The sequence below is a fragment of the Miniopterus schreibersii genome (assembly GCF_964146895.1).
Source record: "Miniopterus schreibersii genome assembly, chromosome: 14".
Taxonomy (NCBI): Eukaryota; Metazoa; Chordata; class Mammalia; order Chiroptera; family Miniopteridae; genus Miniopterus; species Miniopterus schreibersii.
Window position 1 is genome coordinate 28,478,349 of NC_138114.1, and position 1,153,433 is coordinate 29,631,781.

The 1,153,433-nt window shown below is 35.2% G+C and overlaps 1 protein-coding gene across 1 annotated transcript; it reads left to right on the forward strand.

Annotated features, from left to right (window-relative positions):
• The first annotated feature begins 45,221 nt into the window (after window positions 1–45,221).
• Window positions 45,222–950,070, forward strand: PCDH15 (protocadherin related 15). Its single transcript, XM_081159054.1, has 39 exons — window positions 45,222–45,558; window positions 147,041–147,151; window positions 256,033–256,108; window positions 378,127–378,177; window positions 518,722–518,840; window positions 585,580–585,645; window positions 651,247–651,407; window positions 657,646–657,801; window positions 666,195–666,314; window positions 672,361–672,471; window positions 678,633–678,803; window positions 718,832–718,940; window positions 723,446–723,558; window positions 729,167–729,373; window positions 735,522–735,656; window positions 737,102–737,251; window positions 749,885–750,078; window positions 758,964–759,096; window positions 777,237–777,316; window positions 783,279–783,372; window positions 787,166–787,294; window positions 812,251–812,556; window positions 814,395–814,619; window positions 824,981–825,097; window positions 838,076–838,216; window positions 839,927–840,039; window positions 855,565–855,674; window positions 857,700–857,840; window positions 873,084–873,211; window positions 899,626–899,841; window positions 907,709–907,797; window positions 918,117–918,293; window positions 922,968–923,186; window positions 926,218–926,367; window positions 935,584–935,602; window positions 937,207–937,245; window positions 942,222–942,292; window positions 943,124–943,232; window positions 946,559–950,070. Exons 5-39 carry the CDS (start codon window positions 518,750–518,752, stop codon window positions 947,108–947,110), a joined length of 5,142 nt encoding a protein of 1,713 aa, XP_081015180.1. The 5' UTR covers window positions 45,222–45,558; window positions 147,041–147,151; window positions 256,033–256,108; window positions 378,127–378,177; window positions 518,722–518,749; the 3' UTR covers window positions 947,111–950,070.
• The last annotated feature ends 203,363 nt before the right edge of the window (window positions 950,071–1,153,433 follow it).

Sequence of the window (1,153,433 nt, forward strand, 5' to 3'; positions counted from 1 at the left end):
TAGTTTGGTCGTTTTACAGAGCTCTACATAGAGTCTTACCATAAGATTCTGATAATCACTCCTTAGATATTTTTCTCCTTGACCTAAAACCCTATGTTCATACAAAAACCTGCATGTGAATATTTATAGCAGCTTTTTTTTCATGCTCATTAAATCAGCAAACTAAGACACTTTTCAGTAGGTGAATGGATAGCAGCTGTGGTGTATTCATACGCTGGAATACTAGTGAGTGATAAAAATACATCAAAAGAAATTTGCTATTTAAAAAGACATAGAGGAATCTTAAATGCATATGGATAAGTGAGAAATGTTCATCGGAAAAGGCTAGATACATGTGATTCCAATTTTAGGACAATCTGAAAAAGGCGAGGCTACAGAAACATAAAAAAACAACAGTGGTTGCAGGGTTTTGAGAAGGGAGGAAGGAAGGGTTGAGTAGGTGAAGCACAGGGTAATTTTAGGGCTGTGAAATTATTCTGTAGGATACTGTAATGATGGATATATAACATTATGCATTTGTCAAAACCCATAGCATTTATACCACTAAAATAAAACAATGTATGTAAAATTTTTTAAATTATTTAGTTTGAGTGATCCTGTAAAGGAATGCAGGGTAGACGAGAGTCTCCAAGTACGTTACAAATATATAAAACAATGTTACTGAAGGGTATCTGGAGAAAGATGCTAAGCAAAGTACCTTTGGAAATGAGTGGAATTAGGAAGATTCAAGGCATAAGGAAGATATCTAATCAATAAACTTGTTTTCCAAGGGGTATGCCTTCATAGCTCCAATACCTCTGTAAATCTATATGGGAAGGGAACAGCATATTAAATGGATGGCTGAGGGCAGGGCAGGGTTTCTCACTGCTAGTGTTTGAATTTAGAGAAAGCAAGGAGAGGAAGCTAGAATGTTCCATTTGGTGTGAATTGGGGTTGGAGAAATCAGTATTAACTCTTATTATTTTAATATAGATGCAGATATTTACATATATACATATTTATAGATATGTGTACTTACAGATGGTAGTATGTATCCACATATTGTCTTTCTCTGTCAGCTGAGAAGACCTAAAAACCACACTTCATTAGTAACGGGCACAGCTGGTGCCGGATCTTGGTTTCCAATCTCATTCTTCAATAAAGCAACCAGGAATCCCAAGAAAAATGTCTCGTTCTAAGACTGAGGCAGATACATATTAGATGAGCTTGGAGCACCTTGCAGTATAAGAAAGCAAAAAAAACAGCAACCCCAAAACAAAACAAAATGGATAGGTTTATACCAAAAGGACACAGGCGTTAACTGAAGGAGCTCTTAATAGCCAAAGCTGGGAAAATTTGAGCAAAAAAATAAAGTTGTATTGGATTATAACCCAAAGAATAAAATAAACACCCATCAGTACAGACTGATGTAAATTATTAAATGTAAAAAGGAAGAAGAGACAACTCTCCCACGCAGAAGAATTCTAAATATTTTTTTTTGTAAATATCTCACCCTCAGAGTGGGGAACATCACTGCTAATTCCTTAAGTTTGAGCGGCACATGGTTACTCCCCCTAATGGGCACAGTATAAAAAAAGAGAAAAACTTAAAACTTTATGGTAAAGAGACCTGACAAACATTACCTTAGCCAGGTGATCAAAATCAGCATCAACAGTAAGACATGTTGATAGCATACGCACTCGATGTGATGTGATGAAAACGGCACTTCCTCTCTGTGGTCTCCTTCCCCCAAACCCATAACTACAGTTTAATCATAGCAAAATCACCCAATTCCAATAGAAGGACGTTCTAAAAATACCTGACAAGCAATACTCAAAGCTGTCAAGGTCACCCCAAAAACAAGGAAAATCTGACAAAGTGTCACAGCCAAGAGGAGCCTCAGGAGAGATGATAACCTAAGGCGATGATATCTTGGATGGGATCCTGGAACAGAAAGGGGACATTAGGCCAACATTAAAGAAATCTGCATAAAGGTCAACTCTAATTCATAATAATGTATCAATGTTGTTTCATTGATTTGAACAAATACCAGAGTAATGGAAGATGTTAAGAATAGGGCCGACTGGTTAAATAGTATGTGGTACTATTTCTGTACTATGTTCTCATTTCTTCTGCTCATCTAAAACTGTTCTAACATATAAAGTCTGTTTAAAATATATCCATTCAGGTTTCTTAGGCCATCGTGACTCTCAAATTTTGAGACCTCTGTGTTGCCCGTAAGCCTCTAATAGGAATGCCTGTTATATATACAGCCCCTGCTCTGTTATATGCTGCCCTAGTTCCTTTCACGGGAGGGACCACTTTCTCAGATCATAGATTTTTCCTCTACTCTTTGTTACTTTTGCTTCTAACAAAACTTGAAACATTTTGCTTTCAGGGTTAGTATTATTTCTATCATTTTAATAGCCAAGTTGGTTCAGCATTCTGGTTCTTATAAGAGGCTGTGGCAAAAATAATTAATAACAGAAAATAAGGGGAACACCAATAATGATTTGGACCAGTCCTGGATTGCAGGCGTTCTTACCTGCAAATGTAAAGCTCACAGACAAGGTTGGATTCTTGACCTGAGACATTCACATCAGCCCCATTCAATAAGCAGAAATGCAGCAACATGTAAAGAAAACGAAATGTGGAACCTGAGGCGTCAAGAGGCTTAAGCTCTGATCAAATATCGGCCACATTCTGAGAGTAGGAAATTCAGTGAGCAGTTTTCATCTTTTGGACCTGTTATTTCTACCTTCATAATTAAGGAGGGTAGGTTTAGATGTACCCCATGTTTTTCTCCCAATTATAGTAGTCTATGAATTTTATAGATCAACAAATAATAGTAGTGGTTTTTAAAATGTAAAAGAGAAAAGAAAGGAGAGATGAACAAAAGAGAGATTCTAGTTATCTACTTTTTACTGGTTGTATTCTTTATCTACTCCCAATGATCTCACAGAAAAACAAAACAAATATTCTGTATTTAAAACCATTTAATGATTTAACACTGAATTTTTAATAGAAGGTAAAGTCATGAAAGTATCTTTAAAAGTCCCACATGATCTGACTCTAGCATCATTTTACTCTACAAAGGTCATCTCTTGCCAGTCTCTCGTGGGTTTCCTCCGATTTGTACAGCTCTTTCCTGTTTCGGAGTTTACATACATTACTGGAAAACTCTTTTTCTAACTCTTTGCTTTTCTAATTCCTTTTCATAACTCAGAACTATTTTAGATCAACTTTTCTGAAAAGAATTCCTTGACCCTGAATCTTAACTAGGTCTCACTGTTTCATTGGCTCATTGCACCTTTTACATTTCTTCCAGAGCACTATCACATTTTCAATTAATATGTATGAGGTGGTTTTAAAATGTGTTTCCAAAATCTTTGAAACTCTTCCCATTGGGAAATGGGTCCTCCGTTCCCTTCCCTGGAAACCAGGTCGACATTAATGATTCACTTGTAACCAATCAAATGGATCTGAAGTGATACAAGATAAATTTGGGGTCAGAAAAACCCATAAAAGGTAATTCAGGTTCCATCTGACTCACCTCAGATGCTAGCTCTGCAGAATCCCAAACATCACATAAAAAGTCTGACTATCCTGAGAAAATCATGCTACAGAGGCGACCCATTGACTCCAGTCAGTAGCTGAGCTGCATTCCAAGCTGCCAGCCCCTTGGATAAGTCATCTTGAAGGTTACCCATGATTGTAACCTAGCCAACATCTGACTATAACTGCATAAGAGATCTCAGGAATGAACCGCTCATTTAAACCATTCCTAAATTATGACCCCCAGGATAAAATGTTTATGCCAATTTGGGGGGTAATGTGTTACTCTTCTGTAGCAATAGTAACCAAAATACCAGGTATGTATGTGACTGTGTTTGATACTTTGTTATCCTCTATGCTGCAGTGTGTGTGTGTATGTGCAGAGACTGTGACTATTTGCTGTATGCCCAGGACATAAGATGGTGCACATAAAGTCTTAATATTGAAAGAATGATGTGCGTGTCTCACAAAACATTCAAAATGTTTATTATAAAATGTTCACATAGTACACTAAATATTAATCCTTTTATGAAGATGCTACAAGCATTTTCAGAGGGTTTTAATACAGAGCGCCATTTAATATAGAGCACCACTTAGAAACATGCATGTTTGATTTTTAGAATGTATTTAAACAACACGACTGTGGATTTTATTGTTTCAAACAACTTCAACTACATTCCAATATCACGCACTGCTGGTTGGATTGTTCAATGGTGCAGGCACTTTGTAAAGCAGTTTAGCAGTTTCATAACATTTTAAACAGAATTTAATTTTTAAATTTACCTAATGACCAAGCAGTTATACTCCAGGATATTCGGAGAAATGAGAACATGTCCACGTGAAGACTTGTTTATAAATGTTCATGGCAGCATTATTATAATAGCAAAGAGTAGAAACAACCCAAATGCCCATCAACTGGTGACTAGATAAAATGTTGTATATTCATACAATGAAATACTATTTGGAAGAAGAAAAAGTGAAGTGCTGATGTATACTACAGCATGGATGAATTTCAAGATATCATGCTAAGTGAAAGGACCCAGGAACAAAAGACCACACAGTGCTTGCTTCCTTTTATGTGAAATGTTCATAAAAGGAAAATCTATGTAGACAGGAAGGAGATTCATGGTTATCTGCAACTTGGGAGAGGAAAATGCAGTGACTACAAATGGGCAAGAATATTCTTTATGGAGTCATACAAATGTTTTAAAATTTGGTAGTTATGATGCTTCTACAATTCCATATTATTACCAAAAATTATTTAATTGAAAACATAAAATTAGTGAATTTTATGGTTTATAAATTATCCCAGAGAGCAAAGAAAATGTACCGCTCTATGACATTGCAGAGGTCAGATGCCAGTACTTTTGAAAGAAAGAGCGGTTCGAATTTTCTGGAAATTCTCAGAAACATATTCCTGAATGTGATTCATTTCAGGAACAAATTTATAAAACTTTTTTTGGTGAAGATAGATAATGATGTAAAACAGCAAGCTAAATACAAAAGTAGAAACTAAAGCAAAGGGAGAAAGACAAAATGTAATGAGTTAACTGAGAAAAATGGAAGCAATTTGTAGCAAATGGAGAGGAAAGGAAGCTTAGAAAAATCAACAATATATCAAATGATGCACAAACTAAGGCAGTTGCCTGAGCATGTTGTTTTACAACTGTCTTACAACACACTTCAAAAGTCCTGTGGTGAAAAACATATTAAGAAAGTGTGGCCCACCAGAGTAGAAAAACAGATACCTGAGCATATCTTGAAACAAGTGAAAACATGAAAATTGATCAAGAGAATGAGGCCCTGTCTGTGCGATAAATCAGATTCTGATATTACTCTCCAATGACAACTAAAAGTTAAAATAAACACATTAATAAATGCAACTGGCAAAGTTAATCCCCTTTTTTAAAACATGACTTCTCTTTGAAACGTATTATAATATTGAACAAGACAAATTTAAAAGAAAATAAATACCCATGATCATAGAAACTTTACATATTTTAAGAAATTGAATTCTAAATATAATCTAACTCATGAGTAATATTATGTCTTCTTTCAAGACTGCTACATTTCACACTAGCAAATTATGATGTAAAAAGAAAAGAAATTACTTGAGCTTTTTTTGTTTTATAATGTTACAAGAATGGTCACGTTAGAAAAATATCTTTGCGCCTGGCTTGCGTGGCTCATCAGTTGAGCATTGACCCATGATCCAGGAGATGGAGGTTCGATTCCCAGTCAGGGCACATGTCCGGTTTGTGGGCTTGATCCCCAGCAAGGGGTGTGCTGGAGGCAGCCAATCAATGACTCATCATTGATGTTTCTCTCTCTCTCTCCCTCTCCCGTAATCTCTGAAATCAATAAGATATATTAAGATATATTTAAAAAAAAAAAAAAATCTTTGTGTTTGAAATAATGAAACAACTCTTTGGGAGGAAACATCATTGATGAATGATCTATTCTGAATAATGATCTTTCCATATGTAGTGAGATCTTTAAAACTTGAAATTCATTTGGATGTAAATACGGCTCTTCTTTACTAAAATTTATACTAGTCTGAAGTTAAAGTTTTTTGATATCTCTGGATCACCATTCAGCCATATATAAATTTTCAGTCCAGGATATATTCATCAGTAATTTGGAGTTTTTTACTTACACTAAATGGAATCATATTTAATTTTCAGAAATTGCTGAATAATTCTTCCTTCACTATTGGTTTTTATTTCTTGTTTCTGTTCTGTGGCTTGTTAGAAGTACCTTCTAATATGAGTTATAGCTAGACAAGATACCACAATAATAGGAGAAACAAGGCTTATATAATAAGTAAATGTAACAGCATATGGCATGAAGTCAAGAAGGTCTGGACTAAAGACTTCAGAGTAGCCACTTGCTTTGCAAATGCAATAAAATGCATAGGATTTAACCCAATATTCAGAAATACTGCATATACTTGCTCTTATAAATAATCTACATGTTTTTATTAAATATATTGGGGTGAAATTGCTTGATAAAATTATATGTATTTCAAGTGTACAATTCTATGATACATTATCTGTATATTTCATTGTGTTTACTATCCAAAGTCAAATCTTCTCCCATCACCATATATTTGATCTTCTTTGCCTTTTACTACCCCAACCCCTTCCTTGTGGTAAACACTGTACTGTCGTCTGTGTCCATGAGTTTTTGTTTACAGTATTTGTTTTTCTTGCTTGCTCACTTGTTGTTTTCAGTTTTATATCCCACATATGAGTGAAATCATATGGTTCTTGATTTTGCTATTTTTATAGGTTGAGTTTGTTGAAGTCTGAATAATTGATATGTAAAATGCTACTTCATCAGTGCCCTAAAGTTTTCAAAGGCGTAACCAATTTTTCATTCAATCATTCTGAAATATTTTTCTCAAATAAGATTCAATATGTGAAAAGGTACTGTAATTCTAATTATTTTCAAATATTTAACCAGTTTCTACATATTTACAATCCTCAATCTGCATTCTACTCTGTAATTTTCTCAGTTTGTGTTGCTTTTTTCCTTCTTAAACACAACTTTCTGAAGTTAAGAGCAGTGATCAAATAAGAATCTGAAAGTCAAATTGTCAGAAGAATTATATTATCTTCCTCCCACTCCTGCAGCTCATGCTGACTGTCTTTCAGAGTGACCTTGTTTATCTCCATAGATTTTAGCATTCGTGTGCTCAAACCTGAATTGTCTTCCTAGAACTTGGGAAGTTTTTTTTCGTCCTCTATAAGGATGGAAAAAATAATTCCTCACAAATCTTATTGCTGTTAGAACATAGGGAAACCCTGAACCACAACCACTGGCTGAGAATTTCCCACTGTGTGCATTTCATGAGCAGTAACACTCATAGTGTCAACCATAGAGGAGCAATGCTGCTGTCTGCTAATTCACATCAAACAACAATAGTAAAATGTATGCATCAGTGAATCAAAGAATTTTAAAAATATATATATATTTTGCCTGGCCGGGCATGGCTCAGCGTTTGAGCGTCAACCTAGGATCCAGGCGATCGGAGTTCGATTCCCAGTCAGGGCACATGCCCGGGTTGCAGGCCAGGCAGCCGATCAATGACTCTCTCATCATTGATGTTTCTATCTCTCTATCTCTTTCCCTCTCCCTCCCTTAATATATAATAAAGATATATTATATCTTTATTAATTTCAGAGAGAAGAAAGGAGAGGGAGAGAGAGAGATAGAAGCATCAATGATGAGAGAGTCATTGATCAGCTGCATCCTGCACGCTCCCTGCTGGGAATCAAGCCCATAACCCTGGCATGTGCCCTGACCGGGAATCAAACCGGGGTCTCCTTGATCATGGGTCGATGCCTAACCACTGAGCATATTGGCCAGGCTCAATGTATTTTTTATTCAGCTTCTCTATCCACCAACTTCCTCAAGTGTCTTCTTAAAAACCAAGGATTAGGCTATTTTATGCCAACTTATGTAAACAAAGGGAACAATTTGGAAACATGATAAGATTAAAAGATGATGAGTTCATGAGTGCACAAGTGAGATCATAAGGAAAAATTAACAAATAAACTTCTAATTTAGAACTCTAACTTTTAAATATGTAATGTTTTAGGCATCATTCAAATTAATTTAGAAATATTTCAAGAGTGTCTTATTTCTTGTACTGGGAGGAAATCGTCTAGAAAACTGCTGAAACATTAATTTTATATGCCAATTGAGAAAACAAATCCATACTTTCAAAATAGCAAGAGCTACCATCAAGTAAGATTTTTGTCTTATCACTAATGAATCTAAAGTTATTATAGACATGAGAAGAGCTTGCAGTTTGTGTTAAAATTTTTACCATCCAGATTGTCACAGAGCTCTTACTTACAATGGAAACCAAGGGATCAACCCTAACTCCAGGAACTGGAAATTAGGAATTTAAGTCATGTGCCCCATAGTGCACAGAAGAAATAATTGTACATGGTAGAAACACTGGCAAATTAGCTCTTTTTTAATCTCAAAATCTGTGCAAAGTGTTAATGTCTGTGAATAAATGCTCTGAGCTAGCTGGTTGATACTAAGAGAAGATTTTAAATGAGAACTTACATGCAAATGGAAGCACAACAGTTGTTCTTTCTAATTTTTATGAGTCACATAACAAATGACAGTTCTTTAATTGAAGTTAGAAGAAAAGGATAGTTCAGAAAAGAAATGTCTTAAGAATTTAATTCCCCTAGGTCTATTTCTATTCATTTGCTACAGTGGATTTGGAGAGCTGTAATAGGCAACAATACCAGTATAAAAAAAATTAGATGCTTGAAGTTCCTGTGACAGAGACTGTAATGTGTTCACCAAAACCAATTTCATTTTCCTATCACATACACCGTTAGAACATATTTTACAATTTTCCTTGCCTTTAAATGAAGTAGTTTCCCGAGTCCTGGCCAATAAAATGTAAGAATGGTTTTCTATGCTTGTTTCAGGCCAAATGGTCAATATCAGGTGTGTTCTTTCTCCATAGTTGCCCCTATCTTCTGGGAGGGTGGAGAGGATGCTGAGGGCGTGGAGAGTGGTGTCATCATCAGGGAGAGTCCCTGAGGAGCCAGGTGTAAGCTGCTCAACTGGCACTGTACTTTGAGGTGATTGAATAAGCAGCTCTTATTTTCTTAAATCACTGACAAATCAAGATGCGTTTATAGCAGTAAGTGATAACTAAGCTAATAGAAAAATTAGTTCTTTAGAGTGGAGTGCTGCAATAAAACAAACCCATAAAATTTTGACATTGGATTAGCCATTGGGCTCATAACAATGAAGTAGCAGGTTGGGAAACTAAACACATATCATCAAATGCAAAATATTTAGTAATATCTCATTTACAATCTCCTGAAAGGCAGAAGCAGGGGGCCTGGAAAGTGGCAGGAAAGAGGAAGTGCACTTGTGTGTTTTTGACACTGCTGGCTGCCTCTCACAAGGTACTATAACGGAGAAATGAGTTAGTGCAGAAATCGACTGGATTTCAAAACAAGGTTAAAGAGAACATGACTGGCTGGAGAGCAAGAACTCTTAACAAATAGGAAAGTGTTTTAACCCTCACATGCTCATACTAACACTTGCCCTCTAGTCCACAGTCACTTAAATGTTTCTATTTAAGCAATACCTCTTTCTCTGGCAGTATCTGGCACACAGTGTCGCTCCTTCACTAAAGAGTGACAACATGTTTATATTACATTCTCAAGTGTTGCCAAGCACCCAGAAGGGTGTCCAGCATGTAACAGGCACTGAGAAAGATACCTGCCAAATGTATTTACATGTTCAAAGGATTAATTGAAAACAGATTAAAAAGAAAAGAAAAATTCTGTTTCTGTTCTGATAGTCTCGGGTGCACACAAATATAAAAAAGAAGAGAGGCCATCCATACAAACAAATTATGGGAATGCAGAGAGGACTTGCACAGGTCACAGAGCGCCATACACGGCCAGTTTCGCACACGTGCAAAATCACTACTGTGCAAAGTCATGCTACCGCCTTTTGGTAAAGATGATCAGGAATGCGTGTGAGCAACAGGTTGAGGTTACTGGCTCATTGCAGCGAGGAAGACAGCCCACCTGGCGTGACAAGGGGCAACTCAGTGACAGGGTATTAAGAGGAAGTTGTTTTACCATTTGGGCTCCCATTAAGTGATTCGGAGAGGGTTTGGGAAGGGAGTGTATTTCCTCTCCATTGAGTGCCGTTGGAAAGCAAAGATAATTCTATAACTGTATATATTACAATGTTTTATGTAGATGGTGAGAGCAGTGGAGTAGGACTGAAGCTGCCGTTGGTAGTGAAGCACCAGTAACGCAGTGAAAAGGGGAAGGCCTGGCGGTTGCCGTGGTCTGCACAGGGGTCTTGTTCTTGCCCATGCTCGGGCATGATTAAAGAGCTGCATCGCTTTGGTGCCCTTCCACCACGATTTAGAGTCTGTCTGAGGTTGGCAATCTCTGAAATTGTTTATGTTCAGCAGGAAAAAGCCGTGGCTTACCTGTCATGGATTGCTCTTTTCTTTCTTAGGCACATGTTTGCCAATGAGAAGTGATGATTGTGTAGGGAAACTGAAAATATAAAAATCATAAAAACAGTGCCATTTTCAAATAAGGAGAGTAATAGGAATTCTAATACCATAAATTTAAAATCTCAACGTATTTCAGAGCATCCTTTTCTGAAGTTATCCCTTTCTCAAAAATAAATAAGAAAATAGTAAAGTTATAAAGTCATTAATGGCTACTGCCAGTCTTTGTTTTCTTCCAAAACACCTTTGTATATTCAGAAAATATTTCTTACAATAAGTTAATGAAGCCAATTGAAATTCCCAGAAGAAAAATTTCTCTTCTCTATCCCTCCAGTATGAAATTTCATTCTAATCAGTGTAATTTTCTGGATAAAGTAACCAGAGTATAACATATATAAAGATGCTTGGCTTCCCTTTCCTTACAATTTAAAATGGTGCTTCGAAAGTAAAAAATAAATAAATAAATAAAAAATAAAAAAGATGATGCCTGTGCATGAAGATAGATATATTGAAAATAAGCAACGAAAATTTCATTAAAAACCTAATGCATATAAAACAGAGTTTTCAAATCAATGGTGCATTTCATCTGGAGTCAGTGTCAAAAATGAGAGATGATGCCTTAGTGACTTATTGAAGAATTAGACAATTTCTCTTGTGAGTTCTGTACTGATAAGCACCCAGGGAAGACTATTAAAACATAATACACATTTGTCCCATGGAGGCAAAGAGTAAGACTCAAAATTAGATCAAGATACATGATCGAAAATTTCCCTGTGGCTCCTAAAACCACAAAAGTAATTTGGCCTCCCTGAAACCACGTACAGATAAGCCTCTCTTCCATTTATATTTTGATAACAGATACCACACATTATTGGATCTAGGTTTTGTAATTCCTTCTCACAGTGGAGTCCTAATGCCTTAGTAACAATTCTAACAGAAAGTCAGGCTCAGCTTAGGGGATAATCATTATGAAAGGATGAATTGTGATTCCAGAGCAGTAAAATGTGTGGTTACAGACGGCTATGATCCTTTGCCTTCTTTTCTCTAAATAACAAGCAAAAATAAAAATACAGAGGTATCCCCTATGTTCTTCTTTTGTATGAAAAAGAGGTTAATTCTTTCTATTTTTTTAGCAAATATTAATCTGGTAAAATCTTTACCTCTTTCACAGTTTTTTTTTTGTGTGTGTTTTTTTAATGTAACCGATAGAGACCATTTGACCCTGTATATAGAGTGACTTTTTTATTCACATATTTAATATATAGCAATTTCCTTTTTCTGATTTATTTGACTCTTTGGTGTTCTTTATTATATTAATAATTTTTTTAATATTATAGCATATTTTTATTACTTAGATAAGCCCTTTATTATCATGGTCTATTTTTAATTAAAAAACTATAGACTTAAATACTTTATAAGTATAGGCACACATTTAATGTACTTTATACAGTACATTATTTTTTTTCTTTTGTGCTTGGCTTTCCTCTCCCCATGTCTTTGTTCTACCTAAATTCAACAAAGTTCTAAAAAAAATCTCATATGTGTTCTTCCATATATTTAGTTAAACAATTATTTTTTCATATGCATATTCTGTGAGTCTCTTTCTGTGTGTAAACATTATTTTTTTTAAAATGTCATGTTAGCATAAATTAATGTATGCCCAGTTTAAGAATACATGAATTTAAAAGTACACTAAATGAAGCATTACAGCATTATAATCATAGCCCAGCATCCTAGGGATATTTTATCGTAATAGATCATCTCATGACAGCTAAGTCACATGTACATTTGAACATATAAAGAAATAAATACATCAAGTATAAATGTCAGTTTTAATTTTTTGAAACAGTGATTTTTAACACAAGAAAAAAATAAAACATTTGACTAGAAACAATGATTTTAATGGGATTATGATTAAAGTTAGCTGCCTGTCTAGAATATGGATTTGTAAGTGTTTAGCAAGAATAGCAATAGAAATCTTGAGCCTGGATAAATACATTTCTCATATAAGCTTCTACATGCATTATCTGCATTACTCACCGCACAAACTCAATGATGCAACCAATAATAATTTTTTAAGATTATTGTTAGATTACCTTTAAAATCTATAGCAATCTAGGGCCCTCAGAAACTGCTGCTTCCAAGAAATCTGGACTATCCATGCTGGAGATGTAACACAGAGGAGGCTCCTGGCCGACAACCCCAGCTAATGGAACATGTAAGTGAAGTAGTCTTGGGCCATCAAACAAGGGTCAGCTGTCTGAAGGTGGCCGCTGAATGAGTAATACATGCCACCAGACCACCAGAAGAAATACCCAGAGGATCCCAGTCTAAATTACAGAATCTTAAACACATACATCTATCTTTCTTTTGATTAGTATATCTCTCAATCCTTTTATTTTTAAGTATGTGTCTTTATATTTAAAGTGAGTTTCTTATAAACAACATACAGTTGAATCTTGTTTTTTGATAGACTCTTGCAGTCTGTTTTTTTGTGGGAAGTATATTTAGACCAGTGACTTTTAAAGTGATTATTGACATCTTTGGATTAATGTCTCCCATATTTGTTACTGTTTTTTTATTTATTGCCTTTGTTTTTTGTTTCTATTTTTTAATCTCACCCTTTCTGCCTTCTGTGGTTTTAATTGAGTATTTAATATCATTTTATTTTCTCTCTTTCCTTAGCATATAAATTAAACCTAAAAAATTTTGTGGTTGCCCTAGAGTTTTCAATATATTTTAAAACTAATATTGTCCCACTTAAATAACACTATACCATTTTATAGGTAGTACACAAACCTGTATCAAAGTATGTTCTCCCTGTTCCTTCTACCACTGCTGCTCTTCATTTCACTTATTCATAAGCTGTAATCACCAAATGCATTGTTGCTATTATTTTTATTTTAAACAAATGAGTTTTTGTTACATCAAGTAAATCCTAGCTTGTGCCCTTTAAGAGGAACACCTGGGACTCCAGCTGCCCCCAGTCTAACTCAGCCAAAACCCCTGCTGGTTTTGACGGCCCAAAGTTATGGGGACCCCTCTTCCTGGCATTGGAACCCTGGGCTGTGGGGCCTGGTGTGGCTGGGAACCCTCAGCCCTCCCTCCTCAGGGGGTCTCTGCAGTGGAGATAACCCTCCTGATTACCAGCCAGGTCTGCAGCTCTGCCAGCCCACCAGTCTGAATGTGGCTGCTTCTTCATACTCTTAGTCACCGGACTTCTGTTCAGCTAGATTCCAGGCGGTTCTCAATGGTGGTGGTTCTGTAGCTTAGCTGTAACCCTCTTTACAGAGGGTTAAATTTTGTTCTGACATGCGTGTAGTTTACTCACATTTGAATCTGACCCTTATAGAGCTTGTTTTTAAGTTTCTTTAGTACAGTTTTGTCATTTCTTAATGAAATTTATTGGGATCACATTTGTTCATAAGATTATATAGGTTTCAACTGTACAATGGGGTTATGGTCTTTGTTATATGTTGACTCTTCTCTCTTTTTCCCTCTTTAACATCTAAAGCCTCCATTTTAATATAAATTATTTCCTTTTAGCCTTCTCTATTACTAACAATCTTGGATTTATGACATGAAAATATTTTTTCATAAAGTTCACCTTCCTCACCCCTTTACAAGGGAAGAATTACAAATTTTATTATTGTTTGTTTGCTTCTGTGATCTGCAAGTTATAATACCTATTATCTGAGTTTTAAAAATAATCATTCTATTATAGTAACCCATCATCTTAAGGTTCCAACAATGACTTCAATAACTATATTAAATGTATTTTATTTTGACATCTCAGCTGTCATTAAAATAGATGCCTATTTTGAGTTTGCAGAAGAGGTTTACATGGAAAGAGTAATGCATATTTTACTAAATTTATGGTGCAAAATAGAAGGAAGAGTATTTTAAGCTGTTAGTGTTAATTGTACATTTTGGGGATGAGTAATAAATATATGTTGGACAAATAGCAATTGTGGCATAACATAGAGTAATGAGCAGACATCAAAAAAGATTTCCAATAAGGTAATTACCTCTAAGATAGTAGGTTTCCTTTGAATCATAGTGAAGTTTTCTTTCAAGTACTTGTCAAATACTCATTCGTGTATATTGATTTTATGGCACATTTTTGGGGCATGCTTTCTCCTTCATTTCTATAATGAAAACATACTATTAAGTGTATTTTAGACTGCAGACTGAAATGGTTATGTTTTAGCATTGTAATATGTTGTTAGAAGTTTCTGGAAGCCTGTGAAAAGTAAACACATGGTGCACATTGAAATGTGTAGTCAGAGAGCATTCAATTTGTTTATAAGAGGGTTGAAGACCAAGAAGAGAAAAGGACTGAAACAGTTGAGAGATAAGAAATCGAATATTTGTGCAAAAAAATAGTAAAAATAAAACATTAAGAATAATACCTTAAAGTTAAGATATATAAAGAACACTACAGTCTTACAAATATCAATATTTTATTTGCCGAATGATTGCTTTGTTTAGACAACATCATATAGAGTATCCAATGCCTTACATAAGATATGTGATATTATATTGGAGGGAATATGGGAATTTACTCAGGTCATGAATGACTATGAAGAGCACAAAATTAGGGCATATGAGGATAATGAATCCAACATAATGCAGCACCTCCGTACGCCACATAGTGATGTTTCAGTGAACAATGACGCACATATATGACTGGTGCCAGAAGATTGTTATAGAGCTGAAAAATTCCTATCTCCTAGTGGTGACATAGCAGTCGTAACATCACAGCACAACACATTACGTGTTTTTTGTGACATCGCTGGTGTAAACAAACAAACCTGTGCAGCCAATCCTCTAAAAGTATAGAACCTACAATTATGTATAGTACATGATAATAAATGACTGTTATTGGTTTTGGTATTTACTATACTCTACTTTTTATCATCATTTTAGAGAGTGCTTTCCCTACTTATAAAAAAATTTTTGCTGTGAAACAGTAGGCCATGTTACCCTGGCAGCAACCTCATACATTTTGTGTTGACCATGTCTATTGATTTCATATTTTCTCTTCTGATTGATTTAATCTCGTGGTGTTTTATACAGTAACATGGTGTACAGGCTTGCAGCCTAGGAGCACTAGGCTACACCATATAGGAGCAATGGGCTATACCATCTACGTTTGTGTATGCACCTTGGGGATGTTCACACAATGAGGAAATCACCTTATAACACATTTCTCAGAACAAATCCCCATCATGGCTGTAAATAGAAGAAAGATATTCAGGATCCATGGGGGTTTCAGAAGAAGGAGAGGTTGCTTCAAACAAAAACATTTTTAGGAGAAAATTAATTACTTCAGCTGGATCTTTAAGGACACAGAATTTCTTCATACAAAGCTGAAGTGGGAAACAAGGAAAGGGAGTTGAGATGTGAAAACAAATTCACAGAATCTAGTAACTATGACATACATTTTAAAAAACTGAAACTAATCTAGATTTATTGTAATTTACTATTTAAAAATGAATAATGCCCAGTAAGATTAGGGAAAAAGTCCCCTTCCACAAATTTGGAGGGGATAGATACAGGGATTAAAAACTTGGGAGATAATGTGATTGTCACAGAGACCATTAAAATTCAGAATTACTACTATGTGAGCTGCTATTACCTAGTATAGTTACTGTGGCCCTTTTGAATGAAGAACTATTCTGGTCTGGGGAAATCTAGTGTAAAATAGCACTGTCCTATTCTAGAATGTGGATGAGATTCCACAACACGGTGATTGCAGCTTGATTCAAAAGGGGAGCGAAAAATGGATAGAACTGTAAACATTCAAATACCAGTCAAATACAAGAGTTGACAGAAAGGGTTAGAATTAATTTGTACATTTCTTTTTACATGTAGAATAGAATCTTAAAAGAAATATGAAATTTGGGGGCAATAGGTTAAGGTAGAAGAGAAATTTGATTTGGAAAATTTTAATTGGAGTTTTTGGTAAAAATAACTCTTTGGGTAAAGCTGTCCATGGAGCACTTTGTAATGTGCTCTGAATAGGAATGTTCAGGAATAGGACTAATTATCCAAAAACTGGAAGAATGTTTATAAAAGTGTCCATGATGAGACATGAGTGTGTGCCCCTCATCATCAAAAAAAAAAAAAAAAAAAAAGTCAGAGATCTCTAATGCAAAGAAGTTATATCCTTTTAGAAGACATATTATGTTGATAAGATATAAATGGTGAAGTGCTATTTTTAATGGAGTTTTCAGGGATATTGAAGAATAGGTCTGGGATATTGAAATTAGGTCATTGTTTAACAGGCATTCTTTAAAGGAGAGATTCTCTGTAACAGAGAGGATTATTCAGTTCTCTTTAAAAGTATTATTTCAGGTGTCCTTTAATGGCTAAAGTGAAGCCTGGCATGCTTTACTGTTAACGCAGAGGAAGGCTGGTACTACAACCTAACACCTCTTAATCTTGTTTTCAAGAGAGAAAAATGTGACACAATGAACTCTCCTGGTTTGTTTTTGTTTTTGTTTCTGTTGTCGTCATTGTTTTTCCTCCGGTTTTAAGGATCAGAAAAACTGGTTAAAATCTCATATTCCAACACATTAACTCCAGTGCCTTCTTTCTGCTGGCCAAGCAAATTTTAGAGGCTGAAATTAGATTCTGAGTTTTACCGAATCTTGTCCTAGATGGTTAAATGCTAGGCTAATGTTTCAAATTTGCATAATTCCATTGTAAAGTGCAAACTACTTTTCTGTATATGAAAGCATTTTACTATGAGCATGAGTCTATCCTCAGAATGGAGCCCCAGCCGAAATATTTATAAATTTGAGGTCCCCACACTGTAGAATGAAAGGCATGTTAGTTCCTCTTTGAGATTCTATCAGAAACACCTAGGATTTTTTTTCTTTTTTTAAAATTTTTATTTAAATTTATCTTTATTGATGAAAGTATTACAGATGTCCCCTTTTCCCTCCCCATTGATTCCCTCCACCCCATATCCACACACCCCCAGGCCTTCCCCATACCAATGTCTATGCCCATAGGTTATGCTTATAAACATGTAAGTTCTTTGATTAATCTTCCCCCACCCACTCCCCCTCCCCTGCCTTCCCTCTGAGCTCCTTCAGTCTGTTCCATGCTTCTATGTCTCTGGACCTATTTTGTTCATCAGTCTGTTTTGTTCATTACATTCCACGTATGAGTGAGATCATGGGGTACTTGTCTTTCTCCGACTGGCTTATTTTTTTCTCTCTTGCTGATGTTCCGTGTTCATTTGTACCGTATTACCTTGCAGATCGGTTGCAAACCCATAGGCCTCTGGCCTCAGGGAAATAATGAACATGGTTGAGAAGTGCGTGCTTCATGATGCAGCCGCCGCCACTCATGTCTGTTGCTAATAAGGCCTGACCTGGAGATCATGGAAATGTTGGCAGGCCCATGCTTTTCTCCCGTAGGCAGCACCAGCCCTGTGTGACGATAAACCGAGCAATCCATAGAGTCAGCTCACAGGGAGAAGTACGGACAAAAATAGCCACAAAAAATGTATTTTACTCGTTTTTATGGAAAAAAATAAAAATTAAGCAAAATATGTAATTGAAAAATAAAAAATAAAGATTTGTGAAATGGAAAAAAATCAATTTTGTTGCACACTGATTCAAACAGGAAAGAAAATTAAGAATTGAATATTTTTAATGTTTAGTAAAATATAGAGATGTTATATTAACAAAAAGGCTTTAAACCAAAGGATGTTTTTCTTTGTGATAAAAATAAGATGTTGTAAAAGAAATGTACAGTTTCAAAAAAAAAGTATCTATACTCATTTCAATTCTAAATTAAAAATGTGTAAATGCCAAAAAAATTTGTTACTACGTATTTGTAGAATAGTTTTAACTAATTGAAGTATTTAATTTAGACAAACATTCCTGGAAATACTTAATGATTTCTTTAGATAAAAATGTAAATTTTCACGTGATATTCAAAACTAACTTGAATGCCATAAATAATTTGGAATTAATACTACTTTTTGAGTTAGGCAGCTTTAATGCAAATAACTTCAATAATAATTAACTTCAATTGATATAAAACAGGGTAAAGTGTCTGCTACATAGCATTGAGAACACCTTGTGTTAAAAATAGATTTTTTTCTTTTCCATATGATCTGGTAAGGCAAAATGCATTTGTCATGACAACTGGATGATAAATTTAGACTGAATAAGTTTTAAATACATCAGGATATAAATTTTTTAGTAGTATCCATGGTATTTAAACCATGGCTTTTCCCCTCTCTCTTTTGCATACTTTTAATCTATTTCTAAATAGGCTACCTAAAATATATTTATTTCTCTGGCATTCAGATATATACTTCTACATGTTTAAGTTAATTATATATCTGAATTTATAAAAATATATAAATGAGGCAGATGTTTGAAAAAATATTAAACAGTTGCATCAGCATAAAGTGTTTTTCTAGATGCTATTTTGTAAAGACATTGCTACCATCTTAGAATACAATATCTGTATATTGTGCAAGTCCAAACTTTTGCAGGTAGCATTTATATTAAAATAATCTATTGATACATTTAATCTAAGTAGCTGATAGCGTATTATCACATTTGTGCAATGAGATAATAAAGAAACAAAATTCTATACTGCAAACAACCTTCTCTTTAAGTATTTACTATAAGGTCTCTAAAATAGGGAAATAAATATTTTAGTATATTGTAATTAAACAAGCTACCCAGAAAATAATATTGTAAAATATATACTCATTTGGGAAGCATATTTTTATTAAAATGAGAAAATGTTACATAATCAACACTGGTATTATTAAAGAAATTCTTCAGTATTTTTCAGTTAACCTTGTTTTTTAATGTGATTACAATAATAAGACTAAGAACTCGGTGTGAATACATTGGCTCAGTTAATGTTCACCAACCCTGTCTGAGATCAGCAGTTTGCCCAAAGCCGTATAAGTGGAATCTCAATACCAGGATTCTCACCTGGATGTTTTTGACTCCAGACTGGCACACAATCTCTCCTCATACTGCCTTCGTTATGACAAATGAATTAACAATTAATACGAAAACATTGCAATTAATCTTCAGCTATGCTGAAGGAGGTATTGTCTTTAACCTGAATCAAAGAACAGGAACACAATTAAAACTATCCCCTAATTAACTGTAAAGTTTTCTTCAATGACTGATTACATGCAAAGATAATTTTAACACCTGAAATAAAATTGTGGTGCCATTGTGACAATTAAGAGACACACTGCTAATTATATGGAGGAGGCCCTCAGAATCCCCAGGTTAAGCTCATAGAGTAAAATTAGAGAATCTACAGAGACGTCACAAAACTAAAATTTACCCATATTTCACCATGCAAGGGAATCATTTAAAAAATGTAAATGTATTTCCTTCCCTTTAAATTTCTTTTTTCTCTATTCTTCATAAGCTTAAAAAAAGTATCTTTATTGTTGAAATTTTTACAGATATCCCCTTTTCCCCCACTGATCCCCTCCACCTTGCACCCCCCCCCCAAGGCCTTCCCCATGCTATTGTCTGTGTCCCTGGGTTATGCAGAGAAGCATCTTTCTTTGATTAATCTCTCCCCACCCTCTCGCCCACCCCTGCCTTGCCTCCTAGATTCGAAAGTCTGTTTCCTGCTTCCATGTCTCTGGATCTATTTTATCAGTTTATTTTGTTCATTATTTTCCACATATGAGTGAGATCATGTGATACTTACCTTTCTCTGCCTGGCTTATTTCCCTTAGCATAATACTCTCCAGGTCCATCCATGCTGTCCCAAAGGGTACAAGATCCTTCTTCTTTGCAGCTGCGAAGTATTCCATGGTGTAAATGTCCCACAGCTTTTTTATCCACTCATCTACGGATGGGCACTTGGGCAGTTTTCAGATCTTAGCTATTGTAAATTGCATTGCTATGAACATAGTTGTGCATAACTTTTTTAATGAGCATGCGTGCATGTGTGTTTTTATGTGTGTGAATTAGCTTCATATGGATGAAATACTCTATATTTAGAACTTAATATCACATAATGACAATTTACCTGTTCCATTAAATATTCATTGAAACAATGGTTTTAATTAACTCAAGATAATTTTGCTATTTTATTAAGAGCTCTTTGGGAGCAAATCATTTATATAAGAAAGCCTCAGTTATATTAAAATAATAAGGTACTTTTATTTAATTACTATTTGGTTCTATATTTAGTAGAGTATTAGATAGAGCTGCCACATCTCCTTCTCTTGGTAGAGTGGCCTTATATAGGAGGTGTCCTCTAGGTTCTAGTGGCACAACCACCCTTTTCAACTAAGCTGAGCAATTTAGGTGCACCTCTCCCTGCACTTCCCCGTATACACCCTCCTGTTGTAGTTGAGCCTTGATTGCTGTTGCAAGTCAATGGATGGCCTCACTCACAGGCCAATCACAGACAAAGACTGACTGTGACCACCGTGGATGATCAGCTGTGCAGGGGCCCATGCCACAGAGCAGGATTTCAGCAGGACTCTGGTGCTTGCTGAGTCTACCCTTTGAGTGTGTCCATGTAGAAGAGGTTGGATGGTGGTCTCAAGCTGTCTACCAGGTGCACTAGCTCTGGAAGGCACAGGCCAAGATCAGCCTCTACCTGTGTTTTGCTCGGGGCCACCCGACATGAACTACAAAGCATCTGCAGGTGGCTGCTACTTTTGCTGGGCATGGACGTGTCCAGGAGAGGCCAAGCTGAGAACCAAGAACAGCCACCACTGGTGCTGGGCTTGGGTCCACTTAGCAAGAGGTATGGGACACACAGAGGCCAGAAGCTGCTTATTTTAGAAATTCTAGGAAAGTCTGAAGCATGAGCCAAGACAGGCCGTTCCTATGGAAAAGCTACTGGAAATAGCTTGGGTGGGACTGCAAGTTGGGTGGTGAGTGGTCTCAGGAAATCACTAGAGCAGGGAAAACAGTGATAGCCAGGTTGATAGAGACTCAAGAATGTCACCCCCCCCTGCCAGCTCTGTGGAGGGAGGGCTCAGAAAAGGAACAATGGCTTCTACTAGCACTTCTGGCTGGGAGAAATCAGATAAACCAATGAGTGCTTGAAATCCAAATTATTTCCTCCCAGCATCCTCCCTGCCTTTTCCTCGATGTGTTTAATTTTTTGGATTTATTTAGCCAATAAACTTTACCCTCAACCTTTGTGGTATACTACTTAGATTAGGATATCTGACATATTTAACTGAAAGAATCCTAAATAATTATATATACATTTTGGTTCTTCATTGCAATGAAGTAAATGTAGGCCACTTATTTCTGCTTAAGGATTTAAATACAACTATACATCCTGCTCATCATATAGGAATACATACAAAAGCATGTTATTCACCTGTTGAGCCAATGGCCAAATCTTGCATAATTTTTTAAAATTTAATTTGTCTTTTACAATCAAAATTTCAAAACCATTCAGATTTTCTGCATTTTTTGAATGTTGTCTCTGTTTAATTTTATTGATGGTTTAATTTAGCATTAAAGTTCTTTACAAATGGTATTTTAATATTCTGTTAATTGCAGTAAGAGCCTTTTAAAAGTAACATGCAAATGTAGGCACAAGACAAATAGCTTTCAATGTCTTATTATTAATAGATGGCAACATATTTTTGACATCTGCAGTGTAATTCTTATTAAGATTACTGTCAACAAGCTACAGCACATCTTATCAAATGGCAATGTAATATACAGTGGTTTCTATTTCTAATTCTACAGCGTTCTTTGCAGCCCTATCATTTCTATTTTATTGCAGTTGTTAAGCAGGACAAGAGTATGACATGCAAGCTAATGTTTTACTCCCATTTCACAGTGCACACTTAGTTACAATAATTCATTTTATATGGTCTTAGTATATATAATGAAGGCTGTTTCCCAGAATTACAATTTTGTCAGTGTATAAAATAAAATTATGCTTTAGTTTAAATTGTGATGAAACAAGAAATAGAGGATGAGTCTGATTTGATTATCAAGTATATCATTTGCATAGGTATCTTAAGGAAGCTGGTTATAAAACTGTATATTTATAATGTGGTTGCCTAAGACATTTGGTAACTGAGACATAAAAGTATGAAGATATGGTACTGTATTTTGTCTCTAAAAATCGGGCTAATGTTTTAGAAAATAAAATATTTAGGCATATAATGTTAAACTGTGATAATTTATAATATTTAGTAGTCTACTTTTCACCTTTGTATTACTTTACTAATGAAAAGAGATAGATTTCTACACTGTGAAAAGTAAGGTTAAAGTATTTGAGAATTAACATTTTTTTAGTTCTGATTATAAAAAAAATTATTTTTAAAATGCATCCATAATTGAGAATTAATTCCTACAGAGTTAATTTACATGTAATTAATATAATTCCAACATGTTTTATCTTGATTCAAAACAGGAGTCAGGTGTGAAAAGGCGTACCATTGGGATTAATATTTTAGGCTCACTTCTTTTTTTTTAATCTTCACCTGAGGATATTTTTTCCATTGCTTTATCAGAGAGAGTGGAAGGGAGAGAGAGAGAAATGTCGATATGAGAGAGGCACATTGACTGGTTGCCTCCCACACATGCCCAGACCAGAGCTAAGGACTGAGCCTACAAACGAGGTGCATGCCCTCGGTCGGATTCAAACCTGGGACCCTTCAGTCCAAGGGCCAAATTCTAACCACTGAGCCAAACTGACTAGGGCCAGGCTCACTTGTGTTAGCAAGTCGCTGATTTCACAAACACAAAATCCAAGAATGATGAGACTTTGTTTGTTTAAGCAACTATTAAAAAATGAAAGCCACACCTTATCAGAAGTAGAAATCATTACTATATTTTAAATGTTAAAATCTGCATAACACTTTAATAAATAATATTTGAAGATACAATAATGAATTGCTATAAGTGGATAAAAAAATTTATGAAGGTTTAAAAACTGATTTGGCTCTAGTTCTTGTATGAGACAGAAAATTTATGAATGACATTTAAATTATTTAAAAGAGTGGGTAAGGCAACCTGAACTACAACATATTACTGTGATAATTGTCTTCTCCATCTCATCACTGCTCCCTTGGTAAAATAAACTTAATAATTCAAGACAACTCTTTAAATCATGCAAGACATTTTAGTTAGTACTTATTAACATTAGGGATATTTAAACTGCAAGTCAGAGAAAATCCAGGTCAAATATGTTTAAAAAAAAAAAAAGAGAATGCATTTCCACATACTATCTAGATTATGGGAGGTAGGTCCTTACCAATCTAAGTTAATTCAGTGTTTAAAATTATAATATCTCAGAGGCTTATATTTTGTATGTTGCTCTTTTCCTGTGTGTCAGCATTGTTCTCAAGGCAGTTACTCTTCTGGTTGCAAGAGATTCAGACACATTAAGGCATCAATTCAGGATTTTAAAAATCTCCAAAGAAAGAAGAAACTTTGTTTTTATATAGTCTCATCTTAACTCCCTCAATAGACTTCCTCACATGTTTTTTTTTTGTGTCCAGAATTGAGCCAAGTGCCTTTGCCAAACCAATCACAGGCAAAGGGAATAAAAATACATATGGGACTGAGTGCAGATTCTGTCAAACACATGGCGAAGTGCAGAAGAAGGAAAATCTGAATGAATTTCGAACTTTTGCAAAGATGTAGAAAAGGGAAGTGGATGTGTAGTAAGCAATAAGTAATGTCCCCTACAAATCACATCTAACACTTCTTTAAGTGATGGTATTGGTCTAGGGAGAGATGTGGCATTACAACTTCACATACAATTTGCAAACAAAAGAATCTCAGAAATATTTCAGATATGCTACATTGTACTTTTGAAATGTATGTTACCATTTAACTGTTCTTATTTATTAATGATTTTGTTTTATTGAAATGAAGTTTGCCTTGTTTATTCATATAAAAGTATTTATAAAAATGTTTTTCTCTAGTTATAATTTTTATTTACATAAAATTGTAAAAAATCAGTGACTTAAGGCACATTTCTTTTTAAAGAGCAGACACCCATTCAAATGAGTTTAAAGTAAAAAAAAAAATGTATATAAGATTTTTATAAGGAATTTTTATTAGGCAATCCTCAACCAAACACATATTGAATCAAAACATGTATTTGGAAGGGAAACGAGCTGAGGAATTAGTTCCAAAAATAACTTTATGATTAAATACGTGACACCAAAGATTAGAACACAATAAGAAAGTCCTATCAGATAAAAGAGAAAATCTTAAAATAATAATATTGAAACTATCAGAAAGTGGGGTAAAACTAGGGGGGAAAAAACTACTTAATGGAACAAAATAGGGAGCTTAAAGAACCTATATGTAGAATGTTTAGTCCTTGGTAAGGTGGCATTTCAAATTGTGGACATAAAGCAGTCACTTTGAACAGAAAGTATTGGCTGAGTTCAGTACTTGACCGTTTTACATTTCACTCTAAGAGGCATCTCAGCTTCACAAATTTAATGGAGCTTTTAATTCCTCCCAATCTACCCTTTCCCGTTTCAACAAAAGATAAAGCTAATTCATTACTCAAAGTGAAAATTTTTCTCTCTTCCTCAATCTTAATACTAACTAAATTAATTACAATAAAAAAGAAATTATGCTATCAATAACATAATGAAGGAGATCTATAAGATTATGTAAACATAAAGGTCCTGATAAGAGCTTTAAGAAGTATAAGCAGGAAACAAAATAACACAGTCATGTTTGCATGTAATTTTATATAGAGACTGATAAAATAACTAGAATTAAAGACAGCAGATTATTATTGGCAATTGTTTCTGGTGTGACAGGTGACTGTATATCTTATTTATCACTTCCTCTTCCTGGCTTCCTAGGAGGACCACACTCCTCAGTGTCACTTGCAGTTACAGTGTGGCCATAGGACTAGGCTTGTTTCTGAAAAAGGGGATGTGGCATGAAAGTGATATAAGCCACTTGCAGTACTGGCCCCTTGAAAGCATTAGATACAAACATCCAGTAATAACCACGGAGGCCCTGTATTCCAGTTGGAGCAGTTACAAGATAGATGAGGGCTATGTAGCCTACAAAAAATTGGGGTGAATGAGAAATAAATATTTACTGCTCTAAGACACTGATTAATATAACTTAGAAGCAGAATAATGTGAATATCCATTTCCCAGGTCACATGTTACTAAAATAGATGCTGTAACAAATTCACAACCTCCTTGGTATTGTTTAAGTATCCAGTGTGGTTTTGTTTAAATTTTCTCTAGACATTTGTAGATAAAAGTCTAAAATATAATACATCAATTATCGACTGAGTAGTGCCCCCCAAGTTGAAGCCCTAACCCCCAATGTGACTGTATTTGGAGAGAGGGATAATTTAGGTTAAATGCGTCCATAAGGGTGGAACCCTTATCCAATATGACTGGTGTCTTTATAAGGAAAGGGCGAAACGCTAGGGATACACATGCACAGAGCAAAGCAAGGCCGTGTGAGGACAAGGCAAGGGGGCAGCAATCTGTAAGCAAGGAGAGGGGCCTCAGGAGAAACCAAACCTGCCGGAACTGGGATCTGGAACTTCTAACCTCTAGAACTGTGAGAAAATAAATTTCTCTTCTTGAAGGCACCCCATCTGTGTTATTTTGTTATGGCATGCTTAGAAAACGAATATAACATCTAAAAAGGATTTTTTCCCATATATATGTATATATATATATGTGTGTGTGTATATATATATATACATATATATATATATATGGGGGAAAAATACATATATATATATATATATATATATATATTCAATTCTAGGTGTTTTTTATATCTCTGTCTTTGAAACAGCCAGATACTGTTTTGCACTAAGTTCTCTAGGTAGCGCCCCTACCATGGCCTACTGTTCGTGAATGTTCTCCCCTCTGCGTTTCAGCCTCCGCCGCTTCGTTCAGCCCCGGCTCTCTTGCCTGCCCTTACGCAGCAGCCTTGTAGATGCTATCCCTGCCCCAGCCTCTCCCTGTGTGAATCTATCATCTGTCACTGAGATCAGAGCAATGATTATGAAATGCAAATCTGCTTATATCACGAACTTGTTTAAAAAATTTATTTGACCACCAGTGTTTTACAGTATGGCGAAACAGACCTTCATAATTTGTTCTTGATCTATTTTTGTGTCTTCATCACAAGACCAAAGTTAAATATTTCTGTTTCTTTGAAATGTTTCCTCATTAACCAAAAAAAATGATTCTCTTCCCTTCTAACTGCATATAGACTACAGCTTTACCATAGCTTTAGCTTATTGTTGTAATTATTTTCCTGTCTGCCCTTTCACTAAATGGAAGCACCAGTCTCTTATTTATCATTTTACTGGCTACAGTGTGAGCATTTACTCAAGCATGTTATGTACTTAAAAACTGTATGCTGACTTAATTAATGGGTTCTTCATTCTTGGAGGTTCATTATTTCTTTTGCAATAAAGGGAAGGACATCCTAGGCATTTACCAACAGCTCCATTATTAATATACTTTATATTGCAATAAATGTTATAATATTTACCAGTTTGATTATATTAATATATTATAGGAATCTTATTAATTGGATTAAATTTGATGTGGCACACAAGACTATTCAGCATTGATGACAATGCCTTATTAAGAATTACATACTTAAAAATAACAATCTAGATTATACTTTCTTGACTGATAAAAATCTTTCTAAAATGCATTTATGTGCATAACCTAGAAATATTTTCTTTGAAAATTTTGAGTTTTAAATTTCCCATAAGAAATGAAACAAGTTTGATTCATTCTTACTTGCCATGCCATCCTCTCAAAATTTATTTATAAGCCATTGACATCACTTGCTTCTCGATTAATTTTCTACTTGTCAATGTGATCATATCTGTAATAAAGATGAAGGTCTTGTTTACATACTGTGTCCATTTCTGGCTTCATGTTCTGTGGAATCTCATGATAAAGGCTTTTTGGAGTAATCAGGGCTTGTTTCATCTTGAGGTTTGGTTCATCAGGATCTAATGAAGAGTGGATTTTGAAAATCAGAGACAGTATGCAATATTGAAACAATCTTTTGTTTCCCAAGGTCACAATGAATTGTGCATGTCACTCACTTTCAGATATCCCAATGAATATAGTGCTTTAAAAACAAATTTAACAAGTTTATTACATAATATATGGGGGTGTGTGTAGCATAATTAACATAGACATTTAAGAGGGTACCCCTTTCCTATAAATTAAACCTATTGCAATGACATTTTATTACAATTGTTCTAATGCATTCAGTTGCAAACATTTTATTACCTCATAGTGTTATGCAATTATACCAACTTCTAAAATAGGCATCTTCTAACTTCTTTTGAGTTCTAGGGACTGTAGCCACAAAAAATAATTCATGAGTGAGTTTCTTTTACAATTATGCAAGACTGATATATCTAGTTATTTCACTTTCTTTCTTTAAAAAATGTGTTGGAAACAAAAAGAATAAATGGAATGAAAGTGGCTATAGAAGACAAACACAGGTGTCATTTTGCTCTATTTCAAGAACCGAGCTTGAAAAAAAGCAAGGTTACTTTACCAAAAAAAATAAAAATGATGAATTTAGTCAATAAATATTTTGCCTAACATATTTCTTCTTATTGAGTAAGGACAATATTTATCACTGCACTTAGCAATCTTAGCTTCAGGCAAAAAAGAATTGCTGTACATTACATTTATGACAGATTTAAATTTGAATGCATTTTGAGTTCAAGCAGCTAAAAATATGACTCTCCCTTACTAACATATATAGAAAGAATTAGAATTCTGATAATTGAAAGTAATCAAATGTAAGCTGCATATTTTATGTCTGAATACTTAGGATATGATTTTTCACTTTTTTACCCAAGATGATTGTAATAAAAGTGTCTATCATGTATAATTGCACTAAGTCAAAACTGACAGCAGATTTTCCTTTTCTGTCATCTCTGGAAATTCCTGGAGAACACCTTTATGTTCCACGTGTCCATTCTGGCGTCCCAAAGGCCCATTAGAGAGCAATCTAATTCCTCATTTCTCTAGTTCATCTGTTGTGTTCTTAGGGCATTTTCCATCGTGTTTCTGCTTGTCTGAGAGTCAAGATTCTGTTTCTAGTGTCAGCAGCTGATGGTTCCACTAAGGCTATGGTAGTGGGACATTGACCTTCATTTGTTCTTATTCTCAAAATACAGGACAGCCTTGATAACAGTTATTAAAAGTATTTATTGTTGAAAACCGTATACCCAATGTACCCTGTTCTATCCCAGCTCCAACATGCCTCCACATAGCAGGCAGGAACTCACTGGTTCTACACCCACCATTCCCCAGGGCTTTCCAGGGAATTCATGACTCAAGTCCCAGACCCAAATGGTCATTTGATTCTTAAGATCCAGTTTTCTTGTTATTTCTTGAGATTAGTAGGCATAATAAACAGATGTAATCATTTTGTTATAAGGAGTCTGTGACCGGAGACCTGGAGAGGGGGGACTGAAAAAGTAAGAAATATGTCTATCTCTGCCCTCAGCTCCTGTTAATATTAGATCTTTGACTTCAGTTTCTAGAGTAACTAAATCTCTTGAAATTTCATGGGTGAGAGGAGTATATTTTGAGGTGAGTTTTGGTGTGCTCCTGGGTGGGGATTGGTTACTAGAAAGACCAAGCCATAGTTAGAAGCTTGGAATTTTCAGCCCTATGCCCCCATCCTCTGGAGAGAGCAGATGGGCTGGAAATGAGCTAAGTAATCGTGCCTAGGCAAAAATCCCTAACATATGGGATTCAGGTAGCTTCCAGGCTGCTGAACACATCCACTTGCTGCAAGGCTGGTGCATACCAGCTCCAAGGGGGTAGAAGTTTCTGCACTCAGTACTCCTTAGTACCTCGCCCCATGTATTTCTTCATTTGTATGTTCATTTGTATCCTAAAGACTTGTAGAATAGGGCTGGTGATCCCCCCAAAAAAGGTGGGGGGATAGGAGAAAATGAACTGGGCAGAGTGAACTCTTGCAAGAAGCTCCGTTGAGGAAGAAGGAGATGGCAGGCAGCCCTGCTATGTTTGGTGATTGGTGGCATAAGACATCACTGCTACATCACCACCTTCAAATTTATGCTTTATTGAAACATACAATTATCTTTTCATTGCCAAATATCTATGATTTAATTTCTAGAGACAACTCACATGTTAGCCTTTGTTTGTGAAGATCTCCTATAATAACCTATTCTCAGAAACAGCTCTTCTAGTTACTTTCTAGTACTAAAAACATACACATCTGATCCACCTACAATTTTTCTTCCAGAATATCTTGAGATGAAGTATACACATGTGAAAAAGTGCCAGACAAAAGTGTCTAGATTTATTAAAATTTTGGTTCAAAAATATAAAGAAGGGCAAAAATGTAAAGATAATGTCATAAGATTGAATCTCACCAGAAAAATGTGCAGCACTTCCTTTGCATGATGCTAAATTGTGGATATTCATTCCATGGCTGGGGCTCATACTTGGACTACTAAAAGGTCCAGGACTAACAGGAAAACTGTCTTGAAATTTTGGACTTTGGCATCCCAGACATTGTACTTCACTATCTGTACCATTCACATTTTTATAAACTGACGTACTCTAAAAAAAGAAAAATAAATTACTTACATAATCATCAAATAGCTTTTTATTTAATAGCAACAGATTCCTGAAAGGAGGTATTTTAAGAGCTTTTGTTTATCAATAACTTTGGCCTTTAGATAATATGCTAAAAACATTAAGTATGATTTCATATACTGTATTGATTAGAATAAATATAAAATTTTCCAGAAAAATAAGACTATAATGCAAAAGCTATATGTCCTTTAATCAAGATTTACCAAGAAAATGAAAATTTATCTGTAGCTATAATAAACAAAATCAAAATGGAAAGATAAGTAAAATGTCTTTTGTAAGAAATCGGTAATAGTAAGTAAACTGTTGTTCTTGGTTGTGTGAGCCACTTTTATAAATTATGGAATCTGAGGAGGAGGTCATGGGAACCCTGCTAGCCAGAAGTGACAGCCTGGCCTTTCTAGAAACCTGGACTTTGGGCTGGCGTCTGAAGTGACGTGTGGTCTTGTGGGACTACACCCTTAACCTGTAGTGTCTGCATTAACTTCAGGTAAATAGTGTCGGAACTGACATGAATTGTGGGACACCCAGCTGGTGGTGGAGAATTGGTTGGTATGGAAAACACACACACACACACACACACACACACACACGCACACGCACACGCACACGCACACATTTGGTGCCAGAAGCATTTTGAGCACAAGAGTAAATGAAAACACAGTAAGTTTTTTCTATACAGTAAGGGAAGTTTGAATACCAATGAGGTAATTTTCATTAGAAATTTAAAGAGAAATGCGGTAAATATTGATGGAATTTTTAGTGAGACAATTTCAGAGGTAATTTTTAAAAATGTAATATGACACAAATAAACGTGTGGTTCTGGTAAAAGAAAGTTTCATACAGAATGTGAAAAGTGTCAATTAGCTTCAGTTAGCTGTGCTTGATACATTGTTTCTGAATTTCCAGAAATTCAATATACAAAAATCTGTGGCTTTTCTATACACTAGCAATAAAATATTCAAAAATAAATTTAAAAAACAATCCCACCTACAGTAGCAACAGAAAGAGTAAAATACTTAGGGATAAACAGAGATGAAAGATTTCTATAAGGTAAACTATAAGACATTAATGAAGGAAATTAAAGAAGACACAGATAAAAAGATATTTCAATAAGGTTGAAAATTAAAGTTATATTAAGCAAAATACTCAAAAAATATAAATTAATCAAAATGTAAATATAAATATATTCAAGTAAGCTATAGAAGGAACTATAAAGAAAAAATATATTTAAAAAAGCTAACAAAGATATGAACAAACAGAAAACAAAAAATAAAATGACAGACTTAATCACTAATATTTAAATGTTTTAGATGTAATTGGTCTAAGGACACAACTTAAATATGGAAATTGGCAGAATGGATAAAAAAATCTATATGTTTTTTACAATAAATTCACTTCAAACACAATGAAAAAGGAAAGTTGACATTAAAACGATGGAAAAAATTATAAGTACTTTAATGAAAAGAAAGCAGAAGTGGTTAACATCAGATAAAGCAGATTTAGAGTCAAAGAAAGTTACCAGAGACAGAGACAGAAATGGAAAATATATGATGCAAAAGGATTCATCTAAGAAGAAGACATAGCAATCCAAATGTGTACACAAAACCTGCATTTATTAATCATTCAATAATATACTTTGAAAACTTGTATTTGTGTGTATTTATTTATATGTCTCTATATGTTCACAGAAAAGTAACAAAATTATAAAATATATTTAATGTCATAAAGGGACTCTGCATACTATTAAAATTGTCCTCACCTTCCTATACTTCATTAAATCAGATAGGGAAAGATCTTAAAATTAATGATTTCCAGATGGTTCTAGATTGATTCACAGAAATCTTTGAGAAAACAGTTAAGGACTTACCAAACTACATAAATGACCTTTCGTCACGGGATGTCAGTTTTGCTGACCTCAAGTTTTGCTTGTATGTTGATTTGTTTTAGTTTATCTGCAGTACATAAGCAACAGCTATTACATTGCAAGTCTTTCTGTGTTTGAAAACAGTCCTTTCCCCCCCCTTTATTTAGTGGGTACCTAAACCTCCCAAATTTATTTATACAATAGAATTAATTTTTTTAAATTAAAATTTTTGGTGTGACATTAGTTAATAAAATTATATAGGTTTCAAATGTATAATGATATAATACATAATCTGTACATTGCATTTGGTGTTTACCACCCAAAGTCAAATCTCTATCCATCTTTTTTCATTTCTCATCAAAACCGGTAATCTAATCTTGCAAGGTGTACCTGAACTTTAAAATTCATGAGCCAACACTTCCATTGAATTTCCCTTTCTTTGATCTCTTGCCATATTGATGTTTCAGAGGAAAAAAAAGTTTTAATCTTTTGGCAAAAAATAATGAGTTTGATCCTGAAGTCCACAACATTGATTATTTTAATTTTAATCACAAATTCTGAATGTCAGTTTATAAAATCTTTTGCAATCATTACCTTTGCCCCATTTGTTATTAATTAATGTATTTTAAACATTATAAATATCTGGAATATAAGACATCTTAACAAAATAATCATAAAATATTTTCTGTCAGGAGTATGCTAAATTAATATAGAGGTTTTAGGGATTTTAGGCATTGATTTTTATATTATTCTATAATAAATTATTCTTCTAAAATAAATTTAAGTAAATTTAAGAATTAAATAACAAAGTACACTCAAGTAAATTTAGAACCAAGTGATATACACCAGAGTTTGTCTTTAATTAATACTAATTGACTTTCTACTTGCCTTTGTATATGGTTATATTGAGTTACCTATATTTTTATTATTCTGTTTCCATAGATATTTGTTATAAATTTTAAATTTCAAATTTATCTTAGTTATAAATATAAAGTGATAAACTCCTTGGTATAAAAACTTCTATAAATTATTATTTTCTCATAGTGAAAACCTAAAAGTGAAATCAGGTCAAAAGTATTTTATTCATTTAATTTGGGAAGGCTTAATTTTGATACATTAAAAAGTAAATTATATTTTTAAAATTTATTTTTCATGAATATTATTGCATAAGATTTTAATGATAGAGTTAATATCATAGAGTTATACTTACTTTAATATTTAACATTTACAATTAGTTTCTATTGTTGCTGTATTGTTATAATTTTTACAAATTTTGATGTTAAGGTAAATATCTTATTTATTATAATTTTCATAGGTATTTATTTTTGTCTGGCACATAATTATAATTCACCTTGTTTTGTCAAATTTTATTTTATAAACTTATCAATCAGTAAATATTTTGTCTACATTTAAATTTTACATAAAATATAAAATGGTTGCTCCTGAAAATATGGTACTATACAACTTAAACCTTGAATAAATCCATAATGATCTTACACTGAAAGTTCTAATAAGTCTGACTAAAGTACTCCTGAGAGAGATGCAAGGTTTCAAATGGCTTTTGAAGAACAGTAAGTGAGGCTTCAAGTCTTAAATATATGACTTTATTTATAATAATAACAGTAATTGCTATTTATTATAGTTGTTTTAAAATTTGTTTTTGACATAGAAAAATAAATCACCAGTTACCTCAGTTTTACCATTGACTAATCTAATTACTGCATAATATTTACAATCTCTCTGCTTCATTAATAACATGCAAAACCTATATTTCAACTCTTTTGAGAGTTTAATTTGCACTTAAATCACAACACTTCAGTATATCTTACTTGCTTTGAATTGTAGGCCTTTAAATATTGAACACTATAATATTGTAGAATAGCTCACTACACTAAGAAAATTCCATTCCTAGCCTTTTCCTCTTCAAAGCGTTTGTGTTTGCAGAGGTAAGAAGTGTCCCTCCTTTGTTGCAGCAAGACTGAGAGTTGAGTGAGGGTAGAATACAAAGATATTAACAAATATTTTAAAAGAGTAAATGCAAGTGAAAAATAACTTAGTATTCTTTGACTGTGGATGGCAACCATCAAATATGTTGAACACTGTCACTCAGAATTATGGAAACAAGAACCACCATACATAAGACCACATGCCTGTAGGTGAGATAGCATTTTCATCAGTTTACCACAAATCAGGAACTGACCTTCCACTTGGAAGACCCAGGTGCTGGCTCTGGTCTAATTCTGCACCGCTAATTTATGCTTTAAAAGTACACATAGAGAGGAGTGAAATCAGCAAGAGAGTCGAACACGATGTCCCTTGTTTATATCCCCTTCAGCCACAATCATTTGGCATCCATCTATAATCAAAAGTGTCTGTGTGGGATCTTTGGGAACCAGGACACTGCAACCTCAGTGCTTTCCAAGACAAAGAAGACCCATTTTGAGAAGTCAGATTTGAATGCAGGTGGCTGACTTGCCCACAGTGATTCCAAGTTCAGACCTAGAAGCAACTCCATACCCTGAGAATTTGGTTTCAGCCTCATTTGGCTTTGGTTCTGTCACCAGTACAATATGCCAAGGGACCAAGAAGAAGTAATACCCACCTGAGCACTGGATAATGGGCATACAGACCTCAGTCCAGGCTCTGGACTCTGAAGTGGCCAATGAACCAGCTCCAGCCCATCTCAACACAGTTTAGGAGCTGCTGAAGGTAAGCCCACCAAACTTGGTCAGGCTATTGATCCAGAAAATACTCTGTACCTGGACTCCAGCCCAGTTCAGCTGCAGTCCACTAGCAGTCACACTGGCACTTCCTGAGATCCTGAAAGACTCTAGCTTCCTCACAGCCACAGTCTGCCAACAATTTTGAGGGTCGAAAGTCTCAGCGGAGACCCTCCCACCTGTGCACCAAGAGATTCTGAAATGGCTTAATCTTTCCAAGACAAAGAAGACCCATTTTGAGAAGTCAGATTTGAATGCAGGTGGCTGACTTGCCCACAGTGGCTGAACAGTCCTGCTGGCACAAGGACCTGGCAGGATACACTCCCAGCTGTACCCCACAAGATCCTGAAGGACCATATACTCAGCTCCAACCCCATCACAACCACAATCCACCAGCTGACCTGGCTGCCTAAAGACATATCAGAAGACACATCTGTGCATCAAGAGATCCTGAAATGGCTCTGTGCCCAGCTCCAGCACCTCCAGTCACAGTGAGGGAGTAGACCAGTTCACCCAAGGACCTGGTAAGAGACATGCTCCTCCATGCCTCCAGAGCCAGGTCTGCAGACCCCAGTCTTTGCTAAGGAACCTGAAACTGCCTGGGGGCTCAGTTTTATCCCCTCTCCGCCACACTCCAGGCCGAGCCATGCCCACCCAGGGATCTATCCAGCCACCAAACAGCGGCCCTCCCAAGGACCTGACAGGAGCCACACCTATTCAGGAACCCAGTAATAGGCCCACTGTCTGAGGATAACTGTGGACCATGAAATTGACCCTAGACCCAGAGCCAAGCTAAACTAAGCTAAACAAGGACCTGGGAGCAGTTCCATCCACCCAAGGACCAGACAGGACCCATGTCCAACCCCTGTAACAAGCCTGCCACACTCAGACCCCAATGCAAACTCAGCAACAATCTCATAGCCAGCTCTAGCCAAGCATGATTGTGGTTCTAGGTCAAATCTGGTCAGCTTAGGGAGCACAGAATCTTTTCAGGACAGTGAAAATACTCTCTATAAAACCATATGATGGATAATATGTTATTATACATTTGTCCAAACCCATAGATTGGACAATTAGTTTTAGGGGTGAGTTCATCTAATGCATGTTTAGCTGGATCTAGGCCTTGTTGCAGCTTTTAAAGACCACCACTTTCTAATGCTTTAAGGGTACTTGTAACTTTTCCTTCAGTAATGTTTGAGATCTAAAGATCAGTGAGATGCCAGAGTTCTATCCCTGATTTTCAGTCTAGATTTTGGGCAGCTGGGAGGGGTTCTCTTTTTTCTTTAGTGGAGCTCTCTTCTTTCTGTACCTAAAAAACTTCTCTCCAATTTGATGACTTGCTCCCCGACTCTGTGTGCTGCTACTATAATCTGGGAAGGTCCCTACTTTTTAGTATATCATTAATTTAGTAAAAGCCTTGAGCTCTTACTTGGTATTTTCCCCAATTCCCTGTCCTAAAGCCAGCCTTTAGGATGCGACTGAACTAAGCTCATTAAGATCCTTGCTCTAGTCTGAATGTGTGTGTTCCTCCAAAATTCATATGTTGAAAATCCAATGCCCCAAATGATTGTATTAGGATGTCAGACCTTTGGTGTGTGGTTAGGTCATGAGGGGGTTGACCTTGAACTTCCAGCCTCCATAACTGTGAGAAATACATTTCTGTCATTTATAAGCCACCAAGATGTGGTATTTTTTTGTAGAGGCACAAAGGATGAAGACAGCCATCTTCTGTAGGGATATCTTTCTCAGGTCTTTCCCTCTTCCCCCAGTCTTGTTCACACTGTTCTTGTGCGCTCAGAATTCTATTCCAACAGACTCCCTCGTGTATCGCATTGAAAATTCGCTAAAATTTCAGACATTGTTTCTTCTCCCCTTCTATGGTATATAGGATGGGGCAAAAGTAGGTTTATGTTTGTGAATGCAGGAAACAAGAGTTTATTCTTGTATTATTATTTATTAACTATTATATTTTCTTCCATATGAGCAACTGTACTTTTGTCCCACCCTGTATTTACCTTTCCTAACCTTGTGCCACCAGGTGTGGAAGAAAAAATTGGCATTCATTTCTCTCAAGAAGTGCTCACTTTTTGAAATTTAGTTTTTTGTTTTTTCACACTTATTTGCACTACCTGAGTTCTGATGAACTACCCCAAACCCTGAATTTGCTGCCTATCTGGCATTTTTCCCTTTGGTAAATATGGTGCAATGGTCTCTTGAGACTTTCTACACTTTGACCAGAAATATAACTCATTTATTTTTTTACCTTTTATTGCCTTTATATATTAGATGTGTTTTTGTAAGAAGCATAGAGGATTCACCCCCTTTTTAATCTGTGATTTTTTCTCTTTAATGATTTGTGCATTTTATATACTAACTTCACTCCAGAATCCTTAAATGAATTATTTTTCCTTGATTTCTTTCTTAATTTGAAAGTTTGTTTTGCCTGCAGGGTTTTGTGCTTAAATATATATTTTTAGAACAAGACAATCTGTTAACTAACTAGATAAATAAATAAATGAATAATCCGTCTGGTTTTGTTAAGTGATTTTTTGGTAAAGTGATCACTAAGTGGAATATACAAGTGTACTTTCGACTTATATCCTCTGCAAGATGCATGGGCACTCATTAGTATAGCAGAAAGAGAATCGGCAGACTTCCACTGGATTTTTTCCTACTGCTTCCAACAGGCTTCTCTTGGTACTTGTAGGCTACCCTCTTACTCAAACGGTGGTCATTCGCTGAAAAGTGCAGATGTTCAGAGTGTAACTTCTGATTCAAAAACACCTGGATCAATGAGTTACTTTCCAACTGCTGCCATAATGAATTACCACAAATTTTGTGGCTTAACACAACACTTTTTTAAAATCTTACATTATATAAATCAGAAGCCTGACATGGATCTCAGTGGGATAAAATTAAGTTTGGCAGGGTGCATTTATTTCTGCAGGCTCTTAGGGAGATTCTGTTTCCTTCCCTTTTCCAGCTGCTAGAAGTCACCTCATTCCTGGGCCCGTTCCTCCATCCTGCATCTTCAAGTCAACAGGAGTCAGTTGAGTCCCTCTCACATAGCACCACTCTGACCTCTTCTACCTTTCTCTTCCCCTTATCAGACCATATTTATAGGTCCCAGGGATTAGGATCTAGACATCTTGGAAGGATGTTTATTTTCCTACCACAATCACATTGTGAGTCCAGGCTTGTATAAACATCCTGGTTCATAGTATTTTACCTTTTGAAGCTTCAATTTGCTTATTTGAAAAGCGGGAATAATCATCCTAGCTTTGCTTATATGTTGTTAGGAAATAATGTAAGATGTGCAGAGTGTTTAGTGTAGAACTCAACAAAGAAGAAATACTAGATAAGTGCTAGTTATACTGTTATTGATAATAAATACAGCTAGGGGATGAAGGCACAAGAAAAATATTAAGATCATACATATTTTTATGGATTTCTCCTGCATTTTTATAATTTGCTGATTTGCTGTAGAGAGCACGAAGCTACTTGGTAATGTTTAAATATAATTTGGAGAAGTACATCATTAACATTACTTTAATGGGCTAGTATTGTAGATAAAATTGATAATCATAGAAACATTAAATTGTTTAACAATATTTCTGTGACTACAGAGCTTAACAGCATGGCTGGGTCCATTTTGTTAAGAATGCTAATCACTGTCCAGACGGACTCTGTGGATGTTTCAAGGATGCCAACACAATCCTGGCATCTGCCATGGGTGCAGATGCTATTTACATCTGTTTTCTATGACAGTCATTGAAGGGGGAAGAAAAATATATATACATTTTAATAGAAGCTGCTCAAATACTCAAGAACATATTTGGTTTGTCAAGACCCTTTTAAAAAAACACTGCAATTGATGAGATTTATAGAAAATACAAATTATAACCAATCAAGAAATATATTTTTCTGAATTTACCTGTGAATAAACATATTGTGTATAGTTTTTAATCAATTGCTCTCAATGAATTCTGACATTTTTAAGAGAAAAGAAAGGAAATAATTATCCTTTCATTTTAAAACTTATACTAGAATTATTAATCAAATTCACCACATATTATATACTTGAAACTTAGATTTTATGTAAGATATATTTATAAAGGTTTTATGTAAGATATATTTATAAAGGTTCTAATTTTAAAGGCTTTTTCCCTAACAACCTTGACAACTTAACTCTAATCCCATAGGAACTTTTAAGTAAACTCAAAGTCATTGTTGCTTCTCAAGCACACTGAGGAAATCCTAAGTATAATTTTCCAAAGGTTCCTTCCTAAAGTGATTTCATCAGCTCTAGATAGCAGAAACTAGACCACAATAGTAATTTTTTAAATCTTCACCCAGGCTGGATAGTTTGTGCTTAATAATAACTGGAGGGGACTTTGGGACATTAGGACTATAACAAATAAGAGAATGATTATGCTTATAGAGCAAGAATTTTTAAACATAATTTTATACAATAGCTATAAACAGGAAACAGTGAATTTTGTTATGAGACATTTATTAATAAATAAAGTATTTCCCCTTTAATTTGAGGGAGCTCATACCTACTGAACTAGGTCTAAGTGCACAAGGTGTGCCAGAATTTAACTTTCTTATAATGTTTTCTCTGCACATTATACTTACAGAAAACAAATATTTCAGTTTATAAATAGAATATTTTGTAGTAACTTAAAAAAAGCATCAAATGTCCCATTATATGAAAATATTACTTTTCTCTAATATGTGAAATATATTAAAGCTTCAAAATAAAAAATACATGAAAGCAGTTCAACCAACAGCTCAAAAAAAAAGTAAAATAAGCCACAACCAAATAATGTTTTGACATATAGAACAAGTTAATCACACATACCAACCTTAAAACTTCTGTGCATCAAAGTATAATCAACAGAGTGGACAGGAAATATATGAAATGGGAGAAAATAATTGCAATCATGTAACTGATAAGGGGTTAGTCCAGAATATACAGAGAACTCTTACAACTTGAAAACAAAAATCAAAAATCAGATTAAAAAATGGGCAAAACAAAAACTCATAGACACATATAACACTATGGTGGTTACCAGAGAGAAAGGGGAGTGGCAAAGGAGGTAGGGAAGTGTAAAGGGGGTCAAATATGTGGTGACAGGAGATTTGACTTTGGGTGGTGAACACAAAAAGCAATATACAGATGATGTGTTGCAGAATTGTACACTTGAAGCCTATTTAATTTTGCTAACCAATGTCACCCCAATAAAATAAAAAAATTAAAATTAAAAATGGGCAAAAATCTTGAACAGGCATTTCTCCAAAGATGGCATGGGAAGCTATCTTTGCAAAGATACTTAATATCATAAATTATTAGAGAAATGCAAATCAAAACAATGATCAGGAATCACCTCACACCCATAAAACAGAAAACAGCAGGTGTAGGAAAGCCTGTGGGGCAATGGAAGCCTTGTGCAATGTTGGTGGGAATGGTGCAGCCACTATGAAAAAGAGTATGGTGGTGCCTCAAAAATATTAAATATGAAATTAGCATATGTATTAGTCTGCTCAGGCTGCCATAACAAAATACTACAGACTGGGCAGCTTAGGCAACAGGAATCCATTTCTCATAAATCTGGAGATTGAAAAGTACAAGGTCAAGGCGCCAGCTGCTTTGGTTCACAGTGAAAGCTCTCTTCCTGGCTTGCCAATGGTTACCTTCTTGCTGCATCTTTACATAGCTTTTCTTTGTGCTTGGACAAAGAGACAGAAAGAGGGGAAGCTATTTAATGGGTGGGTATAAAGTTTCAGTTTTGCAAAATGAAAAAGTTCTGGAGATCTGTTGTACAAAATAGTACATAAACTTAGCATTACTCAACTGTAAACTTAAAAATGGGTTATGGAATGTGTTTTTACCATAATTAAGAATATAAAATGATATTATATTAAATACCAACTCTTTAAAAATACATATAATCAAAGTAAATATTCAATTACAGAATATTTCCCTGAATTTTTCCCTTCAAATCCTTTGCCATTTTCCCAGTAATGTTTTTGAGATTTATTTTTAGCATTTTGATCTGGATGACCAAGGGTTATAATTCATATGAATGTTAATACACATAAACATATTTTTAAATGAATGATATTTTAAAGGTGGTATTTCTATTTTAACATTATAAACTTTTTCTAGAGCTAAGGAAATGATTTGTATTATGATTTATTTTCATAACAAAAGCAGATTATAATAAATGGAAATTTAATATTACTATCATACCAATTTAATCTTATTAATTAATATAGAACTTTTCCATTAGTGGACATTTGGTCCTGTACAAAACGTTCAGGGACACATTTAAACCATAGTTCATATAAATCCTGCTCTTCTGCAAGACTGAACTCCTACCCAGCTCCCTAACCCCTTGTACCATTACCAGGTAGGTTACCAAGGCGAGATGGGTTTTTATGGCAGGCAGTAGGGCCGCAATACAGTCACTGGAGCAAGGGAAAGTGATAGTACTTTTTATGTATTTGTCTTGTAAACTTAAAGTAGAAATAAACTTCATGGTCTATTTGAACCCAGAGACATCTTCTTTAGTGTGGACATTTTGGACAGGACCAAAAATCAAGGACCTTTTGTCATGGACCCCATGTCTCCAGGAGGGACGTGTTGGACATGTCCTGCAAAGAACTCTCCTATGTGTAACACATCAGGATATATTCACTATTTTAGGACAGAAAGTAAATAAAATGTTTAATGAGCTTGTAGAAGCAAAAACAATTAGTCTATGCAATGCTAAAAATTCTGTTTCTTTGCCTTTGCCTTCACTGTTCTCCCTGTGAGGAGTGAAAAAAATATCAGGGTGGGCATTTTGGCATTCAGGATGGCAGCTTTGCGACGATTGGTCACAAGCACATTCAGGGAAAGTGACCCTTTGGGGCACATACCACTCAAGGGTTACATTTGTTTGCTCGATGGAAACCTGATCCTAAGAGCCTGGGTTGAGAGAGCCACCTGGGCAGTCGCTCTAGTTAGTGCCGGCCCTGCCGTGTCAGCCTCTCCAAGGTCACCTGTGACCCACGGCAGGGGTGCAGGTAATCCAGGTCAGAGTCACAGGAGCAAACAGCCGGAGCTCCTCGGGATGCGGGGTCGCTCTCCCGGGAGGGGCGTGGGGAGGGGGCCCCCAGGACAGGCGGGTGTGGCTTCCTTCCCCCTTCACCGCGCGCTCCTTCGGCGCGGGCCGCTGGCCGGGAGAACCGCACGCGCGCCGACGGGAAGACCGAGGCGCCGGGGCTGCAGTTCTCCGCGGTCCCGGCGACGCGGGGGTCGCCCTTGCCCCGCTCTTGGCTCCCTCCCGCCGGCTCGCGGGGCTCGCCCTCTGCGGGACGACCCGGTCGCTCGGTCCGCGGGAGGAGCTGGGAGCATTTTGCCTGCAGACGCCAAGACCACAGCCCCGGTGCGCGCCGGCGGCTGGCTCCCGGCTCCGGCCGCGGTGTCTCTGCGCGGGAGGGAGACGGTGACCCAGCCCGCTGCGGGCCCCAGGCGCGCGGAGGCTGCGGGCGCTGGAGCTCCCCTCGCGGCGGCTACTGACGAAGCGCTTCCTGCGTGGTTTCGAGCCGGGGCCACCGCAGGCGAGCGGGGCGGAGAGCAGCCTTCGGGCTCGAGCGTCTCCCGTCCGCGCGGCGGCCTTTGCGAGCGCCCTTCCTCCTTTGGGAAAGTGGCTCATCAGCTCGGCCCCGACCGAATTTCATGCCCAGAAGTCAGACCTGCGGTGGACGCCTGGGCGACACTGTGGGGCAGGGGGCGCCCACTCTGCCAACGGTTAGGGTTAGGGCTGGGGGCCCTCCCAAGGGGTTGAGGGGCAGCCTTCCTCCCGATGCCCAAATAATCCCTACGAACCCACCACTGACCCCCTCCTGAGACCACCTAGCACCCTGAGGCTCCAGCCAGGAATCGGGTGTCCCCGCCGCCCCCGGCCCCGCGTGCCTTCCCGCGTTGCTCTTGACCTGCCCGAAGCTCCGGCGCGTCCAGGTCCCCACCTCAGTCCCTGTCGCGCCTTGCTCGGTACCCTGACTGAGACAGAAATGGACCCCGGAGACTCCCCGGGTGCGCTCTCCTGCGCCGGCCACAAGTGATTACCCAGAAAGACAAAGATAGTGGAGGTGAGGGCCCGGAGGGGCCGTCGCGTTCCCGGGAGGCGTCGCTTTCGCCCGCTCAGAGGGAGGCCCCGCCCCAGGCATGCTGAGGGAGCCCTGAGCTGGGAGGACGCTTCGCCAAGAGGGGGTGCAGGGTGTAGGCGTGAGCATAACAGGTTAACTGCCCCCTGACTTCTCAGGAAGTTTCACCGGAAACCTGTTTATCTGAAGAAAGATGAGTTGCCCTACATTAATGATGCTTTTCTAAAAGTCCTTGAATGTTCCGCTCCGATCTGAGTACAGCCTCCGCAAAGAGCAAAAATGCTGTTACTGTCGCCAATTTCCAAAGTTTAAAAATGCCTTTACAGCAATGGCTGTCTGCAAAGTTTGGTCGGAGCGGAACGCGCGGCTCTAAGGAGCGCTGTCGGCGCAGGGTCCAGGGGGAGCGGGAGCGGGCTGCGCAGAGCCTGCGGATATTGCGGGTCGCTCAGTCATCAACCTTCCCACGCACAAACGGGCGCGCACCCGCACGCGCGCGCGCACACGCACACACACACGCGCGCGAGTGTTTCCCGGGACGGCCGCTAGAGGGAGGGCCTCTGAGCGCTCCGACGAGATGGAACAGCCGTGGAGCCTGCTCTCTGCTGGAGTTCGTGCCGTCAGCTCTAAAGGCTTTGGACGATGGTGATCCAGAGGGATCTACGTGGTACATTGAACTGCACCGAGGGGGCGGGGGTGCAGTGTTCTCTGCTCTTCGCGACCACGCGCTCTGGACTTGGAGCTCTCCATGCCCTCGCTCTTCAGCTTCTCCGGACAGCGCGAGCCTTGAAGCGCCAACAGAGCCAGGGCACTTAGCAAGCGCGCTCAGGTGGTAATTTTCTTTTCCTGTAGGGGGATTTAGGAAAGAGACGCGGAAATGCGAATTCTGTTTCCTGGATTATTTCCCATGTCTGTTGAATCTTATTGTATGCCTTTAAAAAATATAACTGATATATCATTGTTTTGGCAAAAACGTAAAAGAGCAGTAGGAAACAGGAGCGGTCATTATACACGGGATAAAAAAGCAAAAGCCCCCTTTTCATTATATTTCTGAGTTTGTATTTAATTCCTCACCTCCCCCCCCTAAAAAAAAAACCCTTAGTAAATACCACGTATTAACGTATTACTTTAAGAAATACTACTTTCTTGTTCAAAGGCTTTTGCATTTCCAATAGGTGTCTAAGCCTGGAAATCACCTAAGAAAAAGGGTAAGCGTCATTTGAAAAACTCGAATAATTTCATTATTGTGACCGAATTAGGAAGTAGGCGCGAGGGGGCTTAAGGGCAGATTTAAGTATTATTTTGATTGAAATTTCAAGACTGAAAAATCTAATCCCGTTCACGTAAAAGGCGTCAGGTGGGTTTCAAGTAACTTTGCGAAATGAAGCAGAATGATGCTGGCACCAGGACGAAAGAGGGAAGTCATTTCCCTGAAAACCAGGCGTTGAGCGCCTGGGTCACCCAACCCTGGGTGCCCGCGCGCGGTGGCCAGGCCCCTCTCCACGCAGTTCTGGCTGTTAAATTCGCTAAAGTCACCCACGGCAGAAATGCCACTAGTGTATTATTCGCGTTGATGGGCTTGACGGGGGGGTGAGGTGACACTCTGCAGCGCCACCAGCGCTGTTTTCTCCCCGGAGTCAGCCGCTCTCAGCCGCCCAGGCAGCAGGTCTCCCAGTGCGCGCTACAACCCGCGGGGCGGGGAGCCCTGGCTCTCACCCCTAGAGCTCAGCTGGTGCTGACGTCCGTTCAGGTCCTTCAATGTGTCTGTCCCCGCGCAGGAGGGAACAGGCACCGTAGCAGTCACTTTGCCCACAGGCAGTCGCGCTCTGCTCCGGCAGGCAGCGGCGCGCTCCCCCCTCGCTCTCCCTGCGTCTGCGTTCGTCGCTGCCCTCCGTGCCCTGGTCCCTGCCCGTCTCTCCAGCGAGAGGCACATTCGGTATTTGCGCCTCGGGCGTGAACCAGCGGTGCTTACCATGTCCAGTGCTTTTCCTGTGGACTCGAAGACTAGAGCTGACGCGGTGCGCTCGGGGGTCGCCCCAGGAGCGGGGAGCGTCCTTTCCAATTTTGGCAGGAGGGGTGATTTTTCTCGGAGCTGGTGAAATCGTCCTTCCCGGCCGCCGCACCCATAACTTGTTTTGGTTTCTGCTCAGTCCTGTGCGTAGGGTTCCAACATCAAAGTTTTTCTCCCTTACCCGAAAAAATTATCCATGTAATCCAGCCTACTCCCCCCGCGCCGTCTCCGCCGGGCCTGCTCGCCGTGCGCTCAGTGGACAGCTCGGCGCGCAGTGTGGCAGCGGCGGCGGAGACTGAAGGGATCAGGCGGAGCAGAAGGCGAGGAGCAGCTGCCAGCGGCTCCCTGGGTAACCCTTTGCCCAGCGAGAGAGCTGGGCAAGGGCGCAGAAGAGGAGCGGGAACCTTGCGGGACGCTGGGGGCGGAAAGCTGGATTTCGATCACCGTCGTGGCGGCGCGCGCCTGCCCCTGTTCCCATTCGGTAACTAGTGGAGAGAAGCGCTTGGCGAGAGCGCTCTGCAGGACCCGGGCTCCGGGCGGCTGGGGAACCGCGGCCGCGCCGCTGCGGCCGGAGCGGAGGGGAGGACGCCGGCCGCGGCTTCCTGGAGCCTGCAGGTAGGCAAGGGGGGGGGGGGGGCTGATTCTCGCGCTCAGCCCAGGCTCCCGAACGGTGTCTGGTTTCAAGGTGCCCAGGCATGCTCCTTTCCCATCGCGCCCCCCCTTTAAGGTTCAGGCTCAGGATCAACCCGAGTCCGGGCTCGCAGGGTGGGCTGCCTTCGGACGCGGCTCTCCCGATGCCTCCTCCTTACCTTTGATCTCCTGAGGGACGGAGGAGCTTCGCTGGGAAGTTGATAGCTTGCAGGTTTTGAGAAACTCCAACTTGATTGTATTCAGTTTCTTAAAGGTTGTGTTTCCTGTGGGCAAGAATCATGGGAAATAAATGTCAGTGTCCTATACAACTGCAGCAGCAGTTCAGAAATCACCTTCATTTCCCCCCAAAAGTTTTCCCCATGGTAGTTTTCGTGCTGTCCAGATGTAGGGTATGGAGACTTTGTTTCTTTCATGTAAACTGGGGAGGGTGCTCTTCTTCTATTTGCAAAGTGCAAGATATCAAGGACATTGTAGCTTTCTTTCTTTCTTTTTCTCTGCTGACCATGTAACAAAGCACTGTGAGTGTAGAGAGAATGGAGCACTTTTGCAGTCTGCAGGAATGATGAAAGATTTTGCTGTTTCCAACCTTGCCTGAAGTCTTTATTTAAATGCCTGATCATTTGTAGTTAAGAGAGCTAATTTGGGGTAAGACTGAACTAATAATCTTGGGTGCAATTCAGCGTGGCAAGAATTCATTTATAATGCATGTAACTGATCTCTACAGTGGCACGTTAGCTAATGACAGAAACTGCATGAGATTCGAGAAACAGCCCTTGATTTTCTGGCAAATGATATTTTTGAATCGTGAGGAAATTTTAAAAATCAGTATGACAATGTATGTGGCAAGACTATGGATGTGTAGGTGAAAACAGAAAGGCAAGTTAACTTTAAGAGGGTGGTTTATGAATATTAGTGCTTGGGACCTCCTAGCTGCATATGTGATCAGTTAAATAAATGAACCAGTTAGGATTCTGAGCTTGCACTACTTGGCTCTGTAGAGACTGCTGCTACATTTCATTTGGGTCACACACATAGGAACAGAATAATGTGGGATGGACTTCCTCACACTTGTGTGCTGTGCATTCCAGAATGTCCTGTAGAGCAGAGAGAGAGAGGCCAGATTCAAGATCTCGCTTCATTACAGGTTGCCATCTCTGCCCTACAAAGTATCCTTCACATAAACTGCAAGTAGGGGAGTCCGGAGGTTTTCCCTCTCCCCCTTCTCTTGCTCCTGAACACTGGTAGCTTCCACCCAATCTGGCCTTAAATCTCCCCCTGTGCAGAGGGGCCTGCCACCTGTGTTCTTCCTCACCAGGTGGCTCTGAGTTGGGGGTGCCCTGAATTTAAATAAGTTAATACCCCAAGAGTTAATTTTGTGCCTTCGTTGGGTAGATACTGAGTTCCTCCTGCAAAGCCAGGGAGGGGGACAAGGTAGTTGGTGGGAGCCCAAAAGGGGAGGCCCGAGTACAAACCAGGGGGTGAGGCAGTAAAACTAGGAACGTGGATTGTGTGTAGGGAGAGCTGGGGCAGTGTAGAAGCTGAGCTCCGAGTTGTGTTTGCATAGGGGTGTGTAGAAGATGGATTATCTTTGGTAAGAATCAGCCTTATGATGAGCAGGTTCACCTCAAAGGCCAGCTCCTTGCTTGATAAATGCTTTGAAAAGAATTGAGAATCTCAAGAAAATAAACAGCTCTCATTTATGGTACTTGACTTTCAAATAAACTCTTCATTCTTAGGGTCTTAAAGTTTTCCTCAAATTTTAGTGCCTAAGAATGCATAACAATTGAGATTTATGACCCTTAACGCTTGAGAAATTGGTTCAAGAGGATCCAGTTAACTACATGTTTAACACTATGGGTAATTTCAGTTTTCCTAAGTTCAAAAATTATCTTGTAAAAAATGCAGACTTAATGTTAATTAACTTGCTTTTGTTAGGGAGGGTATCATACATGCATGTAAATCTGAAAACTTTTTTCAGTTGTTATCTTCTTGAACTTTCTTTGTTTTCTGTTATCAATGTCATTGCTGTTGTCATGTCTGTCCTGTTAGGAGATGGCTATTCTCAAATACCAAACTTCCATCACTGGTGTATGTGAAGTGCTGGATGGTGCCTGAGATTTAAACCAGGAGAAATTAATTCGGAGGTGATGGAAATGCTTATTGAGATCTCAAGTTAAAAAAAATTTAATGTGCTGGTGGGTTTGATTAGAAGATAGCTTTAAGTAAATCTTATGATTATCTCTTTCTCACTGGAGGGAAGGCAATTTTTAAAGTGCTAATATTTTTATTTCATATACTTAGTATTTATATTTTCCTAATAATGCAAAGTAATTCAAGTGCTTTACATGAAATTATAAAAAGAGAAAGTAAACTTAAAAATTCCTACAGTCAATTTTTTCTACTACCCTTTTCATTTTCATTAATAAAACTTCACAAAGTGACATAAAAGTAGAGGAAATGATTGATGAAATTCTGATCCCAATGATAATTTGGTCATTTCTTTAGGGTTTTTTTTGCGAGTGATTTTTCCAGGAAATTCATTGTTTCCCCCATACTTTCCAGCCAAAAGGAGTCAGTCTTCAATGTGTTTGGTGTTCATCAACATTCTGACGATATCAAAGTTCTAACTTCTTTGTTTTTTAGTATTTTCTTATAAAATGCTACTTGCATAAAATATTTTCTTTATTAACATTTTTTTACATTGATAGGCATTTAGAGCTTTTTACTAGTTAAAAAGTTGACACAATAAGAGCACAGCATCACATACAGATAGAGGAATATGGAGGACATTTTATTTATTTTTCTTAATAAAACAATTTATTCAACAGTATATATGTTGGTTGACACTATTTTAAACTATGTGCAAGTTGAAAAGTTTGCCACTTTTATGCTTTAATAAAATATGACCTCTCAAGTAATATGTGGAACAGATTAATGTGAATTATATGCTAATTTTTTAGTTTAGTGTTTGTTTATTGTTTAAACTCCAACAACTTATTTAGATATTTGGTTGATGACAGCCTAAAAAGTGGAAAACCTAAGAAGGAAATTACAAAACTAGTTTAATCCCAGTAAGGTAACCTTAAGTTAAGAAAGGTACATTTTTGCTTATTAACACCAAGTCACAGATGTTATGGTTGACATATTGAGATTGAAACATAGTGCCACGTGGCCCAAGATACCTGCCACATTTTAAAGACTTTTGGAAAATAATGATAGCAGGCAGTTCGTTTTTATTTATAACTATATATAACATTTTGCTTAGAAGTTCTAGAAACTTCTTTTTCTGTCACATGCTGCCCCACCCCCATGGGGAGGGAGAGAGAGAGTAGCCCATGTGGTGGTGCTATTGTGATGAACAATATTTTGCATAATTCTTCCCTTGAACCATCTTTAGCTACATCTATGTCAATGGGAATATTGGACTTTTCTCTAACGATAAATTTCCTGACAGTTTTTTCAAACTAACATACTATCTATTAGGTCTGAGTGCCCATGATTGCTGAGGATGGCCTTTTTAAAAACAATGTCCCTGTTTCTGTCCAAGTAAACCTAAAAACCATGACTGTTATCTTTTCTCCACTCTCCTTTGTGCTCTGATATAAATCACATCATATCTATAGAAGGTATTATCTCTTAAAGCAATTTCACATACACCAGATATGTACTTTTTTAAATATCAGCTACACTGATATATATATATTCTCACCTCTGTTCTGTTCTTAAAATCAGAATGGCTTTTCTTCCACATACATCACTTGGTTTTACATTAAATTCATCCAGGCTAGGAGGAAAAAATTCATTCACACTAAGTCAGTTATTTAATGGATTCCTTAACAGGTTGCTTTGCATTTTAATAGAGGACAACTAGAATAAGACCAATCCTAACATGTTTCCTGGCAAGGTTTTCAGGTCCATAGACAAAAACCCCTACAAGTTAAAGTCTTACAAACCACAGTCATGTACATCAGGCCAGCTCTGAGACCTGGCTGAGGGCCCCCAGGCTCTGTTGTTATTTCAGGTCTGGTATGTGGTATCTCCTGTCTAGTGTTTCAGAGCCTATGCAGAGACTTCAGGTACAGACAAGAAACATGAACTTGGGTACTCAACTGAGATTTGGACAAGGAGAATAGGACATTAGCTTAATAAATCTAAGGAAGAGAAGGTGGAATCCAGGGACTAGAGGCACACCAGAAAGGTGACTGCGTGTTAGACCCTCTGTCTGTCTTGGTTTGCCGTTGGCAAAGACTATGAGTGAGATCGGACTAGAAGACAGGACTGTGCTACAGAGAACAGATCCAAGAGACTGGAGAAATCTCGGTGCCTGGGCCAAGTCCATATTTTCTTTGGGAGTGGAGGGAGCACATTTACTTCCCTGTTTCTTGCAGTTCTTTTGCCCGACTATTTGAGAAATTGTTGTATGGGATGCCAACTAAAAGTTTGATTCCAGGTGAAAAGAAATTCTTGATTTTCTTAAATTCTTAAAACTATAACATAATTGTATTCTAAAAATTGCATATTTTTATTACTTATAGAGCAAAATGGCAACCACATAATTTAAATAAAATTAATAATATCTGTAAAAATACTCTTACACTGAGATGTTTCTGGACCACATCTTACAGCTACAAAAAGTAGGGAGAACTAGAAATACTGGTTTCTGTTTTAGAGACGAAAACAAACATTAGAAATGATCTATGTGACTTAAGGTGTTTTCTAACTCTCCTGCAGTTTTTACTTGTGAATTACTCACTTAAATTCCCACATCTTTTCCAGTGTTGAATTCCTTTCAGAGTGAAACAAAAAATAGAAAGGAAGTACAACAGTCAGTTTTGAATTAAGATATTTGTTTACCTGTGAATGATGTAATAAAGGCCCCTCAAAGTTATTTTCTCAGCTGATTTTTCTTACATATTTCAGATAATCAGCAAATCATACATATGTATATGTACATATATTTATCTATATAATGTATATAAGTTTTATGTTTATTGAACTTTTTAGATACCATATCTTCCCTTTTCCTCATCTGGAGTTTTTTCTCATTGCTACCAAAACAGAATTTTCAGAATAATTAATCAATTATTAATGAATTTAATGATTTGATTCAAAATTTCTGTATAACAATATATTTAAAAGGGTAACTAACAAATAGGCATAAATTAAAATCTGTAATATCCCAGATCTTAATTTTTCCTTGTTCATATATAAGCCAAATGCTATTCAAATTATCATTTATAAGTACATTGTTATAGATTTCAATAAATTCGGAATAGTAAAAGTTATTTGTGTTCACCAATGTTGTCATTTAATTATTTGATAAATCAAAGGAACCTAATTGCCGTAGTATTTTGCAACATTAACACAATATATATTATTCAGAATAATTTTTAGGTAATGCATTATGTATTAAATTTGCATATCCATAACATTTTATGTTCTTTTAAAGGGGTACATACATGTTAAACAAAATTTAAAATTATTAAAAAGTCTTTAGCTGCAAAGATGTATGTATACAGTAAAGCTGATATCATTATTTGCATTATATTTTATACAGTCTTATAGGTGTTGAGTCCTGAAAAATTAATACAACTGAAAAAAATATATATTAATTACTATATCACTGCTAAATTATTTATTAGCTGTGACTTTGCATTAAATCTGAAAACCCAATACTTCATGTTTTCAGTTATTTTTTTCTCTCTAAGAAATATTGTACTGACTCATTGAAAATGTTATAGTAAACTTTTCGAGTGCAAGTAACCAAATGTGACATTTGGAAATATTGATTTCTCCTTTCTAAAATTATGAAAATTGTAATAAATCAATGTTATAATTAATATAATAACTAAAACTGACATCACAATTTCTGGGTATTATGACCTTCCCTCTCTATAGTTCTGAAATATATGAAAATTCAAAATAAAAGAGTAAGCCATTTAAAAACTATAGATTCTTGTTGAACTCCTTGGGAGGATCTAAAGGAATATTATTTGTTCTTTAGTTCTGTAAGCAGCTATAAACATTATAACCTTATGCAAGTGCACAAAACTTGTACACACACTAAAAAAAAAATAGCAGTTTTTAAAGAATACCTGCCGGTTCCAAACTCCCCACAGTCATTATATATAACTCTGAAATATATGATACGTAGTTAGCTCCAAAAATGAAATTCTATTGGTATTTAGAATCATCTGGGACATGACATACTAATGACATTTGGCATGTATTAAGGAATTATAAACCAACTTATAAACATTTATTTCCAAAAATAACAGGTTAAACTCAGTGAATTTAATACAGTGAGTCATGTATTGTTAATTGTCCACATATTCTTTTGTAGGGTCATATTGATTAACCAGAATGGTGGGTAGAAGAAAGCAGTAGTACCCTTACCCATCTTCCCAATGGAAAAGAAAGATTATAGCCTTAGATATAAAGTCTTAGGAATGGAGGCTAATTGCTCTGTGCAAAAACCTAACTCATAAATAAAAATTTGACCAATGATGTCTTAGTATAGTGAGCTTTAAACTTATTAAAATTTATGGCATTCCAGCATTTGTAAAATAAATTTATATATGACTTCTACATTAAACACTGTTCTTCTGGAAAGCTATACTTTTCTACATTATAAGCAATCAGAAACATTTTAGAAATTTTAAAAGTACATATAAAAGTATTATTTTCACAAAATAAATATATGCTTAGACTAGAAAAATTAAGTAATACAGATTAGCAAAATGATAATAAATACCATGTGGCAATTATTTCCTTCCAGTTATTACTTTAAATACTTTACATTTATTAATTCAATTAATCTTTATAACTTATTGTTTACCCAATTTATAGGTAAGAGAATGTACGCCCAGGGAAGTTAAGACTTTTGTACAAAGTTACCAGTAAGCAAGAGAGGGAATCTGGATTCTAATCAAGGATCTAGATACTATGTTCTTGATTCCTGCACTCTAAGGGCTCTTGATGGTATTTCAGCTAAATTCTGTGAGCTCTATAATTGTAAAGCTTTTGACTGACTACTAACTTCACATCAGGCAGTATGCAATTGCTTATTGCCAGCATCAGTTTTACTTTGAAGATTTTCCATTCTGACGTAGTTTTCACATTTATTATGTTAAAAGAAATGATTACCCTAACTTGCACTCTATATTTTACCATCTTCGAAGTTAATTGTATGACTACTTGATGCTTTTTTCTTTTGCTAGAGGAAGAAATTCCTACTTTTAGCATTTAAGTCACAGGGTATATTGGACTTGACACATCAACATGGGTGTTGTATCAAATGCAAGGGTGCCTTTTATGTAAGGTATAGTTTTACTTACACAGTGTTGACAGAATACATTTACAATCGTGCTTTTGTTTTTGCACATATTTAACCTAAATTAAGTCTAAACTCTACTGCGTTCATTTTTGTTTTCGAAACCGTATTATAAGTTCTTTCTGATTCTGTGTCGTGGCGCCTAGGCACATCCTCTTTACCTGTTTTCATGCAGAACAACTTACTGGAAGGCAGGGGCATTTACACCATGGCTGCTAATGGACTGAGCTCCCCTGGGGCCTTTCTGGCTCAGTACAAAATAGTGGTTAATGGTACAAGGTTTGTAGCTGCACTTCCAGGCTCCAGTGTTTAGTTGCTCTCAACCTGGACATTTTCCCTTAAAGCTTCTTTGCTTCAGTTTCCTCACTGCTAGTACCTCATGAGTATTTCAAGGCATAACTGAGATAATTCAATTCACATGTTTATGGGCACTACTTGGCACACAATTCAGGCTTTTTATAGGTAAACACTTTGAACAAGCATTTGAGGAGGAAAGCAATGGGTGAATATAAAAACAGATATGACTGCTTGGTAGTGTTATGTGTATACAAATATCTTCTTATAGAATCAAAATGTTTGACATGATCCTGAAGGGAGAAATGTGTATTTTTATATATTTAAGTAAAAATACAGTTGAAATTGTTTGTTTGTTTTTGCTACTTGTACAGCGTTAGGAATATTAACTTTTGCAGCATTAAGAAAATAGATCCGGAGACAAAAAACTACCACAAGTAACATCTGCCTTAAATCCTATAGAGGATAGCTGAAAAAGTTTTACCCAAGTGAATTTTCCTAGTGAATGACTAGTTCAATTAAAAATGAAACAATGAAAGAAAATATCAGAGAGAGGACAGGTTTACTGGTGTTCAGCATTTGGCTTTGAGTAGCTACAATAAAAAATAAATATAAAGCAATGCAATTAACAAAAACAACAACTTGGCTTTCTTCTGAAATTGTATTTATTCTACATCACTATACTTGTTGAAAATTATCTGAAATGAAAGCACCATTATTAGCTATAATTGTAGTTTTTTTAATAAGGACTGTGTTCTATCCTGATTTCATTAGAATTGCATTTACAGGAGTTACATGTGTTTTTTCATTTGTTTTTCAGAACAAAACAGTGGCCTTCAGGCCCTTTCACTACTCAGCACATTGATTAAAAGAGTAAAATTAACTTAAAAGCTTAGATGAAAAACAGTCTTAGAATTGTATGCAGTTCTAAAAGCTGATTACCACGAAAGAGAGATGTGTCTCTCAGGTTCTCTTCAGCCTGAGTTCAGCAGTCAAAGCATCTTCTCCACTGTCTCTCTGAACTGAAGAATGTAATGTAATCAGAGCTTTCCCAATTTAAACGATCCTTATCAGGCGGATAATTAGAAGGATAAGAATTGAAAGAAAGAGCACCAGAGAAGTTATTGGATGGTTTCACTCTAAAGCAGTATGGAATCAATACTATTCCTCTGACTATATGTGAGGCAATTGTTACAAAGATAATGTAAATTCAGTGGATTGCCCTGTCAGGGAACTATCCTTTGACAATGTAATTCTTCTGACGCACACTGATCTACTGCACTAGTCATTTGTCTTTTATTGTAGTTTCTCAACAGCAAACATAAGGGCACTATATTGGGCTTTTATGAACACACTACGTATTACTTTAGAATCTTTTATTGCTTGTAGTAACTGTAGTGATTATACCTTTTTATAAGAGAAGTGTTACTGAGTGCTCTACACTTTAAGTCTCTACATGGGGTATCATTTTGGTCTAGAACTTATAAATAAAACCTATCGTAGGACCTCTGTATCCGCAGGTTCTGTGTCTGCAGACTCAGTTAACCGTAGATCAAAAATATTTGGGAAAAAATGTTGAGTTGTTGCTGACGTGTACTGTGTAGTTAGGCCTCCAGGGGTGTGTCTGTACTGAACATGTACAGGCTTTTTTCTTGTTGTTACTCCCAAACAATACAGTATAATAACTGTTTACACGGTATTAGGTATTATAAGTAATCTAGAGATGATTAATGGTATATGGGAGGATGTTCACAGGTTATATGCAAATACTACGCCGTTTTATATGAAGGACTTGAGCAGCCTCATAGTTGGGTGTCCACCTGAGTCCTGGCACCGGCCTCCTAGCAGATGTCAAGGGATGGCTGTGTTGTCTTTACTTCATGCTCAATGTATAACGAAACTGGGGCAAGATAAGTGTAATAGATTCCGCTATTTGGAAAGACAATGAATGGGTGATACATCTTAGAAAATATCTGCGGAATATATTCCACTTTATTCCTGATTGCAAAATGGCAGTTTATTACCAAGGTTATCTCTTTTTTGTAATATTTCCCTAATGCAGGAATCAACTATTATATAATACTACTTCTCTGTATTCTTACCTGCTTTCTAAGAACTTCATTAGGTACAGATCTACTTCCCAGGTTATCTCAGTCCACAGTGCTATCACTGTGTCTCTGCCATGTATCATGCGTTATCTTCCCAGATTCTGATGACAATTTTTTTTGCTGCTCAAAGCTGACTTCTAGATAGGATTTTGCTGCAGCTCACCTTACTTATCAGTACTAAGTTATATATCACTCCATTAGTTTTTTTCTAACTTCAGAATAATACCTTCCAATAATGAAAATTTGAAAAATACAGAGAAGAAATATATGTCAATAATCTTACATTGAGCCCGGCCAGCATGGCTCAGTGGTTGAGCATGGACTTACGAACCAGGAAGTCATGGTTTGATTCTTGGGTTTGATCCCCAGTAGGGGGTGTCCAGGAGGCAGCTGATCAATGATTCTCTCTCATCATTGATGTTTCTATCTCTCCCTCTACCTGCATCTTTCTGAAATCAATAAAAACATATTAACAAAAAAAAATCTTACTATTGAAAGATGTGCCTGTTCACTTCTAGTTACCTCTAATTCTTTGTTAATCTCGATTTTATTTTAAATAAAATAGACTACGTTTGTTATTTAGAAATTTACCGTGAACATTTTCATGCTAATATTTTTCTACCAATATTATTGTGGTTCATTATATTGAATGTCACAACCTGGTATCAGGCTGAATTAAGTCCAATAATGTATTTTGTTATTACTGTTCATAATTTTTTAAGGTCTACTTTGCTGTCAATACTTGTAATTTTGAGATTTTTAGAATTTTCTGCTGCTTTTGGAAATATGAATGATTCAGAAACAGTAGAGCAACTTTGCTGCATGGTAGTGATGGTCAGCAACAGAGCAGCTGTCCTTTGACTTACATAGACATGCTGACTCCAGATTACAATTATCACCAACCACCTTAATCTTGGTACCTTTCCTGCAGTAGGGCATTTATTTTATAGTACTATAAATATTGCTTCCAGAAATATCTTTATATTACTTTATGGATATTCACAATTATTTTCTTACTATATATTTCTAGGGGTAAAATATTACTGGGTTAAATATGCAGTAGAGAGGAAGCAATTCCCATTTTTGCTCAGTAATCTAGTTTCCCATCTTTTTGCTGTTTACACTGTTTTTTAAATGATGAGATTGATTTTAAATATGTGGTAATTTTTCATTTATGTACCTCCACCTCTGAAATGATTTTGTCTTTTTGAAGTTTTTCTAATGTGAATCATTTTTATTGTTTATTAGTATTTTTAAAAACAACTTGGCATCTTCAACTTTTTTTCTTTACATTTTATTAACTTAAAAAAAAAATAATCTTTATTTTTGAAAGTATTACAGCCGTCCCCTTTTGATCCCCTCCACTCCACATCCACCCCACCTACAGGCCTTCCCCATACCGTCGTCTGTGTCCCTGAGTTATGCTTATAAGAATATAAGCTCTTTGATTCATCTCTCCCCACCCCCGCCTTCCCTCTGAGACTCCTCAGTCTCTTCCATGCTTCTATGTCTCTGGACCTATTTTGTTCATCAGTTTATTTTGTTTATTATATTCCACATATGAGTGAGATTGCATCTTCAACTTTTGATGGTATTTTTAAAAAAATATATCTTTATTGATTTCAGAGAGAGGAAAGGAGGGTGAGAGAGAGAGATAGAAACATCAATGATGAGAGAGTCATTGATCGATTGCCTAGCCCACAACCCGGGCACGTGCCCTGACTGGGAATCGAACCGCAATCTCCCGGATCCTAGGTTGATGCTCAACCGCTGAGCCACAGCCAGCCAGGCTTCATGGTATTTTTAATGTATGCATTTACTGTTTAAATTTTTATTTCAAATCTATTAATATTATCCATTACTTCTGACTTTCATGATTTTTAGAAAAAGCTTTCCACTTACAATAATTTGATTATTTGCATTTATGTCTCCTATTTTTAAATTTTGTTTTACATTTAGTTAAGCTGAGTTAATTTTAGGATATTGATAGGGGTCTTATTTTTTTAATAATTTTCCAAATAATTAACCAATTACATAATGGCCACTTACTAGGTAAATCATGATATTAAAATATAGCTTTAAATTAATGTGGAAGGCCTCTTATAAAAGTAAGTTATTCCATGTTTTTTTAAATAGCACAGTTTGTTATTATTTGTATGGTACATCTTGTGTATTTTAATAAGATGCTGTTAGTAGGCATTATGTCACCCTCCAACCAAGATTACATTGGTTGTTAGTATGACAAAGTTAAATCTTACAAAAAGTTATAGAATTCCCCTGGAGTGACTCTTAAAAATAAATCTGGTTTATTTAAACACTGGTGGTTTGAGATTGATTATAGGGGAACAGTGACCAAACCAGTTTAACAAAATATGTATCAGCAAACTTTTAACATTAGCAGAAAATATTATTTCTTCAAAGATCATTCAAATTTAGATCATAGTACTGTGCTATTTAAAATTATGTTCAAATTTTATGTGACATCATCTTCAGAGGAAAGGATATTTTGAATTATTTTACTATCGGTCATTTCTGTTATAGAAGATACTATTAGAATGAAACTATCTTACAAAAATATTTCTAAGTCTTGCTTTATCACTCAAGCATTTAAAACAGTAGAATAAATTTCTTCTCATCTTGTATATAGATAGCTACTTGGTGTTCTTTCCAATAAGATAGACCTTTTTATGCTTCACTGTGAAACTGAAAGAGCTGCTATAAAATTAATAAGCTTGAATTCATTACAATTTCTAAAAAGAATGACTCCTTTTTTCTACTGGTCTCCATTTTGAAGAAGGGTTTAGAAAAATGAACATTCCTATTTTAGGTAATATCTGCTCAGGAAATGAGTAAATAATATACATTTGATATTTCATAATTAAAATTTAATAACACAATGTTTTTAAAACAATTTTTTGTTTCTTTTTTCTATTGAATAGGAATATATAGCATGCCTTGATTATATGTCATTTACATAAATAAAGGGCTAGGAATACTTTCAATTACTGGAACTTGCATTAACAATTGTTCTTTGAATAATCCATGTTGCTTCTATTCTGTGTTGAGTCACTTGGGTTGGGCTTTCTAGAAGAAAATGAAAGAATGACCCAGGGACTTAGGTGAGGAACTTTTATGGACTCATTCAACATACTTAATTTGCAGAGTCTCTGCAAGTTCAGAAAAGCAGAAAGAGAAATAAGAATAATTGTCGTCATTATTACGAATAATTACCCTTATGTCTATTGTGCTTTATATTTTGCTTTTCCCAAATCCTTTAGGTAGAATGGAAGAAAGGTAGTGTTGTTGTTTAATATACAGCACACCTATTTGAAAGTTGAATGTCTGGAAGTGATTTTATGTTCTAAGATAGGGAATATATTTTGAAGTATAAAAGTAATATATATCCCAATTATGCTTTTTATTGGTGCTGCCTCTATGATACCCTAGGAATCTGGTGAGAAAATTCACAGATGCATAGGAATCTAGGGTTGCAAAGAGATAGCCAAAGAAAGGCTAGAGTGTCATCAACTCCCTTCAGAAGGTTTAGATAATTAAGCCATAAATAATATTTACTTGGAGCTCAAGATAGAAGGTAAGAAGAAAGAGATTATGACATATGAGGTGAAACTAGTCATTGATCGCCCTCTGGACCCATCTGGGGATTCCAAGAGAATAAATAAATTTTGGGAGTAAAATATGTGTTGGAGAGTCTCAGTTACGGCAACTGGGAAAAACTACTATGATGTGAACATTGACAGCATCATCCCGTAGCCTATTTAATAATGATATTTAGGTGGTTGTTTCAGTGTATAAAGTGAGATAATTTGAATTCAATGACATCATGTGTGAACCATGCAGATTTATTAAAAGCAATGTTCAAAGAGTTTAAGTGAATTACCTTAGGTTACAAAGACATAAATTGGTACAGCTGGGATAAGACACCAAGATTCCTGGCTGCGTTTTAAATATTTTTGCCATCCACACTGTTCTGTTGTTTTGCATGCTATAGCCTAAATCAGATACTTATGCTCTACTAGTTTGACAGATTTTGGTTTCAGAAATTCAACAAAGACCTTTGTTTATATTTCTCTCACATTAAATCAAACTCTACATTTTGCAGGTTTTAGATTAGTCATAGAAGGTCAGTATTAAGAGCATGACAAAATTCTTCTTAGAATATCTAGTTTTCTTGATCCAATAAGATCTTATGCAACTGATTAAACAATATAAAGTTATATGTAGCAGTACCCTAAATTCCTGTTTTTATGATGTATTCTTTTGGATGTGTTTAATTTTAATTTCCAGGAAGCACTTTGGTATGATAGAAATAAAATAACAAATATGAATTAAGAGTTTTAAATTCTTGGCTCAATTTCATCTTTTATTAGCTGTTTAATCTTGGATAAGCATTTTAAAATTTCTGAATCTCAGTTCCGAACTTAAAAACACACCACAAAACATGATTTAAATGACCTCACATGTTCTTTCTAACACCAACATTCTTTGATTCTACATATACTCATTTATTATTTCAGAATATTCATTGGTAACTTGTATGAATTGCTTAGGTATAATTTCAATCCTTTTAGCTAAAATGCCATATTGAGATTAGGTGCATTAGACAAACTCCCAAACTCCGTTTAGATGCCTCAGTGACAGAATTCTGGCAAACTGTTGAGTATGTGGGTGGTTGTTACCCCCATAAGCACTCAGATCATTAGCCATTTTGATGTGCAAATTTGACTCTGGGGGCATCATTGAGTCATCAGTGAGCACTGTCAAAATAAATGTCTAATCACACCACTCTGGGTTGACTGCTGGATTCTGAACAGTACCTAATAAGCTCTGAAGTAAACACAACGGAAAAGTCTGACTTAGCCCTTCATTTAAATAGCTCTAAGATTTGAAATGGCTTTCCGTATTTAATGAAAGCTTCAGCAACTGGAAACTACTTGTACTTTTCCTTTACCATCTACCAAAATGTTATTTCCCTCAACTTTAACACCATCTGTAACTGAGATTGGAAGTTAAAGTGAGATAAAAACCAGCGAGTCAAAGCCAAACTAAGTCATTAGAATAGCTTTTCCCTTTTATATTAGCCAAATAGATGAACAATCACATGGAACCTACGGGTATGAAACCTGTATCACAGGGAGTAATGAATGATTTAGTTCAATTAAGAAGCTTCCTATTAAAAAGAACAAGTGTAATGGCCCTCATGAATACATTAGAGTTAGTTTGAAAACATGTTTTTTTAAAACAGATTTGAACTGCTTCTCCTGCATGTTTGGGGCATCCCTGATACTGACTGTTTGGCCTGCCAGCTTTTCCTTTAGAGCTTGCAATTTCCCCTTCATGTGGAGTCAGCCATGAAATCTCCATAAAATAAGTTTGAGCTAAGATTTGGTCTGTGTTTGTTTCTGGAGATATCTCTAGAAGTTTTCAGTGTAAGGTGCATAATGTTTGAAGAGCATATTCTCTTTTGCTTACTATTTAGGGATAGCATGAATTTTTTGCTCCTGATTGTAATAGCTTAAGAGCCATTCCTTCTTGCTTCTGTACAGCAGTTAACACAGCGGTGCTTTCTCAGAGCCATTCCACACGAGGCCTCTGTGTAGAATAGCAAGGTATTTACAGTGTTGGTTTATTTCATCAGTTATTTATTTTATACAGACACTTGGGCATAAGCATACATTTATTTATTTATTTATTTATTTATTTATTTATTTAAAAAATATGTCTTTATCGACTTCAGGGAGAGGAAAGGAGAGAGAGAGAGGGAGAGAAACATCAATGATGAGATAGTCATGATTGGCTGCCTCCCGCAGGCCCCCTGCTGGAGATTGAGCCCGCAACCCAGGCTTGTGCCCTGATGGAATCGAACCCGTGACCTCCTGGTGCATGGCTCAACACTCGATCACTGGGAAACATTGGCTGGGGGGATAATATACAATATATTTACACATAAAAGTAGATTTTAATTTAGACATATGATTCCAAAGGTTAAGTGTACAGGGAGACAGAAAGATGTGAATAGTGGGTACAACTTTTAATGATACTTAACAGTACCTGACAGATTACAAAGCACTTTTTCGTATATTGCCTCACATGTTTATTATGACAGCTGTGAGCATGTTAGGGTGGTATGATTAGACCTATTGATATATATAAAGATCATAGTTTGAAAGCATAGTACAGACTCATATTTATGCAGAATTGTCAAGCTGCCATTGAATTCCACATCTTTTGACAATTATTGTAGTATCGTTTTTATATAATGGAATAAATTTAGATTTATTAAAGTAACCTGAAAAAGTACAAAGTCTCTCTTACATTTTTGCATATATGAAAATTAAAACCATCCATAATCATGTAAGATTTCATTTTTACCTTCTGGAATATCCAATTGTGAAGCATTTAGAAATAGATATAAGTCCAGAAGAGAAAGTTATCCAAATATTTGGCCTATGTATGTAATATTAATCCACATAATATTGGTATAACTTATATAGAAAGCATTTGGCTATCCATAGTTTGAAACACATTTATGTAAAAAGGGAACCAATTTTTAACCAGACAATGAAAGTCAGGAAATGAGTTGGAGGAAATGGAACCATTTCTTGACTCCTAGGAGTTAGAATCTCAAAGAAATATCTGCATGCTCATTGACGTTTGGCAATGTTTCTCCCTCTTCAGGTTTTTTTGGAAGAGTTTGAGATGGAGTGTCACTAATTCTTGTTCAAATATTTGGTTGAGTTCGCCAGTGAAGCTATAAAATCCTGAGATTTTTGAGGGGTATTTAGGGGAACTTGATTACTGATTAAATCTCTTTATGAGTTATAGGTATATTCAGAATTTTTTTTTTACTTCTTTATGATTCAGTCTCGATAGGTTGAGTAGTCTTGGTAGATAGGAATTTATTCATTTCTTATAGGTTAGTCAAGTGTGTTGGTGTGTAATTGTTCATAGTGGTATCTTAAAATTTTTGATATTTCTGTAATTTAGCAGTTTATTTTTTTCTGACTTTATTTTAGTCTTTCATTTTTGTTATTCTAACTAAAATTTTGTCAATTTTATTTATGTTTTCAAAAGATATTTTAGTGTCATGATTTCTTATATTTTTCTAGCATCAATTTTATTTTATTTTTTTCTTTGAGTGTTGTTGTACCTTCCTTCTGCTAACTTTGGGCTTAGTTTGTTCTTTTTCTAGAACAAACTAAGTTCCATTAAAGTGTAAAGTTAGTCTGTTTACTGAGATCTTTCTTTTTTCTTAATGTAAGGATTATGGCTATAAACTTCCTCCTCCGAACTGCTTTTGCTGCATCCCATAAGTTTTGATATTTGTGCTTTTTGTTTTCATTTGTCTCAAGGTATTTTTTTTATTTCCCCTTTGATTGTTCAGGAGTATGTTTTTTAATTTCCACATATTGTTAATTTTCCAGCTTCTTTCTTGTTATTAACTTCTAGTTTCATACCATTAAGGTTGGTAAAGATACTTGATATAAATTCAGTATTTTTTAAGTGTGTTAAGACTGTGTGTGTGTTGTGTGTGTGTGTGTGTGTGTGTGTGTGTGTGTGTGTGATTTAACATATGCTCTATACTGGAGATTGCTCCATGTGTACCTGAGAGGAATGTAGGGTCTGCTGCTCTTGGATGGAATGTTCTATATATGTCTGTTTGATTCTTTTAGTCCACAATGTAGTTTAAATTCAATATTTCCTTATTGACTTTCTGTCTGAATGTTCTATTATTGGTGAAAGTGGAGTATTGAAATACACTACTATTACTGCATTGCTGTTGCTTTCTAACTTCAATTCTGTTAATATTGATTCTTTTTTGCCTACTTGTTCCTCCTAATAAATTGAGAGCTCTCTTGGAGGAGGAACAATGTATAATTCCTCTGTGAAGTTCTTGCACATGGCACAATGCAAGGCATTGAAAGTGCTCCTAAATAGTTTACTGTAGCAATGAGAGGTCATAGAAGTAAACTCCTCACTTTATTAATCACAGACCTTAGGTAAGGTGGGAAACTACCATAAATATGGATGAAACTATCCTGGCCTCCATTTTATCTACAACTCCCAGGTTGAGTCTATAGTTGGGGGCCGAGAGTTATGGAGAAGGACAGTGTGACTTAGTGAAAAGCACAATAGCCTGCAATTCATGGGACCTAGGCTCTGGTCTTGCAATATCAGTTCCTAGCAAAGTGACTTGGCCATTTTCTTTATTCTTTATCTACAAAGGAAAGAAATAGATGGTAAACATTTCCATGATGGCATTTAAGCGTTGTAAGAAGAGTTGAATTCAAGTTTTTCAATGTATTCAGAAAAAAAATTGAAATATTAAAAAAAGCAAGTTGTGTCATCTTGTGTGGAAATTTGCTTCAAATTGGTATGTTAGGTATTATAACAGTGATTTTTCAATTTTCTAAATTTAATTGAGCCTTTTCTCCTTGTATGAATCAGTGAATGAACATAAACTTCTATGGCTTATAGCTATAAAGTATATTAATTGATAAATAACAAGCCACTATTAATATCAGATGTAATCACACCTTTTTTGGGGGAACATTTTAAACATCATAAAGTGATTTTCTGTTTCTCTTATAGTTTAGAATAATCTTTGGCATAGGTGCAGTAGATATTGTTTTCCCTGTCTTACATGGGCTAAAAATGGGAAAGATACATTAAATGACTTTCCCTGAATTATTAAGATACAATGGTGTGGAACTGGAACTGATTATTTGCAATATATCACAATTTTTCTAAAAGGTAGTGAGGTCTGGGATTGAGTGTAATACTCAACTTTCCTGGGGCATTATTCAAGATATTGGTTCTTTTTTTCTTTGTTAAAACAAATGAACAAACAAACAAAAAGACTAAATTAGGTTAGCCAAATGTTTTGGTAGTTTTAGGATCTCAAAAATATTCTTTAAAGCCAATAAAGTGTTACTTTATTTATCTTGCATGATTTTAAGACTTACGAGTTTTGGCATCTCTTATTAGATTTGTGTAACCAACAAAACCTCAGATAGATAGCTGTAATCACATATGTTCTAATCACAATCATTCAACATAATTTTAGTTTTTTCACTTTTAAACATTTATCTAAATTATTTTATTTAACAGAAAGCAAAGCAAAACCTAAGATAATTAATTCATACTGATACTATCTGAATGCATACATTTAAGGATCTAAACATATTTATAGATTTTCACATATTTGTATACATGAAAATCAAATTTGAAGAATAAAATTGGCCAAGTTTAAACATACCATCAAAACATTTTCAGGACAATAACTTTTGAATTTCTGTTCTGAAATAGATTATATTTAGGCCTGAACACACAAACACATGTGTGCATGTATAAGAATAGTTTCACCTCATGCATGACTTGAAAAATTTTGTAATTGTATTGAAGATGGAATGACAATAGGGCACATTTTAAGAAAGTTTCAGTATAATGAACTTTATTTTTTGTGTAACTGTTGTATAACTGTTTAGGCATTCATTTGGGGGCTTCTGTTATTTTGTTTTTGATAAAGACATGATAGATTATGACAAAGTCAATACTATCATTGTTCTTGTTCAGACTGTTATAACAAGATACCATAGAGTAGGTGCCTTAAACAATAGAAATTTACCAAGACCAGCATGATCAGATTCTGGTGAAAACTTCTTCTTGGTTTGTAGATGATTTTCTTCTTGTTTCATCACATGACAGAGAGCAGCGAGAGTAAACAGGTTCTCAAGTCTCTTTTTATAAGGGCACTAATCCCAGTCATAAGGACTGCACTCTCATGAACTAATTACCTCCAAAAGTCCCCCCCCCCAATAATACAATCACATTGGGGATTAAGATTTCAGCATAGAAATTTTCAGAGAATCTAAACATTCAGTTGATAATAATAAAGCATTTTTTCTAAAAGTCCATATTGATTTGAAAATGAAAATATCTTCTTGTAGATGAATGGAGTTTGTTATTATAATTATAAGTTCTACAGAGAATTTTCACTGTTAACTAGGTTTAAATATTAAACTCATTTTGAAGTATTAATTTGCTCGTAGCATTGTATGAAACATGCGAACATACATTATCCTTATCGTGATGTGTAACATATTCAATTGAAGTAAACTAAGAGTATTCAGTGAGGTAGTGAGTAGAGTAAAATGTAGACATTTCACTGTGACCCATGCAACTTGCCAGTGCCCCACTCTCAAGTATGTTAAATGTTGAAGCTATAATACAACTTGCAAAGCAAGTCTCCTGTTGGAGAGTATATATTTTTTTGGTTTTGTTCTTTTTCTGAATGAATGACCTTTTTATAAGTATCTTGAAGAAGGCTGATATTCAAGTATTGTATTCAATTGCTAGTCCAAAGGGAATTGGTCACATGTGATTTTCAAGTATCTCAAAATTTTAAAATGCAATGTGTTTTTGGTACTTTCAGGAAAGGGCAAAAACATCTTGAATAGAAATGCGCTAGATTAGCACACACTTGACAACTAAACAGCAAATGGCAGTTCTGGCTTTGAAAATAGTAATGTTTATTGATATTTCATTTCTTTGATTAGGGAAAAAACACTTGGAAAGAATAGTCTATAGGTGCTTTACTTCAAACTTTAGACATCATTTTTCTCTGGGTATTGTTTATTTATCTTGTGCTGTTTTATCTATGGAAGTAAATTAATGACATCATTTGGCCACCACCTCTAACACCACCATCTCAAATAATGGAAAATGAGCTTTTTTAAAATTTCCACTTTTATTTGGCAAACTGTTCTCTCCTGGGCAGATGTGGACAATAACTGAACCTGAATAATTTTCTATGAAAATATTATCAATCTTCTTTCCCCTCTGATAGAAAGGATACGTTATAAGTCATTATAATTTTGTAAGTTCAATATATTAATCAAGAATTATTTTAAACTGTTTGCTTTGGAAATAACACATTTGAAGCAATATGATGTTACGATGTCAACTGATTCATATACCAGTAAACTATACTGTTGTGGGAATCTGTTATATTACTAGACTAATTCAAATCATTACAAATGCTGGTTAATTACTCCCACTGTAATCCTTACTACCAGAGGTGAAAGAAGAGAGCAACAGAAGAGCTCTAATTTCTTGAGCAAGTTCTCTGAGTATAATTTAGAGGAATTATACCCTTCACCATTAAATAGCTTCCTATTGAAAGTATATATAAAAATAATTGCTTTTTAAATAACCAAACATTTTCTAGGTTCAATTATTCATTCAACAGATGTTACAAAAATCATACTATTAGTGGGGTACTATAAAGGGAGCTGAAATTATTACAATGAGAAGGCCTACAATGTCAAGACAGACTCTAAGAGGGAGGACATTAGAATAGTAAGAGCTATGTCCTGATCTTAAGAAATGTATGGTGCAGTAGGATATCTCTTCCCATGCTCTGTTGCATGAAATACAGTTTCAGGAAGGTAGATTCATTCGGAGAAACTATTCTGTGGCCATTCACCACTTTCTACGTTACCCTCTTGGACATAGTGTGCATAGGACTCAAAGAAATTCTGCAGCAAGAAAACTTTACCCACAGCTTACCAACCTCATGACCAAGGGATCATTTAGCATTGTCCATATGAGTATTTGAAGGATCAAGGCTGTTTAATAAATCTTAGAATGAAAAATGTTTTATTAAATGGACTAGCTCTAATGCAGTTAGTTGTCTCATCCTTCTTTGTGTTGTAGTTAAACTCAAAAGTCTCAAAAAGAGAAATATTTTATACTATAGGTGTGTAGAAGACAGTCCCCAAATGTTGTATAAATATGAAAAGCAAACATTTCAGACTCTAGAGACATATCCATAGCCTTTGGTTTTGGAAATGGCTGTTAAAGATAGAAAGTAGAGAGAACTCATATAAGTTGGTTTACCAACTAGGAGTAGCTAGTATTCTTGGGTTTGGCTTTTCACAGACACTTACGCTCTGAGACTACGGATTTTTTTCCTTATTTTAAAGTTAAAGGACCTTGCTCAAGGTCAGTATTCTTTGATTAGTAAAGCGAAGATAAAAAACAAGATCAGTTTTGGACTCTTTCTCCCTCTGTAGTGATAAAATTTTACTTTTTTGGAAGTAACAATACCAAGTAAAAATTTCAAATCTCACAGTAATGGTATGTCACATTAATAAGGATACCATGATATGACTAACATGTTTTTCATTTAATTATTTTAATATGAAACATTTACCTGTTTATTAATATATTTTAAAATATTATGTTTATCTCAATGATATACAATAGTAAAACAATATTTCAAATTATTGATTTCAAATAACAAATGGGAACATCATATAACCTACATTGTTTTGCACACGTCATGGGTCAAACTGTTATGGCGAGATACAGCATCAAGCAAAAGCATCGAAACTGTAGGCAGACTTTTTTAGCTTTAGTGTTGAAAACTATGCAACTCAAGTGAAGATATAAATTGATATTTCAAATGAAAAATATTAATTTGATTTTATTGTGTATAAACAGTTAAAACATCAACATTGAAATAAAATATTACATTTCATTCATTTCCAATATTCCAGCTTTTAAATGTGTTTATAAAATTCAATGGAATCATGAGGACCCAAGTAATTTCTACTGGAGCAAATATTGTTGAAAGCAAAGGTTTTGAAAACGTTCGTCTTGAAAGCCAGATCCAGGTGTTTCACTTTATTTTCACCTGAGTGTGTAATAGGCTGCTGGAAAATTAGCGACCAGAACTGATAGATGATCCACCAATTCATTTCAAGTTCAGCTATACTGCCAGTTGGCAGCAGCATCCTTCTGGCATTTAACTACTTTTGCTTTTGTTTTGTTCTTCTCTTTGAATTTTTACCATCTACTATGTACTCGGCTTTTTCAGTTAAGAAGCAGCAATAATAGAAAAACTCATTACCTCCGTAACTGCAGACTAATGTTTTCAGTGTGTCCCCTTGGTGCGATAGCACAGTGCTACCTATCTTGAAACAAGTGCTTTTCTCTTATGCTCCTATTAATGATGCATTTTTCCCCTCACGTTCTGTTATAAAGCACATACAATTTAGTAATTACTAAAATTTATAAAACGAATATACTGCCCACAAAAGATTGATGTATTCACTCTTAGTTAGCTCTCTGATGTCATTTTCTATTTCTCTCCTCTTTGCATCAGCCATACTAATCTTCTTGCTGTTCTTCAAAGACTGCAGGCACTCACCAGCTCGGAACTTTAGACTTTTATCATTGCCTTTTGTGCTAACACTTTTTTCCCCTAATTGCATGCTTTCTCCCTCACTTATTTCAGCTTTCTCCTAAAATGGTACCTTCACATAGGAACCTGCCTGCTCATGTATCTGAAATAATCCTCTTAACACCTTTACCACTTTTTCTCCTCTTACCTGCTTTATATTTCATCACAACAAAAATCCCTACTTGATGTATTTGGTATTTGCCTGTTTCTTTGTTTATTCTTTATCTCTCATCATCTCTCATCATAGACTATTAACACCAGGAGAACAGAACTTTATTTTGTTCCTTGCATTTTTTCTACCAGCTACAACAGTGCCTGGCATATTGTAGGCACTAGATACTTATTTTTGAATTATTTAATGTTTAAAATTTAGCACTATTTCAAAATACTATGTTTTGTGTCATTTACATTGCATACAGAAAGTCCTACTTTCTGAATTCTTGTATTAATAGTCTATCTAGAAACAAGTATAAGGGCAGTAGAATGTATTGGATTTTTTCCAGGATCCACTATGTATTTTATACAATAATATAAATTATTATTATTTTATATTAACTATTTACAAGGCAATCCTTGTATGAATGTAATTTAAAATCATTCCAGAGTATTTGCATCCCTCAGAAATCAAGAAAATTCCCTAACATTACTCTTTGAATCTAAAAACATCAGCAGTTTTATTTTGCTGATCACAAAATCAGTTTCCTATGGTGGAACAATGATCTAAAGAAAGCTTACAACAATTATTTATTCCATAGTAATGTTATTATATAATATTGAAAAAAATAAATTGAGATTTTAAAAATTAAAATCAGGATCATTTGGGTGGAAGAGGTTTATAGCCTGAAACATGGCAGGTAAAGAATATCCCAGTGAACATATGTCATTCTTGGTTCCCCACATTTGCCTCTATTGCTTTGCAAAGATATAATGCACAAAATGATAGAATATAAAATTTTCTGAATCTAGGGAATTAAACTCAGCATTATGTAAATTGTTTAATTCCTATCTTCCTCACTATCTTTGTGTTTATTTATTGTAACTCGTCTTTCCTAGATTCATTTGATTCATTTTCAGGCTATGCCACTATCTCATATATGCAATGGTTATAATTTAAAATAAATACAATGTACTACTCAGAAAAAAATATTTTTTACCTTCTAAGTAATTTTGAAAGATTAGTTACTAATTTGAAGATAGTTGTTCTAGTGATATTTTATAAGTGGCTTCTATGATGCACATTGAAGTGCTTTGCAAAAGACTTCTTTTGCTGTGGAGTTCTTAAAGTATTTCCTAATAGTTACATGATATTTACTTATTACCTTTTTTATATCTCAGATTTCTGTTTAGTATTCATATAAGAACTAATATATTTATAAATCCATTCACATTTCTTTTTATGAGAAACATTTAGAAGATTTGTTTTGGGTATTGCTTTTGTAATTGTGCTCTTTGCAAAAAAAAATAATAAATTAACATATTGAAAACAGCCAAAACTAATGATTATCACACTTGTTAATGCCAAGAAACACAATGACATTTTGAAAGAAAAAGTAATTTAGAGCAGATAGTAAATAAGTAGTGACAAAAATTAAGTATGTTTTTAGAAAGTCAGATTTTTTGTTAAGTCCAAATAGAAAACAGTAGCATTTGAAGACTTTTTCTACTTTGCCCATTTATTTATTAGGATATACATTAGTAAATTACATACCATATTATAAGTCACTATAGTATAATGTAAATATATTCCCAGCATAAGTAAATTTATATTATTTACTCTACACAAAAGAAGCTTTTTAGAAGTCATATATAAATGAGACTTTGACTATAAGCTGTATTTTCCCATTGGCCGAAGGGAAAGAAAAGCAAACTGGCTCCAGACTTTCATAAATGTTGTTAGTATTCAACAAATATCTTACAATCTTAAATTCTAAATAAATAAGTTAATATTTTTGTAATAAAAGTTTATAGTAAGGTTTGAGTCAGTTACCATGCCTATATTCTGGTACAGTTTTGGCAACCTGTGAAGACTGGTTTTAAACTGTGGAGAAAGCAGTATTAGCTTACATAAATTCATTTTCTTCCTAAAAATTATTTAAGAACCTCTTTATAGTGGTTGTCTCTATTTGACAGCGACTCTATTTGTTCACTTAACCAGGTCTTTTTTAGACATAGTGGTTACCAATGATAAAGCTGTCAGAGAAGTGCTGCATGGAATTCTGACATTCTTTTTAAATTTTAAAAAATATATCTTTATTGATTTCAGAGAAAGAAATGGAGAGGGAGAGAGAGAGAGAAACATCAATGATGAGAGAGTCATTGATCGTCTGCCTCCTGCACGCCCCCTACTGAGGATGGAGCCCACAACTCGGGCCTGTGCCCTGACCGGGAATCGAACCCCGATCGCCTGGATCCTAGGTCAGTGATCAACCACTGAGCCATGCCAGCCAGGTGAATTCTAACATTTTTAAGAAACAAATAAAACTGTTCATGAATGCACCATTGGCATAAATAATTTAACAACCTCTGAGAATTTAATATGAGAAATTTCCTTCTTATTGTCCCTTGTTCAAGAACGAAGAACTCTTGTTTATCCCCGTTTAACACATATATGCCTTTTTGGCTGCTTTTCTGTTCTGTAGAAGGAAAAAAAGAGGACTTTTTAAATAATAACCAACGGCAGTGTAAACCTAGACTAGTAGCTTTAGCCGCAGCCCTTTTCAGGACCCCTCTCGAAGGAGAGCTTTGCTGGCTGTGCACAATAAACCCCTGTACCCTTTCCCTCGCTCTTCCCTTCTCGCTGAATTTCCTTCTTCTACTCCAGGAGACAAAGAACCCGGAAAGGAAAACATCTGATATCAATATTCCCTCCTGCCTCGGAAGCGTAATCTTTGGTTTTATAAACACTTACTACCAATTAAAACACAAAAAACAAAAAACAGCAACACTATGATTAGAGTGATGATTCATAAACATTGGTAGAAATACATTCATGCTCGCCAGATTATTCTTAATGAGTTTACACCAAATACATATTTTATTACTGTGTTTTTCTGAGTTTTTAAAAAATTTCCACAAGTACATTATTTTGAAAAAAATAGGACTGATTTAGAAATTTAAAATACAACGATTTGCCCATATCTCCTCAGAAACGATGAAATGATCTGAAGATATTCTCATGCAGTGTTTCATTTGAAGTTGTTTCTGTGATTTCTTCTTGACAAAATTATAAGAAAAACCAAAGATAAACTACTTTGTGTCTCATACAATTTTGAAATATTTACTTTTTTTTAAAGAATTTAAATTTCTACAAATGAATGGGTACTTTTCTGGGTTTGTTTGCCAGGAATTGAGGGAATGTGAGTAAGCATAACACAAAATGTAGGTGATTTATAAATGGTGCTCCTGACGTGGGTTTGTACTGCGATATTTTTATCTTCAACAAAAAACTCTAATGTTTTGTTTGGTAAGTTTAAAGGCATTAAAACATCTTATTACACAGATAATTTCACTATCTTCATAACCCATAAACCATATATACTCCTTTTTAAGAACAACATAAAAAAAGGAATTTAGTGCAAGGCTATAGGATAGCCTATAGAATTATAAGATCTTCAAGTTTTGTTTGTTTACTTTTATTAATTATTCTCAGCAAGTTTTCCATGTCAGTATACTAATATGCACATAATCTTGTCATTCTTTCGAATCCCTGCATGGCATTTAATTTTATGGATAGGTATCAGTTATCTATTGCTGTGAAACAAACCACCCTAAAACTTAGTGGCTTTAAAGGGTCAGCTGCACAGTTTATTAGTTCGATCTAATTAAGTTTGATTGATCTCTGATGAGCTTTCTTATGCATCTTTGTTCAGCTGGGAGGCCAATTTGTGGTTGGATGGTCTCATCCATACTCTGGAGGTTGGCAGCTGTGAGCCAATGGCCTTTCTTCTGCCAACAGACTGGCTCAGGCTCATTTATATGGCTGTGTCAGTACTGAATACAGTAAAGGAACGAGCCCAACGTGCAAGCATCTTTGGAGCCTCTGCTTGTTTCATATATAGCTAATGCCCCATTAGACAAAAGAAGTCACACAGCCAAACCAGATCAAAGAGTGGAGAAATAGACTTCAGCTTCTGTCAGGGACATTTTCAACAACACACTGTAAGGGCATTGATGCAGGGAGGGTAAGAATTTATGACCAAATTTACAATCCACCACAGCATGGATCATATTTTATTCATTCACTCCCATACTGGTAGACATTTAACTCTGCACCATTACAAGAAATGTTGCAGCAAACATCTTAGTGTTTTGTTTTTTTAAATATTTCTTTATTGATTTCAGGGAGAGGAAAGGAGAGGGAGAGAGAGAGAGAGAAACATCAATGATGAGAGAATCGTCATTGATCGGCTGCCTCCTGCACGCCCTGGGATCGAGCCCGCAACCCGGGCATGTGCCCTGATGAACCTCCATCTCCTGGATCCTAGCTTGAGGCTCAACTGCTGAGCCACACCCAGCCAGGCACATCTTAGTTTTTTAATAGACCGTCTTTAGGGCTCTGTTAGAAAAATTGAGTGGAAAGTAGAACGATTTTCCATATCCTTCTTGTTCCAGCTCATGGATAGCCTTTTTCATGATCAACATCCTCCACTGGAGGGGTACCTATGTTACAACTGATGAAAGGACATTGACACATCATTATCATCCAAACTCCAGAGTTTACATCACGGCTCACTCTTGGGGTTGTACAGTCTATGGGCTTGGACAAATTTATAATGTCATGCGTCCACCATTGAAATATTATAGGGAGGAGCTTCACTGCCCAGAAAAATCTGTGCTCTATCTAGGCATTCCTCCTTCCTCAACCCCTGGTAACCACTGATTTATTTCACTGTCTCCATCTCTTTGTCTTTTCCAGAATGCTCTATTAAATTTCCTCCATTTATTTTCATAGCTTGATAGCTTGTTTCTTTTTGGCGATGAATAATATTTCACTGTCGAGATATCCCACAGTTTATTTATTCACTCACCTACAGATGGACCTCTTTTTCACTTCCAGTTTGGGCACTTATGAATAATGCTGCTAGAAACACCTCTGCAAATTTTTGTATGGACATAATAGTTCAACTCCTTTGGGTAAAAGCAAGGAGAGTGATTGCTGGATTGAACGGTAGGCATAGGTTTAGTTTTGTAAGAAACTGCCAGACTCTTTTCCGAAGTGGCTGTTCATTTTGCATTCCCACTAGCACTGAATGGAAATTCGTGTCGCTCAACATCGTAACCATCACTTGATGTTGCCAGTGTTCTGGATTATGGCCATTCTAATGGGTGTATAGTGTTGTTTGTTGTTTTCATTTGCATTTCCCTGAGGACATGATGTGGAACATCTTTTTATATGCTTATTTGCCATCTGTATGTCTTCTTTCCTGAAGTGTCTGCTAAGGTCTTAGGCCCATATTTTTAACTGGGTTGTTTGTGTTCTTACTGTTGAGTTTTAGAATTTTTTGTGTAGTTTGGATGAATCTTTCATTGAATGTGTCTTTTGCAAATATTTTCTCCTAGTCTGTGGCTTATCTTTTTATTCTCTTGACAAGTGTTTTTTTGCAGAACAGTTGTTTCTAATTAATGAAGTCCAGCTTATCAATTATTTCTCACATGGGTTGTGACTGTTTTTCTAACTTAAAAGGCATTTTTATATCTTTGGTCATCTAGGTCTTCTCGTATGTTATCTTTTATAATTTGTATAGTTTTGTGTTTACATTTGGATCTGTGATCCCGTTTTCATGAAGAGTGTAAGGTAAGGGTCTCAATTCACTTCCTCGTATGTGGATATTCAGTTGTTCCCGCACCATTTGTTAGAAAGACTGTCTTTGCTTTATTGTATTGCTTTTGCGCCTTTGTCAGAGATCTGTTTGTTTGGGTCTATTTCAGGATCTCTCTATTGTATTTTTAACTTGACTTTTAAATGAGGGCTTTATGTGTAAAGTTATTTAAATGTGGGAAGCCATTCTGATATTAGAATAAGAATTGACAGAGGAATGCTATATATTTACATTAGTAAAGGAAAAGTGGAGATTTATTACTTCAAAGGAGTTTTTAGTGTCAAGGACAGGCTTAATTCAAATTCAATGTTCGGAAATTTTGTTTTTGTGAATATTGTATATTTTTAAAAATAGCATGATTCCTCTTTGATTCAAAATGCATTCCTACTCATAGAAAATTAGAAAACATTGAAAATTAAAAATAACAATTAATCCTTGGCTGGCGTGGCTAAATGGTTAGAGTGTTGGGAGCTCACTGAAGGGTGAAGGATTGGATTCCCGGTCAGGACATGTATCTGGGTTACAGGCTCTATCCCAGAGGGTTGGTTGGGGTGCATTCAGTAGGCAACCAATCAATGTGTCTCTCTCACATTGATGTTGCTTTTCCTCACCCCCTCCCTCTCTCTCTTCCACACTCTCGAAAAATCAGTGGAAATAATTATCCTCCAGTGAGGATTAACAACAACAACAAAACAATTAAAGTCAATCTCAGTAATGCCTCTCTGATTTGTTATGGATACATTAATAATATCTAGTTTTCCAGTCTTTTGGTTATTCATATGTCCTTTTATTGTCTCCGCAGATTGAGATTACACTGTTTTGGAATCTGTCTTTCTCACTTTCAGTTGTTCTGGAAACATATTGCTAAAACCTCCTTAACACGGTGATTTTAAAGGCTATATAGTTTTCCCTCAAATGGTAAAATTAGTATTTATAGAGCAAATGAATCCTTCATTATTAGACTAAAATATTATTTATGCTCTCTTTAGCTATTATAAAATATTACATTGGATTCTGTAGAGCCTTTGCTAAAAGCATGTCTTCACGTAGAAAGCATGTAATTGTAAGCTGCATTAGATAACCATAAAATTGCTGTTGTCAACAGTAATTGAAAGAATACGGAATAGCCAGCTGAATTGAATTTAGCAATGTGATTCATTCTTATGAATTAAAGATCCTGTAGTTAAACCTACTTCTCATAAAATCTTGCTGTAGATAGCTTCTATTTTCATAATGGCTATAAAAGACAAAAAGAGGAATTTTGATATTTTGAAGCTACAATGGCACTAAAGTTAGTGCACTGCTATCGCATATTACTATTGGTGGTTGGTTGTGACCTGTGTGTTTCAAATATTAATCAGGGGTTTCTTATGTTGCATCACTCTCTTTCATGTACGGGGTGTGTGCCAGAATGTTCCTTGCCTCAAAATGTGTCAAGACCTTCTAATGTAACCCAGTCCTCTAGAGAACACAGATTTAATATAAAGCCTTTGTCTCAAATACTGGAAGAAAGAACATCTATCTTTTAAAAATTATATTTATAAATTTTAATATCAAGATATATATCTAAGCAGGGACAATCACTCTTAAAACATGTAAAACAAAAAAAGTTAAGATTCTAAAGATGGTAAATATTTCTATGGAATTATGGAAAACTTTCCTATTTTTTTAAATTGTATTTTTCTTTAAGTGAGCATACAGCTGACATACTGAGTGGGGCAAAAGGATGTTTACAGTTGTTTGTATGGAAAATAATACAATAATTGATAAATAATGTAAAAAAATAAACTGTTTCACATACTCACAGCTGTAAACCTCACCCTGTATATTACTTTTTTAATTGATAACAGATTTAGCATAGTAATTAATTAAATATTTCTTATGCTGTGCAACTTAAACTATAGCACAAAGATTTTGTCTTTACAAATGTTAGCTAATAGGTCTGTATAAAATTAACATATTTCAGTTAGACACTGGAAATATCATCAATACTTGCATCTAATTTAGTGTTCCAAGTAGTCATGCACAGAGCTTTGTGCTCAAGGACATTGTGAAAGTACCGAGGACATGTTCTGAGTCATACTCACAAGTGGTGGAACCTTTTCATAAGTTTCTTATTTCTCCAGGGACAAATCATAATGGTGGTTTTACGAATAGAAAGGAATCCTTTTAGTTTTTTTATTAATGTATAACTAGCATATCCTTGAATTAGAAATGACAGTCAGTTGCACCTCACATCATTTTCACAACACTAAATTAGACGGAGAGTTTAGACAGATGACATTACGATGGGGAGAATGTTAGGTTAAGAGAGTACGCTTCTCTCTCTCCCCCCCCAAACCCCCCACCTCTGCATCTGCTCTCTCACTCCATCCCTCCACCAAAAATTGTGCTGAGCATTGAGATTGAGAAACAACTGTGATGTATCTATAAAATAAGAACAGGAAAATAGATAGGAATTTCTATGTAGTTATATAATGGGCCAAACTCAGAGAGAAGAGTAGAGCAAATATAAGTTCATTGAGAGTATGAGGAAGGAAAAAATAGAGCCCCCTAAAATAATACCTCCCCTCCCCTCCTCTGCCCTCTTCTCTCTCTCTCCCTCTCTCTCTCTCTCTCCATTATTCTTCTCTTTTCCTCACTCTCTCTCTCTGTAGGGGAGGAACAGACTTTCCTCTACCCTCAAAGTTCTTCTCGCTGGTCTAATAATCAAATAGACATGAGACAGATTAGCAAGAGAAAATAACCAAGTATAATACCTACATATCCTAGTTAACCCAGCACACCTGAGAGCCAGAAACCACACAGTCGCAAGAGGTTTCCAGATGGAAAGGGTGTTGGCTTGTATAAGACGTCCTGAGCTAGGCAGGAGGGAATGCACCTGGGGGGCTTCGAAGGGTCCTTGCGGGGCGATAGGAAGAGAAGGCCTTTCGTAAACAGGAGTTCACCCTGCCCTCAAGATCAGTCAGAAGTCAGTGATGATAATCTCTATGGACAAGGCCCTTAGTTCAGAACTTTTGAACCTGAGCCTTAAATTGCCTTTAACTTAAAGTAGGCTGCAAACCACTGAGGAACATCTTGGGGTGGCTAGTTCTGAACCTCCACAATGCCTTCAGCTCTTTTAAGTGCATAACTCACATAGTTCAGCTTTCAGGTGAAAAACACATCAGATATTTTACTGTTGTATTTTTTCCACTATCCTACATTTAACACAAATCTGATTTGTAGCTAGTTATACTTTTATATATATGTAATTTTATATATATGTAATTTATGAAGAAAAATTAGAGAACATTTTTAAAACTCAAATTACCTCAGTCTTACCTGATACTTTGAATAAATGGTGTAATGATAAGTTGATTGCACAATGATTTCTACCAGTAAGTCGTTAATGAGTTTCTTTTTTCACTAACTTCTGTTAGTTAACAGACACGTATGTTAAGAGAGGGTTTTTTAAATCCTCATAACATATAAGCACCCGGCTAGCTCAGTCGGTAGAGCATGAGACTCTTAAATACTCATAATATAAACAGTGCATGTTGGGACATTCTTTGAAGAAAAGATGGAAAACAGAACACACAGAAATTTTAGTCTTGAGAAGATGAATAAGTCAACCTGATACCTTTAGAATATGCAGTAATATTTGATAGAAGCTCATTTATTTATGATCATAAATGTCTTTCTTTTTTCTTTTAAATAAGAAGGTCACAATCTTACATTGCCCCTGTCATTTTGGGGGAGGTATATTGTACCACATTTTACTGATCTATGTAATCTCAAAATTCTTGTGCCCACTGGCTTAGAGGAAAATCAAACTTGTTAAAAAAAAAAATACTAAATTTATGCCCAGCTGGGCGTGGCTCAGCGGTTGAGCATCGACCTAGGATCCGTGAGATCGGGGCTCGATTCCCGGTCAGGGCACATGCCCGGGTTGCAGGCTGCAGCCGACTAATGACTCTCTCATCATTGATGTTTCTCTCTCTCTTGCTCCTCTCCCTTCCTCTCTCTGAAATCAATAAGGATATATTAAAAAAGAATACTAAATTTAAACCCCACTTCTTCTCATTATTAACTGTGTGATCTGACCTTTCTGAATGTCAGTTTTGTTTTCTATTAAATATCCTTAGTAATTTTTTTCGGGGAGCCATTAATAAGTAATGGTAGAAGTCCTGGAATATTAAGTAAATCAACTCACTCAGTGTTACTTCTTTTTACATTTCTTTATGGAAAATTATAACTTTTGCATATTTACATTGATTTATTTGTGATTATAGGTGGCAGAGGTTCTTCTGTTGTCCACTTGATATGAATTTTTGTGACTCAAATTCTGACTATAATTGCCTGTTTTGGAAGGAAGTGAAATCTCTTGGTTCTGCTAGAAGAAATTTTATAAAACCTGTACAAAGTTTGGCACATTGTTTCATCTCAAATTATTGTTTTTCTTGTGACTCAATTATTGTAAGATTGTAGAGATAAATTAATCCACTGAGGGTACTTAAAATCCTACAAAGGAAACTTTGCACTGCCTGTGGTTTGAACATACTTCTTAAACCTTAGCTTTTGAGGGAGGATATTGTAATAATTTCCTAGATCTTGGTACTAGGTTTGAGCCACTTTACATACTTTCTGAACATCTTTTCATAAAAAGGAAAATGTAACTAAAATGAATGAATCAATACATGAATGATGTCACTTTGATGCTTTAAAGAATATTTGATTTCATTCTTGCCTTATTAAAAAACCTGTTGGTAAAGTTTAGTAGATTCTAAAATCATAAATAACATTGATTTAAAGTAATTATTAGCAATTAACTCAGACATTCTTTTATGTAAAAATATAAATGAAATGAAAATCTGAAGGACATGACATGTTAAAGTGGTGTTAAATGAAAACAATGTAACACCTTGATCAGATATCTTAGTGGTAATTTAATCTATTTTTCATCCTTATTTTGAAAACAACAACAACAAAAACAAGTAAAGAGATGGAGATACTTTTCTCTCTTCATTAGGAGAAAGTTTAATATGATCATAATGAAAGAAGGAATCCTCAAGGATAAAGTATACACTAAAGTCAATATACCTAAATCTTTGATTTCTTTTTTTCTTTCTTAACATTGGCTTTCTTGATTAGAACAGCAGGGGTTCCCATGAAGAATGTTTGAAAGTTTATTAGTGTAATTACATTCTACATTTAGATTACTTTCAAACACAAGAATGAATATCTATCCTTCTTAGCCTTTAGTACAAAGTTGCCTATTTCTAAGCTTTCACTGCTTAGCAATTAACAATTATTTATCAGGCACCCATTGTATACAAGGGAGACCCTACGCCAAACCCTAGGTAGAGATGCAAAACAAAAGGATAAATAAGGTAAATTCTCTTTAATTTATGTTTTCTTGATCTAATACAGGCAGTTGGAGATTAACATGTGATCACAAGAAAAGTTTAATAACTCAAGCTTTATGTAACAATAGCAGTCATTCCAAAGACATCATGCTCAATACTTTAAAACAAAATTCTGTAGATGTAAAAACTGGTAGCTTACTTCTTTGACATCTCCATCATTTCCAAGTATGATATGCTACTTCATGAGCTGTAATAATTCAGTTCAAATAACATGCTACCTCCTTCAGTAATATTTGCGGAAACATTCGATTTTGAACTGTGAAATAAAACTGTGGATTAAGTTAATCCAGGAAAGCATGTCCTTTGACTAATACTCTATCATATTTCCTTAGAAAACTTTGAGAGTTGCATTTTTAATTTTTTGAATAAATCTATAATTACTTCTCTTGAAGGTTCTTTTATTCCTAGTCTGGGCCCATGACTCCTGACAGCTTCAAAGACATTTTCTCATGAATTATGGTCATTTGGATTTTATGAAATACAAAGACACAAACTATTCCCTCTCTTTGCCATCTCTACTGCCAGTCCAACACCAGGGTATCTCCTCCTCTCATATGTTTGATTTTCTCCCTCAGTATACCCAATCCCAACTCATTTTCACAACTGGATTAGACAGAAGTGTTGTACTGTATGAAGTGGGAAATCCAATCTATTAACTTTGCAGCTGAAATGTTTGATGGGCTTATTTATTACATTTTTAGAATCATCAAAATTCAGTCCATCAAAATTTAGCCCAAAGATTAAAAATGAATATGCATTTATTTTTTAAAAATGAAGCTCACAGAAAGTAATCTACCCCAACTCACAAAACGGCGGTGCACTTAAAGATTTAAATTAAGCCACAATATGAGCCATATCAGCCAAATTGTTACTCTAATTTATGTATATGTAACAGCTTGGTTAAGAATATAAGCTCTACAGTTTGACTGCCGATGCTTACATCCTAGACCTATCACTACCAAGTTATGTAATCTTGGACAAGTATTTAACGTCTGTATGCCTCAGTTTCCTGTTCAATATAATGACACCAATGATAGCACATAACTCATAGAATTGTGAGGATTTAATAAGTTCAAACCTATAAAGCATATATAACAGTACCCGGGGCATAATTAGCACTCAATACATGTTTGATCTTATTATATCTCCAGTTATGGTAGATATGGTTTGATTAAACATATTAAATACTATTTGAAATTAAATATTTAAAATTTAAGATACAGTGTAAAAGATCTAAGTATCTTTACTTAAGTCTTTAAAAGGTCAAATTAATTCAAAAGTGAGAGGAACAGGTAAAGATAAGCTTTGAAAAATACAATACTATTCAATGACCACTATCCATAAATACTATTAAATATCAATTTGCATAGAGTACTTGAACTTGTATGGAATGCAATAGAAATTTTCAGTTTATTTGGAGGCATATTATTAAATCATTTTATTTCTTTTTCAGGTACTGCCTAAAAGGGTTTTATATATGCTTTGGAAAACTAGTCAACTTAAAATATATTTTGGGATGAAATATTAGGACATTAAAATACTGTTAAAATAATTACATAGGTGTTTGGAAATGATAATTGTGATGACATTGGTAATTATGACAATAGTTGTGTATGCTTTTGAAAAATTAGTCAACTTATATTTTGGACTAAAATATTAGACATTACAATACTGTCAAAATAGTAACAGTATATATTCAAGAAATGATCATTATGATGATATAAATTACTCCCATTTTGATTAATTAGAAGATACTGATGCCTCTCAGGTTTCTAGTTGAATGACTGGGTGGCAGCAATAAAAACTATTCCTTTACAAGCACATAGTGGATGCTCATTATGGGTTAGATTTTGGAGTAAGTATATAAAAATAAATAGAAATGTAAACTGTAGTGTGCACATTAAAGAAAGGAAGGAAGGTAGCTATAAAATTATTTTGAAAAACCTGTATTTCTCCTAATATGAAACTATATTAGGAGCAGGGGCTCGGATTGGGTAAAATGAGTGAAGGGGGTCAAAATGTACAAACTTCCAGTTATAAAAGAAATGAGTCATGGGGATATAATGCACAGTATAGAGACTATAGTTAATAATACTTAATTGCATAGTTGAAAATTGCTAAGAGTAAATTTTATTTATTTATTTATTTATTTAAATATATCTTTATTGATTTCAGAGAGAGGAAGGGAGAGAGGGAGAGAGAGAGAAACATCAATGATGAGAGAGTCATTGATCGGCTGCCTCCTGCACCCCCCAGCTGGGAATTGAACCAGGATCTCCTGGATCCTAAGAGGTCAATGCTCAACCACTGAACCACACCCAGCCGGGCACTAAGAGTAAATTTTAAAAGCTCTCATTAAAAGAAAAAAATTCTGTAATTTCTTATGGTGACTGATGTTAAACTAGACTTATTTTGGTGATTGTTCCGCATATATACAAATATCATTATGTTGAACACCTGAAGCTACTGTAATATATGTCAACAATACCTCTTAGTAAGACAAACAAATAAATAATTAATCAAATAAGAAAGACAATCATATTAGGGGTTTTAACTTCCACCTAATGCTTCCTGGAATTTATTCCTGTTCTGCTCCTTCCTGGCTTTGTCCTTCGGTCTGGCTTCACTGCACACGAATGACGATACTTGTTTAAACCATGATTTGTAGTCTCTGTTAACCTACTTTGAAACATGGTGCAGATTCTGAACCACCCAAAAGCAAACATCTGGAGTTTGGAGTCTGGTGACAGGAATATTAAGGGCCTCATAGAAATGGACAGGGCAGAAAAAGACCATTTTTATGCAAATTAAAATAGCTGTGGTTTTACAATAACCAGCAGATGACAATTAGAGAGAATGATGTCAACAACAGCTCGTGTGTTTAAAGAAAAGATTCATTTTGGCTCTGTGCTGCTGGATACTTGGGAATAGAGGTTGGAGTTACACTGAAAGAAGCTGCAGATTCGGTCAAGGAAAATAACAGAGAAAAGTTGATGCATCTTGTGTTGGACAAGTTGAATTTGGCCTGGTAGTAAGAAATGTAAATAGAATTTCTACTACAAACTTAAAAATTCAAACCTGGAGATTAAATAAGAGAAATCATTACAATGCAAGCATCTGGAGTTGCTAGTTTCAGATTTCTTCACCGATTCCTCTCTCCAGGCAAAAGAGGGAAGAAAGGGAAGAGAAGTGCTTATTTCAAATGCTTGTTTGCCTGTGGCACTGAGGAGCTTAAGGAGATTCTCATTAGTTAGGAAAAATGCAGAGAAGGGGAGATATGCAAATGATGCTGATATTTGCATATTCTCTAATTTTTAAGTAGAGTTTATTAGTTTCTTCTTCAAATTTAAAAACAGAAATACTTTCAAATATGTGTTGAAAGAACCCTTGGAGCTACAGCAGCACAGATTAAACACATTAAAACTGTTCAATGAGATCCTGGAACTGAGAAAGTTTGAGGAAGATATTATTTTTCAGCAAATATGGTAGCAGTCACTTAAAAAGAAAATGGGCCCAGTCTCATTTATATGATATATGGATAAAACTGTGTTAAAAATTTAGAAGATAAACGGCATTCATCAGTTTTGTATTTTTAGGTTTTAAAGCTCAAAATTTATTTCTTGACATAGAGTTGAATATGAAATAAATACATTTATTAGACATCTTAAAAGCCTCAGGAAAGATTGGTAATAAGTAGAAATCAATTGAAATGTGATATAGCTATTTTTAGTGTACATTTTTTATTTATATCTATAACAGGCAGATAAACTCATAGTTGTTTTCATTTTCCCTAACTACATAGGAAGACATAAATACTGCAAATGGTGTCATAAACAAAGTTGTGCTTCCAAATCCTTGATTGTATTACATTTGGTCTTTTAAGAGCAATGTACCTGATATGCAGCCTGCAGCATGGTGAATTTTAATATCGTTGTTATTAAAGATGACAGTTCCTTATATCTGGGTGTACGTCTGAACACAGTAGGAAGAGATACTAATTTGTTTGGGTGTGGTGTTAAGCAATATTGTCCAAATTTTGGAAATAAGCCCAAAACGAGTATAGCACATTCTTTCATTGTCACTCTAGGGCATATTTTAATAGGTCTACCTAAACATCCTTCAGTTCTCTAGGATAATTGATCTACTTTCACTTCGCTTTCTTCCAATTGATTGTGTCTTAGACATCATGAAGTTAAATGCTAACTTGTATATTTCTGCCTGATACAAAAGTTGATCCCAAAGGTGATGTTTTAGTGCCCCAAGGGGCATTATCCAGTTCTATATCTAACCTGAAAATCTTAGGCTAACATATTTTTAAATGCTTATAAATACAAAGTTCCTTCAATGTTTTAGAATCATTGTAACCATCTTACAGTTCTCATTATAAATGTTTCACCTGTTTGTTTTCTACACGGATATGAAAATCATGTTTTTACTTTTTGAAAATCCACTTCAAGAAGGATTCATTTGGTGTGTGACTAAGAAAGAAGATTATTTAAAATGGCAAATTAATGTCCTGAGAGCGCAAGTCGAGTAATGATGACAGGAGGCACATGAACCGGAATTCTGATGAAGGGAACATAGGTGTTGATGTGTGCTGTGGAGGGGAGTTTTAAACTAAGATATTTTATTCTGTAGGCAGAGGGAAGAGCTGTGAGAAACCTGATGTACAGGAATTCTCTAGTCAAGTACCTCTCGACATCCTGACATCAACCCATCCACAGCTCCAGCCTCCAACCATGCCTTCCTTCCCACCAGAGCTGTGCACTGGCTACAGGGAAGGAGGGACAGACAGAAAAATAAAGCTGCTTCATTGAACCTGTATAGGTTTAAACTCTTTAATTAAATTTAAATTTAGGGAGCCCCGAAATCCTAGCAAGTAGCTTCAGTGTATGACCAGTTTCTCACCTCAATGAGAGCAGCAACGACTTTGTTATGTTCACTTTTGAACCTATAGTGTCTTTTGCAGTACAGAGAAGTTAATCGAATTATCTGCTGGAATAGTAAATGAGTAAAAGACCTGCTTGAAGTTGGAATTATTGAGTCCATTGAATGCAGCTACTCCTAATAATGGAAAACACACACACACAAAAAATAGCAGAAAGGACTCTAATGCTAGGTTCAGGAAGTACTAAGGTTTAGAAGAACAGCCATGCATATTACTACTGATGGACTTTCATTCAAATCTAATTATGCCTTTTACTGGCTGCATCAACATGAGCAGCTGCATTAACCCCTCTGAGACTATTTCCTAATATGAAATAATTAAAGAATTTTTGGATAGCATAAAGATATGTTGTGTGTATTAGATTGTCCTTGAGTGACATATTAGGTGCTCAATGAATTCTCCTTTTAGAAAACTGCATTATGATAAATACTAAATTTTTAAACTATAACTAGCCATGCACAACTGTTATTCATAACATTCTAGATATTTTATTATTCATTAAATTTATATATTCTAATTGGATGAAGCTCCAAAACAGCACAGAACTTTAATTTTATCAAAAATGATTTATTTATTTACTTCATCACATGCTTACATACTCACTGAGAGTCTCCAATACTTTTTTGTAAGTTTTTCTTTCTAGATATATCATTTTCTCTCTCTCAAGATGCTAATTGTTTTAAGGAATCTCTAATAGAGGTCTCTTAATAAATACATAAACTGCTATCACTTGCTCTATTAATTAATCTATATAAGAGTAATAGAGTGATGTGATATTTTACAATATAATGCTTGTATATGAGAACGATCTGACAATCTGGCTACAACATCTGTTACTCAATTACTAGCCAGTAATGATTCTGCAGATTTCAATGTCTTTAGTCACTGCCACAGGTGTGGCTGTCCTTTCTTATCAGAAAAAGTTCTTCTTAAGGAGAGATACTGAGAAGGTCAAGTTTGAGTTGTAAGAATTGAAGGATAGTCGTATTGCCAGCAGAAAAATTGTTGTTTTCAGGTTTGGTTTTTAATGTAGAATCACTTGGGGTTCTGTTCCTAGAGATTATGATTTATTTTTTCTGACCATGGGACCCACACATTGGTAAATAGTTTCTTGGGCTATTTTAATGTACAGCCATAAGTATGGGCTACTTAACTTAAAATTTTATGCATCTTTTTATAAAGAGAATACATATTTGCACAAAATTGTTCTCTGGCCTATAATCTCAAACTGATTTGATGTAAGGAAAGATAATAGTCAATTCTAAGATGTTCTCTGTTTATTCCTTTTTCTACTTGTACAATAATGGAAAGAGATTAAAGTTATGAGACATGCTCATTTTAATAAAGGTGGCTTCACCTACCCAGCCTCCTGTTGCAGTCATAGGGAAGTGACCGGTTAACGTTGTTTTAAATCTCAAGGTAATTATATCGAGGAACCTTCTTCAAAAGGAAGATGTGCCTGGCCCATGGGGCCTCAGCGGTTGAGCATAGACCTAGGATCCAGGCGATCTGGGTTCGAGTACCGGTCAGGGCACAGGCTGGGTTGGATCAGTGACTCTCTCATCATTGATGTTTCTCTCTCTCTCTCCCTCTCCTTTCCTCTCTCTGAGATCAATAAAGATATATTTAAAAAAAATAAAAAAGGAAGACATGCTTTGGAATACTCTGGATAATAATTTTTGCCAGTTTTAGATTTGATTAATTCATACTTATCAGTCATGTAAATACATCTACAAGAAACATTAACATAGTACATCAATAAAACCAAATTTCCTTATCTATGCTCATGAATACTGTACAGTGACACCTCGGTTTTCGAACGTCTCCGTTAACAAATGTTTGGCTTAGGAAGGCCACACACCCGGAGGAAATGCTCCGCTTTCGGTTCTCGAACCGCCCCCCCAAGTGGAACAAACCCTGGCCTCCCCTCCCGCCGAGGGCAAGGTCCTGAGGCCCGCTGGCCGCTGCGCACCCCTCGGTTTCCAACGGCTCAGAACTCGGTCTCCCGGAGCGGATCACATTCGAAAACCGAGGCACCGCCATATTTCCAACACAGTTTTAGGGCCTGTGATTATAAAAAAATATATAGGGACTTCAGGTAGATACTATGAAATTTGCTACTGGGGACCCAGTAGTCACATGGGGAGAGCGGAACCAATCTTAGTAGATATGGTCCTAAAATTAAAATGCTAACCCAGATGCATCTGTTGAAATAAAATGTCACTATATTACATGGATTTGTGAGTAAATTGTAATTTACCAGATGTAAAAATAGTTACAGCACTCCAGTTTGCAACTGGTTGGAACCAATAATAATGTAGTTTTCTCTCTCCTCCATCCTCAAAAAAGGCTATTATTGCCTGAGTATTAAGCACTTAGAAGAGTGTCTTGCTTACATAAAGAAGCAAATTGTCTAGTTTGTCAGAAGAGAAAAATGTCTATTATCCAAATAACAAAATTGCTTTGCTTTTTTTTCAATAAAGGTTGCAGTTTTAAAAACACATTCACAATAGTTGAAGTCAGGATTGTTGGGGTGAAAAAGCACTGCATTTAAGTCATACATCAAAAATAAATTTTTGGTTTGTGTTTCTCATTTTTCTCTTAATAACTTATATTTTGCTTACAAATACTTTCAGTTTTTAATTTTTATTGAATTTATTGGGGTGACATTGGTTAATAAAATTGCATAGGTTTCAGGTGTACAATTCTATAATGCATCATCTGTCTATTGTATTGTGTGTTCACCACTCCAAGTTAATTCTCCTTCCATCACCATTTACCCCCCCTATGCTCTCTTCTACCCCCCCCTTTCCTTTTCTTAATTACCGTATTGTTGTCTGTGTCTATGAGGCTGTGTGTGTTTTTTCTTAATCCCTTAGCCTTTTTCATGCAATCCTCCAACCCCTTCCCCTCTCACAACTGTCGGTGTGTTCCCTGGATCTATGAGTCTGTTTTTATTTTGTTTGTTAGTTTATTTTGTTCATTAGATTCCACGTATGAATTGTGTCTCTCCAAAATTCATATGTTTAAGTCATAATCCCCAGTACCCAGAAGGTTACCTTATTTGGAAATAGAGTTATTGAAGATGTAATTAGTTAAGATGAAGTTATACTGGAGTAGGGTAGGCCCCTAAGCCAATTTGACTGATATCTTTATAAGAGGGGGACATTTGGACACAGGCTCCCTCCCACACAGGGAGAATGCCATGCAATGACAAGGGCAGAGATGGGGGTGATGAATCATATACAAGTCAAGACTGCTGGCAAAGGAACCAACCAGGCCAACACTTTGATCTGGACTTCTAGGCTCCAGAACTGTGAAACAATAAATTTGTTCTAAACTACCCAAATTGTCATGCTTTATTGTGGCCCCTCTAAGAAACAGACATACCTAACATACCTATAAACCAGAAACAATGTCATCTTTAAGTTTAAACCATTCTGTTTTCAAACGCTTAATGCTGCAACTTTTAACTAAAAAATTCCTATCTACTTTCTTTGACTCAACCAAAGTGAAAACAAATCAAACCAAGATCAAAATACATATAAATTAAAATGTTTATAGTAATTTAAGTTATGCTTGCCATGGGGATATTTCTTTTTTAGATATAATAAAACCAGATATATGGTATATAGATAACTGTGAAAATTTTGTCTTGCCACTTTATGAAGCTGCCTAGAAATATAATGTAGTAGTCATTACAGAAGATTTTTAGCTTTAAATAATTCATTTGAATTATATGACATCTGTAATCCAATACCTAATTTGAGAAATTTAAAGTCCTTTCCTTTGAATTCTACAAGTATTCCTCTATGAATCTCTAATTAGGAAATTGTAAGTTTGAAATATTTAGTGACAGGTCTTAATGATATAGTCACAAGTATAGATTATAAACCTGATTATGTTATTTGAGTGTATTAGTCTGTCAAAGACTCTGAATCGATAATAACAGAGTTGTGGAAAAATACATTTCAGTAGAAGATGAAAAAATATTGCTAGATGGAATGCACTCATGTATAACAGTGATTTTGTATTTTAGGGAGAGTCCTGCAATAAGATGCTGTGCTAAGAAAAAATATTAACAGAGAACCTTGCCAGATAGAAAATATTATTGTATTCCAAGGCCAGTTGCCCCTTAAATAACAGGTGAAAATAAATTACTGTGTAAGTATTTGATTAAAGATGCTAATAATGAGATTTGTCATCCATTAAATCCACCAAAGTTTTTTTGAGCATACCTATCATGTAGACATACAAAGATGAATGTGTCTTTAATTTCATAATAATGCTAATTTTGATAACACTGAATGAATAAGCTAGAATCATATTAATTATCTTTTAGGAGTCAATTCTTAGAAGATTAAATAGCTAATTTATTGGAGTAAAACAATAGTCTTATCTATTATTAGCCCAAACATATTCCAACCCAGATCTATTTATTATAACCCAGTAATACTGGTAAATGAAGGACACTATTAAGAGAATAATTTTAAGCAAATTACACATGGAAATAAGTTGACTATAAATTTAAAATGCACATTTATTGACCCTGACAGCTCTCAATCTAATGACTCATTTTCAAGAAATAGAGTCTTGTCAATATGATTAGCTGTTTTGCAGGGTGCTGTCAATCACACAAATGCTGAAGGTCTCAGGTTCCTGTTTGCTTCTCTCTGATTTCTTGTGCTGCTTGCTGCCACCACAATATTGATTTCACCTTATTTTTTCAGTGATGAATAGTGAAATTATGAAGACAGATTTAGGAGTTACTTTGAGTCCATAATGTGAAAGTATTTTTAAAAACCTGCTATGTTTCTGAATGTATTTCATTTCAAGAAAAATTATATTGTCTACCAAATTGCAGTTGGGGGTTTGGGGAGTTTAGATAGGTTTTGACATTGTTTAATATCCCATAAATAAAAAAGTATTTCAATTTACAAAGAGGAATATATAGAAACTAACGATAGTATTTCCTATGAGCCACATATTACTTAAATTGAGTAATATTACATTGTATATTTTGATAGCATGTGATGTTAATATGAGAAATGAACGATTTAAAGTTTTAATATATGTAAGCCTCACTTTGAATAAATGCATGTACTCATTTATCAACCTAGCGACTTTTTTCTAAAATGAAAATTATGATGAGAATAACTTATCTAGGAAGTGAAACACATCTTCACATACTGTTCACTGCTAACATAGCTGGTTGCAAGGTTTTCAATAAAAATATTTGCACAGGAGTTAATTCATCATTAAGAAAGTTTAAATTAAACTTGATTGAGAAATTGTAATTTTAAAATCTGTCATTCTGGAATAGTACCTCTTTCACAACTCTCAGTTTTGTCCATTCAGATTTAAATGTGTAAGGTTCCTAATTGTTCAGTTTCATTTGAATTCTCATAACATTGCTAATAAGATTTTAATTTACTTAAGAAGAATTAAAAGTTGTAATTGAGAAATAATAGACTTAGATATTGCACCATTGTAATCCTCTTTGAGTTTCTTCAGTGGGTAGATGTAAGAAGAGAAGAGAGAAGTTAGAGTTTATCCCTCGCTCAGTTGTAGAGCTCTTTCACAGCAGAGCCCTTCTAGTTGCAATTGATTGCTTGTAATTGTAGAGTAAAATATTATTCTCAATCATTTGAAATGCTCACTGGTAAGCCAGTTAACAACATGCTATAGAGAATTCTTTCAATAAATTGGAAATGTTATGACCTCTTCCAAGTATGAGAATGATTTCATTTTTTAAATTGCTAATGAATTTTTTACATACTATGGTTAATTTCATCCTGTTCTGATTTACATTTTCAAATGAATAAAACTCACTTATAAATAATACCTATAACCCCTAATTTTTTAGTTTTACCACATGGCAGTGTGTATGCCTTAAAAACTTGTCATTTTATCCTCAAAGAACTGCCTTATAATTTATCCTACATTTATGGTTAAGCAGATTCATAAAATTTAAGTAACATACTCAATATTGTACACCTATTAAACATTTTTCATGCTATAATAGCTCTAGATGAGGGGATAATATACATCAAATTCTTAGGACTTATGTGATAAAAAACAAAACAAAAAAACACCAAAAAACTGCTTGACATTTACAATAAAAGCTTTTGAGCATAATGACTTTTTTAAGGTAATTTCACACTAGGAAATTAGGAAATTATAAAGCATGCACGTAATTAAATCATCTCTTTGGGTTTCATATAAATACCATTAAATGTCAAGGATATTTTAACTTTTGGAGAAGACCTATTGCAATTTTTAAACATATAGCCCCATAACATTTATAATTGCCATAGCTGTATTTTTAATTAATATTTTTTACTTTGACTAAACTTATAAGAAATAATACAGAAGACCTGGGGTACCCTTTTCACAGTTTTCACCAATGGGAATGTCTTGCAAAACTTTAGTACAATTATCAGAGCCAAGATATTCACATCGATATAGTCAAGATCCATGACAACTCCATCACCACAAGGGTCTCCTTTGTTGCCCTTTTATAACCCCACCACTTCCCTCCCACACACCCTTAGTGGCTAATGATGTTGACATCTTTTCATGTGCTTATTTGCCATCTGTATGTGCTCATGGTGAAATGTCTGGTCATGTTTTTGGCTCATTTCTAAATGAGACTGTTTACTTTTTACTGTTTAGTTTTGGGAGTTCTTTACATATATATATCGATATAATAGATGTATACAAAAGTTTACCTTAGGAGGTCTTCATATTTTTATTAAATTTATTATTTATATTATTTATTTTAATACTAATAATGGTGTAGGCTGTGTTTTTGTGGGTAAATCAGTTCCACAAATAATTTTTTCTTTGTCAATTTGATACAGATTGACATAACTGTGAAAATCATCATTATTACTATTAGATAATGATCATTTCTATGCTGCTTGGCCTGTGTTTAGTCCATTTATTTCTTCTACCATTCTATTTCTCACTTACTAAAACTTTCTGTGGATTTAATTTTAATAAAATGTAGAAGAATTAACCATAGCTGAGAGTAAAAACTGGGTGCCCAAATCTTGAGTTGGGGTTCGTTGGTTTCAGGTTTCTCAGCTATCTAAAAGAGAATTGTAGTTTCCCTGTTAAGTCTCCTAAAAATATAATAAAAACTACTAGGACTCAACTACTTAAAATTTAATATTTTGTTCATTTATATTTCATTTCCTTCCGGAGATAAAGCAAACAATAACAATAAAGATTAGATTCAACCAATTGACAAGTAAGATGCTATTTAAAGGAGGTTGCTGATAATTATCAAATTTGACCTTCCAATATTTATCAATTTTTCACCTCTTTGTCACCTCTAAAATAATGCTAAATTAATTTTATTTGACCTCTTCATTTATATTCTTAGTATCCTTCAAATACTTTTAGTAATTAGTTAAGTAATTTAGCTTTATTCCTATAATATTTCTTCAGAAGTTTCATTTGCCTTCACAGGACAAGCAATCATCAAGTTTTAATGTCACTTTAAACTTGAGTATTTATAGTTGGTAATAACTTTTTTTAACTGGTTTTAGAGAGAGAGGAAGGGAGAGGGAAAGAGACATAGAAACATCAGTGACAGAGACAGGCATCATCAGCTGCTCCTGCATGCCCCCTATTGGGGAGGGAGCCCGAAACTCGGGCATGTGTCCTGAGCAGGAATCAAACTGACCTCCTGATTCACAGGCTGACACTCAACCACTGAGCCACACCAGCCGGGCTAGTTAGTAGCAATTTCTATAAAATCCCCATTATTGAAATACTTATTCCTTGTGATTAAATTCACACAACCAATATTTAAAGTCATTATTCTCCAGAATGGAAGCTCTAGATGATTATATTAAAATTTGTCTTAACTTGTAGTTACGAAGCACTAAATATCAAATATTATGAATTCCTAGTCAAAGGTTCCTGAAAGCTTTTTCAGATAGTAGAAAATATTTTTAGATACTATACCAAAATTCATAAAGTGATAGTTTCTTAAAAGGCAGTTATAATGAAGCTGAAACTATATTTTTAAAATTTGCATTATGTGTTCTTAAAATGCACTTGTCAATCTTGTAATTTTTTAAATTAAATTTATTGAGGTGACATTAGTTGATAAAATTATATGGGTAATTTGAATGGATCTTTTATCTTGAATGATCTTGCAACATCATGCATCAGCCATTTGGAAAATATCAGTCACTGTGTTGTTCTTTCATATGTTGAAATTGTACAAAATTATAACAAATCATGGATCTTCAGGGAATTGTCACTATAAACTCTTGAACAAGTGCAAGTAGAAAAAGTAAATATCTTATTAATATTATGATATTATTTTGCCCCTGAAGACCCCTCAATAATATGAGAAGGAACCTGAGAGATCTCCAGAATACCTTTTGAGAACCCATGGTTTAAAGGAAATAAGGTAAAATTTTGCAACTGATATAAGAACTGTAAGTATTTCAGTGTTTTGCTACATTTTTTAGTGGAGTTGGGATACACGACTAACTCTAGGCTGCAAAATACAGATTTCCAGTGGGATTTCATACACATAAATTATTCTCAAAAATGATTTCTAGGACTAAGAGTTAGGAATAATTGAACAAATATGAAAAGCATATCGCTATAGATAAAATATCAAAAGACAGCAATATTTATTGCTACTATTCTTTCTACATCTGTACATTAATATTAAAATATTGTTCTAATAAAAAATTCAGTAATATGAAATGCTTATTCACCATTAAATCCCATCATATGCAAAGATTCAATATTAAACAACTTATTTACTTTTCTCCAATATTATTCATCTATTTTATACAGTAGGATGTACTTGTTTATTCCCAAGTACTTCTTCTATTTTTTAATATCTTTAATATGATGTAATATTCTAACCATGAACTTTAATGGAACAAAATTGCATAAGCAAAAACAAGACATGAGCAATACTAAAGGACACTAGATAACCAAGATTAAATTTCAAGCAAAAGAGAACAAATTTAGCTTCCATTACCAGAACTGAGTACAAGGATGATCTTTGGATGTCACCGATAATACAGAAGCACAATCTATATATCTATGTAACTGAGTGAGATACTAACTATAGCAAAGATAAGCCCTTTCTTATATCTTTATTTCTTTAATTAATTTCTCACATTTAAAAAAATTTATTATTATTTTTATTGACATTACAGATGTCCCCCATTTTCCCGTCTTTGACCCTCTCCACCCAGACCCTGCCCTCCCTTCCCCAGGACCCTAACCACATAGTTGTCTGTGTCTATGGGGTATGCATATCTGTTCTTTTGCTTTTCTCTTCACCTTCTTTCATCCTGTCCACCCCACCCACCTCCCATCTGACACCTGTCAGTCTATACCATGTATCCATGACTCTGGTTCTATTTTTTTATTAGTTTATTTTGTTCATTATATTCCATATGTAAGTGAGATCATATGGTATTTGTCATTCTCTGACTGGCTTATTTTGCTTAGCATTATAATCTCCAGGTCCATCCTTACTATCACAAAAGGTAAGAGTTCTTTCCATTTTACAGTTGTGTAGTATATTCCTTTGTGTAAATGTCCCAAAACTTTTTCATCCACTCATCTACCGATGGGCACTTGGGCTATTTCCAGATGCTGGCTAATGTAAATAATGCTGCTATGAACATAGGGGTGCATATATTTTTTCTGATTGGTGTTTTGGAATCCTTAGAATACACTGCCAGAAGTGGGATTGCTGGGTCAAAAGGCAGTTTCATTTTTAATTTTTTGAGGGAACTCCATAGTGTTTTCCACAGTGGCTGTACCAGTCTGCATTCCCACCAACAGTGCACCAGGGTTCCCTTTTCTCCACATCTTCTCCAGCACTTGTCTGTTGGTTTGTTGATGGTAACCATTCTGGCAGGAGTGAGGTGCTATCTCATTATGGTTTTAATTTGCATCTCTCTAAAGATTAGTGATATTGAGCATTTTTTTCATATGTCTCTTGGCCATCTGTATATCCTCTTTGGAGAAGTGTCTATCCAGGTCCTTTGCTCATTTTTTAATTGGATTGCTTGTCTTCCTGTTGTTGAGTTGTATATGTTCTTTATACATTTTGAAAATTAACCCTTTATCTGATGTATCATTGGCGAATATGCTCTCCCATACAATGGGTTCTCTTTTCATTTTGTTGATGGTTTATTTTGCTGTGCAGAAGCTATTTGGTTTGATGTAGTCCCATTTGGAGTAAAGACAGTCTATTCAATAAATGGCGCTGTGAAAATTAGACAGGTACATGCACAAGAACAAAACTAGACCCCACTTACACTATACACAAGAATAAAATCTCACAATATTTTTATGGGTGTGGATGGTTGGCTTCTCTGTTTCTCCAAAGAACAATATCCAGTCATGTTATCTTGATATCTTCTCAACTATGATTTTCACTCTTTATTACTTCTTTTGCCAGTTTTTATTTAATCAATAAATTAATCATCAAACTTATAAGATATCAAATATATGTAAGACATTGTTCCACATGAAACTAGTGTATACACTGGTGCTGGTGATAAGCTGTTGTATAAGGAGTTCAAGATTTAGGAAACCTTATTTACAGAAGTTAACAAATTGCCTTTGTTATCTTGGTTTCCTTAGAGAAGGAAGAATTTTTTTTTAATTACTTTCTTCTCTGTTCTTTTTGCTTTAGGAAAACAAGTGATTGAGGATGATAAACATAGAAGCAAAAGTCTGAGATAGTAGGATACAGTAATTCTTCCTTCCACTGGGTGGGCCTGGACCTCTGTGGTTAGAAAACAATCTTTAAATTTAATGCTCTTCATTCTTCCAACTGCCAATTGTATTTACAAAAGGTGTTAGAGTTCTTGAAATAAAAGGTTCTCTGTGGGAAGTGAGCAAAGGTAAACTAGTAGATTTATTGGAAAAACTCTCAAATATCTTTAGTCATTGACCTAAGGAAAGATAGATGATCCACCAAAAGTCCAAGCAGAAGCACTTTGGTCAAGACACATAAATTGCCTGTACAAGAATATCACAGCTACAAGGATCCAACACTGCCTATAGCCATATTTTATGATGTACATTCTAGAAGCATTAATCCCCAAAAATTATCCTGGAATAACAAAATAATTCTTCACATGAATTTCAAACACATGAATTTAGAATATTCCAAGTATTATATCCCCACCACAAAAGATACAATAGTCTATTAAATTATTTTAGAAATATTTAAATAAAGAAGTTTATCAAAGATAGAGAAGTGATTCTTCAGAAAATTTTATTGTCTTTCAACACTCTATAAAGTTATAACAATTTCTTATCTTCTGATAACCTGTATTGTTCACTGTCTAATATAAAAGTTATAATAGGCTAATCAATTTCAATATTAATATAATTAATTAAGATAATATATACTGTTTTGTGTAATTGCTCCCATAAGCTTAATTATCTTACATATTTCAGTCTTCTTTTGAACCTACTTTGGTCAACTTTATCCTAAATTCATTGGTGTGACCATAGGAAATTTTAAAACATTATATTTTTTCCCTCAAGTATTTGTTTTTCCAGTCACCAGAATTCTCTGTTCTTCCTATTTGATTTATTAACCTATGTTTAATTTTAAGAGACCATTCTCATAATCATTACAAAATTGCTTTTATGACTATTATAATAGTCACAGTTACACTATGACTCATAGTGGCTAACATTTGTCATGGGTATTATATTTTCTAATGCCTTTTTTCATCTAATGGAGACAAATGTCTCAATTTGCAAAAATGTGTTTCTTTATATTCACACGATTATTTTAATATATTATGTAGACTTTTAAAACCTCTCATATTTACTTAGTCCAAGCTAACTGGTGTTTCAAATCTTTTATTCTAAAAGAAACTATCATTAAAATGTGAGTTTATTAATTTGAACTATTTACTTTATATTTTACAAAAATTAAGCTTTGGAGAATTTTAATTTTAACTTGCTGTTGTAAAACATTACAAATTAACACAAATATGAACTATATTTCTACATGGAATATTTTGGGGTTTCTTGCCTAGTAATCCTAGAGAATGCATTTTTAAATGTATCTATTATCTATTTTGACTTATTGATGATAGGCATTCTGATGTGAGGTGTGAGGTGCTATCTAATTGTGGTTTTAATTTGCATTTCACTGATGATTAGTGATGTTGAGCATCTTTTCATATGTCTCTTGGCCATTAGTATGTCTTCTTTGGAGAAATGTCTATTCAGGTCCATTATCAATTTTTTTTTTTTTTAACATGCCTTTATTGATTTCAGAGAGAGGAAAGGAAGGGGGAGAGAGAGAGATAGAAACATCAATGATGAGAGAGTCATTGATCGGCTGCATAGCCCGCAACCTGGGCATGTCCTCTGACCAGGAATTGAATCCTGATCTCCTGGGTCCTAGGTCGATGCTCAGCCACTGAGCCACGCCCGGCCAGGCCCTTTGTCAATTTTTTATTTGGATTGTTTGTTTTATTTGTTGTTAACTTGTATGAGTTCTTTATATATTTTGGATACTAATCCCATATCTGATATATTATTGGTGAATATCTTCTCCCATTCAGTTGGTTGGCTTTTCCTTTTTGTTGATGATTTCCTTCACTGTGCAAAAACTTTTTAGTTTGACATAGTCCCATTTGTTTATTTTCTTTTGTTTCCCTTGCCTGAGTAGACTTATCCAAAACCATATTACCAAGAGTGTTGTTAAAAAGTTTACTATCTATTTTTTGTTTTAGAAGTTTTATGGTTTCAGGTCTTACATTTACATCTGTAATCCATGTAAAGTTTCTTCTTATATATGGTGTAAAAATGCGGTCTAGTTTTATTTTTTTGCATGTATCTGTTCAGTTTTTCAAACACTATTTATTGATGAGACTTTTTTTTTTTTAACCCCATTGTGTTTTCTTGCCTTCTTTGTCATAGATTAGTTGACTATATAGGTGTAGGTTTATTTCTGGGCTCTCAATTTTATTCCATTGATCTGTGTCTAATTTTAGGTTAGTATTATGCTATTTTGATTACTAAAGCCTTATAGATATCAGGTAGTATTTGGCCAACTTTGTTCCTCTTTCTCAAGACTGCTTTGGCTATTTGGGATCTTTCGTGTTTCCATAAAAATTTTACAATTATTTGTTCTAGTTCTGTGAAAAATGCCTTTGGTATTTTGATAGGAATTACATTGAACCTGTAGACTTCTTTGGGTAATATGGATATTTTAATGATGTTAATTATTCCTGTCCATGAGCATGGTATATCCTTTCATTTATTTTTATTTTCTTCATATTCTTTCTTCAATGTCTTACAGTTATATTAGTACAGGTCTTTTACCTCCTTGGTTAAATTTATTCCTAGGTTGTTGTTGTTTTTTGATGAAATTACAAATTGGTGCAGCCCCTATGGAAAACAGTATGGAGGTTTGTCAAAAAATTAAAAATAGAACTTGCATATGACCCAGCAATTTTATTTCTAGTTATTTTTCTGAAGAAATTCATAACACTAATTTGAAAGAATATATGCACCTCTATGTTTATTGAAATATTATTTAAAATATCCAAGACATGTGCAGACATGAATTTAACCAAAATGTGATTTCACTAGGCCATAGTAATGTTAAATGATGGCAATGATATTCTTGATAAAAACATCCAGAACAGTACATGTCACATGGCAAATGCTCAATAAATATGTATTGAATCAATTGAGCAAATGAATGTATATATACAGGTATCTGCTATTTCTCAAACCAATATCAGGTAATAAAGCACAATCCCACAAAATGTAAACAAGAGAAGAGAAAGATACCTTCTATCTCAATTTTTATTTCGCATTTCTTCCAGTTGAAGTAAACAAAATAGCAATTAAAAAAAGAGAAAACATTTTTAAATAAAAGTTATGATTCTTTTTATATGAATATAACATGATTGGAAGTATAATATAGTAAAATAATTAATGTTCTTAAAATTAGTTTAATTAGTTCAGCAACATTTATACATAAATTAATAACTTTCATTCCAAAATATAATCCACTAGAAATGTAATGTTAAAAAAAACTTTCAAAATAATAATACTAACATAAATTATCTCTGAGTAAACTTAATTAATCATGTTTACTATGATATGTAATGATTTTATATAAATTATATGAATACCAAATTCTATAAGATACAATCTCTTTATTTGAAAATGTTGGTTCCTAATAAATTATGTCCAATGACACCTTAATAAATTAACAATACTTTTATAATAATTAAAATAAAATAAAAATTGGTTTGATCTCATAGACAACAGTGTGGTGGTTACCAGAGGGAAAGGGGGGCTGGGGGAAGTAAGAGAGGGTAAAGGGTGGATAAATGGTGGTGCAAGGAGACTTAATTTGGGGTGGTGATCACACAATACAATGTACAGATGATGTGTTATGGAATTGTACACCTGAGACCTATAAAATTTTCTTAACCAATGTCACCCAATAAATTCAATTAAAAAAGAAATGGACATAAATATAAAGAATATATTAACAAAACAATCCAAATAACACTAAAGAATTCCATTAAATGATTATCATTCTAGACATTTCTTGCCGAGGAATGGGCAGATAGATGGATAAAGGGTTTGGTGGGTAGAAATATCGATAAGTGAATAAATCAGTAGAGAGGTAGAAAGATTGATAGACTAATCAAAAGATAAAAGTTATTTTACATAAAGTTGATAATTTTATACATGCTACTTTTTAACAAGAAAGTATTAGATTTAAGTTTCGCATTTAACAGAGGAAACCTTAGGGAAGCTGAAGGAACTGTGGAAACTTAAATATATGTTTCTTTAATTCAGTATATATTTTCCTACTCTTCTATGAGTAAGAAACATAGACAGGGAGCAACATTAAATATCTGGAGTTATTATTTCTTTTAAATGACATGTTCCAATTTTAGGCAGATTAATTGACTCCCTGCTTTTACAAATGAGGAAATTAGCATTCTTGCATATACTTTAGTTTTCACTTTCCATCCCTTAATTTTGGTTATATAATTTTTATATTACAGGGTTACAACATTTATATTCTGTTCTAACCATAATTCCCTCAGTTATTTAGTCTATTTCTATATTTAAATAAATACAGTGATAATCACCAGCCTTTTTACTATACTTTTCTGTAATTATTTCTTGGTTGAACAAATTCAATCACTATGTTTTTTTTTAAAGAAAAAAATATGGTGGTTACCTACAAAACTAAACAAGCACTTCCATATTACCCAGAAATTTCACTCTTGGGTTTTTACACTAGATAAATGAAGACATATTCACACAGAAACCTGTATACCCTATTCATAGCAGCTTTATTCATAACAACTCAAAACTAAAAATAACCCAAATGTCCTTCAGTGGGTGACTGGTTTAGCAAACTATGATATCTTCATACCGTGGACTACTATTCAGCAATCAAAATAAATGAACTATTAGTCATGTAATAATTTGGATGAACCTCAAGGAAACTGTGCTGCATGAAAAATAGAATTAGCATATGACCCAGAAATTTCACTTTTAGTTATTTGTCTGAAGAATTTAAAAACATTAATTTGAAAGAATATATGGACCTCTATGTTTATTAAAATATTATTTATAAGAGTCAAGATATGGAAGTGACCTAAGAGTCCATCAGTGCACAAATGGATAAAGAAGATGTAATACATAAATACGATGGACTATTACTCATCCATAAACTCAATCTCAAAAGATACAGAAGGCATGCTTTTATTTATATAACATTTATAAAATAAAATAAATATCATTTTTGAGAGATTAGGTTGCCAAAGGTTAAGGAAAGAGGGGATGGAGGGTGGTAGCTGTGACTATAAAATAGGCATTTTATTATGTTTTCACTAAAGGCTAAACCTTGAATAAAATCCGTAGTAGAGAATGATGAACAAACTACAAAATGCTTAATTTATTTTGTTTTTATAAGTACTTGCTTTAATTACATTCTAGTAAGTAAATAACATGTATTTTTATGTTTAAATTAAGATAAATTCCATACCCTATGTTTCACAGTAAGGAACATGCCTTTAAGTAATTTTTACTTTTCAGTTTCTAGTACACAAGACAACATTTAAACACAGTGACATTTCCCTGGAAGGAGGTAGAAGCTTAAGCACTGCTCAGAAATTAACAACTTTCAGCATAAAATTCTAATCAACATTTAGATTATGCTTAAAGGAAAATCAAGCTTTTCTAAATTCCATTTTTCTTTCCTTCTTGTGGACTAAAGTCTTAAAATATATATATATATATTTTTTTTTCTAGGCAGACCTAGCTGGATTCTATCTGTGGGAACATTCTAGGATTGATTTTTGTGTTTTCTTAGGAAGCTCATTCTTAAGAATAAAAATATTTACATATATTCTTTTACTGATGTTTTTAAATGCTTGAAAAACTGCTTTTTTAATAATTGATTTTTGACAATTAACCAAAACTCCCCTTAGAGTTTTAGGTCATCATTTTCTCAGTTAAGATAGTATCATTGTGTGGGTGGAAAGAGGGTCTAAAAAATATTCATTTTTAATTGTAACACCTGTTGTTCTTCTGTGATTACTTTGTTTATTGCTAAAGAGAATTAGAACTTAAAATTTGCTGTTTATTCCTGAAATTCTTATAGGAATTTATTTATTTTTAAAAAATATATCTTTATTGACTTCAGAGAGAGAAAGGGAAAGGGAGAGAGAGATATAGAAACATCAATGATGAGAGAGACTCATTGATCGGCTGCCTCCCGCACGCCCCCGACCAGGGATCAAGCCCACAACCCGGGCATGTGCTCTGACTGGGAATCAAACCTCGACCTCGGTCGATGCTCAACCCCTGAACCATGCCCAGCCATGCTCTTAGAGGAATTTAAACATTATTTATTTGACAGTGATAGACCATGACTAAATGAATTAATAACATTAACATTTTATTTAAAACAATTGAGTTAAGATTTAGAGAATATTTGTCATGCAGATATTTATATCACAATTCATTCAATAAAAGAATGAATTCATCTTCATCCAGTGTTGTCCCACTTTAAAAAGCAAAAACAAAACAACAGCAACAACATCAAAGGGAAAAGGTAGACTGGGGCTAGTGAAACAGCCCTTCTGGCAATGGCAGCAAGACTAGAGTAGAAGACAAGGCAGGACATCCTGAGTAGTAGATGTCATGGGGAGGGAATGCATTTATTTCCAGAATACATACATAAATTTATTTTTATAATTAAAAATGTGAGTTTATCTCTGTAAAATGTATATATATACTTCTAGACAATTTGCTTAGGAAAATGTAGACAATCTAGACAACTAAATGTTTTCTCATAGCTTTAAAATAAATATTGGAATTCCATTATATTTTCAGATTTCAAATTTCATCGCACTCTAGATTTATGGAAGTTTGTACTTCAGGTAGGATGTATCCCTCCCCTAGCAATGTCCGTGCTGGGAGCTCTGCTAATCTGTAAAGGCCTAGGACCTCTGGCTTCTCAGGCTTAGCTGGTGTCCTTTCCTCTTTTCCCGCAGACTCTGTCCATGACAGCTGGTCAGCAGTCTACCGTCCCTCTGTCCCAGCCCCACCGCCTGCTCCAGAAAGCCTGCTTCCCTCGCTCCACTCTGCCTTTCCCCCTCTTTTCTTGCTTCATTTATTTTGTTTGTTTCTTTAAACTTGGACATGTCCTAGCTGGAGATTCCTTCTTTTAGTGAGCAACTTGGGGCATATATCCCCATAAGGCTGGGACTTTGTCTTGGAGGATACACTTAGTCCCTGAGAGGAGACAGGTTTACCAATAAATAATTAAGCTCCAGTGAAGCAGGAGTGACAAGTGAAAACGTGAGATCCAGCAGCTGGAGCGCTGACTATGGAGAGAGAGCCTGAAAAAGCCTCCCAAAGGGGAGGCGAGGGAACAGAATGGGCAAAAAAGGGGAGAAGAGCACAGCGGGAAGGCAGACTGTTTTCTCTCCAGGAACCGTGGGCGGAACACTGGGGGTGCTGTTTTGGATAATACTCTTGATGAAGATGGCTTTCAGTATGAGATGCAAGTGTGAGGAAAATAAGACCAGAGAAAGAGGCTGGGAAGATTGGGAACCATTTTATTCTGTTATTTCTCCCATTATATACTTTTCTAGGTAATTCCAGCTTCTCCCCATACCTTCGCATGGTCATCTTTATGTGAATGATCAGCATTTCCAGGCTAGACACATTTTTGGAGGCTTTTGAATCTATTCCTATTTTTCCTATTTCCTAATTTTATTCTGTTTTCACCAGTAATTAGCTGTATAACAGACACTTTCTTTAGTAATTTAAACCTCAGTTTCCTCCCCTGAAAACTGGTAATTAGCACCTAATTCGTTTTATGAGAATTAAATGAATTCGTGGATTTAAGTGCTTAAGCAGTGTTTAATAATAGTAAATGTTTAACAAATGATAGCTATTATTATTATCAGTCATCATCTTGTATTTCACTCACCTCTAATGAGATAGTAGCTCTTTGAATACATGGGATATCTCTGTATCATTCATGAATTTCATAAAAATCTAGGCCAAACTTGAGATTTGATGAATAGTTGGTAAGTTTAATTTATGTTAACGTGGCTAGTGTAGTTTGATTTTCATTTTTGATACTCGGCATATTTTTCAAGTTGACTTTCATCATTTAATTCATGTTTATAGCTTCCTTGCACTACATTATTTTAAATATGAAAAACCTTTGAGTATTATAGATTTTGCACTGTCTTAACAAGACACTTAACAAGAGGTGCTTTGACAAACTGTTCTGTGTAATAAGGTAACAAATTAATGTTAGAAAACAAATTATTTTGGGTGATTTACCACCTATATCGAGGAATGCTCCTGGTAGCCCCAGGTCAACACTGAAGGCAAGGTGATGCTATTTAGTTAGTCTGAGCTTGAGCTGTGCTTAACTTTATATCTCTGATATGTAGTGGATGACATACTTCTATTATTTCTAGACTCCCCCCTTTTTCCTACAAATGTAGTTTCTAACCCTTCTAGCACATGAGAATCACCTGGGGAGCTTTCAAATTAAGTAAGAATGGGGAAGGACTGACATTAAGATTTAAAAGCTCTATAACCCTTGGACACAGATAATAATATGGGGAAGGCCTGGGGGCGGGGAGTGGATGGGGTGGAGAAGATCAATGGGGAAAAAAGGACGTTGATAATAGTTTCAACAATAAGGTAAGGTTTTTAAAAATAGGTTTAAAAGCTCTGCAGGTGGTCCTAGTTGCAGTCAGCTCTGAGAAGCCCTGCACTATCCAGTAACACAATACTACATCTGTCCATGTACATATCTGCCCTTGGAACTCCACGAGGTGGTTAAATAGGCCCCAATGTAAATAAATTCCAAGAGGAAGGAGTTCTCCCATAGCACCTGGGGACTCAAGACTGCAACAGCAGCTCTTCCCTGGGTCTCAGACTGCCAGCCTGCCCTGCAGATTTTGGACTTGTCAGCTGGTGAGTCAATTCCTTAAAATAAATGTCCCTTTCTCTCTCTCTCACTCTCCTTCTCTCTCTAGAGAGAACAGTACTATTTCTCTAGAGAACGCTGATTAATGCACAGGCTAATCTTTAAACCTCAGAGCCCAATTTACAGATAAGCAAACTAAAACCTGGAAAGATGAAGTAGCTAATTAAAGACCATGTGGTTTGTTTAAACCTCTGTCTATTGGACTCTGAAGATAGAACTTTGCTCATACCCCTTTACGGCCAGTGAGCTCATTTGGGAAGAATTATGTGATATGGTACAGGTTAAAATGAAATAGGCTTGTAGTGTTCTAAGATGTAATTAAAGTGCCGTGCCCTCCGGTGCTCAGTCCCAAAGCAGAATCTGAATTCACCGCAGCTACCTGTTTAGAGGAATAGACCCTTCAATGCATCCCTCTTCTTAACACAAAACACTATCTATATTTTTGATAACAGCGCATTAATTTCCACTACTGCCAACTTGCAAACTGAAAAACACCAGGGTCTGGATAATAAGGGTTAAAATAAAACAGAACTCTTATATAGAAAAGACTACCTTGGAACTAATGGGGTTTTCAAGAAGCACTGGTTTTTCTCATATATGCTTGCTTGTATAATTTTTGCTCCTACATGCTAATAGTCCATTTTTACAGCTTTTGCGCTGACCGGAACCAACTTTGTATTTAGCTGCCTTGTGGAGTAGAGGTGCTAATTATCTGTTTCACACACACATGATGCTATAGGCCATGAGCACGAAAATCCCCCAGGTGGATCCAGGCCACCTTTCTTGCCATCTGTTACTCAGGTGCTCTGGGGCACCTCCCTTCCTCTTTTTTCTCATTATGTTCCCCATTGGTCTCATTTAGAATGGCATTTACATTTTTATCAAATTGCAAAATAACAATAAAAACCTAAACATACCCTGAGAGGAAAACAATACTTAATCATGACAGTATTGTGCAATCTCTCTCCATCCTTATGAGGTCTCTCAGCATCATTGTTTGGGTGTATGCTGATAAATGCACACTTGCTTTGTAATTAGTTATAAAGCTATAAAGAGTCTCTCAGTTAAAGCTATTGACTGCAGGCTCATTCCTTGTTCCTTTCTAAAATATGTTAAAAAGTGCTGCTTCCATTACAATGAGTTCATAAAGCCTTGTATGAGGATCAAAACATTTATATTCTAGTCTTATGTGATTTTTGAAGAATTGAAAACATTTGCACACAAGCACACACACACAAAGGCAATGGCTCTCACACATTTCTGTGTATTTCTTCTTGGGAATTTTGAATACTTTTCTTAATACACTAGTGACTAGCATACTATAGTTGAACAATGATGTTTAAACAATGCAACATTGATTTCACCAACCCTCCATGGAGCAAGTTTCCTGTTTATGGCCCAGGCTTCCATTCCCTCTCACCTCAAGTAAACCAGAATACATGTCATGGAATAGCACATCTACAGGATGGTAAATATGGTAGATTTCCTATCAGTATAACACACCCTAGTACATGAGGTTTAAAGTCTGAGTTGTTTGCTTTGTTCACATTTGTTCTAGAAAATTGGGCTGATCCCAGTCTAAAATTATTGAATTTCACTTCAGGTCATAGACAGATTTCTGCTTTTTGGTGTTTTCCTTTTTCCTTTTTTTTTTTTATTGCTACTGGGTCCTGAACTATTTACATTTTATTTTCAATTGCGTGGACCCACCTGTTTGCTCATATGTAGACACACAAAGGTGGCAGATAAGCAGAATTAGGATTCTGCCCCAGATGAACATATATTACATGAAACATTCGTGCACAATCAGGAAACAAAAGAGTCATCTATAAATCTCTCTTTTATTTAAAACAAGCTTATATGGGAAACTATATAATACAGACTTTGTAACACTTGTGATTCTAGAAATACTATGGATTTACTGTGTTATTTATTCTTTGCATTTGCTACGGGTGGCACACTCAGCAACCTTCAAGGCTTATTAAATTTGTCGAAGCCTTAGGAGAAGAACAGATATATTGGTGAAACCAGACTTTCTACTGATCACAGAAGATTGCAGATGTAATCGACCCTGACCTAATGAAAAAAGTAATGTTGAGTTTAAGACTGAATAGGTACAATACACGTAACAGCATGGCTTTCTCAAGCAGTTTTAACCTCATGGTGTTATGCACATTCCCTTTGCTTTTATATTAGTAACTTGACATGACAATATCACGGTGACACCAGGTATGAACGCTTTAAAACAACACTGGAAATACTGACATTTCTAGCCATGTTTGTTGGAATTTCTAAAAATTCCTGACCAGTGAAAATGTTTATATTCTATCTTTAAATTGTTACTTTCTAGAATATGTGAATTTAATTTTCATCTTTACTTGCTCATGGCATATCTGTGATGTATCATAGGAAAATTAGCAAAGGGCCATGGGTTATTGGCTATCAGCCTCCTTGAACTAAGAGCAGAGTGTGAGTTATAATCCTACTTTGGGCACATAAACAAGCACATCCTTAGGATGTGAACACATATGTTACCAATTATGTAAATCAGTTGCACTTGAAAATATGTAAAACTATGTAGTACAATACAAATTTTATGTCTGTAAGAATTTATTATAGTCAACAAGTCTTCAAGTAGTGTAGTGAATCTAAGTCAATATCTACCCTTGTCTCATAGATTTAGTAAAAAGATCCATGTCTCCTTCACAGACCCAGTGATGGTAGTGTTGGTCATGAATGAGTGTGACTAAATTTTCTAAAGCTGTCAGTGGTATAGTGACAATGTTCCCATGGTACAAGAGTGACTGCTTCATTAGAGACAGCAATTTTACCTGAGATGATATAATATTCAAAATATAAGTTGATCATATTTTTGGCAAGGTCTAATGTTTTTGTTATATGTATAAGTTAGAACTAAAGTATACTAAAATATAAGTCCTAGGTATCATTAAAAATATGTATTTGAATTTTTGTTATATTAAATTTTTTAAAACCTTGGTATTATCACCTCCAATATTATCCTATAAAGTAAATAATTGCATTTTATATTTGGGGCATTTGTCAAAGATACCTAGGTAGGAATGTTAATTGTGTGTGATTTTAAAATGAACCCCGGGAGTCAGATAAGAATAAAATTAACAGTATGCACCTCCTAAGGTCATGTGTTGGGAAGTATAAGTAGAATCTAAAAAATATTCTAAAATAATTAAATTTAAATTTAATCAAGTCCCTTGATCTCACCATAATATAAAGGGCAATAGAGCAATATTTTAACACCTCTTGATGTGAAAGCTCTGTTGGCTAAAATAGAGTAATAGGGGCTGGATTTACTTTCCTGTCTAGTCCTGCTCCAAAGGTCACCAGGCAGTGGTTCAGGGAAGAACAACCCAGACATAACTGAAAAGATTTTGAGTCGAGGAAATGGAGTTGAGAGCCTGAGCAGATCAAGGTGGAATAACTTTTACAGAGCAGAGTACTGAAAAAAAGTGTGCTCCTCAGAGAGAGAACTCGGAGACCTTCAGAAAGCCACCTCAAGTATCCAGCTGAGTCCTGAGCAGTGTGTATATCTGAAGAAACTACCTGAAGCATAGACCAAACCACACAAAAGATTAGAGGTGCTAGTGCCTAGGGCTCTCACAGTGCTGAGGATGGTGCCTGTTCATAGCAACCCACTGGCAACTTTATCGAAAGGACTGTGGCCTCAGCTGTGGGAAATAATTGGACCTAGATGAGCTCTGTGTGGGTCCTACCTACCAAATTTTAATATCAAGACCTGAAAGTATCAAAATGTTTCCAAATAACAAAGCTCAAGACTAATTATTAGACTACAAATATACCCAGTATCTACCAAAGTAAAACTCATGGTGTCCAGCATTTAATGCAAAGAAGCGAGTGAAGACGACTCATAATTTGGCGATAAATCACACAAATGAAATCAGCCCAAGCCTGACTCAGATGTTAGTATTATCAAACAAATATATTAAAACATTATCATAACTATATTAAATATGTTCAAAAGTTTAAGGGGAGGCATAGAATATACATAAAAGACCCAAATTGAACTTCAAATAGGAAAACCAAAATGTGTGAGGTGTAAAATGACACACCTTGGATTTAACAATAGTAAGTTAGCCAAAGAAAAGATTAATGTACTGAAGGCGTATCAGTTGAACATGTCCCAAGTTAAACTCAGACTCCTCAAAGGAAATGCCTACAGTAGCTTTCTCTACTTCCTTCTATTACACTTCAACTCACTCCAGTCTAGTCTTTACCACTCCATTAACTCTGCTTCCATAAGATCATCAAAACCTTTATTTTAATCATCACTATGTGTCAATATCTCATTCTTTTTAGAAACAATCTTTTCCCTAGTTTGTAAATGACATTCTCCGGATTTTTACTCCCACCTCTGTTTACTCCTATTTTCTTCACATGACGCAACTACTGGTGTTTTGCAAGACTGTTAACATTTTTTCCTACTCTTTTCATGACTTATGTTTTCTCTGGATTACTTTATCCATGTTGATTGTTGCAAATATCATCCATATGTCTGTGATCTCCAAATCAGTTTCTCCAGTGTCTTTCCTCTTCATCAATCTCGTTTTCATTTCAAATCTGGACTTCTCCAGATTGTATAGCCACTTAAGTACATTAAAATGAACTTGCCCACATTTGAACTCATAGACTTCTGTTCACTTTATCTTTCAGATATATTAAGGTTTGGTTCAGATATATTAATCTTGCCAACATCAACCATTGGCTCAAACTAAACCTTAAATATTTTCCTCTCTTTCAGGCAATCAATCATTGAGTCCTTCTAGTCAACCAGTTAAATATCCTTTCAAAGCCTCCGTTTCCCTCCAGCCTTGTAACCACTACCAATGATGAGACTCATGCCATGTTTTTTTATTACTCCACCATTTCCCATCTTGCTTTCCGCTAGTCTCTTTTTCCTCACTTTAGCCTTGTTCACACAAATCGCAGATGAAACTATGATAGTTATCTGATTAAAACTATTCAAATGTCCCTTATTTTCTCCCAATAAAATTCAAACTCTTTACAAAGTTTAGCAGAGGCCAATTATTATTGGCAACTTTCCAAGTTAATGTCTTTCTTATCACACTCTGCATTGAAAACATACAGGGTTCCCCCAAAAGTATATACACTTCAACAGCTGATAACTCTATTTTGAAAATGAAATATGTTTTAATAAGCATTGCCTTTATAATTATTCAAAGTGTGTGTATACATTTTTTGGGACACCCAATATTTATATATTTAAAAAAAAATTATTGATTTTAGAGAGAGGAAGGGAGAGATAGAAACATCAATGATGAGAGAGAGTCATTGATCGGCTGCCTCCTGCACGCCCCCTACTGGGGATCGAGCCCACAACCTGGCCTGTGCCCTGACCAGGAATCGAACCATGATCTCCAGGTTCATGGGTTGATGCTCAACCACTAAGGCATGCTGGCTGGGTGGGACACCCAATATTAAATAAGTAGGAGGGAACCACATTTTTTTTTCTGTTTTATTCAGTTAAGGATGGATTTCAGTGAAGTTGGATTTTTTTTAAACACAGTGAAATGCTATTTCAATCTGGTACAAACTACTATTTTTAACATGTTGGTTTTTCTATTTTAAAACTCTTGATTTGACAGTCTAGTGCAGAGATTCTGATGGCCCCAAATCAAGCAAACTTATGTTAATTGAATGCAGAATATAATCACAGGGTAAATACAGAATTTTGCTTCTGACCCCTAATTACTTTGAAGGGAAAATGATTTGACTTTACAGGGTAATGTAACTTACTGGCTAGCTTCTTTGCCATAAAGTACTGAATATTTAAATAGTCAAATTTATAACCCCAATTTACTGTAACCTCAATTAGATTACATAGAGAAGATAAATTAAACAAGGACCATAACATTTGGTTCAAATATTTTGCCCTGGAATGCTTTAACACATAAGAGTGTAAGAGGCTGGGGTGGATATTTTAAAATTCTGCTCCATTACTGAAATTTTGGGAAACTGAAATTAATCCAAATGAATGAATGTTAGTGCCATGTAAGTCACCTCTCTCTATATTGGTATTGCTGCATTTTTGCAACTATTATATTTAATTCTTAATAATTTTATACATTTTAGCCTGAGAAGGAAAGTCCTTAGCCAAATATTTCTTCTTTCACCTTATTAACAAGTACTGACAACAAATATTAACATATTTGGTAAACACTGACAAACTAGGCAAAGGTGCTTCTATAATGAAGCTATCAATTTGTCATATGTAAGAAAGACAACAACTAAATTCTGAAGAGAAAAATAGGGGACATAGAGCTAAGACATTAAGTGATGGAATCAGTTTCCATAAATATATTGACATGTATTAATGAATAGCAACATGTGATATGCCTTTTTATGGATTTTTACTACCACTTTATATATTTATATAATTCTGGATTTGGGTATTAAAAAGAAAACTTTTCCCCATCTTTCTTTGTCTTTACCAGAGGTCCACGTAAGCTCAGTAACATGACTAATTTGTAATTCCTTTCAGCAAAATTGCCATTCTTTCTGCTGTTTTGCTCAGCAAGATTAATAAAGCCTCAGACACTAATTATCAATTTACTCAGGATTTTCAGAAGATGAAGTGTGAACAGAACCAGTCTTGACAGCATTATCATCAGGGTTTCAGTTTTTTCTTTAAAATCCAAAAATGAGTTGGACCAACTTGTGGTCAGAATCAGGAAGAGCTGTCAAATTAGGCTCTGCTTAGACATATCTGATCTTTTATAATTCAGGTCTTGCTCAATGAGAATTTCAAATAATCCTATTTTCATTTAAATGTGTTTCTTTAAAATATTGTGTGATTGATGTTATGGATTAAAAGTATTTTGGAAGGTATTCTTTCAACTTATTTAAGGTTCATGCATCCTCAGGATGACACCTTCTACCACAGTGCAGGATAAAGAAGTGGGGGGTTTAAAATTATTATTTATAAAATTTTAAAAAAAGAGTATAAAGAAAATAAATGATCATAATATTCTCCATATTTTTAAAACAGGTCCTCTCCTGATGGTAATTTGTACTTTATATTTTTTTAAAAAATATATCTTTATTGATTTCACAGAGAGTATGGGAGAGGGAGAGAGAGATAGAAACATCCATGATGAGAGTCATTGATCGGCTGTTTTCTGCCCGCCCCCTGCTGGGGATCGAGCCTGCAACCCAGGCATGTGCCCTGACCAGGAATCGAACCACAATCTCCTGGATCCTAAGCCAACGCTCAACTGCTGAGCCATGCCTGGCTGGACTTCATCTTTTTTTGTGGAGTGCTTTATCTATAAATATGTCCATAGATTAATTTGGAACTATAGATCATTAATATAGAGTTATATTTTTGATATAGGCAAATGCCCTTCAAAAAGAGTTCTACAATTTGTATGATCACCAATGATGAACGTGAGTGTGTGATTTTTACTTTTGTATTAAAAAGAAAGTAGACAATATTACTGGTTCACTTTTTAAAAATTGCCTATTTGTGGTAATGAGGGAATAATATATATTTTTTATCTTTTAAAAGTTGAATAACAACTGACAATGATTTTAATATTGTAATTTTTCTATGATTATTGTAAATGGTAAATATTAAGACTGTATACTTTCAGTAGTCCCACTTCTGAAAATTTATTTAGAGGAAATAAAATCAGTATCCCAAAGAAAGAGCTGCATGCCCATGTTCACTGCAGCACTATTCACAATAGACAAGATATGGAAACAACCTACTTGTCCTTTAATGGACACATGGATAAAGAAAGAATGGTATATACATAAAGTGAAATATTTTTAGTCTTAAAAAAGAAGGAAATCCTGACATGGATAAACCTGGAGGACATTAAGTGAAATAAGCCAGACACAGAAAAACAAATACTGCATGATCTCACTTATATGTAGAATCTGACATAGTCAACTCATAGAAGCTGAGAGTAGAATGGAGGCTGCCAATGTTGAATTTGTGGTAGAAAAGGGAGGTGTTGGTTAAAGAGCACAAAGTTTCAGTTGGAGAGGAAAAATGTTCCCTTCTAGTTCTTTTGGCAGGCCTAAATTGGCATAAGACAGGGTAACCGAGAAAAACAGTCAATTACTTATGTACAGGATGCCTGTAAAAGATAAGACTCAAAGGCAGTCAGGCGATTGAGGCTTATGCACCATCCTGAGCTAAGGAGAGGGGGTAGGGGTCTGGGGCTTCAAAGGGGAGGAAGATAATTTACAAGAAGATGAGAAGAGTAAATGTTTGGTTAACAAATGTTTGCAAAGCTATGCAGATAAATCTTTCTGATATAAAAAGTTCTCTCTGGTAATAAGGGGTCTGTACCAGGAAGAGCTCTAAACTCCTTTAGGCTGTTAGGGGAGAAGTAAAAAGCTTTTCCTGAGACTGCTGGGTCTTAATTGCCTTTAGCTCAGAACAGTCCACATGCCACAGTGGTACATCTGGGGGTGGCATATGCTCCTCCTCACGGTTACGCCAGATGAATGAGATACAATGCGTAGTACGCCGATGATAGTTATTAATACTGCGTTGGGTTGAAAATTGCTTGGAGGGTAAATCTTTTTTTTAGAAAATATGTTTTTATTGATTTCAGAAAGGAAGGGAGAGGGAGAGGGAGAGAGAGAGACATCGATGAGAGAGAAACATTAATCAGCTGCCTCCTGCACACCCCCTACTGGGGATGGAGTCCCCAACCGGGGCATGTGCCCTGGCCAGGAATCGAACCCGAGACCTCCTGGTGCATGGACGACTCTCAAGCAACTGTGCCACGCTGGCTGGGCTAGGAGGGTAAATCTGAAGTGCTCTCAAAATGGTAACTGTGTGAGGTGGTGGGAATGTTTATTAGCTTGATTGTGGTGATCATTTCACAATGTATACATGTATCAAACCATCAAGCCGTGTACCTTAAATATACACAACTACTATTTGTCAGTTATACCTCAATAAAGCTAAAAAAGTGTAAAGAAAGATTGTATAATGCAGGAGTTAGCCTGTTTAATGTACGGCCTAAGGTCCGGCGATAGGAGAGCGCGAAGCTGATTTGTAATGCCAACTGGGAGATTCATGTGCCTGTCACTTGTGGCAAGTGCCATGTAGCCTGGGTCCAGAGAAGCTCTGGTCAAAGCCAGGGGAATGGGAGTGAGAGTCAAACATAATGATTAGTTGACTCCCCAACCTGACAGTAACTGTCAGTCAGTATATGGAAAAAAATAAACATGCAGAATTCAGCAAAAGGAGATGGTGAAGAAAGTATACAAGGGTCAAAGGAGGTAGGAATGACAATTTAAAGGAGCTGAAGCTTTAATAAAGAGGTTGTTTTTTTTTAGTATATTTCATGAGTAAAAAGCTTTCTCTACTTAGCTTCTTTTCTCTTATACTTCTAGAGACAACTGTCTTAATGCATGTTTAGGTGTCTTGTCAAAACCACTGCAGCAAGGAAACATATTTTATTGTTTATGTTTCAAGTCAGAAAATGCTAGCATTTTGAGAGGGCATTTAACTGACTTACCCAGGCTGATGATCTTATAGTTTCACCTGAGATGTCCCAAGGATCGCCTTTACAGAATGCAGAGACCAGAAAAACAAGCTGAAGACAAAGTGCTGAACACTTTATATATAATAATGCATCAGCTAGCTTAGCCTGAAACTCAACTCTAGGAATAATTTTCTTTCCTTTTTTCTTTTTTTGGTGTGAAAATGGGTACATGTAGAGGAATATGATTTATTTTTATTTGTATGGTTTCTTGAATCAAACTATAAATTCAACAAACAAAGAGATAGTGGTCTAAGTTTCTTAGAGTTCCTGCCCATTACCTAACTTTACTCTTTCGTGTTCCAGCTGAATCCCACTATGCACTTAATATTTTTAAAAATATATACCTCTTTGTATAGGGGATACAATTGGTGATATCAAGGTTGATGATCTGATACCTTCTTTATCCCCAAGTATTCTCGATTTTACTCTATTTTAATAGCTGAGTCACAACAAACAAATGAAACCTCTTGTGGCTATAAATATACTAGTAAAATGATGCTAATGGGGATAGTTCGTTGGGGATTTTTTGTTGTTTGGTTTTATTTCTTAAGTCAGTATTTGTCTCTTAAACTCTAAGACATTAAATTTTTAATGCAGTGTTTCAGAGTATCGGTTACATACCAAAAAGGAACAAAATATATGTAAAATGCATTTCAATTATTTTCTGAACACTAGGATGACTTATTCACTCTTTCAACTTGGGCTTAGTGTCAGGTTAAAAAAGGACATTGGAATCTAGAATCCTTTTTAAAAACTGGAACATAGTTGACTATAAAGCAAACCTCCCTAGCAGGGAATTTAGGATGGGACAAATACTCTAACCTTGGCCTACATCTGTCCTCTGGGGTCCTGTTATCTTTACATTTTCCTGTGTTAGTTTCTGACTATGGGTCAGTCAAGATGACATGCAGGCCAAACATGTGGATAATTAGGTTTACTTCCGAGACAATGGTGAGTTACATTCCAGTGTTTGAGTTTTAAGAGGTACTCATAAAATGCAGTTTCAAAGGTATTTGAAATAGCCATGTAATCATTTTTCAAAACTTACCCTCTTTCAAGGACATTCTTGCATATATCCTGTCTATCAGATTGTTATTATGTCTAACACTAGAGTATGCAATAATGGAAAGACAAAGAATTTATCTCTTCATCAGTAATATGAAATGTTTAAGATACTGAAGATCTATGTAGCAATAATAACATTTTAATACATTTTCTCACAGCCCATATAACTTTACAAATATAACCTCATTCTTAGATATCTAGGAATGTGTTCTGGTGTCTTGCCTTTACTGAAAAAAGAGAAATAACTGAAGCTGTGTAATTCTAAGTGTTTAAAAACAATCAGATAATCATTAAGTACAGGTAAATACATAGCTACATCGATACCTCCACACATGCATATACTTTTTGGTTAGCTTTCCATAGAGTGTAGATATGTTGGCTCTGCAGCATTGCTAGGAATAATTGTTGTTCTTGTTTTTTTATCACAATCATTTTGGGCTGAGCTACTTATGTTTAAACTCAGATCTTTGAGAGGACTGCCAGTGATTCATGTGTTTAGGAAAGAGTCCACTTTTACAGCACATGTTCAAATCTTAATGTGCCACAATATAAACACAAACTGTTTTCTTTCAGAGGCAGAGGGGATGCAAAGAAAACTTAGGAAAGGACAGTATGACACAGTCAACAGAACATGGCCTCTGGAATTAGAAAACTACATTTGAACGTCAGTTGTGCTGATTCCTAATAGCTGATTGGCCTTCCACACCGCATTTACCTCTTATATCTCCTTTGCAAGGCTCTAATACTCTTTAGAAGTAGCTTATGGGGCAGGCTTTGGGTCTTACTAGCTATAGAATAGATGCTCCTTCTTCCATTTACCTATTTATTTAAAATATGTTTCACTTTATTTTTTGAGACCTGAAAGAGCAATTTTATGTCAGGGAGTTAGGGGGATGCATGAGATTGATTGGCTAGTTTGTGGGAACCAATCTCTTTTTAGTGTTTATGATACTGATATAAGCTTATAGAGACAAAAAAATGATTTCTCAGTAAAACATATACCTTAGCAAACAGCGAGGAAAACACCTGAACTTGAAAAGAAAACCTAGAAATAGAGTGTGCACTTCTCTTAACAGACCATATCAAGACTCATATCTATACAATAATAACTCATTACTAAAAATCCCATTGAATCTGAACAGCTGACCAGTGTGAAGAAGACAATCCCAGAACATGTGGCGTCTTACATTATTTTCATTCAGTCCCCAAATCGTCCTGAGGTAGATGCCTGAGAGGGCTTGACTGTACCGACGTTCAGCTCCTAGGCGCCTCCTGACCGCGAGGGCTGCCACCACTCGGGGCCTGCAGCTCTTTCCAATTTGCTCCTCTCGTCTTAAACCATCCCCCGAGGCTGATAGTAATATGTCATGCAAGGTGACAGTGTCTCTCATCACTGACAGCTTTTTTATTCCCTCAGACGATTTGAGAATGTGATAACCTTTTCCCATGAATAAATGAGCCTGAGAAATAATTATGTTTTATGATTGGGCTGAGTCGTCCATTCATTCCCAGATTGTCTCAAGTTTCCTTCCCCTAGGGAGATGAACTTCCTTCGCTCCCGGCAACCTCACTACATTCTCCAGATGATATCCGATGGCATGGTCTACATTATGCACTTAGCTTGATATTAGGGATCATTATTGTATCTCCCCTTAACTCTCTGAAAATAATAGATATCATTTCTACATAAGCAAATGTTACAAAATAGAGGGAAACTATTTTAAGCCAGGTCTGGGCTTTCTGTTTGTTTGTTTTTAACTTGCTATTCTCCTCAGACATACCTATGCTCAGAAAGAGTGGCTTATCTAGTGATGCTGTTAGGTTCTCATTAATATACTGGGGGGCCTTGGGGGTGAAATCAACTATTCAGACTATTTTATGATGGAAATACTCCTTTTGGGAAAAATATGGGGAGGAACAAAATGTGTGAACCTAAGGTTTTTGCATTCACCTTTTCTTGAAATGAGAATCCTAGAAGACCCAGAATGTGGCCATCAAGTTAAGAATAATTCTGTAAAATTTTATTATTTCTACTATATATTTTGTGATGTGTAGAACGTTTTTACTGATGCTTTCTGTCTTCTTCACATGTCCAGGCTTACATCCAGTTGTAATTTTATTTCTTTAAAAATCGCATTCCTCTGTTATTTTGCATATATCTACTTAACTGTCGTATTTGAACCCCTCATTTTATACAGAACATTCTTTTTAGTATCTTTACTCTATACGGACAGGCTGCATTATAGGTGCCCTCTTTGTATTTTATTGCCTATCGTCATAAATTTCATGTGATTTAATATGTTAAACTCTGCACTGTCTTGATCCCTGGTACTTGAAAGTCAGCATTTGTTTCTGATGCAAAGAACATTGTGCAGAATAGTGGGGAGAATCCTGAAGGACGGAATGCAGTGCACTGGTGTTGCTCTGTATAGGACACCAAGGATGTGAAGTGAGCGGGTCTCTGGGATTAAAAAAAGAAGTTTTGTCATCGCGTTGAGATGATTGGTGACATTTTTGAGATATAATTTGTGTTTAAAACTATTTAGAATTATTTTGATTTATTTACAGTCCTTAATGTGAATCATTATCCTGCATGTACAAATATGTATATTTGATTATAATCATAATATTAAGCGTATTACTTATTGATAGGCATTGGGTTAAGTGTAAAGTGTAAGATTCAGGTTGTGATTTCATAAGATCATAAAATCAAATCCTGTGAAAGAATTGGCCGTTCTATTTAATTTCACAAACATTTTGATTTATCTTATTCATGAATAGAATGGCTTCTTTAATAAGACTGCAATAAGCAATTTAAAAAGCATTTTGTCTACTGATTGCTTTGAATTTTTAAGTTTGGTCTCCTCAGTACACGATAAGATTATATTGTTTTTAATTTTTTTTTTCAACTTTTGGAACCATTATAAATGTATTTTAGACTTCAGGAATACTGATAACATAGGCAGTAATATGTTTTGCATCAGACAGTACCTGACTGAAGATATAAACCAGTTCTATAGATATTCATTTCCCTTTCACATTTCAAACGTTGTCATTAATAACAAATCAGAAGTTCTAAACTTTAAAATATTTATGTAGCGTACAATTCTCAAATTTTCCAGAATTAAAAAACAAAGAAACAATTTTATTTTTGTTACAGTAATTACTTGTGGGCCTCATTCTTTTTTAATAGGGAATAATTTGGGGGGGTAAAATTGGTCATATTACATATATCTTCTATGGACATAGAAGAAATATATATATATACATATATATATATGTGTGTGTATATATATATATTTAAATATATCTTTATTGATTTCAGAGAGAGGAAGGGAGAGGGAGAGAGATAGAAACATCAATGATGAGAGAGAGTCATTGGTCAGCTGCCTCCTGCACGCCCCCTGCTGGGGATCAAGCCCGAAACCCGGGCATGTGCCCTGACCGGGAATCGAACGAACCATGATCTCCTAGGTCGACTCTCAACTGCTGAGCCAAGCCTGACTGGGTGAAAAATATTTTTAAGGAACAAATTTTCAATTTGAAAATGTCTAAGCCTTGATGTTATATAAGTATTGAATTTATTATAAAGGGTAATGTTAATGTACAGAAAAATGCTTCACTTTGTAATTTTGTTGAGCTTAGTTTTGTTTAAAAAGACAGCCATATGTTTGATTCCTGACAAGTGAAGATCAAAGAACCAGGTCCTACTGTCCCATAGGTAGGCAGGTCCTTACTGTGTACTCTGTCTGCTCTTCTCCTCAAATTATTCACACAACCCAGCATCAATTAATTTTATTCCAGCCTCTCCTAGAAATTTACATGCAGCTCTTTCTTAATTTTTCAATATTAGACATTATTTTAGATGTACTCGTATGAAAAATGAGAATTTAACCTTCTTACACTTTGAACAGCTCTAGGCCAACTCTCCCAGCTCACTTTTCTTCACCCTAATCTCCTAGTGCTTTGATACACAAGATTTAATTTACCGTATTCTAACTATGTACACATATTTTGCATCTCAACTACATGGTTTTTATGATTACTTTTTTCTTTTATTTCACAACTCTTGGTGAATCTGGAGTTGTAATAAAATGTGCCTAGTGTTTGTTCGGCTTAGGTTGCAGTGAATGTTTCATTCCTAACCAGTTGCTTCCGTTTTTCTCTTCAATACCTTCTTCTCTTTCTCGCTCTTGGATCCAGTTAGTGAATTTCAGGAGACAGGACTTTGTGTCATCATAGTCTAGGAAATCCTCCTACTTTTCTCCTTTACTGGGTGTCCTTCTTTAGTAGTTTACTAAGGAAGCCTGTTTAGGAACTTAACATCCTGTGATATTTCATATCTAGCAGGTCTTTATTCTACATACATCCTGAGGATAGATTGTCTGGATATAGAATGGAAGTCTGAGGTAGTTCTTCTATTGTCTCATAAGCGTTTGTTGCTATTCCCAAATTTAATACTTAATGTTTCTGATTTTTATACCTTGTGTGAAAACTGTCCTGGGCCCTTACCAATGCACTTAGAAAGTACGGAATAATTTCTTATTCATTTTGTTGTTTAATATAATTGTCACTTGGTTTGTAACTGTTACAATTATTATTCATTGTGTTGGAAGTTGTTGATGCCTTTGAAACTTCAATATTACATCTTCAGTTCTAGAAAATTTTCTTTATTTCTTTATCAGTTATATGACTTCCATTTATTTACTCTTTCTACATTTCAGTTAGCATTTGCTAACTGCCCCAAGATTAGAAGGTTACGGCAGAGCCCATTTGTTTTTCTCGCCTCTCTGCTGTGTTGCCGCGTGGCTTGGCTGAGCAGCTCTGCTTTGTGCCCCGGGCCTGCCCGTCAGCTAGAGTGACTCTGCTCATGTTCCTCAGAGCTCTGGGCCAGCTACGTGTGTTCTTCACGTGGCAATGGCACGTGTACAAGCAGGCTCGGAACTAGCACACTGTCATTTCCATCCGTATGACATTGTCAGTACTCCGCCCATTGCAACTGTTGCATGTAGAGGACATTAGAGAATTGGGATCAATCATGTAATCTGCCACACTGGAAATCGTGTTCATTGGATCTCCTGTTTCCTGCTTGATTACATTATATCCTTCCCTCCCCTTTTTTTTCATTATGCTACACTTGGGAGGCTCTCTTTGACTGTCTCTCTTAACCCTTCAACTGACTTTTTTTCATCATTTAAAAAAAATTCTCGAGAGCTGTATTTTGTTCTGTTTTAATTTATAGCCCATTATTTTTATTTCATTAAATAAATTATTTTAAATAAATTATTTTGTTTTTATAAGAATCTTAATCGCAAATATATGTGGGTGTGTATTTTTTTTTTTAAGGTGCTGTTTTGCTCCTGTACATGACATTTCTACAGGGTTCTCTGTTGTTGTTCCTGTTGCCATGGTGTGTTTTTTTCTCTGTGTTTCGTGTTAAAAGTCTTCTCAAGTATCTGGTGATCCTTATTAGTTAATTCATATTTAAGACTAATAAGTGAAAAAGTGGGCACTCTACATGTAGGTGTGGTGGCAAACTGCTGGGCATCCAAAGAGATAGATCTCTTCACTTCTAGTTTGCAGGTAAAGGCCTGAGCAACTTGTCCTGTGTCTCAACCTACAGCAAGGTTGAAACTGAGACCTGATTTACATTTCATTTCTGGAGCTGGAAAGGGTTTCAGTGTTATTTTTTTCTGGCTGGGGATTTTTTTTTTACCACTTTACTCACTGTAATTTATATAAATTCTTCAGCGGTGATGGAAAGAAGCAAGAAAATCAAGGTGTTCAGACACCAATCCAGAAATTTCAACAGACATTTCTGCCTCATTAAGCAAACATTGAAAGAAACGTAGAGAAAAAAACAAGCCATTGACACTGACATTTCCATAGTCACCATTTCCATACATCTCAAACTTGGACAATCCCACAGGCATGATTGGGACTTTAATTCCCCTCCTTCCCCCGTATTTGACAGCTTCATTCATACTTAATCTTTATTTTTTCACTCTCATCTCTCTTCTGTCTCCATTAAGTGCTATGCATTCTTGCCTATAATACAAATATAGAATATTTTATATTTGAAACATTTTTAGCTTAGCTCCTAACTTTCCTCTTCATCAGTCATAGGACAGATATGTGTTTAAATATTATTTGGCACAGTTATGAATGTTTTTCACTATTTTCAACTAAATTCCCAGCTGATTTGTTATTCAACAGTTTGCCATTTTTAAAACAACTGGATAGAGGACTGACACCTTTAATGTTTATAACTCCAGTCAAATGAGAGCCAGAAATTACAGAGAGCACTCCGGAACACTCCCATGCTGGCGCTACAGCAGTGCTCAATTTTAGAGTTCCTCTTTCTATTTTGGCAAGAGATTCTGATTTCCAGTAAACTTTGTCAATTTCTGTGTTTTACATTATAACCAGAGATGTTTTCTTGCCACTCCCTTCTGGCCTGCAAGGATTCTGTTGAGAAATCAGCTGACAGTCGTATGGCTGCTCCCCTGTAGGTAACTGCTTTTCTCTTGCTGCTTTTAAGATTCTCTCTTTGTCTTTAACCTTTGCATTTTAATTATGATGTGTCTTGCTGTGGGCCTCTTTGGGTTCCTCTTGTTTGGGACTGGACTTGTAAGTCTATTTCTTCCTGGACTTGTAAATCTATTTCTTTCCCCAGGTAGGGGAAGTTTTCTATCATTATTTTTTCAAATAGGTTTTCAATTTCTTGCTCTCTTTTCTCTCCTCTGGCACCCCAATAATACAAATGTTGGGCCTCTGGAAGTTGTCCCAGAGGCTCCTTATACTATCTTCATATTTTTGGATTCTTTTTTCTTTTTGCTCTTCTAGTTGGGTGTTTTTTGTTTCCTCATGTTCCAAATTGCTGATTTGATTCTCAGCATCCTCTACTCTACTGTTGATTCCCTGTAAATTATTCTTCATTTCAGTTAGTGAAGCCTTCATTTCAAATTGGTACTTTATTATGTTATCAATTTTCTCAGTTATTTCGCTAATCGTCTGCTTAAACATCCTTATAACCATTATTCTGAACTCTGTATCTGTTAGCTTGCTTGGATCTATTTCACTTAGTTCCTCTTCTAGAGATTTCTTCTGTTCTTTCCTTTGTGGCATGTTTCTTTGCCTCCACATTTTGGATGCTTCCTGGTGTTTGTTTCTGTGTATTAGGTAGAGCTGCTATGTCTCCTGGAATTTGTAGAGTGGCTTTGTGTAGTAGGTGTCCTGTAGGGTGCAGTGGCTCAGCCTCCCCAGTCACCTGAGCAGGGCCTTCTAGGTGCAACCCTGTGTGGGCTGTGTGCACTGTCCTGCTGTAGTTGAGCCTTGGTTGCTGTTAGTGTCACTGGGAGGAACTGACCCCCAGATGAATCGGCTGTGAGGACCAGCTGCAACTACAGCCAAAGGGCTGCTGTGCTGGAGACACCCCTATGGAGCAGGACTTACTTCAGTGGGGCTTCGGTGTTCACCAAGTGCACCCCTTGATTGTGTCACTCATGGATGTGGTGGGGTTGTAATCCAGCGTGGTTGAGTCTGACCACCAGGTGCACTGTCTCTGGGGCCTCCCGGGAGGTGCAGAGTCAGCCTGTGCCAGTGCCTTGCCCAGGGCCCCCCAGCATGAGCTGCACAGCAAACCGTAGTTGGCTGCTCCTTGTGCTGGGCTTGGAGGTGTCCAGGAGAGGCCAAGCTATGAGCCAGTGCAGCTGCCGCTAGTGCCAGGCCTGGGGCTGCTTATCAAGCTGTATGGGGCCCGCTGCTGCTTGTTTGAGAGATTTTAGGAAAGTCCTAAGCACGAGGCTCGAGAGGCCACTCGCACAGAAAAGCCACTGGAAATGGCCTGGATGAGCTGCAGGTGGGGAGGGGCGGGGCCTCCGGGAATCACGGGGCGGGGCCAAAGGTGAGTCAGGTGCTGGCGACTCAAACATGGCGCCTGCCTGCCGGCTGTGCGGGGAGGACTCGCCAAGGGAGCCATGGCCTCCGCCAGCCCTTCTCCCTGGGAGGAAGCCGCCCTCCGCCTCTCGCCCGGATCTCAGGCAGGTTAGTTCCCCCCGAGTGTCCCGGGTCCTTTCAGGCTGCTGCCCGGCACTGGGCTCAGAGGGAGCGTCCGAGTGAGTCCGTGCCGGGCCCTTTAGAGGAGCTGCTGGGGCTCCTGCGGGCTCCTGCGGCCTCCACGACCCTCAGGGACAGTCCCCGCTGGTTTCACAGCCCGGAGCTGTGGGGACGTCAATTCCCGGCCCTGGAGCCCTGGGCTGGGGGCCTGCTGTGGGGCTGGGACCCCTCCCTCCTCCGGGAAACCCCCACCGCCGAGATTCCCTCCTGGATTTAACCCGAGCCACCAGGTGTGGGCCCGAGGCCGCGTCTCTGGGATCCAGCCTGGATCCCCCGCGTCTCCGCCCCTCCTCCCGGTCTCGGTGCTTCTTCAGCTCCCTGGTTGCAGGGCTTCTGTGCAGCCGGATCTCAGGAGGCTCTGAGCGATGGTGGTTCTGTATTTTAGTTGTAATTTTGATGTGGTTGCGGGAGGCGGCGGGTACAGCTGCTACCTACGCACCATTTCATTTCTACACCATCTAATTTTTAATTTTTGATATTTTAAAATATGTAAAAGTGGAAAGAACAGTAGAATGCACATTCACAATGTACATATACTGGTTTTAACTATCATTAACATTTGCCACATTTGCATAATTATCTATAAAGACATAAATGGATATGTTTTGGCTGCATTAATTAAAAGTGATAGAGAGTTGATGTTTGAGTCATAGTTACAAAGGCTTTCACGTTCACAGATGATAGAGATGATAAAAGCAAGTTTACCACAAATAAATACATCCATGATTTTCTTGTAGTTATGTTTTTATGTTTATATCTTGGATCCATCTGGGGTTTATTCATTTTAAAAATATATATATTTTTATTGATTTCAGAGAAAGAGGAAGGGAGACAGTGAGAGAAATAGAAACATCAGTGATGAGAGAGTCATTGATCGGCTGCCCCCCGCTGGGGATGGAGCCTGAAACTCAGGCATGTGTCCTGACTGGGAATTGAACTGTGATCTCCTGGATCATAGGTCGATGCTCAACGTCTGAGCCATGCCTGCTGGGCATGGGGTTTATTCTTTATATGACATAAAGAATAAATAAAAATTATTTTATAAAATGCTATCAAGTTTTAAAAAAGCTCTTCTTAAAAGACTGATTTTTATTTACTAATTTTCTATGAACTTAAGATTTATTTTAGGACTCGCTATTCAATTCCACAGTATATTTATGAACCAATATCACAATACTTGAATTAATGGGGTTTACATATTATCTGGAAGAGAAAGCTAACCTTTATTTTTCCAGTTTTCTCCTTTTAAAAACAATTTTCTTTTCATCTTATGATTTTTTTTTCAACATAAACTTTATAATCAATTTGTCTCACTTCAGAAAATAATGAAAATAACAATAACCATAAACATGAACACATGCACAAAATAATCTTGTTGATATTGGTGTTACACTCATTAAAAACAATTACCTTAGGGAGAACTAGGGTCTTGTGATGTTTTCTTGTCTTCTATAGAACTGTTTAATGCCATGTCATTAGTTGAAGTCTGTTTATATCATTTAGGAGTGTAATTTTTCTTTATAAAGATCTTTATAAGTTTGACATCAAAATATTTTTTCCCGGTGATTTTTCCTGCTGCTGTTATAAATTGGATTGTTCCTTCTATTATATTATCTGTGTTTTTATATATGATAGCTTTTGACTTTTGTATATTAACTTATTAGCTTGCCACTATACTGAAATATTTTATTTCTCAAAATAGTTTTCTATTTGATTTATTTGCTTTTCTATTTCATTTATCAAATTACCTGCAAATTACATTATCTTTATCTCTTCCTATCCATTACTCCATTCTTATAGGTGTTTTGTTTCTTCTGAGATTGAATTGAATAATCCCCAAAAGGTAATAAAAAATACTAGAGATTATGAATTTACTTAATCATTGTCTTTGACCTGACTTTAGCTGTCAGGCTAATATGAGGGTAGAAATATATTTTTTCAAGTGCATTTCTGGTTTTTGAAGTTATAGTGGAACCCCCCTGTGAAAATATAGGAAGCTGTGCCTTTTTTGAATGTGGGTAGGGTATCGTTCTTAGATAAGTTCCTCTACTTTTTCGAGAAAATTGGCATTTAAACTTCCTCTCTCTACTGAATTCAGTTTTGGTGAATTATATTTTCTGAGAAAAGCCGTCATTTTAATTAGGCTTCTCTCTTCCTCTCCAGTATATTAATCCTTATTTCCCCTTGTTGTTTTTGTTGTACTTCTGACTTCACCTCTTTAAATTTCATAGACTTTTTTTCAAAGAGACAGCATATTTATTTCAAGTTTTATTATGTTTTCTATCAAAATATATTATTTCTGCTCATATCTTTACTTCTTCTCATTCTACTGGTTTACGTTACTGTTTCTTCCCTAAACCTTGAGTTAGGTGTTCAGCAAAATATCCCAAAGTACCTCCTCATTAGTTATGTTGCTGGGATCCTCTATATCCTCATGTAATTTTACCCACATGAATTTTTCTCACTGCTAGAGGCATATAAAATTTGCTGATACTTAGCACATTTCTGCTGGCATCTCCTCTATCCTGCAGCATTGTTTTAGTTTATTAAGAACGTTGCTCATGGCTGTGTATTTGGTGCCCTGCTTTGCTTCCCTTCATTCTTTGATGAGAATTCTAACCTGTCCGATGTTCGCATCACCACTCCAATTTACGTTTGTGTGTGTTTGTCTTACATGTCATTGTCTGTTCATTTATTTTCAACCATTCTGATTGCGGACAACACATCTCTTTTATACAAGTAAAATTGAATTTTCTTCTATATGCTAGTAAGAAAACAGTTCTTTTTTAATAGGTGAGCTAAGTCAAGCCTCTTTGAGTTTATCAGCACAACTGATTTTTGGTCTCAGTTTTTCAATAGCTATATTATGTTAATATGCACGTTGTATTCTGTATATTCTGTATCATTAACTGTATTGCTGTTTTTGATTGCAATTTTAAATTTTAAAGTTTTATTTTTTTTTCCTTGAGAAGGTCTGTTTTATTCTAATGATGGCATTTATACCAAAACCTTTATATAATGCCCTGTTTTTCTTTCCTTTATGCCATATCCTATGGTAAAAAATCATTTTGCTATTTTGTCAGTAGTAATTTTCTTTAGAAAATTCATTCTTATAAGACAAATGTCAAACATGGCTGTTGCTATTTTTAAAAGTCAGAATTTATAAACGAACTCATGAGGAAAAGCAGCATTTTCTTGCCTAACCTCTTTCCTATCCACAGAGGGAAACATTGTCATTTTTTATTTGAGTTTGTATAAGGTTTACCTCCAACATTTCAAAACATTCCTTGATTAGTCAACAATAAAGAAAACTTGTTGAGTCCCTAGCATGAAAGATGAAGATTTATTTGTCTTAAATACTTCTTTTCTTCCTCTTCCTTCACTTACTATTACAGTCTTAAATTGTTTTTACCTTTTCTTCTGTTTATTTTGTAACCTGAAATATGAGGTTATAAAATGGCATCAAAGAGTTAGACTCAACTTGCCTATGTGTGGCCCACATTATATATAATGTATAATATATAATATATGATAGATATATTTCTATAATTTATAATATATTTATATGTTTCTATAATATATATAATATATAACAAATTTATATAATATATATTTCTTTAATATATATATTTTGTAGGTCAGTGCCTGGTTGCAATATTAATAGCCCAGTACATATTTTCTCACATCTCTTGCTTTCATTCACTTATATAAGTATTTGAGTTTGCAATTCCTGTTTTATATTTACTTATGTCTCTTTTTATTTTTCATTTTTTCAACTAGTATCTTGATTCTGTTTTGCTCATAAACTGATGTGTACCTTGATTCTGCTCCATATAGAATTAGAGTATAAGCCCCCTGCCCTTCTCTAAATTTAATTTCCCACAGTCAGCAATGCTTTTGTTTTCACATTTTCAAAATTGTTAACATTTTGCATTGAAAATAGAAAAAAGACATTCTTGCTTTGTTCATAGGAAGGCTGTAAAAGTTGAACACTAATAAAAAGCATTCATATTATTATAACTATTCTTATGATTATATACTCTTTATTTCTTGGCCATATACTGTTCTATAGTTATATTTACTTTTTTATAATTTCAGTGTTCTGACTTCTAAGCACTTCAAAGGAGAATTTTTCTATGACTGAGTCTAAAGAATTTTTGTTTCCATACTGGGCATTCCTTGCTCATAATTTTTTCCACATTTTAGTTTTCTTTTTATTTGGACTATGAATTAGTTGGTGGGTTTTAACTGTTTCTTTACTTTCTTATTGCAGTTCTTTATTGTTAAAAATACAAAAATCATAGTATGCATCAAAAAGTGATGTACCACCTAATTCTAAATGTTTTATCATGGGTATTCTGGGTTGAATCCGCTCTTTGGAGACTATGATGTCTTCTCATTTTCCCTCGGTTTGCTAGAATATGTCCTTAAGAAGGGTCTCAGGAAGGGATCACAGAGGATACAACTTCTGAGTCTGTGTATGTTTAAAAATATATTTATTCTCTCCAATATTTGAGTGGTTTATCTTATTATAGAATTCTAGTTTAAGAATAATTTTATATCTCAAAACTTTGAAGGCAACTCTCTATTATCCTTATCATCTCATATTGCTACTAAAAGAATTGTTTTATTTTCATTATGCCTTGTTTTGTTTATTGTAGAGCAGCATCAGTAAATGCTTTTTGTGTAGTAAATATTTTAAGCTTTCCGGGGCATATGTTCTCTATCTCTGTGGTGTTAACATGGCCATAGGTAATACGTAAACAATTGGGTGTGGCTGTGTTTCAATAAAACGACTAATGGAAAATGAATTTGAATTTCATATAATTTCTAAGTGTCTAAAATATTATTCTTTTCACTTTTTCAATATTTTTAAAAATTACTTTTAGATGTTAGGCTATAAAAATTTTCAACATGAGGAATGGATTTGAATCATGGAAAGTCGTTTATTGACCCTTATTTTGAAGCATTTTATACCTTCCTTTCTGGGAATTATTAGTAAATTTCACAGTGGTTTCTTAACATGTCTTTCCATTTAACCTCTATTTCTTTACCCTAAGAAGCATTATTAAATCCACAAATGAAGACCTGGAAAAATGCAGAACCATTTATTTGTTTTGTGGTGACTTGGCATATGAGAGACACTGGCATAGATCTCTTATGTTCAAAACTAAATATCAGCCTTTCAATTAAAGCCCAGTTTTCACTCTCACTCTAAGTGCCAGTGTCAACTCTGACCCCGCAGCGAAGCCCTCAGGGGGCTCCTGAATTCCACTTCATGCGCCTTCCTGTTAACTTCTGAGTTTAGCTTTTCCCGCAGATTTGATCCAGCACCTTGCTCCGTACAGTTTTTGTCTTTCTCAAATTTGTTGAATTTTCTGTTCAGCTGATAACACCCAAGCTCTGAATGTAACTTTCTCCCCTTCACTGTTGTTGATTTACTCCTTTGTGTGCTTTCACAATTTACAGATAGAATAGAAGGCTCCTATATGTGATTACACAGTCACCTTGAATAAATGTCAACCAACTCACATTTAAATGAGATTAATACTTACACATTAATGTGATAGGTATCAGGCCTACTTACAATGGCTATAATAGTTTATTCCTCTGAATTGAGGCTAAATATGGTAGTGGCTAAAGTTGCAAAGCAAGGACTATCTGGATATTTTTTTGTTTTGTTTTGGCGGTGGTAGGGAGGTTGTTACTAAAGTAAAAAAAGAAAAATCTTTCATGATATCCGTTTTACTACTTATATAATAGAAAACTATTGAAAATTACTTTTCAGTGTTTATTTTTGTTTGTATGTTATATTTGTCTCTTTGGGGAGTCTAAGAACATCTTGTCATCATCAAAATTTTTTAATAGTGTGGCTTCTGTCAAGTGTAGAATGTTGGATCTTTAGTATTTTGAGGCCTGCTATTGATATGACAAATATTATATATATATATAATTATATATATGATACATAAATCATATATTATATATATTATATATCTTTATAATATTGCTAAGACAAATTATTTAAAGAAATATCTCATAGTGCCACAATGCCCTTTATTAGTCAACTTATAACATTAGCAGGGCATTCATGAATGCATAACTCAATCTTCCCATTGAGATGTTAAACCAAGGTCCTGACCATAAGTCATTATTATTTGCCTCAGTGTAATTCTTGAGGGTATATAAGATAACCAGAAAATCTTGGTCAATTTTCATCTTCAAAATTTTACCTGGCATTTAATATAGTTTACTTTGATAGGGATTTTTTTTAGATTTCCCCCTATCCTCTCATCCCTGGCTTCCTCTAACCTGTAAATTAGAGTTAACTATCTATATTTATCAGATATAATTGGTGACCCTTGTTTACTATACTTAGAAAAGTGGAAATATGAAGAATGAAGTTTAGTCTGAGCTTGAGAATGATGGTTCCAAAATTTGCTATTTTATCTTCTCTAGTTTTAAATACTAATATTTGATATGTAAAACCCCCAAAATTTCAGTGAATCCCAAAATAGAATGGAGCCCTGGCCAAGTGTGGCTCAGTTGGTTGGATCCTCATCTCTGTCACAGTTCAGTTCCCGGCCAGAGCACATATCCAGGTTCGTGTTTGATTTCTTGTTGGAACTTGTACAGAAGGCAACTGATGGATGCTTCTCTCTCACATCAATGTTTCTCTCTTTCTCTTTCTATCTTCCTCTTTCTCTTTCTAAAAAAAAAAAATCAATAAAAAAGAAGGGAATAATTGGAAGAAGATTTAGTCTCATGTTTATATGATCAAAGAAAGAAAAAAAGGAATATTTTAGCATAAATTAATACTTTATGAGGTAGTAGTCAGCCTGTAGGATTCCTTCTCTGGAATAAAAGAAAATATTATAGCTGAAATGTTGGAAATGAAGACAAACAAATGTACAAACAAACAAACATAACCTGTCATTTGCCACCTATAAAAGATTTAAAATTGTTAGCTAATAAAAGTGTCTATTTCTTTGAACACTGGGACTTCTGGAAAGATGGTTAACTCATTGGTATCTTGTTTACATCATATTAGTGGTTATAATTAATTAAGGCTTGCACACTACAGAGAATTTTCTTTCCTTTCTGCTAAATGTCAGCAGTGATGTGGCTCAATAGTTCAGATGCTCTTTTTTTTAAATGGATTCATTGTTAAATATGTCTTAATTAAAGATAGTTAGGGTGGAAGATTGTTTTTCTGGCACCAACACAGATATTTTAGGATTTTTTGCTTACCCTCTCTGCAAAAAGTGAAGTATAATGCCTGCGGATACATTTTGTTCACAGAAAACTAATGCTGTGAGACTCCTGGAGGCTCTGCATGGCCAGCATACACATGGCAATTATTTTTAATCTCCATGCTTTGATTCACTCAGAAAATATAAGGAAGTTGTTTCTGGGAATCATCTTGTGCAACTGTAGTGAGGTAACTTGCCTGAAGTGTCTTTTTAATGCAGAAACAGGAATTGCTTTCAAACAGAAAAGAATCAATTTTGCAACTGCAAGTGGTTATTGAAAGAAAAAACATGTTTTATAAGTAACTAAGTATTCCAGTGAAGAAATGCTGAATTCTGGTGAGGACAGTGCACAGAGAGACACAGATAAGGAGGCGGTATTGATCTTGCTTAGGGCTTACTTAGTCTTTGAATCAGAATGATCAGAATTTGTATCACACTGGTTTGAATCTGAGCTCTGATGCCCACTGTTACCTGGTCATGTTACTGGGTCCTGTTTGTCCTCCGCTACTTCATCTTTAAAATGAATGTAGCTAAGAATGCTCAATAAACATTAGGTAATTGTATTATGTATGTACAACCGATGGGCACAGAGCAAAATTCAACTTAAAAGTAATACACTGAATAGCTTAGTACTGTCAACTTCCCACAGTGATTTTTCTTTCCCTTCTAAAACTTGTGCCCCACAGCAGAGCAGAAGGGATACTCTATGGAATTATGTTGTTCAAATCCTTTCAAGCTGCTTCTGTGGAGACACAGACATCTAAAAATTAACTCTGGCAGTGGAAACTCTCAGGAGATAATGTAGTCTCTGTATCTGCTACTGCAATTCTGAAGTCTGTGAACCCTACTAACAATTGCTTTCTCTCCCTCTCCCTTAGTTTAGATGAGAGGATCACTGTTAAAGCAAGTTTCAGCTCCAATTTCAGGTGGCTTAATTCTTGGGGATAGAGAAAATTAAATGATCTCTGGATGTCTGTAACTATTTTATTATGTTCAAGGTGCCTCTTCCTCTAAAATGTTATGAAACTATTAGTTTTGTACCAAGAAGGGTAATCACATTAATTAAATACTGTACAAAAAGTTTAGCAAATATCTTTTTAATATTTTTGCTATGACAAATCTCTCAGAAAAAAAATGTGCAAAGTTTAACAGGGCAGAGGATGACCCATGGGTAATATCCATAATGAAAATTTAGAGTCATTATTCTACTAAAAGTTTGTAAAAATATATTTTTACTTCCAAGAATTATTATATTTTCAAGAGGCAATTTGTAAAATACAACTGCAGTGCAATACTAGATAAATCCACAGCAAATAATAAATAATAAAGACATTCAGAATAAATAACTTGAAAGTGGCAAGTGTGGGATGCTGATTCTGTCTTTCCCTTGGGAATTCATCACTGTGAAGAATTAAAGTGGCAATTACATTTGCTGTATCTGTCTGACTGTACAAACAATTCATGGGACTTTTTTCATTGAAATTAAAAAGCATATTAGTCGAGAAAATAATCATTTCCAAATTGATGCACATATATCAGTTTCAACCTTCAAGTTTTGTTCTTGCTTTTTGGAAGTGTGGCTTATCTATTTTACAGAATCAAATTGTGAATCTATCCTTTCCTGCCTGTGTGACCTTGAAGAAAAATTGCTTAGAGGTGCTGAGTGCATGTTTTAAATAAAAATTTGATTAATTTTGTAGGTTTTAAGTAAAGATTAGAAATAATACATGTATAACAAGTGTCACCAGGCCTGTCCAACCTGGAGATAAATATAATTGAAAAGGACACCTTGTATTTCAGCCCTCACCTGTGTAACTGCAAGGCTTTGGTCCCCTTATTATTGTCAGATGATTCCTGGGCTTTCTTCGGTGATCTGTATAAACATAAAAAAGTTTTTTGAAGTTGTTGTGCTTCACATTTCCTTTGGAAATCAGCTCCAGTCAAGCAGTTTTAGAGGAATAGCTTATTAATTCCATTTGCTGCCGAAGGAACACTGGCTTTCTTGTCACTCTGGGTCTCTTCCGTCATCCCTGCCGAGTATCGGGTGGGGAAATAAGTGAAGATAATGACCGTCTCCCTGGCCTTGGGCCTGATTTGATCATAACTCTCAGTATCAAAGCAGCAATGGCTGTGACCTGAATCTTAGAAATTTCTCCCCAGATTACAGCTGTAAAATGACTTGTCCAAAAATCACACAGCCGGCATATAGCAGAGCTGGACTAGAACTCACCTTTTTATAAAAAAATTGAATTTATTGGGGTTACATTGGTTAATACAGTTATACAGGTTTCAAGGGTACAGTTCTGTAATACATCACCTTTTTAAACTACAGTTAAGTGAGTTTGCAGTACAGTAGGTTTTCTTTTCCCTTATCAGTCTCTACTTCACATGGCCTCCAGCTCTCTCCCAACCACATCCGCCACTGTGTAGGATTGGTAGGATGTAGAGGATTACACTCATATAGCCAAACCCACAGAGACTCTGGAGTGCGCACGAACATACACATCATTTTCTTTTCCTATTAGTGCACTAAGTTTAACAGTGAAATGAGTACAAGCTTTATTTCTATAAGAGTTTTTTTTCCTGCTCAACCAACTATTTTAACAATGTTTATTAAACTTCAAGATTAATCAATCACGCTAATACTGAAAATATTGTGCATTTATTCCCAAAGTAAATAAAGTTAAAATTTCCCCAAATAATAGTGAAAATGTGAAATTTCACCTTACTCTGGATCTATATTTTTTATCTTTATAAACATTTAAGTAGTTTAACAATCACATAATATTTTAGATTCTTATACTACTCTCTCAAATGTGATTTTATGCTCTAATCTTTCTTCCATTGTATCAATCCCTCTACCTTATATCCAAAGCCATTCTTTACATATTTGATTCCCCTAAAAGTATTTCTTTTTGACATTCCTCTTTTCATATCTTTCCCACACCTCCTAATATCTGGCCACGCCCCCTACTACTCATACATATCTAGAGATGTTTTTATCTATCAGTCACTCTAGGTACAGTATCTTAAGACTATTAACATGCCCAGACCTACAAAAAATGTATGAAATGTCAAAGAAATATTGAATACAGAGATGAAGAGAAAATGAAAATAAATATCAATATTTATTAGATACATATCTACAAAACATGTTATGCCAAGTTACCAACTGCATCTCAGATCTCTTAGAGTAATATATAAATTACATTCAGTGAGGGAAGTAGATGAATGTAATTTAATAATTACTTGAATTGGGATGAGACTTGTAAAATAAGAGAGCTTAGACCAAAGAACTTCATTAAGCCCATGTTTGTTTTATTATTTCATGCTTCTCTGAGGGAAAACTGATCAAAGGGGGTCATGGAATTGAGAATAAGTTGCATATTAATGTCATCTTAATGAATTTTTATAGCCACTGGAAGATACTCCTTGACTGGTAACAGGCTAAAAGGCCAGATAGTATTGTGGGGGCAGAATTGTTAACTATGCCTGGGACAAACTGCAGCCTAATTATAATAACCAAGAAGTAGTAATGGGAGCAGTCGTTGTTATTACTTATCAGTTCACAAAACAGCGTATTATATATAATTAGTAATACTATTTGTTAATTTTACCTAATAATTTTAATGCATATAATGTTTATTATTTCTCTGTCATGTACCAAGTACTATGATCATTAGTCTATATAAATGTCATTTACTTTTGTTTAATCTAGAAGCATTGACACAATTTTGCAGCTGAGTAACATGTAGAGGCTTTAAGTTAACTAGGAAGTAAACAGTGAAGGCAAGATTTCATTTTGTGTCTCTGAATTCAAATTCTGCATATTTAATCACCTAGAACTGCCACACACAAAGATATATGTCTTTTTTTTCTTCTTTATTTCTTTAATATTATTTTCTACATTTTTAACGTCGCGTTCTTCACTGCTAATTTTATTATTTTTTAAATAAAATGTACAGCTTTACCCTGTTGTGTGCTTGGTGTTCTATCCAGCAGAGGTGTCAGGTACATCCAAAGCAATCACCGAGCGCTGGGGAGATGTCTACTGGAAGGGCCTATGGGCCAAGGGCAATAATCTCTTCCTGTCTAGCCATAGCCCTAGACGAAGCACACAGGCTTGCTGATGGGGGAATGAGCTAGGTTGGCAGAGGACGTCGCTGTTGCCGCTTCGTCGCCTGACCTCTGGGAGGAGTGAATTACGGAGCGGCAGTGGCTTCCTGAGTCCCCAGCAGACAGCCTCCCCAGAGCCAAGCTGGCACGGCTGCTGCCAAAGCAGAGCTAAGTGGATGCAGCCATTCTTTGGCACAAGGAACCAAGCTTTCTGCCCTGGGAAATGTTACATTGTGTTTTCTGGGATTTCTTCCAGCATGGATCCCCTCAGAGAGAATTCTCATCACATTATTTTTGACTGACCGGAGTAAGACTGCAGGTTTTGCTTTTCTGAAAATCCACCTGCAGCAAATCAGCTTTGATTATCGATGGATCTTACAAAGCTGTTAATTCCTCATCTTGTTTCCTGGTCTCAAGAACCCCAGAGTGAAATCCAGTGAGATAGCACAATGCGCTAGATCGCCTAGCTTCCCATTTCCAAGTCTTTTTTAAAAAACACTGATGAAGATTCACTCTTCTTGTTTCATTCAAAAAGTGAATCTATTCCAACTTGCTTAGCTCTCCGTCCTAGAAAAGCCAACAAGTATTACATTAAAATAAAGAAACTCTATGTTATGTTTCTAAGACCAAATCACAGCTTTATATTAATCATTTTATGTGATAATTTTAGAGGGACTTAGGATAATAGACAAACAGTCTTGATGGACATGCTCATTAAAGACTTAAAAAAAGCACACCAGCTATAATACATTAATAAAGGTAATAATTATAACAGCATAGTAATTATTACTTAATATCAAACTGTGCTAAGCTCTTTAAACACATTTTCTAAATTAATCTTCACAATAACCCTAATAGATGAGAGATATCATTTTTATTTGTGTTTTAACCACAGATACTGAGATTTGAGTTAATGATGGGCTTCATTTCCTGGCACACGATCATGACTGGCCTGTGCCCACAAATCTCCCCTTTTCACTCAGCATGCATTTTTAATGTTTTCTGCCTTGATTCCCAATCTCAAGGCCCATTTTCTTCACTCCTCACAGGCAAATTAACACTTCACAGTGTTAATATATGTCCCTGGATAGTCATATATTTACATATCTTTGATAAATACACAGAGCTGTGATTTTAATTTATGTAACTGCTATTGTTTTATAGAAAGCAATGCTGTTTTAAAGTTCTACCTGTGGTGCTGAATGTATATCTACTCTGATGTTTCAAACCACTAAACAGTATTGTTATCTCACATTTTTCTGAACCATCCCTTAGAGATCTTTGCCTTTTACTCTGCTTCCCACTCTCAAAACTGCAGAGTGGTGAGTATGCTGTAAGGCACCATTTTTAAGTCAAGTATAGTTTAATATTAGCAAGTCCATGCTATTTAAATTAGAAGATACATCCTTTATACCTGAGCAAGACATTCTCTGAATCATATATGAAGAATTTTCTTAAAATTTTTATTCATTTATTTTAATATGTGTTTTTATTGATTTCAGAGAGAGGATGGGAGAGGGAGAGAGATAGAAATATCAATGAGAGAACCATTGATCCCCTACTGGGCATTGAGCCCACAATCCAAGCATGTGCCCCGCCTGGGAATGGAACCATGACCTCCTGGTTCATAGGTGGACTCTCAACCACTGAGCTGCCGGCCAGGCCCAGGCTTTTTTAAAGACTATATTTTAGAGCAGTTTTAGGTGTACAGCAAAATTGAGAGGAAGGCAGCAGGGAGATACCCAGTATGTCCCCTGCCTCCACACATGCAAAGCCTCCTTCATTTATCAACATTCCCCATCAGATTAGTACATTTTTATTTTTATTTTTTTACAATTGATGTACCTACATGGAAATACTATTATCACCCAGAGTCCTTAGTTTATATTATGGTTCACTCTTGGTTGTATATTCACTGCCTTTAAAAACAAAACAAAACTCTGTGCTTTGCCTAATTATTTCACTCTACCCCCAACCTCTGGCAACCACTGATATTTTTACTGTCTTCATATTTTGCCTTTTAAGAATGCTATATAGTTGGAAACATATATTATGTAGTCTTTTCAGAGTGGCTTCTTTCATTTAGTAGCATGCATTTAAATTTCCTCCATGTCTTCTCATGGCTTGATAGCACATTCCTTTTTAGCACTCACAAATACCCCATTTTCTGGGTATACCACAGCTTACTTATCCATTCCCTTAGTGAGGACACTTTGGTGCTTCCAAGTTTTGGCAACTATGTATAAAGCAGCTCTAAACATCTGTGTTCGGGTTTTTGTGTGGACCCAGCCTTTGGGTAAATGCCAAGGAGCATGATTGCTGGGTTGTATGGTAAGAGTATGTGCGATTTTTGTAAGAAACTGACATAGATGTAGAATTATGTTTGATGGGCCATAGGTTATACAAAACTTAGTTTCGGCAGGTCCTGTAAATTACTCACCAGAATGATTATAATTGTGTATTCTCAAATCAGTAGTGTTTGAGGGCCACAGTTTCCAATATCCTTCTTTAAAAATTTCTAATTTTTAAAACTTTATGTTTTTAGAGATAACATCCTGCCACTTTTAATTTCTATTTTTCTGATTGGTAGTGTGGAAGAGCATCTCTTTTTTGGTGTTTGCTATTTGCTTTTACTTTACTTTTATCCCCACATGGGGTGTGGCTGCATGGTTAACCCTGGTTCTTGAGAATGCTGTTTTAATCATATCATGCTGGTCAAGCTAAAGAGAAAGCTTTCTGTATACTCCCTCCTAGAAACAGTGCAAGTGAAAGAATTGCCAACCAGTGTCGATTCAACACCGCCATGTCCCTTTCTCATGGAAGCTGACCCTGAGCTCCCTACTTAAAATCACTTCTTCCTTCTTTTTGTACTCCTACTTTTAATTCCACTTACCTGGATATGTTTTTTAGTAATACTTACAAGCTTATATGATATCAATCTAATAAATACTTTACTTATGATATCTATTTATATTGTCTAGGTCCCAATGCTAGATCATAAGTTCCAGAAAGGCAGGATTGGTTGTGTCTATTTTTCCACCAGTATATCCCAATAGAGTACAATAGTTCTTGGCTTATATAGCAGGTGCACAATAAATATCAAATGAATAAAATGCCTTACCTACTTAAAATTCCTACATTCTGAAGTAGTACCCTTGCTTCGATGTGTGTATTGGTATAAAAATATAAGTTCCATTAAAAAAACACATACGGTTTCTAATCTGTTGCATGTTAATCCCCAAAGTCACTATATTTTGGTGATATTTGAATAATCACAGAAAATGATACTAAAGAAACTGCCACTTTAAGTATAGGATGCTAGATATGTGTTATAAGTTAGAAAAGGCAGAGGCTTAAAAGACAATGCATATAAACAATGTGGACAAATCCAAAGCAGAGTCTTTTCAAGGTAATTATTCCTTCACCATATTATTATAGAAGACTACATACTATATTTAATTATATGATATTTACAATTATAAGTATATTTCATGAAATATTACATACATATATATCAGAATATGTATTTGTGTGTGTAGTTATGTGATTATGCATGATTGAGATATGAATTTATAGGAACCTATGGATTCACACACAGAATTTGCTGAGTACATCCAAAATGTCATTTTTCTATACTTTTGACTTATATTTTAGGTCCTGGGTACCAAAATAGTGACAAATACAGTTTCTTACTTTGTTATTCTTCATGTATAACAAATTCAAGTTCTGAACATACCACTTTGTGGTTCAGTTATGTACAACTTTCTAAAGGCCAACATTGAGCTGATTAGCTGGAAAGGAGTTGTAGCTTATCACTGATTTTTATATGACTGGATAAACTTGATATTATTTGCTTCTATCTATGTTATATATTACATTTAAGTTACATGATATATAGTAACTTTGCTTACATAGCTAGGTATACAAGCATGGCTTCCTGAATATAAATATGTAAATTACTAGTCTTCTAAATCTCTGTAAGTCTAATAATACATGGGAATATTGTTACTGCTCTAACAAAAAATAAATTGCATCACACTTGGCCTTTGTCCATAACTTAGCAATTGCTTTGTTTGTAGCCTGCATGACTTCTGGTATGACATGAGCATCCTCCAACTTTAATTCTTTAGAGTAGGACTTCAATCATTTAAAATTCTGTTACCAGAGACAACTGATAGAAAGTGACTATTATTAACATAAAAGCAATGTGCTTCTTCGTCTGGTGTTTAATCTGTGAAAGTATTGAGTAGTTCTCATTGGCTCTGAAACTTCTTCAGTGAGGTTATCTGTAACCTAGAAAATTTAAAAATCCCCTTGAAATAAATTAGGGCTTTCTTCCCCAAGTGTTCATGCCAAAGCACTCTATCAGGCATCAATTTAAAAAAAAGCAGTGGGCTTTTGCAAATTAAGAATCTTTCCCTCACAAAGAGGATCTGTATGAAACAACATGGGTCACCCAAGTGTGAAGTGATAAATAGAAATATGTACCCAGCCAGAGACCTTGGCAATTAGAGGAAACATTTTTGCTTCCTCTTTTTGCAAGGTCGGATTCAATTAGCATGTTCAATGGACAGTGGAGTCCTGGCTTTTTCTTACAATCTCTAATAGACTCAATTATTTTTCAGGGTTGCTTCCATTCTGTAAATATGCCAGTATTCCGTGGTTTAAAACTAAAAGTATTTTAATGAGAACTATAGCTCCTAATTCCTCTCATTTCTGGAATTCTTACATAGTAGCAGAAATTTCATACCAAGGAAGATTAATAGATGAACAGTAAACTGTTTTGCGTAAATGTTTAGTGTCTATCATCTGTGTGCTTGGATACTGATAGTAATATCAACCTTATCTTTGGTCTACTTTACTTTTTCTAAAACAGGATTATCATTTTAACGCATTAGCAAAATCAGTCAGATTTGTGAAACCTCATGGATATTCACTATAACTTAAGTCTATCAAATGACAGGAAGACAAAAAATATACTAAGGATGTGGTGAGTTCCCTCAGCAGTCCCCATCTCTCTGCTACATAACAGTCCACTGAAGGTGCTTGTCAGAGCACAGGCCTTTGGCTTACAGATACACTGATGTACTGTGGACAGGTCATGACACCATATGTTCTGTCACTTTTTTCTTTATCATGTCCAGGTCCAAATTCTTCCCCCATGGCTGTGAATTTTGTAGCAGAAATTCACAGAAAAAATTTAATCTTGTAAGTGAATGCTAAGTAAATACATATAGGGTGACCCCCCAAAATGTATACATACACTTTAAATAATTATAAAGGCATTGCTTATTAAAATACATTTTGTCTTCTTTTTTTAAATATATCTTTTCAGAGAAAGGAGGGGAGAGGGAGAGAGAGAGAGTTGAAACATCAATAATGAGAGAATCATTGATCAGCCGCCTCCTACACGCCCTCTACTGGGGATGGAGCCCACAACCCAGGCGTGTGACCTGACCCGGAATCGAACCTTGATTGGAGATTCCATTTTGTGATTTTGCTTTGTTCTGAATAGCATAAGAGGCCTCCTGCCATATATCAGATCTTCTTCAGGCACCCTCCCTCTGCTTCCTCTATCCCACTAAATCGAGTATGCGTTATGAAGTGAGTAGACTAAGATTTATTATAGTAGGTGGGTTCAAAAGTTCCTGTCTCTCTGATTTTTACACCTTCTAGGACTTGAAGTAAAATTCATCATGCAGAGACTACTTAGTGTTTATTAGTTACATAACTTTAACTTTTTAATTTTAAGAAAGATAAGTATATTGTCTGTTAATTATAAAATAAAATATTTTAATTTACTGGATGAAAAATACATAACTGTTTTTGATTTAAAAATTTTGTGCTGAGTTGTTTATATTTTCAGTAGAGGACTGTTTTTCTAGTACTAAAAGAACTGTATGTGTATTATTAGGTTTGAGATCATTTCAAATCTGTTTCATATTTTATATTTGCTGTGAAAATTCTAAGAATTTAACAGTAGTAAAGATAAAAATCCATTAATAAAATATGCACAACATTGGCTTTATCTTTTATCTTTTTTCAGTTATATGTATAACAGTATTATTGAAGAAACCAGATATTTCTAAAAATATCTAGAAAATTTTAAAATGTAATTCCTTTTCATAGGCATTACAACTTAAAACTGTTTTATCATAGCAACCTGCTGTTTTTGGCAAGATGAATAATTGTGCCATGTAGATAATTTGTTCACTAAGTCGTTTGGATATAATAGTAGAGAGAGAGAAAGAGAGAGAGAGAGAGAGAGACCCTGAATGTTTTTTCCTTCTTTTTCATCCAGTAACATTGTGTTTAGCTGATTAATTTATCTATTCTTTTATTCATTGAACATATATTTATTGAGTACCTATTATGTAACTGCCATATAAAGACATAAATATTAAAAAACCACACACACACTAATTGCAGCTACATTTCAGTGTGATGAGGCAGACAGTGATTCAATGAGCCAAGCAGCTAGTACTCCTGATGGCCAGTGGGACAGTGAAAGGAAATAAAACTGGGTCCTGGTATGAATGGGTCTGTATGCTTGAACTGGTGAGTGATACTTAGAAAATTATTAATTTATTTGCTTAGAATCATTATATTTTATTGTTTTACACAGGTTGAGAGAGAAGGGCAAAGGAGAAAGGAAGAGAGAATTTTCAAGAAAAACCTTACTCTTAATAATATAATGTAACAAATACCTCATCCACACAGTACCTAGCGCTTTTCATAGTACATATATCATATGTAACTGTTCAGAAAGCGCCAAAGCACTTGTTTGTCGACCTAATCCAGCATTGACAGGGGCCCTCCTCTAGAGAAGTGATAAAATTGAATACTTTAAATCTTTCTCAATTCTGTTTATTTTATTTTTCTCTTGGGTTCATCCAGCAGACTAAAGAGTTTCCATGCTGAGCGCTAGTCACTCATTTTTCAAGTGTTACAACACAAAACTGAAACCTTTAAGGATGTCTTGTTTCCTTGGTAGCAGAATAGGTTTAAAACAGATAAAATTCTAAACATCCAAAGTAATTAAAAGGAGATAATTAGGGTATAGTTGCAAATTAGAAGACTATTTCATAACATATTTATTCCAGCATATAGACTTCCTACATTATATGTCAACAAATTGAAAAATGTTCATTTTACCATTGCCAGCGTTAAAAATGGAAATAAAATCCATTCTTTTCATCAATACTTTTAGTCATTACCGACAGTATAGGGAACAGTCTGTCAAAAAATGAAACACACAGATATAAATAAAAGGAATAAATAGCCTGGCCGGGCGTGGCTTAGCAGTTGAGCGTCGACCTAGTATCCAGGAGATCTTGGTTTAATTCCCAGTCAGGGGACATGACTGCTTGTAGGTTTGATCCCCAGTAGGGGGCGAGCAGGAGGCAGCTGATCAATGACTCATCATTGATGTTTCTATCTCTCTCTCTCCCTCTCCCTTCCTCTCTCTGAAATCAATACAGATATATTAAAATAAATAAATAAAATTGTTCTGTTTATTTACTTTCTTAAAAAACACACAGCATGATAAATGATAATAAAGGAATAGATTGCACTTACACATAAAATGTTTCACAGAAGTGTCCATCTATTGACTAAATAATTAATTATGAGTTTCCTGGTGAAGCTGCTCAGATGACCATGCTCATAATGTCTGGCCTTCTCTTTGCTCTTTTCCTATTATTAATATTAGCTAGCTAGTTATGGTGGTAACATTGATGTTTGAAATTACCATGTCAAGAGATGAAATTATTTTTTAAAATGTCCAATTATACCCAAATGTAAGAATTGCAGAATTATTAACTAAAATGATGAAAATAATGACAATTCTCAATGTGGAACAACTTGGAAGTATATAGGCTGCTCATTTTGTTTACAAAATTTTATTTTGGGTGAGTTTCAATTTTCCTCAAACTTAAGAATAATGTGAATGACAACCAAGCAGATATATCAGAAACTGATCTTTCATAATTTATACACTTTAGCATTTTCAGGAATGAGCCTCGTTCTCTCATAATCATTGTTGAGTAATTTATATATACATATATCAGCCTCATTTTGAAAATAATTGTTTCAAAGTATAAAATATTCTTAAATTGGCTGAACCTAAAACTTCCAATACTGGGACATTTCAGTTTTAAGGATACCCACACTGTGATATATTGTCAGAAACAGAATGTCTCTCTGTGTAGATTCAATTATTTATAGTAAAGTAATTTTTCTTTCCATTGGAATTCTGATGTACTCCAGTCTTCTTCTAATACTTTATTAGGCAAAGTTCCATGGGCTACTGGTCAAAAGTGGTCTTACACAAAGGCTTTTGTAGCCTCTGGGGAGGTTATTGCTATACTCCACTGTGACTTACCGTCAGTAGACAAAAAAATCCTTGTTGATTCTCACCCTGGGTGCAGAGCTGCCCAAGTAAGAAGCATCTTCATTAGAAATCTGAATCTGCAAATCTGAGCATATGCCCTTGTGATATTGGATGGCAGCTCACATTTGAAACCAAGTTGTTGTTTGTTTTTTATATGCCTATGTAATTCTAAGATTTCTGACATCAATCTTTTTTGGGCAGTCCTACATCTTTGATTAGACCTCTGTTTTAACAACGCTGAGGGATGACAGCCTGCCTGATACCACACTGATGAAAATCTTGAAGCTTACTTTAGGTTACATTATTACATCAAAACTTCAAGCTGTGATAAAATCCATCTAGCTGTATATTGACAAACTGGCATCAAATTTAATTTATGTAGATAATACACTTCCAACAGCAAGTGGCCCTTTGTTTTATTTCCCTAGAATAACCTAAGCTAATATCATATCTCTCCTGTACAAAATTAATCAGGCAAATGCGTTGGAATGAGTTATAGGGAGAGACCTCAACACTGTCTTTAATTCTATTGATGTTGCAACAGACATAGTTCACCTGAGGAGGAAAGCAGGAATCCAGAAAGCAGTAAATCAGTTGAACTAACAACCAAAGATATTTATACATATTCCTTAGAGTTTAATTTTTTAAATAAATAAATAATTTTAAATACTTCATCTCATGAATTCAGATGATACAAAAATATATATTTTTATGTAAAATTGCACCACCATGCTAGTTTATGTAGCATTTGAGATTAGTTGTCACAAGCATTTTTCATTCTTCTGATATAATTTAGATCACCTTTAACCATATCTCTGATTTTACAATTATATTTTATATGTTGTGATGTCTTATACAGTTTTTCTGCAATATAACAGAACAAAGAACCTAAATTTAGTTTGAAATGTGATGAAAAACCAGGAAGGGATAGTTTCCTTCATACTGTGGGCTGGGACAGATTCATTTCTGTTTTTATTTAACAGTGTTCAATCATATAAGGAGGCTGGATTTTGTACACTCTTTTTAGATGAAAAATTTTCAGGCTTGCTTACTTATTTTAAGTGTCCCCTGTTCTAAATTATGCAAGCTACAGAAAAATCAAAGAGTGTGCATTTGAAAATATAAAAAATATTCAACTCTGGCAAGTTTAGAAGATTTATGATCAAACCCTTTAATTTATTCCAGTCATCAGGAAGATAGTAAAAATAAGGCAGATTTTCAGCATGCCAGAACTGTCACTCTAGGACTGCAGAAACACTGGGCAAATCTGGCTCAATATGAGATATGTGTAGATTTTGAAGACTTTCTATAAGAATATCACACCTTCCTATTTTTAACTTTTCTCATGACTCTCTTTCTTATCATTCCATTTTGATTTGATTTTATGAACTTTGAATTTTATGCCTTAGAGGAGCGACATTGTTGCAAATTAGCAACTGCAAAGATTAGATTGTAAAATTGACTATAACAGTGATGGCTTAGAATTGAGCAAAAATGTCATATTCTGAGGATGAGTTATCTTTTGAAATGGAAAAAAAAATAGTAGTAAGTTTCCTGGCTTGTCTAAAGTTGTAGGAGCTCAGTTGGTTTGCTAGAATATATTCTGCATCCCCTCTATCTTTCCATTTCAGTTGGCAGCTCTTCACTTCCCCTCCCTTCCCCTCCGACAGCGCTCTGGCATGTCTTGGTGTCTCCTCGCCCGTGCACTCTCTCTAAAGCCTTCCTCAGGGAACTGAGATGCCAGCTTTGACTCTGAAGAAGACTGAGTCATCATCCGGAGTCCATTTCTCCTTCATACCCTTCTTCACTATAGCGTTGGGATGTGCATATGCAATTATATTAACACAATTATAAGAAAGGAACGCAATCATTTTCAGTTGCGTGTTTTCATAATACATGGAGTGATCTCCTAGAATTAGCGTTCAGAGACATAACTGATTAGGTCACTTACTATCTCTGACCGCCACCCCACCCCTCTGAAACTCCTCAAAGCATGATAGCTTGCGTGATCAGTAGCTATGTTCCAGATGATGGGGGAGGCATTGCAGTTTAATATACCCACACAAACTACTTGTCATGCTCTACCCAATATATTGGTTAAGTTTAGACTTGGAACAGGTTGTGTAACTGTAAAACTCTGGCGTACTGTAATTTATGGTGGAGAAGCTATCCTCCCATTTTTTATTCCAATTTTTTAGTAAAAGTGTGATTTATGAGGGTATGGGTCCTTGGTGAACAAGGTTAAGTTCCCCATTAATATCTAGTCAGTTTCTAATAGTCTCTGTGATTGTACCTATTGAATAGCTTTCAGGATTTAAACTATTTCTCCTTGTAAACAGAACCTTAAAACCTCTTTAATTTTGTTTGAAAATCCTATGAAATACTTCCCTCCAGGTAGACAGAAGGATCTCAATGGAGCATAGAACAAATAAAACCATGAGTTAGCCGAGAGATTGGAAAGTCCACGAATAGTCATTGAGGAGTGGCAAATGGAAGGGGGTCAAAGAGAGTAATGTTGAAGAAAATGAAGTCCAGAAATGAAAATCAAATGAAAAAAGGGTCAGATTCTAGGAGTTTTTAGAGAACTGGGTAGAATCCAGTGGAGAATCCAGTAGACAAACATGGCTAAAAAGAGGTTAAACATACAGGGGAGGAACCACAATTTACACAAGTTATAATCATTTGTATCCATCAGAGCACCAGAAGAAAATGCTCCTGCCCCAGTTACATAAGATAGGAAGTCACAAGTGTCAGTGACAGCTCTCTAATGCACGGGCACATTTTTTTCTGATATTGAAGTGGAAGCAGGCATAATCTCTGACACATATAAGCAAACAAATTGTTCATTTTGCAATAAAATATTGGAGCCAAATGCATTTTAAATAGTAGCCAGAAGTGAAATGAGGTAGAAGACATGTTTAGTTGCAGTTAGAAAAGGAATTTAATGATCCAAGAATAGACATTAGAAACTAAGCCAAAACTTGAAATCTGAAACCTGTCCTGATTAATGAAAATATCAAGTTGTGTTTCATAAGTTATAGATTTCAATAAATGACTCCTCAATAAATGTGACAAAGTTGTTAAGGCTTATGTGAAATTACTCCAGAATGTTATATAAAACCCAGAAAACCTTACAGAATTGAATAGGAAACTTTTGGGGTTTTTTGTTTGTTTGGAAATTGGGCTTATAGATCGATAATGCCTTTTCTAGATATTGCCCATAGTGAAAATATATTCAAACAAGAGAGGTGAAGGGGGCTTAACCATAAATATATACAACTGCTGCACACCATAAAAAGTCTTTTGACTACTATGGGATGATGTAGGTTAAAACATAATTACCCAACTGTCTCATATATCCCAGTTGACAGCTTAGGGATGTTATTAATGTATTCCTATATGTCTGGAATTTTCAAATTTTTCTAAAAGTGACATTTTCCACTCAAGCATGTTATATAGCCTCAGTGTATAAAATAGATAAAAGTGGACTGGTTTGAGTGAAGCTGGCGAGAATGAGGGATATCTAGCATAATTTTGACCTCAATGCCTCTCATCAGCCTACACAGTGGCACCAGGTAATGGGAATTCTAGGATTCTCTGGAATATGAAATAAATCCCCTGTTGTAAACCCCATAACCTTCAACAACAACAAATACTATACTTTGGGGTCACATTAGTTATTTTTTTGCAAGTCATTTGGAAGCCATTGGGAAATCATTTTATCTTCTACCACTTCACTAATTTTAGTGAGAAAATAATGGCGTGTGTTTAAAAAATAGTAAAAAATAGTTATATGAAAATGAATCTGTTTCCTATTATTATTTTCCTGTTGTATTTCCCACATATATTACTACTCATAGTTTCTTATGAATCTTTCCAAAAAATATTTCGGGCACTTGTGTATGCACACACATACATTCTCCTCTCTATGCATATGAGAATATAAAAAGCATACTGATTTGTACTTTGATTTATGAACCTAAGAATAAATATTAGAGTTCTCTCCATTGAGTTCTCTCCATTTGAATATATACTTGTATCTTATTAAACTGCATAGAGTTTCAATGCTTAGATATGTCATTATTTATTTTACCAATCATTCTTAATCTATATACTTTTAGGCTAAACATTTTATTAATTACAATGACTTAATGACCATCTCTATAGAGATATTTACAAATTTGTGCAAATATTTATGTAGGACGGAGCCCTAGAGATGGAGTTGTTGCAGAATTGCCATCAGTGAGCCATGGGAAAACTCACATCAACAGTGATATGAAAGGGACTGTACCTCTGCTTCTTCCACCACGTGGTGAGTCATCAAATTTATTCTTTGCCAGAGATTTGAAAATGGTGTATTGCTTTTATTTTAATTTGCATTCCTTAATAACTAGCAAAACTGAAAATATTTTCATAGATTTAAAGCCATTTCATTTTTTTGTAAACTGTACATGTCAGTTTCAAATTTTCTAATTAATATACGAACCCTTGTAATATTAAGGCAATTGCCCCTTTTTTAAATGGCTTGAAAATATATCTGTTTTCTATTTTAATTTGTATTAATAAATTTACACTTGATATTATATTATTCTCTTTTATGAATTTGATGTAAAAGCTAATTGTGAGTAGTCATTAATGTGAGAAACTCTTTTTTATATTTAGTGTCCTGGATAAAATTCACCATTAAAACAGAATTTTCCTTTGTTTCTATAAGTACATTAAATACTTTAAGTAGTTAGTTGTTTTTTCCATTTAAATAATGAGAAATAAATACTATTTTAATTTTCCTTTTTGATTCATGATTGCTGGGAAAATTTGAAAATTTCCATTTGCTGTCATTATTAGTATCCTTTATTTTGCAATCCACTTTTTACTATAGATCCATATTTTACTGGGCAATCTGAAAACAATACTATTTTTATATGTGTGTCTACATTTAGATAAGTATATAGGTGTGTGTGCATTTGTGTGTGTGTGTGTGTGTGGGGAGGCAGACACAGAGAGAGAGACAGAGAGACAGAAAGAGCAGGTGTTCTAAGCAGCCATGAAGTTATTAATCTAGAGAGCAATATCAAAATTTTGTCTTTCTGGTTATTTATTTCTACATAATAAACTTCTACAGAATGTAATGGCTTAAAACAACATGTTATCTTTTATAATTTTTGAGACCGATGAGCTAGACTCGGTGGCTGTCATTTGAGGTTCCTCATGTAGTTACAGTTAGATGGCAGCCTGGTTGGAGTCATCAGAAAGCTTTGTTCACCGTCTTGACTGAGACTGAGATGGCTGGACTAAGGGGGGAATTGGTCATCTCTCTCTCTCCACATGACCTGGTCTTGTGGCTGACTCTCTCACAGCCTGAGAATCTCAGAAAAAATGGATTTCTTAAATGGTGGCATAGAATTCCAAGAGATTCAATGTGAGGGCACATACACATCTTGGTTCTCAGTGGAAGGATCATCAAAGAACTTGTGACATCTGTAATTTCAAGTGTCATGTAATAAGAGCATATTGCTTTGGATAAAATTACTTATGATTATATACTTACATGTACCATGTGACACATATGATACCTACACATATATACATGCATTCTCTATTGCATTGTGCTGAGTCCCTCCCTACTCACTATACCGGGGTGATTTATTCCTCTCATTTCTCCTCACAGTTCTACCAGGCTGCTATTATAATTCCCTTTAGTACATATTTGGCAATAGACACGGAGTAATTTGTTTTATGTTAGATTGCTAAGCATTAGTGTCATAACTGAAATTCTAATCTGGTGACATAAGAACTTTTATCCTGGGAATTGCTAGAATGGTGTGATTATCTAGAGTAGGGGGCTCAACAGGGAATGCACCTAAATGCTCACAGATTCACAGAATCAAAGAAATTTTGATCATGGAAAAAATTTAAGGATTATCTTTCTTAACATTATTTTTCATAATAAAGAAATGTATTTTCAGGAAAATTAGAAATGACTTTTAACACAGAATATATAATTTTATGATGAATATTGTATAAGCATTCTTCCTACTAATCTCTCTTATATGAAGTAGGCTGATACAAGTGAAGATAATTTATCTAAACCCCCAAATTAAATTGTTTTTAAGAAGTAAGTGTGTGGTGTGATTTTTTTTCCCTCCTGCTCTACCCAGCCCCCTAAAAAAAGTCTGGTGGCTTCTTGGAAGGCAAAGAGATCTTTAAAGACTGCTTTTCTGCAATAATTAATATTATCACTAAGACAGTTTTATTTTTTTAATAAATTTATTTTTTATCATTCTTAATTTGAAAATAGAGCTATGAGGAAGGTTAGAACAGTATTTCACAAGTAGAATTGATGAGGTTCAGAGAATTTATATCATATTTACAAGTCAGAGAGCTAGTGGGTACCTGAGCTAGGATTGGAATCTGGGTATTTGGACTTGTGACCCATAGGTTCTCCTACCATATAAGCAATCTCTTTAGGCTTGACCCTCATAATCTGTGACTTCATAAAATCTTCACAAGAACCCTATATAATAAATGCTTTTAGCCCCAATTTTTAGGTGGCAAAATTGCAGTTAAGAAAGAGCAAATAGCTTGCCCTAGGCCATAGGAATAACAGGTGTCTGTCTGCATCTGTGATAAATGATCTTTCCTTCACACTATTGAGCCATTCTCAGTATGTGATGTGGACACTCATTTTTAGCAGTATTTTTAGCAGTTTACTACAATTACTATTGCCCTAAGATTAAAGGATTGAGCATATATGGGGTTGTTTATATATATTCTATAAATAACCCCTAGTCTCCCATCTCTTTCTCTGCAATTAAAAAAAAAAATTAGCCACCATGCCAAATGCTACTAAATAGAAGATATCAATGTGCTATGGAGTTATTTGCTCTTTCCCAAATTTAAGGTGCTCACAGTTTTATTCTGATTGGAATGATCTCATTGATTTTTCAAATCTTATAAAGTGAAAAGCCTAAGACAGTGTGAGAATTCTCCACTGGGAGCAATGACTTTAAAATGATTTGTGACTGTTCTTCAAATAGAACAGAGAAGATTAGAAATTATTTCCTGTAAGGATGATGCTGATTTTCATCTTTTTAAAAATCTTACCAGAATAGAAGCTATATTCATTCTTCACATGCCAAAATACCTTTCTCATATATATGGGTGTTAAGATAATTTTTAAAAATCATCTTTCTGAGAATTGATTTGGGTAAGAATTAGAAATAGATTGCATTTGTGAAAAATTGGCCCTCTCAGTTCCATTTACTCAGTTCAAATTCTGTTAAAGACTGAAATACAGAGCACCCATAGTTACATCCTATGTGTTTGTAGATTGAATTAGCATAGAGATTGAAATAACTATTTCTCTTTAAGGTATAGAATCTAGTTCTTTGGCAAGAAGATAGGAAAGTTTTCTTTTTCATTTACCCACCTTGTCCTATTAAATAGGTAAATATATCATTTTGGTTACATGAAGATTGATAATCTAATTCCAATATCAACACATTAATTCTCCAACATTAAGTCAAATGATTGTTAAGGGCTTTCAATAAAAGAATTAATCTGTAGGATTTTAAAGGTTTAAGATTATGTACATAAAGGGAAATAATTAGGACACACTGCAATTTAAGAAATCATTTTAAATTTAAATAAAATATGGATCTTTAAATGTTTAAATTTATATTTTTTTAATTATATCTGTGAACAAGAATCTTTCACAAATGTATTTGCTCTACAGCTGGTGCACTGAATTGCCCTATTGAATAGGGGATCCCAAGTCAAATCTCTTCTAAATCTTAATTCCATTTATCTTTTGACATAATATCACAGAAATATTTCTACTTTAAAGATTGTAATAATATTTTTGTAGGCAGCTCGTTCAGTTAAATAAAACTAGGGGAAAAGAAGTAAGGGCCAGAAGAAGAAAAGGAGAGGAAAAAAGATCTCATTATTTTCTACAAAAAATAGTTGATTTGCGTCGATACTGATGATTTATTTCTGCATTAGAATATGGGTGGTTAAGTTTTCATTTTTTATTATTAAGCATAAATTATGAGGGTTTTTATTCAAATAGTCACAGCGTGAATTCCTTGAAATTAAAATCCAAAATATAAAATTATTAAATTCAACAGAGTTAAATATAAACATCAGTTTATCATATTATACTCTAGTAGTACAGAAGATTATGAATCCGTGTTTGAATTTTTGAAAACGAATTTTCTTCAAAATCCAAAGAGTTCAGATCTCTTCTAAATCTTCCCACAACTCCCAAGAGGAATATTCGGGAAGGATTCTCAGATATTCACAGTTGCTAAACAGAGCAATAGAGTCGAAGACTGGCCCCGAATTCCTTTCCAGAAGTCCTTACTTGCAAAGAATGTAAATAAGGCCGTGGATTATTACTTGTTACTTTATTACCTAGTAAGAGAACCATTACTTTTGATGATTTTTTTTGTAAAATAACACATGATTGTGTTCTGAATGTTGTCTGTGCTATCATTTCATATGGTTAAAACATAATAATAAATAATTTTGTATGTGCTTTTTTGTATGATAATTTAAGCATAATCACTCCACAGTTGCCTATCAACATAGCATCTGATTTCTCCATATAAAAAAGGGAAATTTTCTATCGTTTTATGGGAAGCAGCACAAGCTCTAGTTCCCTTTAGCCCAAAGAGGGTAAGAAGTAGTTCATGGTAACTAGAGATGGAGCTCAAAGCTAATACATGGTGTCTGTAAGCACCATTGAGAGACTGAACATTCAACAGCTGCTTTAAGGCTCACTGACAAAGTATGAAAAGCTGCAAAGGAGCGCATCTTCTCCGAAACAATAAGTCAGGGTGCTATGGCAGTTGTCATCTTCCATAATCAATATTATCAGCAGTGTCAAGATGAAGCTCCCTCAAATAGATTTATGACCATAAAGACTGAATTTGGGGGGGGGGTGTCTATTAGTTTCATACAAATATTTCAGAACTTTAGTAGCTTTATCAACACAGATTTATTATCTTAAAGTTCTAGAGGAAAGGATTTAACATGGGTCCCGCTGGGCTAAACTCAAGGCGTCAGCCGGGGCCGTAGACCTTTCAGGAGACTCTAGCTGAGAATCTACATCCTTGCCTTTGCCAGGCTCTCGAGGCTCCCTGAGTTTCTTTTATATTTTCTATTTCCTTTATTTACAATTTTTTATTGAGGTAACTTTACTTTATTACATCATATACATTTTAGGTGCACACGATTATAATTCTACATCTGTATACACTACTGAGTGCTCACTACCAAAGGTTTAGTTTCCACCCATCACATACAATTTTTCATCTTAACCCATTTTGCCTTTTCCCACTCCTTCTCTTCTGGTAGCCATCATCAATCTTTTGTTTCCATCTGTGAATCTGTTTTTGTTTGGTTTTATTTGTCTTTTATTATATTCCCCATATAAGTGAAATCATATGGTATTAACTTTTAAAAATGAATTGTATTAATATATAATTTACATACCATAAAATACATTCCTTTAAGGATTTCAGAGTTTTGATGAATGTATAATGCCTGTGTAACCAACACTATAATCAATATATAGTAAACCCAAAAATATATGTGGTAACCCCCAAAATACCTTTGTGCCCATCGCAATCAATAATACCTCCTTTCCCAGGAATGCATATCCACTGACCTACTTCCTATCATTATAGATTATTCTTGCTTTTTCTAGAATTTTATGTAAGTGAAGTCATTTAGTATGTGGACTCATAATTTGACTAGCTTCTTTTACTCAGCATGTTTTTTGGATCTGTTCACATTGCTGAGTGTATAAATACTTGTGGTAGATACAATTCTAAGATGGGCCTCAAGAACCCTGCCCCCTGGTGTATAACAGCTTCTCCAAGTTATGCAATCAAGCCCTGATGTAGGTGCTACTGGGAAGGGATATTGCAGATATAATTAAAGTTGTAAATCATTTCATTTTAGGATACTGAGATAATACTGGAACAGCCTACATTGTATTTAATTTCCATTTTCCAATCGATTGTTGCTAATATATAAAAATGCCATCGATTTTTGTATATTCAACTTGTATCTTATATCCTTACTAAATCACGTATTCAAGGAAATTTTTCCGTATCACGTTTCATATTAAATGTATTGGGATGACGTTGGTTAATGAGGTTATAAAGTCTTATATAATCTGCATTTCTTAATTTGTGGTTTCTTCCCGTACTAAAGCCAGCGGTGGCAGGTGAATCCTTCTCACATGGCATCACTGTGAACTTTTCTCTGTATTCTGCCCCCACTTTTCAGGACCCCTGTGATTATGTTGGGCCCGCCGGGACAATCCAGGGTAATTGCTCTATTTTAAGGTCAGCTGATTAGCAGTCCTTAACTCTCCCCTCCCCCCTTTTTTTAATGTAACATAACATATTGGCAGGTTCCTGAGATGAGGGTGTGGACCATCTTTGAAAGCTGTTACTCTGTCTACCTCCTTTATCATTAATCATTTGGTTTATAAACCAGATAGTTCTTAAACTCTTCAAACTGTGGCCAAAAACCAGTTTGTTTACATCTCTTTTTGTGCTATTTTTATCTATTATTGGCCATTGAATATTCTTTAGATGACTCTAAAACCAATCACTCTCTAAATTCTTCCTGTCTCTATAACATGACTGTCATTTCATGAGTTTATAAATTGAGGGTAATAGACCTGCGTTTATTTTTCTCGTGTGAGTGCCAGCTCTGATCATAGCCATTTTTTCTCTGAATGTTTGTACCCGCCTGACTGTATCTCCCTTTTTTACCCTTCTCTTTGACAGTAAGTTATTGGTTTTTGTTGCTTCCTTAGCCTACATTTACAGTGCTTTATTCTTAGTTGACTATTGCTTTATTTTTCTTTGTTATCTAACACATTTAGCACTTCTAGAACGACTGCCTTCGCTGGTAGAGAGAATATGAGACATCTGCACCAATAAGACAAAGGAGCAAAACTAGGGCTGTGCTTTCTATAGTAAACTCGGGTTAGTGCTGATGCACATTGAACTCACTTTTCTGGAAGCCAAAACCATGCACCCTGTTTTTAATCAGTAAGAAGCTATGCTTTTGTAGATAACTATGGTATTTACGGGTGTTAATTTTAGAGCCAGGCTCCATAGGTTTGGACATTAGCTCCAATATTTATTTAGCAACATAGCCTTGGGTAAATTACTTAACTTTTTTTCCTGTGTCAGTTTTCTCATATGGGAAGTTGCCTTTTTTAAAAGGCTTGAATTAATTGGCATTTGTACAGCATATTATGTGCTAAGTAAGTTATTGTTTAATATGAGTTTATAAAGCAAGTGCCAATATATTATTTACCAAATTTAATCAATATGTTTCTACATGCTTTTTTACCCACATATTCAACTTTTTTGTCATCTTTACTGGTTTACCTTGTAAATAATTATCTTCTTACCTTTGGTTCTGGACCTCTAGATTGATAGCACATTGACATCAAGTGAATACACACCTGGAGGGAAGCGTCTGGGAATGCCAAAGGCCTTACTCAGACACAGTCAGGGACCAAAGGAAGTGATGTTTTACAGGTGCCATGCATAAAGAAATGCAAGCTCTTGATGTGAAGAGATCATAAAAATGCCCTACGAATAAATGAAAATTTTTTGTCTTGATAAAAATATTAGTAGACACTGTCCCTAACTTCCTATATATGAATGCATGTGCCTGGCACTGTGATGCTCATTAAAGGTTTGTTTTTAAAAATAGATTCAAGAAATTCTCTTTCTAGACTGTCAAAACAACTGGTTAGGACAATGAAAAACGTGGTTAATATTTTTGAGGGTATCATACAGGCAAAATAGGCAATTGAGTATATATTTTTCCTTTTTTAAGTACACAGTGCCGATCCAGCAGAGAGAGGCAGGGGCTGAGGGATGCACAGGGAAGGAGAGGAAAACAGAGGCAGGTTAAGAAATGGGGGAAGGGAGCAGATATGTTTCTCTTGTACTTAGACTTTCAGCTGCTCTGAGCAGTGAGTAACCAGGGAGACAAATACAGCCTCTAACTTCAACCCCCCTACCGCCAGGAGGAGACCAAAAATGATACTGCAGTTTTACGAAAAAGATGATTCACTTGTTATGGGAACAAATACCCTAAAAAGGTTAAAGAAGCTAGAAAAATGAAGGCATAAGAGCACAATTTTGATATGACATTCAATATGTTGTACTTAATATATATTTTGGCCAGAAATAAAAATCAACTAACAGGTTAAATATAAGAAACAGGTTTTAGAAAACAGTAAGGGGTAAGGCCCAGGGCTCAATATATGGGACCCGCCAAAAATCATCTAAGAAGGATGAAGTTAGGAAAAATTGTTACATAACACAACTATGGTGGTCCCCTAATTCACAGCATACACGCACCTAGAAAGGAACCTAACTGCAGGTCTTAAGTCATCCTGGGGTCACCACGTGGAAGCGTGGATCACAAAGTCCATGGTTTTCGCTTCTCTCCATGAGAAATCATAATCCAAACTTGAAGACAGCGAGTAGATGGTAGATGACAAACAGGGGAGCACACGGAGATGTAATAGATGCATATAAAGTGAAAAGGTACGTTAGTAGGCTGCTATGCTTCATTTGACCAAGTTTATGGATTGTAAGTTTTTCACTGATGCGTTCATTCGTTCATTAAAATGCTGTCCAACACTGTTAAATTGATGAATGCTTAAATTTATTTGTTTGGAAACAAATGGTTATGAATTTTTTTCGTTCCTTTTCTAACAATTGGTAATTTTTGTTGTGTTGACTTTTAGGATATTCTGTTTTAGTATTTAATTATGATAATTAAGGTTTTCCCCAATTAAAATCCACTTTAACATAAAATGTAGAAAATATAAATATACTTCATAAGCCAATAATTTTGCCATAATGTCAATATCTGTTAGCAAAATCTTCAAAGATGGCTGAGTAAAGATATCTAAAGAATTTCACTAATGATTTGTTTTGAAAGACTTTTTATTTTATTTAAAATTACTAGCTATATAAAAAGTAGGTAAAATTTATATAGTAGCCTTCATTGTTATAATTAAGTTCCTTTTTTGATATTGGTAATTTAGCCTCTATCAAATATGGTAAGAAATAAATCCATGAAGAGTTAAGCATGTCCCTTTAACTCTCTATGTAAAGTAGTGTTTCGAATGTGTAGGTCCCTTTTGGGAGCTATTTATTCCTACTTCACAACATGCACTAAACAAAGCCTGAGAATAACATTGAATTTTGGCACTCAGTTCTTTCTTTTGAATTCCCAGGACACTTTATCTAATCTCTTTCTCCCTTCTATGATAGTTACTTATGCATGTGTCTCATATCAAGTACATTTTATAAGCAACATGAAGACAGGTTTTATGTCTACTTCATTTTGGAAACTTCTGCCAATAGGTGGTATAGTCTCTTATACAGTTGGTGCTCAGAAAGTACACGTTACATGAAAAGCATGTAATAATGTTGATTAGTTTTACTAACCAAGGTAAATGGTTAGGACAGAGTAATCTAAGTTGTGCTGACCAACAGGAGCTGAATATAAAGATATAGTAGAAACATAAGACATGCCTTGTTCTATACACGTCTTTTTATGGAAAACTTTAAACATATAGCAGTAATAAACTATTTTGCATAGAAAACTTTATGCAAACAAAAATTATCTTTGTTTTATTCAGAGAGACCTGTTTTCCTTTCCTGTTCACAAATATGTAAATGAATCATTTATTTTAACAAATTAGAATTTGAAAGGTAGTCTTCCTCTATTCTTACATAAAGGCAATGCAATGTAGAAAATATTCTTATGGCATATAACTAGATAAAATGCTTAATTAATGCTTCCTTCCCTTTGTTGTAACAAAGGGAATATTACATCCCAAGCCTGGGGTACTATACTCTCCTAGTGACAGTACTTCTGATCTATCCTTTGAAATGAAGGAAAAGCTACTACAAGATTAATAGACAAGATGTGCTTTCAAATGTAAACATTTAAAGGCTCCCTTACCATTGAGAAAATGTGTTCTTTTAAAATACCACCAAATGCTTAGCTTTGTTTTAAAAATAAGCAATTCTTTTAGGCCAATAAATAATATTTAACTTTGATGCTTAAAAATTCCACTATTTACATTCCATCAAATGAAACATTATTGCCACATTGCGACCTGCCTAGTAAATCTGAAGCCCCTATTTTGATGAATAACACATCTGAAATATTTAACCGATTTTTATAGAGGACCTATATTTTTCAGTTTTATTTCAAATTTTATTTGAAGACTTCATTAATGGATGTGTTTTCTTCCTGATAAAAAAGAATAAAACCATTAATTCTTGACCTAATTTGTTATCTTGAGCCTTTAGGAAAGTTTATTTGAAAAAAGCCAATAAAATCAAAATATTAATTACTAAAAGGTCACCCAGGAATATCACATCCCTTATTCTCTGAGTAATCAGCACTAAAATTGGGAGAGTTTCTGGCAAACAAACCAGAGCATGATTCAAATACTACAAGTCAAAAGCCAGATGAAACAATAAACCAAGGACAAAGGGATAAGCTTAAATATGTCAAAATAATCATCTTCCATAAATAGTCTCTTGTGATGAAACCTGAGAAGCCAAGGGCAAGAATTATTTTGAGGTCCAGTTTTCTCATAGTATCATGGCCTAAAGTAATGTAAGTCCTATGGGATAACATTACTATACATTACCTAACTTAATTAAAAACTGGGTTCACCTATAAAAAATAGAGAATTAAAAATCAAATTTTCAACACTGTATTTTGTTGTCTGCAGAGTTCTTCACAATATCAGATTTAATTTAGAGCTAAACATCTAAAGGAAGGGGAGAATAGATCAAACTTTCAAGTATTAGGAAAAATTATCATTTAATAAATACTGTCATTATTAGTCATTTTAAATAACCGCTTAAGGAATGTGTTTACAAAAATCCATGATCTCAATTTGATAAATATGGACCTGAAATGTTATATTGCATCTTTACTTTTATAGCCACTTATGGACAAGTGACTTTAAGTTTCTTTTTAAAAAACTATTATATTGCCCAGCCTGGCGTGGCTCAGCGGTTGAGCATCGACTTAGGATCCAGGGGATCAGGATTCGATTCCCGGTCAGGGCACATGCCCGGGTTGCGGGCCCGATCCCCAGTCGGGGGTGTGCAGGAGGCAGCTGATCAATGATTCTCTCATCATTGATGTTTCTCTCTCTCTCTATCCCTTCCCTTTCCTCTCTCTGAAATCAATAAAGATATATTTTTAAAAAACTATTATATTAATTTCCATTTTACTCTTAAATGTTACCTATTTTTCTAAATCTCATGTATAGAACTGTAATAAAATCCAGGTTTCTAATTTTATTTCACTGACATTTGTTAAATTTCTGTTTCACTAATTTTTCTGTAATTTTCAGAGCAAATGCTAAAGTCAAGTGTGTTAATTAGGTATGGAAGGGGAAAAAATTCATCATGCTGATTAAGCAAGTGAGCATCCCAAGGGATTGGAGGTGACTAACAAAGGGTCCTTGTCTTTTTTATTCTGGCTGTGGAAAGAATACAAGTGCAAATACTCTAAACTATCAGCTGCATGCAATTTGGGGAACAAAATCAGATAGCTTTAATTTGGATTCTCAGAAAGTAGAGGTGCAGAAGACATCTTCCCCTCTGCATTTGAAGACGCAACAGAATAATGAGGTTAGAAGTGTGCCAACAGTTTCCAATCTAGAAGTTGCAATAATGCAGAAAAGAAAACTTAACATGGGGCTTAAAATTTCAGACAATAAGTCAAGAAACATTAAAACAGGAGGCAAAAAATTACAATATTTTGTTCACATGAAAATTGTGTAACTAATGCCATTTCCTTAGCTATATTAGCTTGCCTTTAAAATAAATCAATGATATTCCATTGTGTTGCAATTAATAAAGCCATGCCATTTGTTATAAAAAATATTACTAGATTTTGCATGAATAGTTCTGGTATTTTAGCATTACATTTTATGTAATATTTTTTAAGACATCCTGCCCTTCATAGAATTTTTATCTCTGTATTTCTGGCAATGTCTGACATCATGCTTTGCATACAGAATGTGCTCAAAAACTGCTTGCTTGCTAAATTTAATTAAAATTAAAATTTCCAGAACTCAATTTTATAGGCATCATGCATGACAGAACTTTAGACCCTTCAATATAGGAAGGTCAGTATAAATCCTGACTTTGCTCTGACTTTAGTCTTTGAATTTGTTCAATGCCAATAGGAGACACTGATAAGAGTCCCACTTGAGGAATTGTATTTACTTTATGAAAACTTTTTACTGGATATTATAGCTATAGTTATCTATCATCTATCTATCATCTATCATCTATCTATCATCTACCTATCTATCTATCATCTATCTCTATCTATCTAATCTATCATCTATCATCTATCTATCTATCTATCATCTATCTATCATCTATCTATCTATCTATCTATCTATCTATCTATCTATCTATCAATCATCTATCTATCTATCTATCTATCTATCTATCTATCTATCTATCATCTATCATCTATCTATCATCTATCATCTATCTATCTATATCATCTATCTATCATCTATCTATCATCTATCTATCTATCTATCTATCTATCTATCATCTATCTATCATCTATCTATCTATCTATCTATCTATCTATCTATCTATCTATCTATCTATCATCTATCTATCATCTATATCTATCATCTATCTATCTATCATCTATCCATCATCATCTATCATCTGTATATCATCATCTATCATCATCTCTATCTACCTACCTACCTATATTGGAACTGGAAAGGCAATAAGGCTATATTTACCATATATGTTTGCTTTAGCAAAATTATACTTACGTCTTTAATTGAAAACTCAATTGATTCATTTACAATTACAAACAATTCTTAATACAGTGATGAACAATTGGATTCTTATAAGGAATTGTGAGAAACTCTAATCTCTGTTCACATCTCTAACTATGAGGGCCCTTAAATCATTAAAAATCAGAAAAACAAAAATAGTCAAACAAATCTCATCTGTCCAAACTAAATATCACTATTTCATTCATAGAATCATCCTTTTTATGAATAACGACATTGCTTTCAAAATATCTCTGTAATAGACTCAACTTTATTGGCTTTGAGGATAAACTTACTGACCCCACTAAACTAAGAATTCCTTGAGGCCAGTCAGCCTTTATTATCTTTTGAATTTTAATGTCTAGTTCAGTACTACGCTCAGAAAAGCTACTAAAATATGCTTATCGTGGTGTCTCATTTCTTTGCATTTATTTAACAAATTTTCTATCCCTGATATTTTTTAGAAATAGAGTAAAAAATAGAGCATTTCTGATGTGAAGAAACTATACAGCAGTATTTTTGAAGTGTTTTCTAGGCAGCACGAATCTAGCAAAATGATTGCATAAAGAATATTCCACAGTGTCACTTGGAGAAGTGTATGGCCCACATTAATTAGCATGTTCATGCATTGCTTTCCAATTTGGTTTAAATACAAGATGATGAAAGATATCATTCCCCATATTTCACATATGCAAGAAGCTAGGGCTTGGGCTGCTGCCTGCATAGGGTAGGGATTGGTTGTGGAAAATATTTGAATCAAAATTAGAAATGTGTGGTTTCGGAGCTCTGTCATTTAAGATCTGTGTAATCAGGGTAAGTCAATGCATTTCTTTATAAATACAAAAAATAATGCGTGCCTTATGTATTTCTCAGATTTATTATTAGGATCAAATTGGAGCAAGGATTGGGTGATTGCATAAAGGTCTCCATTATTATGATTTTATTTAATTTCAGCAAGTATTTGAGGATTGCTTGAATTACCATCTGTCTTCCAAAGGACTAACTTGCGATTCGTCCTGCCAGCTTGCCTGAACGTCTTTGAAGCCGAATGATCCAACTTCCATTTAGGGATTTAACTTTGGCTTTCTTAAATTTTAATACAGATACAAATTTATTTTCTTTTTTGTCACACTTAACTACATTCCCCCTTCAGAAAAATTCAGTGAGTGAAATTACTTTTAAAACCTTTTCTCCACATATTTGGATTGGGATCCACACATCTATAAAGGTGGTTCTTAAGTGTTTTAGCATGCATCCAAAATTTCCAGGAGGGCTTTGAGAAATGATTGCAGTGGCCCTTCCCTGGAGTTTGATTCAGTGGGTCCAGGGTGACACCCAAGAATCTGTAATTCTAACAAATTGCCCTGTGATGCTGATAGTGTTGGTCTGGGAACCACATTTTGAGAACCATTGATCTATGGTATTCCCTCTGAGTCGATCTATAATTGACTTCCCTGAGCATTATATCCCATCCTTCAATCCATGCCCTACTTATTGCTGTCACATCTTTAAAAAGTATTGTTCCCCCCAATTATATTTACATAGTTATGTTTTGCCCTATTACTGTGAAATTGAAAAGGCTGTTAAAACCATGGTGCAATAAAAATACAGATAATCATGAAGAAATCAGCCTATTCCTCCAACCCCAATAATTTAACAACTAGTTTTTCTCTGTTGGCAAACACCCAAATGTCAATGTGCCCTCAAATTTTAGCTACATGCCTTTTGTCAGGACCTGTTCTTACTTTCAAGAAGTGATAACATAATTGGAGATCAAGACCCATTTTTCACATTTGTCACAATGGTAAAGTAATAGCTAGACTACTTCAGAGGGCGTCAGGTGGGTGGATTAGGTGTTAGGGATACTGTGCACCAGAGTAGGGCTGGGCATGGAAGACAATGAGGGAAAGCTGTTGGTCTGGTCAGCAACTATAACTTAAAGCTGTACTTCTCACATGCTTTAAAGATGAGTTCCCTGTTTTATTTCAAAACATAACAAGTGTACTAGCATACATTAAGAGGATATTGGTAAAGTTCAGATTGTGAATCTGAACTTCAGAATTGATTCCTAATACAAATTTTATAATTTAGAAAAGCACATTTACCCAGAAGAAGAGTTGATCACAAAACCAATAATGAACTAACACAAGCAAATCACTAGTTGTCTTTGTTCTTATAAATTCAGGAAAGGTGTATTTTTACTCGGCTGTAAAAAAGGAATGTAGAACACAAGAAAATTGCATAATTAGCAGTTAATTTAAAGTGATTAAAGTGTATTAACCCTAGTCAAATGAACATTTTTATTTTTGTTGCTGTCTTTAGTAATTGCACACGTATGAGTCATTAGAAACCCAGTCCCACTCATTTTGTGTGAGCTGTTGTGTCCTGTTTTCTCTTTGCCAGCACTCACATTTACCCATAAATGGTTCACATCTGCTCTTTGTATCTTAGTAATATATCAAGGCCTCTGTGTCCTTCTTGTTTACTTTAAAAGAACAAGGGGAAGCTTTATTGCATAAGATATAAGGAAAAGTCTTGATTTCTGAGGCTTCTGGGTAACTTGCAAATGTCCCTTACAAGTGGGCATCGATTCTTTACAAAATGTTACACATTTAGAATTTGTTTATTTTTTATGATTCTTCTAGATTAGCTGATCGATAACCTAGTTTGATAAATAGTTCCTGATATTTTTCAAGCTATTGCCAATACTTGATCATTTGCTTCCTCTCCAAAGATAAGTCTGGTTCATTGGGATACCATATGTCCAAGGCCCAGGACAGTGCCTGTTCACACTCATTGTCCTGATGTATTTATCGATAATCCTTCTTGTACTCTTAAAATTGCACACAATTGGATGACCAATAATATAGTCACCCTAAACTGAAGCGTAACTGTGGAATCAGTAAGGTAAGAGCTTAAATAATATGATTTCACACTGCTGTGGAGAAAGATCTTAGTAAAGTGGCTGTTAACTTTTAAATTTGTAAGACTCAAAATTGAAGGTTTTGGAATTAATCAGTGCTTTAAAAATGTATAAATTTATAGCATGTTCTGGTACGGTTTAGATTATGTTTCTCGTTTTTATTTATGTATCGTCTGGTCCATTTTAAGCTATTTGGTATAGTGAAAATTGGGACACTAATCTGTTCCATTGTTACTCTTGGAGAGATGTTCTATTACCAGCATCAAGTGTATTTTTTCCTATTGTACTTATTAATATCATCTAGTTGTGCCTACTGTGGATATTCAATATATAATATGGTGATTTTCTTCTGTTACTTTGCTTCTATGTAGAAAGACGCAGGACATATTTTCATTTTATTTGAAGCAGTTAGTTGCTTGATAGTGGTGAAATTACCCTTACAAGTGAGTGAAGAACTATTTACCTACCATTATGAACAATTTCTTGTGTTAGTTGTAGTGCTAGATTTCCTACTGGGAAGTATTCCAAACACTGAAAGTCTGTGTGTCAATATTTTATACTTGCTTTAGTTGATAAGGTTACATCAATAATTTTTATCTAAGAATACTGTGGATATAAAAAGATCTGGTGCTGTGTGATATAAGAATAGAAAGTGACACTGAGAGTAAGAAAAGGGATTGGCCTTCTGACCAGAGGCATGTTTCCATTGTTCCTGCTGTGTTTCTTTTCTCTCAAAAATGAGATTAGGACTTCTCTAAACTGCAGCATAAGTAATAAATGGTAGTTTATAAACTACAAAGGATAAAAACTTCTGTCTGCTGTCTCAGTTAATGATCTTAACACATATTCTCCTTAAGCAACCTGTAGTTGCCTACATATAAGTAATAGATTTATATGGTTTCAGTAAAGCATTCAGTGAGAACTATAGCTGATTCAAATGTGAAATAGTGACATTTTCTCGGGAGTTATTCATAGCAACAAAAAGGTACATTATACTTACTTACAGGGCTTTCAGCCAATACTCATCAAATCCTGCTGTGTAGACTGTGGTATTATTCTTAGAACTACCAAGATTATAGATATTATTAGCTATCTATTCCACAAATTATAAATAATGGCAAATACCTTTTAGAGTCTAGACTTGTACATTCTATCAGGCATAGACATTCCTGAGTGTTTCTAAGAGATATCTGTTCTGCAGATGGAGCAATCAATATTGAATGCAGACATATTTTAAGATCACCCAAAGTTTCTGAATTTCTTAGGCTTCCAGAGTGACTTAGGTGATTTTTAAGGAAATAGCATGTAGAACTTCTTAAATGCGGTCATTTTCAATTTGCAAATGTACTTATTTGAGGGGCCATGTGTGTTTGTGGCTCGTGTGTGTGTACACACATACATATGTTATTATAATGCAATGGAAAATTTAAAAAGCAACAACATAAAGCCATAAAATTTGTACTCTTAAAATGTACTTCTTGCCACTGTTGATTACATAGAACTATTGACAAAAGTTATCTCTTCACCAAAAGAGAGACACAGAGAGAAGTAATCAATTTTGTATGCTCTTATTTATTGCTTCATAATATGATTTCTAAGGGATTTTGCACTGTGTCAAATAACCATTATTATCTAGAATATCCAATTATAAGTCATAACTAACATACTCAGAAAACAATCAAAGACATTAAGTAGATTCAATCTTTATGTGTCAAGAAGAAAAATGTATGCGTAATAGGATGGTAAAGATTTTTGTATTTGAATTATTTTTTAGGAAACCCTGTATTTGGAAGAAATAAGTAGGCAAGTGGAAACTATTAAAAAATTTTAGAAAATATTATTAAAATTTCAAATGCGAATAACTGGGAGGGAGAGAGAGGAGGAAAGGAGAGGGAAACCCTCGATGGTCTGATCCAGAGGGGAAGGAGCAAATCCTCCTAACTCCAGACAGAGCAAGCAGTGCAAGTTCACCTCTACCCCTCTATGAAAAATGAATGGAGTCAAACACACAAAACACACATAAGCACACACCAAAACAACAATAGGAAAACATTAATATATATATATATATCTTTTATTGATTTTAGAGACAGAAGAAGGGAGAGGGAGAGAGGGAATCATCAATGATGAGAGAGAGTCATTGATCAGCTGCCTTCTGCACGCCCCCGACTGGGGATTGAGCTCAGAACCCCGGCATGTGCCCTGGCCAGGAATCGAACCAGTGACCTCTTGGTTCCTGGGACAATGCTCAGCCAACTGAGCCACACAGGCTGGGCCATGATACTCTTTAAAGTAGTGCAGTTGGAAGAGAAATTTTATTAGTAAATATTTTGAATAGCTTATTGAAAATTAGGATATGTTTTTAATAATTGAACAACTGTATTCAATAATTAATGTCACTTGCTGTAACAAATCCTGAGATTTCAGTATCCTAACGCAGTAGAAGCTTATTTTTCACTCAGGTTCATTGTTTGTGTTCATTTACTGGTATTCTCTGCCTGAGCTGTAGTCCCAAGCTGGGGACGTAAAACTGAAAGCAACAAGACAAACAAAAACTGCTAGACACAGACAACTGTATGGTGGTTACCAGAGGGAAAGGGGAAGAGAGTTAGTAAAGGGTGGAGGGGGTCGAGCGTATGGTGACAGAAGGAGATTTGCCTTTGGGTGGTGGGCACACAATGCAATATACAGCTATGTAATTTTATTAACCAATGTCATGCTAATAAATTTAATGTAAATAAAAAATTAACAATGTAAATCATGTTATGCCACTTACCCCATGCTCAAAGCTCTCCAGTGACTTTCTATTACATTTCAATGTATAATTCAAAATCCTAACCAGCACTTCAAAGACTGGACATGGACTCTGATAACACTTTCTTTTCAGTCAAACTGGGCTTATTGCTCTTTCTTAACCCACAGTAAGAAATATCCTGTCCTGGCACCTTTGTAGTTCATGTTCTCTCCACATGGAAGGTTCTAGGTAGTCTCAAAAAGGCCTCCCTTCCTTCATTCATACCTCCTCCCAAGATAACCATGTCATACCTTACTGTGTAGCCTACCCAATGTATCTTTCTATGTCACTCACTATCACCCTACTGCTTTAGTTTCTTCAAAGAACCTATCACTAGAGAACATTATATGTTCTATTTTCTCATCCATTAGATGCAAGCTGCATGACTGCAGGGACTTGTTTTGTTCATTACCAAATCCTAGTGTCTGAAAAGCATTAGGGCCTAAATTATTATTATTATTTATTATTATTATTGTTATTATTTTGAATGCAAGAATGAATTGGAAAAGAAAAGAATGGAGAGCTAAGTGTTTTTTAAGCACAACTAACTGAACCAGCACTCTCCAATATACCTTTCCTTAATGGTGAAAATGTTCTATATTTGTGCTGTCTCACACAGAAGCCACTAGAAAAATGAGTCCATTAAGCACTTAACATGTGGTAAGTAATACTGAGGAATGCATTTTTTGTTTTCTTTAATTAAATTTGAACAGCCACATTTCTATCATATTGGACAGCACAGAACAGGGCAATAGCAGAGGTAGAGAAATTACTAGACCTACTAACATAGCATATTGACCCAAATATTTATGGTGCAATTAATTGTGTTAGATGCCCATTGAAATTTTTATGTGATTTGAAATGAGTGCCCTGATGTTACTACAGTATCAAAAATTTTAATTTCAACTCCAGAGATCTCATTTTGATTTAGGCTTATAGATCAGTTATGTGATATTGAAACTTACAAACATAAGTAAAAGTTATTTTTTAACTACTAAGAATAAAATGAAGCTACAAAAAAATGAGATAAATTTTGATCTTCAAATTTTCAAAACATTTATTAAACAGTTATTTCTAGTGTTAGCAACGGTTTGGATGTATTTATTTAAAGGATTTAAAATTAAAGATTTTGTCCTTTTGATTTCATGTATACACACTTGCTAATCGAATCATTAGATATAGGTTAAATGTGTTTGTTATACAAGTATTTTCAATGACACTATTACTTACAACAATGCAAAGCGGAGATATTCTTAACACCCAAGAACACTGGATTTACGGGAACTAGAAATATACTACATCCTATTGTTGAAGTACATATTTGGGACTAAACCACTTGTCCTAAAAAGTATAACATAGAATACAATATGGCATGTGTATGTAACAATGTGTATATAATTTATAACTGCTTAAGCCATCACTAATTACTTTTTATTAATTTATAGGTTTCAGGAGATTATAATAACTACTGGATATTGATAAGGTTAATAAATAAGGTTAATTATCTCTAAGTAAAAACCAATAGCTCACTAGTACCTGTCCTCCTAAGTAAGGATCACCTCCTGCGTGTTGTATAGCTTTTCATTTTCTTAGGTAAACCTCCTTTGGTTTATCTAAAAAAATTCTGCTCTAGTCTTCGCCTCCTCTTCCTAGGTTCTAATAATCTGTTCGGACTCTCTCTCTAATTTTCCAATTTCTCCTTGAGTCTTTGTTCTCTAGCACCCGCATCTCAGCTTAAAGGCCCCTAAACAGCCAGGGTAGACTTACAGCAGTTAAGATGGTCTTGTTGGCAAGAAAAAGAAATGTATTATTTAAATAGACTTTAACTAAAATGTAAATTCCTGATTCCAGAGTTTCAAAAAAAATGTTCAAAGTGAGAATAATTGGTCTTGATTTAATGCATATCACACCATTCAGAAGTATATTATTTCTTCTTTTTTCTTTCTGCATTCCTTGAAATAGTTCTGAGATTCAGTCCTTTCAGTTTGGTGACGTGCCCAACACTGAATCATTCAGTGGGATGGAAGTGGTTAAAGTATGTGAAACTTTATCTTTGGAGTAAATACACTTTTTTGGATCCACATAGACTTCAAATTAAAATTAGAGTCTGTTCAAATGAGGGAAAGGAGCCCAGCCGGCGTGGCTCAGCGGTCCAGCATCGACCTAGGATCCAGGAGCCTGTGGTTCGATCCCTGATCAGGGCACCTGCCCGGGTTGGGGGCTTGATCCCCAGTGGGGGGCGTGCAGGAGGCAGCTGATCAATGACTCTCTCATCATTGATGTTTCTCTCCCTCTCCCTTCCTTGCTCGTTGATCCTAGGGAGAAAAATCAACAAAGTCAACTGCAAAACTGGATTGCTACCTCCTATATTCTTGACTGAGACAGACTCCCCTACTATTAAAAAATAACTCTGACACAACCTGATGGCAAAATGAGTGTTTGTTCTTTATTGTAATGCGTAGAAGCAGAGCACCTCTCTCTCTGAAACCGCCAGATTTGCTCATTTGTCTCTGATACTTTTTCATGTCTACAAATGTTTAGCTCTTTGATCAGTGTCATTATTTACCTCTTCCATAAGTATTTATATGTTTCATCTGTGTGGTTTAGAAATAACAAATGAGCTGTTGTGCAGCCTTAAGTATCAAACAACAGCAGGTCATTTGTCTTGTTAGCCAAGATTTTTAAATCTGGCATCATTGTTCTTCTCTGTAGGGTTTTGTAAAATATAGTCTTAGGTCTTATTTCATAGTGCCCTGCTTATCAGCATTTTTTCATTGTTTAATCATGGTATACCCTCTAATGCCCACTGATATTATCCACAATAGATAGAACAAACACCATTAAATAAACTACTTTATGTTAATTTAACAAAGCAATGTACTAAAACACAATTATTTGACCTAGATGTATGTATAATTTGAAAAACATCTCTAAATTTTGGATGTTACTTTACTAGACTATATAAGAAAAGTTGTAATAAAATAAAATACCTTATAAAGGCAATTTAAGCTATTATAGAAAACATTAGTATCTTCAATATAAGAAGAAAAGACCATCCTGAAACAAGGAAACAAGAGTGACATTTGTACACAATTTACCATTGCAAATAAAATAATTGGGGGAAAATGTGATTTTCCACCTGTGAGCTTTGAAGGTTGTGTAAATTATACCTCAATGGTTTCTGAAATGATGTAAGTGATTTATAGAGTTCAGGACTGTTAAGAGGGTGTAGAAATGGCCATAGTTCAACTCTGGCTTAGGGCTTCGAAGTGGTGTTATATAGTTGTTCTCACAGTAAAATGGTTCACCTTTCACTTCATAGAGCATGATGATGGATGGTTCCCTAGGAGTCTTGAAGTGATATGTAGCAGCCCCAAACACTGAGATCTCTTCTAGTGTTTAAATAGCAATTCACCCCTGGGCACCATAGGTGAATATGCTGGCTTTGGTATGTTCTAATTATGCCATGAGCAAGAGATGGAATTGTCCTGAAAATACTGATTAACTGACTTTCTTTAACAAAAGTAAATTTATTGCCCAGCTGGCTGTGGCTCAGCAATTGAACATCGACCTGTGATCCAGGAGATTGTGGTTCTATTCCCAGTGAGGGCACATGCCTGGGGTATCAGGCTTGATCCCCAGTGGGGGGCGTGTAGGAGGCAGCCCATCAATGACTCATCATTGATGTTTCCATCTCTCTCTCTCTCCCTCCCCCTTCCCCTTTCTGATATCAATAAAGATATATTTTTAAAAAAGTAAACTTATCTATCAATATATCATTATCATATTTGCAATAATGTGGCATAGAATGCTGGAGAGGTCTTTAATGAAAACAAATAGAAGATGTTAGTTTGCTGGCTGGCTTTGTGAAAGAGAATTATATTGCATTTTAAGTTGTGAGCTGTGTTATCTTCAGCACATAATTTAACCTCTCTGAGGCTTATTTTCTGTAAAATGTGGGCAAAATTACCTGCTTTATTTGTCATCATGTGTTTACTGTAAAATAAAAATGAGATAGTATGTGCAAAATCATCTATGTATTGGTTCTTTTCCAGTATTCTTTTCTGGTTTTTCTCTTGATCCCTTCTTAAGTTACCTGACCATTACATGCTATTTTTCTATAAGTTTCTATGCTTGACACTCTTTCTTCTACTTATTTTTTCTACCATGGTGGGTGATACTGTTCACTTCCACTGATACAAATTTCAATACAGGTTTATGATTTTCCAGCACCATTTTCAATTTAGGCTCCAGTACCCATGTAGGTAACACTTGCTCTTTTCCTTTCAGTAATTAGCTAACTATGATAACAGGTTCAGTTGCCATCCACATGATCTCTCCATTACAGAGTTCCACATTCTTATGTTATACATTTTGCTCTAGATTTTATTATACTTTAAATTGGAGATATTCTTATTACCATAGTCCTTTTTTTTCTTAGTGATAACACATTTTTTCAAGATACTATTTTCCCTTAACTATTAAGTCAAGATACATTTTATGCAGACAGAACAGGACATGTTTATTCTTTATATTATTTTCATGATTGGTTTTCTAGTATCATTTGAAGTCATGGACTTTATCTGCTTTAATCTATTGCAATTGTTATTGTTATCGGAACACCGATTGCCCCATATTTGGTCAATAGGGTCCCTTCTAGTTTCCACTTGAATCAGGTAATTTTTTTTGATATCTGGTTTTTGGTGTGAATCTTAAATAGTATCAACTGTCCACTGTCTGCCATAATATGTAAGAGCTAGAAAATATTAATAAACAACAAAACTGTCATATTTAATTTTAGAATAAGAATATATATCTCCACCACTTTTTGTCATCCTTGTTGTTAAAACCTGGGTGAGAACAAAGCACCACGTATCCCAAATGATAAAGACTACTGCTCTTTGCAAATAATTGACAATTATGTGGAGAAAGAAATATAATGTCACTTGATTCTATTCATTCTGGCATGTGAGACTTTTACAAGTCAAGTTATTTTATAGTGACTGTAAATGGCAGTCGGTTTTGACGTAACCCGCCTATGTTTTGAGGCTCAGGTTGCTTTATTTTTCATGCCACCATCACTTTCTTCTTGCCTTTCCCTTTCATTATCACGCCGGGGAGTCAGTGTGTGAGTCACGCCGTGGTGAGCGCTGACTATAGTATGGGGTGTGTATTCTCTTAAACCCCACCGCCTCTCAGTGTTGCTTTTCGAACTTTCAAATCAAGAGTTTCAAGAGGCTCATTAAGAGGTGACTTTGTCCAGAGTTCACTCTTTCAGACCTTACGTGAGCCGCAGAAGGGTGGCCGCTGTACTGCCCCGGTTCCTCCCCAGAGGCCTAGCTGCTAGTCTCCCCAGTGAAAGCCGCATGCCTATGCTTCAGGTCAAAGGGCATCGCTGTGCGCAGAGCTACGCCTTTGTGGACTCTCCCCTCCAAACCCTGTGCGTAAACTCTCAAAAGGATTCTCAAAGCTCTTTGCTTTACGTTTTCAAGAGACACTCAGTGCAAAGTATTTAAGTTCTTGGAATAGATGCATATCACTTTCCTTCCTTAGAAAAATTCTCTGTATTATTCCCAAACTAAAAATTATAGTGAACTCTGAAACATTAAATATGCTAATAATGGTTCTAACATGCTGTGTATATATAAAGGCTACAGTTGCAGTAATAGTCTTGTGCATAGCCCACGTCACCTACAGTACTGCTAATTATAAATATAGCTTTAAAATATCAATAAGAAATACCTCAATTGCAGTTCTGAATTGCATAACTTTCTGGGGCAGAATGTATGCTATTCAGAGGGTGACACCAATTATGTATTGTTTCTGGGAAGAGAAGTTCTAAAAATATCTGAGGAAAAATTAAGACATGAAAGAGAAATGATTTCTTGTTGGCATCATTTTTCTTTAGAGGACAGTATCTCTTAAGAAATACTAAGTGTGATGGACCAAATGTCAAGAATCATTATACTACATGACATTGAATACGACAATGGGGATGCTTCATCCTTTGAAATCTCCTGAGTCCAGGCAGTGTTTCTGAGAGTTTAAAATTAACACTTAAGCAAAACTACAACTGACAGTATTCACTCAGATTTTTATATGTAGGAAAATCAATCATCCTCACTTATTTTCATTCATAATATAGAATCCTTTGGCATCTGGTGTTTCTTTCTCATGATCAGTGTAATAATATAATGACTCACATGGACTCATCATATTGGGTAATTTTTTATATCACATGGGTAATTTTTTATAAAAAGCTTATGTGATTATTTTCAGTGAACAATTGTAAACCTGTCATGTAAAATACATGGAATTGCTTAATTTAGGTTTATAATAACAGCTATAACTTGCAGATAATGTATTAGGACTTGACAACTGTGTAGATCTAGACTCATTAATGGGCCTGCATTTAAAAACTGTGGAAGGCAATTAAAAAGAAATGTAATTCTTTAGGAATTTTTTAAAAATATATTTTTATTGATTTCAGAGAGAGGAAGGGAGAGGGAGATGGAGATAGAAACGTCAATGATGAGAGAGTCATTGATCCCCTGCCTCCTGCACGCCCCCTGCTGAGGATCGAGCCTGCAACCCAGTCATGTGCCCTGACCAGGAATTGAACTGTGATCTCCTGAATCATAGGCCAATGCTCAACCACTGAGCCATGCCGGCAGGGCTAGGAAAATTAAAAGAAACTCAATCACCATTGCCGTCAAATCTAAAATATCTTATAAAATATACCACATAATGGTAGGTTTTTACTAACAATGTTTCTTTCATTGTTAAGTTGTCTTTATGTGTATTTTCTGTTTCATCAGTGCCACCTTTCATAATAATGTCAAATGTGGGGCAGACAAATAGTGTTTCTCAGGCAAATAAAGCTTGTTTTTACCCCTTTGGTGATCTGAAGAAACTAGATACTAAACATAAGAAATTATATATTTTAATCCAACTTTTAAAAGAAGTTTAATTACTGAAATAGTTAACATATAAACTTGTAAGGAAATTTGATGTTCATCAAGAATTTAAAATTATATTTTAGGATGTTTAAGAGATCTCATTTACAATGAAAGAAAGCTATGGTATTTAGTGAAAAAAAAATGTTTATAATATGGCAATTACGTTATGAGGTATTCCCATCGGAGTCTGCTGTGCGATAATGAAACAGTTAGATACATGCTAAGTAATAGGTGTTTGGAAGGTGTCGGTTATGTAACGGTGTCTCTCTCTGCCTTTTGGATAGAAGTGTACAACTAGTATTTGCATGGCCTTGTTGTAGCTAAAACTTTCTAACATTAGTCCACGTTCACCATTTGATTCTATATTCTTAAAAACTATGGTGTTATCCCATAATCTTTTATGAATCCCTCCTTTCTTTTGACCCTTTTATCTTCTTTACAGGTTTACATATTATTGGGAGATAAAAGGTTGAATAAACCAGATGCTTTTTTCAGGGGCAAATTCCATTCTAATTTAGGAGTCCCTCATCTTTATGCTTTAACACCCTTGGTTTTTCTCAGTAATTGTTTTCTTCCTTTCCCAAGTACATTGTCATTTCTTCATAGAATGAATGCTCTTTATATACAAGTGGTTCTCATTGCACAACGTCTTTACACTCTTAAAATTTTTCAGGATCCCAAAGAGCTTTTGTTTATGTGACATATCTATCGATATTGCCCTAGTAAAAACAAAAACAAAAAAATTTAAACACAATAATACACAAATGCACATTTCACCAGATAGCTAATCAATGATGCCATCACATGGAGAATCTCATGGTACCAATGAGAAAATGAGAATAAAAAATGGCAAATAATGTCCTAGTATTATATGAAATATAATTGAACTTTCAGGTCCCATGAAAGGTACCTTGGGGACCCCAGGGGTACCCATACCACATTTTAAGAACTAACCTTTGTCATACTTGTTTTATGTATATCTTCTTTGCTCACTGATTCTTTTTCCCATGGAACTCGTATCATTTTACTTTGTTTCCTGAACCCACTAAAATGACTTCTTTATAGTAAATGCTTGGTCAACATTTGTCAGGTGAATTAATGTATTATATGTGTTATGTATCACAGAATCATTATAACTATACTTTCTTAATATTTTTAATATATATGGAAAATATTGCTTTATACTATATATAGTATATACTATATATACTATATATAACTATAGTTGTAAATATATACACAGTTTTGTACACACAGATATTACGGTTGTTCCTAAGTTCAGGAGATTATGGTGACTCGTGATTGCCAATGTCTCCACAGTCAGAGGACCTTGTGGAACACAATTTTTTCAATAAGGCATTTATCCTGCTTCTTGCAGCCTTGATCCTACCAGCTTATCTCGCAGCCATGTCCTCTAAACACTAGCATTTTACTAATGCCATGAAGAAAAAAGCTCTCCAATCACTTTACCTGTCCCTTCCTCTACTTTAACTCATGCATTCCCTCTCTCTCTCTCTCTCTCTCCCTCTGCTCCCCTGATTTTCTTGAGTACATTCTTCAGTGTAAACTATTTTCAGACATTATCCTGAAGAACTCCAAAGAAAAACAACTGGTCTTTGAGATTTAGACAAGCTGTATGTAATCCCCTATTGCTCTGATCTCTGAGCATAAAAAAAATTGGACAGGAATTTAATAAAGGGGACAAAGATTCTGCTTAGAAAATATTTACCAATCACTACTTTGTTTCAATCTTGAGACCAAGTGGAAAATAAAATTGTAATTGCCACCTTATTTAGTAATTTCTTTTAGCAATCCCTAAAATTAATGGAGTAAAACTCTTGAGATGAGAAAAGCTGATTCACAAAAACCTGATTTATTTCAGTGGATACAATTAAGTTGAACTTAGATAACTCTGCTTTCTACATTAAGCACTAGTAACAGTGGTAAAATAATAGTAACAGTTTATTTTTATTCTTTTTCTCTTTTTAATATATGCCAATCATACTTATAAAAAGTGCACATATTCAATATTTACAATTCCATGATTTATCACAGAGAGAACACCCTGTAACAACACAATGCTCAACACATCGGGAACCACTGCAAAGCCTGCCTCTCAGCGATCCGTCTTTTTTCCATGTAAGAAACCCCTTTCCTGAGTTCTATGGAAATCAGTTCTTTGTTTCTGTTTTTCCATTTACAAATGAAATATTCATTCTTGAACTGTGCAGTTTTGTTCTTTGGTTTTAACTTATTATAAATATAAGCATATAGAATATATTTTGTGTCTGCCTTTTCTTTCTTGGCTATATATTTGTGAAATTTTTCCTAGTTGTTTGTTGTTTTCTAATTGTAGCATTGTTTATCTTTCAATTATACAAATATATCACAATTAATTTATCTATTTTTGATGAACCAGATGGGTTATTTCAGTTTGTGGTTATTATGAATTATACTGTTATACCTATTCTTAAATATTTTTCTTGGTGTACATGAACACACATTTCTGTTGGATATATTTACTTCGGAGTAAAATTACTGGGTCATGGACAATGTATATATCCAACTTTCTTGGAAATGACTGATTATTTTCTGAAGTGGTTGTAATAATTCAAAACATGGCTAGACTTTCAATTGCTTCACATAATTTTCACATATGATATTAATGAACTAATTTTAGTTCTTCTGATGTATGTATAGTGATGTTTAATCATGGTTATTTTATTTTCTTGGTTATTAATGAGTTAAGGCATTTTTTCTTATATTTATTGAACATTGAGATATTATAGATCTGTGTTTTTAGTTAGCTTCTCTATTTTGTATTATCTTTTTATTACTGATTTTAAGAATCTAAAATATATCACTGAAACTGGATATCTGCCAGTTACATTCTTTTAAACTTTGTGGCTTGCTTTTTTAATTCAATGAAATCTTTTGTAGAATAGGATTATTTTTAAGTTTAATGTAATACCTTATGGTTAGTGCTTTGTCTTGGAGTGCTTAAAAATTGTTTTCCTACCTGAAGGTCAAAAATATATTATCTTAATATAATTTCTAAATTTTTGTTGCTTTGCTCTTCACATTTAGATCCACAGTCTATCTGGAATTGATTTATGTGCATAGTTTTAAATAAAGGTCATTTTTTTTTTTTTTTACCATATTGACATAGCATAATTTTTAAAAATTTAATTTCTTCACTTTTCTGTAGTACAAACATTGCCCTAAATCAAATACCCATGTGTGAGTAACTATGATTTGGAGACTGCTATACTATTTTATCTTTTCACAATATTGTATTTCTATATATTTGAGGAGTTTATGTTTTATAAATAGTTAATTATTATATATATGCATAATAGATAGACCTGATAAAACAGGTTCTCCTACATTCTGTTTCTTTGCTGTTTTCAACCTATTGGAATCTTATATAAAATTTAGTAACAGCTTGCCTATTTCTACAAAAAAAAAAAATTGGGGAACTTGATTGAGATTTTATTGAATCTATGTATCATTTTATATGACATCATTTTAATACTAAATATTCCAAATCCATAAACATGATAGATCTTTGTATTGTTGTAGGCCTTCTTTCGTTTAGTTTCTTCCTACCCCAGACCTCCACCAGTCTGTTGTCTGTGTCCATGAGTAATGCAACTGATGAGTAAAATAGAGCCAGAGGTATGGAAACATGGAACAGACTGAGGGATCTCAGAGGGAGAAGGGGGTAGGTGGAAAGAGATTAACCAAAGAACTTGTATGCATAGTCTATGAAAATGTTTTAGGGATAGCATAGATGACGATGAACTATGCACTTAGCACAATACTTGACACAGGGTGTTTAATTACCTCTGGCTGAAAACTATGTATTTAGACAAGAGTAAAGATAGTTACCAATTATACACATATAATGCAAAAAAAAAAATTCCACAAGTGATTTTGATCACCCCATTCCTGCTCCCCTAGTCTACCTCCCACATTGAAACTCTCATAGGGCACAAATGGTGTATTTTTATGGGTATGTATATTTTGTTTTAATCAAATTCAACATATTTTCCAACATAATTAATTCATCCAACAATCTTATCCAGGTCCCTTAAATTTAATTAGCCATTGTATATGATTCCATTTCACTTTCCTATATAAACACAGTACTATTACATATAACATTTTATTACCGAATGTACAATGTAATAAACCAACTTATGGTATATAACCTAAAAATATATGATGAAAAATCCATTTGCAATTTAGTCAAAATCATTCAGGAGTTTCTATCTACCTATTAATTCAATGGCTAATTGCTGCCCATGATAAAGAGTAATGGGGTCAACTTCAAAACTTTTAATAAAACAGAAGCTTGTGTTTTCACTCTTCTGTATTAAACATCTGTTCTGCCACCCTATGGGGAAACCTTTTGACAAAAATCATCTATTAAGATGTCAGTTCCCCACAGTTTCACTTTTAAGTAGTTTTCTAAGCAGAGATTTAATTGAAATTTTGGATTTCTAAGAAAAGACTAAGAATCTTATTTTTTCTTAATGCCCCAACCATCAAGACTGGCAACCTACAGCTGCGGTAAAGAGGGAACCTCTGCAGTAGACGAGGGGCTGTTTTCATGATATCCAAATTCAATGATTTTAATGGTTTGAGGTTAAGTGCTACGAGGGCAGGAATTTTACCTATTTTGTGCTCTGGTGGAACCCCTGCCACTAATCTGTTGAATTATTTTATTATTTTTATGACTTATTTTTAATTCTTCTTACTTTATTGTGAACCCAGGTGTCCTTCCTCCTTTCTATTATCCCACTGTTATTTTTATGCCAAAAATAGTGATAACGAATTTAAGAAAACTAGTTCCTAGATGGTGGACTATAGCTCTGAATTAAATAAAGCATAGGGAACAGCATAGCATAGGGACCCCATGGTAAAACTTTTAAATATTTCCATTCTACATTTATCAGAAGAGTCAGAATCCATAATAAAGAATCACAGTAAATCCCCATGGGAAACTCACATTATACCTTTTTAGAAAATCATGACACACAATCGGCTACGCCTGTTATCCAGTATATACCATCATGTGGGTGACCATCTACACAGTGAGAAATCATCTCATTATCTGCATACTTACAGATGGTTTCCTGCCTGCTCACATTTCTTAAGGTTTTGGGATATTTGGGGATGCAAAATTTCTTTTTCCCTTTTTCTTAAATGCTTTTGCTTATTTTTATGAAAGGCCCCATTTTTACTTTGGATTCACATGGCATGTTTTTTAACCTTAACTACAACAGAAAACCCCTAGGATCCATGAGTTAAATAGCAGGCTGGCAAAGCAAAATTAACAGCTTTCTTTGATTTTGTTTTTGATATGGCAAGAATGGGTTTTTATACTAATTGCTTATTTACAATAATCTCCTTTCAGCAGCTTGCCCTGGAGCAACATGAAAACACAATTAATATAAAAGTTTACCATAATAGTGACTCACAGCAGATGAAATGCACAATCTCCATATTACAGGCTCATTCAGTAGAGTGGTGCACCCTTGATTTACAGCGTATAAAAATCAAAAGCCCTTTGCAGTTGTGTAGAAACCTGCTTTAGTCAAGTTGAATTATTCATTGGTTTATCATCAAATGCCCCCTAACACATTGAGTACCCAAATATTAAAAACAGACCATTCTTAGATATAGGAATGAACATTGTAGAATTGCAATTTTTATGCTGTTAGAGCAATATTGGCAGATATTTACTTTACATATTTCCTTCAATTGGCTCACAGTGAGTTAGCTGTGGTGTGGGTTAAAGCCTGGATTCTGATTTGTGCTTTCCTAGCATCCTTAAGCTACAGAGAAGAGAGAATTCTAAATTATAGTTGAGAGCACACTTCTACTCAGCCTTCTTTTGTGACCTTATAATTTATAAGGCTGGCTAATAATTAATCTTCAAAAACATATTCAATCTCCCAAATTTTCCAGGAAGCTTTATTTCATGAACATTCTAGTAAAGTGAGGCTGTTACCGTTTTTGTAACTTTTCAAGAATGCTGGATAGGCACAGTGCTCAGTGGCTCTTCTTGGACACCTTCACTATCCGCCCACTGTTTTTACCCTGCCAATCAATCATCAACCCAGAAGGCAGAGGTGTGGAAATGGTTTCAGGCTCACACCTAAAGAGAATGGGGTTTAATGCCTAGCACAGGAAGCCCATCTTCACAGTATTTAATTCGCTCTTTCTACTTCTGAGTTCTGTCCTATACCTGACAGCCTAGGAATTGGTCACTTGTTATAGGGACACACATAACAAAACCAAGGGCCCCTGAGAGTATCTCTCTGCTTATTTCTTTTTAAATTCAATCAGAATAATTAAGTCTCATTATACTCTGCTCAACCTTTAATTTTATTTAGTAAAACTTATTTGATATATCAACACACTCTCTAGTTCACCCTGACATACTAACATCTTAGTTTTTAAATTATTTTGAATAATAATGGGCTTGTCAAATAGGAATAGATAGTGGTATGACACGCATTAGTCTCTCTCTCCCTCAAAGTGGTACAGTTATTGAGTTAAAACATTTCCAAAAATTATACTTAAAATTACTGTATTTGTATCCAAGATAAGCCACTTACAAGGAAAATTTTTATTATTTCTAATAAATGGTTTTAAATATTAAATCTACAATTTTGATATTTTTCATAATTCTCTATAACTTCAAAACTCATCACTTTGAAAATGGTTACTAGGACAGACATCTGGAATTATTAGTAGGAAACATGGTTTTTACAGTGTCTGTGGAAAATAGATAAATTATTTTTCAATATTTTGTTGAGGGACAAGTTGGGTCAAGAAGAACAGAAGAAGATGGGTAGTAGATGTTGACAATTGTTTTCATAAAATTTCTTACATAAAAATGGAAAACAGAAAGAGGGAGGGTGGGAAGGAAGGAAAAAAGAAGTGGAAAAGGAACAGAGATAAAATGTAAAATTTAACAAGATTAGGTTAATATTAACTTTGAATTTGAGTAAGAAAATATGAGTCTCTAAAAGGGATCAAGTGATTTGAAATATAAAATACTCCTTATGAGATATTTTTGAACTGAAACAATAGTTATTGTTTTTATATAAATAGTTATTGTTTTTATATAAATTTAGTTATTGTTTATTGTATAAATAATAGTTATTGGTTATTATATAAATTTTATATAAAGGAATTTTATGAAAAGGTAAGTAATCTACTTTCACAATATTGGCTCTTTCAAAGAACATCAAAGAAAAATGCAAAAATCTATATAAAATATATATTATGTACCAGAAAAATATTCTAAAATGCATTACATATATTTTATGTATACATATAAATCTATTATGTGTTTTATATATTATATAATGATGGCTTTTTTTTTCTAATAGGAGCAAAATATTCTCATAGTACTTACTTGAAATACAATATTATATCTTCCTTATATCTTTCCTCTAGAAAGTTTTAAAATCATAATTCATATACATATTTCTAAACATAATTAACAAAACTTTTTTGTTAATCCTTTAGTTTCTCTAGCAGGTAATCTATGGTCTGTGCTTTATCTACATGTTTAAGAATGTGTATTTTTCTTTCATTTGCCATGTTATTTTTTTTGCCATTTCTTCCATATTCTCATCTTTGAATGTGAGCATGAATATTGATATTTTCATATAAGAATTCATCTGAACCTTCAATTCGGAGATTTCCAACATGCCTAGGGTAAGATCTGACTTCACTCTGTCAGTTATGGGATCAATAGAATCTCTCCTCTAGAGTTCCAATACTACCTTGAGAGTTTATTAAATCTATGACGTTTCTATGAAATTAAGTGGCAGCTTCTCTTTTCCTTACTTCCAGGCTGTCCTGACACTTTGAATTTATAGAATACCCCAAATTCTGCCATCCCGAGAACGCTCTGTTATCACAATTTTTACTGCCACCGCCTCTACTTTCAAAACATATTTCCTGAGGATGATGCTCTCCAAGAGGGAATATGCCATGATTTGTGTTCTTACCAAGCTCATCTTCTTGTCACTTAGGAGTTTTAGATTCAGAATAAATGCAGAAATGAAGCACTCATAGGAACTGTGCAGGGGGAAAAGTGTTTTATCCCATAACCCAGCAGGACTATAAAATATTTTGGTTGGTAGAGAACTTATATTTTTATTCTAGGAAATTAGAAAAGAGCTTGACTTAGTGGTCTTTATCTAAACTTTCAGGTGGGGAAGCTCACTGGTAATAGAAAAATATCAAATGGTTGATATTTTGATCTAGTTTTAGCCGTTGACATCATCGAAAATTTGTCCTAGATTTGCTAGATTGTCTATATTGATGGATTATCTATATTTTCACTATTTTAGTGATAGTTTGGGTGGATTTACAAATCATCATTTTAAATTTTTTAGGTTCACACTTTTTTTGCCAATTTATCAATTCTTAGAAAAATCAGTTGCAGTCTAAAATTGTTTAAAAATATTACTTTATTATATCTTATGTGAGATTATTGCAACTTAAATTATTAAATAGAATAATAAATATATTCTAATCGATCTTGTTCTGTTCCTGTTCATGTTCATATGCAGTATGTTATAGAAGAGGAATGTGGGACACTGTTGATAAATTTCATTCTCCTAAATTGTCAAGCACTTTAGACTTCACAAAGTGTACTTGTAAACACATTGTCAAATTTTATTCTTGTAACAATTTTATAAGTATTACTTCCATCTCTCTCTTCGACACAGTTGAAAATTGATGCTTCTGTTGGTGAATTGCCTCACCCAGTGTTGGACAGCAGGAGAAATAATTTGAAATCAGTTTAGCTCATTCCCAATAAATAGTCTTGCAGTGCCTGTTTGTACCCAACATGATGAAAGGTCCTAAAGAAACAGAAAAAAATAACATGCAGTTCTTTAACTTGCCCATCACTGTGTCTCTTTCTTCCATTATGGAGAGGACAGCTGTTTGCAAGGAGACTATTGTGCCAAAGCCCAGCTGACTGCAGGTCTTACACTGGCATCAGGGTAATGCCACACTGCCCCTCCAGCCTCTGCCCCAACAGATGTTCCTGCCTGGCAGGAATATATGAGTTGGTGGGAAGCGATTCTAAAACATTGCATCTCTGCCTCTGGGTGATTTGTTTGAGCCAACGGTAACAAGTAAAATTAAATTGGCAAGCCAGGTACTCCTACTTCCACTGGTAGGTTCTGAGCTAGTAGTATAGCCGTAAGTTTGGGCTCACTCTTCTATTTCCTGGTTGTGATATTGTCTTATAATTTTCCAGGATGTTACCATTGGTGGAAACTGAGTAAAAGGCACATACAATATCTCTGACTTATTTCTTAAAACTACATGTAAAGCTACAATTATCTCAAAATAAAATGGTTACTTAAAATTGCTTAACACATTAAAAATCAGTTTGACTTTAACTATTATAACATGCTATGTGATAGGAAAATGCCTCATAAACTTCCTAAAAGAACATTTTCTTAAATTGAATCAAATTTCAATGTAATACTTAAGCTCAATTTTTAAAAAAAAAAATCCTAAATAAATCCCTGTTTAGATAAAAATATGCAAGTTCTGATTTAAATATTAGGCAGGTTTATTTTTTTTTTCATATTGATTGAATTTTTGTTGTTGTTTACTCATGGGAATGTGCTTTTATAAGTGGCACTGCAGTGTGACATGCCCAGAGATATAATGCCTGACAGAAAACATGACACAGAATTTTCAGAATCTTTCTTCTCCTGCGTCTTGGATTTTCACTGTCCCTACAGGCTGTATTTCTTTGGTGAGTGTTCTTGCATAAGGTGTCTTTTCTTGTTATGCATGTCAACATGTCACTCACGGGTGAAGACTGAAATTATCTAGAATGCAGTTTAGATGGTGTTTGTATCCGCTGAAAAGAAGCACCTCCTCTTGAGCAATGGCCTCAAAGAAAATGTCAGTGTTGAAAATAGTTTGACTGGGGTTGCAATTTAGTGGACACCAACAAAATGTTTCAGAGGCCAGTAGAGATTCAACTCTGGATTCCAAGTCGAAACTCTCTATAGAATAGTGATTATAAAAAGTATTTTTAAAAAAGCAGTGTCAGACTTGTGTAGTTGTCTAATCAAATTTGCTGGCAATGTAAGCTATTGTATTTACTAGTATGAAATCAATAAACCAGAAATGCATTTAGATATTTCTTCCATAAAAGACATAAAATCAAAATGAATTATGTAATTCTGTATTCTTCAAGTGACATGCTATATTCATCTCCTTCTATGATCATTTAGTGTAAACCCACCTTTATATTCACAACATAACTAATGGGTTTCTTGGAGATTATCCTGCTTTGCAAAGAATTCTAAAACTTCCTCACCCGGTGCTCTCTAGTCCAATTATAATTAAAGACTAGCATCACTATCAAGTAGCCTAGGTGCTTAATTGTCATCTCCTGATTGAATTCAGTCCAATTCTGAGTCTTAGCATCTGGATAAACATCTATCTCCATGTCTGGAAAATCTTCCACTGAGAATAATAAAGGAATTGCAAAGAAATTAAACTGTAAATAGTATTCATTTACTAATTAAACACCAATTATAGTCAGATAGAAATTTTGCCAAAGCTTGGCAACAAGATTCCTCTAATTTCAGGTCCTTCCCTAATTAAGTGGGTTTTTTCATTGATTGTGAGCCAGGAGTTCAACACTGTGCTGTTCACTGAGAAGGACATCATCTTCTGACGCATCTAATTTGCAGAAATAGGGTCATAAGGTAGGGCCTGTGTTTTCTCTTAATCTGCAAGGAGAGTAATGTCCTAGTACCACTTATCTATGGGTTGATAAGTAACACATTTAATTAAAACAGCTACACTGAATTGATTGTGCTTTAAACTGTCGTTTTAATGATCACATTCGGACTGAAGGTTTACATCTTGTTTCTATTGCTCCATGAGGTGAGAAGGTTACCAAGGGTCTCAACTCATCAGGAAAGAGGAGCTGTCTTTTGTAGAGACAGGAGTAAATATTAAAAAGGGGCCAACCCAAGAGTTACTTAAGTTTGTTTTAAAAAAGTAAATAGATTATTTCTACAAATCTTTTTTTAAAAAGTAAAATGCATCACACAAAAATTATGGAATAAGAACAATGAAGTTGGCTTTAAAAAGTTTGTTTTTTATAAAGACATAAAGAAACAGAATTTTATATCTATATGTATATATAGATATATATTTTTAGGGAGGGGTGATGACTGTGTTCCATATCTTGTTTGAGATGATAGTTACATGACTGTGTGTCCATCATACTCATGGACCTGTACACACACAGAAAATTAATTTTGCTATATGTAAATTTTTGAAAAATCAATTCAAAAGCAGCTCTGAATGGACAAAACACAGCCTATAAATCAATTTGTAAAGGCTTCAAATAATATTCTATAGAGATAGACAAGCCAAAGAAAGAGTTGATGCATGTATTTTACTAGTAGTCTCACGGCCCGAGAGAATGTGTGCATCTAAGACCGTGCTTAAATAAAGCAATTTATATTACCCGATCTTTCCTTTCTCTCTTTTCTGTGAAGAAGGTGAGAGCATTGGAAATTTTGTAACACAATATTTTTAGATACTTTGCCTTGCTATGTTTTGTAAATAATTCTTACTAATCACATTTCTAGTTCCTCTCAGCAAACTGAAAGAAATCCTTGGCCTGACTCTGACTTTGTGTGCTTGCTTTGTGGAGGAGCTCAGTGCTAGAAACATAAAAAATGAAGAAACTTTGATGTGCTGTGTAAAGGTTAATGCTAAAACTGTAGTTTCAATCCAGCTTTGCTTTTGGTGTATTTTTAAACTTAAAATAGTTTTAGTGATTGAGCAGAACCGGTAAGTAGAAATAGAAGAGGGAACAGTATAATCTAGACTATATTTTTGTATAGTATAAAGAACTGGTAGATTTGAAATTAGATGTTTTTTTCTTGTAATATGTGTTGACATAAAGTCCTTCTCACTTGTATCTATTTGGATATTACTAGAGAAAAGGTGTCCAATAAAGTCTTCCACCTTTAAGACAGTTGCTGATGGTTAACTTGCAAAGTGTAGCTTTATTGAGGTAGTTTTCCAGGGAACATTTTTCAAAATACTGATTTAGAGTCCTTACGTGATAGTATTATTTAGGTTACCAACTACTATAGGTTTATTTCAACTAGCTATTTATTCACTCATCCATAAAATTAAATGTTTTGTATGTGTTAGGCATACTACTGGAACAAGGGCTATGGAGGTAAATATACACAGTCCTGCTATAAAATTTTCCTATGCACTTTAATTGGTTGACTTTTAAGCAAAATGATCATAGCTTAATTGAATATTAAACTTGGAACTGACTTTTGAATAGAATATCCTTCTCAATTCAAGATTTTCTCTTTTGTTTCATGCTACGACAACTCCAAATTGCTGTACCATTTTTCTTATTGTGAATGTTGACATACTGTAATCAATAACTTTTATGTATTAGTATCATGCGTTTGTATTAATGAAGCAGAACACTTTTGAGATCTAAATATAAAACAAATTAATGCAATATTTTAGGCAAAAAAAAAAAAAAAAGATTAATGATATGCTAGTTTTAAATCATGGAACTGATTTGAGACTTTAAAAGAAAATTGAAGGCTTAACAAATGGATCCTAAAATAGCAAGTCCATTAAATCTGCACTTGGTTCGTACAGATGCATGGAAAGAAATATGTAATAAAAGTTAAGAAAAGTGTAAGGATGCAAAGAGAAACATCCTTCATCATGAGCATTGGAAATGGGATAAGTCTGAATTCTCAATATAAAAAATGATTATGCAAAATATAGGCTGACTGTGACTGATGGGACAAATTCAATTCAGTGGGGATGAATAAGAAGCTCATTTGGTCTCAGTCTAGGCCCAGCTTTAAAATAGAACTTTATAAACGAGTTTGCTATTTTGTCTGCTTCATTCATTATTGCATTCCTAGTGCAAGGGCTGTGCCCACATGACACTAATCAGTTATTTGTTAAATAAATGAAAACATTATATAAACAAAGAAACCCATAGACCACCACTACAGATTTAACCTAATCTATGGAGTTTTGCATTATATAGTTATATTCTGCATTACAAAGACACCATATATATATATGTATATATATACATATATATATATCAGATAATTTATAACAGACACTTTATATATATGTGTATATACATACATACATATATATGTATATATATATATAAAACATAATTTTAAAAGGTTCTCATATTCAAATATTTAGTAAGAGGGTCAACAATAACAGTTGTATAACTTGCTGATTAGAAAAAGAAAAAAAAAAGCTAGAGAGTATGCTGTTTGGGAAACTAATCAGAGTGTTGTTTTAGTGCAGCAGTTTTCTACAAAGAAAGTAATCAAGCAAAATATTCGCCCACAGTCCTAGCCAGTTTGGCTCAGTGGTTAGAGCATCAGCCCATAGACTGAAGGGCCTAGGGTTTGATTCTGGCCAAGCAGTGCCGGCTCTCTCAACCACTTATTTGTTTGTTTATCTTGGTTTCAGGCTCAATCCCTGGCCCCTGGTCAGGGTGTGTGAGAGAGGTAACCAATCGATGTGTCTCTCTCACATGGATGTTTCTCTCTCTCTCTCTCCCTCTCTCCCTTATACTCTCTTTGAAAAGCAATGGAAAAAGTATCCTCAGGTGAAGATTATATATATATATATATATATATATATATATATATACCCACAGCTGAGTTGTCAGAAAAGCAGATTTTTCTTTATAGTTTAGATATTTTAATGGGAAAAGAATAAGCACCAGTAGATGTTATGAGAGTCTGTTATTCGATTATTGCCATGTGAATCTTAAAAGTTTCATTTTTATAACATTTCAAAATTTATCCTCATAGTTATTGTTTAAATTTTTGAATAATACAAGAAAAAAGAAAATAAATTATAGAACATCTTTCCTCCCATGTGTATCTGTACTCAACTTTGAGATAAATACCAGTATGTATACTTCACTAAAGTAGTTTTAAAGATGCTGCTTGGCACATCTAGGTGTTTAATAAATTATATTTAAAAAAATAGAATGAAAGCCTGCTATTCCACAGGCGTGCCATTCTGGAATGATCACACTGCTTCTTAGTACCTCTTAAGTCTGTAGGGAAGGAATTATATCCAAGGCGGTGCCAGCGCTCACAACCACTTATTTGTTTGTTTATTTAAAATTACCCATTCAACAAATATTTCATTCTCCCTCACTTTATACAGGCATCTCAGCTATAGGAATTTATCCAAAATGAACAAAATTGAATAGAAGCAAAGATTTAATCCAAGATGTATGTATGTTGCTGGTGGAAATAGGGTTCTTCCATGGAGCCATGAGAAAAGCATTTTGGGGACCCACACATAAGAGGATGAGGTGTAGTGGTAAAATTTATTGGAGCACAGACTGTCCCCAGTTGCCCAGTGTCTCACCCATGACTGGTGGCTCAGCTTCACCCCACTGTGGAAGAAGTCCAGCCCTGGGGCCTCAGCCGCACCCTTGTCACCACCAGACCCAGGGGGTCCGGGGCCCAGAGATGCAGAGCTTCCCTGTGGCTCTCATATATACTAGGTTTAAAAAAAAACCAAAAAACCTGAAAATTTTACCATTCTAACAAAGGGTAATTAAACTTGAAAGGTACATTCTAAGTTAAATGCCATTATGCCTTGAACATGATGCTATGAAATAATATTCTTTAATATAAAATATGTTCATGGTGTCTTCTTAAATAAAAATGCATGCTAAGAAAACAATCTGTAGAGCACAATCATAATGTATATGCTCTACATATTTTATATCATATATATATATTTAACACTGTGTGTATATATATCCCAAAGAATTAATAGTTTTAACTGCTTGGTGATGTTATAATTTAATTAATTTTAAAATACCCCTGCATAGAACATAGAGCCCACTGTATATCTGTATTTAGAGTACAAGAGAATTGTAGAAAATGTATATTGGAAGCTCAATATATTTAGAGAGATAAGAAAACTATTGAACTCTAGTTAACATTTAATTTACTCTGTATTAGATTTTGAGGGAATCACATTTTCTTTATTTCTTTTTCTAAATCTAGGATCCTCCTGCTGTTTCTACCATCTGTTGACCATTTCTCCTCTTTATCTAAACTCTGATTTCCAATGGGTATTTAGAATAAACCAAAAGTTAGCATTGCACAAACCACATAGAGTCCCTAAAGCAATGCGCTCCGACTTTCAGCATTCATTTTGATGCTGTTGTAACTGTTCCACAATAATTGTCTGTCCATCTTTCCTGGCCAAATAGTAGTCTAGTTACATAGGACTTGAAAAGTAAAATAAAACTATTCAAGTCCAAAAAGTAAAGACAGGTAGGGGATTAAAACGCTGGTATAGTACAGGAGAGATATCTTAATATTTTTGCTGTGATAAAAGCAGATTGGGTGACAGGTTGCAGTCAATTATTGGCATATACCAGCGATTTTCAGCCCTTTTCATCTCAAGGCACACATAAAGTAATTCCTAAAATTCTGTGGCACAGAGCTGACAAAAAAATAGGTATAATTTTGATTCATTTGCACCTGATAGCTATTGCTACGTTGGCTACTCTCATTTTTTTTTTAATTTGATGATCTAAGGGAAAAGAGGTCAGTGCCCCTGACTAAATAGTCAGGTACTGCATGTTTTGAATGTTCTTGTGACCCGCCGGTGGAAAATCACTGGTATATGGCAATAGAGAAAGAGAAGAAGAAACTAAGTGGGAGATAAGGGAAGGGGTTGGGGCTGTAGAATCCTTTTATGTTGTAGTTTCTGCACGAACTCTACCTTTATGACAATAAATTAATCTCTTTTGAGGAAAATGGCACAGATTCTGAATGTTATACTCCCAATTTTTAAAAATTCCTTTGACAAAACTGGGGAATGGCGTCTTCTCATCGTGAACTTCATCTTTGTTCCCTGTTGAGAACTTACTCTCTGCGCAGTTGAGAGCAAATCGAAACTGAGTGCACTCTCAGTCTGCAGTTTATGCTGATTTACAGGGGTAACGGCCTTTTTAACTGCCCCCTAGGGAGGGTTGAAAGAAGTATCTGAAGACCTTTAACCTCAATAGGATAGCCCTGAGCAGCTCTTTCAACTACAGGACTCATCAAAGAACCACATGTTTTCATTAGAAGACCACAGAGATATTTCTGTATTGTATGAGATTTGTGTGGGCTTTTCTGATGACTAGAGCATTCACTGCAATCTCTCTAGGTTTCAGAAGAGAACTTCATGAAAGGATATAAAAGCCAAAATTATGTTCAATTCTAAAACATTGGGATATTGAAAATCAACTCACATGTAGGACTTAGTTTGGGCTCGCGCGTTTTACAGAAAAAATATACTGATAGATATCCAAAATATGATCATAATAATTAACTATATTTCTGTCAATTTTAAGTTTATAAAGTACTTCTATGACTTAGGTTTTTTTTCCCACTTAGTTTCCAAAGCAGCCATTTTAGTATATGTCTTATTTCCTACTCCGTTTGACAGGCCACTGGCTGAGAGCCATAGAGAGCGAATAACCTTGTCAAATTATATAACTGGAAAGTATAATCAGACTTGGTTATTCTGATTCATTAATTCATTCAACAAAGTTTAAGCCTACTTTTGCTCCATGCTGTATTTATCAGTTAATTCTTGCAAATAAACTTCTATTTATTCAGCAACTTTAATTTATTCAACAGTAATTTTGCATTGATCAAAAATCAGTGGGCTTGATCTAGTCTGCAGTGGGGTGGATGAGGCAAGGAAGGGAGTCTTTACCGAAGATGTGAATCTGAGCTGAGCCTTGGAGATTAAAAGGGAGATCAGTAGGTGAAAAGAGGAAATGGGGAGGCGGTACATGTACCGGAGACTGAAGACACAGCAAGTGCGGAGGCTCAGAGTGTATAAAGTGTCTGGAATTTAAATGGCAATGAAAGCTGGCAGCATCACTTAAGATCACGGGAGGTGCAGGGCTCTTGGGTAGCCACGTTAAGGACCTTTGTCTTGACCACTGGAATAAGGAGTAGCTATTGATTATTTAAATCAGGAAGTTAAATGATTGAGCTTGAATTTTTAAATGATTGCTCTTCCTGAAGACTGGAGAACAAGGTCATTAAACGTTAACATAGACATAAACTTTATAAAGCTATTTTACTCGGGCACGAAATGGCGGCTGTTTGGACTAGGGTGTCGCTGAAAAAAATGAGTAATTTTTATGAGTATGTGGAGTGCAAAACTATATTTGTTTTGACTCTCTCATCATTGATGTTTCTATCTCCCTCTCCCTCTCCTTTTCCTTTCCTCTCCCTGAGATCAATAAAGACATATTTTTAAAAAAAGAAAAAAAGAAATACAGCACTAAGGAGTTGTAAGAAAGAAAAAAAAAAGATCATTAAGTTTAGTAGAATGGAGGTCATTAAAGAGCTTAGGAAACATTGTTTAGATGGAATTATTGGGGAGTGTGTAGACTGGAACAAGTCAAAGACACAGAAGGAAATGCAGGTGGTATATTAAATACTTTCCTTCTGATAGTATTATTCCACACTGCCATGCCCCTCACTAAACATGGCCTCTGAATTTATGAGTCACTTATTAGCTGGGATAAGAAAAGGGGGGGGGGCTATGTTGGAGCAAGCAAAAATGTTGGAGAAAATAATTAATATTTACTATGTATTTTGTAGTCTCATTACATTATACCGACTCAGGCATTCCTGTATTACATTGGTAATATGCTACAATGTTAGGGTCTTTGTTCCTCCTCAGTATCTTATTTAATATCTGGCTGCAGCCTATTATGGGTAAGTTAACTTTAAAGAATCCATTATGCACTTCAAAATTAGTTCTGTAATTGTATTATCACTATGGTAGAATTGGCTACATTTCAGCATAAAATATAAATGGGTTTGACTTTTCTCATTAATATTTGATGGTACATGGTTTAATATTGAATTGAAGCAGAACCCTGAGGTGGTCATGAAAAGGGCAATTTATAAAAGTGAATTTAACTAGGGAATGATAAAAATAAATCTTAGTTTTAGTTCTTCTAGATGAATGTGGCTTACCAGACTCTATCTACTTATAAGACATGTTCAATTAAAAGTAGAACATCTTCATTACTGTGATGAAGAAATACTCAATATCTCTGTTAAGTGATACTCAAAAACTGTGGCTCATGAAGAATCAACAATATCCTGTCTTTGTGATACACACTCTGATATCCTCTATTTTCCATACAGTTGAGAGGTGCTGACATTTTTTTTGGAATCTTCATTCCTTCCAAAGGAGATTGATTGGCTTTATCCACATCATGAAATCTCAACTTTGTCAAATAGACTACTTCTATTAGTTCCATTTACTTTGCTTGTCATTTATAGCAAAGAAATTCTATTTGATGTCTTTGCTCTGGGAAAATAAATGCTTAGCAATAAACTATCTTGCTTATTTGGTGTGAAACTAGAATATGCTGCCATATATTCATTGTGCTTAATTTTTAGAAAACAGAATTTTCAAAGCACTTACCATCCCAAAAGGCCCACTGTCACTAACTAAACTGTGGGTTCAATGTAGAAACCCAAAACTATGGTTTTAAATAGGAAGAACAGTATCTGCATGACATTTTTAAATTAAATTTATTGGGGTGACATTGGTTAATAAGATTATATAGATTTCAAGTGTACAATTTTATGCCACATCACCTGTATATAGCATTGTATGCCCACCATCAGAAGTCAAATCTTCTTCCATTCACCAAATATTCTACCCCCTTTACCCTTCACTACCCAGCCACCCCTCCTTCCCTCTGGTAACCACCATAGTGTTATCTGTATCTATGATTTTTTTTTCTTTTTTAAAAAAATACATCCTTATTGATTTCAGAGAAAGGAAGTGAGAGGGAGAGAGAGAGAGAAACATCAATGATGAGAAAGTCATTGATCGGCCACCCCTTGCACCCCCGTCATGAGCCCGAAACCGGGGCACGTGCCCTGACCTGGAATGAAACCTTGATCTCCTGGATCCTAAGCAGATGGTCAACTGCTGAGTGACGCCCGCCGGGCTATGATTTTTGTTTTTCTTGTTTGTTCATGTGTTGCTTTCAGTTTTATATCCCACATAGGAGTGAAATCATGGTTCTTAACTTTTTCTGTCTGACTTATTTCACTTAGTGTGATATTCTCAAGATCCATCCATGGTGTCGGGGGAAAAAAATAAAAAAGCCTTTAATTTGATAACCTTAAAGGCCTTGAGAATCAGGGCTTAGTTGCTCATGGGCTCAGTCCGTATTCCCTTTCCATGTCTATCGCACAATTTAGCAGGAGAAATGATGTCTCATTCAAATGATGTTTTACCAATTGATTTTTTTTTTTTCTTTTAACCCAACTTGTATTAAGGAAGAAGCAAGACTTGTTACACAATTTTTGGAACCCTGTACAAAATGATAGTTTGGGAGCTCTTAATAATTTTGAAAAATTTCTAGGCAGCAACTGCAGAGCTTGAAGCCAAGCACAGGGCCCTTCTAAATGTGGATTCTGTGTCACTGCATAGGTTGCCAGTGAAGTCAGCCAGATAGTAAGACACTTAAACAATCCTGAGAAAACTAAGTCATACTCTAAAAGTCCATTCCAAATAAAAATCTAATACAAGACCCCTATTTGTCTTCAGGACCCATCATCCTCTCCAAAGGATATCCACAATGCTTATCTTTGCTATACTTTTCTGAATTTTAATCTTTATATAACTTTCCTATACATCAACTACATACATCCCCCCCCCCAACAGTCCCCCTTGGCACTGCGTATTAAGTTATTTATGGGCCATCTGCCAGTGAAAGTCCTGCTATTTTCAGAGTATATTTTGTAGCTCCTCTTGAAGTAAAGCTCCCTTTGTGTAGTTTTATGGTCCTTAGTTTTAAAAATCAAGTAAGATTTTCACAGTTATGAACTGACCAGCCTTCCCCCCTCTTAGGCATTGAAGTCTCTATTTGCTCAGTCCATCTTTCATGAGTATTTCATCCAGGCCCATGGCCCAAGTCAGGTAGATGCTGGAAATTTAACACTGCAGACTATAACGAAGTTTGAGTATAGAACTGAAGTGTTAAATGGAGTATAAAATTGGAGCAGCCCGTTTTAGAGCCTGGGCTTGCCTGGGGCTCTGTATGCTATCAGGAAGGCTCAGACTTTGGATGACTCCTCAGGTTGACAGAAATTGCAGAATCCTGTCTGAGATGTTTTAAAGTGAAAAGAGAGAAGCAAGAATTAGAAATCATCAAAACATCTTAGCCTCCTTATTCAATAGTATTTTTAATTTGTCTTGTCAACTTATTAATAAACATGTTTGAAAAGTTTACAAATATATTTTAAAAGAGAAATATTCAAATTAGAAATTCTTTTTTATTCTGGCTGAACCAAATATTTTCATTACTATTCAGCTCTTTATTCATTGAAATAATATAGTTGTTGATATGGGTAAAATGATAATTGTCTGAACACATCAGGCTCATCCAAAATGTGTAAATAATAGATTTAGAAGACAGTAAAAAAAACAGAGAAAGAAGGTAATTATTTATTAACAAAGTAAAAACATAACTTTAAATTAATATATATGAAAACTTTCTAGCAGCAACTTAAACTTCTCTAGTTTTTAAGCTTTTTTACTTTGTATATTTTTTTATTTTCATGAAGAGATACATGTCCATCCCCAATAACAACAACAACAAAAACATTATATTCTGTTTCATTCCAGTGAAACTGCAAAGCTGTATGCAGAAACTAGGCTTGTTAAATACAATCTGAACAATATATAAACCGGTCTACTTTTATTCAGTGACTGCATTGGCATATATTTTATGGTGCATCCTTTCATGTCTATTGAAACATATCACAATGATATTTTCTGAATGCTGAGTTAATGCTCTAAAAATCATGTTCAGAACACGATCACTTCCTAGCTTAACTAGCCCTAATGGCTCTAATAATGAACAACAGTCATAAACAAATCTGAGATACTGCAAAGATCAGAAGAGACATATTTTGAGAAGACGTAGTCTCTATTTTAAAAAATGATAATTTGTCCTCTGATGGACATTTTCTTAGGTGGAGCCTCATCACTTAGCAGCCTCCGGGACCATGATAGCCGTCCTGATTATTCTGTTAATAGTTGAAGCATAATGGGGATGGTGCTTATGAGGCACAAGCCAAGTCAGGAGACACACTGGTTTTTGAAGAGTGAAAAAAAAACACCTTAGAAATACCCTCTGAAAAGTTCCCCATTGCAACACATCTTGAAAAAAAAATTTAAAAACTAGGATCATTAGCTGTTTTTAGCAATCTGTCATTGTACGAGCTTTTTGTGCTTCCAACAAAGCAGGTTGAATTATCACAGTAGTAGACAGGCTCTTTTCCACGTCTTCACAGGGAGTTCACAGGATCCCCTCCGCGAGGTGTTGCAGAATGAAAAGATACCAAGGAAGAAATGTGTGTAACTGTTTACGAGAATGTACGCCATGCCTAATGTACAAAAATGTCTAAATTGCCAAAACTGAAAACTGTGGGTAGATGTGTACAGTTCAGAAGAGTTCCCCTTTTTTAAAAAATAACATTACAGGGCTATTTTCAAAAGGAGTTTTTTTTTTTAATGCAGTTAGTATCTTATAGATCACAATCTATCTGAAAAAAATATTGAGTTACAAAGGAACACATATTGAAATTTGGGGATTTCTTGCTTATTGTTGGTCTACATGAAATCAAGACAATGTATGTCAAGTAAACTAGAAAAAAAATCAAGTAAGAATATCAAGGGGAAAAAAAAAAATATATATATATATATATACACACACAGCAATAGGACATATTGGATGAAATGCTTTAAAAACATATCTGCTAAGGCGGAATGAGGAATGCTCAAGGGCGCTTTTGAGTGAACACTCTTACTGAAGGACTCTTCCAAACCCTCAGATCTTGAGCCTCTGTTTTGAGAGGCCTGGGGGCATTGGAAGTAAGAAAGTAGCTCAGAGCCTTCTCAATCTGGGTAATTTATAGGGAGCATAAGCGTAAAACTGGGGAACCAAAGAGCTGTAGGCATGGAAAGGTTTTAAAAAATGTATCCCTTTCTACAGAAGTAGTGAAAGGCAGTGCTGGTCTTGACAACAGGGTTAGATGGAGGAAAAAGTTTATCCTGAAAATTCAGAATCACAAGGCTGCCCACAAGCACAGTCACAGTAACAGTATTCTGTGGTCAGAAAAAAGTTCCAGGTAGGCATATAATTTCACATGTGTGCTGGTTGATGGTGCCCTCAATTGTCTGATAGAAATAAGCTCAAATTGCATCTGGATAAATTCAATTGTCACCCAAGGTTAAAATTTCCATAGAAAAATTACAATGGTAACTGAGTAATTTATAGTGAAAACATACAAAATTAGCAAGAAAATGAAACGCTGAGTGAAATACTAGATATAACAAAAAAGACCCACAAGATTAATAAGTTATAAAATACAGACACAAAACAGAATAAAGCATAAAATAACAATGACATTTCTAAATATGAATAAGAAGCTAGCAAAAATTAATAGAGGACAAGACAGTGTGATAAAGCAGAATAAAAACACCTTTTTAAAATTACAAAAATAATAACTAGAAATACAAAATTTGGGGCACACATTGAACAGCAAAGTAGATTTATAGTTGTATGTCAAAGTTTATTCTTATATTATTATTTATTAATTATATTATTTTTAATATGAACAACTGTAAACCTACTTTTGGCCACCTGTATACTTATAAATATTTATATGCTCTTTAGTATTTTAAATAAAGGTTTACACTTTTCTTTATAAGTGATACTTATTCATAGGCACATGTTAGTATTTCTGTTATGTTAAAAGGTACCTTTTTATTCGAGTATAAATTATCATATAGTTATCAACTCTCCTCTTAAATTGATTAAGAGATTCAGTGAAATTCCAGTCTATTAGATTTCAACAGACTTTTCATGTATTTTGACAGGCTGATTCTAAAGTGTTTAGAGAAATTCAGAAAGTAAAACACTTCTGAAAAAAAAATTGCAAGAGGGAAATACCCGCCTAGATTTTAAGACTTATTATAAAGAAATATTAATTATATCTAAGTAGAATTGTATGCATAAATTAAAAGTTCAATAGAAAGAATGGAATGCTCAGAAACAAGTGTGTTAAAGAAAAAATGTGTTATTTCCTCCTGAGTTAAATATATGGGGAAAGTGATAGCATATGTCTTCTCTCTACCTAGTTTTAATGACAGAAAATACACTCTTTAGGTAGTAGTCTAAAGTTTTTTGCGAATTTCACATGGCACAAACATCTGCAGTGTATATTCTTTGTTCCTACAAGGAGTCCTTTAAATCACTGTTTGCAAGAAGACCTATTATGGATGTGTTAGGCAAGTTGAGATTTCAACACCTGTTAAATGCAAGTTATGGCTCAATAGACATACCAAGCAAAATAGATGTTCTTAAAAGATTTCTGGCAAAAGAGGAAGCTCTTAGATAATTATTTTCATATAATTCAGAGACACTGTTTGGATATGCATATGCACATATATATGCAGACATACACATTGTGTATTAACGTTACATAAATGGCTGTGTGTGTGCATATATGAGTGTGTGTGTGTGTGTGTGCATTAAAATTTTCATATAATTAACTCATTATTGAGCCTAGATTCCTATACTTTCCAAATCCCTGCATCAGGTTGATTCTGAATTTTTAAAATCTACAATAGGTCATATGCTTATTCAGTAACATCTTATTTTCATTCATTCTTTTCTCTATACATGATAACATACTCTTCTCTTCTGAATAGTAAGTTAAATTATCTTCCTCTCTCTATAAATGAAAATTGAGTGACTGAATACAAGAAAACTTCTAAATGGGAGCCTACATTTGCACAGTGAGTACATTTCCCGAACAGTGATAATGATTTAGTGGGTTTAAAATGATTGTGTGTGTGTGTGTGTGTGTGTGTGTGTGCGCACACACACACATACACACACGTTCTAGTTTGTGGATTCCATTCATTCAGTCCATACCTGTAAAAGCTGGATTGGTAATAGCTTCTTAATCACCTCCTATATTAAGACACTTGCCAAATCAAATAGAACCAGTATTAATAATAAATGGTCACTGCCTGACATGGTCTAGTTCAGGGGCTTGTCACTTATTCACCCTTTTAGCAGTGAGTATAAAGTTTAGTAAAAATGACACTGAGTTTTGCAATGATGTGGCTCAGGATTTGAATCTTTGATAAACTAGTTACTACCTGTGTAAACATAAATAAATTTATTGATTAATTTTAACATAGTTTTCCCAGCTGGAAAATCAGCATAATAAAAGTTACCTAACTCTAGATTGCAATGAGCTTATAAAACATATGCTAACTGCAAACTATCTGGAACATTAATTTATATTTTTTCATTCAACATTGAAAGTTAGCATCACCAATAACTATAAAAAATTCTGCTTAGGCCTATAAAGATGAATAAACAGGATTTCTGTTTTATTGTTCTCAATTTCATAGCCCAGTATGGGAGACAGACTTACAACAGATCATTTTAATAGAGTTTTGTTAAGTACCATGGTGAAGATATGTTTGGAGCATTTTAAAAGCTGAGGTAATAATAACTGAACTAAATCTTTCAAAATATAATGCATTTGCTTGATCATGGTGAGGAGGAGTTGTGAGTAGGAAGGCCCATCGAGTAAAATGGTAGGGGGAGTGTGAAACGTCCTTGTGCCCTTAATGTCCTTGCCCACCCAAACTCATGCTGCCTTCTGATTCTTAGTTTGGATTCTTGTTTAAAAATAAGGCATAGGGTGCTGGGTGGAAGGGGTCAATGGGGGAAAGGGGGACACCTATAATATTCTGAACAACAACAAAAGGCGTAGCTCAGCCAGAGTGGCTCAGCGATTGAGCGTCAACCTAGGATCCAGGAGATCGCAATTCGATTCCCAGTCAGGGCACAGGCCCGGGTTGTGGGCTCGATCCCCAGTTGGGGGCGTGCAGGAGGCAGCCGATCAATGACTCTCTCACCACTGATGTTTCTGTGTCTCTCTACCTCTCCCTTCTTCTCCCTGAAATCAATAAGGACATATTAAAAAATAAAAATAAATAAAAATAAGGCATAAATAGAAACATTCAACCTCTGAGCTGTAGAATAAGTTAACATGAAAGGCAGACAAGAATGTTAAGATGTTCTTTTCAACTTAACCAAATTCAGAGAAAATTATTCCTGAGTGGTTTTGTTTTTACCCCTTGTGGTTCTTTTTACTGACAGATTGAGAGATTTAAAAAATCATTTAATTGGTCCTCTAACTGGCATGAGCTTCAGGATAATTATCAATTTCTCTATACTCTTACATGTTACGATTGCTGTTAATGGCACTGTTTATAAAATTTCATGAGTTATATAGAGTAGAATCAATTACACTCATGACCCCTGTCAAAATAGCTCTTGTGGCAATAATATGATTTTATTGGTGTATTCTCTTAAAATTTTTAAAATATAAAATACTTGGTTTATATTTGCAGAATTACTGATGAAAAGTTGCATCTCATGGAACAGATATTTCATAGGATTCGGAGATTAGTCTTGGGAAGCAGAATGGAGGCAAGAGGTTTTGGGCTGTAGATGAACCATGCACAACTAAAAAGTTAGAGACCATGCCCAGCTGGTGTGGCTCAGTCGGCTGAGCATCCTCCCATGCACCGGGAGATCACCGGTTCGATTCCCAGTCAGGGCACATGCTTGGGTTGCAGGCTAGGTCCCCAGTAGGGGTCGTGCAGGAGGCAGCTTATCCATGTTTCTCTCTCTCTCCCTCTCCCTTCCTCTCTCTAAAATCAATAAAAACATATAAAAAAAAAGTTGTTAGAGATCAGGAGTCAAAATACAGAGACATATTTCCATTGTGTGGGGAAGTCAGGAAAATGTTTATGTTGATGAGTAGAAGGTGTGATCGCTGCTTCAACCTGTATGACCCTGACAGTCAAAACAACACATTTTCTTTCCAGTTGTCTCTGTTTTTTTGCTTGAAATTGCCTGGAGTTATAAATGCAAATTGTGTGGTTCATTAGTCTTCTTTTTAATTAAATGTGAAAGTACCTAACAGCAAAATGGAAAAATGATTCTAAAATACCTTTGTAGTGTTTATTCTTGTTCATTTCTCACTTCTTGCCTCTTTACAACATAAGAACACAACCCTCTGCTTAGAGAGGAAAAGCAACCTTCCAAATTCATGTACCAATTTTCAACCATGACAGAATAGTCTTTTTTTTTCCTACCATGGACAAAACCAGTGATTTAATTCATGATGATACCTGAACATTTAATTGGCTAAATTATTTTTAAAATATTTTCTTTGGTATATATTTTTACTATTTCTCTAATTTTCCTTCTTTCCACATTAGAAAGAAAAAATGAGATCCTGATGACTATTCTCTATGAAAATCTTGGCTACGGTAGTGAGTGTTGGTCTATTTCTGGAGATACTAGATTTGAATCTGCAAACCTTATTTCAAATGTTTATTAGATTCCATTTCAGTGACTTATGAATTGATAATCTTAGATCATTGCTCAAACAAACAAAAAAAACAAACAAAACCTTCTTACATTCAGTGTTTATTTAAATTTATGTTCTATGTTTATTTTACACAAGCAGTACACAAATACATTTTCACTGTAAAGTGGTCAATAACTTTAGAAACACATACAGCAAAACATAAATGTCCTTTTAATCACCAGTCCCTTACATATGTTTATTTCCTTGGAAGTAAAGATTATTGACAATTTTATGTATAATAATATGAACATTTTTCTCTCCATTTTAAAAATTAAATGGCATATTTATAAAAGCATTTTCTCTGAGAATGCATTTTTTAAAAATTAACATTAAGTCATGATGATTTTCCAAGTAGCAACTGGAAAGTAATCTCATTTAAAAAATAATTTTAGTAATTTCAAAGTTACTGATTCACTATAGTTTATTTTACTATTTATTTATAATATATGTCCTCAATTATAAAATAATGCTGCAATAATTATGCTTGTATATAATTCAAAATTGTTGCCACAAAGTGGAAATGTTTGCCATATATTTTGTCTTGATATTAAGTACAAAATTCTTTTAAGAAAATAGAGAAAATACCTTACAGGAAGTATAGTCTTATGCTCTAATATGTGAGAGGAAGCTCTGTTCCTACACCCCTCCTCAGTAGATGAGACTTCATTATCCAAGAATTCTCACCAGCGCTATATAAAACAATATAATAGCAGAATTATAAATATATGAGTAAAAGTGAATGAAACAATATTTCTTTTATTTTAGGATATCAATATATTGAAAACTCTTTGGAGATTATGAGAATGAATGCATATTATATGAATCTGTGTGTTTTTAATTTTTTAAATCATTTTGGAATGTGATTGTGAATGTGTGTACATATGTGTGTGTCTGGTCTGAGGTTGGTGAGAGAGAAGAGTCAGACATTATTGAGTTTGAATTAAGCTTTACTGCTTAGTATCTGTTACTTGAACAAATCATTTTCTTCAAACTTGTAAATAAAATAATAGTAAGAACCCTGGCAACACCAAGTGCTGATGAGAATATGCAGCTACAGGAACTCTCATTCATTGTTGGTGGGAACACCCAAAGGTACAGTATCTTTGGAAGACACTTTAAAGGTTTCTTACAAAACTAACCATACTTTTACCATGTGATTCAGCTATCACACTTAGTATTTACTCAGAAGAGTTGAAAACTATGTCCACACACAAATGTTTATTCAGCTTTTATCATAATTGCAAAAAGTTGGAAACAACTAAGATGTCTTTCAATAAGTAAATGGATTAATAAATGATGTTACTTCCAGACAATGAACTACTATATAGTGTTAAAAAGAAATGACCTATGAAACCATGAAGGACTTGGAGTCACCTTAACTGCATATTACTATGTGAAAGAAGACAATCTGAAAGAAGACCATCATACATAGTGTATGATTTTAACTATGTGGCATTCTATAAAAAGCAAAACTAGGGAGATAGTAAAAACATCAGTGGTTGCCAGGGGTTAGGAGGGAGGGCTGGATAAATAGGCAAAGCACAAAGGATTTTTAGGGCAGAGAAAATACTCTGTATGATACTGTAATTGTCGATACGTGTCATAATACACTTTCCAAACCCATAGAATGTAACCACCAAGCGTGAACTGTAATGTAAGCTGTGGACTCTGAGTAATGATGATGTGTCCTTGTGAGTTTAATTATAATAAATTTACCACTCTGGTAGGAGGATATTGATAATGGGGGAAGCTATTCATGTGTGGGAAATCTCAGTGCTTACCACTCATTTTTGCTGTGGGCTTGAAACTTCTTTAAAATTTAAATGTATTTTTTAAAAATAAAACTACTAATCATCACCAACAAAGAAGTTATAATAGTACACACCTCAGAGGGTATTTGTGAAAATACAAGTAATTGGTACTAAAAAAATAATGTGAACAGCACAACTTCTCTATTTCTATTATTACTTTTATGGTACTTAATTGATACATTTGGATGAGAATATAAAATGCTTTTAAGGCATGACAATATGCAGGCTAACCATGTAATTATTCAGTTCAATCATAATCAGTTTCAAACAAAATTTAAAAAGATCAAAATTTACTTTCGCTTAAAATAATTTTTAGAAAGAGTTGTACATGGCAATGGTGGCTATATTTCAACTACATCTTGGAGTTCAACCAGTCCATGTGGTAACAGGTCTCAAACTCTCTCTGCTACATTTTCATAACAAACAAACATATTCTCCACCCAAATTGTCTTAAATATTGCAATTTTAACCCTGGATTTACATGTTGTCTTAGTTGTATTTACCTAAATAAGAAGCCAGGAAATCATAACCGTTCTGCAAATTAAATTATTTGTGTTATTGGAGATTAAAAAACAAACAAACAACAACAAAAAAATTCTGTAAGTAAACATTCAAAGTGACGTTATTAGAGATTATTTTATTGTAGGAAACTCCAGGCAGCACCCCTTTCACTTTATTTAAAAAACTCTCCACATTGTCTATTATAAATTTTGTGTAGAATAAAAAGATATGCTTATTTCTATGATATTCTCATTGAGGGGGGAAAAAAGTGACTATTCTTATTTGACTAATATACACTTCTCTTAAATACCAGAACTAATTGAACTCTTAATTCACTTAACACACCAATTAACAATACAATTAACTGAAATTGCAGTGCTATTCATTAAGGTAAATACTTGCGATAGGTCCAAGGGGAAATAATAAATTCACAAAATGCATGCTGTGGGTTTCACTTGGTGTCGTCTGTAACAGAACCTACTACTGCGATTAACTCAGAGTTTAGTTGTTTTGACTGATAATGCTCTTAAATAAGTCTATGGAAAAAAAACCCTTTTAGTCTAGGACATATTTCTCGTGAATTTAACTCATTACCCAATTACTCTTCAAATAAGTGGGTGCCAGAAATCGCTTTGAGAATGTCACTTCCATTATGTCATTGGATTCTCATTTTACCTTCTCTTATAATCATCGGAAACCTGTCCGAGTCCACATGACCGGGAAGTGAGAGAGGTTACATTTTATTCCACGTCTCTGATTCCAAAATCTAGGAAGTGTCATCTTCCTTCCTATGTCATTGTCTCCACTTAGCAGCAGTCTGGCAGGTACCTTCTGAGGTCAGGAGTAGAAGATTCATTCATCCGTCATCCTTCGAGTGTTCACAAGGAGCCAGGTGCAGATCTACTCGCTAGTGCTGGGGCCGTACACAAAACTAAAGCTCTGCCTCAAATGCAAAACACTTTCTAGATTAGTAGAAATGTATCCCTTATATGCTTGGTTGTTCATCCGCCTGTTTGGCCCAACCAGAAAGAGCCCTCTGTTAGATACAGTGTGTTTCACTTCTGCGTCCCCACTGTCTGACTGAAGATTATTTGTTTACTGAATCAGTATATGAAATAAACATAAATACATAATATAGTTCTTCAAAGGGCGATAACTGATGTCATGTTGCCTAAGCTTGAATCCTGGCAAAACTACTCACTAATTTTTTCTTTCGAGTTATGTATTTTCTCTATGATTCAGTATGACCACTGGTAAAATGGTGTAAGCATATTTTCAACATATAGGTTTTAATAATACATCAATGAATCAACACATTGAAAGTCCTTAGAGGGGTTTTTGGTGTAGACTAAGTTCTTAGTTAATGTCAGAGGAACCTAGAGCCTAGGAGTCACATGCAGCTATTGTAAGATTCAAAGAGCACCGGAATCAGAAATGAACCTCTGTTAATTACCAATTGTATGACTTTAGACATGGCCTTTAACTTTTCCAAATTTAGGATTTTATAGTGATAAAACTGTAAAAATTGTCATTCTGTTGTTGAGGAAATTTTTATTGTGGTGATTAAGCACAAAAATGAATCATTCATTCATGTATTCATTCAAGAACTATTTATTTTATAGCAAACATGATAAGTGATAGTTACTTTCTTACATGCTGAAAATATAATAATGAATAAAAAAGACATAGTCATATGCTTAGGATATTTACAGTGGAAAGTTATTTAGTTTTTATGAATGCTTTCTCATTTATTGGCAGTTTGCTTTTGATGTGTCAGGCCTAGAGGGGATGAAATGTTTAAGGAGTGACCTGTATAGCCATGAAATATTATAAGGCAATTCATATTTAACTGTATCAGGGTGAGAAATAAGTCTTTTCTATTCTTGTAGCCAAAGTATGAAGATTTCTTTCTATACTGGCAACCTAAGGATTTATTTACTTTTAAAGTTTGGATTTTTACATAAACTGTGTCATCCTTATCTCTCTCACACCACTTTAAATTATTTCAGTGACATATCTAAGGATTCATCTTCAGAGATTATATATATATATGACACAATATTTCCCAACAGTGAAATTAAATTTGTAGAGGAGGCTATGCAGAAACCACAAGTATTCAGTATTTGCTTTTTACTTTCTGCAAATCAAATTTTCTTTTGTTGCTAATGCAACAAAAAGTGACCTTTTGTCAGTGACTTCAAGCAGACAACAGAGAAATCTAGCAAATAGTGAGATAAGATAGACATGCTTCTTGGTTATCAGTCTAGAATTTATTTTTTAAATATTATTTAAAAATTTTATAATCCATCTCAGATTTGATCTTTCAAGGACAGAGTTTTCTAAACTTGTTTAAATTTTTTTAAATTATACATAGCCATTCAGAAAACTTCTAGGAATAGTGATCTCTTAAGATCACAATCCTCATTGTCCCATTTCCTCCAAACATAGTTTAGTATCTGCGGGTGTATTTGTACTCTAGTGTTGCCGATGAACATGCTATCACTTTAACAGTGTCTTCCAGCAAATGCAATGAACAAATGTCTACTAAAGCATAGATGTAACATACTAATTTGAGGAGTATCAGTACCAGCAATCCAGCTGGAACATCAAATATTTCCATGACAATAAGCATTTTAACATCCTACAAACAACAGTGCAAGGAAGGTCATCCATGCAGACTGCCCAGACTTCTTATGCTCACCTATCTTACTCTTCAGTAGGACTTCATTATTAGGAAAGGTTACCTTAAAATAGTAGAATTATTATAAAGGATTGAAAGAAGACAAGATGTTTCCATTTACACCAATTGCATTTCATGTTTTATAACCATGAATCTGGCAAGTCCTTCTTGGAGCATATGTTGATTTAATTGGGCTGCCTCCTGCTGCTTAATTAAACCCTGAGGAATTTTGATTAGTTTCATGGAAGGAAAAGCATAGCCAGGTACACTGTTTCACTGTTCTTTTTCTTGTTTCTTAACCACCTAAACATTTCATCTTTAGTGATAGTGTTTGTGGACCATCAAGTTACCCCAGAGGCATCACTATTAAAAAAGGAGAGCAGCTAACAAGCCCAAAGGATTTTACCATGAGTCTGTTCATTAGACAAGACACAGTACACAGATCAGTTACAAATGTAGATTTGAGCCAAAAAATTTTACAGAGATCAAAGCAGAGGTATTTGTCTTTCCTCATTTCACATTACATTTTGAGACTTGAAACCCAATACTTAAAAAAAGATTTTGCTTATCTGTTCTCTCTGTAACATTTTAAAAGCCCTACAGGTAGGATGGGCCTGAGTTAACTTGTTAAATGCAAATATGGCATATGTCATTTGAATTTAAATTGGTTTAATATACTGCAATATTACCTCGAGGTTTGCCTTCCAAACGGGCATGAAGAATATTTTAATGAAGTCAGCTACAAGTAGAAAATAATCTCTTTTTAAGAGGCTGTATAAATGGGTTTAATGCATTAAATTCCATGGAAGCATTGATTTTGAAAAACAGTGAAGTTTTGATTTCTGACCAATTTATTAATACATTAAAATTGTTTTATTTCAATCAAGAAACAATTAAAATTGTTTTTTTTTTCAGTTTGATCTCTCCTCCAAAATAATGTGAAAATCACTTCTGTGTTTAATTGGCAATCTCTTCTTTGCTTAGGAGCATCACTATCTCCCCTTTCTGACCCCTCTCCTCCTGACGGTTTCATTCTCTTTGGCCTCTGCATACATAGTGAGAAGATGGAAATATTCACATTGGAACTACTTTATTTTACCACCATGGAAACAAGGAATTCCCCAGTATCTGTACTACCTCTTGGTTTCTCTTCAGATACAACGGAGGAACAATCCTTCCTCTTACTGTAAGGACAGCCATTACTCCATTTGTTCACTGGATCCTACAGTATCCACTCAAATATTTTCACCTGTTAAGATTTCTTTCCAGCACCATCTAATATTCACTTTCTATTGGCTTATTTGCATTGTACTAAAAAAATTTACACAATTAACCATCTTTTAAAATTGTATTATACCCCTCTCTAGTTCTTATGCTTTTCCTTCCCTCTTCCTAGAAATTTAAAATTAGAAAAGTGTACTTGCTGTCTTCATGTCTTCAACTTTTCTGTCCTTAATGTACTCCATTCAGTATTTTACCACCTGACTGATACTAAGGTTGCATAAGTCCCTCATCCTGCCAAATCAAATGATCGCTTCTCAGTCATCATCTTACACAACTACTTGGCCATATTTAAGCATAGTCGACTACTCTCTGTCCTTTGAAATCCTTTTTTACTTAGCTTCTGATATACTTCAGTCTCCGTTTCTTTTCCTCTTCTGAGACCTAGTATTCAATACTTGACTCTTCTTGTTTCTATTAAGAATTTCTTGCTGTGGTACATATTCTTGTCCTGGGCATTAAGTAGCTTATGCATACTTATTACCTCTGCGTTCACATTTCAAAGACTAATAGGCCTCCTGAGGTTCATATCACATGTTGAACTTCTCATCTGTATGTCCTCTTGAATATTCGATGGTTATATCAATCTTAATTCATATTATGTTAGCTTGTCCCTTTCTGCCAAACCAAGCCTCACCTTACCAAGTCTTTCCAAACAAACTAATAGCTATATCATTCATCAATAGTCTATATCAAAAACCAAAAACATAGAAATCATCTTTCATTGTGTTTATTTCAATCCGCACATTCTATTTTTTTTCTACTAATCCCATATTGGATCTACTTCCCAAAGATATCCTGAATCTATCCATTGTTCTTTTTTTCTCTTATAAACAATAGCAGTTTAATTAGAGCCATTGCATACTATTGTGCAAATTACACATAGCAGTCTTTTTGTGTGTGAGAAAAAAATATGACACATTTCATTAGTGATTGAGATCAAGATATCCATGACCCCAAAGCAGAAGAATTATCAGTTAGTAATACACTGTTTTCCTTGAATTCACCTTTCCCTTCTTTCTTTCTTTTTTATTTAAATATAGTCGGTATACAATATTATATTAGTTATATTAGTTTCAGGTGTACAATATAGTGACATTTTATACCTTACAATATGATCATCCCACTAATTTTAGTACTTATATATCGTTGTGCAAACTTATCACAATGTAATCGACTATATTCCCCTTCAGCTTTTCCACCCATTCCCCACACACCACCCCTCTGACAACCAACCCTTTGGTCTCTGTTTCTATGAGTCTGGTTTAGCTTGGGTTTTGTTTGTTTTTTAGATTCCACACATAAGTGAAACCATATGGTATTTGTCTTTCTCTGTCTGACTTATCTCACTTAGCATAATACCCTCTAGGTTCATCTATGTTGTTTCAAATGGAAAGATTTTTTTAATTGCTGTGTAATGCCTGTCATGTATATATACTTCCCCTTTATCCATTCACCCATCCACGGACACCTAGGTGGCTTTCATATCTTGACTATTGTAAATAATGTTTCAGTGAACATAAGGGTGCTTATATCATTTCGAATTAGTGTTTTCAGTTTTGAGGGGTAAATGCCCAAAAGTGGAACTGCTGGGTTGTATGGTAGATGGACTTTTAGTTTCTTGCGGAATTTTCATACTGTTTTACCTTGTGGCTGCACCAATTTGCAGTCCCACAAAAAGTACACAGTTTTGCATTTCTCAAATTATTTTTCCTGCTTACGCACATCTTAAAAATGAAGCATTCCAAAATTGAGTGTTGAGATTCATATTAGATTCTCTATACTTTTCCATGCTTCATTTGCCATCAAGTATTTTCACTAGCTCCTTTAAATTAAGACTCAGCTACCTTGTTTATATTATTGCTCATCTACTTCTAGTTTCATACACTCATGCATGGATTATTTAAGAACAAACTAATTTCCTATCAGTAATCTCTTTCTTCCTCAACCATGTTTAGAAAAAAATTGAATTTTCTAAAATGCTGTAACCATATCCTGTTCTTCCTAATGACCTATAGCAAATTCCAACTACAAAAAAATTAAATACCAGCTTTTCTATCCTCAAATTATTCTAGGACTTGAGCATATTTTACCTATCCAAACTTAACTGCTAATTTTCTGCAACATATTGCAGGCAACATGAAAAATTGGGATGCTTCAAGCTATACATCTGAATTATTCTAGTTCATTTCCATGACATGAGATGTGAAATAGGCTAAACTGTTTCTAAATAAACTTGAATTTGAAATTTTAATCATTCATCATTTTCTTGATATAGCAAGGTTTAGATTTAGAACTGTCATGCTGAATTTTTTAGCACTTTCCTACTTATACTTCAGTTACCACAAACTTCACAAAGCTTTCCCCATTCATGAAAAGTCACAGAACCTGGTTGTCTTTATCAGGTATTATGGCATTACAATTATTTCCTCATATTGCTTCATATTCTCTATGTAAGACTAAGTTTCTCCAAAAGATTGTAGGTCCCTTGAAAAAATAGATCTTATTTGTACTTCTCTTTTATGCCTAGTGTGGACCAAGTAGCAGAGGATTATAATCCTCTGTTCCATGGGACTGAATCCTCTGCCTTAAATCTGTTGCTCACCATTCCACGGACAAACAGCTTGCTACTAGAGACACCTTGCCCTTATTACAAATGTTTCCAAATGGAGCTGGGGATCAAGGCTTCCAGATGCTGCTTTAATTGGAGCCCTGAACTCTCTGAAACTTAGTCTCTAGAAAATAGCATCTTCCAAAACCCTCCTTTAAAAGAGATTTTCACTTTATGACTGTTACCACATACAAAATCAACTGAAAGAGTTGAGTCTTCTTAGAAAAATCTAGCCTTATAATACACTATGTTTGCATTCCTTGGCATAGCTACTGGTCTTGGACCCACCTATAAATAATGAGATTTTTAAAGCTTGATATCAGTTAAGAAAACATCCTTATATATTAAATCCATGAATTTCTGCCATATATATTATAACTTTTAAAAATGTAATAAATGCATTTTCATGTATCCTAGCAGTAACAAGTATGCTGTTTTGCAAGGAGACCCATGTATTAAATAAATGCTTAGATAATAAGTTATTTATTAAAAGATGAAAACAGATAAATGAAATTCAGTGACTAATTAACATTTTGTGTAATTTTCTGTCCAAATTACTAATTTTATTTCAATTTTAATATCCTTAGCTAATCACTGCAATAGCACATGTTCATGGTTGACTATATTGCAATGTGCAATTTGCTTGACTTCAAATGCACAGTATACTGTTTGAATAGTTATGTACTTAACTCACTGAACCAAGTAGTAAAATGGTTTAATTTTTGCACATTTTACAAATGGAGCTACAAACTTTATTGATCAATCAGCATACTTTAGTGGTTCAGTTTTATGTGCATTGCTGAATGAGCCATATACTTTACAAGAATAGCTTTATATGTTTCTGGGATTTAGCTTCGAACTTTCCTAGCCAAAAGAAATACCTTATTCATGTTCACTTACAATGCACAATGACTTGTTATTTCATACTTTACTGGCAGTTACATTCTCAATAAATTTCAACAATTTGTGTATGTGCTTACAAGATGTTAAACTATGGTAACAATTAGTAATTCAATGAAAATAAAATTGTAAACATGAAATTCTAGGATTTAGTGAATTTTTAGAAGACAGAAGGGTCAAAATGTGTAGCTAAGAGAAATGACATGGTGGAATAAGTGTTATCAGCTCAGCTGCTTTGGGAAAAACTATTTTTTACCGCATATTTGATTTTGTTGAATTACAATTAAATTCATATTCTCTCTCTCTCTCTCTCTCTCTCTCTCTCTCCCTTTGTCTCTTCTCCCCCCAACCCCCATGATTTCAGCCAAAGTTAAAATATATTCAAGGTAAATTTAACATGTAAATATTAGATACAGTATTATCACTATATCAGAATGTTGTAGGTGGCACATAAATGATGCAACAATCAGAATATTGCATGTATACAAAAATTATTACTAGATGGAAAGTTTAGTAAATGTTGTTTGACAGTTGTTGTTTTTTTATTAAGACAAATAACCAAGTTTAAAAAAAGAACCATAATAACCAATTAGAAAACGTCAAGATTTCAGTTTAATAGGAAAAAAATTAAACTTATAATTTCAAAAAAATAAGTTAATTAGATTGGGCTTAAACATATGAGTTACATTGCAGTTAGTCATCAGTTTGGCAAAAATGCAAAAAAAAATCTTAAGTAATATACTGGTCAACAATCAAATGCACTCTTGGTAGAACTGGAAGAGCCTTAAATTTGGCAGAGATGTAAATTTGGCTGCCTTTCTGATTGAAAGTAGACATGACCTCTATGAGTATGCCATTTTGTCTATAAATTTATTTTAAAGGAGTGTTCTTATTTTTACATAAGTATATGTATGCAGTATTTCTACACCAGTGTTATTTTACTATTGTGAGAATAAGAAGTACCAACTGGCTCACCAATATAGGTGTTTAAATAAAGTATTGAAAATGTATACTAAAGAATGCACTGTAGCAATTTAAGAGAGTAAATTACACTCTCCTTAACTGACATGGAAAAACTTCAAGATGCAGTGTTAGATGATGAAAGTTAGACTAGAATGATAGCTTGAAAATAGAATCTCATTCGTGTAAAACACATACCTATCTGCATGGGACATCCGCATCTGTTGCAACATGTAAGGTTTTTAATATTTGTACTTGATCTTTCACTCATGTGCATTAATTAATGTACAGAAAGTAGACCAGAGATTACACCTCAAACAAATAATAATTTACTCTGGGGAGAAAAATAGGCCTAAAAGCTTTTGAAAAAGGGAATTTTTTTTTGGTTACATTCCTATTTGTGACTAAATATTCTACAAGAAAAATGTATTAGTTTAAATTTTTGCTTTGATCCAATAAAATTTGCTTTTCTTATTCAAAGCAGTTACATTAGAAATAAAAGTTTCCTAAACTGAACTATATTTCTATTTACTTTATATACTCAAGATGTCATATAATTGAGAGCCTTTTAATTTGAATTTAGGTGATTTCTTGTTAGGTGAATTGCTGCCTCTTCTTCAGTTTGGTACCAGAAAATTAGCAAAGAAAATAATACTAATTAAGAGTCTTTTTCACACATGCTGCCCAAAACAGATAACTCATACTTATTTTTATATTGTCTTTTATTCCTTCAAATAGCAATATTTAATATATTCCTATATGTCTGATTGGGTATCATTGAAAGTATTGTGGAAAAAGTTCTAGAACTGAGATGCAGAAAGGAAATTACATGCAAATAAGATTTCAATTATTGTCATATTTGTCCACAGGCTGATGCTGTGAGGCTTCTAGAATGTACACTTGTCCTAACTCTTATCCATTAATCGAAAAAGTCACCATGGGATAACTTCCTGCTGGAATAGTAAAATACTAATAAGACACTTATTTCTGGGTCAATAATGCAAACTCTGAATTTCCTCATTGATTTTCTAGATGCTGTTCAGTGTAAGATACTGGCATAAGCATGGTGCCAGACACTGATTTTGCAGAGGCTCATTGCCAACTGCGCGTCTGACCAAAGTCAGCTTTCTCTGCATGGTTGCCAGCATACAATTCTTTCTGGTTTAGTTTTCTGAGGCCTTAGTAGAAATTTGCTGTCTGCACTGATACAAGTGTTTCTGAGAAATGGAAACATATCTTCACAAATTCCTTTCATGCTATCCATCATGGAGTGGGAGAGGAAAGTACCACAACCAGGTCAGGCATTGAATCTTTCAGTATTGATCATGTTGCCATAATGCCATCCCTTCTGACATTTATCCTGAGATACTAGACCATGTTTTTGGACACCCAAACTTATGGAGTGATTGCCAGAACCTTCCTTTCTCTTGTAGTAATATTTCAATATTGAATGATTTTAAAAATGGAATAGAATTTTAAATATAAATATAAGGAATTGTGATCTATGAAACACCTAGTATTATGGACTGAATGCTTGCTTCCTTCAAAATTCATATGGTGAAGTCCTAACCCCCAGTGTGATGGTATTAAGATGTTGGGCCTTTAGATGATGATTAGGTCTTGACGGTGGACCTTCATCAATGGGATTAGTGCTCTTAAAAGAGGAGATACTAGGCTTGCTTGCCTGCTGTCTACTCTCTGTCATGTGAGGATACAATGAGAAGATGAACCTCTGCGAACCAGGAAGCATGCTCTCAACAGACCCAGGTAATGCCAACATCTTGGACTTCCTAGCTTCTAGAACTGTAGGGATAAATGCTTTTTGTTTAAACTACTAGTCTATAGTAAACTGTTAAAGCAGCCCAAACTGACTAGAATCCCTGGTATTTTGAATTTTAATCTGCTTGAGGAAAACCTAAATTTCTCTAGTTTGGGGTGAGAATTGAACTGTGGAAATACAACCTTCAAATATGACTTGAACAGTGCAACTGCAGTAAAGAATAAAAATAGCACAATATTCTATGGTGCTTTGAGTTTTTTGGCTTCTTTTGAGTTAATTTATTTTGCTTTGACTTTTCCATAATCATTCCAAATTTATATTAGTAGTTCTCTATTAATTATTTTGAGGATCCTATGTTCCATAACATACAGTGTATGTTTCTAGATGCAGACAAGTGAAGAGAATTTAACTTTAAACTCCTGTTTTCTTCCCCTAGAGAACAGAACTAGAGAAGTAATAGCTTCTACTTTTATGTTTTACACATCATGTTATACTCTAAAGTGATTGATTTTTTTGACAGGGCCAGATTTGTGCTTTAAACTCATGCAAAACTACTTCAATTTTTATCTCTTGTGTGAGTGACTTCCCAAAAGTGGTTATATTTGATAGAGTGCAAGAGTTCAAAGAAAGGGAAACTTGCAAAATAGAAGACACAAAGTAAATTTGTATTATTTATTTAAGAAAACAATAATGGGGCAGAGGGGTCACCTTTGAAAAGGACTTTTGTCCAAAGCAGAGATTTGATTTTCCATAAATTCCAAAGTGATGGTATATCATTTAGACTTTTTCATTAAAATGATGGCCTGTCTTATACAAACAGCCACACTTCTACATACTAGATTCTATAAAATTATTTTCTCATTAGGAATTAATGGGTTCCTTGTTTCCCTTATTCTGATATTACATTGCTCAGGTCAGTAAATTGTAAAGTTATATTTAGACACATTGGTCTCAGTTGTTTGCAAGAATATCAGGAGGCTAGAAGACAGAACATGAAGGTGAAAGATGGTGAACTTCGTGTTTTTTTTCAATTGTTACTCAAAAAATAATCCATAAAAAATGGAAAATTGCATATTTTCTCATTTCTATCCCAGAGACACATATTTCATAATCTTGAGGTGGGGTTTCGGAACATGCAATTTGAATAAATATTTCAATAGTGTGTTGAACACATTTTGAGAAACATTTGTCCAGTGAGGAATGAGAATTGTTTTCTTCTATTTATTATTTTTAGAGGTCCGTGCATGTTAATACACAAGCTTATTTTTCTTAATGCTAAAGAAACTCTACCAAAAAATCTATCAAAAATGAGCTTAAGTGAAAGGCATTCATGGCAAGCAAGCAAGAGGATAATTCCAGTGGGAGCTGTAGAAAGCACTCTGGTCAGGGAATGGAAGATAGTGTTTCACTTCATGTTGCACTGTCTCTGTGATATTCTGTAAGACATTGCATTACAACAATGCGGTTCAAAAGTCTCTGACAACTGTCATGGGGTGAGTGGGGAGCAGATTTGGGGGATTGAGGAAAAAAAGAGAAAGGAGAGAGAAAAACTCATAAACACAGACAACAGTGTGGTGATTGCCAGGGGGAAGGAGGGTAAGGGGGTGGAGGAGGATATGGGGGGATAAATGGTGATGAAAGGAGACTTGACTAGGGGTGGTGAACACACAATACAGTGTACACAGGATGTGTTGTCGAATTGGGCTCCCAAAACTTGCATAATTTTGTTAACCAGTGTCACCTTAATAAATCCATTAAAAAGGGAAAAAAGTCTCTAAAGAGCACTAAGGACAGGTTATCAGAATACTTTCTTTTTGTAGACATTAAATTGACAGTAATGATGTTTTGCAAATAAAATATTATAATAAATGTATTTTAAGGTCCACACACATACTCAAAATTATACAGGTTTTAAAGCAACATTTTAAACCTGATTTTAAATTGTTTTATTGAGTAAAATGACAGGCTAGGTGAGAAGGAACATTAATATTTAACATTCAGAGAGACAGTGAGATATGGGTGACTTCTCTTGAACAAAGGAATCAATTTTGGAAAGGTACTTCTAGCCCAATGTTCAATGATTTGAGTGAAAGCTCTTTTGAATTTTGAAATAAATGAGACACTCAGAACTCACTTTAGACAGAACCCATGTTTGAAAGAGCTTCTCAAAGCCAGAATGTTGATTATTATTGTCATTTAATTATCCATTTTAACACTTATTGAGTCCCGACATTGTGCTAGTCACAGAACAAAATATGGCCTTAAAGCACCAGCTCCTGCTGATGTGTAGCTTTCATTTTGGGACAGAATGAGGGCTTCTGTGAGGAGCTATGTCTACAGGAACCATCCTAGGAAAAGTAAAAACAGACAGACAGACAAACAAAAACAACAAAACCTCTAACAACAAAATCTGGTAGATAATCATTACATAGATGTTTTTGAAGAGTCTGGCATTGTTATTCACATATTTAAATTTTCTTACTAAGTAGCAAATTGGGACCACAATTTCCCCATGGCATTTTCATCATAATTTGAATACAGCAGAGTCTGCTTTTGCCATTTACAATTCCCTGCCTGCATTTAATATTTATGCAATATTGAATTAAATAAAATCCTGAAGATCTGCCCTTGTTCATTTGTTGTGTGTTTGGGGGAAACTGTGCAGAGTTCAACAGAATATGAAAATACACTGTATTATTCTCATTATAACATAGCTGCTAACAGGCAGACTATCCTGGGAAATAAACCTCCCTTTTAGGCAATGCTTCCTTGTTTTCTTTCACCAACTTTTAGTTGTTTTATTTTCTACTATGAATGTAAGTTGTTTTGAAAAAGATCTTCTATAAACATTCTTTTGTAAGCTCTGGATTCCATTTCCCCAGAAAAATATGTTAAAAGTTGTTCATACTGCCCCAGTCCCAATTTCAAATGATTTCTTCCCTGATCTCTTCATTATTAGTTTTTAACTCCTTCAACCTATTGTACGTTGTTAATTCACCGTTATCTCACTTGCCATGTGTAATTTTATTTCCTTCATGTCATCCTACCAGGACTTAAATACTCATAATGTGAATACTTTCCTTTTTACATATGACAATAGTTCCAATCTTGTTCCTTCCTAAGTGACTGACCCAGAGGTTTGCCTAATTATTTTTTTCAAAGGATCTTTTCAATGTATGGAGCTATTACCTATGAATTCTCGACTCCCCCCTACCGATCCCTGAAAATTCTGAAATTCTCTACGACCAAGAATGTTTTCCCTCTAGAATAATCTCCTCTAAACTATTCAATGAAAAAAAAGCAAAATCTCAGAATTGTCAAGTTTCTTATGAGAAACAATACTGCTTAGAGTTTAGAAGTTTGGACTAGTAGTAAAATAGTCCTGGGTCCTAATCTCAACTCAGCCTTTGTGACCTGAGAAAAATACCTTTACTTCTCTCGACCTCAGTTTATATAATAATTGTGCTGAACTAAAAAGATCAAATTCAATATTTGTACAGAACACATAGCACAATGCCTAACACAATTATTCCTATTAGTTGCCTTAGTAAATTGTAAAGGCCCACACAACTAACAGGTGGCATTTTAGGAACTATCTCCTGTTAGTTGTGTGACTAACAAAATATGTGACCCTGAGACAAAGTGAAAGCAATGTCAGTCTCTGCTCACCTTGTTACTCCTAACAGTACTAGTTTGGGTTTATTTTTTATTATGCATTATATATATGTTTTCTACTATGTAAAAGTTTTTTTGTATTTGTCTTTCACATTGAATAGTATAAATTAAAATATTTCAATAGAATATTTTTATGTACAAAACACCCTTTCTGTTCTGAGAGTTGGCATTTGTGCTTTCCACTACTCATAAGCAACCCAGGGAAACCATGCCATTCGATATGCATGTGTGTATTTTTTTAATTTTTGGGGAAAAAAAATTCTGGAATATATTTTAAAAAATCAAACGATGGAGTTATTCAAAATGTTTAGTTTTAGTTTGTCATTGGCCAGATCATTATTTTATCTAGTGTCTGTTTCTGTTTGCATAGATAATTAGGGTTATGATGAGCAGACTAGGCTGGAGTCCCCCCTTCTCACTTGTGGCTCCCTGATTAGAGTGCTCTGTGTGGGAAGCTTGTGCAGGGGTGCCCATTTAGAGAGAATGAGCCTGGCCAGCTGCCCAGCAAAACCATCTCAATCAAACATCTGCACTTGAATAGCACACGTGTTTATGAGGCAAATTATGTGTGACGGTGATATAATTTAATTAGGCAATTTACAAAGGGCAAAGGGACCTATGTCTTATCACTGTCAGATGAATACTTTTAATTTATAGAAATGTAGAAAACATTTGGCATTGCTTCACGTATAAGTGCAAATGAATCTTTCAGTCTGCTGAATCAGTTTTAGATTTGTTCTTTCAGATCCATCTTTTTATTGTTGTTTACTCAGAGACAATTTAAAAAGAAATAAACCAAAACAGAATAACTGACCTCTGTATTTTTTTTTCCAAATATGTCTTCGTTAGTCTCAGAAAGAGGAAGGGAGAGAGAGAGACACACACATCAATGATGAGAGGATCATGGATCGGCCGCCCCTGCACATCCCACACTAGGGATCGAGCCTGCAACCGGGGGTTGTGCCCTGTCCGGGAATTGAACCTCGATCTCCTGGATCCTGGGTCGAACCTCAATCGCTGAGCCATGCCAGGGAGGGCTGACCTCTGTGTTTATCCTAACCAAGTTCATTTCACTTTTAGAAATGTTAATTCAAGTATGTTTAATTATTTTCTAATTTGTAATACCTGGACACTATGATTTGTCCCATTAAGTTTTGAATTAACTACACTGAAACTCTAAGAAAAAAGAATTTGCCTTGTTGTTCGCCTGAAGGAGGCATTACTGAAAAAACTTACAAGGGAATTTATTGCTGGGTTTGTAAACAAGAATAGTAGTGTAAATCACTTGCATAAATATCTAAGAATTGGGATTATATATTTTTTACTCTCAGACTTCTGTAGATATAACTGCTGTAGATATATTAAAAAGTGAGAGCCCCTTGTCATATGTACCTATGCTTATGTGCATACCAAATACTTGATCCAAGGTCTGAGATTTTAAAACTAGAAAATGGTGGTATTTCTGTTGTAGCCAGAACCCTTTTTCTAGCAACCGTGACTTCTCGGGATGCCAGGGTGGCCTAAAATAAACAAGGAAAATTCAACGTAACTTTGGAATTTTTAGTGTTCCTAAAATGAAATTCTATAGGAGAGAGCCATATGACAACTTGGGCATATATCAGTAAGTCCAGTGTGACCCACTGTCTTAGTTGGGACTGCTGTAACAAATAGCCATAATCCAATTGGCTTAAGTATGAAACACTTGTTTTTCAAAGTTCTGGAGGCTTAAAGTCTGAGATCAAGGTAGAGGCACGATTGGGTTCTTGGTGAGAGCCCTCTTTCTGGCTTGCAGAGACTGTCTTCTCAGTGTATCTCCTCATGGTGGGGACAGATTGAGGAGAGAGAACATAAGACCACGTGTCTTCCTCATAAGTTCATGAATCTTATTCATGAGGGCTCTACTCTCATGACTTAATTACCACGCAAAGGCCCCACTTCTTAATACCATCACATATAAATTTTGGGAAGGCACAAACATTTAGTCCATAATATCCACTGATCACAAAAATCACTCTACCTTGTGCCCAGCAGAGGGAGATGGCCAACTTTCTTAGATGTCTATATTCTTGAAATGATGAACAATTATGCCAGATGTTTTCTCACTGTGGGGGAATTTTTGCAGCTAACATTATCTCACTTTGGATGGCCTCATGGTACTTAAGCTTTACAAATAAGGGGACTCTAATTCCCTGCAATGACCACGAAAGTCTGTGTGCAGGGTGGAACTGAGTGATCTCTTATGTATTCAAAGTGTTGTCATACCATAAAGCTAAATTATTTTGCATTTTTGTTTTAATTTAAAAAAGGACTTCAGATTTCCAGTTTAACATTGTACATCTTATCAATGGGGCATTAACTAGTTTATATCAATTTAATAATGTTCCCATGTTGTTAAAATTCCAAAATATTGATAATATTTTTTTAAATATATGCAGAGTACATTTAATCTGCAAAGGTCTTTCTACTTTTATAGTTTGAAATAAACGTTTTACAGAAAATAACTAAGGCATGATTGGTCTCCTTATGTCCAAACTAGGTCCCCTTAGGGTCATCTGATAGCGATAGTTCATGTTTGATGTTTAGGTAGGCAGTTGTATTTCTGAAGATAGATCATTATAAATTATCAACTTTTAGAATGATCTTTTTGAGTTAAGGGGAAAAATCATAGTACTGAACAAAAATAATAGATTGATATCTAATCAAACAGATGAGAGATCTTGGCCAAGTAGATTAACACCTCTAAAAAGTTTTCACACTTGTAAAATGGAAAACTCAAAGGTCTTAAGTTCTAGAACTTCCCGTGTTCTTTGCAATAAAAGTTAACTGCAAAACAAAATTTATAGAGTGGTACCTATGATTTCATCATTACAAGCTTATCTAGAGAATTTATGACCCAACAAAGTGTTAAACTTTCCTAATATAAAAAAGTTAAAAAGGAAAATATTTTAATTGCTCTATTCTGCATATGTGCAAGTAATACACATAAATTTATACTTTCTCAAAAACAATTGAGTTTCTTATGTTACTTTGATATTAGTTTTTTGAAATACTTGCATATTTGATGTATTACATTTGAGCTTCAATTTTTATATTACGAAAACATGTGAAACGTGTTCAAAATATGTGTATATATGACTTTTAAATAAGATTTATTCTTCTTATTATACTAACTGATTTCTGCACAAATTAGGAAATTATTTAAGTAATTTTCTTAGAAACTTGTATTATTTTTCACAATCACGGTATATATTTAAAACCAGTAGTAATGTGATATGGCTTATCAATTCTATAGGTAGAATGTTCTTAGTGTTGATTTAGAGTGGTAGCTAACATTTTCAGTCAAACCTATGTTTTTATTCAGATAAAAGTTAAACATATTTAATGGAAAAAGTCACCTCTTCTTTTTTTTCTTCTTTTTTTTTTAAATATATCTTTATTGATTTCAGAGAGAGGAAAGGAGAGGGAGAGAGACAGATAGAAACATCAATGATGAGAGAGTCATTGATCGAGCCCACAACCCGGGCATGTGCCCTGACCGGGAATCGAACCCTGATCGCCTGGATCCTAGGTCAATGCTCAACCGCTTAGCCATGCCTGGTCGGGCACCTTGTCAATGTAAAGTATTATTTCAAAATATGGAGTTAATGTTGCTTTCTAAATGTAGAATGGCAACTTAATTGGGGAAGAATTTGATTTCTTTTTATGATATTTCTTTTGATTAGGAATATGGATATTTCTATTAATGTTTAATAAGACACAAATTGCTCAATACTTGAAAATTAGTATTTCTCATTAAAAGCACCCTTTCTATTGCTAACCTCATTAACTTAGCAATTAGAAATTAAGCTACTTGTATTATAATAGTGAAGCATGTAGGTGGATGAATTGTCAGAAAGATGTCTTGTTCTACTCAGTTTACTGTCAATTGTATTCCAAAGAATATTTTGATAATCATTCTAATGTTTCTTGCAGTTTGTCTGAATTGAATAATTTTAAAAGACATTTTCTAGAACAATCAAAGCAAGAAAGTGCCTATTTAATTAGCGGTACTAATGGCTACCATTTCAGAGCATCTGCTAGAAACTTCATTTTAAGTCCTCATAGTTAAATTCCACAGCAACAATTCATGCTATTAATTATAACAACCTTTCAAATTAGGGGGGGGGGGGGAGAGAGAGAAAGAGAGAGAGAGAAAAAGAAAGAAAATAGAGAAGTTGGAACTGAGGTCTGCTGGACTCCCAAGCCTATTTTCTGTTTATTACCCTTGGTTGCCAGAAATTTTAGGGGAAAAAAATCTAAATTTCAGATTTTTAGCTTGCCCTTAGTCAGAAAACAGAATGAGATTTTTTTTGTGCATCACAAAGTTAATATATTTAATAATAAAATTTGAATTTACTGTAATCCTGAATCAGAGCAAATGTTACTGATCCCTAAGCAGAATGAGACTCTTACTGTCCATTATGGTTTCTACATGAACTTGAAGGCTGGCCAGTGTGGTCAAGGTCTTGGACCTACTAGGAAGGAAGAGAATACTTCTTAAAGTATGATGCAAAATGATTAATTTAGGCTTTTTAAATTCAATCTTACAGGTCAAAGATGACTTTGAGGGTCATAACCTCCTTGGGAGCTTCCCAGGTATAATCTGAAACTGGCCCCCATACATGGAGAGCAGGGAGATACTAAAGAAAAAGGGAGACTCTTCCAGACTAGTAGGGGGCAGGTTTAACAAGCAAAGATGCTTACTTATGAGGCTCATCTTGGGCAACTGTAAAATGAGTAGTTTCCTGCATCCACCCACCAGAATCTCAAAAGTTTATATAGAAGCCTTAACTGGATTCAGTCACATACACAGTGAGCGTTAACTGGATTTAATCAGGTACCCCGTCCAGATAGTCTCATCACCATGTTATTATTTCAAGAATGTGCCCTTGGGCAGCTTCTAGCAGTGGGAAGGCATCTGGGAGCGTACATTCCAAGCACAGGGGAGGGGGTGGGGAGCCTCCAATTGCCCTGGTCCAGCTTAGGGTCTAACTGGCGGTCATGTCTTCTTGATGACCTTCCCCAGCAGGGCTTTAGGAAAAGTAAGCAAATACAAGAGTCATTAAGAGGCAAACCATTGCTTTGCAAAGTGCAAAGTTAGCTTAGCAGATACTTCTATGTTGCCTAGAGTTGGCAAATCAAAGATTAATTTACCACTGGTGACTTATGAAGTTAGAAAAGATGTGAGGCAAGGGGACACTAAAAGGAAGACCTGTGACTTGACTGAGTATAACTGGTAACATAAATTTCTGTGCTTTATAATGACCTTAACATCCTTTCTGAAAGCATGGGGTAGTAGCTCAAGCCTGGACCTTGTAATTGTACATACAAGGATATTGTTACAGGATTTAAATTTGTGTAAATATTGGAAAAATTATGGAATCTTAGTCAGTTTCCATACATCTAGTGAATTGCAGCAGGGTATAGTCATGAAGTGAGTATGTAGTAGTTAAAACCCACAGTTCCTATTGTCTCTGCTTCTATATTTGCATATCTAGGGAGAGGGTAAGGGGAGCACCCAGGAGGTAGGAAATCACTGAATGTTCTCTTAGAAGCTGCCTAACACAGTTTATTTGCAATTACATATATATATATATAAAATATATGTATAATTATCCTGTATAAAGTATCAGAAAATAAACTTTTACTAGAATAAATTTTTCCAAATTTCTTTTATATATGCTCCATAATAATTTTTCACTTTTCAAATATGCTGATTCACCAAACGGCTTTTCTAAGAACTTAAATTCTTAATGTTATAAAGTTTTAGAAATTTATTTAAATATTAGATTATAAAATTACTTCCAATTATATTGAGGCCTTATATTAAAAGAAAATAGTAAGACCTGCCTCATTAAATTTCATATATTCAGATTCAATAAAACACAGATTATAATGTTGATATATTTTATTATAATATGAATAGCATTACATATACATTACTCTAAACTATTTCAAATTATATAATTATACTTATGACAACACTGACAAGCTGTTCCTCAAATCAACTTCACAAAAACCTGAAGGAATTACCTTTATACTGTCCAAGCACTTGAAATATATCATTCTTCCTCTTCTATTTTAGGATTATTTTCTTCCTGTATGTGCTAAGAAAAATAATAGTACAAAATAAGCAATTTGAGAATTTAATAATAAATTAATTTTATCTTGCAATTTAAGATTAATTTTCCTTTTGGAGATAATACAAATATAATTGTATCTTTTTCACTTCTTTGTCAAAGTTTTTATTATCTTTCCCTGGACTATTTCAATAGCCTCAAATTTTATACCCTACCACTTTTTTCTTGTTCCATCCAAGCAAATAATCAGTGTGAAAACTAATGTGATCATGCCATTTTATTATTTAAATGTTTCCAATCACTTTCCTTTCTTAATGGACATTGTTCATTCCCTAGAAGCCAGCACCATTTCCTTCTTCCGTTGTAATGGAATCCCAGTTTTGTTTTAGAGAATCATCTCCATTTTGTGCAGACTTGAAGGATAAATAAGCAGAAGTGTCTCCTTAGCTAATTAGTTCACTCAAAAACAACTCCTAGGACATTGAATAATGATCTAAAGAGAACAAAGATTCTAAAAGTTTAAGTTCATTTCTTTCAGTGTCAGTACTCTAATAAGATGTATTACAGGTACCTGAGCCCTAGATCCTAAGAAGTTTACTGTTTTTCTTCTACTCTGATCAAGTTCTTTAGGTTTCTTATCTATTCTTACCAATATTGTTTTAATAAATTTATCTTCTGGTTATCTAGATTCAGTTTTGTAGCTTGCCATCAGTAAACCCTATTTGAAACACTATCACTTATGGGCTAAAAATCCAAGTTCCTTAGATGAACAAAGCTATGACCTGAATGGAGATTTTATATATATATAAAATCACCAATATTGAAATACTTGTAATTCTTTAAGTAAATTACCCACTAGTGTTTAATCTTTCATTGTCTAAAATTTAGGCTTTTCACTGCGTGACCATAATTGGCCTCTCCAGTCTCAGCTTCTTCCACTTCATATAATGTATGTTGAATTATACTCCAAAAGCACTGTTTACTCTTTTAAGTTTTCATACTATTTCCAATTTCAGTCCCTCTTCCTAGTGCATCTACCAGCTGCCAACAATCTTAAAGACATTTCTATTTTTCTGTAAGAATTTAGCTAGGACGACATCAGAGTGAGGCGCTCTCCTGGTTTCCAAGAGAAGTCACTCCCTCTTGTCTTTCTGTAGGTTCCACAGATCTCTGCCCCTTGTCTGTTTTTATACTCTTTCCATATCTGACACGCCATAACATCTCTTCTATCTTTGTATTTTCCTTATACTCAATAAATTTTCTTGCATAGTATGAATGCTCAATACATTTTTGATAATATATTTAATCATGGATAAATATGATATGTGAGTTAATAGGTAATCATACATGTTTTATTAAGAATAAAAAATCAAATAGTGATGTATTTGCTTTTTTCAAGTCATAAATATTGTTCCATGTGATCACAAAGAATTTTTGTTCAATTTGCATTTACTAAATATATATTATTTATATTATTAAATTCACCCAATATATTATTTAAGTATGCTTAAATCATTTTATAAATCACTAACAGTACTTTGAATAACAGTATCATAAACTACCCTGAATAGTGAGATGCGTTTGAAACTGTTGTATAGATGTAGAAGCTAAATATAATTTTGTATAGAATATGCAATAAGCAGAAGATATTACAGTTCATTAGAAATTAACAAACTTGCTGCTTCCTTTCCAAATACACCACAATTTTGAACTGTTCTCCTTTTGAAGGAGAGTTTACAACAAATATAAAAGGTAATTATCTATTACTACTGAAGATTGAAGACTACGAAGGGCAGCTGGTGTCTACCTGGGATCAAAATGAAAAATAATAATAATCATAATTTTTAAAAAGCAGAGCTTAGCAGCCATCTCTGCAGAAGGGCCGGCCAGGTAACCCGCCTCGCGGAGCAGTGTCTGCGCCACACCGCCGGCCTCGGGGCCGGGTCACCGCGTCCCTGACCTGCCCGCCGGCGCAGCGCTCCTGCCGCGGAGCGGGCTCTTATAAAGCAGATCCTGGGATCCTCTTTCAACCAATAGGCCTGAGGCTTTCCCCGTCCAATCGGAGCAGCCCACCTCTGACCAATCAAAGCGGCTCTATTCTGACCAATCGGGGGCCAGGCGCAGGTCCTGTGTAGACCCGCGGCGCCCCGCTGCACGTGGAGCGCGTTTTCCAGGGGCGTGGGCGCTGCGTCGTCCCCCGGCGCTGCGCCGCCGAGCAGGCCCGCCCGGTGCGGGGAGCGGGGCCTCGCCGCGGAGCCGAGGGGGAGCGGCGGGAGCCCGGCAGCGCCACCGAGCGGACCGGGCGGGAGAGCGCGGCGGCCGAGAGGGGCTGGCCCAGGGTCGGTTTCCCGCCGCCGCGCTGTCCCTGGGCCGTCTGCACTAAATGAAGTGCCTGCTTCCCCGGACCCAAACGAGGGCGTCCGAGTGACCTCCGAGCCGGCGCCGGCGCCCAGCCGTTGACGCTGCATTACTCATATGAGCAACGTTAAAGAAACGCCGTTACCGACCGTCCTCCAGGCCTGTGGCACAGGCACGGCGCCGCACCCCGAGCTCCGTGCCCGGCGGCTGCGTTGCCCGCGCTGCAAGCGGGGCGGCCCTGCGCGGAGCAGCTGCGCTGGCGGGGCGACCCCCCCCTCCCCCCCGCCCCCCTCCCCCCCGGCCCCCTCCCCCCCGGGCCTGCCGTCCGGCATCGCGGCGCCGGGCTCGGCCCCCCTGCCCGCAGCCGGCCCTGGCCGGGCGGCCCCCGGGCCGCTGGGCATCGTCTCCGTCGCTGCTCGCCCCGCGGCCTGGTCCTCCGGCGACTCCGCGCTCGTTTCCTCAAGAGTCGGCAGACGCACTTTGGTGTTTGATTAGTTTTATAACATTTGAAAGAAAACTAAAGCCTAAAATAAAATGTTGCCTGTTGACTTATTTTCCCATGTTTGCCTCATTAGCACTTTGGGTATCAGTAGAATTCCTGGTCTGATTGTCCGCTGTCTTATTTTTTTTCTTTTTTACTTACTTTATTTATGCGTGTGTTTGTTTTGTTTTACCTTCTGGGAACATTTCCATCTCTATATTCCAAAATGTCAAAATTTTTTGGTCAATTAGTATTACTAATTATCATTAATGTTATTTTATTATAGAGAGCCCTGCCTTGTTCTCTAAACATACTTTTTTTTCTTAAGGTATCTGGCTTTAATTATTCTATTAATGTCCCTCTCAAGAAGATTGCCACAGAATTTAAAACTTTGGTTTCTTCGCTTCATCGCTATTTCCTTTGAGGTCAATCTTCTGCGTATTTTATGTTTTCTTCGCTGTCTAATATGTCCTGGTGCCCGTTCACATGCAGTCGTGAGGCCCGGAGACGCTGGGCAGAAACTGTTGCTTGCTCGGACCTTATCAGCCCGTGGGGATCAGCCTTGACTTGATGAGGGTCCCATCTTGCACGGAGGGAGCTTGCAGATCTCCGGATCTGTAGTTTTGTTTTATTTCTGTTGTTCTTTCCTGGCGTGCCGACCATATTCCCCCAAAGAGCTCCTCTAACGCTCGGTCTTAGAGGCAGGGAGGCCGGCGAGGAAGGGAGCCTGGGAGCTCTGACCCCTGAGCTGAGCTTTAACCAGTAAGCAGGGCTCCTCGTTCTTACTGCCCACTGAGCCCAGGAAATCTGTGTTTCAACGCTGCAGAGTAATCCTTCTGTCTTTTCCTACTCGGGTGGTAAAGAGAATTCCCCGAGTGGGAGCTCAGAGAGGAAATCTGGGGATCCAGCTGGTGCTTATGCTTTATACCCACAGTCGGTTCACCCTCCTGCTTCTGTCCCCCTCCTTGGCTGCCAGGTGCGTGCACACACACACACACACACACACACACACACACACACAGCTCTTCAAAGGCATCTGCGGTCTACGTTTGCAAGGAGCATTGTAAGGGGTTTTTGCGGTACAAATTGGTATTTTTTTTTTCTTTTTGGCTTCCCACCCAACAGCCAGGTTTTTCTTTCTTTCTGTTAAGCTGTTACCACTTGGCATCTGCTTGTGAGTATGCAAAGCTAAGGTAACATCTCTCACCTCTTCTAGTTCTACCTTCCTCTAATGGGATTTTGATTTAATTTATTTACTGCAGTGTTAAGGGAGGACTGGGAGGAAGTAAATTTAAAAACTTAAATTACGGAAACATTCTTTGATGTTACAAGTTATAGCAGTAATTAATTCAGGAAATAAGGATAGTGTTTTTTAAATTCATCTATCAGTTAGGGACATAAGATGCTGCTCATTCATCTGTTACGCACTTTTTTTTCCCATGAGCCCTGGGCTCAGTGCTAACTGCAGATTGTAAGACAGTGACCGTTACACACACACAAAAAAATCTTCTCATGAACTTATATCCTAATAAAGGATACAAACACTAAATAAGTAAAGAAAGTAAGAAACATGATTGTTTCAGTTAAGGTTAAGTGTTAAGAAGAAAACAAAATAAAATACAGTGATAGTAACCTAGGAGCACCTTTAGCGTGTATATCACCGGAAAGGCCTTTCTGATACTCCTGATGAGGGTGGGGTCATCCTCGGGAAGGGGCTGGGTAAGCAAACAGCAAAGGGACCGGGAAGAGGGAGCAGGCATGCCACTTTGGGGGGAGGTAATGAAGTGGTGGTAGAATGTTGTGTGAGCTGAGGTGTGAGTTGGAGAAAGGGAGCCATATCATAGAAGCCCTGTAGACCACAGTATGAGGTTTAGATTTTATTCTACATTAAATCGGAGGTTTGAGCAAGTGAACGATGCCCATCCGTCCAGCCAGTATTAGCTGAGCTCTGCTGTGTGTGAAGTGGTGCTCTAAGCACTAGTAAGAGGGCCTCTCTCTCTAGAGGCCTTGCATGCCTCTGCTGTGCTCATTTATCTGCCGTTTACTGTCAGTTCGGTTCAGGTTAGTTGGTCTAGAACAGCCTCGGCTGAAACGGCTGGTCTCTGCTCCCTGTAAGGAGCAGGGCAGCCTGTGTTGATTCACTTGGTGGCTGAACGAGATTCTAAGAGAGCAAGTAGATACACAAGGACTTGAATAGCACAGGCTCAGGACTGGTACAGTGACCATTTCACCACTGTCTGGTAGACCTGACTCAAACAGAGAGGGAAATAGATGTTACCTCATCAGAAAAAAAGATTTACAAATCCCCATTGCCAAATTATGGGCACAGAAAAAAAGTAAAAGATTCTGACCACATTCCTTAACCCATATTACTTTTGTTTTGTTTGCTAGTTTTTCTTTACTGTATAGGGTGTGTGTCTCAGTGATACATGGGGCAAACTGGAGGATGTTAAGTTTTCAATTTTGGGAGAAACTTTAACCAGGATTAGTAAATTCCAATTATAAGAAATCAGTCCACCTATATTTGGCAAAGTTTCCTTTCTTAAAGAACAAAGTTAAGTGGATATATTTTTATTGTAAATTACAGGGCTCAGAAGGGCTTTGTAGTAATGTTTTGTGGAGCAGGTCTTGCTGGTGATAACTTGATTGTGTGAATTAGGGAATAGAGTTTGCATTTTGCTAGCACAAAGATGTTTCTAAATCTGTAGTCATAAAACTAAGAGGTCCTCCCATGTATCAAGTTGCAGATTGAATTCATGTCAACCTTTTAGCCCAGTTTCCAGGACACAGCAAAAGAGATTGCCTCTGACAATTCTTTCTATGGAGTCATAAGCATGGGCCAGTCTACAGAAAATAGATATTTGAATGTTTGCACTGTTAGGCAGGTAGATTAAAATAAACAGGAAAATTACCAAAGAAAAGTCTTGACTGTATCATTGTTACCAAGGAGCATAAAAAAGCTGTATTGTTGATAAAGCTAAGATTATTGCTGTTAAAGTTACAGATAAATATATTTAGCTCTCTGAGCAAAGACTCATGACCTTTTAACAAGCCTCCAGTCATAGAAATGTAAATCTGCATTGTGGAAATAGTAGCCACTAGGCAGATGTGGCTATTTAAATACCTTAATTAAATTAAATATTAGTACCTCAGGCACATTAGCCACATTTCCAGTGTTCAATTATTTTGAAGCTGATTCTCCTACACTCCTTCACATATATTAAATTCAATTCCAATATAAGTCTCAATGTATGTTTTTATGAATTCCTAGCAAGCACCACTATCTGTGTGGAGTTTGCATGTTCTCCCTGTATCTGCATGGGTTTTCTTCCCACATCCCAAAGATATGCACGAAGGTGAATTAGTGTATCTAGACTGTCCCAGTCATAGTGAGTGTGGGTCCCACCTTGAGCCCTGAGTGCTAGGAAGGGCTCTGGCCACCCATGACCCTGTACTGGAATAAGTAAGTTGGAAAATAATTATCTTACTTTTTTTTATTCACCTTTTTAAAAATGTCAGTATAGTTCACTTTTATTTCAGTGTTTAATATTACAAGTGCTCTGGGTGTTTATTAGAAGTTTGATGGTTTTTTTGTGACCAGAAATATTGCCTTAAGAACTTAACTCCTGTTGATATCAGTTAGCCTGTATTAAAATTGGTTTTGTTATACATTGGTTCACTTAAAGTAAGTTTCCAAAAACCTATCAACAATGTTAAGTGAGAACTTACTGTATATCCAAATTCATGACAATGGCAAAGTGCAAAATTTTATGTCAGCCCTCTGTTCTTTCTTTTTGCCTGTGTCTTCCACAGCAATGTCTGAGAATCACAGGTCTATTAGGTCACCTTCCCTCAGATATATAATGTGATGGAGAGTAAGGACTTATATGTGAAATATGAGAGTTTTATATAAAGGCAGGGCACCATGGAGTTATGTTATACACCCTTAGAGACTTCAGACTAAAAGGACACTTTCTGTTTCTTCATGTAAGCAAAGCTTACCCACAACTACCATTGCTAAATTTACCCTGCTGAAACAGTCTCTTTCTGTAAATTGTAGAAAGCACAGAAAGGGTAAATGAGGGACTTATGTCTGCATTCAGTTTGACACCATGATATGTGACTTTCAAGACACATCAAAAGAATTACATAAGGTCAGAATGGAAATTAGGTGTGCAATGTAAACTAACATTTATTGAGCACTTATTATATGCCGAACAGTTATAGGCGCACTGCCTTATTGCTTTATACCTAAATGATAGACATTACTTTTATTTTTACATATAAAATACAAATAAGCACAGGGAAATGTAATCATTCACCCTAGATAATACAGACAAGTAGCAGATCTGTCGTTGGAACCAAGGCTACCTAAAGCCGAAGTCTGTGCTCTTAACAGCTGTATTCACACCTTCCCCGCTTCCATAAAATTGATGTCAAGCACGACATTATACTGCTTCGTGTTGCATTGTAATATATCAGGAACTTTCCTCAGAAATCCTGGATGATTCTGAGACAAAAACAACTGGAACTGTAACACAAAAGAGAGGCACTGCTTGGCACAGTCAGCTGAAAGGAATTTGAGAAAGATGAGCACAGATGCTCCCACATGTTTTGTTTTTTGTTTTTTTTTTAATTGCTCACTGAATTAGGTACTAATGACAATTATCTTACCATGGAAATCTGAGATAACAGTTGATCAATGCTAGCTGTTTAACAGACATACACCACCTACCAATTTATGTTAATAAAGCAAAAAATATGAGCTGCTAAGTTTGATTTCCTCAATCTAATATAGTCTTGAGTTTTATCTATATAATCTGTGCTGTGTCTGTTAAGCACAAATTGCAGTACAAAACTGAATTAATAAGGAGGAAGGTGAACAATGTACTCAAACTAAGTGATTTAAGAAGTAGCTCTCATTTTCATAATGCAAAGGTTGCCAGGCTCATGTATATGCTCCCCTGCAGAGAACTGCCCACTGCACATTTGGTGACCATCCACCAGTGGTAATTACACCCAGCCTGAGTAAACACCAAATTAGCATCTGAATTCAGTTAAGGTTAAACCATTTGGAACTAACAAGATAGTTGTAGTTCTGCCTTTCTTCAATTTTCACAGTAAACATACTAAAATTTTCAAATTCTTAATTTTTTTGTTCCTACTTCATAATAGATTCATTGTTGTATTTATTTTGCTTAGATACTCTGAGCTAATGATCATGCATCTGAGCCATTTTGGGGGCCAATTAGCTTTAATATATTTATCATTACAGACTTTCTAAAACCTAGACAGAAATCCACAACATATGTGTTGATTACCCAGAGAAACAAGAAAATTTTTTTATATGAACTGAATTAATTTGTAACACCCCCAACTTAGATGTCTCAGATGTAAGCTCTTCTTAGGGTAGCCAGAAGCAACGGGGCTGCATGGTAAGACAGTGACACACTAGGAATTTAGGAGAGAAGAGCCCTAGCTCCTAGAATAAAGATAACATTTTAGGACTCGCTCATGTCATTCCAGGCTACCTCTCCAGCTGTCACAATCCTCTCAGGATCCTCTTTCCACACCTCCTACAGCCTCCACTGACTTGTCTGGGTTCTCGGGTGCACCAAAGCCATGTCTGCGTGATTTCATCATCACTGAACACTTTTCTCACTGACCTCTTTTCTTTTTATTCTGTGGGATCACAGGCTTTCTTTAAGAGCTGACATTTGAACAAAGGTATACACAAATAATAAGTCTTCTGTGATCCCACAGAAGAGAACAGATCCTAGTCTTATGCATGTACCTGGTACTATTTCTTATCTCTGTAACACTTATTACCAGTTGTAATTTCAAATTTAGTTCATTATTTGATTTTTCTTGCCCAATTAGATTGTTTACTCCCTGATATAAGAGTGTGTGTGTGTTCTGCTTCTTTGTATTACAATAGCTAAACTAGTATATGATACATAGTACGTAGTTGATAAATACTGTTAAATAACTAAATAATAGACTCCCAACACTTCGTTTTGCCAGACTTTATTAAGCAACTACTATATAATCATGGAGGGTATCACAGGGGAATATAGGACAGGAATCTGAACATGAGAAAGCAGGGAAACAAGGAAATTTGTGATTTGATAAAGGGGTATTAGAGGTATTCTTGCCTGAGGAACCCTATAAATGTGGGGACAGATATTCTGATTCTCGGGAATTGAGAATTAGGAAAAATCACTGTTATAATTTAGTCTGAATCAGAAGGTTAGAGACCTGGGTGCGGCCATTTGTGTTCATTTTCAGTCAAATTCTAAAGGCCTAAGAACCAAGAGCCCTAATGTCCAAGAGCAGGAGAGGATGGGTCCCAGCTCAAATAGAATACGCGTGAATGCGCCTTACCTCTGCGTTTTTGTTATGTTAGGTCCCTCAGTGGATTGGATGACGCCCACCAACTTTGGGGAGGGCCATCTGCTTTACTCAGTTTGTCAGTTCAAATGTTAACAGGAGCTATTGGAAGCGTTGTTAGGTAGGGGGCCAAGGAGAAGGCACACAAGTAGGAGAATGCGCTTTCATGTCTTTCAGCCTTGCCATCTCCCTGCCTCCTTCGCACAATAGATGGAGGCTATTGAGCAAAAATGTGGTTTATGGAGTTCCCGCTCCAGCATCACACAAAAAAGTATAAACAGTGTTCAAAGCAGAAAGGCAATAGCTTAGTTACCAGTATACACACTATTAGCCTTGGGCCTGTCATATAAAATAGTGTTTATATTTGATGTTATCCCCAAGTGATACTTAGTGACTTTCAATGAGATAAATTATGAATTTGTATCTGTACTCAGCAGGAAAAAGTGTTTTAAAAATTAGCAATATGTGCCATGGGCGATGGAAAGGAGCAAAGCATGTCCTTTATTTCTGCCCCTGCTCTAGCCCCGCCACAAATCCTGGTAAAGGATGTCCCTGTGGCTGACTTTTTACTTACTCTGTCCTGGGGGTAGGTAGTGATGGCTCTGAGCACCTCCAGGCATCAGTAGTTCCCAGTAGCTGCTTCAAACATGAGAGCAGCTCCTGACAATGATGCCTTCCAGAAACTGTCCCTTGGCAGCTTACATCACTTCAGATCCACTCTGCCCTAGAGTCAGCGGATGGCTCAGCTGTATTCACCGTTATCTCTAGGAAGGAGTCTACTTCACATTGTTGGTTGAAATTTCTAGTGACACCTATAATACCATAAGCCTTTCAAGCAAATTACAAAAAACAGTTGGTCTCAGTATTTTCTGTCAGGGTGGGACACAAAACTTTTAACACACTGAAGGGGCAGCACAGAAAAAACTAACCCCTACTATGCCAAGTAGAGACCCTGAAGAGCACACACACAAATATTTATTAAAATTATCATCGCATAAATAAAGAAATAGCATTTTCCTACCAAAAAGGTTGGGAAGTCATAATCTAAGAAAAACGATCTTTCAAATAGATATATTTAGGTTTGTGAGTATGGCATTCGATCATTGCTATTTTCCCTACATTTCCACCTGTTGATAGAATTTCATCAATGAACATCAACAGTGCGGGGCAACAGCTCTGTCGGAGCGAAGGTTCCTGATATTCTTCTGTCAAAACACAAACAAGAGATTTTAATCTTTTATAAATGTTCCTGGAACACTTGGAGCTCCACTTTCTCCTCTAGTCTACAAGAAGGTCTGGGGCAAGCAGTAAATGCAAAACTGCTGTCACTTAATTCTCAAATGTTTTTAAAATTATAAATTATTAGCAAAATTTCCTGCTATGCTGCATGAGGTTTTTGGTTTTGTTTTTGTTACTTTCAGTTGTAAGTAACAAAAACATAGCTTCAGCTGGTTCCCGTGATTAAAACAGTTCGCCATTGGGCTGGTTCAGGATTGGCTAAAACTAATTATTCAAATCATATTATCCGTATATGAGCTTATATTCATCTTATATAATTGTCCATTGTGATTTTATCTTCCTCTTCAGGTTCTGCATGATTTTGGTTCATGACGGTTAATTTGGTGTCAACTTGACTAGGCCATAGGGTGCCCGGGTACCTGGTCAGACACTGGGCCAACTATCTGGTGGTTTCTGTGAAGATGTTTTAGATGAGTTTAATATTTAAATTGATAGACTGAATAAAGCAGATTGTTTTCCCTAATGCTGTAGGCGTCATTCAATCGGGCGATGTTCTGAATAGTGCAGAAAGGCTGAGTGAGAGGGAATTCCTCTTGGCTGACTGCTCTAGAGCTGGGATTTGGGGTTTGTCCTGCCTTTAGACTGATTGAAACAAGGGCTCTTCCCAGGTCTTCTGCCAGCTGGACTTCGGAGTAAAACTCCACTGTTGGCTCTCCTGCTTCTCAAGCCCCACTCAGGCTGGAATTGCACCATTAGTTTTTCCAGGTTTCTGGCTTACCAACCACAGATTTGGGGACTTGACAGCCTGCCAGTCCTTATCATCTATTTTATTCTCTCTCTCTCTCTCTCTCTCTCTCACACACACACACACACACATAGGTGTATACCTTGGTTCAACATGCTATTGGTTCTTGTTCTGATTCTCTGGAGAACGCTGATTAATTAATACACGACAACTTCATTTTCAGAGGGTAGGGCAGTCACTGCACATTTACGGTAAGAATGGCTTTTGGTAGTTCCAGGCTTGTTTTCTCCCAGTATAGCCACGTAGCAGGGAGAGGAGTACTTTCCTGAAGCCTTTTCTTGTTTTCTCATGTGATCTCTGAGAAGTAGGAATTCCTTTTACTTAACTAATTGGTTCACTTGTAAAAGAGGAGATGGACATTTTAGAGCAACTGCTTTAAAAACTCTCTCCTGACAAAAGGATGCAGCTACAAAGAAAATATAGATAATTGGATTGTAGAATTACTTGAGTAGGAAAAATAATTTGTTTATCTCTTTCTCGAAGGATACCTTAATGCACATTTTTTATCTTCTTTAAAACATTAGTGTATGTATTTCTGTTCATCTCTCACCACTATGACTACAAGAGCATTTTCATAATTTAATAAATCCATAGTCAATTAGACTAATAAATGTGTGATTTGGTAAGACCTGCCTAATCCAAATAAAAATATTTTAAAATTATATAAACACTATTTTTCATTACAGGTAAATGCATACGGCTTATAGGAGCACCAAAAGATTACACTTAATGGAGTTTTTTACTTCAATATTTTTAATAGTATGTAATTTAATTGTATTTGGCCTCGGATTTTATAATTGGAGATTGAGTATTCACTGGCTTTGTGTCATGATTGTTATGCATTATGTCTGTGATAATAACTTAGAGACTTTTATAATATAGAAAGAATTTGTGAGGATACAAACTAACTTGAAGGCATTAAGTATAAAGGAAGAAGAAACAATCTGAGAGCTATTTGAAAGGGAAAAAATTACTAATTTTTAGAACAAGATACAGGGGAATGAGTTCAAGTTATGAACCTATTAAAATATGAGACAAGCCAGGCCAGTGTGGCTCAGCAGTTGAGCATCAACCTAGGATCCAGGAGACTGAGGTTCGATTCCTGGTCAGGGCACATGCCCGGGTTGCGGGCTCGATCCCCAATGACTTTCTCATCATTGATGTTTCTATATCTTCCTCTCCTTCTCCCTTCCTCTCTCTGAAATCAATAAAAACATACACACATATTTTAAAATATAAGACAATGGTTTAAACCTCATGAAGAAGCCAGATTAAAGAAAACAATCACATTTTAACATGTTGAGAGAGAAGTAAGTGTATGTTAGTTACTCAGATAACTACAGAGCGTGGACAACATATTACCAGGATGAAGGAAAATGGGATAAACCAGTATAAGTGGTCATATAAGCACTAAATATCAAAATCAACTGTCAAACAAAGCAGAGGTGAGGGAAAGTGAGAAGGCAAAGGTGCCATCAAACCTACATAAGGACTATTTTTCTTTTGTCACAATGATTTGCTGTAACTCTTAATCAAGAAAGAATTAATCTGTGCCACTGAGCCAGCATGTGCACTCCGTATTTTCAGAGCATGACTGATAAAGAAAAGTGAGATAGAAAATTCAAGTTCAAGTATTATTTCAAGATGTAAGCTTAAACCTATTCTTGTACAATGAAACAATGAGAAAGCTAGTATCTTCTATGAAAGCAGTGAATATTTCTAGCATACATTTTTCTGATACAGAAACATTGTTAATTTTTATTGGTGATAATTTACTTACTATTGGGTATGAGTTTTGCTTGGATTCATCATGCATATTATTTTTCTTTTCTATATTTATAATGTAAGCTACAAATATTTCTTCTCTTCCTCGATGTCCTGTGCTTGTGACTTAAGTACTGCTAGACAGAGCAGAGTGAATGACTGAGAGCCAGTTACGTTAGAGGTAGCATGAGTTGCTAGAACATTTTTAACATATGCTGGACGGGGTGTGAATGTATAAAGGAGAAACAAATGCTCGAAGGAAGCAAAAACGCAGAAAGAGGGATTTTACACTTCTAAGCTCCAGGGGCGCTTCTCCCCACTAGCTTGTCACTCGCCATGTTCGGATTATACTGCTAGTTATTTTTCATGGGTATGTGTCCCATTTCCCCGTCACAATTGTAACCTAGTTGAGAACAAGGGCTGCCGTGTCCATCCAGACAGGGCGATGAACGAGAGCCGGGCTTTTGAGGCAAGATTCCCTGGGCGCCGATGTCATGGCTCCACCACTTTCTAGCTTTGAAATTTAAGGCAAATTTTATTGTCAATGTCTGAGGTTCTTTATCTGTAAAAACTGATACAATTGGGTCATCCCCCATAGCATTACTTTCAGTTGTTTACCACATAGTGAGAGCTACATAAATATTATTTATTACCATACCTTGCATATTGTATGTTTAAAAGACAAGAATAATAATAAAGGGAGACAATCAGTTATTGAAACCAACAGGATATTGGAATGTAATTATTTATTAAAGAACAAAGAGGAAGGGCAGTGAATCATTATAAGAAGAAGAACATCAGAGTTAGTTAGGATCACTTTTTTTGAAATATAAGACCTTGGCCAAGATGCCATCATTCTTAACTTCCCTAAACTTAATTTTCTTCATCTGTAAAATGGTGAGAATAATACAATCAAGCTAATAAATTTGTAATGTTACATAAATGCTCATACGTGTGTGTTCAGCTTAGCACCGTGCCTGGCACAGTGTGAACACACATGCGTTGCCTATTGGCTAGAATTAACGTTATTGAGTTAATAGTTTTCAACACTAGGACTATTGAATTGTGGTTTTATCATCATTTAGAGGGCCCAGCAGTTTATCTAATTGTGTGTTAAGTGCAACACTGTTTTCAATATATTTATATTAGTCTCAAGGACATGCATAATAGGTTGAAAGGAAAAACATCTATTTAATGATTATTTTCATGGGCATGCAAGACAAATCTCTCAAGTACTGAATGCACAATTAAGTTATAAAACATATATAAGTGTAAAACTATCATTCTTCAGAGATGAAACACATCTTAGCATATGTATATATTTAATTTTTTAAATTATTAATTTAAATTATGCCATTTACATTTCTTTTTCAACTCCTATGAAAAAGAAATGATGGAAATGTTGAAACTGTTAACCTGAATATAGGAAAAGTCAGTCTCATTATATACATGCATTATACAGTATATATTTTTTTAAGTAAATGTAACATTTATTTTCACTGTAAACTATATCAAACTTTATTTTAATGGTGAAAATAGCCCCAAATGTCTAGACACACAGGACCCTTTAGTAAATTACCGATGATGAGGATCTTGCCCCAGGCACTCTCTCCTCCGGGCACTCAGAGGGATTTTTCTCATTCAGCTCCTGCAGGTCACCCCCTGCTTCAATCCTCAGTGAGCCCTCACTGCTGCTTCTATCATACCCCAAGTCCTCAGTTTTCTTAAGGCCCACTCTGGTGGAAAAGAGTAAAAATCATATGATCGTGTCAGTAGATGCACAAACAGCATTCGACAAAACACAGCATCCATTTATGATGAAAACACTCAGTAAAATAGGTATAACAGGAAAGTACCTCAATGAAATAAAGGCTGTGTATGACAAACCCTCAGCTAATATTACACTTGGTGGAAAAACGGAAAGCTTTTCCTCTAAAATCAGGAACAAGGTAAGGATTCCCACTCTCACCAATCCTGTTTAGCATAGTTGGGGAAGTCCTCGCCAGAGAAGCCAGGCAAAAGAAAGGAATGAAAGGGGTCCCATTTGGGCAGGAAGAGTAGAATTGTCACTTTTCACAGATGACATGATTTTTATATAGAAAACCCTAAAGACTACACCAAAAAAACTCTTAGAAACAATGAACAAATATAGTAGAGATGCAGTAAACAAAATCTATTGTATTCCAATATATTAGCAATGAAACTTCAGAAAAAGAAATGAAAAAAAAATCCCTTTTGCAATTGAAAAAAATATCTAAGAATAAACTTAATGAAGGATGTGAAGGACCTATACACTGAAACTACAAAGCAGTATTAAAAGAGATTGAAAAAGACACAAAGACATTGAAAGAATATTTGGTGTTCATGGATTGGAAGAATCAACATACATGTAGTTAAAATATACAGATTTAATGCAATCCCCATCAAAATCCCAAAGGCACTTTTTAAGGAAATAGAAGAAAAAATCATCAGATCTGTATGGAACCACAAAAGACCCCAAATATCCAAAGCAATCAGGAGAAAATAAGAACAAACCTGGAGGTATTACTCTTCCTGACTTCAAATTATACTAAAGAGCAACGATAATAAAAACATCGAGGTATTGGCAGAAAAACAGACACACAGATCAGTGGAACAGAATTGGGAACCGAGAAGTAAACTCATGTATAATGGGCCAATAATTTTCTACAAAAGAGCCAAAAACATACAATGGAGGAAACAAAGCCCCTTCAATAAACGGTGCTGGGAAAATGGAAAAGCCACGTGCAAAGAATGAAAGTAGATCACTGTTTGTCCCCATACACAAAAGTAACTAAAAAATATTTTTATTAATGACAATTATCTCTCTTAACTCTCTTCTTTAATTTTAGCATTATTGTATATAGATGTTCCAAATAAGTATAACTAGACATGCAAATTTTATAATGATTCCAAAAAGTGTTTCTGATACAGAAACTGGCTTTAAATCTAAGCACGGTGAAAGTAAATGAGCATATTGTATTATAGTTTATCATAAAAATAGTTTTTCTAGACTCTGTATTCTGCTCTTTTTTACTAGTGCTTACTGTAAGTGGACATTGATTATCTCCAACATTGATATAGGGCATTCCAGATTTTCTGACCTAATTCTGTGAGTAAAAGAGTTTTCTCTATTAGATGCTAAAATTAAACACTACTCTCTAAAAAGTATAGTATGCCTATGTTGAGGGCAATTTTCCTCACACAAAGTAGCAAATACATTTTTCAAAATGTGTCCAAATATTCCAAGGCAAAATTTATCTTTTTAAAACTGTATTGAGGTTATAAAAAGAAAGAATGTAGTTGTTTTCAGAGGATGGATAGTGAAATCAATCTATGCAGGCTTATTTTTATATCTATTTTCTCATCTGTATTTAATTCATATAATGCAAAAAACTACATGTGTGTATATATGTACATGGTGTATACAGGGTGGGGCAAAAGTATGTTTACAGTTTGTGTGAAAAATTATATAATGATTAATAAATAATAAGAATAAACTATGTTTCATTTACTTAAGACTATAAACTTACTTTTGCCATACTCTGTATACATTATACATTTTATTTATATATATATATATATATATATATATATATATATATACACACACACACACACACACACACACACACACACACACACACATAGAGAGAGAGAAAGAAAGAGGAGGGGGAGGTTTACAAAACATCATTTATAGACTGTAGAAATGATTTTCTTTACCTTTTCCCAAAAAAAATGACTAATGGAAAAAGCAAGCAATAACTTAATATGCGGATCAGAAAATCCCTGGTATCAAGATTAATTATGTGCTATAGTGTGGTTCCTTTGAGTCCATCTTTGAAACTCCCACATTCCAATATTAGAAACATTGACAACTTTATCAGAGTTGGGAAAGGTATTAGAGAAAGAAGTGACCCCATAATAGCACATGCTACCCTGAAACATGGCATCAGCTTCCCAGGCATTTAATAACCATCCAAAGAGAAGAACCCCTCCTTTGTACCTGAATACATATACGATATATATTTTTTTCTTCTAGGCCACTGTAAGTGCATTTTTTCTTGTCTAATGTCTTTCCCTTATAAATAGTATCATGATTTAGGCCAGTGGAGGAGAGGCACTGCACAAAACTCCCCAGTGGTTTTGGCAGTGGAAGGGACAGAGGGGGGTTCAAAAAGGTAGGCCTATCTTTTAAGGAATCAGTATTTCAACCTAGGTGTGATGAATGTAGTGAGCTAACCAATTAAGGAAAGAAAAACAATCTCTTTATTCGATTAAGATAACGTGGTAATTGGATAAGCATTTGGATAAATATTTACAAGACCCATAGGGGGTGGGGTGGAGTGGGGTGGGGAGGGGGAGGAGACGGACTTGGGGTGGTGAACACACAGTACAGCCTACAGATGATATGTTGTGGAACTGTGTGCCTTAAACTGCTATAGTTTTGCTAACCAGTGTCACCCCAATAAATTCAATATAAAGGAAAAAAATTAAACATTTACAAGTACATGACTATTGAATAAACATTTCTTTGAAGGAAGACCATTATTTAATACAGTCTTTTCTACTTTTCTTAATCATTTTTCTCAGTTATCCTAAAACATTTGGGATTCACAGTCACATGCTGTCTTGTTGAAAGACAGTATTAGGCTATGAGGCACCATAAACAGGAGGAAAAAAAAAGCAAAAAAAAGCAGTATGCATCCCATGAAAATTGTTGAGGAAAGTTGTGGTAGAAGGTGCAGATGTTTAACTGCGGCTTGAGAGCACTTTTCTTACACTTGCTAGGATTTCAAGGCAGTATAAGAAATGAGCCTTCATAAAAGTACCACTTATTAAGGGATTATGTGACAATAATTAGCCACTTGATCTCATCTTTACTGTTACAAATGTATGGTAATGGTTTGATCATTCCAATTTTAAAAGGGATTAAGCTAAACCTGAAAGAGATCAAATAACTGGGGTAAGCCATACCTCTAGTAAATAAGAGAGCAGAGATTTGAATCTAGTCCTGAGACCAGACTAGTCCTTTAGCCACATCATTTAGTTTCCTAATGCTACATTCCTGAGACAGTAAAGCATAAAGGTATCTAAAAGGATAAAGGAATACTAGAAAAGGCAAAAAGAAAAATATGTGTTAAAATACTTGGAACATTACATTCATCAGAAATAGCAAAGCACTAATTAACATAGGGAGATGAGTGATGTCTGAGTAAATAATAAATATTTGTAGCTATACCTGCACCTGGAAAAGTGCTGATAGAAAAGTGGATAAAATGTGATACTGACCATGCCGAAGTGCTTTTACCTAGAACTAACAGGATACATCACAAAAATAAAAATTTAGTCTTATAATAAAGATACACTGTTCAGTAATGAATGAAGAATTATAGTCTCTGATCTCTGAGATGTTCAATACAAGACTGGATGAAAACAACAAAAACCACACCAATATATCTATTACGTTCATCTGTTAATTACTATAAATTTGGCTCAAAATGTGAAATTATATTATTCTATTAAAAAAACCTGTATATTTTTTTTTTTTTCTGGAGAAAGGAGTGTTGTAAAAGATGCCAGTCTAAACCAGTTTATCAAATAATATATTAAATGCAACTGATTGCATAGGATTTACATTTCTATTAATGTCAGAAATAATGAGGCAATTTAGTTTGATTTTGTAAGTGGGTCAGCTATTTTATAAAGAGTAATTTCTTTTCTCTACCATATCAAACCTTATGCTTTAGGCACAGAAAAAGTTTCAAGCATTTTATTGTTCTCATTAATAGATGATAAATTACTTTTCTCTTAAATTCTCTGAAACTTTTTCTAAATATGTAGGTATTTCATACCATCTAAACCACTGATTTTCAACCTTTTTAAAAATCTCATGGCACACATAAACTAATTACTAAAATTTTGCAGCACACCAAAAAAAATATATTTTTGTGGGTCTGACAAAATTTTTCATTCACACCAGACCTCTATTTTTGTGTTGGCTGTTGCCATTTTCTTATTTGACAATCTCAGAGAAAAGAGGTCAGAACCCCTGACTAAGTAGTCAGGTATTGCATGTTTTAAAAATTCTTGTGGCACATGGGTTGAAAACTGCTAATCTAAACGAAATCATTTAATATTTTATTGGCATGCAGATGATATCCTAAGTATCTCTATATGATATATATTAATAGAACTTTAGGCCAATTATTAAATCATTAAAATTAATCTTTCTCTTACTAGTTCATGTTCACTTTTGCTTAAATGTAACCGAAAATTAATTTCTAAAGGTTTTAGGTGACACTTATTTTGACCTACATCTGTTGTTTCTTTTTCTTTAAATTTTTAAATTTATCTTTATTGTTGAAGGTATTACGGGTGTCCCATTTTTTCCCTCCAATTGACCCCCTCCAGCTCGTTCCCACCTCCTCCCCAGGCCTTCACCCCATTATTATCTGTGCCCATGGGTTATGCTTATATGCCTATAACTTCTTTGGTTAATCTCTTTCCACCCTCCACCCCCTTCCCTCTGAAATATGATCGTCTGTTGCATGAGTCAATGTCTGTGGATCTATTTAGTTCGTCAGATTCTTTTGTTCATTAACTTCTTGTTAAAGAAGGCCCTTCAACATTTCCTGTAGTGCTGGTCTGGGGTGATGAACTCCTTTAGCTTTTCCTTGTCTGAGAAGCTCTTTATCTGAGCTTCAGTTCTTAATGATAGCTTTGCTGGGTAGAGCAATCTTGGTTGTAGTTCCTTGTTTTTCATCACTTTGAATATTTCTTGCCACTGCCTTCTGGCCTGCAAAGTTTCTGTTGAGAAATTTGCTGACAGTTGTATGGGTGCTTCCTTGTAGGTAACTAATTGCTTTTCTCTTGCTGCTTTTAAGAGTCTCTCTTTGTCTTTACCCTTTGGCACTTTAATTATGATGTGTCTTGCTGTGGGCCTCTTTGGGTTCCTCTTGTTTGGGACCCTCTGCGCTTCCTGGACTTGTAAGTCTATTTCTTTCCCCAGGTAGGGGAAGTTTTCTGTCATTATTTTTTCAAATAGATTTTCAATTTCTTGCTCTCTTTCCTCTCCTTCTGGCACCCCAATAATACAAATGTTGGGTCTCTTGAAGTTGTCCCAGAGGCTCCTTATGCTATCTTCATATTTCTAGATTCTTTTTTCTTTTTGCTCTTCTGGTTGGGTGTTTTTTGTTTCCTCATGTTCCAAATTGCTAATTTGATTCTCAGTGTCCTCTACTCTACTGTTGATTCGCTGTGAATTATTCTTCATTTCAGTTCGTGTAGCCTTCATTTCAAATTGGTACCTTATTATGTCATCGATTTTCTCAGTTATTTTTGTCATACTCTTACTAATATCCTTGAGCATCCTCATAACCATTATTCTGAACTCTGTATCTGTTAGCTTGCTTGGATCTATTTCATTTAGTTCCTCTTCTAGAGATTTCTTCTGTTCTTTCCTTTGTGACATGTTTCTTTGCCTCCACATTTTGGCTGCTTCCAGGTGTTTGTTTCTATGTATTAGGTAGAGTTGCTATGTCTCCTGGAATTTGTAGAGTGGCTGTGTAGTAGGTGTCCTGTAGGGTGCAGTGGCTCAGCCTCCCCAGTCCCCTGAGCTGGGCCTTCTAGGTGCTCCCCTGTGTGGGCTGTGTGCACTGTCCTGTTGTAGTTGAGCCTTGGTTGCTGTTGGCGTCACTGGGAGGAATTGACCCCCGGCCAATCAGCTGTGAGGACCAGCTGCAACTACGGCCAGAGAGCTGCTGTGCTGGAGACACCCCTATGGAGCAGAACTTACTTCAGTGGGGCTTTGGTGTTCACCGAGTGCACCCCTTGAGTGTGTCACTCATGGATGTGGTAGGGTTGTAATCCAGCGTGGTCGAGTCTGAGCACCAGGTGCACTGTCTCTGGGGCCTCCCAGGAGGTGCAGAGTCAGCCTGTGCCAGGGCCTTGCCCAGGGCCACCCAGCATGAGCTACACAGCAAAAGCTAGTTGGCTGCTACTAGTGCTGGGCTTGGTGTTGCCCAGGAGAGGCCAAGCTATGAGCCAATGCAGCTGCCGCTAGGGCCAGGCCTGGGGCCACTTATCAAGCTGTATGGGGCCCGCTGCTGCTTGTTTGAGAGATTTTAGGAAAATCCTAAGCATGAGGCTCGAGAGGCCACTGGCACAGAAAAGCCCCTGGAAATGGCCTGGATGAGCTGCAGGTGGGGAGGGGCGGGGCCTCCGGGAATCACGGGGCGGGGCCAAAGGTGCGAGTCAGGTGCTGGCGATTCAAACATGGCGCCTGCCTGCCGGCTGTGCGGGGAGGATTCGCCACAGGAGCCATGGCCTCCGCCAGCCCTTCTGCCTGGGAGGAAGCCGCCCCTGCACCTCTCGTCCGGATCTCAGGCAGGTTAGTTCCTCCCCGAGTGTCCCGGGTCCTTTCAGGCCGCTGCCCGGCGCTGGGCTCAGAGGGAGCGTCCGAGTGAGTCCGCGCCGGGCCCTTTAGAGGAGCTGCTGGGGCTCCCGCGGCCTCCGCGACCCTCAGGGACAGTCCCTGCTGGTTTCACAGCCCGGAGCTGTGGGGACCTCTCTTCCTCGCCTGGAGCCCTGGGCTGGGGGCCTGCTGTGGGCTGGGACCCCTCCCTCCTCCGGGAAACCCCCACCACTGAGATTCCCTCCCGGATCTCAACCGCGGCGCAGGATGTGGGCCCGCAGCTTTGTCTCCCGGATCCAGCCCCGATCGGCCCGTGTCTCCCCCTCCTACCGTCTCGGTGCTCCTTCAGCTCCCTGGTTGCGGGGCTTCTGTGCAGCCAGGTCTCAGGAGGCTCTGAGCGATGGTGGTTCTGTGTTTTAGTTGTGATTTTGATGTGGTTGCGGGAGGCGGCGGGGGCAGCTGCTACCTACGCGCCATCTCGTTTCCTCCTCTCTGTTGTTTCTTGCACTTATTATATATCAGGTACTCTGCAAACTGCTTCACATATTTTTTATTGAATCAAAACTTACAAACAATAAATGGTCACCCTTTCTTAACAGTTTGTTGTATTTTTCATGTATATACTCCTGGATAAATTCTCTTGTATGTATAAACCCCCTTAACCGCCACGCAGATCAAGATATTGAAAATTCTGAGACCCCAGAAGTTTTCTTTAGAACTTCAGTGCTAAGATCCTACTTGAATGTGTAAAACTATCTTGACCACTATCAACATCGATTAGTTTTGTCTGTTTTTGAATTTCAAACAAATGTATTTATGCAGCATGCACTGTTTTGTAAACTGGCTACTTTTGCTCCACATAAAGGCTATGAGATCCTTTCATGTTGTGTGTTTCAGAAGTTCCTTTACTGCATTAGTGTTTAGATAGATGCAGTTTGTTTCTGATGTTCTGTTGATGGATATTTGAATAGTTTCTCGTTTGGCATCTGATGATTAAAGCTGCTAGGAACATTTTTTGATGGTCATACGCACCCCTTCCTATTTGGTATCTATGTACTGTTGATTGAGATTGTTGAGTTACAGGATTAGCATATGCAGAGTGGGGCAAAAGTAGATTTACAGTTGTTCATATGGAAAATAATACAATAATTAATAAGCAATAATATAAGAATAAACTCTGTATTTTGTATACTCACAACTGTAAACTTACTTTTAAAAATATATATATATACATATTTATTGATTTCGGAGAGAGGAAGGGAGAGGAAGAGAGAGAGAAACATCAATGATGAGAGTCATTGATCCGCTGCCTCCTGCACAGCCCCCCACTGGAGATCGAGCCCCCAACCTAGGCATGTGCCCTGACTGGGAATCGAACTGTGATCTCTTGGATCACAGGTCGACGCTCAAATGCTGAGCCATGCCAGCCATGCTGTAAACTTACTTTTGTCCCATACTTTATTTAATTTTTCTGCCACAAGTTTTTAAAATGTTTAAACCAAGTGGTAATTCCAGACATTAAAACATAGGACTTCAACTGAACCACACTCTTGTCAACACCAATTATTGTTAGTCTAAAAACATTATTTTAAATATTTCAGTAAAAAAGGGCTCAGAAGTAGTCCAGTCCTTGTTTTTCCAATAGATGGAGGCTCTGAGATATGAAGAGAACTAGTCAGATATAGAGCTGAGATTTAAATATAGGTTTATGTAAAACAAAGTTCTTAAACATTAACCTATAGAGCTTCTACTTACCTCAAATCAAAACAAAGTTCTGGAGAGCAGAAATATAATCACGAGAGTCCCATTAAACACACCATGAAATAGTTGTACTAATTGGCCTCCCTGTAGTCAAAAGTACACAAAGCTATTTCATTATTTCTTTATAATAATAATAATAAAAAAGGTTATATTTTGTGATATTTAAATAGTAAATTATATAAGAAAGGGAGAAGATTTTTATTGGCGAAATTGCTAAGCAATACCTTTTAAAATATATTTACATGCCTGTGATTACAAATAAAATTTCTTACGTTGAATTCCAAGACACCAAAAATAGATGAAAAATTTTCTTGTCATGTTTTAAGATGAAAAAATAAAGGGAAATATCTGTAAATTTGGAAAGCAATGGATAAATTATTTCTTTTACAACTACCTAATCTCGTCAACATCTGTAATCTCTCGTGAGGTAGACAAGATTGGTGTTCCCCTGTTGCCCTTTCATGTTCATTTAGTATCTATTCATATCTAGCAGGAGAGATTTCCATAACAAAATCATTTTTGTAGATAATTTTTTGATGATCGATTTACTATCTGTAAGCAATAAAGTGCTGTAAATCATAAAAGGCATATTTAAACTTAAGTTATAACCAGAAAGAGCACATGATGAATATGGAATATCATGACCAAATCATAAAGCTACTCACCCACTATCATGATATGGCCAATAACATTGGAAACAACAGTTGTCCCTCCAAGTTTGTTCTATTAGTGGTACCAGTTCAGTGTTCACAGCATAATAATCTCTTGAAAAGAGAAAGATAGCCTATGCATCTGCTTCTGTCACCTGAATTTCAGCTGGAGACCCACAAGGCCAAAAAGTGATAGACCCAAAGCCTCACCTAGTTAAGGGCAGAGCTTGGCATTGCTCACCTACCCTGTCCCAGCTGCCCACTTTCCAGGGCAGCAGGTGCGCTCTGGGTTCTACTAGTGGTTACACTGGTCCCAAACCCTGGTATAACGGGGCCCAGATCTAACATTGCCTTGTCATACCCACCGGGACAACTCCTGGAGCATGAGGATGAAGGCACTCCCCGGATGTTTCCACCACCCCAGAAGCCTGCCCTTCGCGCCTCACTTCAGGGCCAGGGGAAAACAAACCACAAGGGTACTTAGTTTCACAAATCTGATGAAAGCCCAGTGGGGTATACGCTTGGAAAGACGTCCCAAACTTGGCCCTGAAAGCTCCTTCCAGAGGAAGCCAGCTCTCAGCTGCCTACTCCTTCTGGGGTCCAAGCCCCATGCAGAAGAGGTCCTGGCATCCCTAACGTGGACTGTGTAGTCATCACCTGGGTGCCTGCTAAGTTAGGGATACAGTCAAGCTGTGACAGATCAGGTCCTTGCAACCTAGGCTGGGGCTCACTCCCACTGTGCCGAGCTTTACTTGTCAGCTGGTGGTGCCAGGTCTTGTAGGGACGAGTGGCTCTGGGGACCTTCTGGGTGGAATCCTGAGTTGGTCAGGAAGTTTCCCCCTGACTTTTTGCAATTGTGTTCATGCAGCAACGCTGTAAGAGAGGATATCCTCGGGGAGAGCGGGAGTCTCTGGACATCCAGGGCAAGGCTCCTTTTGGCTTCTGCAAGCATGACGCCTCTTCCTTGGACCCATGCCCGACCCACCTGCTCAAGGTGGAGCAGCCAGACCCCTAAGAGGGCCCTGCTGCTGCTGCTGGTCCCAGTGACACTGTGGTTGGGTGCTCACACTGCACCTTCTCTGCCTTGGCGGTCTCTAGCAGGTCAGGTTTGTCCCACTCCTCCTGGGCCAGCATCTCCCACTCCTGCAGGGGGTGCTGCTCCAGAGCTGTGGCAGCTCTTCCCCAGCTGCGGCTGGGCCTCCTCCCGGGCCGCTGTCTTCACTTCCACCACCAGCTCCGGGAAGCCAACCGCATACTCCCCACTTCTTGTCCTAGCTGAGCATATGGGCGCCCTCGGTCATTGCTATCTAGTGTCTGGAAGCGGAGCTCCACCTCACTTTTGCTTTGAAAGCCTCAGAAGGTTAAATGCTCTTTGGCCGCCTTCTTCTTGTCTGCGTTGTGCATAGTCTTGCTGAATGATTTCTTGACTTGAGTAAACACAAGTTCATTTCTACAAATTAAAGTTAAATGTCTCTCCTTCCAATAGAACCCCCCGCTGTTTTTTTCCTGTCGTTTTTTTCCACTGCTGTGTATTAACATAGTAGTAGTAATGATATAATTTTACATTTACTAAGGGGTTACTGTTTATTAGACACTGTTATAAGTCACTGACATACACCAATTCGTTTAATTCTACAGCAGTAGGAGGTAGGATGTGCTATATAGATCTGTTTATGGATAAAGAATGTAAAACCAGAGATGTTAAATAACCTGCCCCAAGTTTACAGCTATTCCATGACAGAGCCAAGAATTTTTCCAGGTTGTCTGGATTCAGAATTTGTGTTATGAACTAGTATGATATGTTGTGTGCATGTGCCGGTATATGTGTGTATAAGTGTGTGTTCACATGTGTGTGTTTAGGTGGTAAGAGAAGGTGGGTGTCTTAATAGTAGATAAAGAGAGTTAGAACATAAGGATAATTTCACACACTGAAGTTAGGTTTTTTGTATTATTTGCTTCTTACTGTGTCATTTGCTTTGTTTTGTTTACAGATATTGGAAAAATAAAATAGTGCACATGGTAGAATTACTAGCTTTGCAGTATACCTCCTACATTTGAAATGAGTGTCTCCATACCAGAAAAACATGACCCTCATAATGTCAAATATCTTCTTTTGCCAGGTTTTGCTATGCATTACACAACACCCACTTCATCATGCCAAAACTCTGGACTTTTCTCAATCACCAAAGACCTCTAAAGGAAGGACAGTTCTGCCAAAGAAAGTGATTTAAATGTAAATTTAGATTTAAATTCAGTGAGCGATAGGAGGTGGATAGTACATATTTAATAATAGCATATTGCAAACATTTTATTTTGACATCTAAAATTTGTAAATGTGATCAGATAATGCTTAAATGTCTCTTTAATAAAAGTTATTTTCTTTTCTAAAAAAAAAAATACTTCAAATCAATATTCAGCTTCAGAAAATTACAAAATAATTTTAGACAAAATTCCATATAACTTCTCCTTAAGTAGTTCAATATGAAATATATTATATAGAAATAATTATAATGACCTATGTGCAGTTATATACAAAATCACACTTGATTGGTGTTAGAGTCCTCAAATTTTGGTCTTCTCTACATGGCTCCAATTTATTTTATTTTATACCATTTTATTTTAGTACTCTCAGGTAATTACTATCATTGAAATAAAAATAGTTCTTTGCAACCAGCATGTGACTAAGGTTAATGCTCAAGTCCCTGTAAACAAGGGCTTCAGTGCACAGATGCAGTCCATAGTAGTTATGGCTCCAGATGCCAAATTTTTCTAATATAGGACTCAAAATGCGGTATCACTATAAACAGAAAAGAATAATCTCTTAGTTATCTTTTCTTAAGAGAGTACAAATTAAACACACAGTGTAAATGGAACTCAGTAAATTACTTTAGAAAATCCATTTGTTTAATAATTATAATCTAAAGAGTCTGGTGAACCCAATATTGTCAAATATGAATATCTTAAATACTATAAACATTAATATAAAACACCGCTTCATAACTAAAGATATTAGAATAGAAATTATCTTTTTTATGTAATATCTATTCCCAGTTTTTGTTTTCTCTCTTGTTTTTATAAATGTATTTTAGGAATTTTGTCTTAACAGGTTTCTCCATTTCAAATATTATAGCTGCAAAGAAACTATGATGTAAATGCTTTTTGAAGCCATTCTTTCAAAATGATTTTACACTTTCAGAACTAAAAACAAAGGCATACAATTATTTAAATGTGCTTACCAAAACCCAACGGATTGTAAATCGTAGAACTTCAGACTATTTTCTTTAATCCAGCATGGCTTTAAGTTGTCTTATTCTTGCTGCCTGAAATGGTATTTTCCTCAAGAATCTATCATCTTCACATATTTTAGGACTCAGCTTAAATATCAGCTCGCCAGACCATGCTGCCTTGCTACAATATCCGAATTAAGTCCCAGTTCCCAACCACAGTCTCTAGTTTAGGCCCTGGCAGTGATCTCTTAAAAGCCAGTTTTCTTCAAATTATGTTTTCTCTCTACATTTTTTCTGAGTGTATGGTCCTCCACCAATTGAAAGTGAAAACATCGGTTCCATAAATCTCTGAGGAGAAACCTAATAGCATCAGTTCTTTTAAGCGACTTCCCTCATTTTGGGGTGTGTTGGTGTGCAGTGGCCTGCAGGGTGGTTTGTGGTCTCAGAACACTGTGCGTAAGGACCAGGGACTATATGGCTATTTTGTGGTCTTCTAGGTAGAGCTGGCTGTCAGGTGTGTCATGGTGGAACCCAGCTATGTTCTGGGACCTGTTGGTGAGGTGGATCCAGGTCCCACGAAAACCTGTGGTCTGTCTGTTGCGTGGTCTGACTACTGTGGATATCCAGCCATTATAAAGATTTGTAGGAAGTTGGTTCCAGTGTAACTGCTGTGTGGTTCTAGTGGCCACAGAAGATAAAAGTGATTGGTTGTTGTAGACAATTAGTGGTGACACACCTTCACTGTCCTTTGTTGGAGCCTGCTATTTCTGTGGTGGTAGTTTCTGGGCAAATGGCCATTAGTTTCCTCTCTCTTTCTCTTCCTTTCTCCCTCCCTCTCTCCCTGTCTTTCTCTCAGAATTTTTTGAAGCCATCTCATGACTTGTTCCTGGCTACTTCTTCTCTGAATTTCTTCAGCAATTCACAGTATTATGCTTATTTATTAAATTCTACCTTAATTTACAGTTATATGTGGACAAGAGCCAACTGATCTCCTAGATTGGCAAACTCTCCAGAACAGGGATTTGTATCTGTCATTTTTCGTATTTTTCACACATTTTAGCTCAGTTTTACATTTTTGAAGTACTTTAATGGGCAGTATATAATTGAAATTGGTAACACTTTTCACATCTAAATTCCAAACTAAATTGTACTCTCTATAGTAAAAATAAGCAAGTACCAATTTTAAAAAAAGATTTCATGTCCTGATACTCAAGACACAGTAATATACCATTAGTAAGAATTTGAGAATATAATTCTATTTTTTTAACAAAGATCAAACTATTGTAAAATTGGGTGTTTTGGTTTCCATGATGTGTTGGCAAACTATAGTACAATGAATGAAATAAGAAAGTTTTGAATGTAATAATTCATATTTGGACCTGTTAACACTTAAATCAAAATAATTTTACATGGATTTAAAAATTGGTGCACATTTCTAATAAAAAATTAAACAGAAATTAACATCCAATCTCTGTACTAAAGAATAACTTTTCATTTTAAAGGATGAAAATTAAATGCTAATGAAAGAGATACATTTTTAGTGATAATCACTTAACATCTGTGTCAAATTCTGTAAGAAGCAGGTGTAGGGGAGACAGATTTTTGCCTCTGCCCTCTTAGGGTGTTTTCATCTGTACCTGAGAATTACACTGACATAAAACAGATGAACAGGAATCAAACATACACATTTATATAAATTTTACATGACATGGTAGCCCCAGTAACGAAATGACTCCTCAAAGAAATGGAGTAACTACGTACTTTTACAGTAGGTTGAACAGAGGTAAGTATGCAAAAGTAACAATGAGGGGAAGGTAACTGGAGATACAAATAACTTTAACAAGTTCCCCTGTATGGCATTCTCTTGGTCTCATGTTCTTGCTCTTGTGACTTTCCTTCTGGTATAGGGAAGACATCTGTCACATGGGAATTTCTTCTCCTGCTTTTAAGAAAAAGAAGGAAAGTTAGAGTGTTTTGCAGTTTTTCCAAGTCTTTAGCTCAAATAACCCTTATGCCAAAGTGCCACATTCTAAGGTGGTATATCCTGCCACCCTTCAAAGGCATACCACCACTGAGAAACTAAATTTATAAAAATAAAAGCAATATAATATAGCTAATATTTAAAAAGTTACACAATACAGCAGGTTCTCGATTAATATCATTTCATTCAAGTTTGTTTCATTATAATGTTGGTGAGGAAAGAACAAATTATTCCAGCCAGGGCCACTGTCTGTGTGGCATTTGCAGGTTCTCCATGTGACTTGGCTGGTTTTCCCTGGGGCTTTGGACCCCTCCCACATCCCAGAGCTGTGCCTGTGGAGTGAGCTGGCGTGCCTGCCTTGTCCAGTCTGAGTGAGCGCCGGTGTGTGAATGGCTCTGCAGTGGATGGGTGTCTTGAGCTGCTTGGAATAAGCAGGTTGGAAAATCATGATCTTATTTTTTTATTTATCTTTCGTAAGTGTATGTATAGTTCACACTTATTTTAATGTTTAACATAAGAAGGGTTTGCGGTCTTTACTTAAAAGCTTGGTGGTGTTTTGGTGACCAGAAATATGCCTTAGGAACTTCTTGTTTGTATCAGTTAGCCTGCGGTAAAATTGGTTTTGTCATGCATGTTAGAAACACGGTTTCTGAGTACCTATCCAATGTTAAATGAGGACTTACAGATAAAAGCAATGAATAGATTGACAAAATGAACAGCTTTAAGAAGACCAAGTTCATTAAAACCTTTAAGTACATACATATTTAAATTATCCAAATAAGAAATGTCATAAGTGTTTTGCTAAAAGATAAACTGAGGCATATTAATAATTTTGAGAGTCTATTGGAGCATTTATTGATTCCAATCTGGCAGTGCCCAAACCAGGAATAGTTAGGATAGGAGTGCTCCAACCATCAGGAGCGCAGGAGGAATTTTTATAGAGAAAAGACATATAACATAAGAAAGTTGTTGACTGGCTATAGCTTATAGCCTAGTGGCTGTTTGAGACTGGTTGTTCTTAGCCTTTGATTTTGTAACCTGAAGGTATTCACAAACTTAGATTTTGGTTTTTTTACATAGGCCACCAGGACTTGAGAGCCATATCAACCTAATGGCCTCCTTATAGAACTAATTTAGCAGTTTTCACCAATGAATTCATGCTCTTCTATGAGACTGGATAAATCTGGAAAAGTTGAAGAAGAATAAATGCCATGTAATTTTTTATAATCCTTTAAGAAAGGTATTTACATACTCAGTCCCCTTTACCCATATCGCTTCACATTACATAGACACACACACACTCATAGATATAATAATCCTTCTAACACAGAAGACAACTGGATTCCTGTTTTATCACCTTCCCCTCATAACAAAATAGTTCACTACGGTCTCCCTGGGGCTTTGCCAATTTAAATACAGAGATTTAATTGGCCATTGGAGCCAAAGAAAGGCATTAAAAATGTAGCCAGGAATTCTACAATGTTTATTTTTACCAATTACAAAGCATCATCAATATCTACAGAATTTTTGCATTTCCCTAGCACTTGTCAAATGTAGTTAAATGGCTGTTTCTATGGGAAAGTATGAGCTGGAATCTGAATGAAAGTACGCAACCTCTGGTCTCTGCAATATGAAGACGCTGACTCTTGCTTAAATTTGCATAAGACACATCTTTTTGTAGATCTTTATATTTTAAAGGCTTCCAGCACTTGTGAAGCTGTTTCCAACTTACAGAAGAACAATGCCTTTTTCTAATGAAAGCTTTCTCAAGCAAAGACAATCTAAAAGAAAACCATCTTTTAACTGTACATATATTTAAATCCTGCCTTTGTTTTAATGTACATAGGGCTTTCTCTCTGCTTTTTTGCACATTCGAGTTTTCTGTTACATTCTAATAATGCCATAAATATTCTATAAAACACAAGTTAAAAAATAGTATGTTCTGTGTGAGCTATCTCAGCAGGAAAAGGTAATGACAAGATGCATGCTCTTGAACTATGCTGAAAATAATTTCAGGGAGTTACTGTAGCATGCTGGGTATTAGAAGGCCTTTTAGATTTCCAACTGGTATTATAATGATTTATAATATCCAAAGGCTCTGAAGTGGCCATTCATTGAACATCTTGTTATGCAAAATAGTCACTGTGCTTTCTGCAAAGTCATGTATTAATCACTTTGGTAACAAACAAAACCCTGTTCACTTAGTAGTTTTTTCTAGGACTTCAGGCCTGTCTTTTACTAAGCTAAAACTATTTTAAAAAACCAAAGACCATGCCTTCATTTGAACATTTTCACATTCAAATTTATTGAGAAAAAAAAAAGTTGTAATATTTTGATTAGATGAGTACTCAGGTTTAAGAAATGATATTAATCAATAATTATAGTGGCCTAGAATTTATTTTCATTAAAAAATACATTATTTTTTGTTAATTAAAGTTCACTATCATATACAGGTATTTTTCTGAAATATAAATTTATTCTTGTGGTTGACAATACACATCTTATATTTCTAATGTCACTAAAAATAAATCAAATTTCTAAAGGTCTTTAAGGAAAACAAATGCAGTGTTTTAGTCTCTTGGGAATTTCTAGATTTTTAAGATGGTAAGCGGTTATAAAAATTGATTTCACAGCAACCAGGAAGAATTTATTATCTCCAAAAGGTTGACTTTAAGTGTAGTATTCAAGATGGTTCTGAAATTTAAATGGCTTTTATCTATTAGATTCAAGAAGGTCTTTTCTATTTTTGAGTCCTTATTTTATCTTTTCTCTCTTCCATTTTGTTTAAATCTACCACAGATGTGACCATTGTGCCACACAGTCGACACTACTCAGCCATTCCACATCCTGGGCAGCATGCTTTCTGGCATCAGTGATCAAATCCTTATTCACATAAAAATCCACTACCTAGTGGCTGCTATTAATTCTTGAGTTGAAGCCAATGTCTACTTCTGATTTTAAATTGCCTAGTCTTAAATTACTGATCTGCAAGACATTTTAGAAATCCTCAGGTCCAACATACTGACTTTATAAACTTGTGAATTAGAGGGTAGTTAGACAAAGAACCTTGTTAAATGACAAATAGCAAAGTGGGCTGAGACTCTCCTTGGTTTTTTCTTTCTTTCTTTTTTTTTTTTTTTTTTTTAACTCAAGTCCCCTGCATTGTATCACTCTGCCTTATTAGATCATGGACATTGAAATTTTATGAAACTGAATGAAGTTTTAGGGTGATGGTAGGAAAAATGAAACAAACAACATGAGTTATTAGAAATTTGAGAACACATCTTAAACATAGGTCCATTGGATGAAAAAGATAAGATGGAGAAATAGTAAATTTTAACACTGAGGTCTCATAGTGTATGAAATGCATCACTGGCTTGGCATAAGCTAGTGATAGAATGAAATTGTCATTTACAGAGAATGGGATTTGGAGGAAGAAGGGAGAGTAAGGAGCTTGGCATTGGCCATGTTAATTTTGAAATGACTATAGTCCTTCAAATAAAATCAAAACCAAGAGGCTAGAGGGATGACGCTGAAGATGCTGACTTTGGTGAAAATTGATTCTATAAGACTAGATACAAAATACCTAGAAAATCACTATACATAGAAAGGATAAGAGGTTTAAAGTCAGAGCCCTGGGACTTTCATCATTTAAAGGAAGAGAAATGAGAAGGAACCAGCAAAGATATGTGTTAAAAAGTGTAATTTTCAATAATTATTTGGTCTTTAAAATTATAATTATAAAGTATATTCACAGGCACATAAAATTAATTTTTTACATAATTATAATTTACATATGCTGAAATTATACAAACTTCTGTTTCATTCTTCCTCTGTCTCCTCACTCTTGAGGCATTAACTACTTTGAGTTCATTTGCAAAGCTTCAACAATTTCTGCTATATGTTATAACATGTGCAATCTTTACTCAGAAATAGTGGTGAATAACCTCCCTGTATTACCACATAGGCCCAAAGTGCAGTGCAAAATGGTTTGTTTAGGATGGGGCTAATGGTGGGTTCAGCATTATTCAGAAATGTAGAGAACCCCTAGGGAAAATCTAGCTATTTCTGTCTTTGAAGCTATACTTAGAACCCATGTACAATCAAGAAGTTACTGTAATAATTGTTTTCTACTTACTATGGTTATTTTGATTAAATAATTGAGAAATAAATTTTATTCCGTTTGTGTAATATCTTTTTTATAGCTGTTATTAAAGCATGTTAAAAAATTGATCTATGTCAAGTGTTTTCAAATGTGTTCCATGGAGTGTTAGAGTTGTACAAGAATGTCACAGATGCTACCACAAGGTCAGAGAGGGCTGGGCAAGTGGTGGTACAAATGTTGAAGGTCCTATCATACCCCATTGATAATTTGACTGAAAAGGTTCAACTGCTATATTTTATATGAAGATGTTAAGCTTATATTTTATTGTGAAAATAATGAATATAATTATTTTTTTTTAATTTTGCAAACTGTCCTATTCATTTTTTAAAGCTATTTATTCCCTAAATTCCAAAGAAGTATAAAATGTAATTTTATGCATTCCTTAATTTTTATTTTGTGTAGAAATCTATATACATATTCATGCAAGAACACAATCTTCAAAATTTCAATTGTATGTTCTCAAGTTTTATAATTCTATTTTCTCATGATACTACTTACTTGCTGCTATTTAATATAGATCATTTTAGAAGTACTATTTTAAAATTTTCATATATTTATCTCCATTTATTTAGTAGTTCACAAGCAATGCTTGGTTGTTAAAAACAAATCATTATTTTTGTTTTCCATAATTAAGTGCATCTGTCAACCTCATATATTCTCCAGAGTTTCAGGGAACCCTGTTTATGCATTTAAAAGAAACTATAACTGTTGCCTTCTATTTCTGTATCTATTTCTTCATATGTATATACTCTATGCAGTACCAGCTACAGAACTAAGAGCTATGAATAATTAAGTCCTTCAACGTTGAGGAAGAACTTATTAGCAATAAGTAGGAATATTAGCAATACTAAAAATGTGTTAAGATTTTATATTACATTATCTTAATATTATCTTTTTCTCCTTTGAAAAAGCATAAGTACAAAATTTGTACACCTAAGGAAATAATGGTATAGTATAATATTCTGAGAGCTAAAACTGTGTTGATTCAAAAGCAACCTTCAATCTTCATAGTTGTTCTTAATTGTCTTGGATCTATTTACCATATATAAAATACATTTTTAAAGTGCTGTTGAAGGACAATTTATATTGAACTTCCTTCTTAGGACTCTGGTCAAATGGCATAAAAAAAATTCAGGGAGAAATGCTCTTTGTTTTCTAAGTAAAGAATTAAGTTGGAACATGTATGATAGTATGCATTCTGAGAGTTACATTTTAAATCAGAAGTTGGCTGCTTCCAAAACTTACATTTATGACCACAAGATTTACTTTTCAGAATTTGCTATAATTCATCACAAGAAAATGAATTATTCTTATGTCCTGCACTTTAATAAAGTCTTTGGTTTTGATGTGGCCTTGATCAATGTATTCTATTCTATAGGAAAATGGAAATATCCTTCACTAGGAACAGTTGGAGTTGCCAGAACCGGTAATTGACAGAGGGACAAGACACAAGGGTGAGTAGTGGTTACATTTTTCCTGACATTGTATTATTTATATAATATTTTTCCATCTTTCAGGGGGAGCAATACATTGCATCTGCATTTTACATTCAGATCGTTAACTGTGTATGGAGTTTAACCTCTAGGCATTGCTCAACTCCTTTATGCAGATATATGTGTTCTGATTCATCTAAGCAAGAAAGAGAAAAAAGAGTTAATCACAGAGTTTGTAAAAGTTTATTCTCAGAGAAGTGAAACCTTCTACCCAGTTTAGATGTATTATTCTTCATTGACTGGTCTCCATTTCTTGGAGGACATTCTGGCAGTAAAGAAGTAGACACATTGCATCCATCATCATGTGTCAAAGGACCATCAGGTCGATGGCTCTTTTTGAACTTTGCTGTTTCACAAAACTGTAGCTGAGTATTATAGGCAGGAGTTTGACATTTTCAGGATGAAAATCAATTCTCTTTTATGTGTTTCTGAAGTGTGGCTTGTGCTTTGATTGTGGAAGAAGTGGTTTTGGGAAGTTTGGTGTAACAAAATAGGAATTAAGATAAAATTTGACTAATAAGAGCTTCAGTGAAAGCAAGGAGAAATATATTTGAGTGGTCTAATAATGTTTTAAATCCATAGAAGTAAAATCAGAAATAGAAACTTATAGGCATTGGCACAGAAATAGAAAATTTCTTCCAAATTGAGATAGAAATTAGTGAAATTTATATTTAAAGTTAAAAGTGGAACGTGATATTTCAAAATAACAAATGCTTTTAAAGAAGAAATACATAGTTGTAATTTGCAAAAATAAAGTGTGCATATTTATTTATGCCTACCCTCAATCCCAGATGAATGTAGGCTCCAGAAAGGTAAAGAACCTGTCTTTTTATCCACCATCATATTTATATCATCTAACATAATGCTACGGCATAGTAGGCACTCCATAAATATTTGCTACCTCAGTCTTCTAAAATATTAGAAATAACAATATGTTTAGAATGTCATATTTTTATTATGTAACTACAAATGTGCAAAAAGGTTTTGTGGGAAATTTCTAGAATTTTGAAAATAAGGAGTTGAAATAATTTTCTCATGTCAGTAATTATGAATTCAATTTTAAAAAATCTGCTCAAGCTTTCAAAGTGCTATAGGTGTTGTTTTATATACATAAGATGTGTCTATGTTAACTATATTGAAATGCACATGAAGCCTTATATTTCCAACAATAGCTTTATTCTGCATATATGCATATTTAAATTCTACGCAACAATATATTCCATATAATAATATTTTATGCAAAGGAACATGTAAATTTTAAAAGAAAATTATAATTCCATTTTATTGATGAGTGCACTGAAGTATGAAAGTGGTAATTGTAAAAAGATTAAGTTCATCTCCAAAAGTTTCTATTTATAGTTCAAGGTAAATTTCAATGAGTTTTATCTCTCAGACCATTCAAAGAAAATATAGGGTATATATCTTATTTTTGAAGAATTGTTCATATATTATTAACATAGTGATTCAGATTATTGCATATGTGTGTATGTATGTGTGGGTAAGTAGATGATTAAAGGATAGATAGATAGATAAATAGATCAATAATTCTAGCACAGTCTCATATCCAAAAGTTCTTCATTTCCTTTCCTTCCATATAATAAATTCTTTGAAGGGTGAAAATAAGTATTCTTCATGTGTATCTCCTCTACTCCACTTGTATTGTAGGAGTGTGTTCAAATGTTGACTAATAAAAACGAGGCTATTATAATTGTATTTCACTGGAGGTGAAAAGAATATCCTTAAACAAATATGAGACATATTTTAGTTTCCTCTTTTTGAGATTTTTAGGAAAAACATTTTTTTTGTCCTGACCTTAGTATAAAGAAAAATCTTTTTCTCTCCTTGACCAGTTTGTACATGCTCAGCACTGTTATGTAATAAATTAGCAAGAACACAATCCAGTTGGAAAGGACTTAAGTAATTTTGCAGAAAATTCTTCAATGTGTATTTCAGCCACCTATGTCTTCTAAGATGTTGCCTTCCTTATGCTCGGGTTTCATTACTTAACTTATTTTTATCTTAAAGCATTTTGTATATCTTATGTAACTATTTAAAATCATTTTTTGTAATTAAATATCATATTAAGAAAATACATTTGCCAGTAAATTATTCAGAGCTACATTTACATTTTTAGGTATTATTAGTTTTCTCAATTGTACTAATAGTACGAGGAAAGAAAACATTGACTGAAGAGAATATTTTAGAAGCCATCAATGAAAGTGCTCTGTAGTTATTAATACCACTGCCAAACTGGGGGTAAAGTTTCTTGAGTATGCTGACATATTCAGACTGTACTTGTCAGAAGATTTTGCTCCCTTAAAAGCTTAAATTGGGTAATAACAAGTAGGGAGACTGAGATGCAAACTGGCATCTGACTCCAAATGCAGTTGTTACTGCACCATATTGTTTCTCCTTTGATAATAGAAAGGCTTCAGGTCTGGGGTTCGAGTAAATGAGTTGTATGATTTATAAATCTGAGGTTGTGGATCTTTATATATTGACTTTACCTTTGTGAGATAATCTTAGATAGTCTAGCGTATACATGTGTCAACGAAGTACAGTTATTTTTATATGTTCTAATGGCTTTAATGAAGAGAATAACTCAGTGATTTGTGTACACTTCTGTCTCTGGGAACATAATACATTTTGATTTAGCATCTTTTTACATCGTCAATATGTTTGCTCAAGTTGAAGAAACATACTCTGTTTAAAGGGTTGTAAGTGAGGCAAACTGTATTTTCTATGGGAAGCACTGAGGTTGAAGAAAGCAAGAATTTAAGAACTGTAAGGAAATATAGAAAATAGTTTCTACATCTAACAGGGTTTATAATTGTGTAATTAATCACATTAATGTACCTAAAGCCTGGTATCTTTGGCTCCATTTAGATTAGATAAAACAGTTTTAAATCCAAGATCATAGATTCCCCCTTCAAGTTCTTTTGTGGCTGTTTTGATGTTAATGATCCACTTCCTCAGGTAATTGCCACCTAACTTGTTTATAGTACAAGGTATGCTATAACTTTTACCTCAAAGAAGCTTGAATGGTCCTTTAATCATGGTCCAGGGAAATTTGCTAAGTGGCTCAACTGTATCAGATAAAATCACTGGAGTAATAAGTGAATTCACAGAGAGTTAAATATTATCAGGTGAGGGTAATAGTTTAAAGGAAAAACTGCAATTCGGTTAATTTTTTTTCTTTTTTGCACTTTTCTAAAGCAGCATTTGAAAAACTGGTAATCCTTAGATCACTGGGTCTGAGATAGAAGCCATTAAAAAATATTCCTGTGGTCAAAAAAATGAAGGGGATGTCAAGGAAATGATATGAAAATTAGTAATACATAATAGGAATTAATGTAACACATAATAAGACTCATAGGCTTAGGGAGGACCTGCCTAAAGGAAACTGTTTACATTTTGTTTCTCTTACTTATTTGACTGATGACTTATTGCTTTTAACTTTCCCAATAACAAGGTTTTGTAAACTTTTTCTGTAAGGGGCCAGACAATAAATATTTGAGGCTTTGTGGGCTCTCTGACCATTGTAACTACTCAGCTCTGCTTATGTTGTACGAAAGTGGCCTTGGATCGTATGTCCAGGCGAGGGTGGCTATGTGCCAATGAAACTTTGCCAAAACAACCAGGGGCCGGGATTTGGCCTGGGCGCAGCAGTGTGCTCACAATCCCTGCTGATAACATGCAGACATGCTTTGGAAATCTTTGTTCTTGAGATGGTTCATTATTCATAATGACCAAACTCTCTAAAGGTTGTTTCAAGAACATAATGCACCCTCGTTCCTAACTGTCATTTTTGACAAGTATGGAACAGTAAGGAAGAGCGTGATGAAGGGAGTAACTTTTTATAGAGAAACCAGCGCTATTAACCCTGGTCCCCATGGCCGTCACACAGATATCAGTAGACTCTGGTCTCGGTACCGCACTGATGCTCGGAATCACACGCTCTCCCTGCCCTCAGTGAGCTCTATGGCCCAGTGGGAGAGACGGTGATAATTTTGCAGAGGGCTGGGAATGGAATTAGTACAGAAAAGAATGTAATAAAATGTGTAACGTTACTATCACATGAGCAGCAAAATTTTCCAAGAGGCTGAAGAGGAAAAACGATTTTCGTTACAAGTATCAGGCCAGGCTTCCTCTAAGAGGTCTTGCTGCAGATAAGATTAAACCTAGACCTCACAGGCCATGTTACAGAAGAGAGAGTAATGGGAAAGCACTGTTGCTGGATGGAGAAACATGAATAAGGCAAAAGCGGTGGCCTTGGGGAAAACATGTTCCTTTGGCAACAAAGAGTAAGTGGTAGAGCATGCAGTGTAAGACTGGAAAGTAAGTCTGCATTGACAAGATGCTGCATCCAACAGAAAGGCCAGGCCCCTGGGCATATGAGCCTGGTGGAGACGCATTTGTTCCTTGATGAAGGGACACTCATTTGCCCCCGTAAGAGTGATGTGCCTATACTGTCGGACCATGCTATTTACAGTATCTGTTCTGAGCCCTGACATAAAGCATGCTTAACATGCTTTACGTAGTTTCGGAATTTCAGGGACCAAGCGAACATTATCTGGATATTTCAGGACTGAGTCAATAAAGGTAACAAGAAAACCTACAACCCCCCTTCCCATCCCTCATCCTAGAACAAATTCAGAGTCTGGCCATCGCTGGCATGTTTTTGGCAGTGCAAACACGTCAGGGCTCAGGCCCGTCATCCCTGGTTGTCTTCACCTTGGCTTTGTGGTGGTAGGATAGGTACAGCTTTTGCAAAGATTGTGCCCAAACTTACAGCAAGAAGGGAAAGTCTGCACCAAAAGTGTGAACCCTCTTTAGTGTGGGAAAGCCAAACTTGCCAAAAGTACCAACCAGACTTTTCCACTTATGTTTTATGCCTTAGAAATGGATCACATGTTCCCTCCTTGCTGCAAGGAAAATGGTCCAAACAACTATTTGGTTTTCTTCTCTTAAATGTAGGAAATGTAGGGTGTAAGAGGTTTCAGAGTAGCTTTGCTTATATACACAGATAGCTATAGGAATTTTTAGTATTTTTATAAAAATTTTAAAATGTTGATTTTAGCCAAACTGTATTTTATATTTCTTCCCAAGATGAATAGCTCTAATCTGATAAATTTGTCAAGAGAGAAAAAGAAGAACTGTCCTTTGAAATAGGGTAAACAAAGATATATCAAATCCCAGTGATATAAATGCAACTTATTAGACTAGGATGTGACAAAATATTCAAAGCTTTCCCATTTGAAATTATATCGGCATCTTTTTAGACTTAATGCTTATTTGTGGTTTATGAGTGGTGTGTTATAATATGGAAGTGGTATAAAACTTCTGAGGACTTTCAATAAGAGGATCTCACTGAATGTGATCCCAAGTCCACCATTTACTAGCAGTTTGGCTGTACTAAAGTCATTTAGCCACACAGGACATCAGCCTCCCTTTCATCATTTCTAAAATGAGGATCATAATAATTGCCCTTCACACTGTGTAGGTTTGTTGCAAGTCCCAAATGAGGCGATATTTTTGAAATTGTTTCATCAACAGCAAAACAGCCTAAGGCATCTATCGCTCCCCTTTTTCTATCTCTCCCTCACATATATTTTCACCGATACAACTTTCCCCTTGAGATTTTTACATGCCATCATAGAGATATATTCAGGGCTTCGCTGAGAGTTTCTGTCACTCAGTTTTGGGGTTTTTTTCTACTTAAACCAAATGGAATCGGGTCATTAGGCGCTGCTTCTTTAATGATTACATCTATTTTTCACTTCAAAAGCTTTTCTCTCTAACCTCAGACACTCTGAAAGCCTGTCAGATATAATCAGCTATTATTCTGTTTGTCTGAACACTGACTTCATATATCAAAATTAGATAAACTGGTACTGGAGGCACTTTTGTTTTGGAATATAATTAATGGCTGGAATGACTTTTGGGTCATTAAGAATGAGAAGGGTTTTTCCTTACAAGGTAACTGAGGAGGAGTGGTGAATCTTTGAGATGTCTAAGGTCTATGGTCCTTCTTCCTCTCTTCCACTGACCCTTGTCTTATATCTGTTTACATCTATCACATGAATAAAATCCCATAGAATTAGTATGAACAGATTAGATCAGAAGTCCAACCAGCACTCATCACCACTGGTTGTCTCACAAGCTTTAAAAACTGAGTCTCTACTCTAGAAAAAAAGAAAATAAAAAATATGTACATATAAATTTATACATGATTTTAAATTTAAATTTAAATTTGAAGTGATAAGAGTATAATATATTTACCCAAAATTTGCATACATTTTATTTGTTTTAATGATTCTTCTATACTCCCACCCCTGTCTATAATTATGAGTCCCTTCATATATGTGTTAAGAGCCTTTATAGTGAAAGTAACACAATATAACTCAAATTAGCATAAACAAAAGAATAACTTTATTGACTTAGGGATCTGAAAGTCTAGAATTACTCTTTGGGATTAGGGAAAGGGTTAATGTAAGGGTGGGGTGTAGTGATATTTCCACCTTTCTGCTATGATTTCATTGGTGATGACTTAATTTTATGACAGGTTTCCTTCATGATCTCTGTCTAACCCATTTACTCTCCAGTTTTTATATGTTTCCAAGTCTGTATTCACAGCATTCCCAACAAAGTCGCTAATGCCTATTTAGCCCAACTTTGTCCCATGTCCAACTCTAACTCAACCAACCACTGTGGCCAGTGTTTATTGACTTAGCTTGGCTCATAAACAAGGTAACGATCAGCATGCCCAGATCACAGAGATTGGACTCTCGAACAGAGAAGGAAGGATGCCAGAGTGGCAATAAATAAAGTGCATTCTACTTCCATAATAAGACAACTGACTTTAAGTGTACATATACGCATATTCAATGTTTGTATTCTAAGTCCTGGTAATTTTGGTGTCATGAACTGTTAGGTTGAGCTACTTGAAATTGCTATTTGGAGGGGTCAAAATGTAAGAAAACAAACCAAACCAAACAGAAACAATGACTTTATATGGTTTAACCACATAGAAAGCAGCTTTTATAGAAAATTTAAAAAAATAGCCCGGCTGGGTGTGGCTCAGAGGTTGAGCATCAACCTGGGTTCCAGGTGATTGGGGTTCGATTCCCGGTCAGGGCACATGCCCGGGTTGCTGGCTTGATCAATAACTCTCTCATCATCGATGTCTCTCTCTCTCTCTCTCCCTCTCCTTTCCTCTCTTTGAAATCAATAAAGATATATTTAAAAAAAGAAAATTTAAAATATATATATATACATATAAATATATATTCTATACACATTTCTTTTTTATTTCATAGGGCATCAAAACCTATCCTGACCTGTTGTGAGGCTAATTTTGACTACTTATTCACTTAATATAGATATTCATGTTTCACTATAGAAATATTAATGTATTTGATTATGAGATACAGCTCCAGATCCCAATGAGATGTTATGTAATTTTCTGTATATGGAAAAAATTACTTTTTTTGAAAAATCTGCATATTGGCACCCACCTGTTAGCAAGCTTTTGAGAAAACCGGTGTATATTTATAATTGCAACAACATCCAATACAACCAAACCTCCCTGTACTTGTCTGTTGTTGGAGTGGTTATATCACTGCTGCATCCTCAACATACTCCCTTCTCTCCCATCCACATAGCAGAACCCCATCTTATCCTTCAAAATCCACCTCAGTCATTACTTCTTCCCTCACTCATCTCTCATCTTGTGGATATGGAAACGGACCCTTTAACATTTGTAGGAGGTGTTTTGCTTCTCTATTTATGTGTGTTGTTCCTACTAAATATTAAAATCTTTGAAAATTAGAATCGTGGGTTTTTCTTTATGGCATCGGTTCTTAGCATAATCTTAATACATAGCAGGGACTTCTTTGGTTAACATTGGTTGAACAATACATTATGAGAAATAATGTTTTAGTCAGCAAGAATAAACATTTTATCTTTCCCCCAAATACCTGAGACAGAGCTTTGTGGTGGTCAATATTAAATTTTTACCTCTCACTATTCCAAAAAAAATAAAAGTAAAACAATAGGGTATTCTCTTTTGAACACCTAACAATATATTCTACCTGTTTATTAACTGCTATCTAACCCACCAAAGAGGAAGTAGTTAATGACTATTATTCATATTCTTGTGTATTTTTATATCACCATCATTTATTAATCATAATGATAACATGAAGGAGAGGCTACATTTTTTACTACTTCCTTGTTTGAAGTCCTCTAATAGAATGCTCCAATCTCAACTCTACACGTTCCTACATTTTGAGAATACTTATGCACTTAAAATTTTTTAAAAAATTAGTAAATTGCTTTTTTCTGTCACTTATAGAAACAATCCTTCCATCCTTAATTATTCAAATAAATTTTCAATAGAATCAAAGTAGACATCTAGATTTGATATATAATAGAAATTACTCTATCATATAAAGCAATTGAAAGAGGAAAAACTCTAGCAAATTTGACATTTGTTTCTTCTGAGTTTTTCAGCTCTGAAAAAAAGATATGGTAGGATCTCATGGAGGGCAAAACAGCATCTGTAGATTTGCTCAATACACTCATTCTTGGCTTTATTCAAAAGCACCATCCTACTATTTACTATTAGATATTCAATTTATTTACTTCAGAAGGGTGACAAGGTACATTGACTGAAAATGTGAAATTGGAATTCTGAAGAGTCTGTTACCATTCAAACATGCATTGCATTTGATTTTCTTGTTTTAATATTCAACAACTTCAAAACATAACTGAGAGCTCTTGGCTTTTCATTCCTGCTGTGTGAAGCATTAACAATATTGTATTCACTGCTTGTGTTTTCTTTCTGAGCAACTACTAGTAAAACTTGGATGCCAGTGACAGGTAACATTTTAAAAGATACATTCACATTTATTTCTGTTTCTCTACCATCAAGGAGTCATCCCACATAAGTAAAATATCATGAAATTCGTATTTTTAAGTTGCATACTGTCTTTGCAATGTTGTGTATTATTGTCTGTTGCTGGTTAACAGACTATATAATTTACCCCCTCCAGTTGTGATATTATGTCAAACATATAGCTTTATTATGTGCATTTCATTGAGTCATTTGCTTATGGCTTATTTTTGTGCAAATGCACTGTAACTATAAAATAAGGATCATTGTGTTTCTTCGGGAGCACACCTATAACTGCATTTTGGAATTTAAATGATTACATTATCAGTTGCTGTTTATTTTTACTTTGATGTTTCCAGAAGGCAAATAACTTAAAAATTAGGCACATTTTTCAGAAAATTTGTTTTAGCAGGTTAACTGTCTTGTATAAAATTGTCTTTATGCTATATTCCAGGAACTAAAATTCTTCTGTCATTAAAATGCTTTTCCTGTTCCAAACTCCTATGGATCGGCAGGTTTAGGAGACATCTATAGCCTCTACAGCATCCATTCAGCCCCATCTCTGTCTGTCTTCCTGCCCAGATTGGACTTGGCTTTTCCAGCATGTAATTTGGATGAAAATGCTCTCAGTGTCATTTTTGGGCCCTGAGTAGTTTAACCAATAGATGTAATTCAGTATGTGCATAACATCCTCTTGGCAGTAATTCAAGAGTGAGAACATGATGCCTTTCAGGTCAGTCAGAGTCAATTGGTCTCAACTCTGGGGCTTTGAATCTAGAATAGAACATGATATCGCATGGACCTGTTGAAGTCCTCTTGGACATGAGCATAGCAGAAGCGGATCTGGAAACAAATGAAAGAGAAGGGTATTTCGCCCTGGTCGTAACTTTGAAACTACTCAATAAATAACTGTCTGACGACTTATATCAAGAACCTTCAATTATATAAAGCCATAACTGACTAAACCAATTTTCATTGTTTCTTTCTGTCACTTTCGATAGAGATTCCTAACTTACATAATGAGCTGCTATATTTTGAGGGAGTTGAGTTTTTTGCTGTCTAATAATGTCTGTTCTTATCAGAAAGTATCCATAAGATGATTTTACTTCATAGCTATACTTTATAGCTTCTGTCGCCTAATTTGAGATTGTATTATACCTGTAAGTGTATGCCTTTTGATGTGTTATGTCATATCTATAGGCCAGATTTTAAGACTTTCACTGAATATAGATAAATTAATTTTTACATGAAAAGTATTGTGCTAGAATTATACTGAGTATTTTAAAATTTATTTTCATTTATTTTCAATCAATTCAGAAGTACTCATTGAGTGAGAGACTGCTTCATTTTTAATACTTTCAAATAACCATTAATATTTTGGTAGTTTAAATTAGTATCAATTGTCTAAATATATTGGAATGTGTTCGAGAAATATCACCTGTCTCTTTAACAAGCCCATTTTATACTTGCATTTATTATTTCTTAATTCTGAGAGAATTACTATCAAAAGCTAAACTGAATCCTGAATTCCAACCAGAATATAACAAAGCTCATATGTGGACAGTAACAGACAAGTTTTCCTACGTTTTATTATTTAGCTTCTAAAATGTAATCAGTGTTTATCTTGAAATTCCATCATTAACTGCTTTTGAGTTTCTTTTAAAGAATTCTTATATATTTCTTAGTAAAAACTGGTTGAAACAGGCTGTTTTATAAAGATTATTTCATGGTTTGTGTTTATGATATGACCTTTGAAGGTGTGTTTAAAGAAAATAATGGCTGACGTAAAATCTTAAAAGGGGTTACTGTTTCTTTGCCCTTCAGACAATTTACTAAAATGGATTTTCCAATAAAATGCTGAAATTCATTTTCCATAGTGAAATTCATATGCTACCGAACTTAAGGGCTGTAATTTACTTTTAATTGTAGATCTGAAAGGTTAAATTTTAATATTAATCTTAACCAGCTACTATGAAATCATGGGTTTGATCCTGCCAAGAAGGTCAACTGATCTTCCTCGGCTGTAAATTGAAATGATGTCCATTAATTTAAATGAGCTAATATGTTGATATATATTTCTTGAGTAATGGATGTGTCCTGTAAGATCTAGTTTGCCATGTTTGAAAAATGTTAATACTTTTGTCAATGTGGTAAAATCTTTACTTGATTTTTTGGGGTTCGCTTATAACTTACTATCTTCTGAGTTCGTTCATAAATGTTCTTACATTTTGACATAACCTCAATCTGTTCATAGATACATATTAACACCTCACCTCAAATGAAGTGTTTTGTTATTCTTTTCCTAAAATGTAATAAATAATTTTATTTGGGAGAATGTTGAAGTAGAAGAAATAAGACAGTAAATAGCATTTTTGGTAAGATTTGAAGAGTGGCAGTGGAAAAGCCCATTATTATCTGTAAGAAACAGAATTTTATTTATTTTCCTGTTAACAGCCACAGATGTTTTTTTCATTTTAGCTATTGACTCATTAGTGTTTAGTGTTTACAAATGTGTTTCAAATAAGGCATTCTCATAATCCTGATGGTTCAAAAATATATTTAGTATGTACAAAAGAAGTAACATTTTCCTAACCTAGTCTCTTTTTCATTCCTAATCACCTATTGCAGTTAGGAAAATGTAAAAAATAATTTCGTTGTTGTAACTCACACTTAGATGTATAGATCTTATTTAATGATATGTAAAATATTACCTGTGGAAAACTTGATGATGTGAAAAACTACTCAAACTCTATATTTAGACATATGATGCTATAGCTATATATTGTCTTCGCACTTGGGGAAACATTCAAGGTAAAAATTAAAAGAAAAGGGTGAATAGAATAAAAATCTAACCATTAACAAATGGAACTGTGTAGCTATATTTTGCATACAGTGAAATACTCAGGCCATAATATATAGTTTGATCACTTTTGATAATTTTCACCACTCATATAACTCATATATCTTTGTGAACAAATGTTTTTGAGTTTTTTGAGTAGATACCAGAAGGGTTGTTGGGTTATATGGTAACTGTGTTCTTAATTTTTTGAGGAGCCTCTATACTGTTTCCCCCAATGGCTGTACCAGTCTACATTCCTACCTGCAGTGGGAATAACACTTGTTATTACTTGTCATGTTAATAATAGTCATTCTAACAGGTGGTATCTTATTGCAGTTTTAATTTGTATTTTCCGAGTATCTAGTGAAGTTGAGCATCTTTTCATGTATGTACTGTTTGTTCCCATACAGAAAAATTAACCCAAAATACATCCACAATCTAAATATAAGACCTGAAATAAGAAATTACATGGAAGAAGGCATAAATACTTAACTTATGGGCCTTGGTCTTAGAGAAGATTTTATGAATTTGACCACAAAGTCAGGGGAAGTAAAGGCAAAAATAAATGAGTGGGATTATATCAAACTAAAAAGCTTCTGCACAGCAAAAGAAACTGTCAGCAAAACAAAAAGGCAACCATCCAAATGGGAGAAGATATTTACCAAGGACAGTTCCTACAGGGAGTTAATAATCTAAATTAATAAAGAATTCATACAGCTCAACACCAAACAGACAAACAATCTAATTCAAAACTGGGCAGAGAACCCGAAGAAATGGAGGTTTTAATTTCCATGTCCCTGGTGATGAAAATGTTGACCACTTTTTCCTTCGATCATTAATCATTAACATATCTTCCTTTGTGAAGTGCTTGTTAATGCCCAGCTCATTTTTATTAATTGATTACAATGGATCGGGTATGTAATCTAGGTATAAATCTTTTGCCAGGTATATGTGCTAAGAGTATTTTCTCCCAGTGTGTGTCTTACCTGTGCCCATTTTCAGTTTTGCTCCTTACACAGTTTCCTTCTCTCTTGTACATGCAAATATTAGTCCTCTGGGTAGTAGCTTGGAACCCTAATTCCTACCCCCTCCCCTTGTGCTGGGAAGCATCTCAGGCATAAAGTAAGGGTTATTATGTGGCTCATCTCATTTGTTTCTCTTTTTTGAGTGTCCCCGATGTGTGCTATTGCCGCCTCTTGTCTGACAGTGGAAAGTAGCCATTTGATATTTTTTCTTGCTTTATCATTGTTTATGGCAGACAGGATAATCCTGTATGAGTTTGTCGCTAATGGCTAAACACAGCAGTTCTCTTTCATTTTTAAAACTAATATTTTCATAGATTAATTTTAAAAGTAATTGCAGGAAGGAGTGAATTGAGTTAATATTTTTGAAGAGTTGTCTTTACTTCAAAGCATACATGTTGTTCAAGTACAGATTTAATGAAACCTTGATGATTTGGAATGTTTTTATGTAGTGATGCTTTGGAATTTAATAGAGCTATCATGAAAATTATTTTAGGCATCAGCAAATCGCAGGAAAAAATTAACATGTTATATAGAATCTAGAGACCTTTACTGTGAGTAAAAATTTAAAATTCCTAATAATCTTTTATCCTGTTCAATTTCTATGACAGAAATATGCAAATAATTCCATAAGAGTCATTCATTCTATTTTTGGATTCTCTGGTGGAATGATCTGCAAATATGCTTTAAATGTAGGCTTTATGACTCTGAGAAAAATGCCATGATTTTAAAGCATTCCATCATTTTCTGGAGTAAATTGATATTGTAATTGTAATGCTTTATATTTAAAGTATATGATGAGTTACTTGATTCAGATTTGTCATAGAATAGAGCTTGAATTCTATACATTGTACAGTTAGAGCTGTCATTTGAATTTTCTGTACAGAAAAATATTTTATTTTTAAAATAAAAATTATTAAAATCACATTTTTATAAATAATTAAGTGAATACCTGTGCTGATTCTAAGCATATTATCCTTTGCATATTATTATTTTATTGCTATAATTATATTTAAACACAAGGTTTTGTTTTGAAACCATTGAACATAAGAATTTTTTATTTTTATTTTTAAATATATCTTTATTGATTTCAGAGAGAGGAAAGGAAAGGGAGAGAGAGAGATAGAAACATCAATGATGAGAGTCATTGATCGACTGCGTCCCTCAACCCCGGGCATGTGCCCTGACCGGGAATCGAACCCCGATCGCCTGGATCCTAGGTCGACGCTCAACCGCTGAGCCACGCCCGGCCGGGCTGAACATAAGAATTTTTAAGGTGACAAAATAGATGCTTTTTTAAAGAGATCATTTTATTGTTTTATTTCTGAACTTTTTCCCTTGAGTTAGCTTGGACTTCCCCAAAGAGATGTCCATTCTTCATATATGCGATGTTAAAGTAGGATTCCTCTATTTCTAATTCAAGCCCCTATCTTTCTTTTTTTCTTCTTCTTTCATTAGGAATGACTCTAATTTTTCTCATATGCCTCTAGATAAACTTCAGGGGAAAGAAATGTTGAGTCTGTTATGTCCTCTTATAAAACTTGGAGTTCTGTAATGAATGCCTGAGTTAAGCAGGAGATATAATATGAATTGTGGCAAATAAAAACAAATTTGACACAAGCAACTATATGTCTGTGTTTGTCAAAATGAAAGCATATGGGAATGTCAACAGTATTCCACAGATTTGGATCTTGTTATATTTATACTGAGGTCTGCAAAAAGACAGTGACTGATTCATCATTGACTATAGGAATTGGTCTTATGGTCTATACTGAACAATCTTAACACAAAAACGTAGTTTGGCTCTGGCCCTCTTTTACAAGTAGACTCTTCAAGGAGAGAAGCCATATCTGCACCACTGCAGCAATCCTGGTTTTTTGTTGTTGTTGTTGTTGTTGTTTTTTAATTCTTTCCCTCTATTTGGTATATTAGAATCTCATTAGGTAGTTCTGCAAATAGATTAATCCCCACCTTAAACTTAGCCCTAATTAGGCTTCCTAACATAGAGATTTCAGAGTAGCAAAATGTCAATAGCATTTACCAATTGTTGATTTTTATATTACGCCTTTTCAGACAAGGTATGGATGCTTTTGAGTCTCAAGAAATTGTCTGATTTCCCTTCACAGAATGTATATCATAGTAGATTTATTTTCTTTTATTCTCATTCACAATATGAAAGTAGATTTGCCATGTAGAATTTTAACCATTTCCTAAGTTTTCAGATATCTGTTTTTAGGTCATGAGTCAGTCCTACACAGAAAAAAAAATTAGGTATCTTGGCTTTGACAACTTTTAATCAGAAACTTGGAAATTTTCTTATATGCAGCAACATTTCTTGGTCGTGCATGTGCCCATACACCTATCATTACCATGGAATTATTTATCTGCAACACAGAAGTGCTCCCCCTCCCCAACTTCTAAGACAGAACTCTGTGCATTTTCTCTAGATCCTAGGGAAAATTTGTGTCAGTAGTTCAAAAATATGTTTGACTTTAAGTCATTGGTAAGGCTTAAGTTCCCAGAGGCACAGGTTTCAATTTGTGGAATTTGACAAAATTCTGAATTAATTTAATTTTAACAGACCTGAAACAGTGTTTCCTCACCTACATGCCAGATAGGACTTGAGGTCCTTAACAAACTGGGTTTGACAGAGTTAAAAAAATATTTAGCTGAAAATGTTGTGGTTTATTTAGTAGGCTAAATCAAGTTAATGAACTAAAAAAAAAAAAAAAAAAAGCCATGTAATTACAGTTCCCATCCTGAAACATTACAGCCCTTATATCTACAGTCTCTTTAAACACAAGATTTTATTATCATTGTGATCTCCATATTGTCTCTTTGTCAATCCATTTTTATTCCAAAATATCACAATAAATCGCCAGTCATGGTGAAAATGAACTCTTAATACAAAAGTGAAGTGATTATGTTAATTGAAAATATTGATAGATGGATGAGTCATTCTACAATTTGAGTGTGTCAAGAAAAAAGTTCAGTAACCAAAAACTGTATCATATTTTTCACTAATCCAAAATAATTTATTTTTAAAAAATATTTATCAAATACTATATAAGTAGAACTTCATCTCTAATAATATCTTTAAATCATTCATTTTCTCTTGTATCAAATATATATGTATCCTGTGTTTTCACCCTTACTTTGTAATTCTTCCTTCTCAATTGACCTTCTTCATTCTCACACTCCTATCTCTTGTCTCCCCACACCCACAAAAGATTTGTCATCAAAACAAACTCAAAGAAAGCAAGATGCTTCTCAGGGGGTTGATAGAGTAAGAGACTTGGGTATGACAAGCCTTAGTCCTTTTTGGTGGGCAGGCTGAGAAAAATGTCTAGAAACACTCAAATGTTAATAATATAAATTATATTTTTTCATGATATATTTATGTATCAACACGTAAATAATTGTAAAATTAAGTATCTGTTGATCTACAGATATATAAACATTAAAGACACACAATCTATGTGTCTACGAAAGTATAAATCTTTACAATTACATTATTGCCATTTAAAATAACTGAATAAGAATATATGCACATATATTTAACTTACATGTGCAGATATACTCACCTATATTGCTATCCAGGTGTGTGTGTCATGTGCCACTGAGCTAGTTCTGACTGCTTGTGAGCCTATGGGTGAGTGATGCCCACAATGACCTGTCCCCAGCAGCCCCACTCAGCTCCTGCAGACTCATGCCTATGGCTTCTTTTATGGAGTCAATCCATCTTATATTTGGCCTTTATCTTTCCTGCTGTCTACTATTTTTCACAATATTATTGTCTTCTCCAAGGTATCCTACCTTCTCATGACGCGCCTGAAGTAGGACATCTTCAGTTCTGTTGTTTTGCCTCCAGTGGTGCTTCAGGCTCTAGGACTCACTTGTTTGTTTTTCTGCTGATCCAGGGTATCTGTAGAGCTCTACTCTAACACCGTATGCCAAATGGATCTCTCTCTTTTTTTTTTTTTTAAAATGTCAGTCTCCTTCACTGTCCAACTTTCACATCCACACATAATAGTGGAGATCGTGATGGTGTGTCTGATCTTAGTCTTGGTCTTTAATGACACATCTTTGCTCCTACCCATCTTTCCTAATTCTTGCATTGCTGTGCTCCTGAGTCCCAGCCTTCTCTCGATATCTTGGCAACAGTCTCCAGTAGAATTGATTATGTAATCAAGGTAAGCACAATCTCACAATGCCATTTTCTTCCTTGTCTATGCTAAAGTTGTCATTTCTTTTGTAGTATTTGTCTTCATGATTTATGTCCTCATAATGTTCAAATATAGTCCTGCTTTTTCAGCTTCTTCTTTCATTAGAAGATGTTTCAGGTCATTGCTATTTTTCTGCTGGTCTGTTGGTGTGATCTGCATATCTGAAGTTATCGATATCTCTTGTTTTCCTTTTTTGTTCATTTTTATCTCCTTACATTGACTCCTATTACATTTTTCTTTATCTCTACATGATAGTCATTGAAAAACTGCACTCAGGACTCTAATCCTGTTTCTTTGTCACCTTTACCTCTTGCCTATTTTTAACAAGTTTTAATGTTTCTTCTGTCCATCCATCTTGTTTTTCCTTTCCTTTTGACTTCTGGCATTATCTTTTCACCTTCTTCCATAATAGCATTTCCAGTTTCAGTCCACAGTTGTTCTGGTTCTCAGTCAATTAAGTTTAACAGTGTGGATAATTTTTTATGCAGGCTTCCAATCCATCGGGAAAGTTATTTATGTTATATTTTGGCACCACAATTCTTGTAGTCCTCTTTTTTTTAGCTTCACTTGAATGTTTGATTTTAACAGTTCGTGGTCAGTACCACAATCTGCTTCTGGTCTTATTTTGGCAGCGAGAATGCAGCTTCTCCATCTCCTGCTTCCAATTACATAGTCTATTTGATTTCTATATTGGCCATCTGGTGATGTTCACGTATCCAGTCATCTGTTCGGTTGTGTGAAGCATGCATTTGTGATGTACAAATTGTTGGTGTCACAGAAATCTATGAACTGATCTCCTGTTTCATTGATAACCCCTATTCCAAGTTTTCTGATTACATTTGATTTCACTTTATTTCCTACTTTTGTGTTTCTATCACCTGTGATTATCAACATTTTTTATTCTGGTGTGTGATCAATTTTTTCTTGGATACTTGCATAAAACCTTTCAATTTCATCCTCTTAGCCTTTGTAGTTGGAGCGCAGACTTGAATGATGGTTATGTTAATAGGTTTCCCTAGATGTCTGGTTGGTATTATTCGGGCTGACCTTGCACTGTAGCCCCTAACGGCCTGTGCTACATCTTGCCTCAGCCAGTATTTAACCCCCTCCATTCCTTCTTGCATTTCTAGCATAGGACACTTTGTAGCTGCCGGAATGGTGGTGTTCTATTCCAGTCCACGTTCTTTCACTAGCCCCAAGCACTGCAGTTTACACATTCCGTGTCTTGGTTCGCACTCTTAGTTCCATGCTCCTAATGTTTAAGCGGTGCAGCACTGTTGTTTCCTGTCGCCTTTGTGTGCATCAGCTTCTAGGCTTCCTTTGGTCCCCTTGCGTCATAGCAACCATGCTCTTTATACTGTTCTCATCCCTTTCCGGGTAACTGAGTCCTCTCCCACCTGAGAGTCTCATCTTCCAGCACTCTCATATTTTATTTTGTACTATCTTGTCACAGAGTTTTCAACATAACATGGACAGGAAGGAAAAATAATAATAAAAATGCAGCTTTGGTTTACTGTAAACCTTCAGCTGTACAGTTCTTGGGTCCAATCACATGTGCTCGGGTCCATGGTATCCCACTCACTAAATGCCTAGGAATGTAAGCACCCCTGCGGGAGCTATCCATGTATCTATCTGTTATAGCTATATCTGAATCTATTTCTGTAGTAATAGTTATGATATTCTATGTATTTTATAAAGCCTACAATAAAATTACATTTTTAATTTACTTTGAAGTCTGTCTTGATTTTTAGTGTTCTCTCTTCCTAGCCATGACTCCAGGTCAATTGTAGATTGGATAGTTCTCTCGCCCCTCATTTCTATAATAAGATAGTACAGCAGTTAGCAGGATGGAAAGTAGATGGGATGGGGGATGAATTAGTCAGGAGTCTTCAAGATGAAATAAAGAGGCAAAGGTAATGGCTTTCTTGGGGGTTTCTCTTCACAGGCATTACTTTGGGTGACAGAAATAAGGACTGTTTCCAAACAGTAATCTCACTCTCATAACTCCATCTAATACATTTGGCAATTTCTCATGTTTAACATGAAGTTTTAGGTTTATGTGCAAAGAATAAACCCCCTGAATATAATAGAAGATCAAATGTGGTCTTCTTGAATAATTGCTTCCCTCTGTGATGCTACTAAAACTGGATTTGTTGTCTACAAAAGACATGTCCTAAAAAACCATTAGGGAATGTAAAGAAACCATAGACTTTTTGCTATGAAGAACAGGGCCCTTCTCTGAGTGGAATACAGCTCTTTTAATAAGCTTAGCTTTGTTCAAATGCATTCTTTTTTTTTTTTTAATTTACATAACCATTTATTTTTACCCTTTAATGTTGAGTGCCTTAAAAAAATAATCCAGTGAAATAAGAGTTAAGGTGCATTTGTTTCAATGGTTATTTTATTTTCAGAATCTATAGTAAAATACAGAAAGCATTTCACTATCTCTTACTGGAATAACTTTTCAAACTTTCTAGGTAAACAGCAATGATTTTTAGCATTGCCATTTGAAATCAATTTAATGGATATTAGAAAACTCTGACAATGAAAAACATTTTCTGCTTAGGCCAAAGCTTGGTTCAGCAGAAGTCACTGTGGAAGAGAGAAACCTAAGTCACTTCTTAGGATTAAAAAAAAAAAAAAAAAAAAAAGCAAAAAAACTGGTCACCTCTTAAGGGAAAAAAAATGCCTTCAATCCCACATTTTATAACAATTTGACCCTAATTTTGTTCTTTTCTATTTGTTTGTTTTCTGGTTTTTGTTTTGTTTTCACCTGGTGCCTTTCTGTGAGGAGCTCTAATGTCATTCGTCTGGTGGTCATAAACATGTTTTTAGTGTTAGAGAAATAGTTACGAACATGAGAACACTAAAAGCCTCAGTAGTTCAGCCCCTGTGTTTCAACATTATTTACTCAGTGTCAACCCTGGCTTTAGTGTTTCATCTGTTTATCAGAGTAGAAAATATTAAGAGTGCTTTTGTATATGTGGTTTAATAAATATTCCATTTACAGTACATTACAAAGAATTTCAGAATCCAGAGTCTAGAGCTCCAAACGTGCCAGGGTGTAACCAGGCAGTGCAATCCCATGGTCCCCCCGCCCCACACACAAACTGAGAAAGGGCCTAGACTTTCATTCCTTCCCTTCAATAGAAGGACACTCCTGCTCATGCTTTCTTGGTGGGGTCAGAAGAGGCCTAGAGGGGAGTCAGTACTTTTTAATATAAATATTTTCCAAATATTAATTATACTTAAAAAAAGCATTTGATTTAAGTATAACTAGGTTTCCTACATGCTTATTTGCTAAATCTGCTAGCCTTGTTCCAAGACCAGGCTTTTAACACCTACAACAGCAAGATTATATATCCCGATTTTTTCTAAATTTCAAATCTCAACTAAGTGCATCTGACTGGCAGAACCTTATTTGCATCTAGAACCTTAGCTGCAAGGGAGGAAAAGAATAAGATGTGTGATATGTTTCAGGCTTTGCATTAGAATAAAGCATAAAAAGTCCGTTGGAATGGATGTTGAGGGCCATTTCTGTAACTATCATAGTCGGACTCTCATCCCAATAGTTTCCCATCACTTAGACTAAGCTTACAGAATTCTTACCAGGCATGATGGCTGATGTTATGCCACAGACTCCCTCAGTCACCTCATTTATTACAACTCCCATCTTTGGTCACATCTCTTTAAACCCATTGTTCTCGCCTCTTTTTTTGAACATATAAAGAAAATTCTTGACTCAAGGTATACGTGCTTGCTATTCTGAGTAACATATGTTACTTTCCAATCTCCAGCACATAAAACCATGTTGGACCTGTATAATCTAATTAGTACGTGATTGCCAGTTGAAATAATGCATCTGTTGTCTGTTAATATTCCTTAGAAATTGTTTTGCATTAATGACTTATCTTAAGAGACACTGAATCCATTAATTGTACAATTAACTTTAAAAATGTCTGGGTATTTGAGAGTATATTTTAACAAGCAGCAAAGTTTTATTTGCTAATTTTCACATTTTCTAAAAGACTTCAGGGAATTAAATATATCAATTATTAAGGTTAAGTAAGCCAAAGTCATGTGTTATTTCTTACAAATATAGTTAAGGCTTCAAGATAACTAGCCTTAATTTTTAAACCCTGCTGATGCTTTTCTAGATCTGAGGGGCTTTTTAGAACTTCATGAGGGAAGGTGAGTCTCTGACCATCTTCTCCAATTTCCTTATTAAATATTTTACTTGTTTATTTTAGCCTTTACAAGAAGGAGATATGCCTAGTTGAACTGATTATAATTCTGCTTGAACCACTATTTTTATTTCACTGGTTTGCCTTTTGATTGAAAATATTGATTGAAATATTGAAAAACTTCTTTTGGATACTAGAGTTTTCATGATATTGGGCTCACATTATTAATCAAACCACTTAGTCATAAGTTAAATCCCCCTTTAAATTTTAAGTCTCAATGTCAACTAAGAACATATTTATCTCACTTCTTTCCTTTACTTTGTTTTGATTTCTCATATGTCCAACTCAATCTGGTTCAGTAACGTATTACGCTACCTCTTTTATATGATAGATGGAGAATCTTCTATAATATTCTTTCTACTATTGAAAGGAAATGCCACCCGTAGTCTTCAGAAATGTGTTGTTTCTCAAATACTATGTCCAGGAGAATTTTTGTTGTCAATACTTCAGGAGGTTTTTGAGTTTTCAAAGGTATTCTCCTTGAAAATAACAACACATTTTCAAATCATGAGACTGGAAAGATACTGAAGTGTGTTTCAATCCCTTGTTGAACAGAAAACAAAAATTTGGTAGCAAATGTAGTACCTCACCAAAAGTCACAATGGTATTTAGTATTATGTTTAGGTTTTTTACTGACAGCCTGCTGATCCTTCTATTACATGGGAATAATGCTAATTTATTTTACAGGGTAGAGCAAAAGTAGGCTTTCAGTTGGGAACATGTGAAACACAGTTTATTCTTGTATTGTTTACTAATATATTATTTTCCATACTAACAACTGTAAACCTAATTTTGCTCCACCCTGCATTTGCATAAATACATTTATGTTTTAGCATATTATAATTATTATGCTCATGTCAGTTATTCATTTTTTCTTTGCTCCATGGTTATTACTAACTTCAAAGGCCAGTTATGAAAATAATTGAGTATTTTTCTTATGCGTAATTATTATGTATTTTTGCCTCCTGTTGTGGTAATGCTGTAAAGGAGGGACAGACTCAGACTCCCCTACCCAAAATATTGTTCAGATTTTGAAATGTCATGCATTCAATAAAAAATTACAAAAATAGTTAATTAATAACATTTAAAAGCTTTCTGGGAGAACAGGGCAAGCTCCCAAGGTGGTGTGAATTTGGCTTGAGAGAACAGGAAAATGATACCAACTTTTCTTTTATTGTGTTAGGGCAGGGCTGGAGTGAGGATTCCTATCTGCACGTGGGCCAGGGCTTTCATGTTTTAAACTTAATACCAAAACCAAAGGAGGGAGCTCCCTAACTCTCATATCTGCTTTCCCAGATATAAGACACAATTGAAGGTGGAGTGGTGGGACTTGAAAGTGATCAGCAGTGAAACATCAAAAGGGGTCACATCCTTTATTACACCTCTGATTATATTCTTTATAATCCTCTGTTATTATATAATGTACTAGTTGTTCAATCTGTAAGATGCTATAACAATATTTAAACGGTGCATTGTTTAATAACGTATTACCAAATTTAAGAAGTAAATTAGGAGCCTGCAAAGGATGAAACTCAATGGTTAATATGTTAGTTGTCTTTTCAAAATAATTGTTATTGTCTTTTTACTTCATGACACACAGGGCATTATAAATACAAACTATTTAAGGACACTTTAATATGCATTTTTAAACCTTCAATTTTATCTAGTATGGACTTTAGCCAATATCATCTATCTTGATTTTAAATACTTTATTGGCAAATCAATATAATCATGACATTAAATGGTATTGAAAAGAAAGTATAATCTTAATATTAAAATGACTATTTTAAATTTTGTACATTTCTTTTTTTGGACACAAAGAGGTTTATTACTCATAGCAGAACAAGCAGCTTGGACTTCATGTTCTTATCAAGACAGTGACTTGTTATTGCTACAAGAATAAAAGGCCAAATTTCCTGATGGCACTAATATAGGGGTGGCCACATAAATGTTATGTAAAGTTAAGATCTTGTCCTTTAATTAACAATGTGTAGAAGCTTATATTCATTACTAAGCTTTCTAAACAGACTGATAAACATGCCAAATCTGCCTTATTTAAGATTATGCAATTTTGTTATAAGTATCACACATGAGAGCTTTCAAAATGCTACCTGTGGTCTTGGCAGCATGAGTTACATTCTAAGTGTGATTATTCTAAAAATAAAAATGAGCATAGGCAGAAACAGTCAATCACTAGACTGATCATGGAAAGCTCCTTAACTGTTAAGTGTAGATAACAGTTTTTAAATTGTCACAAAAACAAATATATATCAAATTGTTATCCTTGTAACTAGCTAGTTCATTACTAATTCATCATAGGAAGAGAGCAAAGGGGAGGCCAGACAATGTAAGCATGGTCATCTGGGCAGCTTCACCCTCCCCAGGGAACCACAGGCCCATTCCCCACAGATCACTGGGGGAAGGGATCAAACAAAGGGGGAGATGGGTGCATGGGGAGTGACATCAGGGTGTCATAGGAAAGCTGCTGGGCTGTCAGTTTTTCCTGAGACATAGAGATCACTGGCTAGGAGGGCAGCGCCACTGAAAGCATGCACAATCTTGGAAGGTTAAGATACCGAGACAAAGAATCCCCCCTCTCTTTCCTTCTGGTTCCCCCTTACTCTCTTGCTCTATGACCCACGCTTGTCTGCCATGTGGCCTTAAGCAGACGCATGGCCCATGGCCATGTGGACCCTGCATGCATTGGGCTGCAACAGGTAACACAAGCTAAGCTAGCCAGATGCAGAACTGGACTGTGCTTTAATATAGAGTAGAAATTCTGGGCAGTGGCCTTAATCCTTGCTCTGCTGAAGATAAGATTGGATTTCTTCCATGGCAAGAGGGACAGAGATGGGATCTTGGAGGAAACCTCCTTTAATTGTACATCATCAGTAAAGCTTTCCACGCAGCCCTATCCTCCTCTGAGGGCCTCAGGAAATTATTTTCTCCATGGCACCCCAAGAACTCCACTTCCACCAATAATAAAAATGTTAACCTACATAATGCTACCTCTAAGTTAAATAGATTGCCTATCAGAGAACAAAAGATGACCAAGAATCAAAGGACCACATTATATTTAGAAAATTACATTATTCTTAAAATTTTTTTTAAAATACAGTTTACTTTCAATTTTATTTTGTGTTGTTTTCAGGTGTACATGATAGTGGTTAGACAATCATATATTTTACAAAGTGTGCCCCTGATATTTTCAGTACCTGGCACGATACATAGTTATTGCAATATGTTTTTACTATATTCCCTAGGCTGTACTTTATGTCCTTGAGAAGTTTTGTAACTTCCAAAGGAAATTAAATTATTCTTAATTACAGAAGACATCACAATATCCCAGGCACATATAAGTAGGCACAATATACTGATCCTGAGACAGAAGATATCTGATTTCTGTAACCATAACAGACACTAGTATTTTTGTTTTCCTTTGAAAGAATGATCTGGCTACTAATAAGAATGAGTGAACTATATACTATGAGATGCTGCAGCCAGAGCAGTAGAGGAAAGACAAAGGAATGAAAGAAAGTATTCTGAAGGGACATACAAGCTGTTATGTGGAAACTGTCTTCATCCTTAAGGAAATGGGGATGTATTACAGGGGATATAGCAGAAGAGTGACATGATCTTATGTTAATTTGAAAGTATTGTTGCTTCAAATTGCTGCGTTGATAATATACTGAAAGGGAACAGGGAACAGGGAAGCCTGATAAGAGGTTAATGATGGAATCCAGAGGAAGCAGGATCGTGGGTGGATAGGAGCCAGCATTGGAGGAGCTAAGAAATGGTAAGATTTCAGATAATTGTGAAGATTGAGCCAACAAGTTCTATCAGGATTTCTTGATAAGTTATATATTTTTTGGGGGGGAAATGTGTCAAGAGAAGCTGTAAGGTTTTGCCTTTAACAACTGAATATAAATACAATGTTTTGAGATAACGTGAATAATAAAATATTAAGGTGGAAAATTATTTATAATTTTAATCTCTAATTAATTTTAATTTCAATCCAAGATAATGTGGTTTTAATTTTATATTTAAAATTAAATATGTTTTTACAAAAAATGGGACAGTTTTTGTTGTGCTGATAGATATCCTTTTTTTTTTTTTTCCACATTCCATGCCAGGAGCATTTTCTTCTTTTTTAGAGTAGTTTAGACAAATGTGACTTTTTAATGGTAACTAATCATGTGATTATATGGTTTTATCAAAGTTTTGTTTCATTATTTCACTCTTGATGAACATTTAAGGTTACCTTTATGTGTCTTTCTGGATATTTTCTTATAATAATTTTCTGTAAGTTGAGTTTCTCTACAAGTGTCTGAGCATGTTTAATTGTCTATGTCTGTGTATTTGTCACCTATTCTCTTCCAAGAACAATAGTTTTAATTTTTATATCTAAAGAATTGTCCAGCCACCAAACCCCTGTGACTTCATTTATTCATAGATAATTTTAGCATGTGACACTCTCTCTTTACTTTCACCATCTTTTCCTATCATTAACTTTTTTTGACTTCAGTATTATTGTAGATGATACATCCATAAACTGATCTTAACAATTAAATATTTATTCTCATTCCCGCATTACTTTCTCAGTCCTGTATCGTGCCCTTCGACTCTCAGGTCTATGATCATTTTAATACTGAAACTCAGCATGTTTGGGAAGTTGAAATAATTTGTCCAATTATATTTTACTCTCAGTAATCCCCATCGTGCCCTCACCCCTCTCTTTACTTAAGATTTCTAACCCATAATTAAAACATCTGTTTTGAAAACATCTGACCTTGTTCACACTAGGTTTCCTATAACATACATCTTGAAAAATCCTTTTCCTAGTTAATTAAACCCAAATATCTATGTGTTGCACCTATGCACATTTGGAGGGATTGAGGAAAGAAGAAAAAAAAGAGAAAGAACTCATGGGGGTTGGGGTGGTATAGGGAGATGCATGGTGATGGAAATTATTTATATTTATATTTATATATATATATATATATATATATATATATATATATATATATATATAAAATAAAATAAAATAAAGAACTCAGATATCTCATTAAACTTTCTGTTTGGAATCTTATCCTGGGGTCAGCCCTGTAGCTAATCTTGGTCTGGTTTCTCTGTGCTCTGGTCATGGTTAAGACAACACTTGCCTATCTCACAGTGTCCCCGTCTTCTAATCTCAGAAAACTGGAGCTAGTTTTTTCCTTTCCAAAAGTTTATGATTTTTTAAAAATTCTTTCTTATTAACCATCTCCATTAGGGAAAAACTACTTGAACTTCAGAATTTCTTGCTAGGGCCTTTCATGAAAATGGACTTCGGGAGGGCTATATTTGCATAACAGAAGGAGAATCTTCAAGGCTTCCTTTTTGCTTTTTGCTTTTTTCTGTTTTTCAGCATGAGGAAACACTGGCAAAATCTACTGCAAGGTGATTTTGTTCCTTCTTAGAGCTCAATTCAGCTAAATACTCATCTTACCAGGTGAGGTAAAAAGTGACCTCTGCAAAGCAACCTATTTATGGCACCCTGATATGGTGTTTTATAACTTCATCTGTTGATGCCGTTTCCATTTGTTTTTCTCCATTTATCAGGCTCTATTGCTTTATGGAGCCTTCACAAATTAGCTTCTGTATCTCCCTTGAAACCCTTTCTGGTGTCAGGTACTGATGTTGGTTCTAGACTGATTCTTGATACTGAATGGTGGGCAAGACTGCTTTGTTTCCCTTAGGACATTCAAGGTTCAAATGAGGACACAGCCAGGGTGCAATTGGACAGACTGTTCACACCTCCTGGGAAATGATAGGACTTCGCTTTTTTGCAGCCAGAAAATGGTACCTCTAAGCCACAGTAATTGGCCCGTGACTGAAAAAACCCTTGCCTGTCTTTGGCCTGTAGGGCATAACATTGGGCATTTCTGTTGACAAATAGAGCCTAATAAGTACTTTGCCTGTTGAAAATATACTCCAGGTACTGCTAAAGATTTGTAGAACTGATTGCAGGTTTGTAGGTTCTATTGTATACAATAGAAGGCTGGGTGCTCGCAGATTCACCACAATAAGGAAAATGGTTTTATATTAAATCAAGGAGACCCTGCATTTCCCTTTTCCATGGGTCTATTGTGACAGCTAGACAGAGCATTTACTCTATGTGACATTCTAGCAGCAGAATTACTACAGCATGGGTTTGGCCTGTAATGTCTGTCCAACAGCCAATTCTTTTTTATCAACACCCTGTCACCTTCTCCTGATGCATCCATCTCCATCTTTTCCCAAAACTTTGGGCACTGAATCTCTGCAGCATACCCATAGATTTGTAGAAGCAAAAGGAAAAAAATTAGGGATTAGAAGAGAAAGGAAATTTGGGTATCAAAAGTGGCATTTAAATTGAACTAAATAAACAAATAACTAAATAACATACATTACTTATTGTAAAGAATCGTAATAGATTTTAGCTACCAAATCCAGGGTAACTAAGGGTTATTTTTTGTTATATAATAATAACATGTAACTCATCATTTTTCATCCACATGTTGAAGTCACCTGGTTATATTTTGGTTCATGTACAGCTCTTTAGTATATATTTTTTCCTTATTCTTCCATTAAAGTCACTGGTCCTAACCAAGAAAACCTTTAAAGTTGCAAATTCCTCTAATTATATCTTAAACAAGGAAGAGGTTAGGGTATTATATCTGGCTCTAGGTATTTTCTAAGTTGTTAAGATACTATTTCCTATAAGACTCTTTTCTAATAATCTCTAGGCCTTTGGAATATTAATTGGCTATGGAAGCTAGTGACAGGCTGCTCTGCGTCTATTTGATGTGAAAGAGACAATGCAGTTGCTGTGTTTAGCCATTTAGTTTACTACATGATCCATTTTATTTCTGTTCCCACAACTCTTAAAAATGGGATAAAGCTCAAAAAATATAATTGGATTTCTTTTGAAAATGAAAAAAAAAAAAATGGCTGAAATTCCTGTTGTGGTGACATGGCGGGTGGAAGATTAAGTCATAGAAGCGGACTAGGCTCAGCATTATATGTCCCTAGAAACAAGTGGATTGTGGGGAAGGCTTTGTACAGACTATCAAATTGGTTTTTCAAACCCGCTTTCACTAACTCTCCCAGGAATAGGTCCCCCTTAGCTGATACCTGGGTTTACAACCCATTAAATAGCCTCAGGGATAGTATCAATATCCAACCAATGAGGAATTTCAAATGATTCAGCTGCAATACACAGTCAAAATACAGGGTCTAATAAACCATCCATTCTTATGCTAGTTGTTCCAAGGCTGAATGCTTCCAACTATTGCTGTCTGTGAAAAGTAAGCATTTAATAAAGTAATAGGAGGCTCTTATGCTAGAAAGCTGCATAGATTTATTTTCCATTTGGAAGATCTTTTCTTCTAAGAGTGCCTTTTACTTTAGGGCAAATAATGATTAATAATGCAGGCCATTTCAAATTAATTTTAAAAAATCAAGGCAGTTCTGGAATTCATTTGAAAATATGTCTGTGTTTTATACATTTATAATAATAAAAGGAAAACAACAAAAAGTTCAAATATAGCATTTCTCACTTATAGAAATTCAGATATGAGGTTCTGCATAAAATTAAATTTATTTTCAACATGTTTCAGTTGGGCACTCAAAAATGAGTATTGTTGATATAACAACATTAATTTTCATTATGGTAATTTTGTGATTAAGACTTCTAAATTTAATACTTTTAATTTGTGCATTCACTATTTGAATTTCTATCTTTTTTTTGTACTGTATCAGTTATAGTACATGATAAATTATTTTAACAGAGATTCATTATTTTAAGAGTGTAAATAATATAGAAGTTTAATTATTTCCTCGAAAATGGCTTAGATGTCAGTGGTATAAGGCAAATAGGATAAGCTTTGCTCCATGAGGATATTGGGAGATCCAGATTCCATGAGTCCCATCACTCTTCCATATCCTAGATTCTGGCCATCCATATTAAATGCCGTGAGCTCATGAGCTCATGGGAGGGAGAAAGAAGACTCAAGCACGGATTTGAAGGAGGTGAGCTAGAAGCTGTTTCATTATTACTTTCTTCCATGTCCCATTGGCCTGGCTTAGTCATATTGCCTTACCTAGCTACAAAAGGGCTTGAAAATCAGACCCTAGCTGGGTAGCTCTGTGTTCAAGGTGTTTTCTTACTACATGGAAGGAGAGAATGCAAATGAGGGATAGTTAGTGGCCTTTGCTACACTAAAAATTCTTCCTTACTTTGTAAAAGTATTAGTATATCAGCTTAGGGATTTGGAGACTGCTTTCTCCCATGTCTCCCCCCCCCCCCAGTTTCTCCCCCATCACTGAAGGGCAGAGGGAGAGAGAGAGAGAGAGAGAGAGAGAGAGAGAGAGAGAGAGAGAGAGAGAGAGAGAGAGGATTATTTTTCAGGAAATTGTATGGAATCTGTGGTCCTTGCCTGTCGTAAGTCATTAAGGACAGCAAATATTGCACTAAGGGGTTGTAAATTGAGGAATTTGAATTTTATCTTTACTGTTTGGTTACATTTCACTTAGGATTTGTTCCTGAAGGGATCTGTGTATATTCACTGCGTTGGGTAACTGAAGAAAGTTGATAATGAGAAAGAAAATAATCATGTTCTTTCAGCAGTCAAGTTTATTAGCCTTGTTTTTCTGTTGCTCCCCACTTTATTTTATCAGTTGAAAAACAACTTGTCTCATGGACAAAAATTTTCACCATAAGCAAACTAATTAATGTATATTGTGGACATGATTCTATTATACAAAATTAATGTTGCCAGGGGATATAAATAGGAAATATTCTAATTTTTACTTATTGTGATGTAACAAAGAGAATACCCAAATATATCCTTCAAAATCTGATGCCTTTATATCAGATGATTAATACATTGTAGTAATAATTCACCAAGGGAGGAGGCATATCATACAATTAAAATACATTATTTTCCTATGACACTACCTGTTTAGTAATTTTTAAAGTAATTGTATTTTAGTAGCAGCTTCTTTTGATAAACAAGCCCAATTTCTTCAATCTGCATTGTATTTCCCCAAATTCCTGCAGTTGTGGCAATAATGAACATAATAAACATTTTCTACTTATGTGTGTTTTGGGCAATCCTGAATCTGGAATAAGAGGAAACCATAACAATGAATGAATGGTCATTTATGGCAAGTTGTTTGCATAGAAGAAGACAATATCATAGCTGTTAAGAATTCTTGAGGTTGAATCAGTTCCACCACTTAACAAGCATGTGGCTTTCAGCAAATTACTTAAACTCTAATTGTCTCCATTTCTTCATCTGGAGAACACGAGTATAATACTATCTTCAGGTGTTCATGAGGTTTAAATCAGTTATGTAAGTCATTCTTAGTGCACAGGGTGTCCTATATGCCTGTTAAATAATTCTACAGAAATAGTATCAATATAAGCCATATATAAAAATTATGTAATAATTGTTTTTCTTGCAGTTCTTTCTCTCTGTAAAACCCTGTCATGAATGACCACACAATGCCTCTATACTTTTCTTGACACTTCCTTTCCTTCTTCCATCCTCTTGTTCTGCTTCTGAGAGTGATGTTGAAAACTCGTATCATATCTGGGATGTTGCTAGTACACATATTACCAAGAACTCCATTGCTCTGTAAATAATGGAGGTCAGTTTTCAAAGTAGAGACATCCCTCTCTCAACTACAAAGTATTCAAAAACAGCTATTTTCTATTCAGGATAATGGTCAGCAGAAAAACTTCAGATGGAACTCTTCAGCATCCTGCTATATCTCACTTTTGTTTTTGTGACTCTCCATTTCTTCTGAAAAGTGGACTATTGAATGTCCTCTGGGTTTTACATTACAGAAAAGTGACTTTGTGGCAGTGAGCTCTAAAAAGTATGTCTTTTGTTAGTTATCTATCATTTAATTTATGGAATATTAACTTTTCTCACTATAAAATCCCCACTGGAGAGGACTGACCGCTAAGAGGCTGCGGCATCCCTAGATCTCAGCACGAGCTTTGATTTAGAGTTTAGTGGTTCAATGTTGGGCACTGTACCTAGAATTTTAGGACCCGATTTTATATCCCAGCTCCCCTGAATCCCAGTTGTGTTACTTTGGACAGGTTACTCACCTTTTAGGCTTCAGTTTCTCATCAAACATGATTTTAAAAACACCCACCTCATAGTATTGTTATTTGAATTAAACTACATATAATAGTGACAGTATATGGAAAAAAACAAAATAACTTATGCTATTATTTTAGAATTAAAATACATTGGTTTGGTAATATCCACATCTTATTTATAGACTGCATATAGCCTAACATAGTGGTTCATTTTATTATTTACCATAGTGTGAGCTAATAGTAGCATTTTCACCCTTTAGCTTGGGATATATAGGATGTAGGTTGAAATAGTCATTGTATTTCCACGTATAAATTAAACAGATATTGAAAGTCTGTTAACATTATATAATTTATATTTTTAAAAAGTACTAGACCGAAAGGCAAGAGAATAAAAATAAATAAGTTTTAGAATTAAATTTGTTGAATGTAACAAGTATACAGCCAAATAGCTAAACTAAAACCAATGGGTGGAATTCAGAAAGACTGATTTTAGTTACGAAAATACACTTAACTCTAGAAGATGTTGGGAACCAACTGTTTTTCTCCATTTGACGGAGAGGTGTTTTTTTTTTTGTCACTGGCAATCTTTAGACAGGATAGAAATGTTTATCAGGTCATCCTATATTGATTTGAGTTGAACCTAGTTGTTTTATAAAATTGAATCCAAGAGTTTTTTTGTTGTTTTTTAAACATTTATCTTTATTATTGAAATTATTACAGATGTCCCCCTTCCCTCCCCCATTGACCCCCCCACCCCACATCCGGGCCCCCAGGCCTTCTCCATAGTATTGTCTGTGTCCATGGGTTATACATAGATTTTGTTTTTGTTTTTAAATAAAGAGTCATAAGGCTTTAATACTGGGAAGATTATCAGTGGTAAAATATTTTCATAGATACTGAAAACATTGAAATATATTCAACTTGTGTGTGTGTGTGTGTGTGTATTTGTGTGTGTATATATATATATATTATAACATTGTTAACTGTAACATAAAACACTTTATATTCCCTAAAAACATACTAATTTCATTTTTTACTGTTTTCTAGTATCTTCACAGAATCTTTTTATTTGATTATTTGGCCACATGTAAAACAAAAGAAATGTATTCATGATTGTTATTTGCCATGCTTTAACTGTAGCTAGAATCACCAGATAAAATACAGAATGCCCAGCTCAATTTAAATTTCAGATAAACAACAAAGTTTTCAGTACAAATATGTCTCCAGTATTGGTTAACATTTTTATTTACTAAAGCTGGCTGTCTTAACTATAATGTATACTATACACTATTCCCATTGTAGTTGAAGATGGTAGAATATTTAATATTTTATATTTGCATAATATATAAAATACATTTTTGTTCAGCAAGATTTTCTTTGGTACCACAGTGTATCCTAATAGTGTTGTGTTAAGTGTAAGATTGCAATTACTAGTAGCATCTCATATGTAAAGAATGCTTTGTTATTATTTTAAATCTGTATTTATCTATATTAAGACATAGACTGTATTATCAGTGATTAAAATCTGCATTGGAGAGAAGAGAATGCTTTTTCCAGTACCTAGCTCTGTGTGTGTGTGTGTGTGTGTGTGTGTGTGTGTATGTGTGCGCGCTTGTTTGTGTGTTTTGTTGTTTTTGGTTTAATATGTGACTCAGCTTTGTTTTATTTATCCATTCTTTTAAATTTATTTCATAACATATTTCCTAAGCTTAAATAAACTGTGGGCATATAAAAATTCACAACTCAATAAGGATATTTCCTAAAATAAATTCTTGGTACAGATTTTTTTTTACTGGTGCATTCCAATGTGTGTGTTTTATCACTGATTTGTTTTCTTCTCAAGTCAGTTAAGCCCATGCTGAACCATTTTCCTCTGCAGTGAAACAGGCAGTTAGTTCAAAACACTAATACACATTTCTTAACATTCATCTTCTTACTACTAGGAGTACTATTCTACTACTACTAAGCTTGTTTAAATACAATATAGATATTATTCATTCATTGTTGGTGTAGAATTCAGATTTGGTGTTTAAGTTTTCCCTGATAGTAATATATTGCAATGCCTTAAAGAATGGCATGTTTTCTTCCAGTTTCTATAAAAGATAAGTGAATTCTCACAACCTCTTCTTTAAAAAAATAGTTATGTATATAGGGTTCCTATAGAACCCTGAAGAGACCCAGGTTTATAACCAGAAGCCTGTCTCTAGTTATAAATCTGTACTGTTTCTGATTGTCAAAAGCATTGGTGTTATGAGTGAGGAGTGTATTTATATGGAGGGAAGACTAGTTTGATTTTTTTCCTGCGTAATTTCTTTTGGAGCTAATATCATTGCAAGGAAAATTAAGACAAACATTCTGTACTGGTGATACATGTTCAAATTTTAGTATCTGTGCTTTTCCAGAGATAATATACAGCAATATATTATTTTATTATATTATACTATACCATATTATATTATTATATATCATATTATTATATTATATATGGTATCTTTGATGAACCATATTAAATTAGAATGCTCTTAAAAATGGGGGAGATAGAATAACACAAAATATTTTCATATTTTAATACCAAATTACAACCTCAAAAACTAAAATCTTGTCACTGGCTTGCTGTCTCTGGCATGCACTGATGCCGCCCCCTAGTGGTGAGATAGCCTGTCCACTGTGCCTTTCTCTTGCTCCTGGGCATTTGTATGTATGTATGTATGTATGTATGTATGTGTATGTGTGTGTGTGTGTGTGTGTGTGTGTGTATGTACTTATTTGTTTATTTATTTATTTGTTTTGGGGGAGGGGGAGGGGCAGTAAGGACTAATAACCAAATTAAGTAATTAAAGGTGAAGGTGAAATAAGGATTTTTAGAATTAAATTTTGTTTGTGTTACTTAGCATTAGACTTGTAGTAAAAGTAATTGTTAAAAGTCTTGAACGAGTGAATTAGATTGCATAGTAAATTCAACAAATACCGTAACTAGTCCTTATATTTAAATTAGAGTTACCTTTCACAGAAGTAGGGTAATAAAAATTTTAGTACTCAAAACTGTCATTGTAAATAAAGGTATATTTATTTTAATAACTGTACCCTTTGTAGTTTAACTCTCAAAAGATATGCACCACTGAGTGCTTAATCTACTTAAGATACTACCCATAAGGATTAACTTACTTTAGATTTCTTCAATAGCATTAACATTTTTAAAAAGGGTACTGCAAGACCTTTGGTATGGGGGCACTGTGTGAAATAGCGTCAAATGTTATTAACAAATTATATAGAATGAAAAACTAGACATTTAGCCCGGCCAGCGTGGCTCAGCGGCTGAGCATCGACCTATGATCCAGGAGACTGGGGTTCGATTCCCAGGTTGCAGGCTCGATCTCTAGCGGGGGACGTGCAGGAGGCAGCTGATCAATGACTCTCATCATTGATGTTTCTGTCTCTCTCTCCCTCTCCCTTCCTCTATCTGAAATCAATAGAAATATTTACTTAAAAATAAAAAGAAAAACTAGGCATTTAGAGATTTTTCCCCCGTTCTGTTTTTCACTTTAATAAAACCCTGTAGATTGTTTCCTTAGAATTATACATAACAAATGTGATATTTCAATATTTAACAACAGTCATACAAATAAAACATTGGCTCATTAGCTTCTCCCCCCAACTGAAGTATAGTTGAGGGTCATTATGTTTTAAATAATTTTATTACAAAATCCCTTCGTAGTATGATTATGAATATTGGCATACTGTTTTATTTTTGAAACTATCCATTGCATTTAAAAGGTTTGAGACCATAGTAGAAAGAATTAATATCATATATTATAAAGAAAATATTATGTATGGTGGTCTCAAAGATGGTTCTATGGAGAACACCTCCATGGGATGCTAAGAGACATTTCCACTATAAAATAGTACTGCACTAAAAAATAAATAAACAAGGGAGACCAATTTGAAATGGTTAAAAAGGCTTTTTTACTATAGATACCTTAGCACCTTTAATACTTTAGTGCCTGTGTCGCTGAGAAAGGGACATAGAATGCGGTGTTTTCCAAACTAATCTAATGCAGAAGTTTTGCAAGAGTATTCAGGTGATATAATGTGGAAAACGCTGACCTCTGTGTTTCTTCAGGTTCTTTGAATGTTTTCTTCTCTCTTATTTCCACACTGTGTTTTTGTTGATATCCATGTGCAGAAGTGTTTCAGGTCAGATAGCTGACTGTGGTAATAGAATAAGGCAGGTATTTTTTTCCCCCCCAAGAGCATGAAACCGGAGGATCCCTCCTTGAAGGTGAATAGTTCTCATCTCCTGCAGCTTATTGGAAAGACATCTATATCACTTTAATGTGCCCCTCAAAGCTGCTACCGACAGTCACAACAATTTTACTCAGGTATTAAATACAGACTTAGCTGCAGGGCAGGATCTGAGGGAGCGTGCGAAGCTGGCCCTCCTCTCTGCTAGGTCATAAGCATGGCTGAGCATAAGGCATCAGCCTTCTTCTTAAATTGCAACCAAAAGATATGGCTATTATTGCAAAAATTCTCCCTAAACCTCTATTCTCTCCTGAAATGAATATTGTACTTCTTGTTTTTATATATTTTTAAGTTGTATCCCCCAGACTCCAGTAACTGGTAAAAAAATTTTAAAGCTTAATGCTTTTCTAAAAGCTATTAAAAGTTTCATCTTTCCTGTAACATTTATTTTTCACATTGGAAACGTTTTCAAATGAATTAAACCTAAATATATATTCAGAATATTGAAGACCTCAGCATTAGTTGCATAATTTTCTTGCAGAAATTATTAGTTATTTTTCTTTAAAATAGTCAATGATTTTTCACGCTTTTAACAGCAATTATGATTCTACCCTCTAGTAAAGTTAATGAGCTAAATTATTAAATGTCCCATTGATATGTTTATTCATAGTTTGAACAGTTACTTGCAAAGCTGTATTGTGAAAAAAAAGTTTATTATTTTTCCAGCAATAATAAGAACATTAACGTTCTGAATAAATCTACTTTCAGGGGCTGACCCTTCATAAGTCCTGGGGCTTTCTTGCTTGATGAGCTAAAGGTTTTGCCTCAGAGATGTAGATCAGAGCTCAGCTTGCAGTTCTGGTCTGCAAACTGCAATAAAATAACTCTGTATTTTGCAATGGTTTTCTTCAGATATTCTATCATTTTATTTGCACAGCAACCCAGTCAGGAAAGTAGAGTACCAGTTGTTTTCAATTTGGAATGATATAAATTATTTAGATTATATGTAAGAGGTAGGATTTGTTTATTTAAATGAAAATCTCAATCCTGAGGAAATACAAAATGAGATTCCTGAGCCACTGGGTTAGTTTCAGACTTCAAATTATAGGTGCGTTTTTGCTTTTGTTTTTAATTGGAACTTTTGTTAGATATTTAGAAAAATCAATATGGTAGCATTACTTCAGACATATATTAAGAAAAAGTAATAATTTTCTCCATTTTAATTTTATTTGCTAAGGTAATTAGTGTCATTTAACTTAGTGTTAATAATATACAGTGACAAAGTTGAGATTTTAAGTCTCTTATGCCTTCATCTGTTTATTCATAGATTATTTTTCAACTAGGTTCAAGGTCTTTTTTATTATTGAGAGAGAAAGAGACATCCTGCACCCGTCCCTCTGGACTGAGGATCAAACCCGCAACCTGAGTGTGTGCCCCCACCTGGTTTGAGCCACACCGGCCCAGGCTAGGTTCAAGTTTTTATTCAATTGACTCTAGTTGGAAAATAATGTATTTTAATACTTCAACATTCAAATTTCATGAAACAGATTCTTTGGCTTTGTAAAGAAATAAACTAGCAGACATAGAAACTTGAGGAAAATTGAAATTTCAGCCACATACCCTTATTCAACACTTTAAATTGACTCATATAACCTTAAAACATAGAATATAATGGATACGTAAGTCTATAGTCACACACATCTCTCCTCCCTTCCTCTCTCTCTCTCTGTCTCTGTCTCTCTCTCTATATATACATATCCCAATTTTACATTTGTTTTGTGGCAGTCCTCAAACTACACTTAAAGGAGACCCCTAGCAATATGTTTTATATTTGCCTACAGTTTGTACCTCACCATCTATACAAAATTATTTTGAAATTCTTCTGTAGCAGTTTTGTTAATTGCTGCCAAATCATTTAATATATTTGGGGAATAATAATGAAATGTCATTGCAATGAACAAAAGTAGCTCATATACATATACATTCATATGTATAGATACATATAAATATTTTATTTCTTAAATTTAATCTATTTAACTCATGTACTTTATTATCATTTTAAAATTACACATGGCGAGTGAAATTACTCCTTGAGTTTATTCGTTTTTTCCTGCAACTCTAAAGTATTTCTGGACTGATAGACTCTGTGTTCTGATTTCCAGGACTTCACGTATCTTGTTGTGATGTACTTACATTTCTTGCTCAGTCATCGATACCTTCTAGTTCTGCCATTGCAGGACGGAAAATTCACTGTATTTTCCCTCCGAGAGCCATTACCACCTGCTTTCATCTCCCCAATACCTGCTCACCGTAATAGACTCTAACTGCTCTCTGCCATAGTCACGTCAACAGTAATCCAAACAAGACTACACCTCACAGGATGAAAATGTCATGTCATTCCTTTAGCAAAACAATTTTCTTTTCCTGGTCGCCAAACTCTGCATAAACATTGCCTTCCTTTGCACCTCACTATAAATAGCCCTGGCACTTGGTAAGTCTCAGACTAACTTAGCTGACTTGTCAGTCAAGCACTTGACATTTCCTACTCCCGTTCCTTTCTTTGTGCATATGTTCATTTTTCTCTCAAGTTATCCTTAATGACATAGATCAGCTAATTCTCTTCAGAAGTCTTGATCAGCTTTGTCTATGGATTCAGAATGTTAAATCAATACGTGATTTCATGTGTAAAATTATTGCCTTAATATTCTACTATTTTATAAATGAGAACCTTAAAACTCACGGAGGAGACTTGAGGCACTCATCCAAAGTCTCATACACACCCTCTGAAATAATTTGTATTATTTTAATAAGTGTATTTTAATGGGATTAGCACTCAAATAATTCACTCATGTATGTTACATGGGGATGACAAGCAATATTTTAACCACATGAGAAAATACTTCTTTTTGGTTGGCAAAATTTTTAATTTTGTAAGTGATCTCAAATTAGCTAGAACAACAGAAAGAACGTTTCTATTTCTGAACCATTTGAGAAGTTGCTAGACAATGTTCCTTCACCTTAGGATATTTTAGGGGGTATATCCTGTAAACCAGTACATTTTTATACATAACCATCATAAAAAACCCATGATCAGAAAATGACTATCAATGTTACAACCATCTCAATGTCAAATTTTATTTATAAGGTCTATCATATTTGTCTATTTTTTAAATGTAATTAAATGTAACCTAATCTTATATCCACTGAGGATGGCAGGAAATTGAATGTCAGTCATTTTAGAGAAACCCTCTCCATCTTTACTGAGTCTCATTTTAGTCTAGGGCTTCCAATTGGTCCTACAAAATTCCTGGTTTGTAACTTTCCAGTGTTCTTTCTCCTGGCTTCAGCCTTGGAGGGCTGACTGCTTCATCAAATGGTAAATTTAGGGCTGGTGTAGGTTCACTCAGTGACAACTATGTCCATAGAGAGAGAGAGATAATAGTTGAAATCTTATGGCAAAATGTGCAGAATCGGGGTAAGATGGGGAAGGGAACCACCTTTAGGCTATGGAGAACTCAACCTTCTCCTTATTTAACTTACCTATAACTTTCTCCTCATTATAGTGCTATGCAAGCAATAAAAACGGAATATATTCTCATATATGCTTATTTCATATGTTTTTTACAGATATTTAGAAAATATATTTTTGAAAAGTTTTCATCTAAAAATGTATTAAATGACACTTCAAAATATGACAGTGATTCCAATGAACTAAGTACAGAGGAATAATCATTCCTTAGAGTTTTAGCCCTGATGTTCTCCTAGATAACTAAATTAAATCAGAACTTTATGATCTCTAGTAATGCTTGGAGGAAATATCTTCCAGTGTTGAAATAGGTAATAGATAAATGAACAGATACATCAACAACACCATTTAAAGTGGTCTTTTGAAGAAAGTAAAACGGCAGAGCTGGATATAATAGCGAGAGACCAGCAAGGGCAGTGGGTGTTAAGTTTTCTTGTCTGAGTAAAAGGAACCGGGAGCTTGACAATTTGAGGGGCAATTCAGGCCAGTGTTGCTAAACACTAATGAACTGGAGGCAGAGTCGGATGGTAGGAGATAAGGTTGGAGTGATAGGCAGGGAATGTTAGGGTTAGGTAAGGAATTTGCACTTATTTAAATGTATTAAGAAACCAGGGGGGTGATATTATCTCACTTATATTTTAAAATGATGATTCTTGTTTGATTTCTTACATTTGTATCTATAGACATATACAGTCACTAAGCTTCCTACAGACAGCCCTTCCAATGTGCTTGCTGGATATTTTCACTGTTCATCCAGATGTTTTGCTGCTGGCATGCAGGGAGATGAGTGATGATAAAGGAAAATACAGCTCTTGAGATAGATTTTAAAATGTCTATTGTGAGAGTGGTTTGGGAGCTTATTAAAAATTCATCCAAAAAAAAGAACTGTGTTTGCGACGTCTCAAATGAGAATTATTTAGCACCTTTGTTATTTTCATTCACAGTTAAAATGTCTTTGTATTTACATCTGCTTCACAAATATAAATTGATAGTGTGAAAATTATCATAAAGCTTTGTTAATGAAGACAATCAAAGGTAAATGAAAACTCATTACTACATTATGCTTGATTTGCTTTTGATATCCCAGGTCTTTTGGATCATACTACCTTTGGAGAAAAACATGCTCCTGACAGCTTTAGATTTTATTTTTATATTATTGGATATCCACTTCATTGAAAAGGCTCTATTTTAGGAAACAGAGACCCAGAAACTAAGCATTTATTAACACTGAACTAATTTTTCCCCCCAGATATATGGTAGAGATTGTATGCTCTAGCCCTGTATGTGTTTGTGTGAGCACATGGATGATTTTCATTGCAGATGTGCTTGCTTTCAAACAGGATTTATGTGCCACCATCATGGCTGGAAAGGAGAGGCAGACTGTGCAATTTGTATGTAGGACGTTAGATAATCTGTTAGCTCAGAAAACAAAAATCAGTCCATCAAATCCTTTCGAAATGTAAATACAATCACCTAAATAAGGTTTTTTTCAATTAATAATAATAACTCCTAGGTGATTACTGTATTTGTGTCATGTCCTAGAAAGGATCAAAAAGAATCTCTGATGGAGTCCTTTGCTTTCAAGAATCTTTCTATAATAATGGCCCTACTTATATTCAGGGTGGGGCAAAAGTAGGTTCACAATTGTGAGTATGGGAAATGCAGAGTTTATTCTTTTTTTATTTTGTATTAATTATTGTGTTATTTTCCATGCAAACAACTGCAAACCTACGTGTGCTCCACCCTGTATTTGTAGTGTCTAGTGCTTTCTCAAAGTGCACCTCTACTTCGGTCTCACAACTTCAGAAACATGATAAGATAGGAATTACTACCTTCACACAGCATAGCACCGTGTTGTGTCAATTGATTATGTATCACACCATCTAAAATGCATGAAATTCAGAATATTTAATATCCCAACAATATCAGCAAAACATAGAATATTCAAGTCAACAGCTTTTTTGTGAAAAAATATGATATTTTTTATCAGTTGTTTATCATCTAATATCTTTGTTAATCCCAGAAGCATGATTCTTTCTATTTGAGTGTCAGATTATGAAGTATGTGTGAATGTAGAAATTGGACAGCTTTATAGGGAGCTTAACTTGTAACGCTATAAAATGAAATAAACAGGTTGATTTGAACACTTCTCATGTGATTTATAATGTTTACACACATCTGTTGGTTCTGTTTTTCAGCAAACCTGCCAATTAAATTTAATAATACAGAAAAATATGCCCTCTTCAGAAGAAACACCCACACAGAGAGACAAACACATACTCTTTTTATACAGAAAAATGTAATTCTCTCCATCTCTAATCTTTGGTGTCTTGTAACTAGGCAAAGAAAGCAATGGTGCAATAGAATTATATTGCTTGCAGGTCTCAGTGTTGTTATAAAATTATATTCTCATTATTAACATGACAAGTGACAGACATATTTTTTTCAGAATTGAAATATAAGACAGGGAAGGAAAGAAGAATTAGAAATGTTGAGATGTACTATAGTATCACTTAAAATAATGAGATCACTGACTAGGTGAAAGAACTGTATTTATAAACACACAGATCACCTGAGTTATAGAAAGGATTACCTAATGATATGCCTTTTCTCAAATAAAAATCTATACCTATATGGTAAATCATAATGATTAAAAGAATTGAATTAGAGAAAGACAAATACCATATAATTTCACTTGTATGTGGAACATAAAGAACAAAATAAACAAACAAAACTGAAACAGACTCATAGACAGAGAGAGAACTGGTGCTTGCCAGAGGTGGTGGTGGGGGGGGGGGGACATTGAGTAAAAGAGGAGAAGGGACTAAGAAGCACAAATTTGTAGCTACAAAATAGTCCTGGGAAATATTGCCAATATTCTGATAACTATGTATGGTGCCAGTTGGGGTGTTGGAAATATCGAGGGGAACATTATGTAAAGTATATGATTGTCTAACCAGTAGCCTGTATACCTGAAACAAAATAAAATGGAAAGAAAATAAAAAAGTGAAAACAAACAAACAAACAAAAAGCATAGAATTCATATCACACAGCCCAGGTTTAAATTAGCAATTTACCAGGTGTGCCCTTGGGCAATTGAAATAAACACTCTGAACCTTAAGGGGCTCATAATATGGGGCTTGTGATGGTTTGCATTTCACTGACTTGTTTTGAGAATAAATAAGATGATGCACATAAATCTGTTACAACAGTGTCCACTATTATTTATTATTTTATTAAAGGAATGAAGTAAGATACTATTCTCAGATCATCAGAAAGCTTTTGGCCCAAAAAATACTGCTTTTGAAAGCAATAGTTGGCCTGTAGTTTCTTATTATTTTATTTAACTTTCCCTATTTTTTATTTTTTATCAAATTTATTCTTTAGATTCATTGTTATAATTCATGTAAAAATATGTAGAATCTATAGAAGTATCAATTCTTTATACATTTTAGATTTTTATAATATATAGTATATTTTTATTATAAAATAACTAATATTTAAATAGTAGTTGGCCCGTTTACAACATCAGCTCATTTTATTTTGAATATAAAACCGAACCTTCTTTTTTTCTCATTTCAATTCACAGATGTAGAAACTAAGACATTGCCTTAGATTATGCAGATAATAAGTGGGCAATAGGAAGAGTAGGTCTTCAGATAGCAAATCCACAGCCTTTGTAACATTACAAACCAAGTCAGCACAGGAAAAATGCCATTTGAGTAGTGATGTCAACAAATATTTGCATGTACCTTGAATAACGAATCACACATACCTGTGCTTGTGTTACCTCTCCCTGCACAGATCTATTAACGGAGACTATTCAATGAAGTAATGGTTGAGAAAATTGAAAAGAAAATTTCCAAAAAGCTGGCTTTCTCTAGTAGATGAGACTATTAGTCGTTCACTTTATAGGAATTCTATTATTTTTATTATTACATTAAACTCTACGGTGATACATTGTGCAATAGAGCTGAAGACTGGAAATATGGAAGAAAGGAATAAATTGTTCTAATTTTCCCAATTCTTTTTTATCTTATTATATGCCACTGAATTCAAAATCATTTGCTTTACAGAATGAAATTTGAGCAATAGCTTCATAATGAATATTATTTTTCTGTTGTTTTGTTTTCATTAGATATATAATTTCAAAATACAGTTACTTTAAATTTATATAAGATGTTATTGTAAATGTATCAAAAAACATTAAGTAACATTTATTAGGTGCTTACTGCATGTCCAGCAACATTAATTAGTTGTTAATGTGCAAATAGCTAAGTATTTTACATGCATTATCCTCTTAATTGCCATTATAGTCCTGTTAGATATAGATTAGTGCCAGTATAATTATAATTATGAGCACAGAAAATTTGAGACCTAAACAGATTTTCTAGCATTCCCAAGGCCCTCACAGAGCTAATTAGAGACATATTCTAGACTAAGCCTTCTATGTAACTTTGAATATTTAGATTTTAACTGATTCATCTGTTGTACATGTGACCCCTTCTTTCTTCATATCACATATCTCATTTATTACAACTTTGCAAAGTAGGCAACTATAGTGGATTAAAATTAAAATAATAGCATACTATGTTCCCCAACCCAAAGGTTCTCATAGGTGAGCTGTTCTAGAAGTTAAATGTTTATCACAAAATTAATCATATGTAACTAGAAGTAAAATCATAAAATTGTATAAGATTAAGTATTTTGTGAGGTTAAATCCATCCACTACAGGGCATAAAGAACATTAATCTTATATTTCCCAAAATGAATACTAGTTTCCCACAGGTGACCTTTCTAGAATACATACATGAAACAATATAGAAGACAAACTTTCCATTTTAAAACCTTCCCAATGTGATAAAATTCATAAGATTTTTTTTGAGAAGATAAATATATATACATCATAAAAAGTTAAACAAATACGTATTATGTGTGCATCTGTACTAATTTGAGTTCTGTCTGTGTGTATGTTGAAATATATTGTATAGAGTACATTGGAACAAAGAGGGGGGTTATAAGTGGATTGTCAAATTTGAAATACACTAAATAGAATAAAATAGGATAAAAGAAAATTATTGTTAAAGAAACAAAATTACCGTCATACACATTTGGATATATATAGAGCTATATCTATATTCAGATGCATCATTCTAAGTGATTTTAAAATAAATATTAACACATTTGAATGAATAAAATGTTATTAAAACGTAAAAACCATAAAAGATAAAAATATATCATTAAGACAAAGGAGATATGAGACACAGGTCAATCAAAAAAAATGTTTAAAACAATATAAAAATTAAAAGATAAAGGACAAGAATCTATAGGTAATAAATTACAAAAATACATACATGCTAAAAAATGAGAAATCATTTCAAAATGAAATAAAACTAAGAATAAAGTAGAAATTACAATAAGAAATGAGAAGATAAATGTAATCAAGGGAATACAATTTTAGTCCCCTTGGCTTGAGTCTCTCCACTGGGAAGATTGGGAAAGAAAGGGATACTTGAAGTAAATTAGGCCAGTGATGTAGGAAAAATCTTTAACTTATGGCTCCGAGAAAAGGGGAGGGCAGAAAAGGAATCTAGCACCAGGGGTTGGAGAGGTGCTTAGACAGAGGGCTCCACTTCAGGCCAGAGAACCTGCCTTCCTTCCTCTTCATGATTTAGGCTTCAGGTGTCCCACTTTTAAGGTATCAGGAAACCTGAAGAACATGGGCGCTCAGATTGTCTCTGGGGTAAAAACAAATTTCTGACAAAACATAAAGAAAACTTCTGAGCCTCATTAATAACTTGAGAAATGGACAAACATAATGACAAAATTCAGATTCTCAAATAGTAGTATGAGAATAAAAATACCAGGTTTTTTTTCCTTAATACTTTTCTGAAATATCAGAATACAGAAATCATAAAAGGGAATTATAATCACTAAAGAAAAGAAACAGCTCAAAAATAATTGAAGACTAAAATCTCAAAGATTAAAGACCAAATGGTAAATTAGAAGAAGAATGAAGAAAAATGATCTGGGACCGTGACTGCAAACAGAATTTCTACAATGTAGGTCTTTGTCTGATGATAACACACAATATAGAATGTACTTTTTCTTTCGCTTATTCACTCCTTTGGTAGTATATGAATAGAGTGTTACTTAGCAACTGTAATCTAGTACAGCGGGACAGTGTGGCGGACAATTCGAGGAAAGATGATAAATATGGTTTTGTATAAATCTGATCATTTCACATAGTGATAAAAACAATGAAGAAAAGAAACAATCTCGTTGGGTGGACACAGAAGGTGAAGTTAGATTGTAACAGCAGGAAAGTTTTTATGGAGAACACCTCCTAAAGTTATTAAGTGATGATTAACAATCAATTATGGGAATTTGGGAGGGAAGATTTTCATGGGAAGTTGACAGAAAAAGTGTGGAGGCTTAGCAGCTGGTCTGAGGAGTGGAAAAGCCTGTTTGGCTGGATTATAAGGATTACAATGGATTCTAATGAACTAAGAGGAGAGCGGTAAGAGCTGATGTGTTAGAAACGGTTTTCTCTACAGTAGCAGTATGAAAGCAAAACATATATTTACAAGCGTATATTTTATTTATGGGCCACCCTCCCTTCATGCAAGAAAAGGAATATACAGTGAATTCTATCAATATGTGTCCGATCAGATGACTCTACAGAAAGTGCAGGGTACTTCCCTTTTCAGACAGCAAGGACTGCTCCTCTCCTCGTAAGCCCCGTTTATGTTCCAGTGATTGGTCCTTCACGGACACTTTAGTTGGTCGCCTGACTTCCTACCTCTTACACACATTTCCCATTAACTTTAGTTGGCGCTCATCAACCACTAGAAGCTTTATTTTTTCCCCTCTTTGCACGTCGTGTTTAATTGTGTCCCGTTTTCTCCAAAGACTATAAATAAATAATAGATAATAAATAAATCAATCCAGGTAAATTAACAAACAAAGAGCTTCTGAACAGAAACAGTGGCTCTTCTTTTACTTGAAATTGTCGAGCGTCTTTATCATAATAGTTAAACTGTCCTGGGCACCCACTCTGTTTGCCGAGCACTTTGTGTTTTCTTGTTCAGCCCGCACCAACTCTGTGTGGTGCTTGTGCCATGATCGCCTGTACTTTGCACTTAAAGAAAATGAGGCTAAGAGTGATTCGTAACCTGTCAATTGGTCAAACAGCTAAAAAAGTCAGAACCAACAAATGCAAATAATAGAAAGGCAGTGGTGTAGAGTCTGCTCCCTCACCAAGTGAGAGCTCAGCACTTTATCTCGAAGTTTCTGTTAAGACACATGCAAATGATTGCAGCCGTTCCCTTTCATTCTTAGCAAAGACATGGCTGTCCCTCACCTTATGTTAATGTCGAAGTCAAATTCTTCCCACAAATACTTTGAACCAGACAGTGATTTCACCTGTCAGAGGGTTTGTTTGAATCCTACCCATGTACTGTCTTGGTGTGGCTCTCCGACTGTCAGTGCTGGGTGAGTATGTTTTAATACAAGAGGAATTGAAAATGAAATGCTATGAAATTGAGACTTGCATGCCTTCTCGACCTCCACAGCACTGCTTTGTACTACGGTTTCTATCAGATGAGCTTCTATAGTAGTATCTAATTAGGCTGGCACTGAAGCATGAACTCTTGAATAAAAAAATCATGTTGAAGAGATTTTTTTTGGCCCTGTAGATTATATAGCTCAGAAAGGTTTGGAATTTGTCAGCCATTTATAATAGGATTGTAATGCCCTTTGATGAGTGTTGTTTAAATGCTAAGTTCTCATTATGTACCATTATGACGTTCCCGGTGTGTCTTACTAGCTTGGTAGTTCACATTTAAAGAATATCAGAATTCATATACAGCCCCCTTCTTAAAATATTCAACTTACCTTCGCCACTACATATTAAATTTCATTTGTTTATCAGTTGAGATGTCTGAGAAAACCATGGTTTTTCTATTAAGGCAAATGCTCCCATAGTTACTTGATTTTTGATAATAAGAGTTATGCTATTTTCTGGAACTCATTAAATTACTATAACTAAACAGGCTAAATGTTATATGTGATGAATCACTAAGGACTTCGTCCTGGATACTTTGATGTTTTCTCACTATATTCCTTAAACCCAGCTTCTTATTTTGATAAAATCACTGTCATTTTTACAGTGGCCTTTTTTTCTTTTTTTTAAGTGTTTTCTTTTCCTCTTACACTGCAGAGTATCCTCACATCTCTTTTTTCATTTGATCTCCCCTATCAGTATAAATCTCTGAAGCAGGCTGACTGAGGCAAGAGCCTTTTCCCCAAGTCCAGAAAGATAAGAAGGACCAAGTATGCTCCTTGGTCCTTTAAGCGTTTGTATGCTTAAATCTCTCTTGTTGTTAAAAATGATCACAACCAAGTGTAAGAGATGACTGAATAGGTGCAGGAAAGCCCTGAGTTTTGTCAGTAGCTGACTCTGGGCAACTCATTTAACATTCTACGATACATATTTCTCCTCTGACAAAAGAAGGAGCCCAGGAGTGATTATTACAGTTTCTTTATGCCCTGAAATTCTATGACTTCAGTTCCAGTTGAAGTCAGACAATTACCCTAAACTTTTAAAAGTGAAAAATCGTATAAACTGGTTAGATCTGGACAAGGAAACTCAGTACCTGGTATTCTGGGATAGGAGAGATTAACTTTTAATGGAATTCTCTTTTCGTGGACCATGAGTTTACTTTTTTATCTTTAAGCTCTTACAGTTTTCTATGGCTCTCTTTTGGGAAATTATTTTATGCTTTTAACTAGTCTCACTTTTTTGTCTTCAATATGAAAGAAATGTCAGGGCATTCAAAGGGCTCGTGATTATTACCACCTGTTGTTTTATGGTATTTTTCTTCAATTAATGTGTGCAATATTTGTATTTCTACCACAACCCTGTAACTGATAAATTGTTACTTGTAAGGTGAAGATTTAGCCATTGGCTACCACTTTTCAACTTGGTAACACAATCAATATATTATTTACTAATTAAAACCTTGCCCACACTCTTGTTTCTAATATTAGGGAAAAGAGTTTCATATGAGATTTCTCTAATAACTAAAATGATGCTGGTCTTTCAGAGTAAAATTGTAACTCAAAAACTGAAGAAAATGCAGGTTTACAATATATTCCATTAAAAAATGAGAAGGAAAATATTTCTGCTTTGAAGGATAGGGGAATTATAAGCAAAAAAATGTGACCTACAGTTTACTTTTTCCATCTAATTTTAATTGTCCACTTCAGTGCTTCATTGCATCTCTCCAAACCTTGATGCTAGTCACTCTCCTCCTTTTATTCCCAAAGGACATTGTGTATGCAACTGATATTACATCTTATAACTGCATTTTAATTAATTGTTTACTTGTCCTTCTTTCCACTTGGCTGTGAGTTCCCCAAAAGCAGAATTATTCTCATTCATATAAAAATATTTGAAATATAATAAATAATGTGAATTTAGATATAATCTGATATAGTTTAGATATAATCTGTTGTAGTTAATTCAGACTGATGAAAGTTTTTACATTTAAACAACAGTTCTAAAACGTACAAAATTTTATTGAAAGTATCAATACAGTTGAGAGAGAGATATATATTTAAATATGTTTATTGATTTTAGAGAGAAAGAAAGGGAGAGGGAGAGAGAGATAGAAACATTGCTGAGAGAGAAACATCAACACCCCCCTACTGGGGATTGAGGCAGAAACCCAGGTATGTGCTCTGACGGGGAATCCAACCTGTGACCTCTTGGTGCATGAGTTGGTGCTCAACCACTGAGCCACACCAGTCAGATTACAGTTGATATATTTTGCTCTATTTGTGATCCTTCAACTCATAGATAATTTTATGATGCTAAAAAATCAAATTACTTGGTCTTTTTCCTTTTGCGCTTATATATATGCACTTTATATATATATATATTTATAAGAAAATAACATTTTAAAGTATTTCAACTCTACTAATAATGCACTAGCTTTACTAATTTTAAAGACAATGGAGCTTGACACTTTTGATGAATATTTTCCATATAACATTTTGTTCCTTCATGTAATTTACTAAACCATTTCTAATGAATCATAAATATTCAACTGACTGTCTAGAAGGTAAAGGAGAGAGAAAACAATGGTGCAAGCTGTCATGTTTTTACTAACAAGACAACATTGAATATAGTTGAAATTGTCATCTTTTTTCTGTTTTTATTTTACTTTAATTTACTGATTTGAGAAAGAGAGAAAGAGATATAGATGTTGTTCCACTTATTTATGCATTCATTGGACTTTTGTATGTGCCCTGACCAGGTATCAAATCCACAACCTTGGTGTTACCAGAGCAACGCTCTAACCCACTGAGCTACCTGGCCAGACAAAATTGCCATCTTAAAAGAGCCATTTCTTTTTGCTTTCAACCTTGTTACTCTGACTTAATAATGTACAGTATTGAGAAGTAATCTATATTACCTTAGACATATATGACATCAGGACATCACAGTGATGTGCTTTAGGAGGGTGATGAGGCCGTGTGACACAATTGTAAGAAAGAGATGACTTAATGTATACTGCTTGCTCACATTATCTTCACTTCCATAACTTTTTCAATTAAATTTCAGCAAAAATGTCAAAGCCAAAGTGGTTTCAAATTCCTCATCTGCCTTTTGTAAAACGATTCAGTGTGCGTGCTGTGGGAGCTACTTATTACAATATGTTGCTGAGTCTGCATCTCCCATGCAGTCAGCGGTCTGGAAATTTTCTCAGATCTAGACCATTTAATGTAAATTATTTTCTGCCTTTTCATAACCTTATTTCTTAAGCACTTGACAAAATTAGCATTTACTTCCTTAGATTAGGCCTAATGTGAGTTCTTACAAAATATGCAATGAAGTTGAAATTTCTATGACCCAGAGTTTTAGAGGCTAGTTAAAGTGGATTTTTATTACTTTTGTTTTCTATTTAAACAAAATACCACTCTAGACAGGATTCCTTTCTCTTTCATGTCTGAATAATCAAAGTACAGAGCAAAGGTCAGATTTAATAATTAATGGTCATAGAGCATGTACGATTATTTGGGGTATATTAGTTTAGCTTGTTCATTAAATGTGACAGTTAAGTGTGACAATTTCAGATAAGGCCTTGACTTTATACATTTTGCCACTCCGTTTAGGGCCTAGGCAATGTATGTTCTCTTCTGCTAGGTCCTGGGTAGAACATGCATATCATTCAAAAGGGGGACAGGATAAAATAGGTTCCTAAAATTTTCTTTTTCTGAATTTCAGTATAAGCAGAATTATTGCAGATCAACACAAAATTAATCCACATTTGTTTATATTTTCACACAAGGAGGTGTCCAGTCTTTAGATAGAACTTGTTTAACCTAAGCACCAGGACCAATGAATAGTAATAAAAATCCATGTTACTGTTCTGTTTAGAATAAGTTTGCCTGCTGCCATTCTCAAGCATCTGTGATTCGGAGCATTCCAAGGGAAAAATAGACATCTGATATTAATACTATCACAGGTAAATTTCTATAAGATTATCAAGACTGCAAGGAGATGATGGAGGTGGAGATAGAGATGGGGATACAGATGATGGAGATGGAGATGATGGAGATGGAGATACAGATGATGGAGATAGAGATGGGGATAGAGATGATGGAGATGGAGATGGAGATGGAGATGGTGAAAGAGATTAGAGAGAGAAAGACAAGGAGAGAATGAGAGAGAGAAGGCAGCCAGCCTAGCAAAAGTCTGGTGTGGATGAGGGAGAAGGGGTGTAGGGATATAAAATAATTCTGAATTTGAAGAATTAGAGACCGTCAAATGTACTATTCAAATTTAGCACTCAGCTGTTAAGAAAAGAAGACATAAAATGGTAATAACAATAATAAAGAAGCCTATATAGCAATAGAAGTAGACAAAATAAGACCAGAAACAAATTGCCTTTTCATCTCCTTTCTTCCCATTTTTCATTTAAGATCAGAAGATTTTCACATTTGTGGAATTCTCTTTAGGTAGATATAGTTTCCTGCAGATGAGATTTCAGTTATTCCTACTCCTAGTCTGGAAATGTAATGATTGTGTTGACTCCCTTCCAAAACTCCTACCATGAAAAATTGTGGAAGATTTCATCACCCAAAGCAGATGGATGTGCCCCTCAGCAGGGGGTTCATGTTTTAGAGTCCTCCTACAACTGTCCCTCAGAATAAGAATTCTCTGATAACCTATATACCACCAGATTCTTACATTTGGAGAGGAAAATTCTAGCTTATTGAGTGTTTCACTCAAGTCTCACTAGCATGAGCAAGTTTGTAATTCTTGACTCCCTTTGACTAGTATAAAGTATTCTCTGATCTATATATATTCAAAACATTACATTCAAAACGGAAACAGGACTTCCACTGGGCAAGGTTTTATGTGCCTACTTTGAGTAATGAATAAAACGTGGTTGAAAAAGAATCTGCCTTTCTTTTAAAGGTATGGTGTAAGTTAGTTTCCTCTAATTCTCACTGGGCTGAAGTTTATTCAATTAGTGGATTTTTTCATTATTTGGAAGTTTAAATTTATAATTTACCTCTTCTTTTAACATTCATTTTTCTATACACATGCATATAATTTTGTCTTTTTTAACTTTTCACAAACATTACAGTTTTAATCTATCCATTCAATTTGGAACCATTACTTCTAATGGAGTTAGTCTATCCCTTTGGGAAAAAAATGGGACGTTATTGCTACCTTTTGAAATTTGCAACTTATTTCAAACATTATTTACATTGAAAGGAGAGAGATTAATCAAAGAATTTATATGCATATATGCATAACCTAAGACATAGAAATTAGTGTGGAGAAGGCCTAGGAGTGGTGGGGGGCAGATGCCGGGTGGAGGGGATCAATGGGGGGAAAAGGGGGACATCTGAAAAACTTTCAAAAATAAAGATAAATTTAAAAAAAATAAAAAAGAAAACAACTAATTTTAATATGCTGGTTTATTTTAAAATATAAATTTGAGAACTATAATGTTCCTTTCATAGTCAATAGATTTTTTTCCTTAAGATTTTGTTCTATTTAAATGAATGTCTTCATGTCTTTCCTAGTTCCTTTCTGAGCTCAAAGTCCAACTCGCTTCTTTTTCAGTCCTAATTCAATTTGCTGTGCCCTATTTATTATTCAAGTGCCCTTTGTAGTTCATTTTAATCTTGGAAAAGTTTTAAATTCTGGGATTATTTCTTAAGATATCCCTCAACCCAGAGGCTTAACTGGAGAAATCTCTCAAAGAAAAAGTGAAACAGACAGATGATTTGAGGAACCTTAAAGTCCTGCCTCTGTATCAGTCCTCCGCCCTCTGGCACCATTTACAGTCTCCCACGTGGTGAGAATGGACTGCTCTGTGATTTTCTTTGTCACATTAAGTACAGCCTTGCAGAATAAAAAGAGACACACGTTGGCACCTGCCTGCCAATTTGCCCAGCTGCCTACATATTTAGTCTATATTTTTGGAAGGAGACTTAATTCCTGTGTGACCAAAACATTATAAAATCTTAACCAGCTTGTTAGCCTAACTTCTGTAAGACAAAATATTTCAAACTCATAATCCCTCAATTTTCTTTAAAAAAGCAATTGAATGAAAGGTAATAAATTTGTGCTTCGGATGTGGACTTTTAATCACTTGCCTGAAAATTTGTGTGTTGCTAGTTCATCATTCTCTTGTTTTAAAATTAAGAAAATTCAGTTTTCTTTAGTGTTAATCATTATTGGCAATCCTTTCTTTCTCAGAGCCAAGCTCTTTTAGACCCCTCCAGGGCACAAGCTGCTTCAGCTGCTGTTCTTTGGCTAGTCCCTCCTATTTTTTCATCCATGTTACCTTAACTGCCATTTGTCCCCAAAGTGATGGCAAAAATAAAGGAGGGAAAAAGCTGGCACAGCAGTTCCTAAAGTATAAATACATAAAAATAATAGACAATGGGACTGGGAGTTAAAGGCAGTTATCATTTGTGATTGAATAATGCTATATTTGGGTATGTGCTTTCTCTGTCATTAGGTTTTCTTTCCTTAATATTTTTTAGCAAAATTTACCCTATCTCTTCACTCTTTCCTCTATTGTTTTATCTTTATTTACTCCACTTCAGCTCAGCACAGAAGTATTATTTTTGAATCTAGCATACAGGAGTGTTATTCAAATATGCTTGCCTTCAGAATACTGCGCCCCATTTATTAAAGCCTGATTCCCAGCCCCACCCTAGATTTGCAGAGGCATTTCACTGTCCTATATACATAAACATGCCGATGCTACTGTAGTGATTGAAAAGTATCAAGGAGCAGTCTAGCATCCCAATCCTGTGGATCTTTGTTCTAGGGACAGATGCAAGGACAGGAATCTTGTTGGAATTTCTATTTGGAGAACACTACAGGAGAGTAAGAATGCTGACCCAGTTTCTCAATTGCAGTTCCTGATTTAAAAGACAATACAGGGTGGGCTTAGAGGAAGTTATCCAATCTCAGATTTTTTATCATTACCATGCAATATTAATAATACCATCTTAATTGCTTTTCAAGTTCTTGTGAATTTAAAAAATTACTTCAATAAATCTTTAAAACTAGTAAAGTTTCACTATGACCACATTTCACTATGACCACATAAAAAATACACACAAGTGTGTCAAGAGAAAATTTGGATTCATATAGTTTGGATTCCTATTTCATAATCTAGTCAAACGTGACATATAAAAGTTGTGGTGGAAACAGAGTCAGATATAACTAGAAGCAAATTAACATGTAGAGTCTTCTTTAAAAGTTTTATGTAGCACAGGATTCCAGATAAATAGAAGGTAAAAGGCAAAATTCTAGAAGCTAACATGAAGATAGTAGCGTCTGCATGTATTGTCAATTTCTTTTATGTTCTGATGAGCAGCACTGGAAGATGAACAGCAGGGAGTGTTCTCTACTGATTATAATTTCAAGAAAACAAATGGGAGTCATGACCTTGGTTAGCCTGTATGTTTAATACTTCTCACTCTCTAATTTAAAGTTAAACAAAGCAGTTTTTATAAAGTCACAACAGATGGTTGACCTTCCAAATGCTCAGCATTTAAGTGCTTTGTTTCTCAGATAGTGTTTGTGTATCTGAGGGCATTTTGCTTGTTCATTTGCATTTCATTTCAGAAATGTAGTTGAATTCAGATATTACTTTTTTCTGAAGCATTCTTTTTTTCTTTTTTCCTCTCCTTAGCTTTTCTTAGCTTTTATTTTCTTTAGTACTTATATAGTGGAATATACCACTTTTGGAATCACAAAGACTTTGGCTCAAGCTGGCTCCATGAGTTTTGGCCATAATATCTTGACCAATTAACCCCTTTAAGTTGGTTTCCTCATCTATAAAATGAGGAAAATAATAGTACTATGTCATAAAGTTAGCCTGAGTATTAAATGAGAGACCAAATGGGAACTATTAGCCAAAAATATGTTACCAAGTAAGTAATCAATAAATGAGTTCAGTTACTCTTGTAAATATTGGCCTTTGCTTGGAGATTTAAAGTAAAATCTGGCACAGATTGAGTTTTTTGAGTTCAAGTATGTAGCTGATATTTATAATCATTGTCAGACATTCTGCTTTTTCATCCCCAATACTTAAAGTGTTGAACACAGATAGATGCATTCAATAATTACCTGTTGAAAGAATCAGTAAATTAAAAATATATATGAAAATATTGACAAAATATTACCCCACCTCAGCTTCTTACATGATAAAGGTATTATGACAAGTAAAAAATTACATTTATTTAAGCACGTATTATAAACACAACAAATATACATCCTATTGATAGTTAAAAGATACTTTCCTAAAATAGAGCCTTATCACTTTATGATAACCATGGTCTATACATATTGAATAACAATAATGACCTGGGAGATAAATCATGAGATTCAACTATGTAATACATCTTAACTCATCTCTGAAGGCTCCTTTCTGCATTTCTTATTATGCATCTTACAAATCTTTTCCTTACATGAGCCCTTAATGACAATCCAACCCCATCTTCTCTTCATATGTCAAAAATTTCTATCTAATTTGGTGATGACTTGAAACAGGAATTTCTCCACATTCTTCCTTGTCCTCAAAAATCTGTACTTACACTCTGTCTCAGAAAATGAAATAGGTTCTCTGTTTAAATCAAGACACAATGACTCCTAATCTCATTTACCCTCTTGTCTTCTGGGATCCTGCTCTATCAATTGCCTCTTACTTCTGTCTGAATTTCTAATATTCTCATTACCAATTTATTCTTTAGTTAACCATAAAAACATGGCCACATCCCAGTGGTTTTACACTGAAAAAAAGAAAAATAACTTTCCTCATACTTTTTATTTTTAAAGTTATTGCATTACCTCTCTTTTTTTCATGATTTAAAGCCTATGAAAATTTTTTTGCTATGTGTGTTTCAGCACCAGCACTTAGCCTTTAACCCATTATGCCCATATCATGACACCTTTCAGATTCCTCTCTCTCCCCCTCACACTCTCCAAATGCAGATGTCCCTCAATTAATTGTCTTCGGCCTACACTTGTTTTGTTATATGCTTCCTCATAAAGAGTATATTAGTTTTAATTACCATCCCAGTATCTCTGCATCCTGAATCAAATGTGCAGTAGTGAGCTGTCATTTCTTTCCTTTCAAGCCTGCCTACATCCACTTCTTCAATTCAAGTTTTGTATTGTAGGAGTCTACTACCTTTGGCACCTAAAACTGAAAATTGGTTATGCCCTCTGTCATTTCACACACACAAAATATTTTCCAGATATTAATTCCCTCTCCTTCGAAGTGTTCAGGCATCCAATTATCCTCTCATTCTCTCTCACTTCTTTTTTATTCAATGGAATGCGAATTGCTCCATATAATGCACCCTTAAAATTTGGAATGATCCTGAACATCTCTTGGTTTTGCAAAATAATTCTCTCTTTAAAGTCACCAATAACCAAGTTTTATCACTTCTATCACCTATTATTTCTTATCCATCCCTATGGCTATTTTTCTAACCCAGGTTTACATTGCTTGGGCTATTATTTTTATCAACTTTCCCCCCTATATATCTGTATTCATATTTTTGTCGTTGTGTCTTATGCGAGTTGCAAATTTGCTGTGTGAACTTGTAATTAACCCAGCTAAATCAGTGTCTCTACCTAAAAAGCAGTGAGAAACCAGTAATTCTTAGTGAGTTTTAAATAATATGTAATATAATATGTAATACTAAACACGTGTGTCAGGCAGGGTGCGTGTTTGAACATGTGTATCTTTTGGCATACCGCATCTAATACATGTAAGCATTTTATAATAGTTACTTGATGTTATTATAGAATAATTATCATCAGTCAGCTCTGTAATCCTGCAATCTATTTCGTATAATTACCTGGGCTTTATCTTCCTGCAATACAATGTTAAGTTTGTGCTCAACTTGTTGAAAATATTGGAAGGGTTTCCATTGTGCTATAGAATTCTGCAAGAGGACGTTAGTCTAAAATTACAGTCCTTATAATTTGATCTTTATCAAATTATCATTTATAAATTATAAGTTATAAGTTATAAACTTATAACTTAAAAATTATAAGTTATAAACTTATCTAATGCTTTTTTCCCTCAGATTTTATTCAAACTGAATTTGTGGTCATTCTCTACTATTCTCTACTATTCGTGTTCTAGTTTGTCACTCCCAAGGGAATTTCTTGCCCTAGATATGCCTTCAGTTTAGAAATTGTATCAAAGTCTAGCCAAGACCAGTTACAATGCTAAATAAATAAATAACCTCGCTGTAATCTTTATTGACCTTAAATTTTCATTATACTTCATTTGTGCCTTTTTTGCGTGAATCTTTCTACATTTTCTATATTATGTTATTGACCACTTATTTAGGATATATCAAACAGCAAAAATATATGGTATTGAATTAGCTATTATATTCACAAAACTCTTGAAAAAAAGCATAAATAAGTCAAAAGAGGCTACTGTTGAACTCTAATAATATATTTGATAAAACATATATATTTTAACTCTTGTAAAGATGGATAAATAAGTGACACTGAGCTATGATTAATCTGTACATTTTGCTTCAAAGTCAATATTTATTCACTGAGAAGTTATGTTTAATTTTAAAATAAAAACCTCAAAGTTCTACAAGTAGCTGACTATAATAATTTCCAGAATAATGAAAGTTGATTTTTACATATTATTTTAAAGGAAGGCTCTATATATATGAGTTAATCTTGACAATGAAAAAAAAAAATAAGGTAGATTGAAAATGGTCCTGAATAGTATAAATCAATCAATACACGTACATATTTTTTCAGACTATAAAACTAACATGGCCATTGTAGAAATTCTGAAAAATAAGGGAACAGAAAGAAGAAAGTAAAAGTCACCAGTAATCTCAAGAGCCAGGTAAAACTAGAGTGACATTTTGGTGTCTGTGACTGTCCATCTCTTCATCTTTCCATCTCTCTACCTTCCTCTTTTAATGTCACCTCCTCTCAACACACAGATGCAAATACACACACATACATGCATGCACACACATACACGGAACTATGGAATACTAAAGTAGTTCCCTGAGGTGTGACTATAGCATAACATGAAAAGTGACATGTCAAGAGAATTTGGAGATACAGGGAGGGAGGCTTGTATGCCTGCTAAAGGATTTAGTTTTATTCCATGAACACAGGGGATTTTAAGTAATGGATGAAATAATTTGATTCTGCTGTCAGAGAGGTGTTTTGAAAATCTCATTTTTATTTTTGAAAAAAAAAAAAAAAAGGTTATGCCACGGCCTGGAGAATGAATTGAAGAGGAACAGCTGCGACTGTCGGCAGGCAGCCAAGTGGGAAGGTTGTGCTGCAATGTCAATTACCGGCCGCGCGGGCCTGAACTCAGCGGAGTCAGCAGCAGTGGGGATGGCAGGTGGGGATCATGTTTGTGAATTTATAGAGTTAGACCTGATGGGGTTAGATGCCAGTTAGGTGTGATTTTTTTTGAGGACTATGAGGGAGTAAGGATAATTCCCAGATATCTGGATCAGTTGGCCAGGTAAATGTAATGCCATTTCTTGAGATCAGGTACAGAGGGAGGAAGAAAGGGGAAGGTGACCTCACCTCTAACCTGTTCAATTTGCCGAGCCTATGAGACATGGAAAGGGTAACAGCCAATATGAATTGGAATATGAGGGTCTTTAGTTTAGGTCTGAGTCATAGAGAAAGACAGAACACAAACACACACGCACAGGACATTTGGTACTATGTTTATGAATGCAACTAACCAGAGAATATTGTATTCCATTTCAAATAATGAAACCTAAATAGCACAAGTACCTTTCACCTTAGTACTTGTGCGTGTGTGGCCAAGGGGTGGGGTAGTGGGTAATCGTTTACCTAGTTTTGTTTTAGTCCTGGATGTTGATATTATAGTGTTCTTTCAAGAATATCTTTCAAGAATATATGCTTATTTTATTCTAATTATGAAGTTTAATTTTTCTTCACATATAAAAATTCAGTATTTAACACAAAAGGGTTTACTGTTAAAATAAAATATTAAAATGGCTTTAAAATAGTCTTAAATTGCAATGAAATTTTATGCATGATGCTTTTGTTTGATTTGAATACCTAATTTCCTTCACAAAATTAGTGTTCTATGCTTAGTTATGTTAGAAAGTGATTAAAATTATAACTGTTATTTACAATCAATTCTCACTGTAAGCCACAAAATCTATTGTTAAAAGTGTGGATAATTTTCTCTAAGCTCTGAAAAATATTAAAATTCATATTTTAATAGTTTATCAAATAAAAAACCTTAAGTCCCTCTTTGAGTTAATGATTTTGAAATATGTCCTACCTGAACTTGATTTAAACTAACCTACTGTAATATAAGAAAGATGAGAAGATCAACACACCCATTTATTACTTCTAAATGTGCTTTTCTTCATAAGTGACAATAATTTTTAAAAAGGGTTATAGATGTTTCATGTACTTGTAGAAAAGTATGCAGGTTTGCATAGCTTATTGCATTTTGACAATTGAACATGCTCATGGACCCAACACACATGTCAATAAACAGAACATTTTATGTTATTTTGAAAAAATATATATTTTAATTTGACATATATTTTTAATTTTAGCATATCCTGCCAGTATTTTTAAAGGCATGATCACTTTAATCAAGGAACTTTGCACTGAGAAAAACTTGAAAAAAGGTAACCAATTATGAAAGAGCATTAAAAAGAAATTACTCAAGCACACCCTGTATTTCATCACCCTGGCTTGCTCCTCTCAGTCCCTTTTCATCTCCACTCCACCTTTCAAACTTATTCATCTTATTGAGTGACTGCATGATAGAAAATAATGGGAGTTAATGTTAGAAAGGTAGGTAGAGAAGCAATTTTGCAGGGTTCTAAATGTCCCTATAAAAGAGTGTAAAATGTCTACCATTTGAGAAGCACTACTTTAAGGTTTTGAGAAGAAAAATAATCCATAAAGAAATGTTCAGGAAGATGAATTAGGTGGGAGAGTATAAAACAGATTAGGAAGAACAAACGAGATTAGATATAAAGAATGGCCAATTAAAAAAAGTTTTTGAAATTACGGTTAAAATAAAATAAAAAATATATAAGAAGTGTAGGATCAGATAGTTCCTCTGGCGTTAGATCTCTGCTTCCCTTTCTCTTTCTCTCTTATTACACCAATTTTATTTGAAATCAAACCAGTGCTTTCAAAGCTCACCTCCTCTCTGTTGCATTCTCATTACTAAATATTTGTTTCATTTTAGCACTTAGGCCAATATTCCTATTGAACATAGATGCAAAAACTCTCAACAAAATATTAGCAAACCGGATTCAGCAATACATTAAAAAAAACCATACACCATGATCAGTGCGATTTATCCCAGGGGTACATGGTTGGCACAATATTTGCACATCAATAAACATGATACACCACGGAAACAAACTGAAGGGACATTCTTTCCTTGCTGAAATCTTTAAGCTCTTGGGTCTGAAGAATGCTTATATTAATTATTTCTTTTGTGGGACATTTTTGTGAATTATTTAGAGACTCTCATCACAAGGACTTCTATAGCTGTAACTCTCATGATGCCTTTGTGTTTCTTTCCCATGGCTTGCGTTTCACCCTCACGTTTTGGTTCTTTTGTGATCTATCCCACACAGACTTTTATTGTTGCAACTCTTTTTACCCAGAAGGTTTTTGTTTGGAAATATTGAATTAAAATATATTCAGTCTGTCTTCCTCTTTCAAAATGCTATTTTATTCATAAGAAGTAGGCGATTGTCTCTACAATTCCTGAAGTACAGCACTTACCTGCCTCTGGCCAAAAGGCAGGGAGTTAGCTAGCTTCTCAGCTGCTTTCAGACTTACACATAGGAACCAAATACCTTCTAAAAATGTTCCCAAGAAAGTCCAAAAAACCAAATTTACGCTAGGTTTGGATTAGAAGGTAGTAACCCACTAGCCTTTCTTTGAGCAAAGCATGGCATTCTCTAAGGAAATCTTCCCCAGTGTTTTGTTGTTGTTGCTGTTTTGTGAGTTCTCTATATAACCTTGAGTCAGCTGGAGTCCAAGAATAGTGGAGGAGTTTCTCCGACTTTTCCAGTTATGCATTTGATGTTCATCTTATAGTTGTTTTTGCTCATAATGTCTATTTCATTAACACTGCATTGAATATCAGAGCAAGAAATACTTCACTTTGACATAATACAGATAATTTAGTTTAAGAATATAAGGCTGGATTAATTTATAGTGGTGAGGAGATGTGTCAAGAATTATGAAGGGTCTGAGGGGTCACCCTACTTTCAAGCTAACAAATTAGTCAGCCGCAGTTTCATGGGTGCTCGTAATAGACACAAGATTCCTGGGTCAGAGACTACGGGCTGCTTATCACTCACTATAGCATTAGTCAGAGCAGTAGAATTTTCATGGTAGTCTCCCAATCCCAAGTATCCAAAGGGTGACATGAAGAGGACCAGGTGACACTTGCGTGGATAGTGAATTGTATTACAGGAGAGGAACCCTGAGTTAAGGGAATCCACATATTTTATAACCAACAGTAGGCAAGCCCGCCCTTTGCTCCAGAGGGAGATATTATCATTACTCTACTGGAAAGTAAGCATGTCTGCCTATTGTCACAGAGCTATTTGCTGTGCAAGCCACCCTGAAAACAATGAGGAGGAAAAAGCAGTCAGTGCCTCACTTATTAGTCATGCAAATCGCAAGAGAGATTAGCACCTAAAAGATAAAGATGGTTTGTAAGTATATATATATATATATATATATATATATATATATACACACACACACACACTATATATATAGTATATATTAAATATATACATATGTATTCCATTTTTATGTTATGTTTGAACTAGTAAATATATAGATATAAATTCTGTGTAAACAATTTGAAATTTTGGGATTAGAGTTTATTGCATTAATTTATTTCTGTAATTTAACTTCAGTGGAAATCAATTTATTAGTCTTTGATAAGAAGGAATTGACCCTTAGGTCATATGTAAATTTAAAATGACATGATTCAATGCTAGTGACAGATAATTTGATCCTATAATAAAAGGAAGATGTGGAACATTTCTTTAAAGGTGATAAAGACTTATGAAACATGTAATTTTTAACTAAGAGAATAAAATTACTTCTTGGAGCTTGTAAATTGATAACATTGTGGTTTTTGTTATAATACTTGGTAACTGATGTTTTCTGCTGAGTAAGAAGAACTATATTAAATTATGTAATCTTTTTTGTTCTAAAATAAACTTAGAGAAATGCATAGGGTTCCAAATATTAAGTCTATATTTTTGCACTGAGATGAAATAATTTGGGAATTCCACAAAGTCTAGCATCACTGTCCTGAGTGCTCTCAAAAAACAAATTATATTTATATTTTATTCTAATTGCTATTTTGAAGGAAAAAAAAGATCCCAAATCTAAAGCCTTTAGGATTACAAGTATTTCATTGCTTAAAACATTGGTCCAAAATCATGCTACCTTCTTTTTCCCCCATCTCATCCTCACTAACATTTATTCTCTTATCTGTGAACTACTACAACAGTTTCCTAACTGTTCATCACAGATAAGCTTTTGCACATAGACCTTTTTAGTTTACAGTATACTGACAAAGTAATCTGAAAATACCACTGTTCCTCCAACTTCTGTGGCTCAATAGATTAATGAAAACCTCTAATTTTTCCATTTTCTATGAAGTGCTCTATGCCAACTTCCCCTTGTTCCTGTCTTTCCTGGGGTGCACTGGAACCAGGTCACTTAAGATTTTATCTCTTACTATTCAAAATGAATTTCTTTTCAGTTACCAGTTCCCCAGTCGCTGCTCTGGACTGCTGCTGTCTTAGGAGCACAAACAAAAACACTGCATTGATATTTCCTTTGATGTTTATTTATTTCTATGTTTTACACATTTTGTCTATTGAGTTACATTAGAGATAGCAATACATACCAGCTAATTCAAAGGAAAAAATGTCAGCTGATCTCTGATTTAAAATGAAAGCTCTAGCCCGGCCGGGCGTGGCTCAGTGGTTGAGCATCGACCTAGGATCCAGGCGATCAGGGTTCGATTCCCGGTCAGGGCACATGCCCAGGTTGCAGGCTCAATCAGTGACTCTCTCATCATTGATCTTTCTCTCTCTCTCTTCCTCTCCCTTCCTCTCTCTGAAATCAATAAAGATATATTTTAAAAAATAAAATAAAATTAAATTAAATTAAAGCTCTATAGTTGCTGTAACATTTTCTTTCTTCTCTGTCAAACCACTGAATTAGTGACATATAGACCGTTGAATTGTTACTCACCTCAGATTGGTCTTTGGGGCACACAATTCTGCTACAACTTTCTCTTCATTATTTCTCTCTGTTACATTTTTATATTCTTCCCCCACCCCAGTGCCATGCTACATGTTGTAGCTACTGAATAATTATTTGTTGATTACTGAATGTTTCAGGAACATGTTACTAAAAAACTTTTTTTGGCCACAATAGAGAATAATCAGCTGTTAAACATGTTTATCCAGTAATGCATATGATTTCTATATATGTATTTAAACACCCACATATTATGCTGTCAAGCAAAAAAAAAAAAAAAAGTGATTTTTTTAGAAGAAATGTTTCCAGTTATTATTTTAGTAATCTTCTCTTCTGCGGTCTCAAGAGACTGTTGAATTTTAGCCCAACTGTAAAACATAGGCAAAAGATATTAAATGTACATAGATACAAAGATTCTTTGTTATTTTTCCAAATTGCATTTCCGACATGTGCTGCGTTCCCGTTAGTGTCATCCTCTGAGTTAAACTGTGGTTCCAGAGCTGGAGGGAAACTGGAGCTAGAGGAAGGACTAGTAAGAGGCAGAATGGGTTTCGATCTGGACTATAGGTCCGCCTTTGCGCTGAAAGCATTTTGTTTGCCCCTTTGCGCTGTGGCTGACTTAGAGGAACTCGTACCATAAACGGGTTCTCTTGCCTTTTGGAATTCACTCGAGTCGATGAACAGAGATCACCAGCATTCCTGAGAGAGGGAAGAAAGTAAAGTTGAGGTGTCTGTTCGCCTTTGGCCTCTTGGTGGTGGACACAGGCACATGCCTCCCTGGATTAAATGTGAGAGCATCTGTATAGTAGCTTTTTACACCTAGCTCTCTCTCGGTGAGTTCTTACAGCTGCTCTCTCTTCTTAACCTTTAGGGCCTAGGAGTGATCCTTAATGTGCTTTCTCCCATTCAGATGTGAGTTAAGAACTTAGGTGTAGGTAGTTTAATCAGGGTTGTCCCCAAATCATCATGACAAGACCGGAGGCAAAATCAGTAAAAATTGTAATATTGAACTTGTTAAAACTTTGAGCTGCTGGGGCTCAAGTCCTATGGAGACCCCTAAGGAACTATGTAGAATGTTCCTCAGGATTTTGAAGGAAGAAGAGCCTGAGTACTTACACTAAAATCCCACCCCAGGTTTGTTGCTCCTGCAATGTAAACTCCTCATGTCCAGCTTCTACCCATGGAGGCCTCCTGTGGCTTTAGAAAAAACCCTCAAAGCCGAGGTAAGAATGGCTGGCACTGTGCACAAAACTGTCCGTCACGGCTGGGCTGAGATCAAAGGTAGGCTAAGGAGGTATAAAGTCAGGCAACGAGCACATCTGCTGCAGGGCGCTAAGGACTGGGCCGCTGTCACCAGCTTCAGGCCACAGCGCCTTCCCCTGGGCTTTTCTTATTCTCTCTCCATGGATTTTAAGTAGTCTCCTTATTAAATTTTCTCAAGTTACCCAGTTCGAGTGCACTATCTGTTTTCCGCCAGAACCCTGACAAATACTTCATCAGTGGTGGTTGGCCACAGGGCATAGTGTTGCCAAATATCCAACCTTTGGCTCTATCTTTCCTCACCTTTGACCAGACTTCTTCAAGTATATCAAACAACATCCGGTACTCAAAGCCGCCTCCTAAATACTCTCCTGAGAGAAGTGGGTCGATTATATTTCATTAAAGTATGTCCGTGTTTGGCAGGTCCTGTGTCTCGATAACGAATACACAATGTAAATATGTCTAGTGGGCACCAGGGCACAGTAAGCCCTGAGGCAGAAGAAAGACAAAGGATGTGTTCTCCGCGGAGGCCACTGGCCAAGTCAGAACATATAGACAATATCAACTTGAGAAAATTTAGTGCTGACAGCGCACAACTGCGGACATGGAAACATAAGAGGTTTAAGCATTTCTTATAATAGAGCACTTTTATGTAGTATGGTCCTTGGAGGTCTCATTTCAATTTTATAAGTATTCTGAAGTTGCATAGTTATTAAACATAGTAAAGTACCATATGTCTTTGTTTGGTATCTAATCAAAGTGTTTTGAAGAAACATAATTTTTCATTATAATGGAAATGAGGATTCCTTTGTTATTGAATGAATTCCGAAGTACAGGGCTACCAATTTTATACGATAGTTTGTGGCAAATAAAATATAACATAAAAAATGAATTCTTTTTCTGATATTCTCGTTTTTGTCACAGTAAAAAAGTGTTACTAATAATTTATTAAGGAGCAGATAGTTTTGTTGATAAGCATAGCTTCTTCATAAATTTTGAAAATAAGAGCAGAACTTGTCGTTTGCAATTTTTCCCCCCATAGAGATGGAATGAGAGGCCCCTAGACAATAATTGTAAACATTGTAAGGATGGGGGCACAGTTACCAAAGCTGAGGAAATAAATTTAAGTGTTTCATTTTACCTATTGTTTTTTGTATTATAGACAACTGTTTATTTTTGGTTTAAACAAATTGTAACGCAAGTGCTTGCTACAGTTATACCTCCTGATAGGTTGAAATTTTACCTCAAGCTGTTTTTCCCCCTTCAGGAGTACTAGTAGTATTCAACCAACTTTTTTAAAAAAAAGATTAATAATAAATTTGAAATATTACAGTGTGTTTCTTTGATGCATTTTTAGATTGTGACATGATTGCCATGGAAGCAATATCTATTGCATTGCATCATTATAGCACAATATTATTTTCTATATTCATTATACTGTGCATTAGAGCTCTATGGCTTATTTAATACTCATTACAAGTTTTTCAATCAACTTTTAATACACAGACTTACTTTCTCATTTATGCAAACATGGTAAATAGATTTTAATGGGTGATATCCAATTCATTTTTACTTTTGTATTTTGTTTTAAGCAATATTGCATTATAAAATGTTCAGTTTATCTCCATATCATAATATCTTAATGAGTACTAAAACCTGAAAGGAAATTAAGTGGTGGGATCAAATTCATAGAGGGTAGAAAATTCAATGGGATTAAAGTAGCCAAAATTTTAGGAATATAATGAATAGGTCTTATATTGTTCTAGGGTTGAAATTTGGTGTTCTTTCATTTAAATTCTCATTTTTTTCACATATTTATTGATTCAAAATATTTGCACAACAACTTTGAACCAAGCACTGTGATATTTGATATGAATACAAAATTGAGGTAACATCATCAACCTGACCTTATGAATCTTGCAATTTAGTGAGGAAGACAGATATCAATCAAGTAATCACCAACTATTTAATCATACATTATTAATTTTTAATGGAAAATATGAGTATGTAAGAAAGCATGCTGCAAGAAGAGCTGACATTCTATATATGTGATCACTGAGCTGTGGTCAGGTGATCAGTACTGCAGTCGACTAAGCAAAGGGACTGGGGGCATAGTTACTGAAATATTCTGAAGTAAGGGAACGATTTATGCAAATGCCCTGATGTGAGAAGAAGCATGGTAACAGTGGCAGGAACACAGAGATTGATAGGAAGAGATGTTCAAAATGTTTGCAGTGGTAATCAGGTACTGATTCTTGTAAAATTTAAGATTATGACAAGAATCATGCTTTTTATTTTAAGAAAAATTGGTATGACAAGTCGACATTTGTGTTTTCAATTTTTTTTCAAGGCATCATGTGCAGACTATTTGGAAGGACCAGTAGAAGATGAATATTTTTCCATTAGGGTCCATGAGACTGCCTGGATGTATTCATGTGATACAGTTTACAAGTAAAATCTAAGGGATCTAGTGACTAATTGGGAAAAATAAGAGGAAGTCATCCAATGTGATTCCTCCAATCTTGGGGAAAGTAAATGCATAGTGGCCCTACATATAAAGTTGGAGAACACTTGGGGATGATCAAGTCTTGGAAAGGGATATATTAGGGTGTTTAATTTAGTATATATTTAGTTTGAAGACATTTTGACACATACAGAGAGATGTTTATATTGTTACATTGCAATTGGTTATATTGTAATACTGCATTTTCAGAATATGTGTGACTGAGTTATTAGATGACCCTGCATAATTTTTTTTAGCCTCACAGCTTTTTCCATCATTAGCATCACTTGAGTAATGGTGCAAGGGACAGACTAGTTAACAAATAGCAAGCTGGTTATTTTCTAGGTAAAAGAGTTCCTGGTACAACACAAAGTAACTTTCCTGAAAACTAAGACCTATACTAGAGAGATAGGGGTGTTTACAAACTAGTTTCCAAAATATACTTTGATCCTAGGGAGAAATGGTGTTTCAAGAGGCAATTTTTAATTGGAATTTCCAATTAAAAATTATTGTTAGTAATGGTCCAAAAAATGTAGTCTTGTTTGGATGTCCTGAAAGTATCCAACACTGATTTCTCACATTAGTTTTGAATGTTACATTTGTTTTTGTGTTTTTCATATGTAATGGCTAAGACTTTAAACATCACACATTTTTAGTTAGTTTGTAATATATGATTCTTCATTCCACACTAAGTATTATTTTCTTGGTCTCCATCACTTTTCATTCTATTTCAAATTATCTTCTCTTTTCCCTTCCGATTCTCACTCCTTGAGGCCGTGATCTGTCTCTACTACTATAGCTGTAATTTTGTCCTGTTTCTTTCCAAATATTGTTTGCTTTGTTTTAATTTAACAATTTGAAAGAAAAGGAAGAATACCTTCTAATTCTTACATTTGAAGAAATTATCCAGTTTTCAGGCATGCATTCTTTAAAGTATTTAAAATCTTAAGAAAAATAAAACTCATTCTCTATATGTAAATCTTTGAATTGGGGATTGACAGTACTGGAATCATCACAGTTAGAAGAACCCCTAGTTTTCTATAGGTCAAGAAAAATAATTCATAGCTGTGCTTATTAACTGATCTCTGTGTTTAAGTACATTCACCATTAGGAAATTCTTCTATGTTTGAATTTCAGAATTTCTTAAGCAGTTTTAACATCATATACTATCTCGAGTTCAGAAATAAAAGAACTGATTATTTGCACACTGTCTCTTCTTTGAAAGCCTAATTCCACATTTTCTAGTAATATCTAGTTTTCATATTGCTGATACATTGAACAGTTTTTCACTATGTCTGGCCTTGCATCTTTTTCTGTTTCCTAAATTCATCATATTTATTTCCCTGTAATGTATGTATGCGCACGTTGTGTGTGTGTGTGTGTCTGTCAAGAAAATCTATTGAGATATTTATTTGTTTGCTCTCTTGTCTCTCCCTTCTCTTTTCCTTTTATTCTCTCACTTTGAAAAACGGTGTGGGCTTTCTGCCCTTTGTGGCTTCAAGAGAAGCACACACCTTAGGGTAGAAGACATTAAGTTTGTGTTCCTTGCTTTTGTTTTGCTTTGTTTTGTTTATGAAGGCTTAGATCTAATCTGGGTTTGCAGTGGAAGAGGGGGAGATGCAGGCAAGCCCTGCAGGGAAAATTCTGAAAAAGAGGAAGCCCTCAGAGGTCTAGAGAGATTCTGATATTTTGACATGGACGCTGATACAGGCCTTACTCTCTTGGTGAGCTCCACAAAGTTTAAGGCCCCTAGGGCTGGGTTCAACACAGATAGCTGCAAAACATCGGGAGCTTGTAACCTAGGCACTGGGCTTCCACCCTTGACGGATCCCCATGCCCTGTATGTGACAAAGAACCTGGTCAGTGTATCACAAGGGGCATGTGCTGCTTGGGCCGGTGCAGCCCAGAGGAACCACCGGGAATCCAGCTATTTAGGAACCACACTGAATATATCAGACACCTCAGTAATGACAGATATTGAATTTTCCACCAGCCAGGTGAAATGGAGACACATTTAATTTCATGTAATAAAAAAGTAACGTTTTAGCTACTACACTTATAATATTTTAAAAGTTTGATAATATAATATTGATAAGATATGTATTAGTCCTCTTGCCTCGTTCGCCATGCTCCAGCAAGATTGCCCTCTTTCTGTTATTTGCACTGAGATTGTTTCTGGGTTAGGCCTTTGCACCTGCTGTTCCTTCAACCTGAATGATGTAGCAGATTAACAACTACCTCCTCAGCGAGATGGTGACTGGGAGCCAAATTTACACTGTGCCTCCTACTCGGAGCCGCTCTTTATCTTCATAGCACGACTCTAAATGAAATTATCTTGTTAATTTATTGATGGGCTCCTATATTGTTTCAATCACCCACTAGAAAGTCATTCCCATGAGCCCAGCGGCTTTGCCTGTCTTTCCTACTTAAGTAAGCCAGTCGCATAGTTAGGCGTCCAAGAATGTGTATGAAGTGAATGAAAGCTGGCCTTCTAGTCTCTTTGCATATTGGCAGACTTCCTGGGTGTATTCATTTATAATTTCACCCTTCATGATTTTTTACTTCAAATTATACAATATATTGGATTCCACAGTGCACGATGGGTTTTCACAGTCACCGAATGGTCCATTTTTAACCTTATCACTATTGTAAGGTTTTGGACAAGCACAAAGTCTTCTTACATTTTTTCATATTATTTATATAAAATATGTCAGGAGGAGTAAACTCTATATTTTTATTATTGTTAGTGCAGACTTAGTGAAGAACCGAGGAAAACACAAATAACGATTTACCAAGACTTTAAAAGAAACATCAAGTGTTGTGTAATTTTCCAAGGCAGGCTGTTATTTGAAAGAGTTAATGAACTGGAGGTATATAACACAGAGAAACAGATACAATTAGGCAAAGTATTGATTTCCCTATTAGAAGATAATTACTCATTTTTGTTGTAAACAAAATTGGAAACATTGGTTGTTAATCAAGAAATTCCTTTCACTCTTCAACTTTAAGTTGCAAGGTTACACTAGATTTTTTTCTCCTATTTATTAATACTACAGATATTTCTCTTAGTCTTAAAACCAGGATACATAGATAACAAGGATTCTATAAAGAATATGAAGAATGGTGCAACATAAAATAACTACCAATATAAAATTATATGTTATATACCATAAAAATCAACTTCGACAATAATTTTATCATCCCAATAAATGAAAGGGACCATGGCTTCTGTGAATTTTCTCTAACTTCATAACCGTTGAGATGAAAACATTTCATAAACCTCAACTTTTATTGGTGGATGGGTTTTATTAAAGCTCCTCCCTCTTCTTAGCATAGAAAAAAAGCAGAGAAAGGATCCAGTCTTGTTAAGTATTAGAACCAACAAAACTTTTGACTGTCCCCTAATGTGACAGATTTCCATTGCCACCCAGCACGCATAGGTGCACACAGACACACACACACACACACACACACACACACACACACAGGTTTGTGTGTGCAGTTAAAACAAAATGAAAAATAAAGAATGTTTGTCTTTACAAAATGAGACATGTTTTGTTCAAGTCTATTCCACATTAAAAAGTGTTCAGGATGACTTGAAATTTGTAAAACCCCATCTCAGGTCGAAGGAGCTTTTTGTTGCGCACATGGCCCTGTGTGGATTTATTCGGCACTGGGCTGCGTAGGGTTCTCTTGGCGCTGGGAGCCACCGTTATTTTCATTTCAGAGGGAGAGACTGGTGTGAAAGAGCTGAGGTTGACATTCGCAGATCCCCTTTCTGCTTTAGTATGAATCATGAGACTTTTTACCAAGATCAAAGAAAGGGCATCAGTAAATACAGAACTGATGATATTTAATAATTTCAATGTTCATTAATTCCAGCTGACTATGTACACTTTCTCAGAAGTTACTTGACTCATCACAAACACAATAACAAAATGAAAGATGTTTCTTCAGTTTTAATAGCTCGGGGGGGGGGGGGTGTTAATAGGAAGCCTTCATGCCTTTGTTGCCTCCGGCTTACTTGTTGTTAGGTAAGATACCAGATGGCGTTTACAGGGACATGGGATTGGAAGAGTCGCTACTCATTCATACTGCGGTTGCTGAGGCTAGCAAGGCCCACTCATAGTAATCAGATCATGACATCTTACCCAGACCGGGAGAGATCTTTTCTTGGGCTATAATTGGAGAACAGAGAACAGGGCTTTAAAATGTGCTTTTATAATTCTGTTATTTTTCCTACTTTTACTGGATGACATTCTTCTGTAGTAAGAAAAGAATTAGAAGTAACTCTTAAGAATTAGAAGTTTCCTCAAAAAATTAAAAATTAAAGCTGCCATTTGACCCAGTGATCCCGCTTCCAGGAATATATCCTAAGAAACCCGAAACACTAATCACAAAGAACTTATGCACCCCTATGTTCATAGCAGCGCAATTCACAATAGCTAAGATCTGGAAACAGCCCAAGTGCCCATCAGTAGATGAGTGGATAAAAAGCTGTGGGACATTTACACCATGGAATACTATGCAGCTGTAAAGAAGAAGGACCTCTTGCCCTTTGGGACAGCATGGAGGGAACTAGAAAGTATTATGCTAAAGGAAATAAGCCAGTCAGTGAAAGACAAACATCACATGACCTCACATATATGTGAATCTAATGAACAAAATAAACTGATGAACAAAATGGATCCAGAGATTTAGAAGCATGGAACAGACTGCAGGATCTCAGAAGGAAGGTGGGGATGGGGGAGTGGGTGGGGAGAGATTAATCAAAGAATTTTTATGTTTATAAGCATAACCCATGGACACAGACATTGTTCTGGGGAAGGACTTGGGGTGGGGGGGATACAGGGTGGAGAGGATCAATGGGGGTAGAAAGGGGACATCTGTAATACTTTCAACAATAAAGATTAAAAAATATATAACTCATTTTCACCTAGAGAGAAATCTTTGTAAATGTCTTAACATTGGACTTAATCATTAGTTTTCAGAATAGGGAGTTGGTGTCACAGTTCCTACCAGTGACAGCTGATGGATTTCCCCCCAGTACTAATGTCTGCCTCTGACTCAACCCAGCGTGTGTGCTTTCTACCTTTTTTCTTTTAAATACCCCTTGCTGTTCCTAAATATTCTGAGTTAAAACATGTGTAATAGCTATAATAAGCATTACAAAATTAAAGTTTTATCTGCTTTCATAAAAACACCTTTTGGTGATTGATATGGATGACTTAAAATTATAGGTAGGGATGTTTAATTTTGCATATTTTTCTCCAATAAATTCCCTACAGTAAAAATGGAGATTTCTAATCCTCTCTGATTTTTCTTATCAAAATATTCTTTTCAGAATCTTTTACCAGAAGAGCATTGGACTTTGATCTCAGTGAGGTGCTATCATAAATAATTTTATGACCGTGAAGAGGTCACTTAATGTCTATAAATCCCGTCGGTATAGCATTAGGCTGAAATAACATGTTGATAAACAAATCTGGGTGAGGAGGGTAATGAAATACGAAAAGAACAAAGTAGTTCTACTCTCATTGCCAATATTTCTTCTTTACCGGGTGACTAATCAAGCTAGATTTTAAAGGTGTGGTACAAATCTTACCCTTTATTTCTGTTTGAATTATAATCTGTTTTCTTATTGAATTATCATACATGATACACCTTTAAAATGCGGTTATGATTATTCAGTAGGAAAGGAGAGAATTAATTCAGCATTAGTGACACTGGCTATTAATAATAAATAAACTAAGAGAAGAATTGAGATGAGAAAAATAAAAGGGAAAAAATTTGGGAGTCAAAGTAGAGAATTAAAATGCAGTTGGAGTAGCCGTATAAGTGGAAAGGAGTAAATCCAGGAACTAATTAGAGATAAGCCCCTTAGAAAACAATGTGAGTCCAGGGAGCAATCAATAAAGGATATGCATCTAAGTTTATACTGACGGGATCTCAGAATGAACACCCTTAATAAATACAAATTTGAGAATTCAAAAGCTACTAGAACTTTTTTAACTTCTGCTAAAATAGTTCAAATGTATCTTATTCTGGATTAAAATCACTGACTAATTTTGGAGCACGTGATAATCTGCTATGGAGGGGAATGTCTGTATATACATATAATCCCCCTTGAATTGGATAGTGGTGGTCTTATAATAAGGGGCGATGTGGAGTGTGGGATAAAAGATACAGTTCTACCAAGAAGCTCCATTCATTATTATGGATGAAGCCAAAAGTAACTTCAACACTCTCTTCCTCATGGCCCTGTTATAAAATACAATATTCCAGCATTTCTATGATTCCAAAAGGTTTTGTCATGTAGAGACACAAATATGTTCATGTTCATTGTGTGGGGCAAAACATTTAAGCTTTATTACCCATCCTGCTTTGTTTTGTTATAAATGCCTGGACCTATCCTTTTACGTCAACTTTGAAGCTTTTGTCCCTAACAGGCAGGGGCAGTGAAAATTATGACTGATACAAATCTAGCTAGCAGAGCCCTAGAAGGTTTGTACAGGCCAAGTGACCCCTCCTACACCATGGGATGTGTCTGATATACCAGACCAAATCTCTAAAACCTTCACAAATTATCCTCTCCAAAATTAAAAAAATTGCTAAATCCCTTTCCTAATATACCGTACCATGAAAACTGTAACTTCCTTTACCCTTACACATTATGATACATGTCATAAAGAACCCATTGAACCTTATTTTTTTAGTTCTATGTAAAAAGATACGAGCTTGAATATAATTTACAGAATTACTGTTTTATTTCTAAATGATTATACTGCTACATCACATATAATCCATGGAAATTTAATCCAAGAAAAGAGGTGAGAAAGGCAGTCGAAGAAGCACAGATAGCAAAATCTTACATAGTGATCATAGCTTATATTATTTTCTCCTTACAAAATACCTACCAAGTAAATGGCTATTATACATGTGCTTATAGTGATAATGGAAATTTTGGGGCTTCCCCCCAAAATTATATGTATGTTTGTAGGTTTCTATGAAATATATATATATATAACTACATATGTATATATATAGTTATATATATATATATTTCATACATATAGTTATATATATGTATATATATGTGTGTGTGTGTATTTTACACACACATAACTATATACACATGCACATGCATTTTATACATACTCTTAGTTCATTTTAGAATTGTCTGATAACTATACCAATCTTTTAAATGCCAGTTGTAATAACACTTGGGTTCAAATAAATTCTATTTCAGATTTATGACACTCTAAAAATAGGGAAATGAATAAATTTAAAAGAACCCATAGAGATCTCTACTGATTTTACTGCATTTATAAGGTATGAAGAATATTATACTTTGTGTGCTCTCTATATTTTTTCTAATATTTTAATGTTATAGACAAAGTCTGTCTTTCTCTTTCAGGACTCTTTGTATCCAACAGCTGCTTTGTAGATTCTAGGATGCTGTTTTTGACATCGGAAGCTAAAGCCCCAATATCACAATTTAAAGACCCGTACTTGCTTTCATGAATTTGCCTTTGTGAAAATGACATTGGCTGTGCATATTTCCTCATTAATTGGGAAGACAATGGGTCAGATAAAGCTAGGTGGAGGGAATAAAATATTCTTATGAATAAAAGGAAAACAAAAATTTCTAAAGCTACATATTTTTAAATTTTGAAAAGACAACTTCTGAGGATTTTCTTTGGGATTTGGTTAATGCTTTTGACATTTCATTATGTAACTTTGCTTCTTTCATGTGAATATGAATTTAAATAACAGCAAATTATATACAAAAGGCCTGTTAAGTTTAAGATGGAAAAGTTTTGACCGGGAAAATGTTATTTTCAGAATAGCTATAAATAAGAAACATTGTTTTAGCTATAAGTTACAAGTTCTGATTTTTTTATTTTGGCAAATAAGAAATGGTTGATATTTTCATGAGTTAAAGTGAAATTTATCTTATTCAATTACAAAATTGATATAGTTTAATGTAGATTCTCTTACTTTTGTATCTCTAATCTTTCTCTTTTCATGGACCTTTTTTTAGCTGCATTCAAGCATCATCTTGTACCTGGCATTTTAAGAGGCTGCAGCCTTTCTTCTATTTTTCCCTTCGTAGTAGAACTCTTCAGATGTTTTGTGTATTTCCTGTCACCACTTTCTTACCTCTAGTTTATTCTTCAGCCCCTTAGACTTGGTATCAGTGCCACTATACCAGTTGTGCCCATACTGTCAAACACAACAGACCCTCCTCTCACTTCTTACTGGACCTCATAGCAGGGTTCAACAGATTTGCTGACACTTCTTTCTTTCAATGTCCATACCACCATGTAGTCCAGATTTTCTTTCTCTTTTGCCAATAAAAATTAATATTCTATACGACCTTAATTAATATTCTATACTAACCTGGAATTCAACCAGGCTCTCTCCTAGAATCTCTCACCTTTTCTTTCCTATTGCCTTGTTATTCTAGCCTTTCCTTGTTCCCCTGAGACATAGATATTCACATATCCAGCTATCTTTCTATTAATTATTTGATAAGCTTTTGCATTTCTAGTTCTCAGAGGTCTGATGCCTTTGTAATTAGCTAATTTTTAATAATAGGAAAGGAGCAAAGGAAAGGCCAGACATTATAAGCATGTTCCCTGCAAAACACTGGGGGAAGGGGCCTGGACAGAGGGAAGATAGACGCATGCCCAGTAAAGGAAGAGTAACTAGGGAAGACAGGTGCCCACCAAACACACCTGGGGACCCAGGGGGTTGGCCAGAATGGGCGTGGCCACTGCCAGCTCGCAGAATCTGGGCTGCTTAATTCCCTGCACAAAGAAACTCACTCTCTCGTGCTCTTGGCACACCTGGGCCTCTGGGCCTCTGGGCTTATGAGTCTCTTTTGCTCCTGCTTCTGTGGGCCATGCGGACCCCACAGATAATGGACTAATGGACTGTAACTAGCCTGATGCTGACCTGGATCCAGCTCCAACATGGAAAGGAAACTTTGGATTCTCGCTTTGCTTTTAGCTTTGCTGGGACTTTGGAAAACCAAAAATTTAACTTCACTCAAATAAAAACCATTCAGTCTACTGTGAGAGTCTCAGAAAATTCTTTTTCTCAAGATGTGCTAAGAACTCCACACCCACCACCCAGTGAGGAAGAGGACACCCACTTCCACCAAAAACAATTAAATGCATCCCATTGTTAACATTTCTTTATGTGATTAAAATATCTTGTATACAGTGAAGGACATTTTTCCATGATAGTCTCCTGGCTCCTAGACTGTAAGATTTTTTATTTTCTTTTTAAGTTGTTTTACATTTGTCTCAGCAAAGCATAGCAGGAATTCCAGGACAACTTTTGTATATATTTCTCAGTGTGAGGTCCCTAGATTTATACTTTATTCACAGGTGTGAAACAGGCAGGGATTCCATTGCAGAGAGACCCCTCTATTCTTGCATAATTCCATCATGCTTTCCTGAGCTAGTGGGCGGGTGCCTCAAGACTGCTTCCCAGGGACATAGGTCAGCAGCCGTACATGACTTCTGTTTTGCTGGAGAACATTCAGTTCTATCTCTCATGTAAGGTTGTTAAAAGACATCAATTTTGTTTTCAGCTCTACTGCTAAATAAGTGATGTAATTTTTGGCAAGCCTCCTCAAATAACACCTCTCATGTATAAATAATAGATATGCTGGGAAGGTCAATATACATATCACAGCTCCTCTTTTTTAAGTGAAAAATGCCTGACACATGTAAGACATTAGTAACATTGTGATGAAATAATACAGGACAGGAAACCAGAAAATCCATTTTCCAACCTACCATCTTTAAATTATGTCTGTGACCTTGTATGTATGAAATTAGCAATTGGTTGTAAGGTTAAGATAGTCTTCAATATAAATTTTTAATATTAGTTTAGTTTTTATGACCTATTATACTATAATATTTGGTTATATACAATAGTTGATATGCCTGGCTTTTTTTTTTTTTTTTGCAATGACCTCTAATTCTAAGAGCAAAGAACTTTTCCTCATATATTTACGTTTATCTACTCAATGAGTGTAATAATGTATCTCTATGAATCCAGTTATCATTGTTACATTAAATTAATGTTGTTGAAGATAAATTATGTCCATTTGTTGATACTGCTTTTCTGTGCAATGAATTAGCACTTTTAGAAAGAGAATGGACAATACAATTGATTATACTACATATTCACAAATAATCATCCATGCTGAGCATGCATTTAGTACACAGTGTCTTTTCAAATCATGTTCAATAGCATTTAAATGCAAGATAAATGAAAATAAATTTGGGCTTCAAAGCAAGAAATAGAAACTTACCAAGAATATTGTGAAGCTTTATTTCACAAATGATTATTGCTACGAATTTTTTTTTTCTTGTTAAATTTTATTCAGGAAGCTTTGAATTGCCATAACAGTTTAGAGCAGGCAACTGGAACCACCTAATGTTCTTTCTTAAATTACCACAAAAGAACTAAAACAATGCTGTTATCCCTAGGGGTTTTTTTCCTTTGTGCTTAACATTCAGATCCCATCATTTGTCATTCACCTGACTGGAGACTAAGCCAGTGTTACACTAAATGGATGAAGAGATTTGTATTTTGCCAGGAACTTTGAATATCTGACTAAAATAGTACCAGATTAGAACGTAAACATCTTCTTGATCATCTCAAAATTTCTAATTAGCAATGGTGGTTTATGTAAAAACATAATATATATGGCTAATTTGAAAAACATTTTTGCACAAATAACGCTGGGTAAAATTAAAGGAAGTGAAAAATCAGTAACTTATTTTGATTGTATGAATTTCTTTTTCTTTAATATTTTCAAAGTTAAGAATGTGAAATATGTAGATAAACTTAATTCCTACTTTGTGGTCCATATGTCAAATCATCTTACTAATCATTAGGTGAACTATATAATCACTTGTGGATAATGTAGGGGGCATTTTCTAAATCCAGATATATATTTTAATGACCTGTAAACACTATTTTTTGCAATGTGATATGTCATTGAAAAAAATTTTTCCACTCAAGTAGGCTTAGGAAATGAAGTTAGACATATATGTTGCATAATTTATTAGAGATTTTAATAAGCTAATTTTCCTAATAAATCTCCAATAAAAGTGTATAGGTTACATATTTGTCTTTCTCTTATTTCAAATTAAACAAGTACCTAAAAGCTTTCAATAGTTTTTGTTGTTTTTAATTTTTGTAGGCCAGTTTATATGAAAGGACTAAGCATTTTATAAAACTTTTATTTATAGTCTATTATGACTGTCAGGAGGCTTTATATGATCATATATGGATCAAGTACATTGCCTTATGTAATAATAGCAGCTTCTAAACTTCTTCTTGAGTTTGAAAAATAATTAAACATAAAATCACTGAAACTAATCTATTTTCAAAGATGGAATGTAGGGCAGTCATAAATGATTTAGTAAGATGAAGAAAGTGAAAACCTATAGGGCGACAAATAATTGGGAAACTTAACCTACGGAAACCGAGAGGCTGAGAATTTGGAGGCACTAAGCATTGCGAAGAAGAAAGACAAGATGAAGGATAGAAAGCAAGGAAGAGATTTAAATGTGTATACGTGGGATAGTCCATTTGAACTCCGCTCCCCTTGCATAATCACATGCAAACAGTGTGATAAAACAAATGTAGTGATGTTTGTTTTCACCCAAGTGACATATTTCCTTCCTAAAGACATCAAAACTAATCTCAGAACTGTTGTCACATGATTTGACGTTTCAAATGCTATGATCTTCCTGATTCTGGATGCTCAAAGATGAGAAATGGACTTAAAGTGGTTCCAGTATTGTCAGGGGTCTAGAAGTAGAAAATGAACAGAACTGGAGAGGCACAGAAATGGATGGGATTTCGAAATCTGTAAAGAAACATTCAAATTCAAGACACACAAAACTCCCAGATAGAATATGTATAAATACTTCCTTACCTAGACAAGTTTTAGTTATCTTGAAAATCAAGTAAAAGATCTCAAAGTAAGAACGTATTTTTTCTGCTATTGGATGACATACTGACAGCAAACATCTCAGTACTGTCAATAGAAATCAGTGACGATTGAAAAATGCAAACCATCAATAAAAATGACTGTTTTTATTTATCTTTATTGTTGAAAGTATTACAGATGTCTCCCCTTTCCCCCCCCCATTGATCCCCTCCAGCCTGCATCCTCCCCACCCCAGGCCTTCTGCACACTATTGTCTGTGTCCCTGGGTTATGCACATAAGCATATAAGTTCTTTGATTAATCTCTCCCCACCCACTTCCCTACCCCCTCCCTCTGAGATTCCTTGGTTTGTTCCATGCTTCTCTGTCTCTGGATCTATTTTGTTCATCAGTTTATTTTGTTCATTGGATTCCACAAATGAGTGGGATCATGTGATACTTGTCTTTGAAAGAAAAAAAAAATGTTGTTAGAAAGTAATACATAAATAATCAAGAAATGATGAATCAAACTCAAAGCTACTTTGATTAGCAAAACATGCAAAGGAAAGAAGAAGAAAGAAGCTTTAAAAACAGATGAAATGGAAAAATCACAAAAAGAGCTGACTAAGAATTTCACAAGTTTATCATTAATCACAATTAATGCCACCATTATGATGTTTTCAGACTTCCACAAACCTGAGAGCACAAAGTGTAAACAATAGAATGGGTAATGATATTTTATGCAAGTTACTAAAAGCAATCTGCTTTGGCCATACAATATCAGAAAATATAGTTTTAAAACAAATATACTTACATATATTGCCTCCTTTAAACATTGTACTTAGGCCATTGCTATCCTAATGTGAAATCAACAAATTGGATCTTAAAGATTTGAGGAATATTTTAGTTATTTGAATACAGTAGTAAAATGCCAGAGTATTAAACTATGACAAAATGCATTCCAAAACACATTTAAATTCTATTAGGTTAGAAGTAAAAACATACTAGTGTCTCTATGTTCTTTTCAAAACTGTGCAGCCAGCTGGCTCCATTACTTGTTGCCTGCATGTGAAAGTTTTTTAACTGCTCATTTCCTTAATTTCTGATCTAATTTGTGAATATCAAAGATGCCTCTTGATTTTGTGATGAAAATAATAACATTTGTGAAATATGCCAATTGTTTTCTTGGATTAGATCAATAGTTTTCCATTGCTCATACTTTAAGAATGCTGGAGGTGCCTTGAACTAGTGGATAGAATTCAGATGTCTTCCCTTGCTCCCTGTCACTTTTCCACCAGCCAGTTGATTCTTACAATATTTTTAATTTTTAAAGATTTAGGGCCAGTATTAATTTAAAAAAAAGAAAATAAATTTAAAAAATAAGATTTCAAAAAAAGATACAGTCTAAATGTCTACATTAAATGCTAACAAAATACTTAAAATATTTAAATACGTGTGTAAATTTATTTACTGTTAAATTTGGCATGAATATAACTTCTCCAAAAAAAAAAAAAATCTAAAACAAGTGCAAATGATTGTGAGACAAATTTACAAAGGTGTACCATATGCTCGGGAAAAAAAAAAAAAATATATATATATATATATATATATTTGTGCACTGCTGGAGATCATTCAGAACTGGATTTGAGGGAAATTGTACCACATTGTATGGACCATTTTACCAAACTTAGAAAATAATATAACTGAACTATACTATGGGGTTTTCCTTAAACAACAACACACATAGCATTTAAAGAAATAAAGCTGTTGCTTGCCTAAGGGGGCATGCAGGAGGAAGCTGAACCATGTTTCTCTCATTGATGTTTCTATTTCTTATCTTTCTTCCTCTCTCTCTAAAATCAATAAAAACATATTAATAAAAAGAAATAAAGCTGTTAACCAAAATGTCTCAACACTCCTGGAGCAAATCTTATAAACATAAAGGCCCTGTAAACAGATTTACATGATCAATCATTGATCAGCTCCTTATTGAATTTCTATTATGTATTTTTCAAGGTTTATTTAGTGCTTAGACTACTAACAAAACATTGCAAATGTTCATCCAACCTTTACCAAGCGCCCCTGCTTGGGCCACCGTTAAGTCCAATGGATCAGTGAGATGCTTCTGATTAAATCCGCCTTGCTGACATTTAAGCTGTTGCATATTGATAGGTAGGTTGCTCACTGTTCATTAGCTTAACAAGGTAAGAGTATGTTCTAGTGTTTGTCAGTTTTTAAAGCCTGTTTCCCCATGAAAATCTAACCACCCATGATTTATATCTTCATTGTGGTAGAGGAGAAGTTAAAATGTGGATGGAAATTTTATTTTCAGAACAAGGTAGATTGCCCTATTTAAAATAAATAAGTAAATAAATAAATTTGAAACCTCATGACCATATCATTTAAATTCTATTTTATAATTTAACCTTATTCAAACTCATTTTTTAAAAACCTATTTGTGTTTTTCAACTGCAATAAATTCCTGCTTATTTATGTAGGATTGTACCTGTTAGATATTTTGGGCATTGTTGCTTTTTTAATCTTTTCCTTCAAATGTATTAGCATTGTCCTACCTGAAATATTGTTAATATTGTTAATATGGCAACAAAATCTCATAACAATAAAACTGATATATGTAATATAATCTTAATGATTTTAAGACTACCTTTTTTCTAAGTTAAATTAATTTAATTGTTGCTTGGATCAGCTTTAATTTAAAAAAGGAATTTTGCTTTATATAAGGGGAGAAGCACACTAATCATAAAATAATCTTTCAAAAATAATGAAAAAGTATGATTACTACATGGACAATATAAAGATAACTATATAATCAAGACCATGTTATTCTTACATATATTCTGATAACTAAAAAGTGGTCTCTTTTCAGAAACAAAGAAACACTATCATGACTAGTTCTCTTCAAACACATTCTACATTTCTGGGAGGGTGCTATATATTTTTTGAGAATGTTTAGATTAGTTGCTTATACTATTACAAGCATGCATATATGTGTATATAGAGAAGTTAGCATACATATCTATGTGAAGGGTGTGAAATATTTCTGGGGAAATTAAAATTTGTTTCTTTGTAGTTCTAGGGTTGATAAGTTTAACTATTTCACTTTAACATATACATGTATGAGAAAAAAAGACATTGTATATCATACAGGCACATCAAAATATTACAACATGTTATAAAGTAGTGGTTATAAGCAACACTCTGGAGTTCACCTGCTTGGGAAAGAAACCCAGTTTCACCAGTTTATATCCACGTGACTTTGTCTACATTTTTTTGACTTCAGTTTGTTGACCTATATAATGAACATATTCATAGCACCTCTCTCACATGATTGTTATGAAGAGCAATTAAAATAATGCATATGTGTACCTAAATATTATTTTGTGTAAATTAATTGCTTAATAAAGTTAGCCAATGTTATATCCATATCACCCCAACAATGGTATAGAAAAACTGGCTCTACTACTAAATAGTTCACATCAGATTTATTTTGAAATTTTAGGGTTTATTATTATTAATTGATTTTTTAGAGAGAGGAAGGGAGAGGGAGAGATAGATAGATAATGGAACATCAATCAGCTGCTTCCTGCATGCCCCTCACTGGGGATCCAGCCCTGATTGGGAATCGAACCAGTGACCTCTCTGTGCATGGTAGGAAGCTCAACCAACTGAGCCACACCAGCCAGGGCTGAATTTTCAGGGTTTAAGCTGGAGAAATATTAAACTAAATTGATATTATACTACCTCTCATATTTTCCCTCTGGAATTATATTTTCTAAAACACGTTTCAAGTTCCTTTTTCAATAATGGGTGCCTTTGCTCTTGTGTGGTACCTACATATCTCAAATTTTGCCTGTTTACTTAACTGACTTGGCAGAAAGCAACCTTGCAACTCCCTGGAGTCCTGGAGAGCAAAAGCCTCTCCCACAGCACTTCCCCTTCTTGCCTTCTGTAAACTAGAACTGAATGAAAGCATTTTTCCAAGGCTGCACTCTTTTAAAAAGAACACATACAGCATTGCGTGTGAGCATAAGACAAAAAGATATTCTTCTTCCCAGCTGTCAAACCGCCAAGGAAAAGAAATTCCACAGAGAATTTTAAAAATAGGTCTCTACCTCCAAGCACAGATTGAGTTTTGCCTTATGTTATTCTAAATCAGATGCTCCTAAGGCTCAACACCATCTAGATTCAATCTTTAATTAATATTTAAATGAGGCATTTTCTGTTTCTTAACTTGTGAGATGGTCAAAGTGTGTTCACTTATTTTAAAATGTAAATATACTATTATGTGTGTGAGATCCACTACACATTAAATATATGCACACACGTGTGTACACACACATCTATATGAATATGCGTATGTCAAGTTTCTATCCCCACTTACTGAAAGCCCCTACCTCCTTTCAGTTTCTTAAAAGGTCGTTAAGCTTCACAAGCTATATGTAGGTGGCAGGATTTACTAAAAGCATGGGATTAATTACACAAATCTAATATTAAGTATCAGCTGATTAGTTGAATCACATGCAATTGCCCGTTTTGTAGGTCAAAATATAATCTAATATCTGCAATTTTATGTGGTTCAGCCTAATATCGAGGTACTGTATTGGTAAAAGCCTCTTCATAACAACAGACTCTAGGCATGTTCCAAGGGATACACTTTTAATCTCTCATATTTTTCCTTTAATCCCACTTTCTCAGTGCCTCCTCCCCACTTCCTCAACCCTTGGGCTTCCTAGAACTGATGACTATATGGCATTTCTGCCACTTTCTTTTTACTATTATTTTACTTTATTTTTTCTTCATAATTTTATTATGAAAATTTTTATACGGAAAAGTTTAAGAAACTGTAAAATGAAGATAAAAATGATCACTCCCTGGATTCTGTAAACAGTTTTCTAATTTCCTTTTTTTAAAAAAAATAAAATCAACTATAGTTTACATTTAATATTACTCTGTGTTAGTTTCAGATGTACAGCAAAGTGATGAGGAAAATTATGTATTTTACATAGTAAATTATGTATTTTACATAAAATACATTATATAAGTATTTATAAAATACGCAAAATTTGTATTTTATGAATAATCGAGTAAAATCGATAAAATTATGTATTTTAACGGTGCTTCAACTACCCGCCTGGCCCCAGACGTAGTTGTTATGATACTGACTGTTTCCTATGCTATAACCTACGTCTCTGACTATTCTGTGTCTGTGGATCTGCACTGCTTACTCCCTGCGCCTTTTCCACCCAGCCCTCTACCCCCTTCCCTCTGACCACACATAGCCTGTTCTGTGTATCTGCGAGTCTGTTCCTATTTTGTTCTTAAATTCCATATATAAGTGAAATCAGATGGTATTTGTCTTTCTTTGTGGAATCCTTTAGAGCACTTTCTATCATTTTTATTCTCTCTCTTTATACAGGGCAAAGGGAGAGTCTCGGGAGATGTAGAGATGTAGAGAGGGGAGACACAGCTTTTCATCATTTATAGCCAAACTAGTCCTGCAGAATAAACACAGTAGAATCTTGCTCTTTGGAATCAGTTCAGATGATCAGCACCAGCCAGCATTGCCAGCATTCTCCTACCCCGTCTCTGCCCTGCCTTACATTCTAAGAATTACACTGAGGTGAACAGCAGACTGTTCTAATAGCATTTAGTGAGATTAATAATCAGCCCAGACTTTGACAGGAACGGGCTCAGGGATGAGACTGAATTCATCAAGAGTGACCCTGGGTTACTGTGACTACTCATACCCAGTTATTCCAAGAACACTAGGTTTGTTTTCTAGAAAAATGCTTTGCGAAGTTCTATTCCCCCTGGCCTTATTTATTATAAAATCATGAGGCGCTCACTATGCACAGTGCTTATTTTTAATAACTATTTAACATCAGGATCTTTTCCAACTTTCTTCTTGCAACAGGTTTTTCACATTATTATTCCATCTTCATATTATTTCAACCTATGCGTAGAACTGAACAGTTATTGTTCAGAAATAACAAGATCAGTTTAAGAACTGCCTGATTATACTTTTATTGATGTCTGATTATTCTCAGGTGAGAATTTCCTGAAGTAACAATTGTGAAAATAGTAGCCCCCAGATTTAGGATTTGATATATAGATCAAGCAGTACTTAAATTAGTTTTAGCACATATTTAAGTGGGCTCTTTATTGGTCACATTTTTAATGCATGCCTAGTCAGCATATCCTAATTCATAGCTGGATTATGCAGAATATGAGTTGTAGGATCAGACTGGCTATTGTAATGTGGCTCTACAGCATAGCAGCTGTGTGATCTGGGGACTAGTTGCTCAAGCTATTGGAGTCTTTGTTTCTATATCTGTAAAGGGGGATAATAAAATTTAGCTTTAGGGATTTTGTGAAGATTGAGCAAGGTAAGTGCCAATGTCCAGCACATAACTATGAATACATGTTAGATTATTATTGTTATGCTTAAATCTTGAGAGAAAAAATAAACAGCCAAATTGACTTGATCATATATATATATATGATCAAGTCAATTTGGCTGTGTGTGTGTATATATATGGTCTCCACACTACTTGGATCATATCTGTAATCCTTCTAGTGTGTGAACAATAATTTTGAGCATATAAGGGGCACAGTATTGTTCAAGATTATTATGGTTTTGTGGCTCTTCATTGAAACATACCCTCTGCTTAATTATTTTATTTTTTTGCTTAGGAACAGCATTGAGGCAGGAAGAATCAAAGGGCTAGGCAAAAGAAATAAATATGTAAACAACGATGTGCAGAACTTGGTGGCTAATCACAAAATTATTTGTTAGGATTCTGTGGGCAAATGAAGAATTGATTGATACAAGAAATATTTCTTACAGTGAGGCCAGGTTTTCAAAAGAGCCTTTTTTATGTTTTTACATAATTATCAATTCTCTTCGTAGTCTGGCTTGTTATGAAACAAGCCTTAATGCTTTGACACATTAACACGTATTGGTTTGGCAGGTACTGACTTGTGAGTCACTGACTAATATTAATGTCATAGCTGTTCTCAGGATATAAAAGTAGCAAATTTCTAGTGATAACTTGCAAACACCTCATTAAAGAAGTTACAAGATAAAGAACTTTATCTGTCAGAATTTGCCCGGGAGGGGGGTAGTGGGCAAGAGATCCATATTCATTCTCATGTAGGTAGCAGCATGGCGAGGAGAAAAGGAATTTAACTGGCGAATGACATGCCCATAAAGGGGATATGTTGATGATAGTAGGTGAGGAATTGGAGATTTTATGAGTGAGACGCTTTGGGAAGGGGAAATGTATCTAAATAGGATTTGTTTGAAGTTTTTGTTTGATATATCATATAAACCTCCTTTATGTTTCCCAATGAGGAAAACTGTACTATAGATACATTTTTCTTCAAGGCTCCTGGAGTCCAATTTGAACATTAAATATTTATTTATTTTTTGAAAATCTTGATGGATAGAAACAGATTTCAAGATGGCCTAAGTGGATTTGGGTTATATTAAGACTTACATGTTTCAGCCATGGCTGGGTAGCTCAGTTGGTTAGAGCATCTTTCCCATGCGCCAGTGTTACGGGTTTGATCCCCCATAGGGCCCATATAAGAATCAACCAATGAATACATAAATGAGTGGAAAAACAAATTGATCTCTCTCTCTCAAATCAATAAATTTTAAAAAAGAGCTACATGTTTCACTTCATATTTGAAGAGAACTCAGTTTGTTTCTATAAGCAATTGTAGAGATTTTCACATATTTGAATATACTATATCTTTAGTCTGAAAGAAAACAAACAAGGCCTTTATAGCATGACATAGTATAATTTTAATACACATAAATTATGTAAATTATCTACTAGAATAATGCTGTTAATATAAAAATAATTTAAAATGTAGAATTTATTGTCTATATTATGTCAAAGTCAGTTAAAAATGAATGGAAGGTGCATAGTTAATTATCCAGATATTTAAAGCAAACTAGGCAGCCTGAATGTGTTACTAAACACCAAATACAGGAGGAAAATACATAGAATAAATAAGATTTTGTTTGCTTGTTCTTTTAGGAGGAATGATTTGATGTTAACTCAATAGCATGAGATATGGAAGAGAATAATAAATGCTCTGCCTGGTAAAATTTTTTTAAAGAGAAAAAGAGCACAGCTTCTTTATCTTCATTAGCTGAATTGAAAATACATCAAGTAAAATTAGATGTAGATATATGCAAATGTTACACTTAGAGCATGCTAATTGGTTTTTTGAGCACATAAATGTCCCTTTTGAAATGGATTGCCTGTTGGTATTAAGGTTTTAAATCCATAATGGATGGCCACCACATCATTGCCCATTTAGAGGCTAAGGAGGTCAATTACAGATGTTCATAAACATTAAATATAGCACAAAATATTGTCACTATTATTGAAGATGCATTTATCTACACTTCATCCCTTGAACTCTGTAATTCTGCAATTTTATCTATCATTAACCAAAACTCATTTTATGCAGCTAGTACATTATAAAATCTTTCTTTTTAAAATCTGTGTTAAGAATGTACCTCTTTTTGATAGCTTCTCTTTCCATGGAGCCATAGAAACAAGTCCAGCCTCCTTTCCAAGAGAGCTGTTTGAAGTGTGAAGTCAGTTATGAACTTCAGTAATTTCCTCTACCATCTCTTGTCTCCATTTCAGGTATTGATTCCTCACGTAATGTTGTTACCACCATAAAAAGTAATTCCTGAATGTACCTTTTACCTTTTTAAAATATAGTGTCCTGCTTAAGAGTTAAATTACCCTGTTGAGTATTAACTGTGTGACTTTGGGCAGTTATTTAATCTCTCTTTGCCCGCCTTCTCATCTGTCATATGGGGGTAATAATAATAGCTCATAAAGTTGTCATGAAGATTAAATAGGTTAATTTCACTATAGCATTCATGCAATTATTAGGCATTATTGTTACCGTTGTTATTATTAGTAGTATCATTATAAAGTTATCTTGACCCTCATTCTAAATACTCATTTAGAATGCAAGATTTGCATCTGTTATAATACACAGTCAACTCAGTGACTATTATTAAAATCCCAACTTCAATTTCCACTCCCACTTCACAAGCACAATTGCTAATTTGCAATTTCTTTATGCATTTACTTTATTGAGTTGAGCGTGGGAACTTATATTGGTCTATATTACATTTATTTTTATTAGCTTCAGCCTCCTGTCTCACACTAGCAAATTTGGTTGAACCCTGACTTCATTTAATGCATTCAGGTTTTTAAAAAGTACTTTTATCAAAATACATTTACATATATGATTAATATGCTTTCTAAACTTTAATTCAGGCCATAGACAACAATGGTTGAGAAGAACTAGAGTAAGGAGATATAAATGACATGAGAGGCTTCTTTGCAGTTCGAAATTGTACATAATATAGGTACTTTTAGATATCATCCTTCTGAAAATTATTGATCTAAAATAAATATCCTTTCATTAGCCAACATGTGTCTCTGTAAGAGTTTACCAGATACCTGTGTGATATATACACTATTATGAACATCATACAGAACAACTCATTGCACTCTCATCTCTTAACCCTATTTAATAAATAAATAACTATAGTAACTTACTCTAAATGCACCTGTGTAAGTTCTCAGTGAATATTTTTCTAGAGAGTTACTGAATATTCCTTAAACAAACAGTTCTAGAACCAATATTGGGATTGACTTTAATACTAGAACCAATATTTGTTTTGTTTTTTTAAAGTAATAACATTTACCATTTTCTAGCCTTCTAGAAGTTTTATTCAAGTTACTCAAATATCAATATTAGTGATTTAGTGAAATCCAGGCAAACTTTTATCAGAACTTTGAAAAGATAATGACTGGGCTAGGAGCCTGCTTAATTTAGAGGAACCAGGTGTCTTAGTGCACTTTAGGAGTTCCATGGTGCAGTTAGGGGTGGAAGGAATAGTTTGGAGGTGTATTATTATCACATATGTCTCACTTCAACTTAAGGACAAAGTCATTAGACTAAATTTGGATTCTAAAACCTGCAACTGACAAAAAACCGATTTTGATAATTCAGGTATCCCCAGTGTGCTGATGTTCAAGTTATACAAATCCCAAAGTAATTCAGGATAGAGCTTTATTTGTTTCCTACACACATTCCTTTGATCTGCTCTACACAATGTATTCCAGCCATACTCAACTTTCAGTTCACTGCCCTTAAATATACCATATAACATGGCTCATGTAAGACAGCCACACTCTTTCTTGGCGCTTGTTTTTTTTAAGAAAAAAATGATTCCTCTCTTTTTTTTCCCTCTCCTACTCCATTTACTTTACTAACTTCTAGTTGTCTTTAATGTGTATCTCTTAAGTCACTTCCTCTAGGAAGCCTTCTCTTACCCCACCACTTGCCATCCATCCATCCATCCATCCATCCATCCATCCATCCATCCATCCATCCATCCATCCACTTGGTTTCTATTGAGTGTCACTGCTGTGTGCTCCCATAACTCTTCATATGACTTTCATGAAACACTTATTACACACTATTTGAACAGCTAGTTCACACAGCTATAACTCCACTAGATCCTAGCAACAATAAGAAAAAAATAACAACTATGATTTAAGAGATTTTTTATGTACATTGTACATGTATTTACTTACATATAATAATATATGTATAATATATTTATACATTTATAAATATATATAAATGTAGATTTATGTATAGATAGGTAGGTATAGATTTACTTTTCTTAACATCTCTTTGAAGTTATATAAATATAATAGAAAAAGATGTAAGTAACTTGTGCAAGATCACACAGCTATCAATGGGGGAACTAAGAATTGCTTGCAGTAGGCACCTAGTAACTAAATTAACATCTTTAGAAATCTAAAATGAAAAGCAGTTTCCAAATGATCAAGATATGAAATCACATTGCCCCTTTTGCATTTGTTTTCTGAACCAGAAGCAAATAGACCCAGTGATATCACACTAGAGACACCCCTGTTTTTCACAAAAAACACTGGTTATGTGCCCACAGGAAAATTCTCAGCATATAGTAGGTGTTCAAAATATGAATTGATGGAATCAGTCATTATTAGGGGGTGTCCCAAAGAACAGCTTATACCTAAGGAGATGTGTGTTTTGCCTGCTTGTGAGGTTGACCTGAGGTCTCACTTAGCCATTCTGTGACAATGTGAACCTGTATTTGTGTGATACAATTTTATCAATTCTTTAAACCTCCTATAAAAGCAAGAATTAGGATTCATCAGAAAACCAAATAAATATTCATGAAACGATCTCTCAAATTCATATTTACTTTCCATATGGATTTAGAGTTCAGTGTTAACTGCAGTATTTCTAGGAAACTGCATTACATGATAGAGGTAAAACTGTATTAAAGGGCATGTCCTTGGTGACTGCTTGGAATTCAGAACTTACTCCACCCTTTACAGCTTTGAAGGATTTTGACAGAAATATACATTTATATTACTGAGTTCAAAAGAAGCATTTCATTAGGAATAGAAGGCCAGGGTGTTTCAATGTTATAAAAGAAGTGGTGTGCATGGCGATATTATTTAAACTAAAGCATAGAGCATTTATATTTCACATTAAGATATGTTTTACAGACATGGAGTAGCAATATGAATGGGGTTTTCTGAGTCAATATACTATGCTGAATTGTGTAACACTTCTTTAGCTGGATTGTGTTCTTGTGTGTCACTGAGTGTTACCAAAGTTTGTTAAATGAACATGTCTGATTTTAACTGAAAAGATATTTGTTTTCACCTCTTAGGTATGCCAGTGCCCCGTTTTTGTGTGTGTGTGTGCATATGTGTGTAATTTAAAAATTTCTTCAGTACATTATCATTTGCTTTATTTTCTGGTTTACAAGATAAATGCAAAAGTGTCATATTTATCTCATAAATTAGTCATTTGGGAATTGACTTTTATTTTAGATTCTTTGAGGCATTTGTTTATTCATCATGGGTTTTATTTTGCTCTTACAAATGTATATGTGTTGTGTGTGTGTATACTTCAAGCCAGGATAGAGTGGACAAATGTGTGTGTAGATGTATGTGTTTTTGTGCTTGTGTGTGTGTGTGTGTGTGTGTGTGTGTGTGTTTACCTGTTTGCCTAGCTGTTTCTGGAATAAGTGTGGTTCTTTTTTAAGGTCTAGCTTGGTGATCTACAGCTAGTTCCTCTCTCAGATAATTGTAACTGTCATGCTGTCAGTAAGGCTCACACTACCTTCACATGAACCATGGTACTCGTTTTATTTAAATTAGTCCTAATTCTGTCGGTTCAGCTGTCCACTGTGTGAGTAATGGTGAAGCGTGACTAGTCTCACATGTTTTCTACACTGACACTGAGCAATTCTGAAACTGCTGTCAGCACACATGATGAAAGCAGATAAAACAGGAGTAAAGAACAAAGGTTTCAAAGCCGAGGACTAACCTTACGACATAGTAGCGGTTTATTAGAGGGTCATTATGCCTGTAGCAGAGGTGCAATTAAAACACCCTTGGGTGACAAATATGAATAGTTTCATGTCACCCAGGAAATATTAATATTTGATTTCATATATAAGCAATGGGTTTGAGAAATATTTTAAGGAGGGGAAACTAATTTTCTATAGTTGGAAATATGACCCAAATTAAACCTAACTCTATAATAAATATTTGACGTGCAAACAGCCTTTTTAATAGCAACTTTGTCTCTAAATATGTATTTGAGTATAAAGAATTGTTTACCACCTATGCACCTTGACAAATCAGTTGTTTTAATTATTCTACATTCCTTTCTAATTCTTATTCATGGTCATACATATTTTAACATAGCATCGTAAGTACATTTTCATGTTCTGTATATTTTTACTTAATTTATTAATCATAACTTTTTTCCATACAGCTACAAAGCATTCGCACTTACAGTTTTAATAATGGAATATTTTAAATTCCATTTGATAGAATTCTATCATAAATTCTATCATTTTAAATTTATCTCCATCATTAAATATTCTATGGTACTACCTCACCTTCTTCTCTTAAAGTGATTCTGAGAACTGATTTACTAGCTGGATATGTGTATTTTATAACCTATATCAAACAATTTTAAAAGGGCTTCATAAGTGGCAATATTGTGATTTAGGATGTCACAGGTCGTGATATTTTTTAATTTGATGTATTTTGAATTACTGTCCTTGTGTAGCTTAAAATAACTTCAGTAGATTTTTCATAACTGAAACCCTTTGGGCAGAGTTATCAGAGTTGTTCTAAGTCTAAAACTAAAGAAGTTCTTCCAAAGAACTATAAAGTTCTCCCTCTTGATTATGTTTTTACCTGGGATTAGTGAAGATAAGAAATTAGCAGTGTCTGAGTGGGGGGTAGGGTATTATTGTTAGCTTTACAACTACAGCAAACGTAGGGGTGAGGAGCTTAAGTATTTCTTAATTACTCTAAATTGTAGATCTTAATGACAAGTTATAATTAGAAATCTATACTAAACTAAAAAGTTAAGTTTATATATCTATATGGGCCTATTTAGCTCGTAGCCATAACCACATTTACACTATTCAACAATTATTTACCAAGTGCTTATTATGTATAAATAGAATTATAGATTCCAGAGCTAGAGAGAGAAGGCAAACTTCTTGCCCATTTGAAGTTTGTATCCACAGACTTAGTTATTGAAGTAGGACTAAGAGTTTCTGTACATAGTCAAAATACATTTACCATCAACAATTTATTATTAACTGATTCTTTCACTGACGACCTCATAGGAAGCTATGGAAGATTTTACACTGGGCTGTCTACAGAAAAACAACAAAAATCTCTTTGAAAATTGAAACATCTATGAGGGGTTTCTGCTTCAAGCTAGTAGAGTATAATAGATACGGATTTTCACTCCTACATGAAATAACTCATAAATGAAATGAAACATCTAAAACAACACTTTTCCTAAGTTGGATATCAAGACAGTGATTTCTGAGAGAGGGAAACAGATTAAATGAGAACTGTGATGTCCTGACTTATGTTCTGGAGAGATTTTTCCAATCTGACTGAGGAAGCTAAGGTAGCTAGAGTTCAGAGGCCAGAGTATTGGGCAGGAAACAGCTTCCAAAGAAACAGCTCTAAGATTTTGAGTCCTCTCCAAATCTTCAGTTGAAAATGGATTGGCACAGTATGTAAGGAAACAACCTGAGGCTGTGTAGAAGACCTGAAAACAACAGAGGGATACTCCTCAGAGCTCACAGGGGGCCAAGAGTAATTTACATTCTAACTAACCAGAGTGGAAAACTCTGAGTTCCAGGGTGGAAAAGGCTCTACACTGGTTAGAGTGCTCAGAAGGGCACTATCTTAGTAGTGGGGGATAATTAGAACTAGACTGAACACTGCTCTGGACAGCTAAGATATCAAAAAAGCCTTTTCGGAAAGAGTCACACTAGTTCCAATAAGGTGACTGTTTCCTAAAATGATGCTCAAGAAAACCACCCATGAGGCAGTAAGATAAAATTCACAGCATCTGACATTCAATGAGATATTACTCAACATTTAAAGAAGCAAGATACTAAACAGTTATAACTTTGGAGGTGATGGATGTAATCATTATCTTGACTGTGATGATGTTTTACGGGTTTATACATGTGGACATCTATTGAGTGGTACCCTTAAAATAGGTGCAATTTATGTCAATTGTGTACCAATAAAGCTATAAAAAGCAAAAACTAAACAAAAACCCAAAGCTGTTTTGTATTTTTTTTATCGTCTGCTATATTATCTCTTTACCTAGAACAAACTTCCTTCAAATCACTTGGTAATCCAGCTCTTCTCAGCCTGCGGTTCCAATTCAACAAAGCAAAAGTCTAGTTACTTAAGTGTTGCTGACCATGTTTCTTTAGAATATCATTTAATGATTATCGATTTCAATCTCTGTCTTACTTGTTTATACCATTCTAATATATATAACATATGTATAATAATATGCATATGTTATTATATAACATATGTATAATAATATGCATATATTATTATAAATAACATAATATATTATAGATTATATATTATATGCCTAATGCAATATATGACATGAACCTATATATAGTAATGTGTGTCTGTTTATATATATATGTTATATATATATATATATCCCCAGTAACACACAAAGACAGAAAATGTGCTGTGACCGTGACAATTTTGTCACTTTTTTATGAGTAAGCTACTTAAAGAGTTAAGCTATATGAAACCATCTTAGTTTATTTTACTGTAGATTCACAAGGAAAGCCATTTTTAATTAGGACTAGCCTACACAGGAAAATTTTTAAATTGAAATGTGGTTGTGTTATGGCAAAACTTTCATGTGGCTTTTCAAAAGACATAGCAAAACAATGACAAGCATATAGAAGTGAAGCCAAGTTTCACAAAACCATATTGAGTGAGAAGCATGCTGATAATTTCTATCTTACCCTATAATATTTTGTTTAAAACATATAGTAAATTGATTCCTTTTTCACGAATGGGTAATGACCTACAGTGATTACTCTTGGATTTATTTATGTATTTTAAAATTAAATTTATTGGGGCTACAATTGTACACAGATTTCAAGTGTACAATTCTGTGATGCGTCCTCAGTATATTGCATTGTGTGCCCACTGCCCAAAGTCAAATCTATTGACACATAGGTCGTATGTGTACTACAGCTCAAGTTCTCTTGTGCCAGTAGTACAACTTGATTTTATCAAATACAGTTGAAATGTTACTTCAAATATTCATAATCTACAAATTACTAACACCTTTCCTATGTGTTTGTAACAGATACAGAAGTTACAACACATTGTCTCAGAGTTGGCTGCTCTTTCTTACTACTGGGAATAAATTAGCATTCATTAGCGCCTTCCTTGTGGCCTCTGAGGTTGTTAAAACTTTTCTCACCTCGTGGTTAAAGGGAATTAAAATTAAAGGCTTTATTGCATTACAGAACTTGACCTCATCAGAAAAATAACATAATTTTAAGGCCCAGAGGAAATGACCTCTTTCTTTCCAGAGTTCCCTTGCAAAACCAATCAGTGACATTATTAGCATGATTTGTCTTCTAAATGTTTCAATGTATCTTATAGACTTTTGCATATTTGCAGTCAAGCCCTCTTCATTTCTGCATCTACATGTGGACACAATGAGGCCACATCCTTTCTAACATTTTTGGGACATGTAGTTGAGTAACGAAAATGTGGAATCAGCAGGAACAGTAAAAAACCTGTCATATTTTTCCAGACCAACATCAATCTCTTCTGCAAAATTTGCATGAACAGTTCTTATACTAGTAAAGTGGAAAAAAATTATACAAAAGTGATTAAAGTCACTAAGGCTGTCTAAGTGTTTTGGGAGTTTGGGGTCAAAGGTACACTGACATTTGAAAGCCTTTGCCTCTTCTTCTGTGCTATCATTTACAGCTAGCATTGCTGGCACTTGATTTCACAAAGACATTAATGCAGGATCAGATACAAAAATGTACATTTTGCAAAGATAAACTGATCTGCACACGAATATTGGAAGGGTATTTAATTGTAGAAGGGGATTCTAGCACCCCAACTAGATTGGGACCCTTAAGAGAGGTGGCTGGTTATAGATTTTAATTGGTAGCTAAAGGCTTTTTAAATACAATGTTGTTTATTTTTTTATTGTGCTACATGCATGATAAACAAATCATCTTAAAGTCTTCAGCCAAGTTTCTTGCATTTATTTTGTTGGAGAAATAAATGCACATCGTTTAATTTTCAGAAAAAGTTGGAACAGAGTAAAAGAAAGAAAGTATTGCAAGAGGTAAAAAGTTAGTGACATCTAGAAACTCAGATCCAAAGTAGCCATCAAAATAAAATATAATACTGAAATAATATGCAGGACTTTTAGTAGAATGTGGAGTAAGGGGCTTAACCCAATCTATTTCAGTTAAAAGGGTCAGGAAAACACTATCTTATATCCGGATTGCTATGTATGAATTTCACTAATGACTTATCCATCAATACCCATATACAGCTTGCCAAAATAGGAAACCCCAAATGAGAAAATTAATATCATCAGAATCCCATATCCACTTCTCATTCTCCTTCTGCCCTGGCCAACAGCAACATCTTGAATCAAAGATGATTCTTACTCCTCTCCTGCTCAGTGTCAGGATGATTGTGCTGCTATTTCATTTTTTCCCCCATTGTAAATGAACACTGGAATTATGATGGCAGCTAAGGAAAGAAGAAATCCCAAAAATATCATGGATGGGAAAAAAAATTCCTGAAAATGCCCTTAAAAATCCTAGAGTCTTCGGACATTATTTTGATTTCAAAGAAGCCAAGTCCTCTACTGAAAATCACCAGTTAGATTTTCTGGGTCCTGGGAGCCACAATTTAGCATAAAATTTAGAGAATCTATTTCATAAATCACAAGGTAATCACTATGTGGAAAAATGTTTGTAATTTTACAACCTCCCACTCCTAGATTTGTGACATAAAGTTAGAGTTGTCATCTTGAGGTAAAAATCTATATTCAGAGGGCTTTGAAAGGAACTGAATATTCACAGCCCTGATGCCCCTCAGATGTGCAGGTGTGCAGGTTTCATGGGCAAAGATCAATGTTTTGTTTTTGTTTTTTCTTGTAACTTCGACAAAAAATATTACATTCTTTGTGATTGTTACTCTTTCATTGTCAGTGTGTTTTAGACAGAAGCAGAACATCAGAGTCAGGGCTATTTTAAATTCAGGTGAGTAGCCTGAAATGTGTGTGCTTCTGTTTTTTAAGATGCTCTGTGATCTGTTATTCTGGACTGCACCAACCTGCAGATATATAGCCTAATAAATACATTGCCATCTTTTTTGGACATAGCTGGGAGAGTTGGCTTCATATACGTTTTTAATTTTTATTACTATAAAGGAGCAAAGTTTTTAAAAAAGCATTCAGTCATGTATTTCTACTGCAGGTTCGCAATTTAGGTGTATAGTTATTCTTCTGAAGCTGTTGTCCCATTGCCAAAACCATCTTCCTAAGAGTGGGTTGCCAAAAGACATTTTTTAAATTTAATTTACTTATGGGAGAGAAAAAGGACTGGGTATTACTTATCTTCATTGAGTATATACATATTGACTCAAACCAGAACCACAAATTACAATGGAACTCAAGAAAATAGCATGGGTTGCAAGTTCAACAGTATTAATTTTGCCTATTGGCCCTCTAAGGAGGGAGCTGGCTATTGGCACTGCTGTGAAGCAGTGTCTGCTTCAGGGAGGGAAATGTATCAGTCCATGTGCCTAAAGGACCACCGAGTTAATGATCTTAGGTGCATTATTTTACAGATGTGAAAATCTTTCATAAATTTACTTATTGGTTTGTTAGAATAGACTCGTAAGGTAGATTAGCCTGGTATTTTTATTACCACATTATAAGTAATAAAACTATGGCACAAATGATATTATTGGGCAAAGTTTGCCCGGCTGGTCACAGGCAGAGATGGGATTAGAATGTAATGATATTCAGGTGAGTGGTCCAATATACGAATACAGAACAGAGAGTCATGCAAATTCATGTCATCAATTAAATATAAGAACAGAACATTTTCCAGAGGAAGTGGAATAAAAGAAAGGCAAAGGTCTTAGGCCTGGTGCTGTGAAATTTCATTCAAAAGAAGTAAACAACCAGTTTTCAAAGACAAAAAGACTGTTAGCAATACCGTGATCATCCCAGCCTCTTCATATGCACTGTCTCCACATGTATCACCGCCTCACTTCTTGGCCTAACCTAATAATACACAACATGATGAATATCAACAACTTGATATACCAGGGTGAGAATTCACACATAATTTTCTCTTCAGCCCCTTCTGTTCTAAACAATCTCTTCACCTCACTTTCCCATGACATTTTCACAGGATAACCAGGCAGTCTTTCTTGCAGTATATTTTTGATTTGTCTAGTTACTTCCTTGTGGTATCTTTTATGCTGTTCCTTTATTCCCTGTATTTCCTATTAATTGGAAGGTAGGTCTGCAGGCTAGATTAGACTCATCATAAACTTTTTTGGCAAGTCAGTTTCATAGGTCATGCTATGCCTTTCGTAATTCATCTCACCAAGCGGCACATAATATCATGTTGTCCCACTATTAGCGATGTTAATTTTTTATTATTTGCTTAAGAGTATTATGAGATGTGTCAGTTTTAAAGATAAGTTTGTCCCTAAATTGTTAGCAAGTATCCTGGCTGTTTTACTTTGTCACCTTATAATTGTCCTGTTCCAAAACTTAGTAGATGTAATATCCACTAGTGATTTTTGCTTGAATCAATTACTTGTTAGCGGTTACAAAAGAGTGATTTTTCTAATTCTATCATTTCTTCTAAATATGTTAGCTGGCATTCTCCTGAGAAGTATCTTCTATCATTAACTAGGGATAAAGTGCAGTTCTTCCTAAAAAGGAATAGTAAATGATTGTTTCTTTTCCATTAATTATCCAGTTTTTTGTAAAATGGTTAGAATAATGGTCTTCTCCAGTGGTGGCAAATCTGGTTTTTATTTTCCTCCTCCCTCATGTTTTTATATCATCACTATAAACTCAGGGACATGTATTTATCCAGAGCTTTACACTTACTTACAAGTTACCATTTTATTTGTTTGTCCAATCAACTCTTCATTGAATAAAATGTGTCCTTTAGTTGACTCCTTAAGAGGACTTGTATGTACAGTATTTCCCATGTTACCGTTTCTTTATAACTATCTGTAGCCCAAAGGGGATGTGTCTAGGATGAGCTATTCTGGGTCAGTTTACCAGGCACACAAAATGCCATTTTAATATACATATTTGGAACATCTCTTAGGCCATAAAATTTTTCTGGAATTTTTGTTTTAACTTCTGTTCCTTTTGGGGGTTGGAGATTTTTTAAAAACTGTCTTTCTATCTGATCCATTTAATCTCATCCCTTGCTTCCTTTTCATGGTTTTGGCTCTATATAATTATTTTTTGTACACCTAGTTGTACTATTCTTGGTAACTTCATAGTTTTGTCATAAATTCTGAGATGAATTACCTTTCTTTTATTGTCTTCAAAGTGTGCTGAGCTCCCATTTCTAATTTTCTATGGTGTATTTTTAAAAATATATATATTTTTATTGATATCAGAGAGAGGAAGGGAGAGAGAGAGAGAAACATCAATGATGAGAGAGTCACTGACTGGCTTCCTCTTGCTTGCCCCCCACTGGGCAACCCGGGCATGTGCCCTGACTGGGAATCGAACCACAATCTCCTCTGTTCTAGGTCGATGCTCAACCGCTGAGCCACGCCCTGCCAGGGTCTATTGTGTGTCTTTATTTACAAGATTTAAATCTTTGGTTCATAACTACAAATGCCTTTTTAAGTACATTAATTCACGAGGAAGTGTGTGACAGTTTTATTCTCTTTTCTTTGTTTTTGGGTGGTTTTTGTCTGCTAAAAGTTTAATTTCTATGTCCTACTTCCTTCTTCAGGTAACTTTATAAGTATTTATTTTACCAGGTTATGTTTGTGTTTGATTTTTTTCCTGGAGTTTTACGAGACGTCCTGGTATAGTTATCATGCATCTCTCCTTTTTTACTGACACAGGCTTCTGGTGGCTTCTCGCTCCCTCCACGGGAGGTCTGACTAATTCAAACATAAACCCTCACTTTGGCCCCCATGCTTTCTGGCCTTCCCCTCCTGCTCCGCTACCATCCCCGTGACCCCTGTGCTGAGATTGTTTTCCTGCGCCTGTGATTTAGTGTCGTCGTCCTTGAGAATTCAGCATCGCCTCTGCTAATCCCGCTCTCAGGGCCTTTCCTGTTTATTTCCCTCTGAAATGCTCCTCAGTCACTTCTTCGCTGCTCTAAAGCTGCTCTGCTGTGGTGGAGGGAAAACCCTTTTAGTCTACTAAACACATTTCTTTGAAATACCCTCTTTCATATTGAACTCAAGTAAGAGTTCAAGCCTCGTGCTCTCCAAACCTCAAATAAATTGACTGCTGCCTGAATACCCCTCTTTCCTTTCTGCCTGCAATTTCCTCAGAGAGATTCTACTGACTTTCAAATGCAGCCTCTTTTCTTAAGAACTGATTCTCCTCCTGCCAAGCCCTTTCCGCCCTTTCAGTTCCTCTGCTCTGTATACACAAGGCACGCGCTTTAGTTTGAAGTTTCTGCTGCATTTTCACGTCTGTCTCTCAAGTGGAGATTACAGGTGCAGTTACCCCCACTTGATAGATGAGGTGAGTGACACTGAGAAAGGTTAAATAGCTTGTTAATAATCACTTGCCCAGGGTTCAGAACTGTAACAAAAATTCAAACCTTTTGATTCTCACTATAAGGCTACTTCTATTCTGCCAACCTGCTTGAACTATTTAGTGACAGTATAGGACAGAGGTTAAACATTGGACAGACCTAGGTTTTCTTCCTGACTCTACCATATTCTACTTGACCTTGAGCATATTACATACCCAACAATGTCTCAGTTTTCTCATCTATAATATTATAATATTTTCTAACTTAAATTTTAATTGAATTAGTTGAACTGTTAAAAAATTCCCGAAATTCAGCATTTTACCCTAACTAATGGCAAATATATGGTGTGTTAGATATTATCATCAAATGGTCTTCAGTCATTGCTGAATAACAGTATGATAATGCTAAGAACTTTTAAGATTTCGATCTCCTAGATTAAGATAAAAGACGGTTTTATAAAATAGCATTAGTATTTTTACATATTATAATTAAATATACTTCAGCCTTTTCTCTTTAAGGTAATATCTCCTTTGGGAAGTAGAATTCTCTAGCTTTTTCATTTACAGTAGAAAATAACCCTGTGATAATTAAGAATATTCCTAGTGCTTTTAAAGACATATACTTTTAAGTATATTTAAATGCATTAGAGAAAAATAATTAGTATGTAAAACCCATTGTTGCCACATAATATCACCCCATGATTGTGCTCTGACTTTAGCAAACAGGTGTGAAATCAGCAAGCCTGGTCCAATAAACAAATTCTAATGGGTTTTATAATTTTAAATATAATTTACATTGAATATGGACTAAAGACCAGGTCAGGAAACCTTTTTGGTAATAGGATAAATAGTTAACGCTTTAGGCTTTGGGTGGGGCATATGGTCTGTCTTGACATTTTAGAGCAAAAACAGCCATTGACAATATTTGAAAGAATGGTTGTGGTTTTTTCAAAAACAGGCAGCCAGCTAGCTTTGTCATTCAGGCCATAGTGTGTAGACCCATGAGAGAGCAGAAAGGTTATATCTCTTTTGATGAGAGCTTATAAAGATGTCACCAATAAACGTGTGTCGACTGTGAAACTAAGAAGGAGCAAAAGCATGGGAGCAGAGTGACACTTTCGGGAGGAAGGGCACTAGCAGATACTTTCACGGGATCTCTGATGTCGCCGGAAACACATACCTAATTTTGATGATGTGATGCGGTGAAGGTAAAGGAGCATAAGCGTGGCTGGAGGTTTTCAGAAGTCAGAGTAAACTCATCCATTTCAGAAATTTGTCTGAGCCTTCATTTAGTTACAGTGTGTTGCTAAGTTTCTCAAGGTCATAAATTAATTGTGCTGCTGGAAGCATCATTTATCCATAGCTTTTGCAAAGCTTCAGGTTTAGTTTCAAGATACCTGTGTAAAAAATGATTTTATTTTGTCACTGACCTACAAAATTATATTTTGATTATTAACTTACAGGGTTACATGCTATAGAAAAAAGAGAAAATCAAATTAATTTTATGGATATCAGCAAATGTCTATAATAAGTTTGATTTTTTTTTTTTTCATTTCCTCTAACACAGCTACATTTGGAAAGGAAGACTAAGTGAAAATACAGTACTAAATAACCTTGTTTATTAGTTTTCTTTTACCTGTTTTTCTTTGCTAGAACAATGTGAACATCAATTTACAAGTTATGAAATTGTATATACACAAAGCAATCACTATTTGGAGAAATGAGTACAGAAACCAAAATTCTTTTTACTTTATGTCTGAGATAATAATTGTTTGAAAATTATGGTACAATTCTGGGATGGGACTACAAAAGAAGAAAAAAGCTCTCCTCTTTTTATTTAAATTGTGGAGGAATAGACTTCTTTGATATGCTAATCATACCTCTGTGTTTCAGCCTTCAAGCTTCCCAGTAATTTGTTAAGTATTATTGTAATCAATTCAAACTGCTATAGCTCCTGCATTTGATTTGGTTCCTGTTGCCAAGAAAGTTTCTGAAACTAATTAATGCAGAGAATGCTTTATTGAACAATAAATAAAGGAATGAATGATATTAATAGTTTATAAAATTTAAAAGTGATTTCAAACTAGAATCTACATGAGTTTTCTGGAGCATCTATTATACAAATCATTTTTAAAAAGGTCCATGTATTTATATATATGAAACACAGTCATAAGACACATATATAGCTTGTTTAGGTGTATTAGCCCCTAAATTAGTGACCCTTTAGTTTATTCTAGAGATTATGTCAAGAAACAAAATTGTTTTAGGGCTCAGCTACCCTAAACAACTTCTTCCTTTATAATCCAAAAAAACTTAAATGAAATGTGATAATGCCTTTGGAACAAGTCACCAATATCTCTAGTGAATTGTAGGATTATATAATCTGGAAAGAGCTAAAAGTGATATAAATATTTTTATTTTAAAAAATAGATATAGCCTTGCGGGGTGTGGGTCAGCATTTGAGCATCGACCTAGGATCCAGGCGATCGGGGTTCAATTCCCAGTCAGGGCACATGCCCGGGTTGTGGGCTCGATCAATGACTCTCTCATCATTGATGTTTCAACTCTCTCTCTCCCTATCCCTTCCTCTCTGTGAAATCAATAAAGATATATTTTTAAAAATAATAATAATTAAAAAATAAAAAATAGATATAATAGAGCGGGAAGTCTACTTAGGAATAACCCAGAGGACTCCACTTGCCCAGCATTGGTCTGTAAACTAGAATTTAAGAAACGCTGCTTTACTGAGTGACTGCGGAGGGCTGGATGTAATGGGAGTAGGCTGTGAGGATATAGAGGGAAAGACAAAGAAAGTCCTGCCATAAAGAAGTTAACAGGGTGACTAACTACAGTGGGACTGTGAAGAAGGAATGTTTCAGAACAGTGTAACCTGGACTATGAGAAAGCTACATGCAGGATACTGTGACAGGCATTCAGTGGAGATAAGGTGGGGTGAAATGCTAAGTAAGAAGGCATGAGGATGTGTTTTTTTTGTTGTTTTTACCTTTTAAAGTCTTTTTATTGAATTTATTGAGGTGACATTGGTTCACAGGGTCATACAGGTTTCAAGTGTACAACTCAACAACACATCATCTGCACCCTGCATCCTGCACCCATTGCCCCAAACAAAGTCTCTTTCTGCTCCCATTCCCCCTCCCCTTGCTCACTTCTTAAAGTTGGTCATGCCAGAGTTACAAAGAGCCCACTGCAAATAATACTTAACCTTATATATAGTGTGTTTTTTTCTATACATACATATATATGGTAAAGTGTAATTTGTAAATTAGACAGAATAAGAGATTGACAACAATAATAAATAATAAAATAGAACACTTGATCTGATAACTGAGATAGCCAATAAACACATGAAAAGATGCTCATAATTAGCCGTTAGGGTAAGCAAATCAAAACCACAGTGAGATACAACTTCAAGTATATGAGGAATGCTATAATCAAAGAGACAGATTGAAAACAACATTCTTGCAGATGTGAAGAAATTAGAATCCCCATATATTCCTGTGGAAAAGTACAATGGTAGAGACACTTTAGAAAACATTTTGTCAATTACTCAGGTATATACCCAAAAGAAAGAAAACCATGTGACTGTACAAAAATGTCTATACATTATTATTCATAGTAACCAAAAATGGAAACAAATCAAATGCCCATCCACTGATAAATGGATAAATATAATATGGTATATCAACATAAAGGAATGAAATATTGTCATGAAATAAATAGAAATGTATGCTGTAAAATGAATAAATATTGAAAACACTATGCTGAGTTAAAGAAGCTAGGCATAAAAGAACACATATTGTATAAATCCATTTATGTGCCAGGTCTTCAACAGGCAAACCCATAGAGACAGAAAGTAGATTTGTGGTTGCCTAGAACTGGAGGAGTTGAGGGGGAATAAGGAATGACTGCTAATGGGTACAGAATCTCTTTTTGGAGTAAAGGAAATGTTTTGAAGTTGATTTTGGTGATGGATGCAAGCCTCTGTGAATATACTAAAAAAAAATTATTAAATTATGCATTGCAAATTGGTGAATTATATGGCATGTGAGTTTTATTTCAATAAATATACTTAGAATTCTTTGGGAACATAAAGGATTGATTTATCTGTTTGGTGCCATGTTTCATAGCTATGAAATTGAAGAATAATGTAATGTAACTTAATAACTTTAATTCTAGTTAAATTAATGTAAGCAAAAATGCAAAGGTGGTCATGAACAGAGAATGGTGAATAATGTGTCACCTTGAAGCAGGAATGTGGGGGACATGAAGAAAATTGGGCTGTGAAATATAAGTTCAGGATGTTCATTATGTGAGTAGGATTTGGATTGTAAAACAGCCAAGTACTTTTGTGTAATTCTGAGCAAGCAAAAGGTTTCCAAGGGGAGAAAATGAAATAGGCACTGCAGTGAATTTTAGCATCCAACTCTATTTTAATAATGCTAATGCATTGGAAGGGTGCATATTAAACAAAAATCCTTTATACAGTGTGGCTGTAATGTTTGGAAACATGGGGAAATAAATATACCTATTGAATGATTCACAGAAGATTTGGTTGATGTATATTGTCCCTTGTCACCAATTCACAGTTAAAGGTTGCATTGAACATGGTGTACCAATGCAGAATTTTCATCTGTCTCTGCATAATGTCTGTGATGTGTTGCTTAAGATGATTTTTGTCTCTGACTTTTGTGGATGTACTGTGCTTTTAGCATATTTCAGAAGAAATTTGAGAACTCAAACATGATATTTTCTACGTTTCTAGACTTTATAGCCACCTTGTTGATAATATATTACTATTAATCTAATGTTTTCATATATCTATGCTACTGCTTTATGATCCTCTCTCATGCTATGTATTTTTAAAAGTATTTTAAATTTGGAGATAAGTTTAAGTTAATATGTAGATGAAATCTGTGTCCTTATAACACACTTACAAGGAGCAGTAAGGAACAAATAATGGAACAGAAAGCATCTCACAGATTGTTAAATGCGGTCATTATTAAATCAGTGTTTATTTACTAATGGCAAATGGATTACCTAAAAATCTGCTTTATGGTTTATGTATAAAATATTATTTTAGGAAGTCAGTTTTAATTATTTGCCACCACAATTATATTTTAATTATCTTTCTACATCTTAACTCTTTGTGTTCATGGTACTTTGGAATAAAAATGCAAATAAATGGGCCTCTTAATTTATATTCATAATCAGCAATAGCCACCTAACCTTGGTACTTCATGAGCACAGGAGCGAGTGCTAAAGACATTTTCTGTGACTAAGGATTTAATTTTACTTTACACAGCTTTCAGAGTTATTACAGAGTTCATTTGAAAGGAAGAGGCTACAATATAATAATAGTGGTTCTCTGATGAAGCTAGCACATAGAATCCATAATTAAAATATCCAATTAATATTGCTCACCTATGGTACATGACTTTAAAAGAGGCTGGCTTCTTAAGGGATTTGATTGAGATTCCCTTAGGGGCAAGAGGCTACTAATTAAAGGAAGCAAGTAGATTTGTTAAGCCTTCACCTGGCAATTGGTTTCATTTGGATTCCCTGTATCAGAAAAATATTCAAGGCTGGAACAGCGCGATCCCTTCTCATCTCTTTTACTTTTCTGTTTCTGTGTGGGTGTGTCAGATATTGGGACGTGAACTCGAATCTTACTAATCTAGCCCAGAAGAATAATTAAGTTGGTTTCTGTTTCAGCAATTGGTAGGAAAAAGAAAAAGAGAGGTCGGGACCAGGAGGCAACATAAAACACTTCTTTATACAAAAATTGCCACTGTCATCAAATTTATCACAAATTTCAATTCATAACTACTTCAAATTACAACTTTTTGTGAGTAATTAATATGCAGTTTATGTTGAATGTGAAGTCAGAATGGTCTTTAAGAGCCGCCCCAAAACCTGGATTGCAGTTCCTGATTTGTTCTTTACTGAATGATTCTGGACAAAGTCCTAAGCATCTTTAAACTAGGAAAAACAAGTGTGACAAGATACATTGAAAGCTCTCTGAAACTACTAAGCACACATGATTATGGGTTAATATGTTAGTTGCAAAAAATGCAAAGCTGTGTAATCACAAGAAAAAAAAAGGGACTATCTTATTAGTTGCATCTTTTTTCTCTCTCCAAATATCAGTGCCTCTCAGAATTGATAGTGGATAGCAGTGATCCCCACCCACTTATAGACTTCAGACCAATAGAAATGATACTATTTGTAAGGCATATTGAAAAAAATGGGCAAAGTTGCTCACACTAAGTTGACCATCTGCTCTGGGGAATTGATTATCAATAATTTAGCACAACCAGAATCCATTTGTGGCCCACTAGTGTAAGACAGAAAACTCCCCCTGTGTATGAGAATATCCTGGGATTCTGATTTTTAAAGTTTGGTATAGGGCCCAGAAATCTGCACTTCTAAGTGTTACCCCAAGGAGTTTTCATCGTACTTTGGAGAACATATGTGCTGAGTTAATTGTTGCTACTCAGTTGAAGGACATGTAATAGAGTTCTTTTGGAACCCGATTGAGAAAGTAATTCCAGACCATTCATGGCTGAGAACAGTAATTTGCCAATACCAAGTTAGAGCATTATGGCAAAACAAATACCAACTTTAAGGTCTAAAGACCTGGTTTACTTCCCAATTGTGAAAATTACTATCACCCTAGTAAAATCAATTAACCTGTCTTTACCTTAGTTTCCTTGGGGAGAATTCAGATCCTTCAAAGGGTCTCTTAGTGAAGATCAAGAAAGAGAATATTTGTATAAACACATTATAAGCCATTTGATGTTTTATAATTGTCAGAATTTGTATTATATTATTATTATTATTATTATTATTATTATTTCATTTGCTTTGGAATGTAGAGGTTAATTTCTTGGTTGAATTTTGATGATTATTTATTTATAATATAATTGCAAAGTCACAAATGATTTATTTGAAGTAAATGACTTGCTCCTGCTCAACAGAGTATCTTTCAGAAAACATCTGCAAAGTGACAAGCAGAAATCTATCAAAAAGATTGAAGTCAGAGGGTAATATAGCTCATCACTGTAGCTTCATAACACTCCTAAAATGCTCATAAATGTGATTTTGAAATAATTTTATATATCTAAAATTAACATTAATTGACTTGATAAAATGAGCTTATAGTTTGAAAATAAAATACTACAGAAAAAATGGAATGTAGTTTCGAAGGAAATTGAGTAAACATAATCTATCCATCTTGCCAGGAGTGCTACTAATTCCTAATTCGGGCAACAACATATTGCAAATTATTCATACGGGACAAAAGTTGCCAAAACCTTCTATGACTCAATTAAGGAATCCATATACGATTGATTACATCTGTCTTGTTTAATGTTGTACCCTATTAGAAAATTGGTTCTTTTTATCAAACAGCAGATATTAATTGAATTCCTATTCCTTATCAGGTATTTAGAGTGTAAAGCAAATCTTAGGTTAAGACCTCAGAAAGCCTGATATATTGATAGAAGATTATAAGAACATTAATATGTAAATATAATATAAAGTAATGCTAATGCAATATTTGTAAGGCTTGTAGATTCCTTGAGAATGATAAATTCCTTATATACTGTTATTAAGAGGGCATCTGAATCAAACAACGGGCATCGAGGTAGGCTTGTCAAAGATGTTAGACTTGTGTTGACTTCAGAAATCCAGCAAAAGAAAGACCAAGAGTGGACAAATGGTGGGGCAAGCCAGCTATCAGAAACAAATGAGTGGAGCAAGCCAGGTATTAGAAAGCAGAAGTCTTGGAAACTGTGGTAAACAGAAGAGTGGTCTCTCCACACTGTTCTAGGTGATTGTTGCCATGCGAGCTGTAAACTCACTAATATCATGTCTTCTAATATTTTCAAACAGAGCCAATTATTCAGACTTTTGTGTAAAATATTTATTTAAAATATTGGCAACTAACCTAATTATTTTGTTATTAAATTTTAAGAAACCACACAACAGATGCCTGCCGACACAAAAATTTGGCCCATGCGCCACACTTTTCGATCTCTATTCTAGTTAGGAACCATGATAAATCAAAGCAGGTATAAAGCAGTTTATAAGATCCATCAATATTTCTAAAATGGTTATGTAGCTATGAAGACTCATGTCTATACTAGAATCTCTCTCCAATGTCAGGAAATCCAAAAAGTATGTATATAAGAGAAAAGTACACGAGAGTATATATATTTGGGGTATAAACCTAGGAAACAAACATGAAAGTGAATTGAAAGGATACGAAATTTGGAAAAGCATCTGCATGAATTTTAAAAACTTAGTTCTTTAAATAGCAAAAGAATTTGAGAGGAGTAGATACAAATATTTAACTTCTGTAGGTTATGAATAAGAGCCCGTACTGTACCTTAGAAATATAAAAGAGAGCGTCTCTTGCAACATGAGCCTGAACACAGTGTTTAAATTGCACAGAGACATATGAAATGAGAGGCATAAGAGAAAGGGGGAAAGCCACAGATCCATCCTTGAGCAGAAGGAGGGTTCAGTGGCAGGCAGTGTGCTCTTAGGCACTTACGTTGTTATTAACTGATGTTATGATAGTCATCATTCATTTGACTATGGGCTATTTAATCCAAAATAATTCACCATTGAAATGACAAAGCGCAGATATGGCCTCAAGTCCGTTTTTCAGTTTTCAACTACCTCTTGTTGGAAGAACAGTGCTGTATGTTCCACTCTGAAAAGTGCATACTTACTAAAAAATAACCGACCCACTGGGTTGACTTTGAGATTCTTACTTATCGATTTTGTTTCTAAAGGAGGAATTCAAAATTGTCAGCTCACACAGTTAGTGCAAACTTGTCTGATGGACTTTGCAGGCTTTGTACTTGGTGTCCAGATTGAAAATAATAAAGTTTCAAGGGTGAAAGTCTCTGAAAAGGCCAAGATGGATGCTAATTTGCATAAAGATGTCTTTAGTAATTCCAAAATTATACATTTTTATTTTTGGTGCCTGTTAGTATCTGGATAGTTATACCTCAATAGATCATTATTTCACACAGGCCAGTGTTTCTTAAAATGTGACTCTCAGACCACCTGCAATACTATCATCTACTAACATCCCAGTGAAGATGTGTTTTCTTCCAGGGTCCTCTGTTTCACACATGATGAATTCTTATTTATGTGTAATTTATGGATTTGTTACTGGGTGCATGATATTCCCACCTTCCTCACAAAGAAAACTTTAAAGGTTCACACAAGATCCATGTCTGTGAAAGCTGCCTTCTATCTCATGGACTCCTTTATTTCATACAATTCTGAAAGTTTTTTTCTTACACATATTTACATCATTAATACCTGAAACAGAGTCTGGAAAAGTGCCTCACAGCTTCAGAGAACAAGCAATTCTATTGTAGAGCATGTCTTTTAAATTTTCTCTTCCTTACAGTTAGCTTAAATTCACTGCTTAATATCTAATTTTCTTCTCTTGGGTGACACAAAGTACATCTTGTCTTCATTCTTGACAATATTGCAGCTATTTCGAAACATCTGTCATGAGTTTTCACATTATTCTCATTACCAACCTAAGTATTCCTAATGCTTTAATCATCAGTTATATTAGCAAATCAAAAGGCCTAAAGACTATCTAGTCATGTGTGACTAGTCTCAAAGATGATAAACAGTAATTTGCCAATATTTATATATCTAAGCAGTATGAGTTGAGATTAGAAACCAGGTCATATTTTTCAAGAATAGTTTTAACATAAAAAACATTTAAGTACAAAGTCTTAATTTAATTTTTTGTAATTACTTACATTGTTGGATGTTTCAAATGTGCCTTTGAAATGGCCTATCTTTGTAGAACAAATTCAAATTTGAACATGTTTTTATGTAAATCAAACTTTACACTCAATATTCTGGAAGGCTTCTTAAGTAGTGGAATGCTCCAACATTTCTGAATATACTCTTTAAAAAAAAAAATTATTGTTGAAAGTATTACGGATGTCACCAGTTTTTCTCCCGTTGAGCCCCTCCACCTCTCTCACCCAACCCCCAGGACTTCAGGGCAATAGTGTCTGTGTCCATGGTTATGCATATATGCATGTAATTTCTTTGGTTAATCTTTTTGTGCTCCCTTCCCCTTTCCATACTCTTAAGTGTTATTAGTGGAAAAAGATGATAAAAGTGCTTCAGAGAACTGACCTTGATCATGTGCTGTTTAATACATTTTATTTTCACTGCCTTATTTAGGGATGCTTTGAACAGAATGGGGCTCCCACCTCCTCAGTTTTCTCCATTAATTTTTAGTAGTTGAATATAAAACTACTACAAATAATGGGCATACACATCCTCTGTTTCCCATGACTTGTAAGTCTCCTACCCAGATTCTACCCCAGAGCGAAGTGATTATAGAGTTGTCTTATTGAGACAATCAACTTAAGAATGATGAAATGCATAGAATAATTATAAGAAGGATTCATTAGACAAAATTAAGGCAGGGTCTATAATAAATCTCATCACTAGCACAGTGTTTGACTTTCTAGACTACTTATATGGATCTTTAATGGCCATATCTTTTCCTCCAAATGCTTAACTGGATAATAGGACTTTCTAGTGATGGCTACAACTAAGATCATTCAAAAATAAACTCATAAACTTCCAGTAAATTAGGAAGATTGTCAAAGATAATATGAGTCTGTTTTGTCAGTGTCTCTACTCAGCTGGCCTGCATTCGTTTTTTAGGGAAACATACTCATATTATCTTTCTCTCTCTCACACACACATGCACCACAGTGCCAAACCAAAGTGAGACACACCAAAATGAAACTCAACGTATAGCAGAGTTCAATTTCAAGTATTGCCTGTCAGTTCAGAAGCTAAGATCTCAGTTTATTCAAAAAACGGGGACAGAATTAATGTGCAAACAGGTGGCTAAAATGCTAGAGAGGGTTAGTTCAAACTTTACACACATAGAAATTTATGCTACTTCATTCTTCATGTATTAAAGGACTGTCTAAATGCCTTAATCTCCTCGAAGGGGACAATTTGTTTTATAATAACAATGGGCAAACTTTTTCTGCATCTCTAAACTTACTGAATCATGTGTGATGGCTTTTGTAATCAGCAATTTTATTTTTATTGATAATATAGAAAGATCCCTTTATAAAGCTATTTAAAACAACTGTTTTTTTTTCCAAAATAATATTTTAATGCAAGATTTTTAAAATCAAGATTAATGCAAAATATACACAATAAGAAAAATTTCAAAACTTTAATAAAGACAGACCATATTACTTTTTTAAATTATTGTTTAGCAAGAAGTTTTTATTCTTTTTCAAGAATTGTTTTATATCAGTTATTTTGCTCATTCTGCAAACTAAATATTTTTTCTAATCAAATTCCCAAATAAAGTCTAGCTCCAGACAATTCTATTTCATTTTTGTGTTTTCCCCTCTTTGAGTGTTTAATCCAGCCCCCAAATATCTACTCATTTCTTATAAACAACCCAGTTAAAAAATGGGCAAAGGACCTGAACAGACACTTCTCCAAAGAGAACATACAGATGCCCAAGAGACATATAAAAGGATGCTCAACATCACTAATCATCAGAGAGAGGCAAATTAAATCCACAAGGAGATATCACCTCACACCTGTCAGAATAACTATCATCCACAATAAATCAACAAACAACTGTTGTCAAGGATGTGGGGAAAAGGGCACCCTTGTGCACTGTTTTGATGAATGAAGACGGGGGTAGTCCTGTGGAGAGCAGTATGGAGTTACCTCGAAAAATTAAAAACGGGCCCTGGCTGTGTGGCTCAGTTGGCTGGAGCATCCTCCTATACAACAAAATGTTGTGCGTTTGCTTTCCAGTCAGGGCACACACCTAGGTCACAGGTTTGATCGCTGTCTCTCTCTCTCTTCCTCACTACTCTCTCTCTAAAAATCAATAAAAAAACATATTCTTGGGTGAAGATTAAAAAAAAAGAAACTGCCTTGTGACCCAGGAATTCCACTTCTGTGAATTTGTCCAAAGAAACTCAAAATACTAATTCAAAAAAATGCATGCACCCCTGTGTTCATTGCAGCATTATTCACAATAGCCAAGATTTGGAAGCAGCCCACGTGCCCATCAGTAGATCAGTGGATAAAAAAGCTGTGGGACATACACACCATGGAGTACTATGCAGCTGTGAAAAAGAAGGAAATCTTACCCTCTGCAACAGTGTGGATGGGACAGAACAATATTAAGTATTTGTTCTTTTGTGTCAGGCTCCAATCTTGACATGACACTATTTTTGTTTTCCTGTTTTTGAAAGATTATTCAATGTTATCACTTCCCCAGCTTTATTGAAATACACTTGACATATAACATTCTATAAGTTTAAGATGTACAATATAACTTTGCATATTATTGGTAAATACATATTTTAACTAATATAAAACTTATAATGTTTGAACGTATTAGGATAAAACTCTTAAAATTTTGGTACTATGCAATGACACTATACTGTGACAGACAAAATAGAAATAGGAAGTCAACAATTTTTGGACAAAAATTTAAAGAACTTAATGTTATTAAAACTTAGGGTTAGCACATTATGCGCTCTATCTACATCTTACATCAGCGATTTTCCACCTTTTTTATCTCATGGCATACATAAACTAATTACTAAAATTCTGCAGCACGCAAAAATATTTTGTGCTGGTGGGACAAAAATAAAGGTATAATTCTGATTTATTCACACCAAACAGTTATTGCTGTGTTGGCTGTTGTCATTTTTTTATTGACAAGGTAAGGGAAAAGAGGTCAGTGCCCCTGACTAAATGGTCAGATATTGCATGCTTTAAAATTCTCGCGGCATGCCTGTGTGCCTTTTGCTGCTCAGTGGTTGAAAATCGCTGTCCTACACTCATAGAATCAATAATAATTTTTATTACAAACATAGTTTGCTACAGTTAAAGATCAATAGATGTTCAACAGAATAAAACCTGGCCAAATTTTGCCAAAAGTTCATAATTTGATTAAATAAACATTTTAATATATTTAATTAAGTAAAATTTTATCATTGTCTTAAAATATTAGGATATTTAAGATATTATAAAATGTCACTGTCTCTAGCTACTCCGCAATCTTTTTATCTTTTACTATATTTGAATTATGTTCTTTATACTCTGTGCATATTTATCTCTTGCAGTTTATTGGTTTGTGTGTATTTTTTACTCAAGAAACTTTCCCTAATCTTTTTTGAAACCTCATAAACTAAATATACTGAACATTTCTTTGGGTGTTGGTTGCTGGGATATAATCTTGATTTATATTATTTCTCTCTGGTCATTCTTTGTGAGTGTTTCCTTTTCTCTGACTTGAAAATTTAACAATTTCATCCTGTTCTATCTTTGATTGCTTATGTTTATTTTTACATTCTCACGATATTGTGGACTGGCTTAGTTTTGTACTGTGACCCTCCCTTTTCCCACAAGAAAATATATAGGGTCTAGTACAGAATAATTCGGACTTGAAATTGTAAAAAATAGTGAGAGGAGGGAAGGATTAAATATTTTTCACCAGAGGAGTCAGGCTGATGTCTGATGAGAAATATTTTCTCACCCAGCTGGGCGTGGCTCAGAGGTTGAGCATCGATTTAGGATCCAGGAGATGGAGGTTTGATTCCCGGTCAGGGCACATGCCTGGGTTGCAGCCTTGATCCCCAGTCGGGGGCGTGCAGGAGGCGGCAGATCAATGACTCTCTCATTGTTGATTTTCTACCTCTGTCTCACTCTCCCTTCTTCTTTCTGAAATCAATAAAAACATACTTCTTTTAAAAAGTGAATTGATGCCTTTGCTCGGGAAGATACAACCCTCCCCACTTGTTATAGGGAGACTGCACTGATGGTGGAGGCAGGAATGAGGGATGTGTTTGGAGCCTTTGGAGCCCTGAGGAATCCTGGACCTGCCTTTTTAGGCAGGGGAAGGATAATTCTGTCAGAGGATCCCAGCAATGCAACAACAGGTTTCTCCAGAAAGAAGGTCAAGGGCCCTTCACTTCATGGGGCTGAATTGGGGTAGTTCTGCCTTTCATTGACAATACCCAGATCTCATAGAGTATGATATAGCTAAACAAAGCCCTCAATGACTATTGAAAATTATGTCATTATGAATCCGCAAACTTTTATGTTATAAAAAGCAATAGCCTTAATTACAATATTGCATAATTGCAAATATGCATCATTTGATTTATTACTGTGTTTATAAACATGAGTGCATTTAAGGGACAATTTGTGGGGCAAAAAGAGTACATTTCATATTTTCTTTGAAAGCACAAACTCCTCAGAAGCAAGTGTTCCCAGGGGAACTTAACAATAATAAGAGTAACAACAAAAACAATGGTGAGGGTTCATGTGAACCAAAAGGCAGAGACCAATAGACCAGAGAGTGGAAACATAGGTAAAATTTTTGAATAAAGACTGTGCTCGGTATGTGAGGCCTTTATCACATGACAGTGTATTGTGGAAGTGATTGTTAAAAGTGGGAATGCTGAGAAGTGTTTGGAGGGGATATTTAGTGTGTGTGGAGGAAGGGTTGCTTTCTCGTTCATTTTCTTCTCAGTATATTTTGGAGAGTAAAAGCAAAGGAAGAAAAACATATAACTATACTTGGTGAAAACCAGAAATCCCCAGAATTACTCTTTTGGAAACACAAGTGGAATATTTTTGGAATATGTTTAGCATCATCATCATAATTACTGTAATCAGTTTTTTGGTAATTCCATTCTATTTTTCACAGAGAAAAATATGCGTTTGAATTATAATTGGGTAGCCAGTGATAAGCCAAGGTACACTCATGGAAAGGAGTCATCTCGTCTCTTTTCCCTATAACTTCTGCCATGAAGACAGATGTAGAGTTATGGTTTAGCTACAAAAAGCAGAACATGAAAGGCTGCTTGGTCCCCCATGGATCCATTAGGTTTGTGGCCTATATATATTACAGTTGAACTCACATTTATTGAATGTTTGCTACTTTCTAGGTAATATGTGAGAAGACAATTATTAAGGCATGCTCTCTGCACTTTAGGACCTAAGAATCTTATGAGGAAAGCAGACATTTCTACAACTCACTGCCTGCTTTACTGGCAGTATAAAGCTAGAGTATGTGCTGCTTCTGAGATGGGTAGATGAATGGTGCCATTATGAACACTTTTAAGCAAAAAAAAACCCCAAAAAACATTTGCATTGTTTCTATGTATGTAAGAGAAGGGGGAATGTTCTTATGACAGGAGGAAAAATATCTAATAATATAATATTGTATGAATACTCATCAGTAACTATATACTTGCTGTCTGGTAGTTTATTATACCAGGGTTTACCTTTATAAATCTATGTACCTTATGTTTTGAATTTCCAAGAATGTTTTTTTCTCTCTTTAACTCTCCTCAGGTTCTCTTCTAAGCAGACAGACAATAACATGATGGAGGAAGACAATCCTTGAGAATTAGTTAAGGGCTAGCACTGTACTAAGTAGTTTACACAAATTATCTTTTACAATACTCACACAAATCCACGAGTCTTAGTTCTGAAATTAAACAAGGAAGAAACAAAATAAAACTTGAAATATTTTATCTCTGTCGTGTGTGTTTGACTATATACAGGGTGTCCCCCCAAAATGTATACAGACTTTGAATAAATATAATTCCAATGGGTTAAATCTAAAAAGAAACATCAATTGAGCTATCAGCTGTTAAGCGTGTGTGTGTGTGTGTGTGTGTGTGTGTGTTATATGCATTTATGTAGCCATATCTTTATTTACTTTAATTTGAACTTGATAAAGTAAGTAGCTGTTTTGGACCTGAAGTATATTTTAATTGTTGAAATTGAAATTGAAATGAAAGTGATCTAATAAATTTCTGCCCCCTTTAGACAGGGCTGTATTTTATTTTATTTTTAATTTTAGAAAGTATTACAGATACCCTCTTTTTCCCCCATTGACACCTTCAACCCGGCACCCTTTCCCTCCCCTCCCTGCCCCAGGCCTTCCCCACACTATTGTCTGGGACCATGGGTCATGCATAAATGCATATAAATTCTTTGGTTAATCTCTTCCCGTATTTTAAAGAGCACTTCCAGAGAATAGAAACCTAGGCCCTCCACTTTTGGTAATCCTGGTGCAGACATTTTAGGGTGTGGATAACATTCTGTCACTGTTTAATTACAAATGGGGCCCTGGATTCTCTTTGCTGCGTGGGGAATTCTTGAACCATCCGCTTTTGATTTCTCTCCCCTGTTGCTTAGGGACTATCAGGTTTAGTTGTCTGCCAGTTTAATGCTGGTGGGAAGCTTACTTGAGACTTCCCTCTGTGTTACCCCCATGTGAGGCTAATGGGATTAACCATATTAGCTTAATCTGAGTATATTTAGAAAGTAAATCTGAGCATATTTAGAAAGCAAATCTGTTAATCTGCTGCATGAAACATGGTTTATTATATTCAAATTTAAATGTTAAAAGGGAGAAAATTCTGTTCTCATGATACGCATGCCGTGTAGTTTTGGCAGAACATACTTTGCAAGAACCAGAGTTCTTCACCCTGTCTGTTCCTATGGGGGAGAATTACCTCATATTCACATCTGGAAGAAAACTATCAGGACTCCTCAGGATTACAGCAGTGCTCTCTCTCGCTGCCTAGGTTCCCTGAAAGCCTTGCCTTCTGAAATGTCCTGGAACTGCCCTAAGACCTGGCATTTCTTACATTTGCAAGTAATCAGACATTGTCTGAACCGATGAAAGCTTCAGATATAGATCCTAAGATCAGCTAATTAACTTGTTGCATTAGATATAAAAGATTATGTAGACAAATTTATAAATGCATCATTTCATTTCTTTGATAGCGTGTTTGGAAATTGCACTGGCTGTTCATCTCATAATTTCTCAACTGAATTCATTCGATAAGCTGGGATTCTATGTGTTTTGGTGAAAGGAATACATCATTGCTTGAATGTGTTTATGATGATAAAATATGGCTAAAAGACTTTTAAGGGATTAAAAACCTGGGTTGAACTTTTGTTAATTTCGTGCTTGAGGGAAAGGAAAAAGGAATGCTTTTGATATTGTTCTTCTGTCTCTGTGTGTCAATACCTTTGTAATGTGGTGATTTGCAACTGAGAAAAGATCCTGGACTTCGAGGTCAAATCTTGGCTCTGCCATTTATTTTGTAACCGTGGGACCCAGAGCAACTTCTCTGAGCATTGCTTTCCTCAGAAGGGTTTGAAAGGGTGATAATTTCTGTTTCTTCCTGGAGTTGTGGGGCCGAAATTTAAATAGATCATTACTCAGTGCTAACATGCAATAGATATTCAATAAGCATTTATTTCCCCTGTATTTTATCATCATTATTTTTGTATTTTATAATTTATACCCAACCTCTTTTCTTGTCTTCATACTTTATTTCTTGCCCTTCTAATGAGCCACAATACCCGAAATATCACTTAGAAATACTATATCAGAGCTAAGAAAGTGGGATGTGACTGTAATGGTGTGATATAATTTGGGGATTGTTAGAAAATCATTTAGTTTTTCTCTGATCACTTGCTTAAATGGTAGTTTATTTTTAATTTCTCCCTATTTTAAGGCACCTGAGTGCTATGGTCCACTTTGAGATAGGGTGAGATGAAACTATGTCTTTATGGCTTATCCATTATGCTGTTATGTGGATATATCATTGTAAATATGATTTTAAAAGCTATAGTTGGAATAGTAATGAAACTATTTTGCTGCCTTATTATGTAGATTTTGATTCAGCCTCAGATTTTCAAGTTTTTATTTTATCCTTAAAACTAAACCAAATTAAGAGGGGGAAATATTTACAATACACATAAAAAATAAATTTCTGGCTGCTACAATCAAAGATATAAGTTATAATTAAGTGTCCCCTTCTCTGGTTATATTTAGATAGAATATAAAATTCTATTGGGTTCATTATCTAAACTATAATCTTACATAAAGGAACAGAAATCAGTTATTTTAGAGTTTCTCTCCATCTTAATATTTAAGCTTGAGATTTTAAATTTAAACAGAATAATACTAAGAAAATAATATTGAATATACTTCCAATGCCAATAATCTAATGATTTCACAAAGCTCAAGTTAAAAAGAAAAAACTACTCATAGGGCAAGGATTTCTAGTTTTGCTTTGCTTTTATATATTTTTTTTAATTTCAGAGCATAAAGTTGCTTCCTTAACATATCAAATTCAATAAAGCGATAAACTGAGGCATCAGTATCTTGTTGAAAACAATAGAATAACATCATAGTTAAAATCAGGCAAAACATATGTTACAAAAAAGGGCAGTTTTATTTGTACCATAACAATAATACTGTTGGATTGGCTAGAGGGCACTGAGAATAAATGGCTCTGGTGTTGCCAGTTATACAACTTGGCTTGGCAGCTTGTTGTTTTATTGGCATTGTGGGAGGGACTGAGCTCTTCGCATTGTCCTGACAAATGAACCCATCATTTACATAACTGCTGAAACACTGCCATAAAATGGAGAGGTGCTAAATGTGTTTATGCAAAAATGACTTTGCACAAAATCTGATTTGCTTTTTGTTTTGATTTCTATTTTTTATATTTTTGCTTTCCAAGATTTCAGTTATTCACAGTCAACCACTGTCCAAACATATTAAATGGAAAATTTCAGAAACAAACCGTTCATAAGCTTTAAATTTCACACTGAGTAGCATGATGAAGTCTCGCCCTGCCCTGGTCCTGTCCAGGATGTGAATAATCCTTTGCCCAGCGTATCCACACTGTAGCTATCTGCCCCTTAGTCACTTGGTAGCAATATTGGTAAGCAGGTTTTCCAGGTACAACAGTGCTTGTGTTCAAGTAACCTTGATTTTACCTAATAATGGCCCCTTAATAATTTCTTCCTAAGGCAATGAGAATGTTACGTGGTGACTGATCCCATTCTAATCCCCTCCTTACAAGCTAAAGGGAGGAGCTTTGAAGGAGTTTAGTGCAATGCTCTGTGAGAGGACTCTCCTGCATTGGGACTGAGACACGAAAGAGCCACTTGACCTTCTACTCCCTGTTTCTATGACAGTGAACCTGACCCCTGGAGCAATTTATTGTCACCATTCCATCCTATCCGTATATCCTTTGTATTAAGGAGGTGGGGATATGTGTGAGTGATGTGTTTGTGTTTAATAAAAAAAGGGACAGAAGTGTGTTTAATGCCAAAGGCAATTCTGAAGAAGACGACAACGTAAAGGACCCAGATGATTTTCTGTGTAAAATAAATAAAGCAACAATAATTTTGTCCTTTTGAAATTCAGACAAGTTCAATTTTCCTTCTACTAACTTAAATAGTGCCTTAACCAGAAGCTAACAAACTCTATCATAGACTTTAGATGAATTCGACAAATATCATTTAAGAGTTTGCTTAAATCTCCCCCTGGTGAATCCTGTTCAGTACTGAAAATTGCTGCTACCCGACTGACACAATTCCCTTTCCCTACCCTGATCATTTTTTACCCTTTAAACTTATTACCTCTAATTATATATCATTTACCTGTTTTATGCTTATTGGCTATTGTTCATTTCTGTCTATTGCTATATAGTAATTGCCAGATTACAAGATTTAAAAAATGTGTTGCCCGTCCGGGCGTGGCTCAGCGGTTGAGTGTCGACCTAGGATCCAGGCGATCAGGGTTCGATTCCCAGTCAGGGCACCTGCCCGGGTTGCGGGCTCGATCAATGACTCTCTCATCACTGATGTTTCCATCTCTCTCTCTCCCTCTCCTTTCCTCTCTCTGAAATCAATAAAGATATATTAAAAAAAAAAAGATACATTATAAAATATGTGTTTATTGATATATTTCAGGTCCCTAGAAAAATGCCAGTAACACAGGCTACAGAGTGAGCAATAAATATGTAGTAAATGAACAAGTAAAATATTTAAACAGTTTGCAGCAACAATAGCATGTCTTAAGAAACTGAGAAATTTTTTTCTAGTTTCAATGGGAAACATTTTTGAAAAGTGTCACTCATTTGATGTTACAAGAATACAAATAGATATTAATTTGTCTTAAATCTGGAACTGAAAGTAAAACAATTCCAGTGATAGATTTAAAAATGTTTAAATCCATTTTGCTCACTCTTAGCTTCAATTGAAGAATAAAGATAAAACTATTGAATAACAGATAAAGTTTTATTTTTATATCCTTGTGATGAATAATAAAATTAGAAAATATTAAGCTAAAACATTAAAGATTTTTAAAACATCTCAAGAGGAAATAATTTCAACATCATATCTTTGCATCATCTTAACATTAGGACATAACTTAGATTTACTTTATATTTTTCTGATTTCCACAGATAAATATTCTAAGTCTAGCAAGTGAATTATCTACAGGAATTTCAGATAGTTGAATATCTTTCCAGGTAATTTTTAAAAAAATGACAGTAGTTCCTTTTATAATGGATACTAATTCCAGTCCTGTTACAAATGTGCTTCATGACCTTAAACAGTACACGTCTTTCAAGGCGTCACTTTACACCCCCCAAAATGTGGGGTTCAATTTCTATAACCTCTTAGTTTTCCATCTGCTTCTGTGATTGTGTGCCTATGTATCTTCCAATTCTATAGTAGTGTATCTCTTCTCATTTCACTATGTGTGATCTTGTTTTTATGATAAAACATAGTGTTAAATAAATATATGTGTATTTACTTTTAATATACTATTTCTACATTTAAAAAAGTGAACTTATATCAAAACAATGGTTAATTTTAGAATTAGACACAATCTTATACTACATATTACCTATGTAAAAAAGATGTATATTATACTATACTCTATAAATATGTATTTATAAAATATATTTTATAAATATATTTTTATATATTAAAGATTAAAAAAATGTTTCTGTGATGTTTGCCTTGAAACTACAGTTTAAAAATGGAATGTTGCCTGGCTGGCATAGCTCAGCGGTTGAGCATCAACCTATGATCCAAGATCACAGTTCGATTCTGGTCGGGGCACATACCTGGGTTGCAGGTTCGATCCCCAGTCGGGAGCGTGCAAGAGGCAGCTGATCAATGAATGACTTTCTCATCACTGATGTTTCTATCTCTCTCCTTCTCCCTTTCTCTCTCTGAAATCAATAAAGACATATTTAAAAAATAAATAAATAAAATGGAATGTGTTATCATATTTATCAGGAGCTTGCCTTGTTCTAAGAATTGAATTAGACATTTTGACTTCTACTATCTCATTTACTGAGAGAAGTTAGAGTTGTCAAAAAATCCTGACAAATTTAAGGACAATATATTGTTAATGTGATCTTGTATTAACTTAGACATCTTGTCCCAAAGCCAACGCAATAAATTTTACTTTTTTTAAGATATGAAGTATAATGCTAAACAATTATTAATGTTTCAATCATTTTGCCCCAAAGGCTAAATTATTGCAATGTGAAATATATTACCCTTGTATTTTTTGAGAAATAAACATATTGAGTATATGTATAGAAAGGAGGAAATTTTTCTATAAACATTTTATTCCTCAGGTATAACCACTGTATATGTATTTAGTATATATATTTAAGTCTATTTATTATCCATTTTAGTTAAGCCATCTTGTTGATCAAACTTAACAACAATATTCTTTATGCATTATGTCCATATTCATTGAGAAATTTGAGGAATTGGCTTCCAAAATCATCCAATATCTGGACCTGAAAGTTTTGTTAATACAAAATTTAATCAGAAATAACTCTTTTAAAATAGTATTGGCAAACCCATTGTATTGTTTTTGTCTATAATAACATATCAGGTAATTGGAAAAATTACATCAGTGGCAGATATTGTAAGGAAATATTTGATAGTAAACAATAGTTTTCCCTTAGTTATATAACTTTGCTCAGATTCAAATTTGAAAATGCATTTGACTCATCAGTTGTTTTTTTCTATTTACAGGAATTTGCAATGTCATGTTTCTGAAAACTATGCACAAGAGCTACAGATAAGGTACAATATATTTTATTTTATGTTAAATTTCACATTTAAAGCATCATGTCAAGAGTTCAGTGACTAAGAGTTGTATCTCATAAGGAATATCTTGAGTAAATTGGCTTGGGGATCCAAGTTACAGCCATCATCTGTTTTTGGCAATTACCCTATGATTATTGTTTTGTTTTATTGAAACCCACTTGGATGGACATGCCTACCATTTTCTGCTTTTCTCAAGTACCAGTTGTTTGCAGCAAAAAAATAACTGACTTAGTTCTCTGCCATCCAACAAAGACTTTCTTGCTAAATATCAAAAGGTAACAGATGAAGCAGTTGTCTACTGAAAGGAACTCATGTACAAACATTTGTTCAAATCTCATAGCCGCTAGGACAAAACCATGGGAAGCCTGAATTTCTCTATGTCAGGAAAAGCGTCAAATCTAAAATCTGAGTGGGGAGTGATGTGAAGAAACTGAGAGAGTTCTTTCTTAAAAAAAGACTTAGCTCTTTATTCTTAATATATAATGATTTGGGTGAGTCATTAAAAGTGAATAATGTTAAACAGAATTTATGTATTATCTAAGACTATACATTAATGCTACAAAGGTTTATTCCTTGATGTATTCCGGGGGAAAATTTTGTATTTAACAAAAAAGCATTTTAATATGCAAATAATTTACTTGCAGCTCTGTTTCTCTCTGAAGAGACTCTTGTGAGTGTACTTCTGCTTGAGTGCTTGTTAAAAGGAAGGAAGGAGGGGAGGAAGAACAGAGATGTTGAAAACTGAAAAGGAAATGCCAATCCTGAAGGTCCTGGCTTTTAGGAAAGCTGAATGACAGGACACACAATTTTTTTAATGGCCCTAGTGGAGTGACTTGGGATTCAAATTACAAATAAAAATCTAGCTCAAGGAGGTGAGCTACTCTTTTGTTAGGAAAGCTAACTACTTCTTAATATAGGAAATAAATCATGGAATAAGCATTGAGGTTAATTATTTAAGTCATGTTTTCATTAGTAGATTCTCACTAGAACTTTCATAAAAGTCAACAGCTGGGCAGAAGGACTTGGAATCTTTTCAAGGCTCATACTTTTCAGCTGTTCCTGGTTTTAAAAAAGCAAAATTTCATGTGAATGCTTTATGAGTACAGCTCTAAATACATATTTTTAACTGAATATAGTAAAATAAACTTGAAGGCTAAATGACAAATAACTGATTTGCATTTATATTCAATTGTTTATTGTGTATCAAAAAACCTTTGATAGCCTTAGATACTTTTCAATTAATGTATTACTCATGATAATATAAAATTTAAAATAAGAGTAGAGTAATATGTCTGACTAAAAAAAAAATCCTAGATATATTCAGGATGCCTTTTCTAATGAAATATACCACAAAATAATAAGAACTAATTATTTCTTCAATCCCTGACATAGTTAATGACAGAAAGAGGAAAATATCTTAGAATAAAACCAGATTAACCAGAAAAAGGTTGGACAGAAGAAATTTCTTGCCTTTGGGAATTCTTTCAGTTGGCATAATATAGTTACATTTTTAAGGGACTTCTACTAATCTCTAACAAACGAGGTACACCAAGTAATCCAAAGTGGCAAAGCCCTCTTCTCTAAGATGTTATTCATAGAATATTAGTTGTAAAAATTCGGTAGTGATAAAAGAATCAACTCAGGTATAGAATTTGTTCCCTGTCTTTGAGGTGTTTCTCTGAGTTTACAATGAAGGCTCATACAGACAGTTCAAGAATTTCTATGACTTCAAACATCTACCTGTGTGTTTGGACCAATCTTCCCACTGCTGTATTCCACTGGCAGGGGGTAGGAATAAACTGTAGAAGCATAATTACCTAGGCAGTAAACCTAAGAATTTTGTAGATGGGCTCTTTTGCTCTTGACTTTTAGGAGAATAAAGAGGAATAAAAAATATCCTCAACTCAAATGATCCGTGAGTACCATTGCTATAGGCTTATCAGGATAAACATGAAGATATACTGTGCACACTTGTTTTTATTGTTATTTCTAAGAAGCTGTCTTTGTATGTCTATTTTTATGTATGTCCTATATTTTAAAAGATAAAGTAATGCACAGCATGTTTTCTTATCTGAATTTTTATACCTGATTCTGCTGTCAGCGTGATGAATATGTATAGATAGGCACATAGCAAGAGAACTTCTGAAAGTGATGGAGATAAGAAAATACTTAGTATTCTGAGAAGCAGACAAATGAAAAGGAAATCTGTTGGTTACATTTGGTATTCAGTTCTTTTAATCAGTGCTCACACTTAGAGCAGGCTTACAGAGCTTTTTAGAATACAATATTTGACATTCACTACTTCTTACACACAAGCCCAAAGGACATTAACCAGGCAGAATATGACTGCTTTGGCTAATTCCATGTATCCCAGTTTTGCTTCATTATAAGCAGGCTTCCTTCATTCAGGTGTCATATTTTATTTCCTTATAGACCCTTGTTTCTAGCTGATCATTGGGATAACTGAATTTCTAACACTGAAATAAAAATTATCTTCAACTCATGCCAGTTGAAATACTGGACATTTGAACTCCCGAATGTTTCAACTTTAAAGACTAACCTTCAGGTCGATCTGAATCACCTTTTTCCTGTGTTCTGTCCTTCACCCGTAAGTCTTTGCTCTTTTGGCTTATGTTGTTTATAAAGTGACTTCTAGATTCTGCAATACCTACACTGCCCATCACTTAGGCCTTATTAAGTATGCCTCCTACGAATCGTCCCCTACACAGTACGGCCTTGCTAACCCAGTAATTATTATCCTTATCATGTGTACCCTATAAATAAGCACACATTGTAAAGCCTTTGCCATCTAATAGCACTGAGTAATGTGTTGCTTTATTAATGCATTGATTTTTCATTGTATTAATGTTGTCTCCCCAACTAGATGGCACATTTCTGATGGGATTGACGATGTTTCTATGAGAGGAGATAGAGGAAACAAAAATGCTTCAAGATACAAATAATCAAAATGCCCATGCTTTATGAAAGTAGTTGTTGAGAAATTAATTACCTAGAATTTTTAAACTGGTTTTCTTCTCCACATATTTACATTCTAAGCATCTGTGAAGAACCAGATTTGATTTGATGACTTGTTTAAAGCTGTATCCATAGTCAGAATTATCCCTCTTTTGACAGTAAAAAATGTTATGGATTTTGCTGCACAAATGATTTGCAGATTAATTGTGTTAAAGAGTTTAACATAATGTCTGATGTAAATGCTTAATAAATAGTATATTCAGTTAATGGCAATCACAGAAACATTAATCGTTAACTTGATTGTTAATTATCTTTCTTTGTCTACATGTGGATTATTTACAAAGAATACCGTGTTCTTTTAATGGGTCTTTGTATATCTCAAAATCCCTTTCTTCTATGAGCATAACAACATATTTGTTGGCATAGAATTTTAAGCTGAAATGTTTTTCCCTTATGAGTTCTGAAGATGTTTATATTCTGGTGTTTAATGATCTAAACAGTTTGGGACCCAATCCAATTCTTATATCTCTGGATGTTTTTTCCTCTCAAGTTTCTGTCTTTCTTTGTCATTAACATTTGAAAATTCCAGGAGGATATGTCTTGTGTAACACTTAAGTTGTCTGGAAACTCTCATTTTTTAAAACGTGATCTTTAAATGTGGTCTTTTAATTATTTTTCCATGCTCTTTTTGTCCTGCCCCTTTTTCCTTCACTTTCTTTAAATTATGGGTTGAATATTCTTTATCAATCTTCCATCTCATTGTTTTTTCTTTCTTTATTGATTGATTCCCTTTTTATTTGAAGTTCTGGGAAATTTCACTGCATTATCTCCTACTTAGCAGATGATTATATTCCTTCTTCCAATTGCTTTACATTGCTTTGTCATGACTTTTAATTTGACAATCTTGTTTCCCCTTGTCCCGTGATTCTTCATGAGTTCACATTATTCTTAAAGTAGATCACATGATTTTATTGACAAAATTAAACCTTTGATCTTCCAAGAAAATGAAAGTTCTTTCCTTTAGAGACTATAATTAATCTGATCTACATCTTAAGCCTACATTTTTTTTTTTTTTTTTTTTTTTTAGCTAGAGGTAACAAATTAAACAAATAAACCAATCAAAATTGAATTAACCTAACTGTTCAGTCTGTCTTGGATAAAAATTACTCAGTGTTTTGGTGATACTGATTCCTTCTCCTACTTTTCTCCCTAAAGAAGCGTCTGGATTTGCATATGTGTGGTGGTGTGTGGGACAGTGGGACATGCAGTATGGAGTATAGTGTAACTGAGAAGACATCATGATGATTTTTTTTTTTTTATGTGGCTTTAGGCATTTTTCTTTTTCTAGTCTTTAATATAACACTTTTATGTCCCTGTGTCTTTTCATCTGAAGTCTAAGACACTGTATGGTTTGTTGTCTTCATTGGGGCTCAGTAGCGACCCATACCTTGCTCTGCGACGAGGTCTTATTCTGAGTTTCATTGGCTATGCTGAGCGAGGCACCCTCTATAGCCCTCTGCTAGGCCACTCGTCCTTGCTGCAAAAAACCCTTCAGGTCTAATTCTTTGCAAGATTCTCAGGTAAGATGATGTTTCTGACACTGAGAATGAGCTAAAATTCAGAGCTTCCCTTTCTCTGACAGCAATAAAGTTCTAAATTTTCTTTGATGGGACCTCCGGAGTCCACAATAGTGTGTGAGGGCAAGAGAACCTACTCTGCCCTTGGTGTTACCCTCCTTCTGTAACAAACCTTCTCTCTGAGTTTGCCTGTATTTGTCATTCTCCTGCCATCCTGATTTTTCTTCTCTCAAATATCCTAGACTAGAAAAGGTGGATGCTAGATAATGCAACTCACCAAACTGTTTATTCTGAAAATAACTTCTTATTCAGTGAAACAACTGAGAGAGTGAGAAAGACAGAGAGAGACTGACTGATTGCGTGGGTGTATGTGTCCTTTGCTTGGGTGTGTTTAGGTGAAGTTAGTCAACTCTCCTAACCACTCTAAGTTGATGAAAATTTGTGAGCGTGACTTTTATTTTTATTACTTATAAGGTAAGAATAACTGGATGCTTCAGCCTTACCAGCCAGAGAGAAAGAATGCATCCTTTTATATGTATTACATGGAAATAATGCACATTTTTCCTTTAACACCTGAACTGTTATGTCCCTAAGGCCTTGTTCTTCCTCTATGTGGGAGCTTAGTCCCTCCGGGGGTTGCTTTCCCTGAGTTCTCAGAAGACCTTGCTGTCAAGGTTCAGAATATACGGAATAGTGAGAAGCAAAACCTACCACTAAAAACCCTCTCTCTGTTGTACATATTTAGTGTCAAATATGAACATATTTAGTGTCTAGATAAACATGCGATTATTTTAAAATTTTATTATTTCTATCTTATGTGTGTGTGCTTTGTACTTTATAAAGTACCTTGATCATTACCTTTTTTGCTTCTTTCTCCTTTAATTTCTTCCCTACTGGGTTCTGTTTTCATCCTGCCAATCTCCTTGCGACCAAAGCTAGCAAAAATCAATATATGCTAAATCATTACTTTCTTCCTAGTGGAGTAGTTAGAAAACAAACAAGTCTTTTTTCATGCTACATTGACAGCTTCTGATGGCATGCATGATTTGGGTGTGGCAGTATTACATTGCAGTTCCATTCAAAAGTTTTCCAAACAGCCCCTCCAGATTTCAGTGATCTTCGTGCTGCGTGAGCGTCACGAGCTCTAACTCGGGTTTGTTCTCCCTCCCATTTATTACGCCATAGCAAGTATGACATTTCTCTCAAGCACCTAACCCAGAAATAGGACATTGCTGGTCTAGTGCTGTTATTCTTCTGTGAGCCCAAGAATCGATTGCTTTTTCTTGGTCACACCCACTTAATTATTAAGTTCTCCATTTCCCTCATTCATTTATTGTGCCAGTTGCTAGCAATATATCTGTGAGTAAAACAAAACCTATGCTCTTAAGGGGTTGACATCCTTGGAAAGAAGACAGTAAATTAATAAAAGCTTTGATGTGAAACATTCTTCATCCCTTTCATATTGCCTAGAGAAAACTCCCCAAATTTATCTAAATTAAATTCTTGGGTACTTACACTAAAATCTAAGGATGTATATATATTTAGAATTTTCATCCTGCTAAAGGATCCAATAGAAATTTATTTGAAAATTCCTTTTCTTTAGAATAGCAATGGAACGTGTATGATAGAAATCCTGATTGGTCTTGCTTCTATTTCAAAGTAATATTTTTGAAACTCATGTATTCCTTGTGTTCCAAAGTTTTTCATCAAATGAAGTTTAAGTACATTTTAAGGGCTATAGTTTAGTTTTGGAATATATGCCAGAATAAATTCAAGAGGGTAGCTGTTAGCTTCAGTCTTCCCTGGGTGATTGTTTGACAGGAACATAATGTTGGGTCTAGACAGAAAAAATACTCTTCTTCTGTGGCCTTAAACTCTAATTTTGTAAGTCAAAATATATCACAGAAGAAGTTCCCCTGCCAGCATTATTTGCAGCTGGTTTTCTATGGGTTCCTTGCAACTCATTGAACTAGATTACAAATAAAGTCAATTTGGCATGAACTACATTCACTCTGAGGACAGTAGTGCTCCCAAGCGCATACTTGGATTAAATGCTTAAATTGACTGCTCATGGCTGTGGTGACAATACATCCTACTAATTCACTTTCAGTTCCATTGTCCTCTCGTGGAACTAACTGCCAAGACAGCAACAAGAGAGCTTTGGGTTGCTATATTTTAATTAGTTAGAAGAAAATATCACTACTCTGAACAGGGTTTTCTTTTGAGGATTTTGCTTTACATGTTGACTGTAAAGCAATAAACTGGAAAACTTAGTGTAATCACTGAACAACAGATTGATTTTAAAAATTATTTTTATGTATTGATTTTTGAGAGAGGAAGGGGGAGAGAGAGAGATAGAGAGAGAGAAAAACTGCTTTGTTGTTCCACTTACTTATGCATTCATTGGTTGATTCTTGTATGTGCCCTGACCAGGGCTCGAACCCACAACCTTGGCCTTTCCAAACAATGCTCTAACCAACTGAGCTACCCAGCCAGGGTGAACAACAGATTTTTAAACCAATGTTATATCCATTTTTTTTTTCCATAAAAGAAGATATTACTAAAAGACAAGTATTTGATATATAATTATAGATACTAAATAACTGGAAAGAATATGAATCCTAATACTAGATTGCTTATATGAAAGTCCAATCATTTTCGGGGCAGGTGGTGGCGATAAAATTTTCTTTTATTTACTATCCTCTTGAGGAATTAGGAGAAATTTAATTAACTTTTGCAGGGTGTTTTTTTCTTGTTTTTTTTTTTTTTTTTTAAATAGGATTATTTGATCCTTTGCTGGCTCTTTAAAACATCAATAAGAACATAACTGTGGGGAAGTAGATATTATCTGAGTTTATGAAAGTATGGGGAAAATTCAACAATTAAGACATGGCTTCTATAACATGACTTTTAAAGACAGAAATGAAATACAATAACAAGCTATATGAAATAAATTTTATTTTAGCTGAAAAAATAAAAATAATTGTTTAGTGTATCTATTCATTACATTAAGAAAAGCAGTATTGTTAAAAGTCCATTTCTTATATCTAATACTAATAAAGATATGGATCTTTTCTCTAATAATTTTTAAAATTCTTTTTTAATGCTAAAATAAAATTTTGTCTTAAAGATTTAGTATCAAATAATGCAGATTCAATTATTTAACAAGTGACTGCTACTAGGAGCCAGCCACTCTTCTAAACTCTGACAATACAATCATGAACAAAACCTAAAAACACCTTCCCTCATAGCACCTACATTTAAGTGATACTGACATTTTCTAATTTGCATTACCAATGCATAAAATCTAATTCAAAAATTTTAACTGGGAACGTTCCTATTACTTAAACACACCTTTGTGATAACTTGCAACAATAAAAATGATACATTATTTTTAAAATTTTGGCTTTAAGACAGATATGTGAAAAAGATCCACCAATTTTCCCCTGCTGGGTATGGCTCAGCGGTTGAGCGTCGACCTGGGATCCAGGCGATTGGGGTTCGATTCCCAGTCAGGGCACATGCCCGGGTTGTGGGCTCGATCAATGACTCTCTCATCATTGATGTTTCTATCTCTCTCTCTCCCCCTCCTTTCCTCTCTCTGAAATCAATAAAGATATATTTTAAAAAAACAAACAATAAAAATACCACCAATTAATGGACAGATTTTAAATTATTCTGATAACTCAAGTTAACCTTTACAAATGGAGATGCGCCCTATTTCATTTCTTTTATTGGTTCCTGGGCTTCTAGTTACAATGGCTTTTGAGGTAGAAATTATCTCTATTACTATCCTGGTGTTAATTATCGTGCCTATTTAGTGGATTATCTTTCAAGTCTTTGTATCAGGAATCCAAATCTGAGGTGAGAGAAGAGGAAAAAAATTAAAAATGTTTTATTGCTAAACAGAGGTTGAAGGACTTTATGCTATTTCTATACCCTAATATGTGTGAAGTTCCCAAATTATTTTATTAATAAAGAAAAGCTCACCCTTTAAACTATTAACTCAATAACTCAATACTCACGTCTCTGAACTCAAATCGAAAGTAAATTAAATATTGCTTCTGAAAAACTCTGTAGAGACCTTATTTATACGACTTCAGGTATAGAATAGGCAAAGCCATGTTCCTATATCCATTCTCTCAGAGGGCAGTGCAGGTCTGTTTGTCACTCCTCTTTAATTCCTACTGACCCAGATGAGTTATTCCTCAAAGGGCCCCTGCCAGGAAGCTGCTGAGCCACGTGGAAAGCAAACTATGTTCTCGTTTTACCCTGGAGAAAAACCAAAAGTATCAAAGACATTTAAAATCATCATAAATCACAGAGAGCTTCTTTCCTCATTTTTAAAATGTGCCCTTTAAAAGTCAGAAAACACGCTGGAAGTCAGTGCTGTATTTAAATTCAATTCTGCCAAGGTATTTTCATCTAAAATCTCAGTGGTACTTTTATTGCAGATATAAAATATTCTCTGTGAGAACCTAGAGAATTATTCTTTTTTTTTAGATATTATACCTTTAAATTATATACAGAAAGATTTAATTTGTACAGCATCAATAGGAAGTCAACCACAAGTTACATAAATATGTTTTCTTATCTTGTATTTTACCCCATTAGAGTGAATGTTTTCCTTCACATGTCATTTAAATTTAATATATATATGAAATCCAGTAGGTGCTTCTCTAATTCTTAATATGGAAACATTTAAGTTAACATTTTTTCCTTCTGATTAAGGGCCATCATTACAAAATTTGATTTATTTACCCATTTTAATCTATGAGGTAAGAAAAGCTCGTCTATTCAAGTAGCCATATAAATAGCAGTTTGAGGATCTTCACAGTGCACATTCTATTTTAGCTGTTTTGGTTGATGGTAATGAGAGGTGTGGTATGTGAGACATTTAATATGGAATCTGGTTCTAAAATATTCAATCAGGATTTGGGACTTCTGAAAGCTTTTCTCAAGGAGCTACTGAAACTGTATAGCTATAAATTTAAAATCAGTGTATTAATATTCATTAATTGTTTTATACAAACATAATAGTTATGTTATTGGCTGAAGTGGAGTTCTTAGGGTACTGTGAGGAAAATAATTTCCTGAGACCCTCATGGGGGGATGGGGTTTCATGAAAGCTTAATTGATCATGTAAAATTAAGGGGGTTCCCCTCTAAGGCCTCATCGCTGTCTCACCATAGAAGAAGTCCAATCTTGTCTTCAGCAGGGCCAGAATAAAGGCCACTGTCCATAGTGTCTGCTCTGTATTAAAGTACAGTCCAGCCCAGCCATGGGCCATGCAGCTCCTAAGGCCACATAACTATGGAGAGAAAACATGGGAGAACACAGGTAAGTGTGGGTCACAGAGCAAGAGAGAGGACAAGAGCACAGGAGCCAACAAGAGACAGGGAACTCTTGGTCTGGGGATTGTAATCAAGAACTTCTGTAGACTAACCAATTAAGTCTCTAAGATTTCACACACTTCTGATGGGGCCCACCCCCAGCCAATCCATTTTTCCCCAGGATAGACTGACAGGCAAGCGCTCCCTTTGTCACTGGGACTTTTATTGCTCATGTGCCCATCTCCCCCTTTGTTTGATCCCTCCCCCCAGTGATCTGTAGGGAATGGACCTGTGGTTCCCTGGGGAGAGTGACACTGTAGCTTCCTGGTGAAGCTGCCCAGATGACCATGCTTATAATTAATGTCTGGCCTCCTCTTTGTTCTCTTATATTAATATTAACTAGCTAATTACAACAATAACAACTATGTTGGTTATATATAATAAAGTATAACTTCATGTATTCATAAATTTTATGAGTTAAGTAATAATGTACTCAATTAAATTAAGTTTTTTATATTAAAAAGGAAACCAACATTGAATGAAAATTTTTACAAACATCAACTTATATGAATCATGTCTTCCTCTGTACTCCAATAGCACTTTTCTGTTATAGTTTATTTCACTAAATACAGTACTATAGTTTTCTGTCTTCAGATTTTATTAAATAATACATATTTTCTAGAACCAAATAGCTCTTTGTTTGAATCCAAAGTTTACAATGTCCTAAGTATGTGTCTGAAAAAGCCAGTTTAACTTGGTGAGCTTCAGTTCCTTCAGGTTAGATAGACTGTAGTAATATCTACCAGGAATTTTTGTTGAACAGTTTTTAATATAGTCTCAGTAAAATGCCAAGAGTGTACATGTATCTTGAACAATGAGGAGTTATTAATACTACGTCTGATGAATGTTCCCATTTGTTTGAAGGCAAACAAAGCACACACACACATATATGGTCTGCACCCTAATATACATAAATTTGTTTGAAATAAGTATGTTTGAATCCAAAGTTTTTAGAGACCCATTTCTTGCAATTGTGAAGTATTAATATGATGTTATAATCTGTTTGCTCTTTCTCACCATCACCTGTCATTTTGATGCTACAATGTAAGCTTTAAAATAAAGATAATATTGAGTTAGAGCTGATGATGGAAGAGATATGAATGATTTTGTCTGTTGGTCAAAATATAGATGTCCTCTCCAATACATCTCTCCCAAAGTCTGTTTGAATTAAAAATGAATGCATATATTTCATGCAAACTTTTTTGTCTATGCATATATGTTCATATCTGTATTAAGTAGTAATGCATTATTTGTTTCTCTGAGATGCTCAATGCTTAACAGTGCAGGAAATTGTGTTATTCACATTTTCAATCATATGCTGACCTCTGGGATATAATTCACCAATCAAAGTTTCTTTAGCAGCAACTAAATTGGTTAAAAATAACATGCATCATAACTATGAGCCAATCTCATAGAACAATATCATGGTTAATTTGTGTTATTGGAAGTTAGATAATTGTAAATTTAATCTGCCGGTTGGTATTTTCATTAGGTGCTAGATTTGAACATGTGTAGACTGTAAATCATTTAGCTATTTGCAAATGTGACTACAATATTACATTGAGAACATAATCAGGGATTTCCAAGTCTCTTTCAATAAACAATGAGATTTCTCACAGCTGTGGCCTTGTTAGGAGAATAAAACATAAATTGCATAAATAAATTATTTCAAACTGTAAAACGTGAATTGATAAGTGGCAAGGTTGTGAATAGTCATCTAAGTAAAAGAATACTTTGGAAGTTTAAGATGATCATCCTTTTTATTGGATAATAATTTTATCTTCTAAGATACTTTGATTTTCATTCTAAATCATAAACAAAAAGTCATGTGACATTTTTTCCACAGTATTTTATCCTATAGTCATTGTAGTTAAATGGAACTGAGCACAGTGAGCTTATAATTTATTAATTAGCATAAAGTTTTTAAATCTGTTTATTGTCTAAAATGTATAGATGATCACTTAACTAATATGTAGAGCTTCAATCCAGTAACAATTGTTTGGTTAATTGTAACAGTAGAGCCAGCTTATATAAGAAATAATAAGAGGAGTTTCTTTATATTTTAATCACAAAACTATGACCTTAAGGTAATTTTCATGTAATATATTGGAATATTGTGATTTTTTAGAAGCTACTTAACCTAATTACACTTAGTCTTTTTAACAATTTACCAAACTATATTTCAGGAGGTAATCTTTGTTTAGGTATATTTCATCACTTGGTTATCCTCATTAAAATTTCATAAATACTCATGACCTTGATATGTGATAATAATATAAATATACAGTGATTTTAGACATTACTAAAATATCTGCATATATTATAAATATCAGCAGATTGACTTTTTAAAAATACAACTTTAATAAAGTATTTCAACTTTTAAATATTTTGTAGCATTTCTAATACCTAAAAGGTCAAATTCATCGCTTGTTGAAGAAAAGCTGCCCCCCAAATTGGTATAACTTATGAAATTTCTCACCTTTAAAAATTGGTTCAGTATTTCTGTAATGGTTTGTAGCTTTTAGAATTTGTAGAGTGCTCCTAGGACATTTCCAAGGTGACAGGTTTGCCCTTTGAAACCTTGGTTTGGCTCCTCAACACCCTACACCGTAAGTTCCACTTGCTAGGAATGAATACTGAAGCGTTTCTCTCCCGTGGAATTCTTAGGAATGAATGTCAAAGATTAAATTTTATGAACTCTGCTTCTTTTGTATATCTGACCCATTGGAGAGTGATAACTTGGTCCTGAGATTGTTTTCTAATCCCAATACTTGCAAGATATTTTGTGACTCCCATAAATAGTAACACAAACTCATAATCTAACCATGCCTACCATGATGCAAGGATGTTGATGAGGGAATCACAGTATTTACCATTTTCATCAAAAGATGAAGATGGGGACTATTAAACCTGTTCAGGAAGCTCTTTGTAGTACCACATAAAATATTAGTTGATGAGTCAGAGTATCACTATCTCTTAATCAAATGAAATAATCTAAAGCAAATGAATAGAGTTATATTAAAATATATAAACTTTTATTATGCCAAAGTAATCTATATAGAAATCTATAAACACCTCCAAATAACTTATTCACTAATATGGTTATAATTAATAGATTAAGTAGATATAAATTGACTGAAAGTACATAGAGTAGATACAGATTTTCTTTAAAAATTTCACTTGTGACCTCTTTTTCAGAATGTTTTTATGCAGTCATCCAGGTCAAGTTTATTAAGATAAAGTGAATCCCTTTCCTTGTAGCTAGGAGGAACTAATAAAAACACCAGGCAATTGCTTCCTCACCACATATGACAGCATTTATAATTTCTCCTCCTCTGCTTATTTATTAAAACTAGTAAATATATTTTTGTTGTGGGTTAAAAGTAGAATTATGTGAAAATAAATTCTAAAATAAATAAGGAGTTTAAGACAATTTATTTTAAGTCTTCTTAAACATTACCACTTGTTTTCATTAGATTTGGCTGGATTGAGTAGAGTGGGGTTCTAATAGTTCTCCCTGATACATAGCCAAACCCATGATTTGCTTACTCCAATCTGTTGGAGCAAAATCAGTTATTTTCTTACACATCTCACCTTGATAGTGTTATATTCAGAGTAGTTTATTTAATGCTAGCTTATTTTCTTTTTAGATACTCTCATGGAAGATATGTAAGGATGTATATGCGTCTATGCAAAGGGCACTGGGGTAGCTTTTCAATCATGATAGACTTAACTGTTTAATAACTTTCTGAGGATGAATATATGTTGTTAAAGTTAGGAATCAAAAATAATTTATAAATCTGGATATCACTTAATAGCATAAAGTAATATTGACTCGTTTAATAAGAACAATTTGTCTTAAGCCAAAGCATATTCAGTTTCTACACCTAAACATGTAGAATATGATATTTTTAAAGAATGTTCCCATTTATTAACTTTATTCTTTGAGAAGAGAGGTCTCCGGCAGACTAGGGTTCTGTTGAGGTTTCTTTTTTTCAGCTATGTTCCCATTCTTGGTATGTTAAGGTAATTATATGTGGGTTATAATGTTTTCTTCCTATTAGATTCCGTAGAAGGCCACTTTTTTCCTAACCCTTTGTTTCTGAAATTTGGAGCATACAGGAGTTGCTAATCTCATTGCGTACAGTCCCATGCTTCTACACTAATTCTGTGAAGAATCCTGAGATTATGTGAGTTCCAGAAAGCCAGAGGGTTCAGAATCAGAGGAGTTTTCTTCTTATTGTCAGGCAGAGACCTTGCTCATATAACCTACAATAAATCTATTCAGTTCAAGCAGTGGTTCTCAGCCCTGCTGCACATTAGAATTAAGGATCCCTAAGCCATGGAACTGAACCAGAAATTTTTATTTAATTGGTTTGATGTGTGACTATTTTAAAGCTCCATGCATAATCCTAATGTCCAGCAAGGGTTAAGGGCCACCCTTAAAATAGGGCCACAGAAGTTACAACAGATCCTAAGACTGCCATGGAGCTACAAGTAAAAATATGAGCTCAGAGGCTTATTATTACTATTTTTAAATCTAGTTTAGTTGAATAGGGGATAGGAATGAGAGAGTAATATGGGAGATATATTTATGTGGAATTTTTATCTAAGAACTTGAAACTAAAATAGGTGATTTTACATGTCGATACCTTCAGATAAGTTTCAAAAGATCCCTACAACAAAACTGTTAGGCTTTAGTAAATCACTATTTTATACATGACAATCTTTCTAAAAATGTACTCCCAGACCTCCTGCAACACTGTCTCCCAGGGAACCTGTTGAAATCTTAAATTTCTGGGCTCCAACTCTGACCTTATCAATTATGATCTCTTGGGGATGGTAACTGGTTTCTCCAGGTGATTACTAGGCACGCTTAGCTTGAGAACCAGTGATGTCCACTCAAGCTCTGAGGGCTGCTCTTTATGTCATAACAACTCTGGGTAGAGTTGGCCTGTAGTTCCTAAGTTTATGTAGATTTTATTTCCAGTTCAGCAAATTATTTATATTCTCAGTATGCTCACTGGAAAGATATTCAGGGCAAGAAAATACAGAGGTCATATGAACTTAATGGTTGTGTTACTGCAAAGGGGGAACAAAAGGGTGAAAAGTATTAAGTTCCTCCAACCCCATTCATATACGATATACTGTGTAATGTCTTCTTTTCAAGAGGATAGCGTTGTAGATAGAAAAAATTATATGCATCTAGGCACTACTGAAAATGTGGCTGTTGGGCTAACTTGATGTGAAACATGTCAGTGTGTGGAGCAGCTTATGCATATGGATCTGCTAGCTATTCTGCAGGAAAGAACAAAGATATTTATTGGTTATGCTTTATATTCTAAGTGCCATTTCACTGGATGTGCCTCTGATCTCTAGGGTCATTATTATGGGGTCATTATAATTCAGTAAATACATAGATAACAGTTACAGAGCTGTTACTATATACCAGGCAATGTGGCAGGTGCACTAGGTGGCTTTAAACTACAGAAATCTGTTCTCTCGTAGATTGGTGTATGATAGAAATTTGTAATCAAGGTGTTGGTAAGATCATGTTCTCACTGAAGCCTCTGGGAGAGGATTCTTTGCTTCTTCCGGATTTTGGTAATTTGCTGGCTGCCTTTGTCATTCCTCGATTTGCAAGTTGCAAAACTCCAATCTCTGTCTTCATCTTCACAATGTATTTTCCCTGTGTTTCTATCAGTGACAAATTTCCCCTCTTATTGTAAGGACATTAGTCATTGGATTAGGGCCCACCCTAATCCAGTATGAGTACATCTTAACTTGGTTACATTGGCATAGTACTTATTTTCAAATCAGATCACATTTATATTTTCTGGGTAAAATACACTTTTTAATGGAGGCAAGAGTGACAGTGTTCAACCCAACAGAGAGTTTGTCAATGGCTGGTTGAAACTCTGAGCCACCTGACAACACATTTTGGAATTATCATGATGAGTAACTTTATATTTCTTCTACTCACCTTTAGCTCCAATTTTACATATCCATTGAAATCTTAGTCTTGTTTTCATACCATGCTTCTTGGAATTTCTATAACATTTTAGGAGGAGAAGAGTGGGGAGTACTCAGTATATATTCTGTCTCAATATTATTATATCTTATAGATCTACCAAGACGAGGCAGTTCTGTATGGCAGACTTTTGCTAATAGTACTGATTAATAGTATAGACAATAACAGTATTGATTGCTCCATAGCTGTTTCCAAAGTTTATGTTCAAGTTCTTTCCACTAAACCATGCTGCCTCTGTGCTGCACTTATGGTGATAAAATATGGGAACAATTTTGTTGAGTAAGGAGATTAGAGAAAAGAGTGACCTGAGTTACTGTATAAAGGCAGGGAACGTCTGGTTTAGTTTCGAATGGAGAATACAGAAATGGCGAGGGGAAGCAGGGAGGGAAGGGAATCAAAATGGTTCAGAGTTGGTCTAGAATGTCCAAATGCAATCCAATGAAAAGCCTAGCATTTTAATATCCTAAAGTAGAGAGAAGTGGAGAAGTTATAGCTCATCTGCAGGACTAGGGGATAGAGGGAAGGTAAGGGAATTCAAGGAAAATGGAATTAAGTCATTTATCCAAAGATGCTAGTTATCCAAGAAAAAGTAGTCCAGGTGCTTTAGAGAAAAAGATGTCTGCATAGTTCTCAACAACCAAGGACTGCTGTGGTGCTAGTTGACAGGTATGTTGGAAAATGTTAGAATTACCTACATCTGTAAGGTGGGAATCATGAGCTCCAGGGAACACAGATAAATATAGTCAATTGCAATGTATTGATATACTCTTGAGCTAGAGGATGAGTGTACTGGTCGAGCCAGTAATACAGCTATTAGAATGCAAACTATAGAAAAAAATAGCTGATTATTTTTGTACCTTAACTCTTGTCCAGTTTAGTATGTATGGGCTGGAATGATTAGGAAAAAAGTATTAAATGTAATATATTAAAATATCTGGCATAGTTTTATCAGTAACCTTTATATTTGTCCCTATTAGTTATGGAGTATGTGCTATTTAGAGTGCACATATTCTTAGAAATAGGAATTTAAAGTCAAATTCTGACTCCCTTTGCTATACTCTGTTTAGATCGTTGTCAATAATGAGTTTGTCTATTAGACAACATCAAATATGATGAGGGTGAAATATAGAACAGCAAAATGTGAAATGTCTGTAATTGGGAAACATCTATTACAATAATTTGCACATAATAGACATCCAATAACTGTTTGCCAAATGGTTGAAAGTAATCTGAAGTTAAATAGTCACCAACAGAACAGCAAACATGAGGGACATAGTGACAGTGCTTGGAGAGGTGACAGTTCAAATTCTCCAGAGAGGGAATCAAGTGAACAGCACTGTACCATGAGAGCTCTGAGAAGTACTGCAGAAAGCACACTGTTTATTTTTATGCCCATATTGCCATCAAAATTGGCTGCTCAATACTTTCCCAGCTCAGTAATGTGAAGGAATTGGTGAGTAGCTGCAGTTGTTACATGATCCTATATCATATATCACAATTTACTTTGATAGGAAGCATGTCTGAACTCAGAAGATATCACAATTACTGAATTAAATGTTTATTTTTCTCTTTCCACAAACAGAAAGCAAAATGACACTGTGTTCATTTCTAGTCAAAAAAGAAATATTCCTAAGAGACGTTTATTCTTGTTCAGTACAAGCACTAATAAAATTTGAGAGCAAAGAATGCTTTTCTTTCTGTAAATATTTGGCAGTCTGTAGACATCTGCTGCAAATGCCAAGTTGTTAATTTCATACCACCAACTTACTGTCTTTCTATTTTTTCATTTATTTCTCTACTTAGAGGTTAAAGTGATATAAAATAATTTTTCTGTCTTATAAAAGAGAAAAAAAAGTGTGATATATCTAGTATTTTATTCAATATTCTTCCATCTAGAATTAGTGAAAAAAGGAAGAAAAGTAACTTTAAAAAAACAATCTGAGTTTTGGAAAAACTGAAACTCATGGGATGTTTTTATCTTAGAATAATTTATTCTGAAAGTAGTACTCTAGCATTAACAATTAGAAAATATTTGTCATCTTTGGTGTTGAGTTCATCCTTTGGCTAATAATGAGATACTTACAGCTTTTCTAAAGCATTATATGCAAACATGAAAGTCCATAACAAGAACACACATCTAGTTTTCCCCAGTGACTCTCTCTTAAGGAAAAAAAAAAAGTCTTTTCCGTATGCCTAAAGTAGAATTCTCACAAATCATTTTCCAAAAAGGGATCATGACCCAGTCCTGAACTAATTGGCAGCAAAGGGGTTAGAATTACAATAAATGGCTTAAATTAATCTACAGGGGTAATAATAGGTATTAGGAAGTTGGACACAATGTCTTCTATAATAACCCTTTTTGAACTAACGTTCTAATTAAATAAGAAAGTTAAATATTCAAAACTATGTCTGAAACATCATCAGGGCTCAATGCAAAGCTGGTATTCTTAAAAGTGCTCTGTGATTCTCAAGACTCATACCCAGTTCACTGCCAAATTCTGTGTTTTATTGACTCACACTTTGGAGAGAAGTTTCCTATTTTCAGAGTCTTTATAAACATCTTGATCTCATCCAATTTGTACCACTATAGCTTTTCATTCACTGTCTTTCTGAATCCAGTTTCAAGCCTTGTTTCATTAAACATAAGTATTATTGTTCTCCCAAAAAATATTTTCAAGCCTCTCTGAAGTACACGGTGACATTATCCTTCACTGGTTGCTTCAGAGTAGCTCTAAATTTTCTTCTCTCCTAGTCCAAGGTGCCCAAATCATTACATTATTGGATTGAATCTATTTAATTTTCTGTTTATTTTTCAAAGTTGACATTTATTATTCTCTTATGTGTTACCCACATTAATATTTTCTTCTCTAGCCCTGTTTTTCCTCTTTAAGTGATTAGATTGCCTATAGTGCAATTCAGAGATATTCACTAATGTCTATCGTGAGAAACAGCCTCTGTGACCGCCCCCCATGCTCCTTGCCTCTGGGTATTTACGCCCCGCTTCACCCCTTCCTCTTGGTTGTAGGCTGCACATGTGACTTGATTCTAATGGACAGAATACTACCAATGTGATGTATTTTCCCTTCTGCGATTAGTTACAAAAGGGCCATCACGGCATCTGTATTGGGCGCTTGCTTAGTCTATCTATCTCCCCCCCATCTCTGTGTCTCTCTGTCTCTCTCTCTCTCTGTCTCACTGGCTCTTGCTCTTGGACTCGCGCTCACTTTTCTCAAAATGCTCACTCCCGGCGAGGCCAGCTGACATGCTGCGAAGCAGCACAGCGGAGGGGCACAGATGGCAAGCGACCGAGGCCATTAACGTGCATCTAGAAGCACCCTCGCCACCTCCCTAGCTGTCCAACCTTTGGGCTAGACGGCAGCTGTAGTCAACAGCTTCACAGCAACCTCCCGAGAAACCTTGATGTAAATTGACCCGACTAAGAATTCCTGACCTATGGAAACTGAGATATAATTAAAGCTTGTCATTAAGTCACTAAATTGTTAAGTAATTTGTTACATAGCAGTAGACAATTAATACACTTATCCCTTACATAGAATTTCCTGTATTTTCCTGTAGCATGTCCGGATTTTAGCCAATTTCTTTAATTTCTACTTATGTACATCTTAAGGTTGAATAATGCATTGTAGTTTCCTCCAGAATTTTATATTTAACATTTCATATATGAAAATTGTCCTTCTATTAGTAACAAAAGTGATTTAGGCTTTTTCTCTTTACTGTTCTTGACCTACCTTCTAATTTCCACTTTGTGCTCTTTGGTCACCGATATCTTCTCCTGTTTGCAAGATCTCTAATTTTGTGAGCTATTAATTTTTTTTCTGATGCGTTTACCCTTCATATGAAACTGATGACGTGTATGAACATATTATGACAAGCCATTTCTTTCTATTTCTAAACAGTTTTAGACATATTAGTGAAAGTATATATTTTATTTGTTAGACTTTATTGGAGCTTCCCATCCTCTGAAAATTCTTCTTTGGATTTGTGCTGATCTACATGTTATGATGGATTTTTAAAGAGACTTCATTAAGGAGAGCTTTAAATATGATCGCTTATTTAACTGATGAAGTCTAATTAGGCAACAATTCAAACATAACTGCTACATTTTTGACAATGTTAGAAATTATTGCGGTGGAGAAACTATCACTCAAAATTTAGTTATATCCTTTGTATAGCCTCCTAAACAACTTCATGGCTTTCCTTCTGACTGGAGGTTTGACTTGAGGGTCAGTGCCAATTCTAACCCCGACTCTAACACAGCCCATCAAAAATAATGAAGCTTCACAGACACAGCATTAAGCCTCTCTCTTCTTCTACTACAGAATTTGCACCTCCAGTGCTTTAGGTCTCTCTGTGTTCTCCGCTCTGGCTCTGATTTTCTAATAAGGAAAACAGGTGGCTCACTTAAGTATCTTGTATAACAACATTCAATGAAAAGTGATATTTTTATAAAAATAAATCTTAAAAATGGGGACCCTCTTTCAAAGCCAGCTATTGATCATTTATTTAAAAAATAATATCATCATAGTTAATGAAAGAAATATTATTTTAACTTTGATCAAAAGATTAAAACGGGATAAAAATTTCATGAACTCTATGGCTTAAACATGTCTTCATGGACATTAATGATAAGAACATGGGAAATTAGAAAATAAAAATGTAAGTGAAATACTTTAGTTGTTTCTATTATAATATGTGTATAATTACTGCAATTGATAAAAGTTTATTTCTGCCATTTTCAAAAATGCCTGTCTATAATTTAAATGGGCTTAAATGTTATACATTCTCATCTAAAATAATTTAGATTTTTTTCTGCTAAATACCCCCTTCCTTCTATAGACAAGTAATTTGACTGAGCCTGAAGATTTTATTATTGTATTTTATATGTTATTTTCAGCCCTTTACCAGCGTATGTTATAAACTTTCAAGTTATTTTAATTCTTGCAATTTCACTTATTCAAGACAAAAAAAACAGACAAACTGAGTCAGACATTTTCTAAAAACAGTAAAAGATGCTGGTCCCAATACTTGCATTTTCCCTGAATTTGTTTGCAGTTTTCTGTACACTCATTGTTTAAATCTCATTTTCCCACAAAAGTGAATGTATTATATAAAGGCTTATCACTAACACAGAATTTTATCCATTTTTTATCTCTGAATATTCTTTAAAAGTTGTTACATATTTAGTTCTTGGGCAAATTGACTCCTTAAGTTACTTGACATTCATATAACTTAATGTCATTGTAGCCAGTCCTATCAGGGTTACTCCTCAAATAAACTAGAAACTTCATGAAATGTCCTAAAAAGTCACACTAAAATCTTATTTCCTGAAAGGAGTAACTACAAAGAACATTTAAATCTACATTTGCCTCAATTCCCTCAGTCTATTATGTTAACTCCAGCTGAACAGAGATGAAAGCTATAGGAAAGGATGAATTCCAAATACTTCAAGAAAAACTGAAACTAAAATTAGTTATTCCAGTTATTATTTTCTAGATTAAGAATAAGAATAAAAATTCTCAGTAAATATTTTAAACTAAATAAATCAGACTGATTGAACAAATTTGATTAAAATGTTAGAATATATAGAATATAGTGTTATGTTCTACATAATGATTTTATTAATCAGAAGATTCTCTACTTGGGTTTAATAAATCAATTCTGTATGGAAAGCACTAGGGAGAATTGCCTTAATAACCATGCATGTGATAAAGGTACCCAGGAAATTCAATTATCTATTGAGTTAATTTAAGAAAATAATGTTCTGAGTCTGAAAATTAGACCAAGTATCAATATATTAACAAAGTAAGCAATATATTAGACAAAATGTTAAAATCTGTTTTAAATTTTCAGTGGGGAAAGGTAGGGAAAAATAATGCTAAATATAAATAAATGTATATTGTCCAAAATTATTGAAGAAATAAATTGTTTCAGCCCTGCCCTGATCAGATCAAAGCAGGAGCTATATGCCATGTCTGAGGCGTTATAGTTTATAAAATGCATCTGCTAGTGGTGCATGCTGAAGACTGTGAGCAATGAGGTCAAAGGCTGGAAAATCACATTAGTTGGAACTTAAAAAACTAAGACTTTTACATAAAAACAGAGAAATATGAATAACATTACACGTTTATGTTACTGCATTCAGCATTAGATATGTGTTGGTCTTGTGAACTTGAACAAATGACTTAATCATTCAGAGATTACAAATTACTTGACCTTTCTTTATAAAATGATGTCTACATCATAAGCACACGAAGGATGCAGTTGTCATGCAAGAAATGTGACATTCTCTATATGTGACTGAGTATGAGACCTACCTGATTGAGAGCTAGAAGAGAGAGCATTGGGCGTGAGCTGCAAAGAGGTTCTATAGAACTTGGTAAATCATTTCTCAGTTAAGTACATGTAGAAAATGACAAATTTTAATAAAAATCTTTTAGGGGTGAAAAAGACACACTTTACAGGAAGGGGTTTAAATGTTTTCTTCAGAAAGAGAATGGAAGTCTTACAAGATAATTTAAATTATCTTTCTGGGGACAAGAGTACAGAGGAAATGGAAAGGAGAAAGAAGATATAAAAAGTGTGGTTGAGAAGGAACGAATATGAAAGGACTGTGTTCACTGTGATGGGATGAACCACTACTAGTGAGATTTGGGATTCATGAACATTAATTTGGAAGATGGCAAGATAAAGAAATGAGCGATATCGAGGTGTCTTTTCAAACAGAAGCAGCTTCGTATTTCTTCCCAGAGAAAGTGAGGGAGACCCATAAAGAGAAAATGTGGTGTGACCCGTGCAGGTGAGACCTAGGTAGAAGATGATAAAGGGGGGGCTTTCCACTCAGGAAGAAGGACACTCTTCTAATCTGTGACCCTGCTGATTTCACTGCCATATTAATATCACACACTACATAAGGCTACATGGATGTATCTCCTTTAAAAGTAAGGGGAAAATCCTGCAGAGGAATTATCCTATTATGGTCTTATAATTTTATTTTCTTATTTAGTGTATGAGAAAGTATCTAGTAGTTATTGTTTTCAAGTAAGCGATTCTATTTTGAAATTAAAATACATGAAATAATGTCAGACCACTCACCACAGAAGGTGCTATTTATGGCAAATTACTTATCTAAACATACACATACCTACATAAACACAGCTGTTTTATCAAAATGAGTAGAGGCTAAACTAGGTATAATAGTATTTGTGTTACTTAGTTACAGAGATGTGTTTAGTTTATAAAAAAAAACAATGTGAAGATTGCAAATATAGCTGGTAGCTCTAGTCATTGTTGGCATTACAGTGCCCTGCCGATGTTCAGAGAAGGGCTCCCGTCCGATTGTGGGAAGTGTAATCCTACAGAACATCAAAAAGTGCGCTGTGAAAACAGACTGAAGCTTAGGAAAATGATTCCAATGTGATGGCTATCTCCAGTACCAGCTTCCCAAACTCAGGTCTGAAAACTAGGGCACGAAAGGAAGGGGCAGAAAATAGACTTAGAAGGGTTTCACGGTAGCTACACAAATAAGAAAAAACAAGGATATTTTAAGAGCGGAAGAACTGTTTGTAAAATAGAACTTTAAAATATATTTAAATCAAATAAAATGACCAACATTTTATGAAGAATTATACATTTAAGATTTAGGAATTTTAGATTATAACCCTGGTTCAGCTGTTAATGAGTAGGGGACCTACTGAAAACCTTTCCAGGTGTCTTAATTTTTTATTCTCTATAAGATGCAGGGTTTGGATTAGTTTATTTCTAGGATTTTACTTGACTTTGGTAGTATATTATTCTAAAAGTTCTTTCATGACCTCTTTTTTATCTAGCAAATAGTGCATGCTTACTTGAAAGTTGCTAATGCGATAGGGATGCAGAGGGCAAGTCATTGTCCACCCAACCCCAGTGCAGGGGCGATGAGCAAGCGACAGTCTCCGTCCAGAGAAGGCACAGCTCAGGTCCGCAGGGTGGTTCTGACACCCCTCCCGCGGGAAGGCCGCAGAGGGCTAGGCCAGCGCTTCTCTCCAGTTTCAACGATGGGAAGGCAGCGTTCGGCACTAGGAAAAGGCGCTTTAAGGGATGTCAGTCAAACCTGTTGGGATCAAGTCCAAGATCCGCCTCAACAGTTTTTAATCACTGGATTTCTTGTGATGTTGACTATTTACATGACGGAGACTCAGAGTGGTTGTGACACATCACAGAGGTCCCCAAACCACTTTCAGACACGGGAGTAGTTATGAAAGTATCCATAGGGTCAGTAGAAAGGCATTTGATTAGGCCTTTATCAGGCGTAGAGCCGGGAATCAGGATCTGAATTCAGGGTCATTTGGCTTTGTTAGGGGTAAAGAGAAGAGCTAGCTGGGCGGGGGGTCGAGGGTCAGGGCATGGAGACCGGCAGGGATCATGGCGTGAACTGAGGCAGGTGATGTTGTCAGGTCTGAACTGCGCGAGGTTTTGTTTTGGTTTTTTGGATAATGCATTGCCAGGGAAAACAAGGAATGCTGTGACTAGAGCTTCTAGTTCCTGCAGTGCTGGAGATTAAGGAAGCTAAGAACCAAGGGCAACATTTTCCGTAATTGCCACCTGTGACTATGTTATTTTTTAATATACTTTGAAGCTATGTGAAACCCTTTGGGATATTTTCTATCCCTTTTACAGTGATGAAGTCTTTCGGTTAGGTCTTAAGTAAATTACTTTCCATGGTATTCTATAGAGATGCCTGCCCTGCGCTGCCTCCTGAGTGAGAGGGAAGATGATTCGTCCCTTTTCCACTGAAAATGTTGATGTTAAAAGACCTCTCTGCCCCCAATCTCCACATAACAAAGTTTCCAAATCACTGTGTAGGAATCCCAGTTACCCCATACTGAAAAGAGAAGGAGGATTTCCAGGTGACAAAGTTTCAATTCCGTGAATTTATTTGCCTGGAAAACATGCCGCTCTTACAGGGGTACTTTTTTTCTTCTTCAGAAAATAATCAGTATTTAATTTCAATATATCTATACCCAGTATATCTGAGGTTCACAACCTCTGCTTTTAAGAGCCACATGTTAATTCAGATGTTGAAAAGCGTGTAAAAGAATATAACTGCTAGGCTATGCAGTAAACAAAGGGAAAAAGACCAAAGGACTTGAGTAAGTTTTCATAGTAATACCCTGGACCTTCTTCCACTAAACAGATTTCTCAGAGTGGAAGATTTATTCTTAGAGCAAAGTTTTAAATTCTTGCTTATGCCTCTCACTGCAATAGTCACATTTCACAGCTAATGATTTGCAATTAAAAGATCCTCAGATAGTACCATTTGTGATATATCGTTTGAATTAGTCCCAGAGCAATTTAGGAATTCTGTGGACTGGCAGCTTTGTTGGCTCCGTCATGCACATTGGAGAAAATGTATTGGAGAAGATAAAGATGAGAGGAGTGCTTAGAAGAGGAAGCTGTGGAATCAATCAAGTCCACAATCTCTTTTCTTAAGCATTTGCTGCCAAAACTCAGATTAAAAAAAAAAAAGTTATAAAGGAAATATGATGCATATCCAATAAATTATTTGATATCCCTGGTGGGTTCTATACAAATATTCCATCATCACACAAATTAATATTTTTCCATTGAATGTGTCTGCTTAGTTCAGGTTTTGCTGCCAAATGCCCTTACATCAATCTTAAATAAAACAACTTTTGTGTTTTTTTAGAGCTTTTTAGATTGCAGGAATACAAATAAGGTATTATTGTGATAGTAGCATCTTAAGATTTTTATTTATCTATCTCTATACTAAGTTACCTAAAACTCATAAAACTAAAAAGAATTTATTTTAAATACTTTATCACGATATTTTTTTAATATATTTTATGGGAGTTAAAATGGAAAGCTCAGGCATCATTTTCTCTGGGAAGCTTTCTTATAACATTCATGTGTAGCCTGGGCAATTTCAGCACCTCTGTGTTCTCATATCTTCTCTCTGAGGCACTTTCCACTCTCTACCACAGCAGCCTCTTTATGTTTGTGTCTCTCCGGGCTATATGGTCCTGAAGGGTCACAGTCCCGGAAGACAGTGACCCATCACCATGTCAATCAGTTGATAGACGTTTCCCTTGAGAACTCTCCAGCAAGAGTAGAACCATTAGCAACAATTTACTTAATTTACAAATGTTATGTTTTTCATTCATAACTTTTAAACTCACTAGAAACCAAAATCATTTCAGCGAACATTTCTTTTTGTCATTTGTGACTGCTGACCTACAGGGCTTATTTTTCTATATCTGCTAATATAGCAGAGACTTAATTAAGAGTAAAATATATTACCACTCGGATTAACAGCAATGTGTGTGTTTCATTTAAACTCTTGTTATGGGGATTAGCTCAGTAAGAGAGTAGGCCAGTTCACAAAATGACTGCTATACCATTTTTCAAAGAAAATGTGTTACTTTAAAATATTCATTATGATTACAGAAATTTATGTTAAATATGTATAATACTCAGAAATATGCATTTTGTAATCTAATAAATTCAGAATGTCATAAGGGAATATGTTAGTTTACATTAATTATTGTTACATAATCTCTACAGACACATGTTCTATAATCTTATTTTTATGCTTTTTTCCCATTATCCTAAGGATTCTTTTGCCAATTTTTCAAGCAGCATAACAACTTTAATTTGTCATTTATAATAACTAGTCATCCAAATTTACTATGATAGTCTTCTTGTCATTTTCTAATTTAACTTGTCTATTTTTAGTTTTTTTCAGCATTTTTATCCCACTTAACTTGTGATCCTTTTATCATAGGATATTTATGAATGATATATAATTTAAGATATTAATCTATGTTCATTATGTAACACTGCCTTTTTCTGCTTTGATCACCTTACCCTTTCATGCTAAAAATTTCTGCAGTCAGCTACCAAAGCAATATATTCCAATTGCTCCTTGTTAGAAATCAGTATTTTAACATTTTATCTGACTTAGAGGTGTTTCAGTCACTTCTTTGTTTTCAGATGTTTTTGAATATCATTTTTTGGAATAAAAATAGAACCACTTATATATGTAATTTGCCAAAACCTCAGTAACATATCTGATTTAATTTTATGCTCTAGTGGTGAGTAACCAAAACTTTGGCATTTCAATTTAATGTGGTGGTTGGAGCCTTATTATTTGATTTTATCTATTTATGTTTTCTTATATTTTCTATGTCTTTGTTGAACTCCTCACTTTGTTTATGCATGGCTCTCCTGACCTGGGTAGGCATCTTTATGGCCATTATTTGGAACACTTTATCAGGTAAATCTCTTATTTCCATTTTATTAAGGTCTGTTTCTGGAGTTTTATCTTTGTTTTGTTTGAGTATCCCTCTATTTCTTCATTTCTTCATTTTTGTTGACTCTGTGTTGGTTTCTCTGCATTAAAAAAACAAAACCAAACAGGCACCTCTCCCAGTCTTCACAAAGTGGTTTCAGGGAGAATGTGAAGCTTATCATTCAACATGGCCCTCACTCTTCGTTCTTTCTCAGACCTTTGTTATTGCCCAAGCTGCCTTCTTTGTTGTTAGTGACTCCCCATAATTGAGGGTATGGGAGGACCTGTCAGAGTCTCAAAGGGAAAGCTCTCAGTCAGCACCTGTTTCCCACCTAAAGCCCTTGTGCCCAACACTTCTAAAGGCCAAAACTCAAAACATCAGAGTTTGGAGTAAGGAAAGGTTTAGTGATTGAAAAAGTGCCAACAAAGAAGATGGTCACCCTCGTAGTATCTCGAATCCATTTTACAAAAGTACAGAGTTCAGGTTTCTTTTATGTTAAGGGAAGGGAAAATGGAAGGGGCAAGGAGTGATTTACCACCACAGACATCTGAGCACCAGCAGGGGCCCCAGGAAGACCATGAAACCTCTTTGTTCCTGATTTGTTGACCCCAGTCAATTTGAGTTTGGTCATGGAACTCCTGCAAATTTTTGATAAACAATCACTACTTTAGTACATATTTCTCCCATTTTCTTGTGAAAGGCACCTTCCAGCAGGGGACTGTTTTTGTACAACTCAATCTTCTAAAATAATTTCTCTATTGATATGCAAAACTAAGCGGAAGATATTCGCCTGAAGGCCATGGGAACAAAGCAGCTTGAGCAAGATGGAATCGGAGAGACCTAGCGTTTCACTTGGTTACACACCTAGTTATAGGCTGATTGGAAGCCAGACCCTCAGGCAACAGCTTTTAAAATATGCTTGTAGACATCTTAAGGGAGAGACTGGGAGCTGGGTGTTTCTGCTTGCTCCTTTCATGCTGAGTCCTGAGAATGCAGCCAATTAAGAACTATTTGTTTGCTACACTCCTGTGGGCCTGTGAACACAAGCCGCGCTGGCCACCGGAGCCAGATCATCAAGGGGTGTATGGGTGACAGCCTTAAAAGCCCAGGAGCCAGCCATGTGCATAAGCTCCTTCCTGGGAAATATTGGTAATTTGATGTAGGCCACAGAGAATGTGCCAAGGCTCCTACTTTTGAGGAATCTGTAGTCAACTATATTTCTATCCTAATCTAACATGATTTGAGAGGTGTATGACTTTAAGTGAAAATCTATACACCCATGATCAAAGCAATAATTAGAAAGTCATTCTTACTCTCAATGTTATATGGATGGCCAATGAATCAAAATATTCAGATGAAACAGCACAATTTTGGGGGGAAAATAGCCAACTGGAAAAGTGCAGAACAGCTTGGAAGTATAGTGACGACTTAGAGTAGATTCATTGGATCTTACTAATGGCCTGAATTAAAGCTTTGCATTTAGTCACAGAAGGGACAGAGAGTAAAGTCAAGAGATTTGGAGAGAGGTGGGGGAAGATAAAAGGGAAGCAGATAAGATAATTAAGCCATTATTTCTTACAAAATTTTGACTCAAACATTTCAGATCCCAGATCTCAAAAGTAAGCAGAAGACATAGAAAGATCTTTGGAAGAATTTAATAACTTGCTAAAGATCAAGATGTGCAGATATTCTGAAAGTACAGGTGTTTTTTTTTCATTAAAAAAGGTAAAATTTACTAAGCTTAACTGCACATTTCACTGAACATGTTGATAATAATAAGGAGCAACCTTTAACGTACATATTAATAAGCAAAGAAAAAATATGTAATTTAGCAAACTTAATTACCCAACATAATTTGGCTTTTAAAAAATTTTGCAGATAAAAGAAAATTAAGATATGTAAGACAGTAAAAAAGAGTTTAAGCTCTGGCCATATCAATGTCATATGGATCATTAAATAATTTTACGTAGCATTTTCTCACTGAAATATATTTCTGTCAGTTTTTAAAGCCTTCACTTGGCTAAATTTTAATAATGCTTTAGGACCCAGCTTAAATATTACCTTTTTTGTTTTTAAATATATTTTCATTGATTTCAGAGAAAGGAAGGGGATGGGAGAAAGAGAGAAACATCAATGATGAGAGTCATTGGGGATCAGGCCTGCAACCCAGGCACGTGCCCTGACATGGAATCCAACTGTGATCTCCTGGATCCTAGGTCCATGCTCAACCACTGAGCCACTCCAGCTGGGCTAAATATCACTTTTCCCGTAGGTTCTCTTCTAACTTCCCTTTAAGATGCTTCAGTTTTAAAACAGATTTCTTAAGACTGAATGAGATAAATGTAATGAGCACTAAGAGCATTTTATTAGTGGTGGTGTTATTAGGATCAGTATTGTGTCACATAAAGTATATGGGTTTGGAGATCAGACAGCAGTGTATTCAAATCTTGACTTCCATGTGTCAGCAGCCTGCCCCTTGAATGATTTTCTTAAAATTTCTGAGCATCACTTTTCTCATCTTTAAAGGAGTCAGGGGAATTTTACCTAATTTTGAAAGGCTTAAAGTGGAAGACATTTATGTAGATGCTCAATAAATATTTATTCACACATACCCTTCTGCTAGCCCTCTCTACCATGTGCTTAGATGATTTAATTTGTTGCAGGAGAGAAAAAAAATAGTACAATTTCAGCTTGCTGCTTACTGAGGAGTGGGAATAAGCATGTCTTTGAGTATACTTTATAATTTCAATGTTATAAACACTTTGAGTAATAAATTTAATTCTAGGTAAATTGTAGTCTTTTCTTTAGATTCTAGGCAGAGTATAGAACAAGGTAACCCCGACTGTAGTTAAAGAGTAAGACTAAACTACAAAAGGAAGATTAGTCTTAATGGGAAAGAGAAGATAAAATATGCATAAAAGAGCTCAATATAATTCTAGAAAACAAATGAAAATATAAGACAATTAAAATACACATTAAGACTATAATGTACATGGGCAATCACACATCACAGTAATGCACTATTATAAGACTCTTTGTAAGACTACAGTTAGAGAGTTTGAAGTTTGCTTCCTGTCTTCTAGCACAGGCATTATGTAAATTAAATGGTAGAGCAGAAGGAAAACAATTTTCTTTCTTAGCCATGATTATGAATCATGAAGATTAGACAGGGTCTTTGCATTTTTAACAGATTCAAGAAGAACCCAAAGTAGAGAGCAGTTAGGAAAATCCTGAAAGGGTGGATCAATGACAAAACTATTTAAGGACATTTACAGATTTGAATCGGGTATCATGGACTTTAAGCAATCAACTTTGTGCAAATTGTCTTTTAAACAGTAAATTTTGATCTGAAGTAGGATAAATGATATGGATGACAACAAAATGAAATAATATATAATATATGGGTAACATTACCTTGAGTATTATATCACACCTGAATGCTATATAACATCTATTCTGGTAGCTTTTAAAAATTCTCTCTCTCTTTTTTTTCCCCTGAAGAGGTAGCCAGGTTGGGCAGAGATCACTTAACACACTCGTCTCCTAAAGCAATTCCTGTATAGAATTTTGGCTGAATAATTGGATACAGGTGAAAGAAATGTTAAGGTCTATTCATTAGCAGTGACAATAGGTCCCCACACAGTCCTTCTTTCCTCTTTCCTCGCAACACTTATTTAAAAAATAATTTGTAAAAAGCTGCCTTGTTAGAAACCAAATGATAAGGAAAAGGGAATTTTTCATATTTTGAAGAGGTAGTTGAGTCTGGCATGACAGCCTAGTGTTAGATGGCTGGAGATCACAATGTTGATAATCTTTTTTCTTTCCCACCTCAATGACTCTCCTCCCCCCAAAAAAACTTTCAAAATGTAGTAGAATTATGTCCTGATATAGTGAGATACATAGTTATCTCCAATTTGGAACAGAAGTGTTCTTTCCTTATCATTCATTCATTCATCAAAGATTTCGCAAGTCCGGAGGAATGTGCGATTGAACAGGCAACAAACACAGATAGGTACGTATTTTCAATCGATGACCTTACAACCTTTTTCTATTTTACTATCATCCATTTCTTTGATTAATGAAAGGATTTAATTATATTGAAACTTTAAGTTACAGTATGTCGGATTGAGGTGGTGGTATTAGTGAGGTGGTTAATAGTAAGAACATCAACAATCAAGTTAGAGAAAAGAGCATTTGCAGCCATTACTAAATTTTCTCTGGTGTTAACCCTTAATACACAATAAAAGTAAACAATTAGTATAAGAATACAAAACTGTATAGAATGACTTGTTTTAAATAAATAACTTGCTTGATTGTTTATATAAAGGTTATAGTCACTAGCTTTCTGCAGTCCAGGGGAAATTCCTGTGTTTCAAGTTGCTTACCTGGTACTTGGGCATTGAAAGGGGTTAAAATATATTGAAGAGATTATTTCAGGTCAATTTCCAGTCATTCTAACTTTCAGAAAGATTGTGTATAGAGACAGGAACATTACCCTTTACTCTTATACTTCATGCCTTTGCCTCATTTTTCTCGTGGTTCCCATAATACTCCTTTGACCTTTTGTATTACACTTTGTTATGTCCACCTGAATGTGAACTGCAGGGGAGTAAGAGTCCTCCCCTCTAACACTGCATTCTGGGCAGCCACTGTGGAATTCTTTTGAGACTTCATGAACAATAGTAACATAATAGATAATAAGTGTTCTCATAGGCCTTGCCTGTTTTTTAACCTCTTATATGCAGAATCTTGACCACATTATTCATGCCAGCAGTTAGCGCCAATAGAATTTTGGCTACTTTAAAAAAGGCAGTCTTTTGGGTGGGCTAAAATAGTTTTTAAAAAATGCCCCATTCCCTAATTTGACTCACCCTTGATTTAGGGAGCAAACAGTAGGGAGTGGATCTCCATGTAGATTTCAGTGCCCTCTTGCCCTCTCAACTAGTCCTTTGTGTGGTGCACAAGCTGACCTACCATACCGGGGGATCCTTGGTTTCCTCACAGGTTGTTATGTAGAAATTTGGAAATAGCAACTCCATTTCTATCTGCTGTTTTCTTGCCACAATGAGTCAAACATCATTTAAAGTATAAATAATAAAGTAAACATTCCAAGAGGTAAATGAGCACATTGAAAAAAAATTACTAAAAAATTTCTTTAAGAATCCTTGTTGAATGTGACTTCAAATTAAAAATATGTCTGTTTTAAAGCATGTTTTTAATTAAAAATAATACACATAAGCTTTATAAAAGTAAAAGAGAATAGCAATAATTTAAAGCCTACTTTCAATCCTACTCTTTGAGGCTAAAAATAAAATAATTACTCTGATAGATTTAAGTTCAGTTAAATTTGAAAAAAATATTTTAACACAATTTTTTGGAACACATCAAGTGCATAAAATGATAGTCATTTGGATCATAGTAAAAATGTATTAAAAAGTTCCCCCCAAATTTATAAACTTATTGAGTATTTTAATAATTGACACTGATGCAATAAGATTGGGCTTTATTTCTAAACTTCCTATCAGTGATTGTTGAATGCGGAAATGTATTTCTACGGATGTTATAAATATTCCTGGAAAGAAGTATGAGGAAACCTTTCTCTAGCCACAGACCCTTCCACCAGAGGGGGCGTCAGGGAAAGCAAAAATGTGTGGGCATCACGAAGGCACCTATTTAAATTTCTGTTAAAAGAATAAAAAGAACAATATGCAAATGACAGGGCTCCATTTCACAGGAATGGTGTTCTTGACTTCCATTATCAACCCAAACTGTATCTTAACATCTTGACTGTAACAGTTTCTCTCTCTTTCTCTCCCTCCATCTCTCTCTCCCTCTCGCTCTGTCTCTCTCTCTCTCCCTCTCCTTGCCCTCCCTCTTCCCTATACACACACCCTCCCACACACATTTTATAAATTAAGATTTCTGACAGTATTGTTGTAGCTTTCTAAGTCATCTAAATAACATAATACCTCTTCTCTACCCTAAGTTCATTACGTGCGCATGCCAGGTGGAACTGGCTCTTTACATAACAATATGATTCATAATGTATCGGTTCTTCTTAGTGATGAGTGCTTGAATATATAGACACATTTTTCCTTATTTTCAACTGTATTTTTCTTATCTCCGTGGAGGAACACTGAAAGGTTACAGAAGCCAGACTCTGTTATGAAACAAGCGTCTTCGATTCTGTGCTAAAACTATTTTCTCGTTTTCACAAACGGTAATAAGACATTAATTTTTTCACTCATCTTCATTTTACAGGCATTTTTAAATTGGGGACTTGCAACCCCCATGTTTTGAGTCTGTGATGCATCAGGGACTATTTTTTAAATATTAAGTGATCATCTAGAAAGTTTACTACCTTTGTGGAAGCAAACTTGTTCAATAAGCTTTGTCATTCAACTGCCCTCAGACTGTTTGAATGGAATCACTCTGTGTTATGGAAATGCTAAAATATAAGGACTGAGGAAAAGTAAGGTATGCATGTAGAGAAAACCTTAGTAACTACTGAAGTGTAAAGTCAACAAACAGAACCTCCCATTTGAACTGTCTCTCTCAGGACATTAGAAGGATGTTCAGCCAGTAATAGAGTAAGGCTCAAGTGTCAGCCTGTCAGACATCTATAAATCACAATTAAGCTGTTCTCTAATTATAAATGTCTTCCTTGGCATTCAACTCCAACTCTAAGCATGTCAGGAAGAAATGTTAATATTCTGACCTAGAGGTCTGGCAGCATTAGACTTGCCGGATTGTTAAGCTTACTGTTCATATAGGATGTACCTTTGTTTGGCTCAAATCCGTCTCCCTTGAAGCACAATGTAATTATTTTCCGTGCCAGTTTTTCAACTGGCAGGGCACAGCTCTGCTTGTTCAATTCTCCCTGAAGTTCATGAAGGCAAATGGTACAAAACAGTGAAAGGAATGCTTTCGTTAGCCTTTCGTATGGGCTCTCTGGATATTGGTGAGGAGATAGGTCCAGTATTACATTTAAAAAGCAACATGTTAAATGTCCCTGACTTTGCTAGGATTGTAAAAACTGGTAATGAGCTCTTTCCACTATGCTCTCTGTGTTCCCCTTTGCAGTCATCAAGTTTCCTTAAATTTACATGTCATGGCACCACCACCCCCCCCCAAGTAGTGTCGGCCTGCCTTCCTCTTTCTTTGGCTTCAAATGTTATTATTTACTCTGGAATTTCTGGATGACAACTGCATGCTGTTAAATAGTTACAGTAGCCCTGGTAGGGTAGCTCAGTTGGTTGGAGCATCGTCCAGATTCTGATAAGAGTTGAGGTTACTATCTTGAGTCTGAAAACCACAGTGCAGGACAGCAGGTAGAAACTGAGGCAGGGTTTCTCTGTTTTAGTCTTGGGCAGAATTCCTTCTTCAGGAAATCTCAGTCTGTGCTCTTAAGACCCTCATATCATTGGATAAGGCCACTCACATTGTGGAAGGTAGTCTGCTTTACTCAAAGCATACTGATTATAAATATTGCTCACATTAAAAAAAAAATCCTTCACAACAACATCTAGAGTAATCCCTGACTAAATAACAAGGCAGCAATTGCCTAGCCAAATTAACACATAAATGAACGGGAATACTTTGTAATATCTGCATCTTAATAATGGTGCAATCTCGAGACACTTATCTTTTCTGAGACTCTGTTTCGTACCACTGACATATAACTAATGACACATGTATCACAGCATATGTTAATTGTGATATATACATATATGCACTATACAGATTAGAATATATACATGTATAGTTTATACATACGGTGCGTATATAGTTTGTTTCTTATTACCTTCTCCTTACATGTTTGTAGAACTGAGCTCGTTAGTGGTGCGCTCCTACTAATTTCTCCCTTATGGGTCTTCAGTTCCTCACCGTGTAAACCTGGCACACTGCAGGAGGAGCCCTTGGCTTCTCTTTCAGCTGAATGTTTCCTCAGCCTATCGTGTCACCGCTCCAGTGGCATTTGTTTACTTCATCATTCATAAAACTCCTAACTGATCTCTGTATTTACCGGTTGACAGCAGGAATGCTGCCATCACATGGCACTAATTACCAGGCTAAAGAAGGTAGTTATTTTTCTATTAGTGGGAATGGTTGCAAGCCTGACCATCAACATTTTCTTGTGTGGTTGCCTTGGTGACTCAAGTCATACACTTGTGGGAAATAAGGTCAGTCCCCCAGACAACACACTTTTTTATTTCAGCGCAAATGTTCTGGACAGGATTAGGACTGAGTGGCATATTAGCTCTTCATGATGCACACGGGAATGTACGAATAAAAGGAAAGGAATCTAAGCCTTTCATAAAAGGGTTATACTGCAAACGCAACTGTTTACCACGTCTACTGTTTTCATTTGTCTGGTTAAAACATACCCACATCATCTCTCTATATTTATGCATCTAAATAAAATTGGCATTTAAAATAGATATGTTACCAAAAAATGCCCATGGGGTGCCTGATGTACATATTTCATTGTTTGTTTGTTTTTTGTGCTCAGAGTTAATTTAGGTCTGACTAGACTACTGTGACTGATTGAGATGGGCAGCGAATGGACTATCATTGCCAAAGCTTCTCCTGGGGTTCCTCAGCTTGTTCCAAATCAGTCTTTTTATGTTAACAGCCAACAGGGACATCAGCCTTGTGAATAGGTTTTTCATGAGCCCACTTTGGCATAAAGTTAGGGAATGCAAACATCAAGGGAGCTTTAGATATGCAGATACTTCAATAAAAAATCTGTAAACAAGTTTATATTTCCTGAATTAAAAGTATTTACACCCTGAGGAAAATACACCTAAATGAACATATAAATATGCACTTATCACTTTGTGCATTAGGTAACTGGGGTTTTGTGTGTGTGTGTGCGTGTGTGTGTGTTTTCCCAAGCCAATATAAGTGACTGTATCTCTCTTAGATTTGAAGCACTCTGGAAAGGTTCTTATGTCTTTTCTATGTGAGTGGGGTCTAGTGACGTATTCTACCAAGTTGACCACTTAATAAAATAAATGATGATAGAACCGTAAACTGTTCCAACTAAAGAGCATTTAATTATACTTCTTTCAATGGGAATTTGTGCCCAGAAGTGAAAACATATCCATTAACTTGTGGTGTTTAAGAGTATTTCCTTCTTGTGTGACTTTGCTTTTGGTTATGATGCTGTGTTCACAGAATGCCTGCTTGTTTCCTAATCAGCAATTCTGTTGATAAGGCTACAGTATATGGTTTGAACATTTGAGTTGTAAGTAAACCCAATCTCCACTCCTAACAAATTGTGAGTGTACTTCCACAAGTTAGCAGACATCACACTGTGAAAAACTGGTAAAATGGGGAAAAAAAGTGACTGTATAAAAATCATCCCATGTGATTGTTTATTGAAACTGGCAAGACAGTGGTGCTTCTTTTGAAATGTATTTGATATTTGAACTGCATGAATTATTTCAAGTGTTGAAAATATGTTTTTTAAAAAATTTTCACTCCAATAATCTCTTCTTTTATTTTCTGTTCCCATAAGTCTCGTAAAAAATAAATTCTGAAGAGCATGAAAAACATCAACACAAATAATGTGTGTTTTGTTAGCTGAGGAATGAAAAAAATACATTACAGTTATCTTTTATTCCAAATCTCTGTTTTCAGGAATTCAAATAGAAGTGCTTCTATGAATGATTATATTTCTTAGAATTTATTGAATTAAGCGCTGGCTACATATGTACAGTGATAACCTCTTGTTCCAAGAATAAATTAACTTTCCATAAGGACAATCACCCTCTGCTAAGGAATACTGATTATTTCATATTCGTGCATAATTGTATTGATTCTGGTGGAAGCTGCTCCATTACTCAGCCCTTGCCTATTTGTTTTGTGAGGTACTAGAAGTTAAGGAAAAGTAGACAATTTATTTGCTGGATTTTCCCCCATTATGATAAAATATTTTTATGTGTGTATAGCTAAGTATGGCAGAGCTTGCTGTTTTCTTTGAACATTTTTTTCTGAGGTAAAAGCATTATTATAATTTAGAAGCAAAACAGATTTCAGTGTTTCTTTTGATTTTTAATATATCTTTATTGATTTCAGAGAGAGGAAGCGAGAGGGAGAGAGAGAGATAGAAACATCAATGACGAGTCATTGATCCGCTGCCTCCTGCACGCCCCCCACTGGGAATCTGGGAATTGATTCCCAGATCAGTCTTCTGGATCATAGGTGGATGCTCAACTGCTGAGCCATGCTGGCCGGGCAGATTTCAGTATTTCAATGTTGAGATAACAGAATTGGATGACCTGGATGAAACTGATGAAACTATCTTCCTGCAGACCTCCATCTATGAGGCACTAGAGATGCTGAGGCAAAGGAACCAATAAATGTTTGCAGATAGATGGGGAGATTTCTCCACTTTCAGGAGGCATATTGATAGGTGGTGCTCCATCTTTTAATGGGACAATGCACAACAGCAACAACAACACCAATCACACCTTCTGGGAGCTTTAGACACAATGGCCATATAATTTGGGATTAAGCTGGATACTTTTGAGGAGGAAGGAGAGCTTTATTAATAAATAGAAATAAGCCAGGACTGCCCACTGGTCCTGCATGGTAGGCATTTCTCAACAATGTACTATCTTCTTTGCTGTGGACAGCTAGGATACCCATGGACATTTGGAAGCCTGGAGATGAGATGCACACATGCCATTGTGTGTCATAGAGTAGGCACTCAGTACATGCCTTTTAAGTTAAGCACAGAAATTTAATTTGGGTTGACTAAATTTAATTTCTGGCTCCACCACTTCCTAGATGTTCAACTTTGGGCGAGTTATTTAACATCTTCCCACTTCAAACTTTTCACTGAATTATGAGGGTAAGGATAGTACCCATCTCCTGGCATCACAGGGTAATTCTGTAAGATTGTTTACAGAAAACACTTAGAACAGTATAAAGCATCGATTATTCAATCAACAGTAATTGCCTCTACCAAACACTTTTTGTTGGTTGTGGTGTTATTATTGGTTACGATTCTGCAATTAGAGCTTCAGAATGAGAACCTAGGATCCAAACTGACCTCATAATAAGCCTCTCAGTTTTCACTTTTACCACTGTCACTGGTCCACTATTATTTATGAGGACTTTCTCTTCACTACGAAACAGACAGAGTAAATCTTTTAAAACCTTCCAATGCCTATCTATCATACCTGAAGAAAAATCCAATTATTTACCTACAAGACCGGTGTATAAAAACTAGTCCTAGATATCTATTTTTCTATCCCTCTTTTCATTGCTCAACTCTGCACATAATATCCTGTCTTACAACTTTTTTTAAAGCATGCTAAGTTCGCAGGCCTATAGGTTCTTTGCACTTGAAGCTCTTTCAGACTGGCACTCTCTTCACCAGATCCCCAAACCAGTCACTATATTCAAGTCTCTGAGAAAGGACTTCCCTGAGCCCCTTCTAACCACTCTGGGTATTTTCTGTCCCTAGTGTTAGAAGGAAAGTTGGTTTTCCAAATACGCTGTGCAGTTTTCCAAATATATTAGAAAAATTCTGTTATTTGAGGAAAGTATGAGTGATTCATATGAAAGCTTTTTTCATCACGTGCAGCAAAATGGTTTGAACGCTCATCTCAAATCACCCATATTGAAAATCCGCTTTCTTGTATGTTGTTGAGCATCATGTTCAGAGAACCTGGAACATGGTCAATGCAATAGATATTTGTTGTCTTTGACAACTAAATGAAAATGGCAATTAGCTCTGTAATAATTTTAAATGTTTCAATAAGCCCAACAGGCATTTTAATAAGATGCTGTTGTTTTCCACCAGGTCTTCTGTGTTGAAAATCAGGACTTGGTTCCCAAAGGAGAGAAAATAAATGAAATGTAGTTGATTTAAATGACTCTTTACTGAAAATTGTTTTTCCTCTCACAGTCTATCTTGTAGACCTCAGGGAAAAAATAAGTAAAACTAAAAGGTACAATATTGCAATTTTAGCAGAACAAAGACACTTTTAGGGTCAAGACCTGGGAGGCTAATAAAAAAGATTTTCAATGGATCATCTTCTAGTTACTGGTTCAAATATTGCCCAGCTTAAGATTATTGGATGTTACTATCTGTTGTTTGTTTCACAGTGTGTGGGGAAAAACAAAAACAAAACAAAGCATTCACTCCAGTGTTTCTTGAGTACACATTTGAAAATCATTATAAGTATTTGTATTCTGGCTAGGGAACTCGAGAGAGAGGCAGCATTTTCATACTGAGTAGCTGTCTTTCAGAGAGCACTGAGGCCATGTCAATGACATTGTTAATGTAGACATCACTGTCCTGTTAGAGAAGCCACTGTCATCCAGAGGTGAACTGGCTCTCTGACCATCTGCTGCCATAAGACATTTCCTGGCTTCCATTCCCTACACCACATGTATTCCCATATGTGCACTTGGAATGCGACTCCTGGCATGCCTAGATGTCCAACCAGAGTCTTCTTAGTGTGTTTTCAGTAGGGAAAGCAAATAGCTTTCATCTCAAGAAAGAAATCTGGTGACTGCTTGTGTTTGCATCGAGTGCTATGTCCAATATCCTGAGTCTGGATCCAAGTTCAGTAGAAACTAATGCTAAGCATTAGTTGGTTACACTTTCTATGGAAGGAAAGACAGCCATATACTTACTTTATATCTTCTTTCTCTGGTATAGATTAGCCTAGATTTTATGATTTTCCAAATGGGAAAAGTGAGGACATTTTAATGCCTTCCTCTTGCATGTTTACTGTCAATTTTAAGATGTCTTGACATGCTTAAAATCTTGTGGACTATCTGCAAGATACTATAGAAATGTATGTTTCATTGCTTACTTGAAATTTTTACCCCAACATTGCAATTTTGTTTTAAAATTTGTTTTAAACCAAATTTGATTTTATAAATCCCCTTTTCCATATTTCATATATATACCCATTATTTGGCACAATGCTTCAATATATCCACAGATTAATCATTTCAATTTTTTGTGTTTCTGTTGTATCTTGTTATTTTGTATTCTACTCATACATCTACCATTTTAAATCTATGTTGATATTGTTAACTTTGATGTGATTAGCCATACTTTTATTAAAGTATCTTAATGTAAGGAAGAATTTCCACAGAGCAATCTAGGGTAGTTGAAAGGTCTCAGATATCCTAATTTCAGATAGATGATTAGCTTATTCAGTCAATAAACATTAATGGAGTCTCTAATAAGGAAACTAGGTCACTTACTAGGCTCCTGTGATACAAATATAAGAAGATAAGGTCTCTACTATGAAGGGATAAAGAATTCAAACACTAATGTAGGGTGTAGAGAAAGAATAACTCTCCGAAGTCACCAGGCAATGTTTTAATGGAAAGGGATACTCTGTCATGGAATTTGATTATTAATTGAAATCTGTAAGTGCTCACTGAAAATTTTCAGACTGATGTCATTATGGACTTACACGTTCAAGAAATCACTCAAGATAAAAGGCTATAACAATAGTCTATAGAATATATTATAGAGACTATGGTACTTCCTCATGTTTTGTATGTTTAGTGCACTATGTAACATTTCTGTAATATCATTGACTGATTTCATATTGTAGCCCAAAAAGAACATATTCAGTGATATTTGATGATTTGTCAAGATGGTTGGGGTTAGGATTTACCAGACACAAAGAACATTTAAGTTATATAAATAAGGCATTTTTCAAAACAGAACATTTTCATGTTTTGGGGGGGGAAACTGGTGATATTATTTCCACTCATCTATTTTCTCCCTGTGTGTTTTCCGTGAGATTTTCGGTTAAATGAAGATCTGTTGTTTGTTTATTTTCCATGGGGACAGGTACGAGCATATCTGAGCTGCTGAAACGTGCTCACTCATAGGCACAAGGCCAGGTACATGAGGCAAAACCATAGCTACTACCTTCTCGCCTGCTGTATCTTCTCCTTCCCATTTCTTCCTGTTCTAAGAACTGGCAGTTGACATACATGATGAGAAAGAGTGGAGGCATCAGGGGACTTGATCTTTAGACCAGAAATTACAGTAACAGATAGAGCACCTTCTGATGCTTGTGAAGCCAGGTAGTTCTGCTCTCTCTTCAAGGTAGCAGGCGGGGAAAAGTCCCAGTGAACCGAGGGACCTCATGCCTGCCATCTTTTCCATACTGGTCACCTTTGTTCTGTTTTCTTCTGTGTTGGACCTTGAAAGATGACAGTAACTTGGGTCAAACAGGGATTTTTACTTCTGGTTTCTGGCTCATTATATCAATTACAATTTCACAATCTCCACAGTAATGGACTTCGCTATATATCCATACGCACACATTTAAATCCTGCCACAGCACTTTGGAATCTATAAACAAGTGATAAATGTACATAGGGACTGAGAGAACTGAAAAAAGGGAATCAAACCTCTAGAATTTTATGCTAGCACTCTGTGGAAAACCTTCCACAGGCATTTACACAGAAGATGTAAGACTTTCCTTGGAAGCCTGGGAACAATAAAGAGACAGTACTAATACACTTTGATAGTAGGAATATGGCAGGGTTTGATAGTATGCTAGACAAGGCATAGATTTATAAGCATGGAAAGTAAATTTTTTTGGTCTTTTCTGTTATAGCCCTGGGCATGCAGGGAAGAAAAATTGCACACTGTTCAAAGAAGACTCTACAAAACTCTAAATCAACTCTCATTTCTTGGGCTGTATGAAGCTTTTCAAGAGCAAGCATTTTTTAATCTTTGTTTTTCTGAGACATAAACAATTCTGTTAGGTTTCTCTAATTTTAAAATTACATGCAGGAGTAAGCTTCCATTTCATAAAACGCAGGAGAATAGTACAATTTGGAACAAGACTTGTTATCAAATGGCTTATTTTTCACTGACAAAGATACCAACAGGTTAGGAAAACCATTAGTAGCTCTGAATTTAAGGTCAGAGGAAACTGGATTCAAGTCTGATATTTCCTGCCTGTGATTACTCAGTCCCCTCTATTATGCTTCACTTAATTTGACATGAAAGAAAAATGAATATAGAAGGCACTTACTTCACAGGGCTGTTCTAGGAAGTAGGTGTGAAATATCAATGAAGTGCTTAGCACAGTGCTGGGCTGTTACCAATGTTCTTAGCCTTTACTATGAACCACTTTGAGTCTATTTCCTTAGCTATAAAATAAGCACAGTATTATTCTCTCTTCAAAGATCAGTTTAACATGAAGATCCACCAGTGAAAGTGCTAGAACATCTTATCCCCTGTGGTGGTGTGCCAAACCAAACTGGGTTCTGAGGCAAAATGAAAACGTACATCTGTGTGCACGCACGTGTGTGTGTATTTGCTTCTGTCTTTTCTTAAATATTGTATTAAAATACTATTTATCTTATTATTGGTCTTGATTAGTGAGTTATTGGTTGATCTTATATTTTGTGATGAAGGCGAGTGCTTCACTCATTTCACCTAATTCTGGTCCTAATCTCTTGGGCCTGACTAAGGACTGTAGCAAAGTGGTTGATGAATGTCAATAAGGCAAAGGATATTTATGATTAGTCATCAGACAAAAAACAAACTACTTTAATTTTCCTAAAACCTTACAGTTCCTACAAAGTAGAAGCTTGGTAGAAAATTTTCCAAATTGATAACAATACACAAAATCTCTAGTGGTGAAGCTAAGGAAACTTCTGAGCTATCCACAGCAACAACAAAAAGATAAATCAGTCGGAGTAAGTGGAAGAACTGAATTATCTTGTGATTGTCACTAGAGGTACTAATATTACAAAATTGCTGTCCTGCTAAGCAGCAATCAAAGATGATGAAGCCTAAACATGTAAGAAAAATGAGTATTATAGATCTGTATCATGTGTGCTCATTTACTTTGAAAATACAGTTCTGGAGATTGTGATGCTAGTGGTATAGGCCGACTATTTAAAAAAATGTAATTCGTCAAAATCTGTTTTTTCATGCCAAATAAATGTTCACATTGTTTAAAAGCTGAATGTAATTTAATTAATTAATTATTAATTTTTCAATCTCAGTTGACATACAATATTATGTTAGGTTCAGGTGTACAGCGTAGTGGTTAGACATTGATGTAACTTACAGAGTGATCCCCGGATAAGTCTAGTGCCCACTGGCACATACACAGTTATGACAACATCGTTGACTGTGTTCTCTGTGCTGCACTTTACTCCCCCTGACTGTTGTAACTCCCAGCCTGTACTTCTTAATCCCTCCACCTTTTTAACTCAGTGTCCCCAACCCCCATCCCATCTATTACTTTTGCTCCTAATTTCTGATCTGCAAATTTTACTTAAAGAATCAGAAAATTGTAATTTTTAGGCCCTACAAAAATGGAACTGCCTCTTTACCTACCACATTGAGGCCCTAATGTAGATAGTCAGTGACCCAGGTTGTATTGAAGACACAGCACATTTAATATGTTGAATGTTGAAGTTTTGCTGCTTATCTACTCTATTGTAAATATGCACACAAGCACAGAATGTGAAAATGCTGGTATAATTTTATCAATCAAAGGTTGTATGCTTATGAGAAAGGGACATGTATCCTCTCTTCATTGGAAAGCATCATATAGTTCCAGTGTATTTGCTTGTCAATATTTTTCTGGAATTAATTAAGATTGGCTAAGTAGACATAGAAAGAAGTGATATTAGTTTCATGGGAAAAGTAACAATTTGTCAGATGTATTTTATGTTATATGTAGTATTTTCCATGCAAATATTTAGGTATTTATTTTAAAATGTATAAGAAACATTAAGCAAATGTTTTTTAAAGCCCTTCAAGGGTTTTATGTAAAAGGCTTATGTTTTTCTCTCTTTTTTGAGGAAATTTTACCATCTGTAAAATTAAAATATCTCATTAATTGGTGGGGGGGGGGGCTGAATTGATGAAATGGAGCTTTAGCTATAATTCAGTTTTTTCTGTCTATTTGAACACTATTCATAATATAAAGATCCTCCTTACACTTCAGATTCAACAAACTTTAGTTTCCTAAATTGCATTTAGCCTATCTTACAGGAACTAAAAAAAAAATTAAAAAAAAAATAGAGCAGGAGGATATTTCAGTAACATTTTAAGCAAAATGTATAGTTTCTCTTAAAAGCTATATAATAAAAGGATAGCTTATAAAATCAACAAAGCAGAACATTAAAATCTATTTATTGTCTTGAAGAAAATTTTAAATGGTTCAGCCAGGAAGGACCAATTTTGACATGATTTCCTTCAGCTTTAAGAGCAATTTTTTTGTAATAAAAGAATCGAAGAAAAGGGTGAAGGAATGCCACATTCTTGCACCTGAAAACTCTGAGTGAGGGCTTGGTAAGGAGCAGAGCTGGCAGCGAAAGGAGTGCCAGTGCTCGCTAAGGAGCCCTACTGTTCCTCACGCTGATGAGCGCATCCTTTCGTGTAGAAGGTGAGGGCTGGAGAAAGTAACTTCAGGAAACCATGGTGGGAGTCAGAGAGTGAACCCAGCTCTGGGCACATGTCTGCAGGGGATTTGTCATCCCTCTCACTGCATCAGGTGGGTATATTGGGTGCTAAAATTACTTTCCCTGTTACTGTTAGAATGATGTCTGTGGGGGAGATACCAAAACTTTTCACACATTTAGTGTACTCATGAACCTTGATAATGATTCCTTGGCCATCACTTGAATTTTTTTTTAGAAAACTTGTTTTGACTACTACAACGTATGCCTTCTCACAAGGTTAGGGGACATCCATTTTCATTAGTAAGGCATACATACAGTGAGGGGAAAAGAAAACTATTCTAGAAAAATGTATAATATTTCCTCCCCTGTGGAGAAAAAGAGTAATTGATCTTAGTCACATGGCATGCGTTTGACATTTAAATGTATTAAATTTACTACTTCCCAAATGCACTCATAAGTCACACAGGAAAGGGAGGTTATCCCACGGTCTTGGGGGTGATATCTTGATGTAATTTTCTTATGATATATTGTCTCCTTTATTCCATATTTTAGGATACAAGTTATAGGAAAACATTAATGAAACTAAGAAATATTTAGAAAACACACATATGAAACACTTTACCTAATGAACTCTGTGTTATTGCTGGAACTTAAGAAAACAACCTTCAAAATCACGGGCAATGTAATATTTAGAAGTTTTTTAAAATGAGAAAAATATAAAAGCTTTAATTTTTTTCAACTCAACTATCACTTGTAAGAATGGAAAAAAAAAAGAATTTCAGTTTATTTTTAGTTTAAACTAATAGGAAATGATTGTGTTAAACAAAAGAGAAACCTTTCACAGCAAAAAAAACATTTTTAGAAGAAATGGTCTACTAGGCCATTGCTACCAAGAAGAAAAGCAGATCCTTGGGCATGCTGCCCTATTACCGAATGTCTGTAAGCGTGAATTGGCTGGAAATAAATGAATGAGCAGGAGTTTGCAGTATAGAAAGGTTTGTTAGGGAGCTGGCGAATCTGCAGTGTAGGCAAGCTCATGTTCTAAAGACCCAACTCCCCAATGGCGTGTAGGTTATAGATTACATAGGGCAAAATCACAAAAAACTGAGTTGGGGGTTTGGGGTAGTACTGGGAACTGATTGGCTGGAGATTAGGTAAGGATAGTAAATCACTTCTTCAGGTCTTGAGAGCTCTAGGGTGTGTTCTCGCCTCCCTTGGTCTGGTCTAATGGACCAGGGGTAGTTCCACTTAGGGCTCAGGAGCTGAAACATATCTTAAGTCCAGAGGTGTTCTTTAGCCTGCCAGAGGTCCAGCCCTTGTGACCATAAGTCAGGTCCCCACTATTGTCTTTTGCTTCAGAGGGTTGCTGACTATCCAAGGGACAGGCTAGGTCTATGAGGAGTGGAGAGAGAAAGAGGTCTCTGAGGGATGTAGAGAGAAAGAGACATGATTTTTAAACTACGATTGAAAGGTCATTTTAATCAAAGTCATAAGGACCCTTGGTTTCAGTATGAACCATCAGCAGCAGGGGTAGGTAGAAAAGAGAAACGTCGCTTTCCTGAAACTGACAGGCTCTTTTATGGAAACAATTTTGGGGGAAAATATATAAGTTGTTTTGAAATAATTTACATTGGCTATAGATAAAGGGGGCGGAAGAAGGTGAGGCGGGGCTAGTTCGGGGACAGGTGCAGAGTCCCTAGTGAAGAAGGGTGCACTCCCATGGATTGGCCGTGGGCAATAGATTAGGAAGTGCACATAAAAGCCAGAAGTGGAGGCTCCCAAGGTGCCATGGCACCTGGCTGTTCTCATTCAGATAATCATGGAAATAGTCATCTGGAGTAAATTCAGCGTTCCTACACACATCCAGAAGTGTAAGCGGTCTTTTGTTGGCTTTGCCCTGCAGCTGTTAACTGATTAACTTCTCTCCTATCTTCTTTTCACCCTCTGGCCTATTGTAATTTAATTTAGTTCATCTCAGAATTTTTCTCATTGTCAATTGAAAATGAACAAGTATAATGAGTTAAAGACCCAAAATATGAACAGGGAAGATAAGGTACACTAATTGAATTTTTTGCATATAAGATTTTGAGAGTTGCTATTTCCTTATTAGTTATCATGAATTTTTAAAACGTACTTTGAAGGACCCTGCATGTCCTCAATGACTTGGACCTGATCAAACCATTAAACAAGTTTTTTTGTTTGTTTTTTTGTGCCTGTAGGTACTTAATTGTGTCCCTGATGTTGTTCTAAAATAATTTATATTCTCAGAAAAGCCAGTGTTTTATTTACTCTGGTTGTATAACAAATAACCTAAAATCATAATGACTTAAACCAACAATAAAATAATGATTATTTCTCAGGAATTTTGGAAGTTCTAAGCACTCTACTCTGGCACAGGGTCTCCAATACAGTTGTGGTCAGGTGGTAGGTGAAGCTAAATATTGAGGGATACAGCAACTGAGAGAGGTGTCCAGGCATATTTTCTTTTTATGTAATCTCACAGACTCTTTAATCTGTCTGGATGGCCTGATTTGGGCTTCCTAAGGGCATGGCCGAATTTAAACTTGCTTACATGGCAGTTTAAGATTTGTGTGAGGATTTCAAGAGAACTGGATGGAACATGTACAACCTTTTACCTCCTACTTTCATGAGTCACACAGTGTCACATCCACCGGAGGCAGAGAAACAAACCAGCACAGGTTCAAGGGAAGGACCAGATGCTCTACCTCTAATAGGAAAAGTGAGGAAGAGAATTTCTAAGAGTAAGATGTGTGATGAAAGATGCTGGTGGGGCTCTCTCTGGAAAGCACAATTTGCCATAATGAGTAATCACTACTTACTTTTACTGAACAGGCCCTGTTATAATTCTTCAATTTGATTTTCTATCTAAGGAAATAAAATCCATTCCTTTAAAAGGATGTCATTCTGAAGGGAGATGTGTCACTTTACATTTTGAGCTAGATACTAATCAATGCATTATGGTGGGTAGGTAGGTTAAATGAAACAAAAATAGTCTAGACTATGTGGATAGATGGATACATTTTAAAATGAAGAAAAGAAGAAAAATGGAATGTGAAGTATAGATTTCAATGGACCCACCTTTGGAGTAACCAGCCATGTACTAAGTTGTATGCTAGAAACTACGAGGGTAGAGACAGTCCCTTCCTTTGTATAATTTGCCGTCTTCTGAGCTCTTTAGATACATCAATATAATTCTAAACAATGAAATGTACGTTTTTAACATATGACTATAAGGTGAATTGTAGTATTAGTAATAGGTATAGATACAGCTAATAAAATGAGAAGACCTTCCAGGGCTTAGGGTCATTGTGTGAGTATTTAATACTCGTGATAGCTTTAACATCTCAAGTATGGAAATGGGATGATGAACATGCTTTATAAGAATACCTTGTGTTAATGATATATGTGGGTCTCATAGTAACCTCAGAGGCATTGTATATAACTCATGTAAAATGGATTTAATGCAAATGAATGGATTGAAATGACCTTAAGTTTCTCATCTTAGTACCATTTCACTTATAATTTTACCAATAGAATTATCTCAGTGGTAAAGATCCAGGGCCACAAGGTTAAGTGATGTGCTGGGCCAAAGTATTTATCTTTCCCTTTTTGACAAATGAATACTCATTTTAGATTTAACTTTGAGGCAATGAACAGAGATGATTAAGAATGTGGATTTTAGAAGCAGGCAGATTGATGATCTCTCTCTACCTTTTAGTGGATATATGATCCCAGGTACTTAACTTAGCATCATTAAGTCTCAATTTCCTCATTCTTGGAATGGAGATGATAATATTTACTTTAAAAGATTTATGATAAGTGTCCTATGAAAGGTAGCTTTGCTATTATTATTATTATTATTATTATTATTATTATTATTATAGCTTCTAAAATTACTTTTTAATGTAGTATACTATGAACACTTCCACGCAGATATAGAGAAGGTTTTATTACATTATATTCTCAGATTGGTTTTTCTGGAAATTTCTTTTAATATATTTTAATATATTTAATAGTAGGACTTTAATGATTTTTTTGGATATTAAATAGTATTTTAATGAGGTAGATCACGACTAAGCTAGTCCTGTACAAAGACTGGCATGAATGACAGCTAAAGTTTAGGTAGTTTTCGCTTTAGTTAAGTACAGAGAAACCAACAAGTTAATTCAAAAAATATTCAGAAGGATGCACCTACTTTTATTAAGATAAAAGTAAGTATATGAACTTTCCTTGAGTAGCACTGCAGCCCATGAAGTATGAGGAAAGACCTGTGTGAGGTCATTGTAGTTCAGAATTGTCAAATTACTGCATTTTATACCATCAGATAGTAAAGCTATGTAGATACAGGGGCATCATTACTTAAGAATTAATTGATACTAAATTAGAAATATTTGTAGATCTTTGTTATATATTTTTAATTTATTTTTTTTTTATCTTAGTATTGGTCCTACAGCAGATTTGCTTGTCTACCCTCTGGGGAGGTATTCAAATTCACTTACCATCAATGTCATACATTATATTTTATTTTATTAATTTTAGAGTACTAAAAGTGAATTCCTTTGGCTTTTATTAACTCTCTTAGTAATGACCAAATAGGTTGTTGAGATGAAAACACTATTTTTTTTTTCTACACACATAAATCAGAGATCATAAAAATACCTTAGTTTCTCATTTCCCTTTGTAAAAACATTATGTCCATGAGCATAGATAATTCTGTATAAATATATATTAAGCATCTCCCATATGTCAGGCTTTTCCTTAGATACTAAGAATGTAATGCTTAGGAATACATAGTCTGTAGCCTCTGGTTCATGGAGAAGACAAGTAAGTATTTACTATGCAGTGATGTATGTTAGGATAAAGGTAAGTATTGGTTCTACAAGTGCACAGGAGGGACATTTTTTGTGGAAAGGGCGAACACAGGACAACATGAACGCTATAGGGTATAGTGGAGCCATTGGAGGAATTTCAGGTTGTTGTTTTTTTAGTTTTTGGCACTTGCAAGTGGATACATCTAATAAGCAGATGGAATATGGGAATGAAGTTCTGCTCTAGAGGTGAAAACTTGGAAGTCATCTGCTTCACCTGCAAATTCATTTATTGGCGTGGACAAAAGCCCATGGGAGATGAGGTTTACTACAGTGAGAAGAGCACATAGGATAATGTCTAGATGTTTTCAAAATTTAAATAAAGGTATCAAAAGAAAAGCCACAAAAGGAACAACCACAGGCACAAGAGTAAGCTAGGAGAGTGTGTTTTCTGGTGATCAGAGAGAACACACTCTACTATGAGAGATTGTCAGAGGTTTTGAAAAGTACTGAAAGAGCAAGGAAAGAAAAGATTGAAGATTAAGAAATCTATGAGAAGAAGTGGTATGTTTGATAGGTGGCAGAACCCATGTGAATGTGTTTGAGCAGTAAGTGGGAGGTAAGGACAATCTTCTTGAAAAGAGTTTGCTGTTTAAGAAGAGGAAGGAGAGAGGGATAGCTGGAAACCACCAATGCTTTTTTTTTTTCTGTATCTTTTTGTTTATTTTTCGAGCTGGTATTGGGGGAGTATTTGAAGATCTGAGAGAGATAACTTATTCTTCTTGATTGGTATAATTTTTGCTATCTGGGCTTGTGGTATGAACAATCTTATAAGTGATGTTCTAATACTATTTTCATCATTTCTGTTACCTATCTTACTTCCTTGATGAAATAAAAATTATGAAGATGCCTTTAATCTTTAGAGAAGGACACATAGTTAAGTTTCCTTAGCAATTTAGGTCTATTCAAGTGTGTTTATAAATGCTACATAAGATTGCAAGTGAAATGATTTTAAAAAAAAACAAAAAACTGCTTTGAGGATGGTATTTAAAACTACCACTTTGACAAGTGATTGCATCCATTTCTTTCAACTCAGACGACTACCAAGTTTAGTTACTTTTTTTCTGAAATAACTCTTAAGAGTAGCAATATATTTTTAAATGTAAATCATGTAGTTATCAGAGCTATTTCTGAATGTACTACTTTATAAAAATTAGCAATCTAGCAAATGTTAAAACAGAACTGTAAAGGTGAAATTACTCAGAATTGGAGTGTTCCATGAAATCAACTAAATCAAAAACCCCATCAGTGCTTGGACCTCTGGGCAACCTATATTTTTTTTGTGTTTTTTTGTTTTTTTCCTCAGAAGCTTTTCTCAGATCAAAAATATATATATTTTATTTTATTATGTGAAAATGCTGTTAGAAACAAATGCCTAAAGAAAATGTTCAGATTTGTTTATGTTGCCAAGAGTATGTTTCACTTATTCTTTATGTATTTTATGTAGTTCCAATATATTTCAGAAACTCATTAAAAAAGACAAAGAGCATCTTTGTGAAAAATTTTATGGAAAAATAGTCTTCAAACTTGCAGCTATAGATGCATAATGGAGTACTCCTTCTTACCTGTTAATATACATCCTTTTTGTTCTTCTGTTTCTTATTGACATGTGCTACAAAGTTATAATCTCATTAAGAATATCCAGGCTATTTTTATATGTTCCTTAGGTCTGAAAGAATTGTTTAGATAGAAGGTCATTCATAATGTACTCATATCAGCTCTGTTTTCTCAATAATTGGCTTAAATTTTCAAAAATGATATCTGATTCAGGATTCAGTTAGGTTGCAAAATCAAATTCTAGTTCCACTACTAAAATTCTGTTATCTGGTAATTTCTGTTATTATTACAAAAAGAAAATCAGCTCCCATGGATATTTTCACATTAAGGACCCTCATTAATATAGGTAAGCAGAACATGTTCAATGTCATCCTGTAGGTTAACCCTTGATTGCTTTCCTTTATGTTGTTTGACTTATTTTAGGGTGAAATCTAAAGTAAAATATGTTAAAGTAATTTGAAGAAATTTGGGAACCAACAAAGTTAATAAAATATATGATTTTGTGATGTATTTTAATATATGAATCATGTAAATTAAATGTGTGTTTGTTCCTTCAAGGGGGAGTTATTTGGATATGTATTAATGTGCCTCTTCTAATAATGACAAATGCTGATCAAATATTTTTAAAGAAATATATGAATTGAAAGTCTGTAAAATGTTATTTCTAGAAAGGTGGTCTGGTTGATGGCAGCCAGACTACCAAAACAATGATGCCAGAGGCACATGCTCCTCAATAGAAGTCTAGGATCGTATATTAGGGACATCTTACACCTTGGATAAGAAAAATTTTATATTATGTATCAGAACTGTGAAAATAGGTGGAACTGTTCTCAGGTATATGAAGGGTAAATTTAAAATATATATATTACAGTAGTGCTTCTGTGATGAAGAATGAGAACCTGAGACTTACTATGCCTCAGTATTCAACACAGATCTTCTCGTCACAGGAGGTCCCAAGGGTGACAATGAAGAGAATCCAGAACTGTTTTTAGCATTGATTTTTGAAAATTGACTAGAAGTTCTTGATTGCTCATCTTTAAGGGGAACATTTTGGGACTATTTAAAAGCTCACGTTGTTTGAGAAAAAAATTCAACAAATTATTAATCTTTATTAGAAAGTATATTAAATTTTGATTGCATTGAAACTGAGAAATATTATCTGCTCTGAATATGAGTTCTCTTCCCCAAACTGTATTTTCAACTCTTACAACCATGAATGGGGAGAGTCAACAATTTCTCTCTAACAGCAAAAGTAACTGATCAAAAAATTATTTCCCTGGCACATTGTTAGCACTCAATATTGAGTGTAAATATGTATAGCACTGTTTTTTTCAGATAGAATACCTCTGGATTAAGAGGAGATGAGAGTTGTGAAAATAAAATGATAATACCATGTAAATATAGTGTGTAATAAATGTACCTCTACACAGGAGACTAGATTATCACTATAATTTTATAGAAATCTGATTGCTCAGCTTATAATTTCTTACTGACAATTTTAGCATTTAGCATAGTAGTGCTAAGTATCACGGCATTTACATATTTTCATTGGTACTGGGATATTTTTTATGAACTTCCCAGGAACTAATGTTCCTTGATTCTCTCAGGATTGTGTGAGAATTACAGAGAGGATCAGTGATGTTAATAGACTGGATTTTATATTTTCTTTATTTTCACCTATAAATTTAATTAGAGACAATCCAGGAAGCTGTTACTAACAGAGAATGTTGATGAGAGCTTGATTAATATTTTAGCAACCTCTGGCAATTCTAGAATCTAACTGCTTACCAAGCATGCTGGAGAAAGAGGCTCTGTTGTTAAATAACTTACATATAATATTCATATCTTAACACTGTGCAAAGAATATTCTCCAGTGTAATCTATACTCTCCCACTATGGCCATACTTACATCAATTTTTATCATCTATATTAGGAAGAAAAATATTGTTTCTCAGGCTATCAATATCATTATTAATGCAATTTGGGTTTTGTTTTTGTTCTTTTTGCTTTTCAATTTCTTAATTTCTCTTGCGAGCTAAATCAGCATAAAATGAACATGAGTGTAGTTAAAGATATATGTGTCTTGGAAGGTATCCCTGCTTCTATATTTCTACATGTTTCTACTAACCGCAGAATTATTGTCATATCACTTTGAGTCTGGAGTGGAACTTGAACTCGTTCCAAAATATGTGACATGATAATCTGTTGCTATGGAAATTATGAAGCTCTTTTAAACGAAGCTATAAAGCAGTTATAAATTCCTTCACTCCAGCAGGATATGGATTTGAAGGAAGAATACACATTTCGGAGATCGGAATAATTGCCAAGAAGTAAATCACCTGTCCATAATCCTTTAAGATCCAGGTGTGCTAGTGGTGGCAGAGCTAAAGGATGGGACTGCCTGGCCTACTGACCTGCTTGGTACAGTGCCAGTGAACAAAACGACTGCGTCCCTTCCACACGCATTAGCTCATTTCAGCCTGCTCTGCCGTGTTAAGAAGTTCACTGGGCTCAGGAGTAACTCACACTCTGCTTTTCCTCTGTTTGTTTGTTTGTTTGTTTGCTCTCTGCTTTGAATGAATGGCAGTTTTCCATCAACACGACTGTCTGTAACTGCTTTTCGAGAAGAGGCAAGACATAGAAAAGGAGAGAAAGACAGAATAAATTTGTTTACAAACTTGTCTTCCCAAATTTTGCTCTTTGAAATGAGCTAAAGTAGTAGTGGCTACTGAGGGAAAAAGAAACCAGTATAAGTCACAAAGTGAAGTACTTTGTTTCACTTATTGTAAACCTTAGTGATTTGTCCTGCTCCATCTAAAAATCATGTTTATACAAATGCACCTAATGTTGGGCCTGGTATAGAAAGGACCAACAAATATTTGCTGAGACTGGGACTCCTGAAGCACTATAAAATGTGTATGAAATTTATATTTATTACTTTACAGTTATAGATAACTGAGATCATTTTAAATTCAACAAAATATGAATTTGTTATAAGTTCTAAGAGAGCAGAGTGATGATGAAGGTGATTCGTAAAACTCTCTTTCCCCCATCTCCTAAAGTCTAATGATGAAAGCTTTATTATTTATTTATTTATTTATTTATTTTAATATCTTCATTGATTTCAGAGAGAGAGGAAGGGAGAAGAGAGAGAGAAACATCAATGATGAGAGAGTCACTGATTGGCTGCCGCCTGCACGCCCCTGACTGGGGATCGAGCCCCCAACCTGGGCATGTGCCCTGACCGGGAATTGAACCCTGATCACCTGGATCCTAGGTCGATGCTCAACCGCTGAGCCACGCCTGGCCGGGCATGATGAAAGCTTTAAATGACCAAAATAATTTCATCATTGCCTACTGAATAGCTTTCTGTGTGTTTATGTGTATATATATGTATACATACATATGTACATATGTATGCACACACAGTTGTGCATATGTATGTAAAAGCGGTGTTTAGTAATAAGCTTAGGCTCAAGAAATCAAGAAGACATCTTGGTAAACTTCCCTCAGATTTACTATTAAAGGCAGGAGATAACACAAAGCCACTTTAACTTTCATTTTACTTACTGCTAAAAAAGGTCCCCAGTCATAAGCAAATATATGAAAGTGCAGTACATGGCAAGCACTACTTTTCCTACAATATGTGATCCTGAAATACTGCTTCACATGTAGCTTAAGGTTATATTGAGATTCTTTTACATTTTTTGTTTTGGAAAATATTTTCCTGAACTACTCTGGCTTTAAATATTCCAACTAAGTATCAAAGCACTTGTACTTATTGGGAGTTAGAGCACATTTTATCTCCAATAAAATAATGTATAACTTTACATATTGAGAAGTCCTATAAGTTTTTCAAAAATATTAAAAGTAAGCTTTGATTGTTTAGAATCTTCAACTACTTTATTTTATCAATTTATTTCTGCATAGATAAATATAATTGGTGTCTTGCTGAATAAATGCGTTGAGTTAGTTCAGTGTGGTAGGCAGGATTCTAACACGGCCCTATGATCTCCACCACCTGGTGTTAATTCCTACATAATCATCTCCCCTTGAATGTGGGAGGAACCTGTAACTTACTATAACAGATAGCATATGACAAAGTTTATGGGATATCAATCTTGTGATGATGTTCCCCTGATGCCTTAAATAAGCTAACATCCATGTCGTAAACTGTTTAAGAAGAGGGACATGTGGCTGAGGGAACAGTGGGCCACCTCTCGCACCTGAAAGTGTGAAATCTAATGAACAAAATAAACTGATGAACAAAACAGATTCAGAGACCCTGAAACATGTAAAACACCGACGTATTTCAGAGGGAAAGTGGGGAGGGCTGCAAGAGATTAATCAAAGAGTTTATATGCACGTATGCATAGCTCACGGGCAAAAGATAGTGTGGGAAGGCTTGGACAGGGGGCAGGAGCAGGGTGGAGGTGGCCAATGGGAGAATAAAAAGGGACATCGGTAATACTTTCAACAATAAAGATTAAATCTATTAAAAAAAAAAAAAAAGAAGCCAGGACCCTCGGTCATACAGTCATAACCAAATGAAGTCTGCAAATATCCAGAATGAGTTTATAAGCAGATTCTTTCCTCACTGAGCCTCCAGAAGATAATTTAGCCCAGACAACACCTTGATCACAGCTTTGTAGAACCCTGACGTGGACCTGTGTATCATACAAAGTATGAGATAATAAATATGTATTGTTTTAAGCTGCTAATTTTGTGGTAATTTTTTATACAACATGCAATACTAATTCATCCAGAATATAAGAACTGGAATTGAGAAGAGGTAGCATGAGTACTATGGTTTTTTTTTCTATTTTAGACAATTAAACTATTTTGTGCCCGGCCGGGTATGGTTCAGCGGTTGAGCGTCGACCTAGGATCCAGGCGATCGGGGTTCGATTCCCCATCAGGGCACATGCCCGGGTTGTGGGCTCGATTAATGACTCTCTCATCATTGATGTTTCTATCTCTCTCTCTCCCTCTCCTTTCCTCTCTCTGAAATCAATAAAGATATATTTAAAAACAAAACAACAACAACAAAAACTATTTTGTAATGTCTCAACTCTCTCTTTAGAAATATAAAGTATCCCTAAGACAAGTGTTACATAGTTAAAAAAATAAGTATGGCATTTAGAAAATATTTTATAACAATTATTATCTACACTTCTTTGTTTTATTTTCCTGGATTCAGAAGTTTTTAGAGTATATGAAATAGTCAAATAATTTGACCTTATAATGTCTAATCTCATCCAAGCTTAAAAATAGTTCCCATATTTTCAATTCTATCAGATGTACATGGAGACAAATGTCTCACTCTAAATCCCATACTCTTTAAGAATTGTTATTAAAACAGTGTAAACAGTTCAGCATCTTCATCTATTTTACTTTGTCACATTGAATATGTGCATACGCAACTACATGTTTATGAAATTAGTTATTCCTCTTGGCATTGTCAGAGAACTACTCTGTTATATCCCCAAATTGATCTTTTAAAATAATAGCCTGCCTGTTGGAAATCTCAGCACAGCTAAGTATTAAATGAAGATTATACTGTTTCTTATTTCTTAAGCTCTCACCATAAAACAGGCAAGTGCCAGGTTAAAAAGAAACAAGGGAACATATTGATGGCAAAAATGTTAACTGTAGCTACCTTGAATCCTGACAATAAAGGGGTGTCCAAATAAAAAATAGGGCTGTACAACATGAAATTATCACAGGCTTATTGTTGTGAATGCAGATGACTCCTCAGCCCCTAGGTTCCTGGTTGGATTTTACCGTGTGGTTATACCCAACAGCTTTGAATCTCAACCCTAAATCACCACTGACAATAGCAAGCCTAGAATGGCTTGATCCCAGGCGACTTGGTGAGACTCTGCTTGTAATGAGCAAGGCTCTTTTGATAATACTGCAGAAGATTTGGCCGCTAAAGCTTTAATGTGGGTTAAAAAAAATAAAATCCTTCTTTACTTCTCTTTACTTTGGAGTTTCTATTGACTCAAGGACTCAGTCCGCATTCTGGAAGGATAGACAAAATCCTCTTATGTCTTACTTTCTCAATGAGATATATATGAGAATATATACAGCTAAGTATTGGTTTGTTTAACTTTAGTCAGATACTCTGAAATGCTCCCTCAGAGCAGACTGGAGTCTAAGTCTATAAGAATTATTCTATTTAGTTAATATGCTAATTTGCCAGAGCTAGTGAATGAAGTAAGAAGCATTATCAGAGAAGTAGCTTTGCATTATAATATAATATAAACTACTATTTGTAGGTATAATATAAACCTACTGTTAAAACAAGCCCAGATTCCAAAAATTAAATACAGAAAATAAAATTTCTATCTTTGACCAGCTATTCGCTTTTTTATTGTTCATTAAGCACCAGTGCACAGATGAACTGGCATGAATACAAAAGTTTATAGCAATCTTCACAGCTGTATGTAGGATGTAACTGACTTTTGGCATACAGCTAGAACATTGTGTTTCTATTTCATTGCTCTGTAAAATGTGTAAAATTCATGTTTATGAGAAATTCTCACAGGGTGCGAATACAATTAGTTTTATGAAATTTTACAATAACACACAAAATATGTATTTTGTACAAACACAAATAAAACTACTGAATTAAACATATTCAAATGTTTATCTATGAAAGGAAATGGGGAATGAGAATAAGATGTGCTAAAAAGGAATTTCAGAAGTAAAAATTCATTAAAAGAGACATGGGGGGGGATTTACCATGGTCTCTCTGCAATGATAATCACCAAATTTATATGCATGTGACATTGCCAGTACACACATATATATACATTCTAGAAAGCAGTTTTTAAGAGCGAGTGAATACTACCTCTGTTCAACTTTTAAAATTAGACAATTTATCTTACTTTATTTTGTCACATTTTTATAGATTTCATGATTAGTAGTTTAAAGTCTACATAACTATCCTAAATTCATGTAATATAATTCATATACCCACTTCTCCATTTTTATTGACTTTATATTTAATGATTCATTTTTAACTGTATATATGACATTTTTTTTCATTCCCTGAAATAGATGAAGTCCTAGTCTTCAATGTTTAAATGTTTAAACTAAACCTACTTTCACATCTGTGTGATTGATTGCTATGCTTTGAAGAACACGCCTCCTCGCCAGACTTTGTGCTTTGCAGTTTACGTATCTTACCTCATAGATATATAACAGACAGCTCTATTGTTGGCGGCATATCCAGCCCATTTACACCTCTGTGAGATCTTTGTGTAAATGTGGACCATGGATGGCATAGCAGTGACTTTGTGGGAAGAAAATGAACCTCTTCCTCTGGAGAGACACTGTCTCAAGCCAGAACACAAGGACTCACAAGGTGAGCACCTTGGACTTTAGCCCCAGTTGAGTTCTCCCCAGGCACCTTCACCCTTGACCTTGCCTAGAGATAGCGAAAATGGTAGCTCAGGAAGTTAGTGTCTCAAACCAGTATTTGAACCCAAGTCTTTAACTTTTGAGCCCTTCTTTCTCTTCTCTTTGCCCTGTTTCCTTGAAAGATGGTCATCACTATATGATTAACATTTATTAGGCACTTTCTGTATGTTTTATTCACACACAATATATGCCAGACATCCTGCAAAACAATGCCTCATACACACATTCTATTTAATCTGAAATACTAATTCTATCCTATTTAAATATGAGAAAATGGAAGCTTAAAAATGAAGCATCTTGATGAAGGTCAGCTGGCAGGCAAATTTCAGGATGGAATTCCCACAGTCAGGCCCAAAACACAAGTGCTTCCCCATGGTATTGTGTGTTATCACTGCGACCCTCATGAGCCAGGGCTGTGATGAGGCATCTCGCTGTGTACAGTGAATGGACATAGACATAGCTTCAGTTTCATACTCCTAGGCCCCACTCCAGATCCTTTGATTCAGAGTCTCCTCAGGAATCTGCATTTTAACAATCACCCTGTGACCCTTAGACAAATAAAAACTTAGAACACATAGCATAACTTATCACAGGTCACCCTTGCCTGAAATTCTGTGGTGATTTTCTTTTGCTTACATGATAAAAACTAAACTTTAAAGCATTGAATTACAAAGGTTTGCTTTACCTGGAACTTGCACCCATATGTTGCTCTCTCATTTATATCTATTACCTAATCACACCAAACTTTGTGTTAACATAATACTAGTAGCTACAATTACCAAATAGATACCATATTACATTTACTATTATGAATATTTTAAAAATATATAACATTTAAATATCTTAATAAGCCTGTGGGGTAAATATCATTACTATTCTAATATCCAGATTGAAATTCATTAAACATTTACTTTATATGTAAGAGTCTTGAATAGAAGCAGTAAGGCATACAAAGATAAATTAAACAAGGTCTTTCTTTTATGAAACTTAAATTATTAGGGATGCTAAGATACACTAAAAAAATCATTGTATTATCTCTAAGAGTTCACTTGATAATAATGAATGACCAGCTGCCTTAGACCAATATTTTCTATTCCTAGAAGTTATGAAATGACAATCAGAATAAAAGTTATTTCTGCAAATATATTAAAATTAGATACTACCTAAAAGTGAAAACAAATATTTTGTTACATAAATTATATATATGTACATATAATGAAACATCATTAATAATCATTATTTAAATAAAGATTTATTGTCAGAAGGCATGTCCATGATATTTTTTAAAAGAAAAAATGGAAGTTAAAATATGAAGTTTACAACAGAATTTTAATTGGGTTTTAAAATGTGTGTGTGTGTGAGAGAGAAATACAGAGAGACCGAGAGAGTGATTTCGAGATGTCTAGATAATTATATACCATCTTTTTAACAGAAATTATCTTAGGGTATTGGATTTTTCAGTTACCTTTTTCCTTTTTTTATTATGTTTTTAAATTGCTTCCTTAAAATTTACCCACATTTATCGTATAGTGTATAGTGCATTTTTTGTATATTATTAAATATAGTTTTCCCCACATCTAAATATGGTGATATAAAAAAATCAGCAATTGTCATCATTAGAGTTTAATTGATAATGATCTAATTCCTCATAGGAGGTGAGGAAGAGACAAATTTTTCTGTATTTTAGCTACCTTTCTAATGTGTCATCAAAGTTATAATTGAACATCATCAGGAATGAGATTGACTTTGTCATTAATAAAAACTACACTTAATATTCTTATTGTTACTGGAGCATCTTCATGATACCAGCTGCCTTATTTAACCAATGGTGTCAATGTATGATTTGTTTGACACAAGTGATATTTCAGCGACTTGAGAAAGTCTTCCCAAACAGAATATACACGACTTCATTTAAACATTTATTGATAAAGCCATCTTTATTCCAGCATCAATTTTTAAGCTTTTAAAACTTCAATGATACAACTATAAAATGCCTCCTACAGTCCTCACCACTGCCCCCCAATCTCCTGGGTTTTGAAGGAAGCAAATTGTTCTGTTTCTTTGAGTGCTATATAAAATAAGAGCAACTAGGATCTGCTTAAGGGCTCTAGGAGTTCCCCTATGGTTTATCTATGATAGCAGCTACACATTTTACTGCTTGACCTTTGTGACACAATTGGCTGACCTCAGATTGTTTCCACCTTCTTCAGAATTGCCCCCTTTCCCCTGGAAAACTTAACTTGCAAGATGAATTAATTTCGTATTAAGAGAGATGTTACTCTCTGAGAATGTATGTGTGTAAATATGGCAACAGGCTAGAGACATTCTCTGCTATTTTCTTTCCTGAGTAGGATGAGTGTACTATCATGATAAATGATCCACTTTGCTCATGAAGGAAGCGTGGTATGGGGGCTTTTCTGTGTATTCTTCACCTTGTCATTTCTCACCAACCTCAGGGTGTCTGGTCGGTCACAGGCATTACTGTAATGAATTCCAAAATTGTTTTCATTTTTAGATTCTGCTTTCTCAGAGGCTCAGATGAATGTGTGGGCAAAATCTGATATGGACTTGAATAAATCCTAGGCATGGGAGATTCCTTAAAAAGGCATATACCTGATTTAGACAATGGGATGCCTTTTTTACACCAGTTTACATGTCCATTTTCAGAACTTTATTGTGAGGATCTTATATGTCACAACATTTAAGAAATATGCTATAACTTTTCTTATAATATATTCCTCCATAATGCCCTGAGCCATAAGTGCCTATAAAGACCTATTTTTTTTTTTACCTCTTATATGATGTATGAAGTTTCCTTATGCCCAAAAGATTTGGTGACATAGGGATTGATATAGAGGGTGGGTTAGAGGGGGAGAGAGAGCGAGGGGGAGGGGGAGAATGATGAAAGGAGCTTAAGAGATTATTTTGACTTGCCAATAATATTGTCATTGAATGTAAGCTGCTAAACTTCTTAGTACTGATGAAGTAAAACAGTGAAAACAACCACACAAAAGAGAAAAGAGAGTCACCAGGCAGGCTGACAGGACACAGTAGCCATAAAGCAGCCAATGGCAATGATCAGTGGGGCATCAATTTGTCCTTTGGGCTGTAGCACCTGCGACTAATTGGTGCAAAGAGCTCACCAGCCACCGCATGGTTTAGCACACTCGGCTCTCTCCTGCATGTGCTGCGAGAAGCGGGACAGCTAATTGCCCTGGCTTCAGTGCCCGTGTCACCATGCTGAGCTAATAGCGACAGATAGAGGGCAGGCGGGCTCCTGCTAGCAGCTTAGAGTTAGTTGCTTGTGATAACTAAAGCAGTTGGCACACATCTCAGACCGGGGAGAAAGAAAGGTAGTATGCCTCCTGGGTTAATATGTGGAGGTGGCTTTTTTTCCCTTCTGTGACATTTCCTTGATGATACGGGACTGGGCTTTAATGCCTCACAGAATCCAGGAGTGTTCGTGCGCACGGGTCGTCTTGGAGCCAGATGATGAGCGCTGGGTGTTTTGAAAGGGATGTGCAGCAGGCAGCCTTGGCAGGAAAACTTGCTGCATAATCTCACACGGGTTAAAGATGAAACTTTAAACTGGCAAGTAAGTTCTTTCCCTTTCCCCCCTTCCTTTCCTTAATCTTTCAAGTGTAAGGCAGCAGCGAAGTACAGAGAAAGTTAAGAGCTTGCTTCAGGGCAATGGGTCTGTCATGATATCACTTTCCGTCGGGCTTATTCAAACAACGGAGTAGTAACGATGTACAAGTAATTATCTTCTGGAAGAGCCAACAGGACTCCTTGTCCTCTCAGTTTTCTCAATTACTATTCGTATTGTAATTTTGTTGAGATGTCAGTGTAATATTTAGACACACATTTTTGAATGATAACTCTGTGTGGTTTGTCATTTTTCAAAAATGTCACTCCTCAACCACTTCCTTTGCCTCTCTCTCTGAAAAAAAAAATACATATAGCAAAAAAGGGCAAAAGTATTGGCATGCTATATTTGTTTTTTTGTGTGTGCAAATATGTGTGTGCATGATGTTTTGTGCGTGGTAGTTACTGGGGGTTATAGTTAGTTGGTAAGTTAAGGTGACTAACTCTGTCTCACAATTAAGAGCATCATCTTTTGTGTTTTGTTACAATATAGAGTGTCCTGCTGTTTCACTACAGATGTTTTAGTGTATTAGAACACCTGCTCCTTTACAAAAGCACTTAGGATTCGAATCCAGATGGACTTTTTCCTTATTATACAAAGTTAATAGTACATGGAACTAACAACGTTCCCACTTTGTGGGGTGGCCTTTACTTTAAAAACGTACTTTGGTAGATATAGGGAAGGAGGGTCCCGAATAACAAGTTTCAGGCCCGTCAGCTGGTACTCAGATGTGTCTGTCATACGCGCAGGTGGTCACCGATTTGATGGAGCTGCGGCACACGCGCAGACAGCCATTGTTAACTAGAGTATAGAATGACGGCCTCCTGTAAGGTTAACTCCGAGTCCTTCCTCACTGGCTTTCATAAAAGGAGCTGACTGTCAAAGGTAGTAACCAAATCCTTAAGGGGCAGAGTTATTGTGTTGCTTAACAGCAGAGAAACAAATAATTTGTAAAAGAAGCATGTTTGAAGCATGCAATGCTTCTGTAGTTTTCACAGCAAGTTTGAGTCTTTTTGATATGTTTATGGGAACTTAGTTTTTGCTGCAAATTGGCCTTTCTATATGTTTCTTTAGTTTTCTGTAGTTGTGACTAAGTGTGAGTCAGTGCATTTATTCGTACGTGTGAGTCTTCAAATTTCAGCAACTTAATCCCCTTGGCTGTGGACTTGCTCGCCCGTGAAATAGGAGGGCGGTTTGATGTGCGCCCAGTTGGGCTGACTGGGGGCACCCTCACCTCTCAGCTGTTGTGATAATGGACTGAGCTGGGGATGCGCATCTCCTCACTTTACCACAGAATCACCCCTAAACATTAGCCTTTCATTAAGGGACCGAATTGACCAGGGTGTGTGCTGTCTTACTGTTAGCTCCTTGTCTGGAATATTATGGGGTAAAGTTATGTGTATTCTTTATAAAGAGGTTTAAATAAAACCTTTCATTTTCTAAAATATTTTTTGGAATAATAGTACATCCATTAATGATATTATTTAATGAGCTTATTGAGTGTCTGAACTATAAAAGTAGTTCTAAAAAAACACTAATAATTATAATTTTAAGAAGAAAATAACTCAGGAGTTCAAACTAAATGCTCATTGCAAACTTTCTTAGTCTTTCCATATTTAAATTTTGCACAGTATGCATTTTGTCTTCTTCTCACCCAACTTTATAGGCAGAGGGAGACATAAACTGAAGCTATTTGCAAAAGTTCTCTAGTACTTTGGTGCACAGCCTAAATTTGAAGTTAAATGCAAAAAGTAGTTATTATTTTTCTTGTGAAAGAAAATAACTATTTTTCTTTGATCACAAAATGTGTCAAGCAAATATGTGTTGAACGATTAATTACACTTTCTTGATCACTTGATCAAATGGACTTTTACTTCCTGAATAAATAATAAGCCTTTAGAATAAAAATAAAAGTAAAACCAAAATAATAATAATAATAATAATAACACAATCCTCTAAATGTGAATATCTTTAAGGGTAGATGAGCATACTACCCCTTGTTGTAAATGTGCAGGTGTAATTTCAGACAATAAGAACTTTTATTCCTATTTACATGGTGTAAAATAATACAAAACTTCTCTCATAAACCAGCTGTTATCTCAATTTTTTTTCTAGCATGGAAGACCTTGTATACATTTACATTTTATTGCAGCCTCAACAGTGGGGATAAATATATGGTTTTAAGTTTTATTAAGGATTCTAAGCTATGAATAAATTCAAGCTGTCAGAAATAATGATTTAGCAAAGAGATTGCTTCTAAATCAACTGGGCCTGTTTATAGTCTAAGGTTTAATTTTGCTTGTGACTCTATGTTAAGTGTAGGTGTGGGAGTCATTATTATTTCTTTTCGATTCTTTTAAAAGAGTTGTTCTTACTGTTGGCATCACTGTTTGTTTTTTTAAACTGTTTTTTCATCCTATGTCTCTCTCTTAAATGCAGAAGGCTTACAATTTTAATATTTAAAAAAAGTAGTTTTACTTGATGGGGCTTACTTTCCAAAATGGTTTTGGTTACTCTCAACTAATGTTTTAGCTTGGATATAGATATGTTTGTTTTGTAATAGGATTTTATTTATTACTTTATAATATAGTAGACTGTAGATTCAAAAGTAATGATGACATATGGGGCTTTCTATATTAGTTTTATGCTCAAATATCACTGGATTACATGAGAAGATATTGGAAGGAATTACAGGAATTCATTAATGCTCACGATCAATTTTGAGTGAAAGGAAGAACTACTATGAGTAATTTATGGCAAGATTACGTTCTCTTGATAGTCTCTATACATATTTTAAAGGTTCAAGCCCTCAGAAACTGAACTAATATGTAACTTTCATTTAACTTGAGTACTAGAGCCGCTTAGATGGAAATAGTGACAGGACCAAAGACTATGCACAGAAATCCCAAATGCAACCATTACTTTCTTGCACATAAGAATGAAGGAGGTAAGGAGGTAATTTTGAACATGAGTATGAGTAGTATGACCTTGAAGTAGAATCACCACCTATAATGTATAAACCGAAGTGCCAGATTTACAGCACTGTGAAAAATGAGTATGACTTGGTCTGAGTTTGCAAATAAGTCACACACTAATGAGTTACACACACACACACACACACACACACACGTATAAATTGAAGTAAGGAGCAAAGACACTTCAGATTCTGGTATGTATAGGCAAAAATTATTTTCCTTGAAAAATTCAGCATATTCCCTAACCCCTTTTTGCCATAGTGCTCACATCTATAAAACTCAGCTTATCAGAGTTTTTGTAAGGATCAGCCACGGTAATGAATAAGAAACCCGTGAATTGCTAAATAATCGAATGTACAATTAATCATTCTAATATTCTAGCAATTACTTCTTAGGATGATTTGTGTGTGTTTCTATTAACCAACAATAACAGCAATAAGATAACTTCCAATCTAAACAGTAAAACTTTCTACCTGAGCACTGTCATGAACAAATTTCCTTTTATCTCACAAGTTGTTTAAAGGTTGCATTGAACCTTAAATATCAGACCATGGCTATTGAAGCTATAAATGTAAAAGGCAAAAGCAGTCATTACTTCAAGAAGCTAAAGCATATAAAGCCCTTCTTTCCTTTGACCTGGTAAATGGAAAAATTCAAAACGTGTTTATTGTGTTCCTTGATGGAGAAGAAATTGACAGGAGATGTAACTTTTTTATGGCTTTTAGAGTGTAAACATTCTCAGGCCATGGCAGATGTGGAGTTCCCATTACTTTGAAAAGTCATTCATTCTAATGCCCAGTGAAAGGGCGGGTTTCAGACAGAATCAAGTGCTGTTTCCTGAACGGGAAAGCCTGGGGGGGTGCGATGAAGTGCACCATTCAGATGAATGCCCATCTGATGAATGCTTTCCCTGTGGTTTTCACGGAGGTGTCAGAATGAGCCTTTTCTGATTCTGCATCACTGAATCCTTATGGAAATGCAAATTGTTTATCCAAGGACAGTGACTTTCCTTTTTGCTTTATCATTTAAGGGACCAATTTCTTCAACTTTGCAGCACACCACTGGAATCCAGAGAAGGTTCATTAAAACTGGATGAGCGGTTGTTATTTCTTTAGACCCTTAAGTCACTGTCTGAGAGACAGAGACACAGAGAAGTGGCAGAGATACACGGAGACACAGGTAGTTCTGTGAAGAGCAAGAGAAACAGACTCAAAAAAGAAAGAAAGGTTGAGACAATGTAAAAAAAGAGGAAAAAAAAAAGAATGGGGGCAGAGAGAGAAACAGATACACAGTGAGGGGAGAGACAGTCAGATAGAGAGAAATGGACAGAAAAAGACTGACTGGCGGAAAGACAAATGATTGAAAATGACACATAGATAGGGAAAGGGAAAGAGAGACAGACTGAAGACAGAGACAGAATGGAGATTGAGAAAGACAGACAGACTGGACAGACAACCAAAGAGGGAATCAGGAAGAAAGACAGAGGAGGAGATGACCTGTGCTCCAGAGATGGAGAAATGAGAGTCAGAGAGAGTGTGCATGAGAAGATGAGAGGAGAGCAGATGGAAAGGAGCTTCAGTTCTGCTCTGTTCCCTTAGTGACGAGCTTGTTATTGACCCTCTCAGCCTGCGTTCTGACTGTAAAGGCTTAACAAACGACTAAGTCACACATGTGAAGCACCCCGGCACAGGACCTGGGACCAAGAAATGTCTCAGTAAATGGGGACTGATATTTATCATCATCATCAGCGCAGGTGGAATTTGAGCAGAGGCCTCCGCGTCAGAGCTCAGGTCAAATCCTTGTCTCACCCCTTATTCCGCACTGAATGTAGTAAATGATTTAACATTTAGAAGCCACAGTTGCTTCACCTACAAAACTCAGATGTTATATTCTACCCCATAGTCGTGCTCATATTCTGATAATTCAACCAAAAATTTCTATGTTGAGTCTGCTTGGCTTTCATTTATCTAACTGGCTGAACTACCCTATGAAGGGAGGATGGTTTGACTGGGCTCACTCTCATCTGAGTTCTGGCTGTTTGTTGACTGATCTAGACTGACCTTAAGTGAGAATACTGGGACTACTTGGCTGTGCTTCATTGTCTCTTATCCTCTGGGCTAACATGGCATGTTATCATGTTGATGAAAAAGGAATAAAAGTTAGGGCAAGCATATATATATATGATTTACATACACATATATATGTATATATATATATAAAAAACCTTAAAATATTCATATTAAAAGAATATTCAAAAATGCTCATACAGCATTTTCAGTAGTGGTTGAAAGAAAGCAGATAATCCAAATGGTGGTTTATTCCTCGAAGTCAAGTATATGGCCTGTCTTAGAAATCTCTCTGTGAATGGGAGGAACCCAATAACTGCCTAGGGAAAAAGTTCAGGATCTTGTCCTGAAGGTGTGTTGCCATACCCTATATGGTCACTAGATAGCAATTAAGAATTAGAAGCAAAGTACTGCAGAGTAGGTCACCAGAACTGGAGAGTATGCAGAAGTAGATGTGCATTGCAGAGCCACTCAGGCTAATCATGCTGAGATCCAGTATCATCAAGGAAAACTGGGGAGAAATTTTAAGCACCTCCTCAGTTGTGACTCTGCCACTAGAGCCTAGAACAGAATGAAAAATTGATTTCTAAACTCTAGGAGATGATGGAGCTTAAGGTTGTTGCTTTTGTTGGTGGTGTTAAATCTAGAGTAATGATGAGTCACATAGGATGCTTTCCTGACTCACAAAAGGAATTGGGTGGGGGGACACAGTAGATGTTAAATTTACAAGTCAGGCATGTAGGACACCTTCATGGGGGTTTTGTCCCCATGCTGATTTCAGCTGTTCCTAGGTCCTAGTCTTATAGGAAAATGTCTGATGTCTCCACTTGAGATGAACATGGAGAAAGATAAATGAGGGTGGATATTCGACCATAAGATGTCTTTTCTAAGAGTTCTGTCCCTGAAGAGACAGATGGGAGGTAGTTCTTAGCCCTGATGGCAGTATTTAAGATTTTTCCAGAGTAAAACACTCTTTTTAATTTTTTTTTGCCTTATCCGGATTTTATAGAGGATTGGAATAGACAGTCTTGAAAGATGAGCAGCCATTTACATTTATGTTTATATGCAAGCTGATTACACAGAAGAATTTTGAGATTCTGCCTTGAGGTTTAAAGAATGTTGGAGAACCAGTGCTCCCTTAGGAACATTTATTCAGGCCAAAAAGAGGTACCAATTGCACTTATCATAGGTGTGCAGGGAGTAACCCTGTCCATTTCTTAATAGACTCTCAGGAAGTATATAAGGTGCTTATTAAGCGTTACCACATCTGAGAGCTTTAATTAAAGGAATAGGAAAGGAGGGGGGGGGAGAGAAAAATAAAACACTTTTTATTCAAGTATTAATTCTGAGGTATAGAGCCAGGTAGAGCAATAAGGAGGGAGAGGTTGAGGCAGACTCCTATGGATCAAAAAAGATTAAAAATTATTTTTATGAGCACCAAAGATTGTAGAATAAGCAGTTATTTTACAAAGGGAATAAGAGGGAAAGACAATTTTATACACTAGAGGTAGCTTTATGATCTCTTTGCTTTTTTTTTTTTCTTTTTTATGTTTTCTTTCTCTTTGTTTTCCTTTGACCTAATTTTTGGGTCACCTTTGGATAGCTGAAGGTTGGCTCTGTTCTGAAATGCAGACATACTTCTTTCTTGGTCGGGGTTGTTTCAGGCTGAAGAAGGACTGAAGACTGAAGTGCAGGTGGGAAGCTATTGGTGAGTTCAGCAAGGGGGGGTGGGTGAGCTGGGTGAATCACAGGCTGAAAAATTAAAGCAATATCTCATATAAAAATAATTTATTCACCTAAATTCAGCTTCTACCTACTCAGGGCCAAAACCAGTATGGTATTAGGACATAAGGAAAGTAAAAACCATTAGCATCCTCTAGTGTATGTGTATATATGCTTATATGCATACATATGTATTGTTTTTTGCTTTGTATCCATTTTCTTGTCTGATAATACCACACCAGTTTTCCTTGGGGGACAACCCTCTCCTACGGTTAATTCTAATTTATGTAGTTTGGTTAGTGATATCACACCCAACTGTTCCATTAGTTCATGCAAGAATAGGCATGATGCTTCAGAGAAGCACATTGGTTGTTCCACACAGGAAATGTGTCCTAATCCAGACTAAATAGACCTAAAGAGTTTTTTGTTTTTAAAAAAGAAGCAATTTTTTTTTTTTTTTTTTTATGTCACAAGAGGGAATTTTGCTGTAATTCTCAAGAGAATGTCATTCTATTTCTACTAGAATATATGCACACAAATACCTGCATATACCATGTTTTAAAAAATAAGTGCATTCTTTGTGCATAGTTATTTACTTAAAAGTGTGCCAGAGCAGGGTTGAATTTGTTGGTTAGATACAGTGCAACCAAGATCAATGTTGTAAATTCAGGATATACCCCCCCATGTATGTACATTAACTTTACTTTTTGTCTTTGCATAACCCCAAGGAGAATGTGAGTCTGGGTTTATAAAGTTAGGACTAGTTTTATTCCAGGTCTCCTGAGGCTGGCTATGTCCTTAGGGATGGCTTAGTGTGGTTCTGACCTAGAAGCACTAAGAATTATAACTGTTGACTACAACACAGGACACTCTAGGAAGAAACAGGAATTGAGATAATGAGCTCTTTGTCCCTCAGAGAAAACTAGAGATCCTTCCAGGGAACTAGATGACCGAAGCACCTTCCTAGAGTACCTCAGCACCATCTCATCAGACCGTAGAGCTCCCTCTGCCTGGGTATGGGGGTTAGACTAATTCTCTTTTGGACTAACTGAGCCTTCTGGAGATTAGGAAAAGTTCAACAGAAAGGGGGAGACCAAGTGAGGGATACCAGACCTCCTTGCTACTGATGCTGGTGAATTCCTCTGTAAGTAATTGTCATAGAAGAGCCTTGATGATTTAGTACTTTTTCATTTTACTTTGACATATATTAATTGAACAATGTGTTTTGCTAGATGATGGGAAAATGGTGTACATTTGGAGCTTACATTTCTGAGTATTTAACAGAATGCTTACATAGGCTTTATTAGCCTAATTTTAAAGATGTAGAGAGTTTCAAAAAGTGAAATACACCAACAGTAAATTGTGGAGTCAGGATTAGAACTCAGGTATGTCTGGCTGCAAAGTCCATGCTTTTTTTCACAGTATCATATAATTAGACCGTGAATTCATATGGCATCCTCAAAATTTACCTTCCCACTGAATGTATTATCACTACTATTGAATCAGTATCAATAGTTCTTTCCATAGTTGGCCAGTTTCCAAGGTTGTTCAGTTCTGATTTATAGATTTGTGTCATACCTCCCTGATTAAAGATTGCTTTTTTTTTTTAAAGGTCCTTATCTCTGAGAGTTACAAGCTTATCTGAATTATTTGCCAGTGTGCTTCCCCTGTACATTGACAAACCTAAATTATTACAAGTTGTACAAAGTGTCTTTGTAAGGTTTCGTTGGTCTCAATGTAAACACATAACACCAGCTGTTCAGATAATTGAAAGGAGGAATCTTGTGTTTGAAACATTTCTTCATATGGGTAATATTCTTTCAAAGTACTATCTTCCTTCCAAAAGAAAGGATGTGTTTAGAGGAAGCAGATGCTAAAGATGGTTAGTGAGCTACCCTGTTTGAATCCAGTGGTAAGTATAAAATTTAAAGAACTGATATTTAGCAGTTCAAATATTAAAAAACAGTTTATTTTAAAAACTGTTTATTTTTTTTAACTATTTTTTCTCATGGGATCAATAATTCATGTACATTTATTAGAAAAATATGTTAGTGTGATTGCTCCTTAAGGATTACTACATTTCAGTGAATAATATTCCATTAGTTGTCAAATGCAATATCATTTTAATAGAAACATTACATGGAAAAATAAACTTCCATTAAATGGAAATGTACTTTGATAATAAGTACATTATCACAAAGGCACTGAAATAGGAAAAGGGCACATTATATTCATGAAATATGTTAAGTTTCCTCCTATAGCTGACAAGCATCTATATAGATGTACCAGTTTTTGTGAGTGAGGTGCATGTCATGTAATCTATGTTTGATATTTCCCGTGTGGCCTAGATTTAAAATGTCTGATGTTGTAAAACTAATGATGGCATTTATTTAAAAAGAGGCTCAGTTAGAAATGAGAAAGTAGGATCTGAATGAATTTTCCATATTTCCGCTGAATTATCCTTTAGTAGAGATAATGCAAATCAAGTTCTCTCCTTTTGTATTTATGTATTTGGGGCATTATGGCAATGCTGAGTTTCTGTAGGGCTCTGTTTTGCTGCAGCATGTTAGGTTTCTTCTCTGATTTTGACCTTTGTTGCCAAATCGGATGTCTGTATCTTTCAATGCTATTGTGATTGATCAGCTGTCAAATGTCTCCAAAATAGTGGGTTCACATTTATTATAAGATAATTTGCATTCGAGAGGTTTTTTTTGCAATTGCTTTATCAACTAATGAATACAAAAGAAGCCACATTTTTATCCATGATTCCTGAGATATAATTGACATGTGAGTGTGTAAGTTTAATGTATAACACACGCTGATTTGATACATTTATATATTGCAAAATGATTATCAGCATAGCATTAGTGAATACCTCTAATACCTCTATCCTATCACATAACTGCCCTTTCTTTTTTTGTAATAGAAACATATAAAATCTACTCTCTTGACAACTTTCAAGTATTATTAGTGATAATCCCTATGCTGTACATTAGTTTCCCAGGATTTGTTAATCTTATAAGTGAAAGTTTGTGCACTTTGACCAATATTTCCCCATTGCCCACTTCCCCCGAACCCCTTTATGTGTAATCACCACTATGCTCTCTGTCTGAGCTTGGCTTTTTTTAGATTTCACATATAAGTGATATAATACAATATTTGTCTTTCTCTGACTTATTTCACTTAGCACAATGCCTTCAAGGTTCATTCAAGTTGTTTCAACTGTGAGATTTCCTTTTTTCTTATAGCTGAGTAATATCCCATTATGTATGTGTGTATGCATGTGTGTGCATGAGGAAAGATATATATATATTTATATATCACATATATATCATTTCATATATATATATCATATCCTCTTCATTCATGTTTTGATGGGCCTGAAGAGATTTCTGTACTCCCATGTTCACTGAAGCATTATTGACAATAGCCAAGGCATAGAAAAGAAATCACATTTTTATTCCCATCTCAATCCTAGTGCCTCAAGCCCTTCTCCATGGCTAGAAGCTTGATAGTGTTTTTCAAAGTCTCCTTTTGTTACAGGGTAGTAAGAAACGAGGTAAATTCCAGGACAAGCTGAATAGGACAACTAAGACAGATAGTTAAACAGCAGTTTGCAGCCACCTCGTAAATCCTATCTTCCCTAAACCAAAGACACTTAAGAGTAAATGGTTTGCACTCCTCCCTGACCAGAAGGTAGGTAGCTTAAATCACCCTAGTCCGGGAGACAGATAACAGAAATCCAATTAGTGCTCTTTGCCAACCACACCCAAAGACGGACGAATTAAGAGAATAAACTCATTTTTTTCATTGGCATAAAGCTGATAAATATTCTATTGATTCTCCCCTAAGACCTCCCCTTCACTCCCAGCCTTTAAAACCCCTGAAAATGAAGGTCCCAGTGCTCTCTTCCTCCAGGGAGCATGTTCCTACCATTTCCTTCCCTCTCTCTTTGCCCCTCAGGCAGGTATCTCCTAAACTCCAAGGGGCCCCAGGAGACTTGCAACCAGGGGAGCAATGGGCACCTGCAGCTGGTCATGGGCTTACCCTCTGAACCGGTCTCCAAGGCCCCCTTTTCTCTGATTTCCCAGTGAGCCAAAGCAGCCCAGCCTGGGCCCTTCTTTGTGTCACTGTCCTAAGCATATTTTTGCTGCAGTCAATAAATTCTTGCTTTCTTTTCTACACTTTGTCTCTTGATTGAAATCTTCAAGAAGAACAGAGGTCTAGTCTCGCTGGTAACACTGCTACTCAAAAGAGTATTAGAATACTCTATCTCTACTGAATTAGAAGTTGTAAATACTTAAAAGGAGAAAGCTCTCCACATACCAGCAGCATCTAAGTCCCTTAAAATAGGTAACCCTGGAAGCAAGGGAAGGATGGGGCCCATCTACCTGCAAGAAGTACCACCGGCACTGCCATTGAGCCCTTTGCATGCAATTTTTTACTCTGATATCTCAGCCTAATGTGAATCAAATGTTAGTTTATGACCTCTTCATAAACTGAGCCAATTGTGATTGTATATTCAGTCTGCAATTATCCAGGGCTTTTAAACTTATTTCAGTAATTAAGATGAGATTTAATCTGATCAGTCAAGAGTAAAAATATATTAAGGACAATTTCTTTGAAAATTATATTTAATGAAACCTAAAATAATTACTACTTTGGAAATATATACTAATTTTAAGGAGGATTTTTTATTATTCCTAAATTAACGTAAAAATGCCAATCAGAAGCAACAGCATAAATGAAATGAAACCTGACCTTATAACCTTTATAAAAAGTAAGCAGAACATAAGCTGCTCACAAATGTTGAGGTCATTTTATTTTGTGGTGCTTCCATATAGCAGAACATATTTAATGATACTTGTCCTTAAGAAACAATAGCTGTTAAACCTCCATGAACTGTTAATGGGTTTTGTGACTGACATTCAATGGAACCACAATATTCTCAAAAAACTTGACTAATGCCAAATAAATAGAGAGTCTGTAAAAAATACCTGACTCTGTATACTAGAAATGTATGCTGGTAAAATCAAGGGAACCCATCAATAAATTTCCTTAAGATCAAATCCCCGTGTTGAACTAACCAATTCAAATACCTGGCATTTGTGTTAGCAATGGTTTCCTTTGCTTTGCCTATTGTCATTAGATCACTGCAAATCTGGTGAAGGGAACTTACAGCTTGCATGTGGGAACTGAGATGTTCCCACAGGCAACATCTAATGGCTCTTTCCTTGTGTTACAGTGTCTTGGCTAGTACTGATTCATCCTGTCTGCACACAGTATGCACACAGTTAATAACTCTTTTCAGGGTTTTCATTCTTTTGCTAGCTCAACTTTATTGATCCCCTTATTTTCAGCAGGATTGATTACAATAAAGAAAAAATTTAAAACTTCATGCTACTAGCTGACATACTTTTGGAAAACTCTTAATAAACCTTCATTTCCAGCTTTCCTATACATTACCTATATTTTCTGTTAGTAAAAGTAAATCTGTTTTAATTTTCTCACTTTTTATTTCCTTTTATTCTTCAAACAAGTACAAAATTATTTAAAATGAGAAACTGAAACTGAATGAAAGTTTATGTGAAAATGAGCAATAACAGAGGGAAAAGAGCACCTTAAAACTGAAAATGATAAGTATCCTTCAACTAGATGGATTATTGAACTGAAGTGACTCAAGGCTTATATGAGTCCACATTGCCTTCTTTATGTCTGCTTTATTGTGAGGAGAACTCTCCATATTCTTGAAATTCTCTAATTCACATGAAGTGACTGACTCTTGTAGACAGTCTCAGCTCTTGCTTCTACCCCTCCTTGAAATACTTCTCATGGTTTTTTGTTGTTGTTGTTGTTTTTTAAATATATCTTTATTGATTTCAGAGAGGAAAGGAGAGGGAGAGAGAGATAGAAACATCAATGATGAGAGAGTCATTGATCGAGCCTGCAACCAGGCATGTGCCCTGACCGGGAATCGAACCCTGATTGCCTGGATCCTAGGTCAGTCGATGCTTAACCACTGAGCCACGCCCGGCCGGGCACTTCTCATGTTTTTTAATGGATATCTCCAAGATTGCTTTCTTTTTTCAGTTGAAACATATTGGACATGTTACACTGTCTAACTTTAAGGTGTACAATATATTGATTTGATACATTTATACATTGCATTTCAATATATAATACAGTGATTGCCCTCATAGCATCAGCTAGCTCCTCTATCATATAGCATAATTATCATTTCTTCTTTTCTGGTGGCAATAATTAAGATCTAGTGTCTTATTAAGTTTGATGTTTATAGTATAGTATTATTGTCTATAATCACTGTATTGTACATTAGATCTCCAGGACTTATTTATCTACCAGTTTCAAGTTTGTATTGTTAAACATCTCCCCTCTCCCCCCATCACTCAGCCCTTGATAGTCACCATTCTACAAGTTTGTTTTATAAGATCCTACATGTAAGTGATATTACACAATATTTGTCTTTCTCACTCTGAAATATCACTTAGCATAATGTCCTCAAGGTCCATCCATGTTGTCGTAAATGACAGAATTTCCTACTTTCTCATGTCTGAATAATATTTCTTTGTAAATATATACCACATTTCTTAATCCACTCATCTGTTGATGGACACTTAGGTGTTTATTAGACCCATAGAACAATGGAACAGAAGAGAGCCCAGAGTTAGACCATTGCATATATGGTCAACTAGTATTTGTCAAGGGAGCCAAGAACGCCAATGAGAAAAGGATAGTTTCTTTAATAAATGGTTTGGAAAAACTGTATAACCACATGCTGGAGAATGAAATTGCACCCTTGTCTTACACTACTCACAAAAATTAACTCAAAATGGATCCTAACTTAAATATGAGACCTGACACCATAAAACTCCTTGAAGAAAACATAGGGAAGACGCTTCTTAATATTGATTCATCTTGGCAATAATTTTTTTTTTGATATAACATCAAAATATCAAACAAAAGCAAAAATCAACAGGTAGGACTACATCAAACTTAAAAGCCTATGCACAGCAAAAGAAACGATCGGCCTAGTTGCTTGTTCATTCCCTGGATCGGAAAGCAGTGTTGACTGCGACGGCCACAACTCATTCCCAGCTTAGCAGCTGGCTCCAGCCGACGAGAGCTGAGCCGCTGTGACCCAAGTCCCACGCACACCCTGCCTAGAGCCCAGCGCCAGTGACTGGTCTGGTGGCGGCGGAGGAGCTAGAGGGTGTCATATAAGGATCCAGAACAATTTCCTCAAGGTGAGACCGCTCACAGGTGTTCATCCTGAAATAATCGCATCCAAAGAGCTACCTTAAAGTCTATTTCCAGAGCAACCGGCTTAAGTCACCCTTCATGATATTTCTCAAAATAAATCAAACATATCAGCCAGAAGTTGATAGTTTAACGAAGTTTGAGCAAAAAGATTGAGATTTATGTCATACTCTACACAGCATAAACTGAATTTTTTTTCCTCTTAAAATATATTTTTTCCCACAGCCTCTTGTTTTGTGTCCCTGTAGACCTCAGTCCGTCTCACATTCGTGTCTCACACGCCTCCAGGCTCCTGTGGTTATGCTTGTGCAGTGGTCTCCAGTTTCTCACTGTACAGTGGTAGCCCCCCCCCCCCCACCACCACCACCTGCAGGAGACAGGAAAGAAACAGCAAAACCTAACTAATCAAGCCTAACTAACACCTAACAAAATGAAGTCTTCTTTTAGGGGGAAATTCTGCTTGTAGGACTATTTGGGATTTTTTTTTTTTTTTTGCATTCCCTTTAACCTGACCTAAAACCAGGGCTTTCCATGAGGTGTTCTCTCACACACGAATTGTCTACCAGAAGCTGCTCTTTTCCCCCATGTACATCAGTGTTTACCTCTGTGCAGAAGCTTTATAAAATAGCAGTATAAAACCATTGCCCTAATTAGTGGCTAAGCTGAAGTCTGAGGTCTACAGGTATAAGCTTCTATTGAATATATATATTTTTATAGCATGATTGCAATATTGCAACAGTATATAAATGAACTGTGCTTCTAGATCCCAGATAATATAGGCTGGGACTGATTATTTTTATCTAGTTTGATGAATCATCCTTTTGAATTAAAATGTTAGTTGATAAAGTAATTTCACTGGGTTGAGATCTTATAGATTGAACTTGCAATAAAACCTCAGTGCATAAAGTCCTACTATTGTTAAGATAAAATGTAATAATGATAGTCAATAAAATTATTTCTAGGATTACTTTTCTGCCTAAGATTTTACTAGATATTTATTATCAAGTTTTTGAGACATTTATCTCCCTTGAATTCTCAGTAGGTTAAATGATGTATTTCTTTAATAGGTAGTAACAACATCTGTAGATTTCCCACATAGTTAGATTATATTTTTGTCCTAAGTTGCATTCAGGGTTAATAATATATTGTTGATATGATACAGTCCAGTTACCTTAGAGGGCAAATTACAAAGGTGATGCTTGTGTTTAAGGAAATCTCAAAGAGAAAAACACACTTTTATTTTCCATTAAATAGATTATCTTCAAAGTAGGAGGGTAATTAATAAGAAAACTAATATGAAAAAGGGGTAAATGTCATATACTAAAAGTAATACGCCTCTAATAATGACTTACCTAAGATTTCAAGAGCTGTGGTTTCTAACATTTATTCATTCATTAAACACTGCTAAATTTTAACATTTGGATTCTGTCCACTAATGTAACTTAAATGAAAATAATGGTCTATGAGGCTTAGTAGGTAATACTGTCTAGAATAACTAATCATTGGTGACTTTAAGTATGTAGGGTTTGCTATTAACATTAATTTATGTGTGTGCGTGTATGTGTGCATAAATAAATATGCCTCTCTGTGCATGGAGATTTATTTTTAGAGAAATGTGTATTTAAAATTTGTGATGCTTGTTTCTCCTCTGTCTTTAGTTTTATAGTATAACACATTTATATAATCTCCTTTATTCTGGTTGTCAATGTCAGTTTATAGTAAACCCTGATTGATTTACTGTCTTTAATGCTTATGACAGTAATGTACTTGTAAGAATATCAAGAATGCCAGTTCATCTAGACTTGACTTTATTGACCTTTTGAGCATCAGGTGCTAAGCGATAGCTTGCAGAGTTAGATTCGGCTCTTACACAGTTACAACACTGACTACACAAGAAATCAGTTTATTGTTATTGTATGATGCAGCTGGGCTTACTTTTCCCATAGATTATTTGGGCAGCATTAAAAGATATTTTCTTGTTATTTTTGAAAGTTATAAAAATAAAAACAGCTAGAAACAATCAATAAGGAACTTTGAAAGAACAGTGTTTCTAGTCAGAGGTGAGAAGGGCAAGTTATCGACCTACTAGTAATGATCTAATATATTTATAGAAGAATTGAGAAGTGCTAGAAGCAACAGGTCTTCATGTGACAATAAGACAATTATCTCTGCCACCTCCAGAGTATTTACAGTTAAAAGGTTTAACTAAATCTCTCCTTTCCTGATGTGACACTGAAAAGCATTGGGGGTTGAGACTCCATCTGAGGATGTGGGTGATTGTGAGAGAACCTAGTGAGGTACCAGCAGCTGTGTCAGGGACATGGATGCTACTAGCTGTGCCCGCTTTGTGAAGATGGGAAATTAAGACCTTTCATTTATATTTTTTGATGGCCCGCAGGTGCTGATGAGCACAGTTCTCATTTATAAGGAAAGACCTACAGATTAGGAGAATTGAATGTTTGCACACGTTTGTATTTCATTTGTAATGTGTGGCTCGTGTAGACCTCCTTTCTCCCTCTAACACAGTATTTCTAAGCTTTAACTGCATTATACATTATGAGCATGGTAATAATACAAGGGGTGGTTTAATACTTATTTCAGGAAGTAGATATTTAATTATTAAAAAATATGCTTGAATATGGACAATACAGACAGCAAAGTGTGCTTGCAAATGTGCATTTAATTTCTCTTCCTAAATGAACTTGCTTAAGCTTTGAATGTAGATGATACATTAGAAATAACTACTTAAATTTATATAATGTGTAGCTATAAAAACATGGGTGATATTTCATTGATTTTGGGGACTTAAACTTCTTTTTCTTTTAAATATTCCTAAAATATCTCCTATAAAACAGGGAAGAGAAAGCACACTACCTGAGTAGATTAATGAGTGGCTTTTCCTGTTAGATGTTTTCCACTTATGGGCTGACATTCACAGCATGTTTGGCGCTGTGACACTTAATTCTGCCAAATGTTTAGGATGCAGAATTCAAATCCTCTCCCTTTTGCAAGGTGGTGTGATAGGGAAGATTTTTAGACCCAACTTTGCTAGAAATAACATATACAGATATTTTTCGCTTATTAATTTATATTCAATATTGAAACAGACTGGTACATGTGTAAGAAAATGAAAGGTGCATTTTGTAAACCTTTTAGGATAGATGGATGAATTTAAACCAAACTTCAACCTGTCTTCTGTATCCTTAGGTTAAATGTCAGTATAACAAATAATTATAATTATGCGTATGTTGTATTTATCAAAATAAATGTCTATTTGCTTGGTATTATTTCCTATTGGCAATATTTTAAACTCTAAGCCTTTTGAATTTGTGGAATTATTAACATATCAACTTTTTCATAATGGCTTAACCAATTCAAACTTATTAGTAAAATTTGCTTATAAACTATGCCCTATAATTTTATCACTCATTCTTGATTAGTTTTAAACATCAATTTTCAACCTTTTTCATCTCATAACACACATAAAACAATTACTAAAATTCTATGGCACACCAAAAATATATATATTTTTGCTGATCTGACAAAACTATATGTATAACTTTGATTCATTCACACCAGATGGCTATTGTTGGGTTGGCTGTTGTCATTTTTTTAATTTGACAATCTACAGGAAAGTTAGTGCCCCTGACTAAATAGTTATTGCAATTTTTAAAAATTTTGCGGGACACTGGTTGAAAATTGCTGGTTTAAACCTTTAGCTTTTAGAGTAAATTATTTGTCATAGAATAATAATCTTAAAAAGATAGTTCAGAAAAATGTATTATCAGATGTCCAACTTAATATTATTGGATCATATGCTAACACAGAAAAGAAGAGTTAAATATATGTATTCTCCAAACTGATCACTTTGACAACGTGGTTTTTAAAAATGTTCCAATGAATTTGACAAAGATCTGAAATAGGAGTTCTTCCCTTCTCTTTGCCAACATCTGTCATAGCACAAACAGGTGGACATTTAACTTCAAATAGAGTTAACATTTGTGGGTGAAATTAAAGCAATATTCTGGCAGAAGGAGGCAGAACTGTATGATTAAATCATTCCTAGGCAGCTGAATTCAGAGACCCATCTGTGTTATGAATGGTGCATCAACAGTGTGTGAAGCTACCACGGTAGAGGGCAAGGGGGCACAAATGGCATTTCCGAATGTCAAGTAGACATCCTAAGAAAATCCTAATATAGACACATCAGTATTTAGGACTCTCTCCAGCCCTAAATACTTTCCCATAAACCAACTGACTATCTTAAAAGCAAAGGTAAAAAAAAAATCATTAAAAGCTAGAAGAAAGATACTCATTTAAAAAAAAGGTTAAACAATTAAATTTCAGGAATGACAAAATGAGGACAGCTCTGGGGTTCAAGAAACGAACTCGTGAGGATTTGTTTAGGTAACTGCTGTTGTGATGTGTTACTTCCATTCCTAGTTGTAAGTTCTACAGCATAATGCAATTGGTTAACTTGTGCCCAAACTCATGCTCTAGGCCAGGGGAGGGAGAATGGGTAGATGCCTTGATTCCGAATTTGCATATGACCAGGAAGGTTTTAAAAATTGTAGCAGCCTTAGCAAAAGGAGGAAATTTGTTTCCCAGGCAGGCACAAACAGTAAACGCCCACTTCACATGTTGCATTTCAGGCACCACTGAACCAAAACGAGCACTCAGGCATAAGCCAGGTGTATTTTGCAGAAAGATTGAGTCTGTTAGTATCAGCCTTTAGGTTTTATTAATAGAGTTTAATATCATCCATGAGGAGGGAGCGGGGAAGAAGCCTTCAATGCGTGGTAATGATTGCTAATGAAATTTGATTTTTGTGCGTCTAAAATGAAGTGAGCTCTGTTTCTAATTTGATCACTTGTAGCCTTAATAGCAAAATCAAATAGAATAATGGAGTGAAGGATGAATATAATATCACATGGTATCAAGGTCATAGCTTGAAACTGTAACAGAATCAATCACTCCATTAAGAAAGGCTTCTCTAATCTAAATGCAGTCGCGCATGGCCTCAGTTAGTTGTCTGTGCCTCAAGCAGCACTATCAGCAGAACTTTCTTCCATCATGGAAGTGTTCTGTATCTGCATCGTCAAATATAATAGCTGCTGGCCACATGTGACTAATAAGCTCTTAAAATTTATCTGCTGTGACTGCAGAAACTAATTTTTAATTTTATTTCATAACTCATTTAATCTAAACAGCTACAAATGCATATTGACTATAATATTGAACAGCAGAGACTTTGAGTGTTTACTTTCATCTGGCAATCATACCAAAAGTAGAGAACCATACAAAAAAATTTGTATTTGCTAAGGAATTCAAGAAATATATGAACAGAATAAATAAGGCTTATTTCTATAACTGTTCTGAGTTGCAAACGATAGATGATACACTAACACGTTTATGCAAAAAACATATTATTGAGGCGTACAGATGTCACATCTTGCCTGCTGGCACTGGATTCTAGAAACTTTGCCACACTGCCTCCCAAAAGAAAGGGGGAGGCTTCTGCTCACCTTCACCAGAACAGATTGGTGACATTTTATATTGGTGTCTCCTGTGAATATGCCACATTTGTGGATCCAGGTTGCACTCCAGCATCCCAGCCATAAGAAAATCTAGGTTATTTAGTTTCTATGTTCTGTTTGGGGTGAACAGACCCACAGGTAAATTTGGAAGGGAGCTAATTTCCCTCCAAGTCACTAATGTTTATAAACATAGGAATGAATAAAACTTCATCATAGCATCAGCCACCTTATCCTGAAAAATATTGCTGCAGATGTTGCATCTTTTATGTTACGAATGTTCAATTATATGTGCTAGAGGGAAATAAGAAATACATAATCTGCGGCCACATGTGCCTGCCATTCTATAAGTGTACGGCTTAGAGTGACTGGTGATATGAATCCAATGCTACCTTCTTTGATTCCTGTTTCCTGTAGTTCTCAATGTGAAGTATCTTACAACTTTGATTATGACTACTGTTTAAAAATAGGTATTTTTTTATTCTACTTGGTTCCTCTACAAGAGCTAAATAGTCACAGAAATCTGATTTCTTATATGCAGAAATTTCATTTATCTTCAAATTATTTGGTTGATTGAGAGATATGATTAACTTGTCATTTCTGCAGGCTCAGATGATCCAGATAATCTGAGGAATTAAAATTAATGAATATTTTCACACCAAGTCTTAAAGTTTTCATCTTTTCCCAGCCAGTCTTATCCTGGGTGTAGCTGCTTCTCTAGGTTTCAAATTTAACTTTCTTTGGAGTTCTAGAGTTTTAAGATGAAATCCTTGTCCGGGTTTTTAACTTTCTCTGCTTTTTTGTCTGCAGGAGATAAACTCTTGTTTATCTGCTACCAGGAGACTATCCCACACAGCCTTTAGTCTTTAATGGCAACTTAATCATCTTCAGCCTATCACTGTGCTTCTCAAAGGCTGACCTGCCAAAGCAAGAACCATCCCATTTTCATTGCTTTTATCATTACTGTTCTCACATAAGTCCCAAACACTGACACAGTCCACCTTCCAGAGCATTTCCTCCCCCTAGTACGCTATCTCAGCTCACTACCACTGAAAGAAATTTAAGTTATAAACGACCTCCTTCCGTGGGTTCTCTGTGACCTGTACAGCACCCCGGCGACGGCGTCTTCACCGCCTGCCAGGCAGCTCGCGTTCCAGCCCCGGAATCTCCTCCTCAGGTCAACTTTCTCTGGTCATTTGTGGAACTAATAATTGTTACTTGGATTTCCCATACAGCAGGCTCTGCCATGGAAACGGTCTTGGGTGAGCATTAGGAAGTTCTTCCAGGACCAGTGTTCGTTGGTCTATGTCTGACTGTCTTGTTTATTTTTACGTTGCCTGTTCTCCTCATGTCCCTGGTATGTAGGCGAGAGAAGGGGAGGGGAGAGATAATGATTGGGAAACTATTGCAGAGGGAAATTGAGGCTTGGCAAGATGATATTTTTCTACAGAGAGGTTTTACATTTGCTTCTGCCAGGAAAATAACCATCCAGGATCACATCAATCCCTTTTCTGGAATTGACGCAATTAAAAGCTGAGCTGCAAACTGTGTGCCGAGCTTTGCGACTCCACTTCACTCTCCCTTGGCGGTGAAAACTTTCAGATTCAAAGCCGAAAGCGTTCATCAGTTCCTGTGTATCAGCCGTGGGCTGCAATTTTTTCTCCCTAGATCCGCAGAATGGTATATGTCTCACTTCACCCTTTCGACCTCTCAGTGGTCCACTGAGGAATCTGGAATTGAGTCATACCACATGCTCAGCTCACCTCCCTGGATTGCTATCCTCCCTGTTAGTCAAATCCTGGCCTTATAATTATGCACTAGTTTGTTAGCTCTAAGATGCCTTCAAGCAGATTTTTAAAATGCTTTTTCCAGCTTCCCTAATAATTCTCAGAAGATAGGCTTATGGAAATTATTTAATTCACCATCAGCAGAAGCCCATGTTGGTATCTTTAAAAGTAACTGTCATTGACCTTCCAGGCACCAAGTTTAAGAACTGGCTGAAAATGTGCGCTTCTTACTGTCACACAGCTTATAACGCCACAGTGCAGATGTGAAGAAATGCAGGTTCCAAAGATAGCAATCTACACCGTGCATGCTACAGTTTGTCCTGGTCTGTGCACATGTGTTTAATTGCCATCGAACCAGAAAAATATATGTGTGTTTTGTTAAACATACATCTTATGTGTAGGAAAGGTAACTATGATATAACTATAGGTTGTTTTAGAAAACTAAGATGTGTTGGAATAGTTGAAATTTTGAAGGAGTCCAAAGAAAATAATAAAAAAATCTGATAGGGAATGTTCACTGCAATGTAGTGTTCTTCTCTGTAAGAATGTGCTATGGTTTTCTCTCTGGATTAAGCTGATGAGTACTGTCCCTGTGAATCAAACAGAGAAAATATTGTCAGTGACATTTCTGTCTTTCTTTGGTGAATAGAGTAAAAAGTGCTTTGCTGACTTAAAGACACCTTTTTGTTTTCAACTAGTCTCTCTTACGTAACTCCTCAAATATCGCCATTAAAAAGAAATTTAAGATACAAATCAAAGAAAGGTGCAGTTCACTTGCGTGTCATAAAAAAGATCAATGAAAGAATAATCTCTGGGGGGGAATGAAGCACGGAAGAAAATATAAAAGGTGTGCACTTAATGTCTGTGGTATGTGTTGATCCCTGTTTGGTGTTGTTGCAGAGATGCTGAAGAATATAGATACTAGGAAGAGGCAAAGGTTTAGAAGAGAATATTATGGATGTATCATAGCATGGAGAGGGGGAATCTTCATGTTTACCGAGGGTTTTTATCCCTTAGTGCTGCTTAACAAGCATATCCTGTTTATGTGAGTTTCTATGTTCCTCCTAGACTCTCATCCCTTTTTTATTTAAGTAAGATTTTGTAGCAAATATGTATTGGCCACATACAGTATATCTGTTCAACACACAAGTAATATAAAATAAACTCAGGGTCAGAAAACCTGAAATTAATTCAAAACCCAAATGCAATAATACATGGCGCAAAACCAGGCACTCAACAACAGAGGTGGCTCAGTCTTCACGACAGCCATCAACATCACTTTCATTATCATCAGTATCATTTGCTAGGTGTTGGTTTTGGTGTAAAGATTCATATGCCATGACCCCTGTCATCGAGTGGGAGAGAGGAGTCAGCCAGTGTTTGCAATATTTAGGGCAGGGTTAGATGCATTGCCTGACCAATGTAAGAGGCTAAACGAGGGTATTCAGTGCGCTTGATGGAAGCAAATTCTAGAGGAAGGAAAGAGCTTTTCAAAATTACAAGGCCATCTGACAGTGCACCTTTTGTAGGAAACTTCAAGCAGTTCAGAGCTGTGCCAGTGTAAATCATTTCCAGAGTGGCATGACATGGATTGGATTGCTGGCAAGGGCAAGGTCAGGAAAGGTTGGCTATGCCATGCAAGTCACTTGGGTTTGCCCTTATAACGACGGTGAGGAATTGAGGGATTCTGAAGGCATGGTTTATCTCTGCCACCTGAAACTGAAGTAAAAGGATAAGTTAACCAGAGTCAGATTCCAATTATTTGAGATTTAGGGTGCCCTTCACTCATCTACATCCATCAGGTTTTCCAAGTGGTCCTTCAGTTTCGTCTGCTTCTTAATTCTTTTACAAAGCTGCTCAGTTTCTTTGGGGTCCCCCAATGTAAACACATAGAACATGACCTCAGCCTTTAGCTCCATTCCTAAACTGGTCTTGTTTTGCTTTGTTTTGTTTTACTGTTGGCAAGTATAGCTCTGTCACATAGATTGTAATATCTCTGAGGGTTACGTCTTTAATAACTAAATTAATAGAATAATAGAGATAGGTAAGCTCTTAGAACTCTTATAGTTCTGTTCATTCATTTAACAGAAAATTGGGGACCAGAAGGTCCTTAGGAGCATCCACATACTTATTTGGAATTCTTTATTGGAAACTTGTTTCTTCTCAGCCATTGTTAATTTAATCAATCATTTATTTATATTGGTATAAACTGATATAAATATATAGATATTTGTTTTATACTTTAGATAATCATTTAATGTTTATAGATTTTTTGTTTTGTTATTAGAATTAAAAGAGTTTTCCCTATGATATTTATGATATTTTAATACTTATGATAATTCTTTTTAATTTTCAAAATTTTTGTTCAATATTTTAAAATACTTTAACACATTTTTAGCTAGTTAGTTGTAATTTTTCAAAAGCCTAAAATGATGTCCGCAACCCTAGCTGGGTGGCTCAGTTGGTTGGCGCATTGTCCCGTCCCCTACACCCAAAGGTTTTGGGTTTCATTCCTGGTCAGAGCTCATACCTAGGTTGCAGGTACGATCCCCCATCTGGGTGCATGTGGGAGGCAAGTGATTGATGTTTCCCTCTTACATCAACATTTTTTTCTCTCTCTCCCTTCCTCTCTCTCTAAAAGAAAATCAATGGAAACACATCCTCGGGTGAGGATTTTAAAAATAATAATAATTAAATGATGTTTGCAAATTAGAAAACGTGAAGGCATTATCATGTATCCTGTTTAACGAGAAATGCTGTTAAATCTTCAGCGTTAAAATATAGTATTTTATCATTGCAAATGTTAGAAAATATAATGTCATGTTAAATAGGAAGTTTATATTAGGAACAAAATGATTGTGTAATGGATAGATTTTTAAATTTATTTTATAACTTTAAAATTAACTGATTTTTATCATTTTAATTCATATTATTGATCCTGGAAATATTCATTAAATGCTCAGTATGGTCCCTGCTCTTGAAGAGTTCATACTAGAGAGATACAAAATAAATAACCTTTTTCATAGTGTGATAAATGCTGTAATAGAAAGATATTTAAAACCCCTGCTAACAATCTTTAAACTTTTTAAAGCTGGGTACAGGTTATATATTAATAAGATGAAAAGTTAGAAATGTTTGATAATTTTAATCAAGACAAAAAATTTGTTGTTGCTACTGTTGTTATATTTCCCCCTAACTAGAATATAGCTTGTTTTATATACTTGCTAATTGTTCAATAAATGAATGAATGGATATGTGAGTCTTCATTAAACATCGTATTTCAGGTATTGTTAAAAATTGCAGGTTAGATATAACAGAAAATTGACTGAAGAGCTTACTTAGTCCTTATATAATAGTCTTATCAATTTTTTAACCTAGTTTATTTAGTTCAGTTGTTTTGCTATTTTAAAACATTTTCCCTAAGACCAATTAATTAAAGCCCTCTTCATTAATCCTTCAAACTCACACACACAAGATGATTTAATCTTTGTAGTTCTCATTAAAATAAAATAAAAAATTACAAGGGGATATCACACTGTGTCATGATTTTTAACTTCAGTTACAACCTTGTATATAAATGATAACATACAGGATAAGCTGAGAGAACAAGGGGACATAAAGGAATTTATAATGTTGACTTGCACCACAGATCAGCTAACATCTGAGTAGGGCTCCTATTTCACAAAATTTACTGTTTCAGATAATAAAGCATGATAATTTATTATATACATATGGTTTTAAACCTTAAAAAGCACTTTTTATATTTTAACCAAAATAATATAAAGTATAAATACTTTATAAAGATTGTTTTGCATACATATTTAATAAAAGTGTACATATAATAATCTAAGCAATGTGTAAAGTAATGCATTTCTCCGTACCCAATTCAAGCAGGATTGCATCATCTTAGAGATAAAATAGAGGATCTCTTATTATTCATACTTTCTGAAGCATCAGAGCAGATCACACATAGGTTTACAGGCTTTGTGAAATCTCTTTTAAAAATAGCAAGGTGATGTCATCCTAATTACTTGCAGGCATGACATTATGGATTATTCCCCTGTGTGATTATGGGCTTAACTTCAAATTGAAGTTCAAGTTAGATGTTTGAAATCTCAATAATATCAGTGGGTACCTGATTTCTATTGACTTTTAAAAAAAATCTGTGATATGGTGTTGAGATTATTCTCATGAAAGCCAAAAGAATTTCCTATTTTTCTATTAAATGATGTTTTTCTGCTAATACAAATATTAATCTAAGTTCCCTCTCTCATATGCTTAGTACAGAACCGCAGTAGGTGCTGGAATAGAGGTTCTGAACTGAGGGTGGGAACACCAAAAATGAAACTTGACTTGGAGCAGCCAGACATTCCAGATTTACAGTGTAAATTCTAATAATGGAGATAAAATAATTTTGCTCTTGTTTTATTAATAGTAGTCATTGTCATAATTTAATGACAGTAGTGAATATGTACTATGAAATTACGTACCAGGTACTTATTTTTATTGAGAATTTTTAAGGCAATGTAATGATAGGCACTTCATGCTCACTATCACAACTGCAAACAGTCCTGAAAAATATGATGCATTACTAAAAGTAATGACAGATTTGAATAATTGAATTTTGTTTGGCGCTTCATAACTGGCTTTGAATTCTCTCAGCTCTCTGAATTCTAAGTTGAAGGAGAATAATGGATTAAAATATACTAATGATAATTAGCTTAATCAGTAGTAAGTCATTGTTATTGTTGAGTTATTATTATTATTTTATAGGTGAGAAAACTTAAGTATCAGAGAGGACAAGCAACTTGCCTAAGATTTCATAGCGATTAAATATCATGGTTGAGATTTGAACATATATCTTGTCTAGATCCAAAGTCAAATCTAACTGACTAAAATACAAAGTTTCAAATGAGAATGTCTTAAACCGGAGTTGGAGTCAAGGGTAAGAACTTCTTAAGAAACTTAATTGCATGGGACTATATAAAAAAGAAACAAGGATCGTCTTTTGTGTTTAATGCACTTTATTTTGAGGTTTGGAGCTTCTCTGTGTGGGTATATCAGATTGATTTAAAGGTCAAGAATGACAATTGATGGTAAAAATCTAATTTTTCTTTATATTTGTTAACTTATATCCTGTTTGATAGCAACGGACACTCTCTTCTCTACAGAGGTTTTGAGATGGTGACTATTTCAGTGGTTTGCCTCCACTGGTACAAAGACCAATCTTGGAATACAGGAATTCTAATAGTGCAGTGCTGGCTTTTCATAATAATTATTAAGAACTGACACATCTTTAATCTAATTTTCAGGCCTAGACTGCTATATCTACTCTTATTGACCTTATTTTTCATTAAGTCCCTAACAATAACACCTCTGCATCCAGAAAGAGCCATTCCATTTTCACTGTTAAAGAAATACATTTTATATGGCACATTAATAAACCCAATCAACTCGTAATTGTTAATTTTGAAATATATTGTTACAATTCTATAAACATATACATGTCCTCATGAAATAAATGAATAAAATACTCATTTGTATCACGATGGGGGTCTGACACTTGAATCAAATGATTTCTGAGATGTAAGTTTTATTAGATAGCCCCTGGGATTTATATTAAAATTGGGATTCTTTGAATTAAAAATTCCATTCAAACATATTATATACTACTACATGCAAGTTAATATTTTTTATTTTCCTTTAATTTGTATAAATATTCTTCTTGGATCTGAAATTATAGTTTTTGAAGTATAGTTACTAGGATCTAGGAGTAGATTGTAATGTTCAATTAAAAAATAGCAAAGAAATGCTAAAATATTTTCAACTTGACATGCCACAAAATATTTGTAAGGTACACCAGAGGAACAGTGATGTTTAAGGTATCAAAACTCCCATATGCACGCATGATTTTTTTTCATCTTATGAGATTCGATTTAACTTGAATAATAACATATTATCTCTGGGTTGAACCTCAACAAAATGTAAATGTACTAAAAAGTCAGAGTGATATTTATGAAGTAATTTTAACCAAATTAGTCCTCATTGTACTGAGTTAAATGGTGTTCTCTTTGCATACAGTTGAGAAGATGACAAGTATATGGTTTGAAGGAGATGATGAGGAATTTGGTTTTGGACATTAGGTTTGAGATCTCTATTAGACTGCGAGTATGGAGTTTGGAGGGAATGTTCAGGTTGGAAATCTAACCTTGGCAATCTTTACTTTATAAATGAGATTTCAAGTCAGTAAATAATATTATAAAGAGAGAGAATGTATGTAGATAGAAAAGAGAGTAAATCTAAGCACTCAGCTCTTTGTACCCCAATGTTTAGCCTTTAAAAGACGGCATTTAAAAGACAGCATCATACAAACTCCATATATTTTCCAGGATCAACTGTACAAATAATGGGTTCTTTCCTTTTGCCTGTAAAAAAGAACGTATATGCTTAGGTTTCTGAGTAGAGTTCAGAGATAGGAGAAACTACTGTGATATAAAACTGAGAATTTAGGTAGAAGGAAATTCTGGAAAATGTTGAGACTGGAAGTACAATGAAAATATTTTTTTCAACAAGGGGAGAGTAAATGACTGTATAAAAATGCTGCTGATAATTCAAGTTAGATGAGAATGGAGAATTGACCATTGGATTTGGTAATCTGAGCATTGACAGTGCAGTCTCAGGAGTGTGATAGAGATAAGAGACCGATTAGGTTGAGTTCAAGAGTGAAGGAGACTCAAGAAATGTAAAAGAGAATACAGAGAGCTCTTTTAAAAAATGTTATAAATTGTAGAGGTTGCTATAAATGAATCCTAAGAGGTTTTCAGAGGAGTAAAGATATAGGACTGTCTGCTAACAAGTAAGGTGGAATAGCGAGGGGATATGTTAGGATGCTGAGAGAGAGGAACAATGGCTGGAGAAATATTCTTTAGAATAGATTAAAGCAGAGTTAATTATAAGATAATCTGGATAACTTTGCAGAAAAATAATAAAGACCAGAAAGTCCTTCAATCCTTTCTTTCCAATTTTTTGCCCAATACAAATGTAACAGAGCAATTTTTTTTTCTTTTCCATTGCTTTTCAGAGTGGAGAGTGGAAGGGAGAGAGCGAGAGAGAAACACTGATGTGAAAGAGACACATCGATTGGTTGCCTGTGACCCTTCAGTCCACGGGCGGACTCTCTAACCACTGAGCCAAACCAGCCAGGGCAACAGAGCAAATGTTTTGATTCCTTTTAGTCTTCTTATTATGAGCAAATCTAGCTTTTTGTTTTCTTAATAAAAATTAATTTAGATTTTGTTCCCAAAAAAGGCAAAGTACTTTCTTTAACTTCTGAATCAGCCTATTTATAATATTCAAAAAGTTTGTTTGTTTTTATCATTGTAGCATTCATTTGTATAAAAGAGATATCTTTTATTTTTCACAGTTTGCATTAATCACATTGACCTAGGTAATAGAAATTTATACTGAGATTCTATGCTTGACAGAATGCTAACACTGTCAACAATTTATAAATTAGCTAGTAATAAATATAGTTCAACTTTGAAATAATTTAAAGCAGAACCAAGTCAGAAGATAATTCAATTCTGGCATACTTGTTAACTCATTAGTGTAAAATTGTGAAATACTTCACAGAATGTAATGCTCTCAAAATGAAACCCTACGTTATTTCACTACACTGAGATATCCTGATAGATCAGTAGGTAGATAGATTGATACAGGGTGGGACAAAGTAGGTTTCCAGTTTTGAAACACAGTTTAGTCTTATATTTTTATTTATTAATAATTGTATTATTTTCCATATGAACAACTGTAAACGTACTTTTGCCCCACCCTGCAGGTAGACAGATAGATCATTTGCACTCCCCCACCCCCCACCACACTTCTTTTCCTCTTCTCTATCTCCCTCATCTGTTCTCTTTCGCACATTTTCTCTGGCAATGGAAACTTTACCATATTACTCATTTTTACTCTCCTAATTTTTATTGATATTATTTTTTCTCTTATTCCAGGAGTATTATGATTGTTTTCCTTTGAGTAGGATATATACATAGTATACAGACTATATTTCACACAAAGACCCTGCTCGTACCATTACAGAGGAAAGGTAATGACTCTCATATTACTAGTTCGACAACAAATCATAGAGTATTTCACATAGAGTTTTGAATCCTAAGAATGAAGATCAGAATTTGTCTCCTGGCCGTGGGAAGCCTGAAGGATGGTGTGAACATAACCTTCTCCTGTCTTCTATGAAACTGTGTTTCTGTTGGCAAAGCCTTCTCAGTACCATTACCCTCTGGGGGATTCTGCCACGTTTTAAAGGAGTTTGTACTGTGAAGTCTGGGTGACTTTGGACACTTGTTTAACACATCTGAAACTCCAAGTTTTGTTCTATAGAGCAAGGATAAGACCACCTTTCTTGGAGGTTTACGTAGCAATTACGCAGGCTAATCTGGATAAGTGCTGTGCACAGAGAATGGCGCGTTGTAGGCCGTTACGTAATTTACTCTAATACAAGTTATTTTCAACCTTAAAATGTGTTCAGTCATTTGATAAAGCTATTGAGTACTTACTGTGTGCAGACATAATTCTGAGGAGTGGGAACGCAGCAGTTTCAAAGAAGACAAAATTTCCGCTCTCGTGGAACATATATTTGCTTTTTTCTTCATGTAATTTTGACTTTGCCTTTCTATTCTATTCATGATTATTATCTCCAATCCTTTTATTTTTTTATCTTTATTTTTTCCCCCCCTAAATATGTTTGACAGCAGTTCATAGAAGTCATTGTCACTCTGGGGTGTGTAACAAATTCTAAAGGGAAATAGATGAAAAAGCTTTATCCTACCCTTCTCTCCTAAAGCAGGTCATAGATATATGTATTTTCCTTTCTCTCATTTTCCATTCCAGCTTACTTTAATCATAATTGTTGCGCTCAGGACAAGGAAATCTCAGTGGTAAAGGTTCTTTCTCTTCTTCAGGTTGATTGAAAAATTCCTCTTTTCACTTTTAAAACTGGTCCTAATTGATTACATCTGCATGTTAATAAGCCACCATTCAGTTTTGAAGGAAATATATGTTTCTCTTGAAACTTAGAAAAAGGCTAAAGAGTCTGTATTAACATTTTAATTTAAATCCCACCCATTCTCATAATTACTTCCAAGAACTCTTTTGCAGTTAGCAATGTAAGTACAGAGACTTTGAGAAAGGGAGTATTTCATGATAATATTAGATGCTGCCCAGTTTGAATTTTGAAACTTCCCAACATCTGTGTTTTCAGTGCCTCACAGAATTGAGCTACAATTTGTGAATAATATCCAAGCTTTGTAAACATATAGGACATGGGGATCTCAGTGGTTGCCACCTGTTGTAGTGGTTTGCTGACAAAGTCCTGGGGGTTTTTCTTTCCTCCAGTATTATTCTTTGTGTTTATCTGTACCAACCACCTGGCATTTCCTGCTTTCACAAAAAGCCAGGGTGGGCCCATCCTCAAAATGAGCCTCCGTATCCCCTGAGAGACAGATGAAATAATGTCCTTCACAGATGGCCTGCGGGGTATACCTTAGTGGAATATCTAATCATGACAAGTAGTCAAGGATTAACTGCAAGTTGTGACTCAGCTTTAATTGTGATACAAATCTATGCTCTAAAACCATAGAGCAAAAATAATATTTCTAGATCACAATGTTGGCACTATTCTCTATCTGAAATGTGTGCTTGGCAGTTGCATTTCATTTCACTGAAACATGTCTACACAGCTCAAATGTGTGAATGCAGTTGAAAAGTATTCCTATCCTTTTAGAAAAACATTAGTTTTCATGATTGTACATTTTTAGTGCTATTTACAGTGATTAAGACTTTTCATAAATGCTTACTCTAAGAGGAATGTCTTGACTCTTAGGATGGTTTTAATAAAATATATATATTGAATTTTTCAAAAGATTTTTAAAAATCAGACAAACATAAACTTATAGCTAAGTTCTTCACAGTATGGTGTTTATTTTGAGAGATTCAAGAATGCTTTTGTTTACTGAATGATCTATCAGCTATTATATAATAATTAGAAATATCAGCTCTTGGGTTTGTGATATAGGAGAGGAAAAAGTTCTTCTTGCTCTTAGGGCCCTGGTTGGGTCTGAAAATTAAACTGACATAAAAGCATGCAAATGTATTTCATGTAAGTTTTACATGACATGAGAGTCTTCATGGGAAATCAAAACTGGAAGAAACAGACCTGGATATTTTATGCGAGGTTTGAGGATTTGTGGACAGTCATGAAGAAATGTCAATAGGTCATGGACTGTGAGGTAAATGTAGTAAACTGGGCAAAAGCAAGACCTGTTTATTAAGATTCTCCTGGATGTGACTTTGTCTTCAGAAATAAGGAATCTCTGGGAAGGAGAGAAGGGTAGGGGACAAACAGAGTAACCTTTCTGCTTCTGCTGTTTTCTCAAACTCTTTTAGCTTAAAATATTCAACATGCCAACTTGCCATATTTTGGGGTAGTGTGTTCTAAACCCCATCAGCGAGGACATTTTAATGTTGTCATCATCGGATATTACTCAAGAGATTTTGACCTAACGTGTTCTTCCGAGGGCTACCTTACTCATTACCATGATCAAACCAGCCTGGACTAAATTCTTGCATTATTTGTTTTTGTGAAAGTGCAACATGTTCTGCTAAGATCTTCAGCAATAATTTCTCTTGAAGTTATTTACATGTAAATACTTTGAACATTAATTTTCACTCTCATTCGCATTTCAGCAAGCTAAAAATAATGAACTATGCATGTTTCGCTCTAATATTCTTTCTAATAATTATGATGATTTCTGCTACTGACATTATGCTGTAACTTAGAAGTAGGTAAAGTGTGATTTAAGCTAACATTAGTTGGATAGTTTGTCTGAGTCCTCACTTTACTAGTAAGAAGGTTGTTCTAACCACAGCCAAGGCCTGCTGTCAGTGGTGTGAACACTGTGTTTGCACTAACAGTAGGATATATATATTTTGTTATCACTACCTGGCCTTTTATATCCTTAAGTTTTACTACTGTCTAGTCCCTGAAATTCTTCAATTGTTTATGAAGAATGTTTCATTTCTCTATTAAAGATTTATCTGTAAGACTTATATTTTGATTATAGAAACCAGTTGTCTTTGACCAGAATCCTTTATTATTTAGTAAAAGAATGCTTGTTTTCCTGTGGTGAATTACCTCTCACCTATTAGTCCATTGTTTTCAAAACCTTACTTTGTTGTTCCAGAATTGGGTATTACCCGGTTGTTCTGTTCCCTGATAACTATGCCTAGTTTATATATCATTAATATGACCCAAGACAGGCAAAACTAACATCAGTCTTAACAGTTTTATCCTAAATGCCTGGAAAGAATTTCTTTTTTGGTAGAGCCATGGGGGGGAGGGCAGGGAGTGTAAGATGTGTGAGTTCCTGCTGACCATCTTTGTTACTGTTGTTGGGACAGCCAACCTGTAAATAAAGCCATCATGGAGGAAGCCAGAGAAATAGAGAGGCAAGTCTCTAATGACATTGGCGTTTTGAACCCAGCTTTTCTTCGTTTGAACTACTAGCAACTTGAACCACCGGTTATTTGAGTCAATAAGTTCACTGTATCTTATGAGCTATTTCGGTATCAGATTTCTACCTGAAAAAAAAGAAAAAAGGCATGCTTACTTTTCTATCTTCGCATTTATAAATTTGAACTCAAATAGTTCCCCACCACTTTCATTTGGTCTGGGAAAGAGAATATCTATTAACAAAGAGATCATAGATGAATGAAAATCATGCTTATCAATTTTACCCAAATTTGCATTTTTCTGCATTTAAACTCAACATTTAATTCCAAACATTTTTATGATGTTCACAGTCCTGATAAATAAACACAAAAGATGGGTCATTGAATTCAGTAACTTCAAAGACAGAAAATTATCAAGAGTGCCAACATCATCTAACACTGCTATTATAATAAAACACGGGCTCGGGCAGCAATTCGTGAATTGCATGGATACTTCCACATCTACGCTCGATCTGAGCAAATTTAAACAAGATATTTAGTAGCCACTTCTGCTCTTCTCATTATCCAAAGTGTTAACACATTCGATGAAGCACGGGGTGGTATCTGTGGAATGACGAGGTTATTGATTGAAAAACATTATATATATATATATATATATATATATATATATATATATCGTTATCCAGATGCTTATCCCATCTGTTTTAAAACAGTTTTCATAGTAGCAGTGGGTACTGGAAATATCAGGGGGACTACTTCGTAAAGTATTTGATTGTCTAACCACTATGCCGTACACCTGAAGATAATACAAAATTATATTGAATGCAAACTGTAATTCATTTTTTTAATATCAAAGGGAGTATAGAAATGGAAATTAACTTAGGATTTATATATTTTATCAAAAGCCTAGATCTTTGTTCTTTAATATGTCATTTTAATGAAAGTAATTCCTATTAATTCCTATGAAATTGTTTATTCATATTTTGAAACTTGAGTTCTACTTTATTGATAAATTGACAGCAAATTTTGAAACTTATATTTTGCAACTCGAACAATAGAAAATCCAGGTATTTGCCTGGTAGTGGTCGAGTGGAATTGAATACGTCTAGAAATAATTTGCTCTTTCAAAAACAATTTTATTGAATTTATTGAGTGAAATTGGTTAATAAAATTATATCAGTTTCAAGGGTACGATTCTATAACACATCATCTGTATATTATACTATGTGTTCGCCACCCAAAGTCAGCTCTCCTTCCATCACCATTTACCCCCCACCCCCGCCACCTCTCCCCTCTCCTGCCCCTCTCTAACCCCCTTTCCGTCTGGTAATCACCATATTGTTGCCTGTGTTTATCAGATTTTCTTTCTTTTTTCTTCTTTTTTTAGTCTCTTTAATCCCTTCACCTTTTTCACCCAGCCCTCCAATACTCCTTCCCTCTGACAGCTGTCAGTCTGTTCTCTGTATCTATGAGTACGTTCCTATTTTGTTTGACAATTTATTGGAAATAATTTGCTTTGAATATCACATATCATAGCCTTCTTGCAAAGAATGTTATGGAAATATCTTTTAAATGCCTTCTTTTTTATGTTTTTTCATTTTTTTAAAAAAAATATTTTAAAGAGGGAGGGAGAGGGAGAAAGATAGAAATGTCAGTGATGAAGGAGAATCGTTGATCAGCTGCCTCCGGCTGGGGACCGAGCCCACAGCCCTGCATGTGCCCTGACCGGGAATCCAACAGTGACCTTCTGGTTCTTGGGTGGATGCTCAACCACTGAGCCACACCGGCCGGGCTAAATTTCTCCTTAAATCTAATTTATTGTATAAAGGGATACTTTTTCTGTTTGTTTATAAGGGTGCTGATAAGAAGTAAGATAAATGGAGGGAGAAGGAAGGAAGAGTTAGGAACAGAAATGAAATGAAAATGAGTCAGTGAAGGAGATGCACACAGAAGCAGCCAGACCTAAAGGACGCTGCAAGGATACAAGGAAAATTCCGGCACAACAGAGGAAGCTTGGAAGGGTAAAATCATGCCCATAAATGACATAACTAGGAAAGCCTCTGCTGAAGAGAAGTCTTAAAGAATAAATCTAATATTTATCACAGTAAAAATTATAAAAATATGTTACTTTATTCCAAAGAGTTCAGTACTCCAGCCAAAAGTTGAAAGCTTAGATTTGCATTTGCAGTTTATTTGTAATGATGCCATGCAAGCCTCTGAACAGTCTGAATCAACCGTGGCTTCTCAGTGACCTGGTTCTCCTTCCTTTTCGTAAAGGAGAAAAGCACCACGATTGAAGTGTAAAGGAAAGGTTTACATGCATATTTGAAAATACTCAGAACCCAGTGATTTGGTATATTTACACATGAAGAAATTTCATTTTGAGACAGTATGAATTACATTTAATGGGCTCTATAGTATATAATTTGTATTTAATAATTTCAAATATGATTTATATCAAAAACATCATGTTTTATAAATGATCTCATCCATAGTCTACTCAACTAAAATTCATTAGCTTCTTTCATTGTAAGAGAGAGAAAACCAGCTCAATAAGCTTAAGCAATGAAAAATGTCGTGAGGAATTCTTCAGGCTAGGCCACATCCAGGGACTCAAACAGATTCCTCTTTTGATGCCTTAATCATTTCCTGTACTTGGTACTTCATGAAAAAGTTGAATCAACGTTGACAATGCTTTTTACGTAAAATGAAGCTATAAGCATGAATACACATGACAAGTAATTTTACCTTAATCTTATTGAAATATTTTTAAAATTTTAGTTTGAATCTTAGAAGAACGTGCTCATGTGAATTAGCTGTGTAATAATGGCATGTTTATAATAATTCAATAATTGTGTAAACAACAATACTCTATAAATAGTTATATAAAGCATTTTGAAAATAACTAAAAATATACATAATGTCATGCAGACTTTGCATTGGAATTTAAATTAATAAAATCTGCTAAAGTCTAATTTTTTTAAATTTGATAATAGTTCAATGATCTACAATATATCAGTGTCAAAATTTCTTGTTTAGAACTTCTTGCTAGTGAAAATCCATTTCTGTTTTATCAAAAAAAATGAAAATTAAATTATCTTTAAATGAAATACATTTGACCCCTGAACAACAGGGGGGTTAGGCACTCCAAACCTGGTGCAGCCAAAAATCCGTGTGTAACTTTTCACTCTTTTAACACTAACTACATTTAATAGCCTATACTTTGACTGGAAGCCTTAATGAGAACATAAACAGTTGATTAACATATATTTTGTATGTCATATGTATTATATACTGTATTTTTGCAATAAAGTAAACTAGGGAAAATAAAATGTTATTAAGAAAATCATGCCCGGCCGGGCGTGGCTCAGTGGTTAAGCGTTGACCTAGGATCCAGGCAATCAGGGTTCGATTCCCGGTCAGGGCACATGCCCTGGTCTCGGGCTGCAGCTGATCAATGACTCTCTCATCATTGATGTTTCTATCTCTCTCTCTCCCTCTCCTTTCCTCTCTCTGAAATCAATAAAGATATATTAAATAAAAAAAAAATTTTTAAAAGAAAATCATAAGGAAGAGAAAATACATTGGCAGTATTTATTGAAAAAAATCCACATTTCAGTGGACTCATGCAATTCAAATCATGTTGTTCAAAGGTCAACTGTACTTTGATCTGTATCATATTAATGGGACATATTGCTTTTAGTCTACCAAGGCTTAATGATTTTATTTATTATTTCATTTTGAGTATCCTATGCTCAAATTATATTTAGTTTGATGTGATATTGTATATTTTTAATATGAATTGCAAGCCATGGAAAAAAGTAGCAGACTCATTATTTGCCAAAGAGTATCTACCAAGAATAGCAATAATGCATCCTTGGATCAGTGTTGATTGCACTATCTCAATCCACTAGACTATCACTCTTAAACTACAGTTGTATAAAGAGTTATTGCCATTTGCGATAGCATGGATGGATCTTAAGAATATCATGCTAAGTAAAATATGTAAGATGAAACAGTTAAGAACCATACGATTTCACACATATATGGAATATAAAACTGAAAGCAACAAAGAAGACAAGCTAACAAAATCTCATAGACACAGACAACGGGATGGTGGTTACCGGAGAGAAAGAGGGTTGGGGGGATAGTAAAGGGTAAAGGGTGTCAAATATATTCAAATATATGATGTTGGAAGGACATTTGACTTTGTATAGTAAACACCCAATGCAATATACAGATTAATTGTACTCTTGAAATCTTTATAATTCAATGCCACCCCAATACATTTAATTAAAAATATTTTAAAGCAATTTTCTGATGATCTTAGTCTAAAGAATCTAATCTAATGATTCTATATTAAAGAAGTTTGATGACCAGTTTTGTCCAAAACCACTAGTAAATTATTCAATCTGTCACTGTGTTTGACAGTAAATATCCCGGTAACAAACTTCAAGTACAATCCAGATTTAGGGAAGTGAGCCAGCGCTCCAGTGCCGAGGTCACCTTTCTCTGCTCAGAGACAAGGTACCAGAGGAGACCGTTTTAGCCATTTCTTCGTATGAGGTGTGTTAGTCTATAGCTTCTTGCTTTTCAGAGCGCTTTTACATATATTATGCTATTCCATCCTTCAGAACATTTGTCTTTCTTCGTCACTGTGCTATTTTAAGTTGTAATTTTAAAAAAATAAAGACAAATTATGTGACTTGTTATGATCAAATAAATAGTTGGGGCGAAAATATAATTCAAGTGATTTTTTAATCCATGCTTCCCTTTTATTAACCCATACCAACTAACATTCTCTGGTGTTGGTGCGAAATGTATTCATATAATATGTATCCCATATATTTAATATACATGGATGGGATATTTATATATGGACAGCTCCTCACTTAAGTATGTCATACCTATGTGATAAATATTAGGCAGTCAGTATATGGCTGCTAAATTCAAAACTAATCTTTGAAATAGAATTATGTTGTCACTATATTTATGTGATGGGTTTTTAAAGATCCTTTTTCCCCCCTCTATTCAGCTGTCTCTGTTGCTAATTTATTGGAACCAAATAGCGTGTTCATTTCTATATGGATTACTGGCTTTCACCCTGCTTTACATGCCCAGACTGTGTACCACCCTTCATATTTCCAGCCGTGCACGCCATCGATTCCAAGGGATGATGGCGGGAGAGCCGGGATGCGGTGTGAATCCCTCACGACTGCTGAAAAAGCAGCAGTGTATCAGTGCTGTCCTGTCCGTGGGTTATAACATTTTTATTGCTTACAAATCCTAAAGATACATCAGCAACATTTTGTTTGGAGCACAGAAGACATCAAAGAATGTAATAGAATCAGCCAGTTCAATGTATTCCTTGAGGAATTTATATGCCCCATAAAGACTGTAAAGCAAGAAAGATTTGTATGACACAAAGGAAAGATTGTCGTGTTCTTCAAGGTGTTTAAAATAGAATTAGCTTTAGACGACTCCTGCAACAATTGCTAGTGCCTATTCAGCCTCTGGCTAATACAGATGTATCTGCTAAGCAAACTGAAGTACTAGAAACCTTCTTTAATTTCCATTTCTCCAGGTAAAATATTTTAAATATTAGTTTTATAATGAAACAAACCTTTTCTAGGTGTTTTATTAATTATAGATTTTGAAAGAGGACCATGAGACTAATTGCTACTATGTATTATTTTCTTAATTGTAATAACTAAAAACATGATATCCTTCATAAAATACATGCACAGAGTTTCAAAACTAAATGGTATCACTTTTCGAATATATCTTTATTGAATTATCAGGGTGATATTGGTTAATAAAATTATATAGGTTTCAAGTGTACCATTATATATTGTATTGTGTGTTTTGTATCACTGTATATTGTATTGTGTGTTTACCACCCTGAGCCACGTCTCCGTCCATCACCATCCCCTCCCCCCCTTTTACCTCTCCCCACCTCCCTTTCCCTCTGGTAATCTCCATGCTGTTGACTGTGTCCTTGAGTCTTTTGTTTTTGTTTGTTTGTAAATTTTGCTTAATCCCTTCACCTCTTTCACCCAGCTCCCCAAACTCCCTCCCCTCTGACAGTTATTACCACTTTTTAAAAGCTCCCTATATAATTTTATTAAGCAATGAAATTCCAATAAATTCAATTAAAAAAGCTTGTGCTAATACAATAGGAGATGATAAAGATATTCAGTAGTTCTGAATATTTTCTGTTTTTTATTTTATTATTTTATTTATTTAATTTAATTTTATATTTTATTTTATTTCTATTGATTTTAGAGAGGAAGGGAGAGGGAGAGATAGAAACATCTATCAGCTACCTCCTGCATGCCCCCTATTGGGGATCAAGCTCACAACCCGGGGGCATGTTGTGCCCTGACCGGGAATCAAACTGGTGACCTCTTGGTATGTGGGTTGTCGCTTTTTCTGTTTATGATTGAGAATTAACATCCAAAACACTGTAGACATTATAACTAAATCTGCTTCCCTGATGTGATATGGAAAGCTCTAGGAAGGAATTTAAGAGACTGGTGTCAATTCTGGACTTTGAAATTTTCTAGATAGTAAATTAGCTAAATCATTTAATTCTTTTGGTCCAAGTTTTCTCTAACATAGAATGACAGACTGGACTGTTTTTTAAGGCTCTTACTAGGTGCACTATATTATGTTTCAGATGTCCAATTTCTTTCTTTGTGCTAGACCCCCTTGAGTATTTGAAAATATCAGGATATTATTGTCAGTCATATGCTCACAGGTGCCATCTGTTTGTGCATTTTTCATAAGCAATTTAAAAAGTACACCTGGTTGAGCAACAGCAAGATATACTGGAACAATCATGGACTTAGAATTGCACAAGCCTAATTATGAATTCTGGCACTCCTACCAAGTAGTTAAATATATCAGGAGAATTTTTAACCACCTTGAGCCTCATTTTTAATTCTTTAGCATAGTAGGGATAATAATTCTTACCTGGTAAGATAGTAAAGAATAAGTGAGCTACTGTGTATAGGGCTTATACATGGAATACTTCTTACTAATTCTGAATGATACTTTTAAAACCATCTATGTAGTGTAAATATATTTTAATATTATTAATCTTCAAATTTTTCAAAAGTACTTAGTATTGTATATAATAGAGGCTGTATGTCCCTAAGCGTTATTAACTCTCTTGCTATTTCTCTTTAATGTGCTTTTATCACAGTTGTGTATTATAAAGACATTTTTTTTTTTTTATCACTCTTAGCATTGCATGAAGGCTTGGTATTTTTAAGCAAATATACACTAAATATAACCACTATCAATAAAATGGTGAGATTACTAAATTTTTACTCCTGGTAATGATGTTTGATTTGGGAAGGGCATTTTGAATTTTAAGTATCATTGAATTTGCTGCTGGCAATTCTCAATCTTTTGTTATGTAAATTAACAAAAATTTAGATACTATTGGATGTGAAACAAATATAAGCCTGTGATATTATTTTCACTAAACAATTTTCTTTAAGCATTTGCACTTTATTCTGAGTACAATAGCACTCAGTTTTCATTAAATGCAAAAAATGTTTATTATTGCTTTAAAATAACATAAAAATTGTAATTCATAACAAGTATTTTTCTGACTTGTCTACAAAATTATTGTTTTTAAAAAATTGAATTTAACATAAGAAAAAACTAAAATTAAAAAAAAAATCTTGAGAAGGAATTATATAACACAGTGAAATAAATTCTTCATAACTTAATTCCTCACAGTGGAATTGGACTCTTTAAATGCTCACTGCCAAGTCTTTGCCCTAATTGATCTGTGTTCATTGAGGAGACTGTTTTCTTTTGTTGCTTGACTAGATTGATTAAAGAGGAAAAACTGTAACTATGGTGATTAGTTATTTACCCTATCTTTAACTTTTATTGATCCTGTGGATAAACTAAGAATTTCCCATTCAGTACATGAGCTTTTGCTCTCAAATTTACCAATAGAATAAAAGAGCTTCTTATAGTTAAAATGAATAATTGTAAAAAGAGATGTAATGGCATTATCTTGAGAGAACAATGGTTGAGAAATTAATTTCTCCAACCATATTTTAAATTTCCCTGAAATAAAGGAAGATAGAAAAAATACAAAGGAAGGAAAGAATGAAGGAAGGAAGGAGAGAGCAAAGAAAGAGAGGTAGCATTGCATCTATCTGGGTAGTATGAACTTTGATAATAGGGCCATGATATTAATTTGTTACTATTGAGAGCACTGACATCCTTTCCATCCAACACACACACACACACACACACACACACACACACACACACACACACACCTGTTTAATATATGAGTAAACTGAGATCAGAGAAGTTAAAAATAGATGTTCAAAGTCACTAATCTAGGTAGTAGTAAAGCCATTTTCAAACTCAGATCTGTGTTACTCCAGAGTCCATGATTTTTACTGTATAGTGCAGGCCAGGTAGTCATCATCATTTACTCAAGAAAACCAAAACTAAAACAAACACCTAGATTTTTAAACTTCAAGCTCTGCTATCACACATGTAATTGTGTCATTTGCATTGGCCTTTCTGACCTTTACTTAAAACTACAATAAAATTGAATAATATGCAAACATACTTGGAGAGAAACCCCCAGCTGATTAAATACTCTGTTTATATCTAAGGAGAATCTATAGAGCCAATTTGAAGAGCTTCCAAGAAAAAAGAGCCATTAAAATGAGTAAGTGGAGCTCTGGATTTTACAAAAGGAACTGGAGATGCTATAATATTAAAATATTTCAGATATAAATTATCTTCTTGTAATCAGGCTAAAGAATAGCTAGAGTTTTGGATTCTCCTCATATGTTCTTTAGTGTTAATGGGGTGAACTTCTATCATCATTTAGGATCCAGGAAACAGTTTATTTAAAACCAACTACTTTAAAATGTATGTCTTCTTAGTTCTGAAAATAACAGTTTCTGCAGAGTGTAATCATTATTAAATATATCTTTATATTGCTACCAAAGCATTTCATTTTATTTAAATGTCTTAAATACAAAGTGTTGGGGGAGTCACTGAAGCGCCTTTGCATATGGTGGAAAAACTTTGGTCTGGGAATTAGAAGGTTGCTTTTTATTGGTACATATAACTAGTCCTTACTTATTGGAGTACTGTTATGACTGTTATGTTTATTATGTTAACTTTGTGATCTTAGTCAAGGTATCCTTTGGTGCTGAGCCCTTTTCAGTTTTTGGAAAGTACTGGGGACAGAATAGTTCCCTTAAGGTACAATTTTTTAAAAAAGAAACAAAAATAGCTAGCTCAACACACACACACACACACACAGAGAGAGAGAGAGAGAGAGAGAGAGAGAGAGAGAGAGGAATTAATACACAAACTCATGACCAGGGGCATAGGGCCAATGCATCTTATCTGTCTAACCAGGAATAATGGTACATTAAAAGGAATGATGACAGCATTTAAAAGCTAAATGTTCCAGGTAAGTTATGCTTTCCAACCCTATACTTAAAACTTGCAAACACAGAAGATGATAATATTTGAAGGGCATACTATGGAAAACATCTGTGCCTGTCTGTGCCAGAGGTGTTTGGCACAGTGTTTTGGCAACGTAAGGCCATAACAAGCCCTGATTAAAATCTTATGAATGGTACTAACGTCCACATGAAACCCACTTAGCATACCTTAGAATCAAGGAAACACATCTTATAATGCATTACACCTTGTTTTTTTTAAAAAAAATATTCCGTTTTCCTTTAATTAAGTACCTGAAATACCCTGGGAACACATGAACTCTAGACCGTGATACCCATAAAGCTTTTATTTTAAAATTTTCTTTCAGTAAATATTTGTTAAATACTATTTGCTACATTCTGTACAAGGTGCTGGGAGACCAAGGTGAGGGAAATAAAGAGCAAAGATGCTGCTCCTACTACAGATTACATTCAGGATGAAGGAGGGGTGAGTACCAGGCAATAATCCAATAATACAACCTAAACTAACCATTAGGACAAGTGTTATAATGGAAGGTCATGTAATGGCAGGAAGAGTTTTTGGACTGAAGAACACTACACACTCAATTATTTCAAAAATAGAATGTAACCAATGAGTGATTTTATCTTTTAAAGTGACACAGTCTTCTTGGCAGAAAAGAGTGGTTCACATGCTTTTAGATTCAATGTCAATTCCTCATTCTCTTAGAGGTTGCGTTTTCAAATTACATGACCGGAATATTACCATACGCCATTTCCTATTCTCTGAAAATGGACTCCTCTGTGGCATAGTGAATTGTTTGAAGATTTCATGGAAATACATCTCAAGGCTGGCACAATTTAATTAACTAGTATTTTCTTCTAAATTTTAATTCTAAAATCTGTGATTAAACTTCATTGCTTGGAACATTTTCCTCTATTTAGGGTTAAGAATTTCTAGGAACACAAATCTAAAAGAAAGTTTAATGGTTTCTTATAGAAAACATGATAGATTGATTACTTAGTTCACTCACTTATTCATTCTATAAATCTTCAGATGACTAAAATGTAGTTGGAACTTCATGAAAACTTGGTGTAGGGAAATATGCAGAAAGAGTTAGCAGAACAATCCTAAGATCACTATTAACCTGCTTGCAAGGGTGACCCCTGGATGGTGTTTGGGAACTAGGATTTCTTGAGAATTCCCATCATAACTAACTAATAAGTATGGCTCATCATTACATAAATTGTACAATGTGGATTTGACTAAACACCTGCTTGCCTTCTCTGAGCCTAGAAATTTTATGTGCTAGGAAGTGAGCATTAAGTCTCTAATGAGCTTCTCTGAGGGACTAAATTTCACACCTGTTGTTACAACTCATTGCTGAAGGAATTACCTGCATCTGTGGGGCTCCAATGGGAAAGGATTCTTGGAAACTTGCACCTGGTTTCCTCTAAACTTTGCTCCATGCGCCGTTTCCCTTTGCTGATTTTGCTTTGCATTCTTTCACATCAATAAATCATAGCTGTGAATATGCTCGTATGCTGAGTTCTGTGAGTTCTAGTGAATCACTGAATCTGAGAGTGGTCTCGGGAACCTCTAACATGCACAGGAAAATAATATTTTTATATACATGGTTGTGATCTCTAAGATGATATAATCGTATTTGTACTTGAGACTCAGAAGCAAAACCTTTTAGATTAGTGGTTCTCAACCAACAGCAATTTTGCCCAAAAGGGGATACTGAGCAGTAGTATCTGGAGAAATGCCCAGTTGTAAAGACTTGCGGGGAGGGAGCCTTTCGGTGAGTAGTCAGAGATGCTGTTGAACACTCTACACTGCATAGGACACCCTCCGCCACAAAGAATTATGTGGCCGAAAATGCCCAAAGTTCTGTGCTTGAGAAACCCCACGTAAGAGTGCGAGATAATAGTCAATCAGATATCAAAACAAAAATGTGGAGAGTAAGCACAGAGGCAGAATGCACCAAGGGGAAATAATGGAATCGGAATCGAAGTTGCTACCAAGCCTAAAACTCCTTAGAACGCTTGGAAACTCCTGGAAGTGGAAATATCCACACTGCTCTCAAACAGTTTGTGTATCTACATAGCCCCCAGTGTTTAATGAATAGTGTCTGAAATATATTGTTTTCAATAGAAGCAGCACCAAAATCCCTCTTTCGCAAGATGTATAGGACTCCACTACGTACTTTAAGTTATAGTATGAACGTATTTCACATAGATCCTCCTGCTCTGCCAGGAAATGTGCTTGGAACAGGGTTTCAGACGCCGATTCTCTCTGCTGCAGTCTGGCAGTGGTTCTGCAAACTACACTCTTAACAAGAAAAGGGCAGTAAAGAGATTATCTTGCATTACTCCACATCTTAAAACCAACTCTTACATTCTGTAGAAAAATACCATGATAAATGACAGTGGCAGGGTTCTGAGTTTACATAAATAAGAGTCAGTTAGATTCAACTGTGCCCACAAACTGAGGCTGTTCTGGGGATGTCAGTATGGTGAGTTTAGGGGGATACACGGCGAGAAGTCTTCGGAGGCTTCCAGTTCATTAAGAAGTTGGTCTACAATTTGAAGCTAGACAGGAGTATGACAGCCAGATGCTGAGAAAGTGGGAGGGAGCAGGAATGCCTAGGGCCTGCTATGCTTACTCTCAAATACCTGTTGATATATAATACACATGGGCATTTTGAAAGGTAGGTAAGTCAGAGATTCACTGTAGTGTGTGTGTCCTCTGGGCAATGAAATTGTACCTAATTAACTCTGGAATCCTCCCAGGGCATAGGGGGGCATTATTATGTATACGTGGATTTTTTGCAATAGTTCAGGGCAAATTAAGCATTTTGGAGCCAGATCTGAAGTCAAATTCTAGTGCTTCTACTTACTATGTGACTTGTAGTATATTATTTAACTTTATTGAATCTTAAACATACATTGAATCTTCTTAATTTGTAAAATTATAGTTAAGAGGGGTAAGTAGAGAAGCTAGGTGTGTAATTCAAAGTAAGTCCTTAATTTCATATTTAGCTATTGTTTTTCTGGTGACTTTTTTCCTCCCAAGGGATGCACTGGAATGAAGAGAGACATACAGAATACACTCACCCCTTCCTGGCAAACTGAGCTATGTCGTTTATCTTCGTGGATATATGGGAAGGGGAGCATGTAAGATTCAATGACATAGGGTAACAGAAGGTGACAGACAGAAAAAGACTGAGCTCACCCCAGACACTCCTGGAAATGGGCTCCTCGCTTAGAATAAGTGATATTTTGAAACAGTCAAATATAGGATGAGACACTTTGTTCAAACTCACTGTTTTCAGTGAATAAAAAACAGCACAGTCCTCCCTGTGACTGGGCTGGGAATTAGGGACTCCATGAAATATTCCTGGACTTAAGTATTCATTTATGTGCTGTAGAGCCAAGTAGTTTATGGTTTGAGCTTAAAAGTAATAGTGAAGATTTTAAAGAGGAGTATTTAGTGAATTTGGAGAAATTTATCTCACTTTACAGAGATGAGGTTGTTCTGACTGCTATTACAATTGGTTATATTCCTATTACCAAAAGGAATTTTTTGCTAAATGACCACAACTACAAGAAGGTATTACATAAAAATATCTAATTTTCTATCATTCCTAGCACACTCAACAATATTGTAACTAGTATTAAGTCTCCCAGACATTTAGAAACTGTTAAAGAAATGTGCTGGCCAAAATTTGAAAACACTTTGGCTTTCACTACAGATTGGCTCTACATTCTACTTTCATTTATTGTTGGTTTCTAAATCAGTGAGTTCTGCTCACCACCCCCTTTATAACAGAGGAGCCCTATATTAACCGATAAATAGTAAGTTTCTAAACCTGTCTGAAGCACAGAAATTCCATGAAGTATTAGCACTGCATGGAATTCAACCAGAAACTACCTATCAGTCTTACTAATTGATTTCAAGGCCAGTGGCACATTTGGTACCTTGTGAAAGCAACACATTCATCCAGCATACATCAGTAGACCAATGCCTACTTAAAGAGAGAACTCATTTACCCTTTTAAGAGGTGTTATATATTTGTTGATTCTTTTTGTTGTTTTGTGCAATACTGATTAGATCACTTTCTTTCCTTTTTTATTTTTATTTTATTTTTTTTTTTTACCATTTATATGAGGATTTAGGGTTTTTTTTTCACCTTTCCTTGAATATGTTTCCTATGGATAAAGGCAATTGGCAATCTAAGTTTCAGCTGAGCTCCAATCACATGCAATTTATAAAATCTTAAAAGAATATATGTAGGTACTAAGTAGTAATCAACTTAGCTTTGGAAGAACAGTTTAATTTTTTAGTATTTCCCATAATCAAAAGCCTGGTGAGTTGATTTAAATCACTGAGGTATGATTGCTTTTAAAAGGCTTTTGAGTTTTCCCCTACTCATGAAGTGCTTATAAACAAAATGGGGAAAAAAATTTATATTCAAAAATGAACATAAGTTAGCCCAGCTGGTGTGGCTAAGTGGTTGAGCATGGTCCCATAAACCAAGAGGTCACTAGTCTGATTCCCGGTCAGGGGACATGCCCGAGCTGCAGGCTCGATCCCCAGTAGGGGATGTGCAGGAGGCTGCTTCTGCCATCGATGTTTCTCTCTCTCTCTTCCCCTCCCTTCCTCTCTCTTTAAAATCAATAAAAACATATAAAAAATTAACATAATTTATGTCATGATAGGAACTTCCCTTATAAAATTTAATTAGTGATCAAATTTTAAAAAGAAACTGTTAAAAATAGGGGCTTTTGCAATTTCTTGGAAACATTCAAAGAGAAACCTTTGTAAGCAAAGATACCATTTTTTAAATTAAATCTATTGGGGCAAAGCAGACTAATAACAGTACCTAAGTTTCCGGTGTTCAACTTTATAATACATCATCTGTATATTCCACTGTGTGCTCACCATCCAAAGTCTAGTACCTTTCTGTCACCATATATTTGACTCCCTTTTCCCGCCTTCCCCTCAGGTAGTCACCATAGTGATATCAGTGTTTACAAGTTTATTTTGTTTGTTGCTTTCTGTTTTATATTCCACATATGCATGAAATCATATGATTCTTGTCCTTGTATGTCTGACTTATTTTACTCAGCGTGATACTCTCAAGACCCATCCATAATGTCACAAATGGCAGTATTTCATCTTTTCTTATGATTGAGTCGTATCGCCTTGTGTATATATTCCATATCTTCGTTTACAGCCATCTGCTGAAGGACACTTCCATTGTTTCCACATCTTGGCCACTGTGAACAATGCTGCAGTGAGCATGGGGGTGCAGATAGCTTTGTGAATAAATGTTCTTGAGTTTTTTGAGTAGATACCCAGAAGGGTTGTTGGGTTATATGGTAGCTCTAGTCTTAATTTTTTGAGGAGCCTCCATGCTGTTTCCCTAGTGGCTGCACCAGTCTACATTCCCGCCAGCAGCGAATGAGGGCTCCTTTTCCTCCACACCCTCTCCAGCACTTGTTATCACTTGTCTTGTTAGTAATAGTCATTCTAACGGGTGTGAGGTGGCATCTCACTGTAGTTTTGATTTGCATTTTCCTAATAGCTAGTGAAGTTGAACATCTTTTCATATATCTCTTGGCCATTTGTGTGTCCTCTTGGAAGAAGTGTCTGTTCAGGTCCTCTGCCCATTTTTAATTGGAATGTTTGTCTGGTGTTGAGCTGTATGAGTTCTTTATATATTTTGGATAGTAACCCCTTGTCAGAGCTGTTGTTTGCAAATATTATTTCATTTGCTTGGTTGCCTTTTTGTTCTGTTGGCAGATTCTTTGGCTGTGCAGAAGCTTGTAGTTTGATAAAGCCCCATTCATTTATTTTTGCCTTTAGTTCCTTGCCCTTGGGGTCAGGTTCATAAAATCCTCTCTAAGACTAAGGTCCATAAGTTTTGTACCTATGTTTTCTTCTATGTAATTTATTGTTTCAGGTCTTATATTTAGGTCTTTGATCCATTTTGAGTTAATTTTTATATATGGGGTCAAACAGTAGTCTAGTGTTATTCTTTGACACGAGGCTTTTCAGTTTTTCCCAGCACCGCTTATTGAAGAGGCTTTCTTTTCTCCATTGCATGTTTTTTACTCCTTTGTCTAAAAGTAAGAATTGTCACTTTTTGCAGATGACATGACTCTTTATATAGAATACCCTACATACTCCACCAAAAAATTATTAGAAACAATAGACAAATAAGGTAAAGTTGCAGGATACAAAATTGATGTACAAAAACTTACTGCATTCCTATATACTAACAATGAAATTTCAGAAAAAAAAATTGAAAAAACAATTCCCTTTGCAATTGCAACAAAAAGCATAAAATACATAGGAATAAAATTATCAAAGAATGTGAAGGACCTATACGCTGAAAATTAAAAAGCATTATTAAAAATGATTGAAAAATACAAAAAGAAATGGAAAGATATTTTGTGTTTGTAGATTGGAAGAATCATGATAGTTAAAATGTATGTATTTCCCAAAGCAATATACAGATTTAATGCAGTCCTTATCAAAACCCCAAAGGCATTTTTTAAAGAAATAGAACAAGAAATCATCAGATTTGCATGGAACCGCAAAAGACCCTGAGTAGCCAAAGCAATCCTGGGAAAAAAGAGTGAGGCTGGAGGTATCATACTCCCTCACTTCAAATTATATTACAAAGCACCAATAATCAAAAGAGCATGGTGTTAGCAGAAGAACAGACACACAGACCAAAGGAACAGAATTGAAAGACCAGAAATAAACCTACATGTATAAGGTCAATCTTTCAATAATTTTTATAACTACCTCTCATGACTTTTCTGTTTTCTGGGTCTTTTTTAAATTAATTTTTTTGGAGTGACATTGATTAATAAGATTATTAGATTGAGAGTATACAATTTTATAATATATCAGCTATATATTGCATCCCTTTCCATCACCATATATTTGGTCCCCTTTACCTTTTACTACCTCCCCACACCTATGTTTCCTAACTTCACACTCTACAGAGTTTTGTAACATATTTTTCTCTATTTGAATGTTTAGTGATTTCTAAGTAAAAGACGCTATATGATATTCTAATGCTATGATCAAATAAGATGTTAAACTTTGAAAATTTATGGTACCTGCATCATTTTCATGCATCTGTAAGTTTTTTTCTTCAAAAATTGTATCCTTTCTTGTGTGTTCATGTATTTGTGTACATTAGATATGTATTTCTGTTTCACAAATTATCCTTAAAGCAACAAACATTTATTATCTCACAGTTTCTAGAGGTCAGCAATTTAGGCCTTGATTACCTAGGTTATCTGAGTTTGAATATTTCACAAAGCTACAATCAAGGTCTCCGTGGCACTATAGTCATCCTAAGGCTCAAAAGAGACTGAGGATCTGCTTCCACTGTCACTCAAGCGCTTGTTGGCAGGACTCAGTTCTTCCAGGGCTGTTAGACTGAGTGCCTCAGTTTCTCACTGGCTATTGGCTAGAGGCTTCCCTCACTCTGTTATCACAAGGGTCTCCTCCATAAAGCAGCTCACAACGTGCAAGATGTCTTTAACGGAGTGAGTAAGTAAGAGGACTAGAAAGAGTGAGAAAGAAAAAAGGTAATCTTTTGTTTTTTAATCTTGAAAGTGATAATTAATCTCAGACCCACTATCGAGGGGAGGTAATAGGACATGAATATCAGAAGGGGATCAATGAGAGCCATTTCAGAAGCTGCTTACCACATTGTGTTTGTGTGTTTTATAAAATAAAATTCCTTCTTTTAAACAACTTGATTTTACTTTCTTTGATTTTATTTATACACCAAATATTTTGCAGCCCAACACACAAGGATGAAGATAAATTTAGCATATACCATGTCACCCTTAATATTCAGGAGCAGTATTTAGGAGCACAGTGTAGCATATGTTATGCTAAGGCTGCCACTTCTGCCTGTATATTATATTGAAAAAGATATATTCATCTCTCACTCTTTTTTTTCTCTCTGAAGTGGTGGCAATTTATAATGACTCGATTAAGCATACTTAGAAACCAAATTAAGAACTGTACTTTAGGCTATTAGTATAAGCTTATTAAAGCATGACTAAGTGGCCCTGTGAGAATTTTTAGAACCTCCAAATTTTTTTCCTATTTTTGTCATCATCTTGTGTTTGCATGAACTAAATATGTCTACCGAAATAGGCACTTTGGGATAAAATAAAAATCAGTAACATTCCACTTCGAAGGAGTCTTATAGTCACATGGGTCTCAAATTTCACTAGTCTGAAGTCACATTTTCCTCAAACACCTGAACAAAAGCCTGACCCCAATTTTACTTGATTATTTGTAAGAATTTAATCATTTACTGGGTGTCCAAAGATCTCCAGGGTCATGTGTCTGTTCCAAAATCTTTCCTGGTTTTCACTTGTCACCTCTATTAGCTGTCTTTTCAAGATTTAAACCTGCAACCAATTTCCTGCAAGTTATTCACTTCTGGCTTCCTTCATGCTCATGTAGTTCTTTTCTAAATACTTTAACTGAGCTGTGGACATCTAACCATCCTTTCTGCAAATAAAGTAAGAGTAAGGCAAGTTTGTAACCTTTAAAAAAATTATTTTGAAGATTGTTAGATAGAGATAAAAATTTCAACACAATAACAGTTAAAATTCAGTATACAATATGGCTGTTCTCATAAAACATAATTCCCTTAATTTCTATAGTCATCCACTACCAGGCAATACATTACCTATGAAAGAGGTAGGCTTCATATCTAACCCCTGGCTGACACCCTAACACAGGAGCTAGTCTACCACTTCACTGTGGAAGTGCCCTTGGCTGTGTCTCCCCTACCTAGAAATCAGGCCTTAAATACAAGTCTTTGAGGAAAGAATATGTCTGGACTTCACCCAGTGTAAGGCCTACCTGCCTCCACAGCGCTATTATTCTTACCCAGGATATGTCAGGAGACTAGTGTTTTAAGAGCATGGGTAGAATGGGTAGATAGCCTTTCTCCATGTCCTTCAGCATGGCTAGCCCTTCAACATTCAATGATCATATGTTAGAATATTTTCCAAGTCTAGCTTCTTTAGTCTTCCTGTTAGGTGGGGACTTTTACTAGTTTGTCATCTAATGAGTGGTAAAAACTAGACTTGTACACATCTCACTGAATTTATATTCTCTAGTCCCAATTTCCCCAGTTACCTTCTGAAAAATGACACACATGCACAAACATATACACACACGCAAGCACATGTATACACACACTCCAAGGATAAGCAATATTAAACATGGATTGAATAGTCTAAGTTCATAATTTGGCAAGTCATTATCATACAGGAAAATTTATTAATAAAGACAAAGTGGGGAAATATTAATTCTATAAAGATCCAATAAGAAAAAAATGATTAAATGGGATAGTCTGAAAATAAGTATTGGCATATATCCTACTATATATATTCAGAATGAATCTGATAAAACTTATTTAAAAATAATAAAATGGGAAAGTCATAATAAAAATAATTAAATTGAATAGTATTGAAATAAATGGTGACATATATTCTACTACATGTATTCAGATTGATTCTGACAAAGGTTATGATGAAAGGGAAAGGCTTATCTAGTCCATCCCCTTAAACGTATCTCACTATTAGTGGTAGGCAGAACATTGGGCCCCAAAGATGTTAGTGTCCTAAACTCTGGAATCTGTAAATATGTTAGAGTGCCTGGCAAGTGGAAATGAAGGTTGCTAGTAAGATGATCTTGAGATGGAGAGATTATCCTGAACCATCAAGGTGGGCCCAGTGTAAACAACAAGGTTCTTTACAGTGGAGGGGAGAGGCAGAAGAAGAGGCCAGTGCCAACGTGGCACGGGTTGAAAAAGACCCAACTGGCCGTTGCTTGTTTTCAAGAAAAAAGGGGGCTGCAGCCAAGAAAGGTGGCCAGCACTGAGAAGGTAGGAAAGCGAGGAAACAGATTCTCCTGCCATGCATACCGAAGGGGCACAGCCTTGCTAACATTTTGATATTAGCCCAGAGAGAGATTTTTTACTGCTTGCCTCCAGAACTGTGAGATAAGAAGTGTTGTTTTAAACCACCAATTTTGTAGTAATTTGTTCCAGCAACAATAGGAAATAATAAGCCGTTCTTCAGATTTCTCCACACCAATGATTAGACCCCTTCCATACGTAAGCCTTGCCTTTCACTTTCTGTATGACCTTGACCGTGTGACCGCCTCTGTTAACGGAAAGGCTGGTGATCTCATGAGTGTGAGGAATTCATGACATAATACATGGAAAGAGTGATATTTTAGTAATGAACACAAAAAGACATAGTCCTGCTTAGCTCTCTGCTTGGTTTTTTTCCTTCTATCACATTACTTAGAGCTAAATGTCACCTATGTATGACAGTGACATTTTTAACTCTGGAGAAAGTGATGTGATCTTTTTAAAGTAAAGGAGTCTACTTTAGGATAGATATAACTTTTAAGCCACTCTGGTGGTCACAACATAAAAAACCACCTGAATTAAAACCTTCGGAGTCGTTACCATCATTTTAGCCAAGTCATTCATTTTAAAGACATTATTGTCACATGTAACTTTCAGAAACTATTTACTCCCACATCCCCGCTTCCCTCCCTGCCGCACTGTAATCTGTTCTAACACAATGACCAAAGTGATCCTTTTAACAGACTATGTCATACCACATCAATTCTCTGCTCAGAGTCCTTCCCCAATGACTCTTCATCTTATTCTAAATAAAAGACAAATTTCTTAAATGTCCTACGGGTGCTACATACGTGGTCCGACCTCCCCCTTCACTCTCTGATGTCATTTCCACAATAGTCTCCACTTCGAGCCCTTGGCTCAGTCACAGATTTGTTTGTGAACTCCCTGGAGCTGGGAGGTCACCCCCTTCTCACATACTTGCGTTTCTCTCTCCGCCTTGGACCCTCCTCCCCATTATCTGTTTGGTGGAATCCCCCCCTCAGCCGTCCCGTGAGGCCTGCCCTGGACACCTGTTTAATATTGTACCCCACACCTCTGGCCTCCTCATACACCTTCCCTGGAACGGGCCACCTTCTAATGCACTGCACACTTACTTATGTTGCTTTGTGACTCCGCACACTCAAATTTAGACTCTTATAGGCAAGGTATAAGTATCTTTTGTTCATTGCTGTGTCTTGAATTGGCCTATTTTATATTTTGTTGAATTAATAAAAGGTTTTAGTATTTTCTCATACTTTTGATATTTGTTAATTCCATAATGATTTCCTCTCTTTCATCATGGTTTTGATAGTTTAGGTTTCTCTTTCTCTCTCTTTTGTCAGTCTGGATGGAAGTTCATCATTTTTACTGATTTAATATGCCCAGGTCATTTACCTCGATATCAGCTGATAGGAACTTGAACTTCAGTTTGTCTGTTTCTCAGTCCATACCCTCTGTAGTGTACTGTGCTGCACTGATCACTTTATAAATTTTCCTACCCATGCCCTCTCATCACTATGTTTCTCTAGTATTCTCTTTCATCTACTTTCCTGTCCCTTTCTCTTAATAGCTAATCACTCTCTAGTCAAACGCACACGCACACACCCCTAATGATATTCTAACAATGATGAGATTGGTTTTGAGGCAAGCTCAAGCTCATTAGTTATAAACGTATCATATGCTTATCTTTCTAATAAGTGCTTATCTATTATGATGCTTATTTTCTTGGGAGACTAAAGATATACTGTGGAATTTCCTTTCTTATTAAATATTTCTGAGCTTGTAGTCATTTTAAAAAAAAATGTAAAAAACTTTCAATACTGCCATTTACCCCAACCCTAAGAAAAATAAAGAAAAGATAAAATATAGATGTAATATGAATTTCTTACTCTTTAGCCTGATCTTGAGCAAGTCCTTGTTAAAAAGGGAGAGCTATACCCTGAGGTTTCTGCAGTTATGTTTGTTACTGTGGCCTCCATGACTTCAGAAAGATTTCTGTTTAAATCTGTCTAGTTCACATGCTGACCTGTGACAACCAAGTCAGTGCATATCATCAGCATTTGTCACCAGAAGTGAAGTCTGACATGCAGCTCCCCAGAATTCTAAGCCCTACCTTTTATGCTTGTCTTTACTGTCAACTGTTATTAAGATCAGCCACTCACATGGATGCTATGATTACCTCTTTCTCAGTTTTAGCTCGAGACTGTTCTTTTGTGCTTAACAAAAGAAAAAAGCTGCAAAAATGGAGTTTTCAGGTTTCTAAATAAACTTTTAAGTGACTTAGAGTGAAATACAAGCTGTAGACTATTTCTTTATGAATAGTGCATAATTACATTTCTTCTTCTTTCTGCTAAATTGTAACTTTGTATCAACCAAACTTAAATAAATTGCTTTCTCATAATCCATCTAACACTTCACTTTATAATTTAAACCTTTATTCATAGTCTAAGAACATGAACATCCTCTTAGAAATGGTGAAAGTAGTAGTATGTTATGATCTCTTTTCAGAATGACTCATGCATCCCTAAAGTTGGAATGTTCTGCAACTCAGTGTGATATGTCTTGTTTTGATATTCACAGCACATAAAATTTATTTTTGTGTTTACAACTACTAGGAAGACGATAGATGATAGATGATTGATAGATGATAGATGATATAGATAGATGATAGATAGATATAGATGATAGATGATAGATAGATAGATAGATAGATGATAGATAGATAGATAGATGATAGATTAGATAGATAGATAGATATAGATAGAAGATAGATAGATGATAGATAGATAGATGATAGATAGATAGATAGATAGATAGATAGATAGATAGATAGATAGATAGATAGATGATAGATAGATGATAGATGATAGATATAGATAGATGATAGATATAGATGATAGATAGATACATAGATAGATAGATGATAGATGATAGATGATAGATAGACAGATAGATAATACATAGATTATAGAGTTGTTTTGTTTGTTTTTTGCTGACCCTCAGTCTTGTTTTTTCTCTCCTGTTGAGTAGTTTATTTCAGAAAACATTTTAAGGATAAAAATCTATATATATTTTGTTACTATTTTATACTAGCTTATATTTTTTATATATTCTGTTGAATCATACAAATGTTATCCATAATCTTTCAGTGAAGGCATACTACTCTACATCTAATAGTGATTTATTAATGGATAGAAAAGTCAAATATATTTAAATAGTTTATATAGTGACCTTTACAAAAGATAATTATTTTATATTCAAATTCAAACTAAGTATTGTATTGGAGATAAAGTGGTGAACTAAAATAGATGTATTTCCTGCCCTTGTGAGATTCACTACATGTATTCCTGATATATTTTTAGTGTGGGGACAGATCTAGGGAAAAAATGGTAGGAATTACCAATCTCAATGTATTGCTTAACAAACAAGTATTTAGTAATTTCTATTAGCTTCATCATGAGAACATTTCAGTTTTAACTTTTTAAGAAAATGTCTTTTCCCCCAAAATTGAATATAAAAGAATGCACTACATAGGATGTTCCTATGGACTTGAATATATTTACATGCATCATAAGTGTAGAAGTTACAAAAATGTAACATGAAGTGAACAGAAAATATGAAGACATAAAAGGTTTTGTGTGTGACCTAGAAAGGTTACGGTTTGGGAATGATTGGAGGACTCTTTTGAACTTTGAAGAGATGTCAAATGATAGCCTTGAAAGTTAACCTTCTTAGACATGGGCTTGAAGAATTTAACTTCCCAAATCCCATGGCCAGTTAACGGAGCCAAGTCATTGTGAAATGAAGTGCTGTCTCTAATGAATTCCCTCAGTTACTTAAGACGCCTCCAAGATTGTTCTGTTATGTGTTGGGAAAAGTCGCTCAGTCTAACTCATCCTTTCAAAAGTTCTGATTCCTAAGCTGGAATTAGATCATAATGCTACGAAATTTAGTGATGAAGGGTTTTAAGAAACAACTTTGTTGCTTCTTACTGAGGATAAAGGTGGCTTGTTTTATAGGACATATGTGTTCACAACACCTGTACATAGCACATTGGACGCAGACAGTCTGAGCGTGTGCCACGCGTTCTGTAATTTTATGTGCCCCTCTCTCGGCTCACCTCCCCACCACTGAAAAAGGCTGCTTCTCTAGAGTCCGTGACCGAAGGAGCTATTCACAGAGCTGCGATGCTGGGGAAAGACAGTTCACCTCACCAGGCACCTGACACCTTTCTCACAAAGAGATCTCCTTCTCTGATTACAGCGCCGTGTCCCACTTTAGCCTGTCTGGCATTGTTTTTTCCTAAGTGGTGTACAGCTGTGAAGTTGTGAAAGAAAATATAACTGAAGAATAAAAGGGCTTCTAAATGGTCAGTGTTTCTGATGAAGCTTAAAAATTGAAGCTCAGGAAGGTTAAATAATTCTAGTCGGAGACATTGTCAGCTTCACAGGCTCTGTTCTGCTTAGCAAATGCATTGCTTCATCGGCAAGCGTCAGGCATGGGCTTAAGCGAGCTGCTTGACTCTTCTGGGAAACTAAAGTAGGAAATATAATTCTAAACTTCATCAAGTCAGAGTCAAAACGCAGTTGGTAGGCAAAGGGTTTAATCTTTTTTATAAACAATGTGTTTTGCTTCTTTAAGCCTAAAAAAAGAAATTTGCTTGGTAAATTATTGTTTAATTTCTCAATCTAAATAAATAAGACACTTATAGAATAGAATAAAACCTAATAGATATATTTCCAAAGAAATTCAGATGTTCTTAGAACTTTATCAAGAAATAATTAAGTTTTTCATAGGAGAATTTTTAAGCATACATTAACTTTACACAGACGTTGATTATATTCATGAGCTGAAAGACATACTGGGTACGGAAATCTTCAATGGCCTGTAGGATTCTGAATAATCAATCTAGATTATATTTAAACTGTCACTCCTTCCATTTTAAGAAGGTCACAACAAAACACATAGAATTAATTAGCATACATTAACAATTTGAGCAAAACTGGGTATCCAAGATGGAATATAGTCTTCCACCCAGTCCCAGTCTTTTTTACCTAAATATGTGAGTCTTTTGCTTCTATCCACAGTGTTAGGCAGCAGAAACACCTGTGTGACTAGTTTTGAAACGTGTGTTGAATTTTTTCTTTGATGTGGACTATTAAATGCAAACAACTTTAAATTATTCCCTTTGTTATTTTGAAACTTTATTCAGTTACAAAATGGCTATTCTGAGCACACATGCCAAACTGAATTCTATAAAGCAAAATTTAAACAAACAACTGTTCTAAATTACTCCAGTGCATTGAGGGAATGTTCAAATGTATCTGCTTTGCTATTGGTGATTTATGTTACCCACAACCTAGGGGAATAAAGAGGTACTCTTTTTAAATGTTGACCTAGGAATTGAAAGCTATCTTTTTTAAACATTAAATTTCTTAGGGTTACATTGGTTAATAAGATTATATAGGTTTCAAGTGTACATTTCTATAATATATCATATGTATGCTGTATATTTCATTGTGTGACCATCACCCAAAGTCAAATTATCCCCTATCACCATATATTTGACCTCTTTTTTTTTTTTTTAACTTAAACTTTTTATTGAAAACACACACATAGAAATGTCCCATATCTTGATTGTGCTGCTGGTGGTGAACTTGGAATGTTTATATTTGTCAAAACTCATTGAATTATGTGCTTAAAATTAGTGATTTTTATTTATGATAATTGTACCTCAATAGAGCTGATTTTTCAAAATTTATCTTTATTGTTGAAAGTATTACATATGCCCCCTTTTTCTCCCCATTGACCCTCTCCACTCCGCACCCCCAGGCTTTCCCCATACTGTTGTTTGTGTCCATGGGTTGTGCATATATGCATATAAATTCTGTTACGAATCTCTTCCTGCCTCTGCCCCCTTTTCCTCTGAAATTTGAGTCTGTTCCATGCTTCCATGTCTCTGGACCTAGTTTATTTAGTTCATTGGATTCCACATGTAAGTAAGATCATGACTTGTCTTTCTCTGACTGTCTTATTTCACTTAGCATAATACTCTCCAGGTCCTGCCATGCTGTCTAAAAGGGTAAGAGATCCTTTTTTCCTTTTTTACAGCTGCGTAGTATTCCACGGTGTGAATGTCCCACAGCTTTTTATCCACTCATCTCCTGATGGGCACGTGGGCTGTTTCCAGATCTCAGCTATTGTAAATAACACTGCTGTGAACATAGATGTGCATATATTCTTTCTGATTAGTGTTTCAGGATTCTTAATATATTCCTAGAAGTGGGATCACTGGGTCAAAAGGCAGCTCCATTTTTAAGTTTTTGAGGAACCTCCATACCGTTTCCCTAGTGGCTGCCCCAGTTTGCGTTCCCCCCAGCAGTGCACTAGGGCTCCCCTTTGTCCACACCCTCCCAGCACGTGTCGTTTGTTGACTTCACCGCTTTTACCTTTTACTACCCCTGAGCCCCTTCCCTCTGGCAATCACCATTCTGTTGTGTGTGCCTATGAGCTTTTGTTTGCCTGCTTTTCTTGTTTAGTCATTCATTGCTTTCAATTTTGTATCCCACATATTAATGAAATTATGGTTCTTAATTTTTTCTGTCTGACTTATTTCGCTTAGCACGATATTCTCAAGGTCCGTCCATGTGGTTGCCAATGGCAGTATTTCACTTTTCTGATGGCTGAGTAGTATTCCATTGTATATACGGGCCACATCTTTTTTACCCAGTCATCTATTGAAGGACACTTTGGTTGTTTCCACGTCTTGGCCACTGTGAATAATACTGCAATGAACATTGGATGGATAGAACTTTGTGGATAAATGTTTTCAAATTTTTCGAGTGGATGCCCCAAGGAGGAGTTGCTGGGTCATATGGAAACTCTATTTTTAATTTTTTGAGGAACCTCCATACTGTTTCCATAGTAGCTGTACCAGTTTATATTCCCACCAGCAACCTTTCACTCTCAAAAGTATTGTGGTTTGGAACATAAATTAAACAGCCATCTTACTGCTAATTATAAAATTTGAAATGAAAATAATTGGGTGGTAGATGAAGAAAAGTATTGAAAAACCAGGTCACTAAGTAAATAAGTAAGAGCAATAAGATTAAAACTTTTGCTGTGTGTTTCAACTTATTTATTTTTGCTCACATAAGTGAAAGTTTCACTTTGTTCTTGACAAGTATTTCTTGCAACACCAATTAAAGAAACACTTCTCTTCTGTCTCTTCCAGTTTATGGCAACAAGTTATAGCAGGGTGGGAGTAGGGGCCAGAAGGGAAGTATAAATCAAAATCCTTTTGACACAAACAGGTTGAACTCTACTCTGTGGCCAGTAGGTAATGAACAAGCTAATAATAGCACAATATATTGATATTCTGAAGCTCTGTGTGGCAGCTAAATAGTCTTGAGAGAGGAATGTTTCACTCAGAAATTTAACCAACAGTGAGAATCAAACCATGTGCTATAAAATAACATTAAACTAAACATGATTAATTTTAAAACTAACAATATCCATCACAATATTTTTCTAGTGCTATTTATTGATTTCTCAGTGTTTGTAACCCTCAGAGGTAAGCTCTTGTCACTAGATAACTGATGTGTCGTTTACCGGTTTTAGAAAGAATCATCCTGTGATTCTCCTCTGGAGTGGGACTGACAGCACCCGCCGATTGGAGTTGGCGTTATCAGGGGAAGAAGGATTGCTCAGGCTTTTGCTTGTTGGGATTATGTCAGGATCCTCCTGAATTGCTGTTTTAGGCAAGATATAATATACAAGTAGGGATTGTTAATAACTGTTAAGACTTCTAGAGTATTTCCTGTGCCAGCCATATCACTAAGGGCTGTTTCTCATTTAATCCTCACAAAAGCAATAAAAGGTAAAAAATATTACTTTATCATCATATATTTTTATTGACTTTAGAGAGAAAGAAGAAGGGCGGGAGAGAGAAACATCAATTTTTTGTCCCACTTATGCATTCATTGGTTGATTCTTGTACGCGAACTGACCAAGGATAGAACCCGCAACCTTAGCGTATCTGGACGACACTAACCAACTGAGCTACCCAGCCAGGGCTATCATAATAACTTTTAATATTATTATCCTCATATTTATTCTACAGAAAATAAAACTGAAGCTTTAAGAGATTAAACAGTGTGTCTTTTGAAGGAAATATCTATGTACAAATATACAGTGTGGGGCAAACATAGGTTTACAGTTGTGACTGTACAAAACAGAGTTTACTCTTGTATTATTACTTATAAATTATTGTATTATTTTCTACATGGACAACTGTAAACCTACATTTGCCCCACCCTATATAATGTACGAAGTATATTTGTTTCCCACTCTCCTTAATCTATCTAAGAATAAGCTCAAAACATCGGAACCAAGCATAACACTGTTCTTAACTAAAAATAAATCAATAAGTAAATCAGCTGTTTCTATAGCATATGATTGAATTTCAGAACCTATGAGGGATATATTTGCAAAGATTGTGTTTCACCAGTTAAGCAACTGATTTCTAATGGTAGCGATGTGTAAAATTCATATAATACACTTTTTGCCTTTTTTCTTAGAATGAAATAAGATAGTCAATGATTGTGCAAACATAGAGCAAAAATCCACAGGCAGGTCTTCATGGTCTATCTATAATTATTCTTCATCAAAGCCAGGGCACTTCACAACACGGTGCCTTGCTGAAGAGGTGAACATTCACACTCCTTTGAGGAAAGAGTAAAGGCAAGTGTTCGATTCAGAATTTTTTTCCTGTCTTTTCAGTGATCTTTAGAATTATCGCAGCTCACTGTCTGAGAGAACAGTTATGAAATTCTATTCAAGTACTCCAAGAATGAAATTGACTTCACACACGCGCACACACTCTCTCTCCCTCACACACACACACACACGCGCACACACTCTCTCTCTCTCACACACACACACACACGCGCGCACACACTCTCTCTCTCTCACACACACACACACACGCGCGCACACACTCTCTCTCTCACACACACACACACACACTTTATTCTTGCCTGTATGGCGATAATGCTGAATAGCTTAAGTTAGGGTGTATGAAAAGGAGGAAAATATTGGAAGCAGTCCAGTTTAAAGCCTAGTAGGAAGCCAGTGCTGTAAGGATTCATAAAATAAGAGGTAAGAGACAATCTGGATACTCAGGTAAAATCCTGATTATGGAAAACCAAAAAGAGAGGTCAAATTAATACCAATAGCAACAAAATTCATAAGGCTGACAAAGGGACTGAGAATGAGCAGTAAGTGGATTAATAATGGGAAAGGATTAGTTTTACGTCTGAAACCTTCATCAAAATAATTTAGATTTATATTTTTTAATGCAGATGCCACTTGACTCTAGTTAAATAGAAAAAAATGAAGAAAATATACTGTCACCATTATTTTATTATACTAATAAAATTAATTAAGTAGACAGCCATTGCTCAGAAATATTACCCCTCTACTTTATTCTAAAGCCACTGACATTTCTATATTCACATCTTGATACTATCTTCATGTTTTAATATTTTTCAGAAAAATGTTAATTTTTAGGTGTGAACATACAATAAATAGTTCTTTATGATGCATATAAGACTTCTATCCCAAGGAGCTCCCTTGTCCAAGGAAATTTCACTCCAAGAATAAAAGACATTTACATACTTTTTTCTAGATAGTTACCTGGAAAAAACCCTAGATGTTCTGTTTAAACACAATCACGAGGTCAGCAATGTTTTTTTTCTATATTTGTAGACTCATTAGAAGCTTTTTCTCAGCACCAAAACTGAATTTTTTCTGCACTTTGTACATATTTACATAGGTGATACTTATGCCATTCGATAAGTACCTATTATATTGTCTCAGTGAAAACTACTCAACTCTTTAAGAGTCAGAATATTTTCCATATTTTAACCCAGGCTTGTCTGTTTTACTGGATGCAAACTGAATAGTGAATATAAGCTGTGCCTCTTTGCTTTATATATCGCACCGCTGAAATACACTCTGCACTGTTAGCATTATCTACAATATGCAGCTTATTACCCTTAGATTTATGATGTGTATGGTTCCCCTGTCATCATCCATTGAGCCACGCCTGCCGGGCTAACCCCATGCTTTTAAACATGTTTCTTAGTGATCTGAGAAACTGCCCAATTCCTATACTCTTTCCATCTACTGTGATGCGGCCTCAGGCTGCTGTTCCAAGCTGCTCGCATCCAGACATCCTGAAGTCTGGGGAAACAGGTACTATTCCTGGTCATACTGTTTCTTTAAGCGTTCATGTATGTCCTGGCCACGGCCTGTGCCAGGGATGTTCTCGCCTGTCTGACGGCCTCTTCCTTCTCCAAGAGTAACCTGCAGGACCATCTCTGCCTGCAGCTGCCCTCCAGGGCGCGGGAGGTGTTCCCGGGACGCATGGGGCTTGGTGCTGTTGCTATTACAGCAGATACTCCACTTGGGGGTTACACACCTGTGTGTGTGTGTGTGTGTGTGTGTGTGTGTGTGTGTGTGTGTGTGTGTTGTTGTTTTTGACTCAGAAGAGGTGAAGAACAGCTCAGAGGCAAGATTAAATCTTCACTGCTATCTGCTCTGTAAATAACACAGTCAGGCAACTAGAATTTGATAACTGCTTTTTGGGGATAGACATCCTAAGTTAATGTCATTATTTAATTAGTGGATGAACAATGATAAAAATGTCAGAGAGATACCGAATATGATATACTTACCTCAGCAATATGTTCTTCCTCCTCTAATTACTCATATAAAATGCTTTCTATGCTTGATAAGTTAATATGCAAAGGAGTTAGAAGCAAAATGTAGATTTAAATCTAGAATTTTTATCCTAATGTGTTAGAACACTCATGAATTGATGATAAATTATTGGTTTAGAGACCAACACTTTCTATGAACACGTTACATAATAATTAAGCTCTTTGCTTCAAGGAATTTTGTAGTTACCACCTCAAAAAAAAATATATAGTTTGGATTTGAATATTTAAACATTTTCTATATGTATTTGTAGAATGACTTATATTACCATCATTTAGCTCAAATACTTAAGAATGACCTACTTTATACCCATTTGAATTTATTATTTATGTAGATAAAGAAATATAAAAAATAATATAAGCAGGAATTTTTCTTATAAGGTTTTGGTAATTTCATTTGCACAATTGTAGAAAAAAATAAAATGTGATTAGAAGATAAAATATTTTGGAAATGTTATTGAGAAAGAAAGAACTCAATCTAGTAGATATAAAAATATTGAATTACTCTTTGAGCACTGGAATTTTTAAGCAGCCTAAATTCCCTTTGTCAAGTCACCTAATTTTTAAAAAATGTATTAACTTAATTGTGAATAATACATATAAATGCTTATAAATGCTCTGAATATAAGTATTGACTAAACTGCTTCAGATTTTCTCATTCACAATGGTGAAGTATAAATAAAAGCCTTGGTTCTTTTTTTTTGTGGAGACACAACTTTCTGCTGCTATTTTCCTCATAAATGTTTCTTTTTGAAAAGATAATTGCTTTTCATAGGTGATTTAAAGATACTTGCTTTTGGAGTATAACATCTGTGCAGTTCCTGAGTTGTAATAAAATTTTTGATAAGGGTTAGCTTATTTCTGCATTATTACTAATTTACCAGTCTAATTTCACATTCCTAGATTTTCAAAACTAAGGTGGAAGGAAATAACAGTGTAAGCATGTTTATCTAAGCACATTCTGACATATTTAATAAGATCTACTTAAAATATTATATATAAATTTAAGTGTAAAAACATAGCATAGGGAATTGCCGAATTATTTATTCTGATACTTCTGGCAGTGATAAGGTGTATTTTTTTCCTATTTTTCTCTTTAAATGTATATTGACATACTATTTTCATACATTTATTCCCTGAGGGAGCACACTGTGAAAATTATTTGATTTAAGGATAAAGTGAAAATTATTTTTACTGCGAGATTTTCTATACAGAAAATGCAAACTTTGAAGGTATAATTTAAATATCCAGCTGGTATTGACCTAAATGATTTGTCTACCCTCCTGAGTGTTTCTTAAGGATAGAAAATGAAATTTGAAACATCTTTATCACAATATTATTTTAATAAGTTTGACAAGTTCAAAGCTACTTTTCTTATTATGTATCCTAATGTGTACAGATTAAATGAAAAATATAAGCTTCTTTTATTTTCATGTTGAGATAGCAAATGGCTTCTGTTCAGAGAATATACACATACAATTGCCATTGGAGTGTGAAAGAATTTTTGCTTTAACTGGTCAATACCTGGCTTTGTAATAGTTTCAACTTGTGCCATTAAGAGAGAAATATAAAGAAATTATTTTTGTTATTTCAACTAGAATATGCCGTCTATGGGTTTATATAAAATAAAAATGAAAATACATATTTACATATATTTTATGAAATGGCACATATAATTATTGTTAGATTTTCTTGTAAGGAAATTTAAAACTTTGAAGATTCAATATAAACTTTCAAGTTTTATTAAAATAAATGATTTCCTTATCTCCTTAATAATATAAATTTGAAAATCTATTTCAGTATATAAATATAATTCTTTTAAAAATAGATACATATAGTATATTACATCTATAATACAGAATTTCATCTATCTATCTGTCATCTAGCATCTATCTATATCTATTCCTAATTGTAGGACATTGTGATTGTGTCCAGTGTTGGTATCACAACTGATACATCATACCTCATACAAAGATATTTGAAGATATATGTGAATATACCTGTAGCATAATTTTTTAAATATAGAATTGTTATTCATTGTAACACATGTATTTTAATATTTGGTAGATATCACCAAATTATTTTCAGTAGAAGTTGTAGCATTTCTATTCATTAACCATGTATGAGAGAGAACCTGTTTCCCCACACTTTTTCCACCATAAATAACCAGATTTTATCTTTGACAATCTGATACGTGAAATATGGATCTCCTGGTTTTGTTATGTATTTTTCTCATTAATGTTATATTAGTGTGTATGTATTTGTGTGTGCCTTGATAGGTAAGTATAATTTATAGTGATATAATATGAAAAATGAAATTTAGAAATGATTTAAACTGAAAATTATAAATGGGTGCATATATATATGTAATATACACTATATATCATATATAGTGCATAGTGTGTGTCTATATGTGTGTGTACACTAGAGGGTAATTAACAAATAAAACCAAAATAACAATGACTTCAAACATCAAAATTTTATTTCTAACACATGCCAAGTTTTATCTGTTTCTGTACCTAGGAGAGCCATGCTTCATATTATGATTCAGGAAACCAGGCTCAACTGGATTCCAAGGCTTAATATAAGGCTTTTCCCACGATTATCATCCATGGGAAGGGAGAAGCTAGATAGAACTGAGATTATTTACTTCATCTGTCCAAAAATGACATATATCACTTCTTCTCATGGTCTCACACGTTTTATGTGGTCCTGCCAAGTGTGGGAAGCAGAATATTTCATTTTTCAAGAAAAAAGGGCAATATGTATACTAGTAAACATTGGTATTTTTTATCATCTTGCATTTCTCTTACTCAGAAAATGCAAATGAGCTGTGCTACACAGGGGCCCTCCCACCATACAGGGGCTTCTACCAAAAGTTTTCACCTGTTAACGTTTTGCTCAGTAAAGATACTTTCTACTTATTTGAAAATGTGTCACTTATTTTTGAGGATTTCCAAAGGGGCTCTATGATAGGACGTCTGACTTGATGAACTGATTGAAAAACATAAAAATTGTCTTTTTATGAATATGAAAAGGAAAGAGCATTAACTGTCCCTTCAGGCCATGCTTCAAAATAGTGGATGAGATACCTGTAGTCTTTTTTCAAAAGTCACACTTCCTTTTCTCCTGGAAGGTGCTGACCAACTTGGACATTTCCTGGGGCGTCACTTAATCCTATCTTTCCGTTACTTAGATTTTTTTTAATGATGCTTTATAATTGATCTTCAGCAGTAAGGCACATCCAAGTTTTAGTATGTTTACAACTTTTTCAAAACAATATTTTTAATAAAATAACTGCATCACTTAATTTATTTTCAGGATGAGCGAATAGATTGTGCTTATTCTCTTTCCTTAATCTCATTCCTGCATTGGTAAGAAACTTGCTATGCATATTTGACATATGAGAGCCAAATTTTTGTTATGCTTTTTCATTTTCATTTTTCAACTTAAGCGAGGCCTGTTTTAAACAAAGATAGATGTCCAAATTCCTAGTAATAGGGCAGTTTTCCTTAATTCTGAGCAATAGGAAAATAGTATATCCATTATAAGACAAAAACAATAGGAGCACCTTATCTTATAGCACAAGATAGCATCCTAAGTCTTACTACATATGCGATCTTACCTTAATACCATAATATATTCCTTTGTCATAAAAACAATTTCAAGAATATCACATAAAGTGCATTGCTAACATATCCAATTCAAGCACTCTATTAGTTTCCTAGGGCTGCCATAACAAATTAGCACAGTCTTAGAGGCTTTAAAAAACAGAAATGCATTTTTTCACAGTTCTGGAAGTCAGAAACCTAAAGTGTCAGCAGGGCTGCACTCCCTCGGAAAGCTCTGAGGGAAAATCTATCTTTGCATCTTCTAGCTTCTGGTGACTCTGGGCATTTCTTGATTTATTGCAGCATCACACCAGTCTCGTCTTCCATGTTCACATGGCATTCTCCTGTGTCTCTCTGTCTTCCTCTTGCATTTTGTATAAGAACGCATATCTTTGGGTTTAGGGACTACCCAGTTAACCCAGTATAATTTCATCTCAGTGTCTTCAACTTACTATCTGCAAAGACCCTTTTTCCAAATAAAGATCGTGTTCACATGTTCTAATTGTTAGAACTTGGACATATCTTTTGGGGATCGCTCTTTAACTCAATATAAACTTTTTTTTTAAATGTGGATCTTAGTTAAAGAACCTTTGATGTAGAAGAAAAACATATTGCCTAATATATGACAGTGATTAAAAATTTAAACATGATGTTATGCTTGCATTGCTCACAGTTTCTGCTTTTGTAAGTATCTACCCTTATATTTCTACGCATCCAAATATTCTCTACCCTGAAAAGGCTCATCTCAGATATAATTTCCCTAAGAAATCTGAATTTCCTTATAGATATGAATGATCTCCTTACAAACTTAAAATAATCCAATAATTTTTGCTTTTCTTATGATGGTGAAAAGTTTCTGTCTTGTGCTGTGGTATAATCAATACCTCTTCCTAGTCTATTTTTTAATGATCACATTACTGTTTTACAAAGAAGAAACAGGAACCTTGAAAGGCTCAGCATGTAAGGGGCAGAGTCAGGATTGCGACTCAGGTTAGTGAGACACTGATGCCAAGCTGTCAGTCATTACATATGCCGGTGTTTAAGGTATGTTTAGTTTCGAAGCGTTGTGAAAAGACATGGATTTGAAGATCTCACTTCAAGACTTGCCTGTATTCTAATGTGTGATCTTGGTGACACCACCTAACCTCTCAGTCTCAGAGGAAATGAAAACCCTTATTTTTTTAAATCATTTTGATATAGCAATTAACAGACATTTATTTAGAACAAACAAACAAACAAAACAAAAAATGTCAAGTTATAGAATTATGTTACATTTTCCCAATTTATTCATGGTATTATTTTCCCAATGAATATTTCATACCTTGTCTTTTTTCTCAAACCCCCAACATACCTTTCTTGTGCCCAGACTTCCCCATGTCCTGTGCCCTCTCTCGAAGCAATGAATGAGCGTGCCCGTCCCTGCAGCCCACTCCCCTTCGCAGCACGGGGGCTGCTCTCACATCACGCCCCTCTGGCTCCCCGCTCTGCCTGCGCTGCTCCCTCCCCTGGGTTACCCCCGGAGGAGCCTGTCTGCCTCCACGAACATGGACTCACTCCTCCAATTCTTTCACTAACCATCACCACTCTCTTACAGCCCCGCATTTTTCTGTGCACTTGTACAGAAAAAAGAATTGTCTAAACTCTCCCTCTCTCTCTATATATAGATTTTTGATTGAAGGAGAAAAGTGCACAACTTTAAGCTCAAATACAAGCTCTTATTGGAAGTTTAAATGCCAATCTTAGTGATACTCACAAAAAGATAAGTAGCCAATACCCAAAACTGATTAAAAGATTGTCTGGAACCATCTTTAAATCCTAAAAGTAATAGAAAAAGCATACGGGCATGTCATCAATATGACTTTACCCTGGAAATCTGTATGATCCTTAAAATTGTTCACATGATTATAAAATTTAGAATGTAAATCGGTACTTGAGCAATGATGATGACTGTCCTAAATGCATACTTACTTTGGTAAGATAGATATGCATCCAAGAAAGCTTTTGTGGATATATATTCACACACATTTTGTATTATTTTTTAAAGTAACTACATGACACATCTGAAAATTCTTTTTGAGAAAATTCTGACAATAGAATTACTAAAATTTTCATGATGAGCATCCCGGAACATTATCTTTATAGATGTTGCATATATTACTGAAGTAGATTTCTTCCAGGCAGAAAGACACTCTAAACTGTTATAATTTTCAAAGAACGTGGCTATGAAAAGAGGTTCTGTGGAATGCGATGTTGGTATCGTGGTCCCAAATACACAGAGAGCTATGATTATGTAACCTGCAGTTCATGACAAAGTCATTCTGGAGCTTTCAAAGTGTTATACCACCAGCTAGACAGCAAAAGCAGTTGTGTGGGTGTTTTTTTTTTTGGGGGGGGGGCTAACACTATGTGTTAAAAATAGTTTAACTAAAACAATTTAATATTTCATAGTTCTCATTAAAATCAAAATACTCTGTTTCATTGAAAATATTGTAGAGGACCAAAAAATGGGGCATTATATTTGCACAAAGAAGCTAATATCAGTTTAAATTCAGCAAAGTTTTCAGCCCCCCATTTTATCTCTGCCAGCTTCACTCACTTACAGTATCTTCCTGAATCTTAGTCTTATCAACTGTGACTGCTGACACATCATAACGCAGCCTAATGCACACACGCATCTTCTTTCCCCAGTTTCTCTTTTCTGTAACCTAACACTCATTTTTATCCCGTCCACTGCAATTGTATTTCATTATTTTTAATCTTTATATACCCTTTGTATATCAGCTTTTGACAAAATATACTTTTGAAATGTATGACAGATTGGTGGGTATGGACAAAGGGATGGAATTTATTTCTTCCTCAAATTTTTCTTTCACTATAATCATTATTAAAATAGCAACTTCAAAATCATCCAAAGATCTGATTTCATCTTTGCCCATGGGCATCACATTAATAAGTTTCTAATCTTAAGACTCTCCTTCCTTTCATCCACAAAGGATCCCTGATTCTGATTTATTCATCCAAGTCTGAAACTGGAAGGTGGTTGGTGGGGGGGAGAGTTTCTAGCCATTCATTTGCATGAAAGTTAGTATTCTTTAATGATATTTTTTCTAAGAGAAATATCCTGCTGAATCATGTAAAATTGGAGACTTTTCAAAGTTTTAAAAGTCACACTGCATGCTTTCTGAGTAGTAATTAAAAACTTGCACCTTTGAACTTTAGCAATAATTCTAAGGGGAAACTTTATAGTGACTACTGCTTAACTAAACCAGAATGCTAATTAAGTAGAAACAAGCCATAATTTATATTTCCATACATGATTTGTTTTAAGACTTTGCTTTGTTTTTCAAAAAATTCTTCTTAAACAAGGTACTTATTTATCACTTTCCATTAATTTTACCATTTCAACAAAAGTATTAAAATAGGACTCTGTGGCTTACATTCATTTCTTTTTAGTGATTTCTCTATGAAGACCCATATTAAAAATAGATATTATAGGTTACAGGGGGCTCTGCTAATAGTGTACTCAGACATGGGGAGGGGGGTTCTTATAACTCATAAGAGATAAACCGTTTGAGGAAGAAAACATTATTTAAGTTATATTTGCCCCCCAAACATAAAGAAACCAATACAATAATCATATTGAGTTACCATTCACTGATAGGACAAAATTTTACAATTATAATATATATATATATATATATTTAATTTAATAATTTTTAAGTTAATTAAAGTTTCCAGAGACTGCGCGTTCTTGGGTAAACTGAATTTGTAATGACTATGAAGCTGGGATATACTGTAGCTCATGGGAATATCTGGACTTAAGAAAATAAATTTTCATGATTTGTACCTTTAATTTTAAGTCTTATATTTGTTAATTACTTTCTGAACAATGATATTTCTTTTTTTTTTTTTGAAAAATTTTAAAATTTATCTTTATTGTTGAGAGTATTAAGGATGTCCCTTTTTTTTCCCCATTGGCCTCCTCTACCCTGCATCCACCCCCAATCCCAGGCTTTCACTATTATCTGGGTCCTTGGGTTTTGCATATGTACATATAAGTTCTTTGGTTAATCTCTCCCCACCCACCCACCCCCACCTTCCCTCTGAGATTCGTCAGTCTGTTCCATGCTTCTATGTCACTGAATCTATTCTGTTCATCAGTTTATTAAGTTCTTTGGATTCCACATATAAGCGAGATCATGTGATGTTTTTCTTTCTCTGTCTGGCTTATTTCACTTAGCATAATTTTCTCCAGGTCCATCCATACTGTCCCAAAGGGTAAGAGATCCTTCTTTACAGCTGCATAGTATTCCATGGTGTAAATGTCCCACAGCTTTTTTATCCACTCATCTCCTGATGGGCACTTGGGCTGTTTCCAGGTCTTAGCTATTGTAAACTGTGCTGCTATGAACATCGGGGTACATATATCCTTTCTGATGAATGTTTCAGGATTCTTAGGATGTATTTCTAGAAGTGGGATCACTGGGTCATAAGGCAGCTCCATTTTTAATTTTTTGAGGAACTTCCATCCTGTTTTCCATAGTGGCTGCCCCAGTCTGCATTCCCCCCAGCAGTGCACCAGGGGTCCCCTTTCTCCACATCCTCCCAGCACGTGTCATTTGTTGATTTGCTGATGGAGCCGTTCTGGCAGGTGAACACTGGCTGTTCTTTATAAGGAATGCTCTACGACCAGCTCAATGTTGCTTTTGTTTTCTTTATCTGCCCTGCAAATAGTAATCAACTCCTGCCAGGTGGCTCAGTTGGCTGAGCCTTATCCCCACTCGCCAAGGTTCTGGGTTCCATCCCTTTAAGGGCACGCACCAGAATCAACCAATGAATGCATCAATAAGTGGAACAACAAACTGATGTTTCTCTCGCTTTCTCTCTCCCCTTATCTCTCCCTCTAAACCACAAACACACACACACACACTTGGGCTTTTCTCATTTCAGTGTGCTCATTCCTTTCAAACTCAACTTTTTCCTAAAAAATTATGGGAAATATATTTACATCTAAGACTAGTATTGAGATGATAGTTTAGAAAAGATAGATTTAATGGAAATTCATTATAATTGGAAATTAAATTTTAATACTCCTAATTTGGAATCCATTTACTAAAGTACATTGAAATGACATATTAAGCAAAAAATATGAAATATGGTATTTGCGCAATAGTAAAATAATGAGGAGATTAAATTGATTTATTTCTGCAGTAGAAGCCGAGTGTCTGACATGCACTAATTATACAATAAATTCTTATTGAGTAAATGCCTGTGAATCACTAAAACAAATATCCAATATGGCAGCAATAATGGACATAGGTTTTGAAATCCACTCTCTTTTTACAATTTTGACTTATTTATTTTATTAAACTAACTAATATGTCTAGGTTATTATAATGTGGTTTATACCTGTTATTGATTAAATTGAATATTGAATATTTTCTAATAGGATACAATGTTTAAGTGTGAATTGCATATGCTAATTATATTTGTCAGTAATTTGTTTGCTTGGTGAGGCATATTTCCCAGAAAGAAAACCAATGTCTGTCCCTCCTCTATTTAAAGTTTTGTGATTAAAACTATTATTTAAAAAAAGAAAAAGAAACCCCCTACAGACATGTTAAGGTACTGATTGAATTTTCTATAGGTACACCAAAGTTTGTAGAAGAACTTCTAAACTTATACTCTCCTTATGTGTATCATGTATTTGCAGGAAATGTATTTTGAGTTAAACCAGTCTCATTTAATGTTTACAATTGTTGGATATATATTTAAACTGAAATGCAACACATTGCCCATAAACAGTTGAAGTGATGGCAAGATTAATTTCTATGGATTTCTTCACTTCCTCAGTTATGAAATTATTTTCATCAAATAAGTGATACCACCACATCGATAGTGTGTGTGTGTGTATATGTGTATATATACACACATACATATATGTATATGCACACTCAGGCATTGTGGCATGTCAGGTAACCCTGGTTTTCCTGGGCAGACTAAAGAGGTGCCTTAGATCTCACAGTGCCCAGTGAAAGCATATGTTATTTTTCTGCCTTTACCTAGAATTAACTACTATCTGGCCATTTCTGTCTTTGAAGCAGAATTCATTTCATGACTAAAATAAATATGTGAATGCAAAATGACATCAATATCTATATGTAAAGTATAAAATCTAAATTTATCTCTTTATATAGATTTTATGTGTAAAAATGTAATATAAAGTCATATAAATATATTTCATTATAATTTATAATATATGCAAATATATATCATTATACTTGTATTATATAAGTACAATATATTTTATAAATATATTTTACATCATATATAAATATGTAATATAAAATTATAAGCATAAATATATTTCTTATGGATAGATAATATAAATCATATATATTATAATAAGATAAAAATATAAAGTTATCTAGAAAGACAAAATATATCTGGAAGAATCTTTGAAATTTTATTTTCTTGGAATTTATAACGCAAAGAAAAAAGAAGATTCATCAGGTTGTGCTTATAGGTGATACCTATTCTCTGTATTGATGAAACATTCTTAACGCTTCCCACCGTGGGCAGGTAGAAGAAAGCTTTCCCACCAGTCAGTTAGGGAAATTCATATTGGGTGTGCTGAGAGGGGGTCACCTTGGAAAGCCTGTGTCTTCTATTTGATAGTTGAGATTTCTTTGAAAGGAAGTTTGCTTTATTCCAGCAAGTGGATAGTATGTATTTCTACCAAGAAATAGGGAACAGTGACAAATGATATTTTTATAGCTCTGTCTAGATGTGGTCAGAAATTAGAAGTACCAGAGTTTGACTGAACAGACTATTGAAGGGCAGATGCGCATGTCTAGCTCTCGCTTCACTGAGAGATTCCAGCTTGCTTCCCGACATGGTATTGATATGGGATTTCTCATCATAGGATTGGCAATGGGCTCCAAACTTTGATGTAGCAAAGAAATTAGTGGTAATTCGCAGTAGTCAGGGACAGAGGCTTAAGTTAAAAAAAAATAAAAAATGATATTGTAAAAAATGTACCAGAGGGAAAAACTGCCATGATGTCAATTTTGGCTGCTTTTGCTGTGTGTCCCTGCAACCAATCCAGGTGGAGGGAGCAGAGCTACACATGTCAAAGGTAGAACTTTACATGTTACAAGTCTTTGGATTTATATTTGCAAATGAAAAGCCTTTATTAGCCTTCCAAGGGATGAACAGCAGGTCTATATTTTAGACAGTAGACATCTCCGAGCGTGCTTTCAGCTGGGGTTGTTAGAATAGTTATGTTTTTCTTGTGAAGTTCTTTAGTTATGTCATCAGAAAGCATTTTTGTCTGTTATAATCTTACTTAATTTTCTGAATGATAATTAAGTGTAAATGGACAGTATAAAGTTTTGAAAATACAAGCTTCTATTTTCGTACACTTATACTTCTTTTAGTAATTTTTTATGCTTTGATTTCAGAGAAAGGAAGGGAGGGAGAGAGAGAGATAGAAACATCAATGATGAAACAGTCATTGTTGGCTGTCTCCTGTATTCCCCCTACCAGGGATCGAGCCTGCAACTGGGGCATGTGCCCGGACTGGGAATCGAACCTGGATCTCCTGGATCATAGGTCAATGCTCAGCCTCTGGGCCATGCCAGCCAGGCATACACTTATTACTTTTTAACATATTATATAACTTGCTTATGTTTACTGTTTGTTTCTCTTCATGTTGCTAGTGTGGAAAATTCCTGAGAGAAGAGGTATGAGTGATTTATTTTCTTGACATTTTTCAATGGCCTAGAAGAGTGAGTGGTACCTCAGAGACCCTCCACAAATGCTTGTAGAATAAATGAATTTCTGAGAACACTGAATGCCAAAGAAATGAGTATTAGTTTTATCTGATAGGGAACACAATTCAAAATTGTGTGAAATTCAAAATTGGTATGCTGTGTCTTGAGTAATTGCAATTAAATATTCCTGAGCATGTGGAAAAATATATCATAAATTTCATGAACATCAAACCACTTACATATACGATTATAACATAATTGAAAGAGCTGTGTGTGTGTTTTCCAAAATTTTTGACAGTAAAATACTGTTTCCGAATTTTTATGGCAAAACCAGAGTGTTGAACATGCCAAGTTAAATTATCTCCTGAAAAACAAGTACAACAGACTTATTTATAGGTCAGCTATACTCCATTTTTTAAGAACTGGCCATGCCCTAGATTGCTAGAGCATAACGTTTATGGGTCAAGACTATTTCAGGGGAAATCTGTACTTAGAGAACTTTGCAGAGTTTGATGGGGAATGTACAATAAAGGCAAGTACCATGTTGGAGCTGTTGTATGAAATGTCTTTCATTTATCTACAATATGCAATCATTTAAGGAGATTTGGGGTTTTATCACTTATAAGAACTCTTCTTACAATTCTAGAGATTGTAAAACTAGTGATGAAACAGGTTTCTTATCTAAAGCGTTTGATCTGTTCCAACTTATTTGATGACAGAAGTGCCACTGTCAGCAGATTGGCACAATATGTGCATTAATCATGCTGCTCCTTAGTCTTTTGGTTGGATAAGCATCGCCTCTTTCCAGGAGGCATCCTCTCATATCTTTATCGAGAACTGAGATTTTCTTTTTCATTCAATATGTGTTCTATATTTGGGAGTATCAGGTTGACATGGTGAGTCACAGCTTTCAGTTTGCTGAAAATACTGAGTCCATTGAAATGATTTAAAATCCTTCGAAAATAATAAAAATATAAATTAAAAAGTAAAAAAAAGTTACTATCTTTCTCATTTTTCAAAAATAAGCAAGTGTAACACATTCTCCCAACTATTCCTATTGCTCCAGGTGGTAAGTACTATATTTATCCTAAATGAATTTTATGCACATTTTTTATTGTGATGTTTTAAAAAGCAAAAATGTGATCTTCTAATAAAAAAAAAAAAGTCTAGGATCACGGATCAAGAGGTTCTATTTCTGAAGACATAATAATAGCAGTGACTTTAATGATTTTAAAGTTATGACCCATCAGGTTGTTTACATTTTTAAGTCTGTTCAATGAAACCAAATGGTTTGAATCAGAAACAAAAGAAAATACCATAATTTCTGAAAGCATAATACCAAAACCTAAGCTAGTAAGAGGGAGATCAAGTTGCTAGACTAAGGACCCACAAAGTAACACACTTTGTTCTTTTGGCATTTGGTAAGATATTGCTTTACCTTTAAGTTTTGTTTTTTTCCTAATAAATGTGCTTTAAGTGTTTTCACTCTCTTTTGTTTTTTAATTTTAAATACTATTTTCTGTTTCTTAATGTTCTCACAAAAGTAGGAATTGAAGCCATTATTTGCATAAATCTTAGAGTACACTCTAGGTTTGGGAAGAGGGGTGCAATATCCTTCCTTTTGGGTATCACGGAGCAACACGGCAGGCTTGTCTTGAGCTCTGTCAGTAACCCTTGAAACCTCCTGAGCCACTGCGTGTTCTCTTAGAAATTTTATATTGTTTTCTGTAATGAACTTAACAGAGGTTTCAGACTTGCAAACTGCACCACTTCCTCAGTCAATTCACCAGTTTGTAATCTTGAGCCAGGGAATGTGATGTTTTCTCCACAGGATGGAATAGTAATTCCTACCTTAGAGGCCATGCTACAGACAGATTAAGAAAAATAGGTGTTAAAGCACTAAGAGTCCACAGATGCTGAGACAAAAATATTCATATTAAGCTTATGGAGTGCTCACTTTGAGCCACTCTTCTAAGCATGTATTTATAACCATTTACTTATTTAATCCTCAAAACACACCTATGAAGTAGGTACTCTGTTATCTCCATGGTAATAATGGAGATGGTGAAAATGATGCATAGATGCTATTTAATTTGCTCAAAGCCATATAGCAGGTAAGCTGAAGAGCTTGAATTTAAAAAGAAGCTGCACTCTAATTCACTGGCTCTTATAAGTAGTAGCATTGGTCAATTTTTTTACCTTACTTTCAAGTAAGCTTGGATTGTTATGTTCTCTTGATGTCTAAAGATGGGCTCTTCTTTGGGCTCTCTGTGCCAAGAAGTTATAAAAGCAGAGGCTCAATCCTTTACCAGTTAAGAAAAAAAAGTGTAAGGGCCAGTTAGAAAGATTGCATTTTAGTTTTACAGAAACACAAGAATAGATCCCATTATAAAATATATGTGATCTAGTGCAGTGACCTTTGAAATTTAAGGACTGTGCATCCTGTAAGTCAGAAAATTTTGAGCTTGCAAGTCTACAAAAAATTTTAAATAAATTATATGTATTTATATATGCTACTGTGCAAATAAACTTTATGAAGCTCAGAAACGCAAAAATGAATGAAATAAAATGCATGTAAAAGCATAATTAAAATATTTTCTCTGTGAGTCTTGATGAATGGTTTCCACAACTGGTCTAGGAGTGCGAATCCTGGGCAGGAGTCATAAACTGAAGGGCCTCCGAGAACAATATGGCCTGCCAGAAACATTTAGTCTATATAGAGGCCTGGACAATCATCTAAACACTAGGCAATCTCACATGGAAATTTGGATTTCTACCATCTTCTGGAAAATGAGAAGACCTGGCAACACTGGTTTGCATTCCCACATGAAAAGCAATGACAGGTGCTGAGCACCAGCTGGTCCCTTCACACAGACCCCCGCACTTCACAGTTTATCACAGCCTTCACCAAGCTATTGTCCTTTCTGGCTAATTCATGCTTTTATCTTGTTCCCTGTAGGCATTTGAGTCTGGAATTTCTGAATTAGAGGAACAGAGTCCCTATTCTTCTACTACCTCCACATAAGCAAGGTCATATTGAGCAATTTTGTGTGAATAAATTCTTCAGTTTACCAAGAAACTGAGTACATCATTCTTTCAATATGACTTGCTGGTGTGTTCACTGGCCACTAATATCTCATTCAGTTTCTTTATTTACTGGGAGGTTGCAAAGGAAAACAAAGGAATTAAAACAAAATTTATCCAAATGCTTCTAAAGACAGATGTGGGAAAAATTGGTGGTTTATGCTTAGTCTTAGTTGGCCATGGTTAAATTAGTCTCTTATCATTGTATTAAAAAGAATTGGCATTTTAATGATGGATTTGTCTACTTAACTGTGTAACACAAATGTCTATTGAAATGTTTTTACTAACAACTGGTTTACCATCTTAAATTGCCATCTGAACAACTCATACTATATAATTGAATTATGCTAAAGGCAAGATACATTTAATAACTTAAACTGATTAACGTTTGATTCACTCACAGGGTCTCAGTTTTAAGGAGAGTGTGCTTCTGCTATTATCAGTGTGTTAAATTCTCAACTTACTTGCTTACAAAGTAAGTAACAGAGAAGGTGGCTTTCCTTAGAGATTACTTGCCTGCAAATTCACGTGGATAAAGAGTTCCAGGGCATTAAACAGCTGTGTTCCTTTGTTAATGGGTTGTGTGGCACAGGTGATTAACCATGAAGTCGTTAAGGCTTTTCTGTGCTGTGACAGTTTTGTTTACCTATAACAGATTAATGAGCTCGTCAAATGTTCCTTTCTCCCTATTGTTATTTCAGATCAGCCTTGAGTGGAACTTGACAGAAGATGTTACAACAGTTTTATCTCTGGAAATGGTTAGTGTCAGGGATTATCCTCGGTTCTTTCTTCGGACTCTGCTTGGGCCAGTATGATGATGGTAAGTAAGGCTGCTCTCAGTCGGGCCTTTATAGTTCGTGAGGCTTTCTGTTGTTAAGTGGTAAGCGAAACACACCGCAGAAATGAATAATGCTAATTTGTAGTTCATTTTTAAAGGTTAGTAGCTTTGTGCATAATTTGCCTTAATGAAAATAATCCTGCAGAAGTGGCTTCCAATTCAATGTGTTTCTTAATCAGGGTAGCAGAATGATAGAAAATCCAACACAAGGCCGTCATTTGAACAGTTACTAATTCTCACTAAGTAAATTCTTAATGGCTATTCAAAAGGCTAACCACCTTGAATTATCTTTAGTTACCCTTGAACAAACACAAACGATGGTCTTAGAGAAAGCTTAGCAACATAAAGGATACCAAATTTCCTATCAGAAAAGACTCCCAAGAGAGGTCAAGAGTGGATGCCATCAGTGATTTTACTGTTAGCACTTTAATTGTGTTTTGCACTACTTCATTCCCCACTATATTATTTGGAAAGAGAAAAAAAATATATAAATGACTTCACATTAGACTTTATAAGTCATTTCCTGATAGTTAGTTAGTTACTTTAGAAAAATGTATTAGTTATCAAGCTCCTTAGAAACTATTTAACATATTGTGTCTACAGTGGCCCAAATGTGCCTGTCTTAGCTATGTGAAGAAATCTGTCTTAGAATACTACACAATGGAGTTAGTGTGTATATATATATATATATACACACACACAATATATTATATATATACTATATAATATAGTGTATATATACACTATAATATATAGTATATATATTATATATGTTTAATAGAAGAAAAAAAAGGACATTTCCCTTTTAATTTTTACCGTTCTTACCCAACATTTGTTCAGCATTCAGGGTACACAGGCAAGTACCATCTCCTCACCTTTATTGGCCTGTTATCTAGTTGCTATTGGTGGCATCAAAGATTGTGAATTTTGTGTGTGCTTTGTTTGCTTAAATTGAATGACCTGAAGATATATGAATTAAATTCACTTTATCTCAAGCAGTGTTCAAATTGTGTACATATTAAGACATTCTCAGTCTTCCCTTGTTAAAGAAACATGCCTCTTCTAGGATTTGCAGAATAGTTCACAATAGGAACTATTTTCATCAAGTCGACAGCTTACCCCCCTGCAAAGTTCTGCTAATTAGCACTGTGTTGATGTCAGTGCATCTGAATTTAATGTTCATGTCATTGCAGTTTATGAAGATTGCAAATCTCTGGTCTAACCACACATTTAAAAATGCAGTAATAAAATAAATATGCAACCACCACTTTGAAACAAAAACAAAAAATCAGTGCAACTTAAAAGAGCATTCCTTCATAGTAAAGTGGTGCATTTTAAATTGTGCCCCGGGAATATATATCAAGTCAGTGTGTTGATATTTCTTTGTCTTCGGACATTCTATTTTGTATTTATATTTCATGTTCACGTGGAGCAAGCAGGGGAGGGTTCAGTGTCATTGCTAACATTAGACGTTAACAAGCCTTGCACTTTTTAGGAAAGTAATTTAGTCTATCAGAGGAAATCACTCCTGGTTGAACCTATAATGCTATAGATTGGTTTCCTTAATAATCTCATTAAAGCTCTTGGTCTTTCTAAATGTGCTTGCGTAGGCTCCCAAACAAGATTATCAGGTCACTGCTGGCCATCACATAATCTACTCCCTGAAGTGGCGTGGCACTTCGTATCTGCCCAGGCACAGCTTGCAGTAGGGCTGCCCCGTAAAGCGCTGCCCCCATGGATGACTTTCTTTATAGCCATGGTTAGAAAGCCTTCTCAGGCCTCTCCTGGAGGTAAGCGACTCAATACTCAGGAAGACTGAAAGGGTAGGAGCTATGGCAGAGCAACACAAATGCTGTATGGTGTTCTATAGAGATTTCTTACCTTTATATGCTTTTCAGTATTCCTTCCATACTAGCATCGTCCACTGTGCCCCCAGAGGCAAGAATGAGTCTCTCCCCTTAGGTCTCCCCAGGTCTTTACCTCACTCTAGCTTCCCTCAATTTGAGACTCTGACATTACTTTTATTTTGTTGTTCATGAAAATGGTTTTCATAGTTACCTTTTTTTTTAAACTTCATGTAAAATTGTGGGCCCATACTGTGTAAGAATGAAACCAGGACTAGGCAAAGCAAGGCTAACACACAAAATAACACTTGACTGGAATATGTGATATGAATTTCTTGAACAATTTTTTTTTTTGGTTCAAATGCTTGGGTATCCAGGTACATGGATAGATTGAAGGAAGACCATGGTGATAGTCAAAATCATGATAGATACATGCAAGGAAAAGTAAAAATGAAAACACCTTGCCATAGATAAGTCACCGGTTGGATTAGCCCATTTTGGTGGTTGGCAACTGGTTTACATACATAGTTAAGAGCTTCAGATAGAAAAAGATGAACAAGAAAATGTTGCAATACCCTAAGGCTATTCGTACAACATTCTAGGGTTTTCTCATACAGTGGTACCTGGGTTTTCGAATGTACTCCATTCTGGGAGCCCGTTCGAGCTCTGAAACGTTCAAAAACCGAGGGATCCACAGCCCACAGCTGGGCCTCAGGACCTTGCCCTTAGCAGAAGCCGCGGGGCATGTTCCACTTCCGAGGCCTGTTCGAAAACCGAAGCATTTACTCCGGGTTTACGGCGTTCCTAACCCGAAATGTTCGTCAACAGAGACATTGGAAAACCGAGGCACCACTGCATTAAGGGATCGGATTATTTTGGACTTTTAGCTAAGAACAGTGTCCCTATGCTTTTCTATTTATTTCCTTAGGCATAGGGGAGTTGGAAGGAAAAACAAATGGAAAGTGTTTATTTTATAAATACTTTATCCTGAACTGGAACATTCTAGTATTAGCCAAGTATGTGAAACTGTTTCAAAGAAAAACATATTGTATAATTACTATTTTTAATATTTTATAACAAAAATTTTACTTGAAAACTTTGACTAAGTTTTAAATCATTTTATATTTCTCATTCAGATTGCTGGGATAAGTTTTTAGATTCAGCAATAAAATTTGTAGATGGCCTATTCCATAATGGACATTTCATTTGTTTGATGACAACATATCTAAGCAAGCATTAATAAATGAGATTGATAGTATTATATTAAATTAAAAAGTCATAATTTAGCTAAACTGACATAAATTAGAGACTCTAATAGATTTGTAGTTTATGGTCTCCCTCCCTTCAACAGAGCATTAGGGTTGATATTTTAGCTATAGTTTGATGTGTTACAATACTGACAATTTTGTTTGAATGGAAATATGTTTCCTGATCTCAAGTTGAGTGTGGGGAGCCTGGGAAGGAGATGCCATGGGAAGCAGAGAAAGCAAGGCCAACTGCTAAATTGTACATTGGGTGGGATAAAATACCTATAAAACATATTCCTTGTTCTTGCAAATACTATGATTCACAATGAGGCAAACAAACCAAGTTGTGCACAGGTCTTGTGTTTTGTTTATTTTGTTTTGATTTTGAGTCCATAAATAAGTGATGAAAAGGAGGGAGAGAAAGGAAAAAGGGGAAAATTATATATGGGTAATGGGTATATTTCATTATTTCTTCTGCACTTTAAATTGTCCATGTTGAATATGTATCACTGCCATAATCAGAAAAGAAATGTATTTGTTAAAAAAAATAACTATATATATCATAATAGTATGACTAAGTTTGAACCAAAGTGTTAGAGGAGTTTTAAAAAGTGTGTGTATGTTTGTGTGTATGTGTGTGTGTGCCAGAGAGAGAGAGGGAGAGAGGTTTTCCCTAAGTGTGTGCAGACCATGAAAGCCACGTGAGTTCTTTAAGGAAAGGTTCTCCCTGGCTACTCAGATGTTTAGCCTGGAAGCCAAAAAATCTGCCTTTCCCTTAATCTAGTGCATAAATCAGCATATACCTGTGATGTGACTGTAAACATTGTGTAGTGTACAAGCAGAACAACTATATGAAGAAACCCAGTCTATAACAGCAGAGTCACATTTCCTGAGGTTCAGTTCCCTATGATACTAATAACTCTCTGAAGCTCATTTTTATCCAGTTTAGCACAGCATCCAACATATATAGCCAATGTTTACTAAATATTTTATCTTTATTGCTACGATTGCCCTCATTACTTATAAATAATTATACTTCTTTTTCATAAATTTACATATTGATTTATAAATGGGTATTTTGTGTTCCTGTGCAGTATATGTTTGTTCTTTCTTTATATCTCTCCAAATTTACCAAACACTGTGAAGAATTAACTTTGTTAAATTACATTTTATTTTTAAAAGTGTAAATGACTTTATCTTTACCTTAGAAAGCTTTCTGATTCAAATGAAATGTTAAACGAAGCCTGAGGAACATTTTCAGGTTCATTTTCGTACGTGTTACTACATAATCCACGGAAGGTCAGTATTGAGATAGACATGTCAATCAATTAAAGATGTAACCAAGTTCTGAAGTCTGATGCTAACATTCTGACACCCCAGACTGGAAAGTTCATTCTTATCAGTGCATCCAGTGGTCATGAAGCAGAGGGCCAGTGGCTTACACAAATTAGAAGAGAATGGCATATAAATTACAATGCAGATAACAGAATTGTAAGAAAAACTTAACTATCCATTGAGCTAAGTACTTGTGTTTCTGAGCCAGATGTTTCCCCCCTTTAGATGCCTTAATAAGAGGTGGTTAGGTAAACTTATTATCTCTGCAAGAGAAATCAAATGGTCATAGAGATTCATGTTACCAGGCTATTATAGGATGTTACATGGGGCTCTGCCACAGCAATACCTCTGCCTCATGGACTGCGCACTCTATTTGTCGGACACTCACTGACTTGCCCAGATCACTCTAGATATCTTTTCAAAATTCCTTATTTTTTGTGTTTGTTAATTCTAAGCTTAATTCTGTTATTTTCCTCCTGTTAACATTATCTTTCTCTAAACATAGTACAATGCACTCATTTCTTTTGAGACTGTTTTATTTATAATTAAATTAAAGGTAATTATTAGAGACTATACCTAAGTAATTTTCAGCGAGCATGCTTGTCTCTGAAATTAATTCCTCATTTAAATATGATTTCTTATGGCAACATGAATATATAGAAAAATATAGCAAATATTCATGCACACACACAGACACACATGTATAGTGCATAGGTAATACACATCTTAAAATTAAAATCACAGATAGCATATACTGTTATTCAGAACATTTTTATAAATACAATGTAGACATCTTTCCTTTTTACCCCTTTACTTATTCCATCTTATAAGTGTATCTTTATTCTGAGAAGTTAAATTCAAATTATAAGAGTTACTTTGTTGTTTTCCCTACAGGCAGATTTACAATCCCAAAAGTTTGCTGTATTTATTAAGCTTTGTAAACCATTAGATTTATTTACGTTGTGTAGATTACATTATGTGACATTTAAGATGGAATGACACAAAGAGCATTGCTGCTCTCAGTACTTCAGCACAACTTTGTAAACTACATTTCATCCCGAGAGGAAAGCTTGGCTGTATCGTCTTTGTTAGGCTGTCCCCACACCTTCGTTCCTTGTCTCCTCTTTTCTGAAGGTGAGTAACCTTCTGCAACCTTGTGCCCCCCCAAGTGGACTTTGTTTTAGAGCAAAGGTTTGAATGCATCTCTTTTTTGCTTCAGCAACAATTTCCCACTAAACAAGTTTAGAAATATAAACTTTATGACTTGTCTAAGCTCTGACCTTGTGCCTAACAGGATTACCTCATAGCTGTTGTGTACGCTAGTAATAGGCCCATTCAAAACCTACCTGTATATCGTGGAAGTCCAAGGAGCTAAAGAGCCAGAAAAAAAAGACACTGATAATCAGAAGACCAATTATTGTACTTAGAGGATTCTCTCTCTGCTCACACACACACACACACACACACACACACACACACTTTTTTTTCCAGTGTAACTTAGAATAACAAAATATTGATACTGTGGATACTCTCATTTGTCCTGTTAAGACAAGGGAAAGAAGTAAAAGGTCTAATTCAGGGTCCAAGCAATGAAGATAAAATTAGTGATAACTGTTAAGGATGATGCTTCCCTTTGTGGTTTTGACAACCTGAAAAATTTGAACTCACTGAAAAAAATAAATGGCTCACATCCTAACTGTGTTTAAAGGCAGAACTGATTTTAGCTGTTTTTAATAGAAATTGAATTTGAGCAAAATGTAATTGTAATCTCGCTTGCTTTGGAGTCTTTAACCACTGGGACAACTCCTAATAGAGTGGCTTTCCTTTGTTGGGTCCTTTCCTGTCAAATCTCTATACCTGTTAACACTCCTTCTCCAATTTCCTTAAGCTCTGCAATTTCGTGTTTTTTTCCCACAACTCCACTAAAATTGCACTCTCTAAGGCCTCCAATGACTACTTTCTTGGGTAAATCCTATAATTTTCTAGCCTTTCAGCAAACAGCATTATTGATCTAGCTCTCTGCAACTTTCTTTTTCTCAGAGGCTGACTTTTTCTGACTATCTTCATGTCAGATTTCTCCACCTTTGTGGTGGATATTCTACCTTTTGCTAGTCTGTACATTCAAAATTGCCCCACTTTTGTTTATATTTCCATAAGAAGCCATATTTTATAATAAAAACTTAGGATATTTTCTGCTTATGAAGCCCCATTCTTCGTCATTTTCTCTTCTCTCTAACTTTCTTTACACAGTGCATTTATCTAACTATATATCCACTGCATATATCACTACTTTTTCTCCAGCCCACATTTATTTATAATTCTCTCTAGATTTATTTAGTTAACATTTTATTGAATAGCAACTCTGGGGAAAATATTAGGAAAACAACATTGAGGCATTCTCTTAATTTCAAGTATGTTAATGAGAGAGGTAATCAATACAATGCGACCTATGTAATAATAGAATTAGGTACAGTGTGTGTGTTTTGGGACAATACAAATGGGAAATCTGAAGATGAATTTAGGGTAAAGATAGTCAGAAAATGTTTGCAGGGTGAATTTTGATTTTTCAAGGTAAGAGACTTAAAGAGCATATGGAAATTTCAGAATGACTGAAGAACCCTGGGCTGGTGTTCTGATTTAAGATGTACGCAGATATTTCTGTGCATCTTTGAAGATTGTACATGCTGTTTTATGACTCGCTCAGGGAAGGTTAGATAATAAATACCCAAAGGTAACAAAACAGGTACTTGGTTGTGATGATCATGTAGTCAAAACTCACTTACAAGCTTATCTCCTCGTGGAACGCCAGCTAACAGCAATCTTATCTCTCCGTCTCCATCTCTTTCTTTGACTCTGTCTCTGTCTCCGTTTCTGTCTCTCTCTCTTCGTGTAGTTTGCTTGTAGTGCTCAGTTTTTGCAGTCGATTGTGTTCCGTGCCTTCTTATATACTATTATCCTGTGTCTGCATGTATTTCATATACATCATTCCGACATGTTCAAAAGGCTTCTTGAAATCCCCAACCATACCACTGTCCATTTTAGGTGTAAACAGCATCTCCTTATAATAACCACTAACATTTACTTAGTAGTTATTAATGAATTCCTCCATATAGATGATTTTATTTCATTTCCCCAAGACCCCCATGAGGTCCTCATGTTATGTAAATAACCACATCCAGTTATGGAAACAGAGAGGCCACGTTGCTTTTGCCGTGTGGCATTAATCCCGCTGTTAAACGGCAACGTCCCATCAGCTGGGGAGAGGTGTGAGAGCCGAGTGGCACCTGGCGGGCGGTGCTCCTTTGTCACCTTCACAGGATTAGTTGCGGGGAGGGTTGGCAGCACAGGTTTGGAACCGTTGCGAGGGCCAGAACAAGCGGAGGAGACGGAGGCGGTTTGAAGGTCAAAGACACGAAATGGTTTCCTGTCCTCCCTTCTTGTTGTAAGTAGCACGGCGGTGAAACGAGGGAGCGGGAGTGAGGCCCAGGAATACGTGCCCCTCGAGTGCCGGCGACCTAGGCACCTGGGAAACCGCCCCTCCCGGGAGGGCACCTTCCAGGAAGGCCGGGTTTCTGATGGGCACGAAGAGGAAAGGCATGGCCGGCAAAATACAGAGTCACTAAAATCCCAGGACACGCCTTCTGTTATAATCATTCCTTTTTTCCAGACAAGGAAACTAAATATCTAAAGATACAAGCATTCTTACTCAGTGCCGCACAGCTCGTACGTCGAAGGGCCAGGACCTGGCTCGGGCGCCTGGCTCACGCGGCCAGCCTCTCAGCCCTTCATGCGGAGCGCCACAGGGCCAATAAAGGGCGCTCATCTGAACCCTGACCCGTGAAACCTTGAGAGTGAGGAGAGCTAGGATCGTGTCTTACTATGTGTCCACTTATTTAATACATAGTTATTAACATCTAGTGTAAGTCAGTGTTGTGCTAAGTTCTGGCAGTGCAGATGTAAATGGGATATATTTCTTGACCTCGTGAATGTTACTGCCTAGTTTATATGAAATATCAGCAAAAAGAACAAAGATGCATGACAGGGATAGATCAACCTGCTGTAGATTTTGAGGGGCTGAATTTAAACGTGTGGCATTTATGCTGCCTGCTTAGAAAGGTGGTAAAGCCTGCGTCAGTTGTGGTTAGTCATAAAAAGATTTTTTAATTGAATTTATTGGGGTGACATTGGTTAATAAAACCATATAGGTTTCAAGTCTACAACGTAACAAAATATTATCTGCACGCTGCATCTTGAGCTCACCACCCAAAACCAAGTCTCTTTCCACCACTACTTATCCCCTCTTTGCCCTCTCCCATCTCTCCTCACCCCCTTTCCTCTGGCAATAAATAATTTTAAAATGAGATAGGTTTGAGTTACTTGGAACATGCATGAGGAGCTACAATGGATCCAAACCTGATACATATAAATTCATATGTGCACACCAAAGCAAAAGGAAACATAAGAGGATTAATAGAAGATAAAGCATTTGTATTCTTGGATATAGAAGATTATCTATGGCATGGGCTTTGGAATCAGATAGACCGATTTCAGATCCTGGCAAAATCAATAAATAATTTTGGATGAGCTCTATAATCTCTCTAAGACTCAGATCTCCATCAGTTAAGCAAAGGTAATAGCAACTTTCACTAGATTGCTGCGTGGATTAATTGATGTTTTGCATGTAAACTGCTGAGCATGCTTTCTAGCATATAGAAAATGACATACTTGTTTTTTACCTGTTATAATAATTATTACTATTTTCAAATCGAAGTAAGGTAGACTTAAATGTTTTCTCATCATTAATCAATATTTTTAAATTTTCTTTTCTCTGAAAACATTGACATGCACACACACAAACATAATCACACACTGTATATTAATACGCACTTCTCTCTGTGTACTATAATTCTTTGTGTGATTGTCTGTCCACCTAGCCTGTGAACTTCTCAGCTGCATTTATTACGGTATCTGGCATAGAAGAGAAACTCAGTAGCCATTGGTATCTGTATCTCTTTCTTTTTTAATTTTTTTCTTTTTTTACCTTCTTCAACTTTATGTCAATTGTCATTTGTTTCTCTTTACATAGAGGAACTTCCGTTAGTTCCTTCTTATTACTCTTTATTTACTAATATGTGGATGTTTCTCTGCTCAATTCTCTCTCTCTCTCTCTCCCCCTCTCGGCCTTGCTTAACTCTTGTTATCTCTCTGCCTCTCTTTAGCTAATTTAAATTTCAGAAAGTACAATGAGCATTTTCTCACTCCAGACTTCTAACGCATGCATCTACTTTAAAAAGATAATCTTAACCAGACACTTTAGCCTCCCTTGGTACAGAAAGGAATTAGATAGCATTTTAGAAAAAAGAAAAACATACCCAGAGTGTATTCTTATAAAAACTTCCAGAGTGCATGCACACATATTGTAATACCTCCAGAGCTTCCTTCTATTATCAGATGAGGAATATTTTAAAGGAGATGCCATCCAATTTCCTTCTCAGTTGAGAGTGAGGTTTAAAAAGATTTTCAATTCTCTAAATTTCTAAGATTTAAATTAAATGTAGGATCTTGGTCCACTGGAGTTCGTTTGAATATATAAAGTGAGATATAGTCACGGAAAAAGAAAACTAGAAGGAATATTGTCCAGTGAACTGCTGACGCTGGACCTGGGCGAGTTCCTGCAACGCGTGTTTATCACTGAGAGCTTCCTAGATACGTTAACCTGAGAGCAGCAGCCCTTTCTTGCTGCTTTCAAAGTGGTTTCTGGCAGTAGGTTCCCAAAACAATGACACTTGAAGACATCTCGACCTGTTTCTGTTTGTTGCATAATATTAACTGCTTCATTCCAAAACAGAAACAAAAATACACAGAGACTAATTTATATATTAAAGACTAAGAAAATCAGCTTCTATTCACTGAAAATTCTTTATCAATTTTTGGAATACAATGACCATGCTAATGTTAAAAGATACATTATGCAAATATACTTGCAAAGAAACTGTAATTCTGAATTTTCTACTAGCTCTATCCCATCAGTAGAAAAGATTAACGGACAGAATAACTGGCCAATGATACTACTAAGAATAACTAGAAACTTATGAGAAAGCACTTTGAAAACAGAGGAGGTTCAACCTAGTTCCCCAAGACAGGAAAGTGTCAACTGTATTATATCTTGTTGACTTCAGACAAATGTATTGCAATGTGAAATGCTGCAATTTAAGATTGCTGACTTATTTTGCTAGAGTGAAAAAAAGGATAGACTTTTTAAAAAAATCAATGACTTAGAATATTAAAAACATATTCAGTAAACTTTGAAAATAATGGAATCTCATTTAGAATTCTATGCTTATGTGATTCCTGCACCCAGATTTCAAATGGACATGTTTTTGGATCTATACCAAATGACAAAGACATATTTCTCTAAAAGAGAAAAAAGTCTGTATTTAAAAAAATATATGACACACTTTCTTTAATTAAAGATGCAGAGGAACAAGTGAATTGAGAAGCATGTACAAAGTAAAATGATATTCTAACCGCAGAGAATTTCAAAATGCTTCTTTTCTCATAATGCTAGATGCATGCCAAGTTTGATGACACACGCATTGAGTGTATTAGCAAATTACACTAACCAATTGATTCTATTGCAGAATTTAATTATATGCAACTAGACAAAAATAAAAATATCCTTGCTGACACTTCTGCAATGTGTATTATTATTATTAATCTTGTATTGTTGACACTATTACAGGTGTCTCCATTTTCCCCCACTTTGCCCACCTCCACACATTCCCCACCCTCCCTTCCCTTGGCCATCACCACACTGTTTTCTGTGTCTTTGTGTTATGTATGTATGTCTTTTGGCTCATCCTTTCACCTTCTTTCATCCAGTCCCCCACATCCTCTCCCTGACAGCTGTCAGTCTGTTCTATGCTTCCCTGTCTCTGTTTCTATTTTGTTCATCAATTTATTTTGTTCATTAGATTCTACATATAAGTGAGATCATCTTTCTTAGACTGGCTTATTTCATTTAGCAGCACTTTTTTTTTTTTTTTTTTTTTTAATAAGCATTTGGTGAACATCCTTTCAGATTTGAGGTTTGGAAATCATTTTGAACAGGTTTAATATAAGGAGTTATCTGAAGAGATGATTCTAAAACAAACAAAAGTACCTTATGTCAGAATAGGTTTATCACACTGGATCATCACCCCTCTCCTTCTCAGATTGGAGGGTTACAACAGGCCTTTATAAGGAATAAACTTGGATGAAAGTAAAAACAGACCTTTATGTAAAATATATTTTGGGCATTTATTGCCAAATGTGTACTTTTGGATTTTTATTTTTAATAGATTTTGCTTTAAAATGTAAGGAAGTAAGAACAATGTAAATGAACTTCCATGTCTCCACTGGTCCTGATCTGTTATGGTTATTCTGGTTTCTGACATAATCATAATTGCTTCAGGCAGAGAAATGGATTTTCTTATAAATCACTGCATCTCTGCTAGCAATTCGTTTTTCTGTATCTCATTGGATCTCTGCTGATGCATATGTAGTATGTCTGATGTACTAATTGCTTTAGTCACTATTCACTCGTTTAATATTTATTCACTCAACACATTTTTATTGGGTTGATACTGTATGGCAGGAACTATGAAATGTGTTGGGGCAAGGAGTTTTATTCCAGATGGAAGAAGTAATGCGTAAGGCTGGGTGCTCAGAAGTTAGGGTGGTGTGATCAAGAGTCTGATGAAGGCCAGTTTGAAGCGAGTGCTAATAAAGCTGAGGGCATCTGTCGGGACCGGACTTCACTGTTGGCCAGTGATAGCACTTATAGTATTAATTGTAAGTGAAGCCACTAGAGTTTTAAAAGAAAGGGCAGAAGTAGGGGAAAAGGTGTGGTAACATGATTCAATTTATTCTAAAACAGATCACTATCTATAGTAAGAAGGATGGATTTGTGTGAGGACTGATGGAGGAAAATAGCAACTTCGGCAAAATAAACACCCATGACGTGGTCCAAGCAAGAGATGGTGGTTGTTTAAAGTCTGAGGGGATTGGGGTTGGGTAGGGAATGAAACTGGATCTAGAGAAGAAATCACACACACATATGCAATGTGTAATTTATTGGAAACCAGGAGGGAGTAGAGTAATGGGAGGCAAAGGTGGGCAGAAGTAGTTATTGAGTAGAATCCTTAGCTAATATAGAAATTTTAAAAGGGCCACTATTAGAGGGGAAATCATGAGTTTAGTTGTGGGCAGACTGTGTTTGGAATTGCAAGTAGTTAATTCAAGATAATGTTGAATTTTTACATCAATAATAGTAAATAATCCTGAATGTTTTACATCAGTAATAGTACATAATCTTGATTTTCTAAAAAATCAGCAATAAGTTAGAAAATTGTCAGTTTTTTAAGTTATTATGACTTTATTTTTTATTGAAAGATAAATTATCTTTAATTAAGATTGCTCCTGGATCCTTTACACAATGTTGTATATAATTAAATGAATTGCATTTCTTTGTTGGAATGTCTAAAATATAATTGGTAAGATAATTATATACTGGATATTCCTACAAAGAATAATAATTAAACATAATTTTTTCAAGATAAAAATGAAATTTATATTTCATATTTAGTTCATTTGTGTAAAAAATTATAAAGCCAAATTGGTGCAGAAATAAAAGAATGTCAGTCTAGCATTCTAGAACCGTTTATTTTTCTCTAAAAAATTAGTTTCTAGGCCTTGTTTTCCTTTTGATATTATAAAATGAATAAATTTAGATTCTGCTTCAAGAAATACCTTTTAAGTTTCAATTCTTTGACTAAATAAGATTTTAAGAATCTAAAGCCATAGAGTATGTATTCCTCCTCATAGATTCTTCTGACATCATGTTTCTCTGAATCTCCATACATCAAGTCACAATCTATGGGAAATGAAAGTAATTTCAAATTTTGTGATGGCTCCACTGTACAGTGCAACAAATTTGAATTTATAATTTATTCATAAACATATGTATGCAAACTCTTGAGAAAAAATTTTAGAAAAATGATCATGCACTATTTAACCACAGCCACTTGTATTTCAATATGACATGAAACACAGCTATTAATTTGGGAAGATTTAGAGGTCTACTCACCTGAGAGTTTTCCTCCCTCTCGAGGGACACAGGAAATAAAGGAGCAGTGGGCTTCTTATCGCAGGGTAGGGTGCAAATGTGAGTAGGGGCTGGGCGCTACGCTGATCCCATTAGCTGTCTCGTTTTCTTTTTCTCCCTTGTTCCTGTCTGGGTAAATTTCTGCCTAAGAAATTTAGGATCTTAATCATTATTAAATACCTTAACTGAGTGCACCATATGTACCCTAGATACATTAACGCTGCAGGGAGATATTAGTTATTGTTATTAATTTTTCATGACAAAAACTTGCTCCTTGACCAAACCTTAGTCATGCTCTTCTGAGACTTCCTCTCAACTGGGCCTCAAACTTGGCCCATGAGAACTATTAACTCTCAGCTCAATTGCATAAACCCCAGATGCAAAGAAACTCAAAAAAATGCTAGTGTGGTTTCTAAAAGCCCAAGACTGCATCCCTAGGTTGAGCACTCCAGTCTTTCTGAGGAAGCTCAGTACTGCCAAAGAATTTACTGTTTGTTCCAACCAAAACCTGCCTAAAGGCTGCTGACCTACCTTTTCTTAGAGCATTTACTTTAGAAAACTTGCAATTGTAAATCCATCTCTGTCCCTTTGTAATGCATCTTTAACAACCCAGAAATATCTTTCTCAAGGACCTGGGAGCCATCTTTTTGAAATGTAATCATCAAGAAAGCTGGCCCCCTGTCTCCCAATCGCTGTGGGGGAGTAGGAGCCTGACTGATAAGTGCCCATGAGCAGACACAGGTGGCACAATCGCACTGGCCACCCGCTTTAAAGTCCTTCAGTACCTTTTGGCTCATCTCAGCATCTACAAAGCCTCCTGCTTTTTGTTTCAGTAGAGTTGAGCCTAATTTACACCAAAGTCTTTTCCCCATACTGGACTAGTCTGAATAAAATGTCTTACCATTTTTTTATATATATATTTTTATATATTTATATTTTCTTATTTTATTTTATTTTTTTAAATATATCCTTATTGACTTCAGAGAGAGGAAAGGAGAGGGAGAGAGAGAGAGAGATAGAAACATCAATGATGTGCCCTGACAGGGAATCAAACCCTGATCACCTGGGTCCTAGGTTGACGCATAACCCCTGAGCCACACCCGGGCGGGCTCTCTTACCATTTTTTATGTGTCCAGCTTTATTTCTCACTAGGATTGTGATATTTGTTATTGTAATGAATTAACAAATATAAAGCCATCAACAGTTTTATGTTTGTGTTATTTTTAATATTTAATTTTTTAAATACCAAATAAACTCTGTACAAATTTTTCATCATATTTTTCTTTTTGTTCCTCCACTATGAACCCCAAGAGTGAAAGGTGGCATATGCCAAATTACATTTAGAGAATTATAATTAATTCACCTTGTTTTAAGTATCCAAATACATATTCAAATATCTCTACAGAGAAACAGTATTATGACATTAACATATTTTCAGCATGAAAAAAAAATGCCTTGCTACATAACTTATGGCTCTTTATAATATAAACATTTTAATTTTTTTGTAAAAAATTATAAACATTTTCAATGCCTCAAACATGCACCCATGATTTTATTTTTTTATAATCACTGTACAGAACCTGGCAAATTAATTTCAAGTTATTTACTTTCAAGAGATAACTACTTTGTACATCAATGTATAAAACATCAATCGTTTACAGATTTTCCAATGTTTGTGACAGCAACTATTAGAGCAGGTAGCTAATGGGGCCCAATGTATAACTATGAATCAAATATACTAGCAATAAATGCTCTTATGGGGAATTGTTTATGAAAATTTTAATGAGTTTAGAACTCAACATATCTCTGCTTCATCCTGATTAAAAAGGTGGGTTTTTAATATCATTCATGTTTTACCTGAGGATCAACTAATGTAGTTTATTGTTGTTGAGAACAGAGACTTGATTTTAAGAACCCAAAATATGGCATTATTTATTTCTAACTAAAGAAATAAGTTGACATTTCCCACCACTAATTTTATACAAAATTAATAATGATAAAATTACACACTATTATCTAAGGCTGTGTTATACACTGAATTAGTGTGTGAGGAAAAAAAGGAAATTATGCTTTTATTTTTAAGCTGCTTCTTTGGGTTAGCTAAGGAGAAATGAGTAATGGAAGAATTCATGTTAAATAAATGTATGTGTGTACAAGAAGAAAATATTTGTGAATCTTCAAAAGAAGCTTCCACTTACTATTTTCTCTTCCCTTCATCTTCATCTGCTGCAGAATTTTTCACTCTCTGCTCTATGTGCCTAGTATGCCTTGCATGCAGCTTACCACTTACCACTTATCACTTACCACTTATCACACTGAATTTGCTCATCTAGACCACCCAAACCTTGAAGGTAAGAACTGGGTCACATTTATCTTTATATATGGGCATTTTGTATGAATTTTACTCTCTCACTTGGTAGGTCGCCTTTAAGAACTACTTATTGTGCCTGTGGGCTTGGCTCTTAGCCCTCTATTAAAGGTAGGCCTCTCCCATCTGTTTCAACCAACTTCTCCACCATTGGAATTATGAAATTGTTTCCTTTTTGTACCTGTCCTCTATAGGAGACCCTTCAGCTTGGTTTCAGTTCTTGTTTCTGGTGTGCCTCTTGAGCATGGCTTTTTCTTGAGCCTTCCAGTGTTCAACCTTGCCAATACAGCCACACACATCCAGCTTTATTCCTAGATGAAATTCATCCCTAGTCTCATCATATTGCTAGGTGAATAAATTGCACATCCATAATTATACCAAAAGTGTGTTAAGTAAGTTAATAGATGAAAATGTGTGTTAATAAATAATTACTATTTTCCTTAGTTCCAAAAGCAATTTTATTTTGTAACACTCAAAAAATTCTTCTTATTCCAATACATGAATGAGAAGTAAAAATCATTTAAATTCTGAGTTTATATTTTTGTTCATTCCTTTGAGAGATAACTGCATGGATATCAAATCCCTAGTTTTATTTTTTAGACATGCTTTATGACATTTCAAACATTGAGTACAGATAACAAACAATAATAGTTAATCAAAGTTGATTTTAGTTGCCTGAAGCGTTATCTGTGAAGAATACAGCATGGCAAACGCTCTCATAAAATGCGTTGATAGTGTGCTACTGAAATACAATAATAAAACAAAAGATTAAGGTTTCCTCCTTTACCTTTTATTTTAACCGTTTATATTGGTTGGTTTCTTTGCCATGTTTTGACAGTTTCTTGTTTCCATAAATGATAGTTGAGTTTTATAAAATTCTGGGACTCTAAATTATAATAAAGAAAGCCAAATAATTTGGTAAATAGGATTCATGGATATGGCAGGTAGTAATTTTAATCCATAATTTACAATGCATTTCTTTTTCTAAGAAAAAATAATTTAAAATCTGCTAAGATGTGTTTTAGAATAGTTACTTGCCTACCTACTCCATAGAAGCACCAGAGACTTGTAGAGACTGAACTATCCAAGGTCATTAGCTGAGACAGCCCAGGTGCAAGCACAGGCGCTTCTTATTCCAAAATCCCTCGTAGTCTACTGCACAGCACAGCAAACAGCTCTGCATTTGCTTGCAAATGAGCTCCACTCACCTGCCTAGCTTCCTTCCTCCCTCCTCCCTTCCTTTACTTCTCTCTCTTTTATCTTCCAATTCTTCTTTTCTTTTTTATTTCCTTCTTTAATGATTCTTAGCAATAAAACAAACAAACAAAAACCAAAAAGTAGATTCATGGTCACATAATGAGGTTCTCTGCAGATATATTTTTAACCACATCTATTAAATATAGCAAATGCTACATGATATTAATTTTTATTTGAACTCTAAATTATCTTCTTCTGTATTCATTCAGCTATAACTTGGAATTCATTTGAGTTATCCAATTAAATTTCAGTAATGACTATTTAATGTTTTACTTATTTTTATTAACAATTTCTAAATACCACTTTCTTTAGTAAAGACTAGTTTAGCTTAAAATTATACATATATGTATAGATAGATATATGTGTGTGTGTTATTTTTATTCCCGATAAAATGTCAGTTTAATCTAAATGCATCTTTTTCCAAAAATGTAAAATACAGTTAAAAATTAAAAATGCAAATAATTTAATGACGTTATGCATGAGATCACATGTATAACCCGAGGCATGATGAAAGCATGCAGCCCTGCCACCAACTCACCTGAAGGTCAAAGAAGGCCAAGGGACAACCTGAGACTTGAGTTTTACTTCCATAGTTCATGTCATTTGCTTAGGTGGGTGGAGCTGGAAATAGCAATTTCAGAGAAATGAACACAAAGTAGAAACTATTCTACCTAGAATAGACTAATGGAGAGTCAGGCAAAGAAAGTAAAATCAATTGAACTAAACCGTGAATAATTAGGCTGGTAAGATTGGACTTTATTCCAAGGTGATGGGAATCAAATAAGCATTCAGTCAAGAACTAACCTGAAAAGAGTTGTGATGTTTGAAGAAAATGTATCTGATAGTAGTCAGCAAGATGCATTAGCTTGAGGTTGAAAATAAGTGACCAAAACAAAGCATAAGGTAAGAGTTGGTTATGGGAGACACCGGTGGAAATGGGGGTAGAAAGGAACAGGAGCGCAAGACAGTAGAGAGGAAAAATCTACTGCGTTCGCTCAGGCATTTGCAAGGAGTAAAGAAAAAAGATACACAGATTACGCTAAACTTGACGGTGGGCTTTGGAATAATGAAAAGAAGCATTTAAAAGCAGCTTTGCAGAGCAGGTTAAAAGTGTTAGGACAAATGCCACCGAACCAACCAAAACATCCCATTACTCAGGACCTGTGGAAAAATGAAGGTGAAAGTCAGGTCACTGATTATTGCCTTTTTCAAAATCAAGGGCATCAGTAAGTTCTTCCTAGCACTCAGTTTCCCTGGAGATACAACGCCTCTCTTCAGAGACATAAAAGCCAGGGACATCTGGTACCTCACTCACCTCACTCCTTCAACACACACACACACACACACACACACACACACACACACACCCTGACTCTCTCCCCCTCTCTCTCCCTCTCCCCCTCTCCCCCTCTCCCTGTCTCCTCCCCTCCCCTCCTCCCCCCCTACTCTCCCCTTAGCGCAGGGGCACTTCGAGCCAGCACCTTCCCCTAATGCAGCTTCTCCACTTATACGCCCATGTCAATACCGTTTTCTTCCTTTTCCTGTGGAACATGCCCCCCATTTTAGCGCCCATTGAGTGTTCTACGTGACATCATTTATTGAATCACAATTATTAATTATAAGGTAGATGATTCTGGCTAAGTAAGGACGAGATTACATAGAGATTGGGGTTTGAGGAGAAAAGATAAGGGGTTTGCAAATAAAAAACAATGCTGAAGGACTGTACTTTTAAAAATAAAAATAAATGTGATTTTTCTTTTTACATTTAAAATAAGGAAAATGGGTAGGGACTGAGTAGTCACAGCAGAGAATATAAAATATATTGAATATTTTCCATTCTCTGAATGAAGTAGGTAGGAATATCTGTTTAAGATACCTAACTAGGTAGATGAGAGAAGTCAGAAAAATAGTCATCTATAAACCTCATATTTTGGTAAGTCCTACTAAACTTGCTGTTTGCATATATCATCTTGATATTCTCACACAAAGTACACTTTTCTTACAAAATAATCTTGGAGAGGTATGCAGAGACCAGCATATTTAATAAATTTAATATGTACTAAGGGATGTATTTTATTAATACTAGTAATTATTGCTGCTAGCAAAAGGTTTGGAAAGTTACTAATCAGTAGATTTTTATATACTTGAAATAAATGAATCGTAGCATTAATCCATTTTAAGATGAATGTTGTTCTGTTATATAAATAATTGCAACCAAATTTAGCTTTAATGGGTGAATCAGATTTATGTCCACAGGGTTTATTTAAAATGAACTACAACTTATAATTTAAAATTAATAACAATTTTCTCTACCTACGCAGTAGACATTAGAAAACAGACTATACTTAAATATACTATTTTGGAGTTTTCCAAAGAAGGGATGTATTTTCTCTCTATTGAATTTTCAGTGGTTGGATATTTTTATTCTTACTTGTTAAAAAATTTAGTAGTATATCTTTTATTATATTGTATTTTTAGGAAGGCATGGCAGAATGTTTTATGAAGAGGTTTTCAGAACAGGAAAGTAATAGAAGTATCATATGGATAATATTTCCCTTAGAAGGGAGTGGCATTCTACAGACTACCTTTTTTTCTTTTGCAAACAGAATCCTATTCAAAATACAGACAACCTTACAGGATATTTAGAAGACATATAGATAATATAATTTTATAATAAAAGCTATTCTGTTACAATTGCTGTAATTGCATATGAATAAGAACAATTTCTTTCTCAATGTCTCAGTGGCATCTATCATAAAATGTGGCTTTCACATTTCCCAAGAAAGCAGACTTAAATGTGCCAAGACAGGCTTCTTACTGGAGGAACCCTGGCATATCCAGTATCCTTGACTTCCACAGAGGAGTAAAAAGAATCAATGTTAGAACCCAAATCATATGATTTTGTTTAAGTGACCATTTCCCCAAAAAACTTTATTTGGGCTCAGTTTCACTTATAAGACTAGAAATATCAGAATCTTTTTGTCTCCCTAATTCCCACATAATAGAATAAACCCATTATATCAGATTTTTCCTATACATGTGATTGTAAAGTAAGAAGGGTATTGTATCAAAGTTGGCCTAAATAACTCACCTATTTCTCTGTAATTATATCATAGGTTCAGGGTATGATTTTCTTTACAGTATATCCAAATCTATGTATATCCAAAATAATTTCCTAGTACAGTTGTCAACAAACATTTTCTGTAAGCACCAAAGAGTAAGTAATTTAGGCTTTGTGGTCCAGATGGTCTCTGTTGCAACTACTCCACTCTTCCATTGTAGCCTGAGAACCGTCAACAATGTGTAAAAAAATGGACAAGACTGTGAACAGTGATATTTGAGTATTAATTAATTTTCACATGTCAAAAATATCCATTCTTTCATTTTTCCGACTATTCAAAAATGTAAAAATCATTCTTATCCTATGGGTCATGCAAAATTCAGGTGGTGGACTATAGTTTGCCTACTTCTGTCTTAAAGGACACAATCAGCTAACCTACCCTTAGGAGCCCAGTCGCAGCTTTAGAGGGCCGTAGATCCAGAATTGTAGAAGGACACAAATATGGAGTAGAAAAATATTGTAAGTTTCAGCCACACGGCAGTGGGCTGGAATTTCCATCGAATTTTCATCGATTTTACCATGTGTAATAATTGTGTTAAATTCCTCAACTTTTAAGACATCACAATGCCACTGTGAGCCATTTCTGTTTCTCTTTTATTTTTTCTCTTACCCCAGTCAATAAATTATCAACCCTCCTTCCTTTAAATCATTTAAAAGTTTTGGTCTTATTAACAGATGTTATTTAGCAGCCTGCCTTGCAAGAGAGTTGAAGACTTCTTACTTTAAATCTTTTTAAAGCTATAAACTTAGAGGCAGAGCACATCTTAGTATATGCACTAATTTCTCCAGGAAGGGACTTCATTTTTTTGTTGTTAAGCATTTTATTTTATTAAATTGCATTAAACCTGTAAGACAAAATGCAAATTTTATTTCCAGGTTCTTAGCTATTAATATTGAAGATCAGTGCTTGGCTTCCCTTTCTCTACGTAAAAGGAAACATTTCATTTAAAATAGCAGTAATAACATCATGGGCCCAAAAAAAATCAATTCTAACAACCCCATATTAAATATTTCCCTAAAAGAAAATATTCATTTGATACCTGATATCCTCCTGCAATACCTTTTTTCATGTACAGATGTATTTTTTCATATAGAATAACATGCTAGTGATATCTCCATATAAAACCAGCTCTGTGTTTCTTCTTGTACAATTGCTTTTTAATGAGGTTATTTTGACAGGAAAGAGCTAAGTCTTTTTTATTCTGTTAAGGCACATATTTGTATAATGACATTTTAGTCTAACCAGTTATTCTAATTGTAGAAATAAACATGTCGCAACTGACAATTTCACCCATCTCACATATATATGCATGCACACATACGCTCAAGTGGATGATACATGTTATTAGAATATGTATATGCTTATTTACATATAGGGATGGCTAATAAAATTATACTAATGGTAATCATCATAGTCATCGTAATACATTTATTGACTTCGTACTCTGCACATTATGGTAAGCACTCGACTTGCGTTTTCTTTTTGCACTCACAACAGTCTTGTTAATGAAACATAACTCTTAATCATTGTTGCATTGCGATTAAGAATACATTTAGTGGGAAGAGATTAACCAAAGAAGTTATATGCACATATGCATAACCCATAGACACAGACAATAATGGGGTGAAGGCCTGGGGAGGGTGGGAGTGAGGTGGAGGGGGTCAATGGGGGGGAAAATGGGACACCTGAAATACTTTCAACAATAAAGATAAATTAGAAGAAAAAAAAATAAAAAAAAATACATTTAGTGCAGCCACTGTGGAAAGCAGTATGGAGTTACCTCAAAAAATTAAAAATAGAACTAACTGCCTTATGATCCAACGATTCCACTGCTGGAAATTTATCCGAGGAAACCTGAAACGCTACCAGTTGGAGTGGGCTGAAAACTGTCATGTCGCTGCCTCTCGGGCCATCTCTCCCCTTCCTCCAGCTCCCCCTACTCTCCCTCTGCTCCTCTCCTTTTCTTCCCTCTTGCTTCTGCTCCATTATAAATAGTGATGACAAGTTACAGCATATAATGCATTGCTTATCACTGCGAGGTTCATAATCTCTCATTTTCTCATTTAGGTGAGGTCACAAAGTTTTAGCATATGGTAAAATGTAGGGTTTTTAAAAGTTTTATAGTAATATATATTTCTGAGTCAGATTGTTTTAAAACACAAGTTTATTCTTGCTCAAAGACAAGTTCACATATAAGTTAGGCAATTAATAAATTGCTAAACATGTTATATGTTATCTTGAGGATCTAAAATTTTATCCATGAGTTGCTCAGAGGCTACTATACCACTTTTAATAATCTTGCTAATATTCTTAGGCCATTTGTTACTTTTATCAAATATTTATGTTTTCAAAGTTGCAGTTAAATTATATTTGCAATAATGATGCATTGCTTATGAACTAGGTTTTCTTTTTTATGCTGAATGCTAAAAAACTATATGCATAGAAGTTTCAATGAAATGATAATACTTTCAAATTACCAAAATCTGTTGAGCCTGCTTCCACATGGAACATTGTATCAAGTTACAGAATAATTCTCATGTCCCACATACTATATAGCCTTAGCCCTGCCACTAGAAACCATCCACCTCCCATTTTCTACTTTATGTATTCAGTTTGTTTTACTTTGCCACTTACCTAGTGCACTTAATAATAAATACTTGTGTTTATTCTCACTGAATTCATATTATCTAATCACTCACCTAATGCGTGCTTCTTAGGTGAGTCTAGGTAATAGCCTCAACCCAGTGTGCTTTTATCTATATCTTTAGCAAACATAATGAATGGCTAGAAAATACCCTGTGAATGGATAAATGTATACACAGCACCCAATAAAAAATAAATTAAAATCCAGACCCAAGTGAGCAATGGTAAAAACTATCACCCTTTGCTGAGTACTTATTATATGTTAGGCATTAGACTAAGAAATTCCTGCACAATATCTAATTTGATCCAATTACAAGTCTTCAACATGAGTATTTCTCCCTCACTCAGGAGAAAATACAAGTTCAAGGAAGAGGTGGTCCTTGTCAGAGCCCAGGATGGAATAACAGACTTTTGGTCCGGAACCTTTGTTCTGTCAATAGTATTCTGTAGTGGGATTTGGCCTCATGGTGACAATTTCTGTGGAAAAGCTCTGAGGAATTCAGGAAGGCCCAAGGAGAAGGTTGAGGAGGGAGAAAATCAACCTGACAGGGTACTTATTTGTAGGAACAGAGTACTTTCTTGTCACTTGTTTTGTTTAAGTCTTTAATAGGTGGGTCAGATAGTGCAAGTAAAATTGTAATGTGAGATCATTGTTTTGTGGTTATTTTCATCATGAAAATTATTTAAATTTCAATTGCTTAAAGCTTCCAAAAGGGTAAAGTTCTGACTTTCAAAAAACCTTAAAACTTAAGCCATTAAAATTCCTTTAAAGAGCAATATTGCCTTAATAAAAACACCTTAGAGATGGATAAAACTTCCAACGTTTCCAACAGCTTTTACATCTATTGTTTAGATCCTTGGGAGAAGCAAAATAGCATAGATTTGCTACTGGCAGGAAGTTGTGAAATGCTTGAATGATCGAACAGATGGCAACTCTCAAAATCTCTTCTGACCTCACAGCCCCTCTAGGGCTGATATGGCTCAGTATGTGTTGTTACATATGAAATATCTCAGGAATTGTTTCTTCTATAGGCACATATGTATGGGTATATGGCTATACATTGTAAATTCTTTTGCTAATGGTTTTTATTCACTTCACTTATATATTAAGTAGTTATTTTTTTAAATAAAGTCATCTTTGATGAAAAATAAATAAATAAATAAATAAGCTGATAGCTCTTAGGTGAAAAATTATCTAATCTTAAAGTTGAAGGGGTCTTGGGTTCCTTATCTTCCTCCATTGCAGGACTAATCTAAGCAAAATCAGGGAAAATCACCCAAAGTGGAGGAGCTCACAAACTCACTTGGATCTCTCAATCATTGACTTTTTCTGTTCCTCATGGTTAATCACACCATTTTCTTCTGTTTTTGGGGGTGCATAAAACTCCTACTTATCTTCCCCACTTTAACACTAAACTCTGTTAATATGCTAAAATATTTGAATTATCACATATTTGTATAATTTTCTTCTCAGATTATTTCAGAAAATATGATACACACAGAGCCTCTCAACCATAGTTTTCCACATTTCTCCCAGCCTAGCCTCAGTTATCTTGTCTGTGGTGCGTGTGTGTGTATGTGTGTGTGTGAGAGAGAGAGGCTGGGGCTTTATATTTCATCTTGAAATTGTGATGGTATATCCTTCCCTGTTATTTATACCACAAAGTGAATCGCATTTGCTGTAAAATAATTATTATTTTACAGAAGTAGATTCCCCAGGATGATGCTCTTTGTTTTTCTTTGTTCTCAAAGCCCATATATTTTAAACCTTGCCTTTAGGGTATGTTCAAGTTTCTTCTTCCTTTTAAACTGAATGTCCTCTACGAACATAGCATTTCCTTCTTTACCTAAAACAAGCAATACAAAATATACATGTATATTGTTTCTAGCCCTAAATCCATATTTTGTATAATCATCTGTATTTCTTTCATTTTTTCAAACAATATCACTGTTTTTAATTAAAATATAAAATTATACTGTGCCTCTTATATGTTTAAAGTGGACTTAAGTGAAACATGCACTTGTCTAACAGTGGAATTTTTTAATGTAACCGAGAAACGTATAAAAAAATCTAAAAACAAAATAGTTAAATAGAGTCATTTGATTTTTAAGTATCTACTGCCATTTTAAAGGAAACAACTAATAGTAAGTAAATATTATGTCTATGAGACTTTATTAATATCTAAGTTCAGTTAAATCTTTATCATAGAAACTTGATTGTTTTGTATAGAACAAATATTCTAGTTAAAAAATAGATATATCCTCCTCATTGACTTATTTAATTCATTTGCATAGCCAGCATTATTCTAGGTAATAGAGTGATTGAATCAGACAAAACCTGTTGCCCTCTTTTGTTCTACAAGAGCTGGAGTTTCATTTACATTTGTATAATGCATCTGTCTATTCATGGCATTGCCTTGGAGGTCCAGGAAAATAATGTTACATATAAATATTAAAAACATAAATGTCAAGATGGACTTTGCAAGTTAAGTCTAATTAATAGCAATAAGAAACCTTGCTTGAAACTCTGAATGTATTTAAATAGGTTTTTATGCTGCATAAGTTAATATTATATAATATTCCATCTCAGTACAACTTTTGCTCAACTGTTAGGTCACACAAAATACAATATTAAGGTGTATTTTTACAACCAGGTTTATTATCTCATAGAAGAAACTCACAGGGAAAATTTTCATCTCACAGTGTAGAAAAGAACCACATGCAATCTATTTTGCTTTTTGTTTCCTAAATGTTTAAATTATAATTTTTATCTAAGGATATCAAGCTTTAGTTTGAAAGGTATCTCGATAAGAAAGTATCATTTATCTTCTGAAACCAACTTCATGTAAAATTATTCTAGGTAAATGATAATTAGTCATTTTCTCTTAAGAAAGGAGAAATGTTATAAGTTTAACAATGCAAACAGTACTTTACTGTTGATAATACAATTTTGTGTTGGTGAATAGCTGAGTTTTTTCATGTCACTCTGTAACACCAGTTTATTTTAATACATATATTTTTATACAGCTTTAGAAATGTCCTTATTTGTTATGCAAAAGGCTTTCACAATATAGATTTTTTTTTTGGTTTGTTTTTATAAACTGAGGATTTCTGATTTAATTTTATGTGTTCATTTTATTTTATGTTTTGCCTCTTCTAATTTGGGGATTAAGTCTTCATCTCTGTTTAAAAGTGATTTGCTGTGTCCCCCTTCTTCCAAATCACTAGAGTCACTGTATAAAAACAGCCAAGGTATTTTAAGACAACTCTACCTTAGGAAAAAAAGTAATAAAGGAAGATAAAATTCATTTTCAGTGATTTTATTTTTTGCGTTTATTTTTATGGTTGTTTATATCTTTAGAAGAGGAGAATACTATAGAAAAGGGACAACTAAGAAGAGGAATTATAAATGAATCAGCCCATTGCTTTTCCGGGCATGTTTCATCGACCTCTCCCCTTCCTAGGAGAGAGCGTCTTAGGTTCAGGAGGAGTGGGGATGTCGCCGAGCTAGGGAGGCCGATGGCAAACGCAGGGAGCTGAGCAGCCAGTCTGCTGGGTTATTCTCACATCTGCTTTGGGTGGAAAGTCTGGGCCCCCCTAAAGTGCTGGGATTAAGTGCCCGGGAATTAAAGCCTGATCTGGCTGCTCTGCCTGTTGTGGCCCTTTTCTTCAGATCCCCTGCCGCCTCCTGTGTTCTGTCACTGTGCAAAAGAATTAGACCCTTTAAATTCTGTTCTTGTTCACAGATTTGTTCCTTACTGACTGCTGTGCCATTGTCTCAGCTTACTCAGTCAGGTGTTGATAAAATTATTTGGGCAAAATAATTCTCCCGAGGTATAAATAAGCTTAAGTGGCTAATGAGAATTTTTATTTTAAGTCGGATTTTTAAAGAACATGCTAACAGAATTCTGAAGGAATTTACCTACTCTTTTGAGGATAAGCGCTTTTGTGTCCTTTGTTCCTATTTCAGTCATTTTCATTCCTTTCACTTAAATAACCTAGAAGTTAAATAAAACACAAGAACATCAATGTTTCTGGCACACACATACCATCACTTCCTTGTGAATGTTTGCAAAGGGACACCGTAGTATCTAATGACACATGTCTTGGGGAGGAAATGGGAGTTGGCAGAGAATTGCACGCGTTCAAGAGGGAGTCACAAATACTCTGAATCAAATTTTCACCTCTGAATTTGTAAGAAAACATGCTATACTGTGTTTGTTTTCTTTTGACTTTTGTGCACTGTGCTTTACTATGGTCACTTATATCTTACATCTGTGGTTGTTTAACCTGATTAAGTATTTTTATAAAATATTTACAAAGATCTACAAAAGTCATGTACCCACATTGTTTCATCCTGGGGTAATGTTGCTGTTTTAAAAAGCAAACAACCATGACACAAAACAGAAACAAAATTAAACAAAACAAACATAAAGACAACAGCAAATAATAGCATGTGTTTTACATGCATTTTTCAATTGCTACCAGCAGGATACATTTATTGTCCTAGAATATTCATCTTTCATCCCTTTGCCATCCACTGGCTGCTTCCTTAACCCATTCTCTTCAAGTCATCTTCAGAAAGCCTTCTCCCAGGCCTCAAGCCTGACTGCCTCTCATTCTTCTTGTATATTTATTATTTCTTACTGTATTTATTATCACAAAGCCCCACAGAGGCGGTATAGCAAATCATAACTCTACTCAGAGGGCAGAATAATGGAAAGATTAATTAGACTAAAGCAGAATATCTTGCAGAGAGGGGTGGGTGACAGCTGGGGAGTGCTCTTGCTAAAGAGACTGAAGGATGAGGGCAGGAGAAGTGTACAGGTCACAGTATAAATTTCGAAATTATAAATCCAGGTTTGACCCACACGCTGCAGCATGCTGCCTGTGTGACCTCGGGGCAGCTAGTTAACCTCTTCAATCCAAATTTTTTAAATTGTAAAATAGCTAAAAGGCACTACTCATGGGAATCGTGTACGGATGAAATGAGATAATGTGAGTGAGAGGTTAAGACAGTGCTTCTTACTAAATGGTATAAGAAAAGGGTTTGAGTCCAGCCGGGCGTGGCTCAGCGGTTAAGCATCGACCTAGGATCCAGGCGATCGGGGTTCAGTTCCCGGTCAGGGCACAGGCCCGGGTTGGGGCTCGATCCCCAGTCGGGGGCGTGCAGGGGGCAGCCGATCAATGACTCTCATCATTGGTGCTTCTGTCTCTCTCTCTCCCTCTCCCTTCCTCTCTCTGAGATCAATAAGGTATATTTAAAAAAAAAAGAGTTTGAGATGCCAAGCTTTTTATAAGCAAGCTCAAGAGTTAAAACCAGAGGAAAAATACAAAGGCAGTCCTTTTCCACACCCAAGAGCTGATACACAGCATCTGTGAAGGGATCCTGTGAAGTAATTAAGATCTTAGTGGACAGGGCCCCTTGAGCTCTAGGACTGTGACCTGAGCAGGCTGCACTGGCCTCCCCTAAAAGGAGCAAGGCTTACAGTGGTGCTGATCGTGACCAGGAACTTTTGGAATGAGATACATGTAAGGAGTTAATGCTATCACCTTTATGCAATAAAGGGAAATAAAGATAAAATAATGTCCTGTGATGGTTTTACCATGACACATCCTCAGTATCATTGATGGAACTATTAAGAAATACAAATGGAAATAAAGTTTTTAAAACAACATTTAGAAAAACTGTTTTACTGACAAATGTATTAAAAATTGAATTATGTAAGAAATGTTAAACAAATATTTAGCTATCTAATACAGGGTGTGGCAAAAGTAGGTTTGCAGTCATTTGTATGGAAAATAATACAATAATTAGTAAATAATAGAAGAATAAACTGTGTATCTCGTACTCACAACTGAAAACCTACTTTTGCTCAGCCCTTTATATTATAAATAGCTCTCTATACACATTTTCTCTAGAGGGCAAATAGAGTTATTTATTTTCCATAGATACTCAGTGTTCTTCAAAGTGTCTTTCTCATGAAAATGTTAAATTAATTGTGGAGGTGGTGGGGGTGGTGGTTAAGAAAACACACTGCTTATACCAGCATGTGTAACTATATGATTTATATAATAACACAACCACAGAGGTAGTATATTTTCTGGATGTTAATAGCCTGAAAATCCTTTCAGTGGCAGCATTAATCAGTCGAGGATGGGTTATTTTATGGTCTTTAATGGCCTTTCTTGATAGATGGAGATTTTGTTTACAGATTATTCTTCATTGAACTGCCATACATTGCAAGCTCTGATTCTTTTTTTTTTTTTTTTGCAAGATATGATTTTTTAAGAGATGTCCTCAAAATAAAATTGTGCTGCTGAGAAATCTGTTCACAGCAAATTAAATTAGATAGCTGCATTCTTTATGAAGCATAGGTAATGGAGCAGTATGCTAAAATGCCTTTTCTGAGACATTAGTGAGAGAAGTCTTAAACATACAATTTTTCCCTAAGAAATATTCCTTTGCTTCCATGAAAGTTTATGAGCCTACTTGTTGTTGCTCCACAGTAATTTATGTAGAATACATAACATTTGAAATTTACTTTATGATGTTTGACTATTATAATGAATATCTGCCTTCAGGTCAGACATTACCAACAATTTTCATTTTTTAAAACTGAACAAAAACAGAGGTGCTCATTTATATTTCCCAAATGTTTTTATAATGTTGAATATACTGGGAGTGCAGTGGCAAGAGTTTTAATAATTGTCGCAGTTAATGTTTTGTTCCACTGAAAATAATTGTTTATTGTACCTTTGAGGGCACCATTATTCACATGCTTGTAATGGGTGATGAATGCATCTTTTTTCCAATATTTTGCTCACACAAGTCTTGTAAACTGAGTGCAGAGTCTAAAAGTTTGGGTATGATTACTTCAGAGTGCATTTTTATTTCTCAAGCATTATTGACTTTTAAAATATCTGCCTAGGGATTTAATGTGTTATGTGTTTTTCTCTCTTTTTTTTTCTTTTACTTACAAGCAATAGCTGCAAAAACAAATGGTTGTGTTTGACTGCACTACACTAAATAAGCCAACCCTTAATTTAATTCAATGTGAAAGTTGGATTTTTAAGATAATTTAAATGCTTGGCTTCTTAAAGTATATCATCCAACTAGATATCATTTTTATTTGATGAGAGGCCCTATACTGATCTTAATAAATCTTTCTCTTTAACCCACAGTGGTATATCTCTTTGTGTTTATTTGTTTAAATCACTGTCTCATTGTAGGTATTTGCAACCACCCTCCATTTGTCCTTAAAGTGATGGCACCTGGAAATTGTGAACTGAAAGATTTAGACTAGTGAGACTGTAACAGAGGACAGAGTGAGGGTTTTCTTGTGAATCTCTGTTCCCTCTCTCATCTTTCCCTTAGGAATTCTGCTGTGCTCTTGGTTTCTAATTGCCTTTGATAGGCCTGCCTTGAGTTTTGGCTGTCCTCCTAACAATCTCTCTGTATCCCCTGCTTCTTGCTTTCTGAACAGGAGGAAGTCTAACCTGGCTTCTTTGCTTGCCTGATCTCTGATCTTTCATCCTAATTAGGCTCTTAAATGCTGATTCTATTCCAGGGCATCTCTGCTTTTCATCTCTCAGGGCTAAGTTCTGGCCTTTCCCCATAATCCTTACCCTAATTCATTGCTTCCATGTCTAAGGCAACATAGAAGTATAAAAACTTTTCTTCATGTTCCATTTTTCTGGTAGCAAGAGAGACACCAGCTACAGACGCATCTTCAGCCAGTATGTGAGTGCTGTGCAGGAGAGTTGACGTTATTCTCATGTATCTCAAAATTAAGGTGATTCTTACTCTTTGTAAAAGTTTTCTGGTGGTTGTTCTTAGAGTTCTCAGTTTGTCTTCTGTCTTCCCACCCAAGGCAGGCATTCTCTGGCAGCAGTCTCCACCTATCAGGAATTAGGCATCACGCCTATGACCAGTTCCTGCAGACAAGCTTAGGTACATCAAGAATAAGCCCCCAAAGAAACATGAACTGTAATATTAAAAAAAATACTTTTTTTCTATGCTTTTGTGTATTTAATTTTGAAAATCTTTTAAGCCATAGTTTCCACACTTGTAACATGGAAACCTATTTGATCTATATTATAAATTGTTAAAAGAAATTAGTTAATGCATGTAGAACAACCACTTGATAGGCACAGAATGAATACACTATATATGATCGTCATTTGGATTATTATTTTTACTTCATCAGACTCTGAGTCCAGGGACTAATGTGTCCTCATTACCTGACACAAGGCCTGGAACTTAGTTGGCGCTCAATGAAGCTAGTTTAAATGAATGAAAGTTAGTTTCTCTACTCTTAGAACAACATCATAAATAAATAAAACTGTGTGACACATTTTTTTATTACTCTGTCAAAATTTATTTTCAGGAAAATTTCAAGATTTCTTCTACACACAGACACACACACAGTAAAGTAAAGGAACAGCAATAACTGTTCTTTCTAAAATAAAAATTACATGACATTCGTGAGCATTATAAATACTACAAAACTGGGTTGAATTTTCCAGAAAATTCATCTTAAAGGAAAAACTGGGAGTACTTTTGTTTCTGATTTGATTTAGCAATGATTTATTTATCTCTTCCTCCGTTCTTGTGACAGGAGAATCTTTGAACAAACCTTTTCCAGATTGGGCTTTTCCAGATATCATCAGATTAACTCACCTGTGACTTTGAGACAGCAAGAAAGTGGCCATTTTTCAAATTTCAGGTGATTTACCCACAGGAAAGCAATATTATTTTTTTATTTAATGAGCTTCAGCACATGAACTATTAAGAACACATAACTGAATGGAGCTAATCATTGAAAGCAAGAGCTTGCCTCAGGGGACCTGATGAGTTGATTGTAGCTCTTACCTGTGGTGTCATCTGTTAAAAGGACAGTACTAATGGGTGAGAAAGTACTGATGAGGAATTGTACAGCTTTGGTACACCCATGTTTTAAAATTACTTTTTAAAATAAATATTGCTAGGAGGACTAATGATGCTGATAATAAGAGAATGAAGCTATTGGTTGACCTAAAACTGTGAGATTCCTATTAAAAGAGGAAAGTAAAAGAATAATAAACTTCTTTGCTTTATCTAGCTATTAACAACTGCTGTGAGAGTTAGCTTTAATTACTGTAAGAAAACTTTCCTTGTTCTAAGGTAGGGAGTAAGCCATTTAATAAAGTATGGATTGATTAGAAATTTTGTTCAATACTTGAACATAGGCTGAAATCTAAAATATTCAGCTCCCTTCAGAAACTGAGAGTTTCTGCCTCTCTTAGTTGGGAAATGGTAACTTACAGGAAATCGCTATATTGGGAGTACCAAAATTAAGAACTGGAAAAGCTCACAGGATTGATGTCACAATTAAAGAGTTTAGCTCTCAGTTGGGTGTATACTGGGTGGCTTATTTAAACTAAACCTTCAGTGCGGCCAGCTTCATTGAGTCATTTATAGCTTTTAAGTAAGTGCCTTAATGAACCTATATATCTGAGTTTCTAAAAAGTGGATTTCTTGAAACAGGCTTACATTAAAGTGTATTTGCATATTGTTCTTATGATATTTTTAGGTGTGCAATTTGCTGTATTTTATTTTAATTCCATCTAAAGCATATATGCTAATTAGCTTTCATATAATGGAAGGAAACCTTCCATTTGGTCAGTATATTTTTATATTTATAACTGATCCTGACATTTTGTGTTTTTTTTTAAATGTTTGAATAATAGAATAAATGTTTACTATACTTATCTCCTTATATCTAAAATTAAGATCTTATACTTTAAAAGACTATAGAAATGAAATTTTAAATGGCATAATGTTTTCATCTTCCCAGCTAAGTCCCATCTATTTAACTCCACCTATCCCAAAATACAGACACTAGATTTCACAGTACTGACCTATAGTACAGTTTTTATAAGGGGGTATCATTTTTCCTATAAATCGCCTGAGACTTTATGTATGTAAATAGGCCTTGCTATGTCTTTTGGAGAGATTTCTATTGTAATTTCAGTTGTGGTTGTTTTAATCAGGCAACTCTAGTCAAGGAGCTTTTTAATGGTTTTTTTGATAGCACCTTTTCAGATTCCTTTTTTCCCTTCTAAGATGCTGATGTGCATGACCTAAGGACTGTTGTCTTTTGGAGTTTACTTTACTTACTTGTTTATTTTGTTGACTCTCATTTTCAAAACAATGGAGAGAATGGGAAAAATATATAAAAACCAAATTATGGCATTGGAGGTGACTTCAAAACTGTTTAAATCTCAAGATAAAGAAAGAATATATGCTGTATAAAGGCAGGTCTTTTTCCCCCCTCACAATTTATTGATAAGGCCTAGAGTAGTAGGCACTCAATAAATGTATATTGAGTGAATAAATGAATGTTTAAAATAGATTCCATTAATCCTGAAAATGCTTTTAACTCTAGATTTTTAAGAATCCATGAAGCTTAATCATAAAGACTTTTTTAACAGTCATTTCCTCAGGTGATATTTTATACTCACTCTTCTGAGTCAGACATCAAAAAGTGAATTAAAGTTGTACCAAGAGATGAGGCCAGCTGAGAACAATAACTTGGGAATTGAAGCAGATCAACACACTTCTCACATTTCACAGTATATTTTTAACTATTAGAACTATTGTTTGTCTTCTGAGTCCCAAACCAAAACAGGAAACATTTAATCAGTTTCCTTCAACTAAACAGTTCAAAAATTACTCTTTAACAACTCTCTTTGTGAAGAGGTGATAGCTAAAAATTAAATACAATTTAAAAAATTACATTTGTGTTTTCAATATGTTGTTTTCTGTATCACAATCAGTATTCTATAAATGTCACATTCCCCTATTACTTCCTATTTTAGTTCTTCATGATTCACCTATAAGAAAAATAATAAAATACATCTGTATATCATGCATGAGATCTTGGGTGATTGCACTTTGGCATTATTAAAAATAAGTATAAAGCAGCTAATAAAGCTTTAAGTGCATTTTACTCCATAAACACTTCTCAGTATTTTTATACTACAAAAAAGGTTTGTATAAAAGTGTGACTATGATACAGACCAGAAGTCCCTGGGCACCTATGCTGAAATGGGTTAGAGCAGGCATTTAAGAACTTTTTTGCTTCTGTCCTATATTTTTCAAGATCAGCAAACTTATAGGGATAGTTGTCAGAATTATACTATAAGAGCAGTCAATATTTCTTAAAACTGCAAAATAGCACTTAGTCTACTTTGTAAAATGCAATGTATCAGCAGTAGGTCTACTCTTAGGAGTAGGCAGAGGAAACATGCTGAGATATGGGAGCACATGCCCAGCCTCCCAGCTTCTGATATTTCTCCCTTTGGCATGTTGTCTGTTGCTCAACATTAACATTTTATTTCTTAAAATCTCATTGTTTTCTCAAGTTTTCCTGATAAAATGCAAATTTTATGAGACCTTATACTAAATTTTTCTTTTTTTATTGAATTTATTAGGGTGACATTGGTTAATAAAATTATACAGGTTTCAACTGTACAACTGTACAACTCAATAAAACATCATGTGCATACTGCATCGTGCGCTCATTGTACAAAGTGAAGTCTCTCTTCGTCTTCATTTATCTCTCCTTTGCCCACTTCCACCTCCCCCACCTCACTTTCCCTCTGGCTTTTACCATACTATTGTCCATGTCCATGTGTCATATATACATATATATGTAGTATTTTTTTGCTTAATCCCTTCACCTTTTTCAACCCATCCCCCCCAAAAAAAAACCCTCACCTCTTACAGCTGTCAGTCTCTTCTATGTATGTATGATTCTGTTTCTATTTTGTTTGGTAAGTTATTTTGTTCATTAGATTCCACATGTAAGTGAGATCATATGGTATTCATCTTTCTCTGACTGGCTTTTTTCATTTAGCATAATAATCTCCAGGTTCATCCATGCTGTTGCAAAAGATAATTCAGACTACTTTGTCATTCATCCATTCCTTCCTTCCTTCATCCATCCATTTATATTTGAAAAATGCTGCTCTGCTGGTGAGTGGTGAATTTGATTCATATATTAAGTCTCAATTGAGTCATCTCTGTTGTGAAACCTTCCACAGGTTCCACTTTCCAATCCCAACCCCTCCTTTATGAACCAACCACTTACTGTACTATGTATAATGAGTTGAGTTTATATTAAATCTTCCTCCTATTCACACTGTATTAAATTATTTGGTTAACTAATTACTTGCCTTTATCCTTCAATAGAATTCAAGCTCTTCAAGAACTGTACTAGTGTCTATTTAGGTCATATATTATCCAACTGTTAGAGTGCCTAGCAGCTAGTGTTAATTGTTAATTTAATTTAATTATGGCATGCTCTTCAGAAAGACTCATCAGGGCTGTGGGTAAACTGCCAGAAGACTGTCGGAAAGAGTCTTGAGGCCAGAAGCCAAAGAATTTCTTTACCCAATGGAGCTCTTCTGAGTAAGGACCAGAGCCTGGAGGAGGGGGACTTATGGAAAGACATTATCAGCAAGCATGTGGGCCGAGTAATCTAATCTGTTTATTGGTTTCTGTAAGAGCTATAACCAGTAACTTGATAATGAAGAGAAGCCATTATTGGAATGGCTGGCCTTGAACTTCATCTCTATAATTTGAGAGTTCTTGGTTTTCCTGAAGAAATGATATGTGATAGATTAATCTTGACATTATTTTCTTTTTTGCATTCTTTTCAACATAGCATTTTATGATTAGAGAGTTTCTCAAGGCATTTTCTTAATCTTGAGTTTCTGGCAAGAGAACTGTTGACATTGCATAATAACTCACTTCCACATTAATCTTGGAAGCACTGAAATGCTTAGAGCACGGTGAACCAAAGATTCAAGAAATTTAAATTTTTTCTTCAGATCTTCCAGGTCTCCTTTCTTTGCCTCCTATCTTGGCTCCTATCTTGGCTGCATCTCATCAATCTTTCAGGTTTCCAGGAATCAGTCTTGACATTTTTCTTCATCTTCATATAAAGATCTCCAGGAGGAAAATAATTAATTCCACCAGAGTGAAAACTCCCATCAAGGGCAGGACTACTGATATAATGTTTGCCAAGTGCCTGACATAGAGTAGATGTTCAATAATATTACTTGAAATAATTCATGAACTCTTTATACTAAAATGTAAATTATGTGATTGTGCTAAATTTTTTATGTGTATATCTTAGTTCAGAGGAATGTAATTTAGGGTTTTGGTTTAACTGGATCATGTGTGGAAAGAAAGAAGTTTTAGACATGTTAATTACATTGATTACTAAAGGAACTGAAAGTCTCAGAAGAAAAATATCATAATGTGTTACCACACCCAAATTTTTGAGAGGGGTGTTCACCATAATGTGTTGATCAGTTTTTAAAGTTTTCTCACATTTTGATGGCAACCTCCTAAGACTTGACATCTCCTAACACTGACTGAGTCTAATTGAATTCCCTGTACTTTAAAAACCACAGAAAAAGCTTATATAACCTACAGATCACTTTAAATTCTTTTTGATGACCTCGTGACATTCACAGAAAGGATTTTCCCCAAACAAACGCAAGATAGGATATAGTCCAAGAAGGCTTTGCCCGGAAGCATGGCAATGGATGGTTCTCTTCATCTTCTTTTCCATTTCCAAAAAGTCCTCTTTAAATGATCAATTTTCATCCTTTCTCACTTTTGAAGAAAGATGTCACCAGTCCAGTATTTTCATCCTAGCTAAATATTTGTTTCTTCAAGTTCTGATCCTAACTCTAATCCCTACCCAAATGAGTAATCTAAATATTCAATGTTGGTTTATACAGGGAGTGGGTCATTTTTTTTTTTTCCCAAACCATGTTTTAATTCATAAAAATATAATAAGAAGACTTATCTTTCAAAAAAATATCATGTCAAAAAACACCAGCAATGTAGATTTCACTTTAGTGCACTTATGGTCACAACACTATGTAGTATTTTGAATTTTTATACTTTAAAGTTGTTCAAAGGGGATAATTGCATTGACATGCAATTTTACTTGGATACAAATGGAAAAACAAATTAGATAACCTAGAAGAAATGGATAAACTATACCAAAAAACAGAACTAAACAACATATTCAGTAAAGTTTCAGGATAGAAATTAACATACACAAATATGTTGCATTTCTAAATACTAACAAATGCATTAAAAAGAATAAAAAATTTAGAAATAATTTTACTAAGGAGGTGAAAGATCCCTACTGTAAAAACTATAAAAATGAATGAAAGACATAAAAAAGACACAAATAAATTAAAAGATTTCCTACATATATAGATTGAAAGAATTAATACTGTTAAAATATCTACACTATGAAAAGTAATATACAAATTCAATGTAATCCAGTAAAAATTCCAATGGCATTTTTCACAGCTGTAGAAAAAAAACAACATTTCTAAAATTTGTATTGAACCACAGAAGACTTCAAATATCCAAAACAATCTTGAGAAAGAACAAACATGGAGAAATCACACTCTTAAATTCAAACTGTATTAGAAAGCTATAATTAGCAAAACAGTATAGTACTGGCATAAAAACAGACACAATAATCAATGCAACAGAATAGAGAGTCCAGAAATAAACCCATGCATTTTTCCCTATTTAATGATTAATTAATTCCTAATTAATTGCATTTAACATTATCCTTTAATTTAAAGGAAGGAAATCTTGTCATTTGCCAGCATGTATGATACTAGAAGGCATTGTGCTCATGAAAAAAGCCAGACAGAGAAAGACAAATACTTGATGGTCTCAATTATATGTGGAATCAGGGGCTGGGAGTTGTGAGAGAGGTTAGGAAATGCATACAGGCTTACAATTATAGATAAATAAGGTCTGAGGGTCTAATATAAAACATAGTGACTATAGTTGATAATTATATTGTATAGTTGAAATTTGCTAAGAGAGTAGAACTTAAGCGTTTTCACCAAAAAATTTTAAAAAGGTAAATGTGTGAGGTGATGAATGTGTTAAGTAATTCAATGATGAGAATCCTTTCACAATAGACACATTTATGGAATCATCACTTTATAATATTATAAACATATTATAATCTTATTGGTGAATTGTACCTCAATAACGTTGAAAAATAGCAAAAAACAGGTTACAGATATTTATGTAACTGGAAATTGGCCAAGACAATTAATTGACTCTTTTGCTCCTCCAGAAATGCTGTTGTGACTTTGATGACCATGGGCAAAACTTCGGTTACCCACTATCAAGTCCCATTAAAGTCAATGTTGTATAGAATTAAAGGTGGCACAAAAGTGTGTGTTGTTGCTCCAGGGCCAGCCTTCTGTTAAAATTGGCTAGTCTCATGTGGAAGTGTCTGAGAATTACTTCAGAACCCATGTAAGCAAACAGCTGACTTGTTTCTTACTACACATATGGTCTTTTGTTCAGCTTTTTATTTCTTTATTATATTTTTCTTTCTGCTCAGGGATTATCAATAGACCTAAAGACACTTGAGAGTAAGGACAACACAGGAAGGCATTTAATGTAAACCTTTAAAAGATTAGGGGAAATAGAAGCATCTAGATATTACTCTCATATACATGGAAAAGGTTTTACTTTCTAAGATATATTGTGAAATTTTATTATCACTTAATTATAAAAAAATATAATTTTTTCATATCTTATATTTTAAAATTATGGCCAAATATGTGGCCACATATTTTAGGACAACATTTCTTTGCAAATAATTACTTGAGTAATATTTAGGAATTAATTATAATGAGATTGGATCCTAAATATTGTATCAAACAATGATTTGACAAAAAAGATGAAATAATTAACCAGGGCAATTTAGGATAGGTTAAAAAAGGGATTATTTACCTTTTTTATAGGTTAGGATAGAGTTTAGGGACTACTGCAAAGGATGAGGTCATTAGTACATGAGGCTACTCTTAGCTGGCACTGTTTCCATCCTGTAATCCAGAAAAGGTAGGGGTAAGGAGTGGTTTCCAGAATCTGGAGTGAGAGATAAGGCCACTTAATAGGTGCTGTGACCTGAATATTGACCTATATATTAATGAAGCCTGTATAATTGTTCAGTGTTTTTAAATGCCTTTTCAATTTAGAAAAATTCACCCTAAGAGAGTTAGAAACTATTTTCAAGCAAATGGCTTTAAAAAAATCTAAATTCACCTTTAGGGAAAGTGAGCCAGTGGAAATGATGCAAATGATGTGCTTTGTTAGATATAGGAAACATGAATGCCGAATACTGCATGTTTATGAACACCCAATTGTGTTACCTAACTTTGTTTTCTAAATTTGTGTGTGTGTTTGATGGTAGCAGAGAAATAGAAGGAAATTAGCTTATCGTAGACCAAGCCTCAGCACTCATATTAAACGTTTTTCATTAAAAGTCATTTCAAAAAATCAAGAAAAATAAAGGAGAGACAGGGCATATTCTTTTTTACTAACCTAGTTCTACTCTTAAATTTGAAATATGTGGGACAGTACTTCTTTGGAGAGATTTGACAATATTATGGCTCAGGGTCCTCATTTATCTACTCTTCCTAAAATTGAGGGGAAATTATATATATAAATATACACATAAATACAAAATGTATATTTATGTATAATATGTGTATGCATATATGTTATATATATACATGTATATATGTGTGTGTGTGTGTGTATATATATATATATAATTCCAGCAGATGGAAGGCATGATATAATGCAAAGAAGATGTAAAGGAATAAAACATTAAAATATATTATATATATGTTTACATATATAAACATATGTGTGCATGTATACATACATACATATATATATAAAAACATATATATGGCCAAGTAGTACATGAGGTTGCAATTATAATTTTTTATTTGCAGATTAATAATTAAATGAAGACTTAAACTTGAAAAGGTATGTAATTTTCTCAAGGATACAAAATTAGAACCAGAGTTGAGTTTTTACTTGCCTTCCTTAGCTTTGCTGGGTCTAATCCCATGTAAAGGAACTACAGGAATGACATTAGAGAAGTGCATACCCCTTTCTCTTTATTATTTGTCCAGTTACCTGTTTGAACTCATCTTTTTTAAAAAAACACTGTGAATTTTTGTAATGTTTCCACAGGCCAGCAAGTAAAATTTATTGACTAATTAAGTAGTAAAGAACTAGAACTCGTTGTAATAATACTTGAATCAGTCCTATAATGGTTTCAATTTGAAAGTGCCTACCATGATCGTTATAATTATTGTCAAAACACATTTAACATGTTTCCATAGGCAGAGTGCTTGACATCCAAGAATCTACCTCTACTCATTCTTAAAGACAACTTGACTGGATTAAGTATGTGCACAGGGAATGACTTCCTTTCTAAATTTTCCTCTTTTTGCTTCCCTTTCAAATTGTTATTTCCTGCGGAAATTTCTAAAAGTGACAAATTGAATCTTTTCACCTCCCCTATAGAGATTAGGATTAATGGCACGATTCTGTTCCTAGAAGGTGAGCTATGAGATAGTTCTTTGTGATTCCCCTAGTCTTTGATGTTATTAATAGTATTACTAATTATAACTAATGCCTACAAGTATGTAAATGGCCATAAAATGCAGGAGTTTTGGCCTGGCTTCTTAACTACTTTATCCTAACACATAACAGGTAGTCAAATAATAATTGCCAACAATAGAATAAATCTATTACTCCTTCCTGGATGATAGGCATGCATTTTGTCATTTAATTCTTATAATAAACCTGAATAACATTATTATTCCACATTTTTTGATGAATAGTGGTTTCAGTAGTGGAAGTAACTTGTCCAAATTCCCTAAATAGTAAGTTTCAGAAACTATTTGCAACTAGCTATGCATTATTCCTAAGCCTCTGTCCTTAGGCCCTTAACCAGTGCTCTTCAGCCCAACTCTTACCCTTTGTTTTCCTCTATGCTGAGAAGTCACGCCTTCCTTTACTCTGGACGTTTTCAGACCTTTGATACTTAAAATTGATGTATGGGCCTAGAGCCTAAGAATTCTGTCTGAGCTAATGCAACAGCAACTTTTGAGCCCAGTCCTAGTAAAACATGAAAGAGGTGAAGCGTGGGTTTAGTGAAACTGCCTTCTGTGCTTTACCAAGCTTACCCGACCTTGCACCTGCTGTTCCCGAATCCCACTTATCTCTCGGCCTCCAAAAACTTATTTTGTAGACCCTCTAATATTTCCCCTTTCATCGTTTTTCCAGCTCAGCCTAGCTCAGTAGACCTTGCTGATGAGCTGAACGAGTGCTAATGAGTTAGTCCATTGCCTTTCCAGGTGTTATAATTGTATTTTAATGAGGGCATTGTGAAGGTAATTTATTAATCCTCTACATTGCTTTTAATGATGAGATTCATCAGACACTGAAACATTTAACAGAAAACCCATTGCATTTGCTATAATCATACTTTGCCCCACAAAATCAAGTCTTTGCAGCTTCTTCAATTGTGGTTATTCTCTGATACCTTCTGCATCCCGGGGGTGGGGTGCTAGGACTGCCATGGTTCTCTTCTACCCACTTGCTGAAGTCTTTGCTTTTCTAAGCCTCCCCTCCCCCCATTGCCTACATCTAACAACTTCCTAGTAGTCCCCCCATTCAAAGTCCTAGGTCAAAGGTTATCCTCTCTACCTCAAATTTCCCCGTAGTCCTAGTGCCTTTGCTGTCTACATGGATTATCCGAGGCATGGGCTCTCAGTTCCTTCATCTCATTCTGGTGGCCTTTGTGCCATCTCGGGCACCAACAATTCAGTGTCAAAGCTTCGAACTCTTGTTGGATTGGCAAAGAGAATCTGTTCCTTATGAAAGATTAGCCTGACTGGCCTGCATCTCCATTTTGTAGTCTGAGTTACTCCTCTCGAGCTCCAGACCTTATCTACAAACCCTGAGTGTTAGAACCAGCATAATCTCTGACTCCTCGTGTATATTGAGGTCACCAACTACCAAGAAATCTTACGGAAAGGCTTTTGTGTATTTTAATGTATTGTTCAAGAAACTCTGAAAAAATCTTCTATGTGACTAATTATTTTATGGCAAAACTCTCATTTCCTTTTAGAAGGTTACTTATTTCACTGCTGCCAGCATTTTAGTGGTTACCAAGCAGTATAAATTATTCCAATCAGACCTATTGCCCAAGGCTTTGGCATCTAATTTGGTCTGGAAATCCCCCCAAACCCAGCTCTTGGCTGGAACAGTCACTGTTTCCTTTTGTAAAAACTCTTATTAAAAACTTAATTTGACACAATTGTCTGCCCCAATTCTAACTTTCCCAACATTTGCTTAGTGGAATGAATGGAACACTTTAAAATAAATTAATTAAAATAATAATTAGTCTGTGTGCTATTGATATTAATGTTCTGAGGAAATAAATATCTGTTTTCTTTTACAAATATGCAAGAAATGTTGATTTTAGAGTCTTGTTGCACATGCTAAAATTCTGTTTTCTGCAAATAACATAATTGTTGCAATATAGAAAGCAATTTAAAAGTACATTAGAACAATCTGTTTCAAAGAAACCAATTTTGAATCTAAGTCCCAAGGACAGGAAAACAAGGTTATGTATTACAAAATATAAAATAACAATAGCAAATTTTTAAAAAAGTTTATGAATTTTAGTGACAACTTTAACCAATGGTTCAGTTCTATTGTTTAGTTCAACAATGATAATTTTAAAAATACTCTCATATTTGCTTTTCTAGATCTTTTTAATAAAATTTGAAAATAGAGGATTATAGATCTGGCCAGTGTTCTCAGTGGTTAGAGTTGGCCCATGCACCGGGATCAATTCCCGGTCAATGGCAGGTACCTGAGTTGCAGGTTCGATTGGGCTCCTGGTTGGGGCACATGCTGGAGGCAACCAATCATGTGTCTCTCTCAGATCAATATTCCTTCCTCTCTCTTTCTCCCCCCTCCTTCCACTCTCTCTAAAATCAATGGAAAAATATATTCTCTGGTGAGGATTAACCACAACAAAAAAAGAAAATAGAGGATTATATTTAGCATAAACTTAACACACTGAATAAACTGTAAAAATCCATTTATATAAAGTTCTACACAGGGAAAAAAATCTATAGTAAAATAAATCATACTAGTGGTATGACTTGTGGGTAGGGGGGATATTGACTAAGGAGGAGCATGAATGAACCTTCTGGGGTAGTGAATGTGCTGTGTATCTTCCTAGTGGAGGGAGTTCCACAGGTGTACACATTTGTCAAAACTGTTTAACTGTAATACTTAGGATCCATGTACATTTACTGTATAATTAATATATTGTAATAAAAAAGTAAATGATACATATTCTGAGTTGAAGAGGATATTTTAATAATATTTTTTAGGTCTACCAAGTCCACTTTTGGAATGAACAAATAAATACATAATATGTCAGATGGTGATATGTAGTATTAAACAGAAGAAGATTTGTGTTTGGGTGGTGGGCACACTGCAATATACAAATGATGTGTCATAGCATTTTACACTTTTAACCATAATTTTATTAACCAATGTTGCCTCAATACATTTAATTTAGAAAAGTTAAAATAAGAGAAGGGTAAGACCTGAGAAAATGAGTAGTAGGCTATTTTAGACCAGGTGGCAAAATAGGCTTCTTTGAGAAAGTAATATTTGAGTAGAGACCAAAAGTAAGTGAGACTCTGGGGCAGGCAGGTATCTGGAAGAAAAACATTTCAGGCAAAGGGAAATACATACAAAGGCCAAGCTAAGGTGGGAAAATGATTATCATATTTAAATTACCAGTGAAATGGCTGAAGCCAAGGAAGTGAGAGGGGAAAAAAAAAAAGCTAAGATTTGAAAATATGTTTGTAAATGTAACACAATAACTTATGAACCAAAGAGTACAAATTAGTTATCTCTGTATATAATTTAGCTTTCTAAGTGGGCACAAGGCTCTCTTTCTTATAAGTTTGCTTACTTGTTCAGGTAACTGTGTAACATATAATTTTAACAATGTAAAACCACTTGAAGTAGTTTCAGCAGGTTCTGGAAGCCACACAGGATGAAAGCTTACCTTTCTGTTGAAGGAAATAGCACAGCAGGACTGCCTTCCATGATATAAGTACACCTTATCTGTCCTGCTGGCTGCCTCTTGACATCTTAATAATATTACTTATAGGTCTTGATCCAGTTTGGCTTCTTATCATTGCCTCTATAAATATATTTATAGGTGAGGTATAAAAATCTTTTTGGAATAATAAAAAATTATGCAGATAGTAAAATAACAGTTTTGACATTATAATGCTTGATTATAGAGCATAGAGTCCTTGAACTATTAAAATTCACACAAAAGGTTATGCTACTTCTTTGTAGGAATTTTTTTTTACCTTGCCATTTGAAAAGTTAAGTCATTATTTGATTTTATAACATAATAAAAGTATGACCGCTTCACAATGGTTTGTAAGAATCAAAAGCATTGATAGAAAATGTGAAATGAAAAATATATTTTCATTGCATTTCTTTTTAAAAAATACTACCCCCAAACAAAGAATACAGCATTTTCACCATTCCAGAATGTAACACCATGCTCTTTCCATTGAGCATCTTTTCATATGTCTATTGACATACGTCATATGTAATTGTAAATAACGCTGCAATGAATTTAGGGGATTATATATTCTTTTAGTGTTTTGGGTTTCTTCAGATGAATTACCAGAAGTGGAATCACTGGGTCATAAGTCAGTTCCATTTTTAATTATTTGAGAAAACTCCATACTGCTTTCCACAGTGGCTGCACCAATCTGCATTCTTACCAACAGTGTACATGGGTTCTCTTGTCTCCACTCCCTCACCAGTACCTGTTGTTTGTTGATTTATTGGTAGCTGTTCTGACAGGTGTGAGATGATATCTTATAGTCAATTAATATTTGACAGAGGCAAACAAACAAAGGACTAAAGATAGTCTAGTCAATAAGCGATGCTGGGAAAATTGGACAGATACTTGCAAAAAAAATAAACTAGACCGCCTTTTACACTGCACACAAAAATAAACTCAAAATGTATTAAAGAATAAAATGTTAGACTCAAAACCACAAAAATCATAGAAGAAAACACAGGCAGTAAAATCTCAGACATTTCTCATAGCAATATTGTTTTCTGATGTACCTCCTCAGGCAAGGGAAACAAAAGAAAAAATAAACATATGGGACTACATCAAACTAAAGAGTTTTTGCCCAGCAAAGGAAACCATCAATAAAATGAAAAGACAAACACTGAATGGGAGAACATATTCGCCAATGATTCATCTGATAAGGTGTTAATATCTAAAACTTATAAAGAACTTATAAAACTTAATACCAAAAAAAATCCAATTTAAAAATGGGCAAAAGACCTGACTAGACACTTCTCCAAAGTGGACATACAGATGGTCAATAGGTGTATGAAAAGATGCTCAATGTCACTAATTGTTAGAAGCTAAAGTTTTATTTTAGTCAGAACATTTTATTTAAAACTGACTCTGTCTATCTATTGCACTAAAGGTAAATCTGGAAATAGCTTTCAAAAGGCTGTCTTCTGCTATTTTTATTTTATTTTATTTTATTTATTTTTATTTTTATTTATTTATTTTTTGAGCTGGGACCTTCATGTGCTTTAAAGCACTGTTTCTAAGTACATATAGAGTTAGAAATATTACAGTCTTTCTCACAGGTTGACATGTAATAAATGTTTCCTGTTCTGGTCTTAAAGTATTTTATATTGTATTAATGTAGCAACCCTACTTTTCTTATGCTTATTAACTGCATGGTATATCTGTTTACACAATTTTACTTCCAACCAATTTGTGTTTGTTTATTTATTTATTTATTTATTTATTTATTTATTTATTTATTTATATTGTTTCTTTATCTTTATTGTTGAGACCATTACAGATGTCCCCCTTTTAACCCCACTGATCCCTTCCACCCCACATCCATCCCACCCCCAGGCCCTCCCCACACCAATGTCTGTGTCCATGGGCCATGCCCAAAAACATACAAGTTCCCTGATTAATCTCTCCCCACCCATAGACCCCTCCCTGCCTTCCCTCTGAGATCCCTCAGTTTTTTCCAAGCTTCTATGCTACTGGATCCACTTGGTTCATCAGTTTATTTTGTTTATTATATTCCATATATAAGTGAGATCATTTGGTACTTGTCCTTCTCTGAAAGGCTCATTTCACTTAGCATAATACTCTCTAGTTCCCTCCATACTGTCCCAAAGGCCAAAAGGTCCTACCTCTTCACAGATGCATAGTACTCCATGGTGTAAATGTGCCACAGCTTTTTATCCACTCATCTACTGATGGGCACTTGGGCTGTTTCCAAATCTTAGGTATTGTGCATTGTGTTGCTATGAACATTTCATCCAGGTTGTCCAGCTTGGTGGCATATAGTTGTTCATAGTATTTTCTTACAATCCTTTGTATTTCTGTTGGGTCAGTTGTTATTTCACCTCTTTCACTTCTGATTTTGTTTATGTGGGTCCTTTCTCTTTGTTTCTTGATGAATCTGGCTAAAGGTTCATCAATCTTGCTTATCTTTTCAAAGAAGCAGCTCTTGGTTTCATTGATCTTTTATATTGTTTTTTTAGTTTCTATGTCATTTGTTTCTGCTCTCATCTTTATTACTTCTTTTCTTCTACTTAGTCTAGGCTTTTCGTGTTGTTCCCTTTCTAAGTTTTTGAGTTGTAGGGTTAAAGAGTCTATTAGAAGTGTTTCTTGTTTTTTGAGGTAGGCTTGTAGTGCTATAAACTTCCCTCTCGGGACTGCCTTCATCGTGTCCCATAGATTTGGAGTTGTTGTGTGTTCATTTCCATTTGCTTCCAGGAAGATTTTAATTTCTTTCTTGATCTCTTTGGTAACCCATTCATTGTTTAAAAACATGCTTTTCAGTCTCCATGTGTTTAAATGTCTTTTAGTGTTTTTATTGTAGTTGATTTCTAGTTTCATGCCATTGTGATCTGAGAAGATGCTTGATATGATTTCAATCTTCTTGAACTTATAGGGACTTGTTTTGTGTCATAACATGTGGTCTGTCTTTGAGAATGTCCCGTGTGCACTTGAAAAGAATGTATATTCTGCAGCTTTGGGGTAGAATGTTCTGTAAATGTTGATTAAATCCATCTGATCTAGTGTGTCATTTAGGGTCGCTGTTTCCTTGTTGATTTTTTGTCTTGAAGACCTATCCAGTGAAGTCAATGTAGTGTTAAAGTCCTCAAGTATGACTGTATTGCTCTCGATCTCTCCCTTAAAGTCCTCTAGAAGTTTTTTTTTTATAAATTTAGGTGCTTCTATATTGGGTGCATATATGTTATATCTTCTTGCTGGATTGATCCCTTTAGTATTATGTAATGACCTTTCTTGTCTCTCATTATGGTCTTCATTTTGAAGTCTATTTTGTCTGATATGAGTATTGCTACCCCAGCTTTTTTTCATTTCCATTTTCATGGAAAGTTTTCTTCCATCCCTTCACTCTCATCCTGTATGAGTCTTTTGTTCTGAGGTGGGTCTTTTGTAGACAGCATATAGTTGGGTCATGTTTTTTTATCCATTCAGCCATCCTATATCTCTTTATTGGGGCATTTAATCTGTTTACATTTAAGGTTATTATGAAAGATACTTATCTACTGACATTTTGTTTCTTTATAGCTGTTTCTCATTCTCTTTATTTCTACATCTAATTATAGCAGTCCTTTTAAGGTTGCCTGTAATGCTGGTTTTATAGTTATAAAGTCTTTTTATTTTTTTTGTCTGGGAAGCTCTTTATTTCACCATCCAGCTTGATTGATAATCTTGTTGGACAGAGTAGTCTTGGTTTCAGATCCTTCTGTTGCGTTACCTTGAATACTTCATGCCATTCCCTTCTGGCCTGTAGAGTTTCCGATGAGAATCCAGATGACAGCCTTATGGGAGCTCCTTTGTAGGTAACAGTTTGCTTTTCTCTAGCTTCCTTTAAGATTCTCTTTTTGTCTTGGATTTTTGACATTTTAATTATGGTATATCTGGGTGTGGGCCTCTTTGGATTCTTTTTGCTTGGGACTCTCTATGCCTCCAGAACCTATGTGCATTTTTCCTTGACCAGCTTAGGGAAGCTTTCTGCCATTATTTTATCAAATAGATTCTCTAACCTCTGCTTACTTTCAACCTCCTCTGGCACTCCTATAATATGAATATTGTTACATTTTATGCTGTCCCACAGCTCCCTTAGACTGTCCTCCTGTTTTTTAATTGTTTTCTGTTTTGGGGTCTCTGATTGAGTGATTTTTTCTGCCCTGTCTTCTAATTAACTGATCTGATCCTCAGCTTCTTCTAATCTGCTGTTTATTCCTTCTAATGTAGGCTTTATTTCTGCTATGTCATTCTTCATTTCTGACTGGTCATTTTTCATAGTTTCCAAATCTTTTTTCATGCTGTTGAGCATCCTTACAATCAGTATTCTAAACTCTATATCTGAGAGGTTGCTTATCTCTGTTTCATTTGGCTCTTTTTCTGGAGACTTCTCTTGTTCTTTCATTTGGGGCTTGTTTTTTGACCTCCCCATTTTGGCTAAATGTTAGGTAGATCTGCTAGGATTCTCAGTCTTTTTGGAGGGTCTCTGGTACAGGCCAATGTCAGACACAGTTTGTGACTGGCCCTAAGTACCCTGTTTGGGGCTATCAACAACCCCAGGCTTGAGGTCTCCAACTGCTGGGGCTGGATGCATTTGGACAGATGCACACCAAAGCCTGCTTTTCTAAGACCCTGGGTCCCAAAACAGATCAGGCAAAAACTCAAAGCAGGCTGAGGTCTACCTCAGTCTGTAGACTTGTTAATCTGATCCTCTTAATGAGCCTCAGGCTGTAGAAGCTCCACAGGGTGGGGTGGCTAGGTGTTATCAGTCTCTTAACAAGCATCAGGCTATAGAAACTCCTCTAGGCAGGGCAAGAGGCTCTCCAGCTGGGTGGGGCAATTGCTTCCCCCCTCAGGCAAAAGCCAAAAGTTCGCCTCCCAAGAAATATGTCCCCCACAGTCTAGGGGAATGACTCTCCCCAGACTCTCCCCACACAGCTCCAGTCCACTCCACTCCCCCTCTGCCAGAGCCCGAGGTGAGTGGCTGCACACAAAATGTTGTGTGTTGGCTTTTTGAGAGGTTGCCTGCAGTTCCAGCTGCCTCTCCCTGGCAGATAGAAACCCAGCTGCTTCTCACAGCCAGATGTTATGTCGGCACCTTTCTCAGTTCTGGTGCTCTGGGCTGGGAAGCCTAGCCTGGGGTTTAGGGCCCAGAGTCCTCAGTGGGACCCCCCCACAACTGAGATCTCCCTCTGGACCTTCAGCTGCTGCCTGTGGGAGCTCTCAAGTCCACACTTCCTACCAGTCTCCTTGCAGTCTCCATTTTTCCTCTTTGGTTATGAGGGTGCTCTCCAGCTTGTCTTCAGTTGTTTTTCAGGATGGTGTTCAGGATGTTTTTTCTATATTTTAGCTGTAAATCCAGATTAGTCCCGGGAGAGTGTCAGTGTAGCTTCCACTCAGTCCCCCCCCCCCATCTTGGATTTCCTTCTGCTATTTTTAAATATGGCTCAATTTTAATACAATTCTGTTAATGTAAAGATTATGCCAATTTTAGCCCCGGCCGGGCATGGCTCAGCAGTTGAGCGTCAACCTAGGATCCAGGTAATCAGGATTCGATTCCCGGTCAGGGCACATGCTAGGGCTGTGGGCTGCAGCCGAACAATGACTCTCTCACCATTGATGTTTCTATCTCTCTCCCTCTCCTTTCCTCTCCCTGAAGTCAATAAAGATATATATAAAAAAAAAAAAAAAAAAAAAGATTATGCCAATTTTAATCTAATTTCTATTTAGTCATACTTCTGAATACTCTCAAGGTGATGCACACCCAACTTTGCCTTTAATTGGATATTCTAATTATTTCAGATATAAATGTACAACTCAATTTAATATTTGTAGAAAATCTTTCCTGATCTATTATCATTTGAGATGAGTAGATTAAACAATTAGCAAACTTTAGGATTTTGGTGATAATTTTGGTGGCTTCACTAGTGTGTGGAAAAAGTAATCTACAAAAATTACTGTGAGCTAGTGTTTATTGTAGGTGACTCAGTGTTAATTAACGAATTTGGAATTAGGCAACAGCACTATTGTCCTCTCTATCATTTACTTTCTGTGTTCTTGAGAACAAGACTATTAGCTTCCCTTGGGGGGGTTTCTTTGTTTCGCTTTGCTTTTGTTTTTATTTTTACCTGCAAAATATCCACCTGAATATTTGTTTTCCCTCAGCATTGACCATAGGAACAAGATCCGTTAAATATTTAATTTATCAGGATGATGGCTGCATTTTTTAAAGTATTTTGCTCTGTTAGAGCTGTGTTGCTTTTATTACTGCACTGCAGACAGACTAGGAGATGGTCCTGTATCTGCCACATTATCGAATCTCAAGCTGGAACCCCAATTTGACAACTACTCTCCTTGGCTGGAGCAAGCTGATGCTTTGTCTTTTCAAAGGTATTGCTGATTGAGCTGCATTCCACTGATGTAATGACACCTTCCTACCATTATTTGTAGAGAATTTTTGTCCAAGACTGTCTGCACTATTCAATTAATCTGTTTCTCTCTTGCCAATAGAGCAGATCACTTGGACTCTAGCAGTCAGTCTGATATCTCATTGGCCTAAGTATTGTCTTTGGCTGAAAAAGTAATGCTGTAATTTGAGTGGATTTGCATTTGGAGCTGGTGGCAGTAATACCTGGCAAATCCAGATGATAATATAATTGCACACTTAAATCCATAGTTTTGTTCAATTGATAGTACAAACCCACCAGGATAAATTTTTGCAAATCAGAATTATCTCTGACCAGAAGAATGCTGGTCTACAACTTTACATTCACAATAGACCCAGCTTTTAGCTGGTGGCATTAACTGGGGTTACTTCAAAACCTGGGAAGTAATACGGAATTTTAAAAATATTTTTAAAGAAATGTACTAATGGTAAAAGAAAGATGAAAATGGTAACCAAAATGTAAGTTGCTCTAAAATCCATCTTAGTAAACATCGAGCTCAAAAGTGAGTTTCTTAGAGGACTGAGACCTAATTCATTAATCTTTTCTCTCTGATACAGGAGTAAATAAATAATGATTTTCTGTATTGTTTCTTAAAAGCCTGGGTCCAACAAACCTTAGGGTTCTATATATCACTTTTCTGCAATTCGCATGTATAAGTTCATACAGACAAATTGATATAAGCCAGTGAGTGTAATAATGACCCACTTGAACTGAAAAAGACCTGCCTTGTGTTTGGACTTGAAATTATTTAATTATTTAGTCTCTCTCTCTCTCTCTCACACACACACAAACACACACACACTCATATATGTAGTAGCCAAATGATATATATGTTAGATATGTTTAGAGAGATATTTATATATATATAACTGTACATGTATAAGTACGCGTTTGTATATATGTGTATATCTATATATGTATGTGTATATGTATGTGTATATGTATGTATATATGTATGTGTGTATATATGTGTCCTCACAGATTTCTACATACTTATACTCATTGTTTTCAAATAAACTTTCCTAGATATTTAATATGTAAGAGATAGGCTGTTTTGTATTGCACAAACCTGTATACCATAAAAAACTTTCTGTAAAATAAATTATTGGCTTCAATATGCATAATGATGCATTTTTCTTTCTCATTTCTTGACATACACTATTGAATTTCTGGATTAAATTCTAATACACCTCTTTGAGTTGTTACCATTCTTACAAGATTCAATGAGATGATACAATCTTTACATAACGCAATGAAAATTACCATCATATACATATTTTTAAAAGAAAATGCATTAATGTTTTTTATTGGTAAAAGGGGATCACTAATCAAAGATTGACAAATACCTGATAACAAATACTAACCACTGTACTTATGTATTTAATTTTATTGCATAAAATAAAATGACTTTTTCTATTTCAATTATAGAGATGATGTTTTATAGAAATGATGAAACCTAAGAAGGAGAATAATATTACGTTTGCAGAGACTTTCTTCTACCCATTCCTTTTTCTAAAATTGTCACCATAATCACTGCTCATTGGCGCATCTATGTGGGAGCAGAGAACAAAACAAAATACAGATCTCCATGAATCTCATTCAGTCTTACTAGGTTCTGAAATAAGCCAGTTGTCCCTCCTTAGCTATAGTCTTTCATACTAGATGTTTTAGTTTTATTGAAGATGACATATCCTGCTTGTTCCAGGTCTTACTTGCTTTTGGCTCTTGCTCAGTATTAATTCCATTGCTACGATTAACATTTTATAGTTTATAAATATTTTCTAAATATTTTGCAATCCCTCACTTGGAAAATCATTGCCTTTTCTTTCCAGAAGATTCCATTAAAGTTGCATTAGATACTATCTAAATAAACTCCCTGGTGACTTGATGTTTTGAGTGTCCTTATTTTCTGGATTGTTTCTGTATCGACACATGATAAGTAGCTAAAACAGGCATGTTGGAATTTTAGTTAAGATATTTAACCTCTTTTTTTTTCTTCTTCATAAAATTGAGCTTGTCAATCTATTTTCATAGATTATTTACTTTTATCTTCTTACCTTTGACTATGTCTTCAGGTTGATTTACTATGCTTATGTTGTCAGGGTTTCTTAACCAGTAGTGGAGAAAATGATTTCAATAGTGGCTTACTCAAAGTCAATGTGCAGAAGCTAATGAATCGATTTAGAGATTTTCCAATATTTTTACTAGTTGGCAGGAACAATAGGTAAGCCATTCGATGTCTTTAATGGAAGCACATGCAAATCACTTATTTATTTTATTTATTTATTTTTTTAAAATATATCTTTATTGATTTCAGAGAGAGGAAAGGAGAGGGAGGGAGAGAGATGGAAACACCAATGATAAGAGTCATTGATCGGCTGCCTTCTGCATGCCCCGACTGGGGATGGAGCCTGAAACCCCCGGCATGTGCCCTGACCAGGCATCAAACCCCAATCGCCTGGATCCTACGTCGATGCTCAACCACTGAGCCTCGCCTGGCCGGGCACAAATCACTTTTTTTAAATACAACATCCCTTGTTTATTTAGGGAATAAAAGAGAGAGTGGTGATTTTTATTAATATCCTAACATGTAAATTTTAAAATTAAGTATAGAAGGCACATTATTTCTAGTAATAAATTAGAACAAATTTTCTTTATAGCATAAAAGAGTCAAAATTATAAAGCAAATGGTTGTTTTTATTTAAATTGTTATGAAAATACAGGTGACGTCACATATGATTAATGAAAACTTAAATATGTACATCCTTTTGAGAGGGTAATTTGAAAGACTAATAAAATTTTATACTTATGTATTATTTGATATAAAGAGCCCAAATCTAGGAATATTTGTACAAAATGCTTGCATATGAGCACAAAGCATTATACATAGAAGATATTCCTTGCAACATTGTTTTATTAAATAATTGGAAACAACCTAAATATCCATCAGTAGGAAAATAGTTCAACACTTGGCAATGATTTTAAAGAATTAGCTTCATATCTGTGTACTTTGCTAAGTATCATTCAAAACATTCTCAAGAACACTCACTTTTAGAAATCCCCATCTAAGCCAAGAAATAGAAGCAACATTAATTATACTTGAGAATTTGGAGAGGAAATTATTATGATAATTAAAGTGCTTTCTGATGTAGATTAATCCTTGGGTCATTGTGTGCACAAAATAGTTTAAGAGCATACATGAGGACTGTTCACTGACAAACTAGAACAGAAGCTTCAAGGTCACTCCTACAACAGGGTTACTTGATGAGTCAAGCCAAATTCTAAAGTCTCAAGGTTACTAATTTCTAGCTTGAAGCAGTATTGCACTCCTCAAAATGCAAGAAACTAGGTCACATAAGTGGATTTCTTTTTTCATTAGACATGATGATATAAATAATGACATATGTGCAATATTAAATAGAGTGACAAAACTTTACTTATGGAATTAATTTAAATTGCCTAACAACTGTTTTTCACTATATGACAATTTAGATGTTGAGTAAATTTATTGCACCAGGAATATAATTCTCATTTAAGTCAACAATCTCTAAAGTCTGAAATGAGTGTTTCTACAAACAACAAACAAAACCAAAATAACAACAAAAAAACACACAACAACAACAAAAAACATGCTTGTTTTGAAGAAGAGGTCATCATCAAACTGTGCATATATAAAGTGGCCTTTTCTCATCGGTGGTCTTAGAGGACATTCATGTTGGACCAAATCCACATTAGTTTAGTCACTGAAGACTTTGCTGGAAAGAATACCCAATCTTATAGTTCATTCCTGAGGGGGCTCAGAAAATATGGCCTTGGTAATTTATCTTTGGAGTAATAATCAGACCACATACACAAGCACATACTTAATGCCTTGCACTTGGCATTGTAAGAGCTGTGACTTATTTTGGTGAAGGCGAACATTGAATTTTTGTAAAATATTTTTAAAAACTCAGCAGGTGGTTTCATTTATACAGAGGTTATTGATCCACATGGGTCCAAGATGTGTTATCGATAACAAGATTAATAGCTATTCAAAAGAGGGTGCCCCTGGCCAGTGTGGCTTAGTTGGTTGGGCATCGTCTCGTGCGCTGAAAGGTTGCCAGTGGTTCAATTCCTCATCAGGGCACATGCCTGGGTTGTGGGCTCAAACTCTGGTAGGGGCTGTGCAGAAAGCAGCGTATGGATGTTCCCCTCTCACATTGATGGTTCTCATTCTCTCCCTCTTCTTCCTCTCTCTAAAATTCAATTAAAATATCTTTAAAAGATAAATAGGAATAAAATAAAATAAAGTTAAAAGAGGGTACCTATGTGGAGTTTTAAGTACTTTATTCTTTGGTCTCGCAGGAGAATTACAGAGCAATGAGGACCATTACTGAGCACTTAGGATGTGTCACGACCTGTGCTAAGCTCTGTCCTTGTTACATAACTTAATTCTCAAATGTAGTCTACTTAGTAGATAGTAAAATTTTAAGAAAAAATTAAGTGGGCTAAATTAACAGATGAAAACAGAAAATTTTGTGTCAAATAGCATGTGAAAAAAATAATCAGAAAATAAAATAAAAGTGTGAGGTAAATCTTTGGAAGTATTTACAAAGAGACAAACACAGTTTCAGTAAATGAAATATATATAGATTTTTTTCTCACAATTTCTATAATTGTAAATCATGGAGAATTACCATAAATCTAGTAATAAAATAAAATAAATCATAATAACAGCTATTTGTGTTTACCCTGAAGCAGATACTGTGCTAAGAAAGCCTAAATTTATTGGAAATTACTGCTGTAGATATAAACACTGCACTGACTAAAGGTTAACAACGTCTCAGAAAAGGTACGTCAGAAGTGAGATATTTATGGACTTTGTGCATTTGGGCTAAAGTGATTTAAGCTTGGCCAATTGAGGCAGAGAGCTAACTTAGATTGGACTAAGTTCATGATATAGTAGTTGGAGATTGGTGGGCACAGTAAGGTGAGGGCCTTGATAAGTAAAGTGCTCTTTGATAACTAAGTGATTTATTTAGATGAGCACAGTGTTGTCTCCAAAAATGGACCTATAGGAATTTCCTGGAGCAAACAGTAATTTATTAGATCATTGCCTTATCTTTCCCATGGAAAAGAATTTCCAAAACAAAATAAACAAAAGTTATGCTAACATAGATTGTCTGTTATTTCTCAGACTTCTCTTCAGGTCCACCCTAAGCTGGAGCATAAACACATATCATCTGGATAAATGATCCATTGAGATCCAAACCACTGTTTGAAGGATTATGATTGAATATCAGTTTCCTGGTGGGAAACATTTCAATTATCATATACATCAGATTTTTCTTTTCTTTGGCTGGAGGATTATTTGTTGAATCTTTTATGGCACAGTAGTTACACAGAGCCCAGCAGGATGATTATGACCAGAGTATTTTACATTGCTAAGCCAGGAGCCAAGGGTAGCCAAATTAAAATGAGATGTGGAGATGTTACCCAAATTGCCTCATTTTATTATTATTATTTTTATATCCTCTATTTTAGTAACATAAAAGATGCCAGAAAAATTTGTAGGGGTATGAGCAAAACATTCTCCTCCTAAAATTCTTCACGTTCTATCCTTAGAAACTCATTATTTATGGCACGGCTTCTGTCTTGAAGTATCACCTGCCCAATATTGTGAAATTCTCAGATGATTAATTTTATGGCCTCGATGACATTGTCCAGTGCTGCCTAACAATGTCTGAACCATAGCAAGGTTTAAAGACAAGAAAACTACTCAGAATTATATATACATTTTTTTTGTATGAGGTTCTACCTTTTCAACACCCACCTCCTGAAGAAATTCATTAAGTTGTTGATTACTTTTAGTTGAGGTTTCTGCTGAAATCAAAAACTCCCTTATTACTATTGGATTCCAAAATCATGGACCATTAATTTTGGAATCCCATGTGGAAAAAAGTGTACCTGTACACTCTTTTAGCACTTGCTAATTGACAAGTTCGGGTTAGTATGGGAAGGTCTGTGATTTTATCCCTGACATACAAGGCAAAGTCAGTTTTGGGGCAGACAAACACTCGTGAAATTCCCCTTCTTAATGGAAAATAGAGCCATATGATCTTCAATATTGCAGCGGTGGCTAGAAAGGGAAAGCTTTGTAAAAGTTTATGGGAGGTAAGTCTGCATGCTAAGAAGTGTACATTTTCACCAAAAACAAACAAATAAACAAACAACAAAAATATAACCAAGTACTGCACAGCAAAAGGAATCCAGCCAGTATAAGTCTCTATTAGAATGTTTGCGGACATTGTTGCCCCTAGACAGAAGGCTAAGGAAAGGCTGCAGGAAACACTAGTCTTTACATATTCTGATATGGTTAAGCCTCAGACCAGTGGCTTGACCAGACTGCTGATGTACAAATTGCTAAAAAGATTCAAGATAATTAGGCCAAAGAGCTAATTTTAAATCACGGGTGTGCGCACACATGCTCATGCATGCACACAGAGACATGCCCACACATGCAAACACACACACACACATCATGTTAGAAATCCAGGGAAGAAATTCAGTTACTAAATACTGAGTTAAATATTATAGATGTGGCAATTTCAGAAATGTTGGGAAAACATTGTATGCAATCACCTATGAGATCCAAAAAGCCTCTTTAAGAAAAAAATATTTTCTCAACGATCCTGGGGAAGTTTTAAATGGTTTGAAATATCTCAAAACTGATGTATTTATTCCTCTAGGATAAATTATTTCCTAGACAGTACATTTTATTTGGATAAAATTGTAATTCTTCTTTGGAAACTTTAATATGTTCTCTGAGCTATTAAGTAGTTGGAGTCAGTCTCAAAGCTCATTCTATTGTTAGAATGTAGCCAATGTTGGCCTGCAGGTTGGATAAGGGCAGATTTACAGAGGGATTCAGTGTCCTTCAGATTCTGGTTGAAAACTTGTAAAACAGTAGAAGGGTGCACCAGTGTACCTGGAGAAAATCTCCAGGTATATTGATTTCTCTAGAAGACTAACAAGTATTTGGTGTATTGATCTAAGAGCAACAATTGGGAAACAGAATGTGGATTTAGAATGATAAAATATATAACCTGAGGTGGCATGAAAATCAAAATAATATAGGGGTTTGTTGACCACAGAGAAGCGAGTGAATATTTTATTCAGGGCCCCAAGGTTCTAAACAAATTTGATTTCTTGAGTGGGAGGATTGTGGCAAAGACTGCTGTTAAGTACATTTAATTATTTCTCAGATTTTTAGCTGTTGGCTTTTGTCTTTCCTTCAGCTTTTTCTTTTATGATGCAAATATAGATAGAGTTAGATGGGTCAATAAGAATGTGATTGGTTCTTTAATTATTCTGCCAATATCAGTAGTTTGTGTTTTTGTTTGTTTGTCTATTTGTTTACTCCCAAATAGTTGAAACCTTCTGGAGACATTCAATTTGGGCCTGATTTAGGCACAAGTCTTACTAGTAAGCTGTTGTCCAAATTGTGTATAACGTGGCTATGAATAGGTGATCTTGAGGAATCTCAACAGAAAGGTCATCTGGAGAGTATTTAAATTGCTAAATCCATTTACACGATAAATTCTAATTCATTCAATGAGTAGGTGTGCTGTCCTAACGAGGAAGTTATGTTAAAGGCCTGGGCATAAAAGGTGTAGACTGACACGGGGCGTGTCTGTGGAATTTTGCTGATGGCCATCTCTTAAGGTCATTGACTGAGGGGGAGGTTGTATGCCTGGGGCAGGGTTTGCGGGTTATATTACTGTCCCTGACTCAATCAAACACTTCAAAACTGTTACTATTTAGAGAACGCTGTTCTTATGACTTTGAAGATAAAATAGAAAATAGGCGCGTAATTACCCCTCAGATCAGCACCAACTTCCCCGATCACATCCATATATTGTTTTCCTTGATTTTTATGTGTAGTACAGAATGAGTGTTTTTTCAGGGTTGTTTTTGCTTCACAGTATCTACATATATCTTTGTTTAGGAGCTTCCCCCTCTGGTGCTTGATGGATTGGGTAGAAATATCTGTTTATCTAGTTGTTTTCTTCATTGATTCTGAGTCAAATGCCTCTGTTTCGTCCAAGTCTTTTCAAATGTTCAATAAGGACCTGGAGTTTCTGTCTGTCACTGCAGCCATCTCCAGTTCCACGGAGCAGGGGGATTTTGTTTGTTTGTTTTTGTGTGTGTATTACATTCCTTAATTTTGGTTTAGGTCTCTTCACAAAAAGTATGGAGAGATTTAAGGTCCCACCTCTTTTAAGATCTACTCCTACCTATTTCTTAAAGGTGTTAGAGAGCTTATTCCTAAAATTTCCTATCAACTCATTATTTTTTTTTTTTTAACTTTTCAGATTGTTTCTCATAACATCAGAATTTCTTCAACACTATGAATATATTTTTGGGTGGTTTATTTCAAATTTTCAGATTATATAGTAAGAACAATATCATCCAAATAGAATCAGTTCTTTTATCTGGAATGGATTTATTAATTTGAACTAGGTGATTTAGGAGGATCAGAAAACTAAGCTACAACCCCACAGAGGCAAGAGGAAGAGAGCCGGAGAAATACCTGCCTGAAACTCTGAACTTTCTAGTTTCACCCTTCATGGTGTCCCACCCGCCATGGCTCCTGGGCTGCCCTGACGCGCAGCTGATTTACCCACCAGCTGCCCACCATGAACCACACACTTCTTGCGCTGTGCGTACCAGAGCGCCCTTTGGCTCACGGAGTCCTTTCCTTCCAAGAGTCATGAGAGCGTGTTCTAGTTGGCAAGTTATAAGGCAAAGCTTTCCTGCAAAATCTAGAAGAGTGGTTTTAAGCATCCCAGCTTCTACAACACAAAAAACCATGCTAGAGAAGTAGTTGGAGTGGGTGGCTTAATCTACAGTTTCTTCCACGTCTGTGAAGTATGTTCAAATCATAATGATTTAACAATATTGTATAATGGTTTACCATTATATATACTTTTCAGAGCAGTGGATACTTGTCTGATTATTTCCATGTTCGAATATTCTCCAAAATAAAATTTCCCTGTCAAGGGTACTTTCTTTTAAAATTCTTGCCAAAGTGACTTTCAATCTTTCCTTCTTTCATTTTAAAAAGGCAAATGTGTAGCTCCACCCAAATTACCTAATAATTTATATTCCCTTTCTCTCCAACCAACTCCGGCTATTATTCTTTTAATACATTTTTAAACAACCTGACAGAACAAAAATATCACTCTATCTTAATTAACAGTTGTTTTTATTATAAGTCCCATGAATGTAAATCTTTCTAAAATGTATTTTATATTTTTTCATTATTTAAAGAGTTTGCATAAATTTAATATTACGGTGATTAGTTAAGGTCATTAACATAAGTATTAAATAGTATTGTGCCATAAAGCAGTGCTGGAGCTTTTAATACGGGGACTTTGTTTGCTCCAAACAACTATGCTTTGTGAGTTCTTGATCTACTATGAACAAGTCTTATTCTCTCTATCCTCGCTTTCAAACTGAAATTGTGCCTTTCTCTAGGCATATCTATTTTTTCCCCACACATCCCCTACTTTTATTAATGTTTTATAATCCATGTTGTGTTAGGGAAGAAGAAAATAAATTTTATTACAAAAGGATAGAAAAGAAACAGAGTTTGGATTCTGAGTGAAGGTGTAGGGCTTTCTCTAAGTGTCAAGTTCATGAGCTTTAATGTATAGACATTTAGAGTCTTGGGGACTATGTTTATCTTATTTGCTGGTTCTCGACTGACTAAGATGACTGAAAATTTCCAAAAAATAATGATCTCCTGATGATAGAAATGTTACCAGAGTTTATGGAGTGAAATATAACAGTAGAATAACACGTTCATCATATATTAAACTAATTTGAAGAGAGTTATAATAAAATACTCTGAATGTAACAGAAATTCTGAAAATGATTGCTTTCCGCTATTTGTAGCATTGCTCTCTTTTTGAATACTATGGAGAACACTGCTGTGTGTATGCCGTTAGATATAGAATACTGAGAATGGAAGGCTGGTTATAAAATAAAATGGAAAAACACACCCTTGTAGCTTAGACAACAACAAGGGAAGTGGTTATAACTATAAAGTGTTTTTTGGGCTCATTGTTGGCAAAATGTGTGATATGAGCAAATACAAAGGAATAAAATATGGAGTCCTACCTTTGAGAAGTTCTCTTAAATAGCAGCAGAACTTCAAAACCACAGGCATCTGTATAGAGGATTGTCAATAAATGAACCCGTGAGTGGTAAACTGCAGGACATAAAGCTTTCTTCATCACATGCTGCACATGTGGATAGCAAGCTGTCAAAAATGTCATCTCTAAAGTACGTGGGTGGTAAAATACTCATCTTCAGTGCTTTATTCGATTCAGTTTTTAAGAACTCGAAAGAAAACTTGCAATCCAAACAACATAAACATATCAGTAATGTTTTTATTCTTATAGCAATGGCCAAACTGTAGTCCCATCTCATTTTTCTTAAAAGAATTAATTTGTGGATATACATGTTTCAAACTGGAGCCAGAATGCCTTCTGCCAAATTTGCCAACCAAAGTTTTCTCTCTGCCCAGTGTATGTCAGATCATATCACTACCCTGACGTGGCTTTGGTATCACTCTCTGCAAGGTTTACAGTGCAGGAAGGGATTATTTTTTAAATAAAAAGATATCATTTTAAAAATAGTTGGCTCATGCAGACATTACCCCTGTGACACTTCGTATTCACTGTGAAATAACGAAATCACATTAGTTCACTTGGAGCTTGTGGTCCCATGTTCAGCTTTCCACTAGATTGACTTCTGCATGTAGGATCCAAAGCCAATTATGTCACTAAGTGGAACTCTATGTGAGGAAGCGTGGTGAAAGCAAGGTGAGACAAATGGAAAAGGAGGGAATAGGTGTGCTTTGTTGTTGTTATTTTGAGGTTCTTATTTTTCCATAATTCTCAGTCCCATCTCCCTACCCATTTCATTCTTAGACTTTCCCCTTTGATAATAAAACCTCAAACCTAACATTGTCCACGGGATTGAGAAAATGAGGCAATGGAAAAATGTTGCTGAATTTCCCATTATCTGTGTAAATTTAAATAAACTTTATCTGCCAGATGGTGAAACCAAATACTTATTCCTGCTTCCTCTAATAGTCCCCCTGCTTCACTTTGAGGTATGTCACCTCTGGAAAACATGTGAGGCTACCGGCTCACATTGGTGCCGGCTGACTCCCAGAGCCCCAGCTTCAGGAGGGCATGCAGAAGACTCCTACAAACTCAGACTCTTCGCTTATTCCAGTTTCAGCTGGTTATTGCTGCTCAGGGCAGCTACTGTGACACCAGGCTTCCAATGGACCCTGCAAACCCAGGCACTAGATGGGCACTTGCAAACCCAGGTTTCTGGCTAGGCCCAGTAGTAGGCCAACTATCACAGACTGAAATTTTCAATCCACCTGTGTACCAGACCGGCTCCTGTGGACAGAGGCCACCAGCCCATTCTAGCACCACACAGGCCTCCACAAAACCAACCTTCAGGCTGGCCACCACAGCCCCAGGTCCTAGGCCACCTCCCATGAAACCTGGTTCCCAGCATATCCCAGTACTAAACTGAACCCTGTGGACCCAGATGCTGTGCCTACCCTACTGATAACCACCATCTGGTTGGCCCCTGTGGAGCCAGAATCCAGGTCCTCTCACACAGACCTAGATCTGAGGGTATCATTGCAGGCTCAAGTTTCAGGCCCATCCCAATGAACCAGGCTTCAGCTCACCCTTACAGGCCCAACCACCAGACTGATCCCCATGTACCCAAGCACCAGTCCTGTCCTCCTGCTGGCCCAGACACCAGAGCTGTTGAATCAGTCAAGGGTGAAATTAAATAGATTAAAGAAATCCGTTTCCAAGGTACAGGCGTCATCAACTAGCCTGTTTTTTTCTGAGGACTTCAACAACAAGCCTGTCCATAGGTGCCACCAGACAACTCAACCAGAATCTCTAGATGGGCTGACTGATGAAAGGATTCCTGCCAAAGCCAATATGTAAAGACTTGAAGAGATTCTTACCTCCTCAAACGTGTAAGCACCAATTCAAGGCCACAAGGATCATGAAGAATCAATGAAACATGACACAACCAAAGGAAACAAACAAAATCCAATGACTTACCCTAAAGAATTCATTTTAATCCTCTGAAAGAAATTTAGTGAACTCCAGAAAAAACATACATCTTTCTAATACTTCTTTTTGGTTTTAGCTTTGACCTGTTGCATGAAACTATTTAAAAATATATGGCTTATTTTTAGGTGATGACAAATTTGAAGAAATAAATCACACTCAACATCCAGGTATTTGTAATTATATCCTGCACTTTAAAACAAGTTGGATGTGGGAATCGGGTAGAGACCTGAGAAGTTAGAAATTTGACTCATGAAAATAATGAATTTGTGATTGAACCAAAACAGTCAAGGGTGAAATTAAATAGATTAAGGAAATCAGTTTCCAAGGTACAGGCGTCATCAACTAGCCTGTTTTTTTCAGAGGCAGATTATCCATAGTCCTTAGAGAACAGGATCTTCAGGCCCCCAAATTGCTTTTTAGCCTTCACTTTGATCTCCATTTGGATATTTTGCATACATAATAGTCCCTGGCTATTCCATCCATAATTACTTTCTTCAAGACAATTCTGAATATACTTGTTATTATTTTTATGTGCATTTCAAAACTAATTATACTTTCATGAATGCATCATTTCAAAACAAACACTTTGGCTCTTGTGAACAATGTTATTAATAGGTTAATTTTATGTATCTGACTAATCTCTCTTCATTAGTGTTGAGGGCCTTAAAAAGTTAATTCTATTTGGTTTGATCCAGAATAGATAGAGTATTTGTTATACATGAAAACATCTTATTGGGGGGATTTGGAACCTGCTGGATCAATAAAACTTAGTGGAAGTCATCTGAAGGGATCTTATTGGGAAAAAATGTAGCTGAGCCTTTATTGTTGGGCTGTTTCTGCTGTGAAGACCTAATAAGAACAGGCTTCTGAGCAGCTCTCATGGAAGGATGTTCATGGGAGCTTGTAGCTGGGAGACCGTAGTTCAGCAAAAGTTCAACAAATTTTCTTTCAGGACCAACTCTTGCCAGGTTTTGAGGTTACAAAGGTAGATGTGACACAGACTTGGCCTAACAGAGTTGTGAGATTCGCTGTTTTCCAATGGAACACACTGTGTACTGCAGAAATACAGCGAAGAGACTTTTAATCCAGACTGAGAAGAAGGAAGATCTAGGAGAGGTGATGCCTTGCCAGGTTCCTGAAGTTAACCAGGAAAATCAGAAGAGGAAAAGTGCTTGAGCAGCCCTGGCCGGTTTGGCTCAGCGGTTAGTGCCTCAGACCGAAGGGTTGCGGGTTCGATCTGGGTCAAGGGTAGATACCTCGGTTTCAGGCTAGATCCCCAGCCCTGGTCGGGGTGCGTGTGGGAAGCAACCAATCAGTGTGTCTCTCTCACATGGATGTTTCTCTTTCTCTCTCCTTCCCTCCCTTCCACTCTCTCTAAAAACAAAATCAATGGAAAAATATCCTCGATTGAGGATTAATAAAACAACAAAAAAGTTTCAGTAAATGGCACAGAAAACATAACCTTAGTTTGATATGGCTAAAGAGTAAACTATGAGAGTGGAAAGGGTAAAGGAGTTAGGCATGGATGAGGTATGGGGAGTTTAAGCTGGATTAGCTATATGAAGAAAATCTATCCATAAATTTAATAGTAGCCAACTGGAAAAAGTTTTAAATATTTATATCCAACTCCCTCCTTCCTTTTTTTTCTTTCAGCTTGCCTGCCCCCCAAAGTTATTGGTTATATATCTGTACCTCTACCAATATTCACACACAAGTACACACTTTTTGTCTACTCTCTGTAGCCATGATGGCCTTATCTAAGGCAGTGGCCATATTCATAAGAGGGAATAGTCATGAAAAGTTACCTCTCTTTGAAATACAAATGGAACAGATGTTTGGAAATTAAGACTTGCTTCTAGTAAGAACTGCTCAGATTTTCTTTATTCTGCCTTCACAAATCACCTCTACCTTCTTCTTACCCTGTTTCTACTCCCCATATGCATTATCTCTTTTTTCTTATAATCACTTGTGTTGTTGGTGAATTTATTGAAGAACTGACTCCATATATACAACACTGTACCTGTGTGGTTGTTGGTGTCTATGTTCTAACCTTCCCCACCTGAGGTCCTTGAAAAAAGAAATTGTTGATTTTGATTCCCATGTTTAGCACATAGTAGTTGCAATAGTACTTCATCTACAAATTTGACTGAATGAATAATTTTTGAGTGCATAAAGGAATAAGAAACTAAATAAACAAAATATGAAAACATGGGAGGAAAGACAAAGTCTGATTAGGGTTTGGGTGAGTTTCCATGGTATAGGTGAAATCCAGTCTCACCAAGAGAAGCAGAGATTTGCCAGGCAGAAGTAAAAGCAGAAATTAATCTAGGTAACAAAATGTCTCCAAAAATACAAGATACCTTCTAGCAAGAGTAAGGGGTCTGATGTGACAGGAGGGCATAGTGCTTAATTCTAAAGGATATGGAGACCATAACATCCTGGAAATGTTATCTTTAACCATTTAGTTCAGAAAACTTTGAATGGTGGAACATAATGTTTTTGGGCCAAGAAGTACGATTATTTTACCTTTGATTTGGGTGCATGAAAATAATTCTCATGGAATGAATAGATGGACACAAGATGAAAACAAAGATTCTAGAAGACAGGTGAGGAAACCATTGTAAGAGTAAGAGTGGCATATAGTGAGCGGCTATGCTATATAGAGAGGGGGCTAGAAAGAGAAGGAAGGAGTGTGAGGAGTATGACTTAATTTAGATCTAAAAATGTTGGGGCTTGAAACTCCGTGAATACTGACAAAGATGAAAATTGTACATCTCTGTGATTTTAAGCTTCATTCCAGAGAGCACATACTTTACAGTGTAGAACAGTGCTTGCCAAAGGCTTTATTATTCATGTCCATGTGCATAATAGAATTTTCATTAAAAAATAAATAATGAACCTTGAAATCCTCTCCCAGATACTTGGATGGCTTTAAGCAAATCTGATTTCTGCTGCAGTCACAGGAGTGCACCAAGTACATTTAACTGCCTAACACACCCCTATCAGGATCACCATGCACCTCCTAGGAGAGCACTTTATGTCTCAGAAGTATACACCTGGCATTTTGCAAACAACACCCTCACATTTTAATTACCATGGATATTAGAGCTCATGATACTATTTATATGTTCATTAACATGAGATTCTTGGCAGGGTATTAGTATTGTTTGAAATAATGAATTAGTCAGCAGTGATTGACGGGTACTGTTCTTAAGGTTTGTTCAACATAGCATAATAGATTGTTAATAATTTGTATTTACTTTTTTAGGAAACATATAAATGTACTTTATATTCTTTTCAAGATCATATATTATCAAGTTAATGTGCTGATATTATATTAGAATTTCAAAATTTGTTACAAGGATTTTACATATTTCTTTTCCACAAATCATTTGGTGCTGTATCTTTTACTATATAATGCTACGTATATCTGTAAATCCTTGCTAAATATATACATATATTCTTTCTTCCTTTCTTTCTTTCATTTTTTTCTGATCTGCTTCCCTCGATGACTCTATCCTTTTGACTCCAGACTGGCAATATGAGGGTAAGATGACAAAAATAAAAATTCCCAACAACCTCATGGGCATTGCTTGTCTGTCATTGTTTTATTCTCCTTAGAACATTGTTAAAATTTTATTCCCTCCCTTTAATTAGACTCTTTATCACAATTAAAGTCCAATTATGTTTGTTTCTGTTGTGGAGCTTTGATTACAACTTATCCTTGTTAATCATCCCTTTATGTTGTTTCTTTGGGTTAAATTACCATCCCATCATCTCTGTCCTGAAAGACTTCTGCTCTCCCGTGGTCCCTGCTGGGTTTTCTCAGTAGGACTTGAATAGCTTCATGGTTTACGAAGTGACTGTGTTATGTTGTGGTAAAGCTATCTGTTGTTATGAAATTTTTTTTTAAATAAAAAGTTGTTAAAAGTAATGATGCATATTAGCTTGATTGCAGGAATTTTCTTTTTAAATGTCACTATGCATCTCAGTGAATTTGATCTCAGGGTGAGTGCTCCTGCAGTTGTGACTTCTTACCTTTGCCTGTTTTCTCTCTTTAGATTGCAAACTAGCTAGGGGAGGACCACCAGCTACCATAGTTGCTATCGATGAAGAGAGTCGAAATGGTGAGTGAGCTTTATGTCTTACAAGTGACTTATCTAAGAGGAATTTCTATGCTGTCTTTGCTATGTGTGGAAGTATTAAATAAAATCTTCAACCCAAATTCACAAACAGCTTCCCTTTAATTTCTCCCCTATAAGGATTTAAATATCATCATTCCCTGGTAATGCTTCACTTGGATTATATTATGAGAAACTCTAGATAGTTGCTTAGTTTTGATTATGAAGGAAGCACTTGATTTGGGATCGGTTCCAGGAATGTATCCAGATACTGGCTGAAATTTTTTGTCAATAGGTAGAGTTGATTACTACGCATACAATCACCTAGTCATCTAACTGAAATACATTACACACCTCCAAAAAAAGTGGGCCACAAGATAAGCCTTGCATTGCTAATTTAAATTGGCTGGAACCTGGGAAGGATTAGGATCCGGTTTATTAGACATGGGAATTTAGAAATGGTGAGTGAGAAAACTGCAAGTGCATGGGAACAGAAAAACTGACAGAAAAGTCTAGAGCAGACAAAGAAGTATAAATTTTCACACAGATTGTCTGCCATATTGAATAACTAGTACCTAATTCATATTAAATTCTTCAAAAAATATTTTTTCTTATCAGAACCAAAAAGTGGATACCATTAGCACATTTTCCCCCTACAACACCCTTTTAACATCTCTAAACTTTAATGTACAAATATTTAAAGATTCTCCTCAATTAGGCAGGAGTGAAATAATCTCTCTCTAGTGTTGGTTTCTACTTCAAACTGTTCTAAGTGTGGGGATGTGTTCTATGGCTTATTTGGTCTATTAATTCTATAATGGACCTTCCATTCCCCTCCTTTGATCTGTACTTTTTGTCTACTCCAAGCATTGCGTTTTCCAGATTTATATATTTTTTAAAAAAATTGTCAATTATAAAAAAAAAATGTCACTTTTCATAGAATTCAACCTACATATATTTGGAAAAACCTGCATTGTTCACTTTATTGTGGGTTTATTGTGCAGCATTAGAAACATTTCTTTTACTCCTTTGAAGAGTTGACATAAACTTTTTTTTTTTTTTGGCACATCCTTTGAAATAGGCCAAAAATAATGTCTGCAGCTTTGCTGGCCTCTGTTTAAATTAATTTGAATATCTATTATCAATAATTAAGAAATCACAAAAAATTTAGTTTTTAAATTATTTTTAAAAAGTCAATCCCTATTAAGTATGAAAGCATATGAAGTTAATAATAGTCATTATGATTCACTTAAATGACTGGAAATAAACCCTATATGTGTCTGTAGAAAAGGAAACATAAAAATACTATACCAGAAAAATTTTCTACCTCACATGTAGAATTATGTGTTATTTATGGTTAACTATTTTTCTGTGAATAAATCAGTATTTTCTAAATGTTCTACAGTGAAAACAGTTTGCTTTTTAAACAAGATATCAAAAAATAAATAAGTAAAAAGACAAAAGGCCGATTTATATTTTCTTTACATATTGTCCTCCAATTTCCTTGAACATATAAGCTGAGCTGAACTAAAACATTTAGCTTAACTAAATAGTTTTGTTTTAATGTGTGATTCTATACAGAGCTTTTTCTGCCAACCAGATAATTATAGCCATAGTCGTGATGATATTTTACCTCCTGTCATGTTGATTATCCCACTTTTCAAAGGAGATTAGTAACTCTACAGAGATGTTGCTGTAGCGTATTGCAAAGATGTTTCTGTATGGTGGCATATTGTGAAAGCTCAATATTTTAGTTTTAGAAGAATGTGACAATATAGTGCAGTAATGTTGTGCTCTTTAATTGGCATATTTTGAATAAATTGCCAGTTATTCAGAATGCTGCCAAAGTTATTTGAGTGTCATCACAAAGAGTATACATAACCAATCCAGAGACTAAATACTTTCCATTTTTCTTTTACATTATTTTTTTTAAATATGGTCCTCAGATGAACCTCTGCCAGATACTATAATGTAATGTGTAATTGTCCTAGTCTTAAAAGTCTAAAGGAAACAATCCATGAAATTTTTTTTTATAATTTTTAGGCAATCTAAGGGACTTCCCAATAAGGCCATAATGCTAGTCCTGATCTTAAAATCTGTTAATTTCCCTTCCCCTGATTGTTAAATGGTAATAATTAAATATGTGGGTGTCCTATTCTAGCAGGATAATACACACTGATTTTTAAAGGTTCCAGGGCTTCTAGAAAGTAAGGCATAGCAAACCCTTGATTAAGCCAAACTAGTAAGTTTATTGTGTGTCTACTTGCCTTTGGCTTACTTTACTGATGTGTGCTCCTAAACAGTCTCTATTGCTAAATACAGCCTCTACTACAGTATAGCTTTTAAATAACTTAGTGTTTTTTTTAAGCCATACTTAATTTCTTTATAGAAATCATTAAGGTACATTTGTAGAATGTTCATTATTCATCACATGAATCTGCACCTTTCAACATTTATATTCAGTGGGATGGAAATACTGCTGTTTTGTGAATATGTATGCTAAATGCATATGTATGTGTGTATACATTTGAAATAATTTAAAAATTAGCAGGTGAAGATTCATAAATGTCTTCATCATCCTGGGTGCTATTAGATTTTCCCCCTTCTTGGTCACTTTTCAGCAGCATATTGATGATAGATTCAGTATATCAACCTCAGTCTCAACCAGGAGTTCCTTTTCATCACAACAACCAGAAAGGAAGTTTATGTTGTAAGGACAGAAATTTAACACACAAAAAGCACATGTTGGTTCCTGACAACTACCAGAAAGCACATGGTTAGTGCATAATTACATTTAGAGTGGAGCACATATACAGAGAAACAGACTTAGACCATGTTATCTTGTTTAATAAAATGAGGGTCAACCTTGGTAAAAAAAAGTGTACCATTCCAATGAGCGATGTTGATAATGGGGGAGGCTACATGTGTGTGGGGGCAAGGGATGTATGAGAAATCTTTTTTTATATTTCTCTCATTTTGTTGTGAACCTAAGACTGCTCTAAAAAGAGTGAAGTCTTGGCCCAGCAAGCATGACTCAGTGGTTGAGCGTTGCCCTATGAAACAGGAGGTCACTGTTTGATTCCCGGCCAGGGCACATGCCCCAGTTGCGTGCTCCATCCCCAGTAGTTGGTGTCCAGGAGGCAACCCATCAATGACTCTCTCATCATTGATGTTTCTCTCTCTCTCCCTCTCCCTTCCTCTCTCTGAAATCAATTTAAAAAAAAGAATTCTTAAAATAATCTTTCTGGAAATATATGTCCTTGTTTCACTGGACTCTGAGTCGCTTGTGATATTGTCCTTACTAGAAGGAGAGAGACCAGGAGCGGTCACACAGAATCTATTTAAAGCCTGCCTCTGAGTGTCTGCCAAATCAGAGTCCTGGCTACTTTACAACTTTGGAATGGCATTCCAACAGTGTTTGGAATGACCGTCTCACACCAATTCTCAAAACCTGGATAATTACATCGGCAGTGTTGAGTCAAGGGAACCAGGCATTTTTAAAGCTATGGTTTGAACATAACACTATGATTATACAAAAATGGACAGATTCAGAAGAAAAGAATCTCACTATCCATGTGAGAGATTAGAAGGCCCATCCTAAATGTTTTTTATGGATGTAAAGTTAAAAAGATATTGTGAGCTCACAGCAAATTTGAGAAATGAAAGATGCCAAATGTCTTCACAATCTGAAAGCAGCAGCTAACAAATGATGCCACAGCTCATTCAATGAAAATGTTTTCCTGTCCTTGTTAGGGCAAGTTCAGGAGCCAGAGGGGAAATCGAGTAGAGTATTGCATACCCTTACATGCTTCCAGGGAGGCAGAGGACATCATATAAAGAGACAATGAATTTGTTTGGTCACTCCCTGCCTGGAGTTTCTCTGCTTCAAGGGTATAGCGAGGAGAGGGAGGGGAGGTATGTAGAAGTTGGCTCTTCATTTGAAACAGTTAAGGGACATTTAGAAGTTGCTCCCTGACAGCTTTTTCCTTCCATTGTCAAAATCACTAGGCTTGGTAGAGTAGAAGATTAAATTTTTATTTTGATATTTTTCACTCTTTATAGTTGCCAATTACATATTTCTCAGATTTATAGTAAGGAGTTAGCCAAACTCTGCTCTGCAGACCTCCAAAGAGTCCCCAGTAGAGTGGCACACAATGCTAGTAAAAAGGGCCTTGTACTCAGAGTAGACGTAGAATAGACTATAGAACAGCTCCAAGTAGACGACTAGAAACCCAGATGTGTGTCTGCATCACACGTTGAGAAGAGAGGGAACTGAGACACCAAGATGGCACGTATCAGGCAGCCCGGATGACAGTGTTCCTCTGGGGTAACGTGAAAAGGTTGAGGGTGCAACCAAGAGGCTGAAGGGGCTAGGAATATATAGTAGCCGGAAAAATGTTTTAATAATAGTTGCTATAGTTAGAGTCCTGGGCCTATGTAAATGTTTCAGAGGAATGTTGTTAAAGACTGAAATTCTTCTCTGGGCCTGCCTTAGGCTTTGCTTCTTGTTTGTTTCAATGTGTCCAAACTAGAACACCTGTTTAAGATGTTCCTGGATTTCACCCCCCGCCCCCCCTCAGTTCTATAAGTATTTTGGTTATTTCAAATAAGGCACATAAAGTAACAAAGTGTGTCCTACGTAATTTATGTATTAAGTTAAATATAAAATTCAGAATATAGCCTTAGATACTAAGCTTTGAAAAAGTGTACAGAACTTTACTCATAAAAATAAAATGGAGAAGAAGATCTGATACATATTTTTAAGTATTTGGTTTTATTTAATTTTTTTTCTTTTTAAAATTGAAGTTATTGGCATACATTGCTTAATAAAATTATAAAGGTTTCAGGATACAATTCTACAATACAGCATCTCTATATTGTTTTGTGTGTTTACCACCTCAAATCCAGTCTCCTTTCTGTAAGCAATTTTGTCTCGCCTCTGTTCTACATTATTGTCTTATTGCTAGCGTAAATAGTATTTGTTGCTTTCTTTGATAGTTCTCATCAACAAATCCAAGAATAATTCTATATCTGAAATACAGATAAATTAAAAGTCAAATTTAAGACAGATAAATTAAAAGTCAAGTTTAAGACAAATAAAATAAAATATGATTTTATTCAGTAAGTTATACACTTATGGAACACAGCAACTCTAACAATAATACAAGTTCTATAAAGAGTAAGGTAAATTAATAGATGACTGTACAAGCTAATAAAATATTAAAACTTATTTTAATATTAGTCTTAATGTTTTAGTATTAATCTTAACTAATACTTTGTATGGGATTATATCAGATCATCAGTGTTGACATCAAGAAAATGACCATTAGCTCAATATGGTAGTTTCGTTTTCCTAAAAAATTAAGAAAAATACATTCCTTTTGTTCTATAGTTTTATCACATCTTAACTGGATTTTTAACATTCAAAATATTAAATCTTTTCATAAAACATTAGCGTCCTTCTGGCTAGGTTGTTTATGGATGTTGCATAGCGTGGAAATCATTCCAAAAATCTTTGTCATTCTATTGTTTACCTTGTCCAGTCATCATCAAGTCATTCTGAGTCATTTTCAGTGAAAGGTATACACATTGACAAGGAAATAAGAATTCTTCCATAGCCTATGGGGGAGTTAAATGATACTATCCAAAATACATACCAATATTAGATCCTAAGTTGATGTAAAAAAGAAAAATCATGTCCATTCTCCATATATTTTAAACCTCTTATTATTGTGACTGTAAGACAGCTTTCGTAGCAGAAAAGAACCTGGTTCTGCTCATTACTGCTGAAGCTGTGTATGCAAGGATGCATTCTGCCTCTTTCCATTTGTGCTGAAGAATCATTTTCTAAAAGGTCAGCAGCTACAAGCCTTTGAATATATAAGTCTGGAATGATAACTAAATAGAAAAAGTTTCTAAGCATTAACGAAATAGGCTGTTGCTTATCTCCTCGAGTTCTCTAGAATTTTATTGACATTTAATCATAAATTTAATTGATAATCTTCCTTTTCTCATTTGTTTACTAAATAGCACCCCATATGCAATGGGATTGCTGGAGCTAATGGAATGATCATAAAACAAGGGGCAGGAGAAGTTCACAAAGTAGAGAGTAGCCAAAAAAGCCAGCAAGCTAAGTCATTTTATACGAGGAAAGCTAGTGACCTCTCATTTTAAATTTCAGAATGCCAATGTTATTAACAATAATGATTCAATTGTGCAAAATATCCCCTAGTTTCTGAAGAAATGAGAAACACATTTAAGAGAAGATATTCTATTCTAATTGTACCTTTTCTTTTTGTTTAAATCCTATAGTGTAATCTTATGTTTAATAGGAATAAATCTGAATTATATAGAATTAAACGACGTCACCAACACACACATTTCATCCTAAATGATGCTGTTTTAATGAACCATGTTTCTATAGAGAGGAAAACTAAATCATAAGTTATTAAAGCAAATAATTGGAGCTGGTATTAATTTCATTTGCACAAACTGTGGGAATATGGGCCAGGGGCCTTGGGGGGTCAGTAAGAATGGGCCTCTATAGTAGAAGGTGGAAAGGCCTCTTAGGTTCTATCTACTCATATCCATGTAGAAAAGATCCTACAGTTTTTCTCAGAATATTAGGAAATTCTGTATATTAAAGATAAGTCATTCTAATTTAAATTTTGATTCCTTTGATGAGCCTAAAAGACTTATCTGTGTGCCTCATGTGCCCACAGGCCACAGTATTTTGACTTCTAATTCAGGCAACAAGGAGGCATGATAGAAGCAAATTAGGATGATTTAAAGACAAAGCTTCTTCTACCTGGGGGATAGAGCATTCATAGGAAGCACTTTTTGGAAGGGAGTGAGGGATCTTGGCTTTGAGCATTTTTTGTATATCCCACACACTGTTTACACTTAGGTTGTGTATTTTTTTTTTTTTACTTTAGTCGGGGAATAAGTTCCTGATGGAAATTATTTAGGAAATTATGGATGGAAGAAGCAACAAAGTTCTATTACTGGTTTTAGAATGAAGCTCCTGGGGTTTTTCTCTGTCCAGAACCTTTCCTAAGCAATGTCTGCATCTGTTCTTCCTGGGCATGCTCTCTGAGGCTTCAGATCCCAGCATCCCCCCGCCCCCCTCAAAGGCTTTCTCTCCCAGATGCCCCTTAGCACGAGTGGTTCTATCACATCTTTTGTTCCTCATGATCGAATGTTGACTGCTAGATCTTTCTTGCAGAGGCTATAGGGCTAAGAGTTCTCTTCTCTGTTAGGACACTGGAAATCTGAAATGAGTTACTTTTGAATAATCAGCAGTGTAAAGGTTCTTAGCAATTACTGGATGAAAACAGTAATCCCCAGATGATTTGAAACTTTCTTGAACTTAGAATGACTCCTACAGCAGTTTTCAAAACAAATGGTCAAATGCCACATATTTCTAAATGGAATTGCTCATGCAATTCAATTAAATATGCTTATAACTGCACTATGTGGATTAATAAATATGAAAGTACTTCATCTACAGATACTTCCTAAAACTGTGAAGTGTGCATGAAGGCTGGCACGTATTTATGTCCATATCAGGTGGTGTGGTTTAAGCAAATAGTACATGCTTATTCCTTATAAGAAATAAAAGGGGATCTCTTAATTGCACTCAGTAATAGAAGGTTTGGAGAATTGGCATAGCTATGCATCATTAAAGTACACTCAGCTTGGTTAAAATACAAGCAGGTTGTAAACACAATGTGGAGATAGGATAATATGCTAAAGGTGCTTTCTTGCTGACTTGCCTAAACGCCTCTCCCCTGGTGCCCAGCAGCAAGGATTTTTTAGTAGTAGTTCTCGTCTTGGTTCTCTAGAGTCTGTATTTTTCCAGACAGTAATTTTGGGTTCTCAGGTGCTGGCTGGTTAACACAGAACTCTCCCTAACTCAGTACACCTAGGAAAACCAGACTCTTTTCATTTAAATAGCATTAAGTAATCTTTTTTTTCCTGTTCTTGCTGATATTTTTCTCCTTGTTTGTTTGCTTTTGAAAACTTACAAATCTACAAAACAGTGATTCGAATAGTCAGGCTTGTGTGAATTTTGAGGGTTGATTGTCAAAATGTTTTTGTTTTTAAGGTTTTATTTTATATTTTCAGAGAGTGGGAGAGAAAGAGAGAGAGAAACGTAGATGTGAGAGAGACACATCAAATAGTTGCCTCCCACTCGAGCCCCTACCGGGGACCAAGCCTGCAACTGAGGTATTTACCCTTGGCTGGAATCGAACCCGGGGCCCTTTGGTCCCTGGACTGATGCTCTAACCACTGAGCCAAACCGAGTAGGGCCAAAATGGTTTTAAGCAGGAAAGGAATAGCTACCAGTCGAGGCTGACTAAGAAAATGACCTTCCCCAGTCTCTGTCATCTGCTTTACAACGAAACGGCTGGGGTGGTGGTAAAAGGACGCCATCTGCTTACAATTCTCTCTTCCCTTCCTGGAAAACACCTCTCTCACACACCCACGTAATTGTTCTGATCGCTAGTATTTCAATCAGTCACTCAGTTATTTAATCAATATTTAATCATTTATTTAGTCATTTCTTCAAGATGTGCTTACTGGCACTTAACACTGTGTGAGGCCCTGTTCTAAGCACTGAGGTCGCATCAGCAAAGAAAACAGGGAAAACTGCTCCCCGCCTGGAGGCAGAGGCAGAGGCGGGGCCTCTAGTGAGGGCAAGTTGATGAAACAGAGCAAGGACATGGAGCGATGGGCAATGGGGAGGCAACGGTGCTCTTTCAGGTAGAGGTCTCAGGCGGATCATATGTGAGCAGAATTCTGTACAAAATTAAGACTAAAGATATGACCATGCCTGTAGTTAGACGATGTACATTACCAACAGAAGAAAAAAAAAATTTAAAGGCTCTAAGAATGAATATTGTCGATAAGTTTAAGACATGGCAAAATGTTGACTGGAGAAAATGAGTGATAACACATGTGGTTGAAGAGGTAGAGAAGATGGATGTTGAATGAATATATGCAGGTGAGTCAGAAATGGTTTTTTTTAATTGATTTGCTAACAAATCAGTTGATAGTGATTTCATCTAGCAACCTATAATTCAGTAAGAATAATTCCCCTTCCCATCCCTCACTCAGTGTCCTAGTTTGCATAATTCAAAGTTTGAATAAACAACTGTGTATGTGTATATGTACGTTTATAATCTCAGATCATTTTATCATTTGATAAAAATGTGCTCCACTAAAAAGAAAATCAGAAAAGACATTAACTCATGCAATTTGGCTTGGTGGTATCGCTGCCTCATTTAGCACATAATAGAGGATTACTGCAATCAGTCCAAAGGTCAGTGTGGATATGATTGTTCTCAGTCATAAATTAATACTGAGTTTCTGAGAGTTTGATAATGTGGTGCTATCAAATTATAATCAGTGATCTTTTTGTTATATTACATTGTCTTCAGAACATCATTAATAAAAATGGAAAATTCAATACTATAGGATTCAGATTCCTGAGAAATCCTTGCAAATGTATTCACTTTGTTTAATAACATAGTTATCTTTATAGAAAGATGTTTTGGTGAAAGTGTTGATTAATGTGCTTGGATTTATCTTAATACTTAGGATAGGCAGGGCATGGCCATTATTAGTGTGTGGGCTGCATCTTATCAACAAGCTCTAGGTTCATTTACTATTCTTTGTTGTTGTTGTTAATTCTCACCTGAGGATATTTTTTCTGTTGATTGTTTTAGAGAGAATGGAAAAGAGGGAAGGAGAAAAGGAGGAAGAGAGAGAGGGAGACAGACATGGATGTGAAAGAGACACACCGGTTGGTTGCCTCCCACACCCACATACCCACAGGGCCAGATGGAACCTGCAACCTCAGTACCTGCCCTTGACCCAAAGTCCAACCCACTACCCTTTGGTGGGTGGGAAGAAGCTCTAACCACTGAGAAGGACCAGCCAGGGCTCAATTACTTTTTTCTTTTGATATGTCTTTATTGATTTCATAGAGAAGGGAGAGGGAGAGGGAAAGAGAGATCAATGATGAGAGAGAGTCATTGATCGGCTGCCTCCTGCACGCCCCCCACCAGGGATCGAGCCCGAAGCCCAGGCATGTGCCCTGACCCGGAACTGAACCACAATCTCCTGGATCACAGATCGATGCTCAACCGCTCAGCCACACAGGCCAAGCTCAATTATTATTCTTAAAAGTTTGTTTTAGGGATGTGAGGGATCTTATTGACAGCAGCCAAACTAAAGATTATAAATGAATTAAAGGACCTGGCTGAGTGTCTCATTTGGTTAGAGCATGGCACCCATATGCCAAGGGTATGGGTTTGATCCCTGGTCAGAGCAAATGCAAGAACCAACCAATGAGTGCATAAATAAGTGGAACAACAAATTGATGTTTCTCTCTCAAAATCAATATAAATAAATAATAGATAATAAATAAATAAATAAATAAATAGAAATAAAAGGAATTAAAAACAAAGTGAATAATTTAAATACTAACCTTGAAAGTTTGTCTCAAATCTTAGAAATAGTTTAATATATCTTTGTAGTGAATATGCTTCATGGAACACTGTTCTAGGCAAAGTTTTTCTTTCTACAGTATGTTTGTATTACTAATGATCAGTTAATGCCTCTGCTTAGATTCCCATCCTGTGATGAGAAGCAGATATGAAAGTGGATGGTGATTGCCAGAGGGAAAGGGGTGTGGGGGAGGTAGGAGAGGGTAAACGAGGAATAAATGGTGATGGAAGGAGACTTGACCTGGGGTGGTGAACACAGTGCAACATACAGATGATGAATTATAGACTTGTCACCTGAAACCTATATAATTTTATTAACCAGTGTCACCCCAGTAAATTCAATAAAAAAGTTTCATTAGTTATTATCTGAATATTCTTTTGAAACCATGAATCATGATGTCTCTCAAATGATGTTACATAATGAATAGGTTCTTGTCAGTTGATACCATTTGTTTTTTGAAGTCTATTGAGTCCTGGAAAAAAAGTAATCATTTAGGTTTCATTTCAATTCATTGCAAAATGCCCAATTCTCACAAAATATCATTTTTCTCCATACTTTTTAATTCTTCGCTGTATTCTACTCATTTCTTTTTTTTTTTCAGTCGAGGCAAAACAACTAAAATTATAGCTGACTTGAGGAGACTAAATACCAGCAATTTGAAATTGAATAAGAGAGAATTATTGTCTACTCACATAATCCTAATTAAGCTGCCAACCTTATGTATTTCTCTGATTAGAAATCCCTATTTTGCATATATCATCTTTATCATTTTAGGCAAATGAAATGTTGATAGGAAACTGTTAGACATTCTTAAGATGATATATCTGCCTTTTTTTAGAAGGCTTCAGATATTATCTTTTAGGCTTCAGTTTTATAAAAGCATGCTGCTTAAATTAATTTTTTGAGGTGTTGTATTGTATTTTTAATATTAACGTGAATTTAGCATTGTCCTTCATGGCATGCCTGTCTTTAATATAAATTTTAATTTTCAAATAACTGACAATTAGTTATAATTAAGGCTCTAAGAAGATGTACCTCTTTATTCTGTGACACAGTCATTCAGGAATGGCATGGATATTCTTGGTATATGTTAGAGAAATGTTTTCTGTGAGTTTAGTATAAGTCATGTAGTTGTATTTATATTAATAGTGGTTGAGAAACATGGAGCATCTCCTGTAAATATACAGAATTCATTTTGCCTGTAAATATAAATCCATGCTCAGGGAATGACAGTCTGGAAGGCAAATGTGTTTATAATAGTCTATGCAGGCCAGAAGGCTATATACAGGGCGTCACCAAAAATATATACACAGTTTAACAGCTGATAGCTCAATTTTTAAAATGAAATGTATTTTAATAAACACTGCCTTTATAATTATTCAAAGTGTGTGTACAACTTTTTTCGGACACCACATATATACATATATATACATATATATGTGTGTGTGTATACTCACATACATAATAGTCTAAATGTAATAGTCTAATAGTCTAGCAGGCTGGAAGGCAAAGATATATATGTGTGCATTTGTACACTATGCAGGAATAATGGTATTTTATTGTTCTTACTTAAGCATAAAATGAAAATGCAAAAGATTCACCTCAAAAGCACTTTGGGATTCTCAAACAATGTGAAAAAATTAAAGAAATTTGCAAGTGCAAAAATGCTTCCAATAATACCCTGAGATGCTTTCATAGGGAACAATTTGGTATATTTCTGTATATATGCATGAGAAAAGTCAGTTTATCATCCATGTAATTATTAAAGGGATCCTAAAGGCATGCATCAGAATTATGTCCTTGATAAGAAAAAGCCTATGGTTGTTTGGAAAGAACCATGGCTTTGCTGCTTTTTTAAAAAAACGTATCAGTTAATAGAAAACATGTTTTTGATTACTGAATTTATGTCTACATATTGATTTGTTTCCAAATGTTATGTACTGGCATCTATACACAGTCATCAAAATAAAAGCGGGAATTTCTCTATGTACTTTCTTTATTCCTTTTTAAAAATTTCTCCTACCCTGGGAAAGTATTGCTTCAGAATACTGATGAATTAATAATTGCCTATATTTTTTATATTCAATTTACTCACATGCAAAACTTGTTTTTCTAGTCCAGCGTTTGCAAGCAATCCAGTATCAATTCACAGTTTAGTCCATTGAAAAGTATCTTAAGAGCGTTTTTACTCTGTTACTCAACTAAACTCAAAGGCATTAACCTTCAGCTTTTAAAGTTTAGGGCTGAAAATTATCATTTATTACAGAATTGCAGCACTGTTTTAGAAATTACCTGGTATAAGTTTGCTTTCTTTATAGTTTGAGATATATTGCTTGAATTTAAAAAATCCCAAGCATTAATACTGTCTCATATAAAGTTTCATGTAACATGGAAATAGTTTTCTTTTCATTTACTATGTCAAACAGCTCATCTAAAAATCTTGAACACGAGATACCCAATGTAATAATATTTTCTTCCTAACTTAGTCTTTCATATTCATATTGTATAAGGTACAGTCCCTTTAATTACGAACCAACACACTAAATTATTTTTATTTTTTTAAAATTTTCTTTTAAATATATCTTTATTGATTTCAGAGAGGAAGGGAGAGGGAGAGAAAGATAGAAACATCAATGATGAGAGAGTCATTGATCGGCTGCCTCCTGCACGCCCCCTACTGCAGATCAAACCCCCAACCCGGGCCTGTGCCCTGACCGGGAATCGAGCCTTGATCTCCCGGATCTCAGGTCAATGCTCAACCGCTGAGCCATGCCCAGCCGGGCTAAATTATTTTTAAACCAGTCTGCATATTTTCAGTACATTTTATTTGGACTAAAGAAAAATAATCAATGTGTTATATGCTCACTATTCTCTCAAATCTCTGGTGACTCAAATGTAATTCTCCAATGGAAGGTCTTGGGTTTAATAAACACTGAATGTTTAATAAATATTGAATATTTAAAAGATCTGGTTGAGTCATGAACTGTGCAGTTGACACAGTAAAGGGTGCGATGGACAGTGTAAGATGGAAAGTGTCCAATGATATAAGCTACACATTGGTACTTAGTGTCAGTAAAGTTCTTCCAAATATGTTTTTTAACTAATTTCATTTATCATTAAACAATAATCATGTTAAATAATATCACAACTATAAAAGGAAGACCTTGCAAATCAACGAGAAGTGTATTTTTGTTACAGTTTAGTAGGCCAACTTTGCCAATTTAACTTTGTACCTCCTTAAAAATAACTCAAATCCGGAAAGTGTCACTCCTTATTTTAGTATGCATGAAAACTGTTTTAAATTATTTGAATTATATTTGTATGACCAAACTGGGAGGGGAAAATGTATTGGCATGTGACGAAAGGCTGTGGGGGCTGTTGGTAAATATTTGCATATTTTACATGGGCAAATAGGTTTATGATAAGGACTGAGGGAAATGTATTTCTCTTTCCTTTCACTTTATTCTAAATATGCCTATAGATATATAGAGAGATAGGTGTGTAATAGGGAGGTAGAGATAGAGCATATGAAGAACTGAAGGGGACTTTAGAATACTAAACATGTGTAGTTCCCTTGATAAAGGGTTTTTAGCCTTGGATAAGGGAAAGATAAGAATAATTTTCCTAAAGCAGCTTATTTTAAAATGTAGCTAGACTTATCAATTCAAAGGCACTCTGTTATCATTTATAACTCCATGATTTTGAAACAATGGCTTAAAGAAGTAGTAGAGATTTAGAAAAAATAGCAAGGGGTAAAAGTAGATATTCTACCTATCATCTATCTATCATCTATTTATTTATATTGTTGAAAATATTACAGATGTCCCCTTTTTTCCTCCATTAACCCCTTCCACTTTGCACCCACTCCCATTTTAAAGGCTTCTTCTTTTCTGTGATCCCAGGACTTGCAGAGCAGCTCTAGCACACACACACTCTCTCTCTAATTTCCAAGTTAACTCCCCTATTTGAAATGAAGTGTCCACAATGTAAGATAATAATTTATCTTACAGTATAAATTCTTTCATCTTAAGGGATTATTCTCCAGATTGATTTATTTATTGATGGTGAATTCTAGACTAATGTTTTTCTTGATCAAAAAATCATGGAGTATAGAGAAATAATGGCAACTCTACCTTTCCAACCACCCATGCCTCTCCCCTCCCTACAAATTAAGACTTGGATTAGGAGAACCCTATGTAGAAATTGATATAAGTGACCGAGATGAAAAAGAATTACAGAATCAAGGCTTGCCCGTTACTCTTAGGGTCAGCATAAGTGATGCTGAGGTTAAATAATCATTTATTATTTACTTACCATGTGCCACACGCTGAGATTACAAAAAGTCATTAAGTTATCATGCCAACCCTTCGAGAGTACTTTAGTTGTGAAGATAACAATAAAGAGACAATATAAAGACATTAAGGTGATTATCTCCAAGGCACAGAATACAGATGAGAAGTTGTTTACCTGTCTGGTAGAGAGGGAAGAGTACAGGAAAGCTTGGTGAGGAAAGCATTTCCAGAGTTGGCTTGCGAAGAATTTATAGCATCTTTCCAAAATAAAAGGATTAAGGGGGAAGGCAAGATATTGTAGGTAAATAATCGTGAAACAGGATGGTGTTTAGAGAAGCTGGCAGTTCTGACTGGCTTTATGGTATTTTATCTCACATCCTGGGGCATGTGTTAAAAATTAAATTGCTAGGTCCCACTCCAGAAATATGAAATTCAAATCTTTGAATTTGAGACTCACAGATGTGCATTTTTATAAGCTTCCTGAAAGATACTATATATTTTAATGTTCGAAGGGCAACTAGGAATTTGTGAGTGACCCAAAATAAATGTGATGGGAACCGGGTACTGGGTGCTCTTCCCCAGAGCGGAAGCCTGGGGTGGGATTTTGGCAGTGGAGTGCCCCGGGCAGTTTCCAGTTCAGGGGATAATCCCAGAGACTGTGGACTGGCCCCTGGAGTCAAGTCAAAGGGACCCACGAGTGGGAAGCTGTTTGATGGGGGGTGGGGGGGGGTAGGAAAAGAGGACTTGGCTGCATTCACTGCAGTAGGAATATATGGTCGAATACTGTTTTACGGCTTGTTGCCTCACATTTTACATGGCTCCTCTTCACTCCTTCCTCTCCAGCTCCAAATATAAGGAGCTAACTTTCAGTGTCGAATATTACAGAGCCCGTCGCTTGTCAGCCCGATGATCTGAAAGAGTGCTGCATCCAGCCAGGGGCATTTTTGTTTGTCTTGGAAGAAACGTTTCAGGGATGTCCTGGTTTATTTTCACCTCCGTGCAGCTCTGGGAATCAAGCTTATTCCACTAGGTTTCTAGAGTTTGTTGTTTTAAACCTCTCTTCTGTTTCTGTCTTTGTCTGTTTCTGGCTGAAATAGCCCACCTCAGTCCCCTTGGCCGCCACGGGCCAGGGCAGCGCCTGTCCTCGGTTCCCTGCCCACGAGCAGCTGCTGTCTCGGCTCCCGGATCGCTGCTGTAACATTAACTGTATTTTCTCCCTTGTCCTCCGCCTCTCATTTCCTCACCTGAGATTCACTTCTGGTCTGTTATACAGATTGGGGTTCAGAACTATCAATGTTCCCTGCGAGTGCCATCGATAATCCTTGCATAGCTGTTGCCACGTTAAATTTAACCGCAAGCACCTCCCCAAACAAGGGAGGCTTTATAGGAAGCTTAGAAAGAGCGACTTTAATACCTACAGGGGACGACAGCACAAACCCATGAAAGACGGGGAAATCGTCACCCACAACAAATGCTAATTGTGTACTTATTGCGAGCTAAGTATTATTATATAAACTAAAAACAGTAAAAAGCATGATTCGAAGAGGTTTATAATCTCATTGAAGAGGCCGAATGTGTATATATTAAACGTATAAATAACATTTAAAAAACAGTAGAAAGAACTCAACATACAGAAAAGAAAATTGGATTCAAGCCCAGTTCAGCAGCTCACTATGACTTTCAGAAAGCAGTTAGCCTCACTTTCATTATTTATGAAATTGAGGAAATAATGCCTATTTTTTATGGGTTACTCTCAGGCTAAATAGAAAAATGAGAAAATGCATTCATTCAACAAGTACATGTTAAATGAGAGAGACTCCGTCTCGTACATGATATTAGGAAGTAGATACATGATGTAGAACAAAAACCCCAGCTTCCCGCTTGCTCGGGACTTATATTTCAGTGAGCAAGATGAGAAAAAAAGATGCATAAATAAGTATATAGTGAAAGATGAAAGAGGGAGACAATCAGTGCTAAAGCCCCAAGGAAAATGTGGGCAGAGGAACAGAGAGGAACAGAGAGAAGGCGGGTGTGGCTGCAATACTGTGATCCAGGTGGAAAATGTAACAATAACAAACACCTGGAAAGGTGAGCAGGGAACAGTTATTAACAGCTCATCTTGTTTTATTTCTTTTTACCAGACAATGTATTAAGCTCCTTTTGTATATAAATATTCTTAGTACAATAAACCCTATAATGTAGGGACTACCATTGTCCTCATTTTACAGGTGAGGAAATGGTCTTGGTCTAGGCTACCTTTCCAGTGGACCCAAGATTTGAATTTAAGCATCCGGATTCCAAACTCGATGTTGGTCACTCGAGGGAGGAGATACAGCAGAGATGACAGCAAAGACGATACAGAGGGGGAGGCCGAGCAGAAGAGGGGGCAGTTTGAGACGGCGGAAGGGAAGAAAACAGCTAACAGATTACCCTGAGAACGCCAATCTAGCGTGTGTCATATGTCCCAACTAGTGCAGAATTACATATGGACATGTATGTATGCAAAAACTGGAAAATGTAAACATTTTCTTACCTTGGGGTGACCACAACACATCTTTAAAAAGCCATTTGTAGACTAATATGTATAGAATGGTTTGTTTTAGTCAAAAAAATCAAACAGAACAAATTATATATAGGTTTGTGCTAAAGAGGGTGTCCAAAAAATGTACACACACGCTTTGAATAATTATATAGGCAATTTTTATTAAAATACATTTCATTTTCAAAATTGAGTTATCAGCTGTTCAAGTGTGTATACATTTTGGGGGGACACCCTGTATTGAATATATATGACATCAAATTTGATAGCATTGGATATCTCTAGAGAAGGAGTTCAAAACATATTAAGAAGGAAATTAAATATAAAAAAATAAAAGAGTAGAAGGGAGAATGTAAAACACAGGTGATCTTTCTTCTCATCTGTCATTTGGGTATGTTTGCATCAAAAATAGAAAGAAGCACAAGGATTTGGGCATTAGATTGGACTATGTTTGGAATAAACACTGTGCAAAGTAATTATCATTTTAGATGCAGTAATGTGGCATTTACCTTACCCGTGAATTGCTAACAAAACACTATTGTTTTGCAAATTGTTTGCAGCAGGCACATGACTGAGATATTTTTTATCTGTCCTGAACATCGTTTCTTTTGTAATTTCCCACTGTTCTCATTTTTCCCCACCCCTAAACCCTTCAATAGCCAACGTGGAATTCTTCCACTGTGCTCTTCCTCGCTTCGGTTTTGTCTGTGCCACATGGAAGCTCTTCTAGAAGGGCCAGCTTATCCTAGAGTCCTGCTTTCTCCTAAGTGATAGAAAATGACTTTGGGGTTAATTGCTTTAAGTGTTCCATGCCAATGTGTTTATCACTAGTACATACACAGTTCTATTTAAGTAAAATAATACTTTATTCCAATTTGTACTTCCTGATTTGCTTAAAAAATAAAGCAGGTGGTAGAGATGAGAGCAAAGTGGGTGAAGATATGAGTAAAATGAGAGTGGACATGAGTTGATCATCTTGAAACCGGATAATGGATGAATGGAGCATATTATAGTATTTGCCGCTTTTGTATATGTGTGAAATTTTTCCTTAAAAAACATTAAAAGGAGAAAGCAAGGGACAGAAGTATTGGGAAACTGAGATAAACCCTTACAGAATTTTAATTTCCATCATAATGGTGTTCAAGGTTGAGCTTAGTAGAAATGTTGGAGAAAAGCTTTCAGAATGTGAGAATTATTAGAGTATCCTTGGATTTATTTTTTTTTAATAAAAGCATAGACAGGAAATCTCCAGAAACAGTGACTTAATCGAATAAAGTATTCTCTTTTAACAGGTGAAAAAGTCTGGAGGCGGGCAGCTGAGGGCCAGTGCAGCAGCCCATGATGTCACAAATGCCTTACCCTCCTTGTCTCCTTAATGTGCGGCCTCTGTGCTCATGGTCACCAATAGTTCCTGTATCTCAAAGCACAACTACACTTCAGGGTTTTAGAGGAAGAAAGTAGCAGGAAGGAAAGAGTGGTGCTACATGAGGAACACAAAATTCCCCACAGCAACTTTCTCTTCACATTCATTGTCCAGAATTGTGCCAAGCGACAACTTGGTTGCAAGGCAACCTACGAAATTTAATTTCATGTTGGAAATGTTGCCACTCCCCAGTGAAATCAAAGAAATACTAGCGAGGAGGAAAGGGATCGTGTACCTTGGGTAGGCAGGAAGCAGAGCCTGCCGCGTCTACCTCTTTGGTTGTACAACGTCCTGAGGCAGGCTTCTTTCCTCACAGAGAGCATAATCTCCCCCTCTCACCTCCCTTGTGAGAGGCGATAGCCGAAATCCAACCTAGTTTTTATATCTCACTCAGAGTCTAGAATTTTACCCTTATCTGAAACAGAATCCTATTGTTAAGATTTCTGCAACAATTTTCTTAAATGATAGGGAGATGTTTACAGATTACTTATTAAGAGGAGAGCACTTTCAAAGGAGTATGTGTAAGAAAAATCTGATTTATAAAAGACCAAGCAGCAAGTTATTGAAAAATCCAGATGAGAGATAGTTAGAAAATGTGAGACTAAACCCAAAGAGTGGAATGTTATAGAAAAGCTTTGGACATAGACCTCACTAGATCCAATGAATAATGAATGAATGGCAGGAGTCAGGCAATGGTGGTTAATGAGAGAGAAATTCAGTGCCACCAAGACATTCCCTCTTTTCACTTCCCAGCCTTCCTTTCTCTGCTTTTCCCTGACTGTGACCCTCATTCTCTCTGTCAAATAAAAAAATAAAAAAAATAAATCTGGGATTTTTGCAAGGAAAGGAAAGGAACCATTGCAACAAAGAGAATCCTCTGACCATAAATTTGCAAGCCTCACAAAGATTATGTAAAAAGGATTTTTAGCCCAGCTGGCGTGGTTCAGTGGTTGAGTGTCCACTTATGAACCAAGAGGTCAAGGTTCATTCTGGGTCAGGGCACATGCCTGGCTTGTGGACTCGATCACCAGTAGGGGGCCTGCAGGAGGCATCTGATCAACGACTCTCTCTCATTGTTATTATTTTTTTAAATAGACCTTAATTGATTCAGAGAGAGGAAGGGAGAGGGAGAGAGAAAGATAGAAACATCAATGATGAGAGAGTCATTCACTGGCTGCCTCCTGCACGCCCCCTGCTGGGAATCGAGCCCACAACCCGGGCATGTGCCCTGGCCGGGAATCAAACTGCGGTCTCCTGGATCCTAGGTCTATGCTCAACCGCTGAGCCATGCCGGCCGGGCTCTCTCTCATTATTGATGTTTCTTTCTCTCTCCCTCTCCCTTCCTCTCTCTGAAATCAATAAAAACATATTTTAAAAATAAGAAAAGGATTTTTACGGAAACAATGTGAGAAGTGGGCTGAAAGGGTGGCATGATTGGATAGTAGATCAGAGAGAAGTATTACCCTGAGGCTACCTATTCTCAGGATGGGTTGTGTGTGAAACAGGCTAAAGATGGGTCCAAGTTCAGGGATCTGGGAAGAAGGAGCCACTTAATAAACGTTTGATTAACAAGCATTTGCTACAGTTGATCAGTGGGGGTGTAACAATATAGCTAATCATGTACCAGACAGAAACTATGAAGTGTCTGTGCCTGGCCTTGGTGGAGGTAAACAAGCTGTGAGCACGATTCTTATCTGTATCACGGGGAAGGGTGGTTCTGTGCAGGAAACCATTCCCTGGAGCACCAAGGGTGAAGGTGTTTCTTAACATTCATTTTTCCTGGATCACAGGCCTCAGGTAATGTTCAACATTGTCATCTATTCCAGACAAGTTTCCTCTTTGGAGCTGTTCTCCCCAGACACACACTTAAAGTTAGCTTGAAGGAGCAAAAAACATCTATTGATTCTCTCCTAATTTAGAAAATTCTAGGCAGGGATTTCAAGATGTTATATGCCAATACCTGTGCTTAGTGAAAATAAGGTGCTATAATGTATAATACTGGTTCCACATGGTTGGGTAGGGGTTGGAGGTGCCACAATTTATTCCTTCGAAGATTTCTTTCCCTGGAGGAAAGAAAATAGTTATCAGAGCTAGTCAGATAAAAAATATGTTGTGCAGCCAAAGACAGTCCACCGTGCCTTGTTTCTTTATGACCGTTGTGTAAATTTTATTTTGAATCATGTACAGTTGGGAAATGATTTACTGACACCTGAAGATGTTAAATATCTGCCTTAACATCTAAGGGTCTTTGACACTCGAATGCCTCAGCACATCTTTCTGCTGGGAGAAGCAGAGGTTTTTGCATCTCTCACTTCAGTGCACATAGAGATGAATGTCTGCTCGTGTTGACACATCGGCATCTTCCAGTATTCAAAGGGCTCTGTGAGGTGCTGCCATTTGAAGCTACTCCTTGAAATAGAGTCCAACTTGAAGTCTTACACTGCACATAAGATATAAAGATTTGCTGTTATTGTAGCTCTCCTGCTCCTAATGGGAAACAGAAACATTTGTTATTAAAGAACTGTAATACCACACATTAGAAAGTAGTAAATGACATATTACTAAATTTGAGACTCAGGGAATGTGTAGTATAAGCTTGGGTTATATTATGTACTTTGATAACTAGCTTTTTTCAAACATATAAAATTTGATTCTCAATGGGTTATATGTGATGTTTCAATTTTTTTTCACTGTTCATTTTACAGAGAAACTTGTAATAAACATACAGGGACACTTTAAATATACATCTCTAAAACTGAAAGCAGAAATCAGAATTTTGGCTTTCCAGAAAACATAAAAATTATGCCAAGTCACTCTGATTTTTACAGATGAACTTAATCACACTCACTGAACTGAGGTTTCAAAGGAGCATTTAGAGAGTTGGAGTCTTTAAGAAAGGGACTTTTTAAAGAAATTGTTTTTAAGTGTACAATGTCCACAAAAAAATTTATTTTAGCAAAATGGGTTCTAAAGTAGTAAAAAACAGTGACTAATAGACATTCCTTGTTGAACCTTCTCTGCATTGCTCTTGAGACTGAAAAATAAAAATAAAAATGTTATGCCTGTTTGCAACTACACTGCTTTCCATATTTCCCCCTAGTAATATTAAAGGAATGCGATCTCTTTCTTTTCTTAACTTCTTAAAATGTATTACTTTATAAGCACCTACTCTATAAACATGACACATGCGAGGATTACTAGGTAGTAGTGCAGATTTTTTAAATGTGGATTATTGAAGAAAGAACTCAGAACTTGAAATCACTAAGTTTAAATCATTGATTTACCACTTGCTAACTGTGCAAACTTACAAAACATTTCTAAGGTTATTTTCTTTTATTTGGGGGGGGGGGTTGGGAGTAGGGAGAGGATAATACTTGTCCAGGGGATTTTGTTAAGATTTTTTAAATATACAAAGAACCTGGCAGAGTAGCTTAATAGTTACATAGTAACTATTACTATTCCATTTTCAGTTTTGAACTTGTTCTTCAAACTGCCCTTTTTCTCTGACGCTTTGTGAGAAAAGCGTTTGGGGGACCAGGCGTTTGAGGGTGTGGTGTAGACACCGGGCTCACTGAGGCTGGAGCGAGCGCCAAGGACTCTCCTGGGTTCAGCTCAACCCCGCTGCAGAAAAAGTTCAGCCTTATTTTCATCAGGCTCGGAAACAGGGCCAGTGTCCAGAAATTCTGCGTCATGCCAAGGCTGAGCCCACTTTAGCCTTTGTGCCCACCGGGCTACCTTAGTCTGTTCCCGGCTGTGCTGTGCCCAGGCCTGCCCTTGGAGCCCCCCTTAGAGGCTGTGGGGCTGCTGGGCCCGCATGGCAGCTAAGGACAGAGAACACACAGGGGACAGGGGCAGGAGCGCATTAGAGAGAAAGGGAGGGAGACGGAGAGACAGAGAGAGAGACAGAGAGAGACAGAAACAGAGACAGAGATTTGCTAAATCCGTTAAGCTTGGATTATATTATCTTGGGCTTGGGGAAGACCAGGTGCTCTGTCAAACGAACCAATCAATTTATTGAGCTTTTGTAGGGTTGTGTCCCTTACCCCACCCAACCCTTTCCCCGGGGTAGACAGGCCTTTACGGTCATCTTCGTGGCTTCTGCTGCACATGTGCTCAGCAGAGGCATTTCCCCTTTATCGTTTCATCCTTTCCTACAGAGCCTGGGAGAGTAGACCGGTCGCACCCTGGGAAGATGGAAAAGCTGCTGTTTCCTCCTGTATGGGGGAGGGAGGCGTGCTAATCTCCTTAGCGAGGCAATGCTGTGATCCCCTGAGGTGGACGAAGCTGTAGCTTCCAGACTTCATCAGGCTTACTGTCCAGTTCAGCTCCCTAGCTGATTAGGCTCCGTAATGCCTGGTTCCCTTTGCTCCCTTCTTTTATTAATATCTAGTTTCCTACACTGGCAATTCCAGCCAGTTTCAAATCTTTATCTCTGTTCTCTCTACTTCTCACCCTCTTCAAGTGTCAAATGAAAAATAAAATCTAGCAGTTAGCTTTTTGTTCTATCAGTTTCTAGCATTCTTCTTTCCTATTCTTTCCGTTGAGGTCCTGAACTATCCTTTTTTGTTGAAGGTCTAATTTCTAGCCTAATTTCAACTCAAAACCATGATTTTCACTGCTAAAGTCAAAGGGGAAAATGGATATTTGGTGGCAACTAGTGGCCTCTGCCACATGAAATTATCTCAGTTAAGTCTAAGTTTAACACCACAAAGGTAAATTAATTACTTAATTATTGGTTTTAAATTTGAATCACAAAGTAGAAATGTTACTACTCCAAAAGGACACATTTTCTTAAATATTTAAACATTTTATAATTATTTTAATAATATAATATTTTCAAAATTTATAATTATTTTATTTTTACTATTTTTAATCTTCACCCAAGGATATGGTGTTTTTAAATTGATTTTAGAGAGAGAGGAAGGAGAGGAAGAGAGAGAGGGAAACGTCTCTGTGAGAGAGGAACATCTCTCCCGTATGCGCCTCCACCGGGATCAAACCGGCAACCTGGGTATGTGCTCTGGCTGGCAATCAAACCCGTGACCTCTCTGTGTGTGAGATGATGCTCCAACTGACTGAGCCACACTGGCCAGGGCAAAATTTATAATTATTTTTAAAATATAATATTTCCTTAAATATTATAAGATGGCAAATATTCACAGAATCCACATTTTCTACATATTTATACATGTAGTTCTAAATCTTCACTATTTATACATATAGTTCTAAATCTTTTCAGGGTGAAAATGTATACTCATTAACCAAAACCCTTTTGTATCATGTTAAGTGTTTCTGAGGACTTCCTTAGGCTATGTTTGCAGTTTCCTTCTCACCTCAATGATGTTTTTAATGACCAGCCAGGTCCAGACGAGGCTGCTGACTGTACTGTTCTCTGTGATGTGACACACTGAGCCCCATTTATTGTTCCAATATTAGTGTGGTTTCCCATTCTCTATTGCCTGGATACAAATGACTAACTACCTGACTGATCTGACCACTCATACAAGACGAAAGTCAGCAAATTCCACCCGTGGTGCTACATCATTAACTGGGCTTGACAGTTGTCTTCCCAAATAATCATTAAAGATTATTTCTCTCATGGCTTTGTCTTCATTTCTACCTCTAAGGCCATTCTACTACCAGAGAACTTTCAAGGATTACTTCAGGCTCTTGGTTGCCAAGGCACACCTCACCAATATGCTTTTACCAACTAGATGAGCAATCCTGTCTCAGAGCTGAATGTGAATTGCACACACTCATATGGAAGCTTCCTCCTGAGAACTAGGCTTTAAAAAATAAATGGTTAAAAAAACTCATGGTCTGTGGAAAGGTAAAAAAGCAACTGCATCTGTTCTGTTTAATTCAGGTTGAAATCCCCCAGCTTGTTTCTTCCCATGAATAAATCACAGTTGAAGTCCAGCAACTGGCTAATATCTAGTTTCATGAAAAATACAGTACAACTAAGTGGTCTATTTTTTATTTTTATTTTTTATTTTTCAAGGGACAGAGACAGAGGTCCTCCTAGAAAGTGACAAATATAAAATGTAGCAAGTGGTATACAATTTTACATTTTTTCCTAAACATTAAATATTATTGACTATATGGAACTTGGTCTTCAGGATGTTGTTAATAAAAGGCAAAGAGGTTCATTTACTTGGTTGAGGAGCTTGACTCTTATGTAACATATTTTGGCAAACTTTTCTAGGAGTGCATTTTCAAGGGACCATTGAGGTCCCTTGATTTCCTAAAGTAACAAAGGAAATTACAGATTCTGGCATACAGAAACAGAATAATTATATTACTCAAAAATTCTGACTATCTCCTGGCAGCATGGCTCAGGGGTTGAGCATCCACCCATGAACCAGATCAGGATTCGATTCCCCGTCAGGGCACATGCCCCAGTTGTGGGCTCGATCCCCAGTCGGGGGTATGCTGGAGACAGCAGGTCAATGACTCCCATCATTGATGTTTCTGTCTCTCCCTCTCTCCTCTCTCTGAAATCAATAAAAACATATTTTTAAAAAATTCTGACTGTCATCACTATTGGCAGTCATTACTTTTGCTTGATTCCAAAAATGTCTATGCTAAACTAAATTTATGAGAGAGAGAAAAAAGCCTTTTTCTGTTGTGGAATCTCTCAGTCCCCTCCCATCATTGGCCCCTCTTAACACTATTACAATGAGGTGTCTCCTTACAGAGAGGAGGCTCCCTTTCCCTATGGCCTGGACTCTATCTCTGATGAATGGCCTGAGAGATAACTATTTATTCTTCTTTACTATAATCAGAATGACCACATATAACTGTGCCGTTCTTGATGAGATGTTCGAAAAAGCTTTATGGGCATGTTCATTATGAATGAAGTTATCACTGTCAGTTGGGACTTCTTGGAGCTTAGAGGCTTGAAGTACAGAGGTAGATATGTTTTCCTTTAAACGGTTTTCTAATTCTCTACATTGCTGTGTAATTTTTGATTATGAGTCTATTATACTTTTCACTGATTTTAAATTCATCCCCAAATTTAAAGAAACTCTCATTTTCCTCTGAGGAACTGGAATTGGTTTTATTTCACACATCTTACCTCAGTGTATTAATGAGATTTGTATCTGGCGTATGGCTACGGTCTCTTCTTCTGCTCAGTGCCTTCCTGACGGCTGCTACTTGCGAATTTCCCATTTGAAATATCCCGGCTTTCCTTTGAAGATTCTTCCAATTTATATGAACAGTATTTTTTTTTTAAAAAAAGTGTTTTTGTAGAAGCTGCAGCTGGAGCCTCTACCCAGGCAAGTGAAAGCACTTTAACGGGGGAATTCCATTAGGGATGCATTAAAGGCAGAAAAGTACTATTAGGTGTTTGAGTGAGCCCCTTGAGAGCATGAGAAGGAAAGAAATCTCCTTGCTTCATGCGCAGAAAAGGCCACTTCAGTGCCTCTCCACACAGGTACTGTCAAACAGCCAATTTGCCAAAATGCCACTTATTATGCTGTGTGCACATGCTAGAGCTCTCTCTCTCGTTCTCTCAAAAAAAATAAAATAAAATTATTATTGCCTCTTTGTTAAATTCAAAGGGTTAGCATTACTAACTTGATCCTATTGCAACAGAAAATTATAATTCTGGATTGCATAAGCTACTTTTCCTGTTTAAAGGAGCAACGAAATTTTTCTGAATATTTTGGAGAGCATAAAAAAGACACAGGTTTTGAACAACCTAAAACCTAGCAAGTAAGTGAAAGCCAATTTCTTCATTTGTCAAAAGACAGTCATAATATTTATTTGATAGGGCAGATGGTAGAAGTAAACTATAAATGTTTTTCGAGTACCTGGCATTAAATTTTTTTTAAACTAAAATAGTTTATTCTTTATCCACTTTTTTTTATAGTTTGAAGGATAACTTTCAAAAGAAAAAGTGAGAGAAAGAATGGGAAGGCTGGAGTGAACCAAAGTTTAGCATTCCTCTCTTTCAGTTTTGTTTGTGTGCGCTTCCCTGCAGTCCTATCCTGTCCGTCTGTCAGGCATTTCAATTTGCTTGTGGAGTGCTCCCTTCTCCACAACTGTGTGACCCTCCTGGGACTCTCAATTGCAGTGTCATCTTGGAATTTAATTAAGAAACAAAGAAACAAAAGGATGGACAAGTTAGGAGCTTACACAACCTGAGACAAGCTTCCAAAAAAGAAAATCTATAAATTCCTGAAAATGGGAAGACTCTTCTAAAATTTTAATTATCAGTCCTCTCTCTTCAGAATTAAAAAAAAAAAAAAATGTTACTCAAAATTCCACCTGAATAAGGGAACACAATTTGGTATCTAAATCTCCTTACGTATGTTTCAATTAATCATTTTTAAAAAAATCCTAACCTCACCTGTATCAGCTGCTGAAGCACTTAGCGCTTTCTACTCCTGAGACATTTATGAGAAATTGAGGTGCATGTAGTATTACTACTTGTGGACTCTATCCCAGTAATTACTTTGATTTCAGTTCTTTTAGCTCTGCTAAATAATTTAAACCCTAGTTATTATTATCTCCCAGTCCTCTTTAATTTTATTTACATCTCCCAATCTTGAATATCTCTTTCCAAATCCCTTTGTTCTTATGAAATATATATTTTGTTCCTTTACATAAGGCACCTGGGAGGAATTCTGGCAAGTTCACCTCAATATCTCATCTGGAATTCTAAGGAGATAATCCTTTAGGAATTCCATATCTGAATCTATCATAAATTACATGCTATAATTTCAACATAGGTATACTTTGATGCCTACATTTTCATACCCTTGATTCACATTTAACTTATTTATTAGATATTAATTATGTAACAAAGCACATGCCTACTAAAAATGTGTTATTGCTTTAGGAATTCAATAAAAAGTGCTTTCCTTCAGTTTGTTTGAGATTGTTTTTTATTATGTACTTAATTTTCATAAAATAATTATGTTACAAATTTGGTTAACTTTTTTTTTTTTGCTATATAAGCATAGAAAAAGTTAAGAGGAAAGGTAGAGTTAGACTGCACTGTGTACATTTCTATCAAACTGAATTTTCCTCTGTGCTGCAGAATATATACAGACTTTAACACCAGTTATTAGAATTGTATAATGCTGAACTTTTTTCATAGTGAGTAGTTTGCATTCTAATTATAATTTTAGAGTCATAGTAATATTAAACGGCATGCATTACTACAGGGATGCCAGTAGGGTGCACCTGAAAAAATATACTCTGCTTATCTGCTCATAATAAGCTTGAGGAAATAGCCTTTTTTATTGGAAATTATGCTAATTTTCAGGGCAACCTTGTAATTTAATTGGTATATCAGTCTTTATCTCTTGAACCTGCATTCATATGTATGGAATTTAACATCTGTTCATATAATGTACTTGACATTGCTCTTGCCCCACTTTTTCAACATTATTTTGATACTAAAGACAGTATTCAACTTTGAGATTTCCTGATAACTTATTAAAAATGCATGTTAGGTTTCCAACCAAAAATTATTAAATACCATTTTTTTATAATAAGTATTAGAAGTACAATTGATTGCTACATTTTTATCTTTAAAAAAACCTCAAATGTGGATAACTGTATTGCCAACAATAAGTTTATCCCCAATGAGTCACATTCTGGAAAACTGCTGTGCTGCTCAGGAAGACTTTGTTTTTGCAATGTAGTGGTGATATTTGTGATACTGTGTGATATTTGGAGACTGGTCCTAAATAGGATGCTTCCTTTTTCCTCTATATTAACATTTGCCTTTGCATTAACATTAAATTCCAATTGATAGAATTTTCAGATGTGTAGTATGGACTAATTTGCTTTGGGCAGTGAAATCTAAACACTGTGGAAGGGCCAATATTCACAAAGCTTGTATGAAAATGAACAACCATTAAACAATAAAAGCACCTGAGAACTAGGATAATTTATTTTTTATAACATCTTAAAATCATTTATAATATTGTTTTACTGTAGAAAAATCAGGAAAAACAAAATGAAATCACATGCAGTCCCATGATCCAGAAATTCCCAATGTTAGCATGTGAATATGTATCTTTCCAGACAAAACATTAATTCAATATATTGGCAGTTATGAGAGGAAACTCTAAGATTAGTGAACACCCATTAAAAGGTAGCTATTATTACACATTGCTATTTTTGGTACAAAAAATATACAGACTCATACCATTGTAAATGTTTATAAATAGTTGTATTAGTTTCATTTCTTAACATATTTTTAGTATTTTATTAATTAAAATTGTGTGGTATACTTATATATGAGTAACATTTCTTTATATGAAAAATATGGTTAGCTCAAGCAGATCCCTATTATTGATTGTTCATTTTCAAAACATTTGAAATGAAGCAATTCCAAGTAGACACAGAGAAATTTAGAGCGTGATGAAAATGTATATTAGAGAACAATATACACTGTAAGAATTTTTGTGCAACAAAATGTTTCCTCAGAAAATGTTTAAACCCATGTTAATTTGGTTTAAGCATAAGCTAAATGGCTATTTTACTTATATAGAAGGAAATAATTCTTAGTGAGTGGATAAGGATCTTTAAAGACCCTTTGAATTTAGAAATTCTGTGATACTGCAATTTTAAGTTTACTATCAAATTATGGAGTCATAGATGATTAAAGTTGGAAAGAACATAAAAATGTATTTGCAAGGAATGTTTGCCTCCCAATACATACAATATAGAGCCTCATGCTTCTAACAATTTTTACACTTTCAATAGAAAAAAAAAGCTTAAAATAACTGTATAGCATTTGCTAATACTTACTTGAAATACAGGTTTTCTCATGCTTAGCAAAGATTTTTGATGTTTCTCTGGAAAAAGAATGCCAACTTTAGAATAATAGAGTTACTCGATTTTCATTTTGTTATTTAGTCTATTAAGGAGCCAAGCAGTTACTTATTTTTTCCAGAAAACTTTAGGATAGACCTTGGTGCCTAATACTAATTTGAGATTCCAGCCCTTAGCTTTGAGCTCCTCTTTTTAAGTTTGATAATGGGGATGGAACAGAACCAAGAATATCTATTCTCAGTGCCCATTTGTGTAGTTTTTGGCTCTGGTAAGGTTGATATTTAGCAAATGTAACACACTTTATCTTGAAATAAGACCTCTTTTTCCTCTTTGTATATTTTGAAGAGGATCTACTTGCGTTTTTAAGTGGTAAATAACCCTTTTATTCAGGTTCAGGATTATTGATTGGGTAAGGTGAGGACTCCTTCCTCTATTGCGCTAATGTGTTGAAGTCCCACAGTCTCACAAGGCCACTTTTGGTTTTGTTCAAGTCAATTGTTGCTATAGAAACTCTTTGGCACTGACAGGTTATTATACCACCACTGAGTTTTTAGGTGTTCACAAGCTTTTTGGCTACCTAGTATCTCCTAATGGTCCAATCATTTCCTCCTACTTGATCCACTGACCTAGATTTTAAAAACAGCTCAATGCCACCAATGAGCATTTCATTATGCGATCAATTTAAAATGTGCTGTTATTCATAATTATCAACATCTGCTATTACACTTTGACTGGTCAAGAAGGCACCCTGTGTTTCAGCCCAGCTGAGCGCCTGACAGAATATAGTTAAATGAGTAAATTAGTGAACACTATATTGAGAAGACCTATTCAACAGAGCCCAGTCAACACACATAATCCTAAGGAAAAATAAATCATTATTTTAAGCCAAGAAAAGACAACTCCCCACAGGAAGAAAAGACAAAACAAAACAAAACAAGATGACATCTTGTTACCTGATCACTATTCTATCAACTAACTAGCAAAACTACTGGGCTGTATAACAGTTTATGGACTTAGTTTTGCTCTTAGAGTTGATTTTAGTAGTGACTTTTATTTTGACCACTAATGAATGCTTCACAGTTATATTTTGAGTCAAAGTATTTCACACTCACTGTCTTAGTTAGGCTGCTATAACAAAAATACAATAGACTGGGTGGCTAAAAGCAAACATTTATATCTCATGGTTCTGGAGGCTCAGAAATCCAAGATCAAGGCACCAGCAGATCTGGTGTCTAGGGAGAGTTCCCTTTATGGCATGTAGATAGCCACCTTCTCGAAGTGTCCTCACAAGGCCAAGAAAGAGAACATATTTTTGTGCCTTTTCTTATAAGGGCACTAATTCTATGCCCTTATAAGAGACATTACAGTGAGGGCTCTGCCTTCATGACTTAATTATCTTCCAAAGACCCCCCCCCTCCAACTATAATATGGGGAATTGGGTCTTCAACATATGAATTTGATAGGGGTGGGGAATGCAAAGATTCAGTCCATAGCACCTACCAACACCAAATCACTAAAAAGAGGGACTCAAGAAAGTTTTTAAGGATATTGGTATTGATTCTGCACCTGTTGTGGCTGAGGTAGTGAATTGTGGATAAGAAGTGATAATATAATATCATTTATACCCACAATAAGAAAATGCTTATTATATGTTTAAATAAATTAAGAGATTTTGTTTTATATTGTTTTTGTTTTTGTTTCTTTCAAATTATTCTTTCTGATGGGATGAGGTGAAGTCATTTTTCTTTGTTCATTAAGAGAAGTTAGAAATTTTAGTGATGAAATTGCAAAGTTGCATGCCAAAGGGCATGAGTAGTAGGAAGGTAGATAGAGCCAGTAAATTTACCAAAAGTTCATGGTGTAGATATATACTTTTTTTCTACTTTATGGTTATCTTCTCTGGAACAAAGCATTCTTTTATTTGTGTTCATGTGAAAAATAAAAGTTATTATGATAGAGAGAATTTCTTCTGGATTACCATCAAAACAAAACTCAGGTACTTGGTGGATTATATATCACACACAAATTAAGTGATTAATAAAGTATAGCATTAGAGACATTACATTGAATTATTTATTTAATAAGTTATACATACATTTAATTTTCAACCACAAATATAATGCATTGGACTTAAGTTGTTTCCCAGACCAGCCAGCAACACCACTAAGGCATGAATAAGATAGGGAAGCTCCTCTGTGAATACCTTTAGGGTAGAATTTAATTAGGCTCATTCAAACAAGTATCATTAAATTAAAATGGGTTGTTAAAAGTCGCATAATCCAAAAAACATTTTACAGGCCCATATTGATATAGAAGTAATTTTTCTTTGATTGAAATTTTAATAAGAAATCCAATTAGTATACTTTTTTTCTTCTTCAAAATTTATTACCAAATCATGATTAAATTGTTGTCTCTCCATTTGTACGGCTGGTTCAATCCCCCTCCCCCTCCTTTTTGCCTACTCTCTTTTCAGGTAGAGCACACTGTGTTAATTTTGTGAGACTGAATTTCAGTATGACACACACTGTAACTCTGAATTTATATTGCATCTGTTATTTCTATTTTGCCTCTAGACTTCACTGTGATTCCAAGCAACACAATATGTTACCGTTTAATTTTATAATATGCCATTTGCACCGTTTTTTTCTTTATTTTGCAACAGCTATATTAATGGAACTGCTAGAATAAGTATTTTCAAGACAGGCAAAAAGAAAAAATGATGCTACCAATGAGAATTTAATTCTTCAATTATTTTACAATTGCTCGTTGAGTTTGTGCTTAGATGGAAATGATGGAGAGTGTGGAGAGAAACACCACTTATAGTCATGACTTAATGAACTCTCCTGAAATTAGGCAAATGCTCATTTTTATGTTAAATATGGGCTCGTGTCATTTCTTTCTGAGACTGACATTTCTGTGTGTGAAGATTTGGCTTAATGAAATTAGGTCTATGTCTACATTTCAAACTTGGCAATATATGCTTTGAACATTTTTCTTTTCTGGAAAAAATAAAATATAAATAATAGACAGGATTTGGGTGTTACTAGGTATCATTGCAACTTTTGAGCAGTTAACTTTTGGGGTTTACTAGTTTACTGGTTTCCAAGCTTTGCTCCTTAGAACATGTTTTAATTATTTTCCCTCTGCAGACTTATACTGTAAAATGTTTTAATTATTCGTTCAAAATTTTTCAAATCTATATATCCCTGCAAATCAGATTTTTCTCATCAGAATGAGACAACCAATGGTTCTTATCATAAGAAAAGAAGCTGGATAATTTGTTTTTCAGTCTGTGTAGCTCTGAGTGAGAGGTGGGGAGTGGTTAGTAAAGAAATGGTAAATATCTTTAAGATATTTTCAGTAAAGTACTGAAAATATTATTAGGGTGACTAGATATTTGGGCTCTTTAAACTTGACCACTTCTAAGGTCCTATACAGAAATCTATGAAAATGAACTTTGATATCCAAAATTAGTCCCAGGTCTTAAGAAGGATATAATTGTGTTACAGTACGTGGTCTCTGGCAGGTGAGCATGTAATTTTTGTCTGTATTTTATTTGTTCACTCAATATAAGTATTTTATAAGCATCTGGCATGCAACAAGCCTTATGCTACCCTCTATGAGAAAAACACACAGTCGCTGTTCTAAAAGATTTTATGTTTAATGATGGACACAGATGCACAATTATCATACATTGTGATGAGTGCTATTACAGGAACAGTAATACTAAAAATAAAAGGAACACCTACCTAATAGTGGCAACCGACCCAGAGTTGAGGAATCCAGGAGGGCTTCCTGAGAGAAGTAATTTCTCAACTAAAAACTGCAGGCCATACAGGACTTTGTCAAAGAGCACAGATATATGTGAGGGAGGTGAAAAGGGAGACCATTTTCAGAAAATTGAAACAAGAGCTATTTCAAGAAAAATGCAGTTTTTTTTTTTCCGTGGGCTGTAATGAATTTAAGTACATAAAGTGCGAGAGATAAGACTAGAGTTATAAGTTAGAACTGAACCACGAAAGGCCTCACCTTATTGTGAAAGCAATCATGCAGAAGGTTTAGCAGGGGTGTCTCTTGATTCCCTTTGTGAATTTGAAAGCTTACGCAGCCCGAAGGAGGGTAGATTCAATGAGATAGGCTAGAGGCAGGGAAACAAGCCAGGGCCTATTGCAGAAACATCAGCAAGAGAATCAGTGTTTGAAATAAAGTAAGGACGGTTTGGGGATGGAAAGAAGTATACAAATGTAACATATATTTAGGTATCGAAGATAGATTTAAGATGAGAGAAAAGAGTGATGAAGCATCCAATGTTATAGGACCTCAGAAAGAACCTGGATTGTCGAAAAATATTGGAGCCTACACCAGGGAAGTAATTTTGCCCTTGGTCCCTCAGGTCACCGGTTGGTTTCAGAATACAAAGACAGGAGAACTAGGGGCTCATTCAGAGATGGTGGGTTCTTATTTACCTGTGTCTTTCTATGGCAGCCACGCCAGGCAGCATGAGGGACCTTCAAGACTGATGAATTAGACGGCTTAGTTTAAAATCTGGTTCTGCTACTTATTACCTTAGACCAGGAACTTAAGTACTTTAATAAGTAAGGATTAGCCTCCTCATAGTGCTAGGAAAAGAACATCCAGCACACTATGAGGGAAAGCTAATGTTAAAGCATTTAGCACAGGCCCTGGAGCTGCCCTAGACATTTCATCACTATGTATATTTACACTGTGCTAAGACCTGGCCTTGAGAGAATTTGTCGACAATGTGTATACAGATGGATCAATGTAAGTTTATTATCACTTTTGACATAATTCCCAAGACATTCCCTGCAATAAAGAGTCGTCTTCTTTACCTACAGCTGTATACATAAATTTCACACACATCAGTCGTTACTTCAAGTTTCTTCTGTAAGCAATGAAGAAATGATAATAAATTACACTGATTTTTGTTTTTGCTATCTGACTTACATTTTACTTATCTGAGTAAGTATGTATAAAGAAGATAGATTTTAGAAAAAATATATTGTATTATGATTATGATGTTTAAATATCCCTGTAGATCCAGCAAAATAAAATGCAAGTATATTAAGATTTATTGAGCATCTACTATGTGCCAAACATCTTGCTGGTTGTTATACTTGTATTGCTTATAATATATGTAAAGATATGGGAGACAGGAATTGTTATCAGAACAGCTATCAGGGTTCAAAGATATTAAATAAATTGCCCAAACGTATACAGTTAAAACAATGATGGAATTAGGAGAAGATAAACTTATCTAGCCTGTCATACCTTTAGCTAAAGTTTAGGTTCCAATTAAAATAAATGGTAAATATTATAATAATAAAATTTTTAACTTCCATACAGTACAGTAATTATTTACATTAATTATTTTTGAAATAATAAGTAAGTAGAATCAATGGTTCAGAGCTATCTTAATTGCTGCAATACAGCTTAAGTCTGCATAATAAAACAACACTTTTACAAACATTTGAAAAATAAATTATGAAAAAGTATCATGTTCCTTTTATGAGTGCCCCAATCTAAAATGTAACTTATCTATATTTTTAAAATATTGCAGAAGAATAATTTCTAGGTTATTTAAAGTTGTCAAAAAAATCAGTCAGGATAAGGTTAATTTTATATTACTTTCCATGTAGAAGATTGGGCATATTTATAAAAAGTAATTAAATTTCATTTTTAGATATTTACATAATTTATTTTACTGATAAAGAAACTGGGGACCCTCTATCAAAATCAGTGCTAACTGTTCTGCAAATTTTCAAATAAAGTATGCCAGAGTTCCAGTCATATGTCATTTGTACTTTGAGAGGTGTTTAGACTTTGTTTTTTTGCTAATAAATGATATATATTTCCTGAGTATGGAAGAAATATCTGTGGATAATGCTCGGTTTACTAGCTAACTAAGTCTTGGAATGTTCCTTCTGGCCTGCCATTAGACCTTTGTCTCTTCATCAGCAGGCTGTCCTGAGAAGCTGCTATCTGTGCCACCTGCCCTTGGGGAATATTATGCTTGTTGGTTTGATTTAAAAAGCTTGAGGATCATTTAAACAGCTAAGCTAAATACTTTCATATAAAGGATCCAATGACATGAGAGAAGTTACTCTAGTGGCTTTAGCATAAGATATGTGGGGGAGGAAAAATAATTTGTTTTCTTACCTTTTAAAATTTCTGGCTGGATTAATAATCAGATTAACGTGAGAGAGAAATGACCAAATGTCTGATGCATGTACGTACTGGGGTTCCTTAAGAATATGAGACGTGGGGACAGTTAAGGCTTATATGCCATCCTGAGCAGAGGAGAAGGAGTGGTGGTGCGCCTCATTGTTGTAGAAGAGTAATTGCCAAAAGAAGCTGCCAAGCACTGCATTTTATTTATTTATTTATTTATTTATTCTTTTAGGAGAGACTTTACGAACATATGAAAAAACAATCCTTCAGTATTGCTTCTGAAAGGCGTAGCTGAGCATGAATGCCAGTAACTATTATTTTATCAGTCTTAGGTGACATTAAGTAGCAGTTCTACATTATAATAGCATTTAACTAATGAATTAATAAAATATAAAAAGGAGTCATTTAGGCGCTTTATATCTGTTTATAGGCACTGCTATAACTGGTATTGATTCAAAATATGTTTCTTCTATGATTTAAAATTACTCTTACTCCTATAAATATGTTTTTCAGTGAATGCTAATTACATTTGATTAGAAGTGTGTATGAAACTGTTTTAACAACCCCTTTTGGATTTCTCAAGTGCACTTAAACTCATTTTTTGAAAATTCGCATCATTTTTCAATATCCCCGCCCCTAAAAGAAAGGAATTTTCCTCGTTTCCTTATTTTATTGTCACCACCATCCACCTACATCTTCAAGTCAAATCGAGGAAAATCACTCCTGATGCCTCCCGTCGCCTCCTCTGCCGCATTAGACGCATTAGGACGCCTTGTGTTACATCTCCTCTGTGCTTCTCGATGCTTCTTTCTTTCTATCTGCCACAACCAGGAGTCACGCACCATGCTTTGACCCAAGAGTAGAGCAGACATGTAGCAGGTGTTTGGTAAAAGTTTATTAAACAAATGAGTGGATGAAATCTAGTCAGAAAGTCACAATTTTCTGACAGTTTAGTATGGAATCCAGAATGCCTTCCTAGGCTTCCTCATACTCCATTTTTATTCCGCTGTTTTTTAAATTCAGCTGATGCCTCCTTCAAACGTGACATTAGATTGCAGTATCCCACCTGTGCTACTCTACAAACCATCTGTGGAAAAGGAACAGTACTTGAATGTTTTTATTTTGAAAGACTTCAATGCAAGCTTATAATATACATGTAAAATGAAGATAATTAAACCAAGTGGCCAACAAAAGGTCATAAAATGCCCCAAAATATTAACAGCAAGATCTGTCATGAATAAAATATATTGCGGATTTTAGTCAAGGGCAGTACAAAAATCAGGGTGAAGAGACCCTAAATCTACTTTTTAACATCTTGTATGACATTATAGATCTTCAGTTTCTTCATCTAGAGATTGGCAAAGATTTTGTGTGAAATCTCTCCAATACTAGAATTCCATGACTCCTTATAACAGAATCATTCTCTCATGGGAATGATGTTTGTTATATTTCTTTCCTCTATTTCTATTCAGACCCTCACTCCTCATTCCTGGTAATAATCTTCACGAAACACTGACTACGTACCAGTCTCAGTTCTAAGATCTTTACACATATGAAGTTGTTTATTCCTCACAAAAACCTAAGAAATATGTGCTACTATGAGTATATCATTGACTAAAGTAAGACACTAAAAGGTTAAGAAACTTGCCCAAGGTCAGCATATCTAGTACGTGGCCTTGAGATTCAAAAGCAGGGATCTTGGCTCAGTAACTTACTGTCCTAATGACTAGGCACCACTCCCTGTTGAGTCCAGAAACTGAGGTATGTCTTACAAGGCGTCAGAAGGAGGCAGATAGGCAGATGCCTGTCATCATAGAGGAAGTTCTGCATGGAAATTAATAATGAAAACATGAGAGAATCTGTGATTATAGATGTTTATTAAAAATATTAAAAGGTAACAAGAAGAGAACTTTCTCTCTGCAAGTGTCACAGAGTGTGCTGTGAAAGAGATGGCATTTGAACCATCCAGCTGTAAAATCCAAGTTAGAGACAGCCGGCAGGGGAAAGTCCTGAGAAGGCAAGGAGCAGTGGGTGAGTGCGAAATGTTATGTTTTGAGGTTGAGTGAATAGTACGAGAAGAAGAAAACTTGTCTTAGATTAGAGTGTGAGAGGCTTTATATAGAGGTGTTGCCAAAAGTAGGCTTATAGTTGTACAAATAAATGATACAATAATTAATAAGTAATAATACAAGAATAAACTCTGTTTTACGTACTCGCAACTATAAATCTCCTTTTCCCATCCCTGTATATCAGGCCAGATATTTAATCTTAATGCCAAAGGTAATGTGGAATTATTAAAATTTTCTAAGCACTACAACTCACACATTTGGAATTTTTGAAGAAGGTAATTTTTATGGTAGTGTAGAAGAAAGCAATTGTTTATGGACTAAGGGCTGCTGTTGGACCTGCCTTCATATCCAACAATGACAGGTAAGAAACACATGGAAAGAGTCTGTAGAGTAAACAATAAAATTTGGTTGTCCAAAAGTAAATGAGAACAGAATCTACAGCTCTAGTAAGAGACAAGCATTTGAGAAGACACATCGTTTAAATAATAAGGGTCCATAACACACGCATCAGAAGCACACATACTATTGTTAAACTGAAGTCTCACTTGGCAGGAGTGATTCCAGCATGCCTTCATGAAACCTGTGAATCTCATTGCTATTCAGAGGCCACTGACATATGGTAACAGCATTCAGTGTACCGTCCAACTACTTGCCCTGAGACAGGAATATTGCACTATGCTTTTGCATTAAACAAGGCTGAATGAATACAAAGACTAGATGCATAGGTTTCATACACTTTATAAAGTGTTTGGGAACTTTTATATTACATTTTCCCCTGTAGCATACATTTTTGTGTTTATAATTATCATTTTGATACTATTTCATTTTATGTGCTTACAACTATGATTTATCATTACATTTTAAGTACATTTTTAAAATGTTTGGCAATTTTCAATGTGGTTGCATAATTTTTATGCCTAGAATTTTTCCTAGAAACACATTGTAAATTAGTTTTTATTTACCAGAAGGAAAAAATAAACATTTAAATAAGTGAGTTTCTCTAACCATGAACTAAGGGGGCAAGAGCAGGTGGTCCACACACTGGGGAATATCTGATAATATTCCAACGTGGGACAGGAAATTCTGAAATGGCGCAATATAAGAATGGATTATAAAGGCTAATGAGAGGTTGGTGGTTCAACACAAGTTCATCTCCTTTTGAAAAGAAAATACACAAAATTTAGCTAAAGAATAAATTATTGAGGGAGAACAGAAAAGAGAGGACCATGTAAGTCCTTGCCTGTTACCCATTACATTGCGTTCTGTGTCGCAGCCTCCCTGATATCATTCAATGTTTGTTTGTTACTGTTTGTCAGTCAAGCAGTGCATACATATGTGAAGAAGGCTAACTTGATAGCTCATTTTATTGTCACGCTGACAGTTGAAGCTGAGATCAGTCATCTGCAATATATAATTTTGTACCATGTACAATATTATGGTCTGAATTAGTTTCTGAATTCATGGTTTATATGTTTTTGCAAGGCTTATTTATACTTCATTATTCTTACCTTGAATTGCATCCCTAAGAAGTAACAGCTAAAAAATATATGAACAAAAATTGTCAATATATTTTAAGAATTTTAGAACTAATGTAATATAGTCCAGACATCCTTGCAAGGTGTTGCTTGGAAGAGTTATAAGACAAATGAAAATAAATGTATTGCAATAGCTCTCTTTGCACTTAGAATTGTGTTTGTTTGGTTTCTTTTTAGTAAGCAAGATAATTTTATTTCAACATAAATATGCAATCTTTTTACCTAGAGATGATAGGCTAAAAATAAAACATCACCTTGAGCTATATATGTGCATGTATGTATATGCATGTAAATACTTTGACAAAATACCTCAGAGGAACAATCTATACAAATATTTCTTAAACCTAGGTTGAATTAAATTCTAAATATATTATGTTAAATGTGATTCCTTACCTTTATTAAATTTTTTTAAATGCTAATATGTGGTATTTTCTCTTCTACAATTTATACTTTAGAAATTGGGAATTCTAATTTCTAAATACAAAATTTATTCATTATACACAGACAAAAGTACCTGTTAAAAAGAAAAGCCAAGATTTTAATAATGTTGAGTACAGAGATTAACAATAACTATATTAAGTTTGACAACAAAAATCCTACATTTTATATCAATGTAATAGTATAAGTTCAAACAAGAAATATCCCATAATATTATTTAAATGCTATATATTTGGTTGTATGCTATTTTTGAAAAGGCTTTTATTTAATTGCCCATTTATAATCTATAAATGAAAAACAATATCATTATTTACATAATAAAGAATTAGTATTATCCTGTTTGATCATTGTGTTTCACCTTATTAATTGGGATTCCATTTGAAAAATTTTAATAATTTAGTTTTTATATATTTACATTTATAAAAATGTTAAATATATTTATATTTACATAAATGTTCACATTTTTATAAGTATATGCAATCTTAAGACAATAGCTTGTAAAGAACAATGCCATCTATATGACTTCTCTAGGGCTGCTATAAGAAATTACCTCAAAATTGGTGGCTTAAAACAACAGAAATTTCTTCTCTCATAGTTCTGCAGGCTAGAAGTGTTGGCTGGGCCATGCTCTCTCAGGGCTCTAGGAGAGGAAACTTCCTTGCCTCTCCTGAGCTCCTGGTAGCTCCTTAAAATCCTTGGTATTGCTTGACTTGTAGCTGTATCACCCCACTCTGCCTCTATCTTCACAAGCCCCTCTTCCCTCATGTGCCTTTGTGTCTCTGTGTCTGAATTTCTCTCTCTTTTATAAAGACAGGAGTTACTGGAATCAGGGCCCACTCTGTTTCCAAGTAAGGTCACATTTGAAGTTCTGAATGGATATGAATTTGACGGGTGGGGGATGGCACTATTTAACCTGGTGCCCCATCTAAATGTGTACATGTCATTATTTAATCATGACTCAAAAAAATCTAGCCCTAGAGGCCAATCTAGCCTCATTCCTTATTTTCTACATTGAGTTCCAAGAAAAGAATTGACCCCTGAAAGATTCTAGCCATTTCTTACCTTCAGTGCTTCTATTAACAATAGCTCTTTGGAGAACTTCAGGAAAATCTATTTAGCTGTTTGAAGGATTCCTGTGCATCAACCCTAGAATAGAAGATAAAAAGCAAGGAGAAATATAGGAAGTAAAAAAATTGGGAGAACCAAGTATTCCTGGGAATTTATTGATCAAGTGGTCTTAGGAGTACATATAAGTTCTTTAAAATATTGCTGGTTAATTCATTTCTGATAATAAAATATAAGTTACAGTCTGTCAGTCATCATAAAAAAAACAAACCAAAAAAAAAAATGGAGAAAGCCCAATGTTTAGGTGGTAGAATTTGTTGAATCTGGCAAGACTAAGGTAAATGTGAAGTTCTGCATATAAATTAAAAATGTTGATTCAAGTATGGGATGAAAGAGAATTATTTTGCAAGAGCATATGTAAAAGTTACTTAGGTGTGTTCTTCAGCTGAAAGATAAGAGTCAATAGTGTATGTACATGTGAGTTTTCTTACACGCACAAAAATGTTTTAGCTATTTTAGTGCAAGAAGAGTGTTAAACTTGAGTTTGTCTCTCTGTGAAGTCAATATGTGCTTAAAAACCAGGTGCCAAATTTGAACTGTTAGATATTCAGGGAGGGAAAAGATATATATGTGTGCTGTATTATGATGGACATTAGTAAAATGATTTATACACAATTTAGAGCTCTCAACATTAAGAAATTTAACAATCACTTGAAGAAAAGGAAGCATCTAGCCTGGACAGAACATTTTTTTTAAATTAAATTTATTGGGGTGAATTGCTTAATAAAATTATGTAGGTTTCAAGTGTACAATTCTACAATATATCACCACCCAAAGTCAAATCTTCTGTCACCATATATTTGACCCCCTTTACCCTTTACTACACACACACACCCTCCTTCTCTCTGGCAACCACCATACTGTGGTCCATGTCTTTGAGCTTTTGTTTTAGTTTTTTGTTTGGTTGTTCATTTGTTGCTTTCAGTTTTATATACCACATATGAATAAAATTATATGGTTTTTGACTTTTTCTGTCTGACTTACTTTGCTAAGTATAGGAAAGTTCTTATAGGAGCATTTGATAATTATTCTTAAATATCAGAGTGTCAGGAATTACATTGATTTGTCTATGAATAAGTTGCAGAATCAGTTTTCAACTAGTTGTAATGTGAGGGGGAACATTCCTTTTGGAATTGCTCCAAAGCCTGGTTGAGATTTTGAAGCAAAACAAATGTAAAGGTCACACTAAGAGATATATTTGTATTTGTACTATATAACTTTAGAGTAGGGCTAACTTTATATTTTCTAATAATTCTTCTTAGCCATTAAGCATTGATGAGGATAGGTTAAAAATCTACAGGTGGAAGAGCTATTAAAACTTATTTTGAACATCTCTACTCATCCCATCAGTTCTTTAAAGGTTAAGTATAGTTACCTTGTACCTGACCTATCGAGGAAAGTGGCAAAATAATTTCAGACTTAACTTTCCAAAACACAGATGTTAATTGTATAAATAAAACTATTTCCAAATCATGTGACCAGAAAACATAAAAGAGAAGCATCTGTTGTTCAGATTTATCCAAGCTGTACTTTATTCTCTATTCTGTATTTATAAACCACAGAAGATAATGCACGCTAGTTGTTGAAGTCTATAGACTTTCATGCATTATTTATAAAGTCAGTAACAATTTCAAGTATTTACATAATAATTGATGTTAGCAGTAAGAGTCTGAGGTTATAAACAGTTCCCAAGTGCCATTAAATGCCGATAGTGGAGATAAATAGAAAAAGGCTATTTTATCATAGCTGATTTAATGCTGTGTTTTATATATGCATACATATTTCTACAGAGTCAGCAGGATCTTGGCAATGGAAAAAGATAAATAGGAACAAATTTTACACCATTAAAAATAACATTTAAATTATATTTGTGTATGTGAGCATTGTGCAGAAAATGAATATAAATATTCTAGGTTTTGAGGTTTTAAGTGAATTTAGATATCTTTTGAATAATTTAAGTTTCTGGACAAGATTTTCATTCAAGGAAAACTTAACATTGGATTGCTCATCTTTTTTTCATTAGTTAGTAAATCTAATTGACAATTTAGGAATAGACCCTGTAGCAAACCTGTGTTGCTATTATTTAATTGTATTGTATTGAACAGGCCCAAGAGACATTTTGTTTACAGATAATTAAAATAAAACATGATTAAATATATGGATGATTTAAGTTTATTTTGTTTTCCTTTGAATGTGAAGAAGATGGAAATAAATATAGACTCCATAGGATTTCTTCTTTATTGAAGATTGTAAGATCCCTTTGTTAAAAATACCTCTGTAGATCTGAGCAAAGTTATTCTTTGTTAACTTTATTCATAACTTCATAAGTTGATTATGTTTACTTATAAGTGTCTTTAATAGCTAGTTGTCTAAATGACTAACTTTAGAAGATAGCTCATATAGGTTAAAAACAAAACAAAACAAAAAAACAAAAATCAATTTTAAAATAACACTCTTATTCCTAGCTGGCCCTGTCATCAACACATTACCTGACATGAAGCCATGGAACTATTTTCAGTAGAGAAAGGAACAGTCTTCTTCCACTTCAAACTTGCTTCCAACAATGGGAAAGCTTGTCCCTAGAGGTTTTCTTCTCTTTCTTCATTGAGCTCTTTGCATCTTGTTATCTCCAGTACCTTTTCAAGTTTTGAAAAGATCTAGACTTTTCAAGACTCTCAACCCCAAGGGAGTAGCTTGCAGTCTTCCTTAAGTCAGCAACAGTAGATCGAATCAGTGATGCACTTTCGTAGATTCTGCATATTTGCCAAGACAAAGCCAAAAAAACCTTTGTAGTACAATAAGAAAATATTCCTGGAGGTTTCTTTGTGTGTCTGTGTTTACCTGCCTGAGTGTTTTGTTAATTTCATTTGCTAGATGCTGGCACCTCTCCCTTCCCCCCATGGCTAGAAATTTATGGATGTCAAGATGAATGACTCAAAGGAAATAGTAGATATGAAATAAATGTTACTCACATTCTATTACATAACAAACGGCAAAAAGATTCTTCAGTGCAAAGGGCTCAAGATGAATGAGAAGTGAAACATAAAAGAGTGTGTGGTTCTGGTATTTAATGTAGTTAAGGGTAGGCCAGAGTAGGTCCCTGTCTCTCTCCCCTCCCACACAGTGGGTTGGGGGTTTGTGCAGTTTTAGCTTCCCTATCATGGTCAAGGGAGAGAGATCCTGAGGGTTTTTTTTTAAATTAAATTTATTGGGGTAACATTGGTTAACAAGATTGTATAGGTTTCAAGTGCACATTTCTATGATACTTGATCTGTATATTACATTGTGTGCTCACCACCCAAAGTCAAATCATATGCTGTTGCTACAACAAACAAAAAACAATCCAACAACCCAATTAATAAATGGGCAGAGGACCTGTACAGACAGTTCTCCCAAGAAGACATACAAATGGCCAACAGATATATAAAGAGATGCTCAACTTCATGAGCTCTTAGGGAAATGCAAATCAAAACTACAATAGGAAAGAACATAAGGTTCGATAAAATCATACTGGAAGTTACATGAACACCAGATGCATGGATTTTAAGATTTGGTGCAGGAGAAGTGTAGGGAAGTAATTGAGAACAAGATCCTATAAAAGTAAGAAGTATACAGACATGAAGTAATATTTAATAGTTTAACTTCACAGAAAAAAATTAGGTATTCATTAGTGAATATGCTTATAAGGCAAACCAGAGGATGAAAAGACTCATTAGCTTTACTTAACTTTAATAATTATGATACACTGGATTGTGAATGAGATTTTTTTTTAATCCTCACTGAAGGATATGTTTTTGTAGTTTTCTGTGTTTTTTTTTAATTAATTAATTTATTTTTATTTTTTTATTTTTTTTACTTTTTAAATTTATCTTTATTGTTGAGAGTATACCATCCCCCCCCCCAATTGATCCCCTCCACTTCCCTCCCACCCCCTTCCCAGGCCTTCACCCCGTTATTAACTGTGTCCATGGGTTCTACATATAACTTATTTGGTTAATCTCTTCCCATCCTCCACCCCCCTTCCCTCTTTCCCCTGAAAAATGATTGTCTGTTACATGTGTCAATGTCTCTGGATCTATTTAGTTCATCAGATTCTTTTGTTCATTAGCTTCTTGTTAAAGAAGACCCTTCAACATTTCCTGTAGTGCTGGTTTGGTGGTGATGAACTCCTTTAGCTTTTCCTTGTCTGAGGTGCTCTTTATTTGACCTTCAGTTCTAAATGATAGCTTTGCTGGGTAGAGCAATCTTGGTTGTAGTTCCATGTTTTTCATCACTTTGAATATTTCTTGCCGCTCCCTTCTGGCCTGCAAAGTTTCTGTTGAGAAATCAGCTGACAGTCGTATGTGTGCTCCCTTGTAGGTGACTAATTGCTTTTCTCTTGCTGCTTTTAAGATTCTCTCTTTGTCTTTAACCTTTAGCATTTTAATTATGATGTGTCTTGCTGTGGGCCTCTTTGGGTTCCTCTCCTTTGGAACCCTCTGTGCTTCCTGGATGTGTAAGTCTATTTCTTTCTCCAGGTAGGGGAAGTTTTCTGTAATTATTTTTTCAAATAGGTTTTCAATTTCTTGCTCTCTTTCCTCTCCTTCTGGCACCCCAATAATACAAATGTTGGGCCTCTGGAAGTTGTCCCAGAGGCTCCTTATACTCTCTTCATATTTCAGGATTCTTTTTTCTTTTTGCTCTTTTGGTTGGGTGTTTTTTGTTTCCTCATGTTGCAAATTGCTGATTTCATTCTCAGTGTCTTCTACTGTACTGTTGATTCCCTGTGAATTATTCTTCATTTCAGTTCGTGAAGCCTTCATTTCAAATTGGTACTTTATTATGTTATCGATTTTCTCAGTTATTTCGCTAATCGTCTGCTTAAACATCCTTATAACCATTATTCTGAACTCTGTATCTGTTAGCTTGCTTGGATCTATTTCATTTAGTTCCTCTTCTAGAGATTTCTTCTGTTTTTTTGTGGGTTTTTTTTCGTGTGTTTTTTTCCTTTGTGACATGTTTCTTTGCCTCCACATTTTGGCTGCTTCCAGGTGTTTGTTTCTATGTAGTAGGTAGAGCTGCTATGTCTCCTGGAATTGGTAGAGTGGCTTTGTGTAGTAGGTGTCCTGTAGGGACCAGCGGCTCAGCCTCCCCAGTCACCTGAGCTGGGCCTTCTAGGTGCTCCCCTGTGTGGGCTGTGTGCACTATCCTATTGTAGTTGAGCCTTGGTTGCTGTTGGCATCCCTGGGAGGAATTGACCCCCAGGCCAATCAGCTGTGAGGACCAGCTGCAACTACAGCCAGAGAGCTGCTGTGCTGGAGACACCCCTATAGATCAGGATTTACTTCAGTGGAGCTTTGGTGTTCACCAAGTGCACCCCTTGAGTGTCACTGGTGGATGTGGTAGGGTTGTAATCCAGCGTGGTCAAGTCTGACCACCAGGTGCACTGTCTCTGGGGCCTCCCGGGAGGTGCAAAGTCGGCCTGTGCCAGTGCCCTGCCCAGGGCCACCCAGCATGAGCTACACAGCAAACCGTAGTTGGCTGCTCCTTGTGCTGGGCTTGGAGGTGCCCAGGAGAGGCCAAGCTATGAGCCAATGCAGGCTGCCGCTAGGGCCAGGCCTGGGGCCGCTTATCAAGCCGTATGGTGCCCGCTGCTGCCTGTTTGAGAGATTTTAGGAAAGTCCTAAGCATGAGGCTCAGGAGGCCACTTGCGCAGAAAAGCCCCTGGAAATGGCCTGGCTGAGCTGCAGGTGGGGAGGGGCGGGGCCTCCGGGAATCACGGGGCGGGGCCAAAGGTGAGTCAGGTGCTGGCGATTCAAACATGGCGCCTGCCTGCCGGCTGTGCGGGGAGGACTCGCCACAGGAGCCGTGGCCTCCGCCAGCCCTTCTGCCTGGAGAAAGCCGCCCTCCGCCTCTCGCCCGGATCTCAGGCAGGTTAGTTCCTCCCCGAGGGTCCCGGGTCCTTTCAGGCCGCTGCCCGGCGCTGGGCTCAGAGGGAGCGTCCGAGTGAGTCCGTGCCGCCCTTTAGAGGAGCTGCTGGGGCTCCCGCAGCCTCCGCGACCCTCAGGGACAGTCCCCGCTGGTTTCATAGCCCGGAGCTGTGGGGACGTCTCTTCCCGGCCTGGAGCCCTGGGCTGGGGGCCTGCTGTGGGGCTGGGACCCCTTGTTCCTCTGGGAAACCTCCACCGCCGAGATTCCCTTCTGGGTTTCAACCAGGGCACCAGGTTTGGCCCGCAGCACGTCTTTGTGATTCAGCCCGATCCACCCGAATCTCCGCCCCTCCTCCCGGTCTCAGTGCTTCTTCAGGTCCCTGGTTGTGGGGCTTCTGTTCATCCAGATTTCTGGAGGCTCCGAGTGATGGTGGTTCTGTGTTTTAGTTGAAATTTTGATGCGGTTGCGGGAGGCAGTGGGTGCAGCTGTTACCTACGCCGCCATCTTGTTGTTCCTCTGTTTTTGTTTTTGTTTTAACTTTTAGAGAGAGAGAGGACATATTGATATTGATGTGAGAGAGAAACCTCAATTGGTTGCCTCCCCTATGTGACCCAACCGGGAACTGAACCCACGACCTTTCGGTGTAGAGACTACTCTGACCAACTGAACACACCTGGCCAGGGTGTGAATGAGATGTTTTGATAGCAGAATTAATAATGATATTTTTCTAAGAGCAATCTAGCCTAAAATATATCATCCACCACTCTCTCTTATATTCCTTTTAAAATCCTAAATTATATACAGTCTCAAGCTTATAAATAAAATCTTATGATTTGGGAATTCAGCAGCATGTTACTTCTATCAGGCTCATGATGAGATTGCCTGCTTTTAACCTAAACTAAAATTTACCCCTATCTCCTACAAAGAGAAATTGCTTATATTTATTTCTTGCATGGTTTAGTATATGAATAAAAGGTGAGAGCAAACATGAGATCAAAGGAGGGTAATTTTTTACTTGGATTCTCATTGCCTGTATGAAATTAGAAAAATAAAGAAAAGAAAACCAAAACAAAAAACACAAAAACAAAACAACTGACAAGTGAAAGTCCAAGGTCCTGGACTCGGAGAGGATGAACACTGCACTGCGAATCCTCACGAGATATGAAAGGATGGAACTCAGGGCACAGAGGAGACAATTGACAGTTGAGAAAAGAAGAAACATCTCCATGGAAACAGCAGAAAATGATTCTTTCCTTGACCTACAGACAAAGAAAGCTATATACATTTTGGCAGATTAAATATGGATTTCTGTGGCTATGTGTAGACTAATGCAATATGGGAAACTACACTTCTCTCATGTAGTAGAACATGGAAGACTTTTCTGATATATATATATGCCAAGATCTAAAATTACTGCCTAAGTTTCAGAAAATAAATAGAATGGTCCTTTTACATGCCAGCCACTATGCTTAAACCAGGACCCTCATGTCATCACTGACACATAGTGAGCTCACGGTCATCTCAAATAAATAAAAATCAATAGATGTTGAAGGAAAGAGTGGACCCACTACTTAGATAAATGGCTAAGCATTTAACAACTGACAAGCTTCTATGCCTACTTTAGAGTCCCTTTTGTCTTCGAGAGACAGAGTTAGGTCAGTCTGTTAAGTGCTTCCCAAAGTGGAAAATGTAAGAAATTAAAATAATTGGATTTCAGAAGAATGTGCAGTGTGATACTAGTTACAGAACAAAAGTCTTCTATCTGAGGAATATAAAATAGATATGCCTAGGAAATAGCCTGTAAAGAAGAATAAGTCAATACTTCTTTTTATTTGATTACTGGTAAAGGAGCCTGGGTCACCTGTGTGTGTATCTGCAAAGCAGGGAGAGCAAATAGAATCCTGGGATGTACTTTTGTTTTTGCCGCTTATATTATAGCCTATGTGCTCTCTGGAATTATGCAGTGCACAGGATGCCTTTGTCTAGGAGGAATGAGTATTGCTTAAGACCTGAAGGCAGCCTTTTTCATCGTACCGTCTATAGTTGATCTTTAAAAAATTTTTGCAACAAGAATTTATTCGAGTATGTCTTTTAGGAGTGAAAATCGTATTTTCCTACATCATGCTTGTTTGAGAGGGTTAATAAGTTATCTAGACAGGCTGAATTAATCATTAGGAAATGGAAAGATGTTCTTAGAATGCTATTATTTTGAGGAGGAAGACAAGTAAGGACTTTGTGGATAGGATCAATGAGAAAGTCTTCAACATGTGCATGTATACCTTGGTAGACACAAGCCACTTGAATGTGGAGAGTGAGGAGCACACAGTAGTAATGTCACAGAGTTCAGCGCTCTATACAACAAAATACTAAACTGGGGCAAGAGACTATGGTAATCTAATGGAGATCAGAGCAGCCACAATAATGAGGACTCTAAATAAAACACTTGAACAAAAATAATTGATAAGGTAATCCAGGGTTTTATTGAAAATAGATGTAAAGGAGTCACTACCCAGCCAAAACCCCTTAACAAAATCAACTAATTTTTATATGAAAATCAGAAGCAAGAGAGAAAGTAGCATCTTAGGGAAAGAGAAGGCGCTTTGAGGTCAAATAGAAGGAAATTTAATTATTCTTCTGTTTCTCTGTTTATAAGGGCTAGTTTATTGTCTCCAAATTTCAGCTTCCCCTTCCATAAAGGGGTTTTTGAATAAAAAATAGTTATTACTTCACAGAGGGTTTTTGCTGTGCTGTAATGCACCTGTGTGTGTTACATGACTAATGTATGTAAGTTAGTTTGTACACCTCCTGGCACATAGATGTTCATTCAATTATTGTTTTCTGTTTGCTCCACCATCACATCTGAAAAAAAATCTAATTTCTTAAAGTACTTCAGAAAATGAGTATGAAGTCACCTTAGAGTTAGGAGCATGGTATGTATCAGGCAGACAAGTTTACATCAGGAAAATACAGCACTATGTATTTCAAATAAAAAAGTATTTAATATAAAGATTTGGAGACAGTTGATGATTTGAAGATCTATGGGTGTGAAGAAAGGAAAAAATGCTACTATTTTCATGAAAACTGGAAATGAAAGCATTATAGGAAAGTTGCATAATTCCTTTTATAGCCATAGCTATTAGAGCTAGAATGTTTCTTAGTAGAAAATAATTTTTAAAGGTAATGAAATAGAGGTTAAATGAAGGAAGTAAAATACCTAACTCCACATGAAGAGTAGATGTTACAGCTGGAAATTTGGCAATGGTCTTGTGATTCTGGTCCCTGTGTGTGTTTAGTATAAACTTTCTTTAATTCTTTTTTCTGATGTAGAACAATGCTATGGTAGGTTTTTATTTTATTTTATTTTTTAAATTTATCTTTGTCCTTTAAAGTATTACAGAGGTCCTCTTTTTCACCCTGTTAACCCCTTCTTCCCTGCACCCCCCAGGCCTTTACCACACTATTGTCTGTGGCCTGGGTTATGCATGTAAGTTCTTTGGTTACTCTCTTACCACCCACCCCCACCTTCCCTCTGAGATCTGTAAGGTTTTTATATTTTTTAAGTATGACATTTTATTGCTTATTAAATAGATTGATAAAAGTATGGACCAAAATGGAAAGCAGTGATCATAAATATTTATAAAAATGAAATTCTTAAAAATGGATAATCTATATGAAGAAAATTTCGGGGGGAAATTACATTTCAGGAAGGATATTTTAAATTAAATGCTCAATGCTACTTTAAGAATTTGATTTTCTAAATTAAAGAATGTGGGTAAATTTGATAGCACTTTAGTGAAATAGATGCTGAAGAAATCGGTCTAGAATTATGTGGAATTTCCTAAATTATTGAACAAATCAAAGGAGGAGAATTTTCATAGCAACTGAAGAATTAAAGGATCGGGACTTCGTGTTTGGTATACCCAGGAAATAGCATAATAAACTGTCAGAAGGTTTTCCTGAAGCTGTTCATTCTTAAGCATAGAAAACCTTGACCCAGTTTTTAAATACGCTTTTACCTTCTGTCTAAAACCACCTGCAAATAGCTTATTTGCATGGGGACAAAACACAAGGGCCTTCGTCTTCCTTTCCCTTGTTGCTGGGATAACAAACCTGCCTTCACGAAGCACAGCATCGTTTTTGTTGTAGTTGAAGAATCAGCCCACTGGCTGCTGAACTACATAAACTATGAATAAACAGTAGACACTCAATTGCCAGCAACGGTTCTTTAAGAAATGGGAGCTTCTTCCCCACCCCCAGTCACATCCCCCTTTACTGTAAGTGCGTTTCATCTTGGAGAACAACCAAGACTTGAAAAAGAGAGCAGATTTTGTGGGGCAGGCAGGAAAGTGTCTCTTAGAGGATATAAGGAAGTGCACACCCATTTGCAGTTTATATACTAAATCTTTTCCCGATGCTCAATTACCTATAAAAGCTAAAATGGTTACTACAGGCAGAACGTTTTCACAGCATCAGATTTAACATTTGCATTGTAAAGTAATTTCCACTCCTTTTTGAGAAACTCACAATGAAACGATTAATTTTATGAAGAATCTCGAATCAACCTCAGTGAAATCTTAGTGACTTGGCCCTGGGCTAAGAGGAAGGCAGTTTAACAGGACAGCTAAAGAGTATGGCATTTGAAATGTATCTTTAATTGGAAAACAGAGAATAACTTCAACATCTATAAAATTCAAAGCCCCACATGAACGTTTTCCCCTGTAACCTCCAAATGGGCCTCATCCTCCTAACCTTAAACTTTTGCCTGTATATAAGTGAAATTATTAGCCACAGATACATGGAAATATCTTTCAGTGTGGCTGCATCAAAATGTACTTCAGCAGGGAGCAGCAAACTCGTTTTATAATACGATAGTAATGCCTATCAAAATACGTCACCGGATCGGATGAAACCATAAAATATGAGACTGTTCTCATGATTTTTTTGCTTTTATTGATAGATTCTCATAATATGATAACCTTTTTTTCCCTTAGCAGCCATAATAAAACTGTTGACCCCTATTGTACTTGTGACTTAATAGAACATACACACTGTTGTCGCCAGGCACCTGCTTTGTTGACTTCTCCCCATTTCATTTTTAAACTTCAAGTTTGTTCAGGTTCTCTGTTTCAAACTGAGATTATGCGGAATTCCTAGACATATTTATATTCTTGTCTATCACTCCCAGTTTAATATCTTCTGAAATTTGATATTAACTCTTTTTATAATTGGCCTGTATTTCCTACCTATACTTTATATTTTTTATAGGAGATATACAAAACATTTTCTCATGTCTCAGAATTTTTGTTTAATCCCAAGTAAATGATGGGTACTCCTAAATTCTAAGTAGAATGAACAGTCTTTGGAGGTTTAATGAAATTAGCCAGATGAATTCTGTTACTCCTAAACCTCCACTTACCTCAGTCAATTATGCTTGTATGTAAAGAGAAGATTAGACATTCAAAACCTAATCATACAGAAATTGAATTGTCTGCCTCAGTGAGAGTGCTTTCAATCATTTCCTTTGAGGGCGGGGGGGGGGGGGGTAGGGGGGGTAGGAGTGTGGAATTAAGCTTTGTATCCACCCTGTGGCCAAGTAGGAAGACAGTTCAAAAACACTGGAGTAATTTCAAGAAGGAGAGGATGGATTATCACTTGCCTGTTGAATCGCAGACCCTTATAGGTTCCTTGTGGTGCAGTGGAACCATATATGATGGGATAGTTTTAGGAAAGTTTGATGTGTGTCCTCAAGGGTTTGAGGGTGAAGCCAAACATGGCCAAGTCAGACATGGTGAGAGCTTTTAGCTCTCAAAATTTTGAAGGCTAAGTGCCTATAAATCCAATATAACAATAAAAATAATACTAATTAAATGCCCGTTGAGGTTTTGTGATCGCAGTATGAGAAAAGAGAAAAGCTATCAGAATATGTTTCTATGTTTTGGATGAACACCTATCCTATAGGCCAAGTAAATGCCATAGAAGACATAAAAGTCTGTATCCTCACCTTCTACCCACTGGCAGATTCTTGCAATCAGTCCGTGGGGGAGACAAATGGTCCAATTTAGAGAATAAGAAGGGTCCGAGCTCCAAAGAACTTACAAATGCTCTATGACAGAGCCCGCATTCGGGTGCCTTCTTCTCAAAAGAAATAAAGGTCTTATTATTTAAAAAGCTTTCTGCTCTTTTCTTTAAATTTTTCCTGCCACAATCTCCCTGCTTTTTGTACTGTGCAGCCCTGAGAGAGCCATAACAACAAAAAGCGACCAGGAGAGGCCAGGAAAAGAGGGAGAACTGACCACACCGCTTCCTGCTGCATATCAACTCCAGGCTAAGTGCTGAGGAGCAGGGAGGGAGCGTGCTTTGATTTGGTTGCAAGAGTGTAGTTTTGATTTACATTTAACTAGAACTTTAAAACTTGAAAATAAGTCAAATTAACCAAAATTAAATTTGTATACGTTAAAATTTTGTTGGAAATTACTAGAAAGCTAGAGATTGGCTGGAGTTATGTTTAAGGGGTAAGGCAAAGGGATCCTGATGAGCATATTTGAAGGCAGTAATGAGAGGGGGAAACATTAGTTCTTCCTTTACATCAATAATTTCAAACTGACTGGTAAACATTCTATTTAAGAATTACGAAAATCTTAACAAACACCCATTTGCTTCTTTAGCCACACTTCCTGCTCTAGCTTATTACTGCTGACAACATGATTTGAAAGGTGGTTCTTTCTCATACAGTACATATAATCTTTGTATTTCTTTTACCTTTCCCTCTTTCTTTCTTTTTCTTCTTCTTTTTTTTTTTGGTCCCATATGTGTGAAAAAACTGATGTCAAAAAATTAGGATCTAAATCCATAAGATAACTTACTTTCTGAGGACAGTCTTAAGATAAAGTCCAATGAGAAGACAAAGTCATTTAAGAAATAAAATAACGTTTGCTTCTATTTTAGATATGAATATATGTAGCTTACAAGAAAGTCCAAACTATACTAATGAAGGAGATGCCCTAATTTTCTGTAGCTTTATTTGTTTCTCTTCTTTCTGTTGCCTCTTCATCAACTAACTATCCTAGGAATTGCCTTGAAAGGGATTATGAGACAGATAAATAAAAAGAAGTGCAAGGAAACTTTGGGTCCCTAGAGCAGAAGACTCATCAGCTGAAAAATGAAAACTGGCCCTGAGGAGTGAGAGTTGGATTGTTTGGAGAAGCAAGACAGAACACAAGACAATGTAGAACTTTTCCCTTTACGTTTTCTGCTTATAATTCTTCAGTTTTTATTCTTGCTAGATATTTTAAAAATACAGATTTAAGGCTTAACTTTAATAAGGCCAAAAACATAGAATTATTAAAAGTATAGGAGCAATTACCTGTAATCTAGTAAACTATATCTCCCAATATTTTTTTTCCTTATATTTTTCTAATAACTGGAGGTCATTTCAGAACTAAAGTGGTGTTAGTATTTCTATTGCTTTGTTTACAGGGAGTGAGTAGAAAACCATGGCATAGAAAACAAAAGACAAGTCTAGCATTAAGAAATGGATTATATTAATTGTATATGAAAAGCATCTTCTTGATTTTGACAGCCGTTTTTCCCCCACACACTATCTTATGTTAGTCTCTATTTTAAACATATAATTCCAGAATTTCTATAGACCACCTTGACACCACAAAACTCAAAATGTTTTCATTGGTTAAGTTCAGGAAAAACTTCAAAGATTCAGCTTTTCAGATAGTATTAGGACATTGATTATGAAGGTCCATTTCAAAAAGGAAAATATAATTAACAGCTTTATTAAATAGATTTTACCCCATTAGACTACTCTTATCAACAGAGACTTACTTAAATCTCTATATTGAGGATTCTGATGGCTGATCAAGACTTAGGCTGTCACTGGCAAGAGAAGGGAAAGAGATGGCACTTGTCTATGCCATGCTAGGCATAGTTAACCAGAATATGTTAAATAACCATTTTCTTGAAATTGTCTTTGTTTGCCTCCTTTGGCTCTATGTGTCTTAATTTACTCATCTAAAAAGGGTGACTAATAAATCACTGTTTGAATATTAACTGAGATAATATACGTAAGGTTGTTTAGAAGAGTGGCAATATATAGTAAGTTCCCAATCAATGTCATCTGGTGGTGGTGGCAGTAGTAGTAGTAGTATCTTCTTCTCATTTTGACAATAAAGCCTACATATATAAGAATACTATTATAAATAGGAATTAATCTTTACTCTAGTTTTGACCATTCAGTCAGTCTCTCTCAGCTCATAATGTCTTCTCACCAGAATGGCCTCTAATGCCAAACGAGGCATGGTTTTAATGTGACATATAATTAACTCTAATAAACTCCAAGCCATTATATGATCTAAGTAGAAGTCCATGTACAGATGTCAAATGAGGTACTCAGCATAACGGGGAAATATTGCATATTTAGCAAATAGTGGATTTTGTTTAATAACTAAAACATTGCGTAGAGCAGTCTTTTCTCCTTTGTCCACATGCAGAAGCCATTTGTTAGCGATTTATGATTTTGAAGTAGCTAATAATAAACAAAGTTGCCAGGGATATTGCCAAATTTTAGTCTATTGTTTTGGTGTGGGTTTTTTTCCCTGATGTCAGGCATTTTGAAAATCGTTTTTTGTTCAAGGCAAAAGATGGGAAGCTTGTTTTATGGACCAGTAAGGAATGTTCTGAAAGCAAACAACTAAATCTATGAAAGTGATTAGATGAGGCAATTGCACATTAAAGCAGTGGTTCATATCTGTAGCATTTCCCCCTCCATCTGGCCTGAGAGATAATATGTGCATCTACAGCATAACTTACAGATGATTTTGCTCAGCATCTTGGCTGAATGTCCTTGGTCTGATGTTGAATGATTGGTGCTGTTCGTCTCATTTAGCGGTTCCTGCGCTTTTTCCTTTGGATGCTCGTCAGCTCTTCAGGGGACGTGTAGCAATGTTTACTCACTATCTTGGTGAAGGAGATGGGATTTGATTCCAAATGAAGATCAGACACTTTTCTGACTGCTGGGAGAGGACATGAATTTTATAGAAACAACAAAATTCCCCTTCAGGGCTTCCCTCCTCCACTTGGTACCCATGTTTTCTAACCCAGAGGGAGAAGAGAGACCTTATTTAAGTCTCTCCCGTCTTCAGTCAGGACATGATGGGTTTTGACATAATTGTTTTCTGGTCCACTTTTAATAACTATTCTCTGTGGATCAGGCAGTTTGATGTTGGCAGGTTTCCTGAAGTATACTTACATCCCACTGGTGACATATGAACAGTGCTCATTTAAAAATGTTATGTTTATAATATTTATTAGCAAAACACTGCTTTTTCACCTATGCTGAGAATGTTTGCAAATCCAACTATTCTCAGAACTTCCTCCTTTCTCCATCTGCTGCTGCAAGGCCAACATTGTTTCTTGCTTATAAATATGCAATACAGTGCTACCTCGGTTTTCAAAAGTCTCCGTTGACGAACATTTTGGGTTACAAATGCTGTAAACCTGGAGTAGATGCGTCGGTTCTCGAACCCGCCTCGGAAGTGGAACATGCCCCGCGGCTCCTGCTGAGGGCAAGGTCCTGAGGCCCAGCTGTGGGCTGGGGATCCCTCAGTTTCCAACAGCTCAGAACTCGAACAGTCTTCTGGAACGGGTCACATTCGCAAACCAAGGGACCACTGTAGTCTCTTTCTCTCTTTCCATTTCTGCTTCTCTGTCTCCATAGAGCAAAGAGAACCGTGAAGAACATAAGTCAGATCATACCACAGCCCTGCTTAAAACTGCCCCGTGCTACTCGTTCCCTTAGAATAGCACCCAGACTCTGTGTGCCCTGCCCCATGAGCCCCACGCAGATCCCATCTCTTAAACTCTACTCCCGATTACTTTTCTCCAGCAAAGTGGTCTGTTCGTTGTCGCTGTCCTCAGACATCTTGGGCTCATTCTTGCCTTACAACATGCACACTAGCTCTTTCCTCTGCCAGAAATATTCTTTCCCCACATGTTCTGGCTAGCTCCCCTTGAGGTTCCAGCTGAAATGAAATCTTGGCATCTCTCATGAAGTACAGTAGAAACTCTGTTAGAGTAGCCTTTAGGGAGACCTCCAAAGAATCCTTTTTTTTGTTTGGTATTTTCTGAAATAAAGTATAATGGGCAACATATTAAATAATTAAAATATGAAAATAACATTGTGCATGTTACTTTCTCCAAATATTTTGTCTGTATCTATCACCTTTCTCCAAATATTTTGTCTGTATCTATCACCTCTTGTTTGCTAGATGCTTGTCAGGATTTCCATGTAGGCAACATGCATTTTGAGTTTATTTCTTCTGGTCAGATTCCATTCAATACACTTTATTTTATAACTCGGAGTGGTTGACTTGCACCTCTACTTCCCTTAGAATCCTAGAGAAATAGATGCAGAGTCAGATTCTTCATACCCCCTAAGCACACCTCTGCTCTCGCCTTCCTAAGAGCCACAGGGGGGCTTTTCAACATTGGCTCTACCTCAGATTCCTTTTCTTTCAAGGCTCAGTGATAAAAATCTGCACTCCCACTCTGCCATCTGCTTTTACTATTTGTTTCTTCCTTCGTCCCCCAATTGCCACTTTCGCTGATTATCCCCAGCAGGATAAAGCTGTTTTTAGTAAAATTCTGCTTAAGGGAAATTGACATTTGGGGACTGAAAGGAACTCGTCTTGGACAAGCAAAATACCAACCATCACAACTAACCTTAGCCTATGTCACTTTAATCATGTTCCAGGTCACTATTAGAAAATTATAAGCAAAAGCTTTGGCCTCAAAGAGCTGAATGGTTAATGCAATATACTCCATCTACTGTTATTAGCTGAAGTATGAGGAATGGGCAATAAAAGAAAATAAGATAAATTATTTAGTCCACGTAATGAGGGTAAGCTAAGGATTTGGCCATGGTGGACTTAATAGTGGTCTCTCTGATGAGTCATTTCAGTTCAACTAAGCTTTTTGAGTGACTACTGTTGACAGACATTTTCTTGGATACTGGGGAGCCAGAAATGAGTAAGACAAAATTCTTGTAATCAATGAACTTACTTACTGTCAAGTCTGCATGAAAAGTGTTGGTAGTTATCCAGAAATATACTGATTATTATTATAGTAACAGCCAACACTTATTAAGTTCCAGATACAGTGCCAAGAGATATACCTGTATGTATGAGGTTATGGTTTTTAGTATATAAATCTAGATACCGTGAGTAAAGAGATTAAGTCACCTTCCCAGTTGCAGGTGGATAGTGAATAATAGGATTATGATTCTAGCAGTCTGATTATAAATTTTAAAGTGTTAAACAATATTTTCAAACTATACCTGATAGTTATATTAGTCTTTTGATTGTATTTACAAAGTAAATGAACCTATATTGTTATTTCTAATTCTTTCAAGTTTGATTTTATGACTAAAAAATATTCTGGAAAATATATTGCAAATTGATATTTAAACTCTGCTCCCCCTGCCCAAAAAAAGTCTAGTACATCAATTCAGAAGTGTAGTAGGACCTATATAATTGAAATGCAATCATTTTTATGGTTAAATATTCTATTATTAAAGCCCTGCTACTTGTACAAACAGCGTAGATCAACCTAGATCATGAACTTCATGTTAGTGCCAAGAGTTTTGCGTTGCATAATTTTCAAAGTTTTCTATAGTATATGCGCACACACCCATTCCCCCCCCCACACACAGACTCTTTATATCATTTCTTTGCAAGTTTTACCAGTTATATTGTAGAGCAGTGTTACTCTATTCCTGTCATTGAAGCCTGCAGAGTCAACTACTGAGCAACAAATCAGGATCCTGTTTCAACAATGCCAGCTCAGTCTGACTCATTAATTTTTCTCTTTTGCTCACAGTTTGTCTGCCAGTTTTGAACATGACAGTTGCCTTTGCAGTTCTAATAGAATCCTCACTAAAATTTACATTTTAGCCTAACTTACAAGAGCCTACCTTCAGGGTTACCTTAACAAAGGTAACTATGTTATTGTGTCTCCAGGAGGCCCCCTGTTTCTGTTTTCCTTACACATTTTGTATATTGTGAGTTTCATCAAAAAATGAACAAGACTATTTGGACATAGATTTTTTTTAAAAACACAGGACTCTGAGTAATTTATTCCAAAAGAAAGTTGTTTCTGTGCAATTATTTACATAAATGCCAGCATTTCAAAAGCTTTTATAATATCTACAGGAATTATAAAACCCATCATTTTCTGTTAGAATATTCCCAGCTAAATATTTTCTTTGAACACATGATTGCTTTTCAACTCTAGCTCCTAGAGCTTCACAGTCAAGCAAAGGCTAAAAGAAATAAATGAAAAGTCACGGCCAAATTCAAAGCCAAGATCATTCTGTATCCTGACTTGTTTTGTCAATAGGTAAGTCAGAGGCTGGGATGCGCTTTTGAGCCATCAAAAACGAAAGACAAGCCCGATTTTCCCCTTTCGCTTTGTGTATTTATTAAGCTAGAGCTAGATATGTAGGCAGAAAACTCTTCTTCAAACCCATTCCTTCCCTGATTCTCAGAGGCAGTGATGTTAAGGAATGAACGTATTGTCAGTAATTGTAGCAGTAAATATCATTATAATGTTTTGAGTATGAGGTTGGTATACAGCAGCAGCCAGTTACTCCTGGAAACCAAATACTTTGCCAAGATTGCTGACTGTGCTTCATAGCACATAATCCTGGGGAGAAAGAATCTTCTACCTCTAGCTACTCATTTTCAAAAGAATTATTTTATGTGAAGTCTGTAATATCGGTCAGTGGTCACGGTTATAAAAATAAGAATCCACTCTAGCTTCTTTAAGCAGAAGGGGTTTATTAAGTGGTGTAAATAGCTCACATGTTATTGAAAATGGCAGAAGAGGTAGACTCTGTTTTGTAGGTTGCAAACCTACAACGTAACTGGCCTGCCATAGGAAATCTGACTTTGCTGTGATCTAGAAGAGTAGAGTCAGAGACCTGCTGCTACAGCTGCCAACTTCAGAACCACACATTTCTGCTATGATCCTCACCTGCAAAACTGGATTGTGTGACATCTGCTTTTCCCCATATAATTCATTCTGAACAATGTCTTATGCCAAGAGCATCTTGTCAGAGCTACCTAAATCATACCTAGAATCTTTGCTACAATTGAATCTTTTAAGTAGAGTTTTTAGCTTCCCAGCTTTTAGATATCAGGACATGTGCAAAGAAGGTGGTTGGAATAAATTATGAGCTTATCCACAGCATAAGCCACATCTGTCACAGGCTGGCATGTTATGAGACAGGTTCATCTATCTCGTGTATGGTGATATCAGTAAAGTCTAAGCAACATGCAACAGGGTGTTAACACTCATGGGGATAACATTTCCTTTCCAAAATCACATTGGACTGTAAAAGTATATTAGGCAAATTGTTAACATTGAATTTACATCTTTTATTTTTACAAGAAATTATACCAGTGCATATTTTATAGAAATGGGATAATCATTCTTATTATTTGTAATGAGACTTTATATTTATCACTATATATTTAGATATGTGATACCCATCTTTATGATATTACTTTTAAGAAAGGAAATTGTATATTGTGGAAAATCATCTTCATTTTGCAAACATCATGAAAACCTCTGCATAATGTATCTTCATATACAGAGAAAACAAGCATGGGTGAATTTTTTTATTGAGTTTATTGGGGTAACATTGGTTTGCAAAACCACACAGTTTTCAAGTGTTCAACTCAGTAAAACATCATCTGCACACTGCATGTGAGATTATTCTTAAACATAGTGAAGGAAAGTATTCAGAGATACCCTCTAGAAGGGGAATTTGCTATTTTCTTTCCTCCTTTGTTTCTCTCTTCCTTCACAAAGGAAATTGGAAGATAATTTAAGGTTCAGGAAAGAAAACTAATCCTGGATGACTGTTTCCCTTAGTGACACAGTAAATAATTATAGTCTCATTTTTCTGGAAAAAAAGATAAATCGCCTTTATAAGTATTCTTTAAATATCAAAAAGCTAGAGGATCCAGAATTCTAACAAAATCGTGCAACAAATACTTTTCCCTTGAGGAGTCTTACAATTGTAAATATATGCAATGTGAGTTGAATGTCAGACCGAACCCCCATTTACCTATAACCTGTCTTCAACAGTGGCTTTGACACCCAGCAGATAATTTGGTAACTGCTGAAAACTTGCCATTACCTCCTGGTGATATATCTATTTTACCAGAAATATTCCTAAGAAATTTCACAAGCAACACAGTAGTTCAAATGATAGGTATTTCAATTTATATAACAACAAGGGAGATTGTTTTATTGTCCCATTTGATAAGTTAACTATTTTACTTCGAAATTTCCCAGGCTTTATAATTCTAGTTTGATTGGAGCAGAGTTTACTCACAACTTTCATGTAGTGAGGCTGACTTTATAGAGATTTTAAATATACAGAATAAACTTGGCTTACAGAATGTCTGATCTGAATCTAAATTTAAGTAGGAATGAGCCAAACATCTTAAATCATTAATTTAAATACTCTCAGAACTTAAATATATATATTTTAAGAATTTCAATCACATATGAATGATAAAAAGTTATGATGCACTTTGCTTAGTTGTACTCTGGCTGGATTAGAAGCTTTCTCATTTTGCAAAAATGCAAGTTTTTTGATAGGTATCTCAATATATTTTATAAGGACACAGAAAAGGGGGAAATGACCTAGTGTGCTATATCATTATTATTTATATTTGTTGCAAAGTCAATTTGGGGAACATGTGAGATTACAGAATTAGCAAAGAATAATATATTTGTAAAGTGGCTAATACCATAGAGAAAAGATTACCTTCATTTTTACCCTGCTATATCTCCCCCTTTGCATAATAAGGTAACATTTCTGTCTAGTCGAAACTTTTAAGGAAACAGTGAGATTAGCAACATATCTGTGAATAGTCACAATTATGTTGAGGGAAAAAGGGAGTCCATTCATGTCTTTTCGTGTCCTTCTGACTCACATTGCCATCCATGCTGACATTCACATTTCATAAGACTTCTTTGCTATTACAAAGTTTGTTTAGGTTTCTTTGTCTGCCAGCATCCCCTGTCTCCCTCCTCCTCGGTGTGTGTGTGTGTGTTTTTTTCTTTGTGTGTGTGTTTTTGCATATATGTGACACCTGTATCCTCAAAATGTGGTATACTTAAAGCATTTGATGTTCAGGTACAGGTTTAAGGCTTAGATGGAAGGGATTTAGAAATGTTGGCAGTAGAGCTTTTCATTATTGGATTTCAAGGTAAGGGAGAAGAGATTTATGCTGGAACCAGTCCAGGGTTCTGGCAATGAACTCTGAACTCTGAACTCTGAACTCTGAGGCTGCAGTGAGAGCCATGAGCTTCATCTGTGCCTCAGACGTACAGGCAAGAAAAATGCCTAGAAGGTAAGAGCAATAGAAGCGTGATTATTGCTGAATATCCCCAAAGCAAATGAGAGGGAAACATTTACCATGTACAATTAGTTCTCAACATCTGCTTCATGGTCTTCTAGGCCTTTGCTATATTGAATCATTATTCAAGCCAAGTATGCTTAACCCACGAGTAAGGAACCTAAATTATGTTTAATGTGGATAGTCTCAAGTAGTATCTTTTACTTACTACTTCCTGAGCCCTGTGTATTTTTCCTTTAAATAAAGCTAATAAAGAAACAACAGTGTGGCTTAGTATGTACTTCCCTTATTCATCTTATTGATAGTTTCCCCCACCTGATTACTAGTGGATGTATAACATTATAGAAATAAAATGTTAAATAAAATAGCTGAATATAAATAGGCAGCCTTTAGCTTAATGTACATCACAAAAAGTAATATTTTGTAATTATTTTGAAAATACTAAAACATTCCCTTGGGAGCATGTAATAAAGATGCCAAATTCACAGTGAGAGTCTGGAGGAAGGATACAGAACTGTCAAATGGAAGCCCAATCCTGAGAATTAACACCACCAACTACTGTCTCAAGAGCCATCAGGACTTCTTTTGAACTGCAGCCACCTGAAAAGGAGCTGACCTTTCTCTCTGGGATCCCAGTTCATAATTCTAAGACAGAGCTGTCTGACTGCTAACCCTGTGCCAGATGCCCAGATGATTCCACGAATACTGGACTGAGCTGTATAGAATGGCGGCTTCCAGAAAGCTGTAAGGCATGGGAGAGTAGCATCATTCATTGTTAAATGTATCTTATTGTTAAATTCAACATTCCAAAGAGAAAAAGCTCTTTCCACTTATAAATAAGTTTCTACTAATACATATGTGAGTATGTATACAAGTTCATTTTTCTAAAATCTGAAAAGATACATCCCCCCATATTTGGCTCTCTCTTACACACACATGCACACACACATACTTATAAATGCCTTTTGATTTACATAAGCAAGAATATCTCTTCAGTCTTAACCAAGGAATAAAAGTTTGGGGTCACAGAGAAAGAAGATAAATTTTAGTAGCTCTTTCTTGGTACAAATAGAGCTCGAAGTGGGAAGACATTTCTACCGGAGACCTTTGGGTGGATACAGGCACGTTCTTGCTATACTAAATCAGAATTCTTAGAACTGGGGTGATATACAAAGATAGATACCTGCCAGAAAATTCAAGTCCCCAGTCTAACTACTTCAGTTTGACTCCTAAAGTCAACCTGAGTTCTTGGACACTCAAGGTGACTAAGACCTTCTCAATCCAATGACCCACTGCAAAGCCTGCCCCGCACTAATTCAAATGGTGGCCCCAATATGCTTCCTTCTCTACCTTTCGTCGGAGTGTGTTGATCTTTTCACTCTTCCAAATTTATACTCCTTCCAAATGCATGTCTTTTGTTTATACTGATATATTTACCTAGCATTATTTTTAAGTTCTTCTTTGAATACCTATAAACTTGATCAACTTTCAAAATGCTTACTTTTGGCAAAGAAGCTTTTTTAAAAATCTAAGCTGTCTACAATATTTATCATTTTAAATTACATTTACAAATTTGATATAAACTCTTCATACTTCTAAAGAAGTAGACAAACATACCCAACAGGTATGACCTGTACTTTTGGATGTATTATCTGTAGGTTATCTGTTTACCATTTCAGTAAAAAATAAAAGGATAAGTTTCACTTAGTATTTATATATATATATGTATGTTTGTACTAGTATGTGAAAAAGTAGAAAAAAATAATCTGCCCTTTAGAAAAGCATGTGTATATGAGAGTATGCGTGTTTAAACATTATTTAGATCAGCTATTTTCAACCTTTTTCACCTCATGGCACATAAACTAATTACTTAAATTCTGTGGCACATTAAAAAATATATTATTTTTTGCTGATCTGACAAAAAAAATAGTTACAATTTCTATTCATTCACATGGGATGGCTATTGTTTTGTTGACTGTTGTCATTTTTTTATTTGACAATCTAACAGAAAAGAGGTCAGTACCACTGACTAGTCAGGTATTGCTTGTTTTAAAAATTCTTGCAGCACACTGGTTAAAAATCTCTGATTTAGATGAATGTTACAAAAGAGCAGTGTTTTCTTCCATATTCCCTAGGCCAGTGAAGCTCATTAGAATAATATGATAAAGAAAAATTATAGATCATCATTATTACTATTTGTTTACTGAAAAAATCTTGTAAAGGGACCACCCTTTTATTTGTAATTATGTCATGATATAACACTTAGGCCAATTTTTTATTTTAAGAAAATGCAGCAGATACATTTTTCATGATTCTTTTTCAAGCTAGATTCAAATATATGGATTATGTATATATTCTTGTATGTTATCCCAAGGCCATAAGTTCTCTAGATATATACCATTTATCCTAATGTCTTTAGGAGGGTATGTTTTTTATTTGCATAGCCACATCTATTCTATATGCAGTAAGTTTAGTAAAATGGACCAGCTGAAAATGATTGCCCTAAGTTATGTTGCATTTTGTTTGGAAAACACACTGTCGCTGGATGGGGGGGAAAATGGAATCTGATGTGTATCAGTGTTGTTTGTGTTCAAATTGTTAAATGCATGGAGTCTTTAACCTCGTAGGGAAGATTAGAGATGGGCTCTCTTTTAGCTCTTATGCCACAAACGCCTACACTTTAGCCCACTGAAAAAATTATAAGAAAGCAGGCATAGAAATGTTACACTGGAATAGTGTGTTGTTCCATCAAGTACCCGAGACATGTCTTTAGGAAGAATGGCTTCTGTTGTGTGTCTGTGTGTGTTCCGTCTTTCACATTAAGATGTATGTTTTATGGATTTGCTTTAAGATAAAGTAAAATAGAAGCAGTGCTCACTATGGGATACTCTGTTACGGCTTTATCTGTTTCTTTCTCTTATTTTTGGGATAGCTTTCTTCCCATCAGAAGTCTTACTGAGTGAAGTATCAGTCTCTGTTATTACAGGCATTTGCTTTAGTTCAGGATAAAATTCAGTGATAATTCCTGCTAGAAGTGATGGACAGGGAGGGGAACACATTCCTGTTGCTAGAGGCAAACAAGAGATGGATGATGAAACTCACTACGCATTTGAATCTCTGCCTCCTGCCTTCCTCTCCCAAAACATCATTTATAAATAACCTAATAAAAGTATTATTTTTGTCTTTTTGAAACAGGACATTTTCTATATCATGCCAGATATAAAGTTGAATACTTTTTATTTACAATAGATTTGCAAGTCAGCCAGCATATTCTCTGTCAAAGAAAGCATACAAGTCGAGTATGTATTGAAATAAATTTCTTTGGTTTCCAGGTACCATTCTGGTGGATAACATGCTGATCAAAGGGACTGCTGGGGGGCCAGAGCCCACGATAGAGCTCTCGTTAAAGGACAACGTGGATTACTGGGTGCTGTTGGACCCTGTCAAGCAAATGCTTTTCCTGAACAGCACTGGCAGAGTTCTGGATAGAGACGTTAGTGATGTTTTCCTTTGTCCCTCTATTACAACTTTATTATACTTCACATATCTGCACATGTTTGTTGATATAATATCAAATGTTCTTTATATAATTTGAGTTTATTTTCTATTTTTATCAACAAAAACTTTTTTTTAACTCTTTGAAAGAAGAATAGGAAAGGAAAGGACCACCCATGTCCGAGAGAACCATTGTCTCTTTTTTTCTATCATCTTGGAAGCTCATCAGATTTCTGAACCAGGAGAGGATAGAGTGCTCAGAATAGAGGAGTGGTAACCTTAAAAATAAGCACAGTGATAATCCATGGTGAGATCTGAACATGCAACTAGATGTTGACAAGAGGAAAGAGTTTAGTGGGAAAGAGAGCAACGCGTGGTTGCTCTTACAAGCACTAAGCATTGGTTAGGAGATGAGTTTGAGGCTATGTGCTTATAGAGCTGTACAAAAGCCAAAAGAGGTGAGTGCAAGCCTCCTGGCAATGTTCCCATCCAGTCATTCCAGTCCAGTCATTCTCAGGCAGCATGACCTAAGTATTTTGTTAAGAACAGCTAAATTACCAAAGTCATTGAATGTCTCATTTCTGAAAAAGTTTAAAAACGTGAGTACATTTATTTTAATGTAACTTTATTCTCACTTATTTGCAGTTCAGTCTTGTGAGCAGGGAGGAGTATGTGGGAAGTGGGGATTTTAATAACTAGTAGTAATTGTACAGGACCTTGGGAAAATTCAAGGAAGTACATCTAAATATGCCTACTCCCAAATTTCCAGTTTGTGAGATCCAAACATCAGATAGTTTAGTGAACCTGAATCATTTCACCACCTCACTCAGAATTTGTGATCCACTTTACAATATGGTGTAGAGCAGATGATCCCTAACCTCTTTCACATCTAAAACTCAGTCATTAAGAGCTTTGTGGTAAGGCGGGCAGTACATAGGACTCTCCCACAAGGATGGGCTGTTGGTACACTTGGGGAGACCCAAAATGTAGCTGACTGAGCAGGGTTGGCAGATGTGAACTTTGGGTAGCAGTGGAGAAAAGGAATGGGACTGTTGGACTCAACTTAAGGAAAATAAGTCATCCTTAATGCTTTCCCCTTTCCCCTCCACTCATTATGTCCTTTTATCACAGTGACACTTTATACACCACAGTTTACAATTTTGGCTGGATAACTAAGAAGGTATAAAATGGAATAAAGACATCTACTATCTTCAAATTTATATTGTCTTAATTTTTCTGATCATAAATCTTACTTTTACAAAAGCAATCTGGACAATAGCACAACTTGCAAACTGAAAGACCCTGCCCCCCTACAGCTGCGTGATTCACAGGCATCCTTTACTGGCCCTATTTAGGGACATTCATATCCAAGTCATATGAATTTTATAACATGTTAGGAAAATGATAGAATATTTATCAACTTGAGACCACTGTAATTTTATATTTGTAGCCTTTAAAAAAAATCACCTTATAGCTGATTATGATAATTTACTGGTTCACTAGTAAATTACTGTTTTGGAAACTATTTTTTTATACCACAATACCTGGTAAAAGCACAATACCAGGTCTGAATTATGAGTATAAATAAACAGTCTTCCAACTCTCCAGCCTATAAAATTGTTTAAATTTTAATTATCTACCAAAAATTGTATTACTTTTCAAGATAAGTATCTGTTCTCTTATTATTATTATTATTATTATTATTATTATTAATTCTAATATGGGCATCATTTTTTGGACATTGGCTATAATTTGACCTGAGGGTAACAACTGCAAAAGCATGCACTGGTATCATTTAAAGAAAAATCCAGGCTTGTTCTTTAACATAATAATGAAAAATAAGTTCCTTTCCATTTAAAATATTCTTTTGAATTAGGAATGCCATGGTCAAGTTTAACTTGCAAAGATAGTTTGCATATCGAAGTGTTGTCAGTTCAACACCTAACTGAAATTAGCTAAAGATGGTGGAGACTAGGTCATCTAAAGTATATTCAATGTGAAATGAATATCGCAGAGGAAAATCTGTAAATTAAAAACCCCCACATGCTCACATACTTGCAATGTATTTTCCATTTGACAACTACGCTTGTTGAAATATTGGCAAGACATTGAATAGAAGCTGCTCTAAACCTTAGTAATATGAGAATTTAAGTCTGTAGAGTTAAATAGGTCACACCAAAGATTTAACATCCCTATCTTGCACAGGTACATTCACTTGGTGGTAGGATTTACAATACCTGAATTAAAATAGACACAGGACTTGAGCCTTCTTATGAGTAGGGACATGTTAGCCTTCCCATGTTTTTTATTTTTGTTGTTGTTTGTTGTTATTGATACATATTTTACTGGTCCACTGCTCTGGCGTACTAGGTGTTTACATGAGGAAAGCTTAATCTAGAAACTGTAAATGGAGTCCAACATAGCTAATTAACAAGGAAGCCAGATTGCCAAAAACTTGGTTTTTAATAGCAGGTAATTCTCCTTGAATAAATGTGTGAATTGAATTTAAGCAAAAAGATAGAAGTGTAAATGTAAAAACAGTACAAAGAGTCATGTAGAAGAAATAGGAGTACAGAAGTAGCATAGAAGAAATTGTGTGGAGGAAGCAGTAAGAAGTGTAAGGGGAAGAGTAAAATACGGGGAAGTTTAAACCTGCTAGCTGGTCATGAAGGCCATCAAGTTAGAGAGCACCCATAAAAGGGGGAAAAAGACAACCTGATGTATAGAAACTGCTAAACCTTTATATCAGGAGTAAATTGGATCATTAAGAAATATTTCACCAGTATTAAATTTCAAGAGTCAAGGAAAGAATGACAATAGGCTGAAATTCACTTTTTGACTTATGGATTTGTCAGCGAGACTTCATCTTCAGGAGTTGGAGCACTTAGTCAAGATTCTGATCAAATCTATGGACTCATTTCTCAGGGAAAAATGTATTTGCACATGAATAAATTGTTTGCAATCAATTTCAAGAGTTTCATTAACTACCAGTGTTACATAGACCCCAAGTTACAGATTTTACCTTAAATAATGTTAATATTTTTTACAGTCTCAAATTGCCAGAGTATCTTGTAGAAATTATGGTTTCATTTAATTTTAAAATAATGTAAACCTGGTGGTAAAATATCAAAAAAGAAAAGTCAAGTCAATGGAGTATTTAAAATAGAGAATATTTAAAATATCAGTAAGATTTTTCATTTTGTAAAGGTAGTAAGTACATAGAAAGAAAAATCTTGGCATAAATCTTTTATCACTGTGAGGATTTAATACATTTTGCCTTTGCTTCATGAAAAATAAAATCAATTCTTATACAGGTTTACTAAAAATTTATTTCCCCTAAATTATTTAGCCCTTCAAATAACATGGTTTCTAGAAAAATTCAATTCCCCTTAGATTGAAGATGCATGCTATAATCAATACCATAACATCAGTAAATTCACTATAAAAACTTTGCTTTGCATGTTGACTTTCTGAAAAACTCATAAAAATTTTCTGGTTTTGCCTTTTTTCAAATTATAAAATTCATACATATTTGTTGGACAATTTTATTCTTTTACTTTTTACTTCAACTGTACTTTTCAAAGATAACCGCAATCAACTGTTGGTGTATATCATTCCTGATATCTATACATATCAAAACCTATATACACATATACACAAACATGCAAGTATGCAAATATACATTCAGAGTATTATGTTAATCATTGATTTTTAAATCGGGAGAATAGTTTACATGTCTAGAAACATAGACATTTTCATTGTTTTAAATAATTACCCTCTAAATTTATACACACTCTTTTCTTTTGTGTTTAATGAATGAAACAATTTAAGTGAGTCAGAGAAAATAAAATTGCCATGACTTATTTTTTCCACCAGATATGAAAGACAAACCACAATTTCCCTAATACATTCCTAAGCATTTTGAACTCCCTAAACTCTCACTAATGGACTTAGTAGAACTGCACTTGATATATTGATGACCTTCTTAAACAGCAGAATAGAATCTATTCCAACACGAGATTACAATGTGTGTTATGTATTAGCTACAGGGAATTCTTGCCTTCAGCGTGACCCATTATGGCTGGAATTTATTGCAGGCTGAGTTCTATCTGTACTGCCAACAGTGGCACAGGGAGCTAAAGCTGGGAGGGAGGAGAGTTCCGGGTGACCTGGGTGTCCCTGATTGATGGGCACTTACAGGTCTAAGGGGGCTCAGCGCAACGTGCGTTTGATCCTGTACTTGCAAAGGCTGCAACCTTGCTGTCCTCGTGCTTCCACTTGTAGAATCAGAGGTGGCGATGAAATGCTTTTATAGGTCTCTCCTGCAATATTGAGAAGACAGATAACCTTAGGAGAACATGATTCAACTGGTTGTCTTCCAGAAGGTGTGCCAAAGGCTAATAGTACATGCATTTATTGGTTTTTACTTTACGATTGAAATATGCTAGACTTTTCTTCAATGGCCCCTAAAGCAAAACACTTTAAAACTGATAGTAAAGATGGAGGTCATCTAATTCGAACTGTTTCCAGAAAACTTCCAAGACCTAGTCTTATTAAAGAATCTTTTTTCCCCCCCCTCAAGCTTGCAGATTTTTAATGATGGAGCTTGTCTTATAGGATAGTCTATTCTATTCTGTACCATTTTGGATTAATGGAAAACCACTACTTATACTGAAAACATATGCTTTGTAATACATTTTCTTCATTGTTCTTAATTCAGCTCTCTGGGACCGAATGAACAAACTGCAAGCTCGCTGTATCAATTCACAGCCACCATTCAGATGTCTAGCGAATATTGTGTTTTTTAGCTTAAACATCCTCAGATTCTAACACACACTTGAAGGTGTTCAGATTTCACATCTCACTCACCCAGAATATGGTATTTATTATAATCCACCTATCTCTGCATCTGAGATGACTAATGAGTATGAAGTTTGTATTATTTTTCCAGCAGTCAACTCAACAGCGTTGGCATGTAAACTCAATTTTCATTTAACATCTAGATTATATAGTTAGTAGGTTATAGAGCTAAGTCTGGAAGCCAAGCAGACTCAGATATACACAGTCATCTGTCCTAGGCACAGTGCTAGATCCTGGGTAGAAAGATTTAGCCAGGACTGAAACAACACTCCAGGTTTTGTGGAGCTTCAGTCTAGTGAAGGGAGACATGGTATCAGGCTGGAGACATGGTATTTTTGAAGGGGTGGTAAGAACAGGCCATTCTCATAAAATGATATAGTTAGAGAGAAAAATTTTAGGAGCTTGAAAAAGATTTTTAAAATTACAAAGATATATATTTTTAGTGTTAAACTCTTTGACTCTAGAGTCAAAGAGATGTAGGTATTCATCCCAGTCTGCAAGCCCTAAGCTATGGGACCTGAGTCTCTAAGTCCCCCTTTGAAGACACTTTCCTCCTTCAATAAATTCATCATAAAACATAATTAAGCAATTTAGCACATATTTAGGTATACAGTGTTTATTGAAGTATCATTTATAATGATAAAAACTGACAACATAAAACATCTCATTATAAGTTTTTACTTAGACAAATTATGCTATAGACTTTAAGTAGAGTGGGTTCTGTTAAATCGCATAATGTAGTTACATAGTAGTATACACCAAAATCTTATAGTAGATCTATATTTAGAAATATGGGCTGATATTTGCTGTGTGTGTGTGTGTGTAATGGATGTATATTTGGAGAGGGGGAAAGATTAGCAAAATTAGCATTTAAGTGGATAGAATGGGTAAGTGTGTTTGATTGGATTGTGAATGGATTCTTTCCTTTTGCTTATCTAACTTTTTATTTTTATCAGAAATCAATGTATAATATTTTAGCAAAAAATATACATAGACACAAATTCTATACATTCTTTCCCCAAGAATTTTATCATTAACACATTGTTTTTATAAATTAGAAGTTCATATCATTGCTTCTTTGGGGCAAAATTTGTTTTATCCCATCAAATCTCAGCATTAATTTTGTAATTGTATTTATCACCAATCTTCTAATTGTGAACATGATGCCACTTAAGACCTTATATTTTGAGACACAAATTGAACAATGGAACAATCATAATTGTCTTCTCTTGTCTTAAAATAGTGCAAATTGGATCAATTTTTGTAGATTATTAACATGTAAAAATGAACAAGCATAAACAATTTTATTAAATAAGTGTTTTTGCAATAATAATAATAATAATTTTTTTAAAAAAGATACAATTTCTGCATTGCAGCCACCAATGAACATACACTCCATAGTGGTGCAAGTCCAGTGTGTCAACAAAAAAGTGGGGACTGTTATCTACCATGAAGTTCGAATTGTGGTGAGAGACAGGAATGACAACTCACCCACATTCAAGCATGAAAGCTACTATGCCACTGTAAATGAGGTCAGTTTCCATGTACTCTCTCTTTGCATCCTTCTAAATACATATAATAACTGTGTACTATTAATGTTTTGAAATATTTTGAAATTATTATTTTATAATAATAGGCTTACCTGTTTAGAAATATCAAGAAAACATTTTAAGGAATAGTGCTCTAGAAGAATTAAGGTCTGGATGACTTCTAACATGATTTTAGGAATTCACTTTGCTACAGGAAAAATTTGACTTATTTGTAATAATGACCAAAATATTAATACTCATGATCATCTTGGAAATGTTATGCCTGAATCCATAAGCATGCTTACTGAGGCTCAACGGGAGCTGTTTATTCTCATTGTAAGGTGATGAACAAATTTATTTCCATATCTCTGAAGTGGTAGCAGTAATTAAATACTGGCAGAAAAGATCTATTTAAGATTCTATTAATTTAAAAGTATTTCCTCAATTTTAAAATCAAGTTTTAGAATATTCAAAATATTTAAATATAAGTCACAACTAAACTTTTATAAGAAAATGCTGATCAAATTATATAAAAAAAAATTTAAAGTAGCTTTACTGCTTTTATTAGAACATATTTTTATTAGTTTGCTTTGTTTTGTTTATTTTTTCTTTGAGCCAAATTCATAAGTCAAGAATCCATTTTATTTTCTTTAAAACAGCAGTTATTCTATTGTAATTTTTTGTTAATTCTGTTGTTAGAAAATATTTGCAAAATCCCTCTAATATCATCCATTATGTGTCCTTTAACAAAAAAAGGAACCACATTTTAGCAGTTCTTCTTTACCTCCAAGATGCTCTTTTTAACCTTAAAATATGTACCTCCTGTTTAGGAGGAAATCAGTCTAATTAAGGGTATTAAGCACAGCATTGGGTCTTTAACCTCTACAAGCCTTTTGAAATTATTAGCATGTATTCTACTTATTTCAACATCCTCCTATTCATAACAAATTAAGAAATGGTGTTTTTTGTTATCTGAAACTTATAGTTTGTATTACTTAAAAACAGACAAACCATAAACTGCTCTTTTAAATTTAACAGGACAAGTTACTGGTCAGTCAAAGCTTAGCCTTTTTGAGCTATCTTTATTTAAGAGGTTTCTGCTAAAACAGGCATGCTAATTAATGTAAATAATCAGGTTACATGATTAACTATGTTGGCATCTCATTTTAGCATCTGAAGTATAGTATTTCAGTAAAGATTTGCTTTGTTTGAGTGTTAACTTCATTTGGGCATAAACTTATTTTCAGATGAATTATGTTAGGCAACAGATCTAATTGTAAAATCTATTCTTGGGCCATATTTAACTGTTCCTGGATCCATATATTTAATTTTTTGTAAAGAAATATATAATTTATAATATTCAATTTGAATTTCAAATATTAAATGTAAAAATGTGATTTAAATAGTTCCACTCATCCCATCCAACCTTTACAGCGCCTTACTGAAAAATAACCTTTTCAAATTCTATTTTAATCGTGCCACTCTCCTATTCAAAAACTGTAACTTCACAGTATTGTCAGGAAAAAGGCCATCTGTCTTCATTGGCTGACTTGCAAGGCCTTCCCTAGTCTGACATGCTGTCAGTGTGTTCCTAGCTTCAAATTCTCCTTGATGAAGCCTCATTTCTTTCAGAATTATGTCTTCATCTCACAAATATTTCCACTTCTTGGGCTTTGCTCACACTGCTCGTTTCACTTAGAATGAGATCCTTCCTGCCTCACAAGTCTCCAGGTTGTATTCATCTTTTCAAGATTAACTCAAGGCCTAATTCCATATCCTGTTTCGAAAGCCGTCCCCAACTATTCACATTCATTCATCTTCAAGTTCTCGGGGCTCTAAGCTCCTGCAGCATCTGGGTACATGTCAATTACAGTCATAAAATGTAGAGAAATTTTACCTTAAACATGATTCGCATAGGCCCAGGTTTCTTTTCAAAGCCGTCCATATATGGTTTCTCAGTGCACCTCCCTATAGCCAACCGAGACATCCCTGTTCCGCTGGTACTATGCTCATATCTTCTGTGGCTTGATAATAGTATCCCCCTCTTTGATTTTGCTCATACTCTCATATCTATTTTCTTGAAAAAATCAAAAGTTTACTTAAACCTACAAACATAATCACAAGGAAGAAACCAAATTTAACTATTTTTCTGATCATTTATCTAAGCAGTTCTTCCATGGTAGTACTTTTCTTGGTTTCATTGGCTAGGATGGAAATATATGTTGCCATTGGGAAAATACATAGACATTACATAGATATACATGTATATATGTATATGTGTGTATACAGCTACAATGCTGCCTGTAAAATAAAATTAAATGAAATACATTTTACTCTTCTGTAGAAGATAGCAAAATATTTTCTATGTTAGGTCTCCTTTTAGTCTAAGGCATGCAGTTAATGCAGAAGGATCTAAATTGGTTTTTTAAATAAAATAAAAAAAATCACTCAGGATTTAATAGATTGTTGGTGTCAAAATATTTTACACTTCATTAAAATCTAACAGACAGGTATAAAGTCATTGTCACAGATGTGTAAAAGAAGTTTCTAAATTAAAGTCCTGATTCATCACTCATGCTCACTATGAGAACACTGAGGCCCGGAGCAGTAGCAAGAATTGACTATGTCACACATTAAACTGGTCACAAGGTTGGGCATAAAACCCATGCTCTCGGTTCAGTCATCCCTTCACTGCTTATTAATAGACATCCTATCAACTAAATTATAACCATTTTTATGTAACTGATTTAAAAATAAATATCAAAGCTTATGTATACAGTATTATATCATAATATTATAGTCACAATCAGCGCTTTTATGACCACATTAAATATCAGTCTCTCACACTCTCTGTAAACATGTTCTTCTATTAGTGTGTCAAAAATTCTAATGCCTGTATCCAAATGCTGAGCAAGGATTATAACAAGGTTTATAATTCCTTGTTTTGGAGCAAGACATAGGACACTGCAAGTATTTTTCTCTCTCTCTCTGGGTACTTGGAGACTTTCTCTCAAGATGAACATCTTGCCCAAGATGTATAATAGTTGTAATAGCAGGCATAACACAGGAGGTATTTAATATTAGCATATATCATATGCTGGGTTAATTAGCATATTTATTTTACCCTACTTTAAATGCTGTTATACTTACTTCTCCTGACATGGCATGATAATGTCCTTCAACAATACTCATTAGGTTAATATGCTCATTAATTTTTAAAAATTGGGTTCTAAAATATTTGTGGTTTTTTAAGGCTTAATTAAATGATTTAAAACATTTTAATGATACTCCCAATAAGCAGGAACCAAAAGCTGAATTTCAGCTAAATTAAACCATAGAAATGTATGAGAATCTCTCTCTTGTTTACTCTCTCTCTCTCTCTCTCTCTCTCTCCCTCTCCACACACACACACACAAACTTTTAAGTCTACCTTATTTAATTTTTTGGCTAAGTGTTGGTTCAAATGTATATTATATATTTATAAAAATTAAATGTAATTTAAGTGGATAAATCTCTGTCTTCAAAAATACTTATAACAAATAATATGTTCAAAGTTTAGACTTTGTTATAATGAAAATGATTAATGTAATGGTATCCTTATGATCATGTTTTCTGCTATTTATTAAAAATATATCAATTATTTAGACCTAAAAATATTTTAATAAAGTTAATGGTATACCCATATAACCCACATCCAATTTTCCCTGCTGTTAACATCTTTCACTAGTATGGTATATTGCTTAATAACTAATGAACCAACAGTGAAACATTATTTACTCAAATCAAATTTTATTCAGATTTTCTTAGTTTTTAACTAATGTTTTTAGTTCCCTAGCATTTTCTTAACTTTAATTACCTTAATAATTTTCAAGAGTGGGACAGTTTATAGATTATTTTTCTTATTTTGGGTTTACCTGATGTTTCTTCATGATGACACATTTTGTTCAGGAATGCCACAAGATTTATGTTGTGTTCTTCCTAGTATGTAAGAGAGACATACAGCATCAATGTGTTCCATTACTAGTAGTGTTAGCTTTTATTGATTTAGGCAGTTAGTGTCTGCCTGTTTTTTCTACTTTATTTATTAATTATTTTGTAATTGATAATTAGTAAGTACTTAAAACTATTTGGTGAGGAGTGACTGTAAGACTTTGTAAATATCCTGTTTTTCATCATATCTTCACTCACACTTTTATTAGTGATTTATGAAGCATTGATTTGTTAAGAAACCATTGATGAAAATGCAAATTATTGTGGTTGTATATATTTTCTACCTTTCATTTTTTGCCCTTTGATCACTTATTGATTGCTTTTTTTCACACATTATGAAATGCACTTACAATAAAGATTTGATTACTAATGAAAAGGTTAGCATACTGAAATCATGGTGAATATGGGAATTTATGAAATAATTTGTTTGCTGAGAACCAGCCTGTTTTTCAATAGCAGTAATTATTCAGTATGAGTCTTCTAAAATGTAGGCACCAGCTAGGTTTGATTTCTTTGTTTTTCTGTAAAATATCTCAAAAGCATTTTTCCTTGGGACTAAACATAATTTATCTTTGATGGAATACATCATCTAAATTGCATCATTTCAGATTATCTGTGTATCTTGGGTTTCCTTATGTGTCAGGTTATTTTATCTCCTCTTTCATTTCCCCTCTTCTCAAAAGTTTACTAATAGCAAATTATGAAATTTCTGAAATAATATATTTTATAGTGCTTGAGAATTAACACTTTGAAGTCAGACAGTTGGTGTTGCCCTCTTTATCTGCAAAATATTAGAATTATGACATCAAGCAGAAGCTCTCTTAGCCTAAAGTTGCTTAACTATAAAATAAGTATAATAACAAAAAATAATGTGACATGGTTGTATTAAGGATTAGCAGTGATGATGCGTTTTTACAGTAATTAGTACAGCTTTTGGCCATCTTTTCTTGCGAGCCAACTCTGACTTGGAAATATACTTTATAAGGAGTGATATATTTAAAAACCAAGGGATCTTCACAAATGATATGCAAAAAATAAATTTGTAAACAGGCAGTAATTAGTGGAGCATCATTAAGAATGCCACCTTTCCTCTCAATGGTGAAATGACATTATCTCTGAGTCTGTCCAACCTGAGCTTTCACTTTCCTGACCAAATTCTTTTAGCTTCGCGCTATTCTGTCACATTGCATCTGACTGTATCATCTCCTCCCATTTAAAACATGCATTTTTGAAAATCTGTTTTTATCAGAGTAATTCTGGTAGATGGAAGCGCACAGATGGCCTCCATGGTGAAGCATAGTAATGAGATTCTGTGTATAGTTAAGTATTTAAAAAACATTTTTACATGTTTTTATTATAATTTTTATATATAATTAGGTGATTTTTTTTATACACGTTAAATAAAAATTTTTGTTTAAGAAACATAGTCCACAATGTAGGAAACTTGATGAATATCTCCAGCTATTCATGGAATAAAAATCATGGGACCTTCAGAGCCATCCCCCGTCACAGAACTTCTCTGAATAGACAGTAATAGCATTTAATCTACAGCACCCAGAAGCTTCTGAGGGAAGAAACAAGACTAAGCCCTAGTTCCTTTCACTGGTCCCACTGCCTCTCCTCCAGGGAATTTGGAACATTCTTTCTGGAAAGCAGGATACAAACAAGTAAGGGAGGGAACAAGAAGAGAGTAAAGCCAGGGAAAGAAGCACATAAAATATGTTTTCTACTTTAAGCATGTAAATGGAATCAATGTTTCAGATGTTCTAAAGGAGTTAAGAATTCAACTATTTAACCTCCTTCAATTTTGAGAAGCTCTTATACACATATATTCAATTTAAGATTAATCATTCTTTCATTTTTATTAAAGAAGAGTAGAGCTACATATTACTCTCTCTAATAATAATCTCTTCTCTTATTTTGAAGATACTAATCTACATGAATTTGCCTTTAATAATTTTTTCAGAGGAAAGGATTTTCAACATTAATTATCTAGCTTCCATAATAAAAATGGAGTGAAGATTTTAATCACAGGCGCAAAAACTATTTATGTTAAAGGAACATGAAGAACAAATGTGATTTCTTTCTAATTTTTTTCTCTTTGATTTTAATGAATCACTGCAAGATAACATCCACTGATTTTGAATTTTAAAAATGTGTACTAATTGCTACCAATGCTAGAAAGATTTAAGATAAAATTCAAAGAGACTTTTGATTTGGACAAATGTTTGAATAAAACAAATGTTATATTAATGAGTTGATACAAAACCAATATAATGGTCATAGAAACAATACATAATTATAGCTTCACAGATATGTAACTTCATTATTGTGGGAAAAAGCTTAAGTTCTCAATGTGGTTCCACTAATTACTACCTGTTAACAAATTTATCACTCTATTTTATTGGTGAATACCCCCTTGGTTTTCAAATATCTCACTATTTCTATATCATCTGACTGCCACATGAAGATTTCAACACCCACATAATATTTAAAAATTCACAAAATACCAGTAATGAGAATAAGAGTAATATGTATATAGTTATATTTATGTAATATGTGTATTCACATAGATATGTACATAAAGAAAATTAATGAAATAGGATTTTGAAATCAACTATTTTAAAAAATCATTTTGTGTATTCCAACTCTTATTTTTCTTACATTTCATTGGAACCCTTTTTGTCTCACCAGACTTTCCATATTAGCACAAAATCCCTTGTCTACTTTTTCCTTAGCTATTTATATTAAATTAGTTTCAAATATTCCAAACCCTAGCTCATATCTGAGCAGGCTGACCATCTGTAGATCACGTATATAATGTATACAGCTTAATTACTGATCCATTTTAGTTCTGATGTTTTAATTCAGTAATGACACAGTTATTTTCTTTGGCAACAAATACCTTTGATGAAATACTTTAAGTTTGTTTTTTTAGATATCTGGAAACAAATTGTCATTCAATTTTAAAATTGCATAATTTAAAAATCAAATCATAGCTATATAAGGATGATAGAATTTTTATAGGAGAGAGCAATGTCTTTTGGGACAGAGGTCACACTAAAAATATATAAATATTGGCTTGGAAGCCTTTTAGTTAACTAACATTTCCACTAAACCCATCTCCCAATGGTCTTTCAGTGCCACATGTGCTATTTAAGCTGTCTCCTCTCACTTCATTCTCAGGTCTCTTTGACCTGCAGAAAGTCAAAAGTTTGCCTTTTAAAGATGCCTGCCTGGAGGACTGACTTTATAAATACCCACTGAATGAAGTGGGATGCTGAAATTTACCACTCTTGTACTTTGTACTTTTGGTATATTTTTTAAAATCATAATTGTATTTTGTTTATCTAAATCAGAGGCTACAAACTGAAGCAGTTACTGTGTCAGTGGATGTATTTTGTGCATTCCATTAAATGTATAATTTCATTATTTAAAATCTGTTGCCAACCTTAGCATGAAGAGGTTTCTTATAAAATTAGACTGTTGGAAGACCTAATAACATTGGTCCCTTATTCCATTATGCCAAATATTTGCTGGGGCTAAGCTGGTTCCATTAAGAACAGGCTTGTTGAAGGCGATACATAAGTAAGTTGAAATGTGACTAATAAGTAAGGACACTCAGCTAAAGCTTGAGGAATGGAGACCCTGGATGCAGGGACATGCTGTGCAAAGACCTACAGTTAAGACAAAACAACCGTGATTCTATGGTGGAGATCAATAAGAAATAAAGCCAAACACCAAATCTTGATTATATATGCCCCATTAAGTTTTGTTGTTGTTATTTTAATCCAAATGAAAATACATGACATCTCACCAAGTGCTGTCACATGAGGGCTTTCTATTCCACCAATACTCCAGGCACTGAACAAACGCCTAGCTTTCTTTCTCATCTGGTAGATGGGGCATCATTGTCTTCAACTCTCTTCCTTAAACTTGCCCTTTGCATGTAATTACGAACCTGGATGTCATTGAGCTCTCTGAAATGGCTTTTCATTTTAAAATAGAGTAACTCACTTCCACATACGATTTAAAATCTAGCTTGTAGATAATGCATCGAGGGCTTTTTTTAAGGAGGAACAACAGATGTATTTTCTCCACAGAGGCTAAGGTGCTAATGGTTATAAATTGGTCCAAATGTGCTTCGGTCTGAACCTGGGCCTTCTGTTTCTCTAACCTGGGCCTTCTCTCTCTCTATCCCAAAGCAAGGACCATGATGTTGGAAATTTCAGACTTGATAGGCTCTTACGTAAGGCTTGCAAGTGTTCTTTTAAATGCCTTCTGACCTGTGGTTGTGGGCAGCTGTCTACTCCTCTTTTGTGCAATAAAGGGCTGATTTTTGCGCTGGAACACTTCTGGCATGCTGATGATGGAATGAGAATTGACAGTTTTTCTTTTCTTTTCAGCTCACCCCAGTTGGCACCACAATATTTACAGGATTTGCAGGAGACAATGGAGCTACAGACATTGATGATGGCCCGAATGGACAGATAGAATATGTTATTCAGTACAATCCAGATGATCCGGTATGTAAATATCCATTGGTAATGTGACTTCACTATTAGGAATAAAATCGGCGTTTACTTCACCTGATACTTATTGTTTATTCTATTATTCAGCTCCTAGAACCACATTCGTAATACTAGTATAATTAAATATTATCTCAAAATCGCATTCTTTTAACGGTGTGCTGTACGGACTTTGAAAAGCTAATTTTTGGTGGTATTTCTAGGTAAGAATTTAAAATGTATGTTAGGTTTAATATGGCATTTTTAGTAAGTGTCCATTATGTTTGTGGGCCCCTAAGCATTCTAAAGAAATCACTGGACATGCTGTAACCACTGTGATTCACATACTTGATGGAATTTAGAAATTAATAAGTCTACAGTCGCCGCTACCACCGATGAAACCTAAGGTAGAGAAGAAGACAAAGCTTCTAGCTAGTTTTTTAGGCTGTTAAATTGTTTCTTCCAGTGATATATTATATTTAACAAAGATGAAATCAGAATTGTTTTGTTGAAGCTAAAGCTGGTGTCCTGACTGCCGTCTTTTCTTCCTCTTTTCCCAAGACAGCTTCTCAGAACATCATGGACTCCCCAAAGCACAGTTTTAAAATCACTTTTTAAATGAGTTTTCTAACTTAATACTTCTCCTTTATGTTACTATTAGGAATATGAAAAGTGGTGAAGATGATATTATATCCTTATTTTTAAATTATATATTTCTTATATAAGCTTTAAACAAACAAACAAAACGATTGTGCTTGTTCAACCTAAGACTTCACAGTAAGATCTACCTCACAAGTTTATGGTGAGAATTAAGTGAATTGTGAATTAATTTTCTCATTTTATTCTCACAAATCAATTGGTCATTAGTATCTCTAGTGCGCAGGAGAGAAAATGGCTCACAGGAGAAGCGATTTGCCTGGTATCACACAGGCACTTCTAAGCTATACAGTCAGAACTCTAATTTCAGAGTGGTATGTGCTCCATTCTTTCTCTATTGTGTTCTAATACAACAGTTGTGTTAAATTTTTCCAAAAAGTTAGATAATTAAAAATGAAAAAACAAAACAAAACAAAAAAACATGGGCATAGTAGGGTCTAGGGAAGATGGGGAAGGTGTAGAGTGTTATGGTTTTTCCCCTAAAAAATGTGTCTCCACATGTTTGTAGGAAAAGGCAGTGAAACCAAGAGATGGGGAAGTAATGAGAAAGTGTCATATAAAGACAGTAAGGATGAAGGGTTACCCAAGACATGGAGTGGAAAAGATCAAAGACATAGAGGAGAAAAGGGCAAGAGAAACAGGCTTTCCTTAAAAGTAGAAACAGACCGCTGACTGCACATTTTATTTCTAAACCATTTATTTTCTTTACTTTTTAGGCTTTTAAAAGAATTAATTATATGTGAGTGCCATGTTCCTAGCTTACATTTTGGGAAGGTCATTTCCTAATCTTTACTCCTCAAGTTGTAAAAATGAAACCTCCCAGCCAAGTATAGAATGGCCAAACCATTGTTTTTTAGGGAAACATTTATTACATTGCATTGAAAAACCTATCAGAGGTTTAGAAATAGTGTGAGATAAAATGTGCTACTTAGAATCTATCTTTTTGAAGTTTTGTGAGGCTGAAATTTCTTGTTAGCTGTGCAGTGGTTCCTTCTGAATGCTTTCTCTTTCAGGGATTTTTAGGCTTGGCATCAAATACAATACATACCTTTTACTGCCTACAGATTGGATAAGCCAATCAGCCACATGCAGTTTCTAAATTACATTTTTAAAAAAGTCCTTCAGCAAGCTAGCACTACAGTGAAATAAATAAAGACATTCTCTGGGCATGGTTCTAATTCAATGAGTCAAAATAAGACATCATGACAGCACTTAATTTAGGGCATATTGGAGGAGAAAACATGAACCAGTCACGTCCTTACAGAAAGAATCCATCTTTCGTCATCAGAGAAACTTAGTGTAAACCTCAGTGCCAGTTTTTTTCTCATATAAGATCTATGAGAAAGAAATACCTAATGATTTTAATATTCTACCACTGTTCTATTTTTAGTAATTCTGCTTATATTAAAAGGGACAAAATATTCTCCTACTAACTTCCTAATTTAAAAAAAGTATGTACTACAAACATATTTAACCAAAAATGTGGCCCCCTCTGGCTTCAAAAACCACAATTATAATTTCAAATTAATCTTACACTTTCAGTTAAATTATAAAACGTGTAGATTGCTCTGTTCTACTAAAAACTCTTAGAATTTTGTTGTTGTTTTGGGTTTTTTCATCTGATGCTACATTAATCACAAATTAATGACCTGGATTTCATTCAACTCACAAACATTTGGTTTGGCCATACATTATTTTAAACACTTTTTTGAGCCAATCATTAAATTTCACATTCAAATCTTGGTTTCTCTTCTCTCTTAAGAAATAGAAATATGACAACACTGATCCTGATTTCCAATAAGACAAGAATCAGCTAGAATTGAAAGGCTATGTTCTCATGAGGAATGAATCCCTCCTGCTCAGATAGTATTTGTATAGCTGCTTGTACCCCAAGGGGTTGCATTCCTTTACAGAATCCTCTTTATCCTTGGAGAAATTTGCAAAAGTCACTTCTGCCTTACAGTAATACAAAGTATTTTAAATCAATTCTTCCCAATAATTTAAACACTGGCCTTCAGTGTTTCTTATAAAAGAAGCCAATGGAAATTTGAACCATGTTTCCCAGTATGCAATGTACCATTTTTCTCTAGCTGTTCTGAAGTTTTTCTTTTAATCTTGAGTGTTTGCCACCTTAACCATGAAGTGCCAAAGTGTAGTGTTTTTGGTTTTAGTTTTGGTTTTTAATTATCTATTTTGGGGTAGATTACTGAACTTCTTTAATGTCTGAATTTGTCTTTCACCAGTTAGAGGAATTATCAGTCATTATTTGTTTAATATTTTCATGACGCTTCTTCTTTTGAGACTTCAATTACAAGGATGTTAGGCATTTAAATATTGATCTACAGGCACAAGCTGTTTTCAAATGTTTTCATTATATTTTAATCATGTATCTGCAACTGTCTATTTTCTACTGATGTGTATTCAAGTTCACTGTCTTCTCAGCCATCTCCATTCTGATGTTAAACATAAATCAATGGTGGTTTGTGTGTTTTTTAAAGTCAGATAGTATAATCTTCTGGTCTAGATTTTTCACATTTTTTATAGTTTCTATTTCTTGGTTGTGATTTTTCTTCTTTTCACTTATAATGGGAATATTACTTTTACATCTCTCAGCACAGAACTAGCTATAACTAGCTGATTTAAAATCCTTGTCTGCTTGTTCTAACATTGGTCTTCCCTGATTTTTTGTTCTCCTCTTGAAAAGAGATCGCATTTCTTGGTTCCTCATATATCAAGTTGTTTTGGACTCTGTCCTGGACATTGTCAATGTTATATTATGGAGAGACTCTTGAGTCCATTACATTCCTCTGAGAAGATTTTGTTTGATTGTTTATTTTAGCAGAGAACTTGGTTGGACTCAAAGTGAAAACTTCATGGGTACTGCTCTAATCTCAATTCAGTATATATATTTTTTCTTAGTTTGCCTGCTTTTAGTGTGTCCCATGCAGATGTGGTTTTAAGATCAATTAAATATTTGGACATAGATTTTTTTACTGAATTTATTGGGTGGCATTTGTTAATAAAATTATATAGGTTTCAGGTGTACAATTCTATAATACAGGGTGTCCGAAAAATGTATACACATACACTTTTTGATAACTCAATTGATGTTTCTTTCTTTTCAGATTTAACCCATTGGAATTAATAATTATCCAAAGTGTCTACACGTTTTTGGGGGCTACCCTGTATATCATCTATACTTTGCATTGTGTGTTTACCACCCAAAATCAAGTCTCCTTTCATTACCATTTACCCCCTTTCACCTTCTGCCTCCTCCCACCCCCTTTCCCTCTGGTAATCACCTTACTGTTGTCTGTGTCTATGAGTTTGTTTCTATTTTGTTTGTTTATTGTGTTCATTAGATTCCACATATAAGTGAAATCATATGGTACTTGTCTTTCTCTGACTAGCTTATTTCACTTAGCATAATATGCTCCAGGTCCATCCCTGCTGTCGCAAAAGATAAGATTTCCTTCTTTTCATGCCGAGTAGTATTCCGTTGTGTAAATGTACCACAGTTTTTTTACCCACTCATTTACTGATGGGCACTTGGGCTGCTGCCACATTTTTGCTATTGTAAGTAACACTGTAATGAGCATAGGGGCACATATATTCTTTCAAATAAGTGTTTCCGTTTTCTTCGAATATATTCCCTGAAGGGGAATCGCTAGGTCGTAAGACAGTTTCATTTTTAATTTTGTACGGAAAGTTCATATTGTTTTCCACATCAGATGCACTAATCTGCATTCCCAGAGACAGTGCATGAGGGTTTCCTTTTCTCTACAGCATCCTCTCCAACACTTGTTGTTTGTTGATTTATTAATGATTGTGGTTCTGATAGGTTGAGGTGTTATCTCATTGTGGTTTCTATTTTCATTTCTCTCATGATTAGTGAGGCTGAGCATCTTTCCATATGTCTATTGGCCATTTGTATGTCCTCTTTGGAGAAGTGTCTATTCAGATGCTTTGACCATTTTTTAATTCGATGGTTTGGGATTGAGTTTTATTTTTTAATAAATTTTGGATATTAACCTGTTATCAGATATATCATCAGTGAGTGTGTTCTCCCATTCAGTGAATTGTCTTTTCATTTTGTTAGTGGTTTCCTTTGCTGGGCAAAAACATTTTAGTTTGATGTAGTCCCATTTGTTTATTGTTTCTTTTGTTTCCTTTGCCTGAGGAGACATATCAGGAAAAATATTGTTGTGAGAAATGTCCAAGATTTTACTGCCCATATGTTCTTCTAGGATTTTTATGGTTTCAAATATGACATTTCAGTTTCTAATCATTTTGAGTTTATTCTTGTTTATGATATAAGAAGGTAGTCTCGTTTTATTTTATTTTTTTGCATGTATCTGTCCAATTTTTTCAACACCATTTATTGAATAGACTATCTGTACCCCATTCTTGCCTTCTTTGTCAAATATTAATTGACCATAAAGGCATGGGTTTATTTCTGGGCTTTCTATTCTGTTCCATTGATGTATGTGCCTGATTTCATGTCAGTACCATGCTGTTTTGATTACTGTGGCCTTGCAGTATAGTTTGATATCAGGCAGCATGATTCCTCCAACTTTGTTCTTCTTTCTCAAGATTGCTGTGGCTATTCAGGGTCTTTTGTGGTTCCATAAAAAATTTTTGGAATATTCGTCCTAGTTCTGTGAAATACATCATTGGTACCTTGATGGAGAGACTATTTTATCAATCTTCTAAATGGCACTGATACACAAGAGTGATGTAAGGACTTTTTAAGGATGAGAGACTGATCTTATAAATTATATTATTTCAAGGCGTAAAGACACCATCTTACACTGAGGGAAAGAATGTTGGAGTTTACCCTTATGATATGCATGTTACCAGGAAGAAACTCCATTCCAGACAGGGAGGAGACTTAACTAATGAGCAGCAGTTCTCAGGCCTGAATAAAAAATAACCTATAACAATTTCTTTTTTTTTAATTTTTACAAAAACAGTGTTTGGATTTAATAGTTGTATTTAATACTTGAAAATGCTGAGAATACAGAATTGGCACCAGTGTTGAAAAAGGATATTATGTAGAATCACAACTTGGAATGATTGAACCCTTTGGTGATAAAACAAATGCTTAAAAGATAATAGAGAAGATTTTCAGATACCTAGATTTTGATTTAAGCGTAATATATAAAAAAAAACTATTAAAGGAACAAGTTTCTTGGTTATCACTATCAAAGGACTGATAAAATGCATAGATCAGAATAAAAAGGTTTTAGAAGTAAGAATAGTAAATCTGAAGCACACACTCATGTTCTATTTTCAGATGATAAGCATACTCTCTGCAACTTTAAAGGAGACTAAACTACACTATCAAATTCCCTAATGCATCTTAAATTCAGATGATTTTTGGATCCGTATCTTTAACTATTTGCAGACATCCAACGACACCTTTGAAATCCCCCTCATGCTGACTGGAAACGTCGTGTTAAGGAAGAGACTCAACTATGAAGATAAGACGCGCTACTATGTCATCATTCAGGCTAACGTGAGTATTCAATTCCTCTTACTTTTCTCCGGTGAACTTATGAAGCAAAGGACTTGTTTAAAATGTATAAGTGCTCTTACAGCGCTCAGTGTAATTTGCGGCCTCAGCGGGGTAGCCCTGCCCACAGGGTAATTTGTATATGATATTCTCCTACATGGCCAATGAGATGGAATGGGGTGTGAAGATTGTAAACTTCACTCTCTGAACCACTTGTACCCACTCTTCAATAATTGGTTTTTAGCTCATGCTGAAGTGTTCTCAAATCATGATCCTCCAAACAACTGAAGTAGAATCACTTTGGGAGCATATTAAAAATGTAGATTCTTGGACCAAACCTCAGACCCTCTGAATAAAAATTTTAGAGGGTAGAAGTGGAAGACCTGCATTTTTTATTAGCTCCCCAGGGGATTCCAAAGTGCACTAAAAGTAGAGAACTGCTGGATTGGAAATATTTTCCCTCATGATGATGTGTGAACAGTAGTAACAGAAAGCCTGAAAAACATTTGCTTATACAGCTTTGGCATTTATTATTATTATTAATATTATTATTATTGTAATAAAATCCTTAGATTCGTTCAAATGTTGGTTTGACAGCTCAAGTATATCACCAAGGATTTGGGTTCCTTCTATCCTTAAATTCTGCCCTTCCCCAGAAATTTGGTTATTTTTCCAATGCCTTGTGTGCCCAGTGCTTGTGAATATTATAGCCATAAGCACAACTGAGTGTAAGCAAGTGGAAAGAGTGGTAGAGCAGGACTCTTTCTATGTTTGTTGATTCTGGCTCCTTTTACCTGAGAGGACACTGTCCCAGTGTCCTTTCCCACCCAGCTTCCCCATACAGACCTGGATCACATAGTCAGTGTAGCAGAAAGGAAAGCTGAAGAAGTCTGTGTGTGGTAAAGGGGCTGAGATCATCATCTCTGGATGACAGCAAGTATGGTTCATTTTTCTGGGGCTGGGCACATTAATGGCCTGAAAAATAAAATTGACCTGAAAAATAAAATTGTTGGCAGTGAGAAGAATGGAGCTAGTATTTTAGGAATAAAAATTAACAAGACTGGCCACAGATAGCTCTAAACATTAAAAAAGTCCCATAGTGAGTGCCAGGGCCACCCATATTCTCTAAAGGTCGTGAGACTCTGAAGCCATCTTGTGTCTTTAAGGACCCTATGCATTGTAACCTTAGCCATATACTGTAGCAGAACAGGAAGCCAGCGGGGAGTGGCAAATGGAAAGAATCCTCCACCAGCTATTCTGAACACGTTTACAGCGGTCCCCCTTGTCTTCAGTTTCCCTTTCTGTGGTTTCAGTTACCCTCCATCAACCATGGTCTGACAATAAAGAAGAATGTCCACAGTCTCTACTTTTTCAATATGTAATTTACTTAAGTCAGTGGGTTATTAGAGCTGAAAAGCTGGCTCATACTTGCTTGGGGTCAGTTGTGGGTATCTCTTCCCAAGTCTGAGTTCAGTGACCTCACATTTGTGACCATAGTGGGAGAATTTACAGTTTGAAAAGTGGCAAATACTACAAATCAGAGATTCTTGTCTCAGAGAGCTGATTGATAAACATTTACTACTTCGCTTATACCAGTGTGTGTGTGTGTGTGTGTGTGTGTGTGTATAAATCTTTGTGTTTATATAGGATAATGATATCATATATTTAAAATATATATTTCATTTTTTTATGTCTTTATTACTTTATTGATAGTATGTAAAGCAATATACAAAGTAAACCATGTACATTAAAAATCTGTGTGAATTATAAGGAGAGTTGAAATATGAGCAATCAACTAAAGTAGATGGTATCTAAGAGGCTAGATGTATAGTAAGAAATACTGAACATTACTCAGCTTTGGCCTGGCTTTGCTTATGGTACAAATATTTGATTGATTTGCAAAGGGGACCATTCAGATTTCATAGAAGGTTTCTTTTTATCTATGTGAACATGTTATATTCTTGATTAAGTTGGAAGTATCTTGGTTGACCCATATTAAAAAACATGCCACTTGTTTTTTGAGAATATTTGCAACGTTATTAACCACACATTTTATTTTCAATATGAATATGCAATGAGAGAATGGTATGTTATATAGAAAAAAAGCAAAATAAAATCTCAGAAAGGAATTTCAGAGAAGTATAAAAATCAAGGGGGTTAAAAAAATATATTTCTATACTAAAAAAAGAAAATAAAGGGGGTTTTCTTTTTTTGAAATTTCCAATACATTCTATAACCACAGACTCTAATTTTGATGTTATCCTAAGTCAGAAGCAATCAAGCTCATCTCTATACATAGATTTTCTTCAAAGATCCTCTCTTTTGTATAAAACTTTTATCTTGAGGGATAAGGGCTATTTACTCAAGAGCCCTTAAATAATTATCAGAAATAAAAAGTTTACAATTTATTTAGAATCATAGCAAGAATGATTTCTGAATTATTTTATCAAAAGCAGACTATTCTCTATTTTATCAAATATCAAAAGTCTAGAGGAGTGACACCTGCTGTCTTTAATAAAAAATGTAATTTCTAAAAATACAGAACTACAATTTCATTCTTAGCTCTGTCTTTTCTCTTAATGGCTAAGCATATTGTTTAAGTGTGTAAACTGTAGGAGCAGAAATCTTTTACCTCATTCCCTTCTAGCTTTTTTTTGGCTGGCCTAAAAAGACAGATTAACAGGAGGAAAACAAATTTAATTTTATATGTACAAGAGCCCCATTAAAAAATTTAAGACTAAAAGAAGTAACTTTTATAGCTTTGGACAAGGAAACAGTAAATTTGTGAAGAATTGGCAAAACAGAGGGGTTTGGGCTTGGGGTAGTAAATCAGTGAGGATTAACAAGGCTTGTTTATAGCCTTCTGAGTCCTAAAATTTCTTTTTCTGGTGATAAGAATGCCTTCTGCCTTCTACCTTCTACCTAAGGGTACAGGTAGGGCACTTTTCATACGGGAGATTTATTTCCTGCTTTCAGGAGGGCAAAGGGGGTCAGAGTGTTGTTCTTGTGCAGGCTGTTTCTTATGAAACGTTAATTCAGAATAATCAGTATACCAAAGTGGCATATGTCAGGGTGGTTTATTGGGCTTCCTTCAAAACATTGCAATTATTTGGGCTTGGATATAAAAATCAATACTATACTTTTATATTCAACCCATGTAAACAACATTTCAGAAAAGCTCCTACCCTGGCCTGTCTACTTCCACTGACCTGTGGAATAAGTGCTAATTTTACACCCATTGTTTGTAGCTCTGCCCATGTCTTGGGCATATTCTGGGGAGTGGGGCTGAAATGGGAGAATGGTGGTCAATGGTTTAACTTTTATAAAATTCCCAAGTAATGAAGATAGGTAAGCATGTGGACATATAAACTCTGTTACTACCCTGTCTACTAGTATGCATAAACATTTTAAAAATAGGTAAATGTTTTGAACAAAAGCACAATTTCAAGGAAAAAACTAAAAGAGAACACTTCTAAAGTGATTTAGACCAAGGCAATATTGTTGCTGCTATTTTCCTGTTTTGAATCTAGAAATTTAACAGAATCAACCTGCTAGCATAGGTTTTAAATTTTCAGTGAGTGATATTTTATCTGTCATTGGTGAACAGAAGCAAGACGAACACCTCTGCGGTCTCGGGTAACTGAGTTATGGTCAAAAGACTCAGGGCAGCTCTAATTATGTTGAAACATTTTTTTTTTTTCTTTCTACTGGAAATACCTGATAAGGTAATGAAAGAGTCTTTAATATATGTATCTATGAGTGAGTGTGGTAGGTGCTTCTAGCTATTTTATTAAATTACAGACTACTTGAATACTGAGTATGTAAATGTTAAAAGTCTCTTTATTTCAAGTCTCTTATGACATTGCCTCAAAAATAAATCAGAACTTTGGCATGTTTTCCTCACACTTGTTTTAAAACCAGATTACATATAATTTCATAGTATTTTTTAGAGTCCACATCTTCCTGGCCCCACTCCATCCAATCAATATTAAATGTAATACACTTCTAAATACAGAGCAGGTAATGATTGAATTAGAAGCTAGCATTTATCTAGTTTGATCAAAGAATAGTGGGCACTTCAACTCTTTTACAGAAATCCTTTCACTTGAGATGAGGAAGGAATTGACGTCATACTTATCATCTGAGAGTTAGAGGTACCTTATTGCTTTTACATTACCACAGTTGAAATATTTTCAGTTTTATAAAATTGTGCTTCGTAAAAAAAGTGGATTGTGACAATAAATTAGTTATCTCTGAGCTATTTATAAAAGTAACTTTCTTTGCAGGCCTACTTAAAGCACACATCTCTTTAAAAACACATTTTCTTTCTTGCACTGTATTGATGAAAATTGCTACTTATGCAGTAAATAATTCATTCAAAAGAAAGAGGTGTCTTTGATATGCTGACATTATGGTATAGTATGACTCTGAAGAGTTGTACATGATATAGGGGCAGAGAATTGGAGGTTTTCAGTCAAGAAGCTAAGGGTTCGGGGACCAGGTCAATATCACTTCCCTGTGAGGCATTAACTGAATGCTCCTGCTATGCTCAGATCCCACGTTCTGATGAAATTGCTTATAGTTTTCTTGATTCTTTTTTGAAGATATGTGTAAGCTTTTAAATTCCTACATGTCAGTTTTTATACTTGGTTATTCTCACAATTATGGATGCTAACTAAAGGTTTTATGTAATTAAATGTTTAATGTTAGCATATGTATAAATGATATAAAAAATAGCACTACACATTGTGAAAACACAAAATAAACCTCCTTGCATAACTTTAAAAATAGATGTATTTTTTTTTTGTCATCACATTTCCTAAATTAATAAAATATCTTATTTGTAAATGGAGAGTTGGTAAGAGCTGGGGTGGGAGTTATCACAAGGAAACAAAACTTTTATTATTTATTTTTATTGTCTATATTAGAGCATGTATAGTAACTAAACTTATGGTGTAATCATTTCACAATATATGTAAGTCAAGTCATTATACTATACTCCTTAAACTTATACAGTACAGTGCTATATGCCAGTTATATCTCAATAAAAATAGTAAAAAAACAAAAACAAAAAAAAAAAACCCACAGCAACAGCAAAAATAACTGTTCTCTTGGCAATATATGTCTAATGAAAAAGAGAGAAAGTTGAAATGTGATTCCCATTACTTCTACAAGGACACTTCTCTCAGCAGTTATAACTTTTTAGAACCCCAAAGAATGGAGAAACAAAACAGTTCTCGTTTAGAAATTTGGAACACTAGGTTATTTTAATGATGTCATGGAGATAAGTAATGTTCTCAAAATACTTTATAATACAAAAATTATGCAAGACATACAAAAACATTTCTTTAATAAGAGTGCACCAGGCCTAGTAGGTTTTCTTTTCTTCCCTTTATTTTCCTCTTCATTTTTCTTTTCTGAGGTGTGTTCTTATAATAACCCAAATTCATCTAATAAACCTAAATAGCTTAAAGTATAAAAAAAAGAAAATTGGGTTGGAGGAATCAAGGACTGTCTTTGTTTGCTAATTGGTCTTCTCAAAGGAGGAGTAAAGGTTCTTGTGTCTTCATGATGGGAGATAGCCTCACAATTTGGAGCAAGCCTCCTATTCTCCTACCCTCTCACAGTGACCGGGAGATAGGGGTTCTGTCTTCCTTGATGATTACATTTAGAAGGGGTGATTCCTAGGTCCTTGAGAAGCATCTTGGGTTATATAACTGGCAAAAGTTTGAGCTGGGATGAACATCTGGGTGCATATATCTTTTTGAATTTGTGTTTTCATTTTTTTTGAATAAATAGCCAGAAGTAGAACTAATTGTTGGGCTGTGTGGTAGTTCTATTTTTAATTTTTTGATGAATCTTAATAATATTATAATAGCTATTTAGTGAAAGATGATTACTAGACTTAGTGTGGTGATTATAAGGCATATAAATGAGGAATCATCTTGTACACTGAAAGTAAAATAATATTGTACGTCAGCCATACTTTCACTTAAGAAAAACTGAGCTAGGAGAAGATTCAGGTGCAGGTTTTCTAAAGTAAATGCTCTGGGAAAAGAGAGGTCAGGTGACTGTCATCGGGAGACACCTGTCTAGAGTTTAGTCAAAGTGAGGAAAATGTTAAGTCTGTTGTGTTGGGTTTTTTGTTTTTTTCTTCCTCACAGGACCGTGCACAAAATCTGAATGAACGGCGAACCACAACCACCACCCTCACAGTGGACGTTCTGGATGGAGATGACTTGGGTCCAATGTTTCTTCCTTGTGTCCTTGTGCCAAACACTCGTGATTGTCACCCAGTCAAGTATGAAGCTGCCATACCTGAGTTGAGAACTCCAGTGAGTATACCATATTCTTTCCTCTTCACTTACACCTCTTCAACCCCAGTGAGATCCTGATCAAGTATTTTGCAGACTTACTAGGTGAGAATGGCAAACTTTACTATATGGGTGTTGAAAATATTGATGCCCAAATCCAGTTTTGGAGACAATGGACAAAATTCTGGTTACAATGCATAATTATGTCATCTACAAAGTAGAGAGTATGAAGCAACAGCCCATTTTACAATGATTATTTTATTTTTTCCACCTATATCATAACAGAGTTCAGTTCCCAATATGTTCTATGAGACTCTGGAAAATAACTCCAGCATTTCCTAAAATTCACATGTAAACATGCGATCCTCAATCAGAGGACACACAGGTCAACAGGATATTCTTTAGCCTCTTAAAGTTCTGAAATGTTACTGGAGATTATGCTTAGCGATTTGGAGATGGAAGCTAATGAATCCTGAAAGCAAATATTTATCCCTAAATATGTACTTTAAAGGAGCAGAAAAGCAAGGTATGAAATATATGTTTTCTACACTTGACTCTGCATCTAATTTTTAAAATTCTAATCGAGCTATAAATTGCTGTCAACTTGGAATTCACAATTTGGACCTCCCTGGGTGATAAATACTAGTGCCTAAGAATAAGAATTATAAGGCATGTATATATCCTGGTTAGGCTAAAATATTAATTTATTATTTAGAAGTAAAGTCTATCAGTTCTCTTTTAGAAAAGTCAAATTCCTACGAGTCAAAGGTTTTACTAATGGCTTTGTAATTCCTCTGGGAAGCACTAAGTTTTCTGGGTGTCCTGGCCCATGATGTCAGAATTTGTTGGAAGGTATTTGATTTTTGTTCTCAGACTTATGAAGATTGTGGTTTTTGGGATCCTCACTGTATTTGAGATTTTTAAATAATAAAACAGAAATTTAGTCTCCTAAATGTAAGTTACATTGTACTCTACCTGCTTCAAAGTGTTGTCACCCAATATTTTATTTACAATAGAGCTTAAACAGTTGAGGATTGTTTTTGTGTCTATTGGCATAAATGACTACTGTTTTAGTTAGTTTATATGAACAAAAAAGCTGGAGAAAAAAGAAGAAATGTTATGATGTGCATTAAAGAAAAGATAAATATTCAGCTAAATGGATAATTTTTCAGACAGAAAAGCTAATGTAAAATTTGTCTGGACACATAGTTGTAGATTACCTTAAATTATACATCACGATATTTTGTTGAATACCAGTAAAAAGACTCTTAATGACGGTGGACATGAAACTTTTCTTGGAAGGCTTAATTGAAATCATGAGGAAAAATACTATGTTTAGTGTTATTTTATTTTTCCGAGTTAATTTATATAGCTTGTGTACCAGTGAGATCTCAAGAGAAGGGGTGTACTGATATAATATGACTAAAATCAATGTTCAATCTGACTGTCTAACAGTACTTGACGTATTGAAAGAAGTAAAGGAAGACAGAGGTTGCTGCCTGGGAAGCAGAGTGGATTGATTTTCTAAAGGATCTTGGAGCCTCCCTTCTTTTTTCTTCCAGGTTACAGATTAAGCATCTCTGTCGTAGTTACAGACTTTCATGCTAGAGACAAGGCCATGCTCCAGATTTGGAGTAAAAATATAAATTATAATAATGACTAATGGTTATATAGAATGTTCAGTTCATCACGAACTGTGCTAAACTCTACAAAAATATTAACTGAAATCCATTTGCATAGTTACTATTATGGTCAATTTACAGATGAGATTTCTGAGATACAAAGTTTAAGTAACTTTCCATGGCCTTACAACTAACAAGTAAAAGAAGTTTTCTTTTAAAATCATGTATCTCGAACTAAATGTTATGCTATGATCAAATTTTATGCTTCATCATCATTTTAATAGATTGGCCCATTCTTTAACATTCTGTGAAACAAAGAGGATTTTAATTTTACATATTTAAATAATGATGGCAAATATTTATCCATTAAAGGGTATATTTTATTGCTGTGCAGAAAAAATGTGATTATGTGTACTTGCAAAATTAGGCAGTCATTCTGATAGTCACTGCATAATAAACCACCAAATGAGAATTTTTAAATTTGATCATAAAGCTGAGATTTTGGCAGACTTGAAGAAACACTTCATTTCTGCTCCACACAGAGTTGGCTGAGGCACCTTGACTGAGAGCTAGGTCCCTCTTTCAGAGTGGTGAATTTAGGAAGCTGATTCTGGCTGTGGGCTCAAGCTCAGACAGGGCAATGAACTTGAGGCTTTATTTCTACTCCATGTGGGCCTCTCCTAGGCTGCCTGTTTCCTCCCAGCAAGGCACTGGCTTCCAAGAACAAACTTCCTGAGAGAATTACTCAGAACTTTTATGAACTAGCCTTGTAATTTGCTTTGTTATGTCTGCTGTAGTCAAACCTCTGCCAGATTCAAGAAATATGATGATATATCATCCCCTGATGGGAGGAGTGTCTTAATCACATTGCAAAAAGAACATATTGGGAAGGAAATTTTACTGTGGAGATCTTTGGAAAATACAATCATTCATAGTGCTGGTATCAGGTTTCCATGAGCTCTTCCACAAGTTATCTTGGACCCCCTCTGATTACCAGGGTTTAAGAAGCAGAGCTAGTTTTTGAGATTCACATTCAAATTGTTGTTCTTATCTCTGTTCTTCCATTCTTTTTTATTTTATTTTCCTTTACATATTTTGCTAAAATTTCTGGAAATTTCAATAAGTAAGATCTTGCTATTTAGGGCAAGAGAACTAACCATTTATGTCAGCTAAACAGGACATGATGACTCTAATTACATACTTGCTGATCCTTTCCTGAATTAATTTTTCAAATTTTGAAGCTTTGACACCTGCTCACCTTCTTTGTAAAATTTTCCACCAGTTACCTCAGTGGTGTTTTTGACTTGAGGAACCATTCTAAGTTTCACTACAATGCTTGCAGAATTTATGAGCTCAGAAAACTTTAAAAGGTAGTCTAGTATGGTGTTTAACTCACAAACCAGGATAAAATAAAAATAAAATGCTACTATTTATTGAAATGCAAATAATCATGTGTTTAGAGGTAAACTTCTCTATTCTTTTACATGTTTTTCTACTACAGAAAATTATCTGCAGAAAAATTAATGTCTTCACAAACACTAGGATTAATGTTATACTGGATATGTAAATATATAAATCTGATGTCTGAATGGTACTAAAGCAATTTGCAGTCCTGTGCTGATTATCATTTATTTATTTATTTGCTAAATATCTCTTGGACCCTAACAGATATTGTATTGTATGCTAATTGAGGAGACTTGACAACTGGGATGAGATAAAAATCCTTCCAATATATTGTTTATAGCTTCACTTTCTGACTTTCTTAAAGTAGTAATATTCTTTTGTGGTTGAATTTTTCTAGTATTGTGAGAAAATTCTGTAGAATTTGGAGAGTATAGGATTCATAGCTGTAGTTTGTCTATTTTCTATTGAAGCACAAAACAGTAAATCCTTATACATATTTTTCAGAATTGAAAAGGTGTATACTGTGTGGTTGGTTAATTGGTTGGTTGGTTGGTTGTTGTTTTTTTGCTGAGTAATTTGTCCCTGAATAGATACATCACAGTATTAATATGATAATATTGACATATTATATATGTTTATGTATATACCTTCCTTTATTTATTGCGCCATGCCATTTTCAGCATTTCTGCATTAGCTGCCTACCAGACAAGTCATTTAGCAGCTAGAATCCATACTGCCATGAGTCCTTCTGCAGTCCTGTTTTAAAGCCTTGGGTTGGATACCAGGACTGTTTAGCCATGAATACCTCCACTGTGGTTTTTGTCATAAAAAAACTGCAGTTTTCACGTAACTGTCAAACATAGCTCCTCTGCTTTATTTATGGTGCTCTCTCCTTCTAGGGAAGCTTTCTTAGTTATTACAGGAGTGGTGGTGATTTGCAGTGATGTACAACATAATTACCTCTTGCCTCATACTCATTAAATGTGTTGCAATCTAGGAACTCCCTCCTCTCTTGTCTCTTATTAAACTACTGGTTCTTTTCCTCCCCTTGATGGCCCCGGGTTTCTCCTCTTAAATCATCAATGACTTTTTTTAAACTAAATTTATCTCTTGTATTTATTTACTTATTTATTTACTTATTTATTTATTTATTTATTTATTCATTCATTCATTCATTCATTCATTCATTCATTACAAATCTTAGGGGTAAGTTGAGACTTCTATCCTTTGCAACTAAAAAAAAAAAATACTACAATTTTCAAACCCGCATCAGTGAGTGTTATTTTTCTTCCAATAGTGGTGATCTGGATGCGCTAGATGTGTTTTCTGACATGAAATCTCTCCTGAATTCCAAGCTTCTATTCTTTTCTAGATATGTTTAACTGTATTTCCCACAAATGCCATTATCTTTCCTGATGCCATCTAATGCTTCCATGACTATTCTCGTGCTACCTCTTGTTGCTTCGGGGGTCATTGTTGATTTGGACCTAGACTTCAATGATCCCCTTCCCCAAACTCAGTCAACCTCCAAAGATACTTTCTGCACTGCCTATAAAATCTCACTCAAATATGTTGGATGACCATTTCCACTGCTAAAATACCCATTTAAAGGTATACTCTCAACTCTGGACTCCCAGCCTCTGGTCTCTTCCACCTTCAAACATCATCTCACTGAAGGAAGTTATTTTTTTGAAATATAATTCTGGTCTGATTGATCACTGATTAAAACTTTTTAGAAAACTTCAATATTTTTTTTACCATATACCAAATAGGTCCCAAAGCTTTTAGCATATCATTCAAAGTAGTTTTATGTCTGACCACTTTATATCCTGGTCTCTTTAACTTGCATAATGTGACTTGTCTTGAAACACAGAGCTTTATATGTATGTATTTGAACTCCTCAGAGAATTAACCTCCCTTTTCTCCACTTCCTTTCACATATTAAGATGATATTTGTTATTCAAATTTCATCTTGGTTAATCTGAAATTATAGGTTTTTAAAATTAAGTTTTTCTCTGTGTCCTCATGTATTCCTGCGTTAAGTACTGAAATCCTCATTGTGTTATAGTTGTTTACTTGTTTCCCTTTCACTAGACCATGAGTTTTTAAATTTCCTATTTATCATTATATCCTAATGAGAACCCATTCATGTCACCTAGTAAATGTTCAATATATATTGAATTGAATTAAATCATTGATTAAAACGTCAAGAAATACAAGTAGTGCACTGAGATACTGGATATAAATATGAATAAACATGGCTTCTGATTGCTCATTCCCAATGAGAGTAGATTGCATACATATTTATTATCTATAATAAATAATATATGTATATGTTATTTATATGCATATTGTTTATTATTACTTATATATAATAAAATATGTTATTATACTTATATATTATTCAAATATTAGCGCATATATATATATACATATTTATATATATGATTTTAATATACTTTTGGTGTTTTCAAATCAGAATAGAATGGCAGGCACTACCATACTTGGCCATTGTCTAGTCAAGGTCACCCTTCTACTAGGCAGTCTAGATGAAGCAAGCATACTGGGCAGTTGCTGTAGAGGCCCAGTTTATAATTCTTAGGCCAGCACACTGTTCATATTGCCTTCCTTTTCGTAATGTTCCAAATATTAAATGACATCCTCTGTCAGTCTTCAAGCCAGTTCTTTTCAAAATGTGTTATAGAGCTTTTTGGGGGCCAGTAATGAGATGGATGAAGAACAAAACAATCAGCAACTTTCAAATTGCCCATAACTTTTCAAAGACAAGATTTTCCTCAAAGTAGGTTGAAAAGAAAAATGATAAATAATATAACTACAGTAAAAAAAAATGCATAATCTGCCATTTTTCCTCTCACCAACAATCATACCTGCATGCTGCCAGCAGTAAATGATCAAAGAAATGTCAGATCCAAGTTGGGAAAACAATAGCTGAACACCAAGAAAACAAATAAAAACTAGAATTCATCCAGCATGGTCTAGAGTTTGAAATTGTATTACAGTAATTCTGAAAATGGTGTGTGACATTATAGTAGAGCAAACAGCTCATTTATTCTCTTTATCTCTGATCAAAATATATGTTGAATAGGCTCAGCTATATACCATTTCCATCTATAGACAATTTGAAGATATTTTCATTTTTTGTAGAATAATTAAATGATGAAATACAATCGGAGAAATTGAATTTATTAATATTAGTTAAAAGAAGAAAGTCTGCTCAGTAATAAGATGGAAATCCAACTCTATTCAAAATATTAGTTTTTTAAAATAGTGTTTTAAATTAACTTTGGACATGTGTTTTTCTATGAAACACACGTAAAGAGAAATGCAGTCATTCAACTTGGCCTTGATATTTATAACTTTACGTAAACATTTATTTGGGAACTCCCTAATGGCCTACTAAATTGTGCAGAAAAAAATGTTCAAAGGTGTTTACTATATTAATAGGGTAATATGTAAGAAACCAGAGTCTAAGTTGAAACCTGTGTGATGTTGTGAATGTTGCTTAATGTCTCTAAACCTCAATTTGAGTTTGTCATCTATACAATGGGCAGAAAAATATCTAATATAAGGGATTGTCATGAGCACGAGAAGAGTCCTGTAGCTCACTTGTTTCTAGCAAATACTAAGAATTTAATAATATTAGCTGTTGCTATGATTATCATTGTCATTGGAATTTCTTCATCTGGCTGGGTTTTTACTCCGAAACTCCTGGGAGGTAGTAGCTAATTCAAATTAGTTATTGAATATCTAGCTATTTTAATTGAGATCTATACAATAGCTTAATTTATTCTGATTTTGCTAATCTTAATTAATTCAGTATGATTTTGGTCCTTTAAAAGAATGCAGTACCTTTGTTGAAAAGAACAGTAGAGGCCCTGTTTTTTAATAAACAGATCTGGCATAGTTACTGCTTGTGCTGAATTAATTATGCAATATATTATTGCTTTGGGAAGAAGCAGTAGCTGATGTAAAATGCCACAGGGTAATACTGCGAGCCAAAAATATATCAATGAATCAAATTCTAAATGCCCTCCAGGGAAGCAAGTATCCTGCTTCTTTTCTTTCTTATTTTATGAATTCAAAAACAATGACTATCAATAAAGTTTTCAAATTGTGGCACAAAACCTCCAGTTCCCCAGAGGTGCCTCCAGGGCTTCTACTACAAATAAAGATAGGACTTCCACTTCCAGTAATATTTAAAATTCTACTTTTGTCTCACTTGCTAATTTACAAAATTTTTCATTATTTACGTTAATTAAAATAAATATTGGCTGCTAGTTATAAATTATATGGGAAAAATTTTTAAAAATTGAACACATTGAAAATTGGAAACCCTCAATCCTCAAAGCCCAAACTCCAGGATAACCATTATTAATCTGATGCTAGTCTTTCCAAATATCTGGAGCCTGCTTGAAACAATTACAGTTTTTTATTTGTTTGTTTGTTTATTTCATTTTAAACAAATAAATGAAACAAACAAATGAGTTTGGCCTACATAAAAGTGAACTATTAGATGCTCACTGGGCTAATGGTAATTTATTTAAAGGGATTAGCCTCTGGAGATTGGAGAACTATATGTTGTGCTGAGGGTCAGGATTTTGTGGTCTGGATGTGACTAAAGGGATTGGATGTACTTCTTCCGCCCTCGACTCAAAGGCATATATGAAGGAGAAAATATCTAATTGCCCTAGCTGGAATATGCTCACTCTTTTTGAATAGAGAGGATAGGGAGTCTATGATGGTTAATTTTATATGTCAATTTAGCTAGTCCCTGGTACCCAAATATTTGATCAAACACATTTGGATGTTGCTATGAAGGTATTCTGAAGATGAGAATACAATTTAAATTAGTAGACTGAGTAAAGCAAATAATCCTCTATAATGTTGGTGGGCCTCATCCAATCAGTTGAAGCCTTAAGAAAAAAAGACTGACCTCCCCCAACAAGAGAGAATTCTGCCAGCAGACTGCCCTCAGATTTGAACTGTAACATGAATGAATTTTTCCCTGGTTCTTCAGCCTACCAACTTACCCTGCAGATTTTGGACTTGCCATCTTCAATAATTGCAGCATGAGCCAGTTCTTTAATATGAATCTCTTTCCATCTCAATAGATGGATGATAAATATAAATAGATGATAGATAGATGATGATAGATAGATGATGATAGATGATATAGATAGATGATAGATAGATAGATAGATAGATAGATAGATAGATAGATAGATAGATAGATAGATAGATGATAGATGATAGATAGATAGATAGATAGATAGATAGATAGATAGATAGATAGATATAGATAGATGATGATAGATAGATAGATGATAGATGATAGATAGATAGATAGATGATAGATAGATAGATAGATAGATAGATATAGATAGATGATGATAGATAGATAGATGATAGATGATAGATAGATAGATAGATGATAGATAGATGATAGATAGATAGATAGATAGATAGATAGATAGATGATAGATGATGATAGATAGATGATAGATGATAGATAGATAGATAGATAGATAGATGATAGATGATAGATAGATAGATAGATAGATAGATGATAGATGATAGATAGATGATAGATAGATAGATAGATAGATAGATAGATAGATGATAGATAGATAGATAGATAGATGATAGATAGATGATAGATAGATAGATAGATAGATAGATAGATAGATAGATAGATAGATAGATAGATAGATAGATAGATGATAGATAGATAGATGATAGATAGATGATATATAGATAGATAGATAGATAGATAGATAGATAGATAGATAGATAGATGATAGATAGATAGATAGATAGATAGATAGATAGATAGATAGATATAGATAGATGATAGATATAGATAGATAGATGATAGATGATAGATAGATAGATAGATAGATAGATAGATAGATAGATGATAGATAGATAGATAGATAGATAGATAGATAGATAGATAGATAGATGATAGATGATAGATAGATGATAGATAGATGATAGATAGATAGATAGATGATAGATGATGATAGATAGATAGATAGATATAGATAGATGATAGATATAGATAGATAGATAGATAGATAGATAGATAGATAGATAGATAGATGATAGATAGATAGATAGATAGATAGATAGATAGATAGATAGATAGATGATAGATAGATGATGATAGATAGATAGATAGATAGATAGATAGATAGATAGATAGATAGATAGATAGATGATAGATAGATGATAGATATAGATAGATATAGAAATACACACACATTCTATTGGTTTTGTTTTTCTTGACAACCCTAATATAAATACCCTGATGAAGCTATGTTCAATGGGAAAAGGTAATTTCTCTAAGAAAATCAAGATACTGTAAAGAAGAGTAAATGGATACTGAAAATCCAAATAATAAGGCAAATATGTAAATATATAACTAAACCAGCACAAGTTCTTGCCTGGAGTCCTGCCATAGCAGTTGCTCATTCTGCTTGAAATCTCATCAGAATGGTATTGAAAAATTGACATCAGATCATGTCACCTCCCTGCTTCAAGTTTATGATAGCTTCTTATTAAATGATCATTATTAAGTATCTTCCTGTAACATCCTATATGGCCCTACAGGGTCCTTTATCATTGACTGCTGTAGACTAAATGCTCGCGTCACCCCCGCGTTCATATGATGAAACATAATCCCCAATATAATGGTATTTGGAAGTGGGGCCCTTGGGAAGTGATTAGGTCAGGAAAATGATGGACCCCTCACGAATGGGATTAGAGCCCTTATAAGAGAGACTCCGGAAAGACCCTTCCTCTCTCGCACCGTGTGAGCACAGTGAGATTGCCATCTATGGGCCACAAAGTGTGCCCTCGCCAGACACTGAATCTATCAGTGCCTTGCTTTTGGAACTCCCAGCCTCCAGATCTTGAGTAATAAACTTGTTTTGTTTAAAAGCCACTTAGTCTATGTTACTCTATTATAGCAGCTTGAATAGACTAAGACACTGACCTCATCTCTGCCTTCTCCCTCACCTGCTCCCTGACCTCCATTCTGTCTTAACATGCTGTGCTCTTTCAGCTGAGAGCGTATGCCCTTATGTGCTACTTTCTGGAATGTCCTCTTCTGACGTTTTTCTGCAGCTGGCTTCTTTATTTGATTTTGACGCAATTGTTACTTCTTATCAGAGAAGCCTTTCTGACCACACATCTACAGTAGACTGCTTCCCAGTGAATTCATTAATACATGACCTTGGTTTCTTTTATGCAGGTCATTTAGCTCTGTGGAAATTTCTTGTACATGTATTTGTTTAATTGGTTAATGTCTGTCTACTTCCTGTGAAATATAAACACACTACTAACAGGAAACCAATCTTATTGGCAACATTATCCCAAACCCCTAGAACAGGGCCTCAATGTAGAAGGCTCAGTAAATATATACTTATTTAGAATAAATTGAATTTTTCATTATCATGCATATATATCTTACCTTTTTAAATAACTGCATAGTATATCTTTGTATAAATGTACCTAAATGTATTTATCTACCTTCTACTTTGAATTTCTGTGTAAAGTTTTACTTGAAAAAAAGTACCCCTGTGTAAAAAAAAGGCCTACATAAAAGTTATTCTATAAGAACTGTATTGTGATTTGATATATTTTCTTGTTAGCAAAACCAGTTTTATGTTACATATGCCTTTGTTTACTTCTTCTTGATTAAAATGAAGACTGAAGGACATGATCTTGTTTTTTATTAAACTATGTTGAGGCTTATGTGTGGCCAAAAGATGAAAATGAAACGGGTACTTCAACTCAGTGAGGTCACCACAAAAATAATTAAGTAAATAATACTAGGAAAAATGATAAATACAGTTTGTGAGGTTATTTCCATACAGCTTCATTTGTTAGAAATCATAGTATGCAGAGTTGGCTTTTTGATAGATCTTGGTTTTTTGATAAAGCTTTTTCTAAAGCATAGTATTTTCCTACCATGATAACTAAAAACCAATTTGATTTGTTTAGTAACATTATCAGCAAAGATACTCAGAAGGGGAATAGACAGACCATGGGCCAAGCAACCGATATCTTTACTTCCCAAATGATGTTAGTTCATGATGCTTTCAAGACCTTTAGAGGAAATCTTATATAAGCCACTGTCACCTCCCGTCTCTGCTTCCACTTTTGGTTCCTACAACCCATTCTTCACACAGCAGTCAGGGTATTCCTTTAAAACCACAAATCAGTTCAAGTTAATTTCTTGCTTAAAAAAAAACTTTAGTGGCTTCTGATTAAGGTGAAAATAAAATCCCAATAGCAGAGTATGGCTCACAAGGCCACACAAGATTTAATTCCTGTCTGTTTGCTCCTTTCCTGCCGTGACTTTTTCCTTGTTGTTTGGAACTTCTGATTTTCTTCTCATGTCCAGCTTTTGCTGTTCACTTTGTTGTAAAACACTTTTGTGAGACCTTCCAATGGTTGACATGCATTCTCATCAATCAAATCCAAGTTTCAGCAAAAATATCACATCTTCAGAGAGACATTTCCTGACAACCTTTCCTAATGTTGATGTTCTTTAAAGAACAACACATTCATATAGATTAACAGAGGGGTTTTATTTGTTTTCAATTGCTATAGAAAGGCAAATAAAATTTATAATAGCTTGCTTATATTTTCAGTGAGATTTCCTTGAAGCTCACAGTTGTTTTGTGGCAACATTGATGACTTATGGTGAGACAACGATATAGATTAATAAATGATGCACAAGATAAATGTTTTTATTTTATTTTAATGAAATTGAAAAAAACAACTTTTATATCAAGATAATCAAAGAATAATTATTATAGGTACTATAAACATTTATACTGATAATATCAAAGAGTTTGTAATAAATACCTAAGAAAACCTAACCCCCCCCCAATCAATAAAACCTTGGCAGACATCTGAAGATATACACAATGAAGAAAACACTCATTCATAAAACATATTTTAAGGTGACATTTTTGCATAAGAAGATAAGAAGGCAATGTGGGATGATACAAATATGTCTCTGCCAAGAAGCATCTCTTTCATATGATTTGAGGGTCATATAAAGAGTTTGCATTTATTAGCATGGCATGAGTGCAATGGGTTCAAGAGTTATTTTAAACATTACTTTCCACTCAGAACTCTTATTTCTCAGTATGGTTGCTTTGTAATGGATTGTCAGTAATACGGAACTTCTTGGATTGCATTCTTAGGTTATAAATACGTTCTGTGTTCAGAAGCAATTTTATGCCACCTAATGTCTAAAGAGAGTGTATATCAGATTGATGACTCACATTAGGTCCCTGTAAGTTATGTTTTGTTGTATACATTGAAAAGTATCTTATAAAGAATGTGTAATATGACTTTCACTTGTGTTCCTCTAGATTTTGGGGTTCTAATTATTGTTACTATAAAATAGCAATACATTTCCACATGTTGAAATCTGTAGAGGAATTTAAGCACACATACATGTTAGGGTCAAAAGAAAGTAAGAGAGCATCTACTTTTCAAATAATTGTGCTCCAGACATTGGTTTGTAATTAGTTGTTTAGAACATGGAATAGTTTTTTTTAAAAACAATGCTATTAATGATAATTAGGGAAACATTCTAGAACATATAAATTTATTTTTTCTTGGGGAAATAAAATACATAATAGAGATTCAGTTTGGAATGATGGCAGTAAATTGACCTCAGCGACTCTGGGTGGTAATTGCCTTTGTACTATATACTGCTGGTTGGTGGGAGGAGCTCTGAGCTAACAGTGGTAACCATTTCTTAAAGCAGCTTCCCTCTGATAACTTCATACTAACAGTGGGAACTATACATACAAACTAACTCAAGTTCATTGTTATAGTTTTATTTTTATTTTTCTTATAACCTGTATAAATTTGAAGTAAATTTAAAACAAGAGGGAACAAAGCTTACTGTGCCTTTTTTTTTTTTTTTTAATTTAAAAGTGAAATTAAAACATTTGGAAAAAAGTTGTAAAATTCTCCTAAAGGGTTGTCTGGCATCACAGGAAGAACCAACTAGTTAAGTGTCTGCTATATGTTAGGGATGTTAAATAAACTATCTGATCACAACAAAGGAATCGTTAGAACTCAGAGTCTTGAGTAACACAACTGAAGTGTGTATCTATCACACAGGCTTTATATATGCTACATTTTCTCTGTATATGACATTTCATGGCCAAGGATCTAACATAAGTTATTGACCTGACATTTACTCTCTTGAAGTATCATGACAGATGCCACCTTTCTAGGCAGTAGATAAGTAGGGATTAGGGTAAATGTATCTAAACCAGTAAATATCATCTTGAAATAAACCACAGAGAGAATTCTTTGTGGATTCAGACTGCCAGTTGTCATTATCTGAGCAGTTACAGGTACCCTTGTTGCTATGACAAGCAATATGTTGCATTGATTTTTGAAGAAAATTTAAAAATATTGGTTTTATGTTATTCCTAAGTGGTACTATTTAACTTAAGCACTGCAAAAAGAACCAAAAATTATAATGTAGTTGTTGTAATGGCCATTGCAGCATTTCTGCGTTGATTTGTAAAGGTGTATAAGGAAAAATGAGGAAAGGTCAGAAAGAAGTCCAGTAAAAATAGTTTAGTCCTTTTGTATATGGTGGATACTATGAAGCATCACTTAAGTGCATCCCTTCAGGACTGAGGCATTGAATCCTCTCTTCCCACCTCCTTCCCCAGGTGCTAAAACTGTGAGTGCCTAACAGAAATCCCTGCCTCCCTCTAGAGTAATTACCCTTTGTTCAAAGAGAGCACCTTCACCTGACCCAACCATATGCCCCATCCCTGGGAGCAGTCACACCCAATGGCCTGTCAGTGGGATCGGGGCAAATGTACAGAAGCCCCGTCATTTGGCCTGAGTGCAAGAAAACTCTGAGTTACCACCTTGAGATCTTCTCTGTTTTTTTTGTTGTTTGTTTTTTAGGGTGTTGTTGTTGTTTTTTGTATCTACCCTGACCCTGTTGCCTTTCAACACTTTCCTCTGCCTAATCCTACTTCTTATATACCTTTATCGGTTTATTCCCTTATAAATTCCCTACATGCTCACTGTTTAAGAGTTTTTTCCCCCCAGGAAACCAGCTTAAGACAGTGGACCATATTTATGTTGATCTGTAAAGAAATAGAGAGTTAGTTTATTTTACATAAAAGAATGATGCAAGATATATTCTGAAAACAATTAACATTTTAACTGGATCATAAAACTCATGTAATGAACTTGTTAATATACATCCAAAACCCTCAAGACTCTAATTCCACATGTTTTGGATGAGACCTGAGAACTTAAAGTTTCAACCTTGATTTAATGTCCAGGATGAAGCTTAAGAATTTGTATTTAATTTTTTTAATGCAAGAATTTTCAAATATATACAAAAACAGAGAAAAGTGTCATGACCTCACCACTCAATTATTAATTCATGAATATCCTCACAACACCTATAGTATTTCCTCATCTTTCGCTCCCCCATTATTTGAGGAACATCTCAGGTATCACATCATCTTATCTGAATATGTTTCAATGTGTATCTCGGAATGACACCACACCACAATGAGCTATCACAAATAAAATAAGTTTGAGTTAGGAATTTCTACTTTTAATGTGTCAAGATAACTTCAATAGTGCAGAAATACTGAGACGTAAGAACTAATGGAAGACTTGGTATGTATGACTTGCATGAGAGAGAAAGAGAGAGAGGGAGAGAGAGAGAGAGAGAGAGATTGCTCCTGCTTCAGGCGAGCATATCTGACTGATGCCAAGGAGGTACTTAGTCATGTCCTAAAGCACCAATTAGTTAGGCTGCCTCCTTGTAATTATACCTTCAACTTAGTGGATTTATAATTTCTACAATCTTAATGAGTTCTACTTTAATGAATTTAATATAAAGTCCATTTGAGACGGAATAACAATCTTCAGATTTTACCAGAAACGTTCAGGAAAGGTCAGTTGGTCAGTTTCAACCCTTTTATTTGTTATAAGAGTTTCTGTCAAGAAGCCTTACATTTTAGTAGCATAACAGCATCCTTCAACTTGTATTAGTTTGAGAAGTTATCTCTATGTCTCTCTGTCTCTCTCACATTAGCATCACCATCAAGAACAACTTCAAAATTCTTATCAGGAACAATAGTAGCTCAGTTCTCAGGTCTCCCCTTACTTGAAGCATCAATGACAATGAACTCTAAGAATGATTTTAAATCTTGGACATTTTATGCAGTGTTTAGAGTCCATCTGTAGCCAAAATTGATGTCACATCCACTCTAGATGTGGAGAGACTTCAATTATCTTAAATAAAATTGAAGCCCAAGTTTTTATTTATTTAGCATTTAGGTTAAAATAGAAGTAATATCTGTTAATGAAACTAATAGCATGGAAATTAGTGATATCAATTTCATCAGAATTCCATGAACACAAAAACAACAAGAAGTACCTATAACGTCCTTTCTCATCCCCAGTCCTTAAAACATCATGTCATGACTAGCCCCAGAACAAGAAAAATAGGCAAAAATAAATTTTGTTTAAAAAAAGATAGTAGATTCCTAGGTAATAGGCTAAATTGAGTTCCTGTGATTATAAAAGACCCCGTGATGATGAAAACATCAGTAATCCCCTAAGAAGGATTCCAGGCCCAACAAATTAGCAAACAGAGAAATTAAATATTGGGAGTCAACTTTGCGGAAAAATGACCTTTTAAAACACATTTTTTTAAAAATGTGCTACACCAGGCAGAACTTTAATATTTCCCGTATATCTTCATGTATGACAAAGCAAGCAAATAAGCAAAATAGTAGAATTGTTATATGTCATAAAAAATCCTGATGCAGAGCTAAAGGGAAACCCAGTTGTTCTCGGAAGCCAAGTGCATACTTCAGTGACAATTTTCTAAAATATTTTTCCTACTGAATGCATAGATGGGTGTGCAGCTCATTAAAACTTGAAAAAAAGTTTTGAGAAGTCAGTAAATTTAATGAAAGTGAGCTATTTCTAACAAAAGCAACAAAAGTTTTAGAAGTATTAGAGATCTTGAGCACAAACCCAATAAAATATTTAATGTATAAAATATTGTTCTAGTCAGGCCTTATAGTATTGGTTTGTTTTTCATGTTATCTTTATTCTAAAAGAAGATATAAGAAAAACTGTTTACTAAGCACATAAAAAGAGAATAATAAAATATAATGACATGAATTCACATTTAACATGACTTTTCTTTTTCATATACCAAGGAGTCATATTTTTCAGAGGACTGATAGCACTGATTTCTATTGTAAAATAGTTAAACTACTTGGGTTTTAATTTTGTTTATCTTTTTACTGTTTGATGAATCTACAGGTGCTATTTAAATACAGTATTTTCAAAGTATATAATACAAATTTTTGTTAGAATTTAAAGCCTGACTTTTGGCAAAATAGAAAAAAAGAGCATGGGTCTAGGAGCCAAAATGTTCTTTCCTTATACACAGTTTACCCCTCAAATGAATTCCAAACTTGTAAATCAGGGCCAAGCAAGTAGTAGGTTCTCAATAAGTATTTATTGAATAAAACTGATTGAAAGATATTTGTTGTTCAAATTTTATTGAATAAAAATGTTGAAAACACTTCCTTTCGTACAAAACTTTCATAAGCAACATAAAACTATTTTATTTGTATTACTTTGTGGGGTACTATGTATCAGTCACTCTTTTCAGCCTTTATGTTTTTTGGGTAGGCTAAAATGCAGCGATAGTCAAGAGCTTGTGTTACCCCATGAAGCAGGGAGCTGGATCCTTTGGAGACCCTACTCTGGAATAACTGCCTACTTTCCCTTTCAAGGCAAAGGTTTTAGATAACATTTTGGATTGTGAATGTTTAGTTGGAATGAGGGAGGCCTGCTGAGAATGTTAATGGTGGTGTAACTGTGCCTCAGCTTTTAATTGTGGCCGACTGGACTGCCGTGGACGGCTCTGTGAGAATGGAAAAGCCAGCTGCCCAGAGGAGGGTGAAGCACATCTGAAATTCTCCACATTACTTTTCTTGCGAAGAACTCAACCTTCAATTTATGTCAGACCTTTATGAAAATTGAATGACTTGGGTATCAAAAGTGATCTACGGGATAGGGTAATTAATCTCTCAGGTAACCCTTGTCAGATCCTTATTATATCACTTTATTAACATGTTTGTAACACACTGGAGAAGAATCTTAAAATGTGCCACTAAATACCTAGTGGCAAGAATAATGATGGGTATAAATACTGGCTTTTAAAAAACTTGAAGAACTAGAATCTGCTCTGTATAAGTGAAATAAAGGGGTAGCTTCTTTTAAATAATGTTTTCACTTTTTCTCTCTGATCAAAAACAAAAGAGATTTAACAAGCATCCGCACACAGACACACCTACTTGTAACTACTTCTCAAAGCACTGAATTACTTGGTCTTCTCTGGTTCATTCCCATCCATTTTATTGAAGTTTATTTTAAAATCTTTATTATGATATTAACTTTTATATTTCTTTACTTAACCTGTGCATTCTCCAATTTCTCCTGGAATCTGAGCATTGAATGATGTGTATCACTTATACATTTTCCAGATAATAATCTTAAGATCTCAGTGCTCTAGGGAGACTTGTCCTCTACACCACCTCTCACCTACAGTAAGCTCATTTTCATAAAACTGCCAGTACCTGTAGTTTTTACACAGCCTGGCAGGTGACTGCCTGATTTATATAGTAGGTATGGTTAAATTGCTCATGAGAGGGACTGGAAGTTTAGGTTGGTTCTGTCCCAAGAATTATCAAAAGAGGATGCATGAGTAAAAAGTGAGAAGTCAAGGGTGAAATAGGGACAAGAAATACCCCTCCTATTCCTCCGCAAACAAAATGACCATATTGCAAGGAGTCCAGCTTTGCTGAAATGCCATCAGACAGTGATGTAATGACCTTGCAGCCTTCCAAAATACTCCATACATATTGCTCTAGCTTTTCTGCTCCGCCAGCCTCTGTTGGTTACCTATAGCATTCACAGAGGTTGGACCCCTTCACACAGGTTTAACTGGTAAAGACTATACTTTCTGTCCTTTGTTATAGTTTTCTCTTGGTGAGGTCCACTTCTTCTAACTTTATCCAGTGGATCAATCTTCTCATTCATCTTTCAATTTATTTGTCATAATTTTTTTCACAATATCTTAGGGAAAATTTTTACATTCTACCCCAAAAGCACTGACCATTGGTTACCCACAAAAGTTCTCAACATTATCAAATACAATTTGATAAAATTTCTAAATTCCATCAACACTTTCATCTGCAATGTAGGCATTTGAACTTCTCTTTGACCATCATCTAGGCTCCGATATCATTTTTAGCAAGATGCTAAAAATTCAGAATTCACTGAAAATGTAATAAAATATTTATTTCCACCAGAATCATCATCACTGTAATTTTCCAGTCATTTTCAAAGTTTAGAATGCATCAGAATTATTTAGAAGCTTAGTAAAGCAGTGATTGCTGGGCCTTAACTCTAAAGTTTCTCAATTCAGTGGGACCGAGGTGAAGCTCGAGATTTATGGGTTTCTAGGTGACGCTGAGACCAAGCTGAGAGCCACTGGTCTAGTCAGAAATGACTACTTAGATCATTTACACCACTGACAGAAAGAGCAGATATAAGAGTTTTATTGGAGTCTGAATTTAAAGGTTTTCAGTAGTAAATGTTAATAGCGCTGAGCCTGTCCACAAATTCAAATGTTATGGTTGGCCCTAGAAATTAAAATGTAATTTAAGACTCTTTGATTCTAACACCTTTAAAAAATGGAATTACTCTCTTTTGAGTGACATGAGCATATGTTATTATTTTTAGTACCTTGATAAAAGAATATTTTGATGAGTTACTAGATATTTTATTTCTTTAATACCTGCAATATTACTTTAAATTAAGGGCCTGGTAAAGTTAGCTGCAATTTCATAATAGTTATGTTGTGTTGGCATGGGTAAGAGTTGCAGTTTAATTATAGAGTGCCTTCCTTCCAGATTTATTAATCTCTTTTATAGATGGCAGTACTAAAATTATCCTTGCTGGTGTACAGTTATCTTGGTACCTATTATAGCTAAATATGATTTTAAAATACTACACTGTGGAATATTATGAAATAAATTGTGGAACAAAAGGTCAGCTTCTCCTAGAGGCAGATTCTGCTTTCATTGTGCACATTGAATACATTTTGTTATGACTTATGTTATTATTGACCACATAAAGTTCATTCCTGGAGAATATTCTAAAGATAATTTTACCCTAAAGATTTTGAAGAGGAATTATTAATAGAATCAAAGCTTATGTTTTCATTTAGCTAAATTTTGCCAAAAATTTATAAGCATAAATTAAGTTTTGGAAGCAAATAGAATGATGGCCTTATTCATGAACATTTTCTCTTTTGCTTGTATACAGTTTTAGTCACAATTCCAAGTGATGTTATTTCTGGAATTATTTTCTTTTTTTCACACTGTGAAAATATGAAAGTTGATGTTGTAGCCTATTTCATTAAAAAGATTAAAAACTTGTTGCTAATATAAGAAATTTAGTTTCCACTCCCCACCTGGGAAATAATCCATTTAAGTAGACAGAGAACTCCTCTACCTAATTAAAGACAATGCTATGTTCCTGCATATAATTAACTTCAAGTTTTGGGAAACGACATATTGGCAAAATAAAAGAATGAGTCATCCAATAATTTATAAATATATATTTTTTAAAAGTTAAAATGCCAACCACCCTTGTTTTAAGCAAAGGCATTTTTAATATTTCACATAACTTTTGGGGTTGTATTAAGATTTACTTAGGCAAACATTGTATGTTCATAGACAAAGATTTTACTCTACCTGACATGATTACCTTTATATTTGTTATACCTATAAGCAAGCAAAAATTGAGAAATAGGACAATTATGTATTTTAAGGTACCTATTGCAAGACCCCCTTTCAGCAGGATCATCAACAAAGTAGACAATGACAATTCCTTGATGAGGATCAATAGATCTGAGAACATTATAAAATACAAATACAAATAAAATGTAAAAGGAATGCATAAATGCAAAAAGAAGTGATCTACATGAAGATAATATATGGCCACTAAAAGTAAAATTTAAAAGCAAAGAGCAGATTTAGAGCTAGAAAACAAGTGGAATGGATAAAGGCTTTATCTTAGACCACTCAATCTAATATTTAGCAGTAAAAGTAAAAGGTTGAAAATCAAGGGTCAAAAGCTGAGATCACGTGTCAGAAATCAGGGACTGGTGAAGACAAGCGGGGATGGCATAGAGAGGGATATGTGGAGCAAAGACTTGGAACTGTCTTCCAAGATAGAGATGCCCAGTTGTGGTTAGAGGCATAGCTTAGCAAAGGTCTTCAATTCCACTGAACTTCTGTAGAGTAAAGCTAGAAATGCTGCTAATTAATTTCTAACAAAAATATAGCATCCACAAGATAGTCATCTTAATTCATTCCTAAAATGCAAAGGAAACATTTAGAAGGAAATCAAGTAGAAGGTTTTACTAAATCCTGTGACCTTGTAGGTGACCTTGATTTTATTATTTTGAGTTAGGTAACTGTAATCTGCAAAATTCCTTATCATAATTAGAAGGTAGGAGAATGGAAACTCTGAACCCATTTTCACCATAAATGTGTAAGAGGTAATGATAACAGTGATATGCGTATGTTTTGTGTCTAACTGGTTATTGCAGAGTCATAGGAAGGAGCACTGACAACTTTTAATGTTTGGTTTGTTTTCACCAAACTTGCTGATACGTCTTTTTGACTGTAATGGCTTTCAGTTTCTCTTATACCCTCTAGGTAGAAAACCTTATTGCCTATGAATAATGACCTTTTATGTACTTTTGATACATGTATCTTTTATTTCTTTATATGACTTTGATCCACACATTATATTGTTTGAAAAGAAGTCATGTTGTGGTCATCTTTGCTCTGTTCTTTATTTTAAAGGGGCTGTTTCTAATATTTAATTATTATGTTATTTACTATATGTTTTTATAAATACTTTAAAGACACTTATTATAGTTCCATTTATTTCTAATTTGCTAAAACTTTTTATGATGAATGAATGTTAAAGAAAAATTCCTTCTACATTTATTGAGAATGTTTAGAGGTTAGGTCCCTTTATCTGTGATTATGATGAAATACATTAATACATTGTATTATATTAACATGCAGCTTATTACAGAAATAAAAAATGTGCTTTTGATGGCTTTCTACAGATACAAAAATACACACCAGCACACATTATTTTATTAAATTTCTTTATGCTTATGAACTGGAGGAAATTAATTCCTGTTCCTTCAGGTTTAGAATCAAAGGTACGTGTTCACCAAAAAAATTTTCAGCCCATAGTGTTGGCTTCTTCTAATGTCCCAAACCCTCTTCTGAACTCTATAGATACATCAGTGAGTACAGAACAAGCAACAGTTCTTGCTTTCAAGGAGCTCATATTCTAATGGACTGGATAGAAAACACACATGAAAGATAGATAAATATGCACGAGAGTATAAGAAGAAAAGTTATGGAAAATGGGGGCACTCTAAGGGGCTTAGGAGTTCCGGGGAAAATGATAGAATACCATATGGGTGGTCACAGTAGGCATCATTGAGAATGTGACATGTTCAACTATTTTTTTATAACATTGTTTTTTATCTATATATTCTAAAGTAGGTTGATGATAAATTGTCTTCGTATCTGTGATTTTTAAAAATCTCTGCTCTACCTATAGTTATAGACCTCTTTTTATTTATCATTTTAAGTCTTGCTGTCTGTCTCTCCTTTTTCTTTATTAATTAATTTGGCTAAAAGCTTGTCTATTTAATTTGTATTTTTATAGAATCATTGTATTTTTACTGTTCTATTTCCTTTTATTCTCTGTTACTTATTTCGGCTCCTACATTGTTATTTTCACTTACTTTTGTGCTTATGTTTCCTGTATAATTGTCATTTTTTGCTGCATTTTCAACTTTTGCTGTTTTGCTGTGTTCAAAAGTTTATATATACACACACATACATATATATAGAGAGAATTATATATATATACATGTATATATATATAAGCAGCTTTCGCTGTATTCAATAGGTTTTTGCTTTTTCATGTGGCATTTTTACTGTTACTCTGTTTTAAGTATAGCATGATTTCCGTTGTAATTTTTGTGTGTACTATAATTACATGCAAGTGTCTGTTTAAGTTTATAAACATAACATTATCTGGCTCTTTTTCCTTTTGGTTTGTAACTATCTTGCATTTGTACCAGATAGGTGTAGGATTGCATGATAAAATATACCATGATTATCTATATGCCCCACTTTATAAAACGTGCCTTATATTTTAAAACTGGATTTATTTACTGCAATATAAATTTTAATTTGTGATCTATATTCTATAGGGGTGTACATTGTTTACTTAATAACAATCTTTGAGTGATTATTAAATTATCAAAAAACAGTCCCCTCTTCCTCAAAATATTTCTTCGCTCTCATGTCTTTCTATTGTCAGTAAAAATAACTTGGAATCATGCCAGGTTTATAGTGCATACTCAAAAATATTTTCAGGATAATTTCCAGAAAGTTATTGTGTGTCCTTTGTATTTTTGTAATTTTCTGTAGGAGTCAGTAATATAATTACATGGAAATGAGGAATTATCTTAAAATATTCAAAAAGTCTACTCCCTACTTTCATCTATAAATAATATTTTAAGAGTTAAAAGATTATGTTTTAAAATATTTTTACATTAACAACTTATCCATTGATTTTACTTTAAGAATGTATTATTGACATCAAATTACTGTATCTGATAGAAATATTTTTAATTTCCAGAATATTAATTTAGAATATTCTGGGGGTGCAGCGAATGAAAATAGAATCCCTTGCTCTTGTACTTGCCCACCATATAATCCTATTATCATCCTGAATATTAATTTAGACCGGAATATTAATTTAGACCACAAATAGCTGTGTATATAGTTATGAAAGAGCATTTCCCAATGTTGTTGAAACAGTGAGAGCCTTGAATGATTTGATAGCTATATAATTAATCAAATAATAGGCTACCTAATTGCATCTGAGTGAGCTATAAATAGAAAATATATCTGTGGATAGCAGTAAACAAAATTAATGCTAAGAAGACCAGCAGGCATGATTTTAAATGATAATTCATGTTTCTTTGCTACTGGGTAGGAGGTCTACTAACAGGTTTTCTTTTTTACATGGGAATAAGATTGGTTCATTCTGGCTCCAAGGATGATAATAGGATTATATGGTGGGCAAGTACAAGAGCAAGGGATTCTATTTTCATTCGCTGCACCCCCAGAATATTCTAAGATAAAGAATATATAATATATAAGATGTATAATATATATTTTGAATTTTCCTCAGCTTTTCCTTCTAATTAAATTCTCTTAAGTAAATTTTTAAAAACTATGTCTATTTAAACTCTTATTGATGTATGAGCCCATAGTAAGTAGAAGAATCTTTACATTTTATTTATTTGTATCTTATATATGTTCTGTGTGGTTAAACAGGTTAAAAGAAAAAGGAATTGCTAAATAATACTTGCTAAGTCCAATACTTAACTAAAAATAAAATCTTCTATCCATGGAGAAGTCATGCAATTCTTGTGATACAGAGAAGGGAACGTGACTAATATCTGATATTTATATGTAAGAACATCATGTGTTAGTGTGAATGAAATATAAACAATTTAAAATTTTATGGTAACTACAGTGGCATATCACAGTGGCAGTTTTAAGTGTGGGCCAAATTCAAATAAGTTTTCTGTCTATTCTCAATACCTGACTTTTGAAAAATTTAGTTGTTACATGGAATTCATGAATCATTTCAACCATTAGTTCTCTCTATAATGTGGTGAATATTTTGATGTGTAATAATTTAGAACCAAATATAAAACCCAGCCAATTAATATACTAATTGAGAGTGTGATTATTTGGAACCAAAAGATATATAATAGCATTATCAAGAAAATATCAATGTAAAGAAGGTAGGTTTAAAGTAGGTTTACTCTTTTATTAATAACTAATGTCTAATTGGTATTCCTTTTAGGATAATCTGTTAACTTTTGGAGACCCCTGGAAAAATAATTTATATTCAACTTGACTAGTCAAGTGTATTGAAAAGACTGCAGACTGTGAAATAAAATGCTAGGCAAGGAAATTTACTTATCCAAAGGCAATGTTAGAAAGAAAGAAGAAATAAAGACAGAATTGGAAATAATTATTATAATAGGCATACACTCGCTTTAACTGTTAATAGAAGAAAATGTTCTACGGACCAAACCGTATGCCCCCCCACAAATCATATTGAAGCCCCTACCCACCTATGTAATGGTATTTGGAGATGGAGTCTTTAGGAAGCAATTAGGTTTAGATGAAATCATGAGGGTGGTACCCTGATGATGAGATAAATGTCTTTGTAAGAAGAGGAAGAAAAGACCAGAGCTCTTTTTCTCTCTGCCATTATTTTAGAAAACAGCGAAGAGGCAGCCATCTACAAGCCAGGGAAAGAGCTTCATCAGGAATCAAATTTGCCAGAACTTTGATCTTGAAAATTCCAGCCTTTAGAACTGTGATAAATAAATATCTGTTGTTTAAACCGCCAATCTATGGTGTTTGTTAGAGCCGCTCGAGCTGATAAAGTGTAGGTTTTTGTAGCAGGGGTTTTGCACTGAGGACTCTACCCAGGTACCTTATAAAAGAGGACTCTCAGCCATTGATGGACACACTGGTGACAGTCTGCAAGACCTTGATGGATATATTAGGCCAGGTGTTTTAAAATATCTTTTAATTAAATCTTACAAGGAATTCTTGTATGTGAAGCAGATCAAATGGAGCTGCTCTGATGAGGCAGGAGAAGAGCCGCTCTTTCCCAACAATCATGACCACTGACAAAGAAATCTTAGGCCTTCTCAAAGAATAGGTAGGAAACCACTGCTGTAGGCCACTAATCTCAGGTAATTGAGAGCTAATCAGAAATTTAGTGTATAGCTTCTGATCAAATCTCTAGACTAAAATTCTCAGTCCACACACACTCAGGCCTAGATGAGTGAGATGATATGTATAAAATACCATCACAGAATCTAACATGCTTGATGTCATCTGTAAATGATGGGATCCTACTCTCTCTTACCTCCAACCCTCCCTTCCTCTATCTCTCTCTCCCTCTTCCTCTCCTCTTCCTTTCCCTCTCTGGTATTTTCAATCAGATGGACCTAATTTCTCTTCTTCTTCTGCCACTTTTTAGCTATAAATTTAGGCAGTTTTTTGTGTTTTTGTGTGTTTTTTTAAATAATTCTAATCCTCTGCTTTTCATCTATAGCGTGAAAATTAAACTACCTTCCACAAAGGTTTTATATGAGATTTAAGTGAGATGATGTATGTAAATACCAGTACATAGTGATTGCACTATGGGAATGATTGATGATGTTAAAATTTTTGTAAAAACATTATCTAGCTAACACATGGTGGTATATATGCAAGTTTTAAGTATTAGCCCCTCTGCATCAAATCAAGAGTCGTTGGAGAGTTCACCAGCCAGTAGGAGACTAGGCGTAGAGCATTTGTAGAGAGAATGCAATTCTACTTTACTAGGAAATCTCAGCTTCTCTGCACAAGAAGGCTTTGCAGTTTGTTCTTAAACTCGGGCCCTCCATGAGCTTGCCCCTGACTACTGCTGTGACCTTATCTCTTGTATTTCTTTTTTCATGGTTCTTTCCTCTCAACCCACACACCGTTCTGTTCCCCAAGCACAGCATTTTTTTTTCCCCCTCAGGCCTCTTGTTCCCTGTTTGGCACTCTCTTGCTCAGAGTATCCCCATGGCTGTCTCTCTCAGTTTCTTCAGAACTTTCTCAAATGTTAACTTTGCAAAAAGGCTTTTTATAACCAACTGTAAAAAATAAAAATTCTTCATTTTCCAGGATGCCCTTCATCTCTTATATTCCTTTATTTTTTCCATAACATCTGACGTAATGATGTTTACTTTTTTGTTTGTTATTTTCTGAATTTGCCCATAATTTTTTAAAAATAAACCTTTCATTCATGCAGGGCCTACTTTGTTTACTATTGTAGCCCAAGCACCTAAAAGAGTTCTTGACACTAAGTAGTCACTAGGTAATGCTTTATTGAGTTAATGATTATTAGAGGGAAAAGAATTGGGCAAAATCAAATCTTTTACAATATTTGTTTTTCCTGAAAAGTGATAGAATGTAATTGATGATGATGACAATGATGATGTCACAACTTAGAATCATTGTGATTCTAATTGTTACAATTCTTATAATACTATAGCTAGAGGTCCTTTAAAATCAAACAAACGACAGTGAAGATATTCTGATTGAAGTTTTGGGAGGAGAAATAGTGCCTTTATAGCTTCATTCCCACCCCACATGGATCCCCACCCTTCTCCAAAGATTTCTTAAGGTTACTCAGAAAATATTGACACAATTCGGGAAGTTTTTTTTGTTTTTTTTTTTGTTTTTTAAGATATCAAAATAATGACTGTCAAAATTTCGAATGTGTTAATTTATTCAGTAGACAATAACCAGACACCTACTATGTTCTAAACAATGTGTGCTTGCTGTGGTTTACAAATGTGGAGATAAAAGCCTACATCTCTTAAAGGAATAGCTATCTAGGAAGGGGTATAAGACCAAAAATAAATTACTATCTAATAAGCCAGGTTACTTTATTACCACACATTACCATGTGCTAAAAGAAGTCAGAGATAGAATTTACATTTCTAAGACAAAATAACTTATGTCAGGTGACATATTTTAAAATTATAGGCATAGTCATGGGCGTAATAATAATAATGATTACTTATATATTTATTATGTATATTATTTTAAAATCTCTATAGTACATTTTGAAGTTTTAAAATATTTCTGGGACCTTGTTAATAAGATAAAGTGGTTTTCCTGAAATAGTTGATTGTAGGTTTCTTATTTCTAGAAAAGAGAAATTCAATAATAATAGGTAACACCATAGTTAAGAGGGAAGAAATTGCAGTAGACTGCTCTTGTAAAGGAAACATGAAATGTCAGATAAAATTTTTGTGGTTCTTTAATCATAATCAGCAAGTTGTAACAAATGGAACTTTCTATTGAATTCCTCACTTTGCCTAAATTGCACATGAGATTATACCTGCATGCTAAGTGAAAAATCATATTTCATAATGCATTTCATTTGGCTTTCAGCAAAGTTATTCTGTTGGAGGCATTTCTGTAAAGGTTGTCAGATATAGAAAAACCAATTTAATAAACATCATGATCAGATACCTATGAAATTCTTTTCACCCTTTCAAAAATATTTCAATGCCTAGAATATCATTGCTAAAATAAAGTGTTCTTATTCCCTCTTCACTCTGATTCATTAAATTATATTTACAAAGTTGTTTTGTTACACCTCACTAACTATCAATTTGGAGGAAAGGTCGGTTGCTTTGTTCAGTAGAGAACACTTGCTCTTTAATAATATTGTTTCTTAAAAACACATATTGGCTTGTTCTCTTTCAGTTTCTCATTTATCTTCATTTGTTCACCTTCACTGAAAGCTGAACATATGCTACCTCACAACAACTTGAACTAATTGAATATGTTCTTTATACATACTTCAAATTAAATTTTCAGTTGCTCACTTTACCATGATGATGATATTGAGAAATGTGGCTATACTTCCTCGTGTAGCAACAATTGCTGAGTTACTCAGATTTAGTGCAGGATATGTCCTAAGGATCTTTGGAAATAAAGTGTCAGGTACTAGATTGTATCCAGGGCAGATAGGAGATGAAAGTGTCAGATTCAAGGCAGGTAAGGACATGCTCTTAAAATAAGTTAGAGACATACGTCAACTGATAATTTTTTAAAAATCCTCTTAATCAAAGAACAGCTTAAATCAATGATGATTTCCTTGACCACAGACAAAATTAGTGGTATTTTTAACTCTTTCAGTCAATAAAGTATTTGTGATGAAAAGCTGAGGCATACCTGAAAAATTTCTCTGTATCCTAGAATCCATCCCAGTAATTAGTATGCATGACTCCAAAGAATAATTATTTGGTTAGTAAATCAGGAACTAAGTTACTAGGGACTAAAATATCTCTCTTGCATACAATTGCCTATAGAATTATGCACTCTCTCTCTAGAGCAATCTCGGAAGCCATGAATAGAAAACAGTAGGGTCTCCAGCAACCTAAGTCACTATGTGAAACTCTGAACTTCCTCTGAGTGAGAAATAAACATCTATTATAATGGGCCACAGAAATTTAGGTATTTATCTTTTAAGCAGAGAATATTAACTTGGCTAACACAGGGTGTCTATTAGATTTATAGGTAAGAAGGAAGAAAGGGCAGCAATGATGCTCATTTCCCATACCTCAGCTACCTCCTTTGATTTTCATTGGATTAGCAGCCTTGAGAGACATAAATCAAGTGGTTATCCTGACTTGTGACTCAGATGAGTAGAGTTTGTTCTGAACATTGAGCATCCTGCCAGGACTAATGTAGGAGCGGTTCTCAGATCGAAGGTGCATAGAGGAAGCAACAAGGAGAGCCTAGGCTGGATTGCTTCGGCTCACTGAGAAGTTACAGAGAGAAAGGGACAGGTTTTGGGGACCTTGGAGACAGGTTCGGAGGGTAAGCCCAGCTGCAGCTGCCCATTGCTCCCTTGGTTGCAAGTCTTGTGGGGTTCCCTTGGAGGGATGGAGATGGGGCTGGGGATGGAGATGGCGCTGGCATGCTCCCCTGGGGTGAAGAGCATGCTGGGTCCTTTGTCCTGAGTGTATTTATCTCTTTCTTGCAGGCGGGAATCTTAGGGGAGGTTTCAGGGGCGTGTCTCAATAGAATATTCATCAACTGAAACATAACTGAGGCCTAGATCTTATCTTTAGGGAGGAAATGCTGAGGGGTCTAAACCACAGGACCAACAATATACTAGGGTGGGATAGGTTACCCTGGGGACCGGGTTCTTGTTTCCACAGTTTCTCCCCTTGCTAGATATCCGAGGCTTCCTGACCTGGTGAGTTTCTGTTCCCTGATTTCTGTACCTGGCCCATCTAACACAAACCATTTACTCACAAGTGTACCTGGTTTAGGGAAGATAAGATTTACTAGGTGGATGCAAACTGCTTTTAACAACCTGTCTCAGTTTCCCTAATCCCCTTGTCCTGGAATTTTCTAGCTTTTACTATGCTATCACATTTCTAAGGCCTAGACCTTGCAAAATATATTCCACTCTTGTCTATAAGAGAAGAATTGCCTTTTCACTACTTTTTGTTCTACCCAAAGCTGTTAAATAAAGACCAGGGTAATGAGAAGGGGAAGGGGTACTTTATTGTCATTGGCAAATGGACTCTTAAGACTCCTGAGGAGGAGAGTAAGTAAATGACTTTGATTTGTTTGATAAATGACTTCAATTTAAATAAGAACAAAACTTTAACACTTGACTACTTCTTCTGGGTGGGAGCCATTTCAATGCCATGTTATTCCTTGTTTTATCTTTTTTCATCATACATGTTATAACTATGAGGAAAGAAATAAAATTTCTCAACATCTTACCATACAGCAATAGTTATTTTTCATGTATATATTTCTGCATACAGACTCGGATAATTTCTCACCTACTCCTATCTGCTGTTTTATTAATGGATGCCTTTTTTGTGCATATCTTTCCCTTTTGTTTTCTATTCTTTCTTTCTTCCCCCAGCACTGATGAGAGTCATTGATGGGCTGCCTCCTGCATGCCCCCCACTGGGGATGGAGTCCAGACCCCGGGCTTGTGCCCTGACTGGGAATCGAACCATGATCCCCTGGATCCTAGGTTGACGCTCAACTGCTGAGCCACACTGGCTGGGCGAGAGCACACATTTTTTATTTCAAGTAAAATTAAGAAACACAAATGCTAAATGGAAAATAAAGAGGTTTTTTAAAAAACGTTTTGTATCTGAATTTTGTAATATGAGCTATAACATTAAAAATAGGGTTTCATAGTATTATTCACTAGATAAGATTTTTGGAGAAATATAGCTGTTAAAGTTATTGAAAAGTATTTTCCCTTTGAATTTTGGGACTTTAGTCATATGATTTATCATTATTTTGTTATTTATTTTATTAGAAAATATTAAGTGCAGACACAAGTGTTCAATATACAAATTTAAGGAGTTATCTGTGTTGTTCACTTTATACACAAGGGTTGTTTTATAGCGAGAGCTCAAGACATAGCTTCATAGCACTTTTGGCTCTGCCCCTAAACCAGCATTATGATGTAATTCTGCTTGCACTTTAGCAATCATTTATAATTAAAGTTAGTTTGAGGTTTTTCCTCAATTGAAACTCTCAGTGTATTTTGGTAGAAGAAACAGTAAATGTTTAGGTTCATAGTCCCTCTACTCTAAGTGGATTATTACTATAACAGTATTCACTGTGCTTTTTCTTATATCTATGATTTCTTAGTGAATTTCATTCTATAGCAGAAATAATGACTTTCGTTCCTTGACTGTCCATATTTTCCTTCTCTGTCAGCAAAACAAATAAATTTTATTTTCAAACAAGAGCAATACATCACTCTCATTCACTCTTTGACCTTCAGCCTCCCCTTGGCTATACAGGATTTGCTGTATCTCAGCAACCTCTTTTCTATTTTTTCATCACTGGCAGAAACAGCTCTGGAATATTGGGTAAAAATCAGAGCACCGAAGGATGTCCTGAAAAAGGGAAAGAATCACTGAGGGACTGTGAATTTACCAATTTACCAATTACCCTTTACCTGTGAAACATCTGAGATTGTATTTTTGTTGTTGTTAATCCTCACATGAGGATATTTTTTCTATTGCTTTTCCGAGAGAGTGGAAGGGAGGGAGGGGAAGAGAGAGAAACATTGATGCAAGAGAAACACATTGACTGGTTGCCTCCAGCAGGCCCCCCGACCATGGCCAGGGAGTGAACCCACAACCCAGGGTACAAGCCCTTGGCTGGGAATCAACCTGAGACCCTTCGATGTGTCGGCCGATGCTCTAACCACAGTGCAACACTGGCAGGGCTGAGACTGTCTTTAATCTCTAGGCTCTTTTAAAACTGAACAGATGTCGTCTAATAGGTCAGTTCTGGCCCAGGCCTCATGCACAAAACTATGAATATAGAAGCTATTCCTCAGCACTTCTAAATTGATTATCTGCACACATTTTCGGCAAAACTTGCTTTCTTCCACATCATGTCAGTTTGGCAAGTATGCTGTTTGAAAACGAATACTCCTGTAATATGATTTATTTTAAATCAGTGGCTAAATACAATTTATGACATTTCACTATAGCTCCATTGATTTACTAGAATATCCTGAAAGCATATGTATAAACCTTCCACCTATATACATACAAACCCACAATTTTCTTATTTTAGGAAATAGCTCTATGATGCTTTTAGCAAGCTAAATACCAACAAATGCCATACATGTTGTAACAGTGGCAGATTCTTTTATTTTTAGCTCCTTATATGGCCTACATTTTCCCAATTAAAAGTTGTTCTACATTTCTTAAGAATAAAGAAAAGTGGTTTTTCACAGGTTCTATTTTCTTTAGGGAGCTCTATCTCATTGCTGGATTTATGCTTTTGATGTAATTTAACTTATCTGTAAAAAAAGAAAATTAGGTGATTCTCTTTACATTACAGCATTCCTGTGAGGCTCAAATGAAATAAAATACAAGGTAGGCTGTAAAACTTTGCAGAAATGTGAAGTCGTATTCATGCTATACAGTTCACAGTTATCACCCACCCCTCTGCCTTCTGAGTAACGCAGGAGAAAGGCAGTGCCAACGGGATGCACTGTTTTTCACTACTAGCTGTAACAGATTAATTGATCTTGTCTTATAATATATTTTAATCTCCTTCACAAGAGAAATATTGTCTTTTACGATCCAGAAAGAAGTCAGTCCATCAGTTATAGATAGAGATATAATATATATCTACTACCAGAAGGAGGGAGGGAGGGAGGGAGAGAGAGAGGCTTTTATTGCAAGACAATTTTGGAGGGGTGCTAGTAAAATAGAGACTGTGATCATATTCCTTCAGGGAACTTTCATTTTAGTTTAGAGAGACTGAACCTTACAACTTAAATAAGAGGCTTTCAGGCACTCACACATTTTATAAAGAGCATGGCATGCGGTGAATAATATGCATGCAAGAATGTGAATAAATGAAGGAGTTTTCTCAGGTAGAGTGGTCAGGGAAGGCTTCTCTATGGAAGGGGCTTTTGAGTTGGGACCTGAGTTACGAGACAGAAGACTAAAGAAACAGCAATTGCAAAAACCCTGGAAATTGAAATGTTTGCCATATTTTACTAAGGAAAAAAATTGTGTGGAAAACTCCTATTTAACTTACTGCTTCAGGGACTTTTTAGTCTCAGTGCTCTCCTTCCTTGTAATTTAATGGATGATTGAGTGGCAGTAATTCTCATGGTTTATATGCACTACTTAGATTAATTATATCTGTCAGGGTCCAGTGAGAGAAACAGAGCACATGCCATGTACTGAAATGAAAATAATTTAATACAGGGAGCTAGTTTAGTTACAAATGGATTGGAAGTGAGATAGAGGGCGAGGAAGCAACACCAGGAAGCCTCTAATATGAATCATTTTTCCCTCAGTGTGCAATCGCGAATCTACAACTATCTGTTGAATATTTGCTCATGCTAATATGAGGGAGCCATAAAAATGAACAGGGCATAGTATTTGTGCTCAAGGATCTCAGGGTCTAGTCTAAGAAATACAGCATGAGTTGGGTGGTTGGAAATAGGCAATACCTGTTCTATAAGTGTTCAGAGGCAGAAAGGGTCGATTCCAGCTGGAAATTCAGGGAAATCCTCAAAAAGGAGGTGGCATTTGAGCAGATCCTTGAACTATTTTGATGGGAAATGAAAAAAGGAATAGACCTGAGGACTGTAATTGATTTATAGAGAATGTCAAATATCTTAGTTTTGGGACAGTGGTATATGAGTGGAAGCAGTAAGAAATACGGATGGAAAGGTAGTAAGCTGTACCCAATTCTTGGAAACACTTTCAATACCAACCTTCAGAATACAGGCTTCAGGAATTGGACCATGTGTTGGCCAATGACGGCCAATAGGCCAAGTCGGAACTGATGCCTGTTTTTTGGTGGGCCCATGAGAATAGAAAGCTTTTGACAGATGAACACTTGCAATCAATTTGATGATAGAGAGTAGTAACTTCAAACTCCAATTAAATGAAATCTTACCTTCCTCACAAAAATAATTCCATTCACCTACCTAATTAGTAGACCTATATTACAAAAAAAAAGGTTCTCTTATTATATTTTTTGAAGTTTGCCAATAAAAAATTTGAAACACATAGAAAAAGAAAGCCAGAGATGCTAGAGGTGAGTGAATGAGCGACACAGTAGGGGGAGGTACATTCAGGCAGGTAAGCAAAGACCAGGAACAGTGGCCTTACCCACACAGTGGTGGAAAGTCAGAGGGTTTCAAAAACCATAGTCTTTAAGGTCAGGTACTGACTTAAACTATGCCACTCTCAGGGTTTTTCACAGTTTTTATAACAATGGGTTTGTGAAAATGAAATATATAGAGCCAGGCACAAGCAGAAGATCGATAAACAGATGGTGGGCAATGTCTCACAGGAAGTAGTAGGTGCATATTACTTATTTTATAACCTTACTGAACAACTCTTTATGTTACATGTAAGCTTATACTGTGCTGGCCCACTCTCACAACTGAGCACTTCCTGAAGTGTTCTCCCTATGAGACATTACCCATCATCCCTGTCTTTTTTAAGAATGTGGAGAAAGAAAGAAAGGTCCAGAAGTAAGAAAGATGGACAAGAAAAGGTTAGAAGGGTATGTGATTTGCATAAATTGTTATTGTATGTAAAACTTTCCTGAGGCGTTTTTCCAAAATGCAGATTATTTAGAACTATTCACATGTGCTATGATTATATTTGCTTTCTGAGATCAGGCCCAACAACTGTGTGTTTTTTTAAATTTTAAACAAATGCTTCTGATGCAAGTATAATGGTATCTCTACTTTGAAACAGTCAATACAGTGGGAAATAAATGCATCCTATGTGAAAGGCAAACTTACCACCAGGAACAGAAGGAAAAGCTATTACATAGAACTTCTGGAGAAAAATTGAAAAATTTAGCAGATGCTTCCGAGAGACTCTGTGGGCACATATCAAGAATGCCATTTGAAAGAGATTTGTGAAGCATCTATCAGTGCCCTGCGGGCATCAGCATCCAGAGTTACCAGCAGCTCCCCTGTAGTGGTTTAAGGTAGTAGTCCTGTTGCAAGTACAAAATAGAAGTCTGAAAACAAGCCCGGGTCATACTCCTTTCAAACATTAAAAACAAGTGTTTCAGTTGGTGGTTCCACAAAATAATCCAAGTCTTGCAGTGTCTTTCAGGGTGCTGGAGGATTGAAATGCTGCTAATGGTTTAGTTTTGGGAAACTTGTATTCTGTTTGTGATTCAGAAGCTAGCTGTGGGAGTTAAGTAAGTGTGCATGGGAAATCATGTTATAGGCTGTTATTATACGTGCTCTGCCAAGTGTTTTTACTGCTCAGCGAGGCAGATACAATCCCATCAAGCCTATCTATCAAAAACTGAACCTTTATTTTTGCTCACTTTATATTTTTAAGAAATTCAGGTGATAAGAGCTCTATAAAGCATTAGACCTGATTGTACTGGTGCATCCTGCTGTGAATTTCCATTTTAGTGTTGTTTTGTAAAATTTACATTTCTTAAGGAAAGGCCTGCGTAATCTTTACAATTCTTCTCCTAGCTGTTTAGGTCGTGTGGAATAACTCTGGGGTGAGGCATAGGTCCTGTTGGTAACAAAAGGATGCTTTTTGTTCACCCAACTTCCAATAACATGAAAGGAATCAAAAGTTTAAGGTATTTTATGTTCCAAGTCAACATCCAGTAGAATAAGTTGTCTTTTCAATGCTTGCTATATAATATATATGATGATACTTTCCATCCAAAATTACTTGTACATGTTCCCCACTTTATTAATTTCAGGAATATTTGTACAAAAAAATAGTGGGAGTATGGGTGTAATTACTGCTACTGTACTTTTCCTTTTACTTTTTTTAATTGATTTTTTTAGAGATAGAGGAAGGGAGAGTGATAGATAGAAACATCAATGAGGGGAAAAACATCATCAATCAGCTGCCTCCTGCACAGCCCCTCCTGGGGACTGACCCTGCAACCCAGGCATGTGCCCTGATTGGGAATCAAACCTCTTGGTTCCTAGGTTGAAGTGCACCAGAACACACTGGCAGGGCAAGTCTACTTTTCTTAAAACTGATGCACAAGTAGATTCTGTGTTTAAGAATTTCAATATATCAGGTTAAATATAACTGGAAAATGCCTCAAAAAGTTAAAGATAGATCTTTCTTATGACCCAGTGGTTCCACATTTTGGGATATAGCCAAAGAAACCCGATACACAAATTCAAAAGAATATATGCACCCCTATGTTCATTGCAGTGTTTTTTTTTACAATAGCCAAGATTTGGAAGCAGCTGAAGTGTCTACTAGTAGGTGAGTGGATAAAAAAGCTGTGGTACATTTACACCATGGAATACTGCTTGGCCTTGAAAAAGAAGGAAATTTTATCTTTCGCAACAGCATGGATGAACCTGGAGAGTATTAACCTAAGTGAAATAAGCCAGTCAGAGAAAGACAAGCACCATGTGATTTCACTTATATGTGGAACCTAATGAACAAAACAAACAAACAAAATAGAAACAGACTCATAGAGAAAATATACTGACAGCTTTTAGAAAAGAGTGATATTGGGGTGCTGGGTGAAAAAGGTGGAGGGGATAAGCAAAGAAAAAAATTGACACAGCAACAGTATGGTGATTACCAGAGGGAATGGGGAACTGGGGGAGGTATAAGAATGTATAGGGGGGTTAAATGGTGATGGAAGGAGCCTTGACTTTGGATGGTGAACACAATGCAATATAAAGATGATGTATTATAGAATTGTACACCTGAAACCTATATAATTTTATTAACCAATGTCATCCCAATAAGTTCAATAAAATTTTTTTTAAATCATTGTAGACATGAAAAATTTTAAAAACAGTATATATTGTAAGAGAAATATAGGCTCATCAGGTTTTCAAAGGAAATCAAATTTTATGCAGATGTACATTCAAGAAAGAAGAGGGACAACAAAGAAAGTTTTTAAAACTAATTTTACTTCAGTTAAAAAAAAAGCAGGTTAAAGTTTCCATCACAGTTAGAGAATATTGTCTTTACTCTTCAACTTTCTTGATAGGCTGTAAAGCATTGAAGTTTAAACATTGAAACCATAACACTTGAAAGTAAATATAATTCGGTATTTATGTAACTTTTAGATGGTGAGAGACTCTTTAGGCAGATATGAAACGGGGAAAAAAGGATCTATTTGAGCATATAAAAATGCCAAGTTTCTAGCTGTCAAACACAAATAACAGTTAAAGGGAATCAACAAACTGAAAATATTTGTAAGACTGATGACAAAGTGTTGATTTTTGTGCTATGCACATATGTCATGGAAATAGAATTTTAAAACTCAAAAATTAAAAAAGAAAATAGACTAAGTAAATAAACAGAAGAGACACAGATAAATATATCAAATAAACTATGCTAGCAACCAAAGAAATACAAAATTAAACCTTATACTTAGCAGTACTCTAGACATATATCACCCTCAATATTGACAAGTGGGTGTGGTTATAAGCACTCGCACACCACTGAAGAGGAAATACATCATTACAATCTTTGTGAAAAGCCATCTGGCAATTTGTATAAAGGAGTTCAACGTGTCCTCATTCCTTGATCCAAAAATTCCACCTTCTGGCATTTAACTTATGAATATAGTTAAAGACACAACAGAATAATGAATACATTATGTTACGAAAGCAATACGTTACCAAATGTTACTTATGTTACCGAAACAATATAAGCAACTTAAATGTACAAGTATAGAGCCTAACATAACATTAGTGGAAGGTGAACATTATTGCAAATTGTGCCTTTAAAGCATATTTATTGTTTTACAACAGTGATTATGATATAATCAACAACATTTATATATGCAAAATGGTGAAATATCACATGTGTAAATAGACAGTATGATAGGTAAATGATAAATATTGATGGAAAATACCTCAAAATATTAATAATGGTTACCACTGGGTTGTAGAATTTTAAATATTTTTACTTTGCATGTCTCTGTACTTGCAAGATATTCTAGGATTTTTTTTATCAGAAAGACAAAGAATAATATTTATGTTATTTCCTTATAGAGTTTTCCATTGCCAGCTATATGAATATTAAACTGCACTGTTTTTAAAGCACTTTTATGATTCTCCTCAAAATTTCCCTAAATTATATTTAGAAATTTATTTTTTTATCAGCGATTTTTTAGCACTGTTATCCAGCCTGTATCAGGTGCAAATATATCCTTTATCTTTACCAATCTCACCTTGGATTCATGGATCAAAAGTTGCTTTATTCAAATTGCACAAGCTTGAATATCTCTGATTCTTGGTATTTTGAATAATACTTGAAGATGTGAGTTTTCTCTCAGGGCTCTCTCCATATTTATTGATACATATTTTATAAACACTTTTCTAAATTAATTTGTTACATGTGCTTTGAATTCCCAACAGCATGACTGAGATCTTCAGAGTTCCAGAACTCTTACCCAATTTATTGTATGCTGCTCACAAAATTAGGTTTTTGCACACAAGTGTTTAATAATTTATATATCTCATCTAAGTACTAATAAAGTAAGGAGTTATAACAGAATTTCTATAATCAAAGAGTAAGAAATGAGTTTATAAATTGGACATAAACTGTAATGTGTGGGATTCTACAGAAAATAATTTCACTGAAGCTTTCTTTAATAAAGTAAAATGAAATGTTCATTTTAAGTGAATATTCAACTCCCTGATGTACTATCTTAAGTTATATTTAAGTGTAATCATTAAATAATTCAAAATCTTGGTTTACAATTAAATAGTAATGATAGAGAGTCCCCCTTCATGCTCTCAAATATTTGATCAATTATGCAATTTTACATAAAACCTTTAAAATTCATGGCACTTTTGAGCCCATATCTGTGTATTTTGATACAATCTCCTGACCACATTATTTTTCCCTCTAGTTGTATGTAGTAACTTTGAGTTATAAAAAAATATTCACCAAAATATCAGTATGTGTATTTGAATGGCCTCCAGAAACCCAAGAACAAGGCTGTGGTCTAAGGGGGTCAAGAATACTTTAAATAATTAAAAAGAGATGCTTTTTTCCAACAGTTCTTGAGTGCCTGTGTGTCACACTTGTTTCTGGTGCTACAGATCCAAGAGAAAATAGACCTCATTCCTGCTCTCAACAAAGTTATAGGCAAGGACACTCAGACACACAGTTAATAAAAGTGTTTGATAAATTTTGATATGGATGAGCACAATATTCTCTGTATACACAATATTCACAAGAAAGAACATTTCAAAACATCTAAAATTTTTTCAAACAATCTCAATATTTCTGCCACTTGAAAAAAGCAAAACTAATCAAAAAAGAAACAGAAACAGTGTTTTAGCTGCTTAAGGGAATGTGTAAATATATGCCTGTGTCTCTATGAGAGCATGTGTTAACATGCTTGATTGGTCCTTTCTGTGTCAGTTAACATATAGAAACTAAAAGGCATCTGGCTAAATATTTTCACAAGCTTATTGGAAAGAAGTACATATTCAGCATATTATGAAATGAGAATAACAATGTCTATTAAATTGTCTTTCATGTAGTCTAAATCTTATTATTTTGGTAAAGAAAGTATATGACAGTTTAAAATACAAACTGGATACTATGTTTTTAAAAAGATTATTGAAAAAGAGAATTGTCTAAGTGTAAAGAATATAAAATTAAAGAAAGTAATTGAATGAATAAATAATAAATTTAATAATTTAGATATTAAATTATACAGTTTTCTAAAATTTTAAATCCATTATCAGTGCTGAAATGTATTTATAGTCGATAGTGAAGTTTTTACTATTTTAACATTACTATCCACTTTCTAAATACTATACAATTATTATTTGATTAAAGTATAGACCACAAATCGAAGCAATGATTAGTCTATTATTATATAAATAGAACCGTGGACATTTGAAACAGTCAGAATTTAGAATTATAGTAATTGAGGTAATATCCAAGTTTGGCTTCTATGCCAGAACACATAAGGTTCTATGAGCTCAGTTTACCTTTCCAGGATTCTCTCTGAAATTATTATTTCTTGGGTTTTCCACTGTAACAGGGGAAGGCTTTCTATAGACCACTCTTGGAAGTTGCTATAATGTGTTCATTTAATTTAAAACATTTCAGCAGGTTCAGTGTAATGTTATATATACGTTACTCATATGAAGACATCATTCGAATACTGCCCCATTGATTCCTATGATAAATGATAGATAATAGTTCACATTGGTGAAAGGAAAACATTTTAAAATATAAGACTTGGCTATTTTTTTAATATACAGTCTATCCATGCATAAAACAAATTTGAGTACCACATGAATTATGCACAAAAGCAATACTTGATAGTTTTATATTTCTTTGGATAAAATTATCTACAGAAAATTCAAAATTTATTGATACCTCTCCTCTTTGCTTTCCTTTTAGGACAGATTCCTAGTCTAAAGTTCTATGTATGTGATTACTGTGTCTTTTTATGTTGACTTGGAGGACACCATGCTCCCTCTTCAGATCCAAAACTAACTAGCCTATGGCGTTATATTACAAATATTAAAACCTGAGCTTAACTACAGGCTCAGTTGACACCTAGCTGTCCAAACTAAAATATCTGAATGTCAGTTTTACATGAGGTATTAGGAATGCAGCTGAGTTAAACTCTCTAAATTTTTTTTCAGGAAGAACTGAACCCCATCATTGTTACCCCACCAATCCAGGCCATTGACCAGGACCGGGACATCCAGCCGCCGTCAGACAGGCCAGGCATCCTCTATTCCATCCTTGTTGGTGTGTATCTGCAACCTTTTAAACTCTCGGCTATCACTCTGGAATCATGCACAAAAAAAAAGGTCTCAAATCAAAGTAAACACTTTTAATAACAAGTGTTTTTTCTTTATGGAAATTCTTGTTTTTTTAAAGTATAAATTTAAAAATAATTTTGCTTTCTCAGAATCAGTTTCAGTGAAATGTGTAAAAGAACAAAGAGAAGAACTTTTATTGAAAAAGCAAAACAACTTTAAAAAAATAAGAGATTAATCTACATATTGGTATTTTTCTCAGTATCACCTCATACAGAATTCTCTAAAAAACTGAAAAACTTACACTGTTTGCTCTACCAGTATTTTATCATGGGTGGATACAATTACATAATTCTGAAAATATATGACTGAATTAAATAAGGGCATTGTGAGCCATATGGGAGAAAGAGAAATATCATAATTAGCCCAAGGGCACATAATACATTATACCCCTGGCTAATTTTCCCTTGAAAAATTTCACAGACGCAGTCTTAATCCATTCCTGTGCATATACCGCTAATTGTACCAAAAGCAAAAATGATGAGAACTTGATTATGCTACTCAAATTGCTTTTGCTAAAATATGGATGCTGCTGCTTTGCAAGGTTTTTAGTCTCTAGGTAGACAGATGCATCTGAGACAGACAACACATCTCTTGATGAAGAAAGAGTTGCTTTTTAAGTATGCTTGAAAATAACTATTCAGAGGAATTCAGCATTACCCTCAGCCTCTTCCTATCCCCATGCCTTGGGCTATGTGTGTGTACACATACACAAGAACACAACATCCTGCAGACAGTAGACAGATTTAAAAATATGACGCTGTAGCCTACTTACAAACGCTGTCTGAAATGAAAATTCAAGTAATTCTCTCCCAAGCCTTTGGTCTCCAGAACTACGCGCATGTCACACAACCTTTGCTGAAATTAGACTATTAAATTTTTAAAACGTCCTTATGAACATAAGCATAAGCCTCTTTTAAAATATATATATATATCTTTATTGATTTCAGAGAGAGGAAGGGAGACAGAGAGAGAGAAACATCAATGATGAGAGAGTCATTGATCGGCTGCCTCCTGCACGCCCCCTGCTGAAATGGAGCCCGCAACCCGGGCACGTGCCCTGACTGGGAATCAAACTGCGATCTCCTGGATCCTAGGTCGATGCGCAACTGCTGAGCTACGCCGGCTGGGCTCTAGTTGCTTTTATGATTATCTTTTTTGTCTCTCTTTTGAGTTTGATTATAACGTGTTTTGGTTTGAGTCTTTGATGTCATCTTATATGGATTTCATTCAGCTTCTTGGATGTTTATATTTATGTCTTTCATCAAACTTGGGAAATTTTGGCTAAAATTTCTTCAGATATTCTCTCTGCCCTTTTCTTTCTTCTCCCCCTGGATCTCTAACAAGGTATATGTTGGTTTGCTTGATAATGTTCTCAGGTCTTTTGGGCACTGTTCACTTTTGTTCAATCTCTTTTTCTTTCTATTTATTTATTTATTTATTTATTTAGTTAGTTAGTTAGTTAGTTAGTTAGTTATTTCCTTGCTCAGACTCAATAAATGCCATTGTCCTATCTCTAAGGTCATTTATTCTTACCTGCTCAAATCTATCTTTGAACCTTCTGGTGAATTTTTTATTTCAATTATACTTTTCAGCTACAGAATTTCTTTTTAGGTTTTCTGTCTATTGACATTTCCATTTTGTTCATACGTCATTTTCATCACTTTCTCTACATTTCCTTTAGTTCTTTGAGCATCTTGAAGACAGTTGTTTTAAAGCCTTTGTCTAGTATGTCATTTATCAGGTGTTTTTCAGGAGCAGTTTCTGTTGATTAATTGATTTGTTTCTTGAATGTGCCATGTTTTCCTGTTTCTTTGTACATCTTGTGTTTTTGTTATTGTTGTTGAAAACTGCACATTTGAACCTAATAATGTGGTAAGTCTAAAAATCAGGTTCTCCTATTTCCCCAGGTTTTGCTGTTTAATTTTTGGTTATTTATTTTTTATTATAAACTTAAAGTTTATAGCTGTAAACTTAAGGTCTTTTCAAATATTTTGAGGCCGTACCTTTCTAGGCATGAGCAGTGACTTTTTTATCTACCCCTCCCCAATATATGCTTGCTTTTGAATGTTCTGGTCTTTAATGTCTGGTTTTCAGAAGTGAAAAAAATGATAAAAATAAAGGGAGGAAAAGACTGCTGGTCATTTCAATCCCTTGGGATGTATTTTAGCTTAGAAGGAGGGATTTGCAGCGAGAGATGCAACAATGACTGCCTGCACTTCTGTAAGCAGAAACAGCAAACACTTACCAGTATAGTTCTCTGCAATGTGGAAATCAGGGTCCTTTTTGCCAGGTCCTGGCTCCCACAAGGAGGGTGCAAGTTGCTCCAGGAACATGTATACAGGTTCGGGATTGGGTAAATGCTACTGTGCTCAGAGCTTTAATTGACAGTAATTTATCACAATTTCCTGTCCAACCCCTCCCCAGGAAGTTTCAAGGCTTTAATAGACTTCAGAGTTCCAAAATAGTTACATCAGACAGATACTACCAATATAATTGTTATCTAAGTGAAAACATGGATTCCTGGTCCTTCCTATACTGCCATCTCCCCAGAATCCTTCAATACTAATGTAATTTGGATAGATTATGCCAAATTCTCTATTGGAAGTTTTGTCACACTCTTTTACCAACATCAGAAATGCCTGAAAGTGCGTGTTTTCTCAAAGACTCACCAACAGATTGTGGTGTCCAGCATGGAACATTGCTAATCTAACAGTAAGAATTGGAATTTCAGTGTGGTTTTAATTTGAATTTTTTATTCTTATGCATAAATGTGAACATCTTGGTTTATGGTCAAGAGTCATTTGTCTTTCTCTTTCTGTGAACTTTCTGTTCATTCTCTAGTCCAAATCTGTTTTATATGTATTGTGGATCATTTTTGTTTCTTTTCTAATCTGTAAATCTTCATATGTCAGGGAAATGAATCTTTTGTCTCTGACGTAAATTACAACTATTTCCCCTATTTTGTTGCTTGTGGTTTTACTTTGTTTATTGTATCTTACCATGTAATTGTGTAATGTCATCAAAATTATCTCTCTTTTCACTTATTGCCTTTTGATTTTGAACCAGAGTTAGAAAAAATATGTCTGCTCTTATATGAGAGTAGAATTCATCCATGTTTTTATCTATTACTAGCACTTGTGTTGTTTTCCTGTTTATTGTACATTAATATCTTCTCCTTTTGGAGTTTACTCTAGTATAGTGTATGAAGAGTGGATGCAATTTGATCAGTTTCTGTATGGTTCTTTTATTAGGTAAAACTTATTAAAAAATCATTTTTTCTATTTTGAAATCACTATTATCAGATGCTAAATTTTTATGCACAATTTTGACTAATTCTAAATTTTCAAGTCTATTTTATTGGTATAAGTATTTTGTTTTTGTTTGTTTTTCTCTTACATAATACCCAGGAGAATTAATTTCCTTTCTCAGCATTGAAGCAAAGGAGTAGTAGCAATTAATTCATTTTTTGATATTTGGATTCTGGCAAACTGGATTGAATGCAGGTTCTATGTTATATAGTCTCTTTGACCTTGGACAAGTTATGTAATATCTCAAAGCTCCCAAGTCCTCCACTGTAAATGGAAATGATTTATAGTTATTGGTGATTATTTATATAAAGCATATAGCACAGAGTAGGCTTCAATAATTGAAGCCATGTTATTTTATTCTTGTGGTTATTGTTTGGCCAAATGCTTATACTCTACAGTTACATGATTTGATGTTTACTTTTTCTTCTTATTTTTATTACAGTAAAAATGCTGTAATAATGTTTCAGTATACAAAGGTAAATGATACAATTGAAGGACTTTCTATAGGAAGAAATGTATTTCAACTCACTAAAATATCTACATTGAAGAAATATCACTTCTAGACATTAAGAGTATCATGAAAATATTTTATGTAGTATTTAAATTTTTTTTTAATTTGATATAACTGATGTAAAGAGTTTGATACTCATCTTAAGAAAAATATTTGCCCAGCTGGAACAGAATATGCTGATTTTAATTTCCAAGCATCTTGATATTTGGTACAAATTACCAGTCATTGTTTATTACAAGATATGTTGAAAGACCATGCAGGCAATAATTAAGATTTATGCACCATTAAAATACAGTTTTAGAATTCAAAATTTGCTCTCTATACACTTAATATCTCTTTTTATGTGATGAAGTTTCAAATAATTAAAGAGTTCTCTTAATAAAAGATATTTGGAAAATCATCCAAACATAACATATTTTTCATCTCTTACTCATAAACTAATTAATTATATACCACTTTCACATCTGCTTTCCCTAGACTGCATAATTTTGAAACTTAATTTACTAATGAAATTGTAATTTTGTTCCTCAGTTAATGAAGGGAAATAGATATAACAGATACACATATTGCTTATTGTTCTCAATTATGTGCTGAACTCTCACTGTCTTTCAGGGACTCCTGAGGATTACCCACGGTTTTTCCATATGCATCCTAGGACTGCAGAACTTAGTCTCCTGGAGCCAGTAAATAGAGACTTTCACCAGAAATTTGATTTGGTTATTAAGGTAAATTAATTTCTTATTTCCTTGTGTTTATAAATTGCTAATCAGCAAACCTGTAGAGGTGACTTAAGCACTTTGATGTTATAAAAATTAAAATTAATTTGGACAGCAATGAGCCATTTTTTTATTTGAAAAGTAAAGTGTGGCAGTTTTAATTCATTGTTGCTTTTCTTTAAAATAACTTTTTATATTACAATGTGATTCGAATACTGAATATTTTTGTATGTAATAAATGCTCTGGTCAAACGAATATAATTCTACATTCTACACTTTATTACATCTTCTAATACTTATTCTTTTTACTAAAAGGAATTAATTTTCATTCATGAAAACTTAACCATGAATATATTTAAAATGTGCATTGATTTATATTTTTATTTTTATACAATATTATTTTTATATGTGCCTCTAACATAAAAAGAAAAGATCTCACTTGTCTAGAAAAATTTTTTAGTATATGTCTCACTTTTTAAAATTTTGATAGATGATCCTAGACTAGAAAAATTTTCAAAGGTAGGGGAATCCATTTGCCATTATAATTTTGGTATAATAATATTTCTTAAAAAAAATGAAATAAAGTAAGTCTACTGTGTGTTTTATAGCTTCTTCATATCTACATATACCAAAAAGGCTATAGAAATGCAGCCTTATGGAATTTTTAAAATTTAATATTAGTAAAGAAAAAAGAAATAAGGTAAGGAAGCTTACTGAGCAGGTGCACTGTACATGGTGTTTTATGTACATTTTTATTGAATTATAGCCATAACCTTAGTAGTAAGATAATTAGTATAAAAGTGGAAACTAAAGCTTAGAGAGGGTAGTGGTTGGCTCAGAGTTACATCACTAATAAGCAGCAAAACTGAGATTCAAATTTAGGTCTATCCAAGCTAAAGCCATACTTATTTTACTTCACCCAAATATATAGTTGCTTAGAAATGGTTGTCTGGTTTAACTCTCTGTCAGTGAAACTACAAACAATAATACATAGACAAGCATTTAAAGTTGCATCTAATTAGGACATACTTTTAGAACCTCCTTATATTATAAGTTCCAGATCTTGTGTTTATTTAGTGGTTATTTGTCCTTAAAAAATGTATAGCCTAGAAGGGAAATAGTCATATAACCCAATAAATCAAATATAACAAACACATCCGCTGCTAACAGAAAGACACGTAGGTGCTGATAAAGAATAGAATAGGTGCATTTAAATGAATCTGAGGACACAGGGAAGATTTTTGGAGATTGCCGCAAGCCATATTTTGCTGTATGGGAAGTGTTTGGCCAATGAATAAAAGGTGGGAAATATGTTTGAACATAAGGAAGAGCAGAAGTACAGCTTGGAGGCATGCTGTAGCAGGCTCCGAGCAGTTAACAGGGAAATGAGCTATAAACCAGACCAACGGGAGAGCCTTCTGTGCCATTGCAGTTTCCTTGGATTTCATTCAGTGGGGGTTTAGGAGTCATTTAACAAAGAAAGACTCCTTTTATCACTTGTACATAATGGTCATGCATGAGATACATTCATCTTCTTGCACTGACTACATTTATTTATTATGGGACTGTATAAAACTCAAAAATGTGTGTCTGCTGTCTACCATCTATCTACCTGGCGTTCTGTGGTGCTGCTCTCTGTGGGGATTGAGAAACTTGAAAAAGCACTGTTTCCAAACACCCTCATTTGAAACCTGAAATCAATTCCCTTTCTTCACTGTCAAAGTCAGTTGTCCTAGTGTACCCGGTTACAGTAAAACTCGGTCCATGCATTGTAGAAATACAAATCATTTAGAATAAAATGCAAGTATTTTTAAAAAAATAATGCTTTATATTTTAATGGAAGTTTTTGCAAATATTATTAGATCAAAATTACCACATTTTGTGTGCAATCAAGAGGATAGTAAGCAAAAGTATCAATCTGTAAGAATCATAGTGGGCCACCTGTTTGAATAATAGCGGAATATTGTGGCTTGTGGGGGGGTCCATCGGAAGGCTTCAGCCTGGGAGTCCTCTTCTGAAGTGAAGCTTTCACCTTCGTCCCTTGTCCTGGTTTTAATAATGCTGCGTTTTTCATTGGCCATAAAAGTTCTTATTGGATTTGATCCCAATTTCTGTATTGGAAGCTAAAATAAAATAAAATAAAGTATCTTCTCCTAGACTTTGAAGAATTCTTCTTTAAAGAGCTGCATGTTCATCTAACCACTGGCGAGTGTCATGAATTAGAGATTTATCATCTTCACGTTATCTCTTTCTTCCAGTGATTTATGCAGTATTCTGACAAATAAAGTATAAAGGTGAAGCTGAAAGGACAAAACGAGTAGTTCTCCGACTTTAGAATATTAAAGGAGTAAAATATGTCAGTTAAAAGAGGCAAAAATGTTCCAGATCAAATCTATTACAAATTTTAAGTAATAATTGTTTAATCATACTTTACAATGAAATACATATTTTAAATAAGAATTTGACATCTGGTGTGCCCCTTAGAGTTCATATGTCTGCCTTTTGCCCTTGTATAATTATTCATAGTACCTCTTTCACTCCCCAAAATGCCCCAGTTTGGATGAAATGTTACGTGATCACCATAGTTATAAGCATGAAACACCTATGATACAGAAATATGAAATCGCATTTTAGATTCTAGGTGATAACGAATTAGTTCATGCATGGAGTGTTGATAACCAAGCCCGGAAAAAATCACGTTCATTATTGGAAGTGCGCCGTTTCTAAAATATGTTATTACTGATAGCAAGGGATGCGGTGTCCAAGACTAGGACAGAGCAGCACATTGAGTGAGAATAGTAATAAGATAAAATAAGTAATAGATCAGAGCCCTAGGGCCTGAGACAAATTGGAAATTATTGAAGGGTTTTAATGAAAGAAGTGAAGTGATGTGGCTCTTGCGTAACAAAAACACTAATTTGCAATTAGGGAACAGGCTACTGGCAAGGGTAGAAGCAGATGCATAAATTAAAATGATCCAAGTGAAAATGATAATAGGTAGGATTAAGGTGGTAAGGGCAGAAGAGGTGAGTAGTTAGATCCTGCATATTTTTCAAAGTTACAGTCAGTAAAACGTCCTTATTGATTAGCTGTGCAGTATGAAAGGAAGCCAGGAGTACAGGTGACCCCCAGGTTCTTGGCTTGAACAACTGAAAGAACAGAGCTGCTATAAAGTGGAGAAGACTGTGGAACAGGTTTGTGATGGGGAAGGTGAGAATTCCGTTTTCGGAGAGGTTACATCTGAAGTGTTTATTAGATGCCCAGGCAGTGCTGCTATGTACTCTGTGGGGTATAGATTCTGGAGTTCAGAGGAGAGGTTCAGGCTGGAGACATAAATTGGGAGTTGTAGTATTAACATTTTTAAGCCTTGAGAAGAGAAGACAACTGAAACCTGACTCCCAGGCCACTCCAGTTTTAAGAATTTGGGGAAAATGGTAGAAATGACCACATGAGAATGAGAAGAAATGCATAATAACGCTGGAAGAAAATGGAGAGAAACTGTTGTCATGGAAGGCTAGTGGATCACGTTTTACATGCCGGAGACAGGCCAGGTAAGATGAGAATTGAAAATAACTGTTGCTTCAGCAATGTAGTTATCACTTGTGATTTTGACAAGAACGGCAGTATTCGAGCAGTGGGGTCAAAGCCTGATGGAAGTTTGACTTAGGAAAAATTGTGAAGGGTGAGAATAGACAGAGTAAGATGAAAGAAGTGGGCACTAAGATGCACAACAGATAGTTCCTGACATTCAGAGGAAAAGTAATTTCTTTATTTTTTTCCTAGAATTTACTTAAATGACTTGCTCTGCCCCATTTCCTCGTTTCCCCCTAAATTATTTTATCTACTTGACAGACTTCATATTAGAGATTGGGGGATTTGTTAAATTGCTTGCCACCAGCCAGGAGGAAGAAAGTTATTCTGTATCCTCAGTCCTCTAGTGCGAGGAGCTAAGAGATTATCCACACTTGCTTGTTTAATATTGAAAATGGAGTGATTTGTCTCTTTCAATGTTTTGCCCTCCAAAGTAACTAAATAGTATATTTTTTATACTTCTGCTTGTTTGGCTTTAGTTTCACTTTGGTCTCATTACCGAAAATGGGACTCATGCCCAGAAATTCTCCAAACAAAAGTTGGCTTTTAAATATAATGTTTAACCTGTAACTGCAGACTGTATAGATATAAATAATGTTATAGAATAAAATTATTTTTTAAAATACTACCTTGTTTTACTCAGCCTGCTCTTTTATACTTATCTCATACACTAGTGATTATAGTAGGACAAATTAAGTTAGATTTTTATGAATTCCCATTTATATTACACCTAAGAAGAGTATTGGATGAAAGACTTGATGCATGGACCCATTAAAGGACAAAGTATAATAGCATTAATTTGTCTTAAGTGCCATATTTTAACTCTAATTCAATCTGGAGTATCTATGTTATTAATATTTTTTCCTGCCACTAATCTCTCCCATCAGCCTACATTTGGATATTAATTTGTATTCTCTAAATTACAGAATCCTGTGGTGAATTTCCCTGTGCAGCCTCTCATGAATCAGGAGACTTGTGTCTGGGCCCTCATCTCCCTTTCACTTACATGTGGTGTGGCCTTGAACACAAAACTAGCCTTTTGCTTCCCCGTTATTATAGAAGTATGTTTTCACATTTAGAGAGGCAAACTAGCATGGGGGTAACACACAGACATCTAATTAGCATCTCTGAAACACCTAACAGGGGACCAACCATGTAGTAGCAAACCAAAAATATTAGTCATATTAACAGCAAACTAAGGTCAGGGTAGTAACAGACAGAGCTTTCACATGTTTTTTTTTTTTTTTAATTATGGGTATTTGGCCCAGGAGTTATAGCTCAGTGGTGGAGCATGGGCCAGGAATCAAGAGGCCACAGGTCAACTCCAGGTTGGCACATGCCTGGGTTTCGGGCTTGGTCCCCAGTCCGGGGTGTGCAGGAGGCAACCAATGGATGATGTTTCTCTCACATAGATGTTCCTATCTCTCTATCTCTTTCCCTTCCTCTTTCTCTAAAATAAAAATCAATAAAGATATGGGGATTTGGATTGTTTTCATAGATCTAATTTGACTTTTATTTCTTTTTTATTGATTCACCTTTTCATCATGCAGATAATACATTTTTTTCCTGGCTTCACTGCTGGCAATAAAAATTAACAACATATGAGCTGAATGTAAAATATAAGCTTCTTTTGCTGTTGCAGGATGTTTCCTGCTTACCCCTCCACATTCATAAATTGTGTTTGTGCTGAAATATCTTCACTTCTCAATTTTCTGTATAACTGTATGTAAGCAGTTATCTCTTCTAACAATATGTGGTGACTGCTACAATAATTTATTGCAGTGATTATTGGTATTATTTTTTAAAATATACACCGATTTTGAGGACAGGAGACCAAAAAGTTGATGAAACCATTTCCTCATTTATGTTTTCTAAGCCCCTCTAACTTTAAAGTTTTTCTTCTTTCTGTAATGATGCTAGTTCAAAAGATACCCATATATATATACACACACACACACACACATATAGTGTGAAAGGATCCCATAACATAGAATTTCTTAACCTTTTTTTTTTTATTATTTTCTAGGCTGAACAGGACAATGGTCATCCTCTCCCTGCCTTTGCCAGTCTGCACATTGAAATTCTGGATGAAAACAATCAGAGCCCGTACTTCACGATGCCCAGTTATCAAGGCTATATCCTGGAATCTGCCCCCGTGGGATCAACTATTTCTGAGAGTGTAAATTTGACCACCCCTCTAAGGATTGTGGTTCTAGACAAGGATATTGAAGATGTAAGTTAAATACAAATTTTGCTCATTTTGTTAACTCGCCTCTTGTTATACTTATGCCAAGAGGAAATATTACAAAAACATGGTTGCGTGAGCTCTAGAATAGAGAAAAAGTATAAATGAATCTTTTTGTTGTAATTTAATTCTATATCAAAGATAATATTTAAAAGACATGTTTGAATTCAGCAGCTGACTTTTCTCAGTTTACAGGTATTCAGTAGAAGGAAGAAAATGAATGTTTCTTTTGTAGTTTGCTAAATTATCAGGGGACTCTTATTTATTTATTAATATGGGTTACAAACAGTTTATATGATAGCTAATTCAGAAAAATAATGGCATTACACAATGAGCATGCAAATCATGCTGGCTGCCCTGGAGGGGGTTTGGGGGACTTTTCCGATGGCATGTTATTAAAAGAAAACCATTTGGGGCCAGCTGACTCGCCTACACTTCTGTCCTTGGCTGTGTTGATGATAATTCTCCACTCCTCTCACGTCCGCTGTGTTTCTGGTACTGACACCAGCCACACGAGTGGGAAATGGTCCTGCCCGGGTAGGTCCTAGTATTTTATCTCTTTAGCCAGAGCAATTGCTTTGAATAGTGGACAGAAAATCTATACCCTGCCAGTCAGAGTCCTCCCAAGAAATGAAAGGGGGAAAAATGGAGCTGGAAGTCAGTATCATGCATTAAGAAGTGGAAATTAACCGAAGCCATTGTAGCCAAGTTTGCTGACATCATGGATTGGGTTTCTGGCTCTTTTAGGTTTTGATTTCCCCAAAGCTACACGAATCCTAAAGATTTTCCTTTGCTTCTGTGACCACTACAGCATTTTCCAGCGTACCTTTTTTCAAACATACTGTACGTTTGATTTCTGTCACCTCTAGAAAAAAATTGTTAAAATTGTGTAAAGAAAAGCAAGGTGTGGGTGAGGTGGGGCTGGAGGAACTCCTGGGCCTGTAACCTTTGGAAAGCACCACCTAGAATCCTACTCCTGGAGATGTAATGCCAGTTAACCCCTTAAATTCTCTGAGCTATTTCCAAGCGGTGGGCAGCATGCTGTGGTCCTTAGGAGTATGTACTTTGGAGTTAGTCAGCCCTGGGTCTGATTCCTGGTTGTACTCTGTAATAGCTGAGTAATACTGTGAGGCTCATAATCACCAAGTGCCCCCATTTTACTCACTCACCTGCGATCCAAAAGGTATATGGTCGGAATCACTGCTTCCTTGGCCTGTCCCTTCATTTTGGGGCAGGTGGAAAAGGGCTTGGAGAGAAAATTTTTCTTAGATGATGCCATGTATAGGGACAGTAGCATGATTAATATGTTGTGTAAAAATGTCAAGTAATTAAATAATGTATATCTGGCCACTTGTTTATTATTTAAGCCTAACCTTTTTCTAAAATTATCTGCAGTGAATGATTGTCATTAGGAGCTCTGAAAGTGAGCAAATATATCTAATCCCCAAGTGACAAAGATTTCTAAAATATCATATGTAGCTTCTACATACCTCTAATTTAAATAAGCTCACAGAATGAGGGTATCTAACATAAGCTTCAAAATTTCTAATGGTATCGAATTGTTTCACAATATGGCTTATCGCTTGGTCGGGCAACTAATTCTTCGAAAGCTCTTCGTACTGAGTTAAAGCCAGCCTTCCTGTAACTTGTCCGTTATTACCTCTATCTCCCACTTGCCAGCACCTGGAACAAATCTACAAAATGGTCATTAATATGTTTGAAGATGGGTTTATGCCCTTCTGAATCATCTCTTTTTCCAGGTCAAATGGTATCTAATTTTTAAAATAAAATATGGTCATTACAAGGTTATTTAAAGATCTAAATTAACAAAATAAAACTTCAAGGCTGTTTTCATTCATCAGCAAGAATTTATCATATAGTAAAAAAATTCTGGTTTTGTGTCAGAATTAGTGAAATTAAGTCAGAACAGGGATAAAGTGTTTAAGCATATAGACAGAGACGTTCACCTCATGCAGGTGTCAGCAACAGGTAGAGCAGGTAATGCACAAAATTTTAAGAATCATGTCTGAGATCACCAGGATTCCAGTGGCAGAAACACTGAAAGTTCATTATTTAATTTTGGTTATAAAAAAAACAACAGGGAATACTAATCCACAAAGGTGACACTTGTAGAAAGACAATGATTCATCTATAATTTTATATCAATTCACATCCTTGTATATGTAGTGTTATCATTTCAAAATAAAGGTATCTTTGAAATTTAATACAATACAGTCTTAAAGATATAATGTAGTATATGTTTTATAAATATGATTATGCTTTCATGTATGCTATGATATGTCAGAATACTAAGGAATAAAATATTTCTTGGGAAAAGTTGTTAGTGTATACATACAAAAAAAGGTGCTTTTTTACTTATTTTGGCTTGTTTTTTGTTTGTTTAACTAGTGTACGCCCGTATGGCATATCTATGTTTGTGGTCATTTATATTTACGTTTTTTATTTCATGTTTGATTTGCACACAGGTTCCACCTGGTGGAGTTCCTGTAGGTACTAGGTGTTGGTTTTGCGTTTGTTCTTTTGTTAATTGCCGTGGTTCAATTTCCTGTTCTTTTTCTGTTCTATTAAAACAAATAGGCAGTCACTCATTATCACTTATAAAAACATCTGTAACTACTTTAAATACATATGTATTTAAGTATAAACCGTGTATATTTACATTATATTTTTGGTTATGCTAGTATGACTTTGTGTATAATTCAAATTGCATGCGACTTAAAGAGTACCTAATTATTAAATGTTCTTTTAGTCCATGACAAACATTGATAATTCATCACTGCATTCCTTCTGAAAGATTCAAAAGTTGGGATCAAACTCTTTTGAACAAATTACTATCAACTGATTCAAATTGGCAGATGAGGTTAAATGTTTTGTTATTTTGTATTATGCTCCATAACTGATGTGTGTACATAAGTATGCATATGCATATATGTGCATATATATACATTTCTGTTTTGTATATGCATATATATGAGGATGCATATAATCTTGTGTGTGCAATATATTTTGATTCCTATTGGAAAATGAAAATTGATTTCAAATGCAATAGACTTTCCATATTTAAATGTACTTCTACTGTATATGATGGAATTTTCAATTTTTACATTCACATCTTTGTTTACCTTTGAACTGTAGGTGTGTTTACGGTTGCATTTGTATTTTTTGTGCCATGAGTATATATGAGTTTATTTTATCTTCCAGAAAATAATGCACAAATCAATGAAGCGATAGATCATACTTTTAGTACATACTGGATGTATGCTTTAGAGTAAAATAGTCTTACTTCATGTCAGGCGGGAAAAGGACATTTGTTAATCAGCCTTCTGTGCACATATTGATTTAGAAAACCAATATTTATTTTAAATAAATTTATAGACACAAGACTACATAAAATTTACTATCCTTGTCAGAATATTAAGCCAGACCATTATCTGTCCATTTACACTTATAATATACCATACCTGAAACTATATTATCTTTACAAATAAATCTAAAATATTACATTTGTGAGATAATTGGCTGAACATTTCCCAATCTGCCTTCTTACATTTTTGTACTTAAAGAAATGCAGATATTCACCAAAAGCATCTATGTATGCGATATATAGATATAAAAAGGTTACCCTTTTAAATATTCATAAACTTCAAAAGCTATATTGTAATCTGGGATTAACTATACAGAACAGATTAGAATATACTAAATATGTCATGTACAATACTAGCTTTATGTGTTATACTATCTTCTTTACGTAAAACAAATAAGCTGCAGTTCTGGGAAATGCTATTTTAGTCTCTAGCTAGTTATTATAAAAGGATTCAAGAAATGGAGACAGATTATCAAAAGTCTTTAATGTTTCTGGTTATCAATTATGAGAAAGTCTATTTATGGAATCCTGCTGTTTATTTCATCTTCAAATGGGAAGCATTTGACAGACAAAATCTGTGCCTTTCATAAATTGGTCAAATGAATGGTCTTATTTTCACACAACCATATTAGGCTACAGTCGTGTATATATACACTGGTTCACAACTCAACACTCACTGCGGTATTGTCTCTTATAATACCCGGCATTAAAAAATGCTTAAAATATGGGGTGAGTATGGGAATGAATACATCTAACAAATTTACTAACATATAGTTGATGGAAGAAAATTAATTGAGAGAGGATTAGTCATAAAGAGAGTAGAGAATGACTGAAGGAATTGAGTAAGGGAAAATAAGTGAACGTTTGCTAAGCAAATCACATAGCAAAACTTGCTCAGCTTGGGTTGCTGCTACTAGTGTATAGTTATGAGGAACAGAAGCTGTCCTTGCCCTGTCCATTGCATGATTGTTGTTGCTACTTGCAGAGAACAGGGGGAAAAAAACCTATGAACTTGAAAACCTTGTGATTACATAAAATCAAGAATAAACACTAAAGAGTGGCACTCAGACTTATTTGGATTTTATTCATTGAAACTGCCTGTTAACTAACAGTTTTGATTATTTAAAAATAATTTAATTTTATATGATTGACTAAAGTATAACAAAATAAGACAAATCCTCAAAATGTGATTCAAAATATGTTTACTTATAAATATTTTATAATTTCATTTCTGAATAAATAATTTAAATTTATTAACTAACAGATTTCATTAATCAAAATACCCCACTTTCTAGCCATGCTCAGCAATTTGGGTCATGACAGTGAAATAAAAACAATGAAGTGCCTGTTTGAAAGAATCAGTGTACATCTTCTTGACTTTTTATGTATCTTAGCATCTTTGATTATTTTATAACTAGACCAAAGGAAATTTTCTGTAGTATTAACATTTTTTTATTCTAGAATAAATGTAACAAGCACAGTGACTTTATATAAAAATCAGGAACATAGAAGCGACCATGACATATCTAAGTAACAGTTCATAATGGGATATTATGAATATACTATTTGTGTCAGGTTCAAATAAAACCTTTCATTTCAAAGTTATTTGAAATAAGCACATAGTGAAATTGAAGATATATAAAATATATTGTGGATTAAATTATGCCCATTTTTTAATGGAGCAGTGTGCAATTCAGTGTCTCACCTTTACATAGAATTTTTTTAAATATGAGTTTTATTTTTCCCCCTCAAATTGGCATGTGTTTAACGATTTCAAGCCCTCTACTCTGCCCTCAGCCTTGATACCAGATTTAGAAAAGTAATCTATGATACTACATTTCACGTTATACTATGCATAATATTTTAAAAGTCTCCATAATCTATAAAAACACACTACCTTCTGTATCATCCCTTTTTGCTATTTTTATAGCCCTCTTGATAAGTCCACTCTCACAACATTCCCCTTTATCCGCCCCGCCTGCCTTCCTACCCTGCTGTGCAGACACCGAGTCAGGCCTCCCTCCTTTCCGTCTCTGTGCTTTCTCTGTGCTGCAGAGCTCAGAGCCTTACTTATCACTCAGGGATGGCAATCGGATTGTGAAGGCTTCCCAATTCTTAGTTAATTATCTACCTCTGGAACTTCCTTTTTATGTAGCTATTTTTTTTTCCTAGACTCTTTATCAGATACAGGCGGTATATTCATATATTTTTCAATTCAATCATCTGAAATATTTTAATTGAAATATGAAAGAACAAACATATTTATAGCTAATAAATTATGCATAACTAATTCTATTTTTATTTTACATTAAATGTGGGAATGTGATAGTAATATGCATATGTGCAGATTACTACAGCTAACCCTCTCTGCTCTAATTTCCCTTTTTCTTTTTTTTGCATTTATTTCTTATCTTTTGTGCCCTGTAAAATTCTGGAAAATATTGATATTTAATAAACAACAAGAATATATTTAATAGGACTGTTTTCTACTCTATCCTTCTTACAAGTTTTTCTTTTATTTACATTAATTTTACTAATACTACTTTTTTTCCCACAAAATTACTCATTGTCTTTTGGAAAGTGTAGCTTAATTATGACTAAATATTAGTGAAATCTTTTTTTTTCTTTAGAAATCCTCAATACAGTTATGCTTATTTTGTAATAAACTTGAAAAATTACTTTTCAGGTAATGAATTGATAGCTGGCTGAATTATTCAACATTATAAATAATGGCCACTTTTCTTCCCTAAGACGAAAGACCCGGAGCTTCAGCTTTTCCTGAATGACTACGCCTCGGTGTTCACCATCACACCAACCGGCATCACTCGCTACCTCACCCTGCTGCAGCCGGTGGACAGAGAAGAGCAGCAGACTTACATCTTCTCGGTAAAGGGGCCCCTGTGTGCATATGAACATAACAGAAAGAGACGTCTGTTTAAAGCTGAAAGGTTTAAAATATTTGAGAGAAAAAATATAACATTTTCAAGTAATATCATGGAGAATATCAATAGTAAAAAATACTTCAAATAGATATCTCTTCTTCCTGTTTATACATTTGTTTAGCTGTGTGACCGACCATTCTTTACAAAAAAAGGTAATTTTCAAGATGAAAACAAAAATGCGGGAATTTCATTTACCATACCCTCACGATTGACTTAAATTGAGAGTATAAACTAAAATCCACAATGTAAAGAATTACTTCCTAAACTTTATATTATTATTATTATTATTATTATTATTATTATTATTATTATTATTATTTGCTATTGCATTTTTAATTTTGTCATAGGGTTAGGCCAGTGGTTCTCAACTGAAGATGATTTTTGCGTCTCTTTCCCGTCCCCCCCCATCCTCCCTTCCTCCCTGAAATATTTTTAGCAATGTCTGGGGACATTTCTGATTGTCACTGTTGTGAAGGGGTGCTGTTGGCATCTGGTGGGCAAACAACAAGGATGCTGCTTAGCATCTGACAATGATCTTATAAGACACAGGACAGCATCCCCGCCCCCCAACAAAGAATTATCTGGCTCAAAATATCAGTACTGCTGAGATGGAGAAATCTTAGGTTAGGCTAATCAAGAAAAAAAGGAAAGATGATCAGACCTGTGCATCCAAATTTCTAAACTAGATTTTATTAAGATGTAAGACAAAAATGATCTAATAGAAAAGTACTGGTTTTAGGACTTATATAGATCTTTCTGGAAGCCAGAGCTTCCAGAAAACTCAAACTGACTGTCAAAACTTGGATAGAGTGGATTTCAAAAGTCATTCAAAATAAGGAGCGTAGATTTGCAGCACTAATTTTTTTTTTTTTGTCAGACCTTCTTAAAGTGTTAATAATGTAATTAAGATATTACTATTAACTAATGCCAATGAGTCATTTAAAAAATGTCATTTTATGAAGAGATATTACATATCAAAGGCATCTACTTTCTTGACTGATATAAGCATTTAGGCTGTAAAAGCAAGTATTGAACTGTATACAAAATAGATAAAAGTGGAGAATAGTTTCCTATTAATTTTTTTAAAATTAAATATTAGTTAACTCCTAAGAATCAGCAAGGTTATTGACCCACTTCAAGTCTCAGGAACATTTTACATATCGGCTTATTTAAAAGGTACTTGGCTTTGAATACATTGAAAATAAAACAGAATCTTCTTAGCACATTAAAACATTTCAATTATATATACTATTATAGTTTCATTGACAAGACATATTAGCACCCTTTTAAAAGTGTAAATTACATGCAGAAAACTTAAAATGTAAGTCAATTCTGAACTGCTTATGTTTGCATGACTTCTCTATTAAAGGTATTTTTCTATCTCTAAAGATTACAGCCTTTGATGGTGTGCAAGAAAGCGAGCCAGTTGTTGTCAATATTCGGGTGATGGACGCAAATGATAACACTCCAACCTTCCCTGAAATATCCTATAATGTCTACGTTTATACAGACATGAGCCCTGGGGATAGTGTCATACAGGTAACTACCCGTATAATTTGAGGATATACTCTAAGCATTATGTTCATGGGCATCACTTAATGCATTAGTTAGAAATTGCTTAAGAAATAAAAATGAAATTCAGACTTATTGTTTGGCATAATGGAGCTTAAAAAGCTTTAAAAATATACTTACTTTTAACATAACAGTATATCGGTATGCATTGAAAGTAGAATGAACTAGGTATCAGACGCAAGCCTAGGCATTTACCTGTTTATACTTGATTTTTAAAAATTTAGTATACTGAATATAGTTAACTATTTAAAGTAATGAATATATTTAACATACTGAAGTTTCAAATATTAAACATGTAGTTTAACACTCCAAATTATATACAATTATTTTAGAAATGGTTAAATTTCCTTTGGTGATAAATACAAAAGATTGAGTTAATAAATTGGCAGAAAATACTATCAGCATTAGTTCCTTGGAACATAAAATGGAATTATGTATTACAGCAGGAGTGATTAAGATTACATAGCAAATGGTATTTTTGAAAACAAAAAATCTGGCAAAATCTTTATCTTTGAATTGCTTATTTTTTATTTTTTTAAATATTTTTATGTGGGTTTTTTGTTGTTGTTGTTTGGTGGGGGTTTTTTAGACAGAGAGAGAAAGAGAGAAACATCAATATGAGAGCAAAAAATCCAGGCCTTGGCTGACTAGCTCAGTTGGTTAGAGTGTCATCCTGATGTGCCAAGGTTGCCAGTTCGATCTCCAATCGGGGCACATACAAGAATAAACCAATGAATGCACAAATAAGTGGAACAGTAAAAATTGATGTTCCTCTCTTTCTCTCCCTCTCTCTCAGTCTCCCCCCCCCTCAAATCAGTAAATAAAAATTAAAAAAATAATAACAAAATAAAAATTTCAGTTGTTAAGCCCTGTAAAGACCACTGATAGATTTTCCTCTAAATCTGATATTAGACAACTTTAAGTTACTTTCAGGCCAGGAAAGCCCATGGTTCAATAGACCTTTCAGAGTATTTGAATGGCTCAAAATTATTATTAAATTTTATTTATAATATTTAGTACATAATATATATCACATGTATAATACATAATAGCATATAGTAAAATAGCATATCATAATTTAAATTTCTATATATTTTAGGACTAGATAAAAGATTCAGAGTATTTAAAAAGCAGTCCAAATGCCTCAACAATACACCTTAGTCTTCATGTTATAGTTCTCATTTTCCTCTCCAGCTTCATCTTTGGCCCTCTATTCCCAAATGTATGCGTCAGTCCTACTGAACTGTGTCATTCCTTGAATGTGCCCTGCTCTTTCTCGTTTTCTCAAATTATCTCCTCTGTCTGGGTCTCTTTTCCCTTCCATTTATGGCTTGATTGCCTTCTCTTATCATTTAGATTCTTTTTCTTCTAAGGAGGCATTTCTTAGTAATTTTCTGTAGCTAGTTCCTAGTAATTCTTACTTAACAGTTAATGTTCTTGCAACTCACCAATAAGAAAATAGTGGTTTGTAGCCAAGACACTGGTACAGTGGTGTACCCTCATCAGTGTGAGATATTTGGAAAGAAATACTTATCAATAGGCCTCATGAATTCTGTACACAATTTTTTGTTAATCAAGAACACTTTTCTTATCCCAGATTTTACAAGGCTAACTACTTTCATCATACAAGACTCAATTCAAAATATCACTTCCCCAGAGACAACTTCCTTAGCAGCTTAGTGTCTCTAGCCTCCTAGCACACACGCATACACACACATAGACTCCACTCACACATCTATTCTCTATAGTGCATATCTCATCATGTCATAGCATTACGACCACCTGAATTATCTTTTTTTCCCCCACCCGAACTAAAAACTTCAAGATAGCAACACCTGTCTTGTTTGCCAGCACATGAATAAATATTTACTATATAGCTAATGTAGTAAATATTTATTCAAAGGATGATTTATTACAGAATTTGCATGATATAATTTTTAATATTAATTAGAAATAATCTGGTGCTGTACATATTTTATTACATTAACATATGTTTTCTTGAGTGATATGGAAAGGGATGACATTATATCCCAGGTACCAGAAATTTACCTTGAAAGTGCATCTTATGTGTGATTATCCTCTGCTCTGTGTGTGTAAATCAATACATTTGATTTATATCTTGGTTTTGGCATTTTGTTATATTGATAAATTTGATAAAATCACCTCTTTATCCATTTTCCTTGAAAGCAGATATGCAATTTATTGATTTCGGTATTCATAGCATCTGTATCCATAGTGCCTGGCATATAATAGAGGCTTACTATAGTAGATGCTTAGTAAGTGTTTATTTGAAGATAAAAGAAAGGAAGGCTTGCAAACAAGTAGAAATAAATGAACGGGAAGCTGTCAGTGCACTGGCCTTTACGGTAGTTCCCACTTATCTGTGGTTTAGCTTTCCACAGGCTCAGTTACCTGGGGTTAACCATGGTCAGGGAATAATAAATAGGAAATTCTAAAAATAAACAATGTATAAGTTTCAAATTGTGCTCCATTCTGAGTATCCTGATAAAATCTCATGCCATCCCACCCTGTCTACCCAGAACGTAAATCATCTTTTTGTTCAGCATAGTCATGCTATATAGACTACCCACCTGTTCATCACTTAGTAGCCACCTGGATTACCAGACCAATAATCATGGTATCAGTGCTTATGTTCAACCCTTATTTTACTTACTAATGGCCACAACACACAAGAGTAATTTGGTGAAGGGATTAAGCAAACAAAAAACCAAAAATTCACAGACACAGACAAACAGTGCCGTGATTATCAGAGGGAGAAGGGGATGGGGCAGGTAGGGAAGGTAAAGAGAGGAAAATGCTGACAACAGAGGCTTGACTTGAGTGGTGAGCACACAATAAAATCTACAGATGATATATCACAGAATTTTCCACTTGAAACCTCTCTACCTATAGGATTTTATTAACCAATGTTACCCCCACCAATTCAATAAAAAAGAATAATTTGAATATGCCAATAAGAGGCCATAAGGTGCCTCTTTTCTAGAAAAAGTGGAAGTTCTCAACTTAATAAGGAAAGAAAAAATAAATATTGCATGCCGAGATTGCTGACGCCTGGGTAAGAATGAATCTTCTATCCGTGAAATTCTGAAGAAGGCCAAAGAAATTCTTGCTAGTTTTGCTATCACACCTCACACTTCAAAAGTTATGGACACAGTGTGGAATGAGTGCTCAGTGAGGGTGAGCAAAAAAGCATAACATCCGGGGTGGAAGGCACAAAAAGAAAACATGTTTCGATTAATGGCAACATGCTGTGCTAGAAAGCATGGAGCCTGTACTGGGACTTCAGCAAGAGATGACACGTTTCCTGCAAGTAAGTGATGGTTACACAGATTCAGGAGTAGCTTGGGACTGACGAATATAAAAATCACTGGAGAAGCTGTGTCTGAAGATGAAGAAGCTGCTGCCACGTTTCCAGCAGACTTGAAGAAGTTGATTATGGTTTCATACTCTCCAAGGTTTCAGGCAGCCACTGGCGTTCTTGTAACATATCCCTGGCAGATAAGAAGGGAGACTGTCTTTCTAGTCATTGATTGACGCAGAGAACTACATTTATCTTCACTGAGGCGCTCTCTCACAGGAAGCAAAATTACAGTTTACACCGATAAAGGAATGACAATTATTGTCATGTTCTTAATCTAATTAGATCTGATTCTCATCTCTATAATAACATAATTGGAGATAAAAGTAAGTTTATCCAGATAAACAGCCAGCAAGGAACTGGGTACTATAACTAAGAAAACAATAGCAATTATGGGATAGAACTATATCTCAAAGAAAAAAAAAAAAAGGTTTGCTTTAGTGGATCAAAAGCTTATTTCTGGCATTTGCAGGCTATAACAGTTAATTTCCCTTTTGTATCTCTTGCCTTAAAAGATTCTTATTTTATATATTTCCCTGAACTATGCAGATTGTGAAAATAGATTGCTGTTTAAATTTTAAAAATTTAAATGCCAAGAAGTGAATCTTTATAATTAGTGTTTTTAATGTTATTTCTGATATGTTGTAAAAGAGTGGTCTGGCTACAAAACATTCTATAAGGGCCTTGAAATAATAGAGTATAGATTTCTCATAGAAAGAGAAAACATAAAACAAACTAAAATGATGCAGAACTGTGATCTGCAAATATCTTTTAAAAAGGTCACAAACTAGGTTCTTAAGCTCCACCTATCCCCCAACCCTTCATTGACTCTGCCTTTCCCCGTTAACCCAACAGAAGATCAATTAGTTTACTTTTTGGTCAGGAATCTGATATCAAAAAAGTAAAATATTAGAAACAAAGGTGACAATAAAAACTGTCCTCCCAAGAGAGTCTTGGATAACAGATTTTAAGCATTATAATCAGATCATTTAAAAATCTATTATTTTCAATGTAGCCATGAGGCTCTCTTGGCCTGATAAAAGCAAGTAATTATTTGATCCACTAGCTGCTTATTATGAGGTAGCTCTCAGTGTCTACAGGAAGTGGATAGGAAGTAACTAGGTGTTTGTTAAACATTCTCAGTTATAAATTGGTCTTGTAACTTTATCTATACGTCTTATTCTTGGTTATTGTAAAGAGAAACAGTTATTCTGGTGTATATGGCTCATGAACCACACTCAGAGGAGCACAGCCATAAAACAGCATTGGCATCTTTCATAACTGGAAATGAAGTGTAATCCCATTGTTAGACTATCTTGTGTTTAGAAGAAAATTACTACTATGCATGGGAATGATTTTCCCCGTAGTTTTTGCAGCATATGTTATGCTGCATGAAGTTCTATTTTGTAGGCCATCAGTGAGATCTTACAGGTTGACACTAATGGATATCATGCTCTGTTGTCGTAAGGTCTTATTTCACACACTGCTAATTTTCATGAAAAACCAATTGCTCTACTCAAGATATAGATTTTGATATAGAATTTTAATATTTTGAAGGTGTAGGTTTTAATAGCAGTAGTTAGCCATCTAGTTCATACTTCATAGGATATCAGTAGTTAACTATCCAGTTCATACTCTATAGATGCTATTTCTAAACTTTACAGTTCTCTTAAATCAGTGCTTCTTAGTCCTAATTGAATATTAGAGTTCTATCTGAGGAACTTTTAAAATTACTGACACCGGGATGCCTCCCTGAGATACGCCTATTTAAATGATCTGGAGATTCATAGTAGAGTCACTTAGAGTGATTCCGGGTTGGGGCACATGCTCGGGTTGCAGGCTGGATCCCTGACCCCAGATCCCCGATGGGGGGCATGCAGGAGGCAACTGATCAGCGTTTTGATCTCACATCAATGTTTCTCTCTCTCTTTCCCTCTCCCTTCCTCTCTCTCTAAAACTCAATTAAAAAATCTTTAAAAAAAATTTGATGAACCAACCTTACAAAAATGTAAACACGGTTTAACATTTGCACATAATTTTATTTTTAACCTTTGAAACAAAATAATTTTACTAAATGCCATACAATTTCTTAGCTAAACTCATTTGCACTAGAATCAAAACATAGAACCGAAATCATATAAGTTACTCACTCAAGTTCCAAACTTTAATTGAATTTGAAGTTTTATTACATCATTCATATTTGGTCCAAATGGATATTATTCCCCACCTGAGGGGAAAGAAAAAAAAAAAGCGACACTTCATTTGGTTGTGAAAATTATTGGAAACCAGAGAGATATTTTTGGCACATTCCTGTTTCCTTCTGCCTCATGATCTGTTATCAAGTCTTACCAGTTTTCCCTCACGAACTTACTGTATAAATCTACTCGATGCCCTTCCCGCCGCAGGCCCAGCGAGAGGCCGCCGGCCGCTTTCCCTCAGTCACACGCGCACTGGCTTACTCTTCCAGGCCCCGGTCCTGCAGGCTTTTCTCTGCTTTGTAATTTTGTTGCCCTTCTGCATCAGCACATCTATTAAAGACGAGTTTCTTTCTTGTCTCCTGATCTAGACCACAAGCCTATTAGATAGAAATTATTCTGTCTGTATTTTCTGCACACTCTGCATTTTTCAGAGCCCTGTGTCTGGCACAAATTAAGGTCTGAATTATGTATCAGTTTATGTATCAAATAATAAAAGAAAGAATAGCCTGCATAGCAGAATCATTTAAATTTGGCCTTACATACAATATAAGAGTTCTTGAAGAAGTAATTCCGATGAGATCCTGAGATTGACGGGTTAAAGCCTGTGCTATGGGAATTGATGGAAGCCAACGCTGAGAAAATCTTTATTTGAGGTAATGAGGGTAGAAGCTGAGCCTGAGCAAATGCAATAGCATTAAAGCAATTAAGGTTCCAGTTTTCAGCGTAGGAGTGTGAGTAATGAGATTCAATGAACCTCTACAAAAGGATCATGAAGTTGCCACAGAAAAGAAACAAACGCTCCAAATTCTCAAGCAATGTAAAGAAACACTTTAAAAAGTCTTGTTAATGTTTTCTTCTTTGACTGTTTAACCTGAAGTGGAATGCCTAGATCAGACATCCACCTGGGTTTTTCCTGGTCCATAAAATCTTGATGATTGCATTGTTAACAGTGTTGATGCCATTTTCTGAATTACACACCTAGGTTGGTAAAAGATACATTTACCAACCACCTACTCTACTGAGGTGCCCACTGACTTAGATTATTCTAGGATATGTTGAACAGAAGTGGGGTAACCAGTAGTCTAGTCTGGTTTTTAGCTCCTAGGATCACAGGCTTACATTAAACCTCCAGGAATATAAGTCTGGAGATGACTAAGTTATGTGCTGCCCAATTTGCCTGACCAGCAGGGGTGGTTGTGGGGTCAGCCTCACCACCAATCTTAGCACCAAGTTCATTGAACTTTGAGTAAGGACACAGGACAGGCAACGACATAACTTTAGAGCAATGGCCGAGTGGAAGTGTGGTGCCCTCTAGATATAACTTCTAACTCTAAATCATTTCCAGTCAAGATGTATTACTCCCTTGCTACATATTTCTAAGGCATTTTTCTTAAAAGTTTTGTTGTAGCAGCTTCTATAAAATCTAGCACGTAAAAGTGAATTTGCTAAAACCCGAGTAATGACCGGAATATCTTTTATCTAGTAAGGAGCTAGAATTCCCTCTGTGATAAAGTGGAGGGAAGCAAATAAATTAAATTAAGACACTGTATTGTTCGGTTAAATTCCTTTTCTTTTTACAGAAATAAGTAAAATGAATATTTCCATGCATCAATTATAAGTGATGGATTATAGTTTGTTTTTATAAAAAGAGAAAATTCCAGATGTTTTTAGATCATTATCATGTAAATATATTAATTTTATAAGACTCAAAATTTCATATTAGGTATCAACAATTATAATATAATTGATACGTCAGTGTACTGAATTCTTGCTCTTTTGAATTAAAATAATCAAAGGAAATGCTGTCTGAAGGAATTGGACTATCACAAATAGTCTAACATGACAGTAATTCTGCAACCTATTACACAGGCCTCCCAGAATTGTGCTTCTTATATTTCCACAAATAGACAAAACAAGAAACAGAACAGATCTACCTTATTAAATGCAAAATACAAAATTAAAGATATCAGCATGACATGCTTGGGAACAAAAGTGAATGTCTAGAATTACAGTGTGTTCTTTTTTCTACTGAGCTAAAAATCAAAATAAACCAAGCATCAGACACTCTCTGAGTTTCTGGAAAGGGCAGAGAATATCTCCTTAATGAATATTTCTTACGCAAATCCTCAGTGCAACACTATTTCTCACCCTTTATAATCTCTAAGTGAAGCTCATTGGAAGTTAGAATATAAAGAAATCCCTTACTAATAGCCAGTCTCCCTTAGCAATAAAATGCACTAGATTGAAACAAATATATTAAAAATAAATTTTTTAATTTATCTTTATTGTTGAAAGTATTACAAATGTTCGCACCTCCCCCATGCTCCCTCTTTCCCCCAGGCCTTCAATATTTAGATGATGAAATTTCCAAAACAGTTTTTATCATTAAGTATGCCACATTTGTGTCTGTATAAATCAGAAAATTCCCTTCATAATAGCAGAAGGTATAGATGTAGCCAGTGTGTGTATCATAGAAAGCAATATGGCTTTGTTCTGTATTGTGTGACTGGTATTTATGCTATTTATCAAAACTTTTCTTTCTTCAAATTTATTTTGTTATCTACATTAGGTCTGAAATGTTTCAATCTATGTTTTGAAGACCAGCATAGTTCTAGTGAAAATTTTATTATAAATAAGAGCCATTAAAAGAATTTGCCATTCTCTTGTAACTTTGTTACCGAAAATCATGTCAGTCTCCCCAGATTTTCTGCCCTCAAAACCAAAAACAAGAGGGAATAAAGGATGCAAAGACTATTTTACATATTAAATATAAATATAAGTAAACCCAATCATTATTTATTTGTCTCATGCAGTGATTCTCAAACTCTCTCTCACAGCCCATAAAACCCTTCACCGTTTTCTACTTGTCTCTGCAACTTTATCTCGTGTTAGTCTCTCTCTACTTCATCACACTCGGCTTCTCTCAGAGCCTTATCCGTTCCCTTTACCTCAGGGTTCTCGCAGTGCCCTTCCCTTTCCCATGAACAGCTCTAATCCATATTCTTCAATCATGTTCTCATCTTTGAGACCCCAGCTTAAATCTAATCTAAGCCAAAGGATTTTGATATCTACTTTGTAGCACACTCATTGTTCTTTGTGATTATTTTTCAAATAGTATTTGTTACAACATGTCAATATGGATTTCTTTTTTTATTAATATTTTTTCATATATAGTACATTAAAAAAAAAAAAAGCAGTGCCTAATTTTATTTGCCAACTTTAGTTTACACCCAGCTCTCAGCACAGTGCCTGAGACCATTGCAGATTCTCATTATATTATTTTGAAATGAATGTTTTCCTCCAGATTATTATTTTCTCCAAACCAAGTTTGGAAATTAATTTTGGCATTGTGATTACCACCAAGTGGTCTCAGCTAACATATTTCTATAACTCCCTTCCTACGGAAAGGATACAATGTTTTCTAGACTTTTCTAAATTCAGATGTACATGCTTTAGCGTGCCATCAATCCAGAGTTCACTTTGCAAGTTGAACTTCATTTTAAAAAGAGCAAACCTGAGTATTCATGACTATACCTTGTACTAAATATTACGAGATTTTACCTAAGTGGCTCTATTTTTTTTTTTTTTTTGGTCTGCCTAGTTTTAGTTAACCCAAAAAATAAGAGGTTAAAAAAGTATTTTAAGTAACATGTATTTTTTAAAAGTGCTTAATTTTATAACTTAGATAATTGCTTTGTTTAGAACTCCAACTATTATTACATGACAAATATTTACTTGTTATTCATCTGTATGTATATTATTTCACTACTTGTTACATAACTTCATCATGATTTCTACACAAGGACAACTCTACCACTTTCATAGCATGATCTTTGCTCATGGTAATGAATAAACATACATTAAATCAAAGATGATTTGCCCGGCTGGCATGGCTCAGTGGTTGAGCATCGACCTAGGATACAGGAGATGGAGGTTCAATTCCCAGTCAGGGCACATGCCCGGTTGCGGGCTCAGTCCCCAGTGGGGGGAGTGCAGGAGGCAGCCAATCAATGACTCTCTCATCATTGATGTTTCTATCTCTCTCTCCTTCTTCTTAATAATAAGAAGATGAGTTGATGTATTAATGACTACAAGGCACCACATATGAAAATCTCAGAATACAATAATCCTAGATGAATAAACAGTCATAAAGCAAGCTAAGAAAAATAATCATAAAACTCTTTTCCTATAATATTTAGAATTCTTACAGTTGAAATGAGATAATTTCAAAATAGCCTGTTTTGTTTTTTTTAAGTATATTTTTGGTTTATGTATCAGTAAAGATCAGTTGTAAATTTGACTTAGGCATAATTGGAAACGGTAACGTCAATGATATTATTTCCCTTATCCCTGGCACTGTCTTCTTTTGGGCCTTAGTCTTAGGTAAACTCAATGCAGACCAAGAAGATCAACAAAAACATCAGATGTAATTTTGCAAGTCTTACCCTAGAGAAAATAACAGCCACTCTTTTCCAGTAGTTCCAGGAGTCATCATGACTATCACATCTTAACTTTACCTATAGTTACTATAGGTAACTGCCATTTCTTAGACCAAACAATGTCCAGGCCTAACTCTCACTGCCAGCAGTGGAGCTAAGTGTCAGCCTTACCCAAACACAGACTGCACAGGGGATGAATTACTCCCCAAAGGAAAATGAGGGACCTTCCTAGAAACAAGGGCCCAGGATGCCCGGGAGGCAAAAACGCAAATGATCAACACACTCGTGATCTATTTGGTAATAATTCATTTCTAGTAAAAATATACTTATTCATATAAAAAGACTACAATCCCACTTTTATATCCTAGTTTAGGTCTTGCGATTATTCCGATGTCAACTATGGCTTTTATTCTATCCCTGATTAATTTTTGAGACTGCAATTTACTTGGGGCTTATTTTTTAAACTTCTAGTTGCTATTGGTTTCTGTGGTACTAGTTGTGGTCCCTGAAAATATTAGCTTATCTGTGGTTTGCTGGCCCTGCAGTTTTAGGGGTGTTTCTATCACCTGTGTTTTGTGTTACTGTTTGGTATTTATTGCACCTCCCCGGTGAGTGCCTTCTTCAATTTAATTACAATACTCCCGTCCAGCATCATTTATGAAAAATGTTAAATAAGACCAGCCATAAGATCTACATCCCTGAAGCACGCTCCTCAGCACTTTTTAACTTGATGCATTGCCATTTATCATTAAATTCCTTTAGCCAATTTAAGTCCCAGAAAGAATGTTAATATTGAGTGCAATCTGAGCTAAATTTTAATTAAGATTCCCAGAGACATTGTGTTAAGTGATTTACTATAATCAAAATTGATACCTCCTTTGCTACCCCCGTCTTCTAATTTTCTAATTTTATCCACACACAAAAGGGAATGAGTTTGTCTGGCTTAAGTAGCTCTCCATAAATATACATCATTCATTTTGACAGGTTCTGGAAATAGTTTCCTTCCCCCTTGCCTTTAGGACTATGTCTGTGATTCTCACAGAAGCCCCAGAATCCTTCCATGAAATGCCTTTCCTCTGGTGACCACATCCACCCACCACCAAATACCTAATCTTAGATTTAGCTGCACTAATGCCAGTCTCTCAAATTTCTTCTATTTCTCTCTTTTTACCCCCCTGCTATTTCTATGCACATTATCACTAAATGAAATGAGTTATGAAAATAGAAATAAAATATGCACAGTAGGTATGATGGGGTAGTGTAAAGCATTTTGTTTACACTTCATCAGGAGTGTAAATATAAACATCTGAATGAGCCATTGAAATGGAATTAAACTTTCCAGGTAAATGTGCACACATTTAACCTAGGAAGGTACACCATTGGCCAGTACCCCCTGCCCCCAAAGGAGTCTGTTAATGATAAAGAACTACAGTGTTATAGAAGTGAAATTCAGGAGTGAAAAAAATATAAGAAAATATCAGTAAATAAAGAACATTTTTCTACAGGTTTATTTATTACAATCATGTGTGTGTTTTTTCCTTTATTCAGTAGAACACTTTTAATTGCATTTTTCTTATGTGTAAACTGAGGCCACCTTTCTTTTCTCCATCCATCACTTTTGGTATGATAAAAACAGAAAATTTTGTGAATGTTTATAAAATGCATATTATAAGATTTTTCACTAGCACTTATCCCCCCCCCCCCCTTAAGTAAATGTATATTTACCGGGAGAGTCAGGGAGCCTTATTTAACATATTAAATTATTATCTTAATTTTGCTATGTGAAATTAATAATGCTCAATCTGTGTACACAAATAATGACCAAAATACAGTCTTTAAATAATAAATACCATTTTCTCTAAGATGATTATAAATATGTGCAAATTTGCCTTCCACATGCTTATGTGGTATTATTTTAGGTACTCTGAATTAAATCACTTTCCTCAATATATATATATTGAGGAAAGTGATTTGATATTCTAGTTTTTAAATTAAATATTCTAAAATTAGAGATGCATTTGTTAGGTTTTGAAAAGGTAATGCTCTAGGCCTTACTGGTCCTTTAGAAGTCAGTGTGAACACATTAGAAGAATCTTTCCCAAAGCCAATCTTCGTAAAGGGGCATGGAAACGGGAGGCGCTCTGGGGGACAGAAGGGCAAACACGTAAGGATGCAAACATGAGAGCCGAGGAGAAAGGGGAGAACACAGGCAGACGCCGCCTCGTGCGTTTTCTCCAGGCCGCAGCCTGCGGCCCTGCGCAGCAGGTGTCACGAACAAGAGGGACATTGGAGAATAGCACTTAAGTTCTGCTATAGGGGTATTCGATTTACTTTAGAGCTTCCCTCTTCTTTCCTTTATCAAACTAAAATACAGTCTTCAAGATGCAAAACTCTTTTTGAAATCAGTCTCGCAGGAAGAAACAGAAATCCTCCTGCCGTGCTTGCTCGGTCTCGGAACAGGACGCAGGCCCTGGGCGCAGGAAAACGAGTGTCTCAGCTCTTGCCTTTGGGAGCAGCTGCTGCTGGGGGGGGGGGGCGCGGTGAACCCTAAGTCCCCGGACTGACGCTGTGCCTCTCCCTCCAGCTCACCGCTTTCGATGCCGACGAGGGGTCCAACGGGGAGATCACCTACGAGATCCTGATTGGGGACCAGGGCGACTTCGTCATCGATAAAGACACGGGGCTCATCTCCATCGCCCCGGGGGTGCAGCTGACGGTGGGGCGCACCTACGCGCTCACGGTGCAGGCGGCGGACAACGCGCCGCCCGTGGAGAGAAGGTAACGCCCGCCGGCTGCGCCCCCCCGCCCCCGTCTCCGCCCCCGTCTCCGCCCCCGTCTCCGCCCCCGCCCCCGCCCCCGTCTTCCCCCCGCGCCCCCGCGCCCCCCGCCCCCCCTGCTCCCCGCCCCCGCCCCCGGCTGGTCCGGGCGCTCCTGCGCCTGCGCACACCCAGGCGAGGCCAGAGACCCAGAGGGGCCCGGCGCCCGGGCGCTGCGTGTCTCGGTGGTGCCCTTGTGGGGAAAGGACAGTGAAGAGGAGATTAAACCACAAAGTAATGAACCGTAATTTTACAGATCTGAAGGGTGCAAGGCCTCTGTCTGGGGGCAGGGCGGAAACTGGGAAATGGCAGGGGCGCGTCTAGTTTCCTACCGAAGAGCAAGGCTGCTGAGAGGGACGGGGGACACAGCGCCCACATGGCACGTCGCAGGCTCTGGGGGCCACCGCAGCATATATATATGTATACATATATGTGTGTATATATATTTACACACACATGTGCATATATTCTGTCTATAGAATTTATTTTAATTTATCATCTATCTATAGAATATATATTTTTTCTATGTACATATTCAAATAGATAGATGATAGATGATAGATAGATGATAGCTAGCTAGATAGATACATAGATGATAGAGTGTGTGAGAGAGTAAAAAGCAAAATAATTCTCACTATTACAATTGCATTTATCTAGTCACCCACCTGAAATATCCCTTTTATTAATGCCTTGCTTATTTCCAGATTTTCAGCATGCATTTCAAGAAAATACAAATGAATATTAATGCATTCCTGCACCTTGCTGGGTTTTCCCCCCCTCACAATATATCCCAGGGGTATCTTTCCATATGAATACTGAATAATTCCCTCAAAACTTTTTCACAGATACATAATATTCCTTTATATGTACGTAATAGTGTTTAAGAAATTCACTGCTGCCCTGGCTGGGTTTGCTCAATGGTTCCAGCGTCAGCCTGCGGACCGAAGGGTCACTGATTGAATTCCTGGTCACCGGCAGGTGCCTCCGAGATCCTGGCCCGGTCTCGGAGCCTGCATGAAGGCAACGGATTGATGTGTCTCTTTCACATGGATGTTTCCCTCACCCTCCCTTCCACTCTCTAAAAATTAGAGGAAAAAGTATCCTCGGTGAGGATTAAAATAAAAGAAAAAAGCAAATTCACTGTTGATGGACTTTAAAATTTCAGTCTCTTTTACTGTCAATAAAAAAAAACGCATAGCACTGAACATAAATCATGTTCTATGTGTGCAAGTATATCAATAAATTCCCAGAAATGAGACCAAAACGTATGGGCAATTATAGGTTTTAGAGGTAACTGCTAAATGGTATTCTATGGGGTTTGAAACAGTTTGCAATCCCAAATGCCCCACTGAGAATGGTTAACTCTACACAGTCTCCCTAGGTGTGCGCCACATCAAACAGTTGGATTTTTACCAACCTGATAGGTAAAAAGTAGCATATATTTTGTATCCATTTACTTATGTGTGCATTTGAATATAATTTTTATGTTTAAGAGTCAGTTCTATTTTTGTGTAAAATCTCTGTTCATAATAATTACCCATCTTTCTATTGATATGTTAAGCCCAGGTTACAACTATGCTATGTTTTCTTCTAGTGTTTTTATTATTATTGTTATTCATACTGCATGTTTAAATCTTTGTTGTATTTGGGATTTATCCTACTGTACAGTAGGAGGTATTGATCCAGCAAGACTTTTTCAGGAAGTTCTGCCATTTTCCCCACTCAATACTAGGTGTGTCTGACGTAGGATTACAGTTGTGAGTCCATGAAACACAGTTTATTTTGTAGTAGTATTTATTAATGGGGAAATGGAATTTCCAAAAGAAGAAAAACATTCTCAGGTTTTTTCTAGATGACTGGGTGGTGGTGATGTTAAATCGTGTACCGGGCTTGGGTGAAGGGGATGAGTTCTGTTTTGAACACATTTAGTTGGACTTGTCCACAGTTCATATATCCAAATGGCAAATGGATGTATATGCCTGAAGGTGAGAAAATAGTTAAGGGCTGTTTCTTGTGAAGAAGCATATTGAATAGTTTTATGTAGTGAGTAATTACAGAATCTAAGATAAGAGTCAAAGTTTGAATGAATTTTAAATAATAGCTTCATTCATGCTGAGCAATTCTGAAGAGGAATTCAACATGATTGATGCTATTTAATTACCATGCGCTAGGGGCAGAAACCATGCAAGCTACTTTATATACAAAATTCTAATCTTAACAAAATTATGACTCCTGCATAACTGTGTCTATTATTGTGGACCAAAACTTTGAGTATGAAAGAGAACAATTGGCTTGGCTAAATGTCCCCCTGCCCACCCTGCCACCCACCCAGTAAACAAGTACTAGAATCGTAACTTGAACTCAAGACAGATTCTAAAACTTCTCCTCCGGTCTGTTCCATATTTGTAACCTTGTGTAATAATTATTCTGGAGAAAAAAAATATTACAATTCCTTAATAGCAGTACTAATAATGCTGGTTATAAGAACAAAGGCATCTGATGTTTTTATCATTTAAACTTTTATTAAAGCCCTTTAATAATCATTAATTTATTTTGTAACTTTTTTTCTTTGAAGATAATGGTAGACTAAATAGATCTGGTATAATCTATATGTGCTTACATATTATGATGAATGTGTTTTTAACCACTTCATTATTTAATGAATGAGATTTTATAATCCACTCCTACTCAGTTCCTATTTGCAAGTCATATCACTGATTTGCCTAGATAAGCTGTTGCCTACAACAATCAGTACAATACAGTTGAGTCTTTAACAATCTGGGGTTTTGGGGAGCTGACCTCCCTCACAGTGGAAAATCTACGTATAACTACAGTCTGCTCTCTTCATACGTGGCTTCCCAACTACGGAGGTGACCCTGGATCAACTCAGGTATGAACTGTGTGGCTCAGTTTTAACTGTGGTCAATTGAAAAAAAAGCATACAAATGGACTCACACAGTTTAAACATGAATTGTTCAAGGTGGACTGTAATAGGTTTTTATTTGCATAAAATTGTATTTCACCACAGGAAACAAAGTGCCATCTTTAGAATCTGAATTTACAGGTCTTTTTGGTGACATTAGGCATTAGGTTGACCTAGCCTCATTGTTTTCTTTATAGACAATGATTTGGGCACTAAAAGATCACCTAATAGTTTGGTCAAACAGCAAGTGGGCCCTGCAGAAAATATACCTCCACTCTACCTGCTGAGATAATGTCAAGTTCCCTATAGCATAATGTCATTTGCTATTTTCTGGAGGAAAATTAATCCTTCAAATTGAGCTGATGAAAGAGCTGAAGAGTGGGGCTTTGCTTTCTGTATTTCCATATGGAAGGAAGGTGCTATTGGAAAATTATGAACATAAAAGTATAAAATATGATATAACTTACATATTGACCCAGCCAGCAACAGTGACATGTAAACCTAATTAAATAATAGCATAAAAAACAAATACAGCCCGGCCGGGTGTGGCTCAGCGGTTGAGCGTCGACCTAGGATCCAGGCGATCAGGGTTCGATTCCCGGTCAGGGCACATGCCCGGTTGCGGGCTTGATCCCCAGTCGAGGGTGTGCAGGAGGCAGCCAATCAATGACTCATCATTGATGTTTCTATCTCTCTCTCTCTCTCCCTCTCCTTTCCTCCCTCTAAAATCAATAAAGATATATTTAAAAAAAAAAAAATACAATCATTTACCTCAATCCTTTTAGATTGGTCACCTTCATTCATAAGTTTAAATAACATTGACTCTCAAAATAAGTTGATATGAATTTTTTTTTTTGCTATTCTGATTGAGTAAACTCAATCTTACTCAATCAAACTCAAGCTAAATATTACGAGAGTAAAACAATAGTCTATAGTGTTTTTGCTTTGGGTTTTGTTGTTTTAATTTAAGTCTTTGATAAGCATAAGAGGACAGATAAAAACCAAAATATTAAAAAATAATTAAATATTAGGATATAGCATTTTTGGTGTATATAGGTCTTCTTCTACTTATGCACTTGATTTAAATTGCATAAATATGTTTTTAATCTTAATATGAAAAAAAGTACTATTAGGTATTTATGAAGACATAGAGACAAGACAGTCTCTGTCCCCCTTCCAAATATCTGATCATAAAATTATTATAAAACAATTGTGCATGGCATGACATAATTTTTTTAGTCTCTTTTTTTTTCATGGAATCTAAGGCTGTATCTGATTAACACAAGATTAAATTGCCCATTTGCAAATAAAATTATTTTTCTATTGTGAATATTTATTCTTTAAAATAACTTCACATGATACAGTTAACATTAATAGCAATTGAAGGTGGTATTCCTTTAAGCAAACATTTATGAGTTCCCGTAATCCCTGGCCTCTTGGGGAGGCACTGGAAATATAAGATTAGCTTTCTGCCCTTGTAGCATTCATATGGAGGCACAGGTAAATCTGGACATGCAATAGTAGGTAATTCCAAGTGCAAGATAACTTGGAGAGGAACAATAATGGTATAGCTAAGCAGAGGGAACACTAGAAGCAAAGACACAGAGACATGACGGTGTGTTGTTGGGATTATGCATGACTTGGCACATCTGAGCAGATTATTAACCTGCTTCAACCTATCAGCCCGTCTCCACTGTTGTCAAGATGAAGTGTAAATCAGTAAGTATGGTGCATGAGTCCCTAAATGGTCTGTCTCTTGCCCACCTCTCTTTGCTGTATTTATATCTTTTTTTTTTTTTTTTTAGTCATACAAATCTTATAGTTCTCTTATTTATTGCTCTGTAAGTTTGCACACTTCCCCATCTGTAAGGCCCTGTGGTTTTTATACTTAAGTACATCTAGCATCTTAAAACTCTTTCTCTGTAACTTCCCCTGAGAAGTCTTTCTGACCTATGTTTATTTTAAATCTGAAATCTTTGCTTCCTATAGATTCCACTATGTACTTCCAAAATAGTAAAATAGAACCTGTGAACATTGAACTGAAAATAAAGCTTTTCTAACACAATATTGCTGGGAGAAAAAGTGTTTCTCTCTACTAGAGAAAACACTATAAACTCTTGTTTATATTTTAGAAGCAAAGTAGAAATGTAGAGTTACAACTAAATACCTTGTAGGATATGTTGACACATATAATAGAAAATTACAATGTAGATTTTACAGTCCTCTACATGCATCTCATTACTACTGAGTATTATTGTCATATCAAAAAAATGGACTTTTTATCAGTTTAAATTATACCATTTGCATCTTAAGTCTACCTCCCCAACTCCCTCTTTCTTCATAGTTTATTTGGTCTTAGAAAGAATAGTGCTATGGAGGAATTTTCATTATGATCTAAATAATTAGCAACCCTTGAAATAATTCATGAAAATTCCAGCACAATAACATCTGTCATTACAAACTGAAGATGTTCTGTACTCACACACAGAAACACTCATCAGATAAGTAAAAATTCTCCAAATGACTCCCCAGATTTGTTCTTAAGAAACGTGTGCAGAAAGCACAGGCAGATTTTGAATTCAGAAGCCTTGCCTTTCAGTTTATCTGCTGTTGCTAATTAACTTTATAACCTTGATTCAGTCCCTTAATCTTTTTTTTTATTTTCTAGTCATCTTTTGTAAAGTGAGCATGTTAAATTAGTGGGTTTCAAGGGCCTTTCAAAATCATAAGATTATCTGAGAAAATAAATCACCTGTCCTATTTTGACCTTCATTACCAAATAAGAAAGAAAAGCTGTACAATTTTCATTTGTAGAAGTAGATATTTATTGATGTTATATTGGCTACATCATAAAAATAAAATTTGTATTATACAGATGCTCAGTTTTATGCATTTAACACTAGCTATAAAAAGTACACATAAATGTTCACATAAAATGTTATATTTCTAGTGACTGTCCCGTTTTATTATGTATTTAGCTGATGCCATTGAGTTACTATGTATATTACAGCATCATTGATACCATTTCATTGTTAATCCTGTTGGTATTTGGTTTTAACAAAGCTAACTCTGACACTGTGCTGACATCAGGGATAAAAAAGAGGTAGCATTTTAAAAAGCAATAGCCCTCAAACAGGTTGGTGCTTATTCAAACACATTGTAGGGAAGTGCTGGGATTTCTAAGATGAAAGATGCAAGATCTTGAAAAATGCAAGATTTTGAAATATCTTTCTCAGGTAACTCTAAGGTCCCAGTCTAAGGGGGTAGATGCATAATTAGTGCTTCTACCATTTGAGTTCTTGTGGGAAGGAGGAGTGGAAGCAAAGGAAGAAAGGCTGATGAAGGAGGTGGTCAAAGTGGACCACAGCGGTTCTCTGTGTCCTGCTTTGGGGTCTAAGGTCCTTTTTATTTTGCGTTATTAAGTTCCTTCTCTGGGGCAAGTACACATGCCTCATCTGAGTTAGAGGTCCTTGTACTGTTATGGATCTAAACAGTTCAGCCCTCCAATGGGAAATAGTCAAAGGGGGAAAATAAGGAAATACACAGAGTATAGGAAGTTTAGTGTAAGAGATACTTTCACAAGTGGAAAGAAACTCATATTCTGGTGAAGGTTTTTATAAAGTATTCCAGACCAGTAAGGTGAAACTTTAAAGATTGTCAAAAGCAGGAAGGATCTAACTTTTTGCTTTGAATTTGGAGTACAAGTGTGTTCTAGGTGAAAATAAAATGTTAATCAGTGAGAGAATCTCTCACCTACAGGTTTTTTGAGGAGAGCTCAGGGTCAGTTTGTAGAAAGATCCCTTGGGCTACTCATTTAAAAAGCAGCTGAGCCTGCAAGTTTTAATTGCCAAAAGCTTCTGGGTCAGTGGTCTTCAAATCTGACTGTGTGTCTGTAAAGCCTTGAATATCTATGGAAAATGTAGATTCTTATGTCCCACACCAACAGATTCTTATTCAGTATGTCCAAACCCTAAAACCCATCATGTTCTACTCTGGGGAAGCGTGAGGCATTTAGCTTAGAAAGGTGAAAGGATGCAATTAAAATGCCTAAAGTATGATAAGAGATATGATGCCTTAGGTAAGTGAAAGCTTATGTACCCCATTCCTTAGAATAGAGTTTGAAAGCTTGTTTTGAAAAATTATCAATAGTGCCCAACCTACATGGCTCAGCAGTTGAGCATCGGCCTATGAACCAGGGGGTCACGGTTCGATTCCTGGTCAGGGCACATACCCGGGTTGCAGGCTCGATCCCCAGTAGGGACCATGCAGGAGGCAGCTGATCAATGACTCTCTCAGCATTGATGTTTCTATCTCTCTCTCCCCCTCTCCCTTCCTCTCTCTGAAATCAATTGTAATATATATTTTTAAAAACTATCAATAGTAACAGATAAATATGTTTTTACATGTATGCAGTTATACATATGTAAACACACACATGCATACACACAAGTGCACACACAAGTATCAGTATGTAATCTTATTTAATCCTTATGCTAACCTTAGATATTATTATTCTCATTTTAAGGGCTTGGTTGTTAAAAATATTTTGAAATGAAAAGAAATTAGAATTTGATTAATTCTATTGGCAACGTTTAATAATAAAGTGATAAAATCAGAGGCAAGGAATAACACAGGTATTTTAACTGATTATAGAAATTCAAAAGATTTTAATTTAAAATGTGATTACTTTAGAACTATGCTGCAATAAGCATAAGACTTTTTAAAGTCACTGCAGCTTTTCAAAAGTGTTTAATGTTCTATATGTATCTAATCTACTAAAGACATGTTTAGAAACAATTTGGACTCAGGCATATTACAGGCGATAAAAAAAGCACCATATTTAGTGCCTATGATCTGTATTAATCTTACCAGCTTTTTAAAAAGTAGATTATTTTATTATAATAATCTCAGAAAAATATTTTTGGTGACCATGTCTTTTATTTGAAGCAGTTAATAAAAAGAACTTTGAGCTAATTTAAGAAAATTCTAACCCCCAAATAGAAATTATAATATATGTGTTTTGAATAAAAGTCATAATTTTGTTGAAATAAAGTTAAAGCATCCAACTCAGTCAGTAACGGTATTCTTCAAGATAGAAGGCTAACTTTGTAAATTGCCAGGTCTCGTTATTAATGAATTTTAGCCATTGTTTCATCTGTACAAACCTTGAACATGTTGCTTCTTTAATTCTTGTTGTGTAAAGAACTTCAGGATTGTTAAAAGTATTGAATATGTCAATTTAAATTTTTTGTTCTTCTAATAATTATTTTCTTATCCTTTAAAAAATTCCCTATCAATGGGAGCTTTTAATGAAATCTGATTTCTACCTTTTCATATTGTTACTCATTAAAGGAGATTAAAAGCACATTATTTTTGTTTGCATCTATTTTCCACAATGATTGCTGTATGATCCTGACTCTTGACATGCACTTACATTAAGCCATTGATGTCAGTAACAGAACTAATAAAACACAGCCCGTGTTTTGTTTTGTGTGTTATTTTAATCAATACTTCTTGTGCTGGTTTAATAGGAAGAGAGCCCCAAGGACAGCTCATATTAGCAGGTTATTTACAGAATGCTTTTTGTTATTAAAGAGGCATTACAAAACAAAATCAGAGGTTAAGGCAAGTTCATTTATTAGCCTCATTTAGGCAACTACTTCTTTTTAATTCACACTATTAATATAAGTAGGAAAAATCAGTACCTGAGGCATTTCCTTTTCTCTTAATAAGATACTTTCATAAAAACTTTATATTTTAGCAATAGCTTTTATTTTCCTGTCCTTGGGTTCTGAATTATATTTATTATTTTCTAAAATAACTCAACATTTCCTCTCCTGGAAGCCCAACAACAGAATGCCGCATGTCGTCTGTCATTAGAAATGTTGATTTTTACCATCTTGCTGGCTTCTCTCTCTCTGCAGGCACTCCATCTGCACCGTGTACATTGAAGTGCTCCCTCCAAACAATCAGAGCCCTCCCCGCTTCCCACAGCTGATGTACAGCCTTGAAGTCAGTGAAGCCATGAGGATTGGTGCTGTTTTATTAAATCTACAGGTATGCTCCTCAGTGTGTGTGTGTGTGTGTGTGTGTGTGTGTGTGTGTGTGTGTGTGTATTCTATAGAGACAACCTTGAAGACTAATGGGCTTATATTTGTGCCCAGAGGGCAGGCGGGGGGGGGGGGGTGGCGCTCACATACACTCTAGTGAATAAAAATTCCATCTGGAAAGGAAGGCAGGGGTAATATGGATGGAGGGTTTCCACAGCTAATCTATTCTATTGATTGCCACAATTGAAGAACTAATGTGAGCTGGCAGGGATTAGCTGCAATCATTACAAGAGAAAATGAAGGGAGTGGAAACATGCACTTGAATATTTTGTACTTTGCATCCACAGAGTCTGCAGCTGACTATTATTTTCTGTCCTGGCTTCCTTTGCCCTAGCAGGATTTATTTTTGCCTCAGTGTTATACAGAGAAAATAACTTTAGATACACAGGCTGATAGCAGACATTCTAATTCTCAGGCCAACTTCATTGTATGGCCACGGGCAAATCTTATAATTGCTAGGCCTCGGTTTATTCGTTTAGATGAAGGGGGTAGGTTTAGCTGATATTTTCATTTGCAGCTTCAGATTCATGGGCATATGGATTACTTGCAGGATGATAGCTTGGTTTTCACTATTTATATTTGCCCGACTAAAGCACATTTGGCCAGAGAAAGCTGTATCTTCAACTAAATCGACAGTTTCAAGTTGGACTACGTATGGTGTGGGTAGCTGTCACTTGCTGTAAAAATCGTAACGGCCATGGCATGACATACTACTTTACTCAGAGAACAGAGAATTTATCTTCCTCTGCTGTCACGTGGGAATGACAGGAGTAGTTGATGTGAAAATTCAGGAAGCTGACCTTGAAGGTAGGAGAGCTTTCAATGGGATGATTTAGGAAAATCCCAGTACTGTATCAATGTTTACAATCACAGAAGTTGACATAAGGCATAGCTACATCTTTCTCAAATGTCATTTGAATACTGACATCGTTTCACTCAAACCATGATGATGTAAAAGCGAAGATTCTATAGGATGTTTGTATTGGAAAGGATGTAAAAATAATGAAACACAGCAACCTCATCATCCAGATGTGGAAAGTGAACCCCATAGAAAGTAAATGAAGCCTAAGAACAGTTGGTTGAATTCTCGCCATTTCCAAAATAAAACTCATTCCTTTATATCCCACTTATTATTTGAGGCTGCTAAGAATTTGATTGGCATTACCAAATACTTTTCTGTGCCTCTGTTCTAGTATCTATTTTGTCTCTTTTCTCCAGGTATCTAGTGAGATTTAGCTTTTGTTATTCATTTGCTATTAAAACACATGGGAAACAAAATTATATAAAATTATATATATATAATTAGTAGTAGTAATAAGGACATTTGGGGTATTTTAATGGACAAAATAGAAGGAAAAGCACTGCAGTTTCTTTTAAGAAGGGGAAAGCAGCTAGTTAAATCATTAAAATGATAAAATATGAAAAACCAAATATAAAGACAAGTGTATTTAATGAAGTTATTTTATTTAAATACATGAGGACTTAATTATTTAAACACAAAGTAAAGAATAATAACTATTGGGGTTTTTAGAATCAGGCCAAGAACTTTTAAATGTTTTATATTTAAATATTCCTTAAGAATGCGCCTATATGTAATTTAACTTTCCGTAAGGTAAGACATAGTTTTACTTGTGAGATGGCTCAGGTTCCATTTCAATACATTCAGAGAGATTTTGGAATCACATTATAGGGGAATAATTCTACTTGAGAGTTAAAGATGAAAGGAATTGGCCTTTTTCATATCTCAAATTTCTCTAGTACAAAAGCTGGGAAAATGGTTGCAGTGACATTTCTATTCACCCTTTGTGCTTCTGGTAGAAGCGGAAGAAAGGATGCCAATTGCAGTGGCAGTCTCTATTAGAAAGAACTAAGGTGACACCATCAAGGCATTTTTCATAGGCCACCAGCCATCCACTTTGGCCCATGATCAACTGAGATTAAATTTAAACCAGTGACCTTAAACTCAAAAAGCTTCCATCAAATTACTCTTCCAAAGACTTCTAATCACAGAGTGCAGTAGAGGTCCTCCTAGTCACGTCCCCACACATAGTTCTACCCCCTGCTGAGTCACTGCTCAATTTAGAAAAACAGAACTTTCGGTGAATTTTTTGTGAGGAAGATAAGAGCCTATTGACTTCAAAATAATCAGTTTTGGCTAAAATCAGTGGTTTCTTTCTAGACAACAATCCATGTTTCTCCCCTTCCCCTTTTAAGAATTTTCTTTGCATTTTATCTAAAAGTTGTTTTGGAGGCTGTATTTTTCCTCCGTGTAGTGGGCTGTTTTGCCTGGCTGCTGTTTTGTTAGTGTTCAGTAGAGGAGAGTTTTGACCAGAGCTCTTCTTCATATTTCTTATGCTGATTAGGGTATTAGGTGAGATTTTTTTCTGCCAGCACTTTATCTTTCTGACCTGCCAGTGAAACCTGTTAGAATGCTGTGCTGGAGCCAGACTGTGCGCTGGGATCATGAGAGCCAGTCGTGTGCATCTCTCCCCAACTCTTATGTCTCATTGTTAGCTTGAAATCGGCTGTGGTGGCTGCCTTTATGTCACAGAAATGGACAAACGCAACAAATCAGCATCCTCCACTCCAGAGCCGGTGGTTAAACTTTTACCAGCACACCAATGGATATGCAGTCAGTTTCCCCAAGTATTGAATTATTAACATGAGTTAAGTCCAACAGCTTTCTCCCTCTTTGTCCCTCTGAAACTGTGATCTACTTTCATCAATCTAAAGATGAGCCAATGCTACCAAATAGGACTGTGAGTTTTACCCAAATATAATGTTTCAGCTTTCTTTTGTCCTCACAAGATCATTTTCTTCCTAATTACCTTTATATATGACTCATATTCCCACTGATGTTTGACCCACCCCCACAGCATTAGCATAATCCTCCTTTCTGACACGTGAAATGTTGTTTGATCACCAACATCCTCATATAATAATAGTATTTAACACAAGTGGCACGTGATGAGTCAGGCACTGTTTAAATTACTTACTTATTGTATTGGTAAATATAGCTAGGTTATATTTGCAGACACACCTAAATTCAGAATGCAATTATTTATAACTGAAAGATTTACTTCTTACACTATGTCCATCGAGGCTCAGTTCCAGCCCTTTTCTTCATTTTCACTCCACTTCAGAATGATGGAGCAGCCTCTTCTGGGACAGTGTTGCTCTTCTGACAGAGCGAAAAGCAAGGCATAATAAACCATAAACTGGCTCTCACTGCTTCTCCAGAAGTGACACAGGACCCTTCAGCTTACATTTCAACCACCAAACCAAGTCACAAGACTGCTCCTGGGTTGATCAGAGTAGGGATATATGCTCCCTTCACAGGAAGCCCACAGTAATCACATGGCTACGTCTGATGTCAAAGACCTAGGAGTTCTTTTGGCACATTGTTTCTCTTTTAAATCATTGCACACAACAGGTTGGCTAAATGGTTCATCCCTGCCTGTCATGGTTTTCCATCCTTACAGCATTCCATAACCATTTCCTCACCACCCTTTATGCTCTCCAAGCCAGTGCTACTTATTTTGGGGTTGTTTGTTATGGCACACTGCGCTCTTAAGTGCCAAATTGTAAATTAGTTAGGATAGCTAGGTTTTTGTTGCCCAGTTTCACATTCAACACCCATCACAAGTTGGTACTCTTAGCTCCACAGCCCAGGCTGATGAAACAGCCTCTATCTAGAACTGTGCTGATCCCTTGACTGAGGACAGTGTATTCTGTGAGCAACAAACCAAAACAAAACAAAATAAAACCTAGTTCATCGCTGTTACCCAGAAACAATGCATATTCCTACCCACATTTTCCCCCCAATTGGCCAAAGCAACACATGGCTACCCCTGAATTAATGGGTCATATAATCTCCATCAAGACAAATGTTTCCACAAGTCACATGGCAAAATCTGATGTTAGTAGGGCAGCAAGGCATGTCTTATTTTTCCTAGAAAGAGACTGCCAATATATATATAATATATTTTAATATATTTAATATACCTATTTTTTCAAACTAAGTGTAGAATAATTCAGGTCCAAATATTTGTACTTACAATGAAAGCACAAAAGAAAGAAATATTTAGGAGATTTTTATGGAAGTGCAGTTCTCTATTGTTTAGCATTTAAAACAATCAACTCTGGCCCTGCCTCACTTCATTCCTAGACTCCTAATTGTTATACTTTTCTGCATTAAAATAAAGTGCATTATTCTCGAGACCTAGACATTGTTTCTAACATGGCTTATTCGGTATAGAATACTTAAATTTTTTTCACACTACAGCAAATAGTCAAAATATCCAGTTATCAGCAGTAGAATTATGCCTAACTGTGAAGAACAAATCTTAGTTATGAACAAGTTTTGAATCAAATGATCTATTCAACTATTGCTGGTGAGATCATCCCAAAAGAAAATTCAACCAAGCTTTGCAAAATGGAAACAAACACACAAATGGGAATAGAGTATAGGTATGATCCTCCTTGCACATAGTCTGTTCCTTTAGGGTTCATTTGGGATTAGGGGAAAAATAGGTGCTGGCAAGTGTTTCTTGATTTGAAAGGTTCCTCCTCATGCTCTATTCTTGCTACCATTCTATTTCATTGAAATATGAACTTATTTTTTGTGGAAATAATAATTTACTTTAAATAATGTCAGTGTGGTTTTTTTGGTGTGTTTGTGGTTTTTTGTTTGTTTGTTTGTTTTTAATTAAAGAATAGCTATAATATAGCACAGGTTGACAAACTATAGCCCATGGGCAAAATGGCCTATTCATATTGCTGGTAAACTAAGAATAGTTTTTACATTTTTAAAGGTTTGCTAATAAGATATGAACAAATAAAAATAAAATAAAATAACAAAAAAGAAATAAAGAATAATATCCAGCTACCATAAATAGCCTAAATTTTTACTAATTTTTTATAGAAAAAAATTTGCTGACCCCTGCAGCATAACATGAGTGTCATTCAAGAGCAAACAAAGAAAAAACCACACAAAAATATCATCCATTATGTTTAAATAAAGTCATCTCTAAAATAGTAAAGATATAAAACATATCTTTATAGCCCTAAGACCTAGCATTAGTTTAATATATTAAATTGAATGAAGGGATCATTTTTATATAAACTGTGTCAAAATACTTTTTTATATGAGATGGGTCTTACATTAGCTAGCTAAAAACAAAAGCAACATTAGTAATCAAGATACCATGTGTGTATATAAATATTTGGGTCAATATATTTATAATAAGTATTTGTTAAATAAAAAATGGGGACTAACTTATCCTTTGGTATATACCAGAAAGCAGAATTTTAAGAGCTTGGGGAAAGAGGAGGGAGATTTTTATTTGGAATAGAGAAGCAGAGAGTAAATGAGATAGTATGTAATTTGCATAGTTCAGTGGCTGAAGTGAAAAAGAAGGTGATTAATTTATGGTGGTTATTTTTATTTCTAGTCTCTTGCAAACAGCAAGAGAACATAAAGCAGCTCAGACACAAATAGCAGGAGAAAAGAGGAAATGCTGAGAAACAGACCAAAAAGTTGAACGTTGCCACCTCTGGTTACCTGAGAAAAAAATCATGAATATTACTAATGAAACTACGTGAGTGTAAGCACAAGACTGCTTTGGTCAGCTTGCAAACATGCATTTTATTTTTGTCTTTATCGATTCTCATTTTTTATGGTTTCAAACGCTATAGAGTTTAAACTGTATGCCTCAGTGAATTATTATTTTTAGTCCTGAAGAAAAATTTCTGCTGCCTTGATCTCACTACAGAATTGATCTGTTTCCAGAACAGTGTGAATGAAATTAGCAGGTCCTGTCTTAGCTGCTAATTTGTTTCTCTGACATCTTTCAACTGTTCTAAAAGTTTGGAGAGTCCCTCCCTCCCTTCCTTCCTTCCTTCCTTCCTTCCTTCCTTCCTTCCTTCCTTCCTTCCTTCCTTCCTTCCTTCCTTCCTTCCTCTTTCCTTTCTTTCTTTCATCAATGTTTCATGTAAAATAGAATGAAGATGATAATAGGATTTTATGATTCCTGAAAAATTTGCAGCTGGTGCAGGTCCAGATTGCCCCATGCTGTAGAATTTGCAGTGTCATTTATATTGAGGGGATCACTTTGGATATGTTTCTTGGAGATTTGCCCTTCTGCCGGTAAAGAAGCTTTTCCTCAGGCACTCTGGTTCTTTAATGTGTTACTGCATAGATTAACACTGCAGGTTGTACAAAAAGATGACAATTTCCCCTTTAATTTCATAATATGTCACTTACTCTATTTAGTAGGTTACCCTGACTTTGATTAGTGTGAGAAATGGGAGCCATTTGTTTTCCTTTTCATTCTCAGTTTATGAAGAGGAAAATACATTTTCTCATCCTTCCTTGCACTAGGCTTCAGGTGGTTCTTTCATTGGTAGCATGATATTGAAAGAAAAATATCACTGTGAGTATGCATAAGAAAGTGGAAATAAAATATACTGAGCACTGATAGGTTACCTGGTTCCAAAGTATAATTTCTATTTTGTATGAAGGATGGATAGACAGATAGATAGGTAGGTAGGTAGATGATAGACGATAGATGATGATAGATGATAGATAGATGATAGATTATAGATGATAGATAGATGATAGATGATAGATAGATACATAGATAGATAGATAATTTGAGAGAGATGTCTCACAATGCCAAGCATCTGCTTATTGCAAAAATTAAATCAAATTTGTAGTATAAATTTTTCTCCTTTAAAGCAGATGTTCTGTTATGTCTAGTTTCCAAAAACAATTTTGGTGCCCTTGACACTAAGGGATGCACATTATCTGGAGATGATTTTTCATCCCTAGGAATATAAAGCTGTCCAAAGTGAGGAAAACATATGTTTTATGTATTTTCTATTCATATGTGTACCCCCCTCTTCCCCATGGATAATGTAGCCCCATGTAAATCTTCCGTACACTACAATATGCTCACAGGAATAAAAGCAGAGGAGTGTCAGGGAGGTTAGGGAAAGGAGAGTCCTTACTTAGTCTGATACATTTAAGACAGTTATCTCCTAAATCATCTTTTCCTTGATCCTTCCTTCCTTAAGAAGGAAGTAAATGTGATTATATATATATATGAAATTTTACCCCAGAACAGCTGTAGGCTATAACTCAAATGCATATTTTAATAGAGTTAGACTTCACTTCTGCCTGATTTACACTTTAACAGGAAGTAGGACACATAGGAAATGGGTGAAAATAATCTTATTTTCCACTCAGAGAGGACTGGCAGCTTATAAAACCTGATATGGTGCCAGAAATAAAGCCACATCCTCAAGTTCCTTTGAAAATAATAAAGAACCTTAAAACAAATTAGTAAGATGCAAGAGCCTCTTCTGATAGTACTGAGCACAAAGCAGAGGTGCTGCGGCTGCTTGGACAGGTGGACACAGACAAGGATTTGTGGTTCGTACCCAGCCTAGAGGCAGAGATTCACCGCCAAGGAGAATAGCTTTCTTGTCACACCTCCTGCTCCCTTTGGTCATCAAACCCTGGGATGGAGACATTTACAGCCTTCCATCACTACATCTGCCAACCTCCTTGCACCTTTATTCATATATTTTGTTTTTAATTCTGTGATTAAAAGTTCACACTCCTTGCTCATATCTAAACTGTTTCCTCTATTTTTATACTAAATCTACTTCTCAAGCCCCTGTAATGAAGGAAGCACTTAAATGAATTACTAGAAAAATGAAATACAAAAGACAAAGAATAGAGTCCCATTTTTTACAGATATAAAATCACTCTGTCAAATTAAAGTTTTCTGAACTACTCTAAATTTTACTCTAGAGAATCTGAGTCTCAATTTCTTATATCATTACGATTGATAATAACCACTTCGCAGAATGACACTGTTCCATGGACCACGCTTTGAATGGCACTCGGGATCTCTAATAGTTTGCAAGGCCCACTGCACAGTGAAAACACAGCACCTTTTAAGCGGGGGTGCTTTGCACCCATCCTAGGTCCTGTCCACTCTGGCTTCTCCAGCGCATTGCTCCAGATTCGCCGTTTCACCTTTCTGCATCATGAGCTCTCTTGCTCTGTGTGATCATTCGCATCAGCATGAAAATCTTCTGTGATCTCTCTAAATTAAAATACACGGCAGGAACAACAACAAAAATGCCCTTCATTCCATAAACCAGTCCAGCTACTTACCCTCTCAGTGTTTCTATTCCGACCCCATGACCCTAAGGGACACTGTTTTTGCATATGGAGCAGTTTCTGCCTTGGGACCCTTTCACTTGTGCTTCTACTGCCTGAAATGCTCCTTTCCCAGACATTCATTCGCGTGACTTACATCTTCCCTCCTGTGGGTTTCTTTTTGCTCTTCCCTTAGCCAAAGGGTCTCACCTCACCACCTTCTGTATAAAAAATAAAATGTGATGTCTCACAGTATATATCTGCTTTACCTTGTTTGCTTTCCCCCTATGGGCACTCTTTTTATTTACTTTTTGTAATGTTACTTATCCCTGTGCCAAATATTATACTAGGTGTGCAATGACAGACACTTTGCTTCATTCACTACTGTATCTTGAGGAACAGGAACAATGCCTGGGATATACCATGTGATCAATAAAGATCTAGTGAATGTCAGCTGGATCTGATCTCAGGAAAGGCTAGAACTAAGGTTTCAAAGAGTGTCATCAGTCTCTGGCATGATCCCCCTTGTCCTATTGATCATCTCTGTGTGGACTTTACTGTCATACAGCCTCTGTAATGAGAACATAGAGATGATAAAAACCATCTTGTCCTTGATTAAATTGGAAGTAAGGACTTGGGGTCAAGCAGCCTCAAGATGAATTAAAAGGGGATGGATGGATGGAGGGTTTTCTGAATGAAAATATGCTCAAGTGATGAAATGTAATAAGTACCTCAATATATTCTAACAAAAACAAAAACATAATTTATTTTAAAATAAACTGCCTTCATATATTTAGAAGTGGAAAGACATATTTCAAGAAAAATTATTTTAGCATTTTCTTCAGATAAGGTTTGTTGTTCCAAGACTTGTGTGCTTTTACCAGGGATTTAATGATATGCTTTTCTAAGCTAATATATGGGGGGAGGGGAGAGATAGAGCAATGCAGAATTACCCAGCCAAGATTTAGTGGTGCCAAAATTGAGAAACCCTGGTTTAGTGGCATGTAGTCACCAGAACAATATGGTAGACTATAAGGCCTTTATCTTTCATGGAATTTTATGGGGGATTGTATGAGTAGTAAAGTCATATTTTGGAGATTAGGGCAAAAAACAATTCAAAATGACCTTCATTTCCTGTTTAGTGCCATTTCTAATCTTTACTCTCCTGATTTCTGTCATGTCTTTTCTTAAAGGCCTGGAGAATTCTTTCTAGTTTTCTGGATGATAGCCAACTGACATACCTTGGTTTCTTTTAATCAATTTTTGTGGAAATGGTGGAGACCTACTTTCATCAGACTCCTTTTTATAAAGGATTTTGAAATAAAAGTTATAACTATAGCAAAAAATAAAAAAATATATTTATTTCATGCTAGAAGACTATGTATGACCCAAAGAAAAGTTTAAAATTTCTAAACCTGCTTGATAAAGACAGTTTTTGTTGTTTCTTGTTTGCTTGTTTATTTTTTAATTTTATTTACCCAAATTAAATCATTCTGCTCTTCTTAAAAGTTAAATAAGAAGTGACTAATTTGAAATATGGGTTTGAATGTGGAATACATGTTTGAGCAATTATTTGATAGCTCCTGGTATTTTAATAGCAGTAACCAGTATTACCTTTAGTAACTTGGCAATAAACCTTAGAGTTTATTGCAAATGCTGTTATTTCCCTGAGCTTTTGATAACTAGAAAGAAACTGTGTTACTGAAGTATACTCAAAAAACTGCCAATAGGTGCTGTTTGTCTAGGGAAAACAGTAGGAATACGCTTGTTGTTGGGAAGTGCCTGTGGTGACTCTACACTTAACTACCGAGGATTGATTGATTTGGAGCTAAAAATACAATGTATTTTAGATTAAAAATCAAACAAAGAATATTTTCATTGAAATAATTACTTAAGAAAACTGAAGAATCCAGGGTCTCTTGTTCTAGTTTTGAATACTTCTTATTTTACATGACTTCACAAAATCCCATAATGGTTTTAAAAAGAAAATAAAGAAAAAAGTCTTCATTTTGTCATCTTTTCCACTCACACTTGTCTAACTCCCACAAAAGAAGAAAAAAGTTTTTGTTTTAAGCTCCAGGCCTTCACCACACTATTGTCTGTGTCCATAGGTCTATATTCTATCTTTTAATGGTAGTGTAGATTTTTTTGTCTTTTCTTCTCAATACTCTTAAGCCATTAGCTATATACTTACTTTGTTCAGTTTGTCTGACTCCATTATTTTGAAACTTTGGTTTTAATGGGCAATGTCTGGGAAAACTAATTAGATAGACTAGTATGTTGACCCTGAAGCAGGGCATGAGAAACCGTTGAACTAAAGTGCAAGAATTTAAGCGTAGACTTTCAAGGTCACTGGATCTTCATAGGTCTGAAAAACAAAACAAAAATGCACTTTAATTTATTTTAAATTGAGCAAGAGCCATCTTATAGAAAGACAGATTTAACTCTAAAAATGTTAATGATTTATCTATTCAATTTTTTACTAAGTGTTGAATGTTATGAACTGACCAGAACCAACTATCCCTTCCATAATAATTAGATTATCTTTGGTAACAACTGGGAATCACCAATAGGTAGTGGAAAGAGTGGGCTAGTGTTCTCTGTCACAACCTTGCTACTGCTTAGAAAAGTGTGTTTCAGGCCAAGTATTACTACACACAAGCATATATACTAACAAATAATACTTTCCTTTCATGTGCTTGACAGTATATTACATTTAAGTTCAAACTTAACAGTATATTACAGACAGAACTCAATTAATGTTATAGTTCGTATCAGGCAATAAGAAATTCTGAATCATTAAGTAGAACTGACACTCTTGTGGAATCAACTTTGGGCACCGTTCCAAATGACAAAGGACTCTCTGGCTCTTATCCTTTATTCACATAATCCGCATTAGCTTTAACCACTCGTTTCGGCAATTTTCACTCATGTGTAACATTTATTAATGCAAAAAGCAAATCTAGTATTTACATATAAAGATAACTGAAATGTTAGTTGGCCTTAATGAAATGCTTGCTAATGCCCCTTCAAAATATGTTTTGAAATAAGACATTTATTCTTAAGATGAAGAATAAAACTAAGATACAGACACAAACACACACACACACATTCACACGCACACATACACACAGACACCCCCTTACTCTTTTCTCTCTTAAGATTAGAATGAATTCAGAGAGATACACATGGAGTACGTAAGAGGAAGACCAAATCAATTTTTTTTTACTGTAAATATAGTTGATTAAAATACAAGACAAACGTGCTTCGCTGTTTTTCCTTCATTACAATGAACTTACCCTTTCAGTTGTAGGGAGTGCGGGGGCGGCCCAAACTGTAAGTACTGAGGCAGATCTGTAGCAAAGTGGACAACAGATCTGCCTCATGGAGCTTGCATTCTAGTAGGAGGAGAAGACATATAATATATAATATAGCAGTGAGTTATCCAGAATTTGGAAGATGATGGACTCTATGTGGAAAACATACAGGGGGGAAAGTGGAGAGAGTGCATGGGGAATTGCAATTTGCTTGCTCAGTGACGAGTTCACTGGGGTGACATTGGCAAAGAGTTGAAGAAGGTGAGAGGATGAGCCATGTGGGTATCTGGGGAAGTCTCTCTCAGGTGCAAGTGCAATGGCCCTGAAGTTCAGGCCTGCCTAGTATATTTAAGGAAGAACAAAAAATGCTAGTGGGACTGCAGTAAAGAAACAGGAGGAAATCATCCAGTAATGTGGGAGGTGTGGAGATAACTTCTCTAAGTGAAATGAGGTAGTAAGGGAAGACTGAGTAGAGCAGTAACAGAGGCTTAAAATTTAAAAGAATCATTATGGATTCTCTTGAGAATAGCCTGTGCTGGAGGCTGTGAGAAATTATGGAAATTAGTTAGGGTGCTATTTTAGTAGCCAAAACAAGGCCTAGATTGGTATTCTGGGAATGGTGAGAGGTGGTTGCAATCTTGCTATATTTTGTAGGTAGAAACTGAGGATTTGTTCATGATGGGATATGGGAAAAACGATAGACATTAAAAATGACCCATAAAACAGCCTGAGCTACCGGAAGGATTGAATTTCCATGAACCTCAATAAAAAGAATGTAGAGAAGTAAATCAACTTTGTACAAATTAAATTTGAAACGTCTTTTGACATCTAATAAAGGCTGTCGAGTAGACAGTTGGTGTGAACTGGGGAGGAAATATGGACTACAAATATGCATTTGAAGTCTTGAGCATTTAAGTACTCTTTAAAACTTTGAGATTTGATGGGGTTCTTAAGGAAATGAATGTAGAAGACAATCAAAGATTAATTTTAAGGTGCTAAGGAGATAAGGAGAACCAGGAATGGGGACCCAAGAAAACATATGTCCTGAAAGCTAAGGGAAGCTTTGGAAAATTGCTTCAATTTTCGAAGTGAAACAGTAATTAAAGCCACTAGCTGAGAATATAGATGGAGTTGGTTAAATAATTATATAGGAAAGAGGGAGAAAAAAATGAAGTAGCAACGTGAATCATAATAAATGGACGGGATTTAAGGTTTTAGGGTATTCTCATGTATCATTCTAGATTAGCAGCATTTCCAAGTTTCAGATGTTATACTCACATGTTATTTTTCATAATGCTTTACATACTGTAGAAAATTGAATAAACTGACATTTTTACATAAATAAACTGATTTCAAAAAGGAAATTTTGTATCAGAATCATAAATGACAAAAACAACACTACTGCCATTAAAAGTATACATTAATTCGTATTAAAATATATTATTAAACATCAACATTTTGCTAAAGGGCTGACAATTGAACACCAGGAGTGCCCAGGCACATTTTGGAAAACTCTGTTGTACTGCACTGACAACTTTAGTACTTGCTCTCAAGTAGTTTGATAACATAAATCAGAACTTGTTTGCCTAAGTGAGAAAATAACAGATTATCTAAATCCATTGATTTTTATCTATGTTAGAATCCCTAAGGGCAGGTACTTTGCCTTAATGTCCTGTGAAATATGTAGAATCATTCTGTGTGCATAGAGTGCACTCTACCTGATGGTATTTGATGGCTGCATTTGTCTCTAACATGACCAGAATATTAGGTTAGTGAAGATTTCTTTCTTTGGCAAAATCCCTACTTACCAGTGTCTAAGCACACTGCTTAATACTTTTATGTCCTTATCGGTGCTTCTGAAAAATGGGTGACTTATATTTAGATGCAGTGATTAATTTAAGTGGAACAGACTCAAAAGAGTAGTTGCTTTGATCTTTAAAGACAGCTTTTGTCCTTCAAGCAAAAATAAAGGAAAAACTAGCTTCGTCTTAATTTAGCATGTTGCTAAATGTGTCAGCAAACCAATGACTAAATTCCATCACTGCTAGCTGTTCATAGTGAGCTTCATTCAGTCATGACCTCAGGTGGTTTATCTGAGGCCAAATAAAACAGGAGCTGGTTGCTGCTGCTCCTCAACTCACTAGGCATGTTTCCACCTCTTGGCCTTTTCAAGCGCCATGCCCTCTGCCTGCAAAGCCCTTTCCCACCTGACTCGCTCTCTCACCTTTTATAAATGTTTACCACATTTTCACATTTTCCTGGTAGCTTTCCCGATAACCTATAAACAAGGGAAAACCCTTATTCTGCCCTCTTTATCTGTCTTTCTGAATCATTTTATATTTTAGTAGTTCTTATTTGGATCTGAAACTATAAACTTTAACTATTTTGTTTTTCTCTGTCTCCTTCTATTACAATACAAGCTGCACAAAGGAAGAATTTTTTTCTGTTGTTCACTTTTGAAACCCCAGCATTTAACGTAGTATAGAAGTTCGATAAATATTTATTGGGTTAATGAGCGAAGACTAATGGTGTTACTGTTATTACCTTCATTTTGCAGTTAGGTACCTAGCCTGAGGGGAGATGGTCCAGCCAGGGCTGGGACCCAGGTGGCTGGCTCGGGGCCTTCCCTGTGAACTCGGCCCGCCCAGGGGAGATGAGTGCTGCCTACTTCCCTCAGACCTCTAATGAAGGGCTCAGATTTGACGTGGCTGATAAAATAAAAATCTAGGAAATGTTTCTGTACTAAGGATGAGTAATTCTTAAGTTATATAACGAGCGAAGTAAGCCAGTCGGAGAAAGACAAGCACCACGTGATCTCACTCATATGTGGAATGTAATAAACAAAATAAACTGATGAACAAAATGGATCCAGAGACATATAGAAGCATGGAACAGACTGAGGGGTCTCAGAGGCAAGGTGGGGAGGGGAGGGTGGGCGGGGAGAGATTAATCAAAGAACTTATAAAACAAATAAAATAAAATAAAAGGAGCTTTCTCACTTAAAAAATCTTTAAAAATAAACAGTTTACTTTAGAAAAAATATATATATATATAATGGGAAATACAAAACAAAACAACAAAGAAACTACACTCTGCTTTTTAAAAATCAAACAGTTACTATCATCTCTAAATAAAAAGATGCATCTTCCAATTAAGTAAATTGTAAAGAATTCTAATCGGAACAGTTCAGAAAAGTACCATAATTGAAATATTGTGCATTTCCCACTCACCTATCAGGTTACTATGAGACTTAAATGAGAAAAGACGTGCCAATATAGTTTCTAATTTTAACTTAAAGATTCACTATTCAATATCACATAAATTTCTGTCCATCATTTAGAGAAGGCTGGCTAGAATCATAAATAGAAAAAAATTTTTTAATGGTTTTACAAATGTATTTTAGGACACATACACGCACAGGATCAAATCTTAATACCTCAAGAATCCTGGCTTCTGCTGATTTAACCAATTATTTGTTTTATGTGTTATTTCTCCCTTTGGATATTGGCAAATAGAGATATATGGTATTTATACTAGAACTAACACTTGCAGTGGATATATTTAAGAACTCTGACCCTGATAACATCATTTCCCCTTGTTTAGCTAACTCAGAAATAATGAATCCTCCTTAATTATTACACCATTTGCCACAGATCCTGAAATGGCAACAAAGAATTGCCTAAGAGGATAAAAGGGAGAAAACAATCAAATAAGGATTTCCTTCTAAATCCTGGGTCTTCAAATTTCCAATAGGGGCAAAACTTCACATAAGAACCAAGCAGGAAGACTGTTAGCACTCACAATCCTTAAAACCTGACATCAAATAGTCAAACAAAACTAAAGAAATAATTTAAACAATCTCAAGGGTTGAAATTAATTAGTTTGGCTGAAAAAAATTGAGAATTCTCTGAGAATTATTCTCTATCATCATTTTAGTAACATAACAAAATAATGATTTATATACATAAAATGACATCACATTCACAATGATTTCGTCTTATAAAATAATAAATATTAAAGTAGGTCTGATACATTACAAGAAAGGGTTAACCTTAATCTGGAGTTAAAATTATTTGCACAAAGCTATCTTGCTTCAGAATCTATTCCTTCTGGCATTTATGAAAACACAAAACAATGAATTGTCTCTCTCTCAAGAAAAGCCACATACCAATGAACAAACAAAGGAAATGACAATATCTATAGCAATATGACAGGTAAAAATGACTGAAAGAGCAAAACAACAGAAATGTTTAATGTGAGCTTCTTAATGATATAATACAGACTCCAGATATAGCATAATTCTGTTTTTCAGAAAGGTAACTATTAATATTTGCAGTTTCACTTTATCTTTTTTGCTAATACTTTTCTGACAAATAACAAGAAACAAGGAAAATATTATGCATCGCCCATCAATCTCATTTTGTTGCTTTAAAAAAAATTGTTGTGCTTTTCACTCTAATCTAAAATGTTTATTGTTATTAATTTAGTGAAATTAAAAATTTTAGAGTTAGATTTAAATGGAATGTTTTGAAGATATAATCATAGGGAGTTTATTACTTCATTGTATCTTAATATTTTATTTTATTCCATTTGTGTGCATATGCGTGTGTGTGTGTGTGTGTGTGTGTGTGTGTGTGTGTGTGTGTGTGTAATAAGGCAATAGCCTTACCTTAAAGAAATAAAATCTTGGCTTGGAAGAAAATTTTTGTTATTTTTATCAGCTTAATTGGAATTTGCCTTTACAGTGAGGGTGCAAGGGAGGGAGCAGGGCCACTAGTAAAATAGCTATTGGTATAATCCATGAGGAAGATGGTAGGAGGGAAGGAGTTCAGATACAGGCAGACACTGCAGATATTTTAAAGACATCCAGCAGGATTTGTGGATGGGTTACACTGGGGAGCAAGAATGGTCAGCTAAGGTCAAGTATGAGTTTGAGCAAGCAGGAGGGTGCAATCACTGCTACTGACCAAGACAATGAAGACTGAAACCAGCTGGTTGTTTTCTTGATAAGGGGAGGAGTGTGAGAGAGATCAGGATTTGGGAGTTTTAACATTTTTAATTGAGTTGCTTATAATTTATCTAACCAGCAATGTAAGTAAACAGTTGTATATGTCTGAAATTCAGAGGAAAGCGCTGCTTTAGAGATATGAGGGTCTTCTGCATATAATTAAGGTCATACAATTGGATGAAGTGACTGAGAGAGGTCCAAGGAGAAATCAGCAAAGGAAATGAGAAGTAGCCGATAAGGGAGAATTAAAAGCAGATGAGTTTGGTGTCACGGAAGCCATGTGAAGCGAGTGTTCATGGAGAAGGCACTTTTGTGAGGCACAGATTAAATAATCCTGCAAAGCTTCCCCTACAGAATCTTGGCACCTCGTCAACAGTATCCCTTATCATTCAGTTGTTTCTGGACTTGGGTTTAAGTAGTCCAGGAGCAGCTTCTGGCCATTCATTAATTGTGGTAGCTGATAGAGCTATTTTATGATCAAGACTATGTAATGCATGCATGTCAAAGCCATCTGATCTACCAGTGGAAACAGCGCCTCCTGGCTGGTCTGGACATGGGAGTTCACAGGTAGGCTGTCATGGCTGGGGCAGTTATTGTCCAGTCATTGAAAGGACCCCAAACAACTACCCCGTACCAACCTAAGGGCAGTACCTATTAGTCAGGTTAATATCTCTGTGGGGCCAGTAACCTGTAAATACAATTCTTGTAGCCATTTCTCAGATTCTTCCTCTTTCCCTGGGTCATACATAAGTAGATCCCTTTCACATCTCTTTTTTATCACCCAGATTTTTTTCACTCATCTTTTCCATTGGAAACTATTGAATGCTTTAGGAGATCAAATTCCATTCTCCAGCGCCACAGAGTAGAGTGTGTGTCTTTATTTGGAATAAGAGAAACCCAGAACTCAAAGTCAGAAGCTACAGGATTTGTCTTCTCTGACTTGAGTGAAAGAGGGAGAAAATAAAAACAATATTTATTGGAAACTTACAATGTGGCAGATGTTAGTCTGTGTGCCTTGACATAGATTATTTCAATTAAACCTCCTAATATCTATTAACTTTTGTATTATTATACATTTCATTTTGTCAATGAAGAAATTGAGAAATAATCACACAATTAACAAGTGGAGCCTGGCATTAAATCCAAGCTCTCTGTCTCTATTATACTTTCCTGACTTAATGATATATTCTGAGCAGAAAAAAGAAAAAAAAGTTGATTAAATCATTTCTCTGAATTGTAAACATTTATGTAGAGCTTAACACATTTACAGAGACAGACTCATGCAAAATTAAATACATGAACTTTAGGAAAATCATCACTGGGTTTCCCCATCAAGTAAGATTATATATGAGTTTAGAAGATATTATTCTTTTTCACTGTTACTACTTCCAGATGAGATAAAATGACAGAAATTCTTGGAACAGATATGAAATTCTTTATTTTACATCTTGCCATTAGCTCATTTTTTATCTTTATGCTATAAGAATATCATGTATATTGTGCTGTTAGTTTCAAGGTTCTATATTACACTGTACTGAATAGGAGTCATATCAATTACTTGTTAATTAAATTATGTTTTCTCTCTGAAGGCAACTGATCGAGAGGGAGACCCAATAACATATGCCATTGAAAAAGGAGATCCTCAGCGAGTTTTCAATCTTTCAGAAACGTAAGTGAAAAATGATTTCTGAATTTATTTCATTTTCTTTTTTAAATGTTAATGTACTGGTAGTAAGAGAACAGAATTCTAATTAGAGGCTTTCAGCTGTTTGTTGTTTTATTTTACATTTTTTCTATGAATGTTAATGAGAAGCTGGAGGTGGGGGATAATTCTGAATCCAGGAATTTTACCCAAGAGACTATTTATTTATTTAAAACATTTTTACTAGGTAAAATCCACTGAGGTAGAAATATTTTATTATCAGGCATAACCTGGGATTAATTAGAGCCCTTGAAAGCTGTCAGCTACTCATAATAACAACATTTCTACAAAGAGTAACTTGGCATTAACTTGTTCATTCAAAGGGAATTTTGTAAGACAAAGTGTAATTCAAACAAACTTAAAGTACCACCAGAGTCCATCATTCAGCTTTTGAATAATGTAGGTATATTCTAAAAAAGTTAACACAAAAATATTTCATGTCTATGTTAAGTTTCTTTGGGGCCTGTATAAGTGCCATGCTACTCACCTCTCTGAACACACCAAAGATAATGTTAATCATAACCATTGAGAAAATTGGGAGTGGGCATTAAGAAAGAATTGAGGTTTGCGGAGAGATCATTTGCTCCCTTCTGTAACAGAAAAGTAGCTGTTCTGCTGTCACATGTGGCTGGTCTTTCAAGAGCTATACTTGCTACCTGTCTGATGTTTCCTGTGTGGTCATGAGTGGTTTGACACCCTGAATGAATGGAAACCTAAACTTAACCCTTGTTTATAAAGTGAAACATTTCACAAATGAGCTAGACATTGCTCCAGCCTCAGAAACATGTGGTACATGATGTCAAATTAAGGGAACCACGTGTGGTCACTTGGTCTTGTGAGAAGCAGCTGCAATTTCACATTGGCAATTGTTTGTTATGAAAATCATTCATTACCATATATTAAATGGCCAGATCTATATGGATCTGTAGTGTATGCATTATTTAAATAATTTTTATACTGTCTGTGTTGATCATTGCCTATGTTCAGCAACTATTTATTCAGCAGACATTTCCATATAAGTAAACATTTAAACAAGATATAAAGAAACTTTCTTTATAATTATGATGGCCAAATATTTAAGTTATTTATTGCAGAGGTTGAGGAATTCTTATAAATGGTCATCATTGGAGCGTAGGGTTTGTTATGTAACACTTAAAGGCTAGGTGCTAAACTGAAGAACCTCTGAGAGTTATTTCTGCCCCTTGTTAGAATTTTATTTAAATTATTTTATCTTCACTGGCATTTTTATTTCTATATATGAAGCTGAATTCATTTTGTCACTAAATTTAAAGGTGGTTGTTCACATCAGTTTGAACTTCATGATTACATTCGAGATTATCATATAAGGAAGATGATATACATATTCATTTCTATCAGCTCTACTTTCAAAATATATACTTGAATCAAACTACTTCTTATACCCCTCTCTCGACCACCTTAGTTTATGCCACCATCATTTTCCCCCCTAAACTGCTACCAAGACCTAATGGCTGCTATTGGCCTGTGTTTGTGAACCACTAATTACTATTTAACATGGAGTTAGTTCCATATGAAATCTGAAGCAATCACACATTTGAATTATACTCTTACCTCTCTTCATATTACTGTAAGGCCTGAAACATGCCCAAAAGCAATGTGATAAATCTGTCACTTAGAAGACTCCAAGAAATGTTAAATTGCAACTAGTAGAATGTATTAAAAAACTTAAAGGAAATATAAACTACAAAGCATGAAACCTGTGAGATAATCCCTCTCAGTCCATCATACTGCAACTGCAGTATTTCCTAAGAAGCAATGCAATTTGGAAAAATAGTTACTTTTATCATATTGGTTTGTTTGGAAGTGAATTCCCTCTATTATTTTTTATTCACATTGTCTAAACAACTTTTGAACACCATTTTTTTATGGTTAGGCAATCCCACTCATTGTCTAAAAGAACTTGACTTTTTCAAGCACAGTATATTTCAGGAGTATAGCCCCAGGAAAATCTGTTTAATATTATTAATGTAATTGAGTTGAAACTTACATAGTATGAAATAACCATTTCAAAGTTAAGAATTCATTGGCATTTAGAGAATCACAATGTTGTATGATTATGAATTCATCTACTTATAAAACATCTTCATCATTCCAAAAGAAAACTCAAACCTATTAAGCAGTTGCTCCCTCCTTACCCTTTCTGTTAGCCCCTGGCAACCAACAATTTGTGTTCTGTCTCTCTGGATTTATCTATTCTGGATATTTTATATAAATGAAATGACACATGTGACCTTTGTGTCTGGCTTTTTCAATAAGCCTCATGGTTTCATATTCACTCATGTTGAAGCATGTATCAATACTTCATTCCTCTTGATAGCTGCGTAATATTCTATTGTATGCATATACAATAGTTGTTTATCCATTCATAAACTGATGGACATTTGGATCGTATTCTAGTCTCTGGCTATTGTGACTACTGCTACTATGTATATATATGTGCATGTGTTGAAATATTTGTTCTCAATTCCTTTAATTATGTACCCAGAATTGGAATTGCTCTGTCATTTTGTAATTCTCTGTCTACTTTTTGAGGAACTGCCAAACTGTTTTCCATAATGATTGAACCATTTTACATTCCCACCAGCAAAGTACCAGCATTTTAGTTCTTCCACATCTTCTGGTCCTTTCCCACTCATTTTGTTTGATTTTGTTAATTATGGCCATCCTAGTGGATGTGGAGTGTTATTTCATTGTAGTGTGATTTGCAGTTCTCTGGTGAATCATGGTATTGAACATATTTTCATGTGTATGTTTGCCATTTGTATACTTTTTTTGGAGAAATATTTATTCAAGTTAATTGCCTATTTTTTAATTGGGTTGTTTGTCTTTTCTTTTTTGAGTTGTTAGAATTCCTTATATGTTTTGGTAACCAAACCCTTATTGGATATATCTTCTATTTTGTAGTTGTTTTTTCCTCCCACTTTACTGATAATTTCCTTTAATGGACGAAATTTATGATTTTCATGAAGTCTAATGTATCTATTTTTCCTTTGACTGCTCATGCTTTTGATGTTATATTTAAACATCCATTGTCAAATCTGGAATCATTAAGATTTTTCCTTATGTTTTTGTCTAAGGGTTTTATGGTTTGAGTACTTATATTTAGATTATTTCATTTTGACTTAATTTTCACATATGGTATAAAATAGTCCAAAATTCATAGTTTTACAATTTCTAATTGCCCCAGAACCATTTGTTGAAGAGACTATTCTTTCCCTATTGAGTGATCTTGGCATCTTTGTTGAAACTCATTTGATCACAGATGTATGAGGTTATTTCTGGACATTCAATTTTATTCTATTCCCCAGTATACATGAGAGGTTTGGAATGACCTAATTTCCCAAGAAATTGTGTACCCAGTTTCCACTCCCCACCCCCCATGCTTTTGGAGCTTTATTGTATGCCTCAACTGTATCTTTTGCTTCGGGTGGCTTCAGGTTGCTCCTTTCCTTGCAATGTTTTCCAGAAATACCCACTGCTTTTCTGCCTTGAGTGAGTTCCGTTAGGCAAAACAAAGACAAACCCTGTGTTCTATATTCAGGCAGCCTCCAGATAAGTTGGAATAGACAAACACAATTCTTTGGGAACAAGGATAACTCTGCTCCCTCCAGAAACAGGAACCAGAGTGTCACAGTGGGAATGTTGACTGCCATCTTCAAGATGACTCCAGGACAGGGAGGGGGTACAAGGACAAGTGAAAATGCCACAAACCTTTCCTACCATTTTTAAGTTGCCTTTTTCTTGACTCTGTCTTTATCTGTTTGTTGTCAACCTTTGACTGTTCTCCAGAGTTGTATCAAAGTTGTTTCTGACCCTTTCGACTTCATTTTTCAATGTTTTTGTGAGGAGACTATCTCTAGGGGCTGCCTACATAACCATTTTCACTGGCATCACTCTTGTGCAATATATTTTCAATCCTGTAAAACTTAAGTAGCACTATTATTGATGTTGTATCAGAAGTGATTCTTACATGTTTTAATATATGTACTTACAAGATTTACTGCATTCATAAATGTAGCCCAATGTATCGTGCTCTATAACTTCAATCTAACTGGTAGTAAGACTCCGCAGACCGCACTGTTTGCCACTGCCACCATCGTAACAGCCCCTTGGGTCTCAAAGAGGTCGGGTGATGCTCCAGAATGAGAGACAAGCGAATGTAGGAGCAGATTGGATTCCGCTTCATTCAACATTACTACCAGTTATTTGATAACAACAGAACCCAACTAGGCGCAGTTTACTTTGATACATCATGCTTGATGGGGGAAGGACAGCAATTCCAGGGAAAACTGCCACTGTGGAGAAGTTGTCTAGACTTTCGTTCCAGAAAATTCAGGCCAACATCACGGCTCAGGACCATCAGCCCACACTGACAGCTGCATCATCAGCATGGTTGTGGGCCAGCTTAAGGCCTATAAAGGCCGTCATGGGTACCACCAGATGTTCCTGTTAAAGAACATCAATTGTCTTGGGTTTGCACCAATGGCGTGTTCAGGCTTGCCCTCCTCCCAGCTTAGGCTGACCTCCTCCCAGCCCAGCACTCCTGCTGTTTCCTCCTCTCTCCTCTTCAGGCACTATTCACACTTCTCCACATGCTCCAAATATACACAAAGGAGCAGGCCCGCAGTGGGAGTGGCCACAGTGCACTGTTGCTACCTAGGTATTGTGCAGGAGAAGTTTGTGTTGTGCCAGCACAAGCCTTGGAAAGACTTAAGTGATACAAAAGGCTGTCTTTTTTTTTTTTTTAATCTATTAAATTGCTCTAGTAACCCGAAGAAGTAAGTGAAGGAGAAAGCTGTCACCTCATAGCCCAGATATTTATTTGTTCAGATGTTTCAAGGCCTCATGATACAATAAAATCACAAAATTTTTCTTAACAGTTAAAAAAAAAGACTCCTGCTTACCAGTTATTTCTGGAATTTATGAAAGATGCTTGTGTGCACCCATAAACTAGTCTTTCAACAATAAATACCAAAATATACTAGCTGTTCTTTCTTTCCTTCTTTCTCTTCAAAATATCCTGGCCACTGTCTACTACATTGGGACATAAGGCACGTGTTATCTTAAGCAAAAGACTATCTCCATAATAGTCACCAACCCATGAAAAAGTATGTGTTTATGTGTAATATGGCTCTAAAGGAAAATACTATATAAAGTTCTAATGATTTTCTAAGTCATTGTACAAGAAAGGTTATAGAGTCTTATCTTTAAAACAAAGAGGGGAAATAAAAAACAATAACTCAATTTTCTTCTTTCTTTTATTGTACTATGGCTAGGTTTTCAGATTTTCTATTTCTTAAGTTACTTGCAAATAAGTCTCAGAAGCAATAAATGTCTTACTTTTCTCTTTGAATGTCAGTTTGGAATGAGATTATCTGAACCAGGTGTGGTGTGGAAAGTTGATCCAAACCTGATTGTTAGGAACTACTCTAGTAATTGGTTTTCAGTTATTTTGATAAAGCATTTAAAAATGTACAAGAAGCAAAGTCAGATTTGTCATAGCCATACCATATGTTCAGGGCATTTATTAAGTCCATATCAACAACAAAATAAAACAGGAAAGGAGACTGATTTTGATTCATCACTGTTGACTTTCTGTGCTCTACTACCAGATGTGGTGTTAATTGCTTAAATTCCACTATCACAGTAAAAGCAAGTGCATTAAAATTATGTCATTCAGTTTGGTAATTTTTCATTATTGCTAAGAAGCTCAACAACCTTAAAAGGCTTTACAATTTTCAATGTGAATCCTAGAATCATAATTTTAAATATTCAAGATGTGTTTGCTAAAGGGGAAAAAATATATCGAAAGTAGTTCAAGATGGCAGGAAGACTTCCTGTGATAAACTTTCTTTCTGTCTTATTTTTTGTTTGTTTTCTCTGCCACTAGTACTGGGATTCTAACCTTAGGGAAAGCGCTGGACAGAGAAAGCACTGATCGCTACATTCTGATCGTCACTGCCCACGATGGCAGGCCAGATGGGGTGAGTACTCTCCATGGGAAAGGGTTTTAAAAAGAGTATTAAAGAAACTGAGATCTGCCATTTGACCTAGTGATCCCACTTCTAGGAATATATCCTAAGGAACCCAAAACACCAGTCACAAAAAACTTCTGCACCCCTATGTTCATAGGAGCACAATTTATAATAGCTAAGATCTGGAAACAGCCCAAGTGCCCATCAGCAGATGAGTGGATAAAAAAGCTGTGGCACATTTACACCATGGAGTCCTATGTGGCTGTGAAGAGGAAGGACCTTTTGGCCTTTGGCACAGCATGGAGGGAACTAGAGAGTATTATGCTAAGTGAAATAAGCCAGTTGGAGAAAGACAAGTACCACATGATCTCGCTTATATGTAGAATCTAATAAACAAAATAAACTGATGAACAAAGTGGATCCAGAGACATAGAAGCATGGAACAAACTGAGGGATCTCAGAGGGAAGGTGGGGAGGGAGGAGTGGGTGGAGAGAGATTAATCAAAGAATTTATATGTTTATAAGCAAAACTCATGGACATAGACATTGGTATGAGGAAAGCCTGGGGGTGGGATGGATGTGGGGTGGAGGGAATCAAAGGGGATAAAAAGGGGACATCTGTAATATTCTCAACAATAAGGATAAAAGAAACTTTAAAATAAAATAAAAAGAAGAAAAAAAAGAAACTGTGAGGACCTTGTAGTTTTCCACTCTAAAAGAATGTATCACAAAAAGAAAAAATGAATAAATAAATAAATAAGAATCTATCACTATCACGAATTCATCAATTAATCTTTTTTTTTTAATCTTGTGCAACTACTTATAATTACTCAGAGAAGTGCTCTTTTCTCCAATGAGCTCTTTTAATAATAGATGAACCTATACCCTTAATCTGTTATGGTGTTAAACAGCTTTTGGCTTGACAGACTAGATACTTGTGTTTGACATCCCTACCTAATTTATGGGGAACATGAAATCTAACTTAGCCTAGGAAGTATTCAGTTGTGTCCACAATCATCAGCACAGTGCTCTGGGAATTTTACTATGTTGAAACCTGTTTCCTTTGACGTCACTTTTGTGGGATAGAGGTATCAAAAGGGAATTTGTGGATAAATATCTTGAAGTACATAGGAAAACAAGTTGATTTGTTCCACAGTTTATTTGTAAAGAGCACTCAGAACCCTGACTAATCCTTGATGATTGAAGTGGTTTGAAGGGGCCCTTAAATATAGAGAAGATAACATTTGTTTTCTCTGCACCAAAAAATTAGTTTTAATAATAAATAAATTATTGATTGTTTGTATTCTTCAAACAATTGCAGCCACAACCACCACCATTCTGATTTTTAAGCATTGTAACATTTCAGGTTTTGGGAACATATCATTACATTTTTTTTTTTTTTTCATAAGTTCTATGCCACAAAATTTGTTTGTTTTTTGTGGGAGGTGTTTTGTGTTTTGTTTTGTTTTGTTTTGTTTTCAGGTGTTCTGGACCCACTCAGCACTGTTCTCTGGAATAATTTCAAATTTAGTATAGGTATATAAGCAAGAATCACCCAATTGAAATGGTAACATATCTCCAGTTTACTTGAAATGATTTCTTTGATCTATATAATAAATTGTTTGAGAGCACATAATGCTCTTCTCACATTTATCTGAGGAGGATTGCTGAGAAAATTTTACCATGATAAAAAAATATATCAAATTTACAGCTGGCCAGTTTTATCACCTTAATTAAAAATCAGGAAAATAGATAGAGATAATTAATTAAATTACAATCTGCCCATTATAAGCTATTTGTCATTTTTCAAATATTAGATAAACATCTATATATAGAAAATAAAACATACAGAACAGCTTTAGTAAATAGTGGGGCCACTATAAGATAATTAGATATTAGATAAGTGAAGAAAAATAAAATCTAAGATTAAATTATATGTATGCAATACCTTTGATTAACATAGCACAATTGTGTTAAATATATGTAACAAAGTCAGTGAGAAACTCAAGAAGAAAATAATTGAAAAATGATCACATTTGAATTTATACGTATCCACATACAGCTACACACAAGAGTATGTCCACATACAACTATATACCAGTGTATGTTCGTGTGCATGCATATTTTAAATTAAATGATTTCATGGAATACGCAGAAAAGTACAAAAACCATAATTGTGCAACTTCATAAATTTTCAAACAGTAAATACTAAAAATAAATAAATAATAAATAAATAAATAAATATTGCTACTCAGAATAAGAAACAGAAATTGATAAGACCTCAGAAACCCAATGTTTTGATTGTTCCATTTCTTCTTTCACCTTCTACATAAAAGTTCCTCCATCCTGACTTCTATCACAATGGAGAGATTGGCCAAACACTAAAATTCACATACTTGGACTCATATAGTAAGTACTGCATTGTAAGAAACATGTAATATGTACTTCTTGCACTCAATCTTATATTTATAAAATTCATTCATGTGATTATTTGTAATAGTTTGCTCATTCTTAATACTCTATATTATTCCATTATATCTATAAAACACAATCTATATAACTATTAGTGGACATTTAGGTTGTTTCCAGGTATGGACTATACAAAACTGTTCTTGTCATCTTTGATATGTCTTTAAACACAATTTTATTAGACTTTTAACTATTGTAGTATATACAAATCATACTGAATAGCAATATGAATTTTCACAGAATAAGTCCACCAGTGTAGCCAACACACAAATAAAGAAATAAGCCATTATCAATACCCAAAAATTCCCTGCTATGCATGGCAATTTTCAAATGACAGCTAGACATTGTATATGACAACATCATTGACAAATTAGGACAAATTGTGTCTGCAATTTTTAAAACAAAAGTTGGGTAATAATTCCCTTGTGCAGGTTCATCCTGTTTTTTCTTCCTATTTTGTATTTACATGTTATTAAATATTTAATATCATAGCAAAGTGGATTTTTCATTTCCGAGCCCATGGACTTTTCTTTCTCTAATTTTGGCTTCCACCTTCAGTGATCTGCCCCACACTGTGACACAGCCAGGTGGAGGGCATGTGCTGTACTCAGGCTTTGATTAGAGAGGGCAGTGTCCAGCTTGAGTCCCATGTGAATATGTTCCTTGATTGTGCAAAAGTCATTGACCTACATACTGTTCTCTGGTTGCAGCAGGCCAGGGGCTTACCTTTAACCAGGTAGCTCATATTACTAGTAGGTTTACCTGCTTACCATTTCCTTAAGCTGTATACTTATAATATTAGCTCTGTATATGGTCCTCAAATTCTTGGTTTAGATGTGAACTTAGAAAATTACTAATGTTGTATTTCCTGGTAACATTTGCTTACCTGAAAATACTCACTTGACATACAGTGAGATTTTATAATGTACTAGTTTTATTTTTAAACTGAAAAATGTTTTCATAGGTGGTAAAAAAAAATTACATAAATGTTACATTTTAGAGAAAAAGGGGTACGTGTACAAACAAAGCTTGCCACCCATAAGATGCGATCAACATAAAGGTAAAAACACTTTCTAAAAGTTAACTTCCAGTAAATACTTGACATTTTCAAGACTCCTTCCCTTTAATATCATCATTTGCCTTTTCCATCTGTTTCTGAGGTGTTTGAAAATTGCAAGCTTCCGCTTATTTGTTTTATTTCTATTTTTTGAAAAATGAAGGCGTAGGAATAGGAATGAGATGCTTTTCGGATAGATAGATGCCACAATGAACAAGTAATTGACATTAAAATAAAAATAGCTCCTCTCACATTTAATCCTGTTTTCTCTTTAAGACCTCAACTGCCACCGTAAACATCGTGGTGTCAGATGTCAATGACAATGATCCAGTGTTTGATCCCTATCTGCCTAGAAATCTATCTGTGGTGGAAGAAGAAGCCAATGCTTTTGTGGGTCAAGTAAGGGTAAGTGGAATATGTGTGAAATGATGGAGCATCAGCCTAGCAGGCTTGGTTCCGTGGTTAGAGCGTCGGCCCGCGGCACCTGGTATGCAGGCTGGATCCGATGAGAGCTCTTGGGTAGATGCAAGATGATAATAAAGGGCCTGCATTCTCAATAACTGCTAGGTACTCTTCAAGATGTTTCTAAATCATATCATGTCCATTTGGACTTAACTTTTTAAGCTTGTTGATTTACACTTTATAACCATTGTGTGATTTAGCAGTGATTCATTTAAGATTGTTCTTTCCTTGTTGAATATATACACGCATATATATTTTTTAAGTTTCTGTAATTATAATAAAGCATTTTAAAAGAAATATGTAACTAGCTACACCATTTAGTATAAATTTGGAAAGGCATACCTCAAAATACAAGTGCTTAGATGTAAATTCATTTGGTGTTAGAACATGTCTTTAGCACCTTCTATGTGCCTTATATAATAACACACAACCTTTGTCCACCATAATCAACACTCATTTCTAGGCATGTTCTAACTGGACATATGATCCAATTTCTGTAGTTCTTTTGATGAAAAATACCATAAAAAAAAGCAGAGACAGTACTTTCCAGTTAGGCTGTGATTGGTTTTGAACATAGTTAATGGTCTAGAAGCCATAAGATGAGGGTGCATTTTGAAGAAGGTTGTCCTGGGTCCATGTTTCAGGATCCTGCCTCTTCCCTGATAAGGCCTGGGGTTTTGAACAGGAGATTTGCTGGTGCTTTGACGTAAGACTTCTCTAAAATTGAGCTACTCTGACAATTAGGCAAATGGTCTAGGTTTTACTACAATATTCTCTCTGGCTGCAAAAAAAGGAGGGTTTCTTTGAATGCTGTTTTAGAGACCTTCTGACTTTCACTCCATGTCCTGATATTTTGAATAGTTAGTTTGAGCTCCAGTTTTTTTCTCAGAGCTTGGGTGATATAAAAGCTACCAGCTCCACAACCATCATTGTTATCATTTTCACTGTCTCTCTCAAATCTTGGAGAAACCGCATCAGTCATACATGCCCTCATGCCTTTATATCATCCCAATTCACGACAGGACAGAGTCTTGGTAATTGTGCTGTTACCAATTCATGTTAGAGGGTCTTGATGCCACGTGGGCAGCAAGCCACTCAACTCCAGAACCCCACGAAATACCTCTGTGCCAAATGTTTTACTGTGGATTCCACAAGAAGAAACCTAGATTCCTGTGTAAATAGCTGTCAGAGAAGTTTAAGGAATACTAATAAGGAAGTAAGGAAGCGTTGCAGAGAAGAGATGGCAGCCAGTAAAGGGATTGCTACTACTTGTTTGTTATTAGGAGGACTGGAGATTAATTTCAAAGGCAGATTCTGGGAAAGGCACAAAACACATTTTCCAGAGTTACTGATCCCAAGAAGTGATGGATCTTCCAGATTCGTACACTAAATCCTGAGAGTCTTTGGTCACCCATGCTGTGGAAGGGGACACATTTTCAGCATGTCCAGCTTCCTTCACAAGCCAGCAGCCAGCTCTCTGTGATTCTGATTTAAAGGCATTCAGTCTGACTGCAGATGTTAGCAGAAGGGAGTCGACAGCTTCTTTCCAACAATCAAACAGGGTGATGAGAGAGGCATGTGCAGAAAACATGGAAAGGGGGCAATACTGAAGTTGACTCATGAAAGATGAATACTAGTGAAAAGAATTCTGGAGGGGTCGGAAACTGTCTAAAGGTAATTGCGTGAACAAAAGCAGAGACAAGTGAGAGCATGTGGCATGTCCTAATTACAGTCAATAAGATATGCCATGCCCAAAACATTTCTCTGTACCATGTTGTAGAAGGTGAAGGGGACCCCTGGCAGGCCTGAGGTGTGACATCATCAGACTTTTATTATATAAACATTAGTCCTGAGTAGATTATATTGAGAGTTTCTAAACCCAAAGAGCTGAATTAGAAGGCAATTGTAATAGCCAAGACATATGAGGCTTAACTAGTATAATAGTCTAATTACAATGATATAAGTTACATTACAGTTGTCACTCTAGGATGCCACATTAATGAAAACAGAAAATTTTATTTGGTTATATCTACCAAGTATTCAAACAAAATAAAAAGGCATTGAAATCATTTAGGAAATGTATCTTTCCAATCTCTCTTAGTTTACTGAGCATTGGAGAGATAAACCCATATGGAATATCCAACTAATAACATATAAGTAGACATTAACATAATGAGTTAGTTAAATTTTAGTTATTTTTATTTTAACTTATTTTTGCCACTTTTCCTAGTGATTCTTTGTCTTTGAAGGAATTACAGCATTTTTTTTTTTATCTTCTTGTTTATAAACTTGATGAGAAGTGATCTGTAAAATTTATTTCAACATTAAAAACTGAAATGTAGACCTCAGCATTCATAATTTGACAAAGCAGTAAGTGTCCTGGTCTTTAGGGCTATAATGTTTTTTAAAAAACTAAAATGAGTTTGAAAGTACAAAGGAAGAGAAAACATCCAGAGCAGGTGCATCCAACTGATTCCACACAGTTCCAGAGACCTGGTAATGTTCATAGAATGGAATTTTTAATATATCATACTGGTCTCCTGTTGCTGCCTAATGATAATTATATAATACATTAATTTTACTAAATGACTCATGCTTTGCTTATAAAATTTAATTTTAATAGTCATCAAAACTCTGAAGATACACTTAAAACCAAGATATGTATGATTAGTTATTTTACTGAACTTGAGTTAATGACTTTTGAGTTTTATTCCATCAATGTTTTGGTATGCATAATCCAATATTTGGATTCAAATGCTAAAGGAACATCTTATTTATTATGGTAGTGTTATAGTATCAAACTTTATTAAATAAGAAAAACTAATGAAGCAACATTTATTGATTATACAGAGCAAAAAAGTTTTACCAGTATAGTAAAAAATAAACTACCAGCCAGTAATTTTTTAACATAGAACTTACTACATACTACACCACACTTAATCTTCTCCACATTCTCAAAGCACTTGGAGAAGCTAGTATAGTTGGGGAGAGAAAAAAATGCACGCAGAAAAAAAGCTATCAAACACAGTAAAAATAGTCTCTGAGTCTATGTCAAGTGTTAAATATGTCATACCAAGTATTCACTAAAAGGAACGAGAAACACCACGAAGGACTAAGGTGGCTGTGTCAGGTTCCTGGGAAAATGTATGATCTGCAGGGCCTTGACAAATTAGTGAGATTGTAGATTTAAAAAAAAGGGGGGGGATAAAGATACCAGGCTGATGTGATACAAGACAGAATTGAGCTGAAGAGACAATTTGAGAACCAGTTGATAATCTGACAGTAATGGAGTATCTGTTTAGAGGAGTTCTGGAAAATTTACCTAAACGTGTTGAGTTGAGTGCAGATGGGGAAGTAGGAAGCCTAATGAAATAGCTGCTGATACAAAGACTTTACTGTCAGTGTAAAGTTTTCCTTAGTACCCTTCACAGTATTCCATAGGAGACAGGATCTAATATTCTGACTCTGAACCACATGCCAATAGCTCATCTTTAAAGTGGGTCTCGGATATTAGGCCTCATTCTAGCTCCTGAAAAAGTCTAGGTTGATCCCAAGCCCCTGGGTGTGCCGAAAATGAGAGAGGAGAAGCTATTTTTAAATGTCTGTCTGTATTAATTTATTATTGCTAAATAAGATAAATAGTTGAAGGGTAAAGCTGGGTCCATTGTTGGGATCATGTATGTCATTTTAAACAAGTTTGGCAAATTGTTTGCATGAGTCTCCCAGATTCTATTTATTCCTAAAACTGAAGGGCCTGCTGGAAATAAATCATTCTAATGCGTGAGAGCCAGGCAGATGAGTTCGGTCCTGTTACGAACCCTGTGTCTTCAGAAGTGGGAAATCATGATGATTAGTTCAGTATAATGTGTGTCATTTCCCTTGATTTCTCAACAATATCTGATGGATTCAATCTTGACTCTCAGTTGGGCAATAAGAAGATAAAGGAAGATCTGTTTCAGCAAACACTAGTCTGAGATGCAGGGTCACAAAGAGAACATCTTTGTACTTGTGGAACAGAATTTAGCAAAAGAGAGGATGAGATGGCATTTTTCCTTTGGCATGCTTGCCACAGTGCGTGCTTCGGCGTGTTGCTGTGTGTGCGTGTTTGGGGTGAGTGGAGGTGTGGGGGAGAGCAGTGCAGGGAGGAAGCCTTGGAGCTCATATCAAAGGTTTCTAGCCTTCGTGGTAGCACCTTCTTGAAGAGCTTTTTAGGGGTTCGAATTCTCCTGAAATTTCGTATCTCTGTTTTTCAGCGTAGCCCTGGGTCTCAGTGCACACAGAGACGCATCAGAGGAGGCGTGCTTGGAAACCACCCTGACTGTTAAGATTAGAGTTCTGAGCATTGTACAGTGTATCGAGTGAGCTCCTCCCCAGCAAACTTCCAATTAATACCTTGTAGAAATTCTCATGCTGAACTGACTTTTTTTAGCTCTAAGTAACAAAAATAGAGTCCTGAGTCAACAGTGTTCTTCCAGTTCTAAAACAAAGGAGGCTGAATTTATTTAACCTGAAACACAAATGTATTCCCAGTGTGAGATCCGCATGCTAAGTCTCAGCAGCGATGAAGTGGTAGAGATTTAGTTTTAAACCCTTAAAGCAGTTTTAAAATCATTAGCAAACTGCAGTGTTTTGAAGGGTAGTGATGGTGTCATTTAAAAAAACAAAACAAAAATAAAGGATGGATATCCTTCAACTAGGCAATTTAGTATCAAGCAAAATAAATCTGACCTTCAGTGGTCTGTCTGATTAATGTTGTTGTCTCCCTGAGTGGGGTTCTAAAAATGAAATGAAGGTGGGGAGCTTTATGGTCTTTTATTTATTTCTTGTAGCTCAGCATGACATTCAACAGTGCCTAAAACTATAATACTTCTTTTTTAAGTGGGCCACGAGTGAGTTTTATGGCTTCTCTGTTAAGTCAAACTATATAATGCAACCTGTTCTCAGTTGAGTAAAGGAAAAACACCCACTCAATTTGAAAAATTGGTGGCATTCATTTAATGCTACTTAAAAATGGAGATTTATCTATTGCTGGTGAATAGTTTTGAAACTCTGTGATCTTTCAGATATTCAATTTTCAGTTCATAAATGGTTTAGAAAAATTGATGCATTTGTTTATACAGTATATACTTGGGACCTACCCTTTTAGTAGTCTTTAGGTTTACTATCAGCTATTATAATGAGTGCCTGTCCACATGCGTGCATTTGTGTGTGTATATAAATATTCATAGATACATAATCCCAGATGAACAGTGTATCCATCTCCATTCGCATGGTCACCAATGACCTCTGTGTTGCTAAATATAATTTTTATCTAACTTTACTACTGCATTTGAAGTGGATCTCTACTTCCTGAGGCTCTACTATGTTTGCTCCCGGTTTTTATGTTTAAAAAGGTTTGACTCTTGTTGCCTGCCCTTTGCTCATGCCCCATGACTTGATTCCCCCCCTTCTTTATTTAGATAACTCATTCTTGAAAATTCTAGTCACATGTAATTTCTTTCAGAAAACCTTTTCTGAAGTTTTCTATGTGCAAAGAGTTTCCTCCTTCTGGCCCCAAATTATACTGTGCACAACTTTTTGATAGTACCTACTAAAGTACTTTTGTTACCTAGATATCCAAATTACTTGAAATCAGAGACTGTGTCCTATTGATCTTAGAAACTTCACTACCCAGCCCAATATTTGGCCCTTAGAAGATGCTAAATTAAACTAGACATAGTGTATTAAAATGACCAAGAAATAAATTTTTACACAAGCAATTTATAAACATTATAGAAAGAGAAGCGATGTAATAAATTTCAACATCTAAACATACATATTTGGCTTACCTCACTCACATGCCCACAAATAAATAAGTTTTCTTGTTAAATATAGAAAAAGGTTCTATATTGGATATCTACTTTTAGAATTTTAACATGTAGAATAGTACACATAGAGTTGATTTAAAAAGCTGTGTTAATGCAAAGAACAATTGAAATTTATGTTGGTACAGGGCAAAATATTTACCACCCAGGAGACGAGACAATAATAATGAAGGATGTTCCCAGGTATAGGAAGATTTCATGGAGGAAAACTGTAGCCAGCCTGCTTGATTACATTTTAGAATTGTGTTTTCATTCACCCATTTAAAAGATATGCCCCATTTAAATTATTTACATTCATATAAATAGAAATGCCAACTATTTTTGCCTCACAAATCCCCGATCCATTCATCTAGCTGTCCCTTTTCACGCTGCATTACTTATTTATGAGATCCAACTTTATACAAATTGCACTTCTGTTTTACAGATTGATGAGAACTCACCACTTGTTCACGTTAGTTGGGTTCAGTTATTCTGCTCTGTAAATGTTATAGCTCACTACAGTCACTTACACTGACTTTACTGCCTAACGAAGGAAGAAGCTTGGCAATCAGCTTGAGGTCTCACAGGAAGTACCCCAAATGTTTCTGAAGCCTTTCATTAAGACCACATCTTTCCTTTAAACTTTATGAAAAGTGTGTAACATAAAGTGATTTAAATATAACTGCATAATTTAATAAATTATTATAAAGTAAACAGAAATGTTAGTACAGCCCAGGTATATAATGCATTACCAGAAAAGCATCTGCATGATTCTTCCTAGCCACAATTACTTTCCTCCACCTATAATTAACCGCTATAATAGTATCTTGCCTTCTATTATAGATGTACCAACTAACTAAATCCGCACCCACATATAAGATAGTTTAGTCTTTTTTAATGAATATAAACAGATTGTAGAGTCTGTATATTTCAGTATCTGCCTTCGTTCATTCATCATTATCTTTAAGAGATTTAACCCCATTTCTGCCTATTTATGTATTTTATCTACTGTATATGACTAAGTCACAATTAATTTTCACATTATATTATTGATGAGTATTTGAGTGGTTTCCAATTTGAGGTATTATAATCAATGATGTGAATACTGTTATATAATTTCACCTGGTGCACATGTGCCTGAGTTTCTCTATGTTATGAGAATATGAGTATATTTTATTTATTGAAAATGTCAATATTTTCTTCATGGTGACTGTGCCAATAATTCTGTGAGTTAGTAATAGTTCCTATCTGCATTTTTTTTTACTGATTTTCAGAGAGAGAGAGAGAGAGAGAGAGAGAGAGAGAGAGAGAGAGAGAGAGAGAAACATCAATGTGAGAGAGACACATCGATTGATTGTGTCCCTCGCTCGCCCTGACTGGGGCCAGGGATTGAGCCTGCAACTGAGGTATGTGCCCTTGGCTGGAATCAAACCCAGTGCCCTTCAGTTCGGAGGTGATGCTTTAACCACTGAGCCAAACTGACTAGGGCCCCACCTGCATTTTTGATGTGTGCCAGTCTTTCTGATTTGAACCTCTCTGGTATGACTATAGTACTAGCACATTGTGGTCATGCTCAGCATTTCCTTAATAAGATTGAGCATCTTTTCATATGTTTAATAGCCATTGTGATTTTTTCCCCAGAGTCTACTTAAGTCTCATATCTATTTATCTATTGGGTTAATGTTATTTTTTCTTCTTAATGTTCATTTTCACCTGTGGGAGTTCTTTATATATTCAAGATATGGCTTCCTTCTTGTTACATATATTTCAAACGTGTACTCTCTCCAGCTCTGGGGCTTGAATTTAACTTCCTTAAAGTTGTCTTTTGATACATAGAGTTTTTACTTTTAAGATTGCTGACTTTATCCATCATTTTTCAGATGTTACTTGCTATCCACAGATTATGAAGATATTCTCTTCATAACGCAGCATCAGAGCACCTAAATAAATAAACATTACATATCTGAAGTGAGATTTAGACAACAAATTAGAAATAAGAGACTTTAATGTCCCACTTTTAATTATAGGTAAGAACATCTAGACAGAAAATTAATAAGGAAACAGCAGACTTGAGCAACACTGTAGACCAGCTGATTCTGAGAGATATATACAGAATATCCACCCATGGGCAGCAGAACACACATACCTCTTGAGTGTACGTGGAACACTTTCTAGGGCAAATCACATTTTAGGTCACAAAGCAAGTCTTAAAAACTTTAATAAGATTGAAGTTATACCAAGTACCATTTTCAACTAAGGTTGAAATCAACTAAGGTAGAATAAAACTAGAAATCAATAAAAGAAGAAAAAAAAGAAAATCATGAATATGTGGAAATTAAGCAATACATTCTTGAACAACCTATGGCTTAAAGACAATATCAAAAAGGAAATTAGAAACTATTTCAAAACAAATGAAAACCAAAACACAACATATCAAACTTATAAGAGGTAGCAAAAGCAGTACTAAGAGGAAAGTTTATAGCAATGAATTTATCAACACCAAATACCATTTTGTTGTAGATAAAAATTAAACCTAGAATAGTAAAATGTAATTACCACAAAATTGGTTATTTATGAATTGCTTCACTTTCATTTAATTAAGCTCTTCATCCAACTTCATGGTGCTGAACAATTTGTGTTTCACAGAACTTTTCTCTTGAGCAGTGGAAAGTTTAATGCTGGTAGGAGCAGTGGAGGGGCCACAAGGTGAAGACTTGGGAGGGTATGGAAAAAACAGGTGAAATAGAAGTAATAAAAAAATGAGAAGAACCTAATGATCAGATTCTCCTTTGTCCTTTCAAGTAAGGAATATATATTTTTTAATTATCCACACCTCTCCCCCCACCCAAAGAAGTATACCTACCTTTCCTTCTGAACTTCTGGATTATTTGATCATGTCCATCACTAACTAATGGGACATGCATTTTGTAGAAATATCCATACCTGGAAAACTTCACATTCAATTATGGTCTCACTAAATATCGCAGGTAGTCTTGGTCCTGAAAAAACTAAAACTCAATATTAATGCATTGAAATAATGTTATTCACAGGAAGAACTTAATGAATTCACAGCTCAATGAAGTTTCATCAGTTATGTAAATCTAGTTGACTTCTCTAAGCAAGTTTGCTTTTATGATTTTTCTCTTTGATTGCCACTCAGTTATAAATCACAAATCCCATGAGCCCCAGAATAATTTACAATTGCATAAAATCTTCTACAGACTTAATGTGGAGTACTTGGCACTTTCAATTTTTATTTTAAAAAGATACTATTGAAGAACACATTTAGAGAAAATATTTTACAACATTAGCATCATCCTTCACAATTTTATTTTCTTCCTGTTTTTGGCTTACTCTCTACTTTTGAAATAAGAGTGACTGAGAAGACTGTATGAGACATTGTTAAGATTTATTGAAAATAAACAGATGACAATGAATGAGTGCTAAATTAATTTTTGAGAGATTATCTAAAATCCACATCAATCTGTAGGCATTTAGCCATGGTTATGAATGTAGGGAGACGCATTAAAATTTTTAAATAATATTAGCATTATTTACTAATATATATTGACTGTTAGCTACATGCTAAATACTGTTCCAAGTGCTTTATGTGTATTAGCTCATTCAATACTCACATAATCTAATATGGTAGGTACAAATATTATTGCTTTACCTGCAGACCCTTAGAGGTGAATTATTTAACAAAATTATGTAAATGGCAAGTAGCAGCAGCAGTTCCGTCAAGCTGTGAAATTCTAAAGAACCTGTATTTACAATTAGAGCCATCCTAAAATACTAGAGAAGAGCACTGAGCAGGGCATTAGACAGCCTGAGGTTCAACTTCTAGCTGTGTTCTCTAGCACCTCTCACTTTGAGCCAATTATCTAATTTACCCCAAACTCCGTTTTCTCATCTGCAAAATGGAGAGTGTAAGTCTGGGTTGTAAAGCCCACTGAGGCTTAGAGGAGAGAATTCACAATCCCCCACGCATACTAAGAACTCTCATTGCCACTGTGATGGTCATCGCTGTGGTGGCAGAGTAACATTTTGTGCACTTGAATTTTGAGACTTAAATTGGGGCTTATTTTCATCTTGATTTAGACAACCCATGATATGAAACTCAGCTTTGTATTATCCATATATTCTGAAATCTCATCTTTTATGCCTTTGTAAAAATGGCTGACAGTGTTGCACCAATCGCGAATTACTATAGATGCTCGCCGCATGCCTCAGTCTTGTTCAGTTTCACGTTCACCTTGGAGGACTCTTTAGTCAGCTCCAAATCTAAATTATTATGCCATCATCTAGAAATAGATTTATTTTCCCTAAGGTAGTGAAAAATTGTCTTAAAGAATTTTACTGAAATCAAAATGTACTAGATCTATTGTCATTCTTCCTAAGGTAAAAAAATAAAATTATTTGTCAAGACTTGTACTTAGTGCAACTTAAGTGAAGGTCACCATGGGGATCCCAACTTCCCGACCTTATTAGAACTGCAGTTTAGGAGTGATGGATGTGAGCTGAATGTCATTTCCTTTCTCGACGCCACAAGATTTTATTAAGAGCCTCTATTTATATGCTCTCATACTTCACTGTACTTTCTTCATAATACTTATTAAAATTCAAAATTGTTTACTTGTGTGACTTTTTTTTAACCTTTATCTTCCTCATTAGAGTGTAATTTCCAGGAAGGCTGGTTAGAAACCAGACTATATGCCAAAATTGTGCAATGCATCTTTACTTTATTACTGGAGATTATTACTCTAGTAATTCTTAAAAGGCAATTATTGTTTAATATCTGCTTTTTCCTATAGTTAAAATGATATTAGAGTAAAGAGCCCTTTGCTCTTGCCCTTGTTTATACCCAAGCCCCTAAGATGCTGTCCAGTGCAAATTTGTGAATAAGTTTGTGTGAGTAAATGAGTGAATGAAATCATGTATGATTGCATCAAATCAAATTTGAACATAATTATTTTGCATTTTTACACATTGATATATTCTTTCTAATACAGGAGTGGGGAAAAGTAAAACTGTTCAAAAAAACTCAGTTAATATTTACTGAGATGGAAACTGAGTCCTACCCTAAAGCATTAATGTGAACAAGGCACATTCTCTGCTCCTTTAGAATTTGCAGTAGGTAGCAGATGCATAAACACACATAATTATATACAAGGCAATGTGAGAAGTGCTGAGGCTGGCAGGTACAAAATACTATAGAATCACAGAGATGCGGAAGCTAATTTAACTCAGCATTAAATGATTATTTAAATATATTTTTATTTGTTCATTTGGTGTTATCTGATCAAAATAATGTTGGTTCTGTGTCTACACAAATATACTTTAGAAAAGTGCTCCATTGAGACGTGTTCTTTGTTTTTAACATGCTTTCCTGAAAGGCAAAAAGAATTTCCTGTGTCTTTATCCCTTCAGAGTTTATCCCTCTTTTCTACCCACTCAAGCATAGGCTTTCTAATTTCAAACAATATTTTAGTATTAAGTGTGTGCCAATGCTTCAAGGTTTCTTTAAATCGATTTCTTGCCTCTTTCGATTTGTATGAAATCCCAAAAGGCCTAGTTAAAAGGTACCTGCAGCAATAGAATACTGCTTAAGTATTAGAGCAAGTAACTGTGTCCAAATCTTTATATATTGACACAGTTTTCATGATGCCTGCCATTACAAGTGGGCAAATGTGCAAGCTGTATGTGGATTATTTACAATTTTATATAAGGCTCAAAATTCAGATTTGAAATGTGACTGCTAGCCTATTGGTCATGTTTCTGATCACCTCTCTGAACCTTGCCATATATTCCCTGATAGGCCCTGCTTTTATAAAGAATCTACTTACATAAAATCAAGTATCACAAGGAAGATAAGATTATTTTGATTTACTTAATATGCAATAGTATTATTTTGAGGCAAATGAAAACTAATATTCCTTTATATCTGAGACTAATGTTCATTATCTTAGTTGATCAAAGCTTGTAATTATGTTTGTATGTTCATATCAGCTTTCAATTAAGAAACCCGAGCAGATTGATCTGAAGGGTAAGATTTAAGGCATATATATCATGGTATTGTGCATTCCTTAGTATACTATCAGGTAGATCAGCATATATCACTATAATAAACAGAGAGAGCAAGAGAAAATTGAGGGGGAAGAAAGTTATGTAGTAGGAAAAGCAACAGTTTATACTAAAAAGAAAAATTTGGATTGGAGTTTTAGTTCTATTTACTAGTTGTAGAAATAAGTCTATTTAAGTTTTTATAATGTCAGTTTTCTCATTAGTAAAATGAAGGTGATCGTAATAACTTTCTTACAGTTTTGATGTGATGATTAGAAGGGATAATGAACATAAAAGCAGCTTTTAAATTAGAAGGTACTAAACAATTGCCAGTTACTATGTATAAATACACACATATACATAATTATGTCTAATTGGCATGTAGCACCTCATTTGCACCTGCGCTCAACATCCAACTTTATTCACAGAATACATTTAGGAACCGAATACAGCAAAGACTTGACACAATTCTTTGTATTTTAGTTTTGTTTTCAAATAAGTCATTGCAATATCTTTAACAGCAATTAAATAGCAAGTGTTAGGGAGCATAGCTTATGCTTCTATCCATCTCCCTCCAAGCATGGTATCTGACAGACACTACATGGTTATTGCATGCTGGTAAAATAAATGATTAAAGCAAGAGTTCTGACATTAAGAATAAAAAGCAATGTGACAACTTTAACCCCCATCAATTAGGTTAAGGGTTGCCTTTTAAAAAAATTCAGATTAATTGCAAACAATGGTTGTTAGCACCTAAGAGTTTGTAAAGCACTTTAAGACCTAAATTATTGCCCCAGCAGTTTGCTCAGTGGTTAGAGCATTGGCCTAGGGATTGAAGGACTCGGGTTCCATTCCGGTGAAGGGCACGTTCCTCGGTTGCAGGCTCGATCCCTGGCCCAGTCCCGGCACAGGCAGGAGGCAGTCCATCGATGTGTGTCTCTCTCACATCGGTGTTTCTCTCTGTCTCTCTCCCTCCCTCCCTTCCACTCTCTGAAAAGCAAAGGAAAAAATATCCTCAGGAAAAAGAGACCTAAGTGATTTTCCCATTTTACTGACTTGGCATCACAGATGAAATAAATGAGTGGTCACATAAAAATAAATAAATTGTAACATAGCTAATAAGTAAAAGAATTGGGATTAAAAAAGTGGATTTTTTCAACCCAAAATTTAGTATTCTTTTAACTGCACTAGACTAAGATCAAAATCTATGCAAGAATATTATGATCAGAATATTGTTTTTCGACCAACACAAAGACTGGCATTTATAAGAATTTCTTCTGCTTGTGGACTAAATAATATCTTGCTCTACCTCCCTTTGAAGAGTTAGATTCTTTCTGTTATAAAGGAGGAAACGGTAGCATTTTGTCAATTATGTTTTTTTACTTAATATAAAGCACATCAATATATTTTCTACTTTAGCTGGATGGTTATGATCTTTTTATCTTTTATTTATTGTTTCTTGAATGCGTATATATAAAGTGTCTATTATGTGTCAAGTGCTGGACTCACAGTGTTGTAACAAACCAGAAGTGTCTCTGCTCTCATGAGCCTCACTGACCAGGAGAGTGTCAGACATTAAATAAATAACACACCCTTAGATACAAAAGTAAATATTGTCATAAGCACTGTGAAGGAAGGGAGTTCTCTGAGAGGGTATAGCAAGGATCTCCCTACGCATTAAGAGACCCAGGAGAGGCCCCTGTGAGGGAGAGCTATGTAAGCTGAGAACTGAAGAATAATAGATTTCTGTGAAAACTGCACGAAGTAGAAGAAAAGGCAAAGGCTAACACAGGGGGAAAAGTAGTTTAGCATGACAGTAAATAACTAAATAACTCACTGAGGAATGGGTGCAGCAATGGGGATAATGTATGTTGACCATTCCCCCCCCCCCCCCCCCGAGGTGGAGATGGAAAGGGATTGTAGCAAGACAACAGACATAGTAGGCAGTGATTTTCTTCTTCTTTATTTTTGTAACAATAATTTATTTAGCATGTTTAAAGGCCAATAGAAATAGACTCGGTAGAAAGGGAAGATGTTCCTGGGGCATAGCCCCTGGGACCATAAGAGGAAGTTGAATCCACTGATGGAGCCTCTCCTCAATTTCAGAAGCAGGCGAATGGAGAAGACAGGAGTAGATGTTGCATGGTTTATAGATTTATTTTAAAATGATTACCTCAAAACAATAAGTGAAATTCATAGGCCTGGGTAAATTGCATATTGTATTTCCCAGGATTTCATGCTGTGACTTCCATTGACTTTACTGAAGTATGTTCCCCACTAGTATTGCTTTAGACCATCTGGCAGCAGAGCAAAGAATAATGTGAGGGGAACAAGTGAAATTTCTGGTAACTAGGTTTTTATTTTTTTAATTGAATATGTGTAAATTCTGAGTTGCTATGTAATAATAGTCCTCAAAGTGTGGATTTCTGTGATATGGCTCTGTATCTTTATTTATTTATTTATTCTTTATTTTAAATATATCTTTATTAATTTCAGAGAGAGGAAGGGAGAGGGGGAGAGAGAAACATCAATGCTGAGAGAGTCATTGATTAGCTGCCTCCTGCAAACCTCCTACTGGGGATCGAGTCCTCAACCCAGGCATGTGCCCTGACTGGGAATTGAACCATGATCTCCTGGATCCTAGGCCGATACTCAAAGGCTGAGCCACACCCAGCCGGGCTGTCTCTCTATTTTTATAATTAAAATAAGTAAACTATTTTAGAATGAATTCTAAATTGTTCTCATGTCATCTTCCTGTTTATCTCTGGGCTCCAATCTATCATGCATTTAGAATAATTTGCCATGCTATACCAATTTTAGCAGCCCCCTTCCCTTCATGAAGGTCACAAATAGATGAATATTAATGCCCTCAATTCCAATCCCAGTCCTTTTATTTGGTAACTGTGGGAACCTGAACAAGTTTCTTAGCTATTCTGCAATATTCTTATCTGTAAAATGTGGACAATAATTGTCTTGCTGTATATATGTAAGAACTAAAGGATAGAAAAGATGTAAAATGCACCGTATCTAGGACTTTCACTCTTACGTGAGAATTACATTCAAAAGACACTTTGAGCCACATGTCTGCATACAGGGATAGAAACACACCACTATTAGCTCGAATCAGAACAATCAAACCCCAGGTTTATGTAACTCTGAGGCCATACTGTACCTCTGTAGCTGATTATTTCTTTTGAAAACAATGAAAGATTGATATTGTAATGATTCTAGGTATGCCTGTGTGTGTGTATGTGTGTGATTCATTGTATTCTGTTAAAGAGTTTATAATCTAATGAAAAGGCAATACAGATGTAGACTTATACTGGAGACTGAGAGGCAGCATCCAGATCCTTCTTCAAGGAAGGACATGGTGTTCTAGCTTCTGGCAGTGATGCAGGCAGACATCCTTCAGCTATTTGTCGCTGTGGGATGACCTCAGCTGCCGAGAAATGTCTTGCCCAAGGTCCCATCCTTCTCAGGGTAACCCACATCTTGATTGATGTCCTAGAGTAAAGGCCTGGCCATTTTGGCCCAATTTAGAATAACTCTAACATGCATTTCTAATTCCAGACACCTTCCAGAGTCGGCCAGGACTGTTGTTGGCCCTGAGTAGTGGTTAGATTTCTCTCTCAATCCAATCCTACTTCCTTCCTCTGCTTCCCACATGCATGGTTCCCAAGGTACACACCCCTAAACCACTTGCAACTAATTTCAATCTCATTGCCTATCTCCTAGGGAACCCAACTTGTAACCAAGGACCTATATATAGTCTAGCAATTTTCATACACGAATCAAAGATGGGAGGCTTTTCTTTAAATCTTACTTTCAGTCTACAAAATAAATAAATAAAATCAGGTGATATTTCTTTGGCTTGTTTTCTCACTATTTAGTTTGTAATATCTCAGAAAGGTCAGGTCATTGGGATTCTGAAGCCTAGGACTGGGGATATTCCCATGGGTATTATAATTCACGACGTGGGGATATAGCAAATACAGTCTCTTTTTCACTGCATTTTTCCTCCTATTGGGACAGTTTTATGAGGAGCTCTTCTGAGCCTGCAGTGTTTTCTAATGGCGTATGAGTCCTCAGTATCATACTTGTCCAAGTCAACATGGACGGGTTTCTGTCAAAAGTGATCAGTGTTTATGGAAGTAGCAAGAGTAATGCTTCCTCTGGGTGAACCAAATCGAAGAGGTTCCAAGTTGTTGAGTTCGATGGTAGCTTCAGCCTCGATTTAGATTCTTCAAAGTTTGAAATAAATCAATAACTTTGTCTTTTTTTATCTGCAAAGATACTTGGTTGACAAATTATAGAGCTTCAGTTTCTTAGAGTAATGCACTTTAACTTCCAGTTTTTTTTTCTGTTTTCTTAATGTTAGAGTCCAGTTCTTTTATTACTTAATTATATTAGCTAGACTGCTTCTAACCATATGATAAATTAATAATTCCATAGAATAAACCCATTATTCTCAAGGAAAATTTCTGCATGACCAATTTATATTAAAATATTCTTTTTATTGAGAATATGTTAACAATAAAAGAATGTATGTCCAAAAGTTTTCTTCAACTGTTAAAAGTCTCCAGTTGAGTTTATTTTTCTCTCATTTAACCAAAAAACAACAACAAAAGCTTGAGCATTGATAAAACATCTGTCTCTTATAAAATGTGTAACTTTTAAACATGTACGTATAGTTCTAAGATAAAGGTGAGCAGCAGTCGCATTTCACAGCAAAGTTAAAGGAAACAGACAGCATTTTGCACAATGTTGCATGGTCATCATTCCAAAGCAGACACTTCATACGATCAGTGGCTCATAGAGATGCACTCTGACAGCATTGCGGAGGGACAGCAGCTGGAAAAAGAAGAACACACAGAGTCTAACTACATTTGATTCAAAAGGAAGTTTTACATCTTGTACATATTAATTCTTTCCTTTGCACGTAAATGCAGTCCTAGGGAGTAAGAAAAGAGAGATGTTATTCTGTTCAATTAATTCTGTTGTCCTAATTTAAATTAATATGTACAGGTGTAATTGGGAAGAAAAATATCTAAAAAGCCTGTTTAAGGGGTTTCATGAAAAGGGTTTGAGTTCACACTGGAAGAGAGTGTTGCAAAACAAAACTATTTTATTTAATTCCTTAAAGCATAGATGTATGCACAGCACTTGTTTTCAAACTGAACTATAAATAGATTTCTTTAAAGCATTCTAGATGATGTAAAATGAAATACAAGAAAGTAGTAGAATAATAGCGTAAGACAAGATCCAGGAATAAACAATTGTTGATATGATTATACATTTAATTTTCATCTAAAGAGGAAAACATGCATTACTACAAATACTAAGTGACATTTTTAATTTCTTCCTGTGATTGTGTGGTTGGGGTAAGAATGATACGTAAATGCATAATGGAAGTAGCTTCAGATGTAATTTTTGCAGACAATATTTATTGAGTATCTACGACCTGCCAATAAAAGAAGAGGCATGGTACAAATATAAGCATGCCAGCCTGCCCTTCACAAGCTCTTAAATTCATGGGACTAAACATTTTTAAAAAAAGCAATACAGCCTTTGGTAAAGTAATGTGCAGTGAGCTTCAGGAGCATAGGAATAGTGTTTTTCGTGTACTCAGATGCTTCTGAGAGAGGAGACACGTGGGCCAGAGAGCCGTCAGGTTGGGAAGCTGGGGGAAGATTCGTGACTGAATAATGCAGAATAATGCAGACATGAGACAACAGTGGTTAGTTTAGCAAAATGCGGTTAGATTTCGGGTCTCGTCCATATTTGTAGAAAAAAGATGAGGCTGAAGATCTTGGAGAAGGAAAAGTAGGAAGTGAGGAAAGAAAACATAATTCTAGTATATGACTTTCCACCATCACACAAAGATGTATAATACACACCAAGTTCACAGAACAGAATTATCAGCTACGACAGGGGAAATATGAAAATCATGGAACGAGTCTTCGCAGATTTTCATCTCCCCTCCTAGTAACATAGGGAATATTTGAGAAAGAGACAAGACAACTCACTATATGAAGACATTAATGAACATAAAACACTGTTTTGTTTGTTGTGTGAATATGAACCTGACAACTGTTTTCCTGAAGCATCAAAGTCCTGTGCTCTGGTTGCTGTTCATCATTATATGACGAATGGATATGTAACAAATTTAGTACAGAGCTACATGGCCTCTTCCTCAGGCTTCCTATTTTATCACCTGAACTTAATTTGTATTCTATCATTAAGAGAACTCTAGGCTGTGTTGTAACCATTTAAACTGGCTTGCTTAATTTGACACTCTTAGTTCATTTGAATTAAATATCACCCAATTCTTGGGAGATACTTTTATTTCCTTTTGCTTGCTGTCTCTTTTTATAAATTATATTTCTTATTTTCACCCCTGCCTAAATTTTCCACTTCTCATACATTGTAGATTCTTTTGCCAAGCAGCTCACAGGTTCTTTTTCCTATTAGTGCCTCCCATTGTATAATCAGTGGATGATCTGTAATTTTCAGGTCACATATTTAATTGCACAACATACAGAAATAACAACAGATAGTGGTTTGTGCCTAGTGCAAGAGGGGTCAGAGGTTATATGGAAAGAAGATGCTTCCCAGAAAGAAGAGTAAAATTAGAGATAGTTTTTAAAGAATTAGAAATAATTGAAAAACCGAAGACCATGAGGAAGGGGAGAGAAAACATGGTTCATTTCAAGGACAATGAGGGTGGTAAACGATATTATTGCTTCCAGTTTTCTGCTGTCCCACACCGTGAGAGGATGGTACTTACCCCACCCCATGATATCAGCCCTGGTCACATAAGATTTGTCTTGACCAATGAAGTGGGAGTGATACGTTCCACTTCCAAGCAGAAGCTTTCAAAGCTGTGGCTTGGCGACGTCCCCTCGCCCCCAGCCCGGGCCACACGAGCAGCCTGTTTCCATAGAGGCTGCTCCTCCAGCTCCTTCCTGGAGTAAAGATGATACAGAGCAGAGCTGCAGGGAATTCGCAAGGGACGCAGCTTAGGTGAGAAATAAACCTCAGTCAAGGTAAGCCGCTGAGAGATTGGAGTTGTTTCAAAGCTGACCGGTGCAATAAATAAACTATTTTGACTAAAACATAGTTTGTTGTGGGAGATTAGTGCATAAAAATAAGCTAGGACAAAGTCACACAGAGCCTTGGATGTTAGAATAAAATGTAATTTATTTTGTAACTAGGAGTATTTGCTGTGGCTACGGCTACTAGATTCAACAAAACATTCATTAAGGCATCTCCTACTTGAGAAAAGAAAGTCTTTAATTGAACATTTGGCAGATATTTAGTGTACATTTATGAAGAATAGGCATTAAAGTCAGCTATGAGTGATGCATATTTCTTGTCCTCAAATTGTATGAAATATAGTGTAGGTGACAAGCAGGTAAGCAGGCAGTTATATTATGCTATAGATCTAAGTAAATACAGAATGATGGAGTCTCAGTGGATGGACAGCTGTCTTGACATGAAGGGAAGGCATCCCACAGAAATTCCTAAGCCCTTAAGTACAGTTTGCATGAGGTTTGCTCTATCCTAGAGTGGAAAGGCTTCAAAAACACTAAAGAAAGACATAGTTTTGGAGAAAAATATGGGCAGCTGTCAAACATTTTTTGTGGGAAAACACTATTTACTGATTTCTCTGGGTAGAATTTATCCATTTATATTTGGAAGGGTGGCTTCCTGTTGTTATGACAAGTAAGGAAATGTTTAATGTGAAATAACTCTTATACCCCTTTCACCTCTCGCTGTAATGACTGTAAGAACCTCACAATTTATAATCACGTCATGGTCACTCACATTTGTTTCCTAATCCCTGATGAAATTACTTTAAATGTAACTGGAAGTTATCATCTAATCTCTTTTACTTTCAAATGGAATACATTTTTTATTTTTTCAAAGATACAATTGATTTCTTTTTTTTAGGCCAGACATAGCAAACATTTCTCAGTAGGGCAATATCCATAAAATCTTCAGATGCACTTTGTCATTGAAATTCCTCTATCATGTGTCTGATACTACCTGAATTTATGTATTCTATGTATTAGTGGCCTTGAATCTTCATCATTATTTCTTGTAATAACTAAAGTGAACTTTTCTTTCTGTTACTTATTCTCTGATGATATAAGTTTTTCTATATTTGTATCTGTTACACTAAAAACACTACATGAACAGGCTTGGTGATCTTTCACACATGGAATTATTTAATAAATACAGAAACCAAAATTCTCAGAAAATCTTGACAACAACAAAGTTAATAGAACCTAATAGATTCACTCTGCCAGGTTAAACATGATCATAAGCCAAGTAAAAATAGGCTGACTTGTTCTGCCAAAAAATATTTTTAAAGAATTTTATGACAGAAGTAGATATTGAAACCTTAATAACAATAAGCATATATTTTATTATTGATTATTTCATGTGAGCAGGCATGTTTTTAAATGTGTTCAGTTCTCATTGGGGTAGCGAGAGAAGCACTTATTTTCATAACCATTTTTTAGATGAAAGGTAGAGCCTAGAGTGATCGAATCACCAGAGGCAATAAAGTTAGTAGGGGAAAGATCTGGGCTTTTAACTTGGAGCTAGTTTATACAGAAATATTTTCTAGATTCCTAGAGATTCAATATTTGAGAGTTCCAATATTTGATAAAAAACTATCCAGTCTGTTTATGTTTTTAGTGATTTGAGCTCAAGTACACTTGTTACCATCTAACCCGTGAGTCTGTTTGCCTTTGTTCAATAATAAATATGAGGCATTTTTGTGGAGAGAGGAAAATTTACTGGCATCTTGAGTCACTAAATGGCTCCTCTTCTTTAGTAATCACAGCCCTTGAAAGAGCTTGGCTTCTGTCAAGAAATAAGGACAACTACTTTATATCTTTTTCAGGTTCTTAGATAAAGAATTTCCATTAGTAATGTCATTAACGATGCATTGCTCAGCTTCTCCTTCTGACCTTTTTGCTCAATAACTTTGATGGTTTCCAATTCAAGGCGAGAGAAGAATGCAAGCCTCTCGAATTGCTGTAAAAGGCAAGCAAGAAGTACAGTCAAGCTCCATCTCAGCCTCACGCTGGGCTCATAGGCGCTACCTGGTAGTTCATACCTTTTCTAATAGCTGTATTTTCTTTTTGTTCTCAGAGTATTTTGCATGTACCTGATTGTTGTGAGAATAAACAGAGAGGATTTTATATCTAAATCATTCATCTGAATGGGGCATGAGCATAAACCATATTTTAAATTGGAATTAATCATTTAAAAAAGGTACAAGTAACCTACCCAGAGATTTCTCGATAAAAGGGGTACAGATTTGAGTTTTTATCCCAGTATATTCCACCTGTGCAGGAAACTTGTAGAGCTCTATGGAATTTGTAGCCCCCTTCCAGGTACCCCAGTAATGGGCTTCTACTTTTATTGATGAGAAAAAGCATATACTAGACCCTTGAAAATAATGAGGGGAAACAGCAAGGGTGAGTAAAATATGTAAGAAATACACTGTCCTGCTTTTTTTTTTAAAAGGATATAGTCTAAAATCATGCTCAGGGTATAAACTGTGATTGAAATAAATTTTTAAAAAGTTAAAATTGACAATTAAAAAAAAAAAGATGGAAAAATTTAAAAATCACAAAAAATTTGTCCACGACAAATATTCACTAAGTCTTGTTCAATAAATGCCCTTTTACATGATCTGATTTCTTTCTTAAGTAATTATTAGCTGTCTCTCATATATTCTAACTTTGATTTTAATGATTAAGGTTTTCCAGAAGTTTTGGGGGGTTTTTTGTTTGTTTGTTTTTTAGCAGATATTCAAAATTTTGGCCAGTGAGATATTTATTTGACTGCAAACTATCAGCTAATTTCCCAAAAATATGCACTCAAAGATTAGCTGCAAATCAGGCCCCACAGTAAGGTGTATATTACAAAATGTGTTAACCATGGACAGATGATTATAAAGTTAAAGCTATTGCTGTTTATTGCTTTGATGTAGTCCAAAGGAAGAAAGATGTGTGATTTTTCTTATTAACAGTCTTAATTAACTTTTAATTGATTTCTAGGAAGATAAATGGTTTCGCACACTGAGCTCCTTCGCTAGATACTAACCATCAATGCAAACTTCTTGACAGCACTGCCGATAACAAGGGATTTTACGTTTGGTTATCTTGTTTAACATACACATACTCATCTATAATAGGAAAGAAATGAAATTAGCTTGCTTAGCCAGCCCCTGTCACCTAACTTACATGACCCTATTTATTCTCCTTAATTAAGATATAGAAAAGGAAGGAAATAGCCCTGCTTTTCACAAACATTCTGTTTTTATTTTTTCTGTCTCTACTAGATTTGTGTCTGAGTTGCTATAGGGAGTTTTATTCACATTATAATTGATGATCTGCTCTATGTTTGCTAATTTCATCTCTGATGTGTAATAATAGGAAAAGAGATTCAAAACAGCAATTTTACTTCGAATCTTTCACTTTATAGTTGAGATATCTGAGACATAGAACCAATGAAAGACCAAAGTTAATGACATTAAAATATGTGTACTAGAAACACTGAAACTAATCAGCAATTTCTTTATATATAATATGGTCTTTCACCACCTTAACCTGCGTAGTCCCTCTTTGTCATTCTACAAAATATTGAAAGGACACAGATATTTTCTTGTTGGCATGCCCTTGTTTTGATCATGACAAAATACCACTATGTACTTTAAAAAATGCTATTTTTCAACATAGACCAGTAATTAGTAGTAATGCAAAACTGATCAGAGTCTCAGATGCAGTCCTAATAATTACAAAATGTTTGCTTCAAGATTCTTAGTCAAAATCACATAGAATGATAAAGCAACAACTATACGCTAAAGTAAAACCAAACAATAGATATATAATGAATAAAATAATTTTAAGAATTCTGTAGCAGTATTAATACATTCATTTATATGTTAATATATAATTCATCTATGCACTTAAATATTGAATGTATGCCTACTATGTGCCAGGCACTCCAATAGGCACTGAGCATTCATTGAAAAATAAAGAAAAAAAACAATTCCAGACCATACACCCATGACTCACATTGTGAAAAGGGAGGCCAGTGTTAAAACTAATAATCACATTGAGAAATGTGTAATTAAAACGACTAAAAGTGGTATAAATGACAGGTATGTAAAGCTATTGACACATGTAACAGGAGGTTCCAATTTCCAGTTCAGAAGCCATAGAAAACTGCTTTGAGGAAATGATGCTAAATTGACACTGGAAAGATGAGTGGGGAGTAGCCTGGGGAACAGTTAGCAGAGCCCTCTGGGCAGAGGTTTCCAGAGAAGCTTGGAGGCGGGAGAGGTTTGCAGTATTCTGGAACTTAGTGAAGTCAGCATTTAATCTGGAACCTCTTGGCTGTGTTAAAGGTTTGAATATTGCCCAAGGCAATGGGAATCATTGAAAAGATTAACAGAGGATGGACAGGTGTCATTGCTTACCCTTTTATGAAAACATCTCTCTGAAGAGAAATAGCTGAAGGGAAATAATGAAGAAGTATTAGCAATCTAAGCTACAGGGGATGGTGACTGGGACCAGTATGATTAGGCTTGAGAATATTTTACAGGGGGTGGAAGCATATTATGGCTAGATAGAGATTTTCTGTAAATGCCGTTATGTCTTGGACCTCGTTATTTAATACGCCACGTGGTTCACAGCCTGTAGCTGGGCTTCATGCACAGGATGAGATGACATGTAAGAAGAAAGAGGAGAGATTCAAAAGTGTGAGAAAGACTTGACTCACCACTGTTTGTTTCGAAGGTGGAGGGAATGTGCCATGAGCCAAGGAATGTGAGTGGGCTCTGGAAGCTGGGAATGGTCCTCACGGGACAACCAAACTAGACGTGTGCATATCAGTCTGACAACCTCAAGGAACTACATTTTGTCAACAACTTAAAAGAACAAGGAAAGTGATCTTTCCCTGTAGCCTCCAGGAAGAAACAAAATACAACCAAACAATAGATATATAATGAATGAAATAATTTATTATATATCTGCCTGTGCCTTGATTTCAGCCTGGCGGGACCCATGTTGAACTTCTGATCTAAAGAACTGTGAAATAATAAACTTGTATTGTGTAAGTGGCTTAATTTGTAGTAATTTGTTATGACAGTGATAAAAAACTAATACAGGTATATTTAGGTATTTTATTGGAGAAATTAGTTAAGCAGCTGGACATATATAGGACAATACATACAATGAGACTTCCCCAACACACATACACACACACACAGACACACACAGCCGAGTTAGTCAAATTAAATCATTCTATCATAATAAACCTTCCAGTGTATGGCTGAATAAAAGCATAACTTGAGCAACAATCATTTAAATTACTGATTACATAAGTGATTGATTTGCTGACTAAAAAATACCCACAGGCCGAAAAAGTCACTGAAACTTTCAATAGTGTTAGTGTTCTGAAATAAGACCTATTAATATCACTAAATTAAATTTTTCTAGTTATTTAATCAGTGATTTTAGACAAAAAGTAAAGTTTTGTGGGAGGTTTTTTCTTTTTAAATCTTAAGTTGTCACTTAATAAGTTATGTTAAATCAATTATAAACAGAATGTGATTTTCTTACTTTAGAATTCAAAATCTATTAAAGAAATTATAAAGGAGGAAAATTCAATATTTTTATAATGAGAGTTTTCTGTAGTAATATTGTGATTGCTACTGATACTATCAACTTATAAGTTATGCTCATTTTAAATGAAGAATATTAAACTATATATTTTTCATGTTCTAGACTTTTGATTACATTCTCATTATCTTTTTATAATTCTCCCTATAGAAAAAAAGAATATTGGTTAGAAATATGCCATACTTCATCAACTATTCTCTTTAGCAGGAAAAGATAACAATATGTAATGTGAAAAAAGCTTAACAAAATGTACTCTGTGAATTTCTTTGTTTTTAATTTCAATTAGGCGACTGACCCTGATGCTGGAATAAATGGCCAAGTGTACTATAGTTTGGGTAACTTCAATCACCTTTTTCGCATCACACCCAATGGGAGCATTTACACAACAGTGAAGCTTAACAGGGAAGTCAGGGACTACTATGAACTTCTTGTTGTGGCGACCGACGGAGCGGTACACCCTCGTCATTCAACTCTAACAGTGGCCATCAAGGTTTTGGATATTGATGATAACAGTCCTGTGTTCACCAACTCAACATACACTGTTGTCGTTGAAGAGAACCTGCCAGCTGGGACCACCTTCCTTCGAGTAGAGGTGGGTGGGAGAAGCATTAATTTCATGAACTACACATTATAAGATTAGCCCTTAGGACAAGGTTGCCAGATTTATCAAATCAAAAAATAACACACCCAGTTAAATTTTAATTGTGGATAAACAATGAATAAATTTTAATATAAGTATCTCTTAAATACTGCATTTTTAAAAAAATCTAATAACTCTACTTTTAGGGATAGATCAAAAATTAAGGGGAGAAAAGGTGCATTTGTAAGAAATTAAATAACAAATCCAAATAGGTTTTATAAATTTAAAAGTTAATGCTGTTTATTTATTGTGATAATAGACAACATAATAGTCTATATTTTCTGCCTTCGTTGAGTTTTTGGTCTGGTATAGCAAACAGACAAGTAAGCTGGTAATTAAAATAGGGGTCCTCGATTACGAGGGGCTTGGGAGATCACAGGTGGAGCTCTTGACCTAATCATGAAATCAAAGAGAATGTTTCCTGGAGAAAGGTGCTTTCTGAATGGTGGGCTGCAGAGTAAGGGTTATTCTAGCAAAGAGGAAGAAAGACTGTCCAAGGCAGTGGAAAGAACCTGCTCAAAATCCCGGAGGAGAGAACTAGGGGCTAAAAAACTGGAAAGTGTGTAGGTCCTTCTCACCATATTAAGGAGACTGGAGACGATCCAAAATGGAATGGAAAACAAGAAAGATTTTAGGCAGGAGAATAAAATAATAAAATCTTCCTCGTTGTGATATTGATAACTGATTAAAGGGAGCCAAGGCTAGACGTTCACATAGGAGGTTTTGCATTACTGCGTGGCAGAGCCTAACTCGCACCTTCCCAGTGCTGTTCTTGCCCCATTCCGTTTCCTCTACCACAGTAGCCTTTGCCAGCCTGTGCTACTGAATAGTTATCCTACACAACCTGCATGAAAACCTACCTTTCAGCCCAGCCAGCATGGCTCAGCAGTTGAGCATCAACCTAGGATCCAGGAGATCGTGGTTCGATTCCCGATCAGGGCACATGCTCAGGTTGTGGGCTCGATCCCCAGTGTGGGGCGTGCAGGAGAAAGGGGGTCAATGACTGTCTCATCATTGATGTTTCTACCTCTTTGCCTCCCTCTCCCTTCCTGTCTCTGAAATCATTAAAGATGTATTAAAAAAAAAACACCAAAAAACTTATCCTGTCAGCTAATAGATATCATTCCCAATTCTGAACAACTTTAAGTGACATATCACTTTATTTCTTTGATTTTGGTATTTGTGTCTTATTTCTTTGAGACAGTCACCTGGAGGGCAGAAACTACACCTTGATTCATCTGTGCATCTCTGTAGTATCTTGCCCATAACCACTTACAAATATTAAATGAAGGGAATTACAATAGAGTGATCTCTAAAAATGTATTATAGGATACCTGTGAGATAAATTTATTATTTATATATTTTTTTCAGTTTTCTTATAGTGTTTTAATAACCTAGTGTGTTTATGGAAATCACTCAATAAATTTGTTTTTATTTAAAATATTATTTTCTAGGGTTTTATGATCAGCAAGAAATAATAATCATGTGTGACAATACTTATTTATTTACTGTGGTATGAGTCTTTAATTAGTGATTTTTTTATGTAAAATGAATTTAGTAATAAGATCAACAAGGACAGAAATCTCTTATCTCTGTCTCTGTTTCTCTCTTCCTCTCCTCCCTCTCTCTGGTAAACTACCTGACAAAAGTGCTTTTCTCTGAAGCATGACTTTTGGTTGTTATTAAATGTATGCTGGCCTAAGCACTGTCCCATGACTTCCGTCAGTCTTTCATTTCTCTAGTTTGGTAATGCCACAGATATAACCATTCTTCTGCTTAACTTGTTGCAGGCCACAGATGTTGATCTTGGAGCAAATGTGTCTTATCGGATAAGAAGCCCAGAAGTGAAGCACCTTTTTGCACTACATCCATTTACAGGAGAACTCTCCCTTTTAAGGAGTTTGGACTATGAGTCGTTTCCAGACCAGGAAGCAAGCATCACTTTTCTAGTGGAGGCCTTTGATATTTACGGAACGATGCCGCCTGGGATCGCCACTGTCACAGTGATAGTGAAGGTAAGGAACACTGGTGGCCTCTCGTTGCCTACTTTGCAAGTAGAGAGCTACTTGTAGCTTCTGTTTTTTATACTATAAGTATAATATTTAGTGCAACAATTCATAAGACAGAAGTAACAGACCCAGAACATAGAGTTTTAAATGTGAAATATTTATGAAGACTTGAGAAATAATGATATCGTTTAGCTATAAGAGATAAATTTGAAGGAAACACTTAAAATGAATTCAAACACTGCCTGAGTCTGCCATTAGCTCTGTGACTTCAATGAATTATCATTTCTCCAGCCTATACTTTAGTCCAAGTGCCATAGCAGTAGAGATAACTTTATCCAAACCCTTCAATTTTAAAAAAATTGAAGAATAAAATGACTCTGAATGATACTAAGCCTCCAGAACTAATTAGTTTAGTTTAGAACCCAAGACTTTGGAATGAAACAAGCTTTGAGGTCAGATGAAATTGCAACCAAGTTCTCATTCAACTGTTTCTATAATCTCTGAGATTTCTTTGACTTCTTTAAGTTTGTTTTTCATTATAATACCCTGTGCCAAATGGTTGCCTAAAAGAGCATGGAACCTTCAACCTTTTGGGTTTCCAGTGATTTTCAAGGTGCGCCTTTAAAAGAAGACATGAGAAAAAGATTCATCTGTTGTCAAGTGTTTTATATATATATATGATATAATATTATATCAGTTCTCAAGTGTATATAAAGGTCACCTGAGCAGCATACTAAACTTTCAGATTTCTCTGCTCTTTCCCAAAGGAGCACCTTTCCTATGGGGAAAGCATCATAAATGCATTTCTATAGATGCATTTCTGCCTAGAATAAGACAAAGTCAGGTTCTGGAGATGACTTTAATTTTTGAAAGGTGCTTTCATTAAAGGACTCTCTACATAAGGTATATGAGGCCATAGGTAACTTTTCTACAATGCTCATTTTTATAGGGCACTGCAATGTATGAATGACAGAATTTAAAAAATCATGTCTTTTCTTGATTTTCTATTTGATGATTAACTGATAAGTAACTTATCAGTAAAGTTATTGATAAGTAACTTTAGTTAAAAAAATAAATAAAAATAATGCTATTGGTTTTGTTAGAAAATAAAATATCAATATGAGAATATAGAAGATTGTTAAAGATTTAACCAATATATTTAATTACCGTAACTATATCATGTAAGTAAATGCTTTAATATACCTGGTTGTAAGATCTTTGGGTCTCTATCTTTTGTTTGTTTGTTTTTGTTTTGTTTTGTTTTGTTTTAAGATAATCCTGCAGTCAGAGTGGGATATTCCATTGCCTTTTCTTTACACTTGGCTGAGGTTTATCTGCCAGTACCCACCTGATGCCATTTCTTCCCTAGAATCCTGCTGTCTCCTTTAAACTACCTTGGAAAGGGGAACATAAGTCCCTTCCATTTCCAGATGCCTTAGACCTGTCTGGAGAGTTTAATTAGGGCCTGAATTCCTTCTTTCTCAGAGATCCACTCTGTACTTACATCCACTCTGTGTCTCTCTGTCCTAAGAAATGAATCTCTTTCAGGTAGTGGGAAATGGATCTATTTCAGGGAGTTAAAATTGTATTGAGTGTTAAGTTATCTTTGGGACTCAGAATTTGAACTTTCAAAATCTTTTCTCAGGTCACCTGCCTTCTCGTTTGTGTCTCTTTTTCCCCCTGAAACAATGATTTTAAATGCTGGTAGCCTGGGGAAGTATGCAGGGATAACACAAAACCTCCAACGGCCTGAGGTGCTTCAATTCATATTCTGAAATACTATGTTGTTGCCACACTACTGTGGCACGACACTGAGAAATTTAGAAATCTGTTTACAAGAACATTTTAGGAACATGGTAATATGGGTGGTTATGAAGATATTGTGATAGGGAAAGATGAAAAAAGACTAAGATAAGACTGATCCGCAAAAACTAACTATAGCAAAATGGCTTTTAGAGCAGGTGAAAAATGTAGACCATCTTACCCTGGTCTTCCCTTGCCTACCCATATAGTTTGGTGGAATTGAGCGTTAAAAACATTTAAAATAAAAAATGGGCCCAGCTGAGCATGGCTCAGCGGTTGAGCCTAGGATCCAGGAGATGGCCATTGGATTCCGGGTCAGGGCACATGCCCGAGTTATAGGCTCGATCCCCAGCAGGGGGCGTGCAGGAGGCAGCCGATCAATGACTCTCTCATCATTGATGTTTCTCTCTCTCTACCTCTCCCTTCCTCTCTCTGAAATCAAGAAAGATATATTTAAAAAAAAAAAAAAAAAAAAAGGTCCTTTCTCCAGGATGAATGTGGTTGATATTAGAAAATTACAAACCTTTATATTCACATGACTGCGTGAATTCTTTTCTTCTTTGGCTTGGACTTTGTTTGATAGTGGAAGTCATTAGAGTCTGATTGAATCCAAACAAGCAAGATTGCACTAAATAAGCCTCATTCTTTGTCTGTGCTCAAGCCTCTTAAAATTCATTCCCTGTTGCCTGAGCACCCCTTTTTTGTAATACAGGGGTATCACTCAAGGCTTCTTAGCATGTGGGAAGAGTTGCTCATTGATGGGCTCATTTTTCTTCAAAAATAGGAGAGGTTTGATCTAATTTGTTTTTTCAGTTGCTTTACCTTATTTGGAGAAGTCAAACCAATTGATTGGTTAAGTCTTCTTGACCTATACAAAGTTATTTCTGATTTATTGTACATTTAAACCAAATCTTAAAACATAAAAACATTTGAGGAATATTTTCCCAAGGGCAGACTGCGATTTGCTTCCCTTTCTCCTAATCACTCAGGGTGAAATTATCACAAAGAGAACTTTAAAAGTGTCTCATCTACTATCATACTTGTTTGTTTTAAAAAGAAAATGGAATAGAATTCTCATTTCTCTACATATGTAGATCTTCCCTAAGCTTTCAAATTTCCTGCTATTGGTTTGTTTACTTGCAGTACTGACAAGCTGCTTTGCTGATAACATAATTGCATGGTATTTGCTAAGAGATATTTCTACTCAAAATAGTCACCTCAGGGAAAGCATCTTGAAGATCTCTCTTTGAAAGTGAGCAGAAAAATAATTTCTTTTGTAAAGAAGAAAAATAGAGACACACTTAGTGTTTTATCTCTAGTCCATCAAATTCATTTAAAATTGGAGTTAGAATGGGGAAATTGAAGTAATATTCAGCAGGAAAAGTGTTTTCACAGTAGTAAGAAAATAAAATTCTGTGACAGACACCTGCAAAGAGCTCTTTTGGTGTCACATTTTAAAGGCCCAAAACAAAGCCAATTATGGTCATACAAATAATATGTGTTTTTATTGCAAAGTTTTTGTAGAATATTGATAAAACAAGGCCTGTTTCATTGTACATTTATTGAATACCTAGAAGAATAGAATCAGTGATAACAGAAAATTAGATGATATGAATGAATCTCTGGAAAATGAAAATAAAATTCTAAACAGTTTAAAACATCAATTTCAGAGAAAAATCAGACCTTACACACTGAATTTTAACATATAATAAAAAATACACCAAAAGTAAAGGTCTGTTTTCTATAACAAGCCAAAAGCTGAATACAAGCCAGGAAAGTTGAAATATGTCAGTGGATATACAATATTTGGCAACATTAAGAGGAGTGTAAAGAACTTGTCCAAGAAGAAATGGACTTAAGTCATTTTGATGATTGTAACTTTAGATAGAATGGCTGTGTAGGAGTAGGAGAAAGAGTGAGGGAGACGCTTCTGTGCAGGAAGGACACTGGGTGCAACTGGTTTTGTGTTCCTGGCTTAGTGGGTGCAGGTGCGGGAGTAGCCAGGAATAGGTGGAAATATTACCTGTAAGGGCCAAGGTTGTTGGGAAATACAATGAGTCTTGCAAGATGGAGTTAGCATTTTATCTTTCAAAGAGGTTTTCTCCTGCAGGAAGAAAAGAAATGTTTCTAAATCCAGAGAATATAGAAAATACACTTTTCTAGTTTTTCTAGATAGAAATTCAATATCCAGTATCAAGGTGTCATTTGCCGAACTCTGGGCACCTGGCAGGTGACGATGTGCCACTGATATTCCATGGTGGAGTATTGGTGGGGTCCTAGTATTGACTAGGTGAGAGGGGCTATGGTATCAGAGACCAGGAGGTTGTCCAGGACTCGAACAGGTAAGATACTCTGGACATTTCAAAAGTTACAGCATATTTTTTCCCATCCTCTGGAAGGGGGATATTGAATTAAAGATGATTTCAATGAATTAATTAGTGGGAGTGTGTTCTCGGAGTGATTTTTTTTTTTTTTTACAACTTTGAGTTGATTTTCCCCTTAGAGTTGGTTGACCTGGAGCCATACTTGTTTTGGGCTATAGTCTTCAAATGTTTCCCTCTAGCCTATTCTGCATTGTTATATTCTTGGTTAGTGTATTTGTTCTGATATATTAACCAGGAAGTTGAAAGAATGTGAATACATCAGGGAGGGCATGTCACTGGCTGAGTCAGGTAGTTTCTTAGTGTATCTGCATACTCTGCTATTCTAGAGTTTTACAGTGAAGATGTGCCCTATTCCCTCTACAGAACCAAAGAAGAGGAAAAAAATAAAAATGTGTATGCCCAGAGATTTTACCCTTTTAACGTTCAGGGATTATCCCATTTCCCCCTGCCTGCCAAAACAAATGAGACAGGCTTGCTTCTGCCACAAGTCTCCAAGGTTGTACTGCCTCCTAGTGGGGACAAAAGGTGCTGTCAAGCCTTGTTGATACTAGTTAACCATAAGCACTGCCATGAATTCCCAGGCCCACCATTGCTTTAGCTCCTACCTTTGCCTGGATGAACTGGAGGTCACATTTGGGAAGCATGCTTGATATATTCGACTCTTCAGTATATTCTCTGAAAACTTTAATTCAGCAAAGTCAGGCAATATTCCAGACAGTATTAGTCTGTGCCTTTAATATCTCAATATCTTCCGGGTCTCTGAGGATATATTTCATAGAGCACTAGCTCCTCGAGATGGTGATGGGTGTTTCAGATACAAATGGATTTGGGAAACACTGGGCTATACAAAAGTAAACAGGCTTCTATACCATAGACCTTCATATAGGGGCCTTTCATATCCTAATGTATATTGTAAATCTCAAGAAGAAGAAAAAAGTGATTTCCTATAGTTGGTCATGGGATTCTTTTTGTTTGTAAAGCTTCTGATAGAATTAATTTTTCAAAGAATGCAATTTGGGGTGAAAATATGATTAGGGTTTAGTGAAAATAGCTATTTCTAGGGTTAAATATTGAATAAGCTGTTTTAAGAATATAGCTACAACTCTCTTTTTACAAAAAAATAGTGCTTTATGAATAATTATAAAAATTATCTTCAGGGAAGTAAATTAGCATTATACAATGTTTAGAAGCTCACCAGATTGACAGGATAAAAGTGTGGTAGCCAGTTGGAAGAATTTTTAAAACTGTAAAATATTATTGGAAAGAGATATTTTAAAAGTTACATGTGGATTTTTAAAATGAAAATCCCACTCAAGTCATCTTCCATATAATCACCTGACAACTTTGCCGGTTCTCTTTCTCCTTGCCTCCACATATCAGAATGAGGCTTTTAGGATCTGATATACCAGATTTAAATCATAGCTCTATCCTTTATTGCTGGATAACCATGAGAAATTTAATCTCTCTTAGCTTCACTTTCTTATTATGTAAAATAGGAATAATAGCAATAACAATAACTAACATATTTTAGGCATATTAATGGAGCTGATAAATTTAATACACCTCACATTTGCCTGATAGACAGTAAAACTGAACTGAACACACACATGCACACACATACATAACTATTATGCATTTTTGAGAAAGTCTAAAATAGGGTGATATTCTTAAGATCTGCTCATAGATTTGAGCTCAGAATATGCAATTATTGTCCCAACTTACCATAATGTCATGGCTTAAAAAAATTCCAAAAATGTATCAACTCCTTTTCCCCCACATAATATTACAGCAAAGGGAAGCTAGAAGGGAATGGAATTATGTATTAAATCGCTGGGCTTGTCAACATCACACAGGGTTACCCTCCTCTAACCTAACTATCAATTTGGAAAGGCTGCATGAGTGAGGGGGCAGTCGCTCAGATAACAGAAACACATCCTATGTTAAATTTAGTTAAACTTCTTGCTCTACACTCTCATCATATCGTTGCACTTTCTCTTTTATAACATGCATCACAGTTGACATTATTTATTTTATTTTTGCATTCCACACTAAACTGTAACCTCAGTACCAGCAGGTATTGTGCCTTCGTTGGTGGTAACCACAGCCCCAGCACCCAAAGTACCGCCTAATGCCCAGCAGGAGCTCCGTGCATATTTTGTATACTGAGAGCCCTACTGTGCATGTTGGTGCTTGTGGCAAAGCATGACCTTGATTACCTCTGCATCAGAGATATACTACACCCCAAGAATTCAGAATAGCCCTAAACTCAGAAATAAAAACAAAATCAAACAAAAACAAATTTAGACAACTAAAAAAGAAGTGTCCAGTATGGGTCTTGATTTAAAAAAAAAAAAAAAAAAAAAGTTGATATAAGTTTATGATCTGTGTTTAAGAGAGATGCATGCAAAACAGAAAGAAGAAAAACAAATAGCTTTGTCTGGAGGTGGGGCATCTTTTGACCCTACATGCAGAACCATAGAGAAGGGAGAGAAGGTCAGAAAGAACAAAAAGACAGGAGAGAAACCAAGAGGGAACAAACAGCAGAAGGCAGAGGGATATATGAGACACAGCAACAGGGACAGCAAAGAGAGGGTGTGGGGTGGTGGGGACAGAACTGGTAATGGGCAGAGAAGCCAGCTGTGTAGTCCGCCCGGGAAGACTAGGCGCCCGCCCCAAAATCCTTACCGGGTTCCCGAGGGCAGGGCAGCCAAACAGCTCTACGTGGTGGTGCTAACACTAGGCAGTATTGGGGTGATAACAGAACTCACTTTACCCAGGGGCACACATGCCTGTGTCTCCTCACAGGGCATGGGTGAGAGTTAGAGATTGGGACCGGCATTAGCTATATTTTCATCATTTTTAAAAGATGATCAGAGCATAACCAGTTATTTCTTTTCTATCAGGAAAAAGTCTTTCATCAAGAACAGAAAAAAAAAAGTCTTTATTGATTTCAGAGGAAGGGAGAGGGAGAGAGAGAAATATCAATGATGAGAGTAATTGATCGGCTGCCTCCTGCATGCCCCCCACTGGGGATCAAGCCCTCAACCCCGGCATGTGTCCTGTCATGTGTCCTGACATGTGCCCTGGCCGGGAATGGAACTGAGATCTCCTGGATCATAGGTCGATGCTCAATGGCTGAGTCATGCTGGCCGGGCTCATCCAGAACAGTTTTTACTTTTTATGGAGAACTTGCCATTAATTTGTAATCCCACCAGCAAGATTCTGTTTTCCTGGTAGGCTCATTAAAAACGCTTTCTTAAACCTACTTTCTGATCTGCCAGAGTAGAATTCATTTCTGTGATTACTTTGGGCTCTAATTTAGAAAATAAATAAATAAAACTCATGTTTTTCCCCTCCCAGCTAACTGTACTTTCAGGTGTGGTTTTATGTGCCTGAACCATGGGACCAATTTGTAAGTTTTCTAGTCAACATTTTTAAGAAAAGCATGGTGGTGTTCTGGTTGAGAACTATGCTAACATTCAGAATAGACTTTAGAAACATGAAAACTAGTTATTGTTCAGATCGACAAAATATAACCACAGAAAACAAACTATTAAGGGACAAAATTGTTTAGAGAACAAAAAAGGACATGTTTCTTTTTGCCAATACTGCCCTCTAGTGGAGTAATGGGCCACAGAATGGGGCTTGCTTTTGGAGATTGGAGCTTGTCCTTCATTTGATGCGTAATAGAGCATTTGTACAGAAGCAGATCATGGGTACATTTTTCTTCAGACATCCTTGGAGCATAAATATACCCAACTAATGATTATGCTCATTGGCATTACATTTCAATAAATGTTATCATTTGATATACTGCATTATGCGAGAACTAGGGGAAACAGGCTGTACATCTTATCCACAATAGAAGACTGTAACCCCCAAATGTGTACAATGTACCGTAAGAGGTACTGCTGCAATCGTTGTATTGATTCATTCTTCATCCTGTCAATGGCAAGCAAACTAAAGTTAGGAGTATTGAGGTTTTAGTGGTCTTCAGGTATTTACAGCCTTAGATTTGCATCTAATCAGTTTGTGAGACCAGATTATAAGTGACCGCTATGCACTCAGTTAGAAGGCGAATCTAGTGAATGCTTTCTCTGCCAGAATAGGCCACTGTATTCAGCACTCGTAGCAGCTGTATTGACATGATTGGAAAATATCATATCTTCTTTTTATTTCCCAAAGAGTCAAATTATCCAAAAAGTACTTTGTAGCATTAAGGTTTCAAATGTCCCCTGGGAGAGGGGAAAAAGAAAATTCATGAGAACTTACTGAGTTCATATGACTTTGGGAGTTCGTTTACAGAAAATTTACAGTGTTGGACTCTTTCTTTTCTAACCTTCAGAAGTTACAATTTAGAGGTATAAGAGGATTTCCACCCTTTTAATGACAGGATTCACTCATCAAAGTAGTTGGCACCAGGAAGCAGCCGATCAATGACTCTCTCATCATTGATGTTTCTGTCTCTCTCTCCCTCTCCCTTCCTCTCTCTGAAATCAATAAAGATATATATTTTTTAAAAAAGTAATTAGCACCCTTGAAAAGAGCAGGAGATAATGTGTTGCAAATGTTTTATATATTTACTCCATACCCTGAAACCTCAAGATCAGCACCTTACACTGCCCTCATTATAGAGAACCAGCTTCCTGGTTCAGATTCTAAAGCTCATGGTTTATAAAAGAATTCTTATTTTATGGAAGAGGGTGTGAGTACTATATGTTAAACAGAGAGATTTTTTTTGTGAGTTTTGCTTACAGCTCAAGACTTATTTCTGATTGGAGTCTGCAGGTTTCCTAATATTCACAACTCAGAAGTCAACTCTATGGTGAAACATAAAACGAGCTCTATTTGATTGTAATAGATAATTATCCTGACCTCTTTGCAAAGAGGTATTTATAATCAGTTAATTAGTGTGTTCCTAATTTACACTGTACATGAAAATTGTTGTAACAGAGCAAATATCAAAGACTATGTAGAATAATTTTCTTCTTTTGTTTTTAATAACAAGTGAGAAAAAAATGACCTGGAGAGTAAGGTAATTAATAGATGCTGCTTCGAGTTCCAATATGTTTGACCAAATTACCCAAAACAATGCAGAGCATAATGATTACTTTAAAATAAATAAATTTAAGAAAATTAAATCAGCCAATTTAATAAAAGTTGTTTTTGAGAAAGAAATAATATACAGTTCTCTGTAAAAGATAAAATGCTCCAGGGGGGAAAAATGGTCTTGCTCTCAAGGGGATCAGATTTATCAGTTTAGCTCTACCACATAAGTAGTTGAATTTAGGCAAAGTCACTAACCCATCTGGTAGAATCAGTATCTTTACCTGATGTTTCTACCATCTTGTAGAAACAGCAGTAAAGTGACATGAAGACAGGGGCATCTTTTCCTTGAGTCAACACAGTATCCCCAGTGCCTAGAACTGAGTCATAAAAATGGGAAGAACTTGATAAATATTTGTTTAATGAGTGACACTACAGAAATAAAAAGGCACTTATGTCACTGAGTTGTGCAAGTTAAAAAGGTACATAGAAATGACTTTGAAAAAAACTTAAGTAAATGATCATTGCTTTCTGTATAAGAGCATCTGATCCTATTTGCCATTATTATAGCGTGCTATAGGGAAAACACTTGAATCATCTCTCAGCTGGAAATCTGTGAGATGGCATCAAAGGGAGTTTCACCCCTTGCACTTGCGATGTGCTAATAGTGCCATTAGGCTAAGTCTATAAAGAATTTGAAGTTCAACAGAAACATGAGAGTGTTTGAAAGTGGTAACAACAAAACAAACAAAAACATCATCTTCTATACTTGTCTCATTGAAGGACACATTTTATAATATTTGTTTTTCAGTGTTTCCAAAGTTCAATAATACATCGTTCCAATAGAGGTATCTTTAGAGAAAATTTGAGGTGTTACTCCAGTCTGTAGAAGGTGTATTTGGGGGCGGGGATGGGGGTGGGATGTTTACCCCAGTGGAATGGCCTTCGACTGGCATCATGCACATTAATGATGTACAGGAACCTGGCAATTTCCTCTGGGTGCCATCCTGCAGTGAGAGCGATGGAACTGAGAGGGCCGAGCCTGACGGTGGCACATGGCCTGTATGGTATGAAGAGATGGGGCACCTAACTCAGTTTAAATCCAGGCTCTGAACTCTTCGTGGTGTTTTACAGGATATGAATGACTATGCTCCGGTGTTTAGTAAACGCATCTACAAAGGGATCGTGGCTCCAGATGCTGCCAAGGGCACCCCGATCACGAGCGTTTATGCCGAAGATGCAGACCCTCCTGTAAGTAGCAGACGGTGATTAGCACTCTGAGCTCAGTGAGGGAGACCTTGAGCAGCCACGAATGGCTCGCGTGTCTCACTGTCCACTCGCACGTTTATGCCGGCTCGCCTGTGGCATCCACAGGCCCGGGCCGCATTTCAGATGCTGACTGTTGAATTTCACAACTAGGGACACGCTTTTTGTTTCAGTAGAATTAAAAATTTACTGTTTACCAATGTAGCTAATACTAATGATAAATATATAGAGACATAATTGTCTACTTGGAAGCAGTATCATTTGGATTCTTTATTTAGAATGGCATAACCTTAGTTTAGCCAGGATAGGTTTTATCCTTACAGATTTTTTCCATTTTACTCATATATAGCTATTGTTATCAAACTCTAAATCAGCATATGACATAATACTTACAATGAATGTGTTAATTTTGGTAAACTAAATTCTTAACATTACTTTTAGAATATATTTAATGAATTCTTTTTCCATCCTGGATTTTACCTCTTTGAGATATCCCAAATTGCCTTTCAAGATTGAGTGGTTTTAATTAAAACATTATTATAGCAGAAGTAAGGCAAATTTTTCTTACTGATATTCTCTTATTGTATTAAAAATAGCATATAGAAGTAATCATATCTAGTTTTCTATAAATCACTTGAGTGTTTTATAAATATTATTTATTCTCATAATAACCATACAATAATATTTATTATGTTTTTTCTTAACTCGGAGTGAGCTCACACTATAAATCAGTGGCTGATATACTATAAAAAATATTAAAGATATTAAATAAGCTATTTTAGAAAAGTGAGAAAATATAAAAAGACCTGAATTTCATAAGTGATTTAAAAGTTCTGTTTCATATTGCTAATATAAATAGTATTTATGTAATCCTATTTATTTAATAAAAGGTGAATGAGCAGTCCTAACAGTTTTCAGCTTCAGTTGTGACAAGCCGTATGAAGTCTTTTGTGACTGAAAGGTCTGCAAAATAATGATATTAACACGGAAGCAGTGACCTTTCACTGAGAAGTTCCTTTCCTTGACTGTGTTAAAATGTCTTTGAAACATTTATTGCATCTTCGGAAATGCGACAGGCAAAATTTCATATAGTCTTTTTTTAAATTGAATTTATTGGGGTGACATTGTTTAATAAAATTATATAGGTTTTAGGTGTAGGATTCTATAATACATCACCTGTGTATTGTATTGCATGTTCACTACCCCAAATCAAGTCTCCTGCCATCACCATTTATCCCCCCAATACCCTCCTCTGCCTCCCCCACCACCCCTTCCCTCTGGCAGTCACCATACTATTGTCTGAGTCCCTGAGTCTTTCTTCTTTCTCTTTGCTTAATCCCTTCATTTTTCTCACCCACCCCCACCCCCTTTGACAGTTATGTCTATTTTCTGTATCCATGAGTCTTTCTCCACTTTGTTAGTTTATGATCTTCATCAGATTCCACATATAAGTGACATCATAGTCTTGAACACACCAATTGAGGTGGTAAACGTGAAAGTGGTGGCTTGTCTACCTTTTTAAGTAAACTGTGAGAAATACAAAATACGTTGAAATTAGGAATATATATTCAGTTCTATTCAACACGTGCTTTGAACACCAATTCCATAATGGCCATTGTGCATATCAGTTTTTGCTCTGTAGAAACTGATTCCAAACTTACAGGAAAAAAGGAACTGCATGTAGAAACTGTAACACACTGTATTAAACGAGTGTAAGCAAACACAGCATCTTAGCATATTCAGATTTCAGAGAAATTTTCATCAGTGCAGAATTTAAGTTTAACGGTATAGATGATGAAAGACTAAAAGTAAGCCTGCTGGTCACCTATGTGGGACAGACCCCAAAGTCTTATTAAGGACAGCAAAGTCCTCACTTCACGTTTGGCCCTGTGACCTTTTCACCTGGTTTGACATTCAGATCACTGTACCAATGTGAGAGAAGTTGTGTTAGTCCATTGTCTGTTTAATAAAGCATGAGTTATTTAGAGGGAAGACCCTGTTTTTTACATCCTGCTTCTCATTTATGGAAACTTATCAGGCTCAAATTCCATATTTCTTTGAAAAAGTTCTTAGGTTTGCATTCCCAATAGTTCTCAACATTTAGTATCTAATGCTGGATTCCAGTCATTCAAGCTGGAATACTGAACATGCCTTATTTCAGTTAATGAATATGTATGATATCAGACTCAGTTTTAATCCTTGAAACACTTGCAACCTTTTGGTATAACTAATATTAGCATGGGTTTTCCAATTATTGCTGCAAATCGGGCCCCTTAAATAAACATAGTTCCAATCTGGCTGCACCTACACCAATTTGAAATAAAAGCTCAATTCCATGAAAAATTTCAGAAAACAAATATTACATTACACAAATATTATGATTGATTTTTTATTTTATTATTTTATATTGGTGGCATAAACACAGACTATTTGTTGATGAGCTTGCCAAGTGTTTTCTACTCTGTTCCCATTATAAACATGTATTAACTACAAGAAAATGGTTTCAGATAGTTTCAATTTCATACCGTTCAGGGTTCCTATGACAGTTCTACAACTTGGGGCTATAAGTATCTATGGTGACACTATATTTACCTAATGGTCTCTTTTCCAAACTAGAAAGTAATGTCCTTGAGGGCAGGAGTTAAAACTTATTCCAGTTTGTATCCCCACATCTAACTCTGTGCTTGCCACTTAGTAGTCTGTTAGAAAACACTTGTTGAATAATTGAGTAAATTAACAAATTAAAGGTTATTTCTATGCTCTTCAGAATTGACAAATTGCCGGTTCTTCAGAAACTTCGTTCTCTGTGACCCTGAGAAAACGTCTCAGTCTGTAAGCCTCTGTGTGGCCATTTGAGGGCTGTGAGAATTAAGTGGGGCGATGCATACATAATGCTTAGCACAGTTTCTGCCCCCTTCTCTAGTAGGCATTGTTACAATTCAGCAATAATAATTTCAGTTCTAGAGGTTGGCCACATTTTTTTCAAGGCATCTTGTTTCTTTTGAATGAAGAGAGAATCACCCATTTTAAACTAGAAAATAGCAACAGCAAAATCTTTTGAAGTATCAGATGGAGAAACAGGGTAAGCTCTTAAAGCCAGCGAGAGCATTGTTGCTGAATATAAATTAAGAATTATAAAATGCTTGTTGTGCAAAACTAAAGTGCTCTAGAGGGAGAAAAAAAAATCTTCAAGGGATGTATTTTCCCCCACTGAATTAAAGCTGTTAGGCTTTTATTTTCTGCCTTGGTTTTGTGACAGCGCTGACATTATGTAGTTCACCCGAGATGTGAATAGTGAATGACTAATCATTTTGGGTATTAAAAATGGCCAACTTTTTCTTTCTGCTCACCAGAGATGTCTCACTCCAAACATTCACAAAACATAAAACTGCAAGTGTAATTTCCATTTGCATATATTTATTCTTTCTGAGGCTACAGGTCCAACCCCATGACACAGAAGTTCTCTTTGTGGGCCCGGTGAATGCCTGACACAACGGTGTCCTTTGTGAGCATGTGGACACGGAAAAATTGGGATAAATAAATGAAATTTACATTTTGCTCATTTCCGAGAAAGTATGAGGAACCTACAAAGGATGACCTTTCCATTTTTGTATCATTCTGATCATTTCATTGCGTTTTAAGAATTCATAAGATTCTTTTTAAAATAAAGCAGTCATTGAAACCTGTTTAACACTAGCAATTTAGACAAACTTTATTATTTGCCTGTATTGGTGGAAGAATTATTTAGAAATTGAAGACTTATTTTTCCAGGTTTTGATATTGATTCATGAAATAAATGTTTCCTAAAAAAAGACCTTATATGTTCTCTCTCAATAACAATTGGCTTAAAAATCAGTATACTGATTTTTTCATTTTCTCACTATACCTCTTTTTTCAGAGTATTTTTCTAAATGGAAAATAATTACAGTAGGAGGCATTTTTTAATCCCCTCTGTAGAGATTTTGAGAGCTATGCCAGTCCTTTAGAGTTCAGACAAGCTACCTGAGGAATTATTTTTAAAGTGTTTTCACAGGTGGCTTTTACACTCTCCTTAATCATTCAAGGGCACTTTTGTGGATCTCTAGAGAGTAATAAAGATGGTCAATTTTTTCTTTTATCATACATACCTTGTGTTTTATTAAAATATCATCTCATCACCAAATAATGCCGGATAATTATGGTGCTCGAACATGCTTAACCTTTCCAATAGTTATTCTCTTGCAACCTATTAGTAGAGGGCATATCAACAGAATGAAAGCAAGAACAAATTGTCTTTACCCATGATCTACTGCTTGCTTTTTGTGCAACAGTTAAAACTATACAGAGCCAGGAGTTTTAGAAGATTGTATTCTTATCTCCAGATAATATAAGCTGTCCTTTGTCATTTCCCAGTGAAATCCCCACAGTTCTGTTTTTCATCGCCCACCACACGCTGCCTCGGGTTGTGCTGTGTTGATTTAGGTGATTGCTAGCGGTGTTGCAAAAACTTGGCTTTTAAAAGATCAGTGCCTACAAACCATATCACTGACCCAGGAGCATGTGGGGGGAATGTGCACAGCTCAGTGGTGGTTGTTTTTTCCCCTCACATCAGAGCTGTTAAGGAAATAATCAAGGACTGTTTTCATGATGCTTGTCAGCTGGTGAAAATTGAGAACCTATAACCCCAGCCTTGGTCCCTTTGGTCTTGAATACTTCATTTGAAAGCACACTGTGAACCAGTTGGGACGTGATCTTTAAAATAACAATGGGTTATAATTAGATTTGAAAGTGTAAATCAGTACGAAGGTTTTATGAGAAAGTTTATACATGATTAATGTCAAAAAAGGTTTATGTCAGTGTTTTAAGAATCAATGTGATTTTCTTTCGTTTTTGTAGCTTACAGATTTCTTTCAAAAGCAATTATATTGTTAACATTACTTGAAATCAACATAATATTTAACTATTAGTGATGGAAATATTGCTCTTCTAGTTAAGAAACTGCCATGCTTATCGGGGCTAAAATGATGGCTTATGGCTTAAATAATGTCTTTTATTTTGAATTTCTTATGAGAGAAAGTGGGAATAGAGCTTTGAAAGTGTAGGTTGGCTTCTCATGAGTTGGATTCTTGGCCTTAGCCAGGCCATGGTAACTCTTGGTCTTGTTGCTATCCACTTTGCAATTATTTCATTTCCTTAAGTGATAACTATACTTAGGTGGTAAACCACAACCAAACATGTGCCTGGCACAAAACAGACATTTCATAATACTTACTGGATGACTAAATCAATCAGAAAAGATGTATTGTGGACTTCAAAAACAAGAATATGGCAAGAAAGAAACAGGGACAAAGCCATGATGTGTCTGAGAAGTGCCAAGAAATGAATGTGCCCTGGTATGGTCTGAGCCTGCTCTGGACCAGAATTCAACTTTTTAAAACATAGGGGATTCATTTAAGTGAGGGTAGAAGAAATTGGCATAAGAAATGGATCCAAAAATTGCAGGATTGAAACACTCATCATTTGTTCCTGAATTTGTGTGATATGATTTAAACTATGCCTGATTCAATAAATGTTATCTATTTAAAAAAATACATTGAGCCTGGCCAGGCGTGGTTCGGCGGTTGAGTGTAGACCTAGGATCCAGGCGATCGGGGTTCGATTCCCAGTCAGGGCACAGGCCCGGGTTGTGGGCTCGATCCCCAGTCGGGGGCGTGCAGGAGGCAGCCGATCAATGACTCTCTCATCATTGATGTTTTTTTTTCTCTCTCTCTCCCTCTCCTTTCCTCTCTCTGAAATCAATAAAGATATATTAAAGACAAAAAAAAAAAAAAAATCTGGCTATCCAGCTTCAGACATTTTAAATAAATAAATAAATAAATAAATAATACATTGAGGCTGTTTTTAGCTGCTCATTTGGGGACAGGAAATACGGCAATTATGAAACACAATTTATTATATAGGAAATAGAAGCTTACAAATAAGCAGAGGCAAAGTTGAAGCTATGTATTAGAACAGTTAATTTCCTGTGATACTCAGTCTCATCGGATGAGATAAATGAAACCAGGAGGTGAGTTAGCAGCTATTGCTTTCACTTAAGTATGAAAAGGGCAATGCGAGTAATGGAAATGGGGGAAACAGAAATACTTAAAAGCCATTGAAATGGAAGAATTAATAGCGATTGGATGGGAGGTTGAAGATCACAGACAGAATGCAAGCACAATCAGAAGTGGGAGGAAATAAAATTCTAAAGAAAAGAAAATTAAAGAATTTTTTTTAATTTCTTTTTTAGACAGGGCAAGAAGTATGTTGACTAGAAACCCACAGTTTACCTTCACAATAAACTGGGCTCTGCTTTCCTGCCACTTGCTTACCCCCTTTTATTTTCATGTGTCTGAGTTATTTTAAAGTGTGACTTTTATATGTATGTCTTTTATTTGTTTGTTTTTCAACCTATCAGCTAATTTTTATTACATTTTTTTGGAAAAATGACTTATATGCATTCTTTATAAAAATTATAACATTTTAATTGTATTTCCTGACATATTTTCAATAACTATTTATACTTAATTTTGCATTTAAGCCTATGTGTGATTGATGCCATTCCTTTCATACTCTGACCCATACATTTTTAAGTTCTTCATTTTGTTACTTCTCTTGGTTTACTCAAATATGTCTTAAATTTTTTGATATACACCTTGCAAGTTCTTACAGGAACTCATATGAAAATGTATTTTGCTTATACATATAACATACAGCTTGAGAGATTATTAGAGTCTGGGGTTCAAACTTTTGCCCTTTAAAACTATATGTGTGTTTTTCCACTATTTTCTGGTATTTAACATTGTAGAATTATGAAGCTATATTAATTTTCTTAATTTTTAAGTCTTTTTCTTTCTGACTTTGAGGCGGCTGGGTTGGCTGGCCTTGGTGTGAGGCTGAAGGTTGAGCCCCTGTCCATTCCATACGCCTCCTTCCTCAGGAATCCATGCCTGAGCCGGCCAGCTCTTCACATAGCAAAGGACAGGATCACAAAAGAACTTGCTTAACCACATGATCACTTGTAACACTTCCGGTTGTGCGTCACAGTCCCTCGCCTTCCATTGACCAAAGCAAGTAGAGGGCCAAGCCCTAAATCAGTGGGGCAGGAAATAGAGTAAAAATAATAATAATAATAATAATAATAATAATAATAATGTCTAAACAGTAATGCAATGTACTATAACAGTCTAGTTTAAATGGTTTAAAAAAAGAGGACATTAATTATGAACAAGATGTGGGGATAAATTGATATAAAGAAATGAGAAGTAAACATGCCTGGCAGATCCATTGATGAAAATATTCCGTAAAACATGGATTATATTTTACTTAAATCTCTGTACCTGTGGTCTAAATAAAATCAAAATCCGGCAATATTTAAAGACACTGCATTAAGTGTTAAGGATTAAAATTTTCATGTTTTCTTGCTTTAGAATGTCAAATATAAAGACATAGAAGTTAATAAAAAATCAACCATTTACTTGATAAACTGAAAACTTCTAAGAAATAAATGTTTAGGGTGTTGTAAAACCAAACAAGAGGGGGCCTGATCTTGTCTGGTGAAATCAAGGATGGTTCTTGAGGAAAGATTTCAGAGCTGAGGTCTGAAAGATAAGTAGATGTTGCCAAGGCAAAGAGGTGTGACAAAAGAATTAGGCTCTAAAATACGAGTAAAAAAATAAGTTTTAAAAACCAAAGGAGGCAATTTTGTAAGGAGGCTAGAGGGGTGAGCTTGAGTCAGATTATATTGAGTCTGGTGGTCAAAAAGACCGTGACAAGATATCTTATTTCACCCTAAGGACAATGGGTGGGTTTTAAAACAGAAAGGGTAAGTTCACTAATTAACTAGCCCTAGTTCAAGTTTATCTTTATTTTTAAATTCCCTTGGTTTTGTAAGTTGGTTTTTGTGAAGGAAGTAAACTGTTAGCTTATAAATTTTTTAAATGTATATAAATGAAGAAATTTTAGAAGAAATATGCTGTTATTTGATGTCTTTAGGGGATTGACTTATGTTTACCTTTGAAAAACATTTCCCAAAAGTTAGTGATAAATAATCTTGAAGCAAATATTTGTTAAGATCTTTAGTAGCTATGTTACTACAATATCTGCAGAAATTGAACTATATGCAGACATTAAATTAAGTCAGTGATATATGGCATAAGGAACCTGCCTAAGAGTATCAACTCACTATGATGTCAAAACATAATAGACTTCAGGTCTTAAAAAGCAGGGGCGGGGGGGAGGAAGAAAGAAAAGCACATGATCTCAGTGGTTATATGAAGAGTTTGACCTGCAGTTTTCCTTGTCTCTTTTGGTTTCTTTTTGGATTGGTTTGGGTTTTTTTAGGTCTGAATTTTCTTTTTCTTTTTAAATTTATCTTTATTGTTGAAAGTATTACAGTGTCCTATTTTTTCCCCATTGACTCCTTCCACCTCACTACCACCCCCTCCCCAGGCCTTCACCCCATCATTGTCTGTTTCCATAGGTTACGCATATATGCGTATAACTTCTTTGGTTAATCTCTTCCCACCCCCTCCCCTTCCCTCTGAGATACATCAGTCTGCTGAATGCTTCAATGTCTCTGGGTCTATTTTGCTTGTCAGTTTCTTTTGTTCATTAGCTTCTTCTTAAAGAAGACCCTTCAACCTTTCATGTAGCACTGGTCTGGTGGTGATGAACTCCTTTAGCTTTTTCTTATCTGTGAACCTCTTTATCTGACCTTCAGTTCTAAATGATAGCTTTGCTGGATAGAGTAATCTTGGTTGTAGTTCCATGTTTTTCATCACTTTGAATATTTCCTTCTGGCCTGCAAGGTTTCTGTTGAGAAATCATCTGACAGTCATATGGGTGCTCCCTTGTAGGTAACTAATTGCTTTTCTCTTGCTGCTTTTAAGATTCTCTGTTTTTAACCTTTGGCATTTTAATTATGATGTGTCTTGCTGCGGGCCTCTTTGGGTTCCTCTTGTTTAAGTTTTCAATTTCTTGCTCTTTTTCTTCTCTTTCTGGTATCCTGATAATGCCAATGTTGGGCCACTTGAATTTGTCCCAGAGACTCCTTACACTATCTTCCTATTTCTGAATTCTTTTTTCTTTTTGCTCTTCTGATTGGGCATTTTTTTACTTCCTCATATTCCAAATTGCTGATTTTATTCTCAGTGTCCTCTACTGTTGATACCCTGTAAATTATTCTTCCTTTCAGTTAATGTAGCCTTCATTTCTGACTGGTTCTTCATTGTGTCATTGATGATCTCATTAGTTTCCTTAAGAGTCTTACTAAGATCCTTTAGCATCCTTATAGCCATTGTTTTGAACTCTATATCTAGGAGCTTGCTTGGCTCCATTTTATTTAGTTATTTTACTGGAGATTTTTCTGTTCTTTCATTTGTGACATGTTTCTTTGCCTTCACATTTCGGCTGCTTCCTAGTGTTTGTTTTTATGTATTAGATATAGCTGCTATGTTTCCTGGAATTAGTAGAGTGGCTTTGTATAGTAGGTGTCCTGTAGGGCTCAGTGGGTCAGCCTCCCCAGTCATCTGAGCTGGGCCTTCTAGGTGCTTCACTGTGTGTGCTGTGTGCACTGTCCTGTTGTAGTTGAACCTTGGTTGCTATTGGTGTCACTGGGAGGAATTGACCCCCAGGCCAACTGGCTGTGAGGACCAGCTGCAACTACAGCTGAAGAACTGCTGTGCTGGAGACACCCCTATGGAGCAGGATGTACTTCAGTGGAGCTTTGCTGTTCACCTATTCCCCTCTGAAGTGTGTGACTCTTGGATGTGATAGGGTCGTAATCCAGCATGGTTGAAGCTGACCACCAGGTGCACTGTCTCTGGGGTCTCCTGGGAGTTGCAAAGTCAGCCTCTGCCTGTGCCCTGCCTAGGGCCACCCAGCATGAGCTACGCATCAAACTGAAGTTGGCTGCTACTTGTGCTGGGCTTGGAGCTGTCTAGGAGAGGCCAACCTATCAACCAATGCGGGCTTCCACTAGTGCCAGGCCTGGGGCCACTTATCAAGAGGTATAGGGCATGTTGAGGCCGTCTGTTGCTTGTATGAGAGATTTTAGGAAAGTCCTAAGCATGAGGCTAGAGAGGCCACGTGAAAAGCCACTGGTAATGGCTTAGATGAACTTGCAAGTAAGGAGGGTCAGGGTCTCCAGGAATCACCATGGTGGGTTGAAAAGTGTGAGTCAGGTCGATGGAGATTCAGAGAAGATGCCTGCCTGCCTGCCAGCTCTGTGGGGTGAGGGCTTGTCAAAGGAGCAATGGCCTCTACCAGCTCTTCTGTCTGTGAGAAATCTGCCCTTCCAGCTCTTTGCCTGATTCCAGGCAAGTTAGTTCCTCCCCGAATGTTCTGGGCCACACATAGTTTCTGCATTTCAGGTCAGATTCCACCCCGGGTCTTTGCCTCTCTTACTGGTCTCAATGTGCTTCTTCAATTCATAGTTGTAGGACTTCTGTTCAGCTAGATTTCAAGAGGTTCTGAATGATGGTTGTTTTGTATTTTAGTTGTAATTTTGATGTGGTTGTGGGAGGCAGTGGGTACCATGAGTACCGTGGTTACCTACACCCCCACCTTGTTGTCTCTTCCCTAGTCCCTTGTAAGGATACTTTAGCATCCAGTTAAATCCACTAAAAAAATAAAAATAACCAAGTCATTTTGAGTGGGGAGGGGGGGAACAACACAGCAACAAAAACAATCAAACCATTTTGTAGTACCCCCTGATGTTAAATCATATTTGGGAGATTTTGTGCATTATGCTATTACAAAATAAATCATATTAGTTGCTTTCAAATACATTGGGAACAGTAAATTTGGAAACCATGTCAGGGAGAAAAATCTTCGTGTACTTGAAAACAAATTACCTAATGTTTGTATGTAATGATAATAATAGGTTTAGTATTTCCTGACAAAATACAATTGCCATTATTATGAAGAAAATTACATGGGTCTGAGCAATTTCTTGGTAATTATGTATTTAAGAAAAATGACCAAATCAAGATATCCCCTGATAGTAAGCATTTATTATTTTAGTCCATTATAGTCTTATTGAAATTCCCTATGTTTGCAAGTTTAGAACATCTTTCATACAGATCTTCAATTACCTTCCTTAGTAATTAATTACATTCTCACCATCATTAAGTCAAACATCTTGTGTTTGACACTCACTATAAGAATGAAAATCAAATGTAAAAATGTACAGAGTAACAAAAAAATAATTGAAATCTCAAGGTTATGTTTTCTTGATATAAATTTATATTTGTTCAGCTGCGTTAATGATACCTTGTTATTGTATAGAAATATGTTACTTTTAAGTTTTCAAAAACTAATGTAAGCACCATCATGACAAGATTTTTTGCTTATGTTTTCATTACCTAGAAAAATTGCCAGGTTCATAGTATCATATCAGTATATCTCCATATTGCTATATATGTACTAAATAAATTACTATTCCAGTAGCGTTGTCTTATACTAATATTTATTGAGCTTTACACATGTCAGATTTAGTAGATAAAAGGACATCACAATGTTGAAATCATGCCTTTCACATTTTGGAAACCGCACAATATTTAATAACTCACATACTATTCCAAATTGTATTTGGAAAGAAGCCTAATACATGAACAAACAAATTAATTAATTCATTTAATAGATGTCATAAATCATGTCCTTCCTTGCGGCTATTAGGGTTGGCAAACATCCCCAGAGTCCCATTAAGCTATTGACTAATGTTAGTAGTGTTGGTGTTTGTGTTTAACTAGGAAAAATGATATTGTACACATAATCCTTTAGGTTACATAAAGTTACTTAACTTCTTTAAACCTCATTTCCATATAAGAATAATAAGATCATTTCACTGGAGTGGTGCTTGCATTTAATGAAAAATGAAAACACTTAGTGAATGTCAGACATGTAGATTTTAGTTAATATTTCCCCTTCCTCATTCCTGCTTTCAGGGTGACGGCAGATGTGCCTAACTTTGCCTCTGGTTTGGGACAGTGCTTGTAGCCTCATCATTTGTGAACTTTAGAATATCAGTGCCTGGGCTCAGGAAGTAACTCTGGTGTGATCTGTGACATTGAAAATTTTGAAAATAAAGTTTTCATAAAACTACCAGGCTAATAAGGTCTTTGCAATCCCCCCAAATAAGTACAGGAGTGGACAAAAGTAGGTAACAGTACTTCCCATGGAAAAGAATAAAACCATTAATAAATAATTATACAGGAATAAACTGTGTGGTTTACATACTGACAACTGTAAACTTACTTTTGCCAATCCCTGTATGTACATATTTTAATAAAGTTCTTGCCAAAAAGTTTTTGGGACATTTTGTTTAAATAGACATCTTCAACTTATGTCACTTAATAATAATGCATACCTTCTTTTATCCCCTTGAGCTAAGCAGACACAGTGTTTAGGGAGTAATCGATGATTAATAAAATTAAAGGAAAGGGGAAGAGAAGATAGCCAAGTCAACCATTAATTTATTCTTTTACGTAATTTTATTTATTTATTTTTTAAATATATATTTTTTATTGACTTCAGAGAGAGGAAGGGAGAGGGAGAGAGAGAGAGAAACATCAATGCTGAGAGAGTCGTTGATCGGCTGCTCCTGCACGCCCCCTGCTGGGGATCGAGCCCGCAACCGGTGCATATGCCCTGACCGGGAATCGGACCTTGATCTCCTGGATCCTAGATCAGTGCTCAACCACTGAGCAACACTGGCTAGGCCTTTTACTTTTAGATGAAATGCAGTAAAAATACCACTAATTCAGATTCAGTTATTCTGATGAAACAGTGAGTCTGCTACATCTCAAACCTGAAATTATGAAAAGTTGAAATATGATTTTTCACTTCTAAAAGGCCGTGCACTTTATAAATCATTTTAGCATTATCACTATACTTTGATTTTATTGTGTGACAGTAAATTAATAACTTATAATTTTATTTTAGGGATTGCCTGCAAGTCGTGTGAGGTATAGAGTAGATGGTGTCCAGTCTCCTTATCCTGCTAGTATTTTTGATGTAGAAGAAGATTCTGGAAGAGTAATAACTCGAGTCAATCTTAACGAAGAGCCTACGACCATTTTTAAGGTCAGTGCTGTGTTTTTCTTACATTGTCTACCAGATATTTAGTCTTCGATTGAGAGTTTGGTTTAACAGACAACTGTACTTCTTTCTATTTTCTTTCTTTTTAATCTTTTAAAATTACAAACAATACATTTTTATTGTTTTGACACTTAGAAAATACAGTTAGGTAAAAAGAAAAAAAATCACTTGATATTTCACACCTTGGAGATAACTAGAATTTACTATTTTACTCCCTACCCTTATGATTTTTTTCAAATACAAGTATACAAATATATGCTTTAAAATAACATGATCATATTATTCATACTGCATAATAATAATATATTGCACATTCCAATAAATACTATTAATGCTATTATTTTAATGGTTGTATGATATTCTATTGTATGAATATACTATTCTATTTGTTTGTTTGTTTAATGCCTTGTTGTTGGGCAACTAGGCTGTTTCCAATTTTTTGTTATAATAATCTTTGCTGTTGTGAAACTCTTTGCAATTACTGTTTGCCACTTGCCAATTTTTCTCTTTAGGGTAAATAACTGCAGGCAGAATTGCTGGATCAAGTTTATGTATTCATGATTTGTTATACTTCTAGAAAATTTCAAGTAATCTACCTTTCACTGTTATCATAAATAAGCCATTTTATTATGCTTGAGTGTTTCCATTTTCTATAGTTACTGTTACTTAGAAAAAATTTTATCAATGTGAATAAAGCCTTTGGCTCTACATTGGGGAATTACATTCATCAGTTAACCTTGCAAATATTGATAAATACTCTGTCACACATAATTTTATCACTATTTGGAATAATTATTTTCTTTGTAAGATTGTAACCGAAAGGAAAGTCATAGCTCCAAGGATGGTCCTTGGTTATGATTCTATGATCTAAATTGAATAAATTTAGATTAATAATCTGTAAGTTTCAAAATTATATTCCAGAGAAACATAGTTTTGAAAATATTTAGCATTTCTTAAAATAAACATTAGAATTCTTCTAGACATAATACAAGTTATCAAAGAAAATGATAAGTCATAAAAGTTATTTTAATAATAAAGAATATACAGCTATCACGCCTTAAGACTAAAGCTTTTCACAGTTTGCATTCTTTGAACAGCTTCTGCTGTAGAGTAAGAGCTTGGTTTTATATGTTGTAATTGTTTTTAAGTGAGTGTATTTCAAAGTGTGTTAAAGTATAAAGACTTCCAGTTTTATCCCACAGAGTATTTCTGCCCTATCATCTTACAGGCAATTAATTCACTAGAAATTAATTTTCTTTTATAAGCCAGCTAATTAGGTTTTTGCTACTGATGTGAACTGAATTTCACATGTTTTAAGTAAGTGTTAATGCTTAGAAAGGCACATGTTTTCACTGTAGGCACCAGAGAAATTGTGGAAGAGAAAAGAGTTTATCCTTGAAGAGATGTATTATAATATACCTGTTTTACTGGTAGTTTTATTTATCATAGAGTTAATGACTCAATTTCTTTGAGTTATCTCATCCAACAAATGAAAATAATAACATCTACCTGGGAGGATTTTGTGAAGATTAAATGATGATACATGTAGCATACACAAGTCCAGTGCCGGCTACCTGGTAGTCAGTGTTCCCCCTCCTAGAGCCAGGCATTTCAACGATTAAAAACACATGTAGACAAACGAGACTGTATGTTGTTGTTAGTAATCTTTAACATGAATTTTCATTACTTTTGAAGTTGGTGGTGATTGCGTTTGATGATGGTGAGCCTGTGATGTCCAGCAGTGCCGTAGTGAAAATCCTTGTCTTACATCCTGGAGAAATCCCACAGTTCACACAAGAGGAATATAGGTATTGATTCTTATTAGCTTTTGTAATTAATAAATGGCTTTGCTTGGTTTTGGCCTCTAAAAATTGATGTGATATCTGAATTTATCAATGAAGTGTTCCCCCAATTCTAGCCTGTTTTTCAAAATTAATATAACATTATATTTATTTTAAAAGTTAATCTACTTAAAATGACACTAGTGTAAATAGTATCCATTTTACTAATGCTTTTATGAATAATGGATTCTTTACAAATAATTAACACAAGCTTTGAAAAATATAACTTTATGTTTTGGAGTTTAAAATATAACTGATTAATGGTCTCAAAGGTGAGAAGTAGAGTAGCCATTTAGTTTCCTATTATTGCCAGACACACTATATTATCTAATTTTGACCGTCTCTGAATAATATTTCCACAAAAATCAGTGAAAGAGAGAGACACACAGAGAGGGTATGTGTATATTTATCTGTGTAATGTATATTACATATTATAGCTATAGAGTTAGTGTGTATATTCTCTCAGTCTGTCAGGCTGCCATAACAAAATATCATAAGCTGGGTGTCTTAAACAGCAGACATTTCTTTTCTCACAGTTTGAAGACTAGAAGCCTGAGATCAGGGTGCTAGCATGGTCAGGTTCTGGTGAGGACTCTCCCCTGGCTTCTCATTTGTCCTCACTTGAGGGAGAGTGACAGAAAGCAAGGACACTAATCCCAAAATAAGGACCTCACTCTCAGGTGCTGATCTAAACCTAATCACCTCCCAATAGCCCTGTCTCCATTGCTGTATTTTTGTCTCCAAGTTAAAACATTAATGCACTTTTTTGAGTATGTTAGAACCCATAGGAATTTTCTCACAAACATTTGAAGGAGACCCACTATATACTGCGTATTTACTATGTAGTTTTTCTGGACATAGCATTAAAGGGCAGCCAGTCATTGCATTCCGGAGGTTTTCAACCATGGGTGGAAACAACGAACTATATGAAAAATACAATACACTGTGGAAACACAATAACAGAAGCTCAGAGTGCTGAGGAAGCATGTTGCATAAACACTTAACTCTCTGAACATAATCAACATACTATTGAGCTGTATCTTGAAGGAAAATAGAGATTAGTCACTCAACAGAAATGTGGAAAGACGTTGCACACCAAAGACTCAGCATATATAGAAGTATAAATGAGGAATATGGAAGATGTATTGAGTCCCAGAATATTCTAGGAGGTTAGTCTCTCTAGAGACCAATTGGAAGAAAATTTCATAGAGGAGAACACTTTATCATATTCCAGAATTTTGACTTTATTGCTCTGGTAATTTCTAAGAACTATCTAAAATTTTTAAGATAGAGCAGGGACTAAGATACTGAAGGAGGAGGCAGGTGATGCATCTGGGAACATTTACCACACTCAACCAAGTAGTTCTCTCCTTTCATTAAAAGCTGTCCTTACAATATCCAAGTACTAAATTAATTACATAATATAACTACCAGAAAATTCTACATAACACATATGTAAACCATTGAGATGTAAACCATATTTTAAACAATATGAATTCTTTATCAATCTGTTTTAAAGGCCATTTTCTTCATGGTGTCTATTACTAACAATTCCCTTCCTTTTTTGTTGACATGGTAACCTCCAATTTTTTGATATAGAACATACAATTTACTGCTCTTTAAGAACTTATTTGAATGTGTTCATTTTGATCTCCTCAAGAGCCAAGACAAATGTAAACTAACTTTTGTTTCTCACTAAATTATCTAGCAGATGCCCCCAGAAAATATACTTACTGTTTGACGTGGTCCAAAAATCCCTGTTTCAGCCCAACAAAATCCCCGTCTTTGTTCTCCAAAACTTCTCACCCAAAGTCTACTTATTCCTTAGCATCCCCAAGAGAATAAAAAAGTTATGTAGTGCATACCACTTTCCCTTTAAATAAACTCAATAGATGGTGTCCCTTATCTCCGGGCTGTCATTTGGAGCTCATTTCCTTATTAATAGAAGCCTGACTTGCTCCTTAACTTTTCTTGCTAAAACATTGCGGCATTATGGCCAAGGTCATAGATCTCATCAGGGCATTTAGCTTTCTTTTCCAAATTGTCTTTGTTTAATTCCACCATTTAAAAATAATTTTTTCCATGAATAATTTACCATTTCTTACCTTCTCTGCATGGAACTACTAACTGCAAATAGATTCTATTAATAAAGTTGTTAACTTACAGAAGAAGCAACTAGCCAATTATTTGGTGCTAAAATTAAGAGCAGTCACATGATCATCTGTGAAAGAATTTTTAGCCTTCCATCGGAGAACATTTCTAATAATTACAACTAGTGCCCTGACTATCCCAGTTTGTCATTCTGATACCTAAAGGCAATTTGGTAATCTTGTTGCATCCTGCAGTTTAAGAAGAGAATCCTACATAGGAATCGATATAAGTGCTGTAATGGATGCAGTAGTACTTGAGTCCTTGTTTTGGTTTCTGTCCGACACCCAGAATTTGGATAATAAAAAAATCATATTAAATATTGGCAGAGTATACTACTTTTTGAATAAATGCAAATAATTTAATTTAAATATTTATATAGGCTTAAATTTGACCTAAAACATGGAATTAACTATTTAAAAACAAAAAACCCCACATAATGTTGATGATCATTTTTCTTTATCAAGCATGGCTTTATCATTTACCCATTCTGGTATTTTTAAAGATTTTTGGAGAAGTACAGAGCAGGGAGTTGCTGGATACCACCTACATCTTTTCTTCTTCCTCCTGGGCATACAGTTAGACTGCATTTCCCGGCCTCACTTGCTATATATGCAGCCAGGTGACTTTGATTCCTGGCCAGTAAAATGCAGAACAATATGATCTGCACAATTTCTTGGCCTGGTTTAACCTTTTCACCTGTTGGATGGATGGCATGGAAAAAGACCCAGGAAACCTTGTGAGCCATATGTCCACAGTAGTAGAAATACGATATAAAAGGAGCTTAGGCCTCTGAATCACAGCTTGGAGGAGAGCTACCTAAATAGGGATGCCCTCAGTGAATCATGTAAGCAAGAAACATGGGGCTTACCTATCATGTTAGCTAGTTTCAACTAATATAGTTATTCAACACTTTATTAGTATGAAACAACTAAAAGAGATTAAGCATTTTAGAAACTTTTCTCATTTATATTGCAATATTTCCCAGTTTGTCATTTAAAAAAAAGTATTCATGGTAGAATAGTTTTATTCTTATATGTTATTTTCTTTTTATATTTCAACTACTAGCTTTGGCAAAATACACCATTTCAAACTTCTGTGATGGCCACAGAGTCTCCTTTCTAAACAGAAAAAAAGGAAATAAAAGAATGCTTGCTAGACATCTCATGTGTCTCCTTCCCTCTCCTGTACATTCTTTTTAAAATAATAAGAGAATTAATATTTATTTTCTTTGAATTTGAAGCAAATCTCAAATGAAAATTTCTGAATGTTTTAAATTATTTAGAGTGATTTCAACACATCAAGTATAAATATTACATATTCCAAACTCAGCCTTTCTGGACTTCAAGCTAAAGTTTGGCTATTTGATTACAATTAATTACTTTCTCCACTTCCCAGAGAAGTTCAGTTGTCTTCATCATAAAAGACCGAGAAAAAGAAAGTGAAAAGAAAACATAGCAGAGTGTAAATGAAAGTTATAAGCTATAAACTAGCTTTGTGGAAACCAACAAAAAGATCTGAGAGGTGGCAGTTACTATTTGGCAAAACAGTTTCCAATGTACCAGTTCTACCTAGACATAGAAACAAAATTCATTATTCCTTTTATAAAATGAAAAACATTTAAATGTAGAGCTACTGGTAATTGCTTGGTTGCTGGAATATAGCAATAGAGCTGTCATCATCTCTTCTAAAATTATCAAAGAGCAGTAGCAACCAACAAATAATAAGCATCATAGCAAATACTTGAATATTTGCGAAAGGAAGAATGTATTAGCTTGCCAGCTAAGTTTTTGATGACAGATAATTAGGTTAGCTGAGCAATGCAAAAGTAGCAATCCAACAGAAAACCAAACCCTCATTTCATGTACTGAATTGTTTTGTCTCTGTTTTCTTGTCATATTTAAAAACTGTCTTACTTTCTGCAAAATTATTTGAAATAGAAATACTGAAGAATGTAAAATTATTCTAGGACCTTTCAAAGACCAATTATTAAGCGAAATAATTTAGCTTGTCAAGATTAGAAGCTTCTCACATTATTTTTCTTGTTTATAATTTATAATATTCGAATTTTTTCTGCATGTTGGAAAAAGATTTGACTTTGTCTTTCCTCAAATCCTGTGAACTGGAGTTGTCTGCTGATGGACTGGCTTCAGGCAATTTTTCAGAGTAGGAGACTGAAATGGGAAAGCAATTTGCCCCTTACGGATTTACTTTTATGATGGCCCGATTTATAGTAATTCTTCAAATAAGTATGCACTTGACTCTCTTTGGTCTCCATGGCCGTTGTAATAGTTGAAACAGACTAAGTTTGTTCATTTCATGACCTCTTCAAACCAATCTTTACTTGAGTCACTTAATTAGGTTAAACGGAAGACGAAGACATCATCTGCTTCATCTGTCTGTCATCAGATGAACATCTACATTTTCAAGGAAGCACTGAGTTCTTAAAACTGTCAAAAAGTATGACTCCAGATTGTGTAATATTTATCTATATAATTGTAGACAGCATTGATATTATTTAGAAGCATGCACACAACCCAAAACTTCAAAATTATAAACAAATTTTTATTTTAATGCATCATTCTAGTTTTATTTGGTTCTTTTAACTTCTCTTTTTGACAAACAAGGAAATATCAGTAATCTCAGTGTCATAGTTTAATGCACAAATCATCATTTATTTATATTTCTCTTCTCCCTTTTCTTGAAACAAATTCCTGAAAGAGCTAATGGCATTTCTTTATCCCTTATTGTTGAAGCACCCCTCCCTCCTCAAAATCATCTCCAGGTGACTTTGGTTTTTTTTTTTACAATGAATTAAGTTCAAGTATTAGCATCTTCCTCACATAAATCTTGAGTTATTACCAATCAGGCAGTTGAGAAGCTTTTCTATATGAATATGCAATCTCATATCTTAATTTAAACCATTTTCCTTAAATTGGTTTTCATTGGAAGTAGAGAAAACTAGGTTAATCTTACACATAAAAAGTCTTTTCTCAAAGTCATATCATATAATGGATGAAATAGACCGTTGAGATCATTTAGTTAGCATAATAATTTAATACTTGATTTCTCTAATATCTTTGTCACAAAGTTTTCTAGGCTTTTTAAAAAAACTTACAGTCATGAGAAATGTACTCCTTAACTTTGAATAGCTATGAATGTTGGAAAGTTCTTATGCCAAGATTATTATTGTATTTATTCTTTTAAATTATTTTTATGAGTTTTTCTCAGAGTCCTCATCAATTTTAGCATTCACTCCTTTTTTTAAGTAGTATGACTGTATAGGGAAGGAAAAATAATTCCCCCTGTACTCTTCTGAGTTCTTAGCTGAGACCCCTGCAATAAAAAACAGATTAACAAGAGAAAACAAACGCAGGTTTACTAACATGTATACCTTATGTGTGCATGGGATATGCCCAGGAAAAAAATGAATAACTCACAGAGGTGGTTTTAGAATGCAGGATTAAATAACATCTTAATGGAGAACAAGGGGCGATGTAATCCCCTTAGGGAATAATAACTTTCAGAAAAGGTGAATGGGTCCTTAGAAGAATAGGTGGGAAAGTATGACAATTTGGGACAAAGTTTGTCCGGGTGTGGTGTCCACTTCTAGCCTCCTCTCCTGTGATAAGAACCAATCTTTTTCACTTGGTGAAACTCCTAGGGAGGGGTCTATGACAGTTGGGGTGCTTTGGAAGGATCTGTCTTTTGGTAGAGGAGGGAGCTCAGAGAAAACCTCTCCCTGAATTTGCTGATTTTCAAGCTCATACAGCTTAAAATAATCAATATACCAAAGTGGCATATTTGGGGGTGGCATGTAATAAATTACAGTGGTATTTTGGGGTGGAATATTCTGCTACCCTTCAATTGAAACTGAGCTAAACTCTTTTGTTGAGACGGATGTGACAAATCATGTTTTCCTATCAATCCTTAGAAGGTATCTTGGCAAGGATTGGGCTTATTGGGAAAGAGAATTTGTAGTGTCTGCCATTAATGTGGAACAAAAGAGTGATAGTAACCACATAATAGCTGATCTAAATGAAATGTTAATTGCAGTTTCTCATCCTAGTGAAAAATGTCCTAGAACATATGGAAAACTCTTCTACATTGTTATAATATTTAAATAACAGTTTACTATAATCCTCAAAGTTTTCTTTTTTTTTTTGCCTCCACAAAAATTGATATATTAAATCTACTCAGTTTATTCATCTTCATTTTAAAAACTAATATATATTAACATTTATTTTGATATATATTAAAATTACATATTATTTTTTAAAATTTTCTTCATCTTTATTTTTCTTAGAACTCTTTTTGTGTTTATGAATATTCTGAATTTCATTTAGATATTTCAAAGTACTAATACTCTTTTTTACCTTTAACCACATTAATGTCTTGTGTTAGTTCAGTTCCGCCCTCTAACAATTAGATATGAAGATGAGATTTAACAAGCAAATATTTTATTAGGTGAAATACTGGTGTGAGAGAAATGAGAGACAAGCAGAGCAAGGGTAGGAGACCCTTCAGACCACATGCATTCTGACACCAAGTGGAAAAGAGGGAGAGAGAAGGTTGTATAGAAACATCCTAGCCTACTGTGTTTTTTAAGTGACTACTCTGTCATTTAAGGAAGGTTCTCCATGATGATGGGGCAATCCTCGGTCCACGGTGAGATCTCCCAGAGGCCCTCTCTCCTAGGAAGGACCCGCCTTAGCTTCTCGCAGTCATTATCTGTAAGCGGGGCCTAGGTGGCATTGCCTCTATAGAAACACAGCAGCTGGGGCTTTGGTCCACGGGCTTCCTGCGGTTGGAGGCTGTGAGGCAACTCTCAGTTGCCATCGTGTGTTCCTAGCTGTGTTCATAAAGAGGTGTTCAGTCAGTTACCTACTGGGATCTTTTGGAAACTAGTTATACTGTCATAGTCAGAAAATACATTTTATATATATTTTTCGTTTAATCCAGGCAGAAATATCAAAATTCTAATAGTAATTCAAACACATAATATTACTTCAGAATAAAGTAACTCTTGTAGGTCGAGTTATCATTCATAAGAATGACATTTGCCCTTCATCTCAAGATGATGGACTAAGACTTACACACACTGAGATTCACCTGTAATCAGTTTTAAAGGTAAATATCATGGAAAGGTCAGTACGTCTGGAATAGATCATAGAATCTAAATGTGAATATTGATTTTGAATAGGAAATGCGGTATCTGACACAATTTATCAAAAATTTTATTAAAGACAATTGCTTACAACTTTTCCAAAAAGTTATGCTAGCAATATAAACATAACTTTCGTATTTATTTAAAATGGAAATGTATCAACACTGGTAATTAAACTTTGCATGATTTAATGTTGCTTTCATATTAATTTTTAAGGATTCATGTATTTTAAAATGGACTTTCCATAAAAACAAATCAAAAATTTATATTTTTATGTAAAGAAAAGAGAAAGGGCAAATGCCCCTAAAATATTTTATTAACCTCTTGAACAAGTTGTTATTTTACTAACTCATAGAAAAAATATTGTGAGTCCTTTTTAATTTCCAGTATTATTCAAATTTAATATTTCAAATCCAAAATTAGGATATTATATAATATATCTATCTTCACAGTTTTTAAAAAAATTAAATCCCCTGAGTGGAAAAAAAAAATCTTACCAGTTTTTCTATTAAAGTTAAAAACAAAAATGACACTTTGCTGTTCAATGTGAATTAGTCTTGCAACAAATGACAACACAAAAATTTTGTACAGTTTGTATTGAAAATATGTTTTATAAGTAGCTTTATATTACTAAAAATAGAGTTGATTTTATAAAGAACTATAGAGGATTAATCGTTCACCTCCAGGTATGCAAAAACAGAGAGAAAGCATAATTTGAAATTCAGAAATCTATTTTATATAGTATGAAAAATGAAAACAACTTTATAACAATGGCCAAAGGAATGGTAAATGAGCAATTCCAGTTCGCATCTCATTAAACAAGAGAATTAAAATTACCCTACATTGAGGCATATTGCTACCATTTTTATATAAACCACACAAGTTCGAACTTGGAACTTGGGGATTTTGAGAAAACAACTATTGGTCTTGATTTCAAAGAATGAAAAAAAAGGTATCTGTAAACTATTACTATAATATAAAATAAACCCACATGCAGACAGTGTCACTTGTTTGCTAAGGTTATTTTCTATTTTAATTTAGATTTATTGTCAAATATAAAACATTACTTTACCTGAAATTAACCTTTCCTGTCGTTTTATGGCACTACTCAAATCTTGCCTTAAAGATAATAGACTTTTCCTCTTTAACTATTGAAACAGTGTGTAACCAGTGAAAGAGTGATATTTTATAAATGATATTTCTCCATCTGAACCCATGGCCCTACTCTATCAGAATCTTTAAGCATGATTCAGAAAAAAAAAAAAAACCCTGAAAATTTTTAATAAGTTCTTCAGCTAATTCTATGGTTTTGAAGTTTGAAAGCCAATGACTAAAATAGATTAGATAAACTCTATTAAGGGGAACAATAAACTAAACAAACATACACATTCTAGGTTGCAGATTTAGCTTTCAAATAGTGTTTTGAACTTGAGAAGGTGTTTATGACTAAGGCTTACAATTTTCTTATCTTCAAGATGAGGGCACTTTATGGATCTGAATACAAGCAAAACTCATAACAATAGTAAGCACACTTTGGAAGATGTGTAAAACAACAGTGTGTAACCATTCGGTCCTTTATTAATTTATAATTCTTATCTACAATCCATCTGAAGATTTCTGGGAGAACTGGTGTCTCTCTCCTGATTCACGTCTTTTTTTTTTTTTTTAAATATATCTTTATTGATTTCAGAGAGAAGAAGGGAGAGGGAGAGAGATAGAAACATCAATGATGAGAGAGTCATTGATCGGCTGCCTCCTGCACGCCCCCTGCTGGGGATCGAGCCCGCAACCCGGGCATGTGCCCTGACCGGGAATCAAACCTCTTTCTCCTGGACCTTAGGTGGGTGCTCAACCTTTGAGCCATGCCGGCTGGGCTGATTCATGTCTTTTTTAAGCTGTTTTTCTTGGTTAAATATGTAAAATTATATCACCCTGGTAAAATTACTTCAAAGTTACAAATAAGAGTTCCAGTGGGTGTTTTTATTTTCCTTCCTACTTTCATTAAATTCCTCCATAGTAGGTATAAAAATAGTTTCTTAATTGATACTGATTTGCAAATATATTGAAGTCAAACATGTCAAAATAAATTAGATTTGTTTCTCAGAAAGAAAGCAATAGAGCCAGATTGAATCCCAGTGTAATTTTATAGCATCTATTTACAAACACTTTTGTATCCTAAACTGCTTGGCATTTAAAATAATGAGTTTTATGTGACACATATAACATTTAGTTTTATTGTTACTTCTTGAACCCAACAATAAAAGTATATTTTAAATTGTAGAATAATTGTTGCATCTATATTTATATTGTAAAAACTAGGTCTAACATTTGGAAACTAAAATTCTGTTATTTTAGTATATTCATTATTCAAATGACAAAGATGTTAAAACATATTTAATTGAGAGAGATTTATTGTAGTCTACATTTTCAAAAAAGAATCAATTTGAAATGTTAAACAGATATTGATAAAGTACTTTATCTATCCATAAGAAAATTATATTCTAATTATTTTTCATATAAACTCTGTATGAGTTAACTTTACTGGGTTGTACTTTATCTGAAAAGATTTATTTCTAAGCAAGAGATTTGGAGTCATTTGATCAATTTTCTTCTTACTAAAATGCAGCTATTTGTGGTACATTCTTACGATGTTATATGATTCAGCAATAAAATGTACCAATCTACAAAAAACATGGAGGAAGTATAAATATATATAAACTTAGAGGCCTGTCCAAAAAGACTACAGACTGTATGATTTAAACTATATTCTGGAAAAGGCAAAAGTATACACATAGGAAAAGGATCAGTGATGGCAGGTTCAGGGGGAGGGAAGAATGAATAGTGAAGAGCAGGAGATATTTGTGGTCACTGGAAACTATTGTGTATGATACTGTATTTGTGGATACATGACTTAGACATGTGTCCAAATCCATAGTACTAGACAACACAAAAAATTACACCTGATGTAAGTAAACTGTGGACTTCAGTTAATAATTTTTCAATATTGGCTCATCAATTGTAACAAATGAACCACACTAATGCAAGACATTAACAATAGGGAAAACAGGAGGTGGGGGTGCTTAGGGAACTCTACTTTCTGCTCAATTTTTCTGAAAACCTAAAACTATTCTAAAAAACAAAGTTTATTGATTTTTTTAAAATGTTCATCTCTTTTACATGTAAAATTTAGGGAGTGAGAACAATGCAAATAGTAAGATAATGAACTAATAAAATTTAAATTTGATATCTATTATAACTAAGGTTTTTCAATTGAACTATTATTTTGTCTCTATTTAAGTATTAGTTTAGGTGATTTTAAAATTTCAGTCAAAATTTGTGGGTTTGGTTTACAATGGTCAATAAAGCCCAATGTGCTGTCCTTGGGGAAATAAGAGGAGCTACAGATGCCATCAGGAAAGTGTCAGGAACAGGGCATCAGACCCAGCTCAGATCAAACCTTGTGAAAGAGCCTCTGGTGAAGGCCCTTCCTGAAGGCACTTTTAAAACAACTGAGGTTCCCTTCGATAAATGATTGGATAAATAAGAGGTGGTACATATATGCAGTGGAATACTAGTGGGCCATAAAAAAGGTGAAATATTGCCATTTGTGACAATGTGGATGGATCTTGAGAATATCATGCTAAGCAAAATAAGTTAAATGGAAAAAGTCATGAATCTTATGATTTCACTCATTTAAGGGAAATAAAACTGAAAGCAACAAACAAATAAGACAAAAGCAAACTCATAGACACAGACAACAGGTAGTGGTTACCAGAGGGAAAGGGGGTCGGATATATGGTGACGGAAGGAGATTTGACTGTGGGTAGTAAACACACAATGCAGTATACAGATGACTTATCAGAGAATTGTACACTTGAAACCTATGTAATTTTATTAACCAATATCACCCCAATAAGTTTAATTTAAAAATTAAAATAAATAAAATAAGAAATCGTCTGTCTCTCTAGTGTTCAAAGTCCACATCTGTTAAAGATACATTCATTTCCTTAGCATGCTCTTAGCATTCATTTTCTGGACAGCGGGTTTCCAGATGATCTCCTGATCTTAGGCGTCCTTGGTAGGCGGTGTAGTTCCACTATTGAGCCTTACCTGTTTTAAGTGCCTCTTTATGTAAAAGTGATTTTTCTGTTATGTCAGCAGTAAATCTAGCTTCAAAAAGTAGAATTCTTGAATTTCAGACATTCAACAACTATTTGTTTTGAATTAGGTGCTAAAAAGTTAATTGGAAAAGGGTCAATGATGCATTGCTCATATAAAATAGATGAATTGCAACTATATAATTAATAGGAGAAAATTTTGTTTTTTAAAAACCTATTCGAGGAATCCTCTATTTGGCCATAATTCTTTGCTTCTGAAGTTAATCAATAGGTTGCTATTGTGCTCAACAGAAAGAAAAGAGGCAATGAGAAATCACTTTATATCAGACTCAGGATGACAGACTGGAAACTTTCAAACTGTTTAATCTAAAAATCATAAACTGTCAGCCCATAGGTCAAACCAGGTCAGATGATGATTTCAAAAATAAATTTCCATTGGTTGCCAATAAGTAAAAGTTTATAGAATTCACATAAAATTTTGAATTTACTTTTCCACTTTAAAACACACTGGACTTGCACTATTGCATAGTAGTTACCCTTAGTAAAAAAAGCATGCAGTGTGACCAGTTCTTTTCTCTTACCCCTTTCCTATTCATTTATGCGCAGCTCATTTTATTCAGTTTCATAATCTTTCTTCTCTGTCATCTGATTTTAAGAGTCTTGATTTACACCAAGTGCTTCATTTTGTATCCAAATTATATCTCTCTCCAAAGGGAATATGTAGTTTACCCCAATCATGTAACTGCTACTTTCCAGGGCATAAAACAAAAATAAAGTGGGTCCTGTCTGGCAATAAATAGAAAATAATGGAAATTTTATAATCTAATGCTCATTATCAGAGAGGTCCACTTAATTCTAGCCTGGAAAAAATTGCATTTTTATGGTATGTTTTGATTCCTGTAGAAAGAAGTGTGTTGGAACAATAAAGACAAAGGTTAATAAGGAGATATTTTGTCTAGAAGTAAATCTGTTTTAAACATTTAGTAACAAATAGAATTTTAAATGCTTTTACTAGTATGCATTTAAATTCTTTCTTAAATTATATCAGTTAATTTGTCCAGTATTAATCATTTCCATCCATATTGTACAAAAATACACATGAAATATTATTTTTAAAGTTTGAAGTAAAAGATGGCATTTTTCTAAAGCATAAGGTACATTGCTTCCGACTTTATATTTCTATACTTTATAAGGACAAATAAATTAATTGTGGAAGGTACAAAATTTAACTTTTATTTCAGGCAGTAACAAGGTAGGCAAGTAAACAATTTAAGCAGTGTTTCATTTCATAAGAATTTAGTTTATGAAAATTATTTCAGAATATGACTAACATTGTTTCTTATATCAAACTTAAGTTGCACATAATTTGATCTGTCTTAAGTTAACAATTCATTGCTCTTAATATTCAAGCCATGTGTATCAGCTATCTATTGCAGCTTAGCAATATTAACACAAACTTAATACATTACAATAATGCATATATCATCTTGAAATTGCTGTGGCTCAGGAATTGACCACCTGTGTTCTCAGTTCCATAGTCTCATGCAGTTTTGAATCAAGAGTATGGCCAGGGCTAGGGCCTCATCTGCAGCTTGACTAGGGAAGGGCCCACTTCCAAGCCCATGTGGTTTGGGTAGGATTCAGTTCCTTGTGGGATGTTGGACTGAGGGCCTCAGTTCCTCCCTGACCATTGGTCAGACATCACCTTCAATATCTTGTCATGTAGACAGTTCCATATGTTCACTTCATAAATCCAGTGAGGGAGATAGAGTCTCCTGAGCAAGAATAAGGTTACAAGTCAAAATCATATGTTACATAATCACCGAGGTGACCGCACATCTACTCTGTCAATTTCTATCAGGAAGAACAGTCACTCTCTGCTCCTCCTGGAAGAGGAGAGGAATACTCAGGGGTAGGGATACCAGAAGCGGGCTATTATCCAAGGCCTTTTTAAAGGCTACTGTGTTTCCACAGGTCTCTGATTTTAACTCTTTTCATGTTTTTATTTCATAATCACCATGATATAACACTAAGCAATGTGACAAACAGAACATTCTCTTAATGTCTCTTTATTATCTAAGGTAGCATACAATGATGTGTCTATTCACAATCAAAACAGTTCATCAAAACCAACCTAGTGTCACTTCTGCAAATGCCTTCCATTTTGTGGTAGATTACTCTCATTTTTGGTTCAAAGTTACCAAAGGCATCCTTATTTTACTGAACTAAAACCATGATACTGACTAAATAAATTGCTTATAGAATATAATTGCGTTTCTCAGATATCTTAAGAAGTGTCTACCTAGGCAAATGTATCTTTTTCTAATCTAAATATGTTTTTCTTAAATTAGTTGGGATTCTTCAATTGGAGATGACACAAATATTAGATAAAAGAGAAATAAAAGAAAATTTGATTTTTTCTAACTGAAGTAATGACCTTACCTACCTTTAAATATTGCAGAATTTAGAATATTAGTCTAAGTGTAGGGATTCTGTTTTCAGCCCCAAGTTATTTCATTTGTGTTGGAATCATGATTAACAAGAACCTTCTAATAGGGTACAAATATTAAAATTATAGCAAAAAACAACAACCAAAATAAACATTTTTTTCCCTAATAGTTAATAGTAAAATTTCTGGACACAACTTCCATTGGCTTTGAGAGACATTTACCATGCATAAACACTGAGCAAAAAAGATAAATTGTCTTCACTGGCCAGAGAGAGCTAATGTGTTTTTCCAAATATCCTGGAGTTTGGTCAGCTCTACCCAAATCACTTAGACTGAGAATGGAGGAGGTGTAGTTATAAAAACAAACTCTGGATGATGTTAACAAAAGAAGGCAGACAAGATTCAGGAGAGTAAAATAAATAAAAAAATAGTTATTAACCATGCAATGAATATATCGACCACCATTAGGCAACTATAAGATATATCACCTTACATTGAGGTAATCGAGTGAAACAAGTATATGGACTACAGTGCCAAAGAACATAGCAATTTGGACAAGATGTTTATGAAGGGTTATATGTAATTAAATTTTCAGACTATATTTGTGTCTCAGTATTATAAAAGGCTTCAATAAAAGCACAGTATAATTGCACTGTGTAATCTAGATGAGAAGAATTGAGAAAATGGGGATAAAAATGAGAGGTAATATTAAAAGTATAAGTATTGAAATAAGACCATATGAAAGAAATGGCAATAGGATTTATCTTACCAATTTTAAAAAAGAAACTATAGTTTATTAGAAATCAAATGAATTAGACAGATTGATTAGACTACAAAAAGACTCAGAGATATTGTTAAAAATTGTCTTCAGTAATTTTCTAATCTACTGGAGCTGTATGATAGAAATGCCTCTGAATTACAAAAGTGAGATTATTTACATTAATTTATGAAAATAGTTACAATAACCTAGTTAGAGTGCCCAATATTACATAATGAAATTGAGATTTTGAGAATTACATAATGTGTTGTAAAAAATATGTTTTTGAAATTAAATAAATATCGTAATACTAGGGACATAGAGTGGCTACGAGTAAGCAAAATAAGCACGTAATTTCAAAAAAAAAAAAGTGAATTTTGTGATGCCATCTCTTCAAATACTTGTAGTACAGTTAGAGTTTTACAACCCAGCAAGAAGGACTCAAAAGAGAGGCTTGGAAGTCATTTGCTTAAATATGAAAACATCAGCAAAACAATAGCAACATTTTAGTTTAGCAGCTGAGGTAGCAAATTGTATCTATCTATGGTTTTCAGTCCAGAAGGTGCTTTAGAAACAGGTGAAAAGGATATTTTATAACATTTGGCAGATGATAAAGTAGTAGTATGTTCCATCTAAAGTTAAAAACAATGCAAGCAACAGGACATTATTAAAAGAGCATTTGCATGGTTTTAAACAATTTTTTAGGACGAGTCAGTGTACTTTCTGAAAAACTTCGGAAAATGCTAGTATTATTCTCATAAACACACACACAAAAACTACCATTCTATTATTAAATTCAAAATCCATCCTGGCAAAATGGGCAATAAAACAATGCGTTTCTGCGCACCTGCAGGCCTCCTCCGGTAAGCGAGCTTGCCACCCGGGGCACCGTGGTCGGGGTGATTGCGGCCGCGGCCGTCAACCAGAGCATCGTGTACTCCATCGTCGCGGGGAACGAAGAGGGTGAGTCCTGGTTACTCTGTGTTTCCACCATAAACCAACCGGCTCGGATTTGGAGTTAATTTCGGATTGAATTATTGTTTACTATATATTTCTAGAAAAACAAACAGGAAAACATTTCCAGCTTAAATGTAATTTTTGTGCTGAATTTGATTAAAAATCCAGTTATATTAATGAAAGTGATTACCCCCCCTCAGAAATACTAAATATCCAATTCTGGCAGCCTTCCCCCACCTTCTTATGTAGAGATATTTTAATGGTAGTTCTTCACAATTAATGTTTGACACTTTCAGCTTTAGGTTATGGTTATTACTTTCCCGAAGCCTCTTCCTATTGTTCAGTACCATCCACAACCCATACCCATGTCATTCATTAGCTAATCCTGAAGAAATTGTAGAACCATAAATAACTGTGAATGCCCAAAAAGGCAAATCCATGATAAAAGTCATGTATATTGTATAATATGGTCCCTCAAACAGTTAAATTAGACACACTATTAAGAATTTTAAGTAAATAATTGAACCTTTTTCTACCCATCATGTTTTACTAAGAATAGAATGGCTTGTGAGCCTCTAGGAGTAAGTCCATAGCTCAGTCTTATCCCCACTCTGTTTCACGTATTATCCACAAGTTAGTTGTCCTCTGCTTTCCTTTTGATGAACTGGATGGCCTGCCATTTTATAGGCAGTCAAAATAGTTAATATATATTTAATAAATGCACAAAGAACAAATATGTAATAAATATAAATGAATGTTAATACTGTTAAGCCACTTGCACAAAAGTTGTAAAGGCCTTTTTCAAGTATTTTAACAACCAACCATTACCCAAAATCGCTGCCCCTAAAGCAAGTGCTCAGTTTCTTTTTTTTTCTTGTGATTCTATCAGTTCTCTTCCTTGAATATAGCAGAGGAGCTCTACTTATTACTCTTTTCCTGACAGTGACTGCTTTTACAATCAATTTATTTATTTTTTAACATATGCTTATTAATTTATTTAACAAATTTATTGAGCATCTATTATGTACTAGTACTCCAGCCACAAGGGATAGGGCAGTGAACAAAATAGGCTGATCCTTGCCTTCATAGAATTTAATCATCTAATAAGAAGAGGTAGACAATAAACAGTATTAAACTGATAAGTATATAGTATTTAGGTAGTAATGAATGCTATGGAGAAAACTAAAGAGAAAAGTGCAATGTCAGTGCAAGAGGTGGGGTATTTTAAAATTTACCAAAGTGCCCTGCTCTTCACTCAAATGTATATTAAATGAGCAAATTCATTTAACAAATAGTCATCAGGGCAGAGTATTTTAAGCTATTTAAAATAATAAACCAGCCTGGCCAGCATGGCTCAGCAGTTGAACATCCACATATGATCAGGAGATTGAGGTTCGATTCCTGGTCAGGGCACATGCCCGGGTTGTGGGCTTGATTCCCGGTAGGGGGTGTGCAAGAGGCAGCCGATCAATGACTCTCTCATCATTGGTGTTTCTATCTCACTCCCTCTCCTTTCCTCTCTCTGAAATCAATAAAAAAATAATAATTATAAACCATATTTTCTAAATAACCAACCCAACATATTAAATTATGTTTCTCCCTAAGGTGTTCTTAGCAGGACACTAAATCTATAGGAAAATAAGATGCATTAAATCATAAAAAGTATAATAATTTAATAAGATCATAAAATAGTTAAACTTAAATGGGTTTCTTTACAACAAAATTTCTTAAAGTCTTTACTATGTTAGAAGGCCATCTGAGTCTAGGTTGAGGGATATAGTATGCATTGCTCCCAAATGTAATTGATCACAGAAACACTGATTTCCAGGAGAATCTCAAAAAAACTAGAATTTCAAGTCATGCAATTAGGGTAACACTGATGTTGATTGTTTCCAAAAGCCTGCTTCTTACCCCTTTTATGTGTTATTACTGTTATAAATATGTGTTTTTGAAATCACAGTGCCTTTTAAAGAGAATTATTTTTCCTTGTACTGTGCAGGAAATGACCAAGAATTTGTATTTTAATTCTAGGTAAGTTTGGAATTAATAACATCACGGGTGTCATCTACGTGAATGACGGTCTGGACTACGAGACAAGGACAAGCTATGTGCTGCGAGTCCAGGCTGATTCCCTGGAAGTGGTCCTCGCCAACCTCAGAGTTCCTTCGAAAAGTAAGTTATATTATTTAAATTTTAAATAAATGTATGGTGTTTCTGCTCATTTATTTTAATTTTTAAAAAATTTTAAATTACAGTTGACATATAATTTTATATTAGTTTCAGGTGTACAACCCGGTGGTTAGACATGTCCGGATTGTGGTTTTGTCCCCTGATCAGGGTGAATGTGGGAGGTAGCTGATCAATGTTTCCCTCTCACATTGATGTGTTTGTTTGTTTTTCTCTCTTTCTCCCTTTTCCTTCCTCTTTCCCTGAAATCAATAAAAACATATATATATAAAGGGATTTAGAATTTCCTGTCTCAGTTCAGCAATTGACAATTATAAAAAGTAAAAATCTCTGTTTCATTTACTTTAAATCTCACTTACTGATCTAGTGTCAAGGGCTGCACAGGTATAACCAAATCATTTTAAAAATCAAATTATACACAGTATGTCTTTGGAATTAAAATAATTAAGTTTTCTCTAATGATTATGCATCACTTGCAGAATTAAATTGTTTAAAAACAGCAGACCAGTTCTTTGAGTTTTTAAAGTCTTTAAACTGCAGGTAATTATATTTTTACAAAATATTATGTATGCTTCAAATTGTAAATCTAATTGACAAACCAGGAGTCGAAAGGTTAGGGTAGGTCTAAATTACATAATGTAAACTACATTATTCTAAATAAAAATAAATGTGAAAGTTAATTGAAAATTGTATTTGTCAACTTTCTTTGAAACAAATGAGCAGTTAGATGTAGAAAGCAAATTTTTGTAAATATTTAGGTCATAGAACTTGGCATTTTTCAAGAAATATCTCTGATTTATAAGAAAAGCAATATATTTAGTTTCTGTATGTGAATATAATACAACTAGCCCTCATTCCTGTAATTTGAATGTAAATCTAAGGCTAATAATAGTTTACCTAATGCACACATGAATGCTTGTATGTCCCATTATGCATGTAGAGGTAAGACCCAATAGCCAACTCATGAATTACATGCTTAGAAATGCATAAAGCCTAAAAGCTAAATGTAGTTTGTTTAATGCCTGATTCTTGAATATTGTCATTAACATTTCACGACTAACCTTTGCCTCTTGAGTGTGAAGTACAAACTCATGTATTTCTAACACATTTCATGTATTAATGACTGTTAATGGATTATAATCAATTCATAGCCATTAGCTATGCAAATAAGATCATTATGTAAATTAAGGTTAATTAATTAATTGTTTAAAGGTTCATCCCTTCATCAGAATTAGCTGCCCTGTGGTCTTTAGCTCCACCACATATCAAATGACTAACGATAATAAACAGAATAAATTGAATTCATTAAAGAAACATTTTATTGTGATTTCTTTACCAAGAAGTTACTAATGAAGTTATTTTTAAAGTAAGTTTTACAATTATGCTGTAACTGGATTTACTATTTAAATGCAAATTAATAACTAAAATAGAAAAAATTTGGAACTTATTTCAAAAATTTGACAGCAGCCATATTTAAAACATTTTAATCTTTTAGTATGGAAAATTTCAAACATAAATAAAATTACAGAGACTATTATAATGAACCTCCCTGCATCTACTAACCAGCTTCAATATTATCGAGTCCTGGGAACTCTTTCGTCTATACTTCCAACTGCTTCTGCACTCTATTGTTTTCAAGCAGGGCAGAAACATAGTATTTCATCTGTAAATATCCCAATATGTACCTCTTAAAAATAAGTATTCTTAAAATTTATCACAATGTCATTTTGACTCCTCCCCCAATTAACAAAAAATCCTCAATATCAACAAATATCCAGTTAATATTCATATTAACATTTTATTCACATCAGAATCTAAATAAGATCCACATGTTGCCATTGCTTGATATGTCTTTTGAATTTCTTTTAATTGATAGGCTTCACCACTGTCACAAAGTTTTATTCACCTTAATATTTACTTGTACAAGAAACCAGATTTCTAAATCCTGAGTTTTGATGACTATTTTCAATGTCTCATTTCATATTTTTCTCTGTCTCCTTTATTTCCTAAAAACTGGTAGTTAGATCCAGAGTCCTGATTAGATCCATAAAAACCTCATAAACCCACTGAAGGTCCATGAATGTTGATAAAACACGAACAATTCCTGGGTCTGAAAAGAAAGACCTTATTACTCATGGCAGTATTATCAGGAGTATCGGCATAGCAATGAGCCTGATGGCTCAATTCTTTAAACTTCACAGGCAAAATGTAGGGCCAGATAAGCCGGCACATGACTGGAGTGCACCACAGAACTTTGAACGTAGGGACTCTGACTCTGGGGTAAATTGCTGGACTACCTCAGGCATCTCTGCAAACATTATCTCCCTTTTCAGAATTGCCAGCTGCATAAACAATCCTATGTCCCAGGTTAAAAAAAAAAATTAAAAAATGTCTGGACATTGCAGCTTCGGCACACTCAGCAAGATGTATGGAGTGCCAGATGCTCAAGTTCTAATGCCTCCCAGAACCTGACTATCCATAGCTCAGTCTGTTCGTGATGACAGGAGATTCTGCACCATTCATAGGTTACATTGTCACCTTAATCAATTTCTTCAAATTTTTAAATACAAATTTGAATCCAAGGATAGTTGAAATATTTGTTGAACCAGTGTAATTGTTTCATAGTTGATGAATTTGGGAGCTTTTTAGTCCTCTGATGTTCACATAGTGTTAGCTGTTACCAAGTTTTCACTCAAGTGCCTTAGATCTTTTTAGTCAGGTCTCCTAGATACATTCTTTCCATTCTTAACTGCTGGCTTTTATCTTTTGAACTGAATTAATCACTTTTGGAAGTAGTGGGTAATATGATAAATACATGATCAAATGAATGACTGAATTATGAAAAAAAAATCCAAAGTAACAAAACATTTTAAAAGAGCAAATTTTCCCAAGAATTGATAACTAAACATAGAGAGAAAGTTTAAGTACTTTTGGCCTACTAGTTCATTAGAGTATTGCTAAAATAATAGTAGTAAAAATAAAATGTATCCCAATAAATCACAAATAAGACACATCTCTTAAGTTGTTTTCTATTCAACAAACTCTAGGCTTGCACACCACTGACTATTGGCTCAGGACCTACAGGGATGGCCAGTGGCAGCACTCAGTGCAGTATAGTAGAGGAGAGTGAACAGCCAACGTGAGTGACCAGAGGGGACTTTTCAAACGGGTCGGCCTTTGAACTGTATTCATAAGAATGAAGAGAAAAGTTTTGAAAAGACAGTTCCAGAGACAGAAGCACATATTAGAATTGATGAAAAATAAATATTAAACTGGAACTTTAAACAAAAGTACCAAGATACAACAGACCTAAAATTACAAAGAAATGTGCCAGAAATAGATACAGATTATCAAAGATGCTTAACATAAGAACAAACAGCACAACAATTAACCCCCTTAAAAACTCTTACTCCCAAAGAGAATTAAAAAGGTCAAACAAACAGATTTAGAAACGATTTCATGCAGAATATTCCCGTGGGAACAAAGTTGTAAAGTTGCATTTGCTTTCAGTTTCACAACGTGCTCAACCCAGAAAAGGGGGTTGCGGTAATATATATTCTTCCATCTCGAGTGCAATGGTGGCAACTAGAGTAAGACCATTACGTTCCTGTGTTTTAGGGAGCAGAGCGGATTCATGTCTGAGATCTGGTAGCTAACCCAGAGGGTAAACTATAGAGCTGAAAAGCTATGACGATGGCCGGAGCAGAGGGGGGTGACAGTTACATTAAGATAGGCCTGTGCTCATAGAATTATGCAGGCAAAGAGCCTGTGACTGTTACCCAGATTCCAGATTTGGGACATGCGTCAGTCAATACTAGTTGTTGTAGATCCTGATTAGTGGGGTCACCTGGAGGAGTGAGGGGAATGCAAAAAGCAATAGCTGGGGATGGACTGTGGAATTTCTACTGGAGTGAAAAGTAGAATTAATTGAAATGCTCTGTCAAAATCAAGTTGCTGCAGGAGAGCATGCCAGTGTTGAAAGTGTTAGTCTTATTGACAATGTCTGTTTTAAAGACAGGTCTGACCCAAAGAATGTTCAGCCGTTTCACAATAGCACTATTTCAGTTGAAACTTCCCTTCCTACCTTTCCAATCTCTCTTCCTCAATGGCTAGTGCCAGAGGACGGCAGCCTGAGCGTTGAAAAGAAAGTCGCGGCCAGTAAATGCACGAGGAGGTGATTAGTAGAGAAAGGGGAAGCCTTTGACAACTTCTCCATGGGCAGGCCGGTTTCCAGAAATACACCTTAGCTGGGAAGGGAGAAAAGTTATATCGTTAAGTAAAATTTAAAATATTGATTAATATCCTGAACGGAGAATCTTTCATTTCAAAAAGATTATCATGATCACAGTGCTTTTTATAAACTAGAACCATTTTTTAAGAAGCCATGGGATCTTTGGAGCTTTCATTCAACAGCAGAAAAAAAGACTCCCTGGAATCAGCAAGATAAAAGGGATAACAGAAAATTAAAAATAGACTTTTATAGTTTTATTCCGTATGGCCATATTAAACATACCATCCCAGTGTGGCTGGGGAGCAGGATGTCATCAGAACGTTGTAATGAATTTAAGCTACATGAGGATGAGGGGTTTTTTTTCTGTATTTATTGGCATATCCTCATAAGCCTAAAATGCGTAACACATAAATACAGTCAAGGAAGATTTGCCCAATGAATGAGTCTGGAACGTTAAGTCCAGATGATGAAAGGATTTGACTGCCAGGTATATGCAGGGTATATACCACCCATAATGCCTGTGCTGTCGCAGACGTGTTGCCTCTTTATTGTGGTAATTTACTTAGTTGTTACAACTGATGGAGCCACTAAACCATTTTAATCGTGGAAATGCCCTTTGGCGTTGCCTCCCACTGCTTGATATTGTGGGGACTCTGAAAAGCCTTGGAGGATTCCCCTCCCAGTGCAGCTGGAAAGTTGGTGTTGATTTCTAAGTTCTTCAACACAGACTCTCTGGCCCTCCAGATTCCCAGTTTTTATTTCTCTTCTGCTGTTCCCATTCTCTCGGGTATCCACATTTTCTTTCTTTGGCTCCCGTGTTGACGATCATTTTTGAATCAGATAATTATCTTCATTTCATGAATGAAAGATAAAAGTGAATGCATTAACGTTCCTCATATGTTGTTTCAAAATGATGAGTCGTCTTCTCTTGCTGTCTGTGATCTCTGTCTTCCCAGACCAACTCAGCCTCTCCTGGGCTTAGAGTGGAATGTTATTGGTCCCAAAGAGGCTTCAGGGAATCTCTGCTCAGGAGAACTGCAAAAACTTGTACCAGTGTCCCTGCCAGCCTTGGATGGGTGGCTCAGTTGGCTGGCGCATCACCCTGTACACCAGCGGGTTGCAGGTTGGAGCCCCAGTCAGGAGGGTGTGGGAGGCAACCCATTTATGTTTCTCTCTCACATTCAAAGTTCTCTCTCTCCCCCTTCCTCTCTCCAAAACAAACAAACAAACAAACAAACATATTCTCAGGTGAGAATGAAAACAAAACTTTCAAAACTATTACTGCCACAAAGTCATCCATATTCTTGTACTTTTATGTAGAACAACAGTAATAATATGCATTTTTGTACATACTCGGTTTGAGTTATGGAATGCTACAGTTGAAGTGCAATTTTTCTTTTATGCCAACATTATAATTGCCTTTAAATGTGGAAGAAAACACTCATAGTTTTCTATAGGTAATGTCGTTTTGTTTGGATTCAATAAGTCGCCTTTAATCAGGAATAAAAGGACAATGAAGATGAACCTTAAACTGGTGGTGAAGCAACTCACATGCTATTGAATTCGTTTTATGGTTTTGCTTTAGGGTACAGCTTGCAGCACATTTCATTTTCTTGGCTTTCCTAATTCCAAACAGAAGGTCTGTGACAAATAATGCTGATGACTCTTTAATAGTGATTAACTGACTTACAAAAAGCATTTTTCATGAACTTGGATAGCAACTTGTAATATGTCACATGTCACTTTTTGTCCTAAAATCCCAGGTATGTCCAAAACCTTGTATTTCTGCTATAAATATAGCGGTAGGCAAAAGTAGGTTTACAGTTATAATACAAATAAATGATACAATAATTAATAAATAATACAAGAATTAACTCGGTTTTATGTACTCACAACTATAAACATACTTTGGGCCACACCTGTATATGGCCACAGTTTTAAAAACTCTATTCACACTTTATTAATTTAAAAATTAGAGATTACTTTAAGCCTAGCCAGTGCGACTCCACAGTTGAGCATTGACCTATGATCCAGGAGATCACAGATGGATTCCCAGTCAGGGCACATGCCCGGGTTGTGGGCTGGATCTCCAGTAGGGAGTGTGCAGGAGGCAACCGACTAATGACTCTCTCATCACGGATGTTTCTATCTCTCTCCCTCTCTCTCTGAAATCAATAAAGACATATTTTTTAAATTAAAATAAAATAGAAATTAGAGACTGCTTTAAGAAAACTGATACCATCATGCCCATTATGATATTTTTTTGGTCTCTAGGCATCTTATTTAATGACACAGTTGAGCCCTAGCTGGTGTTGCTCAGTGGTTAGAGCATTGTCCTATGTACCGAAGGGTCACAGTTTGATTCTCCATCAAGGGCAGTACCCCAGTAGGAGTGTGTGCGAGAGGCAACCAATGGATGTATCTCCCTCACATCCATGTTTCTCTCTCTCTCTCTCTCCTCCTTCCCTTCTTCCCTCACTCTTTTCCACTCTCTCTAAAATGGAAAAGTTTCCTCAGGTAAGGATTAACAACAACAGAAAAGAAACAGTTGAAACAACTACATTTTTAATAAAACAAAAATTTATCTGTCACAATTCAATTGTGAAAAATAGCTCCGCTTGGAAGTGTAAAATTAAAATGGTTATGAAATTTTATTTATAAATTTCTAAAACCAACTGCATTGAGGCAATAGTCTCCCATTGACCCCAAAATTGATATTTGGTACTGATGACAATGGTGTGCTATCAGCCATACTTAGAGTATAGATTGTAATGCATATTCTTTCATATATAACATGATGGAAAAATGTTTCATGAGGAAAATATTTTTACTGCTTCCATGTGCAATTGAAGATAAAATATTTAAAAGTCGAACAATGCATAAAATGATTCTCCTTAACTTATACCTAAGACCTACATCCAGGAGATATAATTATTTCATTTTTAGGAACTTATGCTTAATTAATATAGTTAATTAATTCTTTTCTTAGATATTTTAGTCTGAATTTAAAATGGTATTCAAAATAGAGATCATTCACTGACTCACAGATATTTTTGCAACATTTTATATTTTGTTTCTGAGAGCAGCAAACATTTGATTGATAATGAAGTCCCATTTCAGTAGAGGCAAACTATGCCCTTTTAAATGCACACAAAACTATGCATGAAAGACATGAAATTTGTTAAATCATATAAATTATAGAAATACCAACATTTCCAGAAATGGAAAACTAAAGTCACTATCTGTATAACATAAGCCTAGAATTCATTTTAGCTATTTAAAATGTGGAAGAAAATTATCAGAATTTGTTGCTAGATACATTAATTCTTCAAATTGTCTATGAGTGCAGTGTTGGCCCTCTGCAGTCTCTTGTTACATAATGAAGTATATAAAGTAAGGCAGCTCTAGTCTTTTTAATGTTGTGCTAAAGATTTAGTTAGCTATGAGATTGATTTTATTTCTTTTTATCTCTTATAACAAATGGAAAGTGAACATTTTTTTCTCTTAGTGACATATTCTGACTAGTCTTAACAAGCAGCTGAACTCTCCTGGTTGATTATGGTAAGAAAGAAAAAATTCCCATTAACTAGACAAAAATACATTTCAACATTATATTTAAATAACAGAAAGAACTATGGGGAAAAGTACCACACAGAAAGAATGATCGCCTGAACCTTCAGACATTTTCATTTTTTTAACTTTAGTGAAATTCTTTATCCTGCTTGGCATTTTCTAGGTCACCATGTTTCTCAGTTTCTATATTGATTGAGTTTTTTTCCCTTAATTGAATTATTTTTCCTTAATCTCAAGGAATAAGTACACATTGCTGGTTTTGTTTGCATTACTTCTCCTAAAATATCTTTCCTGGGGAATCTCAGAGGGAAGGAGGGGGGTGGAGGGGGAGAGATTAACCAAAGAATTGATATACATATATGCACAACCCATGGACACCGACCTGGTGTGGTGAGGGACTGGGGAGGAGGGTAGGGCAGAGTAGAAGGGGTCAATGGGGAGAAAAGGGACATCTGTAATATTTTGAACAATAAAAAATAATAAAATATCCTTCCCTCATTGTTTTCCAGATAAACTCCTATTTTACAAGGCTCATTTAAAAAGTCATCTCATTTTTGAAACTTTCTTTAATCATCCATTATCCCTGTAATGTGGGGAACAAAACACCTGGCTTGTGAGTTGTCAAAGGCCAAGGATGCAGTATTATGCAATTTTGTATTGCCTGGTTTCCATCACAGGAACCCAGGTACTATGTGGGTGATTTCAGAGAAGATAAAATTTGAGATAGATCCTGAAGGAGAGAATAGTATAGATAACAGTCTGGATGGAGGCGGAGAAGATCTATTTCAGGGGAAAATAGTGAATGCTCTTTTGACTGTACAGTGGAGAATTAGCTTAGTAAATTATGTTTGATGCTGAGGGCAAGCAGAGTTTGGCATCCAAAAATATGCATTTTGGGATATCGATTTTTTTAAGCTTGTTAATTTTAAGAAAAGAAAGATTCTGGAAAAATCTTTGACCTTCCCTTTAACTACCTAAAAAAAATTTAGATAAAATACTTGCTCTAAGAAGGGTGCTACTATCATAGAAACCTGTAGTTTAATATGAAGTAGGTGTGATAGAGAGGAGCCTAGTAAGACCCATTTGATCAAAATTCCCTCTATGGGCCATTGCTAGAGATGGCCCAGCAAACATTTGTTTACCAAATATTTACTTTTTCAGCTCCATGTGAATTGCCTTCCTGCCCTTTGAAGTCCCAAACCACAACTCCCCCTTCTCCTGAGCTCAGGATGGCATAAAAGCCTTAATTGCCCAACCTGTTTCCAGATCTTATAGTCCCGTGGAACCCCCATATGTACATACATAAGAAACTTGGTCACTTTTTCTCCTGTGAATCTGTCTCATGTTAATTTGATTATTAGTCGAGCCAGAAGAATTTAGAAGATAGAAGGAAAATTATTTTCCCCACCACACAATGCCATGCCTTGATCAGTTTTCTATTAAAGAAATGCTATTGTGTCACCTCTTGTTCTGCTGAACTTTACATTTTTGGCATTAATTATTTATATTGAAATCATATTACACTTACCCTTAGATCTTATTATGATTGCCTTTGCCCAAAATTTATGTACTTCTGACCTGGACTAATGAATTGAGCCATCATTTGATAACTCCTCTCAGTGACTGTGACTTGCATTACATTTACAAAGACATTTTATGAGATAAACATGTGAAATGATAATAAAATGCTAAACATATGGCCAAATAACAGAACCAACTGCATTCTGAAGTAAAAATATATGTACAGGATAGGATACTGGGGTTGTGCTATTTTGATCCTGAAATCACATATTATTTATTATCCTTGATTACATTACATGGATTGGTAATGGCTTTGTAGGTCCTCTCATAATTATTATTACTCTTTGACTAATGCTATTGTTCTTAATTAGAATTATGTAGAGTCAAGATAACTTATAGAACAGACATGAATATGGGGAAATGTAGGACTTGATGACTGGCCACGAAGAGAAAAAAACAAAACAAGGATAATTTTATACTTTTGACCCTGGGTAACATAAATGAAATCTAGAAAATAGTTAGAAATAAGGAGTTGAATATTTAAGGGTACTCAAGGCTGGGCATACAGATTGATTGGGCATATAGTAATCATATAGAATGATTACTCACTAGCATCATATGATATATATTTAAAATAAGGTTTCATTGAGGAAATCAAGCAGAAAGGCATCAAATAAAAAAAGCATCTCTCTAGCTTCCATACCCCACAGAGAGAAGACCCTAATTTGTACATACCTGAACATACCATAAAAGGAACTAAAAGCTGCGGACTTAAAATAGTACTACTCCACATGCTTAAAGGGAATTTTGAAATCAGGTAAGGAAAGACTCCTTGACCTTGTGAAAATGGGAACTTCCTGGTCAAGAAAATATGTCCAAAAGCAGGGGAGCTGGTGAAGCCAAGCAGCTTGGATCAGGGGGAGGAAGTTTAGATCCACGGAGCTAACCCAGATCCAATGACCTACTTACTTATTTATCTGTCAAAAAAGAAAATTAATGAGCCCCCAGGGCCATTTGGCCCTGTCTCTCTGAGAGACTTACAAGAGAAAAGAGCAAAAGACTGAATTTGGAGAAGCCCTTCATTTAGTGAATGAGAGAAAGAAACAGCCGTGAATCCCCCATGGAAGAAAGGAGTAAAATATATGTAATGATGGCCCGTTAGCCAAAGGAGGAGTTTCAAGAGAAGGAGAGAATAGTGAAAACTTCAAAAGTTACTGATGTTCAAGAAAATTTACAGCCGAAGAAAACATGTTCAATGACACTTAGTTGGGCCACACAGTAACTACAGTTAATGTCAAATAAATGGATAAGACCTGTATGTGGAAGAAAACAGAGAAATTATAGCACATAAAGGATTTCCTGGTTTTATCTACACAATAGATAATTTATAATTTAGTCTGTTCTTAAATATTCCTTCATTTCTAAATTTTTATATTTTTATGAGGCATGCATTTCAGTTTAATTTATGTATGGACATGAACATATATGCAAAAGCTGAGAATTTTCTGTTTCAGAAATAAAAAACATAAATTTAGCTTGTCATTCTTTTTACTCATTATTCAAAACACAAATCTAGGAGTTAATTCTTCTTCCAAAGCTAATGCATTTTTTGTCCCCAGGAACTTTAATAAGTTCAGTTAATAAATCTTGTTCCTGTTTTTCTCCCTCTTGATATCTTGTACTTAATTAGTCCCCTATGTAATATCTTGAAGATAACTGCAGACAAACAATTTAAAGAAAGTCATTATTTTAAATGCTGTCACTTTTAATTTTCAAAATCTGTTTTCAGTTATTTATTTATAGCATATGCTTTCTATCACAATTCCTTGATAGCGATTGCTATGTTTCTGCTTTATTAAAATGGATAAGGCAATTGGATACTCTAGCCAGTCCAGCAGTTCAATTTAATTAATAAAAGATTCCTATTAGATGATATTCCATAAATGCTAAGGTATATATGAGATTCAAGGACAAGAGGCATAGGAAAATTTTATAAAACATATTTATTAAGAAAAATGGTATAACTCAGATTATTTACCAATGACACAGCTCAAATTTAAAATTACCTTAAGAGAATAGAAGAGAAATGGCAGATAACTAAAAATTTAACATAATAAATTAAGATCCCTGGCTTTGGTTACAAACAGGCCTGTGTTTCATACACATCTTTGGTTTTTAATAACCTCTCTAAGCTCTAGAATCTTCAACATTTTATCAGTATAAATATTACTATACCTCTTAGGGTGTTTGAGAATTTTAAGTGAAATGATGTCTGCAAAGTACTTAACTTATTAACACAACACCCAAGTAAAAACTATAATAATAATTATTATTACTATTACTTTTATTGTTATTACTAGCTGTAATATGTTTGAGTGACACTTAAAATATAGCAATTATACACTAAAAATGCTTCCTCTACTCCTCTAAATTATTGTATACAGGATTCCACATGTTTTTCTTTACATTCTTTGCATAACCAATGGTTTTAGATTGGGACATGTTAGAAAAACCATCATACCATCTTTTGGAGTTTTTAAATTTGAATGCCCTGATCTTGATTGACAATCAGACAATGTATGACTAAAAACACAGACCACGTATTTCCCAACAAGAATGGTCAAAATAATGTAATCATCCATGACACAAAAAGGAGAAGATGCAAAATACAATACTTTGTTAAATTTTACAACAATAAATGGAAAATTTGCATTTTATAATGTCTTTGCTACCTTGGGAGGGAATGAGCAAACTCTTTCTATAAGCAGGAGGTATAGCCCCCATCCTCTCCTATGGACTAAAGGGCTAATTTCCAACTGTACTTGGAGTGCTTAGTTGATTGGAAGCAACAGGAACCACCTCTGACTGACCGACATTAAAAAGAAGTTACTGGAAGAACACTTGGTGGCTTGCACAAAGCTGACTAGGATCTAAGAAAGGGCAAGAAAACCACATAAGCTTTAGAAATGTTAGAAACTCAGAACGCTGCTTCTTTGGGCAGTGACATCAAAACAGCTGGGCTCCCGTACCTAAAGCAGCTGGCAATCAGCATAAGGGTCTGAGGGGAGAGTTGGATTAGGGGTGGTGGGGACACACATGTCCCCGTGGCCAAGGGTGCAGTGCAAAGCACTGGGATGGACACTTTCACTAAGAGCATGTAGTCATGATTAAAATAAAAAAATATTTCAAATAGTTCATATAGACGTAAAAAGCATTATTCATACTATTAACCATACTTTGGTGCTGATTTTTTTCCATTTTCAATAAAATTGTGATTGCACAAGACTCAAAGTTATGAAATTGTATCAAGCCTTTAGAAAGCAGTATAAAGTTATTTGGTATAAAAACAGACCAGGATGAGACTTAATGGAACCCAGTAGCATTATGTACTGAGTATATATAAAATATTTATAGTATTATTTCTAGTATTTCTCTTCCACTTCTTTTTCTGGCAGATGAGTTAGAAATTATGCAGTTCAGCAGCACATATTCAATTCCAATAAAATTTAATTATATAAAATAAATATTTAGGCAAATACTTTTAAAAAATCAAAAGGAAGACTAACACATAATCATATTGAAAGGAAGTTAGAGGCAAGAAGAACAACAAATTTAAAAAATTAAGATAAGTAGATGTTACTAGTATTAATAGTATTATGCATGTAAAGTTAAAGATGCCCAAACTTGGCAGATGGAAATTTAAAAAAAAGGAATTTAGAAAGATACTTAAGTGTGTCCTATGGTTACCCTTTCATAATTGTGCTTGCTTTCCTAATGTAGTTTAGGGCATGGAAATACTATCATAATTTTTATTTCATGGATTCTTTAAAACACTAAATTAAATATGGATAAATTCTGTATTACTTTTTTAACATATACAGACTTAAGCACAATTAATATGGAATCATGATATCTTATGTGATAATAATGTTGTTTGTGAGAGGCGTATATTATAAATGAAAACCTTGAAAATCTTTACTTGAGTTGTTAAAGTTGGATAAATTATTTTACAGGAAATTTACAATCATTGCATATCAATAGTGTAAATAGATATTTATCTAGATGTTTCTATGGATACTAACTTCAGGGGGTTTTAATGACTGCTAAAATAATATTTAAATAATTATTTTACTGCAGTCTCTCTCTGGAGTTTATAAGATGTATACATATGTAATATTTTTATATAGCTCATAAGTGTTGCTGTAAATTACAACACTGTCTCTTACATTAGTTTTTGGGAAAACTAATACCTAAGGAAATAGTAGCTTTTAAAGGATTTCTAAAAGCACAAATTGTTCCTAATGGTGTGATATTTTTATGCCAGGGCCTAACCTTTTGTGATCATTTTCTAAAGTGCCAGGAGAAAAGTAGGCAAGCTTCAGAACATAAATCTATTCCTTTTCAGTGAGCTGAAAACCAACCTGTACTTTTCAGTCCTGCAAATCGTCATAACTAATGTGGTCATTTATTAAGAACATGAAAACAGTTGTTGGAAAGGTGATATAGTTTAGGGTTACTTTTCTACAAAAATATTGTTTAGAGCTGTTAGCTCCTTTGATTCTAGAGATAAAAATGGTCTGCTAAGATGAAAATGGGTTTCATTTGGATGAACTCTGATTGTTTGTGGCTCACCAGGGTGCCATTCCGAGCCTGGCACTGGAGGATAGAGAAGCATAATCTGCCATTAGCCCTGTTCTCTGTTGACCTAGCACATTTTTTTCTATCGATTCTAGCTCTCCCAGTCAGGATGGTGGGAAAGAGATAAATAAGAGAGAAACGAAATGAGTAGCAGCAGGATAGGGATAGTTAGTTGGGACTTACCCTTGTGTCCCTCTGATCTCAGGGCAAGCAATAAGCAGCCTGTTTTAAGTTCTCACTAAGATAATGAAGGTTCCCGTTCACTTATTCAGCCAACACCCATGATATACCCACTGTGCTCGTAGATTGGTGTTAATTAGTTATGGTTGGGGATATGATAAAGCATCAGAATTAGAGTGTCTGTGATAAATCGTTTGTAGATCCCTTGTCATATAGTTGATCCAAATTGAAATGCGTGAGACAAGCTCACTGAAGTACTACATCAGAATACTTCTGTAATCTGAATCGACTCTGCAGAATGATAGCCACTTATCCCTCATTTTATCTGTTCTGTAAATGGTTATTCTTGAACCAGTGACAAGTGCTACATTGCTGATTAAAGGTGTGATGGTTGAGGGGTGAGATTCTAACATTTGATGATGAAATGTATTCTTTATGGCCTATGTACTATTGTTTAAATGACAAAACCCAGCATTTATGAGTTACATGGCAATCATCTCTCCAGCTGCATCTTTTGCAGTGAATGGTAGGTAGCCTCTGATGCATGATGAAGCTTGTTTTCCATTTGCAGAAATAAGCACCTCATCTGACCATTGCTTACTTTTAATCTTAAATAAAAAACATTGTAATACATTGTAAGCTAAAGTAACATCATCGCTAGTTTTATACTTAAGAAGAAAAAATATATATTTTAGTTTATGGAAGCTTCTATTACTTCATAAGGTCTTTATATATTTGTGTCACTTTTGTGGAAGTAGTAATGTGTGTGAAGTGTTTGCAAACATGAACAGTTCAGTTGATTCATTAAAATTAGCAGAATGCAATACTTTAGTGCCTATTAAATCAAATAAAATGAATTACTAGGACATGCTAATTAAAAGAAATAGCAACGACATAGCCTTATGTCAGAAACATCACTATCAGTGTCCTTTGTGGATTTTGTGGTGTCAGGCATGTCATTTAGGAATGACTTTTGATTTGTTATTTCCATTGATTCGGAAAAAAATAAAGTACAAATATTTACTCCAGTACATTTTTTCTAATGAATAACCATTAATAAAAATGTATTATTTCTTATCCTTCAGGCAATACAGCTAAGGTATATATTGAGATTCAGGATGAAAATGATCATCCCCCAGTGTTTCAGAAAAAGTTCTACATTGGCGGTGTATCTGAAGATGCAAGAATGTTTGCTTCTGTGCTCAGAGTTAAGGTATGAGAAAATTTATTCATACAGACCTAAAGTAAAAGCAAAGAGCTTACATTTTGCAGATAAATTATAACCAATTTTGCAGGTAAACTAAAACCATGTTGTAGGCTCTGAGTACTTATTCCTGTTTAAACAAAGTCTTAAACTTGGAGATAAAAGGTTTTAATTAGCCAGACTAAATAGAGATTAATTAGGAGGCAAATACTAAGCAAACTTTTGTATTTTTATTTTTACTACAAAAAAGGAAACACAGTATTTATGATGTTTTATATTGAATAAGAGATTAAAATGTATGCTTTCTTCATATACTTTTTTATTGTCATTTTCTAATAGAAGAAATAATATAATAAATTTTGAAATTATTTTTCTGCAATAATTTTTAAAATTCACACTGCTAGTTACATAAATGTAAAACAATACTACTAATTTTAGTACTTTACTAAAAGTTTAAAAAACTTGGATATGTCAGAAAAAAAATTGCATAGGATAAAAAAAAAAAATACAATGTCTAAGACTGGAGTTGATAATTCTCCATTTTTTCCTAATTAATTATTAACTATATTTAAAATTTTTTAAAGGGTTGGCAGTACATGAAGTCAGAATCATTTTATTACTAAGAAATAAATTTATAAATATTATCTTGCATTGGGGAAAATGTTTAGAAGCTACAACATTTTAGATTCTCCATTTCAGTTATTTTCCTGGAAGTTCTTAGTAAATCAATTTTTAAAACTAGCTATTAACATACACACATTAAATCCAAGTTTCCCCAAACAAATCCAGCTGCTTATTGCCTATAGTTTTGCACAGGAACAGTTGCCTTCCTTTCCCTATTACGAGGAAGACTATGATGAGAGCTCTTTTTGCATATAGTTTTATCACCTTAGACACCCTAAGGGAGAGAAAAATCAATCAAGCAAATGAAGCTTGTGCTTACAAAATAAATTTTCCACAGGGCTGAACACTGACTCCTGATCTGAATCACCAGTTAGAACTAAACGTGGTCCACAAATTTTAAGTCAACCACATTGCATCCAAACAACCTGCATTATGATTTCCAAGTAACAGTCCTTTGGAGGTGATTTTTACCTTCTTTTATCTTTGAGCCCCATTAACTATTGATTGACGCAGTTCATTCATTCAATCAGTAAATTTTTTTTTCAGGACTGTAAGTCCACTGTTCTAGATGTTGGGTGTAGAATAAGTCAAAAACAATCACACAAACAAAAAGTTACCACCCCACTAATACAAACGAGAGAGAGAGAAAACAAATACTATATCAAGAAAATCAGTAGCTATTTAATATGGGTTCATGTGGTCAAGAGAAAGACTTGCTGATTCCTAGGTAAGGAACATAGTGAGCATTCCAATATAAAGTCCCTGAAGCTAGAGGGAGCTTGGAGGTGGGCATGGCTGAAAAAGACCGTTTGGAGATAAGATTGGAAATCTGGTCCAGGACTACAATATGGGACTTATTCTAGAGGTTTGTAGAAAGAAGGACATTGAACGGTTTTGTTCACAGGGGTTATTTTGCATGTTGTGCAGGGTTGGGAGTGGGAGCTAGTGTTTGTTATCAGACAAGAGTAGAAACCGAACCTAATGCATTACTTTCCAGGCAAGATTTCATAGCAGCTTGAACCATGGTAGTAGGCAGAGGAGATAGTGGGTAGGGAGTCATATGATAGCCAAAAGGATTTGCTGATGGATTCTATGTGAGGCATTAGAGAAAATTTAAAAATGACTGAGGTTTTTGTTCTGAACAGGAACCCATCCCCCACGCCCTATGATTGGGGTGGCAGAAATCAAGAGTTCATTTTTGGAGATTATGTGTTGGTGAGGTTTTCTCAATATGCAAGCATAGTTCTTGACAAGGTGGTTAGAGACGCTGATCTAGATTCAGGAAAGAAATCACTGGTCAGGATGAAATCACCTAGAAAATGGGTGTAGACAGAAAAAAAACAAAGACTATTTCCTGGGTACTCAGCACTTAGAGATTAGGACAAGATTCATCAAAAGATGTGGAGAATTCACTAGGAAAATGCAGAATTCATGCACTGTGTAAAGAAAAAGTTTGTTAAGAGAGGGAGTGATCAACTGTCCCATGCTCCTGTGAATAGAATACCCCTGTGGGTTTTTAAAAAATATGCTTTTACTGATTTCGGAGAGAGGAAGAGAGAGGGAGAGAGAGTAGAAACATCAATGATGAGAGTTGTCATTGATCAGCTGCCTCCTACACACCCCCACTGGGGATCGAGCCCGCAACCTGGGCATGTGCCCTGACCGGGAATCGAACCGTGTCTGCCTGGCTTATAGGTGGACACTCAACCACTGAGCCACGCTGGCCAGGAGCCTATGTGGATTTTTATATGACCACATACGATATTAAGAATATATTGTAGTGGAGGAAAAAACAATAAGCCAAATGCTAAAATGTTCCATTAATAAAGGGGATCATTAAAGAAGTCTGTAGATGGTGGTAGCAAGAGAATTTAGTGGGTGATATAATCTGATGATGGCATTTACTTCAGAGCAATTGGTAGAAGGTGACCGAAGAGACGGAATAATGTTCTAGAAGCAGCAATTCAGAGACGGAAAGACACCTGCCATGTATCTACCCCTGAGCTCTGTCCTACGTAAAGTGTGGAGACCTCTCTTTGAGACGCTGCAGAAAGCAGTGTCTTGTATGGAGGGAAGGGGAAGCGTGGGGGGGATCAGAAAGCACCATTCCTATTTAGAGAGAAGGTTAAATATTTAGGAGATATTGACAGTGCGAGCCCATGAATTCCAGGGGTCCCAGGAAAGCTTGGTGAGTCGTATTAAGATGTGTAAAGAGCTACATAGGGAGAAGTAAGTATGTGTGATGAGGGATGTCTTAGAGTGAACACAGGGTTCCTTGCGACGAGTGAACAGGATGGGGTTGATGGTTTCTCCAGGACTGCTGAGAGCTCAGCAGACATTCCTCCCGTCAGTGAAGCGGTGGGTATGCAGGCTGGGGAAGGGGGTGTTTCCCAGGAAACCAGTTTCACGCAGTGTGATATTCTATGTGAGTTGGAGGAGAGAGAAAGAGATAAGAGTTTAGCGGTGTATTGATGCAAGTATATGCTATGGTAACTCAATTAGGAAACCACAGATTGCCATGTGAATTGTAAGGAAGGAGACATTTCAATTGGTAAAAGAACATGAAAGGTTTCCTGGAGGGAAAAGAATTTGTAAGCACGGGAGGGTAGTTGGATTTACACAGCGAATGTCAAATGAGGAGGGTGGCCCAAGCAGGGGAAGCACAATGAGCCAAGCCTGCACGAAACAGGGCAGTGTGTTTGTGGAGCAGGGATAAGAGGCAGGTACCTTAGGAGGTTATGAGAGAAATAAATCTTTAAATGGTGAGCATTTGCAAATGCTGCCTTTAGCCTTGAAGCCTGTGATCTTCCCCCTTTCCAAATTTAATCAGAGTAAAAGTGAGTTAACAGTCCTCTATTCATACTTAGAGCAGCAAAAATCTTATTGGAAACAGCCCTGAATCAGGGCCAGCCAAGCTCTGGAGCTTGATGGAAAGATGATTTAAAACACAGGGAAGCAGCCCAGGATTATAAAGGAGGCTTTTATATCACTTACTATATAATGTTGGGGTAATGTAATATTTCATCTACCGTGCATGCAAGTTAATTTTTTCAGTTTATCATGAAATGCATAATGGTAAATTTAAAATTTAAAATTGTGTTATATGTAGGACTAGGAGACATATTGTAGAATTGACTAAGACATATCAGTAGAATAAAAGATAAGAATAAAACTATTCTTACTTGCTTAAAATATGGATACTGATTAAGGGTATTATTAAGAATTTGTTGGGGAAAAGGCAACCCAATGAGAGCATTATGGAAATGAATGATCCATTATAAATGAGAGTAAAAGATAGTTGTTTATATATGCTCTGAGGTGGCGCATCTAATATGCTTAGAGACTTGAAAGTTCATTTCAAAAAATGTATACTGTGTTCCTAGTGTGTGCTGAAAATAGAGGCAAACAAAACAAACTGTCTCTCTGCTGTTATAGAGTTAACATTTTAGTAAACTAGACCCCAAAAAGTAAATAAACAAGGGTTTCATTTATAAAGATCTGTAGTCATTTGGTTTCTGGCTCAAAAATTTGAATGTTCATGTCATGTTAGAGCAATTCTTGGGTTAAAAGAATTAATTTGGAAATACCCCCTATAGTTACTATAGTTTAATATTGATATCTCTCTCACAACTGAATGTAGCAAACTGATTTTCATTGGTCAAAAGCAATAAGTCATTTTAATTGCAGGAAGAGAGAGAAAAACATTAAATGGTAATATTTCTTTTCAGCCTTTAATATAAGAATTAACATCAGTCATAAGCATCGCCCTTATATATATATATCCAAAAGAACTGAAAGCAGGGTCTTGAACAGGTGTTTGTACATCACTGTTCATAGAAGTATTATTCACAGTGCTAAGCGTGGAAACATATATCTATTCGCAGATGAAAGGATGAACCAAGCAACGGAATATATTTAGTTTTAAAAAATCTAAAATATGCTACATCATGGATAAAACTTGAAGACTTTATGCTAAGTGAAATAAGCCAGACACAGACATACAAATACCATATGATTCCACTTGTATGAGGTTCCTAGAACAGTCAGACTCATAAAGACAGGGGTCATGGGGAGGGCAGACTGAGGAGTTGCCGTTTAATGGGTACAAAATTTCACTTTGGGAAGATGAAAAAGCTTAGACATGAATGGCAGTGAGGCTGCAGCACAGTGTGACTGTGTTTAATGTAACTATACTGCGCACTTAAAAACAATGGATGTGGCCCTAACCAGTTTGCCCAGTGGTTAGAGCGTTGGCCCTCAGACTGAAGGGTGTCAGGTTCGATTCTGGGCAAGGGCACGTACCTTGGTTGCAGGCTCCTTCCCTTGCCCCGTCTCCGTGCATGTCTCCCTCTCTCTCTCTCCTCCTTCCATTCTCTCTGAAAAGCAATGGAAAAAATATCCTCAGGTGAGGAATAAAAAAAGGCTAAAATGGTAAATTTTATGTGATATATATTTTAGCACAGTAAAAGAAAACTACCAGTGGTGTGGGGTGGGCATCACCAGTATTGAACAAATATGTAAACTGATCTATTCAAAGCTGTTATTTTACAGTGGTATCTATTTTTCTTAAGTTGGTTTGAATATGAACCTCACATTCAGATTCAGAAGTAAATATCTGCCAACACATCACTCATACCAGTACCAGTTGCAACAGTTTCTCGGCGAGGCTCCCTGTGGGCCCATAACCAGCCCCCTCCTCAGCCTGCAAGGAGTCCATGTCGGGATCCCCCGGAAAATTCCGATCCACCCTTCTTTGGGGGCAGGCTACGAGCTGCATATCACTAACTGAAGTGTCCATGCTAATGAAAGATGACTGATAAATTTGGTTACATCCCAATAACAGACCACTAAAACAAAGGTGCTGTTAATGATTAAAAGAGAAGCAATATGCTAAAAGCAAATATTTGCAACATACAGTTTTTTAGAAACTCGTAAAACAGTATCCAGAATATAGGAAGAATTTTTTAAAAAGCAACGACTCGGCCAATAAAAGCAAAGCTGAAAAGCCATGTATGTTTGTCACATTCCTCATGATTTTCTGTGTGAGATAAGGAAAATTAAGCTAAGCCTCTGAACATTAACCTTTTTGTTCCTCTTGGGCCTTTGAAAACTATTAATCAATGACTATTACTTACCAATAATAACAGCTGCCATTTATTTGTGAATATTATTTTTCTGAGCACTATGTAAAGCCCTTTACTTATTTTAGCTTACAGAATTTATTTAAATAAATAAGCAAGCAAGCAACAAATAAAATAAAACACTTATTTACAAGGTAGGTGCAACTCTTCCTTATTGTATTCTTGCAAAAATGAAGACACGGAAAGTTAAATAACGTTCCACATATCACTCAGTCAGCAAAGACAGAATTCAGAGTTAGATTTATCTTTGTTCAAGGCCTGTTCTTGCAATCTCTAGATTATGTCACTTCCCATGGAAAGTGAGGAGTGCAATCTTGCCAGAAAAAGAATGTTGGCAGAAAATAACAGAACATATTAAATTTGTATGAAAAATTAGGACATAATTAACAAGGCAACCAAGTGATTTTTAAAATGAGATGTGCTCTGTGAATTATGGTCTCCTTTATTAAGGTAGCAAGTCTGGTCTGGTTTTAGAAACACCTTTCAATTTATTATCCAACTTTTCCAGTTTATTGCATGTCAATATTTATTACTGCAACTAATTGCCTAATTTAATGAAAATATAGAGAGATATAAAATATGATCAAGATTAATTTTAAAAATCTCTGAATTATGAAGATATATTTCCAGAAGTTAATGCAATAAGGATTAACCTCTCCTTCCACAAGTTGTAAATATAAAAAACTCAGCATCAGAAAAGTTGAATTAAAATGTTGACTTGATGTCTACAAAAAGTCAAAAAGACAATGAACATTGAAACCTTGAGTTATTAAAGAAGCCAGATTTAAATGTATGGACTAAAGAAAATAATAGTTTTTAAAAGTATTAAGGAATGGAGAGTTCTCACTCACAGATATTAAATTTTCTATCACATTTTAAAAATAAGAATGAAAGGGTGACAGGGGTTTTAGAAGAATGATGATGTTGAGAGAAAAAGTCACAGCCACAGTTAGAGGATGCGAATTTCCCTCAGTACAGTAAGTGTAGAAATAGGCAAGGTTAGCAATGCAGAGAGCAGTACTATTTGCTCCTACACCCACCGATGTGACTCTGATGGAAAACAGTGCCAGCACATTTGGAGGGTTTAGTATGTGTTTCCCCAGTGTAGCATTGCAACACATAATCCCAAAGATAATTCAGGCAAATAAGAATTACTTTTGTCTGAAAATGCCCTGTAATTTCTTAAAATTCCATTTAACTTTGCTTTGAATTGACCTGACACAGGAGACATATAACACCAATCTTAAGCAAAAATGATTTAAATGAGCTTTCCAAAAAGGTTTTATTCATACTTCTTTAACTATATTTTAATTTTGAACTGCCTATGAATAGTGCCAATACAAAGAATACATTACTAAATTGCTTTAAAATGTATTATGAAGAAATTTTAATTCCAAGTAAGTCATAAGAATGGGTGACTCTCCCTAGTAGCCCTAATTAATTTACAGTAATTAAAATCAGCAAGCCTGGAGCAAGATTATGTACAAAGCAAAAATATAATTTATATTGGTTAGTTCATAAATCACAGTACATCTGAAAATTACAAAGAGACTTTCTCAAAAACAGACACAGAAATGTCTGGATTCAAGAAAAAAATATTCTGATAACTAGAAATAATGAAACTCTAGAGACCTCCATCAAGTGGATCCTGAAACTTGATGTGGTAGCTACACTAGTTTTTGTAAACTTGTATCTCTTTTGTATATGTTTCATTTTATTTGTCCCAAGGTATTTTTTCCTAGACAGTGTAGGCCCTTTCTTGTCTCAGTAATCTATAAGAAGACAAGGTCAAGAGGCTCACAGTAATTTGAAATACTTTGTTACCACCTGAAGCCAATGAACCCAAGATACGCTACAACCTAACATCAAAGATCTCCCCCGTATATAAAGAGCTCTAATAAACTGATGAATGAAAAAAAAATCCAAGGTAAAAAGATAGGAATAAGACTGGAAGACTGGAAGAGGCACCTCATAAAGAGGATATAAGAGTTGACAAAAATGGAAAAAGGGGCAATCAACTTTATTAAAACTAGGGAATTGCAAAATAAACCACAACAACATTTTGGAAAATGGTTTGACATCATCTATGAGGTGTGAACGTAGGCATATCCCCTTACTCAGAATTTTTACTCCTAAGTATTTACCGAACAGAAATGCACTCATATGCTCACAAAAATATGTACAAAAAATCTGCTATTTGCAGACATATGCACTACTTGTAATATAAAAACTAAAAATAACTTAAATGTCCATTAACAGTACATACAATACATTAATTATAGTGTATTTGTACAGTGAAATTCTACAGAACAATGAAAATGAATTTATTATTGCTACAAGCAATGACATGGATGGAATTCAAAAATATAATGTGAGCAAATGAATTCAGAAAAAAAAATACAGATTTTCTAAGTCCATTTATATAAAGTTCCAAAATAGGAAAAAACTAATCCAATCAGATAGTTGTTATTTGGGGAAGGAGACTTATAATGCTCAATTCCTTGATCTAGATGCTAGTTACTTCCAGAGATATAATTTGAAAGATAAAAATAAAAATTTTGAAATGTTTATAAAACTCTAAATACATAGAAACAAAGGGAAGTTTAATCAAATTTCTGGTGATTTTAAGCTATTCTTATTGGAAGATATAACAATAAAATAATTCTGACAGAAATGGAGGAGTCATAGTTTCATTAGTCTTCTGTTTAGTTAATATTTAGGAATTATCTATTTTTAATGCTTGGTGAAATAATGCCACATAGTTTTCTTATGATTCCTAGCTGGAAAGTGTGTTTTGGGACAATGGAGCATTATGTTCTTGGTGGCGGTGACTGAGACATGGCAGTAAGATGGGGCTGGCAGAAAGAATCCACATTACACATTAGGATGGACAAGCACATGGGTTTATCTGGTTCTTTTTTTTTTTAAATCCTCTCTTGAGGATATTTTTTCCATTGCTTTTCAAAAAAAGTGGAAGGGGGAGTGAGAGAGAGAGAAACATTGATGTGAGAGAGACATGGATTGGTTGCCTCCCACACTCGCCCCAACCAGGGCCGGGGATCGAGCCTGCAGCAGAGGTACATGCCCTTGGCCTGAGTAGAACCTGGGACCCTTCGGTCCACGAGCTGACGCTCTAACCACTGAACCAAACTGGCTAGGGCTATCTGGGTCTTGCTTTCAGAATCCAGAATTGTAAGCCAGAATGATGAGGTTTTGAGCTGAAAACACTGTAATGATAGTCACAGGTCAGAAACAAATGGACAAATCCTTGCAGGACACCTGAGCACTGCTGTTTTATGCTATGGGGCATTCACAAGAGCAGTAAGTGAAAGGGAACAAGTTGAAGCCTTAGAAGATCCACGTGGGAGAAGGAATTAGGCACTCAGCAAAGAACAGGCGTCACAGGAGAACCGTGAGCCTCTCAGAGCTGGACAGCCCTGGCCATGGGCCCGGAGCACAGCCAGCACAGGACTCGGAAGCATCTGAACAGGGCAAGGCCTGGTGACACTGAGACAATCCGCTTTAAGGAAGAGGCTCTTTGTGAGTTTACTGTTTGGGGTTAGAGCAAAAATTAGTGTGAGATGAGGCTGGGACCAAAGGTGCAAAACAATAAAAATAAAAAAGGGCACATCTGTGGGCAGGAAATGAATGGTAGCTCCTTCTCCTCCTGTCATGAGGGAAATTACTAAGGGAAGTAGGGAGCTTCTCACTTAAGTCAATATTGATTAAAGTTTAATCAAATGTTATGAATATGCTAAATCCCAAGATCATAAAAAATAAGGTTAATGAGTACAAAGCATAAAGGCCATAAAAACAAAGGTATAATATTTAAATCTATATCTATCTCTTTTTCAAAAACATAATGATGAAGACAAACTAGGTTTTTATTACTTAACCACTACTGGGCTGGGTAACCTTAGACAAGTTTCTTAAACTCTGTAAGCATCAGGCCTAGAAGTGATGACAATACTATCTAATGAAGTTCTTATGAATATAAATGGGGTGGGAAAAACAACACAACAAAACCCTATAAAGCACTGAGTACAGTGCCTAGATCCCTGGAATCTCTCAATAAATTTTCACAGTCGTTGTTAGTTATTTCATCTGAATAGTTCTTTTTACCAGTAATAGTAATCTCAGACTCAAAATGTTCTTAATTCAGCATGCATAATGCATATAAATGATTAAAAAAACAATTCTATTGAGTGTTCAGATGTCATTGCCCTTGAAACCAAATTGTGGGCCTGTCTCTTTAGAACTCACCTTTAGTATCAACACAGAATATTAATTTGTATTCTTAATAGAAAAATAAGACAGTTTATAAGAAAAGTTAATTTTTATAAGAAATTAACGTAGGAATAGTTTCCTCCATTATGTGATGACTAGAAAAATTCTCCTTGAAATAATTTTCAGTGTATTATTTTCACTAAAATATTATCCCTTTGAGAAATAATCAGTTTAACTATTTCAACTTGTATATTTCAAATGATACAGTTCTCTTATATCAACAATGATCCAATTGACATGTATGAAACATATTTATGTGTTTTAAATAACTGGTATTATCTTAACATGGTTATGAGCATTTTTGTACATATTCTCTTTGTAAATAGTTATTGATGGCTTATTTCCCTTTCAGGAAGCTGTAACAAATTTAAGAAAAAAATAATTTCTGTATATACAGTGTGAGGTTCTGAGAAATAAACCCTGACAGCACAGCTAGGAGAAATTTCATCTTTCAGGTAGTACCAGCATCAACTTATCCAGAGAACATTTTTAAAAGAATATTTTTTAAAGGGTATATTGGGGTTTTCGGTCTTTATCTCACCATACCATAACAAGCCATAAAATTAAATGAGGTTATCTTCTAGTAATTAAGTTACATCTGGGGAAAAAGGTCTTGAGGTTCTCTCAAATAAAATTTAAAAATAATCAACAAGTCAGTAAAATTTCTTAAATAGGATTTTTCAGAACAAACTGTAATAAAGCTATCTATAAAAAGGCCAGCAATTTCAGGATGTAAACAAGATCCCTTAAATTTCCCTTTGCAGATAGATATGGTAAAAAAAAATGCCATTTTTCAAAGAAAAAGTATTAATAGAAAGTTCTGAACAGTGGAAAATTTATCTTTCAAGATTAGAAAAGGAATTATCTGTAAAAAAGTTGAAAAATGAAGCAGTTCTTCCTCTATCTTTAATGATTCACAGCATTACACATAATCTTTTCTGGCACCTCCTGGGAATATTAATGTTATGTTAATAATCATAATGAAAATTAGGAATAACTAATGAGACAGGAAAAGAACACAATGAAAATGTGTAATCTCACCTATGTTTATACGGGTTTGATTAGCACTAAATCCAATTCAAACATTGAATTCTCTTTCAATACTTCTGTTTCTTGCCACTGTTTGTTTTCTGCTTTGTCCAAGTGAGAGATGTAAAGATGAAACTACTTTTCTTAATTTAATTCCTACTGGTCTCTATAGTATCTTCACAAGAGGGAAAACAATGAGAAATATTAGATGGCAGTTCTTAATGAAATCTATCTGTTCAATACAGGTGCCAGCCTTCTTTGAACCGATGAACCTAGGAATAATTTTTAGCCTACCACATACTTCTTGGTACAGTTAGCTTATTGGGAAATCTGGTATGGCCTTGAGTCAAAGATTACAGGGTCTGCTCTCTAACTGTGTAATGGGGGGTCATTTATCAAGTCTTCTGCGGTTCAAGAATGACATCTACAGAATGGTTTTTGTTCTTTCTATGTAGCAGTTAAGAAAAGTAAATGACACTCTGTTCCTAAAGTGTTTAGCGCAGTGCAGGACACTGGGTACACACTCAGAGCATCTGTTTTCTTTTCCCAGATCTTTCTTGAACACAATCTTCTATTTATTGTCTTCTGTCTACTTTTTTTAGTGCTGACACCCAACCTGCATTTAATCATCATGATCATTGTCAATACCAGTTCTTCATTGGCTAAAGAACTCTGTAGATTAGAGCAGGTTGGCCAACGCTATTTTTTTTTTGGCCAAAACAAATAAACACTAGCAGTTTTATTAAATGTAAGTGTTATCAAGTTTTGGTAATTTTTGCCTTTCATGGAGTGGTTTTATTAGAATTTATAGAATTTACATATCCTTTAAAAAATATTTCTATTTTAAAAAATAATTCTACTTTATTCTTATAATTTTAAATTTTATTTTTACTATTGTGTGTTGTTTGAAATAGAAGTATACTCTTTTGTTTGAAATAAACAAATAGCTCAATGCCTATTTCATAACTGAAAATAGTATATTATGAAGCCATAAACATATAATTCTGGTTACAAAAAATATCTATATATCCTTTTATATACATTATAAATAAAATGATATATAATATATACTATAAAGATATTAATGACTACAAATGGATATACTTATAGAGTTTGTTAATTTGAATTTTCTGATATTTCTCTAATAAGCAAGATGTAATAAAATCATTATACAAGACTATTGGCTGAACCTATTATGGTAATCACTTAGCAATATTTGTAAATCAAACCATCATACAGTATGCTTTAAACTTGTACAGTGATACATGTCAATTATTTCTCAATAAAACTAGAAATAAAAGACTACTGGCCATTAAAGCTGTTACAACTTTTCATCTTTGCAAATAGCACAGCAAGAATAATTAGATTGAAATTATTCAAAAAACTTGAAAGGGAAAACAAAAATATTTTAATAATTTTTCAAATATAGATTAATAAATTATTATAATTCATCCATGGTTCTCAAAAATAAAAATAATGGGAATACAAATATTTTTCTATATTATCTCAAGGTGGAATTTAATAATGGTCACTCTACCCTGCTTTATAGTATAATGTTTTGAAGTTAATTATTTTTAGAATTTTATCCAACAAAATATTATTTCACAGGAATTTTAGTTTAGTGTTACAGCTATTTCTTCTTAGAAAATTTGTTAAATGATGTATATAGACATAAAATACATTGTTATAAAATAAACTATATATATAATATATATGTATGTATAATATGTATGTGTATATGTGTGTGTATAATATATATATGTATATTATATATATAACCCCCCAGAACACACACACAAAGAGCCAGAGAGAAAGAGCAGAGAGAGTTCTAAAACACCACCAATTTAAATGAAGGACATTGTGGAGAGCAACTTTTTTGTGTGAAATGTGTTTTTATATTAAAATGTTGCAGTTTACATATATCCAAGGAGACAGATTTTGTTTTCTCATGTGCAAATAGCACAATTGCAATCTGTAAATACAGTCTCCTTTACAATTAGTGTCACTTTAACTATACTAAAGGTACTATTTTGTGATCATTAGTTTCACTGTAGCACTGTATATTCAGTAGAGTTTTAAAAATTCTCAATTTTTTCTCCAAAGTAAAAGGTTTGTAAATTGAATTGTATTTTCCTTTGACATAATATATTTTAGAAAGCTATGATAAAAGTTTAGTTTTTGTTTGATTGTTTTGTAGTAAAGCTTTTTGTTTGTACTTTTTAATCTATTTGATATGCAGTAAAACATTGTTAGAGAGACTGCATAGAAAATTCAACATTGGTTTTAATTTTCAAATGCACTGCTATCCATTTCCCTTGATTTTCTATTAAACATAGAAACTGAAGGATAAGTAGGTTTCTTATACATTATTCATATTCTAGACCTTTTTGCAATAATGAAAAATGCCATTATTTATCTTTTAACATTACATCTACTTTAAAATTGTAAATATATGTGTGAGGATGTTCAGATCTCTTTATGGAACAAGGTGGTACAAATTTATCAACAAATGAAGAAAACACTGTGTTAAATAATCTAATAATGGAGAAAAAAGTAAGCTTTAAAAAGTTTATGTTCAAGGGGATTGCTTTTTTCAAAACATTATATATTCTACTTAAATTTAATTTTTAAACTTTTTTAATCCTCACTTGAGAATGTTTTTATTGATTTTAGAGAGCGAGGAAGTGGGAGAAAGAGAGAGACAGAGAAGAGACAGAGACAGAGACAGAGACAGAGACAGAGACAGAGAGGAACACTGATGTGAGAGAGAAGAATTGTTTGGTTGCTGCCCTTCTGCGCCCCGAAGAGGGATCCAACCCACAACCTTTTTGGTACACCAGATGGCACTCCAACCAACTGAGAGACCTGGTCGACCTAATTTACATTTTTAAAATAAATTTTGCTAGTCAATCTGGAAACCAAGTGACCAAAAAATATAAAAGATGAGAAAATTAAGAATAATGCAAATTTAAAATAAATATAAGCTTAATTTTGCTTTATTAAAGCTTATGTTCTTAAAAATATTACATCCGTTTATCCCAGCTCAAATAACCTGTTCAGTTAAATATATTACAATACTTATCTTTATTTTAAGTTTTGGGCCCATGGGTTAAATCCATGGCCATACAATTCTAAAATACATGTTAATTATAAACTGTGCAGTCTTTGTTATATGTAGTATATATAATAGCTATTTGATTTGTTTTCTTAGATATTCCAGCACTTTCTTGATAAAATACTTTAAATGATATTTTTAATATCTGATAAACATCTTATTGTAGTAATATAACAACAAAAATTCCCTATTTAGATACTTTTGCTTTGCTATTAGTAAAAAATATAGCATTCATTTAAAAGACATCAATAAATATACTTTCTCAGTGGCGCATGGGTTTTTTCAATAAATATTTGCTAGCTACATTTCACATGCAGGCAAGGATTATGAAACAGAAAGGTGAGTTAGAAATAGTCCTGCTCTCAATGAATTTACAGTCAAGTACAAAAAAGTAAAAAGTGATGAGTCTTTAAATGTGCCACACATAATAAGAAAGGGGAGAAATTAGCCAGCTACAAAGTACTCACAGAGAAGATGGTAACCATCTAGCCACAATAGTTGTGATTAATCTTGATTTTTTTGTGCCAAGCACTGCGTTTGACACCTCAGTGAATATTCCCAGCCACCCTATTCAGCATGTCCTATTTTGCTCATTTTACAGATGAGGAGTGAAACCCTGGTGAGTTATTTGTCCATGTTCATATAGCTAATAAGTGGTAGAATTGATCTCACATCTGTCACTTCTAAATATTGGTTTCTAATATTTCTTCTATTGACATTTAAGCCAAACATTATTTGATCACTTACTGGGCATGATACTATAGTAAAAAACATGAAAAAAAAAAATTGTGTGTAATGGAGACACATAAATATTATGCCAAGGTAAATGCTATAGCAAATATACATATGAAAAATATGCTGCTGAAAATATGCCGTGGAAGCAGCACTCCTTAGGAGAGTCGGGAAAGCCTTCAGAAAAGCCGTCATTAAAGCTGAGGAGTGATTGCTTTATTCAATATTACATATATTCAGAGAGAGAGTGTGTGTGTAAGGGTGTGTGAGTGTGTGTGAGCACCACAGTACTGCACCGTACAGTTCAAGCATCGTTTCACTGGCAGAAAAGGAAAATTTTAAGGTAGAAGAATCCATGTTTGCAAAGGATGGGAATTGTGAAAGAGCATAGATTTTCCAAGAACAAAAACTAACTAATGTGGTTTGGGGACACAGAAATAAATGTAGGATGAAAAGCTGGATTTGTTAAACTATTAGTTGTTTCTAAGAATTGCTGGAGTAAAAAAATGAGACATGAGAGCCTGAAGTTGGGCAGCACCAGCTTGATGGGCAGTCACCCAGCTGAGAAATACTGCAGAGGTCGAATGCAGAAGGCTTGCTGATGGACTGGAGGTAGGAGAGGAGGAGTGAGATGAAACAGCTGAAGAGGACACTGAGAATTTTAGCTCCGTTCAATCCATAGGTGGTGACACCCTTAGCAGACAAAAAGAAAACAGAAGGAGGGACAAGGGTGGTAGCCAGCAGAGGGAAGAGAGCGTGGGAGCCGAGAAGAAAAAACTAAATTTCGTTTGGATTGATTGAAAGTAATGTAACTAAGAACAAGAGAGTTTAAAATAATGAGCATGTCATTTAATTTGCTTTAAACACTGAAGAATTTAGGATTTATAACTACAAAATTATTGCAAAGTATAAATTTCTTAAACATTTTAATAATAATTAAACTTGTAGTAAAAATCCATAACATTTTTTTCTATTTAAAATCAACATTGAAAATTAGTTTCCTCTTCAAATAGAGGGCTCAACTTGTAGATGAGTTTTCTTTTATTACTATGTCTATTGAATAGAGCACAATTTATATCTTTGCCACATGAATTAAAAGTTAGAACAAATAATTTTAGAGTTCATTTTAAAGTTTCAATGAAGAAATATGTGATTAGTCATTGTATTAGCAATAATAAGGAAAAGACTAAAACACTTATTTTAGAGGTAATAATATGTATTTTCCAAAACATTTTGGAAGGAAGGGGGAATAAACTAAAAAATTCTTCAATTATTACATAAATGTAAGTCTTTCTTATTTTGAACTCTCATGCCTCTGTAATACAGAATATTTCACTGTATAACTTTATAATAAATAATAAAAGAAACATTTTTCTTTTCTTCAGCTGTTTCTTTCCTTAATTTTCAAATTGATATTATCTTGTGATATTTGACACCACTCTAAATTAAGAGTGAACTTAATTTTAATTAATTCTTAATTCTGGAAAAGTCTAACTGTCATTAAATAATAATTCCCCCCCCCCGTAAAAGCCTGTGTAATTCAAACTATGCTGCATGTCCCTACAAACCATTACTAAACTGTTGTTTCTGCACCGAGTTGTGTTTTGCTCATTAGAATATTTCTAATTTATATCAGACTTTCTTTAATGATACACATACTAAGGAAAATATTGAAATGAAGAATTATTAATATTTTACAATGATACTTTTTTGATATTCTTATGAAGAAATCAAACCCTAAGCTTTCTTATTTAAGCTGTTTCTTTCCTCTCTTCTTTGTTTTTGCAGTCTTGAATTGCCTTATAAATACATCAACCTACCTGAAATTTCCCTTATTCATATTTTATGATACGTTGGGCGTATTGTCTTTTAGGGCTTTAAAATGAAGGTTTCTTTGTAGTTCCTAAAAACACAGGAACCAGTTAAAATTGTTTAAGAAGCAAAAACTTCTTTTTGCTTCTTGCAAGCACAGCACCACATACTGACATTCATTAGTTAGTGAAAATGCGAGATTTGAGTGTTTTCACCCCAACACTCTAAAATACTTTCACTATATGTGTTTCAAGGAAAAGTGAGCCATTAGTGCTGTTAACTGTTAAAATGGGATCTAATCGAGAAGCTAGAGTTAAAGTTTCCATTATTGGACTTTAATGGGCTTTGGAAGTTCTTAGGACATCACTAATTATCCCACTAACATTCTGCATCCATGGTACTCATTTACACAACAGAGGGGAACAGTTATTTGGCTGCTAGAAAATTAATGGGCTCACCTATTCCCCTGTATGATAGAGGCAATTATTTGGTGATTTTCTGTTAATGTTGGGCATCTGTGTGCATTAAAATTTTCAGATGAGGTCTTAGAAATTTGTAAGTGGTTTTCTGTGTCTTAGCTTTCATTTAAAAATATAATTAGAGAAAATATAATTATAATATTCATTTCTGACTTTCCTTCTTTTAAAACAACTCTAAACATAACTTTCCTGATTTTGCTCACTAAGAGAACCTCACAAAAGTCAATGAGTCAAATCTTTCGGGGTCAGCTCTTGCAGATAATAATGACTGTCAGGAACCCACTATAAATTATTTTTTTATTGTAAAGAAGGTGATAGAATAAGTAAAATGACATTGATTCTTTAGGGAATTTGATTCATTTCAAGTTTTCATGATGTGTCAGTTTTACTTTTTAGACATTAATTTAACTAAGCTTTTCAGATGTCCCCTTATTACTGTCTAAAAAGTGATGGAATAGACTTATAATTTTTATTAATTTTTCCATGTCACAGAATATCTTTATGAGTTTTCTTCCGTTCTTAAGGAATTAATGTAGGTTATATTCATAATAATTTATTTTTTAAAATACCATGTGGCTCTTTTGCTTATTCATGCAGAAGTTAACTAATGATATTTTAGGCAAGTAGTTTCTTTTCAAGTTGGGTCTCCTTAGACACACAGAATATATGAAGCCTAACTTCTAATACTGTTAAAATTTTAAAATATGAGTTCTTCCCCTACGTTACCCCACCCAAAACAAAACAGTAAGGCAAAATTTTACCAGGGAATAATAAATTCTAAATTAAAACATAGATGAATTTGACTTACATTTTCAATCCCTTTTTTTCTTTTAGTAATGATGTGTTACACAGCAAAGTAGGAGGTATCCTGAAGAGTGTGATTAACCTTGTTTGGAAGGGTGAACTACATTTGTTGTAATTACAGATAAAATGGATTTTATCCCCTGTCATTTCATTTGATTTTCCTTTGTTCTTTCCCCCCCCCCCCCCATATTTCTCTTCTTTAAAAAATTTGGCGGGGGATGGATAGACTTTTAGCCCCATGTGTCTGTAGTATATTTGAGAAGTTATATACTCCATTTTGTTAATACAGGTTACCTTAGAAATTTTAACCTAACACATACCTAAAAATATCAGTCTTCTCCATCTTGAACATTATTTAGAATCTTAGAGTATTTAACTCCAGTCATTCCCATTCCAGTTTATATATTACTGTGGTTGGTATTTTACTGCATTTTTTTAACCATACGCAATGATATAATTATTTTATTGTAGAATTCATGCTTATACAGAGTCACACATTTAATATTTTCTGTGCTTTTTAAGTTCTTCCTTCCTCTCAGGCCTTCCATCTGGAATCATACTCCTTTTACTTAAAGTACACAATTTAGAACTTTCCATAGTTATCTTTCTATGTCAAACTCAGTGATTGCCTGAAAAAGTGTTCACTTCACTTTTGTTTTTGAAAAACATTTTCATTAGGTCTAGAATGAACAGTTATTTTCTCCCTACACTTTGAAGACATAATTTCCACAGTTCTGTCATTTAATGTTGCTGTTAAGTTAAATGTCAGTCTGCTACTTCTAAGACTCCACTTTTTGGCTGGGGGGAGAGGATGTTCTGCAGTCTCTACGTGACATGTGGGTTCCAGGTGTGGATACTTGTTATTTACCTTGTTTATAGTTTATTGGGCGTAAGTTTGTGAATGGCTGTCTTTTTTCAGTTTGGGAAAATTCTGTTCCATTCTCTCTTTTTGAAACTCCAATTTGACATTTACTAAAATTTAGCACTTTAAATTCAGTCTAAAACTTGCTTTTAAATTTTATCTTTGTCACTCTGTGAAGCTTTCTGGATCATTTCTTTTGTCCTATCAAGTTCACTAATTCTCTCATCAGCTCTGTGTAATCTGCTAACAATGTCATCTCTAAGTTCTAAATTTTAGTTATAGCTTTCATTTCTAGAAGATATATTTTATTTATGTTCAACTATTCTCAGTCTTTATTCAGAATGAGATCTGTGTTATTTATTAAAACATGTTGAACATATTTGCTTTATACTCTATCTGCATATACAGAGTATAAATCAAATATGGATATAAAGCCTTTGTGGATATGATTTTGCTTTTAGTATCTCAACAAACTATTTTTCATGATATTTTTCTTTCTTGTTCATTTTGGGAATTGCTTTATTCTGGCCTTTTATCTTTCTTGGAACTTATTAGAATTATTTGAGTCATTGGTTGGAGGTAGTATTTTTGAAAAAATTACTTGCCTTCATGAAAAGCTAGGCCATTATCAGTCAAAGATCACTTTTCTCAAACTCCCAGTTGTGGTTTTTCTATTCATTCAGGCAGAATTCAGGATGATTGGACCTACAAATTCAGAATAGTATGGTTTCTCCTTGAGTTGCGCAAATAGATATTATGGCACAAAGGTCAAAAACTCCAATGAGGGCTCATATTTGGTTATGGATTCTCAAGGAAGTTGTTTTCCCCACTGCATTCAACATCTAGTGTTAAGTCAGGCAATTTTCTTTGCAGTTTTGGGGGGCTGTGGCAGTGGCAGCTAGAAGGCAGAGGTGCATTTCTCATTCACTCTCATAATGAGAATTTAGCATTCTGGTCAGGGAATTCTTATTGGACTCACTTCCAAAGTGGACCTTGGGTCTTGCTTCCTATGCTCGGAGCCACTCAATACCTCAGTAAATTAAGTTTCATGTTCACCTACCCCATCGAAAAAGCCTCTAAGTCAAAGCCTCTGTCAGTGCAAAGACTTTTGCCTTCACTTAGTTTGTGATCTGTATGTTTGTTATACCCTTGTTATCCCTTTGATATTTCTAGGAAGAATTCTTAAGACATTTTATCTACAATTTACTCTTGTGTTTACTGGGATTTTAGTCCTGGTACTTAGTCTGACATATTGAATGCAATGGTTTTAGAGAGAGACCTCCCCAACTGTACTATCAACTATCTGTGTGGTGATGAACAAATCAGTAGTCTATCTGTGCCTCCATTTCTTCACCTATAAACTAATAATGAAATTTACTCAATAAAAGGGTGTCATTAGACAATGTATATAAAGAATTTATATTGCACCTGGAAAGTTGTAAGAGTTTGATAGATGTTAGTTTGCTGTATCGGCAATAACATTATACAAATAATGCAAATGGATATTGTGATTTAAAGAGCCCTGGGCTGATGGTTGATCTAAGACAAAGCCAACCTCAGCCGCTGACTTTCTAACAAATTCAATGGCATGATAGTGGCAGCATTCCAGCTGCAGTTAAGGGATGATTGTGAAATAAGAAATCGGACACAATGGTTGTAGAAAAATTTTTGGAGGAACTAACCTGTGGAAAATAGATATGGGAATTGTGGATATAGTGTCAGAAGTCTATATAGAGTAAAAGAAGAGTTTAGTTTTATTTTAATGAGAAAATGATAGATATAGTCTGTTGAGGTAAAGGTTGACATTACAGAGATAAATAGAGCTGATGAAGCATTAAATGAAGAAGAGATGGGAGAGATTCAGACCAAGGCATAAGTACCTTCAGTGGGAGAAAAAAGTCATCTTGCTCCTCTGAGATTTAAAGAAAGACCATAAAAGCAGATATAAGTACATTTAAAGATATAGGATGAGAAGTTGAGATATTTCACACTGATATCCTCAATTTTAAGGTGAATTCCAGCTTCCTCATCTCTGGAGGAAACTGAAGAAACATGTGATTTAAAGAAAAGGGTGAACTTTTGTAGTTAGAGAACATACAGCAAACATTTTCCAAAAACAAAGGCACAGTTGAACTCAGACCATGAACTTACAGTAGTTAGTCTGTCTGATCATTTAACCAGTTTGCAGTCACCCAGGAGTAGGTTGGTTGTTAAATTGATTCAAGAAGAGGAAGTCTCAGGTGATGTGAAAGGACAAAAAAACAAATAGTACAATGTAACTGTGAAATCTGTGACAGAGAGGAAAGGAACACAAGCCCTGAAGCAATGAGAGAAGAGAAGGTATTTATGGAACTGAAAATTCACTGATATCAAAGATGTCTTAACTGAATAAGAAAGCGATGGGAGGTTGAAGCCAGAAATTTATACATTAAAGTTTACCCTTCCCTAGATGGTGTGTTTCCTTAGGAGAAATGTCTCCAAAAACCAAGACTGGAGTGCAGTTATGGGGCTGAATTGATATAGTGAGGCAGCTCAAAGACTGATGATAGTTTTCATGACTAAGAATTTGAAATGGGTTGTTGGGTGTGTCATCTACATGAACATTGAAATTCATACAGAAGGAATTTGAAGTAGAAAAGGTAGATTCAGAGCTAGATCCCATAGCTTTATTACATTCATCAACAAGGAATGTTAAAATGTGTATTATATATACATGCATGGATTTCAATTGAGGAAAAAGTTTTGCAAGGTTGGTTCAACATGACGTGGAAACACTAAGGAGAACTGGAAAAGAAAAATACATAGATATTATGAGAGTAAAGAACATGAATCTTGAGCTGTGAAGGTAAAAATTAATTAATGCATTACTTTAAGGGAGTCGTACTCTTATGATAATATATCTGAAGTAATAAGAATTTAAATGGATTCTGCATTTAAATTTGTTTATTCATTAGTAAATGTCATGATATGGGAAAATATTAAATTTTTTCAATATTATGATAAACATTTAGAAAATTACAAGTCACATACATGGCTATATAATGGGTATTGAAATATTTGTTGGTCAATATTTTTATCACTTTATATGGAAATATGAAACTCTGAGTGATTAATTTTTTTGAAAATCACACCTGTCTGTTGAGTCTACCTCTCTCCAGAACACAATGCAAATAAACAAACAAAAATTAAACTTAAAATTATTAAAAGTAGAAGGCAGATACAATACACTCTGTGCTGATACTCTCACTTTTTTCACATCTTAAACCAGATTTAAAATTGTGTTTTTAATTTCATTAGTAATTTTTTTTGCTTTGGTATGTATTTAAATATATTATATCTTGTAATTGATTTCATAAAAAGCACATTCAGTTGTTAATTGAGTATGATTTTAATGTATATACCCACCATTAATCAGAGTCACATTTTATATCCAGGTTCTAGTCTTAAATTCATTGTTTGTTGAAAATTGAATAGACTCAACATTAAGCTTGAAAATCCTTTCAATTGCTCATAAGTATAGTACCTATTGAAATTTTATTATTCACTGTTTAGCTTACTATTATCCCACTATATATACTTGGAAGAGAGCAGGGAGATTTGAGAACAGGAAGATTTTAAATAATGATAATAATCCTGGCAACCATCCTCAGTGAGTGTTTTCTAAAATGAGATCTTGAGATTGCAAAGAGGATCAAGCTCATTCAAAGAAATAGAAATTTAAAGTGGAGTGATTGCTGGCTGCCATCAACAAATCAATAAACGTCAAGTGCTAGCGAGGATGTGGAGAAAAGGGAACCCTAGTGCACTGCTGGTGCAGACTGTGCAGCCACTATGGAAAACAGTATGGAGATTCCTCGAAAAATTAAAAATTGATCCCACTTCTAGGAATATATCCTAAAAAAGCCGAAACACCAGTCAAAAAGAACTTACGCACACCTATGTTCATAGCAGTGCAATTCACAATAGCTAAGATCTGGAAACAGCCCAAGTGCCCATCAGTAGATGAGTGGATAAAAAAGCTGTGGGACATTTACACCATGAAATACTGTGTAGCTATAAAAAAGAAGGATCTCTTACCCTTTGGGACAGCATGGATGGACCTGGAGAGTATTATACTAAGTGAAACAAGCCAGTCAGAGAAAAAACAAGTACCACATGATCTCACTCATATGTGGAATGTAATAAACAAAATAAACTGAGGAACAAAATAGATTCAGAGACATAGAAGCATGGAATAGACTGAGGGATCTCAGAGGGAAGGTTGGAGTGGGAGAGTGGGCCGGGAGAGATTAATCAAATAAATTACATGTTTATATGCATAGTGCATGGACACAGACATTGGTGTGGGGAAGGCCTGGTGGTGGGGTACATGCAGAGTGGAGGAGATCAAGGGGGGAAAAAGAGGGACATCTGTAATACTTTCAACAATAAAGATAAATTTAAAGAAATAAAGTGGAGTCATTACTAACAACACACTGACAGTAGAGTTTTATATTTTTGAGGAGAAAAAAAAGGTCTAGTAAGCATGATCATGATTTTTTTTTAAAAAAACATATCTCACTTTTTATAATTTGCTTCAAATGTACTGTGAAAAATAATAAAAGGAAATAGGTATTTCTAAGTTATAACTATTAATTCCATAACCAAACTTTGCATTAAATAATTACTTGTTTCAGGAAATGTATGTTAAAAAAAGCACCTTAATCGTTAAGATAAAATATGGTGACTTTGTGGTAATCATAATGCAATAAATTAACAATACTGTCAATTAAAATTACTTTTTTATTTAAATTGGAAGTTAATCAGTAAAAACTATGCAAAGAAATATAATGTACCAAGCAATCATAATGATTATACTGTAACTGCCTTTTCTTTTCTAAATGTGATTGTTGCGTTACAGAGTCTGTTTTAAAATATAAAGGTTTAGAATATCACAACACAAAATTGAGTAAATGAAGTCAGACATAAAACAGGGTATATATTATGATCCTATCAACATAAAGTTTACAATTAAGCACAACTAATCAATGGTGTTAGAAATTAAGATAGTGGTTTCTCTGGGGAGCTGGGTATGACTGGAAGGTCATGAAGGACATTTTAGGATGCTGATAATGTTTTATTTCTTGATGCAGATCTCATAGATGGGTATATTTTGCAAAATTTTATCGAGCTGTGTACTTAAGATTTGTACATTTTTGCATGTCTGTTATACCTCCATAAAGTTTGCATTAACAGTAAAAAGTTTATTTCCAGGGAAATGTCAGTGTTCATCATAAGTTAAAGGATAATATTCAACTAAGCATTTGATTGAGCTGGCATTAGTCCTAAATTTGCTCAGAGTATGTAAAAGAAATGGCTTTGATTAATTGATTCAAACTCTGACTTTAACTTTTGTGGGGAATGTGCTTTTTATTTCTTTTGCTGTGCTTTGTTAAATGAATAAAATCTCTGGGGTTCAAAGCTTAAAAAGAAAACTTTGATAACTATTCTTTTCTTTGTTCTTTTTCCCCCCCTTTAAGTAATAATGTGACCTAATGTTGAAATCTAATTACCATTCCTCCAATGCCAAAGCTGAGTACCTCCATTATGTAATCCTACTGATCATCTAAACTTTGAGCTGGTAGTTAGAGCTTGTCCTGTTCTAAAGCTGAAATTTTTAACTTAGAAAATTCAAGAAATATTTTACCCTGAAGTGAAATATCTGGGTTAAGTTACCTTGTCTAATAGGTGGATAGAGTTATCCTGAAATGTTTTAATGGTTAAGCACATATATCAAATTTGAAGCCATAGAGTCAAGCTCATGCTATATCTAATATACATTTATATTATTTATGACTATTATTATTTATGTCTCAACTTCATCACTTACTATGCAGCCTTTTGCTATTTAAATTTAATAAAAATTAAACCCAATAAAATTTCAATTCCTTAGTCACATTAACCTCATTTCAAGTGTTCAATGGTCACATGTGTCTAGTGGCTACTGTATTAGAGCATATCTAGAGCATTTCCAGAAAGTTTTATTGGACAATACTAATAAATACAAATAGAATAATGCATTCTTCAGAGAGTTTATTAAGATTATTTTTGTAGAATTCCTAGCATTGTGATGGCAAGTCATAAATGCTTGATCTATGATATTTAATAATCACATCATTGGTTAAAATAAGAATAACCACATAATAAAATAATAACAACATAAAACTTACATATCTAGCATCATGAATAGGTTGTATATAGCTTTGTATAAATTCACTAAGACTCTACCAATCATTCCCCTTCCAAATATTGCACTATGAAACAATTCTCAAATTGGCATGCTGAAAAATTTCCTTGAAATAGAAGCCATAGAGCCAGCCTAATATGTTATGCTCACAGATTTATTAAACATATGCACACACACACACACACACACACACACTATCATCTATCTATCATCTATCTATCTATCTATCTATCTATCTATCTATCTATCTATCTATCTATCTATCTATCATCTATCTATTATCTATCTATCTATCTATCTATCTATCTATCATCTATCTATCATCTATCATCTATCTATCATCATCTATCTATCATCTATCTATCATCTATCTATCATCTATCTATCTATCTATCTATCTATCTATCTATCTATCTATCATCTATCTATCTATCATCTATCTATCTATCTATCTATCTATCATCTATCTATCTATCTATCTATCTATCTATCTATCTATCTATCTAATCTATCATCTATCTATCATCTACCTATCATCTATCTATCTATCTATCTATCTATCTATCTATCTATCTATCTATCTATCTATCTATCATCTATCAATCATCTATCTATCTATATCTATCTGTCATCATCTATCATCTATTCTAAGCAAATATTTAGCTTCTTAAAATTCTACATGTTAAGAAACCTTAACATGTAGATTGTTAAGTACCAACCACCAGGAACAAATCTGGTTAATCAGGGATGGAATAATGAAAAAAAGAGGTTGGATTAGTATTCTTCCCTTCTCTCATTAACTAATTAGAATCTCCTTATGCGTCTCTGGGTTTACTGGTTAAAAGTTCTGAACTTTGATTTGTCTTATTGTCATTGGAAGTATTTTAGTGCCCTTTTTTTTTTCCTCTTTTTAAGAAATAGGTAAAAAACACAAACACAAGCTATGCTTATCTACAAGACAATGGTTAAGTAAACAATGAGTCCCCTCCTTAAACCAACTTGGATCACAGCCCAGAGCTGAACCCATCTGACATGCCAAGGAAAACACCTGATTCATTGACTGGACTCAGTTAGTGTCTATGTCCTTTTATTCACAGTTCTGTAGTCATTATTCTAATGACAATCATCCAACCCTGTGGACACAAAGTCTGTAAACCTACCTAACGCCATCCAGAAAAAATAGACTCTTAGGACGGCTTTTTTGTATTATTTTTTTTACACAAGGAACATCAGTCTTATAAACAGAAATAAGCCTCTTAATAAAGGTCACTTTTTTTCTGATTGATTATAACCTGTGCTTTCCCCCTCCTAGGCTACTGATAAAGACACTGGCAATTATAGTGCCATTGCGTACAGACTCATAATTCCACCAATCAAGGAAGGAAAAGAAGGATTCGTGGTGGAAACATATACGGGGCTTATCAAAACTGCCATGCTCTTCCATAACATGAGGAGGTCCTACTTCATGTTTCAAGTCATCGCAACTGACGACTACGGGAAGGGACTAAGTGGCAAAGCAGATGTACTTGTAAGTAGATAAACCTTCAGATAACGGGGTACATGCCATACTAGTCTGGGATCAATGTTTCCAGCTGATAGAACTTTTAAATTTATTTGAAATAGGCTTTCTAGAATATGGATGTGATTCATTTTTATCCAGGTTGTTGATAGCTATAGTTTAGGATATGAAAAAAGATAGCTTTATGGTTGCTGTAGGGTTTTTTTTTGACATTTGGGAAATGCATCATATGTTTTTAAAGACGATTGTGACAACAATGTTATAAGCATTGGATTTCTATTGGGTCTGTGGATCTCATTTTAAATATATATTAAGTTGGAGCTACTTAAAATTTTAAAATTCTTTCCAAAGCTGTGCTGTAGAAATTAAAATAATTTTTATTATTGTTTAAATTACTTTTAGGCCTTTTATAATTAAGAAAACAAAAGGAAATATTTTTGAGCAAGTTCGTGTTTGAATGGATGTTTATTCCTTGTTTTGCTGAATGTCCCATTGATGACATTGATGATCCTTGACTAAGTTACATTTGGTTTCAGTCAATAATACCACTTATCTATGCTGACTTTTTCTTCAGAAGCTCAGTGGTAGATTATTTCCAAGGGAGCTTTGCTATGAACATTTATTCAAAATATTTAACACCAATGCATCCATTCCATGGAATCTCTCTCATTATTTGGACTTTTCTCTGACGAATCTAGTAAAAATTATAAGTGTAATTATTATTGGAAATGTTTGTCCCTTAAAGATAGAATCAAGTATAATTTTTCTTTGCTCTTTACATCTTATTAAATCTTTGTTCTTCACAGTTTTCCTCATTTAGTTCTCTGGACAAATTTAATCTTCTTATATATGCAAACATCAGTGATCAAATATTTTTCTTTTTAGATAATGGTGAACACCAATCACCATGATTGCAGTGGGTATGAAGGCCACAACATTCTCATTTATAACAGTAAAGCTGCATAGAATAAACAAAGGCCAATCTAAGCCAAGAATCTTTTGACATAGAAGATATTAAGTTTGACTCATAGATTTTCAATCAAATTAATATCTGAAAACATTAGGTAAAATAAGGCTATTTCTCTTCCTGTTAAGATATGCACATTATGGTCCTTTAAAGCTAAATGATAATTTAGTACATTAAGTATAATTAAAATATTTTTTAAAACAAACAAATGTAACTATATAGACTATATATATAATATGTGTATAAGAAATGTGAAGTTTATGGGATTTTTTTAGACTCTATAAACTATTATGTGGAAATTATAAAGTATACCTTTAAAATAATCCAAACTATATTGAGAAAAATTGAATTCAAAAAAATCATAATGTTCTATATTTATAAACCAGTATACATATGCCTTCCCAGTAAATACTACTTGTAGGTCTGAAGTCCTTTAAATCGAGAACAGGGAGATACAGAGAGAAATGAAACTTATGAAGAGGGCACACAATGTACCAAAACCAAGAAAGAAGAGAAGTGATGGCAGCTCTGAATAACTGACAGATATTTACTCAGTCTGATTAATGAGAGAAGGAAGGTGAAAAGAGAAAGGGCTGGAGAAGGGAGTAGTTGGCCCACACGAAAGCTTTAAGCAATATTAAAATTATTGGAACCCTTTCCTAAAAGCAACGAGAAACCATTTTTAAAAATTAAGTAAGGGTGAGTGAAGATATGATTTTAATTTAGATAAAACTTTCTTGCTTAATGCAAATCTGATTGACCCCTGGGGATACTACTTTTGCTGCCTTCCAAAATAATGGCTTTTGTGTTCTGTTCTATATTATCTTGCCTCAGTCTTCGTACTACCTACTGGCAAAGTAAAGTTCTCGGTGTACCACATTGCTCCTTCTAGATCTTTCCTCCTTCCTGCGAGTCCAACTTTGATTCTCATCATCTGACTCTGTCACTCACTCACTGCCTCACGTTATTGCTGTGATCACCCAAGTCTTTGTTCAACCCCCAACATATTTCAATGAGTTTAGCACCTAAGTTACTATCTCCAAAGATTCCCGTCCTAATTTTTGACAATTTTGTTATATGCAGAGATGAGTCTTCCAGTATCCTGAACTCACAATTTTCTTGAATGCCTTTCCTCCAACGGCTTTACCACTCACCCTATTACAACCACTTAACTAGCAGAGTTATTTTAGCCATTACCCATTACTGCAACCCCTCTATAACCTCCATTTCAAACCTCCCACTCTTTGACAATAATACCGAATGTGCTCAGCTAGCTCCAGCACCCTTTTGTCCTTGCCAAGGCCTTTAATTCATTTAGCCTGCTATATTTTTACCCTTCCTCTAACCCCCGTGTGCTCTCTTTCCTGCTTACCAGTTTTGTAGTGCATTATCAGTTACTAAAAGCACTCAATCACATAAAAATTCAATTTCCTTGCCTTCTCTTCCTAAATCATACTCACTTAGCAAAACCATGGCTTTAGTTAATTGCAACTTTCTTTTCTCTCCCATGTTGAATATGTCTGCAAAAACATATACAATGGTATAATTAGTTTTTAAATTAATGATGAAATCCCCTAAGTGAGCTCTTATATTATTCAGTAACTATGCTATATTTCCTGGTTCATTCCCATTCCTCCTCTCTACAAGAACTTGTCTCTTACAGTCTTTAACATCTTCTTATTCTCACTAATTGCCTAATTAATTGTCAACATATTTCACTGAAAGTTAAAATTAAAACATTTAGAAGGATACTTCTACAACTCTCATCACCTACCTACCAGGATTTACACTGACGTTCTTTGCCTTATTTTTAATTTTGGTTTTTGGTTTTTAGATGGGTTCTCTATGCATTTATCAGGAGCCATTACCCCAACCTGTGCCACAGATCCAAATCCTACTCACCAGTTTTAGGACATTGTTTCAACAGCTCTCATTTCTTATATTCATCATTAATATCAGTCTCCCCCCTTTATTTGATTATTCCCATAACCATATTTTTTTTCTTTATATCTTTCATCAATATCACCAATTGATTCTTATTACTAACTGGACTGGTAATTTCAGTCTTCATCTTATTTGAACCATCAGCAACACTGATTATCACCTTTGCCAGGCTTTTGGGCCACCATTCTCTCCTGTTCACTTCTTATCTTAGTATTTTTCCTTCTTGGTCCCTTTGCTGGTTCAGTTTCTTCTCCTGACCTTTTAATACTGCGTTTTCCTCAGGCTCAGGCATTCATTCTCTTTTCTATTTGTACTCGCTGACTCAGGAAAGTCATTCAGCCCCATAACTTTAAAATGTCATCTATATGCTAAAACATATTAAGTTTATATCTTCACCACAAAGCTTATTTCTGAATAGTGGACTCATATCTATTTGTACATGTAATAATTACATGTGAATATCTAATAAAGACATCCATTTAATGTTTCCTAAACTGAACTCCACTTCCTCATCACATTTCTTTCATTCAGTCTTCCCAACTTCACTTGACCAAATCACCTTTGAGTTTCTTAGGCTAAAAATTCCTTCAAATCATCTTTGAGTTTCTTAGGCTAAAAATTCCTTGATTCTTTTTTCTTCTAAATCACACATCCTTTAGTAAATACTGTTGTTCCTATATAGATAAAATAATATATATATTACCTGCACATTTTTCAACATTTCTCCTATTAAAACTTGGTTGAAACCACCATCATATTTTACCTGTATCATTGCGCAAACTCATTACTTGCCCTCATGTTTCCATTCTTGCTCCACTACAGTTTGATTTTAATATAACAACCAGTGATTCAAATGTAATTCTGGTCCTGTTATTTCCTAGCTCAAAATCTTCTAATATCACACCAGTTTACTCAGAGAAATTTCCAAGTCATTACATAAGACCTCGAGGCCCTTGATTCTGGCCTTTGGTAGCCTCCTTTTCTAACTCGTCTCCATCTTACTCTTCCCATCCAACAATATTCGCCAAGTTTCTTCTCTCCAACCAGCCAGACATGCTCTTACTTAGAGATTTGGCAGTGGCTCTGCCTAGGATGTTGCTTCACCAAATGTAGTATCATGGTGTAGTGACAAAGAAAAACGCACACATACCTCAAAAGGCTATTACAATCTCTTATTTTTTAAGAAAACTAAGACTACACTGGAAACCAGTTAAGAGAGACAATGCCCAGTCCAAGCAAGAAGTGGAGAGGGTCTCTAGAACTCTAGAGGGTACAATACATAGTTATTTGCCATGCGTGGCTTCTGAGCACTTGAAATGTGGCTAGGTTGCTTTAAGAGGTGCTGTAGGTATACAATGCTCAGTGGATTTCAAAGTCTTAGTGGAAAAAAAATTTTTTTTAAATGTAAAATGTCTCCTAAATAAGTTGTTTTATGTTATGTGTTGGAATGATAATACATTAAATACATTGTGTTAAATGTATTGTTGAATTGATTTCACTTTTTTTCTCTTTATTTGAATAAAATGTAAAATTAAATATCTGGTATGTATTTGAGACTCAGGTTATATTTCTACGGGACAGTACTGTCTTACGTATATGAGGGAAAATGGGGGGGGAAAGGAAAGATAAGAGGTTTATGATGAAGAATTAAAAGGACTTAGAAATAAAATATGTAAATTGACAATCTCTTGTTTTAGAATTTGGGGCTTCACAAATGTTACTTCCTCCCCTCTCTCCCTCTCTCTCTCCCCTATACCTACCAACAAAGATCAATTCCTACAATGATATGGATATTTTCTTTAAAATATTTTATTAGTAATCAACACACAAATAATGAAATTAAGTAATTTAATAAGCAGAATTTTTTTTTAAGGTTGGCTATAATAAACTGATGTGTATTTCTAGAACTATTTGCTTAGAGACTATACTGGGAAAAGTAACATAAATAATATCTAGTACTGTTAAAGTTTCAAATATCTTTGCTATAGATGATAGAAGAAACCAAAGATTCATGGATGTAGGATTTCTTTGCAAAATCAAAATTTAAACTGTAATAGCTTGTTCAACATTTGCATAGTCAAAAATATGTACATTCTACATAAATCATATGTTAACACTTAAAAGATTTAAAATTTTAAATGTAACTTTTAACAGGTAAGTCTGAGACAACTTTTGGAGTTAAATACAAAACATGTACAACAAAGTAAGACTTTGTTATTTTATCTGAATTAGAAATATATTGTTTTTATGTCTTAAAAATACAAAAGTATGTTTTCAAAGGTTATTAAGATCAGAAAATCTTTTAGATAAAGTGTAAGCTTAAATTTTAGAGGATCTTAAATCTTAATTTATTCTGTTGGTTCAGTCAGAATTTAGCCCCTAAGCTCATGAGCAAATTAAAAATTCCCTTTGAATAAATAATTTATCTTTCTGAGAAATTACTGACTATTCTTAAAAGGCACATAGTAGAGTTACTTATATCTGCTAGGCAAAATTTTGCTTCCAAATAAGGTCCTAGCAAATGAATTGATTGCATTCCAAAAGTTTACTTGTAAATGAACTTCAAAATCTCAGAACATATTTATATGAGGGGAAATTCTACTACTTCCCTTAACCCATATATAACTAATTTTAGTTTTTCATTGTCATATAATTAGTAAAAACCTAACAGCCATGTGTAATAGATCCCTGGGTGGTTGCCATGGTAGATTGACTGTGTAATAAAAAACTCTCCAACTTCAGGAATTTAAACAAAGGAATTTGATTTTTCTCTCACAGAACAGCAACGAGTGTGCATGTGGTTGGGTGATGTTCTTCACAGCTTTCCTGCAAATGGAGATACAGGGATTCAATTTCCTTCCTATTCTTGCCCTTCTCTGTGACTTATTTATTCCGATAGAAATTGGGGAAGAAGGAAAGGTTCACACATGGAAAAGATTTAAGCAATTCCTTTCTTTCCACTAACTTTACATCTGTCAGAACTCCCCCATCGGGTCCCACCAAACTACAGCGGAGGCTGAGGAACCCATCTTTGTTGAGATAACTCCCCACGACTACTGTTTGCTCCAGCTGGGTGCTTTTGATCAGAATACATATATATTCTCTGATCCAATGTTGGGGAAAAAAAAGATAAGAAAGGAAAGAAGATAAAGAAAGAAGAAAGAGAAGGGAAGAAGGAACAGAGGGAGAAAGGGAGAAAGAAAAGGAGAGAATAATTTTACAAGTATCATGCACACTTTTCTAGAGATTTTTGCCATGTGTTTATACTACTGAAAACATATATAAATAAATAGGTAAACAAAAAATACTTCTATGTAACTTCTGTCTCTCTCTCTTTTTTTTTTTTTTTTTCCACTCAGGACCAGTAAGAAAAGAAAAAGTTACACAAAATCTGTGATAACCACTATTTTAATGAACTTAGATGATTTTTTTAAAAAAAATTTTGTGAAGACACAATCAAGATGCATCTACACATTTAAGGAAAATTTCAACATTTGGTCCCAGACACCTATAATGAGTTAAGAATACAGGGTTGTAACTACCAATGTTAACTGTTAGCTCATAGGTGAAAATGAGACAGATGCCTGGCTTAACATATGCTGCATAAAATGGATTACTGGGCTCAAACAATGCTTTGAAAGATTGCTAATTAGTCATAATATTCCACCCAGCAGTTTGGATTTCTTCTCCTGATACATTGAAACATTCAGCAAATTTGGACCTGTTTTCCCACATGGTGGTATTTCTAGAGATGAGTTAGTAGTTGACCTCTGCAGATGAGTCGTAGGCTCTCTGATTTGTCACATTTCCACCTCTCCCTATTATTTCATACTTTTAGCTACTTCACTCATTTAGGTTACCTGTCTGTTCTCTGAAGACACTGAGTTTGTGACTTGTGATAGGGTGTCTATGAGTCACTATATGTAGACAACTTGGAGCCTATATCCAAAAAAACTTGCAACATGAAATTATTATCTAGTGTAAATTATGATCAGATATATGGTGCTAAATGTGCCTAAGCCAGAGCACTCAATTTATGGCCCTGGTACATATATATTTACACTGTTTTAATAGTGTCTGTGATGTACGTGGAGGACAATATATGATTTGACTTTACATTTTTACACCTGTAGTTTGTAATAGTAAAGAACACATGTTCTGGAGTCAGCCTGTGCTAATTGGTTCCAACTTACTAAATATTTCTTTGTTTTATTAATTTTCTTATTTAAAACTGAATAATAGTTATAACTAGCTGATATGGTGGTTGTTAGAATTAAATAAGTTAAAGCCTGTAGAGTATTGAGGAAAAAAGTAAATTGTATGTTGTAAGCAGGAAATAAATGCTTTTATTTTTATTCCATTTTTCTAAATAAGAACCGAAGAAACCTCTAAAAATATTAAATGAGTAGGATGAATTCATCAACAGCTCTTAAAATCAATTAAGCCCCATATGTAAGTTTATATGTATTTATATCTCTTTATCTACACAGCTATGAATTTGGCTAAAGCAGACATAAAGACTACATGTGATAAGTTTATGGAATGAATTATTCCAACCAGTCATACCACAGTTTGTCACAATGAATAAATGATCTCTTGAGATTTATAAAATCTAAAGACTGTGCTTTTTCATTTTTCTGGATGTTCTACGTAACCCAAATTAAAAAACAAAAAAACAAAAACACCTTCTTCATGCCCTAGTAAGTAATCAAGAAAGCAAACAAACACAAAATCAACAAAGTCACTTAGGGTTCTGTAAATTCTAAGTAAACAACAAATTGTCCATCACTCTCAACATGCCCCAACATGTAGTGAAAATTATGTGACAGAAAATCACCTACTCCTAAATTTAAAAATGGGAAACCACTGTGTAAAATGTATAGTAGAAAAGAAATTTAAAATGTTTTTAATTACAGAAATGTTCATGAGTAAAAGCCAAACAAATTCTGTTTTTTCTTCTTCCAGGTCTCTGTTGTGAATCAGCTGGATATGCAAGTCATTGTTTCTAATGTGCCCCCCACTCTAGTGGAAAAAAAGATAGAAGATCTTACAGAGTAATGGATTTTTGTTTACTTACACATTTATTTTCATACAGCTATAATTGTTATTGAATTAGGTCATTTTAATCGTTATAATGTTTAGTATAAACATATATTTTAACACACTGTCTCAATTTAGCTTGCTATTTTCATGAAATAAGTAGTTTTATTTGAAATATGTAAAGATTCTGAGAGTACTTTCAAATAGGACTAAAAACTATATGTGAGAAGATATTTCAGACTGCTTTGATGGATTCATCAACATAACCTCAAAGGCAGCATATAAGAAATAAATCATAATATTAATTATTTGAGTATATATCTTGATTTTGTAACCCTAAATTATTCTAAATGCTCAATATCTAAGCAATCCAGCTAGTTCAGAGAATGCTATTTCTCAGAGTGATATACCTAGGTAGCTAAAGCTTATTTTTCAAAAACTAACTAATTCTAAACAATTTATATATTTAATTATTCTAAAATATATGCCAAGCCCTTCTGACTTTGAACAGTGTACACTGAACATGTTATTATTTACTCAAATTTGTGATTATTTATTAAGCTGAAGTTCTTTAATATTCTGAATGCTATCAAGGATTATTAAAATGCCTTTACTATTTCACTCTTAACTACCCTAACCTAGCCTGCCCTTACTTCATAATTTTTAAATTCATATTTATTTATTATTGTGTCTTCTATTGAATTTCGGTTGACAGACGTCAGTTATCACTGTTAATGTTCCTCTCTCTAGCAAAATACCTCTTTCTTGTAAGTTTCCAGAAGAAGCTTCAGATAGTTAAACTGATAGCAATTATGTGTCAAATAAAATACAATAGTCATTGATTAAGGCATGGGGAATTCCCTTGCAATGAGGAATAGATGATTTGCAACAATTATTTGTTGATGTTTTATAAAATTGAACCTTTGGATGTCGCATACAATTTCCTATGAATGAGATGATTATCAACATGTATGCATGGAATATCAATAATACAGTGTCTTGTTTACCTCTCCAAAGTGGTTTATATATGCTTAATCTTTATCAAAGTAAAAGCTGATTACACCTGAAAATTTTAGAATTATGCCTGTGTTTTAGCTGCTTTCATGTCATCTATTGGGATAGACTTTCTCTGGTTCCACTATCCAAAAGATGATATTCTCTTCAACTTTTAACCCAGTGCTTTTCAACTGGTGTACCACAAGAATTTTTGAAACATTCAGTAACTGACTATTTAGCCAGGAGCACTGACCTCTTTTCCCTTAGATTGTCAAAAAAATGACAACAGCCAACACAACAATAGCGGTCTGGTATGAATGAATCAAAATTATACCTTTTTTTGTCCGATCGTCAAAAAATCCCCATTTTCTGTATTTCCCATGAGGCATTCCCATCCTAGGAAGTGGAAAACTAGAATTTCAATTGGTCATCACTTTTATTTTTTTCTTTAGGAAGACCCTTATATGAGGCCAAATCATGATGTAGTTTCCTTGGTAAGCATGAAACCAGTGCAAACTGGGAGAGTTGATGAAAGGAAAATGTAATGACCTAATATATCCATTTGATGCTGGAAAATTATTTTCAAAGGGAGTCAGTATCCTTTGAGGCTAAGAGCTTAGTGCCTGGACAATAGGACACTCACAGTAAATGTCAGCTGCTATAGCGATGCTGACGATTACTCTCCATTCCCCTGGAACTGGCTTAAAGGGCTTTATTGAATTTTTTTATTCCTATTGTTATTTTATGCTTATAGAATTAACCAAAACCCCTTTGTAATGAAACATATCCTTTTTAAATTATATTAACTTATTCCAGCTAATTCTATGCCCCCTGCAGATGACTTTGCACATCTATGTTCTGAAGTATTCTAGGTTGACCTTACGATTTATCTCTGTGAGTCTTGTGTTTCTCCTACTTACAAATTCTTGAGATTAAGGAGTAGGAGAAATAGCTATGAGGAGGTCAGTGACACCTTACTATATAACCAACAAATGATTGGCAGTAGTGTCTATAGAAGAAGCTAAGAAATATTTTCATTTTATGTCTTCTTCCTTTCTCCTTCCACTTCACCATGAAGCCCACTTTACTGATGCATCAAAGGAGTTTCGGATTCTAAAATTTAAATTCTTAAAAATCTGCAGAAATGGCACTTTAAAGAAATATAACTAAAGAGTTTAGAAATACCGTGTTACAATATGAATTGGAATTGATAATTTAAGTCTCAGAGTTGCTCAAACATTTCTCTTACTTTCTAAATACAATATGAAAAATCAATGACATAGAACTTTATTGCAGTAGTTATTGCTTTGATGTGGATGAATCCATCTTAATGAAATATTTATGTAGCATCTGGAATGTGTCTGAAAATTATAGCTCCTGGTATTAAGGTAACAAATCATATTTTAGAAATCTAGTTGAGGTATGTACCTCTAGGGTGAGAATTATGAAGTCTCTTGGAAAAAGAACCTATGAAACAGTAAACAATTAATGGTAACACATATTTTCTTAAATTGGTATAACAAAAACTTGGTGTTGAAGGGAAAGGTTAAATTAAGTTGGAGAGCAAATAAGTAAGCACATTATCTTAGTTTATTTTTGCCTTTTCTTTATTTTAGAGTTGGGGTGGGGTTAGGGAACTTTTTGTAAATTTAAAATAATATTTTATGTTTAATAATAATATTCAAATTTGTTGTTTTACTAAATTACTTGTTTCATTATAATTTTTAAATGTTAACAAAATTTTAAAATTGTAAATAATAATTTTAAATTAATAATTTTAATAGCAAAATACTTTTATAATAAAATTTTATTTCCAAAAACATGTAGTAGGTTGGATTTAGCCTGTGGTTGTTAATTGGACAACTGCTAATTTAGACCTGTATTCTCTAGATAAAAAAAAGTTATAATGATTATTTATTCTATTCAAATTCTTATAAGAAAACACTTTGGGGAAAATGTCATATAGAATCCTAAGCAATACATTAGCTTTTTCTTCTTCTTAAAGGCTATTGTTCCTTTTGTATTCAGAGGATCTAAGCTCAAGCTCCAGTTCCCCAATGACTAGCCAGGAGACCTGAGCCAGTAAATTAAACTCTTTGAGTGCTAATGTCCATATCTGGAATCTGGTGATTTATTCATTAAATTAAAGGTAGCTCTTGGTTGTAAGCACTGGAGACTTAGCAGTAAACAAAGCAAAGTCCCTGTTCACATGGAGCTCACATTCTAATAGGGAAAAACAGCAAATAAGTAGTCATACAGCCCAACCGGGCGGGCGTGGCTCAGCGGTTGAGCACCAATTTAGGATCCAGGAGATCGAGGTTTGATTCCCGGTCACAGCACATGCCTGGGTTGCGGGCTCCATCCCCAGTCAGGGACGTGCAGGAGGCAGCCGATCAATGACTCATCATTGATGTTTCTCTCTCTCTCTCTCCCCTCCCTTCCTCTCTCTGAAAGCAATAAAGATATATTTAAAAAAAATAGTTATACAAATTTAATATATAATATGATATTAGGTATTGATAACTGCAATAAAGACAGATAAATACAAGCAGTAATATAGAATCATGTAAGAGAAGTACTACTTCATATAGGATGATTGAGGAAAACTTTCTAATAATCTTAAATCTGAGCAGAAATCTGAAAGAAGTGAGGGAGAAAGCCATGAGATGGTGGTGGTGGTGGTGGTGGTGGTGGTGTGTGTGTGTGTTTGTGTGTGTAGGGGGAAAATGGGGGGGACAAGGCTGGAGAAAGTTATTACAGAGAGAAAAAACTCCAGATACGAAAACACCAGAGTTAGGAGCATGCTTGTTGTTTCAAGAATATAGATATCAAGGTTGGCAATGAGTACATAGGATCCTTTAGGCCACTGGAGGATTTGACACTTTACTCGGTGTAAGAAAGTCCTTATAACTGTATGCCTAATACTATAGTCACTAGTTACATGTGGCTATTGAGTGCTTGGGAAGTGGCAAGTTCAGATGAGAGGTGCTATAAGTACAGTATAAAATACACACCAGATTTCTAAAACTTAGTGCAAAAAAAGTAAAATATCTCAACATTTTAAATGGGTTACATATGTAAACGATTATTTTGGATATATTTAGTTAAATATATTAAGCTTAATATCATTTTATTTTTAATGCAGACATTAGAAAATCTGAATTATACATGTAACTTGCATTATATTCTTTTTTACACTGTTGCTTTAGACATTTTGGGCAGAGATAACATTCTGGCTTACATTTTAAAAGGTGGTTGAGTTGGGGATCAGGTGACCAGCTATGAGTATATAACAATAGTCCAGGAGAGATCTTTGTTGCTTGGGCTGGTGGTAGGGGTGCAGATAAGGAGGAGAGATTAGAATAAAGGTATGTTTTTGAAGGTACAACTATAAAATGCATTATAGATTGGATGTATGGGAAAAGGTAAGAAACCGTAATGACTCCTAGGTTTAGGTCTGAGCAAGTGGACAAAATAAAAGTAGTCTTTACTTAGCCACTGAAGAATTTGATAAAAGTATACATGTGAAAGTAATAGTATTCTTTATTTTTGAAAGTAGTAGTATTCTATAATCATTTCTGATGGAAAGGCAGAACTGTTTCTCAGTTAAATGCCAGATTGTAGGAAAATGATTTTGTCCTGTGGGACATCATAGAAAGGGTGTCTCCTGAGGTCATGAAAAGAATGTTTCATGGTGCCGAGACCATTACTTAGCATATGGTCTGTGTAGAGTCTCTATGGGTCTATACTAACAGAGGAAATAAGTTCAGAATATCAGGAGAGCCTGCATTACATATCCCACCGGCCATCTGCAAAGCCTATTGATTCATTCAGCCAGGCTGTTGAAAAAGTATTTGACAAGTACCTAAGATGGAGCTCCCTTTATTACTAGCTGAATATAAACGAATTTACCTGAGCAAGAGGCTAAGAGGAGTTCACAATCATGAAATCTGAGGAGTTTCTATAACTACCACAACAAATATCTAACATCTATGGCACTTTTTATATTTGCTGGGTTTTGTGCAATTAATTAGTGTTATCTAATTAACTTCTCACAGAGACACTCGGAGGTAGGGCTGATTACTTTCTTCATTGTACAGATGAGTTTTCTAAAACTCTGAGAGGTTGAGTAATTTCCACAAAGACATAGATAGTAGTGGTGTAGTTTTAATTTGAATCTACATCTATGGGCCAGCAGTAGGCTGGGTTCCTAAACACTCCCTCTGTTAATGTTTGAGGAGGCAAATCTAATTAAAAATCCAACCTATCTTTTCTTGGGAGTGAGTTGAACACACAATGCCCAAAACTCCCATCAAATGGTAATTTTAGTTTGGCTCATTCACACAAATATGTAATTGAGAAGATAGGCTGCTGTAATAATTTTAGTGTGAAAAAATAGCTATAAAACTATTTCAGTTAAGACTCTACGTTTCATTTTTATAAGGTAATTTCTGATTGAAAGTAATTGAAGATACATTTATGGGTAACTAAATAGTGATATTGTAAATTAAAATTTAGGGGCATCTACCAAAAATAACTTGGTTTGAGAATAAATTAGTTAACTGATCCAGCTATATATTGGTACCCTTAGTTTAAGATTTTACAAAAAGGTTTTACCTAGAAAAGAAATATGTTTCAGTTAAATGTTCCTTTCAACATTTACCTAAGAAAATTGTTTAAATAAACAGTTTCTGTACTCGACATTAGTTATCATATGGTAGCACAGTAAAACATCCTATATATATTTTTATATATAAACACATATAATAAACATATATAACACATAAACATATATTAATATATATTTATATATAAATATATGCATGTATGTATATTTATATGCATATAAAATAGACTATATATTAATTATATTAACATATTTCCTTAGAAGTTTAGTTATTAAAACTTTGTCTAAAGATAATTCAGTAACATACTAAGTATTATAAGTAAGTTACAGGTCTCGTAAAGTAGAACAGTAAACCTTAAATGAAAATTTAATTTTTGTTTAATGATTATAATTATTATACTAATTCATTTGCACTGTATTTGCTTCTTAAAATATCAATCAAGTGCAGTTCTTTGTTTTGAAACAGTTTGCTGTGGTCAAATACTATTCTGCTATGAATTTGATTTAATTACTTGTATTTTATATTGATATATTGCTTCCCAGAATTTAGACTCGAGACAAATTTAAATGGCTGGATTTTTCTCTAATGCAAATTCTTATCAAATTCTATCATGAGCAACCCTGCAACTTTAGACAGAATACAAAATATATGATCAATAGAATTACAAAGAGTCTTGTAAGACCAATTAGAGTAGGACTAGGGAAACTGGACAGATGTTGCTACCATGAAAGAATTAGAAACATGAATCGGGCTTTGGTACAACTGGACCTTAAAATGAAATATGCATAATACTAGTTCCAATGTGCTAGAAATCAACTCAGGCAAACTTCAGCCAATTCATTGGAAATTCATTGGAAGGCTGTTGAGAGCTGACAATATCAACAAAGGGATGGAAAAACAGGGTGGGAAATAGTCAAGAACAAGGGAAGCTGCAGAGGCCTGGGAAGCAGCAGCAGGTATAGGTAGATATGCAATATCTGTCTGGTACGGATGTTGCACCTCCAGGGCATGAGTTCCAACCATTTAAAAATCTTGTGTCTTTGACTCGAACCAAATTCCAAGGAGAAAATAAAATGGCCTGCTCTGAGTCACATGCAGTCTTTGATGGCATTGGATGGTGACAGGACAGGACCACTGATTAAAGTCCTACCACATGTGACTGCTGGGGACAAGGCTAATTCTTCAAATTAGGGAAAGAGCATAAATGCTTTGCAGTCAAAAAGCAACAAAGTCCACATGTGAAATGGAGGTATCAATGCCTTTTTTATCAATGCTTTCTTTTCGTGGATCTTATGAGGATTAAATACAATTTTTGTGGTATAGAGAGCACAGTCCCCAGCACATAACTGTCCATGAAGAAAATAACTGGTCAAAGGAGCGTTGTGCTTTCCGTTTGCTGATGAGCAGGCAGTGCACAGGGTGACATTTCCTTACCAAGCCGGGTATTGAGGACTTGATTAGTTCTTGCTTGTTGTTGTTTGTTATTTTTAGTTGTAAAAAAAAACCTTCCAGAACTTATTTTATAGTTTGTTTGAACAATTTTTAATTAAGCAGTTCTAACCAGCATTCACACAGATGAACAGAAAGAAAAGCAGCTTATGTAATTGGAAAATTTGAAACTTCCTGGCTGTTGCACTGTGGGAACAGGAAATAAGGAAAGGGAATATTGAATAATCTTTTGTTTATTGTAGAGTTTGCTAAAAATCTTTGCATATTACTTGCTGTGGCTGGTAATATGCAGACTCATTTAATAAGACTAAGTAGAGTTACTGAAGCCCAATTATTAAGTTCATCTGTCTGGGCACTCTGGTCAAAAATTGCACAAGAAGGGTTTGCAGTAAAGAAAGGAATTAGTTTGTTAGACTTGGCCAGTCTGGAGCAGGACCAGCTCAGGCACTGGAAGACCCAACTCACTGATGGTGCGAAGGTTACTGGTTATATAGGGCAAGATCACAAGACACTGTGGGTTAGGGGTCCAGGGTACTGTCAGGAGCTGGTTGGCCAGAGGTGAGATAAGGGTAATAAATCATTTCTTCAGGTCTTGAGGACAGCTCCGAGATTAGCTTCTGTGTCCAAAACCAATTACTAGAAGAGCTTGCCAAGGGGGCCGTCCCTCTTTAGGGCTCAGGGGCTGAAAAGTAACTTAGATCGAGATGTTATCTTCAGCCTGCCGGGGGCTTGTACTTTGTGACCACTAGTCAGAATAGGGCTGTCTGCTGCCACCGAGGTCAAAGAAGGTGAGATACTAAGATAAGGTCAGCGAAGCACCTGAGGCAGAGAACAGAGGAGGGGGGAGACGTTGATAGCCACCCCCTCCCCCAAATGTTTTAAAACTACAGTTTAAATCAACTCAGAATTACGAGGACCCACAGTTTCACTAGGAGCAGGAGAAACAATTCCTTTAGCATGTGTCAAATAAAGACAAATCTGGATTTAGAAGAAAAGAAACTTTATTTAAAAGATTGTTTGGAGCCAGGGGAGGGAGACTGTTATAACTGGGAGAACTCCTGCCAGCATTTAAAGGTTAGTCAGAAAAGGGCTTTCTTTTGCAGGGAGGAGTAAACAAGGCTAGAAAGAACCTATGTGGGGAAGAGGGAAGATCAGACATCAGATGATGTTTTACCTGGACCTCAGCCTGCTGGGGGTGGCTGCCTCAGGCTAAGGGTGGCTCAAAGTTCAGGGCCTTGGAGAAAGGAGAGACACTTAACCAATGTTTGGTTAACAAGACTTTTGTTCTGATTGATCTCTGAGGACAAAACAATTCAGCTTAATCACTTATGAGTGAAGAATGGGAATTTGCAGGATCTGTGCCTGGTTTTGTCCTAGGTGAGCAAAGGGGCCTCCGTGAGTCTTTGTGAGCCTTATCTAACCCAGGGGGAAATGGCAATTTGCAGTAAGCCTTTCCTGGAACATAGCAGGGTGGGGGGACTTCTTAACCCTTGCTATTTTTGAGGGGCACAGAGCTTAGGGTAAAGTTCAGTATTATCAAGTGTAAAAGAGGGTATTGTGTGAACACATATTTTACATTTCCAGGAATGTAATTAGTCAAACATGCTTTAATATGTGTTTCTTTGTTCTGTGTCCAGGTAATATTATTTTTTTAGAGGTCTTAAAATATTATGTTTTTTATGTCAGGTGTTAAGCCACTGAGCAATAATGACAGTATAAAATATAGACCCCCATCCCCATCCTAATCTAAAACAGAACCCCGAAACTCAGGCTGCATCCGGTACATTAGACTAGCCCAAGTCTTGCAATAGTGCCGATCCCTTCGGGCTCCCAGGGAGGCTGCGCTCAACTCCCAGCTTGTGTTGGAGGAGCGGATTTACTCCGCCTGCTCTTCCACATCTTCTTTTGCTTAAGCTTCCGTCAGGGTCTCATCACAAAGATGCTGTGAGGCAGAGAGACCTGCGAGTGTGAGGCAGTGAGAGAAAAGGAAAGAGTGACTAATACTTCAGTGTGAGAGCCTGCAACCATTCTGCCTTACACAAATTTTAAAACCAACAAACAAAACACTTCGCTATCATTGCCAATGTCCCCTATCATGCACAACATAGACTTGTGTTCAGTGGTACAGCCATTTCTTCCCAAGTTTACTATCCTGTTTCTCTTTTAACAAGGACACATTGAACACACACCAGACTCTTTAGGCAACATTTCTTTTTTATTAATGGAGCAGAAAGCAGGTCAATTTTGGCATCTGAAGTAAAAGTCATTTTCTGATGTATCAAAAGAATTCATAATTTATTCCCCCTCCTTACCCCAAAATGCCTTAGAGCATGAACTCTAAGGGGAACATTGAATCTATAGATAAATTTTTAAATATTTGTCATGTGTAGTTATTAATTCACATTTACATGTCTATTAATATTTAAAATATGCACCCTAGTATTAATCTACAAGGATTAATAATATAAAGTTTTTTTTATAAGGGAAAGAACATTTAGGAAATTGCCACTTGTGACCATGTAGAAAACAGATACTTATATGGCAATAACTTGTACTTTTAATTAACATCAAGTTATGTAATTAGAAAAAAATTGCCTTTTTGAGAAAATATAGATTAACATTTTTTTGTCTCTTTTATTTAATATTAGTGATTTTATACCAAATGATATATCTTTTAGTTGCTTTATTCACCTAAACAGCTTCTGATATTTTCATGCAATATTTTTATCTTAACCTGGTAAACCTGCCTTAGCAAAATATCTCTATATTCTCCCATTGCTCTAATCCTCTAAGGATCTTCATACCCTTAGGAACAAAAGGTGTCTTAGACCTGCACCTTAGCATATAGCTATGTGCCCTGTATCACAAAGTCTTATGGCAAGTGTGATTTATAACACTAACCATGTGAACGCAAGAGTTCTAAGACTCCATGGCTCCTATAAAGTATAGACAGCTTTATTTGTGTAACGTAGTTGTCATTCCCTATGAGCCTTGTAAAAGCTCAAATGCTATCATAAATTCAAAAAGTCAAGACTTAAATAGGACATGGTTGGTGACCTCTTTCTACCTTATTCAGCTTCCAGCATCACTGAGAGTTAAATGCTGAAAAAATAGAGACTTTTTTTCCAAAGGTTCATATTCAGTAAACATTAGCAAAAAACTAGGCTGTCACCATTTTTCATTTGTTTCAAGTTGAGAGTGATTTCCACCCTCCAGAAAGCCTTTCTGAATGTCATGTGTGTCCTTTGTTTGATTTATAGGATTTTGGATCGCTATGTTCAGGAGCAAATTCCTGGTGCCAAAGTTGTGGTGGAGTCCATTGGTGCTCGCCGGCATGGGGATGCCTTTTCTCTAGAAGATTACACAAAGAGCGACTTGACTGTCTATGCAATCGACCCTCAAACCAATAGAGCCATCGACAGAAAGGAGCTTTTTAAGTAAGTACTTTTATTGTCAGTAATAGCTTTCTGGTTACAATATCACCCATAGATAATCCTGATTTAAGGATATGAATATAAGTACTTAAAGTTTAAAACCCACCAAATTGTTGTTGAAAGTGAAGTGTAAGCAAAAATATTCTAAGATACAGTACCTAGGGTCCTTACACCTAATTTTCAAGTCCAAGCATGGGAAGAGTGACTTCAGAGAGTCTTTTTTTCCTTTTGGCATCAGAATGTCCATTAGACTTATGAACAAGTAGCAGTTTACTGAGATCAGCTCACATCAGCTTCCACTCTTGCTCCAAGGTCCTGGATGTTTGAGAGGAAAGTACAGATTCCTTTTTAAAGAGGCAATTTGCCTTCAACAATACCAGGTTTACATTTTAAGAACAAAATTTGCTTTCTTCAAGGTCTTACTGAGTCGGCAAAAATTAGTATCTGATTTTCCCTTGACTTGGGGCAGGGGGTTAATCACTTCCATCTAAGGCCACACCCTATGTTATATTTTAACCTAGTGTGAATTTGAATATTTGAGTTATAAATCCTAAAAACAAAGAAAATACAGAATCTGAAACAAAATGCTACTAAATATTCTCCCATAGAAGTTATGCTAGAACAGTTTAATATTTTTTTAATGTTAGTTTCTGCTTTAATCTAGTGATACCTAGTGTCCCAACAGATTCTTGGAATGCAATTCTTACCTAAGTTGAAACACATTTTTAGTTGATAAATATATATTGATATATAATCATATGTATATAGTCACATATTTATAGTCCTGTGTGTCCATAAATACACACATATGTTCCAAAATCCATAATTTCAGAATTTATTTTTTTCTTTATATACACTAAACAACATATAAATAAATATATGCATGTACAAATTTGCATATATATTCATATGTGGGTGCATTTATTTAGTAAATGTCTACTTACCCATTTGTTAATTAAAACCCATACATTTAAAAATTAAAATGGTATGAAATCACTATTTCATTGTTTCTAAAATAGGAATAGTAAAACTTTGTTCATGAACAGATATAAAGTGCACTACATTCAGAACAAGTTATATTACTTTAAAATAAAACAATTATTTTTTTGAAAAGAGCACATACAGTTTTAGCTTGTGCACCTTTCTTATATGTCCAGCCTGTTTAACACTAGTCTGTCCAGATGGTAAATGAGAGGTGCAGAAGTTAGAGAAAGCCTGTGTATTCTACAAACTATGTTTAAAATATTGTGTTTAAAAACAACTTATACTGTGACTCTCAAGCTCTGATAAAGCTTCTTCCAACTTTCTAAGTCCAGAAAAAGTAACCTTAAATTTAAAAAGTTGAAAAGTCAAATAAATGAAAAACTAATTATTAGAATCTAGTTAAAATAATTTGGAATTGTACAGAGGAAAGAGTGGTCTACCCCTGACTTGCTTTACTTTGCTTTATCCAATGTGTGTGGGCAGATGTATTAAGCATTGCCCATTCTATAAACCTGTTTTAGAGACCCCGAGTGTGTACCCTCCAGGGAACTAGGCAGTTCACCCTCCCTTTTATTTCTCTATCAATGTGTACATTACAACACCAGAATCATCAAGGTAATGCAGGGTAGACTGGTGGTGAACACATTGTGCTTTGACAGGTGTGTTCCACCCAAGTAAATGGAGAAGAAATATATGTTGGCATGTGTTCCATCAGCTGACTGAATCAGAAGACATGAAATTTGGTTTAGGAATTTATCTCATCTCAGGAAAACAGCAGTGATCAATTAATGTTGGCAAGATACTGGGACAGGATGTGTTTGCCTCACCCTTAGACTTAAGAACTGTTTTCAAGCAACAACTAAGTAAACTGGGCTAGAATAAAGAGAAGATCACATTTCTTCATGATGTTGATTTTGACAGATTGATTTACTTTCTATGGTGAGTGAGCAGGGGGACAAATGGGATTAGTAATAAATACTGAAAAACAAAGCAAAGCAAATAGCATACTGATGACTCAGAGGTAGGCTATATACCTCTGGAAATATTCACCTACTGAAACCATTGGGAATAATTTAACATTTTTAGTGGAAAGCAAGATGGTATGAGATTGTGAAATGGTGTTTTATATGCCCTGAACCTTTCCCCTCTTTCTGCTAAAAGAACTGCAAGGGTATGGAAAGAATCGGCCCTCTCTAACATGGTGGCGGGTGAAGTGCGCCCCACTCAGGCCAGTTGGAGTTTGCCATTCCTCGCTCACATTGACTGGTGTGGGCTAGCACACATTCCAGGGAGAGCGAATTAAATTTTTCTTCAAAGATTGATATAGTGTTAGGAGATAGTAGAATTCTTAGTCCTGAAATCAGAAAAAGTGTAAAACAAAAGCCTGAAGTTTCTTGAGGCCAATTTTCCCACTTCAGGGAGAAAATCTAAAAACCGCTGAAAGTCTGCATTTATCCTAGATGGAAAAGAGAAACCATCTGAAAAATAAACTGGCAGCATGAAGTGTATACATGAGAATCCCATAGCCTATTAACAAAAAGATTATAAAAAAGGTATGAAAGTCATGAAAGAGATCAAAATAAATTGAGATCAATTAAATTGAGATACAACCTGATAATTGCAGGTACCCTTGGGGTAAAAATTGTAGTAGTTATCACAGAAATAAAAACTGAAAGTACAACTGAAAGATTTTATTCTGTTACAGGCAAAATCAATGAAAAGGCTTTCATGTGTCCTTCAAAAGTATCTGAATATGCTTTGAAACCACTGAAAAAGAAATAAAAATTACTTAATTATGAAGGAATAAAACTAGCTAAGCCTAAAGTATCAAAAGCAATGAAATCAAAGTTACAAACTTTTAAAGAAAAATATTATGACTCAATAATTGTTTTACCTAGGCAAGTTGTTGTGCATGTATAAAGCAAAAGAAAAGTATTCTAGATCAGGTATGGGTTCAACAGCAGTCAACTCTTCTAGTTAACAGTTATGAAATTCATCTAAATTGGTAAATAAACCAAAATAAATATCTAAAATAATGGAGCTGTTTTAGTGTAAAAAGACTAACAAATACTCCGTTAAGTGATTTGATATTAAACGCAGGAATCCAATAGAATTGTGATGTCTCAAGTGGCTTCTGCACAATAGGGTAAAATTTTCTCTGCAGTTAATGATCTTACTCTACTTCTGATCCTTCCCAGTTTAACTCTAAATCTATACTTCATTTGGAATTTATTACCTTCTCTGATAAATAATTGAAACAAAAAGTTGTATCATTCCATTCTGTTCCAGTACTTGGAACAATAGTTAAACCTTTAGTATAATTTTTTTAACATGTCTAAAAATAACCTAAGGAAACTGCTATAAAAAGTATATTTCTTATCTACAAAAGCATAGACTTTAAAATCTACAAGTTTGACATCTTTGGTTATTATTTAATGGTGAAATGTGGGGTTACTTTCATTTTTATCTTTTACATCTCTGTGTTTTTCACATTTTAAACCAAAGTATGATATTTTCATATTAAGAAATATGTTTCTAAATTGATATTTTCACTTTGTATATGTTATATAATATAAGTATATAAAATATTTATTAATATAAGAAAATATTAGGCTTGAGTATAGGAAGATATTAGTGGTGATTGTCTTTGTTTTGTGGGTCTATAAACAATTGTGCCCTTTGAAATATTTTGTGTTTTCCAATGTTCTATAGTAAGACATTTTACCTTTATTAATACAAAAATTCAAAAAGAAAAATACTTAAGACGTTGTAGTTTTATGGTATTAAGAACACAAGTGTTGCATTAATATTGTAGGATTTGTAAGGGGCTTTTCAAATGTTCCAGAGGGATTTTTGGGGGGGGGAGGAAAGGCTTTTAATTACAACATAAAATATGTAACAAAATTGTTCAATCTAGTAAAATTAAGTAGCAGTTATTCCATTATTGCCCTCCCAACACATTGTCCATTGTTGGAATTGCATTACTTACAGGGAGGGTTTGCCCGAATTAGTGGGTTAAATTGACCACCAACTCTTTTCATTCTGATTACACTGATTTACTAACTGCATTATTTATTTACTGTCTTTTCTTCCTAAACAGAAAATACTTTTTATTTTGTTCACCTTTTGCCCTTAAACCATTGTTTTAATTTGATATTTGAGGGTGCTGATATTTAAGATGGTGTGTGGAACACAAATAAATGTATTTGATTCTGAAGATTTGAGTTGATGTCTCATATTTGTTTGAATAACTGTATGTCTTTGTGGCCTGCAGTAAGTTAATACTATAATGTTCTATTTTATAGGATTATTCTGAGGACCCAAGGAAATAAAATGCTGGAATGTAATTTTAAGCTATGCTATAAAATTTAGAATATTATATTTTATTCCACCTGAATAACATAATAACATTAATAATCTCAACATAGTAATATTAAGTTCAATGAAATTGATAATGAGTTTTCCCAAGCCTGTAACATATTAAGGGTCATTGTTATTAGTAATCTTGATGTGTATATAGATATGTATTTTTTTATTGCTCTTGCTTTTATATATGCTTTTTTATTCATAATAAGATTTCTGTCTGAGTTTATGTTTCAATTAAAAATATTAAAAGATACTGCAAATGATTTTATTTTAAAAAGGCTTATCCCTGTTAATACTATTAACTTTACTATTTATCTGACCGTAAAGATTTTTGGATGGGAAACTGCTCGATATCAATAAGGACTTTCAGCCGCACTATGGGGAAGGAGGGCGCATTCTGGAGATCCGGACTCCAGAGGCCGTGACCAGCATCAAAAAGCGAGGAGAAAGTCTAGGCTACACAGAAGGCGCCTTGCTGGCTCTGGCCTTCATCATCATCCTCTGCTGTATTCCTGCCGTCTTGGTGGTTTTGGTCAGCTACAGACAGTGAGTATTCATAGGGGCTCGACATGGGTCATTCTCCAGAAGGTGTTATGGAAAACCATCTCTGGGAACATGGCTTTGTGGTTGTAACACATCCATGGTGCAGCCGCTCTGTGAGTGCTGCGTCTTTCTTGTCCCAAATAACCTTCCTTTGTTTGGAGGGAAAACCGTACAAGCTTCCAATACATTTTTCATGGATCTCAGTGTTCCTGTGCTCAATATATCTCACCCAGTAGGAATATCTGGTTGGCTCCCACGTCTTTGTTTATGCTCTTCATCAGGGTGAGAGTCTCAGGAGAGAAAGTAATGGGTATCCTGGGGAAAAGACAGTGTGGGATGTCACGCAGATACTCATTTCATCCACTTCCAAAGGAAGGCCCTTAGCCTAACTACATTGTTATGATAGTTTTTTATCCACAAGATTAAACTTACTTCTGTTCAGATGGCAAAATCATTTAAAAATTACAGCACATCACATATAATTTTCCATGTGGTTTATTTCTTCCTGGTAGCCTTAATAGTGCCTATATTATGACATCTAACAGTATATATTGACTGTATAGACCTTAAACGTTTCTGGCAAATATACCCATTTAAAATATCTATATTTTTCTTATTTATGCCCTTCAAAGTAGTCATTGGTTATAACTAATTTAAACATCTATATTTGAGATAGGCTAGTAAGCTATTGTTTATTTGACACTAGCTATGAGGAACCTTTGTGATAGAGGCCTACACATTTTAAGTATACCCCACCCTAGCAGGTTTGGCTCAGTGTTCAGAGGATCAGCCCTCGGACTGAAGGGTCCCTGGTTCAATTATGGCCAAGGGCAAGTATCTTGGTTGCAGGATCGAGCCCTGGCCCCCCGTTGGGGCACATGCAGAGGCAACTAATCGATGTGTCTCTCTCACATCGATGTCTCTCTCTCTCTCTCTCTCTCTCCCTTCCACTCCCTCTAAAAAGCAATGGGGGAAAAAAATCCCCAGGTAAGGATTAAAAAAAAAAGTATAACCCTATTGACAATGATTGGTGAGAATACTGGGGAGTAGGTTAAGAAGAGAGGTAGCCCCGAGGGTCCCACAAGGTGAAAATAAATAACAAACAAGAATAATAAATCATATAAATTGCTGTTGTAACAAACAGTAAGAAATAATGGTAGAACTGCTATTCATCTTTTAAAATACCTACAGGGAAAGTTCTTACACATTATGTTACCATATCTTTGTTCTCTAACACTGAGAATTTTCTTTTGAATTAAATAAGGAAAGGTAATTCCAATCTGAAAGTCAGAAAGTGTGCTCTGCATCAAGATGCTATAGGACTATTTTCCATCACAGAAGCAATATGCAAAGCAAATATAACATTTAGGTTGATGTATTGGAGTACCACATGTCCTTAACAAATCAATTGATACGCCAAATTTAAAGCCCAAGAAAAGACTTAATATTGGAAAAATTGTTCTAAATTATTAAGCTATCAACCTAATATTAATTTTCATGTTAAATAAATTTGCATTATAGCTCTCCTTTTTTGTTCAGTGAGCTCCATGCCGCAGGGCTGCATCCATGGCTGCTTGGAGCTCTTTTCCCTTGTTGCCTCCCCAGTTCGCTCCCTCTTGCCTACCTTTGCGTGTCTCGCTGATCTCTCAGAGTGTCTGAGCACTGAGCAGGGACTCTTCTGTTGAGTTATAGCTGTTCAATTGTTGAAACTTCAAGGGGAGGGACCAAGGGTATCTCTTCCACTGTCATTCCTCTGACATCACCCTCAACTCTCTTCATTCCTTTAATATTCAAGAACAGTAAACCAAGAAGCCGATTATAAAGATTGGATCATTTTTAATATTCTATTTCTCTATCAAAGTTGAAATTCACATATCCATATTTTAATATGGTTTTCCTTATTCCATTTAGTTCATTCTTTGTTTGCCTGTAATGAATGTTTTAACAGTCTATATGACTGTGACAGTAATAATAAAGAGCTCACTATATTCACTTTCTGAATTGAAATAGTTTCTCTACTATGCCATTCAATCTGTGTCAGTCCGACCAGTAAATTATTCATAATTTAGAATAAATTAAATATTAAAATATTATGAATGCAATATTTTTAATGTAGCTTTTTCTCTTTTTTTTCTTATTCATTGCTTTCCCAAACAGGTTTAAAGTGTAAGTATGATTACTAATATATTGCTAATGATTTTATTTAATATGAAAAGAGAAACCCCAGGTAATATTTTTAGAATAGTCAGCCTGCCCCAAACCATGTTTTATTTGTCTGCTTTGTGTTTGCAGTGGGTATATGGATTTTAGCTCAAATTTCCTTGTGGTTTGTGTATATAGAATTGATCTGGCTTTACACAATTAGGTATAAGTGGAGGAAAGGTGAAGAAGACAGTTTGCTCTGATCGCTTCTACTCTTTGAGATCGTGGTTTTGAGGAAGGAATTAACAATCAGTGTCTAGGACAATAAAAAACAAAAGCCTTGCTCTAATGCGAGAGTAACAGGCTTTCCTAGGTGTCCAAAAGGAAGTAAGAGCTAACCAAATCTCCCTCCTAAATGTCCACACCCACTCAGCCTGTGAGAACTGTCACAAGTGTTTCAAATCATTTTAAAGAAAATCACTCTTATTTAAATACATGAAAGATGAATAAGAAAACAATATTATGTATCTTCTGTCTGCCTCACATGAGAGAGATGCATTAAACAGCTACCAATTGTCAATCACATTCTTATAAATATTTTGCTTTCTCCCTTTAAATATTATCATTGAACTTTGCAGATATTTCAAATGAATTCTACCTGTTATTGAAGACGTAGATATCTTAAAGAACTATGAGGGAGTATTTGTAAATATCCTGTGGGGACACTTTTGTCATTACATCAGTGTATAATTCAAATACTTGTATAAAAGTTTTGGGGGTTTTTTTGCTGGATAGTTTCTCTGATAACTGTACATCATTATTAAAAGGTAGCCTATTGTTAAGCATGTGGTTTCTAAAATAGTTTTACAAAGCCTTGCTTACTTTGCTAAAGACGCCAAGCCGAGTGCACCAAGACAGCCCGGCTGCAGTCGGCGATGCCACCCCCCAAACCAGCAGCTCCCGCGCCTGCGCCAGCCGCTGCGCCTCCAGCGCCACCGCCTCCGGGTGCTCATCTCTATGAAGAAGTTGGGGACAGCACAATGTAAGTAGATCTCTCAGGCGCGTTTAGAAGTAAGTGGGTTTGGATGGATGCTGTGTGGTGAGTATTTGGTTTCACCTGGATGTGCAAAATGCAATTTTCAGACTACTTTCTTGGATTTTTTAAAATGGAAAATTGTTAAGAACCTAAGAGAAGTTAAATCAAAAAGTAATAACCAAAAATATTTTTTTAAAATTGAGAAAGAGAAAAGAAGTATTCAATATAAGGAGACATTTGCAGATGAAGAGCTTGACTATTCTATTTAGCCTCTAAATATAATAGATTCTGGAAAAAAAAAAAAAAAGTTTCTCATAGAAAATGAGAACTAGCATAATTCCCAATTTGGTATCAAAAGTCAACTCCTGCTTGGTGACATAAAACAATACTATGGTCTAAAAGGTATAGACTTTTCTAACATACTGTATTATAATGTCATAAAATGGAATGATTGAAATCTGAATTAAAATAAAGAATTAAATATTAAATACCCAAACCATTTAGCAAATATTATTTTTATCATATCCTCTCAAAAAAGACTACTGCGATAGCGTAATATTTCCCCTATACTATTTGGAATCTCTAAGCAATATTAAATGATTATTTTTGAAAGAAACTTTAAATTATTGTTAAAAGACTACCCAGTTGTTTCTATAATGATGTATGCTCAAAACTTTGATTCCTTTGGAGATTTTTAACTGGAATATATTTTAAAAATTCAACAGTATCTATTGCTGGACATGAAGCTCAGAACAGCCAAGGATATTACAAAATTTTGAATATGACTAAATTAAATCCAGAAAGCCTTTATTAACTGAAATTGGTTGGAGTTGAGATTCTTAAGCACATTCTGCTGTTACAGTTTTAGCATTTACTAGTAGGAATAAAGCAAGACTCAAAAATCATAAAATTCACCTTTTAATGGGAAAATGGATTTTAAATATATGCATCAATAGTATATGCCATATTACTACAATTATACAAGGTTATATTAAGAATAGTTTTTAAAATGTTAAAACTGTATTAATGTTGTATATTTTAATGCTAAAATTAAATTTAAAACAACTTAATGCATGTCATTCTACTTCTGAAATAATAATATAATACAGGATTTATGCCCTTAAACATAGTTTTTTAATTTTTTTTTCCATAAGTTGAAAATGATGGTCTCTTTCTAAATCCTTGGTGAATGTAGGAATTGAGCCAATATGATTTGACTCTTTTTCGTTATGTTAACCACTTTTCTCTAGCAAAAATGTTTAGAAACTAAAAACGAGTTAGTTGTAAAGTTAACTGTGCTTTATATGAAATTAGTAAGGGATATATATCCATTTTTATTTAACAAAAGCAGGTATAGTATAACATCATCTGAAATCGATACAGTTTAATGATGTTAATTTTCAAATAGCAACATTTAAGGACATTTTTTATTTGAAAAATTGTTGTAGACTAGATGATTTTGCAGTTCTAACATGTATTTATTGAAGTATTTTAAGTTCTATAATTTAAGTATTTTAACAAATGTTTAACTTATGTATTCTAAACTTCTTACAGGGATTTTAATCATAAGTTACTAGAAAAATGAATAACAAATTATAGACAAATGTTTTTAAAACTATCAAAGGTCGTTTCCAAAAAATAACTTCATGTAGATTTAATAATTACTCTGTAATAGTCATTATAGTATTTGTATACTTACTTTCTTCAAAAAAAAATAGTAGGTCTTCTTTATAAATCAGTGTGGACCTATTTTTCAGATAGAACATAGAAACAATTCTTAGAATATCATTTAAATTCTCTGCTTTAGGATTGAAATCGTTCATGTTCAATAGAGGTGAATTTTACCTATGTATACAAAATAGATAGATAGATACAATTTTATGTGATAAAACAACCAAGTTAATGCCATATGATTTTATCTAAAACATTACATATTATTCTAATGAATAAATACAAATAAAATATAAAGATATGCATTTTTATGTACTTATTGAGTGCTTAAAACTAGTTCCTGTTAGTATTTTCATAATCATCTCAAATTAACTATAGTTAAAACTTTCTTTTTCTGTCACATGTTTTCTCTTTCTTACCTGTGGATACATAGGCATAAGTAAGTAAATAATATTATTCTAATTTGAAGGCATTTAAAAAGGATGCAATAGAATAGATTAAGTACTGTTTTACTCTATCAGCAGTAATCTTCATCTTTTACCATGGAGTCATTTACTTTTAAATAGTAAGTTATATCTTCCACACCTCATTCCCTTTTGATGTCTTAATATCGCATGAGTTTAAAGAAGCTTTTCCACTCATAGTACCTGTGCCTACCAAAAGGAGTTTCAAAGTTCTTCTTGCTTTTAATTTGTTAAATATATATATATGTGTGTATGTATGTATCTTTCAGTCAAAAGTGATGTGATATCACTATATAGATAATTGTTTCCAAGAAAAAGTAAAACAAGAACAGATCTACACAAAAAAAACATCTGCTATATAACGTCAAACCCTTAAAAAATGACTTTTTAAGATTAAGAAAAGTGTTTGCTGCCTGTTTAATCTATGTTGTCTGCACTTTCTAAATTATTCATGGGGTCCTGGTACCCTAAGTCCACCTGTGAGAATTCTTTCTTGCAGTTTGTGTCTTTACAAAATGTCACAATAACAACTTTGGCTTTATATATCATTTTATTACTTCACCTGTCATCTTAACTTTTTCGGTGTGGCTATTTAATTTTTATTCTAAATATTTCCCTTTTAACTTATTTTTTCTATATGGGTAAATAGTAAACAATCACAAAAATAAATCTGTCACTGAGCTTTTGAGCAAAGGGCCCCAATGCTTTCATGCAAGGCATTTATTTGTGCCCTTTGACTTACTCAACTTTATTTATGATGAACAGACTCTATGACTCAGTTCCATGCATGAGAAAATCTTCCAGTGATATCAAAACTGTGTTTTATTAGCATGATTGTTTTCGGTAAAGTGATTCTTGACTAAAATTTGATCCAGAACATGTTCAAAAGAAATACCAACAGTCCCTCTCTTATTTGTAAAATTTATAATTTTTTAAACTGGTTAAGCAAAACTTGAAATAGAAGAAAATAATCCCTGTTAAGATTCTGGTGTAAATTCAATTGTGAAATCTGCAAGAGAAATTCTCTCATTTGTGCTTGGGGGTTTTAATTCTCTTAATCTGGAGAGTAAGGGGGCGGGAAATCTTCTCTGTATTCTCTTGCAAGTTTTATCTCAGTTAAGAAAGTACTTTTTAGCTCCAGGACAGAATTACTGAGATGAGAGATAATGGACGGGTATGAATGAGATACAGCTAAGGATCCTTGTCCCAAAACAGTTAGCCCTGAGCATCCTCAGTCAGGGCAAAGGATTCGAAACTGTTAACCAAAACGCTAGGCTGCAATTTTGGAGAACTGAATTGTGATTTACACATGAGAAAACTGTTATGTGTGGTCATGGATACTTTGCTGTATCAAAATAATTGGGGGGGAAAAATCAGTGTACAGATCGGTACATTTTGGGGAAAAAAGAATATTTCTTACGCTGCTCACAGCTCTAAAGCTTTTCAGTCCTGTCTTTTTGAGAACAGGGTCATGAAAGTAATGTTTTGCTTCAGTAGATTAGAGTTGTTTGGCATTTTATATTTTGAAGTAGTAATGCGAACCATGAAAACATCTTTCTCTGAAAGCTATGTCACAACTTGTTTCCTTACATTTCATTATCTTCTTTTCTTTCAAGTCTTTTCCTTCTCTACCATTTCCAACAAAGCAGGGGAAATAAGTCAGTCTCGGAAGACAAGAAACATCAGCACATTGTGATGCCCTTTTCTTCCAGTACCATTGAGGCTCACGCGCAGGCTTATGTAGAAGGACCCCTAAAGAACAGCCAGCCCAAGTCTGCAAGAAAATTCACGTTGGTATCTGATGAGGATGCCTTACTTACCCACAGTGCCCTTTATAAGGAAAATGTAGATCAAGGATCAACAAATTCGGGCTTTTCCCTGAGAACAGATTCTGTAGGCTCTGTTTTACCCAGAACACAAGCCAAGACTGGGGCTCGGAGGGGCCCAAGGGAAAAGATTCAAAGGCTATGGAATCAGACCGTCTGTTTACCTAGGAGGCCAAAGTGGGCGCTTCCCAGTAGACCTGAAACCATAGACCTGGAGCAGTGGCAGAGCGACAGGCAGAAAGCTGGAAGTGAAAGCCCTGAACCTTACCCAAGCAAAAGAGGGAGCGGCAACCCCTTGCTCACAGCTGACGATGCGACTTCAACAGAGAAAGAGGGGGTAGGGCCAGGTGAATCCCTGATGTCACGAGGAGCGGGACGGTTGACATCTCTGTCTCCAGGCTCTTCCTTTTCTTCTCCTTGGTCTCATTCCACATTCTCTACTTTGCCGACTGTCTCAGGAACTGTGGGACTCAGATCAGAGCCTAAAGTCATCATTTCTCCTGCTGACTGTTCCTTGGAGCTTTCCCCTCCAGTGCCATGCGTTTTAAATGCTCCACTCATTAGGAGAGAGACACCCACTTGTATGTTGACTATTGAATCCAAGAGGAGCATTTTCGAAAATCTTCCCCATCCACCAAACCTCTCTCCCCCCGCTCCCCCTGCTCCCCCTCCCCTCCCTCCTCTCCCTCCCCCTCCTCCCCCTCCTCCCCCACCTCTAATTCTTACCCCTCTTGCTCTTTCCCGCCCATCCCCTGCTTCTAGCCCCCCTCTTCCTCCCCTCCTTCCACTCCCTGTGCCCCCCCCTTCCTTCTCTACTTCCACTCCTCTGTCTCTCCTCCCTTCACACCCTTCTCTCCCTCCACCTCCTCCTCCTTTCCCTTCCCCGATACCTCCTGCACCTCCAGGCGTGTCCCCTCGGTGTGTTTGTACACCAGCGGTCAAGCACACTGTCAGTGTGACACCAGCCAAGGAAATCAAGTCCTCTGTGGGACAGCTGTCAGCATCGCCAGCCGTGTGTAATGCAGACCCTCCAAGGGAGCCAAAAGGAATCCTCAAACACGTTCAAAACTTAGCAGAACTTGAAAAGTCGGTAGCTAATATGTACAGTCAAATAGAAAAACACTATCCCCCAGCACACATTCCAAAACTCGAAATTAGTTACCCTTCAGAAATAACCAATATGGAAGTGACATCTGGACAAAACCAGGAGAATTTGCACAATATTGTCGAGGAATTTGAAAAACAACCTCAGAGTCAATCTACTTCAGTGTAATGTTGCTTTTCCGATTTTAACTGAACAGCTCTTTTGTTGACCATAGTCTTCGTGTGGAGGCGGATTTGAACATTAAAGAAGATGCCATTCTTTTACCCTAAACTCAATGCAATACTGTTTTTTCCTCCTTTTTAATTTAAAATATTATTAACTTCATCATTACTAACTCATATTATAGATTTACCTTAATTTTAACTACGAAGTAGATTATTTGTCTACATTTATTTAAAAAGTAAGTAATTGTGATCTATTTTTTTAATGGGAATATATGGGCATGAAAGTTAGATATCCAATTTAAACCAATGGCTTGTTTATCATGTTAATGCAGTAACTTTTACTTTTCATAATAGTTTTATATGAGTGCTCCAGGAATAAAGCAGACTGTTACAAATAAGCTAAAAAAATATCATAGGTTCTGTTATTTCCTAGAAGCCTGTTTGGGAAGAAGAAACACTACCAAATTAAATGGTATTTATCTTAAAGCATAGGAGATAACAGACATTATGGTACTCCAAAATAAAACCCAGGTGCTATAAGATATAATCATCTATTTTCTTATGAGAACATCCTTTACTCCGGCTTGCTTTTATCTTACTAGTATGCTTACATATTTGATAAACCTTTTACTTTTTTTTCAATTGCTGCCTTTATTTATTTCTCATTGTGCTATCATTTCCCTTCTTTATAATGAAAATAAATCTTGAGTTGTTGACTTTTGTAAGACATTTCATTGTTTCCACAGATGTTTAAAGTGCTCTTTAGTTTTGCTTGTCCACATTATTACATCATCTTGTTAATTATAATTTTATTATAAGTCTCCAAAGAAAATATTTATCTCCTGTTTAATAAATTCTAATCAGATTCATCAAAAGAAGGTTAAATAAATGTCTACAAATGTGTATCTAGTATGAATTTAGTTACTATTTCACTGATGAAAATTATAAATATTTTTTATTAATTTATCAATAATATAAAATGTGCTTATCTATTAAAATTTTAGAATAGGGCATTATTGGCTTCATTCCTAATTACTTTTAATTACTATGGATAAATTATTCAAATTTAGTCTGTAGTATATAGATAGAATATAAAAATTTTAAATAGAAATCAAGAGGAAATATATCTGGTGAACTATTACCAGTTTTACATAGGCCTTAATTCTTTGTTTTAGGCAAAGAAGACAAATATTTATACTCTAGACAAAAATGTCTCTAGTTGTTATGGTTCTTGTATCTCAGAGTTCAACTTGTTAAATTCTTAAAGGCATCAGCTAAGCTAAGTATTACCTTTCCATCCTAATGAAAGCTACACTTGACCATCAAGTAATCACTTTGTTTTTCTTATCCAACACATGGATTAATTTTGTTCACTGGAAATCCCCACTTTGAATACAAGTATAGTCATTTGTTTTACTCTGTAATTTTAATATTTTAGGAAGATATAAGTTTGCACAGAGAAAAGCATGATTCCAAAATACAGGAAAAGTCTTGCTTGATAATTACCATTATAAGTATACATAGGTTCAGGGAACAACAATGCCTCATTTTGAAGGTTTTGTTAAGCTCTTATATTATGTGACATTTCTTCAAGAATTTGGTCTGGTGTTTTTAATTAATACCCCATCAAAAAAAATTTGTAAATTTAATTATTTTCATTAGTTCCTCTGCTTCAGATTCTTTTCATCCAAAACAAAAGTAATTTCTTTCTTGGGGGCCTTGAATATGATTTTTTTCTCTCTTTCACTGTAAAACTTCAGTTGGAGTTTTTGTTGGCAGCTGGTCTTATGCATGAGAACTTGTGCTTTTTGGAGGACTGTGACAAGGTATTATATACAATTGTGTAAACTTTTAATATTAGTGTGTTTAAGTTACTTTGTACCAACTTCTTGGAAATGTGAAAGAAATTCCTTGATCATTCCTTAGATTTCCTTAATAATTAAATCTCTAAATAATTACCAAAGAAATATTCTAAGAAATCTAAATAAAAATTTTATGTAGGTAGCTATAGCCTTACCAAAATGTTACATTGTACTTTTCTATAACATTTTTATAATGTTGACTTAATCTAAAAATGTATTATTAGTATTTTATACCTTTCAAATGAAACATCCATACCTATGTTTTATATTTAATCTAGCCTGTTTTTGACACATTAAAGATTCTCATCTTTATTTTAAAAGTTAATTAGAAAAATCTTCTACATGAGACCTATTATTCTAATATTCTTTGAGTACACAAACCAAAATATTTTTCCTCTCCTCAACCCTTAAGCCTCCACAAAATGACAACCAGGCTCTTAAAAAAAAAAAGCACCTTTTCCTCCCTGCTAATTTATTATGCTTCAATTAATGCACAAACAATTATATTAGATACCTTATTAAATTACAGGCAGGTTACTATACATTTTCCTTATTTTAAAAAGTAAGTTTTAATACACACAAGTGGTGTAAAATGAAATAATTAATACACATTAGATATAAGCTACACGGAACTATATATCCATATTATACGACTGCTTTTATAGGAATCAACACAAGGTCATGTTAATTGAAAGCACACAGATAATTATACATATTGATTCTGTTGTATACTTCTTCTAAGTCACTTTTTGCCTTTGAACTAGAACAAACAACACAAATAACTAAAGGAAATGCAACAAAAAGATTAATGGAAGAGCACTGTTCATCTATTGACATTTTATTTCCCACATTTATGGAAAACCCTGCTAAAGAAAAGAAGCAGTTTAAGTACCTTAGAAAATAAAATCTAGCTTTAGTTGGACATTTCATATTAGGCATGTGACTTAGTTGTCATTAAAATCTAAAACGAGCTTTCTCTGTTTATCTCTGAAAGATACAAATTGAGTAAAAGTTGAAAATGTCTAAACTTCTAAAAGCACTAGAAGAATTATTATCATAACTATTGGCAGAACAACATAAGCACCCTGTAAATTTCTCTACAGAACTATTACAAATAATAAATTGCTGGTAGGATTAAGTAGCTATTATTATGTTACTATTATTACCAACTATTTCAATCAGCAATGCCTTAACCACTAAAGATGCTTGCAAATAAATAGATTTATCTTGTGAAGGCCTTGTAATTAAAGAAATTTTCTACAGAGATTGTTCTGTTGGACTTTAGAAAGTTATGCACTTACCTCTTCATAATAAATCTTCAATGAAGTTAGTTGTTTATTAATTTCATATAGCATGATCAACAGCAGCAGTTTAATGCTTTAGGTCAACTATTTAATAAATAATATATTTAAAATATTCATAATTAGTAAGATTAAATGTTGAAAACATTCTGTACTTTTTCCCTCTGAAGTACAGTCAAATGTTTTACCAACTTGTGGTGCATTAATTTTATAAACCTTTGTAAAATTGAACATTTGGTTCTTATATCTCTAAAAACTTTTTCACCTTGTATCTAATGTTGTACTAGACACTTAATGTCTAATTCATTCTTAAAACCTAGTGATATTTTGCATTCTCTATTTTTAGAATAAATTGACACAAACAAAAACATCTTACATACACTTGGGAGAATATATTCTAATCATAGATATATTTTTAAAATTCTGAACCAATATGTCTTTCATGTATAAAACACATCTATCCCCAAATGAGTATTTTATATGTATCAAAACATCTAGGACAGAGATGATGTAGAATATTTTTTATTCCAATTGATCATAACAGAGTCAAAGTGTGTTATTGTACACCACAGAGATAAAGTAGGCTGTGTATGTTTTGGTGTTCATAGGGAATGCAGGTTGGGGTGGTAATTGTTTTTAATAATGCAGGCAGGAAACCTTTTCCTCCTGTTTTGATGCTGCCACAAAATATATTTCTCACTGAGATAATTTTTAGTAAAAATTACCTTCTCAGTTTTTCTCAGATTTTTAAAAACACCATTACCTAAAATTTTATTTAACCTAAGAAACCAAGATGTTTAATATTGATTTCTTCATTTCTGCCTTGCAGGAGAGGTTATGCATCGGAGGTAAGGGCATTATGGTGTTATATTATATCAAGGACTGATTTATATATTTTTCCAAAACTAGGGTACCTTATTTTAACAAAACACAAGTATGCTATACTGTTTCCTTTCTTTTAAATTTGTTGCTTCTTTATTTGGGGATTTTAAGTCTATTATTCAATGGGTGAACAAAGACCAGCTGCTTACTTTTTTAAGGACACACATTTATTTTTTCCTGAATTTCGATTGCTCAGTACTGTGAGATTCTCCCAAAATTATTTTTCTATAAACCTCATTTGGAAACTAGAGTGACTTGACTTTTGTGCTTTTTACCAGTCCAAGGCTTCATTCTATTACATTAGAGCTGGCAATCTTAAAGTTAAAAAAAAAAGACTATAAGAAAGCTCTGGCTTTTCTATTTTGTTAATTTGACTCTCAATCTACAGAGAAGATCTGTGCATTCCAGTCAACAGGATTTAGCTAGCCTCACTATAAGAAGTATTATCAATGAAGTCACTGAGAACCTAGTATATACAGTTTAACATACAGTTTCTCAGTCAAGAGAATGAAATAACCATGTCACTCAATTGGCTAATAGTTTAGAATGAGTTAAGTTCTAAAATGTTTGAAAATTAAGATGAATGACTTTAAGAATAACTGGTTTTGGGAGATAATTATAATAACTAACAAGTCGATTCAGAATACCTGTAACTTAAATCCCCTCCCTTCTGAATGAATTCCATAAGTAGGCTATTTCACTAACTGCTACCATGGAAAGTCTATCTGTTCAGTCAAATAGCTCTATTGGTCATTTCAGACAGATACTTCACTGGTGGAAGTATCTCTCAGAACTTTTCTGCCCACTTCCCCACTGCTTATGTGAAGATTTTTGTTGTATAACTATTTCCCCCCAAATCTGAATTGTGAATCCTGTTCCCATCTGACTGAAGTACAAATTATCCTAAATGGACCAATAGTGACTGTGTTGTTTTTAAGTTAGTGTGGGTGAAATGGGCAGACAGGAGGAAGCAATTCCTGAAAAACCTGAGGAAGAACAATTTCCCTAATCACAAAAGAATTTCTGAAAACATGCTTCACGCTTGACCTCAAGCAATCCACATTTTGGTAAAAAGAAAAATGAGAACTGTCTTAGATCTGATGATGAGTGTATTACTACTATATCATTGTTTTGTGTGTTCTACCCTTCTTCCTAATGAGCCTGATTACATTTAAGGCGACTGGAAGAAAAACAGAGGGGCAATTTAAAACGAGATTCAATTTGTTAAGAAGAATCGTGTGACACTTAAAGTGCTTGGAGAACCCAAAATGACACTGTAGTCTGAAACTCCAACCAAGAAAATTATTTATAGATTTTTATTTATTAAGGTTAACTTTGATATTAATTAAAATAATGATGAAATTAAAACAAATTAATTTATTAATTTACATTCCAACAGAGTCAAAATATTATTTAATGCTGTTGGTAGCTCTCACATGAGTAATGAATTATAATCCCAAGATAACCAGTTTTAAGCTGTCACCTTTTTTTCTCTCTTTTCAGTCATAATCTACCTTTTCCATCTGAATTATTTTCTAAATTTTTTTTCTATCTGAATTTCCTTTGGCAGCAACAACAACTGCTGAGGCCTTCTCTTCTTAAACCAGAGGTATCAATTTCCTTTCTCTTTTCAACCTCACCGTCTTCATGATATTTTATGTGACATTAATGTCCATCACACATGTAGGCAGAGTGGGTAGCTGCCAATGTGGCATAATTTTACAAGAGAGAGAAAAGGTGCTTTTAAATTTAAATAAATAAATAAACAAACAAACAAAAAAGTGAGCAAATCACATCCCTACTGCTTGCTAGTGGCTGAAATTCCTTTTTCTTTTTTGGCTTCGTTCTCTGGGAATTAGACAAATGAAACTTTTGGTCCTATCAACAGCAAGCTATCATTGAATGAAGTAATTCGGGAAGCTGACCAATCACAGTCACTTGTCACAGAACTGTTCCTGAGATCAGATTTAGATTAGGCAAAGTTTGAAGAGAGAATGCAGACATTCATGCTGAAATAATGAAAGGTAAAAATTGGTTATGATTCACTTTAATCATTTCATGTGATTCAAAATACTGCCTTTGGGCATGTGTCTCTTTCAAAATGCCTGTCATTTTCTTCTGCAATGAGAAAAATATATTCATAGTTGCATAATAAATAGATTATTTACATTTATTTTGATTTTACACTGCTAAATTTTTTGGAAAATAAAAAGTAATGTTATATAAACACATCTCCTTTGACAAATTTAATACTTTTTAAGCTCCACTTAAAAAAATTATTCTATTTTCTTAACAAAAGAATCTTCACTTTAACCATTTCATCATTAAAATTTACTTCCCGCAGTTTAGAAGATGTGTGGCAGGAATATTCAACTTACAAAAATTTTTAGCAAAAATTCCCATGGAGACATCTTCATAGACTACTGGATCAGATAGCTCAGTGTTAAAATCCAAATACCAATTACTGGATGCAATAATTTAATCAATATATGAGCCCTCCTGAGCATCAATTTCATCTTCTATAAAAAGCTGGCAGTAAAATTTAACATATTAGCTCCCAGATCAGCAACTGAAGCATAGTAGGGAGAAATTCAGTAAATAGTAGTTATTATTTTTTTTTGGTTTACATCAGCATAAATGTTTTTATTTTGGTCAATAAGTTAATCCTATGGCTTCTCTATGTGAAAGTTTCTTCCCTTAGCAAAAATAAAATTTAAAAATAACATTTAGTGTTTTATCTGCCCATAAAATAACTTTCTAGTATGCTACTTGGCATGATTTCCTAAATTTAGGATTCACCACCTAAGGGTAACAAGGAGCATTTCAGCATCTCTTCTAGCTGACTCAGGAATCTTAACTGTCACCAGGTCCATCTCACTTTTTCTTTTCTGAAGAGGTGATGCTCTGCCCTTCATTACTGTGTGGCATAGGACTCCAAGCGGGGCCTTCCAATTGTTCCCTTCTACTAGCTCCTGTTCCTCCCTTCCAGCTCAGCTTACAGAGTGGCTGATGGAATCAGGGCCTACATTTCCTGGGTTCCTTCCTAGTTGCTTCCATATTTATTTTCTTAAAGACATCTGATGCCAGATATATATTGTAGCAAGAGCTGAGCTTTATTCTTCTTTAAGGAAGATAAAAGTATATGTCAGTAAAAAAAAAAAAAGTATTTGGTTCTAACTTTAAAATCTGAAGTCCACTCAGTTGCATTATGTTTCCATAAAGATTTTTTAATTACTGCTAAAAGTTATTAAAATTCAACATCAAAATCATTTTTAATTGTAAGAACACCTAGCTTAACATTTTAAATGTATAACAATATTGTTAGCTATAAGCAAAATACTGTGCAGTGGGTCTCTAGAACTTTTTCATCTTTCTTAATTGAAACTTTATAGCTGTTAAAGAGTAGCTCCCCTTTTCCCCTTCTCCCCACCCCCTTGCAATGATCATTCTCTCTGCTTTTATGCGTTTGACTATTGTAGATACCTCACATAAGTGGAATCATGCTGCTTTTGTCCTTCTGTGATTGGCTTTTGCTCTTTAACGTTCCCAAGGTTCATCCAAGGTGTTGCATATGGCGGAAATTCCCTCTTTTTAAGGCTGAATAATAATATTCCTTTGTATGCATACACCACATTGCCTGTATCTATTCTCCCATTGGACATGGGGGTTTCAACTTCAAAATCCTTTGTTTTTTTTCTCTCAGTCTCCATATGTATTAGATTAAGCATGTATTGGCCAAGTAGTTTATTAATTCTGAGACCTAGTCACTTCATTTAAACCAGTATAATTACATTTGGTATTAGATGCCTCAAAAGTCTAAGCTTACCAATATGATATAAAATGAATAACTTAAATTTAGACTTTACCTTTTTCCAATTTCTTACTGGTCTTTCTCTACGTCATTTCCCACCCTCCCACAACCTCTCTAAAGTGAACATTTTTTGTTAAAATAAAACTGCAGCATAAAAGTGTACAAATTACACTGTAAAGCTAGATGCATATTTACAGAGTGCACACACCTACTAGCTCCCCGGAAGAGCCTCTCCAGGTCAACACTCAGATCCTATTTCTCCTTGCCCTAACTACTCACCTGGTCTCTTTACTTTTTCAAGATAAATATTTTAATGCTCTACATATATACATTTTCATTTCAGCTTTATTGTTATAATTGACAAAATTATAAAATATTTAATCTATAAATTGTGGTGATTTGATACATGTACACATTGTGAAAAGAGTCCCCTCAACTAGTCAATTAACACATCCATCACCTCACTTTTTTACCTTTTGTTACATGTGAGAACATTTAAATTCCATTCTCTAAGCAAATTTCAATTATACACTACGGTGTTATCAAATATAATCACCATGTTTTACCTTCAAACTTCAGATCTTATTCATCTAATAGCTGAAGTTTTTAACCTTCTAGCAACTTCTCCCTAGTTCCCACTCCCAAGCCACTGACAACCACTCTTTTGCTCCGTTTCTATGAGTGTTACTTTTTACTTACTTATATATTTTTTAGATTCCACATGTAAGTGATGCCATACCATGCAGTATTTGTCTCTCTATGGCTTTTCCGTCTTAGCATAATACCCGTGGGGTCCATCCATGTTGTCATAAATAGGATTTCCTTTGTTGTACATGTAGGCGTTCACTGCGCCGTGGCAGTGTCGTGGCCGGTGAGGCTTACCTGAGTTGTGATTAATGCTAATCGAAAACTTTTCACCTGGCTCCTGATACACATATTAGTCTGCTTTTGAAATTCCTATGAATAGAATATAGAATAATATGTTTCATTTGTACCTGGCTTCTCCTGCGCATCACTGTTTGGGAGACTCACCTCAGCTGTTATGTGATGTAGTGTGTTCACCTCATGCACTCATGCGTTGGTTCCAGTTTTGGGCTGTTGTGAACACTGCATTTTGGTGCACAATTGTACACATTTATGTTGGGTATATAAAATTAACTACATTGAATTTCTGTGAAACAGGATGGCATATATTTGACGTTAGTATTATTACCATTTTCCAAAGGATTTTATTAATTTATAGCCTGTCTAGAAGTGTATGAACGTTCCAGTGCTCCATGTCTCTGCCAAAACATGGCCTTGGTGATTCTTTCTCTTTTTATTCTTAGCTATTCTGGTGGGGAAACTGAAGTGGCTTTAATATAAAAAATGGATTCCTTTGCAATTGGCTCACAGAGCATTTATAAAGAGCAGTCACCAGATAGTGCATTAGTAAAGCTGAGGGACTGCAAACTTAAACATCTAGGGAAGTAATGTAAGTGAATGGATTTTATTATTTGTAAAAACAGAAGAGCAGATGGGAGATCCTATTGTGATGATGGGTATAGAAGTAAAATGGCATGATTGAGAGTAACTAGTAGAGAACATGATCGCTGTAAGGAGTAATACCACTAACTAAATTCATGACATGCAAATATGAGCCCAGTGTTGCCATCTTTTTATTTTTCAAAAGAAATAAAAATCCAGATTTTTTATAGCATTTTCTGATTAAAATTATGGCAACATATTCATTTTTTTAAAAATGATGTTTGCCAAACAGAGCAGAACTGAGAATTTCAGTATTTTTCTAATGATATATTTGTGCTCTCAGACAAGCTTTATTTTCCTGAATCATTGTTATACCTGGATCAACAGAATTAATTATATAAAAAATAGATAATTTTAGAAATAAAATACTAACCCATTTTCTTGTGGATACTTATGCTTTTTCTTCCTTCCCTCTTCTTATTCCATTGCAAAACTAAGTTGATTAACTTTTTCAGTTCAACCTACTTAAATGTTAAAATAGAATTTAAAAGGGAAATGTAATGAAATTGAATTTCTTATTTAAAACTAACTTAATATGTATATCTCAGGAAAAACATCTTTCTATAAGAGAAGAGTCTGACAAAAAATGGTATTATCTAGAATTTAGAGCTAGAAAACTTTGAAAGGGCTTTGCTCTGACAAATTCTTTTAAAAAAGAGAATTAAATCCTGAATTATGGGTTTAATTAAATTTAATTAAATCCAAAATGTTTTAAAATGTAAACATCCTTGGAAAATATCACGTTAACATAATTTTAATTAATGTATAAATGATTATTATCAGATCTTTTCTTAAGAGTAACTTTTAATAAATAGAAGTGTTCTGGGAACTAGAAAACTGTTAGCAGGACAATGAAACAATGCTGAAGACAACACTATAATTTTTATCAGGGCTAAAGTCTGTAAATAATAAGTTAAAATAGAGTGAAATATTAGCTGCCTGTTGATAGTTTTAAAACTTATCCAAGAACAAGTTGATAGGCTCATCTGTAATCTTTAACAAATTTACCATTATAAAAATAAATTCCCTATTTACCCCCTCAGTTCTAATAACTTAACCTTATTTTGTGTAAAATAGTTACAGCTAAAAAAAAAAAAAATTGAATATATTTAACTAACATGTATAATTAAAGTTATTCTGACAGGAGTATTTTGAAAGGCATCGAATTCTAGATCTGGGAGTCTGACTTTGAGTTGAAATGTAATCAGAATTTGTTTTCAAATACGATTTCTCTTTTTGAACAATAGGAGTTATCCATGGAGTCTGGAATTGATCCTGGCCAGGAATATGGACAAGATTATTACAGTTATGAGCATGGGTACATCTTCAGATTTTTTTAACCCAGTATCTTAATAAGAATTTAGTAAATGATTATTACTACCACTTGTTTTATAAATGTCATTTTATTTGTTTCATCTTTGAAAGTAAGTGACGTATCTAGTTTTAATTTCAGTAAAGTTTTAACCATTTTTCTATATTGAGTTCTGTTTTGATGTTCTATGTTGAGATCGACGACAAGTCTAAGAACGCAGTAAAAATTATTCAAAATTATTTAAGTGGGGGAAAAAGTCAAACATATTTGCTCAATTCCTGAATTCATCATTTTTTATATGAGATGTTTAACATTTTACCCAACCGGTCACCCTCAAGATTTGCCCAAGAGACACTGAGAAAACACGCTTTAGAATTTAGTCATAAGCATTTCTACACCCATAAGTTGCTTTCTAAAAATGCAGTAGAGAAATGTCATGACCGCTACAGATCATGTCTGAAGCAGATCTTTAAGGTAAAGATAGAGGCTTTTTGTTCCCAATGAGCCCTTATACTTTTAGAAGGAACCTCTTTGGGTGTCCTCAATTCTTCCATTAATAAAGGGACAATACGCCTTTGTCTTGGTTCTAGGCTCTGCCAAAACTTAAATCTGAAATAACCTGACTCTCTCTATTGTTATTCCAGGGCACCATTATGGCAAAAGCCATGGGCCATCAGGCTGTAGCACCTGCCTTAGGGCCCTGTAACCAGCTTACAGGAGGCCCGAGAGGTTAGGTCTGAGTGTCTGCTGACTGAGGGAGGAAGCAGAGATCAGGCCTGGCAGAGGCTGCACAGGCCACGCGAGGAACATGTGTAAAGCTGTGAGTTTCTGTTGCAGGTACGAAATGCCTCAGTATGGAAGTCGCCGTCGCCTGCTGCCGCCGGCGGGACAGGAGGAATATGGTGAGGTGGTGGGTGCAGCTGAGGAGGAGCCCGAGGAGGAAGAGGTAATTACTGTGCTTCCCTTGCTTGGCCCCAGTAGCCCCAGCAATTCGCTAGCCTACCGCCACAAGCAGGCCACGCACCATTCTTCAAAGATCAGGAATGCTGTTCACTCAGCATGTTTTCCACGGAAGTTCAATCCTGCTGACCATGGTCTGTAGAAGGAAATTAATTCTTACATAAGTTTAATTTATGTCCTTCTAGAAAATGTTAGACACCCGGAATAAAGCTAAAATGAAATTATATTTTCTAAAATCCTAAACGTTTCCCCTTACAGCTAACATTAAAATGAAACATACAAAAGTGTTGCAGAAAATGCTTACTTTTGTTTCGAAATTGTCCAGTGTACCTAAAAAATTGTCAATAAGTAGAGTCCCCCCATCTTTCAGTAATGAGAAACATAAAATACCACCACCAGGACTTTTTAATGAAATATTTATCTTTAAATTAGCGTGAGTCATGTAGATTTAATTCTTATATTTTGCCAGAAATATTTACTTGGAACATTTATTTAAAAAAAAAAATGCACATAGAGACGACAAATAAATATCACTATAGCTTTATCCTGTTCGAAATTAAGAAACTAGTAAAATTTCACCAGCTATTCAGATAAACTATCCTAATTTCCCGATCATTTACAGTTTTATGAAAGGAAATACATTAAACCATCAAAGACTGTGAATGAGAGGGGGAAGGAGTTACTTTTACTTGTTTCTCCTTCGATATGGGATGCAAAATAAATTTTGTATAAGAAAAAAAAAATAACAATGAGAAGGCGTTAGAATTTGGCGTCCTTAACAGAAGCCAGAACAAAATCACTGCCTTTCTCCTTCGCGGCGCCCCCTGCGGTCGCAGCGGGGACACACGCGGATGCCCGCGTGGCTGCTGTCGGGCGGGTGTGCGGCTTCCCGCCCGCAGCCGCTCCCGCTGCCCCGGTGCGGGGCGAGGCCGCCGCCTGGCCACGGCCCCGCTGACCCGCCAACTGCCTTTTCGTGATTTTCAGGAGAAAGTTAAACCACCCAAGGTTGACACTGTAGAGCCTAGCGAGGAGGAAGTAGTCGTGACGATCGAGCCGCCGCCGGCCGCCGCGCCGGCCCCCGCGCCCGCGCCCCCCAGCTGGCGCACGGCCGGGGTCTTCCCGCTCATCTTCAGGCGGGTGCGCGGGCTGGCCGACCGGCGGGGCGCGGAGCCCGAGGGCGACGAGGACTACCTGCGCCTCACCCTGGACCGCGAGGCGGCCAGCGAGAGCACGCTCGAGTCGGAGGAGGAGACCTCGAGCGACTACACCGAGTACACCGAGACCGAGTCGGAGTTCAGCTACTCCGAGACCACCGAGGAGGAGTCGGAGGAGTCGGGGACGCCCTCCGAGGAGGAGGAGGAGAGCTCCACCCCCGAGTCCGAGGGCTCCGAGTCCAGCGAGTCCGAGGGCGAGAAGGCCCGGAGGAACATCTTCCTCGCCCGGAGGCGGCCGGTTCCCGAGGAGGCCGCGGAGGTCAAAGGTCGGAAGCCCGAGCCGCCGGAAGAGCCGCCGGAAGAGCCGCGGGCGGAGGAAGAGGAGGAGCGCGCGGCGGAAGGGGAGGTGGAGGAGACGGCGCCGGGGACCGAGCCGGAGCCCTCGGACCTCGAGCCTCCCGAGTCCACGGGGGCGGAGGAGGAAGCGGCGGAGGCGCGCAGCGCGGAGTCGGGCTCCACGGCAGGAGGCGCGGGCAGCGGGGAGGAGTCGGAGTCGTCCAGCAGCAGCGAGAGCGAGTCGGGGGGCCCGTGGGGCTTCCAGGTGCCCGAGGACGCCCGCGGCCGGGCCGAGAGCCAGCGGCGGGCGCCGCCGGGAGCGAGCCCCGAGGGCGACAGCACCGCGCTCTGAGCGCCTAGGTGGGAGCGTGCGGGCGAGGGCTCTGTGTGCGGTGCCTCTGTGTGCTCTCTGAAGTGCCGCTTGCGGGGAGGAGGCCTCCGCGACCTTCATCTGACCTATGCCTAGAAACGTGCCAGAAAGTGAAAGTACGTGCTGCCCACCGGGATGTGCCTGTTAGAGAGTGGGGCAAACCAGACTCGGCTTTTCCCTTGTTAGCCTTTCAGAAGACATGCAATCAGTTAACCAGTATTTTACATTCCTGCCAATGCAATGTGGCGTTACGCAGTACCAGGATGCCTTCTCTGTTGGCACGTATTTTATGCATATGGGTGGTGGCTCTTCTATCATCTTTAAAAAGGAGCTCCTTAGGACAAGCTGCAACAAAGGAGATCTCTGAAAGTCTGCTTGTGCATTGTTGCATATATGTACATTTCAGCTGGCAAAGGTATTATGAAAAATATCATGAACAGGTTCAGATAGATTTGTAGTTGGCACTTTCAAATATTAGCAGTTAAATGAAATAAATTTTTAAGAAATTAAATTTGCTACCATTTCTTTCCTGTTGTGGATATGAGTTAAAGAGAATTTTTTTAAAAGACTGTAATAACAGTTATACAAGTTTTTTCTAGGTAAGTAAACATAATAACTTAAAATATATATCAGAAAGTCAAAAAGCATAGCTTACTTAGCGCAATGCACTGGTAATTCACATATCCTGAAAATATAATGCTGTTTTGAGGATAACCTAGTATTCTTTAAGCTTTGCTCCTTGCCATTTCTAATATGGAATGATAGAAGTAAATTTGTGAAAATGACCATTGTGTTGCAGTTGCTTACAAAAGGAAAGTTTACCATAATTAGTTTTCAATTTTATGTATTACTAAATAAATTATCAGGATGAGAAAATACTTTCTTTTAAGTTAACATGTATTTCAATGAGATGACCAAGAAAACCAGGACACTTCAATGAAACAAATGAATTAAATTATACAAAAGAAGTAACAATGAAAGATGAATTAGGAATTAGAACGATGTGGGTTTACAAATACCTTTAAAATACTGGGAATGGACATATTAGTATGAGCAGAATATACTAATGCTGTGCGTTCCTTTCAATTTATCTTTCCTGAATCGTAGAGCAACTGTCAAACAATGGATCAGATCCTTAGTTAGACATAAATAATACACCTTTTCTTTTTCTTGCAGAGCAGCAATTTTATCTAAAAGAATACATGAGCTTCCTAAAATAAATGTCTACTTCCTAACTCAGCAACACTTTCTTCAGAAGTTATTAAACTCTAAAATCAATGACAAATTGGTCAGAAGGAAACCAATGTCGATAAAGAGCTGCTCCCTCTCTACTTCTGATTTACATACCTGATAGCTTTCTAACAGAAGCTTGGAATATGCACAGGCGTTGTAATCTGTGCCCTTTTCATTCCTTTGCTAATGTCTCACATATTGTTTTTTCTATGTTGACAGTGGGCAAGAAAAAGAATGATCAAGTTAGTTGTTGAACGAGATTATGAAACTAGCTCGCCTGGAGAAGACAGTGCCCCCGAATGTCAGAGAAACCGTCTTCGCCATCCAAGCATCCACAGCAATGTTAATGGCAACATATATATTGCACAGAACGGTTCTGTGGTGAGAACCCGCCGTGCCTGCCTCCCCGATCACTTTAAAGTTGCTTCCCCTGTCCGACTGGGGAGGCATTTTAAGAAACTCGACAAGCTGGCAGTGACACACGAGGAGAATATCCCCCTGAACACTTTATCCAAGGGGCCATTTTCTACTGAGAAAGTGAACACAAGGCCAACTCTGGTTACCTTCGCCCCTTGCCCGTTGGGGACTGACGGCACAGCGGTGAAGCCGTTGGGGAGCAAGCTGAGAAGCACAGTTGAACAGGAGTCCACGGGTGACAGTAAGAACGTCAAGGAGGCTTCGGAATTCCACAGTGACCACACGCAGTCAGACGAGGAGGAGCTTTGGATGGGCCCCTGGAACAACCTCCATATACCAATGACAAAACTGTGACTGATTTTTTTAAAAAGTTATTTTGATTTTTACTTCAGTTTTTAATAAACTGTGCTTTTTATTGTCACTGAGAAAATGTATGGAATTTATATCATGCACACAAGCTAAAACTTTGAACAATAGGCTTTAAAATTTAAAAATTGACAGATTTGCACTCACATTTGTATCAATTAATTGTTCTTCCCAAAAAATCTTTTTTGGACAGACTCTCAATTCACCAAATGACATATCATTTAAACATTTAACTATTTTATTGGGTCTTTAATTTTTTTTTCCATTTTAATAAACAAGAAACAACTTACTAAGTAATCATATTTCTGTTAGTATAAATTACTCTTCATCTCTAGCTTTTCTAGTACATGTAACTTTACTTTTCATTTAAAAACATGGGAAACATTTGTATTAGAGGATTTTACAGGTAGCAAGTTTATACAATTGCTGTCTATACCATCTGATTTTTTTAAATGGAAGATAGAATTATAAAGTGATAGTAAATGTGGGAATCTTCTGTAAGTGATTTAGAATCATGACTCTATTTTCCTTATTGTCCAGTATAAAGTTTTTTTTAAGTTTTTACACATGTATATGTTGACCTTTTAAGAAACACCTGAGGTCATATCTGCTTTATAAATATCATTTACAGTTTTCCCTGGTGTCCCACTCACCACACATAAACACACTACAACACTCTATCCATACCAAACATAATAGGCAGTTTTGTTTAGCCATCTGAAGTTAAATAGTTATTTGGAGCATCACAGAAATCTCACACTCAGCAAAATGTTACTGAGGCAGGAAAGGGTCAAATTGGCAATAATGCATCTAGAACCACAGTTTCGGCATGAAAGATGTAGAAAGATCAGAAGTCTCACATTAATGTCCCTAGACATGAATATTTTATAAACTCAGTATAAAGGAATTTGGCAGGATCAAAAATTTACATAATATGTGAAATGCCTATAAAGGTTATAAATCCATAACTTCAAATGTATTATAGTATATTACTTCTCCCAGCTCTGGTTTATTTATAGAGTATTTTAATACATACAGTATGTGGATAAGATGCAGAACTAGAAGATTATGGTTGGACATTTTTTAATCAAAGAAAAAATCTTGATTGTTTACCTTTGAACAAAGCACAGTGTTTCACCATTAACATAAATGAAAACAAAATTTCCCCAAAATTTGCCTTGTGTGTTGCATACTTTTCAGATATAGAAAGAATGGAACATATATAGTTTAAGGGAACTCAAAATTCTATTGAATATGACTCAGTATGCAGTAGATACAACTCACCTCAAATTTTGCACAGCATTGACCAAGTTTAGATTTAAATAAAATTCTCTCATGCATGCTTATTATATGGTTGAAAAACTGAATAGTGCTTTTATTTATTTTGTTCTCACATTTCATATTTTAAAAAGTTTATTATAGTGCTGTTTCCTTATTTCCAAAGTGAATGAATTGTATGTAACATAAACTTGCCAACTTATATGAGTTGTATGTTTTAAGTTCAGGTTTCAATAAGTATTTGAGATCAAATACAGTAACATCTCATTTATCTGACATTATTGAAAATTAATGCATTCCATATATACCTTGCTAGAAAAAACTAGCAGCATTAACTGGGAGCTTTTTAGAAATTTAGAATCTTGCCCACACTCTCAGGTCTACTCATGAAAAATCCACATTCTTACAAGATCCCAAGAGTGTTTATATGCATATTAAATTTTGAAACGTAATTATCTATACCATTGAATTCCAAGGCTTACTTCTTGAAGCACCAAAGCAGTTGTTTTTAGTAAAAAATATTTTGGATAGAAGTTAGATTAAGCATATTATATTTTCTTACTTGTTCAATCAGAGATCACTAAATATAATTTAATATTTCCCTGGTGTTCCAGTATCATCTCAACTAGCATCCCATGAGATTCTCTTTGTATGGAGCTTTCTGAATATTTTTCGCTTTCTCCAAATTCAGGCTGTGATATTTAGCTAATTCTATCACTGTGCATCTTTGCTTGTTTGTTTTGCTTGTTATTAAAATATCATTCAACCTGAGATAGCGATCAGGTGTGTGTATTCAAAAATCAGAGAGTTGTGATTCTCAGAAGCTTTTTGGGGTCACTATTGATATCTAAGCACTGTTCTAGAAATCTGAATTTGGCAGAAGACTAATGCCCTAATATTTGAGATGTCACTGTATTTTAAAGTTCAGTTTTACAATGACATATGCAAAATATTATAAGCTACTCAGCAGACATATTTCAGCACATATTTCAAGTTGATCATTTTAGAAAAACAATCATGAAGGTAATCTGTCCCTAAGTTAGTGGAGATAGCATGAAAATAAGTAGTACTTATACAGAGCAAAAAAATATTTGGTCAGTATATTCTGAGGTAAAGTATACTCTGCAACAAAAACATTACCAACTAACTACATAAATCTGGACTGATTAAATAGTTACTTTGAAAGGACTTTCACTATTCTATGAAACTCTGACTCAGGATTAAAGTTGTGGAACCCAGGGGAGATATCCAAGTATGTTTAAACTTAAGAATACTTCATATAAATGATGTTTCTATGTAAATGTTTATAAAGAAAGTGGTGGTTATTTTTCCTAGATAGGAATAGCAATTTTTTGCAGTTGGTCTTAATCAGCACCAGCTTTTAATCAGGCAGAAAAAACAGCAAATCTTGGCTGCTTATGATGAGAATGGACCGATAATGACTATAATCTTGCTAAACTTGTTGTTTTCAAAAGAAGGTCTCATAAGCATGAAGGGCAAGGGAAGGAAGAATGAAAAGTAGAGTCATGTTGACATTTAGGACATTTGTGACTCAATGACCGTCAAATCACAGACTATCATCTCTCTGTTTAGACTTCTCCTTTTCGCTGATTACAGACTCTGAGAGTCGTCCTAGAATTATAATTGTAGGTTGGCCAAAACATCTTTTTAAATCCAGAAAGAAAAAAAAAAATTGCCTTGAATTGTATATGTGATATTTTGTCCATGTTATTAGACCACATTGACAACAGGGATGTTGAAACATGTAATTTATCCTAAGTGGTTCTTCCAAATGGGATATGGTAGTGACTATTAAAATATTGTTAATTGCATTTATTTATCATAGAGCCAGAAAAAATTGAATATTGATTCTTGAGGGAAGACATTTTCTTTTTTTTAATTTCATGAGCCTTGCGTTTTCTCTTGTTCTGCTTCACTTTCTGCACTTTGTACCATAAGTGGGGCTAATATACCACTTCAATTAATTAGTAAAATAGGCAGAAAGTGCTAATAATCTATTCTCAGGGCAGATGCCCATTGGTGCCTGCAAATAACACAGCGATATGGCTGAGGGGTAAGTTCAAAATAATATTGAGGACCTCTATTTTTATCTGTAGTTTCTCCTTCTCGAATGATAGACTGGGTTTCTTTGGGTTGTGTTTTTTTCTCTCTCTTGATTTTGCATTTGTTGATCTTTATAACAACAATCTTTACTTTTTAGATTAATTTCTTTTTCATTGCAATCTACTTTAAATTTATGGTAAGTTAAGCACATATATGGAAGACTTGAACATTGTCTATCGTTTGGAAAATTATCAACACATTCACTGCTTTCCCAGTTTCTTTATTTGAACACCTGTTTTTCCTTAACAAATATTATGTTACTGTATGAAGAATATGAATTAAAATTTTTAAGTTAAAATGCATTGTTACTACACAGTGTTTCCAAAATAAATTTCCATTTAAGCAATGATTTCTCATTCTGTTGAGTGGGGATTAAAATCAGCACTATTTCCCTATTTACATGTTTAGTATTTCAATTTTATAATAAAAGAACCTTCTTTGCAAACTCTTGTCTTTGAACAATGTGAAGAATATTAGTGTATTTTAAAATTACCACTTTATGTGCATTTCAGTCATGTAGACTATGTACACATAACAAAGTTTAAGAAGAGTGAGCAGTGCATTTCCTAACATACTGCTTATCCACCTATTTTTAAAAATGATAAAAAATGATAATCACATAAATACTAAGATTATGTTATGTTAGAAATGCTAAATGATAGCAAATCATAAATAACATCAAGAAACATAGTCAACATGAAATTACACTAGGTCTTTTAACATGGTTGATGTTTCAGAGATTCATACTTGGATTCATAATTCATAACCGCCTATTCATTCATCCACATATCTATCTATATGAAATGTGCTGCTATTTCCCCAGACACATGCAACTTAACTTTATAATGCTGCTGACATAATAATTGTTTTTTTTTTAATTTCAAAAAGGATTGGGAAGAATAAATTTTCTAAAACAACCAACTTGAATGCAGAGAGAATTCTTAGCCCTCTGCCCTTTTGCTTTCCATATTGTGGAACACAGTTTTATTTATCCGTCTTTCCAGTGTCCACACACCTCCTTCCATAAACTACAGCTGTTGAAAAAAATATTGCATTAAATAGAATGAGTGAATTCTTGCCCTGTTACTGGGTCACTTTGGGCATATCATTTTATAATTTACTCCTTTGCAGAATAACAATAACATTCACCTCAATCAAGAGATGAAATAAGATATTTAATCTGTACATATTGTGCCATATATTGATACTATATGTAGAGACTGAAAGCTTGGAATGTTTTCTTCATATTTTTTCTTCACAAATATGACCAGGTTCTAATATTTTACCACCTAATGCCAGTGTAAATGTTATTGACCTATTTTACATAGTAGACATTATATTTAAAATTATTGTTAAAGAACATCATGCAGTGTGCAATGCTGGGGCTGCAACAGGACTGTTCAGTGGTATCACAGGTATGAATGTGAGGAAATACTGAGAAATCTCCTCCAAAGTGTGTCCTATTTTAATTTAAACATCTACCCTAAATACACCTTTCATGAAGAGTCATTACTGAATTAAGAAGGGCTCTTTTTTCCCAGCCGGGTGTGGCTCAGCAGTTGAGCATCAACCTAGGATCCAGGCGATTAGGGTTCGATTCCCGGTCAGGGCACATGCCCGGGTTGTGGGCTTGATCCCCAGTCTGGGGGGTGCAGGAGGTGGCCGATCAATGACTCTCTCATCATTGATGTTTCTCTCTCTCTCTCCCTCCTTTCCTCTCTCTGAAATCAATAAAAATATATTTTAAAAAAAAGTCTCTTTTGGATGTATTGTGAATGAATTTTGGTTTTTATCAAAATCTAGCAGAAAATTAGTTCAGAAAGCTTGAACTTTCTTCTAAATATCAACAGCATGATTTAGATAAATAAGCATACTAACAAAAGTTGGTTTGGAAATGTCACTATCTGAAGTTCTAGATCCTTACTCCCTTTACCATCTATTTCCCAGCAGGTTTCTTTACCTTTGCCTAATCTTAAGAAGGTTATTGAATTCTCTGACCCTTTAAAGATATCTGTCATGGTGCAATGGGAGAAAAAGTGAAATTTAGCCAGCTGAAATATGGGTAGATAGGTAGGTAGCTAGTTTCTGTAACTACAGAATGAATTTGGATATAAGAGTCCTAGGGCTATTTTGAGTAGAAGCAGAAATAATGGGCACAAGATCAGCTTGAAATAAGCAAGTCTTCAAAGGGCAAGTGTGCTTTAAAGAACCAGCTCCTGTGCCCATCCCCAGCCTGTGTTATTTATTTATATCCCACTTCAGAACAAAAAGACCTATGATGACTTACAAAAATGCACAGACTACAAGTGGTGAAATAAGGTTGAAAGAATGAAACCGAGGGAAATAAAGATAAGGGAGGAGTAAAACAGTGCTGAGATTAGCACCAGGACTTCTGTGTCCCATGGTTCCATACATTAGTTATTTAGGCCACAAATTTAGCTCTAATCTCCCCCAGCTGTCAACTCAAAAAGGAAAGTAGAATTAGTTATAAGATTTATAGTGTGCATAAAGTTAAAAAACAATTATCGGAGAAGTCAGCTTTGCTCCTTATCAAGACTTGAGAGAAATTTGTTCTAACTGTCTTTATAAAAAGTACACTACGTGATATATTGGCTGAGTTGTAGTTATTTAAATTTTATTTCTTTGCTTCTCAATTTTTGATTGCATAGCTCACAAGCATCAGCCTTTCTTCCAGATCTTCAGGTGTCTAAGTCGGTGACTCTGTCACCCTGCTATCAATGTTTCCTACAATGAGTGGTAGAAGGATAGATCACCAGAATGTTTTCTACTTTAACTAGCATCACCAACAGAGTTATATTAATCCCATTTTAATTAAGTCATTAATCAAAGGCTGGGTTGTGAAGGTCTGCAATTTTCTCAGCTCTATAGTTGTGCTGTTCGCTGATGATGGCATATGTAAATGCAGGCCTATTTCTTTATTTCTTCAGAATATAGATTTTATTTCCTCCTTGAAGCTTGAGCCTGAATTTAAGGAACCTTTTTTAGACCGATGAAACTGGGTCTTATACAGTAGCTAAAACTATGAAGAATATGCTATCACTTTAATAGCTTGACAATTTAGCCCATGATGTCCACTTTATTAGCATTTCAGACTCATATATTTGGACAAGGGCGGGTGTAATTGGTGTTATTCTCAGTGATATCCTAGTGAACCAGCTTTCTAGAAAACAAACAAATAAAAGCAAAACAAATCATAATGAATTGTTGTGTTTTCAGACTTCTGTGACATAAATACTCCCAGCATAGTCATCTACTGATGACTCAATAACCAGCTTGCCAAATTTCTGAAAATTTGACAATTGGCTCTCAGTAGCCAGTATGGACCTGGTTTACATGTTTTGTACTAGAGCAATTATTAAAAAAACTTACTGGCCCGGCTGGGCGTGGCTCAGGGGTTGAGTGTTGACCTAGGATCCAGGCGATCGGGGTTCAATTCCTGGTCAGGGCACATGCCCCGGTTGTGGGCTCGATCAATGACTCTCTCATCATTGATGTTTCTGTTTCTCTCTCTCCTGTTCTTTCCTCTCTGAAATCAATAAAGATATATTAAAAAAAAAAAAAAGAAAACTTACTAAAAAAAGAACACAACACACACAAAAAAAGAAATAAGGCAGCAGAAACTCATAGTCAAGAAAAGCATTATAGAAGGACATGCCTGAAGGACATAGAAAGGTCAAATATACAAGTCTGCATACAACAGAAGAAGGAAAAAAGGGTCCAAGAAAATATAGGAAGATGCCAATCAAGCAAAAAGACCATTTGTGCAAAAGCCAGAAATGTAAAAGAAATTATATATTCAAAAAATGACCTATAATTCAATTTTACATTTTAGTTAAATGCAGTGTAGTGGGATGGGGTCAGGAGATGGAAAGATAAGTCAAGATGTCAGGCTAAACCTAGATCATTGAAAACCTTTTTCCATCTTACCACATAGACAATCACTTAAAAAAAAAATCTAAATAGGAGAGATCACTTCAAGCGGTTTTGTATGTAAAATGAAAGGCAGGATTCATAAGGAAAAGGTTCTGAGTAATAGAAAGAGCAGAAAATTCTATCATAGAAGCCTGGGTTCAAACCTTATTTTATCCATGAATACACTAATGGGCCTTTCTGTTGTTAAGCCCAAGGACAACTAACAATGTTCCTTCCACAGGCTTCCTTTTCTTATTTAAATTACCATCCCCTGCTCTTATAATATGGATCTCTCTTCTGTCTCATCTCCCAACATCTTTATGGCTTATACAGACTTCCCAGATCCTCTCATTTATTTTCATACCTCAAGACAAAAGTAGCATGAATAAAATTTTGAAAATATTAAATTAATGACCTCTTTATTCATCTATAATTCATGCTTCTGTCAGTCTACCTAATGCAGAAGTATAGAAGTATAGCCTAGATTTGAGCTAGATCACATTAGTCCAAATCCTGGCTGTGCCACTCATAGCTAAATCCTTTATCTGTAAAGTGAGGCAATAATAGTACTTATCTCGAGGTTTGTTTAAAGGATTAAATCAGCCGATTTTTGTAAAGCTTTTCAAACAACACTGGCATATCGTAGGAACTACTTTTGGGGAGTGGGTGAGAATTCCCCCAATGTTACCCCCCTTTAGTTCTTCTGGCTGGACTAGCTGCAAAATAATAAAATTGTCACAGATTAGATTAACAGAATAAATAAAATATAATGCACCCACATGGGAGAATCACAAGATCATGCTCAGATCATAAAAGCAGGCTCAAAAGTGGCTGAGCTAGGCACCTTTGAAACCTTTTAGACAAAGAAACAAGACACGTGTAAGAAATCGACAGGGCAAAGAAAGTCAGTGTTCATTAGAAAGTAATCCAGGTAGATTTGGGTATCATTAGCGAGGAATCTAAACAAAGTCTGGGCTTGGGTAGTAGATCAGTAAAGATGTTACAAGGTTTGTTTATACGTGATTTTTGGACTCTGGATTTTATGACTCTTGGGATAAGGTTGTCTCTCAGTGCTTCAGAAGTGGGGAGGGCACCTATCGTGGAGATTTATGTCCTGCTTTTAGGGAGATAGAAGGGAGTCAGAGAGCTCTTCCTATGCTAGCTGCTTCCCAGATGATTTTAGTTCAAAATAATCAATGTGCCATTGTCTGGGGCAGCCGGCCCTGGGCTCAGACACTACAAAAGTGAGACAAAAGAAAGTGTGGAGGGAGAAAAATCACTTCAAGAAGAAAATGGACAGAGCTAGGATAAATCTCACCTAGACAGAGAGGAGGCAGAAAACCCGCTGGCTCCATCCCCGGGTGGACTGTGAGAAAGCAGTGAAGTGCACACGCTGTGACTTCCCCTGTCCTTACCTGCTCTTGCCCCCCTCACTGAAGGGTGACCCAAGTTAGAGGACAGGGGTTTTCGATCTGGGTTCTTATTTGAAAATTGGGGACCTTTTCCTAGGGGGCTCCATAGCAGCATGAGCAGGCTTATCAGAGTAAAGCCAGAAGCAGAGGCCTGCGAGTCTGCTCTTAATCCCACGTAACGGACGGTGCGCAGATGTCCCTGCAAGTTCTGTGCAAGGCTGTGGAGGGGGTGAGAAGACGCAGGTGTAACCTCAGAGGACCTTGCAGGAGGTCAGTGGGCAGGACCCCCGTGTTACAGGAGGAATGGAGAGAAAACAAATGTTGCGGAGACTTCCAGAGATACGGAGTGCTGAGCTGAACCTGAGCCAGCAGGGAGGCTCACAACACCTGGGCCAAAAAGCGAAGAGGGCCTCAATTTACCCCCTGCAGACGTTAGCACAGATGTCAGCAGGCAGAACAGTGACTAGAGGACAAGGAAACCATCGCCAGAAGCCAGCAAGGCCCCGAGAGCAGCGGCACCTACACTTGCACCTGAGATTCTGTGCCCACATTCACGTAAAGGAAAGCGGGCAGATCTGCAGTTTGCCCGGGCACCGTCCTGGACTAGAAGAGAAGGGGAGGTCGCTGAACGCCTGGGCACTTACTAAAGAGCAGACTGTTTAAACCAAAAAATATTGAGGCATTAATTGGAAGGCTTAAATCTTTCTTCTGAGTGTCTGTGTAGTGGATTTTGAAAAAAAAAGTAGCTATTAAAAAATAAAAACACTTCCTTTCCACATCCATGCATTAGGAGTTGTGCTATAAAAATTCATGCAATAAACAATCTTAATCACTGAGAGACAGACTTAAGAACTTTATAAAGACTAGATTACTGTCTTAAAATGTTCTTATGGTTTTCCATGTCTTTGAAGTTTCTAATTCCATTCCTGAACTAGACCTGCAAAGAGCTTCAAAGTACCACTGACAGAGGTGCTACTTGAGTTTGTTAAAAAATGTGAGTATCACTGTGTGTGAGGGAGAGACAGACAGAGAAGCTGAGAGAGAGCGGAGAGAAAGAAAGAGGGAAAGAAGAAGAGAGGGGAGGGGAGGGGAGGGGAGGGGAGGGGAGGGGAGGGGAGGGGAGGGGAGGGGAGGGGAGGGGAGGGGAGGCAGAGGGGAGGGGAGGCAGAGGGGAGGGGAGGGGAGGGGAGGGGAGGGGAGGGGAGGGGAGGGGAGGGGAGGGGAGGGGAGGCAGAGGGGAGGGGAGGGGAGGGGAGGGGAGGGGAGGGGAGGCAGAGGGGAGGGGAGGGGAGGGGAGGGGAGGGGAGGGGAGGCAGAGGGGAGGGGAGGGGAGGGGAGGCAGAGGGGAGGGGAGGCAGAGGGGAGGGGAGGGGAGGCAGAGGTGGGGAGGGAAGGAGAGGCGGAGGGGAGGGGAGGGGAGGGGAGAGGAGGGGAGGGGAGGGGAGGGGAGGGGAGGCAGAGGGGAGGGGAGGGGAGGGGAGGGGAGGGGAGGGGAGGCAGAGGGGAGGGGAGGGGAGGGGAGGGGAGGGGAGGGGAGGGGAGGGGAGGGGAGGGGAGGGGAGGGGAGGGGAGGGGAGGGGAGGGGAGGGGAGGCAGAGGTGGGGAGAAAAGCACAAGTGAGCTGAAGTTGCTGGTCACCCTACTTAGCCGGCGCCCACTCCCCTGCCCGTTTTTCTTAGCCTGATTTCTGAGTGCAGAAAGGCACCTATGGGATCCGGAGGGGTGTTGTTGTTGTTTGTTTGCTTGTTTTTGTTTTGCTTTTATTAATCCTCACCTGGGAATATTTTTTCCATTGATTTTTAGAGAAAGTGGAAGGGAGGCGGAGAGAGAGAAACCTGGGCGTGAGAGCGACACAGGGATTGGGTGCCTCCCTCGCGGCTCTGGCTGCGGCAGGGACCTAGCCTGCCACCCAGGTACAGGCCCTTGCCCGGAAACTGAGCCCGAGGCTGTTCGGCGTGTGAGCCAACACTCCACCCACTGAGCCACAGGACAGCCACGCCAGCCAGGCCCCGAGGGTTTTATAGAGAAAAGGTGGGAGCGGGGTGGGGGGGTGAGGGCAGAGATGAGGCCAGGAGACTCCGGCGGTGCTGCGGGCCCTCTGTATGCACTTCGCGAGCTCTGTTTGACTTCATTCGCACAACTCCCAGGGTTTGGTGTTCCTTTGCCTCCGTTTCTGAGATGAAAAAGCTGAGGCTTCAAGGCTCTTGCCCCTGCAGAAGCGGCATCGGAACCCAGGTCTGTGGAACCCCAAAGCCTTGCTGGGGGGGTTGGACCAGCTTTCACCAGGCTCTGGGCACGGGTTCCAGGAGCCGAGGCGGCCAGGTCAGCGCGCCTGCAGGGCTGGCCTTAGGCTCTGGGACGAGCGGCACCGGCAGCGCAGCCGCAGGCCCTTCGCAGTGATCTCCGCTCCCTCGGCTGGGAGCTGAGCCCGCCGTCCTCCCTCCCGCGCGGTCCTCGGCCCGGCTGCTGTCGCCGCAACTCCGGCTCCCGGCACAGGGCGGGCACTTCAGCTGCGGTTTGCTGAATAGTGTGAAACCCCAGCAGCAGCACGTTTGCTGACACCCACCCCGCCTCCCGGCTACGGAGGGAATGGGTCCTGGGCGATGGAACCCACTCCCGTCTCTCAGGGCCTCGCCCCAGAGCAGCTGGTTGGAGTTCCCAGCAGGGAGCAGTGGGTCAGGGATGCCCGCCGTGAGCCTTTAGGTCTGCTATTCTTCTGCTGCACTTGGCCCTTTGCACACGGTCCTTTTTGCACACGATGCCCCACCGCCAATGGTCTTTGCACTCAGCACCTTGGTCTTTGTGGCAGGGAATCCTTTTTAGTTCCTGCAAGCAAGCACAGCTCATAGTTTAGGTGTTGAGAAACGTTAGGGTCTTTGGGAGGATAGCCTGATGACCAGCTGAAGTTTCTCATATATGCAGTGCTGCACAGAAGTGAAATTTCACCTAAGCCGTCGATCCCTGTAGGCCAGGATCACGGGTATCTCAGTGATAATGAAATGATAATGCAAGGATCCTTTGCATTCATACTTGCATTTTGCAAAATCTGGAAATCTAGACCGTCTCTCCGTGTACACAGACAGTCACAAAATACACAGGAGTGGCGCTGTGGATGCAGGGGAAATGTTATGTGGGGGAGGAGAGAAGATTAAAAAAGAGACCCCTGGGCCAGGGCATCTGATGGAGCTGGAAGGTACGGAAAAGGTGAGTGGGATCCACGCAGGAGGCCAAGGAAACAGAAAGCCCTCCCACCCCCAGCCGTCTTCCTCAGCTAACCCAATTTTATGTCCCCAATTTTAACCCCCCCAAACCTCATCCCCCTCCCACCCCTCCCACTTTCTCCTTCCTAAGCCAGGAGACTGCAGGACATATTGGCAGCTGTTTTAGCCCCTGACACAAGGAGGCTTATGTCCCCATTTCTCTTCCTTCCTTCCTTCCTTCCTTCCTTCCTTCCTTCCTTCCTTCCTTCCTTCCTTCCTTCCTTCCTTCCTTTCTTTCTTTCTTTCTTTCTTTCTTTCTTTCTTCTTTCTTTCTTTCTCTCCCCCCCCCCCTTTCTTTCTTTATCTTCATCGAGGATATGCTTTTATCGCTTCCAGAGAGAAGGGAGGGAAGAGGAAGGGAGAGAGAGAAACAGGTAAGTGAGAGAGAAACCCAATGGGCCCCCTTCCACACCCCCCTGTGGAGAATCTAGCCTTCAGCCTGGGCACGCCCCTGACCTGGAATCAAGCCCGCAGCCTTTCTGTATATGGGACAACGCTCGACCAACCGAACCACACTGGCCGGGGGTTTATGTCCTCATTTGAAGAAATATATGTAGTGTCTGAATCCAACTCATGGCTGCATGGGAAACTAGGGCAATTCAGTATGTTTTGTGTAGAACTATATAACTGGTATTAATGTGTGATACATTGCAAATATTCATGAAGAGTCAGAAGAGATCCTTCAGTTTAAGGACTGCTGTATATAGAGAGGTGATCCCTGTCCTCTCCCATGGGGCCTAACAATAACTATAGAGAATCTCGGGAGAAGACAACAGCTTAATTGAAGGCTTGGTGGCTGCCTGAGTGCTCAGAGCTTTTTCTTGGAACAGCAGTGCTGCCTGCCTGATGCAGGTCCCAAGTATATTCTCTATTTTTTTTTCTTGGTGGGAGATGAGGGGTGGGGGTGGTCAGTGGATAATTAAGTGCCTGCTACATGAATATCCTACAACTTTTTAGCCTGATGTCCTCACTCAGAATTAATAACTAGCAAAGAAATGGTCCAACAGTCCTTACTAGTGAAATAAAAATGGTATATTCCACAGACATGGCCACACACTATCTTGGTTTTACACAAAGCGATAGCAACTGCTTCTTTAAGAGAAAGCTATCCCCCCTCCACCACCTGAAACAAAGCTCTTCGCTCAATGAGGTCCTCAACACACAGAGATTCCCCTAAATGTGTGAGTCTGGTTCACTGTAGTTTGGCTAAACAGAAACCCAATTGTGCCCCCTGGGCTCCTGCAGCTGTTCGAAATCAGTATCAGCAATGCAGAGCTGAAAAACGTGCTCACTCAGTTCAGTGGGCAGAACTTAAGGTCACGCTCATAGCTCGGCCAGTACTACACTTTAAAAGCTTTGTTATATTTTTCCTGACTCTTGGACCACAAATTATGGAAACAAATCATACCTACTGACCAGATTGTCTGGCTCATTCACATAAATACACATAGTATGGCTTCATTTTCTGGTGAGACATAATCCTGTTATAAAAGGATCGCTGCATGTCAAATCTGACTTGGGTCAGAAGTTGCTTCATTTGTCTCACCATAGAGGATGTCATTGTTTGGGGATCACCTTGCCCATTCCTCACTGGTTATGTCAGACTTTTAGCCCTCTCTTGGAGCTATAGATAAGATGTCTTCACTATTGACATTTCCCAGGTTATAGTGTTATTGTTCCAGGCAGATTGTTCTAGACAAAATATCGTGGCCCTTGAAAATCATCTATGTTGTATTTTGGGATTTCTGGACCATTCATAGTCTGAAATTTTTGTTTGTTTTCTCACAAAGGCTATCTAATAGTCTAGGCCCAATAGTCAATGTTTCAGGCACTGTCTCAGTTCCCTGCATGCAATAATTATATATTAGTAGAAAGAACATGGCTTTTATCATGGGTCTAATTCAAGGCTCTGTCATTACTAGCCAGGTAACTTTGGTCAAATTACCCAACATCGTGAAATGGAGATAATAATCTGTATGTTACAAATTGTGAGCAGTACGTGTGGTATATATCAAAGGCTAAGTACAGTGCCTAGCACAGAAGGAGCACATTTTTTCATGTAACCTTAAAAGATGGAGTATAAATTCTGTACAGAGAACTGGGCATCAGTGGCTGCAAAAAGTATTGAAAACAGCATTATGCATAGTGCTAGGGCTCAGTGTGTCATTTCTGGTGTGGGTGGAAGGAAAAGCTTGCGGGTTTTGCTCTTCAGAGGAAAGATTACTTCTGTGGGTTTGGTGGCTGCGGGCTGCAGGAGAGCTAGAGGCTGGTCAGTCTGGAGATGCTGCCGGTAATCAAGCATTCAGGCATATATGACTTTGTGATAGGAACTCAAAATAAAATTACAGAGGACCAAATGGAGGGATCTGCACTAGGAAATGGTGGGGGTGCTTATGACTTCATGAATAAATTTGTTTTATATACCTTGGAGGGTTTCTGAAAACTAATCACTGAAGTGAGAAGGGAAAGATGAAGTTGAAAGGCTTCTCTGACTTGACTCAGATATACAAACAGAGGCTTCTTTGAGGGCCTCCCAATATGATCATCTGGCCGAGGTTTGCTACCTTTGTTTTTGCGTTCTACGTGTTCTGTTTCCAGATAAATCATTTGATCTTACATAATTAGTCATCCCCTTGGACTCACTTTCCCTAATGAAAATTCTTATGCAAATGCTTCTGATAACCCATAAAAATTATTTGTACAATTTATACTTCAAAAATTATAACATTTTAAATATTGATTTGGTGTGACTAAGAGTCTTTTCTGTAAAAATGTCTACCTCTTTTTTCTCTCCACCTGTTATTTCATTTTCAGGAACTGAAATTCTATTTATGTGCTCTTTCATATATATATATTTTAAATCAGACTATTTTTCACTTTCACCAATCACACTCCAAAATCCACTCAACTTGAACAACATGCTTATTTAGCAGCTGGGATCCATCACTTAGGTGGTGCGGATGGATAGATTTATAAGGAAAGTACTAAAAATATACTAGGTGCTTGATGAAATGCCAGACTTTCTTGGCTGAGAACAATGCGATTGAACATATATTTTATTAAAAATAACCATTGACTCTTAAATGATTCATCTCTCACACAGAGAATCACACTAAACTCCGAGCTAAATGTTTTTTGTTGTGGCAAGAATAAATTCATAGTTGATGATGAGCTCACTTGTAGTAGAAAATACTACAGCTTTAAACCCTTCGGATTTCCTTGAAAATATTCACTGAAGTTTTTGATGGAGAAAAGGTGAGCATCTAAAAGTGGTACTTAAAACTGCCCCAATTACAGTGTCAGGATGGCTATTCAGGTGACTTCCTGGATACATCTTTGAGTGGAATTCAAGGGTAAACATTCCAGGAAATTCTGGAAGTGTGGTAGCTTCATTTCTTTCAACAAATTGTAAAGGGATTAAAAAGTACAGATTGGTAGTTAAGGAAGAGTCGTGGGGATGCAAATTACAGCACAGGGAATATAGTCAATAATATTGTAATAACTATGTATGGTGCCAGGTGGGTACTAGACTTTTGAGGGTGATCATTTCATAAGTTATATAAACTAATCACTATGCTGTACACCTGAAACTAATATAATGTTGAATGTAAACTGTAATTTAAAAATTAATTAGAAAAATATTTACTTACTAATACCATTTATAGTCTTTTATTCCATGATCCCCCTCTTCTGATAACCCCTCCCACTTATTCCCTCTCTACACGAGAGGATGCTCAACCAACTGAGCCACACTGCCCAGGGCTGTAGTTATCACTTATTGAACATATAATGAACTTCCTGTTACTGTGCATTAAATTACAGAATCTTTACAACTTCACAAAAAAGACTACCTTCATTATTTCTATTTTATAAATGTGAGTTAAAGGAGGCATTCAGAGGTTACATTTTGTATTCAGTATTACATATTTACTACTTAGTGAAGCAATGATTTGGAAACAGGTGGACTGACTTCAGAATCTGAGTTGAACCACTTTGTTAATACAGAAAATGGCCTTGGGCTAATATGGGGAAAGAAGAACGTTGAATAAGAACTTGTAGGTGTATGATGTTAGTTCAGAGGAGAAGCTGTGTTTTGGGTCCTCTCTTCTAATAGTATAACTCCAGCTCCAGAGATTAGCTTTCAGCTAGGGATCCATAATCACATAGACCCAGTCTTACATACCTTGGTCATGAGTAAGTGCCAGGTCTGTGTGCTGATCAGATACACCATGCAAAATCAATTTTAGTTTTATAGTCATGTACATAAATATAGTTTACATAAAAAGTTTTATTGCACCACTTCAAAAATTCCTGAGTCTATTCATTGATTTTAATTGATGAGTCTATTGTTTCTTTCATTAGTTAAAACTAGCATTTTAAATTGCCATAACCATTTTAAAAATAATAATATTGGTCAGTGTGTTCAACATTTTTATTTTAATATATCTTTATTGATTTTAGAGAGAGGAAAGGAGAGGGAGAGAGAGAGAGAGAGATAGAAACATCAATGATGAGTCATTGATCGGCTGCCTCCTGCACGCCCCCTACTGGGGATCAAGCCCGCAACCCGGGCATGTGCCCTGACTGGGAATCGAACCCTGATCTCCTGGATCCTAGGTCGACGCTCAACCGCGCAGCCACGCCCGGCCGGGCTGTGTTCAACATTTAGATGAGTAACAGTTTAAACCAACTTGTTGTCTTCCTTATATTATCTTTAGAATTTTTTTCCACTCTGATGTTCTTCTTCCTAAAGTTATAGGAATTAAAAATCCCATGCAGGCTATACTCCTCCCAACAGCAGTGTGGTAAAGTAACATCAGTGCCTTTTAGCTAAAACTTATGTCAGCGCAGAGGACCTCTATCTCACTGATGGACATTCTGGTCCAGGGATTTTCCTGTTTAACTTTAGTTAGGTTAGCTGAGAAAAAGGCAGCCTACTTTAAAGAGACTAGGTAAGCCCAGATGAGCCTGTGAAATGTAAATAAAGTAATTGTTTGCCGTTGTCTTCTATTCCTTTTGCATTTGGACACTTACACACTATTAGGAGACTAGTTAGGTATATCTTTTCACACACTGTCAGGCAGGATTGTGGCAATCGACATGCAAATCTTTTGCAAATTGTTTTGTGACAACTGGCATTCATGGTGTTAGATTATGCATTCACACATCATCTGGCTGGAATAGAACCCAGGGAAGGGAAAACAGGAACTATTAGACCCTCCGACAAGCTTAAAGCTTATATGTCTCTTGTGGACTGAATGGCAAGCTACACTGGATCTTTTTGGTTTCAAATTGGGTAGTGAGGCTAAAATCACAAGCCAATTCAAAGACTCATAATAAATAATTATTGTTCTATTATACACAAGACTTTTCATTAGCAATGAGAATTTTAAAAAATACAATCATTATAAGTTCCTACTTTTTCTTTTCTTCAGGAATGTCTTTAATTTTTTTTTAACATGATTTTATTGATTTCAGAGAGAGGAAGAGGGAGGGAGAGAGACACAGAGGCATCAGTGATGAGAGAGAGTCATTGATTGGCTGCCTCCTGCTGGGGATCGAGCCAGAAACCTGGGCATGTGCCCTGACAAGGAATCAAACCTGTGACCTCCTGGTTCACAGGTCGACACTCAACCACTGAGCCACACCAACCAGACAGGAATGTCTTTAGCTATCAGCTGGTACAGAGAGAAGAAGGTGGCAAACGAAACCTCACCATCCCTGCAGCTGGGAGCATCTAAGTTGAGTATTTGTTGCCATTTATAGTTGTCTCTAGGTAGACCCTTTTCAATTCCCTGTAGGCCTCCCTGAGACATTTTCCCTACTGCACATCACAGGGAAGCTGCACATCAGTTCTGGGAGACTGGTATTTTCCCTACTTCCCAATGTTATGCAAGTTTCATTCCTCCCACTCTCCCCTTATCTGCATTTTTATATTTCACAAGGACATGAAAATATGTGGGAGGTTTGATGAGTGTGCTTGCTTATATTTTTATCTTACAGGAAAATGTCCTTTCCCCTCCTTCCTACTAGTTCTTCAAAGTGTCACCTCTGTGAGAATCTTTCTTAACTCAGAGAAACAGAGACTTTTACTTTCTTATGTGTTAATCAGACTATGTATCATCTTATTTTATAATTATTCATTTGTGTGTTGTATTTTGCCACCAAACTGAGAGCTACTCCAGAGGCTGAATTATATCACGTTCATCTTGCATAAATAATGGGGTCGAAAAATATTTCATGGAATAAATGATCTAATAAGAAATTCATTGCAAATTTAGGATAGTGTTTTGACAGAGACTTTTGTATTCTTCATATAACATTTCTAGTCACTTGCAAACAGTGTTTATAAATCAGCTATACAATTTTGTGGGTGAAATAAAATAATATAAACTACTTTATTTAAGATGTGATTTAGTGGCTATTATTCCATCTATTTATTTTAAAATATATTTCACTTCAAGAAAGCATATTTTTTAAGAAAGCATCTGAACAAGAAGCATCCCCCCACTAAAAACATTTTACTTTTTTTTCTTTTTAAATTATGCCTTTTATTGATTTCAGAAAGACGAATGGAGAGGGGAGAAAGATACAAACATCAATGATGAGAAAGTCATTGATCGGCTGCCTCCTGCATGCCCCCCACTGGGGATCAAGCCCTCAACCTGGGCATGTGCCCTGACCAGGAATGGGACCTTGATCTCCTGGATCATAGGTCGGTGCTTAACCGCTGAGCCATATTTTACGTTTTTAATGAAAACTTCTGTGTAAGTGGAGTTATTCAATGTACAGTGGAAGTGAAAGTCTGTTCTCCAATGTTAAATGCCAGTCAAATGTCACAAGATAAAGCACTAAGCACTCAGCAAATGATGTGGAGTTGAGAGATGAAACCAGCCTTTGCTGGATGCTTTCCCTGTGGCCCACTTCTGCAGTCTGCAGTTTCGTGTTTCCTCTCACAATCCATTGGAGAGGGTTTAGCACAAGAAGAAGAGCCAGAGACTTTTATTTTCCCCTTGGAGAAAAAAATTGCATGAACTAAAACTAGGATAGGCAGCAAATCTCAGCGTTAGTTAAGATCAAGCCAAATTAAAGGATCTGAGGAAAGAAGTGCCCTTATATTTTTCAAAAGATCCTCTATGCCTGAAGACCTTTCTGTCTATGGCTATACAATTCCAAACCGCATTTGGGTGACCTGTTATTCATGCTAGATCCGCGCATTGGTAGGATAAGGTAAAGCTTCCAGTAACTCAGTGCTCATATTGTAATCAAATGTCTTCCTTCTTATGTCTGATAATATGGTAGGAATTTCAATAAGTGTAGAAGAATGTGAAGTGAAGTGTGAAAACATGCCAGCTGGGACACAAGCGAGGTTTACTTGGGTAAAAGAGAAAGAAAATACACCCCTAAATGAAGGAGAAGCAAAGAAAGGAGTTGATGGAATGCCAAAAACCAATTTTGATTAATCTGGTTATAGGGCCTGAGATGTATTGATGGTGATTTTTTTCCTTAATTTTATTTTATTTTTTATTTTTATTTGTTGTTGACTATTATAAATGCCCTCCATTTTCCCCTCCCTTTGCCCCCATCCACCCAGCCCCTCACCCCAGACCTTCCCCACACTATTGTCAGTGTCCATGGGCTATGCATATGCATATATTTTCTTTAGTTAATCTCTTTTCCTCCCTTCCACCTCCCTCCCCTCTGAGATCTGTCAGTCTGATCCATGCATCCATTCCTTTGGACATATTTTGTTCATCAGTTTATTTTGTTCATTAGATTCCACATATGAATGAGATCATGTGATACTTGTCGTTGTCTGACTGGCTTATTTCACTTAGCATAATAGTCTCCAGGTCCATCTATGCTGTCTCAATGGGTAAGAGCTCCTCCTTTTTTGGGTAAATGTACCACAGTTTTTTTTATCCGCTCATCTACTGGTGGGCACTTGGGCTGGCTCCAGAGCTTAGCTATTGTAAATAATGCCGCTATGAACATAGGGGTGCGTATACATTACTATGGCTTCCATTCCTTCTTCCTACATAGCCCCAGGATCTGTGAGAGATCTTACTGATACTAAAGCAGATAGGATGTAGAATTTGTCCTTAAATGAAAGAGCCAACCAATATTTACAATAATATAGATACATTGATGCAGTTTGGTTTTTGAACTATGACTGTTTTCCTTTCTTTTATTACATTTGTACCAAATTCTGATAATCACATAAAATGAATTAAACACATTCTAATGAAACTACAGATTCTGTTGGTTAAATAGGCCAATCATGCAGAGATTTATGGTTATGTAGAGAATAAATATGTTTAAATCACATTAGCATCACTAGTGTAATTTAATTCAAATTTTTACAAAAAATGTAAATATTTGATAATTCCAATTCCCATTTCCAACTTCATTAGTTGAAATTCCATTCTGGAGAAGAAATGTCTTCAAATTTGCATCCCAGAAAGAATAACTCGACATATATTCAAGAGAGAAATCCCCTTTCACAAGAGGTAAATAGAAAGCTCATGCTGGTGAATCATTATCTTTAATTTGTTATGATGCCCAACTGTTAAATTAAGAAAATGATGAGATTATAGCTCACATTTGCAGTGTATAGGGAAAAGCATCCCAGTTATTGCTAAATTACACCATCCATTGTAGTCAGCAAGTACAATGATGCCAGATTTTTGTTGATAAAACAAGCTGGCAGCTCATTATATGTGGATGCACATTTATCACTTTTGGAAACTCAAACCTTCTTGCATGGGAAAGCTGAAGAAAAATAGAACTAGAATGAATTATTCTAAATTAAATTAAAACTGAGTTCTTCAAACATAGTTTTATTTAACATAAATGATTAGGTTAATATACATATATGTGGGTATAGATGTATATCATATATATTTTTATCTGCATGCAGATATGACGTGTAATATGCCTTACTCTTTACTTTTCCTATTTTCCTGTGCTTGCAGAGTTTAAGTAATTCTATTGCCCTTTCATATTTTCAGAAGTCTCATGGAAAGGATGGATTTTCATCTGAGTCCAAAAAAAAAAAATTAGGTGGAAAATAAAAAGGGTGGAGGGAGAATATCTTAGGGTTAGGTTTCAGAGAAGGTAGGCTCTATTGATGTAATCTATTAATGTGCAAAAGACAAAAATAAATAATACATTTAAAAAGTAAATTAAATATAATAATTAATAATTTGGCAAGAACAGTGACAGAAAATTAGAATGTATCTTGATTTGATGTTTCACACTGATAGCATTAAATCTGATATGCTTTCTTGATGGTGAGACACAAGGGAAATTGTCACTAAAGTACATATTACAGTTGCAAAAGAAAAATTTAAAAACATTTTAACAGCAGTAAGGTATGGATGAGGTACTTCAATATACAACTTACAATTAATTATTCAAAAACTATTTATTGATTATTTACTGTATGTCAAACGCCATGTTAAGAGGTAAATATCCATGAATAGATATGAATACAAAAACATTTTATAAGCAAAACACACAAACAACAAAACTACCTGCATGAGCATAAATTCACTATAATATGTTCAAATTCTGATTTTTAAATTCTTTTTTAAAAAATATGTTTTTATTGATTTTAGAAAGAGAGGAAGTGAGAGGGAGAGAGATAGAAATATGAATGGTGAGAAATACCAATTGGCTGCCTCCTGCACGCCCCCTACTGGGGCTTGAGCCAGCAACCCTAGCAAGTGCCTGACAGCAGAACCGGTGACCTCTTGTGAACGGGGTGACACTCAGCCTACTAGACACACGGCCTGGGCTGTTCTTTTTGTCATTAAAATATATTTCATCTTTTCCGAATAGCACATCTTTTTTTTTTCTTTTACTTTTTCTTTGGAAAACCATTTTACTTCATGTTCAAGTGGTCTAAGCAGTTATCGGCTCAAGTTTGGCCAATTTATCTACGGAATTGGAATCTTTAATCAATCTATCTCCCTCCCCCCTCCCCCCCATCTTGTCCTTCTATCTTTTTCTTTGCCAATGGTAATTTTATAAAAATGGCTTGGTGAGAATTCTGTGTTCATTCTGAATATTTTCCTAAAGTTATTCAAGCCTGTAGTTAGCAACTCAGATGGATAGATAAATTATTCATGTTTAATTTGTCAAGTGGCACGCTTTTGCTTTACTTTTCTTTATATTTACCATTTTTCTCTTACTGCATTTGTGTTCTCAGAATGAAATTGTTTATGAAATTGAAAGTTGGTTCATAACTGAACACTGTATCTCTGATCATTTTTAGTTGGGAAATATTGCTTTCACTAGTAATCTCATATAAAAATAAGCCTGAGAACATTTCCTAAAGCTTACAACCAATAAATGCTTATATCCACTTGATTTAGTGGTAGAGTTATTATTAAAAGAAATATAGGTGGTTGTATACAGTTAGAAAGTATAGCCCTCAAGACCTAATTGTCTACATCTCCATTACCACATAGTCAAGATTTTTTACGGAAATCATGAGTACAGTAACCAACCACCCACCCAACCAAAAAATAAAATTATTATTCCAATATATAAAACTTTAGCTAATGTATTAGGGTGTTTTGGGGGAGCCCAACTTAACTCATCCAAATGTATTTGTGATAAATAGAAAATTGTGTTATAATTAGAACTGAAAGAAGGGGAAGATTTTGTTTCCACCTGCACCTGAAAACCAGTTGCTATGGAGCAGCCTCAATTCCCTTCACTAGGCTCTTCGAATTGGTGTTGACCTCAGACAAAGAGGTTAGGACAGAAACTGATAGAGCTGATTTCTTGAAATATTTCATAGAATGAGAGAACAAGAAGCAGTAATTTAAGGACAGGAGAAGAAGGCAGGACACAAACTTAGGGACAGAGCCATTTCAGCACGGTTCTGGCCTCTGTAGGGGCACCGAGGGCTTTGGGAGAATAGGAAAGGAACAGGGGCCATGAATGCTGGTCGGGCCCCAAAGGCCATCGGCCACGTGGGCTATAGTGAGACTCCCAGAGCAGTGCTGCCTCAAGGGATTTTACAGGAAGGAAGGGAAGCCAGAAGAGAAAAACAAAGCCAGAAATAAGGAAGACTGCACGGTAATGAAAGGGCATGCATGAGGTGCGCCCGGGGAGCTGCCCTCAATAGTTGGAGCCTTCGGGGAGGGAGCTCATGCTGAAGGCTACAGTTCCTCCAACCCCATTGGAGTGCACAGGCCGATGAGGCCGAATATATCCTGGAAATAAAACCTTTGCCTGATAGCTATTTATGGCACAAAAGCAGTTCAAAACGTGAAAGTAGATGCCCTTACAACTTTAGCAATGGCAGAGTGTCAATTCCCTTGCAGATGCTGGAGTTATCAAATCCTATTTGCTGACTAGTGAGGTTTCAATAACAAAGCACGGTTGCTTTTATCATATGGTGGCCGTAAACTGTGAATTGGAGAATCCTGATAGAAAATCAATCATTGCATCATCATAATAATTCTTACTAAAATATATCTTTCTTGCATGTTAAATAGAAATTGAGCCAGATTATAAACATATATATTTATCTTTAGGAAAAAATATGTATGTAGTCATACCAATTAGTGAAAGCATGGAAGGAAACCACAAGTTTTTCTTTATATATTTTGTTTTGTCTCATGAATTAGTGTGATATAGCAAGTTAATTTCTGAAAACATATGCCCTAGAAAAGCCTCTAGTATTTTTGCCAAGATGTTTATTGCAGCACTCATTTTACTGTCTCCTCGAAAGAAAGAAAGAAAGAAAGAAAGAAAGAGAGAGAGAGAGAGAGAGAGAGAGAGAGAAGAAAGAAAGAAAGAAAGAAAGAAAGAAAGAAAGAAAGAAAGAAAGAAAGAAAGAAAGAAAGAAAGAAAGAAAGAAAGAAAGAAAGAAAGAGGGAGGGGGGAAGGAAGGAAGGAAGGAAGGAAGGAAGGAAGGAAGGAAGGAAGGAAGGAAGGAAGGAAGGAAGGAAGGAAGGAAGGAAGGGAGGGAGGGAGGGAGGGAGGGAGGGAGGGAGGGAGGGAGGGAGGGAGGGAGGGAGGGAGGGAGGGAGGAAAGGGAAAGAGAGACAGAGAGAAAGAGAGACAGAGAGAGAAGAAAGAAAGGAGAGAGAGAAGTGGAAAAATAGAAAAAAAATGAAAGAAAATATACAGTTTTAATATCCACAAATGAAAGAAAGAAAATCAATAAAAACACATATTCTAAAAAAATAATTCTTAAAAGGCACCTCATGGTGTTTAGCCATGTCTGTTCTGCTCTAGGCAAAATTTAACTTCACCATCATCTTGGAAAGTTTCACCCATTGCAGAGTCATATATGGACAGATAACTATCAACATGAGTTTCTGTGATACAGAGTCCTATTAGCCCTTTGCAATGGCAGAAAGATGGAAGTGGAAGGAGTGAACCTCTAAGTTAATCACTGAGCACCAGGTGAGAGAAGAGCTGGATTGATTGCCTGCTGATATCAAACAACTGAGTCACTGAAAAGAAGCTTTTGGAGCTGAATTACAGAAGCAAAAAATATAGTGTTCTTGCTTCTAATTATAGCAGCTTTCCTCTTCCCCATATTGATATCTTGAAATCATTTTGTTCTAATTCTTTTGTCTACTGATAACTAAGGAGAATGAAGGCAATCGTGAAAGCATCTGCACCGCTAGGGTCTTGAAAGGCAAAAGTTATCAAACAACAGCCTCAGTTTAAACTGAGCTTTGCAGCCACTTGAGTACAATGGGTCTCTCTCTCTTTCTCTCTCTCCCCTCCCAGAGAACTACTTCATCTAATATTTGGAGAGTTTTTGGATTCAGGTTACAGTGCTGAGATCGATGTTAGAAAATGTTAAAGAAACAGATAAAAAATGGACAGCTGAAGGTTTTCAGCATCGGTGATTTTATTGAACACAAAAGAGAATCTCAAAGGTAATGATTCTCAAACTTTTATAATGGATCCAAACTATGTATGATAATTTTCTGGCATACTAAGATAATCTCACAGGACTCCATGGGTTTAGAGAATGTCAAAGTAATGAGAATTTAAATGAGATGGCCCAGTTATTTGCAATTAAATTATACAACAGTTATAATTTTAAGACTATAAGCTCAAGAATACTATCCAGCAGCTTTATGAATTATAGAAGATGAAAGAAGATAAAATACTACTGAGGAGCTGAAACTGATTATTTCTTATCTTACTTTATTTGTTAGACACAGATAGCATATGCCCTTTATAGTATTTAATGATTAATGCTGAGCTGTCAGGATCCCAGCGTCTACCTTTTCACAAAGCTGTTTATCTCATTATAAATCTAAACTCCAGTTCTACTGTGAGACTTAGGGTGAGGGAATCAGTCTTGTGTGTATTAATTGAAGCTTATGGTGAGATTTAGCTTGTAGGGTAAGCAATAGTGCAAGGAAACTATAAGGAAAGGAGACTTTTTAGTTTTACAGCACACATTAGCACATTTTGGATGTTAACACGATTTAGGAACAATTATATTTTAGTGTTGTTGTTTTTTACATTAACATATGTGATGAAAGATTTGAGGACTTATTTTCCCTTTCACAGAAAATCTAAACATACCATGAACATGTCACAGGAAAAAGAGCATGGACTTTATATGCAAAGAACTCTAGTTTTCTTCTTCCATTTCTCTCTTTTGCATTTGTTATTTTTACCTAGAATTTAATAAATATCTGTTGGGCATGCCCTGTGTGCCAGGTTCTAAATGAGGCATTTGTCCTAACATGCAGTTACTGGTCATCTGTGAAGAGTTTACATAACTAATCTGAGCCTCAGTCTCTTCCTTCCTCTTATTTTAAAAAAAATATTGTGATTATGTCCTAATCCATTCTGGCTGCTATAACAGAATACCAGAGACTGGGCGGCTTACATGCAACCATTGTGGAGAATGAAAGTCCAAGACCTAAGTGCCAGCAGCCCCATTGCCTGGTGAGAGCCTGCTTCCTGGCTCACAGGCGGCTGTCTTCTCCCTATGTCCTCACTTGACAAAAAGGGCGAGGGGTCTCTGGGGTTTCTTTCATAAGAGCAATAATCCCATTCATAAAGACTACACACTAATGCCCAAACATCTCCCGAAGGCCCCATCTCCAAACGCCATCTCATTTGGTATTAGGATTTCAATATATGAATTTGGAGAACACAAATATTCACTCTACAGAAGATAATATCATCAACTTTATTCTGTTTTGCAAAGAGGAGCATAGTATAGTAGCCACTGAATGAATAATAGAATAATAGCTATTATTTTCCTTTTACAATTTTAACTTTAAAACATTTAATTGTACTACCTCCACAGTGCTTGCTTCCAGTAACTTTATTAATTTAGTCCACTCTTGATAGGCAAGCTTCTTGAAATTAGTTTTGGCTCCCAGTGTCTAATTGTTCACTTGCTACTCACATTTTAAACCACAAACTCTCACTTGACTGGAAAAAAGCAAAACACCCCCCCAAAAACCTCTCTTTTTTGTTGCAATGCCCTTTTTGTAAAATCTAGTTATTGTTTCCTAGTCCTAGTAGCTCTCTGTGGTAAATGACATCCACCTATTCACTCAGTCCTTAAATAAATATTTATTTAGCGTATGCTTGCTGTGATGATTAAGCCATGTCCTGGAAATACTATGGTGATTACTTTGGATGCTGCACTATTGTGCATGGACTTGAGTTGCAGCCACTCATCACTGCCTGCTTCCTAGAACTCATTTCTTTGGACCTTGGGAAAACTACTTCCTCTGAATTCAACTTCTATTTTTTAGTAATTTTTAAAACAAACTTAAGAAAATAACATATAATCAGAGAAGTTAGAAAGATCATTAGAATATAGGTAGATGAAGTTCCAAAGTGAACACACTAATGTAGCTACACCCAGAAAAAAACAGCATTACAATGATCTCAGAATTCATTCTTGTTTGGCTTCCCATTGCTATCCCTTCTACCCCAAAGGTAACCACTATAATGAATTCTAACAAGCTGTATTAATTATGCCTGTTTTTAAGTTTATATCAATGGGACCATAGACTATTTAATCTTGTACCTACAGTCAAAAGGGAAAGAAGAGTAATATAAATGTTTTCTCACTTACTTGAGATTTTCGTCATTTTTATCTGTCTTCTTGCCTTCATCCCCCCTTTCTTTTATGAGTTGGTTTTATTAGATAATCAGATTATCTTTTATTGGAATTCCATGAAGACTGTCATTTTTTTCCCCAACTCGCCCCCCCCCCCCATCACCACATCCATGAGAGGACTTAGTCTTTTAATTTTATCTCTCTTTTTGTATATAATGTTTTCTTTTTTGTTATGTGAAAGAGGAATAAAACCTTAGGGTCATAAAAGAACTTTTTTTTTCTAAAGAGAAAGTGTTGTGGATGGGTTCAGTTCCCGCCCCTCTTTTTTTTAAATGGGAGAGAATTGCTCTCAATAAATAACCATTTTTCTTACTTTTCTCATGTTAATCTTATTTAGATAAACCTAAATATGTGCATTTTAATAACAAATAAATTCTGATATATTTTATTGGCAATCTATAATGAATAATGTACTTGTCTATCTGAGTAAACTGCAGAGGCAGGTATATTGACTTTAGTATTCTTGAGTAATTAAGAACTTGATTTATAACTTTAAAGTTAGAGATTTCTAATTAATAGGATATATAACTTTTAAATCTGCAATCTATCAAAAGGATTTATATATTTCCCAGGAGGATTGAAGTTATATTTCAACATTAAGCAGTGAAAATGAAACTATTTTTTCCCCAAAGAGTCTTTTTTATTATTATTAAAGTAGATAAAAGTGGAAGAGTTCTCTGAAGTTGAGATTTGAGTATCCCAGAGCTCAGCTGGTTTTCATAACATCATTTCATTTTGGCCCCTGACTTCTATTTACACACTCATAATTTGTAAATAACTCTTGGATCACTAAGACGGTAGTGGAATTTGGAAAGGAACCTGCACATTTTCATTACTTTCTCTGAAATATGTTTGCACTGAGTGACCCAGACACATTCACCAATATCTGAAGACTGTCAGAAGATATCTACCTCAATTGGAAGCAACCCATTCACTTGTCAGCAAACCATGCACTTCCCTCACATGGGGGTTCTAAGATGAAGCCTATGCTGATAATTGGCACCAGACCAGTAAAGCCATTTAATGTTAGCACTGGTAACAAACATTATTGGGCCATGTTCAAGCAGAGGGTGCTAACACAAAGAAGATTTAAAGAAGAGATGAAAGAAACAATGCTGCTCCAGAATGAGACAAAAGAAGAAAGCAGTTGTATGTGTAAGATAAAGATTTTTTTTATAGTTGGACAATAAGACCTCTTTATCTGTCTCTGGGTATGGCTGAAAGAGTAATATTCACTCATAGCCAAAACAAGAGCAAGAAGGGCTAAGTAGTGATTTTTACTGTAACATTTGAAGTTCAAAAATCTCCTTGAGATACTCAGAACTACCTGTCTACATTATTTAGGGATATGTAGATCGATGGTCTACCTATATATCATTTAAGTGGTTACAAAACCTGATGTGGATAAGTGACCAGTGGGGTGAAATAAATCTGGCTGGAAAATTTGTGCCTGATGTCTTCTGACACTGACATTCCTTGCACATAACATACTGTTTCATAATCCAGAGACAAAATGTGTCTTTTTGCAACTAAAGCCCTAGGAAGTCTCTCTTAGAAGGCCCATGGGCTCTGATGCTTGCCTGCCAATTCTTTGTCCTGCTTTACCATGTCCTTGACCTTTATTGATGTCTTGCATGAACATCGTCTTTGGAGTCTGGGAGTCTTTTGAATTATCTAACCCTACATAAGCGTTAGATGCTGCCTCGCATCACAATAGCTTGCTAACTCTCAGGATCAGTGTTATTGCCTGTCCTTATCATCCATTTCCAAACAACATATTTACATAATTTGTATAGATTTCTATCATTGCAACCAAAGGCTTTACTAGAACAAAACCCATAAAAATGGGCATTGAGCAAGGTCATAATATATGTTTCCCAGGAGAGTTGCAAGGACTGGACAAAAATATTGCTATTTACTTTCTGGGTGATTTTAAGATCTACAAAAGGCACCTGTAGGGGAAATGGAGCTGTGATCATGGCATTGGGAACCAACTCAGTGTCAGGACTACACAGGTAAAAAGTATAAATTAGAGTTGAGGGGTGGACTACAGAGTCTTTGATCATAAAGCTGGAGACAGAAATATTGTTCAAGTTCACCTTAGCACAGATACTTTTCTTTCCTTTGGATAACACTCTGACCTTGCTGCTACTGAGCATGGTGTTCAAAAATCAGGAGATGTTGTCATGTGTAAATCATTGCATTACATGACAGAGCACTATTGTTTGTGTAAGATCTTCCTGAATGATAATGAAAGCTTTGAATGAGAGAAGCAGTAAGGAAGCAAAAGCTATTTCCACAGCTGGTGAGAGGCTCTCTGGCTGTGACAGTGACTGTAGCAGAAGTGTGACCCCTGTATGGTCTCTAGGAGAGTTATGCCTGTATGTTTGCTTTCTGTGGACATGTCTTTTCTGAAAATACTTTGTATTTTTGGCAAATTAAATAACATGCAGACAGCTTAGCAGAATGTTTACATGTGGCCAGAAACTGATTTTAAATTCACAGAATTATTGCCATGGGACAAATACTCCAGGAAGCATTATTTAAAAACTCTCTGTCTCATCCGATATCCTACCTCTTCTCTTTTCCATCCACTTTTCTCTATGCCAGACTTTATTCCCTGAACTGATATTATTTAGACAGTACATATTTGTGAACTTGTGTGTGTGTTGCTGTTTTGAAATGTCTTAATTTGTTTTTCACCTTTCTTGCCTAAATAGGTTGCTAAATCTCTAAGGGGATATATATTTTGTTTGTTTTAAGGTTAAATGTTATAGGTTGAATTGATATGTCTAAGAGATTGCTTTGGCGACCATTGAGTGATATTTTGAGACAGACAATAATGGTCCTCAGCACGCTCTCCACTGCCATCACTGTAATGCCTTCAGCTAGCTTGGCATCTGGCCCCCTTGCCTGTCTCCATCAGTGCCCCTGGTATCCTTGCACTCAGACATAAAGATAGGGGTGGGAAAAGTAGGCATACAGTTGTTCGTATGGAAAAAGACATGCAGGTTCTGGTTATAATATTACAGTTGGTTGGGCATTGTCCTATGCACCAGAAGGTTGCTAGTTGGATTCCAGGTCAGAGCACATGCCCGGGTTTTAGGCTCAATCCCCAGAAGGGGGTGTGCAGGAGGCAGCCGATTGATGTTACTCTCTCACATTGCTATTTCTCTCTCTCTCCCTCTCTTTCTAAAAATCAATTAAAAAAACTTAAAAAACAAGAATAAACTCTGGGTGGCTGGGTTGGTTAGAGCATTGTCCAGTGCACCTACAAGATTGTGGGTTCAATCTCCAGTCGGGCGTCTATGGGAGGCAAATGATCAATGTTTCTCTTTCTCCCTCAAATGAAAAAACTTAAAAAAAGAATAAACTCTGGGTTCATGTACTCACAACTGTAAACCTACTTTTCCCCACCACTGTATGTTTTAGGACGGGGTTCCCTCTGTTAGATATTCTTAGTGACATGTCCAGCTCTACCAATACAAGCTTGCCACCAAAAAGATTAACTTTGGGGACTCAAGGAATCCTGTGTTTTCAAATAGGCCTTTGCTTATATGTTGTTTTAGTAAAATTTATGTCAATAATGTACCTTGAGCCATACCCATTGCACTATATCTGAATTATGATCACATTTTATAAAAATCTGTTTTTAATGAACAATTTTCAGACATATTTATACTGTGAGAAGTTTTGTTTTCATATAATTAAATTGAGTAACTGTATGAAATAGTCTTGTAACTTAATAAAATATTTTCTTTGCATTTTAGATTATATTTACTAAAAGATATAACTGGAATATGTCTCCCAGCTGATGCTAGCTTTTATGTCAGTGGTTCTCAAACAGATTGTTATATGTAGCATCTTGACGATTAAAACAAGTAATTTCCTCTTATGACTTATAGAAATAAATTTAATTATAACATTTTTGCATCTGGGACATCTTTATTCAGTTCAGGAAGGAAAGTCACTCAAGTAAATTGAATCTGAAGTGAAAATAATATGCAATGTTGTCTTTTGGAATATTTACAATGTCTGGTATCTAATGAATAATAAATGCTAATGGAAACATTTATCTATTTGGGAATCCCTGAAAAACTTGGCAATAGAATACAAACCCTGGCTTCGATTCTTGATCTTCCATGTAGTAACTCTTAGTTTACAGCTTTTTTAAAAAACTGAGTTAAATGTGTGTAGGTAAGGTCTATCCCATGGGTGATTGTATGAAGTATTTAAAATCATATCTGTGAGGGTCACCTCTGAACTTGTTATGCAATAATAATAACAAGAAAAATACCTTTCACCAAAGATTTAGATCACACAGTATCTTTCCTTCCCTCTACTTTTTTAAAATATTGTAATTGAATAATTGAATAACTATTTGTATATTTTCCTTTACTTGTGTGCAGGCTTTTGTAAACTCTTTAAGTCACATGGCAAGAAGGGGTGCAGTGTGCTAGTGTGTAGACATATCTTTTTGAAATATTTGTCCCCACTCAATTTTTTTGAGCCATGGGCCACCTACCTAGAGAGATTCAAAGTTAGGGATCACAGAATACTACATAGCTTAGATCTGAAGATCCTCAAAGGCTTCATGTTAAGAATATGTTTTTTTTTTTTAATGTAAAAATCCACTTGTTACAAGCTTATATTACTTTATATTAAGGCCAAGAGATGGGGTCCTGGATGTCATATCTGGGACTGGCTTCATGCCTGTAAAATTTTAGAAAAAGCAAAAACACAAAATTATTTTTCAGACTCTTGAGACAAGAAGTTATATGTGAGACATCAGCAGTTGGAGTAGAACTTCCAAAATATTGCTTCTCCATAAAAACAGTAACACTGGCCGGGGGGGGGGGGGGGGGGGGAGTTCAACACCAACCTCTTCCAACTTATAGAAATAACCAATTAATAATCAAAGATATTTTTTTTTTTAGTGACTGATGGATCTATTTCATAGATCTAAATAACCTTAATAAGTGGTTCTATGCATTTCCTGAAGAATCTTCTGTTTTTCTAGAAGGCTGTAATTTTCAAAGTCAGCCAAATTAAATAGAATATTATACATCTGAATCATTACTAGAGCAGTGAATGAGAATACCTAACCATGTCTTCCGTACCAGGGACAATGATTGTGTGCTAGATAATTTTAAAGTGTATTTCTTCTGCTAATATTGACACTCTTTATAATGATTTTTTAAAGTAGTTTTATATTTTTCTAAGTGCACAGAGTTTAGTGCTTAATGATACTTTAACCCACATAGATCATTCTTCAAGTTCAAGAGCCACAGACATGGATATACTTAATTTTTATACTTAAATTATCCATTTCAATGTAAAAAGCTGTTTGTATTCTATTTCTATGTGTTAGCACTGAAGTGGAAGCCCCTTCATCTTTTCTTAGGACACTAGCCTTAAGGAGGTTCCTGTCCTTCAAATAGAAAAGTTAAAATGGACTGCTTCTTGTCATTCACCTAGAAATGAGACTATGCTGTTTTGTGGTATCTTTGCTTCTGCTTCTTTTCCTATTTTACTCATTTAATTTGTAGCTTAAAATCACACTAAATTAATAGATCACTTGGCTGTGCCTACACATGCAACTACATGACTATGTGATCCCAGGTCTATTAGTTCTTTTAGCCTGTCCATGGGGACACATAAGACAAAACAAAACAGAACATTTTAAAGCATATGTCAGCAGTCATTTTTATTTTAAAATATGCCTTTTGATAGTATTTTTACTGATTAATATAAGAATATTAATACATAGCTACCAGGGCCAGGCACTCACTATCCAGGTCAAAGTCATTTTACCCCATCTTATTGTGGACAATTTAAGATGTGCAATGTAAAGTGGTTTAAATTACATCTGAGAGTGAAAGATGAAAAAGTAAGAATAGAGATATAATATGAATTTATCAACAAATTCAACATTTTGATAGGCATCTCTACCTTTTATGAATATCCAGGTCACTGTTACTTCTGAGCACAAGCGAGGTTGTCCTTCCCTGAGTGAGCTACAGAACCCCTAGCTGGCCAGACCGTTGGTGGTTTTTCTCTCAAGAAACCAGTTAGTGAAGGCTAGAGGAGGTGACTGACTGCTCACATGTGAACAAAGCAACACAAGACTTTCAGAAACAACAAAAATCAAGGAAAACTATACCACCAAAGGAACACAATAATTCTCTAGTAACTAACGCCAAAGAAATGGAGATCTACAAATTGGCTAGCAAAGAATTCACAGTAAGTTGTGGGGAAGGGGATGCATTCCATAATCTTACGATTAAATCTCAGTCTTTCAGTGGTTCTGATTCAATGGGCAGTGACATTCACAATTTTCTCTTAGCTGTTTATCTCCTATTAGGTGAGACAGAAAGATGAGAGGGGAATGGAATTAGATAATAGTGCAAGTTTTGGGGTCTATGTACATATTCAACTCCAATACCAAGAAGCACGACTGCTAAGCTGTGTAAGAGTATATTTAGTTTCAAAGAACCCACCAAACTGTCTCCCAAAGTGTCTGTACAATTTTGCATTCCCGCCAGCAATAAATGAGAGTTCCTGTTGCTCCACATTCTCATTATCATTGTTGTCATTGAGTATAATAGGAAGAGAGGTAACACACATGGACACCGATATAGTAAACAAGTAAGTGTGATAACGGGACAGTGGTAATTCTCTTAAGATTTCCTTTTACTGTATCAGTAAAATTAAATCAAAGTCATATGCTTATATCACAAAAAGGCAATGGATGTCACCTTGTTTGCTTTATTGGATTTATTATGTTGAGGAGAAAGAAGTAAAGGGGTTTATTATCATAGGGATAATTTAATTTCTCTCAGACTCAAGTGGCAGACATGACACCCCTACAGCCCTAAGAAAAGCTAATTACCTCGAGTAAATAGAATAGTCAACTGTAGCTTCCCATTGAAAGGCCTTTGCAACTATGGTGATCTTTATTTGTATATGGCCTTTCTCATTAATAGTAAACCTGTTTACTTCTGCTCCCTTCTTACACACACCTTCATGATCATTTGAAGTTTGCAATTATTTTACAGAAGTCAGGGAGTGTAAGATTTTGTTCACAGCTTTGCATTTCCAAAGGCTACTTTTGGTAAAGTGCAAAGTTGGCATTTCAGTGAGTATTCATTGTGCCATTTCAATAAGAATTTGTTATTTTGACTGTGTATTTTCCCCTTTACACATCACTTTATTAATGTGTTCTCCAAAAAGAGGCCAAAAAGCAGATTTCTTAGAAAGCCTACATCTCTTCTATTTGCCACACAAGCTTTTCAAGCTTTTTCCCCATTGAGACTTTTTAAATTTTTTTTAAACTGGAAAGACTCTATTACAATATTTTTTAGAACAGATTAAAGACATGTTAACTTTTATATAAAACATACAGGCATAAATTGATGCTTATTATTCAAACTTAAAAACTTCACAATGAAATTGTTCCAATCAGTAAACTGAAATATTCCCTATCTCTAGCTGATTGCAATACAATTTTTTAGTCCAGCTCTTATTTGGAACCCATTGGGAACCTATTCTACCTTTTGAACAAAAGTAAAAATCCAGTTGATTCTCCAGAATTACATCTTCTTCATCCACCATTGTAAATTCACCGCCATCATCATACATTAGGCTTTTTTTCTGGAATGAACTACACTTGTCAACTGCACCATTGTTTTTTTTAAGCCTTGCATGTGATAGGGATCCCTGAAAACCAACCCATGCCGGAGGCATTGAGCTGCAGGAGAGGCCCTTGGGGTTGTCATTCATGTCTCCACGTTTGGTTTGTCTGGGCTGTACCTGGAGCAGAGCAAGGGTCGGCCTGCTGCTAGATGCCTGTGGGGCTGAGCAGGTGGGGTGAGGGGAGAAGCAGCAGGGGTCCTGTGTAGGGGAGGAAGAACTCATAACCTGCTGAAAAGAGGCAGCCATTCTTCAGTTCCAGCCAACTGCCATCCTGAAAAAACACATCCTGTGTTCCCAGGGCTTTCAAGTTTCAGAAGTAACCAGAAATCTGGATTTTTGTGTGAAACCTGATTTTCAAACTTGGCTCTAATATTCCAAATGGCATCTTGGCCAAACCAAACATGTCTCTGTCCCCCAGGCTGCCAGTCTTTGCCTTCATTTGGATATTTCTCTCCTCTTCTTTCAGTACCTTACAAGCCTCTGAGGGCAGGCTGGAGAGCTCTTCACCAATCCCACGCCTTGGCAAGACTGAACTACTCCATCTTTTAATACACACCCTGCCTTCACACATCTATGCCTTCATTCATGCACAACCGTATTATTTTGACTACTAGCCATAGCCTTTTTAAAAATGGTATATGTCTCAAAGAGACTTTCTTTCTATTGAATGAATAATAAATACCGTGAATACAAGAATATTTTTACATCCCTCACAGAGCCTCTCATGCTTGAGAGAACATGGTGGAAACTCAATGTGCATTTGAATTTAGAGTCAATGAAACATATAAGTGTGTGCATTTTTGTATGTGTGTAATACCCTAACTTTGAAATTTAAATTTCCTCTGAGTAATATATATGCTTAATTAGTTTAGGATCTTCTTTTTTATTGAATTTATTGGGCTGACATTGGTTAATAAAATTATATAGGTTTCAGATGTACAATTCTATAATAGATCATCTGTATATTGTATTGTGTGTTCACCACCCCAAGTTAAGTCTTCTTCTACCACAGTTTATCCCCCCTATACCCTCTCTTACCTTCCCACCCCAGCCCTTTCTCTCTGGTCATCACCACACTATTGTCTGTGCCTATGAATTTTTCTTTTCTTTTTGCTTAACCCCTTCATCTTTTTCACTAGCCCTGCAATTACGGCCCCCCGTGCGCCATCAGCTGTCAGTCTGTTCTTCGTTTATGAGCCTCTTTCTATTTTTTGTTTTGTTTTGTTAGTTTATTTTGTTCATTAGATTCCACATATGAGTGAAATTACATGGTGCTTTTCTGTCTCTGAGCTTATTTCACTTAGCATAATACTCTCCAGGTCCATCCATGCTGTTGCAAAAGGTAAGATTTCCCTTTTTTATGGCTGAGTAGTATTCCATTGTGTAAATGTACCAAGGCTTTTTTATCCTCTTATCTACTCATGGGCATTTCAGCTGCTTTCAAGTCTTGACTGTTGTAAATAATTCTACAATGAACATAGAGTGTATATATTATTCTTTCAAATTAGTGTTTCAGGAATTAGGATAACACTGGCCTTGTAAATTAGGATAATGCCTGCCTTCTTTTACATAGTTTCAGAGTACTCTAAGGCAGGTCCCTATATCATTTATTATTACTACAATTAAATAATTACTTGTCCCTTATTTATCTTTATTCTTTGCCTCTCCAGTAGTCTGCAAACACCAAGAGAACTTTTAAATTTAACTATTTTTCATATATGTCTTTATTGATTTCAGAGAGAGGAAGGGAGTGAGAGAGATAGAAACATCAATGATGAGAGTTATTGATCGTCTGCCTCCTGCACGCTCCCCACCGGGGATCGAGCCTGCAACCCGGGCATGTGCCCTGATCAAGGAATAGAACTGCTGTCTCCTGGATCCTAGGTTGATGCTCAACTGCTGAGCCAGGTCAGATTATATGCAAAAGTTGTCAAATTGAAAGGAACTGCCATGAAATACTTTAGTGATTTTGACGAAAGAATAGGAAATGCTGATCAAGGAGACAGAGCATAGAAGAGTAATAAGAAACTTATAACCAGTCAAAGTTCCTGAGGTATAGAAAACCAATGTTTCTCAAATTTGTAGAAATAGATAATGTGATTTTTATAAAATAATATAGGCAAGAGTAAAAAAGGAGAATCAAAAGACATTTTGCTGTTACTTACTTTTTTAAATTATTTAAGCTGAAAATATTTGAAAGGTTTGCCTTTTAACACAGCTCTTCATCTAACCTTTTAAGATCTGAATGTCCTCTAAAGAGAAACAAAAAAAGTGGGAGAGTTTTAGGCACTAAAAGGGTACTAAAGCTTTTAGAAGATGGGAGATTGATTATTGGGATGTACTGAGCACATTGAATTATCCCTGAGTTTGCAAATGTTTATTTCTGTGATTAGGCCATATGTGCTTGTTAATTGTTACTTATCAAAGTTAGGGTCCTACCCTCCTCCCACAGAGACTGAGAGATAGTGGTGCTATAGTCTTCAATTCTTAAATTTCATAGAAATGGTCCCAGGTCCTTGAGAAACACATTTCCTGGGTTATGTAAAACTGGCAAAGCTTGGGAGATTTAAATATGTTCCAAAGGCTCAGAGAAAGAATTTACAATTCCAAGTTTTCTAAAGTAAATGCTCTAAGAAGAGGGATGTCAGGGTCCTATTGTCAGAAACAAAGGTGTCTAAATTTAAGGCATGCTGAGGGAATGAATGTTAAGGCCCTTCAGATAAAGGTATGCCCACTGAAGCCCATTTTGTTAACCACATTAGTATATTACCACTGTCAATGGTCCTCCAAATTGTGGGAGGAAAACAAATCTCTCCTGTGAGCTGGAAGTGAGTTAGAGGAAGTGATGTCCTCAGGACATGTGGGAGGTAAGCCAGGTAGCTTTGATTCTTAAAGGTACAAAAAATTTCGTTCAACTTTATAGGAGATGACCTCATTAAAAGTTTTCTCTAGGAGAAAGACTAGTTTACATTTATATTTAAAGGTTTTCCTACATTTGTGTAAAATGTTTGCATGCTATTTTAAGGAAAAGATGCGTATCTTATAAAACATGCATAAGATACAGTATCTTTTAAAAAATTTCTTGCAGGTATAGTGTTGGGAACTCTTGTTCTAAATAAGTGTTAAATAAGGAAACTCTCATACTCACAAAGGGCCAGTTTGCAAATTTGGATGCACATTGGACTCTTCAGGGACCTTTAAAAAGTACCGGTGCTTTGGTCCCATATGCAGAGATGGTGATTTAACTGGTCTAGGATGCAGCTTCGGAATTCAGTTTTGAATCCCTCCCTGTGATGATTCTAATGTGCAGCCAAAGTTGAGGACCACTGTCTGAAGGGATAACCTTCAGAGTCCTGGAAAAATTTTACTTACTTAGAGAAATAATGAGGAATGTTTGCTCTTGCATGAAAACATTTGGCAAAGCCAATTTATTCCTGAAAAGTATAGTAACTTGTACTTTTTTTTTCTATTCCTGTGTGCCTCCCAGCACTCTTCTAATGAAGAAACCCGACCAACCAGCAAGCAATGTGTTTAGCCCAACCTTGTATTAATTCAAGTGAGACTCATACAACCTACTTTTAGTTATTACATACCTTCTTCTAACTCATGAGTAGTAGAACTGTTTTCTAGCACTTTATTCACAATGATTATTATTTATGAGATGAAGAAAATATTTATTTTCTCAGTATAAATAACTGATCTGTTAGAGACAAAATAATATCATGTAATAATTGAGGAAATTGGGTTGCAATTTTATATCTACTTTTCACTCAAGAAAACTTTAGATGATAAGATTTCTCCAGCATTAAATTTCTTAGAAATATCATAGAAGAACGAACATTCTCTAAGACCACTCTGCACTGTATTACATTTCCAGGAGAAACTAATTTTTAACTGCTTCATAATTAATGAGTGGCAGTTAATTGAAGACGTCTGATGCATGCAAATATAGAGGAGTAGATTTCATAACATTACCCTAAGGCATTTCCCCTAAGTAGTCAAATATCAGGCAGTGGAAAAAAGCTAATGTTATTTCATGTATTACTTTTTGTGATCATATCTTATATACTTACTGTTTCAAAATCAATCAAACTTACCTTTTGAAGGAGGCATTTTCAATTTTAAATGAAAGTCAAGCCACTTTCGTCAACCTGATTGTCCACTTAATTTTTCAGTATTTTTTTTCAAGGCCCAGCAGAAATCTCACTTTGATGAGAAACTCCATTAACTGCATCTCACCATCAACTTGTATGGGCTTTAGCTGTCCCTCAAGTGTATGTCTTGCCTTTCAAATGAGGTTATAAACCTTAGCTTCCTGATTACATTTTGACAGTTTTATTAACTGCACTATGCATAGCATAGGGGTGGGGACAAAGGAAGCATTCAAATATTTTTTTTAATTAATTGTGTAGGTCTCCTTTCCCAAATTAATGAATCTACTTTGATTATACTGCATTAGATATTAGGGGCCTGTCTCACCCAACCTCCCCGTCAAGCACTCTGTCAAAGTATATATTCAAAAACTGAAATTGCATAGAACAAGCTACTCAATATATCTCAATGTCGATTTTGTCTGAGAAAAAACAAACAAACAAACAAACAAGAAACAGACTAGTAAAACATGGCTTAGGCCTGAGGCCAAACTTGGAATTTTTACTTATTCTGACTTTAATAGAACAACTTGTGGCAAAACTTAGTTTTTTGCTTTCAAGCAAAGAAGCTGAGAGGGACTAAAAAAGGGAGGGGGTGTTATTACTATTTTAATGCTCAGAACAAAAATTCAGCTAGAATGTAACTTCATTTATGTCTGCCTGCATGGATTTCTGAAAACTATTTTTAAAATTGAGGTTTATTTTCGTATATAATCAGATGATTTTTATTTATTTATTATTTATTTTTTATTTTTTTAAAAGTATCTTTATTGATTTCAGAGAGAGGAAGGGAGAGGGAGAGAGAGAGATAGAAACATCAATGATGAGAGAGTCATTGATAGGTTGCAGCCAGCACCCAGGGCATGTGCCCTGACCAGGAATTGAACCCTGATCTCCTGGATCCTAGGTTGATGCTCAACTGCTGGGCCACAACCCACTGGGCCAGATGATTTTTAAATAATTCCAAGTAATTTCATAAACCAAATAGAAAAGTAGTCTCTTGGCCTTGGTTGTCCTGAAAGCTAAATCTGAGACAAAAGTTTATTCTTGGGGAAATTTATTTTGGAATTTGATGCCAGGAAGTAAGAGTGAAACCAGGGCAGTGAAACAGCCAACACAAGAATGTATTTTTAAGTTGGCCACAGCTACAAATGATCTGTTGCTTGATCTCAAAGGACCTTTCTAAATGGTTTATAAAATGTATCTCAGAAATATCTGCTCAAGGAAGAAAGGGCATAGTTTTATCAATTGGTTGTGGTTCCCCATTGGTCAAGCCTCGTCTCCTGGGGCATTAACTGGCCACCAATTTCAGCTTGTTCACAAGTGATTGCTGAGTACATTCCCAGAGGAACTCAGCAGCGGGGACATCAAGAAGCCTCTGGGCAGGAAGCAGCTCGTACTTGCTCCAAAGGGCTCTAAGCCTATGTGAGACAGCGGGTGGAATAAGGTGGGGTTGCGAGGATTGCAATAACCAATACAAGCAGCTTCTAGTACAAAGTTGTTTTTGTTTCTTTTTTTTCTTTCTTATTACTGGAAACAATTATTTCCTTTTGTGCCTCTCATACCAAATTATCTTTCCTATGTTGCTTCTTTGATGAGTTTTTATGATTTTATTGTTGCCATGACTATGGCTATATTGTTATTTCCTGTTCATGCTTCTCCTTTCTAAAAAACACACACAAAAAACCTGTTTGATTAAAGGCCTCTTGAAAGATGTTTATGCACAATTAAATTATGCTAGTAATTTAAAGACACATATATCCAAAACAGTACAATATAATTGAATATAACAGAACTGTTTCTTGAAGAACATTTCTATGCAAAAACACATATTTGTTGACTACCGGTTCTCAAATATCGAACAAGGTAATTGAGAAACAAGTGGAAGAAGTATGGCTTTCAAAGTTCTAGTCTATGAAGGAAATAAATAGAGACAATTAATAGTGGGAAAATAAGGGTTATGATAATGCTTAAAACCTGACACTTTGAGATCATAGTGGACAAACATTTAGCCTACTTTTGAAAGTTCAGTTTCCAATATCTACAGAAAAATTTTGTCCTATTAACCAGAGACCGTGACTTGCCATTTCTACCACCGATTTTGTGCTCTAATTCATTTCTCTCTAGTGACAAGAGCCTAGTCGAAGGTTTGCTAAATGATGTTGAATTACTCCTTTGTGACAGAGGACAGAGCCCAGCCCTACCTCATACACTTCTGTTGCCATGGAGTCCAAATTAAATGTTTCCCTGATCAAAGCAGACACAACCTGGTCTATTCATCCTCATTTTACCACACAAACTAGGGCGCACATCTCTGATCCCTCTTGCTCATGACAGCAGATGAACTGAATGTAAATGATCTGAAAATACCACCTGCTCAGAGCCCAATACAAAGGAAAAGAAATGTGGCTGTGCTGTTTGGAATGGAAATTAATTAGTTTAAGCTCAGCATGTCACTTATCACCAACCATGAAATCTGTAAGTTACTGAGTACATGGGATGAGATATTGTGCGACAGATACCTGTTTTCTCTTTAGGAATTTCCCTCTGAAGACTGTCAAGGACAGAGTGTGACTGATGAAGCCACTGTAGGATTTTCTCTACATCACAACTGTTTGAAGCATGAAAATAACAGTAGTTGTTTTGAAAGTAACAATTTATCAATAAAATGAATCAGATGGTCCAAAAGGTGGCTGGCCAAGCATTCAGTTGTGACCTATAGCTGTCCTGATGTAAATAATAAGAGAAAAGATGATTTTATAGCCCGAAGCCCCAAAATTTTTCACTTGTTTTGCATGTAGAAGTGAGGAACACAAATCATTTGGAGTTGCCTTAATATTTGAGTGAAAACAATTCAAGGGAGCCATTAGCTATCAATAAACAAAAGAAGCACTTAGAGTAATCACTAGCAAATCAGCTTTATCTGCCTCTTTCTTGCTTCTTCCATCTCCTAGCTTAAAATTCCATACTTTTAAGCAGTTTATAGTCTCTTTTCCAGATTTTCATTTCAGTTGCTCAAGTGAAACTCAATGATGCAAAGTTGTATTTGACTAGCAGTTCATTATTTCATTAGAACATATAACAGAAATTTGGCCTTACTCAAATTTTGAAAGATTGTATAGGTTTTTAAGGAAACAGGTCAGATGCTACCAAAATCTACGTCATAAAATTGATATTAAGTTCTGCGATGTAAGAACCAAGCTAGAATAAGGGTTCTGAGTTTGGAAAAATAGGTTGGGTACTGCTCTATCACAGGTTATACAAGAAGGACTCAGGAATAATGCTGATTAGCTGATGGTAAAATAATAATGATAACAAGAGTTTATTAAGCACCTACTATGAGTCAGAAATAATATCAAGTACTTTATATGCATTATAGGTTAACCCTCATAGTAATTTAATGAATCAAATGTCCACAGTAGACAGAATTTTAAGATGGCCCCAAGATTTCCATTCTCTGGTGTCCATGAATAATCTCTTCCGTTAAGTGTGAGCAGGACTAGTAAATATAATGAGACTTTACTCTCATGATTACATTACTTTATATAGCAGAAGGTGTTTTGTAGGCATGTGTCCAATTATTTGGCTTTGAGTTAATTAAAAGAAAGATTATCTAGAATGGACATGAGCCAATTAGGTGAGCCATTCAAAGAGATCAAAGAAATTGAAAGTATGAGAGATTCTTCTGCTGACCTAAAAGAAGCAAAATGACATGTTGTAAAGGGAACAGTGGGTGGCACTTGGAAGCTAGAATAGGTGCAGGGTTGACAGCAAGCAAGACAGAAAGCAAGAATCCCAGTCTTAACCAACGCAGATAACTGAACCTGTGATCTTGGGAGAGAACCCCAACCTTCAGGTGAAATTGTAGCCTTGATTGACCTTTTGATTTTGGCTTGGCGAGCCTCTGATTAGAAGACCCAGTTAGCCTTTGCCCATGCTTCTGAAAACGAGAACTGTGAAATAATAAGTTTCTGCTATTTTAAATGGATAATTTTGTGAAAATTTGCTACACAGCAATAGAGAACTAATGAACGGCCTTTGTACATAAAGTTTCTTTTAATTTTTCAAATAAGGACACTAAGACTTAGGAATATTAAATAACTTGTCTAAATTCACGTGGGCTTACCAGTCAAGGCTCTTTGCCCCTAGAACCATATTGTTTGCACTCCCTTTATTGAACAGCAATTTCCATAATAGACATTAGTTTAGTAGGAAGCACATATCTTAAGGGCTGCTAAGAGAGATAGATACCCAAAATAGCCAAAAAGACAGAAGCAGAGGTACTAGAACCCAACACTCCAAATGGAGAGTAGGAGGGTAACTACACAAGGAAGCTCCAGGAAGAAATGAAGATGATCAGTGGACTTGCAGAAGTATACAGAGAAACTGTATGGTCCATTCAGCTGATTCAGAGTATTGTTAATCCTTCATTATAATATCTAAAGTTGTAGGCGAAGAAAGGCTTTCCACAGATCTCTTTCCTTCTTATAAAAGCATGTTTTATTCTATTCAAGTGAATAGAGAAGAATTGTAGCTCAAAACAAACTTTAAAAGAATAATAAGAGAAATGACAAACACTGGAGCCAGCAATTCTGGGTAAACAAAAATATCTTACATAGACAAGGATTGGAAAAATCTCCATCACATGAGTGAGTGTGTGTGTGTGTGCACATGTGCATTTCCCACCCCTCCCCACGTATTGGAATAGAATCAATATGCAAAAACATGTGGCTTTCTTCTTAAATGTTTGGCAGGACACAAGCAAGAGTAGGAATAAAAATGTTCGTTCAGAGCTGTGATTTAGCAGGAAGCATGTGGTAGAAAGAAAATAAGATGACATATTTGGATAACAAGTGATTAGAAAAATATGGAGGTCTTAAGGATATGCATGTCAGAACCAGTTCAAATGGAAATTTGGAAACAAAGAAGTAAACAGCTTGGGTTCTCTTGGCTGCAAAAGAGCACTCCCGCCACAAAGGTGTTGTTGGGTATTGCAGGAGAAACGTTGTCACTCCTTACCCTTTTATAAATTTAAACATCTAAGAAACTGGGGAGGGGGTCTTTAGATTCATGTCTCTCACTGCCCCCCCTTATAGTAGGATTTATAAATCTATTAAAATACATAAAAAGTCAGCATACTATATATTTCCCCCAGAAATATACAAGAGAAACTCTTCTATGTGAAATTAGTGATAAATCACTCTCAAAGCTGTGGCTAAAACTGCATGCCCCAGAATAATTTCATTAGGCCCTTAACACAGAAATGTAGGGAAGATGTGAATGATGCATCGCTGAGGGCTGAAAATGCCACATTATATGAGTCACTCAGGGTAATATTACCTCATCACCTTACGATTAATAAGGATCCTTATAACCTTGGCAGAAGGATAGCCTCTTACACAACGACTTACTGGTAAATCAGAAAACACAACCTATTACTGTTCTTAGAGATACATAGACTGTTTCCCTCAAAGGAAGAATATACAGAGTATAAGGAGGAAAAATAAAGAAAGTTAGAATCAAATAGAAATCCAATAGGAAGTAACAGTATTGAGCATAGACGATGATGTAATTGACTGTTGTCAAGTTGGTCACAAAGCCTTTTCTCAAACATACACCGCTATAAATTTAAAGCAGGAAGAGAACTTGACTTTAACGTGCTATTCAGTATTACCCTAAATTCTGTACCTGGAATCTCACAAACTCGATGCTGCTTCTTAAAATAGATATAATCTCCCTGCTGGGCATGGCTCAGGGGTTGAGCATCAACCTAGGATCCAGGAGATCTCTATAGGATCCCTGGTCAGGGCACATGCCCAGGTTGCAGGCTCTAATCCCAGTGGGGAGTGTGCAGGAGGCAGCCGATCAATGACTCTCATCATTTATGTTTCTCTCTCTCTCTCTCTCCCTCTCCCTTCCTCTCTCTGAACTCAATAAAGATATATATATATATATATATATATATATATATATATATATATATATAAAGACAGATATTATCTACATCAAACTCACCCCAAATGAGCTAAAAAAAAATTTATTGGTCAGTGTAGACCTTCTGTTTGTAATAAATAACTTTGATTTTTTTTTAAATAAAATTTATTATTTTTACAAAATAATCTTATAATAAATATGTTTTATTTTAAAAGTAATCTTATAGATTATTGTCCAAATCTATGAACCAGAATATTGATTAAATACATAAAACAGAAATGTAAACAATGATGTGAAAAACTTTCTGACTTTTGGGAAATATGGTACTAGTTAAGCCCTAAGCCTTGACACATTTTATTGGTTGTAGAAATCTGAGGATATCTCATTGTTGGGTCACGTGGTATAAGTTATGAAGAAATTCTGGAAACTAAAAAGACACTAATGTTAGTGTGATAGGTGCAGTAATTAATTTAAATAGCAAAGTAGTTCCAGAAGCAAAGAGGTTTTTTAAGGTCTTACACGGGTATGGTAAAAAGATGGCCCCTCAGCACTGTGCTGCTGGGTGGGTTACAGCTAGACTTCAGTAGAGTTATCTCTGTCCAGAACACTTATAAAAGAGTCTATCAATTTAGCAATTTCTGCCAGAAAGGTGAAGAAACTCCAACTTTATGTTAAATAATTGAAGAAAACACTTAGGCATTATTGTGGGAACAGGAATGTGATTATTTTCTTCAGTAGATAAAAGAATAAACATATTAGATTTCTATCATGGGTTTAATAAAAGCAATATGTTATATATATTAAATATCTATATCTATGTCTATATAGCTATACCATCATCTATCTATATAAAATTGAGGCTATTTTCTAGCCAAAACAACTTTCTATGAAAACTGTCCAAACACTGAACTAGTTGACCAAGATACCAAGTTGACTATATAAGTATAAAATTAATGATCACTTTTTTAGGGATGTTGTGGAGGAAATCAAGCATTAAATGGAAAGCTATATTTAAGCAGATGGCAATTTGATGGTGCTTGGGCTAAATGCAGCCCAAATGATCTATTTGTTTGACTATATACTATTATCTAATATTAATATTATTATGCACTGATCCCATCATATGGTGACATTTCAGAATTACCTGGACATGATATGATCTTGTGATATTCTGAAGTTAGAACTTACCTAGTATGTTAATTTGAAACACAAAAAAATCTGTCAGGAACATTTTTCCATTGCTTGGTGGCTGTGCAGAAAGAATCTGAAGAGGACTTTTGCTTCCAGCTGTGATGGAGTACAGAGAGAGACACGGTTCCATTTTATAGATTAATGATAGGAACCTATCCTACGATGATAAAAGTAAGAAATGAAACAGGGCGAATTCAAAAACACACACACATTTACAGTCATGTAAACAACCCAGTTCTGGACCTAAGTGGTTTATTTGCACTAAAATAAATGAGTTATGGGTGTATAAACTAAAGCAATAAAAAAGAAAACTAATTATAGAAAAAAAGGCACTCTAAAAGCTGTGAATGAGCTTATGCAAAAAAAATTAAAGGTTTGATCAAGAAAAGCCTGTGTGTGTGTGAATGTGCATGTGAGTGTGTGTGTGTGTGTGAGAGTGTGTGTGGGGGGGGGGGTGGGGAGTGTTAATTGGTTCAAAGAAAACGTATCCAAATAAACCACACAATGATGCTGTCACCAAGAGGCAAAGCATTTAATAGAGAAAAGAGAAATGGCATTTAAATAAGTCTTGACAAAAATATGTAATTGTGTTGACAGTGTCACTACCTTTGTGCCTTTCCTTCTGGAAAAGTAATTAAAGGGAAATTATTTTTTGAGCTGGGAAGGATTTAAGGCATCATCGTTGAAGCTGAGTTGGAGACTGCTCAAAGCGTCCATGAACTTGGCTTCTGTTTTGGACACAAACACTTTCACCATTAACATCATTTCCAAAGTCTCCTGGATGTCAATTCAGGGCACAGCTCTACTCTGCACAAATTAGAAACAACACACTCAGGAAATAAAGTCCTTTGAGATTATAGATGATGCGAGTTACATGGCAGAACCTGGTTTAAAGGAAAAAAGAAACAAAAGGCATACTGAAAAGACAGACAGGAAGGGAGGGAAATGAAAAATATGAGGAGTTTATTCTACTGTAGTTTCATTCATCTAATGGTTTTGAGTTTATTCACTCAGTTCCTTCATTTGATTTGAATGAATATAAAATGGAAAGGACTCTGTAACTCCTTACACGTCCTTACACAGTTTTGTTGGTATAAAACCTCCTGAAGTCAATGATGGATCCAACATGGACTTTCTCTCCTGAGATCGACCACGTAAAAGTGTTACTGGGATAGTAGAGTGGTGTTTCGCACACAGACTTTGGGATCAGAGTTCAAATTACGGTTCTGCCAGTAGTTGACCTTTGGGATACTTCACCTTTCAATACTGCTGCTTCCTCATCTAAATATGATAAAAACATGATTTTCCTTTACATGAGTTAATATTCATAAAGTCTTAACCAAGGAGACCAAAAAGAGAAATGTGTCATATTAAACTAAACGCAGCAACATCAGCTTAACTGTTGGAGAAGGCGGCTGGTTGGCAGTTAATGCAGGTGCCCTTTTGACTTCCAGGGGGATTCTGTCAGGTCAGCAGCAGGCAGAAGGCTAATCAGCTCAATATCTCCAATAATTACATGTGGCACTTTCAACATTGACATGTAAACTATATTTATTTTTTTATCCCGTCTCGAAAAAAGGACGCCTGACCTGAAACCATTCACATTTTTCAAGTCCAGTTAGTTACTTCTCAGACTCACTAGCCACGGCTTCTTTTCCATTCCCCAGTCACAAAAACATGTTTCAACATCATCCATCATCCCTTTACACACACATTTCCAAAATGCATCTTTTTTTGTAGAACAATGTAATCTTGGAAACATTTCAATGTATGTTTTGCTATTTTCTTTCTTAGATGTGTTAAAAGCACAGAGAAATTGTCAGTGCCTTTTTGCCAGTAAGTAATTTAATTCAGTCATATCCATGCTGACTTTTATTTCCTAAAGAAATAAGAGGTTCTTTCTGTTACAGATGTGATTATGAAACACTTTTGCATTATAAAATCTCACCTCTCAGTGTTCTATAAATTAGCTCCCGTGTGAAATGGAGGGACAGCACTTGTGTTTCATGCTCCATTTCATTGAGAATATCCAGCCTTTCTGAATTTGGCTTTTGAAGGAACAGACTTTTAAAAAGTCAAAAGCTGATTGTTTTGATATTATACTTTTCTAAATATGGCTGATTTAATGAAGTGATCATTTAAGTTTATTCATTTAAACAATTGTATTCCAGAGAGCACTACTTCTAATGGTGAGAAAATACCTTGGTCTATTAAATTCTTATCTGTGACTCCCTTTTATTGGTTAAAATAGGAGTACGGCGATATTCAGAAACCCGAATCTCCTTGCCCATTGGCTCCTTTGATTCTACTTTCAGTTTTTAACATAGGTATGAGATAGAAAGCTGTCCCTGCTGTTCTGAGGGTGGGCAATGGGAGACAATCATGAAACACCAGCTAGAAATGCCTAGCAAAATGATCCCTGTAATTTACACTCAGCATCAGTGAGATCATGTCTGCCCAGTTCATTTGAAACAACAACCCTTTTCACCTGGTTACTTAAAACTTGAATCCATTAATAGTTGCTGACTGTTTGCCAAATGTATATTTATCAGAGTTGTAAGAGGTGAAAGAGTGTTCATCCTTTCATTAAAAAATGATTGCAGAGCTGGTGCCAGGTATTAAATGTGAAGCTAGGAGAATTAAATAGTGCCTAAGACACATCTTACCTTAAAAAACTAGGCATCTAGTAGGTAGCACAGGCACGTGAATAGGCCATTGTAATCCAGTGTAGTATGTTTAACTATGAGTTTAAGTAAAGTATGTGTACAAAAGAAGCCACAGCAGTCAGGAATGTTTTGCAATTCAGGAGAGTCAGGACAATACCTGAGAAAAAAAAAAAAAGCATATCGAGTTGAAAGACAGTCATGTTCGCATTCACCACGTTATAAGCTAGGTACTTGATTCCTTCCTTAGCCGCTGCTTACCCAAGATTACTGGTAGAGCAGCGAACAGATCTAAGACTCCTGAGCTGCCTCTGTAAATACCTCCTTTTTGAACAAGTAAAAATTAGTGGAAGTAGGAAAAATTAATAAAATGTCTTACTTGTTTCATTTTATTGTTTATTTATCTATAGGTAGATAGAAACTGCCCAAAATTTGTACAAAAACCTGTCTGATAAATATTTAAAGATAAATACGGGAAAATTAATTATATGGGTATTTTGCAATAGAAGAACTATTTCCCTTGAGTCGTTATATAATTCCCTGATGTCCTGGAAGTTACAAACATTTTAAAACAAGCTCTACATGGAGTCCTTGTTGACAAATCACTCTATCTTTGGTCCGAGAAGGGAGAAATGTAGTTCCACAGCTAGGTAAGTACTATGATATTTTATGGTGTTACAAGATTTATTATAACCTGCGATGATATATTGTATATCCTCTAAAAATTGTTTTCCTAGAGATTTAGTGGAAAAACACTTTGTCCCTAATCTGTGCTACTATAAAAAAAGTGACTCCTTATTTTGACAAGTAGATCTATCAGAGCTACCTGCAGGCCCAGGCTGCCCAGATTAGTAATGACCTGGAAAATAAATTGGCCATTCCAGAACTCTCTGCTCAGCTGGAAGAGAGACAATGACATCACAGCTCACTCTAGACTCTAATGGACACTCAAAGTAACAAGCTTGAATCCCAAGGGCTTCGGAAGCCATGCTGGCATAATGGCCTTACCCCCAAAACTAACTTACAGGTCAAGTACAAGCCTAGGTTAAGGGTGTCTGAAAATTACCAGTTCAGTGTCCTTCTTTTATAGGGGAAGATTCATTTTTAGCAGAACATGATTAAAATAATTAGAGATTGAGCTCTAGAGTGTGCCAAATCTGAGTCTGAATCATAGCACTGTCATTCACTAGGTTTATGACCCTCAGAAATTGTCTGTAATGTTTTGAGGTTTGACTTTCTTAGCCCCAGAATGAGCTTATAATAATTTACATCTCATGGAGTAGTTGTGAGTTTCCATTTACTCATTTATTGAACAGCTATTTATTAAAACCTAACCTGTGTCAGACATGCTTGTGGGCAATGATCTTTCCTTCTTATAGCATGCATTTCAGTTTATGGTGATAGTCAATAAACCAATTAATAAACAGTGCATATGCTTAGATTTCAATATGTACTATATGTCTTGTAAGCACCATAGTTTTCCAGAGTGTAAACAAAGTGGATCATTTTAGATAGAATCACCATGAAAGGTCCTTTGAGAATTAAAAATGTCTTCTCTGTGAAAATCTTGGGGGGAAAAATTTTCCAAATAAAAACAAATAAGCAAACAAATAAAAAAAACCTAGCAAATAAAAATTCCCTAGGCTGAGAAAAATCTCAGAATATTCAAGGAACTGAACGATGGATATTATGGGTGGAGGAAATGAGTTATAGAAAATAAGATTGAAGTATGAATCAGGGGCTTTGGGATTCAATTTAAGATAAATAGGAAGGCATTCAAGCAAGAAATGGATATGATATGCTGGATGTTTTCAAAAGATCATTCATACTACCTTGAGGTGAAGGAGTCACGGTGGAGGCAGAGAGGCTTGTAAGGATGAAAAACAGTAGATACTTGGATTAGGATGATAGTAATAAAGATGGAAAGAAGTACTTGGATTTAAGATACATTTTAAAGATTTGAATCGACACGACTTGACAATAGATTGGATGCAGGAGGCAAGGAGAAGAACACACTCGAATCTGACTTTTAGGATAGTGGCCTGAGTAATTAGGCGAGACTGGTGCCCAGTTCCGAGGGAGAGTATCAGGAAAAACCAGATTGTCAGAGAGGAAGGATAAGTTAAAGTGTTATTGTCAAGTATGTGGCTAAATGTATACACCTGGAGTACTGAGAGTGATGGAGCAAAATGATATACATCCCTTTTAATGCATAGCTCAGGCCTTAGTGTGTACTATGAACTCAATAACGACAAACTTTTATAAAACGGGTACTACTTTAAAAGTGGAATGTACAGAAACATTTACATTTGGTATTTTTCTAAATCTGGTCTTAAAATAATGAACATCATGCAGAGAATGCTATTTCTACCTCTCAGATGCAACTGTTACTTAACTTCTGTAAGAGCAACAAAGAGAGTCATGCTTAAGTTATTGGTTTTTTTAACCGGATATTGTGCTGTCACAATTTGGCTTAGTAAAAAAAATAATTGCAAGTTGAACATTGTTATTAAAAGGATGGTGAGAGACAAATCCATATAGATATAAAGTGTGGGCAGTATTGTCATATTGAAATTCTAGTTCTAACACCTTTGAGCTCTGTCTTGAGAGAGCTACTAATTATCTCCAAGCCTCAATTTCCACATCTGAAAAATGCAGATAATAATAGCAACTATGTCTGAGAATTTAAGTGGATTAATCAAATAAGACCCGGTAGTATGTGCTGAGTACTTAACAAATGTTTATAAATGTAAAAGTGTGGGGTAAGCAAGAATGCTTGCAATATGTTATCATGAGAGTATCAAGAAGAAATATAAAATAGAAGCGTATTTTAACAAAGTTAAGTGTTTGAAAAGTAACACTTATGGTTTCACAACACATACCTTGGACTTAAATAGGAGCAAACATCCTATTGAGACATGGAGCAAGAACCGAGAGGCACTTCTTAGCAACATATAGTTGCTAAAATGGAGAGAGCATTTGCGCTATTGCATTATTCACATATTTCTGAATCTGAACTGAACAATGAAAAGTGATGAAAAGGAGAAGCATGTAACAGATCTTTAAAACCTGGAAACAACCTTGTATTGAAATGATATACCAGTGCCAAACGAAAGCCCATGTAAACAGTACAATTCTCTTCATTTCTCTTGATGAAGAGGAAACAGACTTCCTACTTTTAAGACTACTTTTTACTGCTTTAATTATCTTTAGGGGAAAAAAGCACAACATTTTTTCAAATCAACTCAACAACTTTTATATTGTTTGTCTATTTAATTGGCAGAAATTTACATACGTTGCTATTGTGTTCTCTGAAGCTGAGGGTTTAATGTCTGCAAAGGATTTAAGTTTAATATGTGATTTTGTGAAAGGTATTTTGTGTCTGTAAATCTCTGTTGCTGATGTTGCTTCTATGGGCTCTAGTAGGACTGAAGGTGGTAATTTCCCCATCCCTTGTTTCATTTTTCTTCTCAGAGGTTGTTTACAGCCTCTCTTGCAATTGGTAGCTGAGTCCAGTCACCTCAAGAGCTTTGATCTGTTTCTTTGATATGACCTATTTCTATTTCAGAGCTTCTCTTACAAACCAATTTCAAAATTTTAGGCAAGGTAATCCCCAAACTACTTTTGCACATTCCAGGATTGAGCACATAAGTAAATATATCATGGATAGTAAGAGCTAGGTTTCTCCTATGAGAGAATTATAGATATGGAAAGGAGATAAAACGATTTACTTGTCCTATTAAGCGACATTTTCCTGTAAGTGATGCTCTGCAGACAATTAGAAACATCTGAATAAGGTCTGTGTATTAGATTACAGACTAGACTATGATCACATGAGCCAAGCCATTCTACCACCTGCTTTGGAAAATGAATTTATATTTAACATAGCCATGCCTTTTCGTTTGGCTGCTTTTGATCTACAACAGCAGAGTTGAGTAGTTTTGACAAAGACCATGTCATCTGCAAAGCCTAAAACATTACTATCTGACCCTTAACAGAACGTTTGATACCCCCAGGATTAGATAATTGTATTGAAGCCATATACAGGGTGTGGCAAAAGTAAGTTTACAGTTGGGAGTACGTAAAACACAGAGTTCTCCTATTAGTATTTATTAATTATTGCATTATTTTTTTCATACAAACAACAGTAAACCTATTTTTGCCACACCTTGTATATATTTAATATGAGAAGAATCACCAAATATTTGATTACCTAACATTAAGACTGGAAAATAGTCTCTCACTTTTCATTTTGTACTTTTTTTTTATACTGTTTGAGTTTTCTAACTACATAATATGGTATTATTGGTTAAATGAGTAAGGGATAGATGGGTAGTGAAATTATGGGTAATTTTTATTTTCTTTGTAGTTTACTATATAATAAAAATACAATGTATGTTCTAGTTATATATTATTACTAGCACTGACACTAGGAAATGGCTATACATTGAAAAATATTCTTGTGAATTTTTGACATTTATATGAATAAATGAAAATAAATATGATTATATTGACAAAACCAAACAAAAATTAGAAAACACATATGTATGCAAACAACAAATTATTTTGCATAGTTCTTGGTATAGAATAAATGTTCTGTATGTTTTAACTCTTTTGCTATTTTTGTTGTTATTGCTGTTGTTGATATTAAGCTACAGCATACATCAATTTTTTTATTATGGGTAGATCTGGCACAATATTTGAAAAATGTGGGAAAATAACCTCATTTAACCTGGTAATGATTTCAAGAAAGAAGTGATCTTGCGTAACCCAGACAGACAATAGTTTGATGAAGGCCTGGGGAAAGGGAGGGAGCAGGGTGGAGGGGGTCAATGGGGGAAAAAAGGGGATGTCTATAATACTTTCAACAATAAAGATAAATTTAAAAATAAAAAATAAATGGAATGTTTTTTAATAAAATGCCATAAGACTTCCTCAAAATGAAAGGCATGCTTGATTTCTTCTCCTCCTATGTTGATTAAAACATTAAGTGTCTGCTTTGAGGTCTTCAAGAAAATCCTGTGACCTGAGAATTGAGATAACTGAGTCTAAATACTTCAAGAAGAGACTGATTTCGATTTCTCTTCCACCCAGGATAGAAAGTCTGCAGAGACAACTATCTTGATAAAACTGTGCTTTCCCTTTGGTATCATGCCATGAATACTCAGAGAAATCAGTGATCAGCACAGGCAAGTCTAAAGCTGGACCGTAAAGTGGGCATTCCTTCAGAAGATGAACTGAAGGTTCAGCTCTGTTCCAGTATTAAGTTCTTCTGTAAGAAATGGACTGCTTGTCCAGTAGCAGATGTGCATACTAATAGAATAATTTTGGTTTTAATTAGCAGAATTTCCTTGCAAAATAAGTGTGCTTGTTGTTTACTCAACTTTTTTAAAGGGACATTAATGTTTTTATAATCTTTCTTCCCTGACTATACCTTAAGGTATTTAGAACCTTTGTTTTCATTATGAAGGGAATACAAAGTAGGTATGCTCATGGCAAATTTGTTTCCTACAAAATATTTCAACCAGGGATTCAAATAAATATGCTCATGGCCTTATATGCAACATTCATTTCAGGTTTACAAAGTTTATTGGAGTTTTTAATTATAAATAACAGCCTTAAATCTACAGCAGTAAAAATTATTTGCAATATCCATAAATGAATGTTTCCCAAAGGAAGCTTCTATAGCTGCCACTAGCACTCACAGGGCTGCACGGAAGACTGAGGAGCAGTGTGAGCATACATAGCTGAAAGCTGGAATGAGTAACTGCTTTTTGAACTAAGTAACAGTATGCGGAATTCAGACTTCTCACATGGTAAATCCAGAGTGGAAATACTTTGGGAAAAGATTCTTGAGACTTTACTCTAGGGTTAACCTTTGAACTCAAGATCTTCTATGTGTTTGTCAAGTTCATAGAGACTATTGCAATAGGGCGGAATCAATTTAATTCTCTTGTTTGAAAGATGGGATGTCTGTTGGCAATTCATGGAATTTTGTGTTTCTCAGAGAGGACACGTGCCAGAAAATCAACTGGATTCTTCTAAAGACAGTCTATAAAGGTCTATGGATTACAAGCCTATAATAGCTTACTTGAACATGCTCAACTTAACTTCTGAGGATACTCTATCTAATGGCTTCTGGTATTTATCTTCTATGATAGGACAGTGAAATCACAGAAGCAGTCTTAATATACTCATGTTACAACACAGCAGTCACTATAAAAGGAAGCAAAATGTTTAATTTGGTTTAATTAGGAGATTGAACAGAGAGATTATCTATATTATATGCTTCTATCTATTAATTATATGACACCTGTTAGAAATATGTACTGTTCAGGACTAAAGAAGAGGTAACAATATGCCATTGATTATTGTTTGATAAAAACAGTCCTGGAAAATTCTCCCAAACTATATGGGAAGGCACAAAGTATGACTGAGTGTTGAGAGGAGGTGTCATAGTTGGCTAGATCACAGAGTCTTTCTTTAAAAAAAAGGCTTTTGATTCTGTCCAAATCAGATATTCAAAGGCCATAGCCTCACAAGCATCAAATAAATATTGAGTGCAAATGCAGTTTAAGTGTATGTGCTAACCATAGCAACCAGCACTGTCTACACTTTGTAGACTGACCACATTCTAAGGAAGAGGCTACTCTTACTTTCTCAATAAATGAATTAAAAGCATATTTTAAAAGAGAATTGTCTTGCTTAGACAAGCCATGAGAATAGATTTGACAACAACTGTGATTGTTTTCCTGTATTGCACAGTCACACATTTTCTTTAAAATTGAGCATAAAATCATTTTTTTTACAGTTTAGAATCAATGGTACTTGTAGCAAAAGCACAAAATGAAATTCGTAAGGGTCTTGGCTGCTGCTTTTTTACCTTTGTATGAAAGATGATATACTCATTAGATTAAAAATCTACTACTCCAACGACTATTACTAAACTAGACTGAAACATGGCAATGTTTTCCATTACATAGATTCCTCTTCATTTTCATGGAGTAAAGGAGTCTTTTATTCTGCCACTGATATAAGGCTGTTGATTAAATGTATCTAATGTATTTAATATGTGAAACTCTAAAAGAGGTGCCCCAAAATTGACACCAGATTTTAAATCTATGTAAATGGTTCTTAAATGCCTACAAGAAATTCCCTGGTACAGCTTCTCACCTCTAACAATCCTCTCAGTTTTTTTAAAGTGGCTTACTTTTTAAATAAAAATAATGAACAAAATGAACACTAAAGTGACATGTTCTAGATTCAATTTATTGGAAAAATATCTTTGAAAATATAGGTGATTTAAGCCCTTTGATAAAGAGACTGCAGGATTTTATGAACATAACGATCAAGGAAGATCAGGAGACCTGAGCTCCACTCTTAGTGTGATCTTGGTTTGGTGGCTCTCAGTTTAATGGTTTTTAAATCAATACGGAAGAAAAAGGAGGAGAGGAAAATAAAAAGAGCATTGTTTGCAATTATGATCTTTAATATTTGTAAACTGCTTGCAAAGATTGGGATTTTCCAAGGTTTTGCTACCTCTTTGGGCAGAAAGCCTTTTCCCAAGGAGAATAAGAATGGAATTAAGCCACCATTTAACTAGAGGAGCCAGATTTGCTTGTGTTTCAATAATTTACTAGATGGAGAGGAGGGACCAGGAATTCATCACTTTGTCTCCTTTGTCCCTGACATAGTCGGTGCTCAAAAAAGTTGTATGTAATTTATATGAAAACCTCCATTAAATCTCCAACACATATTTAAATATAAAGAGAAATTTTCCTTTACACTTAACTATCAAAGATAAAATATAGATAAAACATATATTTTTTATAATTCTAGAAGAAATAACACTGAATTGAGCCCTCATAAAAATAATAAATTGAGAATGTGATAATTACCTAGTGAATCCAGACTGTAGGTGGCCAACCTTGATAATTAGAGCTGAAATTTCAGCTTAATATGTGCCTTTTCCTTAGACATGCTGCAACATATCCAGAAACTGTGCTTTATCTTGTCAATAATGAAGTGTCAAGCCTGCAGTGTTTGCTGATACGTAATGAACACTGAATACATGTTGATGCATAACCAAAGTCAGCGTCAAAACAAGTTCAGATAACATTTAGAGTAATATTTGATTCAGTTAATGCAAATATAACCCATTGGGTTTTACTAGATTTTTATCCTAATTAAATATATTCTTGCTGGGCTTTACTCTCCCAAGAAATCATGAAAAAGAATTAATATAGTTATGTACGGTCATATAATTTATCCATTTATATTCCGTTTTATCACAATATCATTTCTATTGTTGTTTCAGCTGCAAATTCTAAGCTGGATTTCCTTAAGCAGGGCAGTTAATTGGTTTCTGACTCCCTGGTCAGTGTATTTATTATAGCTGAAAACAGTTTCTTCAGAAGAAATAAAGGAGAAAGAAAAATAAGACTTTTGAGAGAAGCTGTAATTAAAACAGATAACCAGACAAGGAAGGTAAGAGAAATATAAATTGAACCTCAATTTCACAACCAAATATAATTAACCTGCTTTTTGTTGAAAAATAGTTTTCTTACACAAGGATCTCTAGAAGTTTCCAGAAATTCTTTTTAAAAAGGCAAATTCCATGTAATAATTAAATTGTTTTGTCTCTAGAGGTTTTATCACTTTGTTTCTGGAGTAACAAAATCAAATACTTTTCTACTTTTTAGAGTAACAAAAACAAAAAAGCAAACAATCTGAATTGTTTATTAAATTTGGGGTCTGTGAAACATGTAATACATGTCTCATCATTGATGTTTCTCTCTCTCACTCTCCCTTCCTCTCTCTCTGAAATCAATAAAAATATATTAAAAAACACACCTATTCAATGAAATAGCTACTTGTGTCATGTACATACTATGTAGCCAACATATAGTAATTAATGGCAGATTTGGGCTTTAGAGTACTCATTTTCTAATATATTTTTTTGTTTTTCCAATAAATATACTAGCCTGTATTTTCCTAAAACTAAGTTGCTTTTACATCTTCTGAGACATGTATTAAGTGTTCACAGAACCAAAGTTTAATAAACAATTCAGATTAAGTTTGCTTATTTTTATTACTCTAAAAAGTAGAAAAGTATTTGATTTGGTTACTCCAGAAGCAAAGTGATAAACCCTCTAGAGAAATGTTGAGACATCATGAGGTCTGTATATGTGCAGAAGGGGTGAGAATAGAGTGGATAATAAATTCACAAGCGGGCATTAGAAAAAACTTCTTCCTGTGCAACTAAAAAGAGCTTGCACATTAACAGACATATTTTATAATGTAACCAAATTAAATAATTTTAGTGGAAACATCTTTGATCTTCTTTACAGAAACCATAATTGTTTTTGTACATACCCAGGGTAATGCAGGTGCAAATCTAGGCTTCATTATTATATGATTAAAATGAAAGCTAAAATTAAATTAAACCCTAACAAAATAGAATAGGCTTTTAACTTATTCATCAAGCAAGTTATGTCCACTCAGTAACCAAATAAAAAATTGTTTCACAGATATTTATCATTAATATTGTCCAAAGAAGACCTTTTCTTTAAGACATTCATTATTCTGTTTGGGGGTGGAGGGTATTGTGTGTGTGTGTACGTGTACATGGACATGGGCATGTACATTCATTCTTTTTTCACTGGCACTTTGAGATTCTTTTCAGAATACCACTTTCTATATGAGAAGGCATCATGCGGACCGGTCAACTGCACTGAGAATCACTGCACTGAGTGGAGAGAGTAGCTGAGAAGAGCACACGTGTTTAGAGGAGAATGTCAGCTTGGACCTATATTGTTTTAGCTATTGGTTCAAAATCCAGGTCCATGGCAGGAAACAAATCCCCTAGGAAAAATTTTTGGACATAAATGCCACTGAATTTAACTGGAAAAGCCTTGGTTTTCTAATCAATGTTCCAGAAAATGCCAAATTAAATGGACAATTACCTCTGATAGCTTGGGGGATGATTTCACAATTTAGGCAAAAAGGCTGAATAGCAACTTGTTCTTTAGAGAGAGAGCATCTCATGTGTCCTTAGTACTTACATGAATGCCATTGTAACCCCAGGAGAAAATATCTAAAAAACTGATTTGAATTGTTAACCTTTAAAACTGACCCCACCTACTTCTTTCCTTCATGGAAAAAACAATGATATTTACATTTTCTATTAATATGCTTATATGTATCAGCCATTATTAAGTTTAATGTAATTCCCATTTCCTTCCTGAGCTGCAGCTAAGTCATTTATTTGAGTGTGGGCCCCAATTCTACACTATTTCTAGTTATGGCATCACTTAGACTCTCATGATTCAGCACTTGATGTGGATGGGAAAGTGGTTAGACCATTCAGGAAGTTTCAATGGCATGAGATTATCTCTGTATCGAGAGCAGGATGATCAGATCAAAGCAGAGATAAATCAGTAATCCTACGTAGGCACCTCAGTCCTTGACTCTTTCCTGGGTTATGCTGTTCTCCAGAAGCACAATTGGCCATGTGAACACTTTTCACATGAGTACGCTGTGCAGGTATTAGGTGAGGACATGTGAGAGAACAGTGGGAGGAGATCAGCTTAGAGGATGGGTATGCTTAGCGTGGTTAGTTAAAATAGTATGGGGTGAGAAAGAGATAAGTTAACTAACAGATCATTTTAATAGCCTAATAAATCTAAAATTATACACACAGCAGGTTGAGGGGATTTATAACTATGGTTAAAGATTATTGTATATCATGTAGTTGGTGGTTTATATTGGATACAGTTGAATTAAAATAGAATGCATTGTGTTTATATGAGAAGAAAATAGTCAAATCTTAAAATGTAAGCTAGAAGTGAGGTTCTGAGAAACTTGTTTTAGAAAAAAAAAATTTCTATAGAAGTTTGAGAATATTCTTCTTTTTGATCCATATTTCTATTAACTCTTTTTTAAAAAATTCTATATTGATTTCAAAGAGAGGAAGGGAGAGAGAGAAACATCAATGATGAGAGAGTCATTGATCAGCTGTTTCCTGCACTCCCCCGACTAGGTATCGAGCCTGCAACCTGGGCATGTCCTCTGACCGGGAATCGAATCTTGATCTCCTGGATTATGGGTCAATGCTCAACCACTGAGCTATGCTGGCCGGGCTCTGTTAACTCTTAAATTAACATTTTAGATAAAAATACTACTTTCATGTGAATTTTACTGAGTAGCATTTAAACTGCAGGTCATTCAAACTGGCTACATAACATCCCTATTTTTAATGTCTCAAGGACGTATAAAATACCCATCATTCATTCATTATTCATTATTGAAGTATACTTATTTATTTATTATATTCATAAAATATACTAGGAAATTAATGTGTTTTAGACATTTTTTTAATTCATGAGTGAACAAAATTTATATGTTTAAGCAATTTGCCTTTCTAAGAATTGTCTATTTATTAGCATGGGTGTTAGGATGTTTCAAATCTATAAGAATTTTCACATATGTTGCATATTAAACCATTATCTGTGATACTGGCCCAAAGAAATTTTCAGTCTGATATTTTCTTTAATAATTATCATGATGTTTATTATCTTACTGGTCTAAAATATCTATCACTGGTAATACTCTTTTTCATGTGTAAGAAGTTTTCCCTAACCTAAACTCCCTTTTACCTTCCTTTTAAAAAAAACTTCCATTGTTTATATGTATTATTTTACATTTATTTTTAACTATGTTATTAAGAGTAGAGTTTATATTTTTTACAAACTGCCACTCTTCCCAAGATCATTTATAGAACAATTAACTTCATAACTTTAGATTTTTAGGTTTGTCTTTTAATACAAAAAATCCCACAAAAGAGCAAAACAAAACAACCACCAAAAAACCCCCAGAAATTATATGTTCAATTTATCATTCTTTATGTTTTGAAAACAATACATTTTGTTTTTCTATGAAACTTGATATGTAATCTCTACTTCCCTTGACATGCTATTGTTTTCATTTTAATACTAAAAATGAAACAGTACTGTTAACATATTTCCATGTAGAATAGGACCATACCGTACTTTTAGTTTGTTAATCTGGTCTTTATGTTTAGATCAAAACTATTGACAACTCCGTGATAGAAATAAAAATATTAGCAGATCAAACTCTGAGACCTCCTCTTTTCTGTGTCTGCATAGATAGGTTCCTGTGCTTCTGACTGTGATAATGGACAGGTGTCTAGATTTACAGAAGGAAGCGTCTAAGCTAAGAGCAGAAGAAAAGGATGGTGATAAACTCGGGGGGGGGGGGGTCGGAGTTAGGTAGGTCAGGGCTTTAGTATACCAGAGAGAACTTAGGGAGCAGAAAGGTTAATGAAATGGCAAAATATTTTGAAAATTTTCTGCTGTGGCCGGCTAGATGTGGCTCAGCGGCTGAGCATCAACCTAGGATCCAGGAGGTCGCAGTTCAGTCCCCAATCAGGGCACATGCCCTGGTTTCTTCGCCAGTAGGGGGCGTGCAGGAGGCAGCTCATCAATGACAACTCTCATCATTGGTGTTTCTCTCTCCCTCCCTCTCCCTTCCTTTCTCTGAAATCAATAAAGATGTATTTTTTTTTAAAAAGAGAAATTTCTGCTGTGTTGTTTGTCACAATTCATGCCTTGCAGCCTCTTCAAAATTGTCATAGGCAGTAGAGGAAGCACTGGCACGGTTCTGAAGGAAGAGGTAATTGAGGAGGCCGCGTTGTTACACACCCACACATTTAGTAGTTGAAATGTTGCATAAAAGTCCATCATGTCGCAATACTATTCTCTTATCATTAGACATTCATTTATTTTCTCATTGTAAATAATAGGGCAATAAACATTTTTATGAATGTTTTTTCTCTTTTTTAGGATTTCCCCCTTAGGATATATGTTCACATCGAAACCCAAATAGTCAAAAGAAGAATACGTTTTCAAATCCTTGTTGCATATTTCCAAGCTACTCCTCAAAAGGATAATTACTGTTTACAATGCCAATGATTATATATATTAAAAAAGAATCTCAGCATGATATAGTAAGCAGATAGTATTATTAACATTTTACATTTTTATTTGTTTAATGGATATTTTATTTTATTTTTCACCTTGTGTTTTCTTAATTTAAAATCTGGTTGTTAAATATATTTTGCTGTTTTGATACTAGTTGTATCTCTCCTCGTGTTTTATGATTTGGAGAAAACCACACCCAACGACAGCTCAGGCTTTTCTCAGCTCCGATAGTTTACCTGCCTAGAGGGAAAGAAGGAAATGGAGAATATGGTCAGAAATTTATCGTGTATGTTAGAAAAATGTCTGAGGAAGGAGAATTATAGCTTCTGAAAGAGCGGAACAGGAAATGAGGACAAGCGACTCTAAAGTACACCTCGAGTTTTATTTTTTCATAGCATCAGTCTTTCCAGAATAAGGCTGCCTAAATGTGTGTGAGTGGGTTTTGCCCCAACTTTGTATATCTCACAGCACAGCAGAGGTCTGGATGAAGTCTTACTTCTCCATCTAGGAGGGAAGCCCAAAATTACTCCTACCAGGCACTGGGTTCAGAGTCTGCAAGCTGTACATTTGTATTAAGAATGTGTTGTTTGCGGGTTTGCGTGCTTTCGTCACTGTCTATATCTATTTTACATACTTATCAGCACATTGATTCTTATATGAGCAATTTAATGCCTCTTTTCTGATGCCTTGTGATAACTTTTCCCCTTAGGGTGCACTAAAGGGCCACACACCATCATTCAGGTAATAGCTTTATGAAGATTTAATGTTATCAAAATTTCGTATTGTAACCAACTCTATGAATTATCTTATAAACAGTTGTAGTCTTAGTTCCTGTTTTCTTCATTTTTTTACTTGCCGGAGGCCAGTTTTCAGCATAATATTTCACCTCATTTTGTTTTGTATAAGTAATTTGCGTATTTATCAACATGGTTGGTAAACTTTGATAGACTTTTTCTGATATTTCCAAGACCACACGAGAAGCTCCTAATTTCTTTTTTATTATTATCACTATGGCTAAAATAATCTTCATGCTTAGAAATCACATCAGCCAGGCTATAATCTATAATAAGCTTTCTTGCTTTTCAATTTTTCAAACATAAATCTATAGACAGATGGATGTGTAGCAATTTCACACTGCCCAAACTTTAATCAATCCATTCTGAGGGTAGTGATAGATGGAGGGTGAAGTTTAATGGTGCCCTTTATTTCCCCCAATAAGTAGTAGAGGAAATAATGACAGTCCTCAGATATTGAGAGCATTGACTTATTTTCCAATCTGGTGAGCTCTTCCATGTACAGAGCTCAAATTTATTCTCTTCAGGGAGATTTTCCTATTCTCTTCAGCTTAATAAACTGGGTTACAAATAAAAATGTGGTCCCATTAAAACACCGCACAAATATGCATGCACACAAACACATACACACAGATTTTTGGCACTAATGTTTCAAGTCACATGCAGTGTCCTTTTTTGAATAGATATGCCCATCTACCTAATAATTCCTTCACACGGTGGATTATGGTTTATTGCTCCACAAACTGTTTCACGTCACTGATTCTTGGCTCTGTACAGTCAGCCCATAGCCAAAGCCTAGAATTCTAACCCTGCCTGTCAACCACTTGTTCAGTGACTTGCGGCAAGTCATTGAATGTCTTCAGATTACATTAAAAATATAAATTCCCAGTCTAACAAATAATGACTCCACCACTTACTAGTCAGGTACCTTAGAGATATCAAATGTCTCTGAACTTCAACACCTTCCTATTCCTGTTAAATGGCGATAAGCATAATGTTAAATTAACTAAACAAGGAGACCATTTGATTGAGATGGTTCTAATGCCATGTCAGCCTACAAAAGCAAACCAAAATCTCAGCTTGTAAATGCTTCAAGGTTATGAAATTGAAACCTAATGGACAATCAATCACAAACAAACAACTTGGCTTTAAGCAATAGCCAATCAATTATCTCCTTAGTTTGTTCCTGCCTTTTTCCTATAAAAGTTTCTCTCCAAGCTCCTTTTCATGGAGCATCCCTAACCACTTCCAGTTTAACACTGCTCAATTACGATCCATTTTTGTTCAAATAAACTCCTGAAATATTTAATATGCCTCAGCTTACCTTTTAATAGTTCATGCCTTGCACATTTGTCAGATGGAATGGCTTGTGAGTATAAGACCTTGATACAAAATAGGTATTTAGTAAATGGAAACTTCTATAACATAACACACACCTAACATATAACACACACAAACGCACTTTAAAACACAACATGTGCCATAAGAAAAGGTGAATCAGTGTGGAAGGGCAAAAGCAGTGATGATGTTTTTGAAAAATATCTTAAAAATGTTTAAACCTCAAATGTGTCATCCTGAAACCTGTAAAACTGACTTCCAAAAAATATAATTATTGTGCAGTTTCTCTGTTTCTAAACTGCACCCTTGCTATTTTTCAATATTAATATTTGAAGATAATCTGAAATCATTTTATCTAAACTGTAATCAAGGAAGCTGACTCCTCTTGATCTCTTCTGATATTATCAGGAAAGATGTCACTGTCAGTGCTAATGGTAGATTGGGCTGTCTCACTTCCGAAGGTAATATTCCTTATTTTAATTAATTCACTCTGCCTGACTCTCAGGCTCTAGTTTGTGATTCTATTGGATGGAAATTGATACTATCAGCACATTGAGTCAGCATGTGCTTATCAGATTTTTTTTGCATTTATTCCTAAAAACAGATTACGAACTATTTAAACTTTATTATATTGACAATCACTGCTTCATGTATTGAAGTATGTTTATCACTTCAAAGTGATATGTTTATCAAAGGCCTTTGTTTTCATAGTCAAGGTTCTTTCCTGTGGAAACTACCATGCACTTAACATGTTTGTCACACATTGTATGTTTTAAAATTATGAACCAAAACTTTCCATAAGAGCATAGTATGCTTTAGTTGATACCGAAGCAAAAAAAAAAACTCCAAAAATCAAATCTTAGAAATGCTTATGGTCTTCAAATAAAATTAGCTTTTTAAGCTAAATTTGAAAAACATCTAGGTTAATGTTTCAATGATAATTATAGTAAATATTTATCGTGATAAAGCTTAGAGAGGTTTTATTAATTCTAGGTTTTTTCTATTAATCATACTATAATAAATGCAAGAGGTATGAAATGGTTCATATATTATTGCTTGAAATTTTTGTTGCATTATTGAAAGTCTATGTCACGTATCTGCCATGCATATTCTTTAAAAATTTCTGTCAATATAAAAAGACTGAAGTGAAAGTTTTTTGGGGTTTTTTTTAATGTCTTGTCACTTTATGTGTTTACTATTTTTTTACAACAAGTTCATTCAAAATCTGAGTTTTGGTCATTAAAAATCAAAGCAGAGCAGATATAAAATATTATGAGCATTTTATTTTATTTTTTAAATTTATTTTTAATATATTTTTTCTTGATTTCAGAGAGAGGAGGAGAGAAATAGAAACATCAATGATAAAAGAGTCATTGATGGGCTGCCTCCTGCATGACCCCTGCTAGGAATCGAGTTTGCAACCTGGGCATGTGCACTGACTGGGAATCGAACCTCAATCTCATAGGTCAATGCTCAACCACTGAGTCATGCCGGCTGGGCTCTTAGGAGCATTTTAGTAAAATCACTGTGCTTTATCCAATAAAATTATTTTGTTTAAACTATAATAGTACCTAGAATTTGAACAGCATTTTTTATTTAAACAAAAATACTACTGAAAACATTTTTTATGCATTATAAACAATCCTATAAGAGAATGAAAGCAGAAATTACCATCCACAATTTAGGAAAAGCATTGAGGTACAGAAGAAAAGAAAAAGAGTGATTTTCTTCTTAGATTAGGGAACTATTTCACCTCTAATTCTACTGCAAATAGAATTGGCCAGATGTGATTTGAGGTTAAATTAGTGTTTTATTATTTTTATAGTTGGAAAAGTAAAATATTTTAAAATAAAATCTATTATTAAAAAGCAGTGAAAATGTATATACTAAAGTCTGAGCTCTTTGATTGTCTCGTATCCTAGAATTCATGCAAGGAGGTCAGCATGATTGAACACAATTTTCACACTGGTGTGTAAAGAGTCACAAGAGTCCGACTCTATTTCAGGGTCTGCGGCATGCTGTATGACATTGCACATGTCAACACAACTTTAGGCCTCATCGACCTCGAGCATAAAGAATGATAGCATTGCTTTTGACTCTCTTCTCTCCAATAGGAGGTAATTTGATTTCAATTTTATGCTCTTTGTTGGCAAAGTCTGATGAAATGCAGAGAGTTACTTCACTTTCATTCTATGCTGTGCATGTGTCTAAATTATGGCATACTGCAGAATCAGACATGCAAAGAACTCAGTTTCTGCTATTTCTTGTGTTGAACAGAAGGCTACATTAAATTTGTATATTTTTCCTTTTAAATTATCTTAATTTCCTTATCAACTATAATAATATGTATGCAGAAGCACTTCTCATATTTAGCCTGATAAATGCCTTCCATAGTTAATGCTGGCTGCCCTTCAGATTTTTCTCTCTTGAGAATCAGCTTATCATGTAATAGATTTATTAAATAATTAAAAGTTTTAATATGATTTCCTAGGTGAATTGTGAAACCTAGTATATTAACCATCTTTATAAAGTAAAAAAAAATGTAAAACTAGCAAAATATTCCCTTAAATCTGTACTGAGGATGCAAAATGTTACATATACATTTGGTCACTTTAACAGAGAAACCATTCCATCAAAGGCAAAATCAAATACTATACTATTTTACTCCAGTGCCTAAATTTGGAAATAGTTTTTCAATCACAATGAGCAACAACTTATAACAGAATATTATAACCTTATTTTCAAACAGTGGAAAGAAACTAACGGATTTTTAGAAACATAGCAATATGCTCAGAAATCCTTTAGAAGCTGAGCATTAATTTGATGGAGAACAATTGGATCTGAAAACCTAGCCTCTTATTCTCATTTGTAAGCTAGGTTCTGTTGTTGATAAACTAGGAGTTTTTGAAACCTGTATATGTGTAAGTGGATGGTTTCTTGTATGTTTCTTCTGCTCTCAAATTCCATCTGGTTATATAGTATATACTGATCATCTTTTCACAGTGCTATGATAGACACTATAGGATATGCTCTATCCTATATCCTCAGAAAGCTAATCATCACTGAATTGATTTAGAAACTAGTTACTTTTAATATCATAAAGTAGAAAGGAAAAAATTTGAAAAAAATACTGTGAATTCAATAAATGAAAAGAATGTGTTGACTGTTCCTGTAGGTAACATTTTAGCTTTTAAAGGCTAATCATTCATTGGTTTTAGGAAACAAACACAGAAGTAAACAGTAAGAGCAAATTCCTTACTTAAGATACATTTATTAAGGACCCCTTGTCAAACCTTGTGCAGGCAGTCGTTTGACTAAAGAATCAACAGCTTAAGCATTAACGATCTATCTGCCACAGTACAGAAAGGAACCTCAGTTTCTGACATGATTGTGCAAATCCCACAAGCATTCTGTTCTACGTGCTTAAAATACTGAGCTGTAATTCTGTACATCTGCTATTTGAAATATCTCACGCCATCCTTATAAAGAGCCAGAGTGCCCAGCAGGGGTTGTAAGTAGTAAGGGCGGGACATGAAATGGCCTTGGGAAAAGGAGTTTGGCATTTACCATGGAGGTCAGGACAAGATCTGGTTAAGGGCAACTAAATTACAAAATGATCATAAAGTTAAATAAGGTGTCTTTTACTAGAGTGTCTAATCAACTAGAAATTTGGGGCTGTTAATGCATCATTTATTATATCAATCACAAAGGGGGGAAATGAGTAGAGAAAAAGGATATTGAACTAATCATGGCCACATTTACAGAGAATCTTTATCAAATCACTCATTTTGGATGAGCATTCACCTTAATAGGTATGAGACGTTAGCAGAGTCGGCAAGAAAGAAAGGTCTAGAATTAGCCTGCCTGAGTTCAAATCCTGCCTCAGTCACTCAGAAGCTGTATGAACTTGGTAACATATGTACACTCAAAAAGGGATAAATAGTTATATTTACCCTAAATACTAACATAGTGTGTTCACCTGACACACTGACACACAGTTAGCTCTCGGTAAATGTTAACTGTTTTAGGAAGCTTCTGTGTCCTATGAAAACTGTATGTTTAGGGACCAAGCAGTGCTCTGGGGCACTTAATGTCACAGAAAAGTGCCAAATCTTTCTCTGAGCATTTATATGAGTTGTTCTAAAACAGTTTTTTGCAAGCCATGGATCCGATTAAGTTGGTATTCTCACCATTTGCTGTTTGTAGCTGAGATCTAAAGGGAGCCATGAAGGAGCAAGGGACACTGAACGCCTCCAGAGACACCGCAATGCCCTCGCCTCCAAGTGCATCATCTGGCCTAGACTCTGAGCACTAGTTCATGCACATGGCCGGCCAGTTCCCGCCTTCAGCCCCTTTTAAACCTGCAGCTCTCTTGCTACACCCACGTCAGTCCTGGGAGACATGATTTATCTGCTGTATAAATAAGTGCACTGAACATCAGGTGGCAGACGGCTCTTTCTAAGGCTCAGGCCTCCACTTCTTTGTGCTCTCCTCAAGTGCCAGCAGAACTAATAAACAGGGCAATGAATTAAGAAACTTCTTTCCAATTCCTTTATAGTATCCAGATCTTTTTCTGAGTGACTTTGCTCTCCCTTTGGAAATTGGCCTGGAAAAAGTAACTCGCTCATTTTTCTTTGGCATGGCCTCCCCCAACCTCCCTGCTCCTCAGGACACCTTGTTCCCTTTGGCAGCCTCGGGAATGAGAACTGCTCATCTTGTGAGCATTCCCCCACCTCCTCATCTAGTGTCTTTGGTCTGAATCTTTATAGTCCCCAGAAGGGCCTCGCTTTAGAACCAAAAAGATCTTGCAGACATCATTGCGGGGAGGCGAAGGAGCGGGTTAGCAGGTCTGACATCTGGATGGTGCTAGCAGAGAGGTGTGGAATGGGTCACTGGGGGAAAAAAGGAACATCTGTAATATTCTGAACAAAAAAAAAAATTTTTAAAAATTTTAGAATGTACCATTTAAGTGTGACACAAAATGCAAAAGCCATAAAAAAGAAAGCTCAATAAATTTGACAACTTAAAATGTAAAATTTCGTGCATGGGAAAAATAACCTCACAGAGTCAAATAATTAAAGATAAACTGAAAAAAAATTAAAAAATAAAATTAAAAAAAGAACCAAGGGTCTAAAGTCATATACAATGCAAGAAAAAAATTAATTATTCAATTTTTTTCTCACCAACCAATAACATGGCGAGATGGGATCCCAGAGTAAGATGCACATGGAAAAGATTTGATTTGAAAGATAGACATTTGCAAGTAATTAAAATACTTTATATGTCCTTTAAATACATGACAAACTTCACCCACTAAATACAGCAAACATAGAAGTATTTTTTATACACAGAAATTTTATATTATAAGGAACGACCAATGCTGAAATTCATTGAATTCTCAGGATAAAGAATAGCCAAAGATAATTATGAAATTAAAAAAAAAATTAAATTGAAAATAAAAATTGTGTTGTAAATAATACTGCAGTGAACATAGGGGTGCATATCTTGTCAAATTAATGTTTTCACATGTTTTCAAATAAAATGTAACTAGACCATATGGTAGCTATATTATTAATTTTATGAGGAAACTCCATTCAGTTTTTCTTAGTGGCTGCAGCAATTTACAACCCCACCAACAGTGCCCAGAGGTTCCCTTCTCCCACAGCGAACACTGCTCAGCCGTAGGAAAGGTGAAATACTGCTATTTGCAGCAACAAGGCGGACCTTGAGGGTCTGAATGAAAAACCTCAGATGGAAAAAGGCAAAAATTGTGTGATTTTACTCAGACGTAGAATATAAAACCACCACAAAAAATGAACAAACAAAACAACCACTCATATATAGGGACCGCAGATTACTGGTCCCCAGAAAGGGAGGCAGCGGCTGAGCGAAATAGGTAAAGGAAGTCAAATATTTGGTGACAGAATGAAACCAGACTTCTGGTGGTGAGCACACTATAGTGTGTGCAGATATCAATTTATTATGTTGTACCTCTGAAACCATATAATGTTACAAACTATTTTTTGTTACTGTAAAAAAGAAATTATTATAGCAAGGTATAAAAAAATCCTTATTTTTCCTGTTTGCCCTTCATTTCAGTGCAACAGATTACACTGAAAGAAGCCTTATTCAGGACAATTTTAAATTGATTCACCTCCAGTGCAGCAATACTTTGAGAAGAAAGCTAGATATAAATTTATTGGAAGAAGATTTTACTTTTATATTTAGGAGGTTGTATATTTTATTTACTTCTTTTTAAAGAATATGTGACTATAAAGATTCCTATTTCAAGAAGAATGTTCCCTATTTGATCTTCCACTTTCCATTAGTTTATGCTTCAAAACAAACCAGTACTGAGAGTCTTTTGTATACAATCCAGTTAGGTGTGTCTTTAATTTTATAAAAAAACATTTAAGATAAGTAAAGGAGCAAATTAAAGAAATACATAAAGGAAAGATATGAAGTTTCTTGTTAAAGTATAATTAATGTCACAAATATAATTTGAAAGATCAACAAGTACTTTAAAACTCTTAAATCAAGTACAGAGCAATTGATTTCATATACTTATATGTATTTAGCAAATGGCACATTCTTTATATTATTACATTAAAATCTATATTTCATTATGTAAAACTCCCTCTACTATCTTGCAAATTTTCTACAGATCTCAGATTCCTATACACATTGAAGTCTATTAAATCATTAAAATGTCCTTCCTGACTTGATACTATGATACATTCATACATGACTCTGTTCCTTAAAGGAAACGCAGGGCATAGATTTATTAAAAAATTGGATTGAAGATATCACACCAGCTCGTAAAGATGTCTGTCCTTCCCAAATTGATCTATACAGTCAACACAATTCATATCAAAATTCAGGCATGTTATTGTGTGAATATCAACACACTGATTCTAAAGTTTATATGAAAAAGCATAATACCCAGAATAGCCAACATAATATTTAAGGTGAAGAACAAAATTGGAGGACTGATACTACCTGATACTCACAGCTTAGTATGAAGCTAAATAATCAAGACAGTGTGATATTGGTGAAAGAACAGACAAATAAATCAATGGAACAGAAAAGAGAGCCAGAAGTAGACTCACACAAACGTAGTCATTATCAGAGGAAGAAAGGCAATTCAATGGAGAAAGGATAGCCTTTTCAACAAAAGGTGTTGAAGCTGGTCATCCCCATACAAAAAAAAAAAATGAATCTAGATTCAGATCCTGTATTTTTCACAAAGTAAAACAAAACAGATCATAGGCTTAAATGTAAAACCTGAACCTATAAAACTCTTAGAAGACCACATAGGAGGTAATGTAAGTAACCTTGATTTGGCAATGACTTTTTTTTTAAAATATATCTTTATTGATTTCAGAAAGAGGAAAGACGAGGGAGAGAGAGAGAGAAACATCAATGATGAGAGAGTCATTGATCCATCCCGCAACCCGGGCATGTGCCCTGACTGGGAATCAAACCCTGATCGCCTGGATCCTAGGTCGAGGCTCAATCGCTGAGCCACGCCCGGCCGGGCAGCAATGGCTTTTGAGATATGACACCAAAGTTACTGTCCATGAAAGAAAGAAATGACTTGTATTCCATTGCAATGAAAAACAACTTCTCTGTGAAAAGCACTGTTAAAAATGATAATAATAAAAGCCAAAGATTGGGAGAAAATCTTTGCAAACATGTAGTAAATGATAAATGATTTGTGTCCAAAATATACAAAGAACTCTTAAAACTCAGCAACAAGAAAACAATATAATTAAAATGGACAAAAGAACTGAAAAAACACCTCACCAAAGAAGACATAAAGAAGAAAAATAAACATACAAAAAGATGCTTAACATCATGTTTCATTAAGAAATTATAAATAAAAATAAAAATGAGATACCACTGCATACCTATTAGAATGGCTAAAATCCAAAACAGCGACACCACCAAAACTGAGGATGACATGCAGCAGCAAGAACCCTCATTTATCACTGATGGGAACGCAAAATGGTACAGCCACTTCTTAAGATAATTTATCAGTTTCTTGCAAACATAAATAAATGTACTCTTACATAGACTCCAGCAATCAAACTCTTTGTTATTTCTTGAGTAAGTTGAAAACTATGTCCACACAAGAACTGGCTCACAATTTATAACAGCATTATTCATAATTTGCAAAATCTGGAACAAGCCAAGATGTCCTTCAATATGTGAATGAATAAACCAGCTGATGTACATCTACACACTGGAATATTATTCAGCTACTAACAATGATAAGCTACCAAGCCTTGAAAAACCATAGAGAAATCTTAAATACATGTTGCTAAGAGAAACAGCCATCCTTTAAAGGCTATGTGCTATATTACCCAATTATGTGAAATTCTGTAAAAGACAAAATTACGAAAACAGTAAAAAGGTCAGTGGCTGCCAGGGGCTCAGAGAGAGGGAGATAAAAATGAACAAATGAGCCCTGGCCAGTTTGGTTCAGTGGTTGGAGCACCGGCCCACGGGCTTGAAGGGCCCCAGGTTCGATTCCGGCCAAGGGCATGTACCTTGGTTCAGGCTTGACCCCCGGCCCCGGGGGGTGAGTGTCGAGGCAACCAGTCAATGTGTCTCTCTCACATCGATGCTTCTCTCTCTCTCTCCCTTTCACCCTCTCTGAAAAGCAATGGAAAAAATATCCTTGGGTGAGGATTAAAGTAATGATAATAATAATAAATATTAAAAAATGAACAAATGAAGCACAGAGGATATTTAGGGCCGTGAAACTGTTCTGTATGGTAACATAATGGTAGATAGAACTGTAAACATAAAAATAAACCCTAATGTAAACTGTTGACTTTAGTTAGTAATAATGTATCAATATTTGTTTACCAATTATAATAAATGCACCACACTAATTCAATAGGCTAATAATAAAGGCAACTGTGTGAGGAGGCAGGGGAGGTATAAGGGAACTCTGTACTTTTCGGTCAATTTTTCCATAAACCTAAAACTCTTTAAAAATAAGTCTACTGACTTAAAAAAGTATATAAGCTTGTGCAGCATTAGTGAGTTAAGAAAGAAGTTTGGATGTTTCCTTGATTTAAAGCTGGTGTTGATTTTTAGTGGAGAAGTATTTGACGATAGCTATCCAAGAGAAACAAACCAATTTCTTGTCTCTTGAAAACAAAAACAGACCAAAAAAAAGAACAAACAAAACAAAGAACTAAAATAGTGAATGACTCATATCCTTAGAGATTTAATTAAGAAGAGACTCCATGTCTAAAAAATAAAGACACAACGATTTTATCCTGTAGTAAAACCAAATGTCACTTTGAACGTAGTTATTTTTCATTCATCCACTAAGGTATTTATTCTTATGGTACTTATTAAGTACCCACTAAATGCTAAAGAATGTATGTGATACTGTGTGTTAGTCACGGAGTATATTCTGAGACTGTAGATAGATATAATCTCTGTCTTCAATAGAGTTGTACAACAGAAGTTAGACAAGCAATCACCATTACAACAGGCTGCTAAATATTACGGAAGGGAAATAGCAAAGCACTAAAAAGGTGCCAGGAGTTAAATAATGGAGAGGTGCCCGTCCAGAATTGGGATAGGGGTAAAGATATGGAGGGAAAAAATAGTAGGTGGAATTAGCAGAATGAACAGCTCTATTTCCAGCTCTTCAGAGAGGAAATGGGGGAAAAAAAAAATAGTGTTGTTGACACACAGGCTTGGCGGTGAGAGAGCGAGCTGGTGAAGGTTGGTGAGCTGAGCAGGATCAGATTTAAGAAAGAAGCCTGCAGTTCAGGGGGCAGGGACTGGACTGGGTAAGAGCAACTGAGAGGCTGCCGCAGCAGGCCCTGCGCGAGGCACAGCGGTGCAGCGCGGGGAGAGGCGTGGCGATGGGAGCCAGCGTGCGAATTAGCACATGTTCAGCGGCGGATGCTACAGAACTCAGTCGTCAGGTGGATACAGGTAGTTAGAAGGAGGAACATATGAAAATGCCTTCAGGTTTTCCTCCTGGTCCAACCAGCTGGGGGGCAGTGCCCTCCCCAGATATGAAATACATGAAGATTGAATCATGCGGTAGAAGATAAGGCGGTCAATGTCCCAAAATATTCTTATTTATTTATTTACTTATTTATTTATGTCTGGGCGTGAATACATATGTGTTTGAGATATAGATTTGAGAGTAATTAGATGGCAAATAAAGCCATGGAAATAGATGGGACTGTAATGAGAATCTCTTTAGAGAGAAAGCAGCCTAAAAGTGGAAAGAAAAGAACAGCAGGGATCTCAAAATTCTGAAATAGGAATGACTTTTCTGAAATTTTAACTGGGAATCTGTTCACGTAGGAAGCAAAAATATAAAACAGACAAATCTAGAGAGCAAGATGACTCAGGTAATCCTCATTTAACCATAAAGATAATTACATCTGCCTAAATCGATACAGTCTTTCTCAAATATTTGTAATTCCAAAGACCTTAGAATCAAGCTTGATTAGGCAAAACATATTTTTTAATTGGCAGTTATATTATAAATTGTAAGTTATATATAAATTGGTTGCTTTATAACTATAATAGTCTCTCATGAAATTAGAAATTTAAAATTATCTAAACTTAAATGTATTACATCTCAGATCCTTTCAAAATCCCAACTGAACCCTTAAAAGAAATAAACAGAATGGAATAAAGTTTGCTTGAGAAAACCCCTCTACAATTTTCCAGGACAAAGCTCTTTATTAAAAGGACTTTGAAGCTTAGTCCTGATTATAGAACTATTTGTCACAAGATTGCCTTCTTAACTTTGTAATTAAAACGGATTAAATTGTACCAGGTTCTCTTCTGCTCTAGTCAGCGGCAGAAGCTGGGTTTATGATGCACTAGTTTCTCTTCTTTTTAAAAGTTTTGCCACAGGAATTGGGTGTTAGAATTATATGTCCTCATATGTCCCCTGAAAGATAACACTGAACTTTATAACTTTGACCTTTTTCCACATTCTGTATTTTCAATGAATCGTCATTCTGATTCTTCCCTTTACAAGGGAATGAGAGAAGCCAAGGACCAGAGAGAAAAAGGCACACACAAAAAATGTCATTTGTAATTGTTAAGTGGCTGAACGCAGGCAATCCAGGCCCATACTTCTCCACACTCCTGGTTTGCTTAGGTTGGCTTCTCATCATTTAAGCAGTCATTAAAATCAAACCAAAACAAAACTCTAAAATTAATGCCATGAGGGGTATAGTTATTTCTCTTGATTCACAGAATTTGTCAGCTAGGTGATTATTTAATTTAATCTCTGAATGATGTAAAGTAGCAGAGATAATGTCTTCACAGCTCCCACTGCTGTCCTAATGTATTTGATATTATGCAGAGATGCTGTTTGGAGTTTGGAGTAAAACCAAAATTACTCTCTTCAGTGACAGCATTCTTGCTGAAGATGTAAAATTACTGACTCCCAAGAGTTGGGGGAACATGCACTTTGTCTGATGGCTCCATATCATGTGTGCAATAGACAGCCATCTGCTCTAGTTGTTTGGGGCATTTAACTGTTCATTGTTAAGCAACTGGGCCACGTGAGATTCATTGCTGTCAAGGTGCCCCACTGGCTCAGAGCTACCTTCTGGTTACCCATGCTTTATCATTCCAGAATGAAAATTATTCAGATCATACACTTGTATTCCAGGTAAGTACATGAGCAAGTATATGAACACTGTACTCTTTAAATTGTTAAGGAAAACACTCGGAATCCAGCCATTTGGACAGTGAGAATAACACGTTTTTCAAAGATTTAGGTTGAGAGGAAAAATGATCCGAAAGGAAATTACTTTGCTTATCCCTCCGCTTTGAAAATTGGCTCAAAAAAGAGTTGAAAATGGCAATAAAAAATCTTAGGGAGTTTTAAGTGATACTGTTCCATATAACAAAAAGATTCATTAAGTCATTTTGATTTCATGGATTTCTGCTAATAAACCAATAAGTGGGAAGTTGCTCTTGGTTCTTCCTTTAGCTAAAATTGCATAGATGAAATAAATCAGAACAACACATCTGGTTGAAAAGTTTCAAAGATGAACAGAAATCTTTAATATTTAGTCTTTGTTATTGCTTAATCAGAAGAAGAAAAAGAATTATAGAAGCCACATGAATAAAATATGTGAACACTTTAAATAAAATTTCATATCCCTTTCTCCTTCATCTTACATCAAAATGCAAAATTTATTTCATTGCTTCTTGGGTTGCTTTCTCTTATAAACTAAATGCATAAAATCTTCACATTTCAGGTGTTACTTTGGTATGTCTTTTAATAAATTTTAAATCTTTCAAATTAAAAAGCAAAGAAAAACAAGAAAACTTTACTCAAAAAACTACTCAAAGTCATTTGAATGGTCTTTTAAGAAACAGTTTTTCTCGTTTCCTCCAGATCTGTCATTTTTTCCAAAGTTCCCAGCTCAGAATGTATTAGGAAAGAGAACCTCCTTGATTCACTTGTATGCCTCAGAGATTTATTTCTTTTATTTTGTTGTTTTCTATTGTATCTTCCATAATTGATGTTTACCACCCTTACATTTCCCCCTTAAATTAGAATCACATTCAATGGTTTATAAATTAGTAAATAATGCTCATCTCTCTTTCTCTCTCTCAATAGATAGGCAAGTTAGATAGTTAAATAGATACATATAGACTCATATTGTTTTCTTCTAGTTATTAAGCACTTCTCTTTAAATCCCATACTTCTAGACTTTGCCTGGAATTGCTTGAAGATATTACCCAAGCATTATATGTTTCTCCTAATTATTATAGAAAACTAATTAAACCTCTTCTATTTTACTGAGTACAGAATATAAACGGGATAAACAGATTTGTCAAATAATGGATGTATGAACGCATTCCTGTTCCCTCCCACTGAACTATTCTTTTCTTTCTTTGCTTTGCCCTGCACTTTGGTCCAACGCCCTTCAGGTATCAATTGAAATGTTATTTTGCTTGTATAGAATTTCTCACTCCTAGATATCTGTTAGCAGATCTGGTAAAATACTCTGATAACACAAGATAATAATTCCCTTGTGGCATTTATTACAGCTGATTGTCCTTGCTAGTTTAATCATCATTTCTTTAGCACCAGGCTGAGCAAGGGATGGGAGTCCGATCTATGTATGCTCAGGCCTAGCTTCATGCCTCATTCAATAAGTTTTTCTTAAAAAAAAATACAAGCAAATGAATAAATGTGAAGACTACTGTCAGTCTGATAAAACAATCAGAATCTCTGTTGCGCTAGAAAAATAGTATCTGGTTACTTAACCAAGTGACACATTTAACAGAGATTTAAAAGACTAACTGGAAACCACTATGTGTATTATGTGTATGTGCTTTAACAGGATGGGCTGGCACTGAAATGTTTAATCATTGTGAGGAGTTCTTGCTGGTACAGAGATGCTCTCAAGTAACTGGGTTTATACTTGTAAGCTTTCGGTTACTTTCAGGGCTTCCTCAAATAGAAATAACTGAATCTTGAAGTAATTGGAGTTTTATTTTTTAAGGGTTCTTAAAAACTCTAACACTGAAAAATTTTTATGAACCCTTTTGAAATTTAATTTCTGGATTCTATGAAAATGGGTATTCACATGGCATTTTGCTTACAATTTCAGAGAATTAATCTGAATAATTAGACCTCCTTAATCTGTGTCCTATAATGAGCCTAAACTGGCCATTTGGAAAAGTAAGAACAACCAACTGAGGAAATTTTAAACTTTAATTACAGAACCAAACACCTTAGCTCTATACCTCAACCTATTAGAACAATCCCTGGTGAGGAATCCTAATTAAGTTATTTTCTGTTGATTATAACAGAAAGAATTCCTATACTGTTCCTATAAGAACATTCTAATGCAAATTGTAAATTGTGTCTGCATGCTTAGACTAAAGGTGCTAATGGTAACTGGGGTTTACCAGCAAGACCCAGTTAGCTGTCACGAGACAAACTACTACATTTGGTGGCTGGCTTAGACTGAAATTCAGATTGTACACCACTGGCAAAAGTATATCTATACTCAGAGCAAACTTTTCTAAGTCCTCAAGAATTTTCATTCCTGTATTTCCCAAATTTCTTCTCTGTCTGAGAGAAATATGCCCTTGAAAGAGAATGTTTATGTATTTCAAATTTAGAAATTATTAATAGGTCTTTAATTATCCTCATATATTTAGATATTCATGAGTTAAAGTTGTTGAGATACATGTATACGGATTTTGTAGCTGCATGTGGGCAATGAATTCTATAATTTTACTGCCATGGTACAGTGTCATTCAACTCCTTAAATTTATTCTTTCTCTTTTTACATTTATTATTCCTAATCTGAAGTTTTGTCCCACAGTTTAGCATGCTGTGATTCTGTAAATTATCAAAGCGAGTAAGCAATTATAAAGTCATCCAGATAGAAAGGAACTTAGTTTTGCCAGCTCCTTTATTGAGTACCTCTAAGGACAAAGGAGAATAAATTAGTATCCCAAGGCCCTAAAGACAGAGACTAAAACAGAGAGAAATCTCTTTTAATACACATACTTGATCTTAAAAATTGTATTTTACATCTTACTGTATAAATCTATTGAGCCTTCAGACTGATGAAAGATCTAATAAACTAAAATTTTGTTACACTGAATAACTGTACATGACTTAAAACCAAAATGTAACAATCACGTTCAACATATATTTAGAGGAGAAGCTGAGCTCTGCTTGGGCAAAAGTAGACAGGAGGGACCCTTATCATAGCCCTCAAAGTGAGGGGTACTTTCTTGCACCCAGAGCATTTAGCTCTGTATCCAAACTTCTGCTTCCCCGGTACACAGTACAAAAACTATGTATGATCTGCAGATGAAGACTCACCGTACTAGAAGATTTAGCTTCTATCTCTTCTTATACCACCATGCCCTTTGGTATTCTTCTTAACACTTAAATAAGTTCTTCCTGAATAACTTTATTATATTTCCTGTAACACTTCAACATTCCTATAGATCAGCATACCAGGAACTTGTGCATTCCATGTTTTAACAAGGTGCCCCGTATTTGTTCTATGGCTTTTAGGGAACCTTGAAAGGGCATCTCATATCCCCATGGACACTTAAGCTTCAACTTAAGGAGCACAGAATAAACTGGGTTCCAGTTATTTTACAGCGGAATAGAGTGAGCCAATACCTCATGAAGAGAGCTTATCCGGACAGTACACCATCTAACTAGAAACAGAGCTCATGAGCTATTGTGATTGTGATTTTTTTCCTAGGAATGAATTGGAAGAGTGTCAGAATGTTTCATTTTCTTAATATGAAATATTTAGGAAATAGAGAGTGACCTCAAAGAACTCGAACTTGTAAGAGCTGATTTATTATGTCAATCAAAATATGTGAAAACCTGCCTTGGCTATATCTCCTGTTTTATCAGGACATTGCCAATAGATGTCACATATTGTTATTTGTTTTCACATATTGTAGAATGCTATAACCATTTTTGGCTGCTTCTTACATTTTATTACTCAATAGTGCTTTCTTTTAGACTCTAAAGGCATTTTATTCTTTTTAAAATGATTTATGCTTGGTGGTAATCTCATCAATGTTTAAGATTAGCTAATGTCATTTTGGAAGTGCCTCCCCATCCTATTTCATATAAATTGTTTCATTTATGTGCATAGAATTTTTCACACTACTGCTTTCCATCCTCTTAACGGTTGGAGGATCCTTAGTGATACCTTGGTTTCATTCCTGATAGTGTCAGTTTTGCTAGAAATTTCATTGATCTTTCTGTTTCATTGATTTTCTTGATTCCTTTCTTGTTAATTTTACTCATTTCCACTCTTACCTTTATTTCCTGCTTTCAGCTTTCTTTGGGTTTACTTTGCTCTTCTAGTTTCCTAAGGTGGAAGTTCAGATATCAGATTGCTGTCCCCCTCCCCCTTTCTAATATAAGCATTTTAGTGCAATAAATTACCTGCTAACCACTGCTTTAGCTGAATCCCACAAGATTTGATATGCCCTACTTTCATTTTTGTGCAGTTCAAAATATTTCCTAACTTCTCCTGAGACCTTATCTTCAGGCAATGGATTGTGTAGAAGTGTGTGGTTTAACTTTTAAGTATTTGGATATCTTCTATTACTTATTTCTAGTTTATTTCTATTATGGTCGGAGAACATAGTTTGTATGGATTTCATTTCTTTTACATTTCTCAAGGTTTGTTGTATCACCTAAAATATAATGTATCTTGATGAATATTTCAGGCACTCTTGAAGATAATATTCTGCTGTTGGTGTGTGTTGTGTTCTATAAATGTCAATTAGATTTGGTTGGTGATAGTGTTTTTAGTTCTATATCCTTGCTGGTTTTCTGTTGATTAGTTCTATTACTGACAGAGGACTTGAAGTCTCCAACTAAAATTGTGGGTTATTCTATTGCTGCTTTACCTCTTGTCAGGTTTTTAAATTCATTTTGAAGCTCTATTTGGATGTGCATGCTTACTGAGGATTATTATAACTTCATGGCAAACTAACCCTTTTATCACTATATATTATGCCTTTTTATACCTGAAAATTTTCTTTGCTCTTAAATCTCATCTGTCTGATATTAATGGAACCACTCCATCTTTTTTATTAGAGATTGACTGGAATATTTTTCTTCTTGTGGCATACTTATTACATTAAATACAAAGTGAGTTTCCTGAAGACTACATAGGATTTGGTATTACATTATTATCCAAACTGAGAGTGTCTGTGCTTTAACTAATGTGTTTAGATAATTTGCATTTAAAGTGATTATTGGTATGTTTGGTTTTAAGTCTACCATATATTATTCTTTGTTTTCTGCTTGTTCCATTATTATTTTATAATTAGATTATTTGCCCTTCCAGCCTTCTTTTACTTTATTGAAACATATTTTTAGTATTCCATATTGATGTATCTATTGTGTTTTGGTTATATCTCTCTGGGCACCCATAGATGAGTTTAAGAAAGAAAGCCAGGCCTCAGGCTTCAGGCCAGCTATTGCCTTACTTACCATTGTGGCCCTGTCCTAGAATTTCTAATGTCTCAGGCATCTATCTGTCCCAGTTTTTAGCTTGGCTATTTCACAGCCTGATCTTGTTTTATATGGACAACTGCATCACCTGAGCCAGAGGTGGAATCCACCATGGAACTGAGAAATGCGGTACCATTGTGACCCAGGTAGAGCCTCACAGTTCAGTCAGAAGCAGACTTGACTGGGAGAATGTGCCCACTGGCCAGTCGTGGTCTCAGAGTAAGAGAAAGAACTTACTCTGTGACACTCAATGGCCAACAGGAAAAATAGCTCCAAAGGAAGTGTTAAAGGCCAATCTAAATGAAATCAGGGACAGTACTCAGCAGAAGAAAAACAAGGCTACCAGAGGATTGAGTAATAATCTTGGAATGAAAACATCTAAGGAAGATTTAGACAAGTTATAAGAAGCTAACCATATGAGATAATGTTGACCACAAGAAATCAAAGCCTCAAAACATGTTCCAATGTAATTCTTTTCAATGAAAAGCATGTGATAAGTATAAAATATAATTCCAAGCACCAAATGCTGGTCCTCGTTTTCTAGAATTTGCTGAGAGCCTATAGCTATTACTATTTTTTTGTTGTTTGTAACTCTCCTTATAATACAGAGAATTTATCATCTGAGTGACCATTAAATTGGAAAATGTCTCAAAATATATTTAAATTTTTTTTTAATTTATGGTATGATATTAGATGATGAATATATGATCAGAGAGTAATAATAGCTTTTGGGGAAACCAGATAAAAATATTTACTCTGACTCCAAAAAATCTATTAGAAATAGTGAACAAATACAGTAAAGGTGCAGGGTACAAAATCAATATATAAAAATCTTTTGAATTTCTATGCACTAACAACGAAAATCAGAAAGGGACATTAAGAAAACAATTCCATTTACAAGTGCAACAAAATAAATAAAATACCTAGGAGTAAATTTAACCAAGGAGGTGAAAGACCTGTACACTGAAAACTCAAAGACATTGTTGAAAGAAATTAAAGAAATAACAAATAAATAGAAAGATATTCTGTGCTCATGGATTGGAAGAACTAACATTGTTAAAATATCCATATTACCCAAAGCAATCTACAAGTTCAATGCAATCCCTATGTAAATCCCAATGGTATTTTCCACAGAAGAAGAACCAAAGAAATCCTAAAATTTGTATGAAACTACAAAGACCCCAAAGTAATAGCCAAAGTTATCCCAAGAAAAAAGAGCAATGCCAGAGGTTTCACACTCCCTGATTTCAAACTATACTACAAATCAGTAGCTAAAACAGCGTAGTATTGGCAGAAAAAATAGACATATGGATAAATGGAATAGAATTTGGGGCCCAGAAACAAAGTCACACATATATGGACAACTAATACTACAATCAAGTTAAGAACATACAATTTAAAAAAAAAAGTAAAGTAATTTCAATAAATGGTGTTGGGAAAACTGGACAGTCACATGCAGAAAAATGAAAGGAAATAGACTACTTTTTATACCATACACAAAAATTAAATCAAAATGGATTAGATATTTGAATGTAGGACCTGAAAGTATAAAAATACATAGAAGAAAACATAGGTGGTAAACTCCCTAACATCAGTCTTAATGGTGTTTTTGTGAATTTGGCTTCAAGGGTAGAAAAACAAGAGCAAAAATAAACAAATGGGACTACATCAGATTAAAAAGCTTCTGCACGGCGAAAACAAAAACAAAAGCAAAAAAAATCAATAAAATAACAAGGCAACCTACTGAATGGGAAAAGATACTTGGCAAATAATTCATTTGATAAGGGGTTAATATCCAAAATATATAAAGAACTCATACATGTCAACAACAACAAAATTAAGCCACCCAATTAAAAACTGGGCAGAGGATCTGAACAAACGTTTTTCTAAAGAAGACATATAGATGGTCAGTAGGTACATGCGAAGGTGCCCGACATCACTAAGGATTAGGGAGTGCCAATCAAAACCACAGTGAGAAGTCCTGGCACCTGTTAGAATGGCGATCGTTAAAAAGACAAGAAACAAGCGTTGGAGAACGTAGGGAGAAAAGGAAACATGCGAACACTCTTGGTGGCAACGTAAATTAGTCCAGCCACTGTGGAAAACAGCACGGAGGTGACTCAAAAAAATAAGAATAGAATTACCAGTTATCCAAACAATATGAAAACACTAATTCAAAAAGACATAGGCACCTTTATGCTCCTTTTAGCCTTTTTGATAATGACCAAGATATGCAAATAACATTGGAAGGCTACTCGGCCACAAAAAAGCTGAAATCCTGCCATTTGTGACAACATGGATGAACCTAGAGGGTGTTATGCTAAATGAAATAAATCAATTGGTGAAAGACAAATATTGTATAATGTCACTCATATGTGGAATTACAAATAATGAACAAACAAAACAAACATAGAGGCAGACAACAGACCGGTGGTTACCAAAAGGGAAGGAGGTGGAGAGAGGGCGAAACTGATAAAGAAGGTCCACCGTATGGTAGAAACCAGGATTTTGAAATGAGAATGATGTAGTACATACAAATGTCAAATTAAAATGTGGCACATCTGAAATTTACATAATAATGTTGTAAACTCATGTTACCTCAATCAAAGAAATAAATAAAAATTTAAAAATTCGCTTTAAGGAAGTACCTTGGCTTAAGCAAGCACTAACTTTTTACTTGAATAAAAAGTTCTACTGGAAAATCTCCATGTCAATTTGGGAACAAATAAAATAGTCCAAAAATAATTGAAAGGTTCAATTCAATGTAAATATTACAAGTTTTATGGAGGATATTGCTAAATTTTCAGACTGAAAAGTGTCCACACAAAGCTAATCAAAAAATAAAAAAGCTCAAAGATGTCATCTGCTCAGCATTGAAGCCCAAGTAGGAGGCTTAACCACTACCACATTCAGAAAACTATAGCTGTTCTACAGAAACAGATTCCAGAAAAGAATTTAGAGAGAAAGAGCAGAAAATATTAGAAGAAGTTAAACTATAGTAGAACAGAATTCAAGACTAGAGAAAAAAATTACAAAAAAATAGTTAAAGCCTCATAATACTGTTATATTTCAAAAAGATAGTTCATGGCTACTTAATTACCTCTTGTGCTGCAGAAAGAGCTCTTTCTGGAGAGAGACACCAGCTGTCAACCTGTAGATGCATATTAAGACAGTAAACCAAAATATGGTTCTGCTTCAAAGGCAAGCTCCTAGTAGATAAGTTTATCAAATATTTTCAGAAAAATGAACTCTAAGCTAAGGGGTCTTTGCTTTTCGACCATCATCAATGATGTACCACCTTGCAATTTTCTCTCCCTTTCTAATGAAGAACATAGATCTGTGTTTAAAAATAATGGTCTCTACCTGGTGCAGTAGATCTACCCTGGATTCGGAACCTGGGGCAGCTACAGGATCTCTTTTACTCTGAAGAGTGGTGTGTGTTACAATCGTGCCCCAAATCTCAGACCACGGCCACATATGCCCATTAATTTTCCACAGGAGAATTCGGACTACCTCTTCAACTGTGGAAATCTTATAGACCTCCACCCCTTCCCGCACCTCTGAGTCCAGCTGGACCTTATCATTCAGAGACCTCACTTAGGCTTTCACCTTGAGTGAGGGACTTGCCTTCTAACCTTTGTATATATATATATTGACACATACCTTAGAAATTCAATTCTGAAGTTCGCTGTTTCAGAAGAAAAAAGTATCCATCACACATGAAGACCACTTTAAGCTTTGGAATCCTATATATTCATCTACCTATTATAATTTATATCCTGTAGTTCATATAAATAGAGAATTATTGCCCAGCTGGCTGTGGCTCAGTGGTTGAGCATTGACCCAGGATCCAGGAGATCGGGGTTCGATTCCTGGTCAGGGCACATGCCCGGGTTGGCGGCTCGATCCCCAATCGGGGGTGTGCAAGAGGCAGCCGATCAAAGACAACTCTCTCATCACTGATGTTTCTCTCTCCCTCCCCCTTTCCCTTCCTCTCTCTGAAATAAATAAAGGTGTATTTTAAAATAATAATTAAATAAATAAATGAATAGAGAATTATTTAAAAATTGCAATAAATACACTACTGTGTTACATATTTAAATTTTCTATTGTATTGAAAATGATTGCAAACCATTCATTTAACTCAGAAATAATTGATGTTATTTTTATGAGCATTAAATAAAGCTACATATATAGGTTCTAATATGTCTAAGATATGATCTTTTGTATTTAGGATGAAATTTTTGATTTGTTTTGCATACCTCAGATAAGTGGCTGAAATCTGATTTTTTAATTATTAAAATATCTCAACTATTGCATTTACCAGAGATACTTTACCTTCTGCTCTCTGTTTAAAAATACATTACAATAGCCTGACTGGATGTGGCTCAGTGGTTGAGCATACACCTATGATCCAGGAAATCTCAGTTTGATTTCCGGTCAGGGCACATACCCGGCTTGAGGGTTCGATCCCCAGTGGTGGGCGTGCAGGAGGCAGCCGATCAATGACTCTCTCATCATTGATGTTTCTATCTCTCTCTCCCTTTCCCTTCCTCTCTCTGAAATCAATAAAGGTATATTAAAAAACAAATACATTACAATAAATAAAAAGTAGTTGCCTTTCATACCATAATAACATGCTGCTAAAAGTTAGTATACACAGCCTCAAATGGTAAAATGGTAAACATAAAGAGCAAATGACCTTTAATCACCTCTTTGTAAATGTTTATGAGAAAGAACATTGCAGGTCTAATGTGTGAACTCTTTGTTCCCTTTACTGCAATCTCTGGCAAAATTATTGTTAAATGCTTTGCTAAACTGCCCCATTTACAGCTCATGTTCTTCTATTACTGCCATTTCTTAGTTTGATGGAGCCATACATTCCCGGATATGTGCTGAAACAGGGCCTATCCCTGGAACTACAGCTGTGTGACCAAGTTGTCAAATAATTTGTATCCTAACCATTATAACATCCAAGGCAATGTGCTTCTCTGAGCTTTTGTAAGTCAAGCCACAGAATAAGAAAATGGAAACTTTAAAAGTAATCTTTGAGCTCCTAGTATTGTCTATTGTACACATTCATGTTAGAATGAAATAAAAGCAAGTCTATTCAAAGAACATGTAGGTATCAGTGCTTAACTTATGTCTCTGTCAAATGTAAAGCCAAATTCTGCTCAAGGCTATGTGCACATGCTACAATCTGGGCTTCTCTTCTATCATATTTACCCGGATAAAATTTACATTGATATCATCAGAACGTTTCGCTGGCAGAACATTTCAATAGGACCTATGGACATAATATCTAAAAGCCAGGAAAATTCTGCATGCTCTCCATTGAGAAGAATTGTTTTCATTTTACCGGGATGTACAATCTATTTACCTTACTATCTTTAGAAGTATTTTCCTTCAAGCTTTCTAAATTTTCTGTAAAGTGTTCAAATAAAAGCAAAACTGGCTATATTGTTACCTAAATATAAAAGCGACAAATTGAATGTCATTCTTTATTCTGACTTAGTGAATTTTTCAGGGCATTTTATCTATATAAAGTTCCACTTGATGTCAATTATTTCTTACAGGTGTGCCAAAATTTAAGTGTTATATTTATTATATTTTCTTTGGGCTAGAGGTAACCCTGGTGTTGTAAATCCTTTAGAAAAAGAAAAAAAAAAAAAAGTATCTATTTGATTAAATCTGACCATGGCCTAAATATACCTAAACTCAGTGGGGACAAAACATTGTTTATAAGAATCAGTGTCAGGGTAGGGTCTGGGAGACATAAATCTTTCAGGATTCATAAAGGAAGGAATTTGGTACAAGAAAGTCAGTGCTTACAAACTGTTTCAGGGGATGCAGGAGCAAAACTCAGGGAAGGTCATTTCAGGGTTGCCCCCCAGGCCTTCCAGGTGAGGGAGTAACAATGGTCAGAAGTGCCTGCAGTCCCAAGAGGGGTAATAGTCACCAGAATCCCTGAGGCTATGGCAAAACTATGTACCTCCCAAACTCAACGATAGATGGCTGGATTGGAAGATAGCTTCTTTGCTCATTTGCCTTCCAAATACAAGTAATTTCTCATTAGAGCAATTTGGTTAACAGGCATTAAGCCCTTTTAAACCAGGGACAATACTAAGAGGGAAGAGGAATCACATAAGGAGAAACGCCAACACTAACATATATCAAGTTCTTTGCACAAAACTTGACAGATAGCAGGGAATGAAAATAGTAGCCTAATGGGGACTTTATGTCTTCAGTAGTCTGATGGGTTAAAAACACACCTGCTTTTTATGGTCTTCCCAGTTTATTCTCATTATAAGGATGAGTGTTGATTCTCTTGAAACTTTATATAATTATAAATTTCTGTGTAGCACTAGCAAAATCATTTTGAAATTCCAATTCTATCACTTAGTTTGACAAAAACTTTTACTGCAGGGCCTTTTCTTTTATCTTCACTTTCACTCTTCCTAGCCAGAACTAAGCACATATTTTCTGTATAATATGTGCTGAATAAATGCTTACAGGATCAAATTCCAAACTAATGTTTTGGCCCTTTGACAAAGGGATAGAGGAACCCAACCTGAAATGACTGAAACCTCAGGATAACTTATATGAGGCCAAGTCTAAACACAGAGGTAAATGGGATATTTCTGAGATAATGTGAACAATTACATTTGTAATAATATCTTGGTTGAAGATACCTTTTTACTATTCTTAGTTTAAGGGGGCATTACTTCAGTGTTTTCTTTTCTTCTGTAGACATGTCTTCATGTCCACAGCCAGAAGGAAGTTAATTTATACTTATTTTAATGCAATTTTTAGAAATAAGTCCTTTGCTTCTTTTAAACTTCAGAAATTCAATAGTGCTCCTGTTTTTAGGAAGCTTTATTAAAGAAATAGTCAAGAAGTTAATAATATGAAGTTTGATATAAAAAGGGAAAATGGTCTGGCCCATAAATTATTTCTAACATCCTAATTTACTGTTTTATGTTATGTTATTCATTGTATAATTGTAGTTCAATTTTTTTTGTACAGATGAATGAATTTTAGGCTAGTATGTAGATTTTGTGTGTGCCAAGAATGACAAATTGTATTTTGCAACAGAGAGATTCATCTGCATCTTGCTGTCAAGATTTGTTATAATAATTACTGCTGCAAATAAAAGGGAATTTAGCCTAAAAAACAGAACATAATAACTTTGTAAACAGTAACACAAATTGAGATGAGAGTCTGGATTAGTAATGTAGCTAAAGCAGTCTTGACAGGAGTATGTTGAGATTGTACTAATGGTTGGAATTCTTTGGAAAATGAATGACTGCATTTTAATAACCATTTCTAAACAACAACATTTGGGGGTAATTACAAGGTTTACTCCTAAAAGTAAGACTTAAATTTTACTTATAGATGAAAATCAACCAAGACCAAAAAGTTTCTAGCTGAACTAAAAATAATTTTAATTATCACATTTTTATTTAACATAAATCAATATGAGGGATCAATAAATACACCAGAAAACAAAGACATAATTTGTTTTTTACTATTTCAATTCACCCATGTGAAACAAGTTGCAAATACATTACATTTTTACTAGTTAAAAATCTACAGAAATGTTTATCACTTAGAAGCAGGCCTTACTATATTCAATTTGAGGGCAGCTAAGTATTTCTTAAATAGGTATCAGATGGCTGCCTGTATCCAAATCATCTCTATTGGTTGCCTATTGTGTTGATTCCGGGGCCCCTTCCCAGACATATTCAAGTGAAGTCTGAGAGATTTGGACTGAAATTCTGCAAATTTAGCAGATGCTCTGCTTTTTCTATGACATGGAGGTTTGAGAATTACTGTTTCATAGAATAGAAGATTGCATGTTCAATTTTTGTCTATCAATTTCAGGCATATTTATAAACCAAAGAGATTGATTATAAAAGTGATAATAAAAGACTAAGGAAAACATGCCACAGATTATAAATACTCAGTGCATATAACTTTAGTAAGCATAAAAGGGTATAATAGTAAAAGAAGAAGAACAAAGAGAAGTTGTACTTTTCATTCATTTGCCCAAGAAATATTAATTAACAACCTATTGAGTGGTAATGTTCTAGAAACTGATGTTCAACATTTTTTTAAAGAAATACAGTATGCCCTTATGAAGCTTACAGGAAAAAATCAGACAATAAAACACAGTGAACTAGAAAGTATATAAGGGGTGATAAATATGGAAAAAAGAATAAATAGAATAGAACTGGCTAAGGGGAAATAGGATTGCTGGGGAGCATTCATTGGTAGTAGTAGAATTAAAATCTGAAAGAAGGACCTCTTACCATTTGGCACAACATGGAGGGAACTGGAGAGTACTATGCTAAGTGAAATAAGCCAGTCAGAGAAAGACAAGTACCACAGGATCTCACTCATATGTGGAATCTAATGAACAAAATAAACTGATGAACAAAATGGATCCAGAGACATAGAAGCATGGAACAGACTGAGGGGTTTCAGAAGGAAGGTGGGGAGGGGGTGAGGTGGGGAGAGATTAATCAAAGAACTTATATGTTTATAAGCTTAACCCATGGACAGACAATAGTGTGGGGAAGGCCTGGGGGTGGGGTTGTTGCAGGGTGGAGGGGATCAATGGGGGGAAAAGGGGATATCTGTAATATTTTCAACAATAAAGATAAAGAAACTTTGGGGGGAAAAAATGATCAGAGTTGGCCATATTAAGAAAAGAGCCTTTAAACAGAGTTTTGAAAGAAGTGAGGGAATTAGTGACCATCCCAAGTAAACAACCCATGCTAAGGCCTTATGGATTATACATTCTTTCCAGATAATCACTATTTTCTTGACTAGCACTGATTTCACTACAGAAAAATAAATTCTGGCATTCCCTCTATTGATAAAGACCCCTATGATGCTTGCTGTAGTCATCTCTTTAGTGCATTTTTCTTCCTAGAAGATTTCAAATACTATCTAAATGTTAAATATTTTCCTGGGGGGATTATTTAAGGTTAACTTACACACTCTGGTTATAGTGAAATGTGTCTTTGGCATCTAGGGTTCTAATACAACAAAACTGTTGCCTAACATGTGATATTGGAAATATCTAATTATATCATTAAATACTACATAGAAAAAATAACTCATTAGAGCCTAACTAACTGATACAGTTCCATCTACATACTATTTTTTAAAAATAATTTTGGTTTCATTGTCTATAAACTTTTGGAATAAATGTCAACTTCCAATGGTTGTTAGGAATAACAACTATTAGGAATTGTTGGTGTTAACTATTTGTATAGCATGTTTTTCTTTGAATTGTTGACTTAATTTATTTTTCCTTCTTGTGCTTCCACCTTTCTTTTTTCCAACACTGTCTCAAGGGAAGACTTTGATGGGAAAGAACACAGAGAACATGTGAATGTTTTCAGATAATTTGCCTTCTAAATGCCTAAGCTCTTGGGAAAGCAGAAATTCATTGTATAAATACAATTTTGTGAGAAATTATAAGAGAATATGGTTCATCTCCAAGACTAGACAAAAACAATGATCAGAATCTAATTAAAAGAAATAAAGAGACACTAATAAGAGACTAATGGAACCAGGAGAAAAATCCCTGTACCATGCTTCGTTGGCTGGTGCTGGGTGCCAGAAGATCCCTGATAAAGATGAGGACCTGAGGAAAAGGAGACTTTCAGAAGGCATGGCTGCATGCTGCCCCTGCTTACCCTGGGAGACGAAACAAATGGATGGTGTTGAGAAATGAGGCATTTGCAGTTGGTTGAGGGCCTTTCATGTGGATGGAGCTGAATGGACAATGGCAGGAATATAAATTGTGTCTGATGCTTTGCATTATTAAAAATAAAGTATATTTTTTGAACATCCATGTGTATTGTGATCTAAAATTATATTTTTATAATGATGACCATAAAGAGAACAATAATATTTATTAAATGCTTACTAAACACTAATCTGAAGCTGTGGGCATTACTAATATTCCTATTTTGCCAATAAAGAAGTAATGGTTTAAAATAGTTATTAGTTCAAGATTACAGTTAATAAATGTCAAAGCAAAGTAAACATGTTTTCACAAGCACATTTCCTGACACGCATGTGAGCGCACACACATACACGCACACATAGAGATATTTTTGTATTCTTATAGCTACCTTAGAATCTCAGTATTATACAACGTTAGAGTTAAGAAGAAATAAGACATAAATTGTCTAGTTAGAAGATTGGACACTGATTATCTGAGCCTTGGGGGGGCCTTAATGAAATGAATTTTTCTGCATTGTATAGTATTTCTGAGTTAAGATGATGATCTTCCTTCTACTTAAACATGCCAGGGACATGAAATTCACTCCTTTCATGATACCATGTTGAGTTTCACCTATAGAGGGGATCATTGGTGATGGGGGGAAAAATGTATCAAAAGCTTCTTATGTTGGTTTGGAATCAGCTTCTGTGTAAGTTTTATCCCTGACCCACTTTTGCTATGAAGTAGCATAGCACAGGGAGAGGTGCTCCTTTTCCTACGTGCCCAATATTCACATACGTAATTACTCTTCTGCTTTCCTTTATATGTCCTTAAAAGTCACGCCTTCCAGAACCTTCCTTTTCTCGGTTCCCATATTTTGGAAATGTCCTTGTTGCTGTTTGTTTGTTTGTTTGTTTTCTTACATTATACTAAAACACCATATCTTAGGTGGCATAAGATTGGCACAGGCAAGGCATGATAGGATTATAATTTTGATGTGGATCCCAACCATATTAATGCCTTCTGAGGCAAGCTTTCCTTTTTACAAAGTGGATTATGCTGCTGGCTAATATTAAATTACGGCAAATCAATACTTATAACTATGCTTTTTCCCATATTAAGAGTTATCAAATACTGCTACGCCTTTCGTACACTGGAACACTCTATTTTTAGCCTAATTATAGGATTTTATGTTAAGTGAGTGACTAGTGTCAATCACAACTCTTGAGCAATGAGGAAAATTTACTGTTGGAAAGACAAAATGATACAGTGGGAGCACAGGCACCCTGGAGCCAGACTTCTTGGGTTGAATCCCATGTCCTGCATTAAAAAAGAGTGTAAATGTTGGAGAATTACTTAACCTCTGTGTCTCATTTCTGAATCTAAACAATGGAGATCCTGATAGATGCCCCATAGAGCTGTTACAAGCCTTAAATATGCTAATATGTTCTTAAAAAGCAGTTTGGCATCGTCTTTGACCTTAAAAAAGGTCATAGGATTTTTCTTCTCCAAGGGAACGGAAGCCTCTCTAGAGAGTGAAATACCAAATGTAGACTCTGTCAAGTTAGAGAACATTTGATATTTGACCTTAAAAAATACCAATTCTCATCATCTGCAACTCTCTTGTTTTTCACTCAAGGCACCTTGCAGAAATAGATAACGACTGTTAGTTCATATTAATGATCAGACGTTCAGCTGGTGGTCTATGTCTATCACTTCCTTTAAAACTCACTGTCGTCTTGTAAGAAAATTATTCCCATTTCTCAGATAAGGACAATGCAATTCTAATAATTTAAGTCACTTGGAAAATACAGCTATTAAATGGCAGTGCAATCAAGCTCAGCCTAATTTAAACCTTGTCTAGTTTGGCCTGATGACCCAGCTCTGATGTTTTGAGCCTCAGAGTGGAGCTGGTGGAAAGTTATCCCAGGGCTCCTGGGAAGGCCAGAGAAGCCTAGTCTAGTTTCTGTTATGGACCCTCCAACCTTGGTCTGGAACCCTACGTTCTCCAGGTCGTGAAAATTTCTTTTTCTAGGCTGGTAAAATGATCTCCTTTCCATTGGTCTTCAATAATCTCTCTTCAAAATGCTGGGGTGAAGAAGCAGAATAAATTTTTTTAAAAATAGTAATAACAAGCAATCATGATAGAAAATGCAGGTCTTAATTAGACATCAATAAGAAACTTTGAGAATAAAATATCACTGAATTTTTTATCCCAAAGATGGACCAGTGCCATTACGCACTATTAGAGCATACCACTTGATTTTTATTTACAGAGCCCTTGCCAGTCACCCTCTTTTGGAATTTGCCTGAAGTCATTCATCCTGTGTTCAAGAACTGATCCATGTGGGAATACGAACGCTTGACTCTCTTCCCAGACTGGGACAGCTCTGAAGGGTTATCCGAAGGATTAGCTGAAATTTCCAAAGACATGTTATCAGTGCTTCACTTCATCCCCTGCCCAGTCCTTCCTTTCTTTCCTTTCCACAGATGTTGATCTTAAGAACATTTCTAATAGCTCTTGTGCATGCTAATTGTCATCTTAGAGTCCATTTCCCAGGGATCCCCAAAGACTAGAAAGAGCATATTAGATTATATTTCCTCTCTAAACAAACTTTCCACCAAACAAGATCTAGTATCTATTTTTGTTGTTGTTGTTGTATGGGTCACCAGTGGAGTGGTGTAGATTTACAGTAGCACTTTATTAAAGTACATTTCTTGTTTCATTTTGATTTTCAGTGTTTTTTTGTTTGTTTTTTTTTAATATGTCAAAATGGCTTAATTAGGCTGCCTGATACTGCTTTAACATTTTGGTACACTGAAGGCTGTTTTTGCTTCTAATTTTTGAAAATGCCAGATGCTCTGACTTGCTTCATAAATTATTTTCTTGCTAATTTCTAACCTTGGGTCTCAGTCATTCATTAAAAAAGAGAGTTCTGAAATAAATCTTTCCTGTGGTTGCATGGTAGAGAGATTTGGAAATGACAATATTCATATCTCTTATCCCCTGTAGAAATATTTAGATACTGCAAATCCAATATAAGTTACACATATTTTTATTTGGAATTACTATTATATATAAATCTAAACCTTTTGGCAGAAGTGGAAATTTATTTCTTGCTTTTGAATATGTGTTTAGCTATAAAAAATTCCTTTGTTGTCTGATCTTTCCTAATTCTCTACAAATTTTTCCTACTGTTCCATATCTCAAGCCACCATCGAGAAGAGTTTGCTCTTAGCCACTTTTAAAATTTTGTAGTAAGAAGCTATATAGTTGGATTTTAATGGCTCATCATAAGCAGAAGGCAAAGGCGCAATCTTCCAGTCTTCTGATATAAAGGCTAAACACGCGAAGCTGCTGCCCAGATGTCCTCCCTTCCCCTCAGGCCCAGAACAAGGATAAGTAGGTTTATGCTCAATATGGGGATTCAGAAAATCACACACAGACAGGCATCAAGCAGTTGGGCTATTCTCAGGGATGACTGCATTTAAATTTCACAAAAAGGGAGCAACCAACCCTTTGCTGCTAACCTTTATTTCAAGGAGATTCTACATTCAACATGGGACAAAATAAATTGAGTTGATGTTTAGGAAAATGTGTGTGGGCTGCTGAGTAAAAGTCTTACTGGAAATTTCTAAATATCATTCATGATACATTATATTCGTTCAAATTTCAATGCCTGGGGTATTTATTGGGTTACTGTTTATTTGATTATATGCTATGAAAGGGAGTAGGGCCAATATTACCTCTTAAGATCTATTCTATGCTGTAATGTTCAATTTTAGGGCTCATTTAAAAATAAAATTATGGAACCTAAATTTTCTTTCTCTTCTGCATAAAAACATAGAAACTGTTGCCCAAAAGCCATGTAGGAAACCTTGCCAGATCTGACTACATATTTATTTTAAAATGTGATGATGGAAATAAATACGATATGTAACACTTAAAGAGCTAGAATCAGTGAGATATAATGAGCTGAAATTAATCACTACAAAATGTCCAATAGAAAAATTGGCAAAAAAAACCAAACAGGCAAATTACTTGACACATAGGTAAATTTCTAGGTAATATAATTATTATAAACAAAATATGTGCTAATGAGAAACATTTTTGTTATGTAGTTATCAATATGGTAAAATTTCAAAATTATTAAGAAAAACCAAATGTGGTATAGACATACAATGGAATTCAGACTCAAAAAGGAAGTAAATCCTGTCACATTTCACTGAGGAAATTTCACTGAGGAAAATAAGCCAGTCACACAAAAAAACCACAACAAATACTGTATAATTCCACTTATTTGAGATAACTAAAGCAGTCGAATTCACGGAAATGGAAAGTAGATGGTGAGCTGAGAAGAGGTGGATACGGGGAGTTATTTAATGGGTACAAATTTCAGTTTTACAAAATAAAAAAGTTCTGGAGATCTGTTGTGCAACAATGTGAATACATTTAACACTACTGAACTTGTACACTTAAAATGGTTAAGATGATAAATTTTATCTTATGTGTTTTTTTTACCATAATTAAAAATTTTTTAAACACACACATAAAAAAATTATTAAATTACCTAATGGAAGTGAAGATTTTGAAAAATAGATATTTTCTTTCTTTTTAAGTACATAACGATAAATCATTTTAAATTTAAATTTGGTAATATTTATTATTTAAAATTTGTACTCTATTTTGAATAGAAATTCTAATTTTAGAATTTATCATATATCTTTCCTTACAAAAGCAAAAAGTATCAACCATTATGTGTATACACTTTTAGGAAAATAATCTCAATATACATTTATTAGTGAAATAATGTTAGCTGATGTGACAGATAAGCCCCAAATTTCAGAGGTTTAATAGAATAAAAGTTTGTTTCCCAATCACGTAAATACAATTGGTTATTCCCAATTAGCATTAGAGAAATCTGCTCCATTCAGGCAGAGACCTAGGCTGCTGAAAACTCCATCACCTTAAACATGTGGCTCTGTGGTCGTTTTCAGCTGACAGATAAGTAAGGAGTAAAATGTAGTTTTGGGGATGGGAGATCTATATGCCCCATGCCCAGTGTACCTCCGTGAGGGTTTTTATAACTGTACAAGCCTCATTCAGATCAACTGAATCAGAATCTACATTTTGACATGCTCCCCTATGGGAGTGATATTTATATTAACATTTGAGAAACAATGGTTTAGAGAAGGGGTAGGAAAAATTACTGGTCAAATATTTTCTATACTTCTGTTTTAATGGACATGTCTTATTTTTTCATGTATAAATTTTTGTTTTGAGAGTACAAAAAATTACTATCTTGCCTCTTAGTGTTCATCTTGATCTCTGATAGTGAATTAACCTATAGTATATCTAGATATGTATGATTTTAACTCATGGAGATAACCTCTCTGCATTCATATTTAGGTAATACTATCCTGGAAAAACACAATATTCCCACTTTAATTATATTGAACAAATTTTATGTGAATTATACTAAGCTATATTGAAAAGTATTTCTGCAAAAATAGAAAAAAAATATTACAACTAGAGAGGGTAAATTTGCTTTTGTTACCACTTTGAAAGGTTACAAAAATGTTGGCAATTCAATTTCCTCATCTTTAAATTGGAAATACACACACACACACACACACAAAACACACAGACACCACTACCCATCTTGTGTTCCTATAGTTTGTGGAGATTTTGAATAATCATAAAATCATATTTTTTCCAAAGCTGAATTTTGTAAAGATGGTTGATAAAGTTTCACTATCGATCTTAATGTTTATAATGGCTCTTTGAATAAACATGTTCATTTTGGTGGTGCTATCTTATTTAGAGGTTTATCATATTTAAAAATTAATTTTCACAACCAAGTTAAAAATGAGTGCTTTTCCTAAATCCATAGTGAGCATAAAACAAAACAGTATTAGAGCTCCCCCTGCTGTCACGTGGCAGCTGCTGCTAATATTCAAGCTCTAATAACATTTTACACAGCAAAGCAGTTGATGTTCGAAAATTAATACCTTGAATAATTAGATGATATCGTAATTTTTTTTAAATCCTTTGTTTTAGTTTTTAATAAATATAGTTGGCAAAACATTAAACAGAGAGGCCTTTATTTTAGAAGCTGTTAAAAAAAAAAAAGTTGGGCAGCTATTTCTCTATAGTACTTGACATTTTTTAAGGTGGCATTCTCCCCCCCCCCCCAGGTCGGGGGGGGAAACTAAAAAATAATTACCATCAAGCAGAATCCTAGAATTTTAGATCTTAAAAAGGCCTGGGAGTTCAACTCTTTTAAACTGTTATTCTTCAATGAAATATCTGAAAGAAGAAAGCATTTTGCTAATATCATACATCCAGATTATGCCAGGATTGATGGCCAGGCCATTGGTTGTTCCAATGTTCCACACTCTCTGTCCATTATTTGTTAGAGCGCTTAGCTGAGTCTGTTGGATAAAAGTTTGCTTTTCAACCTTTAAGATGAGTTAAAAAGCAGAGGAAAATTGGAATTAAGTCAATTTTAGAATTTTGGCAACGAACAAGCCTCACTTATTAATTTCATATGTTGTGAGTATTTTTACTTAAAAAAGGATAATTCTAATTTTGAATATAATGACCACAGTCATTAGTGTACATAATAAAAATTACTGTGTTGATTTTTGGTCTCCTCAATATTTTACTTAACTTTCTGGCTACTTTGGTAAACAGTTACTCCACCTAATACTGTGGCAAAAGAACCAATGATCAATTATATTTAGAAAACTCAAGCTATAAAGTTCACTCTATATCAAGTTTCCACCTCCTCGACAATTTTTTAAGGAATTCAGTTTCAAATGGGAATTGCCATGAATTTTTATGGTAATTTTAGCTGTATATGTTGACTTCTGAAAATTGTCTTAGAGAAAAATAAGTAAAAATGATTCAACTGATACATTTTAAATGCCTCTCCAATTCTAGGCAATAATCAACTAGTAAAACTTTACTATAGGAAGAGAGTAAAGAGTAACATTTCAAAGACTTTCCAAATCTTTTGTATGTTTTCCTATTCTATTTAGGCAATTATTTTATGATCATTAAGAAAGGCTCATTTTAGAATAAAGGATATATATATATGCGTGTGTGTGTGTGTGTATATACACACACATACACACACACGCATATATATTATAATGTGCCTGTGAGAAGAGTCAATAAATGTTTCATTGTGAATGGCCTTTTCTTATCCGGGATATAGGACAACGTAAGACAGTAGACTTATAAACATCAGTATAAATGTCATGATATCTGGGTCTGTGAAAGGCTTTCTTTAAAATGGTGGATCTAGTTTTAGTCAATGTGTGGTACTGTGAGACTATACATTTATAAAGCATTTAACTAACAGTGTCAAGGAAATGAAGTAGAAGATTTCTAGATGAACCCTGCGTGTCGAGAGTGTGATTACACTCAAGAAGACGAAGCTCGCTATGTATAGAAAGGAGTTATTTGCCAACTCTGGCATTACTTTATACCATCTATCAGCGAAGAAGAGAAACCTGATGAGGAAAGAATTGATCCATAATGCCTGCTTGGAAATCGTTAGTTACTTGGGAAATACAGTAATCATATCTTCAGTTCAATATCAAGCCATGGGATGAAAATGTGTTAAAGAGACTAGCTTTGTGTTCATCAGAATCAGCTCTACTAAAGCAGTTTCGACACACAGGAAGAACTGAGGAGGCCACTTCTTTTAAAACAGAGCAAGACGCTGTTGAAAGCATACACACAGTGGCACTAACCAAACCTGCCAATTATCAGTACAGAGAAAATCGAAACAGGGGAGTTATGGGTTATGTTTCTATGGGAAAAATCATTTAAAATAAAGCCATGAAGAATTTTAAAGCTTAAATTCAATTTGAAACACAAACCATGCACTTCCCTTGGGTGGCTTTTTCGGGGCTCTTCATGAACTCATGACCTGGAGGCAAAGGAGACTCAAGCAGCTGAAGCTTCAGCTGTAAATGAGGGTCCCTGGAGCCAGGAGGCGATTTGGTTAATTTCTTTGAACAGTGCCTTTGTTTTAACACGCTGATTAGAAGGTGATCTAGCGAAAGAAGACATTTAGAAAAGGCTGTTTTGCTAATGTTCCCATAGTAATAAGGAGATCAAAGTGCTACAAGTCTCCTTGGGAATTCTATCCACTTACAGCCGCTCTTTAATTTAATCACCTGTTCTCAAGAGGCGAAGGGTCGAGTGAGGTTTTGAAGATTTGGTACTTAGCTAAAGGTGTCAACTTATGCTAAAATCTACTTTTTTCTTTAAATAATTAAATCTCTACTTTTAATACCAGGAGGTCCTTATCTCTGATTTGATCCAGCCAGTAATTCTTCAGTTAATTAAAAAGCAATTTAATCTTGACAATCACAACTCTCAGTGCATAACTACTTTGTGTCTTATTTAAAACTTACACACACACACACACACACACACACACACACACACACACTTACAAACACACCGTTTGATGTACAGCCAAGGTCACTGTAGGGCTGTAAGTCCCCCTCTTGGAGTGCTACATGATTTTATATTAACTAGAGTTAGTCATCATTTATAAATTAGTTTTTTTAAAGTGAAATGAAAAGTTAAAGCAATCTAAGAGCAGAATCATTTAGATCTTTATTTCTCCTTGACCCTACCCCCAAATATTTTACAACAAAGTCATCTACACCCAATTCAACAGAGTTTGATTCTTTGGCTGTTTGCCTTCATTGAGTCAGCTGAAAGTAACGAATAAAGTTTTCAAGGAACTGTCCTTCCAGGGTTATATGTACTTGGTTTGTGCAATGCTTAATTAACTTATGTAATTTCAAGTAGCTTAGTGACTGTGATAGTTCAAATATTTATTAGTAGTCATTTGCTTACCTCTCCCTTGTGTTGTGGGCAGAGAATGCTTTCATGTCCCACTGACACTGGATTTGTCTATGTGACTTGATTTCCTCAGTGGGAATTTAGTGGGTTTGATTTCCCCTCTTGTTCTCCTGGCTGGCCTAAGAATTAAATTGACATGGAAAAGATTAACAGGAGAAAATAACCAAATTTATTATGTATGTACATACGAGGGTTCCATAAGAATATGGGGACCAATGGCAAACGGGGCTGTTGAGGTTTATAAGCCAGGATGAGCTGACGAGAAAAGATGTGGGGGTTGTGACTTGGGATTTCAAAGTGGAGGAAGGCAATTCCCATGGAGTTGGAAAAGCAAATGTTTGGTTCATAAATGTTTGCTAGGCCATCTTTAACAATGGGACACAGAGAGGACTTTGTCCAATGGGCCTCGCTAGGTTCCTCCCTCTCATACCCTGGCTCCTATTAAACCATGGTTATCCGTGATGACAGCTCCTTTCCTGCAGCAGGTTCTCGATCTAAATTCTTTTAGGCAGTTTGGAGGTAGATCAAAGGTCCTTCCTGAGTCTTTTGTTTCCTGAAAAATACCACAATAAAATTATCAATTTACCCAAGAGGCTTATTTTGGGTGGAAAGCTCTGTTCTAGTTCACTTAAAATATACTTGTTCTCTTGACTTTCTGTCATCACAGTGAGAATAACATGCCTTCTGTAGCTGCTCCTGCAAGAATGAGAAATGCATTGGATGGTAGAGCCACCCCAGCAGACTCACAGGTGCATAAACAATATAAGAAATGCTACTGCTATATGCCACTGAGTTTTGAGGTATTTGCCATGCATCAGTAGGTGAACACTAGAGAAATAAGCTCAAATGACTTTAGGAAAGCACCCAATTCAGTTTGTCGAAGCATATGCATGCGGACTAATAGAATCATACTAGCTGTGAGCATAAGCATGTCACAGAATAAAAAAATAAAAACGGGAAAGAATCGTATTTCCATTTGTCCCAGGTCTTTGTATCCTCTCCTTGTATGGTTTTCCTTTATAATCAAAAATAATTTGCTTACCATCATAGTGTGGAATCTAAAGATACTGCTACATGGCACAGTGTTATTAGAAAGTTAATGAAGAAAGCTCACCCTTTGATTGCTTTGCTGCAGCCATTATTGGCAAAGCCTGTCAATAAAGTTGCCTTCTCAAAATCCTAGTGAGCTGGAGATCTTTGTTAAAATAAAGCCACATTAATCTGGGCTGCTCAATGTTTTGTAGCCTGATCTACTAAGGGTCTTATCACTATGACTGTCTCAGGTTTCCTCCCTGTTCCTCTGGAACCATGCACCTCGCCTTAGAGTAACGGCAATAATATAGCATTTAGCACTGATTCACTGCAGAGGACCGCTGACCATGACTGAGGCACATTCTCGCGTGACAGGCCATGTGAGGCATATTCCTGGCTCCCAGCCTCCAGCCTGATTTGCTCCCTGCTCAGTTTAATCATCGTCACTTTTCACTGGCTGACTCAGTGAAACACGAGCAAGAGGGATGCGCCTGCCCACGTCTCAGCCACCAGGTCTCCCTCCTCTTCACAGCTGCGCATCTGGCAGGTCCTATGAGGTGATCGAGCCTGCTGTGCCTCCCACGCCTGTTTCTCATTCATTCAGCTATTACTTAGTGACTACCTTCTACATACAAAGTGTCGCTCAGGGGTCTGGAAAACAGCAATGGCCACAACATTGACAAAACCCTGGCTTCAAAAACATATTCTAATCCAAACTCGAAGCATAGTCAAAATGGTGAAAATGAAAATACAGAAACAGTGTCACCCATCAAAGAGCAGAGATAGTAGATTTCTGATCTCTACTTGCTTCTAAAATGACCACGTGGTCCTCCAGCGAAGGGAAAAGAGTGCGGAAGACGTGCTCTCGTGTACTCCCTCTGGACAGCGAGCTGGGAAGAATTTATAGAAAGTTAAAATGAATTTTTTAATGAAAGGTTTTAGAAATGTACAGTAAATTTTACTTAACTCTACTTTTGAGTATCCTAAAGGAGATAATTATGATCAGGCATAGTTATTTAAATAAAATATGCTTATTTGAATTAATTATACAAAAAGGAAAGATACTCAACATCCAAAGGTAATGATTTTGGGTAAATAAGTTCCATAATATTATTAAAATGGCAAATATGAAGTTACCGATATTATACATTTACAAATATATAGAAACTTTTGTACATTATTAACTTTAGAAATTATACACACATTACCTTTGTGAAAATAATATATGTGTAGAGACATAAGAATTCAGATAATGTGGTATATTATTTTAGCCTTGAGGCAACAGAGAATACCAACAAAGCCACAGATTTTTTTCTATAGTTTATATAATATGATATTAAAAACTGTTTCACATTTTGCCTTTTCTATGAATAAATATTAGGAAGCTATAAATATATTAATTATGATCAAATATTAACATGCATTTATATGCTTATGGTTTATATTAAAACAATATATTCAGGTACTTATAGCCTTTATTTTGTGAAAATTAAAAACGATTTTGAAAGAAATTTAAAACATTTTTAGCTCACAGTTCTCTAGGTCAGAAGTCCTGTAAGGCATGACTGTATATTCTGCTCAGTATATTGCAAGGTTGAAGTTCAGGTCTCAGCTGGGCCGAGCTCTCATACAGAGGTTTTGGGGGCAAATCCACTCCCAAAATCATTCTTGTTGGTGAAACAACTCCATTCCTTGAGTTGTAGGATCAAGGCTGCCACTTGGTAACTGTCTGCCCTTGGCTTCTGTGTGCTTCAAGAGGCTATTTTCAGTATTTTTAAATGTGACCCAATATACAGTTCACAAATAGGTGTTTGCTTTCTTCCAGGCCAGTCTGACTTTTTATTTTTCAACCACCTGGAGAAAAATTTCAATTTTATGTGATTAGGATGTGCCCAGATCATCTTTTTATGTTAAGGTCAGCTGTACCATAAATATAACCTAGTCATGGGGGTAAAACCATCATTTCTACAGACCTGGGGGTTATTCAGGGCATGGACAATATGAGAAGGGAAATCTTAGGGGCCTTCTAATTCTGCATACTGCAGGAATATTCACAATTAAGTTATATTGTCATATAGTGATGCATAAATTTATTAACCATATTCCATAAATAAAACACACATGTGTTTCTAAATGTAATTCATTCCTTTCTTTCCAGTTTTGCAATGAGCTCACTTTTAACCATTTCACTACCTAGAGTAGTTTTGTTGCCTTTTTCCAAAATTCTGATTTTAATCTGCCTTAAAATGGGGGAAAACCAGATTATGAAGAAGGAAAAATCATGTGTCGAGTAAGAGTACAAGAGTGTTTTGGTGTATTGGAAATTCCTTCAATATATGCAATTAAAGGGTTTTTAGTATGTCCTGATAATCCAAATTTTGTTTACTTGGAGGTGTTTTGACTGTCAATAGTTATTTGCTTTTCTCTATCTTATAACATTGTAGGAGGATTTCTAGATATGTGATGTATTACTATTCTACTATAATCTTTAAATTTTGTATTCTGGAATGGTTTTGAGAATGGAGTGTGAGTTCTAATTCTTTTTGAGTTTTCACTTTAACCTATCAGATTTGAGAATATAAAGAACATAAAAATACTGAGTGCTCGGGAGTTTTCAAAGAAACTAATAAATGGTTGATAGTCCCATAGAAAGGCAAAATGGTAGAGTGTAAAAGCCCAAATCTTGAAGTCACCAGGCCTGACTTTACATTTTAGGTTCATCACTTACTGAGATGCTGAGGATGATATTTTATGTCTTTGAATCTTGACTTCCTTCCTATGAAATGACAATGGAAATAACTCACTGCCTTGTTATAATAATTACTGAATAAAAATAATCAGTGTAAAAAAATTGTGATCTTTAAAGTCACTTTTTTTGGTTAAAGGATTTGTTAAACATTCTACACATTTCTCAAAATAATCTTCAACACAGCACTACTGAATCTTTGAAAAGATATTTCATTGCTTATCTCATATATTATCTCTTTTCTTCTGCGAAATGTTTGATTTCTCAAGGTTTGTTTTTGAATTTGAACCACGGCTTGGTGGCTGGCATTTACTGAGAGCACTGCCTCCCTTCATTAGAATGACTACCAGAGAGTGACAGGCAGAGAAAATCTATTATGCTGGCTTCAAGTTCTAGCTATTTGGGGGGCACCAATGGTTGGTCTCTTAGTTTTCCTCAGAAAGTACCATTCATAATCCTTATCTGTTGAAGTGTTACAAGGATTAGTATTTGTAAAACATTTGTAAATCCCAATTGAAAGCTATTTTATGAGTATCAAAAAAATCATTGCACAAGCTTAATTTCCAATTCCACAGGAAAGGATATGCATGGGCTCTTTATTATTAAATAAATGTGCTGGATTATCCAGCTTAGTGTGATTGTAACAGCTTACTGGTTAATGTAAATTTAATTCTTATAATGTTTATTGATGGAGACTTTTATACTGCAAAGTGCACAAACAGAACTGAGATAATAATCCCAGGATTTGAACCAGAATGCTCAAGGCAGTGATCTGAAAAGTAATCTAAAAGAATTTCCATGAGAAATTACAAGCAGAAGTCTCTTTTCTCTAAACCTTTAAAAGTGAAGTTTCACCATATCACAAGTCTGTCTAGTATTGAGACTTGAATAAGGTTTCAGATATATATATATACCTCCAACCCTCCATTCCCTGTCATTTACAAATACCATTAGTTCCCTGCTTCTGTATGATAAATAAATAAGAATCATTTCAGGTGGAAAACAGAATTCAAAAAGCATATGTAGATTGAGAAGGAATACACTAGATAGACTAAAAGGAGTGAGTTTTATTCATGAAAACCAAGCTGATTTAAAATACATTATAAAGATAAAAACTGTGGAAGCATTAGCCCAGAAAAAAAAATTTCATTATGAAGCACTACAAACTGTGTTTAACCATCTCATACAGCTGGTGGCTAGAAATAAAAACTAAGTTCTATGTGACGATATTATGGAAATAAGAGAGAGAAAACTTTATGTGAAAATGTATTCAATTTTATATTGCAAAGAAGGAATAAAAATAAAATATACTGGAAGGCATAAAACAGAATACTTTAAAAACATAAGTCTCACACCCCATCCCATCGTCCCCCCACCTCATTAAATATTTTACTTGATTTTCAGTGCATCATTGGTGAGTAAAAATAATTACTTAAAAGTTAGAGTCCTGCCCAGCCGGGCGTGGCTCAGCAGTTGAGCATCGACCTGGGATCCAGGCGATCGGGGTTCGATTCCTGATCAGGGCACATGCCCGGGTTGCGGGCTTGATCAATGACTCTCTCATCATTGATGTTTCTATCTCTCTCTCCCTCTCCTTTCCTCTCTCTGAAATCAATAAAGATATATTTTTTTTTAAAAAAGTTAGAGTTCTTAACCATAATTGGATCATGAATTTTATTTCAAAGATTACCCCATCAAAAAGGATACATTCTCAGACAAGAACAAATGTGAAACAACACCTCAGCAATGGTGAGATAAATATAATGAATGAATATTGAACACAGAACTCAGGGATCTCTGTTTAGATTTATATCTCCCCATACATTAGTGATGTTAGAACCTCCCTTTAATTCCTTGCCTCAGATTCTTCATAGGTAAACTAGAAATAATAATTTCTGTATCAGCAAAATTGGTAGGATTACTGTGATAAGACAATGAGATAATAGGGGAGAAATTACTTTGAAAAGTTAACACATTATATATACAGGATCTAGATTAGGTTATGTGGCAGGCCATGCTGACAGCTCCGGAAAGAGACTTTGATTAAATGAGAGGCCCACGTTTCTTTCTTTTATTTTGTGGTAAGAGCACTTGACATAACATCCACCCTCTTAGAAAATTTTGAAGCATGCAATACAGCACTCTTACCACAAAAACAAATATTTTTTAAAAATTAGAGGTGGGAGAAAACTGGGACGTGATAGTTAAGTTTATGGCCTTGATGTAGTTTCGTGGGTGTATATTTATCTTCAAACTCATCAAGTTGTATACATTACACATGTGCAGCTTTTTGTAAGTCAATCAGCCCTTCAATAAAGTGGTTTGAAGAGGGGGAAAAAGAGGCCCATAGGGACATGTATTGCCAACTGCCCCTGCCTGCAATTAGGGCACATATTATTGGGACTGTTGTAGACAACTGCCTGAAGACAGCCAAGCCATGGGTTGTGCTATATGATGGTCTATGTGGAATGAATACATTTCGAACTAGTGTGTCACACGGAGGAAACGAAAGAAGAAGAACGGTGAAATACCTGCTTATATTTTCCTCCATAGTTATGAGTGAAGGAAGAAGAAAAATACTTGCTCAACTTTCTGAGGATTGTGCTTGTCTCCTTATAATCATTTTAGCTCTAAATCTCCACATAGAACTTGACAATTCATAGGCTTTTATAAATGTCAATTAAAATTTGAATAGCAGTTAAATCAAATGAATATATGAATGCATGAGATAGGTTAGATTTAAAGTTCATAAATATTTGTGATGCCCGGCCGAGCGTGGCTCAGTGGTTGAGCATCGACCTAAAATCCAGGTGATTGGGGTTCGATTCCCAGTCAGGGCACAGGCCCGGGTGGCGGGCTCGATCCCCAGTCGGGGGCGTGCAGGAGGCAGCTGATCCATGACTCTCTCATCATTGATGTTTCTATCTCTCTCTCTTCCTCTCCTTCCTTTCTCTGAAATTAATAAAGATATATTTAAAAATATATATATATATTTGTGATTACTTTAGAAAATGTAGACACAGAATTTGGGGTCTTAAGAAAATTTGGTAAATCCTGTTGAGCAATATAACCAATCCCATCTTTATACCTCACACAAGTCGAACCTCTGAATTTTCATCCCATCAAAGTCATAATTGACGGATCCTTTTCTTGAAGATAGTTTATTCCTTATTTAACCAACTCCTGAATATTTTCTGTAGAAATTTAGTGAAGAACTCCAAGTAGATATTTTCACTTTGGGAAATGCATTGCAGATAGGTTTTAAACTACAAGGAGGGAAGGGTCCTATTCATTTTTTTAAAAAATTGACTTTATTTTTTAGAGAAGTTTTAAATTCACAGAAAAATTGAGAGGGAAGAACAGAGTTCCCATATAAACCTTGTTCCTATGCAAGTACAGCTTCCCTCACTGCCAACTAGTGTGCAAGTTTATTGCACTGATGAACCTGCAGTGACCCGAAGCCCATAGTTTACATTACGGTTTAGTCTAGGTGCTGTACATTCTGTGGGTTTGACAAAGTATAATGACATGCTCACCATTTTCATTTCATACAGAACCATTTCGCTGCTCTCAATACCATCTCTGCTCTCCTGTTCAACCCTTCCTCCCCACTGACCCTGGGCAAGTTCTGATCTTTTTACTATTTCCATCATTTTGTCTTTTCCAGAATGTCATATACTTTGAATCTTACCGTATGTAGCTTTTTCATATTGTCTCAACACTTATTAAGCTCTATGTACTTAGGGTTTGTCCGTGTCTTTCTAAGGCTTGACAACTCAATTCTTTTTAGCACTGAATTGTGTATGGATCACCACAGCTTATTTATCCATCCGCCTATTGAAGGATACCCTGGTTATTCCCAGGTTTTGACAGTTATAAAGAGAGCTGCTATGCACATCCATGTGCAGGTTTTTGTGTGGATGTAAGTTGTCAGATTCTTTGGGTAAATTCCAGAGTGTGATCGCTGAGCTGTTTGGTAAGAGTATGTTTAATTTTGTAAGAAGCTTCCAAACTGTCTTAAAGAGGCTGTACCATTTTGCATTTCCACCAGCAATGAATGAGTGTTTCTGTTACTCCATGCCATCACCAGTATTTGATGTTGTCAGTATTTTATATCTTGACCATTCTAATAGGTATGTAGTGGTATCTCATTGTTGTTTTAATTTACAATTCCTTAATAAGATATGACGTTGATCACTTTCTCATATGTTTATTTTCCATCTTTGTATCTTTTGGTGAGGTCTCCATTCAGATACTTTGCCCATTTTTTTAATGGGGTGTTCGTTTTATTTTCGTGGAGCTTTAAGACTTATTTGACTATTTTGGATAAAACTCCTTTATATCAGATATGTTTTTGCAGATATTCTCTCCCAGTCTGTGGCTTGTCTTCTTATTCTCTGAACAACATCTTTTGCAGAGGTTTTAAATTATTCAGTTAAGTTCAAATTTTCTATTATTTTTTTCATGATTTGTGCTTCTGAAAGCACAAGTTCATTGCTAAACATAAGCTTACCTAGATTTTCTCTTGTGTTATCTTCTATGAATTTTATAGGTTTAGCTTTCACACTTGAGCTAATTTTGTGTTAAGGTGTCATGTCTGTAGGTCTGCACATAGACTGAGTTTTCTCTTTTGCATCATTTGTTGAATATCATTTCTCCATTGCATTGCCTCTGCTCCTTTGTCAAAGACTCCAATTATATTCGAGCGGTCTCTTCATGAGCTCTTTATCCTGTTCCGTTGATCTGCTTGTTTGTTCTCTTGCCAACACCACACTACCTTGATTACTGTGACTTTATTGTATGTCTTGAAGTCAAGAGTGTCAGTCCTTTGAGTCTGTTCTCCTTCAATACTGAATTGGCTATTCTGTTCTATTTTCTGTCTCCCCACACAAGTTTCTAATTAGATTATCGATATCTAGAAAAATAACTTGCTGGGATTTTTATTTCAATTGCACTCAATCTGTAGACTATAGGGAGAAAAAACCTGACATCTGACAGTATGGAGTCATCCTATCCTTGTTTTTCCATTAAAAGGTCCTGTGATCTGGAGTAGCTAAGGCAAAAGCTTCATGTTTCTAACCATTTGCTTTAGTGATAAAAGCAAAGAAAATAACTTTTCCTGAGTTTGATTTTTTAAAATCCCTTTCCTATATTTATATGCACCTATAAAACACAAACACATACAATTTGTTCAATTGGGTACCTGTATTAGTTTGCTAGGGCTGCCGGAACAAAGTGACACAAATTTACTGGTTTAAACAACAGAAATTTATTGTATCACAATCTGAAGGCCAGAAGTCTGAAATTAAGTTTTTGGCAGAATTACTCCCTTTTGAAGGCTTCTCTTTGAGCTTCAGGTGATTTTCTGTCAATGTTTGGCACTCCTTGCCTTATAGAAGTACCATTTCTTCTGTGCCTTCATCTTTACATAATGTTCTACCTGTGGGTGGGTGTCTGTCTCCACACATCTCCTTTTTATAAGGACATTAGCTATGTTGGATTAAGAGTCCAAATAACTTCATTGTAATTTAATTATGCTTGCTGTGATCCGATTTCCAAGTAAGTTCACATTCAAAGGTGCTAGGGTTTAGGAATTCAACATATGAATTTGTTGGGGGAAAGTCAACCTGTGCAATAACTATAACATATTCCCCAATAAACTGATAATATAAAAGGGACTGCTGCTTTAACCTGATTCCTTGTATGTTATAGCTCATTCTTAACCCAGCAGACTGAATTCAGATCTTCTTATTTTCTTATTGCAAGTAGAATAATCTAAAACCATGATATTTTTCTATTTATAAGTACTTTTGAAATTATGAGCTTCTGAAGTGTGTACAGAGCCCTTGGTCTTTGAACTGAATGAGAGTGTAGGGATCATTTCCTGCATTTTATACGTGAATAAATTGAGATTCAGCAAGTAGTGACTTTCCAGTCTCACAACTGATTAAGTGATGCACCCAAGATAAAAATCTAGTTCTGTCACTGGAGGGTACCATCAGCACCTAGAGGCCACAAGTTCCTTGAAATCCCACCACTTACTTCACCAATAGGAGGAGATGGCACAGAAGCCTGAACACCGGGAGGTGGGGATCATGGCAGGGAGATGGTGGTACCATAGTATCTTTCCATCAAAGTTCCCAAGAGATAGGGTGTTGGGGAGAATCTATAGTTTATTCAATTTATTTTAAAATATTTTATTATATCCCCTTTTGTGGATGAGAAAACTGCACTGGTTTAGTAGATTACCCAAAGCCACTTGACTAATAATACTCAGAGCCAAGAGTCCAGTTCTCAAATCCCAAGTAGCTTTGTGAAAATCTTGCTTTACTAAACAGTTTATGATACTTTCAGAACATGAACTCCCGCCTATGTCCCTCTGACACAGTTATGAGCATTTAAAAATACGCAATAGAGGATGTTATGCTTGATATGTTCATACAAATGATGAGATATACAATAATAAGGCTCAATGGAGTACACTGGACAATAACAGCCGAGGCTGGGTTCTCGGAGTCTGATTAAGACGGCCTTAGTGTCTCCCTGGCCCTAACTGAACATCAGACAGCCTTTTTTTTTTTTCTGACTCAGGACTCTGACCTCCCTTTTTTTAGAACATTTGCTTTAGAAAATTTGTAATTGTAAATTCTCCTCTGTCCTTTGAGATATAAATCTTTATGAAAGGCTTTTTCTTGCCTCTTTTACAACCCAGGATTGTCTTTCTCGAGGACTCAGGAGCTACCCTTTTAATGTAGCTGTCAAGGAACACACAGTTCCCATCTCGCAGTTTCTATGAGAGGGTAGAAGACTAACTTCAGCAGGCTCCTAGCTCCAGTTTGTAGAAACTTTCATCTTTCTTGAAGAAAAAGGTTGCTTTTAATTTGGGTAAAGCCAATTAGCAAACACGGGAGGCCCACAACCTCCCTTTCTTCACCAAGCTTTTAAAAACCCTACTGCCTGCCTATTGGCTTCAGTGCAGTTGAATGTAGACTCGGTTCTGGCCTCTCTCCCTACTGGAATAGTCTTGAATAAAGTCTTCCTTGCCTGTTTAAATTTGTCGAGTGTAATTTTTACTTTGACAAGTCAAATCTCAAATCCTAGATTAATAAATGCTTTGGAAGGTAAATCCAAATCAGGTCTTGAAATCAAATGGGATTTGTCCCAATTTAGAAGGATTCTATCAAAATTAACCAACACAGAATGACCTTCAATGCAGCTTTTGCTTTGTTTTGTTCAAATTTAAATCTAAATTCACTTCTCCCTTTGGTCTCATAAGTAATTTTACCTACACTTTAAACAAAGCAAACAAGTGACTGTTTCTTAGGCTCTACCATCATTGTGTCTTTTCTTTGTTTTTGCCCAAGTAAAGATTTAATTTGGCATTAAGCTTTGCCCTCATCAATAAGTCATTTTTTCCCTCCTCCTCTGGAATCTAGATGAAGGAGGCCCCAGAACACAGAAGTCCTCTTTGTATTCCATTGCAATTGCGTACCCCATTCTTTATCAGCTAATGCAAAAAATTATCCCAGTAAAGTAATTACCATTAGATATAAAGTCCTAAACGAGAGCAGAGTGTGTTTACCAGATGTTTGCTTTGTAAACATCCTGGGAAAGGTCTAATATTGTACCAGCACAAACCATGCAAAATAAGATATAATTGTTTTAAAAAATATGATATAAAACGTTTGCATTATTTTAATTTTACTTAAAATTTTTCACCAGCAGGAATAATTTTTTTTTCTTTTGTATTCATACTTCTGTTTAAACACAATTGGAAAAACAGCTTCAGCCAGGTTTCAGGGTGCCACTATACCAAGTGTAACATTTTTTTTTAGTGGCCTGTGTCTAAGCAATGGGCCCTAACATAGCGAGCAAGTTTGTTCCCAGGGCCCAAGAGCTTTCCTATATAGAGTAGGAGTGAGATTGCTTTTAATTAAGGTCAATATGAAGCCACCTGGTATAGAGTCTTGACAGGTTTCTGATCAACAGACCCCATGTTCACACTCAGTTGTTTTTAGGCAGGAATTCTAGGCCAAAGTAAATATTTGAGGAAATATGTTTTCCCCATCTTACATGCAGACAAAAATTGGACTGCAATTTCTAAGCCATACTCTTGGAAACATTTATATCCATCTTTTCTCTTTCTTCTATACCTGCAGGATATTTTATAACTTTATGTTATTGGTACATTCAGCTTTCTCACTTGACATTTTTATTAAGGACAAATATAGGCAGAACTGTTTCTCTGTAGGTATTCTTGGATATGTTTCTATTTCCTTTCAGTGTCTCTTTTGGCTGCTCCAGGTACTTTGTTTTTCTTCTTTTTACAAAGGAGACATGAGCATTCTGTGTGATTGTTCTTTCTTTCCTATATGCTTTTTCTTCATAACCTCACTTAAACTAAAGCAAGGGCACCCCTTGCAAGGTATATGAGATTTTTTTTTTCAGAACAAAAATTTAAAATTTGACTTTCTCATCCTGGCCTGGTAGCTCAGTTGGTTAGAGCATTGTCCTGATATGCTAGGTTTTCAGGTTTGATCTCCAGTTGGAGCACTTATGAGAACCAACCAACAAATGCATAAATAAGTGGAACAACAAATCAGTATCTCCGTCTTTCTCTCTAAAAAAATCATTAAATAAAATTTGGCTTTTCTAAGGGCCAAGTAGGTTAAAAATGAATGAAACAGTCTTAATTTAAAATACATGATGCCTTTTTATGCATATTAAATTTCAAAAAGTCTTTACTTGAAACAACAAAAAGAGAGTGTGCTCACCAATCCTGCCTAAAATAGCCTCTAAGTCTAAATTTTATTGTCCTACTTGTGATAGGGATTTTGTTATAAGTAATGTTCTACTATAAAAATAGTTGTTCAAGAAAAATGATAAATGACAACTGATTTGGCACTACTGCTGAGGAGTTCATAAGGAATGTTGAAGAATGTTTTGAACTGAAATGCACATTGCACTTTCTCAAGAGGGCAGTCTTGACTCATATTAAGCATCTTTTCACTTCTAGGGAATATAGGCCTAGAGATGCCAAACTACCTGCTATTTTAAGAAAGATAAGAAATATTATTTTTTAAATGTAAATAATCAAGATGTTAAAAATCCTTCCTCTACATATTTTAAAACACTTTGAAGCCCCCTCCCAAAATATGTACTTGCATCATATTTAGCCCTTGGTGCCACAAATTTTAGCCTTTGGTATTGAAAATAAATTATATGAAACAAGTAATCACCCTATAACTTAACACAAACATTTCAACTGTGTTCAACAAACAAGTGCATAATATAGTGGTGAGCACAATTATTGAGCCAATGACTCACTAATTTTCACAATTCACCCACCCACAACTCATCAGTAGTCAACTCTCTATCTATGGTGAGATAATGTGAAGTGACTAATTGGGAGAATATTGCTCACAGCAAAGTTATGAGTGAAAATAGTCAGTTCTTTGCAACCTGTTGTATTGCTTCTTGTTAATTTGTACTGCATTTCACAGGGTATTTTTTTTGGCATGAACACAGAAGATAATGTACAAAATCACGATGTTTCCAAATTCTTTTAGAATTAAACTCTAACACGAAATTACTAAATGCATTCAGATGACATGATTGATTTGTTGCTTCTAATTTTTTGTCCAAAAAAAAATATCGCACTGAGAACACAGTTGTTTACATACAAAAGTAAAGTAGTTTATCTTTGCCTGATGCTTACATATTTTAGACAACTTACTGACTTGTAATATACCTCAAAAGAAGAAACAGTTGTAATTGTACATCTTGATTGTATACCCATGTGATCAGCAGCCAGATTACCTGCAGCACAAAACCCTTCAGCCGCTTTCCCTCCAGCAAGGGTCACCACTCTTGACTTTTAACACTATAAATGCCTTTTTTGAATGCTGTATAAATGGAAACACACCATTAGCATTTTGAATCGTTTGAATGAAGCATATGGAATCATTACTTATTTGTGTATGGCTCCATTCATTCAACATTATGTGTGTTTTCCTCTATATTGTCAGTTATGGTTGTTCTTTGCTCATTCGTACTCCATTGATAGTATTCCATTCTGTGAACATGGAACTGTTTATCCAGTCTCATGTTTCTAGGCATTGCTTCAGTTCCAGTTTCATGCAATTACCAATGGCATTGTGAGGAACAGAATTACCATGTCTTTTGGTAAACATAAGTAGGCATTTCTCTAGGACATACACCTAGAAGTAGAATTGCATTAATTAGTAATGCATTAGCTGCTCATTTCTGGTTGATCTGCCACACAGTGTTGAGTTATGGCTGTATCAATTTGTACTTCTCACCAGGAATTTATGAGAATCCCAGTTGCTCCACATACTATCAATACCTGGGGCATTTTCTGTCTTGACATTCTGCTGGGTTTGTAGTCATATCAAATTATAGTTGTAATTGGCATTTTCCTGATCTCTAACTGAATTCTATACCTTTTCATATGGTTATTGGCCCTTTCGATAGCTTTTGTAAAGTATCTTTACAAGTTTTTTACTATTTTCTCCTATTAAATATGTGTATTTTTTAATTGCATGCCTTGGTACCTATTTCTGTATAATTAAAGTAATATTATTTATATTTGGTAAATTAAAACATAAGAACTTTATTTTATGGAAGGAATTCTTTTCCTCCCGTAAAATTAAGTAGAAAAAAACTTGCAATTTATTTCTCCTTTTAAAAAATTCAAATTCTCAGAATGTATTTATCTATGACTGAGCTTTCTAGAAGCAAAATTATCAAAATGAGAAAACTAAAATTAGAATAAAATAAAATTTCATTTACAGTTTCGGTTGTTATTTATAAAAATATTTGAGTGACAGTTTATGAGACATTTTTCAAGGGATCATGGATATGTAGTGCACACATTCTTGCTGATGTTATAAGCAGAATAATTACCCCAATTCAGTTATCATAAGAATTAATATTTTTATGGAAGCATCAAAGAAAAAGTATCACACACTCCTCAAACCTGGCCCCTAACAGTATTATACAAACAGAATCCAGAATTAAATGAACTAGTGTCTTCTTCAGCATGAAATTTTATTTATTTTTATCATTTGAGTTTCCTATGGTTCCAAGCAATTTGTTTACTGGATGTGAAAGAGCAGAGATAAGGTGAGGGAGGTATTGGCTGGAGGGCTGCATTGATTTCCTATGAACAAATTGCTTGTGATGGCTTGTGATGATGAATTATGTTCTGTGCAGAAGAGAAGGTCTCCTTTCCTCTACTTTTTTCTTGAACTGGTTGATAAGTCCCCTTTACTTCAGAGTCCCTGCACTGATTACTGATGTTTTTTTAACCTTTCTCTGACTCAAAACTCAAGCTATCTATGAAAAAAGATAATGCATTCAAAGTGAACAAAATAAGCGAGTGAATTTAAGCTGTTCTTTTTTTTTTTTGTCACATATCAGAGCAAGGTTCGTCACAGGTTTTCTGAGTCATTAAAAGTAATTAACCTGCCATAGCAAACAGCTAGATATTTTAAAAAGGGAATCATGATGTTAGCTGTAGTTTATTGAGAGTTTTTATAATGAATGGGTGTTGGATTTTATAAAATTAATCTTCTGCATGCTTTTCCTTTTGTATCTGGGAAAGACCCCAAATAAATAACTGTATTAAGAGGCAGAAAATCCCAATAGAACTTGAGCATACAGATTAACTCTCTGTTCAGGGTCTTTGCCCAGATCTACACAAAGAAAAGGCATGCACGTAAAAGCACCATAGAATACTACCTTTCTAATCAGAATGGTTTGGTCCTGGCCTATCCAGAAGCAGAAAAGGGACAGGATATGTTCATATAAGCAGAGAGTATTTTGATAATTCAGGTACTCGTATTCTCGAAGTGTAGTGATTGGCTAAAAATATAAACTAGATATCACAATGTGCCTCCACAGAGCGATACCTTTGTTCTATGTGTTCCATTTTCACAAAAGTAAGTCATCAAAGCAAAATATGTTATATAGCAACAGCCGGGTGCTGTGTGTTAACCTGAGGCTAGAGATCCATGATAACATGAGCGTTAAGTTTATTTAACAAAAGCACACCAAAACTTATCTGCATCAAATGATCGGTCCTGCTTTGTTTATTCAAAGCCTTAGAACTGCCTTCAACTGTAACTTGTCTGGGTGCTTTCAACTTTTAAATGATTTTCCAAATACTGTAACTAGCCAGTAGATAGGATGCCCTAGAGACATTCTTTCCTTCCCAAGTTTTTTACCTCTTTTCACTTTCCCACATTGGAGTTATGAGCCAACACTCATTCTGGATGAGAAGACTGTGTGTGTTCCAAATTTGTGGCAATTGTTAAATGGGTGTGTCAATAGAAAATGATAAAGTAAGTTACCAGTATGCATGCTATTTCCCTTTCATTTTGAACAATGGTATTTTTAATTAAGATAATTCCAATATAATGGTAAGAAAAGTTTGGCAGAAAATAACTGTGCTTCTGTAAAGGAATACAAGCATTATTATTCACAATCCATTCTCCTTTTTCTCTTTGGTGTAGGTGGAATAAACTATTATTCCAGCAGATGTCTCCTACTTCCATTAGAGAATTTAAGTCCATTTCCATTTTAATAAGTTGGCAAACTGAAATGTGTCAATCCCAGGGTTCTGTTAGCAATTCTTAACTACAAATTCTGTGCTGCTCAATACTAATCAAAATCTTAGATCACAGATAAATGTAAGGATTAAGCGTGTGATCTGAAATCCATTGTTCTCTGTAAACAGTTTGCCCTGCATTCTTGCTTTATGCCAGACCACGATGCCTGTGCTCAGAAAGAATTATTTAGCTTTCTTGTTCACTAGATTTATGAAATTATGCTTTGTTGTTATATAAAAGACATGTATTGAAGAGTGTAATGGCAACTAGCCTTTTGATTTAGGTTTATATATTTATGGTAAAAATGTCATTGTTGTGTTTCCTAATCACATAGCATCCCCCCCAAAAATAAACATTTTATTTTATTTTTAATAAAAGTAAGTTTGCTTTTTCAGAACAAGTTTTATTTTTATCTATTTGTTTTAGTTTTTGTTTTCACATTGTGGAGCTTTTAAACCAATGCATTATTCTCTGTTCTAGGGCAGCAAGGAAATACAAAGCTGAATTTTGACCTATAGTTGACAAGTTACAGGGTCTCCTGACGTATGCCTTGAGGGCTAAATTTTATTACTAGCTTCATCTGATAGTCCCATCAATATTTTCTCTGTGTCTCACACCAACATCTCTCGTACAAATAAATTTTTTATATTTTTTCTTTTTAAGAACTCACAATATAACTTTTATAACCTTTTGTTGGTATTTTAAACAGAGGAAGGGAGAGAAAGAGAGAGAGAGAGAGAGAAACATTGATGTGAAAGAGAAACATTGATCGGTTGCCTCCTGCACACTCCCTGACCGGGAATGGAACGACCACCTCTTGGTGCATGGGAGGACACTCCAACCAGCCAAGCCACACTACTCAGGACACAAAATAATTTTTAAAATAAGGGAGAAGTTAAAGATTAAACATATAAACCTAATATGTGCAAAGTAGCATGCTTAGTGTAAAAAAAATGACACAAATGGAGCCAAAAAGGAGTTGGAGCTGCCCTCCTGGAGGAACTGCTGTGCATGTCTTATTCTTGAACCTTCGGAATGTTTGATTTGGGCAAAATAACCTTTGTACTGGGCCAGCCCACACTGTCTTCCAAACAATTATTTCTGAATCTAATAGGAAAGCAGACATCCTGGCCATAAGGACTGATTAATTTGGGACATTCTTTGGAATCAGTAACAGCCATGTATAACTAAAGAATAACCTAGCTTATTAGCACCAATAGAATTTTTTCCCCACTGTTCAGGTAATTATTTCCCTTCCCCTTTTCATAAAAACCCCTTGCCTTGTCCTCATACATAGTCCAAACACTATTTAGGTTTCTGCCTGAATCAGTGCATCCCAGGACTGAAATTTTGTGATCTCTAATCAACACTTGCTGCCTATCACTTTCTTGTTTTATTTTTAAGGTTAACACTAGGCTTCAGAACTGACCTAAGAAATTAATTATATATGGTCTCTAACATTAATGGTTTATAATCAAATGGAATATTTAGGCTGAAATGTATGAAATTTGCTTATAGAGAACAAATGTTTGATGCTGCAATAAGAGATGTAGGCACAGTGCGAGGGAACAGCAAGTTTTTTTGCTTCAGGTAGTCAAGGTGACTTATACGGAGAAGGTAAGCTCTGAGGTGGGTTCACGATGATTAGTAGGCTATTTCCAGGTGGAGAAAATTAAGGTACAAAGTTTTTGGCAGTAAGAAACTATGTGGTAAATTGCAAAGGTATAAAATTAAATGGTGTATTAAAGAAATAATCATGGAACTGTGCACATATGCAAGATATGAGATGAGAGATGAGGAAAGAAGGAGGGTAAGTTGGTTCTGGGCAGATGGTGGACTGTGAATATCAGCCTAAATCCTGTGCATTTTATTTTAGGAAGTTTTAAAGCAGTTTGAACAAGAGAGTGCCTTTGTCTGAACTGAGCTGCATAAACTTAGCTGATTTTTGTGGTGAGACTGCTCAGATGAAAGCTGCTGAGAGCAAAAGAAGTTAGACATGAGGAGGAATTTTATTTGAAACTGAATACCCAAAGAGATCTTGACCTATAATGAGGTGAATTGGCAGAACCTTTCCTCTTAAATCAGAGTAACAGTAAAGTTAAGTGACTGTTCTGCCCTCGCACAATCTATCTGGCCTAAAATGCACATTTTGTATTCTTCTCTTTCAAGCATACGCACATTGACAACAAAATTAGCCCCTCAGTAATGGTAGCAGGGAACCAAGTTGCATTATTACTTGGTCCTGCTGCCTGATTTCTGTCAGTTCCCTGAGCACCAGGGAGCACAGTGCAGGCTGCCTTTACCCGGGGAGCTGTGCTCTCTGTGAGCAGAGTGGGTGGCTCATATGAGCTCTGGGCTGTTTCACTTTGGGATTATACTTGGTCAAATCCAACTCAATGTACCTGCTTCTATAATTTTGTGAATTGCTTCAACATGAAAAACTCATATTTAATTCAATGTTGATGCCTAAAGTGCTTGTAACTTTAAAAAAGAAAAGGCGACATGAAGAGAATACAAATTATTGAAAGAAAATTGCAAGAAGGGAGCAAACCTTATAAGTATTAGAACAGCAGGGCAGTATTACTGAACACTATAGGAAAATAACATCATTGGTCACTTCACTTGAGTATTTAAAAGCAGGGAGGAAATAACATCTATTTACAACTAAAGATGGTTCATGCACTGTGTTAAATTGTGACATCTTTCAAACCTCATAACTACTTCATAAGCTACATGTAATTAAAATGCCCACTTTACAGTTTCAGAAATCGAAGCACGTAGAGGCTTAATTATTGTTAAAATCACAAAGCTGATAAATGGAGACTCAGATAAAACAAAGTCTCTCTAATGATGAACATTAGATTTTTTTTTAAAATATGTCTTTATTGATTTCAGAGAGAGGAAGTGAGAGGGAGAGAGAGAGAGAAACATCAATGATGAGAGTCATTGATTGGCTGCCTCCTGCACGTCCTCTGCTGGGGATCGAGCCCACAACCCAGGCATGTGTCCTGACGGGGAATCCAACCAGGATCTCCTGGATCATAGGTCGATGCTCAACCACTGAGCCACGCCAGTCGGGCTGACACTGGATTCTTAATCATCCTCTTACACAGCATACCCTAGTATTCAGGTCTTCTTATAAGACCATAAGCCACCAGATGCTTTTCATTGTGTTAGTTTCACACAGTCCCTGCCAATCTCTGTGACTGCTGGCTCTTACCTGGGATTATTTAAAGTATAAAAGATATAGATGACGATGATAGTGATGTGGTGATAATAAAGTTACTACATATTGAACATTTAATAGGCCCTTCTGTAAATAGGTCCCAAGCCACTTCAGAACTGCATACAAAATACAGAAGCAGTCCTGTACACACATGGTCACGCAGAAATTAGAAAGTTTTATTCTTTCATAACCAGAAAGTATTCAATCTTTTTTATCCCCTATGCAATTCCAACTGAATCTTCACGCTTAGGCTAGAAATCATTCCTCCAAGAACCATGTTTCGTCATTTCAGCACCTAGCAGTCCCACCTCGGTTACATTTATACCCCATTAGGCCCACATTATCACGTTTGTCCCACTGCGATTTAATAGACTTCACCCTTCTCCCCTGTGTCCATTACACTATGATCCCCAAGAAAATAGGGGTTTGCCCATCTTGAACTATTTCCAAACAGCGATGCCTTGCAGACAATATGTAGTTAATAAATGTAGGTTAAAAAAATAAACAAACAAATTAGGCTACATTTCTATTATCTGGTCATCCGTTGGCATTCAAATCACAGACAACTCCTAACACAGGGAAGCTCGGCATGGCTGGCAGGAGTCATCTCCTCTTGGCTCCTCTCTTTTTTCAGTTACAGTTGTGATGAAGGCCCTGAGTCCTACTGACAGCGGCCCACTCCATCATGGTTCTGCACCTGATGTTTCATTTTTCTGCCTCAGAGCTTTTGTTCTGAAGCACAAATTCTAAACGGGGAGTTGTTAACTTGGGGGTTCTCAACTTCCCATCAACTTGAATAATTCAGGAAGATGTTTTGCAAATTTCCAAGATGCCCTGGCATGATTTTTATGAGTTGCCTAACATGGTATTTTCAACAACAAACTCTCCTTTTCTCTCTAACCTCTCAACCCCCTTTTTATTGCTTTTTCAGATAAAGTCCCAAACAAATTATTTGAACCCAAATCCTCGACTCCGGCTCTGCTTAAGAGAGTAGTCACATCAAGACCACTCAGGAAATAGAAAACTACTTTTTATCGAGAGATAATTTAAGCTTCCAAAAGCTCCTGTTCTCACTGCTCTCTGGACTTTAACCTACTGGCCACTTTGCTTGAGATTAGATTATTGTATCATGACAGCTACAGGGGCAGGATGGTGAGTTAATGCAGCTCAGATAGAGTATATTCCTGAGCCAACCTATCCTCACATAGCCAGTCCCCTTCCACAGCCTCAAGCCCATTCAGCTTATCACTCCTCAAATCTCCCTCTAGACACTGCAATGACATACCTGGGACAGCTAGAATATAGACATTAAAACCAGTTTCACTTGCAACTAGATCTTAATTGAGTTATTTATCATTATTATTATTTAAATACTCTTCTTACTCATTAGCATATCTGGGTGGTCCATGGCTTCTGAGTCTCCTAAAAAAATTATAAATCTTAGGCTAATTGTACAATTATAATTGAAATTGTACATTGTTGTCATTAAGAGAAAAAATACAGCCTTAGGGAAGTTCAAAATCACTCCATGCTTCCATTAGGAACAGAAAAGTTAGAGAAAAGATCGCATTATTTGCTTTAATGGAACAGGGAAAGAGAAATCCATTTAGGAGTACTAGGTATTGGCCAAAGAAAGAAAGACTGGGAATCCATCCCTGAGGAAGATGGGGAAGGACAGGAAATAAATGGAAGGTCAGTTAAGATGAAAATATTGGTTTAGGGCTTATTATTGTAGGACATAATTCTTGCATGTTCACCCAGGATTATTAGAATTTTTCTCCATTTATCCATGAGGCCATTTTTTCTAGCTCTTATTACCTCTTGAACTCAGTACTGCTTTTCATTGCTGAAGTGGCCCACAGTCCTTTTAGACTACTCATTCCTATGTGTCACTGTCCCATTTTACTGAAACTCCTACTCTGGGGTTCAAGACTTGATGTTGGGGGAAATTCTTCACTGTTACTATTTAGCTAGTGGATTTGCTTGGGAAAGGAAGATAATCCTTCAGCCAGAACTGGGGGAAAAATGTAACTTCAACATTAAAAGTTAGGTGTATTAAATTGCTATCATATATTTGGGGACAATTTTTAAAAAGTGGTCCCTCAAAAAGTAAATGTTGAGGATATAATAATGTAAGGTACTATGTTGTCAATGGAAAGGAAATGTATAAACAAATATAAATATTTGTATGTATTTATTGTATAAATTATAAATTATATGTGTGTTTATGATATATATTTTTAAATCCTTCTTTTAATCAGTTTCACCAAACTTGAATAATGTGTTCATCATTTTAACAATATGTAATTACATTGTTTCCTTAAATTATGTTTACTTTAGGTATGTTAATGCCTTATGTATAAATTAATTTTCAACACTTTTTACATAGTGTTTATTCAGCTATAAGATCAAGATAAATTTACAAATTAATCACAAACATAGTTACCAAAGCATGCAAAATTCTAATTAACAACAGTATTTTAGCATGATGGATGATAATTTTAATTGGAAATAAATCACCAATATTGGACATAAATTAGAAAAAATCTTGCATCTTGTCATGTTCTATGTTTAATCTTTTTTTTCCTGTCTCACTTCAATAATATTATTCTTTATCTTTTTTAAACATTTATACCACATAACATGAAGTTAATAATGTCAAATCTTTGTTTGCTAGGTAAAAATATAATCTACATTTGTGATTTGTGTTTTCTTCTTTACAGTGTATCATTTTAAGAACAATTTTTTTTTTTTAGTTTTAACTAAGTGCAATGTATAGATTTTTTTCTGGTGATCTTTTCATTCTGTACCTTATCCAAGAAAACTTTTCCTACCCTAGTTAAGAAAAACATTCTTTCCTTTTCTTAACAGTGTTAAATTCTTAGCTCAGTACAATTAGATCTTTGATGCATTTTTAATTAGGTTTTGCAGAGAATGAAATAAAGTTTCTATGTTTCTCAAATGATCCACCACCATTTGTTGATTATTTGTTTTTCACTGAATTACCTTGAACATTTGTAAAAAAAATTATTGTGACAACATATTCCTGGATCTATTTCCAGACTCTCTTTTCTGTTCCATTGACCTAGATATTTAAACGTATGCCAAAAACAAACTGTCTGGATTGCTGTAGCTTTTTTGAAAATCTTGAAATCAGACTACACTTGGCTACACCATTTCAAAATTGTTTTTGCTGATTTAGTTCATTGGGACATATGGACATCTTAGATTTATCTTGTAAATGTCTACAATAATAAACTTCTGGGATTTATATTGGGATTGGCTTGAATTTACACACCATTTTGATAAAATTAACACCTTAAAATTGAGTCTTCACATCCATGAATGTAGTATATCTTTGTATAAAAACCTTTTAAAATTTCACTCAGAAAGGTTCATAATTTTTTAGTTTACCATAAGTTCATGTATTTTGTTAAATTTATTCTGAAATGTACAATATGTTTGCTATTTGAAAAGATATTTTAAGAGAGACAGGTCCAAGATGGCAGCATAGGAAGACCCTGAACTCACCTCCACCCACGAACACCCCAAATATTTACTTACATATAGAAAAATTCTGTCCTGAAAAAGAACTGAGGACTGATTGAACATTTTCTGCACAACAAACAACAGAAGGATCACATAGAGAGAGTAAGAGAGAGGAGACATGGTAACCATGAGAATCCCACCCTGATGAGGCAACCAGTAGAAGGGAGGGCTATTACTGAGGGCTGAGTTCAGACATGCCTGCCCCGGAGCACAGCAATGAAATCCTGCAGTTTAAAGGGCACCTAGACTGTAAATGAAGGAAATCTATTTACTGACCCTAAAGTGTCTGCCAAATGGGCGAGGAACTGCTGGAGCTCTATAGCAAGTAACTTGAAGTTCCCTCTTTACCAGGTTAGAGTGGGTAGGAGCTCATATAAGTAATCTAGCCTGCAAGGCCACCTGAGTGTGCCTTGGCCCCTTGGCCCACACAACTCCAGCTCCAGTGTGGCTCCTGCACTGCACAAGCCAAGACACCTTGGCAACAAAAATATAAAATATATTGTCAGTGGAAGACGGAAATATGGTAGCACCTTCTTTACTCTCTAAGGCAAGTTTTTATAGTCTTATAGACTTACATAAAATGAAAACTGGTCCTTCCGAAAGAGTGATATAGAAATAATGTAAATAAATAAATAGAGAAAGCTATTGGGCAAATAATATAAATCAATTAAATGAGTTTTTCCAAGGACAATTTACTTCACAAGCTTTGCATTTTCAAACTTAAGAGAAAAGATATATGATATTTTTAGGTAGAAGAGAGAGGTGCAGCAAGTTAACAAAAATGCATCATTTATAGAGCATATAAAATTTTCTCAATCAAAGAAATAAGCATATCAACTAAAATCATTAAGAAATAGGCTAGTTATCATTCACAAACAAATATACTGCAAAAAGTCTAATCACAATTACAATGTGTGAATAGTGTTATAAATAATAGCCATCCGTTTAAAAAAATAAAATTTATATGAAAACTCCTACTTGGCATTTGATGACATAAATAACATTTGCCTCCCCATCAAAATCATCACAATTACTCTTTGAGGATCCTCAAGGCAAGCTGAGTTATATTGAACTTGGCATTAAAGATATTGTTTATCATAATGACAATCATGCAGAATCTTCTATCTGGGTTCATGACCCTGAGCATCGGCTGGTGACTCTGCAATGATACAGAGCACTAATAAATAAAGAGACTTCCCTACTCCACAGTGTTCTCTTGATATGTGACACATGGCAATATATTATTAAAGAATCATTGTACCAATGATGTATAGAAATAGAACACCAGATGGTTATTATTTCCTTGGTAAAATATTGCACTTTCACAGGGTTTTGGAGATCTAAGAATGCATTTCCAAAGCCAGGCCATGGACCTATTTGAAGTATGAAATCAATTTTTTCCCCTTATAATTTTAAAATTGCAATGACTGCTTATGACAGCTGTAATCTTAAGCAATCCAAGCTCATAAATAATTCATTTGGCTGGTATTGTTTGTGTGTGTGTGTGTAAAACTTAGTTAACTTTTGGAGGAAAGACACAGTAAAGGGCAGACCCAATGAACAAGATGAAGTATGATTATGGTTCCAGAGATTTATGAAAGCAGCATATATGAGCATAAGAAAAACAGTCTCCATAAGAGCACAGAACTACCATGAGGGAGACATGATATAGTGGAAGGTTTTTAACTTTAAAATAAGTTTGAAAGCTCTCTACCCAAAGCCTGTAGATTTAATCTCACATATTTATTTTAAGGGTGAAACTAAGAACAGCACTAAAACAAAAGAGGACAAGATGAATCATTTTGTGTGCTCAGCAAAATATGAGACACATATAGGTTGTAAATGCTGCCCAGGCTTCTCTACAGTTGCTCAGATGTAACCTTTTCACACGGGCTGGATGATTCTGTGCCAAGATAACAATTACTGTAATCAACTCAGCCAGATGCTGAATAATGTGAATAAGACAGAAGCTCATCAGAGTCACTGTATATAACAGTGTAAGTCGAATCCTGCATGGAAATACCTGGACAAAGTCTTGATGGTGGTGGTGACAATGGTGCCACACAGGCCTTGACATCCTAACTGTAACCTGTTTTAAAAGTCCTTGTCTTCGGGGTCCAGCTGAGAGGAAGGGGGGTGTTTCTCTAGGTGTTCTAGATCAGAATGATTTCAGGGTTTTGTTCCCTCCAGGAGGGTTTTTTGTAATTTGAACATAAGTATCTTATCTGCCTGCGGGGGCTCTGAAGTTTGTTGGAGAAGTGGAAAACATATTGGTTGGTTGATGGTCCATAGATAAAAAACATTTAATAGATCTCAGCAGATTCAATAGATCTGGTTTAACTTCCCTTTTCTCAGGTGTCACATTGATCTGGAACCCTGTAGGATTCAGAAAAGAACTGGTGATCCCAGGCCGTAACCTTAACACTTGTCTGTATCTTTCCACGGATGCCTTACACTGCTCCTGGGCTGGCTTTCCCCTACTCTCTACGAGCCCAGCCTTTCTGGTTGTTATCTAAACTCGCTTCTTTTCCTGAATTCAGCTTTACACTTGGCATTTGCTTTATGAGTCATGGTCCCCAGGTGAGCCAGTAAGTAAACCTGAGTCACAGGCACATTTAAATTTTGCATCATTGCTTCTTGCGTTGGTGGAGGGAGGAATGGCACTGAGAATGTTTAAAATTTCAACAGACCATATGGTTCTGCCAAAATGGCACAGAACTTAGAGCTGGAGCTTGGGGCCTAAAGGCTCCCCTGTTTTCCAGTAAGCCTTGAATTGATGGATCATGCAGAATCCGGAGGTTCCCACAGAGGATGTAGGGAGGTTTTTGCAACAAAGGGATCTTGATGAACTGAGAGAAGCAGCACTTTTTTTTAAATCAAGAATATGAAAACATTTAAATATTTTACCAGTCACTACAGCTATTCCAGTGTAATGGGCACAATATCAGCCAACATGGACATGTCCTAATCTTCTATTCCAGACCCTTATTCTATTTATACTTTAGTCCTATGTCTGTGCTGACATTTCTGATTCGTTACTAGTATAATTCCATTTTCTTAATGGGCAAAATCTCAATTCCTTTTACAATTATAAGTTGTGAGTCAAGATATTTCATATATATATACACACACATACATATATGTGCATGTACATATATGTATATATATATGGCTTGCATAAATTGAATTTGGATTTCTTATATAATATAGAGCTTCCTGACGAATATGCCTACCTACCACCTCAGGAGTTTGCTCTAGCAATTATATATTGTTTCTTTTGTATTTCTAATCTTTCCCTCTACATTTATTTTTCTCTTCAGTCTAAAAACAAAATCAAATGTCAAAAATGTCCCTTTACCCTGTCAAGATGCAGAGGGGTGTTGAGCAGATTTGGAACATGAGCCATAGTTTGCTGAACACGTAGGGCAATTGTAAGGACATATGGATCAGTTGGAAAACTAGAATAATAGTCCATGTGACAAGAAATAAGAGCTAATCGTTACATTTACCAAGACAGTTTTTGTCTAAACCAGGTATCAGCAAACTATGACCTATGGGCCAAGTTTGGTCCTCTGCTTGTTTTTATTAATAAAATTTTTTTGGAGCACAGCCATGAGCACTAATTTATGTATCCTATTTGGCTGTTATTAGGCTGTAAGTGCCAAGTTGAGGAGTTATGGCAGAGAGCTTATGGACTTCAAATTCTAAAAGATTTACGCCCTTGGCCTTTTACAGGAATTTGCCAACCCCATGTCCAAACTCTCTCCCCTTGACTTCCAATACTGTCTGCATCTACCAATGCTGTACATTCAGCCTTGAACTCTACCCTGAGGTGCAGACCTTGATATAAAACTGCTTATTTTATGATTTCTCTTAATCATCATCTAAACATTTCAAACCCAATATATCCAAATGAAAATCTTTATTCTAATATCTCTGCTTCCCCATTGAAAGCCTGTTTGTACGATAATAGTCTTTCACATCTTAAAAAATGGCACGTAAATGCAGTGCACCCTGCTGAGAACATGCCCCAGGCTCAGCTCAGATATCACTTTCTTCACCGGCCTGCCCTAACCTCTGTATTAGCATCAAGGACTTTTCCCTTTGTATTATCTTGTTGCTTATTTAAGTCTTTATTATTATGTATTTCTTATTACCATTTTTACTTTTATACTCCTTTTATCCTTGCTAAACAGGAATAAGAGAACTCTAATACATACATAATCCTACTATAACATGTGATACTTAGTAACATCTTGAACTTATATTTTAGTATTGTTCAGAAACATACCATTCTTTAAAATACGCATTATGTAATGAATATTTGTATCCCTCCAAAATTCATGTTGAAACCCTAACAGCCAAGGTGGAGCTTTAGAGAAGTAATTTGGTTGAGATTAGGTCATGAGGGCAGTATGCTCAGGATAGAATCACTGCCCTTAGAAGAAGAGAGCTCTCTGTCTTTTACACTATGGGAATGCATGGAGGAAAGGCCGTGTGAGCACACAGAAAGGAGGCAGTCACCTGCGAGCCAGGAAGAGGACCTGCACCGGAACCCAACCACGTTGGCACCCTGATCTCCAACTTCCAGCCTCCGGGAGTGTGAGAAAATAAATATCTGTTGTTTAAGCCACCAGTCCATGGTATTTTGTTACAATTAGCCCAAGCAGACAGTATGTAATTCAATTACTGGTTGTTTTTTCACTATTGCTATTTAAAGAGTTATATTCCTATTAGATAAAATAATTTTAAGTGGCACTGATGATCATCTATGTGAACATAATTATCCAGTCCAATGAAAAAAATAAACAATGCAGTAACATTTAAATTCTGAAAGTAAAGTTCTGCCTTACTCATCATATGACAGTGTAGACAATAAATTTAGAAGCAGTAAATTCACTATGATAAACCTTATTACTCTTGTAAAATCACAATTGACTAAAAGTTTCTATCTGGAATAGTTAGAATGGGTTACCACATATCTTGCTGATATCTGCATAATTTCTTTTAGTAGAAAAGAGAGAAAGATCATTGGATAAATGTGACTATTGAAAGATAACCTACAGATGTTAGGCAGCTCTGGTTCTTAGCCCAATGTAACAAGATAGTATCCTTGTTACTTCACTGAACCCCATAAAAGTAACTGTTCATTCACTATTCCTAAATAATCTCCTTAGGTATATTGGGGATATTTTATTGTTGACATAGTAATAATGAAAGCTTTGAGTTCAAATATCTGCAACTGAAATTTGGGAAGGCTCTTTTTGGACTCTATTAAGTTTATTGAAGTGAAAATTAATTACTATGGAAATTGAGTCACATTTATGCCAAAATACTAACAATAATTTTTAAGTGTTTCCCATCATTGGTAAGCAAAACACACACACACACACACACACACAAACTGATAAAACCCAAACCCATAAAGGATATGCAAATTAGTTTCACTTGATGGTCACCTCTAGTTCTGTTAGTAATATATTTCAAATCTGTACCAAATTTAACACAACCATTTTATTTTTAGACCTTACTATAGTTGCAAGTAATTGATTTTTTATTCATTGATCTTAATACATTCAACTTGGATATTACATCCATCACCAATTAAACACCTGTGCTATGCAACTTTGTGGTGATTCATTGTGAAAATTCCAAAAGGATACATTAATGGTTTATGGATTATCCACACTGGGTTATCCCATTAAAATTAATGGGAATTACACGGCTAATTCCCTAAGCGCCAGATTGCAAATTGCCCCATACTGTTCCAAAGCCTTCAAAAGTTTGCATTTCTTACCCGGTGTGCCAAATGTTGATAAGTAGGTTGGTGCCACCTGCTTTGATCCCACATTCATCTAAGTAGAAAAGAAGAAAAAGAAGATTCCACTTGTTATATAGGAATTCAAAGCATTTTATAAGTTGGAAACATATGTTTACTAATAGTTACAAACTTACTGGCTGGGCAAATTAGTATTTTGAAATTAATTTTATTATGCAAAAATTCCTAAAAAAAATTAATTCTAAGCAACACATAGTTCATACAACTTTAAGATAAGATGCTTCATGAGTATGGGACAGATATAAATGTTAACCTGACAGAAATGTTTGGCTTCATTACTAGCAACGACAGCCAAATATTTGCTGTATCGATCATGGAGACCCATTTTATCATCTTCTTACACTCAACCCGTTTCTCACTCTGGCAATTTCAGAACACAAACACATTTATATTGATAGTTGAGAAAAAGGACAGCAAGCCTTACATTTTACAATTTTACTACATGGGCCCAATTTTCATAAAAAATAAATGAAGAGGAAGTAAAGCGATATGGCATTTTTTATGTATTATTGAGTCTATCATTTTCTGCAGGAGCAGCTCTTTTCTCTCCCAACCCCCATCTCACTGGGTAGATAATGCATCACTAGTGGTGTGTGTTTTTTGTTTTTAATCATTTTTTAAAAACTGAGGTAGATTTTGCATGAAGTAAAATAAAGACCTTAAATGTATAATTTTACAGCTATGGACAAATGAATACTGCTATGTACCTCATACTCAGCTAATGCGTGCCCTCCACCCAATATTCCTATTTCTTTAAACATAAATTTTATGTACATAGCATGATGCATTCTGTTTTCCTTTATGTCTATTTTTAGTTGTTCGGTATAATATTTTTAAGACTTATTTAGGCCATTTGTATTGGTACATTATTACTATTGTTAGGCAGTATTCAAAAGATAAATATATTAAAATATTTATCAACCTTATTGATACTTTAAGGTTTTGACTATTATGAATAAAACTGATATACATATTCCTTCGCAAATCCTCTGTGGGCCCATGTCATCATTTGTAAGGGGTAAATACGAGTAGAATTACTGGGTGACAAGGAAGGTGCATGCTTAACTTTATAAGGCCCAACCATCTTCCAAAATTGTGTTACCATTTCAGACTCTCAGCAGGAAGCTATGAGTGCAAACTGATGCCTACTCTAAGCATTTGGGGGTTTTAGGCTTTTCAAATATAGTGATTCTAATAGCTTGAAGTCATATCACCTTGTCTTTCTTTTTTTTCCTTTTAATTGAATTTATGGGGTAACACTGGTTAACACAATTACACAGATTTCAGGTGCACGATTCTACAACACATCATCCACGCACTGTATTGTGTGCTCACCTCCCCAAGTCAAGGCTCCATCCATCACCATCTATCCCCCGTATCCTTCTCACCTGGTCTCTTTAATTTGCACCTCCTTGTGTCTGATTGTGGTAAGTACCTTTTCATATTCATATAGGCCATTTGATGCCTTTGTTTGTTAAGAGAGTTGAAGTCCCCTAGCTTCTTACTTGCAAGAATTTGCCAGTTTCAAATTTAGAATATAATTTAGAAACATTTTGGTAAGTAATTCATATGTACTTGAGAAGAATAATTTTTTGTTTATTGTTTGTTATTTTATTTTACATTTTTATATTTATTTTATATTTTGTTTTTGGAGGAAATTACTATACATGTCAATTTAATTATTTGATAGAATTGTTCCAGTTTTCTCTACGCTTCCTAATCTTTGTCTAGTTGTTTCAACAAATATTGAAGAATTGATATCAATACACAGGATGACCAAAATATATTAAAAATTAAAAATTCCACAAGTTTTCATTTGGGATCACAAAAGATAACACTTAACAGTGAGATTCCTGGGTGGTGGTGGAATAGAGGTGAAAATGGTTATATGTAATGGAAAGAGTATATGGTCATGGATGAAGTTTAGAATTGCCATATGGTGGTAATTTTTACATTAAATAGTTGAAATTTTACTTATGATCCAGTGAACAAGCAAATTAGTACATAAAATTTGCTGTGTGGCTTATAATTTCTGAAAATCAAACAATTTACATCAAAGTCAAAATTAGCATTAGATGTTAATATTGAATCACATAGTTGATTTCTACAAAGCTATTTAATGTAACATTCTAATGTATTAAAGATAAATTTATCTGAATCATATATTGCTATTCAAAATTAATTTTCTCTAATTGATAGTTTACTTTATAATTTTAAATTCTCTCTAGTTTCAATGATGGTGATATAAAGTACAAAGTAACTGTTTTTAAAAGCTGTGTATTATTGTTATTTAAGAAAATGCATTTTACTTGAGTGTCATTGTAGTTATTTTCTGCAGCATTATTGTTTTTATAAAATTGCTGAAAATATTTGTATATTTTGATATATATATTTTTAAACAAGAAGACTTAAACAAAGCTAATATAAAGTGCAATACTCAATGTCGGTGTAGCATGTAATTTTTGAGGTAACAGTCTGTTCATTCCATTTAACTACACTGAACAAGACCCTCTAGGTTTACGCATTGCAAGTCTTTTTGGGGTTTTTTTGTATCACATATTAAGCTTTCTATATTGAGTTCTGGGATGGCTTTAAAGTACCTTCTGTGCTCTATTTTCGAACCACAAGGTTAGCTTCCTATCTTGCACATAGCTAGGGTCTCTCTTAATGCAGAGTAATGATGTTACCTGCTGGTCTAAAAATCATATGGATCACTGCCTGCTGAGCAAATTGAGGCTAAGATGCAGAATGAAAGAAAGCTAGCATTATTAAATGCTAGCCTTGAGAGTGGAGGCTTCTTTTAAACTAAACTAACCCAAAGGTGGGTAAGATCTGTTAAAGAATAAAGTAGCTTTTGCTTCTTAGGTTCCTAAGCAGTAGGAGAAAATATCTAAAACATTAAAAATTGTGTAATTGTATTATAATTTTATAAGTCTAAATATTCCTGTTTCCTCAACCATTCACTCTTTCTAAAGTAGACAGCCTAAAGATTCAGAACGCTCTTTATACCAAGGCACCAATGACATCACCCTCACTATAATAATTATGACTACATTATTAAGACCATTTTTATTAATTTAATTAAAGATAACATTGAAAAACAGAGTTCCCAAAGTTTAATCTTTTTCAAAGAAAGTTTCTAAAAAATTATATCTATGGAAAAAAATTATAAAAAGATTATGTAATAAATTAAGCTTTACTACAGAGATTTAATTTTCTGAATTTAAGACTAATAAAATATTTTATAGTCATTTTCATAATTAATTATTTGAGAAAGAAACACCTATTCCCTGACTTGAAATTCTGTACTATTTATTAAAACATCTAAATGCTGATAAACTTCTCATTCTATTTAAAAGAAGAGTGCCACACTACAGATTGCAATACTTGGAAATATCACATTCAAACAAGAGGTTAATAATGTATTTCTTTTTTGAAATGTTAATTTAAAAATAAGCACAGAACATCTTCAAATGAAGAAACTAATTTTATGTTTCCTACTTCCAGATGAGTGATGATCTGTGCATAAATGAGTTAGTGGATCTTCTAATAAATCTATTATATGTAGTCAAAGTAGGTATTTTCAAGCAAATCCCAATGAAATAAATAGACAAAAAAATTGACTTGAGTTTTACAAACTTATCTTCATTTATTTCTATTAGGAAAAATTCCCTCCCTCATAAACAAATTAAATAATTACAATGAAATATTTAATTCCAACCTTTAGGAAGTATCAATCACTTCCAAAATCTATCCATTATATTTATAAGAATGAAAGTTTTACAGTAGCTATTTGTCATGAAGCAAAAAAAACTCATAGAGAAAAATCAATTTAAAATTTTAGCATTTAGAAAAATCTTTGTTAGAACATCACTCATTTAAACAAAAGTATTTATATAATAATGTAGTATAGTGAATTGGCCTCATAATACAGAGATTCAATATTTGTAATCATAACATTGTGAAAGTATCATAATTTGTCAAAGAATTTTGAAAATTATAACTGCCATTTTGAAAAACTCTACTATGCTAACTAATCAGAAATAATTAGAATTGCAATATCTATCATATTGACTAAACTACTACAGTTTCAATCCTGCCAAGTTTCATTAAGTGTGTTCTTTCATTGCTGCAAATCAAGGCCAAATGATAAGAAATAATAAGCCTGAAATAATTTTATCAAGATTTAAATAAACAAGTATTTTCTTATATCAATAAACCACCAATTTAAATATAATCTAACTCTTATAAATTTACAAGGTTTAGGGAACAAATAAACAGACTTAAAGCTCTCTAACCTTACTAGTCATTATAGATACCAATAAACATATCAACCCAAAGCAAAAATGCCATTTCATTTTATTAGAAGTAGTCTGTAGTAGATTTTTATCTTTAGAGATGGTGCAGTGGCCTTAAGAATGTTATAACAATTAGTTATTCTTGTTGCATGCTCTGGAAGGGTGCTGAAAATTTTCCTGTAAAAAGAGCTACTCAATTTTACCATTACTAATTCCTGTAGGTCTAGAAAAATTGGATAAATTAGCTAGCTCTAAAGCATAATAGGAAAATGCTTCATGCATTGGTCATATAATACCAAATTTATAAAACTACCTGGTAACAATAGGATTTTATTTTATTCTTGTAGGAGTCAGAATGGCTGACTTCTGGCAGCATTTTAAAGTCAGAAATATTTTATGTGTCCAGAATAGTAATTTGAAAAAAATTAACTCAGCATTTAAGAACCAAGAGATTTTATATAAAAGCACAAATTTTAGTGTCTCTTGACAAGTGTAATATATGGTAACATATTGCCCACAATCAAATATGAAAATATCTGGAGAATGATTTCCTGATTCAAATGATACAAACATTGAGGTTTTTAAAATTTTATTCTATCATAATTTCGTTAATCATAAATCACACAAGCAAACATGTATACATTCTAGCCATTCCTTTTACTATTATGTGCTTGGACTTCATATATTTAGCTTGTGACTCCTGCAACATAGCTACACACACACACACACACACACACACACACACACACACATTCATACGTACATCATTACTGCTAGAATCACAATCTAAGTGTAACTATCACAGACACATATGCATATATATCTATTTATGATGGTTTATATAATAAAAATAAATTTTCTGAAAGGACAAGAGTAAGGGCTCTAGGAATAAAAGAGGGGTTGTTTGTTTGTTTTTATTTACAATTATATAAGTCCTCTCCATTTTTTAGGAAATAGCATCATTAAGTGAACTGACACTGTTTCTCTTAAATGTGTTTAGAGACATTCTGTCAACAATGAGTTGTAATATGCTTTTTTTGTTTGGCCTAAAGTTGTCATTTCCTTCAGCTCTGTACTTTCAATTAACCAAATATATCACACACGATCAAATGTAGGGGCTTTTGATAGCCTTTTTAGTAAATTAATGAAATGGTTATACACAATGCAGGTCATTAAACCAGATTCGCAACCATGTGATGGGCTCTCACAGTTTTGTTTGCATTAAAATACAAAAAATGACAGCCATCTTTTATTAACAAAGATACCAAAAAAGCTATCCATGTGACAAATATCCCTTATCTGAAAACATAAGTGCACAATCTTTCTACATATTTTAATATTGAAAATTAATATTATATATAAAGAAATGGATGGCATTTACTTTGTAGTAGAATGAAGAGGGAGCCTCAGAGTCTGAAACATATCAGCTCTATTAGTGATCAGATCAATAAAGGGCAAAAAATACAAGGTAGTTTGTTTCCAATGGGAAGTTTTTTTCATTTACAGACCAAAGCACTGAATCTGACATCTGTTGTATAGTTTACAATTTATACCATACTTTTATTTAAAAATTCCATATGATTAAATCTTCATAATGCTCACATTTAAGGCAAAATTAAGAAAAATACCATTGTTAAGTAGACAATAATTAAGTTGTCAATTAGGCATTGCTCTTCTCAATGGGGATGCCAACACTAGTCGGTCTAAATGTTCAGAACACTGATTGTGTAATTTATCATGACCTTTTGTCGCTTTTAATGAATTAATTTACCTCTCTGGATTTCAGCTTTCTCAATGACAAAATGAAAACTTTGAATGAAGTAGTTTGCACATTTCCTTCCACTCTAAAACTCTATGCTTTAATTATTCTAAGGCAGTTCTTTGAATGATCTAAAGTAATCTGTTTGAATCATGAAAAGTAAGAGAATAGCAATCATTAATATGCCAGTGTTTTCTCTTTAAGCCTCAATACCCACATAAACTAAAGTTAAATCAGAGTAAATCACAAATTTGGCAGATGTATTGCTTCTATTGCTTTTGTAACAAATTAAGACAAATTTAGTGGCTTAAACCAATACAAGTATATTATGTTATCGTTCAGTACGTGCAACATTCAAAATTAGTCTTGCTAGGCTAACGTGGAGGTGCTAGCTGGGCTGGTTCCTCTTGGGGACTGAGGGGACAACCCATTTCATTGTTTTCTTCAGCTTTCGCAGGCTACCTGCCTTCCTTGGTTCCTGTGGATTCTCACATCACTCTAACCTCTCACTGCCAATGTCATTTCTCCTACTTCTGACTCTGATCTTCCTGCCTTCTGTTGATGAGGATCTTTATCATCACCTAGAGCCTGCCTGTGTAGTTCAGGTTAATCTCCTTACCTCAAGATCCTTAACTTGATCCCACCTGGGACAGAGAGATTGGGACATGGACATCACTGCGGAGCCCTTGGTCAGTCTATCATACCCACTAAGAAAACATGTCATTGAAACAGTCAAATTTTCAAAACTCTCTTTAAGGGAAAGACACAACCTTCTGGATTCTTTTATACACTGTCATTGTCCATTGGTATTTCCATAAACTTGAAACATGATTCTAAAATGAAATTAAGCCACTGTCACCGTCCATTAACAGTTTCAAAGGTAAATACAGTCTGTGAAGACGTAAGAAATTTAACACAAGCCTTTTCTCAGGCAATTCTTTTCTTAAGAACAAGCACTGCTGTGTTGAGTTTTCAACATAAATATGTTTTGCCTGTTGTAGCAATTTATGTAAATCATACATTATTTATACAGCTTATTCACCTAACATAATATTTCTGAGATGAATTTGCATTGTTGTGTGTATCAGCTAGCTTGTTCATTTTTATTGAGAAGTAATATTCCATTAAATAAATAACTGCAGTTCATTTAAGCATTCTATTTGATGGATACCTGGGCTGTTTTAAATGTTTTGCTGTAATAAATAAAGCTGTTTCAAGCATTATTATAAATGTGTTTTAAATGTTTAGAAGAGGAATAACGATGTATGTATAGCTTTACTGTTAGCTTTATAAGAAATTACTTTTTCCCCTAAAAGCTTTAACATTTTACCCTCCTAACAATGTGTTAGAGTTGGAGTTGTTCACATTGTTTGCAGCATTTGATCCTGACAGTCTTTTAAATGTAAATTTTAACTACTCTGTTGGTTTTGTATTGTACCTCACGGTGGTTTTAATTATATTTTCCTCATGACTAGTGAAGTTGCACAGTCTTTATGTGTTTATTGACCATTTAGACATCCTTACATCTTCATTTGTGAAGTACATTAAAATATTTTGGATACCTTTTCAGAATATTTCTCTTGTTACCATTGAGTGGTTTGAAATATGTATATATATACACACACACACATATATATATGAGACCATTAATATAAGGAAATATATATAGGTTAAAAGGAAAAAGGATGGAAAAAGATATACTTTGCGAGTACAAAGCCAAAGATAAATGGAATATGTTATGTTAATATCAAAGTTTATTTTAGAATAAGAAATATTAACACAGAAGATAGAAACATTACATAAGGATAAATGAATATCAGATTTAGTAGACGTCAAAACAAACAGAATTACTAGTGACAAAGAAGACAGGGTATAATAATAAAAGGATCAATCCCCCAAGAAGAAATAACAATCTAAATAAAGAATTTCGATATTTGAGATAAATATAGATACAACTGAAAGGATATATATGCAAATCCACAATTAAAGTTGGAACTTCAGCACCCCACTTTCAGAGAACTGCCAGGCAGAATATCAATAAAGATAAAGAACTGAAAACGCCAGCAACAAGTGAAACCTGACACACAGAGAACTCTCCAACCAACCAAAGCGGCAAACACATTTTTTCAAGTATACACAGAAAATTCACCAAACTAGATATATCTTGGGCTGTAAATTACACTTTAAGAAATTTTATAAATTTGAAATCAGACACAGTAGAATCAAACTAGAAATCAAAAACAGAAAGAAAATAGGAAAATATACACACACTTGCAAACTAAACAACACATTTGTAAACAATCTATGGGTCAAAGATGAAGTCTTATAGGACATAAAAAAAATACATAAAACAGATGAAAATGGAAATAGAGCACTTCAACACGTGCGGGCTGCAGGTGAGGTATGTTTCAAAGCCTTGAATAGCCCAGGTCCCTTCAGCTCCTCAGGACCATGGCACACGCTGGCATTTCCTCAGCAATGCTGCTTTGTCTCCCTGCACTAGCACAGGCTGAAATGTTTTGATACAATAAAAACGTGTTTGCCCAGAGGTGTTTCCTGAGCTATCACTAGGCTATGGAATGTTTTCTAAATGTTCAAATGCTGTGAGAAAAACCAGTTTCAGGATGCAGTCCAGAATTTTCTGTAAAACCAGTTTTCTCACATGTGTGTTTTGTTTTGTTTTGGTAAACATCTCAATTAATTAAACTGAGCCAATTTGTCTGTCAGATGAGGCCAATTTCTCATATGAAAATGCTTATTTTCATTGAAAGCATGCTTGTTTTTTAATAAAAACACATAGTTTACTAATGGCCAGCCAGAATATTTCATTCTTATATTTTGTCATGGAAACTCCCTTCCCAGTTATCTTGTATATTGAATGTTAGAGTTTGACTGACAGATGTGGAAATGCTAACAGTTTTGAAAAAGAAATTTTTAGTATGTAATTGCAGGCTTTTGACTTATAATGGTGGAGTTTTAGTTTCTGTCCTGGAAGATGTTTTGTGTCATCTCACTCTGCCCTACCTCAGAGCAGACAGAAAATGCAGAACTGATCAGCTAAAACATGCTAGAAGCCTCTGCTTCTAGCAAGATGCACATCAGACCTCCTTTCCGTCATCTGTGTTGAGTTTTCATCACTGTGGCTTTCTATTGCTTTCTTTGAAAGGGTTTAAAGATAAGTGTTTGGGGAGAGAGAGAGAGTAGCTGGCCACTAAAGTTGCCAAGACAAAGGCAAATGGTTTGGTGCCCAAGGTGCGCTCGTATTCTGGACCCCCCGCCCTCACCCTCGGTGCCACCACATTATGCTGATTGATCAGAGCATTTTACAAGTTTAGTCTCTCACCAAGCACCGCCTAACCAACATTTCTAAGATACCAACCTAAGGCTTCAAAATGAATTCATAGTTCAGATATAAATAGGACAAGGGACAATTTATTTTCCCTTATAAAAAAAAAATCAGGTCTCAATTACATGCTCTGTACAAAAGGAGGCTTGGATTGAATTTCACTAAATATACATAATTTCCATCCTTTTAACATATTCATTTTCCCCCACTTCCTGACTGGCATAATTTGAGAGTCTTTTCAGCTAGATCAGCCCCTTTTGAAGTCATTTCAGCTTGCTCCAGCCTGTTTAATAAAGCAGAATTATGAGTGTCCTTGTATTTAACGTGTAAGTTCCCTTCATGCATACTCGTTTTGCATAAGCTTTATTGATAAAGAGGCAGGAAGTCAGATTTTGTTGAATAGCTACGCTACTCCAGGAGCTTTATACATTTATAATATTATCTCTTCTTGTGAAATTACTATAGTTATATCTATTGTGCAAATAATGAAATGTGAATTCAGAAAGACCAACTGAAATAGTTCAGGCCTCCTGAATCAATCTGTCTTCGGTGACTCAAGAGCCCATGATCTCAAGAACTGATGCACATTGAGTTGTGTGTTTTCTAACGTTAAAAAATGTAATAAAAAGTAAAAGAAAAAATACTCACGAACCAACTTTAAGTAGCTCTTACTAGCTGTGGTATACTGACTACACATTGAGTTTTATGTCATATAAAACCACAAAGGTATGCCCTGGCTGGTGTGGCTCATTTGGTGGGAGGTCACCCTATACACTGAAAGGTGACAGGTTTGATTCCAGGTCAGGGCACATATCCACGTTATGTGTTTATCACCTGTCAGGGCTTGTATGGGAGACAACTAATCAATGTTTCTCTCTCTCTCTCTCTCTCTCTCTCTCTTTCTCTCTGTGGAAATCAATGGAAAACATATCCTCAGGTGAGAATGAAAAAAAAAAAAACACCTCTAAATTTTCATACAAGCCCCTTCTAAGCCACTTCACATTACTTTGTGTTTTTGTGGTAACTTACCTAGACACAAATGAAAAACTGTACATTTACTTTGGCTGTATTATTCCATATTCAGCGTTTATATATTCTGCCTATAAATCAACTCTGTGAAGATATTTGACTATCCTGATGTATTAACTAATATCCTATCTATTCCTACAAACAGGAGATCACCTGAAATTCTGTGCCATCGATTTCTTCACATAAGTCATCAACAGTATGAGAGCACTTTTTCTTCCAGGTATGAGTCATTCAAAGGTACTAGGAAAAGTTCTTCTGTCTTACTTAGGCCCGATAATTGGTGACAAGACTTGCTAACAGCAGTCCTTCCAGAAGGAATGAACAGGCTTATCAAAGTGGGGCATCTAGAGGAGAACACAGGGCTCATGCACATCACAGAGCCTTCTCCAAGCTTTGCCTTTTCTTTCACACTTTAAGGGCAATAAATGGTCTTAATTGCAAAATTTCACATATTGAAACATAACCCCCAAAATATCTATTTTTATTAGAATTCCAGACTCCTCAATAAAGATGCTCTAAAATTAGTTTAAAATGTAAAGCTAAAAACTTCTTGCTAAAGAAGTAACGACCCCCACCCCCTCTCCCCCCATTCAAACAACATCTCTTTCCATCTCCTTGTGATGTAATATATTGTAGTGGTTAAGAGCTGAGGTTTTGGAATCAGACAGCTTCGCTTTAAAATATTCTCATTCTGACACTTAGTGGTTGTGCAGTGTCATAAAATCCTTCTAATCCCTAAATGCAAAAAATGTTTAATAGGCAGTAGTAGATGTCAATAGCGATAATACCAGTAGTAGCAGAATATATGTGTTTCTACCAATCAACACATGCAAACCGACACGGGGTTCACCTTGTGACCTCACAGGTCTTCTCTCTTACTGGATACTATGCTTGTTGTGTCTAACGTGAGAATCCTAAATTCTGTTCTCTCTCGCTGTGAGATCTTTCTTCACTTTGAAAAAGATAGTGTGAAAGAGATAGATAGGAGAATGGGAAAGGGAAGGAGGAAGGGGGAGGGGGAGAGGGAGGGGGAGAGGGAGAGGGAGAGGGGGAGGAAAAGTTGACAATTTACACTTGGTGTCAATAATCTATTGAACAAAGACTGCCAAAGAAGTGGCTACTCTATTCCTGCCCAGTTTCTATTTGTTTACTTCATAGACTTAATCTGTGGTCTTTGACAATACGCATAATGCAATGATTTCTTGTTAGCCTTCCTGGCACTAACATTCCAGTTCCATGCCTCTTCAGATTTCTTTTTAGTTACCTGAGTCTCACTGCACATTTTGTGCATATTCTCATTTATTTTTCAGTTCATTAGCGAACTCTCTGTGCAGCCTCTCTGCTTTCTGGAATATGTTCTAGGACAACCAAGGACAATAAAGACTTTTGAAATTCTTGATGAATGATTAGGAAAATCTCTCTACCTTATTTATCAAAAATATAAATCCATCTTCCATTCATCTATCCTTTCTAAGCAGTCCACTGAATATTTCCCAATAGTTTATGCCCTTTCTAGAATATGACAGACATTCAAATTAGCTTCTCCTTTCAGGGTGTTAATGGCTTGTGAAATTAGACTCAGTGAGACAGTCTGGCCATCCATATAAAATTTTCCCTCTTATACTGACTTTGTGAATGATAGACAGGTTTCCCCTCCTTAAAACGTGTGTGATATTTACCTATAAGGATCTTAGGGTTATATAAAGGCAGAAAAATAAAAGCCAAGTACAGCTTTTATGATTCAAATGGTAGAAGTTAAATTAGAATATTGAGCCAAATGAAGACCAAAAGGGTCTAAATTATGGGCATCTTAAAGAATGCACAATCAGGGTTAACACTGAAAATCAGCAACAATGGAATCCAAGCTTCTGAGTATGTCTTCTCCCCGTGAAGTAGGAAAAAAAAGCAACAACAAAAAAACCCTTCAGGTATTTCTTAGTTTTTCATTCCATATCAATATGAATTTGGAAGTTGGATGTAAAAGCATTTCCATTTTATAGAGAAATAAGGAGGTACAAGAAAATGTTCTCAAGGGAGAAAATGACTTGTCAGCCTGCAACTTCCACATTAAATTGCCCTGCGCTGGAAGGAAGTTCTTAATTTGCCCAACAGCATGCAAATCAAATGAACATAGAGCAAAGAAGCTGAGATTTGCAAGTTTTCCTACTAATAGTTGCAAAACTGAGAAGCTGAGATATGATTTTATCTGAATTAATATTTTATATAAAAACTAAATTGTTTTTTATGGAGTATCTCAGAAGCTACCAGCCAACAAAGACTTCTTCATAAGTGATCAGTGTCTCTAAATCAGTAATTGCACCTTGTTATAAATAATAAAGGTAAATGCAGGAATCAACTGAATCTGATTTTTCTAGGAAAAGCATTTATCCAAGCTGTCAAGCTGGAAGAGGAAGGTAGGCTGCCCTGCAGTTCTTTTAACAGGAATCTTCTCCCTAACACAATCCAGATAGAAAATAGTGGAAATAAAATAATTATGTTATCTTGGTTATCATCAGTATTGTATGGGCTCTGTCTAACCTTTGATCTATTTCAGATTGGGCAAATTCGAATGAATAGAAAATAAATAAATAATAACATGAAAATAGTGCCCTAAACCATATAATAATATGGACTCACTCTCAGGGCTGTCCCTGGTCTCCTGAATTCAGTCCAGCTGGTCCACACAACGGGAGACGTAGGGCTCTTGATGGAACCCCATCTGAGTCTGACTGATATTTCAAGGTCTCACTAGTGTGAAGTCCACCACTGCTGATGGCCCTGTCATAAACCCTGGCAGAAAATTAATAGCAGCACTGCCTGAAATCTGCAGACCTCGAGGTATCCATTAGCAGGAGTACATAAAACGAAGAGACTCAACTATGAGGCAACTGGCAATTTTGTGGATGATGGGATCACATTAGTATCACTGTTGCTATTTGCTGTGAATTACCCAAATCATGGAAAAATTAATAAAATTAGCCTGTCTCCTCAAATTCCCATGGGCTCATGTATGGTAATTAAGGACATTGGTGGGGGTTATAAACAGGAACAAAAAAGGAGAAGATTGGGAAGGGAGAGAAACGGGTAAGTGATCATGAAAAAAACTTGCCATGATGAGATTATTAGATTATATACCACCAAAACTTCAAAAAAAGTGTTGTGATACCAACTGAAAAATGGAATGAATGTTTCTGAAAAAAACATATTGCTCTTCTTCAACTGGGAAAGCACAATTCCCAAGCTCTAGACTTGATTTTATGAGCGATTGAATGTTTATAACCTGAAAATATATAAAATCATAAGAAATGTTCATATCCTCAGCTTTGTATTTCTTCCTGAATTCCAAGTAGATTGAAATTCTCTAGTCAATAGTTCACATCTATCCCACACCAAGCAAATGAAATTTAGAAACATCTCTATGACCAAGTCCCTAAGGCACAGAAACTACATATAGGCATCTCAGACACTCACTTTCAATCTTCTTAGAGATTCAAGCAATGTTGCAATTCTGTACATTTCAATATCTCTGATTAAAATATGTAAAACCAATTTGAACTGTATTTTGTAAGAGCAAGAAAAATTTTAAGGACATTTTTAAAAAGAAAATATGATGAACCATGCTAAATCATATTTGATGGAAATGTGCATGAGTGAAAGGAAAACATATTCTCTACAGAGGTGACTAGGGAGAGGGAGAGAGAGCAATAAAGGGGAAGAGATATCGACCTGAACGCAGCTTCATACCTAAACAGGTAAAAACACTAGCTGATTTCTGACAGTCAAAATTAAATGATCATGGTTACATATCATCTGCAGTGACTTTGTGCCTCCCTGGAATCACTTCTTAAAAATGCCCATATGCCATTTACATGTGTTACAGTGAAAGGATACAGTCCAAAGACCAATGTTTATTAGACATTTCTTTACTCATCCAAATACCATGTGTCCCTGTGTCCATCCGTCTTTCTACGGGCCAACTTCCCTTACCCTGAAATGTTTCCACAGTTGATAATAATCTGCTTCTTCCAACAAGAGCAATAATGATACACTCTTTTTTGTTTTGTGTGTTTGTTTATTCCCTGGACATTTACTGAATATTTGTATCAGTGGCGGTCTCTGTGCTAAATGGTGGAGCAGGACATAAACACAGGTATGCATGGCTCTAAGTCCCATGTTCATAGTCATTGTGTTAAAATGTCTCTCTGAAGAACAAAAAGGGAAAGAGTTCTACCACTTAGCTTTGTGACCTAGAACTTTAACTTTATCTTAGCTTACCTAAGAGGGTTGTGGTATGGATTAAATGAGCTGATATATGCAAAGTCCCTGGAAAAGGGCTTGAGAAATTCTAAGGGTTCAATATGTGTTAGGTATTATTTTTATCACTTTATGTTCACCCTTTCATATTTTTCAGTGAAATCAGTCTGATTGAAACCCCATAAATAGTGGGGAAAATTTACAGTGCAACATTTCACAGGTATTTCTCATCTGCAATACAAGCATTGCTGAAACAAATGAAAAACAAGTTTGGCAAATTGAGCCACAACTCTACCCTGTTCTGATATCCATCGGTCTGGAGATTTACTCTCATATTCCAGGTGAGAAATAACTACAACAGTGACTAGGGTGTGGGAGTGTAAAAGGAGAGAAATGGGTAATCTCGAGATTTATCTAGGAAGTCTAAATGACAGGATTCAGTGATTGCTGGGAAGCTGGAAGGTAAAAACAGATCCATTACATTAGACAGGTGGCTACTCAGTGTGTAACTGAAAGATTAATATTAAAACAAGTAGAAATTGAAGTAGTGACATGGAAACTCCATACTCCATTAAACACCTCTGATATTTCTAGAACACAAGTATTGGAATATAGCTATGTTTTAAAGTATGAAGAACATTTAAGTAAAACAAAAATAATAGTCATGCCCTGGGCCATTTGGTTGAACATTTGCATTTACTTTACTAACTCTGGATTTTTACAGTAATTTTTTTTTTTTTTTTTTTATGTTTGGTAAATGATTTGAGTTAAGACTTTTTATTTGAGTAACTCATTTACTTAATCATCTTTGGAGTAGAGAATTTCAAGAATTTATTGCTCTTATTCATGTAAAAGCCATTTCTCTTCACTGAGTAGCATCTTCGGGGCTGCCTCATTCCTAATGCCTGTACATTAATGCACAGGAGAACACTTTTAAATGATTCTCCGCATCTGACCCGAGTTTCTGAACATGCTCAGATGTACAGCACAGCGGTAAATCAAAGGTTCCCTGTTGTAAGCAGTAAGGGAAGCTATAAAAGAGAATTAAATGATGCTTTAAAAAGAACTCTAATAAAAGGCCCAGATAGAATCCGGACAGTAATTATCGAATGGCTTCCTATGATCTGCTAGTCCCACTAGCTGAAGAATTTTACTGGCGTAGAGCGCATAGGAAGATGCCCCAGGGGGTGAGGGAAAGAGGCTGGGGGTTTGTATGAGAAAAACTTCCCGATCCTCCTCTACTCTCACGCGCCTGACACCTTCCCTTCGCTTCTGACACCAGAGGCGTGGCTTTTCCACACATCCAGGAATTCTGCAACGCCAGCCGAGTGTCCTACAACCCAGCTCAGTTCTGAGGTTATCTACCTGGAGTTAGCGCCAGATCCCTCGAGTTCAGGGCTCAGTCCCACAGGACTGCCTCCCCTTTAGATGCCAATCACAAGTCCAGGTCGTCACCTGTGCATCTGACAGGTGGACTATAAATCAGGTTTCTGTGACCTTCCCCCTTGGGTTTGATAATTTGTTAGACTGGCTCACAAAACTCAGGGAAAAGCTTACTTATGTTTGCCTGTTCATTATAAAGGATATAATAAAGGGTGCAGATGAACACCAGGTGAAGAGATACAGCGGTGCCTCGGTTTCTGAACGTCTCTGTTGACCAACGCTGTAAACCCGAAGGAAATGCTTCGGCTTTGGAACTCACCTTGGAAGTGGAACATGCCACATGGCGTCCACTGAGGGCAAGGTCCTGAGGCCCAGCTGTCGGCTGTTGGTCCCTCGGTTTTCAAACGTCTCAGAACTGGAACTGTCTCCCAGAGCGGAGTACATACGACAACCCAGGTACCACTGTATATAGGCTGAGGTCTGGAAGGGTCCCAAGCTCAGGAGCTTCTGTCCACAGTGAGTTGGCATGTGCCACTCTCATGCCATGTGGGTGTGTTCACCAACTGGGAAGCTCTCTGAACCCCATACTTTAGGGATTCTTCACTAGGCAAGATGGATCATTAAGTCAATCTCCACCTCCTCTCTCCTCTCTGGAGAATGGGGGTGGCGCTGATAGTTCCAAGCTTCTAATCATGGCATGATCTTTCTGCCCCCATCCAAGAACCCACTTTAATGACCTTTCTAAATAGAGGGATAAATGTAAAATGGATGGGTAATCAATTCACAGAACTATAGATAATTAGTAATCAAAATGATTAGTGGGGTGAGTGTTGGCAGGTTATAAAAAAACACATAAATTTGTAATTTTGTAGATGTGGAAACATCCTAAATTAAACATATAAACCATAGGTAACAGTAGAAACAAAACCACAGAACCTTAATTCAAAGATTTTGGTGCAATACAGTCTAGAGCATTGGGTAAGTTATGTTAAATCTGGGATTACATATGATCTAACATGGGTTGATCTTCATGATTGATTCTTAAATTAATGTTAACAGGTATTTTTTCAGTTGGCAATAGGAATGTTACCTAGTCATTTTTTAAATTGAAATGGAACATACTTTTAAATATATTACCAAAATTTAAAAAAATACTTTCTAATTTATTTCATGCACATACACACACGCACACACACACACACACGGCCACATTTTTCCTGTGCCATGGTTCTGCCTTCTGTGGTGTAAAAATCAAAACTCAGGAGAGCCCGGCCGTGCATGGCTCAGCGGTTGAGCATCGACCTAGGATCCAGGCGATCAGGATTTGATTCCCGGTCAGGGCACATGCCCGGGTTGCGGGCTCGATCAATGACTCTCTCATCATTGATGTTTCTATCTCTCTCTCTCCCTCTCCTTTCCTCTCTCTGAAATCAATAAAGATATATTTTTTTTAAAAAAATCAAAACTCAGGAGAATAAGTCAACCACAAAAATAACTTTATTTTTGTCTAAGGCAAAGAATAGAGTAAAAACATGAGTTAAGAAGATTTTCAGCATGTCCATATAGGGTGTCTCTGAAATTGTGGATACTTCTAAATGATGTTGGAAAATCCATGAAGGGCCTCAATGAGAAGTCACATTTAAAAACCAGATCATGAGGGAACAGAAAGGAGAAAAATAGTCCTATACACTCACAGGTGTGAGTCCTCAATGTTTTATTTATCCATGCAAAAAGCACACTCCAAGTAAACCAAAGAAACCTGACAGGCATTGATCAATGTACGTTATCCTCTAGTGAAAGGATTTAACGAGGAAGTGTTTATTTCACACCGGTGATTTAGAGTATGGAGACTAAAGCTTTTTGTGCCTATGGGGGTGTCCTTTGAAAATAACAAGTCTAAGGTGAAAAATGAATAGACATAATTAAGTACATGTGATTTTCCTTGTTTTTATAACTCAAAATTAAGAAAAGAGCCAGGAAATTTAGGTGGTTTCACTTAACTATGATAAATTATACTTCAAAGATTGATTAATGTGTTTTTCCAAAAGAACTAAATCCAAAATAACATTGCCAGGCAGTTTCTTTCTTGATTTTTTCCCCTCCAATTTAGATAATTTCTTGGACTAAGGATCATTTTCAGCTGAAACAGTAAAAAACTTACTGGAAATGACATGTGTATAACTTATTTCCTGAAAAACTAATACTGATAACATATCTTAGAAATATAGGTACTGGATCAGGAAATCAGTATAGGAAACACCATTACAAATTGGTATAACTAGAAAAGACATATCTAAGGAGGAATGGTAAGCATAGGCATGAGAGTTACCGATAACAATTAAGAACGTTATTATCTGTAAAATAAACTAATAAAACAATATTATACCATGAACTCCTGACTCCTACACTGTCATGCTCGCTTTGCACAGATGGTGAGCTTAGGATGACTGCCAAGGATAGAACTAAGGTCAGCTCACCTAGCAAATGAAAACAAATTACGCTTTGGCTCCATTCGCTCTTACCCTACTCTCCCTTCGGCCAGGTGACTCTCACAGAACTGTGACGCCTTTGGCCAGGCCACTACGTTGCTACAGAATTGATCATTGAAAACACAACCAATTTCTTCCCTCTCACTTGTCTTATTTCATTAACTGGACTGCAAGCTACAATTTTACTGTCCACAATCTAGAAAAAATTTATCAAAACTTCTCCTATAACTCTCATTACAACTGTCCAAGAAAATCCAAAAATCCCCACATTTTTGGAAATTCCTAGTGGGTTCAATTTTTTTAACTACTTCAAATGATAAACTCCTGTTTCTTTTCATTATTTAAAAAATTTTAATTTCCCCATATACTTCCCTTTGCCCGTAATCCATAAAATAAAATGATGGCAATATTTTCATTTTAGCAGAACTTTTAAAATAAAAAGCCCCAATAAAATAGGGATGGTAAACAAATACAAAAATGTGAACAAGAACATTTGCCATTTATTTTTTAAAAAGGGTTTCCTAAGTGACAACTAATGAAAATAATTCAATTAAAAATATTATTGAATAAATAATTCAATTATTAATGCTGTTATTACTCAGTATTGTGAAGTACTTTACAATATGCAGCAAATCAAAGATTAGCAAAAATTGAGGAGGAAAAAGAAGATGAAACTATCTCATTGCTAATTCTATAATTTTTTAACCTTGAAAACCCACTAGGCTATTAAAAAAAGGAAAGTGATAGTTGATAAAGTAGACAAAAAGGCTAGATAAAAGTTTTATAAGCAAAATGTAATAGTTTTTAAAGTTCTCTAGCTAACACACCTAGAATTGAAAATAAAAACAGCAATCCATTCACAATACTTTTTAACAACTTTATAGTTTTTTGTAATGTATTTCATAAGAAAGGTACAGAACTTATATAGCAAAAACTAGAAGATTGCCCTGGGCCATGTGGCTCAGTTGGTTAGGCGGGGTCCCCTGCACGGGTAGGTAGACAGTTCGATTCCCAGTCGGGGTGCATGGCTGGATTTCCAGCTCGGTCCCCAGTTGGGGGGCTTGCAGGAGGCAGCCAATCGATGTTTTGCTCTCACATCGATGTTTCTCTCTCTCTGAAAATCGATTTTAAAAAAATCTTAAAAAAACAATAACATTGAAATATTGTATTGAAAAATCTAAAACAAAATTTAAACAATGGAGAAGACGCTTTTTCAAATAAAGTAATCTACCAACATAACTTTTCCTAAAATTAATATCCAAATGTGCTGTATTTTTGTTGTTAAATTGCCAACTTTTAAAAATATTTGAATGAAGTTTTCTAAATTATATTATTTATTTTCATTGTTGCATTGAATTTTTTCATATATCTTTGTAAGTAGCACAGAACTAATTTTTTCTTTCATTTATTTCCTTGCCTTCTGTTTCACTGATAAATTTGTTTTATCTATACTCTTCACTCTTTTTGAAATTTTAGGAAAGGTTTGAAAGTAATTCATTGTAATTCTATTGTTTTAATAGTTACCTTTATTATTTACATGTATACTAAATTTTAAAATCTAAATTGCATATTCAGTAGCTTATCTTCTCCCCAATAAGAAAAACGAAGTTGTTGAATTCTTCACTTAGTCATTTAATATTTTTTCTAAGCTTTCCCCACACTCTGTTACTGCTAAAATACTTGGAATCACTCTTTTTCTAACAGTCAATTTCACAGCATGTTTACTATGGATGCAGCCATCCCATTACTTCCTTATGAGCTCACTTCCACTTACTAAAGTTAATGATTTAATTGTCCTTTCAAGGGAGCTGTTTTTGTATTAAAGTCACTTGTTATGTTTCAAAATGATTTTACTTTCATTCTAGTCTGCTATCTTTCTAGGATATAGGCTTCTATCATTTGCTTTTTGGATTAATCAGTTTTAGCTATAATCTAATATTGCTGGTGAGAAATCTGATGTTATTCAAATTGTTTTAATATCTGCATCACTGTGGTAATATTTGTGATGCTGTCCTATGGTTTCATTTCATTATGACTCTGGGTGGATCTTTTATGCTTTATTTATATTGGCTGGAAATTGGCAGTTTTTATTGTAATGATTATATTTTTCATTTTGAGATTTGCTATTAGTTGTTTCCCATAGCCACCTAATCTTATTTTCTTCCTTTATTCCTTTCAACCTTAATTTTTGTATTTTATTAATTTTCATATAGCTTTTATTTATTTCAGAGACTATAAATGCTAATTTTAAGTTCATTTTCCAATTTCACTATTATTTTCACATTGTGTAGAGTTATTCAATTTTCAGAATATTATTTTATACAAATTTCCTATTCATTTCCTCATGCATCTTGTACGTTTTCATCCTCTTGATATCTGTAATTACCCTTCCCTATCCAGTATGTGTTTTGCAGTTTCTTCCACTCTGCTCCAAGACTCCTATATCGATGACTTACTGAGCCTGCCTCAGTGCGACACTGGGTCAAAGTCAGATACAGAATCTGAGCTAACACTCACCTTGGTCCAAATCCAGGCTGCTAATCTAGGCCAGCTTCCTAATGCGGTGACAGGAAGAGGCTTTGTATAGGCTTCCCTTTTCAGTTGTGAATCTGAATCTTATTTCAAAAAGTAAGCCTGGTTTTTTGTTTGCAGCTTCAAACAGGCCACTTTCTTTAAACAGGACCCTGTTTCTGCTCTTCAGATTCAAAGTACAAAAAACCTGTTGCTAAGTCTCATCCTTGGAAATAGATACCCTTTTCTTATTTATATCTGTTTAATTTTCTCTGCTCTTATATTTCCCATCACTGCTATGCATTTGGACAAATGCAGTGGGTCATTTACCAAATTAAGGGACACTGTTTTTGATACATGCATTTAATGAATCATAGATTAAGCATCATCTCTTCCATATTTCACATTTCCAATATAAAATATGCAATTTTTACAAAAGGGGAAAATCACCAATTCAAGTTTCCAAAGTTTGAACTGCCTCAAATTGACTCACTCAGACATGTTTAAAGAATTGGATATCACTTATATCCAGATGAAAAACTTCCTGTCAGAGACTTACCGGCAATAAAAGACTTCTTCCATTCTTTGCCAGGTCTGTCTGGTTTAAATTTATGCTGCACTCAAAAATTATTTAGTCTGACTAAGGAATACTTTTCTATCCAATTCTATATCTTGTCAGCAAAATGATGACACTGTATGTTAGGAGAAGGTGCTCACCTCCTAATACTAATGGGTTAGCGATATTGTAAACCTAGACACAAAGCAAAATGGGTGAAAGTCATCCAGAAGACTTTATCAAATATCATTTATTTTACTACTCCATTCAAGCTTAATCAATTCAAGAAACCACCAGACCCTGATAACTTGTGGTGTGTAATTTCTCTTTATTTGTGAACTAGTCACAGTTCTATCCATAAAAGACTTCATTCCCTAACTCAACCTTTGTCCAGGGAAGGGCTATTGTTGACAAATTACCTTTGTTTCATACTTCAAAGCAGATTGTCTCAGAAGTGCCCATTGAGCCCTTAATTTTATAGACTTTAGTAAATGCCCCTGTGTTTAGAACTGGTGTCTCACTTGTCCTTTCATCATTTAAATGGCCTGGAAAGCCTCATCTCTAATACAGCCACTTGCCCAGTGTTGATTAGTACAGATCAGAAATGGCAGGGTCTTTTAGTTTTCTAGCCAAGAAATGAAATTGCCACTCTAGCTGCCATATTCCTGGGTTTTCTATCACATAAAGTCAAAGAAGTATGTGTTGCCTCCAACACCGCAGTGTCTTCTGTGTTTGAGCTGTGACTCCATGACCTAACTCCAAGTCCTTCCATTCCCAGGACAGGCCTTCCTTCCTAGCCTGATTTGTTCCCAGGCAAGTAAAAGTAGAGGAATTATCCACATGTGAGGACCAGCTTTTGCTGTCCCTCAGTAAATATAAGAAGAAATATGTGGCTCAACCAGAGAAAAAAGTGCAGTATCTCTTGTATATCTTCAATTCAATCAATATTTTTTATAGAATATCATATTATATATTATTAGTTCAATAAAAGTATTAAGATTTAATCTACAGTATAGAACAAAACACAGACATAGAAAGTCAAACAAAGGAAGATAGAAACAAAAACCAAAATAAATACATAATTTAAGAACTTAAGTATTAGCCTTTTTAATTTGTGGTTTTTATTTTTGTATTCTAATAACTAAATATACTTGGATTTACCATTTGAGTTTAAAGCTACAATATTTCTTCATAGGTTTCCTCACTTATAAAATAATACTAATTCACTTTGTTGATATAATAATTTAATGAAATGATGTACCAAAGGTTCTCAAACTTTAGTCTGTGTAAGGATCACCTGGTAGTCATGTTAAAATGCAGAAATAGTATCTAGTTCATTTAGTTTCATGCAGAGTATCTGACATCTCTAAGAAAATTAATTTTCAGCACCCTCAACAATTGGCTGGACACCTTTTATTACCCCACTCTTGAGGAACATGAGGGAGACAATAATAAGGCTACCAATATATTCCAGTTCTACCATTATTCTCTTACAATACTCTTTAAGTCACACTCAGGCGAGCTCTTTTACTGTCTGAGATTTGGCCAATAGAGTGTAGAAGTCCCCCATCAGCGCATGGCCATAGCGGCGGTGGCATGTGGCTAGGATGAGTATGGAACTGTGAGTGTTTGAAGTTAATCAAAGGCTGAATCACAAAGTTAATTGGATTGTGGGCTGATGTAGGGTTGACTCATGTCTCATTTATCCCATTCTGCTTGCTCTGCCTACACTGATATCCTACATTTCTGTATGTAAACAACACAAAATTAGTATAATGTAATATAAAATAACAAGGATAACAGTCCTTATTGTTTTAAGCATGTACATTGTACTAGGTTTTGATATCAGTGATTAAGAGACTCACTCTTCTGGAGGAAAATAAACAACTAGTAATATGACATGAAGCAAATTAATTAAACTTCCAGGGCCTATTTCCTCATTTTTAAAATAGAAAATAAATAACAGTTTTTTATGGCAGAATCTTATGAAGAGTATGAGATGAGATAATGCACATACATTGCTTAGAAGCATAACATCAGTAATTGTTTAGGCAATGTAAGGTGTTAAATTTTATGAATGATGGAACTAGGGTGCGGTGAGTCAAAGGCACACAGTTGGAAACAGTGAAGGCAAGATTCAGACTTAGGTTTTCTTAGCAATTAAATCATACTTTTTATTTTCTTCTACCTTTCTATTGTCAATGATTTTACTGTCTTGTAATTTTCAGAAAAACAGAGTCCCAAACTAGACTGTTGGAGTTTGAATCTCAGCTTGCTATCTCCCGGCTCTGCAACCTTGAGAAAATTAACCATTTTCATCTGTAGGTGGCTCATCTCTAAACTATGGATAATAATATCACCTTTACTTGTTGTGCCAATCAATTAAATAAAGTAACTGAAGTGCTAAAAGTAATGACAGATGCATAGTGTGTGCTATGGAACATAGTTACCATCATTATCATCATTATTTATCATTTATTTTTAGGTATTATTTTAGGTCCAATCTCAATAATTATTATTTTCCTTAAGAACAGAGACAATATCTCACATAATTTATAAATTCCCCGTTACTCCTACCAATAGATATTTACTAAGTACTTATCAAGTAATATTAACTTTCTGATGCTAGAGCAGTTTTAAAAATACTGGGTTTTACTTATTGACAATAAAATTATTACAGTATGTTTTTTAAATATTATTTGATAGATCTGTATCTCTAGTACTTTGGATCTTATAATCATTACAGTTTCTTGAATCCCAGTCTCAAATGTGTGGATGTTATTTAAAATGCTGACCATCATGCCCTAATCCTCATATTTTTATCCCTATACTCTCCATAATGCAATTTTCTAAAGGAAAAAAAAAAATAACTTGAGTGGAAAGGAGAATTTTTCACAAAGTATACATGTATCAAATCACCACATTGTATATTTTAAATGTGTTACAATTTTATTTTTAAATTATAACTCAATAAAGATGGAAAAATAAACAATACATTCTATGAAGAATGTTATATTTTCAACTGTGAAACTTGCTTAGACACAATGAGAATATGGCTTAATGAAAATTTAGAGAAATATTAGCTAAATTTGCCTGGCCAGGCGTGGCTCGGCGGTTGAGCATCGACCTGGGATCCAGGCGATCGGGGTTCGATTCCCGGTCCAGGCACATGCCTGGGTTGAGGGCTTGATCAATGACTCTCTTATCATTGATGTTTCTATCTCTATCTCTCTCCCTCTCCTTTCCTTTCTCTGAAATCAATAAAGATATATTTTTTTAAAAATTAGCTAAATTTGAACTATATGTTTCCTTTCCTACTTACACAAAAAAAAAAATTGGAAAAGAATAATTTTTCATGGATGCAATTATCATTTTGCCAAGACTAGCCTCTTCAGGAGCCCTTAGTAGTGGAGCTGATGAGTAACAGGAACTAAAAGTAAGTCTTATAACAGAAACTAGTTAGGATGTCAGTACCAACCACATAATCTTTGCTTCTGGTGAAAAAGTTTACAGGTGTAATCAGAGCCTCTTAAAGGTTTAACAGAGACCTGACTTAGACTGGAGAATTTGGGCAAGTTTATATGGTAGGACTCTAGAGGAAATATAGAGAAACTAAAAATGCACTAAGCTGTAAAATCAGCTTCTGCCTGAGTGGTATTGCTGTTCTTTTTATTTCAGAGGGAATAGCATAATGGACTCATTTCTTTTCTAGTTTATTTATATTTGCTGGGAGGAAAAATAAGAGCTTAGAGACTGGGTATGGGTCTAGTTAAGATCCATTTAAAGTTGGAGAACAAGCCTTCAGCATGGAATGTAACTGCCACATCCAAGAAACACATGGCTCTCTCCGTTTTACTTGGGGAAGGACAACAGATGCTCATGAAATGATGGCTTGTCAACAGTCAGACAACTTAGGCTGTAAGATGAGAGATTGTGAATTTCCAAACTTCCAAAAGCTTTCAGGCTATTTTACACACTCTGAGACTAGATACACATAAAGATAATACATCTGAACGATGTAGGAAATGTTAGTCAATCATTGACAAAATCATCCCATAAAGTAAATAGAGTAAGGGAGACCACTTCGGGGTATCTCTGTTTTAGATTTAAAGACTTATTGTACTTTTTACCCACCTCCCCAGAGAGGCTTTCCACCATTTTCCAGTACTAATTTTATCTGTGTTATCTCTTTCTTTATAAACATCTAAGATAATTTCTTACATATATATATATGTATATGTATCCTTTTAAAAACTCTTTATTGGCTGATAAACTATGATTTTATCTTTCTGAAACCTGGAATATATAATTATTTTTGTGCTTTGTCTAAATCTCCCTGGATCAGCTTTTCTTGGGAGCACAGGCCAACATATCTCTAATTCATGCTTTCCAAAAAGAATGTTTTAAACTCAGATAATCTATTTCTTTCCTCTGGGTGCTAGAGAAAACATTCCTTCTTAAGCAATTTCAGTTTCTGCACTATGTAGTCACTGAATTCTTTTCTGTTCTAATCTAGTTTGGGAGAAACAATCATCCTCTTTGCCTTTCTGTCCATCTTCACTCGTCAGCAGACAACGCATTTCTCACACAATTCCCTAATGCAATATCTACGTATGCTGGTCCTTTAAGTAGGTCTTAAAGTCAGTATGTGTCATAAGTCAGGAAAACAACAGATAAGCAGTGAGTTAAGAATTATCAACAGACATTCTTTTAAAGAGAGGGAGTACAATAATAAAGTAAAATGTGAAATTGACTATTATAAGGAGTTAGCCAAAAGTAAAGTTAAAAGAAACAGTCCACACAAGATAACCTTCATTTATGACCCCAACTGCAAATTTAGGGGTGTTCCCAAAACCACCCTCAGGCTCAATTCACTAGAAGGACATGCTGAACTCACTGAAAGCTGTTATACTCAGTCATGGTTTATCATAACGGATTAAAATCAGTCAAGAGTCCCGTAGGGTGGATTCCAAAAGGGACAGGGTCCAGTCCTATTGTCCTCTCCCTGTGGAGTCAAGCCCGTGTTATTCTAGCTGGCATTCACATGTAACAGGGCTAACCAGAGAGGCTCACCTGAGCTTTGGTGTCTAGAATTTTTATAGAGTTTCCATCATAAAAGTACGGTTGACTACTTATGTGACTGATCTTAGTCTCAATTCCTTTAAGAAATGAAGCTTAGGTATAATGGAGCCCTCCCTACTCCCCTTCCCCCATCACATTAAACAAATAAAACACAAGTCATCAATCAGCTCAGATTTTACTTAGGGAAACAGAAATGCAAACATCTTCAGAGTACAGGATTAAATGCAGAAAGACTCTACGGGAAATATTTTATTACACTCTTGTGTGATTATGAGTGGGTTGGCAAGATTTCCAGAAGTAAAAAGAAATGTGAATGCAATGGTCGTAGATAAATATTTTTTGGTGGGGGATGCTAGAAAACACCCAGATGTCTTAGATTCTGGAAAAGAGGCACTAGCCCTGGTAATGTGCGCGGATCATTGATAAAAGGATCATAATTAATAGAGTTACAAGAATTTCAAATATTAAGTGTTTTATGGACATTGAACTGTCTTGTGAAACTAGCACAGCTCACAAAGAAAGGATCATACAAGTGATTAAATAATTTCTATTAGGCATTTTTATTAAGTTGTCAGTAGCTATTGTTTGCTAGGTGATTAATGGTGGCCCTGTAATTAAAAAATGGCTTTCACAAAATATTGTAATTTATCTTTTGGGGAGTGTTGGAGTCCATAAAATAGACCACTTACAACTATTCCCATTATACAAAGATGGCTTTTAGAGGCCGCCATTTTCAGACTGTTTTAATTACATTTTAGGGCAATTTTAATTTGATTAAGATTTATGAAACCTAATTCACTAACTTTCAAAGAAAACACAAGACTCAATAGAGTTGTAATTAAATGTAAAAGCAGAGAGAAGAGAGAAAGCAATGTACAAGCAAGGCACATCCTTTCATTTGTTAGGAGACCCACACCCATTTTGTTAATTGGCAAATGCATTGTAAGAAGTACAGGAAAAAATACTTTGTATGACTATTATGTACAGAATTATTTTATCAAAAGAGCACTTGCTGTCGTTTTTATAAGGAAGACCAAATGTGGGGAAAGCAGATTTATTTATTTTACGTAACATAAGCATGCTCCAATACCATGTCATATAAGGAAGCATTTATATTTTTAAAAAATAAGTACAGATGTGTCAAAGTTCAGAAAAATGGGAAAGAGTTAATACTGCCAATTGGGACCTACCTGCCATTTTTTTTTTTCCCATTGAAAACTAAATAGCATAGTGCTGGTGCATTCTCTGCTACATTCAAGCACAGCTGGTTTGAGGTTAGAAAAATATGAAATAGTGGTTTAGGGAAAGTTGATTCATTTTCTGTTAAGCAAGAACTATATGGGTGTGGAAAGAATAGTACTATGTCACTAGAATAGTGCTCCTACATGTTTTTGTTTTTTATAATGCTTGATTAGTTTTTGTTGTTGAGACTATTACAGATGTCCCCGTTTCCCCCCTTTCCTCTTCCACCCATCCCCCACCCTCCCCATCCCCTGATTTTCATTCTCATAACCAAAAAGCTTTCAGTCAGCAATTTTAAGATTCAGTCCTAGGATGGAAAATATTAACTTAAGAGCAGAGTTTCCATCTCATTCTGTGCCTAATTTTCTCTGCTGATTGTTATGCATAACTACAAACCTAGTTATGAAAACTATGAACTTAGTGGATATTGCATTGCCCTAGATGGACAGAGTATCGTGGTGTGTGTTCTGTAAAGCTATAGAATGATAGAGCTGGAAGGGACCATGGTGATAATTATCCTGTTCTCATATTTTATGGAAGCAAATTGAGGTTGGGCCTTGTGTTGACTTGAAAGATCTCCTCACTCTCAGTCTAATGGCTTAATTTTAATTATCCAACCATTTTTAAAACACTGTAGAGTATTCCCCCTTGTACCATACCATCACTTTTAGATTTAAAAAAAAAAAAAAAAAAGAACAGCAGAATGGAAGCTATTTTTACAATTAAAAAAATAAGAATATATATTAGCATGTAGTAAAATAATTAAATAAATTTCATGTGTTTCAGCAGCTTTAAAATAGATGGCTAAGAATAGAAAGAATTAATAAAGAATATAATAGAAAATATCAGGGGGAACATAAACATTATGGGAAAGAATCATTTAATGATGTTTCTTTCTTTTAGGAGTGTGCTTGAAAAAGGGGGGGAGGAAGGGAGAGAAAGTGAGCAAGGGAGGGAGGGGGTATTAGGGGCGCTCCTACAGCAGAACCTCGCTCACAGATTTGTATGTATGAGATTTCTTTGGGAGTTGATGCTTGAACTAACAGAAGGGAAGAGCAGAGAAGAGTGAAATAGGAAAGGAGAAAAAGCCATTATAAGGGTGCATTTGGCGTGAAAACCACAAGGGATTTTCTAAAGAGCATACAGAATGCCCGTGAGCATCACCCACATGAGGACAGAGCGGGAAGGCTGTCCGCCTGGCTCACCTGGTGGACAGTTGTCCCCAGAGCATTAACTCGCTCGGCCTCCCGGAGGTCCTCTGCTGGCGCTCACCGCCTTGGAGAAAGCCCAGGGCACAGATTGCAAGGGTCAGGAAGGGCTTGTGTAAAATGTCTAAGCCCACAGTAAAAGCCCAGACGTGAGTATGCGCAGGGTGTGAGGCTGGAATCGAAGGTCAGGCCAAGGAAACGTGAGGTGGCCCCAGTGGCCACAGGCAGGGTTCACCCCCGCCTTCCCGAAGACAAACCCAGCACCGAGTTTCCAAGGCGATGGTCAGCAGCAAGCTCTCGAATGACTAAAACACACAGCTTAGTGCGCAGACTACAGTTCCAAAGACTTCTGAATCCCATGAGAAAATCGGACAGAGGAAAAAGATGATTTAGATATTTAAGATCAGTTTTGTGGTTTATTCTCATGGTAGATGGATACGCTATTACCCTTTATTTACTCTACTACCTGATACCCTTTACCCTCTATTTCCCAACCTTTCAACTGACTGACTTCCCTCTTGTACATGTTTGAAGAGATATTATTAATATACGGTAGGGTTAAATGAGAATTGCTCTTCAAAAGATAAAATTTACCTTCCTTTATGTTTTTTTCTAAATTTAGATGTGTGATTCTTGATTTTCCCTTTCTTCCATTTTACTCTAATTGAGTAAAAATGTATTCTCTTGAATATGTTTTTTTGGGGGTTTTTCAGGAAGAAGCTGGAAATCATAGAAGTCATCATATATATATTTCCTATTTTTTCTAGCAAAGCAAAACAAAAAAACAATGAAAGCAAAACAAAAAACAGTTAAACCTGAAACCATTGAACGGCTGTGAAATACTATCTCCAGTCAAATTCTCACCCCTGAATTTCTGACTTTAATGCCAACTGCAAACACAGCATTTTATTTTATTTTGATGTCTAATAACCATGTCCAAATTCACGTGTCCAAAGCTGAAAAGTTGATGTCCTTCCCTCCTTGAAAAACTCCATTCTCTCAGCCTTCCCCATTTCAGTAAATTGTGTTTTCTCTTTTCTAGCTGTATCTAATTAGCAAAATTAGAAGCTGCTTTATGTGATTCAGCTCCAAGATGTTAACAGTTTTCTCTTTTCTATATTAAATGAGTATATTTCGTTTATCTTGCTATTAAGTAAGCTGCCATATATGGTACAAGTTAAGTATCTACTGCTTTGTTGTTCTTAAATGACTTTTAGAATCTAATTCAGTTTTTGTACTATTTTCTATACTTATTTATGATTTCTAGTAACCTTTTTACTTCCAGAATTTTGTTATATTTTTACAACTTTGCTTACATTATTGTCTATATCACCCACTGGTTCTCAAAACATCAAGCAACTGTAAGAAAAATAAGAAACGCATTTCTTTAAATAGCATTATATTAGCATGACTTTTGGAATTAATTTTTGCAAATTCTTTTAAAATCATGGCACCCTTCTTCTTTTTCATGAAAGCATGAAAAATAAAACTCTGTCATATTTGGTTTAGTGCCAATTGATCACATGTGATTTATTTTCATATGATTACAACATATGAAAATGAACTCCATGCTTGTGCTGGGTCCCAGAGCAGGCTACTTCAAAATATCCCACAATGGTATATTGATTACTTTTAATTAAAGTTCCTTGACAAGCAGCAGGTACAAGAAGGTCCTGTTGACCCTCTCTTGTCTCCTTGAATGCAGGAAATAAGTCTCCCCTGTGAGAAGTGCCCTCCTTGCAACAGAACAGGAAGGCTGAGAGCCATCCTTATCAGCAGTGAAGCAACCTCAGAGCCAGAGCCTGTATAAACAAACCTTGTTGCCTCTTTACTAATTTACTACCCAAAACCAAACTTTGTTTATATTCCTTACTAATTATCCCACAAACCTAAATCTTGTCCTGTCAATTCTTCACAAATGTATTGTTTATTTGTCTAAAAAGTATAAAAAGCTGACTGCTTCCATCATTTGGGGGAGCATCGTTTTATCAATGATCTCCATACACATGTATTAATTTGAGTTTCCTCCAGTTAATCTGGTCTTGTGTCAATTTTATTATTAGTCTAGCTGTAAGGACTCTAAAAAGGGTAGAGGGGAAATACCTCCCTCCCCAATAATCGCTTCTAGTATTCCTTTAGTTAGGGATCCAGTACAATTAGGCTGATTGTGTGCTGATTATTGAGACTTGCCTTTTCTTTTATTCTCATTATATTCTCCATTTAAAATATATAAGTATATAATTTAGTGTCATTTTAGCATATCTTGTGTTCTTTTCCAAGACTTACATAGGGACAGTCATATAAAACCAATTTGGTGTGGGGAGCCGCTGTGGCCCCAGGCACGGAGGAGCTGCCTGGGTGAGCTGCAGAAGTGCTCCCCTGCTCCCAGGGAGATGTGGGTGAGCTGCTGTGGCCCCAGGCACAGAGGAGCTGCCTGGGTGAGCTGCGGATGTGCTCCCCTGCTCCCAGGGAGATGTGGGTGAGCTGCTGTGGCCCCAGGCACAGAGGAGCTGCCTGGGTGAGCTGCAGAGGTGCTCTCCTGCTCCCTGACCCAGTCCTTGAGGCACCAAAGCAATACTAATTTAGCTTGCGGCCATAAATTCTAGAAAGGCTAATTAGGAAGCTGGCCCCGGCCTGAAGGGTTAAGGGATAGTTAAGCCACATACCAAGCCAACGACTCAATCCTCCACAAAAGTTCCCATTAGAAGCCGAGGTAAGGATAGTTTCCAAGGCCTGAGCTCCTGCGGGAGGCAGGGTGTTTACTCTGAAAAAGCATTCCTAGGACCTTGGAGGAATTACTTTGTATCGGGCAAGGGGAAGAAATGCGGGGCGGGGTGCTATTCAGCACAATCAACAGTGCCTGTATATAGTGAGCCGAGAAAATAAACTCGGGGCTGGCAGCTGGCAACAGGCATGAGCTGCAGCCCTCCCGATCCCATCTTTTTTGTGTCTGTCTTTTCTTCATCCTCACCCCTTCCTCAGGACCGTTCGACTCTGCCGGCGGGCTCCGGCACAATTTGGTGAGATGGAAATGCTGTTTCAGGCTGATGTTCCTTGTCTTAGTTGTAATATTTCGGGTCTTAACTTGATAGCTGCCAGCCAGGCTAATCCATCTTTATCCAGAGATATTATCTCTAATATCTTTAGTTTATTTTAATATCTTGTTTAGTATTTATGCTTTTCATTTATATGTTAATACATTTATTTATATTATATTTTAACCTTCACTTAACCAGCGAAAAAGTGTTATAAGGACGAAGGTGTTGTCAACTTCACATAATGAAAGAGACAGCTAAACTTGAAAGCTAAAGAGGAAAACTTCAGATTTAGTTCATTATTTTACATTTTTTAGAACACTTAAAATTTACTAAATTTTAAAAATTATTTGAGACATTTTCTTTACCCCTGTTTTTGTATTGAAACAAAGAGGTAAATTTTCAAAAAATTCTAAGTGACTCTTCTCAAATATTGTTCAAATACTCATTTAAAAAAAATAATAATAATAAGGTCCTTGAGACTACAGAAACTTGTATTATTAATTTATAATCTTCCACTGACATACATTCTTATATATAATGCAAGCAGAAACTTGGTACATGCAATTAATAAGCTATTTGGAAATGGGTCTGCACGTATGGAAAATACAGCCACCAACCCACTGTGTCTCCCTGTGTAACTATGGATTTTTACCAACTGCATTTTATCTCACCTTGTGCTCAAATACTAATACTAACACATGATATAGTGTTTATGCTGTATCCCAAGTGGTGGATTAGAGCTAATTATAAGAAGTCTGAAATAGTCATTATACCTGGGCTCCTGGCCATGCAATCTGCACTGTGGCTTGTCTAGAGTATTGGCTGATGTACAGGTCTCCTTCACTACCAGTTCCATCCTAATTATTCCTTGCTTACTCTCCCAATTCTCATTTTTTTCATTGGCTTTGTTCCCCAATCTGCTGTTTAATGCTTGGTTCAACTCCCTGGTTGAAATTGCCAGCTCCCTCTCCTTCAACCCAGCCCCAAACTGGCCATTCAGAGACAAGACTGGACCCCACCCCCTTCAGTGGACCTAAATCATGGACTCTGGAGAAAGAGGGTCTGTCCTAATAATTTAGGGATGACCTGACGGATAGTCAAGGTTTGTCTGACTCTAAGCCTCAAATCTGCCTCTTCCTTTGAATGTTATTGACTTAGATAAAAATATAAAATTCAAACAATATATTTTAGGAAATTGAGACTAAAACTTAGAGAAAAAAAAGAAAAATTACATCAGGGTATGGGAAGAATCTAATAGGTATGGCAATCATTTGGTGAGACCCGGCTTCCCCCCCAACCCTTTCTCTTTGTATTGTCTCTGTGTGTTATTGCTGTTCTCTGATTTCTGATACTTCTGGCATTTTCACTTGAGTTGGTCCTGTTAAATTTCCTTCTGAAGACTCAGGTGAGAGGAAATATTTTTATCCTAACTTCCTCTTAACTTCTATTAACAAGAGCAACAGCACACATTCAATTTAACTAGTAAGGTTTTTGGAGACTTCATTGTCTTTGAAAGGTTTAAGTGTTTAGTTCCTTCCAGGCACCTGTGCCTAGAAGACTACTTTCCATATTAATGTCTTGTTACCTGGAAAGTATTGTAAGGCATCTTTACATAGTTTTCAGTTTTCATTTACTCCCTAAACTGGGAGTGGCATGAGCTGGGGTGGCATGAGCTAAAATCACTCTAGCATACAGTGACAAGACCTTTTAGGAAGGTCCTCAGGCATCCACTTATTTATTAAACAGGTACGCTGAACATGACCAGGTGACAGGTACTGTTCAAGGTGTGGAGAACATCATTTCCCCCATGGAGATTGTGTTGTAGAGAAAGACTGATAATTTCAAAATAATACTCAATATAATGCCAGCTAAATATAAAAACTATGAAGAAATATAAGAAGATGTATGAAGATGAATGAAAGAAAAGCTCAAGCTCAGAGATACAGAGAAGAGATTGGTAATTGCTAGAGGTGGGAGATGGGTGGGGGTGGGCAAAATGGGTGAAGGTGGGTCAAAGGATACAGACCTCCAGGTATAAAATTAAAAAGTCATGAGGATATAATGTACAGCATGGTGATTATGGTTAATAGTAGTGTACTGCAGATTTGAAAGTTGTTGAGAGTATATCTTGAGAATCCTCATCATAAAAAAAATTATAACTATGTACGGTGGCAATGTTGATTAGACTTCTTGTGGTGGTCATTTTGCAGTGTATACAAATTTCAAATCATTATGTTGTACACCTGAACCTGATATAATGTGATATGTCAATTATCCCTCAAAAACATAATTATGAACAAATAAATAAGCAATATAAAACCAGTTAAATATAAGAATTATAAAAAAATAACACAGAAAAGGATGAGTGGAGGTTCCTACTTAGATAACATAGACATGAATACTTAAGCAGAGACAGGAAAAAATTGAGAAAGTAAGCCATAAGGACATCTGAAGAAAGAACATACCAGTTATTGTGAATGGCTGTGCAAACAAAGCCCCTGAGGTAAGTTATTTCCTTGGTATCTTTAAAAATTAGTATGGAGACTGATGTGACTGGCACTGAATGAGCAGAACAAAATACATAGGGGAAAAATGAAATTAGAGGAATAGGTAGGGATAGACCCTGTGCAGTATTGTAGATTAAATCAGAGATTTAGGATTTCAATCTAAGAAGTTGGCTCCAGTGTTAGAGGGATAAACCCATTTCTGTAACTGGCTTTTAACATAGAAGTATATAGCTATCTCCTCTTTGATATCTAGCTGAGTCTCTGCATTTTTCATATTTGAAAAATCAATATTAGCTTAAAGATAGCTCCACCCCACATGCTACTGTAACACTGATAAATATGATGAGATTAGACAAGTGATTGACGGGTACTTTCACTCTCTGAACAGCGATGATTTTGAAAGGGCAGCACTTTCTTCTACACTGTGTTTCTAATATAATTGAAATGGTGCTTTTTCTTTGGTCCTTTCACCTTTGTGAGGAACTCATTTTATGAGCACTGAATTATTTTTTGCTTAATGCATAGCGTGCAATTAGTAGCATATTATTATTTTAAAATACTATCTTTGGAATTAGGAGATGGAAATGATAGCTTGTATATAGATTTTACTCTGAAAGACTTTGTGGTGTAGTAGGTAGCATAAAACACATGCAAGCAGTTACTTTATATGGCAAGGCATAAACTAATGCCACAAGAAAAGTCCAGACAATAAAGAACAGGGAAACTGACAAAATAGATACGTAGATACATGATAGATAGATTAGATAGATAGACGATAGATGATAGATGATAAATGATAGATGATAGATGATAGACAAATAGATGATAGATGATGATGATAGATATAGATGGATGATAGATAAATAGATAGATGATAGATAGATGATGATATAGATAGATGATAGATAGATGATAGATGATAGATAGATAGATAGATAGATAGAGAGAGAGAGATAGATAGATAGATAGATAGATAGATAGATAGATAGATAGATAGATAGATAGATAGATGATAGATAGATAGATAGATAGATAGATAGATATAGATGATAGATAGATAGATGATAGATAGATAGATAGATGATAGATGATAGATAGATAGATAGATAGATAGATAGATAGATAGATGATAGATAGATAGATATAGATGATGATGATGATAGATAGATGATAGATGATAGATAGATAGATAGATAGATAGATAGATAGATGATAGATTAGATAGATGATAGATAGATAGGTGATAGATAGATAGATGATAGATAGATGATGATAGATAGATGATGATAGATAGATAGATAGATAGATAGATAGATGATAGATAGATAGATAGATAGATAGATAGATAGATAGATAGATAGATGATAGATAGATAGATGATAGATAGATGATGATAGATGATTGATAGATAGATAGATAGATAGATGATAGATGATAGATAGATAGATGATATAGATAGATAGATGATAGATAGATGATAGATGATAGATACATAGATGATATAGATAGATAGATGATAGATAGATGATATAGATAGATAGATGATAGATAGATGATAGATGATAGATACATAGATGATATAGATAGATAGATGATAGATAGATAGATAGATGATAGAGATAGATAGATAGATAGATAGATAGATAGATAGATAGATAGATAGATAGATAGATGATAGATAGATAGATGATAGATGATAGATAGATGATAGATAGATTGATGATAGATGATAGATGATAGATAGATAGATAGATAGATAGATAGATAGATAGATAGATAGATGATAGATAGATAGATAGATAGATAGATAGATGATAGATGATAGATAGATGATATAGATAGATGATAGATAGATAGATGATAGATGATAGATACATAGATGATATAGATAGATGATAGATAGATGATATAGATAGATGATATAGATAGATAGATGATAGAGATAGATAGATAGATAGATAGATAGATAGATAGATAGATAGATAGATAGATGATAGATAGATGATAGATAGATAGATAGATAGATGATAGATAGATGATAGATAGATGATAGATAGATGATAGATAGATAGATAGATAGATAGATAGATAGATAGATAGATAGATAGATGATAGATAGATAGATGATATAGATAGATAGATAGATAGATGATAGATAGATAGACATTCCAGTCAAATCAATCTTGAAATTTTTCAGAGACAAGGTGAGGTGTTGCCTGTGTTGGAGATTACAGGAAAGAGCAGGATAGTAAAAAGTAGTGAATCGAACTAGAAAGTAATCCATGTAACAAAAAAATCTAAGTTGTAGTGGTAGATCAGTTAAAACTACCTGAAAAATAGAGATATATTCAGCTTAGTTACAGCACAAGAGAGAGAAAGATGGATAAACTAAAATTCAAAAAAGAAGGGCACGGTACTAAAACATTGAAGGGTTTTAAGTCGAAAATTTTAATAGTTGTTACCAGTAAAAGATGTTATTTCAGCACAAACAGAATCATTGCAGTGGTTCATGGAAGAACTGCTGGACTTCTGAGTTTGAACGAGAGGATAATTTCAAAGAAAGCAAGAGTCCCCGTGTTATTTTGCAAATAGATTCCATGTAATTTGGTAATGAACTGAATTAGAATAATGAGAAGAGAGACAATCACCATTCCATCATGTCATCAGACAAAATGAGGGTGGTGATATACTTAGCGAAGAAGATGGACATTCGAGGAAAATACAATTGGAGGGAAATATAGATTTGTTGATTTTCACATTGTAGATACTGACTTTAAGATACAGTGGAATGTCAAGCCTCTAAATTGGAAAGGTCAGAAAATTCTAAATTTAATACTGGACTGCTACCTCACACAGTATACACAAAAATAAAGCTAAAATGAATCATAGACTTAAATATAAGATCTAAAAATACAAAACTTTTAGAGTAAACCTAGGAGTGAATCTTCATTTTAACTTTATTTTTGTGCAAGTTTAGGGTCTTCTCAGTACTTTTCTGGTATCTGTTATGCCTGGAGCAATGTGTGTGGCTTGTAAACTTCCTCAGTATGTAAGGGACTTTTTAATACCCTACTTGCCCAAAGAAACTCCTACCTTTTTCTCCCAGGCTTTAGGTTCCTATGATAGAGCTCAGCTGTAGTCTTTTGCCCAAGGTAGTTGGAGGTTTTTCACTTGCCTTCCAATGCTTTCTAGCATGCTCACTGCTCATCATCTGCCCTGAGTGAGTTCCAAGATAAGCAAAACAGAGACAAGCATCTCTTGTCAGCGCGTAGGCAGTCCTCCAGACAGGTCAGAATAGAACAGACAAGCCTGCCAGCTACAACTAAGGTCTGCTCTGCTCCCTCCGCGACCAGGGACTAGGGCCCTACCCTGGGAACACAGGCTGCCACCTTCAAGACCGCCACTCGGGAGGGAGGGAGGGAGACAGGGCAAGAAAAATACCACAAAGCTTTCCAATTTTTTAGTTGTCTTTTTCTTAATTTATTGTTTACTTGTTTGTTGTGAACTTTGACCAGGGTTCTGACAGTTGGTTCTGACCCTTTAAGCTTGTTTCCGATGGTTCTGCAGAGGGCTGGGAGTTTGGAGCTGCCTACGCCACCTTTTTTCTAAGCTATGTTTTTGCGGAGACATTGTTCTTCAGGCTTTACTAAAGCAGCACATGCAGTGCAGGAATGAAAATACCACCTGTGTGCTTGTTTCTGAAGGGCATTTGCTAACCTACTGTTCAGTACTTTATTTAACTTGCAGCAAAAATTTCAACGTTTACTAACACCAGTGTGTTGATAAATATGACATCCTCTCTTTTCACAACAACCAGAGACTATGGATGTTAGGGTGGTAGAGGTCTGGGTAGCATGGAGCTTATGGCGAACATATCCCTTTCTTTGGGAATTTACAGATTTCAGTGATGGCTATACGGTAATAATAACCAGCTTGGATGCATACGGCTAAGCCATCACGATTCACTGATAGGTTTTCCAGCTAAAAAGTCCAGTGCTAAACTTGCTGTAATTATGTGATTAAGATTCCCTAGGTATGTGACATTAAAAGTTTTCAATCTATAAAAACTAAGCAGGTTTTCAAATTATCGTCTACTTCTAAAAATCAAAGTTTAAACTTTTCACAGGGATGTCGTATTTTCTGTTTCAATCTTGTATTGAATGTTTAAGTCTACATAGGAATATACTTTATGCATATATTTTAGTGTATGAAGCCAATATAATAATTTTTGAATTTGTTAAAGGCCCTCACTAACTTGGTAAAAAGTTTTGTCCTTAGGTGATTCATAAAACAAATAAGTTGTTGTAATTTCAATTAACTCACTTCTACTTAAATTACTTTGTAAAGGCTTTTGTCAAGAGCTTAAAAAGCAATTTTTCATATATCAGGTTATGGGGAAAAAAGTTCTTTATCAACAAATTGAATTACTGAATACAGGTAGGTGAATTATAATCACATAGGTGATTATAATTGCACAAACTTAAATGTAATTACACTGAAATTATTTATTTTTAAATCAAAATCTATAGTGATTGACAGTAGAAATTCATGTTGCCTGTGGAAATTAAATTGCAAGATATATAAATGCAAATAAAGTATATCTTTCTCTTGACTAAGAGATAATTGTGTGTCAATATCTTTACTATTCCAAAGGACAAAGATGTTCTCAAGGTGACACTACTACTTCATAGATGAACTTGAATCTATAATCCATATCACCCTGAAAATCAGTTTCCATCTTTTGAAAATTAAGCTAAACTATTTCCAAACTCCCTTCAACTCTTAGAAAATTCTAACTCTCCATTTATGTTCACACACTTTCACTTGCTTTCTGTGTATGCCTGCATCTCTCTGAGCACTTACTAGGTACTGAGCAATGTGATGCTTTGGGAATCTAGTTTTAACAATCCAGACAGGTTCACAGGGTCAGACACATAAATCATCAGCAATCGCATAGGTCAAGGAGGCTTAAACTCCTCAGGTTCCTATTTCAAACAATTTCGACTGATGGATTTCAGGGCAGACTGCCCCAGAATGTGCCATTCTGTCATGTTGATTATTTTGAATTGAAGTTACTTAAGAAACAGCTGGCTCAAGAAGGACACCCTGTCCCTCCTTTGCCTACGCCGTAAGCAGGAAACAAACTTCCCATTTGAAGAGCATCTTCCCAGCGTCTGGAGACTGGGAGACATGCTTATCACCGGGGGTAGAAAATTCAGGGCTCACAAGGCTACAGAAACAAACTTTGTTACTTTACTAATTTACTACCCCAAGCCTAAATCTCTTTGTCTTGTCAATTCTTCACAAATTTAGTGGGGGCTTTTTTGTCTAAAAGCTGTGTGCTTTGGTAACATCTTTGAGTCTCATATTTTTTATGAGTTCTCATTCATAATAAATTAATTTTTTTCCTCCTCTTACTCTGAATTGTCAATTTAATTATTAGGCCAGCCAAAGAATCCAGAAGGAAGAAGGACAGTTTTCCTGCCGCACACGACCTGAAACACTTTCTCGTATTCATCGGGATCCCTGTCAGCCTGCAGGCAACCAGGGCGAACTCTGCGATCCCTGCCTTCGTGTGTATGTTTCTTCCCTACTCTTCTTTGCCTGTTACTGATGTCCTGTTTCCTTACTTCACATGTGTTGGACCCTCTACCCTTGTGCTCCTGTATCCCAATTATTGCCTGCTTTCAGAATGCTGTATTTAGTTGGTTATTTTTGATGATCAACTTGCCAAGGCTGTGCTAAACAATCATGATCCCTGATTAAAATGCTTAGTAAATTTCCAGCTTGTCAGTTAATCCAAGCAATCAAGCTATGCAAAGTACTGCCAGAGGTTTTTTTCTTACAGAATTAATGCTTAATCCCGCCATTTCCTGCGATAGTATTGCTGAAAGTAAAAATATAAAATGAAATTACTTTGCTAATTTACATTATGGGTCAGCATATTTTTTGCATAACTTTGATGGGTCAGTTAAAAAATGGTAATATACTGTTACACCGTAAAGAAATGACTATCCAAAGATATATTTCATTTACCAAATGACTATCTAAATATACTCTCCTGCCCTGGCTGGTGTGGCTCGATTGAGTGTTGTCCTCTGCACTGAAAGGTCGCCAGTTCAATTCCTGGTTAAGGCACATGCCCAGGTTGCAGGTTTGATCCCTGGTCAGGGTGCATGCAGGAGGCAACTGATTGATGTTTCTCTCTCACATTGATGTTTCCCTCTTTATCTCTCTCCTTCCCCATCTCTAAAATCAATAAAAAAATTACATTTAAAACAATAAAAAAACATAAATATACACACCAGTTACTCTTATCATTCTCTAGAGAAGAATTTATTCCACCTGTGTGAAATTTATTTTTAAAAATATTAACTATTTTATCAAACTATTTTTAATGGAAACTACATTATAGTAGATTCTTGATAGTCTCATGGAATCCATATTACTAATGTTACTAATACTATTCTTTGATTCCTCTCTGATAATAATTATTATAAATAGAATAAATGCTTTCTATAGCATAATTTCTGTATAAAATATAACTCAAGAAAAACATTCTGAGCTATCAATGTGGTAGCAGCTGGACTCACAAATCCTACCACTTCCTTTCCTGTATTTGCCTTCTTATGTGGTTACATTTTATGCTCCTATCAGAGAGCAAATAATTGTATGATATTAATTCTAGGGCTCACTCTCAAAAATCAATGATAGAAAAGTTAGAATAGTGAAAATTAGTTTAATTGCTCATAATCACTTTTCAGTGATACTTTATTTTCAGAGGTCTGATCTAAAGGTAAGCACTTATCACAGTTACTGATCTGAGCTAAATGCACTATTACAATGCCTCATATACATTAAACACTCATTTAAAGACAGTTGCTGTTAATATTAACATCAGCATTCCTGTTATGATGATAATGCATATATGAATAGTGTTATTTTCCTATACCACGCTGAGCTTCCACACAGCTTTTTGAACTCTTGAGACCTGATTAAGATAGCTTCCATTAAATAACCTAATCCCACATTTCAATATTTTCCTCAGCTTTTATTTCATTTGGTATCCACCCTTACCTCCTTCTGAGATATTGCTCAACTCAGCGTGTACATTCTAATCAATGTGGATTTTAATAGCATGGCTTTCACTTTTGGGCTTCCCTTAATGTTGACACAGCAAGAATAACTTATAGCCTCATGCTCTGGTGTAGTAAAATTTGGCCCCACGTTAGGCCAATCTGAATATTCTCTTAAGTCTTTGATTGGCATGCTTTGCCTTAGTTTTTCCATTCCTAATCAATTTCCTTTTATGTTTCAATTCCATAAAAGATTTGGAATATTTTATCTTCTACTAACATTTTCACTTTTTTACACACGTAAACTTGCCAGTCTTTTGTAGCTATCTGAAATAAAATCCTGGCAAAAGCTCATCCCAATAAAGTTTAGTGAAGAAGTGACACCCACCCTTGTGTTTCGGACTTTGACTCTATGATCACATTGGGCAGATATGTATAGTCTGCAATTTCCAATGGTAATGAGCATACTGGCCTCCATGGAGAAGTGCTGTTTATATTACATAAGTATAATTATTTCTTTCACTTATCACAATTGACTTGCAAGAAGTTTAGCTAGCTATAATGTGCTACTCAATGATCCAACCCCTCTGCCTATTTTCCACAAAAATAGGTAATAATTAGTAAATGCAAAAGATTAATTTTTCTAGGGAATTCTTTTTCTGGGAACTTTTCTACCTTTTCCTGATGCTTTTTATTTTTTCTAAATTCATAAGAAAGCACATCTTAGGTTACTTAAAGCAAAATAATTTTGAAAAATCTAGTCTGCATTTTCATACCCTTACTAAAAATGGAGGGACAAAGCTAGCTTTGGTCAAATCTAGGAATAGCAGGATCCCCAGAAAAATTATTTCCATTTATGTTACAGATAGAAGCCATCCCCAAAGACTCATCAACCACAGCTGCTGCTTGGGTAATTTTTATGCATTAAAATTCATTTTTTAAAGAAATTCTCACTAATCGTATGGGCTCTGCCCCAATTCAATTCTGAAATGAATAGCAATTACTATCATCTTCTTTCACCGTCTTTTACTTTTTTAATATATATAATAATCTCTAAGTCAACATCTAGCACATAACTTCTTGGATTCTAGGATGATGCAAATTGGAAGTGCCTTCAGCACATACAGACATCCCCTGACACATGGAAAAGTAGTTATCACCATACTAATAAGTGTGGCTGTAGGAGTTCAGCGTTTTCTCTCCCCAGTACAACCATATCTACATGGCTGTCAATTTACATTTCTCACTACTTCCCTTAAGCAAGCAAGCATTCAGCATGACATCCAAGGAAATCTACTCATGATCACAGACCCATGAAGCTCTAATGCCAGTAGCTGATCTGCCTCCCTGGAGAGACAAGGGAATGACCAGCATAGGATGAGAGGGGTAGCAATAGACCAAGTCTATACAGTATCCTCCCTGCTGCTGCGACCTTACCTATCTCAGCTATGTCAAGATTTTCAATTTTAGGACTGTTTTCTTCCTGAAAGTTTTTTTAATCCATTGTATTTATTACTTAGGATCCATTATTTGGTGTCATAAAAAAGTATTCAAGGTGTATCAAAACAATGACTATGTAAATCTTCAAATCAGTTAGGACAATGGTGGGTTATCAACTTTCTAGAAGACATCAATACGACTATGCACATGACAGGAATCTGAATACATATTAGAATTTATATACATATCAGTTCTATTTTAAAATATATCCATAATCTGACCATTTCACAACCCATAATTGCCCCATCCTAATCTAAACCACCATCATCTTTTACTTGGCACTACAATAAGCTCCTAACCACCCTCCCTGTTTCTACTCTTGCTCTCATCCATTTCATTACATACATAAAAACTAGAGTAAATGTTCCTTATAAAATAGGAGTCAGGTCATTTCACAGTTTTGTTCAAAATACTCACATGGCTTCTGTCAGATTCAGAATAGAATCCCAACTTCTCACCATGGACTCCTGCTGTCAATGTGGAGCCCCATATGATCTTGGTTCTGACTTCCTTTCAGATATTTCACACTTCTGTCTCCATACTCTCTGTCCTTCAAGTAACCTGGCACTCTAACTGTTCCACTAAACTCCCAAGGACTCTTCAATCTCTGGGCCTTTGTCCTGGCCAAGTCATCCTCCCAGAACTTGACTTTGCTACCTAGTCTCCTGGTTTTCTGCTTCACTTTTTTCAGTTTTCATTCAACTCTTTTATTACCATTGTTGCCTTCCCTGACCATTTCCTTAATACAATTTCAACCCTAACCCTGCTTTTTCCCTTTTACATCATTACCTGAAAATATATTCTGTATCTCTTTTCTTTATGTTTCTCCACTTAGAATGTAAGTTCATTAAGGGCAGGAACTTTGTTTGGTGTCCTTGGTGTCTCCAATAGCCAGGATAGTGCCTGGCACAATTTAGGCACTAAAAGAATAAATTAATCAAATATTTGCATCTTTCATTAATTTAAGAATTATAAGAAATAGAAACTTAAGGATATGGAGCTTTGAACCAAATTATGCAAATTGATCTTTATTTATTAATTTTTTTTTTACTTTTTGCATACTTGCCTTTGTCTATTTCTGGTCCCCTCTTAGCAAAGCAGTCAATAGAAACTTTCACCAACTTTGATGATGCAAACCGAAGATATAAGGAACTCAGTTTGAAAGAGCACAGAAGCTGGCTGTTCAACTGCACAACCAATCAATTTTGATGACTTCTCTCTTACTGCTTAGTTAAGCATTCTTCTGGTAGCCATATGTGTGTGTGCTCTGTGTATTTGTGTGTCTGTGTACCTTTCCATCTCCCTATGGGTTATTGACCTATCTTTCATCTAGATTTCTATCTATCATTATATATCTATCTATATTCTGGAGAATCTCTGCTTGCAATTTAGGGCAATGTTGTTTGAATAAAATAATTATGTTTACTTTTAATCTCTTAAAAAATGGTTTCAGACATATACACCCTCTCTTATCTGCATACATTAGATATTTCCTAAGGGTTTATTCTTTGGAAAAAAAAAAAAAAAAGTAGTAAGTGATAAATGGATTGGAAGCTGAGTTGGAACATCTGTACCTTTTATCTCTGTATCCAATTTGTTTTGAATTGTCAGGCACCAGCTGAAGCAAATTGTCTGAAATTAATTTACCTTCTGAAACCTAGGCAAATGATATTTATTTCCTAGTTATTTTATGACACTTAGGATTCTCCCCAAACAGACTTAGTCTTTGTTTTTCTTGCATGATTTAACATAGTATAAATGGTTGGACATGCCTTTCTCCTGAGATAGTCTGATCTGTAGAGTCATACAGATCTGGATCACAATCTCTCGTTGGCTAGTTCTCTGGTTACTAGGTCTGTGGGCCTAGGCATAGAAACTGTTTTTTTGATGGTGAATTCACCCTACAGTCACTGGATTTAACGGGTTTTAGGCATTTTAATAGATAATTACTGCACAACTGCAATCTTTTCTTTTCAGTTATATTTGAAATAACAATTTAATATCCATTCCATGTCAATTTTCACAAATTCTTGAGGACTCTTACTGAAAAAGAGTTTCAGTGGCCTATCATTACGCCCTCAGCATACACTCTTCTCACACGTGTCAGCAATGTTTTACTGAAGCCTTTTGCTAACACTCCACATGGCTATATTCTCTGGCTAAGGGAACATGCACAGGATGGATGTTCTTGGAAATTTATGCCTCCGGGAGTAGCCTTCAACCGGTGGCATATGGAGGCCAGATGATTAATGGTGTTCTGGTTCTATTTCAACTCACATTGGATACACTAGGTCTGCAGCTCTGCTTTATAGTCACTTCCCTGGCCTCTAAGTGCATAATTTGGATGGGTACGCTTAGCAGCTGCATAACCCTAATCATGGTTCTATGATATGTAGAGAAAGAGCAATTTTGGAAGGCAAAATGAAGTGGAAATCCTAATAGTGTCTCACATCTCAGCAAATCAGAAGCAACACAGTATTGTAGGTGGAATATAACCTTATTATTTATTTGACTTGTTTTAGATATAATCATATTATTTGAAAACTTTAAAATGCTCTAAAAAAGACATGGGAAAATTAACATCTTCATCAGTGTTACTATATATGTATACTAGTCAGAAAAAACCACCAATAAAGAAGCAACCAGTTATTCAACATAGTATGAAAAAATGATGCATGTGTTTTCCATATATAAGCAACAATATTGTAGTAAAATGGATAAATGTAATGACTTAAGTGATTATATGAGTAACTATAAAATAACTCAAAGAATTCAAAGAGTCTAACTGAGCGTATAGAGTCCAAAGTAGAACTCAAAGATGGGACCATTTAAGAATGAAAATTTTTAAAATCTGAATTTTCTGCCAAATGTACACAGTTCTGTGACAGCCTGAGAAGAACAAAATATAGCATGACAATTAGTGATGTTTGTTTTAGGTCTTCTGTAAGATTTTATTTTTCACTTAGCCCTAAATGGCCAGTCATTTGCATGAAGAAAATATGTAGGCTTCAGTAGACTTCAATTTAAGAACAAATAAAGAAAAATTCACAATTGTCTTCACAAATCCCTAACATTATCTTCCTAAGACAAGCATCCATAAAAAAAAAATGGCTTTTGAATTCTGAGAAGCCTAAATGTGAGAGCTGCTCTAGAAACCAAACTTCAACATGAACCAGGCTTTCAATTAATTTCATTAAAAATACACAGGAAATCAAAGGAAAAACTAGCAAACAGTTGATAGCAATCACCACTGTGATGGATTTAAAATGAGTTTCCTGTAGCTTCCAGGTGTCTTCATGATTGAAATGAACATTTCCTACTAAAAAATAAATATGACATAAAATGAAAAAAATTAAATTGTGAAGAAAGCAATAACTGCACAACTTTAGAATACCTGTAAGTGAATATTAATCATTTCAGAAAACTAGTTTTGAAGTCTAAAACTCAGCGTTAAATAGTTTTGTTATCTAACTTTACAAATAATATATGATAGCTAATTATACATAGCAATGCACGATGTGGCAAAAATGGGTTTACAGTTGTGGTTGTGAGAAACAGAGTTTATTCTTGCATTATTATTTATTAATCATTGTATTATTTTCTATACAAACAACTGTAAACCTACTTTTGGCCCACCCTGTTTGTCTTCCTGAAAACATCAATATTAGTAAAAAGGCTTTTAAAAATATCCCCCCCAATTAATTTGGGACTGGTTATATATATATATATATATATATATATGGATCTATAAAAGTGCAAAATAAGAGCAAAATTTTTATTTTAATTTGGACACTTTTTGCAAGGTTTATCTGTGAAAACATATGTAAACTACCCCATATTTAAATATATATAATGATATTAACACAATTATCTAGTTATTTATAAAACTCAGATCATTATTGTTCCTATAATCTTGATGTCCCTCTTTCCCTAACCACTCTCAGTACCAGAGTAGCTAGCACTATAATCACAGGAGTTGAATTTTGTTAGAGAATTAGTCCCTAAAAATTCCTGAGTTGGGGATGAAATTAGGAGTGGAGGGTAGAAGAATAGATGTCTTCTTACATAGTTAATAATCAGGTTTTGATCAAATTAAAATATTGTTTGTGATATCGTTATCCAAGAATTAAGGGAACCTGTTGTTTTTGCTGAGGGTAATATAAGCACCTACAAATACAAATTCTCTCCATTTTAAGTTCTTGTAATCTCTGGATATTATTAAACTTGATTAAATACTAATATGGAAATTGTAAGATATTGTTTAAAAATCACAGTGCACACAATTTTGATAATTAATATAAGAATGGCATTAGTTATTAATATAAACATGTAAATTTTATAGATGAAGGGTTTTGATCTCTTATTTTCAATTTTTAGTCTATGAAGCCCTGAGAAGTGAAATGTTACATGAACATAATTAGTGATTTTGCATTGCTGAAAATGCTTCCCGACTCTGACTTCAAAAAGGCAGTTCACGAGCCTCACATGGCTAAGATGTTACATATAAAGATCGAGCTGTGGGCATAGACGATGGTAGTAATGGTTTCCAGTCGGAATGAATAAATAATAAACCATTACTGTAGAGTTTATTACTTTTAAGAGCACTTGAGTGGCATCAGAATGAAAGTTCTATTTTAGTATATTGCCTTAATATAATGTCTAATTGCCAAAATGGATTTCAGCTTTTTAGTTGCTGTCATTATTGTAAATTCCAATAATAAGCAATGATTGCTCAGGGAGATGTGTTTTTACTTTAGGACAATGAAAGCATTTTGTTCTGATTTCTAAATGTACATTCTGCCAAGAACTCATTAATGTACTCACCAATAATGTGATTTTTCTGATAGTTTTAGCAGATAAAATGTACCTGAAGTCCATTGAAAGAATACGAAGGAAGGTCCAATCATTTCTACCACCATATTTCAGGCTTCCTTGGCTCCTAGAGTAAGGCTGGCTCCCCAGAGCCATCAGGATGAAACACAAATTTCCTGCAAAAACTCTATTCCCAAATCTTCCCTTGTACTCTCTTCTACAGCTCTCCTGGGCTCCTGTATTCCTAAAAGTGCCAGGTTCTCTCACTTTGCAAACTCACGGATGATGTTCCTTCTGGGCGAAAGTACCTATCCTGGGTGCCATTGAAGCTTTCTGTTCCTTAGCCTTTAAATATAATAGCAACTCATACTTTTAATATTATGTTCAAGTCATTTATTCATAGAATTGCCTTTCCTATCTCCAAATACAAACTCAGAAGAGGCAAGAATACTGTCTCGCTCCTCATTTTTCATTTTTCATCCTCAGAATGCATTACTATGCCTTAACATACAACAGAAATTCAACAAATGTTTGCTGAAATTTAATTTGGTAAATTCATTTGACTTATCTTCAGTTTCACCAATTATTTCTCTGTTATGTCGAGACTAATAATGAGCCATTTAAAGGCATTCTTTATCTCTTTCATTGTGTGTGTGTGTGTGTTTGTTTTCTTTACTTCTAGCATTTCTTTTGCTTATTTCTTATAGTTCTCTTTCTGCAAAAATTGTCTGTTGATCTTACATATTGCCCACATTTCCATTACTACTTCTAACATATTAATATTAGTAATTTTAAAGACCCCTTTAGAAAGTTCTACCCTGTGTGTCATATTTGAGTATGCTTCTGATGATTTCTCTCTCAGCATTCCGGTTTTTCCCCTGTATTTTTATATATCTCATAATTTATTATTGAAATCAGACATATTATGGGAGACAGTAATAAGATAACTTGTTTTTATGGCTGGAAATGCTCCTTCTGCTAGCTCTTTAGTGCACCACTCTTTTCCTGCACATTGGGAAGGATAGATTTTTGTGTGGCATATATAAGCACAGTGTAAACGTACTACTTTAAAATGAACTCATTAAAATCACTGATCTCTCTATAAATTGCCTTCACCTCATGCAAAAAATAAAATTCTTCATAATAAATTGTCTTCACCTCTAACCTCAGGCCCGGGCGGTCAAAGAGTACAGTGCTTCTGAGAGGTGGTAGAAACCTAAAGGATGGCCACCTTCTGTGAAGGAAAGTCAAGGTTATGTATCCTTCCATGCAATAAGCAACTAAAACATGGTTTCACTGAGAAAGAGAAAGAGCAGCCTCAGAATTTGAAGGATTCACAAAGCAGCCACAGAAGAATTCTGTTCATGGAAGTTTAGATAAGATTTTCTGCTTGCTTCCCGTATAGAGTAAATGCTCTCTGGAAGGCTAGCTTTGAGAAATGAGAGAGATACTTAATCCAATGAGCATGTGTTCAGGACAGAGCTAGGGAGAAATGCAAATAAAACTGAGAGTGAACTTCAGAGTATTTAGAGAATAATAAAAAAAAAAAAAAGGGACAGTCCTGTGTATTACATGCCAGTCCAGTATATATACATGATATGCAAATTGTTCAGCTTTTATATATACATTTTGTTAACTAAATTTGATCATGAAACTTCATTATTAACCTTACACTACGCACCCTTCGTTGTAAACATGTTTTGTAGTATTTATTCTTTTTTTTTTTTGTAGTATTTATTCTTTATTCAAGTTTTTGACAAAAGTCTGTTGAAAATTTACTCATTCCAAGTTGATATATTCCTGTGAGTTCATGGAATAGTGGAAATAGGCCCAAAGTTAAGGTAAGGAGCAGATAATGAATTACAAGAATACATGTGACATATGCATTGTATCTGGAGATTAGAGTTGAAAAGAACCTTAGACATTTGAATTCTTTCATTTTCAGTCAAGAGGATTGAAGCCTAGATGTAGAGCTATAACCAGAGTCAGATATTCCCGGCCTCCAAGATATGACTTCCAAAGTCAGCGAATCTGCACAAAACCATAATCTGTAAATGCCTGAATTTGTGGGCAGTATTTGTGAAATATATCATGACTATTCTCTACTCATGAATAGTCTTGAAACTCAAAAGGAGAGAGAGTAATTCCAGAAGTGTGCCAAAGGAGATTAGGCGAGAGATCAGTGATAGACCAGGGGGGCTCGACCCCAGGTATTGGGTTTGGCACAGCTAGTGAGATCTGTGTTGAGAGTTTTCAACGAAACACATGCATGCAAAATTTAGGAATAGAAAATGGCTTGAATGAGAAGCTGGGATGAGAAACACAGGTTACAAATCAGGTTCAAATAACCAAGGGAGAAAGAGAAGACAGAAAGAAAAACCTCACCTGCAGAAAGAGTTCGCCCGTCTCCAACCAATAAGCTCCTTCCCCAGAAACTTGGACTTGGACTTGGGACTAGGTGATTTCTGACTCACTATCTATCTGTTTCTCATGCACAGAGGAAATAGAAATCTGGAAACTTTGGGAAACCCTTTTATGCCATTAGTCAAGGGTTTTGTTTTTGGTTTTGTTTTATTTTTAAATACTGGGTTGGCAAGGATGGAAATTGAAAACTTAGTGGGAGAAAAATGATAAAGATCTACAGGCAGCAAGGTGAAGAGGAGACAAAGGGGAGGGAGGCAAAGGGAAGGGTGAGAAAGGGGGAGAAAGAGGGATAACTGTGGTTTCGCACCCAGTACACATGAGAGAGAATATATAGCTGCTAAGAATTTAAGTTCAGAATTTAGAAAGAACTAGGCTGAACTCTCAGGCATCATCACTTACTCATTTTGAGACCTTAAACAAGTTAAATAATGTCAACTAACACCAGTCATGTCCCCCTACCATTCCAAACAATAGGTCTATTAAAATGTAGGTGCGTACGTCACGTACAAGTTTCATTACATGCCTGGCACACAGTAAGTACTAAATAAATGTTAACAAAAATAAGATGAGACAAAAATGAAAGGCCAGAGTCCTAAGGAGTTAGACCAAGTTAGGCCTGTTTAACCAGCCAGGGTTGGGGGGTAGGCAGGGACACAGTCAAGGGCACTGGACATCTTGAGAGGAAGGTTTGCAAATAGAACTGGAGAAACGATCGAGCAAATTTTAGTTTTTTCAGAGTTTTTCTAAGAATAATCTTTTATGCTGTTTCCCTAATTAAGTTCAGTAAAGCTAGTTAGACTATTCCCTAGTTTTCTGAAAAATATGACTGTCCTAATAAAATAGCTTAGCTTGACATTCGATAGAATGATTCCACCGCCGTTCTACCTCTCCCTGTTCACGGGTCACCAAACACTCTGCCCACACCACAGTATGTAGTAACTTGGTCGTTTTCTTCCCTGTCATTCAGCTGAAGGAGAAAGAGGCCTCAGTTGAAATCTCATTTCCCATCTCCTTGCTGAGTAAAATAGAAAAGAATAATGATGCTTTAGCACCACTGTACACATGAGCAGTTGTGATCAGATTAGACTTAATTGCCCATATATTCTTATTTTCTCCATCTTTCACTGCCAGCAATATTTGAAGATTAAAATAGCGGAAAACTGAAGTAACAAAAATAATACCTGACATGGATGATGATAACTGAATTTGGGCTTGTAGAAATGGCAGAGTCAACTTTGGGGCAACTAAGATTATGTGTGCATATGTGTGCACACACATGTTTATAAATTTTCTAAGGAAAGTGACTTGGTTGTGAAAAAAAAAGATGCCAGCAGCAGAAATGACTTATTTGGCTCCAAGGATAAACCTGGATTTCTCTTTCTTTCAGATGTAATGAGAATTTGTAGCAATAGTCTAACTCTGGAGTATATGAAAGCATACAACTTTAAGCTATAAAATTATTTTGTTAAATAGAAATCTTGTCCAATGGCTAGTGGCATCTAGGGGGCAAAATGAAGGTCAGACAGGGTCAAAGTGTTCCGGGAGTGAAGGAGCGTTCTGGAGCTATTTTCCCCGGCAGCACAGCAGCATGGTCCCCATACTGCTGTTTCATCAGTCCCAGGAAAAACAGATTTATCATGTCACCTTTCACGGCCCAGTACAAAGAATGTGGCTTTTGGAATTGTGACCTTGAGCAGCTTGATCAAAATATAATTTTCTCCTCCATCCAGTGTGAATAATGAAGATATGCAAGTTTATTGTGAAGAGTGAAGTTAACTGTATTTTAAAATTATATTTTTAAAAGTCTCGGAGCTATATCTGGCACATAGTGGGTTTTAATCACATCTTAAGTCCTCTTTCTGCCACCCTTATTTTAAGGTCATAGTTAATTATAGCTGGAGCCTACATAGTTAGTTACAGAACCATTTTGAAAGCATTTTTGTGTTACGCCCCTGCCACTATATGCCTGAAAGCATACAACACAGACTAAATATATTGCCCAATATCATGAATATCTGAAAATTGTATTCAATCAGTGCAATTCATGGCCTTTAACTTTCGGTTCTCCAATTTCATTTTTATTGTCATTTAAAATTATAATTAAAATTTTTGATATTATATTTCATCAAAAGAAAATTTAAGGACAAATATCCATGCTAAATCGTAATGTTTGGCTAGACAGACAAATATCATTGCTCTCCTATGAATGATTATTCTAGATCAGAACTTTGGTTTGATGTTAGCTAGCACTGCTTCCCTGGAATTTTCAGATCACAAAATCATATATCTTTTAGGAAGTTTGACATTTAATAAAAAATTTTATGAGCATAAAATAATATTTTTAAACAGTAGATGACACATATACTTAATATTATCTTCCATTGCTATTGCTACTTACATAACAAAGAGTAATTCAGATTTTTTTCACATTATGTTCTTCAGATAATATAAAAACCTGTGGCAATGTTTTACCTCAAACATAAATATGTGTACAACTTGTTGAAATGGGGAGGTAGAAATCACTATGGGCATTTACATAGTTATGGATAGTCCAATGTAATATTTCATTGTAATTACTGCTATTAAACTATGAAGCAATGGTTAAAGCAATACGTTATAATTATTTTAAGTCTATATTCTATGACTTGGAAAAAGAACATAATAATATAGTTTTGCATCATTTATCATTTTCTACTCAGATTCCTAGAGATCACAACTTCATAATCATTTGGTAATACAATATATCATTTTTGTTTTTCTACAACTTTTTTTATCCTTGTGTTCCTTCCCCAGTGGAATATAATTTGGTTTCCATTATAGAAATTTTAGTGCATTATTGCCTTGTCCAGAAAACTGAAACATAGAGGGACATTAAATTTAAAAATAATCCAGGCAACTAACAGATTTTGTATTAATAATTGGGACATAATTTGCATCACCAAATTTTCTCTATGTCATCCTCTCTTCTTTTTAACAACACACTCACAGTTGGAAATCTGGGATGTGTGACATGTTAATGCATTTATTTCCATAGATACCATATACACATTCAAAAAGAAAAGCAGATATTTTAAATACAAATTTAAAAAGTCTATGTGACTTATATATTATTTTGAATTGCATCATGTATCTTCAATCGATTGTTTTTAAGTGTGCAAAATGAGCAAATGTATTAAAAATGAAAAAGAAATAGAGTGAAGATTTTGTATGGATATTTCTATATTCATAACATTGAAACTTAACCTGTCACTGTTTATTGAAAGCTAGTTAAATTATTTCACCAATGTGCCTGCTAATGATGAAATAGATATATTTGATGATTTTATTGTAGCACCTGTCTTTTCAACTGAGTATATAAAGTACATTAGGAGAATTTTAAGAAATATATGTAAATATACAATATTTAAATGTACATTGATCAGAATCAATTTAGACAGCTTATTTAAAACATGAATTATAAAAAATGATCTTATCCTTAAAAATTCCACATTCTGTAAAGATAGATACATTTTATAACGAAGCATCTGAAACATAACAATGCTTTTCAAATTACAAATATAAATGAGAATATAATAATAGGGATAGAGTTGAGGGAAGGTAGTAGTGTTTGAGGATAGTCACAGCATAAAGGAGTGGATTGGAATAGTGCAGTGCAGCTGAAATAAGTTCATAAACATCAAGGTGGTTAAAACAAACAAACAAAAAGGACAGAACACTCAATGGGTTCCATAATTTTCACTGTTCATGATTCTCTATTATTTCTTTTTTTTTTTAAATATATCTTTATTGATTTCAGAGAGAGGAAAGGAGAGGGAGAGAGAGAAAGATAGAGAAACATCAATGTGAGAGAGACACATTGATTGGTTGCCTCACGAATGTGTACCAACCGGAGTTGGGGATGGAGCCTGCAACCAAGGTACACGCCCCTGGCCAGAATCAACCCCGGACACTTCATTCCTGCAGCTGACGCTCTAACCACTGAGCCAAACCAGCTAGGATGAGATCTCTCTCTTTTTTAAAAAATATATTTTTATTGATTTCAGAGAGAGAGAGATAGAAACATCAATGATGAGAGAGTCATTGATTGGCTGCAGCCCACAACCTGGGCATGTGCCCTGACCGGGAATCGAACCCTGATCGCCTGGATCCTAGGTCGATGCTCAACCGCTGAGCCATGCCCTGCCAGGCATGATTCTCTATTATTTCATGTGTGATAGCATTCTAGCCCCAAACCTGGTTTATATAAAGGTTCTAGATTATTTGATCCCAACAAAAGCAGAAGCAAAATTATAAAATCAGAGTGAAGATAAAACAAGAAAGACTTAGGAATTGAAATAACAAAGGAAGAGGGTCAGCTGCTTCTGGCCCAGTCGAAATCTGCTTCTATGAAATTCAGAACAGTTCTAGGGAGGACTTTGATATCTTGTCAGTGCCATTTCAAGTTAAACAGATTCAGGCTTTGACATTCTTAAAAGAAGACACATGAACAATGGCCCTACTCTCACCCAACCACGTGGTCTTGGGTGAGCCACTTTATTTCTGCCTGTTCAAATTTCTGAAAGAAATTCGGTGACTCTTTAAAGCACTTTAGGCTCTAGCAACTGAGAATTTAATTATTCTCTTTCCTTCCATTACATTAGCATTTCTCTGTTACAAGATCAGCACCATCTTTTAAGAACACACTAAATACACATTCTGAATCTCTGATGCACTAACATAGAACCCTAACCAGGGAGAATAAATTTCCAGCTAAATAATTTTCCTTCCAGGAATGCAATTCCAAATATATTTTTCAGAACTTTAATTTTCACACTCTGGAAAAAAAAATGTTTGTTCTCAATACATTAAAAAAATATTTCTGTTAAATAATTCCAAAATTCAGAGAAAATCAATGCTTGGTACTTCAATGAACAGTAATCACCAGTCATCTATAAAGAATAATGCCATCAACATAAAGAAGCATGATGGTTATCCAGGGGGATTCATGTGATTACAGACACTTTCAAAAATAAAAACACTAAGTGCAGAATCTTACTTTTGCAACCCCTACATTTGCTTTCCATCTAGAGAAATACCTATTGCTTTCTTCCCTTCCAGAATGAATGACACTGAAAAAGAGGCTCTCATATCCCAGTTTTGCTTCTGATACCTGCACTCTTTATTTTTGAGCTTTCTCCTTGCATGTAATTTGTAATTTATGCCAGTGGTTACCTTCCTCATGGATATATCATAAAGATTAATGCATGTTGTTTTTAAAGTTACATTTTCATTATTTCCCTTCTGCATGGTGGAAGGTTGGCCTGGTCCCTACAGACCATCTATAAACTTTGGAAATGTTGCATTTAGGGAAGGAAGAATTTTGTGCAATTGAAACATTTTTTTATTAACTGATAGATTACAATGTCTCAAAGATATTTGGAAAGTCCCATCTTTATCCCTTATGAGAAGGATAGTACAGGCTTTAAAAATAAAGTTTCTTTATGCAAATTGTATAATTGCTTATGTGTGTGTGTGTGTGTGTGTGTGTGTGTGTGTGTGTGTGTGTAAAATTGCACAAAGCTCCAAAAGGGGAACTCATCATTATAAGAAAGGAAATTAAATGTTAAAATAACTCCCTCACAGTATTGTGTGACTTGGAATTATTCTCAACTTAAAAAAAAAGGGGGGGGGGATGGAAATGCTCATCTATTCTCTCAAATTTTCATTCATTCATTCACCCAACAAATGCTTATTCTGTGCATATGTTATAGTCCCTCTGTTTCTGTCCAGGTGTTCCTTTCCTTGGTCTCTTAAATTTCTTATCACAAGTTTATTCCCGTTTCCTTGTTGAATCCTACATTATACCCTCTACTACTCAATACACTTGAGGTTCTTTGTAGAAGTAGGAATGAGAGCTTTTTAATTTCTCTCCACCACATTCTCTGTGAAAGAAACTGTTCTAAATATCCTGTCAGTATCTTTATTTGTAAACAAGGGCCCTAATATTTAGCTGGGTGCATTGCCTCTAAGCTGAAATATTTCTTAGCATTTCTTGCAGCTAGTTGTGACCATGTGACTGCTAGCCAATAAGACATTAATGAAAAAGTTTATAAGATACCACAGGGAAGATTCTTTGAAAGAAAGGGATTTTAAACAAACTTTCTTCTATTTGCTCTTTAGATTATCACCTTATGTCTAAAATTTTAACATCCATCATCGACTATTTGGAGACTTCCTTGTAACTGGAGCAACAAGATGGAACAAGACAATAGCTATTGACTGTCTACCTTTTTGCTACTTTTCTGTGAGAGAGAAATAAACTTTTACTTTGTTTAAGGTACTATTTTTGAAGATTTTGCTTGGTTCAGAACCAAATGTATGTAATTTGAATTAGCACACCTAAATAACTCTGCATCTTCTCAAAAACTTCACATTTACATATCAGCTCTTTTTTTTCTCTCCACAACTCTATGTTGGTTTTAGCTGGAAAGTGTGGAATTTATGGGCTGAGAGGACAGAAGTTAGGTGAGGTGATGGCCAAGCAGGAGTGTCTATTTATACATTAGAAACTTGTAAAAGAAGCTGGGAAGAAAAGCTGCTTCCTGATCTGACATATGGGAATATAATTAATCCGACAAAGGTTGGCGGTGTCTGCTGGGTTCAGGCACAGAGTTATTGCAAGCAAAGATAAACCACAGACACTCTGTGTCCTGGGAGAGGGATTAGAGGAGGACACTGATGTTCTAGTGCTGATTTTCCTCTTGGACTGAGTTATTTAAATCTTTGGGACAACAAAAGACTCTCAGCAAGTTAAATGGACAGATTTAAGGCTGACTGATACTGATATTATGCATACGGGAAACTGTCAAGCATCTATCACGATTGGAGGTACCAGGGCTACTTCCTCCGCACAGGTGGCACCGTGTCTGAAATCCCATCATGGAACCAGTTCATTTAGAATAAGGATTAGCTCTTCCTGGGGTCCTTTTTTCCCCCCCTTAACAAAATAATTTCCAGGAAGAATAGCGCAATTTTCTCCAGGCTTTGCAATGATGAATATCAACATGCATGTGGTTTGATACTCAAAGAGAAGCAAAGGGTATCATTAAAAATAGAAAAATGAAGCCAGAAAATATCATCTACCAAAATGAATTGCACTTCAGTACCAATAGATCACTCCTACCAGATGAAATTTATTTTCTCACGGATGTCACTGAAATCTTATTTTAATTAGAACTATGCAGACTCATTTTAATTGTAACATATCTGTCTTACAAAATACTTTAATCCTCAAAAAAGTCAGCACTGACTCTTTGCAAAGACTGCAATTCAAGGGGAGCAGCAGCTTCATCCAACTTTCCTTTAATTGAAACATTGCAAGGAAATTAAGAGCAGAGAGAAGAAAGAAAAAGTGATTAAAGTGTACATCATGAGAGTGTAGCATTAGGCAGGTTTGTGGAGAAGGGAACTCTGAAGAAACACACGTGGCCCTGTACTTAACATTCACTTCCCTCTCTTGGAACTGAGATAGTTACCTAGCCTCTCTGAGCCTCAGTTTTTTCAACCACAAAAGGGGACATTTATAGTTCACTTGCAATGATATAATGGAATTGAAAATGCCTATATACATAAAACATCAAGCACAGTTCTCGACTCAGTGGTATTTAGTAAGCGTTGATTGCTATTACGTTATCACTCGACTACAGAGCAAGAGAGCAGACAAGTTAAATCACTCGATAATTAGAGAGTAGCCAATTGAGAAAAAAAATGGTCAGCTAGGTTTGGAAACATGGTCCCAGTATTAGTAAAGAGGTTGGGTTAACATTTAATAGAGTTTTCAAATCCTGTAAGCAAATTATACACTTGGTGTGCCAGTTATTATAGCAAAATGCTGACAATCTGACATGAGCTAATTCTAGTTATTACTCAACTCTCCTTGCCTACCAGAAATAAACTTGAAAATATAAGAGGTAAGTCAAGAGTTCTGACATTTTTCAGTGCCTTGCAAACTTTAATGTGTACATGAAATACCTGGATTTCTTCTTGAGTTTAAGATTTTAAATGAACAGATTTGGAATAGAGCCTAAGATACTATATTTCTAGAAGTTTTCAGTTGGTGCCAATGTGGGGTTGCAGATTTAATAAATAAAGATACAGGTACCCTAGTAAAATCTGAATTTGAGATACATATCAACTACCTTTTTGTATAAGTATGTTACAAGTATTTCATGGTCATACTTATACTAAAACAAATGTCATTTTTTATCTGAATGAAAATTTAACTGGATGTCCTATTTTTTATCCAAAATCCCTACGCCAGTGCTGCTGGTCATGAGACCACCCATTGAGTAGAAAGACATTTGGTCTTAAGATTCATGTGACTATATGCCAATACTGATATGGAATATCAGCATATCATTGAACTACTCCAGAGGATTTAGAACAGTTGGACCATTAACACTTTCTTTCTAATTATATAGGTTTGTGGCTTCCGGAACAACAAGCTTAACAGGATCTGACTTGGTGACTGGAATGACACAGAAGATTTAAACTGCAACACAGGGTTAGACAAAGCAAAGGATTTGAGACCAGTCCCTCCCCTCTGTTGACTGTCTCTCTTGAATTCAGATGAGGGTAAACTAGCTAGGGAGTCACAAGTGTAGGAGGACTCAATAATCAGTTCATTAAAGTCCAATTTCCTATTTCTGGAATACACTTCTTTTTAATTAAAAGCTAACAGACACACCAGAAAATGCAGGCTGGGATATCCTTTATCTCATATGTCAAATCTTTTGAAACTGGGGGATGGAGGTAGTAACAAGAGGCACTTTTCTCACCCCCCACTCCCAAAATACCTAACATACACACAAAAAAGTATGTCTATCTGTTGTTTAGGGATGCCAGTGTGTGTGTGTATTTCAACCATCAACACTTAAGAAAATTCACATCTATCATATTTATGTCTTTAGTAGAGACAATATTGTAAAATGAAAACCCAGCAAAGACTGTGTGCATTGAGTGGTTAAGGTTGGATATCGTAACATAAACAAGTTTCAGTAATTCAGTGTACACTCTTATATAAGTGATTTAAATTCTTTTTGAACTATAGAGTTGCTAGACAGATCATAAACAGAATTAAATCAGTTGAAATTGAATAATATCCTATAATTTTCTCATAATCAAGAGTGAGGAATAGATTGTAACTGAACATATGCAATGATTTAGCACAGTGGTGCAAAATAAGTTTCATATTGTATTTGCAAACTTTGTAGATGCAAAAATTCAATGAAATTGAATGAAAGAGGGAAAGATGTGAGAAAAGATGAGGGGGAATGTAAGAGAGAGTAAGAAATGAGAAGAACAGAGAGAGAAAGACAGCGAGAGAAAGACTATTATTAGCTATTTTTAAATTGACATCTTGTTATGCTTTCCACAGAGTACTTATCAAATTTTAGGAAAATACTTCCCAGAAGCCCCCAGTCATAAAATACCATTAACAAAATGTTTCCGAGAATTTTTTTCCTTTGAATGAATTGCCTTTGACAGTGCAGCAAGACCTAATCATAAAGCATTCTTTTATTTTCTACTCCTTTTAACTGAAACATCAGAGGACCTTATTTTCAAAGGAATACAGAGTATGTTTATTGTAGGGAGAGGAAGGTTCTATTTATTATTGCCCCATCTGTGGAGATGAAACAGAATGAAAATAATAGGTAATTCTTCTAAGAAAGTTGATTATATAATAAAATGGTAAAGAATATAATTGGATTTTTAATTTCAGACCTTTCCATCAAGCTAATCATAAGTAAGACAGTCATCAATCTTGTTTTTTTAAAGGACATGGAAAAGATAGAGGTAGGTATACTGATTATGTGAGATTTTCATTTACAAATGACATAATTACAAGTCCCTGGCTTTGATTCATTCTGATAGCTCTTTTGTTTTAGTATACATGCATAATTTGAGATTGTGGTTTTATAGCAGCATAGCACAGACTGACTCTGTAGTTACTACCTTCTCAAGAGCAATATTTAGTTCATTCTTTAATACACTCTCCTGAAACTATGTTTGACTACTGAACAATAGGTTATCACTTTATAAAAAATAATTCCTAGAATATTTTTGTTTCTTCCTTCAAGTCTTTGAGAACTTTATTTTATATTGCAGGAAATATATTTCACTTAAGTTTCAACCACCAATTATTGATGTCTAGATTCTGTGCTGAAATGTTTGAGCAAATGCATGGTAAGGAACAGCATATATTACATGAAGTGTTTGACAGAAAGTAGGCATCCAATAAATGCTGGCTATAATTTGTCTTCAAACATCCTATATATTTTTCTGTCTCTCCAAGCCTCATTGTTTTATATTCTATTTCTCCAGCAATGGTTTTCAGTAAGCCAGTGTTAGCTAAAGTGCCCATCTTTATGTAATTGTTTCTATTTACATTAAATATTTGCAAATTTTCGTAGTTAAAATAGCTCATTAAACTGTCAACAATTAATTTTGTGCTGTCTCCTGTATCCCTCCATGTATTGCTATGAGATGATGCATACTTACTTATAACCCTTTCTTGAAATCCCTATGTGTCCTTTGTACAGATCTATTATAACGTCTTCTTGGTTTTGTCTCTTAGAATTTTTTATTTTAATATTAAATTTATCTGTCATACCCCTTCTACAGGGGCCCAGTAAACTTGAAGAGCAACGAACCCTGTTTCGCCTGGCAGGGTGGCTCAGTTGGTTGGAGTGTTGCTCCACACACCAAACGGCTGCAGGTTCTATGCCCAGGCAGGGCACACAGCTAGGCTGCAGGTTCAGTCCCAGTCAGGGAGATTCGAGGAATAACCAATTGATGTTTCTCTCTTTCATGTTAATCTCTCTCTCTTCCCCTCTCTCTCCTTTCCTTTCTCTAAAATCAATAAGCATATCTTCAGGTGAGGATTAAGAATATAATAATAATAAATAATAGTCAAAAAAGCTTATTTAAATGCACTAGAATAAATGAAAATGAAATAATAATGAGCCTTCACTACTTTCTAAGTAAGGCAGAACATTTAAATTAGTTATAACATCTGCTGTCAAAGATCTGCTCCTTAAAGGTTCCCATCCAGCAAAGTCTAATTTTTACATGTTTATCTTAGGCCCTAAATGACTTATCCAAAGTCATGCTAATCTGTGTCTCAGATTGCTGCCTGGGGACCCCAAATGATTAAAAATCTGGAGTTATTGTAGCTGGCAAGACACCATTTTTATTTTCACCAAAGGATGAGAGGAGTCAAACACTAACAAAAGCTGAGGCTGTAAGGGCCCAGGGACTGTGAATGGCTTGCTCAAACCATCTGGCTAATGGCAAAACCAATATCTATAGACTAAGTCCCTTTATTCAGAACTAAAGTTTACAAAAAGATGTTCTCTGAAGCAGCACTCTCTAAAGAAATATAACAACCTATATATCTTGTCATTTAGCTAAGAGAAACAGACAGAAGCACTATCTATAATTTAACTTTTCTATAACAGAAATTACATGAACTCAAGCAGCATTCTGATTGATATCAGAGAGATAAGTGAAACTCATCCCAGCAACCATTGCTGCTGCATCAGCATAATATCAGAAAAAGAGGCAGAAGGGAGAAGTAGATGGAGGCCAAGGTCCAGTATTGTCTGGTGGATCAGACTCAGATGACGGGGGAAAGAATAAATGCTTCTAATATGTCTGAAAAAGAAAATGAAGGCACATGTAGAGACCTCCTATTATTGTGGTGTCTGGAGAACTGATTTATATGAAATACAACTGAGGCAGAAGACCTGCGGGACCAAATATGAACTTTATTTTCCCTGAATGTTTCAAAACAGGTCAAATTTTCTCCACTTTTTTGCTGAAGGTGCATTAATCCTGTGAAATTACTAGATTCTTTATGTAGCAGGAGAATATGCAGGAAACATTGTTTAAGCATTGTTTACATTTCTGATTTGCTTATCAAGGATGTTAATAGCAAGACAAAGGAACAAATGTGGTACAGAATCTTAGAACTCATCAAAACAGTTTGTAAAAATACCTTAAAGCAACCTCCATCATGGAGATGATAACATTTTGAAAGCTTTATTCATTCAGTGCACAACAGAGCCCAAGACAATGCCTGCGCTTCTGTGATGCTGTCAAAAAGAGTAATAACCTTGATGCACTGACTAACCTTATTGAAGGCCTTTGTTCTTCAGGCAACAGATATCCTCTCCTACAGCCTGTATTAATTTTCTGTTGCTGCACAACAAATCACTACAAATTTAGTGAATTAAAGCAACACAACTTGATTATCTCACAGTTTTCATAGGTCAGAAGTCCAAAACGGCATGACTTGGTTCTTTGCTCAGGTTCTCACAAAGTCAAAATCAAGGCACTTCTTTCTTAGACGCTTTGAAAAAACTGCTTCCAACCTCATTCAAGCTATTGGCCGAATGTAATTCCTTGCAATTTCTAGGATTGTTGTCCCCATTTTCTTGCTGGCCGTCATGGAACATTGTCCCAGCTTCTAGAGGCTATTCTCAGGTTCTTTCCACATGAACTCTTTTATCTTCAAGCCAGTCAGTCAGCAAAGCACATCCAATTCTTCTCAGGCTTTGAATGTCTCTGTCTCCTGCTACCAACTGGAGAAAATTCTTCTTTTAAAGAGCTCGAGATTAGGTCAGGCCCAGCAGGATAACCTGCCTTTCTTAAAACTGACTGAGACATATAACATAATTCAATCATGGAAGTAAAATCTATTAAATTTACAGTCCTGGAGATTACGCAGTGTGAACACTTGGGGAACAAGGTGAGAAATCTTGGAGGCCAATTTAAAATTCTGCTTGCCGCAGTCCATAGTGTCTCTATGTTCATGTTAGTGTTGGAGATAAATTTCTAGGAGAAATCACTAATTCCTTACCAGATATCACAATGACATTGGAAATAAAAAGAAAAGTACTTGTATTTTTTTTTAAATACTTAAACTGAAAATTATACATATCAAGGAATATCCAGCTTTTAAAAAACAGAATGTGTTTGCTATACAACAACACATTTATATATCATACCTGACGCTCTCTTTTATTCGTGTGGGGCTCATTGTCATCCTTGGAGATAAGGGCCAGAAAAATATGCCCTCTGCTGCAATCATGACAGTAAGACAAATTGACCATATCCCACATGTACCTGGGAGGGCTTTCCTCTGCGGGCCCAGGGAACAGCAAATCATGCCAAATAGTCACTTATGTTATTCATTGACATAATCCCACCCCAAGTTGACTACTGTACTCAGTGGCTCTTGGAGGCCTAGCTTTAGCAAAAACCCATATATTATCTTTCATTAAAAAGTCACACACTCATCTGTGGTATGTATTAACTCTATATTTTATTTTACATATACACATATTGGTTTTTTAATGAACTATGTTAAAAATAATAATAAATAAATGTGTCATCATTACATTTTCTATAACCAAAAACAGCATTAATGTGAATCAAATAGTATATTATATCTCAACTGTGTATAACACTGAGAAAAAGCATGTTGATCAGTAGATCAATAAGCACAAACAAAGTCAATAGAAGTGGAAAATGTTAAGTAATCAATTAAAGCATCCTTCAACAACTGTGTGTGTGTGTGGGGGGGGCTCTGTGGGCCTGCTAGGTACAGGGATTATACTGGTGAACAAGACAGGACCCTTGCCCTCAAGTTACTTTTCATCTTTTAATAGAAACAGGCAAACAAACTATCAATTACAATGAAAAAAATGTTACTAGTAAATTTTGCTAGTAACTAGTAAAATGTTGCTCTGATAGGATATGTAATGGACACCTAATGTTATCTTAGGGACACTGGGAGAAGTTTGAGCTGAGAGTGAAGGTTATCATTGTCCAAGACCCTGAGATCTCAACAAGTCTTTAACTAACTTTGATGAAGACATCAAAGCCATGCCTATCAAATTTCTACATAATTCAAAATCAAGAATGATTAATCCCTTTTGCTAAAAAGAATTATAATTCAAAATAATTAGTCCACTCAGCTGAAATAAATGCCCGATTACCTCCACCCCTAAAGACAGAAAAGGAAAAATAGAATTATATTTTGAAAAGAAAATATTAGTGAATTACAAACATTGGGTTTGATGAGTAAGACAAAGAAGAAGAAAAATGAGTTGAGTTAAACAGTCAAATAATAGCTACCATGTATTCAACACCTATTCACACTTACCTCACCACTTTCCAAGTCAGGTAAATGAATATGTAGAGGTATGCACACTGGTAATTGTGAGAATCGGCATTTGAGATTAATTCCATCTGTGAGGGGTCTGGGTTTTTAACACAGGTTAGGAGGCAATTCATTGTATTAAAATAGGGAAGTTAAAGGTTAAGTCAGAAGAACATAGACTGTGCTTGATAGAATACATTTTTATAGGGAAAACACATAGATATATGGAATATTTTGTGTGATGTATATAGTTAGTTAATGTGAAATAAATTATGACATGTATTGAAAAATATATGTTTCATAACATGAGGAATTGAGGAAAAACAGTCCAAATTTGGAGAACAAGGCTTCAAATTACCACCAAAAGAACTGAAGTGGGCTAGAATCATAGCTAAGAGCCTCATCACAAGAAGCGATGTTCCAGCTGAAACTAAATCCACTCCACGATGACCCAAATGGGAGAACCTCTCCTCAGGCTAATGATATGACCATTAGAAAACTTTAAAAAACAGAGTTTATTTCTCATCATCGTCCTCTTAGGGTAAGGTCTGAGAGGAGTTATGTTTGTGCAGCAACAAAAATAGTATCAATATAAAAAGCATATGGTTCGTCTATCAAAGGAACCAAAGAGCTTGTGACATTGAAAATGTCTTGAGTAATTCAAATATGTTTTATTTTTTAAAGTCAGTGTCAATAAACCAGGTTTGTGATACATGTTCCACTGGATAGAACTGCTACATGGAAACAGGCAAGCTGGTTTTCCCAGTGCCTTTCTGTGAGCTGGCTTGTGTTGCTCTTCGATGTCAGCTTACAGTTTTGATAGCTTGCTTGCCTTTTTCTGAGACAAAAGATGGAGTTAAGTGAAGGGAATAGAATGGTAATGAAGAGAACCGTGGGTGGTGAAGGGAATTTAAAGTAGACTAAATATCTTTCAATGATAAAGATAAATTTTAAAAAAATAGCCTAAATAAAAGAGTTTCAGTAGATATACTACAAGCTTCTTTAAATGTATAATTGCCTTCTTTGAAATGCAAAGTAGTGTGTTCCTTAAATTTATTTTTGTTTCTCCTAAAGTAGAACAAAACCAATGGGTAAAAGTTATTAAAAGAGTACAATTTTAGATAAATATTGGATTAATTTTGACTAATTTCCTTTTTCAATACGACTGTGACTGGTCTATTCAGTTTTCCCTATAATTGAAGTAACTAATCGAAAATAGAATAGTGCTTTGTCAGGGTGCTGTGCAGGGGATATTTGCTTTGGAAGGACAGTTATATGAATTGATGCCAAAACCCCTTCAAACTCCAAATAATATTATTCTAAGTGTATTTTCCAAATAATAAAAAATGAATTATACAACTTAATGAATATATAATTAGATATCAAATGATGTGGGTGGGAAGGAAAATTATACATTCTATAAATAGAGCCTATAATAAAATCCACTGGCTATATATGAATACATTGCCAAGGGCCTGGGTTCAGTATTTGGAATAAAGAAATATTCCCTTTCCTCTATTTAAACACCTCTTAAAGAGAGAATTACTAGGCAGGGAAATAGAAGAGTGTGTAATATCCTGGTAACCACAGAAGTAACTAGAATAAAAGACAGATGCACCAATTTCATAAAAGTACTAACGCAGTCATCTCAGGAAGACTTGAACACAGATAACAGAATAGGTTTTTATTTATATCAATCCATTATTCCTTCCACTTAAATGAACAAAAGCAATTACTTAAATCTCATGGAAAGACTTTAGCATTCTTTTAGTAAGGTATTTAATTTTCATTAAAGCTGGCTAGTGGTAGAAATCATTAAAATAAACTTTGGAACTTGAGAGGAGATGTGAGTGAGCGAGTGAGCAAAAAGTGCAGAATTAATTTGAGGCCATTTTTTTTTTTTTTTTCAGAGTTAACTGTGTCTTGAAACAGATACCTTATGAAATTACAAAATTTTAAAATTTATTTAAATAAAAATGTATGTCATAGGTCTAAAACAACTATTTAAGTAATTTAAATTCTTGTTTGATAACACATTTATTTAAACTATCTTTTATTTCAGTTTTTAATTAAAAAGTAATACATGGTTCAAAATTTAATCTATATAATTTCTACCTGAACCTATCACATACATGTATCATGTATATACATATACATATAGACACATCTATATACACACACACGGTTTTATTATCATTATTTTACTGGAATTTTCATTTGAAATCCCTATTTGTGTCCAAGTAGGAAAAAGCAAAATGTATCCACACATTGTCAAATCTCTTCTGGTTGAGACCACAGGTTTAGTCTCACACAAATAAATTCTAAAACCAAATGCAGACAAGATCCATAGGGGAAACAGAGGTTTGAGTCCTAATAAATTACAGGGGACTGAGAAATACTTTGAGCTTTCCACAGACCAGCAGTACTAAGACATAAAACAATCCTACAAACGGTCTAGAAGATAAGCCAGTAATTGAAGTGCTTAATGAAAATAAGATCAACATTCTTCAGAAGAAGACACTGTTAGATAGGACAATGCTCTCAAGGTCTGGCTGGTTCTTACTAAATGCTGCTTTGCTAAATGGTGAAATGGAGCACACTGTTTTGCACAAGCAGCTGTAATCAGGTGGGTTTGATCCAACCTGTAAGTTTAGCCAACTGCAAAGAAGAAATCAACGGTAACCCAACAGTGTACATAAACAATGGCTAGGCCTCCCTGCTGGGAGACAAAGCTTTGGATGTGAATCCCCTCTCTCCTTTACTTGCTCTGAGTAAATAAAACTACCTAACAGCAACCATGTCTCATTCTTGAACAGGACACCCCAAGAATCAAACAAACACCCTGTTCAGTAACAATAATAAAATCAATCTCTATGCCAGATTACCTACAATACTCAGTATGTAAACAAATACTATAGGAAAATGGCACATAGTCAAGGAAATAATGTCAAAACAATCCAGCCCTTAAATGACCCAGACATTGACATAGTGTGTATTTTAAAGTAGCTGTTTTACATATGAGTAAAAATAGGAGTTATGGCCTTATAGAGTGAAGAGATAAGCAATCTCAGCAAAGATATACAAAAAATAAAACAGAACCTGCCAAGTTTCTAACTTAATTTGGTATTTCTGGTTGCTTTATATTTTATATTATTTGGAAGACATTGAATAATTTTCTCAGTTAACTCTCTGAACTTCACACTTTTGAAGTCAAAGTTGAAAAAGAATCTGTGACTTATTCAAGAACCAGTTATCCAGTATTACCAACTATGACACAGAATTTGGACTAGATTCTTAAGAAGTCATATAAATGGTAAAGAGAAACTATACAGTTTTATACTTGAAATTAAAAATTTATTTTCTACAAATAAATGAGTTGAGAAACATCTTAGTAAAATTGGCAGGGAGGAAATTAGGGTCTATTTTATTTACATAAGGCAACTGATAAAAAAAGTAAAACAAAAAAAATAAAAAAGACATTTGTTCATCAAGTGTGATGAGTAAAAAACAGTTAAAAACATGGTAGATATTAATCTAACAGTGATGGCCAGTTTTATGTGTCAGCTTGACTAGGATATAGTTGCCAGTTATTCAGTCAAACATTAATATAGGTGTTGCTCTGAATTTCTACATTTTGTTTGATGTAATTAAAGCCTATGATAAGTTCAAATAATAAAAATTATGCTAGATAACCTGGGGTGGAGGTTGGCTGAGTCAAGAAGTTAAAAGGACCGTAAGAGAATAGCAGAGACCTCCTGGAAAAATAAAAAATTCCACCTGTGGACTACAGCTTAAGCATATGCCTGAGAACTCCAGCTTGCCATCCATTCTTCATAAGCAGCCCTGAGGATTTCATATTTGCTTAGCCAGACCCCAAAATGAAGTAAATCAATTTCTTACAATGAATCTCTTAATGTATGTGTGTGTGTGTGTGTGTATTTGTTGTGCATAAGTGAGTCATCGGAAAACCTGTTTTGGTAACAAAATAATTTAACTTTCAGATATGTTTCTTCTCACTTATTTAATTTTTTTTCTTAAGATAGGGTTTTAAAATGATTTTTATAAAGTTTGGGTTCTTTGACATGCTGTAGGTTCTGTAGCTACTTCTTTCAAGAAGAAAGTCACTTTCCAAGTGCAGATACTAAGAATTATTTTTATAGCAATTTTTTCATATCTCTGATAAGATAGCTCAATGCTAAATATTAGACCTTGTATTTTCTAAAATGATTTATGATATCTACTTTGGAATGACTGATGGTTCTGGTTCCTAGAGTCACAGTCCTCTTGGGATTACCTAGGCGATCAAAGTTAAAGAAGATAGTGTTGAAGTTAGAAAAATAAGAAAACACTGCCAATGACAGGCAGAAATACTTTCAATGCAGAGATTAAGCTTATATTTGAAGTATAAATATTGCCCAATTGCTGTTAGCCAGAACCCAGTTGCATAAATGCAAGGGAGGCTGGGAAATGTTTTTCTGTGCTCAAGTAAAATCACCTAATTGGGGGGGGGGGGGGGGGTTTATTGTTTAAGAAAAGAAGATAGGTTTGGGCATAGATAAGTAAGGCATTCAACACAAAAGCAGCTTATTGTGACTAATGATCTACAAATGTCCTGTTCCAGAACAATATAGTTCACAGAGTTTTAAAGCCCTCTTACTTTAGGTAAAGGGAGTGACATATGTACAAACTTTTGGAACACGTTGGGACATACCTTTACTTCTGGTAGCAACCATAACAAAGTAGTCATTGGTGGCCCAGCTGACCTGTTTGAGAAAGCAAAGCCTTAAGGAGAATTGAAAGCTGTATGAACATTGCTCTTTATCAAACAGGTTAACATCAGCTCTTCCTACAGAATAATCTAGGCAAAGACTGAAAACTATTTACTTTCTAAAATAAATTTTTCCTAAAAATATTCTTTTATCAAGTCTAAAGCTAGCTTTTGATTGACACAAAAATATATGGTTAAAATGTAAAAACAAACAAACAAACAGCCACTCAGCCACTGCAAACTTGCTTTATAATTAATGCACTTGGTGAAAAATAAAGTTGAGATAATCAGCATGAACTCAAAGGGCTGATGAAATAAAATGATATAGTTTAAAATATAAGTTCTTTATATATAAACCATTTGTAATGCTTATTATCTGATTACTTCACATCTTAGATTTCCCCATCAATAATATTTGACCTTACATATCACTCTTCAATTAAAATTAAATTACACAGTTTATAGGTATATAGATATAAAACACATTGCTTAAAATGTCTAATGGCATACCATGCCTATGAAGTAAAGTCCAACATTCTGTGTAATTTACACTCTTGTCTGATCCAAATATACCTTTCCACCTTTATTTTACACAATTATTTTTATTTCCTCCAACCTTTGCTTCTGCTGTATTGTTTCCCTGGTAATTCTCACCCATCATTTTTAAAGCCTGATAAAATGTTTTCTGCCTATAAAACCTTCCCTGGTAACCCAAGGTTAAATTACCTTAAGCTTTTCCTTCCAAAGCACTCCATCATATTTATTTCAGCAGATATATCTGGAGGCAACGCAGCATAGTGGAAAAGGCATTTTCCATACACAAGTACAAAATCCTGATTCTGCGTGTCCATACAATGCATGCTTAGGCTTGCACAAACTCTGAGCCTCAGTTCGCTCAAAAGTAAGTTTGCTTATTGTTTATTTAATAATATCCATCTGTGTGACAGTTCATTTTATTTGTAAACTTGACTGGATCACAGTGTCCTGATATTTAGACAAACATTATTTCTGAGTGTATCTGTGAGGGTGTTTCAGAATGAGATTAACATAACTATTTTTCCCCCATCTCCATTTACCCCTTCTATGCCCTCTTCCACCTCCACCCTACCCCTCACCTCCGCCCCCTGTAATCACCACACTGTTTTCCAGATTAACATTAAATCAGTACACTGAGTAAAGCAGATTACCCTTCCAGTGTGTGTGGGCATCACCCAATCTGATAAAGGACCTTAATAAAAGAGAAGGCTGAGGAATGGAGACTTCATCCCTTCTCTTCTGACTGCAGAGACTGAAACATAGTCTTCTCTTGCCCTTGGATGGAAAATTAAGCCATCAGCTCTCCTGGTTCTCAGGCTTTTGGACTCTAACTGAACTAAACCACCGAATTTATTCAGTCTCCAGTTTGCAGAGGAAGGTTACAGGACTTTTCAGTCTCCACAATTGCATGAATCAATTCCTCATAATTCATATATATATATATATATATATATATATATATATATATATATTCTCTTACGGGTTCATATATATATATTCTCTTATGGGTTCTGTTTCTCTGGAGAAGACTAATACAGATTTTGATACCAAGAGTGGTCCTAGAAGAATAGAATGTTAAGGATGAGTTTTCTGAATCAGCCCCAGGGGTTTGGAATTAGATCAATAATCTGATTAGACCTAAAGACACCAATGACTCCGTTTTCATTAGGAAAGAGACAACTGCTAGTCCATGCTGTGAACTGTTTATAAAGAACGTCTCCACTGGATATTCCTGATCAACCTCTTTATAAGAAACAAGGAGCTACGTGTACGTGATATATGATATTTTCTAACTTTTTTGGGGAAAATTAATAAATATGATAAGATTAGTTGTTTGCTCCTAATGTCACTGGAAAAAGTGGTGAAAGGAAAGGATGAGTGCAGAACCCCGAATTCCCCCCTGGAGTCTGCATAGAAGTCATTGACTCTCACCCTGTAACTGGAGGGATTAATTCTATGGCGATTATTTAACTGACCCAAGTAGGACATTCTATATGTGAAGGAGGCATTGGTAATTACTTTGGGACAACAGCTCTAAAGTAAGACAGATTGTTTTGGGCAAATGGGCACATACGTCACCCCGTATGTCTCACGTCAACCTTTTATGCTTCTAACCCTTCTCTAGAAGATGGCGTATCATCTTCAGAGTCATCTCCAGTTCTCCAAATCTGTCCCTTCAGTATCTTTAGCTCATAGCCAGGATGGAATTAATCAAACTATGCAAATTAAGGTCAAAACTAACAGCAAAAAAATTTCTCCAATCTGATCACAAGCTAACTGAAATATCAGGAATATATTATATTAAATGTCCAGGCTCATGTTTAATTGCAAGCCCTTGAAATTTGTAGGGTGTTCATAGAAGCACTTTGATGAGAAGTCATCAACCTGTCAGAAAAAAATAAGAACTAGATCCTATAAGTGGTTTTCAATTGAGCTGCTGCTTTTATGTGCTTGGGTAATATGGAAGGAAGACAGAGAGAAAAGGACTGACTGTATTTACAGTTCTGCCAAAGATCAAATTGTACTCAACTGTCTGTTTTATTGACATGAAAAAATGCCTCGTGGGGGTGGAATAAGTAATGTCTGTATAAAATTCATTAATATAAACGTTTTAGATATCACTGATTTGTACAAAAATGGAGCCTCGGAGCACAGCAGAGATAAGAGCATTGGTAATTGAGCTTCTCTCACCCTCCTCTTCCAGGAACATTCGTGTTCCTCAAACTTTTCTATACTATTAAAAAGAGATACAGGGATGTGTTTACTTCCCTGCTTTAGGAAAATTAACTCCATTATTTTTGTTAGTATTTCTTTTCCCCTAAGAATCTAATGGAAATATTTTGCCAATTTATATAATGAAACACACCCACAACACACAATTTTTTCCTAACTAAATAATGATATTTGATCTCCTAGAGCATATGGACTAAACAAACAAACCTTCAAATGTCAATTGCAAAAAAAAAAAAGGTAGCCTCAAATTTCCATCTCTGTTTTCCTAGGAAGAAAACTTCATGTAAAAATGAAAAACAAAAACAACTCCTTCTGAAATTTTAACTTGGGATCCTCTATATTTACACTTTCTTAAAGGTACAAACTAAACTTTCAGAATAGCAGGAATTACTTTTTAAAATTTTTTTTTACCCTATACTAGCCCCTATCCAGAGTAATATCTAGAGAAAGCAAAAGAAGCCTATTTATTCTAACAGTAGTAGGAAAAAAGCTAGTCTTAAAAATGGCATCATGAAATTACCTTGATGAAAACAAGCATGTTTCACCATGACTTTCATTTTAGATAAATATAGCCACATTAGCTCTGACCCCTTTCCCCAGGTGCTGAGGGAATATGGTTTTCCATAGTGACATGTCAACTGTTGGCCAAATTGGGCTCTCAGGCCAATGCTGGAAGATCTGAAGCTCTGTACCAACATCACCAGCATAGACCCCTCTTGTCTTTGAAGCACCCTAAATCCAGTGACAGGATTTAACCCCAGATGTGCCTCAGGAAAGGATGCTATGCCTCCTGCTATAGTCATGGGTGTGTGCAGTTCTCCTTAGCATGTATTTTCTTAACTTGAAAAATGCTCGACCAACACAACTGTTGGTTGGTTGACTCAAATGTGTTCAATTATCTCTTGTCTCAGAGCTTATTTTCACTACATTCTACAAAATTTGCAGTGGCAGTGGCCCTAGATTAAAAAGCTATATATTTCAAATTTATAAAAGTTCACAAAGAACAGAGAAAAACATTAGAATTCTAATATTATAATGAAGCAATTAATATGCCAGAATGTTAGAGTGAGATTTCTGATAAAAACAAGATTTTTCCTGTTTTCTGTACATATTTGCTAGAATACAAATCCAAACACAAGAGGTGATAAATCACTCCTCCCCACACCCACTAAAAATACAAATTCTAAAGAAAGGACTTACACTATTGCAATTCTTTCTCTTTACCATACACTTCAGAATTTATATAAAAAGAATAATAATTATTTAAAGAAATATTTTTAACAAGAACACAGTCTGCTTCCTAGTGAGTCTGAGCATTTTCATATCCTCCCCGGGAATATATGGGTGTGTGTGTTTGTGTGAGTATATTAGCATTTTGTAATCTATCGGTCCCGAAGAGTTCCAGTTTCTTTACATCATGATCTAAGTGGGATATTATAGAATATTAGAATTATTTTGGTTTTGAGCTATAATAATCAGATATGAGTCTCAATATTTTTAGTATATATAAGGAGTGTTATGGTTTTTACCCATGGGATTACTGAATTTATGACATTAAATGGGCTACTGTATCTATAGTGCCTGGCAAAAAATATCTATTATTATTAGAAATAGAAAGAAGAACTATAGCAATGCATCATATATAAAGGTCAGATACAAAATAAGTAGAGCATCAGTTTAATTTTAACCCAAAAGGTAGGAGACACGGTGTTTGTCACTCTGTGCCTGCTGCAAATAACTGCAAAAGTGCCATGAGTACTGATTTGGGGGTTACAAATAAATTTAGCAAGTTGGCAAATTTACAAATACAAAATCTGCTAATATAAAGGATTAAACATATTTTCAAAAAAATACTAATTCTCTGATAGGTAGAAAAATCTAGAGTAAGTGCCTTATTTAATGCTAGAACATGCAGTGCTGATATGCTTATGACTTATGAAAATATACATCTTTATTGGATATGAAAACAGTTCATCTGATTTTAGGATGCAATAATCTCATAGATTTCAGAAATTAAGACTTGATTAGATTTTTACATAAAAAAGCTATAGTTTTAAAATAATAGTGTGTCAACTTTTAAAATATGCAGAGAAAAGCTTTTCTGAAACTGGGCCTAACTTAGTAAACCTACAAGAAGCTATAGAATAAGACATTTACCTCATGCTATCTAACTATTACTGTTGCTTTCCCTTCAGAAGTATAAAATAATTGTTGATAACTATAAATTTAGTCATTCAATTATAAATGCAGTAAATCAGAAAGTGGAGGTTGAAAAACATAGCGTCTGATCTCCCTGCTTCTGAATTCTTACCATATGAAGGGCTTGTTAAATTTGCAAATGTCCCAAAAGGTTGCTCCTGATTTGGTTTGTTGCTTATTTATTTGTTTCTCAGTAAAACATGACAGTTGAATCTATTTTGAAGGTTACTTGAACTGACTCTTCTCATACAATAGTTGAAAATATGAAGATGATGATTCTCTATGCCAGATTGGTCTACCAATAGCTGTGCTTACAATTATTCAATGGAGAATAAAAAAGTTAAGTCATTATTTTCTTTCCATTACTTTCAATGAACATTTGACTATAGAGTACATATAATAACAAAAAGCATTTCAACAGTTACCCACTATAAAAGTTACCATTCAAACGTACAGCTGAATCCACAACTTGAAAATTAGCCTAATGATCCCACCACCTGTCCAACTGTTAGTGAAAGTAAATGGGCCTTATAAGTAGCTAGAAAATTCAATCACAGTTGCTTAATGCTGCTGTGTGACCTGTATGACATCCCCCATGAGGACCAAGTCGCGCAATTCAATTTGGCTAAATATTTATTACGTGTCACTTTTCCCATACACTGAGTAAGCCAGGTGTCCTCAGGAACTCAGCATCTAAAGAGATCAGAGACACATACAGAAGGCTGGAGTGCAGGCCACCCTAAGGTAATCAACACAGAAGGGACCCCTGAGAATTGCTGTGGCTCTTCAGAAAGAGAGAAGTCCGCTACCCCGAGAGCCAAGAAATGTTTTGTGTGGCAAAAGCATGCTCAGTGAGCCTTCAGTGGTTGGAATAATCTCCTTTTCAGGAAGATGGGAAAAAGGGAGTTCAGCTAGAGGGAAAGGTTTAACCTTGTATGCAGAAGTATGTGACATGGGGGTGCTTAGGGCAGGCACACAACCTAAAGAGAGGATTTATGGTGGACACAGGTGTGTGTGTGTGTGTGTGTGTGTGCTGCTGTGCGCGTGCATTGGGCATGGGTCAAGATTTATCAAAGATTTACAATGCCAGAATAAAAAATTGAAACTTGAATCAGAAAAATAAAGAAAGCCTTTTGAATAGAATAGTATCATGGATGGGAATTATATCTTAAACATTTTTGTCATGGATCAGGTTATAGGCAAGTTTAAATGAGAGAGATATGAATGAGTGAGGAGACAAGTTTTAGTGCCTTAGTGGATACTATGTGCTTTATATCTATTTCCCCATTGGACTCCCTAATTGCCCTTTTTAAAAGTTGCAACTATTTTTGAAAAGCTTAAAGACTTTAAGTAATTTGCTCAAAGTAACAGAACTAGCACATGATGAGCAAAAATATAAACTATAGTATGGTTGACTAAAGAGCACAGAATGCCAATGTTGGTCGAATGACCCAGTAAATCAATAAATAAAGGAATATTTTATGAGTGGCTATAATTCTTTAATACATTCATTCCCTATCCTCAAGGAAATCTGTAATGAATTCATCTTGAAAATTCATCCCCTTATGCTTTTCTGATATATGGAATTGTAGGACAGATTCCCAACAAAATTAGTGACAAGATCTCAGCAAATTTCATGGACTTAGATACAGTTAAAGATTTCACACTACAATTCTTTGCAAAAATTCTGTTTATCTACTTCATCTTTATCTTTATATATGAGTGATGTCTAAGAAGTTTTTACATTTGACTGCCTTTGATCTTTCAGGCAGTAAGAGCCCCAGAGAAATACTCCAAGGGGCCGTTTGGACTCTTGAATTGGATTTCACTTCACCACAAGTCAATGTGTGATCCAAACAAAACTGAAATAAATGTTCACACAGAAAAGAAAAACAAACAAACAAGAACTAGTAAATTGTTTTAAAATGTTATAATGTAATGATCATTCAAAGATAAAATTAATACTTTGATGAAAATCCCAACATATTGCACGAAGCTGAACTTTGAAGCATGATTATAGCCTATTCATTAAGAGCGTGGTAGTCAGAGCTAGAATGTTTAAATATCTGTATGACCTTGGGAAGTCACTTATCCTGTGTGTACCACCTATGGGATGAGAATAATAACATTACTACTTCATATTGTCTATGAGTATTAAATAAGCAAATATAGAATGCTTGACACAGTGACAGGCATTAGTAAATGCTGTACAAATATTGAAGGTTTCTCACTATCATTTTAAGTTTTAAGATATCCTGATTATCCTGGGCCTTTCAACTTAAATAATAATGATAGTCATAAAAATTTACTTTCAAGTTTGAAAGGTGAGGTTGGGGCAGTGTCTGCAGAGAAACTGTGTAAGTTATTTTCTGTAGCATGTGTATGAGCCAGTGCCTGAGGGAGAGGCAGGTTTATCTAGAAACTTATTCCCCCCAAAGGAGCACATATTTTACCACATCAGGAACATGAGCTAGATTTTATGGCTACCTCTAAGTACTAAAGTATTTGTTCCTCATAAAAACAGGAGCTTGAACCCGGCAATGCAAAGGAAACTCACAGTGAATCTCTGGCAAGCTGGTTAGCACAGGGACACTCCTGCTATTTCTGAGGAGCTAGCAAAGAAAAAAAACCAGCACTGACAAAACCAATCCCCGGGGGGGGGGGGGGAATCACATGCCCCCTTAGTTTAGCCTTTGTTCTCAAACTTTTTTTTTTTTTTTCATATTCGGCAGGTTAGAATTTCAATTTCCAGTGAAAATCTGCTTTTCTGGAGAAAATTGAAAAATTACTATAAGATATATTACCTCCAGCTCAGGCCTTCAGCGAACTAAAGGGAGAAATGCAGTTGGTTATATTTCTTGGCATTTTGCTGTAAAAATTCTCCAGACTCTCCCAAATTTGTGACAACAAATGATTTCAAATGAAACTATCTAGCAAAGGTGTTGAAGTGCATAGGTAACACATATTGAAACATTCCTATTCTGAACAGAGTGCTTCCATTATTTTATTATTTCTTTATTCATATACCTCTTTATATTTACTAGTAAAATCTAGAGAATAGTGAAGAGCCATTTTATCTGGGAGATATATGTTTATACTACTTTCTTTTAAAAATATCCAAGATCTTTGGGAGTACATCTTTAATCTTTAAAATAAGAATTATATAAAACTCTTTAAACTAATATATTGACTCATAGGTGAAGCAATATATTTAGTAGTTCTATGAAAATTTTTACCAG

Bases quoted from the DNA above. Each gene is read 5' to 3' on its own strand.
- PCDH15 (XM_081159054.1), top strand. From the start codon at position 518,750: ATGTTACAACAGTTTTATCTCTGGAAATGGTTAGTGTCAGGGATTATC. The intron at 651,408-657,645 runs GTTAGTGATGTT...TCTGCATTGCAG, and splicing joins GCAGAGTTCTGGATAGAGAC to CCACCAATGAACATACACTC. The intron at 666,315-672,360 runs GTATGTAAATAT...AACTATTTGCAG, and splicing joins AGTACAATCCAGATGATCCG to ACATCCAACGACACCTTTGA.